Here is a 1,153,433-nt window from a genome sequence, read left to right on the forward strand (position 1 = left end):
AAACTAAACTAATGATGTTTAAACAAACAAGACATACCAAAATTTTTAAAGCTCATGTTCTTGTTGTTAAACACTTTAACTTTACTATCTTGTACTTTCACCATTAGCAATCACTATAAATATCTTGTCAAGCAGAAACTGGTGCCTATTCTTTTTGCATTTAACTGAATGGCCTATCCAAAATGTAAATGTTCAGAAACAAGATGAGAACTGTTTTCAGGGAAACATGCATTTATTATTAAGCATTCCCAGTGAAAAAAAATCAACATCTTTTAAAATGTGTATTTATTTTTAAAAAATCATTTGTGTACAAAAGTGTTTTGTAATTTTTATTCTCAAGACAAATTCCACCCCACCCACCCACTCCCCGCCCTTCTTCCCCTTCCCACCCACCAAGACAAAAGACACACACCCCACCTCCACTACTTCAATGTTATATGGGTATTCTCCCCTTACAAGAAGTTAGTGGCTCAAAACAAAACCTCCTTACAAAATTCATTATCACTAACAATTTTCAAAAATTTGGAGAAGCTAAGAAGCCAGGCTCTTTCTGGCTAAAGTTGAATATTCCTATAATGGCAGTAAGCTTCCAGCAGACACCACAACAAAGCACCATCGGCTGCTGAAATCTGCAAAATTGATATATTTTCAATAGAATTCCTTTTCTATTGAAAAAAGTCTTTAAATTACATTAAATAAATCTCTTTGCCCCAAAGAAATTGTCTAGTTTTTATTATGATGCCTAGAAAAGGTAGGTAACAGCAAGCAGACAAGGATAATAAGTACAGTGCAATGATTTGTATCCATTTATCCCCTGGAACCAATCAGCAAACTAGTGCCAACCTTGATTATGTAGAATAGCACAAGTGGATTAACCAGGTAAGAGGGAACACATCAACAACTGACATTTAAGCTGATGATTTGTAATGGTAGATCAGACCACCAAAGTAATAAACAATAAAAATGGGGGAAATGAGCTACTAATTTTTAAGGTTTCTGATCCATTTTGCAATTCTGAAAGTATCATCGTGTGGTACCACTAGACATCACAGAAAAATCATACCTGAAAAAAGAGGCTATATATCAGTACATACTTCAGGTTGCCTTCTTCCCCAGAAAGTCACTGCCTGACATTAAGCATTTATTTTAAATTAATGCTAAAAACCTGAAAAGGTAAAAATTTTAAATTAAGTTATTTTATATACCAATGTTGAAATTCCTAAAACTAGAAAGAGCTATTAAGACTAAACATTTTCACAGGAATTCCATGAATTTAAAATCAACTGTGAACAAATGGCATCCTTTTGCACTTTTCAAACATTGCCAACCACCTATGTAGCCTACGTACACGAAGAAGGTATATCTGGATCTAATTTTCCCAGGCCAATTCATCTTTATTTAAAGAGAAGGAGTAAATTCAGTTCCTGTGCTTTACCCCCAAAAAGAGGTGTTATCTACTTCTCTAGGAATAGTGTCAATTCCCCATTGCATTTTTAAAAGTCCTATATCAGGTACATACTGACAGCAAAGGCCTGCTTTTCACATTAAGCAGCAAATGTCTCTCATCCACTACAGAGTACTGCGTTCTGTAGTGCAAAAACAAAACCACTTCCCTTTTAAATGCCAGCTCTCCACAGTTTTTTTAAAAGAACTTTGCATAGTTTTTAAGTATAGCCAACAACTAACTGCCAATATGATAGCTTCAAAACCAATCTTACTTTAGATTCAAAGTTTTTCTCACAAAAGCAAAATACCAAGGGTGTCCCTAGCCAACTATACTGAAATTCATCTATTCTTTTAAGTTGCATTTGTTTAAGTGAACTTATATTCACAATGATAAGCATCTTTGGGAGTCAACTCTCAGCAGCTAATTTAGTACCAGATTCTTTTAAATATTTACATACTACACTAATTCTTCTGTCAAACTATTTTCCAGTCATTAAAAAAAAATGAAGTGAATGAATACTGTACAATTCACCATTCTACTAAAAGTCAGGCATGTTCCACAAAATTTGTACTTAACAACAATAAAACCTATTTGGTTGGAATGTCAGCTTTCTCTAGTAACTCTATCTGCTCCAAACAGATTTGTGTTTTGTGTTTATGTTTTGTAAACCTTTAAAAATACTAAATAATCCAAAAATGCAATTAGGAAACTATTTTCTACCAGGGTATCTCTTTGTTCCCAAATCTGCATTCTTTAAAAGTGCCCTTGTTCCAGGTTGTTTGTTTGTTTTTTGTTAAAGGGAGAACAAGGCAATTTTGTCAGTTATTAAATTTAGCAATAAGGAAGAAATCCATTTTATATCTATATAGACACATATATAATACACAACAAAAAGAAACTGACGGAAGAGTAAAGAGGAACTTCTGCAGTATTTAAAAAGTGTAAGGTAAACTGTAGGCATGAGGACTCCCTTATGGAAAAGTTCCTCAGTGCCAAGCATGATCACATTTTCAGATTCCCTGGGCAGCTTTGAGATACATAGTATATGACATGTACTTACTGAATGGGGCCCATATGAAGCTAAAGCATCTAATCAAAGGCAAGATTCATCTGTCTTCAAAAAACAAAGGCATTCTTGTTCTTTAACAATCTCCCAGTTCTCTCTTTTATTGTCAATTTTTGTATCCTGGCAATATTTAGAAATGGTAAAACTGCGCAGGTGTATTTTAGTTAAAAAAAAATAGAATGTTCACCACATAATCCTATGACTAAGGTTGTAAAACAAAAAAGCAAACTGAGATTTGACCAAGAGGAAACAAGGGGAAAACATCCATAATTCCACACTACTCTAATACCTCAAAATACAAATTAAAAGTCCTTAATTGTTTAAAATAAATAGAGAAAAAATAATTTCCTTTGGCATCATCAGAAAATAAACTGGGCTACAACAAACAACAAAAGGTGATTGTAGGAAAAACCTCATGCCTAAGCAAACAGTATAGAAAAAATAGAGACTTGTGTTTAATATGATGAACTAAGAGTTTACTGTTGATTAGAAAATTCTGAAAGTTTTTGGAAGAACCGGGTTCTCTTTAATTTCTTATTCTAACCTTTTAATATATTTAATAATGGTTCTTATTGCTTCCAGTATCAAGAATACAAGAAAGTAACACCAAACTTATGGTTCAAAAACAACTGGGTCTGCATCTTTTAAAAATTGTTATGGTTTAGATTAATAACCTCTTGGGGAATGGAAGCTTTGTATATGACATACTATAACCTAATCCAGTCTGCCAACTCTACTTTCTTCAACTGACCTAAAAATTTCACACAATAGTTAATATTTGAAGTATATGCCTATTTGCATAAAGTTAATTCAACATTCAATAAATAGTCACACTGATATCTGAATTTGCAAAACTAATAATTTTCAAACTTTTGAATTCAGGATGAAATGTCATTTTAATACGAATAGAAAGTCTGACTATGTACACAAGAAAGTAAGATTTTTCAATTCTTGAATTATCAGAAACATCATAAAGAAAGCTAGATTTATAACACACTTCTATTTCTTTCTATGTGCATTTGAAGTATGTACAGGAAAACATTAACACAGCTTCCATGTGTCAACAAGGGGAAAATGTAAGCAGAAATGAAATTTTAAGTACCTGATAAGCAATCCCTACCACAAAGCCCAAAATAATAGAAAACTGTTGCAAACTGTTGATTGCATCAAAGCAAGTACTCAAAGAAATCTTCAACTGCTGAGACAGTTTTTAAAAAGAGTGTCCAAACAGCAAAAATTAAGTTATGTTCTTCCCATAATTATAGGGAAACCACAACATTAAGAATGTACTGGTCTTAGAAGAAATAAAATCAGTAGCCCCATTTTTGCACCACCTCTAATACATGAAAGTTCCAAGACTGTATTCAAAGTATAATGACAAAATATTCCAAATATATCATCTGAAAATGGAACATAAGCTACTATAAATGGCACGTTCTCAACCAGAAACAAGGGAAAAAATAAATTTACCATTAGAATTTAGATATGTAAAATGAAGAGAAATTACGTGTGGTGTCCCAATCCAATGATAGGGATGGAAAAGGTTCTGAATAGGTCACCATTTTCAACTTTGGGTAAATCTTTAATTTTCTAAGCACACAAATATTTAAAATGGTGCTCTCTTCAGCTACCAAGTTCTAAGAGGTCTAGTAAAGTACACGCATGCAAGTAAATTCACAGGCACAGAAGATCAATGTTAAAAACATTAAGGTAGCTGTGATGAATGACATCAACAATTTGGATGGCCTTAACAAGTTCAAAATATTACTTAAATAATTATTCAACAAAATCCTGAAGCAAACTCTTGCTAGTCTTGGTCACACCACTAATTAAAGTAGCATGTTTTGTTTTGCCATAGTCTTAGCTGAGCTCAAAGAATTTTTACACTATTTAGTAAGAAAAAAAAAATTAAAGTATTTCCCCTTTTTAAATTTACACAGACGTTTAATTAGCTTTATTTACAGAGCAGGGTTTTTTTTTCAGTCTTCAATCATGCCTAGATAATAATTAGGCAAGAATGCCAGTTTTAAAAGAATCTATGCAGAATTCTAAAAATAACAGATGGTGATGCTCCTCAACAAGGGGGCAAACTGGACTGGACTACAGCAGCAGCTTTCTCTCTATGCCTCAGTTACTCAGAAGCAATTCTGTTGCAGTCTCTACGTCCCATGATTTTGAAGACAAGGCCACTATTACTGCATTCTGGAGAGAAAAGAAATGGGGAAAAATCAAATCCCAAAGTAATATTTCTAGAGCATTTTCACAGTTACTGTTTTTGAATTGATATATCTTATGTAAAGTTTCTTTCCCAAAATATAGTTACCTAGTACAACAATGCTACACACATATGTAAGAAATATAAATCTTTTAAAGCAAAGAACTGATTTAGTTGCTGGGATTTTTATTTTATTTAAATGAAGATATAAAGGAAACATAATTTATTAGCAAACATCAACTAAAAATGTTTGACAGAAACAGTCAAGATCACCTCATCAGCTTTTCTAATCCCTCTCCATGCCACCAAGCAATAACAAAAATGAAACAAAAACAAGCACATATGATATGTACTTACCCTATCAAAGCCCATAGCACATAGGTTTTCTATTTTTTTGGTGTACTCTGGACTAGAAACTGGTGCTCCAGCATACACGTGTGCCCAAAGTCGAGCTGTCTGTTTGAACATTTCTGGATTTTGTTTGTACTATATGAAAACAAAATGAAACAATATTTGGTGCAAATAAAACTATCCAATGGTACTTAACAACTAGTATTTCAGGTGCTAATACTTTAAAAGCCTGACCAAACTTCCAGGTTCTATCACATAAGAAATATACACAAAATGCTCCATGATCAGCATATAAATCAGCATTCTAGATTTGAAAGTTGGGGAACAAATCTTGACTCCAAAACTCACTAGCTGTAAGGCTCTTGGAAGACCCTTTTACTTCTCTTGGAGCTATTTCCTCATCTAAAAAATGTGGATAATAATAACATAAAATACCTACTTCATATGGAAACTGCTCTGCAAATCTTAAAATACTACATAATTGGGTTACTATTAATATTTCATTGTGGGTCTCTCTCTTGTGCCAGAGAATACAGTCTCTCAAAGTTTTCCATCCTGTGTGATTCAATTATAACTTAATAAATCCTTCACAAATCATCTGCTCAATGCACTGTGGGTAAATCTCAAATTATTTTTTTGAAGCCAAAATATCCTTAAGTTTGTCCCTCTGTTAAGTGACCACCAACCCACCTTTTTTTCCAAATCATACAGTCTCAATAAAATTTTTTACCGCACATTCTTAGGAGGAAATCTTAACAGGGTTATATACACTAGGCATCTTTTCACTCTTAATTTGTTTGCAATTTTTATTTTTCTATAAGTGATTTTCATTATTACTTTTCATGACCCAAAATAAAAGAAAAAATAATGAAAAACCTGGGATCTTGATCATAAAATTGCTGCACAGAAACATTTGTAAAGTGAAAAATCATTAAAGGGGAAAATACAGCTCTGTGACAGTTAAAGACTAGCAATGACTATCAAAATTAGCAAACTTAAAAAAAAAGGTGCCTAAAAGCTAAAATAATAATACAATGCAGATTCTAGTTTCTAGACTCTTCTCATTAACATTCAAACGCTCCTTAAATATTATGTAATGAGTGTTTTAACATGGCTGGTTTCAACATTAATATCTCAATAAGAACATTATACACATGTAACTTGTTTCAAGGAAAATGGCAATGGTTTTGTAAACATTTGGGAACAAGTACATTAAATAATTTTTCTATAATTGAAAAAGATACAAATAGCCTATCTTGCATTGAAATGTGGATCAAATGCCTTCTCAAAGAAAACAATGTGAATTCATTTCAGCAAATCTTTATTAAGGACCTGCTATGTTAGGTGCTGAGGGTACAAAGGTAAATATGAAACAGTCCCTCCTTCATGGAGGCTCCATTCACCTATACAAAATGAATACAAGAAATTTTAAGAAGTAGGGGGTGCATTCTAGGCATGGATGCCAGCCAGCACAAAGGCTTGGAGACAGAAAATGGAATGTTGTATGTGAGGAGCAGTAAGGACAGCTAGGCTAAAACACAAAGTTCAGGAAGAGAAGTAAATATATGACATGGGTTGAAAATGTAGGCTGAGGACAGGTTGTGAAGGGCTTTAAAACACTAAGAGAAGTTTGCATGTAATCCTGAAGGCACACGGGAATCATCGAAGTTCATCAAGTTATTTCAGCAAATGCATGGTTGATAAGGTTTAGGATGTGAAGAGATCAATGCAAATATAAAATGGAAGAGAAGCCTAATAGCGATGAGGACCTAAACTAGAGTAGGGACTAAATGAGTGAAGAGAAGGGAAAAAATAGGTGAGATGCTGTGGAAGCCAAAATGCCAAGATCAGCCAACTGATTAAAAGGTAGAAGGAGGTTAAGGGAGAGTGAGGAGTCAAAAACACTTTGGTTCAAAGCGGCGGGGTGACAGGAAAGATGGCACGTACCCTCAATGAAAATAGGGACATTTGGGAGAGGATGGTTTTGTTGAGTTGAGAATAAATAATGTGAATGTGCAAAAATGGACCCAGGTTTAATCCTGTGAGTTTCCAACAAATCTGTTTAGCAGCATATAATCAAGCAAGAACAGATAAGGTTGACAATAGGAGATGTTGTTAAAATATGAACCTCAATAAGAAAATCAAGAGATTCAAGAGTCAATTGCAGCATAAAGTTAATCAGGTTTACTATTGGGTCCACAGCGGGAAATGAAAAAAGCACAGTTAGCAGAGATGGCAGCCATGGAGAATAACTAGGGATGGAGGAGCTCCTGATGAAGATAAAAAAATTTGTTGGCAGTAAGGTTTGGGAACAATGGAACAATCTGATAAAGAAATTTTTCAAGTTTTTGACTTGTAGATGTTAGTGACAACAATGTTATATAACTATTCTTATGTGGGCTAAGGAAAACATGAGTGGGTCATGTGAGTTGAAGACTTAGAGGAATTGAAAATCAAAGTATGTGAGAGTATATCAACACTTATTTTTTAAAAGCAATCTAAAAACTTTAATTATACAAAAATGAGCACAGTAAATGATAATCTAGTGCCTACAGCTAATTTAACTGCCAGTTTCATACCTAAATGTCATCAAGTCTGAGATCAAGGAAATGCCCCCAGTGAATACAGAAGCTGGTTGATACTAATGGTCATAAACTTATCTGCCTCATTCAAATCAAATTCATGCACAACTCAAGATATCACCTTTGTGATGTCACTGGTGCACTTCAAAAATAAAGTACAAACAATGAGACAAAAATTCAAAAAAATTAAGGCTATGTTAAAAAAAAACTAAATTAAACATTCCTTAACTTGTTTCTTAATGTACACAAATTACTTATTTCAGCACTTTACTGGGGCAGTTATCACCAAACAGATAAAGAGATGCTTCCTTCCATCCTGCATACACATAAAATATAAATCACATTTTGCCCCAAACTCAAGCCAAAAATGAAAAACTCCTTCATGTCTTTCATCTAGTTCTATTTAATGAAATTACTTTAATTTACTTATTTCAAAATTCCACTGGAGAAGTCTGCTAGAGAGGGTGAGCATGATTTCCATTACATGGAATTTCCACGACAATATCAATCTCATGAAAACTGCAAATGATACCGATAAGGAAACATATGTAGACATAAGAAACTCATCACGTACCTCAGAATTTAAAAAGACATGCAAAGACATGAATAAATGATAATGAATTTTTAAAATAATATAATCCTTGAAAGATGTCAACTATATCAAAGTCCAAAACACAAAGTGAGGCATGCAATAAATGCTAAAGACAATAAAATGCTGTTTTAAAGCTATATAATGAGCAATGGGAAGATTAAAGGATTAGAATGCTGTCCTAGGTTAATGTTATAACAGATGAAAGAGCTAATTCAACTTTATATTTTCTGATACAGAAAACATATTTTGAAGTACTAAGCACAGAACATAAACAAAAGGGTTGGACGGGTGTTGAAAATCCTAACAGAGAAGATGGTAAGAGAATACCCAACTACAGTCAGTTTCAACCATCAATCCCATATAAACTACACAGCAGAGTGCTGAAATAACCTGGATATGTGATTATTTAGTTGTTGACAGGGACCTCTGAAAAATCTAGAAGAATAAAAGAGATGTCTTAGGAATTTAGATTAATATTTTTATTTTTTAATCTTCTGAATTAATGACAAGGAGACTAAGATTTTTCAAATTATATCTGAGTATAGCATGAGTGATTCCTAAAACAATTAAGACAAACATCAATGAATGTTGGGAAATATATGGATTAACATAAACTTTTATTATGTGGAGGAAGAATTAGGAGTTTTAAGGAATAATAAGAAATGGTATTTTGAGTATCGATAAAAAATTCTAAAAATACAAAGGAGAAAGGCAGAAAATTCAGAAGAGATTATGAATAAACAAAGGCATGTTGATGTTACGGTATTGAATTTACCATCTGCTTTTTTAAAAGAAAATCTACAATAGTATATATTTATGGTTTCAAAACCAAACCTCTTTTTCCTGTTCATTTTATATAGAAATAGTTGTGGTTGCCTGTTTAAAAAGTTTATAATAAAAGATAACAGAGAGGGGGAGTATAAACACTTTTTTATTAGCACTCTTTAAAAATTTAATTATTTCTGCACTTGCTTTTATCTAAGTAGCTATTTAAAAGGACAGATCATCATCCTTATCTTTCTATTTCGTCCAGGTCATGCAGCTATTATTAACAATGACAGCAGCTAGCATGTACATAATCATTTAACGTTTGCAAAGAACTTTACAAAGATTATCACATTTGATATTAACAACTCTGAGAATGAGATGAAATTGTAATCCCCATTTTTTTACAGAAGAATAAAATGAGGAAGACAGTAATTTGCCCAACAGTCACACAGCTAGTAGTAACTGAGGCAGCACTAACTAGCAGTCTTAGTTAAATTACTAAGAGCTCAATAAACTGAAGAAACAAAGAGAAAGATAGGTAGAGGAAAATCAAAAGGTAAATATTGTTTTGAGGTGGCCAAGGAAAAACAGTTTCAATGTGGAAAGAGGTATCAACTATATTGATAATATCACCGTAAAAGGATGCAGTTAAGAAAAAAGACAGTTTCATTAGGGAGCAAAGAGGTCTTCAGCTCTTTTGATAATGACATGTTACAGTAGTGCAGAAGCCAGACTGAAGAGGATTAATAAAGATAGCTAAGGAATAATAAGATATGAGAAAGTAATACAAGACTAAAGAAAGATGAGGAACCAACAAGACTGAAAAGGAGAGAACAGGACAGGATCAGGTAGTTAAGCACAGAGAAGAAGGAAAGGATTGTCTTGGAGGGGGTAGAAAGATCATGAAATGGATATGAAGATCAAACAAATGTGTGGTGAGGTTAACCATGATGCCCTTAATTTTTTGGCTATTGCTGTGGGGAAAATAGTAACTTATACCACAATGGACTTTCAAAGGGCAATTCCAGAATCAATAAAATAAAATGAACTTTATATTTTAAAATAATTTAAAACTTGTGGATATACATGTCTCTATAATAAATGTAGATTAAGGCATAATTATATCTACATAGTGTTTTACACTTTCCAAAGAGAACTGCTATTCATATTAGATTATAAGCTACCACAGGAAAAAGTATAAAGCCTTAGTTTTGTATTGCCCCAATGGCATGATACATTGTAGTGTTCAATAAATGCTAAGAAAATATTATATCCATATGATCTTTTTAAAAATTCTATGAGGAAGGTATAGCAAGCACTGCTATCATCATTTTATTGATGAATCCTACGATCATAGATTTAGAGTTCAATCCCTCTAATTTTAGAGATGAAGTAACTAAAGAGACAGCTTAGATTTGAATGTGAGTCTCATACCTGATTTCAATTCCAAGACAATTTCCCTGAATCTCAGGCTAATAAATCAAGAGTTGGAAGATGACCTCTATTTTACAGATGAAAAAACATAGGTGCAGGGGAGATGCAAAAAAAACTTACCCAAGATCACTAATCTAAAAAGGTAGCTAGGTGGCACAACAGAGCATTAGCCCTGCAGTCCAGAAGATTCATTTTCATCTTCAAGTCTGGCCTTAGACACTTAGCTGTGTGACCTTAGGCAAGTCACTTAACTCTGTTTGCCTCAGTTTCCTCAGGTATAGAAGAAGCTAAAGAAGGAAATGGCAAACTACTCCAGGATCTTTGCTAAGAAAACCCCAGGTGGGGTCACAAAGAGTCAGCCATAACTGTAACAACTAAACAACAACAGAGCTAGGATTCTAATTCCGATCTTTCTATTCTTAATCCAATAACCATGGGAAAGATGTATTTCAATGAAAGGAACAGGGTAAGTATCATTACATTCTAGGGCCTACTCTATGTTATCCCTTCTCCTCATCTACTAACCCTGACCAGTATATTCTGAGCTCTCTGAATAACATGAACAACAATAGAAATCTCTTTCTTTTTATTGTGTCTCCTCTAATAGAATCATATAATCTTAGAAATGGAAGGTTCCTTTGGAAATTCCTCACACCAAAATGGCTGTCTTCTGACTTTTCCTCTTAGTTTTGCCTTCTACTTGCCTATATTCTGATCTCTCATTTCATCTGCTTTCCCCTTGTTTAAATCAACTATTTAAAAAAGGAAATTGAATTTTCTGCATAATAACCAAGGTTGGCCATAGGAAAAAAGTTCAGTAAATAAATATACCTAACTACCTTTCTCTGCAGGGATAATTTCAAAGTGTACAGACAGTGTTAGATACAAGTAATGCATTGGTTGGTTTTGCTGAACTTTTTTTCCTGTCTCAGCAACAATGGACAGCTAATTGGGAAGGAGAGGGGATGATGTGAAAACAAAACATGTGATGTAAAGACTTAACAATCCTCAACAAAGTTATAACTCCAATGAGAGATGAGAGTCATACTACTTACTAGACAATACAGCAAGATCATATATAATTGAGTGCTAATCTGTTGTGGCACAAACTAAGTGCTACAGATCTGACCAGGCTACTCCTCTGCTCGAAAATCACCTATGGCTCTTTATTACCTATTTAGAATTCCAATTTGAAATTCAAGGTTATCCACAATCTGGAATTACCTTATCTTTTGAGCTTTATCTCCTAGTACTATCCTTCCATGAACTCTAAATTCCAACATAACTAATCTACTTTCTGTCCTCAGAATATTCCTTTCATGTTCTCTGTCACCTCCATGGTTTGTTTGTTAATACTACTTACTACTATGGTTGCCCTAATTTGCAAAGTGAGCTTGCTCTACTTCTTTAAATTTGCTGTCAGTTCCTTCATGAAGTGTTTCTTGATCCCCTTGCTCAGTAATGACTTTTTCTCCCAATCAATACAAATGAAAGTCCAGGAAACAACTTAAATGCAGTTATATTTTCCAACCTTCTTCTCTTACAAATTTCTCTCTGCCAAGGGTACCACCATCTTTCCAAGCTTTCTGGAAAAACACCTCAGTGTTAGCCTCAACTTCTTACACTCCTTCATCTAAACAGTTTCAGTCAATAGTTGGACCATTCTCCTAGTAACCTCAGTTTAAAAAAATATCAAATTATTAAGTAGAATTTAGACCATTTTCTCCTTTATTCACCACCTTCATTCACCAAGCTATTCATTCTTCTTTAAAAATGTCTCTCTGCCTTTCTTTCATTTTCCATAGTCATATCCTAAGTCCAGGTCCCTACTACATCTCATACATAAAGTAGTATAAAAGCCTTATAGATGACTTCCCTTAATCCTCCCTTCCTGTTATTTTCTCAATACTGCTGCCAGATTTAATCAATAAGCAGAGTTCCACTCAATATCCCACTTCTAGAAAGTTTTACTGTATTTCTCTGTACATAGGTCTCCAACAGCTCTTTATTACCTACTACACTAAATTTAAACTCTTCCAGGCTGGCTTAGTGATTTCTGTAATTGCTCCTATCTATAAATGCTTCCTTCCCAAAACTAACCAGCACATATTCTTTGCTTAATCAGGCAGGTATTATTCATTGTCTTCTGAAAACAATGCTGAATATTCAAACAAGGCCCCTCCCCCTCCTGCTTTTCCTACTGCAGCTTTACTAAATTATTTCCTTTTTCCTTACTTATAAAATCCATACAAACATAAAAACAATCCACATTTACATGGTGCATTTAGGTCTACACAAATTTTTTTTTGAGACAGGTGTTCAGTCATTTCAATCATGTTCAACTCTTCCTGACCTCATTTGGGGTTTTCGTGACAAAGATACTGGAGTGGTTTGCCATCTTCTTTTCCAGTTCACTTTACAGATGAGGAAATGAGGCAAAGGTTAGATGACTTGCCCAGAGTTACACAGTAAATGTCTAAGGCCAGATTTGATGCAACATCCTGACTTCAGGCCCAGCACTCTATCTACTACACCACCTAGCTGTTCCCATTCCAATTTTACACATGAGAAAAGTTAAGGTCAAAATGGTTAAGTGAACTGACCAGTGTCAAAGAGTACATTTCTGAGCCTGAATTCAAACAGTCTCTCCTAACCTAGGAAGTCTACACATTAGAACATGATAGGCACAAATATATGTGATAACTAGAAATGTAAAGATCTAAAAAAAGACACTTCTAAGAATAAATCAATAGGGAGTGACAACTGAAAATATATGTGAACATATCTAACATACCAAAGCACCAAATCTGTAGATTTGTATTTACTCTGTGAATAAGCAATGACCTAGGCGATTCTGAAGGCAATGTTTGGTTAACGTGTTTAAAATAATGACTAAGAAACACATTATCTAACAAAACATAAGTTTCTTAAGTGTTGAGATTACTTCATTTTGTCTTTGTGTCTTAGAACAGTGCCTCATGTGTAGCTGATATTTAATAAATGTTTCTTGGATTGAAATGTATACATAAGTATAATTAAGGAAAAAATGACTTTGAATATAACACATGGAAACATTAAGTCTATGCAATAAAGTAGAATTTGTGTAAGGTACATACTTATCTTCCCTATTCATGGGTTTTAGTTAGTAAATTAGCAAAAGTGTTCAATGACTTCACAGCTGACTCATAAAACTGGTGAAACAGAGCCCAATACAAGAACAGCAGTACAGCAAAGTTTCAATACATCTGCTTTTCAAAATGAATAAAATTGGTCTATAAACTGATTTCGGGCATCTAGGTGATGCAGTGGATGAAATTCTGGGCTTGGAATCAGGAAGCCTCATCTTCATCAGTTCAAATCCATTCTCAGACACTTACTAGCTGCGTGACCCTGGGCAAGTCACTTAACCCTGTTTGCCTCAGATTCATCTGTAAAACGATAAAAAGATACTCCAGTATCTTTGCCAAGAATATCACAAATGAGGCCATGAATGGTAAGACACAACTCAACACCTGAAGAATAACAACAATAAAATGATTTTACCCTTGACTGGAGTTTCTGAGCACATAACATCTAAAAATTAGTTGCCGATGCCAAAAAAATTTACTTATTCCGCATGTGCTATTAAACAAATATGAAACAGAATAAAACCATAGGTGAGTTGTAAATTTTGCATCTAGGATTTAAAATGCTCAAAAACTTAGACCAAAACAACTTTAAAATTTGTATATACAATAAAATCTACTAACCTACCCTAAAAAGCAATGACAATATCCATTATGAGAGTTAACAGTTAAGTTCATCAATTTTACTCAAATAAAAAGCTTATACATTTAGCCACTCTTTGCAGAGTATTAGCTATACAGAAGCATTTTTAAATCTATTACTACGATACAATAGACTGTTAACTGACCAAGATTCATTTTCAAATTCGAATTTCATATATCTAGTTTAGGAAGTCAATCATTCAGTGAATTCTAGTTAGGAATAGGTAAGTTAAATTTCCACAGTCACATTTAAGAGATTACTGGAATAAAGAATAAATCGGCTCCAAAGTTAATCTCATCATAGCATTATAGCAATCGTTTTAAAGAACTTTTAAACACTAAAGTAGAGAAAATATGTTAAGTATAACTTTCATTTAATATGCTCAAATAAATTATATATCAAATATATGACTGTATACAATATGTATGATAGATATAACATAATTATATATAAAACATATAATTATTACATATAATATATTATATTAAATAAATTGGTATATATTATATACAGTGCAAAAAGGCTGCTTCTCCTTTCTGTCTGTTAAAAACCTCAGATACCTTACCTGATTTGCTACTACCGCATCTTGTGGATCATCTGGTTCTGCAGCTGCCAACAATGCTTGTAATGAGAGCAATACTGTCCTTAGAGTCATTGCTGCTGCCCTAAAATTCAATATGAAAATTTTTATTAAAAAAGGCCTGTGCGTTTACAGCAAGAAAATAAGAAAAAAACAAGTTTTCTGGAAACTAAGAACATTAATAAGATTTTGAAATTAAAGGCAACATATCTATTTTTTATTTTACATTTCAATACTCATTAACATTTTCCAATGAGCTCTAGTATGTTGTCTATTGGGTTTTCACAACCCTGATGTGAAACAAGGGACTGATCTATTATTACTTCCATTTTAGAGATGAGGAAACAGAGCTTCACAGAAATGTTAAGTGACTTGCCCTAGAGATCATACAAGAGGAAAAGCCAGGACTAAATCCATAATCTCTTGGTTCTACAACCAGTATCCTTTCCACGATAACAGAGGTCTGCAAAACACAGTGGTTTGTCTTTATAATGCCTTCAAGCAAAAAATAGTTTTTACATTTGTAAAAAGCTTTATGGTATTTTAAAATGTAAAAACTTACCTCTCAGGCCTTACCAAAAAAATAGGAAGCTCACCATACTCTTATCATGATTATATGAGATTATACCATAAGTAAGTTATTAATTTTTCCTGTTAATTTTATATTCTTTTCTACTTAACCTTTTCTATTTCTAATAATTTTAGTTAATATGAATTGACCTTATGTTCTACCCAATTATCACCCAATATCTTGTATGACAGCAAAATTCTGGAAAGCAGGCTGCTTTGGGCATTCTTTACTGACTTCCTATTCAGTTCTGCAGGCAGAAAGCCAAAACAAAGTGATGGAAAACTCCTAACTATGCCTTTTATATTGATTTTTTAAATGGTACCTGAGAATAAGCTAAGCTATGCCAAGTTTTGAAATATTTCTAAGAAAATCTGAAAGCACCAGATGACATTCCAAAACGGTGCTTAGAGATGGGGGGGGGGGGGGGAAGCTGAAACAAATAGGCTATCCACTCAAAATAACTTTTACGTGATAGTTCTAAAAATTTTGATGAAATTAACATTGTTCTATTAAAATTATCTACCAGTTGAGCAGGGGCTACTAGTAATTATTCCAAAAAATATTTCAGAGAATATGATATACTTATGGAATGAATAAAATGGCATATTCAGCTTCACAAGGCAAATGAGGAAAACCAAAGCCAGTATTACATAGGCAAATCAACAATAAGAAAAGAAATCCCCCTTCCTTTGTATTACAAGGAAATTATATGAATATGAAGCTTATTATTGAAAATCCTAGAAGAATGGAAGAATAAAATCAGTTAATTTCATTTGTCAATGTCTCTAGGAAGTTTTAAGAACAAAAAAAGGAGACACTTTATATAGTGCCACAAATTAACTGAAATACTTGTTTTTTACAGAGGCAGAATTTTAATGTACAGCAAAGTCTTCCATACTTCCAGTATGTGCTAAACAATTAAAAATTTTTGAACAAGGACAAGGAAAACAAAACGTTTTAATGTGCTGATAAAGTCCTAAATTTACCCCAGAGTTGAAACCAAAACAAAAACAGTTAGAATATACTTAGCACAGTATAATCTTCCTTCAAATTAAAGGGGACAGTTAGCTCTTACCATCTTTTTAAGCCAAACCTGCCATCATTAAGATATGGAAAACCATTTATTTGGGGGGAAAGGAGAAAGAAAGAAGGAAATTTATGGTAAATAAGCTACCTCCCACTTAGTGAAAACCATAACTATTACACCAACGTCAAATCAAAGCAGTATACAAAAACTGTGCATAGTTTACAAATACCGCCCCCAACTGGGTGGGATTATGCAAATATAATTCCCTTGGTCCAGAAGTCAAGAAAAGTCTGTTTTAGAGGTTTCAGAGATAAGATAGGAAGGAGATAGAAATTTAAGTGTTCTATAGCCTTGAATCTGAAGTCACCAGGGAGCAACTAAATGGCTTGCTCATAGGCTGTCCTGAGTACAAACCTGGCCACTACCTAACACACTACATTAGTTATCCAGCACAATTTATTTCAGCCAAATGTTTATTGTACTATGTAATCCTAATTCCTCATGATATATATGTCTGGTTTTCAATGTCATCAAGTATCAGTAAGCTCACAAGGCCACAACCTTACAGATTAATGTTGTAACAAACATTTTAAGGAAAATAAGTATATCTCATCTTTGTCAGAACTAAGATCTTGAATTCATTTAGTTTGCTTTTTAAGTACCTTCAATTTTGACATGTATACAACACATTATAAAAGATTTAGAGCTTTCTAAGTAGATTCATGAATTCTAAAATTCTAAAGGATTCCTACTGCATCCATTTCCAGTGGTGATTTCTTGAAAAAATAACTACAGGATTTGCAAAAATAGTATTAATACTTTTTAAAAAACCAAACACTTTTAAAAAATCCAGAATGAGAAAACTTAGGTCAGAAATATTAAATTATGATACACACGAAGAAACCACAAATTTAGAGATGACAAAAGGAAATTCTACCATACTTGGTAGTTTTTTTAAAATTTTATTTTTTTCCCAGTTACATGTAAAGACAATTTTTAACATTCATTTTTAAAACTTTTGAATTCCAAATTTTCTCTCTCCCTTCCTCACTTCACCCCTCCTCCCTAAGGGAGTAAGCAATTTGACATAGGTCACACACATTCAATCATGCAAAACATTATATTTGGTCGTTTTTAAAAATGGTTTCGTTGAATAAAAGTATCTGAGAAAGGAATTTTGTATTATATGACAAATTGCACAGCAAACATGTCCAAATGAAACATTTCTTCATCCATGAAAATCATATATTACAAATACTAGTTACAAGGATGAAACTAATTCACATGAAAATCTTTTATAAACACAACTAATTTAGCAATGACTATCAACCTAAGAGCAATAATTTTGATCTCAAAATCGCATTTGGTAATAATTCTGGTTATCCTTCCAAAAACTTTACAAATCCTTATTTGCACAGTCCTTACAAAAACAAAGTATACTTCCTTATTCTTTCTCCTACATAAATTAATCTTAAAATAAATTTATAACTGAAAACAGTTATACCTCTAATAGAATATCATCAGCTGGTTCCACATTTATACTTTTGTTTATTCTTCAATCTCTCTCCTAAGGTACATTTGTACTATTAAAAGGATACTACAGGGGCAGCTAGGTGACGCAGTGGATAGAGCAGCAGCCCTGGAGACAAGAGGCCCTCAGTTCAAATCCATCATCAGACACATGATACTCACTAGCTGTGTGACACTGGGCAAATCACTTAAACCTAACTGCCTTGCCAAAAAAAAAAAAAAAACTACAGTAAGAACTGGTGTGCTGGGGATAGGAAGCAGATATAAGTCACTTGAAAAAAATATTTAGAGGCCACAAAAAATACTAATCTTACTACATGGCAGTTTTAAAATACACTACTTCCGCACATTTAATTAAGCTATATGTAATACATATACTTCACTATCTATGTACATTATATTTATTTTTACAAGAAAACCCATGAAACAGTCCTTTGTATTAAAAAAAAGCATACTTGATTACTGTCTCTTAAATTAATGTTCAAGAAATTTATAAATGAAAATTGTTGCAATACCACCAGTGAATTCCACACCTACATTTTTGCTTATTCTAAATTCATTTTCTAGAACTACATATTATATATGCATATATGTATATATACTTTTGTTATAAATAAACATTGGTACAGTGCCGATATGGATAAATGAGAGTATGGGAAATCTATGAAGCAACTCTTCTATTTATTGTAGGGACGGAGACTGTAACCTATTCTAGATATCCACTGAAGAACAAGAAAAAAAAAGGGTTTAAAATCAATACAGGAGATTTAAGGCATATTTACCTCGAATTCATACACTGTAATGTAAAATAATAAGGAACTATAAAGTCATAACCTTGTCTTTCAATAAGTTATTTGGAGAGACACATATAAAAACATTAACTAACAGTTAAATATTGTACTACAGTACAAAAATAAGTGTGACAGTAGCCCAGTGATGGCAAGATTGGGAACTATGGTAATAGCCTTCACAAAAGACATGATCTGTTTTGGCCCTAAATAAACTGTATAGTTAAGGAGAGTGCATAATGGAAGGAGAGGGATACACAAAAATCAATGTAATATGATTTTAGTGTAGGGCTATGATGACACTAGTTTTAAAGACATGAATGTGTTTTGGGGAAAGATGGGATAAATATAAAGCAAATAGATATTGTAAAGATTTTGAAAGCAAGATAGAGAAAACTTTGTACACAATGCAGAAACTACTAGCAGTAACAAAATAAGGAATCTAATGTTTTTCAAATCAATCTAGGGCAGGTAGGTGGAGCACCGGCCCTGGAGTCAGGAGGACCTAAGTTCAAATACGGCCTCAGACACATAACACTTACTAGCTGTGTGACTCCGGGGAAGTCACTTAACCCCAACTGCTCTGCAAAAAAAAAAAAAAAGTCTGAAAAAAGAGATGAAAAGGAAAGAATAGAGTGCTGGGAAATGTCTTAGCAAAATATACATATTTAGGGAAATTTTTATTTTTGCTTTGTTTTATGAGTACATTTTCCAAAGTGCTAATACCTAAACTATACCCATTCTTGATCCTTTGTCCTTCTTCAGTTTAAGATGTCAACAAGCACTACCAAGATTAGACACATTATTTAGGAAATTAAGAAATTTTAGGATGAGGGAGAAATTCATTGGATTTCAGTCAGATCACCCAAGTTCTAGTTCCATTTCTCCCACTTTGGGCATCAATTTTCTCAAATTCAAGAAGACTTAGATGAAATTATTAGCTCTAAGGGTTCCTTTTCAACACCTGCACACCCTAAATTCTATTGCTCTAATTCTATTCTATTAATGAATAGATTAAGAGAACTAAGTCATAGCATTTTGGGGACTACAAGAAAGATGAATTCAAATCCCTGTACTTCAAAGAATTTATAATCTAAAAGCAGAAATAGGATATTTACTAAATCATTCCTGTAACATGAACTCCTATAAAATTTAAAATTATTTCCTAATACAAATGTCTTTGAAGTAAATACTTCTGTTTTCCCCACTACACTTAACACATTAATAAATAGCTGTGGATAGATTTATTTCACATTATTTTAATTCTTGCTTGGATTCAGAGTGGAACTTTCATCACAAAACAACTGTGCTTGAGTTTAATTTGATTTGACTCTAAATAGACTAATTTACTCTGTGTGACTATGGGTATTTTCACCCTGGGTGAGTTCCACACAACAGTACTTGCTGTTCTTGTTCCTCCTTCGTTCTCAAAAAGGACCAACTGTCAACAAAAACACATTGTCATAGGAAATGAAAAATAAAAATAACTATGGAAAAATATTCTAATAACCAATAAGAGAAATGCAAATTATAACAACTCTTAGATTTTACTTTAAGTGCAGAAAAATTACAATGATGATTATAAAATGCAAATAACCAGTACTGGATGAGCTATGAGGAAAAGAGGGGTACTAATACACTTCATGTAAATGCAAATCAAAATAACTCTGAGGTACCACATTAGACCTATCAGATTGGCCAACATGACAAAACAGGAAAATGTTAAATGTTGGAGAAGATGTGGGAAAATTGGAACACTGATGCATTGTTGGTGGAGTTGTGAAATGATCCAACCATTTTGGACAACAATTTGTAACTATGCCCAAAGGATTATAAAAACGTGCATACGCTTTGATCCAGCAATTGTACTTCTAGGGCTATATCCCAAAGAGATCATACAAATGGGAAAAGGACCCACATGTACAAAAATAAATAGAATCTCTTTTTGTCGTGGCAAAGAATTGGAAATTGAGGGGCAGCTAGGTGGCGCAGTGAACAGAGCACCGACCCTGGTGTCAGGAGAACCTGAGTTCAAGTTTGGCCTCAGACACATAACAGTTACTAGCTGTGTGACCCGGGGCAAGTCACTCAACCCCATTGCCTAGCACCCCCCCCCAAAAAAAAAGAATTGGAAATTGAGAGGATGCCCATCAATTGAGGGATGGCTGAACAAGTTGTGGTATATGAATGTGATGGAATACTATTGTGCTATAAGAAATGATAAACAGGCAGACAAAAGGAAAAACCTGGAAAGACATATGTGGTCTGCTGCTGAGTGAAGTGAGCAGAACCAGGAGAACATTGTTAAACAGTAACAGCCACGCTGTGTGATGACTAATATTGACAGACTTAGCCCTTCTCAGCAATGCAAGGATCTAAGACGATTCCAAAAGATTCATGATGGAATATGCTATCCACGTCCAGAGAAGGAACTATGGAGTCTGAGTGCAGATCAAAGCATACTATTTGATATTTTTTTTCTTCTGTTGAGTTTTGTTTCCTTTTTCTGGTGGTTCCTCCTATTGGTTCTAATTCTTACTTACAACATCACTAATGTGAAACTATGTTTAATAGGAATGTATATGTATAGCCTATATCTTCTCCACACTGGAAAAGAATTATTAATCCTGTGATTCTCCCTCTGTACCTCTTCTGTCACACATAGCACACTTTCCAATTGGACTTATCTAAGTTCAGAGTTTCCAACTACTATATCTTTGGTTAATCCTTTCTCAAATGCTGGGAATGGCTTCTATTCTCATCTCTTTCTTATAAGTACCCATTTTTTACAGAGCAAAACAGAATATCACTTCTTTTGAGAATGGTTTTCTCATCTACCTACTTTGAAAGTTTTTCCTCCAACCTTACATTGCAATCCACGTCTCCTATTAAAACAGATCATAAATTTAGAGTTAGAAAGAGAGATATTACTGTTATATTCCTATCACAATCATAAACTCTTGTCTACAATATTCCCAGGAAGATACAATCTAGCTTCTGCTTAAAGACCACTATTGGGAGGGACAGTTTTTGCCTCTCCTGTGATCTTTCAAAAGTCAGGAAATATACCTTCAACTTTTTCCCATATACTAGATTGCCGTTCATCAGGGCCTTCATGATGGTATTATCACATCTACTAACTCAGGCCTGCACGACACACAGCATGCGCCAAAGGATTTAGGGCAGCTGGCATGTGACCTAAGACAACTAACTATGGTCAGTCTGTCTAGAGATGATGGTTGGCTACCTTGGATCATAAGACAGTGGCCCAAAATCATTTGGTGGGCTGCAAGTATGTTGTGTAGGACTGTATTAAGTGATCCAGTCTGCCAATTCTTGGTTACTTCTTCCCAATTTTAAAACCATATTCTTTGATATTTTTATTTATACTATAATACATATTTTATAAATTTTAAAATATATTTTTTATTTTTTATATATCTTTTTTTTTTAATTTTTCCTTTTTTGACTTCTCCATTTAAGGAGGGAGCCCAAAGCAGCTATCTCATCACTGCCCACTTAGCTGGTCTCCTGGACTTCATCAATGTCTCTAGAAACTCTTCTTCCTTAAAAATCACATTAACTTGGTACTCCCTGCTACCTCTAATTGGAGACGGTAGAAGGAAGAAAGGGAATGTTAAAGAGTTCCTCCAAGATCCTCCATTTAAGGAGGAGGCCCAGAGAAGCAATCTCATCATTTCCCACCAGGCCCTTTCTTTCTTTCTCCCTCCCTCCTTCCTTTTCAGTTTTTTCTGTGTTGTCTTCTCCCACTAGATTGTAAGCTCCTTGAAGAGACTGTCTTTTCCCTTTCTTTGTATTCTCAGGACTTAGGAATTTATCTGTCACACAGCAGGTGCTTAAATGTTTATTAACTAACTAATCAAGCAAGGGACTCTATTCCATACTAAATCTTCCTTTTGTCCTCAATATAGAAAAAAAAATCTTTATTGTTTAGCCTTTTTCACTGGCTCCAAGGCACACTGGGCTTTACAAAACTTAAGTGAGAAATAAGCTTATTACAAGAGAAATGAACATGCATGTGCATATTAAAACAATAGAACAAAGGAAGGAGAAAACACAAATCTCCACCTAAAAGAGCATGGCAAGGGAGGGGGAAAGGTGCAGTAAAGGTGGGAAAATGACAAAAACTCTCTCTAAAGGAAAGGAGCAAGGCACTGGCAAAAGCCATATTCTTTTCCCTTGGGAACTGCTAGACTGGACACTGCCTCAGTCAAACTGAGACTTATGACCTTAATTCAAAAAGGCCAAGGTTCTCCACTGCATCCTGGGCCATCTCTAGCTGTCCTGATCCATCTCTGGCCACTGAATCCAGATGGTTCCGGAGAAGAAAGTGAGACTGGTGACAGCCCTCCTTCACTTAAATCCAATTCACTCGTATGTCACGGTATTACCTCCCTGATGTCATGTTCCTATTCGAGAACGGAAGGACAAACAGCAGCAGCAAGACTCTGAAGACAGGATGGTCTGCTTATCTACAAGGGTCCCAGCTCCACGAACAGTTTCTCAATCTAGCTCAGAGTGACTGGCAGCTGTCTTGACTCCCAAGGACACACAGGGAGTCCAGTTTGGGATGTAAACAACAAATTATGAGGGGCAGCTACGTGGTGCAGTGGATAGAGGACTGGCCCTGGAGTCAGGACAACCTGAGTTCAAATTTGACCTCAGACACTTTACATTTACTAGCTGTGTGACCCTGGGCAAGTCACTTAACCCCAATTACCTAAGAGAGAGAGAGAGAGAGAGAGAGAGAGAGAGAGAGAGAGAGAGAGAGAGAGAGAGAGAGAGAAGGGGAGCACATACTACGCATACTGGAAAGGCAGAATCAATGAAACTTGGCAAGAGACTGCACATACGCTGCAGAGAATGAAGAGTTGAGGATAATCCTTAGCCTAGGTAACTAGAAGAATAGCAGCACTCTCACCAGTAGGCAAGTTCAGAAGAGAGGAGAATTTGAGGGGAAAATGTGTTCAGTTTTAGACATGCTGAGTAACAATAACTCCAGAACATCCATTTCAAGATGTTCCACTGACAAATGGAAGGAGCTCTGGAAAGACTAGAATAATAAGTCTGAGAATCATGAAGATGTTAACTGAATCCAATTAACATCAAACTGATGAAATTTCAAAGCAAAATATAATAGAGACAGAAGAGTAAAGGGTATGGGGTAGATGAAGACCCAACAAAAAGACTGAGAAAGGGTGATCAAGCAGGTAGAACTAGGATAAAGTAATGAGAAGACAGTATCATGGGAAAAAGGTAACAGTGTAAGATTAGGCTGCAGAGAGGTCAAAAAGAAAAAAGATCACAGAGTATTAATTAAATTAATGTTTGCTAATGGAATCAGGCTACTTTCCTTATTTTGTTTTCCTGCCTTATGGTTCATCAGAGATAAAAAAAAAAATACATCATCTACTAGACAAGCTTTTAGCAATTAGCCTCAGTGAAATTAGCTTAGGCAGATCTCTAGGCTGCTCTTCCTATGTACAGAGGACAGAGTCTACTCCTGGGAATATAACCAAAGTCTTTCCAGTTTGAAAGAGTCTACTGGAGCACACATATGCCTGGTATCAAGAACCCAGCTGCAATGAGACATTCCAGCAGGACTCTTATAGGGGGAAAAATATATTATTATTATAATTATTCATCAAATGCTATCCTATGTAATATAGCGTGGTGGATAGAGCTCCAGTCTTGGAGTCAGAAGGACCTGAGTTCAAACTGGGTCTCAGACACCTGACACTTACTAGCTGTGTGACCTTAGGCAAGTCACTTAACCCTGACTGCCCCACCAAAATAAATAGATAGATAGATAGATAGACAGACAGACAGACAGACAGATAATTTCAGAAGAGGAAAAGATCATGAGGATTATAGTACTCTACGAAGATAACAGAAAGCATAACTCCCACTGTGCCTTTAACGATGGTAACATTTGGACAAGTATAGAAAGAGAAGGATGTTTCAAGTTAATTAAGTTAACATGAAATCCTAACCTAAGAAAGAGCAAAGTGTGGAACATGATTTCATTGCCGCTTTGCAGTATTCTAGACCTGAGATTAACTTTTTCATGCTGGCTTCAGTATGGGATCTGGAGCTAGTTTGGAGGGGTAATAGCATGTAAGGAAACAGGTACTGTGAAGATGAACATATAACAAGATATGAGGACACTAGGAATTAATATAGAAAGAAAAGCAAATCTTTAGCCTTATAGTTATAATTATTAAATATCTTTGGATTTTGTAGGAATGGCTTACTTAAAATAGGAAAATATTCTGTCAAACTGGCCAAATGAACTTATATTTAACTTGTGAAAAGAGGGAAGCATGGTATGAAAGGTCTTTTACCAGCTGAATTGCTGGATTATTCAGCAAGAAAAAAAGCAGTTCAGCAAAATCACATGATATATCACTAACATGTACTATATACTCACTCACTTTTTTTTTTAAAGCAATTGGGGTTAAGTGACTTGCCCAGGGTCACACAGCTAATAAGTGTCTGAGGCTGCATTTGCGCTCAGGGCCTCCTGACTTCAGGGCCAGTGCTCTATCCACTGTGCCACCTAGCTGCCCTGCTGAATTGTTCTTACGTATTAAAAAAAAAAAAAAGGGAAAACCAGACAACACTGTCATCACGTACTTCAGTTTTGTCCAGGAGCTATTTCAGCCTAAAGAAGTAGAGAAAAACAACAAAATGCTCAGACAAACTATGAGAGGGCTGACAAGAAAGAGTATATATAATAAAGCAGCAGTCAAAGAAGTCTTCCTTAAAAAAAAAATAGTAGAGACATTTTAAAAATACATTGCTGTTGTTCATTTCAGTCATGTTCAACTCTTCATGACACCATTTGGGGTTTTCTTGGCAATTGCCATTTCCTTCTCTATCTCAATTCAAGAGTCCTGTTCTTTACACACAGTTAGCCCCTTGCCTCCTATATTTTCTACATGTACCCACACGTACAGACTGCTTTCTACCCTAGATCTCTAGAAACACCTGGACACCTTCAGGTCTCACCAAGTGCTACCTCCTTCAAGAGTCCCCTCCAAAATCAACTCAACTCTTCCAACTCCACAACCAAAATGATTTTGTATTTATGTTTATATATCTTTTACTTAGTCATCTGTGAACACATTATGCTCCCTGGGAGGACTACTATGCTCCACAAGAACAAGGAGCTTTACTTTCATACCCAAATCTACGTAGACCAGAAAAGAATGTACACATCACCAAATTCCTTGACACTCTAAGTAGGTCAGAAATGAACATACTTTTATCAATGGAAATGACACTGAATAAGATCCCTTGCCATCTGCCTTGCTGATGTACCCTAACAACTACTAGGCCTACCTGAACCCTGCTGTTCAGGTGTCTCTCTTTAGTAACAAGGTCATTAAGCTGGGGTCAATGTGAATGTTCTAATAACTGTGCTTCAATATAATTGGTTTTGTTTCTAATTCCATGTAGTTATTTTATATATTTAAACACATTATTTTGAAGAGACAAGTGGCTTTACCACACTGACAATGGACGGGGTCTATGACACAAGAAAAGGTTAAAAGTCACTTCCCTAGCAGAATGAGCTCCTTTATGGTGGGAATTATCAATTTTCTAAATGTATTCCAAATATACAGCATTTTATGATACACTGTAACATTTAACATTCAGTTATTCATTCTAACTTTCTATCAAGCCCTATTCTCCCTTGCACCTAGAATAGTGCCTTATATATAGGTGTTTATTTATTTATTTAAATGTTTGCTGACTGGAATTCCAAACAGACCCAGAAGTAATTAATCACCATCCACTTTTTATAGTTTGTGGGCTTTTTTTTAAGGGGTGGGGGAGAGGCACTTGCTTGGGGTCACACAGCTAGTAAGTGTCAAATGTCTGATGCCAGTTTTGAACATAGGTCCCTCCTGACTCCAAGGCCAGAGCTCTATGCACTGTACCACCTAGCTGCCCCTAGTTATGTGCTTTCTAAAAAGCATTTTTGGCTAAGACTTAGATTTGTAAATTTATATTAAGCCAGGAATTACCTATTATAATCCATGTGCTTAACAGATCTCGTTATATTGGGTTTCATGTTCATCACTTAGCTAAAATTCACCCTATATTCAATAGCCCTATTAATCCTCATTAAATACCTCTTAAGAAAAAAATGTAGGGTTCAGTTTTTAGGCACTCTAATATGCAGTGCCTGAGGCTCTCAAGTATACTAACTCCACCAACAGATTTGTGGTATAACAGGCTTTAGAACAGTATCTGTCATCTAAACTTTCTATCTCTCAATGCTTATCACAGCGGTATTTCTTAAATGAAAAAACTCATCCTAATATTCTTTACCTCTTACCTTGTAATGTACCAAAAACCTGATCACTATTCTCTATATGTTCAATGAATATGTAATCTAATCAGTTCTGAATATTCTTTCCATTGCCAAATGGTCAAAATTGATCCCTTTCTCATCCGATGCAATTCTCATCTTTGTTGTTCCACTCAATTTCCACTCTGGTTCTTTTATTATGCTTATGGCCATATTAATAGCACCTAAGACCAACAATCCACTATACTTTATTCTTCTTCTATGAATGATATACTTCATTTCCTTATCATATATGTCCTAAAACAGGACTGTACAACCTGTGGCCCACCAAAGGATTTTGGGAGGTCTGCAAAAAAAGTAGAGAAAAACACTCTTTATATGTAGAAGAACTCCTTTGGCGTGCTGCAAGCAGCCCATGGGCCACACACTGTGCAGGCCTGTCCTAAAAGGATGATGAATTTTATACCACCCCACGAATGGAAGTCAAAACAGGTAACATATTGTTACCTACTGACTCCCTTTGACAGATAGATGCAATTGTGACTCTTCAATAATCACCTAGTTCCGTGATTCACAGCTGCATATAAGCATAATTGGGAGAATATCAGTGTTTAAAAGCTGGGCTTCAGCAATAAAAGTCATATTGGAAGATCTGAAAAAGTCCTCAAATGTGATCCAGACCAGGTTCCTCCTCTTGCATAATTTTGGACCCAGAACAATGTTCGTTCATAGCTCCTGAGCTATATCATACAAACACAAACATACACAGGCACACTTATACACATACATACATATAATTAGCAGGCTGTCTATTCAAGAACATGTCCTTCATATTTGAGCATATTCTATCTATATCATAGCTAGGAAAAGTGCTCTAAAATTTGGATTCTGTTAAAGACACACTCCATTTCAATGATGAATCCTTGGTGACCTTGCAGTTCCTGTTCGCCTCCCTTGATGCTGATACTCAGAAAAACCTTGAAAAAATTATTTTCACAGCCATGTCTGCCATAGATTATTTCTACTACTTCAATAAATGTGACAGATAGCCTTACTGGGGGAAAGAAAGACACCAGAATGCCCAAGTCTTGGAATACCACCTATTACTGTTAGCGCTATTTCAAAAGCACAGGTGTGGGGCAGCTCTAGGTGGCACAGTGGATAGAGCTCTGGTCTTGGAGTCAGGAAGACCTGAGTTCAAATCCAGCCTCAGACACATAACAGTTACTAGCTGTGTGACCTTGGGCAAGTCACTTAACCCCGATCACCTCACCAAAAAGCCAAAAAAAAAAAAAGCACAGGTCTCAGAAAGGCACCTACTAAAAAAGTATGAGTGGCTCCCTATTGCCTCCAACATAACTACACTTAATTACTTTCACTATCAGGTTACAGATAATCTTTCTAACCTTATTACACATTACTACCCTTTATACAGAACATTCTAATCAAACTGGAATCTTCCTGATTCTTAAAAAAAAAAAATTAGGTCCTTACTCCATGCCTTTGAACAGATTGTACTCCACGCCTATAATCTAGTCCCACCTCCACCTCTAAGAATCTGTAGTTCCTTTCAAAACTTAACTCAAGTTAAACTACCACTTATGAGGCCTTCCTTGAACTCTCTAGACATCCAATAAAAGCATTCTATGTATTTTCAATATACTTAGAGATATATGCATTGTTTCCCCAGATAAAAAGTTCCTCGATGGCAGGAACTGAAACTTTGTCTTCTTTGTATCTGCAGCAGCTTGCACAAAGTCTGTCACATAGCAGATGCTTAACACATGCCCATTCTTGGTATTGGTGAAGTCAGGCACACAATTCTAATCATATTCCTTCTTGCTAAGATCTAAGCCTCTCTCCATAGCTAAGTTTTATCTATCCTAATTACATTCCTTTGGCCCAATGTTCTAACCAGGTAAGATCTTTTTTGGATTCTAATTATCATCAGACACCTTAAATATCCTTTTTTGCTTTGTCATCTTCAAATTTCATAAGCATGCCATCCATGCCTTTATCTAAGCAAACGATTTTTAAAAATATTAAAAAACAAAGAGCCACGTATAAGGCACTCCACTAGGTTCTTCATTCCAAAATTACAATGAACTATTAATGACCACCCCTTAACCTGTTTGACAAGAACATACTAGGAGAAATGTAGAACCCCATGATGAAAACCTAAAGCATTTGGACCCTGAACAAAGATCACAGCCTATCAGTGAACAATGTCTCTGCAGCTCTTCCCTCTCAAAGCTAAGAATAAATTATTTGCCTTTTGGGCAAACAGAATTAAGTGACTCCTTGGGTCCAACCTTTTCATCACTTTGACATCTGCATCTCTTTATCTTGTCCACAAAAACGATATGAAAAATTTCATCAAATGCTTTTCAGATACTCTATATGAGAACAACCTATCTCTCCTAGGTTAATTTCCCACGCAGAATTTTATTAGAAAGGGTTTTACTACCTTGGCCTTTCTCCAAAAGCCTTTGAAATACAGCCTCAAAAAAAATTTTGGTTTGTGCTAAATTATCACTAGCTTATGTGTCTGCTCTTCTATTACAAATGCTAAAATGAAGTTACCACTTTTCATGGAAAGTTCCTGTCAATTTCTATGTAAGCAAGATTATTTCTTACTGGGAAGAATCAGATGCTGAAGTTCCCCTTCACTGCCTCCTCCATTTTGAAGGATAAATTATAATTAAACAAGTAATTGTTAGGTACTCTTACACAGCAGACATCCAAGGAACTGAATTTCATCATCACTACTATCATGCCTTCACCCCAGACATGTGAACTGTTTCTCAAACTTGTCTTCTACATCTTTCCTTCTACCTAGGTCTTATATTGTAATGATATAATTATTATTTACCTTTCAAATATTACACTTCACTTCTATTTGTTTCTATTGAACATGCTTCCTTATTTCCTTAGACAAGTATATTATACTTAACATATTACTTATTCCACTCCTCACCTTGATCCTTTTTCCTTTTTTAACTTACTCTATTCCTTTAATTAAGACTACTCCTCCAGAATCATATTTCTATGGCATCAACATAGTCAAATATATTCCTTGGTCTCTTTCACCTGGCTTATTACTCATTTTTTGTAAATTTATATATATAGTCGAGGCAGTAAGTCTCATTACTGGCTCTCATCTTAGATTGATTTTTTTCCCCCTACTGTTAATTTTTCCTGATATTTTTCTTTAGACAATGAAGTTTGTCTCTATGGTTTCTAGCGTGACAGATACACATAGGCAATTTTTAAAACTTCAGACAAATATACTTTTACCAAACTTTGTTAGGTATATATACTCTGTCCTTATCCAAGAACCTGTCATTACTCTATTTTAAGTTCACGTCCAAAAATCTAAAACCTCTTCTTAGAGAAGACCTTCTAAAAAGCTATTCACTTTCAAATTATGCCTTTCTTCTAAAGTCCCTGCCACCAACCAACAGCAGACAGAAACACTACCTGGCCTCCTAAAATCTTCAGTTTCTTACCGTAGTCTAGCAGCTAGCTGACATAGTGGACAGAGGTCTGGGTCTAGAGTCAGGTTCAAACATGGCCTCAAAAACTTACTCGATGCATGACTCTGGGTAAGCTGGCCTCAGTTTCCCCAGATGGAAAACAGAAATCATAGTAACACTCATCTAGGGGGTTCTTGTGAGGATCAAATAAGATATTTTATAAAGCACTAAATATAGTGCCTGGTACACATTAGAGGCACTTAAAATGCTTGCTCCCTTGCTCCCTTCATAACCTATAGAAATGCTTTCTGGATTCTTTTTGGCAGTACTATTTGTGTCCATATGAAACCACCACAGGTACACAGAAATCAGCTCTGCCACACATCACCTGTGTAATCTTGGAAGTCATTTGGACTCTCAGGACCTCAATTTCCTAATCTGTAACAGGAAAAGTGTATGACTGAATTACTTCTAATGTCACTTCCAGTTCTGATTATATGAAATCACAAGCAAAACCTGAGCTGTTAAGTTGTTGGGGTTTTTTTCTGACTGAAATGCGATTTTAAAAATCAACAAACTGTCAGAGTTCCTTTCATCATGGACTCAAGACACTAGGACAAGAACAAGCAAGCAGGGGGCAGCTAGGTGGTGCAGTGGACAGAGTACCAGCCTGGAGTCAGGAAGACCTGAGTTCGAATCCAGTCTCAGACACATAACACTTACTAGCTGTGTGACTCTGGGCAAGTCACTTACCCCCACTGCCTAGCCAAAAAAAAGAAAAGGCAAACAGACTCCCATGAAAAGAGGTAAATACAAATAAATAAAATAAAGCATACAAAACAACTGAAAAAATTCTATAAAGATAATGAAAAAAGATCTTCCACACTAAATAAACATTATACCTTTATACTTAGTGACATCAACCCAAAGAGACCCAAATGCAAAGGAAACAAAGCTGGAAAACAAATCAAAGAAGCTAAAGGCATGTTGATTACTCAAAAATCTGTATATCATAAATATTTCTTCCAAGAAGATTCTAGATGTGGCAATTGCCACAAAGAATTTTTAAAAGACTTTGCCTATCTTGATAGGAAACAATTATCAACACCAGAATTATTTCAGAATCAGAAATAAAAAAGACATGAACTAATCAGAAGGTTAAACTCAACACAGAGAAAAAAGGAACACACCTTGAATGCAAGATAACCAGACATTCCAAATTAACCTGCTGAAAAGAGTTGCAGACTCCAAATACCAGGAAAGGGACTCGAGAAACATTAATATTTTTAGTTCCTGGAGAAGGCTCAGCAAGGCAAAATTAATTTTCATAACAAAAATACCAATTGAATCTCACCCAATGAACTGAGCCAGCAAATTATCATAAGGTCAAAAGTCTCACTAATGAAAGTACTTAAACCATTCTGTCCTTTTTAATCAATAAAGAAAACAACTAAAATCTACATCTTCACTTTGAAGTTTTACATTTAATTAACTTGACTTGGCTTATATTCCTGACTTTCTGGGACATATTTTCTTAAATATAAAACCAAGATAAAATTTATAAAGAAATTTTAAAAACTGAATGAACTTTGAAATCGTTCAAAATCATTAAAGTCAATTAATCTATAGTTATCTGAACAGTCACTAAATGATAATTTAAAATCTAATTAAAATGACAAGGTGGTCCTCTGAAGAGAATTTTAGGTGAATATTTAATATAACACCATTAAAATACAATATTTACCATTCAGTATTAGTATAGTACAAAAGAAGTGGCAAGTATTTTCATACATAAAAGGCATTTCTCCTTGTGGTTCTTCTAGTTAATTCTGCTGAAACTGTGAAATATCTACCACAGATCTAATATGTATTAATAAAAGGGCTAATTCATGGGCCCCATGTAATTTGGACTGATCTATGCTCGACTATATTTTTTAATCATGCTTATATAATTTATCACTTTGTACTTACATAGTTGTTTATTTCATTTTCCAAGATTAATATCTTTCATTTGTCCTTTAAAAATTGCTTTTTAACAACTCGTCCAACATCTAAAGCTTCGCATTAACATGTACCTCTAGCCCAATGTTACAATGTGTCCATAAAGCACTGGGACTAGAGTCAGTGACATCCATGTTCATATATCTGTACTCAGACACTAGCTATCTGACCCTAGGCAAGTCACTTAACCTGTTTGCCTCAGTTTCCTCACTTGTGAAATGGGGATAATAATATCACCTAACTTCCAATGTTATTGTGAAGATCAAAGGAAATAATATTTGTAAATCCCTTAGCACAGTGCCAGGCACACAAAGCAGGCACTATATAAATACTGGCTACCATTATTGTTGCTGTTGTTGTTGTTGTTGTTATTATTATTATTAATTACGGCATAAGAGTTCTCTAAAATCTTTACCCAACAGAGCACAAGCATTAAGAGGTTCAATCTCAAAAAGCGGGCTACTAAGACATCTTTTTTTGTGGCCAAAAACAATTCAACTACTATATTCTGGAGTACGAAGGGGAAGATCTGCATTCCAGATTTGATTCTATCCAGAATCAAATTCACTTCTCTGAGACATTTTTTAAGTGCCCTTTCAAAAGAAGCCACATGGTAGAAAAATGAATTTAAAGAAATAGCAAATTACAGTCACTAATTTTCAAAATGGGTGATTAGAATTGCAAAGAATCTTCTGCAGCTTCCAAGATAATTTCTTATTCCCAAATATATGGCTTTAAAATACCTGATTTTATAAGACAAGACAAAGGAAGGCATAAGAAATCCTTTTTTAATAGTCATGAGATATGGTATACAATGTAATTTTCATTATTAGTACTCAATGAAGGGAGGCTGGGAAGAGGAAAGAAAAGAAAAATAAATATCTCTTACCATTGATCTTTCAGGATATCCAAACAAATGGCCCCAGTGACAGAACTAATATTAGGATGCCAAATTTTAGTAATAAACCGCACCTAGAATGTATATATATAAAGCATTACTTGAGATTTTTATAAACAGAAACACCCATTATAAAAAATACATACGTACACACACACATACATATATGTATAAAAATTCAAATTAACTTTAAAAATGGTGTTGGCCTTCAGGACCAAGTCAATGAGCCCAATAAGATCTTTCACCCACTTACTCATATTAACATCTTGATGGCATTTTAACAATAAATTACAGTCATCAGAGGCAAGGGATGCATCAGTTAAAAAAGACCTTTTACCAGTTTCTCCTCCTTTTACTTAATTCAACTCATCAAGTACTAAGCATCTACTGAGTAGGATACAGAAGTCCCTTGCCTGTAAATGCAGATGCAGGAAAAAAAAAGGTTTAATTTGGTATCAAAATAACTGATACAAAGAAATGTCATGGGAGCAGGTAGATGGTACAGTGGATAGAGCACCGGCCCTTTAGTCAGAAGAACCCGAGTTTAAATCCGGCCTCAGACACTTGACACTTAGTAGATGTGTGACCCTGGGCAAGTCACTTAACCCCAATTGTCATCTCACACACATACACACACACACACACACACACACACACACACACAAAATGTCACCTGACAGTTCTTTGATGACTTCAATTTAAGTGAGGAAAAATACATAACAAGAAAAGGATTTGACACAGAAAGAATGCAGGACGAGGACCAGGTGGTCTTTCAACTCAAAAGCCTCTTCTACTTCCTCTTGTTTCAAGTTTTACTGATGCCTAATGTTTTTTACCATCAAATCAGACTCCATTTAACTATTTCCTTGCAAGAAAGGAAAACAATAAACCAAAAACAAGAGACTAAGGTTGCAAATATATGTAACTCTCCCAAACTCTATTAAGAAAAGGGAAATTCGGGGCAGCTAGGCGGCTCAGTGGATAGAGCACCAGCTTTGAAATCAGGAGGACCTGAGTTCAAATCCGCCCTCAGACCAAACACCTGACACTCACTAGCTGTGTGGCCCTGGGTAAGTCACTTAACCCCAATTGCCTAAAAACAAAATTAATTAAGAAAAGGGAAATTCATTTCATTATCTATTCTTTTGGAATTTAGATGTCCATCATAATTAACAGTTTGTCCTTTTGTTTTATTTGCCTTTACATTATTGCAGGCACCCAGTATTAAATTGCTCTCCACTTAACTTCAATATTTCTTAGAATTTCATCGAGTCATTCCCCAATTGACAAATGGTCAAAGGATATGAACAAGCAGTTCTCAGACAAAGAAATTAAAGTCATCTATAGTCATATGAAAAAATGTTCTAAATCACTATTGATTACAGAAATGCAAATCAAAACAACTCTGAGGCACCGCACCACACCACACCTATCAGATTGGCCAATGTGACAAAACAGGAAAATGGTACGTGTTGGAGAAGATGTGGGAAAATTGGAACACTAGTGCATTGGTGGTGGAGTTGTGAAATGATCCAACCATTTTGGAGAGCAATTTGGAGCTATGCCCAAAGCTATAAAAATGTGCATACCCTTTGACCCAGCAATAGCACTTCTAGGGCTATAACCCAGAGACCATACAAATGGGAAAAGGACCCACATGTACAAAAATATTTATAGCAGCTCCTTTCATGGTGATAAAGAATTGGAAATGGATTGGTTCTAATTCTTACTTACAACATCACTAATGTGAAAATATGCTTAATAAGAATGTATATTTATAGCCTAGATCAGACTGCACGCCATTTTGGGGAGGGAGATGGGAAGGGAGAGAGAGAAAAATTTTAAATTCAAAAGCTTATGGAAGTGATAGTTAATAAATCAAAATAAATTAATTTTTAAAAAAAGAATTTCTTATATTTTACACTCCTTACAACATAGAAGTATGCCATTACATTCACACATCACAATTTGTTAAGCAATCTTATCAATGGGCACTTATTTTAGTTTCCATTTTTTATTGCTATTAAAAGTGCTGCTATAGACCCATATCTAATTTTTTGGTATAAACATTTACATCCTTGGTGGGGTAAAAAAGATAGGAATTACTCCCACTTATTTCACTGCCACGCCTCAGAAAAGACATCAAAGCAATAGTTTCAATTCTTGTTATTTTTCAAATACTTCTGAAAAAACAATTCCAATTATATCCAATATACAGAAGAATGCACCAATCTATGTCACTTGTGCCTCAAGTTCAAGGTTCTTGAGAAGAGTAGCTAATTTAAATGAGTATAACAAACAGCACAATAGGTTTGCTTTAAGCAAAAAACATTTCTTAATGTGAACTTACATCCTGTCTTTAAAATTACTTTGTGAGACTTATAAAGCTAATATTGACCTCATCTACTACTTGCCACTAGAACAGAACAGATCCTAAAATAACCAGCCTTCTATAATTTAAAGATTTTTTTTAAAGCAAAAACATTCTGAATCATATAAATAAAAATTCCTATTTTCAGTGTAAGGAGCAAAATTCAGTGGTGTTTTTTTTTCCAATCTAACTGACAATTTTAGATTTTAAAACTGTCACAGAAAAGTAAGCAATTTGAGGATACCCAAATCTTAATATAGCTTGCTTTTATATATAGATAGATAGATAGATAGATAGATATGTAATATATATCAGAATTTCAAGGCCCTGTATTAATCAACCAAAAGAATGATAAACTCTAGTCTAACAGACATTGCATAATATACGGTTCCATGTTCTCCCCCAAATTCCACAGGGTCCTCTGTCTGATCAAATATTGGATCATTTTATTTTGCAGTTACTTATTGATAGATAACTGAACTAGTTTATTAGATATGAAGAGGCCTCATTTCCTCTGTTGTTACTATTTTTCCTGTTGACTTATCTGTTTATGTTCAAGGTCTCTGAGATTTCTTTTTCCTGAAATTTCACTTTCAGTCTTTTCCCCCTTATTTTCTTCATCACTCACTTCCTGATTCCCTCCCCTTTGATTGTGGTTTCCTTGGGGACTGGATCTCAATGTCTCAGCCTCCTCCCACCCTGGGCAATTCATGGATCACTAGCCTAGGTCTTTGCCCCAACTGACTTTTGGGTAGTAAGAACTGGGTGGAGCCAGCTGGATGAGGTGTTCTTTCCTTCAGGCTTGGTCCTGTGCCATGCACGGCCCCAAAAACACATCCAGTCCTAGTAACATGTCCCACTCCCTCCATTCTTCAATTCTCTAGTCCTGCACCGAAGTTCAGAGGTTTTCAGCACTAGTGCTTCTGGTTTGTAGCCTCCCTCCAGCACCCTAGAGCTGGAGTCTCACAGAACTGGGGGTGGGGGGGGTATCAGGATGCAGAAAGTGGGTTTTGATGTGAACCTGTGTCACATCCATGGATGCAGTCTTGCTTGCCAGTAGCATGGGAGGTAGAAAAGGTATTAAATGAACTCAGGGTCAGTGAGCATCAATTCCTGGGGTTTGGGGTTGCTGTTGTTTTCTTACTTTTTTTTGTTTCTTAACAATTCTTTTAAAAAAATTAAAAAATTTTTAAAAAGCATTCTTTTTGATTCTGGATATCCTAGACCACAGAAATAGCTTAAGTTGCTTTCTCTTAAGGTGCACAATTTCTATTTTGAGGTCAAGGGGATGAGGGAAAATGTCTAGTTCACCATCTTGTTGCTTATGTGACCCTGATGTCTAATATCACATAAAACATGATTTAATGAAGAAACATTTTAGTAATTTAAAACACTGGCAAACAGAATAACAACTAAATAGTATCAATAATGATTAATGAAATCACTATTATTCTTCCCCTTCCTTTCCTTTCCCTCATCTAGCTCTTCATCACAATACTCAAATAGATTTGTGATCTCATCAATTTGGGGGTTTTCCCTAAAACTAACATAGATCACAACTCTTATGCATGTCTTCCCATAAGTCCCACCCAACATGTTGAGGGATCTCCTTACTGTCTGCTGATAGAAAAAAGGAATCAGCAGAAAGCCTGGCTATCTTCTATCCCTCTTCAATATAACCAGCCCATCTTCTCTTCATCTTCATGCCATCTATTACTCTAGTGCTTCTTCAAAGTTCATCAGTTGTAGGCTGAAGCCTTCTCACACCTGCCATGTGCCTTACCACTTCCATAAACATAACAGACATTTTTAATTTTTCAGAATCTGTTGTATTCCAAATCTCATCACTATACTGCAATGGCAGTAGAATACGAAACTGTTTCATTTCTGTTGCTATTTCCCCCTGGCACAAAGCTTGCATACAGTAAGAATTTAATAAATGCTTGTTGACTGACAACTGGAAAATTTTAAACGGTGCTTGGCTTCATGGTAAATTTTCCAATTTCCAGAAGTAAATCCAATCCACTCTCTCCTTGTTCAACTAAGGCCATATTCTTTTGTGATGATAGACTGCTTTGTAAAAAATTTGGGGGCAGCTAGGTGGCGCAGTGGAAAGAGTAGCAGGCCTGGATTCAGTAGTACCTGAATTCAAATTCGGCCTCAGAGGCAAACTTACTAGCTGTGTCACCCTGGGCAAGTCATTTAACCCCATTGTCTAGTCAAAAAAAAATTTTTTTTTTAATTTTTTGCGACATTTCAGGACTCAATGCAAGCAGCACATCATTAATTTCAAATAAAAACATCTGAAAAACCTCAATCACTCTTCAACCAATACTCTACAGCAGATCTCTTCCATCATAAAGTGAATACATATCATGAATATATATTTCTATCCTTTATACCTCATCTGATGTTTATGATGAAATTGGTCATTAAATAGTTATTTCTATTAGGAGTTGAAAGGAATCTTTACTTCAGTCAATTGCAAAGTAGTAAACATATATATATATGTGTATATGTGTGTGTGTGTGTGTGTGTGTGTGTGTATGTATGTATTTATTTATTTATTTGCTTGTTTATTTATTTATTTGTTTATTTAAAAGATTGGACATCACGTGGTTTAAAACTACTTGCTTACTACTAATCTTAATCAAGGAGCCCTGGTCTCATGCACAGACTCTGAAAGACTTTAGATAGGTGAAAGAGTAAGAATATAGTCAGTAGCTATTTTCTCAGTTAACATTTTTGTTATAAGGGCTGAGATTTTTTCAATGCTTTGTTACCTTTATCTCTTTCAGATATCCTTCATATTAATCATTAATTGCCACAACAACTGTGCCTCTACATAAATTTGAAGCTTTTTCCTTCTCTGTTCCCTTTCGTACTATTTCAGCCTCTACTAAAAGATAAACAGGACTATGATGTTAGGAGTTCAGGGTGGTTCCACCGTCCTCAAGAATGAAAAGTTACTTAGAGTTATCTTCTTTTATCTTTTTTAGTTTTCTTCCATTTCCATCTTGTATCCATGGAATTACAATGTCCTCCTCTTAATATTTTACAAACAAGTTTATATTCTAACTCCAGACTGCCCTGGGATACTATCTCTTTTCGTGGCAATTAAGTCAAATGGTTGCTAACATACTTCCTAGACTCTTTTGGTCAAAATTTAGTATAACATCATTACAGTCTATGTTAATATTTCTATTACCCATTAGCCATTTTTGTTTGCTTAAATATTTCAATCCTAAATTGTCTGAATTATGTGCCATAACCTTTTCCTCCTCAGTATTCTTTTATCATAATTTTTACAAATTCTGATCACTACCATGACAAGTCATTTGTCTGGCTACACCAAGACAGCTGATTCAAGGTAAATCCCACATCACAAAGAAGTAATTATTGAAATATTATCTATTTCATTTCTTTCATGTTATTTGATACATATTGTGTCAAGAGTCTACCAATTCTCCTCTTAAAGAATATGTTCAATAGATATCTCAATACTATCTCCTCAACCAACTCTTTTTCATAAACATCAATTTTTCCCACTTTTGTACTGAAGCCAACTATCAGAGAGTATGCTGATTTAATTTGAAGTCTTATCAAATTCTTTGTAGAACTTCTCTCCCTCTTCATTCCCAGCAACCGATGCTGGCACATATGCTGGAAGGACATTCTTAGTGGTCTTTTTGCAAATATTTATGATGAGTATAATATTAAATTACCAAATATGTGATAAATTAACATTTCTTGATGCCTTTCGACATTCAATAAAACCAATCATACCTACTCCATTCTTTGTATCTCCAAGGAATATCTGCAGACTCATCCTTCCATTTCATTATAATTTGCTTCACTTTAGCCACAGCTAATAAATATGCATAAAATAAATTTGACCACACCAAAATCACTACACATCAAAGTTTCAAAAGGAGTAGGAAATACATTTTTAAAAATACATGACCATCTGTTTTATTGGTGGACTATGAACTATGGGACCTCTCCACCAGATTTGAAGGTGAAACTTGTTTTAAGTGTTGTCTTTCTCATTAGAATGTAAACTAATAGATCCTCTATTACCCAGAGCACAGCGCTTTGCAGAGTAAGTACTTATTAAGTTCATTTCCCTTCATTCATAATTCGTTCATTTAATGTGTAGTGATAAACATCAAGACTGATATAGTGCAGCTTCTTATGAAGTGTATATATTTGATCTTCAGAAGTTTACATATTTGATCAATTCAAATTTAGCACACCAAAAGTAAAACTAAAACTATAAATAGCCTAAAAATGATGTGACTCAGTATATTTTGCCCACTTTTGAACTACTTTGATACCACCACTACAGAGAAGTGAAAGGATCATTGTGAGGACAAAATAACACATTTGGTTTGGTTTTTTTTTTTAAGACAGGTAGGTGGCCCAGAGAATAACCACTAATGTTCCAGGTTAGACCTGGAATCAGAAAGACATGAGTTCAAATCGATCCTCAGACAATTACCAGCTGTGTGACCCTGGACATGTCTCTTAACTTCTGTCTACCTCAGTTTCCTCATCCGTAAAATAGGGATAAAAATAGGACCTGTCTTCCAGGGTTGCTGAAGGAATAAAATAAGATTTGGAAAATACTGTGCAAACTTTAAGGCACTATATAAATGATAGCTATAAATAACCCTGTTGCTAAGGCCATACCTTGCTTGAAGGCTTTGCATAATAAAACCTACCAAGATTTATATTTGCTGGCCTAGAATCAGAGAACCCTGGGTCATCCCTACACACCAGGATGAGACAATGGAGTAGGAATTTTTCATGTCAAAGACTTTAAAATTACTTTTAAAAAGTCAAGCAAGAACTGTTAAAGTAAATTAAAACACTTTAGTCTAATTTTGGCTGAGCACTCATCCCCAAATCTTACATATTTACCATAGACATTTCAATTCTCATGGCTTTGTTGAGCTTTTGATATACTACCTCTTTCTCTACCTCAAAGAAAAGAAAAGAGTAAAATAACTTCCCTAATTAATGTTAGCTAGCAACAGTATTTCATGAACTGTTATCCAGGTAGTCTCAATATCACAGAGTTTATTAAGGATTAGAGTATTAAAATGTTTATTTCCTACAATCTGGTTGTTTAGACAGAATTGTATATAATATTTATCTTGAATTACCTTGAAGAAATTTCAGATATGAAAAATTAATAGTCTTCAAGAGCCTCTATCACAGTAATTACAAAAAAAAAGTTAACTAATAGTGATGAGTGAGATAATAATTTTCTTGCTATTCCTAAAGGATTTACCATCTCCCATTCTCTCTCTATTTTTTTTAATGTTTTTTATTTCTTTAAGACTGGGTATATCCATCTCTCCCAGACTGTTCATAGTACTGACTGGCAGCCAGAGCTTTGACTTGCTCTATTTCTAACTAAAGCCAGTTCATCTCTCCTTAGGCAGCCAAATGGCTCCCTGTTCCATACTGATGCCATAGTGTATACAGCAGGACCTGCAAAGCCTACTGCAGCTCAGAACAGACACAAGAAATCTAACACACTCAACTCTTCATTTCATTCTTGCCACCAAGTGCTTTCCTTACTTTCTTTGAAGATGACTAACTAGTTCTCATTTTCAATGACAGACTTCTAAAGGTTTTTTTTTAAAAGGCTTCAGAACAAATGAGGCCTATCACAGTATCAGAATACTTTCAATTAATATATTGTCCAATCAGAAGAAAACAAAACATATGCTGATTGTAATACAGAATGCTTTTAGTCTTACCAGAAAACCAATGAGTTATTTATATTACATTCATTCAATAAATGTTTATACTATCATAACAAGATTAGAAGGCATTAACATTCATCTCTACTAGACAACTGGATTTAAGATTTCACTGATTTAAAAATCTTGGAATTTCACTGACCAAATTTACAACTCACTAAGAATGGCTGAATGACAAATATTCTGCAACTATTTTATAATAAGATTTATATGTGTTTATATTTTTCCCATTTCAGAACTAACAGATAAGTTAATCAGTTAACTTCAAATTGTCTGCATTACTATTGAAAATACATTAACCTAAATAGCTAAAAGTCAATGTAAGTAGTACAAAGACCAAGGAAACTATAAAACTAATTTAAACTCTTGTATTTTATCTGTATTTACCAACAATTTGAGTTCAAGGCATTACTCTCACACAGACCGGCAAAAATAATTCATCCTTTTCTATGCTTTGTCCCCAAGCTAATACCCAGCTTAGTAGAGGAAAGGACAAATGGAGCCAAAAGTATTGAACTAAAATCCAGGTTTTGGCTATATAATATAATTACAGATTTGACTCTGGACAAGAAAATTCCCCTCTCTGAGCCTCAATTTCCTCCTCTATATCAGGGAATTGAACTAGATGACCTTTAAGGTCCTATCCAGTTCTAAATATAAGACTCTACTATCTCATTCCTTTATTTGCTAAAAAGCTTGCAGGAAAAACCAAATACATTTATTATCTCCACACTTCATTGTCCCATTCACTTTTAAATTTTGCAATTGGGTTTTCTATTTCAATCACCTGTTCAAATTGGGGGGGGAGGGGGGAAGCAGTAAGGGACAGTTTATTCAATTCTAATTTTTGTTCCATTAAAAAAGAAAAATACCCAAAATTTTAAAATATAAAACCCGCTGAAGAAGGAAACAAAATTCAGGTAAGGTCAAGAAGATTTATGGAAGCACTTGTGTGAAGCAAGACTTATGAAAGCACTTAAGTGAACTGAAGTCTTCAACCAAAGAAGAATTCTATTTCATAGAACTTGTTCAAGTGATCAAAGAATCATAACCACTAATGTTTGAAAAACCATGGAGAATTATAAAGCTATCAAATACACTGGTTGCAAATTAGGAGAAAAAATTAAGACTAGTAAACAACACTCATCCTCAACAAAATTCAATAATAGATTATCTGTCTGGATTCACTAAGGACAAATCACTTTTTCTCCTGTCTCAAGGATTTTAGAATCTGGTTCTCTGAGACAAGGTCAACTGCTTTATACAATCCCATCTCATCCCATCTTGTCCAAAAAATCATTCTTCCTCTCTGTATCTAATCTTCAAGCTCCCTCTATTACAAAGACTCTTTATCTACTAACCTCAAATACACCAAGTCTCCCCCAAGAGTTTCAAAACACACACAACACACACAAATCATTACACTTCACCATCATCTCAAGATGTTGCCTACTTCTCCTTGTTTTCTCAGGCAACTTTCTAAAAAAAATGATCTCACTCCCTGCCTCTACTTTGCCACCTTTCATTAACTCCTCAATCCTTGACACCCTGGCTTCAGACTTCACCATTAAATCAACTAAAACTAAAGTTAGCTTCCACAAAGTCATAAAGTACACTGTAAAATAAGTCTTCATAGGCAAGTCTTAGATTTAATGAATAGGAAACCTTTAGAGTAAAGCAGGAGAAAGGCAGCTTAAAAAAAAAGTAGGACAGAGATCTGATTTTAGCAACTTAAAAAATGAATTAGTAGTAAAGAAACGGAGTATACACTACATTTTCTAAAATATTAGAAGAGGTAAGAAAGAGAATAAGTTTAGGGGATAGCACAGAAGGCTTTTATTTTTAAAGAAAGGAAAAATTTGAGTGTATTTGTAGACAGAGAAGCCAACGGAGTAGGGGGGAAAAAAGAAGTAAAGACTAACCAATGGAATATTGTACTAGAAGAAATGAGGAATTGGGATTAAGGAAACCAGTGCAGAAATTAATGTTGTAAGACAGGAGGATCTTCTTATTCTTTATGATTTAAGAAAGAAAAGTGACTAGGATGAGACATAGAAATGTTGAGAATTGGGGGAAAGAATAAAGAATCAATCCATAGATGAAGGAATTGCAAAGAAAATAATGGAGGGGAAAGTACAAATAAAGGGTATCCAATATTACTGTATCTCAATTTATACTATGTAACAGGAATCATCAAAACTACTGATATTTAGGTACTTACCTCAAAACAGAAAACAGAAAAGGTGATCAACAGAACAGATTAGATAAACAAAAGACAGCTAGGTGGCTCAGTAAACAGTGCACTGGACTTGAAGTCAGAAGATGTGTTCCAGCATGATAAAATACAGAAATATGTTTTCTACATATATAACCTGTATCAAATTGCTTACCATCTCAGAGTGAGGAGGGGAGGGAAGGAGAGAACTTGGAAACCAAAATTTTAAAAAACAGACTGATAAAGATGACCAAAGAGGAAAAAAAAATTGTTGGAAGGGTTATGAGAGGACAGGGGTATTAATGAACTGTAGGCGGAATAATGAACTGATTCAACAATTTTAGAAATCAATTTGAACTAGATCTCAAAATTCTCTAAACTGCTCAAGGCCTTTGACCAAGTAATATCACCACCAGGCATTTACCCTAAAGAAATAAGAAATAAAGAAAATACATATATAAAAATATTTCTATCACAGCAATTCGCTGTAGCAAAGAACTGACTGATTAGAATCACTGAAAAAATATCATATGCAGAGAATGATGAAAGAGACAAGTTTCAGAGAAACCTGGAAAGACTTGTATGAACTGATGCAGAGTGAAACAAGTAGAACCAGCAAAACTTATATAAGAACTACAACATTGTAAGGGAAAACAATTTTGAAAGAGTTAAGAACTATGATCAACACAATGACCATGATAACACTAGATATTTGAAGAAGTATCAACTGAAAGAAAAACAAGGAAACAGATATACAGAATAAGGCCATAAATTTTCAAGTATCAAATGAGGTAATATTTGTAAAGCATCTGATACAATGCCTAGCACATCGTAGCTACTTAATAAAATGATTGCTCTATTAAAGCATTATTGCTGGAGTTGTGAACTGATCCAACCATTTTGGAGAGCAATTTGGAACACCAAAGGGCTATAAAAACTAGGTACACCCTTTGATCCAGCAATACCACTACTAGCTCTATATCCCAAAATGGTCATAAAGGGGGGAAATGAGCTATATGTATAAAAATATTTATAGCAGTTCTTTTTGAGGTGACAAAGAATTGGAAATTGAGGAGATGCCCATCAACTGGGGAATGGCTAAACAAGTTGTGGTATACGAATGTAAAGGAATACTATTGTGCTACAAGAAATGATGAGCAGGCACCTGGGAAGATTTGCATGAACTGATGCAGAGTGAAGTGAGTAGATTCAGGAGAATTTTGTACACAGCAACAACACTGTACAAGATCAATTTTGATAGACATAGCTCTGCTCAGCAATGCAAGGACCTAAGACATCTCCAAAAGTCTCATGATCTAAGACAATTTCAAAAAACTCATGATGGAAAATGCTATCCACATCCAGAGAAAGAACTATTTAGTCTGAATGCAGATTGAAGTATACTATTCTCTCTTTTTCGTTGTTTTTTCCTTTCAAGGTTTTCCCCTTTTGTTCTGATTCTTCTTTCACAACATGACTAATGTGCAAATGTTTAATATGATTGTACATGTATAGCCTATATCAGATTGTTTGCTGTCTTGGGGAGGAGAGAGAAAAAAATCTGGAACTCAAAATCTTATAATAGTGAATGCTGAAAACTATCTCTACATTTAATTGGAAAAAATAAAATACTATTAAGTGGGGGAAAAAAATAAGAAACATAAGATTCTTGTTTCCCCCCTTTAGACACAGTAAATGAAAGTACACTTATTTGTTACAAGGAAGGGCACTAGGAGACAGAGAGAGTGGGAAGGTAGTAACAGACACACCAAAAGAAAGAAAAAAACATCAATGAAATATTTTTATGATATACAAAAATAGCTAAGAATGGGACCCAGACAAACAGAGTTTGCTGGTCTTTTTTTTTTTGTAAAACAAGCCCTTATATTTAAGGTATTTACGTACCATCTTTCAAATTTTTCAACCCCTACAGTATCTCTGATAAAGGCCTCATTTGTCAGATATAGAAAAAACTGAGTCAAATTTATGTGAATACAAGTCATTGCCCAATTGATAAATGGGCAAAGGATATGAAAAGGTAGTTTTCAGAGGAAGAAATCAAAGCTATCTATAGTCATATGAAAAAAACGTTCCAAATCACTTTTGATTAAAGAAAATACAAATTAAAATAACTCTGAGGTCCCACCCCTCACACATATCAGATTGGCTAACATGACAGAAAAGGAAAATTATAAATGTTAGGAGATAAAAGAAAATTGGGACACTAATGCACTATGTGCATAGTTGTGAACTGATCCAACTATTCTGAAGGGCAATTGGGAATTATCCCCAAAAGGCATAAAACTGGGCATACCCTTTGATCCTGCAATACCACTATTAGATCTGTATCCCAAAGAGATTTGGGGGAAAAAAAAAAGGAAAAGGACCTATATATGTTATTAAAGAGGCAGAATTTTAACTAGACCTTGAAGGATGGCTATAAATTTGATAGGCAGAAGACACATTCCAATCAGAGGGGAAAAAACAGATTAGGGCCAAATTTTGGAAGACCTTGATTTAAAAGCTAGATTACATAATGAGAAAAGTCAAAATTATCGAGACACATTGAAGTTTTTTTGAAATTGAAGTTTTGAAGTCCTGACAGGCTCAGACTCGCGGTTTAGGACAATTAATCTGCCAGTGATATGGAGGATGAATTGAAAAGGAAAAGGACAAGAAGCTGAGAGAATATTGCAATTGTCCAGGTGAGAGGTAAAAGCTTCAATTAAATTGGTAGCATGAAGAGAAAAGAAGCTGCCCACATCAAAACCATATATCCATAGTTTAATACCACATACTGATCTATATTAAATCGTTATCTCTGAAGGAAATCAGAACCCCTCAATGCTTGTAGAAAATTTCTCTAGATTTCTGAGTATATTGCCAATTCAATGTCAAGAATCTGAGCCAGCACTTCCTGCTGCCTTCCAGCAAGCTTACTGCTTTTAATTCTCCTTCCACCAGTTTTTAAAATCCTCTGTACATTCACAGTTTGCATATAGCAAGCAAGTAGCTCTGGAACTGAAGCAGTAATAACTGCTGAAATATATGTCGACTTAATGGACCAAGAAACATAAAATATTTTGAAAAGGTCATGCACAAAAATATGTTTACAATACCTTAGGGGGATTAAATGGATATGTTTCTGGTATTTTTATCTCTAGTTGGTATCTTCCTCCTAAAAAAAATTAAGAAGTTACAAATATTAAATCAAATAAATTTTCATAAATTCTTAAAATCACATAAGTTTACATTTGATCACAAGTCGGTTTGAATAAAACAAAACTAAAAGCTCAAAAAGCAATGCAAAAAAAAAGGTGAGACTTATTTTGATTAAAATTTAAAGCAGACACTACCCACACCATTCAACATAGAAAGCATACATATAGTGACCTATTAGCTATTATAATTAAAACCAAGATAACATGGACAAACTAAATAACCAACAAACCCCACCACCACCCAGCCACCCACACCCACACCCACACAAAAAACCCTATTGTTCCAAGTGATCTTTCTACTAGAACCGCCATTAGGTAAAGTGATTCATCTAAATTTTATCTACTTTTATTTCCCCAGCATCCTTTTCCGTAACTGCGCTAAATGAAGAGTAAAAATAGAAAAACTGAAAGGCAAAGGAAGAAAAGTAGTACCTAACACTCAAAATGAACATCTTCACTTAACTTGAATTCAACTGTCAAAGATTTTAGTTAAAATGTGTACTATTATAAAATAAACTTTAAGTGAAATGACATAATCAGCATAAAAAAAAGCTCTCCAAGAGTGTTTACTTCAGTACCTTATAAACAGAAGACAGCAATCTCCCCACTGATTTACTATGCCCCCAAAACAAAGTTCCTCTAAACACACGAGGAAGAGAAGTATTCATATTATATGAGATGGATGACCCCTACTTTGATTTTTATAATGTACTCCCTGCGGGGCAGCTAGGTGGTACAGTGGATAGAGCACCACCCCTGGATTCAGGAGGACCTGAGTTCAAATCCAGCTTCAGACACATAACACTTACTAGCTGTGTGGCCCTAGGCAAGTCACTTAACTCCATTGCCTATCCAAAACAAAACAAAACAAAAAAGTACTCCCTGTACTGACTCAGATACTGTATTAGAGGGCTTCAACAACTTCAGGATGCTATTATCAATTACTATTCACAAATCAAGGCTCAGAAAAATATAAAACTGTACTAAAGTGAACATTAGCTCCCCAAAACCATGGGCACAGAGCTACAAGAAACAACCAAAACAGTGGTCTATACCAAGTACACAATCTTTTCCACTACCATTATTTTGGGTCACTGAGTAAGGGAATAGGAAAGGAAAGCTACTTTCTTCATAACTTTTTCTGGACTATTTTTCCTTTCCCTGCTAACTTTCTGATGCTGTCCCATCAGGTGCTAAACCACTGAAGAGCCAGCAGAACTCACCTATGATAGTGTATATATGATAGCATGAAGAAAAAAACCAATGGTCAAAGTAAAAGAAAAAGAATAAGATTTTAAGAAATTTCATAAATATGGAAAAAATGCAAATTAAAAAAACTGGAAAAACTAAATTTGTCCTCAAGAGATGTTTGTAACAGACTAATCCCTTTTTTTCTTATTTCAAAGCTCCTATTATCATTCCATTAAATTCATGTGCTTTCTTTCTCTCTCCATCTTCCATACAAAGTATATCTTCATATAATAGAATAATTAAGACAAGTCTTATTATACCCTTGAGGTCTCAAATCATCATTTCTAATATACTGAACATATGACCAGTATATCTAATTCTATTGCATTAAAACTTCAAATTTCGGACAAAGCTATAAATATAATTATGGAGACATTATCTTAGAAGTAAAAAATTAGAAGATTATCACATCAGGGAAATACAAAAATATCCACTATGATCTCTATTATTCATACTATTCTTAATGCCTGGCATAAATTTTTTCATGATTTTAGGGCTGAAATTATACATGCTTGATCTTAATCCCAATCGGTCAGGAAAATGACTCTAAAGAATAAGGAAGAAGTTCCTAAAAATGAAAGTACTATCCAAAATTTTAAAAGAACAATGCAGCCCTTACAAAATCAAACCAGAAAAAAAATGGTTCCTGATTATGGGATTATAAAATTTTTAAAGATATTTAAGAAATCATTAGCAATTTTTATAATTATTCTGTAGTTTATGGTGTTTTATAATATGTATAAATATACAGAAACTTCTCTGCTACTCTACTTACTAGAAGATGGTTTGCAAAGTTTGCTCTCACCTGACAACTCCCATATTAACACCTATCTAAATCAGCCCTTCAAAAATAATACCCCTCCAAAAAAAATTACAGCAGTTAAAAAACGATAAATATTTTACACTTTAAACTTTTCATGTAGAAGGATCTACGTTTATAAATTCATATATTTTATTTAGAATCTGAAAGTTAAATTTTTTATTTTATCATCTTTATGATAAAAATAAAATACTTTAAGTTCACCTATCTTAACTACAGCCAATGCGGCTGGAAATATATCAATAATGCCCATCAGTTCAAAAATTAATAACCTCATTTGAAGCACTAAGCTAAATCAGTGCTCATTTTTCATTTTTTCTTTGCCTTACACCTTAGTTTTTCAAAGACATATATTTCCAAACTCTACAGTAAGAAAAAGCATGGTAATTTATAACTTAGTCACCTTAGAGCTAAAAATGTATCCAAATAAAAAATATGTAATTGAGATAATGGATACAATATTTGTTCTTGTAAATGAAATTAGGACCTGCCCTACTACAATATCACTAAGTTAAAAAGGACGTGTTTCAATCATCTACCTTTGAGCAAAAGTATGTGTAATCTACATCAATTATAATCCAAGGCAGCTACAGATTTTATTTATTTAAGTATTACAGATTGCCACTGAAGTTGTGTCTAGTAAGAAGCATATCACATCTAACGGCATATTCCCCATGATGATGCATGGTATTGAGAATTTATCATGAATTCTACAGCAGACATCTATAAGTTATAATTGGCAACAATTAAAAAGGAAATCTCAGAGACCTCCAAACTGCCAAGTATTATTCTATAATACTAATTTTTCTGAACATTTTTAAGCACAATTACACTATACTCTATAAAAATGTTATAACCACTATAATATTCATAATAGGTATGAATATACACATTCTCAACTCTTGAGAATCTGAGTTCAATCCAACAAACATTTGCTGAGCAATTTATGGATAATTAAAGCATTGTGTAGATCGGAGTGGAATATGATAAAAAGTTTCAAAACAATTTTTTTAAAAAGTCATGTGAATGGTTTTTAAAACATTTTTGCATTCTATGTCATTCTTATACCTCAGTGCAGTATGGAATTGACCCTGTGTTCCTGAAGACTAATTCAACCTCTGGCAGGTCCTATTTAGTTGCAAAGATTCTACTAAAAACAACAGAGTCTAAACTGAAGACGCTGAAAAGGATGGCAGCACAATAGCTTGGCAAAAAGCATGACATTTGCAATCTCTTAGGCCTATTTCCTCATTTGTAAAATTTGGGGATTAGAACAGATGATCACTAAGGTCTCTGCTAGCTCCAAATTCTATGATTCTGCAAGCAGCATAGTTATAAAATGATCCCTAAAATGAATGCCCAAGTGAAGGCTTTTAGCCATAGCACCTCATCACACTATCTGTTACAGTATAAATGGGCTGTTGTCTGTTTGGGAGGGAGTACCTAAACCAGTGCAATATTTTGAAGCACTTAAGTAAAATCGGCAATGAAATTTGAATATGGTTGTCTAATGTTTTAGAAAGAATCCTTAACATTTTATCTTCATCATTAAAATCTTTTACCACTGGGGCAGCTGGGTGGTGAACTGGATAGAGCTCTAGCCTTGGAGTCAGGAGGACTTGAGTTCAAATTCGACATCAGACACTTGATACTTACTAGCTGTGTGACCCTGGGCAAGTCATTTAACCCCCATTGCCTGACCAAAAAAAAAATCTTTTACTATCTAAGTCTAAATATCATGACCCCATTCAATACTTCGAGTGCTAAATAAATAACAAATTAACTAAAAGGACCAATTTGATTACGGAGTTCTACCTTCTCTCTTTAAACTTCTCATACATAACTTCTCTGTAGCAGAGAAAAATAAAATGTTTCATTTTCAACAAACTTCCCTTCCAGATTATAAACTATGTGCATAAAAAAAGATTGCTAAATATCAAAAATGGCTTAAATGAAAATGATGTAAATAAAAATTGAAAGCAAGACATATCGCAGATGTAAAGTGGATAATAAGGATGTCTATACCTTATGAGATAGGGATTTGTATGCATCTTATACAACATGTAAAATATAACCATAGCTCTGCTAAATCTTGCTCACATAAAAAAAACCTGCTAAATCATATTTACTTAAATATTAAAAATATATCTAGGTTCAAAGAGAAGAAAAATATCTAGTCTAGATACATAGCATTCAAATAAAAATATCAAATTACATTATGTAAAACAATTAAACTACTATCAACTCAAGTAAACAAAAACTAACAGTGAAAAAGAATTTTTTTAAATCAACGTGATCTATAGCTTTATCAAGACAAACCCTACTTTACAAAATATTTTACACAAAAATATACTACTTGCCTTCATATGGTGTGTCTGGAGGTCCCGCTATTTCTCCTCTTAATTCTGTAAAGTTTTCATCTACAAGATCTACTTTAATTTGATTTTTGCTCGTCTTAAAAATAAACAGAAAAAAAATTAGTTAAGTACGCAACAAATAAACATCTATTTTTTTAAATGCCACAGCTTTTATTCTTTAAAGCGTTTTCTACAATTGTTTAAAAAACATTCTGCAAATTAAAATTCTCAGCGAAACGTTACAACCCTTTTCAAAAGCACAAATTTTATGCAAGTAAAAAGTGATTTAATTTCTTAGTATGTTTAAGCAGTGGAGAGCTCAGCCCATCAACACTGGGAAGGAGAGAATAGGTCTAAGTGTTCAAATGAAGCTCTTTAAGAACATGCATTTCATCCCACAGGAAAAAGCAGATGAAAAGGGGGAACAGCTAGTCAGACAGTCTAACCTTGAAGGGGAAAGGAAGAAAAAACACAATGAATGGTCGTGCAGGAGAAGCTTCCATTTAACCCAGGCTCCTGCTGGGCCCACTTGAAAGTATACTTAACCATATAAAAAGGTTGTTATTTTTTCCCACATTTTTTTCTTAAAATAGTAAGAGGAAAACAGGTGGAACTATTTCAGGGAAAGAATTCCTAATCAAACAATTGAACAGAGGTGTTCACAAAAGACAATTTCAAGTTTGTGAAACTGCGAAATCATCTGCACAAACAAAATGAATGCAGCTAAGAGAAGATAAAACTGTGGACTAAGGGAAAAAATCCTTGCATCAAATATCTATGCTATAAGGATCTGACATACAAGATATACCTGAAGTAACACAAATGTAAGACAAGAAGCACAATGGATAAGGGGTCAGAAGACCGCAACAAAGACTACTCCAAAGAAGAAAAAAAGAACCATATGAAAGACTACTCCCAAGTCACTAAGAGAAACACATAAAAACAATTCTGATGTTTCAGCTCACACAAAGTTCGGACACTTTATAGCCATACATAGAATCCTAGGCAAGTCACTTAACCTCTATAAGGCTGTTTCTCTGTATATAAAGGTGTTGGACTTAGATGGCTTCTGATCCTCCTAATCTGGTAAACTCAAACCTTCCCACTATTTCAGCAAAAACACCCTTCATTTGACATACTGTCTACCTTAAACTACTGCACGTTATCTATTCTCCCTTTCACCAGCGGAAAAAACTCAGTAAAAATGACTATATGCTTTTCTTGTCTCTATTTCCTCTTCTCACTCATTTCTTAACACCTCTTATAATTCGGCTTCCTACCTCACTCAACCAAAATACCAATGATTTCAAAGTGACCAAATCTGACGGCCCTTTCTCAGTATTTATTCTTCTTGACCTCAATGAAGTACTTGACACTAATGACCACCTTCTCTTCTCCTGGATTCAGTCTCCTCTATGGGTTTTCATGGCAATGTTGTCTCATTTCATCTCCCACAAGTTGGGATGGCCCTTTTCATTCTTCTTGCTCTATCATTATCTATTATCCTGCTCCCTTAGAGTGCACACCAAAGGTCCTCATCTTTTCTCTCTCCACCCTATTTTGTTGATCTCCTAAAATAGCTAGCATTTTTATAATATGTTAAAGCTGACAAAGCCTTTTACAAATATCTCATTTTACCCTTGCAATAACCTTTGGGAGATAGGTACTACTATTATCTCCAGTTTACAAAATGAGGAAACTGAGGCAAACAGAAGTTAAACGACTAATCCAGGGTCACACAACTAGTTAGCTCCTTACTCTATGTCCAGAGCTCTATCCACTGTGCTAACCAGCCACCTTAATATGCACCCATTTATTCATTATTTATGTAGGTTTCTCCTAGATGAATAGTCAGCCCTAGTGTAGGTTCCAACCGTCATCTACTATAGCCAACTGGATATTTACATACTCAAACTGAATACATTGAATACATTCAAAAAAAAGAACTCATCTGTCAACCAAAACCTACCCACTCTTCCTAACCTCCCCATTTCCACACAAAGTACCAGTGTCCTTCTAGTAACCCAGATTCACAACTTCAGAGAGGATCTTGACTCTTCAGTCTTACCAATTGTACTTTGACATCTCTTGCATCCCCCCCAACCAATTCAAGATCTAATCGCTTCATACCTAGACCACAGCAAAAGCCTTCTAACTTTTCTTCATATCTCAAGTCTCTTCTCTACCCAATCCACCCTCCAATTATTTCTAAAGCATCTGACCATGTTACTTTCCTGCTTAAAAAGCTCCAGTGGTTCCCTATTGACTGTAGGATAAAATAGAAATTTCTGTGATTCAAATTCCTTTACAACTATTTGTAACTTTCATTTCTGGACTTATTCTGCATTACTCCACTACATCTACTCTAAATGCTCCAGTCAAACTGACCAGCTTGCTGTTCTACACACATAACACCCCATTTCTCGGTCTACATTATCTTTGCCAAGGCAATTCCCTCAAGATTGGAACACACTCACTCCTAATTTCTGCTGTTAAGAACTGCCTACCCACATAAATCATCAGTATTTCTATACAGTAGCAACAACGCCCAACAGCAAGAGATAGAAAGAGAAATTCCATTTAAACTTACTGTAGACATTATAAAATATTTAGGAGTCTACCTCCCGAAACAAACACAGAACTATATGAACACCATTACAAAACACTTATCACACAAAGTCAGATCTAAATAATTGGAAAAACATCAGTTGCTCACGGGTAGGCCAAGCTAATATAATAAAAATGATAATTCTACTTAAGCTAATTTACTTATTCAGTGCCACACCAATTAAACTACCAAAAAAATTTTATAGAATTAGAAAAAATAATAACAAGATTCATTGGGAAGAACAAAAGGTCCAGAATATCAAGGGAACTAATGAAAAGAAATGCAGGGGAAGGTGACCTAGCCAGTCCAGATGTTAAATTGTATTATAAAGCAGCAATCATCAAAACTACTTGGTACTGGCTGAGAAACAGAGTGGTGGTAGATCAGTGGAATAGGTATGCAAGACACAGTAGCCAATGACTATAGCAGTCTATTATTTAATAAACCCAAACACCCCAGCTTCTGGGTTAAGAACCCACTCTTTCACAAAAACTGCTAAGAAAACTGCTAAAGAATATGGCAGAAACTAGACATATATCAAAATCTCACACCACGTACTAAAATAAAGTCAAAATGGGTTCATGATTTGGATAGAAAGGCTGATACTGTAAGCAAACTGGGAGAGCAGATTTATGGAGAACAGAAGAATTCATGACCTAAACAGGAGATAGAGAATATTACAAAAAACAAAATGGATAACTTTGATTACATTAAATTGAAAAGTTTTAGAGGCAACTAGGTGGTGCAGTGGATAGAGCAGCAGCCCTGAATTTAGGAGGCCCTGAGTTCAAATCTAGCCTCAGACACATAACACTTACTAGCTGTGTAACCCTGGGCAAGTCACTTAACCCCACTGCCTAACCCCCCCCCAAAAAAAATTGAAAAGTTTTTTCACAAAGCCAATGCAACCAAGATTGGAAGGAAATAGAGAATTGGGAAATAATTTTTACAACCAGTCTTTCTGATGAGGGCCTCATTTCTAAAATATATAGAGAATTAAGTCAGATTTATAAGAATACAAGTCATTCCCCAATTTATAAATAGTCAAAGGATGAACAGGCAGTTCTCAGATGAAGAAATTAAAGCCATCTATAGTCATATGAAAAAATGCTCTAAATCACTACTGATTACAGAAATGCATATCAAAACAACTCTGAGGTACCACATTACACCTATCAGATTGGCCAACATGACAAAACAGGAAAATGATAAATGTTGGAGAAGATGTGGGAAAATTGGAACATTAAAGCATTGTTGGTGGAGTTGTGAAATGATCCAACCATTGTGGACAGCAATTTGGAGCTAAGCCCAAAGGGCTATAAAAATGTGCATACCCTTTGACCCACCAATAGCACTTCTCTTTGGGGGCTATATCCCAAAGAGATCATACAAATGGGAAAAGGCTCCACATGTACAAATATATTTATAGCAGCTCTTTTTGGGGTGGCAAAGAATTGGAAACTGAGAGGATGCCCATCAACTGGGGAATGGCTGAACAAGTTGTGGTATATGAATGTAATGGAATACTATTGTACTATAAGAAATGATGAACAGGCTGACTTCAGAAAAACCTGGAAAGACTTTTACGGTCTGATGCTGAGTGAAGCGAGCAGAACCAGGAGAACGCTGTACACAACAACAGCCGCGCTGTCCGATAACTAATATCGATAAGCTTAACCCTTCCCAGCAATACAAGGCTCTAAGACATCTCCAAAGGCCTCATGATGGAAAATGCTATTCACATCCAGAGAAAGAATTATGGAGTTTGAATGGAGATCAAAGCACACATTTTGCTGTTTTTTTTTCTTCTGTTGTTTTATTTCCTCTTTCTGGTAGTTCCTCCTAACACTTCTAATTCTTACTTACAACATCACTAAGGTGAAAATGTTTAATAAGAATGTATATGTATAGCCTATATCAGACTGCATAATGTCTTGGGAAGGGTGGTGGGGAGGGAGGGGGAGAAAAATTTTAAACTCAAAAGCATATGGAAGTGATTGTTGATAAATCAAAATAAATTAAAAAAGAATTGCCTAGTGGGGCAGCTAGGTGGCACAGTGGATAAAGCACCAGCCCTGAAGTCAGGAGTACTTGAGTTTAAATCAGGCCTCAGACCAAACACTTGACACTTACTAGCTGTGTGACCCTGGATAAGTCACTTAACCCCAACCAAGTGACCAAAAAAAAAATTGCCTAATAACTAGACCCTAGTTCCACCCTCTAAGAGGATCAATGTCTTTCCTGATTCTCCCCCACAAATGACATGGCTTTCCTCCTAAACAAAAAAAAAAATTACTTTGTATTTATTACTTTTACATCTATTGTTTTACCTGAGCTGCTCAAGGGTACAGACCACTTTCAAGCTTTTGTCTTCATAACTCCCCCACCTACCACAGTGCAAGGTACACATTAAGGTGCATACTCATGGAATGATAATCTTAATTGAGGAATTTAGCCAAAATGAAGTTTGCTAGAAGCTTTAACTTTCTCTTTTTCCATTTATTTTTTCCAAGGTACTCTTTTCAAAGTCATTATAACACAAAGAATTTAAGAAGTAGAACGAAAAGGGAAGCACTTATTAGGGTACCACAAAAGTAAACATCTATGTTACTCAAAAACTTAGAAGAGAAGTCAAAAGATAAAGTGAGGGGGAGTCAAAGATAATAGCTGATTACATATTGACTTATATTATCCAAGATGGAAACATCTGCAGCTGTTGCTCAGTCTCCTAAAACTTGCAAGTATATAAGGGTAGTGATTTATACCTAAAAATAATAATTTTCAAAAGTGCTACAAAGCTTAATGTTGAATATTTTCCTTTAAAAATAGCATAACAGTAAATAATACTATAATGATCATGATATATTCCAGTTAGCTTCAGCTAGTTCCTACATTTTACTGATAGAGATTATAAATGCTGTCTTATAAACAGTTTTCTGGTTTGTAAAATGTTGGGTGACAATTTTAACGTGGGTGAGAGTGCAAAGAGATCAAGAATCAGAGTGTGAGAGTCAGAGAACCCATCCCACAATAATCATGCACTGTAGAGAAATATCACAATGTAGATGTTCTTTATAGAACAACTTATAAAAACAGGAACCAGATAAATAATCTATAAATATTTATTAACTATGTGCCACCCTTCGTACTAACCACTAATGTGCGGATACAAAGAAGCGGTTGTAATCAGATTAACAAAATATCACTACTGTGGAAGACCACCATTAACAAGGAACTTTCTGCACAACAAAGCTATTCCCCTTGTATATGAATAGTTTTGTTGATCAGTAGTTTGCAAAATAGGCAGAGAGAGAAAAAGCTTGACAGTTGATCCTCTCTACACATTAGCTGTTTTTTTCATCACGAAAGCAATTCTCACTCTCCAATCTCATTTCATACACCCCAATCATCCTTCACTCTGAGAGAAAATAAACAGAATCTAAAACCAAGATCTAGTTACTGCTGAGACTGAAATGGAATTGGAAGTATGCATACACGAAACCTCTCTCTCCCAATTAATTCAGAACATTCTTCATTTATTATTTTACTTCACGGGGTTTCATTTCCATTTCCAGTTTCTGCAAACTAAGAGCACAACTTATATTTTTATCTTTTATTTTAATACTTTTTCCAACTAATAAGCATTTCGCTTCTCTACTACTCTTTTCCCTACCAAATGAACAAAATAAGACCCTCATAACAAATATGAATAGTGACATGAAGCAGGATTTCTCCACTAGCCATGTCCAGAAACATATGGCACATTCTGCATTTTAAATCCAATACTTTCCAAGAAATGACTAGTGTGCTTCATCTTAGGTCTTCTAGAATCATGGTTTGTTACTGCAGTGTGACTTTTAGCAACACATTCATTACAACAAAACTCTACAATAAAACAATGAAGATACCCAGACGAGTTTATCAAAATTGAACCTTGGCAATATAGATCATCTCTTTAATCATTTCAACACAAAATAAACAGTAAACCTAGTAAAACATGTAGAGTTTAATTTTGGACCTGTTAGCCTTGGTAGCCTCAGTCTTTCAATTACAATTTTTTCTTTATTAATTCAAATTTTGTAGTTAAAATTTTTCTTTATCATGGTGATACTCAGCAGTTAAATAATTAAATCCCTAGTAATAGGAATGAGATAGGCAACAAGGACAAAATACAGGATGATGAAGCTAGAAAGAGAAAATGAACTGACACAGAAAAATAGAAGGTCCTACAATTCATCATGACAGTCAAGCCATTCCTCAAACATCCTTTGACTCTTCTCTTTTAATCATCCTTCCTTCTCTTTATTCCCCTCACTCTCCCCATCAGACTGAACTCCTCAAAGCAGGTATTGTTACTTTTCTTTGCCTCTCTAGAGCTTCGCGGTACCTGACACACAGGAGATTAATAAATGCTAAATGACATTTTCTTAACTGTGTACATTTTGTTTCTTCTCAATAAAATGAACTCATTGAGGGTAGGGACTGCTTCATTGTTTTTGCACGAAGTGCTTAATAAAATTGAATTACCATTACTGCAAATGTAAGCTCCTTGAAAGCAGAGATTACTTCATTTTTTTGACTTTGTGTTTTTAGTGGTACTTGGCACATAGTAAGTACTAAGTGCTTGCTGATTAAGACAATCCTAAAGCATAGTCAATTGAGTATGCCATTCCCCTGGTCAATTAACTCTGGTCTCCAATGGTTCTTTATTGCCCCTAGGAAAGGGGTTCTCAGCCTTTTTGGGTCACTTTTTCAATATAGCGAAGCCTAGAGATGTTTTTAAATGTTTTTAAATTCATAAATAAAGAGGAAACCAATTATATTAAATGCAGCTTATTTTTTTAAAAAAAATTTAAGTTCATGGAACCCAGGTTAAGAAATCCTGCTCTTGGATAAATACAAACTCCTGTATTTGACATTTAAAGCCCTTCACAATTTGCTTCCAAAAATCTATCCAGGCTTATTTTATCTATAACTTTGCTTCACACACTCTCTAGTTCAGACAAATCAGCCTTGTAGTTCTTCATACAAGCCAGAGTAAATGCCTGAAATATACTACCTCCTCATCTCTACATCCTAGCATCATCTTAGCTTTCTTCAAAGCCCAGTTCTAACCTGCCTTTCCTGATCCCTCCTTATAAAGTCTTTTACATCCCTGCTCCACCTGCAACTTCCACCCTTTCCACCCAAAATTACTTTGTATTTACTTAAATGTACATACGGTCTTTCCATCAAGTGCACGTTCTTAAGGGGAGAGAGGCTCTTTCATTTTTGTTAAATGATAAACAGTAAATGCTTACTACAAATTTTTAATATGGGACATAAAAAAATTAGGGCAAATAAGCTAGGATTACAAACAAGAATCACCTATCAAGCAAAACTGAACATTAATTCTTCAAGGGAAAAAAAGGACATTGAATTAAATAGAGAACTTTCAAGCATTCATTCTTGATGAAAAAACTAGAGCAGAATAGAAAATTTGACTTTCAAATACAAGATTTAAGAAGCAAAGAAAGGTAAACAGGAAAGGGAAATCATAAGTGACTAAATAAGGTTAAACTGTTTATTTACATTCTTACATGGGAAGATGACACTTGTAACTCATAAGAAGTTTCTCACTTTTAGGGCAGTTAGAAGGCCTATACAGATAGAGGGCATGAAGGAGGGAACATTTCAGTTGGTTTTTAAAGGACAGGCATAGGAGGGGAAGACATATCAGGTAGGAGAATTATAAATAGGGCATTTATACAGTGTCTTAACAGCTTAAAACTGCACTAAGACTTTTGGGACATCATGTATACAGTTTAAATAAGAAAGAGCCTATCTGTCCTAGCACAGCTGGAGCTTACAATCTAGTAGAGGCATGTAATGTATACAGAAGCTATGATACAGAACCTAAGTACATTATAGTAGAATATGCTACGTAAGATAGAAAAGAAAAGACTAATTACTAACCAAAGGAATTAGGAAGGCTTCCTGACTACACCATTTGAATTAGTCTTTAGAGTAGTTCTTAATCTAGAGTCCATGAGCTTGTTTCCTTAATATTTTTAAAACCATAGTTCAATATAATTAGTTCTTTTAATTCTATTTCATTTCATTAAATTTTAAAATGTTATTCTGAGAGAGAGTCCATTACATTTTACCAGAGTGCCAAAGGGGTCCATGACACATACAAAAAGGTTAGGAACCCCTGGCTTTAAAGTATAAATAATGATTCAATTCATGTTTGAAGGGTAAGAAAATATTCCAGTTTTGTTAGAATACAGAATAGAAAGATAGGCCAAGGATATCAGGAATATAACAGACTACAAAGGGTCTACTAAAATATCAAGCAGAAGTCTGTAAAGCACTGAAGATTTATGAGTACAGAAGGTAAGAAGGAGTAAAGGGCTATCAGGTTTCTAGAGTTAAGTAAGGAGCACTATACAAGTTAAGGCTGGACTTTCTTGGAAAAATCCAGACTTAGGATGATGAGATCCTAGACCACAGTGCTGGAAGTATTAGTAGAGAGTAGGGAGACTATGAGAAAGATGTTTTGAAGATAAAATTGACAATCCTCAGGAAAAGAATGGATATGGAAGGGGGGGTATGAAAAAGTGAGTAGTTGAGGATGACATGGGTTGCAAGGCTGGGTGACTAGGGGAATGGTGTTTTCTACATTAATAGGAAAATCAGGAAGAGTTTAGCAAAGACAATGAAGGAGCAAAGAACTAGAAACAAAGTAACAGAATTAACAGAAAAGGATGAAGATACTTGGGAAAAAACCTTGGCCCATGTTACTATTGGGAAAAAAAAGGGCAAACAAGAGCATAAGTACCAATCTATAAACATATTTTCATATTCATACAGAATTTGAGAACAATCTATACCCAAAGAGGTTAACTTTGATGAAGGTAGAAGAGGAAAGCTCTCCCAAATGATATTCTACATCAGACCATACCTTTACAAATGCACAACAGGTACAGAAAATATAAGGCCCCACTGTGCTTGTTCTTTGCTGACTACAAAAATGCATCTGATTGAATAAATGCTGCCAGAAAGGAAGGCTGTCAACACAGGGTCTCCCATGTGTTAGTCAACATTATGAGACTTTGCAAGATGGAGAAACAGAAAGAACTTAAGCAAGGTTTAAGTAGGGAAAAGTAAGTACATAAAAGATGTCTACTCTTGTCACAGATTTATCTCCAGCACACAATTCAAAAGAGATTCTCTATAGATGATTGAGTTTCCCCAAACACTCTTGTTTTTGATGACATTGTGCCTATTATATCACCCCCCCCCGAAAAATACAGAGCCTTTTAAATGAGATTTGTAATTCTGCAAGAGTTCAGACAAAATACACGGTGGGAAAAACTACTTGAATGAAGAATTCTCATTATGGCACAGTGAATATAAGACTAGGCCTGCCATCAGGAAGACCCGAGTTCTAATCCAGCCTCAGACACTTAACCAGTTGAGTAACCCTGGGCAAATCACTAAACCTGTTTGCCTCTGTTTCCTCAACTTTAAAATGAGGATATTATAATAATAGCACCTACCATCCAGGGCTATTTTTTTTAAATCTATGGTTGTTCTAAGGACCAAATGAGATAATATGTGAGAACTTAGCACAGTAACTGGCACACAGTAGGTGCTTAATACTTGTTCCCACCTCTCTTCCTCCTATAATATTCAGCTGTATAGGTAGCCAATTGTTCTGGTCCATTTGTATGTATATCTTAGACAGAAAACAGACACAGGACTGGCCCAAGAAATGAATGACAGTGACAGTGGACTAGACTGTATCTGGGAAGATGCAGTGTTTTTAAAGATGCCAAGCTCCTCCCTGAATATGGTCTAATTTGTGATTTCTTTGCTGTATAGAATGCCCAGTAAAGAAAGAAATTCCTTCTATCAATGCAAAATGGCAACCAACTCTTTTGCAACTTATATTCTTTTTTTTTTTGTTTTTTTTTTAGGCAATTGGGGTTAAGTGACTTGCCCAGGGTCACACAGCTAGTAAGTGTCAAGTGTTTGGTCTGAGGCTGGATTTGAACCCAGATCCTCCTGACTTCAGGGCCGGCACTCTAACCACTGCGCCACCTAGCTGCCGCAACTTATATTCTTAAAAGAGCTACCTGGAGCACTGAGAGTTTAGTAACTTTCTCAGAATCCCAAAGTCCTAGGATGTGACAGAGGCAGAACTTGAATACAGGTCTTCTTGTCTTTGAGATCAGCTCTCTTTCCACTATACCACATTACTTCTCAAGGCCCATCTTTTCAAGACTGACGTACACCCAGTGACAATGTATGCCCCTCAATCATAGAAACCACATCTGAAGATTTAAAGTTAGTCACCAAAGGGTAATGCAATGCAAAGAGGCTTATGATGAGCAATATATTATTAAAAAATACTTTTGGAAGAAAAGTAGTGTGAAAATCACGAACAGAAAAGGTGGTACAATAAAAAAAAACCAAGCCTTAAAAGTAAGCAGAAGCAAAAGAAAAAACTATATAACCACAACACTAAAAAGAAAAACAATTTTGAAAGACTAAAGAACTCTGATAAATGTAATAACCAATCACAATTCTAGAGGATTCAAGAATGAAACATGCTTCCCCCCTCTTGACAGAAGAGTGATGAGCTAGAGCTAATGACCCCATATATTGTCCAACATGATTGATAGATGTATCTGGTTCATTTGATTGCACTTACTTGTAGAAAAAGAAAGCTTTTTTAATTGAGGGGGTGAAAAGAAAGGAGAAAGAATAATGACAGTGATGAAAAATAATAAGAACATCAATGATATACTTCAGAAAGTACACCAAAAAATTGGAAATTTTTTGGCACAATTATATGCCAACAAAACTATTTAAATTAAATGGATGCATATTTACCTTACAAAATACCTAGAATAAGAGATCAAGAAAGGGAATTTGACATGCAATTTCAGACAAAAGAAACTAAACAAGCCATAAATTAATTGCCCCCCAAATCCACCTAGGACCAGATGGATTTACAAGTAAATTCTATCAAGGAAAGATTTATTCCAATTATCAATAAACTGCTTGCAAAAATAGGAAATGAGATGCTGCCTAATTCCTTCTATCACAATACACAATACACAACACATCTTCTATACACAATACACAATACAGGGAGAGACAAATCAGAAAAAGAAAACCATATACCACTATCTCCAATGAATACTGGAACAAAAATTTTTAATATTAGTAAGAGTCTACTCTTTACAAAGGAAGGATTTATACCAGGAATACAGGATAGATTCAACACTGGAAAGACTGTAATAGACCACATTAATAAAAACTATCAAAATTATATAAACAGATGGAGAAAACAAGCTTTTAACAAATTACAATCCCATTTCTATTAAAAACACTAAAAAGCATAGGAATAAATGATACTTTTCTCAACATGATAAACAGCATCTATCTAAAACCAAAAACAGCACTGTATGTAATAGGAATAAAAATTCTAGTAAGAATTTCTATTATCACCACTATTATTTACAAGGCTAGAAATTGTAACTATAACAAGACAAGAAAATGAAATTGAGGGAATAAGTATAAACAAAGGAAAAAATAACAAAATTATTGCTTTTAGCAGATAACATGATACGCAGAGAGCCATGAGTCAGTCAAAAAATTAATTTGAATAACTTCAGCAAAATCAGGTATAAAATAAAGCCATATAAACCATTATTAGTATTTCTATATAAACAAACACCAGCAGGAAGAGATACAAAAGGAAATGCCACTCCACTATAAAATGTATAAAATACACGGAAGAAAACCTACCAAGAGATATATACAGCAAGTTATGTGATATATAGATAGATCTATCTACCTACATAGATAGATTAGATAGGTATGCACAAACATGCATACCTATCTTATCACACAGAAGGACCTACAAAACACTCTTCAGAGACATAAAGACAGACCTAAATTAAGAGATTAATTGTTCACATATGGAACATGCTAATGTAAGAAAAATGATAATTCTACCTAAATTAATTTACTTATTCAATGCCACATCAAATTGTCAAAGGATTATTTTATAGATCAAGAAAAAAATAACAAAATTCATCTGGAAGAATAAAAAGGTAAAGATTCTCAAGGGAAATAATGAAAAAATGAGAAAAGAAGGAAGCCTAGAAGTACCAGATCTCAAACTACCCTACAAAGCAGCAATCATCAAAACAATTTGGCACTGGTTAAAAGATGAAAAAGATGATGATGGAATCAATTAGGTATATAACATACAGAAGCAAACAAATATAACCAAAGACTCCACCTACTGAGGTAAGAAACAATTCATTTCAACAAAATCTGGTGAGAAAACTAAAAAGTTGCCTGGTAGAAACTGGATTTAGAACAAGATGTCAAGCCATAACATAATAACATCCAAATGGTTATATAATAGTAATCATAAAATAAATTTAAGGGATAAAAAAACAATACCTTTCCCACCTATGAAGAGGAGACAGGTTCATAATTAGATAAGGGATAGAGGGGAAGATAAAATGGATAAATTTGATGAAATAAAATTGAAAAGAATTTTGCTTTAACAAATTGTGGCATGTAGAGAATAACAGAATATTTTTGTGCTGGATAAGAAATAATGAAAAGTATGGTTTCAGAGAAACTTGGGGAAACTGGTATGAACCGATACAGAATGAAATGAGCATAATTAGGTGAGCAATTACACACCTCAACTATAATGTAATAAGACAATGTATAATGTATAAGACAACGTTTAAAGACTTAAGAACATCGATCAATCCAATGCCTAGCTGTCAAGACTACAAGAGGATTGATGAGGAAGCACGCTACTCACCTCTTCACATAGAGGTTACAGACTAAAGGTAAAGAATTATAAATTCCTTTTTAGATATGGATAAAGTATGAATATGTTTTGCTCCACTATGCTGATTTGATAAAAGGAAGGGTACCCAGCAATGGGGTTACCCCCCCCAAAAAAAAGGAAGGAGAAAGAAGAAGAGGTTACTGCAGAATTTTTTTTAATGTATAGGAGGAGGGGCTGGTAGGTGGCACAGTGCATAGAGCCCAAGCCCTAAAGTCAAGAGTACCTGAGCCCAAATCCAGCCTCAGATCTAATACTTGACACTTAATAGCTGTGTAACCCTGGGCAAGTTACTTAACCCCAATTGCCAAAAACAAACAAAAAAAATACATACATACATACATACATACATACACACATACACACACACACACAGGGGGAAATAGAAAGGAGTACAAATAACTGCTCTGAAATAACTTGTTGATTCTTTAAAGGATGGCTCCCTGGGAAATAGGGGAAGGGATGCAGGGGAAATTTAGAGCATGGAAAAACAAAAGATATCAATGAAAAACTTTTTTAAAAGAAAGTAAAATATTGAATTATATACTCAAAAATGCAAGCTGCACAGAATAGGGATGTATCTTCACACACAATCCTCTAACTTTGTATATAGAAATGTTCTGTCTTTTGGTATTCAGAATAATTTTCTTGTTTAGAGTGCACAGAATATTTTTTAAAAAGCATGTTCAGAAGGAAACAGACAATTGGGAGAGCTTTGAAACTAATGATATACTAAAAAAAGTTTTAAATTAAGCTATATGCAGTGAAATTTGAAGTTTCATGTACAATCCTTTGTCATTTACAAAAATGCTCATATTTTCCTAGTGTTTGTCAAGTTAAGAATAATGAAAAATTTAATAATGTGTTGGGTTTTTTTAAGTCTACACCAAAGGTGGGGAACCTGAGTCCTTGAGGCTACATGTGTCCTTCTAGGTCCCTGAGTGTGGGTTTTTGAACGAGTCCAAGTTTTACAGAACAAATCCTTTTATTAAGGGGATCTGTTCTATGAAGCTTGGATTCAGTTAAAGGGTCACATGTGGCCTTGAGCCTGCAGGTTCCCCACCCCTATTCTACACTACATTCCAGGTACTCTGCTACTAGGTACTCAGGATGTAAAGACAAAGGCAAAACAATCCCCGCCCTCAAAGAGCCAATACATAAAGTATCAACACATACAAGGTAAAACATATACAAGGTAAATTTGTAATGACACTAAGGGGAGTAAGGGTCAAGAAAAGCTTCATGTAGAAAGCTTCTGATTAGTTTTTATTGAAACTGATGTTAAGGGGTAGAGGTGAAGAAGTTGTTCATTTAGGCATATAGAACTAAGGTGAAGGCATTGGCTTGGATGGACTGTCAACTAAGAAAAATAGCCAAGAAAAACAACTTGGCAGGACTATAGGATGTAGGAAGGAGAAGAGTATATAATAAACAAGGTTGAAAAGGTAAATTGGGGCTGGGTTGTGATGAGCACTTCAAATGCCAAACACAAGGAGTATATTTGATGTTATTTATAGATTACTAATAGGAAGCCACTGGAGTTTATTAAATAGGGGAATGAAATATGATTACACCTGTATTTTATGAAAATTACTTTGACAGTCTGCGTGTACAATGAATTAGAGGAAGAGATACTTGAGGCAGGGAGATCAATTAAGAGGCTATTTCAATAGTCCAAGCAAGTGATAAGCACTTGAACTAGCTTTGGGTGGGGTCCATGTTAGTAAAGAGAAAAATCTTTGCAGCAAGCTTCTGATAAAGGCTTGAGAAGTGAGATATATAAAGAGCTGATTTAAATACAAGGTGTCCCAGAAGATTGTATGATGCATAACACTAAACTGCACCAAGACTTTTGGGATACCCTGTATATAAGAATGACAGCCATTCCCAAAAATAAGTTGTGGAGGCAGAAATTATAAAGTTTGGAAAATGACTCTGACATTTGAGGTGAAGGAGAGTAAGTATAATACCAAGGGTTGGCATCCTAGACAGAAAGAGAAATTCAGGAAAGCTAAGTTTGGGGAGAAAGAAAATCACTTCTGTTTTTAACATACCAATCAGTCAACAAGCATTTTATTAAGCACTTACTATTTTTCAGGCATATACCAAGTGCTAGGGATACAAATCTAAGCACAAAGAGAGTCCCTACCTCCGAGAAGCTTTCATTCTAATAGGGGAGGCAGGGAGAACAACATAAAAGGGAGCTTCTTACCAATGGGAGAAGAGGACCACAGGACTGGAGTGATGTTCCAGGGTGAGAAGGCCATTAACTCACAGTGGTGAAGCAAGTAGAGTCAGAAACAGAGCCAGGACAGATGTAATTTTAAGTCTATGTGAAAACCAATTTGAAATATGGGATAGGAAGCTGAAGAGAGAGCTCAGAAGAAAAGCTGGGTACATAATACACAAAACTGGAAACAGTTTGTATAGAGATAGCAAACAAGAGGGAGAGGGAGCTGACTGAGGTCACCAAGTAAGAAAGTGTCATTGGAGAATGAAAGAGTCCAGGGCCACAGCTTTTGGAAACACCCATAGTTGAAGTGTGATATGGAAAATAAGTCAGAAAAGTAGAATGAGAATGAGCAGGCATTTATGTAGGAAGAGAACCAAACAAACAAGAATAGTGTTATGAAAATCCAAAGAGGAAAGAGTACCCAAGAGGAGGTGACCAACAGTTCCAACAGTTCCTAAAGGTGGGGATATCATGTAGACTGAAGGCTGAAAAAAAGCCATCAATTTTGGCCAGTAAGAGACCACAGGTAAATTTGGAAAGAATAACCTCATTTGAATGAGAAATCAGAAGTCAAACCAAAAAAAGCTGAGAAATATATGAGAGAAGAGAAAAGGCAGTGGAAGAAATGAGTGTAAACATTTTTTTTCCCAGGGAGTTTAGCTGTCAAGGGGAACACAGGCATACAACTTGAGAGTCAGAGTTCATTTGGTATGAAAGAGACTTGGGTATGTTTGTAGGCATCAGGGAATGAGCCAGTGGATAAAGCAATATTGAAGATTAGAAAGATGGGATGATTTCAAGCACAATCACATAAAGAAGGTGGAAGAGGATTATGTAGGTTCAAGGGAGGTAGAAGGTTACCCTTGGAAAGAACAAAGGTAACGTTATCTCTTCAGAAACTAGAAAAGGAGGGATGAATTCTAGGGTTTTGAAAGGCACAGGAAAAGAAGGAGGTTCCCAAAGAAGAGCTTTTATTTTTTCATTTAAATATAAATCTAAATACAGTTGGAGGGTGGGACTAGGGAGGGAGGAGCCATGGAATGCTATAGAGAGATTGAGAGGACAAGGCCATAGAGAGAGCAAGGCATAACCGAGAAACAGCATGTGCTCAAATGGAATTGACACTATATCAAGAGAGCTAGAGAAGCCCCTATCACAATGTACAAAGACCACAGAAGATTTACAGGAGGACGTCGAAAATAGCTGCACGGTATAAAAAAAGTACGTGGGCCACACTCTGTACCACTGAGATTATAGAATCACCTAAGTACCAAAGTAATTGTTATATAAAATAGAAACTATTATCAGCTAAAAAAAAATCAAAATGTCCCTGGTTTGAGCTAAATTTATTAATTTATGTCCTCCCCTAAAGGCCATTAACATGTGGTCCTTTTCTTCCCTCTTTTCCCCTAAATTTCTCTCACATTAAGCTTTAGGCTCTTTTCTATAATAAATATAACTTTATAATTTGATTGCTTTCATTTCTCATTCTCATCCCATATACATTCAATATTTCATCATCTACTACCAAAGCCTACTATCATTCAATGTACTATCTTCTCTCCCTTTTTCATACTGATCTTCAAAAGGCTCTTATTTTCTGATTTTCTCTAAATGGCCTTATACTGGGGAAATAACAAACTTTAGCACCCAGCATAGTTACTGGATTAGCAGGTCCTTAATAAATACTTGTTGACTGACTCTATTTCAAGTGAACACTTATTCAAATCTTAGACTATGTGTTACCTCCAATCTGTAAGTTTATCTCATTAGGGGAAAGTTTTTCCTTAAGAACATGTATTCTTACCATTAGTCTGTTGATACACACACATACAAAAGAAACATTTGCAGAATCATCCAAGTTGATCACCTGTTACTTCCTGAGCTATTCAAGATTGATGCACAAATTAATTCAGTGATCAGTAATGGAAGTGGGATGCTGTTGGACACAAAGGATTCCATAATATAGATCCACAGAATATGGATCACTTAATATTTTAGTTATGTGTCTCCAGCTCCCTCTGAATTTTTCTATAGGTTTTGAACATGAACTCTTCCCTGTGGACCCTCAGTAGATCTTTACCTAAGATTGGAAAATAATGTCCTATGGTACATGATACCTTTTTTGTTTCCTATTTCTATAATGCTATAAAAATTAATCAAATTCCTAGAACCAAACAATCTGTTGCCAAGTTTATTGCAATTTACAACCAAATTCTAATAACAGCTGTTATTTCCTTATAAATTATATATAATGATATATTATTTATATATTACTCTATATTATTAATTATACTATATTATTATTATATAGTATATATCATATAATATTATATTATTATTATTATTATTATATAAATTATAAATTTACTTATAAATCCAGCTGAAAAAAACGGCCCCCTCCACCCCATTCTTTGGAGCCATGCAGAACATGCTTAACCCTATTTCAACTTTTCTTTTAAAGAAAACATTAGAGTGTTTTTTATACATCCTATACATGCTTTCCCAGTACAACTGGTTCAATGCAGACTAACTAACCTGAGATTGATTCAGAACACTTTAGTCACAGTGGAATTCCAAATGCCAGTTACTGGCTCCAAGTGAAGGAAAGAAAAGAATATTTATCCTACACAGCCTTAGGGAAATTTTGCCAGGTCTAAAGGCCTTAAAAATAGGAATAGTTCATTTCTAAGCTAATTTGCAGAGGTGCATCTGCTATGAGATATCAATTTAATAATTATAGTTTTCAAAAATATTTGCAATATGTGATCTCATTTGTTCCTCAGAGCCACCCAGTGAGATTAAAGGCAATCTACTTTACAAATAAGTACACTAATGCCTAAAGAATTTAAGTGATTTGGCTAGAGTCACAAAGCTATTATTTAACACAGGATGTAAATCCAAAACTTCTGGACTTTGAGTCCAACCCTTTATTCACACTGCTTCTCTAAGTTTATTGTCCTTTTCCCAAAAACTATTTTTGAGTTGATGTTAAATGATTAAAAATCCTATTTTACTAAATTCACATTTGTGTTACAAAAATTATTCTTTCCTTGGTTTGTGTTATGTTCTCACTACCAGTTGGAATAAATACTAGTTTCTTTTGTATTTTTTCTAGGTTTTATACTGCTTCACTCTTAAGTGAAGATAGAACAATATAATCTAGTTTTCTTTAATTTGTGATCTAAATGATAGAATATAATAATAGCTATTATTACAGTGATCAAAAGTTGTTTTATGAAGTTTCACATGTTTATCTGATAACAATGACAGTATATATGTACATATTTCAATAAATGCAGTAAAAATTTTCCTACATGAACTACTTCTGCTTCCCTTATATATGACACTACCATCATCCTCCCCAAATCCCCTCCCCAGACACACACATACATACATACTCACATTTTTTTATTCTTGCTTTGAAACAGAAATTGTTGCCACCATAAAGGCTCTGAGAAAGCAACTTGCCCATTTCAGGTAAACAAAAAGTTAATCTCTAAACAACCCAGGAATGATATTTTTAAAATAGGATAAGTGTTTACTTATACATTGTTTCTCTCCTTCACTTACTTTGGTAGTCAGTAGTGATAGCTTTTAAGAGAGGTTGGTTAAAACAGCTGGAGAAATAAGAGCCTCCATAAAGTCAAGTAAAAGAAGCATACTTAAAGGAATTAACAGTGGCTAACTTCTCAGCCTTCTGGGGCTCTTTCTTTAGGGGGAGGAAATTAAATTCTTGAAAATGGCATTCATTTGTAAAATTTCTGGCCCTCATTCTACCTCTCCATTTTTAGGGGCAAAATATCTACAAAAAGAATCACTTGAATATGAGGTTTAATTTCTGCCTTACTATTTAAACTTGTACTATTCAAGAGCAAGTTTTGTCTAAATTTCATTCAAAATTGATACTCAGCAACTGGTAACTTAATGATGAATTGTTAACAAGCAATAAGATACAAATAGATCTTTTTTTTTAAACTCTTAGAAGAAAACAGCCCTAAATTACAGATAGTATTATCAACATCAAATAACAAGTGGTAATGGGTACATAGACAACAACTCATTTCCTTCCACTCCAAGGTTTTGCTGCAATATTAACTCTACTCAGAGCAACAGCTAAAGACCCTTAAAAATCAACCACCTCTTTTTTCTACTTCCAGATCTATTTATGCATATATTTTAAAGCTCTGATCAATACAGAAAGTTTAGAAAAGGAAAAAGAAAAAAATAGGAAGAAAATAAGACAGTAACAGATATATTTAACCCAGGACACAGTCAGAGATGAGTTTTTGGACAAGAAGTTGAAACGACCAGGAAATAATTACCATGTGTTGCTTTAAAATCTAAACACAGAAATTCTTAACTTCATAACACTTTTAGGGAGTAAAAGTGCAGCACTAGTTTCAACCAGGTGCCAGTAAGAATAGTCTCAATTTCTTAGGTAGTCTGAAGCTTTAAAACAAGTTCTACAAGTCAATGACCCATAACAGTAGGACAAGTTCTGAACAGGCTTTTACGTGACCAGGAGGGTGAGGGAAGACAGCTTGTGGTGTCTCTCTATATTCCAATGAACATCTTCCGTAAGATATAAAGACAACGAACTACATTAGCCATCAAGTTGTGCAGTTAGGGAGAAATCAGAGAATGTTATTTTGGCACAGATGCTGCACCAGTAAAAATATATACAACCCAAATTACGTGATCTGAGTTTTTCATAGTTGACAACATCTATAGGTCTGCTTTCAGAGATTCCTATTTTCACCTATTCTATGCTAGTGATTCAGAGTGAAAACTCCTACCCCAACATTAGCTGAGAAAGAGTTTGAATGCTTAGCAGCAGAGTTTGAATGCTTCATTCATGAAGCATTCAAACGCTACTGCAGAGAGCACAACTCCAGTGGCTGGCCACACAGCCCAAACGCCAAAGGCACACTTATCTAAAAGACTCTTACAGAGAACTCATAAAAGACAAGCATTCACGCTGTGGTTAGAAGACGAAGCACAAGGATACTCTCAAAGTCTCTCTTAAGAACTTCAGTAACAACTGTGAGACAATGCTACAAGACCACCCAGCATGGTGTGTCCAAGTGAAAGTACTGCATGAGCAAAACAGAATCTCAGAACAAAAGAAACTCGAGCTGTGCAAGTCCAGAGCCACCTCCTTTCTAAATGTTCTATTAGACTACTTGTGCCTGACCTGTGTCTAGAGCCTTGCAAACTCATAATGTACTGATCAGCCATAGCCCATCACACTATACCCTGACACCAACATTGTGATGTCATTGTTCTTCTTTGAAAATGAAGGATGAACAACAGCTGAGAAAGAAGTTTCCAGACTGCAAGATAATCCTCAGAGCAGAAGAACTCAAGGTGTGACAATATAATAGTTTACAGCCTGGATACTAAATCTATTGATCTAATGATCGTAAGAGATCATCCAATTCAACTTCCTCATTTTACAGATGAAAAAATTGAGGTCTAGAGAAGTGACGTGACTTTCTCAAGATTAAAAAGGTAATAAGGATCAGAGACAAGATTTAAACCCAGGTCCTCTGACTCCAAATCTATTTCTTTTACCACTGTACCCTGTGGTCTCAGTCCGTAAAGTTATGAAAAGTTACCCAAAATAATGACGCTGACAGGAGTATCACAAAAAAGTATTTCTCACTGTCAAGTCCAACTTTAGTCCTTTGGATATTTTTCTGATAATAATATATTCTCTTCATTTGATCCAGACAACAACTCTGTGAAGCAGATATTATTACTAGCCTCATTTTTACAGATGAGGAAATTGAAGTTAAGAAAAGTTAAATGATTTGTCCACAGGCACATACACTAGTAAAGTGTTTTAGTCAGGATTTGAATTCCATGTCTTTCTGACCCAAAGCCCAATACTCTAACCACTACGCCACCTACTGGTTACTAGTACAAATTAGAAAGAGATCTATAAGGAATAAAAAAAAAATGTTAAGACACCATAAGTTTAGGGTCAGAATGTTTTCCAGGAATAGGGAAGAATATGAGCAAAGCCCAAGATGTATTTGGGAGACAGTCAGTAATCCAGTCTAACTGAAGCACAGACTACCTAAAAGAGTAGCACGAGATAATGCTAGAAAAGTAGATTGGAGCCTGTCAATGGTGTCAAATGGAATTTTTGTCTTTGTTCAGCAGGCAATGGGAAGCCATTTAAAGTTTGAAAAATGTTGATGGTGAGAGGACATGTTTACAGGAGCAGTAGGAAGTGGGGATTTTGTGTGCACAGAGGTAGAACAGATCAGGATTAGGTCCATCTGTGTCCTTACGAGATGGACACCCATGAGAGAAACATACCAAACAACATTGCTGGTCCATGGTACAACTTTCAAGCAAATCAATAGGCCTTACTTTTTACCATATATACACAGCTTCACTGAGCACTATATGTGAAGAAACTAGCTAAAAATGGGTTAACAACAATGGCTTGACATTGACTTTTCTTTAAAAGCATATTTTTTCACTATATTAAACAATATGGTCACAAGTCTTTCAGGCAGAGTTCTATCTTCTGGTTTAAAATAAAAAGAAAAACATACCAGAAAAGGAAATTTAGTGAGTTTTGAAAACTAAGACATCTGGGCTAGTGTCTGTTTTTATTTAAGGCGAGTGGACAATAAAAAGTGTGAAAATATCTATGTGAGTCCCTCAGTTGTAAGTTTATTTCAGTTCCCACTGTTAATAGTCTCACTGATCTTCCAAAGAAAGTATAATAAATATTTTAAAAACAAAATCCAACAACTAGCTTCAAGAGAAGCAATCAATATCAACTTCAAAATTTAACAGGAACATCTAACACTTTAAAAACCAACATGGCATGAAAATCTGGTATGTGGCAAATGTAATTAGTATGTATTCAAACTTTCATTTTAACAAATTTGATTTTATTCCAAAAATTTAAGTTTCCTTCAATACAAGTCTATAAACTATGCCAAATGTGTATAGATATAAATATAAAATAAATACAACTAATTAAACTAGCCACTATGTAGTATGAAATAAAGTTCAAAAACCAAGCTTATGTACTCGATAAAGACAAAACATCTTAACCTACTAAACTGCAAGTTTAAAAATATACAAAATTATTGCCACTCAAAATGAAAAGCAATTTTTTACATCTACATATTTTTAAACTAATTACAGGTGTCATTTATTTCTTCAAAATCAGTGCTCACATTCAAAACACTGAACAAAATGATCCTTTAAAGACTCTATGGGAAGACCAAAAGCTCTTTTCATATTTCAACAGCTTTAATTTTTTAAAAATGAATCTACATTGGAAGAAAATCTGTTCACAAAGTCTTGGATTCCAGGGTGAAAATATCTCACTAAAAAGGTCACCTTTTTCCCATTAATCATTCCATGAATTCCATATCAATGTCACTGAAAATAAACATTAACAGCAAAAAATAAAAATTTATGGTTTTATGACTGCCTTACTATCAACAATGAGAGTAAAACTAAATAGTTAATTCTGATGGATAACTCGGGGCTGACAGAGGACCTACCTTACTATCTCATTCCATTAATTTTGTTACTGTTTCTTTTAAAAACATTTTTGAAATGATGTGTTAAGTATAGGTCTAGGAATCAAAGTCAGATGAAACCTTAATAAATAAGAAACTTTGAAAAGACTATATCAATTAGATTTCCAAACTCAGAAGAAAAAAATCTGGACAATCCTTTCACAAGACAAGTTAAGAAATCTTACTATAAACATGTTCTTTTACAACTACAAAGGCTCCTGAAATGCAAAATGCCTTTGATATCAGCTGATATTCTTATTATATAAAGACTCATATCAACAAACTTTGAATAGAGAACAAAACCCAAAGCAGTGAAAGAATATTAACTTGACCAGACATTCAAAATATTGTCAGCATGAGAAACAAAATATATGGATTAAGTTAGGAGTCCTACTCTAATAAGCATAACTGGTGTTAGAATCCTTTTATAGAGCTTGACCTACTAAAAATAAATGAAAATAAATGATGGAAACTCTTTTCATCTAAGATTAAATGGTGAGAACCTTCCCTATAAATGTCCTTTTCTACCGACTTAGGAGGAGGAAAAAGAAGAGAATGCTTGCTTTCAGATGTGTATGGATGGAGTGCAGTTCCCAAAAGATAACTTGACCCAGCCATCTATGGTTTTTCTTCTGGACACACCAAGAGAGTTTTCCCTTTCTAATTTTACCACTCCCAAACAACTCTCACGGGAAACCGAGTACATAGTTGTATTCATTCAGTTATGCATAAACAAGCATTTCTAGCAACTCTGAATTCAAATCCTTAGATACTAAGGTGATAAGTAAGTCATCTTTAAAAGGGTCAAAGAAACCAATATTAGAAGTGGTAAGGCGTACTTAGTACCTAGGAAATGGAAAAGGAAGCATTAAATCCATAGTAAGTGTTGTACAACTTTGCTATACAAAATCTATTTTTAAAATATCAATCCAAAAAAAATAAATAAAAATGAATGAATACATGAATGAATAAATAAACAAACAAAAACAAATAAATAGGTGAATAGCAATCCGATGTGTTAACACAAAGAAAACCTATCCTTTTACTATTACTCAGATCAGGCCCAGAAACACCTCTACTTCATTAGTTAGAATCACCTAAGTCTGTAGCAGTGCAGACACCTAGGATTCTGAAGAGCGCAGTGGTTTCTGCACTGTACCGCAAAAACACACAGTCATTCTTCCATTCATTTTGGCACTTGAACAAACATACAGGTCAAAGTTCATACACATGCTCTGTAGAAAAGACTCATTTGGGATACTAACACTACACAAACATCCCAATTGTATAAAGTAGCTAGTAAAGTAATTTTTTTTCTAAAACATAAGATACTATGTGTACTTTAAAAGATGTGGCATTTTTTTTCATATGATCACTGTAGACTTAATAAGTTTTTAGGTCTAATGTCAACCTGATATGATTTACTCTTCATTTATACAGAACACTAAATTTCAAAAGTATCACTCCTTATTATCAAAGTACCATAATAACAAGACATTTAAAAGAGATCACGATCGTCATGTAATTAAATTAAATATTCTGCTATTTTAGGAAAGATATATATAAATTTTCAATTAAACAATTCCATACTTTAATTATATGATAATAAGTAATGCACTATCTATATCTCTTAAGTGTGGGAAAACTATTTTGAGAGATCAGCATTGTTTGAATTACATGACAAACCATAATAACATCACCAGACTGTTACATATACGCAGCACTAACAGGTTGTGCGTGTATCTAGAAGAAACAGAAAGAAAATTTGGCCAACTGAAAATTTTTAATCATTCTTTGAACAGAAAATGATAATTAAATCACCTATCGTTCTTGTTCAGGAGAAGACAGTCGGTGAACTTTCATATTTTCAAATGCTCTTTTTCAAAGGTATTACACAAGTTAACCAAACGGGACATAAGTTTAACATGTAACTTAAGTCATCGAAGCAATGTCTTAAGAGATATTATCTATCGACCTTTAAAGATCATATAAAAACATAGTACTGTAATCTATTCTCACCAACCATTGTCATTGGCTAAAAATATTAAATTCAACCAAGAACTGCCCTTCCTCAAACAAAACACTTGCGGAGTCAATGAAAGGGTCCATTCCTGGGGGACCTGGAATTAATCATTTATTTCAGCGGAAAAAAAAAATCTCTTCACTCCACTAGAACACTAAACCACCATGTTGTCCAGTCCCTTTCCTGCCTACCTTTCATCCAATACATCTAAGACGAAATCACCCAAAATATCTTCCTTTCTTCTTTCAATGCCCAGGGATCTTCCCAAAGGAAAAATGGGAGAAAGCTCACAGCACAGGACCTCCCCGAACCCCCATCCACCAAGGCCTTCGGCAGACCTGCATCCAGTCTGTTTCTGTTCCCACCTTTCCCCTTCCCCCAACCCACTTCCCGAGGTTTCTCGGCCTCGGCCTGCTCCCTCCCGGCGCCGCCGCAGCCACACTTCCTGCAGCAGCGGCCACGGCCTCAGGGCTCGCACTCGCCGAGCCGCACAGCCCCTTCCCCACGCTGTCCCCCCAAACCTAGCCTCGCCTTCCGCCGCCCTCCCGCCAGTGACACCGCCAAACAGGGGCCCGGGGCGGGGGGTGGAGAAGGGCTGGAGGAGAAGAGGACCAGGCGCGGAAGGGACCGGGCATGCGGGGGGCCGCTGGGGGGAGGGGGAACGCCTGGGGGTGCCGGGGGGTCGAGGAGGTCGTGCCCGGGAGGGGACCGCTCGGCCTCGGGATGAGGCGGGGGACGGTCGAGGAGTTCATTCCTGACCTCCTCGCTCTTCAGCACCTCCTTGAACTCTCGCTTGATTCGCTGCACTGCAATGTTGGCCATGTCGCCTCCCGCAGCCGTTTCGCACCCCCCGCCTCCGCCGCCGCCACGACCGCCGCCGCCGCCGCCACCTCCTCCGCCGCCGCCTCCTCCCTCAGCGATTCAGAGCAGAGCCGGGGAGCCGCGCCGCCACCGCCACTCTCTCCTCACAGTGGATTCACCTCCGCGCCCGGCCACCAAAATGGCGCTGGGGCCGCGCATGCGCATGGCGATCGCCCAGGCGGGCGGCGCAGCGGCTCTCGTTGTAAGCCCCCAGGAAGCTTCTGAGCCTCGAGCCCGCCTGCCGGCCGCGAGTTTAGGCTTGTGCTCCGCCGCGTGCGTGGGGTGGTCCCGGGCTTCCGTGGCGCGCGCGTGCACCGCCCATTCACCCTCCCCTCTCCCTCGAACTGGCGGAGGGGGATCACCTGGCGGGGTCCCTAGGTTGAGATCATTCAGGCCTCGCCCCTCTCTTTTAAACCCTTCCGCTGGCTCTTAGGCTAGCTCCTAAGCTCCTTGCCGACTCCTGGCCCTTGCTGGGTACTTCGAGGCAGCGACCCCGCTGAAGGGAAACAGGCGCGCCCCGGATCAGTGCACCGTGAGGACCCCCTTCCCCCCAAATACTTCTCAGTCCATCCCGACACATTCCCTGCAACCAGCTGGGCGGGGATGGGGTTGGGGGGCCTGGGAGGAGGGGAAGAGACACGGAGAGGCTTTCCAAAGGAGAGAGAAAAAGAACCACCGCAGATCTCAAACCTTTCCTTCGGTGGGGCCCACCCCAAAATCGCGGCCGTCATTTTTTTTTTTTGAGGATAAAATCGGGAGAGCCTTAACAGGGAATTACGTTCTCCTCTCTACTGCCACCCCCACCACCCATCACAAAAGAGTGCTGACGAGGCGCTAAGGGAGTGCTGCCGCAAAGCCCCTAAACGGCCCGGGCCAGCCAGTCTGCGGAACAGCCGATAAGCCGCGAAACAAAGCTCGGAGCGGCCTGGAAGTCCAGGTCGAGGCGGCGGCTCCCCTCGCTGGGCGCCTGTGAACTACGCTTTGCGGGATTCTCTGGCTCAGGAGGGGCTCGCCATGGACTGGGTGCTAAGCAGGCGCAAGGACCCAGGCTGGGAGCGGGAAGATGGGCTAGGGGTATTAAGTTGGGAGAGAGTTTACGAAGCAGCCACAGAAAGCCGGGAAGGAGGCTGCAGCTCCCCAGGCAAGAGCTACGGAAGATTCGAGGCCAGGGTGGGAAGAAGTGTTAACTCACTTCGGGTATGAACCTGGCTTTGGAAAGATTAGAGAGGCTGGGGCTGGCAGGGGGAGTCGGATAGCCAGAAGTTTATCTACACTCCAGTAACCTCGTCTTCTTTGGGTTTATCTCCAAAGAACCCAGACAGATACACAGTATTATGAATGTGGTGTTACACAATGTGCCAAATAGGACAAGATGTAACCATAACCGCTACAAAAAAAAATGAGGCTACAGAAAGGGAAACGAATAAAACGCCCCCAAAAAATATCCGTTTCCCAGCTGACCGTCTAACGTCAGAGATTAAGGGCTTCTAGCAGAGCCCCCTTGTGGTCCAGAAGGGAGCCGAAATGTTTTTTGTGGGTCACGGTGCGGGAACAGCCAGTGTGAGGCCAGTACACGGAAGTTGGGTTTTTTTGTTGTTGGTTTGCGTGTGGTTTGGTTTCTTTACTTTGTTACGCAATCCTCTGCCTCTGTGCCTGGACCAGTTTTGATCCAAGGGTCTTGTGGTTTACACACCATCAAATGGGCCTCAGTTCTCAGCCCTTTGGCATGTCTTCAATTCAGTCCCAATGTCAAATCCCCAGATTCCCAACATGAATGAAATTCACAGAATACTAATAGTTTAGCAGAACTTTAGATTTTTCTACAAACCTATCAGGCAACGACACACAGACCCTTCTAAAAATATTATAGTTCTCCAAGATGATGTTTCTCCCAAGAGTTACCTACCAACCCTTCTTAAGCTCAGGAAACAGTTCTCTTTTGCCTCTTAGTAAGGTAGCATGAATTATGTTGTGTTGTTAGCCAATGTGGTATAACTCCCTTATTAAACTTTCACAAGGGCTTCAAGGGCCGGCATCTTAATGCTGAATTTCCCACTCATCCACCCTCTTAATAGGAAAATAAATGACTATTGCCCTTAATTTTTCTAAAATCCACTGTATGTCAATGGATCACAGATTGAAGGCTGGGAAGGTCTGCTCCAACCCACACGTTTTGAAGATGAAGAAACTGAGGCCCGGAAGTGAAGAGACTCACCCAAAGGAGTAAATGGCAAAACTGAGTCTTCAACCCTCATCCTCAGATGCCAGACCCAACCGAATTCTATAATAGACAGGTACTTAATAACTATTTATTGAATTGAATTTTTAAGTGATCTCTACTTATAATTTTAAAGGCTTGGATTTCACTGGATTCACCATCTTGTGCTATTGTTACAGATGAGGGGGAGGGTTTGGATTGAAAAATGGATTTTCAAATAGCTTGGGGAAGAGGGTACTGTGGTAACTTTTGTTACCACTTAGAGGTCTGTTTGTTTGGAGTTGTGGGGGGGGGGGTTTGATACATTTTATTTTGACTTAACAGTAGCTTCCTAACAAACCATCCTCCACTCCCTCCCTCTCTTCTCCAATACAATTCCAGGAAACAGTTAAGCAAAATTATCTTATGGAATACTAAAAGTTTTGACTGAGGCCAAATTAAATACCGTAGGGTAATAAGATATGATTCCCTTCTACTGGCACAAGTATCCTCCACTATTTTAGAATACTAGAAGAAAATAGTCATTATTTTCCTATTAATGAGGAAATAAATATCTAAGATTTCTTTCTTCTTCACTCTTACATTGGTCTTGCTGCTGCTGTTACTGCTCAATCAATAAACATGTATTAAGTGCCTACTGTGGGTCAGGCACTGTGCTAAGAGCTGGGGATACAAAAAGGCAAAAGACAGTCCCAGCCTTTAAGGAATTAACAATGTAAACTGCCTATCTTTGCAAAAGTTTTTTATTCATCCCGAAGAACAATTCTTTTTTCCCTTCAGCCTTTTCCTGACAAAGGACATTTAGTATTTTCCAGATTTTTTAGACTTCTTTCTCTTCCTTTGCTTTTACTTCTAGCCCCCTCATTTGATTCTCTTCGAAAAATCCCTTTCCTTCAAAACATTGAAGTCGAAGATAATTTTGCTTTCACTGGACTGACTGACCTCTACCCTTAGCATACTGTTAGCTTCCCATGGCACCTGGAATGGGGAGCTCCAGCTGCAGGAGGAGAAGGCTACATTTAGTTCCAGACAGTCCAACTTCTAAACTTAGCTCCAGGCCAGTGGGGCACCAGAGGACTGATCATGATGCATGCTGCATTATTCCAGACTCAGAATGCATTAGAAATCTGACCAATGTGGCTTTTAAAAGATTTGCAGAGTGAAGCAGAAATGTTACAAGGCCAGTTTTGCTAGTGCAGGCTTCCAGCAGAGCTATAATGGCAGTCATTATCAAAGTAGTAGAAAATGGGCATGTGTCTGAGCAAACTCAGAGTGCTTAGAATTCATGCCAAAGCGTTTCACTCTCTTTTGTATTGGACGTTAATAATAATGTGGATTCTAATAAATTAACCTCTTACTGTATTTATTAATTTGACTTTAGGAAATAGGTTACTATAAGTTGAAATAGTTTAAAATAGTACTTACTAATATAACTTTCAACATTTTTATATACTTAAGCAAGACTGACGGAGCCCAGGATCCTAAACCCAAGAACCTAGCAAATAGCAGTGTACTCCAGTATACTGTGTACCCCAAGCCCACTGGACCTACATACTGCCCAACCCCAATAGCCATCTCAAGGGGATGAATCATTATGGAAAAGAGGTCCACCTTTCCTTGTTACCGACAGCGTCTGGCAGATAGGCTCAGGAATGGCAACACCCCCACCCCAACCTAGGCCTCACAGTCATCCTTTAGTGAGGTGGCTCCTGTGAAGAAGGGACCAGTCATCTCCACCAACTGCCAACCAGCTTCCACACACAGGACAGGCAAGCCAGACTCAAGAAGCAGCAGGACATGAGCATCCTGAGGAAGAGATAGGAGACAAGCATGTGCTAGGCAAGTCAAATTTGACTCTGTCCTATGTCCTCGGACCCCTGATGGAAAGAAACCCAGGACCCTAAACCAAGAACCTAGGAAATAGTAACTCTTCCAGCAGTATCCAAATGCCATCATCCTAACAGGCATTTCTTTTAGAGGTGCAGCCTGGCAACTGCTTATGTAGGTGCTATAGCCACATCTTTTAAAGATGGAAAAAAAGGAAGTCCTTGATACTGCTCAATGGTTCAATGTCAGAAATTGATATGATTTTTATCACTGGAAATGATATTAAAAGGGGGGCACTGTGATCTGCTTTACCATTGTTTTGTAAGGACCGTGGGACTTTTAAATGGGACTTGCAGCTGAAACCTTCCATATGTGTTTTCTCCCCTATTAGAATAGAGTTCTCTGAGAGCAGGGGCTAGCTTCCTTTTCTATTTGTGTGCCCAGTGCTTTGCACATAGTAAGTATTTAATAAATGCTTTATTCATTTGTCCATTTATTCAACTTATTTATGGCAGTCTGCCAGTTACATTTTCCAGATTTCTGTTGGGGTCATTTGTAGTATGGAGGAATCAATTCATTGTTTCAGTTGACCTTTTCATATGCAGTTGAGGTATATTCAAGCTTCAGACTCTCTTAGGTGTGTAGTGCGTCATTTAGATCTGAAAGAATTTCCTTGCTCTTCATAGTCTTTGTCTTTTGCCCCTACTTGTAGTCCAAACAGCACCTTCTTTCACCTGAAGGTAGCTACCACTTATCCCAGTAAACCTTTTCTTTTCCAGACAAAACGTCCCTGGTTCCTTCAACCAATGTTGATGTGACCTGACCTACGTGCCTAGAAACAGGCAGTGAGAATACCCTCTAGCTTGTAAATGTCCATACTAAAATGAAAATATCCTTATCCTCATTTTCCAAGTGAGAATACTTAGAACTAGAGAAGTGACTTGTCCAAACTCACAGGTCATTCTAGAGTCTCCTGAAAGGTAGTACAATATTCTTTTGATGCTCCACTTTGTCATTTTCCTATCTCATCACGCTTCAGGTTTAGCTAGGCTGTAATGTTTAGTAAGAAAGCTTTTTTATTATTATTAAGGAAAATGGACTAATGAATAATTACCCATAGTATATAATGATATCAACTTAATAGCCATGTGACTAAATTCCTCATCTTTAATATCCAGCTTGTCTATTAGATTACCTAAAGATATTGTCCCTCTTTTTTCTTCTCAGGCAGAGGCCATTATTCAAGGAATGGGGGGCAGGGTGAGGAACTTGGGGAATACATCCCAGTTGTTACTGGCCTTAGCAAATTTATACCAAGTCTCTTCCCCTTTTTTCGGGGGGGGGGTGTTGTTTTGTTTGCCTATTTATTTATTTTTAGTTTTCAACATTCATGTTTATAAGATTTTGAGTTCTAAATTTTCCCCCTCCCTCCCTTAAGTTTCCCTCTCCCTCCATAGTTCCTTCTCTGGATGTGGATAGCATAATCCATCTGGAGTCTTTTGGAATTGTTAGATCATTGTATTGCTGAGAAGAGCTAAGTCTACCAAGGTCAGTCATTGTACAATGTTACTGTTAATGTGTACAATGTTCTCCTGATTTTGCTCACCTCACTCAGCATCAGTTCATGAAAGTCTTTCCAGGTTTTTCTGAAATCTGCCTGCTCATCATTTCTTATGGAACAGTAGAATTCCATTACATTCATATACCACAGCTTGTTCAACATCCCTTCAGTTTCCAATTCTTTGCCACAAAAAGAACTGCTATAAATATTCTTGTACATGTGGGTCCTTTTCTGCTTTTTTATGACCTCTTTGGGATACAGACCTAGTAGTGGTATTGCTAGATCAAAGGGTATGCACAGTTTTATAGCTTTTTGGGCATGGTTCCAAACTACTGTCCAGAATGGTTGCGATGAGGTCTAGAGGTTAGGGGTGCTGGAACCCCAAAATCATGACATGTGGATCCTGCCTGAAAGAATTGGACCCAAGCTTTCTTTCAGCCAAAAACAAGGTTTATTGAAGATCCACCATGTTGCCAGACTCTTAAGGAATCTAGGAGTCTATAAGTATTGGCTAGATTCTAAGAATCTGAGCAATGGCTAGATTATAAGAATCCCAGCATCTTAATGGAGACAAGATAGACCTTATATACAGAAAGCCTGTGGGAGGGATCTAGGAGTGGCCAAGTAGTTTGGGGTGACTGGAGGAGGGGTCTAAGGAAGATCTGAATGGGAGTGGCCAGTTAACTGGGGTGAACAGGACTCCTGGGACCTGGACAATGGAGCCTAGCTAGGATTAAGTGTGGGAAATGGATCCTAACCCCATCAGTTGGATCAGTTCACAACTCCACCAACAATGCATTAGTGTTCCAATTTTCCCACATCTTCTCTAATTTTTATCTTTTTCCTGTTTTTATGTTAGCCAGTCTGATAGGTATGATGTGGTTTGTCCTTCCTTCTCTAAGAGGACCATGACATCAGGGAGATGATGTGGGGTTGGGATCTAGACCCCAGAAAGGACAAACCCTGGACTTTCCCACATGGCCAAATCTCTGGCATTCTCCTGAGGCTATAATCCCATCAACTGGCCTTTCATTGTGGCTACACCCAATCTCTCCTCTTTTATCTTACCTCTCTATGGCCCCTGGCCATTTCCCACACTTAATCCTAGCTAGGCTCCATTGTCCAGATCCTAAGAGTTCTGTTCACCTCAGTTTACTGGCCACTCCCATCCAGATGTCCTTAGGCCCCTCCTCTAGTCACCCCAAACTACTTGGCCACTCCTAGATCCCTTCCTCAGGCTTTCCTTATATAAGGTCCATCTTGTGTCCATTAAGATGCTCAGATTCCTAAAATCTAACCACTGCTTACCCATGTTCAGACTCCTTAAGAGTCTACCCAATATGATGGATGTTCTAATAAACCTTGTCTTTGGCTGAAAGAAGGCTTGGGTTGAATTCTTTGAGGCAGGATCCGGGTATTGTGGTTTTGGGGTCCCAGCACTCTGAACCCCTAAACCGCATCATTTTGGTGGCCCGTATGAGGAAACTGCCTAACCCCAAGTTCTTCTCCAGCCAAGACTGGAAGGTATGAAAGCCTCCTCTCCCTCCTGTCATGCTCTGCAGTTAGGGTTTGCTCTCCAAGCACCATGGCTTGGCCTCTCACTCAGCCTGACCTCTCAGGCTCTCTGTCCATGGGTGGGTTGAAGGCCATGGACCTAGGTACACCTTCCACAGCATAGAGGACAAGGACAGATGCCCTATCTGGAAGTGTATGTTCAATTTTGTTAATTCCCTTGGTGCTAGGGAATTGAAGAAAACTGCAGTTGCTTTTTGGTTCCCTGAGGCTTACTTACTCCCTTCCCTCTGTACCACTGAATCCTCCTTCATGGAGGTTGCAGGGAAAGTTAGAAAACTAAAAATATCTTGGCAGATTCTGGAGGTTTTGTGATTGCTCATTAAGGAGTTTTGAAACACCTGTCACCCTTTAACCTTTGATTTCATCCTCCCCGACCTGGGAAAGGAGGGGGGGAGGGGCAGCAGCTACAGGTGGGCCTCCCTGGCAATGGCCTTGGGCTCTGGGGCCACCTTTCCCTGGAAGCATCACCCAGGTTCAGCACATCCTGCTCAAGGTAAAGAAGCTGGTCTCTGAACTTGGGTAAGCATGCTCTTTTAACTTGTAGTTTTAACTGTTAATGATAAGATGCTGATTCTGTGTGTAAAGTAATTTGGAAGTGCATTTAACAAAACTGATGTCACCCAATTGGTAATGGATTTGTTTCAAGTTCCAAATTGGTGAACTTGTATCAATTACGTCAAGCAACTTTTCATAATGTGGTTGCTGCTAAAATAATTTGGCTATTGTTTGTTATTGTTTTAATGTGTAAAACTTGCCAAAAAGCCTGTCTGGGTTTTGTCTTGCTAAGAATTTGCAGTTATATAGAAATCACCAATGATTGGCTTTTTATACCAGGACAAATTTAAATTTGAGATGTAAATCCTGGAAAAGTTTTTCCTAAGCTGTGATTAGTAAAACTTGCTGTTTGAGGTAAAAGCTCATAGGATTTTGAGTTGTCTGATAGGTCATAATCCATCAATAATCAATAATCCACCTTCTGAGAGAAATGCCACAAGCTACTTAGAAAAGGTGATACTGGTGAGAAGTCAGCATTGGGAAAAGCTGAGAGGACAATTTTAGCCTGAGTCTAAGATGGGATCCTCCTGGCTCGGTTTCCCCATTATGTTCCTTTGAAAGGGAATATTACCCACCTGGCTATCCCTGAGTCTGGCTATGAGGTGGATTTGATACTGCGTGGTTGGAAAACTGAATTATCTGAATCCAAACAGAGCTAAGGATGTTTTATCCTCTCAAAAGTTGGGCCCTAAATCTCTAGTCCCTGTTTTATATCTGAGCCCTGCAGTCTTTTCTGTCAGATTTGTGTTTTCCAGACTATAGGCCATTCACACACAGTTGGTAGCAAACAGGGAGCACCAACCAGTGTCCCATAATGTTCCCTGGATGCAGCCTGTGCTCGGTTCCAGTCAGCCTCCTCTTTGGGACCCCCTCAAGCCAGGGACACCTCTATGCCCCTTGCCAGCAGGAAGCAGTTTCAAAAGCGGAGACCTTCGCCCCTTACTCCGAAAGAATTTGGGTCCCATTTGTTTGAGGGGGGAATGAAGGGTTTGGGATCTAGACCCCAGAAAGGAAAACCTGGACTTTCCCACATGGCCCAATCTCTGGAGTTTGCCTGAGGCTATAATCCCATCAAGTGGCCTTTCATTGTGGCTACAGCCCAATCTCCAATTCTGTTACCCTCCCTGTGGCCCCTGGCCATTTCCCACCCTTAATCCTAGCTAGGCTCCATTCTCCCTTGGCCCTGAGGTCCAGATCCCAGGCTTTCTGTTCACTTCAGTTTACTGGCCACTCCCATTCAGATCTTCCTTAGACCCCTCCTCCAGTCACCTAAACTACTTGGCCACTCCTAGATTCCTCCCAGTCTTTCTGTATGGACAAGTCCATCTTGTCTCCATTAAGGTGCTCAGATTCTTAGAATCTAGCCAATATCTCACAGACTCTCAGATTCCTCAGATTCCTCTGCTAATATGGAAGATCTTTAATAAGCTTTGTCTCTGGCTGAAAGAAGGCTTGGGTTGAATTCTTTCAGGCAGGACCCACATATTGTGATCTTGGGGTCCCAGTACTCCTAAAGCTCTAGATCTTATCAGGCCCTTCTGGCTCAAAGTGAATATAGATAGTAACTGTTTCTCTTTTGGCCAACAACCTTGAAGGTCTTCACCTTTGATATTTTTTTAATTGAAGGGGCCATCCCTTGACTCACTTTTTGTTGTTGTTTTTTGCTAGGCAATGGGGTTAAGTGACTTGCCTAGGGTCACACAGCCAGTAAGGGGGAATCAAGTGTCTAAGGCCAGATTTGAACTCAGGTCCTCCTGATTCCAGGGCTGGTGCTCTGTCCATTGTGCCACCGTGCCTATCCTCCTTGACTCACTTCTTTAAAAGGCCTGTTCACTGAATGGGCATTGCCATACTCAAAAAGGCCAATCTCCTCCACTGTTTCCTGGGGCCATGTTCAGTTGTCCTGATTGATACCTGACCACTGGACCCAAGATGGCTGTGGAGGAGAAAGTGAGGTTAGTGACTTTACACAGCCTTCCCTCACTCCAGTCAAATTCAATTTCCAGTCATATCATCATCTCCCTGAAGTCATGGTCCTCTTCCAGAAGGAAGGACAAACCATGCACAGCAATAGGTATGATGTTGTACCTCAGAGTTATTTTGATTTGCATTTCTCTAATCAATAGTGATTTAGAGTATTTTTTCATATGACTATAGATAGCTTTAACTTCTTCATCTGAAAACCGCTTGTTCATATCCTTTGACCATTTATCAATCAAAACCAAGTCTCCTCTTGATATGTATGGCAAAGTTTAGGTCTGTGAAGTTATTCCATTCTTATCTTGTTTCTACTTCTTTAAAGAATGATATTTGGGGAGGTGGAGCCAAGATGGCGGGCTAAAAGCAGTGACTTGCTTGAGCTCTCCCCAAACCCCTCCAAATACCTGTTAAAAAATGGCTCTAAACAAATTCTAAAGCAACAGAACCCACAAAAAGACAGAGTGAAACAAATTTATGTCGTGCCAGGCTGGGAGAGGAACAAAGTTTGGTGTGGGTGCGCAGGCCTCAGAGGACTGAATCACGGACAGCTATGGCAGTTTCTAGACTTCTCAACCCATGAACACCAAAGACAACAAAGGTCAGTAGGAAAAGTCTGTGTCTGCAGTGAGAGAGAAGCCCAGGATTCTAGCCCAGTCCCCAAGCACAGCCCTGGGGCAGCAGCTGCCTCCTGAGCTTTCAGCCCACAGACTGAGGGGGAATCAAGTGGCTGATCAGAAGGGGATTGCAGGGATCTCTTTGCTGATGCAGGATTCTCTTGCTGTGCCCATGCTTTGATCACAGTTCTGGGTGGTGGTCCTGGGACAAAGAGGAGCACTGGCATGATAAAGCTTGTGGTGGTGCAGAGAAAATCTTCCTCACAGTTCCAAGGCAGAAAGGAGTGCTTGTGGTCATTCATAAACCTGAGCACAGGCCAGGAAAGGAGTAAACACCTCACCCTTCATCATACCACCTTGGAAGAACTGAAAATGTACAGGATCCCTAGAAGTGTCTCTAAAAACAGCTGCACAAAACCCCCAAAGCTTGGGACAGTACATTCTTCACACTGGAAGCAGGACTCTACCTTAACAAAGTTTATAACTCAAGTAATTGGCTGGAATCATGAGCAAGCAATAGAAGAAGAGTCAGACCATAGAATCTTACTTTGGTGGCAAAGAAGATCAAAACATACAACCAGAAGAAGACAACAAAGTCAAAGTTCCTACATCCAAAGCCTCCAAGAAAAATATGAATTGGTCCCAGGCCATGGAAGAGCTCAAAAGGGATTTTGAGAAGCAAGTAAGAGATGTAGAGGAAAAAATGAGAGTGATAGAAGAAAATCATGAAAAACAGGTCAATAGCTTGCTAAAGGGGACCCAAAAAAATACTGTAGAAAATAACACCTTAAAAAATAGCCTAACCCAAATGGCAAAAGAGGTCCAAAAAGCCAATGAGGAGAAGAATGCCCTAAAAAGTAAAATTGGCCAAATGGAAAAGGAAGTCCAAAAGCTTAATGAAGAAAATACTTCCTTAAAAATTAGAATGGAGCAATTAGAAGGTAGTGACTTTATGAGAAATCAAGACACTGTAAAACAAATTCAAAAGAATAAAAAATAGAAAACAATGTGAAATATCTCATTGGAAAAACAACTGACCTGGAAAAGAGACCCAGGAGAGAGAATTTAAAAATTATTGGACTATCTGAAAGCTATGATCAAAAAAAGAGCCTAGACATCATCTTTTAAGAAATTATCAAGGAAAACTGCCCTGATATTTTAGAACCAGAGGGCAAAATAGAAATGGAAAGAATCCACCGATCACCTCCTGAAAGACATCCCCAAAGGAAAACTCCTTGGAATATAATAGCCAAATTCCAGAGTTCCCAGGTCAAGGAGAAAATATTGCAAACAGCCAGGAAGAAATAATTCAAGTATTATAGAAACACAATCAGGATAACACAAGATGTAGCAGCTTCTGCATTAAGGGATTGCAGGGCTTGGAATATAATATTCTAGAGAGCAAAGGAAATAGGATTACAACCAAGAATCACCTACTGAGCAAAACTGAGCATAATCCTTCAGGGGAAAAAATGGAAATTCAGTGAAATAGAGGGACAGGATCAAAAGAGAGAATAGAATAAATGGGGGGTGGGATAGGATGAAGGGAAATATACTTAGTTTTTCACAACATAACTACTATGGAAGTGTTTTGCATGACTACACATGTATAACCTATATCAAGTTGCTTGCCTTCTCAATGAGAGTGAGTGGGGAGGGAGGAAGGGAGAAAATTTGGAACCCAAAATTTTAAAAACAAAAGTTAAAAAAAATTTTTTTCACATGCAACTGGGAAATAAGATATACAGAAAATAGGGTATAGAAATCTATCCTGCCCTACAGGAAAATTAAAGGGGAAGGGAATGAGAGAAGGTGGGGAGAGGTAGAAGGGAAGGCAGATTAGGAGAAGGGGTACTCAGAATGCATGCCATCTTGAGATGGGGGGAGGGATGAGATGGGAAGAAAATTTGGAACTCAAAATCTTGTGGTGGTGAATGTTGAAAACTAAAAATAAATTATTTTTTTAAAAAATAAATAAAATTAAATTGACCAAAAAAAATGATATTTGGAATGGAAAGTACAGAACAATAATGGTTAATAAAGAGTTGAAACTCAAGATACTTTAGGAGACAGTAATGGTGGGGTACAGAATACAGGCCTTGGGAACCTCCCCCCTTGAGTTTTCTCCTGTAAGGTCATATATTTGACCTTTGCCTGAGGCACCATCCCAGTAATCCTCTCAACTGGCCTTTCATTGTCTACACTTAATCTCCCAATTCTCTGTTACCCTTAACCTAGCCCAGCCCATCATTGTCTATTACCTCCCAGCTACTTCCCACCCTTGATCCTATCTAGACACCCTTCTAGACCTTCCAGTCACTCCCATCAAGATCCCCCCTAGACCCCTCCTCATAGTCACCCCAAACCATTTGGCCACTCCTAGATCCCTTCCACCATCTTCCTGTATATAAAGTCCATCTTGTCTCCATTAAGGTGCTCAGATTTCTTTAAGAGTTTAGCCGAGTGCTCAGATTGTTAAAATCTAACCAATGGCTGAGATTTACTCTAGCCCTCTTGTCCATAGGAGCGTAACAAATGTTCAGTTTCCTTAAGAGTCTGGCCAGTATGGTGGATCTTTAATAAACCTTGTCTTTGGCTAAAAGAAGGCTTGAGTCGAATTCATTTGGTCTGGACCCACAGCTCTTGCTCTCGATATTTCTGGGTCCCAGTACCCCTAAACCCCTAAACCTCAACATAAGAGGGCACCTACCTACCCTTGATAATTCCAAGTTACCAGACCCAAATGAAGTACATCTCAGGGTACTGAAAGAACTTATAGATATAATTGCTGAGCCACAATGAGAGATTTGTGAAAGATTATGGAGGAGAGGTTCTACAGAAGTTGAGAAAAGCAATATTATTTTAATTTTCAGAACAGAAGGATAGAGTGTGAAAATAATAAGCCATTAAACTTGACTTCCACTGTTGGCAAAATTTTAGAATATGTATTAAAGGGAGAGCTGGTGAAAATATAGGAAAACATGCAATAATCACAACGAGCCTTCATGGTTTCTTCAAGAAAATGTCATTCTGCCCAGAGCCAAGAAATAAGTCACTCTTATCCTCCTGTATTAACCTCTGAAAGCCCAGAAAATATCACTCCAGGAAAAACCCTGGAACAGCTGAGCCAGAAGAAAGATGGGGTGTAGCCCAGGTAGCTTGAGGAATTAACAGGAAAGGCCCCTCTTGCCCTGGGGGAAGGGGAGCAGTACAGAACAGGAGGTATCCCAGCAAGCTAGTGGAAAGCCCCACCTCGGCATACTAGGAGGAGATCCTAAAACCCAAGTGGTCTAGCAGGCAAACACCAATACCTGGACCCCAAAGTGCCTCAGTGAGGGTGGGGGACCAGAGGAAACCAGCTCAAAAAACCACCACATACCTCGGTGATCTACAACAACCAGCTCTCCCAGTGCTTCAGCAAAACTAAGGGAAGCAACTGCTTCAAGGGGCCCCAGGTAGATAAACATCCTGCAACATCCATCTGAAAGGATCTCAAGAAAGATAAAGGAAGGAAAGGCCCAGGTGAGCAGGAAATGTCCAGGAGCCACACTACCCAATCCTACCCCTAGAGTTCAGCTTGCTGATTCCAGCCCAACACCAGGTAAGCTGCTAGAACCCTACAGCATCCAACTGCCAGCATTGCAGGCCCCAGCACACACAGCCTAGACTCCCAACACAAGAAGCTTGGGTCAGTGCCCTCTGCACCCTAGCAGGAGAGCTCAATTTCTTTAAAGGCCAGGAAAGAAGCAAACACCATGAGCAAAAAGAAATGTACAATAGATTCTTATTATGGGAAGAGTGAAGATCAATACAGAAATTCTAAAGAGGACAACATTGACTGGTTTGAAGCACAAAAAGTCTTCTTAGAAGAGCACAAGAAAGATTTTAAAGGTCAAATGAAAGAGGTAGAAGAAAAAAGGGAAAAGAAATGAGAGGTATGCAAGAGAGAGTCAATAGCTTGGAAAAGGAAGGACAAAAATTAACTGTAGAAAACAAGGCCTTAAAAAATAAAATTGGCCAACTGGAAAAAAAGTACACTGAAGAAAACAAGTCCCTAAAAAATACAATTGGCCAAATGGGGAAGGAGTTACAAAATCTAATAGAAGAAAACAATTTGTTAAAACTTAGAATTGGACAAATGGAAGCTAATGACTCTATGAGAGAGCAAGAATCAGTCAAACAAAAACAAAAGAATGAAAAAAATAGATGAAAACGTAAAGTACCTCATTGGTAAAATAACTAACTGACCTGGAAAATCGATCCAGGAGAGACAATTTTAAAATTATTGGTCTACCTGAAAATCATGATGAGAAACAGACAGTATCCTTCAGGAAATCATACAGGAAAACTATCCTGAGGTCCTAGAACCAGAGGATAAAATAGCCATAGAAAGAACCCACTGATCACTTCCTGAAAGAGATCCCAAATTGAAAATGTCAAGGAATATAGTAGCCAAATTCCAAAATTACCAAATTAAAGAGAAAATACTGCAAGCAGCCAGAAAGAAACAATTTAAATATCATGGAACCACAGTTAGGACTACACAGGACCTTGCAGCTTCTACATTAAAAGACCATAGGGCACAGGATTTGATATTCCATAAGGCATAGGAGATTGGATTACAACCAAGGATCAGCTATCCAGCGTAAATGAGCGTTATCTTTCAGGGGAGGAGGTAGATATTCAACGAAATAGGGGACTTCCAAACCTTCCTGATAAAAAGACCAAAGCTCAACAGAAAATTTCATCTTCAAATGGAAGACTCAAGAGAGACATAAAAAGGTACACCGGACAGAAATAAGCAACATGTTATTAATAAGGGCAAACTGTTTGCATCCCTACAAGGGAAGATGATACCTGTAACTCTTGAGAACTGTATTGTTATTACACCATGTTAAAGGAATATACGTAAAGGGGGTGGGTATAAATTGACTTTGATGTAATGATTTAAAAAAATATAATTGAGTGGGTTAAATGGATCTACATAAGTGGATTAATCTGATCTAACTAAAGAAATTTACTGAGAGAAAAGGAAAGGAAGAGATAGACAAGGGTAAATTACGTTACAGGAAAAGGCACAAAAACCTATTACAGCAGAGGGAAAGAAGGGAGGGAGATGAGCATTGTTTGAACCTTACTTTTATCAGATTTGGCTCAAGAAGGGAATAACATAATCATCTAGACACCTAGAAGGGTATCTAGATAGGCAGCCCGAAGGGGAAAGAAAAGGGAGGGGGGGATAAAAGGGAGGGGAAGAGTAGTAAGGATAAAGGGGAAGAAAAGGGAGGGGGCTAATAGAAAAGAAGAGGTGGAACTGAAGAAGGCAGTGGTCAAAAGCAAAACACTAGTGAGGAGGGAAAAAGAGAAAGAAAGGCATAAACAGGGGAAAAAGGATGGAGAGGAAGACACAGATAGTAATCATAACTGTGAATATCATATATGAATGTTATGGAAAACTTTTGTGCTATAAGAGATGATGAACAGGCAAACTTTGGAGAAACCTGGAAAGACTTGTATGGTCTGATGCTGAGTGAAGTGAGCAGAACCAGGAGAATGTCATACACAGCAACAGCCACATTGTGTGATGACTAATATTGATAGACTTAATCCTTCTCAGTAATACAAGGATCTAAGACATCTCCAAAGGCTTCACGATGGAAAATGCTATCCACATCCAAAGAAAGAACTATGGAGTTTGAATGCAGATCGAAGCATACTATTTTCACTTTTTTTTTCTTCTGTTGTGTTTTGTTTCCTCTTTCTGGTGGTTCCTCTTATTGGTTCTAATTCTTACTTACAATATCACTAATGTGAAAACATGTTTAATAGGAATGTATATGTATAGCCTCTATCAGATTGCACACCATCTTGAGGAGGGAGGTGTGGAGGGAGGGGGAGAAAAATTTAACACTCAAAAGCTTATGGAAATCATTGTTGATAAATCAAAATAAATTAATTTTTAAAAAACTTTAAAAAAAAGAGAATGGAAATCATTGTTGATAAATCAAAATAAATTAATTTTTAAAAAACTTTAAAAAAAAGAGAAAGTGTCATTCCAAAGTAAATTCAATTCCTTTTTTTGATATCATTACTGTACATTGCTTCTTGATCTTTTGGCTAAGATCAAGTGTTGACATGGTTACTATACTAGTAGATGAAGGAATGCTGTAAATATTGTTTATCTGTGTCTTTGGAAAGCATTTAACCAAGTTTCTTATGCTCTCCTTGTAAATAAGCTTGAGAGAAGTGGGCTAAAAAGGTAGGTGGATTTGGAAATAGTTGACTGGTCCAGCCATTGTTTTGATGTCCACTTTCTAAGGAGTCTCTAGTGTAGTGCCTTAGGCATCTTTGCCTAGCCTATGCTGTTATTATAATTGGATTTTTTCCCATTTATTTTTATCAGTGACTTGTATAAAAATAGATGTCATCCTTTGACATTTTCATGTGACATGAATCTAGAAGAGATAGAAAACATATTGGATGACAAAGTTAGTATCCAAAAAGATATTGTCTGGCTAGAATGTTGGACAGATTCTAAGAAGATGCAGTTTGATAGGGATAAATGTAAAATCTTATATTCAAAAAATCAATTTCACAAATACAAAATGAAAGAACTTGAGCTACTCAACATTTTTTTCTTACAAAGATCTGGGTGTTTTTGTGGACCTGTCCACTAAAATACATATTGTTAAGCCACTGTGAGAAATCTTTGAAAGAACGCAAGGAACAGGAATGAGTTCAACGTATGTTTTGTGGCAGCCAAGAACACAAATGCAACGTTAACGTGCATTAAGAGAGGTATCATATGCAAGATTAGGGAGATGATAGTACAGTTTACAATGCTACCAAACAGTGTTTTTTAAGTCAAGTACTTGGCAAACTTTAAAGTACTATATAAATGTTAGTTATTATATTGGGCACATTGCATTTATAGGATTTGGCAACTAATGGATATTGGGGGTTTGAGAAAAAAAGAAAGAGTCCAAAGTGTCTCCAGTGTTATAAATATAGGTAACTAAGAGGATGGTAATTCCATCAATCAATCAACATGTATATATTAAGTATATACTGTGTGACAGGCATTGAAGATAATGAGTTTAGATCTGACCATGTTACTCCTCCCTATTCATTAAACTCCAGTGGTTCCCTATTACCTCCAAGATCAAATACAAAATCTTCTCTTTAGCATTCAAAGTTCCTCATAATCTAGCCCCATCTCCCCCATCACCATCTTTGCAGTCTTTTTATACCTCAGATCCTTGCCACGTATTTTTCAATCCAGTGCCTCTGGCCTCCTTTCCTATACCACAAACAAAACATTCCATCTCTCAGCTCTGGGCATTTTCTCTAGCTGTCTCCCATTCCTGGAATCCTCACCTTTCTCATCTCTATTGACTTTCTTCAAGTTTTTCAATGAAAATCCTATCTTCTGCAGGAAGCCTTTCTCAACTCCATTTAATTCTGATGCCTTCTCTCTTTTAATTATTTCCTGTTTATCCTGTATGTAGCTTGTTGGTGAATATTTATTTGCTTGTTAGGATCTAAGACATCTCCAAAAGTCTTATGATGGAAAATGCTATACACAGCCAAAGAAAGAACTATTGAGTTTGAATGCTGATTGAAGCATAGTATTTGCCCTTTTTTTTCCTTCTGTTTTGTTTTGTTTCCTCTTTCTTGTGGTTTCTCCTATTGGTTCTAATTCTTCCTTGGAACATGACTAATGTGAAAATATGTTTAATAGGAATATGTATGTGTGTGTGTGTGTGTGTGTGTGTGTGTACACATATATAACCTATATCAGATTGCACATCATTGGGGCAGCTAGGTGGCACAGTGGACAGAGCACAGGCACTGAAGTCAGGAGGACCTGAGTTCAAATGTGGCCTCAGACCAAACACTTGGCATTTACTAGCTGTGTGACCCTGGGCAAGTCACTTAACCCTAAAAAAAAAACAGATTGCACACCATCTTGGGGAGGGGGAGAAAAATTTAAAACTCAAAAGTTTATAGGGCAGCTAGGTGGCGGTGCAGTGGATACAGCTCCAGCCTTGGAGTCAGGATGACCTGAGTTCAAATATGAGCTCAGACACTTGACATTTACTAGCTATGTGACCCTGGGCAAATCACTTAATCCCAGTTGCCTCACCAAAAAAAAAAAAGCTTATGGAAGTGATTGCTGATAACTAAAATAAATTAATTTTAAAAAATTTGTTTGCTTCTTGTCTCCCCCATTTGATTGTGAGCTCCTTGAGGGCTTACACTGACTTTTGCTTCTTTTCATATCCCTAGCACTTAGCATAGTGCCTGGCACATAGTAAGCATTTATTAAATACTTATTGACTGACAATTCAGTTTTAAATATGTTTAGTTTGATGTACCAGTGAACGTATTAAGATATAGATATCCTGGGGCAACTAGGTGTCACTGTGGGTAGAGCTGTGGCCTTGGAGTCAGAAGGACCTAAGTTCAAATGTGACCTCAGACACTTGACACTTAGTAGCTGTGTGACCCTGAGCAAGTCACTTAATCCTGTTTGCCTCACCAGAAAAAAAAGTGGTATAAGTGATACTATATCTCTAGAAAGAAGTTAATGGTTGTGTTATAGATTAGTGAGTCATATGTTGGATTGGTGAGTCCCCACCAAGGACAATCTGTGACCTCAGAGCAGGGTCATCCTCAGGAAGCAAGATAGCAGGTAAAGAGTGAATGAATGAATGAAATGCATTTATGTTGAGTGTTTACTATGAGCCAAGCATTGAATTTGTTTTCCCATCCTCTGCAAGCACAGGGTCTTGCAGATACATACTAGACACTGAATTGACTTAAATTCAGTTGTAATTGAAGAAGAACAGGATATACAGGGTGTTCTAAAAGTTTTAGTGCAGTTTTAAGCTATTAAAGATCAAAACTACACTGAGACTTTTGGGACACCCAATATGAAGAGATTGGTAATATATAAGAGTCTGAGATGATTAATGGTACAAGGTTACAAAGAACATGGGAGAGAATGGGGTTGAGCTTGCAGATAGGTAGTTTAATTTTGGCAAAGAGTAGAGTTAGCACTCTAAGAGAAGAAAAAGAAATAGGTAAAAACACTAAGAAGTTCAGAAGACCAGTCTTGGGCTAAAGGACTTGGGAATTTGAAAAGAGGAGACAGAAGTGCTGTGTGGTGGAAATGTGAAATAGACTCAGTGTAAGAAACTCCAGAGTCATCCTTCACTCTTTACATCTTTAATTTATTTATTTTTACATCTTCTCTGGAAAGGTTTTTATAAAAGAGTATTTTACCCTGGGCAAGTCACTTAACCCCAATTGCCTAGCCAAAAAAAAAAAGAGTATTTTAGAGACCTACAATTTTCCCTAAAGACTGAAAATCCAGACCTGTATCAAGGCTTGTTGATTTGCAAGCTTTTCCCATATGAACTTGTGAGGAACTTAGTATGGTATATTGGCTGGAAGAAAAGCATCGATGAGGCTTTTTTTTTTAATGCTTAAAACAGTCATTTGTTACTAGGTTTTGCTTACCACACTTCATCATTTACAAAAGCCTTTTCCTTCCCCAAAGGCTCTCTTGGTGTGATGAGGCAAATCTTATTTCTTTGCCTAGCTATGTAACACTAGCTAATGACAAGACATTGAACTTAGTAAAAATTATTCTGTCATGAAATAATTCAGGATCCAATCTGAGTGTTGCTTCTTCTGGACTTTATAACTATAGTTGTCACATGCTCTCAGCTTGGAAATTCATTTGACTAAAAGAAGAGTATTCTATATTTTGAGGATTATGCTTCTATCATCTCACAAATATAATTCTTACCTCCTGCTATTATGACGGACATTTACAAAGGCTGCAGAGCATCCATAGAAAATAGATAATTTTTGTTGCTAATTAAAAGTAAAATGAAACATTGGACATGAGAACTGAAAGGACTACTTATGATAAAAATGCAATTACAAGCAAAATAAATCTAATTCTGTCTTTTAGTGTAAGAGGACACTGCCTTTTCTAAATCAGACTATATAATCTTACCTCAGATTGCTTCCAAAACAGTTCCTTAAACTTGGAATTTCCTGGTTTCAGGAGAGAATTATTTCCCTGAAGCTTGTGGTCTATGAATTCATGGGTAAAGATACTTCCAGAGGGCACTTTAAAACTAATACAGGGAAATTATGAGTACAGCAGAATTCAGTTCAACTTAAACAATATTCAATCACACATGCTGCTAGACCTTTCCAGGATGAAGAACAAATCTAGGCTTCCCTGTGGTAAGTTCATTTTCCACATTCCCAGCCAGAGCCATAACTGGGAATTCTGAAATGAAGAGCAAATTTAGTTATGGAGGAGAGTGGGGGAAAGAGGAGAAACCATCCAAGTTGGGGGAATAGGGGGAAGCTAGGGACTCCAGGATGCCACATCCAAGATATCCAACAAAGCATGTGTTCTCAGGGCAGGTAGTATAGGGACAATCTACCTTCAGCTGCTACAGTCATGCTTGTGGGAGAAGGTAGATCAAGAAGAGGACATGATAGTAACTTGATACTTGTGGCTGGGAGAGGGGGAGGGAGTGTGGTCCAACAGGCAAGCTTTATGTCCAGCACCCCAGAAGTGAACAGAGCGATTAATCCCTTCTACCTTTGATATAGGCACTGCAGCAACATGCTTGATTTCTGTTAGCATGGAAATAACACAAGAACACAAACTTAAGTGTCCTTAATTCCTCATATTCAGTTATACCCACAAGGATAAATGTTCCACAGGTGGCCAGTCCTAGTAAGAGTTCAGATAGCTGTCTTTGTCCTGATATTTGCATTTCAGTTTGGAAGTCAGGCCCATCTCTCAGGTCCAATGTATGGTACAATATCTATGGACAGATTAATTATCCCATTGATGTCTTTTGTACTTTCCAAAGTGATATACATTAAGGAAGCAGCTCCCTCTGTTGGGTTTCGTGGAATTTTAATTGGTAAGGAAATGAAGTATATCTCTGCTTTTGGTTTCTTCATTTTCAATTTAAGGGTTTTTGTCATAGCCTTACTTGTATGACTGGTTCCAGCCCTTTAAGGTCCCCACTTATAAAGATGAAAATTACCACTAAGTAAGCAAAACTTTTATGCATATATTTCACCTAATAATATGGACACATTTTAAAAATCTGAGTTGGAGTTTCCCAAACTGAGATTTGTTTTTGTAGCAGCATGAGACACATACTTCTGCTACAGAAATTTTCTTAAATTTTGGGGTAGAGTGTAATGCTTATACAAGCAAATGTTTATAGGAATCTTAAAGGGGGTTGGGGGGGGGCAGCTAGGTGGTGCAGTGATAAAGCTCTCCCCGATTGCCTCACCAAAAAAAAAAGAAAAAAGAAAAAAAGGCATCGAGGGAGATTGAAAGAGGGCTTCCTTATATGTATAGGCAAGCCATTTAGACTTTCTGTAACTCAGGATCAATCTTACAGTAACCCTTTGAGCTGTAGCTATAATCAGTCATCCTAATACAGACAGATGACATAAATAGCAAACGAGGTTATTGAGGGATGGCATCAGAGGAAGGGTCTTAGAACAAGGGGCATGCCTCCTTCAGTCCTACTGTGTCATAGAGCTTATTTGAGCACTCAGTACTGGAAAGGGTGGACCAAGATATGTATCTCAAGGAGAAAGACTAATAATGTTAGTAATTTGGGTTGTATCTTTTTAGTGAACACTCTTCTTCCTAGTGCTTGCCACTTTCTTTTCTTTTTTTCTTTTTTCTTTTTTTTTTTTTGGTGAGGCAGTGAGGGTTAAGTGACTTGCCCAGGTTCACATAGCTAGTAAGTGTGAAATATCTGAGGTCACATTTGAACTTAGGTCCTCCTGATTCCAGGACCGGTGCTTTATCTACTGCGCCACCGAGCTGTCTCTCTTTTCTTTTTTTTTAAGAAAATTTTTAAAATTAGAATTTAATACAATATTAACATGCAAGCCATTTTACACAAAAATAATGGAGCATAAAGATATGAAAAAATTTTAGATATTCATACAATAATGTTAATACATTAGATGGCCTTAAGTTTTGCAAAATTTTGTTTTGTTTTTCAAAATCTGGTCCATTTGATTCACTGCTACTCATATTTTTTTTTCAAATACTTGTCTTTTTTTTTCTTTAATTTACCTGTCCCTCTCACTTCCTTAAGATAGGGAGGGAAGGGAGAGCAAGTTTTATTGAGACTTACTTGTAACTGTTCTGGGACACATCGCCACTTTCTTTTCAAAGTTTTCACAAACCATCATAATAAGCTGTTCTAGAATTCAAGCTTTCTGACCTGTAGTTTGTGGGCTCTTTTCTGAAAATAAGGACAGTATTTTCCTTTCTCCAATTTTCTGTCACCTCTCCCATTGTTCATGATTTCTTAAGAATTAGCAATAATATTTTTTTCTGTCATCACATTGGGAAGGTTATTTTATTATGTAAGAAAAGATATAATCAGTCTGTTTGATTTATTTCTATAGAGGATGTGCCCAGAAGGCATTAGATCATCACTTTGTTAACTATGTTAAAAAAATTAAAGAATGAGACCTTTGTTCTAACTTTGCAAATATTTTCATATATAAGGGATAAAAATCCCCACTATTTTGGCATTGATGATATCACATTTATCACGTATGTACTCACCTTGCCAAGTACCATCTTTGGCCCACTGACCAAACACATTAAGGCTGACTGATTCACAGCCAATTTAATACCACTAGACACTCACCAAAAAAAAAAAAAATTCAGAATTGTACTGGACCTCAGAGATCATATAATTCAAGCCAACCTTAAAGAAGAATACCTTCAACAATGTACCTAACAAAATGGTCATCTAACTTGTGTTTGAAGATCTTCAGTAAGGGGAAACTTACTACTTTCAGAGACAACCAATCATTAATAAGTTTTTCCTTACATTAAGCTTAACATTTCTTCTTTGAAATTTCTACCAATTTTTCCTGTCCCTGCATTCTGAGGCCAAGCTGAACAAATTTAAATCTCACTTCCACAGGCTAGTCCCTCCAGTTCCCTCCCTGAGGTCCTGAGGACCTGGGAAGTGATCATATCTAAGCACTCCCTTGACCACAGTGATACATAATGCATTCTGACCACCTTCCTGCCAGTCTGCCACTCCCTTTATTCTCCCTTCCCTACTTTCCACCTCTGGATTTGATTACAACAGTAATCAAATCAGCATCAACTTTCTTGGTATGATGTTTAAAAAGTTTGAGAGACATAATTTCTGGATAATTAGTCATTTTATTAATAATGCCAACATTTTAATAAAAGAGGTCAGTGGTACTCTCAAAAGCCCACTTGGCAGTGGGCTCATGGCTTATATATCCTTGGAAAAGTGGGTGTTCCAGCGGGTGACAATCAACTCTGATTGGTTAACAATTAATGAAAGAATAAATATTGCAATGAGACATGGGCTTACTCCAATGAGCGGCTGAGAGAACTCTTGGACAAAGAGATTATCTCCACACCCAGACCACTCCCAGCTTTGGTCAATCTAATAAAGAACTTATCCCCACCCAAACCTGGGTAAAATGTTGGGTGGGGTCTGAAAAACATTGAAGAGAATTAATTCAATCTCATTATCAGCAATATAGAAGAAAAGGGAACACTGGATCTCCCCAAATCATTGGTTATTATTAATAATCATTTGTCTCATTGGAAAGAACTTAACAATCAATTGCTCTATGACTCCAATCACCAGTCCAGCAACTTCTCAGGCCAAAATCTCTCGCTCTGGCCTCCCCTATCCTATATGTATTATGTTCTGTCATTAAAATAAAACTTCTTTCAAGACAGGGTCTATCATGTTTTATATTTGTATCCCTAGTATTTAGCCTGGTACATTATAAACAGCTAATGATTTTTCATTCATTCGAATACTTGAACATAGCTATCATGTTCCCCTTCAACCTTTTCTTCTGCAGGCTAAAGATCCCTATTTCCTTAAAATTACCCTCACATGGCAAAAACTCAAGGCTCTTCACTATCCTAACAGTTGCCCACTGGATGCTCTCCCATATCCTTCCTAAAATGTAGCATCCAGAATTGAGCACTATACTCCATACATGCACATGCATTGACCAGGGCAGATTATTTACCTAGTCTCAGACAATATGACTCTCAATGTGTAATACTTTTGCCTTAAGCAAGGAACACATTAATTGGCCTACCCACAAAGCTTCATAGCTAGGTATTGATGGTATAATTCAGGTGTGTTACCAATGCCCAGCTCTCTCAGATTTCTCTCCTAGGGCTGAGATTGACTTGCTTACCCCACTTACACTAACTTATGACAGGTCATGGTGGTGTTCCTCGAGAGGTAACCATGTGGTTACATCTCAGAAATCTGTATCAAGATCCAAGGGGGTAACCCCGATATGGGGGAAATGTGCTTCCACTAATTTCAACTGAAGTTACTAAGCCTCTCCTGATGTACTTCCCATTTACACAAAATCGATCATAATGACACCACTAAACTATCGAACATGAAACGTTTACTAAAAATTATGGCAAAAGTAAGAAAAATCATAATATTGACACATTGAAAACAAATCTCAATAATAATCAACATAAAACAGTCTACCTGAATGGGCATACATTCATAGAAACCTGACAGGGAGGCCTATGGGTAGGGAAATCCATGTACACTATGAGTCACTTGCTAGCCAAAACTGCTTCTCCATAATATGTTTCCTTTCTGGTCTCCACAGATCTCATGTTGGGCAAAGCCACACCTCTGATATTTTAAGGCCTCTGAAGCCGTGACAAGCTCTTTTCGCACATAATCCCTCTTGGCAGATCACTGAGAAAGTGTTACCCTGGTTCAGTGACAAGAAATTATCTTAAATTCTCTAGTTTTACACTGAGGCTTTGAGTACTTTCTTCCTAGAAGTAGCAATAGGATCATGTAAACTTTTTTCATGAAGCTCTTCAAATAGCAGGGGATTCTGTTTTCTCCAAACACCTCTCAAGAAAGCCATGACTCTTCATAGCAAATCAGATTCAAAGCCTATCTTTCCCTCTGTGGCTCTCCCTTTCAAACCAGAAACGGTAGTAAGGAACAACAAACTCTGGAGCAATTTCCCGTCTCTCAAGCTATAGGTGGCCTCAGTGAGCAAGTTTGACTTTCTCCATCAATCAACTTTTAGCAAAGTAATGCCTATCTTCCCATCTTCATGGCTTTCAAAAAAATAGCAGTGTATCTTACCCATCAGATTTAATCAGCTCCTGTCAGCTTCTGTATTCTGTGTTCACTTTGTTCCTGATGCCTCCTGTGCTTGGCTTCCTCTCCTGCTTTTATCTTCCTCTGCTCATTTCCTAGCATTCCTGTCTGGCTTCCAATGCCTCATATAAGAGTCTTTTTCTAAGCAATTGCTCAACTCTAACTTATAATGTAAAACTCGAAAGATGTACCGTTCTCTCAGGTAGTACCCCAGCAGTTCTTTATATTAGCTGTCTATAGTCTCCAGGGAACTAAATAGTTATTAGTTTATCAGCTATTCCCTTCAAAACTCTGAAAATAGCAATATGTAAAATCATATGGGCCCCAGTGCACTCCAACTCAGGCATCGATCTGTCTGAGATCCTCTTAGCACATTTTTTCGAGGGCAGTTTTCTCTCTGGTCCTCAGAATGTCTCTCCTCAATATTTTATCTGAGAGGTTGTGTTTCTTCTGAAGCTGATTTTACCAGTGATCCTTATACAAATGTTATTTTTTAAATCCCTTTCAGTAATGAATATGTCCACATATGAAAGGGTTAGTATTTTACAATGGAAGAAAGCCAAAAGGTATCCATGTTAAAGGAGAAGTCAGAATTAATGTAAGAAGAGAAATCTGGCAAATGACACCTGGCTAAGGCTTCCTGTGTGTTCTTCACCTCTGACTGATGGAGAGGATTGAGAAACCTGAGTTATTTATGCTCCATACAGACTAACATCTTGAACTCTTACCCATGTGTAGCAGGACAGAAACAACTAAATGAGTACTGGCAGAACAAAGAAGAGGGCAGAAACAGAGACCATTAGATCAGTGCTGATCCAGTCTTCCTGGTGCTGTCTTGTCTGCTGAAGAAGGAAACAGTAACTTACTGGGTACCCGAAGTTCCTGAGTCACTTCCGTTGACTGGACACTAATCATTCAATAGGTTTTTCTGTTATTGGCAAAAACCCAGAATCGCTGCCTGCTAGCTATCTAAAGGAAGGAGCTGAAGAAAAGACTAAACTATTAGGTTTTAGTTTGTTTACAGGAAAAAGGAGGTTTTAGGCTTCCTGGAATGGAAATGATCTATAGAATTCCAACCTGCTCTGATTGCTTTGATATGTTTGATTTTAAGTATTTTTCTCTTTATTGTTTTTTTAGGTTTTTTCTTCTTGTTGTTGTTTTTTGTTTTGTTTTGTTTTTGGTGAGGCAGTCGGGGTTAAGTTACTTTCCCAGGGTCACACAGCTAGTAGGTGTCAAGTGTCTGAGGCTAGATTTGAACTCAGGTCCTCCTGACTTCAAGACTAGAGCTCTACCCACTGCACCACCTAGCTGCCCCTCAGTATTTTTCTCTTAAAAAAAAAGCATTGAGGCAGAGCCAAGAAGGCAGAGAAGTAGAAAGTACAGTAAGCTACCCCCGAAACTCTTCCAAACATGTCTAGAAAATGAATTCTAATGGAAAAATCCAAGAAAAAGTCACAGTGAGTCATTTTTCCAGCCTAGGTCAGCATAGGAAGACATTGTACCAACTCTCAATTTTGTGATCACTACCCCACTACAGATCTAGAGTGGACTAACAAGTGGACCAGTGCCCAGGAATGACATTCTTCACAGCAAGAGAGAGGGGAAGAAGGATTCTGTGGAACACTCTAAGGGATGTAGTCCTAAGTCTCACAGAAAGAGGAAAGGAGTTCCAGTCATGCCTGTTATGGAAAGCAGCCTGGGAATATCTGCAGAAGCCAGAGGAGAAGACTTCAGCAGCAGGACTACTCAGAGCTATGACCACAATAGAAGAAAGACCTTGAGCACATTCCAGGGCCCAACTTAGCATCCACATATCCTGGGTTTGAACCACAGAGATAGATAGGCCAAATAATTCCTGTAAAAGGAGGGGCCTAGTCTTTTTTTTTTTGGCAGTTGGGGTTAAGTGACTTGCCCAGGGTCACACTATTAAGTATCAAGTGTTTGGTCTGAGGCCGGATTTGAACTCAGGTCCTCCTGACTTCAGGGCTGGTGCTCTATCCATTGCACCATCTAGCTACCCCAAACAATGATACTGTTAATTTTTTTTTTTGCTTTTTTTTTTTTTGGTGAGGCAGTTGGGGTTAAGTGACTTGCCTAGGGTCACACAGCTAGTTAAGTGTCAAATGTCTGAGGCCAGGGGGAGGAGCCTAGTTTTAACAAGGCTTACCCACACCATTCAGGAGTATAGGAGAAAAGCTTGACCCATGCACAGACACCCCCCCTCCAACATAGATACTGAGAGAAGTAAAACAAAGTAAACACAAAATATTATGAAGAAATAAGTTGGATTGAGAGGTGTCAAAGGGGTAAATCCCAAAGATAGTAGCCCCAAGTTCAAGTAGAGCTTCAGAGAATAAAAATATCCTTATCAGAAGTATTGGTAAAGTACTTAGAAAAAATTAAAGAGATGCAAAAAGTAATAGATAAGGAGAAAAGAATATCAAAGTGAATTCCTACATTATAGAAATACATTAAACTCAAGAGAAAATCATATGGTCTTGATGCATAAGCCAAGGAGAGAGTAAGCAAAAAAAAAAAAACCGATTGATCATACCAGTGCTAATCTTTAAATTTTCCATAGTACCTATAGTACATTTCATTAATTTTTTCTTTCTAAATGACAGTTGATCTTGACTTGCAATGCACTAGAAAGTAATGAAAATTTTTCAAGAATGTCAACCATTAAAGCAAAGTTTTGCAAGAAATTAATATTAACTACTCTGTTTGCCAAACCAGACTAAGAAGACCAGAGAAAAATGCATATGTAATGTAGAACATATGCCCTATTCAGCAGTAGCAGCTCATAAACTACATGCTAATCATCTCAGTCCTGGTATTCCACCACTTTTAATAATTTCATTTTCAAGTTCTTAACATTTCTTTCAAGTTCAAGTTTTTGGTTTGGTTTGATTTTTATTAGATTGGTAATAAAATAAATTTTATCCAAAATATTTTAAAATGATTAACTTATTTTATTTCAGATATTGAATCATCAAGTGATAATTGCAGTTGATGATTTAAATAGAGCAAAATGATGACTTTTAGGAAAATTTTTAACAACTTCCTAGCTAATCCAGACTTTCTTCTAAGCATTTTATTAGCAGCATCAAAACTAAGTGAAATTAAGTTCACTTTCAAATATTCAGTACTAACGCTAAAATCATCTAAAGTAAACAGTAATGAATTAAAAATATACTGTACTATAGCTGACACCAGTTCTTTAAAGCAACAAAGATCATTACCATTGCAGGAATTGATTGGACTCTGCACTGACGTATTTGTCAAGTAACTCGTAAAATTCCTGAAAATGTAACAATCTACTCTTCAAAGCAGGTAAGAGCTGACTCCACCACACCACAGCCTGCTAAGGAAAACTTGTATGGTTTCCAGGGCAGCAAAGTTGCGCAGTGTCCCAGCCTTCCTCTGGTGCTGTGACCAGCACAAAAAGGAGGAAGAAAGTAGCTATGCACTCTTGGTGTTTGCCTTTTATTAGATTTCTTTTGTGGAATGCTGTGTTGTGGGAGGAGAGAAAGAAGATAAAAGAGCAATGTAGTTACTAAGTTGATGTGTTTTCCTAGGCAGTGAGTGGTGTGGTGGTGTTAACTCTCACTTGCTCAGGAGAGCTGGTTGTTAAATTTTCAGGAATTTTTTGAGCCACTTGATAAACACAGCCAATATTTAATAAACTCTTGCAATGATGATGTTATTTGTTGTTTTAAAAGAACTGGTATTAATCACAGTGGAGTTCAGCAGAACTTTAGGCTTACAGAAATCCAAACCCAGGTGAGGAACTTGCAGAGCTCAGACTGGGAGACAGCAATCAGACTTTATCCAAGATCATAGTCCTTTAATGAAATAGAGGACTTCTAAGCATTCCTGATGAAAAGACCAGAGCTGTGGAGAAACTTTGAAGTTTAAATACAAGAGTAAAGAGAAACATAAAAAGTGAGACTCTACTGTAAAGATAAAGATTCAAACAAAAAGGTGGGGCAGCCAATAGTTGTCCATCTGTGATTATTCCTACAATGGTGTTAGTCCATGCAGCAGGAGGGTTATGTTATTAATACAGTAACTCAGGTCAGCCACAAAAGGGAGATGTCCTCCTTTCCTAGAGACCACACTGGATCTTCTTCTTTTCAGTATTCACGGCCTAAAATAAAAGCATAGGATACATTTTGCACTATAAAGCAGAGATATTTTGGCATGATACTGTTATTGGGAAAAAAAGATAAATCTTTTGTTTCCTGGAAAGTGCACAATGAGTAACAATTTCAAATTTAGATGATGGCTCAAATGCATTTAAAATTAAATTTTCAAACTTAGACGAAAACCCAATTCTTTATCTCTCTATAATTGCAAAAAGTATCTCTTGCCTTACCTTAATTTCTTTAGGATATGACCTTTTTCATCTGTCTCATGTATCCATTCAGAGATGATTCTGGTATATGATACAAGGTACTTCTCTAAACCTAATTTCTGCCAAACTGCTTTCCAGTTTTTCCCACAGATCTTACTGAGTAGTGAGTCCTTACCCTGGTTGTTGGAGTCATTGAGTTTATTAGAAACTATACTATTGTATCTGCTTCTGTAATCTGTTTCATTGATCAGCTTTTCTTTTTTTTAAAATTAGTACCAAATAGCTTTGATGATTACTAGTTTGTACTATATAGTTTGAGATATGGTATTTCTGGGTCTCCTTCCTTCCTACTTTTTTCATTATTTTCCTTGAGGTTTTTTACTTTTTGTTCCTCCAGATGAATTTTGTTATCTTTCTAGCTTTGTAAAGTAATCTTTTGACAGTTTGATATGCTACTGAATAAGTATATTGATTTAGGTAGTATTGTCATTTTTATTATATTGACAAGGCCCAAACCTGAGCATTTGATATCTCTCCAATTATTTAGGTCTGTCTATATTTCTTTAAGAATATTTTATAGTTATATAGTTCATGTATATGCAGATAGAGGTAGACTTCAGAAAATCATCCAGTCATTTTTTAATTCAAGAAGTATTTATTGAGCACCCACTATGAGTAAGCCATTGTGCTAGACATGGGAAAGATATAAATATAACATTTATGTCAGCTCTTTCCAAGGCTAGTCCTCCATATTAAGTACCTATTATATATCAGGCACAGTACTAGATATTAATAACATAAATACAATGAATGAAACAATCTCTACTCACAAGGATCTTACATTCCATCTATGGAGAAAACAAGTACATATATGTCTATATAGAATAAATGTAAAGAACATAAATACAAATAAAAACAGTACAGTTAAATATAAGATAGGAAGAGAAGGCATTAGCACTTGGGGAGAATCAAGAAAGCCTTCCTATAGAAGATAATAGTTAAGCTGTATCTTAGAGGGATTCTGTATGGTAAAAGTGAAAGGGGTTATACTTCAGGGAAGGGGTGAGCAAGCAAAGGTACAAAGAAGGAAGGTGGAGAGCCATCTGTGAGGAACAGAGAGAAGTCTGGTTGGATCCCAGAATGTGAGAGGGGGAATAACATTCTATAAGTCTGAAAAGATAGGTTGGACTAGATTGTAAGTACTAATTTAAATTAATTTAAATTTAAATGTTAATTTAAACTTAAATGCTAAATAAAGGGAACATCAGAATCTGTCTAATGTCTCTCAAAGGGCCCAGCTCCTCATTTGATCCTCACAACGACCCTGGGAAGTAGATGCTATTATCATCCCCATTTTACAGAAGAGGAAACCAAAGCAAACAGAGATTAAATGATTTGCCCAGGTCACACAGCTAGTAAATGTCTGAGGCAGGAATTTTTAACTCAGGTCTTCCTGACCCTAGGCATGGCACTTTAACTACTGTGCCACCTAACTGCCTAACATAGAGCAGTGTTACTAAAATCAGCAAAGTTTTGACAAAATACAGTATCCATTTAAAAAAAATAACTAGAGAGCATAGGAATAAATGGAGTTTTCCTTAAAATGATAAGTAGCATCTATCTAAAACCATTACTAAGCATTATATATAATGAGGATAAGCTAAAAGATTTCCCAGTAAGATCAGAGGTGAAACAAGGATGCCCATTATCAACACTGTTATTCAATATTGTACTAGAAATGTTAGCTTTAGCAATAAGAGAAGAAAAAGAAATTGAAGGAATTAGAATAGGCAATGAGGAAATAAAGCTATCACTCTTTGGAGATGATATGATGGTATACTTAGAGAATCCTAGAGAATCAATAAAAAAAACTACTTGGAATAATTAACTTTATCAAAGTTGCAGTATATTAAAAAAAAACTCACATAAATCATTGACATTTCTATATTTTACTAATAAAGCCTGGCAGCAAGAGGTAGAAAGAGAAATTCCATTTAAGAAATTCCATTTAAAACAACTATAGACGATATAAAACATTTGGGAGTCTACCTGCCAAGACAAACCCAGGAACTATATGAACACTTTTCACACAAATAAAGTCAGATCAAAGTAGTTGGAAAAATATCAGTTGCTTATGGGTAGGTTGAGCTAATATGATAAAAATGACAATTCTACCTAAATTAACTTACTTATTCAGTGCCATACCAATCAAATTACCAAAAAATTATTTTATACAGCTAGATAATAACAAAATTAATCTAGAAGAACAAAAGGTCAAGAATATAAAGGGAATTAATGAAAAGAAAATGCAAAGGAAGGTGGCCCAGTGAACCAGATCTAAAACTGTATTATGAAGTGGCAGTCATTGAAACTATTTAGTACTGCCTAAGAAATAGAGTGGTGAATCAGTGGAATAGGTTAGGTACACAAAACAGTAATCAATGACTATAGTAATCTATTCTTTGATAAACCCAAAGACTCCAGCTTCTGGGATAAGAACTCATTATTTGACAAAAACTGCTAGGAAAACTGGAAAATAGTGTGGCAGAAACTAGGCATAGACCAACATCTTATACCATATACCAAGATAAGGTCAAAATGGGTACATGATTTAGACATCAAGAATAATACCATAACCAAATTAGGAGAGCAAGGAATAGTTAGATTTATGGAGAAGAGAAGAATCTATGACCAAACAAGAGATAAAGAACATTATGAAATGCAAAATGGATAATTCTGATTACATTAAATTAAAAAGGTTTTACACAAACAAAACCAATGCAACCAAGATTAGAAGGGAATCAGAAAGTTGGGAAACAATTTTTGCTGCCAGTGTTTCTGATAAAGGCTTCATTTCTAAAATATATAGAGAACTGAGTCAAATGTATAAGAATGCAAATCATGTTCTAATTGATAAATGGTCAAAGGATATAAACAGGCAGTTTTCAGATGAAGAAATTAAAGCTATCTATAGTCATATGACAAAAAATGTTCTAAATCCCTATTGATTAGAGAAATGCAAATTAAAACAACTTTGAGGTACCACCTCACACCTATCAGATTGGCTAGTATGACAAAAAAGGAAAAAGATGAATGTTGGAGAAGATAAGGGAAAAACTGGAACACTAATGCATTGTCGGTGGAGTTGTAAACTGATCCAACCATTTTGGAGAACAATTTGGAGCTATGCCCAGAAGGCTATAAAACTGTGCAACCCTTTGACCCAGCAATACCACTACTAGATCTGTATCCCAAAGAGATCATAAAAAAGGGAAAAGGATCCACATGTTCAAAAATATTTATAGCAGCTCTTTTTGTGGTGGCAAAGAATTGTAAATTGAATGCCCATCAATTAGGGAATGGCTGAACAAGTTGTTGTAATAGAACACTATTGTGCTGTAAGAAATGATGAGCAGGCTGATTTCAGAAAAACCTGGACTTACATGAACTGATGCGGAGTAAAGTGAGCAGAACCAGGAGAACATTGTACACAATAACAGCAACATTGTGCAATGATCAACTTCGATAGATTTAGCTCTTCTCAGCAATACAATGATCTAAGACAATTCCAAAAGACTCATGATGGAAAATGTTATCCACATCCAGAGAAAGAACTATGGAGTCTGAATGCAGATCAAAGCATACTATTTTCCCTTTTTTTTTTCTTTCTCATGATTTTTCCCTTTTGTTCTTATTCTTCTTTCACAACATGACAAATGTGGAGATATGTTTTTAATATGATTGTACATGTGTAGCCTATATCAGATTACTTGCTATCTTGGGGAGGGAGGAGAGAAAGAGGGAGGGGAAAAAAATTTGGAACTCAAAATCTTATAAAAGTGAATGTTGAAAACTACCTTACATGTAATTAATTGGAAAAAATAAAATACTATTAAATGGAAAAAAATTAAAAATAAAATCAGCAAAGAAAAAATAACTAATAACAGAGAGGATTTCTATCTGATCCTTGAGCCCCTTTAACAAAGCAAATTATAGCCTTCCTGATGAGCTCTGTCTGTTTCTCTCTCCTCCAAGGAGTTTAGTTACAGTTTCCCTCCCCACCCAGCTGCCACCATACAAACTCATTATTTGGCATTGCATGAAATCCCATCAGCAGGAGTAGAACTGAGAACCTCATTGAAAGGGCAACATCTTTCTTAAGGTTTACCTGACTCCCTTTGGGCTTTGCATGTTCACTTGCTCCGACATCCATACATTCGCCATTACTCAGACACTCTTCATCTGTGTCAGTGTCTTCTCAGCATGGTCCTGCACCTCCTGAAGTCAGTCATTGTAGTTTCTGCAGCTCTCAGCTTGGCGCTAGAACTTCTTGGCATTCACCCAGCAACGTGGCCATTTCCTCCAGCTAGCTTCATATTCCTCCTGGCTGACCTCACCCAGAAGCTCAGTCTTCTTCCTATTGTTCTTATGCCTCCATTTTCTTTTCTCTGTGCAGGAGAGGAAGGAGCTGCTTGAGACCTTTCAGAGAATTCCTTCTACATTCTTCCCCCAGTTAAAGAATGTGCAGTCTCTTCAAATTATACTAGGTATATACGTATAGTCTGTAAATTCTCATTATGCACCACCCATGAAATTACACAGGGCATAGTGACATGATATATAGGTCCCATGCATGGGCATACTATAAAATATAACATAATATAGTTGGGTGCACTCAAACTTAGCTACACCGTATTCTTTCTGTGCTGCCCTTCCCTGAAGACAGGATACATTCTGTAAGATACAAAAGTGAATGATATATATATATATATTTTTAGGCAATTGGGGTTAAATGGCTTGCCTAGGGTCACACAGCTAGTAAGTATCAAGTGTTTGGTCTGAGGCCAGATTTGAGCTCAGGTTTTCCTGATTTCAGGGCCGGTGCCCTATCCACTGAGCCACTTAGCTGCCCCTTGAATGATATTCTTATTGCATTACTATGTTTACCAAATATTTATATATGTTACTATTCTTATTTCCCTGCTGTAGCTTATGAAATGAGATATTTGTAAGTGCTTAGCACAGTGCCTGGCACACAGTAGGTACTTAATAATAAATATTTGTTCCTTTTCTCTACCTTCCTTTCATTACTGGGGAGCTACATGCATGGCATCCCTACCTGAGGCGGGTGTTTCTGCTTCTATCTGTTGTTACTTCTGAACACTTGTTCTCCTGCCATCTTTTGTGGAAGAAATGGTGTCTTTAAACCCATTGGACTCAAGTTCCAGTCCTAGGCCCATATGACCCACATTGAATAGGGCTGTCTCCAGCTCCTAAAGAATAAGTTTTCTAGGTGACCTCCTCCTCTACATGTCAGCCTTTTCCTGGAGTCTTTCCTTGAAAAGGATATGGAAACATGTGATTCTTCTCTAGAAATTGGAAGTCAGCAGAGCAAGGATTTCTTTTCTGTCGACCTCTCTGTAATTCCTCCCTTCACACAGGCATGGAGCATTGAGTAACCAATGTCTACCAATGAAGAGAGTCTTATGCAGATTGAGCCCCAACGTATACTTGACTCTACACCAAGAGAAGCAGGTAGGAAAGGGATGGCATTTGCATATACCTAACTAACCCTTCTCCCTCATATAGGTTGAGGGCTCTTTCAAGCTAAAGCAACCTCCTCTCCCTGCCCTCATGTACCACTATGTTTCTTTTTTTCTTTCCATACTTTTCTGAGCTGAGGCCATGGCTAGGTGATAACCTGATCTCTCTGTCTAGTTATATACTGCTGGTAAATCTATGTATTTTCCCAGTCCTCAGAGACTTTGAACCACAGGTCAGTAGTCAGTTGTGTCTCTCACCCAAACATCAAAGCATGGAGTAAGCGTCATTCCTGCTGGCATTCATCATAAGCTCAGGGCCATCAGTTCCAGAAGGTGAGCACAAAGAATTGTTGTTATGCCAAGCTCAGGACATAGCTTGCTTCCAGGGCCTTAGCTCTGGAAAACAGGATGTCTCTTAATGTCTTGACATTAATCTCTTTACTTTATCTATCTATCTATCATCTATCTATTTTTTTAGGTAGGCCTGTACCAGATGAGGTGGTTCATCATCACTAGGATATGGCTCGAAGTATTCCAGTTCCCTTCAGTAATAATAATAGTAATTTTACAGCACTTTAAGGTTTGCAAAGTGCTTTACAAACACTATTTCATTTGACTTCCTTTAAGTCAACAAAAATCCCATCTTCAACAGGAAGCCTTTCCTAACCTCTCTTAATTCTAGTGTCTTCCCTAATTATTTGTATTTATCCTATATGGTAGCTTGTTTGTATATGTTTGTTTGCTTGTTGTCTTGCCCATTAAACTGTGAGCTCCTTGAGGGCAGGGATTGTCTTTTGCCTCTTTTTGTTTCTCCAGTACTTAGCACAGTACCTGGTACATAATAACTGGTGTTTAACAAATGTTTATTGAAGAATATCCTAATTCCTGGCTAGTAAACTTGGAGGTTACTGTGGAGATCATCTTGTCTACCCCCATCATTTGCAACCAAAGAAGCTGAGAAGTTAAGGGACTTGGCCAAAGAACTACTCTTGGCTACCTAAGGGTCATGCTTCCATCTCTTGTCCAACATTGCTGTTTATACACTCTTAACACTGATGATGAGTCTATGGACCATTGAAGAAAAAAAAAGGTTTAAAGCTACAAAATTTATTTCCTCTAATGAAACCATCTCCAGTTTTGATCTCTTGGCTTCTGGTTTTAGTTGTCCTGCTCCTTGCATGTCCCAAATTACGTTTATGTTCTTCATCTTCCTTGTTTCTTAAAGTGCTATTCCATTATATTCACATATAATGATTTGTTTAACCATTCCCCAATGTGGTTCTTTTTTTAAATTCCAGAAAATTCTACTCTCTGTGGCATGTTGGCATCTACTTTGTCCCATCTGTTTTAAAAGAGATTCTCCTGTGGAAACCAACAGGGAGTACAATTTAGGTAATGTAGGGGAGGGAAGATGGAAGGAAAGTGGTCTACCATTTTTAGACCAAGGTAAGGGCACATAAAGGCCTTGACCTGGCTCTTTCCTCAAAGGCAATCCCAAGAAAACCATTAGCTGCCCTGGAATTTGAGCATCCATAGGAGACAAACCATCCAAATAGACTGTTAAAAGACACACCAGGAAAGAAATGCCAAGGGACCATGTTTCCCTGTGCCTGGCATCTAATAACAACCAGCTTTTGCAATTGTCATTGCTTTGGTGGACATTGCACTGTCATGAATCATACTTTGGGGCCACCTCCTCTAGTGGAACGCATCAGGTTGCTCCATTTTTCCTAGGCTATCCATGTGACTAGTTTAGTCCATGTTTTGCAGAAGCAGGGTTCCAGTTTGGGCCTGGTTACTGACTCAAATTGCTTTTTTTTAAACATTCCTCAATTTTATGCGATTCAACTAAAATATAGGGACAATAACACCTTCACTTAACTATCCACGTAACTTACAAATATATCTAGAGAAATAGAGAATGAAGATGTACAATGTAGCATTGAGGTGTTTTCCTTTCAGATTCATACTATCTTTTCAAATAAAAATGTTATTGCAAGCAACACTAGAAGGCACTCTTCCTCCACTGAGACATAGAACAGACATAAAATGAATTGCTTAAGTCTTGCTCCTTCTCTTCCTCCATTCCTATTAAAGACATGAAAAAAAGCCCACTTTGCAAAAATTATTCACACAATGAACCAAGCAATATGGAAGAAAAGAAGAAAGGGAAAAGGAGGTCTGGAGAGATAACAGGAATTGAAGAGAGAAGAATGTAAATTCAATATGATGAAACAGTGGACACAAAAAAGCTGGAGAGAGAAAAATGAGAAATATTGAAATGAAAAGGAAGGAGTATAGGCAAGTTTCTTTAATTAAACATAACAATATGAAGAGAACTGCTGTCTTTGGCAAATACTAATTTATAATTAACTAATATAATATTTTTGGTTTGGGTAGTCACAGCTAGCATGTATTAGGAAATTTCACTAATTGTATCCTGAAGCTAATGAGAATCAGTGTAGTCTAGCTAACAGACAGATTATTAGACTAGTGACCTGCTCACCTCATTTCTGTACCTGTTGGCACTAATTCTTTACGGAGTGGCTTAGAGTTAATTCTTATTTTAATTCTATCGTATTCAAATATTGCTCTACTTGGTATTACTTAACCCTTGCCACCCTGACCCTCGCTTCTCCAAAGCTAGGAATGTTATTTTTAACCCCTTGCCCAGGGTTTTCCTGTGCCCTCGCAGAGTAAAGAATCCGTCTCTCACACTGACTGGCAGGGCATCTGGGATCTCGGCCAAAGGCTCGAGCCTCCCTCAATGGTGAGGCCCCTGCTCCCCAGCTCCATTTAACCACTCATAGTTGGATTTGCTTTTACCAAAAAAAATTACTTCAAAAGAATAATCACAAATATATAACCTTATTCTCTCAATAACACATAGGTCTTAATTCTTTCGCCCCCACCCCCATACCACCCTCAGTCTCTGGAGAGAGGAAAGGAATTAGATTCATATCTTAGCTCATTTCCTATAGAGGACAGTTCCAGGTTCCAGATTCCAAGTTGAAACTCCCCCGTGGCCTCCAGGCTGAAGCGTGCTGGTTTCTCAGCGTTTTCCTGCCATGCTGGCTGGTGGCAGCATCCTGCCTGAAATCCTGGCTCCAAGATTGCCATGGCTTAAAATTCTAATGGGGAGTGTACTCTGCACTTGAAACTGAGGAGAACAAACAAAATAGAATAGGGACCCCAGACTGGTTTCTTTGCATTGGAGTTAAAAGGGCAGAAGGTATTCTGGCCCTCCCTACCTCCTTTCCCTGTATCTTGTCACCGTCCTGGTTCATTTCATAGTTTTCTTGTTGTAGGAGAAATGTGTGTGATCTTCACCCTCTGTGAGTAGCAGGAGAGAGCAAAGAGGAAAAAGAGAGACTGTCCCAGTCTGGCAGTTCTGTCTATGAGGACTACGGAAGGAGGCTACTCCCACTCTTGTGGTAGGGGACTAGGGAAAGCAGAGCGCCTCCATAGGGCAAGCCACCTTATACTTAGGAAAGTAGCCTTATAGTTTTAAAAAATTTGTTTATGATTTTCAGTATGTTCTTTTGTTAAAAATTTTAGAGCCACCTGAACCTCAGAGATTATCAATGTCTGATTCAACTCTTTCATTTTATAATGGAAGAAACTAAAGCCCAAAGAAATTAAATGACTCGCTAAGATCTAGCGTAAACAGCACTTAGTCCTTTTGACTCTTAGCCCAGTACTCTTTCCACTACACTAAACTCTGTTTTACATCTATGTATATTTGGTTTAGACTTCTCTGAGATCACTCTATTATTATTCATCATTACCAAAAATGCCTGGCACTTTTTCTCAGTAATTTGGCGGCAAGCAATTTGAGGAGTGAAAAGCTGGAGTCTATGATTCTGTGATCCATGATGCTATGTCCAGAAAGTCAAGTTAAGAATTAACTCAAAACTCACAGCCTGTAGTCTCAATGACAGATCATATCATACTTAGTGTAAAGAAGCAACAAGAACAGTCATATATAGTTATAAGATGAATCATTCAAATCCTTCATAATTTTACTCAAGCTATTCCCCCATGCCTAGAACACTCTCCTTTCTCAGCTAGGCCAGTTGTAATCCTTTAGCTTCCTTCAATGCTCAGCCAAGTGCTACTTCCTAGAAAGGACCCTTCCTCATTCCCATAGTTATTAGTGCTCTCCCAGCTTCTCCAAAAATACTTCCTATATATTTTATATTTATCTGTCTATGTGATTTTCCCTCCAAGTAAAATGTAATCTCCTTGAGGACAGGGACTGTTTGGTTTTTGTCTTTTAACCTCTAGAGCCCAGCACAATGTCTGACACATAATAGGCTTGCTTACCTTTAAAAAAATGTCTCTATTATTCTCAACTTGACAAACACTAGAAAATATGAACATTTTCATACATATGTATTTTATCACCCAGACTTGTGATTTCATTGTTGTAGAGGATTCCCAGCAAGGAAACACCCTTTACCAATGTAGATTGCAATTATTCTACAACTTAGTGTCTTATAGAGTTTCCTGGGCTTATGGAGAAATTAAGCGATCTACTCAGGATCACACAGCCAATATATGTCAGAGGCAAGACTTGAACCCATCTTCCTGGCTCTGAGCTAGCTCTTTATCCACTACACCAGTGGTATTGGACTCAAATAGAAGTGGGCTCCACATATTGACTTAGTTTTTTGTTTGTTTGTTTGTTTTTTGGTGAGGCAATTGGGGTTAAGTGACTTGCCCAGAGTCACACAGCTAGTGAGTATTATGTGTCTGAGGCCACTGCACCACCTAGTAGTTTTTTTGATATTTTATTTATTTTTAGTTTTCAACATTCACTTCCATAAGATTTTGAGTTTTAAATTTTCTCCCCCACCCACCCAAATCGGTGTACAATCTCATATGGGCTCTACATATACATTCATGTTAAGCATATTTTCCCATTAGTCATGATGTAAAGAGCAATTAGAACTAATGGGAGGAACCACAAGAATGAAGCAATAAAACAAAACAACAAAGGAAAAGGAGAGCAAATAGTATGCTTCCATCTGTATTCAGACTCCATATTTCTTTCTCTGGATGTGGATAGCAATTTCTATCATGAGTCTTTTGGAGTTGTCTTAGATTCTTGCATTGCTGTGAAGAACCAAGTCTATCAAAGTCAGTCATTGCACAATGTGGCTATTACTGTGTATAATGTTCTCCTGGTTCTGCTCATTTCACTCTGCATCAGTTCATGGAAGTCTTTCTAGGTTTTTTTTAAGTCTGCCTGCTCATCATTTCTTTTTTTAATTAATTTATTTTTAGTTTTTAACGTTCATTTTCCATAAGCTTTTTAGTTTTACATTTCCTCCCTCTCCTTCCTCTCCTCCCTCTCCAAGACAGAGTGCAGTCTGGTATAGGCTCTACACATACAATCCTATTAAACATATTTTCACATTAGTCATGTTGTAAAGAAGAATTAGAACCAATAGGAGGAACCACAAGAATGAAGGAAAAAAAACAGAAGAGAGAGAAAAAAAGAGCAAACAGTGTGCTTTGATCTGCATTCCAACTCCATGGTCCTTTCTCTGGATGTGGATAGCATTTTCCATCATGAAACTTTTAGAGATGTCTTAGATCCTTGCATTGCTGAGAAGAGCTAAGTCTATCAAAGTTGATCACTGCACAATGTTGCTGTTCTTGTGTATAATTTATATTTTTGAAAATATTCATCCATTTCACTAAGATTATCAAATTTATTGTCATATAGTTGGGCAAAATAGCTCCTAATTATGTTTTGATTTCCTCTTCATTGGTGGAGAATTCACCTTTTTCATTTTTGATGCTAGTAATTTGGTTTTCTTCTTTCTTTTTTAAATGAAATTAACCAAATGATTATCTATTTTATTGTTTTTTTTTCATAAAACCAGCTCTTAGTTTTATTTATTAGTTCAATAGTTTTCTTAGTTTCAATTTTATTAATCTCTCCTTTGGTTTTCAGAATTTCTATTTTAGTATTTAATTGGGGATTTTTAATTTGTTCTTTTTCTAGTTTTTTTTTCAGTTGTATGCCCAATTCATTGATCTCTTCTTTCTCTATTCTATTCATATAAGCATTTAGAGATATAAACCTTCCCGTAAGGACTGCTTTTGCTGCATCCCATAAGTTTTGATATGTTGTCTCATTATTGTCATTCTCTTGGATGAAGTTATTGATTGTTTCTATGATTTGTTGTTTGACCCACTCATTCTTTAAGATTAGATTATTCAGTTTCCAATTAATTTTTAGCCTATCTTTCCAGGGCCCTCTATTACATATAATTTTTATTGCATCATGATCTGAAAAGTATGTATTTAATATTTCTGCCTTTCTGCATTTGACCATGAGATTTTTATGCCTTACTACATGGTCAGTTTTTATGTAGGTGCCACATACCACCAAGAAAAAAGTATATTCCTTTCTGTCCCCATTCAGTTTTCTACAGGGGTCAACCATATTTAACTTTTCTAAGATTCCGTTATCTCCTTAACTTCTTTCTTGTTTATTTTGTGGTTAGATTTATCTAGTTCTGAGAGGGGGAGGTTGAGGCCCCCCACTAGTATAGTCTTCTGTCTATTTCTTCCTCTATCTCTCTTAATTTCTCCCTTAAGAATTTGGCTGCTATGCCACTTGGTGCATATATGTTTAGTAATGATATTACTTTATGTCCATAGCACCTTTTACCAGGATATAGTTTTCTTCCTTATCTCTTTTAATTAGATCTATTTTTGCTTTTGCTTTGTTTGAGATTAGGATTGATACCCCTGCTAGCATAATATATTCTGCTCGAAACCTTTTACCTTTATTCTGTGTGTATTGACTTAGTTTTAAAATGTGATCTCATCTAGGTTTTATTGTATTTTTATTTATTCTGTTAAATATTACCCAATTACATTTTAATCTGGTTTGGGCTGCATTTAGGAGTGCTATGAGCAGCATGGGCAAATGATTGACACTTCTGCACTACAACATACTCCAGAAGATTGTAAATTCCTTGAGGGAAGAGACTTGCCTCTTTTTCTGTCCCTAGCACTTAGCACAGTGCCTGGCACATAGTAGGTACTTAATAAATGTTTATTGATTGACTGAACAGAATGAATGCTTATTTAATTGAACAAAAAGTTGAAGTGATTCTCATACGGAGATGATTTTTTTAAACTTTCCCCCCAACACTAACGTGAAAATATATATCACTATATAAGGATACCTCAAATATTAATAGAATACAGAATATGGGAATTCAAGATGCCCTTTTGCTAACTATTTGAATTTTTATTTTTGGTCCACTTCCATATGAACAAAATGAAGTAGAAAATAGAGACTATTTGTTACCTGAATCATTAATTAAAGGGGGGAGGGATTTAATAGTTAGGAACAGAACAATGGAGGATGGCGGGATAGTTTATTTTTTTAAAGATTCTTACCCACTTAAAACTGAGCTCATGCTACCATATGTATAGAAGTTTCCAGTTTAGATTACTTTATCCTAACATCTGTGGTTTTTTTAATTTCCTTAGTTGGTTTTTTAAACTAAGATTAAAAAATGTTCATATTAATTTTTTCTCCTTTCTTAATTGAAGTTTGCAAAAATGATAATTCCTGTGCCATAAAAAATGATTGATATGAGGAATTCAGAGAGACAGAGGAAGATTTTAATTAGTTTGATGTGAATTTGAGTAAGGAGAACCAAAGGACAACATAATCAATGACTATAATAATGAAAATAAAAATGACACCCAAAAGAAGCTGAACTCAGAATGCTCAATCTTGTCTCTGGAGAGCAAATGATGAAGCTTACATTATCACACTCCTTTTGGTAGACAGGTAGGGATTTTAAGTATGGAATGTGGCATACATCATCAGTTATTTATTACTGTTATCACTTGGTCTTGCTTAGCTATTTTTCTTTTTTTATAAGGAAAGGTTTATAGAGGATCATTTAAAAAACAAGGAAACAGAAGTTGAATGGTACTTCCTTTGAACCTACTTACTACTTTACATTTCCTATCTTTCTTTTTTTTGCTCTGTTTTTGCTTTTTAATGAGGCAATCAGGGTTAAGTGACTTGCCTGGGGTCACCCAGCTAGTAAATGTTAAGTGTCTGAGGCCAGATTGGAGCTCAGGTCCTCCTAACTCCAAGGCCAGAGCTCTATCTCCTGCACCATCTAGCTGCCCCATTAATCTATTTTCTAGAGGCATTAGAAACACCTGTTGCAGAGTGATATGCTATTACGTATCAAATCATACATGATACCTTATATCTGTAAGATAACACTTTGTAGTTTTTAAGGCACGTTCACTTACACTATTCTATTTCATTCTCACAATAAATCTGTAAGATAGGCAATTATTATTTTTTAAAATAATAATTTTTTTTCAGTTAGCAAATATTTGTTTTCTCTCCTTTCTGTCCCATTACCCCAGTAATTATAACTTCAATGAAGGCGGTGGTGGCCAGTATTCTTTTGTCATAACTACAGAGAGGAACAAGCATGCTAACACCTGAACATGTTAGTAGAAAAAAAATAGTGAGGCAAAGAGTACAGAAGACCCACTTCTCCCATGACGCCATGGGAATGACAACACGTCAATTTACTATATGAATGCTATAATTCATACTTCTCAAGAATAGCTTATAAAATTCTTATTTAAAAAAAGACCCTTGTCTTATATCTTTTATTTCAAATAAGACTAATTATCATTTGTAATTACTTAAGTTTGATGATTTTAATTTACCACATTAAGAAATGTTAGTCCATATTTTAAAAAATAATTTTTATTGTAACCTTTTGTTTTTATATCACCTGAATTTCCCACTAAATCCCTTCCAGAGAATCATCCCATATAAAAGAAGGAATAGTAAAAAAAAAAAAAACCAGTACAGCAAAACTAACATTTTTAAGATGTCTGATATTACAAGGAGTATTCCACTTCCATGGACCCCTACTTCTGCAAAAGAACAGAGGAAAAGAGGGGACAAGGGGAGAGGTGTTTTCTTATATCTCTTCTTTGGGTCCAGAGTTGGTCAGTGGTAGCCATTGTTGACCTTAACCATTGATTGTACTTTCTTATTACTCATAGGACCTAGTGCTGAAAGGGATGCTGGAGGACCATTGTCTAGTCCAGGGGTGGGGAACCTGTGGGTTTGAGACCACATGTGGCCCTTTAGGTCCTCAAGAGTGGCCCTTTGACTGAATCCAAACTTCACAGAACAAATCTCCTTAATAAAAGGATTTGTTCTGTAAAACTTTGACTCGATCAAAAGGCTGCACCCAAGAACCTGGAAGGCCACATGTTGCCTTGCAGTTGCAGGTTCCCCACCCTGATCTAGTCTAACACCTTAATTTTACACATGAGAGAACTGAGGTAAAGAGAGGTTAAGTGACTTCCTAGAGGTCACACAGCTAGTGGATAGCCAAGCCAGGAGTCCAACCCAGGTCCTCTGACTGCAGATCCTCTGCCCATTCCAACAATGCCGCTGATTTTTGTTTTGTTTTGTTTTGGGTCCAATGATTTCAATGGTGAGGATTATTTTCTACCATCTCACATCATAAGATCATAGAACAGTACCTCCTCCCAAACTTACAGTCTTAGAGAATTGCCTATATTACTGAATGGTTAAGTAATTTTGTCCAGGGTCATAGTCATTATGTGTCGGAGGTAGGATCTGAATCCAAGTCTTTCTCACACGAAGGCCAGCTCTCTCTGTCTACTACATCACACTGCCTTTCTGTATTCCTATGTATAGGTATTTTACATTTGGAGTTAAATATTAACACACATAGCATTATGACTGTTCCTTCTATTGGTGAGCAATATCTGTTTAGCCATCCTTAGCCTAATTAAAATTTGATGTGTTATGACTTTAGTTATTTGGGTGGAGAACTATTTTTCTAGGCCAGGAATTATGTGGTAAGTTTCTGATGTCATATTTATTCAGTCATCCAGGAGTAGCAAGACAGTTGTCTTTGAATGCATATTATTAAATAGTTTTATAATTTCATTCTTCAAAACAGATCCTGTGCCTAAACTAGAGATAAATGGGGTTGGACTGGCCTTATGAGGAGGTCACGTAGGTGCAACACATAGGAACCTATGTGGTGCAATTTCAAATTTTGTTTTCCTTCCACTGCAATTTTAAACCTTCCCCCTTCCTTATGGACTCTCCACAAAACTTGTGCTCTTTCCAATAAACTACTATCCTAATGTAAATCTGACATAGGTGAACTGGCCTCTAGGAGCTCTTCCTTGAAATATGTGCAGTTATTCCCTGCCTGGATTCAGTCAACAACAGAGAAGCTCATGGGTGAATCTGTTTCTGCTCACATAGTTACCCATCACTGAACATATTTGACATTTTATAGTATGAGAGACCCTTACTGGTCCTAATTTAAAAATCTTACATTCTTTTGGGGGACATACAAAAGTATATGCCAAATACATATGTAGCAAAGCTGAATGAACTTATAGAGATCATCCCAGGGAACATGTGCTTGAGGCTTTCCTGGAATCTTCCAGGAATTTTTGAGACATGTTGACTCAGTGGCTCACTGCTTGGGCCTTACGGGAATGATGAACTTCCTGACTATTTCTGGCCATGTAACGACTCAGCACTGAAAGAACTTAGCATGGAATGCCATGGTAAATATTGAGTTGTCCCTCAGTTGTCCACCTGTCCTGTGACGGCAGTAGAGGGGGAGTGTATTTTCTATTAAAAGAAAAGATAGGGGCAACTAGGTGGCACAGTGGATAGAGCACTGGCCCTGAAGTCAGGAGGACCTGAGTTCAAATCTGGCTTCAGACCAAACACTTGACACTTACTAGCTGTGTGACCCTGGGCAAGTCACTTAACCCCAATTGCCTAAAAAAAAAAGTAATTTGAAATTATGCAAATAAAGTGACTAAAATATCCATACCCTTTGAACCAGAAACTCCGTTTAAAAAAAAGAAAAGAAAAGATAGCTTCTGCCTGGTAGGCTGTTGTCTGAGATACTCCAGGTGGCAAGATTGGGACTCCATCAAGGAATGTGGAGGGCTGAATCCTTTTCTACTACAGTATCATAACAAACCTCCCTGCCTCCCTCATGGCAACTATTCAAAACTATTCAAAGCTACTGCTTTTCTTGTATTTCCTTTGCTTCAGTGTATGACTTTGTGAGTTTGAAAGGTCTGGAGGTCTACAAAAGGTTGTAAGACCATTTACCAGATTATTGTTGGTTGCAGCCACAGGAGGAGTAGCTGACAGCAAGGGAAACTTCTACATTGGGGAATGGGCTACCAGAGAGAGATCTAGCACTCTTTGGCCATTTCATTGGCAGGCTTTGACACACAGTGTTTGTCTGGTTTGGGGCTAAGGTGAAATGCAAAAGGCTTAATTAGCAGTTACAAAACTGTTTCATGTCCTAATGAGGTTTTTATCTTAGCTTCACAACCAGTTTTAACCAAAGTTATAAGTTGTTACTGAAGTCTGTTTTGATTGTGCTGTTAGTGCGTACTATGATTCTCTTAATTCTTATTTCTCTTTGGTAGTTCTCTTCTATTTCAATAGAAAAAGCAGTGGCTCTGGAGTCAGGGGTGCTGGTTTCTAAACCTGCTTCTGACACCTAGGTACACTAGTACATTTATGGTAATATAGTAACCCTCCCTAGGCTTCTGTTCCCTCATTTGTAAAAGGAGGGAATTGGATTACATGACCTCTGAGGTCCCTTTTAGCTCTGATACATTAGTCTTTCATAACCCTCTGTTGTCTATACGTTGGCACTTTGATTTATATTTGCTATAGAAAAGAAGGTGGTAGAAAGGCCCTTCTATGACTCTTTTCTCCCCAAATTTCTCTATTTGCTCATTGGTGCCTGAATTCCCTCCCTCCAATTCCAACAATAAAAAGAATTATTAATTAAATATGAACTATGTGCAAGTCATGTGCTGTCTCTGGTCCTTGTTGTTGTTTGTCCTTCTTTCTCAAAGAGGACCAGGACTTCAGGGAGGTGACGCCATGACCTGCAAACAAATTGGATTTAAGTGAGGGAGGGTTGTGCAAAGTCACCAGCCTCACTTTTTCCTCTGGAGCCATCTGGGTCCAGTGGCAAGATACAGATCAGGATGACTGGAGATGGCCCTGGATGTAGGGGGAGACCTAGGCCTTTTTAAGCTAAGGTCTTTCCCAGGTCTCAGTTTGACTGAGGCAGTGCCCATTCAATGAATGATTAAGTCTAGGTAAGAAATGAGGCAAAGAATGACCTTTTTTACCTAGTCAAAAAAAAATCAATCTGGGAAGGGAGGACCCTCAGGGTTTCTGACCAAAACAGAAACAAATGCTATTTATATTCTCTCTGAGCCATCAGTGCCCAAACAATGACCACGTGGGCTTGGGCTGGGACCAATTGTTGGCCAGTCAATGAGAACCAGAGTGATTTGGTTTTAAGGCAAGGTCCTTAAGAAAGAAACCCCAAGATATCTTGTGAAGTTTCAGTGATCAAAATTTATATTCCTTTGGGCAGAGCACTCACAGGTAAGGGTATGATACCATATATGGACAGAGAGAGAGGAAGGAAGAAAGGAAAGGAAGAGAAGGGAAAGGGAAAGAGAAAAGAGAAGGAAGGAAGGAAGGAAGGAAGTGAGGGAGGGCTGTGCAAAATCACCAGTCTCACTTTCTCCTCTGGAGCCATCTGGGTCCCACAGCAAGATATAGATCAGCTAGATGGCTCAGTGGAGTCAGGAGGACCTGAGTTAAAATCTGGCTTCAGGTACTTACTAGCTGTGTGATCCTGGGCAAGTCACTTAACTCTGATTGCCTCCCCTCTCCAAAAAAGAATACATGCGTGTGTACACACACACACACACACACACACACACACACACACACACACACACACACACGGGGTGAGGGGGGGAGGGAGAGCAAGAGAGAGAGAGAGAGAGAGAGAGAGAGAGAGAGAGAGAGAGAGAGAGTCAGTCTCTGGTCCTACAAAGAAAGAAATGTAACACTCCTACTCCAAGCTTCTTTAAGCTTTATCCCCATTGAAGACACATGCTACCAGGAGGACTAAGATTTCAAAGTATATTAGTCACCAGTACTTTGGTTTTAATGATTTTATTAGATCCTTTGCAAGAGTAGAGAATGAGAAGAGAGAGAAGAAAGACACTGGGTACCTGAGCAAGTAGTAGAGAGCTGACACATGTGGAAGGTACTGAGGATGCTGTGACTGACATTCAGGTCCGTGTCCAGGCCCTGAAGCTGCACCTGCCTGACCCTCCTAAGGAGAATGAAGAGGAATATGAGCAGGGAGCTACTGTCCTGAGCAGCAGAAGCTGGGTACCCATGGACACACTTGGACTGATGAAACAAACAATGGCCAGAATGAGTTGACTTGCCCCAGAAGTCCCTGCAGGGCCCGAGAGAGGTCAGATGGCCTTGGAAGGATGTGATGCAGAGTACTCTAGGTTCAACAGGCGATCTGTACGTGGAAAGGATGACCTACACCTGTATGCACACTGACAATAGCCTTATTTCTCTATCACAATAGGGTATTATTCTATTAAAAAAAAATTACCGGGGCAGCTAGGTGGTGCAGGGGATAGAGCACTGGTCCTGAAGTCAGGAGGACCTGAGTTCAAATCCAGCCTCAGACCAAACACTTGACACTTACTAGCTGTGTGACCCTGGGCAAGTCACTTAACCTCAATTGCCTAAAAAGAAATTATTACAACTAAAATTTAAGTAATGTTTAAGGTTTAAAAGGCATTTTACATATTTTGTCCCAGTTGATCCTCAAAACAACTGTGTGAAGTAAGTACTACAAGCATTAATATTTATATTTCAAGGATGAGGAAAACTGGGAGTGCCAAAGCCAAACTTCACCTATTACAAAATATTGAGTACCGTCTCTCAGTTAAAGAGCAGCAAGGACTAAATCACAGGTTCTACAATTATAGAAATGATTCAAATTTAACGAATTTTGTCAACAAAGAACTTCACTACTCCCTATTAAGGCAGTACTTTTTTCATTACTAATATCACCTTTAAATCCATCTTTGTAACAGTATATTGGCTGACTCTAGTGAAGGTGACAATGAATGGTCCTGTGGACCTTACTCAAGCAAAGCTTTACTTTGTCCACCTGGGATAGGAGAAGGCCAGAGCCACTTGTGTGTATGTATGTATACATATATGTGTGTATACATATGGGGGGGTAAGTTTTCACCCTGAGTTCCTGAGCATGGCAACTTTTCCCCCCTTTTCTTGGGAAAATGGGGCTCCCAAGGGGTTAAGAAGTATGTTAAACTGACCTGGAAAAATTACCATCCTGCTAGACAACCAGTAGGATTGTGGGAGGCATCCTGCTGAAATTTGCTAGAGAAGGAAGCCCATTTTGCTAGAAACCCAGAAGCAGTTGGGTGCCCAATATAGCAATAGACAAAAGCAAACAAGTATTTGCCAGAAGTATGGGAACATGTATGATATTCTGTCTCTTCATTGAATCTCTCAAACCCTTATGGCTAAATACTAGGTTAAGTCTAGTGTGGCTAAGTGGCTAAGTCTAGTGAACTCAGTGTGGGAAGACAATGCTAAATTTTAATTAGAGGGGCTCACTTGAAAAGCAGGCTGTCTTTGTGTTGTGCTATTTTTTTTGTGGGGGGGGCAGGAAGTGAGGTTAAGTGATTTGCCCAGGATCACACAGGTAGTGAGTGTTATGTGTTTGAAGTCACATTTGAACTCAGGTACTCCTAACTCCAGGGCTGGTACTCTATCCACTGTGCCACCTAGCTGCCCCTTTAAAGCACTATTATTGGGAGCAGCCTCCTTTTTTTTTTTTTTAAGCAAACATTATAATTCCTCATTTCTTTCTTCTTTTCTTAGCAACTTGCACACCTGGGAGCTTGATGTAATGAAAATCATATTGGACATGGAGCCAGAAGTTCTGGTTCCAAGTTCTAGCCTTATCACACCAGCTTCTTGAACCTGGGAAAATCATTGGACATTTCTTTTTATTTTATTTTATTTTTATTTTTTAACATGTGTTTTTAAAACTTTGGGCTACAAATTTTCTCCCTTCCTCCCTCCCCACCCACCCTCATTGAAAAGGCAAGCATCTCCATACGGTTATAGATGTGTAGTCATGCAAAACATTTCCATAGTAGTCCTGTTGTGAAAAGTTAAGTGTATTTCCCTTCATCCTATCCTCTGGATATTTCTGAGCTTTAGTTCTCCATATGTAAAAGAATGATAATTCTTGATACTACTTTCCTCCCAAGTTTGTTGTGAATATATATGTTGTAAATATGTATGTGTATAAATGTATACAAATGTAGAATATCATTAGGATGCATACAAATGTAAGCTGCTATTCTAATGTGCATTCTCTACCAATATTTGATTTTCTCCACTCTTATCATCTCTTATCCTTTATTTCTGACCTCCTCCTTTACAGTGCTCAGTAGTCTACCTGAACAAAAGACCCTGCTGCCCACTGCTGTCTATTGTAAATACAACCCCCTCCCCAGATTTCTGAAGAGAAATTAGGAAAAGAGGACCAATTTTATATCCCTATCCAAGTGAATGCTAAGTGCCTAGGACACCAAAAAAAGATTACTTCTCCCTCTTCTCTAGCTGTTAATCTGAAGTCAAAGACCTTTGTTTAATCTTAGCACCTCCTTTCAACTACTGTCTTTGTATTTCCAGTGCCTGGAACATAGTAAGCACTTAATAACTGCAAATTGAATTGAATTGGTAGAATTTTCATTTTGTTTTTGCTTTTTTGGTAAAGCATTGGGGTTAAGTGACTTGCCCAGGGTCACACAGCTAGTGAGTGTTATGTGTCTGAGGCCAGATTTGAACTCAGGTCCTCCTGACTCGAAGGCCAGAGCTCTATCCACTGCACCACTACCTGCCCCTAGAATTTTCATTATAATATTATAGAGAAAGGGTGATGGTATGGAAAGAATACTAGATTTGGTTAGGTTCCAAAAATGCACTAACAACTGAACAATGAATATTTCCCTCGAGGCAAATCATGGTTTTTACCCTGGTTCTTTCCCACACTACCCACACTGGTGCCAGTGATAGAATACCTGGGGAAGCTGGGGGCAGCACAGACCAGTTCAGAAGATATTTAATGCACAGCCAAAAAAAACCCTCCAAGAAGTTTATTATAGAGGACTGAGATTAAAAAGGTCATTACATTTAATCTGAGATTGGCTGCCATTTAGTGTTTTCATTTGCATTATTATAATCATTATGTATATTGTTCTCCAGGATCTGCTTTCTTCATTTTGATTTAATTCTTTGAATTTTTTCTTAATTTTTCATATTTTTTTGTTTCTTATGACACACAACAATATCCCATTACATTGATATATCATAATTTGTTCAATTAATCCTCAGTCAGTAGATTCATGCTTTGTTTCCAGGTTTTGCTACTGCTGTGAATATTTTGGTGTATATAGAACCTTTCTTTATGTCTTTGATCTTTGATTTTATGCATAGTAATGGGTTTTTGTTTTTTTTTTACAAGTTGAACATCTTTTTGTGGTACAAATAATGTGTATACCTTAGTGTGGTGAAAAGAGCACTGGATCTGAAATCAAAATAATTGAGTTTGAGTCGAGGCTTAGCTACTTATTACCAGTATCTCCTGAGATAGATCCCTTCACCTCTCTGGAGTCTCTTCACCTGTAAAATGCATGAGAGAAGCTACATGATCTCTAAAATTCCATCTAGCTCTAAAGTCAGTGATATTAATGATTTCCTCTTTTATTTGTTTTCTGAGTTCTGAGTTTCTGAGTTGTTGCATCATATGTCAGGTTTTCTAAAGTTAGAGACATATGAATGGATCTATAAATGTCAACTTCATATGACAGAAAGGTCATGATTTATCATGGTATCTTAATAGGAGATGGAAAGAACAATATACTTAGAATCAACATTGTAGAACTGTTCTAGATCCATTCTGAAAGTCTGTTGGGAACTATTTTAACTTGCAATTTACTTGTTATGCTTGCTTTAAATTAACGGGCAAACCAAGTCAAGTCTACAAGCATTTATTAAGCTCTTACTAGGCATTGCATTAAGCACTGGGAATACAAGTACAAGAAAAGAAAATCTCTGCCCTCAAGGAACTTATATTTTTGACAGGGGCGTCCTGGACCCTGGCTTCCTAGGAAGGGCGTGGAAGACCCCGACCGCCTCAGATGACGGTTACGAGGAGGCTCCGCCTCTAGGGTAGAACAGGGGAGGGGCGCAGAGTCTTACGAGGCTCGGGAGGGGGGTCCTTGAAGTGTATATAACGGGCTGAGAACAAAGGATCGGGGGGATCCTCCACAATAAAGAGCATACGCCACACTCGCGTCCTGTCTGGTCCTTGAGCCCACCTTTCCCCCAGGGTGGGTCCGGAGACGTCCGAAGCCCAGCTCCCAGGGAAGGAGACGTACCTGAAGGGCCCGGCCCGGGTCAAATGGCGCCCGAACAGGGACTTGAGTTCCTCTTCGGCGACCCCGCCAGGTACGGGTAAGTACCCTCTCTCCAGTGAAAGAGAGGAAGGGACCGACAGCCTATGCAGATCGGGGCTGCATAGAGGGAAAGATGGGAGCACGGTACAGTAAAGGAATTACACCGGAGGATAAGCGAGTGCTAGTCCTACAAGTGTATAAACTTTGTAGGGATAATGGGGTAAAAATACAGCTGAGACGCTGTCAGGAATGGGTAGAAAAACTTATAGTGGTGTCCCCGTGGTTACAGAACCAAGGGATTGATTATCAAAGATGGAAAATAGTTGGGAGTCAGATGTCTTCCTACGCAGAGACAGAACCAGGGTTCTTAAAACCAGAGGATTTTACTCTTTATGGCATTGTGACTTTCGCCCTCTCTCCGCGCCCTCCGCCGGTAATAGTAGTGGAGGAGACACAGGTAGGAACATCCTTATTAGGAGGGGAACAAGACCTCAAGGGTCAAGAAGAGCCATGGTCAATTAGGACACTGTAATGATTTTAACGTAACCATCCAGACGACTTCAGATCGTGACATGTTTTGGGTCTGTCGTAATGGCACCATCACTCCCTCCTCTGCAGAATATGCTGTACACTGCTACAACGGATCGTTCTCCAATACCTTACAATCTACCGACGTAGCCTCCACGGCCACCATGGTCCTCCTTCTTCGAGTGCCGCCTATCACCTTTGTGCCAGTATTAACTACACAACCTTTTGCGCAATCACCTATAGAGAGATTCCTATTGCACCGCTATCGGAGAGAGATGGGAGGTTTTGACCTCATCAACCTTGCACTAAATATTGCTGAAGCATTAGATCTTGTTCTGGTGAACCATCAACTGAGTCTTCTAGCACGGCATTTGGAGGAGTTCATGGAAGAAACCACCCAAGCGTGGACTGTGCAACAACGATTTAATCGTCTCCTGTTAAATAAGGTTGAGTTCATGGCCACAGTATTAGCTGATACTGTGCTGGAGGTGACTATTGCCGAAAAGCTTTCTACTGTTGGTTGTTCGTATGAGTTTCAACCGCCCATGTGTGTCACTGCACTTCATCCTAACTCCTCCATTGATTCTTTGATTAAGAACTTGACTGACTTTGAGCAAATAGAAGATTGCCTTGGTCAATTGGACACTATTTTGGAGCATATTCGCAATGTCACCCGTCAAACAAGGGATAATCTCTTCCCTGATTCCCCTTTCGATCAATTTTTCAACTGGTTACATAACCTGGGATTTTCGCAATTCCTTCTTTGGCTCGTTTATGGTGCAGGCTTCCTGATCCTTATCTGCTTTATTGCCCCTTGCCTTTTCTATTGTTGGCTCCGTGTGCTGCGACGCTCTCTTGAGAACGTCAAAGCCGACCTCTCCCTCCCTAAGAAAAACCCTGTCTTTGTTTAAACAAAAAGGGGGAATTGACAGGGGCGTCCTGGACCCTGGCTTCCTAGGAAGGGCGTGGAAGACCCCGACCGCCTCAGATGACGGTTACGAGGAGGCTCCGCCTCTAGGGTAGAACAGGGGAGGGGCGCAGAGTCTTACGAGGCTCGGGAGGGGGGTCCTTGAAGTGTATATAACGGGCTGAGAACAAAGGATTGGGGGGATCCTCCACAATAAAGAGCATACGCCACACTCGCGTCCTGTCTGGTCCTTGAGCCCACCTTTCCCCCAGGGTGGGTCCGGAGACGTCCGAAGCCCAGCTCCCAGGGAAGGAGACGTACCTGAAGGGCCCGGCCCGGGTCATATTTTATTTCATTTTTTATTTTTTTCCATTAAATAGTATTAAATAGTATTTTATTTTTTTCCAAGTACATATAAAATTGGTTTCAACATTCACTTTTATAAGATTTTGAGTTCCAAATTTTTCCCCCTCCCCAAAACTCCAGGCAATCTGATGTAGGCTATACATGTACAATCATATTAAACATATTCCCACATTAGTCATGTTGTGAAAGAAGAATAAGAACAAAAGGGAAGAACCGCAAGAAAGGAAAAAAAGAGAGATCTGCATTTAAACTCTATAATTCTTTCTCTGAATGTGGACAGCATTTTCTATCGAGTCTTTTGGAATTGTTTTAGATCATCATATTACTGAGAAGAGCTAAGTCTATAAAAGTTGATCATCGCACAGTGTTGCTGTTTCTATGTACAATGTTCTCCTGGTTCTGTTCACTTCACTCAGCAACAATTTATGTAAGTCTTTCTAGGTTTTTCTGAAATCAGCCTGCTCATCAATTCTTATAACACATTAGTGTTCCATTACATTCATATACCACAACTTGTTCAGCCATTCCCCAATTGATGGACATCCCCTCAATTTCCAGTTCTTTGCCACCACAAAAACAGCTGCTATAAATATTTTTGTATATGTGGGTCCTTTTCCCTGTTCTTTTCTTTTTTTAATTTTATTAATTTATTTTGATTTATCAACAATCACTTCCATATGCTTTTGACTTGAAAATTTTTCTCCCCCTTCCTCCCCAAGACAGCGCACAATCTGACGTAGGCTTTACATTTACATACCCATTAAACATATTTTCACATTAGTGAAGTTGTAAGTAAAAATTAAAACCAATAGGAGGAACCATCAGAAAGATGAAACAAAACTCAACAGAAGGTAAAAATAAGTGATAGCAATTCGACTTCCATAGTTCTTTCTTTGGATGTGGACAGCATTTTCTATCCCGAGGCCTCTGGAGATGTCTTTGATCCTCGTAATACTGAGAAGGGTTCAGTTTAACAATCTTAGTCATTGCATAACATGGCTGTTATTGTGTACAAAATCCTCTTGGTTCTGCTCACTTCACTCAGCATCAGACCATATAAGTCTTTCCAGGTTTTTCTGAAGTCAGCCTGTTCATCATTTCTTATAGCACAATAGTATTCCATTACATTCATATACCACAACTTGCTCAGCCATTTCCCAATTGATGGGCATCCTCTCAATTTCCAATTCTTTGCCACCACAAAAAGAGCTGCTATGAATATTTTTGTACATGTGGGTTCTTTTCCCATTTGTTTGATCTCTTTGGGATTCCTTTTCCCTTTTCTATGATCTCTTGGGGATACAGATCGAGTAGCAGTATTACTGGGCCAAAGGGTATGCACAATTTTATATCCCTTTGGGCATAGTTCCAAATTGCTCTCCAGAATGGTTGGATCAGTTCACAACGCCACTAACAATGCATTAGTGTTCCAGTTTTCCCACGTCTTCTCCAACATTCATCCTTTTCCTTTTTTTTTTCATCATATTAGCCAATTGATAGGTGTGATGTGGTACCTCAAAGTTGTTTTAATTTGTATTTCTCTAATCCATAGTGATTTAGAGCATTTTTTCGTATGACTATAGATAGCTTAAAGTTCTTCATCTGAAAACTGCCTGTTCATATCCTTTGACCATTTATCAATTGGGGAATGACTTGAATTCTTATAAATTTGACTCAGTTCTCTCTATATTTTAGAAATGAGCCCTTTATGAGAGACACTGGATGTAAAAATTGTTTCCCAGCTTTCTGATTTACTTCTAATCTTGGTAGCATTGGCTTTGTTTGTGCAAAAAAATTTTAATGTAATCAGAATTATCCATTTTGCATTTCATAATGTTCTCTATCTTGGAACTCACATTTTAATGTGGTAATACAACACATAATGGGGTAGGGTAGAGAGTGGCAAAGTCCAAAGAGTCAGAAGCAGAGCTATGGAAAGAATGAAAGGATAGCTGCCCTAAGCCATTACTCAAAATGTGGGTTCTAGGAACAACTCATCAGTGGGAAAAGATGGCAGCAAGAGTGAAAGGATGTTTCAAAGTAAGAAGGCTTTAGTTTTGCCTTTTAGTCTTTATTAGAAAATAAATACAGTAAGGAGTGACCAAATCCTAACACTCAAATTAATGCTTTCCCCCTTTCCCCTCTATATTTGTGATTATACTTTTTGAAGTAAAAATTCTTTTGTAAAAGCTCCAGTGTTACATGAATATATAACATAAACTTTAGGACTTTTTGAACACCCTGTAAATAACTATAATTACATCAGTATAGGGAATGCCTGATGATGAAACTCTTTCTATCAATGCAGATCAACAACTACTCAGAAACTTACAGTCAGAAAGTTGCTTGTAAAGCTAAGAGCTTAAAGGCTTAAAGTCAGTGTGTGTCAGAGGTAGGTCTTTCTGATTCTGATGCCAATTCTTTATTCACAATGCCATTCTGCTTCCCATAAGTTATATCATGTATTATATTGATATGATCATAGTGAAAATGGAAAGGGCTAATATTTCATTGCCTTTAGCGAATCAATAGGAAATATATATGTATACATACATACTACATGTATATGTATGTGTATGTGTATATATACTACAGTGAGTGCTACTTCTTACTATCTCTTGCCACTGAGGATTCATTTTTGGTCCCCATAAACTCATGTTACCAAGGAAAATCCATACTGCTAGGAAAAGTCCAAATGTTCTCAATGTACTATGATCACTGGTTTTCTGGAAGGTATAGGTTTTTATTCATCTGCCAACCATTCTGCCTATTGACAACTGTCTCTGGGTCCCATACATTAAGTAATCTGACTGACTCCCAGGCTAACATTCTTTTTCATGGTCTCAAATCAACAAACATTTATTAAGCACCTACACTGTGAAACACACTGTTTTAGAAACTGGGGATATAAAGATTTTTAAATGGCATAGCCTCTGAAATTATACTCTACTGAGCATGACACATATGTAGATTGGTATAATTGGTATAATACAAGGAAGGTTATGATGGGGGCTTTTGCCCCATTTCTAGATCTAGAGATCTAAAAAAGTGGCCTAGCATTAATAACTTTACAATCTGGCTCTAAATTCTCATATTTTCTTGATCAAGGGCTTAGATAGAGGCATAGAGGCATGTTCATCAAATTTGCAAGTAACAGAGCTGAGAGGGAGGGATAGATAGAACACAGGATAATACTCAGGATCAATCTAAAAAGATCTTGACAGTCTAGAACATTGTGTTGATTCTGCTAAGCTGCAATTCAGTGAGCATAAATGTGGACTTGGGCTCAAAAAATCAACTTCATAAGTGCAAGATGGGAGAAGAATGACAATAATTTGTTTAAAAATATCTTGGGGAATTTATAAAAATAAGAGTCATTTTGCAGTTGATAAATGGCCAAAGGATATGAACAGGTAGTTTTCAGAAGAAGTCAAAGCTGTCCATAATCATATGAAAAAATGCTTTAAATCCCTATTGATTAAAGAAATGCAAATTAAAACAGCTCTCAGGTACCACCTCACACCTATCAGACTGGCTAACATGACAGAAAAGGAAAAGGACCAGTGCTGGAGCGGATGTGGAAGAATGGGACACTAATGCACTGTTGGTCGAGTTATGAATGGCCCAACCATTCAGTTTGGCACTATGCCCAAAGGGCTATAAAACTGTGCATACCCATTGACCCAGCAATACTACTACTAAGTTTGTATCCCAAAGAGATCAGAGGAAAAGGAAAAGAATCCATATTTACAAAAATATTTATAACAACTCTTTTTTTGGTGGCAAAGAATTAGAAACTGAGGGGATACCCATCAATTGGGGAATGGCTGAACTAGTTATGGTATGTGAATGTGATCTAATACTTTTGTGCTATAAGACATGGCTGGAAGGGGTAGGGGGAAAGATTGTTTCAGAGAAACCTGGAAAGACTTATCTGAACTGATTAAAAAAAGTGAAGTGAGCAGAACCAGAAACATTGTACACAGTAACAGCAATATTGTAAAGATCAACTGCAAAAGACTTAGCTACTCTATCAAGATAATGATCCAAGCCAATTCCAAAGGACTCATGATGAAAAATGCTATACACCTCTAGATAGAGTTGATGAACAGATTAAAGTACAGATTAAAGCATATTGTTTTTATTTTATTTTTCTTGCTTTTTTTTTGTAATATGGCTGATATAGAAATATGTTCTGCATGATTTCAAATTGTGAGATGCAGCTGCAAAAAGGTAAATGTGATCTTGGGCTTCATTAAGAGAGACATAGTTTCTAAGAATGAATAGGTGAGAGTCCTTCCGCACTCTGCCCTGTTCAGACCACATCTAGAATATTATGTTCTATTCACCACAGTTTAAGAAGGACATTGATAAAGTGGAGAGTATCCAGCAGAAGAAAACTATGCTGGTTAAGAGTTTTGAGTTAATATCATATCAGGATCAAGAGAAGGAACTAAGGGTGTTTAGCTTGGAAAAAAGCCCAAGTAGGACCTGATAGCTGTCTAAGTGTTTGCAGGGCTTTTGAATGGAGAAGATCAGACCTGTTCTGTTTGGTCCTGGAGGTCAGAACCTGGAGCAAAAGGTGGAGGTTGCAAAGAAGTCAATTTAGGTTTGACATCAGAAAAAAAAATCCCCAATAATTAGAGCTGTTCAAAAGTAGAATATCTTAACTTTGAATGCAAATGAGTATTTTCTGTCCTTATATGAATCTAGGCACCCATTTTAGAGGCAGAGATTATTAAGATTACTCAGTTAAATTTCTGGTTACCATTCTTTTTTTTTTTTGGCTAGGCAACAGGGTTAAGTGACTTGCCCAGGGTCACACCCCTAGTGAGTGTCAAGTGTCTGAGGCTGTATTTGAACTCAGGTCTTCCTGAATCCAGGGCCAGTACTCTGTCTACTGTACTATCTAGCTGCCCCATGGTTACTACTCTTAATTCATTCACCTAATGAAAAGCCTTTTTGTCCTTGACCTATCATCTGCCTTTCCAAAGGGCTTTTCTCAGGAGTTTGAAGGACTTTAGAGGAAAATATTATTTCTGAATATTTCTAGAGAAACAAAAGGAGCTTTTAAATATGCTTCTGCATAGGGCTGTTATATTTATTTTTGTGATACCCCCTCTTGTTGAGTGTAGTAGGCATAAATAATAAACAGTTGTTGAATTGTTGAATGCATTTTAGAGATCATCTATTACTTTACAGATCAGGAAAATGAGACCCTAAAGAGATTAAACACTCTCAATGATTTGCTACTTAGGGATCTTTCCCCTACTTTTCTCAGCTCTGCCTCACTTAAATCCAATTCACCTGAAAGTCATGACATCACCCTCACTGCATCATTGATCCTCTTGGAGAAGGAAGGATGAACACTAATGAAGAAGAACTTCATGGCTAAGCCAGTGTAATCAAATAGCTTTGGCATAGATAGAGAAAATGCCGAACAATAGAAAACAGTTGTGACAAAGCAAGGCAGATAGTTTCTTACCACTTGCCTCCTTTTTGTCTTTCTATAGGCAAAATACTATTCACAGAAACTCCTGTACTGCAAGCATCATTGGAGATTTCTAAGTTTAGTCTACAATGAGCAATGTACACATTTTTATTATCATACAAGTTTCTTTGATAAATGCAACCACAGAGATAACTTAATTCAATTGTCCTTTGACTAGCAGTACTAAGTACAGCATAAAACAAGAATATTTATATATATATATATACATATGTACACATACATACACACATGTAGTGTATATATGTATGTGTGTATATATCTACATATATGTATATATCTATATGTGTATATGTGTATGTATGTGTGCTTGCCAAAGGTGTTCACTCTTGTCAAGGAAGATGTCCTGAGCAAAGTTCAAAAGGAAGGATTCCATATAAATAACTGTTGTTGAATCATTTCAAATAAGTGTAGACAAGCTATGTCCAAGAAAAATTTGTTGCTGTTCAGTCATTTTTCAGTTGTATCCAACTCTTTGTGACCTAGTTTGGGGTTTTCTTGACAAAGATACTGGAGTGGTTTGTCATCTCCTTTTGTAGCTCATTTTACAGATGAAGAAACTGAGTTAAGTGACTTGCCCAGGATCACACAGCTAGTCAGGGTCAGGGGCAAGATTTGAAACTCAAGATGGGTTTGCCTGACTTCCTGAAACTCTATCCACTGCACCATCTGGCTGCTTTCCTAATAGATGGAAAGGTTCTCCAAATGCTCTTATTTGGGTGTGACATCGTGCTTATTTGATTCATCAATAGATAAGCATCTAAGGCCAGGAATGCTGCAGGACCTCCCAAATGAAATCTATAGGAACTCAAGAAATTTATCTAATAAACTGTACAGGAAAGACCAAGGGGCTGAAGACTCTATAATCTAAAGATTATGATTATGATAGTTTGACACAAATTTTGAAGTATAACAAAACTGTATGAATGTCGATGGACAGTCCACTTAACTCAGCGAGCATGTGGGCTGCTGTGCTAAGCTCTGGAGATACAAAAATAAAAACGGTCTCTGCCCTCAAACAAGTAAACAGTTTACAAGATATTTTTAGGAGGGAGTAAGAGCTAACCATGACGAAGGGGTGTGTGTGGGGTGTGGGGTTTGGGGTTGGTCAGTAAAGGCTACCTAGTTCATAGGACCATAGAGTTAGAGCTAGAAGAACTTTAAAAGTAATCTAGTTTATTTTATTTTTCTTTATTTCCTCATTTTTAGTTAGTCCTAGGCATCTGAAAGATGACTAATATGTACAACTAATACGTAACAAGTAAGGAGCTATAAAACGAGGGGCTGCTCAGATGAAATAATCTATGAGGGGGCTAGGTGGTACAGTGGATAGAGCGCTGGACCTGAAGTCTGAAAGGCTTCCACTCAATTCTTGCTTCCCACACCTACTAGCTGTGTGACCCTGGGTATGTCATTTAACCTCTAACTCAATTTACTCATCTGTTAAATGGGGATAATAATAGCACCCAACTCCTACGATTGTTTGTGAGGAGCAAATAAGACATTTGTAAACTGCTTCACAAACCTTAAAGTGCTATCATTATTATTGTTAGTTTCCTTACTAGCTCTAAAATTCTGTTGTTCTAGGAATCTATGATGTTGTTTTACTAGTAAATTTCTCAATAATGCTGAAGATGACCCAAACAAGGAACGAATTTAGAAGAGCGTAGTTCTGAAATTTGTTGTTGTTCAGTTGTTTCAGTCAGGTCCGACTCTGTGACCCCATTTGGGGTTTTCTAGGCAAAGATACTGGAGTTGTTTGCCATTGCCTTCTCCACCTTATTTTGCAGATGTGGAAACAGGAAAACAGAAGGTTAAGTCACTTGCAGTGTCACACAGCTATTATCTCGGGCAAAATTTGAACTCAGGTCGTATTTATGCCAGCCACACAGCTCTGTCCATTGTGCCATAAGCATGCATGGATTTTGGTTCAGAGGACCTGGGGCCAAATTCTGGTCCTGTTTGCTAGCTGTGTTGACACTGAGCAGAAATTTAACTTTTCTGGCCCTCAGTTTCTTCATCTCTAAAATAAAGGTGGCGGATTAGATCAGGGGTTTTTAACCTGTGGTTTGTGAACTTGCTTTTAAAAAAATATTTTGATAAACGCATTTCAACATAGTTGGTTTCTTTCGCAATACTGTGTATTTTGTTTTATGCATTTAAAAACATTATTTTGAGAAGGGATCCAAAGCTGCACCAGGGTTGGGGTACGGAGGGGAGAAAGACACACACACACACACACACAAATGGTTAAAAATTCCTGGTCTGGGTCTTATAGGATCCCTTCGAGCTTAAAAGCCTACAGGGGCTGTACGAGGTCCGTCTCAATCCTTCTCCAGCCGCCACAATGGACTAAAGCTGTCGGCCAAGCGGCAGTCGCTACCCCTGTCCCTACTGCAGAGCTTGGTACCACCCCTGCGCTCTCCTCCCTCATTCGATTTCCTCATTTAGGACGCACCCCTTCCGACCCGAACCAAAACCCTCACTCCGAGCATTCCAGGAGCACACCCAAAGCCGTCCAGGCGCGCCTCGGACTCTTTCCTCCTAACTCGTTACGCCCCTACCCCCTGCTTTGTTTATTTCTCCTGCCCCCGCCCCCTTCCCAGTCGAACAACAGACGGCTCGTACTGGGCAAGCGCAGGAACGCTGCGCATGCTCCCCAACCACGATTTTTTTTTTTTAAGGTGGGGGGAGGGGAGGCACGAGCCGGGTCTCTAGCTGCTGCAATCTGTTGCGCCTGTTCCGCGAGCCGGCAGATCCGGGTCTCGTGGCCAGGAGTGACGTGGTCAATCAAAACAGAGGAGGAGGAGGAAGGAGGTGGCGGCGGCTTCGGTGGTAGCTGCCGCGATCGCAGCATCAGCATCAGCAGCGGTTTTGGGGGGCTCGGGACTTCGTCTGTCTTTCGTTCCAGCTCCTCCTTAGCCTGTTTGTTGTCCCGGGCGGGTGAGTCTTGACCCCGGTGCCCGCACCACTTCGGCCACCGTTTGAGGCCCCCGGCGCCCCCCGCTCCCGTGCCCCCTCCCCCTCTTCCTCTCCTTACCGTCTCCCCCGCAGCCCAGGCTTTCTGAGCGGCTGCAGCTGCAGCACCAGCGCCAGCGGCAGTGGCAGTGGCAGTGGCGGCGGCCTCCAGCTGTGCGGCTCCAGCTGTGCAGCTTCAGCTGCTCGCAGGGGGCTGGGAGAGAAAGCCTCGGGCGCCCCGCTGGGCCCCGGGCTTCTCGGTTTGGCTTTCTTTCTCCGGGAGGAGTCTCGGGCCAGGGAAAGTGTTTCAGTAAATAGGCGGTGATTTTATTTTTAGGGTTAAGATGAACAGCTGTCTCTCTGTGAGTATGGGTGCGATAGTTTAGGCCGGAGAAAGAGGAAAAGGTGGAAGATAAGGGGGAAAAAGGTATAAACGCCCCCCCAAAAACCCAACCCCAAACCCAGAAATCCCAGTGGGAGTCTTTTGCCACAGCCCCCCCTTTCCATTGCTGGGTGGGATTCCTTTGTTGTGATTTTATTGGAGACGAACGTCGTCTCTCTTCGTCTCCCTTTTAAAATTCTCTCCCCTCCTTCCTTTTATACGAAGACCGTGGGGCACCAAATGTATTGTAAATCCGAACATCCCAATTTTCCTTTTGGTTTGATAAATGTGACCCTATTGCAACGTCCTTGTCTTTTGAGGGAATTGAATGCTGCTGCTAAAAAGCTCATCTTGCTGCTAGAACAATGACATTTTTTCCCGAAAGTGGGGTGTCTTCTAAACCTCATTTAATCTTGGCAGAAAAAAATGATGGTTTATTAGCTGTAGAGGCTAGAGGGGGGATTTCGGTTATTTTAGTTGCAATAGAGGATGTTGCCTCCGAATAGCAGAAATTGTGTTTCTTAAAGCTGGGTTCTTTTTGACTATCCTTGCAGCTTTTCTTTGATTGTCTGATTAGCTTCAAATGAGATAGTATCTCCTTTTCAGTAATATGATTTGGTCAGTGCTTTTACTAGTACAAGTGATAGATCAGGCTTACCAGATGTACTCCGTAATGTGAGGTCAGTCAATGAGCATTTATTTAAATTCAATTTTATTTAATTTTAATTTTGAACCCTCCTTCCAAATCCTTCCTTTCCATCCTTTGAGAATGCAAGAAAAAAACATTATAATAAGCATTTATTAATGGTCTACCGTGTGCCGGGCGTTTTGCTAAGTGCTAAGGATAGAAAGAAAGTAACAAACACCTGGCTGAACTGCTTTGGACTCCATCGTGCCCTCCAGGAGCCACATCATCAGGAAACTTTTCATTCCTCTCGGATTTTGATGCCCTTGGTACTCACTTCTCATCAGTATCCTCTGTCCCTCTGATTGGAAGGCGAGAGGAGAGCAAAGAGTTGCTCTCAAAACTCCTGTGAGGAAGGCTCCCAGGTCAGCCATTTCTTCATTTCCCATCCTATTGCACTCCTTTGGACTCCGAAGTCCCCCTTTCATCTTCCTTTTTGGTGTTGTCTTCTCCCATTGGAGTATATAAGCTCATTTGAGGGAGAGAGTAGTGCCTGACACATAGGAGGAGCTTAATAGATGTTTATTGACTGATAAAAACAAGCCCTGTCCTTTCTAATGGAGGAGACACCATGCTAACAGCTATGTATAATCAGGATAAATTGGAGGTAGTTTGACTGGGAGTGGGAGGAGATATGAGACCATCCAAAAGGCTAATGCAGTAGTTCACGCCTAGAGATGAGGGTCTGCCCCAGGATTAAGGTGGGAAAGGAGGAAGATAATTCATCTCTCTTGGTGGGCTCCCATTCTCTAGCTTTCTATCAGTGTATTTATGGGTTCTGTTTCCTGTTGGTTCCCAGTGTTACACATGGTTGTGGTCTTCACCTCCAGATCCCCAGACCACAGAAGTCCCAAGACTGGATCCTGTCCCTTTGTGACCCTAACTTATTCAGGAGAGGCTCTATTACTAACCCAGTACTAAGACCTTCTTTGTTGTATTTTCCCAAAAGACAAAGGGCTAACATTCTCAAAAAAAGCTTTCTAGTCTGTTTGTTTGCCACTGTATTCTTGTAGTTAACAAAGAGAAATGGGGACAAAGTGGAAAAACAGTAAGATGTGTATTAAATCCAAGAAGAGATAATTCAATAGGTGACCTGAAGGGTATATTATAGAATGGTGAACCATGGGTCCTTTTAATTGGCTTTAGAGTGAGCTTATGAGATCTTTACAGACCCTTTGTGTTTCCAGGATTTCAGTTTGAATCCTTATCTAGACATAGGAATATATTACTTTTTTTATGTAAGAAGAAAATTTGATTTTTGATTGGTAAGGAATGGTGGAATTCAATACCTTTTTAAACTCTTTCATAATTTTATGCTGAAACGTCATCTAAGTGCTTTAGCCTTCCTTTTCAGGCATAGCCTTCAATATTTGATCTAATGACTCAATAGGTAAAAAAGTAACCCAGACAGATTTACTTCCAGTTTCATTGTTATCTTGAGTAAATTCTTGGTCTCTTAACTGAACAAGTTTAGATAGACAACCATCTTAGAAAAGCAACACAAAAAACTTACCTGTTAACACTCGGTCTTGGGAAGAGAAGTTTGCTGCACAGCATCATATGGAGATGTTGTTGGCCCAGTGTAGTAGCTGTCAGCACCAAGGAGCATGTCCTCTCTGATGTCTACCAGAGAGGTTAGGGATGTAACCCCAAACAGTTTGACATATCTGTTGTACATTTATGAAAACCTTTGTTCTGTATTTTCAACCTGTGTTTTTGTGATAATGTGTTTTAGAAGTTTATGGATTTTGTGTATAAGCCCTTCTGATTGAAGCTTCCTTTATGTCAGTCTTTAAAGGGGTGCCCTTTGTTCTAGTACTTTGAGATTTGGTACTAGTCTGAATTTATCTTAACCAAATTGTTTTTATCCTTTCTCAGCCTTCATTTCTCCAGATTGAAGAGTTCTAATCTTTTAAATATATTCTTATGTGGTAGACCTCTGATTCCCTGAATCAACATAGTTGCTTTTCTCTGGATGGTTCCTGGTTGCATTGTATCTTTTATGTAAAGGAATGTGCAGGGTATTTAGTGTAACATGTACACATTTTAATGTAAAGATAAGATTAAAGAATCATGGTTTTAGTTGGAAGGGCCCTTAGAGATGATCCTGTCCAACACCTTCATTTTACAAATGAGGAAGTTGAGACCCAGAGAGATGAAGCAGCTAGTCTGAGGTTTCACTGGCACTATAATGTGGCAGAATCATTTTCCCAGTTCCAAGGACAGAGCTATTTCCATTGTTCCATGTTTTCTTTTATTTGCTTGTAACATTTCTCTTAATATTGCCCAGGATTTGACTGGGACTTCTTGTCTCCCTAGCCATTTAGAACAATTTGCAGTAACTTCCATGTCTATTTTCTGCGTTAGAGCTGATGGAATTCGTCATCTTCTATCTATGGTTCAGCTCCTTTTCATTAAAAAAAAAAAAAGTATTGATGCCATTTTGTTTTTTACATGGATCATTTTTGGATATAATTTCTTTTCCTAACCATGAACTTTCCCTTTTAACAAAGGTTCATGCAACGAGTCAACACCTCTACTGCTCTACCTTTCCAGCAAGTAGAGGGAGGTACATTTTTATCATTCTTTCTCTAGGACAGACATTGGTCTTAATTTATTTTGTATCAGTTTATACAAATCTCATGCTTATCTGAATTCCTTATTCATCATTTTTTATGCCATAATTATTTTGTTACATCATATACTATTGCTTTGCCCAGCCTCATTTGATGACTGACCATTTTGTCTGCAGTTTTTTGCTACTGCAAAAAAGGGCTTCTATTTTTGTTTTGTTCTGTATTGGAGCTATATGGCAGTCGATGTCCTGGGATTATAGGTCATTTGGTCAGAGGATAAGAACTGTTTAATGACTTTATTTGAATAATCACAAATTGTTTTCAAGAATGGTTGGACCAGTTTTTTATTTTATTTTTGGGCCAGTTTACTATTCTACCTGTATATATCATGCCTGTTTTTTTTTCTTTTTCTTTTTTGGCAAGGGAATTGGGATTAAGTGACTTGCCCAGGGTCACACAGCTAGTAAGTGTCAAATGTCTAAGGGCAGATTTGAACTTGGGTCCTCCTGACTCCAGGCCTCTATCCACTTTGCCACCCAGCTGCTCCTCCTCTGTTTTCATAAGAGCCCCTCAGGTTTGACTGTTTTCATCTTTTATTATATTTGCCAATTTACTGTCTGTGAAGTGAAAGTATTTCTCGTAATTGATTTGGAACAATCTGTCATGAGGTGTTGATAATTTGCATCTCTTTTAAAAACTATTCATATCTTTTGACCATTCACCTATCAGGGTATTGGTCTTAGTTATGTATGACAATGATTTGAGGCTTTTCATTTCTTTTTCCTGAACAATGATTCTTCACCTTTTCCCACCTTTGACATCATTAAGGGTAATCATTGACTTAATTTGGAAGGTCTTACAGAGTTGTACATAGAATTTCTCTACCTCTTCATCTGGAGCAACTGATAATGTTACATAAACAGCAGCTAATTTCTTGGTGGTGTTTTTGCAAATACTTGTAAGTATTGTAGTAAGAGATGACCAGCTATCCCGTGATAATATTTCATTACCTTTAGGTATACAATAACAACCTACAATAAAACTAATGCCTCCAATTCCTCTCTTTGCCTCACCAGGAGTAACTGGCTCAGCACTCTCTTACTCTAATTCCATATTAACAGAAAGGTGGAAATTGACATTCCCCTATTCTGGCAGCATGTCCTGCTCATAGATCCTCGGACAAGGAGTTCACTTTTAGAGTACCAGTAGTTAAAGATAATTGGACATCCAAAAACTGTGATTCTTAGAGTCCTCTGTCACTGAAGAAACAGAAGGGGAACACAAAGGCTTGAGAGGCTTTTTCTTCATTTAATGCTGTAATATGAAAGTTGTAAATGAATGCAGGTTGATCTTTTTATGTTGGTATAATCTAACAAAGATCACTGAACATCACTCGAGTTATTTAAATCTTTCTTTATTTCTGAAAAGGGTTTTGTAACTGTATTTTTATAAGTCTTAAGTGTATCTAGATTGACTTCTAGATACTTTATGCTTTTTTGTATTTATTTTTAATGGTATTTCTCCGTTTCATCTAATTAATAACAGAAACAATAATTTGTGTTACTAATTAGAAGTGCAGAAAAATTTTCTAGTACTATTTTGCATCCTGTGCCTTTGCTAAAGCTATTAATCATTTGTGTTCACTTAGAAAATCACTTCATATGAATGCTTCTACTTGTGTGCTGTAGTGTCTGTATATTATCTATATTATTGAGCCCAGGAGCCATAGAGTTAAAAGGGCCTTACAGGTCTTCAGATCTCCAAAGTTGCTGCAGCAGCAGAGGCTGAGGCAGCCACCTAGTTACTAGAGCATGTGCTTTGCCAATATGAAAGGGGGAAAGTGGCTGGCGCATCCTACAGTACCCTCAAAACTCTGTTGTGGTCTTATTTCCAATATTATTAGACTACTCACTCTACTCATCTGTTATAGATTAACACTGCTTTCTCCACCCCAAGTTTCCTGTGGCTGCAACTGTATTTGCCCTTCAGCTCACACTTCACCAGATTGGCAGCCTTTCATCTCATGGCTGTCACAAGCCTTCTGGGTCAGTGATTACCTTACCATCTTACCACCCAAATCTCTCCTCCCTGCCCTTTTTCATTTTTCCACTAAGAGTGAATTAGACAGGATGATCAAGCATGAATGAATGGAGACCTGCAATGCCAACTAAATTTAAAAAAAAAATTTTCCCTAGACCCCACTCCCTTTCCAAATTTGCCTGTTTCCATTCTCAGCCTTTCTCATCCTTGACTCTTCACTCAAGTAAAACTGCTGTCTTCAGTGACAATCTGTGAGCCCAGAGGAGGGTTCTTGATGAATATTAACCAAGTGATCCCTTAATTACCATATATAATGACCTTTACTTAATCCTAATCCTTTTTGACCTCTCCACTGTAACTGAGGCAATTGGATGTTTGGGTTGCAAAATGTGATGTTACCTATGAAAATTTATCTGCACATTTTTAAGATTTTTAAATGGGATATTCTAATTTGTTAAAAGTCTTCTAAATAAATTTTGGTATAAATGTACTGAAAATGAGTTTTATACTTAATTTGTGAAAAATGTTAAAATGGATTATCATGAGGGAAGATGGAAATTAACTAACATATTCAAAACAAAACAGAAATCTTTGACCAATTTGATTGGTTCCTGGGATTGAAAAATTGGTATGGTGACTTAGTAAGCACAGCCAGTTATGTATTTCTTCCATTTGGATCTACTATATTTTTGTGAGATGTCTTTGTCATCTAACAGCCATTAAAACCGGGTATTGAAATATATTGAACTTAGAACTTCACTGATTGTTTAATTAGGATCAGATCTTGGAATAGCTATGTCACAAAATGTTCAACAGAGCTCTTTTTAAAAAATGAAGTGTATTCAGTCACATTGCTTTTACTAAAATATTAATATTTTAATAAGTTTCTTATACTGTTAAAATATTTTCAGATTTTCATTTTTATCTCCTTTTAACATTTCTACTTTTTTGTCTGAAGTTTTATAATGTGTGTAATTTATACAAGTAAATAATACAAATAAACATACATAGAATATATGCTCAACCATTTTCAGCTGTTGGGGTGTGCAGTGAAATGTCAGGAGACAACGGATATAGTTCAATCCTCTCATTTTTATGAATGAGTAAATTGAGGGCAGGAAAAGTGAAAGCCAAAACCATATAGATAGTAAGTGGTAGAGCTAGAATTCAAATCCAGGTCCTATAACTCCAGATTCGATGTTGTTTCCATTATATCACATTGCTAGGAAGTACCTGTGCTACAAAGCTATGGTTAAATGTCACAATCCTGTATGATTTTCTTTCTAGGGTTGCCTTTTGTGATAATACCCTTATATTAAAAATAGATTGGATAATGATGAGGGGAAAAAATAAAGTAGCAATTTATGGGGAGACCTTTCCCTTGTGATGAGGAAAATCAAGCAAAGACACTCAATACAGTTACTCTGTGGGATAGTATAGGCAGGCAGCATTCTGTACTAGGACTAGTCTTCTGTTTGGTTTCTGAGGGGAGAAGAGGATGCTTTGTAATTTTTTTTATTTCCAGAGCTATTATTGGTATGTTGGTTACTTAGACTTTAAGCCCTCATATTTTATAGAAAAACCTACCTAGTTTATTAAAAATATTTTTATGAAAAACTGATAGATTTATTCATGGCAAAAAAAATTAGATAATACTATGAAGAACTAGTCCAGCTTTCTATTAAATCTTTATTCTATATGTAATATTTATGCCACAATTATCTTGTTTTGGAAAAAGTTCCTTTCTCATTAATTATTTTAAAATTGGCTTTTTTCATTTCCTATTTTTTTACATCTAGCTCCACAGCCCCACGCACGTGTGTGTGTGTGTGTGTGTGTGTATGTGTATAAAATATACAGAAAGTATATTTTTTAAAGCAACAGTATGAAACTGGTCGCTTGACTGAATTCAGTTTCAAATAGCACAGATGCAAAGTTACCAGACTTTTTATAGATAACCATGTTGATTTGAACCAGGGTAGAAAATAGGAACTATCTTGAGGTGTTTCAAACCAAACTTAATGGTAAATATGCTTGCTGCTGTCATATTTGATTTTGCAACAGATTTTAAACACATAATTACTGGTGTAAAAAGCAAATAAAGTCATGATTTTATTGAAAACTTGAACATTACAAAATAGGATATTTTGAACTCCACTCAAAAGAAATCCTTAAATGTGACTGTCAAACACTTTCCTCTTCCCACCTTAACCTTTATTCAGGCTGTTCTTTCAGACTAGAATAGCTTTCCCTGTCATTCTTTACTTTTCCTTTTACCTATCCTTTAAGCCATCTCAAGTGCCACTTAATCTAGAAGGTCTCAATATAAAGAGAAACATTGAAAGATGGCTGGATTTACTTTTTTTGTTGGAAGAAGTGAGAACTAGAGTCTACCAGACTTTTAATGTCTTCTTCAGTGACTTAAAACTCAGCTTGGTTTCAACTCCTCTCAACAAGATACTTCTCCCAGGTTAAGCTGATCACTCCAGAGCCTCTCCCTGTGGGCTGACTCATCCTCGGATACTCAAGCACCTTCCCACCTTCCAACCTTCCCTCCGCCTCCTCTGCCCTCTAATTATAGGGCTAGAAGGTGGAACATTCAACTCCTTCTCAATCCTTGCTGTGTGGAGGGCCAGCACGTGGACTTTCCAGCTTATTCCACTTTCCATCTGCAGTTCTGCTTGGCTTCAACTCTCCGGAACAAGATAAGGGGCCTGACTGGGGATCCCCTGCTGTCTCTTTCCTCCTTAGCTACCCTCCCCAGCTTCCTTTTGTGTATTGTCTTCCCTTATTAAACTGTAACCTCTTTGAGGTCAGGGACTGCCTTTTATTTGTTTTTTTTTTGTATCCCCAGTGCTTAATACAGTGACTGGCATATATTAGGCATTTAATAAATGTTTGTTGAATTGAATTGGTTAAATTTTATTCTTCAATACTCATGCTTTTGTATGCTTCAATATTAGCTTTTGGTTCTTAGCCAAAACACAACCACAGCATCACTTTTTTTTTTAAAGAGATACTTGCGGTCCTACATTGGAAACTATTAACTCAGTGTTGAGTAAAATCTAAGACATCGATAAGAACAATTTCTTATTTTTACCTGGAGACTAGTAACTAATTAAAATGTTAGTAATCTCCATGAAATAAGCACATTTCAGTTTAGAGCACAAAAGTTAAATTTTCCAAATCTAATTTTGCTTATCAGATAGGAATGCTTTTTAGTTTTGGTGAGCTGAACAACTATTGCGTCCTTTCTTAGACACTTATTTCCTGTGTGGCCTTGGGAAAATCTTTTAAACTCCATGGACCTTAGTTTCATCACATGTATAAAACAAAAGGAAGGGGCTAGAAGATCCAGGTCACATCCAGTTCTAAGACCTGTGATATTACACAAGATAAGTACTGAAGACCTTTTGTTATCAACTGGTAAGTTCCTAGTCTGTTACACAAGAGAAGCACTAAGCTGTGTGTTTTAAATTTTTAAAAAATATTCTCAGATTTGAGTTAGAAAGGGTCCTCAGAAGTCACTTAACTTAATTTGTGCTAAACCAGGAATCCCCTCTACAGCTTCACCAATAAATTATTACCCAGTCTTCATTTGAAGAACTTAAGGGATGAGGAGCCCACTCCCTCCCAAGGCACCTTATTCCACTTTGGGGCAATTCGTATTGGAAAGTTTTCTTCAGGTTCCAGCCTTAATCTTCCTTTCTATCCTTTTAACCATTGTTCCTAGTCTGATTCTTGGGGCCAAACAGAACAAATCTAAGTAATAATCCTTCAACTATTACCATTTGTAACCTGAAAACATGATAAATCATCTTCTCCTGATTAGACTCCAACAATTTCTTGATTAAACATTTTCAGTTCCTTCAGTTTACTATTGTGTGTTGTCTTCTGCCATCGCTCAGTCTTGATGTTGCTAAAATGAGACAACCAGAACTGAAAAGAATATTCTAAATGTGCACTCTAGAGGGCAAAATTTAACAGGACTGCTTCTTTCTTTATTCTGGATACTGTGGTCTATTGTCAGTTCAACTTCAGGTTGCATTAGTTTTTTTAACTGCCATCCTGCATTAATTTAAGGGTAGCTAGGTGGCTCAGTGGATAAGAGTGCCATGAAGACTCAGCTTCCTGAGTTCAAATCTGATCCTAGGCACTAGCGGTGTAACCCTGGACAAGTCAATTTAATCTCGTCTGCCTCAGTTTCCTCATCTGTAAAATGAACTGGAGAAGTAAATGGCAAACTACTCTAGTATCTTTGCCAAGAAAACCCCAGATAGGGCCACAGAGAGTCAGACGTGACTGAGCAACAACAACAAAAACATTGATTTAATCAATTCTTACGGTATAGCAATATTCCATTTTCACATACCACACATAATTTGTCTAGCAGTTCACCAATAGGAGGACACCACTTTAATTTCCAGTTTTTTGGTTATGACAAAAAAGAATTGCTGTAGAGAATGGCAAAGTAAAAACCGTGACTTGCTTGAGCTCTCCCCCAAAGCCCTCAAAATACCTGTAAAAAATGGCTCTAAACAAGTTCTGGAGCAACAGAACCCACAAAGAGACAGAGTGAAACACATTTTCAGCCCAAGACAACCTGGAGGGTTGGCAGGAAAAGTCTGTTGCTCCAGGCTGGGAGAGGAGCACAGTTCAGCACGGGCCATGCAGGGAAAGACCAGGTCTCAGCGAACCTGGAGCAGTCCTCAGGGGATTGAATCAAGGGGAGCTGTGGTGTTTTCCAGACGTCTCAACTCACAAACACCAAAGACAACGTAGAAGGTCAGTAGGAAAGGTGTGTCTGACCATGGTGAAAGAGGAGCTTGGTCCAGCCCACTCCCGGTGCAACTCTGGGGTGGCTGCTTCCAGAGCTCTTAGCCCACAGACAGGGGGAATCAAGTGGCTGATCAGAGGGGCATTGCAGGGATATCTTTGCTGGTGCTGAGGCAAAGTTCTCTTGCTTTACCCATGCTTGGATCTGGGTCACTGTTCTGGGTAGTGGTCCTGGGGCAAGGAGGAGCACTGGTGTGGTAGAGCTTGTAGTGGCTGTAGAGAAGGAATCCTCCTCACAGTTCCAAAGCAGAAAAGAGCACTTATGGTCGCTCATAGACCAGAGCACAGGCCAGGAAAGGAGTAAACACCTCACTTTTTATCATACCACCCTGGAAGAACTGAAAATTTACAGGTTCCTAGAAGTATCTCTGAAAACAGCTGCACAAAATCCCCAAAGCTTGGGTCAGTGCATTCTCCACACTGGAAGCAGACCCCTACCTTAACAAAGAGTTTAAGACTCAAGTAATTGGCTGGGAACACGAGCAACCAGCGTAAAAAAAAAAGTCAGATTGTAGAATATTACTTTGGTGACAAAGAAGATCAAAATACACAACTAGAAGAAGACAACAAAATCAAAGCTCCTACATCCAAAGCCTTCAAGAAAAATATGAATCAGTCCCAGGCCATGGAAGAGCTCAAAAAGGATTTTAAGAGAAGTAGAGGAAAAACTGGGAAGAAAAATGAGAGTGATGCAAGAAAATCATGAAAAACAAGTCAACAGCTTTCTAAAGGAGACCCCAAAAAAACTGAAAAAAATAACACCTTGAAAAATAGCCTACCACAAATGGCAAAAGAGGTCCAAAAAGCCAATGAGGAGAAGAATGCCTTCAAAAGCAGAATTGGCCAAATGGAAAAGGAAATCCAATAGCTCACTGAAGAAAATACTTCCTTAAAAATTAGAATGGAGCAAATGGAAGCTATTGACTTTATGAGAAATCAAGACATTATAAAACAAAACCAAAAGAATGAAAAGATAGAAGACAATGTGAAATATCTCACTGGGAAAACAATTGACCTGGAAAATAGATCCAGGACAGATAATTTTAAAATTATTGGACTACGTGAAAGCCATGATCAAAAAAAGAGCCTAGACATCATCTTTCAAGAAATTATCAAGGAAAAACTGCCCTGATATTCTAGAACCAGCAGGTAGAATAAAAATTGAAAGAATCCACTGATCACCTCCTGAAAGAGATCCACAAAGGAAAACTCCCAGGAATATTATAGCCAAGTTACAGAGTTCCCAGTTCAAGGAGAAATATTGCAAGGAGCCGGAAAGAAACAATTCAAGTATTGTGGAAACACAGTCAGAATAACACAAGATTTAGTAACTTCTACATTAAGAGACCAGACAGCTTGAAATATGATATCCTGGAGATCAAAGGAGATAGGATTACAACTAAGAATCACCTACCCAGCAAAACTTGAGTATAATCCTTCAGGGGAAAAATGGACATTTAGTGAAATAGAGGACTTTCAAGCATTCTTGATGAAAAGACCAGAGCTGAATAGAAAATTTGACTTTGAAATAACAAGACTCAGGAGAAGCATGAAAAGGTAAACAGGAAAGAAATATATTAAAGGACTTATTGAAGTTGAACTATTTATCTTCCTACGTGGAAAGATATTTGTACCCATGAGACCTTTGTCAGTATTAGGGTAGTTGGAGGGGAAAAAATATACATATAGATAGATAAATAGATAGAGGGCATGGGGTGAATTGAAGATGAAGGGGTGATATCTAAAAAAATAAAATTAAGGAGTGAGAGAGGATTATACTGGGAGAAGGAGAAAGAGAGAGGTAGAATGAGGGTAAATTATCTCACATAAAACAAGAAAAAGCTTTTACAGTGGAGAAGTGAGGAAAGGTGAGAGAATGAGTGAATCTTATTCTCATTGGATTTGCCTTAAGAAGGGAATAACACACTCAATTGGTTATGGAAATCTATCTTACCCTACAGGAAAATAGGGGGGAAGGGATAAGAGAGGGGGGATGATAGAAGGGAGGGCAGATTGGGGGAGTGGGTAATGAGAAGCAAACACTTCTAAGGAGGAACAGGGTCAAAGGAGAGAATAGAAGAAATGGGGGTGGGATAGGATGAAGGGAAATATACATAGTTTTTCACAACATGACTGCTATGGAAGTGTTTTGCATGACTACACGTATAATCTGTATCTAGTTGCTTGCCATGTCAATGAGGTTGGGTGGGGAGGGAGGAAGGGAGAGAATTTGGAACCCAAAGTTTTAAAAACAAATGTTAAAAACTGTTTTTACATGCAACTGGAAAATAAGATATATAGGAAATGGGGTATAGATATCTATCCTGCCCTACAGTAAAATAGAAGGGGAAGAGGAATAAGAGAAGGAGGGGGGTGATAGAAGGGAGGGCAGATTAGAGGAAGGGGTATTCAGAATGCACATTGTCTTGGGGTGGGGGAGGGGCAAGAGGGGAGAAAATTTGGAACTCAAAATCTTGTGGAAATGAATGTTGAAAACTAAATATAAAATAATTAGAAATTAAGAAAAAGAATTGCTATAAATATTTTTGTACACGTAGTTCCTTTTCTTCTTTCTTTTTTTTCTCTATTGAGTTATAGGTCTAATAGGTGGTATAGCTGAGTCCGACGGTATGCAGAGTTTGGTAACTTTCTGAACATTGCTCCAAATTTCTTTCCAGGATGGCTAAAAGTTCACCAACAATGTGTGATTGTACATATTTTCCCACTGCCATCTCAGTGCATATAAGTCCTTTTTTTTTTTAAATTTCTTTAGGATACAACTTAATTAGGGTAGCACTGGATAAGTAAATTGGGTAGCACTGTCATTTTTAATATATTGGCTTGACCCACCCATGAGCAATTAATGTTTCTCTAATTATTTAATTCTTTTTATTTCTGCAGTGTTTTATAGTTAGATTTACATAGTCTCTGAGTGAATCTTAATAGATAATACTGTATTTTAGTAAAGTGTCTGTAGTTATTTTGAATGGAATTTTTCCTTTTCAAGCTATTCTTCCTGGGTTTTGTTGGGTATATATAGGAATGGTGAATATTTGCATGGATTTATCTTATATCCTGAAACTTTACTAGATTTTGTTTACTTTTTAACCTATTCTTATTCCCTTAATTTCTTTTTCTTACCTTATTGCTATAGCTAGCATTTTATTTTATTTTATTTTTCTTAAACACATTTCCTCATTAGTTGTGAAAGAAGAACCATGAAAAGAAAAATTTTTTTTGAAGTGAAAAAATAGTATGCGTCGATTTGCATTTAGATTCCATAGTTCTTTCTCTGGATGTAGGTAGCATATTTCATCATGAATCTTTTGGAATTGTCTTAGATCATTGTATTGCTAAGAAGAGCTAAGTCAATCAAAGTTGTTCATTGCACAATGTTGCTGTTACTGTGTGCAATGTTCTCCTGGTTCTTCTCCCTTCACTCAGCATCAGTTCGTGTAAGTCTTTCCAGGTTTTTCTGAAATCAGCCTGCTCATCATTTTTTATGGAAAAGTAGTATTCCATTACATTCATATACCACAACTTGTTCAGCTATTCCCCAATTGATGGGCATCCCTTCGATTTCCAATTCTTTGCCACCACAAAAAGAGGCTTGTATAGCTAGCATTTCTAGCACTGCATTGATGATAATGGACATCTTTGCTTCACCTGATCTTACTGAAAAGACCTTTTATTTCCATTACATTATCTCCATTATGTGTAATGCTGGAAATCTCTTTAACATTCAGCCATTTGGGAGTTACAATTGATAGTATTCCTAAACAAAGAGGAATTTCACAGTGTGATAGAACATGGTTATGTAACTGACATAAAAGTTCATCTAACAGGACAGTTGTCTCTTAAAATGAAAACACTTAAGATGTCGTTAATCCCAGAAAATTATTTCCTAAACCATTCAGTCCTGACAAGAATGAAAAGAGCAGTGACTTTTAACTAGATTAAGGTGTTCCTAGTCTAAATTTGGTTATCACTCTTAATACTTTTTCTAGGACCTTAGAATGGGTTCTTGAACTTTTACCCAGTTTTCTATACAAAAGTCGTTAGGCTTTTGAAAAGGAACAAAAGGATTTAGTTCCAGACATTCTTTTCTTAGAAGGAAGTTTTCTTTCAGGTAAATCTGGAAAGGATTTAAGACTGGAGAAATATTTATTTCTTAATATTTTCTTTAATAGAAAAGAGGAAGTCTTAATAATCCTACCACAGTACAGAAAATGTCAGTGATTTCTACTTTCTATATTCTTTTTTCTTAACAGACATACCTGGGAAATTTTTCCCTTTATGTTTTCATTTTACAGCCCTCTTGATCAGATTTGTCATTCTTCAGGCAAATCTAATTTTTAAAAAAAAACCTCTTCTCACAAGAGGCACTCAGTTCCTGACCAAGAATTTATGGTTTCAATATTTTGGCCCAGAAATCCAAGCTTTTTTTGCATTTTCTTAAATCAGTGTAACATTTCACAGATCTGCCTTATTCTTCTGAAATTTTCGCCTTCAATGAGGAGTGATGAAAATACCGCATGTTTATATGGTTGTCTGTGGTGAGAGCATTACTGTCTGTCTGTTCAGCCAGGTTCACAACCTCAGTCATTCTGAGCTTTGTTTTCTTTCATTCCTCCCTCTCTCCCCTCCTCCCATCCATTCATTTATCTTATCATTTGTACTTGCCAAAATAATTCACATGTCTCCTCTCCACAACTACCCTACTGCAGGCCCTTATCACCTATTAGTTATTATTCTAATAACTTCTTAATTGGTCTTTCTACTTCAAATCTCCCTGTGACCAAAACTGTGCTCTCCAGAGTTGTCAAAGTGGTAATCCTAAAATATCCATCTCATTATGTTACTTCCCAGCTTTATAAATTTTAGTGGCTTTCTCTTGCCTCTAAGGTTAAGGGATTAAGTACAAATCTCTTTCTTTTCCAGGTTTATTGCAAATTATTTTACTTAATGAGTCCTTATGTTCTAAACAAACTTGGCCTACTTATTGTAGCCTGTTAAGTGTTCTTACATCTCCCGTTTCTGTGTTTCTGTTAGATTCTTTAACGACTCAGCTAACGTACTATTTACTAGATGAAGGCTGTTCTGATTTGTGCTTGTTGTCAGTGCTCTCTCTTGTAAAAATTGTTTGGTTTAAGAGCAGCTAGATGGTACAATGGATAGAGCACCAGCCCGGAAGTCAGGAGGACCTGAATTCAAATGTGACCTCAGACCAAACGTTTGATACTTACTAGCTGTGTGACCCTGGGCAATTAAGCCCAGTTGCCTAAAAAAAAATTTATTTGGTTTATACCCTGTATTTATGTTTATTATAGAGGCCCATCAATGAAATGTAAAACTTTGGAGGGCAGGAAGTGTTTAATTCTTGTCTTTGTATTCCTGGTGCCAGTCACATAATGGTGCTTCATAAATGTTTATTAAATAAATGAGTGAATTCCCAGGTTATAATCTCTAGCTGGTAGCACCAATCGGTCACCATATAAATTGCCACGAGAGGGTAGTGGTCGTCAGGTCTGAGAAATTTTGGCAGGAGCTGGACATTTCATGGATCTATTCCTTACGATGATGGCATGACACCTCATTGTTGATGTCAGACCAATATTTGGTCATCTCCGTCCCTCTCAGTAGCAGCCAGTCAGTGGCAGGTTGTTCAGTGGTATTTGAGGTGGTGGTTTTATTCTCCCATCTCAACAATTTCTTTTCTCAATGAATTGATTTTGTCCATTGTAAAGACTTTAACATTTTATGTAATATAACTTTTCTAATTTGTCTCCAGTGATTACCTCTATCCCTTATTGTTAATAATTCTCCCACTAGCCATAATTTTGAAAGTTACTTATTTTCTCCACTAATATTTTTTTAATCAGGTCAGGTATCCATTTGAAATTTCTTATGGTAAATGGAAGGTTTTTGCAAACCTAATTTCTGCCCGGCTGCTTTCCACTTTACCCAGGAGTCCTCAAATAGGGAGTCCTTGCCTCAGTAACTTAAGTTCTTTGGTAAGTCAGTTGGGGTTAAGTGACTTGCCCAGAGTCACACAGCTAGTAAGTGTTATGTGTCTGAGACTGGATTTGAACTCAGGTCATCCTGACTCCAGGGCCAGTGCTTTATCCACTGCTACCTAGCTGCCCCTGTTTGTTTATTTTAATGTTGTTCCTGGTGCTCCCTTACCAAGCCTAGTTCACTTTTAATGCTTTCTTACTCTTATCTTATTTTGTCCTGTTTAGTTATCATTTTGATATTTGATACACACTAAATCTGTAAATTAGTTTATATAGTATTTTTATTATATCATGTACCATAGATTTTTGAGTTAGGATATAGAAGTTTGAGATTGAGAGAAACAAAGATTAATTATTTTATCGTATGTTGGAAGGTGATTTACCTAATCTTAATTCCATTTTGTAAATAAGGAAACTGAGAATGACTAGGTAGTAATAAGACCTCTTGACTCCCAATCTTATGCTATACTAATTTCATATTTATGATAGCATTAATGTAGCCTGAGATATATTTTTTCTTTTTTAAGGAAATAGAAGACTATTTTAGCAGCAGGAGTGATTTTACATATTAGTAGATTACAGTTATATTAGATTTTTCTATGTACTCCATGTACTCTTTATCTTTTATTTTAACTACTCCTTTATTAAAAGGATATGTGGTCAAGGCTTGTACATATGGAAAGCTACTAATATCTGCTCCCTCAAATTATTTCCTAACAATTTCACTTTAACAAATAGTACCAATGTTGTTTGTTGAGTTACATCTGATTTTTATAGGCCGAATTCTAAATTTAGACGCAAAGCACCATTTTAAGGAGAGCTGCCCTTTTCACATCTTTCTTGGAGCAGGAAAAGATCATTATATGATTATTTCAGCTTTCCATGCTTTCTTTACAGTCTTATTCCCTTCCACATACTGGCCTTCTTGCTTTTCCTTGAAGGAAACAACAACAGCAACAAAAAAAACACAATAAAACGGCTTTATGTCCAGACTTTAGGCATTTTCACTGGCTGTCTACCATGTCGAGAATTCTCTCTCATCTCTATCACCTTTAAGACTCAGCTAAAATCCCATCTTCTACAAAAAAAGTCTTTCCCAGTCTCCCTTCATGCTAGTACCTTCTCTCTGTTGATTATTTCCAATTCACCATGTATATATTGTGTTTTACATATCTATTTGCGTATTGTCTCCCCCAGTAGACTGTGAGCTCCTTGAGTGTAGGGGCTGTGCTAAACACCACAAAATCACTAAATAAACACTTGCTGACTGTTATTTTGATATAACTGAATCTTGTCATTCCTCTCCCCAGTATTTTTTTAGATTATTAATACTAACATGGAGGTATGTATGCTTTAATATTGGCAGGAGGGTGTTAGCATTTACCATTTTATTTGACCAGTGCCTTTCATGTTGACTTTATGTTGTGGTAGTGGTTGTGTGTAGTATTCTTCTGACTTGCTTTTTTTCTTTCTGGACTACTTGGTATGTCTTCCCATATCTCTTTGAATTCGTATTCATCATTCTTTATGCTGTAGTGATATTTCATTTATCATCCCTCAAACCCATCTTTTATAACAAAAATCTTGTGTACATTTTTGTATATGTGGATCTTACCTTGCTTCTCATGAACTTCTTTTGGATATACTATAGTACAAGAAATGGAATCTCTGGGTTAAAGGAGATGAAAAATTTAGTAACTTTTAATTTCACTTACTCCCCAGAACTGTTTTTCACAGAAATGTATGTCGCATTTTCTTGGAAGTTTTTGGGGTTTTTTTCGCATCTATTGACTTTTGTTACTAATAGGAATTATGCCACCATCTATCTGATGTTGGATTCTTGGTGTCAGTTCAGTTCAGTAATAGCAAATAGTTTAATTTTTATTCCTATGGTTTCTTTGCCAATGTTTTCCTTATTTTTGAATTATTATTTATTAGTCATATTGGTTTATAGCTCTTTCTCTGCTTACATACATAAGATATTTCCTTTAGCATCAGGACTTCATAGTAAGAGTTTGGCAGAGTCTCTTATTTCTCTGTATTGAAAACAGGAAAAGAGGTGAAAGCATGATTTCAGGTGAATAACAAAGTTTAAAACAAACCAAGGGGCAGCTAGGTGGTGCAGCAGATAGAGCACTGGCCCTGAAGAAAGGAGGACCTGAGTTCAAATTTGGCCTCAGGCCCATAACATTTACTAGCTGTGTGACCCTGGGCAAGTCACTTAACCTTTGGCTAGCCCAAAAAAACCAAATAAACCAAGAAGCTGTACTATGCTTATGTGTTCCATAGATGAGTGTCAGTATGAGACATACAAACATTAGTAGGTATAGTGAGTATGCAGGGAAGTGGGAGAACAACCATCTATATAGCACTATGTACCATGCGCTCTGTGCTAAGGTCTTTACAAGTAGGATCTTATTTGATCCTCATAACAACCCTGGGAAGTAGGTACTGTTATATTCTCATTTTCCAGTTAGGGAAACTGAGGCAAACAAAAGTCAAGTGACTTGCCTGAGATCACACAGCTAGTAAGTGTCTGAGGACAGATTTGAACTCAGGTCTTCCTAACTCCAGGCCCAGCACTCCATCCACTGAACCACCTAGCTAACCGCCTGTAAATGGGCTTATAGGAAAGGTAAATGGAACACCAAAAGACCTAAGTAGATGTAGGTATTTCCTCTAGTAATTCAGAAGGCAACTTATCCATGCTTGCCCATGAACTCTTGTTCAGGTTTTCTTATCATTTTGACATAGGCTATTTCCCCAGTGGTTTGGATTCTGTCTTTGAGTTATTCTGACATTGCAGGGATACCATTGGAGCACACAGGATGACCATTAGGTATCCTTTGCTCAGGCATAATTGTAGGAGACTTTAATAGTCCCCTTTCTGGACTTAAATATGATAGGTAAGCAGCAAGGAAATTATGGGTTTGAATGTAATACTGGGAAAATCTGTATTTGATAGATACATAAAGAGGATTATCATTTTAAATGATTGATTAATTAATTGATCATCCCCAAAATGAGGATATCCTTTATCTAGGGACTTTCATGAAAGTTTATTTCTGAGTAGAATTTAAGAATTCATGAAATAACAATAGATATAGAATAAAATACAAATGAAAAAAACTATCTCCCATTCAGCTATAAATATCATTCTGTTATCTTTGGATAGCTCCATAAATAAGTAAAACACCAAATCACTAGAACAATACAAAATTAAAGAGGTAATGTTACAGTGTGACAAAATTTAAAAGTAGATAAGACAAGTGAATACTCTCAAACTTTAAAAAAACTTATTACATAGACTAAATTCTAAAATTAACTGCTTTGTACTACTATCTTGTAATCATCTTATTTTTTTTTAAACTTCTCTTCCTGATAGGTATAAACAGTTTTGTTGAAATCATTCTTGGTAATCATGGCAGAAGGTGGATTTGATCCCTGTGAATGTGTTTGCTCTCATGAACATGCAATGAGACGACTGATCAATCTGGTAAGATTAACGGGAAATTTTTACCCTGCATTGCCTATTCTGTTTTGGTTTGATGTATAATTTTCAATTTTTGGCTATGGGAGAATGTTATATACTTAAATTGGAATGTTGCCTTCACTAAAAGCCATGATGTGTATTTTGTGATCACTAGATTTATTAATAACTAAATGTCAATTCATTTTCTGATATAGCTAGCTAAAATGTTGTGCATTCATTCAATCAGAGGTTAATAAGGTAGAGGCTTCTATTACATAGCATACACAAGTTACTAGTCTGTGCCATTTCATTCAGATAACCTCCACCAAACTAAAGCTCATTTGTACTCTTAGTTGTTGTCAAATTATTGTCTAATTTTAATATGTACTACAGCAACCTTTATATAACAGATTTCCAAGCCTGAGCTTGTGACCTTCTTAACTTTGCATGCAGTATATATTTGTTACAGCAAAATTAAAGTACAAAAAAAATTTGAAGAATCATGGTGCATTTGTTATAATGGAATACATCCTGATATTTGCAGCTTATCAACTCAGTTATAAAACTAGCATGAGTAGGATTATTTAAGTCTGTCAAGAATTTGCGCTCTCTACTGTACTTATAATTTGATAATAATTTAAATTTAACTTAAAGTATGTAAAAAGATGCCTTTTTTTGTTTGCAGTATTCTTGTGGAGCTAGATAAAGGTGTCTAAATGCTTGTTGGTTTAGTTAAGGAACAAATGTTCTAATCCAGTGCTACCATGTACTTATTTCAAGTATGCTTCTTTTAAATGGCTCTTCTTGGGGGATTAGTCTATACTGTACATAATAATTAGCTTTTAAAAGGGTGCCTTCTAGCACAAAGATTAAATTAGGGATCAGAGAATTTCAAAAGAGACACAAAGGAAATGGGTATGCAGGTGGAATGGGAGCACTGTAATGGTGCTCTTTAAATGCAGGTGAACTAAAAAATGCCATTTGTGAAGTTGTCAATCATTTTTCATGTCTAGATCCATTTTTCCATAGGGATAAATTTTTTTAAAATTTATTTTATTTATTTTTTTGTGAGGTAATTGGGGTTAAGTGACTTGCACTGAGTCACACAACTAGTAAATGTTATGTTTCTGAGGCCGGATTTGAACTCAGGTCCTTCTGACTCCAGGGCTGGTACTCTACCTACCACTGTGCCCCAGATAAATTTTACTTTGAAATTACAAGAATCTAGTTTATGATTTAACTATTTCAAATTTTCCTAAAAGAATAACTTTCTTATATGAGTTGATTTTTTTCATAATTTTCCTCTTTTTTTTTCATGATATTATAAATGTTCCTTTTGATCTGAATTCTTTGTAATACTGTTTTTCTTATTTTAAAAAAAAAGTGCTGACAGAATTGGCATCCAAAAGTGTTTTGACAAGCTGAAGTATTGAGTTGGGTCTCATAAAATGAAATTCAGTAGGGAGAAGTGTAAAGTGTTACTCTGTAGTATTGTGTTCAGTTCTGGGTGTCTTATTTTAAGGAAAGCATTGATAAACTGGATTGGAACAAGGACAATGAAATTCCTTGAGTTCCTATTTTATCCTATCAGTTGGTGACCCTGTGTATTTAGCTTGGAGAAGATTCAGAGGGCTATAATTGTCTTACGCATTTGAAAGGGCTGTCTCATGGAGAAAGGATTAAACTTGTTTTGTTTGGCCCCAAAAGGCAGAACAGGAAGTAATAGGTAGGAGTAGCTAGGAGGTCAATTTAGATTAGATTGATAGAAAATACTTCCTAACAGTTAGAGCTGCCCAAAAGTTCAATGAACTTTCTAGAGAGGTGGTGAGTTGGAGATTTTCAAACAAAGATTGGTTTTTATTCACTCAGGTACATATTATAATAGATAATCATTTCAGATATGGTTTGATCTAAATTAAATGGTAAACAGCTAGATTGTTCAGTGGATAGAGCACTGGACCTGGAGTCAGGAAAATCTGCATTCAAATGTGGCCTCAGACACTTGCTAGCTTTGTGACACAGGGGGGTGAGTCATTTAACCTTTGTTTACCTTAGTCCATTGGAGAAGAAACTGGCCAACCACTTCAGAATCTTTGCCAAGAAAACCCCACGGATAGTATTGATGTGCTGTGGTACATGGGGTCACAAAGAGTTGTACGTGACTGAACAACAATAATGAAATTAAATGGTTACAGAGGTTCCTTCCCACTTAATTATATGATTTCTATGATTATGCATATAAGTCATAGCTAGAATACGTATGAGAGGGTAGCATTTCCTTTTCCTACAACTGACATGGCAAAAATAAATTATTTTCAATATCAAATGGAATACACTGAAAATATTGAGGGCCTCATAAAAATTAAATACACTGAGCAAATGAGGGTCCCAGAAAAAATAAAAGTATCTTCATTACTGGCTGAGTTGGAGCAAGAATTCCAGAGGAGTCCACATATAGTATAACAATGCAGGTTACAGACTAGATTGTTATAGCAGGTAGTAGTGAACACATTTCATTTTCAAGATTAGCAGATCTTTACACTTTATCTGATTAACAGTCTTAAAACCCATGTTATTGAAAACATCTCCCTATATTCTTATCCTTAGTAAGAGAACACTTGACTTTCTGAACTTAGAAAAAGCTATCCCTCTAACTTCTCAAAATAAAGATGAAAAATCACATTTAGAGGAAGAACGTTGCCATCAGCACATCAGTGCCGCTAGCAGACTAAGAATTAGAACTTTGTGGATGAAAACTGTCAAAATAATTAATTGGGGGCAGCTAGGTGGCGCAGTGGATAGGGCACTGGCCCTGGATTCAGGAGGACTTGAGTTCAAATCCAGCCTCAGACACATAACACTTAACTAGCTGTGTGACCCTGGGCAAGTCACTTAACCCCATTGCCAAGCCAAAACAAAAAAAAAATGATTAATTGGTCAGACATGATTCTGTGTAGCATTGACCAGCTTCTGCCCTAAGATATTCCAAGGTTGCAGTCACTGCTTTTGGCCCCAGAATATTCTATGGCACCATCACAACAGACCTGTATATTTCCTCTCTATGTGTTTTACCTGAAGATAGAATCTAATCTCTGCTCCTGCCATTTTGTTTATGTGGTTTTCTCCTACTAGATCTTGGGTGCACTGGATGATTGTTGCTGGTAGGTTTGTTGCTGCAGCTTCTAATGTTCATCATCACTTTATATACATACATGTGAACACGCATACGTGTGTGTGTGTGTGTGTGTGTGTGTGTGTGGAGAGAGCTGGCGTGTTTGTTCATAATCAGTGAAAATAATGTGATTGTTGTAGATAGCTGATGTCTGAAAAATCAAACATTATCGGTGTCAATAACTTCTTGAAGAAGAGGACAAGGATACTAAAAAGAGAAGTGGTCTTATAGCTTTCTGGGTGCTTAATAATTGGCTTTGGTTTTGCTGCCAGAGGTAATATCAGCTCTCACACACTTGTTATAAGAGCTAGATGCGTAAAGAATTTTTGGGACCCTCCCCCCCAAAAAAAGAATGTTGGCAGGGGCCGCCTTTGTACAACCTGGCCCTAGTGACCTGAGAAAATGATGAAAGCTGGGAAGACAAGTGGAAATATATGTTCTTAGCCTCAGCCTTAAAAAGACTCAACAATATGTCTTATCTGTGTGAGGGGCCTACACCTTGAAGCAGAGAATAGGTGAATGAAATTCAGTCATCCTAAGTCAGCAAATAATACTAATATTAAAAATAATAATAGCAGTAGCATTTATATAGCATTTTTAAGGTTTGCAAAGTGCTTTACATGTGTTATCTCTTTTGATCTTTACAACAACCCTGTAAGGTAAGTACTATTATTATTTCCATTTTATAGATGAGGAAACTTAGGCCAAAAGAGATTAAGTAACTTCCTCCAGTAAGTGTCAGAGGCTGGGCATATCTTTCCTCCATGCTTGGCTAAGTCTGGGGCGATTCTACGGGCCACTGAGTAATGTACAGACCACCTGAGCAAGGTGCTTCCTTATCTGTCTGTGGGTTTGAGTGTGTGCTTGTTCTGCGTGCTAATTTTATTAGCTTGGTACTGGCAAGGCAACTGAAGACATTTATATCAGAACAAGAATAACTAAACCTTGGTTTTCCCAAGGGACACCCTGGCTTGGGACATGGGCCAAATGAGGTGCGTTTACCAAAGAATATAATAGAAACACGAGTCTAAGGGGCTAGTAGTGTTGACTCTTGCCCAGGCAACGTTCACAAAGCATTTGACTATTCCTGATCTGAATAAGAGAAGGAACTTAGATGATAGTATATTTAGGTGCACATAAAACTAGTTAAATTGCTAGACCCCAAAGAGTAGTCAGTCAATCATTAATGATTCAGTGTCGTTTTTGGATGTCAGTCTCTCGTCAGGTGATATTAGGATCTCAAATGGGATGTCCCATACACATCTCAAATTCAGCATGACCGAAACAAGAGTTACTGTCTCCTTTCCTCCCCCACCATACACGTTATTACATCTGTCCTTCCAACAGCCACGTGAGGTAGGTATGAAAAGCTTTAAAATCCAAGTAATGGACTTTATATTTGATCTTGGAGATAATAGAGAGACACTAGAGTTAATTGGTTGGTATAGGAAATTCCCTCTACCAGTGTGGATCATCAGCCTCTGTTCTACAGTGTAGTTGGCGAATGTGGAAGTGGAACATTTTGGTGCAATGACAAAATCAAGAGTAGGACGATGTGTGTATGTAGTGGAGTCTTGGGAATTGAGCAGATTGAGGAACTGAGAAGTTAGAGTATTGGTGGGAGCAGGATAGGCATGTCGAATCCTCGCAAATGATAGCACAATAATGGGGAGGAGACAGACTGAACCAAGGCACTGAACTCATTGACAGCTGCCAGTGTCTGGGGTAGATGTTAAATTTTGATAGTGTGAACCTCAAAAGAGGAGAGGTTACTTAGTGAATGTAGGAGAGGGACAGTCTGCAAGGGGCCAGTGGGGATAGGGAATACTCCAGTTTCCCTTCCTGACAGCAAACTGCATAGCAGAAGTTGTATGAAAAGAAAGGGTAGCCAGTCCCAGAAGGGGTGATGAGGGAAGCTGTCATTAGGAGAGAGTCAGGTCTTAGTGAGTGCCAGAAGATGAAAGCAGTAAGTAAAGATGAAAGAAATTAGTCAATTATTCTGGAGACATTCCCAAGGACACAGTGAAAGAAATTACCATGTTAAATATAATTATTAGAAAACAAGCTGTAAAAAGCAGACTACCAGTGTCATATAGGACTTTTTTTTCCTGTTTTTTGTATGTCAAATTTATAATCATGGTACAGGAAAATTTTTAAAATTACATCACTGCTGGATTCATGTTGCAGTGGAAATCATAAATAATGTCTTAAATTTTCTTGTAAACTTCATGATTATGACAACTACACCCCTTCCCAAGAGAACTGTGTTGTACATTTTGTTACCTTTAAAAAATCCAAGTTGTACTGCCAAGGTTTAAGAGCCAGTGCTGGGAATTTGTATTTCATGGTCATTTGAATATTAGTAGTTAAAATCTTTTGAGCATAAGGAAAAAACACAGAGTCCTGTTTCTTCATTGGTTACGAAGACTTAATGAATAATCTGTATATTTAAATTGTGAATGATTTGTGATTTGGAATGACTAATTTGGAGTGAGTCTTTTTTTTTTAACTTCTACATATTTTTAATAAACTTCTTTTCCCAAATAAAGGTTTTTCCCATGATATTCCAGAATACCCCCCCCCGTACGCACACACAAAGCACTTGATACTTTTCAAAGTTTTGATTAATTTAATGCCTAGTCATGTGAGGAAACAGGAAACTGAGGCCAAGTTAGTGGTAGTCAGCTTTTGTATTTGTTTCGTAGGTCAACCACAGTTAACCCAAATCTTTGACTTCACTAGAAAATCATTTCCAGCCTCTCATTCTGAACTGACCTTTCAAAGAATATACAGAACAAAGATGAAATAGAAGGTCAAAACAATGAGCAGACCCACAGATTGAGATTCTGTTTGTACTTTTGTAAATTAAGGCTAATAATCATTTATCACTTGTTTTACATATGCCCCACCTTAAAGTTGTTGGTCACTGAGTAAAGTGAGACACGTTTTCATTTCACAATAGAATTTGGGCCCAGCTAATTTTTAAAAATTATTGACAAATATAATAGGTTTTTTTTTCTTAAATAGAGCATTCTGCAGAGCATAAGGTAAAAAGAAAAGTATTCAAACTCCCTTATTCATGAATTTGCTAACTAGTCTGCCCAGTTGATGTCAGTTGGTTGCCATAAGAAATACACTTCATTCTTGCATCACGAACAACATGATCACAGGGAACAAAGTTTCGAAGGGAGAAAGTTTCTTAAAACAACCTTCTTTCTGGATAGAAAGCAAAGGCCGAATCTTTTTGAGAAACCTTTTTTCCCTAACAGATGATGCTTTTTCATCTATAGCATGTTAGGGATCATAATGATAATTCATATTTATGTATTTCTTTAAGGTTTACAAAATCCTTTCCCCAAGTAGCACTGTGAGGTAAAAGTAGTGCAAATGTCATACCTCTTTGAATCTGTTCGTTAAAGATGTTTCTGTCTTATTTCCCTACTAGATGGTTAAATGCTGAGTGCAGAGAGATTGTTTATTATCTCAACTTTGTATCTACCCTGCTTCTTTGCACAATGTTCTTAAATACACAGTAGGTGCTTAATAAATGTTTCTTTAATGAATACAACTAAAAAGTGGAACTTTATTCAGTAGGTAGCAATGAGCCAATGAAGGTTTTTAAGAAGAAATATAACATGATTAGACCTCTAACTGGTATGACTGATCTGTAGGAAGGACTAGAGGGGAAGAGACTGGAAAGGGGAGACTAGAAACTGTTAGAATAGTCCTTGAGAAGGAAGGGGAGTTATTTAATTATGCTTTTCCCAACCTCTTAAAACTTGCATCAAGGTTTCACCTTATAGAATGGGGTTCCATTTGATCTTAACAGCTTCCTTTTGGGATCCACTTACAGTAAATTATTGTCAGTTTTTGTGTTAGAAGTTATTGTTGGAGTCAATACACACATATTTTTAAGTGCCTCCTGTGTGCCAGGCACTGTGCTAAGCACTGGGGATGCAAAAAAATGACATGACAGCCCCTACCCTCAAGGAGCTCACAATTTAATGGCATATAACATATTAAAAGAAGAGAAGGGGAGAAGGCACCTAGAGAAGGGACATGATGAAGTCCTACAGCTGGGGTGGGGAATGATGAGATGAATGCCCTGGGTGCTCTTCTTAAATATCTGGGAGGGACTCTCTGATCTCTACCCTCTCCAGTCACATGGAAGAAGGGACCCCAGAGGCAGTGGGTAATGAAGAGGTGTGAGTTTGAATTGATGTCATCTTGTAGAAAGATGAGATTCTGGAGCTCAAAAAGTCTAGGGTAGGGAACAATGAAAAGGAGCATGATAGTATAAAAATTCTATTTTGGGAAAAGGAGCATGATAGTATAAAAATGCTATTTTGGGAAAATTAAAATAATAATATGATAGTTAACAAATGTAGCATTTATATAACACTTTAAGGTTTGCATAATGCAGTAGCAGGAAGCAGTGCAGCAAGGATTCCCCTCCTGTAGAAAACATACCAGACCAAATCCTGATGGGGGAATCCAAAGGAAAAAATCACAGTGAGTCTTTTTTCCACCCTCAGTCAATAGAGGAAGACAGAGAGGTCTATGAATTCATGGGACAGGGAGCTGGAGCAAACTAGTGCCCAGATCCATCCTGAGGCACGTCCAGGCTTATATCAGGGCACCACAACAGGGACGGAGATGAACTGGCAGCTTTGTTCCCACTACTCAGTTCCAGGCCATAGATCCAGAGTAGACTGACTAGGGGATTTGTGTCTACCTTCCCAACCCCATGGTGGTCTCAGGCCCTACATCCAGTCTGGAGCCTACAGAGGAATAAATGGGGCAGGAATCTGTATCAGATTCCTGAACCACAAGAGCTTCCCAGTTGGTTGACAGTGGCCAAGTGTACCATCAGTCTACTGTTGCTCAGTCCCAAAACCAGGTCAGGAACTTGCAGAACTTAGACCAGGGGTGCCACAGTTAGATTTTGCTCTGGATCACATCACATTGGAAGTGATAGAAATTCTCAGGTCTGGAGCCTGAGCTGTCCCTGAGAGTCTAAAATAACATAACACTCATTATATCAAGAAAATAGCAATGGGGAGGGGGGAGTGGAGCTAGGTGGCGCAGTGGATAAAGCTCTGTCCTTGGAATCAGGAGGACCTGAGTTCAGATCCGACACTTACTAGCTATGTGACCTTGGGCAAGTCACTTAACCCTGATTGCCTCACTTAAAAAAAAAAAGAAAGAAAGAAAAAGAAAAAGAAATAGCAATGGGACCAGCCCAGACCTTCCCTACAGAAGTGCAAAGAGCCTGACCGTAACATAAAGTTTCCAGGCAGAAAGTTAGCAAAACAAACAAAAAACAAGAAAAGAACATCATCATAAAAAGCTATTGTGGTGACTCTCAAAATCTATAAGCAAAGCCTCAAAGAAAAATACAGCTTGAACACGAATTTAACTAGATTTCCTGAAAGAGATAAAGCAAAAATTAAAAAAAAAAAGTTAAAAATGTTTTTGTCAATGAAATGAGCATGCTATAGGAAAAACATGGGAAAGAAATTATAGAAGAAAGAACCAGGAAAGTAATTGACAGCCTGGCACAAGAGGTATGAAACCCAACCAGCATGTTCCTTAAAAATTAGAATGGACCAAAAGAAGCCAATGACTGCATGAGAAAACAAGAAGTATTTTTTTTTTAAATCCAAAGACTAAAAAAATAGGAGAAAATGTAAAGTGTCTCATAACAAAAATAGCTAATTGATCTGGAAAATAAATCAAGAAGAACATACTTAAGACTCATTAGACTGTCTCAACACTATGATCACACAAAAGCCTAGACATCGTATTTGTTGTTTGTTGGTTATGTTCATCGAAGAAAACTTATGATGTCACGGCGGGTGATGTCTTGACTCACTCTTGAATCACGAAATGTCGTCAGCCTCACTCTCTCTTCCAGAGTCGTCAGAGTCCAGTGTCAAGAAAGAAGAAATCATAAAAGAAAACTGTACAGATCTCATAGAACCAGAGAGCAAAGTGGAAGTAGAAGGAATCAACTGGTCACCTCCTGAAAGAAACCCCAAAATGAACACTCCCAGGAAAGAGCTTCCAGGTCAAAGACAAAATACTGTAAGGAGCCAGGAATATTTCATATATTGAGGAGCCACAGTCAAGATCACACATTCAAAAGGAGCAGAGAGCTTGGACTATGGTGTTCCTGAAAACAAAAGATGTGATAGGCCTACAGCCAAATGAAGTAGTGGGAAGAAAAGTGGACCTTTACTGAAATAGAGGACTTCCAAGCATTCCTGATGAAAGGAACAGAGCTGCGTAGAAACTTTGACAGTCGAACACAGGAGTTAAGAGAAACATAAAAAGGTAAACACATGAACAGACAGTGATGAAGGACTAAACAAGGATAGACTGCTTATATTCTAATATAGGGAGATATGTGTCTCCTGTCATCAAGGGATGATCAAGAGGTCATCAGAACAGAAGGCCTAGGGGCTGGTTTTGTGATGTCTTGATATTAAAAGATAAATAGAAAAGAAGGGAAAGAGAAATACACTGAGAAGTGGGGAGAAGGTTAAGGAAAATTATATCATACTGGTGCCAACAAGGAAGAGGGGATTAAAGGAGCCGCTGTTAAAAGTGCGCTAAGATTTTTGAGACGCTCTGTATGTTCTCATTGGATCCTTCCCAAAACCATGTGAGATGGGTTATCATTATCTCCTCTTTACAGATTAGTTAACTGAGGGTGAAAGCCTAGAGTCACATAGCTGTTAAGTGTCAGAGCCAGTAATCATACTCGGCTCTTCCTTATTCCAACGTTTGTACCCACTGTTGCCATCTGGTGGCCTCAAAGTTAGGGTGAACTAGAGGCAAGGAAGCTGGATAAGGAGCCATTTCAATAATTTAGGTATCAGGGATATTGGGAGCTGGGCCTAGTGGGAATGAGTCAGTGAGAATGAAGGATTTTTTAAAAGTTGTTTGAATTACTCTATACTGGCAGGTCATTGTGAGAGCTGAAAATAAAAGTAGAGGAATGGGGGCAGCTAGGTGGCACAGTGGATAGAGCTCCAGCCTTGGAATCAGGAGGACCTGAGTTCAAATGCGGCCTCAGACACTTGCCACTCACTAGCTGTGTGACCCTGGGCAAGTCACTTCACCCCGATTGCCTCACCAAAAAGAAAAAAAAAAGTAGAGGAATACCAAATGTTTGCTTTCTTAGTAATGAAAATAAATGGAGACTTGACAGAGTTTAAGAGAAATATTCCTCCTAGCTTCTGGGATACTTACAGGAAACATTTAGATTCACACCTTTTTGAATGGCAGTTACTCCTCAATAGACATTTATGAATATACGTTCTGAGTACCAAAGCCCTGTGCTAATCCTGGTGAAACAACAAAAAGCAACAAATGGTCTCTGTCCTCATGGAGTTCCTAGCTTAATGGCAAACTTCAACAGTTTTCTTCCAACTTTAAAAAATCTAAAAATTGAGAAATTTGATCCATTCTTGTCCTGTTATAAAGCCGCTTTACTTTCAGGGGCAATTTGAGCTTGTAGTAAGCCACGGATAAACATCACTCAGAAAATAGAGCTGCTTCTTAACTTTGTATCTTTGTAGTCAGTGAAATCTCAGAGCCCTGTGAATAATAATAGTACTAGTGGTATTATCCTAATTTTACAAACAACAGAAACTGAAACTCAAAGAAGTTAAAATGAAGTCCTTCGTTATACCCTTAAATAAATACTGATGGTGGAATTCATACTTGAGTCATTTCTCTGCTGACTCTTAAGACCAAGATGTCTTTATCCTTTATACATGCTACCCCTAAAGAACCAGGATTGTTGTTTTGGTAGAGAGCCAAAGATTCTTTGACATTTCGAAACCGTGCCTTTTAGACTCCAAAGTTTTTATCTGTAGCATTGTTTTGTGAGTAAATACTGAAAATATCTACAATTCTTTTTTCCCCCTTAACTGATGAATGTATTTTTTCCTTAAATATTTCCCAGTTACATGTAAAAAATTTTTAACATTCATTTTTTAAAATTTTGAGTTTCCAATTTTCCTCCTCCCTCCAGTCCCTCTCCCCTTTAAGAAGGCAAGCAACATGACATTGATGATACATGTGAAGTCATGTAAAACGTATTTCCATATTAGCTGTGTTGAAAACCCACAAAACCCAAGAAAAAATAAAGTTAAAAAAGTATGCTTCAGTCTGAGCTCAAGAGTTCATCAGTTCTCTCCCTGGAAGTGGATATTCTTTTTCATCATAAGTCCTTTGGAATCATCTTGGATCATTCTTTGTCAGAGTAGCAAAGCCATTCACAATTGACCAGTGTAAAATATTGCTATTACTGTGTGCATTGTTCTCCTGGTTCTGCTCACTTCACTTTACGTGAGTTCATATAAGTCTTTCCAGGCTTTTCCAAAACTATCCAGCACAATAGTATTCCATTGCAATCATATACAACAACTTGTTCAGCCATTCCCTAATTTATGGGCACTCAATTTAAAATTCTTTGCCACCACAAAAAGAGCTGCTATAAATATTTCAGTACATGTGGATCCTTTTCCTATTTGTATAATCTCTTTGGGATACAGACCTAGAAATGGTATTGCTGGGTCAAAGGGTATGCACAGTTTTATAGCCTTTTGGGCATAGTTACAAATTGCTCTCCAGAATGGTTGGACCAGTTCACAGCTCCACCAACAGTGCATTAGTTTCCCAATTTTCCCACACTTTCTCCAACATTTATAATTTTCCTTTTCTGTCATGTTAACCAATCTGATAGGTATGAGGTGGTACCTCAGAGTTGTTTGATTTGCATTTCTCTAATCAATAGTGATTTAGAACATTTTTTCATATGACTATAGCTTTAATTTCTTCGTCTGAAAACTGCCTATTCGTATCCTTTGACCATTTATCAATTGGGGAATGACTTGTATTCTTATTAATTCGACTCAGTTCTTTATGTATTTTAGAAATGAGACCTTTATCAGAAACACTGGCTGTAAAAATTGTTTCCCCGCTTTCTGCTTCCCTTCTAATCTTGGTTACATTGGTGCTGTTTGTGGAGTATAAGTTCTTTGAGGGCAAGCACTGTTTGTTTTTGTATTTGTAGGGATACATTTGAAAGCCAATTATAGTACTGCCATGCCAAACAACAATTACCAATGTCAGGAATATCTTGATATCATTTATAAATGGGGCAGGTGAGCAGTTTACAATCACTAGTAAGTATCTGAACACTGTATTGTCTTCCTTGTGCATATATCTACCTTTCAGCATTCTCAACTGTAATATATCTTAAAACTGCATATGGAGGTGGTTCTTAGTAAAATTTAGCATATTTAGGTATTTGATGAGCATAAGTAAATAGAGCTTAGTGTTGTAATGAAATTCACAGGCTAATTGGATAGCCAGTCATAGGCATAATCATTGTTGGGTGCAGGATAATTGCGGATAAATAATAAGTAGTTTACCTAAATGTCTATAATTAGTATCACTTTCATTCATCCAAACCAAATTCATGGCATTCCCCCCCCATTGTTCCTTCAGTTCTATATTACCTTTAACTCCCGTGGAACAAGGTTAACTCTGATTCGACAGCTATTTGGCTCAGTGCCTAGATAGAGCACAGACTCAGATCTAGAAGACCACTTCAAATCCAGCCTCAGATAGCAACTAACTAGGTGACCCTGAGCAAGTCACTTAGCCTTTCTCTGCTTCAATTTTCTCATCTGCAAAATGGGGATAATAATAGCACCTACCTCCCAAGGTGGTTGTGAGGATGAAATGAGATAGTATTTGTAAAGTACCTTGCAAATGCACTATATAGATTGTGTGTATGTGTGTGTGTGTGTGTGTGTGTGTGTGTGTGTGTGTGTGTACTATTTATTTGTTTATTTAGCATACATATTAACCAATCAGCAGATGAAGGTCCTGGATCCTGTCCCGCAGAAACTAGGGTTTCCTTCTTCATCTATGACATAAACCTAAGGTTCTCTGTGACCTTTCCTTGCCATCTTTGAATCTGAGGGGTATTAGAGTAGCAGGTCAAGGGGCTGTTTGGCCTTGGCTGTCATAGGTACTCTGGAGGGTTCTAGATAGAGAAAATCTTGAGTCAGACTTTCACTGAAGAGGGGGTGGTTTGGGTGGCAGCCGGTCCTCTGTCTATGCCCCTGCCATAGAGATATGATAACACAAGACTGACCCAGCGTGCACGTGGTGACACTTGATGAGGAAGGAAGAGGACACAGTGAGAGCGGACTTGGAACCATTCATGTCTAGGGGTTTTGTCGCTCAGTGAGAGGAAGCGGAACAGAGAGACAGGGCTAGACTTGTTTGTGCTTAGGGGGAAGGAAGAAAAGGGACTAACGAAGAGGTCAGAGGAGGCATGGGTCATGCACAGCCAGGATCGGGGATTGCACCTAGAAGAAATCAGTAATGAAGGAATATGTGGATCTTTTTAAAAAATAGACCTCTGCAGCATCTTTAGCTTTTCATGAAGTCATAAGTTATTTTTATTTGATTCAACAATTGTGTGTGGAGTACCTGCTCCACCCCATGCCCAGTGCTATGGATTCAGACAGAAACAAAACTGTTTCAGCTCCAAAGGAGCTTACATCTGTAGCCCTCATTGGGCAGTCTCTATAGATCTGGAAGTGGAAGAGACCTTCGGACCATACACTGGAACATAGCCCATTCACCCCCTTTCATTTTACAGAGGAGGAAACAAGGTCAAATTCACACAAGGTAGGGAGAAACAGAGCCAAGATCTGAACCCAGCAGAGCAAGAAACACATACAAGCTGATGTCTGTATAGTACTTAAAGAATTACAAAATGCTTTATATACCTAATTTCGTTGATCCAGATAATGTAATGTTACAGGTATATCAGATATATGAGTAAATTGAGACCTAGAATAAGCTATATATTTGGGAAACTGAGGTGATATAAAAACAAGATATGAATAGAAATTTATTTTCTAGAAGAAGTTCCATGATTTGCCTTTGGCAACTATTTAATATTGGAGATGGGATTTGACTTGCAGTTTTTCATTACACTATACTTCCTCTCTCACAAGATTATAGCCATAAATCCAGAGATCAGTTAATCGTCAAGTTCTTACTAAAAACATCTGTCCTAGGGCCCTGCACTGTGCTAGGCAATCGAGATACAAATACAAAGAATGAAACAATCACTGCATTCAAAAAGTTTACATTTTAATGGAGAAGAAACAAAGTACACGTTAAAAACATACAGCACAACATAAAGTTAATAAATGGAAATACATACAAAGTAGTTCAGTACAGTTCATTTGAGAGAGAAGGCATTAGCTGTTGTAGGAATTAGGAAAGGCTTCTTGCAGAAAATGAATTTTTAACTTCATCTTTTTTTATTAATTTTTTTTCATTAATAAGCATTTTTTTTCTTTTTTACATTTCCTCCCTCGCTGCAGGGGGGAAAAAAGAAAGAAAAAATTCTTGCATTGGCCATTTCCAAAAAATGTGTTTAAGCAGCCCTTGTTATTTATTATGGCACAGTAGTATTCCATTACATGCATGCACCAGAATTTGTTCAGCTATTCCCTAGTTGATGGGTACCTTCTTCATGTCTACTTCTTTACTCCTACAAAAAAAAAAAGCCGAAGTAAATGTTTTTATATACGTTTTGTTTTCCTCTTTCTTTGCTTTTTGAAGTATGGGCCTAATAGTAGAGTGGTTTGTGGTGGTTACAATTTTGTAACTTAGGGAGGGCATAGTTCCAAATTTCTTTCCAGAATGTTTGGACCAATTTGCAGGGCCCCCAACATTGTGTGGGTATACCTGTTTCTCACAGCCCCCTGCAACAATTGTTATTTTCTCTTTGTAATCTTTGACAATCTAGTGGGTGTGATATGGAACCTCAAAGTTGCCTTAGTTAAACATTTCTCTAATTAGTGATTTGGAGTATTTTTTTTAATGTTTGTTGATGGTTTAGATTTCTTTCTTTCAAAACCTGCCTATTCCTATCCTTTAACCTTTTATGTACTGGGGAATCATTTTTCTTATGTATTTGATTAAATTTTTTGTGTAGCCTTTGTAAAGATTTGATATCCTTATCCCAACCCACATGCACACTTACCAGGTCTTCAAGAGTTAGGCTGGCTGCATGTGCCCTCTCAATATTCTAAGGATACCCTTGAGGGGCTGGAGATATTTTTTTCTAATATCAGTTCCCATTCCAGTGTGTTCTCCTCGGTAGTAACCTTCAGTGATTAGAATCCTAGTTTCATAGCCAGTTAACATCACTTAGCTTTTACGAAGTCATATTTATTGCAAAGATTGAGCAAGAACAGCAGTTACAAAGCATTTCCCTCTGAACCAAGTAAGTCATACTCTCCCATCTATCTCTTCAGTCCCTAGGAAGGAATGGTTTTATATTTAAAACATTTGCTACAAAGCATTGACCCCACCAAGTTCACTTACAAATATGTCATAGCTGATAGATGAGTCCTTGTTTCTGCTCCCATTGTCCTGGGTTATGTAGATTACTCATCAGGGCCTGGCTGGATCCTGAAATCCTAGCATGTAATTCAGCTCTCATTCTGTTGGCACTCGCTATTTTGACCTTTCAGAGGTCACAAGGTTTTACTCATCTCCAGTATTTCTAAACCACAAAGCAGGAAGAATTGGCAGAACACAGACAGAAGCAACACCAGGGCCATGTGCTCACAGACCACTTGGCAGTGGTCCTGGTAGGGTAATAAAGGCCTAAAGGGTCATCTTTCCACACCAAAGGCTTACATCCTTGTCTTCTACACTGGAACATAGCCAAGTAAGCAAGAGGAAAAGACACAGCCGGCTGGCCATCTGTGTGTGTGCACATGCTCCAGATTGGAGAGTAGGGCCCTTCTGCTCATTATAAGTTGTCCGGCCTTTCCAGAAGTTGGCTTTTTAGTTTCTTCCACATGGTCCAGCACCAAGCAGAACACACAGCACATACTTTGGGGATGAGCTCCATTGGCTAAGCCAATGGCCATTAAAGATTTTTTCTCTTTGGTCAAAAGACTTTTGGGATTTGGGGAGAAGGAAGGAAAAGAGGCAGTGGAAAATATCAAAGAGTTTTGAGATGAGAAAGTGAGATACACATTGTGTTTGTAATGTAATTCATACTGCATTTATGTAACTGTTTTGGGTTTATTAAGTGTTTTACTCACAATAGCCCTGAGAGGGCAGTATAAGTACAGCACTTTCTTTTTATAGGCGACTAAGCAGGCTGGGAGGGGTGCCATGACTTACCCACATCCACAACAAAGCACTCAACTCCCAGACTGTATTGTTTGTCATCATAAAAGAATAAATTTGGGGGAATAAAATGGTTAGCATATTACTTAATGGGGTCCCGGTGGTTTATACTTAATAATACAAGTAAAGGTGACTGAAAAAATACCATAACGAAATTTTCTGTAGGCCAAACTGGGTAGCCCACATGAGTGGGTGGAAAAAACATTTTGTCCCTCATAGAATATCCACAGACATTTTTAAACTCTGTGACTAACGTGCCTTTCCTCCTTGTTCATTTCAGTTGAGACAGTCCCAGTCCTACTGCACAGACACAGAATGCCTTCAGGAATGTGAGTAATTGTGGTTCTGGTAGTGGTGGTATGGGAGGGGAGGGAGGTATGAGAGGGGTAAGAGGTTAGACAACAGTGGAAAACCTCAATGATTGGAGAGAGAAAAATAATTTCTTTTTTATTATTATTATTTTTTTTATTTTTAGGCAGTTGGGGTTAAGTGACTTGCCCAGGGTCACACAGCTATTAAGTGTCATGTGTTTTTGGTCTGAGGCTGGATTTGAACTCAGGTCCTCCTGACTTCAGGGTCGGTGCTCTATCCACTGTGCCACCTAGCTGCCCCTGGAAAAAATAATTTCTAATACTTCCTCCTTGTGCTAAGGCTGTTTTGGGGAAGTAGAATTTCAATTTGACAGGTCATTTAATGAGAACAGTAGAGACCAGCAAGAGCAAACAGATCCCTGGGTAGACTTAGTGTCAAATGATATCTCTTCAAATGGAGCATGAAAAAAGCCTGATCTAATACTGGCCTTGAACATTATTGTTTTTCCCCAACATGGGCTTTATAAGAAAGTTCTTCTGTATTAAATCTGGAATCATGGCATTTGTCTGAACATCTTTATCACCTTTTGTCTATATATATGAAATTAGAACCATGAAGAAAGAGCAAGTATCAGCTGCCCTTCAGAATGGGCTTGAATGTGTTAGACTTCATAGGCAACTGTAGTGTGATGGAGAGAGCCCAGAGTTTGAAGTCAGAAGACTGACTCACTGACTTAGGGCACCTGGTCACTTAACTCCCTTGAACCTTAGTTTCCTGCGCTGTAAGATGTAGAGAATAATTATTGTGCTTTCTATCTCTCTAGATTGTTAGGATCAAATGAGATCATGTGCCAATTTAAAGTTCACAGAGTGTTATAAAAACACTGCCTACTTTTATGGAAAAAGCATCATGCTTACATTGCTACAAGTCTACAAAGATGCAAGAATATAGTTGTATGATAATACCATTATTATTTCAGTAGTAAGATAATTGTGAAAGATGACAGAATGTTAGTGTTCGAAAGCACAATGCAGATTATACAAAACTACATTCAGTCACTTGTTTTACCAGGACCTTTCTTTGTGTCAAGCTTGTAATTCAGAACATCAAAAGTCCATAGGTCATATCAAGATAACTTGTTTTTTCAGTGACCTGTGTTCCTTTTTCTTTTCCTTCATCACGGAATCACAAGTGATGTCTGCTTTTGTCCACTGCAGGGACTGGGAAGAACATGGCTTTTCTTTCTGCAGGTGTGAGTTCTAGTCCTAGTCCCAGCAGAAGGACTCCCCTGACACTCTTTAGCCTCAGTTTCTTTGTTGGGGTTTAGTTTCTTCTTGTGAAAACCCCAGTAATGATTCTTGTGCTACCTATCTACCACACTGGTGGTTGTGAGGGAGGCTCTGTGTATATAATTGTAGAGGAGTGGTGCTTGCATGGAACCCAGCCAACTGCTTCCCTAGCCACAAGTGCTAAAGACCTCTAGTGAGGTCTCTTTAGCGATGAGCGAGAAGCGGGGAGGGTTGGAGTTAGAGAGAAAAGAAGCCACTGAGCTCTTTCTGTCTCTCCTCACTGCCCCCAGAGTTCCTGACCCAGGGAAAGAAGACCTCTCTCCTCTTCCAGGAATGTCTTTAGTGCTTCTGGCTCCACCCTCCTTGATGGCACACTGGGCTTATAAGCTTCCATGGATCTCCTATCAGTAATCACAGAATCTGTGCTGGAAGGGCCCTCAGAGCCCCTCTAGTCCGACTGGTATCTGAACAAGAACTCCCACTTGACAGTCAGGTCTCCTTGGCAGGAAGAGACCTCCAGGAACAAAGAACCCACAACCTCCTCAGCCAGCCCTTTTTTTTTTCTCATGCAGCTGTAATTGTTAGGAAGTTCATTGTTGGTTTTGTTTTATAGTAAACTGTCAGAGACCTGCATATTTATCTTAGGTAGATTTCCTATGTCATCTTCTCTGTGAGAAGGAGTAGTGGGGTTTGTTAGAACAAGCTAGCACTGGCAGGTAGCAATGTAGAGCTTTGTAGCTGAATAATATTTGTGTGGGCTTACAAATAAGAAATTTTAAAACTGTAGGACTTGAGTGTATATTCACTTGATAGTCCTCCAAGTACTCCAGCTAGTATTTTTCTTATATTTGGAGCCCACCCTAACAATAGGGATATGTGCAGAAAAGGGTTTTAAGGTAAATTGGGCTCAGATTTTTATTTTTTGTCTGTAACTATGATGTTTAAAAAAGTTTGAGAGACATAGTTTCTGGGTAATTTAATTATTTTATTAATAAGGCCATCAGGTTATTAATAAAAAGATGGTCATTTGGCCTGCTCTCTTAGACCAAGGACAATCAGTCTGGTGGAGTGGACTTACACTTTATATACCCTTCAAAACAGTAGGTGGTTCGTCAAACAGCGATCAGATCTAATTGGTTAATGTGATTGGAGGTGGGCTATATTAAAATGACGGTTTCAATATCTCTTGGATAGGAAAAGTATCTCTATATCAGCCAGACTACCCATAGTTTTAAGCTATCAGTTCAAAGAAAGTATACCCCACCCAAGCCTGAACAGAACACAGTAGTTTCCACCAGGTTGAGGTCTTGAACAAGATCTAGGAGAGTTAATACAATCTCATTAATAATGTCCTGAAGAAAAACTGAACTTTTAAAGAACTTTAGAAGAAGGGGAAAGCTCTGAATCTCCCCCAAATTACTGGTTATTAATAATCATTTTTAAAAAAAATTATTTCCTTTTAGGAACATCCTAATATGATAACTAAGCCAAAAATGAAATTGTTTCCTAATTCCTAAAACTAGATTATGCTTTTCAGATTGTCCAAATACTCATGTATAAGAGCAGACGAATAATCCTAAGGATGGATTAAAGGTGGAGAAGCAGAAATGAGAATAGTGACATAGTACTTCAATGATGCAAGCCATTTACTGTAGTCTGAGCATTATCTGTAATGGGAATAAACTCAAAGCATTTCCAGTTAGATCAGGGTAAAGCAAGGATTTGGTTCATTATCGCCAGTATTATTCGAGAAATGCTAGCTACAGCAATAAGAAAAGAAAAAATTGATGGAATAAGAACAGGTGGTAAGAAAAAATACCACTTGTTGCAGATGATATATGGTATACTTAGAGAATCAACTAAAAAACTAGTAATAATTAACAACTTCAGCAAAGTTGCAGGATATGAAATAAACCCACATAAATCATTAGCTTTTCTAAATAGTAGCAATAAAACTCAGCAGGAAGAGATAGAGAAATTCCATTTAAAATAACTGCAGACAATATAAAATACTTGGGGATTTACCTGCCAACACACACACACAAGAATTATATGAACACATTTATAAAACATTTTCCACAAAATCAGATCTAAACAATTGGAGAAATAATAATTGCTCATGGGTAGGCCAAACCAATAAAATAAAAATGACAATTCCACCTAAATTAAATTACTCATTTAGTGCCATACCAATTAAACTACCAAAGATTATCTTTTAGAGCTAGAAAAAAATAACAAAATTTATCTGAAGAAACAAAAGGTCAAGAATATCAAGGGAGTCAATAAAAAAAATTAAGGCATCCTAACAGTACCAGATCTCAAACTATATTATGAAACAATAATCATCAGAACAACCTGGTACTGGATAGAAAATAGAACGGTTGATCAGTGAAATAGATTACAGAAGGAAATTACTACAGTAACCTGGTGTTTGACGAACCCAGAGATCCCAGCTATTAGGGCAAAAACTCACTATTTGACAAAAACTACTGGGAAAACTGGAAGTCTGGCAGAAATTAGGCATAAACCAATGTCTCACACCATATATCAAATGGCTATGTGATTTAGACATAAAGGGTGATGTAAGCAAATTAGGGAAATATAGAAAAAAATTTACCCGACAGACCTATGGATAAGGGAAGAGTTCATCACCAAACCAGAGATAGAGAGGATGATGGGGAGGTAAAATGAATGATTTTTTATTATATTAAATGAAAAAGGTTTTGTACAAAATTAGAAAGCAGAAAGAGGAACTGGGAAAATATTTTACGACAATGCTCTGATAAAAAGGCCTCATTTCTCAAATATATAGGGAACTGAGGCAAATTCACAAAAATAAGAGCCATTGCCCAAGGGATAAATAGTCAAATATGAACAAGCAGTTTTCAGAAGAAGAAATAAAAGCTATCAATAATCATATAAAAAATGTTCTAAATCGTTGTTGATTAGAGAAATGCAAATTAAAACACCACTGAGTTACCACCTCACACTTATCAGATTGGCTGCCGTGACAGGAAAGGAAAATGACAGATGCTAGAGGTAATGTGGAGAAACAGGGACATACTAAAGCACTGTTGGTGGAGTTGTGAACTAGTGTAACCTTCTGGAGAACAGTTGGGAAGTCTGCTCTAAAACTGTGCATACCCTTTGACCCAGAAATGCCACTACTAGGACTGTACCCAAAGAGATCAGAGGAAAAAAAAGGACTTATATGTACAAAACTATTGATAGCAGCTCTTTTTGTGGTGACCAAGAATTGGAAGTGGAGGGCATGCCCATCAATTGGGGAATGGCTGAACAAGTTGTGGTACGTGATTGTGGTGGAATACTGTTGTATTATTGAACTGACAAGCAGCATGCTTATGGGAAAACCTGGAGAGGCTTATGTGAACTACTGCAAAGTAAAATTAGCAGAACCAGGAGAAATTGCACACAGTTAACAGCAATACTGTATAATGATCAACTGTGAATGACTTAGCTCTTCTCAGCAATATATGATCCAAGAAAGTTCCAAAGGGCTTGCGCAAAATGCTATCTGCCTCCAGAGAAAGAAGTGACGGGGTGGGGTCTATGTGCAAATTGAAACATACTTTTAAAAATTTTCTTTTATTATTTTTGCAGTTGGGAAGAGGTTGGTCTGTGTTTTATTTTACAATAGGGCTAACATGGAAAATGCTTGCATTCTCAGGGAGGGGAAGGAAGGGAGAGAATATGGAAAATTTTTTCATGGCTACACACGTATAATCTTTATCAAATTGCTTGCATTCTCAGGGAGGGAGAAGGAAGGAGAGAATATGGAACTCAGAATTTTTTTAATTTTATTAATTTATTTTGATTTATCAACAATCACTTCCATGTGCTTTTGAGTTTAAAATTTTTCTCCCCCTTCCTCCCCACCACCCTCCCCAAGATGGCACACAATCTGATATAGGCTATACATTTACATTCCTATTAAACATATTTTCACATTAGTGAAGTTGTAAGTAAAAATTAAAACCAATAGGAGTAACCATCAGAAAGAGGAAACAAAACTCAACAGAAGAGAAAAGAAATGATAGCAATTCAACTTCCATAGTTCTTTCTTTGGATGTGGATAGCATTTTCTATCACGAGGCCTCTGGAGATGTCTTAGATGCCTTGTAATGCTGAGAAGGGTTACATTTATCAATATTAGTCATCACACAACGGCAGCTTTGTTTAAAAAAAGAAAGAAAGAAAAAAGAAAAAAAAAGAACAGCCTATAGGAGTAGCAGCAGCAAGAGGAAAAAAAAAAGAGGATTTTACACTTTGGCCTTTGTATCAGGCACTTAAATTGCTGGAGAGACATGCCATTCTGAACCGAAGGTGTGAAAAATGGGTTAAAAACATTATGAAATTAAGTCTAATAAATGGAATTTCAGCAGCAAAGTGGAGGCGTAGATTCAGCCTCTACCCATCCAAATACACTGAGACACATTTTCTAAAATGCCCAAGACAACAGCAGCAGCAGCAACGGCAGGAACTGTTCTGTAGTGTCTGTTTTCCTTATATGTTGTGTTGTTGACAGGAGTTTCTGTGTCAAACTGAGAAGTACAAAGTTTTCTTGGTTCTGCTTACTTCACTCAGCATCAGACCATACAAGTCTTTCCAGGTTTTTCTGAAGTCAACCTGTTCATCATTTTTTTTCAAAGGCAGTTGGGGTTAAGTGACTTGCCCAGGGTCACACAGCTAGTAAGTGTCGAGTGTTTGGTCTGAGGCCAGATTTGAACTCAGGTCCTCCTGCTGTTCATCATTTCTTATAGCACAATAGTATTCTATTACATTCATATACCACAACTTGCTCAGCCATTCCCCAATTGATGGGCATCCTCTCAATTTCCAATTCTTTGCCACCATAAAAAGAGCTGCTATGAATATTTTTGTACATGTGGGTCCTTTTCCCATTTATATGATCTCTTTGGGATATTAGTTCCAAATTGTTCTCCAAAATGGTTGGATCATTTCACAACTCCACCAACAATGCATTAGTGGAACTCAGAATTTTTTAAAAGAATGTTAAAGGTTTTTGTTTACATGTAATTGAGAAAAATAAAATAAAAATTAAATGTAAAAAAAGAAATGATAAAGGGCCTGGTTTCAAAAAACCTGGGAAGACTTATATGAATTGATGTAGGAGAACATTGTACACAATAATATCAGTTTTGTAATGATGTTCAACTGTTAAAAGACTTGGCTACTCTGATCAATTCAATGATCCGTGACATTTCTAGGGACTCATGATGAAAAACTTTTTCCACTTCCAGAGAGAGAACTGATGGACTCTTGGTTCAGATTGAAGCATTTTTTAGGGGGGTGGGGAAGGAGCAACATGGCTAATGTGGAAATGTTTTGCGTGACTTCATATGTATAATGGGTATGGTATTTCTTGCCTTCTCAATGTATGGGGGAAGAATTGAAAAGGGGGAAAGAATTTGGAACTGAATATAAAAATTTTTTTAAATTTAAAAATAAACTAAAGTGGTAATCTGAGAGTAATTTATTCATCATCAGTCTTATACTATGGGAGCAATGAGCATCATCTCATAGATATCTTTGGTTGTTGTAGGTGTTAATGCTCAAACCAGTTACACCAGTTGAAAAATAATCTTGTGTACTTGCTATGAGAAATAAGGATCTTTTTTTTTTTTTAAAGAAAATACATTTGTGGTATTGTGTGACCTTTTGAGCCAACAGCACCTGGGAACCAAATAAATCCCCATTCTTGTAGATGAAAAGTCTCTTAATCTAAATTACATAATGTGGTTGCTATTGTTGTTCTGTCATTTCGGTCAGGTCCGATTCTTTGTGACCCCCTTTAGGGTTTTCTTGGCAAAGATTTTGGAGTAGTTTGCCATTTCCTTCTCCAGCTCATTTTACAAATAAGGAACTGAGGCAGACAAGGTTAAGAGACTTGCCCAGGGTCACACAGCTAGTGTCAGATTTGAACTTACCAGTGTTCCTGACTCTAGGCCCAGCACTCTTATCAGCTATACCACTGAGCTGCCCAAATTACATAAAGACTGATCCTTCTAGTTGGAATCTCAGTGCAGCTTCATTGGCATTCTTTCTTTAGAATTAATTTTGATGTTTGACTACCGTCTTCATTTGCTTATTAGCTTCTCCTGATCCACAGGCTTAAGATGGAAAATTTAGAGCCCAGCAGTGGATAAAGCAAAATTTGGTTGAATTATAGCCTCAGTCTAGCCTCTGTTTTATTGCTTCCCTTCAGCTTCCTCTTATCTCTTCTCTTACAATTTCAAGTGTTATTTTTTAGTATATTTTGTTGTTTTTACATTTGTATTTGGTTTAAGTTAAGCCCCAGCCACTTATTAGGAATGTGCAATAGACAGGACTCATGATTAAGGGGAGAAGTTGAACTTAAGAACTCTGAAGACCCAGGTTCTTGTGGTTACAGTAATATTTAGATAAATGGATATCAGAAACTTTTAGGGTTCCATATTTAATGTGATAGCTTTGGTCAGTTTTGTTGCATCACAAGCTACAATGTGAAAAAGCCATGCTTGGAAAAATTCATGTGCTTGTTTATAGGCTCCAACTATATCTCATATGGCTGTTGTTGGGGAAGTTTTTTTGTAAGACTTGAAATGCTGTATAATGGGAGCTATACAGCTACTTGAATGTCTCTGTTTTGCATAAAATCTGTCAGCCTTTTTGGTGGTGGTTGACCATTTTCATTTTGCATAAATCTGATGACTTTTTCTCATTCCTTCTTAGATGATCTCTTGCATTTGATCCTGTTAAATGCAACCTTCTTGAAATTCTTTCCTTGGTAGCTTGGATACTGTAGTGCATTTGGTTCTTCTTTTACTTAATTCCAAGGCTTAGTCCTCAGACCTTCACATTATTAATACCAGTCTTTAGCCTTTATGTTGACGCTTCCCTATTGTGTTTGTAGCCCCCAAAAAAGTTCTAACCCCAAATTTCTAGCTTTGTTTAGGACATTAATTTGCAAAGAGAGCCTTTCCTATCCCTTTAATTAAGATATAGAGAAACAATTCCCATTATTCCCAACAAACCGAGTATCCTTCCCAACTCCCTCATTTCTGATGTCTTCACCACCATTCTTTGTTTTTTCAGGCCCAAAACCTTTGTCATTTTTAACGTCTCCCTCTTTTATCCCTTTTATGTCATTGTCCTGTTTGTTCCTTCTCTTGGCTTTGTCCTGTCCTTTGTATTACACCTACTACCTAACTAGTCTAGACCGTTATTATCTCACTACTAACTACATTCTACTCACCATTGTAAGATTAATCTTCTAAAATACTTTCAAAACCTACTCAGTTAAAAAAAAGAACTTATTCAAGATGGGGCCTGCCTTCATAAATTTATCTGACCCTCATCTCCCATTATTCTTGACTTTGAATCCCTATTCAATTTAGACCAATCTCCTTAATTAACTCCCTTATAGCACTTAGCTTAAGTAATAATAGCAACTCATATGTATTGAGTACACATTTTCTCATGTGATGATCACAACAGCAGTGTGAAATGATGTCATCCCTCTTTACATTTAAAGAAATTGAGGCTCAGAGAGATTAAGTAGCTAGCTCAGGGCCACATGTATAGTAAGGTCTGAGGTGGGGTTTAAGCCTCTTTAAGCTTCAGCACAATCCACTGTATAGCTAACCTTTTTTCAGAGTCATTCATAATAATAATTTTAATACAACCTTTATATTTTTTTTTCAACTTTTACATTTTAAAAAAGCTCTACAAAATTTAAATTTTTGGGGTTGTTAAATATTGGGAACTGTTGGGAAGGAAAGATTCATGTTAAGTTGAACATAGATTCTACTCCAAAAATCCCAATTAAATTGATTATTTAAATCGTACCAAATTAGAGAACACATTTCTAACAGAAAAAAAAATATCAGGTTAATATATGTTCTCCAATAGAAAACACATTTCTAGAAAAGTTTCCTTTTCCATCATTGTTCTTTTGATTGTTTGCACATTTAAATACATTAAAATATTTTTACATCTATGTTAATTTAAGTATGAAATGAAACCTCAGTTATTTAAAAACCTCATTGCTCTTAATAGTGATTTGGAAAAAATTCTATATGATGAGCGTTTTCTTTTTCTTCTGAATTCTTTTTTTTATTAATTTATTTTTAGTTTTTAACAATCACATCCATAAGCTTTTTGAGTTTTAAATTTTTCTCCCCTTCACTCTCCCCTCCCTCCCCAAGATGGAAGGCAATCTAATATACTTTACTATTAAACATAATTTCACATTAGTCATGTTGTAAGGAAGAATTAGAACTCATAGGAGGAACCACAAGAAAGAGGAAACAAACAAAACAGAAGAGGAAAAAAAAGGGCAAATAGTATGCTTCGATCTGCATTCAAACTCCATAGTAGTTTCTCTGGATATGGATAGCATTTTCCATCATGAGACTTTTGATGATGTTTTAGATCCTTGCATTGCTGAGAAGGGCTAAGTCTATTAAAGGTAGTCAACACACAACATGGCTGTTATTGTGTACAACGTTCTCCTGGTTCTGCTCACTTCACTCAGCATCAGTCCATGCAAGTCTTTCCAGGTTTTTCTGAAGTCTACCTGCTCATCATTTCTTATAACACAATAGTATTCCATTACAGTCATATACCCAATTGATGGGCATCCCCTCAGTTTCCAATTCTTTGACACTACAGAAAGAGCTGCTGTAAATATTTTGTACATATGAGTCCTTTTTCCATTTTTATGATTTCTTTGGGTTATAGCCCTAAAAGTGCTATTTCTGGGTCAAAGGCTGTGCATATTTTTATAGCCCTTTGGGCATAGTTCCAAATGACTGTCCAAAATGGCTGGATCATTTTACAACTTCACCAATAATGCATTAGTGTTCCAATTTTCCCACATATGATGAGCATTTTCATTGTTTCTTTTTAAAAACTGCTTATATGCTTTAACCATTTATCTGTTTGTGAATGTTTGTGAATATGTACTTTTCAATAAATTTCTTTTTCCTTTGGAATGACATAGGGCATATTCATAATAGTAGGATTTTGGGGTTAAATGTGTGTGAATGTTTTTATGTTTCTTATTATGTAGTGCCAGATTGTTTTCCAAAAAGTTTTACCAGTTTGCAAATCACCAGCAGTGTTATGAGGTGAACACCCATTTTTTAAGAATTCAGGAATAAGATGAGATGGTAGAAGAAGCAATCAGACACATGTAAGAATAACATGAGAATAATGTCACAGAAGCCAAAGGAAGTTCAAGTATCCAGAGGAAAAGACCTGTCCATAGTGTGTGTCAAACAGAGGTCAAGGAGGATGAAAACAAGAGAAAAGACTATTAGATTTTGGTGATTAAGAGTTTATTAGTGGCGTTGGAGAGAGTTGTTGCAGTACAGTGAGAGGACAGATGCTAAATTTATAAGTGATGAGGCATTTGAAGCAAAGAACATACATAACTAGTTCTGGAAATTTTGAAGTGTTGGGGTTGACAAAGGGAGGAGTAGGAAAATAATGCTGTTAAATATTTTAAAAGAAGTATCTATGGTGACTATTTGACAAGGTGGCAAGGTCAATCACAGAATAGTCGTCCTTGGACTTAAGTAAACTTATTTTGAAACTATTTCTTCTTTCAGCTTGTATCACCTCTGTGGTGAGGGGTAATGATTTACTCTAAATTTACTACTCAGGTGAAATAATAACGCTTTGTCCCTGATATTATGAGGTTTGAGAGAAATTATCTGTTTCTTCTTTTTTCAATGTGGCTTGTAGTGCTCCCTGAACCATATCTAGGCATAACACATTTCATTATTGTACAGTTATTGCTTCTACATTGCAACTTTCTGCATTGTGGTTTTGATATATTGCAGGGTGGTGTAAGAAATTAAATGGGAATTTTTTGAGAGTTTTGTGGAAGTTCTAGACAATACAGAAGAAGTTTTGTATCGTATTGTATAATATCAACATATGTTATCTTCTGATACCATTAATAATTCAGACTTTTTCTCTGATACAAGGGAGGACCAAAATATTTTACGTGGATTTGCAGATCACAGAGGTGTTGTTCCCCTTACCCCCTTGATGTGGAAAGGATAACTCTGTATATCTTTGACTTTTTCTTAATATGGTAAATAGTATCCACCTAAAATCAAAAGCCAGCTATGTAATGGAGATAAGCTAGAGACCTTTCCAGTGAGGACAGGATTAAAGCAAGTATGTCCATTATCACCACCCCCATTTGAAATACTAAAAATGCTAGCTGTACAGACAACCATGGATGTTAATACTTCATATGAGACTTCTTCATTGTTCATTATGTCTAATGTGTAGAAGTTTAAGATCTTCTGTGAGATTTTTTGCAGTAGCAGAAATAAGCCAGTTTGTCTACAAGGTAAATAATGTGAAATAAAATACAGCATCACTCATACAAAAAAAAATGCTAGCTATAGGAAAAAGGACAAGAAAAAGAAATTGAGAGAATAAACAGGCAAAAAGGAAATAAAATTATCTCTTCTTGTGAATGATGTATGTATTTAGAGGACCCTAGAGAGTCAACTAAAAACTTGATTGAAGCAATGACTTCAGCAAGTTTTCAGGATATAAAGTATATCTGCATAAATGATCAGCTTTTCTGTCAGCCCTACCACATGTCTGTCTCTGACCCCTGCGTATCACCTGTCTTCTCCTGTCTTTGGCCCCCAATGCTCCTCCTTCCTCTTCCTGTCCTTGCTTCTCCGTCCCAAGCCCCCACCTGTTCTTGAATCATATGCTGCCTCCCTTCCCACTTTATGTAGAGGTCTACAGAATGGTCTACTTACCTACTGCCTATACTAAGATAAATTCCAAATAGATACATGACTTAGACATAAAAGGTCACATAAGCAAATGAGAGGATCAGAGGAGGAAATAACTTTTACAGCTATGGCTTGGGGAAGAATTCATGACCAAACTAGGGATACAGAAGATCACAGAAGATAAAATGGACAATATTATTCTATAAAATTGAAATATTTGTATGAACAAGACCAGTGTGGTTAAATTGAAAAGAGAAAGAGTTAACCAAGAAAAATCTTTATAGCAAATTTCTCTGATAAAGCTTTCATATCAAGATATAAGGGCAACATAAGGAATTCATTCAGACTTATCAGAAGAGCCATTCTCCAAAATGATCAAATGATATGGTTTTCAAAAGAAGAAATTCAAGCTATTAGTAACTATATGAAAAAATGCCCCAAATCATGAATAGAGAAATGCAAGTTAAAGCAAGTCTAAAGCTTCACCTCTGTATGTCTTGGTAGGGGATTTGCAAAAGCTGGCTTTTGATTTTAGGTGGATACTGCTTACCATGTTGCCTGTCATTGTTTTCAGTGTAGTTTTTCTTTTATCTCTTTCTTCTGGTGTTTATTGGTAGCGTAGAGAAAAACTGGTGATTTACAACAGATACATTTTATATCCTGAAACCTTGCTGAAGTTATTGCTTCAGTCAAGTTTTTAGTTGACTCTTTAGGGTCCTCTAAATATATGGAATCAGTTGCATAGATAATAGTTAAATCCATGGGAACTTAAGAGTATAAAGGTAGGAAGAACAGATGGCAGGTCCCAGCCTAGGGCCTTTGCAAACAACCCACAGTTACTGGACAGCAAAGGAGACCAAGGAAAAGTAGGAGAGCCAAGAAAGTACTGTCATAAAATTCAAGTAGAAAGATTATTTCGGCCCTGGATTCAGGAGGACCTGAGTTCAAATCCGGCCTCAGACACATAACACTTACTAGCTGTGTGACTCTGAGCAAATCACTTAACCCTATTGCCTAGCCCCCCAAAAAAAAATTAGAAAAAGTATTCAGAAGGAGAAAGTGGTTAAGTGTAAAAATAAAGACAGGTCAAGAAGGATGAAATGATGGGGCAGTTAGGTGGCACAGGGGACAAAGCAGCGGCCCTAGAGTCAGGAGGACCTAAATTCAAATCCAGCCTCAGATACTTGACACACTTAGTTGATGTGTGACCGTGGGCTAGTCACTTAACCCCCAGTTACCCTTATACACACACACACACACACAGTGAGATGAGGGTTGATAAAACACTATTGGATTTGGCATTTTTAAGAGATCATTGATTACTTTGGAGACAAAGCTTAGCCTAGTGCCTGGCATATGGTAGGAGCTTAATAAATGTTTATTGACTGTTAACTGACAAAGTTTATTTTTTTTTTAATTTTTCACTTTATTTTTCAATTAACAAGCATTTGTTTTCTCTTCTTCCCCCAAACTTAAAAGAAGAAAAAAAAATCCTTTTTAACAAATATACAGTCAGGCAAAACAAATTTCCACATTGTCCGTGACCAGAAATGTTATATTTTGTTCTACCATTTGCATCCGTCCCCTCTCTATCAGGAGCTGGGTAGCATAAATCAGTTCTCTGGAATCATGGTTGGTCATTGCATTCATCAGAGATCTTGTCTTTCACAGTTATTTGTATTTACAGTTTTACTGCTATAGATTGTTCTTATAGTTTTCCTTAATTCAATATACATCAGTTCACATTGTTATACTGAGAAATCAGTGAGCAAGACCCAGACGTAATTTAAAATGTGGATCGCGCGGCTGCAAGTGGTATGCACACCCAAATCAAGCAGCCCTGATCAGGGGCCAAGCTAGGGTTTATATGGAAAAGAGCATGGGAAAGAAATGCCAGGAACACTGATGAGGTAATCCAAAGGTGCAGGTGTCTTTGGGGGCTATGGATGGGAAAGTACAGAGGATGGATCTTTAGAGTCTGGCAGGAGGAAGAGTCCTTGGGCTGGCCAAGGACACCCCTCTCCCTCTGTCTTGATGAGAGAATGCTCTGCAAGAGGGGAAAGCTTTCTTACAACACAGGAACTTACTAAGGAATTGGGAGGCTTCCAGAGACATGATCTGGGGCCTCAGCAGCCCAACTCTGTGTAGCTGTGTCAGGGAGAGAGATGAGGGTCATGCTGAGGCCCATGCATGAATAACTGCTAAGGCACAGTGTCCTTGGGCTGGGGAGTGGTTGTTAGAGACAGTGTTTCTGAGATAGGGAGAAATTGGGGCACAAGCACCCAAGCACCCCATCATTACAGATCAGAGATCACACAAACTAGACCACGTGTCCTGGTCTCTGGTATAAACATAATTATCTAAAGCAATTATAGTGCAAGCTTTCTTATCCATTTGCGTTGGAGGTACAGGCTATGCTGAGCTATGCAAGAATACATTTCACTGTTGTTTAGATTTAGGAGGAAAGAGGTCTGGGGCAAAATTAAACACCAACTTTTGCTTTCCATGGCTCAAAGGGCCCTACTACCTAAATGGCAAAATAATGTTCTGTATTACAACATAAGTCTTCCCAGGTTTCTCTGAACCCATACCTTTCATCATTTCTCATGACAAAATAGAACATTACATTCTTATACCATAATTTGTTCAGCTATTCCCCAATTGATGGGTATTCTCTTAATTTCCAGTTCTTCCCTACAGAAAGCTGCTATGAATATTTTTATAGGTGTCCTTTACCTTTGATTTCTGGAGCACAGACTTAATAGAGGTGTTGCTGGGTCAGAGGGTATTCACAATCAACTTTTTTTTGGGTTTGTTTTTAGTGAGGCAAGTGACTTACCCAGAGTCACACAGGTAGGAAATATTATGTGTCTGAGGCCGGATTTGACTCCAGGGGCGGTGCTCTATCCACTGCGTCACCTAGCTACCCTGACAATCAACTTTTTAGGAATAATTTCCAAATAATTGTTTTCTAGGATGACACAGTTCTAGTTCATCATTGTGACTCTTTTCTTTTAACTCTTCCAAATTGTGAAAGTAGCTTAAGTCAAAAGATGAGGTTGGAAGGTAGGGTTAAAAAGTGAGTGAGAGTGAGAAAAGGGAACAGAGAGTGAAAATAGCTTTTTCTCAGTTTGACTGAAAGAGAAGAGAGATAAGGAACAATTTATCTTGAGAGGATGGCAGGGTCTTTTCATACTCAAGATCTCTCAATCTCCTTCATATCATTGATCTTGTGGATTTTTTTTCAATTTGGTTAGATTGGGGTTTTTTAAATAAATTCTTTTTTTAAAAATTCTTAATTTAACAAAAACCAAATCTCCACTACACATAACAATTAAACCTTTTTCCTTTTTGATAAAGATTAAAAAAGAAAAAGGGAAAAATCAGTTTAGCAAAAACCAAACAACGCTTCTCGGTTCAGGGAGGTGCATTTTCTTAGCTCTTCTCTGGGGCTGTTTGGTCACATGATATACTTTAAATTTAGATTTTACAACTCAATTTTAAATATTTCCATTTCTGACCATAAATATTATCACATTTGTTTTAGTTAAATGCAACTCTTTATAGACTTTTGAATTGAATAAAAACTTCTGTTGTGGAAAGATCAACTTTTTCTCATCTTTAATTTAGAACAAAATCACAAAGCTCTTTTGATGTATTCTTTATGCTATGTGTACTTTAGTAGATGTACTCTTTCTCAAACCATAATTTTCTGTCTTCCTCTGGTTAGCAGCTCTAGATAGTACAATGGATAATGTGCTGGAGCTGAAGCCAAGAAGAGTAGAGTTCAAATCCAGTCTCAGATACTTAATAGTTGTATGACCCTAAGCAGAACACTCAGCATCACTCAGTGTCAGTTTCCTCATTTGTAGAATGGAGATAATAATAGCACCAACTTCCAGGGTTGTTGTTAGGATAAAGTAAGATAATATTTGTTAAGTATTATGCGAACCTTAAAGATGAAAATAGTAATTATTAGGTTATGGCCTCTTAATTTATTTTCCATTTCTGTTCCATAATTATTTTCTATATGCAATATTATTTTTTAATACTGAAGTAGATGTTGGCTAGTACATTATTTGTATTTATACAAAAATTTAAATATTACAAAGATTTCATTCTTTTTCAAATAAACTTTTTGTTTGTTTGTTTTTAGTACCAGGACCGAATTCTTCTGTTGACCCTGGCCTCAGTGTTACCATGATAATAATGTTCTGGTTGGCCATTGCAATGATCTTGTTCCTAATGAGACCTTTTAATCTGAGAGGATCCATCATAGGTGGAAAACCAACCAGTCCACATAATGTAAGTGTTATGGATCAGGAAACCCAATTTGCTTATTTGTTTGTTGTTGCTAGTGGTGGTGGTGGTGGTGGTTGTTGGAGGGGAAGGGAGAGGGAACTATATAATGTGTTATATCTGTATGTTCAAAATGAGATTAAAATTTTATGTAGTAGTTTCTTTTTTTTAATGTTGTGATTTCCACTTGTCTCCCAGCACGAAGAATGCCTACTTTGCCAGTGTGCCCATTTAAAAAACCATCACCATTTTTTTGCAGATTGAACAGTAGAAGTAGAAAGTCTCAAAACCGTAATTATTTTCAGGATTGCAGAAAGTTCATTATCAGAGCCAGTATTCAAACTTGATTTTTAATTTTTTCCCATTTTGCTCAAGTGATTTATTTCTTCTAGCACATTTTTAAATTTAACATGACATTATCCCAATTATTTGCTTTCCTAAGCTCCTCCGCATGTGGTAATATTTAATGGTCAGAATGACTGGCCTTACTTCCCCATTAAGAAAGAAAAGCTTAGGAAAGTGCCTTTGTTATTTGGGAATGTTTATGTGCTATGCTAAGTTATTACTGTAAGTAATCACCTTAAAACTGTAGCCTCCCTAATGTGTAAAATCCTGGAAAAAGCAATCAAGAAAAAAAATTTTTCTCATCAGTTCTCCCTGTTGTGTTAGCTGTAGTTTCGGAAAAAGTTAATTTCATTGTCTTTCGGATTTTTTTTTTTTGCCAGGGACAAGATCCACCAGCTCCTCCTGTGGACTAGACTTTGTATGATAGAAAATGAAAACAGCTAACACCTTGCACGACCAAATGGAAGAAAATGACCAGAGTACTCTTAACCCAATTAGTACCATTTTTCCCTTTGCATTTACAGCATAGGATGGTATTGTTTTCATGAGCTACTAGAAATTTTACTGTGATCTAATTTTTGCTTCCCATGTTGCCATCATTCCTATTAAGAGTATATTTGAGTAAATGATTTTTTTTCTTAAAGGAGTCACATGGGATTCTGAGGTCTCCAGACCTTAAACATTCCACTTACTCTCTTTGTAATGGTTATGATTTTGTGTGTGTGTGTGTGTGTGTGTGAGATAATTTCTGGCCTAATTGAAGGAGAATTGCAATCTCTGCATTTAAACCCATGAAATGGTTTTGATAGTTTCGTAAGATTGATTTTTTTTTTTTGCCTAAGGCATACTTTTAAAGTTATTTGGACTCATCTGGGGAAATTAGAACCACATTGTATTTATATTCAACCCAATAGTGACCATTTATATGGATGGTGGTCTTCTTCCTATCCTCCAGACTTTTTAACTTCATGGAATTTTTGCATTGGTGGCAGAAGCCCGTTAGAACTGACTTGTATGCTTGGAAAAAGAAAGCAGAAATTAAATGATTGTTTACTAAGCTTTTACTACCTTTCATGAAATTATTTTACATTAAAAAGTTCAATAAATGTAATTGATAAAGTACATAATTAACTGTCCATTATATAAAATATTTGTAAGCCACTGAGCACTAGACTTACAAGGTTTATAAAAGGAGAAAATTTAACAATTCCTGACTATGCTGGAAGTAACCTATATCATTTTAATTTAAACTATAATTTATTGTTTATGATGAGAACCTATTAAAATTAAAAATACCTTTTGACTTATTGGCTCCAAGTTTTTAGAACTGAAACTTGGATTATTGCTTTTCCTTTCTGTAAGCATAACTTTAAAACTTTATGGGTGCCTCTTTGGCCACTCATTTTCAAATACGGTTTTACTTGCTAATTCTCTGTCATCTTTGAAAATTGTTTTGACTTCAGTGCTCTTTCCAACCTTTTAACAAACCTTTATGAATCCTTTGTTGATTCACAGGAAAGATATGGCAGATGGGGAAGAATGAGAGATGCTTGCTCTCTCCCCTTACTGTGTGGGTCCTATTTTAGCTAATTGGAGGAATGTTTGTGGATATTAATTTAAGAGCATTTTTGAAATGTACAGAAAAAATAAAGTTGTATGTTTTTCTTGGTCAGTTTGGAAAAATGAGTGAGAATAATATAAAGAATATGTGTACATGTCCTACTTGGCTATGGAATTTTTCCTAGTGAATGAGAACAACTTATGGGGATCTGGAATGTACACTGCTATTCAGTATAAGACTTTTTTCATCATAAATGCAAAATCAGCATAGCCTGTCATTGTACAGATCTTGCACTTGTATAAGTTGAATAAACTTCTCTATATCATTGTACTGTGTAATACAGTCTCTGATATAGTCCTGTGACACTTAAGGGAGTATTTTTTTTTAAAGATTGCATTTTAGGCCATCTACACTATGTAAGGTCATAATTTTAAATATACAATCTGATATTCCTAACTTGAATTCTTTTTTGTACATCTTAGTTTTCTGACCAACTTGATGAATTAATATAACCAACTTCTACTTACTTATGCTAATAGAGGGGTATCATATCCCAGGAAGTTAAATACTGGAAGTCTTAATCCCCCAAAATAATGGTTTCCCTTAGCTGTGATCCATTAGACAATCAAACTCTACTTTCCCAGCTATACACTTATAGAGGATGAATCAGGCAGGGTAGCAGCACCTTAGATGAAAGGTGGGGACCCTTGTACCCTCAGTTCTGAAAACTCTGCCCCTTCATCTCCCCCCTCTTCCTCCCAGTCTCCATATCCTCTAAGTTGCTGGGAAGCCTGCTGTTGGCAGATAGAATGCATACAGTATTCCAGCAGCACACAAATAATTGAGAGCTGACTGCAGTTTGGAACAGTTTTAAGTAACATAGTACCAGACAGTCTAGAGTCAGCCTTGTGCCCTTGTTTCTTGTTTCTATGCCAAGACCTTACGGCCTTGTTGCTGGTATTTATTTGGTATCTGAGCTGAAGCACGTTTGTGGTTTTTTTTTCTTTTTCTTTGTATCAGGTTACTTATCTACAAATTATTAACAGTAGTTCTTATCTTCACAGAGTATTGACTCTAATTGTGTTGCTTGTAAAATTCTTCAGCACCTGTGATAGAGTGAGGTAACACAGACCATTCATAAAACAGCATTTTACAATGCAACTAACACAACCCTTAAAGCTTTGGAAGCATGATTGATGCCTTTTTGTTGAACAAACTAGTAAGTCATTTGCCTTATAAGCATTAGCTTAAGACCATCACTACAATGCTTTTAAAAAAAATTTTTTTTAATAGTCTGGAAAAAAAAAGATTAGGGCCCCATCTTTTAAAATCACCAGTGGCACTTAAACACTGCAAATAGTATGTTATTAAGAGATCATTTTGTTTGTTACCACATAATTATTTTTATTTATGCAAAACAATACTTTTGGCTTTCATATTAGAAAAGCTAAGTTGGAAATGTTTTGTAGTGAAATATTTTATGATGTACCAGGCCATGATCCCATGTTCAGCAAGTCGCATTTTTAAACTTGCAAAAATTCTCTGAAGTAACTATCAGTCACAGCCTATCACAAGGTTACTTTTGGTGTCTTTTGTGATTTGTGAATTGAAAGTGTACCATCGTGTTTATATGGAATTTATATAGCTCACATTTTAGAAGGAACCTTGGAAGATATTAAATATTAAATAAAAGTGTTTCACTATTCAGATCTGTTTAAAAACATTGCCAGCTGAATTCTTAAGGCAGGAATTCCAGCAACCTGAAGACGCAATGAAGAGAGAGTTAACAGTTAATGGATTAAATCTTTGTTATTGCAGTAGTAGGTTTAGTCTCTTAATATATTATATTCTTAAATGAAGAAGAATCATGTGTGTTCGTTATGTCTGAAGATCACTTTGTTTAAAAAACAAACAAAAAAAGGAAAAGTTGTCATGTGATGTACTAAATGTTAATTGCTGGTTTAAAATGTCTAAATTATGCCAAACAAATCATGTCTGTGCCATCCAGGGTTTCCTGTTAATCTTTTATTGAGTACTTGGATTGGGGTAAAGGGCTTGTACTATGCACTTTTTATTAATGAATAAATAGAAGACATTAGTAACCCTCTTGTTTCTGTTTGGCTTTTGTGGTGATAGTTGATCATTTTAATTTGTTAAAAATTAGCATCACCGATGCTAATAGTAAGTTCTACTCACCCCTTGCTAACTGAAATCAGAGTATTTAAGAATGAGATGGACAAAGTGTTTTTTTACATGTTAATACATTTTACTTCTGGAAAGACCATATGTTTTAGGTTAGGGACCAAGCATAGCACTTTGGATTGATTAACTATTAATTATCCCTAACCTTTACTTCGGAACAGACTGCACAACTTGGCCATAGGTAGGGGCCAAAATTAAAATAGGCTAAACTTTTTTGGGCCACAGATAGGTTTTTAGCAGCTCAATTTCCAAGTAAAGGTATAATTAATGATTAAACTATTTTGCAAATGAACCTTCCCCCCCCCCTTAGGCTATCGGGGTTAAGTGACTTGCCCAAGGTCACACAACTAGTAAGCATTAAGTGTCTGAGGCTGGATTTGAAATCAAACCATATTTTTTAAAAAGGGAAATTTCAGTTAATATCAATTAATTACACTTGTTAGTTAAGATTTTTATTTATCATGAAATCACATTAATGTTAAAAAAAATTACTTTGCTAAGCAGCACAAGTTTTAATACATTTTTCAGGTTTTCTTACTCCAGAATTATGTTTGAAATAGATTTGAGTTTACTTTCTTGACAAACCGTTGTTCCCCACTAAGATTTTTCAACAATTTGGATGCTTTAATTTGTTTTTCATTGGTATCCAATTTGCTTAAGTCAGGATGTTTTGATTCAAAATGGCAATGAAGATTGTATTCCTTTGGAATGGTTATTAATTCTCTGCAAACAAGGCACAATACTCTGTCTTTCATGTAAGTAAACAAATATCTATCTGTCCACTCCAGATTAAACACTCGTATGTTATGATTCGATCTTGTGTTTCTTTTTATCACCCATTTTACAAAGGCACCCCAAAACTTTAATGTTAGAACCAAAAAACCTCCACAGCAACTGCTCACATACAAAGAAATACTAAACTGAGTGTCTCACCTTGGAGAGTGCGCCAGACACTCATGTAACTCGGAGGGCAGCCGAATAGTGAGAGAAGGGAAGAAGCTCTCCAGTTGTTGCCACTCATTGCATAGCAGGCATCGGCTGTGTTGGCACGTGGCGGCGCTCACTTTGTAAAACCCTGTTCAATGGACTGAAAACAGTGGAAAGATTCGACTCACTCCTCTCAAGACTAGAGACAGACAGGTCACGTGACAAACAGGAGAGAGTCATGACAGACACAATAATGACTAATGGAAGGCAGGTTAAGCGGGGCGCTGATGAAGCACTGGTTACATCTTTGCTTTCTTTCATAACCTCTACATTTTTCAAGGGCTGAGAGAAATTCTTTGGTGGGCCATAATCTGACCACGGGCCCAATGTTATACAGGCCTGCTCTGGAACAAACAGAAGTTAACTTACATGTGCAAAAAATAGTGTCTGTCTTTCAGCACATGTGTTGTATTAAGCAATAGGCAAAGACAGAATATAGCAAACTTAGTTCCTTCTTCAGGAAAGGATTTGAATTTTTACTGACAAGCTAAGAAAAAAAGGTGGTCATGATATCACTGACTGTAGTACAAAATAAGACTTTAAAGGATAATCAGTGGAATTCTACATTCTATAAATGAATTCTACAAATTGAGATTCTAAACTTAATTTTTTTTATCTCAACAAGTGGTTAGAAAGAAAACTTATTTCAGTTGAAATCCATTATTTTGAAAGAAAACTACCAGATTTCTTTTCTTTTTAAAATTTTTTTTCAACATTCATTTTTATAAGCTTTTGAGTTCCAAATTTTTTTCTCCCTCCCTTCCTTCCCTCCTCCCCAAGGAGGCAAGCAATCTAATATAGACCATACATGCATAGATTTATTTTCTAGGAACTCTCGTGTTTCTATTAAAGGTTTCAGATATTTAAGAGCTTTACAAAACTGTTAATTTTAAAATTAACCTAAGGATGTATCATGAAAAAACTGGTTTACATTATACTTATGCCAAAGCAGCAACACTGACTGCTCATATAAAGTTAAGTCCTTAATATGGACTTGCTGACTTGACAATCAGAAACGTTAGCTTTTCAAATTTTTTTTGGAATTTGAGAGTAGAATCCTAAGTGACCTTCATACTTCACAAAGGCAATTTGAAGTGCTCTACAAAACAAAAATCTTGATTTGAAGAACATGGGAATTAGGGTATTACATTTTCTGGAGATGTAAAGGTAAAGCAGTGAAAGGAATTCTATATTAGACACTCAACTCACTATACCACTGTTTAGTGCTCCTGAATTTTAACTGCAAAATGAAGATGCTATTAATTCAGAGTTACATAGCATTCTCTCACTCCCCAGGCACAAAGGGAACTGTCAGGCATGCTTACCTAGTACATCCCTGGCTGTAGGGTGGACCTGCATCCTAGAATATGAATTGATTCCAGGACAAGAAGTAAAACACTGGGAAACTTATCCTTCTAGATTTTGATCCTTTAAAAGCCTCAGGACCAGAGTAGATTGGCCTTGTCTAGTGAAAAAAAAAAATCAGGAAGCATTTATTAAGCTCCTGCTGTGTGTCAGGTGCTGTCCTGAGCACTGGGAGTTAAAAAAATAAACGCCCATGCCTTCAAGAAGCTTATATTCTAAGGGTAAAATATATATACTATATATGAAGTGATTATTTGGGGGGAAGTTACATTGTATTGATTATTTTGGGGAAGGTTATATTACTTGAGGGGAGGTCATCTGGGAGATACAGAAAATATTTCATGGTGATACTTGAGCTGAGTCTTGCAGGGAGTGTGTTCTATAATAAGGAAACAGTACAAAGGCAGAGATAGGCATGAAATTGGGTGTATCAGAAGCAGTACTGACAAAGCAGGTTCTCAGAACATGGCTAAGCGTGAACTAGACTGAACTAAGGAATGCATTCAGGGGAAAGGTTATCATCTCTCCCAAAGCAGTTAAATTTACCTCTTGGATGGGGAATTTACTTTCAAGTCACTTATAAACACAACTGAAGAAAAACAGCCAAATGAAATCAGAGATTTCACTTCTGAGAAAGACAGTGTTTACAAGTAAGGACAAAAGCTCATACTAGATGGGTCTTTTTTAAAATATGATTTCTATTTCTATAAACAGAAATGATTATATCCTATGCGAGTTACATATCAAAAGTCCAAAATCAATCTTTGTTTTTAATAGAGCAAGATCCTACCAAGCAGCAGAATGTGCACAGGCCTCTGAGGCTTATTAGTATGTTCTAGATGGCTTCCTGTTTCACCTCCTATTCTCTGCTACTTTTCCCCTGGTCTTCCCATGGAATTTCTGCAAATCCTGGGTAGAAAAATCTTGGGAAGTCTTCGCTCCCCCAAGCATTTCATAATAGTGTCCTTGGATGAGTGATAGAGAAAAGGTTATTCCTTTCCTTGGCACAAATTAAATTATTAGAAGAATATAACTGGTATTTAGCCGGTGTTTTAAATTAGGTTAATATGTTTACAAGTACATAGTTCAAGAAGGTATTTTCTACCACTTACAGGAACTCTTTCTGATACCTCACCCCCCTGACTCTGTTTATACCTTCTCATTTTATACTTTCCATACCTCTTCCACACCCATATACACACACCCACAGCTAAAGGAGAGGCAAATTGTTATATAGGTTAGGGGCCTCAAAGGAATTGTGAACAAGTGATGAAAATTCCCAAGTAGCTGTAGGATAGACCTGGAGGAGTCTGGAAGCAGTAAGGGTGTCTATGAAATGCATGACATGGGGGACACACAGTATAAGTTGTCCTCCACTGTCTGTATCTTCTTTTAGACTGTCCTACATGCCTGGAAATGTTTTCCTTTCTCATATCCTGTCAAAATCCTTAGCTTCCTTCAAGGTGTTCTCTAGAAGCCTTTTCTGATTCCCTTAATCATAAATGCTCTATCCCTCCTTGAATGGTGCTACACTTACCTAGTAAATGCATTTTGGAAGACCATCCCCACACCCAGCGCCCAAGTAGAATGAAAACTCTGGTGGCAGAAACTGGTTTTGCCTTTTGTATCCTTAGTACCTAGCCCAGGGCTTTGCACATAATGTTTAATATATGCTTGTTGAATTGAGTTATAAGTCGTTTCCCTCTTTGCTAGCCATCAGGGAAAGTCTTAAAGGGATGAAAGGGATCACAAAATAGTGACATTTCATAAGCTAAAACCTCATGGATTGTACATAATATTAAAATGGAGGTAAACCTAGGACAATGAGAAGTTAAACTCTTTATCACTTGTCCTCTTGCAACATCTAACTAGGGTGACAACTCCATATTTACATTCGGACCTTGAGATCCTTTCTGCCTTTGTTTCTAGATCCAAGACCTGTCTATTTCTCCTTTGAAATAACTCCTGTGTGTTCCTTCCCCATTCCCATTGCCACAACTCCTATCTAGGCACGCCCTCTTTCTGATAGCCCTTTAGCTGACTTCCCATAGATCTCAAATTCTGCCCTCAATCCATCTGTAGGCTAATACTTTCATCAGCATGATAACTAACCTTATGTTTTTCAGTATTCCAAATTCCTCTACAGCATAGTATAGTTACAAGAACATTGAAATTAGAGACAGAAGACCTCAGTTTGAATCCTGGCTCTACTACAGTGTTATTATTCTTGCCAACTGTATGACCTCCAGCAAACCAGAACTTTTATTCTTATTTTCTTTATCTTCAAAATGCACACAAGAAGCAGGGTGATGTCAGGAAGTTCAAGTCCCACATCTGACAATACTGGCTGTGTGTGTAACCTCTCAGTGCTCCAGACTTCTCTCTTTAAGACTAAAAATTGCAGAATAGTTGCTGATTTCTTTGGACAGAGTTTCCTTGTTGGGCATTCACAACACAAAATGCAATGACAGATCTGGATAAAGATCCAAAACCTTCTATTACCCACCTCATAAGGTTATTGGGAGGAAAGCAATTTGTAAACCTTACATAATATATATAAATATAAAATATGTAAACAATATACATATACCATAACATAATAACATATACCATAACATACATATGAACTATTATTGGAGCAACCCTGTGGTGAACCTAGGGCAAGTATAATTATCCCTATTTTAAAGGCAATGAAGCAGGTTAAGGGAGTTTTCTATGATACAGCTAGTAAATATCATTTAGTTTAGAACCTGAACTAGAACTTGGGTGTTCCCCACCAATCCAGCAGTGCTGTTTTTACTGCCATACTACTGTTAGCACTTCGGGTACTAAACAACAACTCAGTAATTTTCTATTTTCTATTCTGCCTAATATACCAAGACCACCTCCATATCTACCATAGTATAGGCAGAATGGAGCTTACATCATCCCAACCCATCTCACTCTCTATTTCCTGGCCTTCCACCAGCATCCAATCTATTTCCCAGCCAATGGGCCTGGGCCCCTGCAGTGAGTGCTGTCCTTTCCATCTTAGAGCTGTTAAGTCAGTGTGGGGAGAAGTGGTAAATAGTTTCCAGCTGAGGTTCTATTACTCAGCTGCAGGGAATCATGGATTGGGCATTGTGCCCACCAGTATGCAGCTCTCCTCCCCCTAGGTAAATGAATGCTCCCAACACTAGAGTCATCTTGGAAATTCCTATCTCCTTTACCACTTCTTTCTTCTTCCCCTACCCTAGAAACCCATCCATTAGTTGCCAAATCAGGTCATTTTTACTTACGTAACGTCTTTTCCATCTTTTCCTTTCTCTTTACTCTCTTGATGCCACCCTAATTCTGGCCCTTATTACCTCTTATATAGAATTACAATGATAGTTGGCATCCATATGGCTCTATGTGGTTTGCAAATAGCTTTCTCATCATGAACATATCTCTGCTCAGAGGCCCACTCTCCTGACTAGTAAGTCCCTACTCCGGACCCCACCATTTCATTTAAAATTCTTTACCTCCATTACATGTAAATTTTTTTTAACATTCACTTTTTTAAAATTTTGAGTTGCAAATTCTCTATCTCCTTCCCTCCACCCTCCCTGAGAAGGCAAGCAATTTGATATTGATAATACATGTGAAGTCATGCAAAACATATTTCCATATTATTACACAAAAAAAAGACCAAAACAAAGTAAAAAAAAAAAGTATGCTTTGATCTGCATTTAGACTCCATTAGTTCTTTCTCTGGAAGTGGACACCATTTGTCATCGTAAGTCCTTCAGTATTGTCTTGGATCATTGTATTACTCAAAATAGCTGTCATTGACAATGGATCATTGTACAATATTGTTGTTACTGTGTATGATAGTTTCTTGGTTATGCTCACATCACTTTGCATCAATTCATATAAGTCTTCCCAGGTTTTTCTGAAACAACCCCCCCTTATCATTTCTTATACCAAAATAGTATTCCATCATAATCATATACCATGACTTAGCCATTCCCCAACTGATGGGTAACCCCTCAATTTCCAATTCTTGGCCACCACAAGAAGAGCTGCTATCAATATTTTTGTACATATATGTCCTTTTCAAAATGATCCCTTTAGGGGGCAGCTAGGTGGCGCAGTGGATAGAGCACCGGCCCTGGATTCAGGAGGACCTGAGTTCAAATCCGGCCTCAGACACATAATACTTTACTAGCTGTGTGACCCTGGGCAAGTCACTTAACCCCAATTGCCTCACCAAAAAAAAGACAAAATGATCCCTTTAGGATACATCAGACCTACTAGTGGTATTGCTGGGTCAAAGAGTATGTGCACAGTTTTAGAGCCCTTTAGGCATAATTCCAAATTGCTCTCCAGAATAGCTGGGTTAGTTCACAACTCCACCAATAACGTAATAGTTGGACCCACTCCCCACCCCTCACCCCCATTTCATAAAAAGCCCTAGCTTTACTACCAGCTCAGTTCCCTCTGGATATCTCTTATCTCTTCAAAAACATCCTTGCCCTCTCTCCTCCTCCCCTGATCTCCAGTTCCCCCTTATGTACTGTCTTTCTCCACTAAGATAAAAGTGCCTTTAACATAAAGACTATGTTATTTGCCTGCATGTGTATCCCCAGCACTTAGCACTGCACCTTTAATAAATGCTTTATCATTTCATTAGATCCTTGCACAACCTTGTATGGTAGATTTTATAGATCAGCAAACTGACCACTGTTAAATGTTAAGTGAAGTGCCCAGAGTTATGCAGTTAATTAAGCGAATCAGGCAGGACTTCAGGTCTTCTTGACTCTGAGCCCCACATTCTACTTGCTATGCCTTTAGTCTCTCCTCCAGTCTATTTTTTCCACAGTTGTCAAAACCCAAAATAATCTTCCTGATAGCACCAGCCCTGTTGCCAGCCCTGTTGCCAGCCCCAAGCTGCATAGCTGCTGCTGCTGAGAGCAGTCAACATCAGTGACCAACCGTGGCTGTTGAGTAAACCCAAGAGCCTCCAAAGTGGCAGCACCGTCCAGTCCTGCTTCCAGCCCAGCCTTGTAACCAAAATCTCAGCAAGCAACCTTTGGAAAGATGCCATCTAACAAATGCTTCTGCAAGTGCCAAAAATCCAGGCCACCACAGCTACTAAAGACCTGGAAAATGAAATTCTTGATGCCAAATCCTTCACTTTGGTTCTACATCAGAAATGGATAGGATTATTAGTAAAAAAAAAATCACTTTAAAAAAAATGTATTATCACCCGCTTTGCCCCTGTACCCTAAGGACCATAGTACCTTTTCATCTGACTTTCTATGCAAACTTCATACATATGTTGTTTTCCTGATTAAAGTGAGCTCTTTCAGAGCAAGGATTGCCTTGCTTGTCCATCTGTATGCACAGTGCTTCACAAATAGTTAGCATTTAATGAATGCCTTTTCATTCATTCATAGTACACGACTTTGACCACATTACTCCTGACATTTAAGGTCCTGTATGCTGCGGTGCCAACTCGCCTTTTCAATTCATTTCATGTCTTTTCTTTATGTAAAGCCTTTATTCCAGCTGAACTAGACTTAATTATTCCCTGTTCTTCTTATTGTCTCCCATATTTTGTGCAGACTATCCCTGATATGGGAAGCATTCTCTCCGCCCTCAGTCTCATAAAATTCTTCACTTCAAGGAAGCACCTATGCATGCAGCCCTCTCTGATCCCACCAACAATGGTTAACTTTTCTTAGGGCACCCTGGTCTCAGTGTGCACAGTGGGATTATTGTGGGGAGAGAGAACAATATAACACGGAGAAGGTGCTAACAAGTAGTCTCCTTATCTGGGAGGTCCCTATACTAGTGAAATCATAGGTCCAATATCTATTCCTTCACCTCAGGATGCTCCCCATCGCAAGCAGCATGTGGCTATTACCACTCTAAGGAATCTGACAGGCGGTACAGCTGATTGAGGACCAGTTTGGTGGATCTGTTTCCAAATAACATAAAGAAGAGGATCTGGGATCAGAGGGAGTAGGGGGAGTCAATAAGCAGACAGGAAAACCCTAGCCATTGCAGCTAGGGCTTAGAGAAGTGTCCTAAAGGTCGTCAATGTTGATTTCACTCTCACCTATCCTTCCAGCGCAGTATCCGATCATCTAGCCTAGCAATACCAACAAATACCAAGATCAGGGTGATAGAAAGGAACCTTTCAAAAAGCAAAATTCTGAGACTAGGCAAACAGGGTCTTGGCAGTAACCTTAGCTGCCCAGAACAATGGCATCAAACTTAAATAGAAATGGGCACACTAATTCATTCATGAGGATCCAGGCAAGCCATGTATTGACTTAGCTTTAAAATATAATGTATACAGTTTATTTAATCTATTAAATATTAAATCATGAAATATTAAATATAAAATTAACACTAATTATTAAATTATTGAATATTGCCTAGTTGCATTTTGATATGGTTGGGGCTCTCAGGAAGAATCTATTTTTGACACCTCCATCCTTTGTTTCCAGCGAGGTGAACCTGGCCTTCTGGTGCAGGAAACACAACTGGAGAGGCAGCGGACGGAGGTGGGGAGAGAACGGACATTAGAAAAGAGAGTCCTGTTAGCCCAACAAGAAAGGCAGTGCAGCCAAGAGAGGTTAAAGAATGCTTCTGTCCTTGATAGTGCCTTCTGAGCTATTCTTTTTCCTTTACATCACATTCGTTTTAGAGGGTGGAGAGCCTGATAACCACAGAAAAGGGGAGCCTGACACATTCAATTAATTAATGCAAATGAACACATAATTCATCCAGAATATTTTTCTTGTTTATTTATATAGAATTCTTTTACATTAAGCTCTCATATGGAAAGTGGTGAAATATAGTGTAAAAAATACTGGGACATTTTCAGATATAGCCAACATATGAATTTGTTGTACTTGACGATACTGATGTGTTACAAGGGAGAGCTTTAATTTCTGCTGGGTTGTGAGGTAGGAGTAGATGAGTAGCCATAGTGATACAAAAACAAAGAATGTCATTTAAATATTAAAAAACTTTACAAAAGGAAACCTAAAAGGAGACACAAACAAGCAGGACAGTATTGGTAACATCTTGTTAAATTTAATACACAGATTAAAAAAAAATAAGCAGTACATAATAGGAATTCAAAATTTTATATACAGTTGCTTTCTGTTGTTCTTTATATGTTGAAATATTCTTATTTATTACAGTCATAAAAGTTATTTTTTTTTAAAGAATCACTGTACCTAGAATCATGAAATGTTGTTTAGTTGTGTCTAACTCTTCAAAACCCCATATGGGGTTTTCTTGCAAAGATAGTGGAGTGACCTTAGCTTCTGGGATAAGAAGTCACTATTTGACAAAAACTACTAGGAAAACTGGAAAACAGTATGGCAGAAATTAGGTATAAGCCAACATCTTACACCATATGCCTAGATAAGGTCAAAATGGGTACATGATTTAAACATAAAAGGTGATACCACAAGCAAATTAGGAAAGCAAGAAATAGTTTGCCTTTCAGATTTTTGGAAAAGGGAATGACCAAGTTATAGAGAGCATCATGAGATGCAAAATGAATAATTTTTATTAGATTATATTAAAAAGGTTTTGCACAAACAAAACCAATGCAACCAAGATTAGAAGGAAAGCAGAGAGCTGGGAAATAATTTTTACAGCAAGTGTCTCTGATAAAGGCTTCATTTCTCAAATATATAGAGAAATGAGTCAAATTTATAAGCATACAAGTCATTCCCCAATTGATAAATGGTCAAAGGATATGAACAGGCAGTTTTCAGATGAAGAAATCAAAGCTATCTACAATCATTTGAAAAAATTATATAAATTACTATTGATTAGAGAAATGCAAATTAAAATAATTCTGAGGTACCACCTCATATCTATCAGATTGACTAATATGACAGAAAAGGAAAATGATAAATGTTGGAGAAAGTGTGGGAAAATCAGGAAACTAATGCACTGTTGTTGGCATTGTGAACTCCTCCAACCATATGGAGAACAATTTGGAACTATGCCCAAAGGACAATTAAACTGTGTGTATACCCTTTGATCCAGCAGTACCACTACTAGGTCTAGAGATCATAAAAAAGGGAAAAGGACCTACATGTACAAAAATATTTATAGCAGCTCTTTTTGTGATGGCCATTTTTAAAATTGGAAATTGGGGGGATGCGCATCAATTGGGGAATGGCTGAACATATTGTAGTATATAATGAAATGGAACACTATTTTACCATAAGAAATAATGAGCAGCACATGTTTTTTAAAAAAAAAATGTTTTCACATGCAACTGGGAAATAAGAAATACAGGAAATGGGGTACAGAAGTCTATCCTACTCTACAGGAAAATAGAAGGGGAAGGGGATAAGAGAAGGGAGGGGGGAGAGATAGAAGAGAAGGCAGACCAGGGGAAGGGGTATTCAGAATGCATGCCATCTTGGGGAGGGGGGAGGGGGGAGAAATTTGGAACTCAAAAACTTGTGGAAGTGAATATTGAAAACTAAAAATAAATTTATATTAAAAAAAATTAAAAAAAAAAAAAAGAAAGAATGAGCAGGATGATTTTAGGAAAACCTGGAAAGACCGATGCAACGTGAAGTGAGCTCAGGAGAACATCGTCCACAGTAACAGCAACACTGTGTGATGATCAAGTATGACTGGCTTAGCTCTTCTCAGCAATGCAATGATCGAAGACAATTCCAAATGATGGATGATGGAAAATGCTATCCACATCCAGAGAAAGAACTGTTGGGGGTTCAAATCCTCCCTGACATTTACTAGCTGTAAAACCATCAGACAGTCACTTTTAGTTCTGTCTTCTGTAAAATGTGAATAACATCTATATTCTCAACTTCTCTGGGTTGTTCAGCTAATGTGAGAATATGTATATTATTCAATTGTTTTAGTCACGTCTGACTCTTTGTGACCCCTTCTGGGGTTTTCTTGACAAAGATACTGGAGTGGTTTGCCATTTCCTTTTCTAGCTCATTTTACAAATAAGAAACTGAGGCAAACAGCATTAAGTGACTTGCCCAGGGTCATACAGATAGTAAGTGTCAGAGGCAGAATTTTAACTCATGTCTTCCCGAATCCAGGCCCAGTGCTCAATCCATTGTGCCAACCAGCTGTCCAATGTATACATTACATGTTACAAATCCCTCTATTTCTCCCATATATGAAATAATATTTTTAAAGACAAAGAGAAAAAGAAAAAGAAGAGAAAAATGAGCACAATCAATCAACATATTGAAAAAGTCCAAAAACAAGGGCAATGGTGTATCTCCTGTGGATGTCCCACCTCCAAGAAGGGGTAGATTGGGAATGTCTTCTCATGTCTCTTCCTTGAGTCACGCTTGATCTTTATAATTTTTCCAAAATTTATTTTTTTTTTTATGTATTGGTGTTCTTTCCATTTACATTGTCATCATTGTCCATATTGTTTTCTTGGTTCTATTTACTTCACTCTCCATCAGTTCATGTAAATCTTTCCATGCTTCTCTGTATTCAACATATTCATCATTTCTTGTAGGACAGTAATATTCCATTACATTCACATACCACAATTTGTTTAGACATTGATCTCTCAATTAATGAGCATCTACTTTGTTTCCCATTCTTTGCTACGACAAAAAGTGTTGTTATAAATATGCTGGTGTATACAGAGACTTTCTTCTTATCAATGGCTTTCTTGGGGTTTAAGCTCAGTAACAGAGTCTCTGATTCAAAGAGTATAAACATAGTCACATTAGTAACTATTTTTTTAATCACTGTATTTGTATTATTCCAAATTTCTTTCCATACTGTCCTCTTTCCATTGTTAAGCTCTTTTTCTTTTTTTTATTAATTTATTTTTAGTTTTCAACAATCACTTTCATAAGCTTTTGAGTTTAAATTTTCTCCCCCTTCTGCCCATCCCCCTTCCCCAAGACGGTATGCAATCTGATATAGGCTCTGATACAGCCTATATGTTCCTATTAAACATATTTTCACATTAGTCATGTTGTAAAGAAGAATTAGAACCAACAGGAGGAGCCACAAGAAAGAAGAAAGAAAACAAAACAGAAGAGAAAAAAAAGAGCAAATAGTATGCTTTGGTCTGCATTCAAACTGCATAGCTCTTTCTCTGGATGTGGATAGCATTTTCCATCATGAGACTTTTGGAGATGTTTTAGATCCTTGGACTGGTGAGAAGAGCTAAGTCTATTAAAGTCAGTCATCATACAACATGGCTGTTACTGTGTACAACGTTCTCCTGGTTCTGCTCACTTTACTCAGCATCAGTCCATACAAAGCTCTCCAGGTTTTTCTGAAGTCTGCCTGCTTATCATTTCTTGTAGCACAAGAGTATTCCATTACATTCATATACCACAATTTGTTCAGCCATCCCCCAATGGATGGGCATCCCCTCAATTTCTAATTCTTTTCCACCACAGAAAGAGCTGCTATAAATATTTTTGTCCTTTTCCTATTTTTATGTTCTCTTTGGGATACAGCCCTAGAAGTGCTATTGCTGGGTTATTAAAATTCTTTTTCTTCTTATTATTATTATTAATTTCTTATTATTATTAATCACCCTTGGAGCTGGGTGATTAATAAACCCCGCAAAAAACTTCACATGGCTTATAGCAGCACTATAGTGTTATTAAATTGGCCTTAAGTCAGACTGGCAAAATTGAGTCCAGTGAAAATTGTGATCTTGCTGCAGTCTGAATTTTTTAGGAAACATTCATTTCATGACAAGTCAAGATGATTCCTGTGCACATAATCTACCACTCTGTAGTCATATCCATGAAAAATGAAAACAGGATATGGGCAGGGAGAAGATTGGGGATGGTGTCTAGACTTCTAGGGTCACTCATGACTAATTATGAATGCAACTCTTGGAAGCTGCTTTTATTGACCTCATAGCACAAATCCATCACAGACAAGTCACCAGTGTTTTTTGTCTAAGATCTCAGGCAGCTCAGCATAGGGACCCAGCACATTAAGTACCTCCAAGTTAATATGGGGAAAACACAACTTCAGATACAAAAAGAAAAATGAAAGTTATGATACTCTTGCCTTTAGACTTTTTGCTCAAACTATTCTTTTCACATGATATGCGCTTTTCCAATCCAATTCCATTTACCTAAGTACTATCTATATATTTACATGACTTAGATGCTGAATTTTTTATATATACATGTATATCAGAATAGATAAATGATTTGTGTGACAAAATTATCCCTGATAAGCATCATACAAAGTCACCTCAGGAAAGAAATATCACTAACAACTGGGGAGGGTGAGGAAGGGGATCTTGGAAAGACTTACCAAGGAGGTGGCTTCTGAGCTGATCCTTAAAGACAGACAAGGTTAGGAATACCTTTCAGGCATGGAAAACAAATTGTGCAAACAGACAGAGATTGGAGATGGCATGTTTAGTCCACCGAACTTCTAGAAGGCCAGTTTATCTGAAAGATAGTGAGTTTAAAGAGAAATAATATGAAATAATGATGGAAAGATAGATCAGAACAAGATGGTTGAGGGTTTTAAATTCCAAGCTGAGGAGTATGTAATTTTATCCCAGAGGCAATAGTAAACTAGCATTTTTTTTTTGAGGAGCAAGTGGCATTTTTAGGTCCTTTTTCAGAAAAGAAAAAGATTTTGAAATGAAAAAAAAAATGTAGGACTCCCTTTTTTGTCCAAAGCATCTCTCTCTCTCTTTTTCTCTCTCTCTCTGTCTCTGTTTCTCATTGTCTCTCTCTGCAGTAGTCTTTAGAATCTGTTAGAAGTTGGCAATGAATATTTGCTCTTGGGTTCTTTCTGAAATGAGGTCAATTATTTCATCAGGAGGGAGTCACAAAACCTGGAATTGAGTACTGGCTCTACTACTTAATTGTGCAACTTTGGTAAAGTTAGTTGACCTCTCTCAGGCTCTGTTTCCTCACCTGCAAAACAAGCATAATAATACTTGTACAACCTACTTCACAGAATTATGATGATTAAATGAGAAGGTCCATAAGGGTGCTAAGCAAACTTTATTGCGATATAAAAGTTATGGCACGTAGATGTATCTCTGTAAACTCATTATCACCCTCCCCACAGCTAGGCTTCTTTAAAATATATGGAAATGACCTTTATCCAAAATACTGAGTGTACTGACTGATGTAATACTGCCCTTAAAGTAAAAAACAAAAAGGAGACCTGTACTTAGAGGTAAGAGTTTCAATCTTAATTTTATAGCACAAGGTGCCTTAAAGTTATTTCAAAAAAAAAAAAGGAACATTTTAACTTTTTTCTTCACGTCTAGGCCAAATTTTTTACCTTTGTAACATTCTTCCCCACCTACATATACCATTTTTTCAAGCACACCTGGCACGGAAGGCCAGCATACATTTTTAATGTTGTGGTAGTAGGGTGTGTACGTGTGTGTGTGTGTGTGTGTGTGTGTGTGTGTATCCATCATGCGCCTGCATGACTAAGTGTAAGCTCCTGGTATTTCGAATCAGAGATCCTGGGTTCCCATCCTGGCTATGCTGCCTGAGTAATCTTGAGCAAGTCACATTCCACTCCTCAATTTCCTTATCCAAAAAAAAATGAGAAAGAACTAGATTATTGGTTCTTAACTTGGGGTTCAAGGACCTCTTGAATAGATTTCAGCATCCCTGAGCTTAGATGGGAAAAATATATTTTAATTTTCACTAATATTTAACTAAAATTGAGCATTTCCTGAGGGTAAGCTACAAACTATTTTGAGAAGAGGTCCATGTTTCACCAGACAGCTAAAGCAGTGCATGACACAAAATGACTAAGAATCCCTAATATTAGATGATCTCTAAGGTCTCTTCTAACATGGCAAAATGGATAAGCCAGGTCCCGATTAGTGAAAACCATGGATTACCCTCAAGTACTCTCATTTTTTCATGTTTGCACTATTTGAAGTTATAATTATGTAAAATAGGATAACTGGTTCCAGCGCAAAGGAAATATGGAGTGTGCTTTCAAATCAATCAATAAACATTTATTAAATGCCTACTATCTGTCAGGTGCTAAGTGCTGGGGATACAAAAAGAAGCAAAAGACACTCCCTGACCTCAGGGAGCTCACAATCCAATGGGGAAGAAAACATGCAAATATATACAAAACAAACTATATACAAGATGAATAGAAAATAATTAACAGAGAGAAAGCACTGGAATTAAAAGTGGTTAGGGAAGGATTCTGGTAGAAGGTGGGATATTAGTTGGGATTTAAAGGAAGCCAAGGAGGTCAGTAATTCAAGTGGAGGAAGGAGAGTGGTCCAGGTATGGGGGCAGCCAGAGAAAATGTCAGGGGCTGAGAGATGCATTGTTTTGTTCGTGAAATAGCCAGGAGGCCATTGTCTCTGGATTGAAGATTATGTGTTGGGGACTAAGGTGTAAGAAGACCAGAAAGATAGAGGGGGTCTAGGTTCTAAAAGGCTTTAAATGTCAAAGAGAGCATTTTGTATTTGTTCCTGGGGGCAACAGGAAGCCACTAGAGTTTATTAAGCAGGTGGTGGTGACATGATTAGACCTGTGTTTTGGGAAAATCACTGACAGAGAGACCCATTGGCTATTGCAGTAATCAAGGCATGAAATGATGAAGGCCTGCTCTAGACTGGTGGCAGTATCAGAAGAGAGAAGGGAGTATATTCAAGAGATGTTACAAAGGTAAAACTGGCAGGCCTTGGTGACTTCTTGGATATGGGGGTTGTGAGATAGTGAGGATTCCAGGATGACTCCTAGTTGGGAGCCTGAGGGAGTGGGAGGATGGTGTTGCCTTCTACAGTAATAGGAAAGGTAAGAGGACAGAAAACACGTAGGGTTGGAGGGCCTGATCTGTAGGACATAGCAAAGGAGACTGAGAATGAGTGATCAGAAAGGGAGAACCAGGAAAGAAGAGAGTATTAAGGAGGTAAGAGTGATTTACAGTGTCAAAGGCTGCAGAGAAGTGAAGGAGAATGAGTCATTTCAGGGGATTCATATTTGCACTAATGTTGACTTAGCATAGAATGATAAGCTTGGAGTTTGGAACAGGTGTGTTCATATCCTGCCTCTGATATGAGTTGTGTAAACATGAGCAAGTCACAACTTTTCTGCACTATATGAACTTCTTACCTAGTTCATAGATTTATTGTGTGGCTCAAAGGAGATACGCATGTAAGGCAATCTGCTAATGCTCAGGTGCTACATCAATGTCAGTATTCCAAATTTAAATCTATATTATACCAGAGGAAGATTTCATTAAAAGGAAACCAAGCAGCATTCTATAAGAACTTATAATCTAAGGTCTTAGAGACCCCACAGCCTGTATATCCCAGCATCCCCTAGAGTCCTAGTGTTTGTAAAAAGTCTTCTTATCCCTCTGAGTATAGCTTCCTTTTAGGAAGTCACCTTTCTCTCATCCCCTTCCCGAGGTCACTGCTGGTTTGTATTCTGCTGAACCTAGGCAATGATCTTTCTTAGCTATCCAAACTATCCCAACATCTTTCCTTGGGTACTATGGGAGGTAATGAGGAAACCAGAGAATTCATATTCTAGACTAGCACACTTTTAGCAAAGCTAGGAATTTCTCCCTATTGAAGTGTGCATGTTTTTTGCCTACAGTTTTCTAGGCACAACCAGGGGCAAAGTTTTTGTATCACCTTCAGCCAAGTGTGTACCAGTAAATGTTTAACAATTAGCTCTCCCGTCTTGGGTGGGAGAGGAGCAGAGGGGGAGAGGGAGAAAATTTAAAACTCAAAATCTTATAGAAATGAATGTTGAAAACTAAAAGTAAATAAAGTATCAAAAACCAAAAACAAAAAATCAACTAGTTCACAAAACAGGCATGTTACACTTCTAAGTTTAATCTGCATTATTAACATTTTCTCCATAACTTTCTTAAGCTTACCATAAAATAAATAAATCAAGCCCTGAGTTGTAGCACTTGCCATTTCCAAAGTGTAAATGTTCACAATGAAAATTTAACAATCTGGGGCAGCCAGGTGGCCTAGTGGATAGAGCACAGGCCCTGAAGTCAGAAGGCCCTGAGTTCAAATTCAGCCTCAGACCAAACACTTGACACTAGCTGTGTGACCCTGAGCAAGTCACTTAACCCCAATTGCCTGAAAAAAAGAAAATTTAACAATCCAGCTGAGTCAAGCTGTCTCCAGCACACACCCTTTCCTTCAACCTTTGATTCCCTTGGAATCTCTTCTGCATATTAATCTTCAACTAAGAATATTTTTTGCAGAGGGTTATACAATCACTGTTTTGGAGTTTGCTCTTTGATGCACAGAGGTTCACCCAGAAGATGCATTTTTAGTGTTACTCTCAGAGTATGCCCCACTACCAAAACTTGTCCCTACTTTGAGGACAGTGGTATTAGATCTGTCTTAAACAGAAGGTAACTAAAAATTCACCTCCAATCAAAGGTAGAGTGTTGCTGCAAGGAACCAGAAGATATAACTACAAAGTGTATAAAATACTTGGGGCTCTACCAACCAGACACATATACAGAGGAATTACACATGAATACAACTGTCAATCAATAAACATTTATTAAGTGCCTACTATGTGCCAGGCATTGTGCTAAGCACTAGCTAAGTCTTTAAAGAAATAGATTCAGACCTAAGTAGATAGAGAAATACTGATTACTCACCAGTAGGCTGAATCAATGGGCAGCTAGGTAGCACAGTGAATAGAGCTATCAAGTCTGGAAACAGGAAGACTCATCTTCTGAGTTCAAATCTGGCCTTAGACACTTATTAGCTGTGAGATCCTGGGCAAGTCACTTACCCCTGTTTGCCTCAGTTCCTCATCTGTAAAACGAGCTGGAGAAGAAAATGGCAAACCACTCCAGTACCTCTGCCAAGAAATCCTCAAACAGGATCAGGAAGAGTCAGGACTAAAAACAACTGAATAATAGGCCAAGTCAATATAATAAGAATGACAATAACTACTCAAATTAACCTACTTATTCAAAGCCATACCAATCAAACTACCAAAGGATTATTTTGTAGAACTAGGAAAAAACAATACTGAAATTCATCTTGAAGAACAAAAGGTTATGAGTCTCACAGAAATTAATGAAAAAAAAAAGTGAGAAAGGGGCCTAACAGTACTAGATCTCAGAGAAGTAATGATCTATATTACTTGGTACTGGTTGAGGAAGACAGAAGTTATTCAATGGAACAGATTAGGTATACAACATACAGAAGCCAATGAACTTCGTAATCTATTGTTTGAATAACCCAAAGACCTCTGCTACAGGTGTAAGAACTCACTAACTGATAAATACTGCTGACAAAACTGGAAAACAGACTGTCAGAAACCAAGTATAGACCAGCATCTCGAACCAAATATATGCAAACAGGATACATCCAGGATAAATTGGAGATAATCAGAGGAAAGGCACTAGCTTTAAGGGGAAATGGGATTTTATCTAAGACTTAAAGGAACCAAATGGAGTCACAGAGAGTGGGACACAACTGAAAGGACTCAACAACAACAACACAAAATAAAGGAAGAAAGCAAGGAAAAGCAAAAGGCAGAGGTGGGAAGGGAGAGAATTCTGAGAGCATTTGAGGCATCAGAGAACGCCACTGAAAATGCTAGGAGTCAGGAGATGCAGTGTTTTGTGCAAGAAACAGCAAGGCCAGTATCAATGGACATCAGAGTTAAGGGAATAAGCAAGATGCAAGAAAATTGGAAAGGTAGGAAGGGGTCAAATTATAAACGTCTTTAAAACCCCAAATAAGGATTTCATATTTGATTCTAGAGGTGATAAGGAGCCAGGAGGGCTTACTGAATAGGAGGGTGACATAGATTTAGGAAGATTTCTCTGATAGCTGAGTGGAGGATGGACTTGAAGCAAGGAGACCATCCAGAAAGCTACTGCAATAAGTCCCAGCACAGGGTGCTGAGGGCCTACATAAGGGTGGTGGCAAAGTCACAGGAAAATGATACAAGAGATGTTGGGAAATTGAAATTCATAGCCATCTGGTTATCAAGGGTCAGAACCTGGATGGGAAAAAAAATTACATCTTTATTTTCACTGACTTCTAATTTAGCATTTAGCAACCCAAAAACACAGTAGTATTGATGAGGGTTGAGAGGTTGGGACCCCTCAAAAAACCAAAGTACAAAATGGGTTGTCTGGAATGAATTCACAGACTCAAGCAATCTTAAGCCAAGGTGGCAAAGCTTATTGTTACGCTTTTCAGCGGGCAAGGATTCTTAAGGATTCCTGCAACCTTAGAGAGGTACAGGTAAAGTTTATATAGGATAAAATGCAATAAAACATGTGTCAAATATGCTAAGTGATTCAGGGAGGGATTAGGGAGTGGTTAAGGAATGGTCAGTTCTCAATTGAAACTCAAGATAAGAAAAATCCCATTATTCAAGAGAGTATCTGGTCCCAGACATCCTGGGCCCAGTGATAACAAACAGGAAGAATACCGATCAGCTCTTTCTGGTCCTGGAATTTGCTTGACACAGGAAGGAGTGTTTTTAGTTCACTCAGAGAGGAAAAGATTAATTTAGGTTTTTGGCCCTTATTGGGGCTCAATTGATCTTAAGTGATTATCAAGGGACAGTGTTTCTGAGGCTAGGGAGAAATTGGGGTCCGAGTACAAGCACCCAAGCATAAGCACCCAAGCACCCCAACAGTATTAGCAGTACTTGTGACTTTCACTAAAAGATAAAATTATTTTCATGTCATATTATAGTTATTACATATATATTTGTACTTTGAATTACTAGTTATTAAAACCTTTGATGACTATATTCTAAATGTTTTTTAATTTATTAATAAAACAGATTATTGTATCAAAATTTTTAAAAATGTTTTGATAGCTATATTTCAATATCATTGGTTCCCTTTGTAATCCTATGCATTTAAAAGCCTTATTCGAGAAGGGGTTCACAGATGCTCCGGACTGTCAAAGGACTCAAGAGAACACACACAAAGAAAGTTGAGAAGCTCTGCTGCAGCAGGTTACTTTCTACTGCTAGGTTTCCAATCTGTTTTTTGGTCCTCATAATCCGATTTGGCTTCCAGTAAACTTTCAGTTCAATTCAATGAACATTTATTCATGTTCAATGAACTACTAAGTGCCAGGTATTTTGCTAAGCACATAATTATAGATTTGTTAATCCTATTCTATAGAATTAGATAAATGTTCTCCATTAGATTGTAATCTCCATGAGGGCAGGGATTGTCATTTGCCTTTTTTTGTATCATCAGAGATTAGTGTAGTGCCTGGCATTTGGCAGTTGCTTAATAAATGTTTATTGAATTGAACTGAAAGTGTACTGCAAGTCAAATCCGGGTATGGGGGACCAAAAACAGACTGGAAACCTAGAGTAGAAAGTAATTTACTAGGTATTATAATTATATAACATACCTAATTATATAATAACACTTTTAATTATAATTATAATACATTTTGTAATTATAAATTGATAATAAACATAGTATAGTTGTGTTGTATATTAAAGTTATTGCATATACTATATATTAAAATTGTTGCATATATTTATACATTATTTGGGCAGCTAGGTGGTGGTAGGGTGGCAGGGACCTACAGTACTGGGCCTGAAGTCAGGAAGGCTCCTCTTGAGTTCAAATTTGAACTCAGACAGTTACTAGCTGTTAGAGGGCAACTTACTTAGTCTCAGTTTCCCCATCTGTCGAATGGGCTGGAGAAGGAAATGATAACCCATTTTTTTTTTGGCCAAGAAAACCCCAAATGGGGTTACAGAGTTGGAGAAGAGTGAAACAACACACAATATTTATATTTACACAAAATTAAATGTAACATATGATAATCTACAATTCCTATGCCTTCTATTCAATATAAAAGGAAATAAAATTAACTAGCTTTACATCTCGATTTAAGATTTGTAAAGCCCCCTAGAATATCTCATTTGATCCTCCTGCAAGGCAGATGCAATTATTATCTCCAGTTTACAGATGAGGTAAACTGAGGTACACAGCAGTTAAGTGACTTTTGGGAGCAGGGCTGAGGAGGGGTCTCCCACAGAAATCGCGTTGATCATTCAGAGGCACATAAGAAACGAAATAAAGCTTCACAGACTTCAATAGGCGGATGCTGTTTTAGACTAAATAGCGGCGGGCCCCTCCCGGGCAGGCTTCGGGGACCCCAGGGCGGGACCGCCCCCGCCCCGCTGGGAGCGCGCCAGAGGACATTACGTGGGCCCAAGGGTGAGCTCGTTCCCTGCCGGCCTCGCCCTCTGACCCGGGGAAAGGACGGAATTACGCTCCCCTCCCCCAAATCCTCGGGAGGGATCGCGGGCGCAGAACTCAGATTTCCGGTCGCGGGGGCCTGGGCCGGACAAGTTCGGGATTCGCGGGGCGGCGAAGGGCCTCGGCAGTCACCCTCCGCATCCCAGCAGCCCGCCACCACGCACGCCTAGGGAACCCGAAGGGCCGCCGGCCCCTCCGCAGAGAGAACTGGGAGTCGGTGCCGAGGGGGCGGGGTCCCAAGTGGCCTCCAGCGATTGGTCGCTGCCATTGCGGGGCGGGGCCAAGGCTCCGGCTCCGCCCCCGCCCGCCTTGCGAGCCTGCGTGCTGTAATGGCTGCAGCGGCTGCAGGGGAGGGCTGAGGAGGGGCCGGCGGCGGGGCTGCGAGGCCGCCCCCTGCTCCTCGCAGGAGCCTTTAAATTTCTGGGGCCGGCCAGGCGCGCCACCTCGGGCGCTGTGCAGCTGTGGGGAGGCGGAGACTGAGGCGGCTGCGGCTGAGGAGCGAAAAGCGAAGGCAGGAGCCGCCGCCCCCGTCAAGTCCGTGCAAAGGCCGCCGCTGCTGCTGCTGCTGCTGCTCCTGCAGTGCGATCCCAGAGGAGCGTCCGGCCCGCCGCCCCCGGGTAAGCTCCGAGGCGGGCTGCGACGGGTGGGCTGGGACTACGCCTTCCTTGGCCCAGCCCCTCGCCCCCAAGCCCAGTCCAGCCTTGCCTTGTACCCCGGGATCCCCAGCCCAGCTTTATCTTGCAGCCCTTCGCCCAGCCTTGCCTTGCCTTGTACCCCAGCGCCTCCAGCCCAACTTTACCTTGCAGCCCCTCGCCCAAGCCCAGTCCAGCCTTCCTTCTACTCCAACGCCCCCAGCCCAGCTTTGCCTTGCATTCTCGCCCCCACCTCAACCTTGCTGTGCATCCCCTTGCACCCATCCTAGCCCCTGCAGCCCCCTCACTCCCAGGTCAGTCTGGACAACCACGCTTCTAACATTCCCTTTGGAAGTCCTGAGACTTCCTACCTCCATCCCCGCCTCTCTCCAGCCACCTCAACTTTAAGTGTGAGAGATCCCAACGTCCTCTACTTTTATTTCCTCTCCCCCTTTACCCATTTTGCATACAGCAAACCTTACAAATTTCTCCACCCCCTTGCACTCGGGAGCATATTGTTTTTCTTAAAGAGCCCCTGATTGCCTTCTGTTCATAACCCCTTTTGTTTCATTTAAAAGACCTTTTGCAGCCTGGGGGAGCTACTTTCTCCATTTCCTTTTGTTGCCTTCCCCTCCCCGGGGAAAAAAAAACAAAAACCAAAAAATCTTAGAAAGCCCTGAAGCCAGTTGAGTATCTCAGTTGCCAGATTAGCTGATTTGGCCTCCTGTACTTTGCTCTGGAATCTGTGTACCCCCACCCCCCTCAAATGAGCTGTAGTTGAGTTTCAAAAGAGAGGATGCATCCTACCTCTTACTGAGGAAACCCTGTTGTGAAAATTTGGAGACTCCCATATTTTTGGTAGGAGGAGAAAGTAGAAATTCTGGAGCCCGGAAGAGAGAAAGGAGTTTCTAAGAGAGGACTGCTTTCAATGCAATAAATGGCCTTTAGATCCACGTACAGTGGGTCCATTAACAGACCACTGTGTGGGTCTTTTCAGTTTCTTCAATTCCCCTTAGAAATGGAGTACAGTAATCTGTTCTGTCTCTTCAGGACGGTTCTGGGAATGAAAGAATTTACTGTCTGCCCTGGGATTTAGTAACCAGACTAAAATAAACAAGTCCTAGCTATGTGTGAATTGCAAGCAAGTAACCTAGTGATGAGATTAGTTAGATTTTTATCCCACTCTTCTATTTCTACTTTAAAATATATACCTAACTGGTGAAATTCTCAATATTTGCCTTAAAAAGAAGGGAGAGGGAAAGTAACAGTTGGTAAATGAATATTAGGTTTGCCTATGGTTTTATGTCATAGTACTAAAAAAAAGTAACATTGAATAACAAACTAATAGTAAACTAATAGTACTATATATGTTAACGTCAAAATTTAGCATCTGATAATGTTGAAATAGTGATTGATTTACTAACATTTTGTGAAGTAGAGGTATGGTGTGGTTATATGCTGGAAGAGAAGTCAGGGTTAGGTAGGAGTTAAAGAAGAGGTTGGGAATACCCACTGTGAGGTGTGTGATGGAGAATAAAGGTATTTTCATTTAGCTTTGAGGATCCAGTTAATAGGTATTGATAGTAGACACAGTAGAATGACTTTTTCTCCAGAGGTGCTTTCCTGCACAGGGTGGTGGAGGGTGACTCAAGGATGAGGGTAGGCAAGATGATTGGGCCCGCCCCACCCCGCCCCTTTGCGGTGGAGTAGAGTGCATAGTAGAACTGGTTTTGATGCAGGTTTAAAACTGAAGAAAGGAAAGTAAGGCAGAAGTTTTGAATAGAGAAGAAGGGAGGAGTTATGGAAAGTGATTGTGTTAACTGGAGGTTGGCTGAAGAAAAGATGTAAGAGGAATAAGGTAAAGGAAGAAATGGTAAGCAAGAGTGTGTGTATCTCTAGGGCTTCTTCTAGTTCTAATAATATAGGAATTTCTGAATTGCAGGTTATAGTTTTTGATGAAATGCATTATTCACAATTGTTAAAAATTAGACCTCCTATGGCAGTGTTGCATTTGGCTTCTGGGAAAAGTTAAATCACTGTCATCCATAATACATGCCTAATGTCATAGTGGATAGACCCCAGGACTTGAAGTCAAGAGGACCTAGGTTCAAATCCCACTTTAGCCCTTTACCAGCTGAGAGTCCTTGGGTATTAAATTCTGTATTTCCTTATAACAATAGCACCTGGCTCTCACTGTTGATTTGAGGGCCAAATGAGATGCCTATAATGTACTTTGCAAACCTTAAAACACTATATACATGTAAGCTATTATTAATCAGGACTTAAAACACACCTAAACCACCAGTGTACTGGCAAGAGAAGCAATGATTATTACATGAGAGCTCTATAGGCCTAAGTGGTCATTGATTGATAAGACAGGTTGAAGTGATTGTAGTCCCTGTATAGCTGCATAGTTTATTTGACAAAGGAGTTCAGATGACAGTGGGCCACTGGGGGAAGGGGGGGGGGAACCTAAGGCGGAGAGCAAAAGAATTCTGACCATCCTATGCTAATGTGCTTCATCTGCAAGGTTAGCCTTTATGGCTGATCTGTGTGTTAGGTATATTTGACAGCTGTTTATTTATTGAGCCCTCCATATATGAATGACCATTTGGCCTGGTAGAGAGGTGATGATTCTGTCTACAGAGCAGCAGTAAGGATCATAAACTGCTACTGTTAAGAGGCTGCCTTTCTACACTATGTGGTGTGATTTGAGGAATACTGCTGAAACAAACCTTCTTTCTTTAAGACTCCAAGCAACTGTTGATTTATCAGTGTGGATACTCTGTCCACTGATACAGATCGTTTCACCACTGTGACTTGTACTTTTAAGCTATGATGACCCTCATAGTCATCATTCTGTGGACGTCCCTAGAGGAGGAAGTTCAGGGAAGCCAAAGGGCATGGAGCTTTATGGGGGGGGTTCAGGATCTCACCAGTGTGTCTGATGATTCCCCATCTCTGATGTTAAAAGCGCAAAGGTAGAAGCCCTGGCTACTGTATAGTAATGGAACTTGGAAGTTTTCAGGTCTAGATGATTCTATAAAAGGAATGTGGAAACAAGGAGGAGGGATTGGGGTCTAAATCGGAGGTAGCTTGTAAGATTCTAGGCCCCCCCCAAAAAAAGCCCACATATTTTTGGGAGACCACCACAACTACTAAATCTGTCTTCCACCTTGATCTCTGTCCTGAGCTACAGGACTGAGTTACCAAGCAATTAGGTAGCAACAGTCTCCTAACTTGTCTTCTTGGATCCAGTCTCTTTGCTTATATACAGAATATTAGACTGGTCAGAGACTTTTCTGTAGTTCATCGTCAGTTAATTAATAAACATTTATTAAGCACTTGTTTTATGACAGGTGCTTTACTAGGGTCTGGGTGTACAAGTAAGATGAATAAAACAATCTCTACCCACAAGGAGCTTACACTCTAATGAGGAAAGCAACAAATATATCAGTCAGTCAACATTTATTAAATGCCTGTCATGTGCCACGCACAGTGCTAAGCCATAGGGATACAAAAAGAGGTAAAAGATAGACCCTGCCCTCAAGGAGTTTACAATCTAATGGAGGGCACAACTTGCAAACAAACACACACACACACACACACACACACACACACACACACACACACACACACACACACACACACACACACACACACACCCCCAAGCCATACACCGGATAAATGGGAAATAATTAAAAGAAGAAAAGCACTGGAATTAAGAGAAATTAGGGAAGGCTTCCTGTAAGAAGATGGGATTTTAGTTGGGACTTAAAGGAAGCCATGGAGGTCAGTAGTTGGAACAGAGGAGGGAGAGCATTCCAGGTATAGGGGACAGCCAGAAAAAAATGCCTGTAGCTGAGAGGCAGGGTGTGTATATGTGGAGTAAATGCAAGGTAATTAATAAATACAAGGTAGTTTTGAAGGGAAGGCACTAGCATTTGGGGGAAATCAGGAAAGGTTTTGTGCAGAACAGGACTTCTTAACCTGGGGTCTATTAAATTATTTAAAAAAAATTTTTTTTGATAACTTTAAATATATTTTAATTTCTTTGTGATGCTCTGAATTTTATTTTATGCTTTTATAAACCTCATTCAAAGAAGGGGGTGTAAGGGCAGCTAGGTGGCACAGTAGGTGAAGCTCCAGCCTTGGAGTCAGGAGGAGCTGAGTTCAAAGGCGGCCTCAGACACTTGACACTTACTAGCTGTGTGACCCTAGGCAAGTCACTTAACCCTGATTGCCTCACCAAAAAAAAAAGTTAAGAAAAAAAAAGAAGGGGGTCTGTAGGCTTCTCACCAGAATGCCAAAGAGATCCGTAACATGGTGTAGATGTCACTTTAGTCTGTTCCTTGAAGAGTTGTATCTTGAAGGAATAGAGGGATTCTGTGAGACACAGACGAAGAGGGAGTGACTTTCTAGACATAAGGAAGGCCTGGAGAGACAGAGGAAGACTGTTTGGATGGCAGATTATTTAGGGATAAGTAAAATTCAGTGAATCAGGTTGTGAAGGGCTTTACAAGCTAAACAGTTTATACTTTATCCTAAAAGGCAATAAGGAGCTAGTGAACTTGATTAGTAGAGGAGTAACATGGTCTAATGCCTGCTAAAGGAAAATAATTTTAGGGGTATTTCGTGAGGAATGGGCTGAAGTAGTAAGAGATTTGAGGCAGGGAGACCAGTTGGGATTGCAGTAATTAAGGCAAGGGGTGATATGGACCCCTGAACCAACATGGTAGCTGTGTGGGTAGAAGGAAGGGGTCAGTTACAAGAGGTAGACATGGCAAGATTTTGGTAATTGATTATCATGTAGGATAAAGGTCAGTTAGGAATCAGGTCAGCAAGCATTTATTAAATGCCCAATATGTGCCAGGCACCATGCTAATAATTAGCATTATCCCAGTCAGTGCTGAGGTTTGTAAAAAACCTGAGAGACTGAAAGAATAGTGGTGCCTTTGACAGAAATGGTGAAGCTTGGAAGAAGGAACCAGAATTCCACCACCTAGCGTCCCAGCTGCTTTCTAGCTTTCCCAGAAATTTTTCATGAATAGTTTATGTTTTCAGGGAATTTCACTGGGCTATTGAATTCCATTGTTTCTGATTCTCTTTTGTCTAGTCTCTTCCATTGATCTACTTTTCTATTTTTAATCAATACCGAATGATTTTGATGTCTGTTGCTTTATGATATAGCTGAGACTATAAATTGGAGAGCAGTTGCTGCTCTGTTGATAGTTTTCTCACTGGAAGTTCCTTACACTAATGAAATGATGAGTTAGATGCAGAAGCAAACAAACGACAACAGCAACAAAAGGCTTAAGAAAGGAGGAGACAAGTAGAGAAAAAGGTTAACAGGGTCAGCCTGAGTATTTCACTGATGAAAACCACTGAATGGTTAAAAAAAAAAAAAGAAACCCTAGAGGAAAACTGCAGTGCAGTCTGGCAAAAATTAGGTTTAAACCAGTATTTTAAATTATATTACACATTAAATTTAAAATGGCTACATGACTAGAATATTAAAGACCATAACACTTTTATTATTTACTTATTTATATTTTTAATTAATTTATTTATTTTTAGTTTTCAACATTCACTTCCACAAGATTTTGAGTTCCAAATTTTCTCCCCATCTCATTCTTCCCCCCACCTCAAGATGGCATGCATTCTGAATACCCCTTCCCCTAATCTGCCCTGCCTTCTATCTCTTCCCCTCCTTCTCTTATCTCCTTCCCCTTCAATTTTACTATAGGGCAGGATAGATTTCTGTACCCCATTTCCTGTATATCTTACTTCCCAGTTGCATGTGAAAACAAATTTTTTTAAACATTTGTTTTTAAAACTTTGGGTTCCAAATTTTCTCCCTTCCTCCCTCCCCACCCACCCTCATTGAGAAGGCAAGCAACTCAATACAAGTTATACATGTGTAGTCATGCAAAACACTTCCATAGTAGTCATATTGTGACATATCATTTTAAAAATGTAGGTAGATGAATTATATATGTGTGTATGTATAATCAAGTATTTCACAATTAAAATTTTTTAACATTCATTTTTTTAAATGTTGGGTTCCAAATTCTCTCCTTCCTGCTCCTCTCCCACCCCTTGAGAAGGCAAGCAATATATCAATTATACATGTGAAATCACAGAAAAGATTTCATATTAGTCATATTACAAAAGAAAGCCCCCCACACACAACAAGAAAAATAAAGAAAGTAAAAAAATGCTTCAGTCTGCACCTAGAGTTCATCAGTTCTCTTTGGAGGTAAATAGCAGGAAATGAATTCTTAAATAAAAGGTAGAGGCAATTACCAAAGATGAAATAGATGGTTTTGATTTCATGAAAATGAAAAGCTTTGCACAAATAAAATTAATGCTTCTAAGAAGAGAAGCGATTGAGTGAGGGGAAAGCTTCGTATCAAATTTCTCAGATAAAGGTTTGGTATTCAAGATATATAAACAACTAACATATAAACAAAATCCATTGCCCATAAGAGACAAGGTCAAATGATGTGAACAAACAATTCTCAAAAGACATGTAAACTATTAATAACAATATGAAAGAATGCACCAAATAATTAATAACTATAGAAGTGCAAATGTGAACAACTTGAGGTTTTGCCTGGAAGGCAGCTAATAGGTAAAGATGGCAGATGGGCATGATGTTGGAGGGTCTGTAGAAAGACAAACACACTAATGCATTGTTGGTGTAGCTGTGAATCGGTATAACCATCCTGAAAAGCAGTTTGAAATTATATAAATAAAGTGATTAAAATATGCATAGCTTTTGACCTAGAGATTACACAGTTAGACTTATACTCCAAAGGGATACTTAACAAAGAAAGTCTCCATATATATGTATGTATGTATATGTATATGTATGTATGTGTGTATATGTATATATATATAAATTTATAGTAGTGCTTTTTATGATAGCAAAGAACTAGATACAAAGAATGGCTAAAAAAAGTTGTGATATAGGAATATAATATTACTGAGCTATAAGAAACTATAAAAATAAAAAAATTCAGACAGGCATGGAAAGATTTATATGAACTGATCCAAAAGGAAGTAAGCAGAACCAGGAAAACAATTTATACAATAACTGCAACAATATAAATGGAAAGAATAGCAACCACAAAAAAACAGTCGAAAATGAATGGTACAAAATAATAAAGAACAAACATGACCTCAAAGAAGAGATGAGATGATAACTCCCTCTCTCTTTTGCGGAGGTGGGAAGTCCAAGAGTATGGCAAATTTACATGTGTAATATTATTTTTAATGAATTGATTGGTTTTGCTAATTTATTTTCTCTTTCTCAGTTAAAAACTTTTTTTTTAAATACAAGGTGGTCCTTTGGGGATTCATAGAGGAAAGTATGCAGAGAGAAATCTAGGTGATATAAAAACAAAAGATATCAATAAAAATCTTATTTTAAAAACAGGTAGAGGAAGGCCTTTAGTACAGCAAGTAGATCTCTTTGGAAGATTTATGAAAGCACGCAGATATTGGTGAGATAGAGCCCTTGAAAAAAAATTCTTTAAATTCATTAGGTAGTCAGACCCTACTGAATTGATTCTTGCCTACCAAACTCACAAATAGAATGTTATTTTATTCATTTACCATGATACTTATAAAGTAGCCCATAATATTTGTGGCCAGTGTGCTCATTTTTTTCACCGAAGTCCTATTTGAAAAATGAACTAAAATTGGGGTGTTAATTAATATTTATAGAATCAGAAAAAGGAAATTGAATGAAATTTCAGAGAAATTGTCATGAAACCATATGACTTTCATCCACGTATGCGTGCATGCATGCGCGCGCGCGCGCGCACACACACACACACACACACACACACACACACACTCTCTCTTTTCTACAATAGACATAAACCTGTCAGGATGACTGATAGGAACATTTTGGGCAGCTGAACTGGAAATATAGTAACACATTTAAGAAATTTGTTTAAAATTAAACTTTTTAATCTTACTTTTTCTGCATTTAAATAATAGACATAAACCAGTTTTCAAACCTTAAAATACAATACTCTCTCCTTCTGATTCTCCTTGCTGATCTTTCTCAGTCTGATTTTTTTTGCTGATTTTTTTTATCAGTGGTATGCCTGCTAACTGAATGTTCCCTGGGGCTTTGTTCTGGATCGATCTCTCTCTCTCTCTCTCTCTCTCTCTCTCTCTCTCTCTCTTCTCTCTCTCTCTCTTTCTCTCATATCTCATGGGGGATCTCATCAGCTTTCAGGGTTTCAGTTATCATCTTAAGCTAGATTACTCCCAGATCTCGAGATCTAGCTGTTAGCTCTCTCCCAAGCTCTAGCCAAGCATGTGCCAGCTGCCTCTTGGCCATGTTAGCCTGAAAGTCCTATTCAGGCTCAGCATGTCCTGATCAGAACTGATCTTTCATCCCAAATCTATTGCCTTTCTGAACTTCTTTCAGTCACCTAGGCCTTTCACTTTGGTGTGCGGCATCCTCGACTCTTTGCTCTCACTTCATATCAGTTGCCAAATCTGGTCACTGCTCCCTTCCTTCCCATTTATACAGCAGCCACCACCCCCACCCTTGTTCAGGCCCTCAGCACTTTTTGTCTGGACTATTGCAATAGCCTTCTACATGGTGGCCCTGCATCAATACTTCCTGCTTCTGTGGGTCACTCACTAGGTCACTTTTTGGGAATTTTTTCACCCTAAGTCTGGCCATAATTCAATATCTTCATTTCTCGTCTCACATAGGAATTCTTTCCAGATGTCTCTCAACTTATGTTTTCATAAACTATATCAAATATGTAACTCACCCAGTTATTTTTAAATTTTTTTTAAATTGTAATAACACCTATAATTTCTTTTGTCCTTCCTTTCTAGTACAATCATGTTTGAAATCAAGAAGATCTGTTGCATTGGAGCAGGTTATGTTGGAGGACCCACATGTAGTGTCATTGCACGTATGTGCCCTGAAATTAAGGTCACAGTTGTTGATGTCAACGAAGCTAGAATCAATGCATGGAATTCTGCCACACTCCCAATTTATGAGGTAAGGTATACTAAAAACACATTTGCTCTTCTGCCCAGAATGTTATTTTCTTGTTGCTTTTGCCAGCCTACTTAACACTTCCCATAGAAATTATCATCTCAAACTATAGTAGAGAATATAGCATCATTTATATGAGCCCACTGATTTGAGAATAATAGTTACTTTTGGTAGATGGTCTTGAAAATTGCTTCATTGGAATTATAGGAATTCTTACTGTTTTGGTGAATTTTCAGATTAAAAAAAACACCTCAATATTTCAAGATATTGAACAGAACTGTGCTTCTCATTTTCAATCCTTTTAATAAAGGATAAGGCCACTCTTTCAGTGTGATCAGGAAGCACAGCAAGAAAGTAAGTGAATATTATAATGTAGTACTTTCTTTGTACATTAATTAGTATAATCTTTTTGCAAAGAAACTCGGTTATTTACAGTGTTTCCATAACCTTCACAGTATCTAGTTATGCTAGATAAGAGATAAATATTATCCCCCAAACTTCTCTGTAGCCTTGCCACTTAATTTTAGGATTGAGAATTGCATGAATCTGTAAAAGAGCGTCCCCAAAGTTCTAACCTTGTTAAGGACTTAGCCTTCACTATGCTGGCTGTTCTGGATTGGATTTTATGTTTTTAAAAATTCCATCTTTTACAGACTGTGAGAAGTGGGTATATAGATGTGATCGTTTGAATTTGGTTCGGGTTTTTTTTTTTGTTTTGGTTTGGTTTTTTGCTATTTTCTAATATCTGTAATGCTGTTTAAAATGCCTCGACTTGATATTATTTGTGTGGTGATAGCTCCATCATTTCTAAATCTTCATTATCTTTGAATTCTTAGCATTTCTGGGGGGAAAAAACTTTAATAATAGTTTTCTAACTGATGACATTTCTACCCAGATCACAAATTACAAAATCATTGTGTAATCTCATAATCTGTATTCTTCTTCTTGTACCTTGAAAAAAATGCTTTTATATATTTAATCAGAGCAAGCAAATACAAATCTATATATGAATGAATAAACAAGCATTTATTAATCATTTACTATGTGCCAGGCACTCTGTTAGGTTCTGGAGATACAAAGAGAAAAGCAAGACAATCCTGGCCATTTATAAGCTTATATTCTTTTATTTGACTAGGCAGTGGGATTAAGTGACTTGCCCAGGGGCACACAGCTAGTGTTATGTGTCTGAGTCCAGATTTGAACTGAGGTCCTCCTGAATCCAGGGCTGGTACGCTATCTGCTGTGCCACCTAGCTGCCCCTATAAGCTTATATTCTGATAATTACAATTGATCTAGAGGAGTAGGGATTACTGATGGGAGTTTTGGTTTGGGGCGTCACAGGCTTGATAAATAGAGGCCATGGGACAAATGGGTCTCATTCTTTGCGGTTACCGAATTATAGCATTCATTTGATACTGTTCTAAGATGGAAGAGGTGGAATGGGGAGTAGAGGTAGGGCAGATGGCAAGATGCCTAGATTACATAGACTAGTTCCTGTTGGGATGTGAACCATGGTCTGTGGCCTGCTGAATATAATGAGATAAGTGAATTTTCACTCAACCATGGGAGGGGAATGGTATGGCAGGAATAGGTGGGCAAGGCCTCTGAGGGTCTAGGTCCAGAAGATTGCTGTTCCTGCTGGGAACAAGGGCTTCAGTAGGGCAGATGACAAGAATCCCTTGTATTTTAGGCCTTGGTTTACTAGTGGATGGGTAGATGAGATGGACTGTTTTCTTGGCACAAGTAGACTTTGTTATGGTGAAGAAGATCAATTAGAAAAAGCAGATCTCTCTTGAAAGTTCCTTTAGACAGCAGATTATTGGAGTTACTCGTCAAGGATAATTACAAATCGCTCTTGCTTGAATAGTGAGGTTAGGCTTGCTTTTAGAACCTAGGCTCTCAGTTATTGAGCTTGGATGTATAAAATCAGACAGAACATTATATGGCATGTGCTTCAAAAACTTTACTTGGCTGACTTTGATGGCTCCATTCTTTTGGACTTCTTTTGTTCCTTTCAGTCTTTAAAATATTCTCACGATGTAATTTTTCAACATTTTAAAAAACTTGCATTTTTTAAAAACCTTACTTCTAAATGTTTTTTCTAGCTCTTTATAATATATGATTTTTTGTTTTTATTTTTAGGCAGTTGGGGTTAAGTGACTTGCCCAAGGCCACACAGCTAGTAAGTGTCAAGTGTTTGGTCTGAGGTCATTATTTGAACTCAGGTCCTCCTGACTTCAGGGCCGGTGCTCTATCCGCTGTGCCACCTAACTGCTCCCAATATGTGATTTTTTTAAAGTTGTGTCTTTTGCTGTGAGCTATCACTTAAAATACTGTTACTATATGTATAAATCTTGCCTTTCATTTTCTTAAACATTGAATTTTCGAGAAAAGATGCCCTATAGTCTGTTGGTTTTGTGCATTGACTGAATATACTTAGTCTTGCAAACCTCATCTTACCTTGTTTTTAAAAATGTCTTCCTCAGGAAATTAACTGAATACAATAGTGTTTTAAAAGTTCCCAGTAAGAAGTATTCGTATCAAGTGGAATCATTTTGGCCCTTGGTTTGGGAGGAAAAAAAGAGTATAAGTAAATATCCTTAGGATGTTTTTTGGCAAAGCTTTTCCCATACCTTGCAACTGGTAAAAAAAAAAAAGGCCTTCTTGAAATAATTTCACAGAGCAAGAAAAATATCAAATCAGAAAGAATATTTTAAAACAAGGCTACATGATGATATCTTATTAAGGAACTAGTTGAAGACCCATTTCTGCTTCTAGAAATAACTTTTTTTAGTTATTTTCTGAAATGACAATTCTCCTAAGATTCCCTTTAGATTAATGCATAAATTTGTTGTGGACTCTTATACAAATTCTCCTTATATAGGTGAGAGATAAGTCATCACATTAAAAATTTCATGGCAAGTCAACTCTAGGCATTTTGGCCTTGGTGAGTTATTGTTTGGGGAAATTTACCTCTTTGGATTTTTCTTTATCCTTGTCCTCATTTGAAAAAAGCATGTAAAAACATTTCTAATAATGTTTTGGATACCTTTATGTTTATAACTGTAATTCTACCATTTAATATATCTCTATGTGTAACGGCAAACAAATTTGTTTTGAGGCTATTATAAGGTCTACAGCTTACATTTTTAATTTGAAAATCACAGCCTCATGTCAAGAAATCATTATTGTGGGGCAGCTAGGTGGCGCAGTGGATAGAGGACTGGCCCTGGAGTCAGGAGGACCTGAGTTAAAATCCAGCCTCGGACACATAACACTCACTAGCTGTGTGACTCTGGGCAAGTCACTTAACACCAATTTCCTCACACACACACACAGAAGAAATCATTATTGCTACACAATGCATGGTTCCCCATAATAGAATTAATATCTAATGAGGATAGTATGGTGGTGGTTGTTCCTAACCTCAGGTTTCTATTATATTGGTAAAGAATTGTCCTATTAAATGTTCTGGAATATTGTGTAGGAGATGACATTATAAGATGGTAATAAGAGATAAAGAAGAAGTTCCTAAGTAAAATAATACTTATTACTCTTCCTTATTGGTTAATCATTTGCTTAATCATCATGAATTTATAATTACCTGCTGTGTACCAGGCAGTGCTGTATGTTAGGGATGAAAGCACAGAGAAGGAAACAACTCCTACTCTTAAGTAGCTTACATTCTAATAGAGGAAGACAACAGACACTTAATTATTTACAGAATCGATAGAAAGGCAATAAATATAAAATAGCCAAAGTCAGGTAATTTGGGAGGAAAGGCATTAGCAGTTGAGGGGAATTACAAAGGCTTATTTGCTATTGTTTCGAATAAAACTATATAAACGGACTTTTAATAGTCCGGGCAATTTGCTTTTCCTTATTTCGCAAAAGGAGAGACAATTCTGTTTGCGTGAAAGCTGTTGTATAAATACTAAGTGCTAATCATAATTATGTAATGAATTTAAAATTGAGAACTTATTATGTTAACCCTTAAAGACTGCTTCTTATAGTTTCCTCTTATATGACCCTCTAATTTTCAAAAAAGTGTTTATGTTAAATGGGGAGAAGAGTCATGTATAGTGGGTAGGACCAACCTGGAAGTCAGACAGACCCAAATTCAAGTCTCATGTCTCTGACACGGTTTAGATGTGTGACCCTAGGCAGGCTCAGCATCTCAGTGGCCCAGTGAGCTTTCTAACACTACAATTACAAATGAGTTACCATTTGATGTTGGTGGAGGAAGTTTCCACACACCAATGAATTTACATATTCAAACAGATTTTTTAAAAAAGTCTAGTTCTTGGAGTGCAGATTTTCTTGTGGGTACAAAAGTTTAATACCTTATAATTACTGTATTTGTGGTACTTTTTTTTTTTCCACTGTTGTTAGACCAACTACAGAACTGCAGTAGGAAAATAAAAATTAGCTTTTTATAAAGCAATTGGAAATAATTTTCCTAAGGTAAAACAGCCCCAGAATTATTAAAAAAAAAATTGAGATGCAGCTGTGTGGCCATTTTGAATTAGTTTTCACTTCACCAACGAGGTGAATTTCCAATTCGTGTTTATGTTGTAGAAATACATCTCCACAAAATTGAGTGAGGAGGAAAATAGTAAGTCTTGTTAGGGTTTAAATTTTATATTGATAGAAATTAAGAAGGCATAAATTGGCTGTTTCATAAGCAACATGTTGGGTCTGAATTATTAGAGAAAAAATATGACGTGTCATGACAGTGCAAAATTGAATGTTGACTTAGAAATACTTTGGTCTTCTGTTTGATTTGGTTGGTATGAGGGACTTTTTAAAAAATAGCTGACTTCTTAAAAAGTCAGGTACACAGCAAACAGTGACACGATTAAAATGAACAGTTTTCCTTTTCTGTTGGAAGTTCATTTTTGTCTTTGTGGCAAAATTCATCTTTGCTTATGAATTTTTTGCTGGCTTATGCAAACATTGATTTAATTTCAGTGTAAACATTTAATTAAGCTTATCTTTTAAGTGCTAAAGTGCAAAAACCAAAGTAAAACATTCACTCCTCTGTGGGAACTTTGATTCTACTGACCTTTGCTTGATATTTATTGTCCTTTTCACAAAATGAAGCAGATTATTGGAAGTGATAGGGAACCGGTACATACTGACTATGGCAAAACTGGTTAAATGGGACTGGGAATCACTATTTAAGGACTAGAACAAAACTGAAGATGCAGCTTTGGCCTGAGAAGACAAGACGAAATATACCTTTCTCCTCTCTTTGGGGTGGGGGAACACGGGACCTGTGGGTGTCAGACAATAATTTCATCACCAGATGTGGTGGAGGTGTTGGTTGTTATGGTTACTCGCTTTTCTTTGTTAAAAGATTAAGGCTGGACTTTTTTCAGTGTATTGACCTGTTGCAGTTATTTTTTTCCCCCTGTTTTTTCTGTTTTTGTATCTTTTAAAAAATACTGTTTGACAAATGAGATAGCTCTCTGGGAGGAGGAGGGAGAGGCATACTATGATAATATCAAAAACAAAAGATGTCAATAAAAACTTATTTCAAAACAAAAAAGAAGGTTGGGGTAGAAGAAGGAGGAAACTTAGTGATATAACCATGATATGAAAACAAAAGGTTTCAAATCATTAATTTTAACCAAAAAGAATCTAGTATTAACTTAGAAGCTTTTGAAGAAAGTAGAATTTTCACTGCTGTGATACCACATCTAGCTAGTTAAGTGCTTTGTTTATAACTTTTTTTTCTCCACCTCCCAGCCAGGACTAAAAGAAGTAGTTGAATCTTGTCGGGGGAAAAATCTCTTTTTTTCTACTGATATTGATGCTGCCATCAAAGATGCTGATCTTGTATTTATTTCTGTAAGTATCTTCTTTTTGCTGTGGGACATGTACTGCTACATTCTGGGTCTTGTATAAAAACTTTAGTAATAAACCAGCTGATGTAATGGCAGCACTTTTAGCCCTGTGATATATTTTGATCTGTTTTCTTGTTCATCCTTTATAATAAGCAGATCATACTCTCAGAAGACATTAGAAAGTCAAAGTAGGAGGGACTTTAGTCCTATAGTTAATTCATCTAGTCCAGCCTCATTTTACATGAGACTGGAGGCATAAGGAAGTCATATCTCCAAAATCCTATGGCAGGGCCAGGATTAAACAGGGTATAATCACTAGTTCCACCCATACCTGGACAAGAATCCCTTCCATGCCCCTGCTGACCAGTGGTCATAAAGCCTTTGCTTTAAAAATCCCTAGTGAGGAAGGCCTTACTAGCTCTGAAGGTGGCCAGTCTGTTACCAAGATTTTTTCCCTTGCATCAGGCCAAAGTCTGCCTCTTTGCAGCTTATAGTAGCATAGCATGTTGGGCATACGGAAGGGTCCTGGAAGCCATCTAGGCTCACAACCCCATTTTATAGATGAGGAAATTGAGGATCAAAGAGCTCACACAGCCTAGTAAGTGTCAGGCAGAATTTGAACCTTGGGCTTTATCTCTATCCATCTGTCATCTCTATCTTCATATCTATCCATCACTCTATCTAGTATGCCACACCTGCTACTTCTACCAGTCATTCCTAGTTCTGTTCTCTGGGGCTAAGAAGAACAAAGCTAATCCCGTTCTTTGACATGACAGCCCTTCACATTCTTGAAAACTTCTATCTCCTCTCTCTCTCTCTCTCTCTCTCTCTCTCTCTCTCTCTCTCTCTCTCTCTCTCTCTCTCTCTCTCTCTCTCTCTCCTCCTCCCTCCCTCCTCCCTCCCTCTCCCTGTCTCCCTCCCTCCCTCCCTCCCTCCCCCTCTCTCCCTCTCTCCCTCTCTCTCTCCCTCTCTCCCCTTCCCTTCTCCCCTATCCCTCTCTCCCCTCGCCCTCCAACCCAAAGTCTTTTCTTCACAAAACTAATCATCTCTGATTCCTTCAAATGGCTCTCATGTAGTATGACCTTGAGGTCCTTCTCCATCCAGATTACCATTTCTTCTGCTTTATCAATGTCCCTTTTGAAATGTGCTACCTAAATTTGAATAGTCACCGTTCTATTATGGTCTCTCTGACATGATTCTCCACATGATCATGAGATCAAACATTTAAATCTTCGGGGTGGGCAGACAAGTTTTAACTTGGAGATTCAGAATCAGAAAGTGCCAATTCATATAAATCTGTGCTGTGGTATTATGGACAGTTTCAGCACTTCTCATTGTTCCTGGTTTCACTCTGGTGGAGGTAGAGGGAAGGTGCTGTTTGGTGTATGCAGTTTGGGACAAGTAGTGAACCAGCAAAACCCAATTTATTATTTTTTAAGAAGATTTTTTGTGCAAAAAAAGGTTTGTTTGAACTTGTTTATTTGAAACTTGAGTGTGTTTTCCCATAGAAATGTTATAAGTGATTGTTAGATTCTAAGGCTAGCCTACAAGAATCTGTTTAGCCCCAAGGTGAAATAACTGTCTCTTAGCAATGGAAGAAGTAGTGGAAACCAGTGTTGCTGTTGCAGTATTGAGAAGGAAGGAAGGAAAAAAATGATTAAAATTTTAAAATTTAATTTGAATTCTGGTTCTTTGATGGAAAAGCAGATTTAATTAGAGTGGGGTAGATGGAGACTTACAGAGATTTCTGAAGTGATTCCAGGGCTGACTTGTTCTTTTTTTTACTACCCCATGCAATCTTTATCCATTCTATCACTGCCTAAATGCAATATTAGTGCAAATTTCCGTTGAATTAATAGAGATGTATAGAGGTTTGAATTGATAGAGATTTATATAGTTACTAAATAAAGTAACTGCTACCTATATCTTCCTCTCTTAACTAGTTAACAGGGTTATTGCATTTATGAAACCTTTTTAAAGATCAGTAACATTTCAGAAGTGCCTATTTTCTTTCCAATTAACCCATACCTTTTCATTAGGTTAACACACCAACAAAAACTTATGGAATGGGAAAAGGTCGGGCAGCTGATCTGAAGTATATAGAAGCTTGTGCTAGACGGATCGTACAGAATTCAAATGGGTACAAAATTGTGACCGAGAAAAGTACCGTCCCAGTCAGGGCAGCAGAAAGTATACGGAGAATATTTGATGCAAATACAAAACCCAACTTGAACTTACAGGTATGAGAAATGGAAAACCTTAGACATTAGTTGGGTGTTCTCATGTGAATATTGTCTCTTACTACTAATAATGAAATAATAATAAGAAGAAAATTAAATCTTAGTTTTAAAACTTTTCCTCTCCTCATTGGGACCTTAGGTGCTTTCCAACCCTGAATTCTTGGCAGAGGGTACAGCAATCAAGGACCTAAAGAGCCCTGATCGGGTGCTGATCGGTGGCGATGAAACCCCTGAGGGGCAGAAAGCTGTCCGTGCCCTGTCTGCTGTCTATGAACACTGGGTTCCCAAAGAAAAGATTCTCACAACCAACACTTGGTCTTCAGAGCTTTCTAAATTGGTTGGTATCTTTTTTTTATAACTGTCAAATTAAATTTAGTACTGCATATTGATCTCTCTTTAAATACTGAAGTATTATGCAGAAACTTTCTGTGCATCATTAAAAGATAATATTTATGAATATAGCATCCTTTTACCTTGGTATAGATTTGTATTACAAAATAATTTTCACCAGGAATATCAGATTGCAAAATATAAAATGTTCCAGACATTTGTTAACAGGAGCATAAAATGCAATTGGGAGTAGATCAAAGTAATGACTGTTGTTGGATGACTTTTCTTTTGCTTTGTTTGTTGTTCATCTTTATTCCCCTTTTACCCAAAATCATTTCCTGCACAAGCCTGTCTCTAAGATGACCCACTCGAGTTGGCTCCATAGGTATTAGCATCCTCCCTACATTACCCTTACCTTAGTGGTTTTGCTTCTCTTCTGTAATACACTCCAAGTGAATTTATAAAATACATTTTTGTTTTATAGTATTCCTTTTTTTTTTTAGGCAGCTAATGCTTTTCTTGCGCAGAGAATCAGCAGCATTAACTCAATCAGTGCCTTGTGTGAAGCCACAGGAGCTGATGTAGAAGAGGTTGCAACAGCCATTGGGATGGATCAGAGAATTGGAAATAAGTTTCTGAAAGCCAGTGTTGGTAAGTAGAAAATATTCTCACAAGGTGTATTGGAAGGGTTTCTGCAAGGCAGGCCAGTAGCTTAAGTTCATACTCGTTTGACTTCAAGTACTTTAGATACTGACTTCAGTATTAAATGTAGTATCATCTTGCCTGGGACTTTCTAGGTGAAACAGTGGCTATTGAGCACTGTACATAAGTATTGACTGGTTAAGTAAGGATGAAGCTATTTCAGCATGTTAGCATTTGTAAGTAGGTGTGAAATACATGAGCAGATGGTTTGGAAACAGATTAAGTATGAAATTGCTTTCTGTGATAAAGTAGCAGTTTAATCCAAACAAGGACCTCAGTTTCTCCTCAATTGTAAAATGATAGCTTTGGGCTAGAAGGTAATCCTTCTACTATAGCCTTCTATGACCAAGTTGCAGGGGGAGAGTCTACTTTCTGTTAACGTTTACTACCAATTTTTGTACCTTTGGCTGGAAAATAGGCTATTAATATTCCTGTGGTTTAGTAAAAATTTGCGTCCATATATAGGTGACTGAAAAATTGAGAGCAGTATTCTTTTTTTTTCCTTTTTTTGGGTGAGGCAGTCGGGGTTAAATGACTTGCCCAGGGTCACACAGCTGGTAAGTTTCACGTGTCTGAGGCCAGATTTGAACTCAGGTCCTCCTGACTCCAAGGCCGGAGCTCTGTCTACTGTGCCACCCTAGGTGCCCCGAGAGCAACATTCTTAAAACTTATGGAACGTTGGTGACCTGTGCCATTTATCTTCCTCTGTAATTTCTCTTCCTCCCCTTATTTCTGGTATAGGAGTCTAATTGTTGCCTAGATGAGAAGTAGTAGAAAAACCACCAATTTTAAATAGATAGTCTTAAGAGTAGCCAAAATAAAACCTAGAAAATATTCTTATTCAAGTATATTGTTAAGTAGATGTGACCCTTACATCTTACATATTTTATTTACAAGGTTGAAATTATTGGTTTAGAATTCTGTTCTGGGGTGAAAATGTTCAGTTCTTTATTGAAATTTTTTTTCCATCAGGCTTTGGTGGGAGCTGTTTCCAGAAAGATGTTTTAAATTTGGTTTATCTCTGTGAAGCTCTGAATTTGCCTGAAGTAGCTCGTTATTGGCAACAGGTATGAATATTTATGATGATCAACAGCTCTGTGATTCTTTTTCATATGAGGCCTGAAACCCTTTAACTCTGAAGTGTGTTTTGATATATTAAGTGCCTCATGAAAACATATGGTTTCACTTATCAGACTTCTAAAATTGTAGCATCTTCTTGTTAACCTTGTTGGAAAATTCTTTACAATTCATCTTTCCTCTTCTAATTTTAAAATTAGACTTGTCCCAGTATTAACTAGTTGCAGTTAATTATGAAAAGTACCTAAAGTCCAAAACTCATGGGTATGTACTTGTGACTGAGTGTGCACAAAATTGTTTATGTTGTTCAGCCATAAGTCGTTTACTTGTGTTTACAGAAGCACCTTGGGGTAGTTGAAAAAGGATTGCCTTAGTTAGAATATGAGTCCTGGCTTTGACACTTCCAGTCAGGCAGGTCACCTTACCTTTCCATAGTTGAGTTTCTTCAGTTTACAAAATGGAGATCATAATATTCTCAATGCCTATCTCTCACAGTTGTGGGGAAAGTGCTTTTTAAACTATAGATCACATTATAAAAGAGACGATTACTGTTATTTCATTTTGTTTCAATAGATCTTCTAAATAGGATATAAATGAGCCCAAGGATTGTGAACCCAATAAGTCATCGAGTAGTCAATCACTAGGGGAATATTTTTTCCCTGAATCTTAAGACTTTTCTTATTTTTTTCTTACTTCTCAGATTTTAGCAAGAGATATAAGATGTAAAAATATATACTTCAGTCTAGATTTTTTTCCATCTAGTCTCACCTAGTCTTTGCAGACCTCAGTAGTTGCAATTTGGAATCCTGGATTGGTCCTTGCCACGCACATCAGATCATCTAGCTCCGAGTCTCCTTTAGAACTTTATCCTCACTTCTCGAGCCTTCAAGGCATGGGATTGTCTTAGAAGTTTAGCATATTAGCAAAAGAAACTCTGCTTGCAATCAAGAATTCCATTTAAGAAACACTTAATGTGTGCCAAGACATTGACTGACAGGTTAGTGGTGGGCAACACAATTGAACAGAAAAAGTACTGTAGGAAATAGTTTTCAGCTAGTAGAAACCAGGAGTCTTTGTGGAGGACTTCACCAGGTAAAGATATTAGAGAGAATGCAGTTATGTTATGGGGAATGGTTTGCATGAATGGACAGTTTGTGTTTTATTCACTAAGAATGGGAAAGCCACTAGAAACTTTTGAGTAGGGAAGTGACCCAGTCACTCCTCTGCACTAGGAAGATTATTTTGAAAGATGAATGCAAGATGATGGAGAGACACATGAAGGTAGAGAAATGAGGGCCTGAAATAGAGTGAGGATAGTGTGAGTATAGAAGGGTATGAGAAAGCCAAAAAGTCACTAAACTGCATTCCATTTTCTGTATAGCAGTACTGCTACAGTACTAGGCATATACCCTGCAGAGATCCATGAAAGTAGTAAAAAAGACACATGTAAAAATTATTCCTTTTGGGGGCGGGGGAGTTAGGCAGTGGGGTTAAGTGACTTGCCCAGGGTCACCCAGCTAGTAAGTGTTATGTGTCTGAGGCCGGATTTGAACTCAGGTCCTCTTGAATCCAGGGCCAGTGCTCTATCCACTGCGCCACCTAGCTGCCCCTAAAAATTATTCTTAGCAGCACTTTTTGTTGTAGCAAATAACTGGAAACTAAGAGTGCGCCCATCATTTGCAGAATGACTAAGTAAATTGTTATATATGAAAATAACGGCATATTTTTGTGCTGTAAGAAATGAAAGGATGGATTCAGAGAAACTTGGGAAGACTTGTATGAACTGATGTAGAGTGAACCAAGCGGAACCAGGAAGAAACTGGAATCCAGAAAAATTAGATAAGTGTCCAGGAGCAGGATTTGAGCCCAGAAACAGAAAATTACCTAATTTGAGGTGTTTGTTCATAAGATTACCTTTATAACATTTAAAACAGTCTCAGCAATAAAACACTGAGATGGAATATTATTGTGCTATAAGAAATGATGAGCAAGATGCTCTCAGAAAAGCGTGATAAGACTTACAGAAGCTGATGCAAAGAGTAACAGCAACGTTGTAAGATTGACTTAATTATTCTCAGCAATACAGTGATCCAAGACATTATGAAAGACTTGCAATGAAAAATGCTGTCCATCCCCAGAGGAAGAACTGATGGTGTCTTGGATACAGATTGAAGCAAACTTTTTTTTAACTTTATTATTCTTGAGATTTTTTTTTGTCTGTTTTCTTTCACAACATGACTAATATGGAAATATGTTTTGCAGGCCTACACATGTATAACCTATATCGAATTGTTTGCCTTCTCCAGAAGGGGTGTGGGGAGGGAGGAAGGGAAAAAATTTAGAACTCAGAGTTTTGAAAAGAATGTTAAAATTTGTTTTTACATGTAATTGGGGGAAAATAAAATATTAAACAGAAAAAAAACACTGAGTAATGAGTCATGTTATCTTTTTTTTACTGTAATTGTGCATATAATAGGTAATAGATATGAATGACTACCAGAGAAGAAGGTTTGCTTCCCGGATTATAGACAGTCTGTTTAATACAGTCACTGATAAGAAGATAGCTATTTTGGGATTTGCATTCAAAAAGGACACTGGAGACACAAGGTATCTGTTCATTAAAATCACGTTCCTTTTTGGAAATATTCTTACTCTTTTAAAAAGAACCTGGCTGTACAGCTCAATATACGTGTACATATGAATTAAAACCTCATATGTTCTCAATAATATTATTTTGAATTTACTGTTTATTAATCTATCTTGTGATTGTAATTATAATTGAATTACTAGAATGATGGCTTATACAGGGTTTTTTTGGTTATAGATGCATATCAGCATCGTTTAGCTTAATTTTCAGATTAAATCTAGTTCATTTAAAGAGCTGCTATTGCAGGTCCCTGTTAACTGAATATTGGTGGTTTTTCCTCAGAGAATCCTCGAGTATCTACATAAGCAAATATTTGATGGATGAAGGAGCACACCTCTATATTTATGATCCTAAAGTACCAAGGGAACAAATAGTTGTCGATCTTTCCCATCCCGGTGTTTCAGAGGATGACCAAGGTCAGTCTTTGATTCTCAGCAATGAACACTTCTTGGGGTCAGCTCAAGATCACATTTATTTTCCTCTAGAAATCCCTTTGATTGATTGATTGAAGCCTAGTTCTTTCCATGAATTAAATTTCTAGGTATTGGATAAGCTTTGAATCAAAGTTAATTTTGTCACTAAAACCAAAACAGTTTACAACATAATGAGTGCTGAAATTGAAATGGATTATAATTTGAGCTTGCAATGTAAGTGCTTACAAAAAAAAAGCGTCACTTCACACAGGAGAAAAATTCTGTTAGTCAACAAATGTTTATTAAGCATCTACTAACCACGGTTTATGATCTACCCTGGTAATTTTAAGGAACTTCTCTCTGCCTTCTTATACCTACTCTTCTCATGTTTTCAGTGACCCGACTGGTGACCATTACAAAGGATCCCTATGAAGCATGTGATGGAGCCCATGCTGTTGTCATTTGTACTGAATGGGATATGTTTAAGGTGAGGTGACATCAACTTAAGAAAGCAAAACAGGGAGGTGCTATGATACCAATTAGAGTTGTGATGGCCACTGTGCATTTTAATGCTTCCTTTGGGGCTTTACAGGAATTGGATTATGAACGTATTCACAAAAAAATGCTGAAGCCAGCCTTTATCTTTGATGGTCGGCGTGTCCTTGATGACCTTCACAATGAGTTACAAACCATTGGCTTCCAGGTAATCTTGATCTTGATTTTTTTTGGGGGGGGGGAAGGTTTTGGGATTTAGGTTTTTTTTCTTTTTCAACATTTTTCCTTTCTCATTTAGTAACACAGTGGTTCTATGTCAGTTTTTCAGAGAGTATTACATGTGTTTTTCCAAGCTATTTCAATCCTTGGTTAAATTTAACAGTAGGAGATAGAACTAAAATGAAGTCAGTGTTGCTTATATACATGGTAGGTAGAATTGTGGTGAGTCCTATGTGGCAGGCACATAGGACTGAAAGTCCCAAAACCTGGGGTTTAATTCAAGCTTCATCACTTAATAGCTTTTTAAACTTGGATAAAAGTCGTTGACTCAGAACTAAATTAGCACTTGGAGTTTCTTTGGAGATCCTCTGTTCCAATGATACCAAACTCATGTAGAAACAAAGGCTACTAAACCATACAAGATGATCTCTGCAGGTTGCATGTTGACTTGGAAAACTACCTATTAACATTATCTGTGTTTATTGTATTTTTCTTTTGTCAGATATTTTCCGACTCCATTTTCTTCTGGTTCAGGCTGCATGTGGGAGCATTGTGGACAACATGAGACCTGTGAGCTGCCAGAGTTAAACTAAGCCTCTGGTGTAGTCTAACAGTTTCTCTGAGCCACCATTTTCTCACCTGTAGATTAATAATAACTTATACTAACATGTCATGTTAAATTTTATAAAGCACTTGCCTTAAACTACCTTCTGTTCTTAATATAACAATATTCTTTTCCCCCAGTTTACAGATGAGGGACCTTATCACAAGTTCATAGATCATAGAATTTAGAACTGGAGAGGATGTTTAGAGTAAAGTCCAATTTCCTTCTCCTTTTGCAAATGAGGAATCTTAAGTTCCTTGCAGTCATTTATTTGTCCCAGGTCATGAAGCTAGAAGGTAGGGGACCTGTTGCCAGATCTGTTCTTCTTTCTTCTACACTGTTTTGAATTTCAGAGGTGTATGCCCAGATGACTTTGCTAGTAAGCCTCAGAGCTAAGATGCACCCCAGAGCTCCTGTCTCCACATCTGGTGTCCTTTTCGATACACTCTAGTGCCTCACAAAGTAGTCATGATACTCCAACGAGGTAATATCCAGGGTCTCCCAAAAACCTCGGTAGCTTAAAACTGCACTAGGATTTTTGGAACACTTTGGGTAGGAAATCACTCTTTAAGCTATAAAGCATGACATAATCTTCTTGTTCCTAAGGAGACCACAATTTCCAGTTATTTTAGTTTCTTCCTCTACCCCATTTAAGAAGGTTTGTGCAGAGGTTTGGCAGTACCTGGGAAAACATTTTTTTTCCAGCCTCTCCCAGTGGTGATTGCCATCATCTGCTTTCCCTATGGGCTGTAGATAGCTACCATCCAAACCACCACTACAAAGCCTGGGCACCCAGTGACTGAAGGCACTCTGTTAGGCAGAAAGTATCCTTGCGTATTTCAGTGCTATGTTAGATGCTAGTAAGGATGTAGTCAGGTGGCACTATGGGACATGAAGTCAAGAGGGAGATTGGGGTTAGCTAGCTGTCCTTCCACCATTATTGTTAAAGGTGTAAAGTTCTTTTAAATGTCACCTTCACATCTGCCATTCATCAGGGTTTTTCCCTGAGATCTGCGTACCTAATTTTCAAAGAGAAAGATTAAGCTTGTTTCAGCAGCTGGTGGGAATGTAATTTGTTAGAACAGAGGATCCTTAATGTCTTGGAATTACCCTTATGGATATTTTTAGGAGTAGGCTTAATGAGGGTGAATTAGGAAAGAGCATATAAACTGAGGAGTATCTCCTATGTCAATTTTCTCAATTTTTTTCACATGGAACTAAAAGAGCAGTTGTAGAAATTTCTTTTTTGTTAGGAGGTGCAAATGTTTGAGAGGGGGATGCTTGTGTATGTGTCCATATAGGAAAAATAAAACTTGGATTTGGTCCAGAAACAGCAAGTGAACATAGAATAAATGAGCTCTTTGCTTATATCAACCCAGACAATTTGAGAAGCTTATTTTGCACTTAGGAAAAATTAAATATTAAATTTTTTTCCTCTTACATTAGGATTTTCTTTTACCATTGCAGTTTCAACAGTTAGAAGTTGTATTTTCCAGTAACTCTGTATCTGCCTTCTTTTTTAGATTGAAACAATTGGCAAGAAGGTATCTTCAAAGAGAATTCCATATGCACCTTCAGGTGAAATTCCGAAGTTTAGTCTACAGGACCCACCAAACAAGAAGCCGAAAGTATAGGCGTTGTCATTTTTGTATTTTAAGTATTGCAGAATCATGAATACCGCATTATGTTAAATAGGAAACCAATGAAGTGTTTTTAAGGAAACAAAACTTATTTTTTTAGTGATTTAAATCAAGTTTTTAAAAGCTACATGATTGGTAGCATACCTAGTCATCTTAAATCTAGAATCTATTTTCTCTATATTTTTATAATATTTTATCAGTTGTTGAATAACCAAATGGAAAATAATCATGATTTTAATGGTATCAGTTTTTGTAAAAATTAAACTTCAGGTCTCTTTAAAATATGTTCATAATTTGTGCTTTGATTTTATATCTTTCTATGTTTTGTTCATCAGTATATTTAAAACAAAATTAAATGTGTTTTGCTGATGACTTAAAATTTTTTATGTTAAATACCAAACTGACTCTTCTTAAACTCTTCAGAAAATGCCATGAAGTGAGCCTAGTTGGGTAGGGTGTGATTGTCAGTGCTGTCTGATGTAAACCATGAACCTCTGATCATAGAGAAAGGTAGTAGAATGGACAGCCTTGGGTCTTTTGTGTTGTCATCTTTATATACATAGAACACATGCTCTCTTGGTTCTTCTGAGTCCTGTACTACCTTCTTCATGGTAATTTTTAAGGTGAAAAATGAATAAAACATTCCTTAACATCTTAACGGGGGGGAGAAGAGAGGGGGAAATAGGGTAGCACATTGAGTTGCATACTTTTGTTCAAAAGAGTCAATCATTTCTCTTTGGTAAGTCAAAATGTGTGAAATGAATTATTAACCTTAAGAGAAAATAAATAAATAGCACGGTCTGTTTGTTCCTCCCTTTCATAATTTTTTGTTGTTAAAATTTTCTTTTTAAAAATCTGAACTTAAACACCCCCCCCAAAAAGCATTTCCATGTACATAGCAGAATACAAAAAAAACCTGTATATGAAACTGTGAATCTTAATTTCAAAACACTTGCTTTTTAAAAATAAATATATAATAAATTCCACACATTGCTTTCAAAACTACCCTGCTTGTCTGTGCTTTCTTCTAAATTTCCTTTTGTCTATTTCTTTGCATTTTAAAGAATGTTCCAGTTGTCACCCCCACCCCCCTGCCTTTTTTTTGCCTTCCTGTTACCATTCCCCACTCCATATAATCAGTTCAAAACCAATCTGCAAGATATCATTTCCAAAAATTGTAGCTGTCTTCCTCCCTTTTAAATCCATCCCTTCTCCATCAAGAGAGAGGCAGGTAACATGCTTCATCATAGACCCTCTGTGGTTGATCATTGGATTGACCAGAGCTTAAACATCTTTTAAAATTGTGCTTATTTAAGTATTGTCTTTGAACAAATTGTTCTGCATTAGTTCATACTACCTAGTATTTCTCTGAAATTGTCTCTTGTCATTTTTTTATACCACAATTTGTTCAGCTGTCTCCCAATCTTTGCTTTTCCATTTTATCCCTTCTTCAGCATCAGAAAGTTTTGTTTTGCTTGTGATTGTTCTGTCTGCAGTATTATACTTCCCCTGAACCCTGCCATCTTTATGTCTGCTTGTTTCCCTGTTGAGTTTAATGTATTCTTTACACTAAACGGTGTGCACGTACATGAGGGTGGGTGTGTTTAATCCTTTGTATGTTTCAGACAAGAGTGAGGTTCATCTGATGCTCTTCCTGCCACCTTTTCCTTCATATTTGTATACTTTTCTCACATCTGACATTCTCTTTTCCCTGTTAAAACTTTTGGAACATTAATAATCTACCTCCAAGTCTTCTGTTTTTCTAATTTAAATTCCCTTCAACCCTTTAAGGACATTAACTTTTCCAAGGAATGCTTGTTTCCTCTCACTCTTAGAATATTGATATGTTGTCATATTGTCTTATTAAGTAAATTTAATTTTAAGTTAAGTAGATTCTTCTTGACTCTTCTATTTGAATTTCAAAGTTGCTGCTTAGTTTCTGGTCTTGGTATCAGAAATATTTGAAAGGCCTCTATTCTGTTAAGGTTCACTTTTTCCCCTGTAAAATTATACTTGGTTCTTGAGGGTAAATTTTTGATTTGTAAAACTCTCTCTTTTACCTATTGGAATATTGTATTCCAAGATCTCTTTCATTCATAGTAAATCCTGCCAGATCTTATGGGATCTTGACTTATTTCCTTGGTACATCCTTCCTTCTAGATACTTGCAGCATTTTTTTTTGTCATGAAAGCTGAATTTTGGCTATGATATTCCTGCAATTTTGCCTTTTGAGGTTTCTTTGATTTTTTTAAAATTCCATTTTATTTTATTTTCAGTTCAGATTTTTTCCCTCCTATCTGCCCCTGCTCCACCCATTATGAAGGCAAGAAAAACAAAACCCATTACAAATATGTATACTCATGAAAACAAATGTTTGTATTAGACACACCAAAAAAAAAAAGGGAATAAGATTATGGCATGCATCAGTTAATCCATCAGCCTGGAAATGGATAGCATGTTTCATCACCAGTGCTTTGGAATTATGGTTGGTTATTGCATTGTTCAGAGTTCCTAAGTCCTTCAGAATTGATTGTCTTTATAATTTTGCTATTATTGCATAAATTGTTCTGGTTGTGTTCACTTTACTTTGCTTCAGTTCATACATGTCTTACCAGGTTTTTCTGAAATAGTCCCCTTCATTTTTTACAGTACCTACCATAATTTGTTCAGCCATTCCTCAGTTGATGGGCATTGCTTCCAATTCTTTGCCATAGGGGTTTCTTTTAGGAAATGGTTGGTGAACTCTTATCTTCACCTTGCCCTTTGGTTTTAAGAGATCTTGACAGTCTTCATTTATTTTTTGATTTAGAGTCTAGGATTTTTTTTTAAATCACGGTTTTTAGGGAGTCTAATGGTTCTTTAAATACTTTACCTGTTTTTTTAGATGTTATTAATATTAGATATTTTGTCATTTCATTTTGTTTTAATCTTTCTGTCTCATGTAGTAATTTATTTCTGTTCGGTCTCTTCTAGTTTTCAAGGAGTCTGTTACTTGGATAATGTTTACTACTATTCCAGTTATTTCAACCTGTCCTTTTATTTCTTTTTTTTTTATCTTTTTTTCCCCTAGAGATTCATGTAGTTCTTATAGTTTTTTCAATGAGTCTGTTATGTTGTTATGTTACTCCCTCTAGAAACCTCCAAAAAAATGTTTATACCGATGTTTTCTTTGATTTATTCATTTCTTGAGGTTTAGTTCCTGAATTGGAGCTTTGTCAGGGCCAGGTTTTGCCCTCTGCTGTACTCGTGGGTGGCATTAGCAGCAATGTTTACTCTCTCCTGTGCTTCTGGACTGACTTATTTATACTCCCACTATTGGGTCCACCTGGATTTTTTAGGTTCAGAGCCTTGGATCATCAGGACTCTCTGTGACATCTTAGGACGGTGATAAGGACACCTGAGCCTTTGGGCTGCCCTGGTGTAATCACTGATCTACCATAGTGGTTGCTTCTGCTCCCTGCATTTCCAGCATCTTTCCTGTCTCCTGTGGGTTGTTCCACAATGCTGGGGATTTTTGATCCCACCACCACCACCACCACCCCTTTCCTCTGAGTTTTCCATTCTCTTGCCTTGGGATGAAGCCCTACAGGTTACATTGGAAGAATGATTCATCTCTGCTTTCACTGAGAGGCCTACTGGCTTGTTTGCATGGCCAATGGCTTTGCTGGGAGTCCTCTTTCTTCTTGCCTATGTGCTTCATAATAACCTTATGCAGTTCTGGGATAAGAATTCACTGTGGCTCTCATTGGATTTCTTTTTTGTTGTTTGGTCTGGTATGAATTGCAGGTTTCTACTGGCCTAGGTAGGTGGGTGGGAACTGGGCAGTGTCTCACCATTCTGGAGACCATCTTGGTGAGAAGAGCTCACTTATTTAATCAACTCAACCCAATCCTTTAATAGCTTATTAGGCACCTACTATGTGCTAAGCACTGACTGTACAGATAATAAAAAGACAGTCCCTGTCCTCAAGATTACAGTCTAAGAGGGGAAGCAACACATACAAGGAATCGGGAAAGCCAAGGGGCAGCGGGGTTGAGGAAACCAGGGGCATTTTGTTCCCAGGAGATGAAAACAAGCTGAGCAGCAGATGCAAAGTGGAGTGAGCTAAGTCTAATTTCTTCCCTCTAAAGGAATGCCTTGGGAGGATTTTGTTACTCCACTCTCCAGCCTGTAATCTGACAGGAAAGATGGCCCGGGGAAACGGTGTTAATCAAAGTGTGACTCAGCAGTCTGGTGTAGAGATCAGAGGTAATAACCTTAATCTGGGAGGGGCATCTTGTTCTGTGGAGTTAAAACCTGGCAGAGCAGCAGATGGCCAGTGGGAATGAGCCCAAAAGATCAGTTACCACCCTCTATAAAGGATTATTGCTGCTTTTCTATTTAATCCTTAAAACCTTCACGTTGTCATTGGTAATAATCAAACTTTTAAAATGCTTTCTTTTTAAAAAAAAAAGTGCTTTATTTATTATTGTGTTTTGCTGAGTGCTCTATGAAATGAATTGAATACCTAAATCAGGCTCAGACAAAGTGATGTTGAAACTGGGAGAAATCACTCCCTTGATTCCTATTAACTGGAAAGGGCTTTGAGGAAGAAATGGGAATTCCAGGGGCTTTGCTGAAGGATGCAATAAAGGGAGGAAACTTTGGAAAACTGATAACCACCAAAGAGCTTCCAGGCATGTTGATGAGTCACTATATGCATAAGCTTCTTATGTGGGAATGGAATAGTTTACCGAAGGGGCGGTGAGAAATCCTTTAGCACTTTCTTTTTTATTAGAAGTCTAAATACAGTTTTAAAAAGGCTGTAGTAAAGGAAAGCTCTGCTGCTAAAGCAGCTTGAATTTAACTTTTGGAAAGGTGTACTTTTACTGTACAATGAGTAAATTCATGTTTTAAATAATTGGAAACGTGAGTGGGGAGTTGGGAGTCTTATAAAGTGACTTTTTTCTACCCCCAATCAAGCATTTGAGGACTTAAACAATCATGTGTTCCTGCCACTTGTAATTATTTATGTCTCTTTAAGCTTAGTCATAAAGATAAAATGATCAGAGGCAGGGAACTTGGGAGCTTTCCTCTGATTTTGTTCTCTAGCCAAAGATTTTAAAGCCTCTGGGACAAGAGTTCTTAACTTGGGATTCATTTGAAAACATTCACCAGACTGCAAGGGGATCCATAACAACAACCACCAAAAAATTAATCTATGCTCTAGGATGAAAAAAAACCTCTAAGGATTTGGATGCTAACTTCCCCTGAATATGTTGGTCGTCTATGCAAATATGTACACCCTGGGAGACCTATCAACTAGAAATATACAAATTCAAAGTGATTTGAAACATCACATTCTATTCAAACTTTTTTCAGCTTAACAAGTAATGACTGATGATGACTGAAGAATAATGTGCTTCCCTATAGGTCTCTTCTGTAAGACTGCGGAAGGCATGACAGCGGCAAGCAAATGGAAGACCCTCTCCAATTGTGAAGCAATTGTGCTCCAATAGCAAAGGGTTGGTCACATAGGGGCAGGAGGATGAGTTGCTAGAGTAGTAAGCGTGAAATATGAAGAAGCAAAAAGGCCTGAGGCAAGAGATGTGTACACCTGCACCAGAGTAGGGTCAGCTATGGAAGCCTTGGTATCGTCTGAGTTCAAAAGGCTAGCCAGGACATGAGGTGACCTTGGGATTTAAAGACCTCTGGTAACAACGAGGTCTGTGCCTGAACAAAGAGCTCATAGAATTTGTCATGCTCAAGATATCATGCATCCTGTATCGTTTTTAGCTTGGGCATGTGATCCCAACCCTGCTGGTTCCTTCTTTTTTTTGGGGGGGGGGTTCATCTACTTTTTTTTTATTTTATTTTTTTTAAATTTTTTTTTCCATATGCTTTTGAGTTGAAATTTTTTTCTCCCTTTTTCTCCCCCCCCCACCCTCCCCCAAGACGGCAATCTGACATAGGCTTTACATTTACATACCCATTAAACATATTTTCACATTAGTGAAGTTGTAAGTAAAAATTAAAACCAATAGGAGGAACCATCAGAAAGATGAAACAAAAATCAACTTAGGGTAAAAATAAGTGAGAGCGATTCAACTTCCATAGTTCTTTCTTTGGATGTGGACAGCATTTTCCATCCCGAGGCCTCTGGAGATGTCTTAGATCCTCATAATGCTGAGAAGGGTTCAGTTTAACATTCTTAGTCATTGCATAACGTGGCTGCTATCGTATACAAAGTCCTCTGGGTTCTGCTCACTTCACTCAGCATCAGACCATATAAGTCTAACCAGGTTTTTCTGAAGTCAGCCTCTGCTGGTTCCTTCTAACAAAGGCACCAAAACCTCAGCCAAAGAAGGCAGCCCCCTGCTGCGAGACCATTAATACTAAAAAAAAAAGTTTCTACACACTACAATATTTATAGCAGCACTTTTTATTATAGCAAAGAATTGGAAACAAATTGATTACTGAGGAATAGTTGAACAAATTTTGGTACATGAACATCTCTCCTTTTAAGTTGTTCTTCATCTCTTTAAGGGGTACTTTATTATTTTAAAAAATATTTTGGACTTATATGAATTGATGCTGAGTGAAGTGAGCAGAACCAGAACATTGTACACAGTTAACAGCCACGTTGTGCAATGACTAACTTTGATAGACTTAGCCCTTCTCAGAAATGCAAGGATCTAAGACAACTCCAAAAGACTCATGATGAAAAATGCTATCCACACCCAGAGAAAGAACTATGGAGTCTGAATGCAGATGGAAGTATACTGTTTTCTCTTTTTCTTTAGCTATTTTGTTTCTTCTTTCTCGTGGCTCCTCCCTTTAGTTCCAATGCTTCTTTACAATATGACTAATGTGAAAAAAATGTTTAATATGAATGTATATGTAGAGCGTATATGAGATGGCACACTGTCTTGGGGAGGGGGAAGGGGAGAAAATTGAAAACTCAAAAGTTTATGGAAGTGACTATTTTCTTAGATTATTCTCTGTATCAACTTACCTGGTGGATGATTAGGCCTCAAATCAGGCAGCTATTTTTGTAGCTAATTTATTACTGATTTCAGTCTTCTCTGTACCTTGGGTCTCTTCTCATGGGCATAGATCTGTCTATAATTTTTGGCAATGTGGGAGTTTTCCTCAAACAATTTTAATTAAGATTTTATAAAGGGGTGATGCTACATGTACACATTTTTTGTTTCAGGTGTTTCAGCTGACTTCAACTCTTTGTGACCCAATTTGAGGTTTTCTTGGCAAAGATACTAGAGTGGTTTGACGTTTCCTTTTCCAACTTATTTACAGATGAGGAAACTGAGGCAAACAGGGTTAAGTGACTTGCCCAGGGTCACATAGGAAAAAGATTCTTCCCAACCAGGCCCAGCATCCTAATGCAAATTTACGTAAAGTGAGAACTGTCGGTATATGTATATAGTTTCTCAACAACTGGTAGAGTGGAGGGGGTAGAACCAAGATGAAGGAGAAATGGCAGGGACTCACCTGAGCTTTCCCACATTCTCTTCCAAACAACTTTAAAATAACACCTCAAAATGAATTCTGGAGCAGTAGAATCCACAAAAGGAAACAGTGACACAATTTTCCAGCCTAAGACAACTTAAAAGGTTGGCAGAAAAGGTCTGTGACACTGAGGTGAGAGTGAAGCAAAGTCCAGGGAAGGCAATTGTGCCTGACAAACTAGTAGCAGGCCTTAAGGGCAATTGAATTGGCAGCAGCAGCGTCTGGAGTTCTCAGTCCATACACAGTAAGGAAATTGGATATCTGGTCAGAAGATTGCAGGAGTCCCTTTGTGGCCCTGGTTGCAGGACTCTGTTATACTGCCCATATGTGGATCTGCATCACAGTCCCAGCATAAGGAGAAGCACTAGCACAGTACAGCTTGTGGCCCCAGAGTTGCAGAGACCTTGGTCATAGTTCCAGGGCAGAGAAGAGTGCTTGTGATTGCTCACAAACCAGAGCATAGGCCAGGAGAGTAGTAATCATATCTGTCCTTAACTCATACCACCTTGGAAGAACCAGAAACTTACAGCGACACTGCTTCCCCCACCCCCAACTATCTCTGAAAATAGTTGCACAAAACAGCTGCACAAAAATCCTGAAGCTTGAGACAGTTCCCCTACCTACTTTGGGAGTAGAGCTCAACTTTAACAGAAAATTAAAAGGCAAGAAATGGGCTGGAAAAATGAACAGCAGAAAAAGAACCTAACTACAGAAAATTAATATGCTGCCAGGGAAAATCAAAACACAAACTCAGAGGACACGACAGTCAAAACTGCTTCATCCGCAGCCTCAAAGAAAAATGTGAATTGGTCTCAGGCCCAAAAAGAATTCCTGGAAAAGCTAAAAAGGATTTTAAAACTCAAATAACAGAAGTCGAAGAAAAATTGGGAAAAGAAATGAGTGATGCAAGAAAAGGAGGTTTACTTAGCCATAGCAAATAGCACTTAGCTATAAGGAATGACAAACAGTATGCTTTCAGAAAAACCTGGGAAAACTTGCTTCAAGTAATGCAAAGTAAAATGAGCAGAATCAGGAGACCATTGTACATGTACACAGTAACAGCAACATTGTGTGATTACTAACTCTGACAGACTTAGCTCTTCTCAGCAATACAGTGATCTAAGACAATTCCAAAAGACTCATGATGGAAAATGCTATCCACCTCCAGCAAAAGAACTGATGGAGTCTGAATGCAGAAAAAAGCCGACCTTTCTACTTTATTGTTCTTGGATTTTTTGATCTGCATTTTCTTTTGCAACATGGCTGTTATGGAAATGTTTTACATAACTGCAAATATATAATCTATATTAAGTTTCTTGCCTTCTCAAGGAAGGAAAGAGAATGAGAGAATTTGGAACTCACAATGTTTGAAAAAGGAAATGTCAAAAAAAATTATGTGTAAATTGAGAAAACATTTAAAATTTTTTTTTAAAAAATAGGATATAGTACTTAGCTTGGGCAGACCTGGCCTCTCCTGTCTTTGGAAATATCTGGTCAACACGGCAGTGAGTGGCGACTTGAGGACATTCTTCCAATTTGAAGAACCCTTTTTCATGCCCTTAGGTGACCAGGAAGCCAAGTTAGCCTCTCAACCCCTTAAAGCCAATAAAATCTCAAGGACAGTTGCAATACCTTTAAGGAGAAATTAGCTTGACCTCAGTGGAGCAGGGTCTTAGAAAAAGCTAATTCAGCCCCCATAGCATAGAACTCTGATATATAATACTGATGCTACCATATGAAAGCTTGCTGTGATTATTAATTTTTTTTGGTGAGGCAATTGGGGTTAAGTGACTTCCCCAGAGTCACACAACTAGTAAGCATTATGTGTCTGAAGTCAAATTTGAACTCAGGTCCTTCTGATTCCAGGGCTGGTGCTCTATCCACTGCGCCGCCTAGCTGCCCCCTGTGAATTACTTTTAAAGGCCAAGTTTTTGTTTTCATTGAACTAGAATAGTATGTAATAGATCAAGGCAAAATAGAATTTTTGGTGTAAAGGCATTATAGTTATGAATTCCACAAAATGGCCACTTTTCTTAACTTTTCTTAGGTCTTACTATTTTATTGATGGATCTTGTGGGTGACATCTCTTATGAAAGCTGCTGAGCAGAAAATAGTTGCATCGTTGTACTCTTGAATGAAACTCTAAGGTTGTAGCTTTAACCGACTTGTTTTCTTTTCTAAAAATTATTTTATGGATAGAGTACTGCCCTGGAGTCAGCAGGACCTGAGTTCAAATCTGGCCTCAAACACTTGATACTTACTAGCTGTGTGACCCTGGGCAAGTCACTTAACCCCAATTGCCTCACCCCCAAAGAAAGAAAGAAAAATTATTTTATGAACAAACCTTGGAGTATACATCTCCCTAAAGTCAAGCAAAACAAACAATTACAACCAGTTTACTCTTTGTTAAAAGGAAGGCTGTGTGTTTTAACAGAGGTGGTTCACTATATTTAATCTGAGTTTTGTTGCCTTTTTACAAAGATGTAATTAGTGGATATATTATTCTTTCAGACTGGATTTATTATTTACTCTGTATTACTTTATGCATATTTCTTTGAATTCTTCCTATTTGTCATTTCTTAAAGTATAAAATTTTGTTATATCCATTAACTGCAATTTGTTCAACCAATCCCTAATTGCTGGACATAAAGGTGTTTTCTCTTTTCAGCTTTTCCTTGTAAGTAGTGCTGCTGTTAACTATTACCAAGTCTATATATGTATAATCTAGTTTTTATGCTCTCCCAGTCATTTGCAATTGGGTAAAATGGAAGACCAAGAAAACAATCATTCCTTATTTCAAAAGGCCAGAAAGTAAACAATTACCAAGAAAGTAACAAAGCAATGGCAGAAAACTCTTATTCATGTGGTTCCCTCCTAGGTAGTGTAGGTCTTCCAGCCACATGCAAGGGGAGGCTTCTTTGCACTGTTACTTCTGTCACCTCTCTTGGGAGTGAATAACTAAGGCTTATGACAGATAGGAGAATTGTGAGTCTAATAAATAACAAAATTAAAGATTTAAAAAGTTTCTGCGACTAATAGATAAGCTAGCATTACGCATATATGATACTCATTAGACACCTCCTCGATTTGCTGCTCTTCCCAACTAAGTGATCTAATCCCTTGATTTGTCATGCCTGAAAAATCACTGGGAACATTCTCAAACTGTGGTGGGCCCACTTTCACAGCTGTGTTCCACCCTCACTAATCCTTTTAGTTAATTCTCACCATGGATTTACTGCTAACACTCTGGTGATATGGAATGCACAGTAGCAAACAGTAATCCACCGCTGTTCTTTCTTACCTTCTTTTCCTTCCTTCAGGCACTGAACTCCCAAATCGTTAAATGTGAGGTGAGATAAGATTTTATGTGTCTTATGCATTGGCTATACATAAGCCATAAGAAATTATCTGTAGGAAATGCAAAATAATGTTACAGCCATCTATGTTACCTTTCCATTAATTTCTCACTTCTTACTCTTTTGTTCTGGTTTTTAAAATAAAAAACTACAACTTTCACTTTTCCAATGATTAAATACTTTAATTGAACACCCAACTGAATATATTTAAAATTAATTAGCTACATATACACATCTGCCATTGTTACAATCTAAATATTTCCTGATTGACAAAGAATCAATGGAGTCTGAATGCAGTAAGCCTACTATTTTCACTTTTTTTTTGCTCTATTTCTTCTTTCACAACATGACTAATACAGAAATATGTTTTACATGATATTACATATATAACCTATATCAAATTGCTTCCTTTTTTTTATTTTGGGCAACTGGGGGTAAGTGACTTGCCCAGAGTCACACAGCTAGTGTCAAGTGTTTGGTCTGAGGTCACATTTGAACTCAGGCCCTCCTGAATCCAGGGCCCAGTGTTCTGTCCACTGCACCACCTAGCTGCCCCATGCTTATCAGTTTTTTTGGTGAAGAGGAAAGGAAGGAAAAATTTGGAACTGAAATTTTTTTTAAAATGAATGTTAAAAATTGTTTTTATATGTAATTAGAAAAAAATAAAATACTATTTGAAGAGGAAAAAAATAAATTTCCTCACAAAAAAATTTGCTGATAACAATGTAAAATTCTCTTTCACAATATAGCACTCATATAAAATCACCATTCAAAACCTGAATAAACAAACATTTTTTAAGTTATTTCAGTGCTGATGGACAACTATACAAGGGCAAGTCAACTGATTACAGTCACAATCGATGATGAGTACTGCTTTAAGCCTGGTTTTTTTGTTTGTTTGTTTTTTGTTTTTTAGGCAATTGGAGTTTAGTGACTTGCCCAGGGTCACACTGCTAGTAAGTGTCAAGTGTTTGGTCTGAGGTCACATTTGAACTCAGGTCCTCCTGACTTCAGGGCCTATGCTCTATGCACTGCGCCACCTAGCTGCCCCTAGAGCCTGTTTTCACAATTAAGATATGATGATACATGCAACATGCAACAGTTGGATGAAAGGTCCTTTGGAAGCTCCTAATGTATTTTTAATTATGCTGTTAACATCAAATTGTTACCAAGATGTTTTATGCTTTTATTTCAGTAAGCTAAAGTTCAAGGGGAAGATGAGGAAAAACTAATCTCCAAATGATTCACTTAAAAAAAAAACCAAACACCTCACTGCTTGAAGAATGTTAAATAAAGTTGGGGCATGTTTCCATCAGATGTAAGCATTTCTGGTGTTAAGGATGCCTAATAGTGTAGGATCAATAATGTCAGGAACTTTAAGATGTCTTATCAATTTACAGATTCATATGGTTCTTGTCTTCCTTTTTGCCACTAGATTTTTCAGGAAAAATTCACCTATTGAAGGAAAATAACAATTTATATTAATATTCCAATGAAAGTCAGTTCCATTTAAAAAAAAAGAAGTGTCTATAATTTCATTATTCAATTACAATGGTTCCCAGTTGCTTAATTTGCTATCTTGACAAATTTTCAACACTGGCTTTATCTCCTTTCAAATCCCAAAGCCAATATTTTTCTAACTTAATAGAATTGCTAGCCTTTTCACCTTTATCATTTGTTAGCTGTCTTTTTGCCTCTATAATTATTGCCAGCTCTCAATCCTTCTCCTAGCTTACCTAACCCTTTTAAATCTGTTATTCTTTCTAGCAACCTAATCCATTATGTATTTAATTTGCCTTATGTAAGCTAACAAAGCATATTTGTTAATGTCAGCAAAATCCATTTCTGAAAACAAATCTATTACATTGTTAACTAGGGTATGATGTTTTATAAAACAGACATTTTTTGTGGCTGAGCAGACACAACTGGTTAAAACTATTTAGCTCAATCAATTCCAAAGAGGAAGATAAAACTTGCTTCATAATGATTTCACCATTTGAACTTTTACTTTCATTTGGCACTTATGCTGTAGTATAATTCCCCTTTATCTTGGAGCTTTTCCTTTTGCATGTTTTCCCCCTCCTGAAAAATGCCTTCCCTTAAAAATTCCACATTTGTAGGCTAGCCCTTCTTTGTTTCCATTTTCCTTGGTCTCCTAGGGCCTGGTGATGTAATCTGTATGTTCCTTATATCAACAAATGTTTCATTGTTGTTGTTGTTGTTGTTTTAGGCAATTGGGTTTAAGTGACTTGCCCAGGGTCACTCAGCTGTAAGTGTCAAGTGTTTGGTCTGAGGCCACATTTGAACTCATGTCCTCCTGATTTTAAGGCCAGTGCTCTATCCACCTCGCCACCTAGCTGCCCCCAGCATGTGTCTCTTAAGTGCTCTCTGCAAACACCACAACACAACCTCTATTTTTTCAAAGTATATATATGTAACTACACCATTCCCTCTCAGTCATGTTTCTATGATCTATTGGCTTATCTGGAGCCTCTCCTACCTTTCTCCATGATTCTGGCACTTGGCTCAGTTTTTCTCTCTACTCCTTCCATCATTCTTGAAGACTTCAACAGCCATTCTACTGATTCTTCTAACACCCTCTTCTCACTCCCTCGACTTCCAACTTTACTTTTTGGGCATATTTAAGGCCTCACCACCACTAAAATTGTTCTAATATCTGAAACTGGTCAAAAAGCCTTTTCCCACTCCTTTATGAGTCTAATATTTATTCCTTACTTCTACTGTAATAGTTGGACTCTCTATTTCTCCCCTTTTATCCATACTGTTCTGATCTTACCTCCTTGCCTACCTGGACTTTACCCTAATATGTCATTTTAGTAATGCCCTATCCTCCACTATTGTATCGCTTTTCTCCTTAATATTCTGCTATTCTTGTCCAGCTATTAACTCAGTGTAATGCATCTCCAACATCTATTTCCACATGGTTGAGCACTTCTGAAGGCAGTCACAGAACTATGCTAAGTACAGTACAAATTTAAGTTATCTTACCCCAACTTGGCTGTCTACTGTAGGCAGTCACTATTTACTCTTCTATTCCCCACCGCAGCCCCCAATTCCACTTTCCTTGTCAGTAGATAATTTTGCCTTCTAACTTTACAGACAAAGATGACTGAAGTCATTTGACCTCAGCTCCCTTGACTTGACTTCTCTTCATTTTTTGAGACAGAGACCTCGAGTATCCTCTTCTTTTCTCTCCCATTATCTTACTCAGGATCAGAAATGAGGTGAATTCTAAGACCTGCAGTCAATAAGGCTTATCACAAGCCCAAGGACCGGGAGAGTAGTCCTGGGAACACTTTAACATCCACTTAGCCTCGCAGAAGAGGGCTGAATATCAAGTTAACTCCAAGTCATCATTTGAGTGTTAAAAAAACCAAGGTCTATAGGAATATCATGACTAGGTATCCCAAAACAGATAAAAAAAAAACAAAAAGGAAAAGGACCTATATGTACAAAAATATTTATAGAAGCTATTTTCTGGGGGCAAAGAATTGGAAATTGAGGGGATATCCATTAATTGGGGAATAGCTGAACAAACTGTGATATGTGATTATGATGGAATATTGTTGTGCTATAAGAAATGATGAGTAGGATTCTCTCAGAAAAATCTGGAAAGACTTACATAAGCTGATGCAAAGTGAAATGTACTGTGTAACAGCAATATTGTAAGATGATCAGCTGTAAACGGCTTAGCTATTCTCAGCAATACAATGATCCAAGACAACTCTGAAGGACTTATGATGAAAAAATGCTATCCATCCCCCCAGAAAGAACTGATGGTATCTGAATACAGACTAAAGCATACTTTTTTTACTTTTATTTTTCTTGATGTTTTGGTTTGGGGTATTTTTTGGTCTATATTTTCTTTCACAACATGACTAGTATAGAACTGTTTTGCATGACTACACACATATAACCTATATTGCATTGCTTGCCTTCTCAGTGAAGAGGGCTGAGGAGGGAGAAAGGGAGAGAATTTGGAACTCAAAGTTTTAAAAATGAAATGTTAAAAATTGTTCTTACATGTAACTGAGAAAAATAAAACACTAAACAAATTAAAAGTTTGTGGACTGATGTCCGAATAATAACTTTTTCCAACTCGACTGAAAATTCTATTTTTATATATATATTAATACAGAAATGTATTGGTAGTATTTAGTGTTTAGATATCAGAAAAATTCTTGTCAAGAGTTATTTCTTTGAAATTTAAAAAATTTAAGAGATGCTTCTTGCTTAATTATGGTCCTTATATATTGAAAATTATACATAATTTTTTAACTTTCTCAGTATCATGGCATGAGGTGCCATGTAATTAGATTCTTAAGTCCCATAATCTTAGTATTTTCTACTAAATGAGAGTCTATGTTTTCATAACTTACACCTACTGTTAGTTCATTACAACTCCTTTAATATCCGAGAAACACTGAATAATAGTAATATATTTAAGCATTAACATGTGGAACCATAATTTTTAATCAAGTTAGAAGATGTTCATATTTAGAATTTAAATATATTTTAAAAATACTTTTTCTTTGGACATATGTCTAAAAATATTTCCAAAACCAAACCAAACAGGATTTTAAATCCCACTGACATCAAATGTAACGTAAACCTTCTTTATGTTAAATCTCTATTTGTTGTTGTTGCTTGGCTGTTCAGTGATGTCCGACTCTTTGTGACCCCATAGACCATAGCACACCAGGCCTTTCTGACATGAGGGGTTCATCTTCTAGCATTTTTAAAAATACTGTTCATATGGTTTTCTTAGCAAAGGCACTGAAGTAGTTTGCCATTTCTTTTTCCAATGGATCACTTTTTGTCAGAACTCTGCATTATGACCTGCCTGTCTTGGGAAACCTGCATGGCAAAAACCATAGTTTCACTGAGCTACACAAGACCCCCTGCCATGCCAAGGATCACCACAAACAAGGAAGGGTTAAATCTGTATAGGAAATGTTTTATCTGACCCCATCTTTAAATGGCATTATTCTCCATAGAAAATGTTTTCTTTCATACTCAAGCTACTGCCCAAAGCAAGAACTGAATTTCAGAGAGACAAGCTTTAAAGTTCCTTGCCTCTGGAAAAAAAGAAATTAGAAAGGTAAGTGTTCACATAATAATGCTATCAGAAAGGCATTTTTTACAGCTAGAAATGATCTGATTGTGAGGACTTAGAGATGCTGCTGGCACCATTTTCAAATCAGTACTTGACAAAAAGATAAACGTGCCTCAGGAAAATATATTATTGAACATCATGCTATAGAAATTTGAACTATGAAAACAAACTGCTTATTTCCAAAAATATCATTTCACCTGGGCTGTAAAAGAAACAAAACACTAGAGAGAAGAAATAGTTTTTGGTTTAATAAGCAAACTAATATTTAAGAAATAACTCCCTTAAATATAGCATCTGTCATTTAAAAAAAAAAACTCATATAATACCCTATAAAACAAACATTTTTAAAATAAAAATAACTATAATTGTAATTTGTTGCAGAACTTTAGTCTGAGATTTTACATTACATGTAAAATTATAAGTTACACAAAAAAGCGTCCTGCAGTCCTTACCTGCTTTATATGAGGAGCGTACTAATGGTCCACTGGCAGTATAATAAAATCCAAGTTCATTTCCTATTTTTTCCCAGTACTTGAACTTTTCAGGAGTAATATACTCTTCTACCTAGATTTAAAGTAGTATTTAAGATCAATTTCTAGTGATTCCTCACAACATTAGGAAAAAAAATGCCTTTGCCTTTTTTATCGGAATGAAAGTCTACTCTTGATTATTCACTTTTTGACCTAGAGAATTGAATTTCTGAGCTGGCTGAGACCTCATGGATCAGTCAATCTAATCTCTCCAAATTTCATAGATGAGGACCCGAGGCCAAAAGAATTTAAATGAAGAGCTGAGGTCTTGTCTTCTCATCCACTGCTTTCTCTACTATGTTATACTGCTTTCTAAGTTTCTGCTTTTCCCTCTTTGTTAGCTTGCTATCTATCTCTGCCTTCTAGTGATTTCATGGGTTCATGTGTACCTTACTAGAGCTAAGACAGGGAAATACAGAAGGAGATACAAAAACCAATTTTGCTCTAATATTGGAAATTCCAAAAAATGGCACAGGAAAAAAGATAATCATATCCATAAATCTTATTTATCTATTCTACTGTTTTATCTAATAGTAGACAAAATCAAGAACTAATAAAGTTGGATTATGTCAATATAATAAAAATGGCAATACTTACTTAAATTTATAGCTAAAGCTAACTGCCAAAGAGTTATTTTATGAAACTAGAAAAAAATAACAAAAATCATATAAAGGGGGAAAAAAAGGCATGGCTGAGGCCTCTCTCTCTCTTTTTTTTTTTTACAATTGGGGTTAAGTGACTTGCCCAGGGTCACACAGCTAGTAAGTGTCAAGTGTTTGGTCTGAGACCGGATTTGAATTCAGGTCCTCCTGACTTCAAGGCCAGTGCTCTATCTACTGTGCCACCTAGCTGCCCCTGGGACCCCTCTTAAAAGAGCCTTCTGAGTCGGCAGTTACCAACTGAGAGGACAGGACTTAAGTTGTTCAGTTGTTTCAGCTGAGTGCGTTTTCTCGTGACCCCATTTAGTGTTTTCTTGGCAAAGATATTGAAGTAGTTTGCCATTTTTTTCTCCAGATCATTTTACACATGAGGGAACTGAAGCAAACAAGGTTATGTGACCTGCTCAGGGTGACACACATAGTAAGTGTCTGAAGTCACATTTGAACTCAGGAATATGAGTCTTCCTGACTTTGGGCCCTGCACTCTATCCACTATGGTACTACTTAAGTGCCTTTTAACACCTAAGTACCAGATCTCAAACTATACTAACAAAGCAGTAATAATCAAAACTATCTAATAGTATTTAAAAAGCAGAAAAGTTGACCAGTGGACAAATTAGGTAGTTAATACCTAGAAGCAACTGAACTCAGAAGCATAGTGTTTGAAATTCAAAGACTCCAAATATGAGGGTAAGGAGAAGCTACTTGATGAAAACTCCCTGGAAAAGCAGAAAGTAGTCTAGTGGAAATTAGATTCAGATCAACATCTCACACTGTATGCCAAAATAAGCTCCAAACTCGATGTAGGTATGAAATGTCATCACAAATTACAGTCATAGAAAGGAAACAGCTTTCACAACTATGGAAAGGAGAAGAGTTCTTCCCCAAATAAGGGACAGTAAAATCTACAAGAGGTAAAATGGACAACTTTGATGACATAAAATAAAAAGCTTTTGCTCAAACAAAATCAATGCAAGCAAAAAGAAAACAACTGGAAAAAAACAATCTTTGTAACAAATTTCTCTTACGAAGATTTCTTATCCAAGAGACACAGTGAACTGATATAATCATTTAAGAAGAGGCACTCTCTGAAAGACAGTCAAAAAATGTGAATTGGCAGTTAGTTCTTAAAATAAAGGCGAGCTATCAACAACCATATGAAAAAATACTCCAGATCATTTATATGAGAAATAGAAGTAGAAGAAACCCTGAGCTTCTACCCCATACCCATCAGATTGCAAAGATGACAAAAAGAGACAATTGTTGGAGGACAGGAACACTAATGCTAGTGCATTATGCAATGCATTCTGGAAGGTATTTTAGAACCATACAACCGCATATGCCCTTTTACCCAGAGACATCAATACTAAGTATATACCCCAAAGAGATCAAAGAAAGAGGGAAAAGTCCCATATACAGAAAAATATTTACAGAACATTTTTTATTATTGCAAAGAATTAGAAAATAAAGATACTCATCAATTGGGGAATAGCTAAACAAATTATGGTATATGAATACAATAAAATGTTATTGAGCCATAAGAAATTCTAAGATGGATAGATTAAGAGAAACATTCCAGGACTTGTATGAACTGATGCAGAGTGAAACAAGCCAAATCAGGACGGCAATCTACAAATGACCACAACAGTGAAAGAAAAAGAACAATGACCAATGAAATCACTAATCTCAATGCCAGAAGACTGATGCTGGATCAAGCTTCCCACCTCTTAACAGAGAGGTGACAGTCTAGAAGTACAGAGCGAAGCAGACACTTTTAGACATGACCAATATGTGATTGGTTTAGCTTAGGTGTACTCATCTGGCTGGTGGAAAGGAGGGATTTTTTTCTGGTGGGGTGGGGTACATTATGAAAAGGAGTGGAGACTAACTAAAAAAAGAAGAAAAAAAAGAAGCATCAGTGAAATATTTTTAAAATACACAGAAAAGAGCAGAAGGAAACAAAGATAGGCAGGGCAATATAGGAACTACTGTGATAAATCAAGACATACTTCCAAAAAAAATGTCTCTAATAGAGAATCACGATGTCATATACAATCCTTTCCATTCTTCTTCATATAAGGAAATGTCCATTTTTACTGATGGCATCAACTTCAAACAAGAGAAAATGAAAATTTCTTAAAAGATTTTTAAAAAGAGAATTAACCAAATCTAGGTCAAAAGCAGCACCCTGGAGGTCTCATCCTTTGTTCCTTACTTCTCTGCTACCTGACGTGGAATCCTTAGATGAGTACATTGGACTGGGAGTCAGGAACATCTGGATTCAACTCCTGCCTCAAACACATTTAATCTCTCTGGGTGTCAGTTTGTTCATTTGTAAAATGAAGAGGTTAGACTTGATAACCTTTAAGGTCCCGCTCTAGATCTAGCATTCTATGAGTGGGCTTTTCCCCGTTCCCTTTGCATGTGCTCATTCTAATATTATAAACCTTGGCATGTGGCAACAGGTCATTTCTATGTAGAATAAAATGAAAATGAGGCCTCTTAAATACACATAATGTATCACATGCAGTATTTTGATTGTCTAGTTTTCAAGCTGAAGATCCAATTTAAATTACTACAAAGCTTCCAGAAAAGGTAAAGATGCTGTACCTTAAGATGACGCTTTGTTGGTTGCATATATTGTCCTAAAGTCAAACAGTCCACATCTGCCTCACGGAGTGCTATAGAAAGAAGCACAAATTGCCTTAGCAGATGTTATGACAATGTACTTTTAGGTCTCGTGCTTACTATCGAGTGCTCCAGAACAGCGTGGGCAATAACATTAAACTGACCTATAACTCTGGTGATCAGCATCAGACCTATGCTGCATCTAAGTGACTAATCATGTTATAACAGGTTTTTACTCTATGCAGAATTTATATTTGGCGGCACATGGCTGGATCTATGATATATCTGAATAACTAACTGTTTTGAAGAGAATTCTACTATAAAGGGTTAAGACTGGCTAATCTGATTAACTTTGAAAATAAGTGACCAGACAAATGTTTTCAAGTAGGATAAGAATATACAGGAAAAATAAATAGAATTATAGTTTTGCAAACTACAAACCCAAAAATTAACACAGAAAATGGATTTTTAGGATTAGAATTCAACAAAGCCCAAAGTTTTAGAATGCTATGTGATCATATAAGTGAAGCATAATGTTATGTTCTAACATCATTCAAGGGTAGGGAGAAAAGTCACATAAAAGACTCACATTCAGGGTTTGATGACCAACTTTCAAAGTAATAATAAGACAGTGAAATTTTTTTCTTTCTGCTAATTGATTGTAACCACTTTCTGTATATGACAGTTATATTTAAACTACAGAAACATGGGAAGCAGCATATGAACATGGCAGGACCTTCAATGTAGACTCCTCACAATTACCATATTAAATAAGAAAAGTTCCCTGTTTTTTTCTGCTAATTTACCTTTCATTGTTGAATATACTTGTTCATCAGTCTCTCCTAAGCCCAACATTATGGAAGTTTTAGAAATGATACCAGGCTGAACCTTCTTGGCATGTTTCAATACTTGCAGAGATTGGTTAAAATTGGCTCGGGGATCACGTACTTTCCTTTAAAAAGATCAGTGTTATCAATGAATCAAATTATGAGAAGTTCAAGACTTGAAAACACTAGAAAAATGCATATTCTATATGTCATGTAATTCAGTGGTAGTACTTCTGATTAAATATTTTACTGTTAAATAAGAAGAAAACAAGATGTTGTTGGCATCCTGGGGTCCTCCCTAGGTGTTCTGCTTGTGGTAAAGGGCAAAGACAGAGCACAGTGTCCAAGGAAGGGCCTTGTCCCATCATACTCATTTTGGTACTAAAAAACCAGCAATTAGAAGCTACAAAGGATAAATAAAAAAAGGTGGTCAGAGTGCTTGTGTGCAGGATTTTGGAGAAGGTAAAGGAGACCTAGCAACTGAAAGAAGAAAAAAATTAAGTTGAATCTACTATTCCAATGTCTGAAAAACTTTTATGCTGATTCTCTCTATAAAGAACAAACTGCCCTCTGCTGGCAAAAAAAAAATGTTCCAGGCTATTCAAGAAAAAAAAATAGATGATTCTGGAATTTTCAGTGTAAAGAATAATGTTACTTAAACAGAATTAGTCAACTGGCACCGACTGGTGGTGGGATCTAAAACAAGGGAAGGCTGTACTGGGCTGTGTGCCAGGCTTAAATGGCAAGAAAATGAAAAAAAAACTATAAGTGGGAGGTACACCAGAAATTTGCTAATATTAAATCAAAAAACTTTCTGGTATTTTCATATTAAATTTGGTTGATATATGATATGAAACCAATTAGCAGGGGAGAAAGAAAAACTTAAGTGACTTCAAAATCACAACAATTGCTGGAGAAAGACTAATTACTACTGAAAAGACTTCTCTTCTGAATTAAATTAATTCCTCCATATGTTTGTGATTTAGTTAAAATGCTGATAATTGCTTGCAATGGCTGCTCCTTTCAAGTTTTACTGCACTGGGTAATAATGTGAACAACTGCACAAAATCATTGGAAAATGCTTTCCCAGAATCCAAGGAAATGAAAGTATTTCAAAATTAATCCTGACTCAAGGTTAAAAGAATTTTTTTTAACACCCAATACAGGTCTAAATGTGAAATCTTAAAGGTCCAGCAACTGTTTCTAATATTGAATAAGAAAAAAATGAAAAGGCTGTCAATTTTTCTTAAACAAGGCAAGTGTATTTGAAGGGGAAAATCCTAACAGGATCTTCTGTATCATTGAAGTGAGAACTCCCTTGTTCCTTAAATTGGCATTTTCAGAATTATCACTGACTGAAGTTCTCTCATATAAAACTGCACTACTTTAAAAAAAATTGCTTTTGAAAATAACCTCATGATCTTACAAAGGAGCAGCATGACAACTTGGGCCTCCAAAGTCAGCATGTTCAGCTTTGAACAAGTCACCTCACCTCTTAATGCCTCAGACAACTCTCTAAGGCAGACAAAAGGGAAGGTCTTTTTAGAAGCTCCCAACACTGATAAAAATCACAGGTCCATCCTAAATATAAAAGATTCTATACTCTGTGTGTGTGTGTGCGCGCAGTGTGCCTGTAAAATCACCTCTGTAATTCGGGAACAGTTTCCACATTATGAGCATACACATCCAATCCTGAGAGGGCAACTTTCTCGACCGATTTCATGTCTCCTCCGAAATCAGGGGTCAGGCATTCCACTAATATATTTGAATTCCTAGAGGAAAATACATAAGGAAAATTAAAATAATGAATAGTGAACTGCTAATAATATTGTTGCTCACATCCAAGATTTCTAGAACTTGTTCAATGGAATTTTTAATAGTCTTTAGATCTTCAGCCTTTGTTTTTAAAATAAAGTTTACATGGTCAAATAGCATACATTCAGGAAAGAGATTATGGATATATTTCATGTGAATCAGTGTTCAATCAAGTTCCATCTAGTCACTGTAATTTTAATTTCTATTTTAAAACTGTAATGTTTAATTTCATCAAATGAAATTCCCTAAATTTCTTAGAACTACAGTAAGAGCTATTTTCTGGGTTGTTGAGGTGCCAGCTTTGCTCAAATGAACTGCAAGCTAAACTTTAATCTTCCTACTTGCACTTCTGTTATACCTACTGGTTCAGGACCAGTAATATGAAATAATTATAAAAACTTTTAAAGCCACAGCTGACAATCTGATGCTTAATAATTACTGCTATAAATTTCCTAGACCTTTTCCCTGGGAGAGTAGCTACAGAGAACACCATATATATTCATTCTTTAGGGATGACTGATTGGAGAAAGAGCACTCAATATTTATTCAATGCCTACTATACCTGAGGCACCCCACATCATTGCCTGCCAAGTCACTGGAAAAAGAAGGTGTAAGTATAGTTTAGTAGAAAGGGAACCAAACTTGAAGCGACAGGCATTTGAGTTCAAATTCTACTATTTTCCAAGTACCATTTAGTAAACTTTCCATTCTGGTAAATTTCCCTTTAATACATTTTCCTCTCTAAATTAAACTTGGTTTCTTAGAAGAATCATTATAATAATCCACATATGAAGAGCTCCTCCTATAAACAGAGAGAAGTACAACCCCTTCAGATCGAGGATCCATGACCACATTAGACCTCTGGAAATTCAAGTCCATAAAAATAAGTATTAATTCATTCTAACATTATTATTATGCAATGAACTGTGCTAGGCACTAAAAACCACTCCCTCACCCCAAAATGCAAAACAATGGATGCTGAAGAAACACAGAATAATTTCATCAAATGACCTTACTGAAGGAAGCTGTTAATGCTACAAAATGAGGAGATAAAAGAAAAGAAGTCAACACTGACAATGACTATTTTCCAAAGAAGTTTGATCAATATAATTTAATTGCCATATCAAAAAGACCAAAAAGGACCAGAAACCACTTTAGCCAGAAAACATCTGACTTCCTTAACAAGCTGAGGCATCCAAGGGCAAGACCAGTTTAAATATATAAATTCATTTGTAAAATCATTAGTGAAGGGGATGATAGAGAATCATGAACAACATCACAAAAAAATCAAAATCAATGCAGAAAGTTCGGTAAAATATCCAACTAAAGAGATCGTGCCTAGGACATTTAAGGAAGACAATGAAAGGAAGACCAAAACCAAAACAAAACAAAAGCTAGATGAAAAATGGAAACGTTAAGTAAAGATTTCCCTAACAAATTCTTTTTTCTATCAACAACGACACCACCACATTTTGATTTTACTATCATAGTCCCCCATATGCTGTTTGAGAAAGTAAAAATAGCAATTAAAAAAACAAGGATAGGAAGAACTACTGTGCTAGACATTTAAAAATGTAAAAAACATTTTAGCTTTGGGCCACAAAAAACAGGTGGCAGGCTGGATTTGGCTGGGCACTGTAATTTGTCAATCCTTGCCCTAAAAAACACAAGCTTAGCCCAGTATTCCCTCCTGAAGTGTGCGGAGCCCTACCCTAACATAAAGTGTGAAGTCAAGAAATAGCCTGGAAGACGAATAGACCAAAAAAAAAGAATTCTACCATTAAAAACTATTATAGGTGAAAGGTCCTCAAGACACAAACTCAGAAGATAATGACTTCCTGGAAAAGAGTAAAAGAAAAAAGTCTTAAAATGTTTTTAATAAATGAAATGAGAGTGCTAGAGAAAAAATTTGAAAAGAAATGCGATATGGAAGAAAGCAATGGAAAGGGAATGAACAGCTTGGAAAAAGAGGTACAAAATCTTACTCAAGCAACAAACTGAAAATCAGAATGGAACAAAGGAAAACTAATAGCTCTATCAGGTAAGAAATGTTAACACAAAGTCAAAAGACTGAAAAAAAAAATGTAAGTATCTAATAGTAGAAACAGCTGACCTAGAAACCAGACTGGGGAGAGAGAATTTATAAATCACTGAACTATCTAAAAGCCATGACTGAAAAAAGGAGCCTAGACATATTTTTTTTAATCACAAAAGAAAACTTCCAGATCTCTTAGAACCAAAGGGCAGAGTAGAAATAGAAATAATTCACTGGTAACATCCTGAAAGAAACCCCAAAATGAAAACTCCCAGAAACATGATAACTAAAATCAGGGGCTTCCATGTCAAAGAAAAAATACTGCAAGCAGCCAGAAAGAAAAAATTTAAGTACTAGGGACATATAGTCAGGATCACATATGATTTAGCAGCTACAACTTAAAGGAACAGAGATCTTGGAATATGATAATCCAAAAGGCAAATGATATAGGCTTACAAGAATAACCTACCCAGCAAAACTGAGTATAATCGTAAAGGGGGAAAAATGGACCTTCTAGGCATTCCTAATGAAAAGACCAGATATGTGTAGAAATTCTGACATTCAAACACAGGAGTTAGGAGAAATACAAAAATGTAAATGTGAATGAACGATAAGAGACTAAACAAGAATAAACTGTTTACATTCTAATATAGGGACATGACACATATGTCCCCTCAGAACCCTATGATCGTCAGGTGCCATTTTTGTTGTTCAGCTGTTTCAGTCGTGTCTGACTGTGACCCTATTTGGGTTGAACCGGCAATTATACTGGAGTGGTTTGCTATTTCCTTCTTACAGATGAGGAAACTGAGGCGAACGGGCTTAAGTGACTTGCCCAAGGTCACACAGCTAATAAATATCTGAGCCCAGATTTGAATTCAGGTTTTTCCTGACTCCAGGCCCAGTGTTCTATCCATTGAGGCACTTAGCTGCCCCTTCAGATGCCACAGAAGGAGTCTAATTAGAAAGAGGGGCCTGAGAGCGGTTGTTATGTTTTGATGACCTTGAAATATGAATGAAAAGGGAGAGGAAAAGGAATGCACTGGGGGGAGGCGAAGGGTAAAAGTAAGATAAAGAATGGGGAAAATTATCTCATATAATCAGAGCACAAAAGTAGCAATCTATAGAAACATGAAGAGGGGAGGTGTTACAACTTGAACGTCACTCTCATCTGAACTGGTCAGTGCTTAGTACAGTTTCTTATACACAGCAGGCACTTACGGATTGATTCATTAAAAGAGGAAAGAATAAGTGAAAACACATAGACACACACACACCCGCTACAGAAATACATTTTACTCCACAGAGAAAAGAGGAGGAAAAGGGAGAAGGGAGAGGGAATGAGAGGTAGGGTAGATTAAGGGACAGATTAATCCTAAACAAAACAAACTCAAACTCAGGATGTATAAAAAATATAGCAGCTCTTTTCATGGTTGCAAAGAACTGGAAAGGGCTATTTATTGATGAGTGGCCGCAAAAGTCATAATGTCTAACATAGGAATGTGGTGGGATATGATTGTATTATAAGAAATGATAAAGATTAGGGAAAGCTAGAAAGACACAGCAACTGATACTGAGTGAAGTAAGCAGAACAAGAAGAATTTACATAGTTTGCAATAAAGATAAGCATCTTTGAAAACCTTAAGAGATTCTGAATAATAACACGACCAACCACGATTCAGAGAACTCACGATGAAATTATGTTATTCACAGGGGAGGGAGGAAGTGGCAGATAAGGAAGAATTTTTTAAATGGAAAATATTTTAATAAAACCCCTCCAATTATAATATTTGCATCACTTTTTCATAGCTTTCTTTTCTCAAATTCTCTTTTCTTTCACAATTATCACAGAATTATCAAACTCAATTCCAATATACTGCCATCTTATCCTTGAGACATGTCTCAATTTCTAACAAGAAGAATCAGTTTGAGTCATAACATTTCTATTCCCATCACACTAATTTTTAGGAATGAGTTGCCAGACAGTATCACATTTATTACAAAACTAAAATGAAATTAGAGTAAGTGACTTGTGCCAAATCACTTTAAGAACATTGGAGATCATCCAGCAAAGGGTGAATGACCACTTGCAGAGGATGTTGCAGATGTCATTCCTGGTCAGATAGGTATGGGTTGCACTAGGTGACCCATGACCTCTGAAGTCCCACCCAACTCTCAGATTACATTATTCTGTGCCATAGTGTGACTTGCTACAACAGACAAAGGTAGGAGTAAAACACAGTCAATCAGAAAAATTGAATTTCCAAATCTGTTGGTTCTCCATTTCCTTTTTCCTTTTCTTAAATAATCCTAACCACATTCAACCCAATTAAACACAGATCTACAGATATTATGGAACAGCTAAGTGACAGAGTGGATAGCGTGCCAGGCCTGAATTCAGGAAGATGAGTCTTCCGAAGTTCAAATCCAGCCTCAGACACTTACTAGCTATGCCACCCTGGGCAAGTTATTTAACACCGTTTGCCTCAGTTTCCTCATCTACAAAATTAGCTGGAGAAGGAAATGGCAAACCACTCCAGTATCTTTGCTAAGAAAACCCCAAATGGGGTCACAAAGAGTTGGACACAACTGAAAAACAACTCAACAACAACAAAAGATATTCTGAGATCAATCTGATCTGATCATAAATGTCAGGAGAAATATGAATATAGATCACCTCCCCTGTGTCCCCCCAAATCTGTTGGTTCTCCACTTCCTTTTTCCTTTTCTTAAATAATCCTAACCACATTCAACCCAATTAAACACAGATCTACAGATATTATGGAACAGCTAAGTGACAGAGTGGATAGCGTGTGTGACAGCAATATTAAAATTCCCTAAGAGCATGAAAAACTTTTTTTTTCAATAGAAAAAGGAAAGAAAATCCACAATATGAGATTAAGGAGCTCTAGATACATCTTTACCCTTTCAACATTATGGATACTGACTATCATGCCTCCCACAAAATATCCCTTGGTGTCATTCCAAGAAAGAAGCTTAGATGTTATGAGACATCAATATGACTCTCTTTCAGGAATACAAACTGTGAGCAAAATGAAGCCAATAAGTTATATGGATAACAGTCAAGTGGGATTTAGTGTATTTTGAAAAATGCAGCTATTAACCGTACATTGATAACCCCTAAACACCCAGAGAACAATTTACTCACAATGTTAGTATATTCCCATGCTTCAGTTGTCTAATGGGAATCTTGACTACATGCAGGTTTTTTGGTCATCAAATTTTTAGATTTTGAATTTCCTACAAGTCCTGAAATCATGAAATTAAAGGGAAAAACACTTACCTTTCCTTTAAATGTGAAACTGTCTTTGCAAAGTGTTCAGCTCCACCATCAGGTAGATCTAAGAACAAAATAAGATGATGCATCATATCATAGCACTCAGAGAAGTTCTACTATGCAAAAGACTATTAAGAAACCATTAAAACGCGCGCACACACACACACACACACACACACACACACACACACACACTCAGTTTAGTTTATAGAAAGATCTGGGTTAAAGGACTGGCTCTGTTACTATATGATCTTGGATAAGTCAATCAACTTCTTTAAGCTCCATTTTTCTTATCTATAAAATGGGAAAAAATAAATTTTTAAATATCCATAGACCTAACTTACAAGGTAGGTGAAATAAGTTTAAAGAAGAACATAAAGGACATAAGAGCCTGGGCTTATACACTTAAGAGTTGAAAGGACCTTACACTGAATCCAACTCTTATTTTACAGATAAGGAAATTTAGGCACAAAGATATTTAAATGCTCAGGGTCAATCAATCAATCGATGGACAAGTATTTATCAAGAATCTGCTATATGCCTAGGCACTGGGGATACAAGTACAAAAAGAAACAATCCCTATTTGGAAAGAGCTTACTTGGGAGACAAGAAGTATATGTAAAATATATATACAGCATAAAGTTAATAATACAAATACATAAAAAATAGTTGAACACAGGAAGGTTTGGAAAGGTTACTAGTGATTGAGAGAATCAGGAAAGGCTTCATGCAGAAAATAGTGCCTAACCTGTCTGTGAAAGGAAGAGAGGGACAACAGACAAGGAAGGATACATTCCAGGCATGGGAGATGACCAGGGCAAAGGAAAGGAGATGTGTGATGGCGTATCTTAAGAACAGAGAAAAGCCCAGTTTGCCTGGATTGAAGAATACAGGAAGGGAAGTAATGTCTAATGATGCTACAAAGAGAGGTGTAGGGCTCTCTTTAAACAGAGGAGTTTTATTTTATTCTAAACGAAACAGGAAACGACTGGAGTTAACTGAGTAAGAGAATCACATGATAAGATCTATGTTTAAGGAAAATGACTTTGGTAGTAATATGCAGCATGGATTAGAACAGAGAGAGACTTGAGGCAGGGGAGGCCAATTAGGTGAAAGATGATTTAGGTCTGAACTAAGGTAGCAGCTTTGTGAGTAGAGAGATCTGAAAGATGATGTGAAAGTAGAAACATTATGACTTGACAAAAGATTGGATATGTGGGGTAAAGAAGAGCAAGGAGTTAAGGATAATGCCAAGGTAATGAACTTAGTGATGAACTCTTTGTCTATGGAAACCCATAAAAAATAAGGCCCTAGGCAATTTTCTTTCTTTTTGTTTTTTGGATGGGAGGGATAGAACAAGAGACACACACACAGAAGAGATGAAAAAGGAAGGGACGATTGAAGATACAAACTGCTAAGGGGGATGTGATCACACACACACACACACACACACACGTAAAGGAGTCTCTTCCAGAGACTGGGAGACAGGAGTAAAGAGTGATGTCAATGGATTTTGAGATTTTAAAAAACAGTAGAAAAAAAAGAGTTCCATCAAATAGTGATATAAGACTTAGCCCCCAACCTTAGAGAGCTTACAGTATAGTCGGGGAAAGTAGACATAAATATACTAAAAATGAAACGATTACAAGCCTTAAGTAATAATTCAATACAACAATGGGGAAGCACTTCATAACCACACAACTTTGCAAAAAAATTGGCTATTATTATGACTAACCATCTCGATCCACTGATGTTAGCACAACATAATCAAGTCCCCACTCTGCAATTGCTTTTGCTGTGTTGTAGGGCTCATTAGAATCCAATGGAGGTGGTTTTCTTGCAGTCTTGACAGAACAAAATCTGCAACCTCTCGTACAAGTGTCCCCCATCAACTGGAAGGAAAAGTTATAATTTAAATTACCAAGTTACTGTAACAAACCCATAAATATTTACTGAGTGCTTCTTTTTGTATGAGGTACAACAGGACAAAGACATATAAGACACAGTCTCTATCCCTACGGACTTTAAAATCTACTTGGGGAAGAGTAAATATAAATATGCTAGAAAACAAATAATAAAAAACTTAGTAGTTCAAGACAATAACATAAGTCACAAAGTAATGTAACTGTAAAACGATAAGGATAGACAGTAGGTGCTGTATAAATTTTACAATGAGAGAGCTCATCCTGGGCTGGATTATAGATAATATTATCCAAAAAAAATTTTAATTCACCAAAATAAAATTAAAAACCTAAACAATGGCCACATTATTCTAGTCTGTAAGGTTCTGCAGAGGTCACAAAATGTGCATTTTCCTTCATAGACAGAAGACTTTGGGAGAACAAGACAGGGCTCACCATGATAGTGGCTGTGGCAGTGGCATACTCTCCCCCTCCCCAGCACTCCCCAATGTTGGGGCACCGTGCTTCTTCACATACCTATAATCAGAACATAACTGACAGTAAACATGAAATTATTCATCGAACATCTAATGATTATGAATTTCGATGTGATAGTAATAATTTTAACAGTAACCATTTCCCCAGGAACAGAAAATCACTTCAGGCTCAAGTTCCATTTTATCTCACCAAATGTGAAGCAATTATAACTTCAAACATAGTCTTAATATTGAGTAGCTAATTCTATGCAGGATTTATGGTAAAACGTGATAAGACTTGCACAGGATAAGAACTGTATAAATTACAAATGTGCAAACTGAATCTGTAGTAAGGATAGAATAGAAGGAATACCCACATCAATGAAATCATAGATCCAATGCAGGACAGATCCTTTGGGAATCAGTTTTGAAGGGAAAAGGTTTTAAATTAATTTCCATTCTACACAGTAAGACAAAATTTAAATTCCTAAAACCTAGGAAAAGCAGCTTGACAAAGCAGATAGAGCACTGGCAGTGGAGTCAAGAAGATATGAGTTCAAATCTTGCCTAGGGAAAGCATGCTAGATGAACCCCATGGAGGAAAAATTATGGGAGGATATAGATAAGAGCTGCACAGGATGGGGAGGTAGGGATGAACTGTGATCTGCATCACTGGAGGAAGAACCTATAATCAATGAAAACATATATCCATCAGTTTATTGGAAAATTAGAATACTGCTAAGGAAAATAATTTTTAGGGGAAGCTAACAATATTATATACTTACTGTATGGAGATTTAAATTCCGCAAAGTATTTTTCAGCTTATTGTAATTTTTTCCAATAGGAATCTCTGTTTTTAGCCATGGTGGCAAGCTTAGTCTAAGGAAAGCCAAATAAAACTATTAGGAAATGTAACTCTCAATAGACACCACTGCTATTAAATTATTTTGCTGTTTTGTATTTCAAAGGTAAGAAAAAATTTCCTTCACCCTAGATCACCCCTTCTACACATAATGTTGACTAACCTCTGATAAAGGAGGAAAACCAGATAATGAGGACCATATCTGTTCAAAACGAATCTAGAAATCACAGTTAAATAATTTGGCACTATTACTACTTCTGAGTGATTTAGGCTGTTTAATGAGTTTGTAATAAAAAGAGAAGGCTGGGGAAGCTAGGTGGCGCAGTGGATACAGCACTGCCCTGGAGTCAGGAGCACCTGAGTTCAAATCCGATTTCAGACCAGACACTTGACACTTACTAGGTGTGTGACCCTGGGCAAGTCACTTAACCCCAAGTGCCTCACCAAAAAAAAAAAAGGAAGGTCCCTGTCTAGACCTAATAAAATTTATTTTTAAAATAAAAAATGCAGGGGCAGCTAGGTGGCACAGTGGATGGAGAACAGGCCTTGGAGTCAGAAGGACCTGAATTCAAATCTGGCCTCAGACACACAACACTTACTAGCTGTGTGACCCTGGCCAGGTCACTTAACCCCATTGCCTAACTCCCCCCCCAAAAAAAACATTCAACATTCAACAGAGACAAAGTATTATGGAATGTAAAAGACGTTCAGACTGATTGAAATTACCTCTCTCCTTTCTGACGTTTCAAATTTCCTTTATATTCAGCCCAGGTGTTCTTGTCTGAAAGGTCACCAGACACAAAATCCTGAAGGTCTGGTCCATTCTGTAGAAACTCTTTCTTTTTGTCTGGCAAAGAACTTAATGTTTTGTACTGGCTATACAAATAGTTTCCAAGTACCTAGAAAGAGTTAGTTGTGTTATTACCACCCAACGCAGCTCATAGAATTTAATTTATCTAATGGTAAATGATCCTAGCAACAGATTATATCTAGTACTCAAGAACCAGAATAGGGGGCAGCTAGGTGGCCCAGTGGATAGAGCACCGGCCCTGAAGTCAGGAGGACCTGGGTTCAAATCTGGCCTCAGACCAAACACTTGACACTTACTAGCTGTGTGACCCTGGGCAAGTCACTTAGCCCAATTACTAAAAAAAAAAAAAGAAAAAAAAAAAGAACCAGAACAGAAACTGTTTAGACAAACAAGAAAGTTATCTCTATTCTCTGGTAGTTTGCAACCTAATACATAAAAGCATACACTGACCATAAATACTAACTAAAAGAGAGGCAAAATTGATTTCTTATCACTAGGATCTCAAGACCAATTAAAGTATGCCACATGTTTTGTTGTTGAATAGACTTATGTATTTATTAAAGCAAGTTCCAGCTACTTAGGAACATTCTATTGGCCTTGTTAGAGTTCTTGTATTAATGCATATATTTGAAAGTAACAAAACTTCCATTTAAAAAAAATTCCATGATCAGAAGTTTTCTTGTTCAGTCTCATTTGTCTAAATTGGTGAGTCTCTATATTGCTAAAGTTAGTCTTCATTATATAAGAGAAATCAGTAAACTACTGCAGACACACAAAATTTCAGAATTGGGAAGACCTCACTGGCCACCTTGTCCAACACATTACTGAAAAAGAATCCCTTTAGATACAAGCTTTTTTTAGATTCTGTGATATGTGTGAAATTACTTTTAAAGTTATTAAATACTAGCTATACATCTAAATAAGGTATTTTTCTCCACTTATGTTTAATAGCAAGTCTGCATTTTATAAAATCAGAAACCTGATACTAAGACCAGATAGTTGCACAAGCCATTATACACATAAGAACATCATTCTTGCATACCAATAAATCATTACTGTCTACCAAGGGATTATGTTTTGAGCACAGTAAATATTCACCAATAATCCCACCTGGGACACTAGTTGTATGACCATGGGCAAGTCATTTCACTCCTTTTACCATCAGTTTCTTTATCTGCAAAATGGGGATACTTCTACCTATAGCACTCCTCTCACAAGATTGTTTTAAGGATTCAACTATTCACTCCAAATAGCATTTGTTAAATTCCTACTTCTTGCTAGACACTGTGCTTGGTACTAAGGAATAAAGACAAAAATGAAACAGTCCCTGCTCTCAAAGAACTTACATTCTTTTGGGGGGAGGCAAAACCGTGCACAGATAAGTCAACACAAACTAAGTGAATCAGGAAAGGCCTTTTATAGAAAGTAGCTATTGACCTTTAAAGGAAGCTAGGGATACTAAGAGGCACAGCAGGGATTCTTTAACCTGTGGCCCATAAACTTGGCTTTCAAAAAAAATTCTGATAACTATTTTAATATAATTTGTTTCCTTTGTATTTTATTTCATGCATTTAAAAATTATTATTCTGAGAAATCCATAGGCTTCACTAAACTCCCAAAGGGATGAAACAAAAAAGAGTATGAACCACTGAAGTCAATAGAAGGATAGTGAATTACACACATAAGGGATAGTAGGGACACAGAAGATGGAACATTACATATGAAGGACATATAGGTCAATTTGGGTGGATGTAGAGTATGTGAAATGTGTCAATTAACTTCATAAGGTAGGCAAAGATCCAGATTACAAAGAGCTTTAAATACCAGAAGAGTTTGTATTTTATTCCAGAGGAAACCACCAGAGTTTCTTGAACAGGGGAGTAATAAGATCAGATTTATTCTTTCAAATAGGATAATGTGCTTCCTAAAGGTCTTTACAAATTTTAACGGTCTTTATATAAATGTCAGTTATTATAATAATATATATATTTTTAAAAAACGTGCCCTATATATCTCACTGGGTTGCTGGGATCAATAAAATGCCTTTCTCAATTCTTTTTCTTGTTGGCATCAATGTATTTCCTTAATCATTTTGTATTAACTTTGTACGTATGCTTTGTTTACTCTTCAGTGAACAAGTTGTATTCCTTCCCCACCCCTCCACCCTGAATGTTTTATCTTTTTTATATTTATATTATTTTGTTTTTTAATAAATAATTTTTGTTTTAAAATATATTACATATATACTCTACCAGGAGCTGGTAGAGTACCTAGCACCTACTCATTAGACTTGATAAATATCGACTGGTTGAATGACAAAACGTATAGAAATGCTCTCTGAAAAGTAGGAAGTGCTCCACAAGTGAGAGTTATTATTATTATGTTTGCTGTTTTGTCATCCTCCAGCTTGAAGTCAAGGACGTGGCTTGGTGCTGGGTCGAGTGGACAGCTCAAGACTGGAGGGTCAGGGTCAGCAGTGGGACGGGAAGGAGCAGGAAAGGCCTGGCAGGGTCAACTTCCGACTGCACCCGCCCTCCCTGGCAGCCTCCGGGGTCCTTCACTCACCCGGGACCCAAGGATGCCGGAGACCCCGCCGCAGCGGAGAGACATCCTGGAAAGGAGGTGAATGGGCCCAGCTTGCCGGCCCGGAACTCTGTCTGTCACGCGGAGCAGGAAGTGACGAAGAACAGGACGTATTCTCAAGCCACTTTCCAGGGAAAGACAAAGTTCCGGTCGTCTCAGGAGAAATGCGTCATCGCGGGGCGGAGAGACGAGAAAAAGCAGAGAATGCTACTAGAGAGCTCGCGATATGGGAATCCATCAGGGATTGGTTGGCGAGCAGTTATGACGCAAGACGCAGATGGTGTACGTAGCTACAAATACGTGATGACGGAAGACGTTCTCTCTTTGGCCCTTTCATCACCAGGTGAGTTGCTCTTCGGCTTATGTGAATTTTCTGCATCCAAGTCCATCGCTTCTGGGGGAACCGTTCTCGGGGTTCCTTGGCCCCACACTTACACCCTAGTTCTTCCCCTGTATTGCAAGCATTGTGTGGGTCCGCCTGCCCTTGACTAACCGCTCTAACATAGTTTCGTCCACCCACTCCCCCTCCCCTACCTGGGACCTGGAGTTTGCCCGGCATTAACTTCCGGTCCGAGCTTCTCGGGGCCTTCAGGGAAAGAGGCTCCAAACCGGCCGCCTGAGCTGAGTGTCTTCTGCAGGGAGATGTGCTCGGGGCCTGGGAAGAAGCGGGATCGGCTGTGGCCTAGGCCTTCGCGCGGGGAGCGAAGCCTCTGAGGGGGGACTGGTCGTGCTGTCAGACAAAACTTTCCTCGCTCCCTGAGACGAGCAGCAGGCAAGGCAGCGTTGGCCCAGCCTTTCTGGGACCTCGTGCTCCCCCTGAAGCTTGGGCTGGGTGTGCTCTTGGTCGTTGGCTTTTTATGTTCGCTGTCGGCTTTTTTTTCTGGCGGTGGAACTGAAGCGCTGTCGGCATCGTTTTTTTATTTTGCCTTTTTGTTTTTCAGAATGAAGACCATTCTAAGCAACCAGACCGTCGACATCCCAGAAAATGGTAGGTTTTTTTCTTTTTGAGTCTTTAAGCATTAGTTTAAGAATGTAAACACATGTGCAGCATTGCTTCTGTGTAAGAATTCATATGGCAAAAATTCAGAATCCCTCCTTTCCTCATTGTTGTGCATAGTTGATAAAGGAATCAGGTTGCATTTGTAACCTGGAAAATTTGAACCGAATTGGTTTTAGTGAGTACCCAGTATGGTATTCACATAAGTATAGGGGAGGCACTTGTAGATTTATTTTGGGGCAATTCTTTTCTCTGGACTCATTTTGAAATTGTTTGTCTCTCTTAGTTGACATCTCTCTTAAGGGTCGGACAGTTATTGTGAAGGGGCCCAGAGGAATCCTCCGAAGGGATTTCAACCATATCAATGTTGAGCTCAGTCTCCTTGGAAAGAAGAAGAAAAGGGTAATGTAATCATCAATAACGTTTCAAAAAAATCACCCATCCTGGAATGTAGGCTGTCATGGGATGGGGACTGTTTAGCGTGTTCCCTGTACCTGGTACGTTGCCTTTTGGTAGTTGCTTATTAAGGTAACATTGTTATTAAGTTGCAGTGCTGGCACTACAGTTTAAGCCCTCATTCTCCATTTATTTTACAGGGGAGGGCATTAAGGTCCAGAGAGTAGTTACATAGTCAACTGAATAATTCAGCTATAGCATACCTCTTACCTCCAAAAAATAATTCTGGCCATTATGATCAACAACTAATTAATTATTAAGCACATACTATGTCTTATTATGCTGTTTTCCTGGTCCTCTTGCCTTTCTAGATTCTTTCTTCATCCTTTCTCCTTGTTTTGGGGTCAGCTTCCATGTTCTCATCACCACACATGTTCTACTTAACCTGGCCTAATAGTAAGCACTTAATAAAATGAATCAGTTGTGCTTACTGTTAGGCCAGGTACAGCAGCTGTCCTCAGACAGTTTATACTCTGAGGGAGACTGAATCTCAGGGAGGGCTGGAACTCTTGTTTTTCTTTATATGCCCTTTGCTCTTAATAAATGTTTATTAAATTCACATTCACTTTTAGTAATTAAATTCTGAATGAAGTTTATATGGAATAATTTAAATATTCATATTAGGGAAAAGCTCTAGAAGTTCATCTGTTTTCTCTCCATAACTTATGTATTCCAGTATTCTATTGAGGTAATGGACTTACTTGTAGGGGTTGTTTAAGCTTCCATATAGGTTGCTTAAGTGTTTAATACCATATTTAGTTCTGTTTTGCTTAGAACATATTTGTTATTCTGTCATGTGTAGTAATTAAGTCCAATCCTTATTCTTACTGCCAGTTATAGTTTCTATAAAGCTTAAAACCACTTTAGAGCCTAGTCCAATTTTTCTTTGACCTCTGGCTTCTTAAAACTGTATGCTCTGGTTTGGGCCATGTCATATAGGCTGACTATAATGTATGTCATTGGGTGGTGAAATTTTCAGTTCCAGCAGGTCTGAAAGACCATCATCTGTAGTGGTAGAGGGACTGAGATAGAAATTGATGGGGAAAGTTTCCGTGTCTTTTGAATTACAAAACCTAGATCAATTGTCTCCTGGAAAAGGCCTTCTAAAATCATTTTCTCTTGCAGCTCCGTGTAGACAAGTGGTGGGGAAATCGAAAAGAACTTGCAACAGTACGCACAATCTGTAGTCATGTACAAAACATGATCAAAGGTGTTACCCTGGTAAGAGAGAGAAATAAATATCACATTCTGGCTTCAGAGTATCTTTCCTGTACCACACTGACCTGCCAATAGGCAGGTATTATATTATATTGTATTTATGATAATATGAATTTGTATCGTTTGGGGAAGGTATGGCATATAGGTTAATGGTTTTTCCAAGTTTGTTGGGAAGATTTTCTGAAGGAATGATGGAGTTAAAAATGATTGTTCCTCTATCACTTTCGTATTTGTCCTTTTCTTTCCCATTATAGCTCCCCTAGTTCAAGTCCTCATTACTTCTCTCCTGAGCTATTAAAGTTGCCTCCTGATTGATATCCCAGCCTGCCCTCTAGTACATCCCCTCTCCTCTACAGCTTCCAAAGTAATTTTCATATTTCTGTGGTGGCAAAATATAGTTTTAGAATTTACTGAAAATAAGTTTTGAGAAGTACGTATCTGTTCTGCAAAATTCTGCAGCTCTAAATTTGTTGATTTAATACAGGGTTTTCGTTACAAGATGAGGTCTGTGTATGCTCACTTCCCCATCAATGTTGTTATTCAAGAGAATGGCTCACTTGTTGAAATCAGAAATTTTTTGGGTGAAAAGTATATCCGAAGAGTGCGCATGAGACCAGGTATGTGCATGCTTTCATGTGAGCTAGAATTTCAGAAATTTTTGTTTTGACTAACAAATGTGTGTTTCTATCTTCAAGAGTCATGCTGTCATTTCATCATGTTTCTTGAGGCTAATGAAGTTACTGTAACTTTACTGTCTTTGTACTAGCCTTTGTTAATGTAGGGTCTCTACTATTAGAATATTGCATTGTTATAAAAACTATATCCAAACAATTAGCTTCAAAGATATAATTATCTTTCATAGATGCTTGTCACTACCACCATTTGCTTGCTTCTCAAACCCCAGCCTCCCTTGGCTTCAGTCCTGGTTCTGGGAGTTTTCCTTTATTCCATAAGAATATTTGCTTGGAAGCTTTTTCCGCGTGTAGAACACCGAATGGCTGAGGTATTAAGTTAGCCGATCTTAAGGAAATTAGGTTATTTGATGCATAGTCATATATCGTTTATCTAGTACTAGTTCTGCAGAGTGTAAAAGTAAGGTGGTTGTAATCAGATCTGTTTTTCTAAAATTGTGCTTTTTTTGTGTTTTATGCAAGTATTATTTGATAGAGGCCTTCCCTGTGTCAAGCCATTAAGAGGAAATGGGGGGGGGGGGGATGTGCTTTGCTGTGTCCCCAGTGCCTTACACATAGGTACTTAATAATTGAATGAATGAATGAATGAATGATTGATTGATTGAAGGACTTGGTCCGAGTCACTTTGTCTTTTGGGACTTCCCATCTGTAAGAGGATAGACTAAATGATCTCTGGAGGGGCAGCTAGGTGGCGCAGTGGATAGGGCACCGGCCCTGAAGTCAGGAGGACCTGAGTTCAAATCCGGCCTCAGACCAAACACTTGACACTTACTAGCTGTGTGACCCTGGGCAAGTCACTTAACCCCAATTGCCTAAAAAGAAAAAAAAAGATCTCTGGAATATTCCTATATGTGTGTTTGCAACTAATGAGACTTTCTGTGGTATTTTTAGGTATTTAAATATTAAATAGAACTTCAAAAGACTATTTCATTTGTGTTGGATTTATGGAATTTAATCTATAATAATCATGTAAATGTGACATTTGTGAAGTACCTTTTTTGTGCAGAGCTTTGTGCTTGTTCTCGAGGAGATAGTTGCAGTAAGTCAGTCATTTGTGTCATTAACAGATGTTGTTAATGGAAAGAGTGCTGGACTTGGGTTCAAATCCCAGCTCAAATGCTCAATTGCCCTTTGAGTTGGGACAAGTCATAACATACATAGGCATAAAAATCTAGAGCTGAAAAGGACCTTAGAGGCCAGTACATCCAACTCCTCATTTACTCCAGGTCTGGAGAGGTTAAAGAGTTGCCCAGGATTACAAAGTTTAATAAGTCACTGAGATCTTTTGATTCTAGATTATTTAACCTCTTTTTTTCTGGGCTATAAGTTGAAAATATTACCTTATAGTGTTACTGTATATCTCTTAAAAGAGCTATAATGGACTGAAGTATTTAAAAGATCTGAGATTACATTGGTGTGTTAGCTGCATTTGTAACTTCCTGTGACTTGGTCTGACCACAGGGATGGGGAACCTGTGGCCTTCTAGGTCCTTTTGTCTGCAGCCTTTAGACTGAGTCCAGGTTTTATAAACAAATCCTTTTAAGGGGATTTGCTCTGTGAAGTTTGGATTCAGTCAAAGAGCCACACCTGGCCTCGAGGCCACAGGTCCCCCACCCCACCTAATAGTTTTCATGGGGATGGGGGGATGCATTACCCAGTGGTCAATCGGGTAATTAGTTTCTCTGAAATTTGATAAAAACAAGTCTGTCTTGGGACTTATTCATTCTCAAAGCTTTTCTAGCTTGGTGTAGGATCTACCTGTGAAGCTTGTGGTCTGCTGCTATAACCCCAGAATCCCTCTATTCCAGCCAGGATAGGCATCAAATGTAGAAGCTGTAGACAGTGAGCTATTAGTTGTAATTAGGGATTGTATGAACATACTTTTTCAATCTTTTTTCATATTAGGTGTTGCTTGTGCTGTTTCTCAAGCCCAAAAAGATGAGTTAATTCTTGAAGGAAATGATATTGAACTTGTATCAAACTCGGGTTAGTATATTTATGGTTCTAAAATATATTTTGAAATTTTGATCTGTCATATAGGTTAGTGTATAATTAGCATATAATTGATGTTCCCATAAAAATGTAGAAATAACCTTAATTTTTTAGGTCCAGCAAAAATACAGTGGGCCTTAGAAGGACAATTGCTTGTACTTGATGGTTTTATTTGATATTTTCTGTGTTTCATCCCCTAGAAATTTTAAGTATTGGCTCTCATGAAGAAGGGGCGGTTTTTGGGTTTTAGTCCAAATTGGCTGTATTGCAGAAAGGTATATATTGTATGCATTATTGATTTGGCTAATACCCTTGAATTCTGTTTTTATCTTGTGATCTTATAGCTGCCCTGATTCAACAGGCCACCACAGTCAAAAACAAGGATATCAGAAAATTTTTAGATGGCATCTATGTTTCTGAGAAAGGCACAGTGCAACAAGCTGATGAATAAGTTGGAAAAGGTAAAGCAAGTGAAGGGTTTAAGTGGAAGTCTGTCCTCTTGAGGTGGCCTGATATTGTAGTTCAAATCTTCAGGCACCGGAAGTTCCTAGTTTGAAGATAAGTTAAAACTGAGCTGAATACATTTGAGATCAGGGGTCCAGGATTGCTAGTAGATAGCAACGTTTTCCAAATTTCTAAAAATGGGTCAGAAAGATTTTGTTCAATTTTTCTAAAAGGGAAACCGTTTCTCTGCTACAAAACTTTTAAATTTTATTTCTAAAAGAATTTTTTCTTTCTACAGATGCCAAAGGCCGGGTCCTGAGGAGTCAACACTTATTCAGATGTCAAAATAAAAATAATTTTTTGTCGTTTGGATACTTTTCTCTTTTTTCCCCCAAATCCTTTGCCATCCAAGAAATAAGATTTTATTTTAAAAATGTGTTTAACTGAGCCAGGGAAACAAAGAATTAGGCAAGTTGACCCTAAGTTCTTGAAGGCCAAGCCCTAGACTTGAAATATGGAGGTTCCTACAAAGACAACATTTTTGTTCCCAATTAGAGTAGAATAATAGAATCTCTGAGAGAACACTGTAGTATGAGATGCAGTGGAGGAATGCCCTGAGATGACCCTCACCTGTAACAATGGGAGGCTTCCAGATTGATCTCTGGGGGACCTCCAGAGGGTAGGTGTTAGTTAATTAGTTTGGAATTTTCTCATTTATATTGATTTATCATATTTCTGTTAGATGGAAGAAGAAAATTAACTGGACAGCTGAGTCAAATAAGAGACAAGTTGTGATGACTGCTCTCAGTAAACTTTATGATGTATAATAAGTAGTAGCCACCTTTTTAAACAAATTCTGAGACCTGTTCAGCTATCTGGTAAAGTGAAACATAAGGCTGGAGCCATGGAGCAGGCCAAGGCCTGCTAGAAACAAACCCATGTATGTCTAAACCAGTGAGTAGAAACCCAGAATTTGGTGGGATAATTTGGGAAGAATATTGATCGTGGCTCAGTGCACCACTTTACCCAGTGATGGGTAAAGGAGCCTTATTGTGATTGAGTATCAACTTCTGGAAGAATGATGAGCTGGTAAATCTGACACTTACAAAGATGTATAAAATAATAAGTTGTCCCAAAAGCCTTAGTGAAATTTTAAGCTTCGATAACTTCTGAAGTACAAATGCTACAAACTTATAAAACATTTGACAGTTATTTATTTTGCCCTTATTTGGTTTTGTGAATTTTGAATAATGTTTAATTATAATAAATGGGAACCCTGTCATGTGTTGTACAATAGTTTTTGGATGACACCTTATACTTGGTAGGGAAGGCCCTCTTACTTGGCCACCTCTTGCATATCCATTAGACTTTTTCTTGTGGGATCACATCAAAACTCATGTACGCATCAAAGCCTCATTCTTTGGATGATCATAAGAGTAGGAATGCACAAAGAATCCTTTCAGTCACTGAATAAAAGCTTAGGAGTTTTTACAAAGTTTAAAAAGTGATGAACTATATATAGCACAAAGTGATGGTTACATTGGATTTTAAAACAATCTCTTAAAAGTTTCTTCGTAACATTAAGTTTTGTGTAGCATTTATACTTTTGAAGTTATCAAAGCTTCACTACAACTCTTGGGACACTCCATATAGTAAAAGCTTGATAAAAATCAGGTTTATGTTTTGGACTAGGTCTAAAAACATAAATGACTATAAAAGTAACAAGGCAATTGTGTGTTTAAATCAAATTATTGTATAAATTTTATAGGTGAGGAATGTCAAACAGTCTGAAACAGGGTAATTATATTAACATTTAGAGAAGACACTGGTTTCCTCAAAATCATGGATTTTTTTTTCTCTACATGATAGGCAGTTCTTCCTACAAAACAGGAATCTTATTTTAATAACAATTCACATGTGTATAGTGCAATAAAGCTTCACAATTGTATGAAGTAAAAAGCACAGACCCATTTTATACTTTATGGAAACTGAGACTTTGAAGTTGAAATGACTTCTCAGTCTCCCACAGATGGTCTAAGAGTCAAGATTTTAGGCTAGATATCCTGATTCCAAATCAACATTTGTAACACCTACATGTGCTGGATTGCTGGCCCAGGAAAATAAGCAGTAAGGGAGGATCAGTCTCAAATGTTACGTAGACCCTGTGATTCTGTCCCACATCTTTTTTTGTATTCCTCTACTTGAAAAGAGAAAAAGATTTTAGAGGTGAAAGTGATTGAATAACATACACAATTTATTTAGAATAAATTACACTAAAATTAGAGCATATTTTATTAACAACAATGAACATGCCTTTTTCCCCCCTCAGAGGAATTTTAAGCATTAAACTTGTACCATAGTACTTTAATGTATACGTAACACCTGTTGGTGCAAAATCAATACAAGGTCAGTACTTTGAGTGCACAAAATGTAAACACAAGTTATTTGACTTCAAAAGGATGTGGTGTTGCATGTTTATAGCAAATAAGCATACAAAATAACTGGGCATAAAGACTTTTTCTCATCTGCATAATGAGGGAGCTGCCTGGACTGGATGACCTGAATTCCTCTTTCAACCCTTCATTATGGTCCTACAATTCTTCTCTATTTACTACTGTCTTCCTTTCCAAATGCAGCATGGTGGCTGATCAGCATCTTAAAACTTTTAATGGTTTTATAATCAACTGATATATTTTGATGGATAATATTGATCATGACTTAAGTAGAAAGTTTTGAACCAAAAGACTTACAAGATAGTGACTAAAATTGGTAAGAATAAGTGGCTAAGTAAATACTGGTACCAGACAAATAGGAAATAGTTGACCATTTTTTTCATTCTCAATACAATAATAAGATTTAAAATAAAAATTTTAATACACAAAGTATATGTTCAAAATACTTGTTATGTCATGAATTTAAATAGAAGGTACACTAAAAGCTGTGCAAAATCTTTAAAATTAAATTAATTAAAGCTGAAAATATTAATTCTGAATCTTTGGGTTGCTTACAACTTGAATATCCAGTAGAATAACAGCTCCTTCAAGGTAGGGGCTGTCTCACTTTTGGTATTTGTATCCCTAACCCCTAGTATGTTGCCTAGCACAGTGGCCAAGAATAGACCCTTAATAAATGCTTGTTGAATGATATTTCCTTTTCCACACCTGGCACAGTAGTGGCGTGTTATTTGACAGCCTGGGATTTCTTTTCTTTTTTTTTTTTAAATATAAATTTATTTTTAGTTTTCAACATTCACTTCCACAAGTTCTTGAGTTCCAAATTTTTGCCCCATCTCCCCCCTCCCCCACCCCAAGATGGAATACGTTCTGAATATCCCTTCCCCTAGTCTGTCCTCTCTTCTATCTCTTCCCCCCTTCTCTTATCCCCTTCCCCTTCTATTTTCCTATAGGGCAGGATAGACTTCTATACCCCATCTCCTGTATTTCTTATTTCCCAGTTGCATGTGAAAACATTTTTTTTAAACATATGTTTTTAAAACTTTAGGTTTCAAATTTTTTCTCTTCCTCCCTCCCCACTCACCCTCATTGAAAAGGCAAACAACTCAATATAGGTTATACATGTGCAGTTATACAAAACACTTCCATAGTAGACCTGTTGTGAAAAACTAACTCTATTTCCCTTAATCATATCCTGCCCTCCATTTATTCTATTCTTTCTTTTGACCCTGTCCCTCCTCAGCAGTATTTCCTTCTGATTACCTGCTTTCCCAATCTGCCCTCCTCTCTATCATCCCCCTGCTCTCTTGTCCCCTTCTCTCCCTATTTTCCTGTAGGGTAAGACAGATTTCCATACCCAATTGAATGTGTATGTTATTCCCTCCTTAAACCAAATCCTATGAGAATAAGATTCACTCATTCCCTCTCACCTTCCCCTGCTTCCTCTCTACTGTAAGAGACTTTTCTGGGTTTTTTTGTGAGATAATTTACCCCATTCTACCTCTCCCTTTCTTCTTCTCCGAGTATCATCCTCTCTCATGCCTTAATTTTATTCTGCAGATATGACCCCTTAATCTTCAACTCACCCTGTGCCCTCTATCTATATGTACATACATATAATTTTTTTCCTTCAACTACCCTAATACTGACAGAGGTCTCATGAGTTATAAATATCATCTTTCCCCTTAATCTTCAACTCACCCTGTGCCCTCTATCTATCTATCTATCTATCTATCTATCTATCTATCTATCTATCTATCTATCTATACATACATATAATTTTTTTCCTTCAACTACCCTAATACTGACAAAGGTCTCATGAGTTATAAATATCATCTTTCCATGCAGGAATGTAAACAGTTCAATCTAAATAAGTCTCTTATGATTTCTCTTTCCTGTTTACCTCCTCATGTTCCACTTGCGTCCTGTATTTGAAAGTCAAATTTTCTTTTCAGCTCTGGTGTTTTCATCAGGAATGCTTGAAAGTCCTCTATTTCACTGAATGACCATTTTTTTCCCCTGAAGGATTATACTCAGTTTTGCTGGATAGGTGATTCTTGGTTGTAATCCTATCTCCTTTGCCCTCCAGAATATTATATTCCATGCCCTGCGGTCCTTTAATGTAGATGCTGCTAAATCTTGTGTTATCCTGATTGTGTTTCCACAGTACTTGAATTATTTCCTTCTGGCAGCTTGTAATATTTTCTCCTTGACCTGGGAACTCTGGAATTTGGTTATAATATTCCTAGGAGTTTTCCTTTGAGGATCTCTTTCAGGAGGAGATCTGTGGATTCTTTCAATTTCTATTTTGTCCTCTGGTTCTAATATATCAGGGCAGTTTTCCTTGATAATTTCTTGAAAGATGATGTCTAGGCTCTTTTTTTGATCATGGCTTTCAGATAGTCCAATAATTTTTAAATTCTCTCTCCTGGATCTATTTTCCAGGTCAGTTGTTTTTCCAATGAGATTTTTCACATTATTTTCTAATTTTTCATTCTTTTGGATTTGTTTTACAGTGTCTTGATTTCTCATAAAGTCACTAGCTTCCAATTGCTCTATCCTAATTTTTAAGGAAGTCTTTTCTTCAGTAATCTTTTGGACTTCCTTTTCCATTTGGCCAGTTTTGCTTTTCAGGGCATTCTTCTCCTCATTGGCTTTTTGGACCTCTTTTGCCATTTGGGTTAGGCTATTTTTTAAGGTGTTTTTTTCTTCAGTATTTTTTTGGGTCTCCTTTAGCAAGCTGTTGACTTGTTTTTCACGGTTTTCTTGCATTACTCTCATTTGTCTTCCCAGTTTTTCCTCTACTTCCCTTACTTGCTTCTCAAAATGACTTTTGAGCTCTTCCAAGGCCTGAGACTGATTCATATTTTTCTTGGAGGCTTGGATGTAGGAGGTTTGACTTTGTTGTCTTCTTCTGGTTGTATATTTTGATCTTTTTCACCAAAGAAAGATTCTGTGGTCTGACTCTCTTTGCGCTGCTTGCTCATGATCCCGGCTAATTACTTGAGTTTTAAACTCTTTGTTAAGGTAAGAGTCTGCTTCCGGTGTGGAGAGTGTACTGTCCCAAGCTTCAGGGGTTTGTATAGCTGTTTTCAGAGATACTTGTAGGGACCTGTAAATTTTCAGTTCTTCCAAGGTGGTATGATAAGGGGCAAGGTGTTTACTGCTTTCCTGGCCTGTGACCACAAGTATTCCTTTCTGTCCTGTAAGTGTGAGGAGGGGCTTCTCTCCATAGCCACTACAAGCTCCACCACATCAGTGCTCCTCTTCACCCCAGCACCTCCGCCCAGAACTATGACCCAGATCCACACCCGGGCAAAGCAAGAGATTCCTGCCTCAGCACTGGCAAAGAGATCCCTGCAGTCCCTCTCTGATCAGCCACTGCATTCCTCCTCAGTCTGTGGGCCCGAAGCTTGGGAAGCAGCTGCCCCCCCCAGGGCCATGCTCTTGGGGTATGGAGCTGAAACCCCGCTTTCCTCTCTCAGCACCGAAAGAAAACAGACTTTTTTCACTGACCTTCTAAGTTGTCTTTGGCTTTGGTGGATTGAGGAGTCTGGGAACCTCCACAGCTGCCTGCGACTCAGTCCTCTAAGGACTGCTCCAGGTTCACTGCGGCCTGTGTACCCACGCCGCGCTGCGCTCCCAGGCCGGCACGATACACCTTTCTGATCAATCTTCCAGGTTGTCTTGGGCTAGAAATTTGTTTCACTTTGTCTTTTTGTGGGTTCTGCTGCTTCAGAATTTGTTTAGAGCCTTTTTTTATGAGTATTTGGAGGAGTTTGGAGGAGAGCTCACGCAAGTCACTGCTTTCACTCTGCCATCTTGGCTCCGCCCCCAGCCTGGGATTTCTTATAGAAGATATACTTGAGATCTAGGTAGGACTGTGTCTCAGTGGCATAAACTACCAGTTAAAAAGTGAAGACTACGTCAACTTCTGCTTACTTGTACGTGAATTCACAAAAAGGTGCTCCATTTGTAGTGAATCTAAGCTCTTTTCATGAAAATAAAAATTGTCTTATTATGTGTATTCCTCACAGGTCTTCACACATAGTTCCTTGGGAAAATATTACTTTCATTCTCTCGGCCTGTTTCCTTTTCTATAATATGAGGGAATTAAACTAGACCTTTAAGGGTCCTTTCAGGTCTAAATCTAAAATCCTGTGAGATGATCTCTAAGGTCCCTTTCAGTCATTACATCCTATAATTTTGTGTTAGTTCCTCAATGAATTTTTATTGAATAAAGATTGATATTTTGCTGCCTGGAACACTGGATGGTATTATAGAAAAGACAGGATTTGGAGTCAGAGAACATGAGTTCAAATTCTGATTCTATTACTTACCAATACCTCTGTTCCAAAAAATGGCAGTTAGACTTGAAGATGTCTAAAGCTTTGTCTGTAGCTTTAAATCTATAATCCTATGACTGATTAAAAAAAAGATTAATTTTTTTTTTCTAAACAGAGCTGACCAGTTGTTTTTGGTGCTGTAAATAGTCAACCTCAGACTAATGCAACTTTAGGCTCTAGGGAGAAAATACAGAAAAGTTATGTACCATCTTTTCTATCCACAGAAGAGAAGCTCAGCAAAACATTCTGTATACATGAACTATCCTTGACTCACTCTTAGGCAGCAGGTACAGGGAGACGAGACTTTTTACTAAATTTGACCAATCAGCTCCTTGTATGAGTAGGCCAATGATTTTGATTATATAGATAATACCTTATCATGCATGGTTAATGGTAACTTAAATGAGCTTAATTACATTCCAAAATTAGTGTGTTTTTGAGATCACTGGGAGAGTAATTCATACAATCATTTGCCTTTACAAAATAATTTCCTGCCAAGAAATTTTAGACAGGAGAGCTATCCTATGCTCCAGAGCAGGGTTGTTAACCTAGAATTAAGAAAGGGTCTTATGAACTTAGATGGGAAAAAAATTACATAGTTGTTTTCAATAACTTCTAAATGAAATTTAACATTTTCTTCAATTATGAATGTTGGCAACAAATCACTGCAGTACTGGTAAATTTGTTGCTACTATAAATCACAGATATGTTCATGTCACATTACAGATGTTAGACATATACTAAAATATTGTTTATGCTCATCATTACTTCAAAATTACTGGAGTTATTAGAACGTTTTACTTTTAAATGTTTTGTCTTGTTATTAATGCATTAATAAAGGAGCACATGTATCACAAATTTATTTTTAATATTTTGACAACATTTCAATATAGTTGGTTTCCTTTGTAATAACCAAGTATTTTTTTTCATGCATTTAAAAACATTTTATTTTGTTCATTAATATTATTTTATTTTGGCCATTTAAATCATTCTGAGGAATCCAAAGGCTTTACCTGACTGGTCAATGACACATCAAGGTTAAGAACTCTGTCAACTGCTGGTAGACAGAGCCATGAGAGCTGGTGTTTAATAAATGCTGACTAAAACTAAGAGCTCATTATTTTTGTGGTGTAAACTTATAGGAAGGACCTATGGAATGGCATAGAGTTAAGGTTTCTATTAATTTTGCCTCAGAGATTTAAAGAACATTATGATATTTTGTCTTGAAGGTACCTAGCTTTAGGAAGTGTTCCTTTTGCAACAAAGTTCAAGCACAGAACCTGCCTGATTTCAGTTTCAGGAGGTGAGCTTTGAGGAAGGTTGGGATCTTAAGTCATACAACAGGGTTTGAATCCAGATAATTTGCTAAACTCAATTATTGTGCCTGGTGTTTACACGTAGAAACAGATCAACAATGAAACATGGCCTTAGAAATAGTGTAAGTCAGGGAAAAGGGGTCATTTAATAATTTGGTCTTATTAAGACTAATCTAGACTTTTAAAAAAAACACTTAACATTTGTATGTTGTTTTTTAAGCACTTTTAAATCTATGATCAATACTCAACTTGGAAAGATTGGTAAGGCAGGGATTTTTATCACCCTTTGTCAAAGGAAGAAATTAAGGTGCTTGCCTAAAGTTATATAGGAGTGGTGGTACCAGAACCCAGGTCTCCTCACTCCTAACCTCATGATCTTATATGTAACTAAATATTCCATTATATGTTTTATACTTTGTAGTCAGTGTCCACATAAATTTAATAAATTAATTTAAAATATATATTTAATTAATTAAATTTAATAAATTTAATAATCATATCAGTAATCATAATTTAATAATCAAGTGAGGGATTTGGTAAGATTCAGATAATTTACAATTTTTCTTATGCTTTTCTCCCCCAATAGGAAAGACTATGGGAGAAGGGAGAGTTCAGTTTTCGTCAAATTTTGCAAGAATATCAATAAACTGGAGCACACCCAGAGGAAGGCAACTGAGACAGTGAAAAGCCTTAAGATCCTTCCCTTCTAGCAATAGTTGAAGGAACTGAGGATGCTTTACCTAAAGAAGGCAGAGTAGACCAAATAGCTTTCTTGAAGTATTTGAAGGGCTTTCAAGTGGAAGAGGATTGAGATTTGTTTTGTTTGTCCCCAGAAAACAGAACTAGAAACATTTCAGCTCAACTTGATGTAAGGGAAGACCACCTCACAATTAGAACTATTAGAAAATGGACTGGGCAGCCTCAAAAGGTAGAGGATCCCCCTTTGCTTAAGGCTTTCCAAACAATGGCGGATAACCACTGCATCTCATTCAAATACAGGTTAGACCCTGTACTTGAGGCCCCTTCCAATTCTGAAAAGCTATGACTGTAAGATTTTAACCTGTAACTAGCTAGAGAACAGCCAGTTTCTGCCCCATAGTCTTTATTTTTTTACTTATGTTCCTTTTCTTGAGCCATTTAGGAAGTGTACTCTGACATAAAGAAAAAGTACCTTGTGGAAAGTGGGATTTATAAACAAATATGTTGCTGCCTTTCTAATCAAGCATCCAGGTTGTGTTGGGCTGGAAATTTGTTTCACTCTTTTTGTGGGTTCTGCTGCTCTAGAATTTGTTTAGAGCCATTTTTTACAGGTATTTGGAGGGGTTTGGGGAGAGCTCAAGCAAGTCACTGCTTTCACTCTGCCATCTTGGCTCTGCTGTTGCTGCCTTTCTAGTTTAAGGAAGAATTAAAAATAAAAACCTTTGGTATAGAATACCAAAAAGAAGCCAATTTTGTGTTTTAAAGGTTCCACTTGTATTATAACCACCAATCCAAATCTATCCATGTAAATGTACAGTGACCAAAAGAAACTTGTTAGAATTTACAAAACACCTAGGTACACGGCACTTTTCACAGCTTAAAGTCTGCATAAGTGAAGATTTTATCTTCAAATCCCACCACTCTAATTTGTTGACATCAGCTCTTAAGAGACAATTAATGTGGACCATCCTACAAAACTATGGTCATTCCCTTGGTTACAACCAATATCCCAGCATTTCTTCTTTCTATATGTATTTATTTCCTGTAACCTACTTGGAATGGGGAAAGTGGAGTGAGCTTATTCATTGCCTTTTGAAGGCAGATGGAAATAAGACCAGTTTAACTGAGGATACTCTTATGACCTTTCTTCAGTGGAATCCCAATGTGTTGTTGCAAGTTCCTTGCCTTATAATATTTTTTTCTCTTCCTCTTGTGGAAAATAGTAACTGTTAAAAGTAGGGCCAGGGTAGAAAAGAGACAACAACCAAAGAATATCAATGGTTTCTTCATCTCAAGAAATAAGCAGAAAATGCACTGTTTTTCATAGTGACTCTCCTCACATCCAAAACTGGTATACTCAGAAGGAAAACCCCTGCTGCTGATCAGGTTGTTGTAAAACTGTACTGAGGACTTTGCTTTTAAATCAGATGTGAAGAATCCGAATCTAGGTTTAAATTTTTCTTCTGTCAATTTAAATGCATAATAGCCTTTTATCTTGATTTTATCAATTACGTAAGCTGAAAAAGAGAGATTGGGATATGTGTTAGTAAAGAATACCATTAAAATATATATATATATATATATATATATATACACACACACACACACACACACACACACACACACACACACACACACACACATATATATATTATATATATATATATATATATATACACATATATAAAACACATAAACCCCTTCCTTAGGAGATATAAATTTCCTTGAGGGCAGGTTCGGCTTTGTGTTTCTATTTGTATCTCCAGCACCTAGGACATAAATGCTAGATGACTGATTAACGTATATAGATAACAATAAATATATTTATAGATATACAGATAACAATAAATAAGTATATAGATAAACAAATAAGCTATAGTCATAATCACCAAAGGACTCATCCAATGTCCCTTTGACATAATAATAATAAGCAATATTCCTATAACTTTGAGGTTTATAAAATGCTTTGGGATTTACAGTGCACTGGAAAGAGCACTGTCTTTGGAGTTAGAGGACCATGGTATAGATCCTTCCTCAGTTTCTTATTATCTCTATTACCTTGGGCAAATCACCTAACTTCCCTGGGCTTCTGTTTTTTTTTTAACTGAAAAAGAAGGGGAGTTGGACTAGATACATCTGAGGTCCATAAAATCACAGAATATCAGGTTTGGGAGAGACCTCAGAGGTTATCTGGTCCAATTTGTATCTGAACAAATATCGCCAAAATGTACTCATCCACACTCTGCTTGGTGACCTGTAGTAATAGGGGACTCACTATATACACTTTTAGACCATCCAGTCCACTTTTAGACTGCTATAATGTCTTGAACCATTTTCCTTAATATAATATGGTCTCTAGGCCTCTCAGTATCTTGGTTGCCTGTCTCCGGGATTCTGGTATGTCAGTGTCCTCTCTAAACTGTGGTACTCAGAGCCAAACACAGTATTCTAGAGGCAGACTGGCAGGGCAGACCCCTTTTGCTGGACACTGTGCTTCCAAATGTATCCTAAGTCCATTGACTTCCAAGATTGTGATGTCACCTGTTAACTCATACAGAGTTTGGAATATACTAAAATTAAAATATACTAAAATTAGTTTTCCAATATAATGCCCAAGTTTTAGGTCAAAAAGTTCCAATTTCCAGGTGATGATCATTTTTCACTCAAATGCAATCCCTAACCACCAGATACAGGGAATTGATCTTCCCCACAATTTTTTCTAGAGCAATTTTTCTCTTTTTCTCCTTTGCACTTATTACATTCTACTTTTTGTCAAGCATATTCAATACATGTCATATCTGCCTTGTTAGACTATAAACCTCAATCAGGGAAGCATTTGTTAAGTTGCTATTGTATGCAAGGCATTGGGCTAGGCCACAGAAATACAGACAAAATGAAAAATCGACCCTCCTCCTTGAGGAGCTTATATTCTACTGAGGGACAAATCATATCACAGGAATTAAATTTTTGATAACCTGAGGAAGAAAAAGGCACTAAAAACTGGTGGGAATTAGGAAAAGCTTCCTCTAGTAGGTGGCACAAGAGCTAGAGGAAAATTGAAATTCCAGGGGGTGCATTCCAGGAACAGGGGGATGGATGCCTTGGAGGTGGAAGGTAGAATGTCAAGATCACAGCAAACAGTTGATGAGGGCCAGGACCACGTTGTTTCCTGTTTTTGTATTCCTAGCACTTTCCTTCTAGATCTCTTCTGCCCTTTGTCCCTGAGTTCTTAATAGATGCCTCCACTTTCTGTCCTCTCATTCTCTTCTTAATTTCTTATTATCTAGCTTCTAACTTCACTGAAATTGCTCTCTCAAGAGTTACCTTATTGTTATTCAGTCATTTTTTCAGTTGTGTCTGACTCTTCATGACCCCTTTTAAGGGTTTTCTTGGCAAAGATACCAGAATGATTTGCCATTTCCTTCTCCAACTCATTTTATGGATGAGGAAACTGAGGCAAATAGGATTAAGTGACTTGTGCAGGATCACACAGCTATTATGTGTCTGGGACCAGATTTAAACTCAGGGAGATGAGTCTTTCTGACTCCAGGCCCAGCTCTCCATTCACTATGCCACCAAACTCTCCTCAAGAGTTACCAGTGAGTTCTTATTTGCCAAATTCAATGGCCTTTTCTTGGGCAGCTTATGTGGGGTGAGAGAGAGTAGTCATCTCTTTAGTTATTTCCTCCAGTTATCTCTATCTCTTGGCTCTAGGCATTTTCTCTGGCTGTCCTCCATGCCGGGAATGCTCTTCCCCCTTCATACCACCTACCAGCTTCTCTGGCTTCCTTTAAGCCCCAATTAAAATCTCATCTTCTACTGGAAGCCTTTCGCAACCCTTCTTAATTCCAGTGCCCCCCCTTAATTATTTCCTATTTATCCTATATATAAAACTTGTCTCTCTCTATATTTGTTTGTAGCCTCTACCATTAGACTGCGAGCTCCTTGAGGGCAGGGACTATCTCTTGTCTCTTTTTTGGTCCCTAGAACCTACCACAGTGCCTGGCACATAGTAGGTGCTTAATGTTGATTGACTGAATTAACTAACTGAACTTAATTAAATTGAATTCTGGAATTTGCTTGAAATCCACATAGTACTGCAAGGTCTGACCTTGGAATTCTAACAGTTCAGTTATGGTATCATAGAGATGACTGTGGAGTAAAAAGCATTGGATTCAAGTTGTGGTTCTGCCACTGACTTGTTATACAACCTTGGGTGAGTTACTTCTCTTATCCTTAATTTTCCTTATCTTTAAAATGATGTAATACCACTTGAAGCGTTTACTTCATGAGGTTGTTTTGGGGATTGACTGAAATGCATATAACACATCTTATGAATTGTGAAATGCTCAGTGTAAATGTGAGTTATTTGCTAAGTCATTTGTATTCTGGTGGGCCTAGGATTTCTTTTTTTTCTTTTTTCTTTTTTTGGCTAGGCAATGGGGTTAAGTGACTTGCCCAGGGTCACACAGCTAGTAAGTGTTATGTGTCTGAGGCCCGATTTGAATTCAGGTCCTCCTGAATCCAGGGCCGATGCTCTATTCACTGCACCACCTAGCTGCCCCTGGCCTAGGATTTCTTGCAACTATCTTCTTCTATTCTTCCCTACTCACTCTTTTAGCTATTGCTAAGAATATGCTTCTTAGATACTTCACTAAATACTTCACTAAACCCAGAATATTCTAGGCCCCTTACATCATCTTTGCCCTCTTCCCCTGGGGATTACCTTATGGGATTACCTTTTAAAGCTTCCTGGATGTATTTTTCTAAATAGTATTTTCGGAGGTCATCATTTTCCAGGGACTGGTCATCAATCCCATTGGATGTGATATAGACGTCTACATCACCATAATTTTTCTGGATCCAGTTGAGAATCTTTCGCTCTCCCCATGGCATCACTGCCTGCCGGGTCGGGGAGCTCAGGCAGGTGATGTCTTGTAGAAATTGGACATCTCGGTCAAAATCATACTGACTACCATTCTGCTGCTCATGGATGACAAATCTTGTGGTAAAGTGATTTAGGGCACAGAAGTCAGCTGAACCTTTGATAAGGCTCCTCTCCTCATCTGTGAAGTGTGGCAGCACAGAGCTGGAGAGCCCCTCCTTGTTCTTGAAGGCAATGTACTCCTTCATTGCTTCTGGGTAGTCTCCTGTCTTGAAAATGGGTTCTGCAAACCAAGCAATTTCAAACTGAAGAAATCGCTCGGCTGCTTTCAAGTGGGAGTCAACAAAGGGATTGGCAGGTTCAGCCCAATCTGCATGCAGAGACAGAGAGATTGCCCCCTTCTGAGAAAGTCTATACTGGCTATCATAGACATGCCAGACCAGGGCATGGGCGATCAGTAAATTGTGAGCTGCCCTGTATGTGTCATTGCTGCTGCTGTTGTATATGTCGCTCAATCTGTTGGGTTCATTGATAGTGATCCAGAGCTTCACCAAATCTCCAAGTTCTTGAAAACATAGATTTGCATAGTCTCGAAATGCATGAATAGTTGACCGGTTTAGCCATCCTCCATTCTGGAGCAAAGGTGCAGGTAGGCCTAAGTAAGCGTGAGTTGGATAATATAAGGTGACCATTGATGAAATGTTGAGTTTCATCACCTCGCTGATCACACATCTGTAATACCTAAGAACTTGTCGGTTAACTCCAGACACGTCTCCATTGGGCAGAATTAAGGACCAGTCCAGGGCAAACCTGTAGTGGGTAATTTTCATTTTTGCCAACATTTCAAGTTGCTTTTTGATGCTGACAAAATCTGTGCATTGAGCAGCTCTTGTTTTTATTGTCACCCCTTCTACTCGGTGTAGCAATCCATTGCCAGAGACATTCCATGAGTATAAGTGTGGGTCCTTGAACTGTGGTGAAGAAGCTACTGACTCAGCCTGTGAAATGCAAGAAACACACTCAGATGAGACAAAAAAGCTTGAATGGGCAAAGACACTCTTCTATGATCCTAGAAGGAAAAGTCCATGACTTTATTTTTGTTTCTAAAACCTGAGAAGGGATATATGATGCTTATCCTGACCTGTGTTCTTAGGCTTTTCATCTCCATGAGACCAGTAGAAATAAATCTAAGTTTTCAACATTTTCTTTTTTTTAATTAATTTTTTTTCAATTAACAAAAGTCTTCAACCTCCATCCCCCCAAACTGAAAATGAAAGAAAAACAAAACCCTCATAACAAATATACACAGTCAAACAAAAGGGCATGGAACCGCTCCCTGGATCTGATGTGGGAAAGAAACTGCTGTTTCCACCAGAAATCACTGAGTAGCTAGCTGTTCCTAGGTTACTATCTCCTAATTCTCAAATGTCTTTCTCCATTTTTCACCTGCCTTGTTTAACGTTGCTATGACCCAGGCTAAGACAAAACCAGGCATTTGGCTTGTCATTAAATTTTTAAAAAACAAATAAACATCTAACTCTAGAAAGGTACCACAGGATGAGAATGTGAAATTGATTAATCATAAAGGATTCAACATAGGTAAAGGGTGTGGAAATGCTTCCAGTGCTATAGAGCTGACTTCAAGTCAGGAAGACCTGAGTTCAAATTCTGCCTGGAACCATTACCTGCTGTTGCCATCCTGGGCAAGTCATTTAACCTCTCTTGGCTTTAGTTTCCCCATCTGTAAAATGGGAATAATAACTGTACTTTTACAGGATTGTCATGGGGAACACAGGAGATGATAATCATGTAAAATGCTTTGTAAACCTTAAAGCACACTACAAATTTTAACTATTACTATGATTATATGGCAGTAAGGGCACAGCTGTGTTATCTGAAAATGGACTCCATAATGACTATACTATATATTAGAACTTCCCTTCTTCACAGAGGATCTAGACAATGGAGTTACATAACAACTAGCCAATCAGAAGGATTTCTGAGACTTAGAGCTGCTTGACATACCAGTGATCCTTCGCAAGTGAAATCTAGCCAAATTTGAAATTCCTGTAGCTTCCAGAAACCACAGACCGAGCAGCTCAAGGGCAACCTTGAGCAGCCGCCACAGAATCAAGACTTTGCTCTGGACTTTCTAAAACATCCTGGCTTATTGTGTCTACCTCTCCCCTTAACCCAGCTCCTCCCTTAGAATCTCCAGAGAATATATTATCCCACCCTTTCCCCACTCCACTTTGAGCAACTGAGAATTCTCCCTCTCTGTTCTGCTTACATAAGCAAGCTCTTCTCACACAATAAATGCTTTTATGATCCAGGATCAGACTCTGTTTCATTTAGGGACCCTCTTTTTGAGCCTGGGGGTCTTCCTTTAACAGTTATGAAATAGTAAAAAAAAAAAATTAGGGCACTACAGTGCCCTAGACATCCTTGTCTCCTTGAATAGAAAATTTAATCAATTTCAAGGAGGGTCTAGATTCCCTAAAACTGAAGCAATCTTTATGTCTTCCAAGTAGTAGAAATGTCTGTTTAATTTGATTAAGAAAAATATCTCTTTGTTCATCTTTGACCTGATTACAAGGGTGCTAGTAAACGGAGTGTAATTGGTTCCTGGAAGATATTTCTCTGAGGTATTAGCATTAATGTTACTATTGCTCTTTTTTTTTTTTAAAGGCAATTGGGGTTAAGTCACTTGTCCAGGGTCACACAGCTAGTGTCAAGTGTTTGGTCTGAGGTCAGATTTGAACTCAGGTCCTCCTGACTTCAGGGCCAGTGCTCTATCCACTGTGCCACCTAGCTGCCCCCACCCCCAATTTATAGATGAGAAAAGCAACGTGTTCTAGGTCACACAGTTAGTCATGCAGAAGTGGAAATTGCTTGGGAGGGACAGCATTCTAACTAGCAGAGGAAATTGTGGTGAGTGGCACCTCTCTCAAGTAGGAATGTTTCTAGGGATAAGGATAGGAACTGGACTTGTGATTTCATTGATCCAGGGAACTCTGAGTCAGCCACTTAAAGTCTTAGAGATTTGCCTAGGGCATTGAGGGGTCAAGCCACCTATATATCAGAGGTGGGACTAGATGCCAGGTCTCCAAAACAGCTCTCTCTATTCATTAAGCCATGTTGCATCTAATATTTGTATATCACAATAAGTTTTTCCTGACACACTTTGGCTACAACACAGTACAGAGTTTTTCTTCCACAGGGGCGACTGCCAGAGGTACACCTCCAGAGACAATGACAAAAGCCCCTTTTCAGCTCTTCCCCTTAAAGTAAACCAAAACTTCTCTGCCACTTTCTTCTCCCTCCCAACAAATGAAAACAGGAAGTTTTAAGTCACATCTCTACAATCAAGACACCTGCAATTATGTGCTGGCAGACCACCCTCATCACCTCCTAGACCTGAGTCTAGTAAACTTTTCTAGGTCACAGGACCCCATCAACCCCTTGCTAGTCTGAAATTTTCTTGGGTATGAAAGCTGCTGCTTGTGCTCCTAGGCCTAAATCAACTAAAACCAACAGAAGATGGCTTAGAAAAAATATTTCCCAAATTCAGTGCTAAATAGAAAACAATTCCTTATCTGCTGAGAAGCTCCCCACACACACATACCACATGTGGAATTAAATGTACCTGGATTAAATGACAATTAACTTTTCAGTAAATATTTCCCACACACACACCTTACATGTCATCTTCCATAGTCTAATTACAAAACTGTACGCCTGCCATCTGTCAAATAGTTATCTATCAAATAGTTATCTAGGACATTAAACTCCAAGAACATTGATTATCCATGTATACATTAGCCTAAATCTATGTGTACATAACTATTTAAGTAAATTTCTAGCCTGGATGGTGGCCAGGTTCAATGCTATTTGAAAGTTTATGGAATCAATATCGGAAACAGGTCACTAGGGGTCATCTTACCCATCATCTTACGCATCCTCCTATCTTCAGGTAGCACCACATTTAAACCACCCTGAAGAAAGAATGTTTACTTGGCTTTTAAAAATCTTCAAAGATTATCACTTGTCCACTGGAGGAGATAGTAGTAGTTGTACATAAGAGGATTTAGCATAAAATTAAAGGAGATGCATGTCAATCCCAACCTTATCAGCAAACCTGGCGTGGTGTGGATAAATGAGAGAAGCATGTAGAGGAGATGCTATATTCAACTTCCTAAAACACTAGTTTCATTGTGCTTCTAGTTCAAACACCTCTAAGGACTCTTCAATACAAGATAACTTCCAGTCTACTTAGATTGTCACTTTGTGGCATCCCCTGCCCCCAACACGACCCCAAACTATATTATAAGCTCATCTTCTATAGCTTCCTTACTTGAGCCCTGTTTCAGCCACACTGGCCTATTACTGTCTCCCAGTCATTCTTGCCTTCATTTGTACCATGACCCTTCCCTAGAATATTCTTCTGCCTTCAAATCCTATCCATCCTTCAAACTTAAGTTCATATTTTACAATTTCCATGAAGCCTTCCATAAGCACCTGGAAGTCTAAGTTATCTGATTCCCCTCAGAGCTTCCCTATTACCCATACTTCTCAATTGCCTTTTATGATATACAATTCAGCCTTATTAATGCATTTTCCCTGTGGGAACTTCTTGTTCCCTTTCCATTAAATTGTAAATAAGTTTCTTCAGTTCAAGGATCATGCTTCCTTACGTCTTCCACAGAGTTTAGGGCAGAGCCTTGCTTCTAGTAACTCTATGGCTATGCTATGGTGACTGATTGACAGATAACAGAACATCTAGAATGAAAAAGCTTTGTTGGAGAAAGGGACTCAGTTATAAGATTACCGCTCATATCTTCAGAGAACCTTAGAGGACATAATTTTACAGATGATGTAATAGGCCCAGGCAAGTTAAATGAATTGCCCAGGGTCACACTGGTGTTAAGCTTCAAAGATTTTAGAGATTTCAAAAGAACCAAATTACATTTGATATTTAAGAACAGTGGTATCAATTTCAAATGGAAACTAAGGCCACCAATTTGTACAATTTGACTTAGTTTTAAAGTGAACTAATTTCTATGTCTTATTATATTTTTATTTGTTTTGATACACATTTCCCAATTACACTTTAATTTGATTCAGTCCCCACTCAGAGCCATACATGATCCGGGGAGTTTAACACCTATTCTTTAGAAGAAGACCCTGTTAGAGATTCAGGGACAGTGAAAGCACCACTAAGTTTTCCACAAGTGATTTTAGGCTGCCCACTGGACAAAGATTCCTGAAGCTTTTCCTGCTTTCTAGGACAGAGTTTGCTTCTTTGGAAGGCCTGGAAATGTGACTTTCTTTCTTGTAAATTTTTCAAATGATTCCTTTGGAAAACATGTGGACCATTAGATGAACAAAACTGGCTTTTGGGCACCTTCAGCAGCCAGGTGGCGCAGTGGATGGAGCACGGGGCCTTAAGTCAGGAAGACTCAACCTCCCAAGTTCAAATTTGGCCTCAAACACATACTAGCTGTGCGACCCTAGACAAGTCACTTAACCCTCTTTGCCTCAGTTCTTTATCTGTAAAATGAGCAAGAGAAGGAAATGACAGGCTACGTCAGTATCTTTGCCAAGAAAAGTCACGAAGAGTCACACGTGACTGAAAAACAACTGAACAACAAACTATAACTTAATTCCTCCACATCTCTGTCTGTATGTCTTCTCTGTTTCTCTCTCGGTTTGTCTGTGTCTGTCTCTTTCTGTCTGTCTCTCTTTCTTCCTCCTCATCAGCAGAATGAAATCTTAGTAAAATATCCTGAGATTGAATATGAACTTCCTGTCCCTTTCCCCAAAAATAGTGCTGTCCTTTGTATGCGAAGATGGCACTATTGCTCTATGGAGAGTTGGGCATGTATTTAGAGCTGTTTTTCCCCAGAAAGGCTTACACCGATACAACCCCCCACTATCTCCTAGTCTCGCTTAAGAGATGTACCAGTGCTCTGTGTTTTCTTTTAACAGCTGTCGAACTACAGCTAAAACTGATGCCCATGAAGAGCGGAGAGCAAACAAGCCTATATGGACTTCTTAGTCCTCATTAACTCATATAGTACTGGACCATCTGCTCACAATAAACCCTTAAAGCGCTTTATACTTGCAGTGGTACAGTTAGTGGCCATTGTAGAAAGCACTGACCGGTGTTCTAGCCTTAAAGGTCAGCACTTGGGTTTAAAAACCAAGTGGCGTCTCCAAGTTTGCATTTAAAAAGAGAATGAAAAAAATTATTGAGTCTGCCATCTAAATCAACTGTATATCAAGCTATTGTTGCATGTTATTTGCTATGGTCCTTGACAACTTCTAATAATAATAACTGACATTCATGTCATTTTAATGTTGCAAAGCACTTGCCATAACCTCATTAGACCCTCACGATCCCATACCATCAATAAAGCAGATATCATCATCCTCATTTTAGAGACCAGAAAGCTGTGTCTCAAAGAGGTTATGTGCCATGCAGTAAGGATCAGAATATTTCAAGCCCGAGCTCTATTTGTCACACTGCACTGCCTGCCCTAGACCCAGTGAACTGATGCCTAGTTAATGACATTATATAACACATCTACTGTTCATTCCATTTTGCAGTCAACCTGTCTCATTTATCCATGGCAACTTACCTTTAGAACAGATTCAGTAATGCCCCAGGAAAAGTCACAGGGAAACTGACCCTGCACATCAGGTGTGGAGTCTTTTAAGACAAATCCATTCTCTTTTATGATTTGTTTGTAGTAATGTGCAGAGGACTTGGGTTTTCTTTCCTTCTCTTTGCTCCTGAAATCCACATAAAACAAACCCCGTCTGGTAGTATAAGCGTCTTGCCATTCAAAGCCATCCAGCAGAGACCACGCTGTGTAACCAAACACCCTTAGTTCATCATATTTTATTGCTGCAGGGGAAAAAAAGAAATTGGAATTGATTTGAGTGTCCTCAAATCAGTCAATAAACATGTATTAAGGGACTACACAGTGCCAGGCACTGTGCCAAGTGCTGGGGATGCAAAGAAAGTCCCTCCCCTCAAGTAGCTTACTCTAACAGGGAGGCAAGACAAACAACTACTTATGCACAAAATGTATTTTGGATAAATTGGAGATAACAGAGGGAAAGCACTAATTAGCTTTCAGGGTCTCACACTTGTCTGAGGTGTGAAAATTCATTAATAATACCCATTATGATGTCTGGGCAGTGCATACTATGAAATTACCTAATTTTCAAGAGCAATAATCCCTCCCAAAAAATGACGGCTCTTTTTATCCAAAATGTGTCACCAATCAGTGTATATTATTCTTAGGATATGGTCAAGAAAAAAAAACCCAAACACTTTTGCAACTAAGAGTCTCAATTCCTTCCCTGTTGCTCGCAACTAGAAACAATCTCTCCACCTGATCTAGCCTTTTGTACTGCTCTTATGAGTTAAATCCAATTCACTTTCAAGTTAAGACATCACCTTCCTAACGTCACTGGTCTTCTTTGAGAAAGAGGGACAAACAACAATCTGTGAGTAATAGTAGCTCCCCACTGGGAACCAAGCAGCCACTTCCAGTGGGCAATGCTGCCCCTTCCTTCCTTCCTTCCTTCTTTCCTTCCTTCCTTCCTTCCTTCCTTCCTTCCTTCCTTCCTTCCTTCCTTCCTTCCTTCCTTCCTTCCTTCCTTCCTTCCTTCCTTGCCTCCCTCCTCTCCTTCTGTCCATATGGGGAATCATACCCTTACCTGTGGGTCCTCTGCCCAAAGGAATATAAATTTTAATTGCTGAAACCTTGCAAGACATCGGAGGTGGGGCGGTGGGTGGGGGAGTTTTACAGGCTAGATTATTTTTCCTCTTCCCTACTTATTTATTCAATCATTAAAAAAACAAAACAAAACTGGGACAATTAACTCTTTTGCCCCAAACAGTTTCATTTAAGATTTCTCGAAATACAGCACTGTAAAACCAGGCTTTGATAAAGCCCATTGGATTCAAATGGAAAGCTATTTGACCATACCTTAAACTCAAATCACTCTGGTTCTCACTGAGTGGCCAACAATAATTCCCAGCCCAAGCCTCACTGGTTATTGTTTGGGTTTTGATGGCTCAGAGCATAAACAGCAATTGTGTCTGTTCTGGCCAGAAACCCCGAAGGTCTTCCCCTCCCCCGGTGATTTTTTTTTTTAAGTAGGTAAAAGAGGCCATTTTTTGCCTCATTTCTTACTTAGCCTTAATTACTGAATGGGTCTTCCCTCAAACAAACTGAGGCCTGGAAAGAACTTAGTTTAAAAAGGCCAAGGTTTCCCACTGCATCTGGAGCCATCTCTAGTCGTCCTGATCTATGTCTTGCCACTGGACCCAGATCGCTGTGGAGAAGAGAATGAGGCTAGTGACTTTGTACAGCCCTGCCTCACTTAAATCCAATTCACTTGTAAGTCAAGACATCACCTTCCTGATGTCATTGGTACTCCTTGAGAATGAAGGACAAACAACAATGAGTTAAATATGTATACTATATTAATGTATTATTTTGTATTATTGTATTATTATTTGCCTGAACATCTTATTTCCCTTACTAGATTGGAAGCTCCTCGATGGCAGGGAATGGAGTATATCTATCTTTATATTTTCCCTTCATGCCTAAGTTAGTGAATTGTTTATAGCAGGTATTTAATAAATGTTTGTTGAATGAATATGCTTTACCTATGAATTTAGGGAACATGTCTTCTTGTATCTATATTTTCAAACATTTGGTTTTTTCAAAGATTCATTAATTTATTTATTTTTAAAACATTTGCTTTTGACTAAAAATGTCTACTTAAAAGAGCCAGTGTGATTTTTATCAACAAAAAAAGTCACTGAGACAAGGGTGAGAAAGAAGGGCCGTAGTATAATAGAAAAGCTCTTGACCTGGATTCTAGGCCCAAAATCTGCTACTTGTAAGCAAGTCACTTAATTTCTGTGGGTCTCATTAGTAAAATTAGGGGGTTATACTAGATAAGGTCCCTTCAAATGTTAAAATGCTATGATTCATCAGTATTAATAGGTTAAGTAAGAATGTAATATTATTAATATTATACAGATTTATGATTTAACTGGCTTAAGGAGCTTCCTATATATATATATACATATATATATGCATACATATATATATATATGTATATATATATAGGTTAGTGTTCTATACTTCTTAACCTCAGAGAGTTGCCTGGTGGCACTGACATTAAATTTAGGCTTGTCTGTTAAATGATATAGGTAGCCCAAAGAGATCACAAAAAATGGAAAAGGACTCACATGTACAAAAATATTTATAGCAGCTCTTTTTGTGGTGGCCAAGCATTGGAAATTGAGGGGAGGCCCATCATTTGGGGAATGGCTGAACAAGTTGTGGTATATGAATGTAATGGAATATTATTGTGCTATAAGAAATGATGAGGGGGCAGCTAGGTGTCGCAGTGAGAGAGTCAGGAGGAGTTGAGTTCAAATGCAGCCTCAGATACATAACACTTACTAGCTGTGTGATTCTGGGCAAGTCACTTAACCCCAACTGCCTCACCAAAACAAAAAAGAAAGAAAGAAAGAAAAAGAAATGATGAGCAGGCAGATTTCAGAAAAAACCTGGACTTCCATGAACTGATGCTGAGTGAGGTGAGCTGAACCAGGAGAACATTGTACACAGTAACAGCAACATTGTGCAATGATCAGCTCTGATAGACTTAGCTATTCTGAGCAATGCGATGATCTAAGACAATTCCAAAAGACTCGTGATGGAAAATGCTATCCACATCTAGAGAAAGAATTATGGAGTCTGAATGCAGATAGAAGCATACTATTTTCTCTTTTTTTTCCTTTCTCGTGGCTTTTCTCTTTTGTTCTGATTCTTCCTTCACTACATGACTAATATGGAAATATATTTAATATGATTCTACATGTATAGCCTATATCAGATTGCTTTCTGTCTTGGGGAGGAGGGAGAAAAAATTTGGAACTCAAAATCTTATAAAAGTGAATTTTGAAACTATCTTTACATGTAATTGAAAAAAATACCATTAAGTGGAAAAAAAATTATACAGGCAGTCTATGTCAGAGATAGAACTTTACTTCCCACTCCCAAACCATCCACTGTTTTCCCAACTCTGAGGCCAAATTGGTATTATGAAAAATCTTTATGAAGAGGTGATAATTTCTGTTAGAGTGAGGCAAAACTGTGTAAGGACTTATACGGACTGATGCTGAGTGAAGTGAGCAGTACCAGAAGAACATTGCACACAGTAACAGCCATACTGTGTGATGACTGACTTTGATAGACTTAGCACTTTTCAGCAATGCAAGGATCTAAGACAATTCCAAAAGTCTCATTATGGAAATGCTATCCACATCCAGATAAAGAACTATGGAGTGTAAATGCAGATGGAAGCATACTATTCGCTCTGTTTTGTTTCTTCTTTCTAGTGGTTCCTCTCATTTGTTCTAATTCTTCTTTACAACATCACTAATGTGAAAATATGTTTAATAAAAATGTATAAGTAGAGCCTATATGAGATCCCTGCCGTCGTGAGGAGGGGTGAGGGGAGTAAAGGGAGAAAATTTAAAACTCAAAAGCTTAAAAGGAAGTAAATGCTGAAAACTAAAAATAAATTTTTTTAAAATGAAAAAAAAATCTGCTCCTTTGGTTCCATGTGACCTTGAGGAAAATTCACCTAGAGAAGGTATATGTGTGAATACACCCCTACAGGCACAGAGAATAGGAATGAGTCATTCTGCTAGATTAGATTTAGAAGTCCATGTGTGTCTCTCTATGACTTTTCCTTTGGGATAGCAGAAAACACATTTTCCAGGTCCACTAAAACATATACAAGGTATGCCAGATTAAGTGATAGCTAGTACTAAGATATAAACTGTACTGAGATTCTGAGATTCCATTAATTTGAATAAGTTGGTACACAACTTTCCTGGGGAAACAAGAATTAACTCTAGTCCTCCTTACATCACATTACTGTAGTAAAAAAAAAAATGTAGATGTCCATGTATACAGGATGGATAGGGTAAAATATTAACCATCAAACTTCCAACTGCCATATTGATTTCTCTAAGATTATCTCCAATTTATCCTGCATTTATTTTGTTTGTACATAGCTCTTTGCATCTTGTCTCCACCATTAGATTGTAAGCTCTTGGAGGGCAGAGACTGTTTTTGTCTTTTTTTTCTTTGTATCCTCAGCATTTGGCTCTGGGCCTGAGATATAGCAGGCATTTATTAAATAACTGTTGACTGACTGATCAGATAGGAGCCTAAGCTATACAGGAAGGTCAAATATTGGAAATTACACAGTTTTGCCTTGTATGGCACATTCCTTTCTCTCAAGACATTTCTATTACTTGGATCTCTGTCAGAGTAAAAGGATTAACAGATGAAAAATAGGAGATACAAAGACAAGTAACTTGCTCAGGAGTCACATAGCCAGTAAGTGATGGGATTGGGATTCCAGCTCAGGTCTTCTGATCCCCAAACCAGTACTGTCTCCATTATGCCATGCTACCTGTTTTTCAAATATATTTTGTTAATTTGCAATAATGAAACAAAAAGTAGTAACATCCTGCCATCTTGGATGTTTCAGAAGCCTCAAATCAACTCAACAATTATTTGTTAACATTTGCTGCTATGTGTAAGGTATTGTCTTGGGGCAAGCGATACGGAAAGAAAGAAACATTTAGTCCACAACATTATGAGGAAATTTAAATTTAAATTTTTTCATAGCACATCAAAATCAACTTCTCAACATCAAACTTACTGTCACTTTGAAAAAAAAAGTCTCCCAGCCCCCAAGTTCTTTAGGTACCCACGATGTCAACATTTAAGAAATTTTGAGCTAATGTTCAACTAACCTTGAAGAACCTTATTAAGGAAATTCTTCATCATGTAGATTGCTGTTGTGTCTTCTGTTTTCACATGACTGTCTGTGAACCAGCCGTTCTCGGTTATGAGGATCTCAGGGTTGTTGTATTCTAGTTTAATCCACTTTAGTACTTCTCTTAAATTGAGTGATACGTTTTGCCCCATTTTTGCCATGGTGCTTGGAGGTTTGAAATTATTGGGTCCAAAGGAAAAGGCAAAGAAATCAGCTGTGCCCCTCACTTCAGTTTTATCAGCTTCAGAGAACTGAGGGAGAAGCGGGTATAAGTCCTTCATTATTTTCGGATAGTCCCCATCCCCATGGATAGGGTTGGCAAACCATCCCATCACAGAAGTCACAGATTGCTGACACTTAAGCACATCCAGGTTGTTTTCTGATTTGTTTGGTACCATCCAGTGGGATCCCAAGGTTATTGATAATAAACCTTTCTGATGTGGCCGAAAGTTTGTATTGTAGTTATGCCAGACTTTGGCGTGAGCCTGATAAAAAAGAAAGTGTTATTAGAACTTATTGTATCACTACGAAAATAAATTTGTTTATGGAATGTCCCTTCATTGGCTGTATTAGTGATGTGGAAGGGGGAGTGGATTATCGTGGGGAATCCCACACAGTGAGGATCTTGCGACATGGCAACCGCCAACCAAATTCTACAACCGCTACCACCTCCCTGCCGGCACCTCCCTTGAAGCCAGAAGAGTGATGGTGAATCCCATTTAATGAAGGAATTGCACAAAGATATTCTTACTGACTCCACAATCAATCAATAAGCCTTTACTTATTAAGTACCTATTGTGTGCCAACCACTGTGCTAAACACTTTACATACATTATCTCAGCTAATCCTCACATTTAATCCTGCCAGGTGCTATTATTATCCCCATTTTACTGTAGAGGAAACTGAGGCAGACAGCGGTTAAGTGACTTGGCCAGGGTCACACAGCTAGAAAGTGTGTAAGATCAGATTCAACTTCAAATCTTCCTGACCCCGGACTCAGAACTTACTCCACTGTGCCACGGGTCCCAGAAAAGTCCATTAAAACGTGTACGAAATAAGTACATAATGATTTGTTGGTCAGGTGCAGGGTAGTTGCAGTGTGTGTGGAACTAACAACAGGGGGGATCAGGAAAAGTCTCTTGAAGATGGCATTGAAGCAGAGCCTTGAAAGAAGATAGGGATCTCAAGAGGCAGAGGTGAGGAGGGAGAGCCTCCTAGGCACAGAGGGACAGTCAAAGGCTCTTAGAGGACAGATGGAATGGGATGGCCACTATTCTCCTTTATTCTGTGCTGTGTCGCCTTTCAAGGGTGCATCCCTGAGGGCTAAGGTTAGAGTCAGGGTTAGAAGTGGAATGGGAGGTTAGAAGCAGAATTAGGGTTAGAAACATAGAATTAGGATGGGGATAATAATAAGATGGGGATAATAATAGCCCTGTCTCTTATCTGTGAGGATCAAATGAGGAGGGAGAAAAGGGAATAAGCATTTATTAAGTGCCTACTAGGTGCCAGTGAGTGTGCTAAGCACTTTACAATTATTATCTCCTCTCAACAATCTTGGGAGGTAGGTGCTTTTAGTATCTACATTTTACAGTTGAGGAAACTGAGGCAGACAGTGGTTAACTGACTTGCCCCAGGGTCACATAAGTAGTAAGCTGAGACTGGATTTGAATTCAGGTCTTCCTGACTTGAGGCCCAGAGCTCTGTGCACTATGGAGCCACCTAGCTGACTCTATGAGGCAATACAATAAAGACAAAATTTTGTAAAGTGCTTAGCACATAGTAGATGCTGAATAAATGATTATTTCCTTCTTCCTTTAATCATTCAAAGAGTATTATTAATTGTACCTCTCATATAATACTAGCATTAGGCAATGTGTCGTTTATAGCAAAGGTGTGAAACACTATCGGTGGGGCTAGAACAAGATGAAAATGTAATTGGGAAATATTTAATGAAGTAAATAAAAACACAATTGAACATAGATAGTGGTAATATGTGTTTTTCTTTTTCTTTGCAAGGCAATTAGGGTCAAGTGACTTGCCCAGGGTCACACAGCTAGTGAGTGTCAAGTATCTGAGGCCGGATTTGAATTTAGGTCCTCCTGACTCAAAGGCTGGAGCTCTATCCACTGTGCCACCTAGCTGCCCCAATATGTGTTTTTCTAAGTCAATATGCACACAACAGGACCGTTAGGTATGATTTAATATCTCCTTTTTCTACTTGAGTTTGACCAAACTGATTGATAGCATCCTCCTTTGCCATTAGAAATTTTAAAATATTGTTGGGAAGACAATATTAAATTCACTAAACAAATTAAGGAATAATATGATAACAGCTGACATAAATAGTAGCTTTAATATTTGCAAAGTACTTTACATATTCATGTATTTAGAGCTAGAAATGGCCTTACAAGTCGTCAAGTCTAACCCCTCATTTTACAAATGAGGAAACTGAAGCCCAGAGAAGTTAAATGACTTGCCTAGACTTATATAGTGTCTGAGGCAGAATTTGAACCTCAGGCTTCCTAAGTGTAGTTCCAACACTTTATCCACTAAATGTGCTCATGCAGACTATAGTAAAGCATCAAAATGAAAACAAAACAAAACAAGTATGGGCCAAATGTATGGGACAGATAGCAAATGGTGGTTTGGGCAATGAAGAAGGGGAGAAATCATTGTTGACTGAAGTTATCATGAAAGACTTTGTGAAGGACACAGCTTACCATGTCCTGCTACACAGAATTTGAGAATTTACATAATGCTTTAAAGCAGTGTACACAAGTAAGTATATTATTGTTGTTATTATTCTCTGTCTTTATTTATAAATCAGTAAACTTCAGCAGACTTAGGTATTCATGGCTGGTTTTAGCCATAGTTAAGATAACAGTATATAATGACCTGAACAATGAGATCTATTATCTCTAGAGCTGTCTTCCAAACTACTAAGCTTACAAGGCAGACAAGAGTTTTCAGACTGAAATCCAAACAGCATCATATTTAAAAATTAAACTGGGTTATAGAACCTAGTACTGGAAATTGTAAGGCTTCAGGTTTATTCCTTGTATAAGGAAGTTAGCTTTCCTCTGTTCCTAGATCATAGGCTCTAACCCTTAGCCCACTGTATTGAAAATACTCCATCACACACAAGTGTGAGAAACAATGCAAATCCATCACTCATTTCTACTAGAGAGGGAGTTTTATTCTGTTTTTAGCTAATGATGTTTCCTTCAGTAGGATATATAAAAGTTGATACATTAGCAAAAGCTATGGTAAGACCTTGTTTTTGTCAGGAACCATACAGCTGAAAACACAGCAAGCAGTTGCTACCACAGGGTTTCTTCGGGTCAGCCTTCTATGAAAATCATATATACTGTATATGCTGTTCACTTCGAAGGGTGACCTTGATGTACTTTGGAGTTTCTTTCACCTTCTTTGTTATTTGAAGAGGCTATCGCTGTATCTAAGGTCATCTTTACTTTGGATTGGAAAAAGCTTCTCTACCCACGTGCACAGAAGGGGGGATGGGTTGGAAGCACCTGAGTAATTAGAAGTTTATAATATTTGCCAAATAACCAGGTGAAAGTATTGCTTAGAGATAGAGTTTGACAATTTATTTTGCTAGTCTGGAGCTCAGGTGGTCTACTGGGAAAAGAAAATTAAGGGATATGGGCAAGTATGACTCTGTACCATGAGTATTACACAACAGCTTTTTATGATTTTCCCCCCAAGGTTACCATTTCTCTTGTACAAGGCCATCCACCTTTGGAATGATTGATTTAAGTTAGCTTCAACCTTTGTTCCTTGGATTCAATAGCTTAAAGGGGAAGTTAGAAGGCTTTTTCTTTTCTTTCTTTTTTTTTTTTAAGCTGGCAGTTAGGTGCTATGTCATAAGGGAGAGACAGTGAATTAATTTCTCATCCTATTCATCCTATTCTGTTCCAACATGGCAGCTCCCTTTGCTGCCGCTGTAGGTTTCACAACCAGATAAGTCTTTTGGGAGATGAGAGGAAATCAAATGGCTAACCCAATTTTAAAATCAGAAGTGGAGAAAGAGATGGACACCAGGAAGAAATCAAAACAATTGATTGAAAGGGAAGGGCTACATATGGAATGAACTTAAAACTAGGCATATTTATTGAGATCTCAGCCCAGCCAACCTGTGAGTCTTTAGGCAAATCACTTAACCTCCCTAAAACTCAGTTTCCTCCGTTGTAACATGAGATGGTTGGACTAGATAACGTTTAAGGTCCCTTGAAGCTTTCAATTTATGATTTATGAACTCAAATGTTAAAATGTTTGAAGGTGCCCCCAATCATTAGTCAAAAGTTGAATTTCTAAGTCTGTTAATTATTTTGTTCCCCTGCAGTATTTTCTAAGAAATATTTGCATTTAAAAGAGCATAATAATTAATATTTAACTTGTTTTTGAGGTTAAGTTGGTTCTGCAATTAAAAGCCAATCCCTATGAGAGCCAGGACTCTGTCTTATTTTCCCCATAGAATCTAGCACGCTGAAATACATGTCATAGGGTAGGGATAAGGACAGGACCTGTGATTTCATTGGTATAGGGAACTTCCTGGTGAGGAAACTCACTCTACCAAAGCAGGTCAACACTTTCTCTGCAATTCAGTCTTAGATAGTTGCCTAGAGAGTACTAAGAGATTAAGTGATTTCTAGATGTGTCAGAGGACTCACAGTGCTTAATGTGTTGATTAATTGACTGATTTATTTGTTAAGTGAATGAGTGAGTGAGTAAGCAAATGAATTTATATATGAGATTCACTTTGATATGGTTTTCCCTCTGGCACTAATAGAGCAGACATAATGCCTAGAAAATAAAGTTGATGCCATAAGAGCAATTTTGCTCTCTACCGCACTTCTAAATCTCTCTTTTTAAAAATGATCTTAAGCAGTTTTGCAGGGAAAAAATAAAGAACTTAATGTAGGGGCAGCTAGGTGGTGCAGTGGATAGAGTACTGACCTTGGAGTCAGGAGGACCTGAGTTCAAATCCTGTCTCACACATATAACACTTACTAGCTGTATGACAGGCGAGTCACTTAATCCCAACTGCCTTATTAAAAAAAAAAAGAACTTTATGTGCATTAAAGTCCAACTATTTACATCATTTCATCTTCTCTTCTGATCTTTGTGTGAATACATTTTTATAAAACTGTAATAAACATGAGCCTACTACATCCTGCTCTGCCTTTCTTAACATCATTCTATATGCACATAGTCTATGTAACAACATAGTCCAAGTCATTTTTTAATCCATTTTTAAGCCAGTGTCTCAAAACATCTCCAGACCAGCCAGGTCTGGGTATAGACAGCTAGGTGTACAGCTGACACGTTGGACTTCTAAGATGGGGTGGCTTCCAGCTCCACATTTGGTTTTGCACACTCTGCTGATTATTCCTTTTTATTGATTTTTCCTGATGCCAGATGCTATAGTAAATACATACTTATTCATTCTTGTGAAACACTTTTGATGAATTTCCAATACAATAAACTATATTTGGAATCAATGGCCAGCAAAATCAATTTCAAAGTGAAATTAACAGTTACCAAAGGAGCAAGCCAAAACAATTTCATCTACTTTAACATAACGGTGGTAGGGTTAGGGTGAGCATGAAAACTTTAGCAGTGTTTTTCTTTTTTTTATCTTTGCCTCACTGAAGTTCATAGGTAGACAATTTTGGCCTCATTGACTTTTTTTTTAAAAAGTTTTCATTTGATAGAGTTGTACACCTTTATTCACTGGAGGTGCTTCATTTTCTTTTGATTCATTCATTCATTTTCATTCTTCTCCCCCACTAGTTTATGATTTCTCAACATAATGTCTTCCAGGGGTGGGGAACCTGCAGCCTCAAGGCCACATGTATCCCGCTAGGTCCTCAAGTACAGCCCTTTGACTGAACCCAAACTTCACAGAACAAATCCTTTTGATAAAAGGATTTGTTCTGTAAAACTTGGACGCAGTCAAAAGGCTGCACTCAAGGACCTAGAAGTCCACATGTGGCCTCAAGGCCTCAGGTTCCTCACCCCTGGACTCTAGACTCACATTAATTGCAACTGTTAATGGTAGACTAAATACTAGCCTGGAATAGTGACTATTAAGCCCAAACAGATCATATAAATACTGTTGCCTTAAATATTTTCATGACCTTGAAACCATCTTTTCTCAGCAAGAGCTATAACTAGCAATTATGTCAAGTGAAGCAAAAATTGGCAAGGGCAGAGGCAGCAGGGAGAAGAAGAGACTGGCCTCAGGAAAAGACCCTGGACCTTTGGTTACAAGGCCCAGGGCAATGGAAACAGAGACCTTGGGAATACCCCAAAGCTGCTGTTGAAGAGGCCTTCTTTAGGAGTGAGGTGGGAAGGGAGGGAAGATCACCTACCAGCGTGCACCAGTCTTCTCCCAATAAGTGGTTTTCATGTGAGTCAATAGGGAGGGGGTGCATTTGTACTGAAGAAGGGATGGCCAGTCGGTCAATAAACATTTATTAAGTGCCTACTGTGTGCCAGGCCTTGTGTTAAATGCTGGGGATATAAAAAAAAATTGGCTCTCAAGGACCTTACATTCTAAAGCAGGAGCCAACCTTCAAACAACTATGAAGGATCAGATCAATTCAGTTTATTCATGACAATGGAATACTTTAGAAAATACTTCTTGGCATTTACTGAGATGGGATCAAATAGTATGAGATATTTTGTTACTTTAATGGACTCATTATCTCAAAGTGGCTATCTTTCCCTGATGACAGCTTAAAACCCATGCAATATCTTTTCATTCTGCTTGATTCTTGTTCATATCCTCCTTTTAATTTTCCCTCAAAGAGTCTGGACCAATACCAGGGATGTTGTGTGGCTCAAATGAGATAATAGACATAAAGCACTTTGCAAACCCCAAAGCACTATATAAATACCAGCTATTATTACTATTAGCCTACAGTCACTGGCCCTCCAATGTGGTGATGACTTCACTCCCTGACCCTTTTACTGTACTCCTGCCAAGCTCAAGCAATGCTTACAGAACAAGGCGGGGGTGTTCTAGTAAATGTTTATCAGCTTGACTGTCTGGGGAAAAAGCATGCGTACATATACTTTTAAATTTAATCTTCATTATTAACACTTTCTTGAATCTAGACAATAAACAATACAATAAATCAAGCCCTGATTTGTAATTCTCAGATTTCTGAGGTACGAATGCTCATATTGGAATTTAACAACCGGCTCTCCCAATCAGCTGAGAGTCGGCTCCAGCCCACCCCATATTCTTTCAACCATTTTCCACCTCATTCCCACGTTAAACCCACACTCCCCAGACTCCTAACACCTCCAAGGAGTAAGAGCTGAGAACAACAAGCATGACAACGGAGGAGGGTCTTTTCTGTGGTTATCTCCCTTAGTAAAGCAAGAAAATATCTGTGGCAGTGAATGAGCCTGGTTCCAGGGTGACCGGAGAGAAGAGAGACGGCAATGGCAATAAGGTGGAAGCCTGAGGCAGATGAAGGAGTGGAGAGCGACATGGAAAGCTCAGGGTGTGAAAAGGCTACCAGCAATGGAGGAACTACATCACCCTACATCACTACTTGTAGGACCCCACACTGCTTGTTACAGATTTATTCTTGAAACACAGTCAAAATATAAATTTTTTTTAAGGCAGTTGGGGTTAAGTGACTTGCCCGGGATCACACAGCTAGTAAGTGTCAAGTGTTTGGTCTGAGGCCGATTTGAACTCGGGCCTTCCTGACTTCAGGGCCGGTGCTCTATCTACTGTACCACCTAGCTGCCCAAAATTTAATTTTTTAAAAAGGCTTTTCTATTAGATAGAAAATATCTCTGCATCCTTGTACTTTTATTTTGAATATTCTAAATTCATGTTTTCTATTCAGTGATTCTATCATTATAATTTTTAGTTTTATTATATATTTTCCCACTGTTTGAGCCCATTGAGTCATCTTATTTATCATTTTCCTGTAAATATATTTTTAAGTTTTGCTTTGAAATATATTGCCTATCCTTAAGTATCATTTTTTAAAAGATTTCCCCTCCAATCTCAAGGAAAACTAGGTCCTAGCACATTTATTGCTTTTAAAACAATTGTGCTGAAAGGACCTACATGTACAAAAATATTTTCAGCAGCTCTTTTTGTGGTGGCACAGAACTGGGAAATGGCTGAACAAGTTGTGGTATATGAATGTAATGGAATACTATTGTGCTATAAGAAATGATGAGCAGGCAGACTTCAGAAAAACCTGGAAAGACTTACATGAACTGATGCTGAGTGAAGTGAGCAGAACTAGGAGAATATTGTACACAATAACAGCAACACTGTGCGATGGTCAACTGTGATAGACCTAGTTCTCAGTAACACAATGATCCAAGACAGTTCCAAAAGACTCATGATGGAAAATGCTATCCACATCTAGAGAAAGAGCTATGGAGTCTGAATGCAGATCAAAGCTTACTATTTTCACTTTTTCTTTGTTTTTTCTTTCTTGTGGCTTTTCCCTTTTGTTCTGATTCTTCTCTCACAACATGTTTAATATGGAAATATATTTAATATGACTGGACATGTATAACCTATATCAGTTTGCTTGCTGTCTTGGGGAGGGGAGATGGGAGGGAGGGAGAAAAATTTGGAACATGAAATCTTATAAAAGTGAATATTGAAAACTATCTGTGTATATAATGGGAAAAAATACTATTAAGTGGGGAAGAAAAAAAAAACAATTGTCCTGGCTTGTTATCTGAAAGTATAGTCATTATTACAGAATTCAAATGTCAGTTTGAAGATAACTAAATTGAACAAATGACTGAGTCAAAAATTAATTATGATAACAAAAGGAAAAATGGAAGAGTGGAAGAGAATCCATAATTTAATTAAGTGAAGCATCTGTAGATTTCCTTACATAGTAAGAGATTAAAACAAATCAATATTAATTAATTGATGCTTTACTGAAGTTCTCTCTTGCCTAAGGGAGAACATTTACATGCCAACTTTTTATGAGGTTTTAAGTTCTTTACCATTATTATGTTGGTGATTATGATTTTGGTGGTTATTCTTTCATGCAAAATATTCACAAGACTCAGAACTTCAACCAGGCCAAATTGACATAGATAGGTGACTTGAATGAAACCTTTCATGGCAGCAAAAATAAAGATACAAAAACTGTCAGCCAATTTCCATGTTGTTGAAAGAATCATAGAATCATAGAATTTCAGAGTTGGAAGGAACTTCAAATATCATGTTGTCTGCTCTCTACCGCACCCAAGCATGAATCATGTCCCACCTAACATGGGTAGTGTGCTAGTACTCTCATACTCCTTACCAGTCCTATATTTTCTCTTGCAAGTAGGCACTGTGTTTAATTTATCTTTATATCTCCTAGTCTTTTAAATTTAAGTCCTTTGGTCTTTTAAATTTAAGAGAGTATTTTCTTTTTGTCCCTACTTGGTTTTCAACATAGTACTGAACAACTCAGTAGGGGATTCTGCTACTCTTCTGATAGTTATCTTACTGGCATCACCCACCCACCCATCTGCTTGGTCTCCAGGAGAAAAAGATCTATGTCTGTCTATCTGGCAATCAGAAGCATCTGGAAAGACTCCAGGAGACTCCCACGAAAGTTAGGACTATTGGCAAGACTAAGTAGCCTGGTAGTTAAAATATTGTTTTGGGAAGTCTCCAGAACCACAGATCATCTGAAACCACTAGGGAATATTTCTGTACCTCGCTATCTCTCTGTTGATGATGGTGGTCTAAGTAATCTTAGGTTATAAGAGCAGGATCATTCTTTTGCTTCATATGGAGCTTAGCTCAATTCCAGTACAAATATTAGATAAATGGTTTTTGGTAATGTCTCTGTCTCCAGGGTTATTAACAATGCAGGATTTTTCATTTTAATGAATATCTGGATACTCTTAGACCACACTACACTTAGCATGTACCACTTAGACACACTACAACTTGAACCACTGCCATTCAGCAATAGGGGACCATTCATCTCTGTTTCTCCTTTCTCACTCTCTCTTCCTTCTTCTCTCGGTCTCTCTCTCTCTGTCTCTCTACCTCTTGATTTTACCCAGGTTAAATAGCTCATTTGTGGCAAAAATGGCCCTAAAGCTTGACTCTTACAAATTCAGTATACAAACTTTATATAACTTCACCTAGATTTCACTTTGGCCTCTGTTGACTGTATAAGCAATGAAAAGGTTCATGTTTAATTGAAATTGCAGAGGATGTAGAAAAATTCAATAGAATGACAAAGCTGGATTTCAATTTGGATGACAGCACACTTAGAAAATCACTGAGAGTTATGATCTTGAATTAAAAATTTTATATGCAAAGCAGTATTATGCCTCATCCACTTCCCCTGTCCCTCCAAAAGATGCAGTTCAAGTTCAGCACTCACTTAAAGGGAGAAATCATCAACAATACTTTCAGTTCTGGGAAGCTATGAGGCACAGTGGAGAACTTGCCAAGCCTGGAGTCAGGAAGACTCATCTTCTTAAGTTCAAATCCAGCCTCAGACACTTACTAGCTGTGTGACCCCGGGCAAGTCACTTAACCCTGTTTGACTCGGTCTGCAAAATGAGCTGGAGAAGAAAATGACAAACCACTCCATTATTTTTGCCAAGAAAACCCCAAATGGATCACTGAGTCAGACATGATTAAAAAATGACTGAGCAACAATAACAACTTTCAGTTCTACTGCTTTCTCAGCAAACATATAAACCAGAATGGATAAAATCACTCTACGTTTACCTAAGTTTCTTTCAGTCCCTTGTTATGTACGCTTTCCTACTGCGAGCCATTTTATTTGGATCATCAAAACTGGAGGTGATTTTTGGTTTGGTTTTTCGCATTTTGAATAGACCTATAAGAACAACCAAAACCAAGTAAAATCTCTAAGCTTTCTGACTGTGAGCGTAATTACTCTATTTTGCCATTTTCACCTGTTCTTCCTTCCCAAAACTTCACACATTTCAGAGGAGAGACCAAGGATGAAAACAAAACCCAGTCAGTCTCCATCTTATTCCATGGTCAGTCATTTTTTGTCACTCCATAAAAGGCTTCATTGGCATTGCAAACAAGAAGCTAAAGTACTTTATAAAAGGATAAGTATAGCATCCAATAAAATGAAAAAAAAAACAACCAAGCAATAAACTTCTAACCTTTTGTTTGAAACTATCACGTGGAGACTCTCACAGCCTGTGCATGACTTCATTGGTATGGGGTGCTTGCAGTAACAGGACTCTTTTACTACTACAAGTCAGCAACTATTCTGTGACTTACAGTGCCTGAGAGTTTCCTGATGGATGGAGGGGCTGCAGAACTTGAACGAGTGGTGTGCTGGAAGCTGAGACAAGTTCTTGAGAGCCTGTTAAATTTTCACTGTGAGCCTCAGAAACTGGCAAATGCTACATAACAAAGCTTGACTTATTGTTTTGTTGATTTTCTAGACTTAAGAAAGTGATGGAAAAATGTAGATTTAATGCAGATTAAATTTACAAGTGTGTCCTGGGTAACAAAAAGGTGGTCGCTAAACATTTTACCAGCACACCCCTGACTTGAACTCAGGTCTCCCTGACTCCAAGGAAAACTTGCTAATAAATATGTCATGATGCCTCTCTAGCTACATGGATGTATATGAAATACCAAAGCAATAGAATCTACCCAAATATTGACTCTTGATTTCACTAGGTTCAGTGTTTTTCAGTAACTGGCTCGAATAATATCACTAGACCTGACTAATCTCTTTAATGTAGGGAATTCTATAATTAATATTTCTTTTTGGAATTCTCCACTCCCAAGAAATACATTACGGTGGGAAAAGTGCTGGATTTGGAGTGAGAGGCCCTAAGTTTAAGACCTAGCTCTACTAGTTATTACTTGTGTAGCATAGGCTAAATTATCTAATCTCATTGGGTCTCAGTTTCTCCATCCATAAAATGAAAGGGTAGGCTGAGATGACCTCTGTGGTCCTCTGCAGCTCTATGAACTCTATAAAGTATTAGCATCCCACTGTTTTTCAACCTCTAAACATGAAGCTTTGTTAATGTTCAACAGTTTTAATTATTTTTCTTTAAACATAAATCATTTTCTAAGACTGAGTTTTCTTGCTAAGATGTTTTTTTTAATTGAATGATTAATTAAAAGAATTCTCATACAAATTTTGAGATACTATTTTTCATCAGTTCAAAATTTTACTGTATAAGTCCCTTTAATAGCTGGCACATTTTTCCTTATTTATTCATGAAATTTTCTGATCCAGTTGAGCTTGATTTTTTACGAACACTTATGAGAGTGTTCATATTGAATCAAGCTGTTTAAATAGGACAGCAATATCATTCACAGCATATTTATAATTACATTTATTTAAACTTTTGTTAATCATTCATCTAACTACAATTTTTTCTACTTAATGGATAGTTGGAAAGAGTAAATGTTGCTTTGCTAAAGGATTTATAACACTTTTTGTAGTCCAACTGTGGCCTATCAATTTCCTGCCTGAAATGTAAATATCTAAATGTAGAATTCTGATGATTGAAGCTGCCTTGGGACCTTTTGTCCACACAGCAAAATTTAAGTCCATTTGTGCACATTTGGCTAATAAGCCAATGGTTGTTCATGCATTCAATACTTATTGCTACAACACCATGTTATATACCATTATTTAACCTGTTGGTCATTAATTCCTGGGGAGATATCTGTAAAGTCTCTCTTTTCCCTGCAGGCCTTTAAATCTTATGGAAGAGTGATTGAGAAGCCTTTAAACTAAAAGTGAGGGGTAGGGAGAAGATTATCACATAGATCTATGAAGCTAGATACCACAGAGAATCACAGGTACACAGAAAAAATAAAACACCTTTACCATTGTTTTTCTTTTTTCAGACAGTCAAATTCTGCACAAAAAATACTAAAATAAAAAAAGTGAGAAAACACAGGAGATATTCACAGGAGATATACAAGAAAAAAGGGGACAGAATTAGAAGAAATTGCATAAGTTGTAATGAGAACTTAAAGTTTTAGCAAATAATTAAAATAAAAGTCATAATTAGGAAATTTTGTACCCTGAGACAAATACCACAAACTTCTCTCAGAACAAGTGGCATGAATTCCACCTTTAGTTGAGAAGGGGTTGGGTGATGGGATACAGCTATTAGCCCTTGCTGGAGATACCAACAAATAGGGATGGAGGTGGGTGTCTCATTCAGTCACATCACTTAGTACCTACTTGTTTTAACTAAGCATTCTTGCTAATTAAACTGCCAAAAGATTGTAAGTGCTGGAAATACTCCTTAAACTCACACCCTGAGGAAAAATTCTGGTTGCATATGATCAACATCAGTATAAGAAGACAGTCTTGATGAGCTGATTCAGTTGCCAAACCTTTCCTTTGTTTAATACCATACTAAGCATTTTTTTTAACTATCTGGAGTACTTGTCTGAATACTTTTAATTTTACATTTGCTGACAGAGATTTAGCATGACCCCATACATACTTCTTTCTACCCTCAGGTTCTCGTGCATTTTTTTGAGGGGGTAGAAGATAAGAAGTTACCTTTCTACTCTGTCATTCACTGGGAACTATCCCACATTGACAGGAAAGAAAGAAGGAAACAAGTATTTATCAGACTCCTACTATGTGTCAGGGAGTTGAATATTGTTTCAATTGATCATCAAAATTACCCTGGGAGGTGGGTGTCATTGTTATTCCCATTTTACAATTGAGGAAATTGAAGCAATTATTATCTCATTTGATCCTTGCAACAACCCTGGGAGATATTATTATCCTGACTTTACAGATGACCAAACTGAGGCAAACAAAAGTTAAGTGACCTGATAAAAGGATAAGTAGAGCAGTGTAAGTATAGATTTATACTCAGATCTTACCGCTTTTATCTAGCCATCTAGCTACTTATGAAGCACATCCTGAAGCCAATTATTTAGCTAAACATTTTTGTATACAATAACCCATAATACATTAATCTTCTAATAATCCAGTAACATACAGATAAATCCATAGTGGTTTAGGCAGCTAGGTAACACAGGGGATAGAGCTCTGAGCCTGAAGTCAGGAACATCTGAGTTAAAATTCAGTCTCAAACACTTACTAGACAAGTAACCTGTAGACAAGTCACTTAAATTTTGTTTGCCTCTGTTTCCTCATCTGTAAAGTGGAGATAATAATATCTCCCAGGCTTATTGTAAGGATCAAATGAGATAATAACAGTAAAGTGCTTAGCAGTGTCAGACACATAGTAAACGCTATATGAATGTTAACTATCATCATTATTATTTTCTGACTTTATTTCCTTTTACTGAAAAAATTTTTTTGAAAAAATTAACATGACAATTGTGGAGGTTTTTTTCTTTGTAACCAGGAGCTAACTGGACAATGAGCCTATAAATACTTTCATTTTAAATTATCAGTACCTTGTTATGAATGTTAGAAAGTACTAGGGTGCAATGTGAATGTTTTCATTCCTTTCAGGTCCCCGTGATCCCTGACATTAGGTTGCAATAATTTCTGGATGTGTAGATAGTTGTCCAAAGCAGCTTTATTTTGTGGCAATAAAACAACTGTTACTATAATACTAATGATATTTGCTCTCCTGTTGGCAACATAATGAAATAGGTAGTGTCTATATTACTGCACTCATTTGACATCAGAGAAAACTGAGGCTTTGTAAGCTTGAGTGATTCTCCTAAGAATATGTGCCTAATAAAGATATTCGAATTCAAGTCTTCTGACTCCAACACCCAAGATATTTCCATTCCATTTCTTGTGAAAGGCTCCTTGCTCACTCATTGCTTATTGCTAACTAACACAAAATTCACCTTCAACTTATTTCTAATGGCTAGCAGACGGGCCTGGAATATACCGTCCTATGTATTTCTGAAACACTGAAGCTATTATGATGCGATAGCAGAAGGAATTGGCAAAGAAGGCTTAAACATGAATCATACTGGTAATAACTTCAGGTTTTTTTTAAGGTTCTTCTACTAAATTTTTGGTAATACTACTACACCTTTAGGATAGACACAGTGTGCAAATATTTACTTTAATAATAAAATTATTAATAGAAAGTAGTGTCTGTGATTTGTTTTTTACAATTTGAGAAAAATGAAAAATGCTCATACCAAGTTCAGTATAGGAGTGTGTTGTGTGTGTATGCAATTCAATCCAAGTATTTATTGAGTTCTTGTTTATTGGGCTATGTCCTGATGGGGATTCAAAAGAAGTACTGACACAATCCCTCAAAAAAATTTACAATCCAGTTGGGGCTGAGGCAAAAGAAATAAAGTCCACCCATAGACTAAAGAAAATGTAGACAGGGATCTAAACCACTGATCACAAAACTTTCTAAAAATAAATTAACTCTAATTTATAAAGTGGACTTTATGACTAAACTATTAGTAAACTAGCCAGGCAAGGCCAAAAATGGAGGAAAATTTCCACCTTGAAATAAGTCAGCACAAAGTATTTCAACCAAAAAACTCAAGTGTATAGAGTAGGTTCTCTGGCCACTTCCACAGTGTGGACTTCTTAAATGGGAAAGACCCTAATTAAATAAATTAAGATCATAGCAGAGACTCACAGACCCATGAAAAAACTTTTGTAAGATTAGGAGAATTAACAATAATGCAAGGAAAAGTAAAGGTGGAAATTGAGACTATATATTCTGAGAATCCAAGTTTAGAATGTAACTCCTAAACCATATTTCCATGGTTCTAATGTTTTAGGAAGACTGCTTGGCAGAGTACCTGAAATCCTTTGATTTTGTGATTCTAATGAGAAAAATCGCCCAAGGGTCTAAAGTTTGGCAAATGGGTTTGCCCAGCTTCTGTTAGGGTATACTGACACTTTAATGAAGTTAAATAGCCAATGTGGGCTCTACTACTTATTTTATTTAGTAGTCAAGCTATAGCTAATAAACTTTCACTGTCTCCAGTAGAAAAATTCTTCACACACAACAAACTTTACTCTAAATTTGCTCTACTTATTCTAAATCTGCCTCAAAATGAGGCAGACTTCAATAGGATTTTTGTTAGTGGTGTTTTTTGATTTCTGAGATGTGACTTCATTATATGGTAACTAATTCTGGGATTAGGAGATACGAACCAGCCCAGGGTAAACAACAATTTAGAGAATTCTCCTGAAGGTGTGGTGGTGGATTTGAGCCTAATCTCAGTGTTTTGGCCTCTAGGTCTGTCTGCCTTTGGGGAGTTCCTAATCAAATCAGTTAGTTACACAACCACTTTAACCTCTCCTGTGTCCTTAGGACCAGGACTGGATTAGGGCTGTGTTAAACTATCCCAGTTAGGAAGGTGAAGATCACTCATTGCTGAATTCTAATTCCATCTCTGAGATTTTCTTTGCTTCTCTAATTGACCTTGAAGTCATTATACCTTGAACTGTTGTGGTGGTGGCCCCTCTACCTTTGCTGCTGATAGTGTCTGCCTGATTTCCCTGATTTGGTGAAGACAAGTCTCTTTACCCTTTGGTTTACCTGAGACAAAGACTGGGTTTTTCATTAAAGGATTTCACTAGCAACCAAGGGGAAAGGAGAAGGAAATAATCAGTGGATTTTCAGTATACTTCATAGGTCATATTCTCAGCCAGTCAACAAGAATTTATTAGTGCTTACTATGTGCCAGGCATGATACTAAGTTCTGGACAAATACAGGGAGAAAGACCGTTCCTGACCTTAAGGAGCTGAATTTAATGGAGGGAAAACAACATATAAAAGGAAGCTGAAAAGGGGTTGGTGTGAAAAAGAAAGATTCAGATGCACAAAAATATTTATAGCACCTCTTTTTTACGGTGACAGAGGACTGAAAATTAAGAAGCTACCCATCAATTGAGAAACAGTTGAACAAATTATGGTCTCCATATAACGTCAAGAGATCTAGAAGGCCCCCAGCACATTGGGTGGATCCCTGTGGAGAACTTACAGGAAGATAGGGGCAAGAGTCACATAGGACAACAAGATGTTGCTGGATATTAGTTTGCACCATTGGAAGAAATACCCACATTGATAAAAATCATAGCTCCATCATTATCAAAATATGTAATTGGTAAGCTTACAGAGCCTAGAAATCTTATTTTAAAATATTTTAACTAGAGAAGGCTGGTACCAGGGAATAAATTAATTCCCATCCCTATCTGACTAGCATAAAGGCTTTTCCTGAGACATATGTAAAGAGACAGCCCAAGTTAGAACTAGTGGCAGTGAAGACAGGATCTACTATTCCAACAGCCCAGGATTGTAGGTATATTAGAGAAACAGAAAAAATCTCAGGTAGGATAGTCTGGGGTTTGGTTGTGAGTCCATTCCCCTTCCTATTGAGGGTCACTTCTTTTTTAGCTATGATAGTTAGATTCTAATTAAAGTCCCAGGTTTTAATTAAATTTTCTTGAATTACAAACCATAGCCCCCTAAATGGGGCTAAATAACTGAAGCCACACGATGGAACACTAAGGAGGAAATCGCACATTTCACCATGTGGAATTACATTTTTATTTTTGCTGTTATTGACTATCCTACAAGAAGTCCTCAGTTAAGGGAGCTGTGGGAAACTGAGACAACCTGGAGGCACTGGTATCAAGTCCCCTTGGCATTTCAGGTTATAAAGCCATTAGGCCTTTTCTCCATTTCTTTTTGGGGTAGTCTATCACTAAGTAAGGCAACATGTTTCATGATACATTTTGATTGACTCAGAAATTACAGTTCATAATCTTTAAATTACACTCAATTAAGTCTATTATTTAGGATTTTTAAAGAGATAAAAGGAATAATATAGGAGGCATGGTTGTTATCAAAATAAATCCTTGAATTTGAAACTTTTAAAAAGCTTTCAAGGAAACACATTTTAATAGTTTAGAATATATTCTTCATAATATAAATGTCTATACTTAGCTATGAAAGGATTAGCTTTATTTCCTCTTAAAATTTAATTTTGTTAAATCATAATATATTTACATATACTCTAGGTATATAGAAATATAGAGGTGTAGAGACATATAACAATCCTTTTTTATGCAAAGCTGTTACTACCCATGAGAAGGTGGTTGAAATCATAACATAACCTACTATCTATATATGTGGGTGTGGCTAGAAATCAGTGTGCATGGATACATTCAGCTAATAATTAAATAGTATGCAGAAAATATAATTACAATTACTAGATAGCTCTATATTTTGAAAAATTACAAAAAATATTTTAATGTTCTTAAACATTTTATAACTTATATAGCAGGCAATTAATAAATGCTTGACTATTATAACAGAATTTTAATTACATCCATTATTAGATCATGTCATTTTATTACTAATCCCTTTTTTAACTTCATTGTCAAAATATTCTAAGTGTTTCTATGTAATTGATGCCCAAGTAGTAAACTGATATAAAACTTAAAACCTTTTTTCCCCCTAGCCATTGGTAAATTAAATGTGAAAACTAAATTTTTTGGTTTGTTTTGCCACTGGAAATTTTGGAACCTCTTTTTTATGTCCTTATGCAAATTTTTCATGTCTAATTATGTGATTATTCTATGGAAATAATAGCTACTTTTCTGTTTTGGTCAGAATTTACTCATTAGCATTATGATAATTTAAATGTTTTTAAAGAAATAGATAACTTTGGAAGATATTTAAAAACCCTTTGTGGCTTTTGATGTTTTCATTGCGTTAAGATAATAATACTCCAATAAAGCCTTCCCTTATGTACTCCACAATTTTTACCTTACTAAATTTAATTTGAACATTTGGGTTAATGGAACTCATTTTTTTTTCCCATGCAACAAAAAGCAAGGCAAATTAGAAATGACATAGTTTCAATATTTGCATTTGGAATGTTACACTTATTGCAGCTAAGTATCACTAATCATAAAATAGAAGCCATGAACTGCAGATTTTTAAGCATTTTTATTCTAACAGAATTCTAAAGTGGTTGGTTGGGCCTCTGGCAAGAAAGGATTCTTTTCTCTTCAGGAATAGGGTTTGTATAATCTTTGCAGTGATTCTGCAGATGAAAACAGACATTTGTACTACTATCATGTGTAACTATATATATAGTTTTTTAAAAAGCATAACTCAAAATGACACATTTTAGAAAACTAGTAGGATTAAGAAATTGAATTTAAGATAAACTACTACTGAAAAAGACTGGAAATGGACAATAGGTAGTTCTAAAAATTAATGGCAAAGGATGACAGCAATAAAAACAAATTTAAAATTCATCTTTTCCTAGTCTATGCTCTTCATTCTCTAGTTCCATTATATAATTACATTTTTAAAAATTCTAAAGCTCTGACATGAAACCAGCTGTACTGTACCTTGATCAGGTTGTGTCCCACAGCATAAACAGCTGCTAAGTTCCCTTTCTCTCCTGGTGCATGCATACCTGTACCATAGCCATGCCAAGCAACTAGATACGGGTTGTGTATTGTAATCCAGTATTTAACACGGTTCCCAAATGTCTGGAAACAGTAAGTTGCATAGTCGTTGAAAATCTTTATCACGGTTTCATTTTTCCACCCCCCATATTTTTCTTGTAGTGCTAGAGGCAAGTCCCAGTGGTATAAAGTAACTATAGGTTCAATGTTTCTATGTATAAGAGAATCGAGGAGAGTATTATAGTATTGGAGTCCTTTCTCATTGGCAGCTGCTACTATGCCATCTGGAAAGAGCCTTGGCCAGGAAATTGAAAACTCATAGAAAGAGACTCCCAAAAACTCCAGCGCAGACAAGTCTTTCCCCAGAAAAGCATAACTGTCACTGGAATCATCTGTGTTGTTGACATCTTTAAGGTGTGTGCTGATGAAGTGATCCCATATTGAGGGTCCCTTACCATCTTTTTTCCAACTTCCTTCCACTTGAAATGCTCCAGTTCCTACACCCCAGAAAAAGTTTTTTGGGAAAGTGTCATATAGAAACATTTGAGTTTCATTCATAGGATTAAAATTACGATCTTTTTTCCATATAGATTGTCCTTCTCCTGGGAATCCAGTGATAGCTCTTGTGAGGAAAAACGCCCAAAGGATGACATAGCCTTTCAGTCCTTGGATGAACATTGTTTTCTTATAGTGTGTATTTTTACAGTCAGTTTTCTTTCATCGTTGCTGAAGAAAATCCATTCATTCCCTGGAGATACTGCTGCACAGTCTGCCTTCATTTGCCACTAACTGCTGGACTGTCTTATCAAAGCTTCAGCAAAAGCTTCTGATTGTAAAGGTCTGTCAATGATTAGCTTGAACTATGAGACCTAGGATGGGTTACATAGAGCAATGTAATCTGAGGGAGGTAGGCTTCTCATAGTAACTAAGAAATCTGGTTATTATTTTATTATGGGAAAATATTAAAATGTGTAAATATAAAAAATATTACTGTTGATTTGTGTATATTTAATTTGAGGTTAGAGAAACAATGTACTGAAGATGAACAAAAAAATGTCATGGATATTTTCTATTTAAGCTTTCAAACTGAGATGATCAAAAAAATGTTTTGACCAGTTTTGAAGAAAGCATATACATTTTCCAATTTTACATTTTTTAGGTTGAGTGGTTTTATACTTTCATCTTTAGGAAAATCACATCTTAATATCAAATACAAATACTAACAAAAGCAATGTTACCCAATTTCTCAATATCTATTTGTTATTAGCCAATATTTCATCACTAAAACATTTCTTTCTTCATGTGGAAAAATAAAGGAAGTAGATAATTGCCAAGGAACTGCCATCACATTGATTTATCTAGACAATATGTGGATAAAATGTAAAGTTATTTACTAGTTATATATTTAGAAACATGATAAATTTGAAGCTACTAGAAAGAAAAGAACAATTGTCTTCTAATGAATATGCCTGAACATTTATCAAAATAATAATAATTTATGAAAGATAGCTTTCTCTAAGACAGTTGGGTGAAGTAGGATAAAGGCAAAACTAGTATTAACTCTAAATTCACCTGTTCTGCTCTCAATTCACAAATGTTTACTGAGGATTTCTGTCTACCAGGGAATGTATTAAATGAGTATAAGATTCTCTGCTTTCCAGAAGCTTACAATATAGTTAAGGAGATAAGACATAGACAAAGAAAAGATAACTAAGAATGCAAGGCAGTACAGGAGAAGTGCAAAATGAATGGCACAGACAATATCTGTAAGACAGCTGTGCCTGAAATATTAATAATTATTTCTATAGTCATAGGATCATAGATACAAAACTAGAAGGAACCTTAGAGGTTATTCTTGTCCAGCTCCTTCATTTTACAGATAAGGAAACTGAGGCCCAGAGAGGTGGTGACTTGCCCAGCATCACACAGGTGATAATGGCAGAATTGGGAGTCCTTTGGCCTAGGTCCTGTGACTTTAGCTGCAGTGTTCTGTCTAAACCACAATTCTGCCCTAGGCTCTTAAAAGGTGGGAAATACCATTCTTTAGGCAGCTAGGTAGCTCAGTGGATAGAGCATTGGGCCTGAAGTCAAGAAGATCTGATTTCAAATCTCAGACAAATACTAGCTATGTGACCCTGGGCAAGTCACTTAACTGCTCTTTGCCTCAGTTTCCTCAACTCTAAAATAGAAATAATAGCACCTACCTCACAGAGTTGTTATGAAGGTTAAATGAGATATTTGTAAAGCCCTTAGCACAGTACCTGGTACATAGTAGGCACTTAATAAAGAATCATTCCCTTCCCTAACATCTTTTTCATATTCCTCTATGGTAGACTATAATAGTATCATTATCATAAAACAGATGGAAAAATACTGAAGAGAAATTAGGTGAATTGCCAAGTTTTATAAAGTCAGTCAGTAGCAAAATAGGCAGAATTCAAAATTTCTTTGGCCTCATTCCATTGCTCACTGAATGACACTGTATTTATAATAATTATTAATTCATCCAGTAATTATATTAGGACCATTTTAATAAGCTGGACAACATTTTGCTCTAATAGAAATAATAATATTTAAATAGTCTTTATATCTACATATGAGAGCACACTTCCTAGCAGGAGACTAGAATTGCTAGTGAGAAAAGCAGTTCTTAAAATTGGGTAATAATTAACTCTCAATTATTCAAATGAATAATTTCTTAGCCTTTCTTGGTCATTTTTGTTGATCATTAGCACTACAACCAGAGAACAGCCAAAGAGAAGAGATGAATTTCAAAGACAGCAGTCATTTAATTTTAGTTAAAATTTGTTGTGTCTCAAAAAGTCGCATTGTAAAGTAAACTTTTTTCCTTCTGTGCTATACTCCTAGAGCTGCCGTTGATGGGCTTCTACTCTACTGAATGATTTTGTTTTGTTTTGTTTTTTCCTATACTTAAAATTTTTATTTGGGTGTATGGAATCAAGGACCAAATTTTATAATGCAAGATTAGGAGTATTTAACTCTCCTGGTCTTACAGCAGGACTGGCTGGCCCTTCATAAAGTTCAACTTGTAGTTTAAATGGAAATGATAAATATTATCCCATTTCATCCTTACAACAATCCTGGAAGGTAGGTGCTATTATTACCTCCATTTTATGGATGAGGAACCTGAGGCAAATATAGGTTAAGTGACTTGCCCAGGGTCACATAGCTAGGAAGTATTTGATGCTGAATTTGAACTGAGGTCTTCCCGACTCCAAATCCTTGGCTCTATTTAGATTATTTTATTACGCCTCTTTTAAATTTTGACCTTGTGTTCATTCAAAAAAAAATTTAGTTGACACTTTTTTTTACATTGCTATTATTTCCTAATATCCCCTGGCTCCAGGAGAACCCTCCCACATGACAACAAAGTAGAGTAGCACAGTTCAGTGAAACAGACACCTTGACCGTGTCTGAGAGTACATGATTTATTCCTCAAGTGTAATTCATGCTCTTTTTACTGAGGTATATTCTTTCATTAGTCCTCTACAATCAAGATCGCTCACTGCAATGTAGATCTGTGTTCTGCAGTGCCAGGCACGTAGTAGGCACTTAATAAATACTTATTGGTGTATTGATTCATTGGAATTTTTTAGGTTTTTTTTTCTTTACATTATTTTGGTAATTCTATTTTTTCTTGGTTCTATTTATTTTGTTTTGCATCAGTTCATACAGGTCTTCACAAGTTCCTCTAAGTTCTTCATAGTTATTATTTATCATGGCACAACACTGTTCCATAACATTCATATACCACCATTTATTTAGCCATTCTCTAATCAGTGGGTAACTGGGAGGCAGTAGGGTAAGTCACTGGACTCTAAGTCTGAATTTAAGTTTGCCAATTATTACTTGTGTGACCTTGAGCAAGTCATATAACCTCTCTATGCCTCAGTTTCCTCAACTGTAAAATGAGGGGGTTAGACTAGACGATGTCAAAGATTTCCTCTATCTCTGAACCTATGATCCTAAGCTTTTTCTGAGTTGGGGTGCTTCTTAAGATTCTTGTTTAGTGTTAGGTAGCTGTCAGGCATAGTGAATATAATGCTGATCCTGGGGTCAGAAACACCTGACTTTGATTCCTGCCTCAGAGGTTTAGGTTCTGTGTAACCCTAGGCAAATCTTTTAATCTCTCTGTGCCTCAACTTCCTTATCTGTAAAATGAGGAGGTTGGACTTAATGTCCTCTAAGGTTTCTTCTACCTCTATATCTGGGATTATTTAGACAAATGTTGCCAAACTCAAATAGAAATGGGTGTCACTAAACTACACATAACGTTCTCTGTAGGCAGCACAGTGACCTAGAAAACCACATATGGCATTACCTATGTTTTATTGTATTTTTATTTATTTTATTAAATATTTCCCAATTACATTTTAATCTGGCTCAGGGGCAGGGGACACTCAGTAGTATCATAGGCTGCATGTATCTTCTGATTAGATTATTTCATTTATATAGGAACTACTTTTTATAGATTGTAATAACTTTAGTCTATTCAAAATCTGTGACTAGATAGAATTCATGGCTTTTTTATGGAAACTTAAAATACTTGTTTACCAAATATGATTGAAATGGGGAGAAAAGTTCTAGGTAAGATTCATCATGGTAACATTTTCAAATGATAGTGCAATTATTCTTTTTTTAACAGTGATTTTTTAAAATTGATCTTTAAAATTCTGAATTTAACAAACACCACAAAAAGAACATTTCCATATACAAAGTAGAAGAGGAAAAAATGAGACCATGAGAATCTGTATCATACATGTATAGCTTGCTTTTTTTCTTCAATCGAGAATGACAATATCACAGAATTTGATAGTGGGAAGGCCCCTCAGCAGCTCTCTAGCCCAATCCACACACATAAAGAATCCCAACTATAACATATTCAACAAATGTTCCTTCAGCCTTTGCTTGAAGACTTTCAAGCATGGTTAACCCACCTCTTCTCTAGGAAGTCAACTCACTTTTGGGCAGCTTTAATTGTTAGGAAGTTTTTCCAAACATTGAGAATATGGTGGTACTATCATATCCCTATGCCTGGAAGCTACACCACTGTTGAGTCACGTTGACCTTGTAGTACACTAAAATTCCTAGAGCTTTTTTAGCACAATTCTGTCCATTCATGCCTCTCTCATCTCATACTTTGTGAAGTGGATTTTTTTTATACCCAAGACTTTACATTTCATCTTCTTAGATTCAGCCCAAAGTTCTAGCATTTCCAGATCCTTTGGGAACCTGGCTCTGTCATATACTGTTATTAGCCATCTTCGAGTTATCTGAAAATTTGATGAACGTGCCATTTATAACTTTTCAAAGGTCATTGATAAAAATCTTAAATAGCATAAGGTCAAGAGATTCCGAGGGTATTCCATTGTAGATTCCCTACCACAATGACATTTGAACCATAAACAACTATTCTTTGAGTCTGGCCATTCAACCAGTTTTGAAATCATCTGATTGTATTATCATCTAATCCATATCCTTCCATCTTCTTTACATGAATAGCATGCGATACTTTATCAAAAGCTTTGTTAAAATTTAGCTAAACTATATCTATAGCTTTCCTTTCATCTAATAATATAGTAAGCTTGTCAAAAAAGAAAATATAACTTCTAAAGCTTCCCTGGTAGTTTGTGTTTTCTTCTGTTCTCTTCTGTATATTTTTAAAAAATGTGTCAATGACTCTCTTTTCTTTCCTTTTTTTGGGGTGCAACCCTACTGCTACTACTCTTTCCCTTGAAAATCCCTCCTGTTCCATTAAAAGAATTGCAACAAAAACATATATAATTGAGCTGAACATTTCCACATTGGTTTTATCTGAAAATGTATACAGTATGTCTCATTCTGTACCTTGAGTCTATCAACTCTTTGTCAGGAGGCGGGGAGTAGTTTCCTCATTAGCCCTCTGGAATCATGGTTGGTCGCTGCTTTGAACCCAGCTCTTAAGTTTTTCAAAATTGTTTTTCTTTACAATGTTGTGTAAACTGTGACAGGGATATTCAAGCCTTTCCACTTTATGACTCTCAATAGTATTGGTGACTCTCCATGTGCTAACATAGTCCTTATGTAACCTTTTTAACTTTGCAGCAAATTTAAAAAACTTGGAGAAAATCTTCTGCTTCCTTTGTAGTAGAAAGTTAGGTTACCTCATTCATGTAACCTAATGCTACTGCAAAATGTTCATTGGAATTATTAAGACTCTGGTCTCTACATACCTCCTTAAACTTTCCATTGATCCCTTTAGGGATCTGACCTTCAGTTTGAGAAACAGTATACATTTATATGAAGACATGTAGAGAGGAAGCATTGTGTGGTACATAATGTTGACCTGGTTTTGATACAGACAGTCCTTTGTTTCCTTAAATTGGCAAGGCATTAAATCTCCCAGTGCTCCAATTGGTTCTCCAAAACTGTAAGTTAGAAATGGATTGCAGGTCTTCATCTGGTGGAGGAAGTTTCTGCATGGGAATGTCAATACACTGATGAAATCATGGGTTTGGAACCAAAAAAACTCCTAAAAACATAACCAATGGAATATACCATCATTCCATCATTGAAGATTATGTACTTCTGGTTAAATCTTAGTGTTCCACATGATTTCATGTTCTTTGTTACCTTCCAAGTAAAAACCAGAGTTATATCTGGGAAAACTTTCTATCTTTTATTTGTAAGGAGATGGAGTACACTTTCTTATGATATAAGAAGTCAACTATCAGGCAAGTTCATACATACCCAGATTACTCACACATAATCACATTAAGAAGATTATTTGGACTTCAATTCTGCATTAGGATAAATGATATACTTAGTACTTAATTTCCTAAAGTCCAATGCATGCACTCTAATAGTGATAGATTGTGACTTACTGATTCTTTTTGTGCATAAATAGATTATACGGCCGCTGTTGTTGGTCTGGATCTTTAGTCACCACAAACACAGAAAATGACAAGCTGGATAATCAACTTTTTCTATAAGGAAAATGCTCTAATAAACAGATAAACAAGACATACCAATATTTATCCAGAGGGCAGGAAGTTACAATTATTATTGTAGAATGAAAATACTAAAATGAATACAAATTCTTAGTTATTTCTGTTTTTAAAATTTTTAAATTCTGTAAATGTGACCTATTCTGAAAGGACAGAGAACTTCAAATGGTTATAGGTAAGTTTTATCTTTATTATACAGATAATTTCACTGAGGCAATGGCATTTACACACAAAGAACTTACACTGCTCATTTCTGTTAATTTGCCACTAAAACACTAATTGAACCACTTGTAAAGGGAAATCAGAGTTCAATTTTTATCTAATGTGTTCTAATCATTTGACACAGTTCTTAGTTATTTCAAAAGGGCAGTGCTTTCCCTTTTTCTGTATATTTTATGGAAGCAAGGGATTTTATTATTATTTTTTGTTTGTATTTCCTATTAAGAGCAAGGTTCTGCACCCATATTTTCATTTTCACAGATAAACACATACTAATGGCACCGAGTTCTGGAACATAAAGTCTCCTCAATAAAACCTGGAATTACATGCATACAAACTACTTGCTGTATGTTTGTTACCCAGGATGTTTGTCTTAAAATAGCACAAAAGACTCAACTTCATGAGTTCAAATCTTGCCTCAGACACTTACTAGCTGTGTGACCCTGAGAAAGTCACTTGACCCTGTTTGTCTCCGTTTCCTCATCTGTAAAATGAGCTGGAGGAGGAACTGGCAAACCACTCCAGTATCCTTGCCAAGAAAACCCCAAATAGAGCCACAAAGAGTTGGACACTACTCAGTGATAACAGTCTTGACTCCAGGTTCAGTGCCCTATCCATTTGCATGCTAGCTCCCTTATACCTGGAAGTATATGCCTAGCAATGGAATCTCTGTGTCAAAGGTTAGGGGTAGTAATTTTATTTGCACAATTTCAAATTGCTTTCCAAAATGATTATACTGATTCTAATAATCACCAATAATGCGCTAGTGTCTGGGTGTTTTCCCCAGCTGGCCCCTAGGCTTGGAACATTCTTTCTCCTCATGTCCCCTTGGCTTCCTTCAAATTCTGGCTAAAGTCCTTGGGGTGCATGGGTTGTTCACGGACTAGTACCTCTGATGTGAGGGCTTGCAAAGCCCTTTTCAGACACCTTTGGTGTCTCCTTGGTAGTCAACTCTCACCTGTGACTCCCAGAAGCTGTGGCATGCCCAGCTGCCACACCCTGGTAAAAGTATCTCAGCAGAGAGGCTAAACCAGGGTGAAGGTAACCGCACTGGTGAGTTAGGGGGTGTCCAGCCCAAGCGTGTGGAGACTCCCCTTAGTGGAAATGGGTGGGTGAAAGTAATTTGTTCCAATGGCCACTGGCCTTTGGTGACTCTGGAAGAGAGAGTGAGGCTGCCCACTCTGTGCAGTTCTGCCTCACTTAAATCCAATTCAGGTGGGAGTCAAGACCCTAGCCTGCAATGTCACTGGTCCTCTTCGAAGAGGAAGGACGAACAAGAACGGCTCAAGTCCTACCTTCTGCAAGAAGACTTTCCCAGCCCTTCCTGCTAATTCCTTCCTCCTGGGATCATCTCCAATTTATTTTCTACACATCTCCTTTGTACATAGCTGCTTGCGTGCGGTCTCATTTGGATTCTGAGCTCCCTGAAGGCCGGGCCTGTCTGTTGCTTTGTATCCCCAGAGCTCAGCACAGTGCCTGGCACACAGTAAGCGTTTAATAAACGTTTATTGCCAGAGAATTCTTTCCATGTACACTGTGTATAGCTTGTATAGTCATAATTAATTTGAATGTAAGATCGCTGAGGACAGGGCTCAAGGCCCCCTGCCAGTCCCGCCTCCACCCCGCGCAAGCGCGCCGGGCCAGAGCGGAGTGTGAGGCCTGCCCGGCCAGTCTCGCGACCTCACCCGAGTGTACGCAGCGCGCACTTCTACGTCATCACGGGGCGCCGCCGCCTCTACCCCTATTTCGCGGGAGAACTTGTTGGCGCGAATGGAAGCCGGACCCAGTTAGGGGTGTTCAGCCGCCGTCGGCCTGTCTGCCCCTGTGCCCCCGGCCGCCCGCTCTCCGGAAAGCTATGGTGAGCAGTGGGGCTTCCGCCTCCGCGACCCCCGGCCGGCGAGCGGGCTGAGGCGGTTGGGCGTGTGGGCACGGGGACAGTCAAGAGGAGCCCCCGCGGGAGGGGGAATGGTTTGGGAGTCGGGGAGGGTCGCTGACCTGCCCCCCACCCCCACCCCCGGCCGAGGGCCCTTCTTCAGGGCCCCCGACCCCTGGGTCGGTTGGGGAGGCGGGGAGCGGAATTTGGGGCGCCCCCCTGCTCGGGGCGCAGGGCGGGAGTTTGGCTCTCTACGGCCCGCTGGGGCGGGGAAGGGGAGGAGGGTTGTGTTTTTTTTTCTGGGTGGGGAGGAAATATTGATTTTGTCGTTTGGGATCCCAGCTTTTTGCCGGGGGGGGGGGGTGTCCCATGCGTTGCTTTTCACACTTTGGGCCAGGTGGAAGTGTGAAGCCTCCGTTTAGGCAGCTTGTTGGCTGTGGATTTGAAGTCGGTAAGATGATGTGAGGGCAAACCCTGACTCCAAGACCCTTTTACTAGGGGACACCCAGGGCAAGTCATTTCACTTCTCTCCAGCTCGGCTTCCTCACCTGTAAAATGAGGAGCAACCCCCTCCGAGGTTTGTTCCGAGTATCAGTTGAAATAACGTGTGGAAAGTGCTTTGCAAAATCATAAAGTATGATCGCTATCAGTAATACCACAAACAAAAATAAAGCAGCTAGCATTTATAGGCTGCGTAATAATAATGAGCTTGCCCTTGCACTACTTCCCGCCCCAGTCCCAAAGGAAATTAGCGTTATGTGTTTACTGCACATCAGGCATTATACTAAGCGCTTAGGATACAAATACAAGCAAAAAGAAAGTCATGGGAGCTGCATCATACACCAGCTTCTTGGAAAGGAAGGAGATTAAGATTTTGTGCTTTACTTTTGTGGCTGGACTGCTTGGGTGATCATAGAAGAATGAAAGTGTTGACTGACGTACATTTTCTTGGAAAAGAAAATTAGAAGTGGGTGGACACTCGATATGGTGTATTGTGGTTACAAGAAACAAATTTGACAGCTGCAATTCTGTCTCATTATCCAGGTTCATAGTTGAGAGCTGGCAGCAACTATAGAGATGATTTTGATCATTTTAAGAGAAAAGAAAAAGGAAACTAAGGCATAGAGAAATTGGTTAAAGGTCTGCCCCAAGGGAGACATGTGGTAAATAGCAGACCTTGCATTTGAACTCAGGTCCTGTGACTCTGAATCTAGTCTTCCTTCCACTGTACCCCCTTTGAAGCTTGACATCATGCTTAAAAAATTAATTCATAAATCTGTATATGTCTTTAAATATACTATTTGTGAAACAGTTACACACTTGGCAAAAGTGGGTTGTCATATTACTCAACTCAGTATGTTGTAGCTATTAGAACATTTTTATTTAGAAAGTGAACTTATAAAACCCCCCAAAGTAAAACACTCTGATACTGCCAGATTTCTTGTTCATGCCATAATTCCACAACTTATTTTGCAACATGCCAATTTTTCTGAGGTAAAGCAGTAATTTATTTGTAGAAAAAATTTACTAGAGTGAGAAGTTTTGTCCATTGCATTGTTTGGATTTTATTTTGAAGAAAGAATAAAGTTACTATTAAATGATCAGCACCACTTTTTTTTAAAGTAAATTTTATTGATACCTTTTTTATATCTCCTGTATTTTTTTTTACTCAGTGCTCCTATTTATAGATTGTTCTAAGTTTTATAGACTCTTTTATATGCATTATCTCACTTCAATAAGCATTAGTATTTATTAGAATAACAGTTGCTTATTTTGCCCAATTATCTCTTGGATTTCCTTGGTTTCTGCCTAGAGTTTCAAAAAAGACTAACATTTCATTTGTCTTTAGTGACATTATCCTAAAGTCCTGAAAATGATGTTTCTTCAAGAGTGAAGAAAATAAGGTTCTCAGAAGGAGATAACATCACTTTCATTGTCCATTGTATCTTTCTCCCCTCCTCCTTTCAAAAATAAAACAACAAAATTAACCAACATATGGAAAAAAAGTATGACATTATCTCCAGTGTTCCATTATCCTGTAATCCCAAGTCTCTGCACAGGAGAGGCAGGAGTCTTCTCATAACTTTCTTTGGAGCCCATGGTTATCCTTTTCACAGATTTCAGTTAGTCAAGGAGCATTTATTACCATATGTTAGGTACTGTGTTAAGTCTGGAGATGCAAAGAAGGCAAAAACAATCCCTGCCTTTGAGGTGGTCACATTGAAAAAAAAAACCCAAAATGAAACTTTTTTTTTTTAATCTTTTTCTTTTGCATCCTCTAGATTCTATTACATTTATGTATCACAATTTGTTAGGCATTCTTCTGCTGATTGGCATCTACTTTGTTTCCATTTCTTTACCAAGACAAAGTACTGCTTTTGATGTATGTAGAGTCTTTTTATCAGTGAGCAAGGAAGATCACATTCTAAAGTTTGTTATTTTTATTGTGTTTTATTGTGTATTGTAATTATTGTGTTTGTTGCTTTTCTGATTCTATTTACTTCTCTTTGCATCGGTTTCTACAAGTCTTATGCTTCTCTGTATTGTTCATATTCATTATTTCTTATAGTACACTAATAGTCCATTATATTCATGCAGTCACTGTCTTTTGAAGTACACTTTTTCAAATGATGTACTTTATGTTGCATTGTAGAATGTATCATGGAAGATATTTTGAGGGATGTTGTAGATCCCAATGATATTAGCAGTCTGATAGAATGAAAAGATTAGCATACTGACATATAAATTTGGGTTTAGTTTTCATATTATTGAAGCTCTTTTCTGATACTTGTTCATTTATTTTCTCATACCTTTATTAAAAAGAGGATAATAGTATATTAGTCCATTAAATAAGATTTTTCAGTTGTATATGAAGTTAATTCCTTCTGTCTTACTCTAGTATTATCAAGGGAGTAATCTGTATTAGCATTGTATTTTTAAAAAATATTTTCTATTTAAAAAAGAAAAAAACTGGAAGGAGAGAAAACCAGCTTTAGAAACAGATTGTATTTTCTCCAATATTTAATGATTTGGCTAAAGTATGAATAAATATGAGTAATTGCCACTTTTAAAAAGTCGAAGTATCTATTTTCCAAAATTCATATTTAGCTTTAATTGTTACTAGAAATTTGAATAGTGCACAATATTGAATTAATCAAACATGAGTCCTCAGAGACAGTTCTTTTAAAGGAAATAAAATAGTATAAATTTAAATGTGATTTCAGTGCATGATATGGTAGAATAATTCAGTCTATTTAATTGCAATGTTGAACAGTTTTTTTCATTTGCTGTTTTTATGACATGTCTATAATAGACCTTTGAAATGACCAGAAATTATCTTGCTATCATGTTTTATCCAGTTACATAATTTCATACTGATATTTTAGGTACAGCTTTGCAGTTTCTTGGGTTTTGAGATAAAAGTTTTTCATATTTCAGTGTGTTGCATGAGCTTTTACTTATCTTTGTTTCTTGATTTTGTTGGCTACTTAAAAAATGAATGGGATGTGATAGGTGCTTTTAAAATTGAATCACAAAGTATAGCTTGTTGGACATTACTCCTAAGCTTTTTTTGCATGAAAATGTTTTAAATATTAATGATATAATATAATTTGCTTACACTTCTCTTCTTTGATAGGCAAATATAACTTTAAAAGTCTACCAGCAATGGAAAAAGAGCCATCAGAGAGCAGCCTTATTGTTTATAGACCTATGTATTGGGCAGGGCCCCAATTCATATGTGCATATTTAAGCTAAAGCTTTTATCATGGGACTTAGAAAAAAAGACTTTAGAGATCATATAGTTTTGAAAAACTCATTTTACAGTTGAGGAAAGAGACCCAAAGAGGTAGTGACTTGATAAAGATCACGAGGGTAGTAAGGTGTAGAGCTTGAATTTGAACCCATTCTCTTTTTCTGCCTAACCCTTGTCCTTATTTAGGACAATGTCTTACTTACTTAGGGTCTTCAACATATAGGAGAAGATACCCAGATGGAAGTTCATGCATTGCTAGCTTAAGAGGAAAACTGGGTTTGAGATAAATTTAGTCATCTTCATAATCATGGAAGCTGAATAAGACCTGATAAGAGCTCTAAATCAATGTTCTAAATAAGAGCAGAGGTTCCTGTAAAGAGTCCTAGGGTGTGTATATATATATATATTATATATATATATATATATATATACACACACACACACACATATATATATATATATATATATATATATATATATATAGGGCATAGGGGAGGAGACAGATGATGATTCAGCAAAGGAAACAGAGAAAGAGATTGAGACAAGTAGGAGAACCAGGAGAGAGAGCTGTGTTTTTGAACCTGAGGTAAGAGAGAACAGAAAGCCATATCAAAAGCTGCAAGAGAGGTCAAGGAGAAGAAGTGAGGAAAGGGCATAGGTAGCTGTGAAAGAACAGTTTGAGTTGAGGGGTAGGATTTAAGGCCAGATTACAAGGAAATGACAAGTGAGGGAGTTTAGCCATTCTCTAATTGATGGACATCACTTCAGTTTCCAATTCTTTGCCACCACAAAAAGAGCTGCTATAAATTTTTTTGTACACATAGGTCCTTTTTACCTTTTTGTTTTTTATCTCTTTGGGATACAGACCTCATAATGGTATTGCTTGATCAAAGGGTATACATGGTTTTATAGCCCTTTGGGCATAGTTCCAGATTGCTCTTCAGAATGGTTGAATCAGTATACAACTTTACCAATAGTGCATTAGTATCTCAATTTTCTTATATCCCCTTCAACATTTATCATTTTTCTTTTCTGTCATATTAGCCAATCTGACAGGTTGAGGTAGTAGCTCAGAGTTGTTTTAATTTGCATTTCTCTCATCAATAGTGATTTAGATAATTTCTGTAGGTGGCTTTGATTACTTTGTATGAAAACTGCCTGTCATATCCTTTGACCATTTATCAGTTGAGAAATGGCTCTAGTTTCTATAAATTTGACTGAGTTTTCTATATGTTTGAGAAATGAAGTCTTTATCAGAGAAACTTACTGTAAAAATTTTTTTCACAGTAGTAATTACTAGCTATGTATTTCCCTCTATCCTCTTTTACCCATTCATCTGTTCTCTCTCTCTCTGTCTCCCCCCTTCTCGTTCTTCATCCCTCTTCCTCTTTCCCTCTTCTTTTACCCTGTCCATTCTTAAAAGTGTTTTGCGTCTGACTTTTACCTCCCCCAAACTGCCCTCCCTTTGATGAGTTCATCTCCCCTCCTTCCTTATCCCATTTCCTTCTTACTTTTCTGTATGGTAAGATAGAGTTCTTCACCCAACTGAGTGTATATATTATTCTCATTGAGTCAGTTCCAGTGAGAGTAAGGTTCTTGTGCTACTCTCCCCACTTCCCCCATTTTCCCTTCCACTGTAAAGTCTCTTTCAGGCCTCTTTGATGTCAGATAATTTATCTCATCTTACCTCTTTCTTTCTCCTAAAATTTTTAGGAGTTATAAGTCATTTTCCCATGTAGGAATATAAATGGTTAAACTTTATCAAATCCATTAGGATTTCTCTTTCCTGTTTACCTTTTTTATGCTTCTTTTGCATCTTATATTTGAAAGTCAAATTTTCTGTTCAGCTCTGGTCTTTTCATCAGGAATGCTTGAAAGTCTTCTATTTCATTGAATATCCATTCCCCGCCCCCCAGGATTATACTCAGTTTTGCTGAGTAGGTGATTCTTTGTTGTAATCCTACTTCTTTTGCCCTCTGGAATATCATATTCCAAGCCTGATGCTTTAATGTAGAAGCTGCTGTGTTTTCCTGACTGTGGCTTCCCAATATTTGAATTGTTTCTTTTTGGCTACTTGCAGTATATTCCTCTTGATCTGGGAGGTCTGGAATTTGGCTATAATATTTCTGAGAGTTTTTGGGGATCTCTTTTAGGAGGTGATCAGTGGATTCTTTCAATTTTAGTTTTACTCTCTGGTTCTAGAATATCAGGACAGTTTTCCTTGATAATTTCTTGAGAGATGATGTCTAGGCTCTTATTTTTTATCGTGACTTTAATGTAGTCCAATAATTTTAAAATAATGTCTCCTGGATCTATTTTTCAGGTCAGTTGTTTTTCAATGAGGTTATTTCACATTTTCTTCTATTTTTTCATTCTTTTGATTGTTTTCTTGATGTCTCATAAAGTCATTAGCTTTCACTTGCCAATTCTAACTTTTAGGGAATTATTTTCGTTGTTGTTGGTTTTTTTTTTTAGGCAATTGGGGTTAAGTGACTTGCCCAGGGTCACACAGCTAGTAAGTATCAAGTGTTTGGTCTGAGGCTGGATTTGAACTCAGGTCTTCCTGACTTTAGGGCCAGTGCTCTATTCACTGCGCTACCTAGCTGTCCCAGGAATTATTTTCTTCAGTGAGTTTTTGTACCTCCTTTTCCGTTTGGCCAATTTTACTTTTTAAGGAGTTCTCTTCAGTGAATTTTTGTATATCTTTTTGCATTGGGCCAGTTCTGCTTTTCAAGGCATTCTTCTCCTCATTGGATTTTTGTATCTTTTTTTTTTTAAACTATTGGGCCTATTCTGTTTTTTAAAGTGTTATTCAGTATTTTTTAGTGCTTCCTTTACCAAGCTGTTGATTCTTTTTTCATGATTTTCTTGCATTTCTCTTCCCAATTTTTCCTCTACCTCTCTTACTCAATTTTTAAAATCCTTTTTGAGCTCTTCTGGCCTGAGAGCAATTCATGGGTGTGTGTGGGGGGCAGTCGGGGTTAGGTGATTTACCTAGGGTCACACAGCTAGTAAGTGTCAAGTATCTGAGGTTAGATTTCAACTCAGGTCCTCCTGATTCCAGGGCTGGTGTTCTATCCACTGCGCCACCTAGCTGTCCCTTGGCCAATTCATGTTTTACTTTGAATGCAGGAATTTTGACTTTGTTGACTTCTTCTGAGTGTGTTTTGATCTTCCTTATCGTAATAGTAACTTTCTGTGGTCAGAACTTTTTTCTGTTTGCTCATTTTCCAGCCTGTTTCTTGACTTTTAACTCTGTGCTAAAGTGGGGCTCTATTTCCCAAGTGGAGGGGGCAGTGTCTTTCAGTCTTTTTTTTTTTTGTAGCTGTTTTCAGAGGTAATTTTGGGGGCCTGTAAGTTTTTGACTCTGTCAAGGTGGTATGATCTAGGTTGAGGTGTGTTTATTACTTTCCTGTTTGTGAGCAAGCACAAGCACTCTTTTCAACCCTGAAACTGTGATTAGTGTTCTTGCTTCCCTGCAGCCTCAAGCTCTGCTGTACTAATGCTCCTTCTTGCACTAGTACTAAAACCTAGGACTGCAACCCAGTTCCAAGTATAGGAAATACAACAGAGTCCTGCCCCTGGTGCCAGCAGAGGAACCCCTGTAAATCTCCTCACCTGTTGTTCAGTCCCCTTACTGTCTATGGGCTGAGAGGTCTGAACACTGCCACTGCTGCCACTGATTCAGTTGCTTGAGGCCTATTCCTGGTTTGCTGTGTCCTGGTCTGCCCTGGTGCTACCCTGTGCTGGATTGGGTTGCTCTCTCACCCTGGAGCAACCTTTCCTGCTGATCTTCTAAGTTTTCTTGCTCTAGAAAATTGTTTCACTTTGTCTTTTTGTGGGTTTTGCCACTCTAGAATTTGTTTGGAGTCATTATTATTAATTTTTTAAAATAACTTTTCTTTTTCCTTTTTTTGTAAATTTTTTTATTTTAAGCTTAAATACAAAATGAGGGGAAAAAAATTGCCATGTACGCAGAAGACCATAAGAGATTAAATATAAAATAATGAATTTCCATTTCAAGAAAACCTATATAATAAATATTGCATATTTTTAGAGCCGCCCAGCTTTGCATCCTTGTTAGTTTTCTTTTGTTCTGTGCTATGCACTTTTTACTTTATTCCTCAACTGCCAAAAGATGGCTACAATTAAGCATGGATACACACACATATGCATACATACATAGATATCTATAAACATTTATATACATGTATACTCATACATGTCTTATGTAAGACCATCCTATGCTTATTTCGTCCTATCTGAAGGTGGATAGTATCTTCCTTCATAAGTCCAAGTCTTTCCATGTTTTTCTAAATCAGCCAGCTCATCATTTCCTATATCACAGCAGTATTCCAACCCAGTCACATCCTGGCTTAGAGGTTGTCTGTGGAAGTTTTTTTCCCCCCCAGTTTTCTAGGTTTCATTTATACAAGAAAGTTTTAATTTAAAAGAATCAAATTAGTCTTTTTACACTTCAGCAGTGCTCTCACCTCTTAATATAGTTTAAGATCTGATACTGCTGAATCTACTTTCTTTATATCTTTTTTTCCTCTGGTTTCTTTGAAGTTCCTGACCTTTTGTTCTTCCAAATGAATTTTATTATTTTTTTCTAACTCAGTAAAATAATTTTTTAGTAATTGAATTAGAACAACATTGAATAAATAGATTAGTTAGATAAAATTGTCATTTTTAAAATTATATTGGCTTTACCTACCCATGAACAATAAATATTGCTTTAATTACTTAGATCTGAGTTTATTTGTATAAAAAAGTGTTTTATAAATATAATATAAATATAAAATATATGTTCGTATAGTTCCTGTCTCTGTTTTGACAGGTACACGCTTAGATATTTTATACTATTTGGGTATTTTAAATGATCTAAAACAATATTGAAAAATATTGCTGACACATAGTATCATTTCTCTATTCTTCACTTTTGACCAAATCTATTTTAACTTTAACTTTGTCTGAGATCATGATTACACCCCTGCTTTTTTTACATACTAAATTCTAGAATCATTATTTAAAGGTATTTGGAGGGTTTTGGAGAGAGCTTAGATTAGTCCCTGCCTTTACTCCGCCATCTTGGCTCTGCCTCCTTCGCCTTACTTTTTGAGAGAAGGTCTAGCTTGGTCTTGTTGCAGCTTTCTTGGGGTTTTGAGTGTTAATGTTTCTTGAATGTTGTGTCCCTAGGCACTTAGGTACAGGCTGGGTACCTGCAAACTTTCATTGCTCCCAAAGTGGTCTGTTTCATTTCATGGTCTGTTTGTTGCCCCTCTGGTTTGACCTCTGCGAAGTCTTGACCTGGGTTTGGGTCTGTACAAGAGTAGACTGCTGCTGATCCCACTGTGACCTTTTCTGGATTTTGCCATCAAGATTAGGTCTGTTGCACTTTATTTTCTCTTTCCCTTTCTTTACTTAGACAATGTATTGTGTTACTTTTATTTTCAGTTACGAATTCTCTTCCTCCACCTCTTCCTCCATACATTGATATGGTAAGAAATATGATACCAGTTATATATATGATAACAAACAGAACATATTTCTACATTAGCCATATTTCAAAAACAAGAAAAGTAAAGAAAAAAATATTCTTCAACCTGCATTCTGAGTCCATGGGTTCTCCATCTGGAGGTAGATAGTATTTTTCATCATTAAGTCTTTTGGAGCTCTTTCCCCTCAGAGCTGGTGGTGGTGTGGCAAAAATCAAGACCAGGGATCTTCATGGGAAGAAGAAGGAGGAGCTACTCAAACAGATGATTTAAAAGTGGAACTTTCCCAGTTGAGAGTGGCCAAGGTCACTGGAGGAGCTGCATCCAAGCTTTTTAAGATCCGAGTCGTCCGAAAATCTATTGCCCGAGTTCTGACTATCATCAACTAGACACAGAAAGAGAACCTCAGGAAATTCTGTAAGGGCAAGAAATACAAGCCCCTGGACCTTTGGCCCAAGAAGACCTGTGCCATGTGCTGCAGGCTTGATAACCACGAGGAAAGCCTGAAGACCAAAAAACAGCAGAGGAAGGAATGCCTATATCCCCTTTGGAAATTTGCTGTTAAGGCATAATTTGTTAAGGTGCTCAATAAAAAGACAGATTGTTATAAAAAAATAAGTCTTTTGGAGTTGGGGAATCATTGTATTGATCAAAATTACTAAGTCTTTCACAGTTGTTTATCTTTGCAATATTGATGTTACTATGTCCTGGTTCTGCTCACTTCACTTTGTATCAGTTCATTTAAGCCTTCCCAGGTTTTTCTGAAACCATCCCCATTGTCATATCTTAGAGCACAGTCATAGTCATATATCATAACTTGTTCAGCCATTCCCCAATTGATGGACGTCCCCTCAGTTTCTAATTCTTTGCTATCACATAAAGAGCTGCTGTAAATAGTTTTGTACATATGGATTCGGGTACATTTTCTAGATTTGTTTGGAGTAGTTTGTGGCCAGGAGCTCACTGTACTGCTTCATACCACTCAGCCATCTTGTATCCCCACAAGAAAGAAAATACTTAAAAATAGGTAATCACAGATAAATGCTTCAGTTGTGGATTTTCGTGACAATATTTTAAATTAGTTAACAATGAATTTAAGTTTTACGTTCAGAGCACCTCAACTTGTCAAGGTCAGTAACCTCAGGAGCTACATTTTGGGAGAATCATGAGTAAATGATGGTAGAGGCCATGGTGGAGGTTATGAAGGGGCCTAGTTTGAGAAAAGAGCTTCATGACCCTAAAATCTCAAGTGGCCTGTGAATTGCTACTTAGCTATCTCTTTATAGAATTTCCATATTTTGATGTGGTCCTTAATAATCTGTTATCTGGTCTCTTGAAACAAACCAGTCCTCATGAAACTTTTTTTTAACCTCATCAGTGTTCACCTTATTGTGCTTACACAAATGCTTATTCAATTAATATATTTCCCCTCCATCGCCGAAAAAAGAAAGATGTATTTTTTATATTCTTAATGATTTCATCATGTTGCCATCAGCAGGAATTATGTATTGTGTATTTGTTGGGAGAATGACTGTTTACCTACTTGTAAGACTTGTTCCCCCTGTATTTTTGTTAACCTACTTTCTTAGGAGCCATATAAATGGAGTAGAAACGTTTATTACATAGAGTATAGATACTTGTCACAGCTTGGTTTTTGTCTCTTAAATGTTTATATCCAAAAAGGTTGCCCAGCCAGGCAGTAGCTCTAAACAGGTGTGAGTATAGATTCTCTTCCTTTGAAAGGAAAAATTCTTTTTAAAAAATGCAATTTTAGTATATGTTGAGCTCAGTAACTTAGTCAACTCTTACTATCACTAGCAGAATATAGGTGTTATTGGCAGAGCCTTAGGGCTGTGTAGGGGATAAAAGAAAAAGTGCAAAGAATAAGAAAAGCAATAGGAGAGTCAAATAAGGGGAAGAGAGAAAAACAGGAAATAGAAGAGGACAAGTCAGTGATGGGGTAGTCAGCACATGCCACCAAGAAGAGGACTTTTCTTTGAATCAAAGTCCACTTTTTTGCTTTTATTCTATCTGGTTTTAAACTTTTAATTGTTTGTTTTTGTAAGGTAGATTGAATAAGAGCTGCTTTAAAAAAAATAAACCCCAAAAACCACCTAATAGTCATCTACTAAATTTTGACAGTTTTATGACCTTTTATTTTGGTTATTTTGTGGTTTGTTACAAACTGCTAGCAACCTTGCAATGATTAAGTGCAGTCTTGCTTGGTAACTCACAAGTGAAACTGGTGTAAAATTCTCATTTCCTTCCCAGCCACTGGAGCAAATAGTTGGTCACCTGAAAATCAGTCTTGTGCAAGATTTAGTCCAGATTGTTGCTTAACTTATCCATCACTCTCACTATGTGACTTAAATATCTTACTCTCACAGCCACATACTTTAGAGTTAATTAGGTTAACTTTTGGACTTAAGTGTCCTGGGTGACTTAGTAAGTACGCTATCAGGGAAACCTTTTATATATTTATATATAGTATATATTTTATAATTTACTTACCTGTATAATTTACAGTATAATTTGCTTACCTGCTTAATTCAGTCATCCTGTGTCAAAGGATTGTTTATTTATTTAGCTTTGCTGCAAAAGTTGTATTTAGAGCCATTGTGCTCTTGGATTTTGGAAGAAATGAGAAAGTTGATTGGAAATTAGTTCTATAAGAAAATGACTTATGGCAGTAAGGAAGCTATAATGTAACATGGGGGTAATAGAGAAATTAGGAAACTAAAATTCCAAAGGATAGAGAAGAGAAAGGAATTTGTTGGAGAGAATCATGAATATATTTATGGTAGATTGTAGTATAAATAATTTGAGTTAATTTCCCCCAATAGTTTATTAGCTTCTTGAAGGCAGTGACTGTTTTATCTGAATTTTGTATTTCTCTTGACACCTGAGGTCATAGATCTGGAATTGTAAGGGGGAGGTCAGAAACCAGGGACATTAAGTGACTTTTCCAAGGTCATTGCAGAGCCAGGACTTGAACTAGGTTACTTCGGTATAGTATTCTTTGAACTGTCTGATAGTGCATTGTGTACTCTATGTGTTTTATTATTTTTGTTGCTGTACAGTTCAGTTCAAAGTAGGTCATGGATTTAGGTAGGAATTCAGTTTTAGTTAAGAATTGTGCATTGGTAATAGAATGTTTTATTAAAGAAGTAAGGGTTGGGGGTAGCTAAGGTGGTGCAGTGGATAGAGCACTGGCCCTGGAGTCAGGAGGACCTGAATTTACATGGGGCCTCAGGCACTTGCTAGCTCTGTGACCCTGGGCAAGTCACTTAACCCCAATTGCCTAGCAAACAAACAAACAAAAAAACCAAGAAGAAGAAATAAAGGAAAATTTTCTTTCATATTTTGGAGGGTTCTTTGTAGGAAAATGTTTTTGAGACTTTTGGTTGCTAGTGCCCTAGATGTTTACTATTAAGAGTTCCACCTTTTAAATTAAATTACATGTCCCTTTAAGGAAGGGTTAATGTTTTTTGATTGTTTGGTTTTCTCCTCATAGATGATTTTACACAAGGTGTAGTTGCTCAACAGATGCATCTTGGGTTAGTTGCATCATAATTGTGCTATGATTGGCAAACATTTTATTTAGCTATTTTTGCTAAATCTGAGAATTAGCATACATTTAAACTTCTGGGAGTGGCATTTGCCTTAGATGTTTGTATTGGTCATTTTTCACAAACACTACCTATGTAGTTATGCAGCAACCGAATAGGCTAATGGGGTAAACACCGTGTAAATATATATATATATATATATATAGATAGATAGATAGATAGATAGATAGATAGATAGATAGATAGATAGATAGATTTGTTGTTTTTGAAATTAGCATTTTGTGTACTTAAAGTTTGAGAGAATTATTTCATAAAATGTCTTTTTAAAATTTCAGGATATCCGGAAATTCTTTGGGGTTGTTCCAAGTGGAAAGAAACTTGTTAATGAGACGGTAAAAAAGAATGAGAATACAAAGACTGTTGAAGGAACATCAAAAATGAAAAAAGGAACAAAGGAAATCAAGGTCAGTTTTCCACATAATGTTTTAAATTGTTGTGTAAAGACAGATGCTAAACTAACTTCCCAAGTTTGATTGTGAACCTGATATTAATATTAGCTAATAATGGTAGCTAACATTTATATGCTGCTTATTATGTGGCAGGCACTGCATTAAGCACTTTACAATTGTGATCTCATTTTATCCTCAACAGCAACCCTGTCAGATGCTGTTATTATCTACATTTTACAGAAGAGGAAAACTGAGGCAAACAAATTATGTGACTTGCCCAGCATCACATCTAGTTGTTTGACTACGGATTTGACTCAGGTCTTCCTGACTACAGGTCCAGTGCTGTATCCACGGTGCCACCGAGACCATTTATAGTATTTATTTAAGGTTCAAGAAAAGGCAGATTATTCTCTAATACTTTTAAGTAAAGCAACCTACTGTATTCCAATTAACATGAGCTTTTTTCCAAGTGAAAAATTAATGAATTTTCCCCAGATAAAACTATTTACCAAAGTAAAAACCAGACTGAAAAAAAATCCAAACCCTCAAAATAGTTGAATAAAAAATGATTGCAAATAATTGTTTCTGCGATAAATAAATTACTGTGTACTTGAACTTAATCAAGATAGCATTGATGTCCATATTTACCATGAATTTTGCTGTTTATTTTTCTTATTGAAATCAGGTTTTTTATTCTATTGCTTCTACTTAAAAATCCTCTGTCGTTTTCTATGTCTCCCTAAATTTCTTTTTTGTTCTTTATATTTTTCATTCTTTATAGCTGGTATGCTTTTGTTTATGACTTGATGATGTTTTAAGAGTATAATTTTTATCTGTTAAGAGTATTGGTCAACTTGGCTAGATTCGTCTCTGGGCATTTTTCTCTGATTATTATATTACCCCATGCCTGGAGTGCCTTATCATTTTTGCCTCCTGGCTTCCTTCGCATCCCATTTAAACTTCCCTCTTCTTCGAAAAGCTTTTCCCAACTCTTAATTCCAATGCCTTCCCTTTTTTTCTGTTTATCTTGTACATAGCTTGTTTGTACATATTTGTTTGCTTGTTATTCTCGGTCCCCCCTACCCCCCGCCCCTGCCCCGATCAAGAGCTTCTTGACAGCAGGAATTGTCTTTTGCCTCTTTTTGTATCCCCAGTGCTTAACGCAGTGTCTAAGCCAAAGTGCTTAATGTAGTTGGTACTTAATAAATGCTTATTGACTAACTGACTAGTGCCCCTATTCATGACATACTACTATACTTTGATTTTAGGTGTGTGTTCTTCGACCTAGTAGAGAGAAGATGAGAGGAGAGAGAAGTCTCATTTTTTATTTTTTTCTTGCTATATAGCTGACTATTGTGTTATTGTTAGGTTGTTAGGTAACATAGTATACTTTTTAACATTTATGAATTAAAGTGATTGTTGGCTTTCTTTGTCTTTTTCTAAATCTAATCAAAATGGTATCTTTTTGAATATTTCAGTGCAATTTAAAAAAACTGGAGTTATGTTATAAAGAAGTTATAGACAATTTTATCCTGAATAAATCAGTCATGCACTGGAGGGCTTATGCTTCCTTAGTTGATGCTTCTGCCCTTACTTTTTTTTTGTTTCAAAGAAGCACTTGACTTAGTCTGTACTGCTACTATTTTTATAAGTTTGTTTGAAATAAAATTAAATAGTGATGTGGCTATCTCTTTTCTAGCTCTCTCATCTCCCATGTGACCTTTTATAGCTGCTAGCTTGGTTAATTGTATGTCACTTGTAGGTGAAAACTTCTTCCAAAGAAGATGATGTAAAACGAAAGCATGCAAACAAGAAAAAGAGAATTATCTATGATTCAGGTAATTATTTTGAGGAGCAATCAAGACTTTTAAAATAGTTTGCATTCCTTGTCCCATAAATTTAGCTATAAAAGGTTTTTTTTGTTGTTTCTTTGAAAGATGTTGCATACTTCATCTTGAAACAGAAATAATTTGTCGTGGTTTGGTAATGGAGGTATTGGAAATCACTGGCATTATATTAGACAATATTTTTTTAAGGTAACAACACAACTTGGATTTTTGCTTATATATTTTATAATATAAAATAATAGTAGAGCTCGTTGATGGTAGTTTTACCTTTTCCTGCTTTGGGGAAGTGAGGAACAATCTAGTGTGAGTACTTAAAATTCAAGGGAGACCTAAAGATTTTATGGATCTTTAGGACTTTGATAGACATGTCAAAAGGCACCATTCAGGCAATTAAGTATTTGTGTGACTTCAGTGTGCCTAATTTTGGTATGTGCTGTGGGTTATAAAAGAATATAGAACAAGATGTGTCGTAACTCAAATTACAATGACAGAAGAAAGAAGAAGGTTCTAATTTAAACAGAACCTGGGAAGACACTCACAGTTGTGGGGATAAGGACTTGAACTAGTGTAGTATCAGTGGTAAAGAATTGTGGTACAATAAGGAAAGGATTGGATTTTGAAACAGATTAGCTGAATTTTAATTTCATGTCTGCTGCTTATTTTCTATTTAGCCTCATGCATCAGTTTTTTTAATCTGTAAAATTAAGGAGCTGGATTAGCTGACTTTTAAGTTCCTTCCATCTTTAAATCCTATAAAACCTATGAAATGGTAAGAGTGAGGTATGGATTTGTGAGAGACTAATGAGGTAAAATAGGAAGGTCATTGATTAGCAAGTGAAAGGGCATCTTTGGCTTTTAAAAGTATTTAGCACGGGTGACTAAGACAGTAGTTACATTAATAATGAAGTAGAGAAGTCTTGAAGGAGAGAATGTGATAAATTTTTTTTTTGGTCCAGTTGAATTTGAGTTTGTAGTAGACATACAGTTTGAGTTGTTCAGGCACTAGAAATCCTCATCTCAGTGATGAGAATGAAGATAAGATTTGATATCATTCATACAGTAGCTAGGATTTTTATAATGCTTTAAGATTTGCCATGCGCTTTAGAAATATTATCTTATTGGATCCTTACAAGAACCCCAAGAGGTAGGTCTGTTATTATCCCCATTTTACAGGTGAAGAAACTGAAGCAGATTGAGGTTGTGATTTACCCAGGGTCATTGAACTAGTAATTAGTTGATGCCAAATTTAAAGTTGGGTTTTTCTTACCTAAGGTTCAGTGCTCTATGCAAATAAAGATGATAGTTGAAGTAGTGGTGGGTGATAAGATTCTCAAGGGAGAGACGATATATAGCAGAAAGAAGATGGAGGACAGAGCCCTGGTGAAAGGTGGAGGGGAAGGAGAATTGGATGATCAGAGAAGTAAGAAGAAAGATGAAACTGAGGTGTTATAAGAGCCACAGAAGTGAATGATATCAAGAGAAAAGGCATGCTCATTAGTATCTGATGGTGTAGAAATATCAGAGTAAAGATTGAAAAAAGGGCAAAGAATTTGGAGATCATCGATGACTAGCAAACATGTCCATTGCAGAAAATACTAAAACAAACAAACAAACAAAAACTTTAATGCACTAAATACTTACTTAAAAAACTTGTATATTCTGGGCAGCTAGGTGGCGTGGTGGATAGAACACCAGCCCTGGAGTCAAGAGGACCTGGGTTCAAATCTGGCCTCAGACACATAACACTTACTAGCTGTGTGACCCTGGGCAAGTCACTTAACCCCATTGCCTAGCCCAAACAAACAAACAAACAAAAGGCCAAAAAAACTTGTATATTCAATGATTCAAGATGATCCCTAAGGACTTAGGATGAAATATTCTATCCTCCTCTAGAGAAAGAATTAATGGAGTCTAACTACAGACTGAAGTGTACTATTTTTCATTTTATTCTTTCTTTTTTTGGTTTGAGTTTTCTTCTGCAAAATGACTGATATGGAAATATATTTTACATAATTACATATGCAAAAAACCCTGTATATTTAATAAATGTACTTTTATCCCAAATGCAGACTCAGAGCCAGAAGAGACAATACAGGTAAAAAATGCTCAAAACCAATCAGAAAAATTGCCGATGTCTTCTAAACCTCAGAAAATTCCAAGGCAGGATCCTGTTCTGTATGTTTCAGAAACAGGTAATGATGTTGACGATGTTTAATTGTTCATAATGAAGTCATTTGTATTAAATGTTTGAACTTCCTAGTACTGTGTAAATATAACATTTCAAATTTAAGGAGAGAGGTTTTTGAAGAAATACTTTGAAGTAATTCATTGCCTTTATAGGCAAGAGGTACAGGAACTACCTTGCCATTTAAAATTTTGATAGATATTGAAACACAGTCTTTTTTCTGTTTCAAGGTAGTTATCTAAATTATATTTAATCTCCTCTAGTTGTTTCTTTGACTATGTAATCAAAGGTGTACTGTTATAGGAAGAATTTTACTTTAAAAAATTATTTGTTTTTATGTTCATTTTATAATGTCTTCCTCCTACTACACCTTCCCTCCAATTTGATCAACGTTAAAACAAAATAAAATAAAGCTCTCATCATAAATAGTAATAGTCCAAGCAAAACAAATTTCCACATTGGCCATGTCTGAAAATGTATGTATTTAAAGTTCATCATCTCTGGAAAGAGGTGAGTGATGTGTTTCATCTTCATTTTTCCAGAGTTGTTGTTTAGCATTCAGTTGAATAGATTTCTAAAGTCTTACAAAGTTGCTTAATCATTATAATGTTGTCATTTGATACTTTTATTCTCATAATTCTATTTACCTCATTCTGCCATCAGTTCATAGTAATTTCCCCAGGTTCCTCTGAAACTGTCCATTTTATCATTTTTATGTCACAGTGATATTCCATTTCATTCATATGCCATAATTTATTTATATACCCCCTTAGTTTCCATTTTTGGGCTACCATGAGAAAAGCTGCTATAAGTTTTTTTTATGTTCTGTACACACTTTTCCTCTTTCTTTGATCTCTGTGGGATATTGCCCTGGTAGTACTGTAGCTGGGTAAGAGGGTATGCATGGTTTGTTAACTTTTTGTTGTAGCTCCGTGTTGCTTTTCAGATTGGCTGAGTCAGTTCAGAGATCTATCAACATTAATGTCTTGTATTTTTCATTTTCCTCTTTTGTCATCTTTGCCGGTATGATATGTATGAGGTGACACTTCCGAGTTGTTTATTGATAGCTTGGATTTCTTCCTTTGGAAACTGCTTATTCATGTAAAATTAAACCTTGAATAGAATTTAAATACTGTCAAAAATTGCAATTAAAAAATTTTCCCTAAGATACTGGTGTTTGTTGTGCATTTTATTTTGTAGACGCATAGAATACTAGAAAAAAGCTAATAAACAGGAAGAGGGGAACAGAGGAGGGGGAGAGAATGAGAGAGAGTGTGAATGTCCTGGCAGAAATAATAATTTAAATGTTAAAGTAGTTTTAATCCCACTTAATAGTATTTTATTTTTTCCAATTATATGTAAAGATGGTTTTCAACATTCACTTTTATAAATTTTCAGTTCCACATTTTTTTCTTCCTCTCTCCCTCCCCTCCCTTATTAGAGAAGCTTGATGCAAGGATTTTTTAAAAATTGTTTCCCTTCTCTTCTAATTTTGGCTATGTTAGATTTGTTTGTGCAAAAACTTCTAAAAATACTAATGCCTGTGAGACAGATGTGAAGTTTTCCCATAGTTTTTGTGAATAGTGTGTAATTACCCACAGTAACGGGTTTTTGGGCCTGTTGAGCACTATACTACTGTTTTGCTTTTGTGTTGTATACATAATTGGTTCCACTGATTTACCCCTCTATTTTTGAACTAATACCAAATTATTTTAATGATTATTGTTTTGTATTACAGTTTGAGATTTGACACTAATAGACACTCTTCCCATTTTTTTCTCATTATAACTCTTAAGGCTCCTGATTATTTGTTCCTCCATATAAATTTCATTATTTTTTTCTAGCTCTACAAAATGTTTTTTAACTTAGTACTGTACTTAATAGGTAAATTAATTTCAGAAGTAGTGTTATTTTTATTGTATTGGCTTGACTTACCAATGTGCAATTGTTTTTCCAATTATTTAGGTCTGTTTTTATTTGGGCAAAGAGTGTTTTCTAGTTGGATTCGTATAGTTCTAGGTGTGTCTTGGGTGATACATTCCCAAATATTTTATAACTTCTGTGGTTATTTTGAATAGATTTTTTTCCCTAGCTTTCCCTGCTGGATTTTTTTTTTTGGAGTGGCGATTGGGGTTAAGTGACTTACCCAGGGTTAAGTGTGTGTTATGTGTCTGAGGCCAGATTTGAACTGAGGTCCTCCTGACTCTGGGGCCAGTACTCTATCCACTGTGCCACCTAGCTGCCCCTTCTTGCTGGATTTTGTTGACTATATGCTGATCATTGTGTGAATTTGGTTGTACATGTTGCAACTTTGCTGAAGTTATTATTTCAGTTAATTTTTTTAGTTTTCTAAATTCTAGCTTTCTCTACATCATATCATCTACAAAAATTGAGAATTTTTTTTCATTTTTGTCAATACCTATCAATTTTTTTCCCTTATTCTATAAGACAGTTTTATAAGAGCTAACATTTTTAGGGTTATGTTAAATAATAGTGGTGATAATGAGCACCATTGCTTCAGCTTTGATCTTATTGGAAAGACCTCTAATTCTTCTCTGTTATGTATAATGTTTATTCTGGATGTTGTTAGCAGTTGTTTATTCTCTTAAGGAAAGGTCCTTTTATTCTTGTAATTTCTAGAGTTTTTAATGGAAATGAGTGTTGGATTTTGTTAAAAACCTTTTCCTCATATATTTCTGTAATCATATGGTTTTTATCTATATTATTAACTTCATAGTCTGCGTGTTGAACCTACCAACCTTGCATTCCTGATATAAACCCAGTCGGATCATAGTGAATGTACTACGGGACCTTGTCCTGGGCCCTCTTTTTTTCTCCCTTTATACTAGTTGACTTGATGATCTCATCAATTTCCATGGATTTAGTTATCATGTCCCTGCTGAAGATTCTCAAAACTTCTTATACAGTTCTGATCTCTAGTCTCTCATCTTCCAAGTGCCTGTTGGATATCTTGAACTCAATGTCCCATAGACATCTTAAACTCAGTATGTCTAAAACCGAGCTCATCTTTCGCCCCGAAACTTTCTCCATTCCAGACTTCTCCATTACTATCAGGGTTCCACCGTCTTCCCAGTTACACAGACTTTAAGCCCAGGTGTCATCATCAACTTCTCAGAATTTCTCACCCCCAATCTATTACCAAAGGACTCTCAAAATTGCCTTTGTAGCATCTCTCACAGATGCTCCCTTCTTTCCTCTGACATTGCCACTACCCTATTGCAGGCCTTCATAACCACATTTCTGGACTGTTAACAGTAGTCTGCTGGTTGGTCTGCCTACTGTCAGTCTTTTTACATTCCAGTTCATCCTCTACTTGGTTGTCAAAGAGAGCTTCCTAAAATGCAGGTTTCTCTAACCATGTCACCCACCTATCCAACAAACTCTGATCCTTCCTTATCACCTTTAGGATCAAATATGAAATTCTTTGTGTGACTTTCAAAGCATCCATAACCTGCTGCCACTTTCCTTCCTTTGCAGTCTTCTTACACTTTCACTCCCTTTCTCAACCTCTTGTACTCTGATCCAGTGACACTGGTGTCCTTGCCTTTGTTGAAGAAGTCATTTCGTCTCCTGATTTTAGGCATTTTCATTGGCTGTCCCACATGTGTGGAATGTTCTCCCTCATTTCTGCCTCCTGGCTTCTCTGCCTTCCTTTAAGTTCCAGCAAAAATCCCACAGGAACTCTCTCTTGATCCCTCTTAATTTGAATGTTTTCTTTCTATTTATTATTTCCAGCTTAACTTGTTTATAGCTTCTTTGTACATAGATTTTTTTGAATGTTATCTCCTCCATTAGATTATGAGCTCCTTGAGAGCAGAGCCTGTTACTTTTCTTTGTATCCTCTGTACTTATCACAGTACCATTATAGGCACTTTTATTGACCAACTGTAATATTTCTAATATGTTGTTGTAGCTCACTTCTTAATTTTTTATTTAAAATTTTTTGCATCAGTGTACATTGGTAGTGGTAGCTTATAAGTTTCTTTCTATGCTGTGTTTCTGGGTCAGTTATCAAGATCATATTTCTATCATAGAAAGAGAATGGAAAGTTGTCTTTTTTTTCTTTTTCTTTTTTTTCATATCATTGCAAGCAGTTTATGTAGTACTGTATTGGGATTAATTGTTCTTTGGATATTTGATAGAATTAACCTGATTTTGTAGGTTTTTTTTCTTTGAAATTTCCTTTATGGCTTATTCAATTCAATTTTCTTATATTTGATTATTTAAATTGTTTATTTCTTCTTTTGTTAATCTGGATATTTTATATTTTTGTAGGTATTCATCCATTTTGTTGAAGTTATTAATTATGCTAACATATAATTGCTAAAACAGGTTCTGATAATTTTCTTTATTTTCTCTTTAGTTGTGAGTTATTTTTTGTTTTTGATATGAGTAGTTTGGTTTTTCTTTTAAAATCAGGTTCACTGTTTATTTTATTACTTTTTAGAAAATAGCTCCTATTTTTATCTATTAATTCATTGGTTTTTATGCTCAATTTTATTAATCTCTTCAATTTTCATAATTTCTACCATTTTTTTAGTTGTATACCCATTTTATTGATTTCTTCTTTTTCTCTCCATGAAATCCTTTAGAGATAAAATTTCCCATCAGGATGACATTAGTTACATTGCATAAGTTTTGGTATCTTATTTCAATATTGTCATTTTCTTCAATGCAAATTAAATCAGAAGTTTCTATTTCTGTGATTTATCATTTGACCCTCTAGTCATTTAAAATTGTTATTTATTAACAATTATTTTTAAATTCTTTTAAAGATACTTTTATTAAATTTAATTTTTATTGCATTGTGATAGGTAAATGATGTGTTTAGTGTTTCTGTTTTTCTACATTTTTCGGTGAGGTCTTTATGTTGCAATACACTTTAAGTTTTTGCAAAGGTGCCATATATAGTGAAGAAGTATGTAAATGGCTTCCTGTTCCCATTCAGTAATTGCCAGAGATCTATCACCTTTAATTTTTCTAAAGTCCTATTCAGGTCCTTAACTTCTTTTCTTAAATTTGTTTACATCTGAAAAGTATAAATTAGGATCTGCCTTTATGGTTCTATTTTCTATTTCTGCACCTACTTGATTTAATTCTTCCTTGAAGTGTCCATATGCTATGCTGTTTCGTTGTCTATATGTTAAGTATTGATAATGATTCTTGATTGGTGGTGCCTTTATGTATAAATGTAATGTCCTTGCATGCTTCTTTTTCTCATATCCAAATTTACAGTAGCCTAATCAGAAATCATGATTGCTGTCCTTGGTTTTTTAAGTTTATCTGAAGAATAATAGATTTTGTTCCAGCCTCCAACTTTAATTTTTCATGAATCTTTGTGATTCTTGTGAACAGCATATTGTTGGATTCTGTTTTTTAATCCATTCTGCTTTCCTTTTCCATTTTATAGATGAGTTCATCCCATTCACATTCAGGTTATTATTGTTAAATGCCTATTTCCCTCCTTCCTGTCATTTTGTATCTTTTCCATCACCCACTCTTTACAAATAAGAAAGTAGTAAAAGAGTGTTTTCCCCGTGCATTTAGTCTACAAATGACCTGTTTCCACCCAGTTGCATCTCTTCTTTTCCACTTGCCCTTTCCTTATGCTAAGACTTACTTTCTTCCTTTTAATGCCCTCATAATGTTTCTCTTTCCAGTATTCTAATTTGTTTTGTTTATGACTGATCCTTTACCTATCCACCCTTCCTTTGGTCTATTCCAACTCCTCTCCCAAACTCTTTTGAGTTTAATTTTTTTTTTGTGTGTGTGTGTGTGTGTGTTTGAATTGTGTTCAGTCTTCTTTTATCTGGTTAAGATGAAAGTAAGGTTCATAGGATGCCATTTCTCCCACCTGTTTTATGGTAATATACTTTTCATTGAATGTACCTCTATTATGCGATAGTGATTTCCCTTTCTTTTTTCTTTTTTCCTCAGTATAGTTGCCTGCCTTTCCTACTTTTGCCTTTTCCCAAGACCACCAAAACAGGACAAAACTACCGATAGACCTACTATAATTTTTTTATTTCTTTATGACCCATAAAGATACTGGGGTTCTGAGAAGACATTTGTTATCCCCTATTAACGTGTGAGCAATTCATCCCTACATATTCCCTTCTGAGTAAACAAATATATGTAGCTTTCTGGGTTTTCCTTGCCATCTGCATTTTTTTTTCAGAATATCTACTCAGTTCTCCTTTTTCATGAGGAATGCTATTCCATTAAAAGTCCACTTTTGCTCTGTAGGATTACATTTAGTTTTGCTGGGCAGGTTCTCCCTTGTTTAAAGCCTTTGCCTTTGGGAACATTCCAAATTCTACTCCCCTTTTAAGTAGCAGCTGCTAAGTCTTGTGTGAGCCTTACTCTGCCTATGTGGTACTTGAATTCCTTTTTGGTTGCTTATAGTATTTTTTTCTAGGAGTTTTAATTTTGGAGTTTCAGGAAGTAACCAGTATATTCTTTTATTTTCACTTTGCCTTTCTGGTTCTAAGATTTCAGGGCAGTTTTCACTTACAGTTTCCTGAAATATAGTATCCAGATTCATCATTTTCATGTTGTTTGATAATTCTTAGATTATTTCTCCTTGACCTGTTTTCTAGGTCAGTTGTTTTAAATCTAGTATTTAGTAGATTGTCTCCCCTTGCTCCAAGCTTTTGTTTGAAATTATTTTAATATTTCTTGTCTTTTAAATTATTTCTGACCCGTTTTGATTTTCAGGGCATTTAGTTCTTGGGAGAAGTTTTCCATATTTCACTCTAAGGTACCAGTTCTTTCTGCCTTTTTTTCTTCCTGGATATTTATTTTATATCTCTTGTTTCATTTTTTTTCTAGGTGTATCTGCAGTCTCTATGTGTCTAAGGGCCTTTTTTTTTAAAAAATCTCCAAATCTGGAGTATTGGGGTTGCTATCTTCCTCAGGGTTTATTTCTGGATATCTCTTACACCAAGTTTTTTCCTCATGGTAATCAAAATTTTCTTTGTTTTTCTCATTTAATTGGCCTCAGTATCTAAGTCAGGGGGGCCTCTGTTTGGATTAAGCTTCATAACTGAATGTTGTGGGTGGGGCCTGCTGGTACAAACATGATGGCTAAATCTAGATCCCTTCCTTCAGGATTCTAGGTTGCTTGGGTACTAGGTTCTTCTTGGAGGCTCCATTCTTACCATTGGTCTCTGAGAATACTTGGCTTCCACTATGTCTGGCCTTTGCCTAGGGCTTTTTTCCCTTTTCTAGACTTGAGCCAGTGTTGCTAGACCTTGACCTGCCTGAAACTCCCACTTATGCTGGACTCTAATAGCCATGAGCTTCATACTCGAGCCTAGTCTTTGCCTCGGGCCTTTCTCTTGCCACCCAGAGTCCTCTGGGCTTGCCCTGGGTTATGCTTTCTATCTACCCTCACTTGTCTATTTCATAGTCTCCACAAGGTTCCCCAGATCTTATGTATATCCCTGGAGTGAGTAGAGATGTTTATAGATCACTCTTATTTCTTCTTAGATTATATTAAGTCCTGCTGGGGTGTGGGAGGAGGGAGAGATCTGGGCTCCCCTGATAGTAACAAGTTTTATATAGTGCTTCAAAGTTTGCAAAGTAATTTATTTGTGTTATTTCATTTTATCACAATCACTTTGATCTCAGCCCTGTGAAGTAGGTGGTGTTATTAGCCCCATTTTACAATTGAAGAACTGAAGCCAAGAGAAGTCCAGCGTCATGTAATGTAATAAGTAACCTAGCAAGCTGACATCTTCCCATCTTTCTAATTTTCATGTGTAAGAAGTGAATGTTATGTTACTAAAATATGGCTTCTTTTATTTTTTGTTTTAAATAGGATTTTTCTTTTGGGTATGATGGCATAATAATATCTAATATTTAAATTTTGCACCAATATAATTGAATTCTTTGCAATCTCTAGTGACACATTGACAGTTTTATTATTAGTCATTTAATACTTTTGATTTTTATTAGAATCTTTTTAAAAAAAAATATAGCCTGTATTTCCAATTATATCTCTCCAATTTTCTTACCTATCAGATCAGCACTTGTAACAAGATGAAGAATGAAAGAGTGTAGAAAAAATAGTTCAACCAAGCAGCAGTACATCAGCAAAAACTGAAAGTGTATGCAGTGTTTCATACCTATAATCCCTACTTCTGCAAAGAAGGGAGTGAAGGATATTTTATTTTCTCTGGGAACAAGTTTGGTTTTTTTATATACATTGTTCCATTTTTTGGTATCTATATTGTTGTCATTGTATATATAATTTTTTTGGCTCTGCTTCACTGCATCAGTTTATACAAATCTTATCCTTATATTCTTCATAGTTGTCATTTCTTTTAGTTCTATAAAACTCCATTTCATGCATGTACCAGTTGTTGTTTAGCCAATCCCATTTAATGGATGTTTACTTTGTTTCTATTTCTTTGCTTCAACAAAAAGTACTGTTAGGAATGTTTCAGTGGATATGGAATTTGGAAGTAAAAAACCCTAGCTTTCTTTCCTCGCTTTGTTAGTATTTGTGTGACTTTGTGCAAATTACTTAATTTCATAGGGCCTTGGTTGCCTAATTTGTAAAATGAAAGGCTTGGGGTAGGAAATCTCTAAGGTTCTTTCCAGCCCTATGTCATTTGATTCTGTGATTTTTATTCTAATGTAGAAGCTGCAAGATCCTGTGTAATCCTGACTGTGGTTCCATGATATTAAATAGTTTCTTTCTGGCTGCTTGCAATATTTTTCTCTTTGACCTGGTAACTTTGGAATTTGGCTACTATATTCCTTGGCATTTTCAATTTGGGATCTTTTTCAGGAGGTGATTGGCGGATTCTTTCTATGGCTATTTTATGCTCTGATTCTAGGACTTCAGGGCAGTTTTCCTTGATGATTTCCTGAAAGATGGTGTCTAGGCTCTTTTTTTCATCACGATTTTCAGGTAGAGCAATAATTTTTAAATTGTCTCTTCTGGATCAGTTTTCCAGATCAGTTGTTTTGCCAGTGAGGTATTTTACATTTTTGTCTATTTTTTTATTCTTTTGTTTCTGTTTGACTGATTCTCACTCTCTTTTAGAGTCATTAGCTTCCATTTGCCCAATTCTAATTTTTAACAAATTGTTTTCTTCTGTTAGATTTTGTACCTCCTTCTCCATTAGGCTAATTGTAATTTTTTTTTTTTGGCTAGGCAGTGGGGTTAAGCGACTTGCCCAAGGTCACACAGCCCAATTATATTTTTTAAGGACTTGTTTTCTACAGTTAATTATTGTCCTTCCTTTTCCAAGCTATTGGCTCTCTCTTACATACTTCTCATTTCTTTTTCCAGTTTTTCTTCTACCTCTCTTATTTGACTTTTAAATCCTTCTTGAGCTCTTCCAAGAAGGCTTTTTGGGCTTCAGACCAGTTTAAATTTCCTTTCGAGGTTCCAGATGTGGGTTTGTTGACAGTGTTGTCCCCTTCAGGATTTCTGCCTTGATCTTCACTGTTCCCATGATAAGAATCTATAGTATGTTTCTTTTTGCTCATGGTGTTTGCTTATTTCCTGGCCTTTAAAGAGATTGAGCTCTCCTGCTGGGGAGCAGGGGGTACTGACCCAAGCTTCTTGTGTTGGGAGCCCAGGGCCTGGTCGTTAGCTTTGTGTACTGGGGCCTCAACTGCTGGCAGTTGGAGGATGTAGGATTCTGGAAGGTTACCTGATGTTTGGCTGGAATCAGCAACACGGGAACTCTAGGGGTAGGATTGGGTAGTCTGGCCCCTGGATGTTACCTGCCCTCCAGGGCCTTTCCTTCCTTTAGCTTTCTTCAGCTCCTTTCAGATGGATGTTGCAGGATGTTTATCTGCCAGACACCCCTTGGAGGGTTTCCCAGAGTTTTGCTGAGGCACTGGGAGACTTGGTTGCTGTAGAATGCCAAGGCACATGGTGGTTTTTTGAATTGGTTTCCTCTGGTTCACCTGCCCTTACTGAGGCACTCGGGAGTCCTGGTGTTGGTGTTTGCCTGCTGCACCATCTGGGGTTCAGGATCTCCCCCTGGTATGCTGAGGTGGGTCTTTCTGCTAGCTTGCTGGGACACCTCCCATTCTGTACTGCTCCCCTTCCCCCAGGGCAAGAGGGACCTTTCCTGTTAATTCCTCAAGCTACCTGGGCTACTGGATTGCTGCACCCCATCTCTCAGTTCAGTTGTTCCAGGGTTTTTCCTGGGGTGATATCTTCTGGGCTTTCAGAGATTAATAAAGTACGGTAAGAGTGACTTACTTCTTAATCCACTATGTTAGCTCCTAGAAGCAGAAATCTGTATGATTTTTATTCTGTATACTTGTAGACCAAGCTGTTGATTAAAGATATGAGTTCAAAAATATTGTCTGAAATTTTTTTGGTATTGCCTGTAGATTTAATTTAGCTATATTCTTTAACATTTACATGGAAAACTGAAGGTTGATTTCATTGTCCTTAAATTTAATGATATTTAGATGTATGTTAGTTTTCTTGTATAGTATCGTTTGTTATTTTAGCTTTGGAGATGAAATGAACAGGACTGATTCAAGGACTGAGTAGAAATAGAAAGACAGATGTGTTTTTCAGGGTAGTATTTGAAAATGAAATGAAATAATTAAAAATAAGCATAGCTAAGATGTGATAGAGTTGAACTTTACAAATGATTTTTTTATATGAAATAACTCTTTAGTTAACTGGAAGAGTATTTTTTAGCTGTTTTGTTCCAGTTTCTGCTCAGTCACATTGGATTGGCTTTAGTTGTAGTTGTAGATTCAGGTACACAAGTGGTATGATTGATGACTGTTCTTGAAAGTAAGACAGTGAATAATAGGTGTGCTTGAAAGTAGTGTGATTGAGGTTTCCAGTGACACCTTAGAAACGTCAGTCAAGGGTACTAGTGAGTAGATAGCTGTTGTCCTTAGCTACGGTTCAAGGTTATTATTATCTTTTTGATTTTGTACACAAAGGAACCAGACAATTTAGGCCATGATCACAGAGTTTTCTTTAACATGGATCACAGGTTGAAAAGAAATTGTGCTCTAGAGTTAGAATTTGTTAATTTCTGGGATGTTCAGTTTTTCATTTGGATTTTTTGCAATGAATATTAAACTACAGTGTATTTTATTCCACAGATGCATAAAGGAAGGTAAACACTGGTTTGTTTTGGTTAGCAGTAGTGAAGTGTGATGAGGCATGACTTGAAAATTGTACAATGTGGGTATGAATTTTAGGATTCTCTCTATTTCTTGGGCTGTGTTGGTGTGTTTGGAGACCAGAAGGCCTCTAGATATTAAAGATGTAATAGATAATAAAAATGGAATTCCTTGTTTTGAAATGCATTATAATTTAGAAAGAAGTGAAAAAATCAGCTTTTCATGGTGATTTGGTATTTTTAGTCACAGGTAAAATCATTGGCCTGTTTTTAAGAATTTCATATTTCTGATCTCTGAAATATTTTTTTTTTGACTCTTCATTTTAAAGCTAATTGAATATCATTTAGCTTTTGCTGAGGTTCTTACATTTGTCTGTTATTCATATAACCTTTATTTGAACACGTATGTTTTATAGAAAGAAACTACATTTGAGCAATTTATGGTTCTATTGGATGTGTGTTAAGTGAGTATTCCTTCCTGTGGTAAGATCCCAGCTCATCCATGCCCGTCCACATCTTCTTGCATCTCGTCCACAGGAGGTGTTTTTATACTGCGTGCTGGGGACCTTCCTCCAGATCTCTTGGCATTGTATGGCTAGCAGTGGAGCACTCAGGTTGGCCATTGGTTTGTTCCTCACTGTTGCTACCGGGCTCACTCAAAGGAAACTAGATTTCGGGAATGGTGACCATGTTTTCTGTTGTGTTATTTATGCTTTTGTACATGATGTACATTATGGGTTTTGCCCATTAGGATTACTTTTTAACTCCATAACAAGTATTTTTCATCATTCTCTCTGTGATTAAATCATGCCTCTATTTTTTTAATGAATTTTCAAGTGCTTTAATAGCATTAATTTCCCAAGTTACAGGAACAGGAAAAGGTTGCTTATAAATATCTTTATTGCTAACCATTGACTCTGGTAAAATGTTCCAGTAGGTTGGTAGAAATTCAAATACTTGTTGTACTGGGTAAATGTATTTACTCATTGCTGTTCAATGAAGTGGGAGACCTTGAGCTTTGTTTGGTGAAGATGACCTGTTATTAGGCTATTTCGTCAGAGCCTGTGGTTTTATCCCAACTGGTGTGTTTTTTTTTCTCTCTCTCATTGGTAATTTAATTGAGCACATTATTGTCTAAGCAAGTTAATGGACTTTAAGTTTAGATTTCTTTAGGGCTTCTGAAAACAGCACTTTTTAATGAAAAGAGTAGATACTACATAGAAAAATGTCATCATTTTGTTTTTAAGGCTATTGTAACTTGAGTAACTTGTGGAGGAAATGTTACAGCAAAAGGTAGTGAGGGTACAAAGCCCAACTTCCTGCCATGTAGAGCCCTTAATTTAGAGAAGTAACAGTGGTCAGTATAGATTATGTATCCTTGGTTGTTCTTATGAATGTGGAGCAAAAAAACTTCCTAGAAGTGAGAGAAAGTATTCTTTTATATAAGCTCCTTGAAGGCAAGAAGGACTGTTGTCATATGCTTTCTTGTGTCAACCACAGAATGTAACTATGCCTTATACATAAGATCAGCATTCAGTAATCAACATTTGATTGATTTTTGGTAATCAGGAGATGCTTTTATTTTGCTTCAGGAGTTCTTTTAAAGGAAAATTGTGCTGTAAAATAGTGAATGTATGTTTTAATTTTATTTTTCTAATTCTGAACTTAAAACCAAAAAAAGAACGTTTCTGTTGGCAAACTAGACCATAAAAGATTGTATGTGCAACTGTGACAAGTATGTTCAGCTTGCTTTTTAAAAAGAAACATGTAATAAATGCAGCATGTTACTTTTCAAAGCTGTTCTGCTTATCTATAACAGGATATTTATGTAACTTTTTATGGGATAGTATTTCTTGAATTTGTTTCATTTCAGTTTTTCAGGATAAATCTTTTCTTTGAGGTCATTAACCTGTTTATTAAATTAAGTTTTTCAGTTCACTGACATCTTATCTTAGTGGTTCTGTAGGTACAACTTTGCAACTTGTAGCCTATAAGTCTGTAGGAATTCTCCAGTCATTGGACTAGACCAAAGTGTTTGGGTAGTATATGTCTGTATCTTAATGAGTTTCTGAATTATTGGGGGTATAAAAAAAAAGAGCTACTTTAAGTACAGTTGTTATTTTTTTTTTAACTAAAAATTCACCACTAGTATAGTCCTCTCTCCTGAATCCATCTTTTTTCTCATTAAGAACCATCTCATTCCTCCTTCTAAAATGTACTTGTCCTTGTCTCTTTTGTTCTTGTACTACAAAAAATGATTGGAATCACAGTTAAGAATAGAGTAGACCAAAAATCAAAAATCTCATGTGATTGATGTCTCACCAACTGATTGACCTAAAAACTGTTGTTTGATCTCCGTGCAGAACATATCAGTTTGTAGGTATTTTTTAAAAATTGTGGGCTGTCTTCTGTAGCCATATACATTTTCCTTTGTTTTTTTGGGGGGCAAGCCTCAGAAAAAGGGAGAACATAATTGACAGTGTTCCCAGTTGGGCAGGTAATGATGCTGATCCCTCTCTTGATACTGTTCTCCACCCTTATCACTCACCAGCATCTCTTAGCAGCATTTTTCCTTTGATTCTTATGTGATTATAAAACTTTATGAAAATCAAAAGCTACTTTTTAATAGGGAAGGTTTTGAGGATCCCTGTATTAGTTAGTTTATAGGGTCATTTGCCCTATAAAGTAAAAGCAATACCTTGGCATGATATGCTTTAAGGACTACTAATCTAAAAAAAAAAATTTGATTCACTTAAAAAAGTGAACTAATTCCTATATCCTTAGTGCTTTACATTTAATGAAGCATGAACATGAGCTAAATTTATTTTTCTATTAAAAGGTAATGTTTTTATTTTTCTCAAAATGAACTGTTGTTAATTTCCTGACTACATGATTTAATGATGAAAATAACACAAAAATCATTATGAAGTTTGTAGACTAGTGATTGGTTGGGTTTTTCTTTTGATGTCACAATTCTCCTACCAATAAATGAGGTAGAGGAAAAATGTCAAAGAAATAGAAGGAAACATCTCCTAAATACTCCAATGGGATAGGAGTATCATCTTTTTGTAATGGAATACTGCTCAGGTATCTAATCTATACAGTGTTCATCTGGCACAAATAAAAATAAGTTGTGAATATTGTTGGAGGAAAAATGACTTTAATTTTATAAGTGTTCAGCTTTTTAATGTTATTTTTAAAATAAATTCAGCCAATATAATGTAATATATCTTGATTCATTTGTATATCTTCAAACCGTAACCATCTGGCAAGTATCCTTTTCTCTTACTCAGAAAATTTCCTTTATATGTTCTTGTTTATATAGGTGTATATGAAACAAAGTTATTTTAAAGAAGTAATTATTCTTCAGAGAATAGGGTTATATTAAGCTTTGCCTTTCTGGTATGTGGAGAGAAAAGAGAACTAAAGAAGATATTGTGAAGTTTTTGTGATATAAGAGCTTATGGAATAATTATTTTATGCAGTAATATCTCTTTTAGGGAAGAAGGTGCATTCTCATTGTCAGAAATTTTGTTAGTGGAAGGAGAAATAATATAGGAAACGTAAGACATCAGAAAAATGGAATTAATGTTTGGAAATATAGATATCATTGAAACAGTGCTTTTGCTGTTGAGACCAACATCTTTTATGTACCCTTTTCAGTAGGGATGATTGGGTTACTCTGTTGACCCTCCAGGCTACTTTTGAGTTTGTTTTGTCTCCTGCCTATGGCTTAAAATAGGAAGAAATTACCAATAATACACCAGTGGCCAGTTGTATAAACCCTCGCATTTGAGCACTTGACCATCTCTCTGTGTTTTCCTTGTGGGAGAATTAATCCAGTGACACTGAGAAAGGGTAGTGCCTTCATTTTCCTTTCTCTTTCTTCTCCAGGTAAAGCTTGGTTATCAGTCTCCAAATGTAATACCCAAATTGGCCTTGTTCAGGCCTAATGGGAATGTTCCTTAACTCTTTGGTATGGGCTACTGCCCGATGACACTTCTCTCAGTACTTTTGAGCATGTAAGCACATATGTATGTGGGGGGAGGGGAGAGAAAGGGAGGGAAGGAAGGCGGGAGAAAGAGGGAGAGAGAAAGATGGGAAATAGGACCTGTGATTTCATTAGTGTGTAAAATTGCACTTTGTGGAAATTCCACTCCCCTTGCCTAAAGCAGATTGGCAATTTAGTTTTAGAGTTGCCTACAATACTCAGAGGTTAGGTGGCTTAACTCAAGTGCACATAGCTGGAATATGTCAGAAGCAGGACTTAGACTTAGGTTTAAGGCCTGGCCTTCTGCCCAGCATGTCACACTATCCATCTCTTGTTTGGGTGGGTAAAGGGTTAGACTCCCCTTGGGGAAACTAATGTGCAAATCCGCCAGGAAAGACAGGCTGGAGCCAGATCGTGAAGGTCTTTGAATGTTAGAGGAGTGTGTAATTTTATCCTCATGGCAGTAGGGAGCCACTAAACCTTCTTGAGTAGGGGAAAGTGAAATTGCCAACTGTACTTTTAACAATGTTTAACAATATTATTAATTACAATATTAATTTGGCACCTGTGTAATATTAGTTGAATAGAAAGAAAACAGACTTGAACTTGGGAGGGGTATAGTAGGCTTTTGTAATAGCCATCATCTTAGGTCAGACTCTTATCAGACTATTTGATTAGAGAAAAGGGGAGGCATATGAAAAATGTTATAGGTAGAATTGACAAGACATGAACTTGTGTGAGTGTGTGTGCATTCCTGTGGACCTAGTAATAGTACTACTAGTCTATATCCCACAGATCAACTTGTAGGAATGACCTGGAAACAAAGGGATTACCCATCATTTGGGGAATGGCTGGGCAAAATGTGGTTTATGAATGTATTGAAATACTATTGCTCTGTAAGAAATGATGGAGACAATTTCAGAGAAACCCCTGAAGGGTTTGTATGAACTGATGGCAATATGAAGTGAGCAGAATGAGTAAAACTATTTGTACTATAACTTCAAAATGATAAAGACATGGGTTAGTGAGAGTGAAGAGTTGAGGATGATTTCTAGTATGTAAATAGGAGTGACTGTATGAAAGGGGATTTATACCCTTGATAGAAATAGCTTAAGTTTGGAGAAAGAATGAGTTTCAGAAGAGTGAATGAATTCAGATTTCTGCATATTCAGTGTGAGATACCTGTGTGCATAGTGGAGTGGGACTTGCTTACTTTCTCTTCTTACTTATAGCCTCTTTTATCTAATCAAGCAATCAGCAAATATGTGTAAGACTTTGTGCCAGTAGCTACATAACCCTCAAAGGCAAAATAAGAACTGAGTTGAGGCATATAGATGAAGAAGAGGAAGGAAACTTGTGAAAGAAAAGCTTCAACACCTGGACCTCCTGTTGAATTTTTGACTTGCTGTCTAGAAGAATTACTTTTGTCCTTGTTGCTTGATAGTTCTAGATTATCGATTAATAATTTGGTTTCTCCATGTTGCAGACTATAGGAAGGGAAATCAAAGGAATATTAAGACACTCAGAGATCCATTTGGGAAGGCAAATCTCAGCTGTATTCACCCCAGAATTAGATTTTCTCTCTTTGGTTTTGTAAATAGATTTTTATATGGACCTACACATTATTTTCCTTGACTTTTATTTGTTATCCTTCTGTGACTACTCATAATTCAGAATGACAAAGCAATTTTCTTTTTGAGACAATTACTCTGCTCTGTGTTGGATAATTCCAGTTTACTTTTTGTTTGTTGCTACCACATTTAAGGTAGTGTTACATATAAATAAAAATAAATGATTTTTATAAGGAGACAGGTATCCTGGGGGGAAATTCTGTCCTTTCAGTTGTCCATGGTTTTCAACAAGGTTTCAGAAATTTGGGAAGACTTATTTATATTATTTTGTTAGAAATATCTTAGAAGAGAACAAAGTTTGCCTTTGGCTTCTGACAATTTAGGCTTATTTGAAACCAAGAACAATTGAATACTCAAAATACTCCATCTCTATATCATCCATGACATTTGTCTTTGGGACATTTGTGGCAGTACACATTAAGTGGTTAACCTGTATCTATCTATAATCTGCAAATAGCTAGATTAATGCAATGATTCTTATTCCTTTTATCATACTTCCCCACTTTATCATAAAAGCATTATGTACTTGTTTTTATCCCTGGTTTTTTTCCAAGTCTTTGTAAGATTTAGAGCTAATGAAGCTCTAAGAAACCATTCCAGAAGGGACAATAAGGGCTTAGAAGAGTAGTCTGTCTAACGTTTTGATAATTTATAAAGGGATATTTATAGGCTATTATTAGAGTTTTCTAAGGTTCTGTAAAACACTGCATATATATATTAGTACATCCACTTTAATAAACTCTCAAAACTTAAGAGTTATTTGTTGAGCTCATTTTGTTCAAGGTTATTTATGTGTAGTCTGGGTTATTAAAATACAAAATTAGGGAGAATACAAAAATCAGATCAATGGGAAAACCTATTAATTTGTCTTTTTTTAATAGTAGCTATAAATAATCAAGTACCTACTAATTTGTCTTTTTTTTAATAGTAGCTATAAATAATCAAATACCTATAGGAGAGCTAATGATAAGTTTATTTTGTCTTTAATAAAAAGCAAGAGATCCTTCTATGAAATGTTTGACTTAAATTTGGTACTGAGCATGTGGGGTTTCCATATTTATTTCATTTTTAAAAATACTTTTTTGGTGGAAGTTTTACTACAAAATAAAATGTTTACTAAGTTATATATTATTATATATAAGTATATATATTATATATATACATTAAATTTTTGGGGTTTGAAGTGACTATCAGAAGTTTAAATTCCAGGCTCCTAAAGAAAAAGACCACATTTACCTTTTGCCTAGTACAAAATAAATTTCTTTGCAGAGAAACCCCGTCTTTTTTAGGATAGTAATTATATCTATAATAAGATAGCTACAGCAAAATAGAGGTTCTATGGATTCTGTTTTGCCTGTTGCCTTTTGATATTGTCATAGTTTCTTTAGCTTTTTGGTTAAAAGAGAGATGCTTATTTGAATTAAACGTCTGTATACTTGAGTGGGCTGAAAAAAATGGTTTTTCTTTTTACTGAATACTGTATGTCAAGAAAGTGACTTGCTTAGTTTTCAAACATATCAAAGATTAAATGTTTTACTTTTAAAGATATCTTAATTAGAGAAATTCTACTTAGCTTATTTTAAAACTGCACATCATATCTTTCTGACTTCTGACAATTCCTGGGTCAACACTAGTTCAGCAGTGGATCTACTTACTAATGCCCCTTAACTAGCCTCCCAGACTTCCCTAACCATTACTTGCTTATGCCAGCTCTGAGGCAGGCCTCATAGAATAACGCGCTGTTACTTGCCAGGAGGACCTCTTTGAACTGTCTCAGGGATGGGGAATCTGCAGCATCAAGGCCACATGTAACCTTCTAGGTGCTTGGGTGTAGCCTTTTGACTGAATCCAAGTTTTACAGAACAAAAAGGATTTGTTCTTTTATGCTCCCTTTTATGAAGGGAATTTGTTCTGTGAAATTTGGATTCAAAGGAGCGCACTTGAGGACCTAGAAGGCCACAGGCTCCCCACCCCTGAACCATCTACTCACCTGTTTTCCTCAGTGGATCTTTTCGTATCCACTAGTAACCCTTGCCTGGACTGTTTCTCAGTGGTTAGCCATCCCCCTATTCCCTTATATTCTTCCTTATCTTAGTGGTTATGAACCTTAGCTGCTACTGAACAAACTGTGTTCCTGCTTTCTGCTTCCTCATTCCTATCCATCTTAACCCCCTCTCCCAAAGTCTCATCCCAGATTTTCCTGTCTCTTCCATTATACCTCCTTCAACACTGACAAACTCCTTCTCGTTCTCAACCTTTTCCTTTCTTCCTTCTTCTATTTTTGGAAACTCATAGGCTCTCTTATGACAACATTGTTTCCCTGGGTCGCCTTTATAGCATTGACTACACTTTCCCTCTTATCTCCTGACTCATTATTCACAGTGGGAGTGTTGGAATACTTCTTGCTCTCCATTGCTGCTACTGTACTCTTGCAGTACCACCATCAATTGCTCCATAACTCTGCCTTCTTTGAGGTTTATGCTCTTTAAATTTATCACCCAATCCAGATTCTGGCAATTATCTTTTTAAAAATGTAATTTTATTTTATTTTTAGTTGTGAATTCTCTCCCTTCTTGTCCATCTTTCCATTTCTCAGCCATTGAGAAGGGAAGGAAAACAAAACAAAACCACAGCCTCTTACAAACATGTTTAGTCAGACAAAACAAATTCCCACATTAGCCATGGCCGTGGCTATTATCTTTTGACTGCCAGGACTCTCTCTTTGCTTACTTGGTGAATTGAGTGCTTGGCTCAGTCTTTCCTTCATCCCCAATTCTAGCCCCTCATACTAGGTAATTTCACCATACCCTTTTATGTTTCCTCAATTACCCAAACTTCTCAGTTTCTTAATTTTTTTAGTTCCTATGACCTATTTCTCCATTCCTCTTCAGCCTCATATGGAGATGGTCATAACCTTGATCCTACATATCCTAAACTTATTAGTTGTCTTCACTGTGATCTTGTTCTTCCTCCCTATGGTATTTTTCTAGGCTGCTGCCCCTGCTCTGACTGCACTCCAGTCCCTTGCTGAACTTGACTCTTTGATGAACTAGTTAACTCTATTCATTTTTTGGAAATTTTATTTTCTATCCTGAACTCAAACACCAAAAAAGTAGAATATTTTTATATATGCTACAGAATGAAGGAATATGATTGCATATGAAACTGAATCTCCATTTCATACCACTTTTTAAAAAAGTTATAATAAATTCCATGTTAATTTCTAGTATCTTTTTTTCCTTTCCCTTTTTGGTGAGGCAATTGGGGTTAACTGACTTGCCCAGGGTCACGCAGCTAATAAGTGTCAAGTCTCTGAGACCAGATTTGAACTCAGGTCCTCCTGACTCCTGGGCCAGTGCTCTATCTACTGCACCACCTAGCTGCCCCTATCCATGTTAATTTCAAAACTACTTTGGTTCCCTTCTATACCTTTAAAAAGATGTTTTAGTGGCCCTCTTTTTTTTTTAATGTCGCTATTATTGACTCCCTCTACCTTCTGCCACCTTTCCAACCTGTTCCTCATTAAAAACTGAGAAAAAGAAAAAAAATACATGTGTCTTTCTACATTGTAAATCCATCGACTCTGTTATTAGAGGTCATAGGTCCTCTCAAGACGTGGTTGGTTATTGCATTGATGAGAGTTCTGAAAGAATCTTTAAAAGTGATTTGTCTTTGCAATGTTATCATTATGTAAATTGTTCTAGTTCTTCTAACTCCACATTGCGTCAATTCATACAGTCTTCTGAGGCTTTTATGAACCTATCACTTTTGCTGTTTCTTACAGCACAACAATATCTATAACATTTATATACCAAAATTTGTTCAGCCATTTCCTAGGTGATGGACACCTCTTTAATTTAGAGTTTTTTTCCAAAGAACTTGCACTTTTGGTGCCACAGCACCAAACAAAGCTGCTATAAATGCTTTAGTACACATGAGCCCCTTTTTCTTTTTTTGATCTCTTTGGGGTATTGGCCTAATAGTTGTATTACATGGTTAAAAGGTAAACACAGTTTAGTGACTTTTGAGATGTAATTCCAAATTGCTTTCCAAAATGCCTATACCAATTTACAACTCTCCCCCGAGTTTATTAATGTACCTTTTTTTCCCCCAACATCCTCTCTAACATTTGTCATTTTCTTTTTTTTTTTGTTAACCATGCCAATTTGATTTGTATGAGGTGGAACCTCATAGTTGCATTAATTTGAATTTCTCTGTTAATGGTTTGGAGCATTTTTTAAAAATATAAACAGCTTTTTCCACATGTTAGCTTGAGTATCTTCTTTTGATAACTGTCTATTCATATCCTTTGACCCTCTGTCATTTGGAGAATGGTTCTTTTTTTTTTTCAATATAAATTTGAGCTTTAACTCATGATTTGTACATTTCCTTAAGATAATTTTTTTCCTCCAGTTATCAAGCATTATAATGATTTTTTGAAGATTTCCTTTTCAAAAGCAGACTGGTATAGAAGAAATAACAAACTTTGGAAGAAAGCTTGGTTTTGATGAACTGGAAAATGACATTCTCCAGGAACTGCTCGTTTTTGCATTTAAGAATTGACTGATGGTCTTCTTTATTTAGATCAACTAGGAGTGTTTAAAGATGCCAACAATGATGCTGATAAATAAGCAGATAATACGCAAGTAGGAGAGTTTACATTTCAAGATACCTTTTTCAGCTCTAGAAGTTGTGAAGCAAAAAGTTATGGATGCTGATTCTAATGTCAGGCAAATGCTCCAAAATATGGAGCATATGCATGAAGATTTAAAGAAAGAGAAGACAGTTCAGTGTATGGTGATAAAGTAAACTACAATAACAGCATATTCGTTATATCATCAGTGTAGGCTTATTTTTAGGTGTGATATTCAGTAATTTTAAAAATTTTGCTTTCTGTAACTGCTCCATTATTTTGTAAAAACCTTGAATCAGAAATACATTTTCCTTATCCTTTGCTGTTATATTTATGTTAACTTAAAAAAATTCATTGTGTTTCCATTCATCTGGAAGCAAATATTGTATTTTACATGGTAATTATAACTGTGAACAGTGTGGAATAGGGCAAATTAGAATAATGTAACTATTTAGTGGGATTCACTATTTGCACTAATCAGGACCTAATTGAACTTTTTTCTCTCTTCCTCCCCTGGGGGTGGAGGGGAGAATATACAAATATAACATTGATCATACCCAATAATGTTTCCTCTTAGTCTATCACCTATCACATGGTTGGCAACATTCTTTATCATAAATCCTCTGTAATAATGGCTGATCATTATGTTGATTAGAGTGCTTAATTCTTTCAGAATTGTTTATTTTTCACAATGTTGGTTTTGTAGTATAAATTATTCTTCTAGCTGAGCAGGCCCTCAGTCGCTGGAAGGCACCTGGCTCTGCAGCCTGTTTTAGGCTAAATCTTATCCCTAGTGTTTTTAGACCTTTTTGTCTCCCTATGCCAATTCAAATTGTAAAAGTGACTCACTGATTTTTTTTTTTATGGATTTCCCAATTAAGACTTGGTCTGTTGCATTTTCTACATGATTGTTCAATGGCTGTGGGGAAGAGCTTGGCTGTTTTACTTCCTTCTGCTCTATTTTATTGGTTGTTCCTGCTATAAATTTTAGAAAAGTGACTGGTGATTCTTTCAGTCTGTACTTTCCCTTTTGGTTCTAAGGAAGCAGTATAGTTTTCATTTATGATATAAAATGTTCAGGCTTTTTTCCTTCATTGTTTTTAAAGAGTTTAGTGATTCTTCACTTAGCTTTTCTTTTCCTGCTTTTCAAGTCAGTTGTTGAAAATATCCTTCATTTTCTTCTATTCCTTTGGTCTTTTGGTTTTATTTTTAATATATATTGCTGTCTCATAGAGTCACATTTCTATTTGGCCAAGTCTGTTTTCAGTTAGTTTGTTACTTGAGTAAGGTTTATCACTTTGTCTTCCCAGCTTTTTTTTTTTGTTGTTGTTGTTGAGGCAATTGGCATTAAATGACTTCCCCAGAGTCACACAGCTAGTCAGTATTATATGTCTGAGGCTGGATTTGAACTGACTCCAGGGCCAGTGCTCTATCCACTGCACTGCCTAGCTGCCCCCAGCTATTTATTCTTATAATTCTTTCCTTCAGAGCTCATTTCGTTTTTTTAATCTCTTGCTTTATTTCTTTTGGCTATTAATGTAATTCTTTGGAAAATCCATTTTTTTCCCTTTTGAGTCTCTGCGGTTGTTACAGAGTTATGTTTTCCTTTAAGAATATCTTTATATCTACAATAATTTTTTATTCTTGTTGGCATTTCCTTTGATTTACTCATTTCTTCAGTTTTAGTTTATTGATTGGTTCCTTGACTCCTCCTTGCTCATACTCACCACGTATATCCAGTTTGTTGTCAAAATTTTTCATTTCTACCTTTGTAGCTCCTCTTGTATATGCATTTTTTTCTTTCTATTCATATAGCCACCTCCATGGTATAGGTCTTTACCTCTTGCTTGGACTTGCCTCCTAATTGGCCTGTTTGCCTCAAAACTCATCCACACTGTGATTTGTTTTTCATACAGCTTACCAAAGTGACTTTCTATATTATCCCTCTATTCAGTAAACTCTAGAGGCTCCCTGTTACTACCAGGATCAAATATGAATCCCTCTTTCGGGATTTGAGGCTCTTAATAATCTGACTCCTTCCTGTTTTACCAGTCTTAAATTTTACTCTCCTCCATGAAATCTGTAATCCTGCTACACTGGCCAGCCTGGTGTTCCTCACACAGGACACTCTTATCTTCTCTCTCTCTTCCTTTGCATAGGCTTTCCGGAACTCCTGAAATGACCTCCCTTTTGATCTCTGCCTCTTAGCTTCCCTGTCTTCAAGACTGCTTATATCCTGCCTTCTCCAAGAGGCCTTGCTGGTGCTGCTAGTGCCTTCTTTGCCCGTAAAGTTACCTACCTTCTATTCTATATGTGTCTTTTGCATATTTCTTTACAGGTTGTCTCTTCTCTTAGAGTATAAGCTCTTTGAGGGCAAGGCCTATTTTTGCCTATTATTGTAACCATTGTGCTTAGCATAGTTTCCTGGCACATTGCAAATACTTAATGAATGCTAGTTGATTGATTGGTTGCAATTATTGGAGAGTCCTAAATCTATATTCCCATTAATGTGATAAAAATGAACAATTTCAGAATTTTAATATATGAATTTAAATGATGTGAAAAGGTATAAATAACTTAATTTCTAAGGTATAGTATTAGAGGTCCTGTTTCACCAGTTTTATTTAGTGGAGCCAAATAGGGCATTGTCTTTTTCATTTTGTCGTTGTATTTTTAGTGCTTAGCAGAGTGCTTTGTATATAGTTGGCATATAATAAATACTTCTTGAATTGAATAAATTAAATGTAGTTATTACTGTTCTTATAGTGGTAATGGGTAATAAGGCTAGCTTGGTTATCATTAAAGTTCTGATATTTTCAAAGTTGAGCATGAATAACCATTGAGTAGATTTGTTTGATCAGCAAAGCTATATATAATTTAATTCATTACTATTACTGAGTTTTGTTATTCAGTTGCTATATTTATGAAAAATCAGGCCAGGATTTGACACAGTGTAGAGCTGCATTTGCCAGTTTTTCTTTATTTTGATATCTCCTTACTTAAGTTGTGTGTGGCTCTTGCTTCTGCTAAAGGTACTAATGAGGAGGGCAGGTAAGTGGTACAGCAGATAGAGCACCAGCCCTGAAGTCAGGAGGACCTGAGTTCAAAACCGAGCTCAGACCAAACGCTTGGCACTTACTAGCTGCGTGACCCTGGGCAAGTCACTTAACTCCAATTGCCTTAAAAAAAAAAAAAAGGAAAAGGAAGAGAAGGTACTAATGAGAGATGTTACTGTTTTTTAGGCTCTACAACAGCAGGCCTAGTTGGCCTATAGGCTTTCAGGCTTTCAGCATTTCCCGTATAGCCATCTCCCAATAATCAGCTATTTCCTGCCTGATTTGCAGTCCACCTACCTAGATTCTAATTCTCTATGTGAAGTAGAGGAGGACATCCAGACTATTGAGTCTTTAGGAAAAATTTCTTCCCTTTCATTATCCTTTACTGTCAACTTTCTCAGGAGATAGTAGAAGCAACCCTTTCAGGATACTGAGGCTTGACTTCAGTTTTATGCTAGGATAGCACTGAATCCTCTTGTTCTTCCAGAGAGTGGGCTTTGATCATGGTTATAACAGCAGGCATGTTATGATTTAATGACTTGAGAGTTAGAGAAAGGCCCTAAAACTATAAAATGAAGCCAACTGGTCCACAAGAAGATTTGAACCTCTGAGTATGGGCTCATTTATGCTGTGCTTTAATCAGTTGTGCTGATCAGCTAGAGACAAACTGTCCTCAGATACTAGTGAATGTTGTACAGAAGTAAGAAGAGGAGTTAATTAAAGAGAGTAAATATTTGTAAAGAAAGATGAACAACCATACATATAAAGAGAGCTTATTGCTTTATGCAACTTGAAAGTAGGTTCATAGTGGCATAGTGGCATAGTAGCAGAACTCTGCCCTGTTCAACATTTTTACCAGTGATTTGAAACCTTTCAGTGATTATACTTTCCTTTTAATGCTCATATCATCACTTTAATATTGTTTGCGCAAGAAGAAAGGTCAAAACAATAAATGCATTTTTCTTTATCTTTGTTTTAAAATGTTTGTTTATTATGAAGTAGAATATCATCAACAAACATGAACATTTCTGTGTACTAAAAAGCTAGAAAAATGACAGTTAAATATGTAACCATGAATCTAAATGTTGCATTTTAAAAATGTTACTTATAAAATTTAACATGGCATTACCAACATTGCCCTGCTTGTCTGGGTCCTCTTCTGACCGTCTTTCTGCCGCCTTCTATTTTTATGTTTTATTAGCACTCTTTCTTTGCTTGTTTTTTTGTTGCTATCCCTAATACTGTTTACCCACTGGCTAGTAAGATTCTTTCCCCTTTCCCTCCCCTTAAAAGTCCTTCACTTAACCCCAGTTGCCTAAAAATAAAACACACACACACACACACACACACACACACCCACCCCCTTAAAATAAATAAATGTAGTCAATACAAATTTGTGTTGCATTAGTCAATTCTGAATCTGTATGTCCCATTCAGCATTTATAGTCCATTACTTTCCCCCCATGTGTTGGAATATACACTTCATGGTCAGTCATCTGTAGTGGTGATTGATCATTTGCATGAGTTCTTGCAATCTTTCTCAGGTTTCTTTGAATCCATAACTTTATTTCTTATGGTATATTCCCTTACATTCTAATGAAGGCCAGCAGGTGGTAGTAGAGAGAAAAGCCAGGAAGACCTGTGACCCTTACTAGAACTTACGCAGTGTTCTAAGCAACTTTTAAAGACTCTTAAGTTGCAGAGAATTTCCTCACTCACGAAATCCTATGTTAGTGAAATCACAGGTTCAGTGCCTGTCTCTTTCTACAGTCACATGCCATAATTTGTTCACTTTTTTCCCAACTGATGGACAGTTACTTTATTCCCATTTTTTTTTACTGTGGCAAAAAGTAATGCTTTAAATATATTTTTAAACATTAATTTTAATTTGAAACTAAACATACCCCTTAGCACTTTAAAAGATCATAATTTTCAAGCTGATGGATCTTTAGTGGTCATGTAGTATAACTCTTTTATTTGACAGATGAAGAAACTGAGACCCATTGATGTGAAATGACTTGTCAGTGGTCATACAGATAGTCTAGCAGAGCTGGGTTCAAACCTGGATTCTTTGACTTCAAATTCAGGACTTTTTGCATGGTATCACAGAAGCAGATATTATTATGTACCTAAAGCATTAGAGTTTTGAATTGTCTAGGAGGCTGAGAATCACTTACCTCCTTAACTGTATTTTTCTGATGGCATAAGCTCATATGTTGCGATTGCAATAAGACAGCATAACATGGTGGCTAGAAGTGCATAAAATTGGCATTGGTAAAGGTGGAAAGATATCTGAATTTTTTTGATAGACTTAAGAAAAAACTTGTGAATTTTTTGAGAACTTTTTTGTACACTTTTATATAATGAAAATTTGTTTGAATATCTTCCATTTAAGATGAGGAAGATGAGTTTAGATATAAGAAGATATCCCTTAAACCAAAAGAAAATGGAATGTCTTCAAGTAGTCATATTGGAGCATCAAATGGGAAGAAAGACATTGGGAAAAAACCTCAGATTAAGAATAAGCCTTTGTCACCAATAAAACTTACACCCATGTCAGTCCTTGATTACTTTGGAACTGGAAGTGTTCAAAGATCAGAAAAGAAGCTAGTTGCAAGCAAAAGAAGAGAGGTGAGTACTTGCTGTTGTCTAAGTCAGGAATTTTCAAGACATTTACCTAATGGTTTTTATTAACAAGAGAAATCAGCACATTGGTAAGTGGGCAAATTAATTTTTTGTTATGTGGTGATTGTTTCTTTGACTATGGATTAAAAAAAGATTGAGAGATACATTAGCATGCCATAAATTCTTAGGTACAAATAAAGGCTCATTTGCATTATGAGGAGAGGAAATTAAGGTAAAATTTACTAGCAATCTCTTTTCCAACTGACCTCTCTAGAAATAGAGGCAGTTCTTGGTTATCCATTTTGAGAATAATCTATGGTAAATTTTCAGTTTCTGCCTGGTTTTTTTTTTCAGTGCTGCTAGGCTGCTTCTTACCATCAGTTGATGTGTACTCAGCTAATGCAAACTTGCATTATTATTAGCCTAAGCCAGACAAAGCTGAAAAGTAAGTTTGCTGCCCAAGGATGATAAATATATGCCCTTTAATGGTTAAACACCATGCAAGCATTTGGAGTACCATTCGTATTTGCTCAATTTTTCTTTCCACTTGGGACTGTAGCCATCTAAATTTTCCCATTTCTGAAACACACCAGTATATAGTCACTGTAATGACAGTAAGTTGCCCATAGTAATATGTGCTATAAAATGTTAGACTGGTCATTTTGTTTAAATCTACAGATTTGAGACAGATTTGAGTGACCTGTCTATAGTATACCTTTCTGTTAGGTATCCTAGTATAGCTCACATTTACAAAGTGCTTTAAAGTTACAAAGTGCTTTCTCGCAAACCACCCCATGAAGTATGTATTACAACTACTCATATACTCCTTTTATACATGAGGAAGCAGAGGCTCGGAGATGTAAAATTCTTTGTGTGAGATTCCAAAGCCCAGTCCTGGCGGAGGCATAACTTGTGTCCAGATCCTCTAGTTTATAAGAATGCAAAAGCAGTGAGGACATGCAGTAATCATGTAATGATTATAATTTTCAGGTCTAGTGTTTTACATAATATCTCATCAATCATTGTTTTATTATTTCAGCTGTCATACTGTAGAATGTTTATTTTGTGGAATGTGGTTGATGATATTATTTAAGGACTGGACTGTTATTAATTCTTGATTCTGTTTAAAATATAGCCTTCACAAAATACAAATGATTCCAGATTAGCTGATCAAGCGGTTGCTGAGCAACTACAAATTGAAGAGAATTTAGAGGTATTACCATTTTATTAAATCATTACTGTATTTTCATGCAGATGTATGAACTAGATATTTAGATAGATGGTTAAGGTGAAGTCTGAACTGGTTTAATGACAATACTCCACAGTTGTGATTAATGGACTGATGTCTGCTTGGCAGGGGTGGCTCTTATGGTGTGTGGCCTTTGTCTTTGGCTCTGTTTCATTAAACATTTTACTAGTGAATTGGGCTAAGATACAGAAGAAGAGACTGGCTAGATACATATGTCAAAAAGACTTGGACATTTTGGTGGACTGCAGGCTTAAAAGGAGTCAGTAGACGATAGATCAGTTTAAAAAAGCCATTGTTATCTTAGGCTAGATAAACATTTATTCAACAAATACTTACTAAATGTTTACTGTGTTCAAGGCTCTGTGCTGTATTTTAGTGTTACAAAAATAGCAGTTTCTTTCCTCAAGGAATGAAGGCAGGAAGAGTAACAGCATGTACACAGATGTTAGGACATTATTAGATGGATTAAAAATGGTTAAATGACTGTACTCAGAGTGCTGATTAATCATTCATTTTCAGCTTCTAGTAGCATACTCTAGAGTGCTGTCATTCTAAAAATGTTGTATTCAGCATTTTTGCCTGACTTGATTGAGCACATGACTGACAAGTTATTAAGTTTGAGAATGACTTTAACCAGAGTGAACACTTCTGGAAAAGGCAAGCTCAATAAGCCATTAATGTGACTGAACTGCCACAAAAGCTAATATGATCTTAGGCCGTATTACTAAAAGTGGTCGAAGAAAAGTTGTTGGTGGTTCAGTTATCAACTTGGCAAGAGGTCTCTAGTGGAATGTCCTAAAGATCTCTGCTTGGTTCTTTTCTGTTTAACATTTTTATCACTAATTTGGATAAATGTACAGATAGCTGATAGCAAACATTTGTTATTGTGTTTTATGGTTTGTACAGGGCTTTATATGTACTTTTTCATTTGATCCTCACAAAAACCCTAGGAGGTAGGTACTAATTATTTCCATTTTACAAATGGGAAAACTAAGTCCAAGAGAGGTTAAGTGACTTGCCCAGGATCATACTGCAATTAATTTTCTTAGGCATGATTTGAACTGAGGCTTGTCTTTTTCCAAGTCCACAACTTTATCCATTATACTACATAGCTGCCATGTTCATCAGATTTGAAGGTGACATTCAACTGGGAAGAATAACTAAGACAGCAGATGAGAGTCAGGATGTAAAAAGATCTTGATAGGCTAGAACATTGGGCTTGATTGAGCACATGACTGACAAGTTATTAAGTTTGAGAATGACTTTAACCAGTTTAAGAATTTAAGAAGGTGAGAAATTCAATAGAAATAGAGGTAAAGTCTACATTCAGCTTCAGGAACTCACCTTCAGAAATACTGGATAGGACCAAGGAAGATAAGACTAGGGTGGAACTTGATCTTCAAGTATTTGAAGACCTTTTATGTGGAAGGGATATTAGCTTTGTTCTGTTTGGCCCAAATGGCAAAATTGGAGCAATAGATAGAAGTAGCCAAAAAGGCAAGTTTAGGTTTGTTTTCAGGAAAAACTTTCTGACAGCTGGAGTTGTCCAAAGGTAGAATGGTCTGTTTCAGGAGGGTGCTGGATTAGTTCTACCTTCTTGGAGATCTTCACTCAGAAGCTGATTAACCATTGTCTGGTGGGTTACTGTAGGGATTTTCTTCCAGATGTAAGTTGGAATATTTGCCGCTGAAGTCCAACTTTCTAGAGTCTGTGTTCTCTGAAGTCTGTTGGGCAAATAAAAGTGACAATAGTCTTGTTAAACCATGACAGTTCAGTTAGACTATAATTAGTATTATGTTTACTTCTTAGCACAATGTTTTAAAAAGGACATTGAAAAGTTGGAGCAATTCTAGAAGTAGGTCACCATGGTGGTGGAGACCTTTTTGATTGAAAAATCAAAGGAATCAGGAATGTTTTAGCTTAGTGAAGACCATTTAAGGACAAACTTGATAGCTGTTTCCAAGCCTATAAAGGTTGTCACATTAATAGGGATTAACTTTTTTAAAAAAACTCCTTGTGGGGAAGCTTAGAACATTAGGTTAAGGCAGATTTTCTTTTAGTATAAAAAAGCCAAATGAATGGCTTCCAGCAGAAATTGGTTCATATATTCCATGTATAGAGAGTTTAACATATAATATAGTAAATTAGACTCTCTCTCTCTCTCTCTCTCTCTCTCTCTCTCTATATATATATATATATATATATATATACATATATATATAAAATTATATGTTTAATATATATATATAGTAAATTAGACTCATTATCATGAGAGGTTTAGAGCTGGTGGGTAGGAAGAGAACCTTTGTCGTGAAAACACTGAGAAGAGAGACAGTATTCAGGAGGAGGGAGTGGTCATTATTGTGAAATGCTACAGAGAAGTCAAGATGGATAAGGACTGAGAAAAGGCCAATCAATTTCACAACAAAGAATCACCTTTGAGTGAATGGTGGAGTTAGAAAATAGGTTGTCAGGGGGCGGTTAGGATAGAATACGGGTCCTGAGGTCAGGAGGACCTGAGTTCAAATCTGGCCTCAGACCAAACTCTTGACACTTACTAGCTGTGTGTGACCCTGGGCAAGTCACTTAATCCCAATTGCCTAAAAATTTTAAAAAAAAAATTGTAAAAAAAAAAAAAAGATTGTCAGCTGTTAAGAGTGAGTGGGAGATGTGAAAATTGGGTGTAGAGAGCTTTTTCCTAGGAATCTAGCTGTGAGAGGGAGCTATCTATCTATCTATCTATCTATCTATCTATCTATCTATCTATCTATCTATCTATCTGTTTATATCTCATGATAACTTGAGGCTGTGATAGTATCAAGTGAAAATTTTTTTAAGGATGGGGGAAAGCTGGGCATGTTTGAAGATATCAGGGAAAGATACAGTGTATAAAGAGATATTGAGAATGAAGGAGGCAGGCCTTGGGGTTGGGAAACCTGCATTCTTGGGGCCACTTGTGGCCTTTTAGGTCCTTGGGTGTGGCCTTTTGACTGAGTCTAAGTTTTACAGAATAAATCTTTTTATTAAAGGGATTTGTTCTGTGAAGTTTGGATTCAGTCAAAGGGCCACACTTGAGAACCTAGAAGGTCACATGTGGCCTAGAGGCTACAGGTTCCCCAGCCCTGGAGGTAGGGGATCGTTGAAGGGACAAGCTCACAGAGGAGACAGAAGATGATATCAGAGGCATGAATAAAAGTTAACATTGTTAAGGAGAAGGACCACTTCATCCTCTGAAACTGGGATTAAAGAATAGAGAATTAGGGAATAATAATCAGGGATTTGAAGTATGGAATTGGCGAGAGGAGGAAACTGATGTTGAGTGGAGTCAATTTTTTTCCTTTGTGAGAGGGAGTGGGAGAGATGGTGGTATAGAAGAGGTTTAGAATAGCTGATATGGGGAATGCAGTAAAGAGTAGATCAGAAAAGAACAAAAAGATTGGTATGCAGTAGTGAGATTGAACAGTTAATTTGTAGGGGATACAAACAGCATGTGATTATATGTGAATAGGTCTAGTCTTAGAGTAAATCATTTACTAGCTGATATGAAAAGATTTTAACATAACTGTTGAAGTACTCATCTTAAGGATGAAACATTTTGTTGTAATCGAAAATAATTGGTAATAACATGATAACTAGGATGTTTGTTTAGTAGTCTGTGTACTGGATTGCCATGTTATAAAAATTGATGAAAGACTTAACGTGTAATTTTGTATGACAATAAGCATTTATTATGGATGAGGTACTGTGAATGAATGAATGAGTGAAATAAAAAATATTTACTAATTTTTTACAGTATCCCAAGCACTAGGGATACCAAAAGAAAAGTAAAGGTAGTCTTTGCCCTCACAGATCTTGTGTTCTAATGGGGGCAGAAACATTATATAGGGTACTCAGAAATTAGAAATTGTAAACAAATTTTGAAAATTTTTGATGGTTGAAAAAATTTGGGTTTTGCATTTATATCTATTTACTGTGTAAATTAGGAAAAATTTTTATTACTAACTTTTTAGACTTGTTGATTTATTTCCTTCATACTACTTGCGTGTTTTTTTTCAGGTTGACATTTCTTTAAGATGTTAATTTAGGGTTTAAGATTTGTAAAAGTAAAAGCAAAACATTAAATGTTTACTTTAGAATGATTAAGGAAATATCAGATAATTCTTTAAATAAGAAATATTTTCCATTTTTAATATGCTCAATTTACATATCATGTTATGGCAAATTAAGACTATGTGTTCTGACATAATTAATAAAACAGACTTAAGAATTGATGTCTGCCTTTGGTAAAAGGATTTGTATTTATCATTTTTTTTTTGATGGGGGGAATGTTTTCTAGTTTTCTTGAGGAATATTTTATCGCGTATTAATGTAGTATTGTTTTTATTTTCACTTAAAACATAAAATTAGTATTTTTGTTGGTTCTTTTTTAGCTTGAGAAGCAACTTCACGAGGATGAAGAATTTGCCAGAACGTTGGCAATGTTGGACGAAGAACCCAAGAACAAAAAGGTGACTTAGCTTATGGGTTTACATCTTATATTTCAAATAGAAAATAATTGGAAGATTAAATGAAATGAATATAAGTTGTGGCTTCAAAATTTTGTAGATGTGAAAAAGTCACCCCATTGTGGCATGAAGATGACCCTAGATTCTTGAAGGCTGTGCCAGTGGAGTGTGAGCTTTGGCTGGTTTTGCCTTTCTGGAAAAGTTTTGAGTAGGATTTTGGCAATAGACAATGGCTGCTTTCTGAGAGCCGGCCTAGATAGGTGTGGAGAGGCTCATTATCAGTAGGCTGGATTCTTGGTAAGGAATTATTTGGTTATGGTTACCTATGAAACAAACACTTGATCTTCTTTCCCACCTGAGAGATGTCAGCCAAAGGCAATATCAGTTTAGAATATAAATTGATTTGTAAAGTTTTAGGGAAGAGAATGGTAGATTGAGTAGTATTGCCTTAAAAACAGTAAGAAGCCGTACAGGGAAAAACAAATTTGTAGAAAGATTGTTTAGAAACTCGAACAAATCAGATTGTCCCAGTGATGTTGAAACACATAATAAAGTTAATTCACAGTTAACTTTACTGTCCTGTACTGTGCTCTCTCTTTCTCTCCACTCTTGCACCTCAGCTTGGTGTTCTATGGCCCCTCTAACCCCCCCCCAAAAAAAAATGTGTTAAAAAAAACAAAACAAAACACAAATCTCCAAGTGAAAGCAGAATTGTCACTGCCTCTGCCAGATTGAGGGTTTGGCTAGAGACCTCCATTTCAAAGAGAGAGAGGGCCTTACCTCTTTGCCCATCCACCCACAAGTCTGGCTGCTTTGAGTCTATCTTCTGCCAGTGCTCAAATACCATGTGTCTTTCACTGACTTCTATGTGTCTCTTCTCTTCTCCAGTCTGTGACCACGTCCAGCCCCCATGTGTCTCCCCCTCCAGCGTGTTCTTCCTCTTGGGTCCAGTCAGACCCTATGTGACTAACCCGGGTCCCCGTGTGTTCCTTCCTTTGCCCACACTTCTCTTTCCCTGGCCCCCTCTTTTCCTTAAACCTTGTGTAAATTTGCATTTCATAAAAATTGTTCACTTAGAACAAGAACTGCCTGTTCTGGCAAACTACCACCATTTGTGAAGGAGGAAAGTTTAACCATTATAAATAATGTTGCCACAGTGAGCCTATAAATCTTCAGAACCTATAAATTGCAATGGGCAGCAGACACTTGATCTTCTTTCCCACCTGAGAGATGTCAGCCAAAGGCAATACCAGTTTAGACTATAGATTGATTTGTAAAGTGTTAGAGAAAAGGATGGTAGATTGAGTAGTATTACCCCTCAAAACAGTAAGAAGCTGTAGAGGGAAAAACAAATTTGTAGAAAGATTGTTAAGAAACCCAACAAATCAGATTGTCCCAGTGGTGTTGAAACACTAAATATTGAAAAGATTTGCAAATATTGTTGTAACAAACTGTTATCCATTAATGGCAGTGGCACTACAACATTTGGAGTCTTAACTTTACAGTCTCCACTGTGCATGCTGAACATGGAAGCAGAAATTGCACCAAGGCTTACTGAGATGGAAAGAGTAGCTGGGTTAGACCAGGTAGCCACAGAGAAAGTCTGTATTGGACCACACATAATTTGAACATCAGTTCTTAAGATAGCTGAAGGGGACAATATGAAATGCTTGGGGGGAAATCAGAAGTCTGATTATTACCTATAAAGAGTGACTAAGAAAATATCATCTGATCTGTACTTTCTCATGTTTACAAAATCTTGACAATAATTTACACAGTAATTAAAGGCATCCTTTATGAAGGTTTGAGAATAAATTGAAAATGAAACAAGCTTTTGCTAACAGGATATTTACAGCAGACCATGTCTTTTTAGTCAGATAGTTGATTGAAAGGCATAAAGAACAAAAGATCCCACTGTGTTTATTTTTTGTTTGCTCTAAAAATACATTGATTTAGTTAAGCAAATCCTAGCTAAAGGCTCACCTTCAACAAAATATTTTCAATGCATATATCAATTTCATATGAAATTTCTTGAAATATGCAAGAATATATCACTCACTGTCTGATTGTTAATTAATATGAAGTGAGACATAAAGCAGAGAGTTGTCTGCTCATGAAAAGGTTATGCCCCTATCATTGAGAATAGCATACTACATACAATCCAAATCAAAGAGACTCAGTACATGGTGAGGTCATCCAGGTATTTCTATTTATGGATAACATTTTGCTGCCTTCATTGAGCCCTAAAAAAAATCACAGTATTTCTTAAATGAAATTCTTAACCACTAAGAATTTTTACCTATCTTTGCACAAAAAAAACAATTGGACAAAGAATGCCTCTTACCCAGACTCAGATATGCAGTTGAATGGCAACCCATAAAGTGATTTTTTCGTTACATATGTCTTAGTCACTAGAAATGCACAGGGAACTGGGCTCTTAAATAAACAGGAAATGAGTGGGTTGGACTGCCTTGGGAAATTGAACATTGTTTCTGAAGATCCTAAGCTTCTCTTTGAAACAAATGTCCATCTTTTTAACATTAATATCCTTCCAGTAATATAGTCTGGCTGTGAGTCATGGGACACTGCAGTTTATGAAATTGTGGATCACCCAAATGTGTGATAGCGATAGAAAGGTGATAGTGATAAGTGTATAGTGGGGATGGGTAAGCTACAATAAGAGTTGCATAGGAGGAGCCTTGTAAAGGATGTCATCAAAGAAATATTTAACTGATGAAGGATGTAGCCTGGTCATATAGAAAAAGCAGTAGTTAGCCCCTGTGCTCCACTATCATCCATTCAGTATCAGAAGATCTAGGTAAAGGTCCTCAACTCTTGGTTGGATTCCTTTTTAGAAGATTTATGGGAGAATATGGGCAAGCATCATGCAGGATGAGAAGATGTGGATCTGTACTGTTGTAGCGAGTGGTCTGTGTTGATCTTGTAACATTTATTGACATATCAGCGTTATATTGTAAAAACTGAATAATAGATAGACATCTTAATTACGTACGTTGTCATGTATGTGTTAGGAGCAAGTAATGCCTTTGAAAAATAACCTTATATATTAACTCCCCTTCCAATAAGAAAGAAGAATCTTTCCCTTTTTTTTTTTTAAAGAATCTTTTCCTTTCTAGGTGACAACTTACCCTATATAGTTTTCACCTTGACTAGTGTTTTCTTGATGATAGTCCTCATAACTCCTATGGAAAGAAGCTATTATTTTTATTGTTACTATTACTATTATTATTATTGTTATTATTAGTCTTTTGTGGAAGTATATTGGGAATGTTTTTTGTTTTTAGAAAGTTGATGCAACTGAAGTAAAATCAAAGCTGTTCCACATAAAATTTTTGATAAATCTAGTATTTCAGAAATTATGTAGTGTTTGAGAAAATAAAGTATTTGGGAAATTTCATCAGCATTTATCAAGAGATATTTCTCAGGTATAGTCTCTGGGAACTTTACTCTAAAAAATTTTAACAAATTTTAGTATGCTAGTAACTCAGTAGCATGAATGTTCTTTAATATCCTTTCTGAAAAGATACATACCCTATACTATCAGGCAAAACAAATTTCAGTTTTGATTACATTCTAATCATGTAATTACATCAAATTCTTCATTATCCTAAGGTCTCAAGCCTTAGGATTCTATGTGAGATGCATCAAGTAATTTATTCTTTTAACCTGTAGCATTGTGCTGTATAAAAGCCTAGCCTTATTTCTTATGAATCTGAAATTTTATTACAATAATTTTCAGCATTTGAAAATTTTAGGTGAGCATCTTTTAAAAATGGCTGCCTTGAGAAATGTAGTTTTTTGGTTTTGAAAGGGTGATGTATTTTTTGAACAAGTGCTTCTATTTGAGTCTTGACTTTGACTCAAGGGTGGTATCTATATTTAAATTACTTTTTTGATTTCTTTCCGACTGCATCATAAAATGCCTTGAGATTTTTGATGGAGGTGAAAGGAAAATCTAGGTGTGTTGATTTATAGGATAGAATAATTTTTGCAAAAGTACTTGCAGATGTATTTGTTAAAGCCTTATGTCTTTTTATTCATCTGTAAAATGAGAATAATAAAACATGCTCCACATACCCCACAGATGAATAATAAAAAGCAAATCTATCATAATATCTTCCTAGTATGGATGGATGATAACTTTTGTGTTATCCTTATTTAGCATAATCATTTTATAAATTTGGTGGTAATATATTTTTTAACATGATGAAAATATTAGCTTCTTAGTTTGCATGTATATTTTACTCTTTGTACATTTGCTTAGGCCCGAAGGAATTCAGAAGAGAGAGAGACATTTTCATCTGAACGAATTAATTCAAGCAAATCAGAAAAGCATAAAGGTAATCACTGAATGCTATTATTTGAACACTTTTTTTTCTGTTAGTCTCATCATCTTGATTTAATGGAATGCTATTTAAATGTAGGTCTACTTGTATCATTATAAGTATTCCTATTTAAGTAATGATATATCAAAACATTATTATCCTAAGATAATTTCCCCCGACACAGAAAGGTTCTATTAAAGTGACCCTCTTAATGGACCTTTTCATAATAACTGGTTATTTTTGGAGGCCTCTATTTGTTACATGAATCTATTTATCTTTAAACATTATTATAAACATGAAATAGTCCTAAATCAATGGCATTTTACATTGTTGATTAAAAAATCTAATACTGTAATTTATTCTACATCATACAGTATTAACATTAATACTGGTGCTCTTAAAATCAGCCCTATAGTAGGGAGAATTCTTGTGCTTGCTTTTATTTGGTACCTTATGTTAAGAAATTGAAGTTAGGAGAAAAAGGAAACTGAAAAATTTGTCTCATGGAAGAAAAAAAATAGGATAGTGTTGCTCAAAAAATCTCATTAAAAAACTTTCTTGTGCTTATTGTATTGAATAATTGCTTAGACTGACTGGAGTGTCATTTACTTTGGTGATTGATATAGGAGACCATCACTTGGAAGCTTCTAGCTAGGTCTATCTGTTCTTAGGGTGTTAGTAATAAGAAAATTCTGAATACAGTAGAGACTTTAATATATAATGGGTTTAACATATAATATATCATTTTATCTCAGAATGCTTGGGTTGAAATCCTATCAATGTCATTTAAAACATGTATGACTTTGGCTAAATCACTTTCCATTTTTGACATGAAGTTTCTTCATCTGTAAAATTAGAAGGTTAGACTAGATAAACTTCCAAGATCCCTTGCAGATCCTATGATCTTGTGATCTTTTACCTAAAATTATTTCACAAGAAGAGTCATTGTTGTATGTAATCTGAAGCATTTCTGTGAATTGTCCTCAGGTTGATTCATGGAAGCAGGAATCAAATGTTAGACCATGTATTTTAGTAATTCCAATTCTTTAATTAGTTCTCTTTCCCCCTATCTATCCCATATCATAGAATCATAGATGAGAGTTTGGAAGGATCCTTAGGGGTGATTGAGTCCAGCCCCCTATCACCTGAAGCTCCAAGAAATGAGTTGACTCACCCCCAAACACATCCACATTAGTAGCCTCTCCAGGATTTCAACAGTTGTTGGGCATTGAATCTAGCATTCTTTCTTTTACATCTTATGTCTCTAAGATTTTTGTTTTCTAATATATTTTACTATCAGTTATTTTGATGTGACATAATTATTGAGTTGCTAAGATAGTCTAAAAACCCATATAATATCTACTTTAAGATCTTGTTTTTTTACTTTTTTCTCCTTTTTTTGGAGTGGGGGGTCCTAAGCAGTGGGGTCAAATGACTTGCCCAGGGTCACACAGCTAGTGAGTGCTGAGTGTCTGAGGCTGGATTTGAACTTGGGTCCTCCTGACTCCAGGGCCAGTGCTCTACTTGCTGTGCCACCTAGCTGTCCCAGCACTTTTACTCCTAATAGAGAATTTGAGATCAACCTTACTAGATAACAGTGATGCATGAAATATTTATTCAAGCTTGAAAATTGTAGGGTGAGCTGTTTTCATTAAAACTATGTAGCAAGTAGTAGCCTTGGTGTAGTTCAGAGCTGTCAGACTTGAAATTGGCAAGACTTCTAAGTGGCCCAAACCAGATTAGAATGTCACTGGGAATGTTTAATAAAATAAATAAAAATAGAGTACAACTTAGATAGTATGAATTTGTGGTTTTTTAAGTCAGAATGCCAGCTGCAGGGATCTGTTTCTTTTTGAGTTTGTTTCTACTAGTGTAGTGATTAGAAGTTGGTCTCAGAGTCAGGAAGAACTGAATTCAAATCTCACTAGTCACTGTCTGTGTTACTTTGGGCAGGTCCTTTAACCTCTTGATGCCTCAGGCAATTGCCTAAACCTGTAAGTTGTAGGCTAGGTACTAATATGCATTGGTAGAGGGAGCTTCCTTAACCAGGAGTTCTTGTACCAATGAAATCATAGGTCTGGTCCCAATATCACCACCCCCAGTTTTAAAAATAATGCCATTGGAGAGCCTTCTTTTTTTGTTAACAAATGGTAAGCAAAAAGAATGAAAAGTGATGCACTATTAGGTAACTTTGTATAACTTTTGGGGAAGTATGTTTTGGTGTGGTTGAATATTTGTTGGCAAGTATCTGTTATGCCAAAACAAAATGTATCAATTTAAGGTAAGAAAAGAAAAGAAATACTGTTGATCTAGTTAAGTAAGGAAAAATATAATTCTGATATGTATTATGTATAATTTTTCCTTTTTTAAGTGTTACTTAAATTGTGTATATAAAAACCTGTGCATCTGAAGAACTTAAGCTTGTACATTTTGTGAAGTCATGGTACAATGAAATTCATTAGGATTAGCTAATTAATTAAATGCGGCAAAAGATATGAATCTTTGTTCAAGTAGATGTTTGGGATTTGATTTCAGAAGCAGTGGGAGCTGCACAAAGCAGTAATTTAACAGTAAGTGGTTGAACATGAAACTATTGAATGTTGGAGACCACTGTCTAAAATAGTTCCTCTAAGTCTGCGTTTTTTTTTGTTTTTGCTTTTTTTTTCCAGTAAAAACATCAAATTTTTCACATGAAAGCAAGAATTGCAATTTGAACAAGCAAACTAAAATCGAAGATTCAAGAGGTTCTCAATCCCATGCAAGGTCATCACCTCGTAAAGTACATGGCAAAATAGAGGAAGAACCCTCTGCTTTGAAAGTCAGCTCTAAGCTGGCACTCCTGAAAAAAAGAGATGAGAGTAGTTACCAAAAAAGGGAATCTACTGAGTCAGGAAAAAAAGAAAATCAAGTTGTAGTAAAAGAAGAGAGAAAATCTCCCAAGAAAAATAAAATTTCTCCATCCAAAACAGAGGTAGGAAATTTGGAAAAGTTGGCATGATTGTTGATATGGGGTTTTGGTTACTTTCTGTTTTATTCCAAGGCTAGTTTTTCTTTCTGAACTTTCTTAAAACATTTCCCAATTCAGTTACAGCAGTGCTGCTTTTTATGTACAATATCAACATGCCAGAAATTTCCTAAGAAAAATCTATTAGATTACAGTTAGTGTAGAATAATGAAACAAACACTGGACCAGTCGTCTGGAATCATGGGTACCATTCTGATTTTGGATGATTCTTCTCTAGCCCCCAGTTTCCTTGTTGGTCATCGAAGGGACTTCATTATTTGATCTTTAGAGTCTTTTTGGCCTAGAGAATTCTAAAAATAAGTAATACAGCTATTCTGTAAGTTTCTTATTTTTGTATTTGGGAATCAAACAGTATCTTTGAATCTGCATTGTCAAACTACCTTATTTTTAGAAAGAAAACAGAATTGTTCATTCCTTCATGCATCTTAATCATTTGAAATTAAAAGCAAAATATTTACTACTTTAAAATTCTCAGCATTATAATTTTTATTTTGGAAACTAAAATGATGCTGGGATTTTTTTTTTCATATTTCAGTTTGTTTATTTTTAGTTTTCAGCATTCACTTCCACAAGATATGAGTTCCAAATTTTCTCCCCATCTCTCTCCTCCCCCCACCCCATGACTTCGTGCATTCTGATTACCCCTTACCCGAATCTGATCTCCCTTCTTTCACCCCCACTCCCTTCATTTATCCCCTTCCCCTTCTGTTTTCCTGTAGGATGAGATAGATTTCTGTACCCCATTGCCTGTGTATCTTATTTCCCAGTGACATGTAAAAACAATTTTTAACATTCTTTTTTAAAACTTTGAATTCCAGATTTTCTCCCCTCCTCCCTCCCCTCCCACCCTCATTGAGAAGGCAAGCAATTCGATGTGTAGTCATGCAAAACATTTCTATATTAGTCATGTTGTGAAAGATTAACTATATTTCCCTTCATCCTACCTGCCCCCCATTTATTCTAGTCTCTTCTTTGACCCTGTCCCTCCTCAAAAGTGTTTGCTTCTGATTACCCCCTCCTCCAATCTGCCCTCCCTTCTATCACCCTCTCCCTCCCATCCCCTGCCTGCCTACTTTCCTGTAGGGTAAGATAGATTTCCATACCCATTTGGTTGTGTATGTTATTCCCTCCTTAAGGAGGGATGATCTGATGAGTGTAAGGTTTACTCATTCCCTCTCACCTTCCTCTTCTTCCCCTCCACTGTAAAAGTTTTTTTTTTTGCCTTTTTTATGTGAGATAATTTACTTCATTCTACCTCTCCCTTTCTACTTTTCTCAGTACATTCCTCTTTCACCCCTTAATTTTATTTTTTAGACATCCTCCCCTCATTTTCGACTCACCCTGTGCCCTCTGTATATATTCCCTCCAACTACTAATGAGAAAGGTCTCATGAGTTACAAATATCATCTTTCCATATAGGAATATAAACAGTTCAACTTTAAGTCCCTTATGATTTCTCTTTCCTTTTTACCTTTAACTTTTCATGCTTCTCTTGAGTCTTGTATTTGAAAGTCAGTTTTTCTATTTAGCTCTGGCTTCTCAAGAATATATTAAATTCTTCTATGTCATTGAATGTCGATTTTCCCTCCTTATTGATTAGACTCAGTTTTGCTGGATAGGTGATTTTTGGTTTCAATCCTAGCCCCTTTGATCTCTGGAATATCATATTCCAAGCCCTTTGATAAATGATGATGTTTTTAAAGTGCTTCTAGCTCTAGCTCTAGTAATTACTATGTTAGAAGAAAAATTAATTTTTTGTTACAAGATTATTTTTCATTAGTTATCTGGAGCCTGGGTTCCTTCTCCAGAAAAGGTAAACCACTTAGAGTAGAGGCATGTCTGTTCTTAAGAATACTGGAATGTCTAAACATGACTCTTATTTTTCTGAATGTTTTCATAGTTGCATAGCTTTCATTTTTAGAGCTTGAAGACCTAGATGTAAAATAGTAATGTAGTTATCTTATGGTCTTAAAAGCTCACCTCTGTTGTAGATTAAATATTTTGTTTATGATTTATATCTTAAATATTTCCATAAAGAATTTGATGATGACCAGGAATAAAAATACAGGAGACCATTTGAGGAGGGAGGGACATAGGATTAAATATAGACCACCTCTGTTATGATTTAAATGTGATTTATGGTCCCAGAAACTGAATGATCATGAGAGCATTTATTTTAGGGGAATATACTGTTTTGTGATGAATAGGTGACATGGCACCAGGAGCACCTCTCTTTTTTCTTCTTCTGACACCTTCTTATAAGAATATATGTGCTGTTTCTCTAGGTTAGAGGTTTGTACAGTTATAACTAGTTCAAGGACCAAATACAGGGTGAATGTAGATTTATAATTTTGGTTAACTGTAGAGGTCTTTGCTTTTTAAAATGTTCTAGGCCCATAAAGTTCTTAAGGTTTCATTTTTTTTCTTTTAAATTTATTAGCTGCATGTATAGCAAACACTTTTTATGTGACCAGGTTCATTCATATCAGGAATAATTTATTAGATACCTATCACATGCAAAGCACTATGACTAGTGTTGGAGGAGATAGTAGTAATAATAATATTATATGGTCCGTATATTTATGGATCTTACAGTCTGTGGGGGGGGGAGTATGATATGTAAACAAATATGTAACTCTGACTCTGCAACAATTACAGTGCGGGATAAAGAAGTTGAAATATAGGCGTACTATGCAAGGTTTGAGGAAGGAAAGATCCTTCAAAGAGGAGTTGTCAGTAGAACCGTGACAGTCTAAAGAGAGGTCCAGAAGGGTAAAGACTGAAAAAAGGCCATTGTAATTGGCAGGTAGGAGGTCACTGGTGATTTTGAGAAAGCTGTTTTATTAGAATGTCAGAGACACAAGCCAGGTTGCAGCAGGTGAGGTACTGTAGAAGTGGACTCATTGTATATAGGCAGCTCTCTGCAGGGGTAAAAGCAAAGTTAAGTATACTTCTGGCAAACTGAACTGCTTAGCATTCCCTGACGATGCCCATGCTTTCCTGCTTCTGAACCTTTATTCACTCATTCTTTATGCTTAGAAATTCCACCCAACCCCCAGCCCCCCACCCCAGTCTCTTAAAAGTCTCCTAATTCAACTCTAAGGGCATTTTCTGAATATATATGTATTTTTTTATTTTCACTATTTTTTATAAGATTTTTATTTCCAAATTTTTTCCCCTTCCCTTCTACCTTCTCAAGACAGCAAGCAGTCTTGTAGAGATTATACATATGCAGTCATGTTAAACATATTTCCACATCCTAATTCTTTAATGTATAATTCCAAGCTACTTCTTGCTTGAAGCCAGCGTTCTCTGATTCTTTAGTTAGAAGTAAATCTCTGTTCCTGTTTATGCCTTCTCGCTTCTTGGCTTTTGTGGCATCCCACTAGCCTTGTCCTTTTACCTCTTTGACTAAATCTCCTTTTTCTCTTTTCCTGGACCCTCTTACTTCCAAACCCTCGAGGTCCCCCAAGATTCTGCCCCTCAGCCCTTTTCATTGTTTGCTGTATGCCCATCTCATCTACTTTCATAGCTTCAGCCTCCTTACAGGTGACTCCCAAACTTATACTTGTATTCCTGATCTCTCTTTTGAGCTTCTGTACTGAACAAATTAAAACATGAACATGAGAGTGTTTTCCTTCTAATTGATTTTTCCTTTTTTTCTTGTTGCAATCCCAAAGTCTGTAAGTCCTGAAGACACTGAAAAGAAACGTACTAATTACCAGGCTTATCGAAGCTACCTGAATCGAGAGGGTCCCAAAGCTCTAGGCTCTAAAGAGATTCCAAAAGTAAGTAACAGGGTGATTGTAAATAAAATGTGTCCTTTATATCTGTGTACTTGTTCAATTAAATAGAATGAGAATTTATTAGGTGTTATGTGCAAGGTATATGTATACTACTTGAAGATCTATGTAACGCATACAGTGATTAGTTACATTACAAGTTTAGATTTTTTTTATTTCCTTTTTTACTGAAAATGTAATTATCATTGTATTTAAAAATGTGTCTTTCTCTTTAGTAGAGGCTTATACAGTTACTTTGAATTAATTAAATTAATTTTAAAAATTCTCAGAGCTTTCTGTATGTGGAGAGTTTATCAGAGATCATCAGTTCCAGAGGTTCTTAATTTGGGGTTCATGAACTTGTTTTTAAAATATATCTAGATAACTGTTTCATTATAATTGCTTTCCTTTATAATTCTGTGTATTTTATGCCTTTAAAAACAATATTCTGAGAAAGGGTCTGTAGGCCTCACCAGATTGCAAAAGGGGGCCATGACACAAAAAGGTTAAGAACCTGTTATCCAGTTCAACCTGTACCTTAGCAGGAATTCCTTCTATAACATCACTGACAAGTGGCCATCCAGTCCCCACTTGAATATCTCTTATGATTAGGAACCCACTGTCTCCCGAAACATCCTATTCTACTCTTGAATATTTGTACTTGTTAAGAAGTTTTTCCTTACTCTGATCTGGAATATGGCACTTGGTAACTTCTACACACTTCTCCCAGTTCTGTTTCTCTGGAGTCAAACAGGGTAAGTCTGATCTCTTTTCCATATGGCTGCCTTTGTAACACCTATCATGTTCCCCTTTAAGTCTTCTCTGGACTAAATATTCCCAGGTCCCTTAACTGATGCTTGTATAGCATGGTTTCTAGGCTCCTCACCATTTAGGTCGCTCTGCTCAAGACTCACTTTAGTTTACCAACATCCTTCCTAAAATATTGCACCAAGAGTTGATAATGTTATTTCAGTTATTTCACTAGGGCTGGAGTATAGTACAAGTGTAACCTACCTTCCTTCCTTCCTTCCTTCCTTCCTTCCTTCCTTCCTTCCTTCCTTCCTTCCTTCCTTCCTTCCTTTCCTTCTTCCTTTCCTTCTTCCTTTCCTTCTTCCTTTCCTTCTTCCTTTCCTTCTTCCTTTCCTTCCTTCCTTCCTTCCTTCCTTCCTTCCTTCCTTCCTTCCTTCCTTCCTTCCTTCCTTCCTTCCTTCCTTCCTTCCTTCCTTCCTTCCTTCCTTCCTTCCTTCCTTCCTTCCTTCCTTCCTTCCTTCCCCTCCCTCCCTCTCTTCCTTCCCCTCCCTCCATCCCTTCCTATTTATTTTTTTACTTAATTTTTTACTTACTCTTTTATTTATTCATTCATTTGTTTGTTTATTCTTTCATTTATTTATTTAGTCACATTATTTACTTGTTACTTTATTGTCTTTGTCATGTCATTGACTCATGGTGAACTTGAAGTGCATTAAAACTCAAAGACCCTTTCCCCCCACATAATCTGTTGTTTAGTCATACCCCTTCCATCCTATACTTGAGTGGTTTTGAACTCAAGTGTAGGACTTAATCCCTGTTAAATTTAATCACCAGCCAAAATTCTGGCCTATTTAGACTTCTTATGGTTTTTGACTCTCATTAAATGTATTTGCTAAGTCTTCCAATTTTGGGTTAATTGTAAATTTAATATGTTCTATCCATGCCTTCATTAAGCTTATTAAAGATGGGCTTAACACCATTATCCTGTTTATATTCATTGTTTGGATAAAATGAGGTATTTGTAAGTCATTGAAGAGTAAACAAAAGGAGATTTACTTTCTGATAACACTGTGAAGATATGGAGACACTTTGTTTTTCTGGACACATGCACACACCCATATGATATCAAAGGAACTAATGAAAAGAAATGCAGGGGAAGGTGGCCTAGCCATTCCAGATCTTAAATTGTATTATAAAGCAGCAATCATCAAAACTGCTTGGTACTGGCTAAGAAATAGGGAGATGGATCAATGGAATAGGTTAAATATGCAAGACACAGTAGTCAATGACTATAGTAATCTATTATTTGATAATGATAATGATGACTTGTGGTGTTCAAAAATCCACAAAGTCAGAGGGTCCCCCAGCTCCATGTTTTCATGTCCTTTGGTTACCAGGAAGCTATGTCAAGTGAGGCAGGGGCCAATCAAGTTCCAGAGACAGCTTTGTTGTGTTTCAGGGAAAACTTCCTTGTTTTGGGAAATGAGGGAACCCAGGTTCTTCCACAAAGACATGGGTAGAACAGATCCTTTGAACACATATCCTTATATATGTACCACCAGGTTAATGGTTCCAAATTGTTCTCCAAAATGGTTGGATCATTTTACAACTCCACCAACAATGTATTAGTGTTCTAATTTTCCCTCATCTTTTCCAACATTTATCATTTTCCTGTTTTGTCATGTTGGCCAATCTGATAGGTGTGATGTGGTACCTCAGAGTTGTTTTGATTTGCATTTCTCTAATCAATAATGATTTAGAGCATTTTTTCATATGACTGTAGATGGCTTTAATTTCTTCATCTGAGAACTGTCTGTTCATATCCTTTGACCATTTATCAATTGGGGAATGGCTTGTGTTCTTATAAATTTGTCTTAATTCTCTATATATTTTAGAAATGAGGCCTTTATCAGAAAGACTGGTTGTAAAAATTGTTTCCCACTTTTCTACCTTCCTTCTAATCTTAGTTGCATTGGTTTTCTTTGTGCAAAAACTTTTCAATTTAATGTAATCAAAATTATCCATTTTGCTTTTCATAATGTTCTCTATCTCCTGTTTGGTCTCTGTCTCCTGTTTGGTCATGATTTCTTCTGTTCTCCATAGATCTGATAGGTAAACTATTCCTTGTTCTCCCAGTTTACTTATGGTATCAGCCTTTATATCTAAGTCATGAACCCATTTTGACTTTATTTTGGTATATGGTGTGAGATTTGGGTCTATGCCTAGTTTCTGCCATACTCTTCTCCAGTTTTCCCAGCAGTTTTTTTTCAGAGAGTGAGTTCTTATCCCAGAAGCTGGGGTCTTTGGGTTTATCAAATAATAGATTGCTATAGACATTGACTACTGTGTCTTGCATATTTAACCTATTCCACTGATCCACCTCCCTATTTCTTAGCTAGTACCAAGCAGTTTTGATGACTGCTGCTTTATAATACAATTTAAGATCTGGAATTGCTAGGCCACCTTCCCCTGCATTTCTTTTCATTAGTTCCTTTGATATTCTGGATCTTTTGTTTTTCCAAATGAATCTTGTTATTATTTTTTCTAACTCTATAAAATAATGTCTTGGTAGTTTGATTGGTATGGCACTGAATAAGTAAATTAGCTTAGGTAGGATTGTCATTTTTATCATATTAGCTCGGCCTACCCATGAGCACCTGATGTTTTCCCAATTATTTAGATCTGATTTTATTTGTGTGAAAAGTGTTTTAATAATTGTGTTCATAGAGTTCCTTGGTTTGTTTTGGGAGGTAGATTCCGCCAGGTTAATTATTAATCCACAACACCATGTTTAGTCTACTAGGATATCATTAAGACAGACTTTATGACATTCTTTGGTGTGATTTAAGTATATTAGTCCATACTATGCCTTTGATCTGACAGGTAACTATTACTAAGGTAATGAAGTTAGTCTAGTGTGACCTGTTCGTGATGAATCTATGTTGGGGCTTGATGATCAGTGCTTTCCTTCTTAGCTCAATCAGCAGGTCAGTCAATTAACATTTATTAAGTGCCTGCTGTGTGCAAGGTACAGTTCTAGGGACTGAGTATATTAAGACAAAAATGAAATGGTCCTTGTCCTTAGCGTACGTTTTTATCATAGAAGAAAACATGTAAATATATTATACAAAATAAGTATGGGATAATTCTTTTTAGGGGTAGTGGAGGAGGGCACTAGTAGCTGGAAGGAGTGAGGGGAAATTAGGAAAGACCTCATTTAGAAACTGGCACTTGAGTTGAGCTTTGAAGTAAAGTCAGTCAAAACATACCCTTTAATACTGCTTTCTAGAATTTACCAAATTTTTGAAATTCAAAACATTTTCCCTTCTATTCATTACCATTTTTTCGTGTTGTCCAAGATTGAAAATATCACTAGCAGCCTTCAGCAATTGCAGTTCTGGGATATAACTTGAATACACTGCTCTTAACTCTCTCTTTATCTTAGAATTGCACTTTTTATTCAGGTATCTTTTTCATTTGGAAGCTCATTCTCCTTAGATAAAACCAGAAAACATAATAAGAATTGAGTGATATCTATTACATTATTGGCTATTGTTTTGCTCAACTCCACAGCCAATCCTTTCCTTTCTTGTTCTTCCTTTTTCTCCTACCCTGTCTTGTCTTCAGCCTTCGTTGGGAGTCATACTGGTATTGAGTTTTTATTTCTCCTGATATAATTTTTATTGGACTGTGTCACTATTAGTTGATCTTTAGTTTCCTGCCCTTGATTCTCTTTTCTGTATTTTTGTAAACCTAAATTAATCCATGAATTCCCCTTTGTCTATATCCGTCTCTCCATTGGAACAGTATTCATGTCTGCTCTCTAAAGTTTGGTTCTTGAGAAACCTTATCTTGCTTGGGCCATTTTCTCCTATTTGTACAATTTTAGGCTTTGAGATATTTCTTTTCTTTGATATCTTGAAATTTGCTCTCCCCAAATCTAGGATGTGTGTCAGACTGTGCTTTCCCCATTGTATGTTTGCCTTATCTTTTTACTCCTTATTTATGAGATGAAGTGGTTACTCCATCTCAAGGTTCCCATTATTTTCCTTCTTAAAATTGCTTTTCAGCTAAAATCTATCTTCTCTCTTGCCCACCTTCTCCTCTATCCCCCACTGAGGGATGAAAAAAATCCAATCCCAACACCAAAGCCCTTGAAACAAGTATATGTACATAATCAAAACAAATTTCGCCATTGACTATGTCTCCCCCCCCAAAAAAAAAAAATCTCAGTCCACACTCTGAGTCCATTATCTGTCAGAAGGTGAGTAGCATGTTTCACTATGAGTCCTTTGGAATCATGGTTGATCATTTTGTTGATCAGAGTTCTTAAGTCTTTCAGAGTTATTTCATTTTTATGATAGTTATTGTTATGTAAATTATTCTCTTGTTTCTATTCACTTCATTCCATCAGTTCATTTGAATCTTATTATTAAGGTTTCCCTGAAACAGTCCCTTTTCATTATTTCTTGCAGTACAGTGGTAGTCCATTTCATTTGTATCTGATAGCTTGTTTGGCCGTTTTCCAAATGTTAGGCTTCCCTTTAGTTTCCATTTTTTTATCACAACAAAAAAACCTGCTGTTTCTTCCTTGTTATTTAGAATCATATCTAGCATAAGAATTTCACTTTTTGTTTTCTCTACCTTTTGAAGAATGAAATTATTAAGTTAAGAATTTAACAGCTTCTCTACTTTTAGTGGAGGAAACAAGCTTTTAGGTATTGAAAGCCTGTCAATCTTCTGTGATAGGTTTGTGATTAATTTCCTGATTTCATCACCCATTTCCTTCTGGTTGGGTGTTATATATTCCCACTACGTTGTTACTTCGCTTTCTCTCACCACTGATTTTCCTGGAGAGTTTTCTTCAGTCAAAAAATATTTGTCTTTTGCATGTATTCAGAGTTGTATAATTCCAAAACCATAAGCTTTTGAAAGTTTCCTGAGATATTCCTTGTCATTCCTCTTGTCTTAAGGATATCATCTGTGTTTTTAAGGACCACCATAGCTAGGTGGTGCAGTGGATAGAGCACTGGGCCTAGAGTCAGGAAGACTCATCTTCTTGAGTTCAAATCTGGCCTCAGACATTCACTATCTCTGTGACCCTGGGCAAGTCACTTGACCCTGTTTGCCTCAGTTTATTCATCTGTAAAATGAGCTAGAGAAAGAAATGGCAAACCACTCTAGTATCTTTGCCAAGAAAACCCCAAATGGCGTCAGAAAGAGTCAGACACAACCGAAGTGGCTGAGTTAATAACCAGGACCACTAGGGAAGGAAATTTTTGCACTGTTGTCTATTCCAGTGTTTAGAAAGGAATTTCAGGGGCGGCTAGGTGGTGCAGTGGATAGAGCACTGGCCTGAAGTCAGGAGGACCTGAGTTCAAATCTGGCCTCAGACCAAACACTTGACACTTACTAACTGTGTGACCCTGGGCAAATCACTTAACTCCCATTGCCTAAAAATAAAAAAATAAAAAATAAATAAAGGAATTTCATTATAGCATGTAACTCCATTATGCTACAGTTTGCATCTTGTTATTTCTTTATTGGAAATGGAGAATAAGAATCAACAACTTTTGTGTATTAGAGACTGTTAAACTACCTTTCATCCTTTTATTTTTCAAGTCAGTCATTATTGTATTAATTGTTGCTCTTAATTTCTATTTTCTAGCCTTTCACATTCTTTGTTGGTCTTACATCTGCTTTCATAAAATTAGTAGATTTCTGTCTCATAGTAACATTTTTGATTGCCTTTTGCTTTGTTGATTTTTTGTTTTTGGTATGTGCCATTGGGATAGCACTGATAAAGAATACTTACTACATACTTAAATAGATGAATTTTTCCTCCATAATGGTCTTTTTACCCAAGATGCTTTGCAGTTGCAGATTTCCTCTGATTCAACTCTTTTTCTTGTTTGTGGGAGAGATGACATGAGCTTATCTAATACGATAAAGTTCTTATTTTGCTGCCTGTGATGTGCCACTGGAAATTCATCCCACTTTCATTTTGCAGTGGTATAACAGCTAGAACTTCTGTCTGATAAGAGCAAGTTGATACATCTTTACTTATTACCTCCACTTGACAAAAGCCAGGCAAGGTGCTTCATGTCATAGAAGAAGACAAAAGAGTGGTACCTAAGCAGTAAAATAATTATAAGCTAGAACATAGCTGACTTCCACTCTTGTTTTGAGAACTTAAAAAGATTTGGGAAGATTTGATTATGATATAGGGAAAAGTAATGGTAAGGTGTTTGTGCTCTTGTAAGATTTGCTGCCATATAGAAGAACAGGAACTTTAGGAAATATGGACGAGATTTGTAGAACTCTGTTTTTCTCTTAATGTCAGGAAAAGTTAAATTGAACATACTATAAGGCTATTTGTCCTTTGCATTTGGTGATTTATTTAGTTGTAAAAATTAAATGGTAGTTTTAGTTTTTCAAGAAGCCTAATTGGGGTAGGGATGGGGGGGATGAATGTGTGAAATACATCATTTCACCAGATATTTTTAATAGGGATGGATATTTGAATTGCAATGCTGACTTTATAGTAGTTTATTTTTTAATTTTACCCAGTATAAAAAATAAATAGTTTTATGCTTGTTTGAAGCAAATTTCTGTCATGCTATCCATGCAGGGCATCAAATGAGAAAATTTATCATCTTGTAATTGATAATGCTTAAGTGTTTCTTTGGAATGCTAACATAATTTCCTTTCCTTCTGAACATTTTGTTTTTTAGGGAGCTGAAAATTGCCTGGAAGGCCTAATATTTGTAATCACAGGAGTTCTGGAATCTATTGAACGAGATGAAGCGAAGTCTCTAATTGAGCGGTATGGGGGAAAAGTAACTGGAAATGTCAGCAAAAGAACAAGTTACCTTGTTATGGGACGTGATAGTGGGCAATCTAAAAGTGACAAGGTATGTATAGTTGTGTTTGGTGTAACATGAAGTAGAGTGTAATTGATTGTGTCTGCATGCCACCATTTCTATTATTATCACTTTTTCCATTAGGGAGATGTTATTTGGTCCATCTTAGAGACGTCTGTCCCAGCTGACTTCCTACTCACATTTTTTTCCCCCTCATCTTATTTACTTGGTAAAGTTAGATTAGTCTTTCATTTTGAGAATTGTCATAGGTTTAAAAATTTTCTTCTGGCCACAAGTGTTCTGTGTGGAACTGTAGACTCCCATTTTTATTATTTATTTAAGTTACAACTCTTGTAAGTCTTTAAATTATAGTTGAATTACCTATCTGCATCAGTTCAAGTAGTTTTCACAATGGAAGTGCCACACAGCAATGATATGTCATAGACAGACCTCTGGCAAACTAGTCACCCCTATGCCCTCCCCAAAAAAGTCCATAAGAAAGAAGTGACTGGTCACAGGAAGAAAGGCAGAGCATGAGAGAGATCTTTTAAACTGGCCTTTAGTTATTTTGCCCTTCTCTTTTGGATTATAAAGGGAAATTATTCCTTAGAAGGTGGCCCTTTGAGTACTACTGATAATAAGAGCTTACATTTGTATAGTGTTGTACAGTTTCCAAAGTGTGTTATTATATAATTTCCTTTGATCCTCACTGTAGCCCTTGAGGTAGTATAAGTGCTGTGAACCTCGTTTTGCAGATGAGAAAACTCAGTCTCAGACAGATGAAGGCCCTTGCCTGTTGGAACCACGTTGAACCAAACCCAGTGCATTTCTGTTGCCTTACCCTTTTTCTTCTATCTGCTTTATGGTGATACTTTTGCATTTATGTTTTCTATAGTTACTACTGAATGAGGCACCTGAGTAATTGTGTGTATGCAGATTGTGTTAAATAATTTCTGTGTTATTTTATTTTTCAATTAGGCTCTTGAATAATATTTACAGAAATCAGTGACAAAGATGTGAGTTTTCTATTTTGATTTTTAATTGTTAAGGCATTGGCTTTGGGAACAAAAGTTATTGACGAAGATGGCCTGTTGGATCTTATTCGGACCCTGCCAGGCAAGAAGTCCAAATATGAAATAGCATTTGAAGCTGAGGTTAGTACGCAGTGACCTGTTACTCCTTTTTAAGTTAATTTTTCCTATTTTCACATAAAGGAAGTTCTTGGATGGTTACATACTAGTTTATAATAATTATCACTGCTATTTCCACCAAAAAGTATTCATATCTTATTTCTTATAAAGCCAAAGGGCTTTTGCTTTTGGGTGTAATTTGGTAGGATGCCTGATTATTTTTTCAAACCTTTTAAACCATATTTGAGAACAAAGGAGGAAGTTATATCCGGTCACCATTTATTTTTCATTTTCTTGGGTGAACTATATCCAAAGCTTCTTGAACAAAAGCTTCTTCATACTTACATCATGGTTATCACAGATCTAGAAGGGGCCTTACAGGTCATCTGACTCAACCCCTTCATTTTACAGTATTGAAAATGGAGGCCTGGAGAAGTTAAATGACATGCCCAGTAAAAACATTAATCAGCTTGGAGTCATAAGATCTGAGTTTCTGTTTACAGTATCATTTTGGCTCTTATGTTTGTCTCTATTGGATTTTAAGCTTCTTGAAGACCTGGTCTCATCTCCACTGTTTATGTTACCAGCAGCTAGCACTGCGTGTTTCACATTATAGATACTTAATAAATAAATAGACAGTTCTTGCTTTACATAAATTCATATCACTCAAATTCAACTCCCTAGAAACCCTGGGCCTGGGCTCAGGGTCCAGCTCTAGCTCCTGGCCACAGGCAGTGTTAGCAGCATCATACAAGTGCAGTCCTGCTGGGGGTCTTTGTTCCAGGCACTGAGGCGGCTCTGCAGAGCTGAGGAGGGAGTGTGGGGGAAGAAGAAGGGGACAGTTCACTTAGGTTAAGGTAGAACGGGCTGTATACTGAATGAATGAATGAAACTATGAAAATTAAATGGCTGATAAGGATTATAGCTCAGAAGTAGTGGGATAATTTGTAGCTCTTTGATTCTGCCTTAATGCTATCATTCCACTTTTTTTACTTAAAATGTCCCAACTATCCTGCCCAAAGAGCCTTCTCAAACTCCCAAACCACCCACCAGAACAAAACAGACACATACAAAGCTGGAACTTGAAGATAGAAAGGAAGAGTGACATGAAGGGTTTTTGTCCTACTTCCTTGCTTTTGCTTATGTTGTTTCCTTCACCTAGCACTGAATCATCTTTTTAATCTACCTATTTGTCCCTCACCCCCTACAAAAAAAACCCCCCACATACCTAAAAACACATGTATAAGTATTAAAATTCGAGGCTCAACTTCTATTTTTAACATGAGGTGGGTTTTTGTTTGTTTTGTTTTGGTGAGGCAGTAGGGTTAAGTGACTTGCCCAGAGTCACATAGCTAGTAAGTGTTATGTGTCTGAGTTCAGATTTGAACTCAGGTCCTCCTGACTTCAGGGCCGGTTCCCTATCCACTGCGCCACTTAGCTGCCTCTAACAATGAGGTTTTGACAAATGACTTTAGGCCGTAGTGATCTCTCATCAGAAATCTCATATGACATTTGAACATTCCCTTCTCACAGCTGGGCCTCCTAAAATAGATATTTCGGGCTTGAGATACTTGTGGGTTTGTATCTACTCAAAACTAACTCAGAACCTTCCACCAATGTGTTATATTTCTTTAGTCAGCCAGTAGTACATTAATTCAAAGTAAAAGGATTAGTGAAATAGCGTAGTAAGAAGTTGAAATTGAATGTACTCCCGTAAGCCTAAGCCTGGAGTATACTCTTCCTAAAACACACATAGCATCAGTTGTGAACCTAGGAATATGTAAGGATCATGCATGAAGAACACATACATAAGGAATACATGTGGCCAAGGCCCATGTGGAAGAGCAGCTCGGCCTCTGCTGCTCTAGGAACACAAATGTATGATGCTTCTTTCACTGAGCACCTGCTAGGTGTTGTGTCTTTGCTGGGTGTGTTGTTAGGTCCTACTAGTCTCATGGTCCCTACTGGGCATGTAGTCTGCAGCGTGTTTCTCTGCTAGTGTCAAGGCCATGTAGGAGGTTAGGTTCTGTTGTAACTTCTGGGAGATAGCCTCTTCTAGCCACTGCTCTTGGCTGCAAATTTCTGGGATTTATTTTTTCCTGTGCTTGGTTATAAGCTTGATTGTGCTTGGGTGTGGTGTCAAGAACCTCCTCCTTATAATGGCAACTTTACAGCTAACAAAAGGTGGGCAGGGTACCCCCATGCTAAGAAAGTCAAGACAAAAGCTATAGAATGATTTTTATCTAGAATTTAGTTCTCCAGTTTTTTTTATTCACATATCTCCCCCCCCATCTCTTTTTTTCCCCCAATACTTAGATCCCTGAGAATTGACTTATGATATAGGGAAAAGTAGTGGCAAGGTGGTTGAGTAGTTACTCATCTTTAAAGCATAAAATATTCTCATCCCACCCTGATCAAATCTCAGAAAAACTGGAGATAGAACATGTATGAATGTGAGATTGTGCCATCCTTGCTTTTCAAATTTCAGATTAGTTAATTTGCTCTAATTTTAAAGAAAATTACATGTTTGTGCTTTCATATGCATATTGACAGTTTTGTACCATTTAATAAAAGATATTTTCTCTAATTTTGAAAATGTTTTCACTAGAAACAGAAAACTTCCTTTCAAGATAGTAATGAATTGGATACTTTGCTTTTACAAGTATAAATTATAGGATGGGGATTCTGTCTACCTTGTCATTTTCCTCCTAGAAATTTTGTCTTTTCCAATTTTAAGGTAAAGAAGGAAAAATCAAAATTGGAGAAAACACCACAAAAAGCTGATCAAGGAAAAAGGAAAACTAGCCCAAATAAGAAGGACTCTGAATCTAAAAAGAACAAATTAAGTCCCAAAAAAGACAGTTCGAGGAAATCAGTCAGAACAGAAACCAGTGAATTTCAAAAAGGCCTGGACTTCAAGCAGGTGGATGGGGAGAAGAAAAATGTCTTAAACCCGGAGAAATATGTTGCTGACCAAAGCAAAGACAAAGCTGAGGGTTTGCTTTGGGTGGATAAATATAAGCCCACCTCTCTTAAGACCATAATTGGACAGCAAGGTGACCAGAGTTGTGCTAATAAACTCTTAAGATGGCTTCGCAGCTGGCACAAGAACATGTCTGAAGATAAGAAACCTGGTGATTATAAAGCTTAACTTGATATGTGTGTTGACAGATTTCCTCATGTCTTTGTAGTTAATGTTTCTCCATCAGCACTCTGGGGATCATAGGATTTAGAACTGAAAAGGATTTTAAAGATTATATCGCCTTCAACCCCTCCCTCCCTTTTACAGGTAGGGAAACTGAGGCTCAGAGCCTTTTTGTGACTTGCCTAAGGTCATTCAGATAGTGAACAGCAGAACCTGAATTCAAACCCAGGTTCTTTGACACTCCCTACACCCAGAAAAATTCACACCTCTCCCCTGCAGCTTCCTATCCCCCAATTTCCTCTGGTGATCTTTGTACTACATTGCTAAATTACCCTTCTACATAGAAGGAAGAATAATACTCCAGGGGAATATCTCAATAGACTTCATTTTACACAGACCTTGAATTGCTATCTATGCCCATTATTACAATTTTTAAAGGAACTCTGAAAGTTTACTTCTTTTTTTTTTCCCCAAAGTGCCCTTCAAATAAAGAAGCCAAGATTTTGCTTGGAGCCAGATGCTTTACTTTTGAAAATGGAAAATGGTAGTGTAAATTTAATCAGCAGTATGGTATTGGATTGAGAGTGCTGGAATCTTTAGATCATGAATGTCAATATTTTCTTCATCTGTAAGGGTAGAACACAGAGTTTCAGTCTTTCTGGAGAGATTATTGAATATTCCTAAAGTGGAAATCTTGGTACCTACTTTGACTTTGTTCTTCTTTACCAACAGTAAGAATTATAGTGAATTAGTTCAAAGGATGAAAAATTACTTTGTAATATCAGGGTGGTCAAAAGAATTTGAATCAAGGCATGAGATAATCTTTGTAGTTCAAAAATATATAGTTATTATGACACAACACTAGATTTACAGTGTTCCCTCTATATTCTACCTTTTTTCTCATTAATTTGACTTAAATCCTATTTTGAAGGTTGGAAAAATTATCATTATAATGATGTTATCTGGAGAAGGCTTAAAAATGTTAAAGCCTTGAAAGAACTAATCATCAAATTTTTAACATTTTTTTTACATGGGGAAACGTTCATCTGAACTGTGCAAATTGGTTTTATACATGTCATTAATTATCCATTATTTTTAGTTTACTTCTTTTGTGTGATCATAGGGAAAAGAACACAGAGGGATTATCTGAGTTAGTGTTTTGCCGTTACCACTTATAACTACTTCCTGACTGTGGCTTTATGCACAGCTACCCTTAGTAGCTACGTGTCTGTTTGGATAACACTATGTTACTATTTTTTTTCCTGACAGTTAAAGTTAGTAAATTTGGTGGCAAAGATGATGGTTCCAGTTTTAAAGCAGCGCTGCTCTCGGGTCCACCAGGGATTGGCAAAACAACTACAGCTTCCCTAGTGTGTGAGGTAGGTCGTTAAGCACCACACACACACACACACACACACACACACACACACGCTTTGGCTGTGTCCTTATTTCCTTGTTGTTATACTTTTCTTCCTGTTAGCCATCTCTATCACACCACTGGGATAAGAAACAAGAACTGTCCTGCTGCAAAAACATTGAGTTCACACATACATACCTGTTGTACAACAAACGAAACAAAAAACCATTATTCAAGTATAGAAAAATTATGAAGATCCTTTTAGGCCCATTGCCTGATTTTCCATTATGCAACCTGATTTTTCCTCTTAAGAACATAGACTAGTATGGAAAACCTTTTTTTTTCCTCCTATATTGATTTGACAAAGGTAAAACCTCACACCTCAGAATTGTAAAATATCTTATGCTTCTTTCTTTGCCTGTCTATTTTTATTTTCACTTCAATAAGATTTTCAGTTTTAAATTTTCTCCCCCTCTCCCCTTCCCCCTCCCCAAGATGGTGTGCAGTCTGATATAGGCTCTCTATATATATTCATATCAAACATATTTTTATATTAGTCATATTGTAAAAAAGAATTAGAACCAATGGAAGAGAGACCACAAGAAAGAGGAAACAAAACAAAAAAAAGAGCAAATAGTATGCTTCAAAATGCATTCAGACTCCATAGTTCTTTTTCTGGATGTGGATAGCATTTTCTATCATGAGTCTTTTATTTTCAATAATTGAATTGTTAAAGCTGATAAAATTAATAAATTTACTATATAAAATATAATAAAATGCTTTAATAAAAGTATTTTAGAAGCTGGTAAAGATGTATCAGTGAGACACAATAATTTTCCACTCTTTTGAGTGAAGAATATTTTTTACTTAACTGAGAGAGAATTTATAATTTATAATTACCATGCATAGGTAGCTTAAAAGTTTTTTTTAAATTAATTTATTTTGATTTATCAGTAATCACTTCCATATGGTTTTGAGTTAAAAATTTTTCTCTCCCTTCCTCCCCACCACCCTCCCCAAGACAGCACACAATCTGATATAGGCTGTACATATACATTCTTATTAAACATATTTTCACATTGGTGATGTTGTAAGTAAAAATTAGAACCAATAGGAAGAACCACCAGAAAGAGGAAGGAAAACTCAACAAAAGTGAAAAAAAAAAGCAAATAGTATGCTTCGATCTGCATTCAAATTCCATAATTCTTTCTTTGGATGTGGATAGCATTTTCCATCATGAGGCCTCTGGAGATGTCTTAGATCCTTTTATTGCTGGGAAGGGTTAAATTTATCAATATTAGTCATCATATAACATGGCTGTTATTGTGTACAACGTTCTGTTGGTTCTGCTCACTTCACTCAGCATCAGACCATACAAGTCTTTCCAGGTTTTTCTGAAGTCAGCCTGTTTATCATTTCTTATAGAACAGTAGTATTCCATTATGTTCGTATACCACAACTTGCGCAGCCATTTCCCAACTGATGGGCATCCTCTTAATTTCCAAGTCTTTGCCACATAGGTAGTTTATTTGATAAAGGCTAGAAATACTTTTCACTTGTGCTGTTGTTTTAGATAAATTGATTGTTTTTGTGCTTGTGAATCATGAGGTTAGCATGTGTAATTCTTAGGTGTTTTCATTCAATAGAGATGGTCAGATGCATTCTTTATATGTTTTCACTATCAAATCTGGCAACATTTTGATGTCTTATATTGATCTTTTAATTTAAAAACAAACCCTCCGGAAATACCAAGGTATTATAAATATCCTCCCTAGGAGGCATGTATTTTAAAAACTAAACTAGTTATTTTAATACTTAAAAGATTGGTGATTTCACCAGGTTTTCATACTCCTTCCATTTAGGCACATTCCAACCCATCCAGGTTTCATTAGACATCTTTTGTGAGTTGGCAGTGGCCAAATATAAACTTTTGAATTTAGGTAGGATGCTGCTCAGATTACAGATTCAGCCTGTTGCTAGGCCTTCCAGGTTGACGTTGGACCAATCACAGTTTTCTTTCTGGCCTTATATTTGAAAACCTACCCCTATGCTAGAGTGAGACATCAGTGTAGTACTTTAGTGTGTACTATTACATGAAGCATAGGTGTTAGTCATATGAAGATAATCTGAAACCAAAAGTTTTAAAAATGTAATCTTTTTTACCCTCTTTTTGCTTATGTCAAATTTTTTATTTAATTTTATGGTTATGGTGGCTTCTTTTATTTTAATTAGGAATTGGGATATAGTTATGTGGAACTGAATGCAAGTGACACCCGAAATAAAAGCAGTTTGAAAGATATTGTTGCTGAGTCACTGAATAACACCAGCATTAAAGACTTCTATTCAGGTATATGCCTCTTGGACTAAAGTTTTTGGGTTTTTTTTTCTTTTTTGGACTTATTTTTAATAGGCATTTAAAATTGGATTTTAGAAACTTGGGATGAATAGTGAAAGGGAAATATCAATTCAAGAAAAAATAAGCAATTTCATGAAACTGATCAGTATTCAGACATAAATGTAACAAAAGATGTGATCTCTGTGGTAACTGAGTCCTGTTTCTTGTTATTTGCTGTTGTACTTTGCAGGAAATGCATTCTGATTGATGTGTGAAAGGTCTGTGGGGAAATGAAATCAGTAGCCTCAGAAACCTTCTGTGTAGTTAGAAGGGATCTTGGGAATAGTTCTACAAAAGGAGCAAAGAAAAAGAGACATTATAATAGAAATAGGATGCCCAAACTAAGAGTTAAACATGCATGGGGTTAGGATAGCAGAGTTCATTATATTCGATTGAAACCTTGTAACTTCCATAATTAGGAATTCTTTCAAAGTTTTTTAGTAACTAGATTTTCTTGTCTTTTGTATATTTTGTATGTTTCTTCAATTTTATTATTTCTTGTCACCATGAATCAGGTGCGTCTCCTTCAGGAGGCACAAAACACGCTCTGATCATGGATGAAGTAGATGGAATGGCAGGCACTGAAGATAGGGGAGGAATTCAGGTAATGGAATCCTTACATGTTTTCAGTCTGTTAATTTAAACATAAGTGTTTAAAGAGCGGGTTGTGGTTTTTTTTTTTGGTTTGTTTTTTTCCTCTTCCATTTTTCATTGCTAGGGGCAACCAGATGGCACAATGGATATAATACCAGGCCTGAGGTCAGGAAGACTCATCTTCTTGAGTTCAAATGTGGCCTCAAAAACTTTCTAGATGTGTGACCCTGGGCAAGTCACTTAACCATGTTTCACTTAGTTCCTCATCTTTAAAATGAGCTGGAGAAAGAAATGCCAAACTATTCCAGTATCTTTGCCAAGAAAACCCTAAATGGAGTCACAAAGAGTCAAACAGAACTGAAAACAACTGAACAAAACAAATTTCACTGCTTGGCTGTGAGAGTTGTAATGATTAAAGTTTTTTATTTAAATAGAAGAAAATTGTTGTGAATTTGGACATTGTTTTTTAATGCAATAGTGTGGAAAAAAAGGCTTTTTTTCCTTTTTGCAATTGTGATTCTTCTTTGATGATTTTGGTGTTTGATTTTGATTTGTTTTTCAGGAACTAATTGGCCTGATCAAACACACAAAAATACCCATTATTTGTATGTGTAATGACCGAAATCATCCAAAAATTCGTTCCTTAGTACATTATTGCTTTGATCTTCGGTTTCAGAGACCTCGGATTGAACAGATTAAGGTACAAAAATTGTTTCTTTTTCAAGTATTTGATTATTTAAAGATTTTTGTTATTGCGTTTTTGAAATTTTTTTTTATATATCATTTTCAGGGTGCTATGATGTCCATTGCTTATAAAGAGGGTTTAAAGATTCCTCCTTCAGCTATGAATGAAATTATTCTGGGGGCAAATCATGATATTCGACAGGTAAGTTATATTTTTATGCTGCAAATTTTATAATATAACACTATTGGTAATTTGCTCAGTTGTGGTCCTTGCCCTTTTAAGGGTGTATTTTCCCTTTTGCCAATCACTTGCGTTGTTTGTGAATTTTAGGTTTTGCATAATCTTAGCATGTGGTGTACAGAAAGCAAAGCCCTAACCTATGACCAAGCTAAAGCTGATTCCAACAGGGCCAAAAAAGATATCAAACTGGTAAGAGAAACTTACATTTCTTAGCTGCTTTTTGACTTGGCAATGTTTCTCTCTTCTAATAAATAGTAGAAATAATGGAAGAAGTTTAGGGGTTATGCTTATTTGATAAATTCACTAATCTTGTGGATGGAGGGAAGCTAGGAAAATGGTGACAATATTAATCATAAAGAAGCTACCAAAGAGTTTCAGAATTACAATACAAATAATTTTCAAGGGCTAAAGATTATATATAAAGATTAAATATGGCAAGCTTTTGTTGTTATTGTTGTTGGTGTTTTTGTTCTTTTTTTTTTTGTTTTTTGAGGCTTTTTTTGCTTTTTGGTGAGGAAATCGGGATTAAGTGACTTGCCCAGTGTTACACACCTAGTAAGTGTCAAGTGTCTGTGGATTTGAACTCAGGTCTTCCTGACTCCAAGGCTGGAGCTTTATCCACTGCACCACCTAGCTGCCCTTAATATGGTAAATTGTTGAGCAGGCATGAATTTTGAAGTATTGTATTATTCTAGGATCTTTTATACGTACTTATTTATAAGTGATAATCTTATAGGGGCCAGAGTGATCTCTCCTAGGTGATTTAAATTCTTACCTTTTTTGCAGTTTATTTTAGCTCGTCATCAGTTGAAATGATTTGATAAAATACGTAACAGTATTCTTGTGTTATAGGGTCCATTTGATGTTGCCCGGAAGGTGTTTGCTGCTGGGGAAGAGACTGCTCATATGTCGCTTATGGACAAATGTGATCTCTTCTTCCACGATTATTCCATAGCACCTCTTTTTGTTCAGGAAAACTACTTACATGTAAAACCTGCTGCTGCAGGGTCAGTATTTCAAAGTAATGGGAAATTTGGAATTGTTTACACGCACAGTACCTTTCAAGGGCCCATAGCCTGTGAAGGGTCTCACTTTTAGGGGGTACTCATAGTAATGGAAATTTGTTCTTTCCTGCAGAGGGGATATGAAAAAACACTTGATGCTTTTGAGCAGAGCAGCAGATAGTATATGTGATGGTGACTTAGTTGACAGACAAATTCGAAGTAAGCAAAACTGGAGTCTTCTGCCAACACAGGTAGGTGTGTGGCTGTCCTTAAAATGCATACAAGGTGTTTGACAAAGATGGTAACTAGCTGCTTTTAGATGCTACAAGTGTTAAGAATGTCAGATAAGCTTTATGCATCATATAGGGTTTTTTGGACCATATTTATCTAGGCCATGGTTTGCCAAAACCTAAAACACTTTATTTTCACTGGTTCCTTAATAAAAGGATTTCTTCTGTGAAGTTTGGGTTTAGTCATAGGGCCACACTTGAGGACCTAGAGGACCACATGTGGCCTCAAGGCTGTAGGTTCCCCTCCCCTGTACCAGACTATGTTCCAAAAGTACTTTGGACCTTGTTTTTGTTCTGTATTATTCTGAGCATGGACAAAAGGAATGGTTAAGAATAGGTTCTGATTGTGACTCAGATGTGAGTAAAAGGTTTCATTTAGGTTATTGCCTTGAGAATACACTTCTGATTGGATTCTCAACTTCTTGGAAACAAGGAACTGAGCCAGATAACCTTTCCTTGACTTTTTCTGATAGTTCCATAGTTGTAAATGGTCTCTTCTTTTAGAATTGCAGCACATAGGAAGATTTTGAGAATCCCCCCCCCTTTTGCCATTTAAAGTAACAGCTTTAAAAAAAATGATAGTAGTATATTTAAGTTGATCTTATCACGAAAAGGTTGGTCACTCAGTGAATCTTTTTTTTTTTTTAACTCAGCTTATCTTGGGACGTAGGGCCCCTGGTCTAGTTCTTCACAGGTCTAATCACACTGCCCTGGTATATTATTTAAGAAATTGCTAATTTTTGTAAGTAAACCATAGAAACTAAAACCCACTCCTAAAAAATGACCATCTCATGAAAATGTATAAAGGTTCAAATCTGTGGATGGAATACTCACATGGATGAAGTTTTGAAGTATTCTGGTTGATTATTTTACTTAAAGTAACGAGTTAACCACTGTTTAGAAATGAAATGTTTAGTTGTTGACTTGTGTAGTAATTGTGTTATTGAGATCTGGAATAAAAAGACCCTACATAGTCACACTCAACCACACGCAATGACCAATGAGAGATTTCATTTGGGCCTAGTCAATAAACTCCCCTTTTAAAATGAAAGTACTTTCAGAGGGGACTTCGGGGTCATGATTTAAATCTGCAAGGGACCTTAGAAGGTACTGCATTCCTATCTGACATTTGAACCTCACTGTTGATCAGAGGAAGAAAGAAGACACACATGTACAGAGAGAGAGATATTTGGGCACATAAATAGATTTCACTAAAAGGGGAAACAGAAGGGAAACGGTAGAAGTGAGGATAAGAGAGGGTAGATTAAGGGAGGAATTATTCTTAATCATAACAAATCAAAGAGTGTTCAAAAACATTTATATCTCTTCACTGTGGTGAAGAATTAGAAATTGAGGGGTTGCCCATCAATTGGGGAGTAGCTGAACAAGTGAGGGTATTTGGATTTGATGGACTGTAAATAACTTTTAAGAAAACCTTATGAAGGGGATGGTTTCACAGAAAGCTAGGAAGACTTGTATGATCTGATAGAAAGTATGGTGAGCAGAACTATCAGAACAATTTATATAATAACAAAAATATTGTTACAAACAAATAAAAAAAGTCACCCTCTGACTTCAGAACTCTGATTAACACAATGACAAACTACAGCTCCAGAGGATAAATGATCATATTTGCTACCCACCTACTGATAAGAGATAAAAGAACTCAGAGTGCAGAGCAAGTCATTTTTTTTAGACATGGACAATGCAGGAATGTTGTCCTTGATTATATATGTTTGTAACAGGAGTTTTGTTTTCCTTTCTTTCTCATTTTGAGGTGGGTGGCAGAGGTGGAGGGATTTTTTGCTTATTAAAAAAATTATTAAAACGAAACAGAAGAAAATACACTTAGGTACTTTGCACAACTGTGACTTGGGAAATTCTGAATCTGAGATGGTGATTTTTAGAAAAACATAATTCTAACTACGTAAAATTTAAATGTTTGAATACAATAAGTGGAGATCAAATTAGAAGACAAATTACAGAGTGCAGAATGTATAAAATAAAACATGAAAAATGACCAAGAAAAGCCGTTTATATGGAGAGAACTGACACTCGTGTAGCAGGAGTCATTGCCGATAGATGAGTGCTAATAGGATAGGAAATTTCTCTAAGTCCTGACAACCATAAATGACACATGAAAACATGTTCCAAAGCATTAATAATAAGAGGAGTTATATTAAGACAATTTTGTCATTTCTTGACATGCCCTCAAAATTGGTGAAAAAGGAAACCATCAACATTTGATCTTTTTTAATTTTGAAATTCACAAACATTAAATAAAACGAACATTTTATGTATACCACAAAACAGAAACATGAAACAACTTCTAATATATACAGCTTGATTTTCCTTTTGAGTAAAGAATGCAACATGATACTTTCCGGGGGGGGAAAAAAAGATATTGCATTCCTTTTACAGATAAGGAAACTAAGGTCCAGGTAACTAAATGACTTATTTCAGGTAGGAGTTGACAGAGTCAGAATTCTATGCTCCAAATAATAATACTCTTTCTACTGTACTGTGCTGCCCTTTGGTTAAACCTATTAGTCATTTACACCTTAATATGAATTACTTTGATCATAATGATGTCTTCCTCTTATCTAAGAGGGCTCCATTGAAGAAATAGGAGATTGGGTTGCATTAGGGAAAGGCAAATCTGTGTTGGGCATTCTATTGGGATAGCTTTGGCTGGCATTAGGACACTGGGCATCTAAGGGTGTGGGAGAGGGGGCACAAAGAGATAAGAATATGCCAAAAAGAAGCCTTGTACCATTTAGCATGACACTGCTGGTAGCGGTTAGCCCAGTGAATATGAATGTACTTATTGTCTTTAGTAATTAATGATAACAATAACAGTAACTTGACATTTATAAACCACTTGTCTGTATTAATAATTTGTCAACATTTTCACATGTGAATCTCACAACTGCTTGTCTCTGCTTTATAGACGAGTGTACTGAGGCTCAAAGAATATAAATAGATTATTCTTGGTTACATAGCTAGAGACTGCTGGAGGTGGCATTTGAATGTTTTTTCTCTTGATTCCAAGTTCTATGAGAGCATGGTGTAGTGGATAGATTACTAGTTGAGGGAAGACCTCAACTTGAATTTTGTCTGAGACATTTACCAGTTCTGTACCCTGGGCAAGCCATTAGACCACCGTAGGGCTCAGAGGGTTGTACTTAATGTTCTTAAAAAACCCCCCCAGCTCAAAAATCTATGAGTTTATAATCTTAACTCAGATTAACCTGGGTTTCATGTCTAAGGAGAAAAAAATTATTACATCCTCATTTTAATATAATTGGTTTCCTTTGTAATCTTACGTATTTTATTTAATGCATTTAAAAACATGATTCTGAGAAGGGTGCCATAGACTTCACCAGACTGACAAAGAGGTCCATGACACACAGAAGGTTAAGAACTTCTGCTATAATCTGTCCTCTTTCTGTTTTGTTTTGTTTTATTTTTTGGTGAGGCAATTGGAGTTAAGTGACTTGCCCAGGGTCACACAGCTACTAAGTGTTGAGTGTCTGAGGCTGGATTTAAACTCAGGTCCTCTTGACTCCAAGGCCAGAGCTCTATCCACTGCACCACTTAGCTGCCCCCCTCTTTCTGTTGAACCATTGATGTCTTACCTGTAGGTTTACTGTGGTCTGATTATGGTTTTTTTTCTTAACTAATAAGTAAATACTAAAGTAATGAAAAGGACATGGTAGTCTTCCTACTTCCTCATTATCAGAAATGATTTGTTAAAGGTCTGTTTATATTAGATGTAGTACTTATGTTAATAAATATTATTCTGTACTCTATGAGCTTATAATCTGTGATCAACTTTTGATTACTTAGTTTGTCTTCTGACTATTACTCAGTGCGGGTTATGAATAAAGACCAATTCTAACAAACCATAATTAAGAAAGTACATTGGCTACCTAAGAAATCCCATCACATATCTCAAATTCAAATCTCTTGTTTAGAGTACCTTTGCCAATACTTTTCTCCATTAGGATTGATGATTCAGTAGACTGTATCTGTTCAAATAGTACGAAGTTAATTATCTTTTGGGATTGGAGTCCAGCTTTTGTTTTCCTGTTTTATATTGTGGATGTCAGTTCAACAAATTAGATTCTTGTTAAGGGAAAGAAATTCTTATCTTTTCACTCTCATACGTTAAGTGCAGCACACTTGGAATTCTGTTTAATTTTAACTAATTTTCTTTGCTTGACTTTTCAGGCCATTTACTCTAGTGTTCTTCCTGGAGAGCTGATGAGAGGTTACATGACTCAGTTTCCTTCTTTCCCAAGTTGGTTGGGTAAATTCTCCTCTACAGGCAAACATGATCGCATTGTTCAAGAATTAGCATTACACATGAGTCTTGAGTAAGTATAATCATTCCACTTTGGAGTTTTATTGGTGTGGGATGTTTGCCCTTTTATTGGACAGCATGGCATAATGTAACACATGCCAGCCTGGAATGCAAAAGATCTGAAATTTTAGCCACCAACCTAAAGTATGACCTTGGCAATTCACCTAACTTTCTCAACTTCGGTTAAATTATTTGTAAAATGGGAATGATAGCACCTACCCTTATTGCATTTTGGGGCTGGGGATATTGAGTTGGATAAAATGAGCATTTAGGACAAAGTTCAAAGCAATATATAAATTTGAGATGCTGTTACAAATACTGTAGTACTATTTAGCTTTAAGTCATTTATTCAATAAATACTAATAATACTAATACCAATAAGTACTTATTCTGTGTGAAAAGCACACTGCTGGGTAGTAGAAGAGATAAACATGAATATGGCATTATTATCTTCTTTTAAAAAGTTAATGTATTTTAATTTATCAACAATCACTTCCATAAGCTTTTGAGTTTAAAATTTTTCTTCCTTTCCCTCCTATCTGCCTTCCCAAGATGGCGTGTAATGTGATAGAAGCTATACATATACATTCTTATTAAACATATTTTCACATTAGTGATGTTGTAAGGAAGAATTAGAACCAAAAGGAGGAACCATCAAAAAGAGGAAACAAAACACAATAGAAGAAAAAAATAGTAAATAGTGCTTTGATCTGCATTCAAACTCCATAGTTCTTTATTTGGATGTGGATAGCATTTTCCATCATGAGGCCTTTGGAGATGTCTTAGATCCTTGTATTGCTGAGAAGGGTTAAGTCTATTAATATTAGTCACCACACAATGTGTCTGTTACCGTGTGCAACATTCTCCTGGTTCTGCTCACTTCACTCAGTGTCAGACCATAGAAGTCTTTCTAGGTTTTTATGAAGTCTGCCTGTTCATCATTTCTTATAGCACAATAGTATTCCGTTACATTCGTATACCACAACTTGTTCAGCCATTCCCCAATTGATGGGCATCCTCTCAATTTGTAATTCTTTGCCACCACAAAAAGAGCTGCTATAAATATTTTTGTACATGTGGGTCCTTTCCTCATTTGTATGATCTCTTTGGGATACAGCCCTATAAGTGCTATTGCTGGGTCAAAGGGTATGCACATTTTTACAGCCCTTTGGGCATAGTTCCATATTGCTCTCCAGAATGGTTGGATCATTTCACAACTCCACCAACAATGCGTTAGTGTTACAATTTTCCCACATCTTCTCCACCAATTATCATTTTCCTGTTCTGTCATGTTGGGCAATCTGATAGGTGTAATGTGGTACCTCATAGTTGTTTTGATTTGCATTTCTCTAATCAATAGTGATTTAGAGCATTTTTTCATATGACTATGGATGGCTTTAATTTCTTCATCTGAGAACTGCCTGTTCCTATCCTTTGACCGTTTATCGATTGGGGAATGACTTGTATTCTTGTAAATTTGACTTAATTCTCTATATATTTTAGAAATGAGGCCCTTATCAGAGACAGTGGATGTAAAAGTTCTTTCCCAAAGGACATTACTGTCTTTGCATGAGAGATAAGATGTTTATATACATACATATATTCTGTTTTGTATGTATACACACGTCCTGTTCAGTTAAGTACATGAGGCTTGTGCAAACAAGGTTTCAGAGACATTTAATTTATTTAGTAAGAAGTAGTAATGATGTCTTAGGTTCCTAGGGTACTTTATAATTTTTAACATGCTTGAATATGTCTTTCTGTCTTATAGAAAACAGCTGTTTTTAGGAGGGCATTAGTTAGAGGGAAATTACTAGGATGACTGGAAGTGAGTGTTTCTAGAGAATGGGCACAAGGAAGGCATTTGTATATTGTTTTTTCGTTAAGGATAAAGGTTTAGAAAGTGTGTGTGTGTAATGGAAATACATTGAGAATTCAACTTGAAACATTGAGAGGAAGCTGAGCTACCCTAAAAAGCTCCCTTCTGACTCTGGCTAGTTCAGATTGTATTTTGAAACCAGACCTATTTCTGGCTTCTAGTTGAAATTGATTTGAAATTATCAACCACTTCATCAGAACTCACTTCGCCCTGTTCACAGGAAATACAATTTTTCCACTCTTTTTCTAGAGGAAACTGGCTCTCCAGTCTCCCCTTTCTTTCTTATTTGTTCCATGTAACCTGTTTTCTTTGTCTTTCACATCCTAGGTAGTCTATTCTTCTGTCTGTTTGTAGCTTTTCTGAGCTGAGCTAAACTGCTTTAGCCCTACACCTTTATTGGGTTCACCATCTTGGTTCTGTCATCTTGCTGCTCAGTATTGGATTTCTCATTTTAGCTCCTTATTTGCATCAGTTTCTTGGACTTTTTCAGATTTACCTCGTCTCTCTTTGTTCATGCCCTCCTTTATTACTTCTCCCACTTCTCCAAAAACAAAACAAAACTGTAGCCATTTGAGAACTCCGTTTTCATATAAATATTCCTCTGTCCACTCACCAAGCCACCACCCTAGCACAGACCCTCATCACGTTATGCCTAGGCTATTGCACCATTCCTTTTATTTGATCTCCTTGCTTCAAGCCTGTCCTTTCTCCATTCCATCTTCTACTCAGCTGCTAAAATGACTTTTCCAAAGTTTAAGTCTGACCATGTAACTTTCTAACCCTCTGCCCCTCAATACACTATCCTCCAATGGCTGCCTACTAAATATAAAATCCTGTCATTTAAAGCCTTTCACAGCCTGACCCTTTCCTACTTTTTCAGTCTTTCCTTCTTTCTGTGCATTCTACAAACCAGGTACGTTGGCCTTCTTTCTTTTCCTCACATGCAACACTACAGATCCTAAGTGTGCTTTTCATTGGTTGTTCCCCATATCTAGAACACTTTCCCTTCTTGCCATTACCTCCTGGCTTCCCTCAAGATTCAGTTCAATTTCCACCTTCTTAAAGAGGCCTTTTCTAGTTGGGGTCAAACCTGCCCTCACCTCCCCCTACTCTTCACCTGTGCCTTCCCTCTGAGATTACTTTCATTCATACTGTTTATATCCAATGCATGTAGTGCTTTTGGCAGGTTGTCTCCCTTATTAGAATATGAGCTTCTTGAGAACAGGGACAGTGCTTTTTTACTTTCTTTGTATCTCTAGTGCTTAATATAGTGCCTGAAACATAGAAGTGCTTAATAAATGTGTGTTGATTGATTTCTCAGTTCTCTACTTTTTCTGTGTCCCATTTCTCTTTTAGAAAATTTCTTCTAGGTCACCATTTCCCCATACACAGCCTAACTTTATTTAGGTTAATGGAACCCTTTCATGGGTTCACAGTAAACATCGGCATATCATTATCAGCACCTGTTGGCATCTGTACTTTTTGTTTTGGCTTTTTGGGGAGGCAGTCGGGATTAAGTGACTTGTCCAGGGTTACGTAGCTAGTAAGTGTCAAGTGTCTGAGGTTGGATTTAAACTCAGGTCCTCCTGACTCCAAGGCCGGAGCTCTATCCACTGCACCACCTAGCTGTCCCAGCTTCTGTACTTTTAAAAGAACAAAAGCTGTGTGTTCTTGGGCAAGTAATTTAGTTCTCTGGTTCTCAGTTTCTTCACTGTGAAATAAAAGGGCTAGACAGGATGATATCTGTGGCTCTAAATTTCTATGATGTTACTGTTCTTTAAAAAAATTTTTATTGATGTTTTCTTTTTTTTTTACATTATTCTCATTTCCCCAGTCTCTTTTCCCTTTCCTATCCCAGACTTCCATGCCATATAAAAGCAATATTTTAAAGACAGTTTAAAAAAAAAAAGGAAAAAATCAGCATAACAGATTAGTACATAAAAAAGTCTGGAAATATATGCATTGTGCAACACTTATGTATTTTCCACTTCTACAGAGGGATGAGTATCTTCTCCTTTATTTCCTTTTTTTGGCCTTTCATGTTCTTTATGATTTTGCAACATTCACTTGATTTGGTTGTGTGTGTGTGTGTGTGTGTGTGTGTGTGTGTGTACGCACGCGCACAGGCATTCTTTAGGTTTTTTTTTTGGTTTTGTTTTTTTTGGTCTTTCTATTTATGTTTTTTGGTCATTGTGTGTATTGTTTTCTTGGCTATGTTTACTTCCCTCTCCATCAGTTCATGTAGCCTTTTCCATATTTCTCTGTATTCATCACAGTTGTCATTTCTTAGAGTGAAATACTACTCCATTACATTATGTACCATAATTGGTTTATCATTCCTCAGTTGATGGGTAACTACTTAGTTTCCAATTCTTCTCTATCACAAACAGTGCTGCTGTAAATATTTTGTTGTGTCTTCGTACTTTCTTATCAATGTCCTCCTTGGGATATAAGCCTACTAATAGAATATATGGGTGAAAGTCAGTGGACATTTTAGTCACTTTATTTGCATGACTCCATGTTGTTTTCCAAAGTGATTGTAGCGATTCACAACTTAGGCAATGCACCAGTGTGCCTGTCTTCTCACAAACCCTCCAACGTGGACTATTCCCATATTTTGTTGTCTTTGCCAATTTACAAAGTGTGAGATAAAACTTCAGGGTTGTTTTGATTTGCATTACTCTCTTTAGTGATTTGGAGTATTCTTTAATGTGGTTGTTAATAGTTTGCAATTCTTCCTTTGAACATGATGCAGGGAAGAAAATATAAACATTTGGAAGGGAAGAATTCTTCCCTTGGGTGGATGGATGGATGGATGGATGGAAACTATAAAAATATTAATATTAGAAGTATGTTGTGACTTAATAAATCAGAATTGCCTTCATATATTAATGTGGACAAACCATTAATACGGATAATATGAAAGATTAAACCAAGAAAGGAAACAGGAGCAAAGTAAAGTAAAAGGTTTTGATTAGACATAAAGAAGAGCTACTTGACTAACTATGTAATAAAATTTACTATTGAAGGCACAAAATCTCCATCTTTACTGGATATTTTATATGTTCACCTACTTAAAGCTAGAGGCCTTGGCTCTTTAATATATTAAGGGCCCTTGCAGTTCTCTTCTGTGAAACCTCTCTAAACAAAAAGCTGCCTTTGAGATTTTTTTTTTATTAACTCCTGAAATAGAATCCTTCACACAGTAGGTACTCAGTAAAGGTTTGTTGAATGAGAGGATGGATAGATGGATAGATGAAAAATCATAAAAACATAAATGTCAGACTTAGATGCGTAATTTGGGCTAGTGCTAGAAGTGGAGGAGATGAATTAGGATGTAAAGACATTTGAAATAATATTCTCTCATTTCCCTATGTGCCGAGAGGAAAGGGCTGTTAGGGGAAAGGAGACAGTATGACGATGGCTTGATGAGAAGACTTGATTCAGGTCACATACTGTTTTTAAGGCCATGGTAACTTTCCAGGTTTTAACAAATAAATGTTAATTTGATTGCATTCCCTGCCGCCATCATCAAGCCAGTTCAAGTACTTTCTTTCTATTCAAAGATGTCTTCTGTAGTCCAAGGGAAATCCTGCTTCCCAGCCTAAAAATTTTAGAGCCATAACCCCATAAGGGCTTTGTATCTGGTGATCTCCCATCCCACTTCACCCCCACCCAAAGTCAGAAACCATGAAATGTCAGATATTTATAGTAGAAGTGGCAGCAGGAAAAGAGAATTATAGGTGATAGCTCTAATTTTTATATTTTTGGGTTTTTGAAAATGAGTGTTCTTGGCTATAGTAGGTATCATAAGACACCAAAATATAATCTCTCTTTTTGAAATTTAGAAATCCACAGTTGCTGCCGTAGCCTTGAGAGTGGGACAGTGGTAGGAGCCAAAGCCATCCCTTCAGTTCATCTCTTTATATAAGCAAGTTTTTCTGGGTACCATGGCTATATTTGTAATCATTTTCATACTTGAAGTGGGTGACCTTAAAGTGACACTTAAAGTGACCCACAAACTTGAAATCTTTGTTGTAACACAAAGCTTCTTTACATAAACACAACCTGTGGTTGAGACTAAATAAAGTTTTATTGGAGTTGAATTGAAACATTGTCTGATTAGTACAGTTGATTATTGATGTTACAAATATATATACATATGTATATATATTCATAACATAAATAACCATATGTTATAAATAAAATTATAAACTCATGTTAATGATTTTATAAAACTGACCTATTCAATATGCTTTCTTCCTTTTGGTAAAGAACTCACTCCAGCAAAAGGACTGTCAACTTGGAATACCTTTCACACATGCGGGATGCACTTGTTTTTCCTTTGACATTACGTGGGACAGAAGGTGTACAGAATGTGGTTGAACTCATGGACACATATCATCTCATAAGAGAAGACTTTGAAAATATCATGGAAATGAACATTTGGGGAGGCAAACCGAGTTCCTTTTCTAAGTTGGATCCCAAGGTAAAATTCACAACTACTTACACTTCCATTAAGCGTATTTTTATTTATCACATAAATACATAAACAAAATTAAGCATTTAGCAGAATTTGGGAATCTACCTCCTTCATTATTAATTCCAAGCTACCAAGTACTCTTGGAGGAAATAGTGCTGATTGAGTCCACTTATCATCATAATAGCAATACCTTTTATTTCCTTGTCTGTAAAATGCACAAATTGAACTAGATAGTCTTTCCAGTCTCTTCTAGATTCTCTATTCTTCCTCAGTTAAACCCTCACTGTTGCACAGCATTCTCATTATTTATCTATCATTGACTTTATATCCTATTTCTCACATTTATTCTAAATGTTGTTCTCTTTTCTTCTCAAATCCCAACTCTTTCCTCTGTCTCATCATTTTAGACAGGTGACCTTACCTTCTTTGTTACAAAGAAAATGTAGATTGTTCAGCTCCATTTTCTCAGCTCCCTTTTTGAACTCCTGAAGCTCTTCTGAAAAGTATAACCCTTCCTCCATGTGTCCTTGATCCATTTCTTCCGTCTTCTCATTCACCTTGTTCCATCAACTATCTCCTACCTTTCTCATAATAGTCATTCTTTCTCTCTGAAATGAACGCCTTATTTTTCTCAGCCTCCATACCTATTTAGATATACTGCATTCTTAGAACAGACAAAAAAAGGGGGCAGCTAGGTGGCGCAGTGGATAGAGCACCGGCCCTGGATTCGGGAGGTCCTGAGTTCAAATCTGGCCTCAGACACATAACACTTACTAGCCGTGTGACCCTGGGCAAGTCACTTAACCCCATTGCCTAGCCTTAAAAAAAAAAAACAGACAAAAAATATCCCAGAAGCTTTTCATTAACTTTGCCATTTCTTCATATCATAGCTTCATCTTTTTATTCTCTTTTACCACCAAATTTTAAGGTATAGATATACACGGAGACATATAGAATAGTTTATACTTGCTGCTTCTTCTTGCAAAAGAACTTTTCTCCTCACCACTGCTGAAGATACTTTATCCAAAGTTACTAATGAATCACCCCCTTCATTTTTATTTTCTTCCTCATATCTTTTTTCTTTGTTAACTCCTCATCTTCCTCCCATTGTTTGCACATGGGTATCTTACAGTGTTTTGTCTTCAGACTTTTCTTTGTCACTCTCCTTTGGTGAGCTCATCTCATTACTTCAGTTACCATTTTTATGCAGATTAATTCAAAATGTGTATCTTTTGGTCACGCAGGCCCTAATCTTTCTCCAGGACTCCAGTTGCAACCAGCTATCTTTTCTCCATCTAGTACCTCAAACTCAACATGTCTGAAACTGAATTGAAAAAAGCTTGTCCCTGCCTCCTCCTACCTTCTGTATTTTTCTTGGCACCAGCATTTTCCCAGTCATCCAGGCTTATAATATTGGCATCATCTTTGATTTCTCCTTCTACTGTACTAGATACAGCCAGTCTGTTGCCAGCTCATTAGTTTTATTCCTGTAATATTTCTCAAATCTCTCCTGCCATTTCCCCCCTCCCCCCTTTAAATCTTTCTACAGCGACCCTTGTTGTGAACCTCATCTTTCCATGCTTAGACTATTATAAGAGTTTTATACTGGTCTCCTTGCCTCCTGAAATTCCTCTTTGCAAACCATTTTCCAAACTGCCTAGGTGGCACAGTGGATAGAGCACTGGCCCTAGATTCAGGAGGACCCAAGCTCAAATCCAGCCTCAGACACATAACACTTAGTAGCTGTTGACCCTGGTCAAGTCACTTAACCCCATTGACTCACAAAAAAGCAAAAAACAAAACAAAACAAACTCCTGCCCCAGTAATCTTCCTGGTGTACCACTTTGATCGTGTCATTTTTGCCTCAGACACTTGTCGCTTAACCTCTCCGTGCCTCCGTTTCTTTGTCTGTAAAATGGGAGCGATAATAGCACTTACCTCTTAGGGTCATTGTGAGGATCCAGTGAGTTAACATATGTAAAACATGTTGTAAACCTTCAAAGTTCTATATAAATGGCAGCTGTTATGTTATCATTATACACCTTCCACTCAGAATCCTTCAGTGGCTTGCCTTTGCCTACCAGTTTCCAGGCTTCCATTTTTGCTTCTTCAGCCAGTCTGTCTCACACTGCTGTCTCTTACCTCCCTATCAGATACCCTTAGGCTATTCCTCTGTCTGCTTCCTACTGCTCTGAGGCAGGCATTCCAGGATGTATCACTACTAACCCAAAGGTTGGATCTTGAAGGAGAACTTTGAACAAACTAATCTCTAGCATCATCCCTCAGTGAATCTCTCCAACCACTTCTACTGTGCCTTGACTCTCTACTCAATGCTTAGCATACAGCCCTCCACCCCTACTCCCCAATACTCTTTCCACCCCAGGGATTCTGAACCTTTAGCTGCTGAAGTATACACCCCCCCCCCCCCGTCTACTTCCTCCATCGTATTCCCCCTTAACCCTGCTATCATGAATCACACTCCACGTTCTCCCTCACCCCCTTCTGCTGTACTTCTTGGAATCTTTACTCATTAACTAATATCTTACCATTCTAAACCTTTCCTTCTATCTGAAGTTTAATGTTTGGCTGTCTTTTTCTTCATTCCAGTAAGTCAGAAAGCACTTATTAAGTACCTGCTATGTGCCAAGCACCGTGCTAAGTGCTGAGGATAATAAGAAAAGTAATAAACAGTCCCTGTTCTTAAGGAGCTCATAGTCTAGTCAGGAGGCAGCCCTACCTGCTGCTCTCCTACTAAGAGACTTCAGTATACATATTAGTGCTTTATCAGCTATCAGTTTTGAAATCTACTAAATTCCCATTAATTACTCCTTAGCTCCATGTCTGATAATACACCAGAGATAGCCGATACTTATTCTTCTTCATCTTTGATACAAAGCCTTTGACACCGACAGTTCCTCTCTTCTGGGTACTGTCTCCTCTTCAGGTTTTCAGGATGTTATTCTTTTCTGGTTTTCTTCCTATACCTGTTTGGTCTCTCCTCAGTTTCCTTTGTTGGCTCTTCATCCAAATCCCTCATTGTGAGTGATCCCCCAAGCTCTGTCCTGTGTCCCTTTCTCCTTCTCTGCCGTCTTGCTTGGTAATTTGATCACCTCACATGATATCGTTTATCATCTCTATGCATATGGTTCCCTGATCTAGATATCTTAGTTGCCTTTTGGATGTCTGGAACTAGATGTTTCTCAGCTTCTCAAACTAAACATGCCTGAAACAGAACTCATATATTTCCACCCCAAACCATTCCTCTTCCCAACTTTCCTAGTACTGTGGAGGAGACCACTATCCTCTCAGCCACTGAGGCTCATAACCTCAGTGTCATCCTCATTACTTTACTTACCCTCGACCTGTATATCTAATATGTTGTCAGATTTTACCATTTCTACCTTCAAAACTCCTGTCAACATGTAGTTTGATGAAGGTCCTCATAACTTCTTGCCTAGGCTAATGCATTATCCTTCTCTTTGGTATCTCTCTCAATTCTCTTTCCGTTTCAGTCTACTCAGCTGGGAAAATAATTTTCCTACAGAGCAGGTCTGACCAATTACTGAGCTTCCCCCTCTTCCCTCTTCCTTACATAGTAAACTCTGGTGGCTCTCTGTTCCCTTCAGGATCGGGAAGAACATCTCTGCTTTTTAGAGGTCTTCACGTCCTGTACAAAAATATATTGGCTCTTTTTGTGGTGGAAATGGTCTGAAACTATAAAGGGGTGCTTATTAGTTGGGAAATGGCAGAACAAGTGATGATGTATGAATGTGGTAGAATAATACTATTGTGCTGTAAGAAATGATGAAGGGGATAATTTCAGAGAAACTAGGGAATTTGTATGTGAACTGTTACAGAATGGAGGGAACAAAATCAGGAAACCAATTTCTGTAATGGCAATAACATTATAAAGACAAACAACTTTGAAAGATTTAAGTATTCTTATTAATACAGTGACCATCACAGTTTCAGAGGATTCATTCAGGACAACATATGCCACCCACCTCTTGATAGAGAAGTGGTTAATTAAGGTTGCAGGTTGAGACTCATTTTTAACCTGGTGGACACGAGAATTTGTTTTGCTTAACTATGCCTATTTATTACAAAGATTTTGTTTTTCTTTCCCCATGAGGGGAGGGCTAGAGAGGTGAGGAGAGAAAGTGGACTTTCTGTTAATTAAAAAAAAAAAACACCAAAAACTCTACATTAAAAAAATTATAGGCCAACCAGTACGTTTATTAAAAGTGACTTGAAGGGGCCGAATAATGGATAGAGCACTAGTCCAGGAGTCAGGAGGGCCTGGATACAAAATGCACCTCAGACACTTGCTAACTGTGTGACCCTGGGCAAGTCATTTAACCTCAGTTGCCCTCCCTTTTCCCCCCTCAAAAAAGTGACTTGGAAAACACTTCAAAAAACTGTGTTTGGGCTGCTCTGCCCTGAAGTCACAAAGAAATAATTGAGACTCATGTTTTTTCTCTCTATGCTTATTCCATACAGGTTAAGGCAGCTTTTACACGAGGCTACAATAAAGAGGTGCATCTCACACCATATTCACTTCAGGTAACAAAGACATCTAAGCACAGTGGAGGACCATCATTGAGTTCAGACTACAGTGACGAATTAAATGAAGATGAATCCCAGTCTGATGAAAAGGACCAAGATGGTATTGAAACTGATGCTATGATCAAGGTATTTTAATTTTTGATACAAGTATTTCATGTTATACTTTTTTTTTTAACAGAACCTATGATTTCTTTGGTGTAGGAAGTCCCTGGTGAGGCACTTCTCTACCAGTGCAGATTAGCATTGCCTGGAGTACTAAGAGGTACCCTTTATGATGCAAAGGCATGGCTCGAACCCACATTTTCTTGACTTTTGGGTCAGCCCTCTCTGTAATCATTACAAAACACTGCCTCTCATCCTGTAATATGCTGCCCCCCTCTCCTAGTAGGTACATGGAGCACAGTGTGCTAAATACTTAGAGATACAAATATCTGTTAGGCACAAGAGTAGCGTTCTCCTCTTGGTGGTTCTTTCTTCTCTTTTCCTGTTAGGCAAAGGAAGACTTTTTTGGATCCTTTGCTCCTCTTTAGTGTTTTTATGAGAGGGACTTGTGATAGTGCATGCTACAAGGGTTACCCCAGAAAGGAACCAGGAAGAGACAACAGGCCTCGACCACTTGAGTCATGGCAGGGGGTTGCCCTATGCCTTGCAAATTTTATTTAAAATTAAAAATTTTTTTTTTTACATGCTTTTGTAATCTTTGTATCTACTGCCTTCTTTTCCCCCAATTGAATCTCAACAGAAAAAAAAAGCCTAGAAAAATAAAACCCCCATCATTAACATGCATAATCTAGTAAAGCAAATCCCCACGTTGGCCATGCTCCCAAATGAAGGTAATGATTAAAAGACTGGAAAGCAAGTTGCTCATTTTCATGCAGATAGCAAGAATCAGGGGGTAGGATTCAACCCCAAGTTTCCTTGATTCCAAGTCCGGCATTCTGTCCACTACCTTCAGCTGATCACTCCTTCATTTTCACTCTGCCTTCACGATCCCCCATTCTGAAATGACTTGCTAATCACACCCTACCTAGTAGAGAGTCTTCTTTCCTTCTGCCTCCTTCCTGAACATCTTTTTCCTCTGCACTGCAGCCTCCAGTCCCTTTCTGCCTCCCTTTCCTCCTAGTCCATTACCTTGCTCTGGCCTTCCCTTCCTAGTTCTAAACTTAGAATGAATTAACCAGCTCAAGTACATCTGTACTGTTCCCTGTTCTTAACTCTTGTTAGTCCTTTATCTTTTCACTGTTGGTGTTATTAGCATTTCTACAATTAAATCAAATAATGGGTGTTGGGAGAGAGGGGATCCTTCATTGGGAAAGCTTCTAGAATTGTACTTTACAAATACTGATAGCTCTTGACTTTAGATATAGATGCAGATGTGTAATGAGGCAGCTAGGTGGCACAGAGAATGTTAGAGTCAGGAAGACCTGAGTTCAAATGCTGCTGAAGGCACTTGCTGGACAAGTTACTTAACCTCCCTCAGCCTCACTAACATTTACCTTTCCTACCTGCAAGAATCATATGCTATATCAGATGTAATGTGCTTTACAGACCTTAAAGCTCTATATAATATATTTATATATAAATGCTAGCTATAGGTTTTTGGTCATTTTGAAGAAGGGATGGACCATCCATATCTGTGCTTCTGAGCATTTTTATCGTAAATGAATGCTATAGTTTAGTGAAGGCCTCTTTTGCTTCTATTAAAATAATTATGTGAATTCTGTTATAAAATTATGCTAATTGTTTTCTTAATGTTGTACTATCTGTGAATCAAACTTGGTCAAAGTGAATTATTTTTTGGAGTCTACTTACGTGGATTTAAAATTTTTACTTTTCCATAACTGCCTAGAATAGACCAGATTTGATTTACCCTGACAATAAGCTTGATTAGTAGATTATAAATTGACTCTTAATCGGATGTGGTAATGCTTATGTACATGTTTTTTGTTTGTTTGGTTTTTTTTTTCCAGCAGAAAAGGACATCTTCAAAGTCTTCAAAACCAGAAAAAGATACAGAGAACAAAAAAGCAAAGGGGAAAAATTCAAAAAAAACCCAAGTAAATTGAGTTATCCCACATTGACAACCACTCTGTCATAACTGGTGTTGGTTGGAGCTTCTGGACAGAGCCTTGTATTGATCAGAATTGTGGCTTGGCAGTAATGTTACTGTTGGTGCATCTCATTCACAGAACTATGGCACAACTAGAAGGGTGTAACCAGTTGGCTAAAAATGCTCCTCTTATAGAGGGTGGTTTGACTGCTTGTTCTTCCACTTTTCAGCGGCAATATAATTACATCATTCTGCTTCAAAGCTACCATGTAAAATTCTTAGGAAATGCAGGCTTTGGGGTAAGATGCTAGTAGTCAAATATTAACATGCTTAGGTTCATCAATAACATAGTAACTTTGGAATGGATTGCATTCTAATAGCCTTCATAGGGCCAATGTCTTTTTTTTTAAACTAGTTACTATTATGTGGTGAAATTTTGTAAATAGATCGTAATGAAAAAACCACTACCCAGATGTGGGTATTTCTTTTGTATATTGTCAAATATGTCACAAAAATCTGCAATAAAATTACTTTTACATGATAAGTTAAAAATCCATTTGTTTCTTGGCTTATGGTTATATTAAGATAGCATGTTTTAGTATATATTTGATATTCTGTTCTGTCTGTAATTTGAAAAAAAGTTGAAAAATAATAATATTTAGTTACATTTATTAGTATGTGAGACATAAGTTTTATTGGAGTCTCTACCATGAATGGAATTAGGCTATATGTTCTAAAGCTTGTCAGAAAATGTCAAAATTTCTTTACTGTCCTTCATGAAGGCTTTGATCCTGTTTGCCTCTAGTTGCTCCCATTTAATGCAATGACCTTGTAAGACTGGAATATATCTTTATCATGTACATATTTTATAACATATTTTATAACCATATTTTATGGTTATAAGTTTTTATGCACAATCATTTTTAAGCCTTGTATCCTGTTAGATTATAATATTCAGGACAGGGACTTCTGTTAGTCACCAGTTTTAACTTATCCCTTTTATATTTTAATAGAGTTTTGATATGCTGCCTTTCTCCTCTGACCATACTGTAAACATTCAAACTGCCATCAAGATGTGTATCTCTCTCTTCCCCTGCTTCATATACCTGTATCTCTAGCAGACCTAACTATGGTGACATTCTCTTTTGAGTGAGTCCAAGGAATAGGACTTAATTCTTTGGAGCCTCTGGTAATGAACAGCCTCACCCTGCTAAAACAGCATATTATTCTTTCATAGTGAGAATACTATTCTCTCTACTGACTGATTATAATTTTTTTCATGACTTAGTAGGTGCTTATTAAGTGGCTGTGGCTGAATTCTTCATTCTGCAGCCAACGTGGTGACAGACCTCTCAGAAATAGACTGGTACTCAGGTGATAGTGCAGTATCACTGCTGCAAGCAGGATAGTATGTCAGGTGCTTTGTTCAATTATGTACTATAAAATGATTCAGCAATATGAATCATTTATTTATGATTATTGGTGTTTCAAATCAGGGTTAAGTTAGTAAGTCTGCTAAGCACTTCCTAGTTAGAAGCTTATTACAAACTTATGACACCAACGCAAGGCATGATAATGCTTATGTACATTTGTTTTTTCTTTCCCCGTAGAAAGGAAAATCTTTAAAACCTTCAAACTCAGGGAAAAAAATATAGAGAACAAAAAAGCAGGAAAGGTTAAAAAAAAAACCCTACATTGAAATGTATCTTATTGCTAACTACTCTTTAATCACTGTAATAATTTATACTTCACAAACCTGATGATGTGCTTCCCTTTAGAGGTCACAGAATAAAAAGAGATAAATTTCAAATATCCACTCATGAATTTAATTTTAAAGTCTATATTTCAAGACATAAAAATATCAAAATGTAAATGTTTATAAATCACAATATAGGAGACAGAATTGAGTGAAAAAAACTCACGGAGTGAAGAGTAAGGATAGAAGGAAGAGTGAAGGATAATAAAAAAAATATGAAGAATGCAAGAAGGGACCTTGAGATGTCAGCTTTCTTACTGTTTCCAGGAAAGACTGTTCACAAAGCCTCTTGAGAGACATTTCAATTACCCTGGGAATACGATCTAGCTTCTAATATCTGTTAAATCTTTAAATTTTCCACCATGTGATTGTGGTGGAAGGAGAGAATAAAGCAAATGCAAATATTTGCTAGGAAATAAAGCTAAACACTTAACAGCCATAATATTATTTATACTTGCTTCCATTTCTTTCGTCTCAGTTGGAAAATGACTATGGTAAGGTTCTGGTCACTGTGCAACAAAGTGAATGAAGCACAATCCAATAGACATTCTGCTAGCTGAATCTTGTGTCAGGAAAGGCCCAGGTAATATAGGTAGGAAGTCATAAAGGTACAAAAAAGGTAAAGGTAAAAAAGGTAAAAAAAAAAAAAAAGAGGAAAGTATTGTTAGTAGTGAGTAGGACAGGGTTGAAAACAGCTGCTTTTAAGGGATGTTGAGTTGCATTCTTCAGTGAATTACTGAAGCACACCATAAAACTATTTCTATTAAGAAAGCCAAACATTTCTTGGGGCAACTGCTTCTTGAATAAGGAGACTTCAAGAAAGTGTGATCTTCTTTTCTTTAAAGAATAATAAAAACAAAAGTTTGAATATCACAAATTTATAACTTGAGATAATTCAATTTAGGCAGGATCCAATTCCTCTAAATTACTTATGAAGAAAGTATTACTAAACAAATTAATACAAGAAAAAGTTTGGAGGGGTTGGGGGAGGACAGATGAGCATCAATCTCCCTCCCTCACTTGCTGACAAAAAATGGTTGTCTAGTCTCTCTTTGCAGACCTTCTAGTCATGGGAACTTAAGAAATGCTGGACCAAGGAAGGACACCTAATTAGGAAAAAGCTGATATGTATATTTGTGTAGTTGAGATTATTCCTATGAGACAAAACAGGCATATTTCTAACTTGATTCAGTGCCACCTAATACATGTGGAATGTTTAGTTCAGGGAATCTTAACCTTGTTTTCTGTCAGACCCCTTTGTCTGACTGGGAAGCCCATGAATCCCTTCTCAGAATGTTTTTAAATTCATAAAATATAAGTACTTAAAAAAGAAACCAATTACATGGAAATACAGTTCATAAGACATAAAAAAGAAAAAAGTCGATGGTTCCCATATGAGAACCTTTGGTTTAATTTCTGTATTACTTGCTGATAGTGGAATTGGGTTCTCTACATGAACATTAGCTATACTGTATTCTTTAGCAGTTTCTGAACCTTTAACAGTAGTATCATTTTCAGGGGTTTTAGGCAACCACCAGTCTTTTTTTTTTTGGGGGGGGGCTTTTTTTTAGTGAGGCAATGGGGGTTAAGTGACTTGCCCATGGTCATACAGCCTAGTACATGTCAAGTGTTTGGTCTGAGGCCGGATTTGAGCAACCACCAGTCTTAAGGAGTACATACTACTGTACAATCCTAATTTAATTCAATGAAATTGTGTCTTTTAAGTACCTGCTATGTGCAAAGCACTGGGGATAGACACAATAAAATGAGAGTCACTGCCCTCGTGAGCTTACATTCTAGAGATGATAATCACTAAATAATTTAGGGTTGTAAAGAGTTTAAGGTTGCTTTTATTCAGAATATTTTTACCATTCTTGAAACTGCCTTCAGAGCCAATCTACGAATCATAAAAGTTAATTCAGTAAGCACTTAAGACCCCACCATGTGAAGGGTACCATGCTGGGCATTTGCATTATCGAAGTCTTCCAGAATACTTGTTTTTCTTCAAGGCTTAGCTGGGGCACTTAGGTCGTCATGAAGTGTTCCTTGCCTGTCTCAGTTACTGCTGTCTTGCATTTGTGTTCATGTTATAGCCCTCAAGATAATGTATGCTTCTTGAGGGTTGGAAGCAGGTTTTGTCTTCCTATCCCCCCTGGCTTAGCAGATAGCTTGCACTTAGTAGGTGCTTACTTGTGCTTACTGAATTGAATTCATGATCATGAGACAGCATGATACAGTGCTGAACTTGGAGTCAAGAGAGACATGGGTTCAAATACCACCTCTGACACTTAGGAGTTCCATGGCCATAGGGTAATCAGTTAACCTTTGGGCCTCGGTACCCTCATTTGTAGAATGGGTAATATGTAGCGCTTACCTTATAGGATCAAATGACTATGTTATAAATATTAAAATGCTACACAAATGTCAGGTTTACTATTTTTCATAAAGTCAGTGCTTAAGCACAGTGCTTTGCATATATAGCAGGGCCTTAATAAAATTTGTTGAATTAAACTGAAAAAATGGAGAGACTGATTTTCTTGGATGGTTCATAAACTGACTAATGGCAGTTTGAAATAAAGAATTCCAAAAATGTTTTGAATAATGGCATCACTACTGAAGAGGATAGTCACTCAAGATGACCATTTTGAAGGACAGTCCTCACTGTGAAAGATGTTGAAAAAATTCTGTTATTACTATATAGTCATCACACATCTTCCACTTGGAATACTCTTCAGACTTTTCCCATTCTAAGTGTTTTTCTGTTATCTTGGGGTTGTGTGTACTTGATGACTAATTGGGCCACTTTAGCACCTGAAAGTAAGAAAAACAAATTATGCTATATTAAATTCATTAACTTTAATTTCTATTTTTAAAAAACTGCTAGGAAATTTAAAATATAAATTGAATATCGGATAAAAATAAATATTGGAAAGGAAAAGAGGGGAACCTTTAATAAGTCAAAATTTTTATCATAAAATCTTCTAATTGAGTCAATTTAAATAGTTAAAATATATCTGTTATATTACTTGGACAACTTTAAATGAGAATGATTTACAGGTCATTATGATTTTACCAACACTGAGATGAGGCCTCATGTGTTCCATTTTGGATCCATGAACTGCCCATGATAAAAAAAAGTGACATCTACCATTCATATGGCTCTTGTGAAATGCATTCTATTAATATAAATATTTGATGTTTGTGCTTTAATTTATGGCCCTGAAGTCTTGGAAAGGAGAACTAGTACTGTAGCATTTACCTGGATGTATTCATTGCTCCTCTTCTCCTCTGGGGTATGTTGTAAAATCTGTTATTTTTTGAAGCTGATCACTGGTTAACCTTTCTGAACACATAGGACATGTGTTTTCTGTAGTTAGCATGCTGAATGGAGGGAAATCAGGATAAATTAGATCTGGAGCATTTTTTAATCTTTTACATTGGTGTGAAAATAACTCATCAAGTTTATGTATCTCTTGGCATCCATTCAGTTTTTCATCATTTATTTACCAAGTAGGTTAAGAAATGGAAATATTATTATCATGTTTATTATATTTTATAAGCACAACTCTTTTAAAAATGTCAAAATTAATGGAAGACTGCTTCAATTTTGGGGGTCTTGGGGAAAGTGGGTTCTACCTATCAATTCACAACCCCAGGATTGCTGATTAATTCACTTAAAAGCAAATTACATCTAAGAGCAGAATGATTTTTACTTACCTTTTAAATTCGGAGTATAAAGCAGGGAAGTCACAATGTGGACATACAGTCCAGTCATCTTTTAACATATGCCGACCCTAGATCCAGTACAATTAAGAGAAAAATGAGCATTTTTTAAAATTATGGGCTTTTTTTTTTAAATATTCACTATATAGCATTACAGGAAGCAAAACTCTTTATTCACATTACTGCCATCTATAAGAAATACCCTTACAGTGTTTCATGGAGCTGAAGCTATGTAGTCAATTAGAAGAGGCAACAAATAGCCAAATAAGTAGACGGCACTGAAAGGACTAAAACAGGTTATGTTTGTATTTTTGTTTGTTTTTTTGCAGGTACAAAAAGACCAGAATTCTTAACTGAGCTTATACTCAATAAAATATTTTTATCTGCCTTAAGACAAAACTTATGGCACTCTAATGATTTAAAAATAATTTGGTATTGTAAGCATTTCTAATAGTAAGTCTTAATATAGTATATTATCATATTTATTAAAAATGGCAATGGCCAAGGTATTATAGGTTAAATGGGAATGCTACAGAAAATTTAGAAGATTTGTTAATATTTAAAAACATCCAAATAGTTCATAAATACAAAGAATATAATATTTTTAATGAAGCTTACAGTGGCAATGCAGTATGGGATATTATTTTTGCATCCAGGGCAGAGTAGTTCAGACTCGGGGAGCAGAAATTCACAAAATGGACATGGTGTTGAAATCTCTTCTATTTCTGATGTGTCAGGTCTCCTGTGAGGAGGAATCATATATACATCATTTGCAAGTACATGTCATGCCCCTATTTATTCTGAAATTAGAATAGCAAAATCAAGGCATCAGTATACATATCACCTCAGCTTTGAGATCAGAGATACTGTAGTTGAGAAATATGCACCATTTCTGTTTATTTTTTTTCACACATGACATAGTTTTTTTCATTTGTTTTGTTTTGGACACTGGATAGTAGTGAGCCACTTCTATCAGTAAGACTATACCACATGTGCCTCTAGGGCTACTCATTTATAAATCATGAGAGGGTCTAAAAATTGCCCATTTGGTGCTCACTGGTGTACAGAGTTATTATTCTGAGAATGGCTCACTGATCAAAGAGAATAAAGTTTCTGTCATTCATTTCTTTCCACCTACTCATGATTCTGCTATATTTTAAAAGACTGATTTTTGGTACACAAATCAATTAACATAAACCACTCACCTCACCATTGCCTCAATTTTCTTTTTATATTTGATATCTATTTTATTGCGATACTCGGGTCTCATCAACATAGCCGCAAAACTGAAAGCAGAGTTTTTCAGCCCTGCTCTGTGACACTCTATCACTGTAGAAGTCAAGATAGGTACAATGTCTGTAATACAAATAGCACAGAAAAATAGTAATATGTCATTAACAATACAAAACAGGCCGGAACAAACAGACTTAACAAATATAGGGAAAGATTAACCAATTCTGTCTAAGCAAATGATTAGACATTTATAAAAGTAATAAATGTTCTCACAATGGATAATGGTCAAAAGGAATGAATGATTCTTAAAGGATACATAGTTACATGAATCATACACAAACCAATCAGTAGCTAGAAGGGGGAGCTTACTGATACTCTATTAGCCTGAAACCCCTCATTTTATAGAGAGAAAGAGAAGTAAAGTTTGCATAGGTAGTTCTCTCTAAGGTAGAACTGTCAAGTCAGGGGTGGGGAACCTGTGGCCTTGAGGCCACATGTGGCCGTCTAGGTCCTTAAGTGCAGCCCTTTGAATCCAAACTTTGATTTGTTCTATGAAGTTTGGGATTCAGTCAAAGGGCGGCACTTGAGACCGCAGGGTTCAACCCAGGCTAAGTTCACACAAGTGTTCCAAAACTTCTAATAATCATAGAAATACAAAGTTAAAATAACTCCAAGGTTAAACTTAGAGGGATGTAATTCAGTGTTGGCAGGGCTTTAGGAAAACACTGTGAAGTTACTGTGGAGCTGTAAATTAGTATAGTATGGTGAGCAATATGGTAATATACAATCAGCATTACAAAACTGATCATATACCCTTTGATCCATCAATTCTACTACTATAACTAAGAATGTTATTATTAAAAGGGGAAAAAAACCTATTGATGCCCAAATATTCATAACTGCTTTATTTGTAACAGTAAATTATTTCTTGTAAATCAAAGGTGTCAGTGAAGTGCCTGCAAAACTCCTAAGTGTAGCTGAACCAGATTAAAATATAATTGGGAAATATTTAACAAAATAAAAATATAATAGAACATATATAATGTTAATATATGGTTTTCAAAGTCAATATGTGCATGTCTGGAACCTTATTTTTGGTTTAGTGGCCCTGTTTCTATTTGAATTTGATGCTCTTGTAAATTTTTAGTTTCTTGTGAATTCTAGGTATATATGTATTTTTAAAATCAGAAATATTTACTACAAAGATTCCCCCCCCCCTTTGTTTTGGGTACTTTTTAAAAATTGTGCATAATTCCTTTTAATATAATCAGATTCATTTATTTTAGTTCTATCAATTCCTTTTTTCCCATAGAATTTTTCTTCTTCCAACCTATATATACATAGAATTTGGCAAATAGCTGAATATACTGGTATATTCATATAATGGTATGATATTATACCCTAAAAATGACAAATACTGGGAATACAAAGAAAGTCATTAGTGATGCAGAATGAAGAATTAGAAAAGTATACTCACTGGCTACAGTTATATTAAAAAAGAATGACAGAAGCCAAATTAAGTACACAAATAGGGAAGAGATCACAAGTGGCTCCAGATCAAATGTATTTTGTTGAAGCTTATTTTTCAAAACCAAAATGTAAACCGTTTTGGAGTTATGATTTAATTTGGAATTTCATTTCTCATTCTATTTGGCTGTCAGCATTTCCTGAGATTATCATCAAATAAAAAAAGTTATTTTAATAAATAAAACCTATCAGCATGACTTAGCCCCCAAAATGAATTCATCTATCAGAACTAATCCAATTTTACAGACTACAAGTCACAGTGAAGTTAAAGGCTTTTTATAAGAGAATGGTGGAGGTTGTCAACCATCCTATTCTTTAATTGTAACATGTTGCCTCTAAAATCAGGAGATGTAAGTGTACATGATTACCAGAGATGAGGAAATGGCACTGAAATGCTAATGACATGCCATCTTTTTCTATTGCCTCTTTTATCCCTGTTCCTGAATTCCTCTGAACATCAAGACCACGCCCTCTCTACTGCCGGGCTCATCCTGGAACTTCCCATAGAGCTGGGCCTCCTTGTCCTGGAGTGGCCTACCACCACCAGAGCCCACTAACTATGGAATGGGCCTCTGCAAGGCCTACTACCCTTCTCCTATTTGTGAGCTCCTTGTGGAGTCTCCATTTTGTAGAAGGGCTTTCGTTCTCCTCCAGGCCCAGTTCTTGAATTTTTCTGAACTTCAAAACCAAGCCCCCATTGAGTACCTTCACCTCCTCCATTCCTCAAGCCCCCTTTCAGCTACCTTTTGTGTTGCTGTCTTCCCCATTAGAAACATTAAGTAAGCTCCTTGAAGGCAGGGACCATCAATCCTTTTACTTACATTTGTATACAGTGCCAGGTTCAGATCCCATTCTCCCTCCCTTCCTCCCTCCCTCCCTCCCTTCCTTCCTTTCTTCCTTTTTTCCTTCTTTCCTTCCTTCCTTCCTTTCTTCCTTTTTTCCTTCCTTCCTTCCTTCCTTCCTTCCTTCCTTCCTTCCTTCCTTCCTTCCTTCCTTCCTTCCTTCCTTCCTTCCTTCCTTCCTTTCTTCCTTCCTTCCTTCCTGTTACATGTATATCTAAAAAAAAGAGATCAAAATTGTTTTTAGAAGGATCCAATGTCTGTATTTCTCTTTCACTTGAATATATGTAATTTTGATCTATTATGCTATTAAAAAAAAAAAAACCAAACAAGTTCAAGTGATTTGTTAACTTGTCTCAACTGAAGATCACAGTAAGGTCCTAGTGCCTCCTAAGTACAACAGCAAAGAAAACCTACCCTTGAAAACAGATCTTGTGATGGAGCTGTCAAGTATATTTTGATTAGATTTATCACAGACTATTTTTATAAGAGGAAAAGAAACTCTTCCAAGATAGTACTCACGTGATGGGAATTTGCTAATGTTGTTGGCCACACGAATAAGCATTCGTGCTCCCTTCATATGATCTCCACTTTTAACATGAATCTGAAAGAAGTTACATGATTTACTCTACAGTAAACATCCAAACATACATATATCCATACTCCTCCAGATGAATGCACATGTGCAAGCACATGAATTTTTTAAAGCTCTTTTTATTTTGTTTCTACAAAAATAAGTACTAGAACTTTACAACTTCCATTATCCATGAGATAATAAGCCACAATTCCAAACCAAAAAAGTTATTTAATGACAGTAGCAATAATACCTTACATTGGTATAACAGTTTTCAGAGTGAATTAATTTATACTATTCTCAACTGAACCTCACTGTAACCCTGAGTATTAGGCAGGACGGGTATTACAGGTGAAAACTTAATGCAAGGAGGTAGATTTGATGTTATTGTTATCACTATGACTTGGTAAGTTTTGATTTAACTGGAATATGGCAATAGAAGGGTATACCTACTTCAGAGGAACAGATTTGCTAAAAGGGACATATCCAAAAGGTGCAACTTCTGTTAGGAAATCCATGCTGGAATTTCACAGATGGATGAAAATTAATGGTGTAAGAAACAGGAGTGACATTGTAGCTGGAGTATAATGCAAACCACCCACGTAGAAGGAGGAAATATGCAATGAGTTCTAGAAGCAGCAGGAGGATTTAGTTATGGTAATGGATTTTAACGATTTAGCCATCTACTGGAACTTTCTGCTAATATAGGAGCAGCAGATAAACTGTTTACTTGCTAGATGAACTATATCCCAGGGTTCTTTAAGAACTTCCAGATATCATTTAGCCACTGTTGGTGATCTCTGAGAAATCATGTAGAATGGGAAAAAACAGAAATAGAGATGGGAAATAGTTCAGTTTTTAAAAAGGTACATGAGGTAGAATCTTCAAACCATAGGGCAAAATATGAGAATACATTATTAAAAATATGGTTTGTGAATACTTAGAAAAGAAAGCTGTGACCACTACAAATTAGCATAAGTTCATCATGAACATATTACTCCAGGAGGAGAATCAAGATGGCAGAGTGAGAGGAAGCAGTAATCATGCAATCATGATCTCAGAAAAAGCAAAAGCAAAAACTATTCTAATGAAAAGAGATAAACAAGGAAACTACATTTTGCCAAAAGGTACCATCAACAGTGGATTAATATCAATATTAAACCACCACCAAATGTCAGAGCATTTAAATTTTGAAAGGAAAAGATAACTGAGTTACAAGAAATAGATAGCAAAACTATAATAGTGGGGTGGACCTCAATTTAACCCTCTCAGACCTAGATAAATCTAACCAAAAAATAAACAAAGAAGTTAAAGCCTCGAATAAAATTTTAGAAAAGATAGACATGATAGATTTCTGGAGAATACTGAGTGGTAACAGAAATAAGTATACCTATTTCTCAGCTGTGCATGGTACCTTCATAACAACTAATTATGTATTAGGGCATAAAAATCTCACAAAAATGCAGAAAAGCAGAAATATTAAATGAATCTCTTTTTTTTACCAACAATAATGTAATAAAAATTACATTCAATAAAGGGTCTTTGAAGCAAAGATTAAAAATTAATTGGAAACTAAATAATCCTACAGAATGTATGGGGGCCAAAGAGGAACTCATAGAAATAATAATTTCATTAAAGATAATGACAACAATTAGACCACATTAAAAAAAATTGGGATGTAGCACTGAGGACAAAATTTACATCTCTAAACTCATAAATAAGAGAGAAAGAACAGATCATTGGATTGGAACCTAAAACTAAAAAAGCTAGAAAATAAAGAAATTAAGAACCCTCAATTAAACAGCAAAGCAAAAAGCCTGAAAATCAGAGATTAATAAAATTGAAAGTAAAAAAACTTGTTGAATCAATAAATGAAACTTGGAGCTGTCTAAAAAAAATAGATAAATAAATTAGTAAATTAAATTTTTTTCAATTACATGTAAAAACAATTTTTAAGATTCATTTTAATAAATTTTGAGTTTCAAGCTCTCTTCCTCCTTCCTTTTTTTCCCTCTCCTTGAGAAGGCAAGCAATTAATTAGTGAATTTGATTTTAAAAAAAGAAAGCCAAATTACCAATAGCTAGGGACAAGGGAAGAATTCATGATCAAACAAGATAGAGATGTTCATAGGAGGTAAAATGGGCAACTTTGATTACATAAGATTAAAAAGGTTTTACATAAATGGATAATTTTGATTGCATAAAATTTAAAAGGTTTTTCATAGAACCAATGAGACAAAAATTAGAAGAAAAGTAGGGAACTGGGGGAAAAAATCATTGCAGCAAGTTTTTCTGATAAAGGTTTCAGTTCTAAGATCTATCTATCTATCTGTTCCACCTATCTAACATGGAACTGGATCAAATGTAAAGAATTAAGAGCTATTCCCTAATTGATAAATCGTCAAAGTATATAAACAGATCCAAGCTATTAATAGCTGCATGAAAAAATGCTCTAAATCACTAATAGAGAAATGCAAAATAAAACAACTCTGAAGTGCCACCTGACACCCACGGTATTGGCTAAGCCAACAAAAAAAGTAAAATGACAAATGCTAAAGGGGCTATGGGAAAACAAATAGAATAATGCACTGTTGGTAGAGCTGTGAACTAATCCAGCCATTCTGGAGAACAATTTGGAACTATGCCCAATGAGCTATTAAACTGGGCATATACTTTGATCCAGCAAAACTGACATTAGGTCTATACACTAAAGAGATCAAAGAAAGAAGAATCAATGAATGAATGAACATTTATTATGTTCTATGTGCTAGGCATGGGGGATTCAAAAAGAGGCAAAAGACAGTCCCTGCCCTCAAGGAATTGCCAATCTAATGACGGAAACAACATGCAAACAAAGATATACAAAGCAAGCTAAATACAGGATAAATAGGAAGTAAGTACCACGGGAAAGGCGCTGGAATTAAGAAGAGTTGGGGAAGGCCCTTAAAGACAAGGAGGTCAGTAGCTGGAAAGTAGGAGGGAAAGCATTCCAGGAATGGAGGACAGCCACAGAAAATGCCTAGAGCTAAGAGTCAGAATGTCTTGTTTGTGGAACAGTAAGGAGGCCAGCATCGCTGGATTGAAGAGTAGGTACTGGGGTGTGAGAAGTAAGAAGGTTAGATAGGTATGAAGAGGCTAGGATATGAAGGGCTTTAAATGTCAAATAGAGTATTTTGTATTTGATCCTGGAGGCAAGAGGAAGCCACTGGAGTTTATTGACTAGTCGGAGTGAAATGATAAAATTTAGTGGCTGAATGGAAGATGGACTGGCGTAGAGAGAGGCTTGAGGCAGGCAGACCCACTAGCAGGCTACTGTAATAGCCGAGGAGGGCCTGCACCAGAGTGGTGGCAGTGTCAGAGGACAGAAAAGAGGTGCATTCGAGACATAGTGCAAATGTGAAATTGACAAACCTTGCCAACAGCTTGGATATGGGGGGGGGGCAGGTAAGAGATGGTAAGTAATCCAGAATGACTCCTAGGTAGCCATAGGAAAAACTTTCTAACAAGTAGAGCTATTTTGAAAGTAGAATGGGCTGCTCTGCGAAAGAACAGTTTTACTGGAAAACTTGAAGGGGAACTTGAATGACCATCTATCTGCAAAGTACGTTATAGAAGTGGTTTTTGCTAAGGTATGAATTGGACTAGATTCACTCTACGTTAATTCAACAAATGAATGATCTCTGAGGTCCCTTCAAACTGAGATTTTTATTATCTTATTATTCTATGCCGTGGATGAGGAAGCTAAATGCCTTAGATGTTAATTGACTTGTCCAAGATCACATAGCTAGTTAGTGAGTCTAGAGCCTAGCCATTGTGACTCTGATTGCAGTGTACTTTCCATTAAATTCTCCTTAATCATTGGTGGGAAGTGAAAGTGATTGTGGGAAAATATAGTCTTAAATATGCATCCTATTCAATTCATTTATATATTACCTTCACTAATATATAGCTGTGCAGAATCATAAGATTGGTAGCCATCTCAGAAGGAATTTTGATTTTCTGGGTTTTTAATTCTGCATACATACTGAAGAGAACATCATGTGCATTTCGATAGTTTCCTTGAAAAAAAAACATAGAGAATATAAGACAACAATTACAAATGAATGAATTATTTATATGCTCTCATTATGCTAAATGTTATAGGTGACAATCAAATGGACATGTTATAGTCTTTACCTCTTAGGAGGAAAAAACCAAGTACCCCCAAAATTGAATAACAATACCAAACAAGCCTGTATCAGATTGCATGCCATCTTGGGAGGGAGGGGAAGAAAAATTGAAAACTCAAAAGCTTATGGAAGTGATTGTTGAAAAATCAAAATAAATTAATAATAACAACACCAAACAATATAAAACAATTAGCTGTAAGAGAGGGGAGAGGAGGGAGGGAAGGGAGGGGAAAAGCATTTTTATGGCATTTACAATATACTACAGACTGTGCTAAGTGCTTTAGAAATGTTGTCTCATTTGGTCCTTAACAACAACCCTGGGAGGCAGATGCTGCTATTTTCCCCATTTTGCAGTTGAGGAAACTGAGGCAAACAGAGGTTTAATTGACTTGCTCAGGATCACAAAGGTAGTAAGTGTCTGAGGAAGAACTGGAACTCTATAATACAATTGTTAAGAGTAGAACAGATAGTAAGCACTGTGAATTTGTTCAAGGGAACAACCCAAATCCTAGTAACCTCAGATTTTATACAAATCTAAGTAGGCTACAAATCTTAAGTAAATGATTCAAATTCAAACTGAAATGAGTTTTGCATTATTTGCATTATTGCCCCTCATCCTTACCATGTAGAGAGATGACTATGTAGAAAGGAATTATTAAATAAAACATGAAACTAGATTGCCTTTTGACTGGAAAGAGGCTTACTTTGAATATCCTTCTTACAATCTAATATGCAATTCTTATTAAGGAGTAAAAATTAAAATGATGTCATATCAGCAAAAACAGTTTGAATCCTGAGGTACTCACCCGCAGATTGTTCTTCTCTGGCAATTATAATAGCAGTCCTAGCGGCTTCTCTGTATTGTTTTAGAGCCATGTACAAGCGGAACAGATATTTGGCATCCTTAATTAGAACCACATAATAGAAGCTATAATTAGAGAAAATATCACTTCCTTTACAGATAATTAGCTAAAAGCAAAATAGCTGGAGATCAAATGAAAACGTTGCAATTCAGCTGGAATTACATTTATTGACAAATAGCTGAGAGTTTATATTGATTATAGTTAATGTGTCAATTCTTTTAGAAACAATATCCTAGCTAATATATATCTATGTTTTCAGAAGTATATTGTTTTATATTACCTGTCATCTTTGCAAGTAATTTAAAATTAATTAATCCTGTGAAAATTATATTTCACATATAAATTTTATTTACTGCTACTGCTATATTTAATTATTTTATTTTATTTTTTGCAACATGGCTAATATGGAAAAATGTTTTGCATGACCTTACATGTATAACTGATATCCAATTGTTTGCTTTCTCAAGGAAGGGGGAAGGGTAGGAGGGAAGAGAATATGAAATTCAAAATTAAAAAAAATTGTTAAAAATTTTTTACATGTAATTGGGAAATATTTAACAAAATAAATAAAAATAATTAAAAAACTATATAATACATTTAACATGTCACTTTCAAAACTGTTATGCTTCTTCCTGAGCTTCTTTCTGTTCTCTTCTGCTTAAAAAATATATCAATGGTCTTTTCTTTTTAGGTATCACTATTGCTGGCCTCCCACTCTCCTCTGATTCTCCAACCCAATTAAAATAAGAAAAAACACCTTTTTTTAAAAAAACAAATAAGCATAAATTCAAACATTGCCCCTGTCTGAAAATCTATGTGTCTTTCTGTACTTTGAGTCCTTCTGGGTACATGCTTCATTATAAGTCCTCCAGAGACATGATTGGGCATGCTATGATCAGAATTCTCAAGTCTTTCACAGATCTGTATAAATTGTTCTCTTGATTCTGCTCCTTTCATTCTGCATTAGTTCACACAAGATTTCCTAGGATTTTCTGAAAATGTTTCCTTCTTCATTTCTCAAATAATATTCCATTACATTTATATACCACAATTTGCTCACCCATTTCCCAAGTGAGAGGCACCCCTTACTTTTCAGTTTTGCTTTTCATTTCTTTTTTTCTATTAATTTCCCCTTCAGTATCTATCTTCCCCAGGTGGAGTTTGTTTGGCTAGAAACTATTCCCTCCCCACTTGGTTGGTAACTATCGTTCTCCCTCCTAATAACTTTCCATCCCCACTGGTTTCCCAACTGAGGTAGATATATTTCTACACAAAACTGTTTGGGTTTATAAATATATGTTTAATCCTCCTTTTGTCCATGTCAGATAAGAGTGAAGTTATTCTCAACTTGTGTCATTTGGGTTTTGGCACTGACCTCCACCTACGGAATATGTCTATGCTAAGAACTTTGGTAGATTTTAGCTGCCCTACTTCCCACCCCCATCTCTGAAGTTCAGAATGCAGAATCTTCAAGGCCTTCTATGGCCTCTCAGGACAGAGCACTATGGTTCTCAGGATCCTGGGCCTAGGGCATGGGTGGAGAACCTGCGGCCTTGAGGCCACATATGGCATCCCAGTCTGAGTGATATCATGCCTAGACTGATCACTGCCATTCCTGGTTGCTTACAAAGTCCATACTGTGGAATTCTGGACTCCTTAGGACTTTCTTTTCTTTTTTTCCTTTGTTCAAATCTTTAAAAAAACCATATATATATGCATATATATACACACAGATATAGATATAGATATAATTCTCTCCCAGTTACGCATTAAAACAATTTTTAAATTTTTTTTTTAAGTTTTGAGTTCCAAATTCTATCCCTCCCTCCCTTTCTCTCCTCCCCACTCCCTGAAATGGTAAGTAATCAGATGTGCAGTCATGTAAAATACTTCCATATCAGTCATTTTGTACAAGAAGACTTAAATAAAAAAAAAGAATGAAAGTGAAAAATAGCATGCTTCAGTCTGCAATTCAGACAATATCAGCTCTTGCTCTGGAGGCAGATAGTATGCTTCATCATTTGTCGTTTAGGATTGTCTTGGAACATTGTATTGCTGAGAGTAGGTAAGTCATTTACAATTCTTCATCGCACAATATTGCCTTTACTGTGTGCAATGCTCTTCTGGTTCTATTCACTTTACTTCACATCAGTTCATGTAAGTCTTTCCAGGTTTTTCTGAAACCATCCTGCTTGATATTTCTTCTTCTTCTTTTTCGTATTTTTTTTTTTTTACTTTTTGGTGAGGCAATCGGGGTGAAGTGACTTACTTGCCCAGGGTCACACAGCTGGTAAGAGTCATGTGTCTGAGGCTGGATTTGAACTCAGGTCCTCCCGACTCCAAGGCTGGAGCTCTATCTACTGTCCCACCTCGCTGCCCCTTGATATTTCTTATAGCACAATAATATTCCATAACAATCATATGCCACAGCCTGTTTAAACATTCTCCAATTGACGAATATCCCTTCAATTTCCAATTCTTAACCACCATAAAAAGAGCTGCTATAAATATTTTTATACAAATAAATCCTCCCCCCCCTTTTTTTTTTGATGTTTTTGGGATATAGACCTAGCAGTGATATTGCTGGATCAAAACATATGCACAGTTTTATAGCTCTTTGGGCATAGTTCCAAATTGCTCTCCAGCATGGTTGGATCAGTTCACAACTCCACCAACAGTGCATTAGTGTCCCAGTTTTCCCACATCCCGTCTATTCCTGGGGCTTTCTTGTAAGGAGGTGTCCACTCCTGTTGCTTCCAGATGTAGAGTAATCAGCTACAGATAATTCTTTTTTTTCTTTTTTTTTTTTTTGAGTACCCACAGTCAAGCTAAAGTTTATTGACAGTCTAAGAGTTGTGATTCTTAGCACCTCTACCACCTTTTCCTTTTTTTTTCCTTCCTCCCTTCCAAGTCCACACTAGAAGGGGCCAACCTTTGACATACATATATGTGAAACTATACAATACAAAGTTCCATATATCATTCTTTCTCTGGAGGTGGATAGCATCTTCCTTCATAGGTCCTTTGTAGTTGACTTGAATATTCATATAGCTCAGAATAGTTTACTCATTCACATTTTCTCTTTGAATAATATTGCTATTCATGTATGCAATGTTCTCTTGGTTCTGCTTGTTTCACTCTTTATTATTTCATGCAAGTCTTTCTATGTTTTCCTACAGCACAGGTATTTCTGACCCATTTCCAGTCATAATGAGAGGATTATAGCTCATTCACCTGGCTTCCCTATTCCTCATGGGCTTCTTCTTTTTCTTATTTTTTAACGTAGTTTGAGTTTTTATGTAGTTTGAGAAAACTGTAGTTTTCTCATTGGATTTCTTGATTGTTATTTGGTCTAGTGTTATTTTTAGGTTTTTGCCAAAGCAGTTATGTGAGGGCTGGGCTAACTGCCATCTTAATATGAATTTTCAATTTTTTTCTGTTTTTATTTTGTTCTTCATTTTTTTATTCTGAACTTACAAAATATCAAATAAAATAAGCATTCCCATATTCACTGTAAAACAGAAGGAATGGCTTTTGCATGAAATCAAGAATATCTACTAATTTAGGCTTGATTTTATAAGTATATATAAATCCCATATACAACTGTCAAAGTTGTCCTGCTTGTCTGTGAGTCCTTTTGGCCTTCCTTCTGTTCTCTTCTCATTTGGGAGAGAAGGGGAACCCTAAACCTTGTCCCTCTCTCTTATGTAATTACTTCTTCAAGTCTTCCTTCTTTAGCCAGTTTCTTGTACTGGGGCAGATGCTGGTCCACCAAGGCACTGTAGTTCATTTCCAATGGCTTCATGACACACTCATGCATCAGCTCTGTAATGTTGTCTATCTTAGCTGATGCCTGAATCCTGAGCCTCTGCTGTAATCTCTTTCCACCCAGTCACACAAGGAATTATGCCAGGGAGTGTCCTCATGGTTGTAATCTGCTAGTGTTTTCAGTAGGAACTACAAAGGTTTGTACTCTTGGGGTCATCCTTAACTCCTCTCCCTCAATCCTCCTATCCAATCATTTGTCCAGTGGTGTTATTCTGACATCCACAACATGTTTCACATCCATCCTTTTCTCTTGATTCACAGTTTCTAGCTTAGTTTAGGCACTCATCACTTCTTACCTGGATGACTGAAACAGCCATCTAACAAGTCTCCTTTTTTTTTTTAAAATTTTTAGGCAATTGCTGTTAAGTGACTTACCCAGGGTCACACAACTAGTAAGTGTCAAATGTTTGGTCTGAGGCTGGATTTGAACTCAGGTCCTCTTGACTTCAGGGCTGGTGCTCTATCCACTGCGCCAGTTAGCTGCCCCATACAAGTCTCCTTGTCTGCTAGGTTATTACCAAAACACGGATCCAACCACATAACCCTTTACACAAAAATCTTCAAAGGCTCCTTTTCTACTTCTATGATAAAGTGCAAACTCTTCGGCATAACATTCAAATCACTTCAAATTTATCATCCAGTTACCTTTCTGCTCTTATTTCCATATTATTCCCCTCCACTCACTCTCTGTTCTAGTCAAAATGGCCTGCTGGTCGTTTCCTGAATACTGCATTCCATCTCCTGTCTCTGAGCCTTGCACCTTGTCCCCATGTCTGGAATGCTCATCCTCCTCATTTCTGCCTTCCTAAATCTACAATGCAGGGGCTATCTTTGTACATGAAGCCTTCCCTTATATCCTCTAAGTAATGGGATTTCCTTTATGGAAATAACTTTGTATTTTTTAAAATATACTTGGGAATAGGTTGTGTTCCCTCAATAGAACGTAAACTTCTTGAGATCAGGTGATTGTTGCTGTTGTACACAGCGCCTTGTACAATATCTGGTACATAGCGGATACTTAATAAATAAATTTATTGAATTGAATAACTCAATACTTTTCTTTAATAGCGTGTTTATACCTTATGACCTTCCTGGACTATTTCTCTATGGATTCCCAGTGAAGGAATAGAATATATCCTTGCCAGAAAGCATTCTGTGTTTTTGCCTTGTAACTTTCAAATTTAAAATAACACATACTTATGCTTTTGGCATAATTAGCACAATGCTTTCTGATATTTTGCAGTAGACTTACCCTTTGAGCCAACTGTCTCAGTATTATCTAGAAGGAGATTTTTATATATATCATAAATCACAGTGTCCATTCTAAATGACAAATGAACAAAAATTCTTCCAAAAGCTACAAACACATCAGAGGGCAGAATGAACTAAAATCTTATAAGCAAGATCCCCCAAAAGTTAAGTGAAATAAATGATTGTAATACCTTAGGCATACCATCACTCTCACCCAGCAGATAGTCTATTAACTGATTAGTTAAAACTTCATCCTTAGCATGCCCAACCTATGAAATAAGATCAAAGAAAAATATAAATCTCTTGTAGTATATTATCATATAAAGCATGCAGAAAAGTATATTAAAATATCTTTATTATTACATATTTCTTATTTACAAGTAGCAGACATAAATTATTTGAAAAAAATCTTACTTAAAATAATTGACTCTATCTAGACCATACACTCCTAGAAGTCATTGAACATTAGGGTTGGAAAGGAAATTAGACATAATCTAGTCCAGTTTTCTAATTTTTGGTTAAGGAAAATGGTGCTCAGAAAAGTCTAAATGACTTGCTCATGACCACACAAGGAATTAGCAAACTTCATGTGAGAGCTTGGACTAACAAACAGCTCTTGTGACTTCCAGACCAATGCTCTTCCCCACTTCCTGACACCCCACAGTGTTCTCTCCTTGAGGACAGCATCTAGGACCTCTCCTTCCATGTATAACATCCAGCCTATATTATATGAGCAGCAGTTGCTCAAACATTCTGTTTGAATACATTGTGATGTATAACAAACACTAAAATGCAGGTTTGAAACTTTTGTGTTTTCCTAGAAATGGATAAAAAAGTAAATGGCCAATTATAAATATAATACCAAATATTAAAATGCATAATAGATTCTATTTTGAAAGTGTCTTACTAGGCCACTAGAGCTAGGCAGATTTGGAGAATTCTGACAAATTTTAGATCTCCCGTGAAAAAATTTGATGCTCTTCTTTAACTTGAATAAGACTTTAAGTGGGGTAGTGGATGCAAAGCTGATCTCAGAGTCCATAAGACCTTGATTAAAAAAGTCCCACCTTTCATATAAACTAGTTGTGTGACAAGGCAAGTAACTTCAACTTTCAATGCCCCAGGCAACTCTCTTACGAATGGAAGAGGAGGTGCTGATATACAGTAGGAGAAAAGTTTCCTCACAAAGAATTTCCTACATCAATGAAATCCTAGGTCTAGTATAGCCCACATCCCCTGAAAAACAGTTTGAAAAAAGTTTCTTACTGTTTCAATCGCCATTTCTACTGCCATATTATCTTCTGAGCTTGGACATTTCAAAAAATGTTTAAGTGCCTGAAAGAAAAAGAGATTGGCAAGGGTGACCTTAGAAGTCAGTAACTAAATGCTAATATGTAATAATAGCAATAGCAAAAATATAATTAGTTTTGTTATTGTTTAAAGTTAAAGGAATCATCAATTATTTTTAGAAAATGTGTGGAAAATTTCAGCTACAAATTAATAAACTAAATTTCTAAATATAAAAACAAGATTAATTTTTTGCTTCTATATTAGTCAAGTTAAAATCATTAGTATATTATTTAAAACAATGAGTCTTTTTAATTTAATTTTTTCAATTAATAAGCAATTATTTTCTTTTTCCCATCCCTTTGGAAAAGAAAAAAGAAAACTAAAATATATCTATTTACATACATATACACATATATATGTTTCATTCTGTATCTTAAGTCCTTAATCTCCTCATCAGGAGGTAAGTAGAATCATCAGTCCCTTGGAATCATATTTGGCCACTGCATTAATCAGAACCTTAAGTCTTTCATTGTTGTCTGTCTGTATAAATTGTCTTACTGATTTTGCTTATTCTGTCAATCATAAGACTTTCCCAATTTCTCTGGTACCATTCCTTTTGTCATTTCTTATGGCACAACATTATTCCATTAAATTCATACACTATAATTTGTCAGCTATTTCCCAATGAAAGGGAACCATTGGTTCTTTGCCACTACAAGAGTTGTACTACTATATTTTAGTATAAATGGGTCCTTTTCGACTGTCTTTGATCTCGTAGGAGTATAGGCTAAGTAATAGCATTGCTATGTCAAAAGGTCTCGTAGGAGTATAGGCTAAGTAATAGCATTGCTATGTCAAAAGGTATACACAGTTTAGTAACTTTGGGGGCATAGTTCCAAATTGAGAAGCAATAATTTGAAAAACATTACTGAGGATTTGCAGTTTCATGGCATTTTGTATTTTTCTTTCTTTTTAAAGCATTCTGAACACCAAAAAGAAAAAAGTAGGATTTCCATATATATGTATAGCAAAATACAAAAAGCAGATTGTATATAAAACCATGAATCTCTATTTCATGCAGCTTAAAAATATGCATGTATATGTAATAAATTCCACAAATTACTTTCAAAATGTCCTGTTTATCTGTACTTTCTTCAGTTCTATTTTGTGCATTTAAAAACAATATTTCAATGGCTCTTTCTCTCAGTGTACTGACACCGTCTTCCTCCAATTAAAAATGAGGGGGAGAACTCCTTGTGCCAAATAAGCATAGTTGAGCAAAATGAACCCACATTTGGCCATGTTAAAAATAATGTGTGTCTCCGCACCTTGTTCTCATTACCTGTCAGTAGGTGGATAACATGTTTCATCATGGCTTCTTTGAAGACATAATTAGTCATTGCTTTGAAAAGTTATTCAAAATTGTTTTTCTTTACAATATTGTTCTCATATAAATTATTCTCATGGTTCTGCTTACTTCCCTCTGTATCAATTCATGCCATTTAGATTTCTCTGAAATCACCTCTCATCATTTGTTACAGCCTAATAATATTCCATTATACTCATGTAACACAATTTGTTAATCCATTTCTCACTGATGGGACATCCTTCCTTCCCCAAGATTCTAGTTCTTTATTTTTTTCTCCTTTTAATTCTCCCTTCAGGACCCAATCTCCAAAGCTGAAGTTTGTCTGGCTTATATAAACTCCCTTCCCAATTACTTTCCTCCTTCTTCACCCTGTCCCTTTCCCATTTGAGATTCTGTGTTTGTTAAATCTTCCTGTGTCCATTTCAAATAAGTGAAGTTATTCTAATGTCCATTCTGTCTAGTCTTTCTTCCATGTTTGTGTACTCTTTTCATGCACACCAATTAAAGAAATAGCAAGTTTCAACTCTTCCTTCCTCCTTGATACACCAGCATATTTCTTTTACCTTTCTTTCTATTTCTTCTCTTAAAATCCTCAGACCATAACCAATCTACATTGAAAGGACATTTCTTTTTCTTACTTAATTCCATGAAGGCCCCTTGAAGTCATTAAGGTTCTGCCAGGAGAACAATTTATACAATAACAACATTGTAAAGACAAACTACTTTGAAAGATTTAGGAACTTTGATTAACACACAATAACTAACCACAATTCCAGGAGACTCATGAAACATGCTACCACCTCCAGAGAGAAATAATGAACTCAAAGTACAGACTGAGACATGGTTTTTGTTTGTTTTGACATTGCTACTGTGTGAATTTGTTTTGCTTATTTATAATGTTTTTTTTATAATGTTTATAATTTTTTTTTCTTTCTCAATTGGGGGGAGGAGGTAAGGGGGTCAGGAAAATAAAATAAAATTGAATTTAAAAAAAGAAGTTTTAAGGTTGTGAAAGGACAGTTGTTCTTCTCTTAATAGAATGTTAGTGCATCCTCCTCCTCCTCCTCATCATAGATAGATAGAAAGCCCCTTCCAGTTGCTCAAATAAGTTCCTTTTAAGGTTTCTCTTGATTCTTCAGTTTGTATTTCATAGTTACTACTCAACTCTGTTCTTGTTATCAGAAAAGCTTGAAAGTTCTCTATTTTATTGAAGGTCAACTGTTTTTCTCTGTAAGATTATACTCAACTTTGTGTGGTAAGTATTCTTGGCTGTAAGCCTATTTCTTTTGCCTTTTGGAATACTGTATTCGAAGATTTCCTTTTGTTTATAGTAGAAGCTCTGGGTGTTAGGACCTCACCCCATCTCCTCCTCTGCCCTATATCTTTGGTTTCTTAGTACTTGAACTACTTCTTTCTGGATACTCAATTTTTTTTTTTGATAACTAGAGTTCTGGAATTTGGTTATGATATTTCTGGGACTTTACCTTTTGGGGTTTCTCTGTATCTTCATTTTGCCCTCTAGTTCTAATAGATCTGGGCAGTTTTCACGTATAATTTCTTAAAGTATATTGTCCAGGATTTTTTTTTTAAATTTTAGTTTTCGTGAAGCCCAGTGATTCTTAAATTTACCTCTTCTTGGATTGTTTTCCAGGTCAGTTATTTCCGATATTAAGTATGTTATATTTTCTTTTATTTTTTCAATATTTGATTTTGTTCTAATATTTCTTGTCTCATGGAGTCACTGATTTCTGTTTGGTCTATGCTAGTTTTTAGGGAGTTTGTTACTTGAATAAGGTTTATCAATTTCTCTTTTAAGCTATTTTTTGCCTTTCTCTTTTCTCCAGATCTTTTATTTCCCTTTTTATCTTAGCTTCATTTCTTTCAGATATTCATACAGTCCTTGTGGAAAATCAAGTTGTTACTATCTCCTTTTGGGAGATCTCTGGATCTACAATAATTTTTTATATCAGTTGGTGTGTTTGTTTTACTAACCTCTACAGTTTTAGTTCTTGAATCGGAGTTTTGCGTGAAGGCCAGACCCTACCCCTACCCCGGCCCCTGCTGAGCTTTTACGTGGGAGCAATTAGCTCTGCTTGGTATCACCTTAGTTCCCCTGTATTTCTTCACTGACCTCCACCTCAGGGTGTTAAGTGCTAAAGTTCTGGCCCTGGGTTCTCTTCTATACTCTTTCTATACTCTTGTCTCTCAGTAATTTCCATGATGCTAGGTCAAAGAATTGGCACTTCATTTTGCAGGCAAAAAAGAATTACTGTGGTTTCAAAGAAAATTAGCAGTAGAAGGGAGCTCAGGGGCTACCCAGTCCTGAACATTCCTGAGCAAAAATCCCCACTATATATAACGTAACTGAAAAGTCATCATCTAGCCATTGCCTGAAGACCATCAGTGGGGTCATCACTATTTTTCAAGGAAGTTCATTCTACTTTTGGATAAGTCTAGTTGTTAGGAAGTTTTTTAATTATGTCAGGTCTAGATTTGTCTCTTTTCAAATGTCCACTTTTAGCTTTCAGTTCTGCCCTCTGAGGCTAAGCAGAACAAATCTAATCTTTCTTCCATGTGTCAGCCCTTTCAAATAAATACTTGAGAAAACTATTATGTCCTTCCTAGGTCTTCTTCTCCAGGATAAATATTCCCAGTTCCTTCAACTGATCTTTATATGGTATATATATGTCTTTATATACTACTCAATCTCTGGTTTATCAATATCCTTCTTAAAAATATGGTATCATTTTTTTCATATAAAAGATGGCTCTCTGGAAGGGGAACTTCCAGAGAGAAGCAATACAAGGAGAAATGTAGGCAATGTAAGAACAAAAGATATAAATAAAAATCTATTTAAAAACAAAGAAACAAAAAATGTACTACCTGGGACTGAATGTGGTCTCGCAAGAGCAGAATCAAATCAGACTCTCTCCTGCCTAGTCCTGGAGTCTTTGCCTCTCTTCATGCAGCCCAAATGTCTAACAACTTCACCAGGAATCAAAATTCAGTTCACTTTCAGCTTTTACCAATTTTATTCTGATTCTTTTTTTTTTTTTAATTTGGACATTTGCCTACAGTACATCTCCAAGTCTCCACAGTCTTTCAAAGATTCCTGACAGTTTTTTGGGAATTCCATCTGCAACTTCCCGAAGTACTCTAGGATGTAGGTATATGTGATTTCTCCCTCGAGAGAATGGAAGCACCTTAATGGTAGAGACTATTTAATTTCTGTCTCTGATTCACAGCACTTAGCATAGAGCTTAGTACACAGTCAGTGCTTAATAAATGCTTCTTGAACTTAGAAAGAGATTATAGGTGCCAGGCAAGTCAACTTCAATCACTACCTGAAACCTAAACAGAGACAGCCCAGAACCCCATGCTGAAATTCCAGCAAATAGCAAAGGCCCCCATATCACTAGCCCTGCTTGCATCTCAGTAAGTGTGCTTGTACCATTACCCAGAGAGTCAATTCTTGTAGAGAAACAACTGGCAACTGCTTCTCTAGGTGCTACAGACCCTGCTTCCTCAGCAGCCACAGCTGCTGAGAACCCACAAAGGAAAAGCCATGCCACTGAAGTCTTTGGCACTGCCACATGAATGAACATCAGAAATGATATGGCTTTATCAGTGAAAATGGCATTGAAGAAAATGTCTTAGCATCTCCTTTGCTGATGTCCCTCATGGGGCACGGCCATGTCACTTGCCCCTGAAACCTTCCCTACTGTGTCATCTCCCCATATTAGTATATGAGCTTCTTGACGGCAGGGGCTATCCAGCTTTCCTATTTGTATCCTCACCACTCAGCATTGCTCCTTGTACGTAGTTAAGTGCTTAACAAATGCTCTTTTGTTCACTTGTGAAAGTGGTGTTTCAGCAAGATTGTTGGCAATGATATGAATTCAGTAGGGAGAACAGTAAGGAAGCTGTGATAAGGCTATATTCTTTGAAGCAGGAGGTGGTAAGAGTCTGGCAGAACTACAGCACAGTAAAGGGATTGATCTGATAGATGTTAGAAAAAACTGAATGAGTGACTGGACAAGGAACTCATCAAAGAGGCCTAAAGTTTTGACTCTAAGTCTGGGACAGTGAAGGTGATATTCAATTTTTCCTTGGAGCCCTCAATTTTTTCCTTTAGCCATCTCTATGAATTTTGGTGGTGCTCTCTTTTGCAAATACTAACCCGTGCATATTGGCCACATAAGAAGAAGAATTTTCCAGCTTGAAGATGCTTCTTTTCTCCTTCAAAGTATACTGCAATGCTCTGATAGTCTTCATTAGTAGTGTCTGTAGAACCTATAACACAAGTTCATTGAGTAAAACATTCTCAAGTTAATATATTTAGTAAAGCTTTGATAAATAATCTACATAATATTTAAAAGTTAAGACACCATATATATTACGATTTGTAGTTTTGTAAGTGGGCCATGTATCAACTTTGCTATCAGTACATTCTCCCTCTTTCACTTCTCTATGTAAAGAGATAAATGAGGGGGGAGGAATTATGAGAGAATCTGGCTTAACTAACTACCACCCTAAGCGATTTTTATGAATCTAAAAAATTTATTCTTAATTACAGATTTAAGAGTTTATAGGAATCAGCAAATTCAACTTCGATCTAACTTCTTCCCTTCTTTCAGCAATTCCTTGAGTAATCATGAGAAAGGAAATGGAGACAATATTTGAGTCAAAATTATGTATCTATAGCTATACACACACATATGTGTATATGTATGTATATAGCATGTGTGTATACGTATATATGTATGTGTGCATATGTATTATATATATGTATACATCTATCTATCTATCTATCTATCTATCTATCTATCTATCTATCTACCTATCTATCTATCTATCTATATTTGGTGTATAATAAGATTCTTGGCTTGGTAATTAGGAACTCTGCTCCTATGTGAACTTGAGAATCACTTAGTTCTCTTGGGCTTCAGTTTTCTCATCTATAAAATGAGTGTTTTCAGAGTCCCCTCAAGCTGTCTAATTTTTTTCCTTTCACATTTCAGGTTTGAGTCTTAAGTACCTTTGGCCCAGTGGAGAAAGGTTCAAGTAGATGCTATAGCTCTCACTCACAATCTGAATCCAGATAAGATATGACAGTTCTGAACACTCAGGATAAATGCAGAGAGGGTGTTAAGTGAGTATTACACAGATCTCGCCTCTGCCTCTGCCTAGAAGGGTAATTTTTAAAATTTCTCTTTCTTTGTCTGATCTGGGAAGAGCAAAGCACATTTTGCTTAGAGGAGGTTCTGCTGGCAGCAGTGGCTGCTATTTCAATAAAGCATAAACTGTTATGACTGGAGGAGGAATTACATTACGAAGACCCTTTTTAATTTCCTCTTCAAATATGTAAGAAGGAACAAGCTAGGAATATTAGAATCTTACTTTTTAAAAATCAAAGGACCACAATCACTTACACATTTATATTCAGTTAGTAGAATACCCCATAATCTTCTCTATTGGAGACTGAGCTGTGTTTAGAGGACATCTGTATCCTTAATTGATACAGATGCCCCATGCAGAGAGGCTAAGGAACCTGCTTTTGGGAGAGTCATGATGACATGGAGTGGAAAGGTTTTAGAGAGACTATGGATTATGCATCTACATTCTGTAACTGGATCCAATTTGCTAACCATGTGGTTAGGAGAATCCATTTTCTACTGACTGTATATCCAGAATTGAGGGCAAGCTCAGCTCAGAACATCTCATTTCTCACCTGGCTGCATTCTTTGGGACTTCTCTGAGTTTTCCACCATGCACCAGGAAGCTTATTATTAGGAAAACCTCAACTTCTTGCAAGATCTCATCAGCCTTGGTACTCTACCTCATCACTGCCCTCTCCCTCTCTGATTGGAAGGTGGAGCCATGAACTCCAAAATCCGCAGTAAAGGAGGTAGCTCAGCTCTGAACATCTCCTTTCTCACGTGGCTGTACTACTTTGGTACTTCTTTGACTTTTCCACGATTCCCAGTCATGTACTTTGGCTTCCTACCCCTCTGCCAGGTCTTGAAGACAGGGATTGCATTTTTTTTATATTTGTATCCATAGTGCCTAGCACACAAAAGGCGCTTAATAAATGTTTATTGACTGGTTGACTGAATCAGCCTCAGTCTAGTCTCTTTGGCTATTTTCTCTCTGTCTGTGCTGAAAGTTTGACTCCACACAATGTATCTGGTGAGAGACAGTGCTGTAAGGGGCAAAGGCTTCTTCTCCATGTTAAGTTCATGTGGTCCTTAAAAGATGGGTTTTGGTCCTTGATCTCTGTATTTGTTCTTTTTCATTCTAGGTGAGGGGGGTAGAGCCTCCAATCTTGTGAGTTTTGAAAGGTCAAAACTGTGCCCTGGAATCCTGGCAGTCCAGAATATGGGTCTGCATCCAATGCAGCATTGATGCCCCAAGAAGTGATTTTTAGGACCCACCCCAGCAGTACCTGACACAAGGACTCATCCAGCAGTGCTGCTACCTTTAGAAATGAATTCGATAGGATAAAAGCTCTGCAGAAACTGGGCTAGGTTTATATCTACTCACCCCAGAGACTGAGGTGGTATAGGGGAGAGATACTCAGGAAATGTTATACTAGTTCTTGCTTTATCTTTTGATGCATATGTTCCTTTTTACAATAGAAATGATTTTAAGCAGTCACATGGAACTAGGATGACCACATGGTCAGTCAGTAAGCATTTATTAAGCTGCTTCTATATGCCAGGCAGCTGTGCTAAGCATTGGAGATACAAAGAAAGACAAAAGACTCCTTGTCCTCAAGGAATTCAGAATTCAGTGGGAGAGATAAAAAGCAAACACATAGGTACAAATAAGCTACGTACAGGATAAATAGGAAATAACAGAAGAAAGGTATTAGAATTAAGAGGGATTGGGAAAGACTCCTGTAGAAGATGGGATTTTAGTTGGGACTTGAAGGAAGCCAGGGAAGCCAGGAGGGAGAGAAGGGGAGTAAGAGCATTCCAAAGTCAGGAGACAGAATGTTATGTTTGTGGAAAATCAAGGGGGCTGGTGTAGTTTGTATGGGGGTGGTATAAGGTATAAGAAGACTGGAAAGGTAATGGAGAGGAGGGAAAACTAGATTTTGAAGGGCTTTGAATGCCAAACAGAGGATTTTATATTTGATCCTGAAGGTGATGGAGAACTACTGAAGTTAACTGAGTATGAGGGGGTAACACTGGCACCTAACAATGTAGGCAACACAGCTGGTGGGGGGGGTTAAGCCAATGGTAACAGAAAAGAGACCCTCCAAACTACCCAGGGTGCCCTAGAACCCTTAAAGGAAGATGTGAGCAGCCTAGATTTGGATGAGGTCCTGTATACATGCATACTTGGTATCATGTGCAAGTTCCTCTAGGATAAAATTGGACCCTGCACATTTGTAGGGTCCAATGGAGAGATTCTCTACACAACTCACAGTCTCTCTGAGTCCTTTCTTTCTCACATCATCACAACTCTCTTGGAAGCAAGCTCCACATGGGGAATTTGCATTAGCTAAGCACATTAATACACTCTAAGCATTTGCCCATCTCCATTACATTTCATTACTTCTCTGAAAAATGAATTACAAATAGTAAACTCTCATAAAAGAGAAGGGAATCTGGAATTAAGATTTTTTTATTCTTATTTAGTTTTTTTTTAAAAAAAGAATTATATGTTTTTTGATACTCTATAGCTATCTTAATAAGGTTAAATCACAATGACTTCTATTTGAAACTGGAATATGCAGCTTTTTTTCCCCTAATCCCTGCTATTCCTTGCTCCTTTTCCATTTTCTCATCTGTCTCCAACCCTATCCCTTCCATTTCCTACCTTATATTTGGTTTCTTCTTTCTGACTTTATCCTCAGTCTTCCTCAGGGTTGTACTTTTGTTTTTAACTATTGGGCACCTATCTCTCTGCAATCTAGGCACTTGGGAAAGATATTAAATTAGATTAATTCAAGATAAAAGAATGCTTTCTGATTCTTTCTTGATTGCCACTTGAATGGTAAGAGGATTAAGAAGGTATTCAAGGTTTTATGACTCTCTCCCTGAACAGGGATCATAGGTTCATAGATCTAGAGACCAAACATTAGAAATTCAACATTCTAAATACCAACCAAACATTCTGATTCCAGGCCTGGGGACTAAGGTTGCAATATGGATACACTACATGGAAAAAGGAAGTTTTAACAACAGTTCATGAGATAAATGAGTGAGTCTTGTCTTATTCAAATATGAAGGTCATAAATTTGTTCACAATTTGCTCAGCCATTTCACTTGTATCCAACTCTTTGCGACCCCCCATTTGGGGTTTTCTTGGCAAAGATACTGGAGTGGTTTGCCACTTCCTTCTCCAGCTCATTTTACAGATGAGGGAACTGAGGCAAACAGGGTTAAGGGACTTGCCCAGGGTCACACAGCTAGTACATATCTGAGGACAGATTTGAACTCAGAAAGATGAGTCTTCCTGATTTCACACCTGGCATTGTGCCACCTAGCTGCCATGAAGGGCATAACATTGTAATTTAATGCACTTAGATACAGTACAAGGATATTGTCTAGGTATTAGAAAATTGCAGTGTGTTTCTGGATTAAAAAAAAAAATACCCAACCCCACTCACCCTTCTTCCCCAAAAAACAACCAAAAACTTGTTTCTATTTTTTTCTCATTAGCTCCATTGCTAACTACCACTAACATTTTGTCACAAAAAGGCTTTCTGGACATTAAATAATGGCTCATAGTATTAAGATAGGAATTTAAAGATTTCAACAATTTCTAAGTCTACCAAGTATATAAAGAATTTGCAGTTAGGTATTTTGAGAATGAGAAGTCGCTCCTTTTGATTCTCCCAAATCATAGCGATGTAGCTTTAGTAACAGGCTAATTTCTACTTATATACCAATCATCACCAATATATGTTATAGATCACCACAATATGACTATTCCATTTGCTGACTTATTAATATTCTTTAAATTTAAAAAAAGTGGCACATAAAAACCAACACATTTTCTTTACCACTCAGGAGTTTTTTACTATGTCATTGTTAAATACTAGTCAGGTACATCTTGGTCTACATCCAATGGGGCTAAGAAACCAAAATAATAAATGGACTGAATTATAAAGTGGCCTCATCTATAAGGTCCTATTGATGAGCATGAATCTAGCATTATAATGTTATACAAGAGGTCTAGTATACATTTTTTTTTTTTGCTTTTTGGTGAGGCAGTCGGGGTTAAGTGACTTGCCCAGGGTCACAGAGCTAGTAAGTGTTAAGTGTCTGAGGCTGGATTTGAACTCAGGTCCTCCTGACTCCAAGGCCAGAGCTCTATTCACTGCACCACCTAACTGCTCCTCTAGTATACATTTTTAAAAGACCTATTTGATCAATTAAACTTTCATTGTCTAGTTTTTTTTTAAATTAGAAATGCAACTAAAAAAACCACGCTTACCAATGATATCTGCATAGATCTCCATCTGATTGTGCTGCTGGGCTAGGGTAAAAGCTTCATGATTACATTTGGACATAACAAGAAACTGGATAGCAGAGCCATAGTCACCCAATTGAAGAAAGAATCTAGAATAAAATAATTTACTACAAATTAGATTATGATTTGTATTGAAACATAGTCTATAACTTATTTTTTAAAAAAAGACAAAAAACTTTTTGAGCCCTCAGTGTGATCCACTGTTCAGACAAATTATGTAAAACTTTATTAGTATAAAGGAGGAGTGTGTGTGATTAGCTAGGATGCTATTGTCACAGAATGCAGTCAGCAGGATAAAGGTTTCATGGGTTAATAGGGCTTAATCCACTGTGATCCCTTTTTCTGGGTCTACAACAAGAGAATAATAGGATGGGATAAGCCAACCATGATCCCAAGGGCTTTAAAAGTACCTAAGCTCAAGAGAAATTTCATTCTTTAAGAAAGAGTGGTTCCTCCCATTAGTTCTAACTTCCTTACAACATGACTGATGTGAAAATGTTTAATATGAATGTATATGTAGAGCCTATATCAGATTGCATGCTGTCTTGGGGTGGGAGAGAAAATTTGGAACTCAAAATCTTATGGAAGTGAATGTTGAAAACTAAAAATAAATTAATTAATTAAAAAAAGGTTTGGAAGAGACTAATAACCTAGAGTTGTTTGTGGAAGAGACCCTTGAAGGGGTCCAGGAGAAGGACCAAATTTTTTGGTCCCTTGCATTAGAAAAATAGCTCTACTAAAAGTATTAATACCTTAGAAACACCCCTCCTCTTAGCTCACCTCAAAAAACAAGAAACAAAAACAAAACTTAAAAAAACATTTCAGCATCTCATTTTAAGCTAGGAGGAAAACCAACTTTCATAGGAATAAACAAAGATGTTTTCTCCAAGTCTTGGAAAACAGAATTAATCAGTAAAATACAATTTTTTCACTTGGAATCCCCATCAAAAGGCTTTCTGAAGAGGTTATGGTCATAGGATCATGGATTCAAGCTAGAAGGGACTTCAGAAGTTATTTAGTCCAATTCTCTCCTTTTACAGATGGGAACACTAACTTGCCCAAGTCACCCAGGTCCTCTGACACCACATTCAGTGCTCTTTCTGGGGTGGGGAAGCTGCGGCCTTGAGGCCGCATGTGACCCTCTAGGTCCTCAAGTATGGACGGCCCTTTCACTGAATCCAAACTTCACAACAAAGCCTCTTAGTAAAAGGATTTGTTTTGTAAAACTTGGACTCAGTCAAAAGGCCACACTCGAGGACCTAGAAGGCCACATGTGGCCTAGAGGTCACACGTTGCCCATCCCTGTATGAAGAGGCTTGAGAAAGGATGTTGAAGGAAAGAGGCCCTCCTAGATCAATGTGTTAAATGTTACAAAAGGTTATGAGAGGACATACAAAATAATATTCTGTGGGGTATCTGGCCAGGAAAATGAATATAAGCTAGAAGAGGTGTGAATCTTGAATAGGAAGACCTTTCAAAGCAGAAGAAATACCAAACCCTATCTAGCTGTGAATTTAGGATGTTGGGGAAATGATAGTAGTATTTCTGTGCCACAAATAAGGTTAAAAAAAAAAAGAAAGTGAAGCTAGATGAGTGTGGAATTTTTTTTTCTAAGAGTAAGAAGTAAGCTCAGTTGACCTGACATCTAGAGAAAACGTAGGAGGTTAGTTGAAATCGTTTACCTGGCTACCATTTTGGCTCCATCAAGAGACCGTGTTTCTCTGACAATTCGAACAGCTTTTTCAGGATTATTAAGGTGATCCAAGTAGATACGGATTACACTGTTCCATTGTTTTGCATTCTCATAAGCAAGAACAGCTTCTTTATATCTGTAAGAAATAAATAACCACTATACCAGCAGATTTTCTTAATTAAAAAAATTAAATTTTATTGATGCTAAATTTTGTCTTTATATCACAGTCATTTCAACACCTCCTCCACTAACTGAACTTTCCCTTAAGGTAAAGAAAAACAATTAAGTAAAAACATTCAATACCGTGACCTCATCTGACAAGGCATAACAATATTCTGTTCTGGCAGCAGTCCTCTCTGTCATGAGGGAGAGGGTATGTTTCATGATCTGTTATCTGAGATGTTTGCTGGTATTCAAATTCTCAGAGTATGACTTCTTTTTAATGATCTTTAGTGATCCTTTTGTTCATAATGTATTTTGTTCTTTTGGTTTTACTTATTTTGTTCTGTATTGGTTCACATAAGTCTTCTCTTACTTCTCTGAATTCTTTATAGTAATCACTTCTTAGTGTACAATTGTATTCTACTATATTCATAAACCACAGTTTGCTTAGCTATTCCTCAGGTGATGGGCACCCACTTTGTTTTCACTTCTTTGCTACTACTAAAAGTGACTTAGAGCACGTTTTCATTTCATTTTTAATTTGCAGATCTTTTTGTGAAAACTATTCATGCCCTTTAACAACTTAGCTACTGGGGGAGTGGCTCTTAAGTTTTGAATATGAAGAGTTTGAATATAGACATGTTTTTTCTTTGCTCTGTCTCCCCTTCAGTTCACATATTGATAGTTAACTTTAAAAATTATACTAATATAAAAATTTACACAATCTAGAAAGTATACAAACCTTCCATCTGCTTCTTTAGCTTTGGCATACTGTAGATGGATCTTAGGAGAAGAAACATTAGGTAGAAGCTCACCAACCTTTGCCCTAGAAAAATGGCACAATAAAAAACTTATCATTCATTCTTTCAGGTTAAAATTAACTTATTACTACTAATTCTTGATGTATTTCTAAAAATCAACATGATTTTTCAAAATCTCAACTGCTGATTATACTGTGGAGTCAATAACTGGTTTTTCCTTTTCTTGGTGGTAAGTAGTTGTGAGTAGAAAGAGAAGATAGGGTTTATTAATCTTTTCTCGATATTTAGTAATTTATCTCACTTAGGATTTACCCATACCAACCACTACCTTCAAAGACTCAAATTTTCAGCATAAGATACTCAGACTCAGTCAAACTTTATCTAAGTACAAAATGCAAAGAAAATGTAAAGAGAAGAGGGGCATGAGTAAAGAATTCCTGTATGAGGACAGTTGGAAGACTAGATTTTATAAGTATATGGAGATGTTGGTAGAACATCAAAGTTGGAAGAACAACTTGAAAATTATATGGGTAAAGGCAGAGAGAGACAGGTGATTATTATGGAGTAGAGGTGAGTTAAAATATATTTCTAAATATTATATTGGTAAATCCTTACCAGTTTTTACAGCGAATGTAAACAGATGCTGCTTTGTCATAGTACTGCCCCTTTTCATACAGCTGGGCTGCTTCTGAGAACTGCTGCAATAGGAGAGTATTAATGTTTTGACCTTTATGAAGAATAGGACTGACTCATTTTCTTCAAGCGAATATTTATATAAATGAAAGAATACCTTCATATTTTCCAGAATAGCACCACAATCCCTTTTTAGGAGTCGACTTGGATGCTTGATGGCTTGGTTAACCCCTCGTCGAATATCTCCCATTCTAATAGACATCTGAGCCACTCCAGCTAGACAGGCTTCATCATGTTCTAGGTGCTGGAATTGAAAAACAAATACTTAAACCACTCCCTTAAGAAAAGGTTAATGAAAGAAAAAATGATGAATATTCCTTGCTTGTTTCCCAGTCCCAAGCTGTGGCAATGATATTGCTATAGTTAATTGAATACTTTGAACAATGTTTTGAGAAGATGTTAAAAAGACATTTATTCATTGTTTTGTTTCACATCTGCCACTTGTCATAGTGCCAATTATTTTCGTTCTTTAGAAAACTGATTTTTAAAATTTATTTTTATAAATTTTAAAATTAGATTTGTCAGTGTCTTGTACTTGATACAGTACTACATTTTATATAAAGTTCTGGACATAAAGCACATAGATCATGAAAAAGTGTATTAATAAGAGAACAATGATTTGTCTATCAATGAGATTTCTTTCTTCTGTATAGACACTTATAAATGGTAAGTCCAACAATCAGTTACTAAACACTTATTATGTGTGATATACTGTGATGGGTGTTGGGTATACAAAGACAGAATGAAAAACAGATATATAATTTGGTGAAAAGGAGGAAACAAGGAAAAGCTTTCCATATGAGACGGAATATGAAATGAGCCTTGAAGGAAATTAAGGATTCTGAGGCAGAAGGTGGAAGGGAGCACGCTATAGACACAGGAGACAGCTTGTGTGAGGGCACAGAGACAAGATCATGAAGGTCTTCAAATGCCAAGGTAAGGGGTTTGTATTTTATGCTGGAGGTAATATCGAGTCACAGAATTTTCTTGAGTGATCAGGGAGAAGGGGCTGGACCTGTTCAGATCTTTGCTTCAGGAAGATCACTTTGGCAGCTGTGTGGAGTATATGGATCAAAGACAGGGAGGAAAGCAGAGAGGAAAGCATGAATGTAATAGGGAGCTGCTTCAATAGGTCAGGCAAGAAGGGATGAGGGCCTACGTTAGGGTGGCGGCCATATGAGTGGAGAGAAGAATTTATAATTCTCTGGTCTTTATTCAAGGTTACCTTATTATCACCTGTTATTCCTTTCTCATAATGAGCCAAAGCATTTACATAATCACCCCTAAAAGAAAAATCATAGTACATTTTAGTAAAGTAACAATATTATGTTCAAATATCTTATATTAAGTTCTTTATTCCCATATCTCCCAGAATACATATCAACACATCAAGACTCTGATTTTGTCTGTGTGGGAACTCCTTCCAACAATGAGGTTCAAAAACTGTCTATAACTTTGTCAATTAGTGTGACAGAGTTCCCTGATGCTCAGGAATAATTTCTAGGAAACAAGCCAGTAATATTGGGTTGGATACTGCTACTAATACTTATTTGTAGAATGAAGTTAAGTTGATGAACACACTCTCTGTCTTGAGAATAAAGTGACTATTTGAGGCAGACTAATTCACTTTCCTTCAATTCAGTTTAGTTGCAAGTGTTCCCTTTGTGCCCTGTGCTATAGTAGACACAAATCATTGTTGGGAATACAAAATAAATAGACTACATGGTCAGATCTCAAGCTGCTTAAACTCATTCAAGATCGAATCAATCAGAGGCATAGTCAAGATCGTGGAGTAGAAAAAGGAAGTTCAGCAAGCTCCTCCCAAAACTCCTCCCAAGAGATCTAGAAAATGCACCAGACCAAATCCTGATGGGGAATTTCATCAAATTATCGCAGTGAGTCGCTTTTCCAGCCCAAGTGAGCACAAAGAATCAGAGAGGTCTGTGGACACTGGCTGGGTAAGAGGTTTGACTAGGAATGAAGTCACATGGAGTACTCCCACACAAGGAGAAGCTGAGTACCAGGTCTAGAGGAGATCCCACACTTGCACTGGGGCACTAAGCTGGGAACAGATGGCAATTTTGTTGCTCACTACTCATTTCTGGGTGCATTCTGGGTAGGCAGCAGTTGCAGTGGTATACCTGAAGAGAAGATTAGGGGCAGGCCCAGTGGTGAGGCTAGGATCACATGGGCATAGCAGGGTCTCAGGGTCTCAGTGCCAGACTTCCTCTGAAGCCTGCAGAGGAATAACCAGGCAGGAATCCCAGACCAAAGGAAAGCCTAAAGTTCTGGCCCTTTGAAGCAGCAGAGCTCCCCAACTAGCTGACAGGGATTGAGTCTAGCAGTAGTGTACCAGTGCTTAGCCACAAGCCCAGATCAAGAACTTGCAGAGCTCAGACAAGGGGACAGCAATCAGCGTTTGCTATTATCAGACCCCTTTGGGAGCACTGGAAAGCTTGCAGGTCCCCAGTCTGAGCTGTCCCTGAGATTCTAAAATAGCACAACATCCAATATTCCAGCAACAGGATCAGCCTAAATTTTTCTCCCTAGTAGTGCACAGAGGTGCCCTAATATAAAATCCAAATTTAGGAAGTAGGCTAGAAGAGCGAGTAAACAAACAAAAAGAACCCTACCATAAAAAGCTATTATTATTACTATTAGAGAGACAATCAAGACAAAGCCCCAAAAGAGGATAATGATTCGAAAACATCTATAAGCAATGCCTCAAAGGAAAACATAGCTGGGGCATAAATTCAATTAGAATTTCTAGAAGAGAAGAAACAAATGTTTAAAAAAATTTCTAAATGAAATAACAGCACTAGAAAAAATTGGAATATTAGTGAGAATTATGAAAGGAAGAACTGGAAAGGGAATTAACAGGTTGGCACAAGAGATACAAAGTCTTCTGCAAGCAACAAACTGACTGAAAATTAGAATGGACCAAACAGAAGCCAATTAGTCCATGAGACAATAAGAAACATTCAAAGTTGAAAGAAAGAAAAGCAGCAGAAGAAAATTTATGGTATTTCATAGCAAAAACAACTGACTTAGAAAATAGAACAAGTAAAAAAAAATTAAGAATCACTGGACTAACTCAATGCCATGACTAAAAAAAGAATCTGGACATCACATGTTAAGAAATCTTAAAAGAAAACTGTGCAGATCTCTTAGAACCAGAGGACAAAGTTAAGATAGAAAGAATCTACTGGTCATCTCCTGAAAGAAACTTCAAAATGAAAACTCTCAGGAACATGACAGCCAAAACCCATAGATTGCAGCTTGGAACAGAATATTTCAGAAGGCAAAAGATATAAGCTTACAGCCAAGAATAACTAATGATCAAAACTGAGTAGGGGAAAAATTGACTTTAATGAAAGAGGGCAGGGGTCGGCACACTAAAATATAAAAACCATTCTTAGCTCATGGGGTAAGGCAGCAGGCTGGACTTGGCCCATGGGCCTTAGTTTGCTGACTCCTTTTTTAAAAATTCTTTTTAAAATTTAATTTACTGTATTTCTGAACTTAAGTAATAAAATAAACATTTCTATAACATAGGAGAATAGAAAAAAAGATAATTGCACATGAAACTGCAAATCTATTATGTACTAAAATAGAGGACTTCTAAGCATTCCTAATGAAAAGACTGCACTTGAATACAAAGTCTGAAGTTCACACAACATGAGCAAGCAATTATAAGGGACTAAACAAAGATAAACTGTTTACATTCTTCAAGGGGAGATGATGCATGTATCTACTTAGAACTTCAGCACCACAGAAAGAGTCTAATTAGACAGAAGGCTACGAATGGTTCTGTGATGTCTTGATGATCTCAAGAGAAGAACAGAAAGAGAGGGGAAGAGGAATATGCTAGAGTGGAGGGTAGGGAAAATTCTCTTATCTAATCAGGGTGCACAAGTAGACATCTACACAAAAAAGGAGGAGGAGTAAGGGAAGCGGCTGACACCTGAACCTCACCTTTATTTGAACGGGTCAAAGTAGGGAAGAATACACAGATCATAAAACAGAAATACAGGGAAATAGGAGGGAAAGGGGAGAAGACAGGGGAGGGAGGATTAAGGGAGGGATTAGTTCTAAGCAAAACAAACTCTTAAGAAAGTATAAAAACATTTATAGCTCTTTTTGAAGTGGCAAAGAATGGGAATCTGAGGGGATGCTCATAAACTGGGAAATGGTTGAACAAGTCTTGGTACATAAACATGATGGAATACTATTACGCTGTAATAAGTGACAAAAGGGACGGTTTCAGAGAAACCCCAGAAAGACTGTATGGACTGATGCAGAGTGGAGTGAGTAGAACAAGAACAATTTCTATAATAACAACCACATTGCAAACAAAAACAACTTTGAAAGACTTAAAAACTCTAGCCAACGTAATGACCAACCATGATTCCTGAAGAGTGATGATGACATGTACTGCTGCCTCTTGACAGAAAAATGATAGACTTAAGGTGACAAATGAAACAGATTTTTTTTTTTTGGACATTGCCAATGTGTGAAAATTATTTTGCTTGGCTATATATATTTGGAACGGGTTTTGTTTTTCTTTTGTTCTCTGCTTGGTGGGTAGGTGTTGGGGGGGGTTAGGGTATGAGGGAAAAAGGAAGATTTTGTTGATGTTTTCCTCGTTCAAGATTCCTACCAACATTACTTCAAACTGTCTTGGAATAGGTGCATGTCTGAAGGCATGGAAAGGGAGAGTATGCCAATTTGGGCATTTATTCATCCTAGCAAGAATGCTTAGATATTAGACTAATGCTAAGTTAATAAAAATGGCTTCTGTCGGACTTGTGCCTAAAATGAAGAGTACAGTATTATGGTTTTTCTTGGACATCCTCCAATATCTCAGTCTAGGTCTACCTGCCCCTTCCACTGTGCTCTTCATTGTGCTTCTGTTCCATAATTAACAAACTTGCTGGTGGGTCTACCTGCCTCTTCCTCCCCTCATTCCAATTCAACCCCCGTTCAGCTGCCAAAGTGATTTTCATAAAGTGCAAGTCTAACATGTAATCTCCACCACTCATCACACTTCTATGTCTCCCTGTTACTTCTAGGATCAAACAGATGATCTTTCTGGCACTTCAAACCTTCACACCCGGGCCCCTTCTTTCTCACCTTTCCACTCTTCCCCTCCATGTCCGCTACAATCTAGCCACAGTGGCTTTCTTGTTGTTCCTCACACATATCATGCCATCTCCTGACTGCCTTTTCACCTTCTGTCCCTCATGCCTAAAACGCTCTTTCCCCTCACCTGTGCCTGCGGGCTTTACTGTCCCTTCAAGATTCAGGTCAAATCCTACCTTCTGCAAGAGACCTTTCCCATACTGCCCTGCCACCTCACCTACTTGTTTCTTCCTTCTGATACTACCTTACATTTACAATGTAGATATCATGCATATACACTTTTTTTGATACTGGGAGATCTTTGAGGGTATGATGTGGTTTTTTTTTTTTTACTTTTTTGTATACTCATTGATTAGTAAAGTGTCTACTGGCAGTGAGTGACGTAAGACTGGAGCTCAGGTGGAGATTAGGGCAATAGGAATCATCTGTATAGAGATAATAATTGAACTCATGGCAGCTGCTGAGATCATCAAGTGAGAAACTATAGAGAGGGAAGGAGAAGTAAAGATATAAGGCCTAGGAGTAAGAAGACAAGTAGAGGCAGGGACTATAGATGGCCTTCTCAAGAAGTTTAGCTGAGAAAGGAAGGAAAGACATGGGATGATAGCTGATAGAGATGGTCATATTAAGTGAGGGTTTTTTAAGGATGGAGGAGACATGGGAATATTGTAAGGCAGCAGGAAGGATGCAGTAGACAGGGAAAGTTAAAGATGAGTGAGAGCAGGAAGGCTAGAAGGGGCAATATTCTGGAGAATACAGAGGGATGAGAATAAGGGGAGCATATTCAGTGGTTTGCCTTGGCAAGGAGAAAGGTCACCTCTTCTTGTGAGATAAAGGTAAAGGACAAGATTTTGCTTGGCTTATTCACTTTGGGATCACATATGGTAATTTTAAATCCAGGGCTGTTTTAAATGGAACACAACTTAAACTATCATTTGTGTCAATACTTTTACTGAATGCACATATCTGGCAATAAATTATTTAGGAACATTTAAAAATAACTATTCTCTAGAAAAGAATACTTTATACTGTTATTAGTAATTTTCAAATGGACATATAAAGCAGATAACATACATGAACTCAAGCTGAATAGCATACTCCTTTGATATGAATGGGATTTGTTCTGGGGCCAGACGTTTAGCAAGCTGTAGTGCACTGTCCCAATGCTGCAAATCTCGTCTCATCTGTGATGAAAACAAATGCCTTAAATTTGACATAGAGAAAATTCATATGCAAAAGTCAGATCACCACAAATGCTATTTAATAAAATAGTACCTACTGTGTCCTCTACTTCGTTACAAATCCAAAAGCATAAATGACCACATATGAAAATGATTTTAGGTCCTGCATCTTATTCAAGATTAAAGGAACACTCTCATTCTAAATCATTTTTCAGAGTTCTGACAGGGAGCATGGGGAAGTAGCAAGAATATTTGATTTGGAGTCAGGGGATATAACAATATGACTATGAGAAAGTTTCCTCAACTGTAAAATGAAGGGGTTGGACTTCTAAGGTCCAACTCAAGTCTTTTCACACTATAAATGAATTCTTTTTTTGGATCCAGGAGAATGCTATTATTGTACACATTTGGGTAGGGAAGAAAGAGGATTACTTCTTTCTCATCACTCATGTGTGCTCCAGAAAAAGTTACAAAAGCAGACATATTCCTACATCAGTGAGTACTAGTTTTAATTTTGAAGTTCTGAGGACATCTTCAATCATGTCAAAGGATGCTGTATAAAATATCAAAGAATTCCCTGAAGAAAATAAATTTGACCTCAAATTAATTTTAGATTTCAGTGGATTAATGATCTCATTGGTATGGGTACAAAATGCCACATTTTAACACATTATCTTTAAGCTCACACTAATTTTAAAAAAAAGTATACATAATATACATGTGTTAATATATGTAAATTTTTTCAAAATAAAATTAATTTCAAGAAAGATAAAGTGTATAGCAGTAGCACTCTATGTCAGTGAAAGGAATCACCATCATATACACATGTGCATATATATTCATAAATCATATTTTATATCCATGTATATATAGACCACTTAGGAAGGGTGGGAGGGAAATGAAGCTTCAAATAAATTGGGTATTGAAGTACCAAATATATGGTCAATATTATTTTACATCTTTTAAGCCTCTTTTCCACATAGATATGTTAGATATGTTAATGTGTAGGATTTATGAGGGAAAATGAACAAGAGTTGCATAGGATGCAAAGCCATGGAGGGGGTACATTTGTATTGGTGGAGTGTATGGCCACAGAGATGACATCAGATTCATTAAAGGAATATCAAAGTATTAGCTAAGTGTTGATTTTGCCCTAAGGTTTTAAAAACATAAAATATTTTAAACAAATAAAACCACAGTTAATACAAGAATTTAGGCAGTTAAATGGTACCTCCAGGGCAGCAGAGGGATAGATAGATGACAAATAAAGATCCTGAGCCAGACTGAAATCACTTGTAAACATGGCAAGATGTCCTGCTAAAAGGTTATGGTCTTCTATTCCCTGAAAACAGAAGTATTTTCAAATTACAAATGTTACATGGATTTAATTTACCAAGAGACTATGCTGAGATGGATGTGGTGATTCTAGGAATTCATATGCATAGAAATTAGGGAAGCCTTGGGCAAAGGGATGAGATTCACATTTCCTTGAAAATATTTTGATATGAAGAATGAATGAATCAGAGCATGACAGACTTGGTGTGTTAAACTCTCATCTTCATTTGCTGCTAATTTAACTTTAAGATCGAAACTGTCTTGATATTTTGGGAAAATATGATCACAATCTCTGGTGCTATATTATTTGTTGGCACTAACACAATGCTGTGAAGGTCAAACCATTATTGCATTATTATCCTAGAGTTATACTCAGGTAATTAGAATCAATTTACCTTAGACTAAACCCTTCTATAGCCAAAATCCCTAATGAAACTGAATGAGTTTCTTATCAGACAGCCTGTGGGAAGGAGAGGGAAAGTACTCTTAGGGGGTATCTGACTGATTTGATGAGTCATTACACTATCCTGGCAAGTTCCCATGTTGCCCCCTCACTATTACTGACTCTTTAAAGAATTTATCTTTCGTTATCAATTTCATTGATCCATAAGGACTTATGGATCTATAAGAGTCCTTAAAGGTCATTGAGTATGTTTACTTGGCAAGAATACTTTATGTACCATCCCTAAAGAAAGTCTTGGCTTTTGAAAACATTACAATGATGGAGAATTTACTACTTCATGATGCAACCACTTCTTTTTTGGACGGTTCTATTTGTTTAGCAATGCATTCTTTCATTGAGCTAAAATTTCCCTCCTTGTAATTAGCACTCATTATTCCCAGTTCTGCTCCCTAGAGTTACCCAGCCAACTAATAATCCTTCCATAAGAAATTCAAGTATTTGTAGTTAGCTTTCACTTCTCTATATCTTTTCTTCCCCACTTTAAACATTCTTAGTACCTGGTTGTTCTCAGGACACACTCTAGTTTCTGTATAGTTTAAAATATGGTACTTAAGATTGAGTACAATACACTCCAGGTATAGTCTAACCAATGCAGAGTAAAGAGGATTATAAGGTTTCCTTGTGCTTGACGTAATATTTCCATTAATGTGGTTATGACTGCATTGTTTTTTTAATTGAATTTTTATTTAAAAAATAACACTACTGAAGTATGATTAAATTAACATTTTCTATAGTCATATCATATGCTTGAATCATATTGAGTTTGTAGTCAGGTGGGGTTACCCAGTCTTTTTCATGTGAACATATTCAATGTTACATATTCTATTACTGTTAAAATCCATCTTGTTTGAATTGGGGAATCAGTTCAGAAAATCAAACATTGTTAGGAAAGGAAAAGACCATACCCAAATATACAGCCAAACTTGGCAATAATTAAACAGATTTCTGGATTTTTTTTATTAAAGAGCTTAAGCATTTAAAAAATTAATCTGGGCAAATTAAATAATCCAAATATGAAATGGTACAGTAATGTGACCAAAATTGAGAAACTGAATAAAAACACATATCTTTTGAAGGAACAGAGAGAGAATGTTATTTTTTCCCCATTCAAATATACAGTAATAGAAAAAAGAAATAGCTAAAATGTTAAGATAAGTGTTTAAATTATTTAGCAATTTAACTGAAATCTTGCACTATCCTTTCTTCATAAAAATATATTTTACCTTTACTTGTTCTAGAGACATCACCATTCCAACATTTCCAATTGTACGATAAACTCGGATTGCAAACTCCACTTCCATGTGATGTAGGCAGGCTCTGGCAAGTTCATTCCAAGTATCTTGATCATTGAGGATTTTGCACAATTCCCATGCATCAGAAAACCTACAATAAAAAGTCAAACTGACTTAAAATTATGCCACAGATCAGAGGTTCTTAACCTAGGGTCCAAGGACACTCAAGTGGTTTATGGACAGATTTCAAGAGATCAATACTTGAATGGGGGAAAAAAATTACATCTTCATTTTTACTAACCTCTAACTGAAATTTAGCATTTCCTTAAATTATGAATGTAGTCAACAAACATTTTTAGGAGTCCATAAGCTCCACTTGAGTATTAAAGGGACACATGACAAAAAAAGGTTAAGAACCCCTGCCAAATATGACAAAAAATGCCTTCTAAAGTATAGCACCTATGTTTTTCAAGCTCCTTTTAATCTGTGCTATTTTTTTGGAGCTTGCTCTGGCAACATAAACCATTTTCTTTTTTTTTTTAATTTTTTTTTTAAAATAATATTTCTTTGTATCTTCTTCAGATCCTTCCTTATGATCTTATTTTTTCCCCCTGAGAAAGATCTAGTGCTTTATGAGGTAATCAAATAAAAAATTATATTCAAATTCTCCTAATTAATTCTATTTTCCACTTTTAATAATACTTCAGACAGATAAGAATGGACATTCTTATACCATTCTGAGAAAATGAGCACAATGCCTAATTAATTATATTAATTTGACACCTAATTAGATAAATACACTTAGGAATTTTTGTTCACTTGTTTCAGTTATGTCGGACATTTTGTGACCCCATTTGGGGTTTTCTTAGCAAAAATACTGGAGTCGTTTGCCATTTCCTTTTACAGTTCATTTTTTTTTTTGGGCTAGGCAAGTGGGGGTAAGTGACTTGTCCAAGGTCACACAGCTAGTAAGTGTCAAGTGTCTGAGGCCACATTTGAACTCAGGTTCTCCTGACCCCAGGGCCAGAGCTCTATTCACTGTGCCACCTAGCTGCCCCTATCTAGTTCATTTTAAAGACAAGGAAATTGAAGCAAACAAAGTTAAGTGACTTGCCCAGGGTCACATAGCCAGTAAGTGTCTGAAGTCAAATTTGAACTCAGGAAGATGAGTCTTCCTAATGCCAGGCCTGGCACCCTAGCCTCATTGCCACCTAGCTGCCCAATATTTAGGAATCCCAATATATCAATGTATAATTATAAAAAAATTAATGATATTGGCCAAATTTCTTTACAGTAAAATTGAAGGATTGTCTAAAATTTTTGTTGGGTTACAATTTTACCATATCAAATACAATTTATACCATAAGCTGGTCATTGGATTAAGCATAGATATTTATTTTCAGTCATATTAAAAATTTTAAATTATTAGCCTGGAAATTATAACAACTAGAAAGGGATTTGACCTACATTATTGCAAAAGCAAATAAAAGTCCTAAAATTTTGTGTGCACATACATTTATTTATTTAAAATCCTACCTTTTTAGCATTAAAGCCTGTGTCAGCATTTGTTTCAGCTCATTGGGCTCAGGATCTTTTAAACTGCCAAGGAAGTTATGGGTGTTAAGGTAGATATTGTTGGTTTTTCCGCTCTGTGTCTGGCACGTTAATTCTCCATTATATAACAGCAATGGTTTCTGAGAAAATGGAACTTTGGTACCACCTGCCAAAATTACCCTGGAACCTGGATTATTACAAACATTGTTTAAATAAATTGTTTTTCTTATTTGTAACATTTTTAGAACACATCTGACAAAGCTGACAGCAGATGCCAGCATAAATAATAGAAAGAAAATATTTTGGTTTAATTTAGCTGCCAAAAGAAATCCTATTAATCAAAAGCACAAAAAAAAATTAAGTACCTTGTATAGTATCCTTATGAAAGACAAATGTATACACCTTGTCATCATCATAGGCAATAAATACACCTTTATCCAATGGCCAGTTTTCCCAAAGAACACCTTTAATAGTTGGCGAGAAATTTGGAATTTCATAGGTGATATCATTAACCTACAAAAAAAGCTTTATTAAATTAGTTCACATACTTAAATCATTATCATTAAGCTTGGAAGAAGGGTTTTTACAACTCCATCCCAATACTGTTCCCCTAAACCTACATTCAACTTAAAACACCAGGGAAACAGAGGAAAAATTTCTTTTCACATGCTTATTTGATACCTCTGTGTTGGCATGTAATAGATGAAAGTATTTAGATAAAACCAGTAATTCTAGAGAACTAGGGGGAAAGTACTATAAGATGTACACAAATGAAGCTTCATACTAAAGATAATAACTCTAGGCCAGGAATGATAATTTTGTAGCTTAAAAATGTTCAAAATGTAAATACTCTCCTTAGAAAACAAATAAAAATGAATTATGTGAATTAATTTGATTTAAATAAATGTCATCAGCATGTTTGCTTCAAAAACTGTTTGATAATACATTCTAGTAAATGTATAATATAAATTTATACGGACATGAGATTTAAAAAGCAAAATATTATCCCTTAGGATTCAGAAGAAAAAAGGACTTTTGACCATCCCGAGTGTGTGTGTGCAGAGACAACTTCTTCTTTCATCTCATTCCCTGGTGTGCTTTTAAACATAACAGAACTTGAAGAGGCCCACTGGGGGTTACTTTGCTGGCAGAAGAATTAATAAACCAATGGAATGGCTGCCCTGTCAACTGATATTCCCAACAGTGCAGAGGGGAAATGAATTCTTCTTCATCTAAGGCAGTAGAGAAACCCATCATTAGACCTGCTTCCTACTTGCACAATGGGAAGAAGCAGATTGAATTGGAAAGAATAGAGGAAAATAAATAGAATGACTGCATGTAGTAGTGGCCTGAAGAGTTATATATCCTCATATGCATGCAAGAGAAACTGTTTCCTTTAAGTAGCTACATGACAACAAACTGTGGACTGAGCATACATGAATAGTTTAATGTAATAAAATAAAATTCATGAGAAACTTAATGTGACATATTTTATGATATGTATAATGGTTATATATACTAAATGGCAATTAAGCATAAATGGCTAGCATAAGTGATGATAACTGTAACTACTTTTATGTAGTTCAATCAGTTGAGAAAGTAGGTCAGTATAGAGCATAAAGTACTGGACTGAGAGTCAGAAGACCTGGGTATTGATCCAGATTCTACCATTACCTCCCTGTTTGACCGTGGACAACTCACTTCACTTTTTAGAATCTGTTTTCCTTATCTGTGAAAAGAGGACATTTGTCAACATAACTTCTTAGGACCCTTCCAGCTCTTACATTTTATTATTCTGCCTTGAGATTTCTGGGGTCAGCTAGGAAAGGAAAGGGAAAATGAAACTGTCTGTTACCCTTATGAAGTCATCTGGATCTGCAATCTAGGCAGTTCGACACTCACACTCCTCTGGCTGGGCTGCTTTCCAATAACATTTTAGGAGCCAGGATAGGTCTGAGGTGAACTGGATCAAGGTAGGGAAGTAGCCTTGAGGAGGCTGTGTGGTATGGTGGAAAAAGCAATGAATTTGGAGTCAGAGGACCTGAGTTCAAATCCTAGATTACTGCAACTTATTATCTGTATGGCCCTCTTGGGTTTAATGTCCTCATCTGTAAAATGAGGAGTTTGGACTTGGTGACTTCTAAGGTCTCTTCCAGCTCTAAATCATGATCCTATGATGCTTTTCTGTGTGGTGGGAATTGTTCTTTTTTTCTCGGGAATGAAGATCAGAACAAAGGCTGCCTGGACCTAAGCCTCCACCCAGGAGGTGAGTAGGGGAAGAAGGAAACATAGCAGTAGTTGACTCTTCTTGACAGAGGGGGCTCGGAGTCACAAAACCCTTCTTTCTTCTCTCAACGCTTGAATTATACAGATAAAGAGGGTTCAGAGTAACTTCTGGGTCTTCCCAAGCTCCCAACAGGAAGCCACTGCAGTTTGCTGATTACTCAGTCATCAATGTGTAGGATAGACTGGAATGGTGAGAAACATAAGTAAGGGAGGCCATCGGGGAGGCTACTCCGATAATCTCAATGAGAGGGGTGATGAGGGACTGAATTAAGGTGACAGTTATGTCAGTGGAGGCAAGGGGTCAAATACAAGACAGCCTGCAGAAGTAAAAATATCAAGATTTATCAATTGCTTGGATATGTGGAGTGAGGGAGGCTGAGAAGGCCAGGATAATGCTGAGGTTATGAACTTGGTAGAAAGTTGAGATGGTGATGCCTCTGACAAAAATAGGTAAGTTTGGAAGAGGGGAGGGTTTTGGGGAAAAGAGAGTGAGTTCCAGTTTTGGACATGTTGAATTTAAGATGTCTCCCAGACATCAGTCTGTAATGTCTAACAGGCAATTGGTGATGTAGGATTAAATTTCAGGAAAGAGACTGGGGTTGGATAGATAGATCTATGAGTCATCTGCATGAAAAGGATAATTTAACCCATGAGAGTTGCTAAGTTTACTGAGAATGGGCAGGTAGCAAAAGAAGACAGCTTAGGGCAAAACCTACATTTATGGGGTATGATATGAATGATGAGTCTGCTAATGAGATTAAGGTGTGGTAAGTCAAGGAGAAGAATAAGGAGGCATTAGTGCCACAAAAACCCAGAGAAGAGAGCATCCAGGAAGAAAGAGCGGTCACTAAGTGTCAAGAGCAGCAAATAGGTTGAGAAGGATGAGGACTGAGAAAAGACCATCGAATATGGCAATGAAGAGAATAGTTTGGGGGCAGGTAGGTGGCGCAGTGGATAGAGCACCAGACCAGGATTCAGGAGGACCTGAGTTCAAATTAGGCTGAGACACATAACACTTACTAGCTGTATGACCCTAGGCAAGTCACTTAACCCCATTGCCTAGCCAAAAAAAAAAAGAGGGAGAGAGAGAATAGTTTGGAGACAGCAGTTTCTGCTAAGTGATGGAGTCAGAAGCCAGACTGAAAAAGGGTTGAGGAGAGGAGAGGTGGAGGTAGAGAGTATTGACAGCTTTTTCAAGGCTGAGAAAAGACAGCTCTGCTAACTTATATACTAACTTCAGGGGATGGTAGGGCCTAGTGAAGGTTTTTTTTTTTTAGGATGGGGATACTTGGGCAAAATTAAGGCAATAGGGAAGGAACAAGTGGGTAAGAAGGAGTTGAAGAAGAGAAACACAGAGAAAAAGACAGAGAGAGACAGAGAGAGACAGAGGGAAGAGAGAGAGAATGGCTGAGGATGCAATCTTGCTAAAGAAGAAAGAAATGGATGGAATCAAGTACATGTGTAGAGGAGCTGGCCTTGGCAAAGAGAAGCCAGGTGGAATAGAGTGAAAAGTGATGTCAAGGGCTTTGAGAGGAACAGAATGGGAGAATAATGAGCTCACACTGAATGGTTTCACTTTTCTTAGGAGAGTAAGAGGCAAGGTCCTCAGGTGAAAGGAGAATGATTGTGACAGGTCTGGAGTAGCTTTTGTGGGGAGTGAAATAGGTACCGAGGCTCAGAGGTGCTAAATGACTTGCCCAAGTCCCATAGAGAGTAAATGACAGAGAAAGGACAGAGGATAGGCAAGAGAGGTGGCTGCCCCATGTACAGTGTGGAGGAGCACAAGGAAATCTTTTTATAAATGTCCGTGTTTGTAATGTCAGGAAATTCTGCTCTCTATGGCATATAGGTATTTATTTTGTGATAAATTTAATCCCATGTTACAGTGGAGCATCTGATGCACATTAATACATGGGATATAATTTGCCACCACAGGAAAGGACAATTTTCAAACCAGGCTTCAAGGGCACAGATACTTTGTTTTAGTTCTGATTAGAATCCAAATGCATTCCAAGTTCAGTACTTTTTCACTATGAGATGTATGTGGGGCAATTTGGGAGACCTGATGAAAAGGAAGGCCTGAGTGAGGTACCTTTGGATAGCAAATGCGTGGCATGAAAGCACTCAATTCCTGAAGAATAACCAAAGAAGAGGACAGCCTCAGGGACAGGATGGGGATTGGGATCACTTTGCATGAAGTAGCCCAAGCAAGGCTTCAATTTAAATCTTATAAAGTCTTTTTTTTCTTCTCATACATCATGCCTTAACGTGGAGTGTCATGGCAAAGATCAGCTGACTACTAGGAGCTCTTTTTCCTGTGAAGCATAATAAAGCCTGAGGCAAGTTTCTCAGGACTGGATCCCCAAGTAGCTTTGCCTAGCTAAGAGAAAGTATGGAGAGGTTGATTTGTGTCCCATCCTTAGCAGGAACCAGGAGCCAGAACAATATATTTAAGTACCTGAACACCCAAAATTAATGAAAAATCATGTGTATTATATACTGTAATCACATTTACCTTAAAAACTTCAAAGACCTGTAATTTTTATCAGTGTGGACATGTCAACAACTCAAGCATATTACAATCCTTCCATAAGAGATAGGAATTAACTATAGCTGAACAAATTCATTATCTGGTGGCAAAACTTATGCTGGTAAGTGTAATTCACCCATTTTAAGTTTCTTTTTAAACTGAAATTTTTAAATCTTTTTTTCTTTTTTTGGAATTGCTTTCTGTCATGCACACTTTCTGTTGAGAGTCTCTGACACATACAGACAAGGGGCCATATCAATAGCAACTGAATTAGACATCCCCTAATTAACTAGGTTTGAATTCTATGTGGATATCATGATCAGCTGATTGGAGAGTCTTGGGTTATGCTAGGTGAAGCTGAGCCAAGGCTATGATCCATGGCAGAAGACAGAATCTTTCCTTATACAGAAGGCAAAAGTAAAATGAAATGTTTAAAGGCATTTAAAAATCTTTCAAATAATACAGGATTTTAAAATCTGACCAATTTTAAACTATTCAGTAAAAAACAGTAATTGACAAATATTTAATGCCGGCTATGTTCAAGGATCATAAGCAATAAGGTAATGAGGGGGGCTCAACTATGAGTTAAATATGACATATGACATAAACAAAGGAAAAATAACTACTAATGGAAGCTAAAAAGTCTGGTACAGATAATAAGTGCTTATTTTTCATTAATGATTTTTTTTGGGGAGAGAAGAGGCAATTGGGGTTAAATGACTTGCCCAGAGTCACATAGCTAGTAAGTGTCAAGTGTCTGAGACCACATTTGAACTCAGGTCCTCCTGATGCCAAGGCTGGTGCTCTATCCACTGTGCCACCTAGCTGATCCCCAACAAATTTTTAAAGAGCAAAAAACCTATGAAAAATTACAAACCATGTTTTTTGAAATATAAAAATGCCACAAAATGTGGTACCATTATTATAGCTCAACTACAAACATAACAGTGTTTTAAAATCCTAAAGCTTTTGCATTATTTTAAAAGAAATTTAATTTATACATTCATTTTTTCTTTATTAAATTTTAAGAACTTAAAGAAAAACATAATTGAAATTATTTTCTGAACTTACAGGACAGTAGACAAATCCTTCACTTTTTTCATCAATGAAAACCAATTTTGTCCCATTAGGATCAGGAAAAATTTTTTTCACACTGACAGGATGTCGATATTCATTCACATATTGCCAGTCTTCAATAAAGAAATACCTAATAACGCCAGTCTAAAACAATTATAGTCATGAAAATGTTATGAGACACTTTATTTTTTGAAGCAAATATTTCACATTTTAAAAGAAGTATTTGACTCAAAATTGAAGTTAGCCACTTATGGTAAATATTTTAAAAGGTAGATCAAAATCCTATGTTAACTGTGAATGTATTTCTGATTCAATACTTTGCAAATTCTGATATTTTTAATTATATTTTTGGCATTATCACATTTTAAATCCTCCATTTAGTGGAAACTTTAATCATCTGACATTTATTTCTATATCAATGATCTTAGGCATATATCTTAGATCCTAATTGGTAAGTACATTTAGCAAGATTTTAAAATATGAAAACAAGCAGAAAAATTTTTGGGATTACAAGAGTTAGTCAACTATGAGGTTATCATAAATAATGATTCATTAGCAAACCACAGTTGCTACCTTTGTTTTGAAAGTTCAGCATGGCACCATCAATTTATGTGACACTGTATACAAGTAGGGGAGGAATTGCTGATGGGGATTGTCGATAATTATGCAGTTAAATAGCAAACAACCTATTTTCTTATAAGGATTATAACTTTCTCTACTTAGAATTCTTCTGAGAATCAAATAGAGATAAAAATGTGAAAATGCTTTGAGCAAAGTTAAAAGTACTTTAGATAAATAAGGTAATATGACTGTGTGGCTCATATTGTTCTTCATAGACTGATACAAAAAACGGCCAATACAAAAACATTCTCAATATGCAGTAAATAATTGAAATAAAGGAAAGATATCAATTGGGAAGGAAATCTTGTAAGGGGAAAATGTTGAAAACATTTTTTCTGCCATTTTTCTATAGAAAGGAATTCTTATGACTTAATAATGAACTTAACTTCTCTTGTATTTATGGCATTTTAACATTTTCCTCCTCATCTTTTTGAATATGATATTTTCTAGTCTTTTCCAAGAATTAAAAACCAATGGATTTGTTTGAATTTTTAATTTTAGGTTTTTTTTTTTAGTTTTAAATTTAGTTTTTATTGTTTTTTTTTTTAGGCAATTGAGATTAAGTGACTTGCCCAGGGTCACACAGCTAGTAAGTGTCAAGTGTTTGGTCTGAGGCCAGATTTGAACTCAGGTACTCCTGACTTCAGGGCTGGTGCTCTATCCACTCCGCCACCCAGCTGCCCCTCTGTTTTTATTGTTTTAATTACATTTAATTTGATGTCCTGAAACACCAAATGTCAAAGAAAATTTGATTACTATAAACCTTCTTAAATTATTAAGATCAAGAGAACATGCTCTAAGTACAAAGTGATCTTTTACATTTTATTCATTTTCAATTTGTTTTCATTTTTAGCTGTTTAGTAAAGTCTATATCAATTTTAAATATGCAAAGATTATGTTTTCATGCCATAAGGAAACTACAAAAAACTAGCACAAATGTTGAAACATATTAAGAACATTATCTCCATGTATGTAAGTTCATAAGTTCAATGTCAAACATAGGCAGGGAAGCATAAGCTACCATATGATCAAGAGATAATACAATACTTCAATTAACTAGAATTAGAAATTTTCTACATATTATAACCAAAAGAAGTAAAAAGAAATAAAAAATACATACATCTGTACCATAAATCAGGAAATCTCCAGTTAAAGCATGGCATAAAATTCGGCATTTGTCATCTACCTCTGGAAAAAGTCGAGTCTCACGTTCTTCAGCATCCAAAATTTCACTTTCTATCTAAAATGTTGATAATAGTTGTTTATGATGTTATCAGTTGGTGGGTTAAGCATTTCAATTTTTTTCTTCTGTCTCAACTGAATCACTTAGCTAATAGCTCCCTGGTCTAACTAAATTGTCTGAAGAGACTGATATGGGTAAACAAGGAAACTGCTACTAATTTAGATTCCAAAAAGACATGTACAGAAGATGGAATCACAGATAAGTAGTAGTGGATGAATACAAAAGCATGGCATAGTCTTGTAAGAACAGATCAGAAGCACTGCAGCTGAGAATTAGGAAACTAATTAGGTAATGCAATTTTTTTTTTAAAGCCATGCTGTGGAGAACAGGAAGAACAAAGAAGGGAGAGAACCACTGTTTTTGATTGGTGGGAAGAAGGTAACTGAAGACTTGAGAGAAGGCAGATATGCTCATTTCTTACACTGCCTCTATTTCCTTTGCAAAAAGGGAGAACCACAGGACTGGAAAAGGACACAACAAAAATGGTTAAGAGGAAGCTAAGATCCAAAATAAGTATATTGACAGTAAGGGAGGATCTGGCCACCCTTTATAAGTTTAAGTCATCTGGCCCAGATCAATCAATCAGTAATCAAATGATCAGTCAGCAAGAATTGATTAAGTTTCCATTATGAGTCAAATACTATGTTAGATACTAGGGATAAAAGACTAAAATAAAAAGATCCCTGCATTCAAAAAGTTTACAATTTATTGGGGAAGACAATCCACACATCATTGCTGTTCAGTCATTTCAGATGTGTCTGACTCTGCATCACCCCATTTGGGGTTTTCTTGGCAAAGACACTGGAGGGGTTTGCCATTTCCTTCTCTAGCTCATTTTACAGATGAGGAAATGAGGCAAACAGCATTAAGTGACTTGCTCTGGGTCATGCAGCTGGTAAATGTCTGAGGCCAGATTTGAACTCAGGAAGATCAGTCAGCCTGACTCCAGGCCCAGCACTCTATCCACTGCACCACCTAGCTGCCCTACATATATATGTACACACACATACACATATACTCACATAATAGTTTAAAACTATACAAAGACTTCTGGGACGTCTTCACTGTGTGTGTGTGTGTGTCTGTGTGTGCATATGCATGCACATATATATGTACACATATGTATACATACATGCACATATGCAGATATATACAAAATATGGAATAATTTTTGGTAAGAAGCACTAGGAGCCTGGGCAGAGGTCAAAGGGGTGGTGTAAAGAGAAGGAAAAGTCTCATGTAGGTGATACCTGAGCTAAGCTTTGAAGGAAACAAGGAATTCTAACAGGTAGAGGTGAGGAAGGAATGACTTCCAGGCTTGGAGACAAAGGCATAGAGATAGGAGACCGAGTGACACATGTGAGTTGCAGCAGGAAAGCCGGTTTGGCTGGACCAGAGTGTGACTGGTAGTAATGTATAATCATGCTGAAGTCCTTTAAATGTCAAAAAGAGAGGAGTTTGTACTTTTCATGATAGGGCACAGACCACCCCCCTTAACCAAGGTGGGGTAGCTCATAGTCTTCCAGCATTACCTCATGCGCTGAGCAGTTCAGTCACTTAACTAGAGGTCAAACAGCTGGTGTATGTCAGAGGCCAGATCTGAATTTATGTCTTGCTGGCTTTAGGGCCAGCCTTCTTCCCCTTAGGTTGTGCTGCCTCTTGTATTTTAAAATCACAGGGAAAAGGAGCCATAGGACTTTATTGTGTCTCCTTGGGCAAGACATGTCACTTGTTAGGGCCTCAGTTTCCTCTCATATAAGATTAGAAGTTTGGACCTTTAAGGCCCCTTCTAGCTCTAAAAGTATTCTTTACTATTATGCCTTAGTCTACTGCTTCTGCTTATCTCAACTCTATAGGCCTTCGGATTTGCAAAATAAGACTCACCATGTGTAACTGTATTTTGCCCTCAAAAAGTACAGCAGCATAGTCAGAATGAAGGCACATACTAGCTACTGTTCCCAGATACTCAACATCTTTTAATTTTTTCACAACTGTAGAAAATAAGAAAACATTAAAACAAAGGTAATGTATTTCATTTAAGTTTTGAAAAAAATTCAAACTAATTAATTAATGAATTAAAATTTAAATCAAAACTAATTATAAACATTTCAAAACTCTTCTAAACCTTGAAATTTTCTTCCAGTTTTTTCAGGAAATTTTAGTCACTATGTGAATTTGCAGTAATGACATCCATGGGAGTTCACATAAGATAGAAACAACAAAATAAATTCTCATATGTAAACACTAGGAACAGCTTAGTGAAAACTTAATGCCATTTTCTACTTGAATAGAATCATACTCTATCATGCTCTATGACTGACTGATAACATATAATCTCCTGTGAGGAAGTGTGTGAATGAATAGAATGTAATTTTTTTCTATCAATTCCCAATATTTGAAGAAAAAAAGTCAAAAGAGCACTGAAGCAAAAAAGAAAATTGTCTCAGGAATTATGAAAATTAGGTTTATGGTGTTCAAAACCTTTCAAGCTAAGGAAAAGAAATACACAATTTATATGTATTGTCATGAAGCTAAAAAAGAGAAAAGGAACTTTCCTCTAGGGTGCCTCATATACTTATTGATAAGCTGCCCACAAAGCTCAAATCTTTCTCATCTTTGAGTCAACACTCAGTATACAATGCTTTATTAGGCAATACCAATACATTTATTAGAGGTGATAGATATGAGTTAAAATAACAAAACCAGATTTAGACTTACTATCCTCTCTAAGTGCATAGAACCAAGCTCGATTGTTCATTCCCACAGCCAGATGATAAAGACCTATAGCTAAGAAGTTGGGCTCCACTTCAACAGAAACTGTGATGGGTAGCTCCTATAAAAAAAGCAGTCATTGTAAATAAGCTACTCTAATTACTTTGAGTTTGTCTATAAATAAAATTAAAATAATATATTTGTCATACTCCTTCAACAGGGTTGGCTACTGTTACTTCAAGGAGCGAGGTGAGATACGCAATCCGTGTGCTGCAGTTGTCCCCAAGAACAGGAAGTTTGGTCAGGAAAACATGGAGTGAGCCTCTTTGAGTAGATACTGCCAACAACTGGCCATCATCTGTCCAAGATAGACTACCCAACCCTGAAATGATTTTTTTCAAAAGTGAGCTATCATTAAATGATGAATAAAAAGTTCTACAAACTATATTTATTTCAGTGTTTCAGAGGAGGAAAGGTACATTTAAAAACATTTTGTTTAATAGTATAAATAAATTTTTTTCCTTGGCCTATGGTAATTATTTTCAGAGTAGAAATTGTACCAGCTAGTGTCATATAGAGTATATAGAATATATATCCAACCAAAGTGAAAAGTACATTTTTGCATTTGTAAACACAGATCACACAGATCATAGATTTAGAGTTGGAAGGGATCTTTGAGAAGTCATCCAGTTCAAACTCTGCATTTATCGGATGACAAACTGAATCCAAGAGACATTATGTGACTTACCCGAGTCACCTAGCTAATGTTTAAGGCAGGATTTGAATTAAGGACATGAACAAGCCATCACTCTATCCACTATCACCTGGCTGTCAAATGAGCTATAATAAAATCCATGATAAATATTTTAAACATGTGGACTTCTTCAGTTCAATTTAAGTAGCATTAACTAATACAAATACAAATTAATTAACACAAGTAATGAAAATTCAAATAATCATTCAAATTAAAAATAAATACAAATAATGCAAATTCAGAAACTAGTGAAAGGTACAAGATATATCTCAAACTTCCTGTAATAAATAAAAATATTAAAATTATAAACACTAATATTATCTGTTAAGTAAATGCATTCAGTGTTAATCTATTTTAGAAATTAATAGAATACCTTTATTTTCATCATCCAGGTTTATTATAGCATACATTTCTTTTAGTTCTGAGAGGTCATGGATTTTAATGCTGAAAAACAAAATAAAAATTATTAGTTTTATCTAATATTTTAAAAACGGAAAATTCCAAACAGAGCTTGATTTAAGGAAACAATGGAGTCACTAAATACAAAAAGAATATTACCATCGTACTTCCAAAAACAGATTCAGTCTAAGTAAACATGGTTAGATTTAGCACAATGAATTTGGTATGGGTAATGATGGAGGTAGGATCTTTGAAATACCAGTCCCATGTTCTATGCGGCTATCTTAGTAAACCATTTCTTTCATATCTGTTCAGTTAGGTCAAGTTCTTTTAATTCATAGTCTCAATGAATCTCAACATTCATTCCTTAAAATGTCTTTGTTACTAATACTATCACTATTACTAAGACCCATAAAATAAAGATGCATCTTCTAACAAAATATAGTAGATCACCAATCATTTTAGATGTTTATTTATTATTAAAATGCTGGATTTATTTAACTCTTCCCTGGGAATAAATTTCTAACATTTTGAAATGTGTGTTAACTCTTTCATTTCATGCATTAAATAGGATTCTAGTGTTATGGAAGTTAATGTACTTCTAAAAGTAAATGTACCCAATGTAAAGATAAATGTACCAATTTTACTCCTTATCCACCTACACAATCATGACCATTGTAAACATCAGTACCTGTATTAGCTGAATTGATTAGGACATGACCAGAAGGTCAGAGGCAAGCTACTTTTCCCATTCCATAACTGAAGACTATGCTTCTATGTCCAACCACCAACCTTACAGATCTAGTTAATCATAAGAACCAGAAGAAGCAATTATCATTTTACTGGAAATATAATTTAAGAAATATGTATCGCTGGCCGTTGATAGACACCTATTCCATGTATAAATAATAGACAAGATTTTAAAGAACTTGAAAATACCATGATTCTATGATTTTACGACATCAACATATAAGTGTACTAGGTACTGTTAATTCATAACAATTCTAAAAGAGATTTATCACAAGATTTAATGTAAAAATCTAACCAAATGTATTTTAGGTCAATGTCCAGCATTTTTATTACTCGATAGTATTATTAAAAAGGTGTGCTGCTAAACTATAACTCAAATGTTCATACCCTGGAATTTCTGTTTCACATATCCTGATAACCAAAGATAAAAAATGAATCAAAAAGCAAATTCAATGAAGAAATTAAAGTTTCAGGGATTTTCCAGTCACAAAATATTTAAAATGTATGGCAAGAGTATCTAAGAAAGTGTCAATAATAATAACTCACACATAGCACACAATAGTGCTGTGCACAGGGCCTGGCACATAGTAGGTGCATAATAAATGTGTATCGAATTGAAATGAATTAATATTAATAAAACTTTTTTCACACTAACCTTGTGGGATAAGTAGTACAAATATTATTATCCATATTTTATAGATGAGAAAATCAAGTCTTGCCAAGAGGTTAAGTGAAATGTACTGTTGGTGGAATGGTAGAGTGGTTCAGCTTTTATTGAAAGAAATTTGAAACTATGCCATAAGAGTTACTAAACTGTGCAAACCCTTTGGCCTGGCTATACCACTACTAAACCTATACCTCCAAAGACATTAAAGAAAGAGGAAGAAGACCCATCTAAACAAATATATTTGTAGTGACTCTTTTTATTATAGCAAAGAATCAGAAGCTAAGAGGTTACCTATCATTTGGGGAAATGGTTGAAAAAATATAATATATGAATATAATGGAATATTATTGCATATTAAGAAATGACAAAAGGAATGGTTTCAGAGAAACCTGGGAAGACTTATATAAATTAATGTAGAAAGAAGTGAGCAGACACAGGGGAAAAATATATGTACAATAACAATCATATTGCACAGAAAAGACTTAAGATCTCTAATCAATATAATGACCCCTGAAGATTGATGACTGAAGACATGCTACCTACCTCCTGAGAGAAAAGTGATGGACTTAAGGTGCCAAATGAGACATACATTTTTGGACATGACTAATATGGAAATATTCTGTTTGTGCACATTTGTTATAAAGATCTTGTTTTTTCTTATTTCTTTCTTTTTGCTTTAATTTGGGTGGGTGAGGTGAGGGTGAGATGGGTGGTGATAGATTTATACCAAAAAAAAAAAAGAAAGGAAGAGAGGTCAGAAGGAAATGCAGACAAGCATGCTAGCTTTGAAACTTACATGTTGAATTTAATATATACTTGCAAGGAAAAGCAAGATATCTGTAATAGTGTTGTGGGTTTCAATCCCCTCTTTCAGTTTTATTTTGCAAATTGAGATGCTCATTTTATTTGGTGTTTGTTAAATTCAGAATTTAAAAATTTTTTTAAGAAGAGCAAATTGAGGAGTAATAATTCAAAAAAAGTTCTCACTCTAACACCAGAGTGCCTCTGAATGGTAAAAGCAACCATTCTTGGGTGCTAAAGTTAATTTAATATAATCAGATACTTCTTTCACTAATTTAGCTCCTTCTCATATGTCCTATATTTGCTATGACACTATTTTTGTCCCAGCTTTTCAAGTTTGACAGTTTAGTCATAATTTACTCTTCCTGCCTTTAGGCCATTAGATGGGCAATCTAAATGGAAAGTTTTGGTAGTAAAAATCAACCTAACTGGAACTAATTTTTTTTTCATATCAGGGAAAAGAGGTAGCAGAGCTATGTAATTTGGAGCTGTGTGGTGTGATTGTGAGGAAGAGGTCTGGAATGTGAAGTCTGGGCATCACTGTTGAGTGGATAGATAGTCCTGGGTACAGTAGATGCCTATATCTCTCTCACCATATGCCATCCCAATTTCTAGTTTAAGAGCTATACCACAGAATGATTTTCTTGTTCCTTGGACACAGAGCACTGAGGAAGAAAGATGAAGAACCAGGCAGATCTGATCTACTGCAAATTCATCTTGTACAATTTCAAACAAATGCCTTTTCCTGCTAGATTAGAGAAATTATCTTGATATCTCCTTTGTGGTTTTTTTTTTTTTAGAGATTTGAGTATATAACTTACCAGTTGTCCCCACATGTAGCAGCTTTGTTAAGGGACTGTGATATTGCAATACTACTTAAGTTATCTTTGTGGTTTCGAGCCTGAAAGATCTCTTGACCAATTTCTCGAATATGAGTCGAAATGACAACAAAAATTCCCCGTGAGAAACCAATCATTATATAACCATCTCCGTACCTGTAAGCAACACAAATAGCAATGTAATACAAAGATAATAGATCAATTTGTCAAATTAAAAGCAACTGTAGCTAAAATTTTTGACAGTTTGGGGACTAACACTATTATTGGTAAAAAAAATGCCTTTTAAATAGATAATTATAGAATCAATCAATTGAAAAGCATGTAAGGATCTACTATGAGTAGGCACTGTGCCAGGTGTTAGGGAAACTAAGACAAAATGTAACAGTCCTTACCCTCAATGATCTTGCACTTGAATGAGGGAAGACAACATGTACATCTAAAAAGCACATACAAAATTTATACAAGGCAATGTGGGGGGGGAGCAGCTGGGGAAGAATCAAGAAAGGCTTCATGTAGAAGGCTGAGCTTGAGCTTTTTTTTTTGTGAGGCAATCTTGGTTAAGTGACTTGCCCAGGGTCACACAGCTAGTGAATGTCAAGTGTCTGAGGCTGAATTTGAACTCAGGTCCTCCTGACTCCAAGGCAAGAGCTCTATCCACTGCACCACCTAGCTGCCCCCAAGCTTGAGATCTGAAGGAAACTAGGACTTCTACAGAGGAGAAGTGAGGAAGACTTGCATTCCAGGTGTAGCAGACAGCCAGTGCAAAGGAACAGAGATGGAAGGTGGGTCATAGTGTGTGAGAAAGAGCAAGAAGGCCAGTGTGGCTGAAGTTCTGAATATGGGAAGAAGTGTTAAGTATAATAAAGACAGAAAAATTCATTTCAGCTAATTTTGTGAAAGCATTAGAAGTCACACAGATGAGTGTGTATTTGAACCTAAAGGAAACAGGTTGCCATTGGAGTTTGCTAAGCAGGAAAGTGACATGGTCAGACCTGTTCTAAAGGAAAATCATTTTAGCATCTATATGGAAAATAGACTAAAGACAGACTTGAAAGTAATTTTTTAAATGCAGACTTTACTACTTTAAAATATTTTATAATCTTGAAGATATTAATCTTACAGATGGACATATGTATGAAAATGAATGAAAACATATACATGAAGATGAAATGCTATAACTAATTTAGAAAAAGACATGAACTTCTCTTTCTCTTTAAAACTTTGGTACTTACCAACTGTAACAAACAATGCTGCCATAGCGGTGCTGAAATTCTAGATCAATTGGGCTATCTGGATCATTTAGATTGAAAAGAAATAAAGTTTTCTTGCCAACCACCACACTTATCTACCAACAAAATACAAACCAGAGTGAAACAGAAGGCACAGTGCTTCGTGAAAAAGATGAATGCTATTTATACAGTAGAATCTAGTATTCTTCACCCGTATTTTGTTGTAATACCTCACTGTAGTACAGTGACCCTGACTCCTGAAGGCTATGCCAGAAGAAGAGTAGCTCTGGCAGATCCTGCCAGACTGAAAAGGCACAGAGAACAGTCCCAGCAATGGACCATTTGGTGCATCAGTTGTCCATGAGCCAGCGTTGCTAAGGTCAGAGAGACTCATTACCAAGTTGGCTTTATGATGGTACGTTCTTCAGTTATGACAATTTGTAGACTGTCTAACCAAGCCATTGGGGAGTTGTGATTGACTTTGGAGGAGGCAATACCTATACTGACAAAACTGTATACCTGTGAAGAATGTAAACAGGAATGTGGCTAGTGACTTTGCACAGCCCTTCCTCACTTAAATCTAATTCACTTGCATGTCATGGCATCACCTCCCTGATGTCAAAGTCCTCTTTGAGAATGAAGGACAAACAAACAAACAACCACAAAGAGGAATATGATTTCTATGTGCTAAATCCTACAATTAGTCACATAAGATGTTAAACAACATTAATACAAAATGTATTGAACTAATACACTTTGGTAATTTGGAAAGACTTTAATGATATCTAAGATATTTTATCATACATACCAAAGTCAGTCTTCTGGGATGTTTTTTTAAATGAATGATGTCATTAATGTCCTGGGACCTAGATAATTATATTCGCACGTAATGGTTCTTCTACCCCCAGGAACAAGTGGGATTTTTGCTCATATTACAGCTATAGAACTAGACCAGGCAGATATACAAAGTTCACACTAAGGGGCAGCTAGGTGGTGCAGTGGATAGAGCACTCACCCTGGAGTTAGGAGGACCTGAGTTCAAATCTGACTTCAAACACTTATTAGCAGTATGACACTGGGCATGTCACTTCACCCCTATTACCTCCCCTCAAAAAAAAACCAAAATGAAAGTTCATGTTAAAACAGCATGTCCCTAAATGATCTGGCCTGGCTTCTTAGTAGTTGTTCAGAAAATGTCATTCATTTCTCTACAGGTTAGTAGCAGTTCATGGTACTACAGAAAACCCTTCTGGAATTGGTGCAATTTATGTGAAGTATTGCTGATAGGCTTTGTAGTTTGCTTTTTTTTTTGGCGAGGCAATTGGGGTTAAGTGACTTGCCCAGGGTCACACAGCTAGTAAGTGTCAAGTGTCTGGTCTGAGACCAGATTTGAACACAGCTCTTCCTGACTCCAGGGCCTGTGCTCTATCGATTGTGCCACCTAGCTGCTCCTGCTGATAGGTTCTTGACAGGCACCTCTGTTACTTCTTGAATGCCTGGGATTTGTTTTTGTGGATTTTGTATTCTTTTACTATGCTGAAGCTATTAATTATTTTAATTAGTTCACATTTGCTGGAGTTTTATCACATCTATAAATAAGGATGGTTTTGTTTCCTTTTTGTTGATGTTATACCTTTAATTTCCTCTGGTTACTGCTATCACTAGTATTTCAGGAACTATTAAATGATAGAGACAAGATAGCACATTCTTATCTTACCCTGAATTTATTTGGAAAGTTTTTAATATTTCTCCATTGCAAATAATGCTAGATTTTGGTTTTAGATAGCCACTTTTTATCATATTAAAGGGGCCCTTCCATACCCATCATTTTTAGGGTTTTTTAAGTATTTTTTTTAGCACAAATCGATGTTGTATTTTTAAACTCTACAGAAGCACCAAGATGATTTGAACATAGACCTGATTCTGAATACTTACTGTGCTTTCAGAAGCAGAGTTTCTGTCGTCAGTCTTCATTGTTGAAAACTGCATATCACTAGGCTCTGATCGGACTGGAGTCTTTAAAATAAAAATAAAAACAATTTATGACTGGTGATCAAGTCCAATATAGATTTATCTCATTTTTGGATACGTTCATGGTTACTTCTGTTCTGGCCCTGTCAATCTGATTACTGTCTCCCCCCACACCCTGACCTTAACAATTCTCATCTCCAGAACATTGCATACATTGTATCCTGTGCTTAGAATACTTTTCTCTTCATTTCTGACACTCTATTTTTGCCTTCAAGATTAGTCTCAATTTACTTTTTCAATGACTTGAAGACATACAAGGCATACTCATCTAATTTGTGGCTGACGTAAAACTAGAGGGCTAATTAATCCGCTGAATGTGAGAAACTAGGATTCAAAATCTCAATAGGCAGGAAAAATAGGCTATAATCAATAAGCTATAATTTAATGGGAACAAATGTAAAATCCTGCACTTAAAATTTTTAAAAATCATGTGCACCAATTCACATGGAAAAGACTTGGAGCTTTTAAGTTTGCTATAGCTATCAAAGAGCTAAAGTTATTTAGACTGCATTAAAAGAATGGTATGTTCAGATAAAGAAAAGGAATAGTCTTTGTGTACTCTGCAAAGGTTAGACTACATTTGGAGTATTATGTTCAGTTCTGGGTGGCACAGTTTAAAATGAATAAGCGTCCAGAGGACAGCTAGTAAGACGTTAAGGAGTACAGAATCCTAAAGCTTGGGACTTTGAGAACAGGGCCCATTTTTCATTTTTGTTTTGATACCCAGTGCCTAGCATAGTGTCTTGTACATACATTGTGGGCACTCAATAAATACTTGTTGAATTGCGTGAAAGTTTCTCATTAAATTTCATGTACAAGATGGAGAGATAACATAGTAAGGTGGATTCATAACTGATTGAATGATCAAGCCAAAAGAATAACGACTAATCTCAATCTGTAGGGAGGGCTCTAATGAATGCCACAGAACTCTGTTCTTGGCCCTGTTCTGTTAAAAATCTTCATTGAATAACTTGGATGAAAATACAGATGTATGGTAGGCTTATCAAATTTGAAAGAAAGATGGGACAGACAACTAACTTTTGAAAAAATCAGGATCACTGATAAGCCCACCACCAGGAATGTCCTTCAGGTGGACATAGATCAATTAACCAACACTTCTGGGGTTACAAAGTCACCTAACTATTATCATTTAACCCATCTTTCTTCATTTTTCCACAAGGATAGCATGGCAAATTTTGCCAAATGCCTTGCTATTTCTAAGGAATTCTTCTGATCATAATATCAAAAAAGGAAATTTTATGAGTTTGGAAAGATCTATTCTTAATGAACTCAAGTTAGTGTTTGGTAATGTCTGATTGACTTTAATGTGTTTTAAGACCAGTTTTAGTAAAATAATCCATTCTAATATGTTTCTGGAAATGGATGTCATCTTTACTGCTTTGTAATTTATGGAATGTTTTTTAAAAAAAAATTATGACATCTGTATTGTAGTGTTTGAGTAGCTTTTCATGATTCATAAAAGTTTACTAACAATAATTCTACAGTCATATCTATGAATTCTTTCTGTACCTTCAGATACAATTCATCTGGACCAGGAGAACTGAATTAATTTAAAATAGCTGAGTGTTCTCTTACTATTTCCTTTTGTATCTTGTGTTTTAATTGACTCTTAACCATGTTTGTTCTACCCTATCTAGCTGAGTTCATTTATCACTTAACTGCTCAATGGTCTAGGTAATTCTAAGAAGCAGAGGAAGGTATATACTTATATAAATAAAGGGAAATTCTTCATCTGGGAGTTTTATCAACAAACTTATGGGTCCAGATTTATTTGTTCTGAGGCCTAAAGTGAACTATTTTTTTTTTTTGAGATTCATTGATTTGTTTATTTTTAGTTTTCAACATGCACTTCCACAAGATTTTGAGTTCCAAATTTTCTCCCCAACTCGTCCCTCCCTAACCCCAAGACAGCGTGCATTTTGAATAAAGTGAATTCTTGATTACTGAAGGGTGGTTAATTCTGAAAATTATTATTTTTTTAATTTTTGTTTCCCAATATATATTATCCCTCAAAGAATCCAATTAAATTAAAACATGGAATTTTAATGGATGTGAGGTGTCAGAAAAATGAAATAAATGATGATGCTAAACATGGAATATAAATTATTAGGAGAGAGTAGAAAATCTGTATATACATTTACAAGTTTATCTTAAAATGTCCTCTAAATCCACTGTCAGGATACAACCATAAAGAAGGTAATCCTATTCAAATGTTGCTGAGATGAAGTAAGAGGGGAACAATATTTGAATTGGTATATATAGTACCAAAACCCCCATTCTAATAAATAAAGCATTTGTGATATTTTCAATATGCATTTAACAGAAAATAAATTTAATATTCATATTTTGCTGCAGAGCAGAACAACTTTGGTTCATAGGAAAAATGTATATTGGTTATACGGACTAAGTTTTTAATGGTGGGGAAAATTTGCATTACCTGCCTTATGGTATCACCTTCCTGATTACTAACTGTTATCATCTTATCTTCACTTCCCAATGCCAGTAGATTTTCTGAACTCCAACAGCCACATGTGATCCGTTTAGTGTGTTTACCTGAAAAGCAAACAGTCTTAGCATAGACTGTGTTTGTTGTGTTTCAGTGAAACACAACCAAAATCCTTAATGGCAATGAATCTGAATGAAAGCTCAAGTAGAACACTGAAAACTGGATTAACAGAGAAGAAATCAAGAGATTCTTATGAAGCTGGTATGTTGCCATTCTTGTAATGGCACTTAATAGCAACATTTCCAAATAAAGTATATTGCCAACATTTAATACATTTCAATCACAAGTTATGGAGAATAGGAACTCTTTCTGAAGTCTGATGATTGTAAACAAGTCAATGCTAATATTTGTTATATGGATATGAAATCTAACACTAATATAAAAATGATATTCAATTTTTGGTCATATTTTACTAGTATTCTGTTACATGAATTTACTTCTAAGAGAAATAAATCCTGCAGCTAAATTCACTGCAATGTGAGTTGACAGAAGATGTCAATGCAAGTTTCTCAAGAGCAAGGAACACATCTATTACTTCCTCTGTAACCTTCATTATCACCTAGTTTGGTGCCATGTACTTAAATGGTAAGGCTAGGGATATGGACAAGACCTGTGATTTCATTGGTGTAGGGAGTTCCAAGATGAGGAAACTACTCTCCCAATGCAGGACTTAAAATTTTAGAGAGATGCCTAATGCATCTAAGTAAAACAGCCAATATGTGTCAATCAGGATTTGAATCCAGGTCTTTGTGGTTTCCAGGCCAGCTCTTACTGGTCACTTTTACTTATTTCATCCAAACTCTTTTTGCCATGCTGCTCTGCTACACTTAATGAACACCTGTTAAACTAGCTCATGTAAGAGGAATAGATAATGCCTGCATAAATGAATAGCTGCTCTGTGATGAACATAAAAACAACAAATACTGACAGTCCTTGCCTTATATACCACCCACATAGATAAAATAACCACTGTCCCTGTCTCTCCTCATTAATTCTCTGGAATTACAAAATAGATGCCACTGGAGTGATTATTAAAAAAGAATGAAGAAATCTTAACCATTTAAAATATCTGTATGGTTAGAAGTAAACTAAACAATTTCCATTATAGATTCCATTACAGATCAGGAAAAATATGGATGATTTTGGACCATAAGCCACATTTAGCTTACATAATTCTAGATCCTGAGAAAACCTTCCTTTCTCCACTTTCCAAATGGATTAAAGTTCAAGGTGGTGATGGTGGGTTAAGATGGGACAGGAAGGGCACAAAATGATGAGGAGCTGAGTAGTGTTTGAGGTCTGGCACTATTCATTCTACTCAGAGGGATACCAAATTGTTGCTTCAGTTCATTGCTTCCAAAGGGGACACCCAATGAATAACCCAAATGAATGGCTCAGGTGACTCTGGGGTGGAGGGTCAGTGTTTCTCTGTGTTACAATTGAGATGAGGATAGGATTATGAGACCTGTTTTTGTTTGCAGGTGCTAATCAATTTGTCAATAAGCACTTACTAAGCACCTACTAAGTGTCAGGTACTGTGCAGAAGTTAAAAAAGATAAAAGCGAAGAAACAGTCCCTGCCTCTCAAGGAGTTTCTATGCTGTCAGAGGAGACAAAAGGTACATGCATTAGTAACTACAAAGTAAATACAAAGTAATTTAGGGTGGAGAGAATGTAGTTCAGGAGATCAAGAAAGATTTTATGTAGAAGGTGGCACTTGAGTAGAATTTTAAAGAGAACTAGGATTCTTGAAGGTTGATGTAAGGGGGAAGTGCAGTCTAGGCGTGGTAGATAGCTATCACAAAGGCATGGGGTCAGGAGACAAGAATATTGTGTAAAGGACAGTACAAAGGCCAGCTGGGCTAGACCACGGAGCACACGCATCTCATGCCTTTGCACTGGCCTCAGGTCTGGAGGTCCAAATAGTCATATATAGCTTTGGAGAGGTACAATCTACAATGCCATAGAGTGCTTTGCAAGATTTAATATATTTCCATTTACAACTTACCAAGGACAGGGATCTTTCTAGAAGTCTGACGATTATATATAAGCAAATTTCCCTTAACGGTTCCAGCAGCTAAGAATGCTCCATATTTTGACCAGAGAAGAAAAGACATTTGATCCCTGCAATATTTAAACATAACTGTGAAGGATATTCATAGTAATGATCTTTAAATAAGTTCAAATTATTTCATAAGGAATTTTTATCATCTGACTTGGAAGGCTGATTACCAAATTACATCTTATTCCTTCAGGATAAGAGAATCATAAATTCAAAAAATATACTAGAAAAGCAGACAATTGACCTGAGGTTCAGTTAATAATGAAAAAGACTGTACATTTCATTTCATGGTGGTACTTCAAATTTCATGTGAATATGATAGATACACTGTTCTGGTTATATTACAAATAATTAGAACTAGGAAGGGATAACACAGGATTTATAAAATATTCATGATTTTAAGTTTTAATTGGCAGCAAATACATCATATACATGTGTATGTATTTCCTTTTTCTAAATGGTAGCAAATTTTGATTTAGTCTGTGTCACCGTATTTATAAAAATGTCAATCAAAATATTATATTGGTTTAAATGCAGGTTTTATTTTCCTTAAATTTAGTTTATACAAAATATGAATAAAAACTGTAATTAAAAGTATTTTTGGTGCATATCTTTAAATCTTTTCAAAGAGATCTCATAGTAAGGGTATGGTCAATTTTGAGGGGGCAGCTGCTACTTGGACTAATATACTAATAGTTTTAATGTTATTTTCATGTATAAGAAAAATCTGTTTTTTGTTGGTTTGAAAGCAATACCAAGATATGATCTGCACTTTGACATGAGTTATGATTAAAGATAGTTCTGCAGCATGAGTGGGATGACTGAAAACCAAACGTGTGTCTTGCATAGTCAATTTTATTATATAGGATTTTAGTAATCTAGGTGGGAGATCTATGTTCTTAGCCTCTCTTCTTCCTTTTTTCTCTTAATGATCATCTACTTAATTTTTTAAAAGCACTTTCACTCAAGAAGAAGAAAGTAAATTTTCCATCTCATTTACAATTCTTTTAAAAGTTTAACCTGGGAAGACAGGATAGAAATAGATAAAATAAGTTTAAAAATACATAGACAACATTATGTTTTTGCAACACAGGTACTTGTAGAAGTGCCTCTGTTGACTCTAGCAACTGAAGGGCTGTGTAGAAGAGTCCTGGATTTGGAATCAGAAGACTTGGGTTCAAATCTTGGCTTTGTTACTTACTACTCATGTGACCTTTGCCAAGTCATTTTCCCCCTTTAAGTCTCAGGGTCCTGATCTGCAAAATGACAAAGCTAGATCAGATGGCCACTGAGGTCCCTTCCTATTGCAAGTACCATGATATAACCCCAGAAATGTCCAAGAAGAGACATGAAGACTGGAGAAAAGAAGACAAAGGGGAAACTCCGCTATCTGAAAGGCTATCATGAAGAACAGTAAATTGACCTGGGCTGGAATAGAAACAAGAGGTAGAAGTTACAAAGAGGCAGATTTTTAGCTCCACATAAGAATAAAGGAGGCATCAATAGGATTTAGGGAGCTTTACTTTTCTCGAGGTCACAAGATTTAGAGATGGAAGATAGCTTGCACATCCAATTCTCACATTTATGGAAATGAAAACTGTGCCTCAAGAGACATTAGCTGACTTGTACAAGGTCTTGCAGATGGCAAACAACTATGCTGAAATTCAAACACAGGTCCCCTGACTCTAAATCCACTGCTATTTGGATTTTGCTACAATGCTTCCAAGGCATTCAAACAAAGTGTGTATACAGTTATCTGTCAGAGATGATATACACTGTCCCATGCTATACACTTCCTATACACTAGGAAGGTATCCCTGCACTGAATAGGAAGTTGGATTATATTACCTCTAAGGTAACTTGCAACTCAGAGTCCAGATTTCAGTCCAATTTCACACACTAAATAAATCGGATGTGATTAAAACAGAATAGTCACATTCTCAAATTCTGAAAAGAATAGAATTGGGAGAACAATTCACATAATTTTTAAAATGTTATTCAATGTGTACTTGTATTGCAAAATATTAGACTGGGGATACTTTTTCTCAATTCTTGTAGAGCTAGCGCTGTCAGGGTTTCAGTTTTTTTTTTATTGGTTTTGCATTATTTTTACTAGACCTGTGCTTTTTTTGGTGTAGGGAGTTCTGGCGAGGAAATAACAGATATCCACTTTTTCTTCAACTTAATACTTTTATAGGCAGATATAAGTTAAAAGACTTGTCCAGGGTCACACAACTAGTATGTGTAAGAGGTGGGATTTGAACCTAGGTCTTTCTAACTCCAAGGTCAGTTCACTATCCACTATGCAATACTGACTCTCTTAGCTAATACTGTACTACATGTTTGACTTGAACCAATACTTTTTTCTTTTATAAATGAATAGCTACATATTTTCTTTAAAAATTTTTATTGATCTTTTGTATTTTAGACTATGATTATTTTTTGCTAATTTCTCCCCTCTCCACGGATCCTTCCCTATAGTAAAGAAAAGCAGTTTAGCAAAACCAACTGACTAAAGAACAGCATCTGCCAGAAAATGTTCTGATTATAAGAATATGTCTCACTTTTTTAAAAAGCACATTAAAAATAAAAAAGTACATTAAAAATAAAAATTAGGGAAAACATAGATTATATCCATATAAAATATATGATACTGTCAAAATAAAAATCAGAATAATTATAAACTCTTAAGTAAAACTTTTATAATTAAAAAGTTATCCTTACCTCATGCCACTGTCCAACTGGCTGATTTTATTTGTATTGGCATCCCATAAATAGATGGAACTAGATTTCTCAGAAACCACTGCTAGGGTATCTCCCTCTTTATCCCAATCCATAGCAACACAGTTACTTTTTATAAAGAGAAAACAAATGGTTAACCATAAACACAACTAAAGAATGACAATAAATTGTCTGTAAAGTTTTTATCCCAAAGCCCATTTGTTTGTGGATATTCAACCTGGAGAATGAATCATTTTGCAAGGATAAAACTTTTTTTTAGGAGAAAAAACTATTTATCTCTTATACAATGGAATTATTCCACATGAGAGAGCAGAGTTCAATTTTCCTTGTAATACCATTTCAACAAGTTAAATAAACATTAGCTTTTAGGTGCTGGGAATACAAAGGCAAAAACAAGACAGTTATTGTCCTCAAGAAATTTCTAATTATTGTTTGTATAATCAGGATCTAGCTGTATAGTATGTTTCACTTTTATGGTTTGTAATTATTCTGTTCATGTTTAACTAATTATGATATCTTCCTCTTTCTTATATGACTGTTCAGTTGTCATTTTAGGATTTTCTTTTTTAAAGAATATATTAACATATATGTATGTATATGCACATATATATGTATGTGTATACACATATTTGTATATGTAAGTATCAGTTAACATCTAAAAGAAAACCTGTATATTCCAATTAAAAAAAAACCAAACCTTTCTTTACACTGCTAAAATTTGTGTTATTAGATCCTTAAAATAATTCTCTCAGGGGGTTAGGGGAAAATATATAACAAGATATATTTTTCATTAATCCACAATGGATCAGTCAACAAGCTTTTTAACAATCTACTATAGGGTAGTGTGTTAGGGGGAATACAAAAAAACCTGAAATAGCCCTTGCCCTCAAGGTGCTTACATTTTAATTAGGGAGACAACATGTACATAAATAAATATATACAAAATAAAGTTATATATACAAACACAAACACATATACACATGTATGTATTTTGTAGGGAGGGCATCAGCAGTTGGGAGGGGATCAGGAAAGACTATAAGAAGAAAGGTAAAATTTCAGCAGTTTCAAAGGATACAAAGGATTCTAAGAGTCCTCAGTTTCCTCATAGGTAAAATGAAGGGCTGGATTAGATGACCTCTCAGATTTCTTCTACCTCTAAAACTAGGATCCTATGACCAATCACTTTTGTTCTGCTTACACTGTCTTCCTTTCCCAAACTCAGTCTTTTAGCTCACCAGTTCAACTGCATACGATTCTCTGCTTTCTAAATTCCTACTCCCTTGCCCTACTGCTGTTCATGGCTTGACAGCCCCAACTCTGGATTACTGCTGTCATCAGTTTCCTCCAATCCTGCTCACAGGCAACTATGCCGGCTCCACTCTACATTCAAGTTATCTAATCTCACTCAAGCCAGTCTATCTTTTCATTCCTCCCCAACTGATTTCCTCTTCTATTCCCCTTCCATCAGCTGTCCCACATCTCTTCTTTTCTTGGGCTACCCACAGAACCCCCTCAACTGAAGATCACGTTTCATAATTTTATTGAAAAATTAAGAAGCCATTCACTGTGAGCTTCCACTTCTCTCCTTCCCATCTCTCAATTCCTTAGCATCATCTCTCACTACCTCCTTCTTTGGTCCAGTCTCTGATGAAGAGGGGGCCCTTCTCCGTGCCACAATCAATCCTTCCACTTGTATCCTTGATCCTGTCCCCTCCTGTTTTCTCTAGCAGATGGCCTCCATGATCATCATCCCTCTTTCTGTACTCTTCTCTTGCTATCTACTGATTCCTTCCATGTTGCCTATAAACTTGGTTGTCTCCTTAAAACCCTTCACTAGACCCTGCTTTGCCCCAAGCTGCTGTCCTTTGTCTTTCCTTTCTCAGCCAGACTTCCTGAAAAAGCTATCTAAACTTATCGCCTATACTTTCTCTCCTCTTACTTGGGTGTAAAATCCTTTACAATCTGGCTTTTGGCCTTGTTCAACTGAAAATAAAAAAAGTTGCCAAGGATCTGTTTATTGTAAAACTGAATGGACTTCTCTCAATCCTTGAGTTTTTTGTAGCATTTGACATTGTTGAAACATCCTCTCCTAGTGGATGTCTTTCTTCTCTGGGTTTTTGTGACTGTTGTCTTAGGTCTGATAGCTCCTCAGTCTCCTATGGTGGTTTAAAAGTCATGTCATGCCCCCTAAATGTAGGTATATCCACAAAGCTGTCCTGAGATCTTTTTTTTTCTCTTGATGAAAAGGAGATACTTTACTTTCTCACTTGGTAACTTCATCAGCTCTCATGAGTTTATTTATCATCTCTATGCATATAACTTCCAGATCCATATATGTTAACCGTATATCTTTAACATATGACCTACTCGTCTCAAAATCTCCAGCTTCCTTAAAAATTCAGCTTCAATGTCATCCCCTATATAGTATTATCTATCTGATCGCTACTTATGAGTGCTCTTTTCTCCAGGTTGTTTTACACATATTTTGCTTTTACTTAGTTGTATACTTTGTTTCCCTCCAATAGAATGTCCTTGAGTACAGGGACTGCATCATTTTTGTCTTTATTTTTCATGCCTAATACACAGAACACTTTGAATTCTTGTTGAACAGATAAATTAATGAAAAAACACATACAGAAGTGTGACAATGAAGAACGGCTGGTGTGTGACTTTTGGAACTGGGCTTATTACTTCATACTCTCTTTTATTATTTCTCCATCTTTATGAATACACACTGAAATGGATCTTTGATCTCACTGATTTCAAAGTTCCTTCTGCTGATGCAGATTTCAGCCCATCCATGTCTGCCCATTTTGAATGAGTTGTACTTTAAGTCTGCCACAGGGGGTGCCACAATGTGTTAGAGGCCTTCCTTGAGTCTCCTGACCTTTCAAGCACATTATGGGAGCACCCTGACTGTCCATCTGTCATTCTTTGCCTTTTTTTCCAATCATACAATTTCTTGGTGTCATTTTCTACTCTAGTTTTTCTTCTGAGTGCATTATTGGTGGCCTGCTTATAACCACTATCTGCTTCTTTATTGTCCTCCGTGAGATATTGATTTTTAGTTCTTTAGAGATTGTTGTATTTTATATCTTTCTGCCTAACACTTTTCAGCATGATAGAATCTTGTTACTAAAAAGATAGAAAAAAATAAGAAAAAAGAAAAAGATAGGCTTTCATGGGAAGTTTGGGTTCATTAAAGAAACTTTACAATTTCTCCATAGAAATCTAGCCTGCTCTCCTTTTCAATCTAGTTGTCTGTCTCTACCTATGCACACACACACACACACACACACACATATACACACGCATGGATGAGCTCTCTCTCAGAGGGTGAGAAGGTTAGCTGAAGCAATGGGGCACCTTAAGGGAGAGACAGGAGCTAGCAAGTGCCAGGCAAGTCAAACTACCACTACCACCTTGATCATCATCTCCTCTTGGACCCTGATGGAGACAGCCCAGGGTCCTGAACCCAAGAGCCTTTGGAATAGCAATGCTTCCAGCCCAGTGCCCATAGCCATCATCCTAGGATACTATTCCTTTGGAGATACAGCTTGGCAACTGCTACAGCCTCATCCATTGAAGACCCAGAAAAGAAAGTCCTGGCACCAAAGTGCTTGGTATATTGTAAAACAGCTCAACATTGAAAAATAATAGGATTTTGTCAGTGGAAATGACATTAAAGAAGAGGAATTAAGATCTGCTTTGCTGCTTCACTCTAAGGACTATGGGACTTTTCCATTTGACTTGAAGCTGAAACTTTCCATATGTGCGGTCTCCCTCATTAGAATGTTAGCCCCTTGAGACCAGACATTCTAACTTTCCTATTTATATCCCCAGGGCTTATCACAATGTTTTTACATGTAGTAAACATCTAATAAATCCTTAATTCATTCTATAAGTCATCTATAGGTCATTCATTCTGTAGGTTGTTTATTCAAATGCATGTTTTCATTTGGGCAATAGATGCCCTTCATCTATTCAGTCTTTGTGAATGTTTATGTCAAATTCCTTTAGGCAATTACAGATTTATTCTGGGGGACTCTCTCATGTTGCCATCAGGAAAATGGTGTTCACAAACTTCAGTATCTGAAGGACCTCACTATCCACAAGGAATCCCTCTTCAACTCAGACTTGGTGCCAACACATTTGGCAAGCATGTCTTTCCCTGCCTAATGTTTATAATTAGAGGGTTGCTGAACAGTTAGCCCTGTTGTTCTATCTTTCAAGGAATTTTGAATAATTTTTATGTATGGATGGGAGACACTTAGTTGAAAAGTGTTTTTCTCTACAAGTTTTCATAATCACACACTCACATACACAACAACTTTACTTTGTCATGTTTATAAATTTAATTCTTTATTTACACTTAATAGCAGATAAAAGACATAAAATTCTATTTAATTGTAGTTGTAAGAAAACATTTTAGTTAGCATTCAATAGTAAGCATATAAAAAGAACAAAAGAGCTAAAAAAACCTTTTGGATATCTTTTTGTACTTACCCAGGCAAATTAATTTCACTTCTTTTTTGACCATGACGATCAAAGATTTTTATAGTATGATCAGCTCTAAAATAATATTAGAACACAAAAATATGAAATTTTTAGAAATGAGACAGTCCCTTCCCTCAAGGAGCTTACATTCTATTGTAGGATACATTATGTATGCTTTTAAATAAATAAAAAGTATATACAAAATAGTACTAAAGAATTTCAAGAGGGAGAGTACTAGAGAAGCAGGAAAGGCCTTGTGTAGTAGGTGGCATGCACTTGTGCTTCGAAAGAAAGCAAGGATTCTAGGAGACAAAAATGATAGAGTGCCTTCCAGATGTGAGGAATCATTTATGCAAAGGCATGGGGGCAGGAGATGAGTTGTTGTATACTGAGAAGAGCTGCTAATATAGTTTGAATGGAATAGGGGAGTAATTTGAAAAACTGGAAAAATAGAAGCCAGATCAAAAAAGGTTTTAGTTTAAAGCAGGATAAATAGTTTAAAGCATGACATTGTAGAACTGTTTAAATCTTATGGATGCAGTTGACAATGCTGTTTTCTTACCCTGTTACAGCTAGGTAGTTTCCTAATGTCTTTTGCCAGGTGAATTGTAGTGGAGTACCAAGCCAAGATCTTTCTAAGAGAGTAAAAACTTTCTGGAAAAAACAATTGCAACAACAATAAAAGTTTAGTTTCAGATGTTCAAAATGTATATTTCAGGGTCCACTTTAAAAATATTAAATCAATACAATGGCAATTTTGGAAAACATACCTTGTAACCTCATTAGGAACACTACCCATATCAAGAAGAACTCAGTATAATGTAGGTATACTTTAAACTTCATCCAAAGAGGCTTAGGTACTGAAGGATGAAAGAATTTTGTTATAAGGCAGTCTCACTTTAAGTTGGATGTATGGTATCTACCTCCTAAATATCAACATATGTGAGACTTTATAACATATTCTAAAGATTGTGAGGATTTAAATAAATTTAAACTCTTCCTTGACATAATTAATTTTAGCATTATAATGGTAAAGTTTTGAATTAAAGTTATGTTTAAAATTTCAACTATGAAGTTAACTAAACTTGTGTGATACTTCTTTTAAAATCCTCTTTCCCCCTTTTCTTCAGCTATATTATCTCCATTCATTATTAGTTTTCAAATTCTTCATTTGTCCCTTCTGCACTGGTCTATTTGTCAAAGGCTCATTTCTTCCTCTTTCACACAGACATTTTGAAACATAGCAGTGACACAAGAGGCTTGGAGGCACTGACTACTAGATGTATGTTTACTCCAGTACCAAGGAGTTATCTCAATTTCTAAGTGTAATGAACAAATGGTAACCTTACCATATGCAAAAGCAGGTATAAAAGCCTGAACCTAGTAAAGATGATTTCATATAGGTCTGGCCTGTGGCAACATGTTGTATTCTTTCAAAGATTAAAACTGAACATTATAACCAATGGAGAAAGAAAAGGAGGAAATTTGTTACTCTTTCTTAAAAGTATACTATAAGAATACTTTAAATGTATTTAAATACATTAAAATGATACTATGACAATAATATATGCTATGACAATAATACCATTCCACCCCTGCAATTTACTTACTAGGTTTGTAACTTTGTCATTTAATCTTTGTACTTAGTTTTCTTATGTTAATAATGGGATAACAATAACATCTGTGCTACCTATCTTATAGTATTTTTGGGAAGATCAAATGAGATACTATAAACTTTATAAACAGAAAAATTTTGACCTTTATTATTAATTTTCTATTATTGTGATATTTAGAGAGGCATTGCAATGCAGTAAAAGAATCCTGGACTTGGAGTCAGGAAACACAAACTGCACCCCTGGCACTTATCTACTGTGAAAACATGAAAACACAGCCTTTCTGAGCTTCAGTTTCCTTATCTGTCAAAAGGGGTTTATTAATACCAGTAACACCTACCTCATAGAATTATAGTAAGAATCAAAGTATATTGGGCATAGAAAGTGCTTTGTAAACTTTAAAGCACATATATAAAGCAATTTATTATTGTTATCCATGCTAACAAAAGGGAGTATTGTCATGGATAGTTTAAGATTGTGTACAGTCCAAAGTTGAAGTGATTACTTCTTATTTTTTTGGACTGCCAAGAGAAGACAGTTTTTTTTCCTTTTCTTGATGATTCTACCAGAAGGATAAGGAAACTATTCTTCAAAAACTCATAGAAAAGCAATAAAATAAATCAATTATGTTGGGGGCTGAAGGTAAGGGTTCTCATTCAAAAAAAGCTGTTTAGATTCTGCCCTGCATGTGCAAAGAGGATAATGAATCTTTATAAGAATGACTGTGCTATGAAAATTAAATGAAACAATGTAAACACTGTGTGTATTTTGAAGGTGGCAATGAGAAAACTGTATGGCTGAGCTAATTCAGCAGATAACTGAGAGAATTTAAAATTTCATGGGAAGTAGTGTAAAATGGAAAATTCACATATCGATAACTGATAGCTTCTAAGCATCTTATGACCTTTCTTTCTCTAACAACTAGGGATTTTATGATTTTGCTGCCTCATGATATTCTTTCACAGCTGTGCAACAGGGGTAGAGAGATGAAGGTGAAGGGATACACATCACCTTAAATTTGCAGGCCAGACGTTGAATCCAGTTTAGATCCTTTTGATACCCTCATCCTCACTCCAAGATAGTTATCAATGACTTCTCTTTTTACTTAAAGGGTACTCTGAGATACTTTGACTAGTCTTTAAATATTTCTGGCGCTGGGATGGTTGTGTTAATGCACAACTCGCTAGGTAGCTGCGTGATCTTCAAGACAATAATTCACTTGTGTATGCTCATCAGTCACATGAAGGTGACTGGACTCCATGATCCCCAAGTTCTTTTACCTAGTGCTGACGTTTCAGTATTTAGGAGCATAGGAAGGTAATGGGATGTTGGAAGGGGGATGGGAAGGAACTTTAATAAAGCCCAGCCGCCTCTTTTGACAGATGAGGAAGTGAGGCCCATTGAAGTAAAGCGACTAGTTCAAGGTCATACAGGCAGTCAGCTGCAGAGCCTGATTCGAATTCAAGTCCTGCATGTTCATGGCTCTTCTTTCCCTTGCACTCTCAACAGTTTACTCTCCAAGCCCTGCTTTCAATTTTAGAAAGTACTAGAGACAGAATCCGGCAATCAGGAAAGGGGGGATGCCCTTTTTTTGCTCCTCTTCTTCCCACCTAAGCCCTGCTTGTCACCCTCTGTTACCCCCTTCCCCGTCACCCCCTGGAGAGGTGGGGTGGAGGACACAGCCTCCTCACCCGAAAGGGCAGCTGGGTCGGGGAGAGGATGAGGAAAGATGGGACGCCTGGGTCTGCCTCTCCCGGGATGCGCGAGGTATTTACCTTCATCGCTAGGCTCCTGCCGCCTCCCAAGCGAGCCACTGCGCAGAAGCATACCTTCTCTTGCGTTACCCCGTCACCCAGGAGATTCTTCAGGTTCAGCCAACCCGCGTTGACCAGATAGGAGAAGGCGGGGCTTCTCGGACGCGAGAGGGGGAGCTTCCGCGAGACCTTGCGAACTCCAGACTTGGGACGTAGGAGAGAGAGGAAAGACTGACGCAGAGCCTCGGGTGCGGGAAAATGGAATTTTGTGGCACGTGATTGAAGCGAAGCCTCGCTATAGGACGGGCGCGAGCTTGACGGAGCTGGCTTGATTAGTTGTCCCAGGGATGGTTGGGAGGGGAGGCGGGTAGCGCGAGCCCGGGGACTGCACTTGCGCAGTGTTTCTGGCTCTCCGGGCAGTGAGTGAATGCTGGTGTCTCTGGAGCTTTCTCTAGCAAGATGAAGGTGCCGAGTGACCGTTAAACGGAGGCGGGGAGGGGCACGCCATCAGCACGGCCCCTCTCCCTCAACTCGAGGCCCCGCTGAGGGAGGCGGGTGGTGTGGGCCAGCCCGGCTTCGCGCCTGGCTCGTCCTCCCCTCTTTCCTTGCAGCCCCCGGTGGGGGAGGGAGGGGCTCGGAGGGTCGTCGTGTTTCTCACCCCGTAGTGGGTCCTGCGGCCCTCTAAGGACCCTCCAGGGCTCGTGAATTCCTTCCCATCGATCATACTTCGCCCTTTTCAAGTTTTTTCCCAGTCGTAGTATTTGATGTTTATCAAATATCAGTCGGTTAAATATAGCCGGTGCCTAGCCCTCCCCAAGTACCTCCTCCTTTAGGAACCTTTGGCTGACTTAACAATGACAGATGGACTAAATAATAGTTAAGTCGTTTCGGACTCTCCGTGACCCTATTTTGGAGTTTTCTTGGCAAAGATAGTGGAGTGGCTTACCATTTCCTTCTCCAGCTCATTTTACAGATGAGGAAACTGAGGCAAACAGGGTGAAATGACTTGCCCAGGGTCACACAGCTATAAGTGAGGCCAGATTTGCACTTTGGAAGATGAGTCTTCCTGATTCCAAGCCCTGCACAATTCACCGGGCCACCTAGCTGCCTCATAATAGCAAATAGCTAATGTAAATAATAGTCTTATTTTATCCTCGTAACAGCCACAGGAGGTAGTCGATGTTATTATTTCTCTTTCATAGATGAGGAGGCTCTCTGTCACACAGCTGATTTTTTAAATTGTTTTTCTATAAGTTTCTGAAGAATAGTTTCCTTATCCATCTCTTAGGGTCATCCAGAAAAGAATTCGAATTCTGGTTTTCCTGGCAACAGATACAGCTTTCTATCTTCTGCACCACTTGACTGCCTTGCTAAGACACTGTTATGATGAATACCCCACATAATTTATTCCTTGGGGCATTGTTTCTGTGCATTAAAATAATTTCACTTCATTTAACAGTCATTTCTTCTGTAAACAGATTAGGCTTTTTGAGAGTTGGGCATGGAAGAAGACAGGAAACGTGTTTAAGATGTCCATGGAGACAATATGGAATTTGAGAGATGAGAGTTAGGGATATTAGCTTGGGAGATGCTCACAGAAGCGGTGACTTGAAACTATGGATGAGCTGTAAGTGTAGAGAGAGAACAGTATTTTCTGTGTTGAGAACCTGTCTAGATAAGATTAGAGAGGTTTATTTCACAAATAACCCCAAATGGTGAATCTTTTGGACAAAGTAAACCTCAAATACCCTAAATTATAGAGGGTGATGAACCTTGTCAGTGGAATGAATGTTCACTGGTAAATTGTCAATTGAATAATTTTCGTTTCTCTGTTGTCATGAATTGTGGTATATTTTTGCTATTTCTCTTCTCTTATTCTTTTACTTTGTATCCTTAACTGGCTACAATATACATATGCATTGTTGTTACTGTTAAATAGTTTTATGATTATATTGTCCAGCAAATTATGCATCTTGAAATATTTGAGATCTCCAGGCAATTATTGAGGGATGATGTTTTGGTGTTGAGTTAATTCCACTTTTGGATGTGTTGAGTAGCTATTTTTTTTTGTAAATATTGAGCACAAGTATGGATCTTTGGGATATATTGCCAAAATTAAAGTCCCTGCTTGTATTTTGGGAAGGTAAATGCCAGGGAAGAGTGTACAATCATAATTCCTTTTGGCTCTTTTGAAAAACCTAACCCTATCTTCAAAGAAACTATTATAGTGTTAGATATTAAAAGGAAGCCTAGGGCTAGACTCAAGAAAATAACCCCATTCTAAGAGCCCATGGGCTAAGGAATTTAGTCTAACTCCAAATACCAGATCCCAAGGAATATTCTTCTCCCATCTCCCAATATTTCTTTGTATTTACTATATGTCATATCCCTTAGTGCTTGCTCCTTGAAGCAAAAGACTTAATTTTTAAATCTTTATGTATTTTCAAATTTTAGCATATCCTTTACGTTTTATTGGATCATAGTTTTAGAGCTGAAATGGTCCTTTGAGTTCTTCTGGTTCAGCTTCCCCATTTTATAGATGAAGAAACAAGTTCAGAGAGTGATTTACTCAGGGTATGCTTTTCTTAAACTGCTGTACCAGTATATTACATGAAATAATTAGCAGGGGTAGGAAGCCTATTTTTTTTTGGCTGAGAAATAGCTACTGGGTGGCACATAAGAAAAAAAAGAGGCACACAAAATAAAAAGCAAATTTTCTTTGTTTTATAGAGAAATACTATAAAGTGTTCATTAACTTTAAAAATAGATAATATAACATAAAACTCTTTAATAATTGTAACAACAGTACATGTGTATATCATAGCCAGTTTAGTGTAGAAAAGTAAAAGAAGTAAGAGAAGAGAAATAGAGATATGCGCACAATTCATGACAACAGAGAAGGGGGAATGGAGGAGAATAAGTAGATTCAGGATTCAACTGACAATTTACAACAAATAGAAAATTTTTCAAAACTGGTGAAAGCAATAAACTTTGCTTCATCCAAATTGTCACCTAGAAAACACTAACACCATAGACAATAAATCTTGTTCTGTATGATTTTAGAATGTCTATGATAGTGTCAAGGATATTGGGACATTTTTTTCCTACAATCCTTTTTGTTTTATTGAGACCTTTTGTTTTTGTAACATTTACTTCCCATCCCATTAAATCTTCCTTTGTAACAAAGAAAAGGTTAAGTAAAACCGTTTGAAACAGTGACAGTACTTAAAAACTTGGCATATTCCTTACCTCCCATGTGGCTATTTTTAGAAACATAAGATCCTAGAGCTTGAAAGGACTTTAGAAATCATCTAGTCTAACTCCCTCACTTTTTTTTTTATAAGTAATAGATAGGCCAAGTGATTTGCTCAAAGTCACATACCTAGGAAATAATACAGGCAGGGCTAGAAATCACGTTTCTAATACTGTTCCACTACACTGTGCAAAAATAGTTGCTTGTACTTCATTAATTATGCTGACTAGCAAGGTTATTGCAAAATGTTCCTTTGAAAATCCTTGCACAGCCTCTTTTATAATTAATAGTCTTTCTACAGTCAGTTTTACTCACATTTTATGGGAGAACTTAGTCTTTAACTTTCATCTTAGCATATATATATACATATATATGTATATGTACATATATATGTATATATATACACATATACACATATGTACCTATGTTATATACATATATACACATATATTTGTATATATATTTCTGCACTCTTTTCCATTAGCTTATTTTCTGCAAGAGTAATATTCTGTATCTTATTGCTGTGCTTCTCTAAGACATTTGGAGCATTTATATTTTCTTTTTATCTTTTTTTAACCACAAGCCATTTTCAAAACAAAATATGGCACAAAACAACTGATAAACATTACAGTGTGTATTGTGTGTGTGTGTGTGTGTGTGTGTGTGTGTGTTGTGTGTGTGTGTGTGTGTGTGAGAGAGAGAGAGAGAGAGAGAGAGATAGAGAGAGAGAGAGAGAGAGAGAGTATATAGAGCATATATGTATTTTCCCTTCAGTAAAGGAAAATGCAGTACACCTACCAGTATATTTTAAACTAAGGAAGCTTTAGTATGTTAGAATTTGAACTTGAAGCTTGAATTATCAAATTATAAAGTAGCTAGATTTTAGAAGTCTTCTGAACATTAAACTGCCAAAATTATTATAGTATAAACTTGAGCTTTCAATTAGTGTTTTAAGCATATTTGTAAGAAACAATTTGGAGACTTATAATAAAAATTAATAATAAAATCACTATAGCAATATATACTGATTTTTTTTCCTTAGGAAGAATAGGATAAACTAACATGAACTTACATTCTTATTACCATTTCTCAGTAAAAAACAGATACAAGGGGAATGAAATTGTAATATAAAACATAGGTATCTATATGTTTTATATATATGTATAGTGGATTTTATTGTATAAAACTGTTGCAAAATCTTTTGTACATAGTATGGCTAATTATTTTTTTTTAACTTGTAAGAAATAATCCTGTTTTACATTTCTGAGCTACTTGGCAGGTCCTGTGTCCTAATTTAGAGATATAGTGGCGTAATCAAGGCATGATCTGGAAATGGAAAAAAAAAACTTAGCATAATTAAAGGCTTTCAGTTGTGAATTTCCAACATTGCTTCAGTACTTGAATTTCCGTTGCTGAAAATAGATTATCTACAAAATTATGAATTAATAAAATTTTCTCAAGACCTTTTTGGTAAATATCAAATATTTGAAAGGCTATCACATTGAAGACAGTTTAGATTGGTTCTACTTGGCACCAGAGGACAGAATAGGAGCAGCAGGTAGACATTTTTTAAAGAAATCTAGCTTCCTTTAGGGCTACCATTCTAAATCTGGGGTACATAAACCCCAAAGGAGTCCACTGACAGATTTCAGGGGATCCATGAACTTGTACTGGAAAAAACATTGCGCATATATATATATATATATATATATATATATATATATATATATATATATATATATATATATATATATATATATATATATATATATATATATGTATTTTCACTAACTTCTAACTCAAATTTAGCATTTCCTTCAATTATAAATGTAGGCAACAAACCACAGTAGTTTTGGCAGTACCTGTGATTTTGTCACCAGTAGAAATTACAGATATTTTCTTTTTTAAAATATTACTTTCAGCATTCTTTTTTTTTCTCTCTTTTTTTTTTTGATGAGGCAATTGAGGTTGAGTGACTTGCCTAGAGTCACACAGCTAGTGATTGTTATGTGTCTGAGGTCAGATATGAACTCAGGTCCTCCTGAATCCAGGTCTGATACTCTATTCACTGAGCCACCTAGGTACCCCCTGGCATTCTTTAAAAAAAAAATTGAATTCTAAAGTCTCTACCTTTCACCCTCCCCCACCCACTAAGAAGGCAAGCAATATAATATCAATTGTACATATGAAATCATGTAAAACATTTCCATGTTAGCCATATAGCAAAAATGTAAGAAAAATAAAGTGAGAAAACTATATTTGAATTCGTACTCAAAGTTCATCAGTTCTTTCTCTGGAGGTAAATAGCATTTTTTATCATAAGTCTTTTGGAATTTTCTTGGTTCACTGTATTGATCAGAGTACCTAAGTCTTTCACAGTTGATCATCATTACAATGTTGCTGTTACTGTATACAATGATCTGGTTCTACTAACTTCACTTTGCATCAGTTCATATGGATCTTCCCATGTTTTTCTAAAACCATTCCTTTCATCATTTCTTATAGCACAATAATTCTTCATCACAATTATATTTTCATATTACATTATAGTTATTAGAGATATTTCAAAATATTTATGTTTATCACTACTTAGAAATTATTGTAGTTATTGTACCTGCCTTCCTGTCTATATACACTTATTTGACTTAACTGAATTGTGAAAGGGGTACGTGACTCTCTAGCTAGCTAAGAAGGCTGTCTTGGAGGTCATGGCTTCCTTCATAAAAAATCTTTGAAATTTAGATGACCATTTTTAGCTTGTGTATTTGGCTAAGATAGATGGCCTCTGAAGCCCTTTCCTATGCTCAGATTCTGTAATATGTGTAATTATAATTATCATTAGTTTTATTGGTGTTAATGCTACCAAACAGGTATTGTCTTTCTGTGCTAAAGTAATAGTATAGTCTTAAATAATTTGTCAGATCATAGATAGAAAATAATTTCAGTGTAATATCTAATTATAGTATTTATCTTTTCTGGATTGGCATAATTTATCTCCTGTATTTTCCCTGAGAGATCCCTCAGATTTATTTTTAAAGTAGAAAGAACAGAGACATTTTTGTATACTTAGGAGATTTCCTGCATTTTGACTTTGACCAGTCAGCATTTTGAGATGTTATCACAAACTCATCAAATCCTACTTTTCATGCATGAACCATTAGCAATAGCAATGCTGCTGTATATAAATGTGTGGCTAGATTTTTTTTTCAGTGTGAGCATAATACAGTTTATGAAATTTGGCAACTCATATTTATAGTGTTGTTGGCATTGTGTAGGATCCATATCTTTCCTTTTGCCCTATTATTAAGTAGATCATTATCATAGTTGGTATTAATACCCACAACATGTTTTACACTATGCACAATATATATACAGAACACTTGAAATTGAAGTTATTATGACATGTCATGTCACAATCTATTCATTATGTATAAAATGCCACACCAGCATCTTTTTAACATTTTTATGGCTTTTAAACTTTTTTGTCCTATTTTTCTTTTCCTTTTTTTTAGTAGACATATGGAAAGTGATTAAACAAACATTTGAGGAAACTGAGTATTTTAATTAATTTACTTTGAGATAATTTGCAAAAGGAGGATTTTGCATAAAAAGAGAAAGTTATTAGCCTTTGGGAGATAAGTAGTTGTTTTAGGCATATGGTATAGCTTGGAAGAACAAAATAAATTTCCAGGGAAAAAAAGAGCTTGTAAGTTAGCTTAACTAGAATGGATAGTATGGGTAGGAGAATATGAAGGATTCTGAAATGATTAGAATTATAATTGAACTAGTGAAGAATATTCAATAAGATGTCATTTTTTTTGACAAGGTATTGCTTTCAGAATTATGAATTGACCAGAAAGGTGTGAGGGCGATTTCATAACCCACAGATGAAAGAGACTAAAACAGTGAATATTGACTAAGCATGTAATATCCTATCTTACAGAGTATCTAATACATAATTGCCATCCATTAAATATATGCTGAATGATATTTTGTTCTTATTGATATTGATATTTTGTTTCTACTTATCAACTAAGAGTTTATCATAAAGAACATAAAAAAGGAGACATGAAAGGGGGAAATGGAGAATTAAATTAATTTTTAAAGATAAATTGTTTCATTGAAATTATTTTCTGGCACATTCAAAGGTTTTAGATATTTAATATTGTAGTACAGGTTTTTAGTACAATTCAATTCCATACTTCTTTAGCAGTTTGAGGCATGTGTAAGAGTCAATTCTGCCATTTAACTAGCTGTCTGGCTTTGACAAGCCCTTTGACCTTCTTTAAAGTATCAGTTTCCTCACCTATAAAACATGTAAAATAATACCTATCCTGTTTACCTTGTAAGATTGTATAAATATGCATAATAATACCTATCCTGTTTATCTTGTAAGGCTGTTGTAGAAATGCCAGTGTAAATTTAGTCATTCATAATTTTGGTTTTAAATTTTCTAGAGAATGGAAGGCCAAGGAAAATAATTGGATCATTTGATAAAAAATATTAGCTTTATTTCATCTGTATTCTGAATTCCTTTTTACTATCAATATTCATTCTAGGCAGGTATGTACAGTATCATTTACAACCAATGAAAAATCTGACAAAAAAGGTGTTGGGAAAGCAATCTCCTAGTTGGAAGGCATGTAGTGCCTGCAACATGGCCTGCATCTGGTCTGGTGCCTTTCTGACCTTTTAATATCACTGAGTTTTATACTATTAAGAGATAATTTGGAATTCTGTTTTTTCTCCTCTAGCAAGTGTTTATTCTATTAGAAAAATCTTTGCTTGGTGCTCCTATACAGTTCAAATGGCAGAAAGCACAAGGAAATTACATTGCAGTTACAGGGTAAGGTAGCCAGCATATTAAAGATTACAGTCCGTGTCATCTGTTTTATTTGACATTTATGTATATGATATTAAGTAATGAATGTAAAAGTAGTTCAAAGGATATTTCACTTTAGCAATAACTGAACCATAGGTTGACTAGTTTGACTTGCCTTTATTAGTTCAGTCAGCATGTTACTAACAAAAAAATTTGTCATATACCATTTTGTGTTTTAAGAATCTAATATTGCATTTTTAGAGCTGATCATGCAGTAAAAATCTTTGATCGCCATGGTCTAAAGAAAAATGAAATTAGTCTTCAAGGGTAAGCATAAAGATAGAATCAGAATTTTTATAAAATGTATAAATGTGGAATACATAAAAAAAGGTACATTATGATTTGGTTTAGCAGGAAGAATTCTGGATTTGCAAATCATAGCTCTGATATTCACTAATTTTGTGACCCATGGTTGTTACTTTATCTCCCTGGGCTTCATTTTGAGAGACTATTTGATGTAACAAGGTCATTCTTTTATTTTTCTGTAATTGATTGCCTGTATCAGTCTCCATAGATGCTCTTTCAAACCTTCCTTTCCCTCTTTAAGCTTCTATCTTTCCCTTCCCTGAACCCTTCTACCCTCCCCAGCTGTGAACCTTAACTTTGTGACTGAGAAAATTGAAGCCATTTGATGTAAATTCTCTCTTCCATTTTCTTAATCTCAAGATCTTGACATCATCTCCCATGCTCTCCTTCTTTCCCCCAGTCTCTGAAAGAGGTGGTCCTTCTTGTCAAGACTAGTCTTTCTACATGTATACTTGGTCCCATCCCTTCCTGTCTTCTCTAGCATATAGGGTCCTCTAACATCCTCATTCTCTTGAAGTACTATGTAAATGTCAGCTGTTATCAGTATGAGAAAATACATTCCAGGTTACAATTCACAAAAATGAGATGTATATTTTTCCAGTGAAAACGACCTCTGCTTTTATTTTTTGTCAGTGAAAATATGAGAATATTCTAATGGTGATTGAGGCTTCTAATTATGACATGATCTCTTAATTGATTGAAATTTTCCATTAGTTACTACTGAATAAAACAGAACAGTGGTCACAAATTGTCATTGTCCAAGTTGTAAAATTGAAGCCAATTTTAAACAAATCCTTGAACGTTTTGGGATACAGGAAACTTGGCTTAACTTGAACTAAAGTAACAGGCTAAAAGTAGAAGGGAGTGAGAGAAAAGAAAAAGGTAATGTAGATCAGAGCAGGTTAAAGATTGACTTTCTATGAACTCTTAGTCCCTAGCACACTGGAATGTATAGATAAATTATAACAGAAACAACAATGGCATTTCATTTGTACAGTTTTTGCGAGTTTTAAAAAATTCTAATTATGTTCACATCTTTAATTTTTAAAGCCCCTGTGTTGCTATGGATTGGGATGTAGATGGAGATACATTAGCAATAATTGCTGAAAAATCTACCTGCATCTATTTGTGGGATGGCAATACAAATAAGACTAGTCAATTGGATAGTGGCATGAGGTAAGAAAAATATTCCTTTTTTTTTTGGTTTTGTTTTGTTTTTGCTAGGCAATGGGGTTAAGTGACTTGCCCAGGGTCACACAAGCTAGTAAGTGTTATGTGTCTGAATCAGGATTTGAACTCAGGTCCTCCTGAATCCAGGGCCGGTACTCTTTCCACTGCGCCACCTAGCTGCCCTGAAAAATATTCTTTAATTTAAAAAAGGAATGTTTTAAAATTGTATTTGTTCACAGGCATCCCTAGTCATATGGCATTGTTCCAGGAATTTATAAGATCATAGAACGTTAGTGTTGGAAGGGACCTTAGGATCATCTGTCTTAGCCTCTACATTTTTAGAATCTCAGCATTGGGAGAGATCTCAGAAACGTTCTAATTCAATTGGTACTGGAACGCAGAGTGGTTAAGTGACCTCCCCAAGGTTCCATAGCTAGTTAATGGCAGAACTGGAACTAGAATCCTGGTTTTCAGACTCTTAATCCTGCCTCTTTCTACTAGACTTATTAGTTATAATTTATGTAAAAGTTTTCATACTGCAAGGTATGTCTTTCTTTTGAATTATGGTCTCTGGTTAACTAATAAAAGTTATAACAGTGGTATGGTCTCATGAAATAAAGTTTTTTTAGTGAATGCAGACCCATAAGGTACCTTGTGCCTAGGGTACCTTTTCTGAGGACTTCATATACAAGAAGGGGGTACCTCAGATGCTACATAATTGGAGCTCATGAGCTGTGGTTTTGAGTGGATGCAGTTGTAGAGTGTACTATAAACTTGGCTTTGCTTGTTTGAAGGCACCCATGTGTTATTGGATGTCCCCAGAAGCTACCTATTAAGGTCATTAGGTATATAAGTATATGTAAATTGACATGAAAGGGGCCAGCCAAGGAGTCTTTCAGATGCTGTGACATGGGTTGGATAAGCCCAGATGAGAGAGATGGAAAAGAAATAGTAGCTGTGTTCTCATTCTGTCCTTGTGTAAAGGTGTGGCACTTCAAGACCTGCCTCTGGTTTTAGCTACTGCCAATTACATTTTGACAGAAACTGAGAATCCATTGATTATTTACTGCTGTCAGTCATACAATCAACAACTCAGAGATAGGGGAAAACCCTCAGTTTATTATGCTCAGAGTACAGGCATCACTGAAAAAAACTCTGAATTCTTTGTCATCGGTTTTAAGCTACATTATATTGGTTTCCTTTACATAAACAGTATGGGTTCAGTGGAATTTCAAGGAGCAAATTAAGGAAGATAATGATTTATAGATCAAAGAACAGATGACAGAAGGGGAAGATCTTTATAAGGTAAAACTAGAAACTAGCCAGTTAACTCCAGACCTGTAGTGCCTTAAGCTGATTTTGCATACTCCAGCTCTTGGGGACATTCTTATTTATAAGTAAGTGTTGGTGAGAAACCTAAGCCAGAAATTTCCTGATCATACTATGAAGAGATATCCAGAATTCCATATAGTTGTGGCAAGTTTCCCTAGCTACTGTTCATGAATAATTGATAGATACCTTTTCTGTTGTATTGGGGAGGCTGTGATTAATTGGCAGCTTAAATGATTGTTCCTTGGGAGACACATGAAGTGATAGCAGTCATTTGGGAATGGATACAATAATGCCTAGTATGTGACTTTTCTTATTTTATTAATTTGCTTTGAATTTGTTTTCATCTACTTTGATTTGGTAAAGGAAGCATTGGTAGTAGCAGCTTTTTAGTTTTGGATTTATTTAGTTATTTGGATTTATTTAGTTAATTAGGCCAACAGTACTTTGGACCTAAGTGTAGCTGGGAAGGGGGGGCACATCATGGAGCTCTGAGTGCTTTAGATAGTAAGAAGTAGACTAAGAAGCTTTGAAAACTTTTTAATCCAGTTTACTTCTTTTAAAACATTAAATATGTGAAACCATTAAAATTCATTGAATGATTAAGAAGGGAGATAGGGGGCCAAGATTTCTGGGAGTAAGCAATAGTAAGGCATGAGCCATGACCAATCTTGGTCCTAGAAAACAAAATTTTAAAATATTGTATCTTATAGGGTAGAGACATCTGTAAAGAAGTTTGGGAAAGAGGTAAGGAACTATAAGAGTAGAATGTGGTATAAGCAATTATGTGTCATATTTAATTTGTGTAAATTTTTTTTTGGTTCAGTGGTCTATCAGTCAGGAAATAAACATTTATTAAGTGCCTACTATGTGCCTGACACTGTGGGAAGGAGATAGGTTGGAACATGATTGTCCTGGAAAAAAAAATACATCAGTAAAATTTTTAAAAGAGAAAGGTCTGTATTGAGCATTCTGAGGTAGGGAGAATCCACAGGTCATAAAGGGGTATCCTAGGATGAATGGGGGAATAAGGTAATAAAGGAGTTTTAGCCATAATGTGTTATGTGGAAGCTGAGTCTAGTAGTATTCAGTGCAACATTCAAATCAACAAACATTAATTATGTATCTGCTAAATGCAAGGCTTTATGTTAGGCTCTGGGGTATAAACAAAGCTCTTTCTGCCTTTTAGCTTATATTCTGTTGGCAGATAGAACAGTGTAAACAAGACTAATACAAGAAAAATTGAAGGGACAGAGACCACTAACAACTGGGTGGAACCAGGGAAGGTTTCACACAAGAGGTGGTACCTCTTCTGAACCTTGAAGGATGATAAATATTCTGAAAGGTAGGAGATAGATGATAAGGAAGTTAATTTTAGGAGTAGGTCCATATTGGAGGAAACACAACTTTGAGGGAATTAAGAGATAGATTGTCCAGGTATAAGAAGGAAGGAAGGAAAGAAAGAAAGAAAGAAAGAAAGAAACTAAAGTATGCAAAAAAAACCCCTCATCCTTTAATACTACAAAAAAAAGGGGACTGAACAAACATCAATAGCTACTTAGCCACATACTTATTTTTCCGTCTATACAAAATTTTATGAGTATAATTTATACACATTTTATTTTTAAAAATTTAATATTTTATTTTCTTCCAGTTACATGTAAAAACAATGTTTAAATTCATTTCAAAAAATTGAGTTCCAAATTCTCTTCCTCCATCCTTCCATCCCCCCCTCTTCCTTTCCCCACATTGAGAAGGCAGGTAATTTGATATAGATTTTACATGTGTGGTCATGCAAAACATTTTCACATTAGTCATGTTGTAAAAGAAAACACAGACCAATAAAAATAAAGAAAATAAAAAAGTATGCTTCAATCTGCATTCAGACTCCATCATTTCTTTCTCTGGAGATGGATAGCATTTTTCATCATAAGTCATTTGGAATTGTCTTGGATCATTGTGTTGCTGAAAATAGCTGTCATTCACAATTGATCATCATGCAGTATTGCTGTTACTGTATACAGTGTCCTCTTGGTCCTGCTCATTTCACTTTGCATCAGTTCATGTAAATCTTTCCAGGTTTTTCTGACAGCATAATTTCTTATAACAAAATAAAATTCCATCACAATAATTTACCACAAGTTGTTCAGCCATTCCCCACTTAATGGGCATCCCCCTCAGTTTCCAATTCTTTGCTGCACAAAAAGAATTGCTGTAAATATTTTTTGTACGTATAAGTCCTTTGCCATTTTGCTTTTTTTATCTCTTTGGTATACAGACTTAGTAGTGGTATTGCTGGGGCAAAGGGTTTTATAGCCCTTTGGACATAGTTTCAAATTGCTCTCCAGAATGGTTGAATCACTTCACAATTTCACCAACAGTGCATTCGTGTCTCAATTTTCCCACATCCTCTCTGACATTTGTCATTTTCCTTTTCTGTCATATTAGCCGATCTGATAGGTGTGGGGTGGTAACTCAGAGTTGTTTTAATTTGCATTTCTCTAATCGATGATGATTTAGAGCATTTTTTACTATTACTATAGGTAGCTTTGATTACTTTGTCTGAAAACTGTCTGCTCATATCCTTTGATCATTTATCAATTGGGGAATGGCTCTTCTTTTTATAAAACTGACTAGTTCTCTCAATTTGAGAAATGAGGCCTTTTATTAGAGGAACTTGTAAATTATGATCACTATTTCCCTCTATCTTATTTTTTCTTCTGTTTATCCTACTCTCCTTTTATCCTGTGAATCTTCCAAAGTGTTTTGCTTCTCACTACCACCTCCTCCACTCCTCCTTTCTTTTATCCCTTTCCCATCCTACATTTCTGTAGAGTAAGATAGATTTCTATACCTGACTTAGTATGTAAATTATTCCCTCTTTGAACCAGTTCCAATGAGAGTAACATTCATTCATTCCTTACTACCTCCCCTGTCTTCCCCTCTACTGTAAAAGCTCTTTTGCGCCTCTTTTATGTGAGATAATTTACCCATTTCTTTGTCTCCCTTATTCCTTCTCCCAGTGCAGTCTTCTCTCTCACCCTTTAGTTTTATTTTTTAAGATAATCATCCCATCGTATTCAACTCATACCTGTGCCCTCTGTCTATGTATACTTCTACTGCCTTAATAATGAAGAAGTTCTTAGGAGTATGAGTGTCATCTTCCCATGTAGGAATATAAACAGTTTAAACTTACTGAATCTCTTATGACTTCTTTTTCCTGTTGACCTTTTTTTGCTTCTCTTGAGCCTTGTATTTGAAAGTCAGATTTTCTATTCAGCTCTGTTCTTTTCAACAGGAATGCTTGAAAATCCTCTATTTCATTGAATTTTCATTTTTTCCCCCTGAAGGATTATACTTAGTTTTTCTGGGTAGGTGATTTTTGGATGTAATCCTAGCTCCTTTGCCCTTTGGTACATCATATCATAAGCCCTCCAAACCTTTAATATAGAAGCTGTGAAATCTTGTGTTATTCTGACTGTGGCTCCATGATATTTGAATTGTTTCTTTCTGGCTGTTTGTAATATCTTCTTCTTGACCTGGGAGCTCTGGAATTTGGCTATAATATTCCTGGGAGTTTTTATTTGAGAATCTCTTTCAGGAAGTGATTAATGGATTCCTTTAATTTCTATTTTACCCTCTAGTTCTAGAATATCAGGGCAGTATTCCTTGATAATTTTTTGAAAGATAATGGTGTGTAGGCCCTTTTTTCGATCATGACTTTCAGGTAGTTCAATAATTCTTAAATGATCTCTCCTGGTTCTATTTTCCAGGTCGATTGTTTTTCCAATGAGATATTTCACATTTTCTTCTATTTTTTTGATTCTTTTGATTTTGTTTTATTGTTTCTTGATGTCTTATGGAGTTGTTGGCTTCCACTTGCCCAATTCAGATTTTTAAGGCTTTTTTTTTTTGTTGTTGAGCTTTTGTACTTCCTTTTGCATCTGGCCAATTCGGCTTTTTAAGGTGTTTTTCTCTTCAGTGGATTTTTGTGCCTCTTACCATTTGGCCTATTCTGTTTTTAAGCTGTAATTTTCTTCAGTATTTTTTTTTTTGCTTCCTTTAGCAAACTGTTGACTCTTTTTTTCATGATTTTTTTTTGCATCACTCTCATTTCTTTTCCCAATTTTTCTCTACCTCTCTAATTTGGTTTTAAAAAATCATTTATTTTTAGTTTTCAACATTCATTTCCACAAGATTTTAGTTCTAAATTTTCTCCCCATTTCACCCCTCCCCCACCCTAAGATGGCATGCATTCTGAGTACCCCTTCCTCTAATCTGCCCTCCCTTCTATCACCCTCCCCCCCTTTCTCTTAACCCCTTCTCCTTCTGTTTTCCTGTAGGGCAGAATAAATTTCTATACCCCATTGCCTTATTTCCCGGTTGCATGTAAAAACAATTTTTAACATTTGTTTTTAAAGCTTTGGGTTCCAAGTCTCTCCCTTCCTCCCTCCCCACCCACCCCTTATTGAGATGGCAAGCAACTCGATACTGGTTATACACGTGTAGTCATGTAGAACACTTCTACAGTAGTCATGTTATGAAAAACTAACCATATTTCCCTTCATCCTATCCGATTCCCCTGTTTTTTCTATTCTCTCTTTTGATCTTGTTGCTCCTCAAAAGTGTTTGCTTCTGATTACCCCCTTCCCCAATCTGCCCTCCCTTCTATCATTCCCTCTAATCCTGTTCCCCCCATTTTCCTGTAGCGTAAGATAGATTTCCATACTCAGTTAAGTATGTATGGTATTCCCTCCTTAAGTCAAATCCTATGAGAAAAAGATTCACTCATTCCCTCTCACCTTCCCCCTACTTCCCCTCTGCTGTAAGAGCCTTTTCTTGTCTATTTTATGTGAGATAATTTACCCCATTCTCCCTTTCTCTTTCTCCTAGTATAATCCTCTCTCACCCCTTAATTTTAAACAACAACAACAACAAAGTATTTTTTTTACCTGCTTAGCTTATAGGATGTTAATCTTGAGTATAAGCTATTTTCCTTTGCCTTTTGTTATATCATATTCCAATTTTTTCTTTTCCTTATAGTGAAACTTTCAGGGAAATTTTTCAAGATTGGACCATTATCTAAGAATAGTTGAGAGACATGGAGGAATTTACTAGGAACTAGTCTTTTACTATGCATATAGAGAGAGTCAGCTGGTTGAATTTTTCTAAGCAAATTTTACTCAAACCTTTTATTCACTTACAAAAAGAAAGGAAATGCAAAGAAAGCAGGCAATAATATCTGAATGGAATATCCTGGGATTATGAACTTCCTACAGCTGTTTTCTCCCTCTTCCTTTATTAGCAAGGTCATGCATAAAAGTGCAGTTTACTTTTGCTAAGGGGAGTATTTATTTCCTTATGTATACAGTTAGAGTAACCAAGTTTGCTTATGTTAAAGATACTCAGTCCCTTAGACTTCTTTGTAGCTTGCATCACAATTCTGGTTGGAATTCTTCATATATGATTTGATCTCTCTCTTCCTGGCAATGGACCCATATTTGGTACAGTGGTGAAATGGACTATCTTATGATGTTAAGATATGCAAATTTTAAAATAAGAACTATTTAATACCCCTAGGTAAAGCCATCCATAAGATACTAGAAAACAGTCCACAAAAGAATGAAAGCCTTATATAAGGAAATTTCCTGGGTTGTTAGGAGCTTTCTGTGAGCATCTTGTCTTTGTAGAATCTTTGTTCAGAAGGCCCACAGCTGGGTCTCATATCATTCCACCTGGGAGCAAAATTAAATTAAACTCCTTCAGATCTGCTTCATGGTATTTTGGTTTAATATAGCTCCAGTAGGTAATATGGATGAGGGGATGTGCAGGTGTGGGTGTGGGGGGTTAACTCAGGCTGCAAGTGGGCAAATCCATCTGTACATTTCCCCTAGCAAATGACTCAGTTGTGTGGCTATAATTAATCAATAAATCAATGTTTATTAAGTACCTGCTATATATTAGGCACTATGCTAAGCACTGAGGATACAAAATAAAAAAGCAAAAGACAATTCTTTCCTTTAGGAGCTCACAATTAATGGGAGATCACAAGCAAATGTGTACAAAATAAGGTATATTCAGGATAAATAGGAAATAATTAGCAGAAGGAAAGTACTGGAATTAAGAGGGGTTAGGGAAACCTTGTGGAAAGTAGAAGTTTACCTGGGATGTGAAGGATATTAGAGAAGCCAGGAGGCAGAGATAATAAAGGAGAACATTCCAGGCCTGGGAGATTGCAAGAGAAAAATGTCTGGGGGTGAGAGGAGTATCTATAAAGTGTAAGAAGCTTGGAAAGGTAGGAGGGGCTAGGTTATAAAGGGCTTTGAATGCCAAATAGAGCATTTTATATTTGATCCTGGAGACAGTGTGTAAAGATGTGATCTAGTATATAATATTAGATAAAACATGCTTCTTCCTATTTCAGACCAATAGTAAGAGTGCCCTTGAATTTTGTGTAGGACAGCTTCTGTTTGGTATAGGGCTTTGGTAGATACTTGCTAATTATGGTTCAAAGGCAGCTGAGAAAACTAGCGTTCTATTGTGTGACAAGCCTGGAATATAAAGCTATGCCTGGGAATAAATAAAGCCAAACTCATGTCCAGTGGCAGTAGAAGATGCTAAAGTGGAGAAAGGTCATCAGTAGAGAGAAAGAAGAGAAAGGAAGAAATGAGAAATGGTTGCAAGTTGGTGGAACAGTGGATAAAGTGTTGGACCTGGAGTCAGGAAGACTTGAATTTAAGTCCAATTTCAGAAATTAGCTGTATGACTCTAGGCAGGCTTTCTACTTCAGTTTCCTCATCTGTAAAATGGGGATAATAATAGCACCTATCTCTTAGGGTTGTTGTGAGGATAAAATGAGGTAAAATGCTTTGGAAACTATAAAGCCCTACTGTAGGTATTAGCTGATATTAGTATTGTTATTATTTTAGTTGACAGCTTTGAGTAATTTCTTGCTTGAGGGCTCTGGTAGCAATCTACGAATTGCAGATCAAAGGTAGCCAAACGAGACCTACTAAATATAAATCCTTGCAAACTGAGCTTATGGTGAATAGTTGAGGCAAATGAGCATTTTACCAGAGCAGTCAAAAGAATGACAGGGCAGGTCTAGAAAGTATGTATAACAGGGGGAATTTCAAAATGACCTGCAGAGATCTCTCTCTTTTTTTTTTTTGGGTTTCTGCCAGCATCAAATAACAACTATATTTGGGGAGAAAAAATGCAAATTGGTCTTTTATTAGAGGAACAGGTGAGAGGATTGGGAGGATGCCTTACTTCTCTGGTTATTAGAGACTGATGTACGTTGAATATTTCAAATGGAAGTTTCAAAGGGAAAAGAGACAAATTATGAAGAGGCACAGGAGAATTCTAGCCTGTATTTGAAAGTTTGAGGGTTGGAAGAGAAGGGAAGAAGGAATATTAACCCTTTGCAACTTTATAATAGGAATTCTGTTTCCTTATATATTCCTATATAATTTCTGTATAATAGGAATCCCTATGTAATAGGAATTTCGCATGTAGATGGACATCTGACAGGGAAAAAGCTCTCTGTGCTCCAAGGAATGATACTGGGAATCCACAAATGCTGTCGGGAAAGTGGTCATCCAGTACTGATCAGAGAGGAAGAAGAAATAGGTGGTGGTCATTGGTGATTTGTTGAAAAGCACTACTACTGGTTGTATGTATCAATACACAAGAGACATTGTAAGAATAGATTTTATTTTATATACTCAGAGCACAGGCTCAGGGTGTCTAAAAATGGCCACTGAGCACCAAATAAAGTTTTTGTTAGACTTATACAGTCTCTGGTTTTTTGAAAAAAAGATATAATTGGATTTTATAGCTATAAAAAGGGAAAGATAAAGATTTACATTTCAAAAACAAACCAATAAAATTTATATCAAGCTGATGAAGAATTAGGAAGTTTACAGGTTGAAGATAGCAAAAGGGGAAAAATTGCATCAGGTCAAGTTGTAAAATGATTAACAAATCCTGAGATGACTTAATCTGGAATTTACAACTAGCAAATGGTTATAATAAAAATGACCTAGAAATTCTTAAGCGGTTAACTTATTTAATTAACTTAAGCAGTTAATGATCTGAGGTAAATTATTGAAATTCTTAGCTAAATTCCATATTATAAGGAAAGCCTCGGCCATTTACATGATTTTTCCTTACAAATAAAATGGCCATACTGGAGCCAAATAGAAAGGATATTAAAAGCTTAGAACATTGGTCACTCCCTGCTCAAGAGTACCAAAATCATTCTTATATCAACAGTAGGGTAGTATGCTGTCTTCCTGAGGCATGTATATGTGGCATATGATGGATTTATGAGACTCATTAAACCTAATGACCACCACCTAGTTTGTGGGGATAAGTGTTACTACCAAAAGGAAATTAAGTATAAGGACTTTATACTTGTTAACTTAGAATAAACAGTTTCAGGTGGGATTTAGTTGTATTTAGTTACCAATACAACAGTATGGTACTAGCATATAAAACTAAGAAATTGAATCTGACTTCTAATTTGTGAGTTCCATTCATCAGGACTAGATGAACTAGGTAACTGAAATAAATTAAGAATATGATTGCTGAGACAATTATTATAAAATTATAAAAAAATCATAGACTCAGTACAGCAACAATCCTTGTTATTCCTCATTGATCAGCAACAACCCTGATGCCTTAGCAGCCAAGTAGAAGGAACCTGTAGCTGGCATTGATCTTGGCCCTACTTATTCCTGCATGGGAGTCTTCAACACGGGCAAGTGGAGATCATTGCTAATGACCAAGGAAATGGGACCACCCCAAGCTATGCTGTCTTTACTGAAATAGAATATTTAATTGGTGATGCTGCAAAACAAAATCAAGTTGCAGTGAATTCTGCCAACACAGTAGTATGATTCCAAGCATGTGATTGGTTGCAGGTTTGATGATGTAGTTGTAGAGTCAGACATGAAGCATTGGTCTTTCACTGTGGTGAAGGATGTAGACATATCTAAGGTCTAAGTGGAGAAGAAAGAAGAAACCAAAATCTTCTATCGAGGAATATTTTTTATAGTCTTGATGAAGATAAAGGAAATTGAAGAAGTTTAACCTTGGGAAGACTATTACAAATGCTGTGGTCACAGTACCAGCCTACTTCAATGATTTCTAATGTTAGGCCACCAAAAATGATGGAAGTGATGGAGTACATGTGTTAGTGTACTCCAAATTATTAATGAACCAACTGCTGTTGCTGTTAATGATGGCATAGACAAAAAGGTGCCAAGAAAAATGTGTGAATCGTTGACCCCTTGGAAGTAGGTAGCATTTAGATGTCTCTATCATCTTTGAAGTCAAATCCACTCCTAATTGAATGGGACTTTGACAACTGTATGATCAGCCATTTCATTGCTAAGTTCAAGTGAAAACACAAGAAGGACATCAGTGAGAACAAGAGGGTTGTTACCATTTGTGAATGTGCAAGGAGTACCTTCTCTTCTACTACCCAGGCCAGTATTGAGATTGACTTCCTCTTTGAAGGTATTGGCTTCTATACCTCAGTTACTCATGCTCATTTTGAAGAGCTAAATGCTGATCTTTTCTGTGATACATAGGACCCTATGAAAAAGGTCTTTAAAGGATACCAAATTAGATAACTCATAGATTTATGACGTTGTCTTGGGGGGTGGTCCCACTCGCATCTCCAACATCCATAAACTTTTGTAGGACTTCTTTAATGATAAGGAGCTCCTTAAACAAGCTAAATCAATCCTGTTGAGGCTGTTGATTATAGTCCAGCTGTTCAGGCTGCCTTCTAAGACTTTAGTGGAAGATGAGAAACTCCAAGGCAAAATTAGTGATGAAGACAAAGCAGGAAGACAAATGTAATAAAATAATCATCTGGCTGAATAAGAACCAGGGCACCAAGACCTCTCAGACCATATTTTCACCTTAACTGTCTTCTATCAATCACTCAGCTACAAATTCCTCATCTTCTAAGACCTTGCTTCTTCACCACAGAAAGGCTGAATGGACCTTTCTCCCTCTCCCTTTCCACTTCTTGTTCTGGGAACTACTGTATAGTCAAATGCTATCATTCTAGTAAAAGCAGGTCAGTCAACAGCTTTATTCTACTCATCATCCCTGTGACTTTCCAGACCCAAGTACCTTTGAATGTGTAGAATTAAGTGTACTTGCTCAGTTTCTTAGAATAAGAATCTTGAACAGTGAAATTTACTTTTACCTAGCTGTTGTGCATACTTGGATAGTTTGACAGCTCTGTGATCTCGTCAATGTGGGTTCTTCTTCCAGTCATGCAGATCACCAACCACTTAGTTGCCTATCTGTTAAAGAATATGTTTTAAAGAATGCAATAAAAGTGGATTAAAGAAGATTTAATTGTAAGATTAAGTAGATTTAAGAGTAAAAAGAAAAGAAGAGAAAGAGGAAGACAAAGGAATAGGACAGAGGAGAGCTCATTCAAGAGTGCATTTCTGTGCTAACAAATCATCCCAGAATACCAGTGCTTTAGCCTCTAGGTTCTTTATTATTTTTGAAAGATCCTAGATCCATATTTATAGACATTTGTCATGTGACACCCAATAGGTATTTATTTAATGCTTACTGTGTGCCAGGTACTGTGGTTGGGATATAAAAAAAAATTAATCACAAAAATAATCCCTGTCCTCAAGGAGCTTACATATTAATGATACATAAAGAAGACACAGAGTAGAAGGAAGGTAACCTTAGTGGGGAAAGCATAAGTGAATGGGAGTGGTAAGGGATTAGGAAGCAATGTCAAGAGGTGGAAGTGACAAGGAAGAGCATTCTAGGTAAGAGGGGGGACAGCCAGTACAAAGTTATGAAGTGTCATATGTGAGGAGCAGTAAATGGGCCAGTATAGTTTGCTTATAGAATTTGTGGAGGAGTAGTATGTAAGAAAACCTGAAAGGTAGAAAAGAGAAATGTGAAGAACCTTAAACGCTAAGAGGATTTTTTATTTAATCTTAGAAGTAATAAAGAGCTCCAGGAGTTTATTGAACAGTGGGATGACACTGTGAGACCTATGCTTTAGGAAATTCACTTTGGCAGCCATGGAGGATGGTTTGGAGTGGAGGGAGACTTGAGATAGAGAGACCAAGTAGAAGGCTATTAGTATAGGTGAGAGGTGATGAGGGCCTGAACTAGTGTGGTGGGTTAGTTATTAGAAAGAATAGGATATAGATGAAGAATGCTGTGAAGGTAGAAAAGAAAAGATTTGACAGTAGACTGTGTAGGGTGCATGAGAGTGAAGAGTTGAGGATGATACTGAGGTTTCATGCCTGGGTAACTGGGAGGATTGTAGTGTTCTTGACTATAATAAGGAAGTTCAGAAAAGAGGAGAGTTTTGGGGGAGAGATAATGAGCTTTATTCTGTATCTGTTGAGTTTGAGATACCACTAGACATCCATTTTGAAATGTCCGATAGGCATTTGGAGATGAGGGATTGGAATTATCATCTGCATAGAGATGATATTTGAACCCATTTGAGTTAATGACATCACCAAATGAGATAGTATGGGGAGAAGAGAGAAGAAGGGACTAGGACAGAGCTTTTGGGATCACTTACACTGAGAGGAGATGACAAGGTTGAAGATTCAGTAAAGGAGACTGAAAAGGAGCAGTCAGAAAGATAGGAGAAGAAGTAGGAGACAGAACAGTGTCATGAAAATGTTGTGAGCAGTATTCATTAGGTGATCAATAGCATCAAATTCTGAGAGATTGAGAAAGTTGAAGAATGAGAAAAAGCCATTAGTTTTGGCAATTAAGAAATCATTGGTAACTTGACTAGTGCTTCATTTGTTTTGAGTAATAGACCCGCTACTCGTGTAACCTTAGTTAAAGTCCTTTAATTGCTCTGGATTTCCATTTCCTCATGTGTAAAATGAGAAGGTTGGACTAAGTAATATTTAAGGACCTTTCTAGCCCTAACATTCTGTGCCTCTCTTTATGCCTGCTTTGGGTTAACAAATAGTTATATCAGTTGCATGTATAAGAATGTGTTGTTAAAATGTGAAAGGAACATTCTTAATTATGGCACAAAACATCCATTTTAAATACCTACTTCCTCAAGCAGAAAATTTTCATAAATTTTTTAAATTCCAGGGATCAGATGTCTTTCCTGCTTTGGTCAAAAGTTGGAGCCTTACTTGCTATTGGAACAGTTAAAGGAAACTTATTTATATATAACCATCAGACTTCTCGCAAAATTCCTATACTGGGTATGTAGTATGTATGAAAATCAGACTATTGATTTTCTTAAATGTAAATTTAATAATGATTTAAAAGTTAACCAAAACCCCCCAAAACTCCATCATATATACTCTTCTGTAGTAGCAATATTATCTGTATGTAGTGTTATGAAGTTTTTTATCTAGTCTTTAATACTTTAATAGATAAATCATCAATATCTGTATGTAGTGTTATGAAGTTTTTTATCTAGTCTTTAATACTTTAATAGATAAATCATCAAATTGTTAAATTAATAACATAATAATTAGACAAATATTTTAATAAATTAATGATTCTACTTAAACTTTTGTTTATTAAGTGTAATACTCTCCATTAGAAAGAGGAATTTTAAATTCTGTTTAAGGAATAAAAGTGCTAAAATACAAAAAGACTTCATCTATAAGGTAGTCATAGATCCTGGGGGAAGTGTTGTAACATAGTTGTAGTATATAATGTTAATTTATTTTTCAGGTAAGCACACTAAACGAATAACATGTGGATGTTGGAGTTCTGAAAACTTACTGGCACTAGGTAGTGAAGATAAAATTATAACAGTTAGCAATCAGGAAGGTGATACAATAAAACAGGTAAAAAGTAACACCTGCATCAGGTTTTTAGTTTTTATTTTAATATTCTTTAAAGTCATTAACAAGCTCATGGTTATTATTGTTATTATTCTTGTAAAACACCATCTCGCTCTGCACTTGATATTAAACACATTGGACATACTCTTGTATTTCTTTTTTACCTTTCACTTGTAGGCTTCTCTATACCTGCTTCTTTCATTTCCTTGCTATCCTCTCTCACTTTAACTTAAAGCAATCTGGACTTTAGTCCCTCTCTCTCCCTTTCACTCTACTGGAAGTACATTCTTTAAAATCACCTAAAATCACCTAATTGCCAAACCTCATGGACTTTTATTATTTGTCAGTTATCTCCTTGATCTTATCTGATGCATTCAAATCCAATCACTAAAAATAAATAAATAAAAAAAGAATAGGATCTGGTTCAATGTCATTTTCATGTTAAATCAATTTCCTTTCTCCTCCTTCAGCTTTACCTTTGGGTTACACATCGGCCTCCTCTGTTCCTTTACCCAGCCAACTAGTGTGGGCCATGGAAGTATCCCCCTAAATGGCTACCAATCAAAAGCATCATCCTGAGACTTCATAGCCACAACCATTCAGATCCTTTTTACATGAAACTCTAAGACCAAAGGCATTCAGATAATTTTTACATACAACTCCAGGGCCATTGCTATTCAAATGACTCTTAAATAGTGTATGGAAGATAGCTAACCAAAATCAGGGTCAAAGAGTGATTTTATTGCTAGAAACTGTTAGAGGTTGTATTTGAATCAAGGTCTTCCTGGTCTATAATTTGTCAGAAGCCCTTTTGAAATAAGGTCTTTCTGACTTCTAAACCCAGACTTCTCTCTATCTTTTTCTTCAGAATATCATTCTTGAGAGATTCTAATCCATCATAGGCTGTTTTCCTTGTGGAATTTTATGCTATGGAAATCTACCTGTCCTTTTCCTCTACCTTTTGAAATCTGCTCTTCTAATATCTTGGATGCTAGTCAAACCATAGCCATCTTTCCTCTTCTTTATTCCAAATTTTGAGATGGAGTGGCCATTTCCTTCCAAGCTTCCTGTCATTTGAATATCAGAAACTAGTTACTTCTTGTTGAAAATAAGATCTGGAAATAGCTATTTCCTTCATTGAATCCTCTACCTTTTGAAGATTAAAGTTATTGTTAGAGAAAGTAAATTACTAGTTGCTCTTGGAGCACAGACTTCTAACAGATGTTCAAAAAATTGAAGTCTTCCATCACATTTACATCCTGCTTCTGTATCAAATTTTTAAAGTATTTTCCAAACTCCGTATCTATTATGTAGCCTATTATACACTCCAATTACAATGTTACTTCTGGTACTGAATATTGATTTATTTTGCTCAAATCCTTTCAACTATGTTTTCTCCCCTTTCTTGTACATAAGTTCATCTTCTTAATATACAGTGCTGCTGGGGGTGGAGCCAAGATGGCAGAGTAGCACGTAGTACAGTGAGCTTCTTTCCCCCACCCAAACAATTCATCCAAACAGATCTGTAAAATGTACCAAATTGATTCTTTTTTTCTGCTCATTTCACTTCCATTTTTAATTATTAACTAATTTATTTTTAGTTTTTAACATTCACTTCCGTAAGATTTTGAGTTCCAAATTTTCTCCCCATCTCACCCCTCCCCCCATCCCAAGGCAGTGTGGATTCTGAATTACCCCTTCCTGTAATCTGCCTTCCCTTCTATCCCCTCTCCCCTTATCCCTTTCCCCTTCTATTTTCCTGTAGGACAGGATAGATTTCTATACCCCATTGCCTGTATATCTTATTTTCCAGTTGCATGTGAAAACAATTTTTAACATTTGTTTTTAAAACTTTGGGTTCCAAATTTTCTCCCTTTCTCCCTCACCACCTATCCTCACTGAGAAGGCAAGCAACTTGATATAGGTTATACATGTGTAGTCATGCAAAACAATTCCATAGTAGTCATGTTGTGGAAAACTAACTATATTTCCCCTAATTCTATCCCTCTCCCCATTTATTCTATTCTCTCTTTTGACCCTGTCCCTCCTCAGAAGTGTTCGCTTCTGATTACCTCCTCCCCCAATCTGCCCTCCCCTCTATCATCCCCCTGCCTTCTTATCCCCCCCCATTTTCCTGTAGGGTAAGATGGATTTCCATACCCAATTGAGTGTGTATGGTATTCTCTCCTTAAGCCAGATCCTATGAGAATAAGATTCACTCATTCCCTCTCACCTTCCCCCCACTTCCCCTCCACTGTAAAAGCCTTTTCTTGTTTGTTTTATGTGAGATAATTTACCCCATTCTACCTCTCCCTTTCTCCTTTTCCCAGTATAATCCTTTCTCATCTCTTAATTTTATTCTCCAGATATCACCCCTTCATCTTCAACGCATCCTGTGCCCTCTATCTATCTGTTTGTCTGTACCTCTGTCTGTCTGTCTATCCATCTCCCTATCTATATATACATATAATTTTTTTCCCTCCAACTATCCTAATACTGACAAAGGTCTCATGAGTTACAAATATCATTTTTCCATGTAGGAATGTAAACAGTTCAACCTTAATAAGATTTTTTCTTTCCTTTACTTTTCGTGCTTCTCTTGAGTCTTGCATTTGAAAGTCAAATTTCCTATTCAGCTCTGGTCTTTTCATCAAGAATGCTTGAAAGTCCTCTATTTCACTGAATATCCATTTTTTTTTCCCCTGAAGGATTATACTGTTTTGCTGGGTAGGTGATTCTTGACTGTAATCCTATCTCCTTTGCCCTCTGGAATATTATATTCCAACGCCTCCAGTCCCTTAATGTAGAAGCTGCGAAGTATTATGTTATTCTGATTGTGTTTCCACAGTACTTGAATTGTTTCTTTCTGGCTGCTTGCAATATTTTCTCCTTGACCTGGCAACTCTGGAATTTGGCTATAATATTCCTAGGAGTTTTCCTTTGGGGATCTCTTTCGGGAGGTGATTGGTGGATTCTTTCAATTTCTATTTTGCCCTCTGGTTCTAAAATATCAGGGCAGTTTTCCTTGATAATTTCTTGAAAGATGATGTCTAGGCTCTTTTTTTGATCATGGCTTTCAGATAGTCCAATAATTTTTAAATTCTCTCTCCTGGATCTATTTTCCAGGTCAGTTGTTTTTCCAGTGAGGTAATTTCACATTGTCTTCTATTTTTTCATTCTTTTAGTTTTGTTTTACAATGTCTTGATTTCTCATAAAGTCACTAGCTTCCAGTTGCTTTGTTCTAATTTTTAAGGATGTATTTTCTTCAGCTAACTTTTAGAATTCCTTTTCCATTTGTCCAATTCTGCTTTTGAAGACATTCTTCTCCTCATTGGCCTTTTGGACCTCTTTTGCCATTTGGGTTAGGCTATTTTTTAAGGTGTTATTTTCTTCAGTATTTTGTTTTTCATGATTTTCTTGTATCGCTCTCATTTCTTTTCCCAGTTTTTCCTCTACTTCTCTTACTTGCTTCTCAAAATCCTTTTTGAGCTCTTCCACGGCCTGGAACTGATTCATATTTTTCTTGGAGGCTTTGGATGTAGAATCTTTGACTTTGTCTTCTTCTGGTTGTATGTTTTGATCTTCTTTGTCACCAAAGTAAGATTCTATGGTTTGACTTTTTTTTTTTGCACAGTTTGCTCACGTTCCCAGCCAATTACTTGAGTTTTAAACTCTTTGTTAAATTAGGGGTCTGCTTCCGGTGTGGAGAATGTACTGTCCCAAGCTTCAGGGGTTTTGTGCAGCTGTTTTCAGAGATAGTTCTAGGGAAACCTGAAATTTTCAGTTCTTCCGAGGTGGTATGATCAAGGATGAGGTGTTTACTCCTTTCCTGGCCTGGGCTGTGGTCTGTGAGTGATCATAAGCACTCTTTTCTGTCTTGGAACTGTGAGGAGGATCCCCTCTCTTTAACCACAGCAACTATACCACACCAGCATTCCTCCTTGCCATAGGACCACCACCCAGAACAGTAACCAGATACAAACATGGGCAAAACAAGAGATTCCTGCCTCAGTGCCAGTAAAGAGATCCCTGCAATCCCCCTCTGAGCAGCCACTCAATTGCCCCTTGGTCTGTGGGCCAAGAGCTCTGGAAGTAGCTGCTGCTCCAGCACTGTTCTGGGACTGGGGCTGGGACTGAGCTTTTCTCTTCTGGGTCATAGACTTTTCCTACTGACCTTCTAAGTTGTCTCTGGCATTTGTGGGTTTCTCTGAGAAGTCAGGAAACCACCACAGCTGCCTGTGATACAGTCCTCTGAGGCCTGCTGCAGGTTCACTGAGGCCTGGTCTTTGCCTGTGCGCCCACACTGAATTGCGTTTCTCTACCAGCACGGTGCAATAGACCCTTCCAGTCAACCATACGGGTTGTCTTGGGCTAGAGATTTGTTTCACTCTGTCTTTTTGTGGGTTCTGCTGCTCTAGAATTTATTTAGAGACATTTTTTACAAATATTTGGAGAGGTTTGGGGGAGAGCTCAGGCAAGTCACAGCTTTCATTCTGCCACCTTGGCTCTGCCCCCTCTACCAGACTGATTTTTTTTTTTTGGTGAGGCGATCAGGGTTAAGTGATTTGCCCAGGGTCACACAGCTAGTAAGTGATAAGTGTCTGAGGCTGGATTTGAACTCACGTCCTCCTGATTCCAAGGCCGGTGCACTATCTGCTGTGCCATCTAGCTGTCCCCAGATTGATTCTTGATTAGAAAATTAAAAATTAAAAAAAAAATAATGGTCATTTTCCTAGTCCAGGTCAACATGCAGAGATATACAGAGAGGTCTATGGACACTGAGAATGGGGGAGTACACCACACTGAACATTTCACTACAGGGAAAAGCTGTACTCCTGTACCCTAAGATAGTGTCAGTAGGACCAGCCCCTCCAGCAGGACCATTTACTCCACGAGTACACAGAACCCAGCCCTAACATCAAGTCCCAAGTCAGGAAGTAGGCTGGAAGAATGAGCAAACAAAAAAATTATACCATAAAAAACTATTATGGTGACAGATGCTTCTTGATACAACTCAGAAGAGGAATGACTCTAGAATCTCTATAAGGAAAGACAGGAAAAACCCAGCTTGGAAACAAATTCAACTAGAATTCCGAGAAGAGATAACTTAAGTTTTAAAAAGCATTAAATGGTGTTTTTTTTTTTATTAATGAAATGAGTGGGCTAGAGGAAAAAATTGGAAAAGAAATGAGAACTGTGGAAGAAGAGAGTTGGAAAGAGAATTAACAGTTGGTAGAAGAAATACAAAACTTTGCTTAAGCAACAAACTCCTTAAAGATTAGAATGGACCAAGCAGTGGTTTTCATGAAAACTGATGACTTCATGAGACAGCTAGAAATATATAAAAAAAAAGTCAAAAAAGTAAAAAAGAAGAAAGTGTAAGGTATCTCCTAGCAGAAATAACTGACCTGGAGAACGTTAAGGAGAGAAAATATAAGAATCATTGAGCTACCTGAAAATTATGATTAAAAAAAAAGCATTTAGCCATTATAGTTTTTTTTTTAAATTTTCACATTAGTCATGTTGTAGATAATTAGAACCAATAGGAGGAACCACAAGAAAGAAGAAACAGAACAAAACAGAAGGGAAAAAAAAGAGCAAATAGTATGCTTTGATCTGCATTCAAACTCCATGGTCCTTTCTCTGGATGTGGGTAGCATTTTCCATCATGAGACTTTTGGAGATGTCATAGATCCTTGCATTGCTGAGAAGAGCTAAGTCTATCAAAGTTAGTCATTGCACAATGTGGCTGTTACTTATCTTTTAAGAGATTATAATGTAATCCCAGTCCCAAAGCCCATTGATATGAGACTCTTCTCACTGGTGGAGATGGATGCCCAGCTTTGCATGAGGGATGGGATGGAGTTGGTGAGTGAGGATGCATCACTATATTTAGTCTTCTTCGAGTTCTCTTCAAGCTTTGAGTTGTTTCAGGCCCTGCAGTCACTTTAGGTGCTTCTGGCTTCCACCTCTGAGAGGGAAAATGGATAAAGCCAAAGTTACTTCAGGTTGCTGAAGAAAATACTCTGGGAAGACATGGGAGGAGCTGGCAGTCTCCTTCATGTCTCTGATCCCAGCTTGGTCACTTAAGACTTCAGAGAACTTCCCTTTGAGTGAAATATGAGACTTTCTTGGTTGAGCTGAGTTACCTTGTTCCTGATAGGAGAAACTTCTTTACTCAGTATTGTTTAGTGTATATTGAACCTGATCATATCCTCTAGACTAATAATATTTAAGGGGTCAGATAGATATAATTATAGACTAATACCCCCTCTCTCTGAGGAGAGCAAAATAGCAGCTTCTGGCTCTTAGTGCATCTCCTGACAAGAATTGAAATCCCACTTGGAGAAGGGTGAGAGAAGAGGTTAGAGATATTCTACTTCCCTTTGAATCACACAGCACCCCCATCCTACATGAGGGGGACAGCCTCACAATACATGGACCTCTCTATACATAAAACTGCTAACATCCCTTAGAACCAGAAGAGAAAGTGAAAATAGAAACTACTGGTCACCTGCAAACAAGAAAACTCCCAGGAACATTGTAGCCCAAATCCAGAGTTCCCAGGTCAAAGGGAAAATACTGTAGTCAGCCAGAAAGAAAGAATTCATGTAATGAGGAGCCACCATCAGATCACACATGATTTAGCAGCCACCACTATAAAAGAGCTGAGATCTTTTTTTTTGAGGCAGTCTGGGTTAAGTGACTTGCCCAAAGTCATACAGCTAGTGAGCATCATGTGTCTGAGGCCAGATTTGAACTTGGGTCTTCCTGACTCCAAGGCTAGAACCCTATCCACTGCACCACCTAGCTGCCCCTTAAGAGCTGAGATCTTGACATACACTATTTCAGAAGGCAAGATATAGGCTTATAACCAAGAATGACGTACACAGTAAAACTGAAAATAATTTTCCAGGAGGAGGAGTGGGGTGAATGGGGAAATGGATCTTTAATTAAATAGAGGACTTCCAGAAATTCCTAAGAAAACACCAGAGTTACACAAGAACTTTGAAGTGTAAACATAGGAGTCAGGAAAAACATAAAAATGTAAGCATGAGTGAGTGTTAATCAAGGTCAAAGAATAAACTATTTATCATTCAAATATGAGGTGATACATGTGTCCACTATGAACCCAATTATAATCAAGGGCCATAGAGGAAGACTACTTAAAAGGCCTGGGAGTAGTTCTATTATGTCTCAGTCATCTTGAAGAATAGAAAATGAGGGGAAGAACACACTATGGAGGAAAAGAAAAGAGAAGGTTAGGGAAGATCATTTCACATAACTGAGGTGTGCAAGTAGAAGCTGACAAGGAGGAAGGGGTGGAGGAAGCAGCCAACAATTGAACCTTACTCATTTGAACTGATCAAAGGAGCAATGAATACACAGATGTAATTGGGTGTAGAAATCCATTTTACTCAATAGAGCAACAGGAGGGAAAGGAGAGAAGTGGGAATAAGAAGGGAGAGTAGGTTATGGGATGGATCAGTTTTAAGCAAAACAAAATTTAATGAGGTGTACAAAAATATCTTTTGGCAAAGAATCGGAAACTAAGGAGGGGCTTATAAATTGGGGAATGGCTGATCAAATTACAGTATGTAAATGTGTTATAATACTATTTGGGCTGTAAGAAATGATGAAGGCAATGGTTTCAGAGAAACCTGGGAAGGCTTATATGAACTGATACAGAGTAAAATGAAGTGAAAAGAAGCAGGAGAACAATTTATATAATGACAATAAGGTAAGTCAAAAACCTCTGAAAGTCTTAGCAACTCTGATCAGCATAATGACCAGCCATGATTCCAGAGGAGTAATGATGAAACTGCTTACTTTCTGATAGAAAGCTGAAGGACTAAGTGTAGAATGAGACTTTTTTTTTTGGATATGACCAGTGTAGAAATCTATTTTGCTTGACTTTACATGTTTGTAACAGGGTTTTTGTTTTTCTTTTTTTTTTTTTTACTGGAGAGGCGATGGTGGTGGTGAGTTGGAGGGAGGGAAGGTAGATTTTTGGTGATTGAAAAAATAAAATGTTAAAATATATATTGCTACCATTCACCTCTACCTTATTTTTTGACTATCCTGTTTATTCCATTCATGGTTTTTATCCCACTAAGTCTCAGTGATATCTATGAGGTCAAATATGTCTCCTTTCATTAGGAGATTTAGTTGCTCTGGTTTTGTATATTTATGTACAGACAATTGAGGTCATGAGTTTTATGGCTAGCTCATTTCTGGGATTTTGTTTCCTGTGAATTTTTGCATGTCTCTACAGTTAATGTACTTACGTTGTAGCTACTCTCTTATTTAACTTTGTGGATTGACCTGAGCAATTTTCTATTTCACCCTTTTCAGTTTAAAACCTCTCTTCTTAACATAATTAACTTGTAAATGAAATTGATTTGTAAGATTCCTGGCAAATATGTTATTACCAGTCTTTTGTTTGCTACACTTTATCCTGGCCCAAGCAATTAATCAGCAAACATTAAGCTCCTGTCATGTGCCAAGTTCTTTAAAGAGCCTATATAAGGGGAGACAACATATACACATTTTCTCCATGCGTAGCCACTGATTAATCAGCAAGTGTTTATTAAGCTCCTACTTTTGCTAGGTACCTCAAGAGGTTTATATTGTATAAAGGAACACAACGTTGTAGACATACACTCAAAATATAATACAAAGTAGATATAAGGTAATTTTGGAGGAGAAACAGTAACAGCCAGTATGGATGTACTAGAGAGTGTATGAAGAGGAGCACTATGTTGTTGTTTGTCCTTCGTTCTTGAAAAGAACCATAACCTCTGTGTAATAAGCCTGGAAAGATAGAGTGGAGTCAGTTTATTTAAGGATACTACATTTGTTTTATACTGTAGAGACAATAAGGAGCCACCTAAGCTTTGTGTGCAGGAGAATGATGCATCAGAGAATTTCCCAAAATTTTTCACAACAGATGACTATTAAACACTTTTGGTGATTCAAATCATGAATGGCACTGCCAAAATTAAACATAGGAAGTGTTAAGTAATGCACTAGATGCAAAATAATAACTGCACTCATTATCTTTTCCACTGAACCGTCCCTTCTTTCTAACTTCCCTATTATTATTAAGGGTATCACCATCCTATTCAACCAGGCTGTAAACCTACGTGTCATTCTTGACTCTTCTGTCTCTCTCATTTATCTCCCTCCTGCCCTCCCAATATCTGATCAATTGATCCAGTCTTCTTCCAGTTTCTTCATTCATAACACTTTTCATATATTCTCCCTTCTTTCTGATACTGCCACCACTTTGGTGCAGGCTCTTGAACACCTCATGCTTGGAGTGCTAGTGAGTCTCCCTGCTATAAGTCTCTCCCCACTCCAGTCCATACTTCACTCAGCTGCCAAAGTGATCCTGCTTCCTAAAGCATAAATCTGACTGTTATTTCTCCTACTTGAACTTCAATGGCTCTGTTTCACCTTCTGGTCAAATATAAAATTCTGTTTGGCATTCAAACCCTCCATATCCTGGACCCTTCCCACATTCCCAATTTTCTTACTCCTTTCTCCATTCCACATACTTTTAAATCTAGTGATACTGGCCTTCTTACTGTTCCTCAGACACAATAATCCATCTCCTGAATAAAGGCAGTTTCATTGGCTATCCCCCATCCCTGTAATACTTTCTCTTGTTATCTCTGCCTCTTTGATTCTCTGTCTCCAAATTTTGTTTAAAATCCCACCTTCTTCAAGAGACTCTTTATAGTTCTTAATTTTGGTGCCTTCTCTTTGAGATTACTCTCAGTCTAACCTTACATATCCTATTTGTAACATTCATTTAAAATTTTTTTTGAGTTTCAAATTGTGTCCCTCCAGCCTCTCCCCCACCCAGGGAGAAGGCAACCAATATGATAACAATTATATATATATGAAATCATGCAAAATATTTCCATTTTAGGTATATTGCAAAAAAAAAAAGAAGCACAACTCTTCCCCTTCCCCCCAAAAAAAACCAATCCAAGAAAAATAAAGTGGAAAAGTATGATTCAATCAGCATTCAGAGAACAGTTCTCTCTCTGGAGGTGGATAGCATTTTTCATCATGAGTCCTTTGGAATTAGATCATTGTATTGAGCAGAGTAGCTAAGTCTTTTATAGTTGATCATCTTTACAATATTATTGTTACTATGTACAATGTTCTGGTTCTGCTAACTTCACTTTGCATCAATTCATATAAATCTCAGATTTTGTGAAACCAACCACTTAGTCATTTCTTATGACAAATAGTATTCCATCACAATCATATACCACAGCTTGTTCAGCCTTTCCCCAATTGATGGACGTCTCCTTAATTTCAATTCTTTGTCATCACGAAAAGAATTGCTATGAATATTTTTGTAAATCTATGTGTTCCTCTTTTCCTTTTTCTTTGATCTCTTTGGAATACAGACCTAGTAATGGTATTGCTGAGTCAAAGGGTATGGAGCTTTATATCCCTTTGGACACAGTTCCAGATTGTTCCCTAGAATGGTTGGATTCGTTCACAATTACATCAGTAATGCATTAGTGTCACATTTTTTTTCCATATTACTTCGAGCATTTGTCCATTTTTCTATGATGTTAACCAATCTGATAAGTATGAGATGGTATCTCAGAGTTATTTTAATTTGCATTCCTCTAATCCATAGTTATTTGGAACATTTTTTTCACATGACGATAGATAGTTTTGATTTCTTTTGAAAACTGCCTGTTCATATGCTTTGACCATTTATCAATTGGGAAATGGCTCCTATTTTTTTAAAAATTTACATGGGTTCCCTTTATATTTGAGAAATGAAGACTTTATCAGAGAAATTTGTATGAAGTTCCCATCTCCCCATTTTCTGCATTCCTTCTATTTTTATCTACATTAGTTTTGTTCATATAAAACCTTTTTATTTTCATGTAATCAGAATTATCCATTTTATTTCCCTTGATTCTTTTTCTCTCTTGTTTGGTCATAAAATTTTCCCTTATCCATAGATCTGACCCATAAAATTTTCCATGCTCCCTGGTTTGCTTACATAACCCTTTGCATCTAAATCATGTACTCATTTTGACCTTAACTTGGTATATGGTATGAAATGTTGGTCTATGCCTAATTTCTGTTAAGCTGTTTTCCAGTTTTCCCAGAAGTTTTTGTCAGTTCTTGCCTCAAAGCTTGGATCTTTGAGTTTATCAGATACTCTACTATGTATTATGTTCCTTATCTCTTCTACTGATCAACCATTCTGTTTCTCAGCTAGTACCGGACTGTTTTGTTGGTTATTGCTATGTAATATAGTTTGCAATCTCGTATTGCTAGGCTGTCTTCCTTTACATTTATTTTTCATTGATTCCCTTGATATTCTTGACATGTTGTTCTTCCAGATTAATTTTATTATTTTTTTTCTAGCTCTATAATATAATTCTTCACTACCCCCACTTTTTCTTAATTCCTTCCCCTCCTATTTCCCTGTTGGATAAGATGGATTTCTGTACCCAATTGAGTGTTTATATGTATATATTTTTCCCTCTTTGAACCACTTCAGATGAGAGTGAGGCTCAAGCATTGCCTGCCTCTTTCCCATTTTCCCTTCTACTTTAAAGCTCTTCCTTCAGTGACTCTTTTAGGCCAGATAATTTTCCTCATTTTCCGGTCCCTTCCTGCTTCTTACAGTGCATCCTTCTTTCTCTACCTTCCATCTCTTTTTTGGGGAGTATTGCAACATAATTGACCTACACACATGCCCTTAGTATCTTCTAATCTGCTCCCTGATTTCTCAGAGACTACTAGTAGTCTTCTTAATCATTCCTTAGTAGCTAGAGATCTTTCTTTTGATTGCCAGTAATATTTGTTGTTTGGCTTGAAATTCTTAAATTTAACCACTATCTTCATATGATTTAAGGCTAAAATTTCTGTCATTGATCTTATGAATCAGTTCTGAACTGTTCATTTTTAATACTCCTTAGTAATTTAGTTGTATTATTTGCTTAAGTGTGATATTCAGATTTTTCATTTTATCTTTTTTTTTTCCTGAAAAGCCAATAATTCTCAAGTTATCTCTGCGCATCCTATCCTCAGGGTCAGTAGCTTTGGTTTATACAGAACTTGTGTTTTTCTAATACTACTGTCCTACTTAGTAAGAGTCTCAAATCAGAAAAAGGGAGGCAAGTAGATAGGTGATTTCATCTGTATAGTGAACTCCTGACTGAGGAAACTCACCAATGCATCTTGACACAATTCTCTGCAACTGTCTTTGAGAATTGCTTAGAGTAGTTGATGTCAAACTCAAAAAGAAGTGGGAACCATTAAACTGTTCATAGGGATCCCTGCTGGCCACATAACCAATGTTGAAAACCACATATTAACATCTGTGTTCTATTATATTTTTATTTATTTTGTTAAATGTTTCCCATCTATATTTGAATCTTTTCTTTCTCACTTGGGAATTTTGCCAGCCCCAGTGCAGCCGTGGCTTGTTTAAGAACTCTGGCTTACAACACTTAGAAGTTAGGTGATTTGTCCTGGGTCATAGAGCCATTATTTGTGAAAGGTGGGGCTTGAACCCAGGTCTTCGAGACTCTGAGTCAGGCTCCAAATCTATTATCAATTCATCTAGGGAATATAAGCAAAAAAATAGAAAACTAAATGACATCCTAAACAAAGAATAGGTCAAAGTATAAATAGTTAGAAACAATGAGTAGAAATGTAAAAGAAAATGAATGCAGGAGTATGCCAGAATTATGGAGATTCAGCTAAAGTAGTCCTCAGAAACATACAGCAACAGAATAGAAAAGGAGAGGATTAAGGAATGAAGCATACACTTAAAAAAATTTTGAAAATCAATAAACCCAAATAGGCACAAAAGGAAAAAACCTTTAAAATCAGAGGAGAAATAACTAAAATAGAAAACAAAGATTTTAGGAATTGCAAATAATGAATATTTAAAATTTTATATTCTTTTGTTTTTACATTGTCCAGATTTCCCCTTTGTTTCCTTCCCCTCCTCCTTTCCCAAAGGGCCACCCCATATAACAGGGTTTTTTTTGTTAAAGAAAAAGAAGAGGAAAAAATAATCAAAATCAATATGTTGGAAAAAAATCTGAAAAATATGCAATATTCCTATATCCTTGGTCCTCCCACCTCTGCAGGGGAGTTGGGGGGAGGTTTCTCCTAAGAGCTATTTTTTTAAAGACTAGCAACATTGCTATACCATTTTTAGTTAATTTGATTTTTTTAAAAGTGAGAAAAATCAGATTACCAAAATAAAAAATTTACATGGTGAATTCATAGCCAATAGAAAATAAATAAGTAATTATCTGAAACTACTGTCCATAATTATTTACCAGCAATACTGAAAACTTAAAGGACATTATATATATGTGATATATATACATACATATATACATTCATATATATGTATAGTGTTTTGTAAACCTTAAAGCTCTATACAGATGCAATTTTTAAATGACCAAAAAGAAGGCATTTGACTAAAGTTATATGGGACAAAAATGGTCCTGAAGTCCAAACCAATGATGGGTAAAAAGAGATATAGAACTCTAGACCATTATTATTAATGACCATTTGTTCAAAAATTTTACGTATAATTTTAGCAAAAAGACTAGTAATATATCAAAAATTATTCACTGTGATTATATTTATAGCCAGGAATCAGGGATAGTTCAGCATTAGGAAAACAAAAAAAGCCCTATGATTATATAAATAGTTTCAGGAAAAGTTCAAAATACCGTACTGATTTATGTTATAGAGTCTAAAAATCATAGGTGTGCCTTTCATGTGCTCATATGTATATTTCTTAAGCTAAGAACTAGTATTATCTGTAATACCAAAACATAGTATTGACAAAGATGGCATCGTAGAATTCTGGACTTAGGAAGACCTGAGTTTAAATACTACATCAGACACTTACTATCTGTGTGACTCTGGACAAGTTACTTAACCTCTCATGCCTTAATTTCCTTATCTGTAAATTATTAGTTGAATACTACTACAAAATGTTTTTCACAAAAATATGTGAGGACAAAGAATCTAAGAGAAATTCATTGTCCATCCTTAGGCTATTATAAGAAAATTGAGTAAAATTTACTTAAATTAATATACTGAGTTAGTGACAGACAAATCAGACTGTTAAGGGGGTTACTTTCTAAAACTAGGCAAAATAGCAAAATCCATTTGGTAGAACAAAAGGTTTAGAACCTCAAGGAAAATAATGGAAAAAAGTTGAAATTAAGGTAGTGTATTAATTCCCAAACTATTTTATAAAATAATAAGCTCAAAAGATTTGGTTAAAAACAACTGGTTAAAAATAGAAAAAATGGATCAATGGAGCAGAGCAGATTAGATAAGCAAGACTGAGTAGCAATGGAATATATTTATCTAGTGTTTGATAAGATGGAAAAATACAAGTGAAGTATTTTCTGTTAGAAAAGAACTAGAAAAACTGGAAAGCACTTTGAAAGAAATTAAGGTGTTTTTTTTTCTTTTGGCTAGGCAGTGGGGTTAAGTGACTTGCCCAGGGTCACACAGCTAGTATGTGTTATGTGTCTGAGGCCGGATTTGAGCTCAAGTCCTCCTGAATCCAGGGCTGGTGCTCTATCCACTGCGCCATCTAGCTGCCCTGAAATTAAGTTTAAAACCATTCTTTTCCACACGTATTATAATAAGTTCCAAATTGATACGTGTAAATTAATAATAATTAATAATAATTAATAATAATGATCAATCTTAATCTCAAAGAACTGATGATCAAACTTACCTCAAGCTACAGTTATAGATTATGGCAGATATTGTCAGATGTGTTTACTATGCCTGCTGGTTTGGCTTAGATATTTTTCTATGTTGCAAGAGATTATTCAGTGAAGTGGAGAAGGACAAGGGGAAGTAATTGTGGTGTAAAAACAAAGTCCATCAAAAAACTTAAAAAGAATAAGCTTGACAAGGTAGACTGTTGGGCTGAATCTAACATGAAATTTAGTTGGGGTGAATTTAAGTCTTATACTCTAAAACATACCCTCCAACAGGATTTTGATCATGTCATTTGCCAAATGCTGGGAAACATGAAATGATCAATTGATCAGTAAATTGGTAAGCATTTCTTCAGCACACTATACTTGACTGTGGGTATAGAGGGGCAAAAAAATGAAATAGTCTCTGATTTCAAGGAGATTTTATCAGGGAAGACAAGATGTACAGTAGATAAATGAAAGTGTAAAGAATAAATACAAGGTTAACAAAATGCAGGATAATTAGGGAGTTAGAGGTATCAGAAGGGCTTTATGTAAAAGTGGCACTTGAGGTATATCTTGAAAATGGCGAGGAATTTTATGTGACAGAGGAAAGGAAGGAATGTATCCACCATATGGAATCCACATCCAGACCCTGAACATCTTCATGTTGCCATGCTTGTGCACTTTGGCCTCTATTTCAAACCCATCTGAGTATTCCACCTTCTGCTGTAGCACACTGGGCTTCTGACTGGTGAACATTGGCTACAGGTAATCAGGATACAGACCCATCAGGGTATTCTTTCTCCATCTTCCATGCTGTGTCATCCCATAAGTAGTCAAATCAAAACAATTCTTTTTGATCACCACTCCCTATATATATATATATGTTTTCTATATGTTGTCTTTCCTTATTAGAGTATAAGTTCCTTGAGGACAGGGACTTGCTAGTTTGTGTATCCCTAGTGCTTAGAACAATGTGTGGCTTGGAGGATGTCCAGTACAAAGGTACAGTGATTATACATGGAAATGAGAGAGAGTATTGTCTGTTGGGAACAAAGGGAAGTCCAATTTGGCTGGATTATAGAGTGTGGGAAGAGGAGTAATGATAATAAGGCTGAAATGCTTAATGACAGTTGGGGCTAGGATGTAAACGGCTTTAAAAAATCAAACAGTTTTTATTTTATGCTAGGAGCAACAAGAATCTACTGGAGTTTCTTGAGTAGGGGAGTGATATGGTCAGATCTATACTTAAAGAAAACCACTTTGGCAGCTTTGTGATGGAGGTATTGAAGTGTGGACAGGCAGCAGGGAGGAAATGACAGATTTGATAGATGTGGAGATAGAAACATGATTTGGCAATTAATGGGATATGGGGAGAATGAGGAACTGAGGATAATTCAGAGGTTATGAGCCTTTGTGCCTGAAAGGATGGTAGTACCTTTGACAAAAATTGGAACATTCCATAGAACTTCTGCATAGCTTTCCAATGTTATCTCCTACATGTTTCTAACTGAATTGGTTTTCAAACTGTCTCTCCAAGTACAGCTTGTACTTTTCCACTTATATGTTATTGATATCTATTTTTCCCTGCTCAGAATTCCCTTCCTTCTTTTCTGTCTACCAAATCCTGTCTACCCTTGAATATTCAGCTCAGGTATTTTCTATTCCATGCAATCATCCCTGAACACTTTCAAATAATGTTTTATTGCTCTTGCAAGTTCTTTTGCACTTACTGTCTCTAATCCTGATAATTAATCCTTTATTTCCTTTTGTATATATCTCTTCAGTTGTATTGAGTTGTCTAAATAATACATTATAATAAATAATGAATAAATTATCTAAATATTAATTTCTGTTGTTACTTGATTTTTGATGTTTTTAGAACTCTTCAACTAGACATAATCTCCTTGAGAGGCAAAGATATTGTCTCTTCTTACTTCTTGTCATATTCCACAGGATCTTCAGTATAGTAGAAACTCAATAAAGAATTGATTTGACTTTAAAGTTTGAAATGTATTATTCAAGACATTTTAAAAAATTATTGTGCATTTTTCTCTCTAGGTTCTTTTGAAAACAGAGCTTAGTGATATGCAGTTTTCAATGATGAGGAGTGAAAACAGAGCAATAACAACTGAAAATACTGTAAGAACTCAGTTTGAAATCAAGATATTCTTATGTTGTTGCCTTTTTGTGTATGGATATTGTCAAAGCCCTTCCTGAACATGTATTATCTTCCCTATTAGGTTGTAAGCTCCATGAGACCAGGAACTACATCTTAGACATCTTTCTGTTCCGGATAGCACCTCACATAGTAATTTTCATATGGGGATACTGAGGAGTGAAAGAGAATTTTAGATCTAGAAGGCAACATAAAATAATTCTGTTGAGCCCTTCATTTGAAAAGTGAGGAAACTGAGTATTGGGGAGATTAATAATTTGCCCAAGTTCATACAGCAAGTTAGAGGCAAAACTGAGAACAGAGCCCAGGTCTCCTGACTCACAGGCTCTTTTCCTTATATGATAAAGCCTTCTATATGAGCATTAAATGAAATTTATTTCAGTAAAGATATATAGGAGAGTGTTGAGGAGATACTTTTATATATTTCCTGTCCTATTTCAGCCATTACCTATTCATCTTGGTAAAGCCTTTTGCAAGGATAGGATAGCTACACATTCTTAGTTTTTATGAACATAGAAATACTGCTTACATTTTCAAATTATATACACATAAACATGATATTTTTCAATAATAACTGATTATAATCTTTGAATATTATAGAGGTAAAAATGCTTTAATAAGATTTTGCACTAATGTCTCATCATAGCATAGAAGAGATCCTAGCTTCTCAAAAGCTATTCCATTGAAGGACAAGCTGGAAAGACCTTGAGTAAGGGACTAGTGAAGGATTTCTTATCATCTGAAAATTAGAGTATCTGATTTCATAAAAATTCATTATCAGAAAGTTAGTCACTTGTTTTTTGGGTCATTGCAACTACTCCATTTGCTAGATGTTGAGGATCTTTGGAGGAATTATGATCTGTGAAGTACTTATACCTAAAAGGTGAAAGCTCCTTTAAATTATTGAAATACTGATGTGTTTTGGCATTAAAAATATCTTGGGCATTATAACAGTTCACCTCCTTGTAGGTGCTTTTCTCATAATGACCCTGTGAAAGCTATGTAAATAATGTCTCAGTTTTACAGATGAAGAAGTTGAGGTTAAGAGAGATCACATAGAAAGTAAGTGGTTGAGTGAGCCAGGCGTAGGACACAGATATTGTAATATTAAGTCCAACATGCCTTCTGTTCTATCACACTGGCTCTCCCTAATGTCTCAGTTGTTGAAGTGGATCCCTGATTTCACTATGGTGACTATTACCTCCAATAATGAAGACCACAACCTAGACATATCTTGTATGGCTTCTGTTCATATCCTCCCAAAATGTAGCCCCAGGAATCCCACCAGCATGGTGGTGGGGAAGTGAAGTCTCTTCACTTCTCTTGAGGAGACCAGTGAAGTATATTGCTGTCTATGGGTTGTCCTTCACTCTTGCCTTCTGATCAGGACCTTCTCATTTGCTTGTACATTTCTTTGAGGATCTCATTTACTCCAGTTCTCTTCTATAATCCTGGCTTGTGATATGTTGCAGCCTACTTACAACTAGCAAGTACCTCTCCATTGTTCTTGTATAATACTCATCTTCAATACTTCAGAGACTATAATATTGTGTGACTAGCAGCCATACAGTGACACTGGTAGAATATAGGTATTAAAAAGATGAGTTGTTTTAGAGAAGAGTTTAGAGTTGTTAAAAGAACTTTGTTATTATTATTGCTAATTAGTAAGATACAGTGAGAGGCAGTGTGATACAGTGGGTAGAGAGCCAGTCTCAGAGTGAGGACTACTTGACTTCTCATCCCCTCTCTCACACTTACTGGATGTGTGACTCTAAGGAAGTTACCTAACTTCTTAGCACAACAGCTAATTACCTAAGACTCTTAGTCTTTGCTTGGGCTCCCATAGTGCATTATTTTTATAGTAAGTTATTGTCTTATGGTTTTTGAGCCTATATTAATTTTGTATACCACTAGTTAATGTTTAATTTTGTTAAGTTTTATAATTTAGGTTGCTAATACTTTGTCCATTGACAGATAAGTGTGGTGGTTGGCAAGAAGAATTTGTTTCTGTTTAATGTGAATTGTCCAGAAAATTCAATTGATCTGGGATTCCAGCAGCACTATGGCAATGTTGTTTGTTATCATTGGTAAGTCATTACCATCATCATGATAATGAACTATTTTTACTGACTTTTTAAGCGCTTCAGTTACTTCTTCAGTTGGAATCATAGGTCCTAGTCTTGTCTCTATTTTTTTGCTAAGTTATGATGTCTTTTCTTGATTATGAACTTGTTTTTCCCTACCCAACTAAGCTTATTTTTGATCTATCACTGGCTCTGTAATCTCAGTAGTTCTACAACTGTATAGATTACATTATTCTCATCTTGTGTGACTATACCACCATACAAATCCTTGACAGAGAGTCCTTCTAGATCTTTGACATTTCACAGCTGATTCCTCACTCTTTCTATATAATCAGCTTACCTCCTTCTCCAGTCATACATCCATCTGATGATATCCTTTATGGCACTTCTCCTGTGCATCTCTTCATTCATAATATTTTGTAGACTATTGTCCACAAGTAGTATCTGGCAAAGTTATATGTCCTGGTGGATCGGTTTTATGGATTCCCATTTAACTATATTTATAGTCTGGATAATAGACCTTTTTTTCTATATGGATAATCAGGCCTAATTCTTTTGAGTGATTATATAGTTGGCACAGTCCCAAAACAGGAACATCTGCATGATCTGACCATCTATAGAGAATATCTGCTCAATTTACAATTGTCTTGAACAAACTTTATTGACAGTGAGAAACACCTTTGTCAAGCATATACCTCCCTGTTTTCTGTCTCATTTAACACTAATAATTATAGGGTCATCAAACAAAGCTATCTTAAGGAATCATTTATTATTTTGGTGTTGATGGCAGATACTTTGTGGGAGGAGAGTCTTGAAGGTAATGTTTTGCTTTATGAAATCAAATGTTATTGTCTGTTTTTTTTGTTTTTGTTTTTTTTTTTTGGTTGGGCAGTAGGGATTAAGTGACTTGCCCAGGGTCACACAAATAGTAAGTGTTAGGTGTCTGAGTCCGGATTTGAACTCAGGTCCTCCTGAATCCAGGGCTGGTGTATTATCCACTGCGCCACCATCAAATGTTATTGTCAACAAACACAGTGCAGTCTGTTATACTCTACACTATTCAGTCAGCTGTGTAACTGTAAAGATACACTCTTCTGGGGAATTTTGCTTATCAAAGCTTGCCTATTCACTTCTCGTACCTTTGTATCATTGGCAAGAGTTAAAAAAATCAATACTTCAGTTTGCTCTTACCACCAAGAGGTAAAAAGGTGCTATTATTGCTCATTTGGGAATATTGAGAAAATTAACAAGTCTTCATCTTCTATAACCATTCAGTAACTATTTATACCTATCCTAGGACTAGAGTCTCAGATATAGGGGGGAGTAAGAAAACAACAGAGACTCCCTCTTTATTACCATTGAGATGGATTCAGAAAGGAGCCGCCATTGCTTATTGAGAAATCTGAGAAAATCAACCATCCTAAGGCTAGCGAACTACCTCTTTTTTTCCCCTTTACCTCTCCTGTGATTCAGAGCTATGAGTCACTTAGGTGAAAATGCCTTCTCTTGCTACCACATCCAGTTCATTTCCATCAACCTTAGCCCTGTCCCTTGAGAGAGCCTTCTTACAGTCTTTTCTGGAACCTATGTTCTTTTATTAATAAACTTCCTTTCATGTTAGATCTCTTCTTTTCACAATTGTATAAATGAGTGAAAAATTATTAAACATCTACTTTGTGCCAAGTACTATACCAGGTATTGGGAATATAGATACAGACGTGATATAGTCCCTGACCTCAATGAGTTTGCATTCTATTATGGGGAGGTAACATTAAAAGGGAGTGGTGCCCAGGGAAGACAGTTTTTATCTGGGGAATTAAAGAAATAGTGACCAGGAGTATTAAATTGGTTGTTACTCTCATAGCAAGTAATGAAAAGCAGGGAGGAGGATTGGGTTATGCACCTTGGAACAAGGCAAGTCAAATCAAGTCAGCTAGCATTTATTAAAGGCTTACTACGTGTGAGCACTATGCTGAACACTGGGAATATAAAGAAAGGCAAAAAAACCCCAAACCCAAACCATTCCCTGTTTTCAAGGAGCTCACAGTCTAATGGAGAAGACAACAGGCAAACAAGATATATACAGGATAAATTGGGACAAGTCTCATATGGAAAGCACTGAGATTAAGCATAGCTGGAAAAGGGCTGATGGCAAGATGCTTGGAATGGATGATTGGATGGGATATGAAGCATGGCCTGGGGCTGGCTAGATATAGTGAGATAGTTTGACTTTGCATTTACTCACTTCCCATTCAGGACAGCTTAGCCTATTCTTACATTCATGGAAACCTGGCTACCCTCCATGTGTCCCTGTCTTTCTTCTTCCATACTGGATGTACATTTACTTATATCCTCCAAAAAATGGCCAGAAGGAAGACTAAACCTGCCTTTGGTTCCTCACTCTAACTTCCAGATTCACCCTTTGAACTTATTGCTCAACAACTTCTTTGTTGAGGTTCATTCCATTTATCTCTATTATCCTAGTCAGATCCTGACTGCTGTTGCATACTGGGCCTCAGGCCTTTCTCCCCCAAGGAAGTAAATGCCTAGTCCACAGTTATCTTCTGCATGCCAACCTTTGCTAAAATTCTTGGGGACTTGAATATTCATGTTGATATCCTTTCAGACATTCTGGCTTCCTGGTGCATCAGACTCTTCAATTCCTGTCACTTCCAACTTCACTCCATCCCAGCCTGTAGAGATAGTCATACTTTGATCTCATCACCACTTGTAATTATGTGACTTCCACAAGCTCTATAAACTCTGATATTTTCTTTGATCACAATCTCCTACATTTCAGTCTTTCCCTCTGCCTCATTCCTCCTAAACCTATTTGTTTTTATGTAGATGACTCAATACATCTAGCCCTTACTTCCCTCCCTAATCTGTAGTCTTACATCAGCAACTCCCTTTTGGACATCTCCACAAACTCAGCATATTCAGAATAGGTATTTCTCTCTATGTTCTAGATAGAGTGATCTGTATTTTAGCTCCTGAACTCAGCATTCCATAGTCCACCTCTATGTCTTTTCATAAGCTGTTACCTATGACTGTAATACTCCTCTTTTTTTTTTTAAACTTTTTCATGCTTAAGTGTCCTAGCTTCCTTTAAGACTCAACTCAGGTGCCCCTCTCCTTTAGGAATTTTTTCTTGATTGTCCCAGTTTTTAATGTTTTGGTTTGCTCCTGAAATGACTTTATTTTCTTATCTGTGTCCATCAATAGAGTGTAAGCTCTTAAGAACAGGAACTGTTTTGTTCTTTGTATCCCTAGAACTCATTGCAGAGTCTTATACATAGTGGACTCTTAATATTTAAAATCATATTTATTTGTGTGAATTTAATTAATTGAAGATATACTTGATGCTTTTATATTCTTATCTTATAGAAGTGCAAAATTACCAATATAAGGTAGTAGTTACAAATATTATAAAATGCCAACCTTTTAGGGTTTTAAAGAGAGGTCTAAGTTTCTGTTGCCCTCAAACCATTAGTGTCCTGCTCTCAGATGTACAGTAAGGGGTTAGTTCACCCCTTAATACTCTTAAAATCATGTTACCTTCCAGCCCAGAATTCCTAAATATACACTGTATAGTCCAGGTATTCTTCCTATCTTTTTTTTTCTTTAGTGCCATTTTTATTTCCTTGTAAAAATATTTGTAGCCTTGTGGGCCCTGTGATATCGAATCCAAATGTGGTGACTCCTCTCTCATTTATAGAAAGAAAGATTTTGTTATTTAAAACCTTCCACAATCTGGACAAAACCTATCTTTCAAGCCTTATTTTATGTTATTTTTCTTCTTGCACCTTACAGTCCAACCAAACTGACCTTCTTGCTGTCCCTTACACATGACATTTCATCTAGTTTCCATATCTTTGCAGAAGCTGTCTCCCATGCCTAGAATGACCCTTCTTACCTCTGTCTTATTTATCAGTCCTAATTTCCTTCAAAACTCAGCTCAAGTATCACTTTCTACATGAAGCCTTTCCTAGATGGTCCCAGTTGCTAATGCCTCCTCACTCTGCAAAATCACCTTGTTTCTATTTTGCATATATGTTCTGTATCCTTATACATACAAATATTATCTTCTTCAATGTATGTTAACTCCTTGAGGACAAGGACTATTTAATTTTTGTCTTTGCATCCAAAGCAGTCTTCCTAATACAATTCTTGAAATATAGTAGGTGCTTAATATATTTTTTGATTGATTATAGAAATTTTACAATATTTTCTATTTTTAAAATATTTGTTGGCCACTTTTGTCTATAACTGCTCTTATGATGTTTTGACTTAGTTGGGTGTCTCGTCCAGCTTTTCATAACCTTGTTTGTCTGCTATTTCTTTTGATTTTATAAGGCAATATTGCTCAGTCTTCCACTGTCCTCCAATCTTTAAGATGAGTTTTTATTAAATTAGTATTGTCCCTGGCTGCCATTTGTCTTCATATGGCAAGGAGATCATGTTTGCTGGCTGAGGCAGTTTCTAGGCTATTTTGGTCACTTTGTTATAGTGATGATATGTATCCCTACGAACATCCTAGTGATTGATTTATATCCTTAGTTAAACATCTTTAGAAATGGTGACAATCTGTGTCAATGTCAGTTTTTTTTTTAACACTTTCAGTATCAGCTCATTTAAATAGGTCAGGTTGGAGTTGACTCAATTGTGTGCCACACTCGTTAATTATTTTCTTCTAGTTTATTATTGATTTATCTCTTTTTCCAAAAATTTAGTGGTTTGACTGTACCCAGATGGTTAACTCAGAAATGACTTGCTGCCCCTGGAGAAATCTATGTCCTGAGGCCTACTCTGTTGATTGGTGACTGCCACTATTTCAGAAAAGGTGTCAGTCATGACTTTACTAATGTGTTCTCTTCCTCCTCTAATCACTTTGCCCCCAAACTCCCCCATCTCCTGAGTTCCCTTTATGTGTTATCTTCCTTTTTAGAATAGGACTGATTTGCTCACATGTGTATCTCCAGTGCTTAGAATAGTTCCTAGCACACAGTAGGCATATCTATTTGTTTTTTAAAAACTAATAATTTCCTGTCAAAATAGAATACATTTCATTTAAAAGAATGATTTTATTTGGGCTTTATCATGTCCTGCACCTCCCATCTCTCTTCTTGAAGAAAATATTTTTAAAGTGTAAAAGTGAAACTTCTGTATTGGCTATAAACCTCTTTGCCTCTGTTGCTTTAATTATGAAAAATGTTTTGTAATATTAATTCATATATAAATATGTGTAAACATACATATATATTCTATCTTATGCCCATTTTTCTTTGAAGTTACAGAATATTAAAATATATTAATTATTTGGATGATCTTGTTAAGTTTTTCAAAGACTTTCTCTACATCCTCATTTTCTACATCAGCTATTAATGCATAAGTGGCAATTACTATTTTTTAAAAATAAGATTAAAAGATTTTAAAGAGTCAGTGGGTAGTGGGCCAGTCTAGAAATCAGGAAGACCTTGGTTCAGGTCCTACCTCTGACATATACTGTGATGATGGGCAAGTCACTCAGCCTTTCAATTCCCCAAGCATTCTCTGTGACTCTAAGGTGGCAAGATGGTGTAATAGAACATATACTGACTGTGGAGTTTAAGTCTTCCCTCTGACATTGCTACCTATGTGACCTTAGGTAAAACAGTAGCTGTGCCATTGAATCATATGCAAATAGAGACATTTTAATCCCTTCTTTACTAAGGTATATTCCTTTAATCTATTTTATTCCTTTATATTGTTAACATTTCTCAGCTTTGTATCAGATAGTTTCTTTATCCCAGTCTTGAATGCTTTTATTTATAGTCAAAATCTCTTACTTCAAAATCATCCCTTACTCTTTGTTCACGTCATATTGATTAAATTCCTAAGTTCTGTTAATTCCTCAGCCATAATTCATCCTTTTCATGCCTTCCTTTCCACTTCTGCAACCACTAGCCAGGGTCAGGACCTGACTATCTCATGTAACATGTACAGTAGAACATACTGAGGTGCTTGAAACAACATGGAAATATTCTAGCCTTGTCATTTAGTATGAATTATTTTATGTTTGTATGTTAAGCATTGCTTAAACAGGATTTTGCGTATAGTAGAATTAAAAAAGCTAATTTAATCTTAGCTCTATCCATAGGCTCTATAGCTAGGAGCCTAATCTTTTTCTTTTTTTTTAGGCAATTGGGGTTAAGTGACTTGCTTAGGGTCACACAGCTAGTAAGTGTCAAGTGTTTGGTCTGAGGCCGGATTTGAACTCAGGTCCTCCCAACTTCAGGGATGGTGCTCTATCCACTGCGCCACCTAGCTGCCCCCATAAAAACCTAATCTTATAAGATATTTAGTGATAATCAGTAGAGAATAATAGAATTGATGTATTGCTCTTGTATTTTAAAACTAAGCAAAAAACCCTGCACATTTACCTTTGTGTTGCATACTTAATATTCATTTTTACTTCAGGTTTGGTGATGGCTACATCATGATTGGTTTTTCACATGGGTATGTTGTGGTTATTTCAACACATTTTCAAGAAATTGGTCAAGAAACCTTTCAAATTCGTGACCATAAAGATAACCTAACCAACATTGCAATATCTCAGTCATTAAATAAAGCTGCATCATGTGGAGACAGCTGGTAGGTAGCAGTCAAATTATTTTAATTATACTAAAATGGTATGTTTTTATATTAAACACCACATTTGGACTTACCAAAAATTTCACTGAAAAGGTATTTAAATAATTTTCCTCATGAAATAAAATTTGTCATAGTTATTGCTACATATTAATTTAGAATTAGCAAAAATCCCAGAAAAAGGGATTTATTGTCACTCCCAACTTTCCCAAGGATTCTGACTCTGAAGTTTGACAAATAGCAAAATAAATAACCATTCTGGATAATTAAAATAAAAAGAAAGATGCTTTCACTTCTGTTTAATTGTCATTTTGGGAAATTATCTGGATAATTGTATACTAAGTCCACTTCATTTTGCCTTTGTTTATGTTATATCTAGAAAGTTTCACATTCTTTTCTGTGATACTTTAATTCACAATGAAATATAGCTTTTGCTTTTATATACCTTTTAGAAATCTCATTTCAATAATTTTAGCAGTGTTTTAGACTGACAGGGTTACTTATGAGGTTAATATTTAAATCTAAGTAATTAATAGTGACCCTTTTCTTGATTTTCCATTTTTCTTGTTGGTCTATTTAGTTGTTATCTTCTTGTCAGTCTTCTATTTAGTTGATCACTTGATGTGGTAATAATGAAAATTCCTTTATGTTATTAGTTTGAAAGACCTGTGATTTGGTGAGTTTTGGTACAGATCAAAATTCTTTCATGTATTGTGGCAAATCAGTCATGTGGGGGCTAACCTTTTGGTAAATGGTATTGAGTAAAGTTAATAACTGCTTATTTATTTCAGTATTAAAATCCATGATTTATCAGAATTGAAAGAAATGTATGCCATAATAAATCTGGATGATGAAAATAAAGGTATAGTAACAGCTTCTCATCTTACTAGTTTTTTTTAATAGAAAAATTGTAGCTAAAAGCACATTGGAAGGAAAATGCCTAGGGGAAGAACATTTATTCACCTAAATCAACTTATCTCCATTTATCTTTTGTTTTCCCTAGCGGTTTACATTGGTTCACATTAGGAGGTTATTAGATTAAAGAAAAATACTAGGCTCTCCTTTGTTTTGAAAATATTTGTAGCATGGTTCCTATTTTTCATCTGATTTTCCATTCTACATAATACCTTGCTTCAGTTTTGGGAAGGAATGGTATTAGGCCTTTTGGGGCAATTTCCTTTTGAACTAAATTGATTCATAATCACATTATGTAACCTTTGGTTTTTAACATTATTGCATTTCCAGGTTACATTGCATGTGCTTCCTTAAATGATTTTTATAATAAATGTAAAGGAATATGGAGTAGAATTATTTATTTATTTATTTACTTGTTTATTTGGCAATTGGGGTTAAGTGACTTGCCCAGAGTCACACAGCTAGTGTCAAGTGTTTGGTGTGAGGTCAGATTTGAACTCAGGTCCTCCTGACTTCAGGGCTGGTGCTCTGTCCACTGCGCCACCTAGCTGCCCCTAGAATTATTTTTATTGCATGTTTCAATGGCTTGGCCTTACTTTGACAAATAGTCTTTGGATTTGGCAGTTTTTTTTCTGACCCATATTTATTTTAGGAATATGAAATTAATGCTATGAAATGTTAGCTTTATCTTCCTCTTTGCCTATGACAGAATAACTCAGCTTTGGATCTTCTTTAGTACTTCAACTAAATTATGCCTGAGTTCTGAGAATAAATGACTGAGAATACCAGGGAAATTACTTAATTTACTTTAATTTAGATGTTGCTGTGGTGGTGGTGGGTAAGCCTATCTTTTTACATTAGAATATTTGTCAGATAGTAAAAATCATTACATATGTTCCTAACTCTGACAAACTCCACTGGAAGGAGAAAAAAATTTTTTTTGGGCAGGATTGATCATTATGTTTGCATAGTTATCATGTAATAGAGATTCAAATTATTTTGTTTAATTTTAAAGGACAGATTAGGATTGGTGCTTCAGAAGTTACTGGGGGACAGGTTTTGACTCAATAAAAGAAAAAAAAATCCCAACAAATAGAGTGGCTCAAAGTGGAATGAACTGGCATGTAAATGAGCGTAAGAGGTTTTTCAGGCAGAGCTGGATAACCTCTTGTTGGGAATTTTATAGAGCCGTGGTGTCAAATGCAAATAGAAACAAGGCTACTAAATTGTACATAAGGATCACTACAGATAGCATATTGAATTAGAACACAATGTTATCTGTGTTATATTTTTATTTATTTTGTTAAATATGTCTTAATTATGTTTTAAACTTGTTCCTGTTGCACTGGGCCATGTGTTTGTCCACTCTATTATAGGGGACATTCATGTTTCAGATAGGGAATAACTGCTGTATTAAAATCACCATATAATCATTAAGTTCATGCACACATTTTAAGTACCTCTTTTTCTAGCTTATTATATTTTTCTAATTATTTAAAAACTGTTAAAATAAACTGAACCATGTATTACCTCTATTTATTTTTGCCATATTAATTGGAATGATTGTTGTTTACTGACATTAGGAAATGACTTTTTCATTTCATATTGCAGTTGCATATACTGTACTTTTGAAAGACAAGTAAAAATATAACTTATAAAATGTTCAATTTCTGTCTCAATGAAAGACTATTATATTTATTGAATATATATTGTTACTATGAATGTAGAATGAATGATGAAAGAATGCCTTTTAGATGTTTTATGGCTAGTTTCCATTTCTTTTATTTTATCATTTAGTTCACTTATGAGTACTGTTAATAGGAATATTAGGGCAGAAGTTTTTAAAAGCTAGACATAGAAATGTTAGAAATCATTTAGTCTAGTATGCTTATAAAATCAAATGAGCAATCTAAGATTAAATTCAAAATTAAAATATATAGTTGCAAAGTGATTAATTTTTAGTTATTTTGAGTATTTTTTTTCTGAAGAAAAATTTATATGTCTGTGCATGGTTTTGTTTTTCACAAAATGTTTTTTTAATATCTTAGGTTTAGGTTGTATGTCTTGGACAGATGATGGACAATTGTTGGCAGTGGCTACACAACGAGGCTCGCTCCATGTTTTCCTGACAAAACTTCCAGTGCTTGGAGACACTTTTAGTACTCGGATTGCTTACCTTACCTCTCTCCTTGAAGTAACTGTAACCAACCCTGTTGAAGGAGTACGAAAACTGTATGATATTTCAATTTTATTTAAAGTGATAGATCTCCAAAAGTTCTAATAAATAAGACTAATTATTTTTATAGGAGCTACCAGTCACTGTTTCTGTTGAAGTGGAACCTACCTTTATTGCAGTAGGCCTTTTTCATTTGGCTGTTGGGATGAATAACAGAGCCTGGTTTTATGCACTAGGAGACACAGGTAAATATAGAATTGATTCTGCCTCTTTAATTTGATGAATATTGGGCCATTTAATACAAATGATCTTATTATGACATATGTGTGGTTATCATCTTTAAGGAGCTAAAGTTCATTTTTTATTTACTGTGTTCCTTATTTGCCAGTATTGCTGTACTAAGAAAGATTTTTCTAGACTTTGATTCATCTAAAATTAGTTAGTATGTATGCAGACATAATTCTGCCAATCTCAGTAGCAAGATTAAGTGTTAAATAGGCAACTAAATATGAAACCCTCGAATATCTTGTGAAGTCAAGCAATGTGGACCTGTATTGCCTATGCCATTATTCTTCCTAAGAATTAATGAATGTAATTCATTGCTTTTGAAGCCATGGGAAAGATAGCTAGGTGCCCAGGGTGCTACATTGTGTGGGGCACAGAAGATAGAAGAATCTCTAGAATCACAGAAACTCAGGGTGGAAAGAGAACTCAAGGACATCTAGTCCAGCCTGTATGAGAACAACAGTCCCTTTGCAAATTTGACATAGCTGATAAATGCTTATTCAGCTTTCCCTTGGAAACTCTTAAATGAAGAGGAAACTATCAATTCCTGAGGGAGACTGTTTTACTTTTGGATAAATCTTATTGTTAGGCAGTTTTTCTCACATTGAGTCCTAATGACTTTTCTCGAAATTCCATTCCCTGCTGCTAGTTCTGCTCTCTGGAGGCAAGTAGAACTTAAGGCTGCCTTCTACATGATAGCCTTTATAATACATAAACATAGCTATCATGTACCTGATGAATCTTCTCAAAAACAAACATTTATATTTCCTGTATTCAGTCTTCATAGACCTTCCTCTGTATATGCTTTAGTTCCTCCTAAAAGGTGGTGTCCAGAACTGAACACAGTGACTAGGAAGGAGTATCCTAGGACTGTCACCTCCCTTGTTCTGGACCTATACTTCATTTAGTAAAGGCTATGATAGTACTAGCTTTTTGGATTGCTATATTTTACTGTTGATTTGTTTTGAAATTGCAGTCTACCCCAAACTCCCAGATGTTTTCACTATCATTATAATAACTTTACTCCAAAATGAAATTATTTGGCTGGCATAACTTATTTTTAAAATTTCCTTTTTAAAAAAATTTTAATTAATTAATTTTTAGTTTTCAGCATTTACTTTTATAAGATTTTGAGTTCTAAATTTTTTCTTCCTCCCTTCCTTCCTTCCTACCCAAGGCAGCTTGCAATCTGATATAGGCTATACTTGTACAGTCTTATTAAACATGTTTTCACATTAGTCATGTAAAGAAGAATCAGAACCAAAGGGAAAAACCTCAAGAAAGAAAAAACAACAGAAAAAAGAGGAAATGGTATACTTCGATCTGCATTCAGACTCCATAGTTTATTCTCTGGATGTGGATAGCATTTTCCATCATAAGTCTTTTGGAATTGTCTTAGATCATTGCATTGCTGAGAAGAGTTAAATCTATCACAGTTGGTCATCGTACAATGTTGCTGTTACTGTGTACAATGTTCTCCTGGTTCTGCTTAATTCACTTAGCATCTTTATGTAAGTCTTTCTAGGTTTTTCTGAAATCCACTTGGTATAACTTATTCTTAATGAAGCCATGCTGGCTGTTAGTGATTCCTACTTCTTTTTGTTGTTGTTAGGTTGTTTCAGTCATGTCTGACTCTTTGTGATTCTATTTGGGATTTTCTTGGCAAAGATACTAGAGTGCTTTACCATTTCCTTTTCCAGCTTGTTTTACAGATGAGGAAACTGAGGCAAATAGGGTTAAGTGACTTGTCTAGGGTCACAAAACTAGTAAGTATCTGACGCTGGATTTGAACTCAAGTCTTCTTGATTCCAGGCCTGGCACTTTATCCACTGCACCACCTAGCTGCCCACTTTTAAGTGCTTGTGAAATATCACTTCTTGGCCATTTATACACCATCTGCTGTCACATTGGCCATTATCCTAATCTCCACCAACCAGAATCTTAGACTCTGCCTTTTGGATGTTGAACTCTTATAGGGAGGCATTTGCCTTATCTTGCCTATGACCAGACGTCTGTGCCATTTCCTGGCCATTTTTATATTATCTTGCCCATTCCTTTACCTTTACAACTCCCCTTTTTGTGTTGCTTTCCTCTATTTGAATATTTTTTGTCCTTCATTTTTGAAGAGGATCTTGACTTGCTCGTGAATTGGATTTAATTGAGGCAGAGTTGCACGAAATCGTCAGCCTCACTCTCCCAGAGTTGTCAAAGCCCAGTGGCAGGACAAAAGTCAGGATGGTGGCAATGGTCTGAGATACAGTGGATGACTTTGGTGTCATCAGTGTCTGACCAAGCTCTAAGTGCTCCATGGTGCCTACTTTAATAACCTTCATGGCCTTTGGAACAAATTGTTCTCATCTGCCTGTTCCTCTAGGGGAAGTCTTCATATGCTTGGGGTAGATATCCCTCCTTGGGGGGGGCCGGTGTTGAGGCTTATTGCTTACACTCACTCTGGTTTAGCTCATTTGCTGAGATGGTTTTACTGGAGTATGGCCATTGTGCATGCTATAGCTTCTTGGTGTTACGGGTAAGAGTTGAGTGACATTGGACACCAAAGGTGGATGAGCAGTCTTGAAAAGGGCGCTCGGCAAGCCCTCACACCAGAGGTGCTCCCTGAATGCCCCATGATCTTCTTAACTGCAGGGACTATCGTGCATGCTTATGTACTGTTGAGTGTATGTCCCTTTCCAGTTATTTTTTTTTATGTGTTGCCTTTCCTTGTAAGCTCCTTGAGAGTTGGGACCATCTTATTTTCCTATTTTTTGTCCCCAGTGCTTAGCACAGTGCCTGGCATATAGTAAGTGTTTAATACATGCTATCATCTCCCTCAGAGGTAATTAAAATGCTTTGGTCTGGAACAGAAATCCAGGAAAGTAAATCTTTATGTTTTCATGGGCAAACAGTGTGAAAAATACTTACCTGAAAGGGACCCTATTCTTTTCATTTCCAAGTTTTGGGGATCATTTGGTCTTATCAAGTTACTAAATGTAGTTTGGGGAAGGTCACATTCTAGCACATTCAACACTGCCAGAGTTATTGCCCAGAACAGGTCTGTGTTGCATCCATCCAGATTCTAAGCCAGAACTTCCTCTCCAGTGTCAGAGTTATGGTGATATTTGTAGTGTAGTTGAGGCACAGAAGTTTCTCCACATAGGCTATATGTTTTTGCTGTTAAGCTAGCCTCAGAAGCCCAAATTTCTGGATGGATCTACTGTTCACTAGGATAGAAAAGGCAGCTCTAGGAGACTTTTCTAAAGAAAATTGAAAGACAGCATTCATCTGGTTCTCTATTTCAACTACTATTTTGTGAAAAAGAAGACCACAGAATTATGGCTTTGAGGAAGAAAGACTATCAGACTACTATTTTGTTGCCATTCTTGGTATTATATTTTCTATATGGGCTTCTCTGCCTTGAAACCTTGGTTTCCGTCATATATTTCAGTCCTTTAAACTGATATTCTTGAGGAATTCTGATTCCTAGCCTCTGGTTTCTGTTTTACTTGGATCCTGATTTTGACTGTACTCTCCTTTTCCTAGAGGGGTTTTTCCACTGTGGTCCAGTGATTGCCTTAATTATAGGCATAAGTTAGCCACCCTGCAGAGGATGTAACAAATCAGACAAGATCCCTTGAACATAAGGAATCTGCCTCTATCTAGTAAGAGCTAATAGTGCCAAGGCATAGGCTGGTGACTCCATTGGTATTTTTATGCACACTCTGCAGTTCCTTTTTTGTACCATACAATGTGCCAATTTGTACTTGTACAGGTTTTACAAAAGGTCACTGTTGATTTCAGAAATATTGTTCATAAATTGTTGCTGGTTTTCCCCTTCTTTTCTCATTAGTGTCTCAGTTAAACAACTTTTAAAATTCAAACACAGTGTCACTGGGCTCAAAGCTTATGATTTTTTTTTTTGTGCAAAAGATTTTTAAACTGCAGAACCAATAAAAATAACATTCAGCTATCTGATTCTTAATGTAAATGAGTTTGGAGCTGAGAATACTGAGAATAAATACCTTCTGAGATTATCTTCAATTTATCCTGTATGTATCTTGTTTGTTTGTGGTTGTTTGGATGTTAATTCCCCCAGTAAGTTGTGAGATCTTTGAAAGTGAGTATTTTTTTGGCCTTTCTTTATATCCCCCAGTGCTTAGCATATAGTAGGTACTTAATAAATGCTTGCACTCTGAGTGACTGAAACTACGTTCATATACCACAATTTGTTTAGTCATTCCTCAATATGTGGGTACTGCCTTAGTTTCCAGTTTTTGACTACTATGAAAGGAGCTGCTATAAATATTTTTGTATAAATAAATCTCTTTGGAGTATAAAACATTGTAGGGGTTTAGGTGGGTGAAAGGGCATACATAGTTTAGTAACTTTTGGACCATAATTACCTGTAGCTTTCCAGAATGGCTGATCTAACCCACAGCACCTCCAGCAGTGCACAAATAAGCTTGGTTCCCATGGCCCCTCCAACAGCTGTCATTTCCTTTTTTTGGTCATCTTTGTTAATTTGATGAATGTGTGGTAGCATCTCAGAGATGCCTTAATTTGCATTTCCCTCATTCATTATTAGTGATTTGAACATTTTTAATATGGTCATTTCCTGGTTTGTATTTCTTCCTTTGAAAACTGCCTGTTGATATCATTTGACTATTTGTCTACTGGGGAATAGGTCTTAGTCTTACAAATTTAAATCTATTCTTATTTATCTCTGATATGGGCCCTTTATCAGAGAAACTTGCAAAAATTTTTCCTATTATTTCCATTCTGATTTTAACTGCATTAGATTGTTTGTGAAAGCTTTTAAATTTTAGATGATCAGAATTATTCATTGTATCTTCTGTGATCCTCCCTTTTGCTCTAGTAAACATGATCTCTTTCCCTATCCATAGATCTGACAGGTCATTTCTTCCTTGCTCTTCTAATTTGTTTATGATATCATCTTTTAAGTCTAAGACATGTATCCATTAGGAATTTATCTTGGTATACTGTTTGATATCTTGGTATAATGTTTGATAAGTACCTAATTTCTAGTTTGCAGCTATTTTGAAAACTATTCATGTTCATTGATATCGGGGAGATTCTTCTTAAACAACAAAATCACCAAGTGGGCAACCAAAAAGTGACCTTGCTAGTCATGTGTCACTATACCTGGAAAAACCAGTTTCATTTTTTTGAATGTTGACTTATGTAATCCTTAGTATATAGAGGAGGTAAAACTTAAACTATTAAATTGTTTTTCCTGACTTACATAGGTGTCAAAAAACTGAAAGATATGGAATATCTGGGGACCGTTGTTAGTATGAGTCTTAATTCTGACTATGCTGCTGTGCTCTTTGAGGGAAAAGTTCAGTTACACATGGTAAGGATACACTATATTTGTGCTCTGGAATGGCTTCTGCAAATTTTCTATTGGGTAATTCTGCCAATGGAGCCTGCTAAACAAGTTTACATCCTATTGTACTGACCTCCTAATCCCAGTCATTCTGTTTTACTTCCTTAGGTGCAAGCGGTTTACCCAAATACCTCCTCCCAAACATTCGCTCTTATTCTATTTGAGGCTGCCTGTCTTGTCTCAAATATGGAGTAGTTCAATAATTATGTAGCCCATTCTACTGTTTTCTTTAGAGACCTGAATCTATTGTTCACTAACTCCCTTCTATTCTCAAAATTTTTAACTGATTCACCATTACCTCTTTGCTATCTTCTGAAGCTATCACATTACTTGCAATTATTGAAGAATTAACCCAGTGCTTTGCATTTTCTGGTTTAGCCAAGGCAATTTTTATCACTTGTGACCACAAAAGAAGAATAAGACTACATATACATACTAACAGCCTATCATGGGACTTGGCTTGTGCAAATAGGCTTGGAGATAGGAAATAAGAGATGATGTGTGGGAAACAGTGAGTGAATCAGTTTGACTGGAACTTAGAGAGGTAAAGGAAAGTAATATGCAATAAGCCTGGAGATGAAGGCTGGAGCTAGATTGTGAAGAACTTTAAAGGGAGTCCACTGATGCTTCTTGAATGGGAGAGTGAGATGATCAAACCTGTGCTTTAGGAATATCAATTTGTCAGCAGTGTGGAAGATGGATTGGAGATGGAGAAACCTGGAGGCCCAATTAGATGGCTCCTTCAAAAGGATGAAGTTCAAAGGATGAAGTGATGAGGACCAAAAAACTAGGGTAGTGGCATTATGAGTAGAGAGATGAGGTGGAATTAAAAGATGTTGTGGAAGTAGGATTGTTAAGATGATAATAAAGCATATGATCTGAAGGAGGTGAATGAGAGAGAATGATTGATGATGATACTGAAGTTGTGAAGGTGGGGAACTGGAAGGATGGTGGTAATCTCCCAGAAATAGGGAAGTTAAAAATAAGGAATGATTTTGGGGGAAAGATAACAAGGTCTGTTTTGGACATGTTGAATTAGAGATGGCCATGGAAATAGAGCTCACAAGAGAGAGATAGAGCTGCATATATAGTTCTGGGGAGTTATTTGCATAGAGGTGGTAGATGAACCCATGGGAACTGATGAGATCATGGAGAAAGAGTTTGTAAAGAAAAAAGAAGGCCTAGGATAGAGCCCTTGGATATATTCATATATGTAACATGAGATGTGGATGGTGATTCAGCAAAGGAGGCTGAGAAGGAGCAGCCAGATAGGTAACAGGAGAAGAAAGGGTAGAACACTCTTCTCTACTACATAATTTCTCCTCCCTTAGCTTCATAAACATCATGTCCTTATGGCTATCCTCCTGCATCTCTGTGTCTCCTTTACTTCCTTAATATATTGTTGCTCAAGAGTCTTTCCACATAAAGATTGGGTCCTACCTTCTGCACTGATGATCAAGATAATTTTGAGGAAGAATGTGTAATAATTTATCTATTGAGACTCTTCTTTTGGCTTTCTGGTATTAAGAGTAATGATCAATTTACTTATTGCTTATATAATCTTAAGCATTACTACTGCTATTCAGTACAATATGCAGTATCTTAATTTGCACTATCTTTTTGAAATTATTATCCATGTCACAAAAGAAAGTCTTATTTTTTGTGCTTAATATTTTACCATCTATGATTTTTCTAATTTCACGACTTTTGAAATTTGAGCTCCAGGTACCATGGGTCCATGTACTACTCTATGAGACCAATTAGTAGAGTAATTGAGAACAGTCAATAGGAAGGAAAGAATCCTTCTGAGGGGAAAAGGAAGGGATGATGCAAGGGAAAAAAACCCATGAACGTAAATTCAATGACGAGATTGAGTCCAAAGTGTGACAGAATATCACATCTGACGGGTGAAGTGAGAGCCTGAGTTTACAGTAGGTGATTTGAAAAATCTGTGGAATCAATTTGTTATATGCCAGAGTAAAAGAATTAAATAGAATAGTGGTAGACCACACGAGATAAGTTTTCATTCAGTGGCTTGCTAAATACAGCATTCTTCCATGTTGGCAGCGTGCCTAGCCATGTTCTTTCAGAGAGAGTTAATTTACTGTATCATTGTATTATTATTTCATTTCATATTTTAGATAGAAAGTGAAATTTTGGATGGTCAAGAAGAAAGAGAAACTCGTCTTTTCCCAGCAACAGTTGATGAATACAGAATTTTGTGCCACACGTTAACTGGTGATTTTCTGATCTATGGTACTGATGTATGTATGTCATTTTCATTTGTTATGTAATTCATTATGTAGGAGTTGCTAAGTTTTATTATTTTTAATTCTTGAAACCTACAAAAACCCCAAAGAAAAATTTATCATAAAAATCATCTAATCTTTTGCTCTGGGGATAGCTAAGAATGTAAAAAAATCCCCAAAACCAACCATCTTACTTGGATCATTTATATGTTCCATGTGAAGAATTAGATTACTTGGCCTCTTGAAATTGCTTTGTTTTTAAAGAGCTTTAAAACTTATTTTTCTTACTCAGTGCTTTCATGTAATTGTTTTTTTAATTTGAAAGGTACACTTTGTCGGAAATTGGGCTAACTGGGTTTTTCAGGTCACTGTTGTACTATTTGGTATATTGGAACAGTAACAATGAACTATTGCCATTAATGCTAAGAATATTATTCATCATTTAAATTGTATCAGGCGTTTTAAATGGAAGTGACCACCTTGTTTACAATGCATATATCTTCATATTGAAAATAAAGAGTATAAAAACTCTTTTGAATAAAAATTGAACTAAATAAAATTCATTTTAACAAACATTGATTAAATACCTTATCATAGGAAAGGTGCAATTCTAGCCTCTGAGTTATACAAAGATAAGTAACCCACATTTCCTAACATCTGGGAGTTTATTGAGTTGATTAAATTCTATGACTGTGCACAGATGCACAAAGTATAGATAACCAGCAAGATTAGTTATCCTAACTGAAGGAGGAAGATTTTATTGTTCAGTTGGTTTTCAGTCGTGTCTGACATTTTATCACCCCATTTGGGGTTTTCTTGGAAAAGATACTGGAGTGGTTTGCTATTTCCTTCTCCAGCTCATTTTACAGATGAAGAAACTGAGGCAAACAGGGTTAAGTAACTTGCCCAGTGTCGCAAGTGTCTGAGGTCAGATTTGAACTGAGGAAAATGAATCATCCTGCCTCCAGGCCCAGCACTCTATCCACTGCACTACCTACCTGCTAGACAAATTTTAGCTCTGGCAAGTTTGTCATTAAGAATTGTTGATGGGATAGGAATCATAACTAAAAGGAGTTGGGTAGAGGTATTCTTCATTCAAAAGGTACAAGATAGATAAAAGGAGTAGTGGTAGAAAATCATTGCATATTAAGAAGATAAAACCACATACCAGAGTGGGAATACATGAAGGGTGAAGGAACAGAAAGAATATTGTCATTGGAGTATACTACAGACCACCTGGACAGAAAGAAGAAACAGATGAGGAACTGGGAAACATCACAAACCTGGTACAGCAGCATGATATTTAAATGGTGAGACTTTAATTATCCATCATCTGTTGGAGCTCTCTCTCTCTCTTTCTCTCCATTTCTCTTCTTAGTTCAAATGTAGTGGCTTCACTGTAATTCACGAAAAAAGATCTTATTATAGAAATTTTAAAATATGTTGTGCTTTTTTTTTTGTGGTCAGTTCTTTTAGGTTCATCCTTAAATACTCTTGGGATGACTTTACTTAGTTGGTTCTCTCACTATACTCTCTATAAACCTTCCCACCCCCTTGTATTACTTTTTTTAAAAAAAATGATGTGACAGTGTTTATAATGTTTTACCATCCCCATGAGATTTAAAAAAAATTATGTTGCTTTTTTTTTGGGTTAACATCACAACTAATCTCTAATATACCCCTCTACACTGCTCTCCCTTGTTAACATGAAAAAAAGTCACATTAAACAACCAACACTGTGGCTTGGTCTAACAGTTTATGTAAAATTCTCCTCTGCTGAGGAGAAATATCTTTCTTTATCTGTTATCTGGGGCCAATATTGATCATTAAAATTAATAAGAATTTACCTGCCTTTCATTGATGTTTTTACTTATAATCATTGTATATTTTCCTCCTGGCTCTGTTTACCTCACTGCATCAGTTCATACAGCTCTTCTCATATTTTTGTAGTTTCTCATGCATCATTTCCATGGCACCACATGGTAGATTGTTACAATTCATAATACAATTCAGTCAGATATTCCTCAGTAGTTGGGCAAACTTTGCTTGCAATTTTTGCTACTGTAAAAGTGCTACCATAGATCTTTTTTTTATATATGGGGCATTTCTTTCTATATTTGACTTTGAAATAAATATGTAGTGGTGATATTGCTGGGTCAAGTGATATAAACAGGTTAGTGATTTACCTTTCATAATTGCAAATTTTCAAAAACTATTAACGTACTTTCTCACAGCCTCTCCAGTACTAAGTATTTTAATCATCTGCCAGTTTGTTCGTTGTCAGATAAAACCTCAGTTTTAACTTCTCTTATTATTGATTTGGAGGATGCTTACATATTTCTGTACATTCTGTACATATTCATGTAACATTTTGATAGTTTGCAGTTCTCTTGGTCACAAGATCTTGATTTTACAGTATGTTTGTGTCTTTGTAAAGTTTTACAAATGTGTTTATATTCTAAAACAGTGTTATTCTTGCCAAGCTTCCCTTGGCAAGGAGACACATGCTCATTGGTTGAAGTGGTTTCTAGACTTTTTTGTTTCCTTCATTGTATCGTTTGATTCACATCAGTTAGTAAATGGTGAAATTCAAGCTGCTCGTAAGATTTCTGAGTAAGGTCGGCCTACAGTTCTCTGTCGCACAAGCTATTTCTTTGGCTCTTAAGAAGAAATTGAATCATTTTGTCTTTGGATGCCTTTTAAAAATTCTTTTATGCATTTGCCATTTTTTGTGGGTGTGTCAGTAAATTCCTTTGTTTCTGGGCATAAGTGCAAGGATTAGAAAGGTGATCAGGTTCTCCTGTCCATTCCTCAATATTTAGCAGAAAATGCTTTCTTAAATGTATAGTTATATGGTAAATGCCATTGAAAGGGGTGAAAACAAAACAACACATAAATCACTTATATTTCAATAAAGTTTATTGAAAGATGTGAGTTATTGAAGGAAATGAGTTTTATAGCTGGCCAGATCTTGTATTAATGGTGATTATAGGGAGCATGAAAGCTTCTAGTTCCCTTTTGGATATTTTTTGCATTATGGGCCTATTACTCTGCCAGCTTTCTTTGTTCTAATACTAGCACCAGTATCTATGTGAAGGTTGCATGATAAGTCTTTGGCAGCAATGTAATTTGAGGCTGAATTGCTCTTATAAAGAAAAGGCTCTGCTTCTCACCTCCTTGTCAGTGAGGCCCTGATTCTCTGAGTGTTCTTGAAAATTTAAGAACTCTAATAAGCCAGGGCACATATTCATATCTTTTCCATTCTTTGAGATAATTCTGTTATGGTACATATTTAAGACTCTCAGAAGCCTCAGATGTGAGAGCTTGTTGCTGGGGGAGGCAAACCTATAATAGGCTAGTTCTTCAAATTAAACTAAATATTATATACAATGAATGTCCTTGGGAGGTAGCAGTCATCTCAGGATGGGCAGTGTTCATCTTGGACATCAATAAATATCCTGAGAATGACTGTGATAGAAACTACGTGGGGAGAGAGAGAGAGAAAGGAGAAAGCCTTGTGACAAAGTTTTAAAGGGAAAAAAGTTTGTTGAATTTTTGGCACACAAATTTATGAAGCTACAAGCAGCTATACTTCAAAGAAAATGATTAATTAACTCATATATAAGTGAAAAGGATTAAATTAAACTATGGTTAATACAAATATTTATTCTGCTTAGGAATTTACCAAAATGGAAATTGCACTTATAGTTTCAGTAAATGAAAACAATAGCCCCTTCTTCAAAGCCCAACATTTCATCTATGCCAGGAATCCACAGGAAGTGTTATGGCAGTGCCATCCAAGGAGATTTACTAGTCTCTTCTCCCCACAAGACAGCCTTTCATTCCTGCCAGGATAGGAAACAGAAGGTTGGGGTTGGAGACCTCTCTGGTTTCCTCAGAGAGGAATACTTGGCTGGAATGATATGTATCTGTTTCCTTAAATGTTATTAGTCTAGGGGATGTGATTTAATCTAATTTCTGATTTGTTTTGTCATATTTAGGGAGGGAAAGAAGATACCACAGTACCACAGTGTATATCCAAGGCTTTTTATGCCTTTCCTACCAAATACCAATTTCACAATGAACACACATAAAGATTAGCAAAGAAAGCCCATTTATCTGAATTGGTAGTAAAAGAGAAGTCAAAGAACGTATACATAGAAGGATATATACACTAGACAATAGAGTGAAGGAACTTTCCCATTGGAAGGAAGGTAACTCATCTCAGCTAAAAGAGAGAATACTTAATCTCACCTAAAGGGAAATTCCCCAAAGACTCTAGTGTGTAGCAAGCTGAAGATAGTGACATGATAGAGACTGCCAACTTCTTTCATGTCTTTCTGGAGTCTTTTCCTTTGGCAATCTAAAGTGGGATTGTCTTCATCCATCTTCCTTCTCAAAGGTGGAAGCCAGAAGCACTCAAAGCAGTTTGAAGCTTGAAGAAGACCTGAAGCTTGAGGAATCCCAAAGAAGATTGAAGAAACCGTAGATCTTTCCAATCCTCAATTTCACTCTGCCCCACATATAAAGTAGGGCATTCATCTTCACATTTGAGGAAATAGTTCCATACTAATGGGCTTCAGCATTATTGCCAAATTATCAAAGGGGTTACATCTGTATTGGCTGAGGCACAAAAAGCGTTTAGGAGTATAAATAACCTTTTATTGATTTGATCATTATTGAATAAGCTGCCCAAAAGTACTATAATATTTGTATTGAATACTTTGTTGATTAACACTAATACTAAGCCTTAGATTCAGTTCTACACCTATGACTTTTTAAAATCTCAGTGGAAAGAACCCATTTAAAGTAATCACCACTTATAAAATACCAATCTTAATTCATATTTTTGGACATGTAAAATGGACCATAATAGATATGGAAATTACCTGAATAAAAATTCACACAATATTAAGGAAATACAGGGCCCATCCACCTAAGGTTCTATAGAAAGATTATCAGAAAGGAAGAGATGGATTGATAAACATTCTCAGAGGACATAAGAAATAGATTAAAAACTCTTGCAACAAACATATTACTTCAGCCAGAAATAGTAAAGGCTGGTTCGGTCATCTTGGCAGCAGATCTGTGGCTGAGGGTCTTCCAGCACCACAGGCAGGAAGATGGTGGCCACAAAGAAGATGAAAAAGTCACTGGAGTCCATCAGCTTGAGGCTTCAGCTGGTCATGAAAAGTGGCAAATACGTGCTAGGCTACAAACAGACCCTGAAAATGATCTGACAAGGGAAAGCCAAATTGGTCATCTTAGCCAACAACTACCCAGCCTTGAGGAAATCCGAGATTGAATATTGCACTATGTTGGCCAAAACTGGTGTACATCACTACAGTGGCAATGACATTGAATTGGGTACAGCATGTGGGAAGTACTACAGAGTATGTACACTGACTATCATTGATCCAGGTGATTCTGACAATCATTAGGAGCATGCCAGAACAGACCAGTGAAAAGTAAACTATACAAAAGTATTCTTCAATAAACTGGCCATAACTTGTTTTTTTAAAAGAAATAGTAGACTGACAATAGAGATTTGCCATTGGATTCATCAAATGTAACCAAATGTGATTTACCTTCAGACAGAGCTTATAGAACAGCTTAGATCCACCAGTGGAATCAAAAGGCCAATCATGGGTGACATAAATATGAAATAAACCAACAATATTTTGACAGAGAAGTATTTTTTAAACGACTGGGTCATGCAGAAGAGCAACTTTCTATTTGTTTATAGAAAGGTAGAGATTTTTCATGGCTATTTAGTAACAAGTCACCTCTATCAGAAATTACAGAAGGATTTTCTATAAGAATACCCTTAAGGTTTAGTTTTGCCTTCTACTTCCCACTCTAGCTCCCTTTTATCTATTGATTTCCCCTACTTGAAAGTAGGCTTCTTGAGGGCTGGAACTATCTTGCTTGTTTTTGTAATTTTAGCATTTGGCACAGTTTCTGGCACATGGTGAACTCTTAATAAATGCTTTGTAATTTAGTTTATTTAAGAAACCCATACTTTGTGATCGATGCAGATTATGTAAGAAAGCAGTGGGAACTATGCAACACAGCATTGCAGGTTGCAAATAATTTTCATTTACTGAATATTTAATAAGATACAACTTGGTGGCTAAAATTATACATAAGAAGCTCAGAAACTAGGAGACAACAAATTGTTATGCTACAAATACAGCTATCAAAATAGCTCTGAGAATTCAACAAACTGTACTAGAACAAAATTTCTCATTCTTAGACTATCACCATCAACTTAAATGTTCGCACACTGAAAAGAATAACTACAGTAAAAGGAAGAACAGTAAAAGATTTGATTTTTTTTCTCAACATTAAATGCAGAAATGTTCATAGGAGAATTTGAAGAAATCAGCTAAAGGATTTAAAATGTTTTGGGGAAAATGTCTGAAATAAATATAAAACCTAGGGTCACATTGAATTTTTCATTTGGAAATAATTTTATTCCTAGTTGCTGATTGTGTAGAAGAAATATACAGTTTCTGATATCTTCTTTGTCCAGCCAATATAATATAGAATACAATACAGTAGGGCTTTATCCTAAAGAATTATCTAATGTAAAAATGCCTTATGTGGCAACACTCTTTATATTTCCCCAAGCATTGGCCCTGAAAGGAAGGATATGTTAGAGATGATCCAGTTGCTCCATGCATCTCTTGAGTTTTCTTGCCTGTTCTCACACTGAAATGGCCATAAATATACTTCTCTTTCATTTGTAGTGGATCTTGCCTGTGCCACTGTATGATCTCTGTTTCAGATGGTATATAGAGGGTTTCAAGATGAGGTGTTGAGGCTATTAAAAGAGGCTTTCCTCCTTTACATTGTTCTTTTGAAAATACAATTTGAATGTGCTAAAGGAAAAGTGAATTCCTGATTGTTCTGTTTAAAGATTAGGTAATTAGGTAGAAATAATTTCTCAGTTCAGTTTTAAATTTCATTATGTAAAGTAGTTAGATTATTAGTGTTTTCCCTTCTAATAAATCTTAATATTTTAATTTACAGGAATGTCTTTTTCAATTTATTTTTAAAATTCTGAACTTAATACCAAGAAACGAATATTTCTATATATAAAATAGAACAGAAAAGGGGAACTATAAATGTGAAAGCATGAATTTTGATCACATGTAGCTGGATTTTAAAAAATAAGTAAAAAATTCAACATACTACCTGCTTTTAAAAAATTTAGTTGATGTCTTGTTCTTACATGGCCAAAATTTCTCCTATTATCCTTCTCTCTTCTGTTTCCTAAAGGCTTTCTCATATAACAAATATCTTTTATTTTATTTTTATTATTTATTTATTTAGGCAATTGGGGTTAAGTGACTTGCCCAGGGTCACACAGCTAGTAAGTGCTATGTGTCTGAGGCCGAATTTAAACTCAGGTACTCCTGACTCCAGGGCAGATGCTCCATCCACTGCGCCACCTAGCTGCCCCAACAAATATTTTTTAAAAAAGAATGAAGAAAAATATTAACAAAATTGAAAAAGACCGAAAATATATGTAATGTTCCATATCTATGAACCTCCTCTCATCTCTTCAAAGAAGCAGGGCTGGGATATCTTCTTATATCTTTAATTTGGGCCCATGCTTATTCTTTTTAATTTTTGCTTTTTTTTTTTGTGAGGCAATTGGGATTAAGTCACTTGTGTAGGGTCACAACAGCTAGTGTCAAGTGTCTGAGGCTGGATTTGAACTCAGGTCCTCCTGACTCCAGGTCAAGTGCTCTCTCCACTATGCCACCCTAGCTGCCCCTAATTTTTGCATTCTTAAATGAAATGTTAAATAAAATTCACTTTTAATTGTTTTGTGGTTCTTTCCATTTACATTTTTGTAGTTGTGTATCAATATGTTACTTTCACAACTGTTTTGCTTGTTTGTGTGTCCTTCTAGACTGCTTTTTTTTTTTTAGCATTTAATAAAATCATTAAATAACTCTATTTTCTTTTCTTTTCTTTTTTTTTTTTTGGCTAGGCAACGTGGTTAAGTGACTTGCCCAGGATCACACAGCTAGTAAGTGTTATGTGTCTGAGGCTGGATTTGAACTCAGGTACTCCTGACTCCAGGGCAGGTGCTCTATCCGCTGCGCCACCTAGCTGCCCCCCTTAAATAACCCTATTTTCTTCTTTTTTTGTAGCCATACTTTTCCTACCTTCTCAAATAAAAAAGAAAAATAAATATAGTGAATATAATGAAGCACAGCAATCTATGCATTTGCCATGTCTAAAACATATCTAATTCCGCACTTTGAGTCCTTTTCCCTTCTTCCAGGAAGTGATAGTTTTTCCATCGTGTGTCCTCTGGAGTTGTGATTGGTGATTGCTTTGATAAGAATTCTTAGACATTTCAATTATTTTTCTTTACGGTGCTGTTGGAACTGTGTAAAGTGTTTCTTGTTTCTACTCACTTCATTATGCATTAGTTCATACAAGTCTTCTCAGGTTTCTCTGAAATCAACCCTTTCATTATTTCTTATGGTTCAATAATATTCTATTACATTCACGTATGTTATTTATTTAGCCACTCCACAATTGATAGGCACTCCCTTTGTTTCTAGTTCCTTGCTAACACCGCAACAAAAATCTGTTATAAATATTTTAATACATATGAGTCCTTTTCTTCTGTCTTTGATCTCTTTGAAGGTATAGGCCTAGTGGTAGAACAGTTGGGTCAAAGGTTACATACAATTTAGTGACTTTTGGAGTGTGGTTCCAAACAGCTTTCCAGAATGACTAAACCAGTTTACAGCTGTGCCTTTCAAATGACAGTCCCCTAACATTTGTCATTTTCTTTTCTGACTATCTTTGCCAATCTAGTAGATGTGAGATAGAACCTGAAAGTTCTTTTAATTTGCATTGATTTTATAGGAATTTCATTTTTTTTGTTCCCAAAGGCTGTTTAAAGTGAATTTATGCTTATTTTACTTCACCTGGGTCATTTTACTAATTTGTTTATCTCATATCTGTACCTCATTCAAAAGAATGAAGCATCAACTAGTTTTTCACCCTTTACTCCATCAATTATCCTTTTTCTTTCATGCAGCCTCAGTCTTTCTCCTGTTTTTTCTACAAACAGGCTCGATTCTATTCTCCTTTGAAAAAAAATCTGTCATTGCTTCAAGCTGTCACCACATTTTTTTGCTTACTTTTGCTGACAAATTATCGAGTATACTTTTTCCTTGTGCTACTTTCCCATCTACTCTCTTTTAATTTCTATTTCCATTTCTCAACTGAAACCACTGTGTCAAAGGTCAAAAGTAACTTTTTTTCCCTGTCAAATGAAATTTTCTCAGATTTCATCATCCTCAATCTGTTTTCTGCTGAAATTGTTTACCATTTCCTCCTTGAAAAAGTTTCTCATGCTATCTTTATTCCTAAAGTTTGTCACAAAAAAGGGATTAAACTTGTTCTGCTTAACACCTGAATGCAGAATTGGGAGTCATGGGTGGAAGTTGTAGGAAGACAACTTTAGGTTCAATGTAAGGAGAAACTTCCCAACAACCAGAGTTGTTCAAAAGTGGAAAGAGCTGCCTTGGAAGAGATCAGGTTCCCCTTCTCTTTAGGTTTTCAAAGAGATGCTGAAGCAGTTATTCAACAGTAAGCACTTATTCAGCCACTACAAAATGTCAGGCACTGTGCATTTGGCAGAGATATTGCAAGATTCCTGTTCAAGTTGGCCTTGTCTTCATCTCAGATTCTGTGATTCTGACTCTTCCATTGGTTTCTAAGATAATTACACTATTCCAGTTGTTGGAGGAAGAAATGGCAAATTACTGTTATCTTTGCCAAGAAACCCCACATGAGATCACGAAGAGTCAGACATAACTAAAAAATGACTGAGCAACAAGTTCTTATATCTCTCTGATCATTCCTTTATGTTGGTTCCTTTTCCTTCCTCAACACCCTCTAAATCAGGGCAGCTAGGTGGCATGGGGGAATGAGCTCTGGGCTTGGAATTGGGAGGAGCTGAGTTCAAATCTGGCCTCAGACACTTGACACTTACTAGCTGTGTGACACTGGGCAAGTCACTTAACCCCAATTACCTCACCAAAAAGTAAACAAAACTAAATCTAAGTTCTGAAGATTTTGTTCTTGGCCCTAATTTCTTTCTATAATTTCTCCCTTGGAAAGTTCATCTATTCTCACAGCCAGGCAAATGTATCTTAAATTTATATCTCTAATCTTGAACTCATATTTTAGCTTCAGTCTTACAGTTCCAGCTGACAACTGTATCTTAGATGTCCCGCTGTGAGATCTAAAATTCAGCATATCTGAAACTGTATTCTGCCTCTTCCCCTCAAACTCCCAAATTGTTCTTCTTTCTGATTTTCCTGTGCTGTTAATGGTACTGTGATTAATGTAGTCACCCAGGCTTAAATTTTAGGAGTCCTCTTTGATTCTTCCATCTTCCTTATCCTATACATATGATTTGTTGTCAAGTACTATAGATTCTACTTCTGAAATGTTTTTCAAATTGGTTTCCTTTTTCCTTTTAAAAAATTATAATTTTTACTTAAATTTTATTTTTTTATCATGAACTAATGTCATCAACAAATACATATTTCAATATGTAAAGGACAAAAACTCTTGTATAAGAAATCTGAATTATTACATAAATGTATTTAAAGAAATGCAGGGTGTCCCTAAAGTCCTAGTGCGGTTTTAAGCTTTGATAACACAGACATATACTTTAGCAAAGTAATAACAAAACTGCTCTATGTCCTATTTTATAAATCTTAAAAATAATTTTGTGTATTTAAATGTTTTGTTGATACTTTATGTGTGTACTAATTTTCAACCCAGTTTCTGTGATTTTGTGAAAACTTCTTCTGGCTTCTAAGATAACATATCCTGCTTCCTCTATCTCTCTGTTCTTTGCCTTTTTTTTTTCTTGATCCTAATTTATCTACCACTCCCTCATTTCCACCAAGTAGTAGCTCTCACTTATAAAAAATATGAAGTCCGGCAAAGCAAATCAAAACATTAGCTATATCTGAGGATGCCTATCTCATTTTGCATCTCTAATTCATTACTTCTCTGTTAAGAAGTGGGAGATATATGTTTCATCATTGGTCTTTCGAATGGACTTTGATCAGAATTCTGAGGTCTACCAAAATTGTTTTCTTCTATATTATTGTTATCTTTGTGTAAATTGTTCTTCTGGTTCTGCCATTTCACTCTACATCAGTTTGTTACTTTTGTTACCACTGCTACCATCAAAATGTAGGTCCTCAGTGCCTCTTGCCCTTGCTATTTTAACAGTTTATTAACTAGTTTTTGACTTCATTCTTGCTTTCTGTCCTTTCATTGTTGCTTTATTAAATCTTCCTAACGAATAATTCCTAACACATCACTTGGATAAGCCAATTAACCTTTTTGGACCTCGGTTTCTTCATCTATAAAATGAAGGGGCTGAATTGGGACACAGCATACTATGATAGGGAGCACTAGATTTAGAGTCAAAAGACCTGGGTTTGAGTTCCAGCTGTGCTGCTTACTCCTGTGTGGCCTTACAGCTGTCATTTAACCTCTCTGAGGGTCAGCTTTTTCATCTCCAAAATAGGAAGAATTGAATTCAATGATTTCTAAGATTCCTTCCAGCTATTTATGTTCATCCAAGTTCATGTAGGTAGTAAGTTGCTGAGCTGGAATTTGAACCCAGATATTCTGATTCTAAATGTAGCATTCATTTTATCCTGCTATTGGATTATAAACTTTTTGAATATAAGGACTGTTTTTTATTCATCTCTGTATTCCCATCACATATAGCATAATAATTTCTGGATAGTAGATAATAATTTATCAAATCAAAGGGGAAAATTTAACCAAAATAAATTCATTTGCGGAGTGTATTATCAATTTTTGCTTTAGATAAGAGAAATCCTATGTTGATAAGTGGTAGATACTATTTTGTGGGTTATTGTTTTGTATTAAAATTAAGGAATGATACTTTTATTTTTTATTAGGCTGGTGTGATTCATTATTTTTACATTGAAGACTGGCAACATGTGAATGAATATCGGCATACTGTCAGTGTTAGAAGGATTTTTCCTGATCCAAATGGGACCAGGTTGGCTTTCATTGATGATAAAAGCAGTGGCTTTCTGTATTGCCCTGTAAGTCCTGGTAAAAATAAATATGGACGATATTTGGAGGTTGCAAAAGATAATTACACATGAATCTTTTTGTATATAGAATATTTTAAATGCATATGTTTCACTGTAGGTAATTGACACAGTGTATGAAATTCCAAATTTTCCACCAACCATCAAATGCATTCTTTGGGAAAATTGGTCAATGGATAAAGGTGTATTTGTGGCTTATGATGATGATAAAGCGTATACTTATGTCTTTCACAAGGATACTATAGAAGGTACTATAATTTATTTCTGATTAAAATACTCAATGCCATGTATTCAAACATTGATTTTTTCCTTTTTTAAAAATTAAATTTGTTTTTGTTGCTTTTTAAATTCTAAACTGTATTCCTCCCTTTCTCCCCATCCTGTGCTAGAGAAGGATTTTTTCCTTTTATTATGAATTTAGAATCGTAAGCAAACACAAATATTTTAGTACACAAAGAACAAATATAATTGTATATGAAACCATGAACTTCTGTTCTGAAGGATTTGTTTTAAATATATATTAAATTTAACAAAGTAGTAAAAAATTTAGACTTTTATGTCCCTTTGTGAGTTTCTTTTTTATGTATTATAAAATATATTATTAATATTCTTTCTTTTTTTAAAATTACTTCTTATTAACTGCCCTTACCCTTTCATAAATAGATACCTTCCCTTCTAACAAATGAGAGTGGTCAAATAAAGCAAATCTATCCTTTAACCATATCTTTGTGTCTGGTTTTGCACCTCTGGTCCATCACCTCTTTGCCAGGAAGCTGAAGATATGCTTTATCATCACTCTTCCAAAGCCTTGACTGGTTTACTATACACACACACACACACACACACACACACACACACACACACACGCGCACACACAAACATGTGTGTGTATGTATATATATGTGTATATACATACATACATATATATGTATATATATATGTGTATGTATTGATCAATTCTGAAGCCTTTCAGAGTTGCTTTCCTTTATGTTATTATGGTTATCATGTAAGTTGTTTTTCCTTTCTGCTTATTTTACTCTATGTCATCAGTTCAAATGAATCTTCCCAGGTCTTTCAGAATTCTTAATATCTGTCATTTCTTAGAGTGCAATAATATTCCATTCCATTAACATACAAGTTTCTTTAGTTATTCACTATTTGATTGGTGCCTACATATATATATTTATATGTATATTTGGATCTTTTTGTCTTTGACCTCTTCTGGGTGGGGATCTGCCTGGTATTTCTGGTACAGTGTAGTGATTTTATGGGCATATTTCCAAATTATCAGAATGTTGGAAACAATTTAAGTTATACCAAGAATTCATTTACGTGCTTGTCCTTCCTTCCATAACTCCTCCAATATTTGCCAATGTCACCTTTTGTCATCTTTGTCAATCTAGTGGATGTGAGGGAGAACCTCTGGGTTGTTTTACTTTGCATTTCACCTTTTATTAGTGATTTGGAGCTTTTTGCATATTGTTATTGATGGATTGCATTTCTGTTTTTGGGGAAAAAAAAGCCTGTTCATATCTTTTGATCACTTAGCCATTAGGAATGGCTCAATTCACATGTTTTTGATAAAGCTGAATATAATTGCAATAAGGTTTTGTCATCGCATTTGTATGTTATTGAAATGCATGATATTTCAGTGTCAGTTTAGTCTATGTTTTCAGTTTGAAACGGCAATCCTCAGGCTATTGATCAATCACTCATTGAGTTTATAGTATTTCCTATTGTATCTAATACTTGGATCAGAATTTCAAATTGAGCTTGATAAATTAAAACTTTTATTCAGTGTATTGAGCAAGTGCTCACTGGATGACATTCAAATTAAGGGAAAATGACAGGTTTATATTAAGGACTGATGAACAATTTGACTTAAAGTATAATTTTAAGTAAAATTCAAATCTGAATGACAAAGAATTGTTCTTTTACTTTTCTGTCAGAAGAAAGCCATGAAGTATTTTAATTCACTGGGGGCTCATTATAATTTTACCCACTTGATCAATGATATGGGATATCATCATAGATAAGATTTCCTTTAACAAGATCCTTTTGGTCTTTCCATAACTAAATTCCTTTGATGACATTTAAGACCAACATATCTTTTTGCCAAATATTCTTTTGTAGAGAATAGATATTCTTTAGGTATAAATTATTTTTTCATTACATTTGTTAAATATGAATTTGAATGATGTAAAAGGGAGAAAGTAAAGGCATAGCTGGAGAGAAATGGCCAAATCATAGAAAAATCTGTCTTCTATTTAGTAGGTACCTACTGTATTTCTATTAAATTTTCATAGCTATAGAGTTCATAAATGAACTGAAAATTTATGTAAAGAGGAGAGATGATGGGAGTTACATTTCTGAATATTTGAAGAATGAACATTTCCACAGATATCCTCACTGATTATACTGACATATACACTAGTGTATTTTATGTTTTATCAGTCATTGGGGAAGGATTAGATATAAAAACTTCTAAAAATAATTTTCTGATTTTATAATATAGGGTCCAAGGTAATCTTGGCAGGAGGCACAAAGGTTCCCTTTTCCCATAAGCCTTTGCTTTTGTATAATGGAGAATTAACCTGCCAGACACAGAGTGGAAAAATAAACAATATTTTCCTTAGCACCCATGGCTTTCTTAACAATTGTACAGACTCAAAAAGTAGTGAGCTGAGACATATACTGATGCAAACTTTAATGCTGAAAAGGTAAGTCTCCTTTTTATTTTGTTGAGAATAATCCTCTACTTTTGTTGTCTGGTGTGATATTATTATCTAGTATTTTATATATATTATTTACCTATGAATTGATCAGAAAATAATCATAACAAATTATCTTAAGTCCTTCAAAGTTTTAGATATTCCTTGAGTTCCAATATCTAACATATGGATGACTAGTCATTTATTCCCTTTCTTCTTTTTCCCCTTGCCCAGCTATCCTGCAGCCAATCCATATGTTCCACAAAATCACAAAATCTGAGAGTTGGAAAGGACTTGATGGATTATCTGGCCCAACCTGTACCTGAACAAGAATTCTTTTCATAAAACATTCATGTGCTCATATAACTTCTACTTGAAGACCTCTAGTGAAGGGAAAACTACTCACTCCCAAAACTGATCATTCCACTTTTGGATAGTTCTAGTTGTTAGTTTTTCTTATTCAAAACTCTTCACAACCTGGCCTCCTCCTTTCTTTCCAGTATTTTTATACATTACTCTCCCAGAAAGATTGACATTCTTGTTTTTCCTTACACAAAATATTCCATCTCCCAAATCTAGGCATTTTCATTGACTGTCCCCATGCCTGGAAATCTCTCCATCCTTATCTCTGCCTCCTGACTTCCCTGGCTTTCTCCAAGTCCTTGCTAAGTCCCCAGTTTGACTCTGAGCTCCTTGAGAGCAGGGTCTGTCTTCTGCATTTCTTTGTATCCCCAGTGTTTAGCATGTTACCTGGCACAGAATAGAATATTGCATATATGATTATTGACTGATTAACTCTATGGTTTTTTGAGAATGCCAACTCTCTCTGAGTGGCCATTCTTGGGTTATTAGTCTGTGAGGTATGGTTAGCTCAGAGTAACTCAAAGTCTCTATTCCACTGGAAAACCCTGCTTCTTTCCTGAATGAGCCACATTTTAATGAGTCATCATACAATAATTATCTTATCATCCAAGCAAACAGATATTCAATACTTAACTATATAAATGGTTTTTTAAAAATTATGTGTAGAATCAACATAAGAATAAAATGAACAACATATTTAAGTACCATCTTGTAGTTGCATGCCCATAGCTTTTCCCAGGCTCTTGCTGCCCACAACTCAGAAATTTCAGAAAGATACAGTTCAGGAGTCTAGAACTAAATGTGCTAAACCTACTATATGTCACTATCCTCAGTCCAAGCAAGAGTTTTTCCTAAAGCTGCTCTACTTAATGGCCTTCCAGGGCATCAATGTCCAGATATGGTGTAGGATAGAAAATTAGGAGCTGAAGTGGGCTTTTAATGCCTGTTGTTTTCTGATTACGGTCATTGATCATTCATGTCAACCTCTGACCCTTTTCTTTTACTGTTTCCTGGCTTAATTGCTCATTGACTGGAATTTCTAGGACTATTGCCTATTTGTGGCTAATAGAATACTGTAGTGCAGTCTAGGACAGGACGCTGACATGGAGCAAGACTCTGTCCATCCCAATCACTATCTTGCTTCTTTGTCCCTTTGGTCCTTCAGTTGACCAGATTGTCCTTGTGTGTTCAAGTTTTCCAGTGGTCAATAATTATGGCATTCCTCTTTTGGTCTCCCCCAGAGTTGGATTTGGTAACTACTTTCTCTTTTCCCATCACATAGTCAATACAAGATGAGTAGGGTAGAATCAGGTTATTATATTTATAAGAGAGATTTCTTACCTATTATGGAAACTTGTGAGATCTAGTAAGTTTTTGTATTTACTTTATTTGAATACTTGAATTAGCATTGCAGATGCCTTACTACAAAATGTAGTAATGATTACATATAAGCGTTTCAATGGTGACAGATACAAGAGTGGACATTTTTGAAAAGAGGAGTTGGGAAGAGAAGAGGGAGAAAAAGTCTATTGGACCAAGTAGTCCTTCCTGTCCAGGTGTTTGTTTTTGGTGAGAGCTAAGTAGCCTGGCTGATTCCCTTTGGGGAAATCAAATAGACTTTGTTGTGCTCAAGTGACAGATAGATGTGTAAACGTATGATGTGATCCCACTTTAGACAGAAGAGAGATACAACTAGGAATGGTGAAACTGATAGAATGTCTAGGGAAGGTGAAAAAAAAAGGCTGCCTTCATCTCCACTTAACTAATAGGGTGTCCTCTAGGAGAAACACAGAAGTGACCTTTTCCTGTACTTAGTGCAGCTGAGTGACTGCATTGTTTGTGGACGAGTTAACTTTTTTACCCAGCTACCTGCAGAGCAATGGATGGGACTGGAAGAAATTTAGAACTGAATTTTCAGTTTCTTGTCTTCTCTGTTGCTTGAGGGATTAGAATGGCAACTAAATGAATGTTGTGATGTTTGGTACACATGGACAATCTTCTGATATTAGTATGTTTATGTATTCTTATTCCACTAAATGCTTTCTAAAGTTATAAACTTAACAGAATGATCTGCTGAAACACAGACAAGAAGATAGGAAGGAAAGAAAGTAATTAGTAGAGAGAGCATGAGTCCAGAAATTTCATTGGTAGACACAAATAGAATACATACTGGTGTCAGAATCCAGAATAAGTCCAATGTATTAGGCAATAAGTGAGTGAATCACGATTAGCAGTGCCTCTTTGTGGTTGCTGCAAGTGGAACCAGCTTTATTTTTTCATTCCTATTTGCTAATACCATGCTTTTGTATTGAATTGTGAAACTTACAGGAAACTGTTTAAATTTAGCATTCTTAGTTTGAGAAGTGTGAAATTCTCAGGGCATCCTCTGCCTGTTCATTAAGCCTGGACTGTTTCATAGAAGTTAACCTTTTATTTTCTTTAGTAATCACATTGAGAAAGGCAGGGGCTGCTTAATTTATTGATTTACAATTGATCACTTAGTTATAAATTGGTGGGGGAAAGGAAATCTGGTGTATTGTGTTCAATTCTGTGCACCACGTTTTAGGAAAAACTAAAGTTGCGAAGGAGACCAGGTTGGTGAGGGGACTGGAGGCCATGTCAGATGAAGATCTGATGAAGTAACCAGATATTTCGAATGAAAATGAAGATTTAGGAAAACATACATATAGCAGTCCTTATTACTGTAATAGGGATGTGCTCTCTTTCTTCCCTTTTTGCATCACTGCCAAAGCTAGTTCTACCCTTTCTTCCTCCCTCAGAGATTTTAGGAGAGGCATGGGGAAGCCTGAATATTATTGGCATATTCTCTTTAAATGGCACAGAAGGAGGGAAAAATGTAAAGGGAAAGAGAGCTCCAGTGACCTTTCTAGACTCCCCCAAACTCTCTCCCAGTTCTGAGATTCTGTAAAAGAGCAAGTGCCATTGACTGCTAAAGTGATGTGTAACCTCACCTTGAAACCTGCTTCAGACTTTCCAAAAGGCTCTGCCTTTCTCATCATTTTCTAGTTAAGCCCTTTTCCTCAAATACTTTAATTGAAGTTAAGTTTTAAGACTTTCTTGTTGTTTTTCTTAATTACTAGTATCACAGCAGCTGCAATAGTGCACACAGCACTGGGCCTGTAATCAGGATGATCAGAATTCAAATCCAGCCTCAAATACTTAATAGTTGTGTGACACTGAGCAAGTCACTTAACCTCTGTCTGCCTCAGTTTCTTCAGGTGTTAAATGGAAATGATAATAATACCTACCTTCCAGAGTTGTTAATGAGGATTAAATGAGATAATAGTTGAAAAGTGGTTAGCACAGTGCCTGGCACATAGTACATGCTTCATAAATGCTTATTCCCTTCTCTTCCTTTCCCTTCCTCCCACTCATTTTCATTGCAAATGTACAATAACCCAGCTCCATTGTGGATTTGAAAGGCTGTTGTGGGCTAGCCTGAGAACCTAACTATCATTAATAATGTTATTTCAGTGGGAATAGTCTCAGTTACAAGTAAACTTTTGGAATTTTTGTAAGTTGAGGATTTCCTCTTTATTGTGAACAGCATTCACTATGAGTATAGTGAGTATGTATGTGTATATATACATATATATCAGATTTCTAAATTGCTATACAAAAACAAAGTAAAGATAGATTTCTATACCCCATTGCTTGTATATCTTATTTCCCAGTTGCATGTAAAAGCAATTTTTAACATTTGTTTTTAAAACTTTTGGTTCCAAATTCTTTCCCTTCCTCCCCACCCACCTTCATTGAGAAGGCAAGCAACTCAGTATAGGTTATACATGTGTAGTTGTGCAAAATGCTTCCATAATAGTCATGTTGTGGAAAACGAACTATAGTTCCTTCCATCCTATCCTGTCCCTTGTTTATTCTATTCTCTCCTTTGACCCTGTCCCTCTTTAGAAGTGTTTGCTTCTGATTATTCCCTCTCCCAATCTGCCTTCCCTTCTATCATCCCCCTTTCTTATTCCCTTCCGCCCTATTTTCCTGTAGGGTAAGATAGATTTCCATACCCAACTGAGTGTGTATGTTATTCCCTCCTTAAGCCAAATTTGATGAGAGTAAGATTCACTCATACCCTTTTACCTCCCCCCCTCCTTCCCTCTACTGTAAAAGCTTTTTATCTGTTTTATGTGAGATAATTTACCCCATTCTAACTTTCTCTTTCTCCTGCCAGCATAATCTTCTCTTACCCCTTAATTTTATTTTTTAGGTATTATCCCTTCATATTCAATTCACCTTGTACCCTCTGTGTGTGTGTGTGTGTGTGTGTGTGTGTGTATGTGTGTACTCTTTCTAACCCTCCTAATATTGAGAAAAGTCTCATAAGTTACAAATATCATCTTTCCATGTAAGAATGTAAACAGTTCAACTTTAATAAGTCCCTTATGATTTCTCTTTCCTGTTTAGCTTTTCATGCTTTTTTTGAATCTTGTATTTGAAAGTCAGATTTTCTATTCAGCACTGGTCTTTTCATCAAGAATACTTGAAAGTCTTCTATTTCATTGAATATCCATTTTTTCCCCTGAAGGAGTATACTCAGTTTTGCTGGGTAGGTGATTCTTGGTTTTAGTCCTAGCTCTTTTGACTTCCGGAATATCATAGGGCTAAGATGTTTTAAAGTAAGGTTTTCATATCAAGAATTTTTTATAACAAACAAAGGAATCATTTTTATGTTAATCCTCATTGTTAATTTATGAGTTAAGATTTTGTCTCATGTGTCAGTTGATCGATAAACATTTAAATGCCTAACATATTCCAGGTATTTTGCTGGATTCTGAAGATACAAATACAAGAATGAAGTAGTTTCTCAAAGAACTTACATTCTGCCATGAGATATAACATGGAAACATATATAAAATGAAAACAAGGTCATTTTGGTAGGAAAGGCCCTAGCAATGGGGGAAAGGGGAGATGAGGAAAGACTTTGTGTATAAGCAGTTGCTTGAGCTGAGTTTCAAAGGAAGCTAGACATTCTTAGAAGTGGAAGTGAAATGAAAATGAATTCCAGGGATGAGGGACAGTGCAAAGATGCATATATGAGAAGGAATATCACATGTGAGGAAGAGTAAATAGGGTAGTCTGACTAGACCAAAGAGTTTGGGAAGGGAGTAATGTATACCAAGGCTAGAAAAGTAGGACAGGACCAGGTTGTAAAGAGTTTTAGAAAGCAAACAGAGTCTATATTTGATCCTAAAGGCAGTAGGAAGCTGTTGAAGTTTATTAACTTGGAAGTGACTTGGTAAGGTCTGAGCTTTAGGAAAATCACTTTAATAGCTTCATGGAGGATGGATTGGAGTTAGAAGATTCTTTAGTCAGGGAGATCAAATAGGAGAGTATTTTAAATAGTCTACCTAGAAGTGATGAAGGCTTGAAATAGGGTGGTAGCTATGTGGGTAGAGAGAAAAATAATGTTTGCAAGAGGCATTTTAGAGGTAGAAATGACAAGATTTACCAAGTGATTGGATAAGTGGGGTGAATGAGAATGAAGAGTTGAGAATAATGCCAGGGTTGTGAACTTGGGTGATGGGTGACTGGAAAGATGGTGACTTCTGGTTCTTGTAACATAAAGAGAAAAATTTGAAATGGGTAGTTTTTTTGGAAAAGATAATGAACTCTGTTTTGGACCTATTGAGATGACCATTGCTGTGTGAACAGGTGGAGTGGAAGAGTAAGGAGTTGAAGAGATTGAAGAATTGAGATATTATTAAGGAATTTGAGGGGATATGAACATGTATATTGCAGTCCCCTAATGTAACTGGACAAATAAATTTCTCCTGCCTACTATAGATTTTCTGAAGCATGGGAAGTATGCAAACTTCTGAATGAAACATCTGCTTGGAATGAATTGGGCAGTGCCTGTCTGCATCACATGGAAGTGGAATTTGCCACACGTGTGTATCGTACAATTAGGAATGTTGGGATGGTGATGTCATTGGAACAAATAAAAGTAAGTTATGGAAATTTATATATGTTGTGTGAGAATATGGGAAAAGATTGCTTAATATGGTTATGTTGTCATTAGTTAAACATAGGGACAACGTTACAAATAGAATAATGAGGAACTGCCAATGTGATGTGATTTGAATGGTCCTGAAAGGATATTCTGTCCACTTACATTTTCTCCATTGACCTAGAATGTCTGAAATTTCTGTTTTGGGGGTCATTTCTTAAGGGAATTCTTGAAAATGTGTAATTTAATTGGGTTAAAATATGCTTTAATGGAGAGAATATTGGATTAGCAGTTAGAAAACCTAAGGTCCGATGTGTGACTTGCAAAAGTCTCAGTCATTCTAAACCTATATATTTGCATCTATAAAATACTGGGTTTAGACTAGATAATCTTTAAGGTCCCTTCTAGTTCTAACATTCTATCATCCATGTTATTAGATTACCTCAGAGGGACATATATCAGTTAAGCAACAATCCATTACCACTTAGCAGAGAACAGGGCCTGACAGGATTAACATTGTAGAAAAGGTACATTTTAATTAGGGAAAATGAAGAGGTAAAGGTTGAGAGAATGCTGGAGGAAAGGCTTTCTGTAAGTCACTGAAGTGGGGGACTATGAGTAACCAGAGAAGGCATGAGGGAATACAGAAAGTCATGGGGAAAGGTGTTACTAAAAAGGGCCATGACTGTCAATATATGTGACATTTGACATCTATAGTTTCCTTTTACCCTTTGCCCCTTCACAAGAGGTGGAAGCTATGTTTCATTATTTACAATCTAGAACATAGGTGTCAAATTCTAGGCACTACCATAGACCACAGGTAGGCTGCAAATTTCCCAAGTGGCTTGAACTAGATTTAAATGTAATTGGGAAATGTCAAACAAACTAAGTAAAATACAATACAATATAAATAATGTTAATTTGTTGTTTTCTAAATTAATATGTGTCTGCACTTATCCATTTCTATTTGAGTTTGACAACTGATCTAGAACCAATAATGTTCATTGGATTTAACCTGAATTCATATGTTTTATACTGTTTTCATTCACATTATTATAATAATTGTGAATATTGCTCTCCTCGTTGTGCCTTCAATCTGCATTGGTTCATATGAATTTTCCAGGATGTTCCTTGAAATTTCTTTTTTTTCCCCCCATTCAAAAAGCAGTTACTGAGTACCCACAAGTGAAAAAACTAAGTACTTTGAAGCAAAGAAAAAACGAAACAATCCCTGCCCTCAGGAAGCCTGCATTATGTTGGGAGAAAATATGTCCATGGATAAATAAGTATAAAATACATAACAAATAAATACAAAGTAATTTTGGTGGTAGGGCACTTACAGCAGGGGGATCATGATAGGCCTCAAATAGGTGGCACTTGACCTAATTCTTGAAAGAAGCCAAGGATTCTAGGTAGCAGAAATTAAAGAGGGACTTCATGAATTATTTGCTGTCTCTTACAGTGTAATACTCTTCAATTACATTCGTGTGCCACATTTTGTTCAGCCATCTCCCAATTGATGTGTACACACTTTGTTTCCAATTGAGTGTAAGCTCTTTGAGGGCAGAAACTATTTCTTCATTTTTGCTTTTGTGTGCTCTTTTTTGTTTTTGTATTTTGTAGCACAGTGCCTGGCACATTTTGTTGGTAAGTTGTATCTAACTCTTTGTGACCCCATTTGAAATTTTCTTGGCAAAGATACTGGAGTGGCTTGCCATTATCTTCTCCAACTCATTTTACAGATGAGATAACTGAGGCAAACAGGGTTAAATGACTTGCCCAGGGTCACGCAGCTGGTGTGTGCCTGAGGTCAGACTTTAACTCAGGAAGTTGGGCCTTCCTGAGTCCAGGCTTGACCCTCTATTGTGCCTTCTAGCTGCCCTTGTGCCTTATGTGTCTGGCACATACTGGATGCTTAATGAATGCTTGTTGATTGATTTCCAGTGTTTTGATACTGCAGAAGTGCTGCTACTAATGTTTTAGCATTGTTGGTGTGGGACCCCTGCTTAATATCCTTGGATAAAATCCTTTAAGACCAAGTCTCCTGAGTTGTATTGTTGTCACAGTCCTCTAGAACTGTCTGGAAAGGTGGCATAGGATTGTAAATGAGAAGACTGGATGAAGCTCATGACTATTATAATTTAAAAGATCTGACAGTTCCTAATTGTTTCAATTAAATTATTCATATCCTGCTACTATTCTCCTTCATCTATGGCTCATATGAGTAAAGTTTCAAAGGAAGGATGGGGCTGAGAAATTTTGGACTCAGTACAGTTCCTTAAAAACAATAAGATCTGGCTGCTGATTAGATATGTGACATGAGTGAGGAGTGAGGCTAACACTGAACCTTATGTAACTGACTGTAAAGATGGTAATGTCTTCAACAGTAATAAGGAAATTTAGAAGAGGGGTAAGTTTTGAAGATGGAATTCCAGCTGAGCTATTTAAAATCCTAAAAGATGTTGCTGTTAAACTGCTTGAATCAATATGCCAGCAAATTTGGAAAACTCAACAGTGGCTACAGGATTGGAAAATATCAGTTTACATCCCAATCATAAAGAAGGACCATGCTGAGAAATGTTCAAATTACCAAACAATTGTATTCATTTCACATGCCAGCAAGGTTAAGATTCTCCCAGGTAGGCTTCAGCAATATGTGAACTGAGAATTACCAGAAGAGCAGTCTGATTTTTGAAGAGGCAGAGGAACTAGAGACTAAATTGTCAACATTTACTGGATTATGGAGAAAGCAAGGAAGTTCCAGAAAAACACCTATTGCTTAATTGACTACACTAAAACTTTTGACTATGTGAATCACAATAAAATGTGGCAAATCTTCAGAGATGGGAGTACCAGATCATCTTACTTGTCTCCTGAAGAACCTGTATGTGGGCCAACAAGCAGCAGTTAGAACTGAACATGGAACAAATGGCTGGTTTAAGATTGGAAAAGGAGTATGACAAAGCCATATATTGTCACTTTATTTATTTGACTTATATGCTGAGTACAGCATGTGAAATGCCAGGCTGGATGAATCAAAAGCCAGAATTAAGATTGATGGGAGAAATGTCCACCATCTCCAGATCTGCAGATGATACCACTCTGATGGCAGAAAGTGAAGAAGAATTAAGAAGCCTCTTGATGAGAGTTAAAGAGGACAGTGTAAAAGCTGGCTTGCAAAAGAAAAAAAAAGCTGCCTTGCAGCTTGACCAAAAAAAAAAAAAGATCATGACAATTGGTCCTATCACTTCCTGGCAGACAGAGGGAGAAGAAATGGAAGCAGTATCAGATGTTATATTCTCAGGCTCAAAGATCACTTCAAATGGTTACTGCATCCATGAATTTAAAAGGTGCTTACTTCTTGGAAGGAAGGCTATGGCAGATCTGGATAGCATACTAAAGGACAGAGACATCACCTTGCCAATAAAGGTCCATATAGTCAAAACTATGGTTTCCCCAGGAGCAATATATGGACTATGAGGAAAGCTGAGCACTGAAGAATTGACACTTTCAAATTGTGGTGCTGGAGAAGACTTTTGAGAATCTCTTGGACAATAAGGAGATCAAATCAGTCAGTATTTAAAGAAATTAATTCAGACTATTCACTGGAAGATCAAATACTGAAGCTGAAACTTAAATACTTCTGCCATATAATGAGAAGACAGGACTCATTGGAAAAGACTCTGATGTTGGGAGAGATTGAAGGCAGGAGGAAAAAAGGATGGGAAAGGATGAGATGGATAGATAATGTCATGGAAACAATGAATGTGAACTTGCACAGACTTTGAGAGATAGTGGAGGATAGAAAGGATTGGCGTGCCATAGTCCATGAACTCATGAAGAGTCAGATGCGACTGAATAGCTGAATACTACCAAGTTTTGGGGAAAAATAATGAATTTTGTTTTGGACATGTTGAGTTTAAGATGCATGTGGGATACCCAATTAGAGATGTCTAATAGGCAGTTCTAATCCTTGCCCTGCTATTAATTAGTGCTGTTCCCCTTGAATTACACTGCATTTACTTATCTGTGTAAATGTTGTATTACCCCACTAGAATATAAATTCTTTTAAGACTTGGACTGTTTAGTTTTTTTCTTTGTATTCCCAGAGCCTGTCACAGTACTTTGCATTAAATAAATATTTGTTGAATTAAATTGAATTGGCTCCATGTTCTTAGTGCAATTAGGCAATTCTCAGTCTTACAATAAAAATGCAATATAGTGAATTATATAATGGCATGTCACATAATAAGATGTCCTGCAAAAATACATGAAAGTACAAAGCCCTATGATTTTATTACTTATAGGATCTTAGGCTTAGAGATAGAAGATACCTTACAGGTCATGGGATTTGCCCAAGGTCACACAGTTAGTACATGGTAGAATCAGAATTCGAATGTAGGACTTTTGACTCCATATCCAGTACTCCTGCCACCATACCATGATGTCTCTTACAGACTGCATGCTTTATATCCTAAATCTACTTTTCAGAGTGGAGCCAAGATGGTAGAGAAAAAGCAGGAAGTTGCCTGAGCTCTCCCCAATTTCCTTCAAAACAACTTAAAATCAAGCCTCAAAATGAATTCTGGAGCAACAGAACCCACAAAAACACAGAGTGAAACAATTTTCTAGCCCAGGATAACTTAAAAGGACCACAGGAAAAGTATGTCTTGCTTGGGCAAAAGAGGAGCATAGCCCAGTACAGGTCATGTTCAGGCAAGCCAGTAGGAGGCCCTTAGCCCCAGCACAGATCAGCAACCAAGGCCCTGTGGTCCCTGATCAGCTGGCCAGTGGCACAGAGTGCCAGTTGTGAGTCCTCAAACCCCAGTGCAGTATGTGAGCCACCAGCCCTGGAGTTCTCCTTCTGGCACAATAGGTGAACCTCCATCCCTCGAGGCCCCAGCACAGCAAGCCAGTGACCAGACCCCTGGCCCCTGGTGCACAAGCTTGAGGTAGTGCTTCTTTTACTCCAGGAATACAGCTCAACTTTAAGTCATGAAATAGGCTGGAAAATGAGCAAAAACCAAACAAACAAAAAGCCCTGACCATAGAGAGCTACTGTGTGACAAGGAACATCAAAACACAAACTCAGAAGAGGACAACAATGTCAAAATGCCTATATGTGAAGCCTCAAAGAGAAAGATGAATTGGTCTCAGGCCGAAAAAGTCCTTCTGGAAGAGCTCAAAAAGAACTTTAAAAAGCAAATAAGGGAGGTAGAAGATTGGGTAAAGAAATGATAGTTATGCAAGAGAATCATGAAAAAAGACTAAAAAATTTAGTAAAGGAAGCACAAAAAATAGGAAAAGGTACAAAAATTCACTGAGGAAACCAACTTTTTAAAAAGTAGACTTGGCCAAATGGCCAAATAATTCTTTAAAAGCTAGAATTGGGTCACTGTAAGCTAATGACTCTATGAGACATCAAGAATCAATCAAACAAAATCAGAAGAATGAAAAAGTAGAAGAAAATGTAAACTACCTCATTGGAAAAACAACTGACCTGGAAAATAGATCCAGGAGACATAATTGAAGAATTATTAGATTATTTGAAAGCCATGATCAAAAAAAAAAAAAAGAGCCTGGACAGCATCTTTCAATAAATTATGAAGGAAAACTGCCTTAATATCCTAGAACTAGAGGGTAAAATAGAAATGGAAAGAATTCACCAAACACCTCCTGAAAGAGATCCCAAAATGAAAACTCCCAGGAATATTATAGCCAAATTCCAGAACTCTCAGGTCAAGGAGAAAATACTGCAAGTAGCCAGAAAGAAATAATTCAAATATTGAGGAGACACAGTTAGGATTACATAGTATTTAGCAGCTTCTACATTAAAGGATCTGAAGTCTTGGAATATGATCTTTCAGAAGGCAAAAAGTTTGGATTACAACCAAGACTCGATTACCCAGAAAAACAGCATAATCTTTCAGGGGAAAAATAGATATTCAATGAAATAGGGAACTTTCAAGCATTCCTGATGAAAAGATCAGCTCTGAACAGAAAATTCAGTTTTCAAATACAAGACTCAAGGGAAGCATAAAAAGATAAACAGGAAAGAAAAAAAACTTGTTATTCAATAAGGTTGAACTGTTTACATTCCTACACAGGAAGATAATACTTGAGGGCAGTTAGAAGGAGTACACATAGACAGAGGGTACAGGTATTTTTTGACTTTGAATTTTTTGACTTTGATAGGGTAATATAAAAATGTTAAGGGGTGAGAAAGAGGATTTCACTGGAAGAACAGGGAAAGGAGGAAAAATAGAGTAAATTATATCACATGAAGAGGCACAGAGACTGTTACACTGGAGGGAAAGAAGGGAAGCGTTTGAATATTGTTTGAACCTTATTCTCATCTGATTTGGCTCGTAGAGGAAGTAACATATATGCTACTGGGTCTAGAAATCTATCTTGCCCTTTAGGGAAGTAGGAGGGGAAGGGGGGCAAGAAAACATATTGGGGGGCTCATAGAAGGTAGAACAGGTTAAGGGAGGTGGTCAGAAGCAAAACAGTGTTGAGGAGGGACAGGGTGAAAGGAGTATAAACAGGGAAAAAATAGAATGGAGGGAAATACAATTAGTAATCATAACTGTGATTATGAATGGGATTAATTCACCCATAAAATGGAAACAGATAGCAGAGTGGATTAGAAACCAGAATCTGATAATATATTGTTTACAAGAAACACATTTGAAGCAGAAAGACACACTTAGAGTAAAGGTAAAAGGCTAAAGCAGAATATGTTATGTATCTGCTGAAGTGAAAAAAAAAGCAGGGGTAGCAATTATGATGTCAGACAAAGCAAAAGCAAAAATAGATCTAATTAAAAGAGTCAAGGAAGGAAACTACATCTTGCTAAAAGATACCAGAGACAATGAAATAATATTAATACTAAACATATATGTACCAAATGGTATAGCACCCAGATTTCTAAAGGAGAAGTTAAATGAGTTACAGGAGAAATTAGACAGAAAAGCTGTCCTAGTGGGGGACTTCAACTTTCTCCTCTCAGAACTAGATAAATCAAACCACAAAATAAACAAGAAAGAAGTTAAGGAGGTGAATAGAATTTTGGAAAAGTTATATATGATAGACCTCTGGAGAAAATTGAATGGGACTAGAAATGAATATAGATTTTTTTTTGGTCAGTGATACACACAATGTATTAGGGTGTTAAAAAGCCTTACAATCAAATACTGAAAGGCAGAAATATTAAATGCATCCTTGCCATATCATGATGCAATAAAAATTACATATAAGAAAGGGTCATGGAAAGATAGATTAAAATTAATTGGAAACTAAATAATCTCATCCTAATGAATGAATGGGTCAAAAAACAAATCATGGAAGTAATCAATGATTTTATTAAAGAAAATGATGAGACAACATATCAAAATTAATGGGATGTAGCCAAAGCAGTACTTAGGGTAGATTTATACCTTTAAATGCTTACATCAGTAAAACAGAGAAAGAGCAGATTAACAAATTGGACTTGCAATTAAAAAAATTAGAAAAAGAACAAGTTAAAAATCCCCAATTAAACACAAAATTGTAACCTTAAAAGGAGATTATTAAAGGAGAAATTAATAAAATCAAAAGTAAGAAAACCATTGAACTCATAAATAAAACTGACAGCTGGTTTTATGAAAAAAATAACAACAATAAAATAGGTAAACCATTGCTTAATTTCATTTAAAAGAAATAATGAAAGAAACTAAATTACCAGTATCAAAAATGCAAAGAATGAATTAACCACCAATGAAGAAGAAATTAAAACAATAATTAGGAGCTATTTTGCCCAACTGTATGCCAATAAATCTGACAATCTAAGGGAAATCAGTGAGTATTTACAAAACTATAAAATGCCCATATTAACAAAAGAGGAAATAGAATACTTAAATAACCTCATTTTAGAAAAAGAAATTGAAAAACCATCAGCGAACTCCCTAAGAAAAAAATCTTCAGGACCAGATGGATTTTAGTGAATTCTACCAAACATTTAAAGAACTATTAATTCCTTAAATTTTTTTTTTATTTTTCATAATTCACTTTTATAAGATTTTGAGTTCCAAATTTTTTCCTCCCTTCTTCCTCTCTCCCCTCCCCAAGATGGCATGCAATTTGATATAGGCTATACATATACAATCATATTAAGCATATTTTCTCATTAGTCATGTTGTAAAAGAAGAATCAGAACAAAAGGGAAAAACCACAGAAAAAACAAAACAATACAAAAAGGTGAAAATAGCATGTTTCAATCTGCATTCAGACTCCACAGTTCTTTCTTTGGATGTAGATAGCTTTTTGCATCAGGAGTCTTTTGGAATTGTCTTAGATCATTGTACTGCTGAAAAGAGCTAAGTCTATCAAAAGTTGGTCCTCGCACAATGTTGCTGTTACTGTGTATGATGTTCTTCTGGTTCTACTCACGTCGCTCAGCATCAGTTCACATAAGTCTTTCCAGGTTTTTCTGAAATCTGCCTGCTCATCTTTTCTTATAGAGCAATAGTATTCCATTACATTCATATACCACAACTTGTTCAGCCATTCACCAGTTGATGGACATCCCCTAAATTTCCAATTCTTTGCCACCACAAAAGGAGCTGCATGTGGGTCCTTTTCCCTTTTTTTATGATCTCTTTGGGATATGGACCTATAAGTGGTATAGCTGGATCAAAGGGTATGCCCTTTGGGCATAGTTCCAAATTGCTGTCCAGAATGGTTGGATCAGTTCACAACTCCACCAAAAATGCATTAGTGTTTCAAGGAACAATTAATTCCAATATGATATAAACTATTTGGTAAACTAGAGGAAGAAGGAATTCTACCAAATTCCTTTTATAAAACAGATATGATGCTGATAGCTAAACTAGAGAAGCCAAAACAAAGAAAACTATAGGCCAATTTCCCTAACGAATATAGATGCAAAAATTTTGAATAAAATACTAGCAAGGAGATTGTAGAAATATATCACCAGGATCATACACTAAGAACAGGTGGGATTTATATCAGGAATGTAGGATAGTTCAACTCTAAGGATAATTGACCATATCAATAACAAAACCAACAAAAATAATATGATTATCTCAATAGGTGCAGAAAAAACTTTTGACAAAATACAGCACCCATTCCTATTAAAAACACTACAGACCATAGGAGTAAATGGAGATTCCCTTAAAATGGTAAATGGTATCTATCCAAAACCATCAGTAAGCATTATCTTTAATGGGGATAAGCTACAAGCCTTCCTAGTAAGATCAAGGGTGAAGCAAGGATATCCATTATATCACTATTATTCAATATTATATCAGAAATGCTAGTAATAAGTAATAATTTTAGTAATAAGACAAGAAAAAAAATTGAAGGAATTAGGACAGGTGATGAAGAAACAAAACTATCACTCTACAGATTATATGATGGTAAACTACTTAAAATAATTAACTTCAGTAATGTTGCAGGATATAAAATAAACTTACAATATATCATCAGCATTTTTGTATATTACCAATAAAGTTAAACAGGGAGAGACAGAAAGAGAAATTCCATTTAAAATAACTGTAAACAATCTAAAATACTTTGGAGTCTACCTACCAAGACAAACCCAGGGATTATATAAATACAGTTACAAAACAGTTTTCACATAAATAAAGTCAAATTTGAACAATTGGAAAAATATCAGTTGCTTATGGGTAGGTCAGAACAATGTAATAAAAGTGACAATTCTACCTCAGTTTATTTACTTATTCAGTGCCATACCAATCAGACTACCAAAGAATCATTTTGTAGAGCTAGAAAAAATAATAAAATTTATCTGGAAGAACAAAAAGTCAAGAATATCAAGGGAATTAATGAAAACAAATGCAAAAGAAGGTAGTCTAGCTGAACTGGATCTAGAATTTTGTTACAAAGTGACAGTCATCAAAACCATTTGGTACTGGCTAAGAAACAGTGGTAGATCAGTGGAATAGATTAGGTATATAAGATGTAGTAGTAAATAACCATAATAATCTAGTGTTTAATAAACCCAAAGACCCCAGCTTTTGGGATAAGAACTCATTATTTGACAAAAACTGCTGGGAAAACTGGAAAATGGTATGGCAGAAACTAGATATAGAACAACATCTCACGATGTATATGAAGATAGGGTTGAAATGGGTACATGATTTAGATATAAAAGGTGATACCATAAGCAAATTAGGAGAGCAAGAAATAGTTTGCCTGTCAGATCTATGGAGAAGGGAAGAATTTATGACCAAGAGATAGAAAACATTAAGAGATGTAAAATGTATAATTTTGATTACATTAAATAAAATTTTTTTTCCACAAACAAAACCACTGTGACCAAGATTAGAAGGAAAGCAGAAAGCTGGGGAACCGTTTTTATAGCAAGCATCTATGATAAAGGCCTCATTTCTCAAATATACAGAGAAGTGAGTCAAATTTATAAAAGTACAAGTCATTCTCCAATTGATAAATGGTCAAAGATATGAACAGGCAGTTTTCAGATGAAGAAATTGAAGCTATCTATAGTCATATGAAAAAATCCTCTAAATCACTATTGATTAGAGAAATAAAATAAATAAAACACATATATAAGTTTGGCTAATATGACAGAAAAGGAAAATGATAAATGTTGGAGAAAGTGTAGGAAAATCAGGACCCACTAATGTATTGTTGATGGAGTTGTGAACTGGTCCAACCATTTGGAGAACAATTTGAAACTATGCCCGAAGGGCAATCAAACTGAGCATACCCTTTGATCTAGCAATACCACTACTGGGTCTAGAGACAAAAAGAAGGTAAAAGGACCTACATTGTCAAAAATATTTGTAGCAGCTCTTTTTGTGATGGCCAAGAATTGGAAATTGAGGGGATGTCCATTCATTGGTGAATGGCTAAACAAGTTGTGGCATATGAATGTAATGGAATATTATTGTGCTATAAGAAATGACAAGCAGACCGATTTCAGAAAAACCTGGGAAGACTTACAAGAACTGATACAAAGTGAAGTTAACAGAACCAAAAGAGCACTATACATAGTAATAACAACATTGTACAATGATCAGCTGTGATTGACTTAGCTTAATGATCCAACACAATTCCAAATGACTCATGATGGAAAATGCTGTCCACATCCAGAGAAAGAACTGATGGACTCTGAATGCAGATCGAACTATGCTATTTTCACTTTAAAATTTTTTTCATGTTTTTTTCCTTTTGTTCTGTTTCTTCTTTCACAACATGACTAATATATAGAAATATGTTTTACATGATTGAACATATATAATCTATATCAAATTGCTTACATCCTAGGGAGGAAATTTGGAATTTAAAATTTCATAAAAATAGATGTTAAAAATTGTCTTTACATGTAACTGGAAAAAATAAAAATACTATTAAAAATAAAAAACCTTACTGTCCAGTACAACTAATATTTATTTCTATTTATAGGGAATAGAAGATCACAATTTGTTAGCAGGCCATCTTGCCATGTTTACTAATGATTTCAATTTGGCGCAAGATCTGTATCTGGCATCCAGTTGTCCTGCTGCAGCACTTGAAGTACCTATTTATTCTCTCATTCATTTATTATTAATTGAAAATTAAGGGGATTTCCATAAATTTAAGTATCATGTTAGATAGGAAATATCCTTTTTTTCTTTGTATTATATAAAATTCATTTAATTTTCTGGATTATTTCCCCTATTGCTGTGCCTGAAGTTACTCTGTAGATCTATCTAAATGATGAGATGAAAAGTAAGTCATCATAAATTCTGCCAATGTGGCAGATGATATTTTGCAAATGTGATTCAAGGAAGATTGTTTTTCTTAAATTTTACTTTCCTACTTTTTTCCTGTATTTTTCCTAGTCTGAAGCATTGTTTTACAGATCTATGTTATTCATGGTATATTTTGCTTGCTTAAAGTTTTCCCTTTGCCATGCTTTTTTTTTGTTTATTGAATTAAATTCTGATAATAAATATTTCTTTGAATAACAGATGAGGAGAGATTTGCAGCATTGGGACAGTGCACTTCAACTAGCCAAATGTTTGGCCCCAGACCAGATTTCATTCTTATCAAAGGAGTATGCTATTCAGTTGGAATTTACGTATGTTCTATTTTATTTAAAGCACTAATATAAAAAAGAAATTTAAAAAGTAATATTCTCAGGATCATCTGAATATTGATAGAGAAGTAGAGTTATTAGTATTTATATTGAAGAACCATAGAGGACATACAGGCAATATCCAACTTACCGACAGGTTTCAAACATTTGTCTGCAAGTTGGTTGCTTGAATTCTATCCCCAAAGAAGCAATTTTACTAAGGTAGGTTAGTTCCCAAGCCAGTGCAGTGAAGCCTATTTAATTTATAGCTTAACTGTCTTACTCTAGGGGCTTATCCAAGCTGGGGATACCAAGAAAGGCAGAAACACAGTTCTGCTCTCAAGGAGTTCGTATTCTAATGGGGAGAAATAACATAAAAAACAACTATGTGCATATAAAAACATAAAGAAAGTAAATGGGAAGTAATCTCAGAGGAAAGACATTAGTAGTAGAGGGACCTAGGAAAGGTCTCTTGTAGAATAGGATTTGAACTAAGTCTTTAAAAAAATTATTGTTTGCTTATTTTAAACATGCATTTACACTTTTTTTATTTCTGAATTCTCTCTCTCCCACCCCTCCCCAAACCACTGAAAAGCAAGCAATGTGATATCAATTATACTTGTGAAATCATTTCCATTTTAGCTATGTTGCAAAAAGAAAAGCAATAAAAATAAAGAAAGCGAAAAAGTTATGCTTCAATTTGCACTCAGAGTCCATCATTTCTTTCTCTGGAGATAGATAGCATTTTTCATCATGAGTCCTTTGGAATTGTGTTGGATCATTGTATTGATCAGTGTAGCCAAGTCTTTCATAGCTGATCATCATTACAATGTTGCTATTCCTATGTACAATATTTTCTGGTTCTAAGATATCAGGGCAGTTTTCTTTGATAATTTCTTGAAATAAAACATCTAGGCCCCTTGTTGATCATGGCTTTTAGGTAGTCCAGTAATTCTTAAATTGTCTGTCCTCAATCTGTTTTCTGGGTCAGTTGCTCCAGTAACTGCCAAAGGTAACTTCTCTGTGTTCAGATGTGGGTAGAACAGGAATTATATAGTAGGAGGTATTGGTCAGAAGTAACATATATTTGCATGCATGCATGCATGCATATGATCTGCATTGCTGTTTAATTTTTAAATTATTGTAACCTTTGTATCAGAGAGTTTTATAATAGGAAGGCATGCTTACCCTTTGAGGAATTTTCTCCCTGTCCTGGCTTATAGTAGTCTACCACTCCAGGAAGTCTGGAAAAATGTAGGCATGATACTTATTAGCATACTGAAACCAGCTTCCTATCATTAAACCTAGTATTCACAATATTACAGAAGAAAATTTTATTAGAAGGGGAGAAACAAAACAAATCCCTTTCAATAAAAAACTATTAATCCCAAATATATATGTAAATACCCAGAGCCTCTTAAAAGTCTTAAATATAAGAGCTCCTTTGTCAAATACCTTTCCCATAAGTCCTACTAACTCCCTTTCCTGTCATTACTTATGACTCTCAGTTTTGTAAGGACGAATCTTTTTTTCAGGGGCATCTCTCCAACGGAAAATAAAGCCAAAACCTCCATAGTCCTCTTCTCTACTTCCTGCTCTTCCTTGTTTTTCCTTTTTAGTGAAGCTAGTTATCTGTTTCTACCCATTGCCATGCAATTCAATAAACATCTATTATTACTAACTTAAGATGCCATTTCTTCTCCCCAGTCACTCAAATGGAAGAAGGGGGCAATCTCTCAGTGCCTGCTATTAACTTTATATTAATAAATGTATTTAATTTTCATTTAGAGGTGATTATGTAAATGCCTTGGCTCACTATGAGAAAGGAATCACTGGAAACAATAAGGTAAGACTTAAGGTTGATTGTAAGATTCAGTTTACTCTCATAAGTTTACTGAAATGCATAAAAGCGGGGATTTGTATATAAACTATTTGGTAGAATTGACTTTGGACATAAATCTGGTTATACCGATGAAATGGAGTCAGATTACTCATTTTTCAAAGATGGGTAAGAGAGAACTTTCAAAGATGACTAAGAGAGACAAAGATGAATATTAGTTTCTCTAACCCTGCTTCCAAGGTCTAATCCTAGTCAAACTTTCATTCGTAGGTAAAATCTTAATTCCTGTTACACCTGAAGGCTCAATCTGACCGTTTCATAGCTCCTGCTCCACTATAGCAATCTATCACTTGTTCAATAATTATTTTTGAATGATGTCTATGTTTTAACATCCCCTTGGCCATCCTTCCTGGCAAAACAAACAAAAAAATCTAGCTATCATTTGTGGCCTGTTCAGCCTGCTTTGAAGTCCTGTTCCCATTCTACAGCTAACAAAATCTTATAGAATTATAGAGGAACTTGAAAGGACTTTAGAGGTCATTTACTCCAAATCCTTTATCTCATAGCTGAGGAAATTTAAACCCATTGAAGTTAAGTGAGACCACACAGTTAGTGGTAAATCTAAGACTAGAACCAAGGTTTTTTGATGCCCCTTTCAGATTTTTTTTTTCACCCTTAGAGTACTGTCTCAATTGCCTATTCAGTTGTGCCCAACATTCTGAAACAAATCATCCCCATCAACACACCCAACCTTTTACCTGTGTGAAAATTAGAGGTCTGATCAGCTTTTACTACTACTATTTCTCTGTACTCATATCCCATCATCAAAATTGACCTCAGGGAACCTTTTTTCCCTTAACTGTTCCTCGCACAGTGCTTTCCTTCTCACAGTTTTTTTCCCTCTGATTTCTATCAAAAATAAAGTACTGTTTCATTTGTTTATTTGACATATATTTGTACAACTTCTATATAATATACAAAATACTAAGGGAGATATCTTTGTTTTCATGGGAATACCTAGAATCATACTTCAAATATGGGCGTTATTGTCTCTGTATTTGCGTGAATGTTTGTATATGTACATGACAGGCAAACCATTAATTTTAGAAAACTTGCTGTGGTCCAACCTTAATTGAATTGAGGACTGGATTTAGTTGAGGCTCACTTTGGCTCCCTACCCCATATGTAAAAGTTTATAGATTAGTATATTTTGAACAAAAGGAATACTTTGGGAAGGCCTTCAATGAGAAATGCTGTCTATATAAACCCACCAGCCACATTAGAATCAACCTATTTTCAAAGTATTATGGGAGAATTTTTTAGATTTTGGCTAAATTCTGTGTTCAAATAGGAAAATAAAAGGAATTCCAGGTGAATTATTTTTGGAAAAAAAAAGAATACTTTTATGTAACTAAAATTTTTATAGAAAAAATAAAATAATATAAAATTATTTATACTCCTTCTTTAAAAATGTTTGTTCTTCTATTTCCATGAACTTTTTAAAACCAACTTTTTTTTTGTGAAAAAATGAAAGATATTTTTCTCACTCTGAAATTTAAGTATCAAGAACATGATGAAGCCTGTCAAGCTGGAGTAGCTCAAATGTCCATTCGCATGGGAGATATTCGTCGAGGGGTTAATCAAGCCATTAAACATCCTAGCAGACTGCTGAAAAAGGACTGTGGAGCAATTCTAGAGAGCATGAAGGTATTTTTTGAAAGTTATATAATTAAATGACTTAACTAATGGATTTCTCATTACAAATAATTTTCTTTTATTGTAGCAATTTTCAGAAGCAGCTCAGTTATATGAAAAAGGACAATATTATGATAAAGCAGCATCTGTGTATATCCGATGTAAAAACTGGTAAGAATTTGATGTGACTGTTTGTAGTGCAGGGTTGTTTATAAAAAATTAGTAAAACGATTCAGAGCAAATGTGTTTTCAGTGTGAGAGGGGATGGTGTGTGACAAATGATCATACTTAGAAATAAACACAGAGACTGGAGGTAAGGAAATGAAAGTATAATGAAATTTTAAAACCATTAGCTGTTAATAGTAAAAGAAGCTTTCTCACCACAATGTTGTTATCTCTTTAATTAGCTTAAGTATTTCTTGATGACCCCTTTATTTCCTTATAATATCTTTGGGTTTATGGACTTCAGAACTACTACCATCTTATTAAGGAGAGTCTTCTTTTATTTTAGTAAAGCTAGTCTACTGAATTTAGCTGCTGAAGAGGCAGACTCACTTACTAGTGAAACACAGACGGTATGAAAAATAGCATCAGGTCCGGTTATCAACTTTAACAGTATTTCTCCTGGTTTCTTAAATCATTTAAGTGACAAAAAAGATCTTTATTGCTGTTCTATATGTTTTAAAATAAAAAAGTTACACATTAATTTGTGGGTGAAGGGTATAAGAAAAATGTAAATGCAAAATTTAGTTCAGGAATGTGACAATTTATTAATTCCTGTTTTCTAGGGCAAAAGTTGGTGAGTTACTTCCGCATGTGTCTTCTCCAAAGGTTCATCTACAGTATGCCAAATCTAAGGAAGCAGATGGAAGGTAAGCTTTATTTCAGAAAATAAACATTTTATTTTAACAAAATATCAAGAAAGATATACACTAAACATTATTTAAAGATAATTCAGTTTTCATGGAAATATAAATATCTACCTTTTTGCAAATGAGTTTATTTAAATAGTATCTTAAAATAGCTTCTGATGCCACTTAAAAGTACTATTTAGGCTTTATGTTTTTTGCATGAATAGCTAGCTTTAGGCTGAAGTTATAGGCATTCACTTTGAAAATCCTTTAGTGTAGGTAACAGTTTGAATATTTCTTAATTTGAGATTTGAGCTCTAAATTGCCATGCAGTGACTTGGAGATATAGCCTCCAGTGGCCATGTCTTCTTCTCTTCAGGTAAACAATGGCAGCGACTTCTAAAGTCCTGACCTGCTCATTTCTTTTAAGAGTTTACCACCAGGAGAACAAAGGGAAAGCACAGCGAATGAGTGGGGTAGAAACTGGGAAAAGAAGAGATAAATGGAAAATGAGGGTAAAAATTAAGAACAATAAAGGAAATGGGGAAATTAGAACAGTGGTGTTGGAAAGATAAGTAAGAAAAGATCACATTTGTGATTACAGACCTCTAGTTCTTTAAAAAAATATTCAAAATGTGAAATTTAAGACACGCCCATTATGTATTACAGATATAAAGAAGCTGTTGTGGCTTATAAAAATGCCAAGCAATGGGATAATGTAATACGTATATATTTGGACCACCTTGGTAATCCTGAAAAAGCTGTTAGTGTTGTCAGAGAAACCCAGTCTCTTGAAGGAGCCAAAATGGTAGCCAGGTAATATAATAGTCATGTTGTAACTTCTTGGTGTAAAAATATCTGGTACTAAAAGGGCCAGACTTACAGGTCAGTAAGTTGGACATATGTTCAGGATCTCAGAGTACTGTTTTCTCAGTCCAGGTTCAGAATCTTCTTTGACTCTTTTCTTTTTGCCCATGTGACTTCTTCTTCTTTTTCTTTTTTGGCAAGGCAGTTGGGGTTAATTGATTTGCCCAGGGTCACACAGCAAGAAGTGTCGAGTGTCTGAGCCTGGGTTTGAATGCAGGTCCTCCAGATTCCAGGGCCAGTGCTCTATCTGCCCACATATCTTCTTGCCGAGTTGTACTAGATTCTGTCTCCATAATATCTCTCATATTCATCTTCTCTCTACTCACCACCCTAATTTAAATTCTCAGCAGCTCTTGCCTGGACTATCGAAATAGCTTTCTGACTCTGTGTTTATATAATACTAATAAAATAGTAATTCTTATAAAAATAATAAGGAAAAGAACACCAGTAACTACCTCAAAATATAGGCCAATTACATGATTATATACTTCACACATAACATTGGTAGCATGTATCATTAAATAAATCTATAAATATAAGAAAACAATATAGTGGTTGAAGAGCCAAAAAAAGTGCCAAAAATTTTACCAGCTAGTCAGGTGGAATTTCAGCTCAGGTCTTATTGACTCCAAGTCTACCCATTCATGCTTAGAAATATATTATGACTTCAGCTATGTCACTCAGAGACCTTATCTTCTTCTTTTTTTGTGAGGCAGTTGGGGTTAAGTGACTTGCTGAGAATCACACAACTAGTGAGTGTCTGAGGCCGCATTTGAACTCAGGTCCTCCTGACACCAGGGCCAGGCCAGTGCTCTATCCACTGCATCACCTTGCTGCCCCAACCTTATCTTCTTTCAAGGCTCAGCATAAGAATCACTTTTTACTTCATGAATCCTTTCCTGATTTCCTTAGTTATTAAGGCTCTCTTCTTCCTCAGAAATTCCTAGAACACTCAGTTTTTTCCTTTAACCATTCAAGTACCCACCAATACTTGTATTTCAGTGGAATGTGAACTCCTTGGGGAAGGGACTATTTTGTTTTTGTTCTCCTAAGTCTAGCACCTAGAACAGTGATTTGTATATAATAAGGTTTTTGAATTGAAGTATAATAAAAAAGAATACCTTTAGTACAGCTACATATCTGATGAGATTGTTATGAAGATAGATTTTAATGAAATAGAGGACTTTCAAGCATTCTTTACAAAAAAAAAGCAGCTGGAAAGAAAATTTGACATTCAAACACAAGACTGAAGAAAAGCATACAAAGACAAAAATGAAAAAGAAATCAAAGGCCCTTAATAAGGTTAAACTATTTACATTCCTATGATGGTATGATCTAAAAAAATAGGGATAGAAACCATCAGGATGAGGGGGAAGAGAGAGGAAGAATGGGGAAAATTATCTCACATAAAAGAGACATACAAGAATGAGTTCTTATAATGGAGGAAAAAATGGTAGTCAATGCTTGAAGATGGTGAGAATGTCAGAGTATTTGACATACATATGGAAAACTGTTCTTTATTAAAATATACTATCAAAGAAATAATGTAAAATCAAGGTATTTATTATCTCTAAAGTACAGAGAGGAAGAAGAAGACTTAAGTTAAAAGATTTTACCAATGGTAGATTTCCTCAGATTCAAACAACTTATTAAAGATTTGGTCATTATTGAAGAAACTGACTAAAGCATCATAATATTCATGCTATTTGTCAACCTAAAAATAATAAGATTTTATGTGATTTAAACTTCACTCTCATCAGAATTGGTTCAAAGAGGGAAGAATATACATGTATGCTCAATTGAGTATAGAAATCTACCAACAGGGAAATAGGAAGGCAGATGATAAGAGACGAGGGGGGAGTGATGAAAGGGAGGGAAAATTAAAGGAAGTAGTGGTGAGAAGCAAAACAGACTTTTGAGGAGAAACAGGGTAAAGAGAGAAAAGGATAAACAGAAAAAAATAGGATAGAGGGAAATGCACAGTTAATAATCATAATTGTAAATGTGAATGGGATGAACTCATCTATAAAATAAAAGTGGATAGCAGAATGGATTAGAAACCAGAATCCAAATATGTCATTTAGAAGGAACAGACTTCAAACATAAAGACACACAGAATTAAAATAAGGGGCTGAAATAGAATCTGTTGTACTCCAGGTGAAGTAAAAAGAGCAGGAAGAACACTCATGATCTCAGACAAAGCAAAAGCAAAAATAGACATAATTAAAATAGATAATCAGGAAAACTACATTTTGCTAAAAGTTACCGCAGGCAATGAAATAATATCAATACTAAACACATATGCACCAAATGGCAGAGCATCCAAATTCTTAAAGGAAAAGTTAAATGAGTTATAGAAGGAAACACACAGTAAAAGGATACTAGTGGGGTACCTCAATTTACCCCTCTAAAAGCTAGATAAATCTAACTATAAAATAAAGAGTTAAAAAGATTAATAGAATATTAGAAAGTTAGATATGATAGACCTCTGGAGAAAATAGAATGGAAATAGAAAGGAGTATACAATTTAAAAGGGCACATTATTTATCTAATTTCTTCATGACTATTACATATTGAAATATAGCTGATGCTGTCTAAAGTTTCCTATCTAAGATATTAAATAGAATATGGGGATATAATTGTGGATGGCAATGCCTCAATGGTGAAAACTACTCTTTTTTGCAGAGTGGAAAGCTGATATATTCAGTTATATTTAAAGATATTTTTAAGGGAAAGTTTGTGTTTGAGTCAAGATACTATAAATCTAAATGGAAGGTAATACTACTGGATGTCAGTGGGATAGAAATGTCATACAGCCAAACAGTTTCTTGTCTGCTGTTTCTTTCAGCCCTTTTTGTAGATTAAGAAGAGTTCCAAGAAATGGGGAGATAGAGGTAACTCATTGATTTACATTGAAAGATTGAGAAATACAGAATGAGGTAGGGAAAAGGGAATAAATAGGAAACTTCTGAGAAGATAACAAAATGAGATTTTTTTTCCCCCTCTGGATCCCTTATTTTTATTTTTTACAATTTTAATCATAGTACTCCTGACCTAGATGTTCTGCTCATCTCACCTGCCTCATTCTTACTCTTCTTGTGACTTTTCTTCTGTTTTGGAAAGTTATACTTCAAAGAAGCTATGATTTCATCAGTATGTGGGTACTTTCCCCACTAGTATAGATCATTAGCTCATCCATAAATTTTTGTCCTGTGTGATTCTTGTCCACAATCTTTCATAAGTTATCTATGAAGGATTTACCAACCATAGTGGATGTCCTTTAGATCTTTAAAAGAAAAGTTTTGTGTATAGCACTCAGGCTATTCTTTTGCTCCCAAATGACTGGTCTGGCTCCTTTTTCCTATCACAGTATCTTTTACACTTCCTGCAGAGAAATCATCATTGGTAATGTGCTTTATTCTACTTATATTTATCATATGTCTTTTCTTTACTTTTAGATTTTCTACAGTTTTGCTTTTTTGGAGAACATAGTCATTTGCAGAATTCATATCTGCATAATTTGCAGACATATAGCTTCACCACTTTACAGGTCTTAAAACATGGGGTTTTGTATTAGAGAACATCTTGGGATCTTTGAAGACACTGCATAATTTCCCGAAATGCAGTTTAGGCCACTCTCCTCCTATTCAGTTTTGAGCCTACCTATTCTACTCCAATGCCTGTCCAAATGTAGGTACTGAAGGCCAAACTCAGTGTGCCACATATCTACCTACCAGTCATGATCTGTGGAATAGTCATTCTTCATTTCTTTGGTTCTTCTGGTGTGGATTACTAAGGTGATCTCTTTTTAAAATTTTTTTTATTTTTTATTTTTTAAATATAGATTTATTTATTTTTAGTTTTCAACATTCACTTCCACAAGTTTTTGAGTTCCAAATTTTCACCCCATCTCACCCCTCCCCCCACCCCAAGATGGCATGCATTCTGAATATCCCTTCCCCTAGTCTGTCCTCTCTTCTATCTCTCTCCCCTTCTCTTATCCCCTTTCCCTTCTATTTTCCTGTAGGGCAGGGTAGACTTCTGTATCCCATTTCCTGTATTTCTTATTTCCCAGTAGCATGTGAAAACATTTTTTAAACATATGTTTTTAAAACTTTAGCTTTTGAATTTTCTCTCTTCCTCCCTCCCTACTCACCCTCATTGGAAAGGCAAGCAACTCAATATAGGTTGTACATGTGCAGTTATACAAAACACATCCATAGTAGACATGAAAAACTAACTCTGTTTCCCTTAATCCTATCCTGCCCTCCCATTTATTCTATTCTTTCTTTTGACTCTGTCCCTCCTCAGAAGTATTTACTTCTGATTACCCCCTTTCCCAATCTGCCCTCCTCTCTATCATCCCTCTGCTCTCTTGTCCCTTTGTCCCCCTATTTTCCTGTAGGGTAAGACAGATTTCCATACCCAATTGAATGTGTATGTTATTCCCTCCTTAAGCCAAATTCTATGAGAATAAGATTCACTCATTCCCTCTCACCTTCCCATTTCCCTCCACTGTAAGAGACCTTTTCTGTTTTTTTTGTGAGATAATTTACCCCATTCTACCTCTCCCTTTCTTTTTCTCCGAGTATAATCCTCTCTCATCCTTTACTTTTATTCTCCAGATATGACCCCTTAATCTTCAACTCACCCTGTGCCCTCTGTCTATCTATCTATATATACATACCTATAATTTTTTTCCTCCAACTACCCTAATACTGACAAATGTCTCATGAGTTATAAATATCATCTTTCCATGCAGGAATGTAAACAGTTCAATCTTAATAACTCTCTTATGATTTCTCTTTCCTGTTTACCTCTTCATGTTCCACTTGAGTCCTGTATTTGAAAGGCAAATTTTCTATTCAGCTCTGGTCTTTTCATCAAGAATGCTTGAAAGTTAAGGTGATCTCTTTTGAGTATCTGGGGATTACGTTTAGTGAAGTCAGATGAAAAGCTTATTTTGGAAGTTTATTTTCTAAGTTTGTTGTTGTGTTGGGTTTTTTTTTTGTGAAGCAATTGGGGTTAAATCACTTGTGTAGGATCATACAGCTAGTGTCAAGTGTCTGAGGCCATTTTTGAATGCAGGTCCTTCTGACTCCAGGGCTGGTGCTCTATCCACTGCGCCACCTAGCTGCCCCTATTTTCTGAGTTCTTAAGTTTAAGTTTGTCACTAGCAAGATATTTTTGTCTCCTTAAAACCATTGTAATGTAACTCCCGTGGCTTCTAAGAAATAATCAGCTTACCTTACCTATGGTCTTATTCTTTTTCTTTCACATCTTCCACGAAGGGATTGTTTTAATACTAAGTGTATTCCTTGAATGGAAAAGATAGGGAATTAAACTTCAGCTTGGGGAGACCATCAGATATCATATCATTATAAATTATTTTCATTGGAACTGCTCTATAATTAGGTATCTGGATATAAGTGTTGTCTATCATTGAGAGGGTATATATATATATATATATATATATATATATAATGTATATATATATATATATATATATATATATATATAATGTATATATATATACAAAATATTGTCAGTTTAATTTACTCAAATAGTTGCTTCCTGTGCCTGTTTGTTTCTTATATGTCAGAGGAAGGCAAGAAGGTTGAGCTATGAAGAGTAATGATGGGGGGAAGGTTGTAGAACCTGGACAACATGCTTTCAACCAAATGTGCTAGGTTCTTATTAATTTTTTATGTCATATACATCTATATTTGAATTAGATTCTTCCTCCAGCTGGGTGACTATGGTTCTGCTATACAATTTCTGGTTATGTCCAAGTGCAATAATGAAGCTTTCACACTGGCCCAGCAGCATAATCAGATGGAGCTTTATGCTGATATTATTGGTAAATATTATGAAATTTTCATGGGATTATTTTCATTTAAATGTTATATAAAACTGTAAGTTCTTTGAGTACAAGAGCATTTCTCCTTTGTCTCCTTTTTCTGTTTTCTTTCCTCTTATCATGATTCCCTCTGTAATTATCAATAATTTCTTCCCTCTTTTCTTCTTTTCTTTATTTAAAGTGAGCCCAGTTCTCCTGGGCAGGGCTGAGAAATATAATACAGAAGAGGGAAATGAAATGTTCTAATTTTTTTACATCAACATAACTTCTTTATATCCTCTGGGAGACTTACTTATGCAAATTTAAGGCCTGCATAGATCACTTATTTCCATGTCATACTATGTGGCTGAAGCTGTCACTTAGACCCGAAGTGTTACAGCCTCAGGGCCACATGTAGGCCTGACGGTCCTCAAATGCAGCCCTTTGACAGAATCCAAACTTCACAGAACAAATCCCCTTAATAAGAGGATTTGTTCTGTAAAACTTAGACTCAGTCAAAAGGCTTTATTCAAAGACCTAGAAGGCCACATGTGGCCTCGCAGCTGCAGGTTTCCCATCCCTGACTTAGACCATTCTCTGCTTCAAAGGGAATAAATCCATTTGGACTGAAAGACATTGGAGGTGGGTAGGAAGAGTTGGCAGTGTCAACACACTCCTGGAATTGAAGATGTAGAAATTACATTTAGTCTTTCTCTTTTGTAGGTTCTGAGGACACCACTAATGAAGACTATCAGAGCATTGCTTTATATTTTGAAGGAGAAAAGAAACATTTTTCAGCAGGAAAATTCTTTTTGCTGTGTGGCCAGTATGCACGGGTCAGTCTTCTTTTTAAATTTTTTCCCCACATAATAGAATTTTATTTTTTTCCTATTACTTGTAAAGATAGTTTCCAACATTCCCTCCTCTCTTCCTTCCCCAAGATGGCATGCTATCTGCTGTAGGCTATATATGTACAATCTTATTAGACATATTTCCACATTAATTATGTTGTGAATGAAGAACCAGAACAAAAGGGAAAAACTACAAGAAAGAAAAAAAAAAGAGAAAATAATATGTTCCAATCTGCATTCAGACGCCATAGTTCTTTCTGTGGATGTGGATAGCATAATCCATCTTGAGTCTTTCGGAATTGTTAGATCATTGTGTTACTGAGAAGAGCTAAGTCTACCAAAGCACAGTGTGGCTGTTACTGTGTACAGTGTTCTCTTAGTTCTGTTCACTTCATTCAGCATCAGTTTGTGGAAATCTTTCCAGGTTTTTCTGAAGTCTGCCTGCTCATCATTTCTTATAGCACAGTAGTATTCCATTACATTCCTATACCACAACTTGTTCAGTCATTATCCAATTGATGGTCCATTCTTAGCTGCCACAAAAAGAGCTACTATAAATATTTTTGTACATGTGGGTCCTTTTCCCTTTTTTATGATCTCTTTGGAATACAGACTTAGTAGTGGTAGTTCCAAATTGCTCTCCAGAATGGTTAGATCAGTTCACAACTCCACCAACAGTGCATTAGTGTTCAAATTTTCCCACATCTCCAACATTTATCATTTTCCTGTTTTGTCATATTAGCCAATCTGATAGGTGTAATGTGGAACCTCAGGGTCATTTTGATTTGCATTTCTCTAATCAATAGTGATTTAGAGCATTTTTTTCATACGGCTATAGATAGCTTTAATTTCATCTGAAAACTGCCTGTTCATATCCTTTGACCATTTATCAATTGGGGAATGACCTGTATTTTTATAAATTCGACTCAGTTCTTTATGAATTTGAGAAATGAGGCCTTTATCAGAGGCTCTGGCTATAAAAATTGCTTCCCACCTTTCTGCTTCCCTTCTAATTTAATGTAATCAAAATTATCCATTTTTGTATTTCATAATGTTCTCTATCTTTGTTTATTCATAAATTCTTCCATTTTCCATAGATCTGACAGGTAAACTATTCTTTGCTCCCCTAGTTTGCTTATGGTATCACCCATTATGTCTAAATCATGTAACACAGGTCAGTTTTTAGTTGAAAACATCATTGGCTTAATTTTAGAGATAATTTTGGAAAAAGTGAGATCAATGAAGTGTTGCTTGCATAATTTACTTCCTGTTTTTCCTTATGTCTTTCTGCATATTGCTTTGGTGATCCCTTAGCTGATTTCTACTTTTCCCTTTACTAGATTTCTCCTAAAATGTTACAAAGTGAATAAAATTTTATTCCTAAAAAGGCTCTTTATTCTACTGTTCCCCCCACCTCCTGCCATTTAGACTACTAAGCTGTCTGCCTCCTCTATCTCCTTTAGCTGCTTGACCTATGCCCTCAGACCTTATTTTTCTGGATTATCAGAAGTCTAGAGAAGAGACTGTTCAAACCCAGTTTCCCATTCCCTCTTCCCACTCCAGTATCTGCAACTCCAGATTCAACTTACTCATTACTATCCTCACAGTTACTCTACTTTCTTGTCTTACCATTCTTCCATTGCACCTTGTCCAGGAACCCTGTCTTTTTTTTTTTTTCATTCTGAACTTAAGAAATAAAACAAGTATTTCCATTTCTCTTTAATTACTGTCATATGAAATTTAAAGTTCTTTAAATTTTAAAGTTGATGTTTAGTCATACTGTTCTTACTTTGTATTTGGTGTGTTAAACAGTATTGGGGTCAGCATAGCTCCCTGGGACTTTCTTTTCCTTTTAAGTTCATACGGAGCCATTGACAAGATATGAAATTGTAGTATATTCAGTACTTCAATAACTGTCATTTATTATAGTTTAATTCAGTTAAGCAAGTTTTTGTTAAGCACTTTGGAGTAAGCAATTATTTTGAGGATAAACAAAGGCTTAAGGAGAGCGACAGCAAGCATGGAAAGTTATCGCCATGGTTTTATCCATATCAAAGGGTTTGTACCAGAAATGTGGATAGAATCAATTTCAAACTAGGCAATGGGCCATATTAAAATAAGCATGACTGAGTTATGGAGCCATTTTAAGAAACATTTATTGGTTTTGTTTGTTTGTTTGTTTGTTTAAGCGATTGGGGTTAAGTGACTTGCCCAGGGTCACACAGTTATTAAGTGTTAAGTGTCTGAGGCCGAATTTGAACTCAGGTCCTCCTGACTCCAAGGCCAGAGCTCTATCCACTGCGCCACCTAGCTGCCCCACAAATATTTATTATTTTCCGTTAGTCTGAAGGTTAAATAGATGCAAAGTGTTGTACTATCAAATAGATGAACAACTTGTTGGGCAATTTGGTGACATGATTTGCAGATCAGTGAGATGGTTCAGGCTGAGAAAAAGGTTAAGCTCAATTTTTCTGCCACTTTATCCAGAGGCAGATCAGCAGTGTTAGCATGCAGATATATATATATACCTCTTCAGAGTAGTGTTCTAAAATCCTGTCCTTCAGGTCCTGTTTAACTGGGACTGAGGTGGGCAGGAAGTTAAAAGCCCCCCAACAGTTGTTTGAACTGTGACCCTGGGGCTACAAACATGCTTCATGCTGCCCTGAACTTAGAAAACAACTTTTCCTTGATACTATTAATGCCTCAAGCCATTATTCTGGTCGTCTTCTTCTTCTTCTTCTTCTTCTTCTTCTTCTTCTTCTTCTTCTTCTTCTTCTTCTTCTTCTTCTTCAGTGACTTGTCCAGGGTTACACAGCTAGTAAGTGTCAAGTGGCTGAGGCCAGATTTGAACTCAGGTCCTCCTCCTGATTCCAAGGCTGGAGCTCTATCCACTGTGCCACCTTGCTGCCCCTATCCTGTTTCTTTTTTCCTCTTCACTGCCACATTTCTGAAAAAGGAGTCTACAAGCCCTATATTTTATTTCCTCACTACCTGCTAACTGTTTAATCACTTGCTTCATCCAAATTGACTTTTATTCTGAATACCTGGCCCTTGAGAAGATTGATGGACAGTGGTATAACAGGTTGAATGAAGCAGGGAGAGACTAAAGTTGTGGGAAGACCAGTTATGAAGCTCGAACACTGAATTAGGCAGATGGTCATAAAAGGAAAGAATGAGAATGAGACTCAGAGAGGTTAAGTAGCTTGTGCTTAGAAGTGGGATCTGAACCTAGGTCTTTACTGACTCACAAACTTTTCTAATGCTTACAATGCACTACCTTTTCATCTCTGTTATTTAGAATCCCTATCTGAGATATTTCAGATGTGGGACCAACATAAGTTGACAACTGATTAGGTTCCTGCAGGCCCTTTCTCTCATTGGTGAATTCTTTAGGCAGCTCCATTTTGAGAAAGGTTCTTCTGACACCATGCACCTACTTGAGCATCTCCCTCCATTCCCATTTCAGTTCCTCATTTATGTGTTATCATCCCCCTTTAGAATGTAAATTCCGTGAGGGCAAAGGCTCCCTCTTTTTTTGCTTTTATTTATATCTCCAGCACTTAGCACAGTGCCTGGCACGTAGTAAATGCATTTTATTAACTATCGACTGACTATTGGAAGTGAGGTTGAATGAAAAGTTAGGCAACAAAGTTAAATTTTTAAACTGAGTAAATAGTGGTGTCATTGACAAGGGCAGAGAAATCAAAAAAGATGGTAAAATTTCAGGGTGAAGTTTTGTCCATGTTAACTTAACTGAGGTGGAGTTGTCTTGTAGGCATTTAAGAATTCATATCTAGGGCTTATGAAAGAGTTCAGGGCTGGAATCTTAGATTTGGGAATTACCAATGTAGAAGTGATAGCTGAACACGGGAGTGGATGATATTGCTAAAGGAAAGGATATATAGTCAGCTTCCAGGAGCCAAGATGGCGGAGTGAAAAGGTAGTGGCTCTCACTCTCCCCATCAACCTCTGAAAACCCAGAAAATATCACCCCAGAAAAAAAAAACCCTGGAACACCTGAACTAGAAGAAAGACAAGGAGCAGCAGTGCAGTAGCCCAGCAAATGGGTCTCCCAGTGCCTCAGCAAAAACAAGGGGCCCCAGGCAGATAAGTACCCTGCGGCATTCATCTGAAAGGAGGTGAAGAAAACAACCTAAAGGCTTCCTAAAGCCCCGACCTTGCTGATTCCAACCCAACACCAGGTGAGCTGTAGGAGCCCTGAAGCCCCAATTGTGAAGAGATCCTGAAGCCCAGGTGGTAGAGCAGGCAAACACCAACACCTGGACTCCGAGTGCCTCAGTGAGGGGGGGAACCGGTGGAAACCAGCTCAGAAAACCACCAGGTGCCTCGGCACTCTACCAAAGGAATCTCCCAGTGCATTAGCAGAAAAGGGAGACAACACTGCAGGGGCCCCAGGCAGATAAACCCTCCTGCACCCATCTAAAAGGAGCTGAAGAAAGCTAAAGGAAAGGAAAAGCAGGCAACCTAGAATTGCCTGAAAGTTCCAGCCTTGCTGATTCCAGCCCAACACGAGGTAAGCTGCCAGAAACCTACAGCCTCCAATTGCCAGCATAAGAGGCCCCAGCACACAAAGCCAGTGACCAAGACCTAGGCTCCCAACACAAGAAGCTTGGGTCAGTACCCTCTGTTCCCCAGCAGGAGAGCTCAATCTCTTTAAAGGCCAGGGAATAAAGAAACACCATGAGTAAAAAGAAACATACCATAGATTCATATTATGAGAAGAGTGAAGATCAAGACAGAAATTCTGAAGAGGACAACATTGTCAACAAACCCACATCTGCAACAACAAAAGGGAATATGAACTGGTCTGAAGCCCAAAAAGCCTTCTTAGAAGAGCTCAAGAAGGATTTTAATAGTCAAATGAGAGAGGTAGAAGAGTCCTTCAAAAATACAATTGGCCAATTGGAAAAAAAATACACTGAAGAAAACAAGTCCCTAAAAAACACAATTGGCCAATTGAAGAAGGAAGTACAAAAACTAACAGAAGAAAACAATCTGTTAAAAACTAGAATTGGACAAATGGAAACTAATGTCTCTATGAGAGAGCAAGAATCAGTCAAACAGAAACAAAAAAATGAAAAAATAGATGAAAACATAAAAGACCTCATCAGTAAAACAACCGACCTGGAAAATCGACTCAGGAGAGACAATTTAAAAATTATTGGACTACCTGAAAATCATGATGAAAAAAAGAGCCTGGACAGTATCTTTCAGGAAATCATAAAGGAAAACTGCCCTGAAGTCCTAGAACCAGAAGGGAAAATAACCATAGAAAGAATCCACGATCACCACCTGAAAGAGATCCCAAATTGACAATGCCAAGGAATATAATAGCAAAATTCCAAAATTACCAGATGAAAGAGAAGGTGCTGCAAGCAGCCAGAAAGAAAAATTTAAATATCATGGAACCACAGTCAGGATTACACAGGACCTTGCAGCTTCTACATTAAAAGACCGCAGGGCATGGAACATGATATTCCGTAAGGCAAAGGAGCTTGGAATGCAGCCAAGGATCAATTACCCAGCAAAAATGAGCATCATTTTTCAAGAGAGGAGGTGGATATTCAATGAAATAGGAGACTTCCAAACTTTCCTGATAAAAAGACCAGAGCTCAACAAAAAATTTGATCTTCAAATACAGGACTGAAGAAGGACTTAAAAAGGTAAATGGGACAGAAGATTACAATATGTTGTTAATAAGGGGGGGGCTGTTTAAACCCCTACAAGGGAATATGAGACTTGCAACCCTTGAGAACTGTATTGTTATTACACCTTGTTAAAGGAGTATACATAAAGAGGGTGGATATTAGTTGACTTTGATGTAATGATAAAAAAAAATCTAATCAAGTGGGTTAAATGGATCCAAATAAGTGGATCAATCTGATCTTAGAAAATGTACTGAGAAAGGAGGAGGCAGACAAGGGTAAATTACATTACAGGAAAAGACACAAAATCCTATTACAGCAGAGGGAAAGAAGGGGGGGGAGCATTGTTTGAACCTTACTCTCATCAGATTTGGCTCAAGAAGGGCATAACATAATCAGTTAGGTATAGAAATCTAACTTGCCCTATAGGCAGTAGGAGGGAAAAGGGGAAAGAAAAGGGAGGGGGAAAGAAAAGGGAGGGGGGAAAGAAGGAGGGAAGCAGCAGTAAGACTAAAGGGGAAGAAAAGGGAAAGGGATAATAAAAGGGGGAAGGGACTGAAGGAGGCGGTGGTCAAAAGCAAAACACTAGTGAAGGGGGGAAAGGAAAGCATAAATAGGGGGAAAAAGGATGGAGAAAAAGACACAGATAGTAATCATAACTGTGAATGTGAATGGGATGAACTCTCCCATAAAACGGAAATGGATTGCAGAATGGATTAAAAACCATAATCCTACAATATGTTGTTTACAGGAAACACATTTGAAAAAGAGTGACACATACAGGGTAAAGGTAAAAGGCTGGAGCAGAATATATTATGTTCAGCTGAAGTAAAAAAAGCAGGGGTAGCAATCCTGATCTCATAAAGCAAAAGCAAAAAATAGATCTAATCAAAAGAGATAAGGAAGGAAACTACATCCTGCTAAAAGGCACCATAGACAATGAAATAATATTACATTAAATTGAAAAGTTTTTGCACAAACAAAGCCAATGCAACTAAGATTAGAAGGAAGGTAGAAAATTGGGAAAGAATTTTTACAACCAATCTTTCTGATAAAAGCCTCATTTCTAAAATATATAGAGAATTAAGACAAATTGATAAGAACACAAGCCATTCCCCAACTGATAAATGGTCAAAGGATATGAACAGATACTTCTCAGATGAAGAAATTAAAGCCATCTATAGTCATATGAAAAAATGCTCTAAATCGTTATTGATTAGAGAAATGCAAATCAAAACAACTCTGAGGTACCACATCACATCTATCAGATTGGCAAACATGACAAAACAGGAAAATAATAAATGTTTGAGAGGATGTGGGAAAATTGGAACGCTAATACATTGTTGGTGGAGTTGTGAAATGATCCAACCATTTTGGAGAACAATTTGGAACTATGCCAAAGGGCTATAAAAATGTGCATACCCTTTGATCCAGCAATAGCACTTCTAGGGCTCTATCCCAAAGAGATCAAACAAATGGGAAAAGGACCCATTTAATGTGAAAATTGGAGATAGCCAATAAGGTTAGTTGCTGCCTAGAGAAGTTGAAGGGAATTAATACCAAGAATAGGGCACTGGATTTGGCAAGTAATAGATCACTGGTGACCTCTGATTGAGCAGTTATGGTAAAGTGCTATGGATAGAGACCATGTTACAAGGGATTGAAGAGAGGGAAGAAAGTAGATATATTAAGGTTTTCAAAAGGTTTGTCAACAAAGGGAGGAAAGAAAGAGGAAAGAAATTTTGGTTCAGGGGCTAAAGTTTGTCTTTACTCTGCTTTTAAGAAGCAGGATGTGAAGAATGATATAAATGTGTGTCTTGCTAACTTGTGATCCCAATAATGACTTCAGTTGTTAGAGTGCCAAAGCAGAGATGAAGGATAGAAAAGGCAAGGGATAGATTTTTTTTAGGATTAGGCTGAGCATATTTATGCACAAATGAGAGTCAATGAGAAGGGAGAGATTGAAAATGCATTAGAAGAGACATGTTGAATGCTCAAGGTCCTTGAGGAGACGGAATGTGGTTAGGGCACATGTAATTCAATTCAGCAAGCATTGATTAAGCCCGTACTGTGTACCAGGCATTCTGTGAGGTCCTAGGGGTACTAAACCAAAAACTGTTTCTACCTTAAAAGGTTTATATATTGTATTGGAGAGGGAAACAATAGGTAGAGAGATAGATAAATACAACATATAATCCAAGTAAAATCAAAGCAATGTTTTTTTTGGGGGGGAGAGGATTTATAATAATTGGGTAGAATGAGGAAAGGCCTACAGAGTCTTGAATGGACTAGGGATTCCAAGAAATGGAGGTGAGAAGGGAGAGCATTCTAGATATTGGGAACACTCTGTAGAGGCAGTGTATGGAGTGTTGTATGTGGGGAATGATAAGTAGGACAGTTTAGCTAAAATATAGAAAGCATGAAGAGCAGTTATAATAAATAAATTTCAGAAGATTGGTTGGGGCAACAAGGACTTTAAATCTGAACAGAGAAGTTTATATTTTGTACTAGAGGCAAAAGGGAACCACTGAAGTTTCTTGAATTGGGATAATAATGTATTCAATGTATTCATATATAGGAATATAAATTTGGCATATGTGGAGGATGTATTGGAGAGGGAAAATAAAACCCAAACAGCAAATCATTATCTCTTCACTGAGACAGCTGAACTGTTGGTAATTCTCCTACAGGGATTAGTTTTATGCATCAGGCAAAAAAGATAGCTCATTATTCCAAATGTGCTTCATAATTTCCTACTTCAGTGACTTTGTTCATTCCATTTCCTCTGCTTGAAATGTTTTCTCCTTATAGCTTCTGCCATTAAAATCTTATCCTTTCATCAAGATGAAGTTCAAATGCCATGAAACTTTCCAAGAAATCCCAACCATATATAATTTCTCTCCCATCTTGTGGCATTTATGACATCATTCCTTTTTATTAGTCTTTTTATTCATATACTTCTTTTATCTCTACCCTCATCCCCTGGCTCCACATTATAAATTCTTTGAGGATAGGATTTTTGTCATACTCGTTATTGTATCTACTCATACACAACCTCCCTCACCCCCTAATACCTAAAATAATGTCTTGCACATGGTAGGTTATCAGTAAACATTCCCTGAATTAAGTTAAATGTAATGTTTTAAACTCTGTTTCAAACTAACCTCAATGCACAATGAGACTGTCCCAGATTAACCCCCTTATATCTCCTTGTCATTACAAAGCCCCACTTCTTTCATCTCTCTCTCTCTCTCTCTCTCTCTCTCTCTGTATATATGTGTGTGTGTGTGTGTGTGTGTGTGTGTGTGTATGTACATATGTTGAAAAGCACTCTCAAACCATATTTTGTTCAAACTTCACACCACATGAGAATTTATGGGTAAAAACTTGACATTAGAGAATGGTAGAGAAAATTCCCTTCCTTTCATTCATTGTAGAGCTGAGAGACTATGAATGTGAAATATCTCATATGTTGTCATATGTGATTGATATGCTGATTATTGTTTACGGAATTCTTTTTTTTCCCTTTTAATCTACTACAAACGATAACACCGTGGTAGGAGAAAGGGAGGGGATATATTTTGAAATAAAGGCTATATAAGACAAAAGGCATCAATAAAAATAAATTTTAAAAAAGGAAATTGATAAGTAAAATATGACTATAACAAATAGCTTTACTTATTAGAATTACTTACTCATAGGTAAACTGTGAATGACTTACTAGTCCTTACTAATCCTTCCGGATCATCAGTAATATTAACAGTTAACTGATTGAACCCAGTGTCAAACATGTCTGTGCTACTGTGGAAGTAGAAAATTCACTTTGGTCTTGGGCAGACAACAGTAAGAAAGCAAAATTCTTACAATAAGAAATTGGTAATTGGAAGTGAATTGTAGATTCCTTGATGTAATCAAATAGCCTATAGACTAAATTTCGGTTAGAAATTTTCTTGGCTTTCATCACTGCTATGATAGACTATCCTTAAAATAATGTCTATTAATTAAATATTAATATTTTGTACTTTATTCACATCTGTTGGACTCTACTATTATGGGATAATTAATATACATCTAATCCTTTATACTATTTGTTAACTTTATTCATGTATTTATTATTATGTTACAGGCTTTAAAGCATTTCCTGAAATGTTCAAACACAGAGGATAACACGGCCATAGAAATGGCAATTGATACCGTAAGAAATGTAGATGATTAGACATAATTAAGGGAAAAAAATATTACTCTATTTTGAGTAATCCCATACTTAATTGAATGAATTTATCATGTTATTACGGTATTTATATTTCTATGATGAATGATTCTATGATTTAATATTCTGTTCACAAGAAATAAATAGAATATGTGGATGAGGCAGGGAGTAAGGCTAACCTTATATCTATGAAGGGGCATTGGATGTTTTCCTTGTGATAATTTTCTAGGTATATTTCCCAATAGGCTTTATAAATTAATTAACAAGTATTTATTAAGCCATTAGTATGTGCCAGAGACTGTAATAAGCAATGAAAATACAAAGGCAAAAGTGAAATAGTTCTTGTGGTCAAGGAGCTTACATTCTAATGGGTAGATGAAACTTGTGCATATAAAAGACTATATACTTAATACATGTAAAATGAATGCAATGTAATTTGGGGAGAGAGAGTATACTAGCATCTGGGAAAAGCAGGAAAGACTTCATATAGAAGATGGTATTGCAGCTGAGTTGAAGAGAAAATGCATTCCAAGGATAAGAGATAGCCAATGCAAAGGTATGGAGATAAGAGATGGAGTCATGTGTGTGGATCAGGAAGTAGGAGAAATGTATAAGAAAACAAGAAAAATATAAAAGGGCAAGGCTGTGAAGACATTTAAATATTAAACAGAAAAGTTTATACTTGATAATAGAAGTAACAGAAAACCACTGGAGTTTATTGAATTTGGTGGGAGGGAAGGTGTTACATTGTCAGACCTGGGCTTTAGGAAACTCATTTTAACAGCTAGGAGGAGGATGGATTGGAGAGGGGAGAGACTTGAGGCAGGGAGTCCAATTACTATCATAATAGTTTAGGAGACAGGGAATGAAGCCCTGAACTAAAGTGGTGGCTATCTAAATAGAAAAGATGATCTATGCTAGAGAATTTGTGGAAAACAAGTAAAAGTGAGAAAGCAAGGATGACACTAAGGCTGTTAACCTTGGTAACTGGAAGGATGGCAGTGCTCTTGTTAGCAATAGGGAAGGTGGAAAGAGGGATAGGTTGGAGGTGGGGGATAATATAATGAGTTCTGTTTTGGACATATTGAATTAGATATTCCAATATTAGAACATCCAGTTAGAAATGTGTAATATGCAGTTGGTGATGTAGAACTGGAGCTAAGAAAAGAGTAGAGAGCTGACCATAAAGATCTGGCAAATAGTGTTATAGAGGTGGTATAGAGATTATAACCCATGGAATCTGATGAAGTCACCAAAAAAGAGAATGTAGAAAGGGAAGAGAAGATGACCTAGGACAGAACCTTGGGGTATACACATAATTGGTAGACACATTGTGACACAGATGTTCTGGTGAGGCTTAGCTTAGGCTGGTCTGGTGATAGAAATGCAGTACAACACTTATGGACCACAAAATACAATAAAAACAACCTTGCAGTAATATTTAAAAAGATGCACTTTCCGGTTGCTAATTCAGATAAAATATTACTTCATTCTGCTTCCACATTCACCATAGCAATGGTAACACTAGATCATAAAAGTGATCCTGTGGGGTGTAGGACTTGTTCTTAAATTGAAGAGTACCAGCTCTCCCTAATCTGGACTTTTTATGCCGCAGGAAGCCAACCCAATGATTCAAACCCTATTCCTTTGGACTAACCAAATCCTAAAGATAACCTCTCTGCCCATTAACAGAAAACCAATCCAGTCTACACAAAATAAATACCACTCCTACCACATCCTGATGCTTGGTGGCAAGGTCCCAAAATTTCTCTTGTGAATCTTCTATCTCTAAAATCATCTTAAAATAATTCTAATTTTGGGAGGAAGCCTAGCATAAGGAGTATTGGAGGAAAAACAGCACAAATAATAAAAAGATAAAATAATATAGTTTTCTAAAAATACAGTCTATGCAGTGGGTATAATATTAAGGGTAATTCGGGTTAGGTCTCTTTATGTAAAAACAATGATACATAAGATCATCATCAGAATCAGGTCCACAGAACAGATGACATTACCTACAACACTATCATTTATACCTATGGCAAAACAGGGCCATGTATAGAAAGGGAGCTAAGATCATAAATCACTTGCGTGTAACCTGTCCCAGGACCTAAAATGATAGCCATACTCACTCTATACTGCAACCCACTCACTGTTCCCTGACCCACCTGCTAAAATCTCCATCTTCCTAAGAGCCTTATCAGGGAGATGATACTAAATTATGTTCCTTTAGATACTAAATATATGTTCCCTCTACTGAAGGATTACCCTCTTATTTTGTGGGGGTTTGTTGAAGACTCCCCCTTACTCTTTTCCTTTTTTTAAAATTACTGAAATGTAAATAAATAATAAGAAAAGAAATATAAGCCTAAATATTGAAACTTAAATACATAATAAGAAAAGAAAAAAAAAGCATGTCATGTGCGCAGCAGAGTGTAAGAGAGGATTCAAAATTTTCATTTCAAGAAAGCCTTTATAATAAGTACTATGCATTGTGTTGAGAGCTGTCTGTCTTTTCTTTGCTTCCTTATTCGTTTTCTTTTGTTCTCTGCTGTGTACTTTTTACTTTGTACTTTTCTCCCCCTTCCTCCCTTGCCCCAAGAAGGCTATAATTAAGTATGGATATATTTATATATAGATGTAGATATATGGATATACATATACATACATACACACATATACTTTCCCTAACAAATTCTACTTCCTATCTTTGTTTTAAAATTTGTGTGTATCTCTTATTTCCTATCCCTCCTAATGTCTCTACTTTACTTCTACTCTCTACCTCGCCCTCCTATTACTTAACCTAGCCCCCTCCAAGGATCCCTCCCTTATCCTCCATTTCCTTAAATCTAAATACCCCACTTCAACCTATTCCCTCACTCTCCGCTCTAGGGATCCCTCCCTTATTCTTTCCCTCCTCCCTATCCCCTTAGCATTTTATTTCTTTCTAAATTTAGAAGACTTTTATGCTCTTCTAGATATATATGTACTTTTCCCTCTTGAACCTATTCTTGAAGAAAGTAGGTTTCTAGAACTAACAGCCCTCTTCCCTCATCTAATTCCTCTATGTCAGTTCTTTCTCTCACATCTTATTTGTATAAAATAATTGTTCTTTTTAGCTGTTCCTAAATTGTTTTACTATTAAAAGTCCTATCATACTCAGATCTACCCCAATTTTTCTTCTGAACTACCCAATTACTAACAATCTTTTTTTAAAAAATTTTTAGGCAATTGGGGTTAAGTGACTTGCCCAGGGTCACACAGCTAGTAAGTGTCAAGTGTTTGGTCTGAGGCCAGATTTGAACTCAGGTCCTCCTGAATCCAGGGCTGGTACTCTATTCACTGCGTCACCTAGCTGCCCCCAATTGCTAACAATCTTAAACATACGTTTTGCATTTTACATACATAAAAGGTAAACAGTCTGTCTTATTGAGTTCCTTGTAATTAGACTATGATATGTACCTTATATTTCTCTTGGCTCTTATATGTTAAATCTTCTATTAAGTTCAGGTTTTTTTTTTGAAAAGTCCTGAAAGTCTGACAATTCATTAAATGTCAATTTTTTTTTCAATCAGGATTATGCTTAACTTTGCTGCAATATTTTGGGCCAGAACCCCAGTTAGTTTGCTCTTTGATACATAGTGTTCTAAGACCTCTGGTCTTTTAGTGTCAACATTGCTAGGTCATGTGTGATTCTAATTTTGGCACTACCATATTTAAATTGTTTTTTTTTCTTGTTGCTCATATTATTTTATCCATGATCTGGAGGTTTTGGAATTTGATTATAATATTCCTATGGTATTCCCCATAGGATCTCTTTCAGGTAGTGATAAGTGGATTTTTTTCTGTTTCTACTTTCCCTCTTGCTCTAATGCTTTGGGACAATTTTCTTTAATTATTTCTTGTATCATTGTATCAAGATTCTTTCTTTGATCATAGCTGTCAGGTAGTCAAATTATTCTTTAGTCTTTTTTTTAAGTTCTTCTATGAATTCTTTTTTGAGCAGGTGACCATTTGATGTTACTCTTTGGGATAGAAGAGAGTTCTTTGCTTCTGTATCCTCTTCTGAAGATGAACCCCAATCTTCTCTATTCCTGTATTAACTCTCTATGGTTGAATTTTTTTCTCCTTATGTATTGTTTTTAAAAAATGTGTAGTAGTTCAGTTTTTATAATCAACTGTAGTCCTGGGGTATGGAAGATGGCCTCAGATCCTCCTTCACTTCTTCCCTCTGGCCTGTTAACTGGAACCAAGACCTCCAGCCTCCTGTAAGTGCCCACAGCCAGAAGCATTCCTCTCCACTGCTTCTGCACTCACTAGTGTGTGCTGGTTCCTTCTCACCCCTGACTCCATCTTGGCAGCACAGCTGGGTCTGGAATTCCTTGTCAACAGAGGTTCCCTCAATCTTCCTTAACTCAGATGCCTAACACCCCTTACTATCCCTGGGGTAAAAGTTCCTGTGGCTGGGGTCAAGGTAGCCTTCCAACTCAGCTAAACCCAGGGGTTGCTGCTGTTGTTTAAGTGGACCTGTGACCTAGCCTGGAGGTGTTTACTCTTCACAGGGATCAAACTTCATCCTGGGACTTTTCTTCAGATCTTCTCTGATTGTCCCAGGAGGACCCCTGTTCTGCTCCTATTCTTATTTATTTTTACAGCTCAACATTTGCCCTGAGGTTCTATTTCATCTCTTTTTGTGGGGGAAGACATGTTTTGTACAAACTCTGACGGTGTCTGATGGAGTGGCAGATTTAACTAATATGCATTGCTGCATCCTGAGTAAGTTATCATGTTCAGTAGGAGCAAACTTCTTGCCTGAGATGAGGGGAAATAGGAACAATATTAATCCACTCATCAGAGGCAAGTTGACAGCCACATGATATTTCAAAGGCAAATGACTCAATTGGCAAATGAAGCATCACTGATCAGAAGTAACTACATTATCCTTAGTGTAGGGGATCATATACTCCCACCCCCACTGCAACACAGCATCACAATCTCTGTGTCCAAATTGATGATGGATCCAATTCTCAGTCTTTCCTCTTCTTGCATGGACATCAGCCTGATTAAGCAGGTCATCAGAGGATATGTGATATCTTTGATGGGCACTAGCATGCCCTACAAGTAACTTTGCATTGGGAAGAATCAGCAAAATTCTTGTTAGTACTTCTATCCATCAGGGTGTCTTCTGTTACTAGATTAATGGATGCTGAGGGTTGGCTGCGTATGTCCCTTTCATAATGGATCAAGGCATCAGGGAACCCGGTGAAACAGCATTCTTTAAGACCCAAGTCCTTGGTAGGAGGCCAATTGGACTAGAAGAGGAAGCAAAGCAATAGGGCTAGGACTGAAACACAATTTGTTCATAAAAAGCACTAACACCCAAAGGGGCTGAGTAAGTACAGTCTTTAATATGACATTTCCATCTAACAACAGAACCCTATGCACTGTGGATCTTTTTTTGTACATTTTATTTTTCAATTGACAGCTATTTATTTCCTTCCTGCCCTTACTCTCAGTTTAAAAGAAAAAAAAAACCTCTGTAGCAAATGTTAATAGTCAAGTGTAAGAAATTCTCACATTGTCCATAGTCAGAAGTTCATGTCAGATACTCTTTGCATCTTGTTAGAGGGACCATTTTGCATCACCAATCTCATAATGGGCAACTGTGAATGAAGGGTAATTGTATGATCAGATGTCATCTTTTCAGTAGCAACTAGGACCCAATAATATGCAGGGAATTGTTTTTGAATGGCAGGTGGCCACTTCAGGGATCTTAAGGCTCCAAAAGTCTAATTAATGGTACTTTAATCTGGTCAAAGGGGCAGATAGATTTTTCAATGGAAAGAATGCTAGGCCTAGAGTGAGGAGGACCTGAGGTCAAATCTGGCCTCAGACACTCACTAGCTGTGTGACCTGAGGCAAGTCACTTAGCCTCTTTTTGCCTAATCCGCTAGAGATGGAAATGGCAAACCCCTCTATTATCTTTGCCAAGAAAACCCCATCAGAAAGAGTTGGGCATAATTAAATACTGAACAACAAACCTTGGTGTCTTCCAAAGATTCCACTCAGCCTAGTTCTTTTTTTTTATATATAAATTTATTTATTTTTAGTTTTCAACATTCACTTCCACAAGATTTTGAGTTCCAAATTTTCACCCCATCTTACCCCTCCCCCCACCCCAAGATGGCATGCATTCTGAATATGCCTTCCCCTAGTCTGTCCTCTCTTCTATCTCTCTCCCCTTCTCTTATCCCCTTTCCCTTCTATTTTCCTGTAGGGCAGGGTAGACTTCTGTACCCCATTTCCTGTATTTCTTATTTCCCAGTAGCATGTGAAAACATTTTTTTAAAACATATGTTTTTAAAACTTTAGGTTTTGAATTTCCTCCCTTCTTCCCTCCCTACCCACCCTCATTGGAAAGGCAAGCAACTCAATATAGGTTGTACATGTGCAGTTATGCAAAACACTTCCATAGTAGTCATGTTGTGAAAAACTAACTCTATTTCCCTTAATCCTATCCTCCCCTCCCATTTATTCTATTCTTTCTTTTGACTCTGTCCCTCTTCAGAAGTATTTGCTTCTGATTACCCCCTTTCCCAGTCTGCCCTCCTCTCTATCATCCCCCTATTTTCCTGTAGGGTAAGACAGATTTCCATACCCAATTGAATGTGTATGTTATTCCCTCCATAAGCCAAATCCTATGAGAATAAGATTCACTCATTGCTTTTCACCTTTCCCCGTTTCCCCTCCACTGTAAGCCTTTGCTTTTCTGTTTTTTTTTTGTGAGATAATTTACCCCATTCTACCTCTCCCTTTTTTCTTCTCCGAATATAATCCTCTCTCATCCCTTACTTTTATTCTCCGGATATGACCCCTTAATCTTCAACTCACCCTGTACCCTCTATCTCTCTATCTCTCTATCTCTCTATGTATCTCTCTATCTCTCTATCTCTCTATCTCTCTCTCTATCTATCTATCTATCTATGCATGCATATAATTTTTCTTCCTCCAGCTACTCCAACTACATGAGACAAAGGTCTCATGAGTTGTAAATATCATTTTTCCGTGCAGAAATGTAAACAGTTCAGCCTTCATAAGTCTCTTATGATTTCTCTTTCCTGTTTACCTCTTCATGTTCCACTTGAGTTTTGTATTTGAAAGGCAGATTTTCTATTCAGCTCTGGTCTTTTCCTCAAGAATGCTTGAAAGTCCTCTATTTCACTGAATTACCACTTTTTTCCCCAAAGGATTATACTCAGTTTTGCTGGGTAGGTGATTCTTGGTTGTAATCCTATCTCCTTTGCCCTCTGGAATATTATATTCCATGCCCTGTGGTCCTTTAACATAGAAGCTGTTAAATCTTGTGTTATCGTGATTGTGTTTCCATAGTACTTGAATTGTTTCTTTCTGGCTCCTTGTAATATTTTCTCCTTAATCTGGGAACTCTGGAATTTGGCTACAATATTCCTAGGACTTTTCCTTTGGCGATCTCTTTCAGAAGGAGATCGGTGGATTCTTTCAATTTCTATTTTGCCCTCTGGTTCTAAAATATCAGGGCAGTTTTCCTTGATAATTTCTTGAAAAATGATGTCTAAGCTCTTTTTCTTTTTTGATCATGGCTTTCAGATAGTCCAATAATTTTTAAATTCTCTATCCTGAATCTGTTTTCCAGGTCAGTTATTTTTCCAGTGAGATATTTCACTTTGTCTTCTATTTTTTCATTCTTTTGGTTTTGTTTTACAATGTCTTGATTTTTCATAAAGTCACTAGCTTCCAATTGCTCGGTTCTAATTTTTAAGGATGTGTTTTCTTCAGTGAGCTTTTGGACTTTCTTTTCCATTTGGCCAATTCTGCTTTTGAAGACATTCTTCTCCTCATTGGCTTTTTGCACCTTTTTTGCTATTTTTTAAGGTGTTATTTTCTTCAGTATTTTGTTTTTCATGATTTCTTACATCACTCTCATTTCTCTTCCCAGTTTTTCTTCTACTTCTCTTACTTGCTTCTCAAAATCCCTTTTGAGCTCTTCCAAGGCCTGGGACTGATTCATGTTTTTCTTGGGGGCTTTGGATGTAGGAGCTTTGACTTTGTTGTCTCTTCTAGTTGTATATTTTGATCTTCTTTGTCACCAAAGTAAGGTAATATAATCTGACTCTTTTTGCGCTGCTTGCTCATGATCGTGGCCAATTACTTGAGTTTTAAACTCTTTGTTAAGGTAAGAGTCTGCTTCCAATGTGGAGAATGTACTGTCCCAAGCTTAGGGGGTTTGTACAGCTGTTTTCAGAGATACTGTAAATATTCAGTTCTTGCAAGGTGGTATGATAAAGGGTGAGGTGTTTACTCCTTTCCTGGCCTGTGCTCTGGTCTATTAGTGACCACAAGTACTCCTTTCTCTCCTGTGACTGTGAGGAGGGTTTTCTCTTCACAGCTACTACAAGCTCCACTACGCCAGTGCTCCTCCTTGCCCCAGGACTGCTGCCCAGAACTATGACCCAGATCCAAGCACAGGCAAAGCAAGAGATTCCTGCCTCAGCACTGGCAAAGAGATCCCTGCAATCCCTCTCTGATCAGCCACTGGATTCCCCCTCAGTCTGTGGGCCAGAAGCTCAGGAGGTAGCTGCCCACCCAGGGCCGTGCTCTTGGGGAACTGGAGCTGAGACCCCGCATTCTTTTCTCAGCACCACAGAACAGACTTTTCCCACTGACCTTCTAAGTTGTCTTTAGCATTTGTGGATTGAGGAGTCTGGAAACTGCCACAGGTGCCCGTGATTCAGTCCTCTGAGGCCTGCTCCAGGTTCAATGTGGCCTGAGCACCTATGCCAAACTGTGCTCCTCTACCAGCCCAGTGAGATATACCTTTCTGATCAATCATCTAGGTTGTCTGGGGCTGGAAATTTGTTTCACTCTGTCTTTTTGTGGGTTTTGCTGCTTTAGAATTTGTTTAGAGCCATTTTTTATAGGTATTTGGAGGGGGTTTGGGGAGAGCTCAAGCAAGTCACTGCTTTCACTCTGCCATCTTGGCTCCACCCCTCACCTAGTTCTTATGGACAGAGACCTCAAACATGTAGGCTTCACAGGGTCAAAAAGACTCAGAGGGAAAAACTGTTGGAAAATCTACTTTAGGTCTTAACTTAAGGTATCCTTAACCTATTCTGGGCTCCATTTGAAAAAGGCAGGGTTATGGGCAATTCAGTGCATGGGCACTATCAGAATACTGAGATTGAGATTCTCCAGAACCCAAAGAGTCCAATAAGCCTCTGAGATTGTTTTTGACTGTGGAGTGCAGTCTCACAATCTGAAGGATTGAGAGAGTCAATAACATATTATGGACTACTTCTAGAATCATCTGAATTCTCCCAATCTAATGTATTGCCCAAAACTTAAGTGAGTAGGTTAGACCTTGAATTTTCTTTGGGTGGATCTTTCAAACTTCATTTCTTATATGAGCTGCCATCCAACATTAGGCTTTCGCCAGTGTGGCCTCATTCATATCAGTCAATATCACATCAATATAGTGGTGGACTCCCCTCAGGAAATGGACCCTCTTTTAGGTCACTGCCCATTAGATGGGCAGTATAAGGAAGAACTGTGGTGGCGTGGGGAGAAACAGTGAAAGTATACTGAACATTTTCCCAAGTGAAGGTAAGTGACTACTTACTAGTCTCAGCCATAGGATAAGAGAAGAAGCATGATTAGTAGGCCCATCCCATTCACCTGGACCCTAGGATACCTGGTCTGACACATTGACAAGGTACAGAACAGCTTCAATGATGAGCACAAATTTTGCTCTTGATTATCTACTGTAAGCTTCCAGATACTGTCTACCTTTTCTTTTTTTTTTCTTTCTTTTTTTGTTTTGGCTAGACAATGGGGTTAAGTGACTTGCCCAGGGTCACACAGCTAGTCAGTGTTATGTGTCTGAGGCCGGATTTGAACTCAGGTCCTCCTGAATCCAGGGCCGGTGCTCTATCCACTGTGTCACCTAGCTGCCCCATACTGTCTACCTTTTCAATAGTTACATAAGATTATTATAACAGGAGTTTGTATAGTGAAGTGTTTCATCTTTCTTCATTCCCATTACTAAGGAACAAATAGTTTTCACTCTATATAGACCTGATATTATTGAATACTATCAGAGATGATTCAGGATACTTTAAGGTCTTTTGGCCTTACCTACTATAATTAACATAGCAGCTATCGTATGTATGTGTAGAGGTATTGATTTCCCAAACTCATAATATCCATGCCTAGGATACACTTTCCATGATTAGCCACCACAACTGTGGCCTAGAAGGGGGAATTCTACCTATTTCCATCTGAACAAAAGTAAGCCTTCCCTTGGCTTTTCTCCTCAAAACTGGGATACTTCTATGGACCTGTTGGGTGTCTCTAGATATAGGGCATATATGGGGTACAGGGTAACCTAGCTGCTAGCAGCTCCTCATATATGGACTTGTGGTGTGGCTATGGAATGTAGAGTTGGCTATCTGGTACTCATTCCTTTCTATTCCCTTCTACCTGCTCTGCTGGATGGGAACAGACATGAATGCTTCCTATGCCTTTCCTTTCTCTTCCCTGGAGGATAGTTTACAGTCTAAACTTTTCTCTGCTACCCTGTCTTCTGAATTCTTTTTCTCATCAGAAATTCAATCAACATCCTGTTACAAACAAGTATTTCCTTTTTTTTTTAAAGCCTAAGGACAATATAATAACTTTCAAGTCAACATAGCCACTTTTCTCTATTTTGTAATTTAGAAGAAATATTGGGAAAAAATACTGTAATTACAATAGTTTAGAGCATAGTGAAAAAAATTCCCAACATTCAGATAAACCGTTTTTGAACACTTTGCCATAATTTAAATTTTTTTTGGATTACATTTGTCCTCTTTTTGTTTGAAGCAAAAATAAAACAAAACAAAAAATAGGAACCAGGAAATATTTAGGGAAAAGAAGAAAGTGAAGTGTGTTACATTGTCTTACCGGAAAGCACGGATAGGGAAAATTGGGGAAAGAGCAGATCATTTTTGTAATTTTCCTCAGTCTTTGAAGACATGGGCATAACCGGTAGCTTCGACACAGGTTTTATCCTCTCAGTCTCTGCTATAGCTCAGTCCACCTTTCATTTTTCTACTGTGTTCTTTTGGTTTTTCTTTTCGCCTGTTGTTCCTGTGCCACTGATTTTTTTCTTGTTCAGCTTGTTGAGTTGTGGCCAAGGCTGGAGGTGTTAACTCTCTACTGCTGCTATTACTCAACTCTTGAAGTCCAAACTCCTTCTTCTCATCCTGTGCCCTATAAACTGAGTGAACACTTCTAAGAATGCCCAACTTCATCTCTAGTCTACCTTCTGGCTCAAAGATCTGGATAATTCCAAACTGCTCTTAAGGCCAAGAAGAAATGTTTGTCCCTCTGAACTACAATTCCAAATTGCCATTCAGTTCTCAAACTCCTTTTACACTTATATGTTCATTCCTCCTTCCCAAACCACTGTGACTCAGTCATATGACCTGGTCACTTTGCTGTCCTACAGTTAAAACAATAGCCTCAGCCTCCAAACCTGTCTTCACTCTAAGGAGGCATTCTATCCAGCAGTCTCTCAACTCTTGGTGCAGACTTAGGTGGTTCGGAATAACCATGTACTTTCTACAATCCCTAGAGGCTGACAGAGTTACTGTTTGCTTGAATAATCCTATTTTCCCAAGTAGCCACTAGATCAGACCCTATCTCCTGCTCACCACTTGATCTGCCCAAGCCTTTATGGTAGTCTAGTAGGGAAACCCTAGTGCTTAGGGATACAGAGCTAAAGCCTAGCGCCACTCAGGTGAAGCTACCCTCAAGAAGGGACCTAACTACACCCTAGTAAAGTTGGACATAAGTTGTGGGAAGAAGGAATCAGTGCAGTCTGTCAAACATATCTCTTTTAAGGACGTTATCCTGATTTCCTTGATGCTCCCCATTGGAGAATCAGCTACTGAGGTATATACATAACTTTCTGTTTTAGCCATATTAAAAAGGAAAAAGCAGACCCCACCTTGGGCCTCTAACTGATTCAACTGATGTAAGAGCAAATCCTCTAAAGCTTACCATGTGATCAAATTCTGACAGCAAAACAAAACAAAACAAAACAAAAACCCCCTCCACATTGCTCCTAGTAAGTCACACTATCATTAACAATTTTTCTGATGACACAGGTTGCTGTTTAAACTTCTGTAAAACCCCAAGTTCTTTGGTGGGAAAATCTATCCACTGTCTGACTCCCCAGGGGATGGTTAGTATTTCTGCTGGGATAGTAGTGAGATAGGTTCAAGGTTTAACCTCCTTAAGCACTCAGTGCTTAATCCTAGAGAGTCAAAAGACCTTCTCCTTATCCCTTGGAGAGGGCTCCTCATATATTTCTAGAAGGGCTACAGTCACAGCCTTCCAAAGTCCTATATCTGTCTGTCCAGTCACTTGAGGCACTCTTTCTTCTAATCACTCTTCCTCTACTTCAATAATTAAATGAACCACCAAGGCATCATTACTCACTTCTGCTGACTAAATCCAAATATTCTGGACTGGGGCTGGGAAAGGCTAGTATAGTGATTCAGGTTCAGAATTAGAATGCAGTGCAATACTGCCAGACAATAAAATACAATAAAAGCAACTACTTAAAATAAGGTTAAAAGAAGATACAATTCCTGATTGTTAATTCAAATAAAACATTATTCCATTCCATCTCTGCATTTACCACAACAACACCACTAGAACAGAAAGCCATCCTTGAAGAGCAGTGACAATTTCCATACATTTCTATATCACTAGTTCTTCATAGACATATCTTAGGTGTCAAGGAAGTCAAACCAATGATCCAAGCCTTATTCCCACAGATCCATCAAATCCTGAGGTTGGCTCTGACCTCTTAAAGGAAAACTAAGCCAGTCTACATAAAATGGTTTCAACTCCTATCATAACCAATGATGAATAAGCAAAGGACAAGGAGCAGCCAGTCAAGAAGGCAACGACCAGAGAGTAGTATCACAAAAACCCAGAGAGGAGAGCACAGTTAACAGGGTCAAATTCTAAAGGGAGGTCAGGATGGATGAGAACTGATGAAAGTCCACTAGATTTGGTAATTATGAGATCACTGGCAACTTTGAAAAGGGTAATTTCACTTCAGTGATGAGGCTGGAAGCCAGATTGCATAGGATTTAGATTTGACTAAGAGGAAAGGAAGTAGAGGTTCCCAAAATAGATAGCTTTCTCAAGGAGTTTAGCTACGAGGAAGAGAGACATAAGATGATAGCTAGTGGAGAAAGTAGTATCTTATAACAATTTTTAAGTGTGAGGGAGATCATGATATCTTTATAGGTAATAGAGAAGGAACCTATAGATAAGGAGAAATTAAAAATTGGAGATAGAAAGAAAATGATAGTGGTACCAATCTATCAGAGAAGCTAGGGGGATGGGAAGAAGGCTCAACATAGTAGAGGGTTGACATCACCCATGGGTGCAATCATCATCTCTATATAGATGATTCATGTATCTATTTAGCCACTTGCAAGAGGCAGCTGGGTGGTACAGTGGACAGAGCCTGAACCTGGAATCAGGAAAACCTGAGTTTAAATCTTCAGACATTTACTAGCTGTGTGACTTTGGGCAAGTCACTTAATCTTTGCTTGCCTTGGTTTCCTCCACCGTACAACGGGGACAATACCAGCACCTATCTTTCAAGGTTGCTTATTTCCTTCCACCCTTTCATCTTAGAACCCCTGCCTATTGGAAATTTCTTACTTGATGTTCCGTAGGTATCTCAAACTCAATATTTTTTCCCAAGCCCTTCCTTATCCGAAATTTACCTGTTTCTGGTGAAGTTGTCACTATCCTTCTAGTCAGGTTCATAACTGTAGCATTATCCTCATTCCACATAGACAGATTAGTTGCCAAATGTTGCCAAAAGTTAATTTTCCTTAAGTGCAGATATAACCATGTGATTCTACTGCTCAACTCCAATGATTTCCTTTTACTTCTAGGGTAAAATATAAATTTCTCTGTTTAGCAAAAACCCTTGAAGGTTACAAAAGACAGACTCTAAACTCTCTCCAACCTAACTGGATATTACCACCTCATCCAGCCAAATTACCTTTCTCTGTATTTCACAGGGTATCCATAATGAAGGTGGTCCTACTGTTAACTGCCCTGATCAGATTACATTTGAAACATTATGTTTTATTCTATATGCAACATTTTAGGAAGGATGTTGAAAAGGTTCAAAGACTAGACTAGGTTCAAAAGAGAGAGTGATCTAAATCACATATACTTGTCCATTATTGACTTATACTTCAGTGGGCCATGAGTCATTCTTTACACCTGGTGCTTCTAGAAAACAACATGAAAGAAAGTTAGATTACCATAACCACAAATTCTGATACTCTAAACTCTTTTGGGGTTGGCGTAATGGCATTAATAGCTATGTAAGTACTATATTCATGATTTGTATCTAGAAGTGTGCAAAATTAGTTTCTATTGCCTCCACCACTTTCCTTCAACTTTAGATAACTACTTCTGGGCAGGTTCACATCGGAGAGGGTGGCAGGGAAACATGAAGACCTCTTGATGTCTATGTTCAGTGATGATGTCTGGACTTATTTCTGTTTAATAGAGCTAAATTTATATTTTGATAATAAGCTCAAATGATTTTTAGAGAAATATTACAAGTAATTGATTTTGTTTTCCTTTAATAGGTTGGACAGGCAAATGATGAATCACTGACCAATCAACTCATAGATCATCTCATGGGTGAAAGTGATGGCATGCCCAAGGTATTAAAGTCATCACACCTGTGCAGTTTTCAGAAATATTCTGATGTGTCAAATGCTTTCACAAAAGTTTTCTGCAAATGAATTCTATTTAAGTCCCATTATCACCTAGTAAAAATTGTAAAACCTTCCTAATTCGTACTAATATGGGAGAGAGGTAAGAAGTAATTTAAGTTGGTGAAAAGTTTGAATTACAAAGTTTTAAAAGAAAAACAGTTTAATTAAAGCCTGAACATATTAAAAACTTGTCAGTTTTTAAATATTTAAGAATGTAAGTTGAATTTTGGAAAAGAAAGCAGCGTTTGGACATGAGGTCTTAATCTAGTTATCTTACTGATGTGGTATCAGAAACTAAGACTACAGCAAAGTATCTTGCCAATGTATCAGAAACTAAGACTGGAGGGACAGCTAGGTGGCGCAGTGGATAGAGCACCAGCCCTGAGGTCAGGAGGACCTGAGTTCAAATCTGACCTCAGACCAAACACTTGACACTTACTAGCTGTGTCTTAACTCCAATTGCCTAAAAAAAAAAAGAGAGAAACTAAGACTGGAGCAAAGAGAGGGTCACAGTAAAGTTGGTACTAGTAGTGATGTGTTTGTGAATAGTCAAGTTGACTTGGGGTATAGTTTCATATGATCAAGGTGCTGTGCAAGGTATTAGAGTATCTAAACACATAGATATAATAACATTGTTAAGACAAAAGAGGTAATATTACATTATACATATCCATCATAGAATTAGTATATTAAAAATTAGTATATTAAATATCATTTTGTCCCAGAACACTGTGCATATAGAAGACTTTCCACAAATTTTTTTTTCATAAATGGATGAAATTGACTAGTATTTTGAGACAGAAAGCATATAATGATTAATAGTATAAGGGTTTATAATCTCTGTCCAAATTTATTTCTATATCCAAAGTATCACAAGTTTTCAAGTCAAATTAATGAAGTTTCTTCCCATGTAATTACTTCTTTTTCTTTATATATTGATATGTTTATTGGAAAAGGGTATATGTACTATTTCAATTCCAAGGAGTCATAAGATTTAGAGCTGGAAGGATCCTCAGAAGTCATTTAATCCCATCCCTTTAATTTCTATCTAAGAAGCCCAGAAAGGTCAAATGAGTTGTGGTAGAACTGGGCCTCAAACCTAAATCCTCTGACTCTAAATACAGTACTCTTTCTATTGCACTATGCTACCTCCATACAATATAGTTTCATATTTTTCTTTAGTAGTTTTAAAATTCAGACAACTACCAGATTATAAGAAATTGAATTACTAGATGTGGTACACTATTCTGGTAGGGATTAGTTAAATTTTTTTTACAGTTGATATAAAATCAACTGGATACTCTCTCTTAAATGTTTTAAATTATTGAGCATGATTTAACTTTGTCTGTACAGTAGTAATTTTACATTTGTAATGGGATTCAATATAATATATTGTATGTAATTATAGTTGTACTAAACTGGTGGGAACTGGGAAAGACCTCCTGCATAACATGGAATTTGGACTGAGATATGAAGGCATATAGGGAAACTAAGTGGTAATGGTGAGGAAGGAGAACATTCCAGACTTGGAGGACAGCAAAGAGATGATATATGGCGTGTCTTATGAGGATAAGTATGATAAGTATGTTCCTCCAGTGCAGAATCAGTATATTAAATATCTTTTTGGACTGAGATTCTTAAAATCTAGCCAAGGCTCAGGTTCTTATAATCTAGCTAATAGCTCACAAATGTTCAGATTCCTTGAGTCTGGCCAATATGGTGGATCTTTAATAAACCTTGTCTTTGGATAAAAGAAAGCTAGAGTTGAATTCATGTGGGCAGGACCAGTGTGTTGTGATTTTGGGGTCCCAGCACCCCTAAACCTCAACATGTGGTTCCCTGACGAGCAAAAACTGGCTAATCTCAAGCTCTTCTCCAGCCAAGACTGGAAGGTACCTAAGCCTCTCCCCTCCCCCAGTCCCTTTCTTGCCCTGTAGTTGGTGGATTTCCAAGCACCTAGGAAGGCTTGTCTTGGAAGTGCTTTTTGGGCCTGACCTCTCAGGTCGCATTAGGTCAGATAGCTATGAGGCTGTCTTGAACTCAGCCTGACACTCTCAGGCTCTGGGTCCAGTGGTTTTTTTGGAGGTCATGGACCTGGGCACACCTTCAGACTCCCTATTGGAAGCATAGGCCCAGTCTTCTCAATTCTCTCGGCCCTAGGGAATTGGGAAAACTTCAGGTATTTTGGGGGGCTTTTGGTTTTTTTTGTTTGTTTCCTGAGGCTTATTTCCAAATCATCCTTTAAGGAAGGAACAAAAGGTTAATCCTCTTCAATTCCCCAAAATTCATCTTTGGGCTGTCTTTTACAAAATTGGAAAAGAATTTAGTTTCTCTAAAGAACTTAAAAAGAAAAGGCTGGTGGTTTTTGTTGTTGTTGTTGTTGTTTTCCATACCATTTGGCCTCAGCATCACCTGGAAAATTATGAGGCATGGCCCATTTTTGGGACATTACAGCAAAATATTCTCTCACAGTTAGAACTATACTGTCGCAGAGAAAGAAAATGGGTGGAGATTTCCTACATAATGGCTGTTGTTGAACTTTCTTGTGATCTCATTCTCAGAAAAGATTGTAAGGTGCTCGAAGCTAGAGCTGCTCCACAAATGGGGAATAGGGATCAACTAGACTTTTTAGATGACCTTCTTATGGCCCCCAGGACTACAGCACCCCCCTCTTCCCCAGCCTCTGATAGCACCACCTCCCCAGCTCCTGTCTCCAGTTCATTCTCCCTAGGCCCCTCTTTCTGTTCCCTGTTCTCCCCCAACCCCTCCTTCGGCTCCCCATTCTCCCTTGACTCCCCCTGCTGCTCCCCATTCTCCCTTGTTCCCTCCTGCCACTCCCCATTCTCCTCTGGCCCTCCCTGTTTCCCATGCCCCGCCCCTTGCCCACTCCCTCTTTCCCTTGGTTTTCCTTCCCTTTTCCTCTAGTCCACCCCTCCTTCATTTCCTGCCTTGTTTACCTTCCACATCTCCTACCCTGCATTTTTTCCCCAGGCCCTTATTCTGAGCAGACCTTTACTCAGGCTTCTGACAAGAGCCTTGATTCAGTACTTCCTTCCCTGGCCCTTCCGCCTGAGGCAAGGACCACCCAGGCCCTGGCCTTAGCCACAGCCTTGGTGGTATCTCTTCCCCTCACCCCTTCTCTTCCTCTGGTGCCAGCTAATCTTTCCGCTTGACAGCTGGATTCCCCAGCCTTGCAGTTCAGTTCAGCTGGCACTCCCCAGTCCTGTGCTTACAAGAAGTGGGACTTCCTATCTCCCTTCTCCACAATCTCCCAAAGTTCCTTGTTACCCTTAATTTAATCCATCTCCCTATTGTCTGATATATTTGTTGGAAAAAGTAAGCCAGTGTAGCTGGATTTTGGAGTATGTGAAGGTGCATAATATTTAAGAAGACTGGAAAGGTAAGGAGGGGCCAGGGTATGAAGAGCTTTAAATGGCAAACAGAGGACTTCATATTTGATCCTGGAGGTAATATAGAGTTGCTGCTGCTTATGAAGAGCAGGAGTGGCATATATGCACCTATGGTTTAGGAAAATCACTTTGATAGCTAAGTGGTGAATGTATTGGAGTGGGGAGAGACTTGAAGAAGGGAGAGCAATTATTCTAATAGTTTACACAAGAGATGATGAGGACTTCAAACTAAGTTGGTGGCTGTGTGAATGAAGAAAAAACAGGTATGTGCTGGAGACAGTTCAAATAGGCTTGAAAGAGCAGAGTGTTAAATTTCCAGTGTTATCATTTACACCTCATATCAACAAATACTACAAATCAGGGCTCAGTTGTTTGGTTGATTGTCTAGACTTAAGAAAGTGATGCAAAAAATGTTTGCAATGTAGATTAAATTTAAAAGTTAAGTAGGGCACACTTCCCACCTCTTCTTCCCCTGCAAAGAATAGGTTCTTTTAATTTTTTTTTTTTTGCTGAGGCAACCAGGATTAAGTGACTTGCGCCGGGTCACACAGCTAGGAAGTATCAAGTATTTGAGGCCAGATTTGAACTCAGGTCCTCCTGACTCCAAGGCCAGATCTCTATCTACTACACCACCTAGCTGCCCCAGGAATAAGATCTTAAACATTTACCAGCACACCTCTAAGAGAGGGGGACATATGTGTAATGATTCCAAGGTTGCGAATCCGAGTGATGTGAGGGTAGTAGTGGCCTGAACAGTAGTAGGAAAGTTGGGGTAAGGGGAGGGTTTGGAAGGAAAACAAGTTTTCTTTTGGACTTAACTGAGTTTCAGATGTGTAAAGGACTTCCAGTTTGAGATGTCCAAAAGAAAAGTTGGTAGTGTGAGACTGGAGCTCAGGTATGAGTTTAGGGATGGCTATGCAAATTTGGGAATCATTTGCATAGAAATAATAGGAGCTCATGAAATCACCAAGCATAATAGTACATATAGAGGAAAAAGAGGCTTCAAGAAAGGAGCCTTGTGGAAGATCGGTGACAGTTAGTGGGCATTACATGGAAGATGACTGAAGAGTGTCCAGACGGGAGAAGCAGCAGTGCTACAAAAATCTAGAAGTGAGATGGTGTCTCATATATAAATACAAATATATATACACACATGTATATTTATGTAATATGAGATTTCTAAAAGACATCCAGTTTGATATGTGCAAGAGGCAATTGGTGATATGAGATTGGAGTTCAGGAGAGAGCTCAGGGCTAGATATATAGATCTGAGAACCAATCTTTGCATAGAGATGATATTTGAATCATGGGAGCTGATCCACCAATCAAGATAGTATAAAGGGAGAAGAGACGAGGGCCCAGGGCAGGAGAAAAAAAGCCATCAAAGAAGACTGAGGAAATTGATGGGTAGAAAGAGAAGCATGAGAAAAGAGTGTCACAAAAATCTAGAGAGAAGAGAATATCCAGAAGAGAATGATCAGCAGTGATAAAGGCTGAAGAGAGATCAAGAAAAATGAATAAAAAAGACTTTTGGATTTGGCAGTTAGATCATTGATAACTTTGGAGAAAACAGTTTCAATTAAATGATTAAGGCAGAAGCCAGATTGCAGAGGGTTTAGAATTTAGTGAGAGGAGAGGAAGTGGAAACCTCTAGAGAACATAGCTTTCTCAAGGAATTCAGTGATGAAAGAGAGGAGAGAGATAGGGTGATAGCTAGCTGAGACCATCAAATCAAGTGAACATTTTTTGAGGATCAGGTAAAACATAGATGTGTTTATAGGCAGCATGGAAGCAACCAATAAATATGGGGACATTGAAGATTGGTGAGAGTAGTGGTGATAGGGCCATTTGCTGTAGATGAAGTGCTGGAATAGAGATGATAGTGGGGGCAATCTACTGGATTAGATGGGAGAGGATGGGATCAAATATGCACATGTAGAGTGGTTGGCCTTCTTAAGAAGTACCCTGTCTTCCTCTGAGCATGGAATTAAGGGGGAAGATGTCTGACTAATGTGAGATGGAGAGGAAAGGAGAAGAGGGATCTTTCAATGAATAACTTTTTTTTTTGGTGATGTATGGGGTTGAGCAGGAATCCTCAGTACTGAGGAGAGGATGCTATTGTGCATTTGAGGAAAGATGCTAGGGAGATTAGGTAACATAAATTTGTAGGGGACCCATTCAGCTGTTTCAACTCCAGTATCATGTGAATAAGCACAAAGGAGTTGGATGGTAGGTGACATTTAGTATTGAGGTTGGACAAGGCATTATTTGCACTAAGAAAAGGCAGGGAATTCCAGATTATAGGATCATGGAGAGATGAATTATTTCCCCAAAGGGTGAAGGTGGTGAAGGGATGAGAAGGTAGCCAGTGGAAGAGTAATGGCCTGGTAAAGAACTGAAGGGTGAGAGAGATTTTAGGTAATTGTGGAGATGAAGAACAGGTTTAGGGATCATAAGGCAGAAGTAAAGATGTAATGATAAAATGTTATCAGAAGAGGGAATTTCAGAGTTTATGATCATGGAAGTGGAACAGTTGTGAGTGATGGCCAGATCAAGTGTGTGACGGTCTCTTTGATTAAGTAGACTAGGAAATAAAGTCATGGAACTTGGACAGTTTAAAGAACTGGGAATTTAGGGTATTTGAAGGATTATCAATATGTATGTTGAAGTCCCCTAGTATTATTAGGATGGAGAGGAATGTGTATCAGGGCATAGTTCCAAATTGTTCTCCAGAATGGTTGGACCAGTTCACAACTCCACCAACAGTACATTAGTGTCCCTATTTTTCTACATCCTTCCAGGATCTGTCCTTTTCCTTTTGCTGTCATGTTAGCCAATCTGATAGGCATAAGGTGGTACCACACAGTTGTTTTAATTTGCATTTCTCTAATCAATAGTGATTTAGAACATTTTTTCATATGACTATAGGTAGTTTTAATTTCTTCTGAAAACTACCTGTTCATATCCTTTAACTGTTTATCAATTGGGGAATGGGCCTTATTTTTATAAATTAGATTCAGTTTCCTATATATTTGAGAAGTGAGACCTTTATCAGAGAAACATGCTGTACATTCTCCCCCCTATTCCCCAGTTTCCACCTTTCCTTCTTATTTTGGCTGCATTGGTTTTGTTTGTGCAAAATCTTTTTAATTTAGTGTAATGAAAATTATCCATTTTACTTCTCATGACCCTCTCTCTCCCTTGTGTGGTCATAAACTCTTTTTTTATCTATAAATCTGACAGGTGAAATTTTTAATACTCCCCTAATTTGCTTATGATAGTGCCCTTTATGTCTAAATCCTGTACCTACATTTGTCTTATTTTGGTATATGCTTTCATATGTTGGTCTACACCTAGTTTTTGCCAAACTGTTTTTGAATTTTTGCAGCAATTTTTGTCAAATCTTGGCCCCCCAAAGTTTGAATTATTAGGTTTATCAAATAACAGATCACTATGGTCATTTACTACTGTGTATTGTGTACCTAACCTATCCCACTGATCCACCATTCTGTTTCGTAATACAAGATTGTTTTGATGATTACCACTTTGTATATAGTTTGAAATCTGATTCTAAGCCACCTTCCTTTACTTTTTTTTCATTGATTCCCTTGATGTTCTTGATCTTTTCTTCTTCCATGTGAATTTTGTTATTTTTTCCAGATTTATGGAAATTTGACTGGTATGGCACTGGCTAAATAAATTAATATAGATAGAATTGTCATTTTTAACATAATGACATGGTTTACCCATGAACAATGAATATTTCTCCAGTTATTTAGATTGGTCTTTATTTGTGTGAAAAGTTTTTGTAATTGTGTTCATATAGTTTCTGGGTTTGTCTTGGCAGATAGATTCCCAAGTATTTTATGTTATCTGCAGGTATCTTAAATGGAATTTCTCTTTCTAGCTCTTCTTGCTGGGTTTTGTTGCTAGTATATAGAAATGCTGATGTTTTATGTGGGTTTATTTTATAACCTATAACTTTGCTGAAGCTGTTAATTTGAGTTTTTTAGTTGATTTTGTAAGGTTCTCTAAGTATACTCTCATATCATCTGCAAAGAGTGATAGTTTGGTTTCCTCATTGCCCATTCTAATTCCTTTAATTTTTTTCTTCTCTAATTACTATAGCTAGTATTTCTAGTACAATATTGAATAATAGTGGTGATAATGGGCATCCTTGCTTCACCCCTGATTTTATTAGGAAGTCTTCTAGCTTATCCCCATTACAGGTAATGCTTGTCTTGGTTTTAGATAAATGTTACTTATGAAAGGCTCCATTTCTTCCTTTTCTTTCTAGTGTTTTTATAGCAATGGGTATTATATTTGTCACAAGATTTTTTTCATCTATTGAAATAATCATGTGATTTTTGTTATTTTTCATGATTGATACAGTCAATTATGCTTATAATTTTCCTAATATTGAGCCAGCCCTGCATTCCTGGTATAACTCCCACAAAGTCAGAGTGTATGATCTTTGTGATATATTGCTGTAATCTCCTTGCTAGTATTTTATTTAAAAATTTTGTGTCAATTAATTCCAATACTAGGATATATAGTATTGGACTTAATTGTTACTTAACTGTTTGGTAAGATGCACTTGTAAATGCATCTGGTCCCAGGGATTTTTTCTTAGGGAGTACATTTATGGCTTGTTCAATTTATTTTTCTAAGATAAGGTTATTTAAGTACAGTTAGTCCTTCCACATCGTGATTTTCTACCATCTTGGCTTGCCCAGGAAGCTAAGTTTCAATGAGTGCCAGAAGATGGAAGGAGTGAGAAAGGAAAGTTAGTTAATTTTGGATCAGGTATTCCAGAGGGTACAATGGAGGGGTATGTGTGTGCGTGTGTGTGTGTGTGTGTGTATATGTGTGTGTGTGAAAATCTGGAATAGGATGTTGGGGAAGTTTGATTTAAGGTAGATAGGAGAAAGGGGGGAGCACTTGCGAATGAGGAAGTGGGCTTAGATGTGCATTCTAGGATCATTGAGACAAAATGAGTATAAGTGGGATGGGACAATACTAATCTTGGAAAAATAAGTTAAAAAAAAAGAGTATTAGTGAGTGAAGATTGCCCACTCATGATTAGATTCGTAAGTTCCCAAACACATGGCAAGTGGTGATATATTCTTCCTGTGGTAAAAGTCATCCAGATTTCAAGAAGAACACACCCAGGCTATCCTGAACATATATTATAGGATCTGAATTTCTGGGATAAACAGTAGGATGGGGGAGATGGTATTAGTGAGGAGATGAGTGAGGACATTGTCAAGACTAATACTAGGGCTACAACACCACTACTCCTGCTACTATAGATCCTGTCCTTAGCCAAGCCTGGGGAGGCAGAGACTGTACTTCTGTTCTGGGGACAGCTAGTGGAAAGAGAATAGAAAAAAGAAGGGAAGAGAAGTCCTCCTAATCAGGAAGCAGTTGGGGCTGGGAATGTGGTTACCAGTTATCCTGGTAGTTGAGAGGTAGAATAACTGTGGCTATCATTTATTCTACGTAGCTGTTTGTAGGTGAAGGACATATTTGGGTCTGGGACTGCATATCCCTACAGTTTGAATATAGGCTTTGTAACTGGTATTGAATGTGTTCTGTACCATATGTTATCTGCCTTATGGCATATATGAAAATATATATCATCGCCAATATAATGCCAATGTATTTTATTATATGTTTAATTTAATATAAAAATATGTTTATGCCTATACTTATATATTGTATAAATATATAATTTTAATATATAATAATTAATATAACATTAATGTAATTAAATATATATTTAATTTAAGGATGCTAAATATCTCTTCCGTCTGTACATGGCACTGAAACAATACAGAGAAGCTGCCCAGACTGCCATAATAATTGCCAGAGAGGAGCAATCTGCTGGTAGGTACCCTTATTAACATTGTACCCAATTCTTCCTTTTTGACTATGCCTGAAGGCAAAGTTTTTTTTTTCTCTCTCTCTGCTACTCCGTTCAAATCATAGTTTATGTCTAATTTAAACACATTATAGCAAGAGGTTATATTGGAATACTTCCCGAGGATCTAGGAAGTGTGCTTTGGCTTCTTGGAAGGATCTCATGTGATCTGACCCCTTTATAAAAAGTGTACATGACCAGAGGTTCCTTGTTACTAGGAGTCACAAGAGGTCACGGCCTTTTGAAATCACAAAGTTGTAGGCTCTACATCTATCTCTAATTTCCATGAATGAAGGAACCACTGAGCTCTGCCAAGAGGATTGGGTAAGCTCAGAAGTGACTGAAGCTGATAGGGTATTTCAAATACCTCTGGAGCCAGTCAAAGAGGCTTCTCTTCATGTTGTGGCTAGCTGTCTAGAACCAATTACAGAATATCTACATAAGTTCTATAGACTATTCAAAGCACTTCCATTTTACATTCTCTTAACACTCCCAAAAGTAGAAGGTATGTTCCCCAGTATCTCCACATGGGGAGATTAGTGGCACTTTCTGCCTATGCCATAGCCCCACTGCATACAGCTGGAGTCATCTCATCTCACTCATTTGCCTTCCCTCTTTTCATTCAACCCAGACCCAAGTCTTCGTTTTCTTATCTTTTAATTTCTCCTTTTATACTCTGTCCTCTGTAGATTGTTTTTCTTGTGCCTATTCCTTCCCTAATTCTACAATCTCTCTTAGATTATATCTCTTTCCTCTTTCTGTATCTTCGTATTTCCTTATTGCTCTTAATGTAAGGTTAATTTTAACAGTAAGGGTCATGAAATGCCTGCTGTTCCCTACCATCCCTACCTCCATGTTTATATATTCTTCTTCTGATGTGCTTCAGTTACATGAAATAATCAGTTCTTTCCTCTTCCTCATGTCTTCCCTAGTATATTTCTTTTTCCCTTCCTTCTCTTTACTCCCTTAAATCAAACAAAACAGTCCAAAATTCTGCCCAGGCACTGAGTTGGTCTTCTTTGCTTCTTTAAGGATAGTAGGGTTTTGATGAAACAATGATCTCTTTTCCACCTATTGGGACATAAATATTTTATCATCTTTTAGCCCCTTCAGTGAGTTTAACTATACTTACCATTCTAGATTTCTCTTGTTGCTTATGTTTGCATTTCGAGATTCTACCTACCTTTTCTTTTCTTAACAGGAATAATTGAATTCTATTTGTTCTAATAAAAGTATGTTTTTCTCCTATAGAATTATACTGGAATTTGCAGGATAAGTAATTTTTGTTTGGAAGCTTTTTTTTTCCTTTCAGCTCTTGATGTATCATATTCTAAGATTTCCTTTCATTCATTGTGTTGTTGCTAAGTCTTGTGTCATTCTGTGATCCTGAACATAGTCCTTTGTATTTGATATTTTTCTTTCTGTGTGTTTACAGTATTTTTTCTTTAAATTAAAAATTCTGTTTTTTGGCTATGATATTTCTGGGAGCATCCATTTAGGGTTTCTTTCAGGGTGTTACTGGTGGATTCTTTCTAATTTTCACTTTTCCCTTTGGCTCTGTTATAGGGACTTTTAACCTTTTTTGTGTCATAAACCTTGTGGCAGGCTGGTGAAGCCTGTGGACTCCTCAGAATGCACAAAAGCACAAACCATTTAATATTTAATTTACTTTAACAATAACATTTAACGGCACATAAAACATTTAAATGAATAAAGCAAGATAAATAGGAACCAATTATATTAATGTACAGGCATCAAAATATTAGTCTGCCCATAGGGACTCTGCCATTCTCTGACTGGAGAAGGAAGCTTTTCTTCCCAGAATCTCCACTTAAGGAGGAAACCCAGGCCATTCATCTTCTCATTTCCCACTTTGCTACACTCCTCTGTACTTCTCCATCATGTCCCCATTCCAGATTGCTTTTTCCCTCCCCGCCCCCTTTAACTCTTTCTTTTTTGTGTGTTATCTTCCCCATTAGTTTGTAAACCTCTTGAGAGAGGAACTGTCTTTTGACTGTCTTTGTATCCTTAATGATTAGCATAATACCCGGCACTTAGTGGGTGCTTAATAAATGTTTATTGACTAAATAATCCCATGGTATTATTATTAAGTCATGGGCAAAAAAACAAAGAAACCATAAGATCAGAGGAGCATAGCTTATATTTTCTTTACTCCTGCCTGTTTAAGGCAAAAGATGAAGAAGAGAAAACTGATTTGGGGAAAGAATATGTAACTAATAAGGTGTTTTCTAATAATAGGATTTGGATTTCTGGACCATCATCTAGAAACAGGAATGACAGTCTCTTGACTACAGATGGAGTATACCTAATAAATGCTGACAAAAATGTGTTTATTGAATATCTTGAAAACTGAACAAAAAAGGCTTAAATAAAAAAGCATGGATGGAGAGAGAAAACTATGCATATCTGCTGTTCTTGATATCATAGTGGCAGCTGCAATTAAGGAAGAATAGAAATGATATATTTGAAGTTCATAGTTCACAAAATGCAAGAAAGGAACTAGTAGTAAAACCAGTGACTTCAAATGTCTATATACAAATGCCCAAAATTTAGGCAGCAAGTAAAAAGGATTAGAAGACTAACCAAGGAGATAAATTTAACCTTATAAATATTACTGATTTGGTGAGTTAAAACCCAAGGCTGGAATATAGGTTTAGATAGGCAGACCTTATTGAAAAGAAACCGAGTAGGTAAAAGGGAGTGATGTAGGATAATACTGTATATTTATATGAGGAAACCCAGGAACCAGACAGGGCAACCATGGTAGAAAATATTTGGGTGAAGATTAATTTGACTGTAGGGAAAGGTGAGGGAGATAGAAGTGATTTTCTCTATAGAGACTACAGACTACCTGGGCAGAAAGAGGAAATAAGTGAGTTCGGGAAACAGACCACAAGCCTAGCACAAAGGCAAGATGTATTAGTGATTTTGAGTTATATAAATAACTGCTAGAATTCTCTTCCTGTCAAAAGCAGTGTAGCTAATGGTTTCTGGACTTAAAGATAATTCCATCCTTTAAAAGGTAGAGATCTGATTCTCATTAACAAGGAAGAACTGGTTGCTGGGATAGAAATTATGGAGACATTGGGAGGAATTAACCATTCCTTCCTAGAATTTGTGAAAGAAGACAGGTAAGCTAGCCTGTCTGATATGGTCCATAATTTTGGGAAAGTATATTTCAGATGGTTCAAAGAAAGGATATGTAGGATCCCATGGACTATTTGTTTGTGTTTGTTCTTCGTTCTCAAAGAGAACCATGACATCAGGGAGATGATGATGTGACTCACAATTGATTTTGATTTGAATGAGGGAGGGCTGTGTAAGGTCACCAGCCTCACTTTCTCCTCCAGAGCCATCTGGGTCCAGTGGCCAGATATTCATCAGGATGACTGGAGATGGCCCAGGACGCAATGGGCGACCCTGGCCCTTTTAAGCTAAGGTCTTTTCAGGTTCTCACTTTGAGTGAAGTAACGCCCATTCAGTGAACAGACCTCTTCAAGAAGTGAGCCAAGAGATGGCCCCTTTAATAAAAAAAAATCAAACTGGGAGGGGGAAGACCCTCATGGTTGCTGGCCAAAAAGAGAAGCAGTTATTATTTGTGTTTGTCCTTCATTCTTGAAGAGGGCCATGACATCAGGGAGATGATGACATGACTTGTAATTGACTTTGATTTGAGTGAGGGAGGGCCGTGCAAGGTCACTAGCCTCAATTTCTTCTCCAGAACCATTTGGGTCCCACACACTAAAGTTGTACAGGAGAAGCCCAGGAAGGATAGGAAACTTTGAAGAATGAAATTATGAAGACAGAAAGGGAAACAATTCTTTTATTTATTTATTTATTTATTTATTTATTTTGATTTATCAACAATCACTTCCATAAGATTTTGAGTTAAATTTTTCTCCCTCCCTCCCCAAGATGCCATGCAATTGGATATAGGCTATAAGTATAGATTCCTATTAAACATATTTTCACATTAGTGATGTTGTAAGGAAGAATTAGAACCAATAGGAGGAATCACCAGAAAGAGGAAACAAAAAAAACAGAAGAAAAAAATAGAAAATAGTATGCTTTGATCTGCATTCAAACTCCATAGTTCTTTCTTTGGATATGGATAGCATTTTCCATCATGAGACTTTTGGAGATGTCTTTGATCCTTGCATTGCTGAGAAGAGCTAAGTCTATCAAAGTTAATCACTGCACAACGTGGCTGTTGCTGTGTACAACATTCTTCTGGTTCTGTTCACTTCACTTAGCATCAGTCCATACAAGTCTTTCCAGGTTGAAGTCAGCTTGCTCATCATTTCTTATAGCACAATAGTATTCCATCACATTCATATACCACAACTTGTTCAGCCATTCCCCAATTGATGGGCATCCCCTCAATTTCCAATTCTTTGCCACCAGAAAAAGAGCTGCTATAAATATTTTTGTACTTGTGATTCCTTTTCCCATTTGTATGGTCTCTTTGGGATACAGTCCTAAAAGTGCTATTGCTGGGTCAAAGGGTAGCCCTTTGGGCATAGTTCCAAATTGCTCTCCAGAATGGTTGGATCATTTCATAACTCTACCAACAATGCGTTAGTGTTCCAGTTTTCCCACATCTTCTCCAACATTTATCATTTACCTGTTTTGCCATGTTGTCCAATCTGATGGTACCTCAGAGTTGTTTTGATATGCATTTTTCTAATCAATAGTGATTTAGAACATTTTTTCATATGACTATAGATGGTTTTAATTTCTTCATCTGAGAACTACCTGTTCATATCCTTTGACCATTTATCAATTGGGGAATGACTTGTATTCTTATAAATTTGACTTAATTCTCTATATGTTTTAGAAATGAAGCCTTATCAGAGATACTGGTTATAAAGATTCTTTCCCAGTTTTTTGTTTCCCTCCTAATCTTGGTTGCATTGGCTTTGTTTGTGCAAAAACTCTTCAATTTATTGTAATTAGAATTACCATTTCGCATTTCATAATGGGGAAACAATTCTTATTAGTAGGGAAAACAAGAATTATGTGAATGTGGATGCACTGGGAATTCACTGAATAACTTAGATTTTTAAAAGATGCACGCAATGTGTAGCGTTAAGGGCAAATAACAAAGAATAAATGTAGAGCATGACATGGTCCTTTAAAAATGGTGTCAGGACTACTAAAGCTCAGAATGAGCTGAGGCTGGTGAGGGAAGCGAAGGACAACCAAAAAGGGTTTGAGTTTCTTGGAGCAGCTAATATTGGGGGAAGGAGGAGGTTCAAAGAAGGGACAGAACTACTGCTCATGGTGGAGGGAACAATGAGGATAGATAGTAGAGAGAAGGTAAAGCTGCTCAATTCTTATTTTGTTTCTGTCTTTATTGCCCAATAAAGTGATTTTTTTATACTGGAAATGGCTAAAATAGCTAACAGGAAGTTGATATCCAAGTAATAAAATATCCAGTTACTTTTATGAGTTCTGGTCACTTCTTCAGATGAACTATATCCCTAATTAATGAGAAACCTAGCAGATATGCTTGCTTATCATGTTATCCACATATGAAATATCAATCAGTGAATCATTCAACCAATATTTATTAACTGCCTACTATTTGCAAAGCACTGTACTAAATGTTAAGCATGCAAACACAAAGACTGAAACAATCTTTGCTCAAAAGGATCCAGTATTCTGTGTGAGTAGGAGAAAGGATACATGCAAAAGATATTAGAGGTAGAAATCGTAGAGGTTCAAATTGCAAGATTTGCTAACTGATTGGCTATGTGGGGTGAAGGAGACTGAGGATTCAAAGATAATAATACCACAGTTAAAAACCTGGGAGACTTGAAGGATGGTGGTGCCTTCAACAGAAATAGGGGAAGTTTGGAAGGAGAATTTTTTTGGAGAAAGATACCAAATTCTGCTTTGGACATGTTGAATTTAAATTTGGAAAATGAGAAATGTACTATAGTACAGGAGAAGAGCAAATTTATCAGTTTTCCTGATTTTTTAAAAATAAAAACAGTTTGTAATCTATATCAACAGAAGAAGCACAGTGTAGTGGATAGAGAGCTGTCTTTAAAGTCACAAAAACTTGAGTTCTGGTCCCTCTGACATATACTGACTCTGAGACTTTGAGAAAATTGCTTAACCTTTTAGCACCCAAGGCTATTAAGTTTCAGAAGTGGTGTTGATCTGCATTGGCAGAGAAAATTCCTTACCAGGTGCTCCCTACACAAATTAAATCATAGACTCAATAAGTAAAACAAAACAAAATTTAAAAATAAAACCAGTGAGTTTGAATTTGATTCCTTGGAAATTCTAAAATAGATTGTTAATGAGATGGTCAGAGAACACATAGAAAAGGGAGCTATGATTATAACAAGCCAGCATAGCTTCATTGAGAATAGCTGGTCACACCAGACTAACCTTATTTCCTTTTTATGGGCAGAGTTACAAAACTAATAGAGCAGGGAAAGACTAGAGATGTAATTTATCTAGATTTTAGCATGGGGAAATTTGAGTTTTTGATGGCTAAAATACATCACCAAAAATACTCAGTCGTTGTGTGTTTATGTATGTATATTATATGTGTATATATATATATATATATATATATATATATATATATATATATAATCAATAAAAGGATCTGCTTAAGTTGGTGGAAATCTATTCTTCTGACTCAAATTCATTTGTAGCTCAGTCAAAAAGGATCTTGGAAGTCTGCAAGCTGTTGAACCCTAAATTAGATATCTATAATAGAAGGCTTTGATCTCTGGTCAGAAATGAAAAATTTAATCTTAGCCCAGAGGCACTGCCTGACTTTTATTTGCTGAATGTGGTGGCTTTGAGTAAAGAGCTGTCCTTATCAGAGAGGGATTCTAGAGACCATTCTTCTAGCTCTCAAGAGTTCAGACTTTTCTTGCCAGCCTTGGTGTGGCACCATGGGGTGCTAGTATTCTCATTACCATGCCTGCTAACTATTATACTATATCTTACCTTCTTTTCTCAGCTAAGCTCCTTGAAAAAAGTCATTTATACTGTGTTTCAGCTTTCTATCTTTTCCCTGTCTTCTAAACCCTTTATAATATTGCATCTGACATCATCATTCAACTGAAACTGTTCTCTCCAAAGTTATTAATGGTCTCTTAGTTGCCAAACATAATGGCTTTTTCTCAGTCCTTATTATTTTTGATCTGTCTGAAGCTTTTGACAATATTGATCATCCTCTTCTCCTGAACAATCTTTCACCTTTGGGTTTTCACGACATTGCTCTATCTTGATTCTTCTACCTGTTTAACCATTCCTTCTCAGTCTTCTTTGCTGGTTTGTCATCAATGTCATGCCTACTAACTGTGAGTGTCCCTTAAGACTCAGTCCTGAGCCCCATTCTATTTACGCTCTGTCAGTGCTCTGATTAGCTCCCATGTGTTTAGTTATCTCTGTGCAGATGATTCCTAGATCTATATATATATCAATCACTGATCCCCTTAGTATTCTTCATCAGCTGATGTTGTGTAGGTATCTCAAACATGTCTACAATAAAATTAATTCCTGCCCCCCCCATCCCAATTGTCCTTTCTTCCAAATCTCCCTGTTACTGTTGAGGGTACCACCAACCTCCTAGTAACCCAAGTTTGCAACCTCAGTGTCACCTTTGATTCCTCACTTTCATTCACCCCATATATTCAATCACTTGCTAAATCTTGTTTGTTCTACTTTCATAACATCTTGCATATACTTCTTCTTTTCTCTACTCAGTCAGCTGTGAACCTAGTACAGGGGCTCATCATTTCTGGTCTAGATTATTGCAATAATATTCTAATTGCTTTCTCAGATTCTAAAGTGATTTTCCTAAAGTATAGATCTGCCCACGTGACCCCTTTCCATTGAAAAAACCCCCAATGGCTGCCTGTTACCTCTAGAATAAAATATGAAGTCCTCTCTTTGGCATTTAAAGCTCTTCACAACCTGGTTCCTTTCTGTCTTGTCTTCTTATACTCTATACCCCTCCATACTCTGTTTCTATCTTGTATGTGCCTATCTATTTACATATTATCTCCTCCATTAGAATGTATGCAAGAGGTCTTTAGTTGAGTGCCTCAGAGACTTGTGATTGGCCCTAAGCTGTTTAACATTTCTTCATTGAATTGGATGAAGGTTCATGTGGCAGGCCTATCAAATCTGCAGATGCTAGAAGCTGGGAGAGAGAGAGCTAACACACTCGATAAACAGAGTCAGGGTCCAAAAAGATCTTGATAGGTTAGAGCACTAGGCCAAATCTAATAAGATGAAATTTAATAGGAAAAAAGTGAAGTTTTACACTGGGGTTCAAATAAGTTAAATTCTTAAGTATAAAATGGGGAAGGTATGGTTAAATAAGTTAGTCTTTAAAAAAATTTTTTTTTTCAGCAGGCTCAGAGTTTATGGTGAAATGTGGCAGTCCAAAAAGCTAATTTGATATTGGGCTACATTAAGAGAGGTGTAGCTTCCAGTAATAATACTTTTGCTGCCCTCTGCCCTGGTCAGACCACATATGGAGAATTGTATTCAGTTGTGGGCACCACAGTTTAGAGAGCATACTGACAAGCTGGAGAGGATGACCAGGATGGTAAAGAGCTTCAAGTCCATACTATTTGAGTGTTGGCTGAAGGCACTAGAGATGTTTAGCATAGTGAAGAGAAGATGCAGAAAAGAAGGGGATATGATAGATATGTTTAAGTATTTAAAGGGCATTCATTTGGGAAAAAAACCTGATTAGACATTCTACTTGATCCCACAGGGACCAGAAGCAATGGGTGGAAGTAGCAAAGAGAAGAATTTAGGCTTGATTTTAGAAAAAAGTTTCCTAACAATTACAGCTGTCAAAAAGTGGAATGGGCTGTTTTGGGAGATGATGGGATCCTTCCCTTGCTGGAGATACCCAAGCAGAATCTAGGTGACCACTAGATAGGGTATAGTGGGATCCCTTTCTGATCTAGGTTGGACTATGAAACCTCTGAGATCCTTTCCAATTCTAAACTCTGTGATTCACTTTGCTTTAAATTTTTTTTGTGCGTGAAAATTTATATGGGAATTAATTATTAAATCTTAATGAGTGAGACATACTTGTTGTACTAAATATCTAATAATAAAGAGATGAGATTTTATTGGTTACATGTTTTATAAAGGACACCTCATTTTTATTCAAAATTGAAGAAATTTTGTGTTTAGCTGCTGAGATTATACCAATTTTCTTGAATGTTAACTAAGTCCTAGATTTGAACTTTATATTTTGCTATTTTGTGACTTTTAATAATTACATATAGTGCAAACTATTTTCTAGGAAATTATCGAAATGCCCATGATGTTCTCTTCAGTATGTATGCAGAACTGAGAAACCAGAAAATTAAAATCCCATCTGAGATGGCCACAAACCTTATGATTCTGCACAGCTATATTTTAGTGAAGGTAATTTAGTTGGAAATTTGTGACTTCCACATTTTAATAAAACATAAACATTAAATGTCTTAGATATCCATAACTGAATTCTATTTGTATATTTATTCTCAGCCATTAAAAATTTTGTTGAACATGTTGCATAATGTATATACCTTAAACATATTTTATGCTCCCTTTATAGACTTGTCATTTATTATATTTATTATCATATTGAAAACAACAGGGTCCATATATTTTTATATTCTCCACTGCCTCCACAGTGCAAACTAATATATACTCCAGTGAATGTATCCTGGGGTCCTCTCAACATGGCACCCTGAACCTGGGTTATACCTAGGTTTATTGTCCTCCTTGATACTCTATTCTAAACCATAGCTCATAAGCCCCATTTGATGTTTCCCTTTTACCAGAGCAAAGGTATTTAATGAGACAGAATATAGTGTAACTGACAAGGAAAACATCCACTCCAAGCATAGAGGGGCAAACAATCTCAAAGATTCCCATGTCTCTAATGGGAGAAATAGCTCCTGTTACCCTGACAACTCACATTAGCAGGGTTGTATCTTGGATGGAACAACCTTCTGCCTCCAGATCTGTCACTCATTGCTTCCCTGAGGAGCTGGCAGTGACAACTTCTGGGTTGTTTTGCTGCTACTACCATCTGCAGTTTCTCCATTCAGTCGTTGTTGCTGGGCAACTTCTTTTTCATGGAATGTTTTCAGCCTTTTTGTGAGCCAGTTTGGAGCCTCAGGGCTATTTCAGCTCTAAAGTCAGATGATAATAGCATCATAGGGTGAGAGCTCAAAGGAACTTTACAGGGCATCTAGTCCAATAGCTTCATTTTACATGTGAGGAAACTGAGGCTCAGGGAAGTTAAGTGACTTCTTCAAAGTAATATAGTTAATATCAAAAGTGAGATTTCAACCCACAGCCTCTCACTCCAAGGGCAATGTTTTTTTTTTTTCTACACCTGTAACTTGGCAGCAAAGAGTTACTTGGCAAGTTTTTTTTTTTAATTACTTCTCTCTCTGTGGGAATTATCCCACTTTTTTTTTTTATGTTTGTGTTGAGGTGGTATAAATTCCTTTCAGTTTCCATCATGCTTTTGGTTAATATTACAGGTCCATACAGATTATCCTGAAACTTAGCTACACTGAAGGGATGAAGTAGAACTAATGACCTTTGTCCTATATGCCTGAAACTATGGTTCCAATCACTGTCCCTATAAAAATCCATTATTATCATCAATTAATACTTATTTAATATCCACTGAAAACATATACTAAATGGAAATGTAACTTTTTAGAAAGACAAAAAATAAAAAAAAACATGCAGAGTTTTATTATCTGTGACATTGATTACTAAGCAGACTCATATGTGATACACCATCTCCAAAGTAGCTTTCTCTGAGCGTATATAATGAGTAGGTAGTGGATTTTCTCTGGGTAACAATAAAGAGATGAGACTGATAGTTCTCATCTGACTCTGACAGTGTCCTCAAGGGAATTTTAATCACTTAGAACCCTGTTAGTCAATGGTCTCAGAAGTTGCAGTTTAACTAGATGACATCTAAGATCCCTTCCCACGCTAAATCTATGATTCTATGGACAGTTTATTCTTTGTTCAAATAAGTGAGAAGGGAAAGGGGTTCAGTGGAATTTTTTCTTTTCCATGGTTCAGATTCATATATTGTAAAATGTGGAGGCAAAATTAAAAAGAATATGAAACACCTCCATTTAAAAATTGAGAAATTTTCTCTATTATGTCATGTATTTTTTGAAACATGGAAAACTTAATGCATAAAAAAATGGCTCCAGTGTGCTCCAGAGAGAACCCAAATCCTCAAAGTAAGCCCAATAACATATGAACCTCAGAACAATCCTTGTTCTTGATATTTCTTTTTTTACTCTTCAGTAACTTTATTTTTAAGAAATTTTATTAATTTATTTTGATTTATCAACAATCACTTCCATAAGCTTTTGAGTTTAAAATTTTTCTCCTTCTCCCCCTCCCTCCACAAGATGGTGCACAATCTGATATAGGCTATACATATACATTCCTATTAAACATATTTTCACATTAGTGATGTTGTAAGGAAGAATTAGAACCAATAGGAGGAACCACCAGAAAGAGGAAACAAAACACAATAGAAGAGAAAAATAGCAAATAGTATGCTTCGATCTGCATTCAAACTCCATAGGTCTTTCTTTGGATGTGGATAGCATTTTCCATCATGAGACTTTTGGATATGTCTTCGGTCCTTACATTGCTGAGAAGGGCTAAGTCTATCAAAGTTAGTCATTGAACAACGTGGCTATTGCTGTGTACAACATTCTCCTGGTTCTGCTCACTTCATTCAGCATCAGTTCATACAAGTCTTTCCAGGTTTTTCTAAAGTCAGAGTTGTGTTGATTTGCGTTTCTTTGATCAATAGTGATTTAGGGCATTTTTTCATATGACTACAGATGGCTTTAATTTCTTCATCTGAGAACTGCTTTTTCATATCCTTTGACCACTTATCAACTGGGGAATGACTTGTATTCTTATAAATTTGACTTAATTCTCTGTGTATTTTAGAAATTAGGCCTTTATCAGACACACTGGTTGTAAACATTCTTTCTCAGTTTTCTCCTTCCCTCCTAATCTTGGTTGCATTGCCTTTGTTTTTGCAAAATCTTTTCAATTTGATGTAAACAAAATTATCCATTTTGCATTTCATAATGTCCTCTATATCCTGTTTAGTCATAAATTCCTCAGTTCTCCATAAATCTGACAGGTAAACTATTCCTTACTCTTCCAGTTTGCTTATAGTATCAGCCTTTTACATTTAAATCATGAACTCATTTTGACTTTATTTTGGTATGTGGTATAAGATTTTGGTCTATACCTAGTTTCTGCCATACTTTTTTCCAGTTATCCTAGCAGTTTTCGTCAAAGAGTGAGTTCTTATCCCAGAAGCTGGAATCTTTAGGTTTATCAAATAGTAGACTAGTATAGTCATTGACTGCTGTGTCTTGCATACCTAACCTATTCCACTGATCCACTACTCTGTTTCTTAGCCAATACCAAGTGGTTTGATGATTGCTGCTTTATAATATAATTTAAGATCTGGGATGGCTAGGCCACCTTCTCCTGCATTTCTTTTCATTAGTTCCCTTGATATTCTGGACCTTTTGTTATTCCCAATGAGTATTGCTATTATTTTTTCTAGCTCTGTAAAATAACTTTTTGGTAGTTTGATTGGTATGTCACTGAATAAGTAAGTTAGCTTAGGTAGAATTGTCATTTTTATTATAGTAGCTTGGCCTACCCATGAGCAACTGATATTTTTCCAATTATTTAGATCTGACTTTATTTGTGTGAAAAGTGTTTTGTAATTGTATTGATATAGTTCCTGGGCTTGTTTCAGTAGGTAGACTCCTAAGTATTTTATAATGTCTAAAGTAACTTGATATTTCTTTAGCTTAGGAACGGGCTAAGGACAATTCAGTTCCATTCCATACATAGCCTATCACCTGAAGAGCACTCTGTAAGGTGCTAGGAAAGATAAAAAGATAATTAAGACACAGTCCTCACCCTTATTAAACTTACAATTTAGTAGGATAGATACAAAAACTATAAAATATGACATAGAACATAATTTTGCCTAAGGGAAATACAAATTGCTTTCTTAAGAAGTAAGGGTCATTTTATGCTGGACAGGATAGGGAAGGCTTTATAGAGGAGGTAACATTTGATGTAATTCTTGATGGGGGATAGAGTTTCCATAGGTGGAAGTGGGTGTTTGGAGACAGTGGAATGAGTTTCCAAGCACAGGGAAGAACATAAGCAAAAGGCATCCATAGGAGATGTAGCAGATCTTCAGACTAACTTGGACACTGACCTACACTTACAGCCAGCTGTGAACCTCTAATGATGAAGTCAGGTTAAAATGGAATTATCTGTTAGTTGGCTTATGGAGCAGGATTATATTGTTTGATTTTTTCTCCTGACCCTTTAATTGTATTTATGACTCTTCTGTGAACCCTTTAATTTAAGTTTCTTTTATCTTATTCAATTTGGGGAACTGGGAACTCAAATGATACTTTAGAAAGGGCCTGAATAGTTCTTATAATATATTGGTAGAGTTACCCCATAGTTGATTATAAAATCTTTAATATATGAGAGTCTCTGTACAAAATCATGGCTGATTTAATTGTGCTGCAAGTATTTCTGATTATCTACTCCTGAATAATGTTTGCTTGAAACTATATTCCCAAAACTGTTGCCACTCTGTATTCTTATAAATAGAATTTAAAATTTTTTTTCGGTATATATTTGTTTTAAGCACTAATCTGTGACAATAAAAACTTTTAAAATGTATTTCATATATATGGTAACAGTCTAATAGACTAGAATATTTCATTTATTTCAGATTCATGTTAAACGTGGAGATCACTTAAAGGGAGCACGTATGCTTATTCGTGTCTCCAATAACATCAGCAAATTCCCATCACGTAAGTGCTAAATACATTGTCTTCTTTACCAGATGTCATTCTGTGTGTGTGTGTGTTGTGAAAATTATCTAATCATTCCTTTGCTTAACATTTGGTTGCCTTTTACATATAATACATTATTCTGAGCACTAGGTATGGGGTGGGGAAAGGGAAGATACAGAATAAGGCTCCTACCCTCGAGGAGTTTAAAATCTCATAGGGAAGTAAAACATGTGCAATATAAAGTCATATGAATGATATATATAAAGCACCAATTTTCAGAGGAAGAAGAGATCACTCACTACAGGGATGTTCAGGGAAGGTTTTAAGGAACAGGGAACATGTGAATTGACCCTTGAATGTTAAGGAGAATTTCAGTAAGAAGAAATCCTAAGAGAGGCCATTGTAGGCAAAGAGAATAACATGAATAAAATTGGTAAAATTAGAAAATATGGATCTAAGTGTATGACATTTTCTGAGAATAGCAGTAAATCATCGTGGATGGAATGTAAAGTTTGTATGAAAATAATGAGTAATGAAGTTGGAAAAGGTATATGGGGGTCAAGTTATAGAACTCTTTAAGTACCAGGTTAAAGTGATTGGACTTTGTTTGGGAAGTAATGGAAGAATTTTTAGCAGAGATATGAAAAATCAAAAAGTGCTTTAGAAAGACAAATCTGAAAAAAAAGAAAAACTAATCTGTCTTTGGGCATGCATGATTAATTGGAAAGGGGAAAAAAGGATATTGAATTAGTCCAGGAATGGGGTGATAAGAGCCTGAACTAAAGTGGTAATTACAGAAATGGAAGAGATAGATGTGAGAGTGATTATATTTTCCTATCTCCATTCTCTTCCATCTACCCCTTTCCCCCGTTCATCCATCTGTCATGCTGATGCTAGGCTAATCTTTATTATGTGCATATTTGATAGTATTAAATTTTTTTAGCACCCTTACCCATCTCCCCACCTTGCCCACATCAATAGCGTATATAATACTATCCTAAAATTCAAGATCCTTTACAATTTGCCTCCTTTCCAACTTTTTAATCTTTATCCACACTATTCCCTTTCACATAGCTACACTTCAGTCAAATTGTGTGATTCACTGTTCCATGAACAACCATCCCAGGTTTTCATGATTCAGTGATTTTGCTCATGCTATTCTCTAAGCCTTTTCTTACCATCTCCACCTCTTGAAATATTACCTGTCTTTCAATTCTTTTGTTAGATTATCTGATTCTTTACCTTTATTGTTGTTTTCAGTCATTCAGTTGTGTCTGACTCTTTGTGACCCCATTGACCATAATACTCCAGGCTTTTTATCCTCCACTATCTCTCAAAGTCTGTCCAAGTTGATGTTTGTTGTTTCCATGGTGTTATCTATCCATCTCATCCTCTCCATTTCTTTTTCCTTTTGCCTTCAATCTTTCCCAACATCAAGATCTTTCCAAATGAGTCCTGTCTTCTCATTATGTGGCCAAAGTATTTAAGCTTCATCTTCAATATTTGACCTTCTAGTGAGTAGCCTGAATTAATTTCTTTAATTTGATTTCTTTGCTGTCCAAGAGACTCTTATTAAGTCTTCTCCAGCTTTTCTTATAGTCCAACTCTTTCAGCCACACATTGCTATTGGAAAATAATAGCTTTGACTGTATGGATTTTTACTGGCAAGGTGATATCTCTGCTTTTTAATATCCTGTCCAGATTTGCTTTCCTTTCAAGGAGTGTTTTTTAATTTCATGGATGCAGTCGTCATCTGCACTGATCTTTGAGCCCCAAAATATAAAATTTGACACTGCTTCTATTTCTTTTCCCTTATTTGTCAGGAAGTGATGGGACCAGTTGCCAAGATCTTAGTTTTTTTCTGTTAAGCTTCAAGCCAGCTTTTACACTCTCCTCTTTCACCCTTGTCAAGAGTGGTGTCATCTGCATAGCTAGGGTTGTTGATATTTCTCCCAGCATCTTTAATTCTGCTTTTGATTCATCCAGCTTGGCATTTCACATTATGTACTCTGCACTCAAATTAAATAAATAATGTGACAATATACAGCCTTGTTGTACTCCTTTCCCAATATTAAACTGATTGTTGGTTCTATGTACAGTTTTAATTGTTGCTTGTTGGGCCACATTCAGGTTCCTTAGGAGATGAGTAAGATGATCTGGTACTACCATCTCTTTGAGGACTTGCCACATTTTGTTGTGATCCACATAGCCATCAAAAATAGCTTCTCTCTCTTTGGAACTCTTAATTGTTTATATTTTTATGCAAATATGTTTTAGTATGCTATTTGTATATTTATCTTAACTCCCCTAGGAGAGTCTCACATACTAGCTCTGTGACTCTGGGCAAGTCTCTTAATCCTATGGTGCCATAGTTACGTCATTTATAAAATGAGAGCATTGGACTCCATGGCCTTTAAAGTCTCTTCTAGCTTTAATCAATGATCCTAAGACTAAACTCCTTAAGGGTGGGGATTTCATTGTCTTGATTTGTTTATATATCTTTCTCAGAAGCCAGCATAATGATTTATACATTGTAGGCACTTAATAAATGTTTATTGAATTTGAATTTGTTAGAAATTTAACCACAATATTTGGCAGCTGGTTAAATATTGCAATAAAGGAGAGGATGGAGTTAATGATGTCAAATCCAGCTTTATAGTCTTGGTCTAGGAGAATGGTAGTATGATTGACAGATGGTGAATTTAGTTTTAAATCTATTACCTTTAGGGTGCTAGCGGGACATTTGTAAAGTCTTTGAGCAGGGACCATGGAGTACTTAGCACAATGCTTTGCATATAGTAAGCACTAAATACATTTTGTTGAACAAATGAATAAATCAGCAAAATGTTTATTAGACAACTGGAAGTGTGGGTTAGTAGGTTAGTGTATAGAGAAGTAAGAATAGATCAATTAGGATGTATTATTGTGAAATATCCTCAGTGGTCATGCCCTGTAACTGTAGCTATCCCTCAGGGTTCTGTTCTGGACCCTCACCTCTCATCTTGTCTTGTCTTGTCTTTCTTTCTCTTCTCCTCTTCTCTTCTCCCTTTCTACTACTTCCTTTGGTGATCTCTTCAGCTCCCATGGATTTACTTGCCTTCTCTATGTTGATGATTCTCAGATCTACCTTTCCTGCTCTGATCTCTGCTGACCTCCAATCTCCCTTCTTCAGCTGCCTATCAGACATCTCGAACTAGATGGGCAAGATACATCTTAAACTCAATAAGCCCAAAATGAACTCATTATCTTTCCTCCTAAGCCATTCTCCTCTCCTACCTTCCCCTGTACTGTAGCGGGCAAAACCACTCTCTCAGTCTCACAGCCTAGGAGTCACCCTGGATTCCTCACTATTTCTCATCCTGCCCCATACATCTTCCAAATCTGCACACCCTTTCTATCCTCTGACACAGCCACCACTCTAATACAGGACCTCATCACCTCATGCCTAGATTTCTGCAATAACCTACTAGTGGATCAGTTTGCCTCCAAGTCTCTCCCCACTCCAATTCATCCTTCATTCAGTTACTAAAGTAATTTTCTTAAAGCACAGGTGTGACCATGTCACCTCACTAGCCCCCTTAGTAAACTCTAATGGCTCTCTATTGCTTCCAGGGTCAAATAAAAAATTCTCTGTTTAGCATTCAAAGCCCTTCATAACCTAGCCGTTTCCCCCCCTCCCCCCACTACCTTTCCAGTTTCCTTATACCTTGCTCCCTGTGACAAATTCTTGGATTCAGTGACACTGGCCTCCTGGCTGTTCCATGAACAAGACATTCCATCTCTTGGCTCTGGGCATTTTCTATGCCTATCCCCCATGTCTGGAATGCTCTCCCTCCACTCCAGTGTGGAGACCTTCCTTCCTTCCTCGACTAAAATCCCACCTTCTACAGGAAGCCTTCCCGAACATCTCTTAATTCCAATGCCTTTCCTCTGTTAATTAATGTTGTATATAGCTTGCTTTGTATATATTTGTTTGCCTGTTGTCTCCCTCTATTAGTTTGTAAGCTCCTTAAAGGCAGAAACTGTCTTTTGCCTCTTTTTTTATCCCCAGGACATAGTGCCTGGCATATAGTAGGCACTTAATAAATGTTTATGCTAAAGAAGATCTCAAAAAGAGTTTTGAATTGTCATTATAATAAGAACATTGACATGCTTTATAGCTTACTTCATTTAGCTAAGCCTAGTTCTTTTATGTTATGAAATAAGGAAACATAATTTTTCTGTTTTCTACTTGCATTGCAGATATTGTGCCAATTCTGACTTCAACAGTAATTGAATGTCATCGAGCAGGTTTGAAAAATTCAGCTTTCAGTTTTGCAGCCATGTTGATGAGGCCTGAATATCGCAATAAAATAGATATAAAATATAGAAAAAAGATAGAAGCAATGGTCAGGTGAATTTTTTCTGGTTAATCTTCATTATATATGTATTGTAGATAGAGATATATAAATATATGCACTAGAAGAGAGAGGTATAGTATGATAGAAAGAATATTGTAGTGGAGAGTCAAGAAATCTGGGTTTTCAATCTTGGCTCTTGGCTTTTTTTTTTTGGCCATTAATTAGGTGATCTTAACCAAGGCTTTAGTTTTCTCATTTGAAAAATGACAGGATTGGACTCAATGATTTCTAGTACCTCTTCTGGCTCTAAAATTCTAGGATATTTTTGTTGAGTTTAGTGGCTACAGGGTAAATTGCCTCTAGCAGTCACTGTGAGCTAGTTTTTGGGGTAAGGGTTGAATTGTTTTTGACATACTGAATTAGTATTAGAATTGTATATGAGATATCCAGCTCAAAATGTCTAGCAGACAAGTAAATGTATGGAGCCAGAGTTTGGAAGATAGATGAAATCTGGAAGTAAAATTTGGGCATCTTAGAGGTGACAATTATAGTCTTGGGAATGAGTGAGTTAACTGAAGGAAAGTTTGCATGAATAAAAGAAAATAACAGATGTGGGGGAAAGTTTGATGGAACAAAATCAGAAGACAATGACATGAGGAGAGTGTATAAATGCGATCCAAGTGGTTGAGGTCAAAAAGTGATACAAGTCAGAGAGACTGACTTTGAAATTAAAGTACACAGGGCAGCTAGGTGGTGCCCAGTGGATAGAGCACCGGCCCTGATGTCAGAAGGATCTGAGGATCCAGCCTCAGATACTTACTAGCTGTGTGACCTTAGCAAGTCACTTAGCCCCTATTGTCCCCATTACCCCACAAAAAGAAAAAATTAAAATGCACAAGGATAATATAAAAATCAAAGGTCTTCTACAAATTCACCACGAAATGACATGCCTAAATTCCACAGCTAAGAAAATAATAAGGAAAATTTGGAAACAGAGGGAAAAATCGGAATCCACAGGATGTTGAAAGAAATTACAAGTTTAACTTAAACCCCAAGAAAGACAGTGGTAAAATTTCAGTATTTTAATTTCTTTTTTTTCAGTATTTTAATTTCAAACAATAAATATTGGAGGTAGCCAGGAGAAAGCCCTTCATATACCAAGAAAATAAGTTTGGATTTCTTGAGACATTTAGGCTAGTGTAAGGGAACAGGACAATTAATACCAATGTTAAAGAAAATTGTACTAAAAACTGCCTAGTTCTCTCCTTTATACACTCAAACAGTTCCTGGGAAAATAAGCACAAGTAGTTGCTTCAAAGTGTCCCCCCTACCAAGTTTACTCCTGGGAGTGAACTTGATAGATAAAGCTGTTCTTGCTAGCAGGAAACTTGTCTTAGTTGCCAGGTCAGTATGGCCTAACTTAATCAGGTTGCTAAGGGCAGGCTTTTCACCAAACTTGGCTGTTCTAGCTACAATAGACTCTGCTATACCCTCTAATTGTTGGGTTTGTGATGATTCTTCTGACCCTTTGAAGTTTTCAACTGGGACCATTCCATCTTTAGTCCTTATTTACCTAAGATCAGGAAAGAATAAACACAACAGAGACAGAGCTGAAGTAGAACCATTCATTCACAGCTGACTGACACCTGGGTTAAGGGATAGAGGTTTATAGTGGCTCTCATCATGTTCACCACTAGAATAGAGAGAGTTCATCCATTCCAACTTTTTGTATTCAATCAATCAAAAGGGGCAAAAGACAGTTTCTCCCCTCAAGGATCTTGCAAATTAATGGGTGGAGACAATGTACAAACAAAATTAAGTTATATACAGGACAAATAGGAAATAATCAACGAAGGGAAGGCAATCAAATTAAGAGAGAATGCAGAAGGTGTCTAGTAAAAGAAGGAATTTTAGTTGGGACTTAATGAGAGGTGATAAGATCCGGCACTGGCCTGGTAGCAGTGTCAGAAGAGAAAAGGGGTGTATTCTAGTGATGTTGCAAAGGTAAAATCGACAGGTCTTGGCAGCAGCTTGGATACTGAAGAAGCTTGGCCTGACCCCTTGCATTCTGACTTCAGGGGATATGTTGAGATGGAAATGCAGAAGATGGCAAGCACAAGGTGCTTAAGCTATGGCTCCTCTTATCACTGAGGGGGCTGGCAATGAGATGGCAATAGGATGAACTTACTAGTTGTATCATCTTGGTTAAACACCTTGACATCCTGTACTTCAGTTTTCTCATCTGTAAAATGTGATATAATGTAAATCTAAAATAATAGCGCCTACCTCCCAGGGCTTGCTCACCAACACCAGCAACAGGTGCCAATCAACTGCAGTCAACAGAAAGACATATTCAGTTGTAGCTCAGCAGCCAGTTAAAAGGTTTTTTCCTAGCCAATCAGTAAGTGGAACTGAAAGAGAAGATACCTGTACATACTCTGAACTGGGATGGAAAGAGTCACCATTACTCATTTCGGGAAGCAAATTCACTATGCCTCCACAGAGATACTACAGCAGGCAGAACATAATTGTGCGTGTATTAGACACTGATCCCTGATTGACCAGTCGTTACTTCTCTCATTCCCTTTACAGTATAAAGTAATAGCTTAGAAAATTAAAACAACAAAATCATTAGCATTTATATACAGCTATAACAAAAAACCGTGAAGAAATAATAGGGAAAATTATATTCAAAATAACCGTAAAATATATACATATCTGGGAGTTAATGTACCAAAAACACACAGTGAATTTATATTCTTTTAGAAAGACAAGCAATGAGAGAGATTTATTCATGGTTGGATCAGCTAGCTAACATAATAAAAATGATGATACTACTTAAATTAATTTGTAGATTTGGTGTGTGTTAATCTACCAAGAATTATTATATAGGACATTATAATATCAAAATTATTTTGGAGGAATAAAAGGTCAAGAATTTAAAGGAAATAATTTTTAAAAGTCCTACTGCTAAAATATCTTGCCTATGTGACCCTGAGCAAGTTACTTAATCTCTCACTGACCCAAGCAACTCTCTAAGACTATAAATTGCAGAATAATTATTAATTTGCATTGGTAGAGGATGCATTGTCACTGAAAGGTGATGATGAAACCATATGCCCAGACCAAAAAATACAAAGTAAAAAATTAGTAGCAATGAAGCATTTCTGATTTTATCAACTGTAAACAATATAATGTAGCAACCACCAAAAATATTTGGTATTAGTTAAAAAATTGTAAAGCAGATTAGTAAAACTGAAGCAAATGAACACAATAGCCTAGTATTTGATAAATCTAAGAACAAAAATAACTTGGTAAAGTTCTCCCTGTTCAACAAAAACTTTTAATTAACTTGGAAAACAATTTGACACAAGATAGATTTAGACTAGCACAAAATAATTTCCAAATGGATAAATGACCTAAATATCAAAGGTCACATCATACAAATATTATAGTAAATATAAGGAGTTATCTTACAGAAATATGGCTAAGGGAAAAATTCGTAACCAAAAAAGGAATAGGGGAAATAAAAAAGACAAAATAGACAACTTGAATTAAATAAAATCAAAATACTTTTTCACAAATGACATCAATACCTCTAAGCATATTATGGTGGAAAGAAAGCAGGATTTTGAGCCAGCACACTTGGGTTCAAATCTCAGGTCTGGTTCTTAGTACCTGTGTATGACCTTGGGCAGATTACTTAAATCTCTCTCAGGTCTGCTTCCTTATCCACAGAATAAGGGATAAGATGACTTTTTAGGCCTGTTTGATTTCTAATGTTATTATCTGTGATCCTATAATCCTAGGACAAGAGATATTGAGTTGGAAACACATTTACATCAAACTTCTCTGATAAAAGCCTAAATATCCAAGATATATAGAGAGTTGATACAAATATATAAAATCACAAACTATTCCCCAATAGATAAATGGTCAGAGAATATGAACAAATTCTGAAAGAGGAAATGCAAATTATCAACAGTCATGTGAAAAATGCTCCAATTTTAATAAAAAAGAAAAATATAAATTCAAACAACTCTGAGGTAAGATGTGAGATTATAACCCTCAAACCATTAAAAATTGTAAAATTGATTAGTAAGCTGAAACAAATGAACATTGAATTGGCAAAGATGATGGAGGATAGAACTAGTCATTGTTGTATGGGACTGTGGGAAGTCAGGCACAGAAATATACTCTTGGAAGAGATATAAACTGATTATTTGTTCTGAAAAATAATTTGGAATTATGTAAGAAAAGGTACTAAACTTCATATTCTTTAATCTAAGGGATTTTACTACTAGGAATATACCCCAAAGAGTTATGTCAGAAGGTCATGGGGACCTAGGGATTATGCAGTGCTAGGAAAAAGCATTAAGAGAGCTAATCATGTTATCTCTGCTGGGTAGGGAGACAACTGACACTAGAAGAAAGTTTGATAGACTTATATGAGTTTGGAAAGGTCTAGAAGAACAGAGATCTTTTTAAAAATAAAGACCAAGTTCTGTATGGCTGAGTGGACTGAAACAGGTAGAAGGAAGTTTCAATGATAAAGGAGAATTTCATGTTTTACTTCTATTAATGTAAATAATTTAAAATTCCTATAATATTTTTCTATACAGTTATTTAAAAACTTTCACAATGACCCTTTGGATGAGTTATAATATACAATGGGAAAGCACAACAGATAGGTTGTAACTTGTACAACCTAGATTGCACAACAGAAAATCAGAACTGGAAGTAATATCTAAACTCACATGTAATTTCTACAGTTTTCTTTAAAGAAGTGCTAGTATTCTTTAAAAGATATAGTCATTACTTATACCAAATTTTAGGAGAGATGAGGTATATTATTAATTTTAAAACTATCCTTTAATTTTTTTTAATAGGAGACCAGATACATCAGAGACAGAAGAGACAACAACACCATGCCCATTTTGTGAATTCCTTCTCCCTGAGTGTGAACTACTGTGTCCAGGATGTAAAAATAATCTCCCATACTGCATTGTAACTGTAAGTTTCTTAGAAACGTATTTTATACAGGCAAATGTCTGATAATTTAGAAATCTTTTTTTCTATTAGGTTCTTTCCTTTTTTGTCTTTTTTAGTATTTTATAGAACTATCACTTTTCATAAGAGGAGTCAAAACATAAGCTATCAACACTATTCTAGACTGAAGTAGTTACATTTAAGTCATTTAAAAAACCCCTAGATCAATGTTATATATTTTAAAAAGAAATGGGCATAGATTTTTGAAACTCAGATAATTCTATCCAAAATCAGATCAGAATAATCCTTAATTAATATAAATAACTCATATAGTATATTAAGGTATATAAAGTACCAAATTTACAACCACTCTGTGGCTTAGAAAGTAGAAGTGTTAATATTCCCATTTTTCAAATGAGGAAATTGAAACTTAAGTTCATGTCCATGATCAGGAAACTAGTGAGTGTCAGAGGTGAGATTTCATACAGGCCTCCACTGAGTCCAAATCCAGCACTCTCTCCGTTACAATATACTGTTTGTCAAACTGAGAAACATTTAGCAGTTCCTGAAAAGTTGAGAGGATTTAGCTGAAGTATGGATTATACTCAACAATGTAACCAGTATTTACCAAACAGCTGCTATGTGCTGGGTGCCATGTTTAGAAAGTAAAGATGAAAAACGTTGCAATGGATTTTTGGCAGGAACCTTATTTCCTTGGTAAAAAAAAAAAGCAAAATAAATGATTCAAAACTTCTCTCAAGGAGCGTCCAGACATTGAGCCTCTAAAAAGGGTGGCTTTTTGCAACACCAGTTCACCATGGGGAAGTTGGTCCTAAGAGCCACCAACAAGAATAAAGGAGCCCTGAGAACTTCAATCCAGCAACTATGAAGGGCAAGAAAAATTTTGCAGGGAATTGCAAGTACATAATGAAGTCCATAATGTTTGTCTTTCTATCGTGGTCACGTATCTGATATTTTACTTAAACTGATATCTTACTTAGCTTAAATTCAGGGGAGCCTCTCCTAGAAAAAGATAAAAGTACTTGAGTACACCTTTTCTCTTCAGGTCATCAAGAAGAATTATGTGCCTTGACAAATTAGAACTGATGTTTCAAAATAAAAACAAAGAAGAAGGAGGAGGCAGACAGTAATCCTGACCTGTGTCAAGAGGTTTGGGTGAAAAAACATGAGATATAGAAGAAAGGAAAGAAGAAGAACTATGGAACATGGAACTAAATAACTGATATAAAGCTCTTTCCAGAGAGGGGAAAATGAGACCCCTCCCAGGAAGAAACTGATGCTTGTCTTCTAAGAAATTGTGATGTGGCATCATGTAACCTGGAGTCAGGAAAACTTGAGTTCAGATTAGGCCACACTACTAGCTGTGTGACCCTGGGCAAGTCACTTAACCTCTGTTTGCCTCAGTTTCCTCAATTGTTAAATGGCGATAATAATAGCATTGTTGTGAGGATCAAATGAGATAATACTTGTAAAAAGCCCTTAGCGCAGTTCCTGGCACATAATAGGCATCCTAGAAAATGCTTATTCTCTTCCCCTTTTCTCCTCTTCCTCTTCCAAAGTCCTAAAAACCTAAAAATGTGGATCTCAAGGAAGAACCAGAAGAAAGATCACATAGAGATTAAATACAGCCCAAAAGGTCTAGTGAAAATATATCTGCATGAAATCTTATCAATCTAATCAAAAGGGCTTTAAGCAGAAAAGGGAGTAGGTGGCAGAATGCTATCTAGATGTACGTAAAAATCTAGATGTCATAGCAAGTAGTGGTAACATAAGGAGAATAGCAGTAATGTTGTCCAGTAATTCACAGGAGACAAAATCCAAGAACAGAGCTAGCAATAAAATTTATAGCCTCAGCTATCTATCTACAGATGCACAAAGTAATAGTAACAAGCAAGATGAACTAGAGGTTTTCTAGGAGACAATTTTGACGTCATATGACTCACATTTTCTGGGGTAAAAAACATGGCTGGCACACGGCTCCATTCCAGCCTCCAACTCTTAGAATAACCTTGCTTCATTTTAGACCCATCTCACACTTCCTTCTTTCTTCCTCTTCCTTCCTCTGGATGAGAGAATGGGGCTGATGACTTTGCACAGTTCTGCCTCACTTAAGTCCAATTCACTTGCAAGTGAAGACAACACCCTCCTGATGTCATTGTCCTCTTCACAATGAAGGACAAACAACAACAACACTTCCTCTGCAAAACCTTTCTTGATTCCCTCAGCTATTAGGGTCATTCTCCCTAAGGTTATCCTCTAGCTACTCTGTATTTTTCAAGTAGGTTCTCATTTATATATTTTCGCTCCCATTAAAATGTAAGTACTTTGAGGGTAGGGAATATTTTTGCTTTTTGTTTGTATCTCCAGAATTTAGCATAGAGCTTAATAAATGTTTGTTAATTGATTGGAAGAGTATACATTACGCAAAAGAGAAAGAAAAGATAAAAGAGAGTAGAATAGAGTACAGTTGTGGCTAGCCAATATGTCTAGTCTGGCAATATGTTATCCTTGAAAATTATTATATAAATCAAAAGAAAACATTTGAACTTTAACCCAGATATCTATTGATCACATCTTTCAAATGCTTGAGAAAAATGAAAATGACAAAAGTTTTTTATCTCATTGTGATTTAATTTGAAAATGGCAACATTGAGATGAAGCTATTAGTAGTAATAATAATATTAGTAGCAATAATAATAGCTAGCATTGATATAGCACTTTAGTAGTTACAAAACATTTTACTCATATTAATTCATTTGATCTTCACCGCAATCTTGTGAGTTAGGGACTCTTATTGTCCCTATTTTGCAGATAAGAAAGGTACTTGCCCAGAGTTACACAGCTTATAAGTTTCTGAAGTAGTATTCTGAGGAAGGCTTTCTCACTTCAAGTCTAACACTGCACTACCTACCTAGTGGCCCATATAAAGACAGAATTGAAACCATGCTCCACCTAAGCCTAATCATTGACCCTGATGTAAGTTGGGAGGAGAGCCTGAAGAAGATAGAAGAACTAAAACAAGAAAGTGAAAAGGTTCACATGGATGTAGATAGAAATAAAGAAAAAAAATTTCATATGAAAAAGATGAATTATCAATCATTCTTATCATTTGAAACCCACATATCCAAGGTAGAAAGAAAATATGAATCAAATTATTCTGTTTGAGAGGGGTTGGGATTTTTGTTTTTTCCCTTCTCAAAATAGGATATCAGAATCATGGGTGATAAAAAGAATCATGTTTCATTTTAGGTGAATTTTTAAACATTCCTTATGAATATAAATTTGTACTGTTTATTCAGTGAAAATATTGTCATGTGTGCAAAAGTTTTTAAAAAAACCAACACAATTCCTATCCTACTCCAAAAGCTTACCATGCCACAGACTGGCCTTTCAGTAGTTAATACTGTCACTTCTCGGTTAGTTACTTGCAGCCCTATTATCTTCCAGGCCCCCAAAGATATGCAGTAGCTACTTAGTTGGCAGCTGCACCTATAATAAATCGACTACAACTACCATTACCATTAAATTTCATTATAATTAAAATTAATCAAGTTCTCCCCCCGCCTCCACACCATGGTGGTACACTTAATTTGGAAAAACATTTAGTGCTTCTGTATTTTAGTACAATAAAATAGATTTAAAATCTCTTTAAAGCTTATTGTAGTGATATCTAATCAATGTTACCATTTGTTTATTGCATTTTGGATAGTGGGAACAATATTAAACTCATAAACAATATGATGCTTTTCTTTACAAAGCTCTTACACACTTTGAATATACAAGTTTTCACTTTTGGATAGTTCTACTTGTTAATAAGTTACATTGAGTCAAAGTCTACCTCTATATATTTTCCAACCATTGCTTCTAGTTTATATGAATGGAATCAAACAGAACAGCTCTAATCTTACATACAAAAACTTCAATAGTATAAATTTATTTCACTTTATACAATAAATATATTCCTATTTATTATTATCATTCCTAACTAAAAGTTGTGTGTAAAATAAGTTCAGATGTATTTTTTTTCTTCACTTTTACAGAGGAATATTTACTTAGCAGGTATATAGTGAGAAAGGAAGTACAAACATTTACACCACAGTGCCTTAGAGGTACATTCTCTTCTATACCACCTTAGTCTATGAGAAGAGTGGGATCAAATCTAACAGTTTCTACATAATATTGGTACCACAAAATTCACTTCCAATGCGGTACACTGGCTGGATAAGTTCATATCTCAGTTACCTTTGGAGAATTTTTAGGGAAGCAGATTTTAAACTTAGTGTAAAGACACCCTTAAAATTAGATGATCAGTAGTGGAATGACTTTTCATATGAACAGTGAACTCCTCATCATCATTGGAGATTTTCAACCAGAGGTCATTGCAGAAGGGTAGCAAGTTAGACCATCACTGGGGAAGAAGTTAGACCTCTAAGATTAATTTCATCTCTAATTTCAATTCTATAATATAGTCACACTCTTTAAATGAATTATCTGGGTAATCTTTTTATAAAAAAAGAAATCAGTTTTTCATTAGTTTTATCTATCTTCATAAATCTATATTTTATCAATTAGATATTATTTGTCAAATAGTTCAGCAAATACAACAGATAATTTATTTAGTATAGAAAACATGCTGATCTATTTTATTTTTAAGCATTTTAATCCCTGAGATGTTGTATTACTTATTAGCTGTTAGACAAGTCTAATGTTTAATTTTAAAATGGGGAATTACACCATTACAGTATTTTACAAATGCAATTTTTTTTTTAAATTTAGAGATGTGAAATAATGAAACTTGAAGAAACTTAATATTGTCTGACCATAGGTCGTGGCAGGGGATTTTGTGAATTGGAAGACTATATAAAATGTGGTATGAAATAAATTATTCAATCATTATTCAAATAATTTTTCTATAAAACTTTTATTTAAAGGGTAGACATATGATAAAGGATGATTGGACTGTGTGCCCTTACTGTGACTTTCCTGCTTTATATTCAGAGATGAGAATGTAAGTTTGAATTGTTTTACTTCTAACACTTTAAAACTTCCCAAATATTACACTTTCTCATTTCAGGCTATAGAAAGCTCTATGCCCTCTTTCTATTTCTCTTATCTAACTGCTTTTGTGCAGTTTTCCAGGATGATTCATGATTTGACATCTTAATTAGTCTTATACCTTGTAATTTCTACTTATTGCTATACTTTTTTAGCTTTTTTATCCCAAAAATTTTTTTCTTACACAAAATTAAAATATTTGTTGGCTCTTTTTAAGGTGTTATCAGTAATATCCTAATAGCAGGCATAGGAAAGAAATTTCTCCCTTGCTTTTTCTTAAGGGACTTTTTATTTTAAAATTTTTATAGCACATTAAAAAATATGAAAAGTGCTTTGAAAACCTACCTTTAATGTACTAACACAAGGTCTTATACTTAAGTATGGATATATTGGAGAAGATTTATGATTACTCAATCAGCCAATAAAGAAGAATTGTACTATTGTATATTGCTGTATGGAGGCAGCTCGGTGGCTCAGTGAATAGAGCTCTGGGCCTTCAGTCAGGAAGACCTGAGTTCAAATGTGTCCTTAGACACTTACTAGCTGTGTGACCCATGCAAGTCACTTAACCTCTATTTGTCTTAATCTACTAGAGAGGGAAATGGCAAAGCATTCTAGTATCCTTGCCAAGAATACCCCATGGACAGTGTGGTCCACGGGGTCATGAAGAGTTGGATACAACTGAATAGCAACAACAAATGTTACTGTGGATAAGATGCTATGCTAGGCGTGGTGTAGGATACAAAGGGCACAGCTCTTGCGCTTAAAGGGCAGACCTGTTTTTTTCCTTTTGATATAGCAACATTGAAGGAAAAGATATGTTTAGCAGCAAAGAGAAAATCCTTTTTGATACAGATTGAGTTACTATAGCAACAGGTATATGTCCTTTTCTGCTGAGTGCATCAGCCTCAAGGGAATGGGTTGCTAAGGCAACTAATGTATATTTTCTCCACTTAACTGCAAGAAACATAAAAGCCAGGTGATTGGTGAGGAAATGATTTCGGTAATGTTTCTCACTGGAATTTTTAAGAGGATGGATTACCATAGAAACTAGAAATTAATAAAATGGAGGGTTTGGGGGCAATTAATGATAACATTAGAGTCGACCAAATGTTTATAAAAACACTAAGTATTATTTTACATGTATATGGGACATGTTGCTATAGTAGGAACTATGGAAATTTAGTGAGCATGGAAAAAAAATCCCTGCTGTTTACTTAAAAATCTAATGGGCAAACATGATAAAGAGATAGTGCTTTCTAGAACGTAGATTTAAAAGCAAACATATTTTAATGAAACTGATCTCAGTGATATGGAGACTCCCTTCAATAATGCAGATTGCTGCCTATCTATACCTTCTCATACTATGTGGTTCTTGAACTTGGTGGAGGTGGGGGAGGTGATCTACACACTATTCTTGGAGCCTTCCTTTAGAGCTCTGTATCTTGTATAGATTCCAGCTTGTCACAAGGGTGCTGCATGTGCATCTTTTGTCCCTTGCTTTTGACAGATGACTGGCTCAGCTACTTTTCCAGGTGTCTAACTCTATATTACTTTTGCATGGATGGCATATATTAATAATAAACTGTAGCTGACTTAGGCCTACTGTGGTCCTCTGCATTGCTCTTTGGGTAGTCAACAACTTTCATCCTTCAGAGACTATTTATATGTGTATATATATATAAAATATATACACACACATACACACACATTTATTAATTATTATCGTTAAAAATATTGTACAATTTCCTAGAGGTATACATTCCTCTTCCAATGTGGTCCAGTTTCCTCACTGAAGTTTCTGTCCAAGATATGTGTATTAGTGGGCAGGATCTATGGTTTGTCCATCGAATTGCGTATTATAATCTGGACAATGAATCATCTTCATTCATGTGGTTTTTTCTTTGAGGACAGTTAGTGTGAACCCTTGTCAGTGATTATGGGTCTCATTTAGGTGATTCTGTATTCTTGCAGAGATTGATGTAATCAGCATAATATCACCCACAAACAGGAAGTATGTGAAGAACATCACTAGATATAGGGAGTTCTTCAGCTTGGACTCCAAGTTGTACATTTCCCATGACAGTGGCAAAGATCTTTGTGAAGTATGCATGTCTCCATTGTATGCCTTGCTTGGTGTTAATAATCAAAGGGTAATTAAACTGGTTTCTGTTTGTTAAAAATATGATCTTTTTTTGTGATGTTGTCTGATGCCCATTAAGTACACTCCAGGCTCTCTTCTCAAAAGAAAATATTAATGAAATATAGATAGGACTCTTGGTCTCTCATTCCTTACTTACTGAATATTGAAGTAGTTGAAGTCTGTATTGATTTAACTTGGAGAGTCATAAGAGGTTCTTCCTCCTTATCCTCTGCCACAGCTATTGATGCATAAGCTGCAGTTATCTTCATGACAGCCTTTTTGCCAATCTTATTGTGAGCCCTACAGTAAGAGAGAACCACTATCCCATGAAATACTCTATCTTGTTGCTTTGATACACATTTAAACCAACTCTACCAACCCCTTTATTGTCCTTTCCAAGGAGAAAGCTATAAACCATCCTTTCATTGAGGGGAACCTTCCTTTTATCTGTTTGTTTCATTTATAGTGAAAATGTTTATATTGAAATGTTTTGCTTCCAAAGGAAATATTTCCACTTGCTGGGTACTAGTCAAGCATATCAACAGCTAAGTTAAGGGTTGTGGACATGCTAAAAAACTTTATAATTCTTGGTACCTTCTGTTCCCTCATGCATCATTCTCATCATTGGCACAGAAGTGAAAGGAGTTTGCAAAGTACTGGGGACTGTTTTGCATTTTTGGGGGGTTTGTTTTATGGATTGCCATAGCCAAAGAATTAATCATATGCTTGAAGCTTTTCAGCATAGTGGAACCTGCCAAAGCTTGAGGGCAGGGTTTATGTTTTTGCCTTTCTTTATATTCCAAAGGCTTAGCATAGCACCTGGCATTATTAAGTGCTTGTTAAATGTATATTGACTGTTGACTGACTTTTGTTAGCATAGCCTTTGAGAATTTAAGTTCATCTCTGCAACACGATGAGGTATCACAAGAACACTTTGTGAAGGAATGCTATAAATGTGTTGGTGGTGAAGGGAGTTCCTACATTGTAGGAAATCTCACTGTATTAAAATCACTGATTTGGACATAGTGGGGAGAGAGTGAAGGAAAGGGAAAGGAGTGAGAGGAAGCTGATTGTACATCTTAAGCAAGAAGCAGTAGATTATATACCTTTAATGAGTTAAAGAGTTGCTGACTCCACCCCTGATTATTCTTTTCAATGAAGATGGCCCACTGACTCTTTATAGTATTCACTTATTATATCATCAATAATGATTATGTGCCTTACACAGTTTAATGATAAACTGTGTAAACAAAATATTGAATTGAATCAAGCTAATATTTGGTGATGACTTGCCTTTAATTTAAAAAAGAGAAAATTCTCTAACAACCCCCTTGAGAATAAAGTTTCTTTTAACAAAATCTGCCTTGGAGAAGCAAATTTGAACAAGTTCCAGTCCCCTTAGTTCTGGGTCAGTGACAGTAGTGGCAGCAGCAGAATGAGAGGCAATGTTGCTACCTCAGGGACAGGCTTTTCATGGGTATCCTTTGGAACAAGAAGAGTGACACCCCAAGGCTTCCCATGGGCCCAGTCATCTCTGAGTGAGGTGTCAGCTGGACCATGTTATGTCAGAGAACTGTCCCCAGAGATGAGGTAGTACTAGGCAAGCCAAGACTCTGTTGCTTTCCTCATTGAAGGAGCTGGAAAGGATGCATGAGTGATAGTGTCCTACAGAAGGGGAGGGAATCTGGGTCCTGAGAGGTATTCTCTGCCTCTTGTTTGCTCTTGTTTAGTCCCTTTTTAGTTGTTTCCAACTCTTCATGACCCCATTCGGGGTTTTCTTGGCAAAGATACTGGAGTGGCTTACCATTTGCTTCTCCAGCTGATTTTACAGATGAGGAAACTGGGGCAGAAGTGACTTGCCCAGGGTCATACAGCTACTTAAGTGTCTGAGGCCAGATTTGAACTCAGGAAGATGAGTCTTCCTAATTCCAGGCCCAGCATTCTTATCCACTGCAATCACCTAGCTGTAAAGCTTCTGAGCATGAAGTGAAAATTGTTGGAATGTATCCTGTTCGTTAGTAGTTATCCTTACTCTGAAACTTATGGACAGTTCCTTTTATTATTTTCTGACTGAGGGATATCTAGTAATAAATCATTCCCCAAACCCTTGTTAATGGAGTTTGCCAACATAAAGAAACAGGGTTAATAGATGATAAGACAGTTATTTTTCAAAAAGTAAAAATTTTAACTTCCTAATATTTTTTAAGAAAAAAATGGAAACCTGAATAAAACAGCAAAATAATGCCAAATAAGTAAGCCTCAACACTATATACTTTCATCTTTTTTTTTTTTTTTAGAAAGAAAAGGTAATGGAAATTTTTTAATGAAACCATCAAATGATATAGCATGATTCATGTCTTACTTTCCAGCTGTACATAAAGTATTTGGTAGTTTAAGAGTGATACCCTAGGGGCTGTTTTACATCAAGGGCTAGAAATTCTTACCTGCCAACGTAGGCTGAGTGTGGAGAGAGTTAGGTAGTTAGGATGACCTTAAGAACAGTTTTTCTTAAGGTATTTTCAGAGTTAAAAGTACATACGGAGAGGGAATGAAAAGAGCGATAGGCAAAGGGAAATTTAACCCTTTTTTCCCAATTAGGAGGAATGGTACTAATGAATACCAGGGGTATGAAAAGTGAGCTCTACACCATATTAGAAGTGAGGGCTAACAGCTTTAGTGGTAAGTTGTAGTTAATGCTTTACAATTTTCTGGTAAAACAGATATTAACATACAACTTGTCTGTAATTTTTTTTTTTAAACAGAATGCTGCATACAGAAGGTACTTGTCCTATGTGTTCAGAAACATTGGACACTGCTCATATTAAAAAAATTGCTGACTGTACACTCTATCTCAAGCCAGAAGCAGGGGATCATTAATGGTTTCAGGTAAATGTTGTGGCAAATATTTAAGCAATGATGATAAAAAGTAATTTTAAAAGTTATGAGAATGTATTTTATAAGTTTGTTCATTTCATATCAGCCATATTATCTAGCTGTGTAGGTGACTGTGGGGTAATAAATTATCCTTATCATCACCCCTTTCTATGGACATAATACTGTATGGAAATTTGGAGAGTATGGTAAAATCAATCTCTTCTTATAATAAGCTTAAAATCTGACAGGAGAGATAGCAAAACATCTAGTGCTAAAAAAAAACAAAGATTTAGACTTCAGTATATATTCTTATACATATTTTAAAATATGTACAGGAGAAAATGGAGTAGAGGGATATAAATAATATTTAATGGTTCACGATATCTATATATCAATACATGGGATACAGGTAATGAATTGAATGGAATATTTTAATATGTTAAAAGTTGATAGGATGAGATTACTAGAATACAGCAGTAAAAGTTACACCTTCTCCAAAAGGGATAAAAATGATAGGTTACTCTAGTAGCACTGTGCACATATTTATATCCAATGATACTATGTCATCCCATCCATCAGTCACTTAGTAAACATACATAAACACCGAGTATGTGCCAGGCACTGTGCTAAGTTCTGGGGATACAAAAAGAAGCAAAACACAGCCCTTGCCCTCAAGAGTTCACAATCTAATGGAGGAGACAACAAACAAATAAATATGTACAGACAAACTATATACAGGAAAAAAGGAAATAATTAAAGAGGTAAGGCATTGGACTAAGAGGGGCTGAGAAATAATTCCTGTAAAAGATGAGACTTTAGCTGGGAAACCAGGAGGCAGAGATGGGGAGGAAGAGTATTCCAACTATGGGGGACAGCCTGAATAGAACTGAGAGACTGACTGTCTTGTTCCAGGAACAACAAGAAGGCCACTGTCACCGGATCAAAGAGTATATGGTGGGGAGCAGAGTGTGAGAAGATTGTAAAGGGCGCATGTGTATCTGTGTGTGTGTGTGTGTGTGTGTGTGTGTGTTATGGAGGGACATGAAAGGACCTGCACTATAGGAAAATTACTTTAGAGGCTGAATGGCAGATGAATTGGAGTAGGGACAAACTTGAGGCAGGCAGATCCACCAGCAGGATAACTGTGATAACTGTGATAATCCAGGGGAGAGTTGATGAGGACCTGCACTAGGGTGGTGGTAGTATCAGTAGAGAGAAGGGGGCATATTTGAGAAGTGTTGCAAAAGTGAAATTGATAGGCCATAGCAACAGAATGAGATTTGGGGGATGAGATATAGTGAGGAGTTGAGGATGACACCTAGGTTGTGAGACTAAGGGACTGGGAGGATGGTTTTACCTTCAACAATAATAGGAAAATAGGAGAGGGACACTGTTTAAGAGAAAGGTAATGAGTTCTGTTTTGGACATGTTGAATTTAAGATGTCCATTGGACATCTATTTTGAGATGTCTGAAAGGTAGTTGGACATGTGAGACTAGAGATCTGCAGAGAGGTTAGGACAGGATAGGTAGATTTGAGAATTGTTATAAACATGGTAGAACAGAGATGGGAGCTCTGTAGGATATACGTGGAAGCTGATGAGACCACCAAGTGAAGTAGTATAGAGAGAGGAGAGAAGGTCCAAGACAGAACTGTGTGGGACATCTATGGGTAGAGAGGTGTGACCTGGATGAGGATTCAGCAGAAAAGACTGAGAAAGAGTGGCTGAATAGGTAGGAGGAGTAGGAAAGAATAGTGTCCCAAAAATCTAGAAAGAAGAGAGTATCAAGGAGAAGCCAGTGATCAGTAGTATCAAAGGCTGCAGAGAGGACAAGAAGAATGATCTTTGAGAAAGCAAGTTCAGTGGAATGATGAGGTCAGAAGCCAGACTGTAAGGACTTAAAAAGTGAGTGAAAGGAAAGTGGAGGCACCTATTATAAATGGCCTTTTCCAGAAGTATGGCCACAAAGGGCAGAAGAAATATAGGACAATCATTAGCAAAGATCAAATGAGAATTTTTTTTCAGGATAGGAGAGACATGGGCATGTTTGTTGGCAGTAGGAAATGAGCCAGAAGACAGAAGAGATTGAAAATAAATGAAAGTGGGGATGACAACCTACTAGGGGAGATAGGATAGAATGGGACCACTTGAATAAAGAAGAAGGGTATGGAGTAAGGCTGCTTCATCATGTGAGACAGGGGTGAAGGAAGAGAGTGGCAGAAGACACCTGAGAGACAGAAGATGAGGAACACGGGAGAAGAGGGAGCTCATGGTGAATGACCTAATTTTTTCCTGTAAGCTGTCAGCTGACAGAATGGGGGTAGGAGTTGTAATGGGAAGTTTGAGGAGGGATGAAAAGGTTTGGAAGAGCTGCTGTGGAGAGAAGGATAGTGAGTTGATAATGGAGATACAGTAGGATTGGTTAGCAGCAGTAAGGGGGCCAGTTGAGGTTGTGTGACATAAATTGGTACTGGAACTAGTCAGAATAGTGTGATTTTCTCCATCTTCATTCAGCAGCACATGTGTAGATGTGAAGGCAACAAACGGTGACAGGATCCAAGGCTGAGATATGGTGAGGGGGCTATGGATTCAAGGGAGGAGGACAACATAGAGTTGAACTGGTTTACTAAGGAGTCAAGATAGGGAAAAAGAGCAGAGAGTGGCTAGTGCATAGGAGGTGACCTGGGAGAAGGGGATTCGAGGTCATGGTGCAGCTGAAGAGTGGGATTATATGTGGGTAGGCAGAAAGAGAAGTGGAAAGCCTCTTTTCGCTGATTATGGCCAGATAAAGGGATTTCAGAATTCTTCAACATTGAGCTGGCAATTTGTGAGTGATGGCAAGATCCAGGGCATGATCAAGGGCTGCAGAAGAAGGGTACCTACAGCCTCAAGGCCACATGTGGCCCGCTAAGTCCTCACTTGTGGCTCTGACTGAATCCAAACTTCACAGAACAAATCCCATTAACAAAAGGATTTGTTCTGTAAAACTTGGACTTAGTCAAAAGACCACATGTGGCCTCGTGGCAGCAGGTTTCCCACCCATGGGCTAGAATGTAGCAGCTTTCAGATAGGGAAAAGGTGGTGATAAGGCCTATGTAGGAAGCATCCTTCGGTGTCCAAGTTTAAAGGTATAACCCGAACCAAGGCTTTGATTGGTGGGTTGAGGCTAATATCGTGAGGTGACTGAGTTGGAGGACTATATGAGGAAATTCCCTGACTAGGCCCCAGCTTACTGTATTATATAAGACTAGAGAAGCAGATTTCAGAGGGCTATACAGTGATGGAACTGAAACTGAGCTAAAATCAAGACCTAGACTAAGAAAAAAAAAGGTAGGTTGGAGGGAGGAGGTACAGAAAATGGACATATATCCTCTAATTGGCATTGAGGACCATGATTAAATTGTTAAGAAGTTTGAACTGTTTTTTATTCTTTATTTGCCTTTCTTCCCAACCCCTACTTCTTGTATAATCCTCTGTAGTACTTCATAGTAAAACTTCTAATTCACTTACAAAGATTGCTTTGCTGCTATCAGGGAGTCAGGTAGGGGGACAGGGTGGTGGAAAAACATTTAGAACCAATAAGCTCTAGGGGAAGTTCAGGAAGCTTTAAACTTGTAGAAGGCACCAAAAAATCCTGGAATTAATAGGCTACAGAAATACTCCATGGCACCACAGAAAGCACTGGAAAAAACCCTGTAGTTATGATTGCTGAATAAGTCAGTAACCTTTGAAGAGTTATTGTGAATAAGAGAATTGTCACTGGGTTGGAGATAGAAAACTGTACCAATTTTGAAAAACAAGGGGTAGATTGTTCAGACTATAAGCTGGTAATTGATGTTTTTTTCCTCGTAAACCTCTGGAACAGATTAATTAGGGAAATTTCTTATGATCACTTAGAGGTGATCACCAAGAACCGGCTTGTTCATTCAGAACAGGTCATGCCAGATTAACCTCATTTCCTTGTTGTTTTTTTTTTTAACTATTAATTGGATAGGTAGATCAGGGAAATACCACTGTCTTAATGTATCTTGATTTCAGAAAACAAAGGAAGCTAGTTCTATTGGGAATTGGTTGACCTTTGGAATAGAAAGACTGTTGATATATGGATCTATTGTCAACCTGGACGGAGGTCTCTAGTGGATCATCATCTACCTGGGTCCTTATTTTGTTGTTTTGCTCAACATTTTTATCAATAATTTGAATAAAATCATAAATGGGCTACTTATTAAATTAGTGTATCAGAATTTTTGTCTAAAAAATTCTTGACCAGTAGTGGACATGAACAAGATCACAGAATCAGAATTTCAGATTTGGGAGTGGCTTCAGAAGCCATCTTATCTCGATCAAGTCTAGAAAATGAACTCTTTTACAATGATATACCTGAGAAGAAGTCATCCGGCCTTTGCTTGAAGAGCTTACCTGAGAGTGGACATATTATCTTTTGAAGCAGCCTAATCTACTTCTGGATATTTCTAATCGCTAGGGAATTTTTCCTTATGTCAACTTTAATTTTGCTTCTTTGCAATTTTGAAAACAGCAATAACATCACTCCCCAAGTCTTCAATTCTCCAGGCTAATCATCTTCAGTTTTTTCCGCCATATGGCATGAATTTGTGGCCTTTTACTGTCCTGGTTGCCTTCCTATGGGCATCCTCCAGCTTATCAATTCTCTTCCTAAAATGTGGTGCCTAGAACTGAATTAAATATTCCTTATGTGGCCTGATCATGGAATAATCTAATAAGATTATCACCTTCCTACTTTTGGATGCTGTGCTTCTCTTAATGCATCCTCTAATTTGTATTTATTAGCCTTCTTGGCTGTCATACCACACTGATGAGTCATAATCAGTTTGTAATCTAGTAAAACCCCAGAGCTTTGTAAGAACTGCTATCTAACTATCCCTCCCCCTATCTTTTACTAGTGAAGGTAACTTTTGAACTCAGGTATGAGACTATATTTATTTGTATCAAATTTCATTATATTAGATGTTATTTAATCAAAGAATTTCAAATTAGGAAAGTACCTCTGGGCCATTTAATCCACACCATTCATGAAAGGATCTAGCCTTAATAGCTTTGTAATACTGTCATTCAGTGTACTTTAATACTTATACTTTTCATGTTTTTATTCAAGTCAATTTTTAAAGTAAGAGTGTAGGACCAAGCATAGGTCCTCGCACTTAAGCCTTCATTTCAAGTTTACATTGAATCAGTAATGACCTTCTTTGGATCCAATCATTTAACCAGTTCTGAATCCATTCATGTAGTGATGTAAGGGATATCATTGAGGAAATGTATGCTCAGAAGAAGGAGTGGGCCTATTAAGTACATAAGGATAATAAATGAATAGCTTCACAAAGTGTTTAAAAAAAAAAAGACCTGCACAGTCACTTCCGTTATATTGGGTGCATGTGTAGAAGATCTTTGGTATTAAAACATAGAAAAGGTTGGCATAGGACAAGGGCTAAATGTGATGTGATCTGTACCAAGGCGCAATGAAATGACTTCAGGTGATATAGCTAGATTACCATTTATTAGGGGATTCCTCTATAGGCATTGGCTGGAATAGGTGATTTCTGAATTTCCTTCTGAGATCTGTGGTGTTCTGCTTAATTCAGACCGCATCTGGAATCTTGTGTTTTGTTTGGGGTATAACAAATCAGAAGGAGTATTAACAAATGATGACAGTGAGAATGGTGAGAAAATCTGAAACCATATGATAGGAGCAAGTGGTTAAGAAACATGAGTTATTTAGATTGTAGAATTAAAGATTTTAGGGAAAACCTTGTAGCTGTCTTTCAGATATTTAAAGAGTGCTTGTATGGAAAACTAATTGACTTATTATGTATGGATCTAGAAAGCATAATCAGGACCCGTGGGCAGAAGTGAGAAGAAAACAGATTTTGGTTCATTATAAACCAGTTGATTGCAACATATATTCAGTAAGTGCCTACTTATATTCAAGGCAGCTACGTGGCCCAATGGATAGAGTACTGGGCCTGGAGTAAGGAAGACCTGAATTCAAATTTGGCCTTAGCCATTTATGAGCTGTGAGAGCTTGAGCAAGTCATATCACATGTTTGCCTCAGTTTCCTCATCTGTAAAATGAGGATAATAGCACCTGCCTCTCAGGGTTGTTGTAAAGATCAAATGAAATAATAATTGTAAAGCACTTGGCACAGTGCCTAGCTAGCATGTAATATTTGCTATATAAATGTCAGCTGTTATTATCATCACTATTATTAATATAATAATAATATAATTTCCTCACATTAGAGATATCTGAAAATGTAATGGATTACTTTGTTAGGTGATTATTTCTTGCTACTGTAAGTGATCAGGCAAGAGCTGGATGACTCCTCAAGGATCTGGTAGAAGGTATTCATGCATCAAGGAGTTTAGACTAAATGGTCACTAAAAATCCCTTCCAGTATTAATTCAATGACATAAAAAAGTACAAGAACTTCACAAGGTAATATAAACACTTCATTTAAGGGGTACATTAAAAAATATCTGTAGCTTATATGAAGTGATATTGACATATAAATCTAAGGATAATATAAGGTATAGAAATGTTATAGCATTTAACATCAACACTGCTTTCTGCTGATCTATGTCAATCACCTTCTTCAAGACCCAGCTAAGAGTTTCCTTTCTCCAGGAAGGCTTTCTTTATGAATCTTGCTATGATAAGACCTTTATTCTGTATTTCCTTAGCACAGCCATTTTGAGAGTTGGTAAATATTTTAGTTTGGCTGTTGTATGTTGGAGGGGATTAATATGAGTTAAGGAAGGGGAAAATAATAGCACTTTGAAATCCATTTAGTTCATTCAATACACTTAATGTGTTCTCATCACTTCACGTGGAAATGACAGCTTATTAATTGGTACCTTCTTATCTTTAAATTTTTAAGTATTTTAAAAAGTTTCTTAGCTATGCCCAGATAGTATTTACTATACTGGCACAATGTTGCAAGGTACATCAATGTAAAAATATACCAAGTTAACAATGATTGAAGTTTATTCTTAAAAGACTATATCTACCTTTTGTATCTGTTCTAGTTTTAGCCTGAATTGTAAATGGCTAAAACCAGAAATTCAGATTCATGAGGGTCCACCAAAATATTGATGATACTATTATTACTAGAGGTGACTTTTAAGAAAGACTTTAAAGTTGTATTCTAGTCTGATTAGTTAATAATCTTTTCATTTTAAGGAGTAGATTGCCAGGATCCAGAGAAATTTTTAAAATTGACTATTCATGAATATAAATTCTTCATGCAGATTAGACTAAGGGGAATCTATTGTTTGACATTTTTGCTACTATATACATTTTGATAAAGCCACTTAGCATAGGACTTTTTCTCTTTTTATAGGTAGTGTTAGGTGTTAGAATATAAGATTGTGCTAAATGTAGGTTTTATCAGGCTTTTATGGTATGTCATAGTTTTGGGTGTGGAGTGTACTGCATTTTGATCCATTCAACCAATCAATGCAATGGTAAGCCATACTCTAACAATGATCTTTTGTGTTTTCTTTGATAATCCAAGCATTAACAAAAATATTTTTTTTATTTTCAGACCATTTAATCCAGCTAACTGACATTAAGGCAACCTTCTTAATTGGATATGTTCTAAAAGAGAAAATGAAGTTAATTAATAATGACTTTTTATTTTTTCAAAGTTAATCTGTTGTTAATTGCTGAATAACATTTGTGTGGCATTTTATGATTTATTTATAGATGAAGAATGCTTTTGATGAAATACTTTGTTATTGTTTACCTAAAATACCTTATAATTTGATAGGCATATGATTTGTTATGAATGTGTAATATTTTCTTATGTTTATTATTTTTAAATCAAACTGTACTAATATTTAAACCAAAAAATATTTAAGTATAAATAAACTTCTTAGATTGACTAAATTGACCAAGGATGGTGTGGAATTTTAAAAAAATAATTCCTTCAGAAATCCCATGTTTTTTGCCAGATTTTTTTTATATCCTATTAAAATTATACAATAACTCCAACAAAAGATTTAAATTTTTTTTCCTAGCTTGAGCCTATAGATGATTGGATTAGCAGCCCTCCTAGCTTTTGTTTATTAATGTGAAGAATAGTAAGTAGTTTGAAATGAGAAAAGGGAGTCAGCAACGGTGGGAAGAAGCCAATAGCTGATATCTATATAGTGCTTTGTTTTTCAAAGCACTTTACATATACTATCTCATTTGACCTTCACACCAGCCCTGAGAGTTAAGTGCTACATATATAATTTATCCCTGTTTTACAGATGAGGAAACCAAAGTGAATTGTGTAGGATAACATAAATATTGGAGATAGGATTCAGAACCAGTTCTTCCTGATTCCATGATTCCTGTTCTAAAATCCATGAAACTTCTGATTGGGGAAGACAGTTGATGAGCATGTATTATGATACTCTTTTTGGCTAGCTTTAGAAGAGTGGCTGCTACAAACAGATGTGTTGGAGATTCCTGTTCTAAAATCTATGAAACTTCTGATTGGGGAAGACAGTTGATGACCATGTATTATGATACTCCTTTTGGCTAGCTTTAGAAGAGAGGCTGCTACAAATAGATGTGTTGGAGAACTTCAATGTTAGGCAGTAAAATGGGGAAATGAATTATTTAACTGACAAAATTTTTTGCAGAAAGATTAAAGAAAAAAACCCCTTTTGACTGTTTCAAAACTATGAATTGACATATTTTTTCTAAGCTGTACTTTGGAACCCCAAAGGGAGGTAAAGAGTTGATAGAATGACTTTTTATTGGCATTACATATCAAAGATTTCTGATTTAGTCAGAAGAGCTTTCTTTCAAATCACAGATTCTAATAATTCCTTTAGCAACTGTACGAAGGTAATAATGTGACTATCTTCTGATTTTTAAAAATCTTCTCTCTGTCCTAATATTTTTTGCTCCTTTTCTTCTTCCCACAAATGTATTCAGGACAGAGACAAACAAGAAAGCACATTAACCAAAAAATTATATTTAAAAAGGTTTTTTTTTAGTTTATACTCAATATTGATCATTACATTAAAAGATGAAACTTTATTACAAACATCACAAAATGTTTCTGCTCTTTTTTTTGGTAAACAATAAATAATTCACTGAGAGCATTAACATTCACATATGTACTTTACAAATATACAAATACGTATTTTAGACATCAGGCACCTTAAAAACATTTCTAACCAGGTATGGAACCTAATTTTTTCAAGTTGTCTATTGTAGTGAAGCACAATAATGAGTTATATCTACTGTGCAGAACATAAGAAACAAGGCACAAGAAGCAAATACAAATGTAAGAAAACATACATGAAATAATAAAGTAATTTAGTTACAATAATATCAAAAGATAAATCAAAAAGCATTTCTGTAATAAGGGGAACCCCCCCCACCCCATATTTGGAGCTGTTGCCTTATGACTGGATATCTGTCATGTGGAGTAATATTATAGGAAATACATATTTTTTCTCCAAATAAGATTGTATTTCTTAAATTACTACAAAATCATGATTCAATTGCATTTTGAAAACATGATATGTAACTCTTGGTTAACTAGATTTAGTGGAATGTCTAAACATTCCCCCCAAAGTCCATATTATATTTTATTGGGTTCTTACCTTATACATTTTTTTGTTTGCCAAGTGGAATAAATGAACTCTTTTTCTTTATAAAGGTCACATCTAGTACATATATAATAAGGCTCTTTCCAAAAATATTCATTAGAATATTGTTTAGCATAAGATGCTGCTGAGGCTTTGGTTAAATAAAAAAGTTTCTGAACCTCACATATGGTGAAAAAGTGCACCAAGGATGCATATGTTTCTATTTAATTACAAGGCAGAGGCATTTAGAGCTCTTTAAGTTGGTGCATTTGCATGATGAAAAATGAAATAAAATTTAAATAATGGTTTATTCCAGCTATGAATAAATGAAATTCTTGACTGACATTTGTTTCTGTGTGGAAAAATTAACTGATAATCATATTTCATATCAGTCTACCTGTATTAGTTTATCAAGAAAATGATGGAATCTTATTTTTAAAAAGGTGCTTAATATTTGTTTATTTATCCCTCCCCCTTTTCATCTTCAATTTCACATCAGATACCTTATACCTGACAGAAGACATGCTGCACTTGAAATTTCCTTAAAATGTAATCCATTTATCTTAGAATTTTATAAAGGAGTAAATTATCTTCATGTGTAAAATAATTATTAGGTTAGAGTTTTACAGTCACAACACATGCCCCAGCTCTTCCTAGGCACAATGGTGCAACCTAAAACAAAAAGAAACAACATGACAGCCCAATTCATTGTGTTTCTGTAAAGAGTTAGTCAACTAGCATTTGTTAAGTGCCTAATACATGCCAGGCACTGTGTTAAGCTCTGGGGATGCAAAGAAAGGCAAAAAATGGTCCTTGCTCAAGGAGCTCACAGTCTAATAATGGGTTATCATTAGATGTGTGTATTACACAACTATTCCATGCCTTTTGCTGAAAGGTGATTTCTTTTTTTAGTAGCTTAGAGATTATTTAACAATTTTCTTTATGTACAACTGGTCATTGTGGCATTGTACATATTTTAGCGTAAGTGATATATACTGCAGGGACGTACTAGAAAGTGAAGGGCTAAATGAAATTTTATTTATAGTTTATGTTAAAAAATGGCCAACTATTATCCAATATTGGCCATTTAATAACAATTGCACATTTAGATATAGATGTATAATAACTGGGCATACTAAAATGCAGGAGTACATCTTGTGCTTGCCACCTCCTGGAATATCCTAATTTTAGGACACTTGATCAGTCAAAAAGACTTGATTTACATAGAGTATTTTCTCTGGGCTGAGGACTGCCCAGGCCAGGGTCTTAAGAAGAATGTAATGAGATGGAGTATAAACCTCTATCTTTGCGCAAAGTCTAGAGATACCACGGTTTAGTATAAAGAACACTGGCTCTGCAGTTCAAAGATTTAGAGGTTGAAATCATACTCTGATGCGACCTGTGTGACCTTGGGTAGTCACTTATACTCTGGGTTTCAGTTTTCTCTTCTGTAAAATGAGGAGGGAAGACTGAGGATCGTTCCAGATTTAAATCTAAATCCATGATCCTATGACATTTTTGTGGATTTAAAATGAATTAACTTTTTCAAAGTTGTTTTAATTTGAAACAATAGATTTACTGTAAATAGATCCTGTATGGGGATTGAATTTCTACCTATTAATAAACCATCTGACTTTCTTAGTTTTCCAAATGGGAACATTTATCAAATTTTCATCCCTCAACTCCATATCCTGAGTCTCTACTCTCCGCATCAAACAAGGCACTGTGGGAAGTAGGGAACATAGGACGCAATGTGGGCAACAATAATTTTTTTTAAGGTTGCTTTGAGCAGAGTAGACTAGAGGGAAGGAAAGTATTTAAGAAGATATTGTTTTCTCTGTACCGTCTTTAGTTCCCTAGGATGGATACCTAACCATATTTCAAAAAAGTTGTTTTTGGGGCAGCTAGGTGGCACAGTGGATAGAGTACAGGCCCTGAAGTCAGGAGGATCTGAGTTCAAATCTAGCCTCAGACCAAACACTTGACACATACTAGCTGTGTGACCCTGGGCAAGTCACTTAACCCCAATTGCCTAAAAAATTTTTTTTAAAAAGTTAGTTTTTAATTCAGGAAACATCTCATTTACCTTTCCCCAAAAAATGTTGGTGAAAGGGTTTCACAAGATGAGTACACAATGCAGCAGCACACAAAATGTATGACTGCATTTTGGTATGTACAGTTATTATATATATAATACATGTCTAAATAATTGTGATTACATTGACAATATTGGGGAATACTTGATCTTTTTTCTAATACAAGCTACAAATACAATTTATTTTAGCACTCTGCTTACCAGGATGTCTCTGCAGTATATATCATTTATGCTAAAATATGGGGAAAATTACTGAAATGTAAATACATATTTTAATGGAGAACTTTTAACCCAATTATGTGGTTCAGTCATTTTACTTCTTATTGTATGCCCATGAACAATAAAAAAATTAAACTATATGTGATTGCCATAATTCGAGGGTTGCCCTAAATTCTACAATCAACACTTCTGTCAGTAATATTCAGCTTTTCTTCAAATGTCCAGCTCAATACTTGTCTTTACATTTCTGAATTGTAAAGGTTGTCATGGCAACTATCTAGAAAATTTAGTCTGTACAATTTAACACAATGTCATCCTATGCATTTTATACCACAGCGGATGGGGGAGTGGAGTGATTTTAAGCTATACCATATATTAGTGTATACACATACACATGCTATAAAATGAATGAAACAATAATCATATGACCTTGATATTGTAGCCACTAGCCTCCTCCCTTTCCATTCACTATAAAATCTCTATGCTCTCTGGCTATATTTCCTCACCACTTACTCATTCTTTAACTTCTTTCTACTCTGGGGGCCATCTCCAGTCATCCTGAACTATACCTTGCCTCTTGGCCCAGATGGCTCTGGAGGAGAAAGCGAGGCTGGTGCCTTTGCACAGCCCTGCCTCACTTAAATCCGATTCACTTGCAAGTCATGGCATAACCTTCCTGAGGTCATGGTCCTCTTTGAGAACAAAGGACAAACAGCAACAGCAGCAATCCTTTCATTCTACTTAAAATACGCTCTGAAATGGCAGGAATGAGCAAGTCGGAATTATCAAAGCTGGTGGCTTTTTTTCTCAGCTGTGGCATGCGATCCTCTCAAATACCTCCAAATCTACAAAAAGCTCTTTGTTTTCTCCAGCACTGAACTACCCAATTTCTTTTCCTCAATTCTGATACCCCTTTCTCCTTAAATGGCCCTTCTTCCTTTTACTCCAAAATGTAGGTACGTTGTCCCCTAGGTGTAATCAGCCCAAGCTTGGGTTCAAATGCTGGCTCTGATACAACTTGGGTGACTTTGGTAAGTAATTATATCTTTTTGATTTTGTTCCTTCTATAAAATGCATACAATTCTACTAGTACTACCTACTTCATAGGTTTGTATGTAAACTGTAAAGTGCTTTGTAAAATGTAAGTTGTCACCATTATTATCATTTTCATTATCTCCTTCCTCTCATCTTTTTTTCTGATGGAGTTCAAAAAGAAATAGTACTAGGACAAGTTGCTTTCCTCCAATTATTATTCTTTTATATTTAATGCTCTATAGACTTGTTGCACTGGTAGATAAAAGAGCTACTTTTTGCAGCTGAATAAAAATATTAGGATATAAGCTCATCCTCTGTTGGCTCACCAAAATCATTTTCAAGGTACCTCAGTCTATTCTCACAGGAGTTTGATATTCTCTGTATATTTCCATATTTTCAAAGCTTTCTGTTCCATGAAGATTGGAGATTATGAATATCTGGCATGGCAACATCTATTTAAAAAGTTGTTGTTAAACTTTTTTTTAATAGATCAATGAGATTTGGGGAACAGCTCTGTCTGTAGTAATGGTCTGGTTCTAGAACAGTTTACTGGCTGAAATCTCCAGGATTTTTTGAGTGCTATATTTGTAATATGGGGAATTTTCATTTGCAAATCCATGAAATATCTTGAGTTTCTGATGTATTCTAGTCACCAGGTCATATCTTTTTAGGCACTGAGTAGGTGTTAAATTTTCATAGCATTTACTGGTGTGAACAGTTTCTCCACTTCTTCCATAATTTACGTTAGTCATTATGTGGCCTCTAAAGATAAACCTTTTGTAACATTTATTGGCAATAACATGGTCTTGAAGTGCTATCATAAAGCTCTTTTTTTGGCAATAAATCCACAACTCATCTGTTTCTTCAATATTGCATTGCCAACACATTGTTGGCTGAGTTTATATGGATGTTAATCATAAAGGGGCTTTTTGATTCTATTACTGGAACTTAGTTCTATTTGGAGGTAAATCAATTTTTTTTTTGTTTTGCTTTTTGGTTAGGCAATCAGAGTTAAGTGACTTGTCTGGGGTCATACAGCTAATAAGTATCTCCAAGCCCAGAGCTCTATCCACTGTGCCACCTAGCTGCCCCCAAAGTAAATCACTTTTAATTGTATTTAACAAACCCAATGGTATATACCTCTTATCAGCCTTTACTATTGCTCAATGAAGTGATGTCTGCTTGTTCCAAAAGCATTTTTTGTAGGTTTTTGATCTGTTTAATATGTGCTCTTAAGATGTAATGGATTTGCAGGTGGAGAACATAGGTTTGACTTCTAGCCCTGCTACATTTTCTGTCTCTGTAATCTGAGGCAAGTCACTTGATCTATGGAGGTCTGTTTCCATATATAGGAAATGAGGAGACTGGAGTAAATTATCTCTAGAGTTCCTACCAGCAATAATTCCTTTTTTAAAAAAAAATTCTTTAAAGTATTTATTTAACATTTTATTTTCCCCCAGTTACATGTAAAAACATTTTTAAATACTGGTTTTTGAAATTCTGAGTTCCAAATTCTCTCTTTCTCTCCCCACCACCCTCAATGATAAGGTAAGCAATTTGGTATTGGGTTAGTGTAGTCATGCAAAACATATTTCTATATTAGTCATGCTTTAAAACATAGACTACTCCCCCCAAAACCCCAAGAAGAATAAAGTAAAAAGTATGCTTCAATCTTCACTCAGACTTCATCAGTTCTCCCTCTGGAGGGTAGATAGCATTTTCATCCTAAGTTCTTCAGAATTGTCTTGGACCACTGTACTGATTAGAGTAACTAAGTCTTTCACAGCTGATTATTGTTACAATATTGCTTGTACTGTGTAAAATCTTCTGATTCTGCTCACTTCACTTTAGTTTGTATGAGTCTTCCCAGGTTTTTCTGAAGCTATCCTGCTCATCATTTCTTATAGCAAAATAGTATTCCATCACAATTAGATACCACAACTTGTTCAGCCATTTCCCAATTGATGGGCATTCCCTTACTTTCCAATTCTTTGCCACCAGAAAAGACCAACTCTAACTCCTAACAAGTCTATGATTCAAATAAACTGTATATATATTATAATATATAAATCTAATTACAATAATAGGTGAAGATGAGAAATTATGAATCATTTTAATAAAAATATAACTAGGATCAAAGAAAGAAATTAAATAGCATACCTGTGTCCATTCATTTGTTTGAGGATCATAGGCCTCCACTGTATTAAGGTAAGTTTGTCCATCATATCCTCCAACTGCATACAATTTGTCGCCAAGTAAACATACTCCAACTGCATCTCTACTAATGCTCATAGATGCAACTGCAGTCCACATATCAGTTTTGGGATCATATCTGAAAAATAATTGTAATATTAGTTCTCTTATACCATCCCCTAAACATTAAATGTAAAAATCAGGATCTCATGAAATTTATTGGAAATCTAAGAATTGGAGAATCTTCTTACGAAGAATAAAAAATGTTTAAAAAATGTATTTGCTATCCTATCGTCCTCAAAGTATTTTTAATATATGTAAGTAAAGCTAAATTATATGCAGTATTCTGGGTATAAATAAACCCCATTTTTACATAATGGTAGAATAATGTTTTCTGTTTCATTTTTGATATTCTCCTAATGCCTTCAACACAGTATTGGCTTGACTTTCTTGACTATAGTATTTCAATAGACCCATTATAATGACAATCTCAGAACTTACCACCTTTTAATTATAGTCCAGATTACTTTTGCTTAATACATGATCATACACTACTTATAATGAAGCTCATCTGTCACTTTCTTGGTCAGTTATAGCGTGTCATGAGATTTTGCCCAGAAGAAAGTAAGTGATATCACCTGCAAATCTATACATCTCTTTATGTATGTCCAAGCCAAGGCAATAAGTATTTTTAACTGCTCTGTGCCAAGGTACTGTCAGGCTTCTATATAATTTATTTTTAAAATGTTAACTAAGACTGATCTGAGCACCTATCCCCTGAATGTATCCATTTTTAATAGTTCTTCATCTAGGCTAGCACCTAGTATATCCTTTACCCTTTGTTTATTGTATGTAAGATAATTCCTTATCCATTAAAAAGTAGTCCTCCTAGTTTTCTGGCAACTCAATTTAAAAAAGACTTTTTAGTGTGAAACTCCAGTGTGAAAATAAATTGTAGCCATTGGTTATTATCCCTTGTTCATAAGATTATTAATAAAGTTATTTCTTCTTTATGGAATCATGTTTTCTCTGGAGTATGTTAAACTTGCTTGAATGCTCAACGATTTTGTTCTTTATTATGATTAACTAGGCCTAGGGTCTCTTCTGGAATGCTTCTTGTGGGTGGCTTTCCACTGACAATTTGCTGGGCCTCTGGCATAGTGGCTGGTTTAACAGGTTACACAGTTTGGCTAACAGGTGTGTGTTTATGCAAATTCGTGTTTGAGTTCCTTTAAAACCCTTGAGTGCCATCTGATCCTGGTGATTTGGGAATGGGAATTTCTCTTAATAAGACCAATGGACATAATTCATTGATTCTTTGTTAATTCTCTTTTGACAATGATTACTAGGTGATCCCACTCTTTGGCTGGCATGTCTTTGAAATTTAAAAGACTCCTTTATGATTGATTTTGTAGTAACCTATAAGCTACATCCTGAATGACTTTTTGGCTGACCTAATTTCTAACTTACTTTTGGGGCTTCCTTTCATTTGATTGGGCAAATTTCCATTTAAAAAACATTGCCTTTATTATATATTCCTACATTTTCCCCCCCAGTATGCCAGATCTCAATATTTGATTCTTTTTATTTGTAGCACACATTTTTTTTTTCAGGATTTCCTATAAAATATTTTTAATAGCCTTCAGCTTTCTGGTGAATAAAGGTATTAGGTTGAGTCAATATAATAAAAATGACAATTCTATCTCAATTAATTTACTTATTCAGTGCAATACCAATAAAACTATCAAAATTTATTTTATAGATCTAGAAAAAATTCTAAAATTCATCCAGAAGGATAAAAGGTCAAGAATATTAAGGGGATCAATGAAAAAAAAATGTGAAGGGAGGCAGCCTAGCAGTACCAGATTTCAAACCATATATTACAAAGTGGCAATCATCAAAACAATCTCTTACTCGCTAAGAAATACAGTGATCAGTGGATTAGATTAGGTACACAATACACAGTAATCAAGTATTTAATAAATATAAACATTCACAGAAGGCACCCTGCCAATCTCTTTTTATGGTACAAATGTGTTTTTGATAACTAGACCAAGGAGAGACAAAGCAGAGAAAGAAAAGAAAAGACTAATATCTCTAAAGAACATTAATAAAAATATTTAAAATAAAATATTAGCAAATTGGCTACAATTATATATTAGATCATGATTGGGTTCAATTTATATTAGTAATACAGGGTTGGTTCTGTATAAGAAAGATGATAAAATATAATAAAACGTGTTAATAATGTAAATAATAACCATGATTTTTTGTCAGATGCTAAAAGTGTAACAATCATTTCTTTTAAAAACTCTAGAAATCATAAGACTAAATGGATTTTCCTCAATATATGAAATTTTTAAAAATTAAATCTAAGAGTAAACATATGTAATGGAGAAAGTTGAGAGCTTTCCAAAAAAAAAAATCAAGGGAAAAAAGGATACCCATTATTATTATCATAATAACAATAAGACAAAAAAAACTGAATTGAGCATAGGCAAAGAGAAATCAAAATTAATTACTTCTGTATATGATATAATGGTGTTAATTAGAGAACTTCAGTCAACTAAAACTAATTGAAACAATTCTATTAATTTATTATTTGTGTATTATTTGCTAATTTTAACAAATAATAAGTTATAGGCTATGTGACAAATCTACATACATAATCAGCATTATTATATATGACCAACAAAACTAGTAAAAGGAGTTAAATGAGAAATATCATTAAAAATAACTATGGGTTCCACTTCTAGGAGCTAAGATGGCAAAGTAAGAGATAACTTGCCCTTACCTTCCCTTATTGACCTCTGAAAGCCCAGAAAATATTGCCCCAGAAAAAATCCTGGAACAGCAAAACCAGCAAAAAGATGGAGTGCAGCACTCTTGTAGCCTAGGAAGCTTGGGGGATTAAGGGGAAAGGCCCCTTTCACTATGGGGGAGCAGGTGCAGTACAGAATGGGAGGTGTCTCAGCAAGCTAGCAAGAACCCCATCTCAGCATACCAGGGGGAGATCCTGAACCCTGGGGTGGTGGAGCATGCAAGCACCAACACCAGGACCCCAAGTGTCTCAGGACGGGCAGGGGACACCTGCTTGGAAAACCAGCACGTGCCCTGGTGTTCTCTGGCAGCCAAATCTCCTGGTGCCTCAGCAAAACTCTGGGAAGCACAACTCTAAGAGATAAAGCTCCAGGCGGAGAGACATCCTCCAGCAGCAAAATATCCCTGTGCAAGGCCTGGGTGAGCAGTAGCCAAAGAAAGGAGCACAAGGCCTGGGTAAGCAGGCATCCCCCAGGGGCCAGATGCCTCACCCTTACCCCTAGAGCTCCAGTCTTGCTGATTCCAGCCCAATACCAGGTAAGCTGCCAGAACCTTACAGCCTCCAACCGCCAGCACCTGAGGCCCCAGCACACAAAGCCAGTGACCAGGCTCTGGGCTCCCAGAGCAAGAAGCTTGGGTCAGTGCCCCCTGCTCTCCAGCAGGAGAGCTCAATTTTTTTAAAGGTCAGGAAATAAGCAAACACCACGAGCAAAAAGAAACGTGCAATGACCATAGATTCTTATTGTGGGGACAGGGAAGATCAAGGCAGAAATTCAGAAAAGGACAATATTGTCACTATACCCATATCCAAAACCTCAAAGGGGAACATGAACTGTTCCAAAGTACAAAAGGCCTTGGAATAGTTCAAGAAGGATTTTAAAAGTCAAATAAGAGAGGTAGAAGAAAAACTGGGAAAAGAAATGAGGTATGCAAGAGAGAATCAATAGATTAGAAAAGGAAGGACAAAAATTAACTGTAGAAAACAAGTCTCTAAAAAATAAAATTGTCAACTGGAAAAAAAGTACAATGACAAAAACTCCTGAAAAAGCAGAATTGGCCAAATGGAAAAGGAGGCACAAAAACTCACTGAGGAGAAGAACTTCTTAAAAAGTAAAATGGGTCAAATGGAAAAGGAGGTACAAAATCTAATATAAGAAAACAATTCATTAAAAATTAGAATTGGGCAAGTGGAAGCTAATGACTCTATGAGAATCAGTCAAACAGAAACAAAAGAATGAAAAAATAGAAAAAAACATAAAATCCCTCATTGGTAAAACAACTGGCCTGGAAAACAGATCCAGGAGAGACGATTTAAAAATCATTGGTCTACCTTGAAACTATGATGAAAAAGAAAGCCTGGACAGCATCTTTCCGGAAATCATCAAGGAAAACTGCCCTGAGGTCCTAGAACCAGAGGGTAAAATAGTCATTGAAAGAATTCACCAGTCACCTCTTGAAAGAGATCCCAGATTGAAAACACCAAGGAATATAGTAGCCAAATTCAAAAATTACCAGATCAAAGAGAAAATACTGTAAGCAGCCAGAAAGAAATAATTTTAAATATCATGGAACCACAGTCCGGATCACACAAGACCTTGCAGCTTCTACATGAAAAGGCCATAGGGCATGGAATATGATATTCCATAAGGTAAAGGGGCTTGGATTACAACCAAGAATCAACCACCCACTGAAACTGAGCATAATCTTTCAGGGATTTCAATGAAATAGGGGACTTCCAAACCTTCCTGATGAAAAGACCAGAGCTCAATAGAAAATTTGATCTTTAAATACAAGACTCAAGAGAGGCATAAAAAGGTAAACAGGACAGAAAAGGATGAGAGAGCATAGGAATAAATGGAGTCTTCCTTAAAATGATAAGTAACATCTACTTAAAATCTTCAGCAAGTATCATATGTAATGGGGATAAGCTAGAAGCATTTCCAGGGTGAAATTTCCAGGGGTGAAATAAAGATGTCCATTATCACCACTGTTGTTCAATATGGTACTGGAGATGTTAGCTTTAGCAATAAGAGAAGAAAAAGAAAGTGAAGGTACTAGAATAGGCAAAGAAGAAATAAAGCTATCACTCTTTGCAGGTGATATACTTAGAGAATCCTAGAGAATCAAGTGAAAAACTACTTGAAATAATAAACAACTTTAGCAAAGTTGCAGGCTATAAAATAAACCCACATAAATCATCGCCATTTCTATATATTACCAACAAAGCCCAACAGCAAGAGATAGAAAGAGAAATTCCATTTAAAGTTATTGTAGATATTATAAAATATTTAGGAGCCTACCTGCTAAAACAAACCCAGGAACTATATGAACACAATTACGAAGCATTTTTCACACAAATAAAGTCAGAGCTAAAAAATTGGAAAAACATCAGTTGCTCAAGGGTAAGGCCAAGCTAATTTAATAAAAATGACAATTCTACCTAAATTAATTTACTCCTTCAGTGCCATACCAATCAAACTACCAAAAAATTATTTTATAGAGCTAGAAAAAAATAAGATTCATTTGGAATAACAAAAGGTCCAGAATATCAAGAGAGCTAATGAAAAGAAATGCAGGGGAAGATGGCCTAGCCATTCCAGATCTTAAATTGTACTATAAAGCAGCAATCATCAAAACTACTTGGTACTGGCTAAGAAACATGAGTGGTGGATCAGTGGAATAGGTTAGGTAAGCAAGACACAGTAGTCAATGACGATAGTAATATACTGTCTGATAAACCCAAAGACACCAGCTTCTGGGATAAGAACTCACACTTTGACAAAAACTGCTGGGAAAACTGGAAAAGAGCATGGCAGAAACTAGGCATAGACCAAAATCTCATACCATATACCAAAATAAAGTTAAAATGGGTTCATGATTTAAATATAAAGGCTGATACTATAAGCAAACTGGGAGAGCAAGGAATAGTTTACCTGTCAGATTTATGGAGAACAGAAGAATTCATGACCAAACAAGAGATAGGGAACATTATGAAATGCAAAATGGATAATTTTGATTACATTAAACTGAAAAGTTTTTGCAAAACAAAGCCAATGCAACCAAGATTAGGAGGAAGCAGAAAACTGGGAAAGAATTTTTACAACCAGTGTCTCTGATAAGGGCCTCATTCTAAAATATATAGACAACTAAGTCAATTTATTAGAGTACAAGTCATTTCCCAATTGATAAATGGTCAAAGGATATGAACAGGCAGTTCTCAGATGAAGAAATTAAAGCCATCTGTAGTCATACGAAAAAATGCCCTAAATCACTATTGATTAGAGAAATGCAAATCAAAACAACTCTGAGGTACCACATCACACCTATCAGATTGGCCAACATGACAAAACAGGTAAATGATAAATGTTGGAGAAGATGTGGGAAAATTGAACACTAATGAAATTGTTGGTGGAGTTGTGAAATGATCCAAGCATTCTGGAGAGTAATTTGGAACTATGCCCAAAGGGCTACAAAAAAGTGCATACCCTTTGACCCAGCAATAACACTTCTAGGGCTGTTTCCCAAAGAGATCATACAAATGGGAGAAGGACCCCCATGTACAAAAACATTTATAGTAGCTCTTTTTGTGGTGGCAAAGAATTGGAAATTGAGGGGATGCCCATCAACTGGGGAATGACCGAACAAGTTGTGGTATATGAATGTGATGGAATACTATTGTGCTATAAGAAATGATGAGCAGGCAGACTTCAGAAAAACCTGGAAAGACTTGTATGGACTAATGCTAAGTGAAGTGGGCAGAACCAGGGGAACGTTGTACACAGTAACAGCCACGTTGTGTGATGACTAACTTTGACAGACCTAACCCTTCTCAGCAATGCAAGGATCTAAGACATCTCCAAAAGTCTCATGATGGAAAATGCTATCCATATCCAGAGAAAGAACTATGGAGTTTGAATGCAGATCAAAGCATACTATTTGCTCTTTTTTTTCCCTTCTGTTTTGTATCATTTCTTCTTTCTTGTGGTTCCTCCTATTGGTTCTAATTCTTCTTTACAACATCACTAATGTGAAAATATGTTTAACAGGAATGTATATGTAGAGCCTATATCAGATTGTATGCCATCTTGGGGAGGGAGGCAGGGATGGATGGGGAGAAAATTTAAAACTCAAAAGCTTACAGAAGTGATTGTTGAAAACTAAAAATAAATTAATTAAAAAATAAAGTTCAAAAAATAACTATGAAAAGTATAAAATGCTTCTATATCAATTCAGCTATAAAACACTTTGCAGAAATAAAGACCTAAATAATTAGACAAACATTAATTGCTCATGGGTAGGTCAAGCAAATATAATAAAAACGATTACACTATGTAAATTATTTTACTTATTCACTGTGGTATCAAACTCCTAAAAAGAATATTTTATAGACCTAGAAAAAAATAACCAAATTCATATAAAGGAACAAAAAGTCAAAAATTTCAAGAGTAATAATGAAAAAAGTGGGAAGGAATAGGGTCTATCAATTCAAATCTGGACTCAGACACTTAGTAGCTGTATGTTTCTGGATAAGACATTTAACCTCTGTTTGCTCATCTGTAAATGGGAATACTAATAGCACCAGCCTTGCAGGGTTGTTGTGAGAATGAACCAAATGAGATTAAAATTGTGAAGTGCTTAGCATAGTGCCTGACACACAGTAAGCACTTTATAAATGTTAGCTATTATTACTATTATTAGAGCTCACACTGAAGTATAAAAGAGTAATAATTAAAATGATTTGGTACTAGTTTAAAAAAAGTGAGGTTAATCAGTAGAAGCAAACAAACACCGTACAGGAGGTTTAGTTTAGACCAACACCTCATACCATACACAAAAGATAAGCTCATACTTTTAACAAACAGAAAGAATTCAAATATTGAGGAGCTAAAGTCAGGATCACATAGGATTTAGCAGCCACCATTATAGAGGGAGCAGAGAGCTTTGAATACAATATCCTAAAGGGCAAAAGATATAGGCTTGCAATGGAAACTAACTTACCTAGCAAAAAGGAATATAATCCTACAGGATGAAAAATGAAACTCTAATGAAATAGGCTACTTCTAAGTATTCCTGAAAACCAGAGCTGAGTAGGAACTTTACAGAAGTCAAGAAATACTTAATAAAATACAATCAATTGAAAGGGACTAAACAGGGCAAAGTGTTTACATTCTGAGTAATGATACAAGTATCCCCCACAGAACCTTAATTTCACTTAGGGTCATGGAAGGAGTCAAATAAGAGGGCATGGGAATAGTTTTGTTATATTTGATGATCTTAAAAGAACAAAGAAAAAGGAAGATAAATACAAAGGGGAGGAAAGATTGAGGAATTTATCATATATAATTGGGCTGTACCAGAAGATTATACAATAAAGGAGGTAGGGGGTAGGGGAGATTGGCAACACCTGAACCTCATTTTCATCTGAACTTGTTAAATAAAGGCAGGGAGAATACATACCCTCAGTGGCGGGCAGAAATATATTTTACTCAACAGGGAAACAGAAGGAAAAGAGAATGAGATAGAGAATAAGAGGGAGATCAGATTCAGGGAAGGATTGGCCCTAAGCAAAAATACCTCTAACTTCAGGGTGTATCTCAAAGAGGGGTTTGAAAGGAAAGAAGGGGTCAACCATCCTGGCCACCACCAATACCACCTTCAGATCAACTGCCACTGTTCCCCTGACCACCATCCCTGCATACAGCCCAGACTCTAGCCATCATCCAAAGAAGCAATTCCTATGGAGATACAACCTGGCAATCGTTTCTGCAGGTGCTATAGTTGCTGTGTCCTTGGCAAGCCACAGTTACTGATGACCCAGAAAAGAAAGTTCTTTTTGATCAAAGTCCATGGCACTATTAAATGGTTCAATACTAGAACCATGGTTTCTTTAGTAGAAACATACCACCGTACCCTAAGGACTACAGAGCCTTTCTATTTCACTTGTGCTGAAACCTTTTTCTCGGGGTGTAGTTTCCCCCATTGGAATGTGAGCTTCTTGAGAACAGAGACCATCTTGCTTGTTATCTTCATCTGCAACACCTAGCATAATAGTATACAGTGAATCTATAATAAACGCTTTTGCATTCCTTCCTTCCTTCATTCAAAACAACAAACAACCAGAGGTTCATACAGCTTCAGTGCTACACCTTGTGCATGCTACCTTTCAACACAGTCTGACAGTCTGGAAGTCAAGTTGGATGCTGGCGCATCATGTCCTCCAATAGCATACAATAATCCATTCCAGGTAGTTACTCCGACTCCACCTCTTCTTTTTGACATTTGTGCACAAAGTGTCCATTTATTAGTATGGGGGTCAAAGCATTCTACAGATTTGAGACAAGAACTTCCATCACGACCCCCAACTGCATATAATCTGTAAAGAGAGCAAAGGAAATAGCAAATAAGAAAAGATATGCTTAAGACATACTTAAGACAAAGAGGTACTGAAAATGACAGTAAAATCAAACTAAAGAGTAACTGAAAGGTTAAATATCTTAGAAGCATGAAACAATTAAAATTGAAACAATAGCAGAACTAACTTTCAAATGTTATAAAGTAGATTCTCTACTCTCAGAGCCAAAAAGGCCAACAGAGTACATGGTTACAAAAACCGTATCTGTGAAGACCCTCATATTTTCTGAGGAAAATGGCCAATCTTCATCTCTTTTTGGAACATCTGAGGATATGAGAGACTAAAGCCTGCTATATACAATAGGAGTAACCGGAGGAAAAAGGCAAAGAGAAAGAAAAGCCTTAAAATGCATTTAAAAAAAACCCAACAATGAAATAATGCTAATTCTAAACAAAGCCATTAGGCACTGTGGAATGAGGCAGGCCTAACCTCTCAAGAGAACAAAGCAATGGCAATCTTGAATGTCAATCTTAAATGTTGAATGTCAAAGGGTCTTTCTATATAACCAATAAATTGATTTATAATCCCACAATCCCAAGCCATAGGAAACAAAACACTCCCCCCAAACCAATTCCCACCTTAAGAGATTTCTGTTCTTTTCCCCAAAATGGGCTGTGGGAGATGGAAGATTAGGGGCCAGTAGGTTATCATACGTGTTTCCATGGTAATATGGGAGAGATGTTCAGTGGCACTGCAGTCAGTGTTGTTGAGCTACATTTTACTATTTTTTATTTTAATATTCTTCTCAATTACCTTATTCATTCATATTGATTTTCCTGGGATGCTGGGAGCCCAATGTTTGGGGGAATGTTTTCTTGGGGTATCTGAAAAGGAAATGATCTAAGGTAACTTAGTTATATGAATTAGTGGACTCTGGGGAATAGAAATGCCAGTCAAGGTTTCCTTTTGAGATTTTAATGAATATTCTTTAGTTCTCTGTGCAAATGAATGAACCACCATTAACTTCTAATAAATTATTGTTCAACTCAGGAGCCTGCAGAGTTTAAAGGGATAGACTGGAGGAAGAGATGCTTCTATATATGCAAAGGAATAGGGAGACCCAAGGGCCCAAATCCTAGAAGTAAAAAAGCTAGAAGCTTTGGGTACAGTTGACTCTAGGAACAAGGTAGTTAGTAGGAAAAAAATGAGTCAGAGGAAATACAAGGGATCCAAAGACTAAGCCTAGCTCCATTTACATCTTTCATTTAACCCAGAGGTAACCTTAAAAAGTTTTTAAAATACGTTTTAATGATGTTTTTTGTTTTTATATTACTGTTATTTGTAGATGTTCATGTATATACCCTCTTTCCAACTTCTGTCCCACCTTGGGAAATTGAGCCAAACTTTACCTTTACAAGGTAGAACAATTAAGAAAAAACTGAAGTGACTTTGTCTAAAAATAGATGTAATATAAATTATGTGTTAGCAGCCCTTCACCTCTCTGCCAATGGGAGGAGTTATAATATTTCATTATCTGCTTTCTGGGGCCACACTGTATTTGAGTTCTCTATAGTTATTTAAAAATTTATATTGCAATAGTAATCATGTATTTTGTTTGATTCTGCTAATTTCATTCTGCATCAGTTCATACAGATCTTTAAGGCAGGTTTAGCTTTTAAGATATCTTGTAGCTTTCCCCTTTTGTTATTTTAAATCTCCAGTATGGTTCCCTTTAGTTGGTTACTAGGAGTGAAGAGCTCTTAGAAAAATTAAGATGGGTTATGTGTTTATTTCTGAGCCACAAAGGTAAAAGAACAATTGGAAACCCACATCTTTGTGCACAAGGAGTTCTAGGCAAGAGAAGTTAAACTGAGAAAAAGGGTAGCGGCAATAATACCAAGAGTGTAAATAGGCAAGGTTTCACACTGGCTGGATGCTCTATGTGATATGACGTGTCCTCTGACTGTTACTCTGCAGGTGACAGCTTATATTTAAGATCTGCAATATGTTTTACTCACAATAATTCCTAGAGAGATTGTACAAGAATTATTATTCCCACTTTACTGGTGAATAAACAGGCTCAGAGACCTTAAAGGATTTGTCCAAGGTCACAAAGCTCAAAAGTATTAGAGCTAGGATAGGAACCTGGGTCTCCTTCCTTTCAGATCCAGTATTCTTTTTCTATATCCTATTTCTGCTTAAGATAAGCTTACCACATAAGTTCTAACTTCTACTTCTAAGCCCATTGCCTGCTTTTTTTGGCCTGCTTTTATTCCCCAAAAGTGAAGAGAAAAAAACCATAATTCAGTAAAATGAAAATCTAACATGATTTCAGTCTTTCTCAGGTTCCCTTTTATTCATTATTTCCAGACTCATCTCTTCCTCACAGACAGACAAGGTCCCTTCTTGTACCTTCAGTCCCTTTGTGAAGTAACAATTCTAGAAATCAATGTTGCTCTTTATTCAAAAAAATCATTGGAGGGGCAGCTAGGTGGTGCAGTGAATACAGCAATGCCCTGGAGTCAGGAGGACCCAAGTGCAAATTCGGACTCAGACACAGAACATTCACTAGCTGTGTGACACTGGGCAAGTCACTTAACCCCACTGCTTAGTCAAAAGAGACAAAACAAAACAAAAAAGCACTGGAAGGATCCTACTGCCCTCCATCCTAGTTCCTGCCCAGTTTCTGTATATCACGTAGAGCTGGTTATGAATCATGACCAGCTTTCTTCTAGGATCGTTAGTTCTAACTAAAACATTTTAACCTATCATCTGTCTAGGTCTGCTAATACATCTAAACATTGGCTGCCAGCCAGCTGTGTGAATTATGTGCAGCCAAGTTCTATCACCTGCTGCTGGAAGCCTAGTTTTCTGGAAAATACACTTTCCATACTATGAGGAATGAAGGGTTCACAGCTTGGGAAACTGTCCCCTAACAAAATGGCTTTCATGGTATTACATTTTTTTCTTGGAGCAGAGCTAATTTATGCCCCTTTTCAAGTATGTAGCCAAACCTACACCTTGTAAAAGTGGATTCCTTATTAATATTTTTGTAATTATTATTTCTATTTGCATTGTTCTTTATTTTGTGAAAGTTAATCCAAATTTTGGGAGTAAATATTTCTTCTTATTTAGATAAAAATTAATAGATTTGATTAGAAAAACAATCATTGTACTTCATTATATGTGTGTGGGCATACACACATACATACTTGTGTGTGTGTGTGTATGTGTGAAATAGCTCTAGGGACATGGTTCCAGAATTACTGGTGATCCAAGAAAGCCTCCAAGATAGACTAAAGGTTGATTTATTATACTATTAGTATTTAGACCATTATAAAGTCTATGTATTGATTCCTGACATAATCTATTTATGAGACTTAATTTTTAACCATTAGTTTATTTTTCCTCCAGAGCCGTCCCACTATTTCCTGCTAATTCTGGTGAGGTTTTTAATATATAGGATAAAAGGGAATGGGTGAGGTAGGTGCTTTTCAGTGTCATCTTTTCATACAGAGTGATCATTAGAATGAGACAACAGTTTCAGGACTAGTGCTTTAGAGAAATGTAATGTCATTTTTATGACTTCAGCATTTTTTCAGTTATGTTATGACACTGAGATTCTGAAGCACTCTTTCAAATTAATGGAGAGAAGTTAGCGTCATTCTCCTGGAACCAAGTGTAATTTAACTGTGTGTGACATTTTTTATATAAATATCAAAACACAAAATACTTATCAAGCTTGTAAATTCCCCAAGTTGTACTCATATGTTTTAGGAATTTCTACAATTAATTTTGAAAAGTTTTTGTGGATATGTTGTCCTTTTGAAAAAACAAAAGGGATATAATTTAATAAATAGAACTGCTTTCTGCAACACAAATAAGAGTTCTCATATATCATGAAGCCAATGCTGACTTACTCCATATGTTATTAATCTGAAATAAAATTTATAAACACAATAAGAAAATAGAGGAATTTCCATTCCTTAGTGCTGCTCCCTCAGCATAGCTGGGTAGCATTCTCTCTGGGTGAAGATAAAATTGACTAGCCTTGCCCCTAGTAGTAGCTGATAAAAGTATCTGACAAAAAGGTAGTGAGAGTATTATACACTTCAGTTTAATTACAGGAAAAAGAAAAGAAAAAGAAAGAAAGAATATGAAAATTGTTACCCTAGTTAGAGAAAGAATAGGGACAGAATAGGTGAATAAAGTTTCACTTGAAAAGGGAAATATCAAGCCATTTGTTAAAAAGAATAAAGCAAGTGTATAGCTTATAGTACTATTTGTGAAAGTATGAGTAAAAAGAATAGCACTATATCTTAATAATTGCTAAGTATATAACAAATTGACTAAGGGGGAAGTTTTGGGTAAATTAGCACAAGACTGAATTATAATAAAATATTTGTAAAGAAATGCAATTACAGCAACATTCTAGCTTTGATTTTATAAAGAGATCAAATTATTAATAATTGGCATACTAAACATTAGTAGAAGGGAGGCCAGCTTCTTATATTAAAATTAAAATACATTGTTTGAATAAAAATTGGAAATTTCATAGTACTTGATCAATTTTTTTCTTTTAATTAAGAAATGCTATAGGCGGAGCCATTGGAGTGAAAGCAGTGACTTGCTTGAGCTCTCCTCCAAACCCCTCCAAATACTCATAAAAAATGTCTCTAAACAAATTCTGAAGCAGCAGAATTCACAAAAAGACAGAGTGAAACAAATTTCCAACCCAAGACAACCTGGATGATTGATCAGAAAGGTGTATCGGGCCGGGCTGGGAGCACAGTGCAGCACGGCGTGGGCACGCAGGCCACAGCGAACCTGGAGCAGGCCTCAGAGGACTGAATCTCAGGCAGCTGTGGAGGTTTCCAGACTCCTCAATCCACCAATGCCAAAGAAAATTTAGAAGGTCAGTGGAAAAAGTCTGTTTCTGTCGGTGCTGAGAGAGGAAGGCGGGGTTTCAGCTCCATTCCCCAAGAGCATGGCTGGGGAGGGGGGGAGGGCAGCTGCTTCCCAAGCTTCCAGCCCACAGACTGAGGGGGAATCCAGTGGCTGATCAGAGAGGGACTGCAGGGATCTCTTTGCCAGTGCTGAGGCAGGAATCTCTTGCTTTGCCCGTGTTTGGATCTGGGTCACAGTTCTGGGGGCGGTGCTGGGGTGAGGAGGAACGCTGGCGTGGTAGAGCTTGGAGTGGCTGTGGAGAGGAACCCTTCCTCACAGTTACAGGACAGAAAGGAATACTTGTGGTCACAGGCCAGGAAAGGAGTAAACACCTTGCCCCTTATCATACCTCCCTGGAAGAACTGAAAATTTACAGGTCCCTACAAGTATCTCTGAAAACAGCTATACAAACCCCTGAAGCTTGGGACAATACATTCTCCACATTGGAAGCAGACTCTTACCTTAACAAAGAGTTTAAAACTCAAGTAATTGGCTGGGATCATGAGCAAGCAGCACAAAAAGAGTCAGATCATAGAATCTTACTTTGGTGAAAAAGAAGATCAAAATATACAACCAGAAGAAGACAACAAAGTCAAAGCTCCTACATCCAAAGCCTCCAAGAAAAATATGAATCAGTCCCAGGCCTTGGAAGAGCTCAAAAGGGATTTTGAGAAGCAAGTAAGGGAAGTAGAGGAAAAACTGAGAGTGATGCAAGAAAATCATGAAAAACAAGTCAACAGCTTGCTAAAGGAGACCCAAAAAATACTGAAGAAAATAACACCTTAAAAAATAGCCTAACCCAAATGGCAAAAGAGGTCCAAAAAGCCAATGAGGAGAAGAATGCCCTAAAAAGCAAAATTGGCCAAATGGAAAAGGAAGTCCAAAAGCTTACTGAAGAAAATACTTCCTTAAAAATTAGAATAGAGCAATTGGAAGATAGTGACTTTATGAGAAATCACGACACAGTAGAACAAATCCAAAAGAATGAAAAATTAGAAAACAATGTGAAATATCTCATTGGAAAAACAACTGACCTGGAAAATAGATCCAGGAGAGAGAATTTAAAAATTATTGGACTATCTGAAAGCCATGATCAAAAAAAGAGCCTAGACATCATCTTTCAAGAAATTATCAAGGAAAACTGCCCTGATAACAGTAGAACCAGAGGGCAAAATAGAAATTGAAAGAATCCACAGATCTCCTCCTGAAAGAGATCCCCAAAGGAAAACTCCTAGGAATATTGTAGCCAAATTCCAGAGTTCCCAGGTCAAGGAGAAAATATTACAAGCTGCCAGAAGGAAACAGTTCAAGTACTGTGGAAACACAATCAGGATAACACAAGATTTAGCAGCTTCTACATTAAAGGACTGCAGGGCATGGAATATAATATTCCGGAGGGCAAAGGAGATAGGATTACAACCAAGAATCACCTACCCAGCAAAACTGAGTTATAATCCTTCAGGGGAAAAAATGGTCATTCAGTGAAATAGAGGACTTTCAAACATTCTTGACGACCAGAGCTGAATAGAAAATTTGACTTTCAAATACAGGACTCAAGTGGAACATGAAGAGGTAAACAGGAAAGAGAAATCATAAGAGACTTGTTAAGATTGAACTGTTTACATTCCTGCATAGAAAGATGATATTTATAACTCATGAGACATTTGTCAGTATTAGGGTAGTTGGAGGAAAAAAATTATATGTATGTGTATGTAGACAGATAGAGGGCACAGGGTGAGTTGAAGATTAAGGGGTCATATCTGGAGAATAAGGATGAGAGAGGATTATACTCGGAGAAGAAGAAAGGGAGAGGTAGAATGGGGTAAAATATCTCACAAAAAAAACCAGAAAAGTCTCTTACAGTGGATGGGAAACGGGGGAAGGTGAGAGAGAATGAGTGAATCTTATTCTCATAGGATTTGGCTTAAGGAGGGAATAACAAACACATTCAATTGGGTATGGAAATCTGTTTTACTCCACAGGAAAATAGGAGGAGAAGGGGACAAGAGAGCAGGGGGATGACAGAGAGAAGGGCAGATTGGGAAAGGGAGTAATCAGAAGTAAATACTTCTGAGGAGGGACAGGGTCAAAAGAAAGAATAGAATAAATGGGAGAGCAGGATAGGATTAAGGGAAATAGAGTTAGTTTTTCACAACATGTCTACTATGGACATGTTTTGCATAACTGCACATGTACAACCTATATTGAGTTGCTTGCCTTTTCAATGAAGGTGGGTGGGGAGGGAGGAAGAGAGAAAATTTGAAACCTAAAGTTTTAAAAACATATGTTTAAAAAAAATGTTTTCACATGCTACTGGGAAATAAGAAATACAGGAAATGGGGTACACAAGTCTATCCTGCCCTACAGGAAAGTAGAAGGGGAAGGGGATAAGAGAAGGGGAGAGAGATAGAAGAGAGGACAGACTAGGGGAAGGGATATTCAGAATGCATGCCATCTTGGGGTGGGAGGAGGGGGGAGATGGGGTATAAATTTGGAATTCAAAAACTTGTGGGAGTGAATGTTGAAAGCTAAAAATAAATAAATTTATATTAAAAAAATAAAACAAACAAAAAAAAGAAATGCTGCCTTTCTAATCTTATTTACTATTTACTAACAAAGCCTAAAGAAAGATACCTTTTTTCACAAGTAAACCAGTTCAGCTTGGAGCCAAATCATCCAAAATCTGGATTATAGACATCCTATAAGATTCAATTCAATTAAGCAAACATTTATTAAACACCATTAGAATGTTACATTTTTTCCCCTTTCTTTATATCCCCAGGGTTTAGCACAGTGCCTGGAAAATACTAAGAACTTAATAAATAAATGCTTCTTACCTTACTGACTTGTCCTTATACTATATGCTAGAACTGTGCTAGGTGCTACTGATGTCCCTGCCCTCAAGTATCTTATAAGTATTTCTGTGGAAGGCTGTCCATGTGGCAGAGAACTCACAGATAATTAAATATAAAATAAATGAAAAGTAAATACAAAGTAATGGGGGGGAGGGATCGGGAAAGGCCAAACAGACTTCTGCTGTAGGTAGCAGATAGCAGTTGAGGTGAGCATGGAGCTCTTATTGTTGTCTTTGTTTTTGAAGAAGACTGATGACATCACAGAGCAATGTCTTGACTTGTGTGTGAACTGGATTTAAGTAAGGCATAGTTGCACAAAGTCATCAGACTCACTCCCTCTTCCTGAGTCACTGAAGTCCAATAGCAGGACAAAAGTCAAGAAAGTGGCGAGGACTCCTGGATGACCTTGGCGTCTTTGATGTCTGATCAAGCTCTAAGCCCTCCATAGCTCTGCTTCAGCTGCCTTCATGGCTACTGGAACAAATTGTTCTCATAGGCCCATTCAACCTGGGAAAGTCTTCACATGCTGGGGTAGGTATCCCTAGAACTCATCTACAAGTTTGAGGACCGCTGGTTACCCTCAAACTGGCTTAACCCATCTGCAAAGCTGGTTTACTGGGGTGTGGCCATTGTGCATGCTACAGCTTCTAGAAGCCACAGGTGAGAGTTGAGGGAATCAGGTGGACACCAAAGGTGGACATGCATCCCTGAAAAGGACTCAGCATGCCCTCATACAGAGCTACTAGTCCTTATGAACACCCCATTCGCCCCTGTACGGAGCTAAATTTTTAGAGGCAGAAATGAGGAGGGAGACCATTCTATGCTTGGGAGACAATCTGTGCAAGGGCAAAGAAGCTAGAGATGGGGGCACTGGAAGTGCTATAGAAAGATCATAAGATAATTTGGCTAGACCTCTGAGTTATGAGGGGGAGAGATATTTAAAAAATGGCAAAGACAGTGGGAGCCAGGTTTTAAAGGATTTTTTAAAAATATATTTTCTCCAGTTACATGTAACGACAATTTTTAACATTGATTTAAAAAAATTTTGAGTTCTAAATTTTCACTCTCCCTCCCTCACCTACCCCTCACTGAGACAGTAAGCAATTTGATAAGTTATACATGTTATGAAGGATTTAAAATATCAAATAAAGAAGTATGTATTTTATCCTAGAAGCAAAAGAGAGCCAGCTAAAGTTTCTTGAGAAGAACTATGACATCCATGGTTATAACTACTTTTTATGAATATCAGTTTGATGACCAATTAGGATGCTATTGTGGTAGTTCCTGTGAGGGGAGATGAAAGTGTGAATTAGGGTGGTGGCCATGCAAGTGTGAGGTGTGAAGTGGAGGTAGAACTGACAATACCGGGGGACTAATTAATTGGCTTTGGGATTTGATGAAAAGGGAAGAATCAAGGATGGATCCAAAGTTAGGAACTTAAGTGACCAGAAGGATAGAGCTGCACGTGACAGAAACAAGAAAGTTGGGAAGAAGTTGGGCTTTGGAGGAAAAACAGTGAGTTGTGTTTTGGATATGCAGAGTTTGAGATGCATATGAAACATCTATTGATATCTAAAAAGCAGACGAGCTCAGAAAGAGACAGGGATAGATTTGGGAGTCTGCATATCTTATTGGAACTGGTTTTTTTTTTCTGCGTTTTCTTATTTCCTAAAACACTATTTTAGATAGTTTAGTTTTTTGACTAATAGTTGGTAAATACAAGTATCATACTTTGCATTTATATAGTATTTTGTAATTTAAAAAGACTTTTTGCACACACTATGCTTTAATCACCAATCAATCTTGTGAAATAGGTTAAATGGAAACTGTTATTCCCATTGTAACAGTTTTATTGTTCTGCCAAGAGATTTTACATATTTTCACAAGAAGAATCACTTTTAATCCTTGTGACAAACTTGTGATATGGGTAAAATGAATATCATTATCATGATTTTACAGATGAAGAAACTGAGATAAGCCTGACATGACAAAATCACACATCTAGTGTTATGATTTTTGTCCAGAAACCAAGTATTTTGTTTCTTAATACACTGACTTTTCTAAAATATTTTCTTCTGCCTCATCTCTGTAATTATACAGTAATATAACAAGCACTAATATACTTATTCTTTATAAATGTTTAGCACAGTGCCTGGCACACAACAGGTACTTAATGAATATTTATTAACTGACAATAGTAGTAGCATAATAACCAATCCTAAACTAAATAAATTGTCATATCAACTTTGTTTCTATGATCCTTTGTTCAAAGATTCTGCTAATGTTTAATATTGGGCTGTTTCTTTTTTTTTTCAAATATTTGGTGATAAAATATTCTTAACAAGTTTAGGACATACAGTATTAGATGGGACCAGCAATTAGAGAAGAATAATTGGGGTAGTACAGGCTTTTGAGTACCTTTATAATAATTAAGTTCTAGGCTATAGCATGGAATCTATCTTTGAGAAGTATGACATTTTTTGAGAATGGTTATTTTAGGATATATGATTAGCATGAACAAGTTTTATACTGAGCTGAGATGGTGAACTCAATTTCATTAGAGGAAGCTACATACATAGAAGGTAGTTTGCATAATTAAAAGTCTAATTAAAGTATCACTTCCCAAAATATGATGGGGAATAAGAATTCTAATTAATCATTTTTATCTTCTCTGACAAACTACTGCATCCCAGATAAAGAATAGAGAGAGGTAGCCTACAAAGCAACAATTAGAAGTTGAAAGAAAATATTTTTGAAAATTAATCTAAATTAAATCTTGAATTATTTACAAATGTACAAGGATGTATTCCTGTCTGTCATCATTGTACTTCATCAAAGGGCTTTCAAGAATTTAACAGTAAATTGATTGAACATCTTATCAATTTAAGCACAGCGGGATTGGGAAAATCAATCATATGCACTCAAAGTTGTTTGATAATTGTCATGGAGTACCTAATGCAGTCCCAAATGGTTCTTTTATAGTGATGTCCTCCAGATGTTATTTGTGGATGATACAGTGCTGATAAAATCAAGCCTCAGAATTGTACAAGGTCTCCTGAGTGACATAAAGACTAATCTAAAAATCAATACAAGAAAAGCCAAATGAATGAAGAATGCCTATTACATAGATTATGATATACAGTTGGATAGGTAGCCTGTTGTCCATAATAGTTACCAGACCAGAGACCATGTCCTCATAATTTAAAACTCTTTCAGGACTGGAATTCTTGCTTTGGGGCCTCACTGGTTTGATTAGAATCTCACCTGGCTCAATACTTCAGATGGGGCCCAGACATATTTCACTCTTCTATCTTCTCACCAGGTGCTGTGCTGCTGAGCACAAAACTTCTTTTGTACCCTACATTCCCAAACTATAGTTCTAGAAATATGATCAAATGAATACTGCCAATTTCTGTCAATGCATCTGTCAATTTATTTCTTTACGGCTTCATTCACCATCTTAGTAGTTTTTCAAGTCAAAATATTTCTCTTTAGCCACCATCCCTTTACATATGATGCGCAAATGTGTACATTTTGCAAACACATATGCATATAGGTATGCGTTGTACTCCCTTATTAGAATGTACACTCCTTGAACAGAGGGACTGTCTTCACATTTGTATCTCCAGCACTTTTAGCAGAGTGCTTAGTCAATGCTTCATTCAATCAAAATTGTAGATGACCTAAAGAGCAATGGAGAAATTTAATGTAGGCATAGGTAGGCTACAGCTTATTGCCAATTATTATTTGCACGCAAAAATGGTATCCAGGAAAGATACCATCCCAGAAATGTATACAAAGGAGAAGAGTTGGTCACATAAACCGGAACAGAAGATAACATTTTGACAACTTAATTGCTGCACTTGTACTCATGCAATATTATGGAACACAAAAGAAAGCTTCTAGCAGGTTTGGAAGATTTGGTACATGGGAATAAGAACCGGCTCTACAATTAGCAGTCCTGGGTTTAAATCCCACCTCTGCTGCAACATAACTTTGTGCAAATCATTTCACCTCCTGCAGCCTCAGTTTCCTCATCTGTAAAATAAGGAAACTGGGCTAAATGACTTCTGAAGTTCCTTCCAGCCCTAAACCTGTGATCCTGTGATCACAGGATATATGTAGGATTTATGGGATGATACAGACAAGAACTGCTGACATCTGTACTGCTGAAAAGAAGGACTTGCACTGATGAAATCCCTAATCCAAGGAAGCACGAAAGAAGAATTTACTTCTTTTACCTCTTTTACTGGGGTTTGTTACCATTTTTGTATTATGGACCCTTTTGGCAGTCCAGTAATGTCTATGGACTCCTTCTCAGATAAACATATTTAAATGAATAAAATAAAATACATGAGATTAGTTAATCAATAAACATTAAGTGCCTCAGGCATTGTGCTAAGCACTCCGGACACAAAGAAAAACAAAGGATAGTCCAGCTCTCAAAGAGCTGACGGTCTAATGAGGAAGATGACCTACCAACAACTATACGCAAAGAAGATACATACAGGATAAATTGGAAATAATCAACAGAAGAGGCACTAGCATTAATGTTGTTCAGTCATTTTTGTCACGTTTGACTCTTTGTGACCCCACCTGGGGTTTTCTTGGCAAGATTCTGGAGTGGTTTGCCATTTCCTTCTCTAGCTTCCCCCTCTGCAAAATGAAGGGCCTCAGATGTCCCTTCCATCCTATGCCCTCAGAAGTCGTCTAGTTCAATGCGCTAGAACAAGAATGCTGCTTTTGTTGTTCAATTGTGTCCAACTCTTTGTGATCCCATTTGGGGTTTTCCTTGCAAAAATACTGGAGGGGTTTGTCATTTATTTCTCCAGTTCATTTTACAGATGAGGAAACTGAGGCAAATTGGATTAATTGACTTGCCCAGGGTCATTCAAGCTAGTATGAGTCTGAAGCCAGATTTGAACTCAGGTCTTCCTGACTCCAGGCCTGATGCTTTATTCACTCGACCAGCTGCTAGTTAAGAAAGACTTCCCCTTGGAACAGTGGTAACAAATTAAAATAGAAATGGGGGCCACTAGTCTATACATAAGCATCCCTGTGGGCTATACATATTTTTTAAAATTTTCTCTATGTATTACTTAATTTTAAAAATATATACCAATTACATTTTAATCTGGTTCCAGTGGCTTTCACGAGCGGGTCTAATGTGGCCTCAGTGTGTTTGACATCTGTACTGTAAAAGATAGGATTTTAGCTGGAGCTAAAAGGCATGAGGGACAGCCTGTACAAGTGCCCAGTGTTGGGAGATGGAGTATTTTGTATGGGGTACATACAGCAAGGAGGCCAGTGCCATTGGAGAGCAAAGTGGGTGGGGACAATTAAGTATAAGAAGACTGAAAAAGTAGAGGAGGGAGGGGACAGATTATGAAAGCCTTTCAATTCCAAATAAGTGATTTTGATCTTAGAGGGACTTGTTTTAGTTTACTGATTGGGGGGGGAGTGAGATGATCAGATGTGCAAGCAAGATCACTTTGGCAACTGAATGAAGGATGAACTGGAGCATGGCAACACCTGTTGGCACAGAGAACAACCATCAGGCTATGATAGTCCAGGTGTAAGAACGTGAGGTCCTATACTAGTGTGGTAACAATGTCAGGGGAGGGAATGGGGTGTATTGAGAGATGTTAAGGTAAATAATATTAAGAAAGTAAAATTGACAGACTTTGGCAAGTGATTGGATATGGGGGGTAACAGAGTGTAAGGAATAGAGGATGACACTTACATTTTGATCCTAGGTGACTGGAAAACTGGTGCTACCCTCTACAACAATAGACAAGTTTGGAAGAGGGGAGGGCTTTGGGGAAAAGATGAGTTCACACCATGCTAAGTTCAGGCAGCTGGAGATGAGATGAGAAGATTACAAAGGAAACCAATCATACTGAAAAAACAGTTACACACATATACCTATACATACATATATATTTATATGTATACATAAATATATATACACACGTATGTGTGTGTATATGTGTGTATGCGTATGAGTATGTGTGTACATATATATATATATATACATATATATATATATATACTTTTTTTTTTAAGTTCACAGACCCCAGGTTAAGAACCTCTCTTCTATTAGGAGGAAGTGTTATATCTGCTACTGTGAAAAATTCCCAAATGACCTATCTCATATTCTAATTCTAAAGGCTAAATGAGAGACCACTATATATTATTCTGATCTATAGGACTGTGTGTTTGTCTAACTAATGATACAGTTTTATTTCTATTCTTATAGATACATCAGTGTAACAAAAAACAACTAATTCACATGTTTTGATTCTTTTCTTTCACCCTTGTGGTGTCTCTGACAAGAAACTAAAACATCCAAATATCAGAGAAAATTATTCCCTTAGTTAGCACGAGAATACAAAGGTAAATTGAAAACAAATAAACCCTTAAGATGTTTTCCCAGTTTTCACTGGTGTACTTGCAGATGAATTATTCAGAGTTTTAGCTGTAGGTAAATTCTTGTTTACCTATAGCTTGGTGGCATAATTTTAAAAAGTACAAATGGAAGAATCATGGACCCTAGAAAAGTATGGCAAAGTCAGTGAAAATTTGGGAGAAATGAGAACATCTTAATAACAATTTTTAAAACACACAAGCAGCTATTCTTCATTCAATAAATAGAGCACAGTTATTGCAATGGAAAGGCACATGGTAGATGCAGAATAGAATGCAGTATCTAACAAGGAATTCAAGGCCTTCCAAAAACTGGCCAAAGTCTACCTTTCCAACTTTCTTGCTGCCTATTCTACTACACAAGTTTTCTGATAAACACAGACTGTTCTTCTCACTGACCTCCAAACAGATACCTGTGCATTCTTGCTTTTGTGCCTTTCTTCCTCTTACCTAGAATTAGTTTCCCTTCCCACTCTCTGCTATTTGAATCCTATTTTCCTTTAAATTTAAGTCCAAGTCCTACCTACTTTGCAAAATTTTCTCTGACTAAACTCAGAATTTTAAAGTTCAAAGGGACCTCTGTGTATTGGAAAGGATATCTGGAGTAAGAGGAGTAGGATTAACAACCTGGATCTGCCATTTGATAGCTGTGTGACATTGGGCTAGTCAGAACCTCTCCTACAATGAGTTGACTGCACATTTTTTCAAATTAAAGCTTGTATTTTTTTCCTTTTAGGAAAAATAAAATTTTATCTAAGGTAAAGTTTAGTAAAAAATTAAATAATAATAGTGTTATAATAATATAGTAGTAATAATAAAACAATAAAAGGACATTTAATTTCTTCCTACTTCCTAATAATTCTGTAAAAGGGAAGACACATAAACAATGGTCAATCATTATTTATGCTAATGGAGAAAATGACAGTTTAGACAACTGAAATGCACAGATAACCGAAAATCCTCATTAACTTTCATAAGTTCATATTTTTAAAAAATAGATTAACTAGAGTTTTTAACTTTCTGGTGGAGAAACAAAATGAATGTAGTGATTGCCTTTTAATTAATAACCTATTAGGCTTCATCTTATGAAAGAAAAATAGGGCACTGAAAAATCATAGATAATGTAGTTAGCCCCTGAATAATCAAGAGAAAAGAAGACTTTATCTTTATGCAAATTCCACCACCCATCCTTTCCTAAGGAAAAGAAATCATTGAACCAGCAGAGAAAAGGAAGAAGAGAAACCAGAAGAAAGAAAAGCAGGGGTATAAATTAGTTAATTCACTGAGATATTTTAGTATTAAAAAATAAAATTTTTAAGAGTAGAAATGACTAGTTATTTAAGTACTGTTTAATGATAGATTGTACTAAATATTTAAATAGATTTTCTTTACTCAGAGTAACTAGAAATTTATAGTCTGTTTAACTGAAGAATGTTTTATTTTCTTGAAATTGAATATTCAAACTAGTCTTAAAATTGGAGTTAATATTTTGATATTTAATACTATGGTTAAGAAAAGAAACCATACCATTTGGGTTCCTCGTATTGGTTTTAATTTTTACTTACAACTTCACTAATGTGAAAATATGTTTAATGGGTATGTAAATGTAAAGCCTATATTAGATTGTGTGCCGTCTTGGGGAGGGTGGGGGGGAGGAAAAGGGAGAAAAAATTTCAACTCAAAAGCATATGGAAAAAATAAAAAAATTTTAAAAAAAAAAAAGAAACCATACCATTTGAAAAGTGTTGACACTTCACTTTACAAGCAATTCCTACTTATGCATTATTTGTATAAATACTTGGATTTGAATTTAATTGCAATGTTTGATATTCAATTTTTCAAATGGGACTCTAATGCTTCCTTCTCCTCTGCCTCATCTATTTAAATATTAAAATTTCCTTACTTTCCACTTAATACTGCCACACCAACTGTGCTCCTGGGAGTGGACATACTAGCAACAAAATTCCACTGACGAGCCTGAGGGTCCCATCTCTCTACTGTATTTAGGTAGCTCCAGCCATCATGCCCACCTACAGCATACATAGGACCTTCCAATACAGCCACACCTGCAAAGAGGAAAAATTGATTTAAAAAGTCTTCTGGAGCTCAGAATACTCACTTAAACTCTTAAGTGCAATGACGTAAAAATTCTTATTAAGAATTTATGTTAACACGGCTATCTAGTGATCAACTATGATTCCTGTATGGAAGCAGAAGCACTGGCAATAGTAGTTATGGTATTAACAACAACAAAAACAAACTGGGGATGGCAAATGGTGCTATGCATGTGATAACTGTTTCATTCCATTTTTAAAATAAAGTTTCATCGATTTTTTTAAATATGACTCTCACTTTCCACCCCGCCCAAGCACTGATTCCACTCTCCCCTAGCCCACTACAGTAACAAAAAAGGAGAGTGAATCAAAACAAATTAACACATTGGTCTAAAAATATATGCCTCAGTCTACCCCTCCAGTTCATCCTTCCACCCCCACTGCTAAAAGGTAGAAAAAACTTTGTTTCTTCTTTAAGGAAAGGAAATCAGGAATAAAATCACCTAGTACAATTCAGATAGTATCTCTAGGCTGAATCTCTCTACAGCTTTCATTACTGCTTACCATAGTTTTGACAGAACATATGTATGTATTAGGCCTAGAACAGTGTGAACCATACACCCAGACCAACACAGACAACTTGTAAACATCTCCACTGACCACAAAGAGAAGATAAAGACTCTGACTTGTATACAAACACCACAGGCATTGTAGCCGCACTGCATTTCTAACCCCAATTGGTTTCTTCCCTGCACTCACTCATACCATTCCTTTCATCACACTCTTACCATACTGACCAAACACAAGCTAGTCTGATTGAGTAGACAATAGCCCCTTTCCCATCATTAAGGTGTTCGTAAAGCAGGAGCTTCTTGGCTCCAGCCTGTAGCAGACTCACTCTTGATCTCATCAGACAGGAAGAGAGCAGCAGAGACATGAAAAGGGGTTAATTTACTTTATTCTTCTCAATTACTCTTCTACAGGGGCCGGTGAGAATGATAGGAGGAGCTCCAACTCCTACAGCACCCCCTAAGCCTGGATGGCGGCAGTTCAAGGCATTCACAGCTTTTCAGCTAGCACATTGTACAAATCCTCAAATCTGCACTTACTTACCAATGCTCACTTGATTTATAGAGGAGTACACAAAGAAGGCATTTTGCCAGCAGCAGGCTCACAAGTGTACATTAACTTCAGCAATACTGTGGTGACTTAGCACAGAGCAGGCGCAGTGAGCTGTTTACAAGTTAAATCAAGTGTTCACATTATCTTAGTTACATAATGATAGGCAAGTGCAGTGAGATTGTTTATAGCCATGGATCCTGGGGAGCTAGTATCTTAAATAAGAAAACAAATCTGCCTTTACATACAGTGTCCTAAACACCTGGCCAAAAGTGCCACTGCAAAGAACTTTCTCCTGTTTCTGTACTTCAACCTGATAAAAAAAATGTTAAAAACTGTGGACTTTTGAAGTCCCAAAAGGCTTTGAGTACAGGTCTGGTAATGGGCTATATACCTATCATTTAAGGGCCACTTAGTTAAATTCTGCAAGGCTCATTATGGTCATAAGAAAATTTCTGACAACTTTCTTACCACCATTTACTTAAGATGAGCAGGTCACATAGTTAACTAGAGCCTGCAAAATCATGCTTATCAGCTACAGATCTGACGTTGTTAACTGGCTAGTTTCCTATTTTACCTGATATAAATCTTCTTCTGCTATCTGTTCTTTGGCCTGTAAATCATTATTTTCCCATATTTACTCTTTGAAATTCCATTGTATCCATTCTGCTTATGTAACCAAAACCTGTATGTTGTTGAAGCTGAGATTCTCGGCTCTCTGATTTTTGTATACGGTGATGCCTACACTCTGCGTGTAATTAACCAGGTTTTCCCTATCTCTGTGTTGTTGATTTTTATGATGGGCAGCACCTATCAACAAGTCCTCAGATAATTTTTATCACAATTACCAAATGACTGGCCAACAGATTCTTGAATTTGAACTCATCAAACCATCTACTAAGTTGTGCAAGATGTTATCCCATATTGACTCTTTAGGCATGATGAAGCAAATTTTTAGAAAGTAAGTTGACTGTTTATACTTACCAAGTCCATGACGGTGTGTGGACATAGGTGGCATCACACTCCAAGTTTTTGTTTTGGGATTATAACACTCTACTGTATTCAAGGTCTTTAGTCCATCTCTACCACCAACAACATATAGCTTGTCATCCAATACTGCAACACCAAACTGTAGTCTCCGGCCATTCATATTAGCTACTGGAGTCCACATATTTGTACGCAGATCATATTTTTCAATGCTTGTTGCTCCTTAATAGTAACACATATCAAAATTACATTTAATTATATTTCATCACAATTAATGCTTTTAATTGAGCTAGTCATATAAAGAAATAATATTTATTTAGCATTAATTGGACATATTTAAGATATTTTACTTAAATATTTAAGATCTTTACTATGGAAGTTGAATTGCTATTTTTTTTTCCTCTTCTGTTGAGTTTTGTTTCCTCTTTCTGATGGTTCCTCCTATTGGTTTTAATTTTTACTTACAACACCACTAATGTGAAAAAATGTTTAATAGGAATGTAAATTTATAGCCTATATCAGATTGTGCTCCATCTTGGAGAGGGTGGTGGGGAGGAAGGGGGAGAAAAATTTTAAACTCAAAAGTATATGGAAGTGATTGTTGATAAATCAAAATAAATTAATAAAATATTAAAAAAATAAATATTTAAGATCTTTGAGGACACTTACATATTCACTTATAATGTGTACATGTATTCATTTATAATATGTACAATATATACATTATAAAAATAGAAAATTATTTATGACAATATTAGAAAATGAACAAAAAACTCCAGTTCCTAGCAGATGACACATGAAAAGATTTGGGTCATCCAAAATGAATTCACTGAATTCTTCCCTTTAATCAAAAACTCCAGTGTGATGGTAATACACCACAAATCCCCTGTCATTCAGAGGGATTGTGTGACTTTTTAAAGGCATCTCCTTAGTAATGTAAATTCCTGACATTTCTCTACTCTAAGGAATTTTTGTTTTGTTTTTGATCAGGTGCAGATAAACTATGACTACTATAACCTACCACATAATGATTGATTTGTGGCTGCTATAGTATGGCCTTTCTTCAAAAAGAACATATCTGTTATTTAGAACTTTTGTAGATACAATTATCATCTTCCTAGAATATAAACAGATACTCATTACTAGAGGATGCATAAATGCACACATACTTCTATATAGTTTTATTAATAATCAAGATAGTCTTTCATCTAATATTAGAATCTTGGGTATTAGAAGCTTATGATATCTCTGGCCTTCCTTCTCTACGCTTTTCCTCCCAAACAGCCTAGGCTAGCATTTTAGGTACAAAACAAAGTTGCAAGAACTTCTATCAAAGGGACTTTGTCCTTACACTAAAGATTACAGTAAAAAGCCATTTTCTTGGTAATGGCCAAGCAATTTAAAGATGGAGGTCACTAGGAATAGTATCTTCATGCCATCCTTTATTATCCTGCACACCTAACTAGTTTTAATTGCTTCTCACCATTTCTTGCTTTATATCCCTGAACCCACCAAAAAAGTCTTCCTTGTCTTCAAAATTATGACATAGATAAGTGTACCTTTGGCTGGAAAGGCCCACCTGGGATCACAGAACAGACCCTGGCATCACCCTGTTAATGAACCTTCAGAGTAGTACATGTTATCAGTGTACTTTTACTGAATATTCTTAGTTGTTGAACAAGAAACTTTCAGCATTCGCACTAAATAAAATAACACATCTGAGTTTGCTCCAACTAGGAAATAATCATGTTTTCCTAATACGCCCAAATCTACCTGGCAAACATGTTTGTGAGGAAAGGGAAGGAGAAAAGTAAAAGCTGGAACACAAAATAAGTTTCTAGATCACCAAAAATCACTGCCCCTTGTTAAAGTGTTTCAGGTTCCTTACTTTCCTTGGTAATATCATAGTTAATAACTGATACTTTATAGCTGTATCCTCAACTCTGCCCTACTTGATATTAATAAGCGCATCTAACAACTGAAATCTTTCTCTTGATTCAACACTGTGAACCTGAAGGAGACAGTAAAATCTCTGCTCTTTAATGGTTGTCTAATTCCCTACATCTTGCAGGCAAAGCTTTTAATATGAAGAGGGATTGCCTCCAAGGAGGTGTTGCTGAGGGAACATGAGAATGGAAGATGACTTAATTTGATAGGACAGCTGGGATTCTGGAGTTGTGACTTTGACCCTTCTTGTCACTCTCTTGCCTAAAAAAGGAATTGAGAGTTTTCTTTTTCTCTCCTCTCACTTCTGTCTCTGGACAAGATGGGCAGCCTCTGGGCTACATTCATGGCTTTCTACTTTCAAGCAGCCAGGAGGAAGTAGTGGTCTGACTTTGCAGTCTAGTCTCCCATTTCTCTCCCTCTGTCCCAGAAGCTGAGAAGTCAATGTGCATTTGAGTTCCACTGGTTTTTAGTATAGATAATGAGAGATAATAATAGGATGTCTCACAACAAATCTCAGAGGTGGGTGCTATCATTATCTTCATTTTACAAATGAGAGTATCTGAGGCTGCATTTGAACTTGGGTCTTACTGACTCCTAGTCTAGTGTACTATCCATTGAGTCCTGCCCATGCCCCCAGGATCAATTGTAATCCTTTATATAGAAATAACTGTGTGGCTATATATTTCTAAGACTGCATGTCTGTCATACAGAAGTTATTACTGATAGATTTGCATGTTGCTGATCTGATGCTTCCCCTAACAGTTCATATTCTTGGTAGTTCAATTTATATTATACTGATATGTCTCTCTAATAAATATCTTTCCCTCTGGGGCAAGACTGTGCAATTCTTTTGGGGGTACAGTTTTGTAGGTATATTAAGCCTAAGGCTAAAAGAACTCACAGTAGTACTGGAAATAGATATGGAAATATGGAAGACTCAATTCTTCATAATATTTGGGATAATATTTCCTCTCTTTGCTCAGTTCCCTTAACACCTTTGTATTTTATATTTTGATCTTTGGAAAGCATACAGTGAACATTTTCCCATTCAGATTTCCACCTCTCTTTATTGGTTAGGTATTATTATGTAACTAGTTGCCTGAGGGAAGGAGGCTTAGATTTATTGATAAAGCAATTATCAATCATATGCTAATACGGAATAAGCATTTGTTTTCTTTGTTCTATAAAATAAAGGCGCCTTCTTCATAATACCTTTAGTTGAATCCATTCCTCCAACTGCAAATAATGTGCCAACAGTTGACTTTCTAGGTTTTGTGCGAGGACTTTGTAACATCGGTCGTCTCTCTGGCAACAAATGGTATTTCATTGCTTCCATAATAAGCTTCTGACATTCAATGTCATCCCGAAAGAGTACATTATTTTCCATGTCAGCAAGGAACTAAAAAAAAAAGTATAACAAATGACAAGCAAATAAAAAGAAATATGTAATTGACAAAAAAATGTCATGCCCTATTTTAAAGTATACAAAGCCAAACACGCATTTTGTAAAATGAAAAGAGGCTCAAATATGCAATATTTTCCAAATTCACAATTTAAATCTTTTCAGAAAAGCGATAATTGGGGAAGATGTTACAAGGGAAGTCTGATTTGAGTACAATGTATTTAAATGATTTCTGTCAAATATTCCTCCGTTAATACTTTTTCTCCCCATCAAAAAAAGAGAGGAGGAAGAACATTTAGCTTTACTATTCAAAAGCTCCAAGGAAAAACCTCTGAACTTTCTTGGTAAGTGCTAACCCATTGTATTTCACCACATAATCGTCGCAGATTTTATGCCAATTTTTTGCAAAAAAAGGGGGTGTGATCATTATGTGAAGTTTTTTTAAAAAGTGTACCAGTATTACTTAAAAATCATTTATTACTAAACTGTCTTTGGTGCAAGATTAGGATGCACAGAATACTCATGAATATACACTAAAACTGAATACTGACAATGCACCTACACTGAGAATTCTAGGCTCATCCCTCACAATGTGCAAGAGATAAATGCGTATTCATATGCCACTGGTGAATAGATTGCTACTCTGTTTACCTTTTTAGTGGCGAGATGAACAGAATTATACCAAGCAACAATTACATGATGAAAGGCTACAAATCAATTTTTGGAGTGAAAAAAAAACCAAACAGGATGCAACAATCAATTATGTTGGTGAAATATGGTAAAATGGCACCTATTGATTTCTTAAGAGGGGGAAGGGTAGAAAACTCCAAATGTGAAATATTCTAAGAAATAAAAAACTCCTATATACATACTTAAATGAGAATTGGGTAAGATGGCTACTGAAGTCCCTTTTAATTCATACTCTGCGATTGTGTGATACTAGCTACAGCTTAAGGAAATTCAATAAAATACCAAGAACGGAGCTTGTAGGGTCTGGTGGGTGATGGTCTAAGGGAACTTAGGGAACGTACTCCCAGATATGCTCCTAGAATGAAGATTCTAAAAGTGAGTGCTAATTCAATTCAATTCCAACAAGAGAGAACAGTTCCATGGAAGTCAAGGGAGCACAGAGAATATGCAGGAAGAAGGGCTGATCAACAGTATTAAAATCTACAAGAATGGGTATAAGGCAGGAGCTCAGCTCCAGGCAGGCTCACACTGGATTCAGCCAGACTAAGGGAAGACAGTGGAGATGTAGATAAGAGGTCTATCTTTATTCTCGTGGTGGCAGGTCAATACAAGGAGTGGGAGCATTCACACCTACTGACCAGTGCTTTTTATATATAAAGAAACACCAAAGAAGGCAGCATGCTAACAATAAGCCCTGAAGTTTTACATTGTCTTTGGTTACATAATGATGTGCCATGGCGCAAGCACACTGTTAATGTTTATGGGCCGTGGATCCTGGCTGCCTGTATCAAACTTGATCCATGCCACAACCAATGGTCAAGGTGGATAAGGACTGAGTAAAGTCCATTGGACTTGTCAATTAAGAATTCATCCGCAACTCTGGAGAATTTCATTTTGGTTGTGTGGTGGGTTCAGAAGCTAAACTGAAAAGGTTTCAGAAGTTAGTTGCAAGGAAGTGTAGACTATTTTTTTCTAAGGAATTGGCAGTAAAAGAGAAAACACAAGATAAGATGATAGCTCAAGGGCACAGCATCTCACTTTAGTAGTTTTTTTTTTTTAAGATGGAGATGAACATTTGTGTAGGATGAAAATTACTTTAAACAAGAAACGATTGGGGGCAGCTAGGTGGCATAGTGGGGGCAGCTAGGTGGAGCACTGGCCCTGATGTCAGGAGGACCTGAGTTCAAATCTGGCCTCAGACCAAACACTTGACACTTACTAGCTGTGTGACCCTGGGCAAGTCACTTAACCCCAATTGCCTAAAAGCAAAAAAAAAGAAAAGAAAAGAAAAGAAATGATTATTATATGGTTCCATTTTATGATAGCAATAGTTATACTGACTCAGAATTTCTGACCAGACGAGGTGAAATCAGATTGAGCTTTAGTTAGTTTTGTCAGCTGACTGTGGGATTTTATGCCCTATATGTGGGCTTCATCACTCTCTTTTGTTCTTCATTCTGTGGTTTTTAAGAATGGATATTACTCCAAGGAAACAGGCAATACTGGAAGCTATTAAAGAGCACACTTCAATGACTATTTAGGGATAGTGCAGTGGCTGTTGGGGTAAAGTGAGGTACCTCTTCTCCTTGCTAAAGGGCAACTGTTCTACGTGTGTACTTGATCTCATCCTTTCCTGTCTTTTTCTACAGACTGCAACTTCAAACATCTCCTCTTTCTCTAGCTCTTAGTCACGTGTGTGTGTGTGTGTGTGTGTGTGACAGACTCCTTTGACAGCTTAGTGATGCCTATTGACTCCTTATCAAAATGTTTTTTTAATTAAAAATTGAAGGAAACACTAAATTTTAGTCAGAAGTTAGCAAAAATTAAGATGTCATTTTTTTCTCAATCTGTAATTCTCAAATCTACCTATTCTGACGAAACCTCTCTGCTTGACCTGTAATCTCACACCTCCAATTGCCTTTCAGACATCTCAAACTGATGTCGAGCAGATATCATGTTTGAACATGTCCAAAACCAAACTCACTATCTTCCCTCCTTAACCCTCTCCCCCTCCTACTTTCCCTATTACTTTAATTTTTTAATTTTATTTTTAGGCAATTGGGGTTAAGTGATTTGCCCGGGGTTAAGTAACTTGCCCAGGGTCATACAGCAAGTAAGTGCCAAGTGTTTGGTCTGAGGTTACATTTGAACTCAGCTCCTCCTGACTCCTGAGGCCCATGCTCCATCCACTGCGCCACCTAGCTGCCCCTCCCAAGGGCAACACCACCCTCCTAGTCCCTTAGATCCACAACCTAGGAGTCATCCTGGACTCCTCACTATTTCTCACTCCTCATATCCAAGCTGTTGCTAAGGCCTGTTGATTTCACATACTGCCACCACTCTAGTGCAGGCCCTCATCACCTCTTGCCTAGATTATTACAACAGCATGCTTGTGGGTCTGCCTGCCTCAAGTCTCTCCCCACTCCAATCTGTCCTCCAGCTACCAAACTAATTTTCCTAAAGCACAGGTTCTACCATGTCACTCTCCTATGCAATAAACTCCAGTGGCTTCCAATCACCTCCAGGATCAAATACAGTATCCACTGTTTGGCATTCAAAGCGCTTTATAACCTATCCTCGTTCCACCCTTCCAATCTTCTTATGCCTTCCTCCCTACTACTCTTTGGTGCAGTGACAATGGCAAACAAGACACTCCATCTCTTGATTTCATTATACTTCCTGCAAAGATACCAAATAACTATGCAGTTCACAGCAGTAAGGGATGGGGACGGGGATTGTAATTTCATTGTTGGAAGAACTCTGAGATAATAAAATTCCTCCTTCCATAGCAACCCTCTTGCAACTTATAGTCTTTAGAAAGTTGCCTAAAGCACTGATAGGTTAAGGGAATTGCCCAGGGTCACACAGCCAAGATGTCTGAGGTGGACTTGAACCTTGTCTTCCTGGCTCCTAGGCTAGCCTTATATCCATTATGTCACACTGCCCCTAGTGATCATATTTATTCACAATTTGATAACACAGAAGGTCTATGCAAGTCTCCCAAAAGTAAGTGAAAGAAATGGCACAGTTTAGAAAATGAGCACAGTATGCCAAAAGCTAATTGCCAAATTAAAAGTTAAATCCCAGTACCAAATGCCTGAACATACATTTTGAGTTTAATTGCTTTGTGATATTTTCTATTCATGTGAAAGATTGTTATGACCCATTAAAAATATGAACTAAATTAAATTTGAGATTAATGTCCACATTCATCACATTAGGTTTGGTAAATGTAATTAACATGGCTCACTTTAAACAAAAAATAAAATGGGAAAAATGGTAAGAAAAAACTGCTATGAGTAATAACAATTGTTATTATATAAACTATGTGGGCCTCAGTCAATTCTCCTGAAATCAACTTTCCTAAGGCCAGTTGGAGAAACACTGAGAGAAATTTGCCAATACACACCAAAATACACCAAATATACCAAAATATAAACTTTCTAGCCTGTAGGCAATGCCTCTAAAATTTGTTTATATAAAAAATTCATAAATCAAATTTAAAAATCAGGAATTAAAATAAACAGAGAAGACAGAAACCAATGTTTCACGTTACAGTGCTTGAGATAGCAAGACACACTTAAAAGACACTTTTGCCCATATTCAAATCCTACTTGAATCAGTCCTTTTCTGTAACTTTATGTATTATAAAATAATGGCAAATCATAAAAAGAAAAACATCTTGAAAGCAGAAGCAAAATATTTAATCATTAATTTATTCCCACCTTCCAGTAAAACCAAAGATACAGGCCTTATTATATGCATATATATACATATATTATATTATATGCATATGTCTCTTAATTTTATCCCAATAAATGTGCCTGTATATGTTATGTAACGTAGATAGTCAGAATGTTCCACTAATACCCTGGTAATGTCAAGAGAAATTGAGGAAGAAAAAACAAACAAAAAACCCAAACAAATTGAGGGTCTCCAGCATGTTGGGTGGATTCCCTGTGGTGAATTTATTGAAAGATATGGATAAGAGTCACACAGATTGGGCAGGCATGGAATGCATTGCTTTCTGTTTTGTTAGAAGGAACTTCTAAATCAATGAAATTAAAAATCTATTTGAGTATTGAGTTAAATGAGTTAAAGATGGATAAATGTCTACAAAATATCTAGTCATGGTGACTAAAATGCAACATATCCCAAACTAGGCTCATCACTCTTTTCTTGAAATATGCACTTTTTTTCTGACTTCACTATTTTTTTCCATTGGTACCACCATTCATCCAGTTTCTGATTTATGAAAACTTGGAATTGTTTTTGAATTCTTCCTTCTCCTTCATGTTTTATATTCATGCTGTTACCAAATTCTGTGGATTTCAAATCTGGAGTATTTTTCTCATTTCTATTTCTACTGCCATTTTACAAGAATAGGTTTTCTTTACTATCCCTCTTTCCAATCCCCTTTACGTCTCTTAAAAGGTCCCCCTAGAGCAAGGATTCTTACCTTTTTGTGTAATAGGTCCTTTTTGGCAGTCTGGAGAAGTCTATGGATTCACTACTAGAATAATTTTTTAAATGTATAAAATAAAATACATAGGATCACAAAGGGAAAAATGTGTTGAAATGCAATTATTAAAATATTTTTTAAACTCACAGACCTTAAGAATCATTTCTCAAAAGAACCATGGATTTAGTGATGGAATAGACCTTACAGACCATACATACCTCATTTTACAGATGAGGAAAGCAGGGTTCAGAAAGGTTAAATGACCTGCCCAAAATCATTCAGGTAGCAAGTGGCAGACTTGCTTAGACCCCAGGCTGTCTGACTCCAGAGCCAATACTTTTTTTTCCCAAATCCACCCCTCATCCCTGCTGCCTTTCCAAAATCACCAAGTAACTTAGAACAAACCTAGATTTATCTAAGTAGTTTATGGAGCTATGGAACTCTAGCTAAAGACATACGGCACGGGCTTGAAGTGGCTATGGTATATCCAGATACCTGCCCTGTATGCCTTAAGTTACATTTCATATTTCCAATCCCCATGATTCTTGACAGCATCACTCCTCTGCTCTTCCCCTACCAACTTGTCGATATTCATATCAGAATCTAGTTAGGATGTTAAAATTTGATTTTCAATCCTATAGGAAACATAAAAAATTCTTCCCTTCTAAGTAGCAGGAATAGCACACAGAAATAGTCTCTTTGTTCCTTGTTCTCAGATTTATTCATAAAGAAACTCAAGAAATAAGTGACTTTAAAATATAGAACTGTGAATTCATAGTCAGGATAGATTAAAAGAACAGGATCTTACCATACAGATTCTTCCCAAAACGCATCACTGCTACTAGTCTCTATTAAGCAAAAATATAATTGTTTCCCCACAAATAGTAGGAACAGTAAATAATAACCTTTTATATAATGCAAATTAATAAACACTGCTAACGCTTTATAAAAAAGTACAAAAAATACAATCTGGAGGTTACAAGCATTGATCTTATTGAGCTTCTAGAAAAGTTTAGGGTTACTAAAATGTCAGCTTAAATTAGTTTGGGGCAACAATTTTTTTGCCTCATAATCTGGAGTAGGAAAAATGTAGTGTCCCAAAAGTCTTAGCATATTTCTAAGCTGTTAAAGCTACTAAAGCTTAGAACTGCCCTAAGACTTCGGGGATACCTTGTAAATGAATAAGCATAAAAATATAATTCCTATGCACAGGCATAAACCTACTCAGAGTACCCAATAATTCTTATTGTAGGAATTGGTTTGAAACAGAGTCAAGTAACACGACTAAAAGTCTCATTTTACAAAAGCTAGGCTCCTGTATCTTCTGGATTTGCTTTTGAGCAAAAACACTGTTTTCTTAATTCTACCATCCATTCACCACATTCAATTAACATTGAATTGTACGTAAATAAATATCTCACCTGTTAGGACAGGCAATTAAATCAGTATAGACTTGTAGATACTAATACAATTAACAAAACAGGTGCTTAAGGTATGATAAAGTTATAAAACATTTTAATGCTTACCTGTGGAGCAAGAAGAGGTAGCCTAATGTAAGCCAAAAGTTTGCTTAGATCTTTTCGTCTCTGCTCTAAATCATGACGGACCCATGTAAGTAGTGCATTTAGTATTGTCTCTTCATTAGGTATATTCATATCATCGCTTGCTAGAAGCTTTGCAATTTCACTAGCTGGTAATAATACAAATTCTTGGTTTCTAATGACTTCCATGAAGTGCTCCTGAAGAAAAAAAATTAATCATATAGACTTCTAAAAATATTCTTCCTGATACTGCAGCTTATTTAATAGAAACCTGAAGTTTCTGAAAACGATTTAACAGAAACACCACAGTATAATTTATCCTTTAAGCCTTTCACAAAGTAAATTATTGTATACAAGGAAATAGAGTGAAAATAATAAACTTCTTCAATTTTTTTGCTTTACAAGTAAGATTAAACATAGACTAGCTTGAATATATTTTGTAATTGGATAGCAGCATTTAGGCACCACTCTCCCTCAGGAAGGGGATGACCCAGTAGAACTTGTGGAGAAAGATATGAACCCTTTGCGTTTACTTCCTTTCCTTATAAGCTAGAATGTTTTTGAGAAGTCTTTTAAATTTGGGCTTTTCCAAGGTGATTACCCACTATTTTTTAGAAACCTAGAACCAAACTGTGGATGTGTTGATAGAATTTAGAGCAGTTTAGAACAAACTTGAAAGCAAGTTTGTCCTAGGAATTTGTATATGTCATAATTTACATATGGAACTCATTGGATCTGTCTGATGTCCAGCCCTTAGCATAGTGGCTGGAACACAGTAGGCATTTAAGAAATGTTTATTGACCTAAGTAAGGCTGACCCAAAGGATGGCTCTGGAATGGGGATCTGGATTCCGAAGTGTTCTGGAGAGACGATAACAAAAGGTCTGACCTCACATTGGAACCAAGTGACTAGGGTTGTTGTATACCTTATAGTAAGATATAAATGCCCTTAAGTCTGAAGAGTAGCCTTCCCTGAACTATTTAATAAACCATCTCTGAGAAGAATAAAATTATATTTTCACTCTGCAAAGGTACTAGTGTTAATACACCAACTAATAATGTAATTACTATAATCCTTTCGTTTTGTTAAAAAAAACCCCCAACAATTTAACCTCTACTTTTCTTCTAATTCCCCTATATATCCCCTATATATATATCCATTTACCCTTGTCTCAGCACATAGTTTTACTAAAAAGGTCAGTTCTTTGCACACAGTATTGTAGATACTTAAAAAATGTTTGTTGAATTGAAAATGTCAGCCTGTTTAGATGGCAGTTAAGAATAAAGAATGTAAATAATATGCCATCTGAAATAGATTTAAGGTTAATATCATCTGTGTATTATAGCTATCTCTACCTATGCATTATCGTTAGTATCTATGTATTACAGCTTGTTTAGGTAATAATCCAAAATACTTCTGTTGGTCCAGTATTCCTTTCAGTTATAGTTTATTTGTCTACTGATCAACTGATACCTGTCTATGTATACAGATATGTACTGTTCACCACTGACTACTATGGGGACATCAGGCCAAGTGAAATATTTTGAAGTATTATACTAAACTAGGATGACTACAAAATATGTAGATAGTTTATGTCTACAACCATATGTTTGTGTATGCATATACACATACACACTCAGCCTTTTAAAAAGGAAAAAAAGCACAAGCAAGCACACTAATTGAAAAAATCAGATTTTGAATCACTGTAGCTTATTAAAATTTATATATTTAATTAATTTCAAATGTTTAACATTGACAAAAATATACCATTATAAACTAATTTGAAGATTAAAAAAAGATACAAAGCAATGAAAATAAGATTTAGAATATTATCTAACAATATACTATTCCAAGAGAAAATGTTGAAGCGTGGCTCCCTTACATTAACAATATGAAGTTAATGGTAATGGCTCAAAAATCACCACAGAAAAAGACAAGGACTTTGGTTTTATAAAGAGATGGCAGCAAGAGTCTAATAATGTCTTTTGCCAGTAAAATAAAAGAGAGAAGAATTTATCCTCAATTTTCTATCCAAAGGCATACTTAAATTATACTTGGGCTTTTAATTTTATAACATGATCTAATGTTTTATGAACACTATGATTTTATGATATTTTATGTATTACTATACACAGAAATTTTATTAATTTTACCCTATATATCCTAACAATCTGAAGAATATGATTAAAAAGTGGTAAAGATAAAGAGCAGAGACATTTAGGAAACTTGTCCAGGTTAAGTCAAATACTAAACATGCATGACAATTGTAACTTGAAGTACACGTAGACATATTTAACCATATTCCTTAAATGATAAATGGACCAACAATAATAACAATGCTAAGCTAACACTGATAAAGCACCTTAATAAAGTGCTTTATATATGTTATCTCATTTGATCTTCACAACAACCCTATGAGGTAGGTGTCATTGTTACAGTTATTTTACCTATAAGGGAACTGAGCTGAGAGAAGTAAACTGACTTGTCCATGGACACACTGCCACCAAGCATCTAAGGCAGAATTTGAACTTAGATTTTTATGACTTCAACTTCAACATGTTATCTACTACACAAGCTGCCTCTGCAGTAAAGTACTGATTAGTTTTAGTAAAGTAGCATCTTACTTAAATATTTTATATATAAAAGGTATTCAAAGCTCTCCTACAAAATCATCTTTATGTAGCACTGATGGAAATTATGCAACATTTTCAAATGACATTAATGGAAACTGTTCATTAAGAAACAGGCTTTTTTAGTACAGCCGTACCATCGGAGATTATTCAGTAATAGATCTCATTGTTTTGGGGAAATGCCCATTCCAGCTGAACTGTTGGTTTTAAAATGGAACTTACATAAGTGAAAATTGGCTATTCAAGAGCTTATAAAAAACATGACACATTTTATTAGGGAAAAATATCTCAAAAGAACTGGTTAAAAATTATGCAGCTATTTATTTATTATTTTGGATGTGTCTGAGTTTTAAAATTTTTTCAACTAACAAGCTTTCTCTTCTTCCTGCTTTACTCCCTCTGCCCAAATGAACAACAGAAAAGAAAAATAAAGCCCTCATGACAAATATGCCTAGTCTAGAAAAGCCATTTCTTGCATTGGCCAAGTTCAAAAATGCATGCATGTCTCATTCTTAATCGAGTCCATTCCCTCATCTGTGAGGAAATGGGTAGTTGAATTCATCTTCAGACCTCTGGAATTGTGGTTTGTCACTGCATTGATCAGAGTTCTCAAGTCTCTCAGTAATGATGCTACTCTATAAATTGTTCTGGTTCTGCTCACTTCATTCTGCATTAGTACGTATAGGTCTTCCCAGTTTTCTCTGAAACCATCTACTTTCCCATTTCTTATGTTACAATAATATTCCATTATATTCTTATACTATAATTTGTTTGGCCATTCCCCAGTTGATAAGTATACCCTTAGTTTCCAGTTTTTTGCTATTATAAAAGTACATATGGGCCCTTTTCCTCTTTTTTTTTTTTCTGAATCTCTGGTATGTAGATTTAGTTGCGGCATCACTGAGTCAAAGGGTATGACTATTTTAGTTACATTTTGAACATAATTCCAAATTTGGCTGGACCAATTGAAAGTTACACCCATAGTGCATTACTGTTTGTCCACAGCTCCTCTAACATGTGTTATCTTTGACAATTTGATGGGTAGAACTTCAAAGTTACTTTAATTTTCATTTCTCTAATTATTGGTAATTTGGAGCATTTTCTCATATGGTCATTGATAACCTGAATTTCTTCCTTTGAAAACTGCCTGTTTATATCCTTTGACAAAGCAATTTTGACTCTTCCATCAAATGGAACTAGATTTTTACACATCTAGAACTGGATGTCCAATAGACATTTTAAACTCAACATGTCTAAAACCAAACTCATTACCTTTCTCCCTAAACACTCTCCCTCTCTCATCATTTTCCTATTGCTGAAAAGGGTAATACTATCCTTCCAGTCCCTCAGGCTCACAACTTAGGTGTTATCCTCAACTCCTCTATTTCTCCCCCTCAATATCCAAGCTGTTGCCAAGGCCTGTCAATTTTACTGATGCAACAACATCTCTCAAATATGTCCCCTTTTCTCCTCTGACACTGCCACCACTCTGGTGTAGATCCTCATTTCCCAAGGTTTGGACTATTTCAATAGCTTTCTAGTGGGTCACCCTGATTCATCCCTACCCACTCCAATCTATCCTCCACTCAGCCACCAAAATGACTTCCCTAAAGTCCCAACTAAAATCCCATTTTCTATAGGTAGTCTTTCTCAACCCTCTTAATTTTAGTGCCTTTCTCCTTTTTTAATTATTTCCTATTTATCCTGTACATAGCTTGTTTGTACACATTTGTTTGCTTGTTGCCTCCTCAGTTGGTTTGTGAGCTCCTTGAGGACAGGGACTATCTTTTGGCTGTTGTTTCATCTCTAGCACTTAACACAGTGCCTGATAGTAGATATTTATTGTTTATCAACTAACTTAAATATGTCCTACCTTTAAAGGGATGTAATGATATGGTTAACCTTATACTTCAATATTTCAGGACACTAAGATTTCATTTTGGGCAGCTAGTTGGTATAGTGGCTAGAGTGCCAGGCATTAAATCAGGAAGACTCATCTTCCTGAGTTCAAATCTGACCTCAGACACTTGCTAGCTGTGGGACCCTGGGCAAGTCACTTAATCCTGTTTGTCTCAGTTGTTCATCTGTAAAATGAACCAGAGAAGGAAATGGCAAACCATTTTAGTATCTCTGCCCAAAAATCCCCAAAAGGGGTCACAAATAGTCGGATATGACAAAAATGACTGAACGACAAAAAAGATTTCATTAGTACAGGTATTTTCTCTGCTAATGCAATTAGCAACCCTATGTTTAAGAATTGATATGGCTGTATACTTAGAGAATCCTAGAGAATCAAGTAAAAAACTACTTGAAATAATAAACAACTTTAGCAAAATTGCAGGCTATAAAATAAACCCACATAAATCATCAGCATTTCTATATATTACCAACAAAGCCCAACAGCAAGAGATAGAAAGAGAAATCCCATTTAAACTTACTGTAGACATTATAAAATATTTAGGAGTCTACCTCCCGAAACAAACCCAGGAACTCTATGAACACAATTACAAAACACTTTTCACACAAATAAAATCAGATCTAAATAACTGGAAAAACATCAGCTGCTCATGGGTAGGCCAAGCTAATATAATAAAAATGACAATCGTACCTAAATTAATTTACTTATTCAGTGCCATACCAATCCCAAACTACCAAGATATTATTTTATAGAGTTAGAAAAAATAATAACAAGATTCATTTGGAAAAACAAAAGGTCCAGAATATCAAAGGAACTAATGAAAAGAAATGCAGGGGAAGGTGGCCTAGCAATTCCAGATCTTAAATTGTATTATAAAGCAGCAATCATCAAAACTGCTTGGTACTGGCTAAGAAATAGGGAGGTGGATCAGTGGAATAGGTTAAATATGCAAGACACAGTAGTCAATGACTATAGTAATCTATTATTTGATAAACCCAAAGACCCCAGCTTCTGGGATAAGAACCCACTCTTTGAAAAAAACTGCTGGGAAAACTGGAAAAGAGTATGGCAGAAACTAGGCATAGACCCAAATCTCACACCATATACCAAAATAAAGTCAAAATGGGTTCAGGACTTAGATATAAAGGCTGATACCATAAGTAAACTGGGAGAACAAGGAATAGTTTACCTATCAGATCTATGGAGAACAGAAGAATTCATGACCAAACAGGAGATAGAACATTATGAAAAGCAAAATGGATAATTTTGATTACATTAAATTGAAAAGTTTTTGCACAAACAAAGCCAATGCAACTAAGATTAGAAGGAAGGTAGAAAATTGGGAAAGAATTTTTACAACCAGTCTCTCTGATAAAGGCCTCATTTCTAAAATATATAGAGAATTAAGACAAATTTATAAGAACACAAGCCATTCCCCAATTGATAAATGGTCAAAGGATATGAACAGACAGTTCTCAGATGAAGAAATTAAAGCCATCTATAGTCATATGAAAAAATGCTCTAAATCGTTATTGATTAGAGAAATGCAAATCAAAACAACTCTGAGGTACCACATCACACCTATCAGATTGGCCAACATGACAAAACAGGAAAATGATAAATGTTGGAGGATGTGGGAAAATTGGAACACTAATACATTGTTGGTGGAGTTGTGAAATGATCCAACCATTTTGGAGAACAATTTGGAACTATGCCCAAAGGGCTAAAAATGTGCATACCCTTTGATCCAGCAATAGCACTGCTAGGGCTATATCCCAAAGAGATCAAACAAATGGGAAAAGGACCCACATGTACAAAAATATTCATAGCAGCTCTTTTTGTGGTGGCAAAGAATTGGAAATTGAGAGGATGCCCATCAATTGGGGAATGGCTGAGCAAGTTGTGGTATATGAATGTAATGGAATACTATTGTGCTATAAGAAATGATGAACAGGCTGACTTCAGAAAAACCTGGAAAGACTTATGGTCTGATGCTGAGTGAAGTGAGCAGAACCAAGAGGACTTTGTATACAATAACAGCCACATTATGCAATGACTAAGAATGTTAAACTGAACCCTTCTCAGCATTACGAGGATCTAAGACATCTCCAGAGGCCTCGGGATGGAAAATGCTGTCCACATCCAAAGAAAGAACTATGGAAGTCGAATCGCTCTCACTTATTTTTACCTTCTGTTGAGTTTTGTTTCATCTTTCTGATGGTTCCTCCTATTAGTTTTAATTTTTACTTACAACTTCACTAATGTGAAAATATGTTTAATGGGTATGTAAATGTAAAGCCTACATCAGATTGTGTGCCGTCTTGGGGAGGGTGGGGGGGGAGGAAAAGGGAGAAAAAATTTTAACTCAAAAGTATATGGAAGTGATTGTTGATAAATCAAAATAAATTAATAAAATTAAAAAAAAATTGATATGGCTGAAAAATTCAGTCCAGTGGCCAACTTTGTAACGGAGCTTTTCTGAGCTTAGGTTTATTCTCAGACAGCAGACACAGCATATCCCTAAGGAAGTACTTGAAGCTTTTCCAGCTTAGTAGCTTAGCCTTTCAGGACTTAGGTGCATTCCTGTGCCATGATGAGATACTGGAGTAAGACTTTGGTGGAGGCAATGTGTCATTAAAATTTTAGAGCCAGAACAAACTTTTAAGAATACAGAGTATAATCCTTTCATTTGAGGAGAGATTAAATGGCTTTTCTGAAAGCCAATTAGTAGTAAAGGTAGGAAAAAAATCCAGAGATCTCTTGACTCCCAGTTCACATGACAAAAGAATGCATTATCATCTCAATATCCATTATTGCATGACCCATGCACATCCTGAGTATCATTTTCATACCTCAATTGACAGGAAATGCCACCTATGCTTTATTCCTATTTGTTTTAATTCTCCTCCTTGGAACAAGTAACTAAAATGCTGTAAAATGCTTGATAGTGCATTTTTAAAAAAATATTTTAAGTAGCTTTTAAGCAAATGAAATTACTTGAAGAGGTACTTTAATTGAAGATTTGATATGGCTATACATTTTTATGTAGTTTCCTTAGTAACATTTAAAACCAAAGGATCTGCCTCTGAATTCCTCATTATTACTAGAATTCAATTTCATGTCTCTGTTGGAACTAAATAATACTTAAAAGATGGCCTTGGGAAAAACCATCTACCACAACTAATTAGTTATGAAAATAGCTTTTAAAAATCTAATTTAAATTTCATTCATGTCAACGAAGTAATTCTCTCTAAAGTAAACAGTCAGTGACCTAAATGCACACAAATATGATCCTGTAAACAGAATTCCTTTCTAAGAAATAGGTGTTTTGTTTGTTTCCCAATCAAACTGATTATAAAAGGAAAAGATAATAACTTACCATCTATAAGGATGTAAGATTAAAATCTTAAAAAGCAAAAGAGGCAGGGGGAGGAGTGGTGGTTGTAAAAGAAAGCTGCCAAAACAATTTTCTTAAAACATGTTAAGCTAACATTGTGCCAATTTTTAAAATGCTACTATAGTGACACAATTTCTAGTTTCTAAACTGAGGCTCTGAGAGTCAGGACTATTCTTTATTTTATGGTCAACTCAGCGTAGTATCAGGAAATCTTTCTGTTAAACATGGGAGAAATAGCTTAGAAATATGAAGAGATTATTAGTAGTAGACCACACCCACATAGGGAGCTACTGAACTTGAAACTGTATATATCTTGTTTCCAAATTGCCTTTCTTCTATATGGTATATGGCTTTTAAAGAAACATTTCTGAAGATGTTGGAGTAAAGGCAGGGACTCCTCTGAGCTTTCCCAAATACCCTTCCAGACAACTTAAAAGATAATACCTCAAATTGAATTCTGGAGTGGCAGAACCCAGAGAAGATTGGGGTGAAACACTTTTCTAGCCCAGGACAACTTAGGAGGTTGGTAGGAAAGGTCTGTCTCAGCAGGGTGGTGGTGGGACTTGGAGCCCAATGCAGATTGGGCATGCTGGGGTGCCAGCAGGAGGTCCTGAAAGCAGTTCATCATCATCAATCACAGCTTTTGGCACTCTCAACCCACATTCAGTAAGGGAGTGAGACAACTGGTCATAAGATTACACTGGGTTCCAGGAGCCAAGATGGCAGAGTGAAAAGGTAGGTGCTCTCACTCTCCCTTATCAACCTCTGAAAACCCAGAAAATATCACCCCAGAAAAAAAAACCCTGGAACAGCTGAAAGAAGTAGAAGAAAGACGGGGAGTAGCAGTGAAGCAGCCCAGCAAATGGGTCTCCCAGGGCCTCAGCCAAAATAAGGAAGGCAGAACTACAAGGGGCCCCAGGCAGAGAAGTACCCTGTGGCATTCATCTGAAAGGTAGTGAAGAAAACAACCTAAAGGCTTCCTAAAGCCCCAGCCTTGCTGGTTCCAGCCCAACACCAGGTGAGCTGTCGGAGCCCTGTAGCCTCCAATTGTGAAGAAATACTGAAGCCCAGGTGGTAGAGCAGGCAAACACCAACACCTGGACCTCCCAGTGCCTCAGTGAGTGTGTGTGGGGGGTACCGGTGGAAACCAGCTCAGAAATACACCAGGTGCTTTGGCACTCTACCGGAAAGCAATCTCCCAGTGCATTAGCAGAAACGAGGGAGACAACACTGCAGGGGGCCCCAGGCAGATAAACACCCTGCAGCACCCATCTAAAAGGAGCTGAAGAAAGCTAAAGGAAAGGAAAAGCAGGCAACCTAGAATTGCCTGAAAGTTCCAGCCTTGCTGATTCCAGCCCAACACAAGGTAAGCTGCCAGAAACCTACAGCCTCCAATTGCCAGCATAAGAGGCCCCAGCACACAAAGCCAGTGACCAAGACCTAGGCTCCCAACACAAGAAGCTTGGGTCAGTGCCCTCTGTTCCCCAGCAGGAGAGCTCAATCTCTTTAAAGGCCAGGGAATAAAGAAACACCATGAGTAAAAAGAAACGTACCATAGATTCATATTATGAGAAGAGTGAAGATCAAGACAGAAATTCTGAAGAGGACAACATTGTCAACAAACCCACATCTGCAACAACAAAAGGGAATATGAACTGGTCTGAAGCCCAAAAAGCCTTCTTAGAAGAGCTCAAGAAGGATTTTAATAGTCAAATGAGAGAGGTAGAAGAGTCCTTCAAAAATACAATTGGCCAATTGGAAAAAAATACACTGAAGAAAACAAGTCCCTAAAAAACACAATTGGCCAATTGAAGAAGGAAGGACAAAAACTAACAGAAGAGTACATTGAAGAAAACAAGTTCCTAAAAACATAATTGGCAAAGTGGAAAATAAGTACACTGAAGAAAACAAATCCCTAAAAATACAATTGGCCAATTGAAGAAGGAAGTACAAAAACTAACAGAAGAAAACAATCTGTTAAAAACTAGAATCGGACAAATGGAAACTAATGTCTCTATGAGAGAGCAAGAATCAGTCAAACAGAAACAAAAAAATGAAAAAATAGATGAAAATGTAAAATACCTCATCAGTAAAACAACGACCTGGAAAATCGACTCAGGAGAGACAATTTAAAAATTATTGGACTACCTGAAAATCATGATAAAAAAAGAGCCTGGACAGTATCTTTCAGGAAATCATAAAGGAAAACTGCCCTGAAGTCCTAGAACCAGAAGGTAAAATAACCATAGAAAGAATCCACCGCTCACCACCTGAAAGAGATCCCAAATTGACAACGCCAAGGAATATAATAGCAAAATCCCAAAATTACCAGATGAAAGAGAAGGTGCTGCAAGCAGCCAGAAAGAAAGAATTTAAATATCATGGAACCACAGTCAGGATTACACAGGACCTTGCAGCTTCTACATTAAAAGACCGGAGGGCATGGAACATGATATTCCACAAGACAAAGGAGCTTGGATTGAAGCCAAGAATCAACTACCCTGCAAAAATGAACATGATTTTTCAAGGGAGAAGATGGATATTCAATGAAATAGGGGATTTCTAAACCTTCCTGATAAAAAGACCAGAGCCCAACAAAAAATTTGATCTTCAAGTCCAAGATTCAAGAAAGACATAAAAAGGTAAATGGGACAGAAAGATACAAAATGCTGTTAATAAGGGTGGACTGTTTACATCCCTACAAGGGAAGATGACACTTGCAACTCTGGAGAACTGTATTGTTATTACACCATGTTAAAGGTGTACACATAAAGGGGGTGGATATTAGTTGACTTTGATGTGATGATAAAAAAAAAACCTAATCAAGTGGGTTAAATGGATCCAAGTAAGTGGATTAGTCTGATCTTAGAAAATGTACTGAGAAAGGAGGAGGCAGACAAGGGTAAATTACACTACAGGAAAAGACAGAAAATCCTATTACAGCAGAGGGAAAGAAGGGAGGGGGGTGAACATTGTTTGAACCTTGCTCTCATCAGATTTGGCTTAAGAAGGGAATAACATAATCAGGTATGGGAATCTAACTTGCTCTATGGGCAGCAGGAGGGACAAGGGGAAAGAAAAGGGAGGGGGAATGGAAGGGAGGGAAGAAGCAAAGGGGGAGGGGGAAAATAGAAGGGAGGAGAGACTGAAGGAGGTGGTGGTCAAAAGCAAAGTACTGGTGGGGGGGAAGGGAGAGAGGATAAAGAAAAGCATAAACGGGGGGGAAAGATGGAGAAAAAAGACACAGTAATCATAACTGAGAAAGTTGAATTGGTATCTTTTTTTTCTCTTCTGTTGAGTTTTGTTTCCTCTTTCTGATGGTTCCTCCTATTGGTTTAATTTTTACTTACAGCTTCACTAACGTGAAAATATGTTTAATAGGAATGTAAATGTGTAACCTACATCAGATTGTGCACCGTTTTCAGGAGGGAGGTGGGGAGGAAAGGGGAGAAAAATTTTAAACTCAAAAGCATATGGAAGTGATTGTTGATAAATCAAAATAAATTAATAAAATATGCAATTAAGAAAAAAGAAAAACAGATCCAGAATAAATAATGTTAAGAATTATTTACCTGAAAGCCATGATAAAAAAAAGAGCCTAGATATCACCTTTCAAGAAATGACCAAAGAAAACTACCCTAATATCCTAAAACCAGAGGGCAAAATAGAAACTGAAAGAACCCACTAATTATCTCCTGAAAGAGACACCAAAATGAAAACTCCTAGGAATATTATAGCCAAATTTCAGAGTTCCCAGGTCAAGGAGAAAATATTGCTAGCAGCCAGAAAGAAGCAATTCAAATATCATGGAACCATAGTCAGGATCACACAAGATTTAGAAGCTACTACATTAAAGAATCGGAGGGCTTGGAATGTGACATTCTAGAAGACAAAGGGGTTAGAATTACAATTAAGAATCAACTGTCCAGCAAAACTGAGCATAATCCTTCAGGGGAAAAATGGGTATTTAATGAAATAGAGGACTTTCAAGAATTCTTGATGAAAAGACCAGAGGTGAATAGAAAATTTGTCTCTCAAATACAAGATTCAAGAGAAGCATAAAAAGGTAACATGAAAGAGAAATCATAAGGGATTCAATACTTTAAACTATATTACAAGGTGTGAGCATTGTTAAAGTATAAAATGGATAATTTTCATTGATTTTATTTATACAAGAAAATCTTAATTTAAAATAATGTAGCCAAGAATAGAGAGAATGCAGAAATTGAGAAAAAATAACTTTCACAGACAATCTCTCAGATAGGATGTGATTATGTTGTAATACTGTTGTAGGAAAAGATGAGTTGGTTGATTTAGAAAAACATGGAACGACTTGGACTTATGAAGGAAGATGCTATCCACCTTCACAGAAAGAGATGACAAGTGCAAATATGCATAGTACAGTCTTACATACATGTGTATGAATATATATGTGTATGTTTATAGATATGTATATATGTGTGTGTGTGTATATATATGTATATATGCATATATATACATGTTTAATTGTAGCCATCTTTAGGGTGGGAGGGAAAAAATAAAGTAAAAAGTGCACAGCAAGAACAAAAAAAAATACCTATAAGGAAGCAAAGAAAAGCTGGGTAGCTTTGAAAACAATAAGTAGTATTTATTGTATAGGTTTTCTTGAAATGGAAATTCATTGTTGTATATTGAATCCTTTCATGTTCCACTGTGTACATGGCAATGTTCTTTTTTTGTTGCTTTCTTGTTCTGTATTTAAGTTTAAAATAAATAAAAAATTTACAATTAAAAAAACTAGAGCTAAAAAAAAAAGAAAAGAATAGGAAATAAGGAAACAAAACTTTCAGTTTTTGTAGATGATATGAGGGTATACTGAGAGAATCCTAGAGAATAAAATAAAAAACTAGTTGAAATAATTAACAATTTCAGCAAAATTGAAGCTTATAAAATACACATAAATCATCAGCATTTCCATATATTACTAACAAAGCCTAGCAGCAAGAGATAGAAAGAGAAATTCTATTTAAAATAACTGCAGAATATTAAAAATACTTGGGAGTCTACCTGCCAAGACAAACCCAGGAACTATATGAATACAATTACAAAACACTTTTCATACAAATAAAGTCAGATCTAAACAACTGGAGAAATATTAATTGTTCGAGAGTATGCTGAGCCAATATAATAAAAATGACAATTCTATATAAATTTGTTTATTTATTCAGTGTCTACCAAAAAATTATATTATAGGGCTAGAAAAAATAATAACAAAATTCAACTGGAAGAACAAAAGGTCAAGAATATCAAGGGAATAAATGAAAGAAAATGTGAAAGAAGGTGGCCTGGCAGTACCAGATCTCAAACTAAATTACAAAGTAGTAATTATCAAGACAATCTGGTACTGACTAAGAAACAGTGTGGTGGACCAATGGAACACATTAGGTATACAAGACATGGTATAAAACAACTACAGTAATCTAGTGTTTGATAAATACGAAGATCCAAGCATTTGGGACAAGAACTCACTATTTGACAAATATTGCTGGGAAAACTGGAAAGAAGTTTGATAGAAACTATATGGGGGTGTAGTAGATAGTACTGAGCCTGGAGCCATCTTCCTGAGTTCAAATCTGACCTCAGACACCTATTAGCTGTATGACCCTGGGGGCAGGTCACTTAACACTGCCTCATCTATAAAATGAACTGTGGAAGGAAATGGCAAACCACTTCAGGATCTTTGTCAGGAAAACGCCCAATGGGATCATGGACACAATTGAAAAACAAATGAACAACAACAACAGACATACGTACATATTCATATATACACACACGGCAGGTAGGTGGCACAGTAGATAGAGTGCCAGGCCTGGAGCCAGGAAGACCTGAGTTCAAATCTGGACTGACACTTACTAGCTGTGTAACCCTAGCTAAGTCACTTAACCCTGTTTGCCTTAGTTCCTCATCTATAAAATGAGCTGGAGAAGGAAATAGCAAACCTCTGCCAAGAAAACCCCAAATGGGGTCACAAGAATCAGATATGGCTGAAACAACGGAACAACAACATATAGACCAACATCTCAGATCACGTACCAAGATAAAATCAAAACTGGTACGTTACTTAGACATAAAGGGAAACCGCATGTAACATGTTAACTGTTACAATTGTGGATAAGGGAAGAACTTATGTTAAAACAAGAGATAGAGAGCATTATGGACGAAAAATGGGTAACTTGATTACAGTACATTTAAAACGTTTTGCACAAACAAATCCAATGCAGTTAAGATTAGAAGGAAAGCAGAGAATTAGGGAAAAATTTTACAGCAAGTTTCTCTGTCTGATAAAGGCCCCATTTCTCAGATATATAGAGAACTGAGTCAAATCTATAAGAATATGAGTCATTCCCCAATTGACAAATAGTCAAAGGATATAAACAGGCAGTTTTCAGAAGAAGAAATCAAAACTATATGTAGTCATATGAAAAAATGTTTTAAACCAGTAATGATTAGAGAAAAGCAAATTAAAATGACTCTGAGGTACCACTTCACACTTATTAGATTAATTAATATGGCAGAAAAAGAAATACAAATGTTGGAGGGACTGTGGAAAAATTGGGACACGTGCTATTGGTGGAGTAGTGAACTGATACACTCATTCTGGAGAGCAATTTGGAACTATGCTCAAAGGGCTATAAAACTGTGCATACCCTTTGACCCAGTAATACTACCACCAGATCTGTATTTCAAAAAGATCAAAGAAAAAGGAAAAGGACCTACATGTACAAAAATATTATGCAACTTTTTTTGTAGTGGCAAAAAATTAGAAATTAAAAGGATGCCCATCAATTGAGGAGTGGCTGAACAAGTTGTAGTATATGATTGTGATGGAATATTATTGTGCTATAAGATATAATGAGCAGAAGGATTTCAGAAAAACCTGGAAAGACTTATGTGAACTGATGCAGAGTGAAATGAGCAGAACTAGAAGAACACTGTACACATTGTACATCAAGATAGTATGATGATCAACTAATGACTTAGCTATTCTCAGCAATACAATGATCCAAGACAATTCCGAAGGACTTACGATGCAAAATGCTATCCATCTCCAGAGAAAGAACTGATAGGAGTTGGAACACAGATCAAAGCAAACTCTTTTTACTTTTTCTTGGATTTTTTTTTGGTCTCTGTTTTCTTTTGCAATATGGCTAACATGGAAATATGTTTTGCATGACTGCACACGTACAGTTTATATCTAACTGCTTGCCTTCTCAGGAAAGTGTGAAGGGAGGGAGGAAAGGAGAGAATTTGGAACTCAAAATTTTAAAAAACAAATTTTAAGGGGGATCAAGGTAGCGAAGTGGCTACAACATTGGCCCTGGAGTCAGGAAGACCTGAGTTCAAATCCAGCCTCACACACTTGACACTTACTAGAAAACAAATGTAAAAAATTGTTTTTACATGTAACTGAAAAAAATAAAATATTAATAAAAAATGTAAGTAGGGAAAAAAAGAAACCTTTCCCATGACTGTGAAAACACAACTACTGGGAGAAGAAAGTAAACTTTTTGTAAGGGTTTCATTTCTCCCCTACACCGACTACCTGAAGAGTTATACTCTTATTTTTCCAACACCCACACCCACACCCACACACACACACACCCTCATTTTCCATTCCCCTTAGGGCATAACTCTCAAGTATCTATATCTGAATTACTGAATATGACCTTCTTGTATCCCATGGACACTCATTACTATAGTTAAATGTGTTGTTGATGTATAATCTACTTCTCTTCTACCCTTTTTATCAATAGCCATGGGAACATATTCTAAAAATCACAGGTATGCTACAGAATGAAAAACATTAAGGGAAGCACTGCCTTAACAATCAAGAGATCAGAAAATTGTTGATTCTACTGATGGTCCTGTAATGTTGTTCTGTTTCCTTAATCAATATTAAGCAACTATTATATGCCAGGCACTATGCTAAGTGCTAGAGATCTAAAGACAAAAATGGAACCGTCTTTCTCTTCAAGAAGCTTATTTTCTATAGAGATATAACACAGAAACATATAAATAGATACCAAATAAATACAAGGTAATTTTGGTGAGGAAATCTTAATGGCTGGAAGGATCAGGAAAGGCCTCATGGCAATATGTGGGTTGAGTGGCTGAGTAGTGGCTGAGTAGGGCTGGGCTGAACTTTAAGGAAACTAGGAATTCTTCTGAAGAAGAGCGCAATTTAGGTAAAGAGGATCAGCTTATATAAAGGTAAAAATAGGACAAAGGTGCCTGCAGCTAGCTAGTACTGGTTCACAAGCCAATTGTTAAATTCTTAGTACGAGTACTTATACTTCAGAAATTGACAAATGCTATAAATCAGAGTTTGATTTATTTTTTTTCTGTCTAGACTTAAGTGATGGAGAAAATGTTAATAATTCAGATTAAATTTAAAAGTGTGTTGTGGGCGCATTTTCCCCCAGAGAAACAGTTGTTAAATATTTCCTGGCACAACCCTGGAGACAGGAAATGGAATGTTGTATGTGAGGAACAGTATGAAAGCCTATATGGCTGGACCAAAAAGTATGTGAAAGGAAATGATGGAAAGGTATGCTGTAGTCAGGTTGTGAAAAGCTTTGTCAAACTGAAGTTTGGGGGCAGCTAGGTGGTGCAGTGTTTAGAGCACTGGCCCTGAAGTCAGGAGGACCTGAGTTCAAATGTGGCCTCAGACCAAACACTTGACACTTACTAGCTGTGTGACCCTGGGCAAGTCACTTAAACCCAACTGTCTAAATTAACAACAACAACAAAAAAACCAAAACCAAAAAAACCCCTGAAGTTTGTATTTTATAAGCAACAGGGAGTTTCAGCAGGGAAATGACCTTGTCAGACTATGCGTTAGGACTATTACTTTAGAATACATTAATATGTCATAATGGAAAATAACACTTCAAACTATGTGGCCTAGTTGTGGAATAATAGAAAAAAGTAGATGAGATGGCCTGCAACAGTAAGATACGTTAGTGTAAGGAATATAATAGACTTCCCAATCTGCTAAATAAGGAAGTTTAAAAATTCCTGGTTAATCCGCCAGAATAAGACTAGCAGTAATGGTCCATCAGGGAGTTTGAATATCAACTACCCTAAATTTCCATCTGCATTCCCCTAGCATGTGTCAGCACCAGTACTATATCTTGACCCACACTCTAGGTGCAAGCTTCACTGACCCTCCTCCAATCCCTAGCTTGATCCGCTTAACACTCATCTCAAACACATTCCCCACACTAGGTGCCTAACTCCATCGAGGACCAGCCTCTATATGTCCAACTTCCCTCACTATCCCTGCACTGTATATCTCCCATAAATAAAGCTTGCTTACCGTACTTTCTGAGTGCTCCCTTCTCACGCTGCAGTTTGGGTTTATGGGAGTCCTGTACCTCCTAGCCCCACCAGTTCTCTTCTTAGAAGCAAGGGTCAGCATCCAAGGCTGTGTCTAGTGACTGGTAGCTACACCTAATTTCCAAGTCTTTAACCAAGGACTGAATGAAGAACCATATGCCTTGACAGCAAGGTCTCCCTACAGCACTATGACTAGGGGCTCTGTCCCAACCTCATACCCCTTAGGTTTTTCTTCCTTGCAAAATAAGTGGCAGATAAGGAAGCTTGCTGCCTTTCCCTATAGAGACTTTAGTATTCCAAACCAACCCCAGAATGGAAGACAATTAGATGAGGGGAGATAGTTTGTGACACAAGGGGCTTTATTCTTAGTAACTACCATTCCTTATCAGATGCATTTCTTTCTTTTCCTAGTTTCTCTTTATGTTTGTTTCTTTGTCTACCATTTTCTTCTTTCATCTAATCTTTTTCTTGCTTTTTTCTTATTTCTTTCTCGTCTACTGCTTTAAGTCTATTAGTAACACCTAGAGGTATTCACAGGTATTGTTACTCCCAATAGTGGAACTTAGAGAAAAGGAAATTACTGTTACTTGGTCTGAACTATAATTATTACACATTTCATTTTTTTAGACTAACAAATCATTCCTAGACACATAATTTCATATATTCCAATAAAAACATACCATAGTATAATTGTGAGCCACTTTGTGCAAATCTGTACAACCTTGTGCATCAGCAAAAGAACGAATTCCAAGGCAGTTGGATGGATGAAGTTGTTTCATTAAGAACTTGCAACATGCTTCTACAACCTGAGAGAGTTGAAGAAGGCAAGCTGTAGATAACAGGCACTCAATATTATCTTCTTTTAATTCAAGACGACCTTAATAGTGAAAAGAAATCCAGTTAATTGTGAAACTATATTAATTGTACTTAAGCTTTAAAAATAACAAAAAACCTGAAGCTATCTTCAATATTTCTAATAAAAGATCTTATTTTCTCTCTCATCTCATGTATTTTAAGGCATTCTAAAAAGTAAATAAAATACTGGACAAACAGAAAAATAATTTGAAGAATCCATGGATGTTTCATTTACCACAAATATTTAATTTTGTAATAACACTCATTATATGACTAGTTTGTGATTTTTTTTGGTGCTTTTTTTGGTGAGGCAATCGGGGTTAAGTGACTTGCTCAGAGTCACACAACTAGAAAGTTTCAAGTGTCTGACGTCGGATTTGAACTCCTGGCTCCAAGGCCAGACCTCTAATCTACTGCACCACCTAGCTGCCCCTAGTTTGTGATTTTTAAAAAATAAATGTTCATGACACTAAAAAGTAAACCAGAAAAGATAAGAAGAGTAATTATCTTATATAAATGAGTTGAGAAAGAACTGACACAGAAGAATTAGATGGAGGAGGAGGGCTGGAGTAGTTTTGGAACTCTACTCTCATTGGGAATGGATTAAAGAGAGAAAATATATATATATATATATATATATATATATATATATATATACATATATGTGTGTGTGTGTATATGTGTATATATATGTATATATACACATATACACACACATATGGGCATAAAAGTCTTCTAAATTCAGAAAGAAATAAAAGGCTAAGGGTATAGGAAGGGGGAGAGATCTTTGGTGGGGGGTTAAGTAATGGGAGGGGGAAGGTAGTGGGTAGAAGTAAAGTAGAGGAGTCAGGAGGGATAGGAAATAGGAGATATACATAAACATAAAATAAAGATCAGGAATAGAATTTATTAGGGAAAAAAGCAGGGGTAGTAATCATGATCTCAGAAAAAATTAAAGCTAAAATAGATTTAATCAAAAGAAAAAAAGGGAAACTACACTATATGTCGGCCATATTAATCAATATTGCTTTAGACTATTTAAAATAACCAGACAGTATAAGGTTAGAATATTGCTGTGGTATAAGAAAAGATGAGCTGGTGGACTTAGAAAAATATGGAAAGATTTGGACCTCTGAAAGAAGAGGTTATCCACTTTCAGTGAAACAGAGGACAAACAAGTATAGTACAGTCTTACACAGACGCATATGAATATATATATGTTTATATATGAGTATGATTACAGATATCTAAGTACATGTATAAGTATGTAAGTATATGTATATATGTACGTATGTTTGTGTGCATATGGGTGTATATATGTATGTGTGTATATACATACATATACATGTATAAAAAACCTGCACTTAATTATAGCCTTGTTGGTGGGGAGAGAGAGGGGAAAAAGACAAAGTAAAAAGTGCACAGTAGAGAACAGAAGAAAAATTACAAGGAAGCAAAGAAAAAATGGACAGTTTGGAACACAATGTGTAGTATTTATTATACAGGCCTTCTTGAAATGGAAATTTATTGCTGTATATTTTGAATCCTCTCTTATGTTCTGCTGTGCACATGGCAATGCTTTTCTTCTTTTCTGATTTTGTGTTTTAAGTTTTAGCTTAAGTTTATATTTCTTTTTCTTTTCTTATTGTGTATTCAAATTTTAGTATTTAAGTTTAAAATAAATAAAAATTAAAAAACAAATATTCATGAAACACAAAGTATACTTAAAAAATCATCCTCCACTAAAAATACACAGGTTTTTTTTTAATGGGACTATCAGCTAGAGGGCTTTATGGCCCCTTATCATAATGTATGAAATATAATAGGGTCTATGTCAATGTAGTAACAATAGTTGGAATAAAAAACTGTCACATTCTATGGAATCCTCCTGATACAAGGCATGAGAAATTTAATGATAGAGTATACTTTGTACTCAGTAGCACAAACAAAATGAAGATAAATTTCTGTTATCCATTTCACAAAAATTTACTACCTGTATATGCATACTGAACCAAAGCCCAAAGTGAATTTGGTTCTACACCTTCCATTTTGATTTCTTCTTGTCTTGCTTCCCTTACATCATTAGTAAACATGGCAGCAAAATAATCAGAGACAGCAGAGAGTACCAATCTGAGAATACATTAGGAGAAAAGAAAAATCAATGACTTTATCCAAGCTAATTAATGTCCATTACTAAGGACTTCCTTCTATTTAAAAAAAAATCCTTTGAAAGTACACTGTTATGGGGGATTTATTTTAAATTTAACAACTACTTCATGTTCCAGTTCCCCTTTTTGAATTAGAAATTAACACCACTGACACTACATTTTCTGTTGAGGTAAATGATTTATCCTTTCAGTAATAACCAGAAGGGAAAAATACCACAGAAAAGATTAAATCAACTGCAATATCAAATGAAATTGGGAGACAACCTTGGGATATTTTAAAATGACAAAAATACACTAAAGTTTTGTTAAGAATGTGCTTTAAAAATGCATTGTTAGAAGTAGTAAACAAATGATAGAACATTTTAGGGTAGGCTTAGCAGATCAGTTTAAAATACTCTTTGTTTTAAAGAACTTAGAAACATTTCTAGTATTTTACTTTTTTATTATTTGAATTTTTCCATTACAAGCATATTCCATGTAAGATTGCTGTAACACTGTTAGGATGACATAAATAAAGCCTACTGATTAAATTGTGAAGGACCTTTTTGAATATCATTTAGCTGATTATCTCTTTTTAATGCTGTCCCTAAGCATTGAAATGCCCCTTTTAATATTATTTTGACTATTTTCACAAAACCATTTAAGGACATTATGTAGATTGTAGAATGTCACTATTAAAATAGTTTTGAAATGAAAATTTAAAATAAAAATTTTCTACTTTTCTACACTAAGTTATAATATTAGAAGTTTTGAAGGTGCTAATGATTAGGAGGCCTAGATTCTAGTTAGGTCACTTGTGTAATATTAGGCCAAAAACCTCAATAAATTTTAGCTTACTTGCTTGTAAAAGGAAAGAATTGGACTACATGACTTTCAACATTCCTTCAAGTATAAAGTCTCTTCACTTCAATGGCTCAGCAATTTTATTATATTACCTTGAAATAAATTACATAAGGATGACTTCATATACTCAATTCCTTGCATAATCTATTTTTTCTTGAAATTTCTTAAAATTTAAATTATAGTTTTTCACCATTTTAAAGTTTCAATTTATTTCTGAACACAGCTACCTGGGGATGGGAATATGTCACCACCTGACAACAACTGGGAAAATGCAGTGTATATTGTCAACTATTCCAAAGATATTCCAACTCCTATGATTTATACCTTCACTCTACCTTAGCCACAAACAGGGATGGTTATACCCTTGATCTTATCATTACCCACAAGTGCTCCACTTTTATAATCCACAACTGTAAAATTCCCATATTTGACTATAATCTCTTGTCCTTCTGGATATATCTGTTCCATCCTTCTAAAACTCATTCTCTGTCTACTTCTTCTAGTTACTCCCTGTTTCCTCCCTCTCCCTATTTTCCCAGGCCATCACCCATCTTTTGGTCTCATTTTCCTCCCTTCAAAAACTCAACTCTTTAGATAACTATTTCAGCTTTGCACTATTCTTGATCTTTCATTCTTCTATTACCACTCATTCCTTTCCAGACCACAAACCTGGATCTTTCCCACCATTAGTCTGCTCCATTCCTGCTTCTATGCTGTCAAACACTGACATAGGAAGTCAGACAATTCTCTTAGTTGTGTCTCCCCAAGTCAGTTGTAAGTTTCTTGAGGGAAGTAGTCATATTTCCAATAAATACTTGTTGACTTATTCACTAAATCGTCAGTTACTCTTATCAAGTACAATTCTTAAAAATAATGTGTGAGTTTTACTTCAATTCTGGAGCACTTGAAAACCCTTTAGGATCATATAATAGGGGTGATTAGTTTTGAAGTATTTAACAGACTTTTGGGACCAAAGCAATGATTAACCATGAAATTGAAATTGCAAAAAGGAAAATGACATTCATGAAATTATTATTCATTAAGCATCACTGCTTATTCCTCACTCAAAAAAAGGACAGCTCCTCATTTTCATTGGATTCTTGCTGACATCAATGGCCTGCTTTTAGTAGCACATCAAACTGAAGCTGGATCTAAGTTTCATAAACTTTCAGCAAGCCTATTCTACAAACTTATACTTCTAAGCATTTCTTACAACTGAACACTCTACACATCGGGGTACAAGTGTTTAGAGGATCAGAAACACCAAGTGATACCGCTGCTTTAAGGTGAACATCTTAAAGTTTAAAACGGCATTATCTTGGGTTTATCTACGTGCAACATTTTAATAGTTTAACACTTTTCTTCATGAAATTTTTTCATAGATTATATAATATAACTAGATAAAGTCACATATAATTTGCTATTAAGATCTTACAATTAAGAGACTACTGACAATTGTCACATAGTTTTTAAGTGCATATTTAAAACATTTTTATGAATAAAAATATTTTCTAAAAAATGTAACTAATTTTTAAAAAATTGTACCTGTGAGCTGGAATCCTTCGATCACCAGCAACTAAAACCACATCACATAATTGTTTGTGTCTCAAATAGTTTTCCATCTTTTTAAATGTCTGTTCAGCATGATTAAGGGCCTGGAAAAATTCATCCGATGAACATGACTCCATGTTATGGCAAGATGACAATGTCTGACTGCTGTTAGAGGTCCTGAAAAAATGCAGAATACAATTGGTTTGAAATATTACAATCATATCCCCACCCATAAAAATAATGAAGTACACTGAAATTAAAAAATGGTATGAAATAATCCATATCCTGGCCATCTCTTCACCATACTTGCATAACATTCAGTATATCATCCTCATCTCCATACCTTTCTTCCCTGCCAGGTAGGATGCTTCTCATAGGTGAGTTTTTGTCTTACTTTGCCCAGAACTAGTCCACCTTCATTCTGCTTCCAAGACATCTCCAAAAAATGCTGCCTATAATTTGGACACTGAAACTTTGGACTTGGCTCCTGAGTACTTTTGCTCTGATAGGTGAATTTTCATCTTAATTTGCTCAGAACCAGGTCTCCACACACGGTCATCTCCACATGTGTGAATATTTCCACTCCTACCTCCACTACCTCCCCAAACTTCAGTTATCACTGAACTTGACATCATTTGAGACTGCTTCATCCTCAAATTTGTACACCTGTGTTCAGTTACACTATATCCATCTAAATATTCATAACTCTAAATCAAACAACTATATCCCTAAAAGAGGTCACCTAGACCATTCATTTGTCTCAGAACAGGAAGGCAATTAAATTATTTCAGAAAAATAAATACAGGCTGACCCTAAATTATAAGAATTGCTTTGTCCCAAAAGTTCATTTGTAAATACATTATATGGAACTTAGAATGAATGTTATAATAGAAACAATGTTATAAGTGGTATTTAAATTCCCAGGTCAGTCCATAAAACTCCATTTAATTTATAATCTACAGTCTCTCTCTAGCGTGCGCTCTCTCTCTCTCTCTCTCTCTCTCTCTCTCTCTCTCTCTCTCTCTCTCTTTTTAGGCAATTGGGGTTAAGTGACTTGCCCAGGGTCACACAGCTAGTAAGTATCAAGCGGTTGGTCTGAGGCTGGATTTGAACTTGGGTCCTCCTGACTTCAGGGCCGGTACTCTATCTACTACTCTACCTAGCTGTCCCTACATAAAAAAAAAAGTTGGAAGTACAAATTTGAGGCCATCATTTGTAATGCCCAACACAATGTAACAGCCATTCTTAATCTTGTTTTTTTACAAATTGGGGGTGTCAAGGGTTTAGTTAAAGGTGTGTTCATTTAACAAACATCTATTATTTGTGTGCCCACAATTACATCTGCTAAACCATGGCAAAAGTTTCTGTTAGTCTTTAAAGTCATCCAACACCCAAAAGTGCAAAGTATTTTATTAGCATGTTCAAAGTAAGAATTGTGTACAAAGGAAGAGATGCTATATGTTATATATACCAAAATATTTCTAGAAATCATTAAAATGCCAAGAAAAAATATAATAAAAATAAACTAAATCCAAAATTGTCCAAAGTTCTTTTCCCCAATAGTTAAAATTTGATTAAGCAATATTAGCTATTTAAGCCAACATTTACCAAGAATGGTTTCAAAACTCTAAGCTAAGCTATAATTAAAAATTATGGTATTACTTCACCGATTTTTTATATTAAATAAGTTTTTATAAGTAATTTTTAAACAGCAAATTAAATGTATCAGGTATTTGGATAAAGGTATTAATTACATGCTCACTGAATTTGGAGATGACACAAAGGAGAGGTAGCTAAAACATTGGATGACAGAATCAGGATCCAAAAATATTCATAAGCTAGAGCATTGGGGTGAATCAGATAAGATGACATTCATTTGGGATTATTAATACAAATCTTTATATTTAGTTACAAAATATCAGTTTCAAAACTATAAAACAGGAGAAGCATGCTTAGGTAGCAGTTTTTCTGAAAAACTTCAATGTGACTTAGTAGTTCCATGGAGCAAAAAACTAATTTGGGCTGCTTTAAGAGAGGCAGAGCTTCCAGGAATAAGAAAGTAAGAGTTGTCAACAGGCAATCACATCAGGAGACTTATGTGAAAACCAGGCTTATTACAAGAGAAATGAACATGCACGTGGGTTCACAATTCTAACAGGAGTTTGCACATTTATGACAGTACAAAAAAAGGAGAAGAAAACAGGAAAGGGCATGGCATGGGAGGGGAAAGCTTCAACAACCCTTCCCAAAGGGGAGGAGCAAGGCAATGGCAGAAGCCATATTCTTTCCTCTTGGGAACTGCTACACTATGAAGATAAGAGGGTCTGCTCATCTGCAAGGATCTCACAAGCATTTTCCCCAGACTGGCTGGCACCTATCTCGCCTCCCAAGGACACACAGGGAATTCAGCTTGGGGTACAAACAAATTATGTCAGCTGGGGGCTTCATCCTTGACACATTCAGGGCCTCCTTAATGCTCTTGATCCAGTGTTTCTGGAAAATATGGCAACACAAAAAGACAAGATCAAGGGACCCCTTAACAGCCCTTAACGTAGTCCCTCTGTACTATGTCCTAGTCAGATCTCATCTGGATATCACAGGTTAAGAAGGACATCAATGAGTTGGGAAGTGTGCAGAGAAGGACAACGAGAATGATAAAGGATATTGAATCCATGTCATATGAGGATCGTTTGAAGGAGCTAAAGACATTTAATATGGGAAAGACAAGACGCAGGGGAAACAGGATAGCTATATTCAAGCATGTAAAGGGCTGTTATGTGGAAGAGATTACACTTGTTCTGTTTGCCTCAAAGGGTAGAACCAGGAGAAATGCGTAAAAATTGCAAAGAGGCAAGTTTAAGTTTTATGTCAGGAAAAATTTCCTAACAGAAAGTGCTATCCAAAAGTAGCGTAGGTTGCTTTTAGATGTGGCGGCTTCCACCTCCTTAGATAGGCAATGATACCTCTTCCAGCCCGCAGAATGTGTGCTTCTGTGACCCAAATGTGAATCACGGCTCTCCACCATTTACTACCTGCGTGACCTTGGGCCAGTAACTCGACCTCTTTAGGTCTGTTTACTCAATTACAAAACAAGGACGCAGGCTGGGCGACCTTTGACACTCCACCTAGCTCTACATCTATGAGTGCATGGATGTGTCGGTAAAGCGACTAGGAACCAGTAACTGAGAGAAAGAATGTGCACTCAGACTATGGAGAAATAAGAGCTTTCTAAAACATACACGATCAGAGGTGTCTTGATCAAATCACACACAACTTGCATGAGAAAAGCATCCTCATTATGAATCATTTTTATTGTTGTTAACAGTAATTGAGAAATAATTTATTATTTTTAGCAAAGGTGATTATTGAGATTTTAATACATACTGAATAACCTAACAATACAAAATTAAAATATGCAGTTGATAAATATATTAATTTATGGTAATTACGAAACCCAGCAACTACACACACACACACACAGACACACACACACACACACACACACACACTCAGAGCAGATAAAAGTAATTTGGGCTTCTATTTTCATAATACTCAATAAGATGATAACTGAAGTATTTTATGGTCTAGGTTAAAAGACCTAGCCAAGGGTTTCCATCACATTGGATAGCTACTTTATTAAAGATAGATGGAAGAACATGAAGGATAAGAAGGAATGGATAAGCTGCAATATTTACTAGTGGAAGGAATGCCCATACTCACAAAATCACAGATTCACTAAAGTAAATCCAATCCACTTGCAAGTCATGCACCACCCTCCTGATGCCATGGTCCTCTTCAAGAACAAAGGACAAACAACAACAAACGATGTGGCAACAAATGAACTAACATTTCAAATACTTCTATTTGTTTTCAAGGCAGAAGCAGCTTTTTTTTTGGGGGGGGCTAGGCAATGGGGGTTAAGTGACTTGCCCAGGGTCACACAGCTAGTAAGTGTTATGGTATGAGGTCACATTTGAACTCAGGTCCTCCTTAATCCAAGGTCGGTACAGTATCCAAAGCCAGTGCTGTATACACTGTGCCATCTAGCTGCCCCTACAAGCAGCTTTAAAAGATCACGCTTCAAATGTTATCATTTGCTAAGCAAACACATTATCTCTCTGTGACAATTAGTTAGTTAAGCTTTCTCCTACTTATTTGACCAGCATCATCTATGTTCATAATCATGCTTACATATCAGAACATGGCTGTGCTACTTGGTTCTCTGGAATTTGGCTTATTCCTCTGTTAATATAATCCTACTCTTAGTTTCACAACTTTATCTTTGCCCTTTCCATTTGCCTTTGGCTCCTTAAATGCATCTCTCCAAACTCCTGACCCAGTAATAACTAATAATAACAATAACAGCTAACATTTATTTAGCACTTGATACATGACAGGCACTATACTCAAGTGCTTTACAATTATTACCTCATTTGATCCTAACAACCCTGGGAGGTAGGTGCTATTCTTGTCTCCATTTTATAGATGAAGAAACTGAGGCAAACAGAGGTTAAGTGACTTGCCCAGGGTCACATAGTAGGTATCTGAGGTCATATTTGAATTCAGATCTTCCTCACTCCAGGCCCACCACACAGCTGCCCCAGTAACCATTCTCCATTGCTCTAAGTAACAGAGAAAGGGGCCTCAGGCTGACACATTGTATCAGTCTAACGGTGATAATATTCATTCTCAGAAGAATGTGGAGCTCATTAGGCAGGCTTAAGAAATTAGATTGCTTTCTTGGCTCCCCCACTGTGGATACGGTATCACTGTACTGGATTATCCAAATACCTGTCTACTTTCATTGATGCAAACCAAAAAATTAATGTAAAACCAAAACAGATATAATGGGTGATTTTAAATTAGTGTGGACTAGACTTAGTCCATCTACTTCAAGAGATCAAGTATTGGAATAATATTATTTAAGAAGTTTCCAAAAAACACTCAAAATATTGCTGAAATACCTGTTTACATATATAGTCAGCAGTAGGTCTCAGGGGCTGAGAATATGAGAATGAAGGAAAGGAGGCAGTGAAAGTTGCATATATTCCCATTTTTTTCCAGGAGCTGGAAAAACAGATGCTAAAACTAAGGATCTTATGTCTTGGCCTTAATCTGTTCAACATTTTAAAAATCAATAACAACTATTACTATAACAATAATCCAAATATTCAAAAGGCTATCCTGTAGATATGAGATAATATTTGTTTTATTTTGTTTTGTTTTTGCTTAGGCAATCAGGGTTAAGTGACTTGCCCAGGGTCACACAGCTAGTAAGTGTCAAGCTCAGGTCCTCCTGATTTCAAGGCTGGAGCTCTATCCACTGTGCCACCTAGCTGCCCCCGAAGATAATATTTGTTTAAAAAGTGCTGAGCACAGTATCTGATACATAGTATATACCATATAAATGCTTATTCCTTTTCCTCCTAGAAGGGGGAATAAATGTTCTTTTGTCCCCCCAGGGGACAGAATTTGAACTAACAAGTGGCAGTTACTGGGAGACAGATTTTGGCTGCAGTTAATTAAGAAACTTCTGCCTAGGGTTATCCAAAAATGAAATGAGTTATCTTCTGAGGAAGCCAAATCTCATCTTCTGGATGCATACAAGTAGGGGATAGATGTTTTAAAAGAGATTCCTTTATTTTATTTGGGGTTGGAGTGGGTGATCTTTAAATTCACATTCAATTCTAAAACTCTTATGACTGAGAAAAACAGTTCATTGCTATGTGAATGAATAAATAAGATCTGGAGATATAAACTGAAGTGAGACAGTCCTGCTCTCAAGGAGTTCACATTCCAATGGAGGAGACAACACATACAGAAACTTTCAGCTGCAAGTTAGATGGAAAGGTCCCATACTCCTTAGGGTGCAGCAGTAGCAGCAGAAATGGTAGTGCCTCTTCTTTAATGTCATTTCCAAAGATAGAATCATATCACTCTCTGACGCTGAACCATTCAGTTAAGCAGTTGTGAGGTTGTATCTCCACAGGGGTTATTTTACTAGATGATGGCTGAAGGGGCTGGGATAGAAGCATGAATGATATTTTGAAGGGGGGTTACTGCCACTCCCAGGGCTTTCAGGCTTACCTGCCTATCAGTGGCAGTAACTGTGTTGATGGTAGCAAAGATGGCCCCTTTATCCATTTCTTTTCTTCCTGAAGTACAGTATTTTACTGTGTCATATTGCTATAGTGATTACTCCCCTCAATGATGGCTGTACTGCTCAAGCTGGAACAGGGCCAGGGGTCTGAGGACTGCTATTCCCAAGACTCTTGGGTTCAGGGTTCTAGGCTAGCTCAATCAGGGCCTGAGGTGGTAGTGATTTTTTTGACTTAACCAGCACAAAATATCTCCTTTCTCTCCCTTGTGGTACCTTTTTGCTGTTTACTTTTTGACTTATTGTTGATGAGTGGGTGATTTTTCTGTATTACCGAAAAGAAAATACTATCACCTAATCAGGCTATTCTTTGGCCTCTGGGTCATTATATTCTGTTGCTTGACTACTTCCTTATTCTTACCTTCTCTCAGCTACTTTAGAATTAATGCATTGAGCCTTTTAAAGAATGCTTGGAATGAATTTATTATTGAACATCCAACTTTTCTTTTTCCTTTTGTGGTTAAGCTTAGTGCAGGTTAGGTCACTTTGGGTTGCATCTGGAGCTCCACTGCTCTGACAAACATAGTATTCCATTCTTTCCTACATTTTCCACTAGGTGCAGAATAGTCTTGGTTATTAAATTTTCCTTTCCATGACATCTGAAGGTCTTTCTCTTGGTCACTTGCTGAATTTTTTTTCCTCAATGGCATTGTTAAATTTAACCACTATGTGTCTTGGAGTTTGTGGCCTTGGGCTTTTTCCTAGAAGGATCTGTGGATTCTTTTGATTGGCATTTTGTTTTCTGTGTTCAGAAATCCTGGGCAGTTTTCTTGTATTATTTCTTGCATTATAGTGTTTAGATTTTTTGACTTGTCATGTTCTTCTGGGAGACCTATAATCATTAAACTTGTCTCTATGCATCCTATCTTTGAGATATATATGTGTGTGTGTGTGTGTGTGTGTGTGTGTATGTATATATGTGTATATATATACATATATACACACATATATATATATATATATATATATTATATATATTATATATATATATATATATATATATATATATTCTACACACACACACACACACATATGTATATATATTTCCCTATATGGAGGGCATGATTTTTTTTAATGTTATTGCTTTTTGCTTCTCTTCTATCATCCTCATTCTCTAACTTATCTTTGATCTCTTCTTGTCTGCTGGCTCCTTCTCTACTTCCTACAAATATGCCCATATCTGCCCCATCCTCAAAAAACCCCCACTTGATCCTTCCATCCCTGCTAACCATCATCCTATACCTCTTCTGTTCTTTGTGACTAAACTCCTTGAGAAGGCCATCTACAATAGGTGCCTTTATTTCCTCTCCTCTCACTCTCTTAACTTCCTACAATTAAACTTCTGACCTCATTATTCAACTGAAACTGCTATCTCCAAAGTTATGGAAGATCTTTTAATTAGCAAATCCAATGGTCTTTTGTCAGTCTTCATTCTTCTTGACCTCTTTGAGTCTGTGACCTTATCAATCACTGTGGTCAGTCAGCAGCTGTCAACATCGAGGCAAGACCCTCTACCAACAGAAAGATTATGACTTGCTGAAGGCTCAGATGATGGTTAACATTTTTAGCAATAAAGTATTTTTAAATTAAGGTGTATAAATTGTTTTGTTAGACAAACTATTGCACACTTAATAGACTATAATATAGAGTAAACATAACTTTTATATGAACCAAAAAATTTGTATGACTCACTTTACTGTGATATTCACATTATCGTAGTAGTCTGGAACCAAACCTGTAATGTCTCCATGGTATGGTTATACTCCACTGAAATGTGTGAAGATGTGAAATATGAAATGTGTGAAGATGTGAAGAAGATCCCCTAGAACACTGGGTGGACCCTCATGGCAATTTTAGGGAAGGACACAGATAAGAATTATATAGCATAGGTAGGCATGGCTGAGTTGTAATCTGCTTCACCCTAGGGAATATTCACAATTAATGAGATGATGGATCAACTGGAATATTGGAGTACTACTACAAATTATTTGGATCACAGAGGTCCAACAGAGTATGAGGAGTTGTCTCTTTAGCAACCCAAAATTCAATTTTCTTTAAAGTAGGAATCTAATTCTTAAGGTAATACTATAAGGCTATACATTTTTCTAGATCCCAAGGATGAAGCTGGGTCTCACTAGGAAGGGAGTAAAAAATTACATTGCCTATTTATGGGCTACTGTGAATTTTTTTGCTGTATATTCTATGGCATGGAAATTGGGACTGCTTTGTATCTAGTATGCTAACTTGCATCCTAATAAAGACACCGGGGACCCTTTTACCTAAGCAGTGGAGACACCTAGACATGAGCAATATGATGAGGTTCTTATGAAGAACGATGGGTAGAAACAAAATGAGTTAAAAGAGATACGATTCTTGGAGATTCCCCCAAGACTTAACTTTGCACTCAGTCCCATGTTTGGCCATAAGTTACATGTAAAAACATATATAGACTACACATATATCCCTAGTATTAGAATAAGGTCCAGGCCAGAATCTTCATATAGCTAACATGCAAGAGAAAAATATATCATCATTCTTCAGATAGCTGAGAAAAAAAACATGATGCAAAGAAAAGAAGATGAGATATAGAATCCAAAGATCTTGTTGGTTGTGTCCCTTTTATGTACTCAAATTCTCAAATGGATCTGCGATTTCATCCATGTAAGTATTTTTTCAGTATTGCAGATTATAACCCATTCATGCCTGACCATACTGTGTGATTCTTATTGAAGTCTTCAGATAGATTTACCCTGGCAGAAAGATGGAGAAGGGCCAGATATTCATTTAAAATGTTAGGGGCTCTTCTCTCTTCCTCATTGTCTCTTTACATCTCAAGGCTAGCATGTGCACTAACCTTGAACATAACAGGAATTTATTTTTTATTAAACTGAGTTGAATTGTGTGACCTTGGGCAAGTCAATTAAGCTCGCTGAGACTTAGCTTTCTCATCTCTAAGATAGTATAATGCCTGCCCTCTCTACCTCACAGTGTTCTTTTGAGAATCAAATGCATAATACATCTGAAAATACTCTAAGTGCTACATAGAAGTATCATCATTAGCATTAGTGGTGGCTGTTTTTTGGTTTTCTTTGAATGGTGTAGAATCATTACCTACCTCTCCCCACTTCCTCATTCCCAGTTGTTTAGGACAATAGGCCTAAGCACCAGGCATTAAGTAAATGACGTTTCTTAGGATACAAATGACTAAATAACAAATGCTCAAGATATTAATATATCTGAAAAAAACAGAATCTCAATTCATAGTGCTCTCTAACAAAAATGTATTATAGAAAGTTATTTCTAGTCTTTACAGATATTATATATGAAAGTAAATTCTTCTAAAGGCATATATAAAAATTAGATTGAACATCAGATGAAGATGTGCGTGTTCTTTTACGTTAACAGTGACAGAGTGTGGGTTTGTGTATAGTAGAGAGGCAACCCCCAAGAGATTTGCTCAATCAATTAAATAATGACAGCAAAAAGATACCATTAAAAACTCTTTTCTCTTGAAAAAAGCTAGGGATGAAAGGAAGATCATTTACTGCAGAAAGTACTCTTTCTTCTCTGAAAGCCACAATACTTTGCCTCTCTCTATATTACAATAGTACATTCTACTTGGTACCAGAGGGATATGTGATATATACATATTTTTAAACAAATATTTTTATACACACACACACTCGTGTGTGTGTGTGTGTGTGTGTGTGCATCTTATTTAAACATCTAGGTGGTACACAGCACTTCAGGCCCAAAGTCAAGAAGACCTGAGTTCAAATCCAGCCTCAACCACTCACTATGTGACACAGAGCAAGTCACTTAATCCCTGTTTGCCTCAGTTTACTTGTCTATAAAATGAAGATAATAATATTACCTCCCTCCCAGGGATGTTATGAGGATCAAATGAAGTGCCTGGCATGTAGTAAGTGCCATATAAATGTTAGCTCTTATGATTATGATTATTATCATCATCATCATCACTGTTATTAGCTTTTTAAGGGTCTTTTTCATCCTTATGCTAGCACAGTACCCCACAAATATTTATTAAAGTGCTTTAAACACATGTAAAAAAAGAAAAATTACAAGAAGTCAGGTGACATACATCATATGTAAAAAAGACCTTTTCTAAGTTGTCTAGACTTTAAATGTAAATGAATAAGATTCTAAAAATTCATTGTAGAAGAAGTAACACAAACCATAAAGAAGAACGGACTGGTTGACTGACCAACTGAAGAATGGTCAAAGGCTATGAACAAACAGTTCTTTAAAAAAAAAAAAAGGGATTTGCAAACTATTAATAATCTCATTAAAGACTGCTCCAAAACACTAACAAGAGAAATGGAAACTGAGAGAACCCTGAAAGCTTCATCTTACAATCAACAAATTGATTAAAATTATTAGAATGGAAATAGTGATTGTTGGAAGGACTGTGGGAAGACAGGTACACTAATAACTGTTGGTGAGGCTGTGAATTGGCTTAACTATGTAAGAAAACAATTTGAAATAAGAAAAAAGTGATCAATGTATCTATTCCTTTTTAACACAGAAATTTCACTAATAGGAATATATACCCAAGGAGTCCTAGAGAAAAAAGATCTATCATATACTAAAATATACGTAGTAGCACTTTTTTGTGATAGAAAAGAAATGGAAACAAAGTGGTAGACATTGATTATGAAGTAGTTAAACAAATTGTGCTACATGAGCATAACTGAATATTATTTTTCCAGAAGAAACAATTAATCTGAAGAATTCAGAGAAATATGAGATTTGCTATGTTATGAAGTAAATGTTATGAAGTAAAGTCAACAGATATAGGAAAACTAAACATAATGGCTAAAAAAATGTAAGCAAAAAGAAAATTAAAGATGTATAATTATAATAACTACTGTTGGTTCCAGAGAACAGATACAGAAATGCATTTCCCTCCTTTTGTGGGAGAAGTTGGAACTTTGGGTATGTAGTATTATATATTATTTCAAATATGATTAATATTTCAGTTAGTTTTATTTATTTTTTTCTTTTTTACAAAGTAAGGCTCACCGGATAGGGGAGAATAAAAGAATATATTTGGAAATGAATGTTACAGAAAAGAACCCAAAAGGTATGAACAAAACTTAAAAAAATAAACTGGCTATGACTCAAAGAAGTAAAGAGAATCATTTCAATTTTCTTATTTTATTTTTGGGAAATTAATGTTCAAACCTTCCTTCAGCATTTTATTTATAAAAGTGAATAGAATTCTTCCTGCCTGTGATTCACTTATTCCATACAGATTTACTTAATCTTCATTTCTTAAAAAAAAAATTTCCTAGATTTTTACATGATTCCCTTTTTAAATGATTCCTTTTTTGTTGCTCTACTTTCTTCACAAATCAAAATGTCTGGCTTATGCTTTAAATAATACATTCACCAATCTCTTAGAAAGAAGTGATTTTTTTTTATATTACTCTACGAATATCCCATTAAGATGATTTTTCATTATGTAGCATTACAGCAGAAGTTAACTGGGTGTCATATTAACTATGGCAACTATTTTGGGGGGAAGGGAGGTAAAATCATCATATCTATTCAAATATATGTATATATTAAACACATACTTAATCCTCCTCAAGAAGAAGTTACATATTAAAAAATTTTCCAGCTATAATGACAGATATACTTCCTTGGTTTATAAAACATTGTCTTGAAATTATAAAAAAAAATTGTTTTCATTACATCTTAATGGTATACTATATTATTTTCTAAATAAATATAATTTGATTTTAGAAAAAAAGATAAACTATGAATTACTACCCTTTCATTAAATAAATTATTCTCTATAATATAACAAGTTTCTAACAGGAATATAAAACATTGAAACCATATTAACTCAAATGCTCTGTCTCTAAATTATTAGTAGCACTTTAACTTACAGATAAATTTTTTTACAACATTAAGTGAATGAATTTAAGAAAATCTAAAATTAAAATATGCTGTCTACCTATGCAAAATATAATGCCCTTTTCTCTTTTAAGTTCAAGTGACTTAAAAGTACAAATAATTACAATTCAGTTGTATATATAACCATCAGCATATCCAAACATGCTGCAGAAATCCATATCATATCATTACAGTAAAGGGACACTAAAAAAAGCCACATAGCTTATTTTCTACCAGTTCCTTGGCATTTCTTTTGCAATGACAGCCAACATGTTCTAGACAAGTTTTTTGAAAATCCAAAACCGAATTTTTGAATTAAGATGCATCAGAGATATATCTTAGTCTTTTAGTTAATTACATAATCTAGTGCAGTAGCTTTAATGGATGACTTTAAGAAAAACATTTCAAAGGCACAACCAAGATCTTAAGAGAGCAAATGAAAGGAACAGTAAGACTCTGACCCCCATCCCTTCTCTCCTCCTTCCCCTTTCATTTTCTTTTAACCCTTTTTTGGGTTCTTTTCTCCCTTGTTCCCTTTCCAACAGCTACCTTCCTAATATTCCCTTAAATACTCCTAAAAGAATATGTCACATTCCACTCAATAATCTACTGCAAATTACATTGAAAATAAATGTACCATGAATTAGTAGCTGTCATCTTGGAAAGAGACATGTTACTATATTCTGTATTATCTCTATGGAGCTACACATAGGACAAAGGGAGCTTTACAGAATGAAAATGTTATTAAGAATTATAATCCTAATAAAAATGACATATGTAACCTTTCATTTTCACAGAAATTAAAAATTGGATTATATGGTTTTCTTATGACTGTAAACTGTAATAGGATGGTACAAATTTAAAGCATCTATATATAAAAATGCTATTATAAAATTTCAAGGCATTGACAAACCTATGTTAAGTATGGACATGAGTTATATGAAACACATAAAGAGGTTTCAAAACGCATGCTATACATAAAAATTATTAAATAAATGAATATACTACCTGCTTCTTTTATAATTTTATAGAGAAATATAAATTTTTAATGCCATATTCATTTGTCCTATCAAAAAGCTACATGTTTTTATCAACATATTTCTGTTTTTTTCTATAAACATATATATGAAATAGTAAATACTAAAGTATTTTAAAACACTAGCAAAGAAATAGCAACTTTTAACATAAGAAAATAATCATTAACCTGCATGAACTGGTGTCAGATTCATTTTCTTCTTCACTAGTTCCATCATCTACTTCTGGTCTATCAAGCCAATGTGCACCTTCACAATCTTCAGTTGTAAACTCAAACGCAGGGACTTCAGAGGTAGATGCCATTGGCCAAGAAGGTGAATTCTGAAAATCTAGTTGGCTGGACCTTCGGTAACCAATTGAAGCCAATGGTAACTGTAGGCTACATGGATCTAAAAACTTTCTATCACCATTTGTTCCAGTTTGTCCTCGATTCCAGAAATCTCCCTGCTGGCTGTCAATGGTAGAATTAGGAGATGATGCCTGATGGCCAAACCATCTCCATCTGATTTTTAAAATCTGCTTCACATCAAACTCTTTACGAGAACCAGACATCCTCAGAAAAAGCAAGTGATCGTCTAGGCAACAGGACAAGAAGCACTGCACATAAAAGATTTGTGCATCCAACCAAGACAAAAAAAGCACATGCTCTGCTGTCTACTGCAAGCAAATCTGGAGGAAAACAAATTTCATTCACACATGAATCTGAATTCGCTTTTATAACACTATGTCAGGCTACAAAGAACAAAGGATAATGAGAAAAAGAAGAGAAAGAGAGAGAAGGTAGGGCAGTCCCAATCAGTCAACGAAAATTCTCCTTAGCTTATATAGAAATAGCCAGAGAATTTTCTATTACTCTCCTTTTCAGTACTGACCATTAGCTTCCACAAACACTGACAGCATTCATTAAACTCCTTTCAAATGCAGAACACCAGCTCCCTTTCTTAAACCACAGAGACAGAGAGCACAATTCCTATGATGTATCTCAATCTCTACAGCTTACTCTGTTAACTCTTTTATTGCTGACACAGGAAATTAATTTGACAGTAATTTCCTTTACACTAACAAAATACAAAGACATAGTATTTCCAGATACTTTCAGATAACAGAATTTAAATCTGGCAGGTACCTTGGAGATCTAGTCTAACACCTTCACTTTACAGACAAAGAAACTGAGGCCCATAAAGGTTGTGACTTATTTTTTAAAAAATCATCATCACCATCATTATCAACAACAACAATAACAACAAGCATTTATTAAGCACCAAATATGTGCCAGGTACTGTGCTAAGCACTGGAGATGCAAAGCAAGGCAAAAACACTGTGCCTGTCCTCAAGGAGTTCACATTCTAAAGGAGGAAGTCAACATGCAAACATTTATATACAAACAAGATACAGAGTGTAAATAGGAGGTGACTCAAAGGAAGGAACTAGCAAAGGGAGTAAAGAGTGGGGAATGGGGGGCAGGAGATAGAACTGGCAAAGGCCTCTCAGGAAAGCTGGGATTTGAGCTTAGTCTTGAAAATAGCCAAGGAAGACAGGAAGCAGAGCATTCCAAAACATGAGACAGCCTACAAAAAGACATTGAATTAGGAGGTAGAATGTCATGTACTAAGACAGCAAGACTGCTAGTGTCTCTGGATCTTAGGTTAACTGAAGTGGGGTAAGGCATAAGAAAACTGGAAAAGTATGAAGGAGATTGGTGGTAAAGGGCTTTAAAAGCCAAACACAGATTATTTTATATCAGGTGGATTAATGCATAAAGTGCTGGGCCTAAAGTTGGGAAAACTCATCGTCTTGAGTTCAAATCTGGCCTCAGACACTCACTAGCTGTGTGACTCTAGGTGAGTCACTGTTTGCCTCAGCTTCCTCATCTATAAAATGGGATAGAGAAAGACATGGCAGGGGCAGAGCCAAGACGGTAGAGTGAAAGTAGTGACTTGCTTGAGCTCTCCCCCAAACTTCTTCAAATACCTATAAAAAATGGCTCTAAAATTCTAAAGCAGCAGAACACACAAAAGGACAAAGCGAAACAAATTTCCAGCCCAAGACAGCCTGGATGGTTAATTAGAAAGGCATATCGCTGGCAAAGAACTGGAAATTGAGAGGATGCCCATCAATTGGGGAACGGCTGAGCAAGTTGTGGTATATGAATGTAATGGAATACTATTGTGCTATAAGAAATGATGAACAGGCTGACTTCAGAAAAACCTGGGAAGACTTATATGGTCTGATGCTGAGTGAAGTGAGCAGAACAAAGAGGACTTTGTACACAATAGCAGCCACGTTATGCAATGACTAAGAATGTTAAACTGAACCCTTCTCAGCATTGCGAGGATCAAAGACATCTCCAGAGGCCTCAGGATGGAAAATGCTGTCCACATCCAAAGAAAGAACTATGGAAGTCGAATCGCTCTCACTTATTTTTACCTTCTGTTGAGTTTTGTTTCATCTTTCTGATGGTTCCTTCTATTGGTTTTAATTTTTACTTACAACTTCACTAATGTGAAAATATGTTTAATGGGTATGTAAATGTAAAGCCTATGTCAGATTGTGCGCTGTCTTGGGGAGGGTGGGGGGGAGAAAAAGGGAGAAAATTTTTCAACTCAAAAGCATATGGGAAAAAAAATTAAAAATTAAAAAAAATTTAAAAAAAAAGAAAAAAAAGAAAGGTATATCGCGCCGTGCTGGGAGAGCAGCGCAGTTCGGCATGGGCAAGCAGGCCACAGTCAACCTGGAGCAGGTCTCAGAGGACTGAATCGCAAGCAGCTATGGTGGTTTCCAGACTTCTCAACCCATGACTGCCAAATACAGCTTAGAAGGTCAGTGGGAAAAGTCTGTTTCTATGGTAAGAGAGAAGCCCAGCAGTCTCAGCCCCAGTTCCGGAGAGTGGCCCTGGGGCAGCGGCTGCTTCTAGAGTTCCTGGCCCACAGACTGAGTGGGAATCGAGTGGCTGATCAGAGGGGGATTGCAGGGATCTCTTTGTCAGTGCTGAGGCAGGAATCTCTTGCTTTGCCAATCTTAGATCTGGATCACAGCTCTGGGTAGTGGTCCTGGGGTGAGGAGGAATGCTGGCGTGGTGGAGCTTGTAGTGGCTGTAGAGAGGAAATTCTCCTCACAGTTCCAAGACAGAAAAGAGTGCTTGTGGTCACTCATAGATGGATCACAGGCCAGGAAAGGAGTACACACCTCGCCCTTAATCATAGCACCTCGGAAGAACTGAAAAATTACAGGTCCCTAGAAGTACCTCTGAAAACAGCTATACAAACCTCCAAAGCTTGGGCCAGCACATTCTCCACATTGGAAGCAGGTCTCTACCTTAATAAAGAGTTATAGCTCAAGTAATTGGCTGGGATCATGAGCAAACCTTTCAAGAAGTGTCAGACCATAGAATCTTTTTTTGGTAACAAAGAAGATCAAAGCATACAACCAGAGAAGGAAATGGCAAACTACTCTAAGAAAACCCCAAATGGGATCACAGAGAGTTGGACATGACTGAAATGACTGAACGACAACAGGTAATAGGGAGCCACTGGAATTTATTGATTGTGTATGTGTATGACATGGTGAGACCTGCACTTATGTGTGAGGTGAGAAGGCCATGCATCAAATTAACAGAAGAAGAAATAGAATAAACAATCTATCTTAGAAAAAGAAATTGAACAAGCCATAAATGAGCTTCCTATGAAAAAATCCCTAGGACCAGATGGATTTAAAAGTGAATTCTGCCAAACATTTAAGGAACAATTAATTCCAATGTTATGTAAACAGTTTTGAAAAAAATAGGTAAAGAAGGAATCCTACCAAATTCCTTTTATGACACAAATACGGTTTTGATACCTAAACCTCCATGATGATTTATGTGGGTTTATTTTATATCCTGCAATTTTGCTAAGGTTGTTAATTGTTTCAGCTAGTTCTCTTAGGTGATTTTCTAGGGTTCTCTAATAATATTAATCATATCATCTGCAAAGAGTGATAATTTTGTTTCTTCATTGCCTATTCTTATTCCTTTAATTTCTTTTTCCTGTTTTATTGCTATAGCTAGCATTTCTAATACAATATTCAAAAATAGTGATGATAATGGACATCCTTCCTCCACCCGTATTCTTACTGGAAATGCTTCTAGTTTATTCCCATTACAGATAATGTTTGCTTTTGGTTTTAAAGAGATAAACTAATCATTTTAAGAAAAACTCCATTTATTCCTGTGCTTTGTATATTTTTTGTAGAAATGAATGCTGTATTTTGTCTGATTTTTTGCATAATCTTTGTGAAATGCTGTTGAAATCTCTTTGCTAGTATTTTATTTAAAATTTTTGCATTAATATAATATTATGGAAATTTGCCTATGGTTTTCTTTCTGATTTTGCTTTTTCTGGTTTAGGTATCAAAACCATATTTGTGTCATAAAAGGAATTTTGTAGGATTCCTTCTTTACCTATTTTTTTCAAAACAGTTCACATAACATTGGAATTAATTGTTCCTTAAATGTTTGGCAGAATTCACTTTTAAATCCATCTGGTCCTAGGGATTTTTTCATAGGAAGCTCATTTATGGCTTGTTCAATTTCTTTTTCTAAGATAGATTGTTTATTCTATTTCTTCTTCTGTGAAGCTCATTTATGGCTTGTTCAATTTCTTTTTCTAAGATAGATTGTTTATTCTATTTCTTCTTCTGTTAATTTGGTCAATTTATATTTTTGTAAATATTAATCCATTTCACTTGGATTGTCAGATTTACTGGCATATAATTGGGTTGCTTACTGCATTTTGCATCAATTTATGTCTTACCATGCTTTTCTCTCTGTTATGTTATTCATTACAACTTAGTAATAATTCATTACACTTACATACCACACTTTGTTTAGCTATTTTCTAATAGTCAGGTGTCTACTTTGCTTATAGTTCTCTGCTACTAAAAATATTTTGGTGCCTATGTGACCTTTCATTTTTTTTTAATCACTGACCTCCTTGGGATACGTGCCTAGCAGTGGGCATAGTCATTTTTGCCACTTTTTTTTATAGTTCCATATTGCTTTTCAGGATGATTGACTCAGTTCATAGCTCTAAAAATGCATTAGCGTGCCCATCTTTCCCCAATGTCTTTGACATTGACTAGTCCCATTCTTTTGTCTTCACTGCCAATCTGCTGAGCGTGAGGTAAAACCTCAGAACTGTTTTGACTTGCATCTCTATTATTAGTGACTTGGAATAAACTTTCATAACGTTGTTTGCAATTCTTGTGAGAATTTTCATATCCTTTGATCACTTTCCTACTATTGGGTAAACAGTTTTTGTTCCTACATATTGATGATAGCTGCATATATGAAGACACATATACACAAACAATACCCTTATCAGAGATAGTTGAAAGATTTTTTCCCCCAGTTGACTATTTCCCTTTTTAACCTATTTTCATTAATTCTGTTCATGCAAAACCTTTTCAATTTCATGAAATAAAAATTACCTATTTTATCTTTTGTGACCACCTCTATTTCTTATTTAGTTAAGAACTAAAGCTCTGGCCATAAATGTGAAAGATACTTGATTTGGTACTCTCCAATTTTTTTTTAAAAATTGTATGACCTTTAATACTCAGGTCATAGATCCATTTTGAGCTTATTGTGGTCTATGGTGTAAAATTTTATCTAAACCTAATTTGTGCCAAACCGTTTTTCATAGTATTGTGCTGTAAGAAATGAAGGGGATTATTTCAGAAAACAGATAGGAAGACTTATATGAACTGATTTAGAATGAAGTGAGCAGAACCAAGAGAACAAAGCGCACAGTTAACAGCAATATTGTAAAGATATGAAACCGTGAAAGATTTAGTAACTCTGCTCTAAATACAATACAGCACTCCAAAGGACTAATGATGAAAAATGCTATCCACCTCCAGATAGAGAACTGATGGCCTCAATGCAGATTCAAGCATATTTTTTTCTTTATATTTTGCTTTACATTATACTTCCCCCCCCCGAACATGACTAATATGGAAATTTTTTCTAATATTTAAAACTTCACATCTATGTCATTAATTTTTTTTTTATTAATGTATGTTCTGAGGAATATAATGTTTCAACTGAGGATAGGCTTTAGCTATATCTCCCCCATTTGGTATGTTGTCTACTCATTATTTTTTACATAATTATTTACCTATGATTTGTTTTATCTACTTATTATTCATGACGCCATTATTAAGTCTCCATTTGGATTTGAACTTTCTGCTTCTGTTCCTTGTACTAATTACTATTTTTTATTACATAATAGTGAGTAAAGGATGTGTTTAGTACTTCTGCTTTTCTAGATTTGTAATTTCTCTTTTTGTAAAGACACCATGTGGTGCTTCAAAATACATATATTCTTTTATGTTTGCATTTAGATAATACCATAAGTCTTTCAGTTCTAAATTCTAGAGCTGTGTTTTTTTCCCTCCAATTTAGAATCTCTCACTTCTTGTAATATGCCAGGAAAATAGGTGAGCTGGGTGGGTGGTGCTAATCTAAGGTGGTACCCCAATCAAAAGGTAACATGTTTTCAGACTGATTTCTCCTCTACTTTAGCTAGACATGGCTGGGCAGAATCAGTATCTGCTACTTCTTGTGGGATGAAGAGGAAGGCAGGGATGACTGGGCAGAGTCATTCCAACAGTGGACATCCCATGATAGGCCCCTGTATAAACCTCTGAGCTAATTTGTTCTCTAGGAGGCACAAAGAGGCTGGTGTTTATAGGAAGGTGGACAATGAGTAAGCACTCTAAGTTCGCGAGTTTGCCAGTGTTAATTCATAAAAAATTTTATCATGCTAGGTTTCTATCTTCTTTCTCCTGTGTATTGTCAACAGGCAATCATGTCATGAGACTTATTTGAAAACCGGGTCCTTTACAAGAGAAATGAACATGCATGTGGAACCCAATGAGTTCAAAGTTCTTACAGAAGTTGGCATATTTATGACAGTAGAAAAAAGGAGAAAACAGGAAGCGGCGTGGCATGAGAAGGGAAAGGTTCAGTAACTCCTTTCAAAGGAGAGGAGCAAGTCAATGGCAAAAGCCATATTCTTTTCCCTTGGGAACTGCTAAGACTATGAAAACAGGAGGACCTGCTTATCTGCAAAGGACCCCAGTTGTACAAGCATTTTCCCCAGCCTGGCACTAGACTGGTTGACACCTATTTTGCCTCCCAAGGACACACAGACATTCCAGCTTGGGGTGCAAACAACAAATTGTGGCAGCTGGGGTGGGAGGAGAGGTGTAGGGTAGGGGCTTCATCCTTGACACATTCAGGGCCTCCTGAATGCTCTGGGTCCAGTGTTCCTGGAAAATACGGCAACTTAAAAAAAAAGCTAAGGAGACCCCTTAACAGCATCTAACTGTAATTACTCTACCGGGTGCAAAGTTACTTCTGGGGTGGAGTGAGGTGGGGTGGAGAGGTTAGAGGCTAATGTGGTTTGAAGAAAGCAATTTTAGTTTTAAGTTTGCTGATCATGTAACCCTCCCTCTCCCCTCTCTATGGTCACAATAAAGTCCTGTTATCATGCCTCATCTTGTTGTAAAAGTGACCCTGAATTTTTGAAAGTCATGCTGATGGAATACAAACTCTAACAGATCACACCAAGACAGAAAGGCTTTGAGTACAAGTCTGGTCACAGGCTATATGATGTCTAAAGACCAATCATGCAATACTAACCCTCCTTGGAATCCTGTCAGGTATTGTCCTTTGGAACCCGGTCTCCAGAGCTACTAATGCTGCTGCCCTGTTCCTACTAGAACTTTTGTACTCATCTCTGTCTCTCCCTTACTCTTCCATTCTACCAAAGGAGATCTGGAAAATTCAGGTGTGATCCCAAGGGCACCCATGTAGACTGGAAATAGTAGTGAGAGGTAGAAAAGGTAGAATTTCTGAAAAACTTAGAGCTTTTGGAGACTGTGGGTTCTTAAGAAATGGTAAAAGGAAAGAGGCTATAAAATCAAGGACAGTTTAAAGGATCTGTTCTCACAGGCAGACTGCCAAGAATCTATCTATGTTTTAGAGTAGCTCTGCTCTCCCCAAATATCTCTTCCACAAGTTAACTCTGTTGTATTAAATGAAACTTCACCAATGAGAGATTCATTTGAATAAATGGATCCTTTTTAAAAGTGCTAGTACCTCTGACAGAATTAAATGAACAACTCTCACTCACAACTTGGTATAAATTAATTACAGTCAATCTTCAACATTCACGCATTCACCTTATGCATCTTCAAGCATTCCTGTGATTTTATTAGTAACCTCATTTTCACTTTTGCATTGGCACCTGCACATATTTGCTTGGCTATGTGCAGCAGAGAAAAAAATGAGAGGTGTAAGGAGCACAAGTTTGTGAAACAGCTGGTGTCCTCTTAGGCCCTTCACTGGTCTTAACTCACCCTGCCTTGTGAAGAGCTTGCTGTGCATCCATGGCATATTTTCACTGTCTGCCTTTAAAACTCAAGCTTTGTATTGTAATTATGCCCCCAAAGCGAAGCAAGTCCTTTGGGCTCCAAGTCCAACTGCGCAAAGTCAGTGATGTGGCTTAGTGAGAAAACAAGTGTTAAATAAACATCATGCCTGATTGCCTGCGGTGAGCGTCAGGCTGTGAGTTTGGTGTTAACGAATCAATGATTCACTATATCTGCATAAAGGAGGAAAGCATTTATGGTACTTTAGACTTCCAGTGTTATGAAAAGTGAATATTGTCTGAACTCAATTTTTTAATTGAAATATTAGCATAAAAGGTCACAGAATTCTAGGCAATTACTAGTGAGAAAAAATGTTTTGCATGTTACCAATTTTATTTTGTGTACTGCAATTTTATGGGTTATTTTAGTTACTGTATTAAGAAAAGTGCATGTTATCAGAATTAATGTTTTGTTATAAAGAATTGCATGCAAAAAAGTGTATTTTCAGCAATCTCTAGTGAAAGATTAATTTTTTTGTGGTCACAGAAATCTAACCCCCTATTTCCCATAATTTCAATGTATTAACATTTGCATTTTTTTCTTTTGTGTCATTTTTGAGAAATGTTACCCCTGCAGAAGATGAAGATTGACTGTAGACTGTTTTCTCCCTAAAACTTAGCTGCGGAAATAAAAGTCTTTGGAGAACTGAACACTTTCAGGAAAAGGAAAGGTCTGGGTGAGGCAGCTCCACTGCACGATAGATAGATGATAGGCCTGGAGTCAGGAAGACCTGGATTCTAATCTGGCTTCAGACACTTTCTAGCTGTATGACCCATGGCAAGTCACTTAACCCCTGTCTGCCTCAGTTTCCCCAACTGTAAAATGAGGATAACAATCGCACCTCGCTCCCAGGATTACTGTGAGAATTAAATGAGATATCTGTAATACCTCAGCATAGCACATAATACATAAATACTTAATAAAACCTTGTTTCCTCCCTTTCTTGTGATGAAGGGATTAAAGCAGCATAAAGTTAATAGCTAACATTGACATAAGGCTAAAACATACTTTCACATTCATCATCTTATTCAATCTTCCCTATAATAATTTGGGGTGGGTAGCACAAGTATTGTGCAGCTAGGTGGAACAGTGTACTGGTCCTAAAGTTGGAAAGACTCATCTTCATGAGTTCAAATCCAGCCTCAAACATTTATTAGCTGTGTGACCCTGGCCAAGTCACTTAACCCTGTTTGCCTCAATTTCCTCATCTGTAAAATGAGCTGGAGAAGGAAATGACAAATCACTCCAGTATCTTTGCCAAGTAAACCCCACATGGAATCACAAAGAGTCAGACACGACTAAAATAACTGAACAACTACAACAAATGTACAAGTATTATCATCCCAATTTTTAAATAAGGATCAAAGAGGTTAAGTGAATTATAATTGTCCTACTAAGCAGAGAGAGAACTCGAACCAAGTATTCTGACTTCAAATTTGGGCATCTGGTGGTGAGGTAGAAAAGAGCACCAACAGCTAAGAAAGTAGAATAACAAAAAGATTTATGAACTCCAAAGATAAATCATGTTGGCTTCAAATTTCTGTCTAGGATCTGCCTTGAGCCCAGGAGAGTGAAAGAAAACTCTTTTCTTTTCCTTTCTACATTATGCAATCTGTCATTCTCAGTATCTCACACTGAAATTAGTATGTGATATTAATATTACACTTTAGAAGTTCAGTCAATGCGATAAAATGAAATGAAGAATTTCAAACATTTTGAGGAAGATATTTTGGGGTAATGGGATTTTCTGGGTGTTCCTTAAATCATACCATATAGGTAAATGGCCTAATTTTTCCACACTGAAGGTTGAATCTGATCCCAATCTAGCTAATGAGGGAGTTTCCTTTCAGCAAAAAATTACTAAGCATAAAATACCAGGAAAGTCCACATCCACTCAGATTAAAATGCCAGCACTTTAGGTTGCAAACCCATGAAATATTTATAGAGTAGCTTCTTTTAACAGGATAGTTCTATTAAATGGTCTGGGACCCACAATCTAGTTCATATATGAAAGTAACAGCAAAACCAGCAACATTATATAACTCTAGAAGGCTGTTAGAATGGCTCTTTAATATCTAGGAAAAAGAACAAGAATCTGGTTTCTTAATATTACTCATATATAGTATAAAGCAAGACTGTACTGAGAATATGGCCAGCATAGTCATTGAGTAAATGTAAAAATGGGAGGACTGAATACTTGGACTTAAAAAAATTATACAAAGATCTTCATAATCTAAAATTCTTTCAGATGAATACTGAATAGTCCTTGGATAGAGGGTTAAGAAGGTTTAGATGAAACATAGGACTTGGATACTAGGCTGATCTGCTGATTGCTCAAAGATAGTGATAAATGTGTATTTGAAGTATAAATACTAAAAATACTTAAAAATAATTCCTGTACTTGCTAGGTGCAACAGTGCTTGAAATTCTACCCTAAAAGATTTATTCCTTTGCATTAATGCACTGATTACCTTTACTAGGAGGACTCCATCAAAATAAAATAAATATATAATAAAAAACATCTATGTCTGAAGAGGTTTACCCTCCCTGGCCCCGTTTCCTCAGTTTTAAAATAGGGAGGTGGGGAGAGTTGAACTTGATAGCTTCCTAAGCTCCTTCTAGTCCTAGATCTATAATCATATGATCTGTGATCCCAGGCCATTAATGCCTTGATTCCATTTACCTTAATCAAACAAGCTCTAGCAAAACCCTTTGAAAATGAGCTTTCACATACACAAAAACATTTATAGCAGCTCTTTTGTAGAGGCAAAGAACTAAAAATTAAGCTGGTGCCCATCAACTAGGGAATGGCTGCATGAACTGTAGTACATAAATATGATGGAATTTTGACTGTACCATAAGAAATGATGAAAAGGACAATTTCAGAGAAACCTGGATATACATGTATGAATTAAAGGAAAGGGAAAGTGAGCAGAACCAGAACAATTTATACAGGTACTACACTGTGGAAACATAGTATAACTTTAAAGAAAGGACATTGTATGATTCTAGCCTTTATGACTAAAAAGATGAGGTGGAGGATATTTCAAAATCACACCTTTTCCTACATTTTAATAACTATTTGATAGCTATTCTATGATTCTACTGCACAATTTTGTCATAGGGTGCATCTTTCCAACACATGACTGCAATCTTAATGGAAAGGGAAGACCAGGGATGTTCCCTAATCAATTGGATGAGCTGAGCTTGCCTTTGTTCTGATACTTTGCTTGTCTATACCTCCTGTTAAGAAGTGAAGGATATGTCCATTTGCACCTGATTCAGAAGACAAAAAGCAATTCCTGATTAAGTTTCCATGCTTGGGACTGTCCCCCAAATGATCTGAAGACTTGGACTCTTAGAAGAATGGGCTTTTTTTTTTTTGAGGGCAGGGGAAGAGAAGGGAGAAGATACTCCTCTGTGCTTGCCTGCAAAAAAGAGCCTGTAGAGATCACTCACAGGGGCCTTTTCCCTTATGTTTTTTTTTCCCTAGGGTGCAGGGAGTAGTAGGGAAGACTTAGGCTGGTCCTTGAAAAACAGGAACATAGTCAATGGACATTACCTGAAGCTTCCATATTCAGAGGTATGTAGTACTTCTCTACATTTTCTTTTCATTAGAAAATAAAAGGAATGTAAAGTACTACTTTCAAAATACTACCATAAGAATATCCTTATGTATGACAAAACCTTTCAATTATTTTGTCAACATCAGAAAAATCATGTTCCATAATTTTGGTAGTTATTTTTAAAATTATGATTTCAAATTTTACAATTTTATCATTCTAATGTATAATCACATATGTAGTACCCGAATACAGCATGTTTTTAAAAAACAACACTTCTGTCAAACTTATATAAACCTATACATTTCTTTTCTTTTTCTTTAAATAATCTTTCTGTCTTTCAAGTTGGGTCTAAATTTTAAGTACTGAAAATGTCAAAGTTCATACTGATTTACTTTAATCATTAAAATTTATTAAGCAATCCAGAATTTTGATTAATATTTCCATTTCAACCCTAGCATAATTTAGGTCAGGTACATTTATAGATCAATACTTACGATGCATTTGCACAAAGAATGATGGTGAAGGAAGGTAGCGTGAGGATGGGGAGGAGGAGAAGCAGAGAATATCTCTCATGCAACCATGGATTAGGGTTGGGAGCACTTTGCAGCACAGATCCAATGGAAATAGAAAAGGACTCAAGGGACAAGAGCTTGAGGTCTCATTTTTGTAGGGTTTTTTTTTGGGGGGGGGAAACAGACCAACTCCTATCTGTGCCACCTTAGTTGATTAACACATTCAGATCATCTCAAAGTTATCAGTAAAACTTCCAAGTCATCATCACAAAGTTATCAGCATCTTTTTGATGTTCTGTGGGTCTGGAACGGTGGAGGTCCCAGGACCAGAATCTTGACAAGCAGTGCCTAGATGGTTTCCCCTGATTCAGTACATATTACCAGGATATGAGTTTTAGTTAATATTTAATACAATTTGTAAATTATGCTCCTTTGATCTTTGGGATGGTTTGTACATGACTTCCAGGTTCCCCTTTGCACTCTTATTTCCTGCTAAAACTTAATTACTGACTAAAAGGGTAAGGGGTGGTCAGGGAGACCAGAACAAGATACAGTTTTAACACAATAGTTTCATACTGTATGATTTTAGGGAGATGGAAAAAGTGTAGATATATGAGTTGATAGTTGCTGTCCGGATATTAGGAGACAACCTGTTTTCTGGAGCTAAAGCCCAGGAAGCAGGCTGTGCCCTAAGTTTGGCATATCAACAATCCTTTGTGCTTATCCTCTGGATGACCTCAGTCACAGCAAAATTCCAGAATTGTTTCTGGCCATGAAAGCCTTGCTATGAATCAAACTTATTACAATATTGCTGTTACCCCTCATTGTCAGGGCTACAGCTCACTGCATAGCCACAGGTATAAGTATTCAGATCTCCCCACACTGCCTTGGGCTGCCACATCCCCCCCCCCCACCCCCAACTAGGGAAAGGGCTTCAGCACAGGGTCCTTGCTTGAAAGCAAGTTTAATTCTTTGATTCCTGACTCTACTGTCTCTAACCTGATTTGTGTGGCTCTGGCCACCCACAGGTTAAGGGCTAGTTCTGGTCCAGTTACATTGCTAATATTATCTCAGCAGACTTTTTTAGAATGATAGTACTGTTCATGATTTTTCCACTTTTTTTAAGGTTCTTCTCTATTACACTATCTTGAAAGTTAAGCCACGAGTCTCTTTAAATTTTATGTTAGGTACTATGCTAAGGGCTGAGGATATAAAGAAAGGCAAAAATACAGTCCCTGCCCTCCAGGAGCTTATGATCTACTGGGGGAGACATGTAAACAACCACATATATAATATATATACAGAGAAGATGGAAGAAAAATATGAGAGGGGAAAGTATTAGCAGCTGGGAGGACTAGGAAAGGCCTTCTGGAATAAGTGGTAGGTTAGCTGAATCATGAAGGAAACCAGGGAAATCAAAAGGGGAGATGAGGGGACAGAATATTCTAGCCAGAGACAACTAAAGACACTTACAGTCCAAAGGCACAGAGTAGGGAGATGGAGGGTTTTATGCAAAGAACTAAAATTAATTAGGCCAGTGCTGCTGGAATGTAAAGTTGTGGAGGAGAGTAAAGTATGAAAAGACTAGAAAGATAGAAATAGGTAGGGTTGTAAAGACATTTAAATGCCAAACAAAGTTTATATTTGATCTTTTAAGTACCAGAGACCCACAGAAGCTCCCTCAGCAAGGGAGTGACAGAATCTCACACACCCTTTAGAAAAAGCACTTTAGCAGCTGAGGGGAGGTGAACTAGAACGAGCAAAGATGGGAAGCCAGGAGATCAGTTAGAAGGCCATCATGATAATTCTGTTATAGGGCCTTAAGAAACAGTGGTTATCTGAGTGCAGAGAAGGGAGATAAGAGATAAATCTTGGGAAGGCAATAATAATGACAAGCTGCGGTAACAGACTGGATACCTATGGGGTGAATGAGGGGGAGGAGTCTGGGATGACTCAGTGACTGGGAAGATAACAGTGCTCTTGATAGTAATAAGGAAGTTCAGAAGAGGGAGAGTTTTTAGGAAAATACAGGTTGTTTTAGACATAATGAGTTTGAGATGCCTATCATACATTTCCAGGCATCTAACAGGCAACTAGTTTTTGTGGGACTAGGGCTCAGGAGAGAGACTAGGGCTAGAAATATATAGGAATCATCTGCACAGTGATTATAACCGAACTAGTGAAAGCTGATAGGATCCCAAAGTGACAGTTTAGAGGGAAAATTGCAGGACAGAGCATTGAGGGAATATATACCCAATCAGCAGCCCCTACATGGATGAAGATCCAATAAAGAAGACTGAGAAAGAGCAGCTAGATACATAGGAGGAGAACCAGGAGAGAATAGTGTCATGAAAACCTAGAGTAAAGAATATTAAGAAACTGATCAATGGTACCAAATGCTCTACAGAATTCAAATAGAATGAGAAGTGACAAAAGATCATTAGATTTGGTCATTAAGAAGTGATCCTTAGTAACTTTGGAGAAGGTAGCTTCAGTTGAATGATGAGACAGAAGGCAGACTGCAGAGGGTCTAAAAGTGAATGGCTTTCTCAAGGAATTCAGTTACAAAGAGGTATATGATGACAGCTAATGGGGATAGTAAGTTCTAATGACAGTATTTAAAGAGGGAGGAGACATAAGTCTATTTATACGGAGCAAAGAATAAGCCAGAATATAGGGAGAGATTGAAAATAAAAAGAGAGATAGTGGGAATGATATTGGGTGCAATCTGCTGAAGAAGCAGATGATGATAGGACTGAAGGTACATGTGGAGAGACTGACTTGTAAGGAAAAGGGCCACTTCTTCATCTGAGATAGAAATAAAGAAGAAAGTGGGAGATGTCTGAATGACGCAAGATGAGGAGGAGTAGAGGAGGGGAAGCTCTTGGCCTATGTCCTCAATTTTTCCAGTGAAGTATGAGTCAAGATTTTCAGCTTGGGGTAGGGATAGGATGAGAGGCTTAAGGAGAAATGAGGTTTGAAACAGCCATTGTAGGGAGTGAGAAAGTATGTTAATTAGGAAGGGAAAAAAATGTTTGCCTTGCTGTAGTGAGGGCTTGCTTTGAGATTAGGTAGAAAATTTGCAGTGGACCCAAAAAGCATGGTTTTGCAATGTACTCCAGGTCCAGTACGCAGTACATGAATAGAAATGAAGGAAGTAGATAATGGGTATAATCCAGTTTTGGAAATTTGTAGGTTGTAATCAATGATAAGATGAAAGGGAAAGGAATTCAAGTATAGAAAATAGTGTAGAATTCAACTGATTCACTAAGAGTCTGAGATAGGGAAAGGATAGGATAGTACAGGAGCAATTGCCCAGGAAAGAAGTGAAAGAAAAAGAAAATGGAAGTCACATTGAGGATGAAGAGTAGGGTTACTGATAAAAAACATTGGAAAAGATGGAATGATAAAAAACTACAATCAGGTAAAGAAGTTTTGGAGTTCAAGAGCATGAAAGTGGAACACTGGTTAGTGCTAGCAAGATCACGTATATAACTGAGATAAAGTGAAAGAGCTAGAATCCTGAGATAATGTAAATTGAGTAGATTGAGAAATATGGAAGTTAGAGTATTTAAAGAAGCATCAAATATGTAAGCTGAAGTATGAGGGCATGAAATAAGTCCTAATATGAGGGCATGAAATAAGAGGGAAAAGACTCTGAGTCAGACCCTGAATTTTTGAGGAAAGAAGAATATCCTAGAGATTGATAGTCACAAGGATCTGAATGTCCTGAGCTCAAAGGAAGAGAGATTGCTTAGTGAATGTGGTAGACAGAAAACCTGAAAGTGGCAATGGGGATCAAGGGGTACTTCAGTCCCCCACCAAACTCAGGGAGTATGAGGAAAACAGTAGCTAGTACTGGAAAGACCAGCAAGGGAAGAAGTTGAAAGGTACGGAGGATGGAAGAAATATGGAGAAAGGATAAAGTTTAAGATACAAAGAATTTTTTCATTATAGAGTAGGCATTCTAGACACTACAGTGGAATGAGTAGATAGAACAGGACTGGGACTTCTGAAGGTTAGGGATAAAGTGGACAGACCTGAGGGCCCAATAAGATGGAAATGGAGAAGAGGGTACATCCACAGTCAGGGATGTAATATCCCTGGGTGGGGAAAGAATAAGGACTAGGTTGTGCTACACATTGAAGAAGAGTATCAGTGATTGGAGAAAGGTCTTTTAAGAGAGTCATAAAATTAAACTGTATATGTCATTGCTTTTTTTATGTATAATTTTATTTTGAACTTAAAGTAATGCATACACACAACAGGATACAAAAGAGGATTATATATGAAGCCATAAATCTTCATTTCATACTGCTTGATTTTTAAAAATTATATAATAAAATTTGACACATTATTTTCAACACCTCATGTCTATGCTTCCTTCTCTTCTCTTACATGCAATTTTTAAAAACATCAATACACTCTTCATTTTTGACATAAGTATTGCTGCTCTTCAGTCCTCTACTCTACCCATTCCCCACTTCTATCCACCCAGTGAAGTGCCAGGGAGCAGCAGCAAGCAAATTAGTTATTAGCCTGGCACCAAACAGAGATAGAGGGCCCCAACAACATTTCCTGTGTAGTATTCTGCGTTGTACAAGAATGACTTCATGCTGCTCAAAGATCCACCTCAAGACAATTGAGATGGCCACCTCCAAAATATGGGAAGCACTGCCATGCTAAGTGTCATCTGGCTGGTGCTGATATCTTTACTCCAAAGAAATACGAAGCTATCTGTCCCTTCAATCAACAGTATGGATGTGCCCAATACCAACAGAAATAACTTCCAACTAACTGGGATCCCAAATGGCTGTCATTACTCCAGGGCAATGGGAAGGTAAGGGAGGATCTGTGTTTGCCTGAGGGTAATCTTGGCAAGGAGTTGGCAAGCAGAAATATAATTGTGAAAGAGAAATCCTGAAAACAGCGCTGTCGGCTATGACAGAATAGTCAGCTATCACATTCAAAGACATGACACAGTAACTGGCCCTAGGATGGTGGCAGCAAGGGCAGCCATCCAGTAACTGAAGAGGCCTACTTCACCCTCCCAAGACTGACCAGGCTTTGGCCCCACACTGGTTAGATGCCTATTCTATTTCTTTGAAGTTTTACTTTATTTTTTCCCCCTCTCAGTCTAGGGAGTTCCTTCCCATTAGCCCAGTCCTTCACTCTTCCATAAGGTGGGGACAGAGCTTTGGTAAAACTGCTCTCTTTTCTTCTCTACCTCATACTATCGCTCTAAGTGGTGGAGAGGGAATGAGGTCTCCCGAGATTTAGGTTTTTTTTTTTTCTTAGTAAGTCTAAGAGAAAAAGCCATGGATTCTGGATCCTGGCAAAAAATCTTCTACCCCCAGACCTATTCTGTCTAGTCTCTGGTTCCCTATACTTAGCACCACTCCCTCCCCTCCTCTAACAGAAGACCACTCCCCTCTCCCATCATCTGCCTGTCATCCCCCAAATCTATGAAGTTGGAGAAAAGGACAGAAGAGAGAGGGGCTCTATTATCTTCCTCAGCATCTAGGAGGGCCCCTCCAATGGCCCCCAGTTCTCCTTGCAGTTTTCTAGTGATGCATTTATTAAAAATTAAACCTGAAAAAAACCACAAGTTTAATATAAAAAACAAAACAAAGGAAATGGATGAGTATGTACAAAATATAAAATACTGAAATTAATACAATAAAAAATAGATTTTAACCCAATTTCATAAAAAGGAAATAATTAAGTTATAACAGACTTATGAAAGAAAAAAAGCAAGCAAACAAACAAACCAAAACCCTGGCCCAGATGGACTTATGAATGACTCCTCTTAAATATTTAAAGAGCAATTAATATTCTAAAAAGTGTTTTATGAGACAAATATAATCCTGATACTCAAACCAGGGAAAGAGAAAGCAGAGAAAAAGCTCCAAATCCATTTCACTAGTGAATACTGATGCAAATTTTAAAATAAAATCATGGCAAAACTACAGCAAATAAATAAAAATAATTAGCCTGATCAAATTGGATTCATACCAGGAATGCAAGGATGGTTCATTATTACGAAAATAATCAACACATATATAATTATATCAAAAGATATAGAAAAAGCCATTGATAAAATATAACACTCATTCAGTTTGCCATTTCCTTCTCCGGGGAGTTAAGGCAAACAGGGCTAAGTGATAAGCCCAGGGTCACATAGCTAATAAGTGTCTGAGGCTGTATCTGAATTCAGGTCTTCTGACTACAGGCCCAGCATTCTATCGCCTGAGTTACCTACCTGCTTCTTGTGATGAAATACTACTGTGCTATAAGAAATGAGGGAAGGGTTTCAGAAAAACATGGAAAGACCTACACGAACTGATGCAAAGTGAAGTGAGGACTGTGTACAGTAACAGCAATGTTGTAACGATGATCAACTGTGAAAAAAAACTATTTTGATAAATGCAACAATCCAAGACAATTCCAAAGGACTCATGATGAAAAAATGTTATCTACCTCTAGAGAGAGAACAGATAAACTCTAAAAACAAATTGAAGTATAATTTTCTTACTTTATTTTGTTTGCTTTTTTTGGCAATATGGCTAATACAGAAATATCTTTTCTATCATATCACATGTATAACTGATATATTGTTTGCCTTCTCAGTGGGTAAGGAAGGGGTGGGAGAAAGAGGGAATCTAGAACTGAAAATTTTAAAAGAATGTTAAAAAAAATTTAATCTTTTAAAAAAATAACTACAAAATTCATGAAATATTTAGGGTGAATATACAAAGACATATTTTAGGTATATAAGTACAACTATAGAATACCCTTTACAGAAATAAAGCCAAATAATTGGAGATTGTTAATGATCATGGTTGATCTAAGAAATACAATAAAAATGACATTATTACCTAACTTAATTTACAGATTTAGTGCTGCATCAATCAAATTACAGAGAGGATACCTTATAGTATTAGATAAAATAATAATGAAACTCATTTGAAGGAACAAAAATCTAAAATCTCAAGGGAAATAATGAGGAAAAAGTATAAAGAAGGTATAGTATTACTAGACCTCAAACTATCATATAAAGTAGATATATGTATATATAATTTATTTGCTATTGGTTAAAAAGGCAAAAAATAGGATAATTAGGCATGCTAGATAAACAAAAGCAATAGAAACCAATAGGCTGGTATTTAATGAACCCAAGAACACAAATTACTAAGGCATGATTCCTTATTGAAAAGAGCTGAATGGAAAACTTAGAAAGCAGTTTGTGGAATGCTGTTTTAGACCAGAGTCTTACAACATGTGCCACAATAAGCTTCAAACAGATATTCAACTTGAAAATACAAGTCCACATAATGTAAAAAAATCTGAAGTACATTTCATAAATATGGCTGGAGAGGAGAGAGATCATAAAATATAGAACAGACAATTTTTATTACAAAAAGTTTAAAAAGTTTTTAAATGAACAAAATTAATGCAACTAGAATAAGAGGAAAAAAACTAATGGTGATGGAAAAATCTTTCCAAAAAATATTACTGACAAAAATCTGACATCAAGGACATATAGGAAATTGACACAAATATGCAATAGCAAGAGAGAGAAAATTTAGAACTCAAAATCTTATAGAAGTGAATGCTGAAAACTAAAAATGAATAAAAATAAAATAAAATCTCCTAACTTTTTTTGGGGGGAAGTGCATAATATGAAAGAAATAAGGCTGAAATGGAAAGTTGGAGCTAAAATATGAAAGGGCTTATATACCAGATTAAGGAATGTATATTTTGACCTATGGGCTAAGTAAGACACCACTGAAGATTTTAAAATAAGGAGCCAACACAGTCAGATTTGTACAAAAAGTGGGAATATTTATTTTGGTAGATGTGTTTAGTATGGATCAGAGAAAGGAAGGACAAGGACACCAGTTAGAAAACTACTTACTAGATTGAAAGAGAACCAATAAAGGCCTGAACTAGGATAATGGCAGTGAGTGAAAAGGAAATGAATTGAGATATATTGTAGGGTGATAATACTCTGGGCCTTAAATTCCTTATTTGTAAAATTATAGGGTTATGTGAAATTATCTATAAAATACCTATATTTTCTATAATTCTAGGAGTCTATATTCATCACAATCTTCTAGATCAAGGGTAGGGAATGTACAGTCTTGAGGCTACATGTGGCCCTCTAGGTCCTCAAGTGCTCCCCTTTGACTGAATCCAAACTTCACAGAACCAATCTCCTTAGTAAAATGATTTGTTCTATAAAACTTGGACTCAGTCAAAAGGCCACAGCCAAGGACCTAGAAGGCCACATGTGGCTTCCAGGCCACAGGTTCCCCACCCGTCCTAGATTATAAGGAGCAAAGGTGTCTTCATCTTAATCAAGGTATCCCTCACAATATCTATCTAGGAACCATGCATAAATACTAGGAAATAATAATTATTTGTGTAATTAATTGTATCTTCTATTTCCACCATTTCCTTCCTTAGGGGTTAAACATTTGTAAAATTGTTCAATTTTTGCTCAGTGATCTAAAAAGTCACATTATGAAATACATTCCTTGATACATATGAAACTAAGCCATTTATAAAGTTATGGAAATTGACATACTATATATTCTTTGTAATAGTAATCACATCTATGTAATATTTTTGGTGATAAAGTACTTTACATATATTACCTTATTTGATCTTCAATTCTGTAAGGAATTTAAAATATTATCACCATGGGGCCATACTGCTGAACTGCTCTCATTATAGGCAGAAAGATATTAACACTTAGCAAATAGCTTAAGGGTAAATATTTCCCAGTTAATTGTTTCCCTTTTAATTTTAGGTTTTGTTTCTATTTGGAGTTTATCTTGGTAAGGGTATGAGGTATTGCTCTAATTCTAATTTCATCCACACTGCTGTCCAATTTTCCCAGAAGTTTCTGTTAAATAGTGAGTCCTTATTCTAGTAGTTGGAGTGTTTTTATTTAGTGAATACTAGGTTCATTTGCTACTATAAGTTGTGTATATAATTTGTTTCACTGATTAATCAATTTTTTAACACGCATCAAATTGTTTTGAGAATTACTGCTTTGTATTACAGTTTAATATCTGGCACTGAGAGGCCCCCTTCATTTCCACTTCTTTTCATTATTTTCTTTGAGATACTAGATCTTTTTTGTCCCCATATGAATGTTTTAAAATTATTTTTCTAGTTCTGTAAAGAAATCCTTTGGTATAACATTGAATAAGTATGTTTATTTAGGCAGTATTGTCATTTTTATTAAATTGGCTTGTCCTACTCATGAGCAATTAATATTTTTTCAATTATTTAGGTCTGTTTTTATTTCATAAATTTGTAGAGTTCTTACGTTTATCTTGGTAAGTAGCCTCTCGAGAATTTTATATAATCTGTAGTTATTTTAAATGGAATTACTCTTTCTAGCTCTTTCTGCTGGGTTTTATTGATATTACATAGAAATGTTACTGATTTGTATGGATTTAGTATATATCCTGCAAGTTTAAGTTATTATTCTAATTAATTTTATAGGATTTAAGGTTAAGTATGCCATCAGCAAAAAGTGATAATTTTGCTTCTTTATCTATGTTTATTCCTTCAATTTAGTTTCATATCTTATTGTTATAGCCAGCATTTCTTTGTTTTAAAAAATATTTTGTTTAAATCAACCAAGATCCTCCTTCTCACCCTCCACCAACTGAGAATGAAGAAACAAAACCCATTACAAACATGTATGTTGTTGTTTCAGTCATGTCTAACTCTTTGTGACCCCATTTGGGGTTTTTGTGGCAAGAGTAATGGAGTTGTTCACCATTTTCTTCTCCAGCCCATTTTATAGATGAAGAACTGAGGCAAACAGGGTTAAGTAACTTGCCCAGGGTCACAAAGCTAGTTAACTGTCTGAGGCTAGATTTGAACTCATGAAGATGGGGCTTTCCGATTCCAAGCCCAGTGTTCCATCCACTGCACCACCTAGCCTCCCAAGACAAATGTGTATAGTCAGTCAAAATAAATTTCTACACTGGCCACGTCCAAAAAATATTTGTCTCATTTGGCATACTAAGTTCTTCACTTCTTATCATGAGTGGGTAACATGTTTCATCTTTAGTCCTCTGGTTGGTCATTACACTGATAAAAGTTCAATATAATAATATTCCATCATATTTATACAGCTTGCACCCTCCTCAAGATTCCCATTCTTTGCCACCTCAAAGACCTATGTTTTTATGGATCCTCATTTTGTTTAGAACTAATCCCCTCCCTTAATCTATCCTCCCTCAAGTTCCCCTTCCTTCCTCTCTTCCTCATTTCCCTGTTGAGTGAAATGTATGTATTTTGTGTGTGATTGTTTTTCCCTCTTTTGACCAATTCAGTTGAGTGAGGTTCAAGTGTCAGCTTCAAGTGTCCCTTCTTACTTGTTTATATAGATGTTCATTTGTACACCCTGATTATGTGAGATAATTTTCCCTAACCTTCCCTTCCCTTCCCCTCCCACAGTATTCCTCTTGCTCTCTTCTTTTCATATGATTGTGCATTCAGATAGACCAATGATTTTTAATTTTTTTTCTCCTTGATCTATTTTCCAAGCCAGGAAATTCCCTTAACAATTTTTGGGGAATTGGTAATTCCTTTAACAATTTTTTCTTCCATAGTTCTCATTTCTTTTCCATTCTTCCCCCTTAAGTGCTCTCATTCTACTTACAAAAGCTCTTAAAAAAAACAACAACAACAAACAAAACAAACAAAAAACCTCTTGCTTCACTCTTCCAGCAATACTAGTTGAGTTTGTGTCCAAACTGTATTATTTTTCTGAGGCACTGCCTGTAGAGGTTTTGGTGTCTTGAGCACACCTGCCACCATAATAGCTTATTATGGTGGGGTTCTCTTTTGTTTGTTCATTCTTTCAACCTAGTTCCTAATTTTGGACTTGATGCTAGGGCTGGGCTTTTCTGGAAGGAAGGTCTAGGCTGGTCCTGTTGATGCTTTCTTTGACTATGGAGTATTTTATTACTGGAGACTTGCAAGCTTTCTTGCTCCCAAAGTGGCCCAATCCAAGGCAAAGTCTGTGTGTTAATCCCCTGGTCAGAGCTCTGCAAGTTCCTGATTTGGGTTTGATACCTTACAAAAGTAGACTGTTGTTGAACTCTGCCCCTATCAGCCAGCTGGAAAGCTTCACTGGTTCAGAACAGTGGAATTGTAGGTTCCCCTTTGGTCTAAGATTTCTGCCGTGGTTATTCTTCCAAAGACTGGACTAGATGCTAAAAGTGAGACTCTGCTCTGAGTTTGGGGTCTAAGCCAAACTGCTGCTCCTTCTGAACTTCTTCCCTTTTCTGGTACACCATCCAGGGCTTCCCCATCCCCAATGTCACCACTGTGCACAGGTTCCCTTCTCATTTCACCCTGGATCTGTGACCAAGAACTGAATACTGGGCAACAGTGCTGACAGTTCAAACCTATTTCTGCTGCTGAACTCCTGGTCTCTAATCTCTTGGTCTAGTGCACAGCCTTTCCCTGGGAGCTGGAATGCTGAGAACATGGCATACTCCTGGGCAAACCTTATTCCTAGTGTCCAAAGACCTTCCTGTCTGTCTCCCTATGCTGAGGTAGGCAGGAAAAAGGACTCACTGTGGCTCTTCTGGATTTCCCTATCAGTATTTGGTCTGGTACATTTTCCAGATTTGTTTGGAGGCAGTTATGGATAGGAGCTGCCCAATATTTCTAGCACTATATCAAACAGAAGTGGCAAAAATGGACAGCTTTGTTTCACCCCCGATTTTATTGGATATGATTCTAGTTTATCTCCATTACATTTAATGGTAGCTCTTGACTTTAGATATGTTATTTATCATTTTAAGGAAAGGCTAATTTATTTCTGTTTTCTAGTGATGGTGATTTTTAACAGAAATGAATATTGTATTTTGCAAAATGCTTTTTTGCATCTATTGAAATAATCATGATTTTGTTAATTGTTATTAATGTAGTTATGTTTATATTTTTCCTAATATTAAACCAACCCTGTGTTCCTGATATAAATCCAACCTGGTGTATAATCTTTGTATTAGTGTATAATCTTTGTAATATGTTGTTTTGGTCTCTTTGCTAATACTTAAAATTTTTCTACCACTGCTCATTTAGGGATATTGACCTAGTTTTTTTTGTTTAGTTATCCCTGATTTACATATCAAGACCCTTGTATCACAGAAGTAAACTGGTAGGGTCCCTTCTTTTACTATCTTTGCAAAGAGTTTATATAATAATGAAAGTAATTATTCCTTGAATGCTTGATAGAATTCATTTCTGAATAGCACATCTGGTTCTGGAAAATTTTTTTTTTCATTTGGAAGTTCATTTATAGCTCATTCAATTTTTTCCTATGAAAATAAATTGCTTAAATTCGCTATTTCTTGTTCTGTTAATCTATTTTGTATTTTTGTAAATATTCATTTATTTCATTTAAATTGTCCATTTTATTGGCATATATTTGGGCAAAAGTTTCTGATAAAACCTTTATTTCTTCTTCATTTGTTGTACATTCTTTTTTCATTTTGGACACCAGTAATTTGGTTTCCTTTTCTCTTTTTAATATTTTTATATAATTTATTTTATATAAATAAATTCACATATATAAACAAAATATTTTATATTTATTATTTTATTGGCTTAAAAACCTAGCTCTTAATTTTATTAATTAAAAGGAAGGGTTTTTTTTGTTTTCAATTTAATTAATCTCTGTTTGATTTTCAGGATTTCTATTTGTACTACTTAATTGGGTTTTTGTAATTTTTTGGTTGTCTAATATTTTTAGTTGCCTTCCCAATTCACTTGATCTGTTCTTTCTATCTTTTGTTAATAAAACTTTTTACAGATGTAAATTTTACCCTTAGGACTGCTTTGGTTACATCCTCAAAATTCTGGTGTGATGTCACATTGTTGTCAACATGTTTAATGAAAGTATCTATTGTTTCTATAAAATAATACTTACAAAGCACTTAATACGGAATCTGGCACACAACTGACATGTTATTATAATTATTATTAGTTCTTTGACTTTATAATCACTTTAGGATTAAGTTATTTAGCCTTCAGTTGATTTTAATACTTTTTTCAGAGGCCCTTTACTAATGGGTAAATATTAAAAGAAATTTCCCTAAAAATGTTGTTTAATAACAACTAAAAAGCTAGCAATTAAACAGGAGAGAAAATTATCCACATACTGATGACATTCTGTTTCCTTGCCTTGTAAATGTCAGATTTTGGAAACTTGTAGCTCAAGTCTTAGTAAAGTACACTATGGAGAATCAGTGAATATACTGTAGTATCTGAATACAATAGAATATTATTACACTATAATAAATTATCATAGTGCCTGGCATGTATTAAATGTGTTATAATAAATTATGAATGTGATAAATTTAAAGAAACATGAAAATATCTATATGAACCCATGCAGACTGAAGAGAGTGAAAACACATACAATGACTAAATGAAAATAACACTAAAAATATCATAAAGCAGTTTAAGTGTAATGGTGAATCTTAATGCCAAATATATAATATAAATCACACTTTCCTCATCTCAGTAGAGAGATGGTAGACTATGAATACAGAATGTTGTACACACTGTCAGTGAAATGCATTCACTATTAATTGACTTTGATTGTTTTTTCCTCTAATATAAGAAGGTGTGAGAGGGGGAAGATATTGAGAAGTGACTTATATAAATGCAAAAAAATCGATAAAATTTCAAATAAAATTCATTCTTTCAAATATCAGTCATTCATTTTCAGGCAAAAGACAAAATATACTTGGAATAAAGATATTATCCAAACTCGGCATTCTGTAATAATAATAAATAACTAGATATTTATGAATAATTTACAAGAAATTAATTAGTTTATTGTTAGATGGAAAGAAGGAATATGAAATTATATAGCATATACTATGTTGCCAGGCACTGTTGTAAACACTTTACAAATATTTCATTTGATCCTCACAATAACCCTGATAAATAGGTGCTATCATTATTTCCACCTTACAGTTAAGGAAACTGAGGCAAACAGAAGTTAAGTGATATTCCCAGAGTCATACAGCTTGTAAGTGTCTGAGGCCAAATTTGAATTCAGGTCTTCCTGAATCCAAGTACTATTATATTCAATGCTCCTAATAGCCAAAAGGGCATATTTTAAAAAGTGGTAGAGAAAGTGAGAAAGGGAAAAAGTCTAACTTGCAAGGTGAATGACTCAAATGTGCTACAGGAAAAGCAGGGGTCCTTATACAATTTGATGTAAAAAACTAAAAATTTTAACAATTGAAAATAGTGCACCCCAGCTTTATTCTAAAAAAAAATTACCTTTTTCAGGAAAAATGAACGTCTGACTAAACCCAAAAAGGAAAAGTTATAAAAAATTACAACCTGACACACTTATTTAGCTCAGTAGAAAAATTTTACAATGAAATGATCAATTTTCTGATTTTAAAAAGAAAGGTCTATAGTATCAGCCACTGTCTTCAGCATAATTCCTTTCTGTGTAGTCAACAGCAAACCTAGTACCCGTTTCAGTCATGTAATGTTCAATCTTATTTTATTTAAAGGAGATCTAAGGAAGCACAAAATTTTATTTAAATTTTATATGTACAGGGTAAACTAAATACTCGAATATATGATCTGACAACATTTGGAACAAATAAAAAACAAACAATAAAAAAAATAAGCACAGCATAGTATACCTCACACAATAAAATATGCTTAACACAATTATTGTAAATAAGCACTAACAGATGACCCCAAAGACAGAAGGCATCTGCTCACCCTGGGCCAAGTTCCACAGACACATGTGATTATTTTCTCCTCTCTGGCAACCCTCCAAATAGCTACGGCTATTTTCTGAGAGCTGACGGAGCATCAGTAGCATAACATGAAAACCAAATGGTCTTTGGAAGTATTTTTGAAGCTCATGTAAGTTCTAATGCCTGGGTGGTAGACAAGTAAAAAAATGAAAAGTGAAATAAATAAGGTTCCATGTATTTTAATTATTAGCATGACTGCTTTGCCCATTACTCCAATCTACACAAAATTAATCAAAATTAACTTGGTGATGCCATTAACAAGAAAATAAAATTCAACAAAAATTTAAATGGTTAAAATCGAGAAATATTCTTTAGATTTGTTGGATTGTTGCAATATGCTTGGTTGTTGGGATATGACCATAGCCATGAAGCTAGAATGAAAGCTTCCAAATTTCTGTTCTGTCAGGTTTGGCTTTGTGTTGAGCCATTTGATTATTATAAACAAAATTTTATTAAGTAGTGGGCACATGTGGCCACATGGACCACACACATTACTGACCTGAGCCAAATCCAGTTAGATTTGGGCTTTTGCCCTTCATTGGTAGGGTGATGCACTGTACCAAAAAAATCACTTTCCCCTAGAGACAAGTACAATCACCCAGATAGTTTCCCGAGTTTTCTAGACAGAGAGAGCCAGTCACAAATCTATTTGGCTCCCCTTGAGAGCCCTGGAAGATATGAAAAGTTAGATACTTAGTTTTACATATAGTAACTTGATGAAACCTTTAGGTTTGGCTCCCCCTGCGGAAGTGCTTCTCTGATAAGCAGTACTTCCAGGGAATCTGGATCAACCTCCTTATGTTCAGTCTTGCGGTGTCTTACCAGAGACCATATCAACTCTTAGTGCAAATTATATTAGATACGAGAAGTTTGGAGTTACTGAGAAAGTTCAAGAAGGCCCTATGAGCGTTCTACAGCAAAAAAGACCCATGAAATTAATACCACTCTCCCTTTCCCCCAAACTTGAGTGGTAGGGATGATATACAAAAACTGTTCCCATCTCTCATTTTGCCTTCTTTGGGGGATCTCTAGATTGGCAATATATTTTTTCTTTTTTAAAAAATAAGTTTTTATTCATGTCATTTATTTATAATACCATCATAGTTTTCCCCAGCTTCCTGAAACCTGGTTCTCTCAAACACTTAAGTGAAAATGGACTTTCCACAAGATCTACATAAATAATTTTTTAAAATGAAGCAAGAGATAAAAAATGAAATAAAAGCTCTGGAGCTCTCTTAAAAGGGAGAATGGTTAACCTTACCCAAGAAATGGACTACTTGAATGGTAGAATAGACCAAAAAGAAATCAAGACTGACATCAAAAAATATTAGCACAAAATTAAAAGACTGAAAAATAAAAGAAAATACAAAACAGTTGATATCAAAACTGCTGGAAAACAGGTCAAAGAAAAATCATTTAAGATCACCAGACTCCCTAAAAACTATGATAAAAAAGCAAACCCTAAATAGAAGAGTATGCTAGAACCAACTCAAACTGGCTCATGGCTTAGGAATACTGATTGTTAAATTTTCAATGTGAGAATTTATACCCTAGAATTCAGCAAACATTGCAAATCATGACTTGGTTTACTGTTTTGTTGATTTCTAGACTTTAAAAAGTAAATCATAAATGAAAACTGTATAGGCTTATTAGAACCAGAAAGCAAAAGAAATAGGTTTGGCTATTAATCTGCAAAGCTGAATATAATCTTACAGGAGAAATGAACCTTTAATGGAATAAAGGACTTTCAAGCATTACAAGGAAAAGACTAAAGCTGAACAGGAATTTTTTCCTATATTGAGCAAATGAAAAGAGCTATAAGATGATGCAGTGCTAAGATTATAAAAAGTAGAGAAAAAACAAGTATCCCTTTAAAACTTTAATGTCTTTAAAGGGTATTGAGGGAATTATTAAATAAATAAAACAGTGGTCCTGTGGTTAAATTGATTCTGCTCTAAGCATCTAAGAGGGGAAAGAGACAGCAGGAGAAAAGAAATAGGCTACTGTAGAAAAGAAAAGAGTGAACTTTTTACTTTTCATAATTGAAATGGGTGAGAAAAGAATACCAACACAGAAGAATGGGTAAAGGGAACAAATTAGTAACAGAGCTAGAAGTTGTTTTCTCATGGTTAATTGGTAATATCAAGCTTCAAAAATGCATACATTCTTTAAATTAACATGATAAAAACTGGGTTCAACCACTAGTCCACCCAGCATGTACACTTGTACACCAAACCTTTTTTGTGAAAGAACATGGTAGTTTCCCTACATGATAGTCTCCTCAAGAAGTTAACAATATTAATAAAATCGTCCTGGTTGCCAGTCTTTGTGTTTCCTTCCCCACTCTCCCATCTTTCTTTCTTCAGTTATAACTTTTAGATTTCGTATACTGTTAAACATTAAACTTCCAGAATTCTATCATATTTTTCCATGTCCAAAAACTTTTAGTGGTTTCCCATTGGCCACATTAACTTTTGTCTCCAATTCTAGGATCCAAGGAACCATAAGATGTATAGAAAGGTGAGTAAAGTTCCTCAGGAATAAAATGGGACTTCAGACTTCATCTAGATCAATCCACTCATTTTATAAATAAGGAACTGAGTCTCAGAGAGGTTAAGTGCCTTGTCCAAATTTACATACTAGCACAGTCAGGATTCAAAATCCACACTGTTTGATTCCAAATCCAAAACACTTTCTTGTCTAATAGTCTTATGATCCTAGTTCTCTGAGAGAATTGTCCCTTCCAGCCAAACCGACACCAGTTTAACTCCCTGTTCCACAAATACTTGAACTTTCCTACTTTTGTATCTTGCTCAGAATGGTCACCCCGCTTGACTCCTTCCCATTTTCCCATGTGAATCTTGCATATATTAAAGGGCCCAGTTGCAATTTCACTTCATCCATGCTTCCTTCCCTGACCTTCTCAGCTGAGAGATTTCTCCCTCCTCTGAGCCCTATAGCCCTTATCTGAATAATTTGTAAGCTTCTTGAAGGTAGTGATGTTTTACATATTTTTTCATAACCCACCCCCTACTATGGCACATAACATAGTACTTTATATGTTACGGTCACTGAATATTTACTTGATTGAGCAGACATATACTTTTCTGTAGCAAGAAGATAATTGAGAGCTTTTTTAAAAATATTTTTAATTTTAACCCCCCCAAAAAAGAATATTTTCCTAACAAAACACAAAAAGAGGATTCCACGTGAAACTCTCCATTTCATAGCTCTTTTTTTTGGGGGGGGGGTGAGACAATTGGGGTTAAGTGACTTGCCCAGAGTCACACAGCTAGTGTGTCATGTGTCTGAGGTTGCATTTGAACTCAGGTCCTCCTGACTGCAGGGCTGGTGCTCTATGCACTTCACCACCTAGCTGCCCCCATTTCATAGCTCTTTAAAAAAACATTCTACATGTTGTTCTCAAAACTGTCTTGTTTGTGCTTCTTTCTATTTTCCTATGCATTTTGAAAAATGTAACAGAGGCTTTCTTTTTTGGCATCACTCTTGTAAAACTCTCCTCCCCACAAGAACCCTACGTTTAAAGAGAGAGAGAGAGAGAGAGAGAGAGAGAGAGAGAGAGAGAGAGAGAGAGAAAATAACCTTTGTAACTCATAAGCATAGACAAGTAAAATGAATCATGTAATGGCTATATTTAAATACACACACACACACACACACACACACACACACACACACACACACCCCTGTTTTTGATCACCTCTCTGTCAGGAGGAAGGAAATGTGCTTCGATCACAAATTCTCTGAAGAAAGATAGTCACTGCATTGATCAGAGTATTTGTCTTTCAAAGTTATTTTCTTTACAATACTGTTGTCCTTGTTCTTTTGGTTCTGTTCATTTCTCTCTCTATCTGATCATACTGTCCAGGATTCTCTGAAAGTGTCTCTTTCATCATTTCTTATGGAATAATAATATTCCATTACATTCACAGTTTGTTCAGCCATTCCCTAACTATCTAGTTCTTGTCTTTTTTCCTTCCTCTCCACATCCCCTTTAAATTCCTCCTTTCAAGATCAGGAAGTTTGTTTTGCTTATAACTATTCTCTTCCCAGTATTATTCTCCTTCAATTAATCCATAACATCCTTACTATCCCTGCCTATTTTCTTATTGAGTTTGGTGTATTTCTGCACTAAAGTGTGTGTGTGTGTGTGTGTGTGTGTGTGTGTGTGTGTGTGTGTGTTCAACCTTCCTTTGTTTCAGATGGCATATACCCTACAGAGGGGATAGCCAAACAGTGTTTACCTAACCTATCTAAGAGTAACAGAGGGAATTGTCCTGAGTACAAAGATTGAGAATTAGAGGTTATAAATGAGAAAAAGTGGGGGATGGGGGACCACCAAACACAATTAAGAAATATTATGAGTTAAGAGAAGTCCAAGAGGTAAAGCCAATAGAAGAGAATAACCCCCTAAAATCATAAGCAGAGTCTCAGAGGGAAAAAATGGCTGGGCCACAGGAACTATAAGATTGACTGAAAGAAATGAAGCAAGAGGGGAAAAATATTAATGAAATTGAGTTTTGGAGGAAAAAAATGGAAGGAAAATAAATAGCTTAGAACAGAAGTTAGAAAAATCTCATAAGTAGCAGACTCTCCAAAGAACTGGGCAAATAGATCTCGATTATTCCACAAGACAACAAGAAATATAGAAGAAGTCAGAAGGTTGAAAAAAAAAGATAATGTAAGGCATGATTATCAAAAACAAATGACCTGTAAAACTGGTTGAGGAAAAATAATTCAAAAATCAGAATCCTTGATTTCAAGAAATCATAAGTGAAAACTGCTCATATCTACCAGAACCAGAGGGCAAAAAGAAAAATAGATACACTAATTACCTCCTGAGAGAAACCTCAAATTGACCAATCTCAAATATTACAGCCAAAATGTAGAGCTTCCTAGTCAAATAGTTTAAGCAAGTCAAATATACAAATAGTTTAGCAAGGAGCCAGAACTAAAGTCAGGATCACACAAGACTAGGCTGCATCACTTTAAAAGAAAAGAAAATCTTGGAATATAAGATGCAAAAAAGCAAAAAATAAAGACTTAAAACCCAAAATAACTTAATCTGAAAAACTGAGTATAATCCTAGTTAGGAAGGAAATGGATCCTTACTAAAAGACATTCAAGCATTTCTGATGAGTAGGCCAGAGCTGAATCAAAACTTTGAAATGTGAACACATTAGTCAAGAGAAAACTAGAAAGGAAACTACATTTGAGTAAATGGAAGGAGATAAATGATGACAAATTGCTTACATTCTAATAGGGAGAGAAAAGGCAAATATCTCTTCATAAATCCTACAGTATCAAAAAGATCACAGAGGGAGTTAAATAAGACAAACATGGAGGCTGGGTTAGTTTTGTTCTGTTCTGTTAGTTCTAAGAGGAAAGAAAAATAGGTGGGGAAAAGGAATAAACTAGAGAAGAAATGAAGAAGGGAAAAGAAATTACTATTTTTCATAAATGGAATGCCAAAAGAGTATATGTACATATAGAAGGGGATGTGGGGCAGGTATTACATGAATCTCATTTTTATATGAACAGGACAAAGGAGATTTAAACAAACATGTACACACTGACTATGGTGTAGTAATACATTTTATGCAATAGGCAAAAAGGTAAGGACATTTTGGACTATAGCAGACATCTTAAATTCAATATGTCCAAAACTGAATTCATTATCTTTCCCCCTAAACTCTCCCCTTGCCCCCATCTTTTTTATTACTGTAGACAGCAACACCATCCTCCAAGTCCCTCAGTCGCACTATCTAGGAGTTATCCTCCAGTCCTCATTATCTCTCACTCTCACCCCTATCCCCCCATATCCAAGTTATGCCAAGGCCTGTTGATTATATCTCTCAAATATGCCACCTTCTCTCATCCAACACTGCTACCACTTTGGTGCAGGTTCTCATCATCTCACAACTAGACTACTGCAATAGCCTGCTGGTGGGATTTCATGCCTCAAGTCTCTTCCCACTCCAATCCATCCCCCATTCAGCCACTAAAGTGCTTTTCCTAAAGTACAGGTCTGATTGTGTCTCACACACACACCGCTCCCCACTTCCACCATACATATACACACATGCACACAAAAGCGCTCTCTCTCTCTCTCTCCCCCCCTTCAGTGGCTCCCTACTTCCTCCAGGATCAAAGATAAAGTTCTCTGGCATTCAAAACCCTTCATCACCTAGCCCCCTGCTAACTTTCCACTCTTCTTATAGCTTACTCCCCAACACATTCTTTGATTCAATGACACTGGCCTCCATGAACAAAACACTCCATCTCTCAACTCTGGGCATTTTCTCTGGCTGTCCTCTCTGCCTAGAATGCTCTGCCTCCTCTACTCCATCTACTTACCTCCCTGGATAGCTTTAAGGCTCAACTAAAATCCCACCTTTTACCTGAAGCCTTCCCCAACCCATCTTAATTCTAGTACCTTCCCTCTGTTAATTATTTCCTATTTGTCCTGTATATAGCTTGCTTTGTATATATTTGTTTGCATATTGTCTCCCCTATTAAACTGTAATCTGCTTGAGGGCAGTGACTGTCTTTTGCCTCTTTTTGTATCCTCAGCACTTAGCATAGTACCTGGTACACTGCAGGCATTTAATAAATATTCACTGATTAAGGATAGGAAAGAGTCGTAAGCAAAACAAACTCTGGAGGAAGATCATAAAGTGGGACTAAAAAGAGATAAAAGTATAAAGAAAGGCATCAAAAAGACATCTTAATCTGCTTGATTAAGAGAGAGGAGTATAAGAGTAGAAAGAAATTACTTCAATTATAGATTATGCGTTGACCAAATTCCTTCCTTTTCTCTACCTCATTCTTTGTAAGGAGAAGAGAAAAGAGGACAGAGGAAAAAACATAAGAGGTTATGACAGAGGGAAATAATAATCACAACAGTGAATGGGAAAAGGATTAACTCAACCATAAAAAAGAAGAGGGTAGCAAAATGGATTAGAAAGCATAATCCAACAACATACCGTTTATAAGCATATTTGAAACAAAGAATTATAATTAGATAAATCACTCTTGATTGGGCCAAGCCAATATTATAGAACTGTAGTTCAGGAGAGAAATTAAGACTGGATACACAGCCCTGGGAGTCATCTATATAGAGACAGAAGAGAACACAGTACAGAGCCCTAAGAAATATCCACATTAATGAAGCAGAAGGTAGAAGATCATCCATCAAAGAAGACTAAAGAAATGGTCAGATAGGTAGAAGCACAACTAGTGGCAAGTAATGTCATTAAAGTCAAAGAGAAGAATCTAGCTGATGAAAATCAGTTGGTATTGCCAACACTCACCTATGCAAAAAATTCCACTGTTATTCCAATAATACACTCAAAATACGCAAGAATATTTACTTAAAACATTTTTGAAGGTAAAATTAATCCAAAATTACTTTCCCCTTAAATTATGGTATTGTGGAAAGGGTACCAGATCAGAAGTCAGGACATCCAAGTTCTTGCTCCTAGTCTGATTACAACTGGCTATATAACCTCAAGAAAGCAGCAACTTCTACGGGCCTAATTTTTCTCAGAAACCACTTGTAGTTCAAAAATTCTTTGATGTAGACTCATGAATAGAATAAAATAACAAGCTTGATAAAGTCTTCAACTGACAAAGTCAGTTCTTAACATGTTGAAAATTCTGCTTTCACTTTAAATATAACTTTTAAACTTTCATTGAAGCAATTCCACCTCAGTCATTTCCCTGTAATTCCTCATCATTTAATGCTTCCTTGAAGCAAAACAAACAAAAAAACAAAAGACAAAACCATTTTGTCTTGACATTGCATGCAAAATTCTATACTCATAGTCTTTTACCTCTCTAATGACAAGAAAAGTTTGTTTCATTATCTGTTCTCTGGGACCAAATTTGGTTCATTTAATTGAAGTTGAGCTGACTTTTAGTGTTATATAATGTTCGTTATACTTTTTGCTTTAAAATATTTATTTTAAAAACTTATCCATTAAATTTTAACCACAGTGCTTAAATGATATCATACTTCAAAGTAAACATGAATGTTACATTCTCTCACAATTCCCCAGGATGGCTACCTTCTCCTTATGAGGTGACAATTTCAGCTGTAATTAATGGATAATGCCTTCATTTTAGAGGTGACATGCTCAGGTGGAAAATAAAATAATTCAGAGAAAAATAAAATGTTCTTTCACTTTTTTCTTAGAAAATAGACCCCTATCATCTACATGGAAGATCAGAAAATAAAGGAGCAAATAAGTCAAGTCACTTTTGTCCTCTGAGTTATCTATTTCTCCTCCCTTTTCTGGAGTGTTTATATTCCTGCACTGTCTATATTTTTCTTAAAATTTAAAGTTCATCAGAACTACAGAAGCCAATTAGGGGTAGGGGTGGGAAACAGACACAAATGGCAATAATAACAAAAACTTCCTCAAAGTCAAATCCATTGTTCATACCACGAGGAGTGGGAGGGCAATGGCAAAGTAGGGGAATACCAACTAGGATAATGATTGTACAGTAGAGACTTCATATGTACTGAAACTATTATGGCAACTGTGAAGACCTCGCAAGAACACTGAAATGTTAGTGAACAAATACAAGCCATTTGTATATATAAATATATACAATCCAGTTTTTATGATACCTGAGTCAGAGAAAGAGATAGGACAGCACAAGGTTACAGGCTGACCCTATTAGAAACCTTCATAATGATTAGCATGATACAGGAGACAGGGGAATAAGTAGTACTATTTTGTGTTCTGGCATCACAATCAATCAATGAACAAACATGAATTTAGTAATCACCTACTAATGTGCCAAACACACTAGAGCAAATCATAAATACCACCTGCTAGAAATGAAATGCTTCAGTGCTAGTATTTAAAGGGGAAAACCCACAGATGCAATTGAAATGTATTGAAGACATGAGTATTTTCATTATGTGTCAATATTCTATCATGACAAACTTGGAAAATCTCACATTACAGGTGACTTTTGGTCAAAGGTATCTTTAGCTCCAAGTCACACTGAAGACCAATCATGAAAATCATAAAAGGATAATCAAGAAAATAACTTCATTCCTAGATCAGTGTTGTGGTGTGATGTATGGGAAAGAATGCTAAACTTGGATTCAGCAAAGACCAGGGTTTAAATACTACTTCTGTTGCATACTAGCCCTGTGACTTTGGGCAAGTCATTAACCTCTTGGAATCAGCCAGTTTTCTAAGAGCACAAATTTTCAGCGCAGGTGCCGACCTCCACTGATAAAAGAATTGGTGGTGCAGTGGACAGAGCACCAGCCCTGGAGTCAGGAGGACCTGTGTTCAAATTCAGCCTCAGACATACAATATTTCCCAGCTATGTGACTCTGGGCAACTCACTTAATGCCAACTGCCTCACCAAAAAAAGAGAGAGAGAGAGAGAGAGAGTTGTTACTTAATTGGGAGTTCCCTATACCAGGTCTGGTACAAAAATAAAGGCAATAATAATAAAGGATGGCACTCATATAGCATTGTAAAGATTGCAAAACACTTTATAGACATTGTCTCATTTCATCTTCACAAAAATGAAGTCGTGTTCTGATATGAGCCTGACTCAGGCCAGTCTCCTGATACTTTAGTGTCAATATCAGAACAAAACAAGACACCTGCGAGTCATTCAACAGTTAACCAAAAGAAATTTACTTAGCCATAACAGGAAAAGGATATTCAATAAGAACAGGCACTGAGAACACCTTGAGTTGATTCAGCTGAGTGAGGTTGTCTTACCTAAGTTACCCACTGTGACCTACCAGCCAAGAATCATAATGCCCCTGGAGTTCCTAATGGCTGCTTTATACTCAGGTGACTGCACTGTCTTAGTACCAGCCATGAACAGATAGATTATCTAAATTCCACAGCCTTTACCTCACTGCTGAGGGTGAAAGTCCCTTGATACATGCGGATAGCTAGAGCCCTGTATTGCCATTCAATAACAGAATAATTAGAAGGTGCTTTAAATAAGATATTCCAGGCAGAGCCAGTACCCAATTACAGATTTCTGAGGAAAATGACCCTCTAGCTAAGCACAAAATGAGCCTTAATTGTCTACCTGTACCCTGACAGTGTCTCCTCTAGTCTTTCAGTACTTTGTGTCTGTACCTGATGTTACTCATGAAATGTAGCATCAGACCTGTATATCACTGTGGGAATATCTGGAACCATCCAACATTTAGTAGCAATGAAAGACAGCAAGACAATGGTGGCTATTAACAAGGATCCAGAGGCCCCAATTTTCCAAGTGGTAGACTTAGGAATTGTTGCAGATTTATACATGGTAGTTCCTGAAATGACTGATACATTGAAGAAGAAATTATGAAGCTCCTATAATGTTTTGAGATGGGAAATTACCCAAAATCAGAGAATTCATCAGCATTGCAGATGTCATGTGTGGAAAGCTTGGACAACTGATTTCAATGTATTTTTAAATTCTAAAAGGTGCCAGAATGTCTCTTATGGGAAGATTTATATTTTCTTTGGCTAATTCTTGGTTCTAAACATCACCCTTTTTTAATGTTTTATAATTCTATAATAAAGTCAATAATAAAGTACTGACAACCTTTAAAAAAAACCAGCAAGGACAAGTTAAAGTGTTCTTAACAGGAAAAACAACCCACAATGGACTCATGTGCTTGACAAAGTGGTTATGACCTGGTGCTTTGGTGACAGCAGTGCTTTTTCTATGACAAAGAACTAATGTTAAGGGATAGCACAATATGAACCGAGTTCCAAAACCTTAGAGAAAAGGATAGCTGAAGATAATGAGCAGCATAATCACTTCATGAGTCATCAAGGAATAATGGAGTTTATAAAAAGTTTGGTGTGAGACACAATCCAGCCAGATTGACCCAAGAACATAGAAAGATAAAACTTGAACAAGAATACAATAAACAGAAAAGTGAATTTACATCAATAACTGAAACCTTCAACATATTTGGACTCAAGTTATCAGTCGTGTGTGTGTGTGTGTGTGTGTGTGTGTGTGTGTGTGTGTGTGTGTGTGTGTAGAAGTGAAAATTGTGGTGATAAAAAAGAATAAAAGTTAGGAAGAATAGTTAGATCAGACCAACTACAAGTAGAACAAATCCATGTTAGAGGTGACATAACTTTGAAAGCATCAAGGGATCAAGTGTCAAGATATATGAAAGAAGAGAAGATACCAAATAATTTGTAAAAATCCAGTGTGGTATTGGTACCCCCAAAAGGCAACTGGGACATAAGTAACTACTGATTTACATGTCTACTTTCGCAGTTCTCCAAAAATTTTTGTGAGAATCTGTTTACACACAAATCTAGGGTATCTTTGAAGCAAATGTGGAAGATAAAAGGCAGCTTTTTTGCAAATGATTATTATAGCAGACATCTTTAGTGTTACACAACTGAAGAATGCTATAAAAGATAACAAACTCCTACCATGTTTTTTGCTGATCATAAAGAAAAAAATTTGCTCCATACAGTAAAGTTTTAAGGCTCGCCTCTAAAAAAGTATCTCCTTCATATAATATTGGCGCTATCCTTGATTCCTCACTCTTCCTCAAACAACCCACCCAGTTGCAAAATCTCAGTCATTTCTATTTTCATACGTCTTACATTCATTTTCTTCTCTCTATCCTCACAGCTACCACTGTAGTTTAGGCTCTCATTGACCTCACTTAGACTACTGCAGGAGGCTCCTAAGTGGCTTCCCTGCCTCAAGTCTTTCTCCTTTCTAGTCCATCTCGGACACAGCTTCTAAAGTGATTTTTCCTGAAGTACATATTAGACCATTGGTGTCAAGTTCAAGTAGAAATGAGACCACTAAACCATATAGAGGGATTCCTGTGACTCTCTAAAGTTTCTAAGTTAGAGACTTAGAAAACTACACATAAACATTATTTATGTTTTATTGTATTCTTATTTATTTTGTTAAATATTTCCCAAGTACAATTTAATATAGCAGCACTAGGGAGAGTTGTGGGCCCACATGGAGCCTGTGGCCTGGGAGAGGAGGGATGGTACACTTGACACTTCTGGGTTAGAGGATGTCACTCCCCTACCTAAGAAATTCCGATGATTCTGTTGCCTCTAAGATCACAGTCCTCTTTTAAAGCCCTTCAATATATGACCAATACTTATCTTTCCAACATCATTCTACCTTACTCCCCCCATCCTTTCACTCCACAGGTCCAGCCAGACTGTCCACCTTGCTGTTTCTCACACTCCCTCTTCCATCTCCACACCTTTGCACTGGCTGTTCTCCACAACTGGAATGCATTCCCTCTTTACCTCTGCCTCTTAGAAATCCTTTGTTTCTTTCCAAATTCTGTTCAAGGACTCTCTTCAACGTTGTCTCCTGATTCTCCCAGCTATCAGTGCCCCCCCATGCAAAAAAGTTACTTTGTATTTGTCTACTTGGTACATATTTTATTATGTACCTGTCATCTCTACCAATGGAAAGTTTCTTCAAAGCTGTTTCATTTTTGTCTTTGTTCCACAGTGCCATGAACACAGCAGGCACTTAAAAATACTTGGAGACTGATTTACAAGATGCAACAGATCGAATAATAGTGCTGTTCAACTTATCTTAGCAGTATCATACAAGGCATAAAACAAGGAACTATATGCTTTCCAAATGTATTTCTCATTGTTACAGTGATTAGCTAAAATAGAGTATATATGTAAGAGCAATCCTACAGATGTGCCTACTTGCAAATGACACTGAAGTGATCTCATTAATCCCCAGAATACTCCAGAATCTCCTTAATGAAACCCACAACCACTTAAGAGTTCAGTTTGAACAACATGAACAGGAAAAAGCAAGTGTATGGCTGGGCATGGTGGTTTATGCCTATAATCCCTGCTACTCCGTGGACAATTTGAGTTTAGAGCTGCAGTGAGGCTAAAGATAATAAAGTGCTCGATCCTAAGGAGCTGTGGGCCACCAAACTCACTGGCCCAGGTGAGGAAGGAAGGAAGTAAGAGAATGATGAAAGGAAGGAGGGAGGGTCTATATATGCATTTGGACGATCAATGGTAAATGTATCTTGAACAGGTACACTGCAATTGAGCTAGACTGGCAATGAGCCAGACCCCTGAACTGAATAGGACAAAGAGAGTGAGTTGGACTGCATTTCAGAAACCGTGCAATGCTTTCAATGATCCCAAGCTGCTCACTAATACTAAAAAAACCCCAACCATTTAAAAAAAACACTTAGTTTTCTGGTGATGCTATATGGTTACGAATTGGGGAACACAATTCCAAAACAATAAAAATTATGAGTACCCAAAAGGTAATGAAGAGACATGTAATCAATGTAAACAGGCGCAACATAATAACAACAATAACTTGTTCACTAGAAGTAAGATAGAAAATGTATGATTTGTAAAGAACTAACGTTGGTCATATAGCAAGAGCAAAGGATAACAGATGAAAAGCCTGAATGAATTTTGTACTAGCAACCATAGAATGTTAGAAATCTAGAAAAAAAAAGTCTTTAGCATGTTGAGAGGACCCCTTATGGAAGATTTATGGGTAGATGTGGATAAAAGTCACAATGGATGAGGTGTAGATAGATTATAATCTACACTCTTGGCCAAAGCACCCATATTAATGAAATCACAGATTCACTGAAGTGTTTGAAGTACTTTATAAAATCAATAAACTTAAAAAAAAAAGGTAAGAAGTAAGTGAGCTCCTTGAAAGTTAATGCTTGAAAGCAATCAGACAGACAGTTCTTTTGTGGGCTTATTTATTCAATGGTTGAAAAAAGAAGGGTTGCCATCCTTGCTTGGCACTAGCTCAAAATTACATTTTTTTTGCCTCTTTTTGTATCTCCACTGCTTAGCACAGTGTCTGGCACATAGTAGGCACTTAATAAATATTTATTGCCTGACTGACTGTCCTCAAGAGTGTCTTCAAAAGCTTTAGCCAAGATGATATCATTTTAGTGATATCTTGAATCTGCAGATGTCATTTACAAAACATTTTTAGTAGTTGAAATCCTCCCTATAGTAAGTATATCCCCTAGTCCTGGTAAGTGTGACTCTTCAAGAATCCCTCTAAAGGGCTTCTCTAACACTACCAGAGCCTCCTTCTTCTCCTCTGCAAGGTCTTCCAAATTTAAAAGTAATCTGGAAGAGGCAGATAGGTGGCACAGTGGATAGAGCATTGGCTTTGGGGTCAGGAGGACCTGAGTTCAAATCTGGCCTCAGACATATAACACTCACAAGCTGTGTAATCTGGAATATTTAAAAGGGGTTTTTCTCAGAAGATAACACACGTTCTGATGTTTGATTCAACAAACACTCATTGTTTGTATTGTTATGATGTAGGCATAAAGAGAAAAAAATGACAGTCACAATTTACTGCGTGTGGGAAGGTCAGGAGGGAGGATATGAGACATACAAATAAATATATCGGAAATACATTAGTCTTTGAGGAGGGAAGGATCACTTCTAGCTAGAGAGAGCCGGAAAGTTTTCATAAAGGAGACTATCTTGCTAGGTCTTAAAATATTTCAATAGGCATACATGTGTGTATGTATGTATATATACATATATATAACAGATATATAGATATATACATATGTGTGGGGGTGTTAATAAGAGTAGGGAAGGGTCACTTTATAAGTATAAGACTTTGTATATACAAATACACTGAGATGGAGAGGACATGCCAAGATTAGTGAGCAATGATGTGATCCAGTTTGGCTACAGCATATAGTTTGTGAAGGGAAGTACCACAAAATAAAGATGGGCAGGAAGACTGGACCAGTCTGTGATGGCAGTCATCCATGCACAGTGGTGATATAGAAAGCCACAAGAGTTGATGTGACCACCAAGGCAGAGTATAGAGAAGAGGGTTAAGGACAAAGTCTTAGGGAGACAATTACAAGCTACTTTAAAAAAAACATATTTAGAGTAATGATTCAAAAGCACCTAAATCAATTACACATGTTTCTTTCAACTGTGACTTTAGTAGGGAAGTTGGGAGGAAGTGCAGAGGAGAAAATTGAGTAAGTTGTCAATGGAAGCTAGACACTAACTCCCCTCTCTTGTACTCACTGAAACATGCTAAGCACAGTTTCAAAGAGCTAGGAGTGGTGGTGAGTCCTTGCATTTTTTTTTTAAGGAGGGACAGGTTAGGTGGTCCAGAGGAATGGGGAGACTAAGAGGTTGATACTTGAAAACCAATGATATCAAACTTTATGTATATACACACACATACATACATATATACACACACACACACACACACATATGTGTGTGTGTGTGTGTGTGTGTGTGTGTGTATAGATATAGTTTTGGAAGTCTTCTGGCCAGTAACCAAGTCCTATTTTAAATTTTTAAAAAGTCAATCTGCAACAGTATACATACAAATACATCAAGTTATTTGGTTTTCTCCCACTTTTAAAAATACATTGTTAATGTTCCCTAAAAACACAGAACCTAATTGCAGCAATTTGTCTATTGTATATCTCAAACAAAAATGAAATTCATCTGGTCAAAAGTCCTCCTTACAATTAGAGGTTTCTAAATCACTTCCCCCAATTAATGTGGATTTCAAAAATATGTTTTTTGCTACCATCCTCAGCAAACAGCTATACAAGAAATAAAGAGAAATACTGTTGTTTGCCCAATCCTTTAAATCGAATACTGTAAAAACCAAGTCTACTCCACTGATTCATTTGTGCTAGCTACCATGGGATTGGTGAAATCTGTTTAGCAAACCCTTTCCCCATAAAGGGGGTGGGGATGGGGCAAAGAGAAATCAAAAGGATGAACAGTGTTTAATTAACTTAAAATAATACTTTAAAGTACTTTTTTGCAAACCAAATTGATATGCTAGTTACAAGTTGCTCAGATACTCAATTAAGTAGTCCCATTAGGCTCCCTACTAGTCAAGGTGTTAGTCAAACTCTGAAAGTAATATATGAACTTTATTTGCTAAATAGCCTGTAATTCTGACTTTCACTAATTCAGAGTACTTGTCTCCAAGTCCAGCTTTACTATATTTAAAATATAAACACCTCATGACAAACAAATATCTTACATTTATAAAGAATGTAATCCAATAGGTGCTTAGAATCAAGTACTAATTCTGTATTTTATTTTCTCCCAGTTGTCAAATAACTTACAACAAAGTTATTCATCTCTTTAACAAAAAGTACCTAGCAGCTGCACGAAACAGTAGTAGTAGCATAATAATAGCTAACAACTTCCCTTTATATTTTTCATTCCAAAATTATGCATTGAAATTTTCTTGAATACATTTAAAGTATGCTGCAAAGTACAAGGTACCTTATAAAATAATCTTTTGGGGGAAAGGAAATTATTAAAAAGTAAAATGTTTAAAACTATTAAAAAAGATAAAAAAAGATTTCACATTGGTCCACAGGTGACAGATTTTTTTTTTAAACACAGTGCCTGCTTAATAAATTTTAGTTGCCTTGACTGGACCCTGTGGAACGTGAAATTGTGAAAGGGTTCCAGCTTTTTAAAAAGATAACTGTAAAGGCTGGGGAGGAAGAGCAAGGAGCCCCCCCCCCCACCTTCCAGTCCTGTGGGTGACCGCGGACGCTCACGGTATTTAACTTTCAGTAACTCGAGGGTGGCACGGCATGATGTTCCTTCACACAGTTCAAGTTTGCAGAGCCCCTTCCTGCGGAGGGTGGAGGATGCTTTGGACACTGGATTTCTCTTCCCAAGAGGAGGTTTGGGGGGAGCCCCCTGCCCCGGGATGGGGGGGGGGACGTGGAGGGAAGTTTAAGGGGTCTCCCGCCCAGTTCGCCCACGTGGACTCCTTTCCCCGCAGGGAGCTCCCCTGCCCCATCCTCATCCCCTCCCACCCCCGGGTCCGAACCTCTGCGGGGGGACGGAAACTAAAGCTGTCCCGGGTGCAGCTGCAGCTGCTGCTGCTGCCCCCGAGGGGAGGCAGTAACACTTACCCCAAGTCCTGCTTCCGAGGCAGCAGGGGTAACCCAGGGGGAGGGGAAGAAGGAGAGGAGGGGGGAGGAGGAGGAGGAGGAGGGGAAAAGAGGAGGGGAAGAGAGGAGGAGAGGGGAAGGAGGAGGAGGAGTCAGACAAGGGGATGCTGTTCAGCCTCTCCTCAGGCCCCCCCCCACACCTGGCCCGGGTGGGGAGGGTCCGGGGGCTGACTCCTCGACAACTCCTTCCTCTCCAGGAAGCCCAAGCCCCCGGGGTGGGGGACAGTGGCGCCACCGCGGCACCCCCTCCCCTCTCCCTTTCAGGCGGACCGCGCGGAGACCAGGGAGAGAACGCTATCTATGGCCCAGCGGAGGGAGGGGGAGGGGCGAGAAATTCGGTCCCGGCAGGGTGGGCCCCTCCCCCATCCCGGACTGGCCCCTCCCCCCTCGCCATGGCGCTCCGGCGGGGCGCCAGGCCGGTTGTAGAGCGCGCGGGCGGCTTTCTGTTTACCCGTCAGGCCACCCGCCAGTGAAGGCGGTTTGTGGTGGCCTGGAAGAGGGGTGGGGGGAATAGAGTTACAGGGGAGGGCGGAGGAGGAGGGGACGTCATGGTCGAGGCCCCGGCCCCTCCTGACCTAGCGCCCGCGTCTCCCCTCCCCCAAACACATTTGGGCTTTCCTCAGGGGGAGGGGTTAGGAATGGGTACCTCTTGGAAACTGAAGGGAGGAAGGAGAGAGGACTGAAGGCTTACCATGACCGAAGTGGCACGGGGGTAGGGCTGGGATGAAGCCCGCTGATTTCGAGATTACTAGTCCATTCCCCACACTGAGGTCCAGGGAGGGGAAGGGACTGGTCCAGGGTCGCACAGCTGGGCTTGATTCCCACAGAGGTTCTGGACCTGGGAACCCAGCTGTTTTGCCACAGGCTCTCCCCCTTTCCCCAAAGCCATGCATCTCCATCAGTGCCATCAAACAATAACCTCTCTGTCCCAACTTCTATAGCACTGAGTTTGGGCTTCTTGAATTTATAATTCAGTGAAATTCAGTTTTTATTAAGAAGCTGCTCAGTTGCAGAGCTCTTTAAGTTCTAGAATAGACGGTAGTGGTTAAGGTAAAGAACTGTCCTTGGCCTGGTGGAACACATATGGTCTAGTAGCCACATGGTTGTGGTCATGATTGTTTTTAGGAGGGTGGCCTCAAAGACAAAAAAAAAATACCCAGATAGAAACAAGTCAAAGGTTCTCTATTCTTTTTGTGCTCTCTCAGGCACATCTAGCACTGTACCCAGCTTTTGGCATCCATTATGATTAGTGTTTGCAAAATCAGTTTCTTGAACATTCACCTTGCATGTTTTATTGGGAAATGCAGATTCTTGTGCACATAACTCAAGGGAAGTCATTTCTAGGCCTCATTTTATTAATTTGTAAAATGAAGTTGGACCAGAGGAACCCTAAATAAATCCCTTCCAGCTCTGCTATACTACTTTACTGCTATGCTACCTATAAAGTGAAGAGGTTAGACTAAAGTATGTCTTCTAGTTCTAAAGTCCCATGATCTGTGCTCATGCAGCTCCACAAAAGAGAAAGCAGTACACATTGGAAATAGCATTGAATCAGAAGTCAAAAGACCTGAGTTTTAGATTGGTTCTTTTACCAATTAGCTGTGTGAACTTAGGCAAACCTCCTCATCACTTCAAGCCTCCACTTCTCAATTTGTAAAATGGTGGAGTCGCACTACATCTTTAAGAGCCCTTCCGGTTCTAAGATTCTATGATACTGGCCCAGGTGTTCTTCAATGTCTTAAATACCAACATCCCAATGTAAGCAAGTGAGCCAGGATATTTGTTATCAAGTTACTCAAAATTCACCCATATAAAAAATATGGGTGGCACCCTGGGTTCCTGAGCAGACTTGTTTCAAAACGTGCTGCTCACTGTACTTGGGGAAGTGGTTAAACAAGGCTAAACCATATGAAACAATGAAACATAACTACTGACAGCTAGGAAACAACAATGACAAATTGAGTGCTTTGGTGTGCTACCATTAGAAGTTGGGGGGCGAATGGAACTAAGAAATGGAAATCAGAGCATCCCAGACTCTACCAAAAAAAAGAAGTTGCAGCTTGTATGGTATGAAAGATATTGTTATACATTTGTCTTTTTCTGTCATACCTTTTACACTCAGATGATTACTTCAGTTGCATCATTATTAAACACAAAGGATGGAAGTAAAAGATCACAGCCTCACTTATGAATTTGATACTACTTTTCGGCCTTATGCTTATGGGACTAACTTCTATACTTAGAAGGATCAAGAATTTCATTGTTAGGAATTCTCTTCCGCAATGCAGATTGCATCCTATTCATGCTTCCTTCTCCTGTGGGATAGATTCTTGATCATATTCTTCCATCCTTGATGAAAATATGAAAAGGAAACAAACGGGCTTCCATGAAGAATTTTCAAGAGAATAGCAAACCAGATCTTTACAGTCATACATTTGGCTGAAAGGTGATGGGAACACAAAATCCTACTGTGTTTATTCTATGTTGATTACCGAAAAGCAAAAATGTTAACCAACAAGGAATCACAAGGACATGTGTTATAATCATACAAGCCTTCCAAGCTGTAGCCACTTAATTTCAAAAGGCACAAAGACCCAGACCTGGAAAGGACCTCAAAGGTCAGCTAGTCCAACCCCCTTATTGTCAACAGATAAGTAAGCTGAGGCCTAAAGAAGATAACATGCCCAAGGTCATGGAGGTAAGTTACTGGAGGTAGATTTGAATATGGGACATCTTATTCTAAGGCCAGTGTTTTTTCTTTCCACTATTCCATACTTCATCAATCCCCAGACCACTACAGGGCCTCTTCAATGAGGAGAATGAAGTCAGCCTACAATCTCTATAGGAAAACTAAATGGATGAAAATGTCTACTGTCCAGACTATGTCATACATGTTGTTAGATAGCCTGTCCATTGAGTTAGTACATTAATACTGTACAAATACCTGGCTGAAAACTACATATAGATAATAAATTAGGCCCAGAATGGAACAGAAAAAAGAGAACAAGATAAATTGAACTTGGGAAATAGGGCACAAAGACCAGTCTTTTCAAAACAAATGTTCTCCTAGCAGCCCTCTTTGGCTGCAAATCTCAGAGCACAATTCCTAAGGAATTAAAAGTTGTGAATAACAAAGGACAATGGAAAGATACCTATTGGCCACACTGGGTGCACCCTCTGTGGAGTACCTATGGAAGAATATGATCTAAGTGGGCACATGTAATTGTGTGTCATATGTCCTTGTGATTCCTTGTTGGTTAACATTTTTGCTTTTCTGTAATCAACATAGAATAAACACAGTAGGATTTTGTGTTCCCATCACCTTTCAGTCAAATGTATGATTGTAAAGATCCGGTTTGCTATTCTCTTGAAAATTCTTCATGGAAGCCCCTGTTTGTTTCCTTTTCATATTTTCATCAAAGATACCCTTCAAAAAGGAAATGATAAAAGCAAAAGAGTCTAATAAAAGTAGTTTGCCTCAGAATATGACATAATTACATAAAATATTTGTACTTTAATATTCCAAGGATCTATGATTTTCTCGGTCTGCTCCACTTTGTAATAGGAGCTTACTTTGCATGTGCCCAGATCTAACATGGAGACACCCTGCTTCTTGGAGGAAACATCTTCCAGATGTTCTCCTACCTCATAGGTGGGAATAGCTTTTTTTGATTGGCTGTATAGCTGGGACAGGCTGCATATTTTAAGCTTCCAGACTGAAACAGTTTTGCTCTCTTTCATACATATTCTTTCCTACTGTGTCCAGAGGGGGAAGATCACACAAAGTTCACCCATAGCTTGGGTGCCATGAACTGACCTGAGAAGACACCTTCCCACCCCTCTCCTTTTAGTCCTTCTGACTTGGTATATATTTCTATATTGTTTCATTTGTCCTTCTCAGTGTCTTGGTCCAAGTGCCCATGGGACCTGAGAGTTTGAGCCTTGGAGCTGGGAACCCAGGCAGGAAATTTCAGCCAGCTAGCCCAGGAGGGATGAAGCCCTGAGAAGTCAGGGAACCTGGAAAGTGAGCCTAAGGGGTATTTTGGACTTAGAGCTGGGACTGTGTTGTATAGGAACTGAGCTAAGGTATGAACTTAGTCCCTTTTCCCTCTCCACAGACTGGGGTGATATGGGGGGTAGGAAGGAGAGATTATGCCTTCCATGTATTGTGGAGTATGTTGTATATTTTTTATGATGCCTTTGAAGTAAATATTTCTTTGTAAAAACAAATCCAATTGATAGTTGTTAAATGGAACTAACATTCAGGGAGACCCACTCCTTATACTTGAGGGAAATACCATTGGAACCTCTGGAAGAGCCTAGACATTTCAAACCTTCTTAAGGGTGTCAGAGAACCCTGGGAGATGGATGAAATGGAACACACCTTGCTTCCAGGAAGAAGGGGCACAAGGTAGTCTAAGTTACACCTCCTTAGATTTAGGTTTCGTCAGTCACCTGGATACAGTGGAATATTAAACAGGTCTGCAATACTGGCTTGGTCTCTGAAAAACCCAGAAGAGTCACATCAGGTCCACCACAGTTTGCCTGCTGGGATTGATAATTATGAACTCACCAGTTATACTCAGAGAAAAAAGTAATATTTCTTATTATCTCCTCAAAAGTGAGGGAGTAAAAAGAACTAATTGAACACAGCATGATATATTCATTTTTTGAAAATTCCCTGTTTTTCTAAATTTTAAACCCAGATTCTGTTTGTGCCTCAGGTAGCAGATAAATAAGATCATTAATTTTTTTTCATCACTGCAGATCTGCATGTTAATTAAATTATGGTTAGTTATGAAGTTCATAGCTCCCCCCCCCATCAGAAGTGGGGAATTTCACTACAAATACCATATGGCTTTTTATAGATGAAATGCCTTGTGCCTATTGTCTATGGCAACTCTTAAAATGTATGAAGCAATGCCAAAGAAAAGTGCAGAAAGTTCCCAATTTGTAAGTGGTTTTTATTCCAAAAGTTTACTTCTGTATATTGATAGTACTATTCAGCTACATCATGAGTTAAATAAGTAATTGTGAATAAACCTGGAAGACTTACCCCTTTTTTAAATATTATTTATGAAAAAATGCATTCCTGAATTCCTTAAAACTTGCTAGGAATTGGTTTTCACCTCTCATAGTTCCAAGAATAATAGAGAACCTCAATCCTGCTATCCTGATAAAAAGAATGGAGGGTCCACATGCCTACTGATAGCATAAATGGGCAAAAGGAGCAGCCTCTCCTACCATGAGCCTGGGATCAGAATGGGGATTTCTGCTCCCTCTCTTAAGACTTCTTAAATAACTCTGGCTGGGGCTCCAAAAATGAATTCAGCATGACTCTAGTTTAACTTGAGAATTAATTATAAAGTGTTTAAAAATTGGAAAATGTTTGTATCACGAACTCAATGAATGTTCCAATAATTTATAATGATGTTAATTATGAATCTTTTTACATGATTAAAGAGCTTTATTGACAGTTGGCAAACAGTCCTGCCTCTTGGTGAATGAGTACTCTAGCAAATAAATGGTTTGGCGCTGGTCCCTTTGTCTTGTTTCCCAGACAAAAAATATGTAGAATATTGTTATATCGGTTTTATTTATGAAGTCTAAATCCTAAGAGTTGAGGCCAACTGAGGAAGGGTGCTACCATATCCATTTCCTGCTTAGAATTTGGGTTAGTAGACCTTTTCTCATTCAGATTCAGCCTCCAACAAATATTTGTTCAATAACTAGTATATACAGGACATTGTGCTAGCCACTAGAGATGATACATGTTTCTGCACTTCAAGGATATTTGATTTCATCCATGTGGACACTCTCTGATTCAGATGATAACATTTCTATCCATAATAGGTGGTGTAATAGGTTTAATGAATTACTATAGCAAAAAAGAAAAATTGTTTGTAGATTAACCTCTGGTGATGAGCCTTTCTGAATTTAGATAAACTAGTTTTTGGATAGTAGATATATAGTATACAATCCGGATCTGTACTCAATATAGTCTTTGCAGCTTGGTAAAATCTTATCAGAGTTTGTTCACCACTAACATTAGTAACTCATATGTCAGTAGAATCTTTTGATCTCTGTCCTTTGACAGGCCAGGTTCAGTCTTAATGATTTTTTCTGATAATAATCTGTATAGGTTTTGTTTATCTCTACCAAAAGCTTAGATTCTGGAAACATTAGAGTGTGATTCATTCCCAACTTTTCCCCAAGGATATGCAGTCCCCTTGCAAGCATCTAACATTATCAATTCAGCATATGTAACAAATTTATTACATACAACAGAGTACCAACAGAAATTATTTCTGAACTCATAGAGAGTCAAGAAACTTACCCCTCTGCAATATATCTCACCAGACTACATCAGTCCTAAATCCCTCTACCAACTTTTGCCAATGATTTGTGCTGTAGGGCAATATGTCAATCCAGACTCGTAAAGCTTTATTGTCCCAGGCAGTACAAACTATCTCAACGTCCCAGAGGTTCACAGGACAACTTATACCCTATGATGCATGAAGGTATTATCTCATCCAAATCTTCCCTGAACTAACCCTTTTTCTTTCCCCTCAAGAGCCTTTTTCTTGTTCTTTTTTTTTGTAAATAGTATTTTTCCAATTACATGTAGAGATAGTTTTCAACATTCATATTTATAAGATTTTGAATTCCAAATTTTTCTCCCTTTGTCCACTCCTCACTCCCCAAGAGAGCAAGCAATCTGAGATAGGTTATACATGTACAATCATGTTGAATGTTTATCTACATTAGTCATGTTGTGAAAGAAGAATCAGAACAAAAGGGAAAAACCAGAGAAAGAAAAAAAACCAACAAAGTGAAAATAGTATGCTTTGATCTGCATTCAGACTCCATATTTCTTTCTCTGGATGTGAATAGCGTTTTCCATCATAACTTTTTTGAAATTTTCTTGTATAATTGTTGTTGAGAAAAGCTAAGTCTATCAGTTGATCATTGCACAATGTTGCTATTACTGTATGCAATGTTCTCCTGGGTCTGCTCAGTCGTTTTCTCAAGGACATCTATCCCAATACAGCCTCCCTTCCCACCTCCAGCACACAAGTATTATATAATAAATAATGCTAAGGTTACTTTTTTTGAAGTCAGGTTAATCCATCTACATTCTAACTTTTTTTTATCTCTTAGCAATAGGTATCATTCTTCTTCTCGCTTTTTCTATTTTTAATCTCCTGAACAGTATGCCCTAGTTCCCAGATAACCAAGTCATGAATACTAAGAGTGTTGCCGTAGCCTGCCAAGCAATAGTGGTGAGGATAGGGAACAGAACAGCCCTCATAGCTTCCCCAAGGCTTCTAACTGTATTGTCAAAATGCATCCTTTGACCAGAGCTTAACTCATCTCTAATCCTTTGGCCACAATCATAGGTTGCTGTAAGGATCAAAAGAGATAATATATGTAAAGTAGTATAAAGTATAAAGTAGTATATTTCATCAGTGTAGCTACTTTGTCCACCAATGCAGATCCCAAATCCTCTATGCCTTAAGTCATTGAGAAATACTGTGTCTGAAAAAATCATTCTGAATTTAGTGAGACTGGTGCTGACATGAGACAGGCACATATTCAAAACACTTCTGACTTAGGAGTACTTCTCTGAGCTTGTACTGTGTTGGCATGGTTTTTAGAAATGCAGGACACCACAGTGTAGCATCAGAAGAGAACTTTAGTGAAGCATTATGTATGTGATGAGGTACTAACCTATAAGGTCCCAGTCTTTTGAATGTTCACAATCTGCTCTGTTTGGTGCCAACCTGTGAGGAGGCCTGAGAGCCTGATTCTGGAAATGTGTAAGCATGCTTAAGTATCCTATGACTTCTTCCTTTCTACTTACTGCATGGTGAAGACAAGCTTTTTAGCTGTTTTCTGAGGCTGAACTGATGGGTATATACAAAAACCTGTAAATGAGGAAAGAGATAGCAGCTTTCCTTTCCTTTATATCCCACTAAGGTTGCCCTGAAGCAGGGTGGTGGGGGTGGGAGGTAAGGTGATGGTGGTGGTGGTGATGTGGAGGTCTGTATTGTGTTTCATTCTTTCCTGTTCTTAGCAGGAAAGTATAGGAGTGCAGGAGACAGAACAGAACTTGTGAGCTTCAAAAGACCAAAAGACACAGTAGAGGTCCAAGAACTGCAGTCAACAGCAGAGTTTGATGGCAGCTGAGCCTATGAGGAACCATTACTGGAGAGAGACCTGCTTGATCTATTCCATCAGTGAATCTACCTGACCATTAAGATGCCATTGCCTGAAAGCAAGTGTGTGGGACAGAGACCACCTACCCAAATTAAAACCAGAGTCTTGACAAAAGTTTACAAAAAGGAGAAATCTCTTTATTGACTTTCTTGAGAAAGGACACTCCCGTGCTGCTTAAGCTGGCATTAGCCCAAGAGTGCGAGAGCTCTTTGTTTAAAGCAAGGATATATAGACCCTAATGCAGCAGCCCACCCTAATTCCCTTCCCGTCGGCTTAATGGCTGAGCCTCAGGTGTACAATCTATTCATGTAAAAGCTACCCCCAGCAACAGAGAGGACAAAGAGGTATAGAAATTACAGTCTCAGCAATCTTTTACCCAGGGTCATATAACTAACTAGAGGATGAGATAGACAGGATGTTCTTACAGCTCAGGAATGTCTGCTAACACTAAGAAAAGGGAGGGAGAAGGAAAGGGGAGGGGATCTTGTGTTCTGAGGGGTCTTGTGTTTTGAGGGATCTTCACTTAGTGCTGGTATGCACGTACCACTCACAAGGCAGTGACTTGTTTGTTGGTTAGGCCTTACCTGGAAGTAAACTTAGTGGGATGAATATTTTATAGCAACCACTATAAGCTTGAGTTCACTCTCTCTAGGGACTGAGAAATTGTGGGAAAAGTATGCTTTGATTCAGGGGAATGTTTTTGTGATTTGGTTTTTGCTATATCTTCTCAGCAAATATATCTTTGTAAAAGCTTGTTGATATTACGTGGACGTTAAGAATATCAACTGGTCAAAATTATATTGGGGGGCTAATCACCAGTTAGATAATATTGAGAAGATATTAATTGGGTAATTGATATTGAGAGGAATATGTCAGGTCAAGCCAATAACAGAAGAATCATGTCAATCCTTCAGAGTTACCCCTACAATTCTAAGGGAGAGATGTAGCTGAACTCTGGAGATCTAATATGCCAGTGCAAGTTGAGTTGGGGTTGAAAGAGGGAGCCCTGAGCCTATATAAACTACATATCACTTAGTTATTCATTGCCTTAATATCTTTGTTCCTCACTCATAGTCAGTGCTAAATAAATGTTTGTTGAATTGATTTGAGCTTTAGTTGACTTTAAAATAAGGAGAGTTGAATTATCACTAATTTTTGTTTTCCTTTGATTGAAAATACTGCTCCTTAATTTATAGCCTAACAGGCAAAACCTGTCCAATACCTGACCCTTTCTTAGTGATTCAGAATATAAATAATAAGCCTCTGGCAAATTAAAAATTAAATCAGCACTTTACTGATGGTTTGTGACTTCTTATAAAGAAGACGTGAACTGAAAGATTTCTTAATTATTCTTCTGTTTTTGTCCGTTTTATTAAGTTTTAAAAAATGAACACCCCTCCCTCCCTTTTTACATTATGGCCTATACTGTGGCTAAACTTAGCACAATATGTTTGCTAGCCACATTTGCGTGTAGTGGGAATGATTCTTGGCTGAGCAATAAGCAGCTGACCTGAAATGGAAAGGCACTGGGTCAATAGGAGGTATCACTCATGATACACATGCTAAAACAAAAAGCCGTGGTCTAAACAACACCACGGTGACAAAAAAAAAAAAGATCTGGAGTAGAAAGTTTAATCTAGCATTGAATCTTCCACCTACCTAAGAAAAATCAGGAAGTGCTATTACCCAGATTGTTTCAACTACGTCCAAACTTGACAATCACTTTCCTTTGACGGCAGATTTTTTAGTCAATCAATAAACATTTATTAAATTCCTACTTATATATCAGGCACTATGCTAAACTCTGGGGATACAAAGAAAGGCAAAAGACAGTCCCTGGTCTCGATGAGATGATGGTAATTTGACAAGATGCAAACAAACAAACAAACAAACATACAGGTTAAATTCAAGATAATCAGTAGAGGGAGAGCACTACCATTAAATGGCATCAGAAAAAGCTTCTTGAAGAAAGGATTTTAGCTCAGACTTGAAGGATGCCAGGGAAGCTATGAGGCGGTGATTAGGAAGAAGGGCATTTCAGGCATGGGGGACAGCCAGGGAAAACACCCTGCTGAGAGACGGTGTTTTGCTTGAGGAACAGCAAAGAGACTAGTGTCACTGGATCACAGAGTACTTTCAATTTCCTCAACTGTAAAATAGGGATAATAACAGCACCTACCTCACAGAGTTTTTTGGAGGATCATATTAGATAATATTTGAAAAGTATGTAGCACAATGCCTGGCACATAACAGGTGCTTAATAAATTCTTAGCCCCTTCCTTCTTCTTTTCCTTCTCCCCTTGGGGGAGAGGGAAGTAAGGAGTAAGAAGACAAGAAAGGTAGGAGTCAGCCAGGTTGTAGAGGAATTTAAATGCCAAATGGATTTTATATTTGTTTATATTTATATTTATTATATGTTATATATAAAATTTATAAATAAAGTTGGTGGGGAGTCATTGGAATTTATTGAATGAGAGGAGGGATCCTAGAGAGTGACACATCCAAATCTGCACTTTAAGGAAGATTAATTTGACAGTTCAGTGGAGAAGGGACTGAAATGGGGATAAAATTGTGGCAGAGAAACCAGCTAAAAGCTACTGTAATAGTCCAGATCCAAAGGGATCAGGTCCTGCACCAGTATGGTGGCCGTGTCAGAGAAGAAAAGGGGGTGTATAAAAGAGATGTTACAAAGGTCAAATTGACAGGATTTGACAACAGATTAGATATGGAAGATAGGACAAAGAATTGAGAATGACACCTAGGTTTTGAGCCTGGGAGACTTGGAGGATGGTGGTATCCTTATGAAGTGCTTTGGAGCTCTTTGACTGATTAGTTTAACTTAATTCTCAATTAAATTTATAAATTAATCAGCAAATGTGATAATTACCTTAATATGTTTGTAAGATGATAAAAGGATGCATTCCAAAGCAAAGTTAATTGTTAGACATTTTGTTATTCAGAGGTAAGGGGAATTATGGATCCCTAGGCCTCTTGACAGATGTCAATATACTCCCATCTCTCAGGTTGGATTTGAAGGTCATACTGGTGATACCTGTCCAATTCCCAGGAGCTTGAGTAAACCAAAGGTTTAGTCTCCATCAACTATATTCAGGCTCTGGCTCCTGCCTGTCAGAAATTGTAACACTACTTACTTCTCCTTTTCATTTCTACTGCCCTTGGTCTGTCAGTAAGGTCTGTCACTTCCTTCAAATGTCCATTTTAACCAGAAGACTTTGTGAAAAGAAACTGTTCACAGAGGATTTGTTAACTGAGGTTTCATTATGTGGCCAAAGTCAACCATTCCTGAACAGATAGCTTAAGAAATAATTAGGTTTATGTTATTTTCCACTAATGAAAATATCCAGGGGGTTTGCTGATAAATGTTTAGCAACTGGTTCTCTGAAAAAAATGTAACTGTGACACACTTTTAAGTTTAAACCATGTTATTATATTTTTCCATCACTTTCTAAGTCTATCCAACAAACAAAACAATAAATCAGGTCTTGTTTTGTAGCATTTGCCAATACGTTGAAAATTTGGTTATTATCTGTCTCACGTCTCCAGCATAGCCCTGAAAATATCTCACCTTAGTTTTGTCAGTTTTCTAAGTACTTCTCACAATAGTCTCATGCCATAGATAGCCAAGCATTTCCCTCATTCTATAGATGAGGAAACAGAGACTCAGAGATGTAAAGTGACTTGACCCAAGTTTTCTTGACTCCAAGTCCAATATTCTGCCACTATTCTATGAATCTCACAGATTAAAATTCTTTCGGAGAAATCACCTAAACAGGGATGAGTAATTCTCAAGAATGAAATTCTGATGGTGTAAATAATCACAGTGAGGAGGAAAAGGGGGTGCTAATGAAAGAGTTGTGTGTAGATACACAGGGAACTAAGTGACCATCTTGAATATAAAGACATGCCTAGAAGATGGAACCAAGGACAGGTGACTGAAGATAAACAAATGAGTGACATAGTCCTGTGAAAACAATGTCAGGAGCACTAAAGCTTAGAATGAAGTAAGTCAGGAGAGAAAGGTTAAAGATAACAAAAAGGACTTTTTTTTTAAAAAATCTCTGTAGAGGATAAGAGGAAAATCCAAGAAGGGATAGGAACATTGCTTGGAGTAGACAGAACAATATTAACAAAGGTAAAACTATTTGACTGCTATTTTGCTTTTGTGTTCTCTAATAATATTTGACTGAACAGGAGGATGGCAGAATTATTTGAGAAGAGTAGAGACATTTATAGGAGGTGTATTTAGAAGGAAACTTAGAAGTCATCTGGTTCAACTTTTTCATGTTAGAAATGTGGAAATGAGTCCAATGAAGTAAAGTGACTTAACTAAGGTCATAGAGATAATAAGCACTTATTTTTAAGGTGATACTACAAATGATCCCGGGTCTTTGCTTGTTTGTTTATTTGTCCATTTATTTACCTATCTATATTTATTTGCAAACTAAAGTATATGACACTAATAGGTTTGGTGGGTTCTAGAAGAGAATAATAAATCTGGGTGTCATAAAAGAGTTTCACTATCACTTTTTCAAATTCAACTAATAAGAAAGATTATTCCATTCATTTCCCAGTGCAATTTTTACAATTATTCAGGAATTGTTATCTTTTTTTCAAACTTTTCTCTGTGGGAATGTTGGAATACTAGAACAGTATCACACAAAGATATCATTCCAAATACAAATTAGAGTAGTGTCTCCCTGGTCTAGAGAAATCCGGGGAAAGAATATATCATAGGAGGAAATTTTGTTACAACCCTTTAGGCTTTAGAGGGTGGGGTGGGGATGGGGGAATAAAAAAGGTGATCCACTTAAGCATGACCAAAATCTTTGGCTAAACTTCAGTAGAATAATTTTAGACCAGTTATGCATCCCAACAGCAAAAAGCAACAGATGCATCAATAGAATCATATAGCTGAAAGGTACATTAGAAATCATACAGTCTAATACCCTTCTTTCACAGATGCCCAGAATGGCTAAATGACTTTTTCAAGGTGACACATCTAATGAGGAACAGAGCCAAGACTAGAACCCAGGTCTACTGATTCTTTATACTAAACCAGCGGGGGATTCCTGAGAGAAAAAATGTCAGGTACAGAAGGAGAGTACCAAATAAAACCCACCTACTTCCCAGATTTTCCTAGGATGAAATAATTCATCACCTACCTAATAGAATATATGTTTATCCTTGTCTTCACCCCCTTAATCATGTAAACTCTGAGAGCAGAATCTGTTTTTAATTTTTTGTCTTAGTATCTTCAGTGCCTTGCATATAATGCCATATTATAATGTTTATTGAATGGAGTGAATAAAAAAAAGCATTTATTAAGCACTTACTATGTGCTAAACAGTGTACTAAGCTGAGGATATAAATACAAAAATGAAAAAAAAAAGTCCCTGTCTTCAAGGAACTAACATTCTAGTGAGGGAGACAACACATTTAAGGGAGTGTTGTCTGGTGAGAAGTATTTTAGTTTGGAAAGTTGCAGGGATAATGAGTGGAGCCATAGCAACAGCAGTATTAATTTGATAATGATTCCAGAACTGGAAAGTAGGAGAGGGGCTGGGAATGCATGCAGAAAGTATTCTAGTAGTGGCAAGAACTAAAGTTCATCATGACTGGAACTGGTCTAAATAGTGAGCCATGTGAGGCATTTGCCAATCAGGATAGTGGAGACCCAGGATGAGAGTTATTAGAGTTGAAAGGTTAAGACCTTCAGGGCATGTTGTCTGATGTTGGTGGTAGGGGGGCTGGCAAGTAGGTGATGAGGAGGAAAGTGAAGCTAACCCCTTATTTTTGGTTGGCATTTAATAAATATTTGTTGAACTGAATTCTACATGGATAAATTACACATCACAACAAATTGAATGTCTGATTACATGGTCTTTACATGTTAAAATGTGAATTGTCAGATGATCAAGATTTATTAGGGGCAAGGTAATACAATGATTAACTTCTACAAATCACAAAAAAGTTACCTCATGACATTATAGCCATACCACATTTAGATCCTAAAGTTATATAAAACTATAAATTGTTTCATATGGGAAGCAATGAAAGACAAATTTGCATGAAAAAATTAGATAAGATTTTTTAGTTTTTTTCTTTTTTTTTTTACTCTCCATTATTTGTAGTTATTATTGGATTTTTTAAAATACTGGGATTGTAAAGCAATAAAAACACCACGAAATAATCCTCTTATTAGTCATAAATACAGCAAAATGAAATGTCTCCAATATAATTCAAGCAAAATACTGATTAAAATATTGGATCTAGAACTTTATGGTTTCTGATGGATAGAAATTTTTATTCCCCCCAAAAGAGTATGTGACTCATTTCAGCCATCACAGAAGCAATATTAGAAACCATAAAATGTCACTTGATTTAAACCTAGATTAATAAAACATGAGACAATTGACCCATACTCAAAATTCCCATTAATTTTAATGGATACTTCATCAAATATAGAAATCAATCTATTGAAGTAAAAATTACTGAAGACTTGGGCCTTATACATCCTTAGAATAAAACCTGAAAATTCATTAAAAACTAGCAAACTAGATTAAAATAAAAAACAAAAACTCCTTATAAAATGTTGATGTCATGGCTAAACTATAAATTTGTAACTAGAGGAAAATGACTTTATATAATAGTATGAATGAATATGTTGCTCATATTTGCTTAGACATTTAACACTCTATCATAGGATTCAAAGTAGAAGTTTTAAACAGGACTAGATGGCATCTAGTCTAATACCTTCATTTTACCAATGAGAAAATGGGTCCAGAGGAGTAATGAGACACACTAGTCAAGACTAGAACACAGATCCTAATGTTACATTAGAAAGAACATTACATCTGGAGTCAGAGAGCATGTTAGAAATACTGCCTTTGATGTTTATTGCCCATAGGACTTCCCTGAGCCTTTATTTCCTCTTCTTCAAGATGAGATGATTGGACTAGATGGCCTCTGGGCTCTCTTACAGCCCTATATCAATGATGTTGTGACTCCCAAGTTGATGCTCTTTCCATTACTGCATACCAAGATTTCTTGAGCAGTTTTAGATGTAGTGCCACCTAGTGGTCAAATCAGACTATATGGGTCATCCTTCAGGGGGTTCCAAAGTGAACTAGGTTTAGCTAGATCCCTCAGTCCTGTGGAGGGGGGTTGTGACTGACCCCAAAGAAAATCAAGTTCTCTAACTGTCCCTACTCTAAAAAAAACAAACAAACATGGAAGATTCCAAGAAAAGACTTAGGTATGACTCATGTCTAGAGTCCTCTGATTGGTGAGTTCCTCCAAGAGCCTCCATTTTGAGGAAGTACCAAGGCCAGCTTCATACTCACTTCTTTTTTCCTCTTCGTACTAGTTCAGCTCTTGACTCTCTGCACTTCTCCATACTCAGGCAGCTTTCTCATCCTAGAAGATCCTTATGCTCCCGCAGCACCATCATCTGAATTAGTGAATTCCTCTGGGAACTTCATTTTTGAGCAACCACCCAGGCTGCCCCGTATGCATTCCTTTACTCCACTCCTGGCTTCATTCAGAACTTTCTGGACGTTTCCTCCAGTTCTCCCTTACCTTCTTCCTGACTCTGCTTTTCAGCTCCTTTTTATATATAGTGTTATCTTTTCCCATTAGAATGTAAACTTCTTGAGGGCTGGGACTTTCTTTTTACTTAGATTTGTATTCCTGGCACAGTGCCAGGCACATAATAAGCACTTACTATGTTGACTTTTTGACTTGATATACAATATGGGTAGCATGGGTATTAGCGGTAGTGTGCTGATAAATGTTTAGTCTGCATTATTAGTATTCTCATGTTACTTTCTTAAATCTAGACAATCAACAAAACAATAAATCAAGCTCTGATTTATAGCATTTCCTGATTTCTGAGGTTAAATGTTCATACTGGAAATTTAGCAGTTGGCTCTTAGATACCTGCTTTGACTTGGCTCTAGCACATCTCTGGGTGTAAGACAGTTGTTTATTTTTTTCTATCACAAAAAAAGCTCGTGACTGTGAATCACATTAATACTAATGAGAACCAGGTTACTAGTTAAAATATAATGAAAAATTCTCAGCAGGCTGAGAATTATATTGGTAGGCATTAAAAATTTAATCTAAAGCACTAAACAAATCAATAATCAAATTTTAATTTGTACTAGGTAGTTATTCTTGTGAAAAACATAAAGGAGAATGTTTTCCATTAATTTTAGGACCAATGTATGATAGGCTAGTTAAATTACCCCTTTAACTTTGCACTTAATTTGAACATCATTTCCATTTTTTCTGCTAGACTCTCAAATAAATGATTCATGACTCCAGTTCCAAAAGATTGAATTTCCTTAAGATTTCCATGTTTGTAAGCATTGACAGTTAAATGAATGGGCAATATAAGTGGTTTCTTAGGGCATTATAACTAAAACTTGGAAGAACCCTGACTTTGGCCATACTTTGTAACATTTCAGTGATTTCTTGTTTGTTGTTTGACCAAATTTGAACTATCATGGAAGTCTGGAGGGCTGTGCATCCACAGTTCTTCTCTTACCTCTCTGATTTCTTCTTTGCTTTCTCTTCCTTATAGTCATTAACTGAGCATTCTTGGAAAGTAAAGTGTTATTATTATTTTGTTGTTGATAATGATAATAATAATAATCTGACAGTTATAAAATAGAAAGGCCTTTAAAGTTTTCAGAGTGCTTTACATATATTATTGGATATGATAACTTATGAGTTGGGCAGATAGATGGTGCTGGACCTGAAGTCAGAAAAACTCATTTTCCTGAATTCAAATCTAGCCTCAGACCCTTAGTGACTATGTAACCCTGGGCAAGTCACTTAACCCTGTTTGTTTCAGTTTCCTCACCTGTAAAATGAGCTGGAGAAGCAAATGGCAAGCTACTCCAGTATCTTTGCCAAGAAAAACCCAAATGGGGTCATGAAGAGTCAGACTAAAAAATAACAACAAACTTGTGAGGTATATACTACAGAGATGATTCCCATTTTACATATGAGGAAACAGGTTAAATGATTAGCCCAGGTCACATACCTAGTGAACATTAGAGTCATGTTTGTATCCTCAAACTTTCCTGTCTCTGGGGGTGTATATTATCTCTTCTCTCTCTTATAGTCTCTCTTGGATGGATCTGGACCCTAGAATTTTGAGCTTATGTATGTGTTTCTACAAGATCATTACAATTGTATCTATCCAGAACTATTTCTTAACAGTTCCCAAAACCTTCTGGCCATAATATTCATCTGAACCCCTTTGCTGTGGTCTGACTGCATAGTGATGCAATCAGAAAAGAAATATTGGTCATCCCAATCATGAAATAATGAAGACATACTGAAAATGAATGACTCAACAGAAAATTCAGGCCAAACAGTTTGGCGGAGTTCTGCAACTAAATATGTAGCATATAGAAATAGCCTCTCAAGGTAATAGTAGTTGGCATTTGTTTAGCTTTTTAGAGTCTACACAGTGTTTTCTCAACAACTTTAGGTTTATGAAACATGAATATTATTGTTCTCATTTTGCAGATGAGGGAGCAGAGGCTGAGACGTTGTGATTTGCCCAAGCTAAATGACTGTATAGTTAACATAGTAAGTATATAGAAAGTGAAAGAATTGAGACTTGAACCCAGATCCCTTCATGTTAATAGATTACTTGCTCTTAAACCTCAGCAATCATAGTCAAAGTAGTGGTGCGTGTATACTTAATGTTTATTAAATATAATATTTCTTGTTGTAATGATCTTCGGACAATGAACAAAAGTTCTTTAAACTAACTGAAATGTGAAGCTGCAAAGAGGACAGAACAGTAATTTCCAAGTTGGCATTAGTCTACACTTAAACCAGGGCCACAACTAGCAATTTGGAGGACTGGAGGAAAATCAACACCACATGAGTCCTTCAAATCAGCTTTGTAATTCATGATAAGAAAATAATACTAGATGTAATTAAGACAAATTCAGTTGAGTGGGAGGGGAAATTGGCTATGAGAGTGGCTCACAAATGAGTGGTATTGACAATGTGCATGCCATCTGGTAGCTTTCTAACTAGATACTAGGTTTAGTTGTTTCAAGCTGCTGGGGTATATGTACCGTCAACATGTAAATATAACAAATAAAATTTCATAATTCAAAAATGTTATTTTAAGTATTTGCATTTTTATATTTCTGTGCCCTAGGACAAAGTGTCAATTGTCTCATCTTAATTTAGTATCTAAAACTAAATAATCTACTTGTTACAGAATCCACAAAATAATTTTCAGTTAATATAATTTATACTTTGGTAAACTACAAATATCATCTCATTTATGTTCATACTTTAACTCACTGCAAGCACCATTATATAGAACTTACAAATTCTCTCCCTTTGATTTCTATGATGTTGAGATTTTTTGATTTTCCTCTTATATCCCTTGTTTTTCCTTTTCCATATCTTCTTTCTCCTCCTACCTCTTAACTGAAAATCTCCCAAACACTCTGTCCTTGGGTCCTCTGACTTTCTTATTCTACATTCTTTTCTTTAGTTGAAACTATGAGACAGGGTCAGTTCAGCATCACCTATACATTGATGTGTCAAAGATACATTTATAGTCTTGACTGACACTTCATCCATTCACTCCATTCAGCTTAAATTTACTGTGTCTAAAACTGAACTTATCAACATCCTTCCCAAATCACTTCCCTAACCATCAGTTTCCTCAGTCACTAAAGTTTACATCTCTGATTCTCTCCTTCTCCATCATTTTCTATGTCCTGTCAGAAGAACTGTCTACTTTTTCTTCAAAATTTACTTTCAAAATACATCTCTCTATATCCCCAATGCCATTACCCAATGCCCTCACATGCTGCTCATGCCTATAATACTGCAACAGTCTTCCAACTGACCTTCCTTCTTATAGTTTCCCCTTCCTCAGTATCTAATTATCCATCACACATTGCTACCAGATGTGCTAAAAGGCCACTATCATCACGATACTCCCCTTCTTTAAAAAATATACAATGAGGTAGCTCAGTGGATAGAGCACTGGCCCAGGAGTTAGGAGGATCTGAGTTCAAATCCGGCCTCACCCATTCACTAGCTATGTGACCCTGGTCAAGTTACATAACCCCCATTGCCTCCAAAACCAAAACAAACAAAATCTACAATGGTTTCCAATTATGTATTGGTTAAAAGTCCAAATTTGCTAAATTGATATTCAAAACTTTCTATAATTTGGTCCCTCTCTTTCTAGTTGATCTTTTCTCTCACCAGTCTCAAACATGAATCTTCTACTTTAATGAGGCTAATCTCTCTCCTCATTGTACTCTGAACATGCTAATCTCCTGACTTTCCCATAACCATTGTTTTTGTTTTTTCCTCAACTATAATGTTCATTCCCCTGCAGTCTATGCTAACTCAACTCTTCCTTTACAGCTCTGCTCAACATCTACCTCTTTCATGAAGTCTTCCTCAATCAACGAAACCTACCGGGGCTATCCTTTCTTTTTAATACCTATCACCTGTAACATTCATTTGGATACTTATGACATAGTAATATATTACTTTTGATTGTTAATTAGATGGGAAAGGTTGCAACTCCTAAGACTATGACATTCAATTGTATAATGTATATGTCTTTTCTTAACTAGATTGTAAGCTCCTGAATTGCAACAATAACATTTCTTTTATATGTTGTCTATAACAATTAGTACAATGCTATTGCCAGGTTAAAGCTTAATAAATAATTTTTGAACAGTGGGAAAAGATGCACACAATTATGACTCAGACTCCTACTGGTGACCCAAATCCAAGAAATCATATGATTCAACAGTAGTGTAGGGATAGTATTGGAGAAGAAATTCCTTGAAGTGGCTAGTAACAAAGATGAAGAGAAAAGAAATAGAAAAGGCAAGGGAGTATACTCTTCTTTGTGACATTAGATGAGGGACAGGACAAGGAGAATCAGCCTACAGAATCACAAAATCCTAGATTTTTCTGCTGAAAAGGAATTCTGAGATTATTTAGTCCAATTACTTCATTTCCCCAAAGAAATTTGCTCCCTTTAGAACTTCCTCTTCAGTCAATCAAAATCTATTAAATGCTTGCTATACACCAGGCACTATGCTAAGCGTAGAGGATAGAAAAAGGGACAAAAAGAAAAAAACCAGTCCCTGCCCTCAAGGAGCTCACAATCTGATAGGGGAGACAACAAACAAACAAAATGTACAAATGAGCTATATATAGGATAAACAGGAATAAAAGAAGGAAAGCATTAAAATAAGAGGGATTGGGAAAGACTTCCTATAGAAAATGAAATTTTAGTTGGTACTTGAAGGAAGCTAGGGAGATTAGTAGGCAGAGGCAAGGAAAGAGATCGTTCAAAGCATAGCCACAGAAAATACTTGGAGCTGAGAGATGAAGTGTCTTGTCTGTGGAATGGCCAAAAGGTCACTGGATCAAAGAGCACATGGAAGGGATTAAGGTATGAGAAAACTGGAAAAGTATGAAAGAGTTATGCTATAAACAGATTTGAACACCAAAGAGAGGATTTTGTATTTCATCCTGGAAGCAATAAGGAACCTCTGGAATTTGTTGAGTAAGGAGATGACATGGTTAGACCTGAACTTTAAGAAAATCACTTTGGTGGCTGAATGGAAGATTGATTGGAGTGAGAAGAGACTTGAGCTTGGCAGACTCACCAGAAGACTATTGAAACAGTCCAAGCATGAGGTGATCAAAGCCTGCATTAGAGTGGTGGCAGTGTCAGAGGAGAGAAGGGGGTATATTTGAGAGATGTTGCCAAGGTGAAATGGACAGGCCTTGGCAATAAATTCAATATGGGCAGTAAGAGATAGTGAAGAGGTGAGGATATCATCTAACTTCAAGCCTAAGGGACTGCTAGGATGATGTTGCTTTCTAGAGTAATAGGGAATTTAGGAGTGGGCAAGGATTTTGGGGGGAAAGATAAATGAGTTTGATTTTGAATATGTTGAGTTTAAGATGCCTGACATCCAGTTTAAGATGTATAAAAGGGAATTGGAGATGCAAAATTGGAAGTTAACAGAGAACTTAGGGTAGGATATATATATTTAGGAATCATCAGCATAGAGATGGTAATTATATCCATGGGAGCTGATGAGATCACTAGGAGAAGTAATATATAGAAAGAAGAGAAGAGGACCCAGAATAGAACTCTGTGGAACACCTAGGGTTAGAGAGAATAATCTAGATAAGGAGCTAGCAAAGGGGACTGAGAAGGGGGTGGGACCTAATAGATAGGAGAACCAGGAAAGAGTGGTTTCTTGAATACCTAAAGAAGAAAATAAATATCAAGGAGGACAGTGTGATCAACAGTGCTAAAGGCTGCAGAGAGGTCAAAGAGAATAAAGATTGAGAAAAGGTTATGGGATTTGGCAATTAAGAGGTCATTGGTTACTTTGAAGAGAGTAGTTTTGGAGGAATGATGAGATTGGAAGCTGGTTTATAAGCTCATTAAGAAGTGAATAAGAGGAAAGGGCAGACACCTAGTGTAGATGGCCTTTTCAAGGAGTTTAGTGACAAGGGCTGAAGAGACATAGGACAATAGTTAGTGGAGATGGAAGGCTCAAGTGAGAGTTTTTGAGGATGGGTGAGACATGGACATGTTTGTAAACAATAGGGGGAAAGCTAGGAAACAACAAGAGATTGAAAATAAGTGATAGAGTAGGGATGGCAGAGGGGCGATCTATTGGAGGAGATGGGATGAAATAAGATCTCTTGAGTAGGTAGAGGTGTTAGCCTTGATAAGGAGTAAGGCCATTTCATCATGTAAAACAGAGGCGAAGGAGGAGATAGTAGCAAAAGGCATATAAGTAATTCGAGATGAAGAAGGGAGAAGAGGGAACGTGTGGTGAATGGCCTCATTTCTGTAACTTATGAAGCAAGGTTCTCACCTGAGAGGTTGGGGGAAGGGTGAGCCATGGAAGGTTTGAGGAGGAATGTGAAAGTTTGGAAGAGCCGTTGTGAGAGTGAGATAGTGAGTTGATAAGGGAGGTATAGTAGGCTAATATCAGTGGGGAATCAGTTGAGGTTGTGTAATGTAAATCTGTAGTGGACTTAGTCAGATTAGTTGCACGATTTTCTCCACCTTTATAAAGCAGCATATATGTAGGAGTAAAGGTAGCAGATGGTGGGCTGAGGTTTCAAGGCTGAGATTTGTCAGGGCACAATCAGTGAAATGAAAAGATGGCTAGGGACTCAAGAAATGAAGTGTAGATTTGAATTGGGTCACCACAGGGTCGAGATGGAGGAAAAGAGGAGAGAATGACTAATGAAAGGGAGATGACCTGGGAGAGAATTGAAGGGTCAAAGAACTGGAGGTCATAATGTGGACAAAGAGTAGGGTTTGGTAAGGGAAGGCAGAGGGAGAGGTGAAAAGTCAACAGTCAAATAAGGAGATTTTGGAGTTCTTGAACATGATGGTGGTATATTTATATGTGATGGCAAGATCAAAGGTATGAGCATCTTTGTGTGTGGCTGGGGGCAGCATAAAGGAGTAGGCCAGGGGAAATGAATAGGTTGAGGAACTGAGTGGTTAAGGTTTTTGAGAGGGAGTCAATATGTGTATTGAAGTCTCCTTGTAGGAGGGCAGGAGTTGGAGAGCAGAGAAAAATTGTGAACCAGATATCAATATTGCTGAAGAAGACCTGAAGATCTGTAAACAGCTATCAGGATTTTGATTACGTCGTAGAAATGAACAGCATTAACCTCAGAAGAGGAAAGGTTGCTGAGTGATGGTGGTAGGGAGAGAACCTGGATGTGGCAATGGGGAGCAAAAAATGTTGTAGATCCCCCACCTCAACTAATGAGTGAAGATGTATCTAGTATCCAGATGGCCAGGGAGACTGTGTTTTAGCAGGGAGTCAAGTTTTAGTAATAGCTAGAAGATGGAAGGAAAGGGAGAGGAAAAAGATTGACTTCATGTTTTACAAATTAGAAGCTTGTGATTTTAGTTAGTGTGAGTCAGTTGTAGTTGGGCCTGGTGAACCCTGGATGAATTAATAAAATTAAAGACCCTGGAGAACTGGAACCAGGAACTTTAGCAATGTTTGAAGTTCTTAAAATAGCTTAGCAAAAACCAAGTAACTAATAAATTCCAGTGCCTATAATTATGTGACTATTTTTATTTCACAAGATTAAAGGTCAAGAGCTAACTGTGCATTGATAAAATATACATGACAATATGGGAAGTTTATGATTTAATATAAGACTCATTCCTTTGGGCTAGAGGTTCTTGACTTCTGTATCATGGACCCTTTTGGTAGGCTAGTGAAGCTATTTTAATTTCTTCTCAGAACATTGTTTTTAAATACATATGGTAAAATACCTAGGACAGCAAAGGAAAACAACTGATGTATAGTTAGAATTATTTTTTTTAAACCCAAGTTCATAGACCCCAGGTTAAGAACCCCTACCTAGGGGTCAAGTATATAATTAGTCTCTTTAAAACAAGAGGATATTAATTTATGTACTTTTATTAATGCTACTGTGAGGATTTAAATACGCTAGCAGCCAATGTGAAGGTAACTTTTTGATTTCTTTTCCTCAAATTCTAGTTACCCATTTCTTTTTGTGTTCTAGGCCCCTTCCCTGAGCTCTGATAGTGACATTACTACCATGTGATTGGGGCAGAATTTCATAAAAGTTTCAGATGTTTGTGAGCTAAGGGTAGAACAATGGGCTTTTCCTCACAGTCCTTTCTCCAGCACTCGCTGCTGGACCTTGCCTCTAATTTGTCCGAGGCCCCCAGTAGCCTTACTATCACTGCAGTGAAAGATTCCCACAGCTCTCTTTCTCCTTTAACCCCCACACCTGCAATAATAATGTTAAAAGCTGAGTTTATATAGCTTTTTGAGGCTTGTAAAGTGCTTTGGATATATCTCATTTGATTCTCAGAACAGCCCCATTGGGTATATTGTAGGTTGGGTTTTTTCCCTTCTATTTTATCAGAGAGATGAGCAACTTACCCATGGTCACACAGCTAAGAAGGGTGAGAAGCATGATTTGAGACAGTCTTCCCTGACTCCAGGTCTAGTATTCCTTTCATTATACCACATTGCCTCCCTCTATCATTGATCCTGGGCCCTTAGTCTCCTAACTCTTCATTTCCCAGACAAAATTGCTGCCATCTCCCAGTCCATGTGCTTCAGTCCAGTAGAAGAAACCTTTTCTCCTCAATCAACCTACATGGGCTATAGTTGTTCAGTCATTTTTCAGTCGTGTTTGTCTCTTCATGACCCCATTTAGGGTTTTCTTGGGCAAAGATACTGGAATGGTTTGCCATTTCCTCCTCCAGCTCATTTTGCAGATGAAGAAACTGAGGCAAATTGGGTTAAGTGATGTTCCCAGGATTACACAACTACTAAGTGTCTGAGGCCAGATTTGAACTCAGGAAACTGAGTCTTCTTGACTCTAGGCCTGGCACTCTATCCACTGTGTCACCTAGCTGCCCTATCCATCTACATGGGCAGAGAGGGAAAAAAGATGCTATTACCTTTCAGCCAGTAATCAAAAAGAAAGAAAATCAAATCCCCCAAAGAAGCAAAATCTCTACACTAAAATAATATGAAGTACTATATGATATGTATTTCCTAAGTCAATATTTGTTTTTACTTATGCATTATTCACCATACATTTTCCCTGCATTCTTATTTATATTCCATGAAGTATGTATATGATTTCACTGTGGTTGTCATAATGAAAGATCTATCTGGAAATAGAACAGAAAATGTGGACTATGTGATGATAACTACAGCATTTACAGGAATAATGGAATCCTAATGGTATCTTATCCTAATCCTACTGCTCCCATGTATACTTTGGCAAAATAGCACTAAAATTCTGTTTGGCTCTTGAGTTTTCCTTTACGGTGAAGTACCATACTGTTTACTGGCTTCTGAATGTACTATATCCTGGATCATGCTTCCTGGGATATTTTCAGGCATGCATTACTTTCTCTTTGGCAACTAGAGAGTGGAATTATATTTCTCTGCACAAATTGATGAACATGAGCAAACATCTACAAAACAAGACAGGAACAAAACCCCTTGGCTATGTATTTATTTAAATTTTCACATTTAGAAGATGTCTTGAAAGTGCTTTTTAGAGGATGGTTTTCTTAATGAAAAAGCTACCCAGAAAAATGAAGTCTCTCTTCAGAGCTTCTTTGTAATAAAAAAAAGTCTTACCCCCAAAAGGAAGTCTGAAGTATCTTACATTAACGTAGTATACCACAAAAATGAAACTTAAACCAGGAAGAAACACACCACCACTGCACTAGATGTGTTATTTCATGCCATGTGCTCTTGAATATGACAAAACCAGCTCTCCTCAAGTTATTAGTGGTAATAATGATCATGTTCATTTTAATTTTGCCAGAATATTTCAAGACATCCAAAGGTGAGTAATCAATTGTACTAAATGACCTCTCTTTTCTTGATGCCATGTAATGGCAAAGAGTCTTTTTTTTTTGTACTAATGCTGCTTATGAAAAATGGTTATGCCTGGCATGCTCCAACAAAATGACATGAAGTTACAATTGATATATTATCAAATGAGGTAATAGACATAAAGTGCTTTGCAAACTTTAAATATTATATAAATGTTAGCAATACAACACAGTAACCTTAATATTATGGATGAATTATGTATTAGATTTTATATATATGAAAATTAAAAAGGAAAGTTTAAAATAAAATTTCTAGTTTTTCAAAGAAAATTCATAGAAATCATTTCCTGCTTACTTTGGGCTTTAAAAGCTAGTTTTCCATTATTGGGTTATGATATTTTATATAAAGGCATTTATTGGATGGAAAATGTTTTTGAACTTTCCATCTCCACAATAAAATGCTGCATACAGCACTGTTCTCATTGAGTTAAACCTACATTTATTAGATACCCACTGTGCAAATCATACATAAGTAATCTATTGTTTTAGATTTTGGAGGAAAATGACATTATGAATTTTGGAAATGCTAGATAATATATCTTTGGCTTAAATAATTTTAACATGAAAGAGAAACAGAACAAATAAAAAATCTGGATACAAAAAAAGTTACATTATTATGATAGTTAAAAAGGTCCTAGATTGAGATCAAACCAATAGATAAGATTTTTATATGTGTTAGCAAAAAAAAAGAGAGAGATCCCCTGAAGATTAGTAATTTCTTAACATTTATTGCAAAATGGGATTTTGAGAAAGAGTGCTTCTTTGTTACCTGAATACATTTGATTAATGCCCACTGAGAGCGGAAATAAATTCCAGACATACACTGTAATGTTTTCAGATATGTCTGCATATTTCCAAAGTCACCAAATAAGAGATGAGATTGAGATACTTTTCTATATGTCACCCTATATGAATAAATTCATCTTTCAGTTTCCATTGGATTATTTGTAGTTGTATTGACAGAGTATGAGACTGAACAAAGTATGCATTTTAATACTACTAAAAGACTACTAAAATATATGATATTATATAATATGCATAATGGAAAGATGTATAACTTATTTCAGTTGTGAAATATTGTGAGCAGGGTGGTAAAATATGAACAAGTTGACTTAACGCATCAAGATTAGGGCATGATAGTATTTATAAATCATAGGATTTAGAATTTAAAAACAAGTGAATATCTAGTATATTTTACAAATAATAGTAACTGACATTTATACAGTTATTTAAAGTGTGCAAAACACTTTCCATCCATTATCTAATTTAAGCTTCACAACAGTCTTATGAGGTGGGTACTACAGTGTTATTGTTTTCACTTTATAGATGAGGAAACTGAGGCTCATGTTTTAAATGACTTGCTAATAGCCATAGGTGGTAAGTGTTAGAGGTAGGGTTTGAATCCAGGTCTTCCTGATTCCAGGTCCAATTCTCTATTTATTTACTGCTGAGAAAGTTTAAGTACTTATTGAGTATCACACATTATATCAAAACAAGGATTTAAATCCAGGTCCTCACCCAAAGTAGTCCCTCTAAGTCTGTGGAAATCTCAGGGACATCCCTCTAGCTCTAATGTATAAGGTGTATATGGAATGTATATGAAATATACATATACAATATATAATATACGTGGAAAGTTTTGGATTCAGGAGAATCGGCCTAAAAGAATTTAATTAACTCTTTGTCAGTTTGGCATAATATTTTGGTTAGATTTTTCTCAATGACAAGAATGCTTCAAAAAAAATTAGTGTCGTGTGAATGTAAGCTGCTTGAGGACAGGCACTGTTTTGTTTTAATCTTTGTATTCCTAGCCCCCAGCACAATGTCTGGCACATAGTAGTTGTTAAATAAATACTTGGTGAATTGAAATGAACACGTAATTATGTTGCTATTTTGGCTAGTCATCTACACTTTGGTATAATATGTGGATTTAGTTATCCATTTTCTAAATAAATGAACAACTATTCTCTTGCTTGGACTGTATATTTTTTATTTCTACATGAGACAGGTCGTAAGTGAGATACTTGATAAAAATCAATTTTGGCAAAGCATTCTTTGCGACATAGAAAAGCCAAGATGAAGAATCTAATTTCCAACCATGTTTTTACCCTGAAGCACCATAGTACATGCACTTTAACTTCTAATGAGCTTCTATGTTAAACATTTTTCTTACTCCCCAAACCACTAACCAGGAAATACTAGATTATAGTAAAATGACATATCATGGAAATTATTATATAATGTGTGATAACAGAGTACAATTTTGTTTTTTATAAAGGTTCACTATTTTAAAATTTTTATTTAGCATTTTATTTTTCTCCAATTACTTGTAAAAACAGTTCTCAACAGTTGTTTTTAAAATTTTGAGTTTCAAAATCTCTCCCTCCCTCCTCACTCTCCTCTTTAAGAAGGCAAGAAATTTAATACAGGTTTTATATGTGAAGTCATGCAAAACATTTTCATATTAACCATGTTGTAAAAGAAAACATAGACCAAAAAAACTACCACAAAATAAAGAAAGTTTAAAAAGTATACTTCAATCTGCATTCAGACTATCATTTCTTTATTTGGGGATGGATAGCATTTTTCATGATAAGTCCTTCAGAGTTGTTTTGGATCATTGTATTGCTGAGAATAGCTAAGTCATTCACTATTGATCACCTTACAATATTGCTATTACTGTGTACAAAATTCTCCTGGTTCTACTTCATTTCACTTTGCATCAGTTCATGCCTTTCCAAGTTTCTCTGAGAGCATCTTGCTCATCATTTGTTATAGCACAATAGTATTTCATCATAATCATATAGCACAACTTGTTCAGCTATTCCCCAATTGATGAGCATCCCCTCAATTTCCAATTCTTTGCCAACAGAAAAGAGCTGCTATAAATATTCTTGTACATATGGGTCCTTTTCCTTATTTTAATCTCTTTTGGGATACAGACCTAGTAGTGGTATTTCTAGGTCAAAGGTTGTACATGGTTTTTATAAGCTTTTGGGTATCATTCCAAATTACTCTGCAGAATGGTTGAATCAGTTCCCAATTCCACCACCAGTGCATTAGTGTCTCAATTTTCCCACATCCCCTCTAACATTTGTCATTTCCCTTTTCTGTCCTATTAGCCAATCTAACAGGTGGGAGGTAGTACCTCAGAATTGTTTTAATTTGCATTTCTCCAATCAATCGTGATTCAGAACATTTTTTTTTCATATGGCTATAGGTAACTTTGATTACTTCATCTGAAAATTTACTTCATACCTTTTAATCATTTACCAATTGGGGAATAGCTCTCATTTTTTATAAATTTGATTCATTTCTCTATGTATTTAAAAAATGTGGCCTTTGTGAAAGAAACTTGCTACAAAATTTTTTCCACAGTTATGATTGCTAATTGTATTTCCCTCTATCCTATTCTCCCTCCCCATTTATTCTATTCTCAGTCTTCTTTCACCCTGTCCCTCCTCAAAAATGTTTTGCTTCTGACTACCACCTCTCCCAATCCATCCTCCCTTTTATCAGCATCCTCCACATCTTATCTTATGTCCTTCCCCTCCTACTTTCCTGATGGGTAAGATAGTTTTCTATACCCAATTGATTGTATACATTATTCCCTCTTGGAGCCAATTCTAATGAGTGTAAGGTTCAAGCATTCCACACATCTATCCCATCTTTCCCTGCATTGTAAAAGCTCTCTCTTGCCTCTTTTATGTAAGATAATTTATACCATTCTACCTCTCCCTTCCTTTCTTCATCTTTCTCACCCTGTAATTTTATTTTTTAAGCTATCATCCTATCATATTCAACCCACACCTGTGCCTTTTGCCTATATATACTCCTTCTAACTGTACTAATAATGAGAAAGTCCTTAGGAGTTATAAATGTCATCTTCCCACATAGGAATGTAAATAGTTCAACCTTATTGAGTCCTTTATGATTTCTCTTTCCTGTTCGCCTTTTTGTGCTTCTTTGTATTTGAAAGCCAAATTTTGTATTCAGCTGTTTTTTTTTCAATTAGGAGTGCTTGAAAGTCATTTATTTCATTGAATATCCATTTTCCCCCTGAAAGATTACATTCAGTTTTGCAGGATAAGTGATTGTTGGTTGTAATCCTAGCTCCTGTGCCCTTCAGAATATCATATTCTAAGACCTCTGATCTTTTAACATAGAAGTGGCTAAATCTTGTGTTAACCTGATTGTGGCTTCATGATATTTAAATTGTTTCTCTCTGGATGCTTGCAACATTTTTTCCCTTGACCTGGGAGTTCTGGAATTTGGCTATAATATTCCTGGGAGTTTTCATTTGGGGGTCTCTTTCAGGAGGTGATTGGTAGGTTAGGATAGGCAATGGGGTTAAGCGACTTGCGCAAGTTCACACAGCTAGTAAGTGTTATGTGTCTGAGGCCGGATTTAAACTCAGGTCCTCTTGAATCCAGGGCCAGTGCTCTATCCACTGCACCACCTAGCTGCCCTAGGTTTTTTCAATTTATATTTTACCCTCTGGCTGTAGAATATCAGGAAAGTTTTCCTTGATAATTTTTTGAAAGATAATGTCTAGGCTTTTTTTTTGTCATGGCTTTCATATAGTCTAATAATTCTTATGTTATCTCTCTTCAATTTATTTTCCAGGTAAGTTGTTTTTCCAATGAGATATTTCACATTGTCTGCTATTTTTCATTCTTTTGATTTTGTTTTATTGTTTATTGATGCTTCATAAAGTCATTAACTTCCACTTGCTCAATTCTAATTTTTGAGGTATTATTTTCTTCAGTGAGTTTTTGTATCTCCTTTTCCATTTGGCCAATTCTACTTTTTAAGGAGTTATTTTCTTTAGTAAATTTTTGTGTGTCTTTCCATGTGACCAATTCTGCTTTTCAAAGCATTCTTATTCTCATTGGATTTTTGCTTTTAGCTCCAAAAGATAACTGTCAATGTTTGAATGATGCCCACTTCTCTATACCAGCTGATCTGCTTATAGGTCCTCTTACTGGTAAAAGCTGTTTATTCAGTTTAGAAGAAAATGTTCTCTTAAATGTGTATCTGTATTTCATTAAAGTTCACAAACCAGAGACAAAAGTTACACCTCCAGTTCATGAATGGCATTGATAAGTGATAATATAGATAGTACTCCAGAACAAGTTTTGTCTATTTATTTCAGTTTCTTCATGAACCTTTAAGAGCAAAATTGAAATATTGAGCTGGGCTTGTCAGCTTCCATTTCTTGTCCCATTTCACACCCTTTTGTGAAAATGGGACTTTAACAATCAGTGAAATGGAAGAAAACAGTAACAAAGGACTCAGACTATTCACAAATGATTAATAATTTTATATTTGAGTACTGATTTGTTATACTTCTTAACATCTAATTATCTATATCCTGTAGGGAGTATGTTGGCTGTAATGATAATTAATTAAAAAGTTTAGGCAATAGAATGTATTTAATAGTCTCGATGATTTTCTGAACCTCCCACAGAAGAGCTATCCTCCCTTTCTCACAAATAGTTTTAGTCTCGTTATTTTATTGATCAGTCCTGATTGTTTTATTAGGTGGCATGGTGGATAGAACTCTTGGCCTGGGGTCTAGAAAACTTGAGTTCAAACCTCAGGCAATTACAATTCAAGTACTATTCGTGTTGCCCTAAGTAAGTTGCTTAGCCCTGTTTGTTTCACTTTCCTTACCTGTAAAATGAAGATAATAGTAACAATTACCTGCCAGGGTTACTATGAGGATACAATGAGACAATATTTGTAATATACTTTACAAACCTTAAAGCTACCTTTACATGCTAGCTATTATTGTTATTAATAAACCCAGTAATATTTGAGCTTCTGGTATCTTATAACTAGTTGAATTAACTGATGTAGGATAATATTTTAAATTGAGTATTGTATAAAAAGTTAGAACATAAAAGTCTCAGATACTGCCAAAAAAGGGGGTTAACCTTGCTGTAAGAACCTTTTCTGTGTACTTCCCAACCAGCTGTGCTTTAAGATCATTGCATTATGTGACAGAGGATATTTCTAAACACGGATTACAAAACAAAGAAACAAAAAACAATCTTGCCAAAGACTGCTATTATGGAATGCATTTTTAACAGCCTCAGGACGTAGACCATATCCTCTCACCCAGATGGCAGCAGACCCAACTATTGCTTGTGATAATTTTTTTTAAATAACTGCTTCACTGCAGCTATAGAGGAGTGCTCAAAATGTGATGTGGAGGGCCCAGCTGGGGAGGAAAAACTGCTTACTTTAAAACAACATCTCTGTACCATGTCTGATCCCTTGTCATATTTCCTATCTTTGCAAAATGATGAATAGAACCTAAAAATTCATGTGTGCAAAAGAGGAAAGAAAGCAAAGCATTCTGAAAGAACCTCATCTCTATCTGTGAATATTTTTGGACCTTGAAGTCTCATCACAAACCTATGGCTTCTTGAAAATGTCTGTTGGATGAAATCCAACTCCTATAGGACTTGTTTCCTAAAACATTTGGTTGTTTCCTTACCCATATATAATTCTCTCAACACTAGTCCTGCAGATTTTCTCTTTAAGGAGTTTTATGGTTCCTAAAATACTTTATTTCTATTTTTTTTAAACAGTATATACATTTCCCTTCTTCGTGCCCCCGACTTGCCTTTCGAACACTGGCACATCCAGTTAGAAATTTCCCAATATCAGTCTGCTGGCATACATTTAAACTGCTTTTCCTTTATGTTCTGTTTATAAACCTCTCTCCCCTCAGGACTCCTAGGCTTCCAATCTGGTTTATGGCATCAGTGCATTTATCATCCACTCTGCATGGGATGTTGCTTTCTTTTTCACATAGTGCTACCCTGGGAGGTTTCACCTATTGGAGAGACAGAAAATGAAAATATGAAGACACAAGTTTGAACTTTTGCCATTAGATTTGGAATGAAGACTTGTTTTGGAGCCCATTGCTAATTATTTTCTAGGTTGACCAGGTGTGTTCTGAATGAGTCATAACTTGCAAGAGCCCCACTTGATTAGCACAATGAATTTGTGGCCAAGTGGAAATGCATTCAAATCAACACCTGTGAAAGTCAGTAACTAAATAGTGGAGTTACTATATAATTTGGACAGTTCCGTCTCTAATTGCCAAATTACTGCCTTGTGCAATAAATACCCATAAAGATAAAAGTAGTGTCAAAAATTTTCCCTAACAGCAGTAGTCAAAAATTCTCACTAATAGTACTAGTCACAGTGAACCTTCTCAATTCTCTTTAATATACCATTTGATCCCTCAGTCAGAATTGAACTCTCTCATCTTTGAAACAGCGTAATTCTTTTTTTCAAGAAATCGTGTATGGTTCCTGACATGTGCATAAGAAGCACCTTGTTGGCAAGTTTTGCTCTACTGAATCAAATGCTTTTTAAGGTCAACAAACAATAAACATACTGTGATAATGCTTGGCACGTATTAATCCCGTAATAATTGCTTATTGATTGACTGACATAGCACATGACTTTAAGGTATGAAAACAGGAAATATGCTTGTTTATTTAAAGGAGAACATCTAACATTTAATCATAAAATACATTACACAGAACACCAATAATTACTAAGGTTTATAGATAGTCTGGGAATGTGTGATTCTTAGCCTTAGCCTTCTTAGTCTTTTCCCCACTCTGGCACCATCACTGCAGCAGCTAAAGAAAACTGACTGCACAAGGCTGAGGATGAATTTATGTGTTTTTTTGTTTGTTTCACGGGTTGCCGGGGCCATGAATACATCCCAAAGTGGTTAGTCTACTGGTGATGAGTCTCCATGTACCTTCCTACCTAGTGCTCTGCTGACTTTCAAGAACCCAGGGTCATCTCAGTGCCAAGATGAGGCAATGGAAAACTGTTTTTAATTGAAAGTGAAAATGATTGATTTGGACAGTTGTCAAATAGTATCTCTTTGTTCATTTAACTTGATGTCCTTCATTTGGGTAGCCCACTATATTCTAAGAAGCACTCAGAAGAATACTGACAAATTGCAGCCCAAGTTCTAGAGTATTTATGGGATATTGTCATCTCAGTGAGGGAGGATTTAGGTGCTTAGTCACCAGAAATACTAATAGGCATTAAATGCGCAAATCCCTATTTATGGAGATGAGAACATAGTGTTATCCTAGGAGATGAATAATTGTATTAGAGAGGGAAGCACCGTATGGGTATTTCTTTTCTAATTGAATGAGTAAAACCAAATATTCTTAAATTGTCATAAGGTAACCCCATATTTAAAAATAAAGAACATATTATCAGTTTTAGAAAGTCTAGTTTATTATTTATTGGGTTAGAAGACAGGAACAATGGCATTAGAAATCTCTATCATCCTCCTTAATCACATCATAGGAAGAAATAATCAAGAAGTTGGAAACTGTGAGATGAATAGTATCAAAGGGAAAATGTAGAATGACAAAGAATCACTAGGTTTTTTTCCTGTGCATTTTAGTAGCACATAAAAATTCTGGAAGGTAGCATTCTATTAGACAGAATATTCCCATCTCTCTGACATGGACATTATCATGGAGATGAATTGATTTTTGGTTACAATTATTTTCTACAATGAGTAATATACTATTTGACTTAGTTTTGGATAACATACTCAAATATTTGAATCAGAGGTTGACGAGCTAGAAGAATTCTTAACATAGGTGTTCTTAACATAGGAATTCTTAACACAGGGTCCCTTTTTAGGTGAAGATTTATTGAATAAGTAAATTTATATTACTTTTATGTCAGTTATAAAGGACATTATTTTCAGTAATCAAACTAAAGAAACTAAGACTTAACTAAATAATTTTTAAGCATTACCAATCAACTTATATATAAACTCTAAAAGTGAGACAGAATATCAAATTATTTTTGAGATGGAATGTGGTGGGAAAGCACTTGGCACACCTTGAGCACTTAACTATGCGCCTTAGAAGTCAGGCAGGTGGGGCAGGTAGGTGGTATAGTGGATAGTCAGGAGGATCTGAGTTCAAATCTGGTCTCAGATCAGACACTTGATAATTACTAGCTGTGTGACCCTGGGCAAGTCACTTAACCCCAATTGCCTTGCTAAAAAAAAAAAGTCATGGAGTCCAATCTCCATATTTTGCATATATGAGGAAACTATGGCCCAGAGAAGTGGCATGACTTAACCAAGGTCATAAAATACTTGCTTTATTTTTAACATGATTATAGTTTCCCATTATGAAATCAAATATGAAATAGTAAATGGAAAATAGAATGATTTGATGAAAGTGATAAAAAAACAAAATTAATATCTGTTATTAAGTACTTATATTTATTGCTGGTTAAAAACACAAACATAACAAATTTTAAAAAACAATTAGGAAGTCTGGATTTGTGTTTAAACTGGACAAAAATAAAAGATCTAGAGCTTATGTTAGAGCATAAGCTAAAAAAGAGCCAACAGCTTGATGTTCTTATAAGTATAAGGCTAGGATCCATAAATGGGAGTATAGCTTATGAGAAATGCAAAATAATCTCTTCCACTGAATTCAGCATTGCTCAGACCTTTAAAAAGTTGTATTGTCCAATCTGAGCATGTGAGATAAGATATGGCAGCAAGACATACACAAGGACAAAACCAAGAGCCCTCGATTCAGTTCTTTTCCTGCAGCTGAGTCACCTTGATAAGGTTTATGAATAAAATGAAGGAGAGATCACTTACCCCATAGCAGTTAGCACTGCTGTGCTGGGACTCCCAAAAGGCATATAGTCACCTTTTGATTATTCATGCTAATGGAGTTGGACAGAAGGATAGATACTGCACAATTGTAGATAATGAAAAATCTTTTACTTTTTCCATTTGGAAAATGAGTTAGTACTTACATTGTACTAATAATCTTACAACTGCACAGTGCCTTACCATTTTCTATTCTTGTTTTATTTTTCCCCACTTACACATAAAAACAATTTTGAACATTCATTTTTAAAACTTTGAGTTCCAAATTCTCTCCTTTCTTCCTCCCCACCCTCAACATCCCCCCACCCCCAACATCCCCCCACCCCCTCCCATTATTGAGAAAGCAAACAGTTCAATGTAGGTTATATACGTATAGTCATGCAAAACATATCCATTATGGTCATGTTGTGAAAGAAAACATAGGCAAACAAAAAAAAACTCAAGAAAAATAAAGTCTTTTACAGTATGCTGCAATCTGTATTCAGGCACCATCAGTTCTTTCTTTGGAGATGGATAGCATTTTTCATCATAAGTCCTTCAGAGTTGTCTTGAATAGCTAAGTCATTCACAGCTGATCATCTTACAATATTGCTGTTACTTTGTACATAGTACATTTCACTTTGCATCAGCCCATGCAAGTCTTTTAGGTTTTTTTGAGAGCATCCTGCTCATCATTTCTTATTGTACAATAACATTCCATCAAAATCACATAGCACAACTTATTCAGCCATTCCCCAACTGATGGGCATCCCTTCAATTTCTAATTCTTTGCCCCCAGAAAAGAGCTGCTATAAATATTTTGGTGCATATAGGGCCTTTTCCTTTTTGTTTTTTATCTCTTTTAGGATACAGACCTAGTGGTGGTATTGTTAGGTCAGAGGGTATGCATGATTTTATAGCTCTTTGGGCTTAGTTCCAAATTGCTCTACAGAATAGTTAAATCAGTTCACAACTCCACCAACGGTGCATTAATGTCTCATGCTTCCCACATCCCCTCCAACATTGGTCATTTGCCTTTTCTGTCCTATTAGCCAATCTAATAGGTATGAGGTAGTACCTCAGAATTGTTTTAATTTGCATTTCTCCAATCAATGGTGAGTTAGAGTATTTTTTCTTATGTCTATAGATAGCTTTGATTACTTCATCTGAAAACTAATCATATATTTTGATCATTTATCAATTGAGGAATGGCTCTTATTTTTATAAATTTGACTCATTTGTCTATGTGTTTGAGAAATGAGGCCTTTATCAGGGAAACTTGCCTCAAAATTTTTTTCATAGTTACTATTGCTAACTGTATTCCCCTCCATCCTATTTCCCCCTCTGTTTATTCTATTCTCTCTCTCCTTTCACCCTGTCTATCCTCAAAAGTGTTTTGCTTCTGACTACCCCCTCCCCGAATCTACCCTCCCTTCTGTCATCCCCCTCCCCTTCTCTTGTCCCCTTCCACTCCTAATTTCCTGTAGGATAAGATAGATTTGTATACTCAATTGCATGTGCATATTATTCCCTCTTTGAGCTTAAGTTCAAAATGAGATTAAGTTCACTCACTTCCCCTGAGCTCCCCCCTCTTCCCCTTCACTGTAAAAGCTTTTTCTTGCCTCTTTTATGTGAGGCAATTTATCCCATTCTACCTCTCCCTTTCTCTTTCTCCCAGTACATTCCTCTCTCACCCTTTAATTCTAGTTTTTAGATATCATCCCTTCATATTCAACTCACACCTGTACCCTTTGCCTATATTTACTCCTTCTAGCTGCCCTAATAATGAGAAAGTCTTTAGGAGTTATAGGTATCATCTTCCCATGTAGGAATATAAATAGTTTAACTTATTAAGTCCCTCATGATTTCCCTTTCCTGTTTACCTTTTTATGCTTCTCTTGAGTCTTGTATTTGAAAGTCAAATTTTCTATTCATCTCTGATCTTTTCATCAAGAATGCTATCTTATTGAATGTCCATTTCCCTCCGAAGTATTATACTCAGTTTTGCTGGGCAGGTGATTCTTGATTGTAATCCTATCTCTTTTGCCCTCCAGAATATCATATTTCAAGCCCTCTGATCCTTTAATGTAGAAGCTGCTAAGTCTTGCGTTATCTTGACTGTGGCTTCACAATACTTGAATTGTTTCTTTCTGGCTGCTTCCAATATTTTCTCCTTGACCTGTGAATTCTGGAATTCAGAAATAATATTCCTGTGATCTCTTTGGGGATCTCTTTCAGGAAGTAATCAGTAGATTCTTTCAATTTCTATTTTACCCTCTGCTTCTAGAATATCAGGCAATTTTCCTTGATAATTTCTTGAAAGATGATTTCTAGTATCTCCTGGATCTGTTTTCCAGATCAGTTGTTTTTCCAATGAGATATTTCACATTGTCTTCTTTTTCCCCATTCTTTTAGTTTTGTTTTATTGTATCTTGATTTCTTATAAAGTCATTAGCTTCCATTTGCTCCATTTTGATTTTTAAGGAATTATTTTTTTCGTTGAGCTTTTGGACCTCCTTTCCCATTTGGCCAATTCTGCTTTTTAAGGTGGACCTCTTATACCATTTGGCCTAGCCTGCTTTTTAAGGTACTATTTTCTTCAGTATTTTTTTGTGTCTCATTTATTAAGCTGTTGACTCATTTTTCATGATTTTCTTGCATCACTCTCATTTCTCCTCCCAATTTTTCCTCCACCTCTCTTACTTGATTTTCAAAATCCTTTTTGAGCTTTTCCATGGCCTGAGACCAATTCATATTTTTCTTGGAGGCTTTGGATGTAGGAGCCTTGACTTTGTTGTCTTCTTCTAAGTGTATGATTTGATCTTCCTTGTCACCATAGAAACTTTCTATAGTCCGAGTTTTTCTTCTGTTGTTTGTTCATTTTCCCAGCCTATTACTTAATTTGACATTTTGTTAAAGTAGACTCTGCTTCCAGGATGGGGGGCAAACAGTCCCAAGCTTCAGGGGTTTTATGCAGCTACAGAGATACTTCTAAGGACCTTCAAGTTTTCAGTTCTTCCAAGGTGGTATGATCTAAGGAGAGGTGTTTGATGCTCTCCTGGCCTGTACTGTTGTCTGTGAGCAACCACAAGTATTCTTTTCAGCCCTGCTGTGCTAGTGCTTCTCCTTACCCTGGGACTGCCATTCAAGACCATGAACTGGATCTGAATCTTGGCAAAGTAACAGAGTCTTGCCCAGTGCTAGCAAAAAGACCCCTGTAATTCCCTTTTGACAAATTGTTTGACCCGCTTATCATCTGTGTGCTGAGAGCTACAGAAGAAGCAGCAGCTGCTGCTGATTCAGTCACTCCCAAGGTCTGCTCTTTGATTCCTGGGGCTGGGGCTGTGCTGGCATGGCCTGAGCTGGACTTTGTGTCACTCTCACCCAGCTGTAACAGATCCTTCCTGCTCTCCTTCTAAGCTGACTTTGGGCTGAGAGGTCTGGAAACTGCCACTGCTGCCAAGGATTTGGTCACCCTGAAGGGCTCAGTCTGCACTGGCACCATCCTGCTCTGTTTGGACTGTGCTCCTGTCTCACCCTGGTGCAACAGACTTTTCCTGCTGACCTTTCAAGTTGTCTTGGACTAGAAATCTGTTTCATTCCATCTTTTTGTGAGTTCTGATGCTCTAGAATTTGTTTAGAGTCATTTTTAAAGGTATTTGGAGGGGATTGGGGGACAGCTGAGGTGAATCCCTGCCTTTACTCTGCCATTTTGGCTTCACCTCTCTGCCTTACCATTTTCTTTTCTTTTTTTTAAGTAATTGGGGTTAAGTGACTTGCCCAGGGTCACACAGCTAGTAAGTGTCACGTGTTTATTCTGAGGCTGGATTTGAACTCAGGTCCTCCTAACTTCAGGGCCGGTGCTGTATCCACTGCCCCTGCCTTACCATTTTCAAAATGCTTATATATACATTCTCTCATTTGATCTTCACAGCAACCCTGTGAAGCAGACTGGGAAAGTAATATCCCCTCCAATTTATACATGAGGAAACTGAGACTTAGAAAAGAGTTGTCTTTCCCAAGGTCATACAATTACTAAGCATCACTGCCGAGATTTGACTCTGGCACCCCTGACTCCCATTCATTGTACTTTCCTCCCACATTGTTCTACTTCTCATTAATTTGCCTGTATCTGATGTTTGGTTAGCTATGCTTTCAGAGACTGAAGAGACCTTGGAGGTTTTCTAGTCCAACCTGTAACTAAATGGGGATTCCCATAAGTCATGTAGAACAAATGGCCATATACTTTCTCCTAGAAGAACACCAGCTCTTTTTTTTTTAATAGAATTGTTTTCTAAAGCTATCATCTCCATCTTGTATTTTGAGTTTTCAAAACACAAGTGAAGGAAATTACATCTATTCCTAATAAATTTCGTATTAGGAGTTATACAAGATTCCTTTTTAAATACAACCACAAAGATAACTTTGATCAATGAGCCTCTTATTATTGCCAAAAGAATCATAAAACAAGGAGGTATATTTTGTCCAAAGATGTTTGCCACTGTCATGTATGATACTTTGGACAAAGTCTACATAGAAGAGTAATTCCTATGTATAGAACATCCTTCAAATGTTCCTGTTTGTGGATGATCTTATGATAATTTTGTAACAGTGGCCTTTATAATACAGGGCCTTCTCAATGAAATCCTTACCAGGGAAAGACAAAGCTAAGAAAGAAAATGACCAATATCCTTAATGAGTATCAACATAAAAATATTGAATAAAATATTAACAAATCAGCTAGAACAACACATTAAAAATATACATTATGGCTAGGTTGGCTGTATGCCATGATTGCAGAATTGGTTCATTATTAGTAAAACTATAAACATAACAGACTACATAAATATCAAGGATAAATATCACATGATTATACTAATGCAGAAAATTGCACCAATTTCTGTTAAAATATTAAAAAACATGGGAAGATGGAATTTCCCTTACTATGATATATCTACTAGATTTTAGTATCTATTAAAACCAAGAGCTAACATTATATGTTATGGAGAAACACCAGAGCCCTTTCCAATATGAACAAAGGTAAAAAATGGGATATCCATTATCATAATTTTTTTATAGTTCTATTAATGCTAGGTATATAAATAAGGCAAGAAGAAACTGAAGTAATAAGCATAAGCAAGAAGAAAGCAAAATTGTTACTTTTTACAGATGGCATGATTGTTTTCTTAGAGAACTCAGAAGATTTAACTAAAACATTAATTGAAATAATTTCAGCAAAATGGCAGTGTAACATCACATAAATCATCAGCTTTTCTGTACATTACCAACAGAACTTATCAGGACAAGATAGAAAGATAAATTCCATTCAAAGTAACTATAGAACCTATAAGATATTTGAGAGTATATCTATCAATACACACATGGGAACTACAAAATGTTCTTGATAGTAATAAGACATACCTAAATGATTAGACAGATCTTAATCACTTATCATTGGATCATGTCAATATAATGAAAATGACAATATTAGTTTACTTATTCAATGTCATGCCAATCAAACTACCAAAAGGTTACTTTATAGAATTAGAAAAAATAATAACAAAATTTATCTAGGGGAACAAAATATCAAGACTCTCCAGGAAAATAATGAAAAAAAAATTAGGGAGGGAATGTAGCAGCACCAGACCTTAAACTATACTAGAAAGGAGTAATTATCAAAATTATTTGGTGTGAGCTAAAAATTTTAAAAGTTGGTCAGTGGAACAATTTAGAAATAGAACATACAAAAGCAAAAGAATCTAGTAATCTAGTGTTCAATAAACCCAAAGATGTTCATCACTGGAGTAAGAATTTTATCCAACAAAAACTACTATGAAAACTGGAAAGTAGAGTGGAAAAATAAGGTTTAAATCATGATTTCATACCATATGACACAATAACTTTCAGATGGACAGATAACCTAGATCTAAAAGGTCACATCATATATGTATGAATGAAGAAAATACCTGATACAACTTCAGGGAAAGAGTTTGTAACCAGACAAATGACAGAAGACCATAAAAGCTAAAATGGATAATTTTGACATCATAAAATTGATTCACTTTTTGTACGAGTGAAAATCGATGTAGTTAAAATTAGAAAGGAAATAAGGAACTGGGGAAAAAATCTTTGTAACAAGTTTCTCTGAAAAAAGTCTGATATCCATGATATAAGAAACTGATTCAAATATATAATAATGGCAGCCAAACACCAACAGAGAAATGGCCAAAGGATATGAATAGGTAGTTCTCAAAGAAAAAAATCCAAGCTATCAAAAGACATATAAAATGTCCCAAATCACTAATAATCAGAGAACAACAAATTGAAAACACATATGAGTTCCTAATTCACATCTACCAGTTGTCAAAGACCGTCAACAAATCAAATAATTAAGTGGAGTAGGTGCTGTCAATCAATTTGAAAGATTAGCCACAGGTAAGCCGCAATTTTTATGATCAGCCTGGTAATAATTAAGAGTTAACTGCATATTTATTTAGATGCCACACTTTCTATTTCTGTCAATACCAAAGGATTTTTCTTTCTTTCTTTTTTTAATGCAGGAAATATCGTGGAACTATCCTGTCTTGATGTTAATTTACTAAATAATTTCACTTATCCACTCCCTGAATTCAACATTTCTTTTGTGAGCTTCCTGCATCAAGAGAGAGAACATGAGGTTATTGTTCTGGGAATTTCTGCAAAACACTTCCACTTTCATAATATGTCTAAGGTCTGTCCATTAACCTCTCGTGAATTACAGCTGTACTCTTCATGTTTGGTGTGTGAATCCAAGGGAACTAAGGATTTTATTCATCAGGAATTAACAACAAAAGGTAACAGCAAACTTAAAGAAATATGGGAAATGGAAAGAAAAGTGATCAATGGTAAATTATTCATTATGTTAAGTATAATTTAAAACAACAAAGATGAAAATAATTTCTATTTTAAGGACAAAGACACTAGGTCACTAAATTAAATGCCAACCATGAGTAACAGACTTAATGATACAACTTCTGACTTTAGAACAGAATCTCACAATTGGAAGTTAACCATAGAGGCCATTTAAGTCAGTCTCCTACTCAAAGAGATATCAGGAGATTAGGTCCCTGCAGGACTGAAAGGAGAAGACAGATGCAGATCTTGATACTTGGGGAAGACTCCTAGGAATTTCCTCCCTACCTCTTGCCACTGTGAGGTTAGACGCAAAGATGAGTGTTCATTTCCCTTCCTTAAGAAGTAGTTAGGAGTATTAGAGAAGAGGCAGAGGATAGATGTATATGGCATTGGGGTGGCTAAAAGCTGGCATGTGAGTTATGAGCTTATTAGTCTGAAAGGAAAGGCAGAGGTTATGGTGAATGTGCATTTTGGGTGTGTTTTTTGGCATGGGAACAGTGACTAGCGTGGGTGAATGTGGCATCATGATCCAATGTATGTAGGGTGAGAGGTGTGAATGAGTGGAGGATAGGAACTTGAGCCTTTGGGAATGAAGTAGAGAGTGAGAAAGAATGATTAGAGAATGTAAGGCTGAGTATGGAAGTGGAGGGAGGAAGGTGGTAGGAATGTGGAGGCTGGGAGGATTTAATACTGGAGGGCTTGTCATGGAGCTGCTTTCCTTATATGATTATCATGGTGTTTGTGCATAGGTAGAATTTATAGCCTGATTGTCAGAGTGCGCTGTACACAATATGTGTGAGTGCAGAGTGAGTAATGATTAAGTCTGTAAGATCAGCCTTATATCAGTGCCGTAAGTTATAGGCACTATACAGTTCTGAAAAAGGTTGATTCTCTAGGGACCCTAAGGTCTTTCCTGCCTAAGGTTTCAATCCCATAGTGACGCTATGTCTGGTATAATTAATAGGTTGCTGAGAGGCAGAGGCCCTTGGAGGGCTGGAGTGGGATTGCTTGACTCTCTGGTTCACAGGAAAAGTGTTTATTTACTCTTTAAAGTGGTCCCACTCAATCTTTAAGTCAAGATATAGAGACCCACTGGAGAAAAGAGAAATTGTCTTGACTTTTTATGGGCTAAAATGTGAGTTCTTTGTGAGTTACTTTGTTTTGTTGTTAAATAAAGCCTGTCCTATTTTCAATGTTAGCAAGAATACAGCTAAAACAATCTTCAAAGACACAGATGTGGCCATGTCATTCTTCTGCTCAAATGCTTCCTTATTGCCTCTTGGATAAAAAGGAAATATTTCTCATGAGATTTATGGCTGTCTACAATCTGGCTCCAACATGCATTTCCAGTTCTATTTTGCTTTATTCTATATTACTTCAGCTTCAGGGCAGCCAAGCAGTGCAGTGGATACAGTGCCAGGCCTGGTGTCAGGATGACCTGAGTTCAGATCCAGCCTCAGACCCTTATTAGCTGTGTGACTCTGGATAAATCACTTAACCCTGTTTGCCCAAGTTTCCTTATCTGTAAAATGAGCTATAGAAGGAAATGGCAAAATCCCAAATGAAGTTGTGGAAAGTCAGATATGACTGAAACAACTGAACAACAATCCAAAGTGATTGAGTAGCAGCTATTTTTTGCTCTCAGCAGGCCATCTTCTGCCTCCTGGCATTGTCAGGCTGATCCTGCACCCTTAGAATGTTCTACTTCCTCATTTCTGCATTTCAGAACCCTTAGCTTGTTTCAAGGCTCAGTTGAGTCAGTGGAGCTTTCTGATTTCCCTAGATGAAAATGTTCTCTTTCCCCTCAGCATTTCCCTAGAGCATCTTGTTTGGTTCTTTCCTTTGCCCTACTTTGTCTTGTACTTATTTCTGTATTGTGTTGTCATGCTCATCAATGTATAAGCCATCATCACTCGAGTAGAATAACATAAAATTTTTTGTCTTTGTATTTTCAATACCTGGAGAGGCAAGGAAACATACTGGAGAGAGAGAGAGAGAGAGAGAGAGAGAGAGAGAGAGAGAGAGAGAGAGAGAGAGAGAGAGAGACAGAGAGAGACAGAGAGAGAGAGAGAGAGAGAGAGAGAGAGAGAGAGAGAGAGAGAGAGAGAGAGAGAGAAGTAAAATCAAGAAGACCTGTGCTCAAGTCCTTTCACTGACATATACTGGTTGTGTGATTCTGGGCAAGTCATTTGATCTCTAAGTGTCGGAGGGCATTTTAAGAATATAACTAGTTATAGATGAGTTGGCACTTTGTACTGTTGGAGGGAGTTTCCACACCCAGGAGTCCCTATGCTAATCATGTCTCAGACTTAGTCCTCTTCCTAATCTCCATCATACATTGGGTTAAATAAGAGCCACAAAGCAAATTGGACAGAGTTGCATAGTGTCAGGCCACTAGGCAGATTTTCAAAGCTGGCTGGTTACTCTCTCCCTGCTTAAAAAGGGCAAAAAGTATTTGTTACCCCAGAGAACATCAGGCATATATGATCAATTGCTCTTTGAGGATGATCAATTCTGCTCCAATTGTACAACTTCATTTATTTTAGATGTGTTTGTTACCTTTTTCTTTTATTCTCTCTCAACTGAGTAATTTGAAAAAGTAATGGTCATAGTCCAGCAAAACAAATTCCCACATTGGCAATGTCCAAAAATGTGTATGTCATTCAGTATTTTTAAATCCCTCACCTTTTTGGTAGGAGATCGAGTAGCATTTTTGCCTTTCTTTGTATCCCAAGTGCTTAGCACAGTACCTGGCCCATAGTATCAAATAAGTCAACTTATGTAAAGCTCTTTACAAACATCAAAGTACTATAAAAGATAGCTAGTAGTAGTAGCAATAACAGTAGCAGTAGCACCAGCAACAGCCGCAGCAGCAGCAGCAGCAGCATTACTAGTAAGCACCTAATAAATGCTTATTGATTGATTGACTAACCAACTGGTTCTATCATTTCATTTTATTTTTTAAAAAATTAATCTGTTGAATTATCAACAATCCCTTCCATAAGCTTCTGAGCTTCAAATTTTTCTCCCCTTCCCTCTCCACCTTCTTCCCCAAGATGGCTGGCACACAATCTGATATAGGCTATACATATACATTCCTATTAAACATATTTTCACATTGGTGATGTTGTAAGAATTAGAGCCAATAGAAGGAACCACCAGAAAGAGGAAACAAAACACAACAGAAGAAAAAAAAAGAGCAAATAGTATGCTTTGATCTGCATTTAAACCATAGTTCTTTCTTCTTTGTGGATAGCATTTTTCCATCATGAGGCCTTTGGAGATGTCTTACATCCTTGTATTGCTGTGGCTCTACCATTTTAAAAGCTTAACCTCCTTTTGTTAAATTTCCATTGAAGACTATTCATTCAAATTTCTTTTTTTAAGGAAAAATGAGGTTATATTGAGTTTTCACATGTAAGTCCCTTATAGGACATAATTCTGTTCTTCTTCTAGCTTCCATAATGAATGACTCAATGGAAATGAAAGCTGAGAATTTTCTTCCACTTCGTGTAATTTTCAACTTCACTGTGGTTCCTGTTGTTGATGACCTGGGAGGATATGATACTACCTGTGTAGTGAAACTCCACCTCACAAATTTTACTGCCGGGAAAGAGCCAATGAAGACAACTTTGCTAAATAGCTCTCACAGAAGTATGCAAAGCCTGAACAACTGCAATCAGGTTTCTCTGCAACTTGAAATGGAGACAGGAAGTAAGTTATTGAAGGGAATTAGAAGGAAACTTGGAGACATGGCTTCTGGTAATATTTGAGTGCAACTAAGAAATAAAAATTCTCTTACCATTTTCCTATTAAAGCCAAATATGAGAACAAATTCATGAATAAAAGAATAGGGCCTGAGATTGAATACTGCTTTCATTTCTTTTTTTCCTTCAAAATAGACTTGCCTATGACACATGCCTTAAACATAGGCAGAATGAGCCTCCTATCTGATGTGGTTGAAGAACTCTGAGAAAGTCCTCTTCCCCTAGACTTAAAAGAAAATCTCCTTTCTCATATACTGCTGATGCTTGAAAGCCCTGCATTAGAGATTTGCTCCTTGACTATATTGACTTCTTCAATCTTTTGACTGACTTGAATTCCCTCTGCTGATACTGATCCTTCATCTTGTGCTGCTCCTGTCCATATCCTTCCACATATCCTGCACTCCGGTGTGTTTTGGGGACCTCTCCCTAGATCCTTTGATCTAGGGATCTAGGGATCAGCAGCCCATGTGTGCTGACCACTGGTTGGCCTCATGCTTGCCAGGCAGTAGTGAATCCTTTGGGTGTTCTGCAACTTTAATCTGTTGTAGGCTAAAACTAAGCTCCATGACTTGTATTATCTCTCCTCTGTTAGAATGGAAATACCACTGGCAGAGTAGTGGGTAATCCATTATTATATGTGAAACATATAAGTGTTGGTTGGAATTATTTGGGCTGCTAGTTTTCCTCCCCAACCAGTTGTGATCAGAGCGCTGAAGGAATGAATGGGAGTTTGGATGAAGGGAAAGGAAGATAGGATTTTTAAGCATGGGGCAATGCTTGAGGAGAAAGGTACAGGCTTGGGTGGGGTGCCACAACGGGCATCCAGAGGACACTGATGCCATTGGGAGAGAAATGCTGGGAGAATGAAGATATTTCAAAGATACATTTTACCTACTTTATATATCTGCCTAAGTGCCTTGAGAAGATCTTTATTCTAGGGGAAAAACATGCTTTGCTTCATACAGAAAATCGTCTTATCTACCTAGGAAGTACATCAGTCTTTTAAATTAGGAAGCAGTCAGAGAAAGCTGAAAGATCTAAGAGTATAGAATATGGATATAAAAACACTACATTTTCCAATGAACACCTATGCATAACTACATTGATTTTTGTGTTTTTACAAAGCATTGTTTCATATTTTGCTATAAAGAAAAATTCATTTAGCATTCATGGAGAATCTATAAATTCTAAACTTATATGGAGTGAAATGGTTGTCTACTCGTCTCCTTTGGCCCTGTAACTCAGAAAGATAATAGCGATTTATGTAAGAGATTCCAATGTACTGGGAAAATATAAGTACATTTTTTCATGTTTTGAGAAAATCTGTGCATAAATGAACTTTGGCTGGCCTCTTCTTAAGGGAGTTGGCAATAAATATTCAATTTTTTTTTGAAAAATGGAAAAGTGAATTTAATCTGCAGAAATGAAGTGTTTTATGTATGAGCCAAGGTACTTATTTTGTTCTGTGCATCTGTCCTGCCCAAAATTTAACACCTTGCTTTCCCCCAGCTCACAAATAGAATAACAATGAAGTACTTGCCCTGGGGGGAAGTACTTGCTCCCATGGAAACAGAACTTTCTATAGTGTGGGAGTCTTTTTTCTTGGATCTTCAGATTTAACTCTATGCATATGATGTGTGGGGGCAGCAAGGTGTGAGAGTGGATAGAGCAATGGGCCTGGAGTCAAGAAGAACTGAATTCAAATCTGATTTCAGAGACTTAACAGCTGTGTGAAGCTGGGCAAGTCATTTAACCCTGTTTGCCTGGTTTCCTTATCTGTAAAATGAGGTAGAGAAGGAAATGGCAAACTACTTCAGTATCTTTGCCAAGAAAACCCCAAATTGGGGTCACAAAGAGTTGGGTACAACTGAATAACAAGAACAAATATGATGTGTGACATTGACATAATTGTAGTATTCAGAATTTAAGGGCAAAAACAGAGTGGCCACTCCCCTATTTGGGGAAACTTTTTTCATAAACGGATTCATCAATCTATTATCATTGTTTTATTGGTTATATTGCTTTATTTAAATACTAGAAACGTTATCGTATAAAACTCAACAATAGGTTTTCCTGTCCTGAAAGCAGTGTTTAGCATTTGCCTTATGATAATACTTTTCACATTATAAATCTCATATTGGGATTTCAATTCAATTACTTTCACAACCACGAAGCACCTACTAGGTGCTGAGCACCATGCTAAGTACTAGGGATGTGACAAAAAACAAGATAGTCCTTGCCCTCAAGGATTTTACATTTCTATTTCTGGGGGGAAAAATTATAGCAAAATTGAGTATTAAATTCATAGTAAATATAATCATAAGCTTTTACAGATGAGAGAGAATATAGTTAGAGATCATCAGTTTCAATTACTTCATTTTACAGAAGAAGAAATTCTGGCACAGAAAAGATTTGTTGGCGATCACACAGGTAGTTAGTGGCAGAGTTAGGTATAGAGTTTAAATTTCTTCATTCCAGTACAACATATTACAGCTACTTCTTAGCTCTTGATACATTTTACTGTACATTTAAACATATTTGTTTTCTAACCCTTCCCTCTCAACAGATTCTACTTGTACCATGAGGATCACCTGGTATGTTTTAGTTTTATTAGTTTTTATATTTCTGATCATCTTCATTGCCCACAAAATATTCCAAGAAAACAGAAGAGTTCGGACTTGGCAGAGTAAGTATTGAAAGCTAAATCCAAATTATGCTAAAATTCATTGATTTTAGGATCTTACTCTTTAGCCATGGATTTAATTTCTATTTCAATTTTAATCTAAATAGTATGACAGAAACTAGGTGTAAACCAACATTTCACACCATATACCAAGATAGGGTCAAAATGGGTACATGATTAAACCTTAAGCACCTTACAATACACCTTAAGTGATACCTTAAGCAAATTAGCGGAGCATGGAATAGTATACCTGTCAAATTGGTAGATAAGAGAAGATTAGGACCAAACAAGATATAAAGAGCATTATGAAATGTAAAATTGATAATTTTGATTATATGAAATTAAAGAGGTTTTGTATAAACAAAACCAGTGCAACCAAAATTAGAAGGAAAGCAGAAAACCGGGTGAAATTTTTTATAGCAAGTATCTCTGATAAAGGTCTCAGTTCTCGAATGTATAGAGAACTGAGTCAAATTTATAAGAATATAAGTCGTTCTCCAATTGATAAGTGATCAAAGGATATGAACAGGCAGTTTTCAAAGAAATCAAAGCTGCCTATAATCATATAAAAATGCTCTAAATCATTGTTGATTAGAGAAATGCAAATTAAATGAATTCTGAGGTACCACCTCACATCTATCAGGCTAATGTGACAAAAAAGAAAATGATAGATGTTGGGGAGAATGTTTGAAAACTGGGACACTAATGTACTGTTGCTGGAGTTGTGAACTGGTCCAACCATTCTGAGAGCGGTTTGGAACTATGCCCAAAGGGCCATAAAATTGTGCACACCCTTTGATCCAGCATCCATTGCTAGGTTTGTATCCCAAAGAGATAAGAAAAAAAAAAGGAGAAAAGAGCCTATTTCTACAAAAATATTTATAGCAGCTCTTTCTGTAGTGGCTGAGAATTAGAAATCAAGGGAATGCCCAACAATTGGGGAATGGCTGAATAAGGTGTGGTATATGATTGCAATGGAGTATTATTGTGTTATAAGATATGACAAGCAGGATGATTTCAGAAAAACCTGGAAAGAATTACATGAACTAGTACAAAGTGAAATGAACAGAACCAGGAGAACATTGTACACAGTAACAACAATATTGTATGATGAAGAATTATGAAAAACTTGACTACTCTGATCAATACAATGATCCAAGACAATCCCAAAGGATTCATGATGAAAATTGCTATCTGCCCCTAGAGAAAAATCTAATGTTGTCTGAATAGAGACTGAGGCATACTATGTTCTTTCTTTCTCAAGTGTTCTTACACAAAATGACTAATATGGAAATATTTTACATGATTACGTACATATAACCTATATCAGATTAAGGCTAGAATTTGTAATTCAAAACTTTTAAAAAATGTTGAAAATTGTTTTTACATGTAGTTAGGGAAAAAATAAAATATATTGAAAAAAGCAGAAAAGCATGTAAATGTGACCTGCTATTAAAAATTAACCAATATATGACTCTGAGCCAACTTGAGCTCATTCAGAATAAACTATGTAAGTTAAAAATATTTTTAGTCTAAATCTTTCTGCAATTTTTAAAGGGCAAAATCATTTATGGCTTTGCTATAAATTTGTCCACAGGTAATGGGCAGGTATGTGACCAAGGAGGGGCAACTACCTGAGCAAAATTAATATTATGCCATATCATTTGGTAATTAATATTACTCTGTAATCCTTTTTTCCATTTTGGTCAAAACTCTGTCTCTTAGCCTAGCTCGAAAGGACTTCTCCCATTCAGAACTAAGTCTTGGTTGAGGGATATGATTGATTACTCCTAATGCCCTGAGGCGTCTGCTCATTAACCTTTTTAAAGTGAAACAGCCCCCCCTCCCCTTCTGTTTACCCTTTAAACAGAGAACTAGCTTGGTCTAGGTCCTACCCTAGAGAGACTCTACTGTCTTTGAGTCTCCTTTTCAAAGTTAGGGGTGACTTGGTCTCCAAGGGGGAGGCCAAGGTGTGGGTGGGAAACCTCATTGAGATGGTTTAGGTTTTTTTTTTCCTAGTAGTTTTTTCTAGATTGTTGGAGAAAGTTGGCTGTCATAAACCAATTGGCATTCCTTAATTGCCAGAGAGGGGTGTGATCAGCCAACCCACTTCCTGTGCCCCCCCCCAAACTAATTCGATCACTTGAAAATTACTGCCACCTCCCAAGGATGAAGTAATTGGGAGGAGCTGAAATAACTTCCAACCCACCTCATTTAAATATCTACCAATCATGCACTGTCAGGTGAATCAGAAGGAAGACATACGTAGAATAAAAAAAAGACCCATAAGCCCTCACTATGGGTCTTTGGTCATGGAGAGAGACCAAAGACCTATTTTATTGGTTACTGCTAACCTAACTAATATATTAGCCATGCTCAGGTCCCAGGCTTATTGCTGAGGTGTTCATGGGTCACTGTTAACAAAACAATATCTTGCCCAGGAGAAGACTGTGCTTCAGCCTCATTTTAATGCTACATAACATTTGTGAAATCACAGATCAGTTAGGGTCTTATTGGTCAGATTGATAAAATCTTTACAATTTACTATACGTGATTTTGGAAGTTTTTCCCAAATTTCTACCAAACTAGAGTTGTGTCAAGACCACAATGGGAAGCCTAAGGAGAACTGGACATATCAGTTTGGATCTGTATTGCTTTCCTAAAAGCAGTTTCCAGGGAAATTATGAATTTTCTGAACCAGAAGATGAAGTAAGAAGGAAAAAAAGAAAGGGAAATCTGTGGGCCCCAAAGCTCTGAAGGCAAGATGCAATGGCTTCACAGTGTTGTCTAGAGTTGGTTTCCATTCCAATTGTGTCGAAGTGACATGGCAGATGTTGGAATCAAGGCTGGTGTAGAAAGAGCACTGGATTTAAGAAAGGTCATGCATTCTTGATGTAGACCTCATTTCTAATGTTTGAATATTAATAATCTCCATCACAACCACTTTGAATTATCTTTTCTCCAGAGCTAAACATCCCCATTTCCTTCAACTGATCATTGAATGATATAGTTTCCTATGTCCTCAATGTCCTTATTGCCATCCTAAGTTTTTGCTTCCACTTGCCATCTTCTTCCTAAAATTTGGTGTCCAGAACTGAACGCTTCAGATGTGGTCACAATGCTTCCGTCTCCCTTGTGCTGGACTCTAAGCCTCTCTTAATGTTAGCTTTTGGGGGCTTCCATGTTGCATCGTTGAGCCTGCAAGTCTCTAAAAGCCCTGAATTTTTTTCACTCAACTTTTATCTATCCTATTTCTCCCATTTTGTACTTACAAAGTTAATTTTTGGAACTAATATTTTTGTTAGGTTTTTTTTTTAATGATGTCTAGTGATAGACATAAGAAGAATGGAAGCAGGGGAAGCAAGTATTTGTAAAGCACCTATTTTATGCCAGGCATTGTGTTAAATGCGTTACAAATATTTTCTCATTTGGTCCTCACAACAACCCTGGGAAGTAGGTGCTATTGTTACCCCATTTTACAGTTTAGCAAGCTAAGACATACAGGTGATATGACTTGCCCAGATCACCTTGTAATGACCAGATTGAAGCATACAGCTAGTCACTGGATTTGAATACAGGTCTTCTGACTCCAGGCCAAGTATTCTATTCCCTGTACCTCCTAGATGCCTATATAAGTAGACAAAATTCTAAGAATGCATCACACAAAAATACTTTTATATAAGTCAGGCTGTTTGACCAAAGAAATAATTTTGATAAATATTTCCTTGCATATTCATGAGGATTTCATATGACATCTATATAGAAACTCAAATCACTCTGGCTCTCGTTGATTGGCTAACAACAGGTCCCAGCCCAAGCCCCACCTAGTGGTTGTTATTTGGGCTCTGATTGACTCAGAGTAAATAGCAATTGTTTCTGTTTTGGCTGGAAATCCTGAGGATTTTCCCCTCCCAGATTGATTTTTTTTTTGACTAGGTAAAAGAAGTCATTCTTTGTCTTATTTCTTAGCTAGCCTTAATCATTGAGTGGGCACTGCCTCAGTCAAACTGAGACCTGGGAAAGACCTTAGCTTAAAAAAGACCAAGATCTCCCACTATATCTGGAGCCATCTCCAGTCATCCTGATCTGTATCTTGCCAGTGGGCCCAGATGGCTCCAGAGCAGAAAGTGAGGCTGGTGACTTTGCACAGCCTTCCTTCACTTAAATCCAATTCACTTGCAAATCATGCCATCACCTTACTGATGCTGTGGTCCTTTTCCAGAAATGGCAATGATTTTGTAGACTTGAAAAGTTATCCTTAGAGCAGGTGGATTGCCCTGGGCCTTATAGTATCCAGAGATGATGTATTTAGAGAAACAAATAAAGGAGAGGTAGTATGGTACAACCCGATGAACCTAGAGTCTAGCAGGGGTGGGGAACCTGCAGCCTCGAGGCCACAAGTGTGGCCCTTTGACTGAATCCAAACTTCACAGAACAACCCTTGAGGACTTGTTATATTAGATTTGACTCATTGTAGCATATAGAAACTTTCTTGGGAGGTTCTGATTCTGATGTGCATGTTAGCTGTCCCTTGAGCTTCATGTAATCTGAACGTTTGTTCTATCATCTATGCTTTCATCCAATTCAGTGGTTACTGATGTTAAACAGCATAACTGCAAGGAATCAATGTGGCATACTGACTAGAACATTGGGTCAAAACTCAGGCAGACCTGACGTCCCTCCCACCCAAGGCACTAATCTGTGGTGTGATCCTAGCCAAATCATTTAACTTCTTATAACAGCAGTTTCCACCTCTGTGAGATTGTTGCAAGGCTCAAAAAGAGCGCTCTGTAAACATAAAACAATAAATGAATGTCAGTTATTTTGTCCCTAGTATACTCTACATAGAGACCTCCCTCCAAGTTGAACTATTTTAAGGTTTTCCCTCTATATGAGGGAATAAAGTGTCCCTTTACATATAATGGAAGATACGTACATACATGCTTATGTATGTGACAATATGATACATACATATACACACATATTATATACACATGTGTACAATGTCCATAGTATACATATCCATGTGATGTATTATAAGATATACCTGATGTATATTTATGTATGTATGTGTGTATATACATACACACACACACACATATATATATACATATATATATGTTTCTATTATATATAAAGGGATATTTTACTCCCTTATTTGAGGAAAAACTTCATAATAATTCAGTTTGGTGGAAAGTCTCTGGTGAAGTGTACCAGTGATAAAATAACAACTGTTATATACATTTATGTATATATTATGAAAGCAAAGTGATTTTGAGTAATTATTACTATTAAAGTTAATAAGTTATTGTTACCATTAATTAATATTCTTTCATCCTACTTCTGAACTAGAAGGTAGCCAAAACGTGAAAGATGAAATCAGAATCTTTAGAAGACTATACTAATTTAATTCCATTCAACAAACATTTGTTAAGCACTTACTTTGTTCAAGACATTATCCCTAGCATGTAGGATAACATGATAGGCATGTCTCACTATGCTTATGGTACTATATATAAAGGCCTAGGGTAGTTATGATTGAATGCTAATAATAGGGGAAACCTAAATCTGTTTGAAAATCAAATTGTGTTCTGTTTAAATTTTTGAAAGCATGTTTTAGGGGAGACAGTGTCTGGTCTTTGTAAGAAAGAAGCAAAGTATGTCCGAAATCTGATGCAGAGATTGACTGGATGGCAAAACTTCTGGAAGTCTGCACAGTTACTAAAGATTGGCAGTAGAATGAAACACAAGACATCCTAGACTAGAAAATTAGGAGTCCTGTTCTCTATACTGTGATTAATAATTAGCTATATAACTATGGACGAGTCACTTCAGCTTTCTGAGCCTCAGTTTCCTTCTCTGTACAATGAGGTAATTATACTATATGATCTCTGAGGTCCTTCCCAGCTCTAAAATTTTATGATTTTCAGAAATTACATGCCAGTTTCAAGTACCTTCTAGATGGGACAAAAGCCACTATCTCATGATTGGAAGGAGATCAACCCTGGGGAGTCACACTACTGCTTTCATATTCATATGATATTTAAAATCTTTTTCTTTTAATTTGAGTTAAGGTGAGTAGAACAAGAAACCAGGTGGGGCAGAAGGCTGCATTCAGTACAAATCGAGTTTCTCCCTTGTGCATAAAAAGACTGAGCAGTACTGCATAAGTACCCAATACCAGCCAGAAAAGTAAGAACATTAAATATGAGGCAAAGCACGTAGTGGCTTTTTTAGTCTAAGTTTATCTGAGACCCTTTCAATTCTAGATACAAAAGCCTTGCATCCAACATATGTTCCTTTGATTCTAAGATAAAGTTTGGGAAAAACTTAAAATTGTTTTCTACCTAGCCCTGAGAGAATGGACTAGGATAGATTCAGTTGTAATTGCGAATAGTTGAAGGCTCATGAAAAAGATACCAGATTATAATTAAGTGTTTGTGTTCTCTCGTATGTAAAAGGAGGGAGTTGAATTAGATTAATATTTCCCAACACAAACTATATTGTGGACCAGTGAAATATTGAAATTCTCTGCTATGGACCACATACCTCCTGAAACCCACAGCGAGTGTGGGTAGAAAGAAAGAGGAACTCAGAGTGAGATTAGCAGGATGAATAGGAGAAGGATAAGGTAGATTTTAATTTTATAGGTTTTATAGGACTTTGATAGTAAAAGTTTTATGGACTGGTAAAAAATTTTTATAGGTCAGTACCATGGGAAACCCTGAACTAGAGGATCTGTGATGTCAAACCAATTCAACAAACACTTGTTAAGCATTTATGTGACAAATACCATCCCTTACCAATCTAAGACTGCTTGATTTTAACTCTTGATCTAAATTGTGCATCATTTTGTTTCCAGGTTTCTGAGACTCCAGAGAAGAAGTCATGATTAATTAATATTTAGCCTCCTATCTAATCGTTTATTTAAAAATTTAATTGCCTGCAAGTATATACCATACACACCTTGATTCATATGCCTAGACACCTACAAGAAATTTAGCAATTTGAGTGATTCAGTCATAGACACTACTGTCTTGATTGGAGACCACTTTATAAATTGTGTGGTGTCTAGGATGAAGTTAATGGCATCTGAAGGCCCAGTCTCTTGAATCTAAGACTACAGAGTAATGCCACTCACCTATTAGCTAGAGTGATATTATTAGGTAGCAGAACTATTAGGCATACAGAACATAATAGCTAGAGATCTTTATTAGATTGAATGTGTCTATATTCATTAGTGTTAGCCAAGAAGGCACTGGTCTCAGAATGAATCAGTGTTTGCCCATGGAAAATAGTGTCCTAGGAGAGCACTTAATTTCAAGTTTCTTGGATAATTATTATGGATAACCTGTTTCCCCATATATTTGTTTGGAAAATGTAAATATGTTTGGGAATGTGTGTGCATATATCTCATTTAAATGCTTAGCAATTTCTTTTCTTTAAACAGATCATAGGTACAAACCTGCCTCCACTCTCTTAAAAGGAAATGATTCTGAGAAATTGAGAAGAGTGCTAAATATCCATGTTATTTCAGGTGAGTGCTACATCACATATTCAGGAATCACTGCTAAATAAATTCTGAAGTATCTCCAAAGATTAGACCCTAAGAATAAGAACTGATTAGAGACCTGAACTCACCTAAATTGGCCTCACATCTGGAAGAAAGAAGCTGTGGGTTTATGAAATTCCATTCAATTTGTCTAGTATGAGAGGACAGTTAAAATCAAAACTGCCTCTTTAAATAATGGTAAGTTTGCTTAATTGGCAAGGAGAAATTTATGTGAGTAGGCAGAAAGGAAAAGGCAGTAAGAAGGAATTTCAGATTTATTTTTAAATGAGACAAGTTACCATTACTTCTGAGAATTGTGAGAAGTAATTGTAGAGTGGGCACAGAATTCTTTAGATTCTGTATTAATGGAGAACATCATTGTATAGAGAGAAGTCGTAATAGCACCAATTAAAAAGTCCCCTCTGTCCTCTCCTAAGTGTCATTGTATTGAAATAAGAGGCACCTAATGAGAGCAAATGAGAGGCTGTCAGCTCAGCTTCTGCTGGCTGGCTCTCCTCAGAGCTCTTTGAACTAATTAGGAAAGTTCCTTCAGAACCCACTGTCCAGGGTTGTGACAGTCTGATGCAGAATAAAGCTCTTCTGCATTTGGAGCCAGAGAACTAGGGTTCCCATCCCAAATTTCCCACTTATTATCTGTGTTCCTTTAGGCAAATTATTTAACTTTCTTTGGGTCTCAGTTTCTTCATCTGTAAAGATGTTGGACTAGATCACAGGTCCTTTTTGGGGGAAGGGGGAATAGTATTTTGATTTTTCTAATTACATATAAAGATAATTTTCAACATTCATTTTTTTAGAAGATTTTGAGTTCCAAATTTTTCTCCCTTCCTCCCTCTCCTCCCCCCCACCCAAGATAGCAAGCAATCTGATATAGGCTATACATGTGCAATCATGTTAAACGTATTTTCACATTAGTCATATTGTAGAAGAAAAATCAGAACAAAAGGGAAGAACCATGAGAAAAAAAACCCCAAAAGCAACAACAATAAAAAAGAAAATAGTATGCTTTGATCTGCATTTAGACTCTGTAGTTCTTCCTCTGGATGTAGATAGCGTTTTCCATCATGAGTCTTTTGGAATTGTCTTAGATCATCGTATTGCTGAAAAGAGCTAGGTCAGTTGTGGTTGATCATTGCACAATGTTGCTGTTACTGTGTACAATGTTCTCCTGGTTCTGCTCACTTCACTTAGCATAGAGCAAAGGTTCTTAACCTTTTTTGTGTCATGGACCTCTTGGACAGTCTGGTGAAGCCTAGGGACCTCATCTCCGAATCATGTTTTTAAAGGTATAAAGTAAAAGCCATAGGATTACAAAAGAAAACAATTAATTTTAAAATATTGTTATCAAAGAATTTTTAAAAACAAGTCCACAAAATCCATGTTAAAAAATTCAAGACTAAATGATGTCTAAAACCCTTCTAGCTCTATATAGAACTATGATCCTATGACTCTGCCATAAATTTCATTAAATACATACTTACTGAGTGCCTACTATGAACAAGGCATTGCATTTATAACTGTGGAAAGTCCTATATTTGATTTTTAGAAGGCAGTAGAATTATGGATAAAATAACTAAAGCTTCTTATTTGCCTTCCCATGTTTCTCTAACTTGAGAGAAAGAGAAAAGGCATTTCAAGTCTGGTCTGAAAGTGACCTTAGGTTCTTAATAGCTACATGAGTAGCCGATAAGCTCCCATTGGTCTTACCAAGCTGCAAAGATAGGTTGACAACAGACTGTGCTTACTGTTTGAGAATCAGCCCAAGGAGGGAGAAATTCATCGCTAATAGTTTAGTTACTAAATGATGAAGACTTTGGGCATGACAGATCAAAAATACAAAATGGCCTATAGTGTTGTGTGGTCCCTCCTGTTTCCACTGTGATGGTGGTTGAGAAGTGGGAAAGAGCATCCTAAGTGGGGGAACCTACATGGCAGAATGGATGGAGTGCTAGACGTGGAGACAGGAAGACCTGGGCTGATTCCCTCTTCAGATACTTATATGCTTGACAGTTGTAAAGCTGTCAAAACCAAACCAAACCCAAACCCTTAACTGCATTTATAGCTGCATCTGTATCTGTTTAGAGATATGGAGGAGATTGCTGCTTACCACTGAGATCAAGAGACTTCTATTAGGCTTCTCAGTTAGTATGGACTCACAGATTCTTCTCTGCCCAGGGGAAAAAATATTAGACTGGGCCTAAAAAAGATCATATAAAGAGAGTAGTAGGATTGCTAGTAACTGAAAAATAATTCCCCTAGCATTGAAAGAAAAGTAATGAAGCTATTAATGAGAGGCAGTGTCATATAGTAGAAAGAGCACTGTCTATAGAGTCCAACAACCTGATTTGGAGTCAGATGAACCTAAGTTTGAATCTTGACTCTGTTGCTAATTACCTATGTCACCTTGGGAACTCACAACCTCTCTGGGCCTCAGTTTCTTAATTTGTGAAATTAGGAGTTAGATTAGATGCTCTCTAAGGTTCTTTCCTGTTCTAAATTCACCAGTTACCAAGATCAGATTATCAGAGTATGGCAATGATGGGGGAAGGGAAGAGAATGAGCATTTAAACAGTGCCTAGTATATGTCAGGGACTGTGCTAAGTACTTCTTACAAATATCATCTTATTTGATCCTCATAACAACCCTGGAAGGCAGGTACTATTATTATCTCCATCTCACAGTTGAAGAAACTGAGGCAAATAGAGGTTAAGTGACTTGTCCAGGATCACATATCCACTAAGTATTCGTGGTCAGATTTGAACTTGGGTCTTCCTGACTCCTGGTTGAATGCTTTATCCATTGTGCCATCACCTGCCTCAAGGGATGGGTATGAGAAAGGTGAATAAAAAATTCTATGGTATATGGATTTATAAAAACCACACAACCAAAGTGTAATTTTACATGGAAAAATTTACTAATAGAGCTGTCTAGGTTGGGGAGCAAGAGTGAAGATGCTGAGGATATCATCTTATAACAGCTTGACCCATACTATCTTGGTCACTTTTTTTTACAAGTCATAACTTATGACATATCAGCTTTCCTTGAAAAAAAGTAAATAGTTACCCTGTTCATGATAATTTAAGTTCAAAAGAGCTGGCTAACTTCACAAGATATGTTTACAAGTTCATTAATTTACTAGTGAAAGAACCTGTCTCAGCCACCTTTTATTTTCCACAGATTTTACTAAAAATCTTCTAACTTTATTACCATGCTCCTAATCTCATTGCTTATTGAGTCTAGGATTGTAGCCTTTTTATGTTTTTTTTAAATTAAGAATCTATTGGAGGCTTAAAGATGAAAGAACTAAATTCTACCTTATTTGTATTCCCTCAATGTAATGACTTTTTTTTTTTGCTTGTAAGTTGTTCTCTCTCTGAGAAATAAATGGAGAGGAAATAATGTTTCCCTTGGATGCCATCTTTGAGGCTTCCCTATGTAATGATGGATTGGAGGTGTCTCTGGAAATGGGAAGAAAAAAGAGTCAGTACGGTCCTCTGGAGAATCAGTAACATGAGTGAAGGACAGTTTGGAAGAAAGCCAAGATTGTATGTCGTACCCTGCAAAACAGCTATATGTTAGCTCCAACTATACTTTTCAGAACCTCTCTATAGTAGTTCTTGAATGATAAAGTAAACATTGACACAAATTCACACCACATTCTTCATCCACCAAGTTCATTTATTCATTTTGGGAGCAAAAGAGAGGAATGTTGGCTGAAAGAAAAGAAACAGAGATGAGTAAGAATCCATTCTCTATGGTAAGAGAAGAGGGACTGAATGAATGGTCAATTTTCTGTATTCATCTTTCCTTTGGCATACAAACACATACATTCTTCCCTGAGTGTTTGCGGTCTATATCTAAGCTAACATAACAGTTTATGTTGTCCTCACTGGCTGTAATAATTTTAAAATTTTGTTCACATATTGCACAAATGGTGAACACTGTTTTAAACTCCGTATGTGTAGGTGGGCATATGTAGTTTGAATAATGTCTTGCTTTCCATTTTAATTAAAATTTTCATATGCCTACAACCTACTTTATTTTATGTGGCTAGAGAGCCACAATAAGTTGCATGAATTATTTAATAAAGAAAGATATAGAAATAATGAACAATAAATCCTATTCTACTGTACTATGGAAATCTGAATGCCTCATCATGGTATAATGGTGACCCTAGGTTCTTAACAGCTATAAGAGTAGACAGTAAACTCTGAGAGGTCTTACTGAGATGGGAGGATTGTCATGACAATAGATTGTGCCTACTGTTTGAGAACCAGCCTAAGTAGAGAAAAGCTCATCACGAGTAGGATAGTAGGTAGGTGCTGAATACTTTGGGCATGATAAAGCAAAAATACAAAATGGCTAACAGTGTTACATGATCCTCTTTGGTTTCCACAGTTTTCAGTGATGGTAGTTGAGTAGTGGAAAAGGATACCCTAAGTGGGGGATTCTGCTTGGCAGAATAAATAGGTTTCTAGACTTGAAGTCAGGAAGATTTGAACTCAGTTCCCTCCTGAAACACTTAAGATCTTGGACAAGTCACTTAACCTTTATTGGCTTTTGTTCCTCCTCTGCAAAATGAGGAGTTTGGTCTAGATAGTTTATAAAGTGCCTTGTAGTTTAAAATCTATGATCCTTTGATCAATAAGTTACAATACTACTGAACCATTTCAAATTGGACATTTTCACTATAAATAAAACCAGAAGAAATAAAGAAGTTGAAACTAAATCATGGGTAGCTCACAAGTTCTCCTTAGAAAAGTAAATAAAGAGTGTTGGTAGAGTTTCATCGTGTGCATAAACTCACAAGAAAGATGATTTTATAGTATACTTCATCACCTGGTATAAAATAAACTATAGATTGCAGCATATTACCAATGATAACTTTCATGGAAGAAGTAGTGTAAAAGATATCATTTGGAAAATATATGATCAGGAAAGAAGTAATGGCAGTAATGTAGCAAAAGCAAGAAATAAGAGAAGGAAGGCCTGAGAAATGCTTTACTAACCAGGGAATGTTCAGAGATCCCAACAGAAGGCCTCTGGTCTAATATTAGGCAGATTTTTCATAAAGTATTTATGAGAGGACATGTATAGGAGCTCACAGGATGAGAAAACGTGACTAGATTCTACAATCTGCACAGAGGAAATAATCCCATCAATGACATCTTCTCCATTAACATATTTAAGTATTCAATAGTTCAACTGAATTAAAATATAGACGCTAAGTGGTGTCACATTAGTATTACTCTGTCAACTCAAGTCAAATAAGTTTAAGTGCTTGTTATCTGTATGGCATTGTGGTAGGTGCTAGGGATATAAAAGGTTAAAAATAACATATTCCTTGCCTTCCACAAGTTTACATTCTACTGGACAGGATACAAAATGTACAGAGATAAGTACAATACAAGTTTGTGTGATGGAGGGGCAAATAAAGCCAAAGTGCTCTAGCAAATTTGAGGGGGGAGAGAACACTTTCCCATGTTATTAAAAAAAAAGTCAATTTGGGAATTTAATTCCAGAAATCTACCAGATTTATTTCTGAATCTGCTAACTCTTTAGATTTCATTTATGTTATGAAACTATACTAGTGAATCTAGCCTAGGACAAATAAAATTCACATGGAAACTAAAAAATTAATAAAGAATTTTTAAAAATTTATAAAGAAACTTATATAACTTATAAGAATTTAACAAGAATTTAATTTGCAGATTCTTAACAGAAATTTAATTTGATCTATTGTTAAGCATCTACTATATGACCAGGCACTGACAATAAAAATACAAAAATTAAAGCTTATTAAGGTGCTTAATAGACTTGTTTTGCTTCTACCTCTTTAGAATAGGCATGTAAAGGAGAAAGGAAAATGTATGAGTTAGCAGAAATACTAGCTCATTTCAAGGCACCAAATAAGTTTTACATAATTGGGTCATTGACCAGAACTACTGGGTTTAGACCCAGAAATCTTGGGTTCATGGTCAGCTAATTGTATGTCAGCTAGGCAAATCACTCAAAGCTCTCTGATCCCCAATTCTGCCACGTTTAAAATGAAACAATAATGCCTGCGCTATCTACTTCATAAGGTTGATTGTTGTGGATAACATGATTGGGGTTTAAAGGAAAAATTATTTGGATGGCACGAGTCCTAGGGATGAAAAGAGAAAGACAGAAGGGAAGAAAGACAATAAAAAGGAAAAGAAGTGATAGAGAAAATAAATAGAGGAGGGCTAGAGAGAGGAAGGGGACAAAAAAACCCCAAGAAGTTCATATGGCTGAGTACTAGGTGGTACCAGTAACAGGTTATCCATTACTGTTATAGAATTTAGACCAAAAAGCTCTTGCTTGTTCTCATCCATCCGATGCTGGAAATAGAAGATGATCTAATTTTTTTCCTGAAAGGTTGATGCTTGGCAACATGAATCCTAGCTACAAAGAATTAGAAACAGCACTAGACAAGTTGTCTTATGCCATGAATATGGGTGTGAACTACAGCAAAGGCAACTAAATTTCAGTGTGAAACACAATCACTAAATATCATGAAAAAGTAGATAGCCTAGTAATTTAGAGTTGCCATTATCTGGAGACAAAATTAAGAGCAGCAGTGTAAGGTTAGCATTTGCAATATGCTTGTGGCTGATATTTGAAAACAGGGATAGAGCAGGTTTCAATTTCCTGCAGGAGGGAAGACAAATTACTGATGCCAGATGTCCTGCAAGCAGGCAACATGAAAATTTAATTTTTCACTTGCTTAACTATAATATTTATGACTCTTATAATTCAGATTCATATACATCAAACAGTCAAAGTTATAACCATCTGCTCTGGTAAGAATGGATTCCAAAAGAAGAGGGTGGAGGGTTTCCTTTTTTAAAAAAATAAATTTATTTATTTATTTATTTTTAGCTTTCAACATTCACTTCTATAAGATTTTGAGTTCCAAAATTTCTCTCCATCTCTCCCCTTCCCCCACCCCAAGATGGCATGTAAATTGATATAGGTTCAACATATGCATTCAAATCGAACCTATTTTCACATTAGTCATATTGCAAAGAAGAATTAGAACCAATGCAAGAAACCACAAGAAAGAAGAAACAAAAACAAAAAAAGAGAGAGAGAGAGCAAATAATATGCTTCAATCTGTATTCAGACTTTATAGTTCTTTTTTTTTTTTTTGGATATGGCAGCATTTTCCATCATGAGTCTTTTGGAGGTGTCTTAGATTCTTGCATTGCTAGGAAGAGATAAATCTATCAAAGTTAGTCATCAGGGTTTCCCTTTTTTTTAAAGGAAAACTTTAACTTTGATGAGTATTAGGTAGTTACAGACAACTGGTGACAGATACATCTGCTAATTAAACTCTAAACTTCATGTATTGGAAGAATGTATACTACTTTGTTTGATCACTACATACCAGTGTGCCATTGGCAAATGGGAAATAGAGAGTAGGAAAAAAAGATCAATCTCTTAAGGACTTCCTATAATTTGTCTTTATTTATAATACCCACCCAAAAGCAGAAAAATAATGAAAGGTGCAAGCAATTCATTAATTTCATTACTTCACTAAAGAGGACATTTTAAATGGGAATTTAATAGTAGCTTGTTCATTGGTTCAGTCTACTGACTACTACAGATGTTTCCATTGGATAAGTTGTTCAAGGAAAGCCTTTAGTCATAGTTACTCTTCCAAGTGAGAGAAACAAATAAAAGTCGGATACTTTAACATTCTCACTTAATTTCCACACAATCTAGACTTGAAGCAGATGGGTAGGTTTAGGATCACTGGTCACAGGGCAGATGGAGCTTTGGGAATGGTAGGTGGTGAATTTGCATTGGCAACTCAGATGATGGAAATTTGTCCTGTGATTCCATAATCTGTTCTTTTGCCCACAAAGTGCCACTTGCCATGGAATGTCTCTCTGAGTTGAATGAAAAGGTCAGAACTATGCATACGCTTTGCTGTGGCTCAGCTGAATGCTCATGTCAATCAGGAAAGATGTTAAGATTTGAGAGAGAATGGTTGCTATGAAATGGAAAGAACCCATGTTCAAAGTTGGCTCTACAGCAAAGACTTTCAACAGAATGGTTAAAAAAAAATCACAGCTCTAATTTCCAAAGAGGTCTTGAATATATTATCCTTGACCAAAGATATTTGTGAAGTTAACTTGAGTACCATCACTTTTGGAAAGGGTGCTTATGTGAGAATTAAATATTTGAGAACCTTCCAAGCATTCCTTTTGACTTTCATGATATTCCTTCCACTTCTTGCCCCATGCCCCACCCCCACCTCACCCCAACCTAAGCAAGTGGGGAAAAGACAAAAAAGGTTAAAAAGTAAGCAAAAGAACCCAGAATGCCAAAAGAGAGGTAATAATGATTTTTACACATATAGTACATTTTATTTATAAAAATATTTTTACATATATTATGTTGTATTATCACAACCATTATATAACTTGTATGACCTTGGAAATACCTCAGACCTTAGCTCAAATCTGATCCTACTACATACTATTGGGGTGACTTCAGGCAAGTCTAAATTTCTTCATATGTAAAATGAGGGTGTTGGACTTAACCTAGATGATCTCTAAGGTTCTTTTCAGCTCTAAATATTATGATACCTATTGATGTCAGGGAGATTTAACTACATTTCAAGGTTAGAAAGTTGGAGAGAAGAGAAAGAAAATGACCTGGAACTCTTTTCTCTTGGATTTCAGTAATCTTAAACTCACAAATCAGAAAAATTAAGCTAATCAGCAGTAACAGAGGTGAGAAGTTGGCACAGAGAAACTTAGTATGGCTGTGGTGATTGTATTTCCTTGTCTCTAACTCCTAAATCTTTAAGAACAAGATGGAAGGAAAGGACAGGAATATTTACTCAATGGACACGAAAACATGATATGATGAATTGGGACTAGAAAACAGAAGGCCAGAGGCCAAAGATTTCAATTCCCTCTCCTACCTCCATCCCCTTTCACAAAGTTAACTCTGAAAACAGAATTAAACATGGAGAAAATAAAAATCTTGCCAGTGGCAGTGACTGGGGCTTTATCTGAGAACATAATAGGAATGGAACCTTATTTTTAATCAAAGGCTTCACTGCTGAGAAAATTATTTTATCAGCTAAATTCAGGCAGGGCAAGCAAAACAGTGCCGGAGACTGTTCCTTTTTTCTAGTTCTTTGGAGCCCTCTGAAAAATTCAAAGAACTGTTTGATTCATAGTGCTGACCATTCCTCTGTGAAGTCCTTGAATATTCTTGACTGTTTCTGTTGCCCAAAGAGAGATGTATTGCATTAGTGGTAGAGAATTAATGGTATTGGAGGATAAGAGTGGTTTTTTTTTAAAGCAATTTTTAGAGGGAAACTTATCACTCTAGACTTTTAAAAGAAACCTGCTTATCTCACATATTCTCAAAAAAAGGAACTAGAAAGACAGCTCATATTTTGCTTTTGGTCAAATTTTGTAGAGTTTTAAATATTATCACATCATGTGTCTTGGAGCTGCAGCTCCCAGAATAGAATGAGGTGATGCATCCCTTTTCTCTCGAGAGACATTGAGAGTAATTAAAAGAAAATAAAAACTGAAGGCACATCAGGGTATCTTTTGATTATTTCTGTATAGGAACAATGGTTCATACTCAGAATTCAGGCTTAGCCTTGGTTTTGACAGGTGTCACTTTTCTTCCAAGTACTCTTGGTACTTTGTAATTGTAAACTTCTCTAAATAATAGTAACTGATAATCATTTTATACTTGATTTTTTTCCAAAACACTTTAAATCTATATAATAATGATAGCTAGCATTTACATAGCCCTTAAAGTTTTCAAAATAATTTACAAATATTATCCCATTTGGTCCTCAAAACCCTGGGAGGTAGGTATAGCTATTATCCCCGTTTTACAGATAATGAAACTGAGGCAGACAGTGGGTAAGTGGCTTATCCAGGATTACACAGCTGGTAAATGTCTGAGGCAGGATTTAACATCCTGATTTCAGGTCCAGCAGCAGCCTATGCACTATCTAGATGCTAGCAAATTATTTAAATCTTCCAAAACAGGTGGTTTTGTTCTATTTTTAAACATCTATAGATAGAGATGTTAAAATCTCTCTCCTTCAATAGTTTGTTCTAGAGTTTTATTAGATTTTAGTTTTTTCGACCAAACTTTCTGTCTTGCTTTCTGTCTTAATACTATTGCTCCTACTACTAATACTGATACCTTACATTTGTATAGATGTCTGTGAGAATGCTTCTTAAAATATTGCTTGAATGCAAGATATCTTTGTTAATACAACGTACCAACTACACCAAACATATGTCTTTCCAATGCCCTTTGGATTCACCTGAAAGTTTAATTCTTCTGAGACTGTAGTATTCCAAAATTTGTAGCCACAGAATATTGCTGGGAGATTATTAAATTTAAAATGATAGACTCTAGAGGCAGAAGGTATTTGGGAATCCTTGAAAGAAACAGGCAGTTTCCAAAATGTGACCAGTTTGCTCTCTTTTTCTTATTCAATTTTTTTGACCCAGCTCATTGTTCATTTACAGTGCCTGCCCAAAATACATGTAGTAATGACCTCATTTGAGATATTGGGCTGTATCCAGTTGCATTTCATAGTCTACCTAATTAGGTATTTTTCAACCGAATTTTTTCCCAAGTAGATTACTAGGTCAGCCTTTCTGAGTGCTCTTAGTCTCATTTAAGAAGCCCTGAATTATTCTGGGACTCAATGCAATCAGTGCAATGTCATCTGCAAACATGAGTATCAGTAGAACCTCATCACCTAAAGGTAATTCTTCCATTTGAACTTCATGCAGGCTATTCTCCATAAGAGGGAGAAATATTTTTAGAATCTCCCTGTTTTATGCTTGGCTTGATATTGATAAAGAATCATTAACTAAAGTTACCTCTATGGTTATAAATTATCAAAGATAAAATAGGTATACATGTCAGTTGTTACCAATGACTCTTGACACTTGGTCTGTTTTTTGTGTGTTAATACTCTCTGTTACCTTTTCTGTTTAGGGAGGATCTTCCCTCTTTGAGATATCTTGAAAAGTGGTCACTGAGTGCCTTTAAAAGGAAAGAGATAGTATAATTTTATGATTATGGGAACATAAATTTTGAGCTAGAAGGGACCTTAGAGAACTCATAGTACAGTCCTTTCATTTTTATAGATGTGGAAAATGAGGCTGAGAGAGATTAGATGGTTTGCCCAAGGTAAGACAGGTAGTGACAGAGGCAGAATATAAGCTGTAGATCCCTTGACTCCAAAACCAATACTCTTTCCATAACATTATGATGTCTCTAATCCTGTTGGGTAAGCTGATGCAAGTTCTTTTGCATGCGTCTAATTCTGAACCTGAAGGAAGAACATATTTACATGTATTTGTTATCCACTTTAATTTTTTCTTTTTTTGGTGGTCTTTAAAAAATATTTTCAGTCCCAAATTCTTTCTCTCCCTCCCTTTATCCCCACCCTTGGAAAAAGCAAGAAATATGATGTTCATTGTACATATGCAGTCATGCAAAACATATATCCACATTAGCTTGTTGCAAAAAGAAAAAAAGCAAGAAAAATAAAGAGAAAAAATATGCTTCAATCTACACTCAAAGTCCATCTGTTATCCATCTGGAGATAGATAACATTTTTTTATATTCAGTTCTTTGGAATTGTTGTGGATCATTGTATTGATCATAATTACTAAGTTTTCCACAGTTGTTTAGCTTTACAATATTGCTATATATATGTGTGTATACTATTCTCCAGGTTCTGATCATTTATTTTGTATCAGTTCATATAAGTCTTCTGAGAGTTTTTTTTTGAAACCATCCCTTTCATCATGTCTTACAGCACAATAATATTCAATCGCAATCATATACATAGCTTGTTCAGCCATTCCCTAATTAATAGGCATTACCCCAGTTTCTAATTATTTGCCACCACAAAAAGAGCTTTTGCTATTCATTTTAGAATGTAGGGTATTTGAAGAAGGTAGGGGAAGCAGTGGATAGAGAGTTGGATTTGGCATCAAAAATACCTGAGTTCAGACCTTGCCTTAGACACTAGCTGTGTGACCCTAGGCAAGCCAACATAATCTCTCTTAGCCTCAGTTTCCTCTTCTAGAAAAAGAAGATAATAATGGCAACCGTCTCATTGGGTTGTTGTGAAGATCAAGTAAGAAAACATGTGAGGTCTTTTGTAAACTTTAAAGTGCTAAATAAAAGCTCACCTAGTCTAGTGCCTCACCTAGGCACTGCTTAGCGGGCCACAAGGTCTGGTGACTTTTTCCATTTGCTGTCCTTTACCTACCATGGTGGTTTGCCCAGATCTCAGCTCTGGAGTGATCTGGCTTCTCAATAAGGGAATAGACTCCCCAATTCTCATATTCTTTGGCTCATAACCCCTCAATCCTGGCTACTTTGGGTACAATTCTATCTTTGGCTCTAGTCAAGGGTTTCCCCAAAATGGAAAAGAGGCCAGAGTAAAATAGGTACTAATGCATCATATAAATCAGGGCTAGGACAGGTCATTTTATTCTCACACAGAAAGCAACTGTAAGCATGAGACTCATAGTTACATTAACAGAACAATTTAAACAGGATTCAGAAATTTAATTTGTAGCCAGATTAAAATCTGCTGGAAGTTGGTAGGAGGCTTCATCAAGACAATGCAGTTTGGCATTTCTGCTAATTAGCTATTTCACATTTCATCCCTACTGAGCACAGTTTGATCAATTACCAAGCATAATCCAAGAGTGGTCTTTTCAGCGGCTACTCTCTCTTCGACTCTGACTCTTCCCTTGGCATCAGTCTGCAACTGGTTACTCCAGTAGACACTGCAGTGACTACTTCTCTGGCCTCCTAGGACCTCCTGACCTCCTGAAACCCACAAGTTCACCTGGATTTGTCCCAAGGAGCTAGGTGACATAGTGGATAGAGCTCTGGGCCTGGAGTCAGGAAGACCTGAGTTCAAATTGCAGTCTCAGACACTTACTAGCTATGTTATCCTGGGCAAGTCACTTAGTCTTTATCTGTCTCAGTTTCCTCAGCTATAAAATGGGGATAATAATAGCACTTACCTCTCAGGGTTGTTGTGAGATCTAATGAGATAATATTTGTAGAGTGCTTAATGTAGTGCCTGGCACACTTAATAATTGCTTGTTCTTTTCTTCCCTCTCTTTCCTCTTCCTATCTCAAGGTTGTGACTCAGTCACCTGCTTTGGGAAGGAAACACAAGAAGAGAGAGGCAGCCTCATCTTAGGCAGAGATTTGCCTGGATAAGACATGGTCCTGGCTGTGTGGACCCAGTTAGGGGATGAGGCTTCTGCCATGTCCTCAACCCACTCTACTGAATGCAGCTCCAAACAGTCTTCATACTTCAAAGTTAGAAAGAAAGAGCAACCCTGAGGGGGCAGATCATGCTTTTGGTATATTCATGGAATTTTGGCTCTGCAGCCAATTAAAAGAGCTCTTTTCCAAACCCAGTACCAGCCTGTCAGTCAAACATGGCTGGAAATCGGTTTCCCAATTTCCATGTGTTGGATTGGAATCTGCACATGCTGTATATGACCCACCAGCAAGGGGAAGTCTGAGCATTCTTCCTCTATCACACTAGCTGTTTATTATTTTATTGTTGTTGTCATTTTCATTGTCATCATTTTCATCATTGTTGTCATCATCATTATTTGCTCGACTTGAGGTACCCTTGACCAATATGAATTAAAGCAGCTTTCTTCTGTAAACCAGGAGCGACCAAGCAGAGGGGGCCCTCCACTTTCACAGGGGCAAAAGAAGCACTTCCTCCCATATCAGAACTAGAACATTTTTTCCACAGTGAGTCGGAAAGATCAATATACACAGAGAGTGAGTATTCAGTTTTTTTATTACCAAAGTAAGTGGGTAAAACTATGTATATTGTAATACTTCAAGAATTTATGATCCTATCCCTGTGAGTACTCCATCCCCCATACAGGTAGCTATTCCCCAGGCTTATAATACAGTATAATGAATTATGGGCTCCAAGTAATCAAAAAACAAACGAAGACCACCAGTGGTGACTATCTTTCTGGCGAAAGGCTTCCCTGAATTTAATTAAGCTGGCACTTAGAAACACTGTCATGTGGACTATCAAAAATACAACTAGAGTTTTTCAGACCTGGGCAAGCTTTGTAAGAGACACCAGAGGGCAAGCAGTGATAAACTTCAAATCAACAAGACAAATTCAATTGGGGTGTGTAAATGAATGTGTTTGTGTGTGTGCACCCCAAAGGTTCCCAATACCTTCCCCTAGGAGCAGTGACAGGGGAACATAGTATGAAGCATGGTATTGAGGAAAGAGGATCAACTAGGGTCTGGCAAGAAATGGACTACCCAGTAGTTTCCTATTTTAATTAATTATTGTTTTAACTAGATCTCAAGCTCAAATGTTTCCATGCTGCTTTTATGAATCACAAATACCCCCTAAATTTCAGTGCCTCAGTGGCAGAGCTCTGGTGGCACTACCCTAGTAACACTACCCTAGTAACAGCTCTATGTCCAGTTGTAAGGAAGGTGAATTTTAGTGTGGAAGGTGAATTTAAAGTGGATTTTCTAGTTATTCTTTCTTAGAGTTTTCTTCCCAGGATCCATAGCCATAGCAATCTCTACTTCCCAGGTGTTAGATATGAATTCTCATGAACATGGTTCAAAGCAGTTTCTACTGCACAGTCACAGTAGATATAGGGGTGAAGTAATGTAAAATTGTAAGGCTATTGCTGGCAATGTGCCTTCTTTGTCTGTTGCTCTATAAAGCAAGTGGGCACTGGTCAGTGACTGGGGACCTCCTTAGGGGTGAATGTGCAGGCTAGAATGCTGTGTTTGGAAAGGGGAATTTGTGTGTTTGCCTCAACCAGCCCCATTAAGGTTTTTGTTTGTTTGTTCTTTAGGCAATTGGGGTTAAGTGACTTGCCCAGGGTCACACACCTAGTAAGTGTGAAGTGTTTGGTCTGAGGCCGGATTTGAACTCAGGTCTTCTTGACTTTGGGGCCTGTGCTCTATCCACTGTGCCACCTAGCTGCCCCCCATTGAGGTTTGAGGGGATTTAGGGGAGTGCACAAGTTGTTCTGGTCTCGATTGACCCCATTGAGATGGAGGACTAGTTGCCCCTCCTTCATGCCGGCCCCTGAGAGAAGGGTTGTTAGGGAATGCTATAGGAATTGGTGCTCCCATTATCAGCAAATTCCTTTTAAGAAGACTAAACTAGAATAAAGTAAGCTTATTTAACCCCTTATTATGACTCCATTTCTGTCTTCCTGTCTGACCAGATCAAAAGTAAACCTGTTAATGAGAGAGGTGCTAGAATTCCTGTGACTCTTTCCTAAGAAATGGCATAGTCTGTGTGTTTACTTGTCTAACACCAGTACTCAAAATGTTTCCAGCTTCTGTAGTTTGTGAGAAGCCAAGGTCACCTCCAGACCACAGTGAGGTAACCATGTACCACTATGGAGGAGAAACAAAGCTACGCTTTACTCAAAATTACATTTGCCGTGTGCACAGGAGGCAAAAGATAGTGACCTTGGAAAAACAGTTTCATATGAATTAGATGACATGCAATAAAATCAATATTTCTTCAGAGTGCCACAACTGATCGATAAACCAATCTTTTCATTTGTTAAACTCTATGTGTCCCTAAAGACTCCAATTCATCCCTGGGCACTGTATCCCTGGTTGGAACCATCATTTTAGATTTTAAACTGCATACTAATAGTTGCTTCTGTCAAAGGGTAAGGAAGGGAGAATAAGTGTAATATTCACTAAGGATTTATTTTTTTAAAGTATTAAAAACAATTTACTAAGTTCTCTAGCCTGAAAATCCAGATGAATGTATTCCACATGTATTTGTATCTAATGCTGCAGTCAGCAGGTTTCATAGGAGAATTTCTGTGGACCTCTATTCCCAAAATAGAAAGCAACCTTAAGGAAATAGATCTATGGCCCATACTAGTATGTTAGTTAAGTGCCTCTGATTATAGGGTGCTTGATAGCTCAAGGGATTTATGTAGGCCCACATCACTGAATAAAAATAAAGTATCTAGACTCAGAGCTTAAAAGGATCTGTCGCTATGTTAAATCTAAATAAAAAATTTAAATAGAAAGTCTGCTCTATAATTTCAACACTCTTTGGCCTGTCAGGTGAGCATGATTTGCTTTACATGGTGGAAAGTCTACTGTTTCGGATTATGGGCAAATTGATTTTTCATTCCCCAATTGTGGAAGAATGAAATCAGCTGTGGTCAGTTGTGAAGAGGATTTAATTATGGGGCTCTACCTCTCTCACTCTTGCGTCATGAGAAAAAATCACGGAAGCAGATCTTTCTTTGTGTAATGAGGGCTGAGCCCAGAGTGTGACCAGTATGGCTACAGCCATACGTTAAATATCTGAGTGCAAGAAGACAAAAAACTCTGAGCAAATGTTGGCAAGGAATTATTCTTAGGCTTCAGTTGCTCAGGTGAAATCCTTTGATGAAAAAATCCTGAGATCTGGAAGATTTGGGGGATGGGTGAGTCAAATGTCTTGGGAGAGCCCAGAAATAAAGTTCTGCCAGAGGCTTAGAAATCCCTGCACATGACTGAATCCAACAGGCAGATGATTGTTTCAGGGCAGACCTACAGGCTTCCAATACAGACTTGGACAACAATGTGAAATCTGGAACTGTCTCGACTAACAAGTCCCCTTAGTTTAAAAAGTAATATAGGTGGTTCCATTAAAGTCCTACTAATAAATCTGTGAGATTTACAGAATAGATAGTGCCCTAAGGAGGCATTGTATTTTGTACTGCTTTGGACTCAAATGGAATGGATTGTAGTATTTAGAGCTGGAAAGGGCCCTAGAGATGACTTGTCCTTTGTAAGCTGCCTTTTCTCTAGATGATCAAACCTTGTAAATATATTTTGGATTCACTCCAGTGGAAAGGAGATTGGACAGTCTGACTCTTTAGCAGAGTGACTTTGTTGATTAAATCTGAGGAACCAAATATCCACTTAGAAACTTTGGTTTGGGGACCAAGAAGAGTCAGAAAAATTCCTAAAATATGGGAGTTTCTAGGGGAAGAAAATTTCTTGTGGATCTACTTGTTAGCCATCATGAAGGTTGAAATTACAAAAGAATTAAGTCTTGGGAATATTGTCTGGCTGTTTCTTATTAAATTCTCAAAGACCTTTCATTAAACAAAGGGAGGAGGGAGGCTTTTTATAGTCTTGTGATCTTGTGTAACCAAGACAAGTGAAATAAAATTGAACAAAAGAGAACCAGGAGGTGGATCCCAATACTGAAGTCTCTCTAGATGAATAGTCTAAGCTTAGTAAATATCCATCTCTAAATTACATTTGATTATAATTACCGAATAAATTGTATATAACAAATGCTTTGTATGAATAATGTTTTCCTTATAATTGCCTTTCACAGGTTAACCTTTTGAGAAAATCAAAGGAGTAGACTGAATTTGGACAATTTGGACTTTACTTTTTGGAAAATACCTGTGTTTTTTATTTGATGGAGAATATGCCCCTTGCAAATATGTTGTATCTTGCTTAGAATATACATGAAAGCAGTTAAAGAACTGGATGAACTGCTGAAAAAAATCTAAAGAATAACTATTGACCCTTAGGAAGAAGGGAACTGATATTTCTTCAGTAAGCTAAGTTGTGGAAAAGTTGATGAAATACAGGGAATGAAAAGAACATTTTTATTATCTTTATTTATTAATCAGTTTATTAATTAATAATTAATTGATGGTGATCTGAAGATTTCAACTTTGAAGAACCAGAGATTTAATTGATAACATTCCAAGAAAGATCCATGATTCTGAGGTTTGCTTCTTCTTGCAGTCCCATGATAACTAGCTTGTTAGTTTTCAAGAACAGTGCAAATGCCCAATTCTGTGTTTAGGCTTCTGCCGACTGATGGAATGGAATTGTTCCTACTTGGCAAATTATTTATGGACTCATCTGTTGTTTATTTGTAAATCTATTTGCATTTCTAAATCTCATCAATTTGCTTAGATTCCTTTTGGGCTTTGGGGATATTTAAAAACCCAAAGAGGCCTACCAAAAATAAATTTAAATGAAATGCTTTACCACTGGTATCAACTTCTATTCCTGGCAAAATTCTGCAATGCTGAAAACTAAAGGAATAGTTTGTTAGTGTTTGAAAAAGGAAGCTATGATTATTAAAAAGCAATGTGGCTTCATCAAGACCAGGTCGTGTCAGACTCACCTCACTTCTGACACATAGTAGGTGGTTAACAAATATTTTTTGAATTGAATCTCAGCCAGTCAGTAAACATTTATTAAACACTTACTATGTGGTGTACATAATGTTAAGTCCTGGGTTTATGAAGAAAGGTAAAAGACAGGCCCTGCTGTCAAGGAGTTCACAGTCTAATGAATGGGACAAACTATGCACAAACAAGTTATGTACAGGTTAAATTGGAAATTAGCAATGGAAGACACTAGAATTAAGGGAGTGAAGGAAAGGCTTCCTGGAGAAGGTGGGATTTTATCTGGAACTTCAAGGAAGTCAAGGAATGCAGGAGGTGGAGATGAAGAGGGAGAGCATTTCAAGCATGGAAGACAGCCAGTGAAAATGCCTGGAGTAGGGATGGAGTGCTTTGTTCAAGGAAGACCAAGGAAGCCAGTGTCACTGAATTGAAGAATAGAATGTATAGAGTATAAAAAGATTGGAAAAGTGGGGGTGGGGTGAGGGAGAAGGACAAGTATGAAGGGCTGTAAATGTCAAACAAAGGATTTTATATTTGATCCCAGAGGTTCAAGACTGATAGTCATGGGAATGTCAAAGACATCATAAAATTAGATTTCAACATGTCATTTTATAAATTTTCTCATATTTTCCTTATGTACAAGGTGGAGAAAGATAGGTTGGATGGTAGTATGGTTAGATGGATTCAATGAATGACCAGTTGGCATCCATCGATGAGGTGATGTCCCCTTGGAAGGTATTTTCTAGTGGAGTGCTCCAAGGATCTGTCCTTGTCCCTGTGTGCAACATTTTTATCAATAGCTTGGAGTAAGGCATAGAAAGTATGCTTGTCAAATTTATAGCTGATACCATGATGGGAGGGGTAGATAACGAACTCAATAATGACAATCAGGATCCAAAAAGGTCTTGAGAGGCTCTCATTGTGAGCCAAACCCAACAGCGTGCAATTTAAGAGACAAAAGTGCAAAGTACTTACAGTTAGATTTTTCAAAAAATCAACTTGAAAAGTATAGTATAGGAAGGAAAGACACCAGTTCTTGGAGAAAAGATGAGGTTTTTTTTCTTGTTTGTTTTTTTAGTGGACTGCAAGCTTAATATGTGTTGGTAGCAGGCACAGTCACCAAAACAAAACAAGCAAATAAACCAAATTCTGTGCTAGGCTAGCCAGCTAGCAAGTGTCTGGGACGAAATTTGAACTCAGGTCTTCTTGAATCCAAGTTCAGTTCTTTATTCACTGTGTACTGTTCTCTGTTTTCTGTGGAAGGCAGTATGTTACAATGGAAAGAACACTGGCCCTGGAAACAGAAGCCCTGAGTTCAAAGTCTGCCTCTGACATTTACTATCTGTGTGACCTTGGGCCAATCCCTTAATATCTCTCAGCCTCAGATTCATCATCAGCAAAATGAAGAAGTCAGACTAGCTGCTTCTGAGGTACCTTCCAGTTCCAGATCTGTGATTATAGGGCTTCCAAGGCCAAAACTAAGAATAAGGGGGTGGAAGCTGAAGAGAAGTAGATTTCAGCTTGACAGTGGGAAAACCTCACTGACAAAAAGAACCGTTCAAAGGTTGGGCTGAGTCATAAGCTAGTGGGCTCTCCCTCCTCTCCAAACAGAGACGGAGTCATAACTTTTTAAGGATGTGGAAAAAGGAATTCTTATTCACATAAATGCTGGACTAGATGGCATCTCAGGTTCTTTCCATCTTTGAAATTCTGTGAAACTTACTAATGGGTAAAATTGGAGTCAAAGCCGAGGTATCCTTATCAGCTATCACAGTGAATAGAATGCTGGACAGGGAGTCAGAAAGCTGTTGTTGAGCCATTCTTCAGTCGTGTCCAACTCTCTGTGACCCCATTTGGGGTTTTCTTGGTAAAGATCCTGGAGTGGTTTTCCATTTCTTTCTCTAGCTCATTTTAGAGATGAAGAAACTAAAGCAAACAAGGTTTAGTGACTGGCCCAAGATCACACAAATAGTAAGTGTCTGGAAACAAATTTGAACTCAGGAAGAGGAGTCCTTCTGATTCCAGGCCTGGCACTCTATCCACTGTGCTACCTAGCTGCCGGTTAGAAAGACTTGAGTTCAAATTCAGCCGTGGACACTTATTAGCTATGTGACCCTAGGCAAGTCACTTAAACTGTCTGCCTCAGTTTCTTCATCTGTAGAATAGGAATAATAATAATAATAATAATAATAATAATAATAATAATAATAATAATAATAATAATAATAATAATAATACCTATCTCCCAGGGTTGTTGTCAGGATCAAATGAGATAATATTTGCAAAATACATTGCAAATCTTAAAGTATGACATAAATGACATGTTATGATTATTACTCCATTATGATACTAGTAAATCTTCTTCAACTCTGCTCTGCTTGTCCACTTCTGCTTTCTAACCACTGCTTTCTTTAAAATCCACCTCCATTGGGGCAGCTAGGTGGCGCAGTGGATAGAGCACCGGCCCTAAAGTCAGGAGGACCTGAGTTCAAATCCAATCTCAGACCAAACACTTGACACTTACTAGCTGTGTGACCCTGGGCAAGTCACTTAACCCCAATTGCCTAAAAAAAAAACAAAAACAAAAAAATAAAATCCATCTTCCTCTGTCCTTTTCTCTCAGCCAGAACTGTTTTATAGACGACTTGCTGCAATATGTTTAAAGTTCTCATGTTGTTGTTGTGTTTTCAAAACTGACAAATTGCTTTGAGTTTAGAGACCTGTTCTCAGAAATAATCCTTTCAGGGATTTGGCATTTGGAAAATAGAGACATCAGTTTCTGTTCTTATAAGTAGCTTTTCATCTTCAAAGCATTCTATAAATGTTTATTCTCTTCCTACATGAAATTCATATTTGGGGAAAAAAATGGGTTTGCTTTAGGGGAAACATATGTTCAAAGGTTCTCAAAGCAATTATTTACTGCCTTTGAATCCTGCTCAACCTGTCTGTATATGTTCGGCAAGCCTTTCTTTATCTTTGGTTTACACAGATAGATGACTAGTTTTTGTCTTCCTTTCAGTTCTTTCATTATATGGTACCTATGGAAATAAAAGACTCCACAAACTGACTGGGATTAGAGGTGGGGAATAGAGAGAGACATACTGAGAGAAGCTAGTCACTGGTTTTCCCCCTACGGAGGTAAGATGTCAGGCAGAAGAAAGGAGATGGATGAATAAGCAGGTTAACAAATAGTACAGTTCTATTTAAATACAGGCCAAATTTGCTTTTGTTTAGCACTGTTGCAAAGAAATGTCCCACATAACAAAGGCATTTCTATGCCATATAATAGCAATACTTTGTTGACTTGTGTGGAACCATATTTTTTTTAAAAAAGCACCTTTTTTAGTTCAACTGAATATATTTGAAAATAATATTCCTCCAATCTAAAACCTTTTCCATACTTTTCTCTTTAGGAAAATGCCAGTTTGAACATTTCTCTCTCTAATATAGAAATGCTTGAATTTATAATAATGTTAAGTGGGAAAAGATTGTGTCTGGCAGATATGTGCCTAAAATTCAGGGTGTTTTATTTGTATTTTTTTTCTTTTACACCTAGTTACGATACCTCTTTACAATAAATACTTCCCTGAACTATTGAAATGGGCTCTTACTTCCACAAGCATGAATCCCAGATAGAGATTGCCCCTGTGATTTCACTGGAACTCCTTGGCCAGCAAACTCCTTCTACCAATATAAGTTGATCCCTTTTTTGCATTTTATAGCCGTGGAGAATTGCCTAGACAGAGCACCTAAGATTAAGATACTTATCTAAGGTTGCACAGATTGTATATGTCAGAGGCAGGAACTGAACCCTGGCTTTGAAGCCAGCCATCAGCTACACCAGATGTAGCAAACATGGGCCCATGCAGCCTACAACACTCCCAAGTGTAGTCTGAACCAGATGAAGATGTAATTGGGAAATGTTTCACAAAATAAATAAAAACATAACAAAACAAAGATAAATTACATTTTAAAACTAAGTCAATACAGAACCTACAGAGATCCTTATGTCTGGGTTAGTGGCCCCCATCTCTATTTGAGCTTGACATCACTGAACTACACCATGCTGCCAGACTGATATTCCTAAAATGCTTATCTGACAATGTTCATAGCTTATAAATATGCATCTGGAAAGGACCTCAGAAGCCATTTGGTCTACCCCTTCCTTTTGTAATTCTTCAGTCATTTCAGTCATGTCTGACTATTTGTGACCTTATTTATTTTTTATTTTTTTGGCAAAGGTACTGAAATGGTTTGCCATTTCCTTCTCTAGCTCATTTTTACATATGAGGAAACTGAAGCTCCATGATGTTAAATGACTTGCCCAATGTTACACTGATTGTGTCAGATGCAAGCTTTGAACCCAGGTGCCCTGACTCAAGAGCCAGGCAGTGTTTTTTCAATTGCATCATGATATCATTGCCATCTTCAACAATATTCAGTGGTTCCCTGTTGCCTCCAGGATAAAATATAAAACCCATAGCCTGATATTTCTGGTCCCTTGCAATTGGGCTCTCATCTACCTTTTAAATCTTATTTCACATTACTCCCCTTCATATGCTCTCTACTCTAATCCATCTTCCACGTCTATCCATTTACACAGTTGGTTTTCCATGTCTCAGATACATTCTTGCCTCACTTCTGCCTCTTGGACTCCCTAGGCCCCTTCATATTCAGGTTCATCTCCCACACAAGAAAGAGTTTTGCTAAATCCCATAGCTGCTAACTCTCTCTTCCTTTTAAAATCATTATGTGTTATTTTGTATATACTCATCAGCATAAATGTTGTTTCCCTCCAGTAGAACGTAAAGTCTTCATGGGCAGGGATTATTTTGTTTTTGGCATTGTATCCCTATTGTTTAGCAAAGACTTGCACATAACTAGTGTTCAATAAATGTTTGTTTAATTAATTTGAAGTACAGGCATAACCACTTTTAAGACATCTTATAAAGGGAAATCTCTCTTTGAGTATGGGTAAGACTAGATGACTTGCTGAATTGAATTCAATAAGTTCACGTACATGTTCATACAAGGGTAGTAATTAAACCTGTGTTTTTACTTGCCTAGGGGACTCCAAGGTGAGGAACCCCTCTCTACCAACATATATTGCTACCTTCTTTTTAACTTACATGAGAGAATTGCTTAGAGCACTAAGAGGTTAAATGACTTGCCCAGGGTCACACAGCCACTATGAGTCAGAGGCAGGAATTAGTCTCTGAGACTAATTCTCTATCTACTCTGCCATATAGTCTTTGTGAATCTCCCTCTATTTCTTTAATTGCTCATATTTGTTGTTTCCTATAGGGAGATGATGTTCTGTAACATGCATATGTCATGATTCATTTGGAGGACTGTTCCTATCTTGGGTGAAATGATTGTTAATGCCAAGTGTAGTTCCATTTTGCTGAAGAGAGCATTGGGTTGGGAAACAGTAGTCTTTCTCTTTTGTTTTAACTTTTAATGTGATTTCAACTTAAATTTCAGTCTTATTGTATAACATTACGATTGCTTTGAGGAAGAATTAAGATTGTACTTCAATCCAAGATATGAAGGCCTTCAATGATGCTTTTATTGAGTTACTTCATACTGTTTGGTGCTTATCACTTCTGCTCAGTATTAATTCCCCGATAGTGACTGACCAGATGCAATATCAACAGCGATCTGAATAGGTGAAGACCAGGTGAGTGACAGACTGGGAGTCATTTAGCAGCAAAGGCAAAGCTTCAAGCATGACTTCTCTTCAGAAAAAGTGAAGTAGTCATTTTGCATTCCTCACTACAGACAAATTAATTGGTTGAATGGCTTTAAAGGGGGAAAAAAGAAATTTCAGATTCTTTATGTTTGGTTAACAACATTTAGTTCTCATATTTGAATGGTCAGGCCATAGTGTCAGGCACTATAAAATACCAGCAGGGACTGCTTCATTGTCACATTACCATCAAGGCTGTAAACAGAGCAGGTTAGAGCTGTGTGTTTCATTTCATTGATGGAAATCTGAACTTTGACAAGTAATAGAGGCTCATAGATGCTTCATGGGTTAAGAAAAATGCTAACTCATTATGCTGTCTTGGCCCCAAATGGTGGAATACATTTTATACTTTATTACAGGAAGCAAATGGTTTTGGCAATACTGGGTAAATTACAGACCCATTTTTGTGCTTTGGGAAGGTTATTAGTATTCCAGTTCATTATCTCCCATGACTTTTCTTTACTTCCCATTTATTATTGCCCCTCAGAGTATAATGGAGCTGTTTGGCCACAGTAAAGCCTTAAATTCATTCTACCCTGACACATTATTTGTGTCTACAATTTCATCATAAATTTCTAAAGAGAGACAGAAATTGCAGATGCAGGGATTCAAATTCCCTGGTGTTGAATTCATCAAAATGAACAGATTGTAAACTGCCCATTGGAAATATGATATATAGCAATTCAGCATCATGTTAATACTTCATAGCCATGGTCCCTTATATTTATATGTCTTTTCTCTCCAGAAGCTTTCTGAAATTGCTTCTGTAGTCATTATGTATCCCAGAACAATCCACATTTAGTAGGAAGATTATAACGGTTGGTTGGCTATGTGTCTTTGAAGCCTTTTACATTTAGCTGCTGTTTAAAATTATTATTTCCCCTTTTGGGGTCATCTCTTCACATGTAACACTTTTCTCTTTGGAATGGTTGTACCTTCCTGGGGAAGGCAAGGAAGTAAATAAAAAATGAAGGAACTGGTTTCACAAAAAATCTTGGTGTAAGAGAAAGCTGGAAGGTTAATAGAGACTGAAAATATGATTTGTTTTCTATCAAATCTGGCCCTAGGTTAAGTGGAATGAAAGTCCATTCCAGGAATCATAGGCAGAGGGACAATTCCTATTTGATTGCAAACTCCCTGAGGTAGAGATTATTTTCTATTTTGTCTTGATATCTCTATACCTCTATGGCCTTACACGTTTTGGAGGTGAAGGAGGTCCAGATCTATGATTCCATTAGTAGGGGAATTCCTAGAAAATCTATTCAAATCCCCTAATTTTACAAATGAAGAAACCAAAGCCCAGAGAAGTTAAATGACTTTGCTCAAGTTAATGAAGGTAGGGTCAGAGGTGGGATTTAGATTCAGATCTTTTAATAAAGAGTGGAAGAAAAGAGAAAGAGGAGCTGAATAAGAAAAAGGGAATCATGTAGATGAGTTGAAAGTATTGAACTACGGAAGTAGACCAAAGGCTGAATTTATGGAGGAGAAATTTGGTAAAATTTCAGAGAAAATGAAAAAGATGTAAAGGAGAACAACCTCCACGCCCACATACTTCTCCAGTTTCTAATTTTTCTTTCAAATTGAAAGAGGAGCAGCATTAAGGAAAATTAAAAGGGATAGAAAAGGATTAAGAGGGACCAAGGAAGATTAGAAAGTAGAATTTGAAGAATAAACTCAAGAAGGATAAGAAAAAGGTAGTTGGCAAGACTAAGTAAGGTAAGTAAGAAAATGTAAGTAAAAAAAATTAGAGGGCAAATGAAATTGGTGGGTGAGGTACATTGGTGGAACCAATAGAGGATTGGTTCAAGGCTGAAAGAAAAGTGAGTATGGCTATGAGACCACTGAAACCAAAGAAATCAAATTGAGTGAAGTTGTCAAGTTATTAAAAAGGTGATAATTGGTTGTAAATTGCTTAGGGTTGAGGTACAAATATCCAAAAATATTTTCAAAAAATACTGAAAATCTCACCCGTTATAAAGAATAGTTAATGGTGCAATGACTTGTATTGAGTGTACAATACTTGTATTTTTAATTTCTGCTAGAGTTGAGTGACTGTTTTCTATAGAGGTACTATAGTATCCCTGGACAAAAATAGGGAATAAGGGTAGAGTTTGGGAAACAGATTATAAGCTTGGCACTGAAGCATCATATTGTAGTGATAGGGTACATGATATAACAGGTATGAAGATAATTTCAGTTATCTAGACACCTGCTGGAGCGCTCTACCAAAAAAAAAAAAGAGTAGCTAATAATTTCTTGACTTCACTTAAAGATAATCTGACTTAGTGATAATTTCATCCTCCAAAAACCAGAGGAAACTAACAAGGAGAAATTCTATTTTGTATTTAATGTCATTAAAATGGAAGAGCTGATTGTTGAAATAAAAACTATGGAAACCCTAGGGAGAAATACCTGTTCTCTTCTGCAATCTGTGAAAAGAGAAAGAAGAAATCCAAGCATAATCTCTCCAGCTTTGAAGGTCCTGGGGTGAATTCTGGGTCAAGGAAGAGAATCTCAGAATTGCCTCAAGTGCCTGCACCTTGTACTTTGTGATGTTTTGTAAGAAATTCTCAAAAATATTCATTTTCAGTATCTAATCCCTTTGAGACCAATAGAAGAGACAGGTCTGTCAAATGAATCAGCAGCGACTATAGTGCTGACATAACCTTATTACTTTTTGTCTGATAGCTCCTGGGGAGAAAAATGCTCTGTGATCTAGGTCAAGGTAAGTACATCTAAATGCAGAATGCAGGATTCAGTCCCTCTACACTCAGCCGCTTGTACTCAAGTTGTTTTGATTACAGATGCTAATCACGTTACTGGTAGCACCATTAATAAAACTAACCATGCAGGTTGTAGTCATTTGTTGTAACAGAAAAAAGACCTGTGTAATTATGTAGAAGACTAATTGAATAAGTTATTTGAGGAATTCAAGAAAAATGAAAATAACAGCTCCTTTATTCAGCTTTGTTCAATAGACATAGTACACAATCAATTACAGAGAAATGGGTCAAATCAAATCAAGTCAAGGCATTTATTAAGTGCCTAGTATGTGCTAAGATAACAGGGCTACAAGTACAAAGAGTGAAACAATTTCTACTTCCAAGGAACTTACATTCTAATGGGATGAGGGAGGAGGAACAGATCTAGTTATAGCATAATACTTATGGAAAAAAAACTAAATAAGTCATTAACTATGTGCTCCCCTTGCCCTGGCCTCCACAATTTTGGTGAAACAATCTTTTTAAATTAATTAATTACTTATTAGTTTTTAACATTCACTTTTATAAGATTTTGAGTTCTAAAGTTTTCTTCCTTCTCTCCCTTTCCCTCCTCCCTAAGATGGCAAGCAATCTGATACAGGCTATATGTGTACAATCATATTAAACATATTCCCACATTAGTCATGTTGTAAAAGAAGAATCAGAACAAAAGGGAAAAACCATGAGAAAGAAAAAGAAAGAGAGAGAAAATAGTACGTTTCAATCTGCATTTAGACTCCATAGTTCTTTTTCTGGATGTGGATAGCATTTTCCATCATGAGTCTTTTGGAATTATCTTAGATTAGTATTAGTATTCCTGAGAAGAGCTAAGTCTATCAAAGTTGGTCATTTCATCATGTTGCTGTTACTGTGTATAATGTTCTCCTGGTTCTGCTCACTTCACTCAACATCAGTTCGTGTAAGTCTTTCAGGTTTTTCTGAAATCCATCTGTTCGTTATTTCTTATGGAATAATAGTTTTCCATTACATTCATATTCAACTTGTTCAGCCATTCCCTGATTGATGGGCATCCTCTCAATTTCCAATTCTTTATCCCCACAAAAAGACCTGCTGTACATATTTTTGTATATGTGGGTTCTTTTCCCTTTTTTATGATCTCTTTGGGATACAGACCTAGTAGTAGTAATGCTGAATCAAAGGTTATGCACAGTTTTATAGCACTGTGGGCATAGTTCCAAACTGCTCTCCAGAATGGTTGGAACAGTTCACAACTCTACTAACAATGCATTAGTGTTCCAATTTTGCCACATCTTCTCCAACATTTATAATTTTCCTGTTTGTCATGTTAACCTATCTGATAGGTGTGAAGTGGTACCTCAGTTGTTTTAAATTGCATTTATCTAATCAATAGTGATCTAGAGCATTTTTTCATATGACTATAGATAGCTTTAATTTCTTCATCTGAAAAATGCGTCTTCATATTTTTTTGACCATGGATCAATTGGGGAATGATTTGTATTCTTACAAATTTGACTCAGTTCTCTATATATTTGAGAAATGAGGCCTTTATCAGAGACACTGGCCACAAAAATTGTTTCCCCAGCTTTCTGCTTTCCTTCTAATCTTGGTTGCATTGGCTTAGTTTGTGCAAAAACTTTTTAACTTAATGTAATCAAAATGATCAATTTTGCATTTCATAATGTCCTCTATATCTTGTTTGGTCATAAATTCTTCCCTTTTCCATAGATCTGACAGGTAAACTATTCCTTGCTTTCCTATTTTACTTATAGTTTCACCTTTTATGTCTAAATCTTGTGCCCATTTTGACTTGGTGAAGCAATCTTAAATATAATTGAGAGAGATGATACATGTTTAGTAAGACTTTTCTCAAATCAACTCCCATGACATTTTGAACTTTGATCACCTGAAAAAGATGTGATGAAGTATAATTCTGGAATACAGATAATGTGTTTTTTAAAGCCCATATTCTGAATCAGATTAGTAAGCAATACTTAGAAAAAGCATTTTGAGACCTAATAGTATGAAAGTAGGCTATATCTAACAGTAATACTAAAGGGACACATTTTCCATTATGGAACATTGGTTTAACTATGAGAAGAAATACTTTCCTAGAGGAAAGACCCATTTAAGTTTTGTGTAATACACAGCACATAGTTACTCTTTGTGGAGATGTTTTTCAGGAAATAAGAGGAACTATGTCTTTATTCCAAATTTTTTGTTAAGTGGATGCTCTGAGGTGCTGTGTCTAGAACTATCAGGGATGACCTCAAACAGAATATGTCCCCTTTTGGTTCCAGTACAAATTGAGTATGGTCAGGGTATGTAGAAAGTAGCCATTGCTTATAAAATTCTGGGTACTTGGTAAGGGAGGGGAGGGCAATTGACTTCAAAATAGTTAGAGGGCAATCTCTGATGCATAACTCTGTACCGCCAGTATGTTCCAAGCATGAGTGCCCCTTCTTTCACCTTTGAAAATATGCTGCCAAAGTAGTTCTTACTGGTAGAAAGTTCCTGTTACTCCACTTAGCTAAACACATTATTCACATAAAATTGAGCTTAGGAACAGAGCTTTCAGAGTTGGAAATGACCTTAGAGGTCCCTGGTTCAGCTCCCTTATTTTACAGATGACAGAACTGAGGCCTAGAGAGGTCCAAGTGACTTGTACAAGGTCACAAAAATAAGTGGCAGAACCGGAATTTGAAACCAAGTCAACTGACCCCAGCCCAATGCATTTTCCATTATACTATGGTGTTCAAAACATCTTTGTGAACAAGACCCAGTAAATACAAGTAGTTATACTGTCAGCAGGGGAGAATATTTCCATCGAGGTGTGCTGCTTTAATGCCCACCCTCTGTTGAACTCTGCTCATTAAACCTGTAAATGTATGCGCCAATACCCAAGAGGAATTCTTCTTGAATATATTTTACTTTGAATTGGAAATATGCTGTTAAAGGTTTTCACTTAATAAGGGTAAAGCACAGAGCACATGCATAATTTAGACAAGTGGAAATTTTGCATTAGATGCAAGAAAGAGACAGGCATCCTTGTTCAATGTTGATGTCTTCAGAGTAAAGTGAGCCAAACACATTTAAATCCAAAAAGGATTACTGAAGAAATAGAAAGTGCCAGAGGAATAAATCCTGGATACGTCATCTATCCAGTAACTGATTGTCAGTGTCAAAACCAAGATTGCCAAGATCTTCATCTTGAAAGACACCAAAAACCAGATAATTAGGGCATAACAACTGGCTGTATGATTTCATTGGCAGAGAGGGCTCCAAGTTGAAGAATTTCCCTTTGCCAGTGCAAAGTTGGCACTTTCTCTGCAAGTTATGGTCTTAAAGAATTGCTCAGGGCACTGAGATATCAAATAACTGGCCTAGAGTCACACAGCCAGGACGTATCTGAGGCACAGCCTAAACACAGGACTTCTTGACCCCAAGGCCAGCTTTCTATCTGCTATACCCCACCTCCTTTCTCTGTTTAATAGTAAAAATGACAAGAGAATCACAATAAAGAACATGTAGAAGGGGGCAGCTAGGTGGCGCAGTGGATAGAGTACCGGTCCTGAAGTCAGGAGGACCTGAGTTCAAATCTGACCTGGGACCAAACACTTGACACTTAACTAGCTGTATGACCCTGGGCAAGTCACTTAACCCCAATTGCCTAAAAAAAAATAATAAAATAAAGAATATGAAGAAGGGTCCATATCAGCTTCAGTGGATGGAATGCCTATGCCAATTACATCATGGGTCTTTCAAAGTTTCAAAGTAAATGATAAATGGAATGAAGGGAGTGTGATTGCTAAAAAGGATAGTTTGAGAAGTGACTACATTTTAAGTGATTCTTCACTTCATAATTAAAATGCATAAAACCAGATCCCTGGAAATTGTCATGCATTTGATTGCTTGCCTATTGTCAATAGGAGTATATCTCGAAGTAAAACAGTTCTTTTAGAATGATGCATCACTTTTGTAATTCCTGAATAGTTTTTTTTTTCTTTTCTGGATATCAGGTGTTAAGGGTGCATTGGTTATTACTGATAAAAGTAGTACTTGACCATGGGCTCGAAAATCTAAGTGGTGAAATCTTGCTCTTGGCTACAAGTTTCTTTTAAAAATTTCACACTTAATTAATTTAATGTCTGTAAAGCTCTTTGGAGCTACAATATCTTACACACAGCAAACATGATTCTGCATATAGTCTTCTCTTGCTTGTACACTGAATGTTTTAAATTTATAAAAAGGCAAATACAAAGGTTTCATAACCCTCACACTATTCTACAGGAAGCAAGTGAAACAAAAATTTAACCTCTCAGCCTGTTTCATTATCTATAGAATAATAAACCTACCTGGTGTTAAAATGAGATAATATTTATAAAACACTTTGTAAATTTTCAAAGCAGTGTATAATGCAAGTTATGATGGAAGCTTCCCACAGAAAAGCATGTTTTTTTCACACCCTGTAGCAACACTTCTTTATAGTTTCCTCTTTTGGGCTTTCCAGGTCATCATACCCTTAATACTTGAAGTTCAGAGGAATAGGACTCTACACAACAGGTGTTTGTGAGGGTGGGAGTGTGTGTGGGTTGGAGATATCCACCTGAGAAAGACAAATAAAAGCATATGTGTGGACAAATGGCTCTGTAGCTCTGAGAACATTTGTAAACCAGCTGGCCTCATGTGGTACTGAATGGATTCACTGGATAACTCTTGTGATAATCCTTTCTGGGTTTTCAATAGAGCTCAAAAGGGAAGAGAATAGACAGAGTATGCAGTCACTATTGACACTGAAGGTGATAGATAAGTTGATAGGTTTGAGCAGCCATTTGCAGTGATAACTTGTGAAGGTCTCCCAACATGCTTAAATAATATTTTATTTTTCCTCAATTACATGTAAAAACAATTTTAAACATTCATTTTTTTTAAGTTTTGAGTTCCAAATTCTATCCTTCCCTTCCTCTTTCCCCTACACCCTCCTTGAAATGGTAAACAATCTGATATAGTTTCCTAAGGATTTTACTTATTATTCAAGTCATGTAGCATCATTTCCACATATAAATGAATTCATAAATGGATGCTTTAGTTTCAAAGACCATGATACTGATGTTGATTCAATTCATCTTTATTATGCATCTTTTTTTTTTTGAGGTACTGTGTTAAGCTCTGGGGGTAAAAAGCAAAATAAGTAAAATAAGAAATAGTCCCTGCCTTCAAGGAGCTTTTAGTCTGGTAAAGCTATGTTGTCATGCACTTATCAAATCAATTCAGATTTATTCAGCTAAACAGCTGAATAGCTAAAAATCTCTTCTTACAGTAAAAAAAAATCATTTAACAGCACCAGATTGGTATATTACATGTCAATTAGAAAAAAAATATAATGAACAAGAAACCAAGTATTAAAGACATTTTCTATTTTCCTTACTCTTTAATTTTTTTTGTAGGAATACTACTACTATTTTCCAGATTCAGCAAATTATAGTAAAACTCAAATTGAAAGCTCTTTGCTTTATTGCAGATCTGATTATAGTGTATATTGTCATAGAATTTTAGAACTGGATGGAAACTTAGAATTCATCTGGTCCAGGGATTCTTAGTCTGGGGTCTGTAAATTTTAAAAATATATATTTCGGTAACTGTGTTTCAATATAATTAGTTTCCAATGTATTTTATTTTATATATTTAAAAACATTCTGAGAATGGATCCATAAGCTTCACCAGACTGCTAGCAAAGTCCGTAACACAAAAGAGGTTAAGAATCTATAATCTAGACTAACCGCTTTATTTTTACAAATGAGAAGCCTGATATTTGGAGAAACTAAGTGACTCACCCAAGGTTATGCAATTGGCAGAGCCTGAATTCAGGTCCCCCGTATTTCAGCACATTGGGTACTTTTCCCCTATGCCATACTGCCTTACTATGGAAGATGAAAATTTCATAAGATATGTGTTTTCTACATCACAATTTAGCATAAAATTTTAAAAATGAATGCTTGAAAGTGGGAAATTTGAAACTATCTGCATTCATGATTTAAAGAATTCAAGATCATGGGATCTCCTGACACAGTGTGATTTACCAATTAAAGAACAGGAATTATTTTTATGAATGGAAATATAGTCAAGCCAACACTATTTTGAATATACTTGCCATTTCAGTTTAAATTAATATGAAGAAAATATTACTATTTGCAAAAAAAAAAAGCTGTTCTAACAACCATATACATTAAGAGAAATGTCTTTAAACACATTTTCAATACTGTCTGTGCAAAACTGCTGTAGTGTCCTCTGATGGGCCTTCTGGAGCCAGTTTTCTCTTAAGACATCCCCTTAGCCACAAGCACTACAAGAATGTGGCCATGGCTTCCTTTTACACACTGATAGATTCTGGCAGCTGTCACTGCTCTTCTTTTGAACAATTGGTTTGGATATGTGAAATCTGCAGAACAGGAAGCAACAGCTGGAAAGCATCCTGGATGTATGTAGTACTATTGGCGCCCTAATGAGGGAAGGAAAAAAATGTGGTTGAAGAATTATTCGTAGAGTTCGGTGTTTGGCATTATCCCTTTAAATTTGATTACTCAACACCCTCTCCTCCTCCCCCCTATGATGCTTAATTCTGTTTCCTCAATCATTTTGGAATATAAACAAAATCTGAGTACATCCTGTCTAACAGAGTCAACTGTTGATTATGAACTCTATCAGGCAGAAGGATTTCTACAAAATGGAAAAATAATTAATATCAGCTTCTGCAATATAGTTAAAGAATTACACATACACTAGTGTCTATACTTGACCTCTTCCTCCATCAGTCCAACTGTCTGAAAATCAAGACAAGGAAGAAGTCTTAGTTTGCCAGCAACAAAGCAGATAATTAACTGATCTGAGGAGGAGATCTGGAACAAAGCACCTGAATATTTTAGAAGTCCTGGATAGTACCATCCTCTCCATCCTTAACTGTCTACTCTGCTTTCAATTAGGATATATTATAGCTCAAGTTGCAAACCAGATTAATGTCCAGTGTTAGCCCAAGGAACACTTCATGACAAAAAACCCTCAAACAACCCCAAAATAAATCTCTCCCAAACTCAAAATCCAAATACTGGAAGTATGAATTCATCTTTGATTTTCTAACCCTTTCCCCCCCAACTGATTTGTTATATCATACTGTCAGTGCCTTTGAGGAATAGAAAGTAGGGAAGATTTTCTTAGTTTGCATTACTAAACTAAAAGCCAGCCAGTGCCTTAGCTTAGTCTGGGACATTAACCACCTGCCAAAAATTACCTTATCGGCCCAAATATTGACCACATTTCCCCCTTCAAATCTGGCTTGTACAAAATCTGAATGTGACCTTGAATTGGGCCCTTAGCAAAAGAATGGCAATGAAAGCAATAAAGATGAAATTAGCAATTGGAACAAAACCAAAAAAAATTGCTATCTGAATTGGGAAAAATTGTTTAAAAAATCCTTTCATTAGAAATAAATATTTTAATAGAGTAATTTGGCATCACTATTTTACACATCTTTCAAAGAGGGTTTCATTTCCAGTGAGGGGAGACAATATTCGGGGGAAGTTTCTATTCAGACCAATATAGCATATATAATTCTTGATGCTATTATTCTGTATCTATCTGAGAACAACTCAGTCTTTAGGATTCATAAAAATGTCTTGGCCAGAAAGAACTTTCAAAGTCCAACAACACTTTACAGATGATGAGGAAAATAATTAAGCATGATCTACAGGAAACATGGTTGTATATATGTAGGAAACTCTTGTGATTTATGGTATGGCCATTTAAATATCCACAGTATATACTGTCAATATATACATTCAGTGTGGCAGGGAGTATGTATGTGTGTGAACACACACATATATACACATGTGCAATACACATATGCATATGTACACTTTAAACATATACATATGTACACAAATATATGATATATTTTGTAGATATACTCTCAGTTGAGTTATAACTGAATTGAGAGACAAATATATTTAGTAAAAAAAAAAAGAGGTAAATTTGGTAGTCAGGAAACCTAGGTTCAAGTTTGGACTCTTCTACTTACTATGACCATGGGTTTAATCTCTCTCTCTCTGAGTTTCCTCATCTCTAAATTGGGGATAAGGATATCTGTATCAGCAACTTCAAAGGAGAGTTTTATAAATTTAAATGTACTATCTAAGTATAAATTATTATCTTGTTAATACTCTGTGGCTCTAGGCGCTTACCTATATAATAGCCCAATTTTTCCCCATTAAAACCTTGTTGCTTCCCTTTACCTACCACAGGTACAAACCAGGGTGCCAGTAGAGTATTTCCAGAACTCTCTAGAACCCACCTTCATGAATGGGGAAAGGCTGCTATATTTACTTTATCCTCTCACACATCACAGTTCCTAGCAAGGTCACAGATGACATTGGGGTAACCTTAATTTAGTGATTCTGTTACAGGAGATGATAGTTAGGGTTTGGGCCAGGGAAGAGCAGGCCTCTTGAGGTTTGTGCACAGATAGACAAAGCTTGGATCACTTTTTTAAGCCCAAAGGCACCTGCCACATCTGCCAACCTAGACTGGACCTCACCGGCCAAGAGGACCCAGTGGGTGTGAAGAGGGAAAAGGTTCAGATTTCCATGGGATCAATTCCAAGTTTCAGACTGCCACAGAAGCCAGTAATTACAGTGTTAAAATTGGTGTCAAACTTTATAACAACACATCCAGAACCATTTGATAAGCCTAAGGTGACAGCTGCAGAAATAAATGCAAGGTTAGCATTTCTCTTTGCACTCAAAAATCCTTGGAAATTTAGGTATTGTTGACTGACATCAGGGTTTCCAGCTAGATGCTGTACACAAAAAAGGGTTGTTGATGAGATAGTGGAGAATCACAGTAACACTTTCTTCTTAAGAGAAAAGCATGGAAAATGTATCCTCCATACCTGCTTCTTTTCAAAGGCATTTTATCAAGCTATCTCCAGGTGACAGTTGAAAGCTTACCTCTAACAAAACACTATTGATCATTGGGTTAAGGACCTCCGCCTTCTGGTTGCTCTGTGAAATCAAAACACAAATCAGGCAGATTGAAGTCTATATCACAGGCCCAAACACACTAATATTAGAGATCATAAATTCATTTGCATTGTCAAGGGATCATTTGTGAACCATGGATTGGTGAATTAAGGACAAGAGAGGTCTTGAGCCATCATAGGAAAATATCATTCTAACACCTTCCATCTGCCTGATGTCTTGAAAAAAATCCTGGATTAAGAATCAGAAGATCTAGAATCTAGTCCCAGCTCTGTTACTTACAAGTTATATGACCTCAGGTAAGATACTTAACATCTCTGGGCCTTTCTTCCCTAATCTGTAAAATGGGGCTACAAATGATTTTACAGGCCTGTTGCAATGCTCAATTGAGAAATATAATAGTGTGTTGAAAACTATATATGATTTTAAATTAATATTGTTATTAGTCCTGATGTTGTGATTTTTAACTAAGCATTTTCATTACAGACCTTCAAAATCTATATAGTTTATACACTGATACACAATTTGTATTTTACACTCCCACATATAACACAAAGTGCTAACAGCACAATGCAGGGGATAGAGTAAATGAATAATTCATTCAATAAATATTTGTAGAGTATATAGTATGTGTGAGGGTCCATGCTAGGAATAACATGTATGTAAAATTATACAAGATACAGTCTCTGCCCTCAAGACATTTATAATTTAGCTGAGGAATTTATCACCTAGTAAGTAAATACTTGCTGGATGACACATTTGATAGTATCCCTAATGTATATGCGAATTGGAAGATGATAATATCTTTAGATATTCTAAAGATAATATCTTTAGAAGTATGTTACTATTGCTTTCTGTGACAAGTCAAACGTCAAATTATATTGATTTGATAGTGAAAGTGTGGGTTACAGAATAAAGACAGGGATAGGAGCTGGACCTATGATATGAATTGGAATAGGAACTTCCTTGCATAGAGAAACTCTCTCTACCAATACAAGTAAGCATTTTCTCTACAATTTATGGTTTTTGAGAGTTTCCCAAAGTGCCAAAAGGTGAAGTTACTTGCTCAAGGTAACAAAATCAGTATATGTCAGAGATGGGACTTGAACCAAGGTCCACATTAACAAATTATGGGAAAAAAAGGAAACATTTGGTCATTTTCTCCCTCTTCTTATACTTCTTACCACCTTTGTTTATGAAGCCGATTACAATTCTGAATTAGATGTGCACGGCAAAGGATTAAAACATGAGCATATTTGTGAGGGGTAACCTTAAATAATGATGGCTATAGGATCATAGAGTAGAAAGGGACCTCAGGGGCTACCTAGCTCATTTCTTACATATGAGGAAACTGAGGCAGGTTAAGTGACTTGCCCAAGACCATAAAGATAATAAATATGAGAAGCAGGATTTGAACCCAGGTCATCTGGATCCAGAGTGAGTGTGCTCTTTCCACTGTACTGTGAAATAGGAATAGATTTCTGTTAAGACAGTGGCTTTCTTCTAAAGAGCCTAAAACACTTTCACTTGTCATCTGATCTATCTTTACAATGGCATTGTATTGATGCAGTGGCTATTATTTTTACATTCTACGCAGGAGAAAGATCTGGACCCATAATTTCATTGCTATAGGGAATTCCTGGATGAGAGAACTGTCTCTACTAAGGCAAATTGACACTTTTTTAAAAAAAAGGCAATTGAGGGTAAGTGACTTGCCCAGGGTCACACAGCTAGTAAGTGTCAAGTGTTTGGTCAGAGTCCGGATTTGAACTCAGGTCCTCCTGACTTCAGGGCCAGTGCTCTATCCACTACCCACCTAGATGCCCCTAAACTGACACCTTCTTTACAAGGTATAGACTGAGAGCTGTCCAGGGTACTGAAAAGTTGTTAAGTGACTTGCCCAGAGTAACATAGTATGTTTCAGAGGCTAGACATGAACTCATTTCTTCCTGGCTCCAAAGTCCACTACACCACAGTGTAGTGTCTCAGTGGAAAGAGAGGTAGTTTATATGTCAGAGGACCTAAGTTTAATTCCTGGTTTTGCTATGTGACCTTGGAAAAGTTACTTTCTCTCTTTGGCCCTCAGTTTCCTCATCCGTAAAATGAGGGTGTTGGACCTGGGTAACCTCTAAGTCCTGCTGACCTTTGAAACTATTCTATCATATGGAAACAGGATATTAGATCCCCTAGGTTACATAGATATTGGTGAGGCTGGGATTATAGTAAGGACCTCCCCCCAATCCAGTATTTGCTTGCTATCCATCATCATACCTCTGTACGAAAAAGGGAAGACAACCCAAAGAGTTTTCCTCACTATATCTAAGATGATAGTCCCAAAATTTGCCCCAACACAAGTAGCTTCACACAGCAGCTGGTTATAATAAGTCCAATATAGAGAAAATAGCATATGCTGCATATTATTTCTAGAGACATTAAAATGGAGTTTGGGGAGAAACTCTTTTGAAATGTAATCCTCATTGTCAGTAACCAGAAAATCCATTATGATGTTTGCTCTCAGTTTATCTGATTATCAATAAACTGCTGAAATATAATCAAAATGAGGGTAATAAAATGACATTGATTTTGAGAATGTACAAACAATCTGAAAGGAGTCTGGAGAGCAATATAAACCCATTAACTTCTAGTTATGAATAATGGCTGTGTTTTAGGAGCTAAAAAAAACCCTCACAGAAATAGTGACTTAAAATTCATGAATAATAGCTTTATAATACAATACAAATACTGTGAGATGGTACTTTCATAGCAACCAGTGCTTTAGATTTTTTCCTTACTTAAAATATAAAAAAAAATCTCCAAACTCTACCATCTTTTGCAGAAACATTACTGCCCTACAATATTTTTAATAAATATTTTATTCAGATATGGGAAAACTTATGAAGCACTTAATTTTATGCATATAAAATACATAAATATTCTACTGATCTATTATAACTATCCCTCTCCAAAAGAATACAAGTTCCTCAAGGACAGAGACTCTTTCATTTTTGTATTTGTATCCCCAAGACCCACTATAGTTCCTACTACATTGTAAGCATTTAATAAATGCTTGTTGATTGGATGATATGATGGCTAGAGAACTACAGAAGATGATAAATGGCTATTTACCTAGTAGACAGTGAAATAATTTGCATAGGGTCATTAACAAACTGGGGAATATAGAGAATTGGTGAAAATAAAGAAACCAAACCAAGCATGACTATAAAGTAATGAGGCTGGTTTTTTCCTGTGGTTTGTAAACTGGCTCAGAAGGCCAATCCAAAGCAGAAGAAGCAGCATAAAACACAGCAAAGAAAAACAATTCAAGTGAAATAAAAAGTAAATGACATTAAAAAGGGATCCATGGACCTCAGACCACAGGATTTCCTTATTTTGCAGATGAGGAAACTGAGCCCTGTGAAGTTAAATGATTTGCCCAATCATACAACCAGCTACACTAGTGGCCAAGCCAGAACCAGAATTCCAGTCCCCTGACTCCCAATTCATGTCTTCTTATCAGTCTATATGTTGTCATGGAAAGAGATGAATTTGGAGACAAAAGAAACCTGGGTTCAGATCCCAGCCCTGACATTTACCCATTATGGGAGTGACTTCAGGCAAGACAGTTAATCTTTCTAATTTTCCTCATCTGCAAAGTGACAATACAACGAGTAGTATTAATGTTGCAGGGTTGTTGTGACAAAAGCACTTTGTAAAACTGATAATGTTATACAATGTGAAAGATTATTACCTACCATACTACCAGTATGGTATCATTACAGAGAAAACTACTGACCTAGTTTTTCTAAACTGCATTTTAGAGGTATTATTTGGTTAAATCTTGTTGGAGACACAAATTTTGGTCTTGCAACCCCACTACTCTTTTTCTCATTCCCTTACAAATGCACCTCTCTGTTTAAATATCCATGATAAATCAATGGCAGGCAAGATGGTGCTATCGAGAGAGCTGGCCTCAGAGTGACGAAGGCTTAGTTTCAAGTCCCAGCTCAAACATGTACTGGCTGTGTGACTCTGGATAAATCGCTTATCCTCAGTGTCTCCAGGCAACTCTACAGGTCTTTAAGTTGTAGGACAGTTGCATATTTACATTGGTGTGGGGGCACCCCACTCTGATGAAGTCACAGGACCACATCTCATCTCCCTTTCTCTTTCAAAAAAAAATTTATATTCTTACCCCAGTGGTGGTCAAAAAATCAGAAAACTTCTTAGATAAGGAGGCCACTTCATTACACATTGCACTGGTTAATCTGAAGGAAAAACACATGAGACCAACAGATTATTTTAAAGTCAATTTTTTAAAAATCAAAATGCTGAGATCAGAATCTTAAAATGTAATAGATTCAATCCTGCCACTGGAGATATTCTTTTCACTTTGTGTTATTCATGGAGTTCTGGCCAACTAGATAATGGGTTTACTATGGATTTTAGCTTATTTTAAGTTAAGATTATGAAAAATACATTTTGATTTGGATGCATTTTCCAAATCGAAGTGGGGGAGAAGGCTGATATTTTCATTTGATGATTTTATTTAGTATGGGGGTTAGAGTTGGGGGGAGGAATGAGGGATTCCTTTTTAATACCCTATCCTATTACTCATAACATAGGGTACACTTCTGACTTGTATAAAACATGAGTACATTCCATAATTGATGTTATTTTTAACTGTATGCTCATTTTTTCCTTTTAAAGAAATCTCATTCTAGGGGAATAGGCTTTAGTGAGGGGAGGGGGCCCTGAGCAAAGGGAGCAAGGCAACTTGAAGGCAAGACAAGAGGTGCCATGTGCCAGGTAAGTCACATCACTGCCACTGACTTAACCACTATCTCTCTTCAGCTCCTAATGGAGAAAGCCTAGAACCTCAAGGCTAAGAGCCCCAGGAAGAAGAGACACCCATTAGATTACTGGCTCTGCTTCCAGCCTAGTCCCCACAGCCATCATCCAAGGAAGCATACCTTTGAGGGAATGGGAGAGCTATCCTCACCCACTACCACCCATAGGGTAGGTAAGGAACACACATCTGCCCAAAAAGTCAAACCATCACTACCACCATCACCACTTTGACCACCATCTCTTCTCACATCTTAATGGAAATAGCCCAGGACACTGAGTGCAAGGACCCAAGGAATAAAAGTACCTGCTAATTCCTTCCTTCCTGCTAACATCACCATTCCCATGTCCAGACAGGCTCCTGCATCTGTCATCCAGGGAAGCAAACCCTGTGACTTGGCAACTGCTTCTGTATGTGCCAAAGCACTCAGGGGACATAGCTATGAAGACTCAGAAAAGCACCAAAGTCCTTGACACCGTCAAATGGCTCAACACCAGAAAGTTATGTTTTAATTAACAGAAACAATACTAAGGAAATGTGTTAACCATCTGCTTTGCTACTGAAACCTAAGAACCACTGGGCCTTTCCATCTGACTTGCTGCTGCAACCTCATTCATGTACTGCTTCACCCATTAGAATGTGAGCATCTTGAGATCCAAGGCTGTCTTACTTTTTTTATTTGTATCCTCAGCAGTACTTTACAAAGAGTAAGCTCTTAATAAATGCCTTTTCTTTAATTAATTCATCCACTCATATAGGTAATTATGGGGTTGCTACACATGGTTACAGCGCTAATACACATTCTGAAGAGGATGAGATGGTAGTTGTTGCCAGAGTAGAGGGTATGCTGGCTGTGTATTTTCCAGAGGCTCCATTCTGGCTGTGTGTGGTACCTCTAGACGCTTTCCCATGCTCCTGGAATGTGTAAGCTAATTGCCATCACATAGGCAGTATCAACTAAGATTTTCTAGTAGTGGCTAGGATACCAAGCCTTTTGTCTCAGGGTAGTCTAAGTTGGAAGCTGGAAAGTTTGGGAAATTTTTTCAAGGAAGAGGAAAAGACAAAGTTGCCCTGAATATGTTCCTTGAGACAAAGAACTACTTTATGTGTTTTGTTTTGGTATCTTCAGTGCCTAGCACAGCACCCTGCACACAGTAAGTGCTTAACAAATGATTACTGACTTGATTTGATTGTTATATACCCCTAGGAGAACACAGAATCGAGGGTTGGGATGATGTCCTCTCTTTATCTCCCAGTATGTAGCACATAAGAGACCCTTAGGAAATATTGTTGAGTTGAATTGAATCGTGAGTGAAATAAACTCTGTTGGTGAGCTATAAAGGAAGGACACGGGACACTTCTCAGTCTAGCTTAAGACAATTTTTAGATCCTTTCCTTTGGCTCTCATGAATGTCTGTAACTGATGACTGGCCAAGGAAAACAGAATGGGGCTGACTCATCAACCAAAAATCTGGGAATGTGACTGGTGGAAACTGCTGTGAAAATCTGTGTACACTGGTAGATTTTGTCACTCCAACTGTAAGACTAAATAAAGGAAGTGAGTTCTCAATTTGTGTGGTGAAAATTTATTTACACTAAGAATGCCTGCATTTCAAAGCATCTGATCTACTGTAACAATGAGTGGTGGTGTCAAAATGGCCAAGGTCATACGTCTTCTAAGACACTCCAGGTAATCTTGGTGTGATAACTCCTGGAAGGCAGCTATTACTTCTCATTTCCATAATGCATTTCCTATGGAATTGCTTTAAGCATTTATTTTCACAGCAAAATGGAGATTTGTTGATATAAGACCTTAATTTTTATGATGAAGATGGGAAAAATACCCAACTGCTATGAAAGGCACCAAAAAAAAATTTTTTTAAATTAAAGTTACATTTACTTTGTAAGAACTTTTGCTTGGTCCTGGGCTGGTTTTTCCACTTCTTGCCCATGAAGAATTAGCTCTGCTACCTTATGAAGTTGTTCAATACAGCGTGCAGTTACTTCAGCAAGACTTTCAATCGATAACATGTATACTTCCTGTAATGAAATAACAAATAGCATAAATATTCATATATGGAGTCTGAGAGGCTACTATTCATTTTGAGCCCAGGCACAACACAAAATAAACCTTGACACTTTGAAGGACGAATCTCTAGAAGTGACTGAATATTATCTGTTATGGCCTGCTGAAAAACCATGAGAAATTGTAAAACTATTTACATGTAGAAATACCAGTAATTTGAATTGGAAATATCATCCTCAGTGTTATCAAATTGAAAAATTATCTCACCTTACAATATTTCTATTTCATGCCACCAAAATCTTTGGCACTGTTAAATGGTTAAACATCAGAAATGGATATGACTTTATCAGTGGAAATGACATTAGAGAATAGACATTACTATCTGTTTTGCCACTGTAACCTAAAAATCACAGGACTTTTCCATCTGACTTGCAGCTGACTTGCACCCCCTTAGAATGTGAGCTCCTTGAGCACAGGGACTGTCTTACTTGCTTACTTGTAGCATAGTGTTTTGCATATATTAAGCACTTAATAATGCTTTATTCATTCATTCACTTTTCAATAGCTTTGCAAGCTCTTAGGTGTGGGCATTTGCTTCTCTATGGAGATTGCAATCCATACATGCTTTTCATCCTCTGCATCCATGTCCTCTTGCAAATATTTCATTGAATAAGTTATTGCCTTCAACATTTAAGTACAGTGTTAGATAATTACGGTAAATAAGAAGGACATTGAAGATTATGCTACATTATTTATAATGCATAAAGATATATATGATGTTTTATAGCAATGGATATGTATATAAAATTGGACTTTTCCCTGAGGGTAAAATTACTATGTCCCTATTAAAAAATATTTTTCCTTCATAATTCTCATAAATCCATGAAGAAACTATTAAACTTATATGAATCTGCAAATTGACTTACCCTAAGAAAGATGTTTTGTATTTATGAAATTATCACAAACTTTCTTGGAATGGTGGAAAAAATTATATTATCATAACTTAAAATAAGAAATATTGATTGCAAGAGCTGTTGTTCAGTTGTTTATCAGTCATATCCAACTCTTCATGACCCCATTTGGAGTTTTCTTGGCAAAGATAGTGCAGTAGTTTGTCATTTCCTTCTCCAGTTCATTTTATAGATGAAGAAACCTAGGCAAACAGGGTTAAGTGACTAGTCCAGGGTCACATAGCTAGTGTCTGAGGCAGGAGTTGAACTCAGAAAGAGGAATCTTCCTGATTAAAAGCCCAGCATTCTATCTACTGTGCCATCTAGCTGCCCAATAGACAATTGTGTTAGATAAAAGGATAGATGTGAAGGACAGAAGTAATTTTTACCTCTAGTGTCTTGGTTTTCTTTTCTTCTCCTTTATTTTCATCTTCAGGGACTTTAGGATTCTCTTCTTCATCATCTGGAGTTTTCTCCACTGGCTGTTCTACCACATCAACTGATGTCACAGTTTGAGCTTCTTCCACCCAGTCATGAGCTTTTTTTCTAGCCTATAACAATCCCCGCCCAAAGAAATATATTACGGCATGAGAATGGAGAATGATGAGCTGCCATTAAATACAAAAAAGGAGACAAAAATCCATTCAGCCTTATTCTCCAACCCCTAGTCTAGAAGTCAGGTTGTAACAAACTGTTGGAGGACAGTCCTTAAGGGTACACAAACTGGATTCTTTTACCTCTTTAAAACACTCATTTGAGACTTTGGAAGGAAAGGTTTATTTCCTCTAAGGCTTCATTGTTCCCTAACATTTCCCTTGCATATATTAATAAAGAGTATACAATGGGGAGAATACTATGTTTTTAAAAGCACTGAAAAAAGTTAATAAAAATTATATTTATTTTAAAAGATTTTTGCTACCCTCTGGGCTGGCTCTCTGCTTCTTGCTCATGAAGAAATATTTCTGCTGCTTTGTAGAGTTGCTTGATACAATGTGCACAATAAAGAAAAGCAAACATGTCAAAAGAAGGAAATCAGAATGGGAGAAAATGGTCTGTAGAGACCCAAGGACTCGCAAAACCCCCAACAGTTACAGTAAGAGGACCATTTGTGATTTTATCAGTTTAGGCAACTCCCAGTTTGGAAACTGTTCCCGTTGATGCAGTTAGGTGTAACTTATGGTCTTAGACAGTTGTCTGTGTGTGCTCAGAACTCAAATGACTTGCTTATGATCACTTGTCTAGTATACGCCAGAGCCAGGACCAGAACCTGGATTTTTCTGCCTCGAAGACCAATCCTCTATTAACAATGTCATGCTGCTTCTATAATTAAGACATAATAAAGTAAAAATGATGGGCACATCCAAAAAACGAAAAAAGGCAAAAGTGGCCAAATATTAAAAAATTAGCCTTTTAGAAAGAATCAAGCAGAAACTTAGCTATGGTCACTACTGGAGAAAATTTCTTTATTGGATAGATCTCATGAAGCTGCTAATGTTTTATGAGCCTAATGATATCTGTCTGAGAAGATGAACAATGGCTCAGAGGCTTCTGTACTCATGGACTGTTTTTTCATGGAGGGAATTGTTGTTGAAGTTCTAGTGCTCTCTGGGGCTGGATCGCTCTTCCTGGACAACGCCTGGCCTTAGCTACTCCCCCTCAACCCAACCCCAGCCTTCTTTTTGGGTAGAAGGTATAGATGGAGGAGGAAATTTCTAAGCTCTTTCAAGTCCTGGAGCTTTTAGAAGTGTTGCCTAATGAAGAAATCACTGGTTTACCATCTTTTTCCTCATTTTCTTACTCACTTGGCTGAATGAAGGAAGGAATAAAGAAATAAACAGAGGAAGGAAGGAAGAGAAAGAGAAAGAAAGAGGAAGGAAAAAGGGAAGGAAGGAAGAAGAGAAGAAAGGAAGAGAAGCAGGAAGGAAAAAAGAAAGAAAGAAGCAAAGAAAAATACACAAACAACTGGATTTAATAAACAGTTGAAAATGGTAATGATGTAACATCTAGAAAATAACTAAATTTTCATCAGATGTATCTACTCAGTCAAAAAGTTCCTCAGAAATATGTGGTACTAAACCTCCAAGACATTAAAATATTTATACAGAATTGCAGAAAGGAAGAGACGGAAGTCTTCAAGGAAGTCTTCAAGTGCTTCAAGGAAGCATCTTGGAGTTAGCCTCAGCCAATAGTTTTGGTCTCAGAATGCCTTTACATTAAAAAATTACTGAGGTCTGTCTCCACACTGCTCCCTCAAAGAGTTTCTGTTTATGTGGTTTATATCTACTGATATTTGCCATGCTAGAAATTAAAACTGATAAATTAAAAAATATTGATTGGTTAACTAACTTAAAACAATAATAATAAACCCATTACATGTTAACATAAACATATTTAAGAAAAATATTTTTTATAAAACATAAAATATTTAGTTAGAAGAGTGGCATTGTTTTACATATTTTTGTAAATCTCTTTGGTGTCTAGCTTAATGGAAGACAGCTGGATACTCTTATCTTTTTGTACATTTAATCTGTTGTGTTGTATAGCTTTGGAGGAAGTATTTGAAGAATATCCAGCCATACACAGATACGGTGTTAGAAAAGGGAGAAGTATCTTAATAGACAAGCAACATCTGAGCATTATTATGAAAATACTTTTGGCCTTGTGGACCCTGAAAAAGGGTCTTGGGGAACTCCAGAAGCCTTGGACCATACTTTGAAAACTGGTTATCTAGCCCAGAAGTGTCAAACAGCTACCTAGAACACTCCCCTCTGCAAACCAGATTAAAATGTAATTAAGATATATAACAAAATAAATAAAAATGCGGTGGAAGATAGGTAACATTAATATGTGGTTTTCCAAGTCAATATGTTGCCAAGGGATCCTTATACAAGGCTTAGTGGCTCCGTTTCTATTTGAGTTTGATTTCACTGGCTTAAAACAGTAGTGTTGCATCTCTGCAGACGGCATATTGACCCAGAAAGCCACAAGTTAAAATTATCTGTGTTGTACCGTATTCTTATTTATTCCATTAAACATTTCCCAGTGACATTTTAATTTGATTCAGCTTGGGAATTTTATGGGCATTCAGGCCTGTACTTTAACACTTCTGATCTAGGCTCTCTCTCATCTTTTTAGAAGTGATGAAGCAGAGGCTTATCTAGGTTAAATACTCCAGTTAGTTAGGGGCAGTCAAGTCTAGAAGTAAGGTTTCTGAATTGCCAGGCTAGCACTCTTTCTAGAATACAAAGCAAATCCACAATATTTCATTATATTTTTCCTATTTAAATAGTACCTGGTGAACTCAATATCCTACCCCACCCTCAAATGATAAAATCAGGCTACTACTTTTCTGTTCTTTTTTTTTTTTTAAGGATCTCTGGGATATAACTAAAGAAAGGTTTTTATACAAAGTGATTTTGATATGACCAACCTTATTGAGTTTGTCGGGAGTTGCTGCAACATGTAATTCAAAGAGAAGCTCTGTTAGCATGCTAACAAATTCTTCCTTTTCATCTACAAGTAGAAACAGAAAAAGGCAGAAATCAGAAACAGCTTACTCTTCTCTTTTCTGAGTGCAGAGACTCCCTGTAACTTTATGTCAGGACAAAGGCGAATAAATTGGCATCTGCAGCAACTTTCCCTTCTGCTGCTGGGTGAATTTTCCCTCTTTTGACTTTGAAGTGAGCAAAGCAATTTTCCCAGTGGAGCAGTAATGGATAGAAAATTATCGCAGTTACGCTGCTGTTGGCTTTGCCTGTGGAGTTTCCTAATAGCCTGGGAAATGTCCTTTTTCAGGGCTCTGTGACCTAGAAATGACTTAGCTGGCACATTAGGACATCATTATATCAGTCATGTATAGAAGACCTAGGGATTTCTTTTAAGGAGCTATTTGGCTCTTTCAAATCAAATGCTTTTTCATAATCAACAAACAATAAACATGGTAGGAACTTGTATTCCTTAGATCTCTCTTCTAATTGTCTAATGTTAACACTGTAGTATACCATAGAATAATAGGGCTTGGAAAAGCCTGCCTGCTCCCTATTAATACCCTAATAAAGGATGTGTCTGCTGGGCATGTAGAAGAATCTCAAACCAATTTAATATGAATGGAAAAGTAGGCATATGGGTCACTAGCTGTTGGTGGTTTCTCAGTCACATTTTTCAGTATTAAGGGAATAATCATTTACATGCCAGCCACTGTGCTAAGCACTTTTTTTTCCATTCCATCTTTACTAACAACCCTGCAAGCTAGGGGCTATTATTATCCCCAATTTACCATTTAGGAAACTGAGGCAAACAAAGGTTAAGTGACTTAACCAGGGTCACACAGCTAGTAAGTATCTGATGTCGGAATTGAACTCAGGTCTTCCTGACTCCAGGCCCAGAGATCTATCCACCATGCCATCTAGTATTAACAAGGTTTGTGACTTTTTCCATGCCTTTGGTGTTTTCCCTTCCTTAGATATTTAATGATTCAATCCCTTAATGCCTTCCTGATTATGTTTCCTCCAGCATGGGTCTCTTATATGCACAATTGGTTCAATGAGGATACTTTCCCAGTTTTTATTCCCATTTGTGCCATTCCTGTCTATATTAGCATGGAGGGGACTGTTAGGTTAGAATCCACATATACTGACTCTTGATGGTGAAAACTGTTAATAAAAGCCTTAGCAGATAATTTCCATTCTTCTTCTGTCATCTTCCTTCCTTTTTTACCCTTCAATGATCTAGTGATGACATCATTTAGTTGGGTCTTGCATAAAACTTTCTTTAAACTACCCTTCACCGCTTGACCCTGCTCCATAAAGTGACATTGCTTATTATCTTCCATTATCCTTTTCTACAAGATTTTCACAAAACAGCCTGATTCTAAACTATTATTGTTTTTGACTATTATTCATGTCTTTCTGCTTGCCAACTACATCAAGTTCTTTTTAGGCTCTTTGGGTCCCTCCAAATGTCACTTCAGTTGATCTCCTCCTGAATATTGTCTCCTCTCCAGACTTTTATGACATTGATTTCTGCTGGCTCTCCTACTTCACTGACCACTTCTCAGTCTCCTTTGCTGGTTCTTCATACAGGTCACATCCACTAACCATAAGCGTCACCTAAAGCTGTGTCCTGAGCATTCTTCTCTTTGCTTTTTCAAACTGTCTCACTTGGTGAGCTCATAAGAGGTAATGCAACAAGGGAAGAAGGATCCAACAGAAGAAGACTGCAGAATTTTAATGGCTAATTATAGCATTGAAATTGGAGAGTCAGATCAGAATTGGTTGCCTAGGAAAGTACTGAGGGATAGAAAGATTGAGATCTTAATAAGAGTCAAGAATAGGTTTAGGAGGGGTGAGGCATAGATAGAAATAGAATAATGGGAGGTTATGGCTTAGCAGAATAAGTAGATAGGTGGATAGAATGGCAGATTTTCTAATTAAGGAATTAGAACACTTATCGGTGCCAGTGAGATTCAGCATGTAGCCATCCCTAAGTGAGGCTAAGGGAGAATGAAAAGAGTAGAGCATGGGATTTATGGCAGCTAAGGAATTGGGAGACAAAATGGGCTTGAGACAGAATCAGTGTGAATTTTAAAGAACCCTAATATAAGGACAGGAGCTAGGGAGGAGAGGAAGATGGTGAGCCAGGTGCTGAACCCCTTTGAGAAAAGAGGGAAACTGACCTCAGGGCCAGTGCACAGCCATCTGTTGGTTAAGTCCTATCAATTCTACCTAAACATCCCTCACATCGGAATATTGTATTAATGCCCTACCTAGTCTCCTCTTTCCTATATTCTCTAGTCCACCCATCCTAGATGTTCTTAACAAAGTAGCTTTCTTATAACAATGCTCTATCATGTCATCTTCCTATTCAGAGTCCTTCAATATCTTTCCATTGCTTACTAAAGTCCAAACATCATGACATTCAATGCCCTCTAACATCTTGCCCAACCAACCTTTCTAGTCTTACTTCCTACTATTTGCCTTTATTCACCTAAATTTGTCTACTCTTTATTTCCTGAAGAGGCCTTGTGCTTATCATATATAAAAATCACAGATAAGACTATGAACTTAACATTTTATCAATTATATGGATTAGTCACTGATGACAGTATCAACTATAGGCAGTGGTAAGAGATCATGCATTGTATTCACAGCATTAAAGAAAAGAAAAGAATATTCTACTTCTAAATGACCATTCAAAAGAAATATCCATAGACTTCCACTTCCACAAGAGAAGCAATGGGTTCTATTTTCATTAGATTGTGTGCTCCTTGAAGGTAGAGACTTGCCTTTTGCCTCCTCTTGTATCCCCAAAATTTAGCACAATGTCTGGCATATAGTAGACACTTAGTAATGTTTATTGATTGACTGGATGATTAATCTCCTTAATGCCCAAGTCTCTTCTGAGAAGTAGGGTGGCACTAACTCTTTTAGTCATTAGCTCGTCATCAGCTGGAATCAAGTTTAATTGCAAATCAATAGCTGAAAGCAAATCTATACTACATCTCATACAATTCCATTACAGTAAATGATAGAACCTTCATTAGTCTTGCATCATTAAAAATCGAGCAAAAAACTCACATAAGAACACCCTAATGCTTTAATGTATAACTTAAATTTATCCAATTTCACCTTTCCCAAAAGAAAATCCACCAAAAGACCCACCACTCCTAACGCTAAGTCTCCTCTATTTCCTTCTGTAATGCTCATACAAATACTGGATATTGGTGAATAAACAGCGTCATGTTCTTAAGGTTCCATTTATGGTACGCTTGTTCTGCTTCTGTTATTTAACACATCTGAATGGTTTTTTAAAAAATCAATTTTACAAGTGAATACAATAGTAGTATATCAGGGTATAAGCTGATATTTTTTCTCTTACCTTTCTCCTCTTGATTCTCTTCACTCTCTGACTCCTTTGGTGTAAAGATGTCTTTAATAGAAATTAGGTCATTTTTAAAGCTCTCCAGTTTCTCTCCATCAAGTGATGCTAAAAATGACTGAACCTGCAAACAAAATGGGTCAACTTAATGTCCATCTATACTGTTTTTCTTTATTAATAAGTATCAGCTTTACTTCTTCCTAAGAATCATGTACCTGACACTCAATTACCACCATCAAGTAATTTAGTTAGTGGGAGGAAGTTAGAATTTGGGGAACAAATTAGATAGTTAAGTTAGGATTTTTAGCCATGAGACTACCATTTAGTAAAAGACTATCTATCAATATGACTTCTTATTTTAATTTAGGAACTTAAAATACACTCTACCTTTTCTACAGAACTGGAAAGGGACAGGTCAACATAAGATCTAAAATTATTGATTCAAACATTTGATAAAAGCACATAAATTACTAATAAGGCATTTTTACCAGCTTCCTCATTAACATAAGCCTGATCCACATTTAATAAGTACTTATTTTACAACCAGAGAGGAACTGTGAATAATGAAGCTTGAAAATAATCAGCAAGAAACATATTAATTGTTAGCTCTTCATCAGCTGGAATCAAGTTTAATTGCAAGTCAATAGCTGAAAGCAAATCCATACTTTGGGATTTTTGCAGCCAACTGTGTTTTGGAATATAATGTAAAGTCTGCATTTGTTTGCAACAAATATCACTCATATTTAGGTTGTGGGCAAAGTAGCATACATTTACATTACCATCCATAAGTACAGTCATATTTTCAAAATGGTGGGTTTTTTTTTAACATTTAGAAAAGTAAGTTTAAGATTGAGAGGCAGCAAGGTATAGTAGATAGAGAGCCAGTCTTGGAGTCAGGGAAGATCTAGATTCCATTCCTACGTCAAACGTAGGCTGTATGACTCTAGGCAAGCCACTTAACCTCACAATACCCTTGAAGCAACTGTTTTGGAAAATAAATTTCAGATAAGGTCCCAATTTGTATTGATAGGAGTTCCAAAACCAATGCAATCTCAGGTCCAGTCCAAAAAGAAAAGTTCAGGATAAATGCATTAGAATACAGCATTTTTAAGAGCAAAAAAGGATGTAGTAATCTCCATTCACATTTCAAACTAAAAAACTGTGCCAGTTTTGCTAAATTTGGTCATTCAATTTCAATTGAAGAAACACTGTGTACTATGTACGAGGTACTGCTCCTGTCCTCAAGAAGCTTACATTCTACTTATATTCATCCTAGTTTTGAGATAGATATACATCTTAGGATGGTATTAACTGGAACGCCACTCAAGTTTTATGCTCTCTGAACTAAACACTACTTTCTTTCAGTTCTTTGGATGTTTTAGTGGTTTAGTAGTGTTTGTGATCTTTAAGTCCAGTTCATTCATCTTTTTATTATCTTATTTATTCATTCGTTTATGCAATAAATATTTCTTGAGAAATTACCATTTGTCTAGCAAAAGCCAGGTGCTATGGGGTATTCCTTGCTCTTAAAGATCTTACAGTTTAATTGGATAGACAAGGCAAAACACAAGATAATTAAATAACAGGAGTAAAATGATTATGTAAAGTACCATTTTAAGAGTTATAATGAGGCAGTAGATGATCAGTTGTCCAATGAGTGGTACAGTCTTCTTTTACTAATCAGGCTGTTCCATCTATTTTTCTAATTTTTTTAGGATTTAGGATTCCAGGTGGTACTGGAATCTTAGGATCATTTGTCTTAGAATCCACAATCGTTAAAGACCACCAATGTACTTGGGGCTATTTCAGATTGAGCCTTGTAAACAAACAATTGTAAAAGAACATGAATGAACAGCAACATGAAATACATTGAGATATTATAACTTAAAAGCATAACATTCATAAAATATAAATAGCAAATAGACCTGCTTTATAGAGTCTTCCTCTTTTCACAGGAATGCTATAATGGCTGCAAGTGTATAAGGGCTAATGTGATATGATAGAAAAAATATCTGAGTATGGAGTCAGAATATCCCAACAATGTAAGAGGAGATAATGTAAGAGGAGATAATGTGATACAGTTCTGGTCAGAGGGACCTGGGTCCAAATCTCCCCTCTGACATTGTGCGATCTTGTACAAGCCAGTTAACTTTCCTGGTTTCCTCATCAGTAAAATGAAGGGCTTGGACCAAATGGCTCTGAGGTTTGTGCCAGCTCTCTATCTATGAGCCTAAGAGAAATATGTTGTTGTGTGGAGTTACAAAGCCCTTCTCTGGCTGTGGCCCATGCACCTCAGCTAATGGAGCTACAGCCAGAGGAAACAGCTCCAGGAAAAAAGCTGTGTTTTGTCAACTTAATCTCATACCAGGGACTTTCCTTTACCAGCTGCTCTGGAAAGACTGTAATCACTCTAGATCAGGGTTTCTTAAACTTTTCCCACTAGACCCCTTTCTGGAACTGCCTGGCCTGAGGGAAGATAAAGTACAAAGTGTGCATGCTTTATGTTCAGAACCAAGGCTGCAGTGAAGTTGCTTGGTGCAACATCAGCAAGTGGTGCCAGAAACACCTCGGATTTGTTACGCATTTGATTTTTAATTAATTTTTGGTTGTTGTGTGCTTAGAAATCTTCTGCTGTTGCCAAATTTTTCATGACCCCACATGGGGTCCTGACCCACAGATTAAGAACTGCTGCTCTAGATAATATGTGTAAATATATTTAACATATGTAAAATATATGTAAAAATACAAGTAAACCTTAAAATGCTATACAAATCTAACAATTATTTTTATTATTACTATTAAATCAAAAGGGAATTTCTAGGTTCTTCTCCGTCACAAACTTGCAGGGGGAGAAGAGCTCTAAAAAAGAGTGACAATAATACTGGAGACCTTAGTTCAAATGCTATGTTAGCTGTGTGACTTTGGGTAAGTCAATTAACCCTTTGGGGCCTCCAAATTTTTTTTGTAAAATGAGTAGATTAAACTAGATGATCTCAGAGGTCCCTTCCAGCTCTAAATCTTATGATGCTATGTTTTAAAGAAGGCAGTAAATTATATGGGAAAGGCCTTGCCTCAGAATGTGAGCTCCTTGAGGGAAGGGACCATGTTTGTTTGTATCTCTAGTGCTTAGCCCAGTGCCTAACATATATTCAGTTATTCAGTCATGTCCAACTCTTTGTGACCTCATGGACCATACCATGCCAATACTCTCCATGGGGTTTTCTTAGCAAACATACTGTAGTGGTTTGCCATTTCCTTCTTCAGTGAATTAAGGCAAACAGAAAGTGACTTGCCCAGGGTCACACAGCTAGTAAGTGTCTGAGGCCACATTTGAACTCAAGTTTTCTTCTTTTTCTTCTTCTTTTTTTTTGCTTTTAAATTCAGAAATTTATTCTGTTTAACCCACAAGCTTTATATTGCTTTATTAAAAAAAAGAAAGAAAAAAAAGAAAAAAACCCAACAAAAACAAAATAAAATAAAATGGTGAAAACATGACAATCCAAAATTAAGATCCTTTCACTTTTCAAAAATCAGCTCTGAAAGTTCAGTCTACCAATTAGAAGAACCCTAACAAAACAAGAATTGTAACTGGGGCAATGATGTCATTTCACAAACAGAAGTTTGTACAACTGAAGGAAACTTTCTGGGGCATAAATGTCCTTACAAGCAAATAGGGGGTGGGTTAGGGGGTACAAGACAGGAAAAAATGATAGGCCCAGTGCTCTATCCACTGAACCATCTAGCTATCTCCATATACTTGGCATATGATAGGTGCTTAATAAATGCTTGCTGGCTGACCTTGTTAACTGAATGAACAGAGTATATACTTGAATTAAGAAGTATTTCCTTCATAAATTGTAAATCCCTTCCTTCCAGCCACTAGGTCACATTTATTATCACAGATGATATCAGATACCACATTTTAGTGTTCATTAGTAAGAATTTTATTTTCCTTAGTATACTGTGGCCAACATGTTTGCAAACAGGACAGTACTTGGCTCTCTTGTAAGATGAATTTGCTAGGTTTCTGTTAGTCTGAGAAAACAGAAATGTAACCTGGCCCTTCATACCACAGGTATGTATTTCTAACACTACAGTGTTGCAAATACCGACACAATTCGCAAAGCCAGATGTCTCTAAGACCTGCAGTTCCTCAGTGAAGCCTAAATGGACGTGAAGCTCCCTGTTTTGTTAAATATCAAAACAAGGGCATAGGGAACAGGGTGGTACTCATGAGAGCAGTCTCCAAGAAAGCTCTTCATGCCTGCTTGGCCATGTGTCATCCCCCAGATAGCAAAGGCCTGATCCCTAAAGGATCGATGCTCCTCTGAGAAGCTGGGGGTGGGGGAAAGAAACGTTTTTCAGCAATACTTTTCCATCAAATGCCAATGGTCATGGTGACTTCCATCTTGCTGCTGCTTCTTTAGGGGCTGGGTGTTGGCAGCAGAAGCAATAAAAACTGGAGAATATGGCTAAGCTCTGAGCATGGGTAGTTCATCATTGTCACTAACAAAGACAGTAACATAGAGACAAATGAGACTTTAAAAAAAGGACTAATCCTGATGGTAGACATTCTGGTATCCTTAATGTTTAAGGGAAACATTTAAACAAGGATCGTTTTGAACATTTCCTGGATGAACTACATACCTTGATTTCGCTTTCATTAGAGAGAATTTCTAGGGCTTCCAGGTGTGACAAGCCTTGATATTCATCAAAAAGCATCCCATAGTGTGCCGTTCTTTCTGCTGTGAGCTGCTGAGCCAATCTCTGCTTCTCTTTTTCTTTGGCTTCCCTTAACATCTGCAGAAATATACAACGTTTGCAAGCCCGACTGCTTATTTAAATACTCTCCAGCCTCCTCTGATAGAAAAGAGAAATTTTAAAGAATTGAACTTGTATTTGGAAAGATTAAAGTTTGGGTTACTCTGGCCTTTCTCAGAAGGCTTCCTTTTTGTTCACCTCCTTAATAAAATATTTAGGTTGTGGTCTACTTTTGATTTTCCTTGTGGCCATTTGCAAATGTCTTTATTTATTGATTACTTTTTTAAAATTGCTTTAGCCATCACCAGGAATGGAATACAAATTAAAATCCCAGTTTATAAATGTGTTTTCAGGATTCTTAAAAGCTAGATTTCTTTCTCCAGAAATATGTCTGTGACTGAGTTCCTTTCTGTATTGATGGGTTTTACTCTTTTTTTTAAATTGATAACATTACCAAATAAAAAGACAATAAAATAGAAACAAGGATCACAGGCAGTTTCAATATGCTGCACTTGCTTTCTTTCCTCCTAAGCATGCTTTATTTGATTCCTCATAAAATTTATGAGGGTGCTAGGTTTATAGCTTTTATTCTTCTACCCATGACAGATACTGTAAAAATACGGGGCCCAAGCTCTGGCTCACACACAGATCACCAGGGGAAGCACTCTGCTATCGCTGTTTATTTTATAACCAAGAAATAAAAAAACAAAACCCTAATTGGCTTTATTCCCTTTTATGTACACAAGGATAGTGGCCAGGACCCTTTTAGCACACAGATGATTCTCTCTCCCATCTGTCTTTGAGACCAAATTAGTGCCAGCTTTTTGAAAGCTTTCTATCTAAACCAGTCTAGTTATTGCTGGGAATTCCTTTTAACTCCTTTAATATAACCTAGTATGACCACTGAGTTCTGAGCCTGAGGTTGGAAAATGAACAAACAAAAGGAAGATAAATGGCTGCCCAGTTTTTCCAACCCTTCCCTCTATTGACTTCTACCTAACATATTAAACATTAGAGAATAGTAGTCATAAGGGAAAAGGAGGTTGGGGAAAAAAAGTCAACTAAAAGGGGAAAAACTAAGATCAGTACTTTGGGATGGTTTGTACCACTCAGAAGTGGGCTACTTCAGCTTTGTTACACCAATGGATTCATGGTCTTATCAGTTTAAGTATACCCCCCAACAGTGTGTATCATCATTCATCCATGTCTTCAATTCCTGCTTTAACCCATATCCTTCCAAAGACAGTTCTTACCCATATCCCCCAAAAAATCCACAAGGAGGCCATACAATGTGACAGGGTCCTTCCTGTTGTTTGATTGACACGGTATACATATCAACGAATTTCCAATTGACAGTCAAAGAATATGAAAAGGCAGTTTTCAAAGGAAGAAATACAAGCTATCAAGAGCCATTTGGAAGAAAAAGGATCCAAAATCACCAATAGAGAGATGCAACTCTGAGGCTCCACTTTATACCCAATAGAGTGGCAAATTTGACAAAAAAGGGAAAATTATAAGTGTTGAAGGAGCTATGGAATAACAGGGAGATTAATGCAGTGTTGGTTCAGCCATTCAGGACAGCAATTGGAACTATGCCCCAAAGTTACTCAGCTGTTCATACCTTTTAACACAGGGATACTACTATTGGGCCTATATCACGAAGACATCAAAGAGCATGGGAGAGGAACCATATATCCAAAAGTGTTTAAATAATTCTTTTTATGGTGGCAAAAAACTGGAAACTAAGGGGTAGCCATCAGTTGGTAAGAGGAAGAGAAAATAAATATTTATTCCCATGTAACCAAGGAAAACCAGTGGCACTTTATGGAAGTGTTTAAAAAAGACCAACATCTCTCTTTTTAGGATGATCTGCATTAAATCCTACTATGAATCAGTGGGACACATTACCCAAGACTCTTTGAGCTATATAATATCAATTAGGCCTTAACTTTTTCTGTTAAGACTGGAAAATGGCTAGCATGTTTCCCTAGTGAAGGTAAATTGCATAATCAGTTCCCTCTCACTTCTCTTACTCTGGGTTGTCTTGTTCCCAATCACTGTTTTGAACTCCTGGCCAGTCTGTTTTGTCCCATCTAGTTTTTTGATTACACTGTTAATGGCTGCTATTTATACTTGGCTTCTCTACTATTGCTTAATCCCCACTGGCATAAGCAACTGCTCATCAATCGTCCCAGAAGTTGACTTTTTATACCCCAGCCCTGTTCTTGGCCCTACCCTTAAAAAAGCCAGGTTGGACAGACAGTTACCAGAGAGGCTATACTTAAGTTCTACTATAATAGGAACTCTGAGCCCCTTGGCTGCAATAGATTTTTTTTTGTTGTTGTTCAGTCGTTTCACTCATGTCTGACTGTGACATTTTGGGGGGTTTTCTTGGCAGAGATACCAGAGTGATTTGCCATTTCCTTTTCCTGCTCTTTTTACAGATGAGGAAACTGAGGTAAACAGGGTTAAGTGCTTGCCCAGGGTCAGGAAGATGAGTCTTCCTGATTCCAGGGCTGGCACTCTATTTACTGTGCCACTTAGCTGCCCAAAATTTTCAGAGATTACTGCTAATAGGAGACTAATGAAGGCACTTAGAGAAAACAATTCTTATGGATTCCAATTATTGAATCATGAAACTATATACTTATCCTCTACGTACATGGAATGTATCACACCAGATGGTCCTTGTAACAAAACCACAAGTCCTAAGGGTAATATTTTTGATCTCAGGTAATTAACATCTTCAGCAGATGAGGCCTTCTCATTAGTTTACAAGGAGTACAGTAATCCCACTGGGAATGCTGACCTCCTGTCTAGATGATGGGCATGCTAATAAGATGCACAGTACTTCACAGGGGAAATGGATTGGGGAATTTACTATGTCTGCTCCAATGCAAGTAAGCCAGTTTCTACTATGATTACCCAGCAAAGTGATAATGATGTGGTGATTGTGATTACTACCTCAGTCTACTGAATGTGCTTCTTATTTAGGGGAAATGATGTGCTCCTCAAGTTGACCTACAGTAAACCTCCTGGTTTTGTACTGGCTTACTGAATTGAAGCTTCACTGTGATACCTAATAACACCACAAACCAAGCAAAGGGCTTTAAGCACTAAGTTCAATGGCCTGGAAGCAAAGAACAAAGCTTTGAGGTCTTCTATTATGGCTAATTTTCTGTCTAGTCAAATCATTGCAGTTTGGAGCTGGACTTGAATTCAGGAAGACCTTGGTTCATATGCTTTCTCGGACATGTGGTAGTTATGGGACCAAAAGCAATTTACTTAATTTGTCTGAGCCTCAGTTTCCTCTTCTGTAAAGAGGAGATAATACCTATAGCAGCCATCTCCCAGAGTTGTTATAAGGCTCCAGTGACATTATGTATCAAAACCACTTTGCCTTGCAAATTTTTAAGGCATTATGTAAGTTATCACCATCCCCATCATCATTACTGGAGTCCTCTCCAATAAAAATTCTCACTTCCTCTAAACAAAGAAAGGGTTAATGATAATGTAAGGATTAATAAAATAATGCATGCAGATTACCCTTAGGCATTTGGATGTTGTACCAGTTAACTTATTATTTACTAAAATAACAATTTCCCTCTAACTGGTTTCATTGTTTCAGATGGAAATCTGACTCAGACATTTTAGTAGCAGCAGCTACATTGCAGTGGCTAGAGTACCAGATTCAGAGTCAGGAAGATCTGAATTCAAGTTCTTCCAGACGGTTACTAGCCATGTGATCTTTGGCAAGTTTCCTCATCTGCAAAATGGGGCTACTAATAGTACCTACTTTATAGGTTGTTGTGAGGGTTAAATGAGACAGAATACGTAAAGCATCTTGCACGCTGTAAAGCGTGGTATAAATGCTATTATTATTATTATTGTTTATCCGTAGGAAAGTTGGACTAGATTAGAGAGTTTTAACCTTTTTCGTGTCATTGACCCATTTGGCAGTCTGGTAAAGCCCATGAATCCCTTGCCAAAGTAATGTTTTTTAATGCATTAAATAAAATGCATAATGAAACAGAAAGGAGACCAATAATGTTGAAATTCACTTATCAAAATATTTAAAAAATTGGGGCAGCTAGGTGGCACAGTGGATAGAGTACTGGCCCTGAAGTCAGGAGGACCTGAGTTCAAATCCAGCCTCAGACCAAACACTTGACACTCACTAGCTGTGTGACCCTGGGCAAGTCACTTAATCCCAATTGCCTAAAAAAAAAACAACTAAAAATATTTTAAAAATAAATTTCATGGACTGGAGAGGACTCTCTAAGGGCCCTATCGACTTTAAATCTATGATCTTACCTGAGATAAAGAAACTGTTCGCTCCATCAATATTTTGGTCCGCTTAAAACCTGGATCACTTTCTGCAAGGACATTCATAGTTTTCTTGCCGATGAATTCCAAAGCATCCAGGCCACCACTTAAGACACTTTTACCCTACACAGGAGATGATTCAACAGGATTAGATTTTTTACTCTGTTGTTTTGCAGGAGTGACAATTCAGTGTCAGTCACTTATCTTTAAAAGTTAAACTCAATATAAATCCTCTACTTTGACTCATCACCAGGTTTATAACACACCTAATTATTTCTTTTCCTAAGGGATCTCTATAATCCATACAGTGACTGTGTGAATAAAACAAAGAATTATGCTCAGTAAATATAAAAACATTACAGGCTAATTGTACTGGGTCCCTGTGTGTATTCAATACATATTTATGACATAAAGCACTAATAAGTGATAGGACTGACTTAGTAAAAAATAAATTTGAACAAAACCAAAAGATTTATGTGGAGCAATCTATTAATATGTCACATACTCTCAGTGACTTACTGTAGTGTTCTCTAAACCACCACCCTAAAGTAAAAGACCCTCAGGCTATTTTTGATGGTCTTCGCTTATCTCAGAAGTTAGCAAGATCTGTATGCAATTAGTATATTCATGAGCTATCTTGAATGTGCTGACTTACAAAGTGCTTTTGGGTTCAGAGGCCATTATTCTTTAGTACAGTCTTCCCTATACAGTTCTGGTGTTTTATCTGGTAATGTAACATTGAACATCTCAAAGCTCTGTCCCCACCATCACTACCTTACAGGTCAGTCAGGGAGAAGTCCGTTCCTGGATGTTGTGTAACAGACCAGAACAGGCCAGGACATCCACTATACTCTTACTAGCCTTAGCTGACTCAGCAAGGATGTTTAGGGTCAAGTCTTGGAGGACTAGGCATAGTGTAGTGCAGTTCTGAATAGCCCTGGAATGTTAGAATCATTAGTTTGGGCTCAGAAATATCCAAGTTTCTCTTGGCTCCTGTAGACTGGATGACTGCTCCAGGCCTGTCTATAAGCCCTCATAGAAAATTTGAGCCCAGATTGATAGTGGAATGATCTATTCCTGGAAGTCTGAAGTAGTCCTACAGTAGTAGGCACAAAATAGATTGTGTCATATGCTATTAGGCACTCCTCTTCTATGCCCTTTCCTATTAAACTAAGATTGAAGCCATCTGCCCTGAGTTCTCTCAGAGTCCCTCCATTCTTTAACGCTTCTCTGCATCATCCATACATATTCTCTCCTCCTTTCCTCTAGTCACAAAAGAGCCATCCCTATTCCTCAATAAAGCAAATTCTTCCATCTGTATCCCTAATCCCATTCCCTCGCACTTCCCCTAGGATCTTATTCTAACAGTCATTCCCTTTGTCAGCATCTTCAGTCTCTCCTTCATTGCTTATTTCCACGTTCAAGATTCCCTATAGCTAAAAGTGGCTTCCTTAACCATCCTATCCTATTCAGCTTCCATTTTCTTTCTCTTTTCCCTTTTACTATTTAAACCTCTGGAATAAATTGTTTATAACTGATTCCTTCACTTCCTCCCCACTCTACTCTCTCCCCAACCTCTTTGTAACTCAGCTTTCATCCCAATCACTGTACTGGAACTATTCACCAATGACTTCCTAACTGACAAATCCAATGGCCTCATCTTCTGTCACGTCTCAATCACATGACAATTGATATTCTCTCCTACCTGATCTTTCCTAATCCTTGGCTTCAGAGTCACATTCTCCTAGTTCTGCTATCTCTCTAAGCCTTTCTCGGTCTCCTTCACTGACTCTTCCTGACCGTGTCTAGTGGATATTCCCCAAATCTTTTCATTAGTCTTCTCCTCACCTCTGTATAATCTCCCTTAGCAATCTTATTTGTTTGCATATTGTCTTTATATTAGAATGTGAACTGCTTGAGGGAAGGGAACACATTTTTGCCATTCTTTTTATCCCCAGCACTTAGCATAGTGTCTCAATAAGCACTTAAACTCTGGTTGACTGACTCCAGCAGTTCCATGTAAATCCTCTATACAGACAACTATAAAGTCATGTCTCTATCACCGATCTCTCTTCTGAGTGCTAGAGCTGCATTTCTAGCTGCATACAGGACAACCTCAGCTGGCTATTCCACTAAAACCTCAAGCTCAATTTGTCCCAAACCAAGCTTATTAACTTTCCCATTAAGTCTGTTCCTCCTTCTGAGTCTACTATTTCTGTCATTGGCCCATCATTTATCTCCTGTGTTTTTAACTTTGGGTTGACTAGGGTAATCTGGACAATTTGAGAAGGGGTGAACATCCCCGTCAATGACACACTTTGATGACAGTGAGTCTTGGTTTTGCTCTTTAATTGCCTCTCCCTATGTATGGTGTGGATGTGGTCATGAACACTTCCTTGAGAGTATCTCTCTGGTAGCACTAACCTGCATGAGTAGAAAGGGTTCCTCCATTGGGATTATATATACCTTATCCCAATTAAATTATAGGTCCAGTCCCTATCCCTACCTGTATCTACTGTCAAAACCATGCCTCCATTTCACTCCCAATTCTCCAACTCAGGTTTGAAACTGTGGATCCTAAGAGACCGACCATCTAAGAAAAAAAAGGCAGCTCTGCTAACTGGTAAGAATGACCCCATTGGAGTCAAGTCTTGCCTCATCTGAAGGCTCTCTCCTTACTTCTGTAAATTGATGGATCTTGTGGTCTCCTTTTCTTCCTCATTCATTTCTTCCATTTCTCTTAACTCCTCCCTTTCTTAATATGTGTGTATCATATGTCTCTGAGTAATTTGAGTGGAGTCTGTATTAAAGGGAAGAGGGAACCTACTCCCAGGAGATTTTGGAGTACAGGGGAAGGTGGTAAATGTGAGTGAAAAATTGTGAACTGAATGTTAGGGACTTCTCCCAACCTAGAAAAAAAAGTAACCTGGAATAAGCATAAGATTGAAGCTAGGTCATTCTTCAATCCAAACTTAAATGTTACTCTTAAACTTGTCCTTTCTTCCTACATAAAGGTAATTTTTATTTTCTTCCTATTATTTCTATATCAAGGTCATATTTTCTCTGAAGTAGAACAAAAATTATTTCCCACAGAGTTATGAGCAAGACCTTCTCTTCTTGGATGTCTCTGATCTAGGTCACAAGTAAATAGAAGTACTAAAAAAAGAACAGGAGGAACAAAAGAAAACAGAGGAAACAGCTAGATAACTGACTGTATTATGAACAACGGTGGTGATAGTTGACAGCATTCCTCGGGATCCTGATGGGGAAGAGGGTGGACCTTCTCCAGGGCTCTGATCTATGCCAGCTTCTGCTACTAAAGAGACACAAACAATTGTCTTAGTGGGTAGATTTAATGGTCTGAACTTGAAATCCTCTTCATTACAAGCATTACATATTGAGAGATCTGTAAAGACAAGAAATTCACTGGAGTGAATTGAGAGATGCACAACAGGTAGTCCATTCCATATGAGGATCTGTTGAAGAAAAGACTCAGGGAAAACAGGATAGCTGTCTTCAAGTATTTGAAGGGCCATCACATGAAAGTAAGGTTAAATTTATTCTGCTTGGTTTCTCAGAGCAGAACTAGAAACAAATTGTGAAAACTGTCAAGAGGTATATCTTAGATCTACATATGAAAAACTTTCTAAACAATTAGAGCTGTCCAAAAGTGGAGTGAGCTCCATTGGGAGGTAGTGAGTTCCACACTACTAGAAGTGTTTAATTAGAGAATGAATGACCACTTGTCTGGAAAATTGTAAGGGGGATTCTTATTCAGGAATGGGTTGGATTAATTGGTCTCTGATGTTCCTTTCAATTCTGAGACTTTGTAATTCTTTGAATCCTTCACCTGCTGAGGTAGCATAGTCATTCTGTTACTGCACACCGCACTGCTATTACTTATATTTCCCTTCCATAAGCAAGTCCCAGGGTCTGGCTTTCTCCTGCAGGCTGTGGGTGTCTACTGCTCTGTAGGTTCCTTGCTATTCACTTCTGTCTGAAATTTATCTATTCCCCAAATTCAACACTACCTCCTCATCTTTACACAAGCTTTCCTAATGTGCCAGGAAGGCAATCCTTTCTCATCTTCATCTTTTAGAATCTTTATCTTCTTTCTAATCTCAGCCCTGGTCCCACCCATGAATATTTCATACCTTTCCCTGGTCCATATGCTTATTCCATCCACTTTTCTGCTTTCTGAATTTCCTTCCCCAAAGGAGTTCTTTAGACTGCAGGTGCATAATAGAAAGAAGATTCCTTGCATATATAGTATTTGGTAGTAATCTGTTCTCCTCCACCACTAAGAGGACTGCCATGGTACCATACCTTTATCTGTATCTACTTGTTCACCTTCAGATGACCTAGAATTTCCATTATGAATCCTGAGGGTGGCCCCTGCTTTTTCTTTAACTGCTGTTAATCCATGACCTGTAAGAGAGTAAGAATATGATAGAGGTAGGAATTTAGAAATTTTTTCTTTTATTAGAATGAAATTCTTAGTATTGCAAATTTCAATACTATATTCAAGGCTCTTTAATTTGATCAGTATGGATACTGCAGTGATGAAACTTGTGACCTCTATAAGTCACAGTCAAAAGCTGCTGTAGCTGAAAAATTTATCACTCTAGGTTGCTCCAAAGTGAAAATTCATCTAATTATAATAAAGAGAAGCAGCATGGTAGAGTGGATAGTCAGCCAGCCTTGGAGTCAAGAAGACTCGGGTTAAATCTGGCTCCTGACACATGTTAGCTGTGTATTCATGAGTAAATCATTTTACCACTCAGTGCCCCAGGGCAACCTTCCAAGACTCTAAGGAACAAATCCTGATCTACAATGGAGGAAAGTTTCTACACTAGGAACTCCTTACACTGAAGAAATAGGGAATATAATTAAACTAACAAGAGCCTAACAAAATAGAGCCTGGATTTGTTTACCTGGAATTGTTTTTCTGCATTTTATTTTTTGGAACAAGCAAATCATAGGAAAACAACTTAATATTAGGAATTAGAATCGTATATTCCAAGAGGTATGTTTTCATGATTTCAGATATGATCCTCTGTCCTACACAATGGAGGAGGCGGTCATAGGTACTGCTTCTCTAGCATTGGGAATATGGTATAATGGAATCCTTTTGACCCCATCTCCAATAAGTAGCTATTTGTTCAATCAGCATTTGATTTGCTCTTTTTGATGGAGAATACCTCCTAAGGCAACCCATTCCACTTCTGAACAGCTTTAATCATTAAGAAGTTCCTTCTTGTATTTAGCCCAAATCTGCCACTCATTCATCCCCATTCTCCCTTTTGGAGCTGTGCAGAAAAAGTCTCTTTGAATACTTTCAACCTATCTCCATATGACATAGATTCTAGTGCCTCAACCATCCTGGGCACCATTGCCCTCCTATGGGTTATGGACTGGGGACCATTGACCTATCTCTAAATAATTATGTCTTTCCTTCAACTTCTTGTGAGTCATAGGCCTGACTTCAGGAAAAGCCTGAAAAGATAGAGAAGAGTCTTTTACTCTTCTTTGTCCAGAAGAATACTTAGCACTGTGCCTGGCACATTACAGGTGCTTAATATTTATAGAATTGGATTAGGTATAGTCAAACCTCCTTATGAGCTACATAAATCAGGGGACTAATTTACTAATACTGTTCAATTATAGTATAGAAGCAAGTCGATTCAGAGTTTAACCTTGTCTAGAGATCATTGAACTTATGATTTCTCTTCATTTTTGTCCCTGATTGTATAACTTCAGAAAAAAAATAACAACTCCTTGGCATCTCAGCTTTTGTTTTTTAACTTAGAAAGTAAAGGTAACCAAGTAGATGAGAGAATGCCAAGAAGACTAGGAAATGATAAATTTGAAATATGGTGATATATACTAGGCCTTGGCAGAAGTAACTGGCAATTATTAATATTCTATGACATTATGACATGGAGTTTTCTTTTCTCTCTCTCTCTCTCTCTCTCTCTCTCTCTCTCTCTCTCTCTCTCTCTCTCTCTCTCTCTCTCTCTCTTTTTCTCCTTCCTTCTTCCTCTCCCTCTCACTTCCTTCCTCTAACTGATACAAATACCAGGAGCAAGATTCACAGAGAAGTAGTCACTGTTCCATTTAAGGATGCCTGGGTCTCCAGGTAGGAATTCTTTTTACCCCCACCTCCTCCTTTAACTCAGTTATTTATAGAATGCTGAAAGATATAATAAGCAAAAGCTTGAGGAGTAAGTGGTATTATCTATCACTCTAGCATTCAAGACATAATAGCAAACACTTTGCATCCTAATACTTCTAGATGAATCTACTTTTTGTATTGAATCAATAGAGTGGAGGGTGGAAAGAAGACATATCCAATATATATCAATGTTCCTGCATCCCTTGTCATAAGATGACTGACTTATCAATTATCACCACATCATCCATGGACAGTATAACAACCAATTAAAACTACAACTAGCTATTCCAAGGCTGATTAGGATTAGGATTGATAGATTGGTTCAGTCAGTCAATGACATTGTAAGCAATAGGGAAAGGGTTTCTATTTTTTTGCAAAGATATGGCATTTCAGATTGTTGCATGAAAAATGTGCACATTTTATGTGTCCCTTTTTCTATATCTATTTATGGGGTCATATTAGTACAAAATTCCTTCATAGAGCCCCATTTTGATATTTTAAGAAATAATTTCTAGGTATCAAAAGCACACTAAACAAAGAAAAGAATACTAGGAAATGACCGTATGAGTAACAAAAACATTTTATACTTTTATCACACTTTCCATCAAAAGAATCTCTTTTTAAGTCTTATTTGGTAACAGTTTACTTCCTTTCAGATTTGGACAAAAATCAAAAGGCAAGTTGATAGTGAAGCCTGTTTGCCTCAGTTTCCTCATCTGTAAAATGATCTGGAGAAGGAAAGAGCAAACCCCTCTAGTATCTTTGCCAAAAAAAACTCTCAAATGGGATCATGAAGAGCTGGACATGACTGAAACAACTTAACAACTACAACAAAACTAAGTCTTATTTGGTAACAGTTTACTTCCTTTTAAATTTAGACAAAAATCAAAAGGCAAGCTGACAGTAAAGCCAGGAAGAAAATCTAACACATCATGATGCCATAGCTCTTACCCTTCACTTGCAAGCTGGCTTGCCCTACTCAGTGCATGGTCAAATCTACCATTGGAAGAGTAGTCGTCCAGTGAGAGGCACATTGGTTTCACATGAAATGTCCTGCTAGAAACATAGCATGACAACTGTACACTAGGCAAAACTAACCTTAAGGGTTTTTTTAAGTATTTAAAAATTTTTTTTTCCATATGCTTTTGAGTTGAAAATTTTTCTCCCTTTTTCTCCCCCCCACCCTTCCCAAGACGGCGCACAATCTGACACAGGCTTTACATTTATGTACCCATTAAACATATTTTCACATTAGTGAAGCTGTAAGTAAAAACTAAAACCAATAGGAGGAACCATCAGAAAGATGAAACAAAACTCAACAGAAGGTAAAAATAAGTGAGAGCGATTTGACTTCCATAGTTCTTTCTTTGGATGTGGACAGCATTTTCCATCCCGAGGCCTCTGGAGATGTCTTAGATCCTCGTAATGCTGAGAGAAGGGTTCAGTTTAACATTCTTAGTCATTGCATAACATGGCTGCTATTGTGTACAAAATCCTCTTGGTTCTGCTCACTTCACTAAGCATCAGACCATATAAGTCTTTCCAGGTTTTTCTAAAGTCAGCCTGTTCATCATTTCTTACAGCACAATAGTATTCCATTACATTCATATACCACAACTTGCTCAGCCATTCCCCAATTGATGGGCATCCTCTCAATTTCCAATTCTTTGCCACCACAAAAAGAGCTGCTATGAATATTTTTGTACATGTGGGTCCTTTTCCCATTTGTTTGATCTCTTTGGGATATAGCCCTAGAAGTGCTATTGCTGGATCAAAGGGTATGCACATTTTTGTAGCCCTTTGGGCATAGTTCCAAATTGTTCTCCAAAATGGTTGGATCATTTCACAACTCCACCAACAATGTATTAGCGTTCCAATTTTCCCACATCCTCTCCAACATTTATCATTTTCCTGTTTTGTCATGTTGGCCAATCTGATAGGTGTGATGTGGTACCTCAGAGTTGTTTTGATTTGCATTTCTCTAATCAATAATGATTTAGAGCATTTTTTCATATGACTATAGATGGCTTTAATTTCTTCATCTGAGAACTGTCTGTTCATATCCTTTGACCATTTATCAATTGGGAATGGCTTGTGTTCTTATAAATTTGTCTTAATTCTCTATATATTTTAGAAATGAGGCCTTTATCAGAAAGACTGGTTGTAAAAATTCTTTCCCAATTTTCTACCTTCCTTCTAATCTTAGTTGCATTGGCTTTGTGCAAAAACTTTTCAATTTAATGTAATCAAAATTATCCATTTTGCTTTTCATAATGTTCTCTATCTCCTGTTTGGTCATGAATTCTTCTGTTCTCCATAGATCTGATAGGTAAACTATTCCTTGTTCTCCCAGTTTACTTATGGTATCAGCCTTTATATCTAAGTCCTGAACCCATTTTGACTTTATTTTGGTATATGGTGTGAGATTTGGGTCTATGCCTAGTTTCTGCCATACTCTTTTCCAGTTTTCCCAGCAGTTTTTTTCAAAGAGTGGGTTCTTATCCCAGAAGCTGGGGTCTTTGGGTTTATCAAATAATAGATTACTATAGTCATTGACTACTGTGTCTTGCATATTTAACCTATTCCACTGATCCACCTCCCTATTTCTTAGCCAGTACCAAGCAGTTTTGATGATTGCTGCTTTATAATACAATTTAAGATCTGGAATTGCTAGGCCACCTTCCCCTGCATTTCTTTTCATTAGTTCCTTTGATATTCTGGACCTTTTGTTTTTCCAAATGAATCTTGTTATTATTTTTTCTAACTCTATAAAATAATTTTTGGTAGTTTGATTGGTATGGCACTGAATAAGTAAATTAGCTTAGGTAGGATTGTCATTTTTATTATATTAGCTCGGCCTACCCATGAGCAACTGATGTTTTTCCAATTATTTAGATCTGATTTTATTTGTGTGAAAAGTGTTTTGTAATTGTGTTCATAGAGTTCCTGGGTTTGTTTCAGGAGGTAGACTCCTAAATATTTTATAATGTCTACAGTAAGTTTAAATGGGATTTCTCTTTCTATCTCTTGCTGTTGGGCTTTGTTGGTAATATATAGAAATGCTGATGATTTATGTGGGTTTATTTTATAGCCTGCAACTTTGCTAAAGTTGTTTATTATTTCAAGTAGTTTTTTACTCTGATCTCATCATGTCATCTGCAAAGAGTGATAGCTTTGTTTCTTCTTTGCCTATTCTAATGCCTTCAATTTCTTTTTCTTCTCTTATTGCTAAAGCTAAGGTTTCCAGTACAGTGGTGATAATGGACATCCTTGTTTCACCCCTGATCTTATTGGAAATGCTTCTAGCCTGTCCCCATTACATATAATGCTTGCTGAAGGTTTTAGATATATGCTATTTATTATTTTAAGGAAGACTCCATTTATACCTATGCTTTCTAGTGTTTTTAATAGGAATGGGTGTTGTATTTTATCAAAAGCTTTTTCTGCATCTATTGAGATGATCATGTGGTTTCTGTTGGTTTTGGTGTTGATATGCTCAATGATGCTGATAGTTTTCCTAATATTGAACCAACCCCGCATTCCTGGTATAAATCCTACCTGGTCATAGTGTATTATTCTTGTGATAAGTTGCTGTAATCTACTTGCTAATATTTTGTTTAAAATTTTTGCATCTATATTCATTAGAAAAATTGGTCTATGATTTTCTTTCTCTATTTTGACTCTTCCTGGTTTAGGTATCAACACCATATTTGTACCATAAAAAGAATTTGGTAAGACTCCTTCTTCACCTATTTTCCCAAATAGTCTATATAGTATTGGAATTAATTGTTCTTTAAATGTTTGATAAAATTCGCATGTAAATCCATCTGGCCCTGGAGATTTTTTCCTAGGGAGTTCATCAATGGCTTGTTTAACCTTAAGTTTAATACAGAAGTTTTATTTTGGAGTTTTTTACTCTCAGAGGACCCCATGTCAGATGTCAACTTTGCAAATGGTCACTTGTCTAAAAGTTTTCTAAAAATGCTACCAGCAGGAATTGATTACCAATGGACAGCCTTAGATATAACCCCCAGCTTCCCACACAAACACATCAGCCTACCAACACTTATTCTTCCATGACTAGGATAGCAAGAGAGATTTTGCCAGGGTCTGGAAAATAACACGGCAAAGTTTTAAAAAGCTAATCATGGGATTTTAATTTTTTTATGTATTGGCAATAATGCTAATGTCAAGAGGAAAAAATCATAAGCCATCATTGGATATGAAAGCCAAATTGTATCAGCCTCTTTAGCTTACGGAGTATGTAGCCTGTAAGCATTATTCCACAAGCTAAACAAAAGAAAGACAACATTGATGAACTCAAAATATCATTATGTCATTATTCACCAACAGGATCTAAAACACAGTCAGATTATATGACATGCTGAGTATAGGATATCCAGTCTAAGTCACCTAAGCACTCATGTATTAAGTGAGGAACCCATTTAATGTCAGAAAAATTCAGTTTTATTTATTAGAAACCTTTGTATCTTGATGAATTTAATTAACATTGACACTCCTACTGGTGCAGATTGCAATCCATTCACACATTCTCATCTCATGCTACTCTTTTCCCTATCCTCCTATAAGCCCTCCATAGACCTAACTCTAGGCCTTTTAACAGTCCATGGGTACTTGTGCAGCAGTCAGGCTATCCATATGTTATCCTTTGTGCTTGATATATGACTGGTCCACTTCCTTCTCTAATCATACATTTCCTTAATAACATCTCATATATTATTCTTGCACATGTAATGTCCCTACCACTATATGTGTGTGTATGTGTGTGTACACATGTACATATACATACATACATATATACATATATATTTATGTGTGTGTACACATGTACATATACATACATACATATATATACATATATATTGATGTAAATTTCTGTAGGATACAGGGAGAGGACAGGAGCTATTAAAGGAGATCAGAGACTTTGAGGGAAGGTGAAAAGGAGAGAGGAACATGGTAATCAATATGGAACCAACCTTCCAGTTATCTACCTGGGTTAAGACTTTAATTGTCAGTGCTGAGTGAAGTGAGCAGAACCAAGAGAATATTGTACCCAGTAACAGCCACGTTGTGCGATGACTAATATTGATAAACTTAACCTTTCCCAGCAATATAAAGATCTAAGACATCTTCAAAGGCTTCACAATGGAAAATGCTATCCACATCCAAAAAAAGAACTATGGAAGTTGAATTGCTATTCTTTTTCTCCTCTGTTGAGTTTTGTTTCCTCTTTCTGGTGGTTCCTCCTATTGGTTCTAATTTTTCCTTACAATATCACTAATGTGAAAATATGTTTAATAGGAATGTATATGTATAGCCTATATCAGATTGTGTGCCATCTTGGGGAGGGTGGTGGGGAGAGGAAGGGGGAGAAAAATTTTAAACTCTAAAGCGTATGGAAGTGATTGTTGATAAATCAAAATAAATTAATTTTTAAAAAAAGACTTTAATTGTCAGGCCATGCCCTTTTGGACATAAACAGAATGTTGGCATGAGAATGAACACAGTGAAGTGAGGAAAGGAGCAAACAGTTCAGAAAAATAGCAAGTCTGGAAGAGGCAGAATCCATGGCAGCTTCTGAGCCTGATCAGAAGCCACAATGATCAGAGTTTCTATGATAAGCCACGTTTCCTATAGTGACAGGAAAAATGGGATCTCCTAACATTCCAGCTATGCTTATATCCTCCCATCCTTGCTTAATGGGTTGTGTAGAATGAAGTAGTTTGCACTAAGAGATTAAAGCTTGTGGTTCTATAAATGAGTGAATAAGAATTAATAATAACCCTCTTTCATCCTCCGGCTTTGTTATGCTTTTATTGATCCAATTAAATGTTTGCTATGGTTATACATGTTAATGCATTCATTATCAGAGGCAGAACTAGATGAGAACTGAGAGGCCCCAGTCCAGCCCCCTGTTTTTACACATCAGCATTTTAGACTTGAGTAATTGGGAGTAACATTCTGGGAAGAAGGTGAAGGGGAATGGTCAGTTGGTGAGGGGTGGGAATGAGAAATTCATTGATATACTTACATCTAAGAGCCAAAGACAAAATGAAGGGGGGAGAGCCAGTGGGTGATTGACAGCCAGCATAGCCCTGAATATTAGTGGATTTATTGAATCAGGAAGCTGGTTGTATACTACTACAATGCTATTTAGTGGTCACATACTAGTAATATGCTATAGTTTATTGATATCCACTATGTATTTCTCCATTGCCTTTTAGGTGATGGGCATAACTTTGATTCTTCAGATATCATGGCATTCCACAATTCACAACCATAAAGCATCACGGAGATAATACTCAAGTGAAAAATGTGGGTGTTTTTTTTGGTCAGGGAAAAACCTGACATCATTGAAGGAGTGGTACTATATCCCAAATACAATCCAGCTTGCTACTTTCCTCTTATTCAATTTTTGGAAATAACTTATTATCCAGATAATAATTATAGTTATAATTATAATAGCTAACATTTACATAGTGCCTACTGTGTGCCAGACACTGTGCTAAATGCTTCACAACTATTATCTCATTTGAGCCTCATAACAACCCTGAGAGGTAGAAGCTATCATTATTCCCATTTTACAGATGAGGAACCTGGGGCAAGCATGGGTTAAGTGACTAGTCACACAGCTAGTAAATGACTGAGAATGGATTTGAACTTGGGTCCTCTTGACTCTGGGCTCTATCCATCTAGCTGCCTCAGATACAATGCCTGTTCAAAATATATTTACAGCAGGGGTAGCAAACAAGAAGAGTGGACTGGGAATAAGGAAGAGTGGGAATAGGCCAATTTAAAAAAGATTAAAGTTTAAACTGCAAACTGTAAAAATTATTGGAGACAGATGAAGGAAAACATAAATTTATTCTTATAACTTTAAATATGAATGGGTGAAAGAATCCAATAAAGCAAAAAAGAGTGACAGATCAGATAAAAAAACAAAGCCCTAAAAGCTGCTGCTTACAAAATATATGTACTGATGGACTAACTAAAAAAGATACTTACCTAACTGGGTAATATGCATTTTTCATCTACTTTGTCTAGAGTAAATTATTAGACTCATTTCTATTGTTTGGCCATGAATCTCACGGAAAACATCCTATAATATCTTAGAGCTTTATACGATTAGCACAATGTTAATCACCAACAGGAGTATCAGAACACTTTAGTATCTCTAAAGTCAATGTCACTTCTGCAAGATAGCCTCCAAAGTAGTGGAAAATACCACTAGAAACATATATGCCTGTTTTATGCCTTAACATAGAAAATAAGAGGGTTACTGAACTGCTACATGTATCAGAAAATATTTTTATTTTAACATTCATGGGAGATACCTTGTTGGTAGCAGTATTTGTTCTACATCATTACTGAGTTGCATGCTGTTGTGTAATCAGGAAACAATAAATAATAAAAGGTATTTTCCTGAACCTTTTAATAAACTATATAAGAATATGATTTCATAACGAAATATGTCTACAAAAGGCTATTCACTCCCATTTTATATTATCATTAATGATAACCTTAATATATCAATGAATAATTTTAAAAGTTTTATGTGGCTGAAAAATATAAACAAGTAATATACATACGCAGTTTCTGATGTTCTCTTTACTTCCCTTATTTTAATAATATTACAATCTAAGATTTGTTCTCATTCTTTTGTTATAACTGAGATATCTTGAAAATCATTCCACCAACACCTTCAAAATTGTATTTTCCCCCAGCATAGATTTCTTTTGCAAGTACTTGGTTGGTCTGGTACAGTCATTCTTTTTCATCTTTTTAAATACTGCTTCCTCATATAGAATACTCATATAGAATATTCAGCTGCTGAGTCCAAAAATGAGGGTTCTACTACCCATTAATATTAAGAATAGACCATTATTATATAAATACAAGCAAATCTGTTCCATTTCACATACAGTTGTTATCCTTCCACTTTTCATCTATAAATGTTCTTGGGGGTAATCTGGTTGGGCTGGGTCTCAAGCAAAAGCTTTTTGTACTCATTTCCCACCCCTATCCTCACATGCTTTTCACTATTTTGTGATGAGATACTGTTTATAGCCTTCTACTATCCTCCTCTATCATTCTTAATGATGAAGTTTTGCTCTAAATTGGTCTTTGCATTGGCAGCTGTTTCTCGTCATCTAGCAGAAATTCAGTATTTGCTAGATAAAACTGTTTCTAGGTTCTTTGGGGCTTCACCTTCCATCTAACTGTTCACCCATCACCAACCTTGCCATCTGCCTTGTGCTCCCTCTGGATCACCAGCTCTATTTAGATCACGCCTTGAGTAACTCAATCCATTCAGCTTTTCAATCACTCCCTCTGGGGCCCCGTTGCTTAGATTAGTGAGTCAGCTAGCTCTAGCGGACATGGTCCACTATATTTACCTGGTCCCAGACTACAGACCATACTTCATATTTCATTTAACTGTCTAACTCAATTATTTTCTTACCATCTGTACCACAGAACTTCTGTAGCCCCTCACTCAATCCCTCCATCCCTTTTTTCTACCTTTTGCTCTGGTAATAGTAATCAAATTAATACTATGATTGCTTCTAGAGAGGGCATGTCAGTTGACTGTCCTATGGCTCCACTCACTATCCCAGTGACTTCTTACATCAAGACACCCTTCTCAAGTTCTTATACATAAGGATGTAAGTTCCTTGAGGGCAGAAACTTGCCTAGGATTTAGTATAGTACTTGTCACATAGTAAATACTTAATAAATACTTTTCCTTCTTCTTTTCATTCATTCCTCATTATGGCAACTGCTTATCCTCGGCTATACTCTTTCTTTTGAAGATGTTTACTTACAATTTCTTTTTAGGGTGCAGACCTGTGTTTTTATCACTGTAAAGAACTCTTGATAAAGGGACCTCTACAAGTTTAGTTCAACAATTGCTCTACTATTTAGCTCCAGTTTGCTGCCTGAGGGCACTGAGTGACTAAGTGACTTGCTCAAGATCTTGAAGCCAATATGCCTCTGAGGCAGGCCTTGATTCTGAACCTGGCTCTCTATCTGCTACACCATGCTGCCTTTCTGCATATAAATTATAAAGGCAGAAATATGTCTGCTCACAAAGAAGGCAGCTAGCTGGCACTAGAGTTGTAGGCCTGAAGTTAGGAAGACTTGAGTTCAAATCTGGCCTCAAACACTTACTAGATATATTACCTTGGGCCACTTAACTTCCTGTCTGCCTCAGTTTAATTCAGTTATAAAAATACATATAATAATAATAATAATATAGCACAAGGGGGCTAGCTAAATAGTACCTGGCCTGGAGTCAGGAAGACTCATTTTCCTGAGTTAAAATCTTGCCTCAGACATTTACTGGCTGCATTACTCTGGGCAAGTCACTTAACCCTTTTTGCCTCAGTTTCCTCATTTGTAAAATGAGCCGGAGAAGGAAATGGCAAACCACTCCAGTATCTTTGCCAAGAAAACCCCAAACGAGGTCACAAAGAGTTGGACACAACTGAAACAATTGAACCCAACTTCCAGGGCTGTTGTGAAGATTAAATGAAATATTTGGAAAGTGCATTGTAAACCTTAAAGGATTAAACTGGAATAATAATAGCACCTAACTTCCAGGGTTGTCATAAGGATCAAATGCGATAATATGTATAAAGCATTTAGCACAGTGCAATGCTCATAGTAGCTGCCTAATAAATTCTTGTATAAATTAACAGTGATATATGCTTAACAATATAGTCTAATTAAAATGTGGTATAATTCCTGGCATTTCATTTTCCCTTGCTTCATGTGAATTTTAATGGAATTCAATGGAAACAAGATTGGCCTCTTACCAGCATGCCAGAAATACATTCACGTAAGACACTGGAGTAATTATCATTTTCTTGTTAGCTTACCTATTTAAATACTAAATCTATATTCCAAATCATCTCATACATTTTCCAAAAGGAAATTATCAGAATACTTAGTGAAAGAATTTTATCTAGATTACTGAGATGTAAAGTAACAGAATAATTTGAGCAACCCTAGAGAGATCTTACCTCTAGGCAGTCCTATACAAATCTACCACTATAGAAAAGTGAGGTTTTCAGCTCATTAGAAAGGCTATTCCGTACTCACCCTGGGGAACCCATTCCGGGATTTACCTTCCTTGCCTGTCTTTATTTTCAATCCTCAATCTTTCAAACCATGGGTGTTTAGGATCATATAATATTAAAGCTGGAAGAAACCTTACAGACGACCTAGTTTAACTCCCTTCTTTTCTTAGGGGAGAATAACCTGTCACATTTCATGAAAAAATTTCTCCATATCACTATGACTTTGGTCAAGACGGGTACCTACATCAGCATTATTCCACAGGTAGTGAGTGATAACTACAACCCTGACCTGGTGGGTAAAAGGGAGACAAGGGGTGATACCTGAGATCAAAGGGTGACCTTCAGGTCCCCTGGATCTCAAATAACTCAGCCCTCTCTACCCGCCAACAGATATGATTATATCAGTGGAAATGACAGATGCATTACAACTAGCTTTGCAATCAGACCCTAGAGACCATGGTGGATGGAGCCTTTCCATCTGATATGCAGCTGAAACTTCCCGTGTGTGTTGCTTCCCCCATTTGAATGAGAGCTCCATGAGAGCAGGAAATTTCTCTGCTTTCCTATTCCTATTCCCAGTGCTTAATACAATGTAAATACTTAACAAAGGCTTTTTCCATTCATTAAGGAGAATAACTGGTTGGGTTTCAGAAAATGAGTGATAGTTTATATGTGCAAGGATAAACTGTTATCTTAAAAATCCTTTTGTTTCCAGAAGCAAATCCCATGTGTGAATATGAATGTCAGTACTTCGGTATGTGACTACCCATGAGTAAAGAGATTACTGAAGCCTATTCACTGCTGACTATTACCCTACCATCATCACTTTTTAAATATTTAATAAAAATTTTTTTCTGAAAAAAGTCACATGAGATTTATTTTTACTTAGTGGATTATTTTAGATACCTTATTAAATCCTCTCCATTGTTGGGTCACAGATCTTAAAACTTTACTTAGAGTGACATCTAGTGTTTTTAAAATTAAGCAACGAAGCCTGAAGCCCAGTAGGAAGTCTTGGATTTCATAGTGATAAAAAATTAGTGAACTACGTTATTTGTTTACACGTACGCCTTCCTTGACAAACTGTACTCCTTACCTTCCAAACCTTCTTTACCATGCCATAGCAACCTTTTCACCCTAGAAATTCATTTTATCACTAGACCTTAGACATTTGAAGTACTCTGTAGCCCAGAGATGGTGAACCTGCGGCCTTGAGGCCATATGTGTCCTTCTAGGTCCGTGGGTGTGGCCTTTTGACTGAGTTCAAGTTTTGCAGAACAAATCCTTTTATTAAGGATATTCGTTCTGTGAGGTTTGGGTTCAGTCAAAGGGCTGAACTTGAGGACCTAGAGGGCCACATGTGGATGGAGGGTACAGGTTCCGCCCCTTGCTCTAGCCCCTGTGACCTCTCCCTCTGATTGGCTTGTTCAGTTCAGAACTTCCATTTTAAGGAAGACACTCAAGATAGTCATCTCTTCATTTCTCTCCAGCCTGCACTCTTGACTCTCTGAGACTTTCTTCATGGGTACCTTCATCTTTTCATACATATTACCTTTTTTGCATTTTTTTAATGTGTTCCCCCCCCTTCCCCCACAAGAATGTAAACTTTTTTTCTACTTATATTTGTTTCCCCAGCACTTGGTCAACAAGCATTTATTAAGCACCTACTATATGCCAGGCATAGTGCTAAGTACTAGGGAATACAAAGAAAGGCAAAAAAAAGAAAAGAAAAGAAAAGAAAAGAAAAGAAAAGAAAAGAAAAGAAAAGAAAAGAAAAGAAAAGAAAAGAAAAGAAAAGAAAAGAAAAGAAAAGAAAAGAAAAGAAAAGAAAAGAAAAGAAGAGTACTCTCCAGGAACTCACAGTCTGGGGGCAACAGCACGCAAACAAGATCTTCATATAACACACACTTTAAAAATTAAAAAAAAACCACATACATAGATAGGATATAGAATATATATATAGGATAAAAATGGAGATGATCAATATAATAGGGGACATATGTGTATATATATAATTATAAAACAAAATGGAGATAATCAGCACAGGGAGGGAACTAGAATAAAGGGGGACCGGGAAGGTGCTTGGCACACAGTGTGCACTTAAATGTTTGTTTTATATTGGTACATTATATTGTGTCTGGTCTCAGACACTAACTATCTGTGTGACCCTGGACATGTCACTTGACCCTGTTTGCCTCAGTTTCTCATCTGTAAAATGAGCTGGAGAAGGAAATAGCAAACCAGTCCAGTATCTCTCTGCCAAGAAAACCCCAGATGGGGTCACAAAGAGTTGGATATGACTGAAATAAGTGAACAACCACAAAAAATTTTACCTGTAGCATATGGAGCAGTCAGTGAACCAAAAGATAGCATGTACTCAAATGTAAAGAAATGGATGAAAAAAAGGCCTCACTCAGTGGCTACCTAATCCAAATCTTTGCCTATGCAGAAATCCTGTCTGCCATGTTTCTGCCAAATGGTCATCTAGTCTCAACTTGAAAAACATCAACAATGAGGAACTAATTTACCCCACCCTCCAAATAAAGCAACCAGAACAATTTGATCTGTGTAACTAGGACTATAACTTTTCAGTAACTCACTTTTCTCATCTGTAAAATGGGGATGATAATACCCACAGTAGCTCTTTTACAGGGTTGTTTTAGAGCTCAAATATGATAATGAGCTACAATAAAGTCTATAATGAGAAAAAAGGCAAGAGGTGTCTACCAGTCATAGGACATGTTAAAAAAAATGTTCCTACATATTCTTAAAGTTAACATCCCACTTCTGTACCCTATTACCTTTTACCTAGACTATCATATTTTTGTTATTGTTCTTCAGTCACTTCATTCATATCCAACTCTTCATGACTCCATTTGAGACTTCCTTGGCAAAAATACTGGACTGGTTTGTCATTTCCTTCTGCAGCTCATTTTATAGATGAGGAAACTGAGGCAAACAGGGTGAAGTGACTTGCTCAGGGTGACCCAGCTAGTGAGTGTCTGAGGCTAGATTTGAATTCAGGAAGATGAGTCTTCCTGATTCCAAATCCAGTGCTCTCTTTACACTGTGCCACCTTGCTGCCCAGACTATTATATTAGCCTCCCAACTGATTCCCCTTCTCTAGCCTCTACCCCTACTGCCCAACATACCCATGTACCCTTGCACATACACACATATATACACATGCACTACTACCATACACACACACACACACACACACACACACACACACATGCACACATATATATTTGTTAATAGTTTGTTGATGTCCTTTGATGTTCTTTGACTCGTTATCAATTAAGGAATGGTTCTTGGTCTTATATATTAGTGTTAGGACCATATACAGGTGTCCCAAAAATATTAGTGCAGTTTTAAGCTATTAAGGCCTTTCTTTAGGTGACTACTGCTAGATGGAAGCATTGTCTCCTATTTTCCACTCTATTCAGTCCCAGCTATTGGTCCAGTCTCTCAGATGAAATGATCAATGGGTGGTGGGTTGAGGGTGAAGGAGAGCAAGAGAAAAACTCTTTTACTCCTGTGAATAATTCTCCTTGGCTCTAACTCTCAAACTGAAATCTTTCAAATTGGAACTCTTCCAGCATTGGATTGGTTCACTACTTGATTATCACACCAGGGAAATTTCTCCAGCTATTTAAAGCCCCCAGAGGTATAGTTGGTTTGTCTGATTAGCCAATAAGCTGTTCTCTTCTTGACCCAATCAAAGATGTTCAAAAGTGGCCATTTCCATTAAAAAAAAAAGCAATCTGGGCATTAGTTTAGAAAACTAATCTCTTATTATATTATCACTGTGGAAACAATCAGATTTGACTTACATCTTATAATCCCCGTTTAAGTAACCCATTCTACCATACATGTAAAGACTCCCAGATTATTCTTTGATATTTCCGCATGGTTCTGTTTGGTTGGTGAGCAGCATGGCCACAGGAGAAAGAATAGATTTGGAGTCAGAGGATTTGAATTTGAATCTGGGCTCCATTTAGATGAGTCATTTCATTTTTCTAGGCCTCAGTTTGGTCAACTGTAAAATCAAGAGGTTGAGCCAGATGGCCTTTGAGCTCTTTCCCAGTTCTAAATCTATAAAGAAGCTTTTTACCCAAAACAACAACTAACCCTCCACGCCCCCCCAAAAAAGAGGGAAAAAATGTCTAATTTGGCAAGAGTGGGAGAAGGGTATTGACTCTAAGAGACAAACCTATAGATTAGAACCATTTTATCATTTGGACAACCTCAAATGTCATCATTGCAGGTTCATGTAGCTACTGAAATTGGAATTCATAGTAAACATTCGGGGCAATATACAGAGTCTGCATATATTTTTCTGTGTTGCTAAGTTTCACTTTGATTGCTAGACTATTATTCACAAAATGTAATATAAAAGAATTGCTCATCCACAGATAAGGTCACAGAAAAGGGACTGGATGAGGAAGTGGGCTGAGTCATTTGCTACAAAAGGAGCCAGGACACCAAATAAAGTTCTAAAGGCCCACCCAATCCATAAACTTCACCAACTCTTGCCAAATGGGTCCATGATACAAAAAGCTTAAAAACCTGGGCTCTACTGTGTTAACTGGGTTTGTGACCACTGCTCACCAATAAGGATATTTCATGCTTTGTACCTGCTTATTTGTCTTTGAGGTCTTTTGCTGAAGATAGTCATTCCTTTAGCACAGGCAGGGAAAGAATCTTATAGAGGAAGAAGCAGCATTTCAGTGATCTTACCATAGGGAGAGGAAGAAAGAGGGAGGGAGGAGGACAAGGAAGGAGAAGGAGAAGGAGGGAGAATGTGAAAAGAGAAGAGGGATTGGGAGGAAGGGAGAAAGGAAGGAAGGAAAGAAGGGAGAGAGGGAGGAAGTGAAGGATGAAGAAAGGGAGTAAAGAAAAGGTGAAAGGGAGGAAGGGAAAAAGAAGGGAGGAAAGAAGGGAGGGAGGAAGGGAAAGAAAGAAAGAAAGAAGAGAGGATGGAGGGAAGAATGAGGAAAGGAAGGGAGGAAAGAAAGAAGCAAAGGAAAGGAAGAAGGGAAGAAGAAAAGGAGAGAGGAAGAGAGAGAGAAAGCAAGGGAGGAAGGGAAAAAAGGAGAAAGGAACAGAGAAATGGGGTAAGGAAGGGAGGGAGGGAAGGGAAGAAGAGAAGAAATATGAAGTCCTTAGGCCTAATGACCTATTGAAGGAGAATTATAAATAGAAAAGGGTGAAGATAAGGTTATGCACATCAGTCTTGCATTTCAATTTCTGGAGTAATAAGAAGAAAAACCTCACTATCTTTTAAAACTCATTATCATTTTCACAATCAAAAGGGAAATGGTAAAGTGGACAGTAGCAACTATTACATGGTCTCAAGGGCAAGATCCTAGCCAGAGTTCTTCTGGAGTAATTAGTGCGTGCACACACACACACACACACACACACACACACACACACACACACACACACAGCCTTGTTCACTGTAAGCCTCTGGAATTTGCAGAGCATATGAGCTGTAACATGATATGCTGAACATGATCTTTGTGGTATATCAGAAACAGAAGAAGTTCAATATTAACATGAAAAGTGATTATATACAACAGAGTATAACATCAAACTCCAGGTCAAGGCAAATGTCTTTTGGACCTAAGAGATCAATGGAGAAGATACAACAGAAATCCTATTCAGGTCCTTGAGAAGGGAAGCAAGTATCATCCCCCTTTCATGCTTCGTATCAGTTAGCAAAACATTGAGACTCTGGAGTAGGGCCAGTTTATTGGTAGAAAGGTACACCAGGCCAAGTTTAGATGACAACAGGACATCTAAGAAGGGACTGAATAGTAAATCCAACAGAGGAAAGTACCAGTTAGATATCACCAACCTCTAGAAAGTTTAGAGAATACTCCTGGAGAGGGCAGAATGAAACAAGCACATACTCAATACTCATAGCGGCTTCTTCTTCTCTTGAAGCAGTAAAGCTCCCCTGAAGGAGATACAGGAGGCAGCGAGTCAAACTACTACTACCACTTTGACTACCATTTCCCCTAAGATTCAGATAGGGACTGCTCAGGACCCTGAACCTAAGAGCACTGGGAAAAGCAGTGCTTCCCAAACCTCCAGACCTGCTTCTAGCCTAGCCCCCATGGAGGGAAGATACCAATATGGGGAGGGGGTCTACCTTCCTCATCACCACCAATGGATAAACAGGTGTAGGAGCCCTGGGAGTGGCAGTATCCTCCTTCCTCTTTCCAGCCCAGCCCTCATAGCCATCATCCAGGGAAGCATTTTTTATGGAGAAGGGACCAGCCCTTCACAGCAACTGCCAGCTAACTGCTGCACACAAGACTGGCAAACTACCCTTGCTGAAGCAACAAGGTATCCTGAGAGAGAGACAGAAGGCAGCATGTGCCGGGCACCAGAACTGTGCAATGCCACTGTTTTCCTGACTCAAACTCCTACCTAACTCCTCTCGCTCCCTGTAAAATTCCCATGCCCTCTGCAAAATGTCTCTTTTCCAGAGACAGATGATTTAACTTGGCTCCTGATGCTTAGATAACTTTTGACTAAGTTACATTTGTGAGATGTCTGAACTTGGATAGACTTTGAATATGGAGTAACAAGATGGCTCCTAGAATACAAGCAAATACCAAAGGGGGTCTAGAAGAGTCACAAGCGCTCTTGGTTACTTCTTCTGCAGGGCACTAATTAAAGCCACCTAGAATAAACTTAGAACACAATAGCAGTATAACCAAAACCCCTCCAGAGGAAATAGCATCAGAGATTGGTCAGTTGACTCTTTGTTCATTAGTGGTAATTGAAATGCTACTCTAGAGGGGTGGAGCCAAGACGGTGGAGTGAAAGCAGTGACTTGCTTGAGCTCTCCCCTAAACCCTTCAAATACTAGTTAAAAAAAGGGCTCTAAACAAATTCTAAAGCAGCAGAACCAACAAAAAAGACAGAGTGAAGCAAATTTCCAGCCCAAGATAGCCTGGATGGTTGATCAGAAAGGTATATCGCGCCGGGCTGTAAGAGGAGCGCAGCTGGGCATGGCCACGCAGGCTGCAGCAAAACTGGATCAGGCCTCAGAGGACTGAATAATGGGCAGCTCTGGCAGATTCCAGACTTCTCAACCCAGGAATGCCCAAAGACAACTTAGAAGGTCAGTGGGAAAAAGTCTGCTTCTGCGGTGAGAGAGGAGCTAGGTCTCAGAGCCAGTTCCAGAGTGCAGAGTGTGAGCCCTGGGGCAGTGGCTGTGTCCTGAGCTTCCAGCCTACAGACTGAGGGGGAATCGGTAGCTGATCAGAGGGGGATTGCAGAGATCTCTTTGCCAGTGCTGAGGCAAGAAACTCTTGCTTTACCCATGCTTGGATCTGGGTCACAGTCCTGGGTGGCGGTCCTGGGGCGGGGAGGAATGCTGGCATGGTAGAGCTTGTAGTGGCTGGGGAGAGGAAACCTTCCTCACAGTTCCAAGACAGAAAAGACTACTTGTGGTCACTCACAGACCAGGAAAGGAGTAAACACCTCACCCCTTATCATGCCACCTCGGAAGAACTTAAAATTTACAGGTCCCTAGAAGTATCTCTGAAAACAGCTGTACAAACCCCCAAAGCTTAGGACAGTACATTCTCCACATTGGAAGCAGACTCTTACCTCAACAAAGAGTTTAGAACTCAAGTAATTGGCTGGCATCATGAGCAAACCTCGCAAAAAAGTCAGACTATATTATCTTACTTTGTTGACAAAGAAGATCAAAACATACAACCAGAAGAAGACAACAAAGTCACAGCTCCTACATCCAAAGCCTCCAAGGAAAATGTGAATCAGTCCCAGGCCTTGGAAGGGCTCAAAAGGGATTTTGACAAGCAAATTAGAGAAGTAGAGGAAAAGCTGGGAAGAGAAATGAGAGTGATGCAAGAAAACCATAAAAAACAAGTCAACAGCTTGCTAAAGGAGACCCAAAAAAAATACTGAAGAAAATAACACCTTAAAAAATAGCCTAATCCAAATGGCAAAAGAGGTCCAAAAAGCCAATAAGGAGAAGAATGCCCTAAAAGGAAAAACTGGCCAAATAGAAAAGGAAGTCCAAAAGATTACTGAAGAAAATACTTCCTTAAAAATTAGACTTGAGCAATTGGAAGCTAGTGACTTTATGAGAAATCAAGACACTGTAAAACAAATCCAAAAGAATGAAAAATTAGAAAACAATGTGAAATATCTCATTGGAAAAACAACGGACCTGGAAAATAGGTCTAGGAGAGAGAATTTAAAAATTATTGGGCTATCTGAAAGCCATGATCAAAAAAAGAGCCTAGACATCATCTTTCAAGAAATTATCAAGGAAAACTGCCCTGATATAGTAGAACCAGAGGGCAAAATAGAAATTGAAAGAATCTACCAATCTCCTCCTGAAAGAGATCCCCAAAGGAAAACTTCTAGGCATATTGTAGCCAAATTCCCGAGTTCCCAGGTCAAGGAGAAACTATTACAAGCAGCCAGAAAAAAAACAATTCAAGTATTGTGGAAACACTATCAGGATAACACAAGATCTAGCAGCTTCTACATTAAGGAACCAGAGGGCATGGAATATAATATTCTGGATGGCAAAGGAGATAGGATTACAACCAAGAATCACCTACCCAGCAAAACTGAGTATAATCCTTCAGGGGAAAAAATGGTCATTCAGTGAAATAGAGGACTTTCAAGCATTCTTGATGAAAAGACCAGAGCTGAATAGAAAATTTTCAAATATAAGACTCAGGTGGAACATGAAGAGGTAAACAGGAAAGAGAAATCATAAGAGACTTATTAAGGTTGAACTGTTTACATTCCTGCATGGAAAGATGATATTTATAACTCATGAGACCTTTGTTAGTATTAGGGTAGTTAGAGGGAAAAAATTATATATATGTATGTATAGATAGATGATAGATAGATAGATAGATAGATAGATAGATAGATAGATAGATAGATAGAGGGCACAGGGTGAGTTGAAGATGAAGGGGTCATATCTGGAGAATAAAATTAAGGGATGAGAGAGGATTATACTAGGAGAAGAGAAAGGGAGAGGTAGAATGGGGTAAATTATCTCAAAAAAAAAACAGAAAAGAAAGGCTCTTACAGTGGAGGGGAAATGGAGGAAGGTGAGAGGGAATGAGTGAATCTTATTCTCATAGGATTTGGCTTAAGGAGAATAACATACACACAATTGGGTATGGAAATCTGTCTTACCCTACAGGAAAAAGGGGAGGGGGGGACAGAGAGCAGGGGGATGATAGAGAGGAGGGCAGATTGGGAAAGGGGTAATCAGAAGCAAATACTTCTGAGGAGGGACAGGGTCAAAAGAAAGAATAGAATAAATGGGGGGCAGGATAGGATTAAGGGAAAAGAGTTAGTATTTTACAACCTGTCTACTATGGAAGTGTTTTGCATAACTGCACATGTTTAACCTATATTCAGTTGCTTGCCCTTTCAATGAGGGTGGGTGGGGAAAGAGGAAGAGAGAAAATTTGGAACCCAAAGTTTTAAAAACACATGTTAAAAAAATGTTTTCACATGCAACTGGGAAATAAGAAATACAGGAAATGGGTACAGAAGTCTATCCTGCCCTACAGGAAAATAGAAGGGGAAGGGGATAGAGAAGGGGGAGAGATAGAAGAGAGGGCAGACTAGGGAAAGGGATATTCAGAATGCATGCCATCTTGGGGTGAGGGGAGGGATGAGATGGGGTGAAAATTTGGAACTCAAAATCTTGTGGAAGTAAATGTTGAAAATTAAAAATAAATAAATTTATTAAAAAAACTAACAAAAAAATAAAATAAAAATAAATAAATAAATAAGAAATGCTACTCTAGCCTAAATACTTGCTCTTCTCTCAACAAAATATACAGGGAACTGTCAGCATTCATCTCTAATGAATGACCCCAAATTCAGATTTAAATTGAAGAACATAAGGAAAACCATCAGACTGTATAGTCATGACCTAAATATCATCCCTTATGAATGTGAAGTAAAAGTGAAGAATACACTTAAGAGATTAGATCTGGTAGATAGAAAACCTGAAGAACTATGCATAGAGGTTCACAATATTGAGCAGGAGACAGCAACAAAAAACATCCAAAAACAAGAAAGCAAACTGGCTGTCTGATGAGGCTTTACAAATAGCTAAGGACAGAAGGAAAAGGAAAGGGAAAGGAAAAAGGGAAAGATATGCTCAATTGAATGCAGAATTCCAGAGATAAGAAGATTTTCATAAACAAGCAATGCAAAGAAATAGAAGAAAACAATAGAATGGAAAAAGCAAGAGGTCACTTCAAGAATATTAGAGATATCAAAGGAATGCTGCATGTAAAAATAGGAATGATAAAAGAGAAAAATAGTAGTGACTTAGCAGAAATAGAAGAGATTAAGAAAAGGCAGCAAGAATATAGAGAAGAACTAGACAAGAAAGATTTTAACATTACCAATAACTACAATGGTGTGGTTACTTATCTGGAGCCAGACATTCTGGAGAATGAAGTTATGTGGGCCTAAGAAAGCATTGCTAACAATAAGGACAACAGAGGTAACAGAATTCCAGCTAGGGTACTTAAAATCCTAAAAGATGATGCTGTTAAACTGCTGCATTCAATATGCCAGTTTACATCCCAATCCTAAAGAAGGGCAATGCCAAAGTATGTTCAAATTACTGAGCAACTGTGCTCATTTCAGACACCAGCAAGGTTATTGTTAAGATTCTGCAAGCTAGGCTTCAGCAAAATGTGAACTGAGAATTACCAGAGAAGCAGACTGGTTTTCAAAGAGGCAGAGGAGCTAGAGACCAGATTGCCAACATTCTCTGGATCATGGAGAAAGCAAGGGAGTTCCAAAAAAACACTTATTTCTGCTTCATTGACTACGCTAAAGCTTTTGACTGTGTGGATCACAACAAAAGGTGGTAATTTTGCAAAGAGTTGGAAGTACCAGGTCATCTCACTTGTTTCTGGAGGAACCTGTATGTGGGTCAAGAAGCAATGGTTAGAATCAAACATGAACAACTGATTGATTTAAGACTGGAAAAGGAGTACAACAATGTATATTGTCATCTTACTTATTTAACTCACATGCAGAGTACATCGTGCAAAATGCCAGGCTGGACAAATCAAAAGCCAGAATTAAGTTTGCCAGAAGAAATATCAACAGTCTTAGGTATGCAGACAATACCACTCTGATGGAAGAAAGTTAAGAAGAATTAAGAAGCCTCTGGATAAGAGTGAAAGAGGAGAGTACAAAAGCTGGCTTGAAGCTTGACATCAGAAAAGCTAAGATCATGACAACTGGTTCCACCACTTCCTGGCAAATAGAGAGAGAAGAAATTAAAGCAGTGTCAGATTTTATATTCTCGGGCTCAAAGATTACTTGAGACAGTGACTACCGACATGAAATTAAAAGATGCTTGGGCCTTAGCAGAAAAGCTATGACAAATCTGGATAGCATACTAAAAAACATCACCTTGACAACAAAAGTCTGTATAGTTAAAGGTATGGTTCTTCCAACAGCAATATATGGCCATGAGAGCTAGACTATAAGGAAAGCTAAGTGCTGCAGGATCAACACTTTCTAACTGTGGTGATGGAGCAGACTTTTGAGAGTACTTTGGATAACAAAGGGATCAAAACAGTCAATGTTTAAAGAAATTAATTCAGACGAGTCATTGGAAGGTCAAACGCTAAAGCTGAAACTTAAATACTTTGGCCACATAATGATGAGACAGGACTCATCAGAAAAGGTGCCACTGTTGGGAAAGATTGGAGGCAAAAAAAGGGGATGGCAGAGGATGAGATAGAGAGCTAGTATCCTAGAAGCAATGAACCTGAGCTTGGACAGACTTTGGGAAATAGTGGAGGGCAGAAAGGCCTCGAACGCTATGGGCAATGGGGTCATGAAGAGTCAGATGTGACTGAATGACTGAATAACAAACAACAGCAACATGGAGTAGTGGAAAAATGCTTGTGGTAGTCTGGAAAGACCTGGGTTTAAATTCTGTCTTTGACACTAGCCATGTGATCATGGATAGGCAAGTCACAATATCACTGGACCTCAGTTTCTTCATCTATAAAATGGGGATAATACCTACAGCATTTCCCTCACAGAGTTGTTGTGAGGATAACACAAGAGGTGTGTGACCTTCAAATACTATAGGATTATCAGCTCTTATTATACTCTAGGTTGAAAATGTTGGTGGCTAGCTAGATCTTTAATGGAAGCTCCTACTGACCTAAGAAGGCCAATATCTATTCCCATTATCCCTGGACCATAAGTATACAGTGGCAAGCACAAAGACAGAGGTACAGGCACATTCCCCCAGGTAACACCATATGGGCAGTACCTACTATATCACAAGTCAAGCAATCACTTCCTGATGTGTCTGTTCCTATTGGGGGAGCCCCCTCCCCACCTGGAGGGGTGTGGCAGGAGAATGTTAAAGGGGAAAAGAAGAAGGATGAGTCATCTTTATGCATTATGAAGTTGTCTTTGTCCTGTGCTCTAAGGGAGAATGAAAGGCTCATCCCTTCCCCATGCAAGTGAGCACCTTTGTGCCCCCATCAGTTTAATCCCCCTAATTGGAATACCTCCCGTTCTCCTGCCCACTAATTTCTATTTATGTACAGTAAGGTCAGAAACTTAAAAAAACACTTAAGCTTTAAGGGTATATTATAAGAGGTAAAGAGTTGATGGAACTAATGCTTAACTCTACCAATCAACTTCTCCAGTCAACTTCTCCAGTCCTATTTCAAAAGAATTTCAATTTCTGTGAATCCTGTACATCGTACAATACTTACCAACTGTAGCAGATGCGGATGACAAAAGGGATTTTCCCCAGGATCCCCATCCTGTCCACCCACTTCCTTGAGAAGATGAGTCCTTATCCTACAGGAGGACAAATTAATCACATCAGCCACCAGTTTATTTCCCCAAAGAAAAAGAACAGCAGAAAAGTTTTAAAATGAAGAAGATATAAAAATCACTAACAGCTATGACTTAATGGATTAAGGTTTAACAGGGTCATAAAAGTGTTCCAACACACCTTGCAAAGTGCACTTTGGTACCAAATTGACTAGCTGTGTTAGTGGTTTCTGAGAGCCTGATTCAAAATAAAAAGTAACTAATCTATTGCTCCCAGACCCCCAGTTCTCTGAATCCAGGGGAATTAATGGCTGGGAACATGAGGGTTGGGTAAAAGAAATAAGAGTATATTAAATTAGGATTGAATGATCACTTGTAAGTGTTTTCCGTGGGGCAGCTAGGTGGTAAAGTGGATAAAGCACCAGCCCTGGATTCAGGAGAACCTGAGTTCATATCTGGCTTCAGACACAAAATATTCACTAGCTGTGTGACCCTGGGCAAGTCACTTAACCCCACTGCCTAGCCAAAAAAGAAAAAAAAAGTATTTCCAACAACTTTAGCCCATATAACATTTACAGAGCTGAATTTATATGGCCCTCAAAATATAGCTAACTTTCAAATCTCTGGGTCCAATGTGGGCACGAATTTAAGAAAATCATAGGTAATCTGGACAAGTGAATTGAAGGGAACCTTGGCCATATGAATGGAACAATGGATTACTCTTGGTGCCAGGATAAGATCAAAAGCAGGTAATCAAGAAGTGGCAGTGGGAAATAACAAATTCATTAACAATGACCCCCCTACCCAAATTTTCCCACCTTGATAATTGATCTTCTTAGTCTCATTGCATTATTCATTCATGCAGTTTTTTTAAAAAATTATGTAATTGAAGTTATTTAGTCTGTTATGTTCACCTTATACCCCTACAATAGAGTAATACACAATTTATGCAATAATTAATATTTATAAAAGGTACTTTCTTCCTTTCTCTAATTTTTTTTGGTGATGTAACCTTTCATAGTCAGGTTGTACAGCCATCTGGAGCTTACTGTGCTATATGATGTCAAATAATGATCTTTTACAATTTTTTACAATCTGCTTTCCAGTTTTCTAGTAGTTCTTGCCATGTAGGGAGTCATTCTCCAAGTAACTTATGTTCTTGGATTTATCAAGCTAATTAACTGTGAAAAGAGTGTTTAAAAAAAAACAAGGGAGGAAAATTAAGACATTTCTACTGAGGCTATAGTTTCTATAATTTTTTTTCCTGAGTAAATTTAAAACACCATCTGTCTGTAAACAAATATGATATTTTCACAACTAATATGCTATAGAAATTGAAATACTGATTTTTATGTAAGAAAAGAGTAGGAAACATTCATAATGATTGGAGGGGGAGAAGCTTATCACTTCTAAAAATGTTAAATGTAAAATGGCTTATACTTTGATTGGCTTCATCAGAACAATGGAGCCTAGCAGCAATATTTTGCCATGGTAAGGACAGATACAAGTATGATTAATAACATCCTTTCATTAGAACAAATCACTACCCATGATCAGGGAGTGCTAATATTGGCATGGGTGTAATAGCTTTTGACTCAGACTGACAATATACTTAATATGACCTGACAGCTGGTAATTGACTAGCAAATGGAAATAAATGTTACATGAATCTAGGATTTGGTTGTTATTGATTTTCCCCTCTATATAAAGGCCGCTTATATTCTCTTGCTTAGAAAATTTTGGTGGGCTCTTCCACCAGTTTTATGCATAGTCTCCCTCTCCTCCTACCCAAAACCCACCCATTTTTTAATGCCTAAGATATACCTGGATGGCATAGTAGAAAGATGCTGGACTTAGAATCAGGAGAACCTGGGATTAGAAATCAATGTTTATTAGCTGGGCGACCCTGGTTAAGTCACTTCTCAGCCTTAGTTTCCTCCTCTTTAAAATGGGTTAATGATACTTGTGCCTTTTAAATCATAGAGTTATTAAGAGAAAAGGACTTTGTAACACTTAAAGTGCTGGAGAAATGTGAATTATTACTTCTACCATGCAGTATCTGGGGGTGTTTAGTCTGGAGAAGACTCAGACCATGGTAGCAATCCTCAAGCATTTGAAGGACTGTTACATGGCAGAGGGATTAGATTTATTCTGCTTGGTCCCAGAGGGCAGAACTAAAAATCATGGTTAGAAGTTGTGCCTTAGTGTAAAGAAATATCTAAAAATTAGTTCTGTCCAATGGCCTGGCTCCTGAGGGAGTATGTCTCTCTTGCTAGAGTGATTCAAGTAGAAACATGCTAGTCACTGGTCAAAGATTCAATACTGGGAATTCTTTCATCAAGCAAGGAGTCGGACAAGATGACTTCTGTGATCTCTCTGAACTCTAAGAATCTATTAATGATTCTAAAGAAACATTTGTTCCTTGATTTTGGTGAGGGAGGGCTGAGAGCCTGAAAATGTGGTTTTTTTCTCCAAAGTTCAATGAATCTGTCTTCATATACTACCCCATTATTAGCACCTATATGTAAGCTTTGTCTATAAGATCTAAAAGCAAAAAAAAAATGGAGGCTGGGTCAGAGAAGAGAATCAAGGATAGGAGGGATTCATACCCCTGTTGCAGACTGGTTAGACTGGGAGAAAAGAGGGGAGACATGTAGATAGGAACAGCCAGAATGACTGATGAGGTCACATTATCAAAGGAATTCTACCAACATCTGGTATGCTGTATGCAAAGGTGTTAGCCTTAGACCGATACATCTGTCAAGGTTGCAGCCAACTTTTGTCATAAGCAGTATAAAACTTTAGGTACCCCACCCATAGTGAGCCATTCTGGAGTCATCGTTGTGGGTAGATCTGATTTTCTGAACTGAGGTTATATGGGTAGCTTCATTTTCCAAAACCAAAGCAAGGCTTTGGAACTCAAGATTCTTTGATGAGACACAAGCAGAGATCTCTCTGTCCTTTTGTATGAGCATGGTCTAAGGGTGGTCTGTATGTTATTTGTAAACCCTCTAGTTAGATTAGAGGTAGATGTGGCTATGTTTCTATTCCTTAAAATCCACAACTGGAATACATCAGTTCCATGTCTGTTTCTCCATTGCTACCATCAGTAAAAATCCTTAGAAAATATCAAGTGTCATATGCTGAAAAATTAATTACAGTGTTTACAAAGCATTTTCCTTACAACTTTATAAAATAAACAATGTATGATCATTCCTATTTTACTGATGAGGAAACTGAGGTTCAATAATGCCAGCATGATCAATAATATTAATTAATTGATGATAATAATAGCCAGCATTTACATAGTACCTACTATATGCCAGGCACTGTGCTAAGTGATTTACGTATATTATCTCATTTGATCCTCAAAACAACCTTAGAGGTATGTGCTATTATGATCCCTATTTTACAGATGAAGAAACTGAGGCAAGCAGAGGTTAAGTGACTTCCTCAAGATCACAAAGCTAACAAGTATCTGAAGATGGATTTGAACTCAGGTCTTCTTGACTCCACACCTGGTGCCACCAACATAACTGCCTCTAACAAATATAAGAAATACAAAGAAATCTGCAGATTTCTGCATTATTCAAAGTATTGATGAAATGATGCCCAGTAAAAAAAAGTAGAGCCTGAAGAACAGATTACACACTAGGACCCCATAAGAAAACAAATAAATGAGAAAGAATGGACAAACAGGATACTGAGAGTATCTTAGAGTAACTGAAAAGTTGTTAGATTATTTTAGCATTGAAATAAGTAAGATGATGGGGCAGCTAAGTGGCACAGTGGATAGAGCTCCAGCCTTGGAGTTCAGAGGACCTGAGTTCAAATGCAGCTTCAGACACTTGACATTTACTAGCTGTGAGGCCCTGGGCAAGTCACTTAACCCCCATTGCCTCACCAAAAAAGGAAAAAAAAAGAAAAAGGAAAAAGAAAAAAAAACGTGAAATAAGTAAGATGGGTAGTTTCTAATCGAGTTTAGCTGATTGCGTTGATTCAATATTAAATGTTTAAGAAAACTTTTAAAAAGGAGACTAAGGCTTTAAACTAGAGCTTCTGCCTGTGCTCATATCACACAGCTGATAAGTAAAGGTTGTTGTTGAGTAGTTTTTTTAGTTGTGTCCAACTCTTTGTGATCTCTTTTGGTGTTTTCTTACCAAAGATACTGGAGTGATTTGCCATTTCCTTCTCTAGCTCACTTTATAGATGAGGAAACTGAGGCAAACAGGGTTGAGTGATTTGCCCAGGGTAAAACAGCTAGTAAGTGTCTGAGGCCAAATTTGAACTCAGGTCTTCCTGACTCCAGGTCCAGTACTCTATCTACTCTGCCACCTAGCTGTCCTAGTAAGTGCAGGACCCAGAACTAAACCCTAGGTCTCCTGTTGCCACACTGACTTTCATATTCTTCCTCAGGGATAACAGTATAAGGACAAAGCTGTGAGACTTGTGTGGCGTTCTTCAGTAGACCAGGGAGAAAGTAAGGCCTGGTCAGAAACAGTAGCTGATGGCAGGTGGAATGGAAGCAGGCTCGCCAATCCTTTTGGAGGCTTGAGAAAGAAAGGAAAGGAGGTGACCAAGGAATTAGCCAGACAAGAAATGGTTCCCCGAGAGTTACAAGAGCAGAACACCCAACCCTAGCCCCCCAGTCTCACTCCCAAAGTTTATATTGCTCCACCAACCCCTCAGGCTCTTAGCCCTGACTCTCATTCTAGAGAGGCCTTGTAGTCAGACCAGCTACATCCTGGCACTATGAGAGGAGTATTAGCAAAAAGTCAGAGGAACTCAGCTAGGGCTATGCATTGGAGATGTGCATCAGGGCCTCTACCAAGACCTAGGAGGTATTTAAGTTAGCCTTCTGTCTTCATAAAATTATACACTTAGAGCTGAAAGCAATCTTAGAAGCCCTGATTTTACAAATGAGGATACTGAGAGCTAGGGAGACTGACTTGCCCAAGGTCACATAGGTAGCAAAAGTCAGAGGTGGACTTGAACCCAGTCCCTTGCACTACAGAGCCATAGTAGTAACATAATAACTTCCATAGTAACACACTGCAGTCTTGACGTGCCATGACTCAGGTTGACCCAACTCCTGTGAGAACTCTTGTGCTCTTGTACATTGGACAGCAGGCAAGGTTCCAAGAGACCTGCAGTATCATAACTGGCTTCCTGGATTTTTTTTTCTCCTTGTATGCCCTGGTACTAATTTGTGCCACATCTCTGGGAAGGCAGCTAGTTAGGAGGTCACATGCTTTATCTCTGTTTCCCTAAGGGCCTTGTGTGGTCCGGAGCCCCATACTGCTTGGGAGCTAGGATACAGAGGACGTCTAGAATGGGAGAAGAAGACACGTCCTGTTGATTTCATTTCAGATGTATATATTTAGCTGGTCCTTTGTGAGTTCAATACTCTACTGCCAGATAGACTGGGATAGTGGAGAGAGCACTGAACTTGGAGTCAGAAGAAATCCAGGCTTACAGTTGCTAGCTGTATGATTCTGGGCAAATGGCTCAACCTGAGCCTCAGTTTCCTCATCTATAAAATGGAGATAATAATACAAGTAATACTTCGCAGGATCATTGCGAGGATCAAATGAGATAATCCCCCATTAGAATATGAATTCCTTGAGAGCAGGGACTATCATTTACCTTTCTTCATGTCCCCAGCACTTATATAGTACCTGGTATATAAAAGGTGCTTAATTGATGTTTATTGAATGACTACATATAAACACCTTACAAACCTAAGAGTGATATATAAATGATTGCTGTTACACTCTTTGGGACAGATCACAATAAGGAGAAGGGGAAAGAGAAGGAATATCCCCAGTATGGAGAAAACCAACTATACTTCTAAATTGAATGGGGAGAGTTTCTACGATGCTAGTGGTAAAATACAATATGGGTTAGAGGGGCTTTTGAGTCTAGACTGGGATAGCCACGTGTTGCAGTGCAGAGAACATTGGATTTGGGCTGAGTCCAAATCATAACTCTACTATTTACAAGCTATATGACCTTCCTTAAATCATTCAATGTATGTCTCAATTTCATCATTCAAAAGGAGATATTTGACAAGTGGGTCAAACACAAATAGAAATGGATCACTCCAGCTAAATATTGACTTGGAAAACTATAAATTAACATTATCTATGTGGGTCAAACACAAATAGAAATGGATCACTCCAGCTAAATATTGACTTGGAAAACTATAAATTAACATTATCTATGTTGCATTACATTTTTATTGCTACTATGAATGACATTGTTTCTGTTGGAGAATTAATTCTGGATTCCAAACAACTGATTTACAAATAAACTTTTAAAACACAGTTCATTTGCAAGTTTAGGAATACTCATATTTTAAGTAAAATTACATAAAGACCACAAAGTTTGTGAGAGCCACAAAATGATCCAGAGAGCATAATATCTAATGAAGTTAGGAGACATGGCTTCCTTTCATTATACCCTGCCTTTAGCTACAGGACCCAAGGAAAAACACTCTTTAATTTTCTTCCTTTTTAAAATGAGAACAAGTAATTTTAGCCTTGTGAGGGTGAGAAGAGTACCAAGACAATGAGGTTTAAGGCCTTTACACATTCACAACATTGTTGAGCTCATTTCCTTCCCTTGGATCCAAAAGCCATGTACAGCACAGTTTTTAGGCTGGGGAAAGGGAGTGAGGAGGGTGTGAAAGAAAGAAAGAAAGAAAGATTTCTCTCAGTATTTCTCTGCCTAGAATGGGTTGTGCCCCCAGGTTATGAACTCCCCTTCACTGGAAATATGCATAACATAGTATCATAGACTGTGTTTTGCCATAGATTATTTTGCCATCACAACAATCCTGGGAGGTAGGTGCTATTATTACCCTCTTTTTCAGATGAGGAAACTGAGACAGATGTTAAGTGGCTTGTCCTGGGTTATACAGCTAGTAAAGTGTCTGAAGCAGGATTTGAATTCAGGTTTTCCTGACTCTAGGTCCAATTCTCCATCTACTGAACTACATAGCAAGTTAAACAAGATGCCCTCGTTTTGGATGCAGATGTTTTAGATTTAGAGGGTACCCCTGCCGCTAATAAAAGGTAGAACAAGATGATCCCTAAAAGTCTGTTATTAAAAGCGTAGCCTTAAATGTTACCTGAGGAGAGGATAAGCCCTTCAGTCACCCCAGACAGCACAACTGTGGGCAGGCTATACAATTCCACTTCAAAGTAAGTAATGACAGAATGTTCTGGAGTGCTGGGGTCCCGGTTGTGTAGCCAGGAGTCACTGACAAATGTTGCTTTTACCCCCCCCACCATGCCCACTCCCCAAGCCATTCCTTCTCCTTAGTTTCCCATACACAACCCAAATAAAGATAAAGCCCATGATATGACCTCCATGGAAAAGTCAGTGATAAAATCCTATATGAAAATGTAAATATTTTAAAAGAAAAAAACATGCAAACATATTATACACTATTATACAATCCAAATTATACAATCCAATTTGGCTGTAGCACATTTCCTGGAACTGACAGGTTTTTAAATAAGGCAAATTGTTCTTCTGTAACTACCGAGAAAACGAAAAAGGAAAGAAAAGTGTCCACTTTCAAAACATTATTTTCTGATACAACTTCAGATATCCTTTTGTGAGTCAATGGTAAGAATGCTTTTCATTTCTTCCCAGAGGCTGGAAGAAGGGTAAATAAAAGATGATACATACATTCTATAGTCAGGAATAGGATCCATTTCTTCCACCCCCAAAAAGTCTCTCCTTTACCAACACAGATCACACAGCCTCTCGCCCCAAAGCGATGGTTTCATAATACGTCTTCTCTTCAGCACTTGCCACTGTTGAGTACCCTTTCCTGGATACTCTCTCTTCTCTGGGCTTTTGTGACACTGCTATCTCTCAGGTTTTCTTCTAGCTTCCTGACTGTATTTTTCTCAGTCTCTTTTACTGGATCATCATCCATGGCAGGCCACCTGCCTCAGAGGATCCTTGAGGCTCTGTCTTGAGTCCTCTTCTCTGTCTCTCTACACTGTCTCACTTGGTGACTCTGTCAGCTTCTGCAGGTTTTCTACATAGATGACTCCCAGATATACCCAGCCCTAGCCTCTCTCCTAAGCTCCAATGTCACATCTATAACTTCCTATTGGACCTTTCAAATTGGATGCTTTACAGGCATCTCAAACTCAGAAAGTCCAAAACAAAACTCACCATCTTTCCCCTCAAACCCACTACTCTTCTGAACTTCCCTCTTTCTGTTTGAAGGCACCACCACCCTTCTAGTTACCCAGATATACAACCTAAGAGTCATCCTTGCCTCCTTACGCCATCTTACTCCACATATCCATTAAGTTCCCAAATCTTGTGCTTTCTAACCTTACAACTTCTCTTGCATACATTTCTATGTTTCCACTCATGCAGTGACCGCTCTAGTTGAGGCTCTCGGCCCCTCTCACCTGGATTATTGCAATGTCCTTCTAATTGGTCTCACTGCCCTTTCCCTTCCCACTCCAAGCCATCTACCACATAGCTACTGAAGTGATTTTCCTAAAACACAAGTCTGACTGTATGTTACTTTTATTCAATAAATTCCAGCTGTTCCTTATGACCTCTAGGATCATGTATAAACTCCTCTGTTTGGCATTTAAACATCTTAGCCATGCTATATCCCAAAGAGATCAAACAAATGGGAAAAGGACCCACATGCACAAAAATATTCATAGCAGCTCTTTTTGGAGTGGCAAAGAATTGGAAATTGAGAGGATGCCCATCAATTGGGGAATGGCTGAGCAAGTTGTGGTTATATGCATGTAATGGAATACTATTGTGCTATAAGAAATGATGAACAGGCTGACTTCAGAAAAACCTGGAAAGAATTGCATGGTCTGATGCTGAGTGAAGTGAGCAGAACCAAGACAATGTTGTACACAATAACAGCCATGTTGTATGATGACTAATATTGATAAACTTGATCCTTCTCAGCAATACAAGGATCTAAGACATCTCCAGAGGCCTCATGATGGAAAATGCTGTCCACATCCAAAGAAAGAACTATGGAAGTTGAGTTGCTATCTTTTTTTTCTCTTCTGTTGAGTTTTGTTTCCTCTTTCTGATGGTTCCTCCTATTGGTTTTAATTTTTACTTACAACATCACTAATGTGAAAATATGTTTAATAGGAATGTCAATGTATAGCATATATCAGATTGTGCGCCGTGTTGGGGAGGGTAGGGGGGAGGAAGGGGGAGAAAAATTTTAAATTCAAAAACATATGGAAGTGATTGTTGATAAATCAAAATAAATTAATAAAATAAATTTTAAAAAAATAAACATCTTAGCCCATCTTGCCTTCCCAGAATTAGTTCATATTACTCTACTCCACACATACCACAATCCAACCGAACTGGCCTTTTTGCTATTGCTTACACACAACATCCTATCTCCCAACTCAATGCTCTTGCACTGACTGTCCCCCATGCCTGGAATGCACTCCCTTTGTCTCTTGGAATCCCTAGCTTCCTTCTAGGCTCAGTTTAAGCACTACCTTCTGCATGAGGTCTTTCCTTATTCTCCAGTCTGATAGCTTCCCCACCAGGCTATCTTCTATTCCTGTGCTATATGTGTTTTGTATATATCTATATACGGGAATGTTGTCTCCCCCCATTAGAATGTAAACTTCTTGAGGGAAGGGACTATTTCGCCTTTGTTTTTGTATCCTCAGCACCCAGTACAGAGCATAATAAATGCTTGTCAACTGACTGATGCCATGGCCAAATTGTGTTTTTTTTTTTTTTGTGGAGTGAAAAGAGGCTCTGTAGGCTTGATTATAATATGGAAATATGTTGTTTTATTTACCCTTTTTCTAACCAATTAAAAAAAGCCCTGGGGTTGTGGGGGAAAGAAATGTCATCATAATAAAAGCAGTTGTTTCTCTGTGTTGTTTCCCAATAAAAAGGATTGATCCTTTGAAGGCAGGGATAGCATCCTACACCTTTTTTGGAGGGCATACAATCTGCTGCTCCTAGCAGAGTGTGAGGGACACACTCTGGGAACAACTTAAGTTGAATTATACAAATTCCACTTACCTGGTTGCTTTGCTCACTCAGCAACACTTCAGATGCAGGATCTGGCTCAAGGCTTACAGACTCAATGCATTCAACCAGTATATCTTCTGTCACTCCCCCATTGGAAGGAGGGTCCTTTGCAACTGTGTCTCCTGCCAAGGGATTGTTAGGATGCTGGACACCAGGTGCCACCTCTTCATTCTGTACTTTTACAGCTTTGTCTACCTCTTCTTTCAGTCCAATTGGTGGAGATTCATTCAAAATTTCAGGCATTTCATGGTGTATTGCAGCATCCCCAAGTAAAGAATCCGTATCAGGCATCTTGGTTATTTCAGTGTTACTTGTGTCTTCAGACATTTTTATTTCTGTTCAACATACAGATTAACAAAATCATATTAGTTAATCTGTGATTGCAAAGCTTTTCATTGGAGATCTTTAACCACGTTACTTTGTGGAAGACATGTACACCCAGAAATGAAACTTGGAAATAGCAAATGTCCTTCCACAAGTCAAATAAGGGATCACTGGATCACGGGTTTAGAGTTAGAAGGGGCCTTAGATACCATCAAATCCAATCACCTCATTTTACAGACAAAGAAACCAAAGCATAAAGTGGTTAACTGACTTGCCCAAGGTCACAGCTAATAAGTATCTGAGGCAGGATTTGAAAGCAAGTCTTCCTTATACCAAGGCCAAAGCTGTATCTACTACACTATGTTGGCTCTCACGGTTTCTGTTGTATATAGTATAAAAATCTGGAACTTTTATGGAGATTTCTATTTGGTGTCAAGGACAATGTACTTGGAAACTGCTGATTTATTTATATGACATAAACATATTAAACTAAGGAAATTATTATCTGCACTAATAAGTGGAAGAATCAACATAGATAAAAACCAAGCTGACACAAAATAACTTACATTAAGCTTTGAAACACAGTCAGAGGTAGTCACACATTTGCTGTGACATAAACTTATACCATCCAATGCTCCCAAACCCATTCTCCTATTTGTAGTCTGAGATTTGGCTGGGTAGTGGGAAAGAAGGGAGGAGGAGGAGGGAATGAAAGAAGCAGAGGGAAGGGGCAGCTAGGTGGTGCAGTGGACAGAGCACTGGCCCCGGAGCCAGGAGGACGTGAGTTCAAATTTGGCCTCAGACACACAACACTTATTAGCTGTGTGACCCTGGGCAAGTCACTTACCCCATTGCCTAGCCAAAAAAAACAAACAAACAACAACAACAAAAAAAGAAAGAAGCAGAGGGGAAAAGCCAGCTCTTAGATTTTACCAATCTATGGGTTTTTTTTAAAGTCAGAAAAATTCTACTTCTTGTGGCATACATGCAGATTTTGGGGGGTGATGTTAAGCTTCATATTATGGTGACCATTCAAAAATCACCGTACACAATGACACACACAGAACGCAATTTTCAAACCTTGCCTAAGATACACAACTTGGCCCTGTTCTGATTTGGTGGTTTCTCCAAAAGGGAATGATGTGAGGTAAGTGAATTGCGGCAAGCATGGCATATGGTCACTGACAATATTTTTGATACAGAATCACAGAATCTGAGAGTTAAATGGGACCTTGAGGGTCATCCAGTCCAACCCGTATCTAAACAGGAATGTCCACTTTAATGTACTGGGCAAGCAATGCAGCCCCCGCCAGGAGGTTCCCCTAGTGAGAGAGAAGCCACTAATCCCATTGAAGCAACTGATCCCACTTTCGGGCAGCTCTAGAAGCCTGTTATTTCCACCCATTCCCATCTGAAAACAAAGAGAACATGTCTAAGGCTTCCTCTCCTTGACAACCCTCCAAATATTTGAAAACAGCTGTCCTATTCCCACCTTTTCTCTCTCCTCAGTTTTCTCTTCTTCAAATTCCTTCAACTGATCCTAACATAGAATGTTTTTTAGCTTTCTTATTATGGTCACCCTCCTCTGGGTGCTTTCCAGATTATCAATGTCCTTCCTAAAATGTGGTGCCTAGAACTGAACACAATACTTCAGATGTTGTCTGATCAGGGCAGAGTGTAATGAAACTATCACCTCCCTCCTTGTTTATGGATGCTAGGCCTCTCAGTGCAGCCTAAGATCACATTAGCGGGTTTTGGCTGCTATATCGCTCTCACTGGTAACCGACCACAAGATATTGCAAGTACAAAGCATTATGACTGACCAGTGTAGTGTACTTCCAGGTTTCTAAGTTGGGGCACAAACTAAAAGAAATTGATCTTGCTGTTATAGGCTAGGATGCAAGTAGACCTCAGGCAATTTAAATTAAACTTATCCCAACTTATCCCAACTACAAGCATTATGAGCCAGGATACTACAGAACAGACTGGGGGCAGTTTGAGTTAATTTTGCTGCAGGGGAATTGGCCTGAAGCTCAGATATGCACCTTTTGGGCAAGGAGGATTTAAGGACTGCTCTCTGGATAGAGCTGGGTTGAATTTCTGACATTCTTCCCTCCCCAACCCAATCTTGTGGCAAGCTGTTTTTACATGAGGGTTGCCCAAAATATTTTGAGTAATTATTCCTCTGAACCCTCAGGTTCTGAGTGGTCCATTGTGCCTGATGTGGAAATTCCTCCTATGACATCCTCATAAGTTAAGCAGAATCTTTCCCATTACGGGTGTCTCTGGCACAAAATATAGGAATTTTGATCTGGTTATAGTGTAGATAAGCTTGGAGAGTATAAATCAATAAGTAATTATTGAATGTCTACTATCTACAAGGACCCATTTGTATGTTGTTTAAAGGTTTATGTGTAGGCTGAAATGGGAGGTTTCTATACTGTTTTCTTATTCTATTTTCTTTTTTAAAAATTATGTATTTATTTTAAGCATTCTTTTCTTTTTAAATTTTGAGTTCCAAATTCTCTCCCTCCCCCTCCACACCCACCTCCATCTACTGAAAAGGCAAGCAATATGATGTCAATTATACATGAGAAATCATGCAAAGCATATTTCCAAATTAGCCATATTGCCAAACAGACAAACAATGCCAAACAAACCCACAAACAAAGAACACAAGAAAATTATACAACAATTTGCATTCAGACTTCATAAGTTCTCTCTCTGGAGGTGGACAGCATTTTCTTCATTATGAGTTCTTGGGAATTGTCTTAGATCTTTGTATTGATCAAAGCAGGCAAGTCTTTCGCAGTTGAGCATCGCTGCAACATTGCTGTTACTGTGCACAATGATCTCCCAGTTCTCACTTCACTTTGCATCATTTCGTATAGGTCTTGCCACATTTTTCTGAAACCTCATCATTTCTTATAACACAATCGCATGCCACAACTTGTTCATCCATTCCCCAGTTGATGAGCATCTCCTCGATTTTCAATTGTTTGCCGCTACAAAGAGAGCTGCTATAAATATTTTTGTACATAGAGGTCATTTTCCTTTTTCTTTAATCTCTCTGGGATACAGACCTAGTAGTGGTATTTCTGGGTCAAAAAAAAAATCAGTTATATGGCTTTTTGGGCATAGTTCCTAATAGTTCTCCAGAATAGTTAGACCAGTTTCATTATTCCAACAGCAATTCATCAGTGTCTCTGTTTTCCCTCATCCCCTCTAGCATTTGTCCTTTCTGATAAATGTGAGGTGGTACCTCAAGGGTTTTTTTAATTTGCCTTTCTCTAATCAATTGTGAGTCATAGCATTTTTAATATAAGTATAGATAGCCTTTATTTTTTCTTTGGAAAATTGCCTTTGGAAACTTTGACCAGTTATCAATTGGGGAATGGTTCTTATTTTTATAGTTTTGACTCAATCCTTTATCTATCTGAGAAATAAGGCCTTTCTCAGAGAAACTTGCGGTAAAATTTTTTTGGTATTACTACATTGTCTATGGTACTCTTAGCAAAATGTAGTTTCCCTGATTATTTCTTTTAATTGGGTCTATTTTTGGTTTTGCTTTGTCTGAGATGATGATTGCTACCCCTGACTTTTTTTTTACTTTAGCTGAAGCATATTAGATTCTGCTTCAGCCCTTTATTTTAACTTTGTGTGTGTGTGTGTCTATGTCAAGTGTATCTCTTGTAAACAACTTATTGTTGAATTCCATCTGCTTCTGTTTTATGAGTGAGCTCACTCCATTCATATTCACAGTTATGCTTACTTTGCATTTCACTCCATCCTATTTTTTTCTGTTTTTTCTTCTCTCTCTCTCTCTCTTTTTGTCCTTTCCCTCCTCAAAAATCTATTTGGCTTCTAACCACTGGCTCCCTTAACCTACTCCCTTTTATCATCCCTCTCCTTTTTCTTATCCCCTTCCTCTCCTTTCCCCCCCCATTGGATAAGATAGATTTCTATCCACAACTGAGTGTGTGTGCATGTGTATAATATATTAAATATGTTTCTATATACATATGTGCATGCATGCCTATATATATGCAAATATATACAGACATGCATGCCTATAAATATATATATATATATATATATATATATAATATATGTATGTATGTATGTATATATTTCTTCCCTCTTTGAACCAATTATGATGAGAGGGAAAGTCAAGCATTGTTTGCCACTTCTTATCTGCTCTCCACTCAAAAAGCTCTTCCTTGTGCACCTCTTTCATGTGAGAAAATTTACCTCATTCTACCTCTCCCTTCCCTCTTCTCTCAATGCATCTCTCTTTCTCCCCCCTTCATTTTTTTTGAGAACATTCCAATATAATCAACTCATATCCATGCCCTCTGTCTATGCAAACTCCTTTTATTTGTCCTAATTACCATTAGGTAAAGTAGGAATTGCATGAGTCATCTCCCCCTGTGGGGATGTAAATAGTTTAAATATTATTGAGTCCCTGATGACTTCTCTTTTATATTTACCTTTTTTATGCTCCTCTTGAGTCTTATGGTTGAATGTCAGATTTTCAATTCACCTCTGATACTTTCATCAGGAATACTTGAAAGTCCTTTATTTCATGAAATATCCATTTCCCCCATAAAGGATGATGCTTAGTTTTGCTAGGTAGGTGATTCTTGGTTGTAATCCTAGCTTCTTTGCCTTCTGGAATATCATATTCCAAGACCTGCTTTCCTTTACTGTGGAAGCCAATAAATCTTATGTGATCCTGACTATGGATCCATAATATTTGAATGGTTTCTTTCTAGCTGCTTGCAATATTTTCTCCTTGACCTAGGAGCTCTGGAATTTGGTTATAATATTCCTAGAAGTTTTCATTTTGGGATCTTTTTCAGGAGGTGACTGGTGGATTCTTTCAATTTCTATTTTACCCTTTGGATCTAAGATGTTGAAACAGGTTTCCTTTGTAATTTCTTGAAATGTCTAGACTGTTTTTTTTGATCATGGCTTTCAGGTAATCCAATAAATCTTAAATTGTCTCTCCTGGATCTATTTTCCAGGTCAGTTATTTTTTCAATAAGATATTTCACATTTTCTATATTTTTATTCTTTTGACTATATTTTATTGTTTCTTGATATCTCCTGGAGTCATTAGCTTCCAATTGCTCAATTCTAATTTTTAAAGAATTATTTTCTTCAGTGAACTTTTGTACCTCCTTTTCCATTTGACTTATTCTTCAATGAATTTTTGAGGTATTTCTGCTTTTTGAGGTATTATTTTCTTCAATTTTTTTGTGCCTCTTTTACCAAGCAATTCTCTCTTCATAATTTTCTTGCATCAGTCTCAATCTCCCCTCCCCCAATTTTTCTTCTACCACTCATCTCTTTCTTTAGCTCTTCCAGGATTTCTTGTTGGGTTTAGGTCCAATTAGTATTTTTCTTTGAGGCTTTGGTTGTAGCTGTTTCCACATTGCTGTCTTCTAAGTTTCTGCCCTGTTTTTCCTTGCCACCCTAATAGCGATATATGGTCAAGTTCTTTCTTTTTCTTTCTCTTTTTTCTTTTTGCTCATTTCTCCATTCTATTTTCTTGACTTTGAACTCTATGTTAAAGTTGGGCTCTGCTCACCTGGGGGTGGGGAAGCACTGTCCCAAGTTTCAGGCTTTTTTGTGTTGCTGTTTTAAGAGCTAGTTCTAAAGGTCTGCAAGTTATAGAGACAGGTGTGGTCACTATTCTTCTGGTCTGCACTTTGGTCTTTACCCGCAAAGGGCCCCAGCTTTTCTACAGCCATAAGCACTAGTGCTCCTTTTGTTCCTGGAACTGTGGTCAGGTCTCCTGCTCTCCTGCAGCCACAAGTGCTAGTGCTCCTTTCTGCCTTGGAACTAAGACCAGGGCCTCTACTCCTATGTGACTGACCACAAGCAATCCTCTCTGCCCTGGAACTGGGACCCAGAACTGCATATAGCTAATAGAGTTGCCAATTAGTGCCAGCTGTACCCAGTGCCAACAAAGAGTTCCCTGTAATCTCTTTCTGACCAGTTGTCCAACTTCTTTGCCTTCTCTGGGCTGAAAGCTCCCAAAGCTGCTACTCTTGCTGCTGTGGTGGCACCCTCCAATGCCCACCACTGGTACAGTTGCCCTTGCTCTGCGCTGGTGCCCACCCATCACATAGACCTCTTCTGCTGACCTTCTAAGTTGTCTTAGGCTGGAAAAGTGTCTCACCCTAACCTTTTTTTGGTCCTGCTACTCCAAAAATTTGATTTGAGGAGTTATTTTAAAGATGTTTGAAGGGAAATGTTGGCAGGGTTCAGCTGGTTTGCTGCCTCTGCTCTGCCATCTTGGCAACACTATATCTTTTATTCCATTTTCAAGGAAAACCTGGATGATTGATATTCTAAAAGCCAAATCTGCATCAGTACTGAAGATACCATCAAATGCAGGCATCTCCTATGAACCATTATTTATATGTTTTCCTTGGCTACCAATGGAAATTCTAGAACAAAAATCCAAAACAGTCATAACATAGTCAACATACCATTATCCATGTAGACAAGTATTTTTACAGGATTGTTTTTTGCCCAAACGTGATTTTATAGATGTAAGGAGCTGCTACTGAGGGAACTCCCTCTGCAAGTATAGATATGTAACTTGAGTGTTGAAAGGCAAGGGATGCACCCAAGAGATTACGTGACCCATTTAGGGTCACACAGTCAACTCGTGTCACAAGTGGGAGTTAAACCCATGTCTTCCTGACCCTAAGTCCTGTTCTTGATCCACTATCCCATCACCTTTTTTTTTTCCTTTTGGGAATAAAATAGGCAAATCTATAGTTAACCCAAAGACTCTTTTCAAACTAATAGTTACAGCTTTTCTCTTCCATCAATATTTTTGACCAAAGCTAACAACTGACATGGACAGGTGCAGTGTTGGGAATAGCAAACTGGCCTTAGAGTCCAAAAGTCAGGGGTTAAAATCTTCCCTTTAGAGAGGACTGAATTGCAGGCAGCTGTGGTAGATTCCAGACTTCTCAACCCATGAATGCCAAAGACAACTTAGAAGGTCAGTGGGAAAAGTCTGCTTCTGTGATGCTGGGAGAGGAGCGTGGGATCTCAGCTCCATTCCCCAAGGAAATCGGCCCCAGGGAGGCGGTTGCCTCCTGAGCTTCTGGCCCACAGACTGAGGGGGAATTGGTGGCTGATCAGAGGGGGATTGCAGCAATCTCTTTGCCAGTCCTGAGGCAGGAATCTCTTGCTTTGCCCATGCTTGGATCTGAGTCACAGTTCTGGGTGGCAGTCCTGGAGTGAGGAGCAGCACTGGCATGGTGGAGCTTGTAGTGGCTGTGGAGAGGAAACCCTCCTCACAGTTCTAAGACAGAAAAGACTGCTTGTGGTCGGTCACTCACAGACCAGAGCACAGGCCAGGAAAAGAGTAAACACCTCAACCTTTATTATACCACCTTGGAAGAACTTAAAATTTACAGGTCCCTAGAAGTATCTCTGAAAATAGCTGTACAAACCCCCAAAGCTTGGGACAGTACATTCTCCACATTGGAAGCAGACTCTTACTTTAAGAAAGAGTTTAAAACTCAAGTAGTTGGCTGGGATCATGGGCAAACCTCACAAAAAAGTCAGACTACATTATCTTACTTTGTTGACAAAGAAGGTCAAAACATACAACCAGAAGAAGACAACAAAGTCAAAGCTCCCATATCCAAAGCCTCCAAGAAAAATATGGATCAGTCCCAGGCCTTGGAGGAGCTCAAAAGGGATTTTGAGAAGCAAGTAAGAGAAGTAGAGGAAAAACTGGGAAGAGAAATGAAAGTGAAGCAAGAAAATCATGAAAAACAAGTCAACACCTTGCTAAAGGAGACCCAAAAAAATACTGAAGAAAATAACACCTTAAAAAATAGCTTAACCCAAATGGCAAAAGAGGTCCAAAAAGCCAATGAGGAGAAAAATGCCCTAAAAAGCAAAATTGGCCAAATGGAAAAGGAAGTCCAAAAGATTACTGAAGAAAATACTTCCTTAAAAATTAGAATAGAGCAATTGGAAGCTAGTGACTTTATGAGAAATCAAGACACTGTAAAACAAATCCAAAAGAATGAAAAATTAGAAAACAATGTGGAATATCTCATTGGAAAAACAACTCGAGGTAGCTAGGTGGTGCAGTGGATAGAGCACTGGCCCTGGATTCTGGAGGACCTGAGTTCAAATCCAGTCTCAGACACATAACACTTACTAGCTGTGTGATCCTGGGCAAGTCACTTAACCCCATTGCCCAGCCAAAAACAAAAAAAAGACTGACCTGGAAAATAGATCCAGAAGAGATAATTTAAAAATTATTGGGCTCTCTGAAAGCCATGATCAAAAAAAGAGCCTAGACGTCATCTTTCAAGAAATTATCAAGGAAAACTGCCCTGATATTTTAGAACCAGAGAGCAAAATAGAAATTGAAAGAATCTACCAATCTCCTCCTGAAAGCGATCCCCAAAGGAAAACTCCTAGGAATATTGTAGCCAAATTCCAGAGTTCCCAGGTCAAGGAGAAAATATTGCAAGCAGCCAGAAAGAAATAATTCAAGTATTGTGGAAACACAATCAGGATAACACAAGATTTAGCAGCTTCTACATTAAGGGACCAGAGGGCATGGAATATAATATTCTGGAGGGCAAAGGAGATAGGATTACAACCAAGAATCACCTACCCAGCAAAACTGAGTATAATCCTTCAGGGGAAAAAATGGTCACTCAGTGAAATAGGGGACTTTCAAGCATTCTTAATGAAAAGACCAGAGCTGAATAGAAAATTTGACTTTCAAATACAAGACTCAAGTGGAACATGAAGAGGTAAACAGGAAAGAGAAATCATAAGAGACTTATTAAGGCTGAACTGTTTACATTCCTGCATGGAAAGATGATATTTATAACTCATGAGACCTTTGTCAGTATTAGAGTAGCAGGAGGGGAAAAAATTATATGTATGTATGTACAGATAGATAGATAGCACAGGGTGAGTTGAAGATGAAGGGGTGATACCTGGAGAATAAAATTAAGCGGTGAGAGAGGATTATACTGGGAGGAGAAAGGGAGAGGTACGGTGGGGTACATTATCTCACACAAAACAGACAAGGTGAGAGGAAATGAGGGAATCTTATTCTCATAGGATTTGGCTTAAGGAGGAAATAACATACACACTCAATAGGATGTGGAAATCTATCTTACGCTACAGGAAAATAGGTGGAGGGAAGGGGACAAGAGAGCAGGGGGATGATAGAGAGAAGGATAGATTGGGAAAGGGGTAATCAGAAGGAAGTACTTCTGAGGAGGGACACGGTCAAAAGAAAGAATAGAATAAATGGGGGAGGGGGGAAATAAATAAATAAAATCCTCCCTTTAACACTTAATACCTGCATGACCATAGGCAAATCATTTAACCTCTGAGCCTCAATTTCTCATCTATAAAATGGGGATAAGAGCATTTTTAGTTCCTATTTCCCAAGGTTGTTGTGAGGCTCCAGGGAGATTTATAAAGAACATGATGCAAATTTTAAGGTACTATAAGAATGTCAGTAATTTTCATTAGCCCTCTCTCTCTCTCTCTCTCTCTCTCTCTCTCTTCCTCTCTCTGCCTCTCTCTTCCTCTCTGTCTCTCTCTCTCTCCCTCTCTCTGCCTCTCTCTTCCTCTCTGTCTCTGTCTGTCTCCCTCCCTCCCTCTCTCTGTGTCTCCTTCAATGTGCAATGGTCCAACAGCTGTACAGAACTAGGGAAAGAGAATAGTATACAGGAATTTGGTACTAAGGGGGGAAAAGGTTCTGAGGCACATAAAAATTTACAAGAAGTAGACTGTTTCTTCTTTCTTCTTTCCCCACACTTTACTAGTTTTAATTTGTTGCTAAACCAATGATACTTGGATTGCTATTGATTGACAGGTTAACCAGCATAAGAATGCTAGCATATGAGGGATATGAACTCAGAGCAGCCTCTTTCAGCATATGAAAGTACAAAGACAGTAAAACAATTGCAGATACTCCCGAAATCTCAGACTGATACTTAAAATATCCTTTGCTACTACATAAGAAATGGCTATCAATGGAAATTCTAGAAGGGTTGACAATGGGATTAAGGGGTTGACAGTTTATAACTGGAGACAATGCTTCCTCAAATGGTAAGCAATGTGATCATTTATTCTAACCCTATAAGAGCAAAAAAGATCTGAGCAATTGGACAGTCTGGGTCAGAATAACAAAGAGTTTGTTCTTTCAAATCTCAGCTCAAGCAAAACCTTCTGCATTAGACCTTTCCTGATCCCCCCATAAGACAGTGTTTCTCCTTTCTCTTAAAAATTGCCTTGTATTTACTTTGCCTGAGAGGCAGCCATGGTGTCGGGAATAAAGATCCGACCTTGGAGCCAGGAAACCTGGGTTCAAATCCTACATTTGGAATATAATCATTACATAACTCTGGGCAAGTCACTTAACCTATTGGCCCTCTAAGCAAACTCTGTATGACTATAAATCATATAATGAGATCTACTTTTTTAAAGAGGCCATTCTTTGCCTCAATCACTGAATGGGCACTGCCTCAGTCAAACTGAGACCTGTTAAAGACCTTAGCTTGAAAAGGCCAAAGCCCCCCCCCCCCCCCACTGCATCCTGAACCATTTCTAGTTGTCCTGATCCATAGCTGGCCACTGTCCTCAGATGGCTCTGGAGGAGAAAGTGAGGTTGGTGACTTCACACAGCCCTCCCTCACTTAAATCCAATTCACTTGCATGTCATAGCATCACCTCCCTGACCTCATGGTCCTCTTCGAGAATAAAGGACAAACAGCAGCAGCAGCAACTTTGTATATACTTAAGTATATGCATATATTGTTTCTCTCAGTACAGCATCAGCTCTTTGGAGGCAAGGATCATTTCATTTTTGACTTTGTATCTCTAGTGCCTAGAAGAGAGAGGGGAATATAGTAGGCATTTAATACTTTTTGATTAACTGAGTTTAGGTAAAGAAATTGTTACAGACACACTATTGCATAGTGGATAGAAGATCAATTTTAGGTGTCAAGACAGGTGTCAAGAACACCTAGGTTCAAGTCTTCTGACACTTATTGTGAGACTATGGCCACTTAAATTCTCAGGGGCTTACTAAACTCTCTAAGACTGTAACTTACACAATTGCCCCATTTCTACTCTGGGAGCTCCCTATGCAGATGAAATAAAAGATCTAAACTAAAAAAAAAAAGATGGGAGGAAGAGTTAAGACTAAATCTTTCATGTCCATTTAATATAGATTGGTACCAAGGATCACCCTTTAAGCCTTAACTAGTATTAATTAGTACTCCCCCAATTTTATTAGCGAAATTCCCAGTAGTAGAACCAAATTCGCTATACTAAGCAGCTAATTATACTAGAACCTGAAGAGGGGTAAGAAAGAAGAGGAAGCTACCTAATCCCTTCTCTTTCTCCATGCCAGCTACATGTATACTTCCCACATGCAAGGAAGTACCAGTTCTGGGCAACTAACATTAATCTCTCAACCAATTCTTTTATTTTTTACTTGACCCCTTTCAGGAACTAATGTAACACACACACACACACACACACACACACACACACACACACGCAATTTTTAAGGCAGCATTAATTATGATAAAAGAAATACTGGCACTTTCAAAAGAATCACAATTAAAATACAAAGGTGTTTTTGATGACAGTGACTTCAGAAATGCAAAAAATACTACAGTGATGACCTCATAAGAAGGCACACAGTAAAGCACCAATTTCTACCCCACCTTGTAAATAGTAACTCTCCCATTTGTTCCTTGATGCTTGAAATTGTGCCATTAGAAATTAATCCCCTTGGCTTAAAATGTATACCTTGGTGCAGGGGTTCTTAATTTTTTTGTATCATTGTACCTCTTTGGCATCTGGAGAAGCCTACAGAACCTTTCTCAAAATAAAGTTTTAAAATGTATATAATAAAATACATAGGATGACAAAGGAGACTAATTATATTGAAATAGTTATAATTTTTTTAAGTCTACAGGCCCCAGGCTAAGAAACCCTGTCTTAGTATGAATAAATTTATCAGAATTTTTCCTAAAAGCAGATATTAATAGAAGAAAGGAGGCTGAGAGCACTAAGTGGATGTTAGGACCACTGAAGGATAAGAACAGATGATAAACGGGGATACAATGGAGAGTGCTAGATTTTTAGTCAGAGGACTTCACATTCCCAATTCTGCCACTTACTTACCTTTGTGACCTTTGTCAAGTCACTTATGATTTCTGGGCTTCAGTTTCCTTTTATGTACAAAATGAGGTGGTTGGACTTTATAATCTCTAAAGTCTGTTCTAGTCCTAAATCTACGATTCTATGATGCACAAAGGTGATACTGACAGCATATTTTTGAAAACAAAGTTTGTCTAATTCACAATTTTGCCTGGGACTGCCATAATATTTACACACGTATTTATGTATGTACACACAGACACATACACACATCTTTCCCAGCCCTCAGCATTATCTAGCTGGGAATTCCCTGTTGGGGGAAGGGGACAGACCAACAGGGCGGCAAAGAAATCCATGAGGATTCTCCATGGAAAACCCTCAGCAGCTTTAACTATCCTAGAGAAGGAATAGGGTGGCAGTTGGCAGTAGGAAGGCCCTACCTGACCAAAACTTCCGGCAGAGGGGTTTTCCAGAGAAAATAAAGAGTTCTAAGACATCCGGAAATACTCATCAGATCCCAGAGCAAATCTGATGGCGAGATGTAGATTCTGCAAGGGGAGTGTCAGCAAGAAGGCGAGCTGTAGACAAGGGCCATGAAGTTGAAAAGCAGACAAAAGACCCCAAGCTTTGACCACCATAGAAGCCCGAAGGTAACACGTCCCTGGGCAAAACCTGCTTAACTTTTCCTCCTACCTCTTCCCAGGCTTTCCTTTCCTCTCTTTCAGCAATCAAGGTCTCTTAGGTTTTACTAACACCTGCTGTCTCTTTGCCTGAGCGCTAGAAGCAGAGAAACTTTGTAAAACTCTGTTCCCATAGAGAGTCTGGAAATGGCGTGGACCAGAGAGGCTGGGATGGACATTGCAGACCAGTGAGCAAAGGAGATCCGGGGTCCATCTCACGACAGTGTTGAGCAGAAACGAATGCGCCTCTGCCATCACCTTTGCCCTGGACTTCCCTTCCTTAGACCTTGATCTTAATTAACCTCTGAAGAAAGTCTGAGCCTCAACACTGTGGGACCATCCCCGTCCTTGCCCAGGTACCCTAGCTACCGGCGGCTAGGCATAGAGATGTGACAGCAGCACAGCGACAAACTCTCTGCCCTTGGGGCCATGCCAATGGCATGTAACAAATGGCAAAGTTTCGTGCCTCGTTCGGCACCAGAGCGTCTGCGGACACTGACCAGATACCCCACCCCTGGCCCTCCAACTGTCTCCAGCCCCGGTGCGCCTGGGACGTGGCACCCGGGCTCCTGCAAAAACCAGGAGCATAGGGCAATAGGGAAGAGCGCACGAGTGACCTCCTCGCTGGGGGCGAGAGAAAGAAAAGGAAGAAAGAAAAGAAAAGGGAGCTTTGGGCTCCTTACCGCTCAAGCCGGCAGAGCTGGTCCCCCGAGCGCCCCCTGGCCCTTCCCCGCCCCGCCACGTCGGCAGGGCCTGGAAGAAGCAGGGAGGACCCGGAGGGGGTGGGACAGGGGCAGGGCCATGGACTGTCTGGGTCTGGATGGGGCAGCGGGCCCCGCCTCCCAGCAGCCTCAGCCTGAAATGAAAACCTTGCCCCGCCAGCCTAGGGAAGCCCTAATAAGTGGGGAAGTAAAAGAGTTGTAAGGGTACTCAAAGGCCATATGCTTCAAGCACTCCCCAAGCCCTCTGGAACAAGCCTTCCAGAGCTGTCCGACCTCCCTAAAGCCCTAATACTTTCGTGTTAGTTCCTGAGGCTCTTGGTGCTGTTTGTTAGAACCCTAGAGTGAGGTAGGAAAGGACTCTTCCTCTATCCCCCTTTTGCCCCCCCCACCCCCATAAAGGAATGAGACCCCTTGAAGAATCAGTTCAGGCAGATTTTTTTTTTTTGAGGGGAAGTCATTTCTAGGCCAAAGAATGAGAGCCGGAAAGGAGAGGAGAGAACTTTCAGGACATTTTCTAGATAAGAAAATTAAGGCCCCAGGGAGGTTAACTTCAATGAGCTCAAACTAGCTGACTAATGGCAGATCCTAAGACTGCAACCCGACCCTCCTGCGTTCCCAGCTCAGTGTTCTTTCCACTATAGCGTGTCCGAGTTGGAAAATTTGTCTACTGAGCTCTGTCACTCCTAGTTATCTTTTACTTGAACCTTTTCTCTGGGTTTGCTTCTTCCTTTCCTTGCGTAAAAAAACACTAATAATTTTTAAATGCCCAGCTAGATAGAGCACGGAAAAATATTGCAGTCAGTTTCACTCGAGGTTGGGAAATACCCCCCACTTTGTTGTTATGCCTAATTTTGGTTGGGGACTATCCCTCCAGAGCAGGAAAATACTGCATTTTAGTCTCTGGAATTAAATCTTAGGAAACAAAAGTGAAATTGTACAACATCGTTACTACTGCAGAAAAGTAATAAGGATAACGGTTTTTTTTTTTATTAAATTCTGCTTATACTTAGAGAAATGTTCTTCAATCTGGCCCAGATATAGAGGTATAAAAACAAGTCGCCAGAGGGTGACGTTCTAAAGCAATGGATTGTTTTTGCGACAATAACTCCTTGAGGGCGTGGAGTGTTTAGTTTTCGTCTTTGTGACAAAATTTTTGTTCTGATAAATGTTTGATAAATGCTTCCTGAATTTAATTGATTTTGGTATGTGACATCTCAAAGGTTCAGTATTTTTGTCGCACCTGTTGTCTACAAAAAAAAAATAAGAGCTATATTCGTTCAGGGTGGTCCCATGGGTACTACAAGAGCATTACCACGAATGATTTTTTTTTGACTGAGGATTTAAAATCCTCTTAGATTTATTATCAATTGTAAATTAGTTCCTTTTAATTAGAAAGGGAGTTGGAGTAAGAATCACCCCAGAATGAAGGACAAAGAACTTGACCTTTGCCTGGATGAACTCTCCCTGCCTATTGATTACTGAATCTCTGAAATTCTGGATCAGTGGTTTCTAGACGGTTCTCCGGAAAGAACCAACTGGTGATGGGATTTGAACTGTTTCCCCCCTGAGGTATGGCGTTTCTCCCTTTTCCACAGTGTGCACAGCCTCAGATTGTATATTTTGCTATTTTCACCCAAACCTTGATTCTATCCCTCTAGCATCCAGTTATATTATCAGAGGAAAACAATCTGTTTGGAAAAAATATTAAAGAATGAAAGTCACCAAAACAAACTTTTGTGTGTGTCCATATTTTTACTTTCTTATGCCTTTAGATGGCAAAATCTCATTTAATTCAGAATTACACTATTTTATCAAAATTTTCTATTGTTTATCCTTGGTGCCTACTATTTACATGTTGATCTCTTCCTTTATAGGTGTTTTAGTTTGCAGTGAGTTCCTAACATATACAGAAATGCCCCTTCTGTAGGATTAACTTTTATTTTTCTTTTTAAGAAAAGTCCAGCGTCCCAAGAAATCTCAAAAAGTTAAAATAGATACCACTTTCTCAAATGGGTTTACTTTGCCCTACAGATGCTAGCCTCCCCTAAGTTAGTCCTGATATGCTGTGAGAGCTGCTAAAAAGACCAAACTGTGTTTCTTGCTGCCACCTGCAGAGAATTGAGAAGCCTCTTACATTTTTATGAGTGAGAATGAATGAGAGGAAGAAGCTGGGTCTTGGTCCTCCTAATAAATACATAAGTGATGAAGCCCAGCTGCAGAGTATTATGTGTGTTTTTTCATTAGTGACCTTAGGCAAATCACTTAAAGTTTTGTGTCTCTATAAAACTGAGAAAATACTGATTGGTGAGATTATATTTCATTCAATAATCAGTCCTATGTGCAGTATGGAATGCTTACAGTATTTTGTTTAATTGACTGTTCAGGCAAACTAGACATCTTTTGATTTTGACCTTTGTTCATTTCAAATTCAACAAACATTTTTAATGACCTACTGTGTGCAGAGGCTCTGCTAAATAAGATGTGGTTCCTATAACTTAGGGGAGAGAAGATGCATGTAATTCACTGTAATACAAAATTATAGGTGGTACAAAATACCAGGTGAGATCATAGCAAGAAAAGGTCCCTACCAACTTGGTCAATCATAGAAGGCTTCATGGAGGAGGTACCATTTGACTCAGGCTTTAAGAGGTGAGGAGGACTTCGAAAGGCAGAAAATGATTGGGTACTCAAGACATAGGGAATAATGTGAGCAAAGGCTTGGGGGATGGGAAAGCATTGAGCATTTAGTGGAGTTAAAGCTTAATTTGTCAGAAACAAAGTATATGGAGGGAAAGAGTATGAGCTAAGACTGGAAAGTTGAGGTGCTGCTAGATTGTGGAGGACCTTAAACATCAATCTAAAGAGTCTAATGTTTATTTAGGAGGCAATCTGGAGCCAATCAAGGGTTTCCAGAAGAATAACATGATCAGATCTTTGAATGAGAAAGAAATGTGACAGTAAGGTAAAGAATAAGAATCTTTTCAGAGTGTGATGGTAATGGAAAAAACTGGTCCTTTCTTGGATGATTCAGGCTTTTGCAATGATTGTAGGCTATCATTCTGAACTGGTTGTATAATACTGTAAACATAAGTGCAGAAGGGGTAGGAAATTAGGATAAATATGCACAGATCTTTGGAGAAATCCTGCAAGATAGTTTTTGTCTTGTTTTGTTTTAGTTGGGGTTAAGTGACTTGCCTATGGTCACATAGCTAGTGACAAGGGTTTGGTCTGAGGCCGAATTTGAAGTCTTTGAAGGCTTCCTGACTTCAGGGCCGGTACTGTATCCACCACCTAGCTGCTCCCAAGATACTTAAAAAAAAAAACCCCAAAAGAACTACAATCTTGTTTTGTTATCATATGTCTGTCTCCTAAAATGGGGCACAGGAAAAAGAAATTCTAGTTAATTAAGGTTTCTAGTAAATCAAGATTTTGCTTCAATACTAAATGTAGCCAACAAATCAAGGGAAGGCTAATCCCTTACTCCAGAGCACTCTGGCTGCCCAGTATAAGGACAAGTTAAAATCCATTCTCTAATCCTTTTTAGATAAATGTTGCTCTAAGAACATTTGTCTTTGAGAGGTTGTAGGTCTCCTCAACACTGGGTCAAATATAATAATTTACTTTCTAAGAAGAAATTTAAAATATGATCATTCAAAGTCTGCTTTTGTTTAGTAGGAAAGAAGAGATGATTTTTTTTTGCCTGACACCAGTTTCTACCCAGATTATCCATTTTAATATTTTATAAGCTCCATAAGATAATATTTGCAGAGCTAGAAGTAACCCTACAGGTCATTTAGTACAGTGGTATCAAACTAAGATAGAAACAGCTACATATTGACTTATAAAACCACAAATTCACATTATGTTGTATTGTATTTGAATCTATTTTGTTAAACATTTCCCAATTACACTTTAATCTGGTTCCCATTCAGCTACCAATTTGATACTTTTAGCCTAGTCTAATTTATGCTGCAGATGAAAGTACTCAGGCCTGGAGAAGTGACATATTGCTTACAGCTAGTAAGGCCCAAAGCTGGGATTCAGTTTTAGGTTCTCTGACTCTAAAGCCAGCTTCTTTCTCTAATAACAATAGCTTTCAGTTAAAGAAATTGGCTTATGACATTCTGCAACCCATTCCCTGGTTACATATTTTGAACCACAGATTGTGCAATAAGTACCTGAAATTTCAGCTGGAAGTGGTAGATATGAGGAATATACTGGAGGTTAGCTCAAGCCAGCTAGAGAGAGCTGATTGTTAAATTTGCAATGAGAGTATTTCCACCTTGAAAGTTGGCAAACACTCCAAATCAGGGTTTGATTTATTAATTTACTGACTGTTAAGGCTTAAGAAAATGATGAAGAAAATATAAATAATGAAGATTAAATGTAAAAGTATGCATTTCCTTCTCCTTTCCCTCTCCCCTCCAGATCCAGTTATTAAACATTTATCACCATGCCCCTGGCAAATGTATATTTACTCTCCTTTTCAGTTCCTCAGAGTAGCAGATTACATTTTCCCTTTAGATCTGGGAAGTCACAAATAGTTCACAAGACTCCTTTTCTTATTCTTTCCTATATGCTTCAACTTACTAGTTGAAAATTCAAAATTTTAGAAAAAATTATTGTGCCAACTATGCAGAAAGATATAACAATGCATTTCTCTAATTAATCCATTGGGATCCTTGAAACAAGCACAGTATTATTTTATTCTTGCAGCAAACAGGGTATTTAAATGACATCTGCTACCTCAAAAATATTAGTCCTGAGCAGAAGCAGGACCAATCATTCTGGTGTCGTGAGCAATCATCACAAAACAAGCTTAGAAGCCATACAAATTCAGTTCGTCTAAGATCATGGTGAGAGACCTTGGACCTTAGAACACAAGGTTTCATGTGGGAAGGTAGACCCTGGACATCATCCCAGGATGAGGAAACGGCTGCAGCTTAGCTTTTGAGGGAGAGAGCAGGGTGAAAACAGACCTGGGAGAAAGCCAAGGAGAACGTGACCCAGGAATGCATTATCCTTGCTAACTAGATGCTAAACTCTGTTGTTTCTACCTGTTAAAAGAACTGAAGTGTTACAAGTGTCCAATATATTTTAGCACCCTAGTGGGAAAGCTCTGATTGCCCTCCCCTAGTTTTATGCCTATACTATTGCATAAGGGGCATATATTGCTTATATATATAGATGAATACAGGGAAAATTCATGTATGAGGTGTAGTTCCATTAAGGTTCAATAGATGGCACAAAACCCTTCAAGATCTTATTTGGTTACTTCCTGTAGTTTGAACAGAGTCGTGTTCGTATTTTTTAGGACAGTGGAAACTCTTCTTTTCTCTGAAGAGAGATCTGGATAAGAGTGATTCGTCTTACACCTTTTTTCAAATCAAAACAATGAAAGATGAAGAAAGAAATGCTGAGGATTATGCAGAAGACAGGTAGGTTTTCTTTACAGTTTCTGTTACTTGAATTTGGGAAATTCAGTTGCTTATAGAGCTTTCCTCTGTGTTGGCAGAGAAGAGGGTGTGTATGTAGTTGAGTGAAAAACAGATTCTGTGGTACATTTTACCTGATAACATCATCCTTTCCCCCGGGTTTGTTAGTGCTGCCTTCTCTCACCTACTGTCGGCGTCCTCTTCCTTTATTCTGTTTTCTTTCATGATTTCTTAGAGCAGGTAGGTAATCCAGGCACGTGGCACTCGTCACATACTACTTTGTGTTGCAGAAATCCATTTGTGTCAAATCAACTAGATTGTAAACTTCTTGTATATGTCTTTGCAAAGCTTTGCAGTTGATAAAGTGTGTAGTACTTTGCATGTAGTCAGTGATTCTCAGTAAATCTTTGTTGAATGGATAAATGAATGGTGGTTTCTCTTGAAGGGTCTTTTTAAAAAAATTCACCTTTCTCTTTTTCTTTTTATTGTGCCTCCTTTTTCTTCTTGTTCTGTATCTTGTTGCACAATACCTATTGTTTTCTCCCTCTGCTTATTTACTTTTTTTGCCTAAAAACTTCCCCTTTTTTCCCCAATCTTTTTTTTCTATTGTTGCCCTCTTCCCATCTCCTCCCCATCTCCCTCTTGTTTTCTTCCTCTTTCCTTGTAGTTAAAGTGTTGAGAGTTTATGCTCTAATTTTTTTTTCTTACACTTCAGGAACCAATTGGATATAGACACATCCAAATGAACACCTGGGTTGCCATACCAGGTAGTACTAGGTGGATGCATGCCATTCTTCCTTAGAGAAGTCCAAGGTTGTGTTCTATGCCACTTCGACAGATCTGAGCTGGTGAGGAGGAGATATTCATGATGACCCAGAATGGAAATTAGATTCAAAAAAGTTTAGGGGACTATTATTAAATACAAAGCTATCTATTGTTATCAGATGAATAAAAATTCAAAATGCAAGGTAGATCCATTGTCAGGATGCAAAACAGAAGGTCCTAAAACCAAGAAATCTGGTTGTTTTAGAGGGTTTCTGGCAGACTTGTCAATGAAAAAGAGTAGTGAGTTATAGTTGGTGTCCAGTATCACAGAAGTGTGTTGGCAGCAGAAATTTGGGCCAGGATGGAAGCAAGAATTTCAAAGCCAGGCTGACTCAGGATCTGACTTCATTCCCCAGTTTTGATTAACAGTAACTGCTGAATTTGACTTTTGCTGCAATAGACCAATGAGGGGAATCTCTGTTGGTCCGAGCTCTCCATCTCTACATAGAAATGTCTTATTTAGATCATCTTGGAGACAATAGTTAACGCGGGAGCTTTTTGAGGAGAATACCATGGTTGTTAGGCTTGTGCTTTACGAAAATTACTTTGGCAGCTATGGAGTGATAGTGACAGGGTATGGGACCTGGACCCCCCCCCCCAAAAAAAAACCGCAACCCAGCTCCTGATTTTCCCACATACATCCCCACCTAGATACTCGATAATCCTTTCAACTCTCCTTTCATTGTGGCCTACCCAGCCCAGTCCTTCATTGTCTGTTACCTTCAGACTACCCCAGGCTGCTTCCCATCCCTTAATCCCATCTAGACCCCTTCTCTGTTATCTCCAGATCAACTCATACTATTTGCCACTCCTTGATCCCATTCAAATCTTCCCACAATATTTTTCCCTATAAAAAATCAGGCTTGTCCCTACCAAATGCTCAGACTCACTAGGAAGCTCCCTCACCCCAGCCAGTATTTTAATAGACTTCTTGGGCTGAAAGAAGGCTTAAGTAGTTGAATTCTTTTGAGGCAGACCCACTCCTTTGCCCTTGTATTTCAGAGTTCCCAAGATCCCTAGACTATAACAATAGGAAAGGGGTGACGCTAGAGGCAGGGAGATGGTAATGACCAACACAAAATCATCAAACTTCTGGTTAATTAACATTTATTAAACATTTTGAGTTCAACACCATACTAATTGGGGTGCAGATGGGGTGCATAATTTAATTGATCTGTGATCTCACCTATATGAGTGCTCTCTCAAGTAATACAGACTATAACTTATTCCTCCCTCAATCCTTAGGCCACCCTTGTCCATGTCCTTCCACAACATGTCCATGGTAGGAGGAGAAGGGGAAATAGTCTACTGACCAGGCTGAGAGACTTCTTCCCCTTCTCCTAACATGGTGTAGATATCAGTGTAGCAGCTAGTCTATCTGTTGCTTCCTGGTCTACACTCATGACTAGCCTCCAGTAACCTCTGGTTACGTATCATCTACACTACAAGCTATTCTTTACACAATTCCTCTTGCCCAATTCTTGGTTAGTAATGTAATACAACATAACCACACACTGTGCCTCTTCATTTTCTTTTTGGTGACCCTCAACTTTAACTTTTGGAGACCTAGGATGGAACTTAATGTTCCCTGTACTGCTCATTAAAAAAAAATCTAGTTACAGTTCTGCTTAGTGTTGCTAGTCATAAAACTACCATTACCATCTTTTTCTGAAGGCTGGTAAAGTGTAGCGGAAAGGGGACTGATTTTGGTGCCAGAAGACCTTGGATTTGGATCCTACCTAATCTAACTAAAATTACTGCTGCTGCTGATTATAGCTAGCATTTAAATAATATTTTAAGTTTTACAAAGCACTTTACAAATATTGTCTCATTTGACCTTCACAACAACCCTGGGAGATGGGTGCTACTATTATCTTCATTTTACAGATGAAGAAACTGAGGCATAGAGAAGTTGTGACTTACTGACAGTTACACGGCTAGTCAGCATCTGAGGCAAGATTTGAGTTCAGGTTTCCTAATTCAACTCCAGCAGTCTGTCTGCCATGCCACACAAAAGGCAGCTAGCTACGTGGCACATTGGCTAGAAGGCTAGACTTGGAGTTAGGAAGATCTGAGTTCAAATCCTGAATCAGATACTTACTGGCTATGTGACCCTGGAGAAAAAAAAATCTGTCTGCCTCAGTTTCCTCAATTGCAAAATGAGTGTAATATTAACACTAGGGTTTTTGTGAGGATTAAATGAGATAATAATTATTAAGTGCTTTGCAAACCTTAAAACACTATATAAATACTATTATTATTATTATTATTATTACTATTACTATTACTATTACTATTACTATTTATGGGCATTTAGCTGCCTCAGGGCCACTAGTTCCCTGATCTTGACCCAGTTGTTTCCTGGGAAATCTCAGAGGAATTTCCTCCTTTGTAAAATGAAGGGGCTAGACTGAATGAACTCTATGGCCCTTCTTGCTCAATAACTGAACTATATATTTTGTATGACATTGTTAGCTCCTTTTCCATGACTCTTGGAATATTTAGGTCATTCTGATAGATATCAGGAGCTAGAAACCCTCCTGAAGAGGCATAAAGTATTATAGCCCCTCTCAGAACTGAGCAAAGGGAAATGGTTTAAATTGATAAATTCTGTTAGACACAAAGAGGCAATTCTTAACTATAATGGTGATTCTGCCTTAGAATGCATTGTTCCTGTCCCCTCAAACAATTCTTATCCCTCACCTCCTTAAAAACTGTCTTCTTAACTCACTTCTACAAAGAACCTCCCCTGGTCAACCCCATCTGACTCTAATGGTCTCTTTATTGGATAACTAACAGGCCTGTCAATGAGTTAGGGTTATATCTACCCAAAGCATGTGAAGACTAGACCCCCCATGACCAGATGAGGACAATATGTTTTTGTGGCCAAGGAGCACTTGTAGAGTGCTTAGAGCTTGGTTAGACATCAGTGACACCAAGGTCATCCACTGCATCTTGGGCCATCACCAGTTGTCTTGACTTTTGTCTGGCCACTAGACTTTGATGACTCTTGGTGAAAGAGTGAGGTTAAGGACTTTGTGCAACTCTGCCTCACTTAAATCCAATTCATGGGCAAGATAAGACATCACCCATAATGTCACTGGTTCACTTCAAAAACAAAGGATAAACAACAATGTCCCCTCAATGCTTATGTGTTGAGCATATGGAATATTGTTCTTTGCTTAACTGATTTCTTTCTAATAGTCTTAAATCACTTTATGTGTTAATGTGTCATCTCCCCTACCTAGACTAAAACCTTTCCTGATAGATCCTAGTTGTTAGTGATTTTTCCTTCCTTCCTTAAATTACCTCACATTTACTTAACTATGTATTTGTTGTACTTTTCCAGTTGAACATAGGTTCTTTGAGGGCACACATTGTTCTGTTTCTCTTCTTATATTCCCTTTGTCTAAATAGTGACTTACTGATGAGCAATATAATCATTTGAGAAACCATTTATCATGTATTTTAAATAAAAATAAGATCTATTATTAGCATTTTATCAAAATCAAACTTCCCACTGGTTCTAGTTAAGTAGTACAATGGTTTCAAAGAGACTTAAGAATTGCAGACCTACTTCTTTCCTGTATGTTCCCAACCCAAACTAATTTCTAAAAGCATAGTATGATATTCTGATTTTGAGCCTTAAGTGTCCAAAGATTTAATTTCCTTCACTCATGATAATAAATGCTATCTGCCTCCAGAGAAAGAACTGATGTTATCTGAATATAGACTGAAGCATACTATTTTTCTTTTTCTTTCTTTCTTTCTTTCTTTCTTTCTTTCTTTCTTTCTTTCTTTCTTTCTTTCTTTCTTTCTTTCTTTCTTTCTTTCTTTCTTTCTTTCTTTCTTCCTTCCTTCCTTCCTTCCTTCCTTCCTTTCTTTCTTTTTCTTTCTTTCTTTCTTTCTTTCTTCCTTTTCTTTTTCTTTCTTTCTTTCTTTCTTTCTGTCTGTCTTTCTTTCTTTCTTTCTTTCTTTCTTTCTTTTTTCTTTCTTTCTTTCTTTCTTTCTTTCTCTCTCCTTCTCTCTTCCTTCCTCCTTTCTTTTTCTTCCTTCCTCTTTTTCTTTCTTCCTTCCTCCCTCCCTCCTTTCTTCCTTCTCTCTTCCCCACCTTGCTCTCTCTGTCTTTCTTTTCTTTCACAAAATTACTAATATGGAAATGTTTTACCTGATTCCACATGTATAACCTATATCAGATTGCTTACTATCTCAGGGAGTGGTGAGGGAAGAAGGAATAAAACTTGGAACTCAAAACTTAAAAAAAAACACAACAAAAAATGTTAAAATTGTTTTTACATGTAATTGGGGAGAAAAACAAAATATTATTAAAAAATAAAGGAAACTGATTACATTGAAAAAAAGTTTTAACTTCTTTCAAGTTTGATCCCTTCAGGATTGCTTTTTTTGGGAGGACGTTCTGTTTAGAAAAATGAACCACTGCAGAGTCAATCAGGTGAAATAAACACTTTTCCAGAAGGCCAACTCCAGTTCATCCTGAACTGTACTTTCCTTCTGGTACTGAGTCAACAAAGGTGTTACCTACCTGACATTATTAACCTAGCTTTCAAGGTAGTCTCCAGATCGGGGGGACTAAAGCTTTTCTCTTAATTTTGTGAACTCACTAAAGACACTAATGATTATTTTAAGTAAAAATAAATATCATATTATTGGCATTTATCAAAAGGTTTGGAGGGAAAGGAAAAAAGTTTTTTGGGAAAAAGGCAAAGTTACTGTTATCCAAGAAATCAAATTCCCATCTTTGGTGCTTGCTGAGGGACTTGGCCATGGTACCTACCACTTACATTTGATCTTCTAGTTGTAGCTTCTGGCTTACCAAAACTAGGACACTTTAAAATGCAACAGATTTACTACTTTCTTTTAAAAAAAATGTATTATTTATTTATAATATTCTTTTCTTTTTAAATTTTGAGCTCTAAATTATCTCCCTTTCTCCTATGCCCTCCCCTCCCCACTGAGAAGACAAGCAATATATTAATTATACATGTAAAATCATGCAAAGCATATTTCAATGTCAACCATATTGCAAAAAAAAAGCAAAAAATTAAGAAAGTGAAAAAATTATACTTTAATTTGCACTCAAATGTCTCTGTCTGGAGATGGAAAGCTTTTTTTTTTCTTTTCATCATGAGTCCTTTGGAATTGCCTTGGATTATTGTGTTGATCAGAGTAGCCAAGTTTTTCACAATTGATCATCATTACAATATTGATGTCACTGTGCACAATGATCTCCCAGGTCTTCTCACTTCACTTCATGACAATTCATATAGATGTTGCCATGTTTTCATGAAACCACCCCCTCATAATTTCTTACAGCATGATAGTCCTCCATCACAATCATATGCCACATATGCCACATCAGCCATTCCCCAATTGATGAGCATCCCTTCGATTTCCAATTCTGTGCCACCACAAAAAAAGACACAATTTTATAGCCCTTTGGGCATAGTTTCAAATTGTTCTCCAGAATGGTTAGACCAGTTTACTACTCCACCAACAGTTTATCAGTGTCCCTATTTTCCCTTATCCCCTCTAGCATTTGTCCTTTCTGATATGTGTGAGGTGGTACCTCAGAGTTGTTCTAATTTTCCTTTCTCTAATTAGTAGTGACTTAGAGATTTTTTTTTCATATGACTATAGATAGCTTTGATTTCTTCTTTGGAAAACTGTTTATCCTTATTCTTTGACCTTTTATCAATTGGGGAATGACTCTCATTTTTATGGATTTGACCCAATTCTCTATACATTTGAAAAACAAGAACTCTCTCAGAGAAACTTGCTTTAAAAATTTTTGATATTGCTTCTTTGTCTATGACACCTTTTGCAAAATGTAGTTTCCCTGATTATCTCCTTTAATTAGGTCTGTTTTTTGCTTTTGCTTTCTGTGAGATCATGATTGCTGCCCCTGCCTTTTTTACTTCAGCTGAAATATATTAGATTCTGCTTCAGCCCTTTATTTTAACTCTGTGTGTGTTTCTGTTTCAAGTATATCTCTTATAAACAATGTATTAATGGATTATGGTTTTGAATCCTTTCTGCTAAATGTTCCTGTTTTATGGGTTAGCTCATCTCATTCATATCCACAATTATGTTTACTGTGCATTTCCCTCTATCCTATTATCTGTTTCTTCCTCTCTCTTTATCCTATCCCTCCTCAAAAATCTAGTCAGCTTCTAACCACTGCCACCTTTAATCCACCCTCTCTTTTATTACCTCCTCCCCTTTTCTTACTCCTTTCCTCTCCTATTTCTCTATCGGGTAAGATAGATTTCTATACACAACTGAGTGTGTATATATATTCTTCCCTCTTTAAACCAATTATGATGAGAATGAGGTTCAATCATTGCCCCCACTCTTCTCCCCATCTCCTCCTCCATTGTAAAAGCTCTTCCTTTTAGGTGTCTCTTTTAGGTGAAAAAATTTCCCTATTCTACCTCTCCCTTCACCCTTCTTCCAGTGAATCCCTCTTTCTCCCCCTTTCATTTTTTTTTGGAGAGTATTCCAACATAATCAACTCACACTTATGCCCTCCATCTGTGAAAATTCCTTTTAACTGTCCTAATAATGGTAAAGTTCTTTGGGAGTTACATGAATCATCTTCCTTTGTGGGAATGTAAACAATTTAAATCTTATTGAATTCCTTATGATTTCTATTTCATGTTTACCTTTTTTATGATTCTGTTGGATCTTGTGAGTGTCAGATTTTCTATTCAGCTCTGATCTTTTCATCAGGAATGCTTGAAAATCCTCTATTTCATTAAATATTCATTCCTACCCTCCTGAAGAATTATATTTAGTTTTGCTGGGTAGGCAATTATTGTATGTAATCCAAGCTCTTTTGCAATATCATATTCCAAGACTGGTTCTCCTTTTCCATGGAAGCCACTAAATCTTGTGTGATCATGACTGTGTCTCTATAATATTTGAATTGTTTCTTTCTAGCTGCTTATAAAATTTTCTTCCTGACCTGGGAGCTCTGGAATTTGGCTATAATATTCCTAGGAGTTTTCATTTGGGGATCTTTTTCAGAAGGTGATTAGCAGATTCTTCCAATTTCTATTTTGTCCTCTGGATCTAAAAGTTTAGCTGGGATGCTGCCTTTAATCCATTCTCCCAATTTTCCTTTATAATTCCTTAAATTATGATGTCTAGGCTTTTTTTCAAACATCATGCCTTAAAGGTAGTCCAATAATTCTTAAGTTGTCACTCCTTAATCTGTTTTCCAGGTTGGTTGCTTTTCTGATGAGATATTTCACATTTTCTTCTATTTTTTTTCATTCTTTGGACTTTGTTTTATTGTTTCTTGATGTCTCATGGAGTGGCGTCATCAGTTTCAACATGCCCAATTCTAATTTTTAAGGGGTTATTTTCTTCAATGAACTTTTATACTTTTTCTTCCCATTTGACCAATCCTACTTTTTAAAGAGTTCTTTTTTTCAGTGAATGTTTGTACCTCCTTTTCCATTTGGCCTATTCTGCTTTTTAAGGAGTTCTTTTCTCCAGTGATTCCCCCCCCCCCTTTTACCATTAGGCCAATTCTGCTTTTTGAGGTGTTATTTTCTTCAATATTTAATTGTGTCTCTTCTACTAAGCTGTTAATTCTCTTTTCATAACCTTCTTGCATCACTCTTATTTCTTTTCCCAATTTTTTCCTTTACCACTCATTTCTTTCTTTAACTCTTCTGAGAATTCTTATTGGACTTGGGTCCAATTAATATTTTTCTTTGAGGCTTTGGTTATAGCTGTTTTCACATTGTTGTCTTCTTCTGAGTTTGTGTCTTGGTCTTCCCTGCCATTATAATGGTAAAGTTCTTTTTTCACTTTTTGCTCATTTTCCCAGTCTATTTTCTTGACTTTGAATGTTATGTTAAAGTTGGGCTCTGCTCACGTAGAAGTGTAGGGGGCATTGTCCCAAGCTTCAGCTTTTTTCATGCTGCTGTTTTCAGAGTTAGTTCTGGGAATCTGTAAGGTTTTTTTTTTTTATTTCCGAGGTGGTGTGATATGGTGATATGTGGTTAGTGCTCTCCTGGTCTGTGCTCTGGTCTTTACCCAGGTAGAACCCCTCGTCCCCTTTAGCTGCAAGCACTGTCACTCTTCTTGGCCTTGGAACCATGACCAAGTCCCCTGTTTTCCTGCCACTACAAGCACTAGTGCTCCTCTTTGCCCTGGAACTGTGACCAGCTTCCCTATTCTCCTGCAACCACAAATGCTAACCCTCCTTTTGGCCTTGCAACTCTAACCAGGGCACCTGCTCCCTCATGATTGACCATCAGTGCTCCTCTCTGCCCTTTAACTGTGACCCAGAACTGCATAGGGACAATAGACTTGTCAATCAGTGTCATCTGTACCCAGTGTTAGCACAGGGTGCCTTGCGATCTCTTTCTGACCAGTTGTCTGAATCCCTTACTGTCTCTAGGCTGAGAGTTCCTGAAGCTGATGCTGGTTCTGCTGCTATTACTGCCACTGCTTGCATTCCAGGGTCATAGACCCCCTCCTGTGAGCCTCTTAAGTTTTCTTAGGCCAGAAAAATGTCTCACCCTGACCTTTCGTTGGCTCTGCCACTCCAAAATTTGATTTGAGGTATTATTTTAAAGTTGTTTGGAGGGGAATATTGAGAGAGTTCAGCGGGAATGCTGCCTTTAATCCACCATCTTGGCTCCACCCTCCTGGATTTGTAACTTTCAAGTAAAGAAGAATAACTAGAACTAGTAAAGGAATTTTTGTCATCTACTTTGATAACCAGATAAGACTGATCTATAATTACAGTAACATCTCATTTATCTGGCATTTTTGGATAATTAGATCATGCAGAGAAATCAGTTTCTGGATAACTGAAGATTATCATTTAAGTACTGAATCTTTTCTTTTAGTGTTGACAGCTGAAAGTGTTCAACTCTATAGTGCCAAAGAGACTTCAACTCTAAAGTCCTTTAAGAATGAAAACTTTCTAAAGTGCATTCTATATTTCCCTTATGAGTAAAGTATACAAAACATCCTTGTGTTTTGCTACAATACATTGATGTGTTCACAGATTATTAAAGTGGGTTGGACCTGTTTGCCTCCATGCTATATATTCCAAGACTTCTATACTTTTCTAATTTGCTTTTCTTCAGACTGTTAATAAAGTAATATTTTAGCATTTACAAAATGCTTTACATACAGTATCTTATTTGACTCTGAGAGCTATTCTCTGATGAAATTTTATGTAAGTAGCTTCCCCTTCAGGCACTATGGAAATGTCTTTAGTTTTATGATTCCAAGGTTTCAGGGATATCCCGTGGGATTACATTCCTAAAATTATGTCATTCATGAAACTCTGCTGCTGCTTTTAAAAGCCAGCTAGTAAAGACAATTGACCCAAAGTAAAGGCATTTACTGAGATGGCAGAGTAAGAACAATTGCTGCACAACATTCCTTCTGTAAATCCGGGGCACACTGTCCCACAAATATACACAGTGCCTATGGAAAGACTGGCCCTAAACTTAGGGAGTACTGGTAGTGAGGCACATGCACATGGATACAACTGGCCCAGGCAACTCGTACTTCCGGTATTTCAGGGTCCCAATGTCCTTTCTTTTCTTAGTGTTGTCTTCACAATGCTGCACCTTGGATGTAGCATCGCTGTTGGGGAGGTCCCTCAGACGGACTCCATGAGTCTTCTCCTCTCTGCATTTCAACCCCCAGCTGTCAGGACTAATTCTCCTTTTAGTCCACAATTGACTCTCTTTTCTGCTGCCAGGGGTCACATTCCTTGAAGCTACTTCTTGCCTTGAATCCTTCTCTCTGTCTGTGTCTCCTGACAGAGTGTGTGTCCGTGTTCCATTCTGTATGTGTTGGTCTCTTCCTGGGTAAGTATCCACACTACAAGATTACAGATGGGGGAAAATGAGAGGACAAGAGGAGAGAAAATTCTTCTTCCTCATTTCTCCACCCCCTGCTGTACCTTTTGGTACAATGACCCTACCCCACCAAGCCGCTTTCTATCTTGAACTGGCAAGTCTGGCCATTTTTTAATAGGCCACCATGGGCATCACCAATATTCAGGTAGCTAGTGATCGGCTGCCCTTTCTATTTTATCTTAGAATCTCCTTTATACTTTGTAAAGGAATACCCAGATTTAGACTGTACTTTGTTAACATGTTACCATCGCATTACCTCTATTATTGAGATAAAGCAGTAGTAGATAAAGTAGTGGTTATACCTGTAGTCTCTACCTCACAGTGCTGTTGTAAGTTAAGTGCTACAGATATAGTTATTTCATTTCACAGAGGAGGAAACTGAGGTTCAGAGAGGTTAAATGTTTGTGGTCAAACAGTGGTAGAGGTAGGATTTGCACCTAAGGCTTTCTGACTCTAAGACAAACTTCCTATCTCCTTTGTAATGCTACCTCTAATTTATAGGTAAGGAAACTGAGGCACAAAAAAGTTAAATAACTTGCCTAAAATCACTTAATTAGTAAGTTATGTAGAGTACCAGGTATAGAATTAGCAGACAACTGGGTACCTCTGACACTTGTCAGATGTCTAATGATGAGCAAGTCACCAGAGAAATAGTGTGGCATAGAAAATAAGATATAGATCTGGAATCAGGAAGACCTAGATTCAAGCCCCACACCAGACACTTCCTAACTGTGTGACCCTGGGCAAATCACATAATCTCTCTGAGTCTCAGTTTCTTCATCCACAAAATGAAAGAATTGGATTAGATGGCCTCTGAGAGTTCTACCAGTGCTAAATCTGTTATCTTCTGAAGGCACTCAACCTCTCTCCTCCTCAATTTTTCTATGCACAAAACGGGGATATCAATACCTTTGGTCTCTACCTAACAAGGTTCCTGTGGGAATAAAATGAGCTAGTGTATTGTAGGCACTTTGTGGGTTTTAAATTGTCATATAAACACCAGCCATTATTGTATTGGGTGGGGTAGGGGTAACATTACCAGGACTCTATTATTATGAATTAGTATTCATTCAACATGTATGTCATGTGGAGTTTGTTCTAGAATTTGGACCTGTATGAAGATACTCTGAAGAATGACAGTGACCCTTAAGGATGTCCAGTGCAATAGTATGGCTAATCCCAGGCCACCATTCATCAGAACATTTCATTTTCTTCACATCTTTATGTTGATCCTCGGGAATAGAATCCAACACTCTTTGGAAAATGAATTTGTGGTCAACTATTCAAACAACTTTCTCAGTCATGTTCCAAGACTCCTATCATCCAAAATAACAGTCTTAGATCTGTCACTAAACAATATAACTGGACTTCAGATTGAGGACTTCAAACCTTTACCAAAGCTGAGAGTTTTAAAACTTTCTCATAATAGGATCCAGCACCTTGATATCAATGTGTTCAAATTCAACCAGGATCTGCAATATTTGGATTTATCCCACAATAAGTTATGGAGGATTTCATGCTATCCTCTCATGAATCTCACATATTTAGATCTCTCATTCAATGAATTTGAAGCCCTCCCCATCTGTGAGGAATTTGCCAACATGTCCCAACTAGATTTCCTGGGACTGAGTGCTACAAGAATACAAAAATCAGACTTATTACCAATTCACCATTTGAATCTAAGTAACATCCTGTTAGACCTACAAAGATTTTATGGGAAAAAAGACAAATTGGAGAGCCTTCCAATTTTGAGCACAAAGATACTGCAAATTATCTTCCCTCCAAATAGAGCATTCTCTGTCCAATTGGATATGTCAGTGAGCAACTTAAGAAGTTTAGAACTAACTAATATTAATTTGGATAATGATAAATGTTCAATTTTCAATGGTTTTGTATCAAAACTAATTAATAATTTAAGATTTCTGAATCTTACCCTCTACCACATTGAAACTACTTGGAAATGCTTCGTGGAAATTCTTCAGTTTCTTTGGGACAAACCCACAGAATACCTTTCTATCTACAACTTAACATTGGTGGAAACAATTGATTATGAGCCATTTAGCTATTATGAAACTTCACTGAAAGGACTAAAAATAGAACTTCTTAGTGTCAAAGTTTATATATTTTCACAGACATCTTTGTATCGCATCTTTTCGAATATGAACATAAAAATGTTAACACTATCAAATACTCAGATGTTGCATATGCTTTGCCCTCCTAAGCCTAGCCCATTTCAGTATTTGGACTTTTCTAACAGTCTTTTCACAGAGAGTCTTTTCCAGGACTGTAGAAACTTAAACCTCTTACAAACACTTATTTTACAAAAGAACAAATTTAAACACCTTTACAAAATAGCTCAAATGACAGAGAAAATGGAGTCTCTGAAACATCTGGATTTAAGCCAGAATTCTATCCGTTATGATAATAGGGGAAACTGCAGTTGGACTGAAAGTCTATTGGTTCTAAATTTGTCTTCCAATGAGCTCACTGACTCTGTCTTCAGATGTTTACCTCCCAATATCACAGTGCTTGATCTATGCAGAAACAATATCAGGAGTATCCCTAAAGATATGTCCAATCTGGAAACTTTGCAAGAGCTAAATATTGCTTTTAATTCTTTAGCTGATCTTCCAGGGTGCAGTACCTTTAGTAGCCTCTCTATTTTGATCATCAGATCAAATTCAGTTTCCCGCCCAACTACTAATTTCTTCAACAGCTGTCAGAATATTAAATTACTACAAGCAGGAGACAACCCATTCTTGTGTAACTGTGAGCTAAGAGAATTTAGCAAAAATATAGCCACATTATCAAACAAAGTGGTAAGTGGATGGCCACATTTATATAAATGTGCCTTTCCAGATAGCTATAAGGGGATCCAGTTAAAGGATTTTCACTTGTCTCCCTTCTCCTGTAGTTTAGTTCTGTTGGTTATCACTGTTGTCATCATTGGCTCAGTTCTGATGATTGTTACAACTTTTTTGTGCATCCGCTTTGACTTGCCATGGTATCTGAGGATGATATTTCAATGGACTCAGACACGACGCAGAGCTAGGAACATCCCCATAGACAAACTTGAAAGAACATTCCAGTTTCATGCTTTTATTTCATACAGTGAACTGGACTCTGCCTGGGTGAAGCATGAGCTGCTTCCAAACCTAGACGATGAAGACATAAAGATTTGCCTTCATGAAAGAAACTTTGTCCCTGGAAAGAGTATTGTTGAAAACATTATAAACTGTATAGAGAAAAGCTACAAGTCCATCTTTATTTTGTCCCCCAACTTCATTCAGAGTGAGTGGTGTCATTATGAGCTTTACTTTGCTCACCACAAACTTTTTCATGAAGGTTCTGATAACTTAATCCTCATCTTACTGGAGCCAATCCCATCATGCAGCATTCCTGCCCGGTATCACAAGCTGAAAGCCCTCATGGCACAGAGAACCTATTTGGAATGGCACAAGGAGAAAAGTAAGCAGGTGCTCTTTTGGGCTAACATCAAAGCAGCATTTAATATGAAATTAGCATTAGTTAAAGAAGGTAATGACATTTAGATGATTAAAAAAAATTTATTCTGTAAAATTACCATAAATCAAATATATTTTGTATCTACTTAATTGTGTGACTTGTTTGGTGTTTTTAGGTCCATAGCAATATTATAGTTGATTTCATATTGTTTATTTAGTTTAATGAGACTGGATTGGACCTACATAGGTTCCCAAAGTGGGTGATACTGCCCCTTGGGGGGGACGCTGGAACAATCCAGGGGAACAGTAATAGTTTGAAAAGATGCAAATTAAAAAATATATATTAAAGGGTTAAGGAAAGTAGATTTCCAGGGGGGTGCTGAGGCTGAGTAATTTTTTTTAAAAGGAGGAGAAAAGGAGGAGTACAGTAGGCCAAAGAAGTTTGGGAACCTCTGATTTAAGAGATGGAACTCCATCTATATGTTGTCTGGGGGCACTTAGAGACTAATCAACTGGCTCATGGTATTTTTCAGAGTTGGAACTTGAACCTTGGCCCTCCTGTCTCTGAGGCTCTCTATCTACTATACAATGTTCCCCGAGATTTCATTTACTACTTTAAAAAGTCTGTTTTGAGTAATACCATCTCTACTGGTGCAGATTCCAACTCTATCATACTTAAGACATATTTCTTTTCCGTCTTTTTCATAAAGCCTTCAAAGTATATGCCTGTTCAAAGTATATTTCCTGTTGATTTCTGGGGACACTAATATGTCACTAACACTGTACATTCAATGTCTCTTATTCTTACTCCATGACACATCCACCTCCCTTTTCACTCAAACATTATCTTGAGTAAAGTATTTTATGTAGCTTCTCACAAATAAGTTATCATTCGCATGCTCTCGTCTCCTCAAAATCACCATGTGTCTTTCCATTGTCCTTTGGGTAAATTGTTATTGTGTTTCTTTTGTGATTATTTCACAATTTGCAATCATGATTCAGGAAGGCCTGGGTTTACATTCAGCCTCTGCCACTAACTGTGACCATGGGCAAGTCACTGAGCCTCTCTGAAACAGAATTATCTGCAAAATGGGGGGTAATAAAGTCACTACTGCTGGCTTCAGAATGTAGTTGTGAGGCTTAAATAAGATTCATGTAAAGCACTTCAGAAACCCTAAAGCTTTCTCTCTATCTCTATATGTCTTTACCTTTGTCTCTATTTCTATATGTCTATCAATAGCAAATCAAATGAAATTGTGTGTGTGTATGTGTGTGTGTGTGTGTGTGTGTGTGTGTGTGTGTGTGTGTTGTAGTAGTAGTAGTAGTAGTAGTAGTAGTAGTTGTTGGTGTGAGAGGCAGAATTTGAATTCTGGTCTTCCTGATTTCAAGTTCTCCACTCTGGCCATCTTCATCAATAATAAATATGCTTAAATACATGAATAAGGAGGCAGTCCTGGTGCAGTGGAGAGGAGGAGACTTACCGTTGGAGTTAAGAAGAGCTGTGTTTAATTCCTTCCTCTGACATGTACTGGCATACCACTGTGGACAAATAAGTCACTTAGCCTCTAAATGCTCCTGGCAATTGTCTAACACTTAGGTTATAGAAGAATTTAAGAGCATCAATGGAGGGAGTTATCATAGCAGGAGATCCTCAGAGATTAAATCATCATTTGGGTCCAAAAAACAAATAAAAATGTTACAAATAACCAAGCAGATAAAACTTAAAAAAAAACGACATCTATGGGTAGTTCCCACTTCTTGCCACTCAGTGTTATTGACAAGCCACAAGAAAACTAAACAAGGAAAGAATTTTTTTACCCTATTCATTCACCACTTTTTGTAGAAAATTTATATTGTCTTTGTAGGTACCTCCTCACCTTTTTCATTGCTGCTCAATTGGACTTGTACATCTGCAAAGGAAAATATCGACAATACTATCTTAGAATCACAATTTAAGGCTCAGAAGGGGCTTCAGACAATCATTGAGTCCAACTCTAACCCACATCAGAACTGCCTTTATCACCTACCTGGCTGCTAGTCATCCAGGATGAAGGGAAGAGGAACTTAATGCTTCCCAAAGCTATCCATTCTATTTCTGAATACTATTTATTATTAGAAAATTCTTTCTTATATGGACCAAAATCTGCTTCCTTAAAACTTTTATCCACTGCTCCTAGTTCAGCCTACCACAGCGGTATAGAATAAATCTAGTTTTCTTACCACCAGAGAATCCTTCAAATATTTCAAAGTAGCATATTTCAAGTAACCTAGTCCCACTTCATTCAACAAACATTTAGTAAGTGCTAGCAGGCTTGAGGCATTGTACTGAGACATTGTACGTAGACTTTTTTTTGTTAAAAATCACAGATTTTGCCCTCAGAGAGCTTTCATTCTACCTGGGTAGGTATGTGTTGTGGGATGGATAGAGGGAGACCATATAGCATATATAACATATGTGGAAAGAAATATGGTCAAAGGTAGGCAGTGGTTAGGGAAAAGAGAGGTCCAGACCAAATGCTTTAGGAAGATGGAGGATGAGATCAGCTTGGGGATCAGGGACTGGGGGATGCTTGGTGGGAAAAGAGGGTGTCAGGTAAAGATTCCTAATTCCTCCTACTATTTGTCATCATTCTCCCACAATGATCATTCTCCTCTAGGCACACTATTTTCTCTGTACATGTATAATATCATTAAACATATTTTCACATTTATCATGTTGTGAAAGAAGAATCAGAACAAAAGGGAAAAACCATGAGAAAGGGAAGAAAAAGAGAGCAAATAGTATGCTTCAATCTGCATTCAGACTCCATAGTTCTTTCTCTGGATGTGGACAGCTTTTTCCATCATGAGTCTTTTGGAATTGTCTTAGATCATGTGTTACTGAGCAGAGTCTGTCAAAGTTGATTATCATACAGTGTTGCTGTTACTGTGTACAATGTTCTCCTGGTTCTGCTCATTTCACTCAGCATCAGTTCATGTAAGTCTTAGAAAGAACTTTCTTTTCCATTGTTGTGGTTCACTGAATACCTTTCTCCAGATTTTCATCAATCCATTATTCAACACTGTTTAGTCATTCAGGAATTTGGTGAATAATCAGAGTATAATGAAAAGAAATAGATTGTCTTTTGACACTATTTGACAAACAGATGAGTGAAAGGAGAAGAGGTAAAAAGCAGGTACTTTGTGCTATTAGGTTAGAGGGCACATATAATAATAGGAAAAGCAGGGGACCAGAAGACCAGCTCTACCACTTGTGGAAGAAAGCCTTGTGTGTGAACTTGGACTAGTCAGTCCTTCTCTGAGCATCGGTTTCCTCATCTATAAAATCAGAACCCTTGTTTTCCTTTTGTTTCAATTGTGTCTGATTCTTCGTGACCCCATTTGGAGTTTTCTTGTCAAAGATATTGGAGTGGTTTGCCATTTCCTTCTCCAGCTCATTTTACAGAGGAGGAACTGAGGCAAATGGGGTTAAGTGACTTGCCCAGGGTTACATAGCTAGTAAGTACCTGAAGCCAGATTTGAACTCAGGAAAATGAGTATTCCTGACTCCAGGCCTGGCACTTTATCCACTGCCCCACCTAGCTGCCCTCCTGGCATGGAGTAGGCACTTAATAAATGTTTATTGTATGAATGAATAAGTTGGAAAAGCTTTGTATGTGGACCTGGCCAAAACAGACTGTATTTGTTAGTGGAATACCAACCTAGCTAAGTTCACCAAAATTCTCATTATGGGAAGTCTCATTATGCTGCAAGGTTGAAAGTGCCTTGTACTCCATCTCATCAATATCCTCTGCCCCTCTGATTGAACTCTATGGAGGGCCATGGGCTCCTGGGACTCTATTTAAAGAGGAGGTGCAGCACAATTCTCATCATTTCCCACCAGCCACACTCCTTTTGAACTTCTCTGGAACTTTCTAACATGTCCCTAAACCAGGTACCTTCTACTCTCCCTTTTCTTTTCCTCCCCTTCCTTTTCTCCTCTCCCCTCCATTTTTAGATTCTTTTTTCTGTTTTTTCACCTATTAGAATGTAAGCTTCTTGGGAACAGGGACAATTTTTGTTTTTATTTGTATCCACAGTGCTTAGCACACTGCCTGGCACATAACAGCCACTTAATAAGTATTTATCAACTGACTGAACAAAAGCTTAATTACCAGAAGGCTGGACACCAGAGGATTAATTGTTTCAGTTACAGCAATGCATTAATTCACCTCCTAAGATATGAAGGAATTGAAATTTGCATCAATGGAGGTAGTATCCATATGAAGGAAATTGTAGATCTTTTTGAAAATGTGTTCATATGTGATTTCATGAGATATAACTTAGACCAAGTTCCTCTGATACATGCAGTATATGTGACCATAAACTGTAATTATCTCAGATGACTCTCCAAGACTGTAAGGTAGAAGTGAGTTGCTAGGGGCAGCTAGGTGGGCACCTAACACTCACTAGCTGTGTGACTCTGGGCAAGCCACTTAACCCCAATTGCTCAATTCTCCCCCAAAAAAGAAGTGAGTTGCTGAGTTTTATTATCAGAGGGAGTTTACTCTGATAGAGAATAGAGTTCTATATACAGATAAAAGCACAGATCCACAGAGACAGAGAGAGAGAGAAGGGTAAACAATAAGGAAAAGAGGAAATATACAACTAGTAATTATGACTTTGAATGTGAATGGGATGAACTCACCCATAAAATGAAAACAAAGGAATGGATCAAAAATCAGAACCCAACATGTTATTTAAAAGAAACACTTTTAAAAATAAGAGGCACACATAGAGTAAAAATAAAGGACTGGAATAGAACATATTATGCTTCAGCTGTTGCAAAAAAAAAAGCTAGGGCAACAATCATGATTTCAGACAAAGTTCAAGCTAAAATTGATTTAATGAAAAGTGATAAGCAGGGAAACTGCATTATGTTGAAAAGTATCACAGATAATGAAGTAATATCAATACCAAACACATATGCATCAAATGCTGTAGCATTCAAATTTTTAAAGGAAAAGCTAAATGAATTACGGGTGGAAATAGAGAGCAAAACTATAATAGTAGGGGATTTCAATCTTCCTCTCTCAGAAATAGATAAACCTAACAAAAAATTAACAAAAAGGAAGTTAAGGAGATGAATAGAATCTTAGTTAAGCTAGATATGATAGACATATGGAGAGAAATGAATGGGAATGGAAAAGAATATATATTTTCTCAGAGGTAAATGGCACCTTTACAAAAATTAACCATATATTAGACCATAAAAACTTTATAGTTAAATTCAGAAAAGCAGAAATATTAAATGCATCTTTTTCAGATCATCATGGAATAAGCATTACATTTAAGAAAAGAATATAGAAGCACAGATTTAAAATTAATTGGAGACTAAATAACCCAATCTCAAAGAATGAGTGAGTTAAAGAACAAGTCATAGAAACAATAAATAATTTTATTAAAGAAAATGATAATAATGAGACAACATATCAAAACTTATGAGATGCAGCAAAAACAGTAATCAGAAGAAAATTTATTTTTCTAAATGTTTACATCAATAAAATAAAGAGCAAATCAATGAATTGAGTATGCAATTAAAGAAACTGGAAAAAGAACAAATTTAAAATCCCTAATTAAATGCCAAATTGGAAATCCTGAAAATTAAAGGTGACATTGATAAAATTGAATGTAAGAAAACCATTGAATTAATGAATAAAACTAGAAATTGGTTTTATTTTTAAAAACCCAATAAAAATAAACCATTGATTAATAAGATTTTTAAAAGGGAAGAAAACCAAATCACTAGCATTAAAAATGAAAAGGGTGAATAAATACACCACAAATGAAGATGAAATTAATCAATTATTAGGAGTTATTTTGCCCAATTATATGCCAATAAATTTAACAGACTAATAGAAGAGGAAATAGAATATGTAAATGAACCTATTTTAGAAAAAGGAATTGAACAGGCCATAAATGAGGTTCCTAAGAAAAAAGCATCAGGATCAGATGTATCTACAAGTGAATTCTATGAAACATTTAAAGATCAACTAATTCCAATATTAAGTAAATTATTTGTAATAGTAGGCAAAGAAGTCCTGCCAGACTCCTTTTATAAAACAAATATGGTGCTGATACCGAAACCAGAAGAGCAAGCAGTAAATTATTATAGTAACCTTTTGTTTGATAAATGTAAAGATTTAAGCTTGTGGGACAAGAATTCACTATTTGGTTTTAAAAAAAAGTGTTGGGAAAACTGAAAAGCAATCTGGCAAAAACTAGGTATAGACCAATATCTTACACCATTTACCAAGATAAAGTCAAAATGGATACATGACCTAGACATAAAGGGAGATATTATAAGTAAATTAGAAGAATATGGCACATATTACCTGTTCAATTTATGGATAGGAAAAGGATATGATATGGATAGGGAAAGATTTTATGAATAAACAAGAGATAGAGAGCATTGTAAGATGTAAAATGGATAATTTTGATTACATTAAATTAAAAAGGTTTTGTACAATTAAAACCACTATAACCAAGATTAGAAGGAAAGCAAAAATTAGGAAAAAAATTTATAGACAGTTTTTCAGATAGAAGTCTTATATCTCAAATACACAGAGAATTTTGTCAATTTTATAAGAATACAAGCAATTCCCCAATTGATAAATGATCAAAAGATATGAATACGCAATTTTTGGAAGAAGAAATCAAAGCTATATATAGTCATATGAAAAATGTTCTGAATTATTTATTAGAGAAATGCAAATTAAAAGAATTTTGAGATATCATCTCACACCTATCAGATTGGCTAAAATGATAGAAGGTGAAAATGACAAATGTTGGAGGGGATGTGGAAAAATTGAGACACAAGTATAATGTTGGTGGAACTATGAATTGATCCAACCACTTTGGGGAGCAATCTGGAATTATGCCCAAAGAGTTATAAAACTGTGTATACCCTTTGACCCAGCAATACTATTATTAGATCTGTTTCCCAAGGTGATTAGGGGAAAAGGAAAATAACTTATATGTTCTAAAATATTTATAGCAGCTCTCTTGGCAAAGAACTGAAAACTGAAGGGATGCCCATAATTTGGGGAATGGCTGAATAAGTTGTGATATGTGATTGTGATGGAATATTACTGTGTTGTAAGAAATGATATTGTTGTAATTGTTGAGTCATTTCAGTCATGTTGCACTCTTCATGACCTCATTTGGGTTTTCTTGGCGGGGATACTGGAGTGGTTTTCCATTTCCTTCTCCAGCTCATTTTACAGATAAGGAAACTGAGGCAAACAGGGTTAAGTGACTTGCCCAGGGTCACACAGCTAGTGAGTGTCGGAAGCTAGATTTGAATTCTTGAAGTCTTCCTAACTCCAGTTCCAGCACTCTATCCACTGAGCCACATAGAAAATGATATGCGGGTTGATTTTAGAAAAAATGGGGAAAAAAAAAAGAAAAAATGGAAAGACTTGCATGAAATTAGAAAGAATGAAACAAACAGAACCAAGACAACACTGTATACAGTAACAGCAATATTGTTCAAAGAGTAACTAAATGACTAAGCTGTTCTGAGTTATATGAATATCCACTACCAAAGAAAAAACTGATACATAGAAGTATATATTGTAGTTTCACACACACAGACACACACACACAGAGACACACAGACACACACTAATATGGGTATTGAAGTGAAGGAAACAGCTTTGAACTCAACATGTAACAAAAAAAGAAATACAAAAAAAAAAGAAATTCAATTGGGAAAAAAAATACTAGATTAAGCACCAGGTTATATACATACATACATACATACATATATATATATATATATATGTACACACACACACACACACACACATACATATGCATATATATATATATATATGTTTGTTTTAAGGCAAGAGTAGGGTAAGAGCCCCCATAAAGTAGCTTGGGCCCTTTGTGATACTTAAATCTGGCACAATTTTTGTATTAATTAATCAACAAGCACTTATTACAATAGACACAAGTATCTATTGTATGTCAAGCAGTGTGCTGGATACTAGGGATACAAAACCAGGTAGCTCCTACTCATTAAAGAAGTTGTATCCTACCAGGTCACATTTAGCATAGTTTTTTATTATTTGTAGTTCTAGATGTAGATGCTCTGAAGAACAGCATTCATATTCAGATGGTCCAAAGAACAGCATTCCTTTTTGGAGAGGTCCACTGCAGCATGTTTAGATCAAGGCAACCTATCTTCAGAACTTTTCATTTTGTTCCCATCTCAGTGGAAAATGCAATTGCTGTCAACTACTCAGTTTTCTCAGTCATGTGCCAAGGCACTTACCATCAGAAACAACAATCTTAGATTTGTCACTTAACAAGATAAACTGCGTTTCAGACTGAGAACTTCCAATCTCTACCAAAGCTGACAATTTTGAGACTTTCCCATAATAGCATCCAATACCTTTATAGAAATGTTTTCAAGTTCAATCAGGATCTAAAATACTTGGATTTATGCCACAATGACTTGTGGAAGCTTTCTTACATAGTTAGACATCTCATTCAAAGCAATCTGGCAATCTGTCTCAACTGGACTTTCTAGGATTGAATGCCTTAAGGTTATGAAAAACAGATTTTCTATCTGTTGCTCATTTGCATCTAAATAACCTTTCTGCCAGAGTTAGGAGACCTTTATAGGAAATAAGAGGAATCAGAAAGCCTTCAGTACTTAAGCACCAAGAAACTGCACATTGTTTTCCCACAAGATAAGCCATTCTGTTTTATTTTGGCTGTATCTATTAACACAATGATAAATTTAGAGTTATCTGACATTAAATGTGGGCAGGATGGGGATAAATATTCCTATTTCATGAATTTCTTGTCAAAAGTAAAAAAAAATCAAGTTTACTAAAGCATACTCTGAACAATATGTCATTAAAATTATTCAGTTTCTTTGGCAAACATCCATTGCATATCTTACTATATCTGATGTGAAATTTATGAAGAAAAATTTGACTATTCTAGGACTTCTCTGAAAGTCCTGACTGTAGAACATGTTATTATTGATGTCTTCAATTTTTTTTACTCATTGATATCTATAGAATTCAGATATGAACACAAAAATGTTAATATCAAGTACATGTTACATATGCTTTACCCTTCTAATCCCAGCCTGTTTCAATCTTTGAACTTTTCTAGTAATCTAATAATTTCTAATTTTCTAATAATCTAATAATTTTCCAAGATTGTGAAAACTTAAATCTCTTACAAGCACTTATTTATAAAAGAACAAATTGAAAGACTTTTCCAAAATAGTTCACCTGCCAGAAGAAATGAAGTCTCTGAAATATCTGGGTTTAAGCCAAAATTCCATCAGTTATGATGAAGATAAGAGAAACTACATTTGGACTGAAAGTCTATTGGTCCAAAATTTGTCTTCCAATGAGCTCACTGACTCTATCTCAAGCACTATAACTAGCAACTCTAATGCCTAAGGCAAGCACAAGAAAATTTACCCAAGAGAAAGCATCATGAAATATCTTTCCAATCAACTTTTATAGGTAAATTCATTTGATAGGAGGGGTAGTGGGAAATAGCACATCTATGGTAAAAGAAAGCTCAAGATACCACAAGGCAATTGTTAGGGAGGCTACCCCTGGGGCTAGTAACAAGGAAGGGCTAGGTCATGAAGGAATTCAGCTACCATGGGAAGGAAGTGGGAGGAAGGAGCTTTCGTGTAGCTTCTACTTTCAAATAATTATTCTTTTTAAAATTATTTTTCCTTTTTTTATATTAAACATTTATTAATTAATTTATTTTTAGTTTTCAACATTTACTTCCACAAGATTTTGATTTCCAAATTTTCTCCCCATCTTGTCCCTTTCTCCACCCCAAGATGGCCTGCATTCTGAACATCCCTTCCCCTAATCTGCCCTCCCTTGTATCACCACCCGCCTTCTCTTATCTCTTTCCCCTTCTAGTTTCCTGTAGGGCAGGATAGATTTCTATACTCCATTGTCTGTATATCTTATTTCCCAGTTGCATGTGAAAATAATTTTTTAAAATTTGTTTTTAAAACTTTGGGTTCCAAATTTTCTGCCTTCCTCCCTCCCCACCCACTTACATTGAAAAGGCAAGCAACTCAATACAGGTTATGCATGTGTAGTCATGTAAAACACTTCCATAATAGTCATGTTATGAAAAACTAACTGTATTTCCCTTCATCCTATTCCACCCCCCATTTATTCTATTCTCTCTTTTAACCCTGTCCCTTCTCAGAAGTGTTTGCTTCTGATTACCTCTCCCCGAATCTACCCTCCCTTCTATCATCCCCCCCTCTTATTCCCTTCCTTCCTATTTTACTGTAGGGTAAGATAGATTTCCATACCCAATTGAGTGTGAATGTTATTCCCTCCTTAAGCCAAATCTGATGAGAATAAGATTCACTCATTCCCTCTCACTTTTCCCCACTTCCCCTCCACTGTAAAAGGTTTTTCTTGTCAGTTTTATGTGAGATAATTTACTCCATTCTACCTCTCCCTTTCTCCTTCTCCCAGTATAATCCTCTCACCCCTTAATTTTATTTTTTAGGTATCACCCCTTCATCTTCAACTCGCCCTGTGCCCTCTATCTATCTATCTATCTATCTATCTATCTATCTATCTATCTATCCATATATTTTCGCTCCAACTATCCTAATGCTGACAAAGGTCTTGTGAGTTACAAATATCATCTTCCCATGTAGGAATGTAAGCAGTTCAACTTTAATAAGTCCCTTATGATTTCTCTTTCCTGTTTACCTTTTCATGCTTTTCTTGAGTCTTGTATTTGAAAGTCAAATTTCCTATTCAGCTCTGATCATTTCATCAAGAATGCTTGAAAGTCCCAAATAATTGTTCATGAAAACTAATAAATCACTCAGTCAACAAGCACTTATAAGCATTTCCTGCATGCCAGTCATTGGCTATACAAAGAAGTGGAAAAAAGTCCTTCCCCTCGAAAAGTTCATTCTGTCAGGGAGACAGCATGTACAAATATGGGTATATAGAAAATATCTGCCAGGTGATTTCATTGGGGATGGCACTGGCAGTTGGTAGGATAAGGAGAGAACTTATTTGGAAGGTGGTGCTGAAGCTGAGTCTTTAAGAAGAGCGGGAATTTTTAGAGGAAGAAGTGAGGAATAAGTGCATTCCAGTCATGGGAGACAAATGATGCAAAGGAATAGAAACAAGAAATGGAATGTCTTCTATGAAGAATACTACTATGGCCAGTTTTATAGAGTTTGATCATGAAGGAGGAGGCAATGTATAATGAGGCTGGAAAAGAAGATTTGACCAGGATGTGCAGGACTTTAAATGTGAAACAGAGGAGTTTATAACCAATACTTTAGATAATAATAAGTCACTGATACTTATTGAGAAGGGAAGTGATATAGTCAAGCCCATCTTTTAGGAAAACTAGTTAAGCTGCTATATGGAAAGTGGACTGCAGTGAGGAGAGACTTGAGGCAGGTAGAAGAGTTAGGAGGCTGAAGCAATCATCCAAGTGAAAGATGATAGAGGCCTTATCTAAGATGAAGACAATCTTAGTATAAAGAAAAGCAAGGATGTGGGAGATTGTGTGGAGATAGAAATGACCAGATTTAGAACTAAGGACATGTGGGATTAGTGAGAGTGAAGCACTGAGGATGACAATGAGGTTGTGAATCTAGATGATTGGAAGGATGATTCCCTTGATAATAAAAAAGGGAAATTCAGAAGATAGTGCATTTTGTAAGAAAGACAATGAGTTCTATTTTGTATATGTTGACATCTGCTTTCAAAAATCCAACAGGCTGAAGCAGGTATGGAGCTCAGAATAATAATAAATAATAATAATAATAGCTGGCATTTACATAGTAACTACTTAGTAAGTGCTTTACTAATAGTGTCTTACTTGATCCTCATAAAAACCTTGAGAGGAAAGTACTATTATTATTGTCTTTTTAGAGTTGATGAAACTGAGGAAGACAGAGGTTAAGTCACTTGCCTAGAGTCACACAATAAGTGTCTGAAGCTAGATTTGAACCCAGCTCTTGCTTATTCTAAGCCCTGAGCTCTATCCGCTGCATTACTTAGCTAGCCTAGGAAAACACCTGGGGTTAGATGTATAAAGATCTAGGGATTTTCTGCATAGAGATGATAATTTAATCCATGGGAGCTGATGAAGTCACCAAATTTGAAAGTGTAGAAAGAAGAGAAAGGCCCAGGATATATTCTTGGGGGACATACCTAGTTACAGGTATTTGATGAGCCAGAAAAGGAGACCGAGAAGAAACATAGAGGATAAAATTAGAGGAGAACCAAGAAAAAACTCAGTCACAAAATCCCAGAGAGGAGAGAGTATGGTTTACAGTATCAAATTGTTGCCAAGAGGTCAAGAAGGATGAGGACTGATGAAAAAGGTCATCAGATTTGACATTTAAGAAGTCATTGATCGCTTTGGAGGGAGCAAAGGCTAGACTCACTGGTAGTGACTAAAGATGCTGTCAATACCCTCAAAACTTCAAAGCCTTGGGGTAAAGCACCAGTCACCATGTCCTAGTTACAACTCTGCCTCCTCATGAGGAATTATTTGCTTTTCCACTTCAATCAATCATTCATTCATTCAACAAACACCTGCTGAGCTCCTACATGACACTGCTACAGGCATGGTCACATATTTCAGTAGTTCTGACACTGTAGCTGTTCCACTTTGATTAGTTGGGGTTTTCTGTTTGTAGTGATAGGGTTTATTTAACTTTTTCACAGTGGCACAGTGCACACATTTGCCTGGAGCTTTATTCCTGCTGATCTGGCCTCAGGAAAACATCATGAGATTGAGAGGGCAAAGGTTTGTTGTCCACTTAATGTGTGTATGGGCATGGTTTTGTAATGTATTTTCTTTCTCAAGAAAAAAATACATTTTTGCAATAAAAATATAATTTTTAAAAAAATACTTGAGAGTTGGAGCCAAGATGGCAGAGAAAAGGCAGCGACTTTCCCCAAAACCCCTCTGAACACCTTTAAATAATACCAAAAAACAATTCCTAAAGTGGCAGAACCCACAAAAGGACAGGGTAAAATAATTTTCCAGCCAAAGACAACTTAGAAAGTTGGCAGGAACATTATGCAATGACTAATATTATTAAACTGAACCCTTCTCAGCATTACAAGGATCTAAGACATCTCCAGAGGCCTCGGGATGGAAAATGCTGTCCACAGCCAAAGAAAGAACTATGAAAATCAAATAGCTATCACTTATTTTTACCTTCTGTTGAGTTTTATTTCATCTTTCTGATGGTTCCTCCTATTGGTTTCAATTTTTACTTACAACTTCAACTAATGTGAAAATATGTTTAATGGGAATGTAAATGTGAAGCCTATATTGGATTGTGTGCCGTCTTGGGGAGGGTGGCGGGGAGGAAGGGAGAGAAAAATTTTCGGTTCAAAAGCACATGGAAGTGATAGTTGATAAATCAAAATAAATTAATAAAATTTTTTTTAAAAGTTGGCAGGAAAGCTCTGTCACACCTGGGTGAGACTGGGGCACAACCTGGCATAGGCTGCACCGGCACAGCCCTGGCCCTATCAAACCAGGAGCAGACCTTGGGAACCACTGAATCAGTAGCAGCAGCAGCTGCTAATTCTGGAGTTCTCAGTCCACAGATGATAAGGGATCAAACAACAATCACAGTAGGTGACTATGGGGGTCTCTCTGCTGGCACTGAGGACAGGACTCTATTGCTTTGCCCATACTCAAATCTGGGTCACAGTCCTGGGTGACAGCCCCAGGGCAAGAAGGAGCATTAGGACACAAGAGTGTGTGGGTGACAGTGGAGTAGGGAACCCTCCTCACAGCTCCAGGGAAGAAAAGAGTGCTTGAGGATCACTCACAGACCGGAGCACAGGCCGGGAGAGTAGCAAACACACTTCTCCTTAGATCATACCACCTTGGAAGAACTGAAACCTTACAGGTCACTAGAAGTATCTCTGAAAATAGCTGCACAAAACTCCTGAAGCTTGGGACAATGTGCTCTCCACCATGGAATCAGAGCTCCACTTTAACAAAGAGTTACAAGTCAAGAAATAGACTGGGAAAATGAGCAAATGACTGAAAAAAATTTTGACCATAAAAGGTTACTATGGTGACAAGAGAGATCAAAACACACTCAGAAGAAGACAACAAAGGCGAAGTTCCTACATGCAAAGCCTCTGAGAAAAATATGGATTGGTCTCAGGCCATGGAAGAGCTCAAAAAGGATTTGAAAATCAACATGAGAGAGGTAGAGGAAAAATTGGGAAGAGAAATGAGAGTGATGCAAAAAAAATCATGAAAAAAGTGTCAACAGCTTGGTAAAGCAGACACACAAAAAAATACTGAAGAAAATACCACTTCAAAAAACAGACTAGGCCAAATGGTAAAAGAGGTACAAAAACAAAAGCAAAAACAAAAACAAGAAGAATGCATTGAAAGGCAGAATTGGCCAAATGGGGAAAAAAACAGGGACAAAAAATCACTAAAGAAAAAAAAAAACTCCTTAAAAAATAGAATTGGCCAAATGGGAAAGGAGGTACAAAAGCTCACCGAAGAAAATAATTCCTTAAAAATTAGAATTGAGCAAATGGACACTAATGACTTTATGAGAAATCAAGAAACAATAAAACATAACCAAAAGAATGAAAAAATAGAAGACAATATGAAATATCTCATTGGAAAAATGACTGATTTGGAAAATAGATCCAGGAGAGAAAATTTGAATATTATTGAACTACCTGAAAGCCATGATATATATAGATATAGATATAGATATCTATATCTATATCTATATATAGAGATATATATATCTATATATCTCTATATCTAAAGTTTAGACATCATCTTTCAAGAAATTAACACGGAAAATTGTCCCGATACTCCAGAACCAGAGGATAAAATAGAAATTGAAAGAATCCACCAATCACCTCCTGAAAGAGATCCCAATATTATATTATGTTATATTATATTATATTATAGTCAAATTCCAGAGCTCCCAGGTCAAGGAGAAAATATTGCAAGCAGTCAGAAAGAAGCAATTCAAGTATCATGGAGTCACAGTCAGGATAACACAAGATTTAGCAACTTCTACATTAAAGGATCATAGGGCTTGGAATATGATATTTTAGAGGGCACAGGAGCTAGAATTACAATCAAAAATCACCTGCCCAGCAAAATTGAGTATAATCCTTCAGGGGAAAGCATTGATATTCAATGAAATAAAGGACTTTCAAGCATTCTTGATGAAAAGACAAGAGCTGGATAGAAATTTTGACTTTTGAATACAAGACTCAAGAGAAGCATGAAAAGGTAAACAGGAAAGAAATCATAAAGGACATAATAAGGTTAAACTGTTTACATTCCTACACGGGAAGATGACACTTATAATTCCTAAGAATGTTCTCATTATTAGGGCAGTTAAAAGGAGTATAAAGGGTACAGGTTCAAGTTGAATATGAAGGGATGATACCTTAAAAAATAAAATTAAGTGGTGAGAAAGGAATGCATTGGAGAAAGGGAAAGGGAAAGGTAGAATGGGGCAAATTATCTCAGATAAAAGGGGCAAGAAAAAGCTTTTACGGTGGAGGAGAAAATGGGGGAGGTGGCAAGGGGGTGTAAGTGAACCTTACTCTCATCAGAATTGGCTCAAAGATGGAATAACATACACACACAATTGGACATAGAAATCTATCTTAGCCTACAGGAAAGTAGGAGGGAAAGGGGATAAGAGTGATAGAAGGGAGGGCAAATTGGGGGAGACAGTAATCAGAATCAAACCCTTTTGAGGAGGTACAGGGTGAGAGGAGAGAGAGAATAGAATAAACAGAGGGAGAAATAAGATGGAGGGAAATACAGTTAGCAATTATAACTAAAAAATTTTTGAAGTGAGTTTCTCTGATAAAAGCCTCATTTCTCAAACATATAGAGAACTGAGTCAAATTCATAAAAATAAGAGCAATTCTCCAATTGATAAATGGTCAAAAGATATGAATAGTCAGTTTTCAAATGAAGTAATCAAAGCTATCTATAACCATATGAAAAAAAATGCTTTCTAAATAACTATTGACTGGAGAAATGCAAATTAAAACAGTTCTGAGGTACTACCTCCCACCTGTTAAATTGGTCAATAAGACAGAAAAGGAAAATGACAAATGTTGGAGGGGATGTGGGAAAAATGAGACATTAAAGCGTTGTTGATGGAGTTATGACGATCCAACCATTCTTTAGAGCAGGGCTTCTAAACTTTTCCCACTTGTGGCCCCTTCTCACCTGAGAAATTTTTATGTGACCCCTGGTATTTAAAATAGGTATACAAACCAAACATTTACTAATAATAAATCATAAAGAAATTTATTTTAAAATAATTCTCTGGTATATATATATATAATTTAACCATTTATTAAAGACAAATGCAAATTTGCATACTAATGAGATGGATGTGCTCGTTTATTTTCACATAAAGAATTAAATCTTGGTGGAATATTTGATACTGCAGGACACAGCATCTTCAACGTTTTTCAGAGTTGAGAGATATTTTGATTTTATCATCATCAGTACTGAGATTGCCGCTTTGCATAAATATATGGCACAAAATGGCAGAAGTATGTTTAGAACCATTTCAAAAATTATTGGAAATTCTGTCCTAATCCCAAATAAAAATTCATTTAATGATTTTTTTTTAGGAAACTCAAGTTTTAAACCTGTGTCGCTTGATAAGTCAGCAAATTCTTCTTGAACTTTTAATGGCAGATGACTGACGTTTTTAATTTCAATTGAGTATGGTTTATGAACCCAACTTAGTTTTTGAGAATCAAAATTTGGAAGGAAATATTTCTGAAACTATGTCTCCAGGTACTTCAGATGATCAATTATAAATAGCTCTTACAATTAAATCTTTGGGAAGGTTATTTTCAATTATAAAATTATCTATAGCTGTAAACATTTCTAAAGAACCATTTTCCTCCCTTTTCTTCCATATGTTAACTTTTTCAGTAAAACTTTTAATTTTATCTTTTAACATAAATATGTTACAGTTTTTTCCTTGAAACATGTTTAAATCATCGACTTTTTTGAAAACATCTGACAAATAACACAGTTTTGAAAGCCATAAATTATTATGAAAAAAATTAATCAAATCTGATTTCTGCTCAGTCAAAAATGTAGCAACTTCATCTTTCAATTCCAACAATCTGTTTAAACTTCACCCTCTCATGAGCCACCTTATCTCTGCATGTAGTAAAAAGCTTTTGTAATCAGACTCCATGTCTTTCCAAAGGTTTGAAAACAAACAACTGTTAAGTGCATGGCTTTTAATGAAGTTAATGATTTTGATAACATCATGAAGCACAACATCTAACTCTAATGATATTTTTGTGGCTACAAGTGCCTCCTGATGAATAATACAGTGAGTAAAAGTGATATGTTCATTGCTATCAGCTTTAACTTTTGCTACAAATCCAACATTCTTGCCCATCGTTGCTCTGGCACTGTCTTACAGACTCCAATGCAATTTTTTTCACTCTAAATCTTCATTTGTGAAAAATTCATTGACTTTAAGATATATATCTTCCCCTCCTGTATGCCCTTCCAAAGGGTGACAAAACAATAATTCCTCATGTGTGCTTCCTTCATAAACATATCTTACATAAAGTAATAACTGTGCTAATGTTAGAAATATTAGTTGTTTACCTTGCCAAATTGCAAACTTTGGGCTGCCTCTAAACCTGGTAATAAGCTGTTGGAACTGGTCATTACTAATTTCAGAAATTCTTTTGGAAACAATATCATTCAATGAAGGAATTTTAAGAATTTCAGCCCTATACTTTTCCCCATGAACTATTCCTGACATTTTAATAACAGCCGGTAACATGAGATCTCCTCTTGTGTAGGGCTTTTTAGTTTTTGCAATTAAATAAGTTTCATAAGATGCAAATAAATACTTTTCATTGACAGCAACAAATTTCTCAAAACATTGTTTTTCTTTATTTGAAGATTTTAAAAGTTGTTCAAAATGTTCCTTTGGTTTATTTCAGTACACTGTGTACTTGGTGTTAAGATGTCACTTTGGTTTGGCTGGTTTCATGCCCTTCCCAGTCAAAACTTCATTATAAATTAAGCAAAGAGATTTTCCCACACCATCACCATTATTAGAAGTAAATCCATATTGCAAAAATGGTTCAGCATATTTTCTTTTTCTTTTTAATTTAGGTGTACTACAACCTTGTAGTAAAGACTCTGCCATATTGTGATCATCCCTCTTCTGTCTAAATCTAGCCACTCATCCATAACCAAAAAATATTTTTGTCTTAAAATATCAATAACTATTGCTAATAATTTCTCAAATAAATACTAGCTTTAGTTCATGAAATTACATTGTTTGTGCTTAATTTAGGAAATTGATGTTCACACTTACATACACATATAGTGGTGGTGGTGGAGAAATATTATTAAAGGGCTTTTGTCTTTACTTGCTACAATTAAACACTTATGTTTCTATAAAAGAAGGAGGTAACAGCAATTTTTAAAATCAAACATTCTAACACAATACAATCCAAAGATATAATAATTTGATACTTACATGCTGAGGAATGACAGTAGAAAAACATTAAAAGTCTTAATTTTCCATAAGAAAACTATTATGTTTCTGTAACAGCAGAAAACTTTGTATGTACAGTAAAAACACTGCAATTCATAAGACTCAATAGTCTCAAATTTGAGCTGAGGTGTTTCTGGTGGTGTTCCTTGGTGTTGCGTGGTGTGATAGCATGTACAATGCAAAGTGCACGTGTTGTGTGTTCAGAACCACGGCTGCAGTGAAGTCATACGATACATAAGCGAGTGCTGCCAGAATTCATTACGTGTTTGATTTTTAATTAATTTTTGGTTGTTGAGCATTCACTGTTGCCAAATTTTTCATGACCCCCACATTCAAGTGATCCACAGTTTAAGAAGTGCTGCCAGTGAAGAGCAATTTGGATCTATGCCCAAAGGGTTATAAAACCATGCATACCCTTTGGCCTAGCAATACCACCACTCAGTCTGTATCCAAAAAGAGATAAAAAATGAAAAGGAAAAAGACCTACATATGCAAAAAAATACTTAAGCAGCTCTTTTTCTGGGCAAAAAAATTGGAAATTGAGGGATTGCCCATCAACTGGGGAAGCACTAAACAAATTGTGTTATGTGATTGTGATGAAATGTTATTGTGCTATAAGAAATGATGAGCAGGATGCTCTCAGAAAAACCTGTAAAGACTTACAGAAGCTAATGCAAAGTGAAGTGCTGTGTACAAAATAAAAGCAATATTGTAAGATGATCAGCTATACAATGATGCAAGACAACTATGAAGGATTTATGATGAAAAATGCTACCACCAGAGATCCCCAGAGAAAGAACTGATGGTATCTGAATATAGATTGAAGCATGCTTTTTTCAAACTTTCTTTATTTTTCTTGAATTTTTTTGTCTATATTTTCTTTCACAACATGACTAATATGGAAATATGTCTTGCATGTCTATACATGTATAATCTATATTGAATTGCTTGCCTTCTCAATGTGCAGGGTGGGGAAGGAGGAAGGTAGAAAATTTGAAGCTCAGAGTTTTAAAAAACGAATGTTAAAAATTGTTTTTACATGTAATTGGGGGAAAATAAAATACCAAACAAAAAATACTTTTCAGTTGGAGTTCAGAGGTGGGAGAGGTCATCTCTAACTGGTGTGATTGGGCAGAAGTCCATGGAGATAACAGTTAAACCTGAAGTATTGTACTAGGCAATGACACTGTTCCCAGTGGCAGAAGTTTTTAAAGGGTTTTAAAAGGTGAGATTTTAAAAGGAGGAATTTGCTTGAGTTAAAGGTAGACTCAATTTCTTAAAATACATTTTTTAATCCAGGCAAACCAAAGATCATTCCTCCCTCTCTGGTAGATCTAGCCAGCCCCAAGGGAATCTGGTGTTAGGCTGCATTCAGAGAAGCCTCATACCTGGAACAAGGAATATGAAGGTCCTGTTATACTCCGTCCAATTTGGACTACATCTGAGTATTATGTTCAGTTCTGGGCAACAGATATTTTAGGAAGGGTCTTGATAAACTGAAGCTGATCCGGAAATGGGAATTAAGATGGTGAGGCAATGAGAAACCATGCAATAAAGGAGTCAGTGAAGAAGCTAAGCATGCTTATCCTGTGGAAGAGAAGACTTAAAAAGCTTATAACAGAATGTTTTCAAGTAGCTGATGGGCCCTTTTGAGAAAGAGGAATTCAATTCCTCTTTTTGGCTCTCCGAGGTCAGTACGTAGATGGTTCATGGCAGATGAGGCCAGTGAGTAGATGATTCGTGGTAGGCTTAAGTTCTACATAAGGAATAGCTTCCCAACAATGAGAGATATTCCTAAGTGGGTTTGGCTTCCATCTTCAAGTAGAGGCTGGATAAGTACTTGGCAGTAGTATTTTGAAGGGGGTCCTGGCACAAGAATGGTTCAAGTCAGACTTGGTGTCCTCTTAGTTCCCTCATACATCTGAGAGTCTGTGATTCCTATTCCAAGAACATGGAAGCTAGATTATGAAAAATAGTAAAGGTTTTATTCAGGAGGAAGTGAGGCCATATTTCCAGTTTCTACAATGCAAGTGACAATGCAAATAAAACCTAACTTATGCAACTTGTGTTGAAAAACCTTAAATAAACTGTTCTTTACCAAAAGTTATTGCAGTTCCTATAACTGGGTGATCCTGTTTTCTTTGAGATGCGTTTACTGCAACTGAAGAATTTAACAACTTATGAAACCAGACCTCAAGATTTCATAATCAAGTTTCCAGCTAACCAGCAGCACCAGATGTATATGCCTGAGGCCTGTAGCCCAAAGAAAAATCCACTTGAGAAAGTAATTAAAGCATTTTGAATTTTCCTGCCTACTTGAAGTTTTGTTAAAAGAGAGCTTGGAACACTCTTGCATAAATATTTAGTCTCCTTAGAGGGGTTAAAGAGACTGCCATAATGTGAACACTGGTGGTGCAGTGAAGAGAGCACTGAGCCTGGAAGCAGGAAGACTCAATTTCACGAGTTCAAATTTAGCCTCAGACACTTATTGACTGTGATTCTGGACAAGTCACTTAACCCGGTTTGCCTCAGTTCCTCATTTGTAAAAGTGAGTTGGAGAAGGAAATGGCAAACCACTCCAGTATCTTTGCCAAGAAAACCCCAAAATGGGGTCACAGAGAGTCAGACAGGACTGAAATGACCAAGCAGCAACAACAGAAGTGGCTATATGCACCTCATTGTGGGGAAAAAAAGCCTACATTGTCAGAAGTTTGTCTCAAAAGAGAGGCAGCATGGTGGGAGGAATAGAGAACCAGCTTCAGAATCAAGGCTACATGGGTTCAAGTCCTGACTCTGACACATATGCTACATATAACTCTGGGCAAATCACTTAACTCCACACTACCTTAGATAACTCCATAAAACTCTCCATTGATAGAAGGAAGTTCCCTACTATGTCCGTGAAATTATAGTTCCAGACCCCCATTATTCTCAAATAAGTTTCAGAAAAAATAAGATGAGAAGAGAGAGAATTTGCTGATGAGAAGAAATGGGTTTAAACTTGCATTGTGAATCATATACATTAGATGTAGCAAAGATTTGTCTTGACAGTGGGATAGATCAACTAAAGGATGTTGTGAAAAGCTCTTTGAGCCATTAAAAACAACCTAATTATAGGTTATCACAGGCCTTCCTTCTGAGCATAGTCCTGTCCAGATGGATAGATTAAATGTCTTTTCATGGTCCTTTCCCCATATTTTGGATTGTGTTTCCTCAATTTCAGTCTTTCCCTCCAACCTCTCTAATTAAAAACAAACATAGCAAGACTTTGAGAAACATAATGATCTATTCAAAATAGCATGACATTTGAAGATATAATATTCTCCTGTCAACTACATACCCTATTTTTAAAAAATAAAATCCAGATAATCTGTACTTGGTTAATTCAGAATCCATTCCTATTCTGAACTCTTGTGTTTGAACGAGGCTTTTGATGCAAAATAAGCATTTCACAGTCTATCTACACTATTTTAAAAAATTGCTAACTAGAAAATTATCAACAGCATGAACATTTCCATACACAAAGAAAGCCATCTGTTTGTCTAAGCTTCCTTAAGCTTTCTTCTGTATATTTTTAGATGCTTCGTTGATATTCTTTTTTTCTTCTTTTTTTCCTTTGTATCAGTATCACTTCTCTCCTAATTATTACCCTCCCCTCCCCAAAGCCTTCCTTTGTAAGAAATATAGTCAAGCAAAATAAAGTTGTGTAATGTTAATTGTGTCTGAAAAATCTGTCTCCTTCTGTACCTCCACAGCCCAGCCAAAGGTGAAGGAATTCTTCCTCATCCGTCCTCTATAGGCAAAATTAGTTATTGCATCAATCAGAGTTCTTAAGTTTTTCAAAGTTGTTTTCATTTACAATACTGCAGTCATTGTAGAAGTCATTCTTCTTGTTCTAATTGTGCTGTATTAGTTCATTTAAATCTTCTCAGTGTAGATACAATCTGGTCATAATGCATACTCTTTTAAATAGGTTGCAATAAACTCTTTATCAATATCTTAGCATGAGTATTCATTAGAAATATTGGCCTAATTCTCAAAAGAGCCCATTTCATTTTGGGGTGGTTCTAATTATTAGGAAGCTTTTCTTTTGGCCTAAAGCTGAGCTCTGACTTTCTCCAGCTTCTTCTACACATTGCTCCTGGTTCTGCCAGATTCAGGTCAGAACAGTTTAATTTCTGTCCCAGATTTTTGTTTGGTCATTTTTCAGTCATGTCCTACTGTTTGTGAACCCATTTGGGGTTTTCTTGGCAAAGATACTAGAGTGGTTTGCCATTTCCTTCTCTAGCTCACTTTTACAGATGAGGAAACTGAGGTAAACAGAGTTAAGGCCTACGCGGCTAGTAAGTGTCTGAGGTCAGATTTGAACTCAGGAAGATGAGTCTTCCCGACTCTAGGTCCTGCCCTTTATCCACTGTGCCACTTAGCTGCCCTCTTTTCCAGATAACTATTTTTTAAAATGCAAACTATAACAGAGATTCATGGTTTACCATCATCTTTTTCTCTTCTACTTTGTATATGGAAATATATTTTTGGTGTTTGTTAAGTCAGTCAATTCACATTTATTAAACACCTGCTAAATGCCAGGCACTGTGCTAAGCATTGGTAATACAAAAGAAGCACAAGACAGCCCCTGCCTGCAAGGAACTCACAGTCTAATACAGGATGCAAAAAGCAAACAAGTATATACAAACAAGCTACATACAGGAAAAATAGGAAATAATTGGAAGAGAGAAGGCATTAGAATTAAGAGGGGTAGGGAAATATTTCCTGTAGAAGATGGGGTTTTAATTATGATTTGAAAGTAGCCAGAGAAACCAGGAGAGGAAAAGGGAGAGTGCTCCAAGTACGGGGGACAGCCAGAGAAAATGACTGGAACTGAGAAGTGGAGTGTTTTACTCATGGAGCAGCATGGAGGCCAGTGCCACAGGACTGAAGCGCAGAATTTTTGCTCCACCATCGTGGCTCTGCCCCCGTGAAGTGCAGAATTTTTAAAAAGAAAATTGAAAAAAAGAAAACAGGAATAGCTTGTTGTTTAACACTTAGTCGAATTCTTCCCAGCTTAGCAGGTTCTGCTGGGGTTTGTTCTCACTCCACTGCCATAGGCTCTGAAGACTCAAGATTATGTCCATCAAGGCTATGATCGACATTTTTTGTGCCCCTGAAAAGAAGCAATAATTTTATTCAGTAATGAGGAGAGGGGTCCCAGAGGAGTTCATTTGAGGCATCACTTTGAAACAGAAGAAGCTTCTGGAGCTTCCTCTGTTATAAATACTCACTCTTGCTCACCAGGGACCAAACTCAGTTATTTCTGGACTGCTAAAGAACGCTGAGTGCTGACAGCACCCTCTAAACCTCGTGAGATCGAACGTGTAGAGTTGGAAGAACCTCAAAGGCCATCTGTTCCAATCACCCGTTTTACAAATGAAGAAACTGAAGGCCAGGAAGGTTGAATAATTTGCCCAAGGTCACATAGATAGTAATTATCAGTAATTATTCAGCAGAATTTGAGCCTAAGTCCTCTGATTTCAGAGTATTCTTTCTTTTATTTTTCTAATTTTAATTTTTTTGTTCTGAACTGAAACACTCCCAAAAGGCATTTTTGTATCTACAGCAGAACACAAAAAGAGGTTTCTCTACAAAATCATGAACCTCCATGTCATATCACTTGTTTTTTGTTAAAAATACATAATTCCACACATTACTTTCAAAACCATCCTGCTTATGTGTACTGTACTTCCTTCTGAACTTCCTCCTATTCACTTCTGTGCATTTTAAAAAATGTTTCCATAGGGGCAGCTAGGTGGTGCAGTGGATACAGCACCAGATCTGGAATCAGGAGGACCTGAGTTCAAATTTGGCCTCAGACACATAACACTCACTAGCTGTGTGACCCTGGGCAAGTCACTTAATCCTGATTGCCTCACACAGAAAGAAAAAAAAATGTTTCTATAGCCCTCTTTTTGGGGAGATGGGAGTGTTATTACTAATCAGCCTTTCTCTCAACTTCTCCCTCAATTAAAAAGTAGGAGAAAGAAAAAAAAATGATTGTTAACAAACAATCATAGTCAAACACAATCTATATAGTGGTCATGTCCAAAAATGTAGGTCTCTTTTTGCACCTTGAGTCTATCACCTCTCTGTCAGGAGACAGATATTGGACTTCATCATTGGCCCTCCAGAGATATGGCTGATCATTGCATTAATTAGAATTCGGAAGTGTTTCAAAATTGTTTTTTCTTGGCAGTGTTGTTTGTCCTTGTATAAACCGATCCATTGAAATCGATTTCTAAGGTGTAATTCCAATACATTTCAGGAGATGGCACAAGAAACCAGACTATAGTTCTCCTTAGAGTAATGAGGGCTTGATTTTTGAGAAGTATTCTGCCCTTTTCTCAGATACTTGGACCACTCCAGAAAAAGAATGATAATTTTGGTGGCTTTCTTCATATTTAATCAAAACAAATGTAATAAATATTACCATCTATAAATAAGTAAGCCTAGGGGATCATGAAGGATGACAAAAATCTGTGTTGCTAGGCAGGACCAGTTCAGAATCATCTCATATTTCTTCATAGCTGTTCCTGGAAGGAAGGCTGGGCCTATGTCTGGCTTACTGACAACGATCATTTTGACCACAGTAACACCTCCCAGTGCCTGACCTCATAATTCCTCCTCTCCTACACCTGCGTTCATTCCTTCAGCTTTTCAGTATCTTCTCTCTCCTTTTTCCAAAGGCATGTTGTTGATTGTGTTGCATCATTGATTTTCTCACCATTATATCAGTTATTCATCTCCTTTTCTTTTTTCCTTTCACATCATGTTTTTTTCCCAGTTTTTCTCCACTTTTTCCTTCTGTTCTCTCTCTTCTTTTCCTTTTGGATTCTTGTACCCTTTGTGGCTTCATTGATCCTCTCTCCCCACCGCTCTCCACTCTCTTGTTTTTATTCCACTCACTCATTTTCTCTCTTCCTTTCTTTTCCTCTTTCCTTGCTTCCTTCTCCAAGAAGGCTTAAGCTACTTAGAGAGAAACATTAGAGATTATCTGGTGAGTATAGTAGGATCTTCAGCAGAGATAGCAGGATTGTCTTGGGAAACAGCCAAAGAGTCAAGACCCAGGTTCAAGCCAAGTCAAGTGGGAAAGGGAAGAGGAAAGAGTATCAAACAATATTTGTGACTACTGGGGAGACCTTCTTTGGGGGAAATATTTTTTGTTCTGCTACCATTGTGGATAGATACTTATTAGCTTAACTAAAACCCTTGATTTGAGTGCAAGCTAAAGGTATGAAAATATTTATTGTAATTCTTCAAATTAGAGCGCTTTTCCCCCCTCAGTTGTTACCTATCGTCATCAATTGGTTTGAACTTATCCTCTCCTTTACTTACATGTATTAGTGCCTTTAAGCAAATAAGAACCTTTTTGAATTTATCAATTTTGTTAGAATTTTCTTCAGTCAGTACTTTCACACATTGATATACGAAGTTTATATTTAACATTCGATTAAACCAATATTTAATAATCAGCTTTAAAGGAAAGCTCTGAATTATAGATAATGATTATACTTCACATCAGAAGAGAAACATAAATTTGCTGATAATTCTCTTTGGTTAGTACTGTCTACATGTGTATGCAGCATAACATAATATAGCATAACATAATATAATCACATGTTATACTTATAGAGCACAATGTCAGATATCAAAAGCATCTGTGATTTCATCATTGTGGATATCCTTTCCAATTGCCTAGCCATGCCTGCCCTGCCAGTGGGTCTCTTGCCTGTCCATTGCTCCCCACAAGTACAAACACAGAGGATTGTTTCAACTATCAAGAGGCAATCCTTTCTTGATTTCTCTTAACATTGTGAGGATGCTGGCTATCAGCTATCCCTTACTCATATACTTGTAGAACATATGCATATATATTAGAAAGGAAGGAAAAAAGAAGGAAGAGAGGGAGGGAGGGAGGAAGGAAGGAAGAAAGGAAGGAAGGAAGGAAGGAAGGAAGGAAGGAAGGAAGGAAGGAAGGAAGGAAGGAAAGAAATAAGCATTTGTTAAGTACCTAGTAGCATAGCCAAGCACTGTGCTAAGGGCTTTAACATATATTATCTCATTTTAATCTTATAACAACTTCAGGAAGTAGGTGCTATTATTATTCCCATTTTACAGATGAGGAAACTGAGGCAGACAGAGGCTAAGTGACTTGCCCAGGGGTCACACAGCTAGTAAGTGTCTGAGGCTGGATTTGAACTCAGGTCTTCCACTGTACCACAAAGCTGCTTCCTATACACACACACACACACACACACACATTCATATTCACATCTATATTTTTTTTCTGTACCTGTGATTTTGTTGCTGTGGTGAGCTGCTGGTAATGAACTTCTTCTATCAATACAGATCAATTTATATGCCTGGAAACTGTGATGGTAAGTGACTGGTTCAGGGTTACATAATCAGTATATGTCAGAGATAGGACTTGAACCCAGGTCCTGACTCCGGTTAGCTCTCCATCTATAATGCTTCTTAAACTGTGGGTCGTGACGCCATATGAGGTCATGAAAAATTTGGCAACAGTAAAAGGTTTCTGAAAGCACAATGAAAAAAAATTAATTAAAAATCAAATGCATAATGAATCCACAGTGTTTCTGGCAGCTCTTGCCTATGTTGCATCGGCCAACTTCACTGCAGCCTTGGTTCTGAACACAAAGCATGCACACTCTACACTGTGTATGCGTCGTGCCACGCAACACCAACAAATGCTGCCCAAACATGAAAAGGGGTCACAAGGGGAAAAAGTTTAAGAAGCCCTGTAACTATACCACACTGCCTCTCACAGTGATTTACTATAATATTTTATTTACAACATGTACACACATATTACCTTGCTCTCAATGCTTGTGTGAAACATAAATCTATCAGGGAGATTCAGCATCTGACTCCCGTCTTTTCCCAGCTAGGTACTCCATGAATAGACATTGAGTACTCTAAGAGTAGGGTACATAACTCATAGTATGGGAGATGCAATGAAGGATAAAATAGGACCTCTACCTTTCAGGGGCTTATATAACCCTGATTCAGAAAATAAGATTTAAGCCCCTAAGGACATAATGACTCATCCTGGTGGCAGCTTTTCTTGAACTTACTGCCTTAGAGAATGGCCTGAGGCTCAGAAAAATTAAATGACTTGCCCATAGTCATATAACTAGTGTCATTGATAGGTCTTTCTGACTTGAAGTCCTACACTCAATCTACAATGCCAGACAACTTCTCTAACGATACGAGATAACAATAAGTGCCAGGTGAGGGCAACAGACAATAACAGTATGAGAGTTCAGAAAAGGGATACATCCTTATGGGTGAGAAGGTGAGCCAAAGAAGTCTACTTGATCTGGCTTCTTAAGAATGTAACGGGAGCAGCAAGGTGTCGCAGTGGATAAAGCACCGGCCATAGAGTCAGGAGGACCTGAATTCAAGTCTGGCCTCAGACACAGAACACTCACTAGCTGTGTGACTGTGGGCAAGTCACTTAACCCCAATTGCCTCACCAAAAAAAAAAAAGAAAAGAATATAATGGAGTTTTAAGACAACGTATTAGTTGTTGGATGGGGTTGTAGAAAGATAGGCATACTAATTTGTTACTGATGGAACTGTGAATTGGTCTAACAGTTCTAGAAAACAATTGGCAATTATGTAAATGAAAGTGTTCATATCTTTGGCCCAGTAATCCCACAAGTAGATTCATATCTCCAAGGAAGTTATTAATTGCAAAAAAAAGGCCCATATATACAAAAATATTCCTGGATGCATTATTTGTAACAGCAAAAAAGCTAGAAACAAATTTACAAATGGTTTGGGAATGGCTAAACAAACTGCACGGAAGACAACCTGAACAAATGAACAGATATGGTAGGTGGAATGTTGTATACAGGAATGCATGAGGCAGAGAAATATGTTATCAGTCAAGAAAGGTAGTTCGGAGCCAGATTGTGAAGGGATTTAAATGCCAAACAATGGAGACTGTGTCTTATCCTAAAGGTAATAGGTAGTTTCCCAAATAAAGGGGTAGAAGATGGAATGTTGCATGTGAGTAACAGTAAGAAGGCTAATGATTTACTTGGCTATTCTGTAGCATTGTCAGGCATTTTGGGATAGGGAATTCATCTTTTCTTTTCTTTTTTTTGAATTATAAAACAAGTTTTATTGCTGCCTTTCATGTCCATTTAAAAAAATTTTATTAATTTATTTTGATTTATCAACAATCACTTCTATATGCTTTTGAGTTTAAAATTTTCTCCGCCTTCCTCCCCACCACCCTCCCCAAGATGGCACACAATCTGATATAGGCTATACATTTACATTCCTATTAAACATATTTTCACATTAGTAAAGTTATAAGTAAAAATTAAAACCAATAAGAAGAACCATCAGAAAGAGGAAACAAAACTCAACAGAAGAGAAAAAAAATGATAGCGATTCAACTTCCATCGTTCTTTCTTTGGATGTGGATAGCATTTTCCATCACGAGGCCTCTGGAGATGGCTTAGATCCTTGTATTGCTGGGAAGGGTTAAGTTTATCAATATTAGTCATCGCACAACATGGCTGTTATTGTATACAACATTCTCTTCATTCTGCTCACTTCACTCAGCACCAGACCATACAAGTCTTTCCAGGTTTTTCTGAAGTCAGCCTGTTCATCATTTCTTATAGCACAATAGTATTCCATTACATTCATATACCACAACTTGCTCAGCCATTCCCCAGTTGATGGACATCCTCTCAATTTCCAATTCTTTGCCACCGCAAAAAGAGCTGCTAAGAATATTTTTGTACATGTGGGTCCTTTTCCCATTTGTATGATCTCTTTGGGATAGAGCCCTAGAAGTGCTATTGCTGGGACAAAGGGTATGCGTAGTTCCAAAGTGTTCTCCAAAATGGTTGGATCATTTCACAACTCTACCAACAATGCATTAGTGGGGAATTCACCTTTTCAAAGACCAAGAAAGTCTTGCTCTTTCCCTAAATTCCCTTCTAGTAACAGACATTAATATATTCTGTTTACTTTTACCTAAACATTTCCTATATCTTGATATTGCTCCAAATATAAAGAAGCCAGTGGTTAGCTGGCAATGCACAAACTCTTAGTTAGGGTAGAGAATCAAACCTTTGTCAAAAATGTTAGGAATTTTTCTTATTTGGGATTCTGAGCTATTGTGATTACATTAAGAACTCTATGTTATAAACTCCATAAAATAGCAGAGAAAGAGACTGAGGGCTACTGTATTGTACTTAGGACCAAAGTGAGCTAAATGTTGTTGCAGGTTGTGGTTGATTAAGTCTCCAGTGGTTTTTGAGAATGGAAAAGGTCAGAGGGAAGTTATGCAAGACCTGGGTGATGACGCTTGAGTGGGATTTTGTTCTCCCTCTTCCAGCAGTGAGAGAGGAGCAGAAAGGATTGAATACTTTCTACAGTGCCATCCACATATGGAGGAGATATTAGACTTGTGTTGTTTAGTCTCAGAAGGAAGAACTGGGAACACTGGGGGAGAATTTCAAAGAGATGACTTTAAGTTCAATGTCAGAAAAATCTTCTTAACAATTAGAATTGTCCAAAAATAGAATGCCCTCCCTTGAGAGTTTATAGTTCCCCTTTCACGTTGGTGTTCTCTCAGAGGCTGGATGATCACGTATAAGGCATGTTATAGAAAACATTACTTTTCAGTATGGGTTGAACTAGATGGCCATAGAGACTTCTTACAATTCTGAAATTTTCTGAGTCTAAGATTTATGAAGTGCTGAGGGATTGAATGAGGTTGGTGAGAGAGAAGGGGATGGATACAATAGATGTTGGAGGCGGAATCAATTAGATTTGCACAACTAGTTTGATATGGGGGGAAGAATAGGGGGAGAAGGTGGTAAAGAAGAGAGAAGAGTTAAAGATGAGTCTGAGGTTGTGAACTGGAAGGTGGTTACTGGAAGAATAGTGGTATCCTAGGTAGAAATAGGGAATTTAGGAAGAGAAGTGGTTTGGGAGGGAAGATATTGAGTTGCATTTTTGACATTCTAAGTTTGAGGTGTATATGGGACATGCTAATGAAGATGTTTAGCAGGCAGTTGGTGATTTGGAACTGGAGCTGAGGAGAGAAACTAGGGTTGGATATGCTTATTTGGGTGTCCTTGACATAGTGATGACAATCGAATCCCAAAGACTTAATGAGACCATAGAGTGTAGAGAGAGAAAAGAAGATGTATGCACAGGCTGTGGAAAACTGAATAAAAAAGGTGTGTTCAGGGCATAAGCAGAAGGGGACAGGCTGAGGCTAAAGGGCAGATAAGAGGTCTTGGGTTTTCTAAAATGGACTGATGGAAGGTCTAGATAATATATAGCTGATGAAGAGTAGTGTGTGCTCTTGTATTTTAAAACTGGGAGCAAAGGCAGCTAAGTGGTGCAGTGGATAGAGCTCCGGCCTTGGAGTCAAAAGGACCTGAGTTCGAATCTGGCCTCAGACACTTGGCACCTACTAGCTGTGTGACCCTGGGCAAATCACTTAACCAAGATTGCTTCACCAAAAGAACAAAACAAAAACACAAAACAAAAACAGGGAGTATCACCTACTGATTGTCTATAATGACCTGTGAACAAATTCTGTCACTGAAGGTAAAATGAAATTCCAGGTCATTCTCGTCAGAATGAATGAGGAAATTAGTGTTACAAGAGAGTCATACAAAGTACAGAAAAGAAGATTAGAAGAAAGTGAATAGTAGAAGTAACAATTTAGAGGTAAGGAGCCTGAATTAAAGGTATAAGAGGGCAAAGCAAATATTTTCACCCCAATGACAGACACATCTTGAGATCTGGTTCAAAGTCTTCCACTCTCCCTCAATACTTGCCCTTAAACTAGGGGTCTTCAGAGTGGCAGAGCCAAGATGGTGGAGTAAAAGCAGTGATTTGCTTGAGTTCTACCCCAAACCCCTCCAAATATCTGTAACAAGTGACTCTAAACAAATTCCAGAGCAGCAGAACCCACAAACAAACAGGGTGAAACAAATTTCCAGACCAAGACAACCTGGATGGTCAATGGGAAAGGTCTGTTGCACTGGGCTGGGAGAGGAGTGCAGTTCAGCGTGGGCTGTGTCTACAAAGACCAGGGCCCAGCAAACCTAGAGCAGGCCTCAGGGAATCTGGAGCAGGCCTCAAAGGACTGAATCAAGGGCAGCTGTGGTGGTTTCCAGACTTCTCAACCCACAAACTCCATAGACAACTTAGAAGGTCAGTGGGAGAGGTCTGTCAGACCTTGGTGAGAAAGCAGCGTGGTCCAGCCCTGGCCCTAGCACAGCCCCAGGGCAGTGGCCACAGCAGCAGTGGCTGTGTCTGGAGCTCTAGGCCCACAGATGGTGAGGGGATCTAGTGGCTGATCAGAGTGGGGTTGCAGGGATCTCTTTGCTGGTGCTGAGGCAGGATTCTTTTGCTTTGCCCATGCTTGGATCTGGGTCCCAGTCCTGGGGTGAGAAGGAGCACTGGCATAGCAGAACTTATGGCAGCAGTGGAGAAGGAAACTTCCTCTCATTTCCAGAGCAGAAAAGAGTGCTTGCGATCACTCACAGGCCAGAGCACAGGCCAAGAGAGGAATAAACTCTCCTTAGAGCATACCACCTTGGAAGAACTGAAAACTTATAGGTCCCTAGAAGTATCTCTGAAAACAGCTGCACAAAACCCCTGAAGCTTGGGACAGTACACCCTCCACACTGGAAGCAGAGCCTACCTTAACAAAGAGTTAAAAAGTCAAGTAATTGTCTGGGAAGATGAACAAACAGAGGAAAAAAACTCAGACTATAGAATCTTACTTTGGTGACAAGGAAGATCAAAACATACAACCAGAAGAAGACAACAAAGTCAAAGCTCCTACATCCAAAGCCCCCAAGAAAAATATGAATTGGTTTCAGGCGATGGAAGAGCTCAAAAAGGATCTTGAAAAGCAAGTAAAAGAAGTAGAGGAAAAATTGGAAGAGAAATGAGAGTGATGCAAGAAAAACATGAAAAACAAATAAACAGCTTGCTAAAGAATACTGAAGAAAATAACACCTTAAAAAATAGATTAGACCAAATGGCAAAAGAGGTCTAAAAAGCCAATGAGGAGAAGAATGCCTTAAAAAGCAGAATTGGCCAATTGGAAAAGGAGATTCAAAAGTTCACTGAGGGAAATAATTCCCTAAAAATTAGAATGGAGCAAAAGGAAGCAAATGACTCTATGAGATATCAAGAAATTATAAAACAAAATCAAAAGAATGAAAAAATAGAAGACAATGTGAAATATCTCATTGGAAAAACAACTGACCTATAAAACAAATCCAGGAGAAATAATTTAAAAATTATTGGACTACCTGAAAGCCATGATCAAAAAAAGAGCCTAGACAACATCTTTCAAGAAATTATCAAGGAAAACTGCCCAATATTCCTAGAACCAGATAGAAATTAAAAGAATCCACTGATCACCTCCTGAAAGATATCCCAAAAGAAAAACTCCCAGGAATGTTATAGCCAAATTCCAGAATTCCCAGGTCAAGGAGAAAATATTGCAAACAGCCAGAAAGAAACAATTCAAGTATTGTGGAAACACAATCAGGATAACACAAGATTTAGCAGCTTCTACACTGAGGGATCAGAGGGCTTGGAACATGATATTCTGGTGGTCAAAGGAGCTAGGATTAAAACCAAGAAACACTTACCCAGAAAAACTGAGTGTAATCAATGAGGGGGAAATATTGATATTCAATGACATAGAGGAATTTGACATAGAAGCTTGAGAAGCCAGAGCTAAATAGAAAAATTGACTTTCAAATACAAGACTCAAGAGAAGCATGAAAAGGTAAACAGGAAAGAGAGATCATAAGGGACTCTTTAAAGTTGAATTGTTTATATTCCTACATGGAAAGATGATATTTGTAACTCATGAGACCTTTCTCAGTATTAGGGTAGTTGGAGGGAATATATATAGACAAAGGGCACAGGGTGAGTTGAATATGAAGGGATGATATCTAAAAAAGAAAATTAAGGGGTAAGAGAGGAATGTACTAGGAGAAGGAGAAAGGGAGAGGCAGAATAGGGTAAATTATCTCACATAAAAGAGACAATAAAAAGCTTTTACAGTGAAGGGGAAGGTGAGAAGGAAAGAGTGAACTTTACTCTCATCGGATTTGGCTTAAGGAGGGAATAACATACATATCCAATTGGGTATGGCAATCTATCTTACCCTACAGGAAAGTAGGGGGGAAAGGGATAAGAGAGGGAGGGGTGATAGAAGAGAGGGCAGATTGAGGGAGGAGCTAATCAGAGGCAAACACTTTTGAGGAAGGACAGGAACAAAGGAGAGAATAGAATAAATGGATGCCAGGATAGGATGGAGGGAAAAATAGTCTTTCACAACATGACTGTTATGGAAGTGTTTTGCATGACTGCACACACATAGCCTATGTTGAATTGCTTGCCTTCTCAATGTGGGTGGTGGGGATGGAGGAGGGGAGAGAATTTGGGATTCATCATTTTAGAAACAAATGTTAGAAAGTGTTTCTGCATGCAACTAGGAAATAAGATACACAGGCAAAGGGATATAGAAATCTATGCTGCCCTACAGGAAAATATAAGGGGAAGAGGATAAGAGAGGGCAGTGGGGGGGGGACGGTAACAGAAGGGAGAACAGATGGGGTGAAGGGGAAATCAGAATCCAGGCTGTCATGGGGAAGGATGGGGAGAAAATTTGAGGAACTCAAAATATTGCAGAAGTGAATGTTGAAAACTAAAAATAAATAAATGAATTGAAAAAAAAACCTAGGAGATTTCAACATGCATTTTTTGATTTTCCTACAAACACCCTGGCCTCCCTCTTCATCCATGTTCTCTACTCTCATGACCTACTTCTTGCACCTCGACCAGATAAAGATATACTGATCAGCAGTACCTACAAATGTCCCATGTCTATAATCTAGAAATCCCAGTTTCTCTGACTATAACCTTGTATCATTCTCTCTTCCCCTATCTCTTTCTCCTTCTCATCTCTTCTAACTCTATTCTTAGTCCTAACTGTGATCTATAGTCCCTCTACTTCTTGGTGCTCCTTGAAGTTACTACCTCCGCTTTTCCCAATCTCAATTCCATGGTTAACCAATTGAACATTACACTGAACTCTACCCTCAAATGGTTTGAACTTCTCGTCTTAGAGGTGTCTTCTCACACACCTTTACAAACTCCAACTCTCATAAATTCCTACCATCTGCCACATCTACTCCTATTCACATGCTGCTGAGCAATGCTGAAGGAAGTCACAAACCTGGGTACTGACTGGGGCCACTAATTATTATAATCCACTAATTAGTTATTATCTAATCTCAACTGGGTCCTCATACTTCTCCCTAATTATTTCTTTATTAAATTATCCTAAAATTCCAAAGTTTCTCTTCTCTCCTCAAGCTTCCCCTGCCCCTTCCCCTCCTCTTCAGCAGAGGATTTCACCTCAAACATTAGTAAGAAAATAAAAGCCTTTTATCTGGAACTCTTTCTTCTTCCCTTCTTTACATCTTAAAACCCTTTGATATCACCTTTTGCCGTCTCTCCCTTCACTTCAGCGTCTGATGAAGAAGTAGCCCTTCCCTAGACCAATCTTTCTAATTGTGCCCTCAATCTCATTGTCTCCCATCTCTTCTGGTGGATTGCCGCCATAATTTCTTCCCTCCCTCTAATCTTTAATCTCTTCCTATCTCCTGACTCCTTCCTTATCGGCCACAAACATGCCCCGGTTGCTTCATCCTTAAAAACAAAAACCCAAACTTACTAGAGTTTACCATCCTTCTCTGCAACAAACTACCATCCTCCATCTCTCTTCTCTTTCACAGCTAAACTAGAAAAAGCGGACTTCACTCACTGCTTCCATCGCCTGTCCTCTCACTCCTCACTCTTAAAATCTGTCTTCCAAATCAACTGAAACTTCTCTCTCCAATTTCGTAATTGCTAAATCTGATGGTCTTTTCTCAATCTTTATCCTCAGCCTCTCTGCTGTATTTGACACCGTCAACTACCCTCCTCTCCTGGTTCTCTCCTCTGTTATTTTTTGTGACTTCCCTCCTTGGTTTTCCTCCTTCCTGGCTGCATGAGGCTTCCAAGTCTGCTTTTTTGGACCTTTATCCATGCCTCACTCACCTTAAGCATCCTCAAGGCTCTGTCATGAGTCAAATTCTCTTTTCATTCTGTACTTTGTCAGTTGGTGACCTCATCAGCTCCCATAGGTTCAATTATCATTTTTATATAGATAACTCCCAGATCTATATCTACAACCCAAGATTCTTTCTTGAGCTCCAGTCCCACATCACCAACTACCTACTGGACATTTCAGACTGAAAGACCAATAGGCAAACTGAATTTGCTTCAGTTGTTCAAATGGAGTTTCAAACTGAAACTCAATCTATCAAAAGCATAACTCAGTATCCTTCCCCAAAACCTCCTCTTCTGAATCGCCTTGGTTCTGTCAAGGACACCACCATCCTTCCAGTCAGCCAGATTTCTTAATCTCTGTGTCTTCCTCAGGTCCTTCCTCTCCCTCAACTTATTTATCTAATTAGTTTCCAAATATTATCAATTCTGTCTCCATATTTCTCTCATAACATTGCGTTTATCATCCTAATTCAGGCAATGATCACTTCTCACCTGGACTGCCTGCATTAGTTTCCAAATCAGTCCCCCATCTCGTTTCTCCCCTTGCTAAGTCACCTTCTATACAGCTACCCAAGGATGTTCCTAAACCACAGGTTTGGCCATGTCACTCCCCTTCTCAAAAAGTCCCGATGGCTCCCTGTTGCCACCTGGAAAAAAATACATATTCTTCTGTTTGACATCTAAAGCCATTCCCAAGACGTACTACCCACAAACTTCTTTCACACTTTCTATGGTCCAGCTAAATAGGCCTTTTTGTTTTTCTCACACTTGAGATACCATTTGTCATCTCCTTGCCTTTGAAGAGACCTTTCCTTATCCCTGAACGCGATCCCCCTTTCAATTCCACCTCTTAGAAATTCCACCTCTAGCTTCCTTCAAAGCTCAGCTCAAATATTACAATCCTGTTAAGCCTTTCCTGATTCCCTTAATGCCACTACCTTCCTCCTCCCAAATTAGCGCACATTTTGTATTTACTTCTATGTGCAAGCATTGTTTTCTCTAATGGAATGTATCTTCCTTGACTAAGAGGAAGGGAGGGGACCTTATCAAATGTTCTAGGCACAATGTTTAGCCCTTTACAAATAACATCTCATTTGAGAGCAGAGATTGTTTCATTTTTATCTTTATAGCCCTCAGTGCTGAGCCTTAGCACTGTGCCTGAAGAATTGTAAGCAGTTACTAAAAGGTTATTGATTAATTGAAAGAGGAAGAATAAGGAACACACAAAAAAAGATTTTTTTAAAAAAATTAAAGTTTTCACACTCCTAAGGTTCGCATCTTAGAAGTAATGAATAGGTAAATAAATAGGTAAATGAATAGAGCTTCACTACTTTATTATAAGAACCTATGGGAAAGCTCCAATAATTACAGCTATCCAAACATGGAACACAAAGTAGCGAGGTCCCTGTCACTAGAGATGATTTAAGCTAAGTCTGCATGACCAATTGTTAGTGATGTTGTAGAGACTGATTCATATTTTAGGTCGAGATGGTACAACATAACTTTTGAGATCATTTCCAACTCTTAAGATTCTAGAGGTCTAAGCTCAAGCAAGCAAGGAGGGGAGTACAGCAAAAGGTCATCTACTTGTTGGGATACCAGATAAAAGTACAATATCTGGGGTGACATTAAGTCAAACGTTATCCATGCGTATAATGATTTCCTGGCCAACTGAGGTTAATCAGAAAAAACTGTAAAATAATTACACAGAATAATTCTGCTTTTGCCTACGCCCAACTCTTTCAGTTTCTATTTTATTTGCTGAGTAGATTAATTAATTAATTAACCTTCATTGTCAGGGCAAAATAGACTGAATATGGCTGAGTTCAGAGAAGTCAAAGGATAGTGAGCTGCTATTTTTTGTGCTGGCTAAAAAAATGGTAGACCAAGTAGGTGCCAATCAGTTGGCGAATGACTGAACAAATACTGCTTTATGAATGTTGTGGAATAACTTTGTGCCATAAGAAACAACAAATAGGTGAAATTCTGAGAAACTTAAGAAGGCTCATTTAAACTGATGCAGAATGGAGAAAGCAGGACCCAGAAAACAATATAAACAATGACTACAAGTGCAAAGGAAAATAGTGCTAAAAACATTAGAATTCAGATGAGTGGTATGATTAATCTTGATTCTAAGGGACTGATAATAAAATACTCCACTACTTCACCCCTTCCAGTAGAGAAGTGGTAGACTACAGATGGAGAATGTTGATATATATCAGACGTACTAGGTGATAAGATAGTAAGATTTTGCTTATCTGTTTCTGTTGGTTATCAGGAGGGGAGGATTGTGGTGTGAGTGTGTGTGTAGAGGTGAGGGTTGGGAAGTGAAAGTGATGTTTTTAAAAAAACCCAGCAGAGGGGATTTTTAAAAAGTTGTTTGAAAGTCATAAGCTGGCCTAAAACAACTGACTGTTACTTCTCATCTTTGTCTATAGAGTTTATTTTTTTTCTTTCTATACAAGAAATTAGCATCTCATGCTACCTAAGTAAAATACTCAAAGTCTTGATCCAAGAAATGAATAAATGTCCTTCTCTGGTTTGTGTTTTCTTCTTGTAATCCCTTAAAAATATTTATTATTATTACTTTTAATGCCCAGTCCTTCAATCTGGCCAGGACCATTTTAAGATTCTATTCTTACTTGGCCCCAAGCTTAGCTGCCCCACCTATCCCGACTACTTAAAAACACTTACTAAAAGAGACAATAAAACTGAAGTTCAAGAATTCAATATGTGCATCACATGTAATACTGCAAATGATCAGTAGGTGGCTTCCTCTCCCCCAAGGGATAAGATTTCATTACAACTCTTGCTAGACCTTTGTACTGGAGCAAACTGGTTTTGTTTTCTCATCTGCACTTGCTGCTTCTGTTGAGACAGACAGTTGCAAACTTAAAGGTAAGAATCCTTCATTTTACTTATTCGTCTACTTACATGGTTCTTAACCTGGGGTCCACAAAGTCCCAAGGGGGTCATTTGATAAATTTCAGGGGGGCTATGAACTTGGACAGGGATTATTTTCACTAACCTCTAATTGAAATTGAGCATTTATTTTAGTTATGAATGTAGACAGCAAACCACAGCTGTATTAAGCTTCACTAGAATGTCAAAGGGATCCATGGCTCAGAAATAGATTAAAAAAGCCTGACACAGAATAAAGATCTTGAGTTGCTCAGGTCTTTCCAAAATGCATAATATTGGCTCTACTCAAAGAGAGAAGAAAAGTGAATTTTTAAATTAGATTTTAGCATTTATAAATTTTTTCTCATATTGACCTAGGAGTAGTAAACGGGATTATTGCACTGAGGATTTTTAAAAAAAGAATTCTAGATTGATATGACCTTGAATTAGAAACTGATTAAGTGTTAAATTAAATAAAAATTTAAATTAAATAAATTAAATCTTAAGTTAAATAAAGATATTGTATTGTTTTTAGAAAATTAAGTCCAAGTTTAGGCATTGGTGGTCAGTTTTACTGGTACCCTTTCTTCTCTTACTTTTCCTGCTCTTAATTCAAATCCTATCATCAGTATCTGTTTAATGCAGCTTTTTGCAGTTTGGAGCTTAGCTGTTGCCATTTGACCCGATTAATATTATGTCTTTGTGCTGTATTTTTTTTAAAGAGAGGAAAACCTGATGCTTTTTAAATGATGACTCTGATCCAGGTACTGCTAAATTTTAAACCATCATAATAGGAAATTAACTATAGTATTGTGAAAGATTACTGATATTTAACCAGAGACAGACATTTGGCTCTTAAGCATCTGGTTCTTGGGAGCGCATGAAGTACTCAAACTGAATGTCTGTGAGAGGTTTATTCACTACCTACGTTTTGTGTTCATTTTCATTTACTTATTTTGGTCCACACAGGTGATTTCATCTTAGAGGAAATTCCTAGCAAGGAATCCCCTCCTAATACACACAAACAATTCCTCTATAAATTATAGATTTAGAGAGACCACTGAGATATTAAGTGACTTGTCCATGGTCATATAGTCAATTTGTGTCAAAGGCAGGAGTTGAGCCCAGAGATTCCAGGGATAGCCCTTCCTCCACTATACCATTCTCTCTCTCTTTATGTTCATATGTATTAGGGATAGGGGCTAGACCTGTGATTTCATGGGTATATGGAACTCTTGGTGAGGAAACTCCCCTACCAAAGCAAGTTGGCACCTTCTCTGTAATTTATAACAGTTGTCTAGAACCCTCAGGGGTTAAGTGACCTGCCCAGGGTTACACTACCAATATATGTAAGAGGCAGGACTTGACTCCAGATCTTCCTCATTTTCGAGACCATCTCTCCATACACTATAGGGCAGCTAGGTGGTGCAGTGGATAAAGCACTAGGCCTGGTGTCAGGAAGACCTGAGTTCCAATGTGACCTCAGACACTTTGTGGTTCTGGGCAAGTGACTTAACCCTATTTGACTCAGTTTCCTAATCTGTAAAATGAGCTGGAGAAGGAAAAGGCAAACCATCCCAGTATCTCTGCCAAGAAAAACCCAAATGGGGTTACAAAGTCAGACACAACTGAATAACTCCATACATTATGCCATAAGATTCCTCAATTCATACTTATAATAATTTTCTCTAAATGTCACACTTCCATACCGGCAAAGACCTTTGAAATCTACAATATTCTACACATTGTAGATGCTCAATAATAAATGTTGATGGATAACATAACATCTTGATGATTGATGTTTCTAGAGAATCTCCTATTATAGAAAACCTAACAATAATAATGCCCTCTAGATAACATAGCACTCTGATACTCAGAATAAGGCATCTTTTATGTAAAGCAAAGAAACTAGTTCTGCCTAATGAGAGACAATTTAAAATAATCTGCAAAGGCAAATGGCCAGCAAAGACTTTTAAGGCATAAAAGTGCAACCAAAATATTTATTTATTTTTTTTAATATCCCAGAGGCAGCAGAACCTCAGATGAATGAACCATCATGCCTGGACTGAAAAAAACAAACAAACCATACTTTAACTTTCACTCCTTTTTCATAGCTACCACTCAAGTTTAAAACATTATTTAATCTTCTAACTCTAACACCTAGCACAGTACTTTTCTCATATATTAGGCAGCTAATAAATATTTGCTAAATGGCATTGAAGTGAATTAAACTGCTCTCTCAGCTCTTTGTCTTCTGCCTTTTAAAATTTTTTCTGCACACTGCTGTCAAATTAATCTTCCTAATATACTACTTTAATCAGGTTACTCCCTTGCTCAAAATTCAGATTACAAAAGTTCAAAATACATCTTTACAGAAATTAAGGCTAAGAATGTGAGTGTAGGTTGACTTGGGTACTGCTGTGATGTGCTTGCTAAGTCTAAAGAACGAGTACCTGAAACCCCAAGTCATCAGAAGAATTGCTGAAGTTTATAACTAATAAGCTGCCTACCAATGAGGTAGAAGAGATTTTAGCTAGTTGGTGTTTTCAGTTCCCAGTTGGTGCATTTTTTAAATTAGGTATTCAGCACTCCATCTCCTACCCGAATTCCTTTGCACAGCCTTTATCCCCTCCCCCATATCTGGAATTTACTCTACCTATTATACTCCCTGACTTCCTCAAGACTCAGGTCTCTAATTGAACTGTAATCTGCTTCAATTCAACAGTTTTTTTCTGTTCTCCCTAGCTGTTAGTTCCCTCTCTCTCTCTCTCTCTCTCTCTCTCTCTCTCTCTCTCTCTCTCTCCTCAAAATGTCTGTGTTGACTTGTCTGTGTATGTTGCGTGAGCCTAAGCAAAATGAAAGCTTCTGGCGAACAGGGACCGACTCTCTTTTGTTTGTTTTTGCAACCCCAAACACCTAGCACAATGCTTTGCACGTACATGTTTAATAAATATTTGAATTGAATTGACTGGTGTCTCATGCACGGGATGGGGGTGGGGGGTGGGAACTAGGTTGATAGCTAATTTGAGTGTGTCAAGTCTGAAGTCTCCCCAAAGACATTTGCAAAGACTGAACTGGGAAGAATCCACTGATATCCTGGAAGGGGGAAGGGAAAAGGAGGTAAATTTTGCCTTCTTAGAAATTGCCTAAATTTTGGTTTAAGAACTAGTCACATAGGGAAACTCTCATGTAAGTTTAAATGTTTTTTTTCCTCTAAAAAACATTTTTATTGTCTATGGCTGGTCAAGCTCATCCACTCAGAGAAACAGAGCAATAGAAAAACATTTAAATCTAATATAAGTCATGGAAGGGGGACAGTAACTGTAAAAGTAACTGGTTAGAATTAGAGCATGAGAATCTAGAAGCCAAATTCCTCTCATTTTCCTCTTCCAGAAAACTGAAGTAAAAGAACAGCTCCTCCAATCAGAATGAAGACTTTGTATTTTCTCTTTTCCTTTATGTTGCAGGAGCTTCTAGGTAGAGCTGTTAAGTTGATGCCCCTTCATCATAAATTGGGCTTTTCTAGAGAAAGATGAAGCCCCTTAACAATGAACTGTTGGTTTAAAAAAATTAATAAATGGAATGAAGAACAAAGACTGAAGACCCAGACTGAGCTGAAGGTAGTCTCTGAGGAAATCACTGTGGGGAAATTCCAAACTTGTACCCTTAAAGGCATCGTAAGTCATATTTGGTTCATGGCAAATTTCTGTGTCTTTTGCCTATAGTTTTACTCTGTCTTTGTAGCTTGTTAAATTTATATCATCTGTTCTAAACAGTGGACCTATCTTTTCTGTTTGTCTTCTTACCCCAAACTTGGCTTTGAAAAGCATTTTTATGTCCCTTTCCCTTTTTCTCTCCAGCCTCACTTCATTATTTTAGGGTTCTGTGATACTCATTTGCATTTTTCTCTGGTTACATGATCCTCTGTGCAGGTTAGATCTCTTTTCATTCTTAAGCATTTTCCCCCCCTTGTTAACCTGAGCTCAGTGGAGAGCTGACTAGGAAGCCACTTCAGTCTTCTTCAATGTCTTTCCCCTTTTCATTGGGTCACAGGATCATAGATTTTGAGCTTGAGAAGTCATACAGTCCGACCCCCTCATTTCCTGGCCTCAGACATTGGAGAAGTTTGCTAAAATCTCTGCTTCCGTCTGGGCCCGTTAGCACGATTTAATGTTGGATTTGGAATCAGGAAACTGGGCCCCAAAGAATTTCACTGACTTGTCCAAAATCACAGAGCTAGTAATGTCAGGAGCAGGATTTGAATGAAGCTGCCTCCTCTGACTACAAATCGAGTGCTCTTTCTTGTGATCAGTTGAAATGAGTCCTTACTGCATTGGTATAAATCAGAATTGAATCATCATTTTCTGAGAATCTTTCTTAGAACGTGGGATCACACCTACCTTTTTGATGAACTTTATGAAATCAGTTTCCTTAAAATCCAGGGAATGTGTCTAACTATGTCCAACATTCCCCTCTCTGGCTATCAGGGCTCCATGGTGAATATAACTTTTTCCAAGGTACTTTCACTGACCAGTTCCCCTGTTACCATCATTCAGTAAGCTCTCCTTCTTTGAAGTTCATGTCATCTGATGGTTCCAATCCTTGTCCTCAACATCCATTGATCTTTACTTTCTTCAATCACTTTAGCAATTTGTTTCCTCTCCATTCTCTGTTCCCACCATCCTTGACAACTTCACACTGAAGACCCTTCTTTCCCCCTGGCCCTTCTGTTCCCTGAGGCTTTCCCCTGCCTTCCTTCAAGGCTCAGCTAAAATTCCATCTTCTACAAGAAGCATTTTCCAATCCTTGTTAATGCTAGTGCCTCTGTTAGCTTTGATTTATCTGTATATTGTTTATGCATGGTTATTTGCATGTCATCTCCTCCATTAGGCTGTGAGCTCCTTGAGAGTAGACACTATCTTTCACCTTAGCTTGGACTATCTTTTGCCTTTTGTCACATTTCCAGTAATTGGCACAGTTCCTGGTATGTAGTAGGTGCTTAATAAATTTTTATTGACTGAATGAATGATTCCTCAAGTCCTAGAACTTTTATGTCTACTTTAATTTTGCTGCCCACCAAAATGGCCACATGTCAAATGTTGCAACCTACAAGATCTTGAATTCTGAAATATCCCAGACCATAATCTTCTTTTCTTTTTTTAAACTTCTTCCTCACCACCGTATTTCCTGAACCTCTATTTACCTTCCCCATTATCTCCCTTATGGCTAATTTAGCCCTGCTAATTCCCAACCCTAGATTTAACCTGATGATCTGCCTTCTATGCTACTATTCCTGAGCAGTAGATTAGTGAATACCATGGGTAGTAACAACCTTTTTTCACTTGATCCACTACAATTGTATTCTAACTGTCTTGCACCTAGCACAATGCCTGATACATAGTAGGTGCTTAATAAATGCTAGTTGGCTCACTGTTTGGCTTCAGTGACATTGCTTCATGACAATGTTTTCATTCCCCCCTTATTTTTGCCTTATCTCATTTTCCTACGGTGATTATCTCCAATATTTTTGTTTTCTGCTGCTGCCAACTCCATCCTTAACTTCCTGTACTTTCAGCAAATGTCAAATATTTTGTCAAAAATATTAAAGTTTTCCAATGGGGGCTTTTTCATTTCTTTTCCTCCTCATCTTAAAATCTGCATTTTCCCTCTAGCTTTAGAGATCACAAAAGTTTGCTAAAATCAGTGCTTCCACCTGGGCATTTGATCTCCTAGGGCCCTTCAGCATGATTTTATGTTGGACACGGAATCAGAAAGATCTGTATTCTAATACCACTCACTTTGTAACCATGGACCAGTCACTCAACCTTTAACTAGACAGTCAATTAGCATTATTAAGCTTTTACTATATGACAGGTAGTGTGCTAAGTGCTGTATGGGTCCTGCTTCCCATGGTCCTTCAGTACTTTCTTTCATTTGGGAAAAGCTAGTATCTATACCCACCTCACAGACTGTCCCTCATGCCTGGAATACTCTGCCTCCTTGCCTCCATCTCTTGACATTGAGGGCTTAATTCACAACTCACCGCAAACACTCTCTTCTGCAGGAGGCCTTCTCTACCTCTCCTTAACCTCTGTCCCCAAACACCAACTTACATGAGTTTTTTTTCTCTAAAATTCCCTGCCTTCTGCTCTGTGTGTACCTTGTGTCTATTTATTGATTTACATGTGTGCCCCATAAGTGTGGAAGCTGCTTGAGAATTGGGTCTATTCTCGTATTTTATCTTTCTATGAGATTTAATTAGCCAAATGGCCAAATAATGTTATAAATTGTTTTTCTAGGCTTTAATTCATCCTCATCTGTGACTTGAGAGAACCGGTGATAGCAATCAGCAGAAAATAATGGAAATCATGAGAAACATTTACATTCTGTATAGTATTGACCTATCTGTGCTGTGTGGGGCTCTGCTACTGCTGGAAGCAAATGAATTAACAACCAACTGTTCTCAGGATTACCTTAAAAATGTTCTTACAGATATGTCACCAAAAACTACCACAATGGATCTATCCCACAAATTCACATGTCAACCTCTGAACTTGGACCTTAGTCCTTTCTCTAAGCTAAAAGTTTTAATTCTCTCTCATAACAGAATCCAACATCTGGATATGAGCATCTTCCAATTCAACAAGGAATTAGAATACTTAGACTTATCTTACAATCGCCTGAGAAATATTTCTTGTTATTCACTTCTGGCCCTCAGACATTTAGATCTTTCTTTTAATGACTTCAACAATATTCCCATCTGTCAGGAGTTTGGCAGCATGTCAAAACTGGAATTTTTAGGATTGAGTGGGGCACAGATACAAAAATCAGATTTACAGACAGTGGCTCGTTTGTCCCTAAGCACTGTCTTCCTGGGCTTAAAGCATCTTTCTTACTACGAAGAAGGCAGCTTACCCCTCTTAAACACTGAGAGACTTCATATAGTCTTTCCAGAGAATGCTGATTATAGGTTTATTTTGTATGATGGAATCCACGCTTCGAAAACCTTGGAAATGACAAATATCAATATGGATCAATTTACAAGCCAGGAAAGTCAGAAGAATCCTCTGTTGGAGAGTCCAACAGGCTCTAAAACTTCTTATCTGTTACTCAGGAATGTAGATGGACCCTGGCAGGAGTTCTTTCAAACATTGCAGTTTGTTTGGCGCTCATCAATCCAACAATTACAAATACAAAATTTGACCATTGGTGCCCAAAGTGAATTTAAACTCAAACCATTTAACTACTCTAATACCTTGATGAAAGCCCTAAAGGTGGAGCATGTGACTGTTAAGATATTTTCCTTCCCACAGGATATAATCTACTTGTTCTTTACACACATGGACATTGAAAACTTGACAATATCAGGTGCGGGGATGCCACATATAATTTTTCCTAATTATCCCACCAAATTTCAGCATTTGAATTTTGCCAACAATACTTTGACAGTGAATTATTTGTAGACACTCTTCAATTGCCACATTTGAAAACTTTTATTTTGCAAAGGAATAAATTAGAAATACTTTCCACAGTGAGTTCATTTGCTATCAAAACATCCTTGGTACACCTAGATCTAAGCCAGAATCTACTACAGTATGCTGATGGAAAAGATTGCTACTGGCCAGAAACCCTCACTACCATGAATTTGTCATCCAATAAATTTATTGGCTCTGTTTTCAAATGCATACCAAAGAGTATCCAAGTGCTTGACCTGCATAATAATGACATTAGGACCATCCCCAGAGAAATTGCAGATCTGAAAGCTTTACGGGAGCTAAATATTGCATTTAATTCTCTAACTGATCTTCCTGGGTGTGACAATTTCCAAAGGCTTTCTGTGCTGAATATTGAAATGAATTCCATTATTAGCCCATCTCTTGATTTCTTCCACACTTGTCAGGAAGTACAATCATTAAAAGCAGGAGGCAACCCATTCAGATGTGCCTGTGATTTAAGAAACTTCATCAACCTAGAAAAAAAATCCCAAGGCTTGATGATTGGATGGCCAGATGCATATACCTGTGAATATCCTCTAGAACTAAAGGGAATTCCATTAGAGAATGTTGATCTGCCAGAATTATCTTGTAATACACCTCTATTGATTGCTGTCATTCTGATAGTTGGTTTAATTTGGACAGCTGTCATAGTGGTTCTTTGCATCCGCTTCGATTTGCTCTGGTACCTGAGGATGATAGCTCAGTGGACACAGACCCAGCACAGAGTTAGGAATGTGCACCTAGAAGAACTCAAAAAAAACAATCCAATTTCATGCTTTTATTTCGTACAGTGAAGGGGATTCTCTCTGGGTAAAGAATGAGCTGATACCAAACCTAGAGAAAGAAGATAAATCCATATTGATTTGTCTCCATGAGAGACACTTCGTTCCTGGCAAGAGTGTTGTGGAAAATATTATTAACTGTATTGAGAAAAGCTATAAATCTATCTTTATTTTGTCCCCTAACTTTGTTCAGAGTGAATGGTGCCATTATGAACTTTATTTTGCTCACCACCAACTATTTCATGAAGATTCTAATAATTTAATTCTCATATTACTGGAACCAATTCCCCAGTATAGCATTCCTACCAGGTATCACAAGCTGAAAGCTCTCATGGCACAAAGAACCTATTTGGAATGGCCCAAGGAGAAGAATAAACATGGACTTTTCTGGGCTAACCTTAGGGCTGCCATTAACATTAATTTATCAGAATTGGGAAAGATGAACAAGTCACAGACAATTTCAGAGTTACAGGAAGAGTCATACACATCTTCATGGAAGATAAATACATGGAACTGAATTTCATTTTTGTGCATTTCCCTTCAATAAATCATTGAGTATTCAATGAACAGCTACTATGCACTCAGCACTGAGTGCTATGATACACACAAAAGCAGCTTATGCATTTGCAGTATAGCCCAGTATGGTGGGCACATCTATAATCCCAGCTACTGGTGAATCTGAAGCTGGTTGATCTCTTGAGCTTGGGAGTTCTAAGCTACATGTGGCTATGTGATGCTGCCTTTCATCTGCTTCATACCTCAATTATATTGGACATTGAATACCTTTCTATTCTTCCCTTTGGAAGGACTCTGGGCATGAATTACAACTTTAAATATAAGTAAATTTGTCCCTGGAGTGCCAGGATCAAGGTTTAATGAGCTGAAGTATCCATGAGAAGGGAGCCTCACCCTCCATATTATTAGAGGACAGATTTTCCCCAGACTGAACATGGTCCAAATCACATGCCTGGGTTCAGAGTTTAGAAGAGAGATGGAAATAAGGGTAGTGCCCAGCCTTTTGGGTCCAGAAGCTCTGTGTGTGTGTGTGTGTGTGTGTGTGTGTGTGTGTGTGTGTGTGTAGACAGAGGATTCCAGGAATCATATGGAATCTATGTAAATAGACACCTACATATGCACATATACATACATATGTATGAGTATTTAGGCTTTATTGTATAGGTTGCTGAATAAAGTTGTTAGCACTACAGCATTAAGAGGCCAACAGTCTAGATTTGAGGGAGCTACCAAACCTTTCAGTCAACTCGTCAACTAGCATTTTTAAAGCAAATGCTGTGTGTTAAGCACTAGGGATCTAAAGAAAGGCAAAAGATAGTACCGGGTCTCAAGAAGCTCACGGTCTAATGGGGAACACAACATGCAATAACGATGCACAACAAGATGTGTACAGATCGAATTAGAAATGATCAACAGATGGAAGGCACTAGAATTAAGGGGAGGGGATTGCAAAAGGCATCCTGCCTATATGTCCCCATTACTGACTTTATGACATGCAGACCAGCAGCAACAGGAGGGGCTAACACTTGGCATTATCTGTGATTCTCTCTTATTTCAATTCAGTCTCTGGTGAAAAAGCAACCCTTGTTCTAGCTGAAGCCAAATCTTTCACACGTATCCTTGCTGCTGCCATCTGCCTACACACACATGTGCACGTGCGCACACACACACACACACACACACACACACACACACACACACACCCCATCCCTAATCTCTCTCCTGAGCTCCAGTTCTGCAACACTAGCTGCTTAATGGATTTTTCCACTTGGATGTGCCACAGGCATCTCAAACTCTATGTATCTAAAATAGAACTCATTATCTTCCTCCTTCCAGCCTTCTCTAACTCTGTTAAGGCCAACACCCACCTTCTAGTGAATCAATCAACAAGCATTTATTAAGTGCCTACTATGTGCCAAGCATTGTGCAAGGTGTTACAGATCCAAAGACAAAAAAGGAAAAAAATCCCTGTCCTCAAAGAGATTTTATTCTGTGAGGGGATATATGGGCATATATAAGTATATGCAAATACACACCGTAGGTTATTAGCAGCTGGGGGGGGGGCAACAAAGTTTTATTAAGCATTTACTAAGTGCCAGGCAGCATGCTAAATGTTGGGAATACAAAGAAATGCAAAAACACTGTCCCTGACCTTAAGGAGCTCATATTCTGAGGGGAGGGGTGGGATTATGCAAATAACTATTACACACGAGACGAGATGGAGATGATCCCATAGGGAAGACCTGAAAGACTTCTCGAATTCTGATGTTTCTCACTTCCTCCAAATTAAGCTTTATTTGAAACTACTGCTTTCTCTGCTATACTGGAACCTTTAAAACTTTTACAGCTGGAATCCTCTGGCAGTTGTATGGAATATGGAAGGGAGGAAAGAGACACTTGAGGCAGGAAGACCAGGGTGAAGCCCTAGTCTAGGAAAGCTATGATGAGGGCCTAAACAAGGTTGGTAGCCATGGGATTAGAGAGAAGGGAATGACTGTAAGTGATGCTGCGGAGGTAAAGTGAAAAGATCTGGCAATTGAAAAGCTGTGTGGAACGAGGGTTAAGAAGTTGAGGAAAATGCCAATGTTGTGAACCTGGGATTCACTGTGACTCTTCCAGTGAAGGATGGTTGTGCTCTTCCCAGAAATAGAGAAGAAGAGTGGGTTTGGTAGGCAGGGAGGGAATGAGGAGATCTTGAATTGTGCTTTGCAATGTTGAGTTTGAGATGCTTCTCTAAGCATCCAGTGGATGGTTGGTGATGAAAGCTGGAGGTTAGGGTAGGTGGATATATAGACTGGGAATTATAGAGATGATTGTTGACACCATAGGAACTAATGAGGTTATCAGATGAGATCAGGATGAAGCATTGAGGTATATCCACAGTTAAAGGCCAGGCCACGGATGAAAATCCAACAAAGAAGACCAAGAAAAGCAGTCAGACAGGTAGGAGGAAAAGCGGGAGAAAACCATTTCAGGAAAATCCAGAGAGGAGAGCGTACCTAAGGGGAGATGTATTCAACACTGTCAAATAGTGTAGAAAAGTTAAGAATGATGAGGATTAAGAAAAGGACATCAGCTATGAAAATTAAGGGATCACTGGTAATTTTGGAGGGTAATTTTAGTTCAGTGATGAGGTCAGGAGCCAGATGACACAGAGTTGAGAAACTAGCAAAAGAAGTGTGTACAGATAACTATTTCTGGGAGTTTGGCCGTGAAAGCACATGGCACAGAATAATCAGACAAATACTTGCTGACTGACTGAAAGAGAGGAGAGATATGGGTTGATAGCCAGTAAGAATGACAGTGTCTAGTGAGAGGTTTTTGTTGTTTTGTTTTGCTTTTTAATGATGTAGGAGACTTCGAATGTAGGCAGCAGGGAAGGAGCCAGTGGGCATGAAGAGCCTGAAGGTTATAAAGAGAGGGAGATGATTGTGAGGGCTTTCTGCAAGACAAGATGGGAGCAGATGGCATTAAGGACATTATTAAAGCTTTGGCCTTAGCTAAAAGAAGGCTCACTTCCTTACCAGAGACTGAACCAAAGGAAGAGAGAATATCAAATGAGGTCAAGGGTCTGCCAGGTTCACAACCTCCTCAGAGTCCTACTAAACTTATTACTCTCCTTCACTCCTCCATAGTCAAATTTTGTCAATTCTGCTACCAGTCCATCTTCTCAACACAGCCAACTATGTTACTCCTGTGTTCACAAATCTTCAGGGGCTTCCACCTGCCTGTGAGATAAAATACAAATTCTTCAGCATAGTATTTAAAGCCCCTCACAATATGGCTCCAACTTACCTTTCCAGACTTATTCTACATCACTTCCTTCATACATGGCATTTCAGCCAAAATAGCCTACAAGGTCTTCCTTGGACTTGGCACTTGAGACTTCACATGGCCTCAGCCCACATCTCTAGAAGGCACTTCTTTCTCACTTGTTAGAAGAGAATCCTTAGCTTTCTTTAAGACTCAACTCAGGAGCCCTCTCCTACATGAAGCCTCTCCTGGTTCCCCCACTATTACTGTTCCTTCCTCCTGAAATTACTCGTATTTACTTATGTACATTAAGGGTTCTCAAACTTGCTTGCTCATGGTACAATATACTTTGTTAGAAGAACTGTGGCACACTGAATGTTTAATTTGGCAGTGCTACAAAAAAGTCAGCCTACTCAAACATAAGCAGTTTCCCTTCAATCAGAAGAACTCTTTTTCAATTGAATTATCTGTCATGTTTTGAGGTTAGTGTGTATATACAATAGGCAAGTTTTGTTTATTTTATAAATAATATACTTACCATATTATATTCGCTGTGAAAGTAAAATTTGCATTTAGCAAAATTAATATGTTTTCTTTCTTTCTTTCTTTCTTTCTTTCTTTCTTTCTTTCTTTCTTTCTTTCTTTCTTTCTTTCTTTCTTTCTTTCTTTCTTTCTTATCTTGAGTTTAAATCTGGCCCCAGACACCAGCTATGTAACCCTGGGCAAGCCACCCAACCCTGCTTGCTTCAACCCCTCCACCCCCACTAGATTCAACTAGATTTCTGTCTCTCTGCTGGTCTCCTGTCAGGTGGGGGGAAAAACATCTTAAGATAAACAAAATAGAACTCATACCGTATGGGAACATAACAGCATTGAAGCATGCTTTCCGGTCAGATGACTTCTCGAATTCTGATGTTTCTCACTTCCTCCAAATTAAGCTTTATTTGAAACTACTGCTTTCTCTCCTATACTGGAACCTTTAAAACTTTTACAACTGGAATCCTCTGGTGCTTCAAACTCAAAAAATTATTTTTAATAAGTTGTTAAGGGAGGTCCCTTTTAAAGGGTCTCCATTTTCTTTTAAATGCAACAGAATGAAAGACATTGGTCCGCCCATAAGTCAGGGAGCCACAGTCATGGGCATTCAGTGTTTAGGGTCAATTCTCAAAAATCAGAACTGCAAGGTAGTAGGAATTTTCAGATAAAACTGAGGCTGTTCCTAACCCTTCCCATCCCCTTCCCTCCCCTCTACCAAAGTGGCATTAGCATTGGTTGTGAAGGGGCACAAGGGGTGGGAATCCTATTTAGTTCTTGCTTTTGGAGGCTGAAACAACTAAATAAAATCTTTGCTTGCCACAACTTTCAGAAAAATAGATAAATTCACATTTCATCCACCCCACCCCCCAGCTTGCCTAAAATTTGTGTGTAATGAGCGACACCTTGTGGTAGCTCTGTTGCCTAGCTTTTCTGAACAATTGCGGCCATGGAAAAAGGAGTAATTCACTCATCTGAGAGTAAAACCAGATGGTCATTGTACTAGGCCCTAAAAGTCAACAAGCTTAACCTTTCTTGTCCTCACAAAGGAAATAAATTTGACAGTTATGGGCCCTCCACCAAGGATGTCTTCTTTCGGTCCTTTGAAGTTAACCAATAGACTTAGCAGCTGCCTCTGCTAAAAATCTCAGTATTGTCATGGTCCAAAAGGATTTATTTCACCTTTATATTGTGTCCAAAGCAAGTTATCATGGCCTATGCTTTGCAAGGGCTTGCAGTCAAAGACAGATTGTATAGACTATAGTGGAATCATAGTGTCTGAGAGCCTTTTAAAGGGGGCTTACAGACTATTTGGTCTAACTTCCTCACTTTACTGATCTGGATGCAAAGGCCAGGAATGATTAAGTGACTTGCGTAAGACAAGGGCATGTTGCAGAATACCCAAATAATCTTCAGGTTTCAGGAATGTAGAACTCCCTCCACTAGGGAAGATTGTGGCCTGCCAGCAACTTTATCATATGAGACCTAGGGAATTAGTGAAGGCACATGGAGGTTTAGTGGCTTCTGGGCTAATAAGTATCAGAGCCAGGATTTGAATCCTGGTCTGGCTGATGGGATCCAGGCCCAGCACTTTTTCTATTTCATCAAGCTACCTCTATACTGTAGAGACAAACTGAACAAATATAGGGTGTTCCAAAAGCCTTAATGCAGTTCAAAGCTATGATCGCCTGTTGTTGTTATTCAGTTGTATCCGACTCTATGTGCCTCCATGGACAAAGTCCACAGAGTTTTCTTGGGAAAAATACTGGAGTGGTTAGCCATTTCCTTCTCCATTTTGTTCCCATTTTATAGATGAAGAAATGGGGCAAATAAGGGTTAAGTGACTTGACCAGGGTCACACAGCTAGAAAGTGTCTGAGGCCAGATTTGAATGCAAATCTTCCTGACTCTAGGCTTATTGCTCTATCTGTTACCATCTAGCTGCCCATTATAGCCAGCTACCCTGTATATAAATTAGGCAAACAAAATGTTTTATGTTCAGTAACAGATGTGTCAAGTATTTGTATGCAGGCAGGAAAAGGACAGAGTCCATGAAAAACAGCATTTTCTCAGAGGGTAGGAATTGGAGAATGCTCACATCTCTTCTAGCTTTCCTGAGGAGCAAAGCATTTTAAGCACAGCATTACTAACCACGCAAGCCAGGACCTCCTCAGAGAGAAGACCGCTGACAATGAGGAGTCCAGAATAAAGAGCAGGGCATAGTTTCAAGCACAAGAATGGTGTCAAATACTAGGCCCTTTCCTTTCCCCACTCACTACCCCCAGACTCGAGATGGATCAAAGGATTATTTCGTCCCTGTCTCTCACTGACCCAGGTAGTTGGGGTGATCCCCTGGGGCTAAGGAGAGCAGCGATCCCCATGAGCACTAGAATGTCTTCTTCTGGAGCCAGGGTATACTTGGCTCAAGTACACCCACATTATTTTTCTGGTGCTATAAACGAATAGCTAGAAGACACAGTGAAAGTGAGAGAGCTAAAGGGACAAGGAATTGTTCTTGCAAACTAATGAATGAGACTAATGAATAGAGGAATAAAATCATTTTGGTTGTATGGTGATTGGAAGCCTAAACATTTAAAAACAAGTGAAACCAACAAATCATTCAGCAGGATTTCCAGTCCCCTTTCTCACTCCCCTTCCCCCACCCTGCTCTCAACATCCTTACTATCCTCCAATTTTTCCGAGCCGTGTAACAGGAGGCAAATCAGGCAGGAGTCTTGGGAAGTATTGTGGTATGGTATTAAGAACACTGGATTTCCAGGCAGAGGACTTGGGTTCAAATCCCAAGTAGTAAAAAGTACTTATTTGACCTTGGTCAAATCACTTAACCTCAGTTTTCTCATTTATAAAATGGATAATAATAGCACCTGCTTCTCAAGGTTGTTGAGAGGATGAGATAATAATTATAAAATAAGATAATAGTTGTAAAGAGCTTAGCAAACCTTAAAGTGTTATATAAATGCTAGCTATTATTATTAATGTCTCTAGGCCTCAGTTTCCTCATCTGTAAAATGAGGGAGATAGACTAAATGACCTCTAAAGTCTCTTCCAGCTCTAAATCTATAATCATATGATCCTTTTGCTTTAGAGAGGGATCAGTGTGTAGAAGAAGGAGATATTTGTGTAAAAAAACCTTCCTTCTTTGTGTAACAACTCAAATTTGAAACCCACTGTTAAATTTAGGTTTTATATTCCATAAGACCCTAAAATTCCACACAAGATGTATAGGAGTTATATGAAAAAATTTTGAATATAACAATATTTTCCCCCAGAATGTTAAATTTGAAACTATATATGTATCAATAAGTGCTGCTTTCAAGAAATAGAAAATTTGTTTTCTATTCTAAAAATTTTATTTTGTATCCTTTTCTATTAAAAACAATTGAAAATAGAATGAATTTTCTCTATTTTGCTACCAAATGTATGGGTGTTCTCCAAGGCTCTGTCCTAGGCTTTTTCTTCTTCTTCCTATATCAGGAGTCCTTAATTTGGGTTCTTCAGACCCCTAAGAAGTTTGTAGATAGATTTCGTGGAGTTCATAAATTCAAATAGGAAAAATAATACATATTTATTTTCCCTTAACTTTGGTTTCCTTTGTATTTTTTCCTATGTATTTTGTTTTGTGCATGTAAAAAAAAATCATTCTGAGGATGGATCAATGGATCTACCAGATTGCCAAAGATATCCATTAGACAAAAGAAGGTTAAGAAAGCCCCACTCAGTGCATTATCAGTGATCTCAACCACTCTCACTAGTTCTTTATCATCTCTGTGCAGACCTGCATTCCCAGATATCTGCTCATTTTAGCCACCTGCATGTCCTATCAGCATCTCAGACTCAGCATGTCAGAAACAGAATTCATTATCTCCTCCCCTAAAGATGTTCACCACCTGTATTTTCCTATTTCTGTCAAACACAACATTATCCTTTCAGTTACTCAGGTTCAAAACCTCATTGATATCCTTGAATCCTTCCCCCATCCTCCCACTCCCTGCAATCTCCCATGCTCAATCAGTTACCAAATATTTCCATTTTTCTACTTTTCCTGAAGTCTCCCTATACCATGTTGCTATGCCTGCTTATTTTCCCCTTCTTCCTCTCCTCTACTCCTTTTCTATCTCTTAATCAAATCAATACTACCATTCAGGGAAAGGAGAAGGTAAAAAACAATTGCCTTTTGACTTTACTTGCTGTCTTTGTGACTTCCCAGACCCAAACACCCCTCCCTGACCATTCCCCTATATGTGTTGTCTTCTCATATTAAAATGTAAAGTCCTTGAGGGTAAGGAATGTTTCGTGTTTCATATTTAGTGCTCAGCACAGCACAGGGCCCATAATGCTTAATAAGTGCTTTTTCTTTCTTTCATTCATTCATTCATTCATTCATTCATTCATCCTCTCAAGTCGCCAATATCTTAGTTTAGAACCTTTCATCTCTTACCTGGACAATTATTAGTCTCCCTGCTTCTAGGCTCTCCATTTTTCCTCATAGCTACCAAAGTAATCTTTGCAAAACATAGATCTTATTATTCTAGTCCCCACCACTCAAAAATATTCATCAGCTTGTTATTTCCTCAAACTCCTCAGCCAGGCATTTAAAACCTTCCACAACCTATTTCTAACCACTTTTATCGACTTTTCTCGACTTTTCTCATTTGTTATCGTCGTTCAGTTGTGTCTGACTCTTCATGACCCATTTGGGGTTTTCTTGGCAAAGATACTCAAGTGGTTTGCCATTTCCTTCTCCAGCTCATTTTACAGATGTGGAAACTGAGGCACAGTGAGGTTTAAGTGACTTGCCCAGGGTCACACAGCTAGTAAGTGTCTGAAGCCAGATTTGAACTCAGGAAGATGAATCTTCCTGACTCCAGGCCCAGCACTGCACCATGTAGCTGCTGAATTTTCTCCTACTATTCCTATTTACACGTTCTACATTCTAACCTGACCTACTAACTATTCCCTGAACTCAGCTGGCATCTGGTTCCCATCTCTTTGCCATAGACATGGCCCTTATGCTTGGAAGGCACTATCTTTTTGCCTCTGCTCCTTAAAATGCTAAACTTCCTTCAATCGTTATCTCAGGTGCTCCCTCCTACTTGAAGTCTTTCCTGGGCCCTCTACATTTTTCTGTTTTCCCTTCTCAAATTGCTTTACATTTACACACACACACACACACACACACACGCACACACGAATAATAATACCTCATTCTATTCTCACAACAACCCTGAGTGCTATTATTATTATTATCCTCATTTTACAGAAGAGGAAACTTAGATTAAGTGACTTGCCCTGGGTCACACTCTTAGGCAGGATTTGAACTTAGGTCTTCTTGACTATAAGTATAGCACTCTATCTACTGTGCTGCTTAGCTACACACACACACACACACACACACACACACACACACACACACACACACACATTCATACATGCATGCACAAATGCACATACCCACAACCATGTGTGCATGTGTGAGTATGCATGTGTGAGTGTATGCATGTCCAAATGTGTGTTACATCCCTGCAGTAGAATATGTTTCTTAAGGACACAGGCTGTTTTGATTTTGTCTTAGTAACCCCAGTGTCTAACATAGTGACTTGCACATAGTAGGAATTAAAATACTCATTTTGTTGAAAAATTTTCCAACTTCCTTGAGTCCCAAGGGTGTTCTATTCTCTTAGACCCCTGACCAGCTTTTATTGTTTCTATTAGGTTGAAGAGTGTCCTGAGGCCAAATTGGCTTGGAAAATGCAGAGTTGAAGACATTTCTGATTTATATTTGTGTTACAAATTCTGCTCAACATCTCTCCTCAAAAGGCTGATACAATCACACATTGAAGATGAGTTCACATGTCACAGAGTATTTTGGTTGATATGGAATATTGAGCTTTGTCAATCTCTCAGTCTAATGTTAGGCAGTATTCTGCTGCCTAATATATCCTATGTAGACAGATTATATATATATATATATATATATATATATATATATATATATATATATAAAATGTATATAGTTGTTCAGTCATTTCAGTTGTGTCTGATTTTTCATGACCCCATTTGGGATTTTCTCAGCAGAGATACTGGAGTGGTTTGCCATTTCCTTTTCCAGATTATTTTGCAAATGAGGAAACTGAGACCCACAGAGTTAAATGACTTGCCCAGGATCACACAGCTAAGTAAGTGTCTGAGGCCAGATTTGAAGTCCGGAAGATGAGTCTGCCTGACTCCAGGCCCAATAATCTGTCCAGTGTACCACACCAAATATTAAAACTCACACAATAAAGAGACTGTTTACACATGTTAGGGTTAACCTGTGAAGAGAAAAAGTCTGGAATTTAAAAGAAAGTAAATTTAAAAACAGCTTCTATTGAGTCAAAAAATAATTAAGTTAGTAAACATTTCCTTTTTTTCAAGTTAATGATAATTTTAAAATTAATTGTTTTTGAACTCAATAGATAGATTTTATTTAACTCTGCTGCAGATCAACAAAAAAAAAATTAGATTATGCCCATTATACCTACTCTCAAGGTGTTTTTCTTTTCGAATTTTAACCATCCTCTTGAGGGGATCCCAGAATATTCAGCAACTATTTAAAACAATATTTATTAGCCTTATAAGCCAAAAGGCATTAATTATCATTTGTTGGGTTTAACAAATACTATTTTAAATTATTAATACTTCTAAGTGAAGCCAGCAACTATTAATTTAGATAGCAAATAAGTAGCTTTAGAATAAAACACTGTACATTATGCAGCTGATGGACATTAACTGTAATTCAAATCAGGTGTGACTAGAAAGTAGCATGACTGGTTTTTAAAAAAACATACCAGAGTTTAGGCATCAAAACTGAATGCTGAACCCCTTGAAATGATTGTAGTCATCTCAGGAGGCTACATACTTATTCAAATGAGGCTGCTATCCCTCACCACACTGAGGTAAAATGACTTCCCCAGTTTCATATAGCCAATGAGTGACAGATCCAGAACTAAACCTCAGTTTTCTTGATTTTTAATCCAGAACTTTGTCACTTCAGTATAGTTGCCTACCACTTTAGAACATATACTTTTAATTATTTTCATCCTTTGAGACAGATGTGTTTGTTAGGTGTTAACACCAGTTTCAAGTGTTTGGAAAACAGATATACATATATTTTACTATATCTTTAAGAGAGATTTTGAAGGAGAGGCATTTTAACAATCTTTGTGGAGAGTTAATGATTGTGGCTGGAGAGACATTTTGTGAGGCCTTTAGAAAAAGTACAAAAAAGAACTCTTTCCTGGGAAGTTAGATGAGTTGACTGTCAAGGAAAAAATTGAAGATACATTTCTTGAAAGAGTTGATTTTGGCTTTTATTTTGTAGAGAAGGTATACCAAAGATAATTTTTAAGAGACTTTGACTAGTATTCTGAGAGAGCTGAATGATGGGACTACTTTCCAGAGTGTTAAGAGAAGTCAGTGATTGTAATTAATGGTTAGAGGTGACTATGACTGTTAGCTTTCTCTTTGTGATACATTGTTGAAATAAATACCTTTTAAGAGCTTTGTCTTATTTGTAACATTGTCAAAAGAATTTTTGTTTGTTTGTTTGTGTTCAGGGTAAGGGAGATCTGAGTGAAGGCAGAGATAAGAGATGGAATGCTCAGTTTGAGGACCATCTGGTTTGACTAGAAGGTAAAATATGTTAAGAGGAGTACTATTAAATAAGCCTGGAAAGGCAGGTTAGAACTAAATTGTAGAGGCCTTTAAATGCAGACAGAGAAGTATACATTTTATTCTAGAGGGAATAGAGATCCAATGAAATTTTTTTGAACAGGATAATGATATATTCAGACCTATATCTTAGGAAGAATATTTTGGCAGCTCTATGAAAGGGATGAATTGGACAAGAGATAACCTGGAAGCAGAAAAACCAGTTAGCAGGCTCTTATAATAATCAAGTCTAGGTCTCGAGATAATTATAGACTTTATAATAGTCTAGGTTTGTAATAGTCTAGAGGTGATAAATCCCTCAACTAAAGTAGGATCATGTGACAATTGGCTTAGAGCTGGAAGAGACCTTACAGGTAGACAAGTCCAATCTCCTCAGATGAGGAAAATAAAGCCCAGGGATTCAGGGTGACTTTCTCAAGGTGAAAGAGCCAGAATATGAATCAAGGTTCTCTGACTCTGAATGCAAGGTTCTTTCTACTATACCGCACCATGTTAAGTGAAGAGGAGATAGAGTCAAGAGTAGGGATGAAACTGGCAAGATTTGGCAAGTGACTGTGTATGTGAAAAGAGGAAATGAAGCTCCAATTCCAAGTGCTCTCAAATAGAAACAGGGAAGTTTGGAGGAGGGGAAAGTTTAGAGGAGATGATTACAAGTTTTCACATATTCCCTGGCCAAAGGTGTTATTTGTCTATGCCCTCACCACTTGTCACATGGAAACCTGTGGAAGAGCACACTTGATATGTATATGAACTTTTCTTGTCTCCCCCCCACCTTTTTTTTGTTTTGGATTATGCTGTGTATTTAAGTATCTTCTGTTTAAACTAAGTGTCCTCTGCCTTGTTAGTGAAATGCATGTGTCGGTAAGATCTGTGAATCATGGTTTTGGATAGGGGTTGACTCAAAAGTGTCTCATCTTTGGGGTGGCTTTTCTTAGGGTTCCTGTGTGAAAGATGAGGGGAAAGGAATGGGAGGGCTATGCAGTATTTTTTGAATTGAGTTGTATGTGTATACTCTCTGTCTCTTTCAACATATCTATCTTTTCAAAAATGTATATCTATCTCTTTGGCTTTTTGTTTGGACATATCCATGAATATGTGTTTATTCAGTTTATTTCCTCCCCCCTTTACCCCTCTCTCTGTGTCTCTCTCTTCCTCCACCTCTACCCCCATGCCCCACCCCAGTCCTTGTCTCCACTAATTTCTACTAGAAAAATTGTTTCCTGTTTTTAACTTTAAAAGTGTTTGTTTTCTTTCTTTCTTTTTTAAATTAAATTGCTTTTTTAAAAATTTACTAATGAGGATCTTGATTTATTTTTCTCTCCTGTGGATTAGTGATTCTTGACAGAAAAAAAGAATTTTCTACTATGGAAATAAATGCACATGAATTGAAGAACTTATAAGGATAAAAGTCAAGCTTGTCTTGGGGCTACATGAAGATCAGCTTTGGTTTTCAAAATATATAGGTACTTTCTTAAGAATTGAGATTTAGTGTTTGAATAATAAGCTATTAGCTGAACTTCCTTATGTGGGCTGGACACAGCCCAATTCCATTGGTTCCAGAGCCGAATGTAGTGGCCACCTATAAGACTTACAAAATTCTTTCAGGTCAATAAACCAGGTTTTTCTAGACCAGGAATGAGAGTAAATTCCAAAAAAACACTATATCTTTTGCAAATAATGTCCCCAATGTTACATTTACTCTATTTTTCTTAATATTTTTAGCGGGGATAGGGTATTAATCAAGGGTACCAGCAGGTCGTTCATTTGTGGCTTATAAAAACAGTAACAGAGACACACCCATTTCTCTGCAGAGACTATGTTTGGCATAGATTCACATATATCCTATGAGCCTGAGTCTCAAACCTATGCAGCGGGATTCCAGCTTGTCTAAGCATGCAGTGGCTCCATACAATCCAGTAAGGGGACAACCACAGGGTTTTGACTTGCCGTGTTTCGACATCCTCTCCAGAATGCATCAGAGAGAAAAAAGGGCTTTCTGCTGCTTCATCTATTTTTATGCTACTCCATACATTATTTTCATTACTTTCTTGGAAAGTGGGTCCTTTTCTTCCCCCAAATCATCATTTTCAGGAAATTAGTTTTGAGGAGCAACTCATACAGATCTGGCCAGGAATTTTGTTAGGAAATAAGTAGGTAAGCCAATGGAGATAATGGAATTCAAGTTCTGTAACTTGGTTCCAAAGGATTTTCGCTTTTAAGAGGGGGCACAGAATATAGAGCAGCAGTTTCTTTGTTCCAAGTCTGCTACTCCTCTGTAAATGACCTTCCATTATACTTTCATGATATTCAAAGAGTCCTGAATTACCTGAGCCTATATAATGAGAATTTAATGAGCTCCTTGTGTCCTTCCCAGTAATTCTGACAAGCTCACTAGCCCTCTTTACTTTTTCCTTGGTTCTAATATGTCTCCCCACATTTCTGCTCAAGACTTTGGTGTGAGAAATATTGGAAACACAACATCAGAGATGGAAGGGCCTCAAGACTCCCTTATTCCAATCTTTTATTTTCCAAATAAGGAAACTGAGACCTAGAGAGGGGGAGTGATTTGTCTAAAGTTACAAGGTTAGTGTCAGAGCTAGACTCTCAGTTCAATGTTCTTTCCAACAAACCTAGTAAAATATTGAATGAGAAGAGAGCAATATAAAACAATGCCAGCCTCCAGGGTCATAGGAAGAATAGTTTAATTTCTGAGTTATCCTGAGAATGGACCAATGCAGGAAAGCATGTGTACATTATGGAAGAATTCAACTGAGCAAGCATTCAAGTGCTTCCTATGTGGTAGACACTGTGCTAGGTTCTTGAGATAATGAAATCTGGAAATTAAATACAAATCAACTTTTAACCTTTAACAATCTGGCCCTACCTTACGTTTCTAGGCTTGTTACATACTACCACCCTTCACAAACTCAACATTCTACGCAAACTGGCCTATTTGCTACACTGTTCACAATCCTCCATCTCTCTCCTTCATGACTTTGCAGAGACTGTACCTTATGCCTGGAATGCCCTCCTTCCTGACCTCTACCTCTTCAAATCCCTGGCTTCTTTCAGACTTAAGGCCTACCAGTTTCCCCTAGTTGTAAATGATCTCCCTTTTCCTACCCTCCCACCCCCAAAATTATTTTGTATTTACTCGTCTATTTACATGTTGTTTTCTCCCAGTTGAATGTGTGCTTTCTGAAAGCTGGGACTGTTTTGTTTCCCTCTGTATCCCCAGCACCTAGCTCACTGCCTGTCATTTGATGCTTGTTGGAAGAAGGAATGAATGAATGAGTAAGTGAATAAATGAATATGCTACACACTGGATGAGGCTCTCAGTAAAATACTAGTGAAGACCACATCTCTAAGGAAAGGTCAGCTAGAAACAGCAAAGTAACATTCATTGGCAAAGTTTGTGCTTCAAAAAGAGATTGCAGTTCTGTCTTCACTGTATATCTCCTGAATAACTTTGATTCCTCGGTAACTTGGGGCATCTTACATCTCCTGAAAAATAGAACCAGAGAACAGTGTTGGGATAAAATGAAAACTCATATAAAAACAAAATTGCTCTTTAAAAAAAAAAAAGCAGTTTTATCTAGTTGAAATTTCATCTCATTTTCTTTTCTCTGTTATTTAACATTGTGAAGTAGAGGTCAATTAAAGTTCAGAAGTTCCTTCATTCTTACCTACAACTTTTATTACGTTTATTGATTTGTGGGATATTTTCTCCCTGAATGTGCTCATCATCAAGGTCTCCCAGGATATGTACACAATGGCACAACAATGAAGCCCTTTTCTGTCTTGCTTACCTTTCCTGTAAAGTCAGGGTGTGGTAAGAATGTTTCAGTGTGCAGAGAAATTATACAAGCACAAAATTGCTTTCAGGGGTGAGGAACCTGCAGCCTTGAGGCTGCGTGTGGCCCTCTAGGTTCTGATTCAGTCAAAGTGCCCCACTTGAGGATCTAGAGGGCTACATGTGGCCTCAAGTTTGCAGTTTTTCCCCCATCCCTGCAAGGAAAGCAGGCAGAGGCAGACACAATTCTCTTAGTTCTAACTGCTAAAGACAAAAACAATCCAATACCCAAGACAGAAAGGTCCTGGAAATGAAAAGTTAAGTAAGTAGAGCTTAAAGAAAGCCATGGATTTGGAGCCAGCAGGCCAGGCCTCTGGGTTTGAGCCCCAGGCTCTGCCACTTACTATCAACATGAACTTGGGCAAGACAATTAAAGGATTTTTCTTCACCATATAGTAAACAGATTAAGCAATAGTCACAGAATACCAGGGCATACTGAGTTGAGAGTTTTTTGGTTTTGTTCAGTCGTTTCAGTCATATTTGACATTTCGTGATCCCATTTGGAGTTTTCTTGGCAAAGACACTGGAGTGGTTTGCCATTTCCTTCTCCAGCTCATTTTACAGATGAGGAAACTGAGGCAAACAGGCTGAAGTGATTTGCCCAGGGTTGTTGTTATTTGTCCTGTGCTCTCAAAGAGGACCATGACTTTTGGAAGGTGATGCCATAACTAGCAAGTGAATTGGATTTAAGTGAGGGAGGGCTATGCAAAGCCACCAGCCTCACTTTCACCTCCTGAGCCATGTGGACCCAGTGGCCAGATATATATCAGGAGGACTGGAGATGGCCCCAGAGGCAGTGGAAGACCTTGACCTTTTAAAGCTAAAGTCTTTAGCAAGTCTCAATTTGACAAAGGCAATGCCCATTCAATGATTAAGGCTAGGTTTTAAAAAATGAGGCAAAGAATAGCCTCTTTAACCCAGTTTAAAAAAAAAAATCAAATTGAGAGGGGAAGACCTCTCAGGGTTTCTGGCCAAAACAGAAAAATTCCTGTTTACATTCACTCTGAGTCAATCAGGGCCTAAACAATGGCCAGGGTCACACAGCCTGTAAGTGTCTGAGGCCAGATTTGAACATAGGTTTTCCTGACTATAAGCCCAGAGCTCTATCTAGTTGCCTACAAATTGAGGGTAGGGTCCCTTTATTATCGGTCACCATGCAGTTCTAGAAAGAGGCTCACCAACCTTTCCCTACCATACTCCACAGCAGCCAGAATCCCCTTCACATACTCTGAGGAGTAAATCCTCATGGACTAGTCCCTCATACATATATGGAGATCACCAGAGTGAAGAGATCTCTGGACTTGAAGTCAGGAGAGATCAGGGCTTGAATCCTGCTTCCAACCCTTATTTGCTATGTGAACATAGACAAGCCTCAGTTTCCTTTCCTGTAAAATGAGGATAATAGCACTTGTAGTAGCAATACTATGAGGTTATTATTGGACTCAAAATGTCAGCTGCTATGTGATATGAACCAAAGAAGGCCGGATTTGGGGAAGGGTGAAACCTTGGTTTAAATTCTTCCTCTGATGCTTATTTGATCCATGACTGGCAAAGTCACTTTACTTTTCGAGCTTCAGTTTCTTCGTCTGCAAAATGAGGACAATAATAATTATGCGACATTAATATTATATTATATGTAAAATGAGAGTAATGATATATTAATTATAATATATTAGTATTATATTATCTGAAAACTGAGGAAATAATATATTAATTGTAATATTATGATATAACATTAGTATTGTATTACCTGAAAAATGAGGATGATACCTCATGAGGCTCAATGACACAATATTCATAAAAATCCTCTGCAAACCATAAAGCCTTATATAGGTCTTGAAGGTAGTCACTAAAACACAAACACTAACTGGAAATGGAATGGAATAAGCCATTCATATCTTAGCTTGAATTACTCAGTCATCTAGCAGAGAATAGGGCCTTGAGGAAACACGTTGATTTTGATTGGAGAAGAGGGGAAGAAGGAAAAGTAAAAGGGAAAGATCTTAGTAGACCGTAAGCTCTAGATGTCCCCAACTTGGGACCAGAAGAAGGATGAAAATCCAGGTGTCCTGATTCCCAAGCCAAGCAGTATTTCATCTGTACGATGGACGCCTCTGAGAATTGTCTTGTCCTCTCACATCTTGGACACCACAGCCAGAAATCCCACCTCCTGAGGGGAAGCGATCACAGATCAGTGAGTGGACATTCCTTTCTTCAAAGAAGAGGAGCTTTCTAGGCCCTTGTAGGCACATTTACAAAGACATACACAGGCTAGCAGATAATTTGTCACCTATAACAACAGCCAAAATACATAATAAAGCATTTAAAGTTTACAAAATGCTTTCCTCATGTGAGGGTAGTCGTGTATTATTGTCACTGTTTTATGGATGAGGAATTTACATCTCAGAGACTTGTGGTGCTTTGTTCAAGGATACGCAACTAGTTGGTGTCAGAGCAAGGACTGGAATCCTGGCCTCCTGATGCTAACCTCAATGCCATAACCATTACACCACATATATTGCTATGTTTCGTGTCTTCTAGTTCAGATTGTTAGGTACCATGTCCTACCAGGTATCTATTTTTTTTAAGGGAAGTAACATTGCTATACGGTAGAAATGAGCTTGCCTCTAGAGTCAGTGGTCCCAGGTTCAAATTCTGCTTCTGATAATTGCTACCTGTATGACTTTGAGCAAATCATTTATTTTTTCCTGAACCTCCAGGGATCTGTTCTTGGCCTTGGCCCTTTCATGACTTGGACAAAGCTAGGAGGGAGAACTAACATGTTGGAATACTGAACCAGGACCCAAAAAAAGTTATCAATAGGTTATAATTTTAAGATAAATCTAATAAGTTGAAATTTAATTGAGATAAGTTTAAATTCTTTATGCTTGGGGCATAAACTAAGTCAACAGGCATGAGATGGGAAAGGTTTGGCCAGGCAGTAATCTGTCTGAAAAAGATCTGGGAATGTTCATGGACTGCTGTTGTCGTTTCTCCCTTGTTTTTGAAGAGGACTGATGACATCATAGGGTGATGTCTTGACTCATGTGGGAATTGGATTTAAGTGAGGCAGACTAGCATGGTCATCAGCCTTAGTCTCTCTTCCAGAATCATCTAAGTCCAGGGACAAGACAGAAGTCAGGATGACTGGTGATGGCCCCATGATGTAGTGGATAACCTTGGCATCTTGATGTCTGATCAAGCTCTAAGTCCTCCACAGAGCCTGTGTTAGCCACCTTCGTGGCCTTGGGAACAAATTGTTCTTATCTGCCCGTTCCTCTGGAGAAGTCTTCATGTTTTGGGGGTAGACATCTCCTAACTAATCAACAGGTTTGAGGCCTGTTGGTTATTTTCAACCTGGTTTAGCCTGTCTGCCGAGAGTTTACTGAGGTGTGGCCACTGCTCTTGCTATTGCTTCTTGCAGCTACAGGTGAGAGCCTAGTGCCAGGTAGACACTAAAGGTGGATGAGCAGTCCTGCAAAGAGCTTGTCAAGCCCTCACACCAGAAGTGCTCCTTGAACACCCCATACACCTCTCATGGTCTGCAAGCTGTATATGAACGCAGAATGTGATAGAGCAGCTAAGAAAGCTAATGCAATTTATATAATGTGAAGAGCCTAAAGACATGGTATCCATCCAGGACTTCAGAGAGAATAGTTCTGCCATATTTTGCCTTGGGGAGGCCACATCTGGAATATCATATTTCGTTATGGGTGGCACATTTTGGGAAGAGTATCAGTAAACTGGACAGTGTTCATAAAATGGCAACCAAGGTACTGAAGAGCCTAGAAAGCATTGCATGGGAGGATTGAATGGGAAAAAAAAAAGAGGGCCATGCAGTATGAAGAGAGAGAATGAGCTGGAGACAGCAAGTTTTGGAAGAGCGATCAGTGAACTAGGGGCAATGGGTACAAGTTGTGAGGATGCAGATGTAGGCTCAAAGTCAAGGAAAACCCTACAGTTAGTGGGCTTGAGGTCTTCAGTCAAAGGCTAGGCAACCACTCATCAGCTATATCGCAGAGGAGACTAATTCTGTACTTTTTCTAGGAACAATTAGGTGCGGCCATAGTGCATGGAGCCCTGGGCCTGTAGTTAGAAAGTGTCCTCTTCCTGAGTTCAAATGTGGCCTCAGACATTTGTTAGCTGTGTGACCCTGGGCAAGTCACGGAATCTTATTTGCCTCAGTTTCCTCATCTGTAAAATGAGCTAGAGAAGGTAGCCTTGTTTAGTAAGGGTAAGAGTAAGAGTAAGCAGGAGTACTCCCTAACTTAATATGCTAAAAGTATACTTCCTGGGGAGACATGAAATGATAGAAGGATGCAGCTAGGTGGAGCAATGGATTCTCAGGAATACCTGAATTCCAATCTTGTCTCTGACATGTACCAGCTGTGTCTGGTCACTTAATCTGTCTGCCTCAGTGTCCTCCTCTGTAAAATGGGGAAAATGATAGCACCTACCTCCCAGGGTTGCTTTGAGGATCAAACAAAACATTTGTGAAGTGCATTGCAAACATTAAATAAATGTTATATTACTTTCTACTTTATCTCATATTGTGAAATATCATTATTATTATTGTATTGAGCCTAGATGTCAACATGAATAGTAAAATGATACTTCCAGGTGGTTCTGTAAGTCTTTTGGGATCCTGTCTGTTCCCCTTCCTAAAAGTTTCCCCCTCTCCACTCCAAACTTTCCCAGATAATTAGAGCATCACTTCTTTCCACTTGATTACACTGCTTTTTCTGATAATTCACGTGTGTCTCCATTCTCTCTCCCTTTCTGCCCTTCCAAGTTCATATCAGACGTTACCTATCTGTCCCTCTTCAACTATTTTGAGAACTGTATTGTATACTTTACATGTAGATTAAAGATGTCACTTTCACTCTGGCCTTCATCCCCACTGGAAACTTGGACCCTACCTCTCTTCCCTGCCACCAGCTTTAAATCCGTGCTACTCACATTGACCCTCTTTCCCCTGTCCAGCTCTCCTTTATGTATTTATTTTGTCCTTTGACTAGAATGTAAGCTCCTCGAGGGCAGGTTTAGCACAGTGGCTGGCATGTAGTAAAGGCTTCAGCTGTTAAAAAAAAACAACCCACAAACCTATGATAGAACTTGTTTTCTACTGTTTACCATTGTCCTTAATGTACGTCTTCTGAGGAAAAGATCACTCTACCAGTGATCTACAGTTTATAGAATATACCCACATCTATCTCTGCTATAACACTCAGTAACAGCGTAAACTGCATCCCTGCCCAAGAAACAATCTTTCCTCTTTCCCCTCCACTGTAGGCAGTAATCTACACTACCCATTATTTTATCTTCCCTGCCCTAGTACAAAGGCAGATCTGCAAAGTGTGAAATTCACAATGGTTCTCAACTGAACACTATGTATATGTGCCCTCACTTCATACCTTCCCAGCATCTTTTCTCTTCACCCTATTAGTTCTGCCCCACTTATCTTAGAGATTTTTATGCCTCCCACCTACCTTTAATGTATGGCTGGAGCAAAACTTTTAGTGAGTTCATTTTTTAAAAATCCTATTTCTGCTTTCCAGAGATGTAGCTTCAGCTGGTTAAGTAGGTTAAGACTCTTAGGGGGACAACATCTCAGTTACAATTAATAAGACAAAAATTTGTTTGAAAAATATAGTTACTCAGCTAAGGAGCCAGCCAGTATCCACCCAGGCTTCAATGTAGCTGGTCCAAAAAGTGTCTCTAGAAGCAGGGTTAGAGAGTATGCCGATAAAATATTCTGAAGAATGTTTGCCATCCAACACAACCATAGGAGTTGAAAGCAGAAAAGAAATCAAAGTCCACTGACACACAGGTTGTTGCAAAGGTCACGCAGACAGGTAGCACATCTGGACTATGAACCCAGATCCTCTATCTAAAGGCAGGCAGGTGGAACAGTGGCTAGATTGCGGGGCCTAGTACCAGGAGGAAGGTCCGAGTTCAGATCCAGCCTCAGACACTTAATAGCTATGGCCCTTGGCAAATCACTTAACCTGTTTACCTGTTTCCTCAGTTTTAAAATGAAGATCATAACACCTACCTTCCAGGGTCGTGAGGGTCAAATGAAGTATTTGTAAAATACCTGGCACGTAGCACATGCTATATTAATGATAGCTATTATAACTTATGAAATTTACTACTTATTGCTACATGATTACTTATAAAACTCCTTTCTACTTTATCTCACTGTTTTGTTGCCTTTCTCTACCTATGTAACCAATTACGTAAGCAAGGGAAGATCTCCAGCAGTGGACCAGGTTTTTTTCCCTTTCACGAAGTGTGGGTCACCCACTCTGACCTTTGTGGGTCATATGTAATAATCATGTGATCACATTTAATATTCAGATGGTTTTATTAACAAGTTTATAATACATATATTGCATATGGTATATAGTATATGAGGACTGTACAGTACAAATTTATGTTCACAGTTTGACATGACAAAATGTCATTACTGAATTCCCATTGGACTACCAAAGTAGAAACAGTGAAGGTACATTAAACATTCACATCTTTAGTAAGAAAGATTACCAAAATGTTTCAGTATTTGCAAGTTATACTAATGCATGCTAAAAACCTTTTACCCATTCAGTCTTATTAGCTTATAAAATATATTACACTTTATTAAAAATTTCTGCATAGTTTACACAAGTATTAAAGTACTGTAAATGTAATAATCCTGCTATATTGGCAGGTATGGTTTAAGAGATGCTAAGCAGAAAGATTATTTTGACCCTCTAACATTAAGTACATAAACAGCTGAGAAAAAAAGTGCTAGTATTTGTAAAACATAACGTTGCAGCCCTCGTTTAATGCATGTAAAATGGCTTTATTTTAGAAAGAATTCTCAGTCGTTTTAGAAGTCGTTAACCTTGACTGAAAGGGAAAAGAAGACAACATATTCTGACCAACTTTATGTATTCCAGGGATTAATCAAGAACTATGGTATATTTTTTTAAACAAACGAAATCACTGCCCAACCTGCTTCCTTTGAAGAGATTGTCTTTAAAAATAAACCGATCACAAATGACACACAGGGCTATACAGTATCAGCAAAATCATCTAAAATTCCTTATTAGTGCAATACTGATAGTGCAGATCAGTGTTTCATTTTAAAAAATATACGTCTAGTTCTCCTATGAACTGTTTCAAGGCTCTAGAGAACCTTCTGCTAATTTAGCATCTCCTTAGTTGTATGTAGTAGCTATTCTGCTAATACATTCCCCAACCCAAAAGTCCATTAGAAAGTTAATGCCCATTGAAGATGTAGATTCACATTTAAAAACTCTAATAGAAGACAGATTTAATGTCAATTTCCTGATTTCTTCCCCACGACACTTAAGTAATTCGAGAAATCCATAGCAAATGGAATTAAAAAAAAATTCCATGTGTACAAACAATTATAGTTGATTAAGGATGTTATTACTAAAACCACCATTGAGAATGACAGGGTATATAACATAAAAATATTTTCAAGGGCATTTCAAGATTATGCTGTATTTGAGTCCTTCCATAATAAACTGCTAAAAATTGCTAAGAGACTAGAATTTTCATCTATGATAGTAAAATACAATATTTATAAAAGAGAATTTGGTAAAAGGCCAAATATATAAACTAAAGATACAGAAAGTAACATGGGAACACACATCATGTCTCAGGGTTGCTTTCCTTTTGAAGTTGATTGTTAATGGCTCTTTGTTACTGAAACAAACCGATGCTAAACAAATTAAAAGCATTGATGACTATCTCTGAAAGCTCGTGTTAACTATTTCTAACATAACTTAAATGTGCCAAATAGGCAAACCACAAATTTCAGTGTACCCCATTCTATTATATAGACCCATACAAGTAACAAAATCATACACGTTACTTTTTTGAGGGCAGAACAACACAAATTACGTTCATTTGGTCAGATAAGCCCTTTGTATTCCATTCCATCTTGGTTCTTGACGTAATGGCAACTCAAGCTGATGTTCTGGCATGAATGTGGCATCACGCACATGACAACAAACCTCTTCATGTTTTTTTGGGGGGGAGGGGGGTGTAAGGGAGGAAGTGGGGGAAGGACGGATCAAATTTTGAATTCATATTTTGATTAATAAGTTGAACCAAATTATGCACTACTTAGGAAAACCCCCCAAAATAATTCAGATAAGCCAAGATAATATATTCATTTGCATAACATCTTATCAACCAAAATGTAGTAATCTTACTCATCAGGTGGATCATCAATGCTGGAGAAATTGGGTATAGAGATTTGAAAAACACACAACTATTCCATATTTGACTTCTTGGAAAATGACTTGGATTTCCCGATGCTTAGTTTACTACCATCGCGGCTGGCTGTTCCATGTAATTCATCCAGGATTCAAAAGGTGATAGAATCTTCAAGACGCCAAATTACACAAGCCCTCTTTCGGTCATTACTGAAACCAAGTCACACTTTTTTTTTTTACAATATCAGTTGAATGGTACCAAGGGGTAAACTTCATTTGCTCCTCTCCTCTCCCCACTTCTGCCAAAGAACGGCAACATATTTAATCGTAGGTGCCCACTTTTGGTCCTGGGTGCCCTATCTGCCAATTTAGAACGTGATATTTATACTCCTAAATATCCCAGGGTTGTGACAGTACTGCTCAAAAGCCAGCTTTTGAGGAAGAACCTCCTCACGGGATCGGTGCTGCTTATTTCAATCCCAATTTAAACAGGGATCGTGACTTTCGTACGCTCATCCCACTGTCAGGATACCTAGTATGGATGGCACCTTGCTTGTTCCAATCATCCTGTGGGGAATCTCTGAGTATGCTACTCACTAACGGGAATAATTGTGAATTGACACACATGAATCCCTGAATGGTGGTTTGCTAAATTATTTGGAAATCTGTTATAGAAGTACGGTGTGTGTGCTTCGTATTAACTAGTTATATTTACAAAGTGTCACTTAGAGGTCTTAAATTGAATGAATCTACCAAAGCATTAACAGATGCTTCTTTAGGATGCTTATTATAAACACAGATGAGAGCCAAGTTGGCACATTATAGCTCATGCAGAATCCAGTTTCTGCATAAGTGTGTGTAACCTATTAGGTTATGGGAATATTGTTTGTAAATATTTCATTGTTTAAAAGCTATGCGCAGATACAAGAAGATGCCATCTGGAACCCAGAAGATTACTAAGTTAAGGAAGATTATTTTTTTGCAGTTACCCCGATCAACTCTTCAATTATTCATCCATATGGTTGCACGGATGACCCAGTGTTAAAGAACTTAGGTGGTTTGTGCTTCATCATGGTACAAATGTGCACAGGCATGCATGGAACATGGACTGAGCACGTTGGAAGACCCCGGGGGGTAGCAGCTAGGTGGCACAGTGGATAGAGCACCGGCCCTGGATTCAGGAGGACCTGAGTTCAAATCTGGCCTCAGATACATAACACTTACTAGCTGTGTGACCCTGGGCAAGTCACTTAACCCCATTGCCTAGCCAAAAAAAAAGAAAAAAAAAGAAAAGGAAGACCCCAGGGGCAGGGGTGAGGGAGTGGGAGAGCATTCTCATTTACCTTTGCCAAGAGAAGAAACAAAGGCCAATAAGAAAATGCTTTCCCAGCGTGTGCCAGCACACCGGCCCATGCTAGAAGCATGCTTATGTTAGTGTGTCTGATGCTCTGGGGATTTGAAGCACTTCAAATAAAATAATAAAGTCAGAGAGGCAGTCTTAACACCAGGTTATCCAGATCTTCTGGTCTCCCCCCAATCCCCACCCCTGTTCAACAACTCCTTGCTCCCCACTTCATGGTGGACACAGAGGGCATTCTCTAGGACTGATGCCCCAGACTGAGGGAGCAGCATGAGCTCATCTTCCCATCTTTAAAACATTTTCGACTGGGCTGAACACAGGAGGTTGAGATAATGAATACTGTCAAAGAACACAATGTAGATGAGATGATAAATTCAACTTCTGACAAGTGGGATTCATTGAGAATAAATGAAGAGTTGACCGCTGATAAGCATCTCATCTTGCACAGTTAACCCAGGTCAGGAAGGTTCCATTCCTTCCAATACTGAGCATCAAATAAGATTCTAGGGCCCATAAACATGAAGATCTCTGGCAAGAACTAGCAGTCTAGATATTGTATTTCTAATACATTTACTGGTTTGTCGATATATGATGACTGAATACATGGAGAAACCGACAAATGGCTATGTTAATTTACACATTCCCTTATTTGCAGTACATTAAACATGTCTATAGAGGAAGGGTTTGCTTAGCATCCCCAGAAAAAAAAAAAGTGTTCACATTCTTTAGGTCTGACCCGTGGTAAGGAGAAAGGAGGGTTAGATACCATCTATTACTGACCACATGGAAGTTTTTAATGGTATAAACTCAGTGATTCAGACCAGCTGAATCAAAATTAAAATGTACATGTAAAAAAATGAGTTAGAGAAAGGGAGGGAGACGGCGGAAGGTGGAAAAGGGAGTTGATCCAGGAGATGGATGTGTTCAGACTAGCATGTGGCGTTTCCTATGGAGAGCAAGGTGATCAGAGCGAGAGAAGCTTCGGTCACAGTCTGGGCACTGGAAAGGTTTAATCCCAGTATGTTTTCGAAAATGCCTTGTTAGTTCATCAGACCGAGCAAATTTCCACGTGCATCCCTCCCATGTGCATTTGTAGGGTTTTTCTCCTGCAAAAGAAAAGAGGGAACATGACTATTTAAAAAATAACACTAATAATGACAGCTTAACACTTCTAACTATGAGGTTCGGTGAATATTGCTTCTGGGCCATTTCCCCTATAGAGTATTTTAAAATACAGTTCCTTAGAAGGATGGGCAAATGAATGCATTCTCTAATGTTTAACTGAATCTGTGCCAAGAAATAGCATTTAAAAAGTTACTGCTAAAACAAAAGGCAGGACTGAACAAATGCTCTGGAAGCCTCCACAAGCCGCAGCAGGTTTGGGGAGTTCTATCCTCTCCCAGGAAGTGTGAGTATTTGCTCCAACTGATAAATACACTTGATTCAGATTCTTAAGCTTATTTGAGGGCCAAGGTGGTATAGTGGAAAGAGCACGGAATTTAGCATCAGAAAAACCTTGGTTCAAATACATGCCCTGACACTTATATTTTCTGTGACCTGGCTGATCTTGGACAAAATAACCTCTTTGGGCTTCAGTTTCCTCATCAGAAAAGATGAGATGGGGATTGGACTAAATCTGGAGTGGGGAACCTGCGGCCTCGAGACCACCCTGTCGAAGGGCTGCACTTGAGGACCCAGACCTGGAGGGCCACATGTAGCCTCGGGGCCAAAGGTTCCCCACCCCCGGACTAAATGATTTCTAAGGTCCATGTTCCAACACTCAAATTACTATTACTGTTTTGAGATATGTCAATTAAGAGACTGATGGACTTTTCTTGGTCTGGATCACTAGATAAACCAAATCTCTTTTCAATCTGAAGGACTCATCAAAAAACTCACACATCTCCTTTACTAATTCTGAAGTGACATGTGCCTCATACAGTACCTTAAATCAAGGGAATTCTAAAAGTATCAACATTAACTGCCAAGAGGAACTCTAAATGCTCAAAGTGACCTCAAAGGTCATTTGACGTCACCGCCCCCTCATCCCCCAACTGGGTCATGAGGTAACTTTGAACACGTAGAGTTCCTCTTGGCAGTTAATGTTGATACTTTTAGAATTCTCTTGATTTAAGGTACTGTATGAGTCACGTGCCAAGGTCAAGTAACTAGAACTGTGATAAGACCAGGATTGTTTCCATTATACCATGACGCTTGCCCATGATCTCTGTTCATGCTTTGTTTTCCTAAAAGGCAAGTGCCCAAGAATGTCCTAAGAGCTGCTCCTAGAGTATTGTGGGCTTTAAACACTGTGCAAATGAAGACAGGGCAATGCTTCCTAGAATCCCAGTGCTACGGATCTGGGAATGGATACAATCAATCACTTGGACGTTTTCCCGACCTTCCCTGATCAGCAACGACTCCAAATGGCATCCACTGCTAAGAGTCCCAATTCTACTAAATTACTTCCCTGTTGCATGTATTAAAAAAAGAAAGAAAAAACAAACAACCCCTTTCCCCCCTCATAACTTCAAATTCAAAATTTTCCTCATCATCTTTGTTGCTACATGGCATAGTGGATCAAGCTGTAGACTCAAGCGTCACGAAGACCTGAGCTCGAATCCAGCTGTGACAGTGAGTAGCTACGTGACCTTGGGTCTAGTCCCTTAACTGCTGCCTGCCTGTTTCTTCACAACTATAAAATGGGGATAATAATAGCATCTATCTCCTGGGGTTGTCATTAAGGACCAAATTAGGCAACATTTGTAAAGCACTGTGCAAACATTACAGTGTTATATAAATGCTATTATTCTTATTCTTGTTTTGATATTCTGTTTAATTATTTTGACAAATCTTTCAAGGTCAAGATGATAGGTCCAGAGTTCCAGTTCGACACGATGCCTTCATTATTATTACTATAATGATGTTTACTATTAATCAACTCTTTCCCCAAAGCTCAAACAGAAGCTAAAAGCTGTAACTGGGTCACTCTGGTCATGTCCTTCTTCAAAGGAAAATAAAGCAGCCCTGTGCACATTCGTACCTGTATGTGTTCTTCTGTGGGCTTTCAGGTGAGAGCTCTTAGTGTAGACTTTATTGCATCCCTCATAATCGCATCTGTGTATCCTGCGTTTTCTTTGCGTATCTGGAGACTCCACTGGTAAGGGTCTCTTTCCAGGTTGTACTATGACTGAAGGGTGGTTCCTGTCAAAAGTTAATTTAATAAATCTTAAAATGCCAGACAAAAAAATCTAACCTTGTGTACTTCGTTCTATGCCAGTTAATTTATGTTTACTAGTAAGCACCTGCAATGGCCTTTTTTAGTTCTGTCCACTTATAGCATTTTATCACAGAAACAAAATGATTAGATACTTTTCATAAGCTGCCTTGAGTTTAGCATAGGCCAAATTCCTGTCTCAGGCAGCTATACTTTAAGATTTACCTTGGGGAGGGGGATGGCAAAGAGACTGGAATGGGAGTGGTCTCTAATAGAAGAAAATTTGCTTTTAATTTTTAAATAATAGCTCTTCTGTATCATCAAAGTAATCATTCCTTTGTCTCCACAAAGAAAAAGCTTTATGGTCACTGCCACTCCTTAGAGTAGCTGAGAATTTCCTGTTTAGTGTTGGCAGGTGGGTGTGGCCTCCCCTTACCCCAGGCATCAATTCCTAAAAGAAGAGTTCAGACAGTCATCCTGCCCACAGGACATCTGAAGTTGGCTTTCCACCTTCACAAACAGCAAACAGCTGGCTTATCTTAACCCCACAGGTACATATATTCCTGTGAATCCCTACCTCTCTCAAATGGGACTTCGAAGTAACATCATTAATGACACTCATTACTGTCAGTAATCTTTTGGTTTTAACTTTTTGCATCTCTAGCACTCTACACATAGTTGCTTATAAGTGCTCAAATAAGATCCTGTTGAGTAAAGGGCTTTGTAAACTTTAAAACACTATAAAAACAGCAGCTATTCATTAGGAACATTAAAAGTCATTTTCCCTATGGCTTAAGAAAAAGTTGAAATCCAGATTAACAGTTTAGCTAATTTTTTACATGTATTTTTCTAAGGACTGAGATTAATCCAGGGTTCATATATGTATACTTGATACTTTTTTACCTTTTAATTAAAAAAAAAAACACATGCTTATACAGCATCTGGCTCCAATTTCAATGAAAAACTTTTTTCATTTTTGTAACTGATGACACAGACACTGAAATGTCAGCAAGTCTCAACTTGTCCCTAGCAGAATGCTTCTGTATTTATAGAAAGGAAAAAAAGTCCCTAAACTAAGCAGACCCCTTGGGATGACCCTTGATCCCTTGAAGCCTCTTTTTCTCTGCCTCCAGCCCACTTTGGGACCTGTCTCACACACTTGATCACATTCTATATTACAATCATTTGTATTCTGTATCTTCTTTTCTCCTACTAGACTATGTGCTCCTTGAGGGCAGGGATCATACCTATCTTCTTTGCTCCCCGAGGCCCTATAGTAAGAGTGTGTTTAATGAATGTTTAAGAAATGAGTCAGGGGCTCAGGGATAAAACTGGTTACTCTGGAGAGAGGATATTCTACAAGGAAAGATCAGGGTGTAGATGAGAATTACCTATGGAAGGATCAAGAATGGAGGAAGAAGGGAAACTGGACGAATTTCAAATCAACATTTATTAAGCTTGTATTACATTGTGGTGAAAATGCAATTACTGTTCATGTGTAAAGAGATGAGAAATCAAACCAGGAACACTTCCACTCCAATGGCATAATTTTTCCTTTATGCTTACTTAGAGCAAATCTTTACAGAAGAAAATGTCACATCTTAAAAGTCAATAGCTAGATGATGCCATTTGGGGAGTCAATTACCTAAAAATTCGCTCCTCTAATCACGTTGAACTATAATGATAATAATAAATGATGATAATAGCTAACACTGGTAACACTCCTACCTCTGTGCTAGGCATTATGCCAGATGGTTTACAATTATCATCTCATCTAATCCTCCAAACAGCCCTGAGAGGTAGGTGCTATTATCATCCCTTTTTACAAATAAATGATGCAAAGGTTAAGTGACTTGTCCAGGGTCACAAAGTTCCTAAGTGTCTGAGGCCAAATTTGAACATAGGTCATCCTGACCCCGGATCCAGTGCTCTATCCACTGTGCCACCTTGCTACCTTATGTGTATTATCCATGTGACTCAGCTTGAAATGCAACAATATTTCTTTTTTAAAAAAAGTGAACAAGCTAAGGTATATGATTGTGACATAATACTACTGTGCTGTAAGAAATGATAGGCAGACTGACTTTAGGAAAACATGGAAAAACTTGCATGAAATAAAGAAAAGTGAAAACAAGCAGAACCCAAGGGAACACTGTATACAGTGACAGCCATATTGTTCGGAAGAATAAGTGTGACAAAGGACTTATGAAAGAAGATGTTATCCACCTCCAGAGAAAGAAATGCCAAATAGGATGGGTTTGGGGGGGGGGGGAGAAGAAGGGAGAGAGGGAGACAGTTTAGAACTTAAAATGCATCAAGAAAATAAATCACATTTTTTAAAAAGTGTAGTTCCCACCTTTATCTATACTTTATTTCTGAAATTTCAGTTTCATATGGGGGAACTTATATAGAGCATATATTCACCTGTTTATGAAAAAATACTCCAACAATTATAATCTATGTTGGTGAATTTAACAGACTGCAATCCTTCCAAAAAGGTGCTAGGATTGAGATCAACAATAATTTAAGCAGTGGACAGATAGTTTGTGAACTAGTATGGCCAACTAAGGTGGAGGAAGAAGGGCAGTTAAAGGGAAAACTTTTAAGATTTCCTCTTGGGGGGGGCCTTTATGATGTTTTATATTTTAACATAATACTTCATTTTCCATTAAGACAAAAAGAAAAGCCAAAAACCTTTAGAAAAGTGAAATGTGTCTTTTAATTTCATGAATCAATATTTAAATATTTCACATCTGTAAGCTAATTATTAACTACTGCTAATGGTTTCATGTACCTCAGATTTAACAATGACCCCGTCCCTGCTCTTTAGTAGCTAATTTTATACTTTGAGGGAAGCAGATAATTCCTACCACTTTTTAACGCTAACAGTCTACTACTGTTAAATTTTTAAAACTGTTTTGAGAATTAAAAGCAAGCCAAAAGCCCTCTTGAGATAAGGTAAGAATCACTATCTGAGTTAGTACTCTCAGAGCTTTTTTAAAAGCCAGAAGAACAGGGATCCACTTGCTGGTGAGAAGCTCTTCCTCCAAATCCCCCAGAATCCAAACTCAGAATGAGCTGTGCTTCTCAAGAGATGATTGAGGGTCTGGTACTCTCACTTCTGACTCTTAGCTTCCCATTCTTAAGATGGGATCTTGGGGTAGCTATTGGAAAAGGTGGCCACCTTTAAGCTCTGTTTCAGGATAAATTTCTTAACTGCATTTTCTAAGCTGGCTTTACTTAAGCTTGCTAGAGTGAAAAATAAAAAAATTTCAACCAAAAAAAAAAAAGGCAAGACATTCCATTCCCTAAAACTTTTCCTTCCCAATATGGATGTATTTGTATAAAAATGAACTCACATAAAAATTATCTTCCTGTATACTTTAAGTACAGCTTAAAGCACAAAAAACCTGAAGCATTCTAAAGCATGCCATGTCAGCACGCCATTCTTCAAAGAAATTAGTTTTGAAGTCTTATTCAATGCCTCCAGAATAAGGAATACATAATGGAAATATCACTGGAACTGTCTGAAGCAATGCTATTAAGCTATAGGCTGAGGGTTACAAATGATTCTTTCCTGGCTAGCTGCTTTACTATGTGGGACACCACTGGTTATGTTCCAAGACATGACTTCATCACATCTGTGTGTGAACAACATTCATCCAGGAGCACACTGTCCAAGTGGTGGAAGACTGATTTGTTAATAAGCTTTTGGTAGTATATCACAAACTAATACAAAGTACACCCACTCATTTATGTAGTAATTTAACTGGTAATTCAAGTTTTTGGTAGTGTTAAAAACCAGTATTTTATCATTATGAAGTAACACAAAGTATAAAAATCACTCATTTATATCACATTTAAGGTTTGCAAATATTTAGTGAAGGCATCACTGAAAGACACTAAGGTTTTTGCTATCAGTTATAAATAATAAAATAATAAAATGAATAATAAATTGAACAATAAAAATTAACATCAATTATAAGAGTTTAAAGAACAGAAATAAAAGTTTACTTGCAAGCTGTGGTGTAGTTGGAGATAGGGACCTGGGTTAGAATCCAGCTCTGCTATGTACCTCCTGAGTGATGAAAGTACTCCTCAATAAAATGAGGGATTTTAACTAAATGGCCTTCTAAGTCCATTCAGTTTTAAACATGAGATCCTGAAGGCACAGGGCATTATTTTCAAAATAGCCTTTTAAAATTAAAATCCATAATAATAACTATTTAGGATTATCATGGCACTTGCTTTTTGAATCATCATGGACTCCTCCGGCAGTCTTGGTGAAACCCTTTCTCATTGAAAAAAAAAATTTTTTTTTGTATAAAATACCACCAAAAAATTGTTTTCTCCTCTTAACTGATAAGAGTTCATGTTCATACAACTAAAATAAGAAAGCTAAGGTTTATCTAGTTTGTAATGATCAAAGCATAATTTATTGTGACTGTGACTGAAAACATTAGATCTACTAGGAAACACTGCGGTCTTTTGAGTCTGAAAAATTCTGGTGTTAAAAACAAGGATCTCCCTGTTCTGAAAAATGGCTTAATAAAAGAAGAGAATGAAATTGAAAGGGGAACGCAGGAAGACAAGGGTGGAAAGGATATTGGAGGCTGCAGTCTTGGTCTCTTAGTATAAAACTGCATGCTGAACTTCTTTACATATCCCCAGCTCCAATGGCAAAAGATGGAACCTCTGGAGTGGAAATCCCTCCAGGTTCTTTGATTTGTAATTGTTGTCATTATTTACTTAGCCTATTTGTAGGATTGCTTTAATTTGTAGACAGACACAAGATACAGCCCCAAAACCCATTCCTGGTTACTGAACACCCTATTATCCTATTAGGGCTGATAGGTGCTCCCATGTCCTCTGCCACCTGGTGGCAAATGGTTTTGTGCAAATGACAGGTAGACCCAAATATACTTACTCTTGCAACATTGCAACTTGTGGAGGGGATACTGAGTTCATTAGTGGGGGTGACATTTCTTCAGGATAATAATCTGTCCTCTGTGGTTCAATCCCAGGCTCTATTTTTATTTTTTTCTGTAAAACAGGCTTCTCATATGATTCAATTACAGGTACTGGATGGGGAGAAAAGAGAAAGTGAAATCAATTTAAGAAACCTTGCTGAAAAATGAAAATTTACCAATCTCATTGTGAAAACACTTTTTGAATAGCCATTATTTCTAAACCAATGATCTACTCCCCTATCACAAAAATGACAGAAAGAATGAAGTACTGGGTAAAAATCTCACTGAAACGTGTATTTCAGTGACTAATTATTTTGCCAGAAAGAGGCATCCAAAGGTTTTGAAAATATCCCATCCACCTTCAAGCCTCCTGCCATTTACCAGCTGAAGGATAAAGGATGTAAACACGTGCACAGTTATTCTGACAATTCCCTACTTTCAAAAGGTATTTAAAAAATGACTACTGGCTTTACATTAAATGCCTACATGCACACGGAGCTGACCTCAAGCATTCTGGAGAGTAATTCATAGCCATGGTCCCCGGTAATCTCAGCAATCTTCTATTGCATCAGAAGCCACATTGATGTGTTTTATTGGGCTTTCTACCATCAACACTTTAACAAAATTATTTTTTACACATTTTAGATGAAGTCTACCATCAACATCTTTTCATGCTTCAACTGCTCCTGGCTCCTTTCCTTCTTTATCCAGAATTTCTCTTTCTCAGATGCACACCTCAAGTCTATGAGTCACTGGCCCACAGCATCCTATGTCACGAGAAGGTCTTACCTTGCATGCTACTTGTATTTTCCAATTCATCAGCTAGAACAGTAGACACCATTATAGGCTGCTGAAGGTGACTTGCGTACATGAAAGGTACAGGTTGCACAACAACCGGCTGTATAACTGGAAGGATCCCAGGGCTTCGAATGCCGTGTCTAGAAAGAGCTGCCATCACGGGAGGGATTGACAATGGCACGCTGAAGGGCTGTACACCAGGCGGAGGTGGGGTGAACTTTTTCATAGGTGGGCTAGGTGAAGGCATAGTTAATCCAGGTGAGGCTCGCCTATGAGAAGTCTGAAATTTCAGTGGGGAAGGTGAACTTCCGGCTGAAGGTGGGGAACTTCGCTTGTTCACTGTGAGATCAACTGGTTCCATCTGGATTCCATTAGAAGGAAGGCCTTCCGAGGTCGGGTAGAATTTATTGTGTAACATGTTCGGTGCAGAATAAATGACACTGTACTTGTTGGATTTCATATGTTCCATGAAATTAGATGGATATGACTATTTAAGGGGAAAAAAAGACTGTTAACAAAAAAAAATATGCATATTGGAAGAAAAATACTGATTTTTTAAAAACAAGTTTGATAGTTTAAAATTTGGAGCTATATCCCAAAGCTGCTAACTACATATACCTTTGACCCAGTCAGTACTATACTCCCAGAGTTCAAAGTAAAAGGGAAAAGGCTCATATATATAGCAATTGTTTTTGTAGGATCCCCAAAATGGAAAACTGAGATGGTGCCAACCTTTTGGAGAAGGGCTAAATATACTGTGGTATATGAATGTAATGGACTATTATTTTGCCCCAAGTAATGATGAAATGAATAGTTTCAGAAGAAAGTGGGAAGATATCTAAAATCTGATGCAGATACAGTGAGCAGAATTAGGAGAACAATTTGTATTACAGCATTTTCGAGAAAAACAACTTCGCAAGACTTTAGGACTTTTGGTTAATGCAATGATAAACTATGAGTCCAGAGTACTGAAGATGAATCACACCACCCACCTCCTACCAGAGACGTGAGGGACTTAAAATCCAGGATTCGACCGGGCCAGTATGAGAATTTGTTTTGCTGGACTATGCATATTTGCTGTGAGAGCTTTTGTTTGTTTTTGTTATGTTCAATGGGGTTGAGGAGAAAGCAGTGAGAGGGAGAGACATTTTTTTTTAAAAAAAAGCTTAAAAGCTTTGGCTCCACAAATAACTACTAGACACATTGTCCTAAGATACACTTTTTGAGCGAGATCAACAAAAATTAGAAAGCCAAAGAAGTGTGGCCAACATGGTTCTAAAAATGCACGGAGAACTCAAATAGAATTCTTTGCAGATCCCCCTATTTCCAATTAAATTGAGGTGTGGAAACAGCAGCTAGATGGCCCAGTGGATGAAGCGCTGAGATGGGAGATAAGATCTGAGTTCGAAACCAGCTTCAGACACTTACTAGATGATAGTGGTGACTGCCATTACTAATGTGATCCTGGGCAAGTCCCTTAGCCCTTCACCTATAAAATAGTAGAGTAATAATAGCACCTATCTCCCAGGGTAGTTGTGAGGATTAAATGAGATAATATGTAAAGTGGTCTTGATTTTTAGCATTTGACAAAAATCTCTTAAGGTCTATCTTGTGGATAAAAATGGAAATGTGGGCTGGACTTAAATATTGAGTGGGATGAAGAACTGTACCCAAAGAGTACTGAGTAATCTCAGGATAATGTAGGGATTATTCTGGTTATCTGCTCTTGATTCTGCCCAGGTTCTACATTTTTAACAATCACCAGGATTGAGGTACAGAAGATCCACTTATTAAAGATGTAAATGACACAAAATTGGACCTGACAGCTCAGCATGAAGCAATGGAGTGATGCAACTACTCAAAAAGAAAGAAAGAAAGAAAGAAGCTAATGCAATCATAGGCCACGTGAATACTGGTAGGATATCCAGACTATGGGAGGTACAGTCTGACGTCCACAGTGCTGTAATTAATTCTGGGTGCTACATTTTAAGAACTGGATGATGAATTGTTTTGAATCCAGGAAGGAAGAGGAAATGGAGAAAAAGGGAGCGAGAGAAGAAGGAAAGCAGGAAATAAGCATTTATTAAGCACCAACTAAGTGCTTTACAAATATCACCTCATTTGATCCATAACAAGCCCGGGAGGTAGCTTCTATTAGTATCCCCATTCTACAGTTGAGAGAACTGAAGCAGACAGAGGTTAAGTGACTTGCCCAGGGTTGCACAGCTAGGAAGTATGTGAGGCGAAACTGAACTCGGGTCTTTCTGACCCCAGACCTAGCACTTGATCCACTGTGCCAGCTAGCTGCCTCCACCAAGGAACCGGAGATGTTTCATACTGAAAAGAGAAGGCTAAGAGGAGGGGCTATCTCCGATTATTTGTTGAAGGGATCTCACAGGGTGAAAGGACTACTCTGTATGGGTCCAGAACAGGAAGGCAGATTCTGTTTCGATATAAGTTAAGAACATTCTAATAACAAAAGCACCAATGAGAGGATGGCCTGTCTCATGAAGCAGAATCATGGAACATTGGAGCTGAAAGGGACTGTAAAAACCAAGTCCAATCTCCAGATTTATAGTCTCAGGGAAGTTCTGGAAGCTTGCACTTCAGGGCTCCTTCCCCAACATCAAACTGCCTCCCTATCCCTAGAAACAGGAATCAAGTAGCAGTTGGCTGACCATATCTACATATAATGTTTATAACCATTCCATAGCACCCAATATTTAGAAATATCACTGCACGTCTTATTATTGTCATTAGTAAGAACAGCTGGGGTTTATACGGCTCCTTAAGGTTTGTGGAAGTGTTAGCTCACTTACTTATCGATGGCTGTTCCCAAAGAGTATGTATGTATGTATGTATGTATGTATGTATGTATATATGTATATAAAAACAAGCACAGATAAAATGACGTAACTACACAGTGGCATCTGTATGTACTCTGCATTCAAAATACACAATTTTCTCTTAAAACTCACATATGAATCCACCCTACCAATATGACCAGACTTGAGTAAGGCACAGTGCTGAGTATGCATTTCTGATGTTAATTCTTCATTTCTCTAGCTTACTGCTTTTACATCTCATTGTCCATGACAATAGGATCTGCTTTGTATTATAGGCTTCCAAAGACGGAACAGGAATATAACCTGAGCAACAGAGGTGCACACTAAAACACATGCACACAACAAATGTTTTGGGATGATGGTGAGAGAACCCACCCTTCCATTCTCAATGGATAGATAATATCCAATGGACTTCAATGGATAGATATATCCAAATGCTGCCTAGAATGAGGTTTAACATTATGTTAACTGCTTAGCTGCACTAATTGGAGGGAGAAGGTTTAAAGAATATCAAAGAATGGGGGGCAGCTAGGTGGCTCAGTAGATAGAGCACCAGCCCTAGAGTCAGGAGGACCTGAGTTCAAATCCGGCCTCAGACACTTGACAATTACTAGCTGTGTGTGACCCTGGGCAAGTCACTTAACCCCACTGCCTAGCGTAAAAAAAAAAAAAGAAAAAAAGAGGAATATCAAAGAATGGAATCCAAAAATAATTTCTATTTGGTCTGGGAATGTAGTCAAATCTATCCTTATCCCCCCCAGACACCGCCTTCCACACTGGCTCTGCCCCACAAAGTGTACCATCTAACAGGGGTGGGGAACCTTCAGCCTTAAGGCCACACGTGGCCTACTAGGTTCTTAAGTGAGGCCTTTTGATGGAATTCAAATTTTGCTTGGCCAGGTCCCCTACCCCTAATTTCAGGTGGTGAGGAAACCCTGGTCCCGGCAGGCAGATAATCTATTCGTAGATAAGAGTGTTTAACAAATGACTACAGCTACATATAATGCTAGAAGTTAGCTCTCCCAGCCTAAAGCAGCTGCCACACCCACAACACAGCCAAGTTCCTTAATTATAGACCTGGCTCTTAAGAGTTTCAGAGTAATCTAATTTTAGTGTAGTTTAAACTTTTTGGAAAGACAGAAGGCCTGGCCAGCGCTCCTGGTGCACTGAGGTTTAGATGTACCCTACATTGCCTGATGAGAGTCAGGGAATTTGGGTATTTAAATCCTATTTCTTCCACTTCCTAGTTGTGTGACCTTAGACAAGTCAGTTGTCTGGGTCCCAATCTCCTCATCTATACCAATGACGGGTGTTGGCCTCGATGATCTAACCACCCTCTAAATTGATGGTCTTGTGAAATACAGTTCCCTGTGGGTTTAGATGATACGGAAATTCTCGTCGCAATGAAGTTGGATATTCTTATGGGAGAGAAAAAAAAAATAAACCCTTAAACAGAATTAAAAGATGGCAAATTTTCAAAAATGACATTGCCTTGTTGGTTTCCACCATTTCCAATTCTAAATAAGAAAGTGAGATGCAATGAGAGCCAGCCTTGGAGCCAGGGAGACCTGGGTTCACGTTCTTGCCTCTGACACATACTGAATGATCCTAGGTTAAGTCTTTGCCTTTCAGAGCTCTGGGCAGAGAAGGGGCCTAACCTCATTGGTTGAAGGAGTTTCCTTATCTGGGAATTCCCCATACCAATGAAATAAATCTTAGGTCCAAGTCTCTATGTCAATAATTTACACTATTCCCACCTGAAAACTGGGAATGTATGAGGCAGCTAGGTGGTGCAGTGGATAAAGCACTGCCCCTAAAGTCAGGAGGACCTGAGTTCATATTTGGCCTCAGACCAAACACTTGACACTTACTAGCTGTGTGACCCTGGGCAAGTCACTTAACCCCAATCGCTTACAAACAAACAAACAAACAAATAAATAAATAAATAGAAATAGAGGATGTGGAAAAACAACCTCACAACGCATGCAAATTTCCATTTAAAAAATGCCAATACTTCAAGGGTCTATGATTTGGTAGGTGTGGATGCTCCCTCTACCTTATAAATCTCTGCAACTGGGTGGGTAGGTAGGTAGTCTTCAAGAACATTCATGCTGGTCTCTGGCGAGGCTGACCCTCATCACTGGCACAGACCTAAAGTCTTCCTAGCTTGGCAGGGCCTGCTAGAGCTTGCATTCGAATGGCAAACTTTGAGAACACAGGGTCACCTCCAGGTCATGAGGAGGCATCTGAGCAGGACTTCTGTGGCAGCAGCTATGATTTACACAGAAACCGATTCCCCCTCCCCCAAACCCCAAAGATACAGGACCAAGGACCCAGTACCACAACAGAAGGCATGAAGCCAGAAACAGCACCAGGTTCAATGCAAAGTCAACAAAAGACTATAATAAGGAATGTACAGTGAGGGTTTAAGTTTATGGACTGCAATTAAATACAGCACAATGGGAACAAAAAAAAGTTTCCATCAATCTGAGGTCTCACTAAAGACAAAAGTCTTGCTTGGATCATAAACTTTACAAAAATGAAGAACAATTTCTAATTGTTTTGATTCAGCAATGAACAATTTTCCTCTCATAGTTTTCACCCCTTTTTCTCTCTGCCCTAATAAAATTGCAAGTAGCTAGAACCTTAAATTAAGTGGAAATTTCCCCTTTTTCATATTGCCTTAAGGAAAAGCAACAGATTAGATTAATAAAAACAAAACAAAAAAAAACACTCAAAATTCAGTGATCAAAACACACTTTCTGATCCTGAAATCAGAACACAGAACCTAATCTTTTGTTATCTTTAGAGATACAGCTCCAACATCTATAAAGAAAGACTAAGGCAGACTGGCCTAACATCACCATTCTGAGTACTGGATTCCAGTACTGTACACTGGATAAATGTGTTATATTTCTGAGTTAGGTGGCACAATGGACAGAGCGCACGGCCTGACGTCAAGAAGATCTGAGTTCAAATCAGACCTCAGATACTTCCTAACTGTGTGGTTCTGGATAAGTCACTTGGCTGCTGCTTGCCTCAGTTTCCTCATCTGTAAAATGGGGATAATAATATCACCTCCCTCCCACAGGGTTGTGGTAAGGACCAAATGAGATAATAATTGTAAAGAGCTTATTAGCAAGTGCTTGGCACACAGTAAGCCCTATATAAATGTTAGGTATCATCATCATCACCACATTGCCTATTATGTTGAAAGACTTCATTAATCCTCTGGCAGTACCAACCCCTTTAGAATGACTATAGCCTATATCCATACATCAACACACAGAATACAGAATATATAACACACACACACACACACACACACACACTGCTAAAGCACAAAACATCATGAAAAAGTCTCTAATTTATTTAAATCAATGACCTTTTCCTACTGGAGACTATTTAAGTCTAATATAGTGACAGAAATCAGAAATACCTGCCAGCCTGTGATGAAATACACATGGTACTTCTGCCTTCCCTACATGTCTGTAGAAGATATGGACGGATGGCCAAGAAGCCAGGGAATAGGATAAGGACTCTGTGGGTCCTCTGGAGCATCCTATGCTTATGGGCTTCCTTGTGCCCCAAGTATTACTGCCAGGCAAATAGGACATGCTTCAGTGGCTGTAGCTGTTGGCTTCCGCTATCCAATGTGGCAAGTTTCAGGGAACTAGGAATTTAGGTTGGGGAGAATTTTCAAATTTAATAACATTCTCAAATTTTTCGAAACATAAACTAAGGGAGGAAAAAAAACACAAATAAGACAAAGCTTCATAAACATCATGGGAAGTCTTGGCTTGCCCCTTGGTTTCAAATGAATCCCCTCTTCTATAACCACTCATTTTCTCCCTTGAATACTGGAAACTATTTAGGGACACAGGGGTCACAAGGACAAATTCACAAAGTTTAAGACAAGATTTAGCTACACATGACTAATTATTTCAAATCTTATTGCACCACAAAAGACAAGCAACTGTCATTAATAAAACTGTCTCCCTAAAGAAATTTGCTGAGATGTTTACCTGGACCTTATAAAAGATGCATTTATTTTAATTATTTAGGTGGAGCTAATAAGCAATTATAATTAGCTTGGTTTTACACTGCCACTTAGTACTATCTGCATATGGTAGAGAATTCTGAGTGTGCAATACAGTTCTCTCTACTGTATGAGGGATAAAAGGCTCATGGGGGGGGTGTGCCTTGGGTGTGTGCCCCAATCACCAGAAAAGCATAGTTATAATTCATTACCTACCCATCTTGAAACACTCCCTTTAAAACAAAGTCATGCAAATTACCAAGAGGACACTGGCTCAGAAAGAAATCAAAGCAAAAGCAGGAATATGGAATATTACTAGAGAAAAAGAACTAGCATTTCTACCAATGGCCATAAAAATGTATCACTGATGTAATATTTGAAATGTGGAGGGAGGAAAAGGTTTTTAAAAAACAGCAGACCTTAAAAAAAATGTAGTTTGCTCAAATATAATTGCATTTTTTTTAAAAAAGGAAAACACTATTATGGAACCTTCTTCTCAGGCCACCCACTGACCAAACTAAATAAAAGAAAAAAATCTTCACTTTAGTTATAACACGTACCCACATATTGGGGTTTTAGGTTTAACTGTTTAAAAAAACAACAACAAACAATTAAAGTCTATTTTATCCTAATTCCTGTTCATGTCTAAAAAAAATTCTTTAAAAAGGGGGAAAGTACAGAAGATTTTAAAATATAATTCAATGTTCCCCTCCTTAGTACCACTACATAATTAAGATTTCCTAAATTTCCTTTCCTTCAGTATTGGTTTAGAAATCCATCTTACATACTGTTGCCAGAATTATATTTTTTATGAACAGATGGAGCTGGTCAGGTCATGACGACGCTCAAATGATTTTCACTGGCTCCCTATTACCTGGAGAGTAAAGGTAAAAAACACCTTCTTCTGGAGCTCCAGACATTCCACAAGCTGGCCCCCGTCTCGGTAGCTTTCCAGCCTGTTCTCATGTTACTCAATATAGTACTCTATGCTATAGCCAAAAGGAATCCCTCTTTGCTTCCCAAAATGCACACTTCCCTCTCAGTGCTCCCTACCCTTCTCTCACTATTTCCCCATGTCCTTTCTCCCTCTTTGCCTGCTGCCTTTGTGCCTATCCTTAAAGCCCAGATGCTATGCCAGATCCTCCAGCCTTCCCCACCCATGAGACCAGCCATGACCTTCCCATAAGACCTCACATAATATTTTGTTCCATAACTATTATAATGATCATGCCATATAGTGTGTTACAGATGTCTGTGGTGATGCTTTTTCCTCCCCTCTAAAGTTTTCATGGTCCTTAAAGCATACCAAAACTCAACACAGTGCCTGGCACATAGCAGGTGCTTAATACATGTTTCTTGATTGATTGGAGCCAGCACTTCCCTCCCCACGGTTCCAGTCCAGTCCATGTGAAAAACTCAGCCAAGTTAATCATCAAAGAGAAAGAAAAATGCAAACAAAATGTGTATATCTCGTAATTTTCATCTGTTTGAATCAGTAAAAACTGACATTAAAAAAAAACCCTGCTCAGTTTACCTATCCCACTCTCAGTTTCTTCATCTGTCAAATGAGGGTGTTGGGACAAGACAACCTCTAAGGTCCCTTACAATCTTATATCTATGATCCTATGTTATTAAGAGTTCCTTTGTTAAAGCTAAAATACTCTTGATCAGAAACTGTAATGGATAGGAAGACTATCCCCAGCAATGTCCAAGATGAAATGGGAGGAGGATAGAGGGGGCACTGCTAGACCTGAATTTGAGATCTGAGTTCAAATCCTGTCTGTGTGACAACACGTCCCAAGCATTAAGTTTCCTTGTCCGTAAAAATGAGGCTACTGAAAAGCACTTAGCTCCCAGGGTCACTGTGAGGATAAAATGAGCTAACTAACAAACTCAAAAATGCCATATAAATGCGACTGCTTATCAAGTCTGTCCACTAGTATCATAATGCCAACAAAAAGTGTTAACTTTTAATATTTAGTTGCCATCACATGGATTAAGAAAACAATATCAGAGGATCCAAGTTCAAATCTCAGCTCCGCTTGCTGACTGCCACCTACCTGAGCAACCTTTGGCAATTCACTTAATCTCTCTTAATCTTCACCTGTAAAATGTGGGGAGTTGAACAGGGGATTTTAACCTGAGGATTATGAACTTTTTTAAAAAAATATTTTGTAAACTGCATTGTATTATTGCTTTCCTTTGTCATCCTACTAAAAACATTCTGAGAAGGGATTCATAGATTCTGTTGTGCTGCCAAAGCGGTCCAGGATACAAAAACTGATTTAAGAAGCCCCAATCTGTAAGATTATCTTCAGCTCTAAAGGAGTGATTCTTTGTTAACTATCCCAAATGGCTGGTTAGCAGGTAAGGGACCTCCTGGCCCACAGAAAGCTAATCTTGCATGGGGTCTAATTCCTTCTCACAGCACAAATCTCTGCTTGGAGAAGGAATTATAGACCCTGAATAACAAACAAAAGGTCGTAGCAGTTGGGGGCCCCAGAACCACAGGCCTAGCCGCCTTGAGATTCTTCTACCTCTTCTCCCCCTTCCCTTTCTTTTTCCAGGGCTCCCAGTGGAGGAGATGGCTTTATGGCTCCAAGGACAGAGCTGCTATTATATTCCAGATGTAAGTGAGAGGATCAGGCAGCACACCACAGCTGGGGATTTCCAACTCTCAGTGTGTGGGGAAGAGTTCTGAAGCCCATGGAGTGAAAGGAAACTCAGTGCCTCTAGTCTCACAGGAGGAAAATTAATATCAGAGAGGATAAGTGACTTAGCGCCCAAGATATCTTAAAATATTTTTTTTGTATTTAAATACAAAAATTAAATATTAGTTTACTTAAAACACAGAAAAATTTTTTTTAAAACAAGTTCATGGTTTTCTCAAATTAAGAGCCTCTGATCAACCCCCACATTTTACAGGTGAAGAAACTAAAGCCCAGAGACAGGAAGTAAATTGTGGAAGGTTATAGAGAATAGTAGAATCAGCATTTGAATCCAAATTCTTTAATTTTGACTCTAATGCTCCCCCCCTCCCCTCTACCAAGGAGGCAATTTCATGAGTTCCTTCAGGCAGAAGTTCACCCAGGAAAAGGATGGACTTAAGAAGGAAAAGAGTGGACCTCTTCCATATAACCACTTGCATACATCTAAGAAAAAGATTTAGCCCAGAAGAACCAAAATTTTTAGACTGCTTGCTAACAGGCCACGTAAGAGCTCTACCAAAGGAATTCACTGTTTCTTTTTTTTTTAAAAAGAAACATCCGCATTCTGAAATTTCATAGTAAATGCTATTTTCCTTCCCCAACTTTTTTGTAATAAAAGTACACTTTTAAAATTCATTAAAGAAAAAGGAGTGCTACTATGTATTAGAACAGGACTCAAGTTATCAAAGGAATCTTGAAGGCCAGGGTGGAGTTCCAATACCAGGAAGGTGTGGTTTATTTATAAACAAACAGAATGTAGGAAGAGCAAACCTCACACCCTTCTAGGTAAACACAACTAGAGAAAGGTCTCTTTCAACCAGACTCACCAACTTTATATAAAATTCTCCTGTTAGAAAAGAGTAGAGAATACCAATAAATATAATTTTAGCTCCGTAAGGGGCTTGCTGGGTAAGAGAGATTTTTTTAAAAAAAAATCATATATGAAACAAGACTTCAGAAGTCGTCTCCAGGAGAACTCTATAAAGAGAACTTATTTAATACCTTTTTTTCCCCCTTTCCACCTCCTTCAATTTCCGTAACATTCCTCCAGGGCTTTTGTTTTCGTTGCAATGGAACCCTAGGGGTGCCCATTCCACTCTCAATTTGGCTGGTTTTATAGAATCCTTTAGCTCTGTTCCAGTTCACAGAGCTCGGGTGGCATAAAAGGGTAGTAGTATTCTATTATAAAGTCAGAAATTTTATTTTTCTCTCCCAACTCTGAGCTTTAAACTACAAGAAAAACCTCAATAAACCCAAGTCAAGTTGACAAGCATTTATTAAGCACCTATTGGACCAGGTTTTTAAAAAAATAATATTTGTTTCATTCTGCTCCTAAGACAAAGAGTCAAATAAGAAAAAAATATATTTGAAACTGGGGACAGAAAGACATTCTGGGCACATATTGAGTACCCAGCTTCAGCAGAAACTTCTTAAATTCTTATTTCTGTAGAATAAGAATTAGCAATTAGAACTATGACCCTGAGGACACTTTAAGGTCAGAGAGGTCAAATTTAAACCCACTGTCTTCTGCCTATGAAGGTAATATACCTATTTTAGAAAGATATTCAACTAGAGGAATTCCCCATTCCATTAAGAATTCTGATATACTGACATTTTTACTGTATCTAAACCAAGTTTCCCGAAAATTTTAAGGATTCCAATCTATTTCTGGGTGGAAGAAAAGCATATATGGAAAGGTACCATCAGTTAGTTGCAAAGGGACACAGAGAATACGTGTATTTTGATTTCATTTATGATAACAAGTTAGGATGTTACAGAAACCAGGAATAACATTATAATTCATTTTATTTCCAGTTTTTGTGGGTTAGGTGAATTTTCTTATTCTCAATTACCAGATTAATTTAGCAATATAGGTATTTGTTTTTGCTCTAAACTAGACTCCTGAAACCAATTTCCATGCCTGATGCAAAGTACTGGAAGCACACTGGATAAAATGCATCATTTGACAGTTCTTCATCATTTACAAAATTAACCCTATTTCCTGGTACTGAAAAATCATTTGTATCTTAACGTACTGCCTGACATTTAAGGACTGTCAGTGCAGCTAGGGAAAGTTTATTCCTTGATTTTTTTCTAGTATCATTCAAAAGTTCAGAGAGAAGATCCTCTCAAGGGTTGGGGAAAAGAAAAATGGAAGTTTTTTACATTATCCTACTAATGCTAAACAGTTCTAAGATTCTTCATTTAAATATTAATTTTCATTGATAGTTTCCCTGAACCTGTTCAACTACACAATTACTCTATGCTCAGTAATAAAGTCTCATTTCTTTCAAGACAATTATTGCTTTATGCTTACTTGTAGGCGATTGTATTATATTTCACTGGGCTACTTTACAGAGATTTTCTACCAAAAATTACAAATAGTCATATCCATGGCAACTCTCAGTTTCTGCAGCCTCAGAGTGACCCCCATGTGTCTTGTAGAATAAACACTTTTGGCAGGAACAGCCGTGGCCAATACATAAAGATGATCTAATTTTAAAAGCTTCTCATTACCAGCCTTTGGTCCAAGTTTTCCCCTTGTGAATATATTCCGAGCACATGGAAGTAAAGGAAGGAGAGAGAAGAAGAGAGAGTAAGAGCTGTTATTCAATACTGACCAAGCTGGAACCTCCCAATGCTCAGTTATTCCCCCTTCTTTGAAGCCTGGGACTTTTGCCTAGTTAACTCACTCAGGTTACTCTAAGGCCAAATAACTAATTAGACAAAATGACTAGTAGCCAAAGTCGCCTAAAATTTCCTAAAGGTATTCATCACAATATCCTTTATTGGATGGCTTAGCCAACATGGCAACCAGGGTCAACAGATGCCAATTTTGCATTAAGTTGTTATAAGGAACAGATGAACAATATAATAGCTTGGATTGATATAGCGCTTTATGGCTAACAAAGTACTTTTTTACAACAATCATCAACATCCCAATTTTACAGATGTCAAAACTGAGGCAAAACTATTCAGGGATTTGCTCAAGGTCAGTCGGCTAGAAATCCCTGCCCTGTCACAAGATTAACCTAGAAAAGCAAAGATTAGTCCCATGCACAAAGCCAAGGTGTCCTGGTCTGTCTTTATTCAGTAGGTATTTAGATTTTTCCAGTCTTTATTCAATAGTTACAGCTGATAGGCTTCTGATCTGAAGAGTTGTTTTAACAATGCATTTTATACCTAATACATTTTACACTTAATGGAAATACAGAAACAGGAGTGCCAGTTGCAAACATCATAGTACTATATATGTCATTATCAGATTTTCACACTATGTAGTTAACTAAAGTAAGTCTTCAGTCCTTCATATCTAGTGGGCTAAAGAAGCTTATTACCCATTTCTCATTACCAGTTTAATTGAGAGCTCCCCTAAAATCAAAAAGATCTGGGTTCAGGACCTACCTTTAATCAATATTAGCTGTGTAACCCCAGGCAAGTCTCAGGTCTCCAGGCAACCAGAGGTGGTGACTACCTATACCAGTAGAGGGCCTTTGCTCACCTGGGAGTTCCTTATACCAATAAAGTCACAGGGCCAGTCCCATTACTGGTTATCTAAGCATTTATCAGTTACCACTGGTGGTTTTGGGAAACCTTCTACTCAGAAAAACTTATCAGGTAGTTACCAATAATTTTAACAGAACAAAAGGGCCCTTTTGTAACACAGAATCAGAAAAGTAAACCTTTCATCTTTGAAGACCTTACCACTGAGACAGGATCCATGGCCTCTTGCTTAATAGGGACAGGGTCAAACATCAGCATTCTTTTAATTAAATCCTCTAAGATGTTCTTGCGTTTTGTCTAGAAAACAAAAAAGAAAGGTATACAGCTGAAACCACCTAAATTGATTCCCAACATAAACTGGTACCCCAAAATTAAAATGAACCCCCCCACACACACAATATGTGTACTACTAGGAATGTCTGGAATTTGCTTCCTTAAGAAAGATGCCATTTTATATAATCAAAACCAGACTGTACAGTCCCAACCAGACGACAGGTCAACTAACATTTCTTCCAACGAAATAGAATTCCCCTTTTCCTTCCCACCCCAATTCTGAAAGAGTATGTGAAGCCACTTTTGAATAACCAAGCAGACTCGGCTTTCTCTTATTACAGATAAAGCATTTTATGCCAACAAAGAGATTCATAGTCTGGGTCTACATGCAAAATGAAGGTCGTGGGATACGGGGTGTATCACATCACATTTGTCTTTACCATCTAGATACAGGAACTGCTACAGAATTGGAATTACCTGGAATACTGGCATAGGCGAAGGTGAACTTTGTCCTGGGGCTTATACCCTGTATGAGGTCCAAGTGTTTTACACACACACACACACACACACACACACACACACACACACACTCTCTCTCTCTCTCTCTCTCTCTCTCTCTCTCTCTCTCTCTCTCTCTCTCTCTCTCGTGCAATAGACCTAATTTACATACCTCTTCCAACAGATCTCACATTAGCACAGCACAGCCCCAGAAGAAATTGTTCCCAGGTCAGAAACCACTAGCCCTAAAGGAAGAGCTAGTCTAGCTTCGGTGTGAACTCAGGCAGAGCACAGTTCTCACCTGTGCCCTAGCTCAATGCCGATCATTTGAGAGCAAAGTTGGCCTTAAAGAATTAGGTAAGACATGTGACCAAATCCCACCGTTCCCATTTTCTGTACTCTGGATGACAATGGACAAATCTCTCTGGGCCTCAGTTTCCTCATCCGTAAAATAAGGGAGATAGATTAGATGACCTTTAAGGTTCCCTCTCCATCTGGAACCTATGATCCATAGGAGCCTGAATCAAAAAGAAGTCAATTCCTTCAACTCATCCAGTATCCTGTCACATCTTTCTAACACCTTAGGGATCTCACCATCTACATACACACAATCTGGTCACATCTCCCAAATGCCCACAGAATAAACAGACCAGACACCTTGGCTTGCTTTTCCAGGCCCTCCATAATCTGTCCAGCCAGCCTTATCTCCATTACTCACCTTCAAGAACCCTCCTTTCTAGCCAAAATAGTTTACTCACTGTCTCCCTAAAACACATCTTGCCTTTCCTACCCTCTGCCCTTTTACCCACACTATTCTCCTTTCCAGAGACCTCCCTATTCTTCCAAATCCTGCCAATACTTCAAATCCCAGGTCAGAACCCATCTCCTCTAGAAGAAACTGAACCACCCTAAACTGATCATTCATTTCTCTGTGCTCCTCTAGAAATTATTCTCCATGGAAATAATTTATTAATTAAATCATACAGTCTTGGTATTCCTCTTCTTTTCTTATACTACTATTTAAACTTCCCACTTAACTTATGTCTTCACAACTAAAAGTAAGCCCCTTTAAATGGGGTAGTTACTTAATATTTCCACCTCTGTGCCTAGACTTACTATAACATTTGCTGCTTGAGATAATACTTATATTAATGATCTTCTACACTTAAGTCAACTTTCTAACTTAAGTATTAATATTATAGCTCCAAGGCATAAATTAACTATCTTTAGGGAAATAAATACATAATAAAGGTCAGCGTCTTCATGACACTGGTTATCATAAGAAAAAAAAGTCCAGCACAAAGCACTAGGTCTTTACGCTAATCTAAAGTACTACCGTTTAACAAAAAAAGCCCAAGGGTGCTATATGGCTTACTCAATCCATAAGCCTAGCAGCATTTGGTTAGAAGTTAGTCTCCTAATATTAGACTTTTAGGAGACTCTCACAGGATATAAATTCAGCAATACATATTTAATGATTGGAGTATCACAGAAAGACAAGGGAACTAGGGAGAAGTCAAGGGATAATGGTCAAACAGAACACTCTGAGCAATCATGAATAAGAAGAAATAATATAAAACTTATTAACATAAAAAAAATCAAACAATTTCTGATTTGGTTTGGAATTTTTAGAAACAGCATTAATCTTCCTGGCCCGAAAGAGTTGATGGACTTCTCCTCAAAGTGTCCAGTCTATATCTCAGAAGTAATTTAGGCACTGGGGAGAGTCAGGGTTGTTTTAACATGGTTTTAAATAAGGTGTGTGGTGTAGTGTTCTAGGGTCATTTTATTAAATGGAATCTGGCTGCAGAACCTAGTCTTTCTATGTAAGACCTTATACTCAATTGCCTTTCTTCTTATGTCCAGTAGATGGCAGGCTATATCCACCCAAACACCATGCTGCCTATCAAGTAAGGTTGATTTATGTAGGGGAATTTTAAATCACTTAACTTTAGTTAATAGACTCTATTAAAAGTGGTTGCCAGAGATATGGAATATGTCTCCAAGTGTATATAATGCTGTTTTTCCCCTTATGAAAGCTTCCTAATCAGTTACACTTGTATTTTAGCTTTTTTAATCAATTTACCCACAACCAAAGTCTGAATTACTTAACAAAACAAACAAAAAAAACACCTTTTGGACAAAAAAAACTTCCCTAATTTACAAGATTATTAAAGTCGAATATAAATTACACTTTAAGCTTTCAAGGAGAAAGGAGTTTAAAGTGAAAATTTAGGCCAGACAAGGTAACCGAAAATAGAAACAAATGTTTCCTTGTCAAGGAATCTGAGGCAGCATGGGGATGGGGGAAAAAAAGAATTAAAGGAGGAAAAGTAGCCTTTCAATTCCCTTTACCTTACACTCTGATCTTTCAAAATTGTCAAGGCAAGAGCCAGTATTTTGCTAAAAATTTAGTAAAATGCTTGTGTTACTCATTCATTTAACTTTTAGAAGTGGTACCACTTTAGAAGTGGGAACACTGTTTGGTCTCCAACTCCTTTCTAAAGCTCCAAAGTGGCCCCAAATTCATGAAAGGATTGTGCTCCAAAGTTTTAAAAGTCATATTTTCAGAAGTCAAAAATGCACTTTCCAAAAAAAATGTTATACTGTTCTTCAAAAAGAGCCTGGTTAGCCCGAAGTGTACTTCTATGGTCCCTAAGCCTGTGTTCCAAGAGCAGGGGACCACTGGTGAAGAAGTAGGAGGGTGGTTTTTTTGCATTTCTCTGCCTCCAGGTGTCTTGCCTCCTTCTCCAGGCCCTGAGTGTCCTCCCACTGCCCCTGGCCTTAAGTCTTCTTCTTACTGCAAAATCCCAGGAGACACAGAGTGCCCCTCCCCAACATACACCATAAGCTACAGAAGTGTTTCTCCCTTTTAGTCAAAATCCATTCTCCCTCAAATTCAGCTGGTCTTAAATAGGTATTAGGAAGAAACCAATTTGAATGACTTAATATGTAAATACAGAGTAGAGTCTTTTCTCTTCCCAGTCCAGTTAGAATTTTTAAAAGAGGATGTTAAAACAGCAAATAAAAAAAACCAAGTTAGGGGTAACAAAATCAAAACAAATTCTGGCCATGTAAGGGAAGGTATTCTTGGGCAAGAGAGACACCAGTTTCACCTTATGCCTTCTCCCCTACCCACCCCCACCCACCATATCCCCCCACTTACTTGACTGCCAAAGACTGTAAAAAGTTCCAAGTTTTCTTCACTCTAGTTCCCATGAAAGTAGTTGCTTGTGATCCCCCACAAACGTCATCTTAAGTCAGGCCCCATCTTTCCAATATTACAATGGAAAAAAAGCTTACAGTTACTTGGAAATTAATTTTACTTCTGTGACTTACTATCTTCAGAAACCACAAGCCTGGACTGTTTGCATGAAACCATATGGAACATTCTAGGAGTCTTTGCTCCTCATAAATTAAACCAGTTCTTTTTGCATTAAAATGTCTTAAATGGAAATAATCGTTAATTATTTCGTTTCAGATTAAATACAATGATCCACTAAGCAAACTTTCCCATCCTGTCTCCTTTCTGTTGCCCTCTCTCTCCTTTCGAACAAGCCACCCAATTTTACTTTCCGGGCTCCCACCCATTTTGCTACACCCAATGGATCCGGGCCAAAGCAGTCCAACTTGTCCAAACAGGACATGGCTTTTGATAAGATTCTGCCCACACCCTGTACTTCGGAAAGACAAGTGAAGCAATTGATTTTGCATGTAAATAAGGACAGGTGCAAAGGTAAAGTCCAAGCAAAATCCCTCCCTATTTCTAGACCGAAGTCTCAGAAAAGGAAAGAAAAATCCACACACAGAAATCCTTTATCAAAGGTCAACTCTCAAATTCAATGCCACCTTGTTAGCAGCAATCCACACCTTCCTAAACTTCAGCAAGCACTAATCATTTTCCCTACTAAGGTTACATACCGGTTTTCTTTAAATTGTTTGACAATTTTGCCTTTTAGGGTCCTGGGAAGCTAAGATTAACTACCTATCATTTGTAGCCTGCTTTATATATGCCCTTTCCTCGGCCTGTATCTCACAGGGCTTATAGTGAGAGTCGATAGTCTCTTCTGTAAAGCATTATATAATCAATTCTAGAGGGCTCACAGCAACCCTTCAGCAGACCACGTCATTCCTCATCTTTCCCTGGTGTATTTAATTTCTCATCTTTGCCTACCACACCACATCTCACTTGAACTGGAGTCCCACCCTGCTCCACCCTGGAGGGGACCCCACCCAGTGTCCCACCCTGCTGGGTGTGGGAGGATGGGAGGGCCTAATTGGCTTCAGTAAGTAGCCAGTTCCTGGAAATTCCGGCCTGAACAGGGATAGCTGGCAACCTTGTAAATAACCAAAATGTTATCATCTATGACTGTGGTAAAGTATTGAAGGCTCCTGAAATTTTTTTCCCCAAGCATCCAATGGACTTAGGAGAAAAGCAAGGGTCTATTTTTTACAACTGTCCTTACCCTCTAAGAAGCATCGCAAAGCTTAAAACAAAAACATCTGACATAAAAACAAAAAATAAAATTCTATGTCTAGAAATAAACCCCTTATATTTCCCCTCTTGCCCACCTCCTTCCCCAGCTTCCCTATTTTTTCATCAATAGCACACAATTCTCCCAATTACCCAGGCTGGAAACCCTGGGGATCATCCTTAATTCCTCCCCTTCCCTTCTCTTTCCTTCTATCCCCCAAAAGAACGAACCACATCTTCTCAATTCTTCCTTTGTCTTTCCTTTCCAAAGCCAAAAACCTAATCCAAGACCACACTGTCTCAAACTGAGATCCGTGCAGGAGCCAGAGCCACCAGATTATGACCTTTCCCACCTGCAGCCATCTCGCCCTAACCATATACCCTATAACATGATCAAAGTTCATGTTTAAAAATCTTTACCAATATATCTCCTCTCCCTTCCTCCCATGCAACATTTATTAAGCTCCTCGAGTGTGCATAGCAATGCACAAGTTTCTGATATTAGGCAAAACTAGAAAGATAGAAATATTTGAATATTTGGATGAATTAAAGCATACGAGTGACTCGACCAGCTCTATACACACAGTAATGATAATGGGATGTCAGAGCTGAAAGAAAACTTAACAAACGATTCATTTTCTCCACCATCCATCCCTCTTTCACACTTAGACGGTGTTTGAAGGTTTACAAAATGCTTTCCTTTTGGGAGGTAGGTAGGCTATATAGTATTTATCCTGATTTGTACAGTCAATAAGTCAGTGAACAAGTATTTATTAAACCAAGTAAGGCTTAGGATACTAGATCTGAGGCGTGCAGGATTTCTAGTCCAACCCTCTCATGAGAAACTGGTCAAGTCTAGAACCCAGGGAAACACATCGGAGATCTGTTGGCCACACAGGATTGTTTGTGAAAAAGATGCTTCGGAAGACTTCAAAGTGCATAAAATATGGATCATTATTTGGAAATTATTAGAGTAGTCCAGGCAATAAAACCCAACAAATACTTAAGTATGCATCTACTATATAGATGACTATTAGGTCCCTGAGATGCAAAGGCAAAGTCCATGTTCTCAAAGAGCATTTGTTCAAAGGATGGGGGTGAGGCAACAGGTACATAGGTAAATATGAGCCAGAAAGAAAGTTTAGTTAAAATAGCCCTCACAGAGTGCACATACAGCCTAGTACCATTCAAAGGAAGTTTGAAGCCATCCTTTAAGAGTGTAAGATCTACAAGGAGTAAATGTGAGAGAATTGATAGGAACAAAAATGGGCAAATGGATATAAAGCCAATGTACTGAGGAAGGAAAAGCAGGAACTGTAACTTCCTGAAGTTCTTCAATGTCATATCATCTTAACCAATAAGAACTCAATGGGTACATTGCTCTTCTCCAAAGTGGAATGGCCCCTTCTAAAAAACGTTTGTAACCAGGAGATGGCAGATAAATGTACACTTGCAATTCTAGTATTCACAGCTCCTAGGCCATGGCATCTAGGGCTCTGAGGACAACATGTAAGAATTTAATATTAATGGAGTCACACAAACACATAAAGAGGGAGAAGATGGGACGGATGACTTTTAGCTTAAACTCAACTGGGGCAGTACCTCAACGCCACCCCCTCCCTCAAAGCAGTTAATTATAGCCCCAGTCCCATCATTCTTGGATTAATAAATAAGTAAAAGAAACAATCTAGGCATCCAAACTTAAAGCTATCTATTATTCTGTTTCTCTGACACACCTGTACTTTTGTCCATAAAAATCCAAGGGAAAAATTGGCAGCTTTATCTAAGTCAATACGGAAATCCTCACTATAATTCTATGAAGTTGGAAGGGTCAGGCACTTTCATCCCCATTTTAGAAATGAGGAAATAAGAGGGACAGAGGTGGAAAGACTTGCCCAAGATCAAACAGCTTGTCTGAATTGTAGCCAGGACTAGAAATAGGCCTAATTATTTTAGATCCTTCTATGTAATGAGGACCTTGCAGCCCATGCTGGGGCCCTGTCTTTTAGGTGAAATCACCCTATAAAGAGGCTCTTTTTGGCAGTTCAGTAATGACACCTCACTGGACGGGGTCCAAGAAAAACTTGCCTTCTTCTGAACTGTTCTTTATCAGTATCATAGCAAAGTTCCAGGGCAAGAAATCAGATTGTGAATGCTTTTTTCAGGTTTGATCTCTGAAGAACTTCACACACCTCAACCTTACACATAACAGGTATATAAGAGATCACTATTGAATGAAATGAACCTCAAAATAGACTCCCCCACCCAGTCTGGTTATAAAGGGTATCATTAAGCCTACATTCCTCTTACTTGATGAAGAAAGCTTTTGTACTATCATAGTCTAAAATGCTTAAAATTAGAATTTTATTTAAAAAATTACTAACTACTAAAAAAATATCCTAAACAATTAACAGGAACAAAGTTAGACAAAAACTGATCTTCTAGGTTGGATAAGAAATGGCCTTCACTTTTAAGAATGTTTTCACAAAGTGGTATAGGAGAGAGAAGCTTTGGGGAGTGTCAGGATGCAAAATACTGAAACAGATAAGGGAACTGAGTTAAGTGATTAAGCTCAAAGAACAGTAGTTCGGAAAAAGAATAAAGAATAGGAGCAGGAAGGAAAAAAAACCCTTTATTTACAGGCAGCCCTTTTTTTGTGTAGAATGTACTAAGCTAAATGACTGTTTGACTCACTGATGTTCTGAGGTCAGTCTGGTTCAGGCCAAATTCCTTAGATTTAGGTCTAGACTGGCCCCTAGTCATCCCTGGGGACATCTCAGGCCTGCCAAAGATCATCGACAATCTCAAGGGTATCCCAGAACCAACCTAGGTCCCTCTAGATCTTCCAGATGAAGAGGCTGATTCACATTCCCCTCTAATTCTGGACTAGACCCAGGGATTTGGCTGGAATGGGCCAGCCTCAAGCATGGAAATGGTTTAATGCTCAATTAATTTACTACATTTTACTACTGTCTGTCTCTCTTTTTCTTTGGAGGTGGGAGGGATGATGTGTAAAAAATGGGGCAGGAAAAAAATGGAAGAATAAGGCAGTATTTTGCTGGAGTGTGCAATGGCGGGGAGGGGGGAAGCTTCCCCATTTTGTTTGGTGTTTTTTAAATACCAATTTATTCTAAGACTAAAAAAGTTCAACAAAGTTTTTAAGTTATACAGACAACTTCAAAACTGCACAGAAATGTCACATTTTCCAGAGTTTATATAAGACTGGTTAAAAATCAATACATTCTTATATAGAGGTATATATAGCTCATCCAGACTTTTGATTCAGAAATAGTAGATTTGCATAGCACTGTGTCTCCTTTATTTTAATAACCACTAGACTCCAAGGGAGGAGGAGAATGGAGGGGGGAAAAAGCAGGGGCTACCTCCCTTAGACAATACCCTGCCTTATCAGGGCAGACTGCTGTCTGGTTTCCTGTCTCTGCACTGGAGAGAAGAAACAAAGTCTAGTAAAGTGAACAGATCAGACTTCTAAAAACAAGTATGCTCAATAGTGTCTAATAATCCTCTCATGCACATGGACTTTAAAATTAATTTTGGTATGGAATCACATAGATAAATAAACCAGGCCTTAGTTTTAAGGAAGAAATCCTGGGAAATAAAGGAGCTGAATGTTTGGGCCAATTTCAACCCCTCTTTAAAGAAAAATGCAAAAATAATGCCATTTCCTAGTTTTTAAGGATGAATTTGCCTTTTTTTTTTACTTGCTCAAACAAAACTGGGTCACCCATGAATAGATCTGACAACAGGGTATGAAGTTAGCATCTAGGAAAGCTGAAGAACAAACAATTCAGCTTGTTAATTTTATAGAAAGACGGGGATTTAGAGAGGGAAAGGAGGTGGGAGATAAGTATCCAAGGGGATTTCACTAGGGGAGAAAAAAGATGAATGGAAAAATGATTAAATAAATGTGGACTTTTCTCAAGAGATGAGGCTGTTGTTCTCCAGCATACCAATGTTTGTTAGTAATTACAATGACTGTGTACCAGACATTAGTAAAATTTCCCATTATTTTTGAGTTTATCATTTAGAAGTTTGCTAAAGTTTCATCTTGCTAGTTTATCTATCATGTTCCCTCTGAAGCCAAGGATCATTATTAGATCCCCCAAAGGAAAACAATTAGGGAAACCTATTCAGGAAGAATTAAACTTCTGTCTGAAAGCATGTCTGCCAAATACCATATTTTGGACTGGAAGCAAGCAGCTTTAGAATGAAAACACAAAAATTGTGATTTTTAAGGGCTCTCCACTCAAAAGATGGCTTAACTCTAACATTTCTTTCCCTCTCCCCAAAAGAAAGTACAATTTTAGACCTTTTCCAAAATCCCATCTTCTGCTAAGAGAAAGCTTACCTTTTACTTAACATACTAGTTTCCAACATCTTTCTTACCATTTAAGTCATAAAGCGAAGATGAGGTGGAAACTGTGCTGTCCTAGACTGTCACAGGTATTTAATGAGATTTTTCTAATACCGAATATAAATTACAGAAAATTATTTTCTATAAAACTTTATGGATAAAGACTACTACACAGAAGGATCTAATCTCATTCTGTAATTCTCTCCTACTGAAAGAAAACTTAAAACCCACTGAAGGTCAACAAAGTCATAAAAACTTACCAAAAATTAAATTATTTCTCTTCTAACTAAAATTTTTCCTTAAAAATCAGTTTCTGTAGAGGTAAGAAGAAAATAATTTATAAATTTTTTAAAAAAAGCTAAACTGAAATGTTAAACTCCAAATAGTATGTGGGAAAAAAAATTATAGCAATCCATAGAATGATATATAAAAGTGGTCAATACTCCAAATCGAAAAAATTCTCCTTATGAGGTTCTTAAAGGACCCAAGAATTCCCAAAGCATCATGCATAAGTTTCCCAATTTCTAGCTTTCCTTTTCATTTCTCACTTTTAATCCTTTCCTGAAATCAGACCCAGTATAAAAAAATCTGGATGTTCCCTTAAAAAAATTATCTTGGCTTTTCTTCAGTCATGCCATGCAAATTAAAAAAAAAAGTGTTCTTCAGAATGTAAGCAGAGAATTCAAGATGGCCAAGATCACCTGAATCCTCCAATTAAAGAGTAACCATCTATGTCTGAAGAGTATCTTGTGTTAAAAACCTGAACAAAGTAGACCATCCTTTTCAGATGAGTCTTCCTTCCATCATCTGCAACAAAACTATGTATGATTAATCCCAATCCAAAAGTGGCATCTTCAGGGCAGAATAAATTTCTCAAAACAAAAACCACCCCAAGAGAAAACAAAACAAAAAAACCCTCAGAAGCCTCCCCAGATAGTGCACATGCATCAAAAATCATAATTTGGAATTAAAATAAAAATGGAAAATTTATTCACACATATAAACACACTGAAGTAAAGGGGTGTGTGTAAAAAGGTTAACTGACTTCTCATTATGACATAATACAGGCATCTTAAGCAATCATGAGTGTGTGGAGACATGATAACTCCCTGGGTGGGGATTGGGAGTTTAGGGGCAGGGACAAGGGGCCTGGTCTGGGCTACTGATCTACCAGAAAACAGCCTGAAACAGGAAAGAGCACACATATGCCACTAGGAATGTATGACGCAAACCCCAGCCTTGAAACAAAGAACAGGAAACAGCTCTGCTGGCTGTGCTGGAGAGAAAGCACAGAGAAACATTTAGCCGGCCCTCCCTGACCCTATATTCATGAGCAGCTGGAGTTTTTAAAACAACAACAGGGGGTGGAGGTGTTTGTTAGATGGGTGAGAATAACACCACCAGCCTATACATGGGACCTACCCTATTTACAAATATAAGCAACCACATGCAGTAAATAGCCCAAGTGAACATTCAGGCAGGAGAGCCCATCATAATTAACACCAGCCTTTCCTCCCGATTTCTTTTGTCCCTTTCTCCTTCCTCTCAAGAATCATGTAACAAGTGGTGCACATTTTTTCAGCCAGGTTGCCCATTACTTTTATTATTATGGCTTAAAACAGGATTTTTTTTTGGGGGGGGAAGGAAGAGGTTGATGACTGAACAAATCAGTGAATAACACAGATTACAGATCCATTCCCAGCATTACTATGAACACAATGGGATCACAGTTACTAAAATTCTCATCAAATCAGGTTCATTCATTCATTCATTCATTCATTCATGGTTCTGAATTGCCAAAGCAAAAAAAAAAAAAAAGGTAGGAAACTCAGAATTAAACCAGAATTTCACTGTATTGATTAAGTCACATATACACATAAACTCACACACATATACCTGGAATTTCATTAGTAGAGGGGTTACATAATTTATTAGATAATACTAAATTTATTATTGGAAAAATGGTGATTTTTTAAAAAAGCATTCTTTTAACTATATGACCCTCCACCCTCATTACCTTTCTTTACTTAAATTATTCATTTGTTGCCTCTCAGAAATGTCAGAGTCTGCTGTCTTTAGTCAGATATTTAGGAAGCCATGTATGGAGACATAAAAAGCAAATAAATAAATAAATAATGGCATCACTGTGACCATAGTAACCAAAAACATTGATCTGGATTTAGAAACTTTCTAAATTACAAATTAAGGAGCTACATTTCTATGGATAGCCATATTGTTATTCTGCTATTAATGTCTGGATTTGATGCTGTTATTCTCATACTGTGGTTTTTTTTAAACTTGTTTATCTTTATTCAAACAAAAGTCAAACATACAAAATGACTTACAGTATACTGTACATCTTCATGGACCACATTACAAAAGAATACATTGGATGTACTTATATTTTGCAGAATAGCTTCGTAGTTTTGAAAATGTGTAAACTTGGTACTCACAAAGTTTAAGGGAATTTAAAAATCTTCAGATTTTTACAACAGCTAGTCAGTAAGTATTACCTATGTTTCAAGCAGTCACTCAAGAAACCCATCCCTCAAAAAAAACCCCAAAACCCAAACCAAACAACAACAAAAAAACCCTAACCCCCCCCAAAAAAACTATTGAATTCCTAGTACTTTAGGGATGTTACTGCTTTCAGACAAAAAACACTCCTTTACCCCCAAATCTTCCTTAGGGGTAGGCAGGTTATCAAATCCAGATGTTACTCACTAACATGTAAAACACTAACATGTCACAGCTATTTTGTGCTCCTGTTAGGAGCAGCAGTTCTATTCATTTGATAATGTAGATTTAAATGAAATCACAGTACCTTTTTATATTTTTCACCAAGATTAAAAAAAAAAAGAGGTACAGAATAGTGCAAAGAAAAACCTTTAAAGTACATGAAGTAGAGATCCAGAGTTAAAAATCTGAATTCCCTAGAAATTCCATCCAAAGTGACCAGTTGAGTCTAAGGTATGGTAATGCCTGCCCGATGCTCCAATCAATACCCAAGATCTCTTTTTCCAGTTACCCTGACAGTGAGCTACTTCTTCAAAAGCTAAGCCTCTTTCTCATTTTTTTCCAACAAAAGTGAAGGAGTAATATAAATTTTTTTTTAAATTGAAGTGGGGATTAAAGAGAAATCCTATTTGCCCTATCCTATATAAGTCAATGGGGGGCCCCAACTCTATAATAAACGCATTTATATCACACTACACAAGTTTATAGTTTCCTATCGATGGCCACACACATGCAACACACAGATCTGTTTTAGTCCCTGAGAATGCTCTGAAATTTGAGGGGATACTTTCTAGGAAGAATAATTAGGTTGCCCCACAAGCACCAAGATAAGTGTCCAAAAAGCACGCGATGCAAAGGCAGGGACTGCGGCAGCTTCTCCACGCAGGATACCCAGCAAGCTCCACAGAGGCCAATCCGATGAACAACATCAAAGTCTCTTCCCCCCTTCCGAAGGAGGAGCTGGGTTTGGAGAAGCCGGACGAGCGCCTGCCAATTCCCAACATCTCCCCCCCTCTTACTCCCTCCCCCAGCCCCCCGGGTTCCGTCTCCTGGAAAAGCGCTCAGGAGTCCCCCACCAAGCTCCTTCTGGGGCTCTCTCAGAGAAGCAGCAAAGCCCCGAGGAAAACTTCCGACACTGTCCGAGGCAACCAACCCGGCGGGGGAGGCAGGGAGAAAGGGGGGTGTGTGTGAGGGGGAGATGGGGGGAGGTGAAGGGGAGGAGCAGGAGGGAGAAGAGAGGTGGGGGGAGGGGACTAGGGAGGGAGTTCGTGTGTGTGTGTGTGTGTGCGTGTGTCCAGTCTACCTTCCTTGAAACAAGGTTGCAACACACCAAGCACACAGATTTCTACTGGGGAGGGAGGAAGAAAGGAGGAAGGCAGGGCCTGGATGGGGGGGGAGGAAGGGAGGAGGGAGTTATAGACCACACAGGTGTAACATCTTGGGTTCCCTCTTCCAGTCTCTTTCCATCTGCGGCCCCCCCCACTTCCCACCTTAAGCCCGGTCCCTCGCATCAACTTCAGCACCACCTCTTCTCTCTCCCCCCCACCACAAGCACCCCTTCCTTCTGCCCCCTCTGCCCCCACTCCCACCCCCACCCCCAGCGCGCACACCACCCGCTACACCACAGCGGGGTAAACCCCCGGATTTGCAGTCTCTCTCTTACCAATCCCACACTTTCGATCAAGAAACTCGGGGCCCTATCATCCCCCTCCAATGCAATTATCTGTTGCACTTTCTACTGGGGGCTAAAAAAAAAAACTACACCGCCCCCCCACACTCCCTTTTATCCCGACACGTCCACGGAGGGGGGGATGCACCGAAAACGAGGAGCGCGCAGCTCCAAGGGTCGGTCTAGATGTATACTGTCTCTCTAGAATTATATATGCATATATGCATACACATATATTTGTCAGAGAAAACTTACTTTGAGCGCCGTAGTGCTGAGCGCAGCAGGCAGGAAATAAAAGCCCAGGATCAGGGTTTCCTTTAATCCCCCAAATGCAACAGTGTCAGCGGAAAAGTCCTGCGACCATGCACGGCCGCCAAGGATGGGGAGGAGGAGGAGGAGGGAAAAGAATGGGGTCAGGAAGGAGGGCGCGGGGGGCGGCGGGCCCCTTCTCCAGCGGGATGGAGTGGCTGCCTCCCTGGCCGGCTCGCGGCTGCCCGGCTCCCAGCTCGCTGCTCCCGGCTCGCGCGCTGCGTGCACCGCTCTCGCTGCTCCCGGCTCGCGCGCTGCGTGCACCGCTCTCGCTGCTCCCTCGCTCGCCCTCTCTCTCCCCGCCGCGCTCAGTCTCCCAGGCTCCTGGCACCGAGTCCGGGGCCGTCACATGACGCCGGCGCCGCTCGCTCTGCGAGCCTCCCAGGGCTGGCCGGGTAAGTAGAGGCTGGGACCTCGGGTGGGAGGGTCAGGGAGGGGGAGAGAGGGAGCCGCCGCCGCAGCCCGGGCAGGGCGGGGCGGGGTCCCCACCCACTAGGGTGGAGGCAGCGGCGGCGGCGGCAGCCGAGAGGGGTCGGACGAGTCACTCACACAAACACGCACAGACTCCCTCCGCCCCTCCCTGCCACCCCGCCCTTCTCTCCTCCTCCTCCCCCTCCTCCCCCTCCTCCTCCTCCCTGCACCCCGCCCTCTCCTCCTCCCCCTTCCCAGTCACCCAGGGACAGACTTACAGACACTCATTATTATCCGGAGCCGGGGTTCCGCCCTAGATGCCAAACTTGCCCTTCCCTCCACTGCTGCTGCTGCCGCCGCCGCTGCTGCTGCTGGGGGCCGCGGGGCATTAGGCGTGCGTCCGGCACGGCGCTCCGAATGATCCCCCTCCCTCCTTTACCTCCCCTCCATGCACACACCCACACCCCGACCCAGCCTTCCCCTCACCCCACCCCGCCTCCCAAACCTGCTGCTGCAATACCGCCCAGGGCCCAAGGGGAAGGAAGGGCGGTGCTGCCCGTTCCGAGGCGTAATGGGGCTGCTGTTGCTGCATAGCTTCCAAAAAACACACCGAGGTTGTGGGACACTGGGCTGTCTAGAAGGATAAATCATCTGTCGCCCAATGGGAGGGGTGGAAAGGGCCGAGCCCTGTGGCTAATGCGGGCCCCTCCTTGGGTTGATGAAGAAATAAAATGAAATAAAATAAAAAACTATAAGAAGAGCCCAGGGGGTGCGCAAGTGGATAGAGGAAAATTCAACTGGAAGAAAAGGTTGGGGTGAAGGTGGGGAGGAGGGGAATGAGATTTGACCGAACCAAATCTAAGGAAACTCAAGAGTTTCAGGTTAATACAACATCCTGTTTGCAAGCTGCCTTCTTTGTGCACTGGGGCTCTGGGAAAACTCCGCTCCGTCCCAGTGAATGAGGAAGGGATGGGGGAGGGGTACGACTGGTGACCGCCTGGCCCTGGAGTCCCCGATTTGCAGCTTTCGTGTCTCCCTCCCCCCCACCTACCTCCAGGGGTTTCTCATTTTAAGAGCGTTGGAAACCCTTAGGCAAAGCATCTTCTAGTTGAGCTCTGGAGTCTAAGATAAAAAGTCCTCTGTGATAACTAATCAGTACCTTTTTCTTCCTGCTACACATTTGCCTGAAAATTTTCCCCAAAGTGGGTTCGGGTTCACCCCCATATAAAACGCGAACTCTTGTGAGTTTGTTAGGGTGGAAGGTGGGGGTGGGAGGAATGGGGGGGGCAGGAGGTTAGCCTCAGCAGCATTTCAACTCAAGCCTTTCCAGTGGGAAGAGACCATGCCCTTCGAGTACTTTATTCAGCTTGCTTCACCATGTGTGTTCCAAGGATGGTTGCAGATACTGCTCTACTTTATTTGGAGTCGGGGCCTGGAGAGTAGCTTGCTTGTATATTTAATGCCTTTTGATTTTCTTTTAAAACAGTATTAGTGTAATAAAGAATGCAATAAAAAGAACAAAGGACAAATTGGTTCAATTGTTTTAGTGCTGTGTAATATTTGAAAACACCCCTGCTTCCATCTATGGCTTTTTATTGATTCAAGATGTTTTAAAAGGCCTTTACGTTCACCCTTATTTTGCTCCTTTCTCTAGGTCCAGTACTACATAATATGCAGAAATATGTTATGAACCTAGTCCTAGAGCTGCATGCTATTCTAACAGAGGATAATCTTAACATAGTGAAATTTTATAAGTATATTGTACATATTAAAAATTACCCGGAGACACAAAAACAACTGAGTTACAGTGGTGTAGCATGGTAGAGATTGGTACACAACCTCTGAAATTTGCATGCCTGTAACTCATATCTTTGAAATATGTCTATAAATTATGTATAACCTATGACATTTAAAACAAATTATTAGTATTTTGGTGGGGTAAAAGACAAATCCAAAGTAAAAACTGAGTTCCCACAAAAATGCATGCAATTGATTTACAAACCTGTAAACTTGACTCAGAAAATTTGGGGTCTAATCACTAAGTAATTTAGGGCAAGTCAATTACCTTTCCTAAGCTCAAATTTCCTTATCTATAAAAGGAGGATAATAATATTGACCCCATTTACCTAACTCACAGGATTAAAAGCAAACCACTTTATAAAATGGGAAGTGTTGTGTAAATGTGGGTAATACATATTATTTAAATGCTGGATATTATTATTGTTAGCTCTAGTCCATTGAATACTGGTGACTGATGGAGTTATTTGCATTATATATTTACTCACTGGATTAATTCAAAGTAGGCTTAGAGTTGGAAACTTTTGTCTATAAAAATTTCTTTTGTATCATTCACATGTGTGAATAGGCCAGAATCAATTAGTAAGTACCTTCTGTGTTGCTGATTCTGTGCTGTGTGGACATATTGATTGAATATGTGATCCAGGAAAGGTAGAGATGAGATTCAAATAGGAAAGGGGGAATTTGGAGACTGACAGCTGGAAATGAATTATTATATATCAATGAATATTTATTTAGCACATACCCCATCCAAAGTAGTATGGAAATAAAAGAAATGCAAGTCATAGTGCTTACCTTCCAGAGGCTCACAATCTGATTGGGCCAACAAGAAAACTTTCAAGAGCCCTTGGAGATTTAAAGCTATCTGATCCTATGACCTTTGCACAAGGCAGAATATGAGTGATAGGGACAATAAATGTTAAAAGTTCTGAAAGGGGAAAGATCACTGTGGGCTTGAATGGATGGGGAAGACTTCATAGAGAAGAGTTGAGGTAAGCTTCGAAGGATGGACAGCACTTGAACAAGCAGCTAGAGAAATGGAAAAGGGAGTGGGGGTGGGGCACTGTGAGCTAGCTAAGCTATAGTAGTAGAGGAAATAATAAAGCATATTTAGAGAAAGGTAAGTTACCTAACTAAATAAGAGCATAATAGTGACAATAGGTTGAGACCTATTTTATATTTATTTCTCTGTGTAACTGTTGTATCTTCCAAGTAAACTTTAAAAAGCTTCTATTTTGCCTTGGTATCCCCACGGCTTAAGGACGAATCACGTTGCACAAATTAGGAAGTTTAATTAATAAATGGTTGAATTTAATTGAACTGAAAGTTTATGAAGTGTCTGATGGCTGTGGGGGAGAGGGGGAAGGTTACAAGAAGTATGGTCCAACCTTTGCTCTCAGGGACCTCACCATCTCATTGAAAAGACTAGACTAGAACACATGAAACAATTAGAGAACAATTGAATAAAATAGCATATAATAAAGTGCTAAATTAAATATAATCTTGGTTTGCAACCTATTATTCTTATTGGCACAGGAGTGGCTTACCCTCCTTACATTCAGCCATCCAATGGGTGCTCCAAACATCTGGACTTTTGTCCTAGAGTACCCAAGAGCACACTTTAGCCTAGAGGCTCCAGGTAGACAGACAAAGGAATATATGCACAAAGGTGGTAGCAGCCACACCTTCTTTTTCCCTCCTTTTCCCCTCTGACCTCCACCCTACCCCACCCTGCTTAATGAGGGAGGGAGTGAATGAAGGACTCCTTTGGACTGCTGACTTCACTCCCTAGAAGAGGTAATAAATACTGTTGAGTATCTCTTGTGTGTGCCACACAGTACAAAAATTTGCAAAGTGGCTTTTTACCTGCCCTAAACCTTCAGAAGCCCCCTACCCATGTACCCAGGGAGGGGCAGGAGGGAAAAGCATGCTGCCTTTGAATCTGGTTCCTCTACTTTCAGTAAATAAAAATGTGTTTACTTTAAAGCCCTCTTAAAAAAAAAAAAAGGAAAAATGCAAACCACTGTAGACAAAGCTTTAGTTCCTTCTTCTCAAGAAGCAGAAATATACTTCCCTGAGCACAAGGTCCATTTCTGCCTCTTTATTTGGCTTTTCACCAGGATCTGGTGATTAAATGTAAGACAGGAGTGCATCTACAGCTGTGAACTGAGTGAAAAATTGCCTTTCAGTTGACACAGCCAGCTTATGGGCAGTCTTCATAGGTGTTAAGGTCCTTCATGAGCTAAATTTTTGAATTGGGGATGTACTTTTTTGTCATTCTTTTCTGTTTCCCTGCATCTCTAAATAGCAGGGCCAGTTGTTTTGAAGAGTGCCTATCACTTTCCACCTTCATTTCCCACGGGCACTCTACTTCACCCCCTACCCCAAGCCCATTCCCCACTCCATTTCAGTCTTCTTCAGTGTGTTTTGTTCCTTGTGACGGTCTTCATTAGAATTTGCTTTATTTAGGGATCCGACAATGCAACAATCATGATGTAATCAACATTTTATTCAATGATCCATTGAAACATCTTTTAATGTATACTCCATATATATATATATATATATATATATATATATATATATATATATATATATATATATATATATACACACACGTATTTTTGTTTCAAATCTTGTGGAAACTTTGGCAGCTATGTGGCAAAGTCTATGGAAAGCAAGTATTGGAGGCAAGAAGATCTGAGTTCAAATCCTGCCTCAGACACAGGCAACACTAGTGTGCAACACTAAACAGACACTTGAATTCTCTTAGCCTCAGTTTTCTAATCTGTAAAATGGGAATAAATGACACCCACTACCCCAAAGTGTGGTTGAGAAAATTAAATGAGATAATTTATGCAAAGCATTTTGCAAACCTTAAAGTACCATAAAAATGATATACTATTATTGTCCTAGAAGTGTAAAATTTCTGGAAATTTTGAAACCAAGCTTTTTTCCCCCTTGGGGTTAAAACAGAAACCTGAGCTTCCCATAGGGTTCCATAATATAATCTTCTAGGCAGAAGATTCTGAACAAAGGTTGAGGCTGTCCCCAAAGGGAATTTTGTGCTTTGTGTTGCTAGAGAGTCAACCCTGTTCTGATCAGAATTGTAGAGACCTCAGTGGTAGTACAAGTCCTACAGTGTGTCATGCTTTGTTTCTTGCTTCTCCTCCATCTTCCGGGCCAGATGCTTACTGTTCTTTTCTTTCTTGATTGCTTTCTTGCTTGCTTGCCAGGCAATAAGGTTACGTGACTTGCCCAGGGTCATACAGCTAGTGTCACGTGTCTGAGGTCGAATTTGAACTCAGGTCCTCCTGACTCCAAGGCTGGTGCTCTATCCACTGTACCACCTAGCAGCCCTTGTTCTTTTCCTGATGAGGCTTGTCTCAGGAATGTGAACGCCAGTATCGTAGAATTTCAGAATTAGAAGAGAATCTCACGAGTCTTCTAGTCCAGCCCATACCCAAAGGAATCACTACTCATTAGAGTACCCTTAAATGGGATTCACCAACTCCTGAAGCATCCCATTCCACTTTCAAATAGCCCTAAGTCTAAGGAAGATCTTCGTTATATCAAGCACAAGCTTGTCTCACCAAAACTGCCACCACTGCTCTTGGTACTGTTCTGCTAAGCCTGCCAGTACTAGTTTAATCCCTCTTCCCACATTACAACCTTTCAAATAAATACTTGAATGAAGTCCCTCCCTTCTACATTTTCTTCCCCAGGCCAGTTCCTTTACTGTGTCCTCATATGATGAGGACTCAAGGCCCATCCACATGGAAGTTGCCCTAGCCAGCTTATCATCAAAGTCTTTCTTAAACTGCATTGTCCAGTACTGAACATAATAGCTTCAGTATAGCCTAGTCACAACTCTGGAGGACTGTATTTTTGTGTTCCGAAATGAAGAATACAAAGGGGACATTACCTCCTTACACCTATGATCTATTTTTTTCCATCAGCCCTAGGTCCACAATGCCTACCCATAGACCTTTTCATTCTTTTTTTGGGGGGGGGGAGGGGTGAGGAGGCACTTTTCATTCTTGAGACTTCCCAGGGAGGCTTGCATCAGCTCCGTATCCATACCACCCAACTGTGCCCTTTGCTTTTGCCCTGGGGCTTTATCCAATGCTGTACAATTCTTTCTGGAATCAGACCCAACCAAAATTGACAGACAGTTCCTGTCTGGATGCCTTCAGGTATCCCTTTACCTGTCCTGTCTGCCATGAAACTAGCCTCCTGAGCCTTACTCACTGATCACATTACCAGCTCTCTCTAGAGGAAGGGTCTTGAATAATCTAATTAACATCTTCCTTCAGTGGACCTCAATAAAATCCTCAAGATCCTCTAGCCACTGATATTCTACCTAGGCACATTCCTCAATTGTTAGCATACTCTCTCCTTCCCAGTGATTCTGAACTCCTCTGTTATTATGATGCAAATCCTATTCCCACCCCTACATCCCCTGAACACCCCCTACTTCCATCCCCTTCAACCATACTTCCCATATGTCTCACTACAGATCTAGGGGCCCCTTCTGCTGTGCTCTCTAGAATGCCTGCTCCATAGTTAACAGACTTTTTAATCTTAAACCTTTTCCTTTAGCACTTCTATTTTCTGGCACTCCCTGAGAGCTGGCTTCCTCCCAATGACAACTGCATCCCTGGCCAGCCTTTCAAGACCCAGCACTCGTATCTTACAACTCACTGGTCATGGTGTGGGTGTCAAAATACTTCTTGATCCCCATTGCCACTTCCAGACTCTCCCTCTATCACCATTACCCAACACCCTCTCTTCCTTTGAGGTTCATTCAAACCAGACTTATCACCCAATCAAGAGTCTGGTAGCTGTTTACAGATTTTTAGAATATTCTCCTTCTTCAATGAATTTGTGTCTGTCTCATAATCTTTTTCTCCATCCCAACCCCTCACCTCATACTAGAAGTCTTCAATTGATACATTGATACTCCTTCAAATACCCTAACTTCCAAGTTCTTTAATTTACTCCATTCCTGACTTATTCCTTTATTATAACTCAGCTACCCACAATGATTATACTCCTGATCTTGCTATCATGTACAAGTGTTTTGTTTTCATATTCATGAACTCCAAAATTTTTGTATTTGAATAATCTTTTATCATTCCCTCTTTCCTTCTGCCTTTCGAGTCAAGTCAATAAGCATTTATTTAATGCCTATTATGCTAACCCTATTGTTTGTCCTTGCTGTCACCTCTAATCCCTTTACCCTCCAGTTCTTTCCTAGGCTATCATCCCTGCACTGGCTACATTCCCCTCCATTCCTTATATTGACTTCTTGGCGAACCAGTTCAAATCTACATTGTCCTCCACACTCAGATACCTTGCACCTTATCCTGTAAATGATCAGGCCTTACCAAGCCCAACCTCAGATTACTTCCACCATCCACTGACTCAACACCTATTTACATGCTGCTTAAGAGAGCTGGAGAAAATCACAAGAGTATGCTGACTGGATCCACTACAAATTTATGTTACATAATCTCAACTGAACCCTCATTAAAAGAAGATGATCCTTTTATGCTGCCCTAATTATTGATTCATTATCAAACTCACCAAAGTGGCTATTCCAAATATTTTCATCCTTCAGAAAATTTTACCTACCCCTGCTCCCATCTTCTCAGCTGAAGACCTTGCCTCATACTTCACCAAAAACAGCAAGGCCATTCACTGAGAGTTTCCTGTTCTTCTGCCCTTCCTCATCTCACATCAGTCAAATGTCTTTTACATAAGAATAAAATGAGATACTTTATCAAATGCTATGGGGACAGAGCCAAGATGGTTAGTAAAGTCTGCATTTTTGCTGAGCTCTCTCAAAATTTACTAAAATTTAGGCAAATTATACCTTCAGCCTTTCCCTCATCAACTAGCTTAATGATCCAAAAAAAAAAAAAAAGGAAATAAAGTTAGTTTGAAATGACCTTTTCTTGCTGAAGCCATACTGATTCCTTTCCTAGATATTCCCTAATCATCTTTTTAGGGATCATTTTAGAATTTTCCCAGAAATCAAAGTCAAGTTTATTGGTCTATATTTGTAGATTTCATTCTCCTTTCTTTCTTTCTTTTTTTTTTTTAAATTGAGACATTGGCCCTTCTCCAGTTCTGCAATACCTCTACTGTTTCCTGAAATCTTTCAAATATCACTGTCAAGGGCTTAGCAATCTTCTCCACCAGTTCTTTTGGTACTTGAGGATTTAGCTCACCCAGGCCAGGTGTCTTGACTTTATCAAGAATGGCTAGGTAGACAGCAGAGCCAAGATGGCAGAAAAAAAAGGCAGGAGCTCTCCCAAATCCCCCTCCAAACAACTGTAAAATGTTACCTCAAAATGAATTCTGGAGTAGTAGAACCCACAAAAAGATGGGGTGAAAAGATTTTCCAACCCAAGACAATCTAAGTCAGCAAGAAACATCTGTAGCACCAAGGTGAGAGTATAGAGTAGTCTAGTTCAAGCAACACTCTTGGCAAACCAGCAGCAGGTCTTGGGGGCAACTGAATCAGCAGAGTGGCATCTGGAGTTCTCAGCCCACAGATAGTAAGGGGATCAGATAACTAATCAGAAGGAAATTATAGGGATCCCTTGGCTGGCCCTGGGTGCAGGACTCTGTGGCATTGCCCATGTACAGATCTGTGTCACAGTCCTAGGTGACAGTCCCAGGGCAAGGAGGAGCACTAGAACAGCAGAGATTATGGTAGTAGGGGAGTGCAGACCTTGGTCACAATTCCAGGGTGGAAAAGAGTACGTGTGGTCATTCACAGACCAGAGCACAGGTCAGGAAAGTAGTAAACACACCTCTCTTTAGATCATATCCTCTTGGAAGAACTGAAAACTTATAGACTTTCAGAACTAGCTCAAAACAGCTGCACAAAAAACTGAAGCGTGCCTCCACCCTGGGAGCCGAGCCCAACTTTAACGTGAAGTTAAAAGTCAAAAAATAGGCTGGAAAATGAGCAAATGAACAAACAACAACAAAGAATTTGACCATAGAAAGTTACTATGGCGACAAGGAATTTCAAAACACAAACTCAGAAGACAACAAAGTCAAAACTGCTTTATCCAAAGCTTCAGAGAAAAATGTGAATTTGTCTCAGGCCCCAAAAGAATTCCTGGAAGAGTTCAGAAAAGAAATTAAAAATCGAATAAGAGAGGTAGAGGAAAAAAATAGAGAAAGAAATTAGAGTGATGTAAGAAAATAATTTTTAAAAAAAGAGTCAATAGCTTGGTAAAGGAGGCACAAAAAATACTAAAGAAAATAACATATTGAAAAACAGAATAGGCCAAATGGTAAAAGAAGCACAAAAATCCCCTGGAGAGAAGAACTCCTTAAAAAGCAGAATTGGCCAAATGGAAAAAGATGTACAAAAATTGCCTGAATAAATGAACTCATTAAAAAGTAGAATTGGGCAAGTGGAAGCTGATGACTCCATGAGACATCAAGAAGCAATAAAACAAAATCAAAAGAATGGGGAAAAAAATAGAAGAAAATCTGAAATATCTCATTGGAAAAACCACTGACCTGGACAATAGATTGAGGAGAAATAATTTAAGAAGTATTGGCCTGCCCAAAAGCCCCAATCAAAAAAAAAAGAGCCTAGACATCATCTTTCAAGAAATTATCAAAGAAAACTGCCCTAATATTTTAGAATTAGAGGATAAAATAAAAAGCAAAAGACTCCACAGGTCACTTCCTGAAAGAGATCCCAAAATTTTAGCCAAATTCCAGAGCTTCCAGGTCATGGAAAAAAATATTGTAAGCAGCCAGAAAGACATAGTTCAAATATCATGGGAACACAAGATTTATCAGCATCTATGTTAAAGGATCAGAGGGCTTGGAATATGATATTCCAGAAGGCAAAGGAGCTAGGATTACAACCAAGAGTCACCTACCCAGCAAAACTGAGTATAATCCTTTAGGGAAAAAATGGATGTTCAATGAACTCCTAAGAACTTTATCATTATTAGGGTAGTTAGAAGAAGTATATATAGAGGGCATGGATATGAGTTGAATATGGTGGGATAATAACTAAAAAAAAATAAAATAAGGGGTGAGAAAGAGAAATACACCAGGGAAAGGGGGAAGGGAGGGGTAGAATGGGGTAAAATGGGGTAAAATAGAGGTACAAAAGAGCTTTTATAATAGGGGGAATGTGGGAGAGGTAGGAAGTAGTGCTTGAACCTTATTCTCATTGGAATTGGCTCAAAAAGGGCCATACATACATACACAGTTGGATTTAGAAATCTATAGGATTACCCTATAGGAAAGTAGGAATGGAAGAGAATAAGAGAAGAGGGGAGCTGATAGAAAGGACAGCAGATTTGGGGAGGTGGTTATCAGAAGCAAAACAGTTTTGAGTAGGATAAATGGGGAAAAATAGTATGGAGGGAAATATACAGTAATCATAACTGTGAAAAAAAATTTATAGCAAGTTTCTCTGATAAAGTTCTCATTTCTCAAATGTATAGAGAATTGAGTCAAATTTATAAATAATAAGAGCCATTCCCCAACTGATAAATTGTCAAAGGATAAGAATAGGCAGTTTCCAGATGAAGAAATCAAATCTATCTATAGTTATATAAAAAAATGCTCTAAATCACTATTGATTAGAGAAATGTAAATTAAAACAAGTCTAAGGTACCACTGCACACCTATCAGTTTGGCTAATAAGACAGAAAAGGAAAATGACAAATATTGGAAGGGATGTGGGAAAATTGAAACACTAATACATTGTTGGTAGAATTGTGAACTGATTCAACCATTCTTTAGAACAATTTGGATCTATGCCTAAAAAGCTATAAAACTATGCATACCCTTTGACCCAGCAATACCACCACTAGGTCTGTATCTTGAAGAGATAAAAAGCAAAAAGGAAAAGAACCTACAGCTACCTAAATATTTAGAGCAGCTCTTTTTGTGGTGGCAAAGAACTGGAAATTGAGGGCATATCCATCAACTGGGGAATGGCTGAACAAGTTGTGGTTTATTATCATGATGGAATACTATTGTGCTATAAGAAATGACAAGCAGGATGCTTTCAGAAAACCCTGGAAAGACTTACCTAATTGATACAAAGTGAAATGAGCCGAACCAGGAGAACATTGTACATAATACATCAATATTGTACAATAATTGATTGGGAATACCTTAGCTATTCTCTACAATACAATGAACTAAGACAATTTTGGAGGACTTATGGTGGAAAATCCTTATCCACCTCCAGAGAAAGAACTGATGGAGTCTGGATGCAGTTGAAGCATACTTTTTAAACTTTTTTTTTTCATTTTTTGGGGGGAGGAGTTGTGTTTTCTTTCACAACATGACTATGAAAATAGGTTTTTCATGACTTCACAAATTACTTGCTTTTCAAGGAAGGGGGGAGGAGAGTGAGGGAGAGAGAAAATCTGGGATTCAAAATTAAAAAAAAACCAAATGTTAAAAATTATCATGTAATTGGGAAAAAATAAAATATTAAGTTAAAAAAATGATGGTGCTGTCTCATTACCTCCTTACTTGGGCATCAACTCTGCATTAACCATTTTGGTTCTGTCATGTACAGTATAGAGGTCATTCTTGTTGACAGAGAAAAACAGAAGCAATATAAGAATTAAACAACTCTGTTTTCTCTTCGTTATCAGTCATCACCATCCCATCCACCCTCAGCAAGGCACCTATCCTTTTTTCTATTATTCTCCTTTTCTCCATGATATAGATTTAAAAAAAAAAAACAACTTTTGTTGTGTTCTTGGTTTTCCTTGATAGCTTCAACTCGCTTTCTGCTTTAAAATAGTGTGTCCTGGCACCTATTTTAACAGGTTTCATAGTCTTCTCTTCATAACCTATCACTTACCCTTCTTTCCATCTTTTGGAAGACTTCCTGGGCTGATTTCCCTGGTAGATAGAATCTTATCTACTTTCCCCAAATCTAGTATGCATGTCAGACCATGTCCAACTTTTCTCTCATTCCCTATCTTTGGGAGAAGGTGATCACAGCCTCAAAGTTCCCATCATTTACATTCCGGCAACTAGTTCTTTCCTTTAAGTGATAATCAGATCTAGAGTATAATTTTCTTTTGATGGTTTCTTTGACTTTTAAAGAATAAAATTATCGGTAAGGCAAGTCACTAAGTTGCTAATTGCTCTGCTTCTGGCAAAAAAAGAGAGCTCCAGCAGATGTCTGGAGAATTAAAGTCTCCTACCACTACTTCATCATGCCTCTAGGCTTGTAATCTATTTCCCCAACTCACCTGTTTCCTCTTTTTGTACAGGTGGTCTGCAATATATTCCAATGAAAAAAAATCACTTCTGTTTCTCCTCCTTTTATCTTCATCTAAATTCTTCTCACCATATTTCCCCTACTTCTGCTTTCTGGATTTCTGCACATGAACACCCCTTCTTAATATACAATTTTACTATACCTCACTTTTTGCCCATGTTAGTTCTTTTGAATAAGGTATACCCATACAGACTATAGTCTAGACATGGCTTTTATCCCATCAGTGGCATAACTGAACGATAAAATCAAATTTACCTTCTTGCATTGGGACTTCTGGTTCTTTTTCCTTGTTCTCTAAACTTATATTCATGTCTTGAATTTTGAGGACGGGGTTTTTTCCCCATATCTCATTTCTTGGATTTCATCTCTTGGGAACTTCAAGATGTCTCAAATGCTGTCTTTCTTCCTTTGTTTGTAGCTATGACCTATGATATCTAACTTGGTAGCATTTAAAGCCTTTTTTAAAAATGAGATTTGCATCAATAGCAACAATATTCTTACCAATCGTTAGGTCTAATCTAAATTTTGCTATGAGTCTGGTCATTCTTTCTCTTATCTTAAGGAGTCTGGGTTTAGGAACTCTATGTGTTCCAAGACAAGTCCCCTTACTCTCCCAGTGTCATCATCATCATCATCATCATCATCCTCTTCTTTCTTCTTCTTCTCCTTCTTCCTCTTCTTCCTTTACTTCTCCTTCTTCTCCTTCTCCTTTTCCTTCTCCTCCTCTTCTGTCTTCTTTATTGTTGTCATCAACATCATCATCATCATCATCATCATCATCATCATCATCATCGGTACTTGCCTAAGCAAGGCATAAATCAAGACAGAGTCCTTGAACTTCTACCATATGCAAATATCAATTGGAATCTTTTGCATTTCAGGTCTTCAGGCAGGGGAGTGTTTGACTCTAGATACACTAAATGCTTCTTTTGAGGGGAAATTTTTCTTTTTTGCGCTTTTGTTTTAGCTAGCTATTTGTTTTTGTTTTCATATCTTTTAGGGTTTTTTGTTTTTGTTTTTTTGTGGGCTTGGACAGATTCTTGTAAATACCAAGACAAGAATGAACTTAGAAAGCACTTATGGTTTTTTTTTTTTAATGAGGCAATTGGGGTTAAGTGACTTGCCCAGAATCACACAGCTAGTGAGTGTTATGTGTCTGAGGCTGGATTTGAACTCAGGGCCAGCGCTCTATCCACTGTGCCACCTAGCTGCCCCAGAACATGTTTATATTTTGAGAGTGAATGTAAGCTACAGGGCCACCCCGTTATGGGACATTTAGACACCCATCAAGAATTGTGATTAGAACATCATGGAAACTGCTGTGGACTTCTTTGGGAGAGGTAAGCACTGAGAAAGGTATTCAGGAAAGATATTTAAATAAGCAGCATAACACCATGGAGTGTTTCTGAGTCTCCAGAGAGATACTCAGAGTTGGAAATGTAGACCCCTTGGTATAAATTGCTAGGACTGAAAATTTTTAATTGAGGGAGAAGACAGAACATGTTACCCTGAGTAGCCTGGAGAACCTAACAAGGCCTTTGAGACCTTTGATTATGCTTAACAACATCTCTCCATGGAAGATATAGCCATCTCTCTTGACATCTTGATGAAGATGGTTGATTGAATCCCAGCTAGAGTAGACCTGAACCCTACTTTTCCCTTGGCAGCCCAGGGGTGGGGAACCTATAGCCTCAAGGCCACTGTGGCCTTCTAAGTCCTTGGGTGTGGCCTTTTGACTAAGTTCGAGTTTTACCGAACAAATGCTTTTATTAAGGGGATCTCTTCTGTGAAGTTTGGATTCAATCAAAGGACTATGCTTGAGGACCTAGAGAGCACGTGTGTCCTGGAGGCCACAGCTTCCTCATCCCTGCCTGGGCCTATAAAAGGGGAGAGTAGATAAGATTGAACTGAGTTTAGCATAGCAAGAGACCAGAGTTGAAAGAGAGCTTTATACAAAGTGGATTTGAGCTCCTGGGGGAGGGGAAGTGAGTGGTTTGGCCTAAGATATGGCAGTAGACAAAGGCAACAGTGGAGAGGTGAAAACTATTGGATTTAGCCTTCTGGGTAGCAAAGCAGGGATATGTCTTTGACAACACTGAGTTCTTGGACTCTCTACCCTCCCCTAGTTGCACAGTGTTGCTCCTAAAAGTTTCCTGTTTTGTATATTGAATTTAAGAGTATGGCTTATTCATATTATTTCACATTTACTAATTAAATTTACTTGTAAATGTTTTTTAGTTTTTATTATAAGTGGAACTAACTGAAGTTTCAAAGAATCTATTGCCTCTTAGTTTTTGCCCGTTTATAAGAAACAGACAGAGACTTGAAAGCATAAGAAGCCATCGATGTTACAATAAAACCAAGAAAATCTGATTTATGGTTACAGCACCCAATTCATTGTCAAGCTGTACAGAACATATTCATTTTCTGAAAAAGATCTAAGGAACAAAAAGAAGAGAAAACCAAAATTCACTAAATTAAACTTTAGCCACATGAAACTTCACCTAATATCACATTTAACTTCAGTTTCCTCTTCTGTAAAATGGTGATAATGATGGCACCTATCTCACAGTGTTATGAGGACCAAAAGAGACAGCATATGTAAACTGCCTTGCAAAGCTTAAAGCAACACATAAATGCTAGCTGTGTTATTATTGTTGTTGATGTTGTTGTTAATGTTGTTATTTAGTGATATCTTTGAATGTAGGACTTGAAGAGACCTTAATGATACAACTTCCTCATTTTACAGATGACTGAAAGTGAGGGCACAGAGTAACTTGCCCCAGGATGCATAGGTAATAAGTTGCAGAGTCAAGATGCTGAGCTGATGATAAAAAGGAAGAATCACAAGAAGTAGAAACTATTTAGAATCTCAGAAACCAATAGTTAAAAACCAAATACAGAGCACAGAACCATTTCTTTCACATGCTCTAGAAAATAGAGAAATTTGAAGTTGGGTGAGAAACAAAATGACTCAGAAGCTATGTTGAACAAAGTCCTTGCCACCAGGCTATAGGAGAGAGAGATCTGACATCCCTAAACCAAACATCAGGAAATACTCTTTACCCAACACAATTTCGAAGTTACTTCTTTTGTAATTCAGTTAAATGCAGTGGAAGTGCCACTATCATGACTTATGTTTCTGCGTTTGAATTCATGAGAACTGACTGACCAAATTCTTTCTGTTTCTTAATAAAGCCTTTAATTTTATTTCCTTTGGTACTTGTGACTAGAAATACAATTGGATCCTCAAAAGCAGTTGTTTTAATCTGTTTCATTTGGCTAGGAATATTTGGAAAAAAAATTATTTGACTCATTTCTGAGACTCATAGAAGAGAGAGAGAGGAGATTATTTAATCAAACCACTCATTTTACAGATGAGGAGATAGAAGCTCAGAAAAATGACTTCCCAGTATCACACAGTAGCAATTACTATAATTTTACTTAAATACCCCCCTACTGCATTGTTTTTAGAAATCATTCATCATACTTTTTTTTCCAAAATTTTCCAATGTAAACAGAAGAACTTCTTGAGAGAACAAAGGGAAAACAGTCGTTTGCCCCCATTTTTTTTTTACTTTTTGGGAGGCACTCTAATTTGTTCTGACTACCTTATTATCTCACAAGTTTCTTAAGGACAGAGCCATTATCCTGTACCTTATAAAACTATAGAACTTAGTATAGCCCTTCATGCTATATAATTGTTGTTATTGTTCAGTCACTTCATTTGTGCCTGACTCTTTGTGAGCCCATTTGAGGTTTTCTTGGCAACAAAACTAGAGTGGTTTGCCACTTCCTTTTCCAGCTCATTTTACAGATGAGGAAACTGAGGCAAACAGTGTTAAATGACTTGTCCAGGGTCACACAGCCTAGTAAGTGTCTGAGGCCAGATTGGAACTCAGGTCTTCCTGACTCTGGACCTGGTGCTTTATCCATTGTGCCACCTACCAGTCCCCAACAACCATACTATATAATACACATCTAGTGTCTATTATAGGCACTAATAATACATATACATTCTAAAAGCCACTTATTTCCTTGACAACATAAATAATTTTTCTTCCTCTTGAGTTTCTTTGTTCATGTCAGGGGTGCTTATAATCAGGGACAGATCTTATTGGTATGGTATTTATTTATATTTTTTATTACATATTATGTTACATATCTGGGGTCCAGGTGATAGGGATGAGGTAAAGGTGATAGTCTGAGAGAGGAGGCATGGGTGTGGAGTGGGCTTAGCACTGGCAAAATAAATAAACATTCTTTAAACTCCTACTGTGTGCTGCACTGAGGATACAAAAAGAAGCAAAAGATAGTCCCTGCCCTCAAGGAGCTCACAATCAAATGGGGGAGACAACAAGGAAACAAATATGTACAAACAAGTTTTACACAGGATAAATAGGAAATAAATAAGTGAGGGAAGGCACTAGAATGAAGAGGGGTTGGGAAAAGCTTCCAGTAGGAAATTAATTTTAGGTGGGACTAGTCAGGGAAGGCAGTAGGTAGAGATGAGGAAGGAAGGCATTCCAAACATGAGAGACAGCCAGAGAAAATACCCAAACTTAGAGCCTTGAGACAGAATGCCTTGTTCATAGAACTGTCACTGGCTCAAAGAGTATTTGGCAATGAGTAAGGGATAAGAAGAGTGGAAAGGTTGAGGGGAACTAGGTCATAAAGGACTTTGAGTACCAACAGAGGATTTTGCATTTGATCCTGGAGGCAATAAAGAGCCACTGGAGTTTATTGACTTTGGAGGGTCATGTAGTCAGACCCACACTTTAGGAAAATCACTCTGGTGACTGAATGAAGTATTAGAGTGGGGAGGGACTTGAGGTACACAGACCCACCAGCAGGTCATTGCAGTAGTGAAGGTGGAAGGTGATTAGGAGTGGTGGCAGTGTCAGAGGAGAGAAGGGGGACATCTCTTGAATAAGCCATTCAAGAGATGTAAAGGTGAATGAAATAGCCAGGTCTTAGTTTAAAAAAAAATGGATATGAGGCTGAGAGATAGTGAGGGGTCAAGGATGATACCTAGGTTGTATACCTGAGAGACTGGGAGGATGGTGTTACCCTCTGTAGTAAAAGGGAATATAAGAGTGGGGAAGGGCTTTTGGACATGTTAAGTTTAAGATGTCTACTGGATGTCTGAATCAATATATCTGAAAGGCAGTTAAAGATGAGAGTGAGAGATTAGAGTACGATAAGGAGATTGAAGAATCTTCAGCATAGATGTGGTAGTTAAGTTCATGGGAGCTGATGAAATCTCAGTCCAGCAGGATCTAGCAGAGGAGACTGAGAAGGAGCTGTCAGATAGGTAGGAAGAGAATCCAGGATAGAATGGTGTCCTGAAAACCTTGAGAGAAGAGATTATCAAGGAGAGAGTTATCAATAGTATCAAAGGCTTCAGAGAGGTTGAAAAGAAGGAGGATTGAGAAAAGGGCATTGAATCTGGCAGCTAAGAGATCATTGCTAATTTTGGAGAGAGCAATTTTGGTGGAATGATGAGGTTGTAAGGGGTCAAAAAGTGTGAGAAGAGAGAAAGTGGAGGAACCTATTGTAGATGGCCTTTTCAAGTTTAGCCACAAAGGGCAGAAGAGATAGAGGGCTATTCAATAGAGGGCTAGTGGGGATGGAAGGACCAAGTGAGAATTTTTCAAGATGGGGGAGACATGGGCATGTTTGTATTTAGTAGGGTAGGAGCCAGTAGAAGGGGAGAGATTGAAAATGAGTGATAGAGTAGCAATGACAGAGGGACCAGTCTGTTGAAGGAGACCAGATGGAATGGGATTGCTTGAGCAGGTAAAGGGATTAGCTTTCCTAATATGTAAAGCCATCTCATTATGTGAGATAGGGATGAAGGAGGAGACAGTGGCAGAAGGTATATAGGTTGTGTGAGATGAAGAGGGGGAAAAGGGAGCTCACAGCAATTTGCCTCAATTTTTTCTGTAAAATGTGAGGCAAGATTCTCAGCTGAGAGGGTGGGAGAAGCAGGTGTCATAGGAAGTTTGAGGAGGGATGCAAGGGTTTGGAAGAACCACTCTAGAGAGTAGGTTAGCAGATATAATAAGATGGCCTAGCAGCAGTGAGGGCCCATTTGAGGTAGTGTAATATAAATTTGTAGTGTAATGTAAATTTGCAGTGGACCCAGTCAGAATGCTTTCATCAAAAGCTCACCTATCAGAGCTTTACCAGGCCTTCTTTATTAAGACCATCACCTCCACCTTCTCCCTATCGGTAACCTGAACTCCACCCCTGGATCTCTTGGCTTTGGCAGGTGGACTTTTGCCTTATCTTGTTGGGCCCAGTCTTCTAAGCCACATCCTTGCCCTTGTGGAAGGCCTATTGGAAGGTTACTGAAGAGTAATTAAGATTATTAAAGTTGAAGCTTAAGAACATTGACTATACCACATAGTAAGAAATAGACAGTCTTGGTGATAAAATGCTAGCAGCCAGTTGACAACCCAGGGATAGAAAGGGCTTGTGATAATGTGATAGCAATGGGAATAGAGGAGAGGACAGAAATGAGAGGTTTTGGAGGAAAATTTAATGGCTACAGTAGGTGAAGGAAAATAAAAAATCATATCAAGGTGTTCCATATGTGAAATTAGATGAATTGTGGTGCCACTGATAGAAATAAGAAAATCATAAGGAGGAATAGGTTTAGAGGAAAGATAATAAGTCCAATTTAGGATATGTTGGGTTTGAATTATCAGAGGTCATTTAAGCTGAGATAGAGATGCAGATGTGGCACTTGAGATAGATGTCAAGAGTTGAAGATAGAGATTTGAAAATATTAATTTAAGGGATGGGAATGATTTGTGTGTGTGTGTGTGTGTGTGTGTGTGTGTGTGTGTGTGTGTAAGATTGTAAAGGGAGAGAGTGTTGAGAGGCAAGAAGGCCAAGGAGAAGACGTTGGGAAATAGCACTGGATTTGGGGTCCAAAGACCTGGGATTACATCCTGACTCTGCCATTGACACCTGTGTATCCTGGGACAAGGACACTTCACCTATTCAGCCTCAATTTCTTCCTTTGTAAAATGAAGGGATTGAGTTAGATGACCTTTACAATCCATGACAGCTCTAAATCTATGTTCCTGTGACCCAGCTTAAAGGATTTGGAAGAGAATGAGGAACTATTGTTTAGAGAGGTAGGCGATTATAGTCTCTAAAGCCATGGGAAAAGAGAACGTTCAATTGGAGGAAATGGCCAACAGTGTCAAATGCTGCAGAAAGGTCAAGGAGAATGGGACCTGAAAAAAAATATCAGTTCCCAACCCCCATGCATTATAGTTGGGGATTACAAAAGAGATTATTGATCACCTTTGAGAGAACTGTTTCAGCAAAGGAGTGGTGATAGAGACCATATCATAAGGGGTTGAGGAGGGAGTCAGTGATAATAAAGCACCATTAACTGTAGACTAGCAGCTTGTTGGTAAAAGGGAGAAGAGTCAAAGATAATTTAAAAAAAATTTTTTTTAAGCCTTAAGAGACTTGAACAAGTTTGTAAGCAGATGGGGAAAAACATAATGGAAGGGCAGCAACTGAAAATGTATGAAAGGGATTGATTGAGCATGGTTCTGGATGAGATGGAAGGGATGGGATGTAGATTACAGGTACAATTCAGATGAAGAAATTAAAGCTATTTATAGTCATATGAAAAAATGCTCTAAATCATTATTGATTAGAGAAATGCAAATTAAAGCAACTCTGAGGGACTATATCACACCTATCAGATTGGCCAACATGAGAAAACAGGAAAATGATAAATGTTGGAGAAGATGTGGGAAAATTGGAACATTAATGCATTGTTGGTGGAGTTGTGAACTGATCTAACCATTTGGGTGAGCAATTTGGAACTATGCCCAAGGGCTATAAAACTGCATACCCTTTGGCACATCAATACCACTTCTAGGTCTGTATCCCAAAGAGATCATTAAAATGGTAAAAAGGACCCACATGTACAAAAATATTTATAGTAGCTCTTTCTGTGGTGGCCAAGAATTGGAAATTGAGGGGATGCCCATCGATTGGGAAATGACTGAGCAAGTTGTGCTATGTGAATGTAATGGAATACTATCATTCCATAAGAAATGATGAGCAGATGGACTTCACAAAAATCTGGAAAGACTTGAATGAACTGATACTGAGTGAAGTGAGCAGAGCCAGGAGAACATTGTACACAGAAACAGCAACATTGTGCGATGACCAACACTTCTCAGCAATATAAGCATCTGAGATAATTCCAAAAGATTAATGAAGGAAAATGCTATCCACATCCAGAGAAAGAACTGTGGAGTCTGAATGCAGATGGAAGCATACTATTTTCTTTTTCTTTCTTTTTTTTTTGTTTCTTCTTTCTCGTGGTTTTTCCCTTTGGTTCTAATTCTCTTTTACAACATGACTAATGTGGAAATAAGTTTAACATGATTGTACATGTATAGCCTATATCAGATTGCATGTCATTTTAGGGAGAGAGGAGTGGAGGGAGGGAGAGAAAATTTAGAATTCAAAATCTTATAGAAGTGAATGTTGACAACTAAAAGCAAAAAAACCCCAACATTTTAAGAAAACAGTCCAGGGGAAAAAAGTCTGGGAAGATTCTGATTAGACTGCCAACCACATTGTGTGAGCTTTACCAATGATTAAACTATAACCCATGCTTGCAACTATATCTGTACTTATCAATTCAAGGAACTGAGTAAATTAAATTAAAGATACAGCACCAAAAAAAAAATAGAATACAGGTAGAGGGATTAGTCTTGGCTAGGAGTAGTAACATCTCTTCTCATAAGCCAGAAGGAAAGGAGAAGAAAATGGGTAAAGATATCATTGGTGAGTTTTTGTGTATGGAGAAGGGATGTTGAGAGAACTCTTGTTATATATCCTGGATCTTTGTGAAGTAGAATAGGCCATCTTCAGTAAATATGGGAGTTACACGAGTAGATGGGACTTTGAAAAAAAAATTGCTATAGGGAATTAGGTAAGACACATCACTTAACTATTGTCTTTTCCTTTGCCACAGTTTCAGAAGATGAGGAGCCAAGTCTTCCTCTTCTACTTGTGTCTTTGGTTCTAATCCCTCCTGCCTCCTCCAGGAGGTTGTCCATCTGTACTCTATATCATTTTGTCTAACTATTATCTTTAATCTCTAGCTATCAGCTCTTTCCTGGCTGCCCCCAAATACACACAGATCTCTCCTGTCCTTAAAAAAATCTAAAAAAACCCCAAAAAACAAATCTTTCCTTGATCTTACCATTTTCTAAAGCTATCATCCAATATCTCTCCTCTCTTTCACTACTTAACTCCTAGAAATGGTCTGCATTCATTGCTTTTCTTCCTTTTACCTACTCATGCCCTAATCTCTTACCATCTGGCTTCTGACCAAACCATTCTCCTGAAACCACTCATTCACAGGTTATCTATGATCTCTTAACCTCTAACTCCAATGGCCTTTTGTTAGCCTTATCCTCCTTGTCCTGTCTGCAACTTTGGCTATTGCTGAACATTCCCCTTTTTCTTGATACTTTCTTACTTGACTTCCATGCTGCTGCTCTCTTCTTATTCACCTCCCACCCATATGCCCGCTCTTTCTCAGTCTCCTTTGCTAGTTCATCATCTGACTCCTACCCACTAAATGTGGGTGTTCTCCAAGAACCTTACCCTAGGCCTCTTTTCTTTTCTCTTTATACTCTCCCCTTTGGTTAACTTGTTTATTCCCATTGAGTTCAATTATAATCTCTATAGAGAAGATTTCCAAATCCACTATATATATTCTGCCCAAATCTTTTTCCTGGACTCTAGGTCCTACAGTTATCTACTGAACATTTCAACTTGGTTGATCTGCCAGAAACTCAAACTCACTGTGTCCCAAACAGAACTTTTAATCTTTCTTCCTAAACCTACCTTACATGCATACTTCCTTTTTCCTGTTAATGGCATCGGCATCTTCTCAATCTCCCAAGCTTGTAATTTCAAAGTCATTTTTGTCTTTTTTCTTTCTCTTATTCCCCACATCAGTTACCAAAACTTGCCAATTGTAATTCTACAAGCTTAGTTCATGTTCTTGTGACTTGAACTATATTAATAGTCCCTTCCTCCACTCTGTCTCCTCTCTAATCCACCATCCATACAGTTGTCAAAATAATTTTCTTGAAGCACAAGTCTGACCATATCACTAATGAGCTAGGAACATTCAGTGACTCCCTATTGGCCCTAAAGTAAAATACAGACTTCACTTAATGCCCTCCACAGTCTGGCTTCAGCCTTCTTTTTCAGCCTTATTGCATATTATTTCTCTTAATATACTTCATGTTCCAACCAAACTACCCATTTGTAACATCCTTTTTTGAATATGATGCACCATCTTCCGCCTGTACATTCACACAGACCATTCTCTGCACCTAGAATGCAACCACTTTTTACTTCTTTCAAGGTTCAGCTGAAGTGCCACCTACCTGTATAGCCTTCTTTGATCCCCAGGTGAAAGTGCCCTCTCTCTCTTCAAATGGTCTTAGTACACTTTGTCAGGATCTTTTCTTTGCCCCTATCACTCCCTATTTCATGTTTAGAATCATTAGATCATGCATAAAGAATTGGAAGAGACCTCGGAGGCCAACCTATTTCATTTTACAGGTAAGGAAATTGAGGTCTAGGGAGATTAAATGACTTGCAAAGGTCATACAGGTAGTGATTCTCAGTCTTCCAGTTTGACTCCAGAAGTAGGTTTCCTCCCTCTCCCCGGCCTCAACACTTCACCTTGCTATATACCTATTACATTCCTTTCCTTTCCCTCCATCTCAGCATTCGGGGCAAGAGCTATTTAGTTTTTTCTACATACCGCAGCACCTAACATAGTGCCTTGTGGACAGAAGTCATTTAATATTTGTAGAATTTAATTGAAAAAATGTTTTTTATGTTTTATTCAAACCAACTGTATTCAGAGATCAGTTTCCTGAAGGAACAATCTAAGTGGAGGTTCCATTCACGGATACACTATATATTAAGGGAGAAATGGTTAAAATGAGATTTGAAATCAATTTGTATCAAAGATGATTGATGATAGCAGGATTTATGCTTAGCTATGAATAACAAGAAATAGAGTGGTATAGTAGAAATAACAGTACAGTGAGATGCTCAACCATTTGATAATCAGTCATTAAGTTTTTACTGTATGCCAAACTACTTAGCATTAGGAAACCTGGATTCCCAGCCCCAACTGGGTTTCTTTTCTTTTTTTTGATTTAATTAATTTTTTTGTTACATTTTAAGTCCCGAACTCTCTTCTTCCCTCTTCCCCTACCCTGCAGTAGAGAAGGTCACCATTTCACACACATTCACACACACACACACACACACACACACACACGTATGTATGCACATAATATATGTATAGATATATGTGTGTATGTATGTGTATGTGTGTAAAACCATACTATTCATACTTCCATATATCAGTTCTTTCTCTGGAAATAGATAGCATCTTCCTTCATAGGTCCTTTGTGGTTGATTTGAATATTTATAATCCTCAATAGCTTAGTTATTTTTCAAACAAATTGTTGTTACTGTAAACAATGTTTTCTTGGTTCTGCTTGTTTCACTCTTCATTATTTCATTAAAGTCTTTCCTTGTTTTTCTAAAATCAACCTACTCATCATATCTTACAGCATCCCGTCACAGTCATATACCACGGCTTTTTTAGCCATTCCGCAACTGATGGACATCCTGACAATTTCTAGTTCTTTACCACCAGAAAGAGAGCAGCTACAAATATTTTAAGATATACGGTTTCTTTTCCCTTTTCCCTGATCACCTTGTGAAACAAATCTAACAGTGGTATTACTGGGTCAAAGGGTATAGACAGTTTTATAACTCTTTGGGCATAATTCCAGGTTGCTCTCCAAAATGGCTGGATCAGTCCACAGTTTTACCATCAGTGTATTAGTGTCCCAATTTTCCCACATCCCCTCCAATATTTGTCATTTTCTCTTTTTATCATTTTAGCCAATCTGATAGGTATCAGATTACTATTGGATTTCCATTTGGATTCTAATCCCAGTTTTGAAAAACAATGTGCCTTTGGCTCAATTACTGTTCCCCTGGGCTTCAGTTCCTTCATTTGTAAAGGGACGAAGATTAGGGTAGATGATTTTTGAAGTCCCTTTTAGCTGTAGATGCTGATTTCAAGGTAATATAGAACATTTTTAGTGACTCTGCTTGGTTCTGACTAGATGAGAAATGGATTTGTTTAAAACAACAGAAAAATAGCGTGAATAAAATTATAAGAACATTGCATTTTTCCATTTTTATTTATATTATTTAACTATTTTGCCTTTTGGCAGCGTTTCTTGGCAAAGATACTGGAGTGGTTTGCCACTTCCTTCTCCAGCTCATTTTACAGATGAGGAAACTAAGGCAAACAGGGTTAAGTGACTTGTCCAGGGTCATATAGCTTGTAAGTGTCTGAGGCTAGATTTGAACTCCAGATGGATTTTCTTGACTTTAGGCCTGGCCCTGTCTCTACTTCACCACCTAACTGCCCTATTTTACCTTAAGAGAATTGAAATAAGCCAAGAAAAAAAAATTTTCTTCCTCAGTAGCACTAGTGTCAGCAGCTTTTTTAGTTCAGGTTCAATATTGGAATGAAATGAGGCATTTACAAGTTGTTAATAGTTAACAACCCTAGCATAGCAAGAATGTGCTACAAAGATGGAGTGAACTTGGTTAGCCTCTTCAGTCATGATCCTCTTTGTCTCCATATGGAAACATATTTGGTCATTAGAGTAGGGTATAGTGAAGGTCATGGTGACTTTCATGGTCTTTAGAAATCTACCAAGTCCCCATACTGTCCATGACTAGAACATTTTATACCTTTGAGTGACCAAGAGGCTGCTCAGGGAAGCTGAGGTCAATTAGGTCCTATGGTCAGCTTTGTCTCCTTTTAGGGAAAGCCAATCTCTGTCAAAGGAGGACAGGAGGAGGGGCCTGGGCCTTCAAATGTTATGAGTGAGCGAATAGGAGTTGGATCAGGGAAATGCTGGTAAATAGTAGTCTTATCACATACATCCCTTGGTGTTAAGGATTTTCTGTTTAAAATACTTTTATTGTATAGTACTAAGTGGAAGAAGGGGAAGAAAAAAGTTTTAGTCCCCCTCCCCTGGGAGTTATCATAATGAAAGAAAAAAATGAAGAAAAATATGGAGCAGAGCAAAAGGTAAAAATCCTGAGCTTTTCCTTCCTCCTTCAGAAGGACCAAGTGTAAAGTCTCCATGGTCTTGTTCATGTGGTGGGTGAATCTAAATCTTTGTAGTTCATGGAGGGTATCTTAATACGAAGTGGTGAAGATGAACCAGAGCAACTCCAGGAACATCAGAGGTACAACACAGCTGATGACATCTCTAGTACAGTCACAGATTTCTTCTCTTCATGAGAGGGGCTGATGATGAGTAGGGACAGGTCCAGAAATATCAGGGCCACAGGCCAGAAACTTCAACAATTCTTCATTATGAATCAGGGTGATCAATAGTAAAATGGCTAAACTTTCTTACATGCATCCAATCCCAGATCTCCCTTAGTAATGCTACTCACTTAGTATTCTTTGGGCCACCTATAAAACCCTCCTCCTCCCCTCATCAAGGGAAAGATACAAAATCTTTGCCCCTTTAGAGATCTCTGTGTGGAGGGGGGACTGTTTCCTTTTTCCATAGGCGTTAAATAAGGATTTTCCCTCACTGCCATGCAGTGACTCAGAATTTCTACCAAGTCAGCTAAGGGATCTCCTGTCTTCCAAGTAAACACACACCCATGGTAGTTAAAGCAATGATTTCTCCTTGCACATGCAATCAGAAAGCAAGGCTCCTTCCAACAATACCACCCCTTGGTCCCCCATGTCCTTTCTGGAAAAGGTGGTCAAACCACTGCAAAGGAAAAGAAGCTTTCCAGTTGAAGGATAACTGAGCTATATCTCCAGGGTGTATGGAGTCCTCTGAGGGACCAAGGAATTTGAAACCAGAGCAACTCTGTACTGGAGAAGGAATAAGAAAGATGTAGAGGGTTAGCAGGAATTATGTTCAAAACCAGTTCATTCTTATCAGGTAAGTCTTCCTAGAGACTGAATTACACAAACCACTGGCCTAGAGAGCCTTTCCCCTTCCCAGGGTATCCCTGATTTGTCACAGACATATCTTCTGGGAAGTTGGACACCTGACCCAGGTAGATGCATAACAGTGCAACTGTTTATTTGCAAGGGCAAAGCTCTTGCTCTAAGATGAGAGAATGCTATTTTGCCATTTGGGGACAGATTGAGGACCATTTGGATTAGCTAGGTATTCTGATTGGTACAAGGAGCCCAGCTGGGCAGGAATAGCTGACATATCCTTAGTTAAGGAGATTACCTGGCTCTTTGCCCAACACAACATGACATCATCTTGCCAGTGTCCAAATTAGCAATGGACCCACTCCCCAGCCTCTGTTATTCTTGTAAAGTCCCTAGCCTAGTTGTTAGTTAACAGACGTTTATTAAGTGCCTAATATGTGCCAGGTAGTGTGATAAATGCTAGGGATTTCAAGTACAAAAAAAGATAATTCCTACCCTCAGGGAGTTTATAATCCAATGGAAGAAAACAATACTCAAAAGGAAGCTGAAAAGCAGTGAAAAGAGGGAGGAAAGGTACCCTGTGCAAGAGCATGATGGAATCCATTCCAAAGGGGTATGGACCATTGGGAAATGAAAACATGGCTGTCCTGGAAGCCCTCTTTAAATGGAGGCTTTGAGAGGAATTCTCTGCTTAATCCTTCAATCAGAGAAGTAGAAGGTCCCAAGGGAATCGATAAACTGAGAATCATGACTGATGCCATGGCCCTTTAGTATGTATTGTCTCTGATGACTTGCCCAATAAACAATTGTATGCATTGGGAGGCATCAGAAAATTCTTCCTTTGGTCCTGACTCCAAAGAGGAGAACCTTTGATTGACCAGTACTGTGCTCTCCAGAGCCCAGACCACTTGACCAGACTAGTGGCTATCACCCAGGAATTCATGTAGATGAAAAGCTTTGTCCATTCCTCAGTGTTCTCTCACACCCCAGCTTTACAGCCTGAAGCTCAGCCCACTAGTAGGACTTTCCACTCTCTTAGGCATTTCCTGTTACCACATTAGTGGCTGCTGCAGTCTAGTTACATATGCCTCTCTTGTAGCAAGTGGACCCTAGGCTTCAACTAGGTGTCATTCATTAGGAGCCAGGTCTTTATAGGTCAGAGCCCATACGAAGGAATCTGGATTCCAGGATTTGGACTGGAGGGATACCTTAGTCTCTGGCATATTGACCACTTGCTTATGAAGGGCACTATGATTGGAGAGACCCAGGTAAGGCTGATTTTGAATGTGCCATTCCATTTAGCAATAGAAGTCTCCTATGTTCAACCCATCTTATTAAAGGGATCAGCTTGCATAAACCAACCCATAATAGGCAACTCTGGTCAAAGGGTGATTCTATGAACCTGCATCATCTTTTCAGTAGCAAACTAGGGCTTAGTAACAGGCGAACAATTGCTTTTAAATGGTGATATATTGAGTGGCTGCTCTGGGCAACTCAGAGCTCTAGAAGCTCTAGAAGTCAATTATTCTGACTATCTCTTGGTTCTTGCCAAAGATTCTACTCAGCCTGGGCTGTATGAAACATGGGCCTTGTAGGGTCATGAGTGCCCTAGGGCTGCTGAATAGCCTGATTTATATTTTCCAGGGCAGTAGCCTGGGCCCTAATTGAAAGGAGAAGACTTGCAAGTGGCTTAGTAAATGGGGGCTATCAGGATACCCAGGTAGGAAATATGAATTCTCCAGAACCTGAGGAGCAATGTCTGTGCTTCCTTCTTAGATGGTAGGGAAACAAGTAGCTTATTTTGGACTGTGCCTCTAGGTATTCTCTGGATTTTCTCCAATCACTGTATTACTTAAAACTTGACTGAATAGACTGGACCCTAGATTTTCTTAAGATTGATTTTCCACCCCTTGTCCTGAGCATGGGCTGCCATCTGATCTAGGGCCTCTGCCATCATGGCCTCATCTGGCCTGGTCAAAATTATGTCATCAGTGTAGTAATGTACATTGATGCGCTCAGGAAGGGAGGCCTCTTTGATGCCTCTGCCCACCATAATGTAGCAAGCAATATAAGGAAGAGTTTAGGTAGCCCTGGGGAAGGATGGTGAAGATGGGATTCCTCCCAGGTGAAAGCACACTGTTCCTGATTATTCTCAGTCATAGGAATAGACGGGGGAAAGACATTGGTAAGGTTAATAACCCCATGCCACTCACCCTGACCTTTACATCCTGGTTTACAACATTGATGAGGTCAGGAACATATGTTGTGATAGTCATGACAACTTTGTTCAGCTCCCTATAGTTCAATGCAAACTTCCAAATTTCCCTTTTTCAAAGGCAATACAGGGTTGTGTTGTACTCCTGTACTTCAGCTTCCTTCACTAGAAAAGAAATATCTTTCACCTTCTTGGGGACCCAATAACTTCATGGGGTAGTTTGGGTAACTCTAAGGGTTACCATTTGGCCCTACCCATTGTAATGTGCCTGGAAGTTGAAGAAAAATACTGAGCCCATAATACCCCTTCCCTTCATGGTCTACCCTCTGTAGCCTTCCCTAAACAGTGCAAATGGGGCAGAGGCCTTAGAGGATAAAACGGGGTTGGATTGGAATGAAGGCCTCCTAGTGCCCTGGTGCTGAATTTCCCTGTAAAGTTCTATTAGCACCCCCATGGACTGGCCATCAATTGCTTTCTTATCAAAACAACCCCAGGCCTCAGGAGCCACACCCAAAGCTCCCTGGGGAGAAGGTGTCATTGCCATCTGCTTACCTAAGAGGCCAGCAGGCCCTGGGATTCCTCCCTCCATTTCCAGAATGCCTATTCCCACTGGCAGCTGTATTTGCCCAAGCTGCAAATGTCCCAGACTCCTGCTCAAATTTCACCAATTGACCCTTTGGGTGGGGCTCCACCGGAAGGCTGGATCTTATTGCCCCTAAGACAGTCTGGGCATAAGGTGTTATAGGCTGTGGAGGAGGGTGTGTAAACCCTATCTATCACACCCAAATGCTTTAGGAACTTTTTACTTCCTACCTTGCAGATGTCCACTGGGGAGTTGACTGGAGTGGGAATTCATATTTGTGAAGCCAGTTGCAAATAATTCCCCATCTCAGCCACCTAAAAAAAAAGGACTAATAACAATCCCTATCTGGATGCTCCAATAAATTTAGTTGACTCTATAAAATTCCATTCTCAGGGAGCTTCTCAATCCATGGAAGTCAGCTGCAGAGAGCCTCTCAGCATGGGCTCCATTAGAATATGCCTTCTGGTACTCAGCAGGTTTGTCGTTGAACTTCTCAGGCAACCACTCTGGCTCCTAAAAGGAAGTCAGCCCACCTTCTGTCCCCTCAGGAGAAGGAAGTCACCCTCTTCTCAGGAGCAATGACTGGATAAGCCTGGAGATTTTTTAGTGTCTGTGGGAACTTCTAAATATCTAGCTCCTGTCTGCTTTCCTTCTGTTTCATGAGTCTTTGCAGGCACTGGAATCTTTGGGTTAGACACCATAAGGTGGGATACAGGTTGGAGCCATCAGTTTCTATCTCTTCAGAAGAAATTCCTATACTTGTGCAGCACGGGCTCCATTAGCTGCCCCTTGTTTTCATTGAATAGTACTTGAAAATGGAGGTCTGGCTGATTGTGCCATCTCAGTTGACTTTTGGTCTTATTATGATGGCAATCCAACTTATGCACTGAAGTCAACGTCAACCAAAGATAGGTTAGCTTCTTCCAGTTATTAAGCTGCCTTGAGTGGGATGGGGTGGGGTGGAGAGGGTCTGTTTGCTATCCCCTAGAGATTTCTGTCTATACATAATCAGGAGGACATGAGACCAGCAGGTATGTAGTGCCTTGATATCTGATCGCCCTCTATATTTTCAACTCTTCCCCCAACTCAATCACAATGTGAGCCAGGAGGCCATCTTATCTCCTCCTAATCTGCCAAATCTATGCAATGCCAAATGTTAGAGATAGCTCTAACCCCAGTACTCCCTTGGTTCAGGTTCAATGATGGGATGAAATGAAGCCCTCATAAACCATTGACTAGTTAACTAAAGGAGATTTACTCTGCCTTAATACAACAAGGATATACAGTGAGGACACAGTGGCTTCTCAGCCTTCTTTGTCTCCAAATGAAAATGTATCTGGTCATCAGGGCATGATAGAGTGTAGGACATGCTGACTCGTGTGGTCTTCAGAACTCTGCCAAGTTGAGGGGCCCTAACTGTCCTCCGATTGGGCTTTTTATGCCCGTAGGTGACCTTTAGCTGCTGGAGAAGCTGGGGACATCTGTCAGTCAATCAATAAACATTTAATGAAGCACCTCCTTTGTGCATGACAACATACTAAGTGCTAGAGATACAGAGAAAAATCAGTCAAAAGACAGTCCCTGCCCTCAAGGAGCTCACAATCAAATATGGACAAATAAGCTATATACAGGACAAATATGAAATGGAATTAAAGAGGGATTGGGAAAGGCTTCCCATAGAAAATAGGACTTTTGTTGGGACTTTAGCAGAGTCAGGGAAGGTAGTAGGCAGAGATGAGGAGGGAGTGCATTGTTGGCATGGAGGACAGCCAGAGAAAATGTCCAGGACTGAGAAATGGAGATCCTTGTTTGTGGAAGAGCTTGGAGACAGGAGCGAAGGGTATGTGTTGGAGAATAAGATATAAGAAGGCTGGAAAGGCCTAGAAGGTCAAACAGAGGATTTTAAATTTGGTCCTGGTAGCAGGGGAGCCTCACTGAAGTTGACTGAGTAGGGGGAGATCACATGAAGGGACCTGCTCTTTAGGGAAAATCACTTTGGTGGCTGAATGGAAAACGAATTAGAGTGGGGAAAGTCTGGGACAGTCAGGTCCACCAACAGGCTGTTGTAATAGTCCAAGTATGAGGTGATGAGGCCTATAGCAGTGTCAGAGGAGAGAAGGGGGCATATTTAACAGATGTTGCAAAGGTGAAATGTACAGGCCTTGGCAACAGATTGGATATGGGTGATGAGAGATAGCAAGGAGTCAAGGATGACACCTGGGCTAGGAGCCTGAGGGACAGGGAAGATGGTGTCACCTACTGTAATAAGGAAGGTGGGAAGATAGGGAGGGTTTAGAAGGAAAGATAACAAGTTCAATGGTAGACATGTTGAGTTTAAGATGAGTTGACCGGACCGGAACTGGCTTCTAACCTAGGAGGTGGCTGGAGCCAAAACAGAGCAGGCTGGAAACAGGAGAGTCAGGATACAAATGGAAGCTTAACTAATTTCAGAGTGAGGAAAATGATGTTTGCAAATGGAAGTCCCCCCTTCCTAAGAAGGACCTAACATGCTGGACCAAAGGCAGGTCTTACATACATAAAAACCACATGTGGGCTGGCCCATCTTTAGGTTTTGAGTTACTGTTCCCACAGGTGCTATGGGAACAGTATTGTCTCAAGTCTTGGGTGTCTTGATTGCTTACAGGGTGCAGAATCAGAGTTCTGTGATGGGAACAAGAGGGCAGTACCTGTCAATGACAAGGCACAGGGATTGTGAATATGTGATGGATGACCCTGGGAAATAGGGGGAGCTAAATCCCTCAGTGAATACCTGGCATTAGTCCGAACAATACTCTTTGCCAAAGGGTGAGATCATTCCAGAGTGCAAAGGATTATTGTTATGCCAAGTTCAAGGCACAGCCTACTGGCTGGGTCTTAGCTCTGGAAAACTGGATACCTCCAAAATATTTTGACAGATGTCTACTGGACCAGTTTAAGAAGTCTAAAAGGCAGTTGGTGATGTGAGATTGGGAGTTAGCAGAGAGGTTAGGGCAGGATAGGTAGATTCAAGAATCATTAACTTAGAGATGAGAAAAGGGCTGATGAGATTCACCAAGTGAAGTAGTATAGAAGAAGAAGACCAGGACAGAACTCTGTCCTGTGATACTTACGGTTAAAGGGCATGATCTGGATAAGGATTCAGTAAAAGAAACTGAGAAGGAGCAGTCAGATAGGTAAGAGGAGAGTATGGTGCCCCAAAAACCTAGAGAGAAGAGACTATCAAGGAAGACAGGGTAATCAACAGTGTATTGTATATGTCTATTATAAGTCTACTATAGATGGCCTTCTCAAGGAGTTTAGCCACAAAGGGCAGAAGGGATATGTAAGAAGATTCTATGGTCCCAGAGACAGCTTTTTGGTTTTTTTAGGGAAAGCTAATTCCTGTCAGAAGAGGGAAAGAGGGAAGGATCTAGGGCTTGGATCTCTTCATCTGGTGGTTGGGACAAAAGAAGCTACATCAGGTGAATGTTAGTAAATACTAGTGCTATCACACCTGGGGTGTTCTTCATGCTCAGGTTTGCTTTTAGTTCTGTCTGCCCCTGCTCATGATCAATACCTTTTCCCCAGGATGTGATTGTCAGAAAGTTTTCTTGTTACAGTTGACTGGCTGGATGTGGGGAATACCCCTCAAGGCAAGACCCATTTTTAATTCTTCCCAGCAGCAGTATAAAATAAATCGTGCACTTTATCAACAATACACCACCCTAGCAGAGCTCTATTTTATTTTATTTTTTAAAGAACCTGTGATTTCATTGGTTTGTGGAACTTTCATTAAGGAAACTCCCTCAACGACTATAGGTCATTTCCTACATTACAACTTATAACCCTACAGGATTTCCTGGAGCACTTAGAGGTTGTGATTTGCCCTAAGTCACACAGTCAACAATAACAACAAAAATAGCAAGTGCTTCTTACTAGGAATTGTGCTAAATGCTGGGGATACAAAGAAAGGCAAAACCAGTCCTTTTCTTCAAGAAGCACACTTTCTAATGGGGGGACTCAACATGTCAATAGCTAGATGCAAAGAAGATATGCATAGAGTAGATGGAAAGTCATCTCCGAGGGGAGGAGTAGAGAGAGAGAAATATGGAGGGGATGGCAAAGTTGGGGTGACATTTGAGCTGAGTCTTGTAGGAAGCAAGGAAGACTAGGAGATAGAAGTCAGTGAATACAACATTCCCCTGGACATGAGGAACAGTGAGTACAAAGGCACATAGATGGGATGTGTTTGAGGAGCTGGAAGTAGATTAGAGTAGCTTGCTGGATCACTGAGTACATGGAGGGGAGTAACAGGTAAGAATGTTGAAAATAGAGGAAGGGGCCAGCTTATGAAGAGGTTTAAATGATGAATAGAATAATTTATATTCAATGCTGAAATTAATAGGGAGCCATTGG

At 37.1% G+C, this 1,153,433-nt stretch overlaps 16 protein-coding genes, 2 long non-coding RNA genes and 1 pseudogene across 42 annotated transcripts; 12 read left to right on the plus strand and 7 right to left on the minus strand.

The window, feature by feature from the left end:
* Positions 1-715: 715 nt before the first annotated feature.
* Positions 716-77,804, minus strand: UBE2K (ubiquitin conjugating enzyme E2 K). Its single transcript, XM_020991396.2, has 7 exons — positions 77,497-77,804; positions 51,448-51,541; positions 46,915-46,973; positions 33,427-33,509; positions 14,789-14,888; positions 5,086-5,214; positions 716-4,715 (listed from the first exon to the last, which is right to left on the minus strand). The coding sequence occupies exons 1-7, from the start codon at positions 77,557-77,559 to the stop codon at positions 4,641-4,643; spliced, it is 603 nt and encodes a 200-aa protein (XP_020847055.1). The 5' UTR covers positions 77,560-77,804; the 3' UTR covers positions 716-4,640.
* Positions 77,805-77,848: 44 nt separating this feature from the next.
* LOC110213099 (uncharacterized) lies at positions 77,849-82,133 on the plus strand. The gene is made up of 3 exons (XR_013484133.1): positions 77,849-78,130; positions 79,735-79,892; positions 81,275-82,133. It is a non-coding gene; the product is annotated as an uncharacterized LOC110213099 (long non-coding RNA).
* Positions 82,134-131,083: 48,950 nt separating this feature from the next.
* LOC144455500 (uncharacterized) lies at positions 131,084-132,191 on the plus strand. Its single transcript, XM_078149028.1, has one exon. It carries the CDS (start codon positions 131,097-131,099, stop codon positions 131,961-131,963), a length of 867 nt encoding a protein of 288 aa, XP_078005154.1. The 5' UTR covers positions 131,084-131,096; the 3' UTR covers positions 131,964-132,191.
* Positions 132,192-140,546: 8,355 nt separating this feature from the next.
* On the plus strand, positions 140,547-197,930 carry SMIM14 (small integral membrane protein 14). Its single transcript, XM_020991414.2, has 5 exons — positions 140,547-140,777; positions 160,714-160,824; positions 177,510-177,558; positions 193,780-193,928; positions 194,648-197,930. Exons 2-5 carry the CDS (start codon positions 160,750-160,752, stop codon positions 194,678-194,680), a joined length of 306 nt encoding a protein of 101 aa, XP_020847073.1. The 5' UTR covers positions 140,547-140,777; positions 160,714-160,749; the 3' UTR covers positions 194,681-197,930.
* A 22,227-nt stretch (positions 197,931-220,157) lies between these two features.
* UGDH (UDP-glucose 6-dehydrogenase) lies at positions 220,158-246,514 on the plus strand. The gene is made up of 12 exons (XM_020991409.2): positions 220,158-220,241; positions 229,128-229,296; positions 235,045-235,146; positions 237,182-237,382; positions 237,522-237,719; positions 238,216-238,363; positions 239,387-239,481; positions 241,968-242,098; positions 242,421-242,554; positions 242,947-243,038; positions 243,144-243,254; positions 245,393-246,514. The coding sequence occupies exons 2-12, from the start codon at positions 229,135-229,137 to the stop codon at positions 245,501-245,503; spliced, it is 1,485 nt and encodes a 494-aa protein (XP_020847068.1). The 5' UTR covers positions 220,158-220,241; positions 229,128-229,134; the 3' UTR covers positions 245,504-246,514.
* A 10,012-nt stretch (positions 246,515-256,526) lies between these two features.
* LIAS (lipoic acid synthetase) lies at positions 256,527-280,097 on the minus strand. Of its 5 annotated transcripts, XM_020991426.2 has the most exons (11): positions 279,916-280,093; positions 277,266-277,438; positions 276,463-276,556; positions 275,658-275,738; positions 275,036-275,192; positions 273,307-273,364; positions 267,796-267,924; positions 266,132-266,277; positions 265,308-265,378; positions 261,961-262,072; positions 256,527-257,826 (listed from the first exon to the last, which is right to left on the minus strand). In XM_020991426.2, exons 1-11 carry the CDS (start codon positions 279,958-279,960, stop codon positions 257,774-257,776), a joined length of 1,119 nt encoding a protein of 372 aa, XP_020847085.1. In that variant the 5' UTR covers positions 279,961-280,093; the 3' UTR covers positions 256,527-257,773. The 5 variants fall into 5 exon arrangements, with proteins under 5 accessions (XP_020847085.1, XP_020847097.1, XP_020847103.1 ...); XM_020991438.2 differs by lacking the exon at positions 261,961-262,072 and having other exon boundaries at positions 279,916-280,096; XM_020991431.2 differs by lacking the exons at positions 256,527-257,826; positions 261,961-262,072 and adding an exon at positions 264,121-264,585 and having other exon boundaries at positions 279,916-280,097.
* Positions 280,098-280,815: 718 nt separating this feature from the next.
* Positions 280,816-286,104, plus strand: RPL9 (ribosomal protein L9). The gene is made up of 7 exons (XM_020991457.2): positions 280,816-280,921; positions 281,217-281,332; positions 282,512-282,607; positions 283,089-283,221; positions 285,202-285,282; positions 285,633-285,749; positions 286,031-286,104. Exons 1-6 carry the CDS (start codon positions 280,876-280,878, stop codon positions 285,737-285,739), a joined length of 579 nt encoding a protein of 192 aa, XP_020847116.1. The 5' UTR covers positions 280,816-280,875; the 3' UTR covers positions 285,740-285,749; positions 286,031-286,104.
* Positions 286,105-294,894: 8,790 nt separating this feature from the next.
* KLB (klotho beta) lies at positions 294,895-331,671 on the minus strand. The gene is given in 6 exon segments (XM_020991479.2): positions 294,895-296,063; positions 299,286-300,429; positions 306,073-306,341; positions 311,304-311,811; positions 330,676-331,437; positions 331,440-331,671. Coding segments are annotated over 6 exon segments (3,156 nt in total). The 5' UTR covers positions 331,515-331,671; the 3' UTR covers positions 294,895-295,665.
* Positions 331,672-339,509: 7,838 nt separating this feature from the next.
* RFC1 (replication factor C subunit 1) lies at positions 339,510-437,464 on the plus strand. 6 transcript variants are annotated; one of them, XM_020991632.2, is made up of 25 exons: positions 339,510-339,819; positions 352,991-353,119; positions 354,867-354,942; positions 357,021-357,143; positions 383,987-384,222; positions 385,352-385,429; positions 389,896-389,973; positions 394,256-394,331; positions 396,986-397,287; positions 401,022-401,129; positions 408,608-408,787; positions 409,786-409,890; positions 412,604-413,000; positions 414,281-414,390; positions 416,601-416,715; positions 417,279-417,367; positions 417,920-418,057; positions 418,148-418,243; positions 418,373-418,471; positions 419,135-419,289; positions 419,420-419,537; positions 423,810-423,955; positions 430,097-430,310; positions 434,805-434,996; positions 436,841-437,464. In XM_020991632.2, the coding sequence occupies exons 1-25, from the start codon at positions 339,817-339,819 to the stop codon at positions 436,934-436,936; spliced, it is 3,459 nt and encodes a 1,152-aa protein (XP_020847291.1). In that variant the 5' UTR covers positions 339,510-339,816; the 3' UTR covers positions 436,937-437,464. The 6 variants fall into 6 exon arrangements, with proteins under 6 accessions (XP_020847291.1, XP_020847263.1, XP_078004321.1 ...); XM_020991604.2 differs by having other exon boundaries at positions 436,844-437,464; XM_020991622.1 differs by lacking the exon at positions 339,510-339,819 and adding an exon at positions 351,513-351,531.
* On the plus strand, positions 339,927-349,667 carry LOC110213027 (large ribosomal subunit protein uL29 pseudogene; annotated as a pseudogene).
* A 3,617-nt stretch (positions 437,465-441,081) lies between the features above and the next one.
* WDR19 (WD repeat domain 19) lies at positions 441,082-516,409 on the minus strand. 2 transcript variants are annotated; one of them, XM_020991592.2, is made up of 37 exons: positions 516,199-516,409; positions 513,373-513,464; positions 512,820-512,885; positions 508,296-508,421; positions 505,518-505,633; positions 503,442-503,557; positions 500,888-500,968; positions 498,956-499,068; positions 497,706-497,879; positions 494,641-494,711; positions 493,723-493,895; positions 493,520-493,634; positions 492,686-492,792; positions 490,679-490,798; positions 488,932-489,081; positions 483,410-483,557; positions 483,027-483,231; positions 481,482-481,641; positions 479,692-479,802; positions 478,354-478,463; positions 473,363-473,420; positions 472,235-472,381; positions 472,060-472,139; positions 471,426-471,509; positions 470,511-470,657; positions 468,793-468,917; positions 463,523-463,635; positions 457,950-458,018; positions 456,875-456,952; positions 451,548-451,644; positions 450,506-450,630; positions 446,521-446,602; positions 443,605-443,755; positions 443,018-443,141; positions 442,394-442,470; positions 441,936-442,057; positions 441,082-441,487 (listed from the first exon to the last, which is right to left on the minus strand). In XM_020991592.2, the coding sequence occupies exons 1-36, from the start codon at positions 516,202-516,204 to the stop codon at positions 441,946-441,948; spliced, it is 4,029 nt and encodes a 1,342-aa protein (XP_020847251.1). In that variant the 5' UTR covers positions 516,205-516,409; the 3' UTR covers positions 441,082-441,487; positions 441,936-441,945. The 2 variants fall into 2 exon arrangements, with proteins under 2 accessions (XP_020847251.1, XP_020847243.1); XM_020991584.2 differs by having other exon boundaries at positions 472,060-472,142.
* On the plus strand, positions 516,360-697,032 carry LOC110211898 (WD repeat-containing protein 19-like). The gene is made up of 37 exons (XM_020991511.2): positions 516,360-516,642; positions 524,185-524,276; positions 524,514-524,579; positions 525,669-525,794; positions 539,247-539,362; positions 539,844-539,959; positions 556,766-556,846; positions 558,858-558,970; positions 565,427-565,600; positions 566,389-566,459; positions 568,561-568,733; positions 568,819-568,933; positions 574,235-574,341; positions 576,516-576,638; positions 588,620-588,769; positions 588,879-589,026; positions 591,294-591,498; positions 597,670-597,829; positions 609,284-609,394; positions 609,832-609,941; positions 611,727-611,784; positions 613,339-613,485; positions 613,562-613,644; positions 614,262-614,345; positions 614,994-615,140; positions 620,927-621,051; positions 621,754-621,866; positions 631,674-631,742; positions 646,472-646,549; positions 655,806-655,902; positions 665,259-665,383; positions 669,789-669,870; positions 674,095-674,245; positions 679,082-679,205; positions 684,134-684,210; positions 689,163-689,286; positions 696,855-697,032. The coding sequence occupies exons 1-36, from the start codon at positions 516,637-516,639 to the stop codon at positions 689,275-689,277; spliced, it is 4,038 nt and encodes a 1,345-aa protein (XP_020847170.1). The 5' UTR covers positions 516,360-516,636; the 3' UTR covers positions 689,278-689,286; positions 696,855-697,032.
* Positions 697,033-698,275: 1,243 nt separating this feature from the next.
* Positions 698,276-822,767, minus strand: KLHL5 (kelch like family member 5). Of its 8 annotated transcripts, none has more exons than XM_020991707.2 (11): positions 822,262-822,767; positions 764,780-764,962; positions 762,217-762,353; positions 760,049-760,245; positions 742,031-742,243; positions 735,163-735,349; positions 732,001-732,225; positions 729,747-729,909; positions 713,424-713,636; positions 704,411-704,582; positions 698,276-699,573 (listed from the first exon to the last, which is right to left on the minus strand). In XM_020991707.2, exons 2-11 carry the CDS (start codon positions 764,920-764,922, stop codon positions 699,517-699,519), a joined length of 1,707 nt encoding a protein of 568 aa, XP_020847366.1. In that variant the 5' UTR covers positions 764,923-764,962; positions 822,262-822,767; the 3' UTR covers positions 698,276-699,516. The 8 variants fall into 8 exon arrangements, with proteins under 8 accessions (XP_020847366.1, XP_020847309.1, XP_078004732.1 ...); XM_020991650.2 differs by lacking the exon at positions 822,262-822,767 and adding an exon at positions 778,069-778,967; XM_078148606.1 differs by lacking the exons at positions 713,424-713,636; positions 822,262-822,767 and adding an exon at positions 778,069-779,808.
* Positions 821,914-834,055, plus strand: LOC144455373 (uncharacterized). The gene is made up of 2 exons (XR_013484091.1): positions 821,914-822,027; positions 830,381-834,055. It is a non-coding gene; the product is annotated as an uncharacterized LOC144455373 (long non-coding RNA).
* A 13,595-nt stretch (positions 834,056-847,650) lies between these two features.
* Positions 847,651-896,729, plus strand: TMEM156 (transmembrane protein 156). Of its 2 annotated transcripts, XM_020991758.2 has the most exons (7): positions 847,661-847,968; positions 864,260-864,532; positions 868,050-868,307; positions 870,927-871,046; positions 878,494-878,580; positions 892,363-892,479; positions 896,060-896,729. In XM_020991758.2, the coding sequence occupies exons 1-7, from the start codon at positions 847,881-847,883 to the stop codon at positions 896,062-896,064; spliced, it is 948 nt and encodes a 315-aa protein (XP_020847417.1). In that variant the 5' UTR covers positions 847,661-847,880; the 3' UTR covers positions 896,065-896,729. The 2 variants fall into 2 exon arrangements, with proteins under 2 accessions (XP_020847444.1, XP_020847417.1); XM_020991785.2 differs by lacking the exon at positions 892,363-892,479 and having other exon boundaries at positions 847,651-847,968.
* An 8,833-nt stretch (positions 896,730-905,562) lies between these two features.
* FAM114A1 (family with sequence similarity 114 member A1) lies at positions 905,563-991,351 on the minus strand. 3 transcript variants are annotated; one of them, XM_078148652.1, is made up of 15 exons: positions 991,276-991,351; positions 988,479-988,626; positions 977,388-977,731; positions 967,256-967,343; positions 942,504-942,605; positions 941,390-941,493; positions 938,166-938,300; positions 933,738-933,890; positions 929,091-929,214; positions 925,645-925,727; positions 922,604-922,765; positions 921,139-921,278; positions 918,585-918,657; positions 914,363-914,416; positions 905,563-911,862 (listed from the first exon to the last, which is right to left on the minus strand). In XM_078148652.1, exons 3-15 carry the CDS (start codon positions 977,721-977,723, stop codon positions 911,761-911,763), a joined length of 1,656 nt encoding a protein of 551 aa, XP_078004778.1. In that variant the 5' UTR covers positions 977,724-977,731; positions 988,479-988,626; positions 991,276-991,351; the 3' UTR covers positions 905,563-911,760. The 3 variants fall into 3 exon arrangements, with proteins under 3 accessions (XP_078004778.1, XP_020847497.1, XP_020847505.1); XM_020991838.2 differs by lacking the exon at positions 988,479-988,626 and having other exon boundaries at positions 941,390-941,490; positions 991,276-991,346; XM_020991846.2 differs by lacking the exon at positions 988,479-988,626 and having other exon boundaries at positions 991,276-991,346.
* On the plus strand, positions 990,312-1,011,105 carry TLR6 (toll like receptor 6). Of its 3 annotated transcripts, XM_078148651.1 has the most exons (4): positions 990,313-990,562; positions 996,629-996,752; positions 997,465-997,597; positions 1,008,584-1,011,105. In XM_078148651.1, the coding sequence occupies exon 4, from the start codon at positions 1,008,625-1,008,627 to the stop codon at positions 1,011,040-1,011,042; it is 2,418 nt and encodes an 805-aa protein (XP_078004777.1). In that variant the 5' UTR covers positions 990,313-990,562; positions 996,629-996,752; positions 997,465-997,597; positions 1,008,584-1,008,624; the 3' UTR covers positions 1,011,043-1,011,105. The 3 variants fall into 3 exon arrangements, with proteins under 3 accessions (XP_020847475.1, XP_078004777.1, XP_020847469.1); XM_020991816.2 differs by lacking the exon at positions 997,465-997,597 and having other exon boundaries at positions 990,312-990,562; positions 1,008,594-1,011,105; XM_020991810.2 differs by lacking the exon at positions 997,465-997,597.
* A 38,473-nt stretch (positions 1,011,106-1,049,578) lies between these two features.
* TLR10 (toll like receptor 10) lies at positions 1,049,579-1,062,319 on the plus strand. The gene is given in 5 exon segments (XM_078148650.1): positions 1,049,579-1,049,683; positions 1,053,154-1,053,363; positions 1,055,986-1,057,132; positions 1,057,135-1,057,943; positions 1,057,945-1,062,319. Coding segments are annotated over 3 exon segments (2,433 nt in total). The 5' UTR covers positions 1,049,579-1,049,683; positions 1,053,154-1,053,363; positions 1,055,986-1,056,045; the 3' UTR covers positions 1,058,482-1,062,319.
* Positions 1,062,320-1,080,197: 17,878 nt separating this feature from the next.
* Positions 1,080,198-1,120,450, minus strand: KLF3 (KLF transcription factor 3). Of its 3 annotated transcripts, none has more exons than XM_078148536.1 (6): positions 1,120,327-1,120,450; positions 1,105,724-1,105,819; positions 1,092,417-1,092,912; positions 1,091,585-1,091,738; positions 1,086,484-1,086,644; positions 1,080,198-1,084,546 (listed from the first exon to the last, which is right to left on the minus strand). In XM_078148536.1, exons 2-6 carry the CDS (start codon positions 1,105,778-1,105,780, stop codon positions 1,084,365-1,084,367), a joined length of 1,050 nt encoding a protein of 349 aa, XP_078004662.1. In that variant the 5' UTR covers positions 1,105,781-1,105,819; positions 1,120,327-1,120,450; the 3' UTR covers positions 1,080,198-1,084,364. The 3 variants fall into 3 exon arrangements, with proteins under 3 accessions (XP_078004662.1, XP_020847518.1, XP_020847527.1); XM_020991859.2 differs by lacking the exon at positions 1,120,327-1,120,450 and adding an exon at positions 1,119,584-1,119,751; XM_020991868.2 differs by lacking the exon at positions 1,120,327-1,120,450 and adding an exon at positions 1,109,460-1,109,833.
* Positions 1,120,451-1,153,433: the final 32,983 nt, after the last annotated feature.

This window comes from Phascolarctos cinereus, unplaced genomic scaffold, assembly GCF_003287225.1.
Source record: "Phascolarctos cinereus isolate Bilbo 61053 unplaced genomic scaffold, phaCin_HiC Scaffold_9;HRSCAF=440, whole genome shotgun sequence".
Taxonomy (NCBI): Eukaryota; Metazoa; Chordata; class Mammalia; order Diprotodontia; family Phascolarctidae; genus Phascolarctos; species Phascolarctos cinereus.

Coding starts and splice junctions, on each gene's coding strand:
- LOC110211898 (XM_020991511.2), top strand. Junction 591,499..597,669: donor CAAACTTTAATGCTGAAAAG/GTAAGTCTCCTT, acceptor TGCCTACTATAG/ATTTTCTGAAGCATGGGAAG. Junction 597,830..609,283: donor TGTCATTGGAACAAATAAAA/GTAAGTTATGGA, acceptor TTCTATTTATAG/GGAATAGAAGATCACAATTT.
- LOC144455500 (XM_078149028.1), top strand. CDS start 131,097: ATGTTTTGGGTCTGTCGTAATGGCACCATCACTCCCTCCTCTGCAGAA.
- TLR6 (XM_020991816.2), top strand. CDS start 1,008,625: ATGACAGTGACCCTTAAGGATGTCCAGTGCAATAGTATGGCTAATCCC.
- RFC1 (XM_020991632.2), top strand. Junction 353,120..354,866: donor AAGGAACAAAGGAAATCAAG/GTCAGTTTTCCA, acceptor TGTCACTTGTAG/GTGAAAACTTCTTCCAAAGA. Junction 430,311..434,804: donor TTTCTAAGTTGGATCCCAAG/GTAAAATTCACA, acceptor TATTCCATACAG/GTTAAGGCAGCTTTTACACG.
- SMIM14 (XM_020991414.2), top strand. CDS start 160,750: ATGGCAGAAGGTGGATTTGATCCCTGTGAATGTGTTTGCTCTCATGAA. Junction 160,825..177,509: donor TGAGACGACTGATCAATCTG/GTAAGATTAACG, acceptor TGTTCATTTCAG/TTGAGACAGTCCCAGTCCTA. Junction 193,929..194,647: donor AACCAACCAGTCCACATAAT/GTAAGTGTTATG, acceptor TTTTTTTGCCAG/GGACAAGATCCACCAGCTCC.
- UBE2K (XM_020991396.2), bottom strand. CDS start 77,559: ATGGCCAACATTGCAGTGCAGCGAATCAAGCGAGAGTTCAAGGAGGTG. Junction 33,510..46,914: donor ATCCATTTAATCCCCCTAAG/GTATTGTAAACA, acceptor TATACATTCTAG/GTGCGGTTTATTACTAAAAT. Junction 5,215..14,788: donor ATGCGGTAGTAGCAAATCAG/GTAAGGTATCTG, acceptor GTTTTCATATAG/TACAAACAAAATCCAGAAAT.
- TMEM156 (XM_020991758.2), top strand. CDS start 847,881: ATGACAAAACCAGCTCTCCTCAAGTTATTAGTGGTAATAATGATCATG. Junction 871,047..878,493: donor AAGAGTTCGGACTTGGCAGA/GTAAGTATTGAA, acceptor TTCTTTAAACAG/ATCATAGGTACAAACCTGCC. Junction 878,581..892,362: donor AAATATCCATGTTATTTCAG/GTGAGTGCTACA, acceptor TCTGTAAACCAG/GAGCGACCAAGCAGAGGGGG.
- RPL9 (XM_020991457.2), top strand. CDS start 280,876: ATGAAGACCATTCTAAGCAACCAGACCGTCGACATCCCAGAAAATG. Junction 281,333..282,511: donor TTGGAAAGAAGAAGAAAAGG/GTAATGTAATCA, acceptor TTTCTCTTGCAG/CTCCGTGTAGACAAGTGGTG. Junction 282,608..283,088: donor TGATCAAAGGTGTTACCCTG/GTAAGAGAGAGA, acceptor GATTTAATACAG/GGTTTTCGTTACAAGATGAG.
- LIAS (XM_020991426.2), bottom strand. CDS start 279,960: ATGTCTCTCCGCTGCGGCGGGGTCTCCGGCATCCTTGGGTCCCGG. Junction 267,925..273,306: donor GTTTCACATTTAAAGGAAAG/GTAAGTGTTTTT, acceptor ATTTTCCTCTAG/GAATTCAAATATATTAGTGG. Junction 262,073..265,307: donor CAACAAAGCGTCATCTTAAG/GTACAGCATCTT, acceptor CTTTAAATCTAG/GTAGAAGAGTATATTACTCC.
- WDR19 (XM_020991584.2), bottom strand. Junction 512,886..513,372: donor AACTACCTAGCTGTAACAGG/GTAAGAAAACAG, acceptor ATATTATTTTAG/AGCTGATCATACTATAAAAA. Junction 442,058..442,393: donor TTATACTCCGAATTTAAAAG/GTAAGTAAAAAT, acceptor CCCTCCATTCAG/CATGCTAACTACAGAAAACA.
- KLHL5 (XM_020991650.2), bottom strand. CDS start 778,451: ATGTCTGGTTCTCGTAAAGAGTTTGATGTGAAGCAGATTTTAAAAATC. Junction 742,244..760,048: donor TGGCTCACAATTATACTATG/GTATGTTTTTAT, acceptor TTTTTTCTTCAG/GAGCACTTCATGGAAGTCAT. Junction 735,350..742,030: donor TACCTCTTCTTGCTCCACAG/GTAAGCATTAAA, acceptor TTTTTTTTTTAG/TTCCTTGCTGACATGGAAAA.
- FAM114A1 (XM_078148652.1), bottom strand. CDS start 977,723: ATGTCTGAAGACACAAGTAACACTGAAATAACCAAGATGCCTGATACG. Junction 967,344..977,387: donor TGAGTGAGCAAAGCAACCAG/GTAAGTGGAATT, acceptor GTCCTCCTGTAG/GATAAGGACTCATCTTCTCA. Junction 911,863..914,362: donor TCAATAGTGTTTTGTTAGAG/GTAAGCTTTCAA, acceptor TTCCCTCATTAG/GGCGCCAATAGTACTACATA.
- UGDH (XM_020991409.2), top strand. CDS start 229,135: ATGTTTGAAATCAAGAAGATCTGTTGCATTGGAGCAGGTTATGTTGGA. Junction 235,147..237,181: donor CTGATCTTGTATTTATTTCT/GTAAGTATCTTC, acceptor CCTTTTCATTAG/GTTAACACACCAACAAAAAC. Junction 237,383..237,521: donor AACCCAACTTGAACTTACAG/GTATGAGAAATG, acceptor TTGGGACCTTAG/GTGCTTTCCAACCCTGAATT.
- KLF3 (XM_078148536.1), bottom strand. CDS start 1,105,780: ATGCTGATGTTTGACCCTGTCCCTATTAAGCAAGAGGCCATGGATCCT. Junction 1,092,913..1,105,723: donor CCATGGATCCTGTCTCAGTG/GTAAGGTCTTCA, acceptor CCCCTTAAATAG/TCATATCCATCTAATTTCAT. Junction 1,091,739..1,092,416: donor AAATACAAGTAGCATGCAAG/GTAAGACCTTCT, acceptor CTCCCCATCCAG/TACCTGTAATTGAATCATAT.